Below are 969184 nucleotides of genomic sequence, written 5' to 3'. Positions count from 1 at the left end.
GTGAGTGAAAAAGAGAGAGCGAGAGAGAGAGAGAGAGAGAGAGAGAGAGAGAGAGAGAGAGAGCACAAGTTCCTCACACACACAGAGCTTGTCACTCTCACACACATCTCTCTCTCTCTCTCTCTCTCTCTCTCTCTCTCTCTCTCTCTCTCTCTCTCTCTCTCTCACTCCCAGAAAATCCTTTGAATTTCAGCAAGGATTTGTCGTTGGAGAAGTGATTAAAAAAAACAGACCTGTTAATAACGTTAATAGTTACACTGCATCCTACATTGTAAAAAAAAAAATGTTTTTTACAGTAATGTACCGGCAGCTGTGGTTGCCGAAATAGCACCGTTAAATTATGGTAAAACATTTCCTCCATTTACAGTAATAAATTGTATTGATACTGTTGATTTACAGTTAATACATGTGGTTATTTTAATATTTGTTGTAAAAAAAAATGTTCTTAGATCAAAAAAAAAACATAGTTTTACCTGAAAATTTACATGGAAACAGGCCATTTTTGGCGGCACGGTGGTGCAGTGGTTAGCACTGTCGCCTCACAGCAAGAGGGTTCCAGGTTCGAACCCCGGTCTGGACCCTTCTGTGTGGATTAAAAAAATATTGAAATAGCACATTTTTAAACTGTAAACTCTATGCTTGATTCAGTATTTTACCAGTTTGAACATTTAGAACACATTGTTTTACCAATAAAAATAAACATGTTTCCATGTAAATTTTCAGGTAAAACTGTGTTTTTTTAAATCTAAGAACATTTTTTTTACAATAAAATATTGAAATAACCACATGTATTATCTGTAAAATCAACAGTATCAGTGTGTGTGAGAGAGAGAGAGAGAGAGAGAGAGAGAGAGAGAGAGAGTAGAGAGAGATGTGTGTGTGAGAGTGACAAGCTCTGTGTGTGTGAGCGAGTTGTGGTCTCTCTCTCTCTCTCGCTCTCTCTTTTTCACTCACACTCTCTCTCCCAGGAAAATCCTTTGAATTTCAGAAAGTTTTCTCTCTCTCTTACACACACTCTATGTCTCTCTACCATTCACAGAAACATACTCTCTACCACTCTCTCTCTCTTTCTCTCTCTCCCTACCTCAGTCTCTTTCTATGTCTCTCTACCCTTCTCTTGTCCAACCCACATTCACTGACATCACAGCTTAATGATCCAATCAGAGGCAGGCCATTTTGTCATGTGCTTATTTCAATATTTTCTGTGATCAAATTTTTTTTTACATTTTATAAATGTATTGTTTTACCTGGAAAAAAACCCTGCCCAACAAAACAGCCACAAAAAAATCCACCTTAAAATTTTGAAACACAGAAACTCTTTATTTGATATTTATGAAGTTGTAAACATGAAAATATCAAAGTTGAACATATCACATAATATCTCTGAATGAGGAAAACATGTTCACAAGTTTACATTGAAAGTGTTTCAGTTTTAAAAACCAGTGTACTAAGCTGAACACACTTTTTACTTCTAAACTGTTAAAGTGAATTATCATACAGGGGCTGATTGGCCAGGGCTTTGACAGTGACAAAATGGCCTGTCTCTGATTGGATCATTAAGCTGTGATGTCAGTGAATGTGGGTTTGGACAAGAGAAGGGTAGAGAGGACATAGAAAGAGACTGAGGTAGGGAGAGAGAGAAAGAGAGAGAGAGTGGTAGAGAGTATGTTTCTGTGAATGGTAGAGAGACATAGAGTGTGTGTAAGAGAGAGAGAAAACTTTCTGAAATTCAAAGGATTTTCTGGGAGAGAGAGTGTGAGTGAAAAAGAGAGAGCGAGAGAGAGAGAGAGACCACAACTCGCTCACACACACAGAGCTTGTCACTCTCACACACACATCTCTCTCTACTCTCTCTCTCTCTCTCTCTCTCTCTCTCTCTCTCTCTCTCTCTCACACACTGATACTGTTGATTTTACAGATAATACATGTGGTTATTTCAATATTTTATTGTAAAAAAAATGTTCTTAGATTTAAAAAAACACAGTTTTACCTGAAAATTCACATGGAAACATGTTATTTTTATTGGTAAAACAATGTGTTCTAAATGTTCAAACTGGTAAAATACTGAATCAAGCATAGAGTCTACAGTTTAAAAATGTGCTTATTTCAATATTTTCCTATATTTTTTTACTCCACACAGAAGGGTCCAGACCGGGGTTCGAACCTGGAACCCTCTTGCTGTGAGGCAACAGTGCTAACCACTGCACCACCATGCCGCTGAAAATGGCCTGTTTCCATGTAAATTTTCAGGTAAAACTATATATATATTTTTTGATTTAAGAACATTTTTTTTAACAACAAAATATTGAAATAACCAAAGGTATTAACTGTAAAATCAACAGTATCAATACAATTATTACTATAAATGGAGGAAATGTTTTACCATAATTTAACGGTGCTATTTCGGCAACCACAGCTGCCGGTACATTACTGTAAAAAGTTTTTTTTTTTACAATGTAGGATGCAGTGTAACTATTAACGTTATTAACAGGTCTGTTTTTTTAATCACTTCTCCAACGACAAATCCTTGCTGAAATTCAAAGGATTTTCTGGGAGTGAGAGAGAGAGAGAGAGAGAGAGAGAGAGAGAGAGAGAGAGAGAGAGAGAGAGAGATGTGTGTGTGAGAGTGACAAGCTCTGTGTGTGTGAAGCGAGTTGTGCTCTCTCTCTCTCTCTCGCTCTCTCTTTTTCACTCACACTCTCTCTCCCAGAAAATCCTTTGAATTTCAGAAAGTTTTCTCTCTCTCTTACACACACTCTATGTCTCTCTACCATTCACAGAAACATACTCTCTACCACTCTCTCTCTCTTTCTCTCTCTCCCTACCTCAGTCTCTTTCTATGTCTCTCTACCCTTCTCTTGTCCAACCCACATTCACTGACATCACAGCTTAATGATCCAATCAGAGGCAGGCCATTTTGTCATGTGCTTATTTCAATCTTTTTCGGTGATAAACTTTTTTTTGACATTTATAAATGTATAGTTTTACCTGGAAAAAAACCCCGCCCAACAAAACAGCCACAAAAAAATCCACCTTAAAATTTTGAAACACAGAAACTCTTTATTTGATATTTATGAAGTTGTAAACATGAAAATATCAAAGTTGAACATATCACATAATATCTCTGAATGAGGAAAACATGTTTCACAAGTTTACATTGAAAGTGTTTCAGTTTTAAAACCAGTGTACTAAGCTGAACACACTTTTTACTTCTAAACTGTTAAAGTGAATTATCATACAGGGGCTGATTGGCCAGGGCTTTGACAGTGACGAAATGGCTGTCTCTGATTGGATCATTAAGCTGTGATGTCAGTGAATGTGGGTTGGACAAGAGAAGGGTAGAGAGACATAGAAAGAGACAGAGGTAGGGAGAGAGAGAAGAGAGAGAGAGTGGTAGAGAGTATGTTTCTGTGAATGGTAGAGAGACATAGAGTGTGTGTAAGAGAGAGAGAAAACTTTCTGAAATTCAAAGGATTTTCTGGGAGAGAGAGTGTGTGTGAAAAAGAGAGAGCGAGAGAGAGAGCGAGAGAGACCACAACTCGCTCACACACACAGAGCTTGTCACTCTCACACACATCTCTCATCTCTCTCTCTCTCTCTCTCTCTCTCTCTCTCTCTCTCTTACACACTGATACTGTTGATTTTACAGTTAATACATGTGGTTATTTCAATATTTTATTGTAAAAAAAATGTTCTTAGATTTAAAAAAACACAGTTTTACCTGAAAATTTACATGGAAACATGTTATTTTTATTGGTAAAACAATGTGTTCTAAATGTTCAAACTGGTAAAATACTGAATCAAGCATAGAGTTTACAGTTTAAAAATGTGCTTATTTCAATATTTTTTTAATCCACACAGAAGGGTCCAGACGGGGTTCGAACCTGGACCCCTCTTGCTGTGAGGCAACAGTGCTAACCACTGCACCACCGTGCTGCCAAAATGGCCTGTTTCCATGTAAATTTTCAGGTAAAACTATGTTTTTTTTTTGATCTAAGAACATTTTTTTTTACAACAAAATATTAAAATAACCACATGTATTAACTGTAAAATCAACAGTATCAATACAATTTATTACTGTAAATGGAGGAAATGTTTTACCATAATTTAACGGTGCTATTTCGGCAACCACAGCTGCCGGTACATTACTGTAAAAACATTTTTTTTTACAATGTAGGATGCAGTGTAACTATTAACGTTATTAACAGGTCTGTTTTTTTTAATCACTTCTCCAACGACAAATCCTTGCTGAAATTCAAAGGATTTTCTGGGAGTGAGAGAGAGAGAGAGAGAGAGAGAGAGAGAGAGAGAGAGAGAGAGAGAGAGAGAGAGAGATGTGTGTGAGAGTGACAAGCTCTGTGTGTGTGAGGAACTTGTGCTCTCTCTCTCTCTCTCTCTCTCTCTCTCTCGCTCTCTCTTTTTCACTCACACTCTCTCTCCCAGAAAATCCTTTGAATTTCAGAAAGTTTTCTCTCTCTCTTACACACACTCTATGTCTCTCTACCATTCACAGAAACATACTCTCTACCACTCTCTCTCTCTTTCTCTCTCTCCCTACCTCAGTCTCTTTCTATGTCTCTCTACCCTTCTCTTGTCCAACCCACATTCACTGACATCACAGCTTAATGATCCAATCAGAGGCAGGCCATTTTGTCATGTGCCTTATTTCAATATTTTTCGGTGATAACTTTTTTTTGACATTTTATAAATGTATTGTTTTACCTGGAAAAAAACCCCGCCCAACAAAACAGCCACAAAAAAATCCACCTTAAAATTTTGAAACACAGAAACTCTTTATTTGATATTTATGAAGTTGTAAACATGAAAATATCAAAGTTGAACATATCACATAATATCTCTGAATGAGGAAAACATGTTCACAAGTTTACATTGAAAGTGTTTCAGTTTTAAAACCAGTGTACTAAGCTGAACACACTTTTTACTTCTAAACTGTTAAAGTGAATTATCATACAGGGGTCTGATTGGCCAGGGCTTTGACAGTGACAAAATGGCCTGTCTCTGATTGGATCATTAAGCTGTGATGTCAGTGAATGTGGGTTGGACAAGAGAAGGGTAGAGAGACATAGAAAGAGACTGAGGTAGGGAGAGAGAGAAAGAGAGAGAGAGTGGTAGAGAGTATGTTTCTGTGAATGGTAGAGAGACATAGAGTGTGTGTAAGAGAGAGAGAAAACTTTCTGAAATTCAAAGGATTTTCTGGGAGAGAGAGTGTGAGTGAAAAAGAGAGAGCGAGCGAGAGAGAGAGACCACAACTCGCTCACACACACAGTGCTTGTCACTCTCACACACACATCTCTCTCTACTCTCCTCTCTCTCTCTCTCTCTCTCTCTCTCTCTCTCTCTCACACACACACCACTGATACTGTTGATTTTACAGATAATACATGTGGTTATTTCAATATTTTATTGTAAAAAAAATGTTCTTAGATTTAAAAAAGCACAGTTTTACCTGAAAATTTACATGGAAACATGTTATTTTTATTGGTAAAACAATGTGTTCTAAATGTTCAAACTGGTAAAATACTGAATCAAGCATAGAGTTTACAGTTTAAAAATGTGCTTATTTCAATATTTTTCTGTGATCAAATTTTTTTTGACATTTTATAAATGTATTGTTTTACCTGGAAAAAAACCCCGCCCAACAAAACAGCCACAAAAAAATCCACCTTAAAATTTTGAAACACAGAAACTCTTTATTTGATATTTATGAAGTTGTAAACATGAAAATATCAAAGTTGAACATATCACATAATATCTCTGAATGAGGAAAACATGTTCACAAGTTTACATTGAAAGTGTTTCAGTTTTAAAACCAGTGTACTAAGCTGAACACACTTTTTACTTCTAAACTGTTAAAGTGAATTATCATACAGGGGCTGATTGGCCAGGGCTTTGACAGTGACAAAATGGCCTGTCTCTGATTGGATCATTAAGCTGTGATGTCAGTGAATGTGGGTTGGACAAGAGAAGGGTAGAGAGACATAGAAAGAGACTGAGGTAGGGAGAGAGAGAAAGAGAGAGAGAGTGGTAGAGAGTATGTTTCTGTGAATGGTAGAGAGACATAGAGTGTGTGTAAGAAGAGAGAGAAAACTTTCTGAAATTCAAAGGATTTTCTGGGAGAGAGAGTGTGTGTGAAAAAGAGAGAGCGAGAGAGAGAGAGAGAGAGACCACAACTCGCTCACACACACACAGAGCTTGTCACTCTCACACACACATCTCTCTCTACTCTCTCTCTCTCTCTCTCTCTCTCTCTCTCTCTCTCTCTCTCTCACACACACTGATACTGTTGATTTTACAGATAATACATGTGGTTATTTCAATATTTTATTGTAAAAAAATGTTCTTAGATTTAAAAAAACACAGTTTTACCTGAAAATTCACATGGAAACATGTTATTTTTATTGGTAAAACAATGTGTTCTAAATGTTCAAACTGGTAAAATACTGAATCAAGCATAGAGTTTACAGTTTAAAAATATGCTTATTTCAATATTTTCCTATATTTTTTCACTCCACACAGAAGGGTCCAGACCGGGGTTCGAACCTGGAACCCTCCTGTTGTGAGGCGACAGTGCTAACCACTGCAACCACCATGCCGCCGAAAATAGCCTGTTTCCATGTAAATTTTCAGGTAAAACTATGTTTTTTTTTTGCTCTAAGAACATTTTTTTAACAACAAAATATTGAAATAACCAAAGGTATTAACTGTAAAATCAACAGTATCAATACAATTTATTACTGTAAATGGAGGAAAATGTTTTACCATAATTTAACGGTGCTATTTCGGCAACCACAGCTGCCGGTACATTACTGTAAAAACATTTTTTTTTTTTACAATGTAGGATGCAGTGTAACTATTAACGTTATTAACAGGTCTGTTTTTTTTAATCACTTCTCCAACGACAAATCCTTGCTGAAATTCAAAGGATTTTCTGGGAGTGAGAGAGAGAGAGAGAGAGAGAGAGAGAGAGAGAGAGAGAGAGAGAGAGAGAGATGTGTGTGAGAGTGACAAGCTCTGTGTGTGTGAGCGAGTTGTGGTCTCTCTCTCTCTCTCTCGCTCTCTCTTTTTCACTCACACTCTCTCTCCCAGAAAATCCTTTGAATTTCAGAAAGTTTTCTCTCTCTCTTACACACACTCTATGTCTCTCTACCATTCACAGAAACATACTCTCTACCACTCTCTCTCTCTTTCTCTCTCTCCCTACCTCAGTCTCTTTCTATGTCTCTCTACCCTTCTCTTGTCCAACCCACATTCACTGACATCACAGCTTAATGATCCAATCAGAGGCAGGCCATTTTGTCATGTGCTTATTTCAATCTTTTTCGGTGATAAACTTTTTTTTGACATTTTATAAATGTATTGTTTTACCTGGAAAAAAACCCCGCCCAACAAAACAGCCACAAAAAAAATCCACCTTAAAATTTTGAAACACAGAAACTCTTTATTTGATATTTATGAAGTTGTAAACATGAAAATATCAAAGTTGAACATATCACATAATATCTCTGAATGAGGAAAACATGTTCACAAGTTTACATTGAAAGTGTTTCAGTTTTAAAACCAGTGTACTAAGCTGAACACACTTTTTACTTCTAAACTGTTAAAGTGAATTATCATACAGGGGCTGATTGGCCAGGGCTTTGACAGTGACAAAATTGGCCTGTCTCTGATTGGATCATTAAGCTGTGATGTCAGTGAATGTGGGTTGGACAAGAGAAGGGTAGAGAGACATAGAAAGAGACTGAGGTAGGGAGAGGAGAGAAAGAGAGAGAGAGTGGTAGAGAGTATGTTTCTGTGAATGGTAGAGAGACATAGAGTGGGTGTAAGAGAGAGAGAAAACTTTCTGAAATTCAAAGGATTTTCTGGGAGAGAGAGTGTGAGTGAAAAAGAGAGAGCGAGAGAGAGAGAGAGACCACAACTCGCTCACACACACAGTGCTTGTCACTCTCACACACACATCTCTCTCTACTCTCTCTCTCTCTCTCTCTCTCTCTCTCTCTCTCTCACACACACACACACTGATACTGTTGATTTTACAGATAATACATGTGGTTATTTCAATATTTTATTGTAAAAAAAATGTTCTTAGATTTAAAAAAACACAGTTTTTACCTGAAAATTTAGATGGAAGCATGTTATTTTTATTGGTAAAACAATGTGTTCTAAATGTTCAAACTGGTAAAATACTGAATCAAGCATAGAGTTTACAGTTTAAAAATGTGCTTATTTCAATATTTTTCTGTGATCAAATTTTTTTTTACATTTTATAAATGTATTGTTTTACCTGGAAAAAAACCCTGCCCAACAAAACAGCCACAAAAAAATCCACCTTAAAATTTTGAAACACAGAAACTCTTTATTTGATATTTATGAAGTTGTAAACATGAAAATATCAAGTTGAACATATCACATAATATCTCTGAATGAGGAAAACATGTTCACAAGTTTACATTGAAAGTGTTTCAGTTTTTAAAACCAGTGTACTAAGCTGAACACACTTTTTACTTCTAAACTGTTAAAGTGAATTATCATACAGGGGCTGATTGGCCAGGGCTTTGACAGTGACAAAATGGCCTGTCTCTGATGGATCATTAAGCTGTGATGTCAGTGAATGTGGGTTGGACAAGAGAAGGGTAGAGAGACATAGAAAGAGACTGAGGTAGGGGAGAGAGAGAAAGAGAGAGAGAGTGGTAGAGAGTATGTTTCTGTGAATGGTAGAGAGACATAGAGTGTGTGTAAGAGAGAGAGAAAACTTTCTGAAATTCAAAGGATTTTCTGGGAGAGAGAGTGTGAGTGAAAAAGAGAGAGCGAGAGAGAGAGAGAGACCACAACTCGCTCACACACACAGTGCTTGTCACTCTCACACACACATCTCTCTCTACTCTCTCTCTCTCTCTCTCTCTCTCTCTCTCTCTCTCTCACACACACACACTGATACTGTTGATTTTACAGATAATACATGTGGTTATTTCAATATTTTATTGTAAAAAAAATGTTCTTAGATTTAAAAAAGCACAGTTTTACCTGAAAATTTACATGGAAACATGTTATTTTTATTGGTAAAACAATGTGTTCTAAATGTTCAAACTGGTAAAATACTGAATCAAGCATAGAGTTTACAGTTTAAAAATGTGCTTATTTCAATATTTTTCTGTGATCAAATTTTTTTTGACATTTTATAAATGTATTGTTTTACCTGGAAAAAAAAACCCTGCCCAACAAAACAGCCACAAAAAAATCCACCTTAAAATTTTGAAACACAGAAACTCTTTATTTGATATTTATGAAGTTGTAAACATGAAAATATCAAAGTTGAACATATCACATAATATCTCTGAATGAGGAAAACATGTTCACAAGTTTACATTGAAAGTGTTTCAGTTTTAAAACCAGTGTACTAAGCTGAACACACTTTTTACTTCTAAACTGTTAAAGTGAATTATCATACAGGGGCTGATTGGCCAGGGCTTTGACAGTGACAAAATGGCCTGTCTCTGATTGGATCATTAAGCTGTGATGTCAGTGAATGTGGGTTGGACAAGAGAAGGGTAGAGAGACATAGAAAGAGACTGAGGTAGGGAGAGAGAGAAAGAGAGAGAGAGTGGTAGAGAGTATGTTTCTGTGAATGGTAGAGAGACATAGAGTGTGTGTAAGAGAGAGAGAAAACTTTCTGAAATTCAAAGGATTTTCTGGGAGAGAGAGTGTGAGTGAAAAAGAGAGAGCGAGAGAGAGAGAGAGAGACCACAACTCGCTCACACACACACAGAGCTTGTCACTCTCACACACACATCTCTCTCTACTCTCTCTCTCTCTCTCTCTCTCTCTCTCTCTCTCTCTCTCTCTCTCTCTCTCTCTCACACTGATACTGTTGATTTTACAGATAATACATGTGGTTATTTCAATATTTTATTGTAAAAAAAAATGTTCTTAGATTTAAAAAAACACAGTTTTACCTGAAAATTCACATGGAAACATGTTATTTTTATTGGTAAAACAATGTGTTCTAAATGTTCAAACTGGTAAAATACTGAATCAAGCATAGAGTTTACAGTTTAAAAATGTGCTTATTTCAATATTTTCCTATATTTTTTCACTCCACACAGAAGGGTCCAGACCGGGGTTCGAACCTGGAACCCTCTTGTTGTGAGGCGACAGTGCTAACCACTGCACCACCGTGCCGCCGAAAATAGCCTGTTTCCATGTAAATTTTCAGGTAAAACTATGTTTTTTTTTTGCTCTAAGAACATTTTTTTAACAACAAAATATTGAAATAACCAAAGGTATTAACTGTAAAATCAACAGTATCAATACAATTTATTACTGTAAATGGAGGAAATGTTTTACCATAATTTAACGGTGCTATTTCGGCAACCACAGCTGCCGGTACATTACTGTAAAAACATTTTTTTTTTTACAATGTAGGATGCAGTGTAACTATTAACGTTATTAACAGGTCTGTTTTTTTTAATCACTTCTCCAACGACAAATCCTTGCTGAAATTCAAAGGATTTTCTGGGAGTGAGAGAGAGAGAGAGAGAGAGAGAGAGAGAGAGAGAGAGAGAGATGTGTGTGAGAGTGACAAGCTCTGTGTGTGTGAGCGAGTTGTGGTCTCTCGCTCTCTCTCTCGCTCTCTCTTTTTCACTCACACTCTCTCTCCCAGAAATCCTTTGAATTTCAGAAAGTTTTCTCTCTCTCTTACACACACTCTATGTCTCTCTACCATTCACAGAAACATACTCTCTACCACTCTCTCTCTCTTTCTCTCTCTCCCTACCTCAGTCTCTTTCTATGTCTCTCTACCCTTCTCTTGTCCAACCCACATTCACTGACATCACAGCTTAATGATCCAATCAGAGGCAGGCCATTTTGTCATGTGCTTATTTCAATCTTTTTCGGTGATAAACTTTTTTTTTACATTTTATAAATGTATTGTTTTACCTGGAAAAAAACCCCGCCCAACAAAACAGCCACAAAAAAATCCACCTTAAAATTTTGAAACACAGAAACTCTTTATTTGATATTTATGAAGTTGTAAACATGAAAATATCAAAGTTGAACATATCACATAATATCTCTGAATGAGGGAAAACATGTTCACAAGTTTACATTGAAAGTGTTTCAGTTTTAAAACCAGTGTACTAAGCTGAACACACTTTTTACTTCTAAACTGTTAAAGTGAATTATCATACAGGGGCTGATTGGCCAGGGCTTTGACAGTGACAAAATGGCCTGTCTCTGATTGGATCATTAAGCTGTGATGTCAGTGAATGTGGGTTGGACAAGAGAAGGGTAGAGAGACATAGAAAGAGACTGAGGTAGGGAGAGAGAGAAAGAGAGAGAGAGTGGTAGAGAGTATGTTTCTGTGAATGGTAGAGAGACATAGAGTGTGTGTAAGAGAGAGAGAAAACTTTCTGAAATTCAAAGGATTTTCTGGGAGAGGAGAGTGTGAGTGAAAAAGAGAGAGCGAGAGAGAGAGAGAGACCACAACTCGCTCACACACACAGTTGCTTGTCACTCTCACACACACATCTCTCTCTACTCTCTCTCTCTCTCTCTCTCTCTCTCTCTCTCACACACACACACACACTGATACTGTTGATTTTACAGATAATACATGTGGTTATTTCAATATTTTATTGTAAAAAAAATGTTCTTAGATTTAAAAAAACACAGTTTTACCTGAAAATTAGATGGAAGCATGTTATTTTTATTGGTAAAACAATGTGTTCTAAATGTTCAAACTGGTAAAATACTGAATCAAGCATAGAGTTTACAGTTTAAAAAATGTGCTTATTTCAATATTTTTCTGTGATCAAATTTTTTTTGACATTTTATAAATGTATTGTTTTACCTGGAAAAAAAACCCTGCCCAACAAAACAGCCACAAAAAAATCCACCTTAAAATTTTGAAACACAGAAACTCTTTATTTGATATTTATGAAGTTGTAAACATGAAAATATCAAAGTTGAACATATCACATAATATCTCTGAATGAGGAAAACATGTTCACAAGTTTACATTGAAAGTGTTTCAGTTTTAAAACCAGTGTACTAAGCTGAACACACTTTTTACTTCTAAACTGTTAAAGTGAATTATCATACAGGGGCTGATTGGCCAGGGCTTTGACAGTGACAAAATGGCCTGTCTCTGATTGGATCATTAAGCTGTGATGTCAGTGAATGTGGGTTGGACAAGAGAAGGGTAGAGAGACATAGAAAGAGACTGAGGTAGGGAGAGAGAGAAAGAGAGAGAGAGTGGTAGAGAGTATGTTTCTGTGAATGGTAGAGAGACATAGAGTGTGTGTAAGAGAGAGAGAAAACTTTCTGAAATTCAAAGGATTTTCTGGGAGAGAGAGTGTGAGTGAAAAAGAGAGAGCGAGAGAGAGAGAGAGAGACCACAACTCGCTCACACACACACAGAGCTTGTCACTCTCACACACACATCTCTCTCTACTCTCTCTCTCTCTCTCTCTCTCTCTCTCTCTCTCTCTCTCTCTCTCTCTCTCTCTCTCACACTGATACTGTTGATTTTACAGATAATACATGTGGTTATTTCAATATTTTATTGTAAAAAAAATGTTCTTAGATTTAAAAAAACACAGTTTTACCTGAAAATTCACATGGAAACATGTTATTTTTATTGGTAAAACAATGTGTTCTAAATGTTCAAACTGGTAAAATACTGAATCAAGCATAGAGTTTACAGTTTAAAAATGTGCTTATTTCAATATTTTCCTATATTTTTTCACTCCACACAGAAGGGTCCAGACCGGGGTTCGAACCTGGAACCCTCTTGTTGTGAGGCGACAGTGCTAACCACTGCACCACCGTGCCGCCGAAAATAGCCTGTTTCCATGTAAATTTTCAGGTAAAACTATGTTTTTTTTTTGCTCTAAGAACATTTTTTTAACAACAAAATATTGAAATAACCAAAGGTATTAACTGTAAAATCAACAGTATCAATACAATTTATTACTGTAAATGGAGGAAATGTTTTACCATAATTTAACGGTGCTATTTCGGCAACCACAGCTGCCGGTACATTACTGTAAAAACATTTTTTTTTTTACAATGTAGGATGCAGTGTAACTATTAACGTTATTAACAGGTCTGTTTTTTTTAATCACTTCTCCAACGACAAATCCTTGCTGAAATTCAAAGGATTTTCTGGGAGTGAGAGAGAGAGAGAGAGAGAGAGAGAGAGAGAGAGAGAGAGAGATGTGTGTGAGAGTGACAAGCTCTGTGTGTGTGAGCGAGTTGTGGTCTCTCGCTCTCTCTCTCGCTCTCTCTTTTTCACTCACACTCTCTCTCCCAGAAAATCCTTTGAATTTCAGAAAGTTTTCTCTCTCTCTTACACACACTCTATGTCTCTCTACCATTCACAGAAACATACTCTCTACCACTCTCTCTCTCTTTCTCTCTCTCCCTACCTCAGTCTCTTTCTATGTCTCTCTACCCTTCTCTTGTCCAACCCACATTCACTGACATCACAGCTTAATGATCCAATCAGAGGCAGGCCATTTTGTCATGTGCTTATTTCAATATTTTTCTGTGATCAAATTTTTTTTTACATTTTATAAATGTATTGTTTTACCTGGAAAAAAACCCTACCCAACAAAACAGCCACAAAAAAATCCACCTTAAAATTTTGAAACACAGAAACTCTTTATTTGATATTTATGAAGTTGTAAACATGAAAATATCAAAGTTGAACATATCACATAATATCTCTGAATGAAGAAAACATGTTCACAAGTTTACATTGAAAGTGTTTCAGTTTTAAAACCAGTGTACTAAGCTGAACACACTTTTTACTTCTAAACTGTTAAAGTGAATTATCATACAGGGGCTGATTGGCCAGGGCTTTGACAGTGACAAAATGGCCTGTCTCTGATTGGATCATTAAGCTGTGATGTCAGTGAATGTGGGTTGGACAAGAGAAGGGTAGAGAGACATAGAAAGAGACTGAGGTAGGGAGAGAGAGAAAGAGAGAGAGAGTGGTAGAGAGTATGTTTCTGTGAATGGTAGAGAGACATAGAGTGTGTGTAAGAGAGAGAGAAAACTTTCTGAAATTCAAAGGATTTTCTGGGAGAGAGAGTGTGAGTGAAAAAGAGAGAGCGAGAGAGAGAGAGAGACCACAACTCGCTCACACACACAGAGCTTGTCACTCTCACACACACATCTCTCTCTACTCTCTCTCTCTCTCTCTCTCTCTCTCTCTCTCTCTCTCACACACACACACTGATACTGTTGATTTTACAGATAATACATGTGGTTATTTCAATATTTTATTGTAAAAAAAATGTTCTTAGATTTAAAAAAACACAGTTTTACCTGAAAATTTAGATGGAAGCATGTTATTTTTATTGGTAAAACAATGTGTTCTAAATGTTCAAACTGGTAAAATACTGAATCAAGCATAGAGTTTACAGTTTAAAAATGTGCTTATTTCAATATTTTTCTGTGATCAAATTTTTTTTTACATTTTATAAATGTATTGTTTTACCTGGAAAAAAACCCTGCCCAACAAAACAGCCACAAAAAAATCCACCTTAAAATTTTGAAACACAGAAACTCTTTATTTGATATTTATGAAGTTGTAAACATGAAAATATCAAAGTTGAACATATCACATAATATCTCTGAATGAGGAAAACATGTTCACAAGTTTACATTGAAAGTGTTTCAGTTTTAAAACCAGTGTACTAAGCTGAACACACTTTTTACTTCTAAACTGTTAAAGTGAATTATCATACAGGGGCTGATTGGCCAGGGCTTTGACAGTGACAAAATGGCCTGTCTCTGATTGGATCATTAAGCTGTGATGTCAGTGAATGTGGGTTGGACAAGAGAAGGGTAGAGAGACATAGAAAGAGACTGAGGTAGGGAGAGAGAGAAAGAGAGAGAGAGTGGTAGAGAGTATGTTTCTGTGAATGGTAGAGAGACATAGAGTGTGTGTAAGAGAGAGAGAAAACTTTCTGAAATTCAAAGGATTTTCTGGGAGAGAGAGTGTGAGTGAAAAAGAGAGAGCGAGAGAGAGAGAGAGACCACAACTCGCTCACACACACAGTGCTTGTCACTCTCACACACACATCTCTCTCTACTCTCTCTCTCTCTCTCTCTCTCTCTCTCTCTCTCTCACACACACACACTGATACTGTTGATTTTACAGATAATACATGTGGTTATTTCAATATTTTATTGTAAAAAAAATGTTCTTAGATTTAAAAAAGCACAGTTTTACCTGAAAATTTACATGGAAACATGTTATTTTTATTGGTAAAACAATGTGTTCTAAATGTTCAAACTGGTAAAATACTGAATCAAGCATAGAGTTTACAGTTTAAAAATGTGCTTATTTCAATATTTTTCTGTGATCAAATTTTTTTTGACATTTTATAAATGTATTGTTTTACCTGGAAAAAAACCCTGCCCAACAAAACAGCCACAAAAAAAATCCACCTTAAAATTTTGAAACACAGAAACTCTTTATTTGATATTTATGAAGTTGTAAACATGAAAATATCAAAGTTGAACATATCACATAATATCTCTGAATGAGGAAAACATGTTCACAAGTTTACATTGAAAGTGTTTCAGTTTTAAAACCAGTGTACTAAGCTGAACACACTTTTTACTTCTAAACTGTTAAAGTGAATTATCATACAGGGGCTGATTGGCCAGGGCTTTGACAGTGACAAAATGGCCTGTCTCTGATTGGATCATTAAGCTGTGATGTCAGTGAATGTGGGTTGGACAAGAGAAGGGTAGAGAGACATAGAAAGAGACTGAGGTAGGGAGAGAGAGAAAGAGAGAGAGAGTGGTAGAGAGTATGTTTCTGTGAATGGTAGAGAGACATAGAGTGTGTGTAAGAGAGAGAGAAAACTTTCTGAAATTCAAAGGATTTTCTGGGAGAGAGAGTGTGAGTGAAAAAGAGAGAGCGAGAGAGAGAGAGAGAGACCACAACTCGCTCACACACACACAGAGCTTGTCACTCTCACACACACATCTCTCTCTACTCTCTCTCTCTCTCTCTCTCTCTCTCTCTCTCTCTCTCTCTCTCTCTCTCTCTCTCACACTGATACTGTTGATTTTACAGATAATACATGTGGTTATTTCAATATTTTATTGTAAAAAAAATGTTCTTAGATTTAAAAAAACACAGTTTTACCTGAAAATTCACATGGAAACATGTTATTTTTATTGGTAAAACAATGTGTTCTAAATGTTCAAACTGGTAAAATACTGAATCAAGCATAGAGTTTACAGTTTAAAAATGTGCTTATTTCAATATTTTCCTATATTTTTTCACTCCACACAGAAGGGTCCAGACCGGGGTTCGAACCTGGAACCCTCTTGTTGTGAGGCGACAGTGCTAACCACTGCACCACCGTGCCGCCGAAAATAGCCTGTTTCCATGTAAATTTTCAGGTAAAACTATGTTTTTTTTTTGCTCTAAGAACATTTTTTTAACAACAAAATATTGAAATAACCAAAGGTATTAACTGTAAAATCAACAGTATCAATACAATTTATTACTGTAAATGGAGGAAATGTTTTACCATAATTTAACGGTGCTATTTCGGCAACCACAGCTGCCGGTACATTACTGTAAAAACATTTTTTTTTTTACAATGTAGGATGCAGTGTAACTATTAACGTTATTAACAGGTCTGTTTTTTTTAATCACTTCTCCAACGACAAATCCTTGCTGAAATTCAAAGGATTTTCTGGGAGTGAGAGAGAGAGAGAGAGAGAGAGAGAGAGAGAGAGAGAGAGAGATGTGTGTGAGAGTGACAAGCTCTGTGTGTGTGAGCGAGTTGTGGTCTCTCGCTCTCTCTCTCGCTCTCTCTTTTTCACTCACACTCTCTCTCCCAGAAAATCCTTTGAATTTCAGAAAGTTTTCTCTCTCTCTTACACACACTCTATGTCTCTCTACCATTCACAGAAACATACTCTCTACCACTCTCTCTCTCTTTCTCTCTCTCCCTACCTCAGTCTCTTTCTATGTCTCTCTACCCTTCTCTTGTCCAACCCACATTCACTGACATCACAGCTTAATGATCCAATCAGAGGCAGGCCATTTTGTCATGTGCTTATTTCAATATTTCTCTGTGATCAAATTTTTTTTTACATTTTATAAATGTATTGTTTTACCTGGAAAAAAACCCTACCCAACAAAACAGCCACAAAAAAATCCACCTTAAAATTTTGAAACACAGAAACTCTTTATTTGATATTTATGAAGTTGTAAACATGAAAATATCAAAGTTGAACATATCACATAATATCTCTGAATGAAGAAAACATGTTCACAAGTTTACATTGAAAGTGTTTCAGTTTTAAAACCAGTGTACTAAGCTGAACACACTTTTTACTTCTAAACTGTTAAAGTGAATTATCATACAGGGGCTGATTGGCCAGGGCTTTGACAGTGACAAAATGGCCTGTCTCTGATTGGATCATTAAGCTGTGATGTCAGTGAATGTGGGTTGGACAAGAGAAGGGTAGAGAGACATAGAAAGAGACTGAGGTAGGGAGAGAGAGAAAGAGAGAGAGAGTGGTAGAGAGTATGTTTCTGTGAATGGTAGAGAGACATAGAGTGTGTGTAAGAGAGAGAGAAAACTTTCTGAAATTCAAAGGATTTTCTGGGAGAGAGAGTGTGAGTGAAAAAGAGAGAGCGAGAGAGAGAGAGAGACCACAACTCGCTCACACACACAGTGCTTGTCACTCTCACACACACATCTCTCTCTACTCTCTCTCTCTCTCTCTCTCTCTCTCTCTCTCTCTCTCACACACACACTGATACTGTTGATTTTACAGATAATACATGTGGTTATTTCAATATTTTATTGTAAAAAAAATGTTCTTAGATTTAAAAAAACACAGTTTTACCTGAAAATTTAGATGGAAGCATGTTATTTTTATTGGTAAAACAATGTGTTCTAAATGTTCAAACTGGTAAAATACTGAATCAAGCATAGAGTTTACAGTTTAAAAATGTGCTTATTTCAATATTTTTCTGTGATCAAATTTTTTTTTACATTTTATAAATGTATTGTTTTACCTGGAAAAAAACCCTGCCCAACAAAACAGCCACAAAAAAATCCACCTTAAAATTTTGAAACACAGAAACTCTTTATTTGATATTTATGAAGTTGTAAACATGAAAATATCAAAGTTGAACATATCACATAATATCTCTGAATGAGGAAAACATGTTCACAAGTTTACATTGAAAGTGTTTCAGTTTTAAAACCAGTGTACTAAGCTGAACACACTTTTTACTTCTAAACTGTTAAAGTGAATTATCATACAGGGGCTGATTGGCCAGGGCTTTGACAGTGACAAAATGGCCTGTCTCTGATTGGATCATTAAGCTGTGATGTCAGTGAATGTGGGTTGGACAAGAGAAGGGTAGAGAGACATAGAAAGAGACTGAGGTAGGGAGAGAGAGAAAGAGAGAGAGAGTGGTAGAGAGTATGTTTCTGTGAATGGTAGAGAGACATAGAGTGTGTGTAAGAGAGAGAGAAAACTTTCTGAAATTCAAAGGATTTTCTGGGAGAGAGAGTGTGAGTGAAAAAGAGAGAGCGAGAGAGAGAGAGAGAGAGACCACAACTCGCTCACACACACAGAGCTTGTCACTCTCACACACATCTCTCTCTCTCTCTCTCTCTCTCTCTCTCTCTCTCTCTCTCTCACACTGATACTGTTGATTTTACAGATAATACATGTGGTTATTTCAATATTTTATTGTAAAAAAAATGTTCTTAGATTTAAAAAAACACAGTTTTACCTGAAAATTCACATGGAAACATGTTATTTTTATTGGTAAAACAATGTGTTCTAAATGTTCAAACTGGTAAAATACTGAATCAAGCATAGAGTTTACAGTTTAAAAATGTGCTTATTTCAATATTTTTTCACTCCACACAGAAGGGTCCAGACCGGGGTTCGAACCTAGAACCCTCTTGTTGTGAGGCGACAGTGCTAACCACTGCACCACCGTGCCGCCGAAAATAGCCTGTTTCCATGTAAATTTTCAGGTAAAACTATGTTTTTTTTTTGCTCTAAGAACATTTTTTTAACAACAAAATATTGAAATAACCAAAGGTATTAACTGTAAAATCAACAGTATCAATACAATTTATTACTGTAAATGGAGGAAATGTTTTACCATAATTTAACGGTGCTATTTCGGCAACCACAGCTGCCGGTACATTACTGTAAAAACATTTTTTTTTTTACAATGTAGGATGCAGTGTAACTATTAACGTTATTAACAGGTCTGTTTTTTTAATCACTTCTCCAACGACAAATCCTTGCTGAAATTCAAAGGATTTTCTGGGAGTGAGAGAGAGAGAGAGAGAGAGAGAGAGAGAGAGAGAGAGAGAGAGATGTGTGTGAGAGTGACAAGCTCTGTGTGTGTGAGCGAGTTGTGGTCTCTCTCTCTCTCTCTCTCGCTCTCTCTTTTTCACTCACACTCTCTCTCCCAGAAAATCCTTTGAATTTCAGAAAGTTTTCTCTCTCTCTTACACACACTCTATGTCTCTCTACCATTCACAGAAACATACTCTCTACCACTCTCTCTCTCTTTCTCTCTCTCCCTACCTCAGTCTCTTTCTATGTCTCTCTACCCTTCTCTTGTCCAACCCACATTCACTGACATCACAGCTTAATGATCCAATCAGAGGCAGGCCATTTTGTCATGTGCTTATTTCAATATTTTTCTGTGATCAAATTTTGTTTTACATTTTATAAATGTATTGTTTTACCTGGAAAAAAAAACCCTACCCAACAAAACAGCCACAAAAAAATCCACCTTAAAATTTTGAAACACAGAAACTCTTTATTTGATATTTATGAAGTTGTAAACATGAAAATATCAAAGTTGAACATATCACATAATATCTCTGAATGAGGAAAACATGTTCACAAGTTTACATTGAAAGTGTTTCAGTTTTAAAACCAGTGTACTAAGCTGAACACACTTTTTACTTCTAAACTGTTAAAGTGAATTATCATACAGGGGCTGATTGGCCAGGGCTTTGACAGTGACAAAATGGCCTGTCTCTGATTGGATCATTAAGCTGTGATGTCAGTGAATGTGGGTTGGACAAGAGAAGGGTAGAGAGACATAGAAAGAGACTGAGGTAGGGAGAGAGAGAAAGAGAGAGAGAGTGGTAGAGAGTATGTTTCTGTGAATGGTAGAGAGACATAGAGTGTGTGTAAGAGAGAGAGAAAACTTTCTGAAATTCAAAGGATTTTCTGGGAGAGAGAGTGTGAGTGAAAAAGAGAGAGCGAGAGAGAGAGAGAGACCACAACTCGCTCACACACACACAGAGCTTGTCACTCTCACACACACATCTCTCTCTACTCTCTCTCTCTCTCTCTCTCTCTCTCTCTCTCTCTCTCTCTCACACACACACTGATACTGTTGATTTTACAGATAATACATGTGGTTATTTCAATATTTTATTGTAAAAAAAATGTTCTTAGATTTAAAAAAACACAGTTTTACCTGAAAATTTACATGGAAACATGTTATTTTTATTGGTAAAACAATGTGTTCTAAATGTTCAAACTGGTAAAATACTGAATCAAGCATAGAGTTTACAGTTTAAAAATGTGCTTATTTCAATATTTTCCTATATTTTTTCACTCCACACAGAAGGGTCCAGACCGGGGTTCGAACCTGGAACCCTCTTGTTGTGAGGCGACAGTGCTAACCACTGCACCACCATGCCGCCGAAAATAGCCTGTTTCCATGTAAATTTTCAGGTAAAACTATGTTTTTTTTTTGCTCTAAGAACATTTTTTTAACAACAAAATATTGAAATAACCAAAGGTATTAACTGTAAAATCAACAGTATCAATACAATTTATTACTGTAAATGGAGGAAATGTTTTACCATAATTTAACGGTGCTATTTCGGCAACCACAGCTGCCGGTACATTACTGTAAAAAACATTTTTTTTTTTACAATGTAGGATGCAGTGTAACTATTAACGTTATTAACAGGTCTGTTTTTTTTAATCACTTCTCCAACGACAAATCCTTGCTGAAATTCAAAGGATTTTCTGGGAGTGAGAGAGAGAGAGAGAGAGAGAGAGAGAGAGAGAGAGAGAGAGAGAGAGAGAGAGATGTGTGTGAGAGTGACAAGCTCTGTGTGTGTGAGCGAGTTGTGGTCTCTCGCTCTCTCTCTCGCTCTCTCTTTTTCACTCACACTCTCTCTCCCAGAAAATCCTTTGAATTTCAGAAAGTTTTCTCTCTCTCTTACACACACTCTATGTCTCTCTACCATTCACAGAAACATACTCTCTACCACTCTCTCTCTCTTTCTCTCTCTCCCTACCTCAGTCTCTTTCTATGTCTCTCTACCCTTCTCTTGTCCAACCCACATTCACTGACATCACAGCTTAATGATCCAATCAGAGGCAGGCCATTTTGTCATGTGCTTATTTCAATATTTTTCGGTGATAAACTTTTTTTTGACATTTTATAAATGTATTGTTTTACCTGGAAAAAAACCCCGCCCAACAAAACAGCCACAAAAAAATCCACCTTAAAATTTTGAAACACAGAAACTCTTTATTTGATATTTATGAAGTTGTAAACATGAAAATATCAAAGTTGAACATATCACATAATATCTCTGAATGAGGAAAACATGTTCACAAGTTTACATTGAAAGTGTTTCAGTTTTAAAACCAGTGTACTAAGCTGAACACACTTTTTACTTCTAAACTGTTAAAGTGAATTATCATACAGGGGCTGATTGGCCAGGGCTTTGACAGTGACAAAATGGCCTGTCTCTGATTGGATCATTAAGCTGTGATGTCAGTGAATGTGGGTTGGACAAGAGAAGGGTAGAGAGACATAGAAAGAGACTGAGGTAGGGAGAGAGAGAAAGAGAGAGAGAGTGGTAGAGAGTATGTTTCTGTGAATGGTAGAGAGACATAGAGTGTGTGTAAGAGAGAGAGAAAACTTTCTGAAATTCAAAGGATTTTCTGGGAGAGAGAGTGTGAGTGAAAAAGAGAGAGCGAGCGAGAGAGAGAGACCACAACTCGCTCACACACACAGTGCTTGTCACTCTCACACACACATCTCTCTCTACTCTCTCTCTCTCTCTCTCTCTCTCTCTCTCTCTCTCTCTCTCTCACACACACACTGATACTGTTGATTTTACAGATAATACATGTGGTTATTTCAATATTTTATTGTAAAAAAAATGTTCTTAGATTTAAAAAAGCACAGTTTTACCTGAAAATTTACATGGAAACATGTTATTTTTATTGGTAAAACAATGTGTTCTAAATGTTCAAACTGGTAAAATACTGAATCAAGCATAGAGTTTACAGTTTAAAAATGTGCTTATTTCAATATTTTTCTGTGATCAAATTTTTTTTGACATTTTATAAATGTATTGTTTTACCTGGAAAAAAAACCCTGCCCAACAAAACAGCCACAAAAAAATCCACCTTAAAATTTTGAAACACAGAAACTCTTTATTTGATATTTATGAAGTTGTAAACATGAAAATATCAAAGTTGAACATATCACATAATATCTCTGAATGAGGAAAACATGTTCACAAGTTTACATTGAAAGTGTTTCAGTTTTAAAACCAGTGTACTAAGCTGAACACACTTTTTACTTCTAAACTGTTAAAGTGAATTATCATACAGGGGCTGATTGGCCAGGGCTTTGACAGTGACAAAATGGCCTGTCTCTGATTGGATCATTAAGCTGTGATGTCAGTGAATGTGGGTTGGACAAGAGAAGGGTAGAGAGACATAGAAAGAGACTGAGGTAGGGAGAGAGAGAAAGAGAGAGAGAGTGGTAGAGAGTATGTTTCTGTGAATGGTAGAGAGACATAGAGTGTGTGTAAGAGAGAGAGAAAACTTTCTGAAATTCAAAGGATTTTCTGGGAGAGAGAGTGTGTGTGAAAAAGAGAGAGCGAGAGAGAGAGAGAGAGACCACAACTCGCTCACACACACACAGAGCTTGTCACTCTCACACACACATCTCTCTCTACTCTCTCTCTCTCTCTCTCTCTCTCTCTCTCTCTCTCTCTCTCTCACACACACTGATACTGTTGATTTTACAGATAATACATGTGGTTATTTCAATATTTTATTGTAAAAAAAATGTTCTTAGATTTAAAAAAACACAGTTTTACCTGAAAATTCACATGGAAACATGTTATTTTTATTGGTAAAACAATGTGTTCTAAATGTTCAAACTGGTAAAATACTGAATCAAGCATAGAGTTTACAGTTTAAAAATATGCTTATTTCAATATTTTCCTATATTTTTTCACTCCACACAGAAGGGTCCAGACCGGGGTTCGAACCTGGAACCCTCCTGTTGTGAGGCGACAGTGCTAACCACTGCACCACCATGCCGCCGAAAATAGCCTGTTTCCATGTAAATTTTCAGGTAAAACTATGTTTTTTTTTTGCTCTAAGAACATTTTTTTAACAACAAAATATTGAAATAACCAAAGGTATTAACTGTAAAATCAACAGTATCAATACAATTTATTACTGTAAATGGAGGAAATGTTTTACCATAATTTAACGGTGCTATTTCGGCAACCACAGCTGCCGGTACATTACTGTAAAAACATTTTTTTTTTTACAATGTAGGATGCAGTGTAACTATTAACGTTATTAACAGGTCTGTTTTTTTTAATCACTTCTCCAACGACAAATCCTTGCTGAAATTCAAAGGATTTTCTGGGAGTGAGAGAGAGAGAGAGAGAGAGAGAGAGAGAGAGAGAGAGAGAGAGAGAGAGATGTGTGTGAGAGTGACAAGCTCTGTGTGTGTGAGCGAGTTGTGGTCTCTCTCTCTCTCTCTCGCTCTCTCTTTTTCACTCACACTCTCTCTCCCAGAAAATCCTTTGAATTTCAGAAAGTTTTCTCTCTCTCTTACACACACTCTATGTCTCTCTACCATTCACAGAAACATACTCTCTACCACTCTCTCTCTCTTTCTCTCTCTCCCTACCTCAGTCTCTTTCTATGTCTCTCTACCCTTCTCTTGTCCAACCCACATTCACTGACATCACAGCTTAATGATCCAATCAGAGGCAGGCCATTTTGTCATGTGCTTATTTCAATCTTTTTCGGTGATAAACTTTTTTTTGACATTTTATAAATGTATTGTTTTACCTGGAAAAAAACCCCGCCCAACAAAACAGCCACAAAAAAATCCACCTTAAAATTTTGAAACACAGAAACTCTTTATTTGATATTTATGAAGTTGTAAACATGAAAATATCAAAGTTGAACATATCACATAATATCTCTGAATGAGGAAAACATGTTCACAAGTTTACATTGAAAGTGTTTCAGTTTTAAAACCAGTGTACTAAGCTGAACACACTTTTTACTTCTAAACTGTTAAAGTGAATTATCATACAGGGGCTGATTGGCCAGGGCTTTGACAGTGACAAAATGGCCTGTCTCTGATTGGATCATTAAGCTGTGATGTCAGTGAATGTGGGTTGGACAAGAGAAGGGTAGAGAGACATAGAAAGAGACTGAGGTAGGGAGAGAGAGAAAGAGAGAGAGAGTGGTAGAGAGTATGTTTCTGTGAATGGTAGAGAGACATAGAGTGTGTGTAAGAGAGAGAGAAAACTTTCTGAAATTCAAAGGATTTTCTGGGAGAGAGAGTGTGAGTGAAAAAGAGAGAGCGAGAGAGAGAGAGAGACCACAACTCGCTCACACACACAGTGCTTGTCACTCTCACACACACATCTCTCTCTACTCTCTCTCTCTCTCTCTCTCTCTCTCTCTCTCTCTCACACACACACACTGATACTGTTGATTTTACAGATAATACATGTGGTTATTTCAATATTTTATTGTAAAAAAAATGTTCTTAGATTTAAAAAAGCACAGTTTTACCTGAAAATTTACATGGAAACATGTTATTTTTATTGGTAAAACAATGTGTTCTAAATGTTCAAACTGGTAAAATACTGAATCAAGCATAGAGTTTACAGTTTAAAAATGTGCTTATTTCAATATTTTTCTGTGATCAAATTTTTTTTGACATTTTATAAATGTATTGTTTTACCTGGAAAAAAACCCTGCCCAACAAAACAGCCACAAAAAAATCCACCTTAAAATTTTGAAACACAGAAACTCTTTATTTGATATTTATGAAGTTGTAAACATGAAAATATCAAAGTTGAACATATCACATAATATCTCTGAATGAGGAAAACATGTTCACAAGTTTACATTGAAAGTGTTTCAGTTTTAAAACCAGTGTACTAAGCTGAACACACTTTTTACTTCTAAACTGTTAAAGTGAATTATCATACAGGGGCTGATTGGCCAGGGCTTTGACAGTGACAAAATGGCCTGTCTCTGATTGGATCATTAAGCTGTGATGTCAGTGAATGTGGGTTGGACAAGAGAAGGGTAGAGAGACATAGAAAGAGACTGAGGTAGGGAGAGAGAGAAAGAGAGAGAGAGTGGTAGAGAGTATGTTTCTGTGAATGGTAGAGAGACATAGAGTGTGTGTAAGAGAGAGAGAAAACTTTCTGAAATTCAAAGGATTTTCTGGGAGAGAGAGTGTGAGTGAAAAAGAGAGAGCGAGAGAGAGAGAGAGAGACCACAACTCGCTCACACACACACAGAGCTTGTCACTCTCACACACACATCTCTCTCTACTCTCTCTCTCTCTCTCTCTCTCTCTCTCTCTCTCTCTCTCTCTCTCTCTCTCTCTCTCTCTCACACTGATACTGTTGATTTTACAGATAATACATGTGGTTATTTCAATATTTTATTGTAAAAAAAATGTTCTTAGATTTAAAAAAACACAGTTTTACCTGAAAATTCACTTGGAAACATGTTATTTTTATTGGTAAAACAATGTGTTCTAAATGTTCAAACTGGTAAAATACTGAATCAAGCATAGAGTTTACAGTTTAAAAATGTGCTTATTTCAATATTTTCCTATATTTTTTCACTCCACACAGAAGGGTCCAGACCGGGGTTCGAACCTGGAACCCTCTTGTTGTGAGGCGACAGTGCTAACCACTGCACCACCGTGCCGCCGAAAATAGCCTGTTTCCATGTAAATTTTCAGGTAAAACTATGTTTTTTTTTTGCTCTAAGAACATTTTTTTAACAACAAAATATTGAAATAACCAAAGGTATTAACTGTAAAATCAACAGTATCAATACAATTTATTACTGTAAATGGAGGAAATGTTTTACCATAATTTAACGGTGCTATTTCGGCAACCACAGCTGCCGGTACATTACTGTAAAAACATTTTTTTTTTTACAATGTAGGATGCAGTGTAACTATTAACGTTATTAACAGGTCTGTTTTTTTTTAATCACTTCTCCAACGACAAATCCTTGCTGAAATTCAAAGGATTTTCTGGGAGTGAGAGAGAGAGAGAGAGAGAGAGAGAGAGAGAGAGAGAGAGAGAGATGTGTGTGAGAGTGACAAGCTCTGTGTGTGTGAGCGAGTTGTGGTCTCTCGCTCTCTCTCTCGCTCTCTCTTTTTCACTCACACTCTCTCTCCCAGAAAATCCTTTGAATTTCAGAAAGTTTTCTCTCTCTCTTACACACACTCTATGTCTCTCTACCATTCACAGAAACATACTCTCTACCACTCTCTCTCTCTTTCTCTCTCTCCCTACCTCAGTCTCTTTCTATGTCTCTCTACCCTTCTCTTGTCCAACCCACATTCACTGACATCACAGCTTAATGATCCAATCAGAGGCAGGCCATTTTGTCATGTGCTTATTTCAATATTTTTCTGTGATCAAATTTTTTTTTACATTTTATAAATGTATTGTTTTACCTGGAAAAAAACCCTACCCAACAAAACAGCCACAAAAAAATCCACCTTAAAATTTTGAAACACAGAAACTCTTTATTTGATATTTATGAAGTTGTAAACATGAAAATATCAAAGTTGAACATATCACATAATATCTCTGAATGAAGAAAACATGTTCACAAGTTTACATTGAAAGTGTTTCAGTTTTAAAACCAGTGTACTAAGCTGAACACACTTTTTACTTCTAAACTGTTAAAGTGAATTATCATACAGGGGCTGATTGGCCAGGGCTTTGACAGTGACAAAATGGCCTGTCTCTGATTGGATCATTAAGCTGTGATGTCAGTGAATGTGGGTTGGACAAGAGAAGGGTAGAGAGACATAGAAAGAGACTGAGGTAGGGAGAGAGAGAAAGAGAGAGAGAGTGGTAGAGAGTATGTTTCTGTGAATGGTAGAGAGACATAGAGTGTGTGTAAGAGAGAGAGAAAACTTTCTGAAATTCAAAGGATTTTCTGGGAGAGAGAGTGTGAGTGAAAAAGAGAGAGCGAGAGAGAGAGAGAGACCACAACTCGCTCACACACACAGTGCTTGTCACTCTCACACACACATCTCTCTCTACTCTCTCTCTCTCTCTCTCTCTCTCTCTCTCTCTCTCTCACACACACACTGATACTGTTGATTTTACAGATAATACATGTGGTTATTTCAATATTTTATTGTAAAAAAAATGTTCTTAGATTTAAAAAAACACAGTTTTACCTGAAAATTTAGATGGAAGCATGTTATTTTTATTGGTAAAACAATGTGTTCTAAATGTTCAAACTGGTAAAATACTGAATCAAGCATAGAGTTTACAGTTTAAAAATGTGCTTATTTCAATATTTTTCTGTGATCAAATTTTTTTTTACATTTTATAAATGTATTGTTTTACCTGGAAAAAAACCCTGCCCAACAAAACAGCCACAAAAAAATCCACCTTAAAATTTTGAAACACAGAAACTCTTTATTTGATATTTATGAAGTTGTAAACATGAAAATATCAAAGTTGAACATATCACATAATATCTCTGAATGAGGAAAACATGTTCACAAGTTTACATTGAAAGTGTTTCAGTTTTAAAACCAGTGTACTAAGCTGAACACACTTTTTACTTCTAAACTGTTAAAGTGAATTATCATACAGGGGCTGATTGGCCAGGGCTTTGACAGTGACAAAATGGCCTGTCTCTGATTGGATCATTAAGCTGTGATGTCAGTGAATGTGGGTTGGACAAGAGAAGGGTAGAGAGACATAGAAAGAGACTGAGGTAGGGAGAGAGAGAAAGAGAGAGAGAGTGGTAGAGAGTATGTTTCTGTGAATGGTAGAGAGACATAGAGTGTGTGTAAGAGAGAGAGAAAACTTTCTGAAATTCAAAGGATTTTCTGGGAGAGAGAGTGTGAGTGAAAAAGAGAGAGCGAGAGAGAGAGAGAGAGAGACCACAACTCGCTCACACACACAGAGCTTGTCACTCTCACACACATCTCTCTCTCTCTCTCTCTCTCTCTCTCTCTCTCACACTGATACTGTTGATTTTACAGATAATACATGTGGTTATTTCAATATTTTATTGTAAAAAAAATGTTCTTAGATTTAAAAAAACACAGTTTTACCTGAAAATTCACATGGAAACATGTTATTTTTATTGGTAAAACAATGTGTTCTAAATGTTCAAACTGGTAAAATACTGAATCAAGCATAGAGTTTACAGTTTAAAAATGTGCTTATTTCAATATTTTCCTATATTTTTTCACTCCACACAGAAGGGTCCAGACCGGGGTTCGAACCTGGAACCCTCTTGTTGTGAGGCGACAGTGCTAACCACTGCACCACCGTGCCGCCGAAAATAGCCTGTTTCCATGTAAATTTTCAGGTAAAACTATGTTTTTTTTTTGCTCTAAGAACATTTTTTTAACAACAAAATATTGAAATAACCAAAGGTATTAACTGTAAAATCAACAGTATCAATACAATTTATTACTGTAAATGGAGGAAATGTTTTACCATAATTTAACGGTGCTATTTCGGCAACCACAGCTGCCAGTACATTACTGTAAAAACATTTTTTTTTTTACAATGTAGGATGCAGTGTAACTATTAACGTTATTAACAGGTCTGTTTTTTTTAATCACTTCTCCAACGACAAATCCTTGCTGAAATTCAAAGGATTTTCTGGGAGTGAGAGAGAGAGAGAGAGAGAGAGAGAGAGAGAGAGAGAGAGAGAGATGTGTGTGAGAGTGACAAGCTCTGTGTGTGTGAGCGAGTTGTGGTCTCTCTCTCTCTCTCTCTCGCTCTCTCTTTTTCACTCACACTCTCTCTCCCAGAAAATCCTTTGAATTTCAGAAAGTTTTCTCTCTCTCTTACACACACTCTATGTCTCTCTACCATTCACAGAAACATACTCTCTACCACTCTCTCTCTCTTTCTCTCTCTCCCTACCTCAGTCTCTTTCTATGTCTCTCTACCCTTCTCTTGTCCAACCCACATTCACTGACATCACAGCTTAATGATCCAATCAGAGGCAGGCCATTTTGTCATGTGCTTATTTCAATATTTTTCTGTGATCAAATTTTTTTTGACATTTTATAAATGTATTGTTTTACCTGGAAAAAAACCCTACCCAACAAAACAGCCACAAAAAAATCCACCTTAAAATTTTGAAATACAGAAACTCTTTATTTGATATTTATGAAGTTGTAAACATGAAAATATCAAAGTTGAACATATCACATAATATCTCTGAATGAGGAAAACATGTTCACAAGTTTACATTGAAAGTGTTTCAGTTTTAAAACCAGTGTACTAAGCTGAACACACTTTTTACTTCTAAACTGTTAAAGTGAATTATCATACAGGGGCTGATTGGCCAGGGCTTTGACAGTGACGAAATACTGACAAAATAGTCATACTTTAGCATGACCTCAAAATGTCATAAAAAACGTCATAGTATAGTATGGCATCAAAATCGGCCAAAAACAATGACATATTTTAATATGAAGATGTCGATAAATTCAGTCCATCATCATCATCAGCACCAGTGTCTTAGCTCCGGGGGAGGGGGATTCTTCACATGGGAAGCCGCTAGTAATCAAGATGACATCTGACGGGGATCCGCCTCCTGCCAGAGCCTACACATCAAGAAGTCTGTTTTACTTGTGATCATCAATAAAGTTCTTTGAAACATTCTCATTTGCTGTGTTCCTTGTACATTCTCTTGATTGAATAATAAGAATGAATTGTCATTAAAGAGCTACAGAAGGCATCAAAATTGGGTGAAAAACAACATAGTATAGTAAGGCATCAAAATTGGATGAAAAAAACGTCATAGTATAGTATGGCATCAAAATCGGCCAAAAAAAGTCATACTTTAGTATGACCTGAAAATGTCATAAAAAACGTCATAGTATGGTACGGCATCAAAACCTGGTGAAAAACGACATAGTAAAGTAAGACTTTAAAATGTAATTTAAAAAAGTAAATGTGCTCTCCTTCTCTGCTGTCATTCAGGTATTTCAGAGATGCTACGCTCCACGACCCACCTCAACGCAGGTTGCTGGGTATCTCCAATCAAACCCTCCTCTACGAAGTTTCCCAAGAAGATGTCGATAAATTCAGTCCATCATCATCATCATCACCAGTGTCTTAGCTCCGGGGGAGGGGGGGGTTCTACATCTGGGAAGCCGCTAGTAATCAAGATGACATCCGACGGGGATCTGCCTCCTGCCAGAGCCTACACATCAAGAAGTCTGTTTTACTTGTGATCATCAATAAAGTTCTTTGAAACATTCTCATTTGCTGTGTTCCTTGTGCATTCTCTTGATTGAATAATAAGAATGAATATATAGTATATATATATAACATAGTATAGTAAGGCTTCAAAATAGGCCAAAAACACAATACTTTACTATGACCTCAAAATGTCATAAAAAAACATCATAGTATAGTATGGTATCAAAATCGGCCAAAAAAAAGTCATACTTTAGTATGACCTCAAAATGATATTTGACATTTTTGGCATATTTTGAGGTCATACGAAAGTATGACTTTTTTTGGCCTATTTTGATGCCCCACTATGTCATTTTTGATTACTTGATATGATTGAATTTTGATGACTTACTATAGTATGACTTTTTTTTATGTTTTTCCAATACAGGCTTGTCTAAAGTAGTTTTTAAATATGTCCAATTTCAGAATATATCATGATACAAGCCTGGTGTGGACGGAGGTGAGAGGACATGCAGAATCTCCATGTCTCCTTATGTCTTTGGCACGGTTGATGGACATCTTGAATAAGCGACGTTACGGCTCCATGGCAGCTGGACTGTTGTCATTCCCAGGAACAGGGTAAGTTACCTGCTTTTTTTTATGACTTTTTGACGTGTCAGCTTTGTCCAACCTGGTGAAAGAGACAGAAGAGCGATAAAAAGTTTGTATTAGGGTTTTTAGGTAGTCTGTCAGAATGTGTCCCCCCGACAAAATTGAGTTAACCTGTGAGAGCAGGGAAGTGTTACCCCTATTTAAATATATGTCCTACATGCCAGTGTTACACTAGTGTACGGCGTTTTTGATGCAAATTACAAACCAGAGTACAATAACTACCTTCCCATTGTTTTTAGAGCTCCTCTTCATCTCATGCAGTGTCTTTGCCTCAGGTCTCTCTCTCTTTGGCTGCCGCCCCTTCAGTTTCAAGAGTCTGCTAATTGACCACTTGCTGTCTGAAGGAGGAAAAATACTTAGAAAAATCTGTCCCAGGCAGAAAATGATTGGCAAATGTAGAGCACATGATCCACTCTGCTCTACATGAGCTGAAATTGTCCTCTAATGTCAGTGCTGCCATGGCTGAATAATTTACTTACTGTATTTCTGACAGTGTAAACCTAGTGGTTAATAATACTCTAATCCATGATATTTAAATTTGCCCAATATTTATAGTAAATAAATATTGGACTAATTTGGAAAATTTAGAACCACCATGAATATATTTTGGTTGGTAAAGTAGATCCACTGTGGAGTGATTAAATACAGCAGCTGTGTTGTGATGTAGAATCTTTCAAATTCTATAGATGTAGAAAGTAAATTTTGTCGCAGGAGTCGAGTCAGACTGAAAGACAAGGAGACAATAAAGAGACCATACAGCACAGGGAGTAAGAAGTATATAACCAAGTGTATTCCCTCTGTTAATGTACACATATTTAGAGTCATCTCACTGGAACACTTTACAATAACATTTAGAAAGAACAGGAAGATACTGGGAGGAGTATGCTTGGAATGGAGAGGGGGAGAAACCAGACAAACGTGGCAGGAGAGTAAATCGATGGAGCCTGTCAAATGAAATGGCTGCCATCTTGTCTCCAGCCATACAGACGGAAACAGATACAAATGAAATTTAAAAAAAAAAAAAAAAAAGATGGAGGATGGGTAGAGCCTGCTTTCTCCACAGGGTATGAGGACGTACAATCTGACATGAGGAGATGAACTGTTCTCCCCTGGAAAAGGAGAAAGTGTGGTTTCATTTGCTCAATTACCAAAAGAAAATACATAGAAATTTCAGTTTCCCAGAATCATAGACATTTTTTTTCTCCAAACAGGAATGATAGTAGGGAAAACACATTTGTCTTAGTAATGGGATGAGAGTCAAATATTTAGACATTTCACAAACTTTTTTCAGGATTTTTCTTTTCTTTTCATGGTACAGTTTTCTTTTTTTAATAGTGTTGAGAAAATTGGAATACTAGAGTTCTGTTGTACATCTTCCAGGGAATTGCCGTTCACCTTTTTTATTTGTGTGCTCTTCCCACAAAGTTTGCTTTGCCCATTGGCTGCCATCAGTCCAGTCAGGCTAGAGAGGGGTGAAAGACACAGTCGCTTTTTCAGCTGCAAGGTATCTCTCTCCACAGTGGAACTCCAGCAAGAATGAATTCAGAATTTCCCTAAAATGTCTTGTTTCTTCAGAAAAAAGGATCAAATTAAAAAAAACAAAACAAAAAAAAAAACAAAGTGACTGAGTCTTGCGGCAAGGCATTGCATCAGCCATCCTGTTCGTGGGGGGAGGGGGGTCACGGGGTCAGAGGAGCATGGGTTTAGGCGGTGAAACTGTTCTGACGTCAAAAATCCTAAAGTCCATCTTCGCTGCGCATGATCAGCAAACTCTCGCGTTTTCACTCGCTCACGATTTAGGTCCATAAGTTTCTGCAACGTCTATACATATATTTATAATTATATAGAACAGAGTTCATCTTGTTTGCTGGAGGTTTTTTCTGTTTTTCGCGTGATTAGTAACTGTAAGGACGTGACACAGTTTCTCTGCTGGCCCACTAGGGGGGAGGGGGCGTTTCGGAGCCCCGGAAACACATGACACAGATCTGCTGGAACAAAGGATGACCAAGGGGTTTTGGCCTCGACAAGTTTTTGGCGGCTAAACGTACAAGTTAGCATCCGTTAGGTTGGAGCTGTGGTATCTCACATAGTTGCTACGTTTAACGTTGTTATGATCATCAGTCATCGTCATATTTTTTTTTTGTTTTTTAAACTCCACAGAAAGAAAAACTGTTTTTTTAATCTCTTTTTAGTAAATGAATACTACATGCTTGAAACACGGCAGAGTTTACGTTGCATCGGCTGCTGAGCACCGTAGACAAGGAGAGAAACAGAGTGCACGAGCGAATGAGGAGAAGAAGAGAGCGAGAGAGAGAGAGACCTGACGAGAGGTGAGGGATCGGAGATGTCGAATGCTTACAGAGGTGAGAGAGCTGGATTTGACACAGTGTTTCTGTAAGCTGGCAGTATATTGATTTTGCAGAGGGATGTCAAGTTGCTAATTCAAACCTAGTTGGAAAATAATATGTTGATACTGTCTAAGGTGACGGCTTACACCACAAGATAGCCTCAGAATGAAGCGTATACCCTGACACAAATACTGGTGGTGGTGCTTTCCTACAGTACTCAAGATATTAAATAACCTGTCACATAATAACCATAAATCACTGTTTTATCAGCATTTGGTGCACGGGTGTTGGCACAGTTTGTGTAATCACCTTTCTTTAAATCTACACCGTGGTCAACATTGAGTAAGGTTAAATCAATCAAAGCAATGCTGAGCGGTGTGAACAGAACCACTATGTCACCTTTTTTTTTTTGCTGCATCCCTCTGATTAGACTGGAATTGGTGTCACCTGGCAATACTGAATTTTATAGTGAATCACCCTTGTGCTCACCATTTCCCATATACTGCCGTTCTCCTTACCTCTCTCGCTCTTTCTCTCTCTCTCTCGTCTCTTTCCTTCTCTAAGTACGTCTGCTGTCTGTCTCTGTGTGTCAGGGCGGCGCTCCCTCAGACGTAGTACTCTTTGTCTTTGTTCTTCTTGTTCTTGGTGACTGTCTTGGCAGTGCTGGGCTGCTTCTCCTTCACCAGGGCTCCGTTGCTCTGCGTGGCTGAGTTGCTGATGTAGTTGCGGCTCTGGTCCACCTGGTAGGAGCCCTCGTCGCGGTTGCGGTACTTGTACATGGCGTAGAGCAGGATGAGGATGCAGAGGGCGGCAGCTGCCACGATGCCCACCACCATTCCTGTGGTGCTGCTGGACTGCTGCACCTCCACGGCGCCCGGGAGCCCTCTCTCAGGAGACGTGGGATCTGGAGTGGGAACATGGGGGAAATTTGGGGGGTAGGTTATTCCTGGGACTCTACGGTGGCCCGGGTCTGACGAGGGGTGGGCTGGCGGCAGCAGCACCTGGTCCCGGGTGTTCATTTTCCCAGCGGGGATGTTGTTGTTGTTGCTACTACTGCTGCCGCCAGCGGCTGGCTTGATGCGTGGGCTGAGCTGATCGGGGTTGGCCGTGGGAGTGGAGGAGAGAGGCGGGCGGTGGGAGTTGGGAAAGCGGGAGAAGTGGCGGTCTCGGGGGTTCTGGACACCGCCCTCGACGGCTGGGGGAGGAGGGAGGACAGTCCTGTCGGTGACCAGGGGGGAGTTTTTGTAATAGTCCTCGTCATCAGACTCGGTCATCTCCCCCGAGCCGTACGCCGACACCTCGATGGCCTCCTCGCAGTCCTCCTGGTCCAGGGGGCACGGGGGCCGGCCGTTGGGCAAGGGGAGGGACTCTTTGGTGGTTTCAAGCATGGTGAGGAAAGGGCGGTAGGTGGTGGGGGGCGGGGGGATTACTGGGTAGCGGGTGGCGATGGATGGGGGGTCTAGGGAGTCCACCGTTATTATGGGCAACACTAATTCACCTCCTAGGACAAGAAAGAGACAATGGAAGAAAAGAGTGTCAGAGACCGCCTGAGAGAGAGACCACCTCCAGTCAACAGAAGAAAAAACAGTTCAAATAAATACAGCAACACCAGTATTAGAACAGCACTAAAATTAACATCAGGTTAGTTATATAAGTTTAGTCTGTTCTATTTAAAAAGTTAATATGCTGACTAACTCTGAACTGAAATAAAATACAAGATGTAAGACAATACTCTATCCTGCACCTGCTCCTGACTGCTCTGACCTAACTCCCTATGCTGCACAGGCCTACAAGTTACAGCACTAATACAGGACAAAAGTAAACTACAAATTACACTCAACAGCTTAACATCTATTGTACTACACAGCCTAGCCTTCACTGCTAACTTTCTAGTCTTACCTAATGTTGACTACACTAACGCTCTGCTTCTGCTGTGATTGGTTAAATAAGATAGCAAACCACGAGGTTCAGGTCACTTACATCAACAAATTGGCCGCATGATTTTTGCATGAAAAAAAAATTACAAAAAGAAAGCTGTGTAAGATTGTTCTCGGATAGTGATAAACAACCCCCCCCCCCCCCGCCCTTCTTTACCTCCTCTCCTCTCTGTTTGTTTTACTGGGTAAAAAATAATCATAATGTTAAAAAAAATCTATCAATCAATTTCTTATGAAGAATTGGCTCAGTCACACCCCCCCCCCCCACCCACCCTTGGGCATGGTGGTTTATAATTGGCTTAATCTATTATGCAAACCCTGAGGAGCGGCTGCAGTAAACTGATGGCCCTATATTCTAAACCCAGGTTGTGAGTACACATTACAGTACACTGAGATTATTAAATACTACTGCTCCCTTCTTCCTGTATGAGTCCCTGATGCCCACTTCCCTCCCAAACACTACACATAAACAAACATGGGGCAGCCACGTTGCTCTTAAACAGCCACCAACACAAGTAAACAGTTAAACAATCGTCTTAATGAGCCAGAATTTGTTGTCAAGCCTCAGTTAATCTGTGAAATGAACACCCAAATTAGATAAACATTACTGGGTGTAAAAAAAAAAAAAAAAAAGCTGCATTAATTCAGGAGGAATTCTGCGCCTGGAAGCCCAGCTGGGGTTAGTGGTTAAACATACTGTGGATATGTTAACAGAACATGGCAGAATATCAGTAACAGTCCTGCTAATACACTACAGGTTACTTGATAACATTTTTTTCCTTTCAGCCTGGTTAAAGTGTAAGGGACACAGTCAAGGAAACAATTGAAAAACATTGAAAGGGGGATTAGATTACGGCACATCTTGGGGGAGGAGAAAAAGGGAAGGTAACAGCAAAAACATGACCAAAGAAATGCCAACATCACCAGCATAAAATCATGACTCTGGCTCTTGATAAGGTAAATCAGAGTGACTCAGTGGGAGAGGGGTTGGGTCAGGCAGTTCAGGGATGCTGGGGGAAGTTTAAGTGGAGGACTTGGGACTGTAAGACACCCCCCCCCCCCCCAATGGCCTTTACTCAGCTCAGCAACTCTCTAACCCCACCCCCCCAAAACCTTGTCAGTTAATGCATTGAGTTAACAAAGCCACTGCAACATATCAGCATATTACCACACACTTGACAGAAACAGGCCTTGAAACGAAAGCAAAATGTGAGAGCTGCAAAGGAAAAAAGCTTAGAAGAAGGGCTGAAGAATTACTAACTTCTTATTTCAGTATCAGTGCTGGAAAGGCTAGTTTCCATGGCAATGCTCAAGGTTTTTTTTTCCCTTTTTCTTTTTTCACTCTCCATTATATTTTCTTTCTTTCTGTTCAGTGTTTGAGGGCTGTGTTTCACCTTGAACGCTGAGAGGACAGCAGAGCGTGGTGGCACATTTGAGGAACAAAGAAGAGTCGCACCAAGTAGGATTTTGCAAGTTTAGTGTGTTCAGGGCAAAAAAAAAAAACTTGTGAAATAACTTGTCAAAGTCACAGAAGAAAGAAAGAAAAAAAATTTTTTTTGGGAGGGGGGGGGGGGCTCAGATATACGAAAGTGTGACTGAGGGTGAGATGGTGGCGTTGCTATCTTTACTTTGCCATCTGTCTGCGTGGCAGAGATGCTGCAAGTGCAATTTCAAGCTTTATACCTACTGCTCGGTGTGCAGCCCACCCGTTACTGAGGAGTTACCTCCATTTACCACGTGCCCCACTTAGGCTACATGTGGCTGGCACTGCAAATGGATGGTCTTGTTACGGTAAACACTCCTCGTAATCTTAAAATCTACCTTATATAAACCCAGAACAGCGCTTTAGGATCTACAGGAGGAAAAATACATCGATGTCAATGAAGAATGTCTTTAAAAATAAAGGACTGTTCCGACAAAAATCGCTCCCATCACTCTGCTGTGCTCCTCTGCTCAGTAGAGCCAAAGCCTGAAGGCCTTATGGCATCATCCCATATGACTGGCAGGCAGTGGCTACTAGAAAAATAATGAATCTCAGCCCTCATACACAACGTGAGTCACATCTCAGAACTCTAGGCAGTTATCAAGTCAACCATCTTTTCATTTCCTGTTGTGTGACCCAAGCCTACAGCACCCATAGTTTAAACCAATCAACAACTTCAATTGGCTGTCCCCTTTCCCACGACTGCACCCTCTTCTCTCTGTATGCAGCTCTGATTGTTCAGTCAACACCCAGAAGCAGCAGGCTGCTGACAGGCTGAGAAAGTTGAGTTGAGTTTTTTTTTGGGGGGGGGGGGTTGGGTGTCATAAACAACACATATGTTCACAGATGTGTTCATCTGCTGAAAAGCTGCCAAGAACCACAGACTGATTCGATGGATTTCAAACATGAAGGAGGTCGTCACTGTCAACCCGAGCGAGCGAGCGTGAGACGTTTAGGTATTTTTAACACCTTCGGATTCTATTTGACATCAAAGCTCTCGCTCTGGACTGACTCACCTTGCGATTTGAACCTAAACCAGGCCTGACTGAAACCGGTTCTGATGCAAACTGAGCCGAAAAAGAAATACATACAGCACGATTCCAGCGTGTGGGTGTCCCTTTCTTTAACGTCGTAAAAGTGTCATTTAAGCGTTAAAGCGAGAGAGACTCTGAGATATTGAGCCTGATTGATTGAGTTTGACTCTATTGATTTGAACAGTTGAGGCAGTGGAACCACGTTTGGCCCGCATGATGAAATTTCTTCTTTATCTTTACCCACGCGTCACTCCACGGCGCTGCCAGTATGACTCATCCCCTCTATTTACTCAAAATGAGAACAGGGCAGATGGATACTGATGCATCTATGTCGGTCTCCTGACAAACATTGTTATTCTGCAGATCACGTTGCCTCGCTCACATCCATTTGAAATATTTAGAGCAAAAAGGTTGTTTGGAGTTTGAGCATTCTATAATTCAGCTTTGATTAGGCTGCAGATGGAAAATCCAGCAGCGTGTCCGAGCATAATATATTCTACCTTGCTTGCTTTTAAATCATGCCACAATAGCTACAATTATGACCATATAATCTGTGCAACGGTGGGGAAAAAAAAAAAAAAAGCTGCCTCTTCATACATGCGACTCCATAAACTGCTGCATTTGCTGCCGTCGTTCTTGGGGCAAAGTGATTTATTGTGACACAAAGGGGTGATGCCCTGCTCATATCGTGTCTCACTGAGAGTCACATATTGGCTTACAGTCAAAGTCACCTCCCTCCTGCTCATCAGCTCCTGGATCGACCACACGAAGCTGCCTGGATTTGTTGTTCTGGCCAACGCGCACAGAGAATCTCTACCTGAAATCTGCTACTTCGCCACCTCCATGTTTTGCTTCATTGTCTCTATAGCTTGTTTTTTTTATTTCCCTCCTTTCTACCATAGGCCTTTTCTTTAAGTGTATTTGTTAAATTAACAGGCTTCTGGAAAACACAAGTGGTAGAAAACGGAGTAACTAGGTTACGTGTTCCAGACAAATTGTGAACGAGTGTTTCTCCGCCAGACTCCTGGGAGAAACTACAATATTTGTTTACAGTTTGAAGTGTGAATAGAAAGATCCCCCGCTGAGGAAGCAGTGGCACGACAACAACTCATTCTCCATCCACTGCTTTGGGTTCGCATTAGAGTTTAATCATAATTTCAGTGAGAATTTGGATAGTTTGCTGCAGGAATGATTTTTTTTTTTTTTTTTTGCACCACTGACCATTGTTACGAAATAAAATGTATTTCGAGGCATCGGAATAAAAATTCAGTTTTTCTAGTTTTGTGCACTTAACAGCAGAGTGAGCGCCAGCCTCTGTAGTTACTAATTCCCCTGACTCATCTCTGTGAAAACTATAATCCCTCTCTGTCACCCACACACATACCTCCAATGACAATGTATTTTATATAAACTACTGTAACTGCACCACTGTTCAACAGCGATTATAAATAAATAGCGAGTATATATTGAGTGGTGAAGTGATTAAATGTTGATTAGTTAATTTAAGTTTTTGCTAAATTATGGATTTGGTCATGAATAACAAATTATATGATGTGTATTAGTTTATCATTTATTAAAAGTTAAAAAAAAACATACTATGTTTTATTCCATTTCAGCTGCTTTTTATGTTCTATATTATTCCTTTTAATCCAGTTTTCTGTGTTTTTTAAATTGCCCTGTGTTTCTTTTACCTCTTGTCCTGTCGCCTGTAAAGTATTTTGAATTAATTGGTTCCATATAAATAAATAATGATGAATAAACTAGTCTGGCCTTTAGAGCATATTTCTTTCACAATTTTCACAATTTTTTTTCCTTTAAAGATTTTAAACTATTTTGTTCTCTGCTTTTATTTTTCAGTCCAAATTGGAATCTGTAATGAACATTATCTGTCATGTGAACATTATGCAAATTCAGCCACTCTACTCATTTTTTGTGCAGTGGTGATATCTTGTCTAAACTCCCTAATTATTTCCACAGAAAATGGTCAAATCTGAAAATTGCTTGCAAATTTGATCAGTTGCTGCACTTTGATCACAGCAGAGACAGGGGCACAGGTTGGACGTCCTCTGAAACCTGAAATCTGAATTCATTTTGTAGGAGTGGCATGGTGTAGCTGTTCAGAGATCATCCAGAGGACACAGTTTTGAAGCCTCTGCACAACCAAACATCTAACCTGTGCAACCTGTACAATAAACCCGGGGGCTGTTTACAGGTGGAGGAAGTCTAGCTAATGGAGATCGATAAAGTATCACACTGACAAATAACTGACACCCAAACCCATTGACCAGGCTCTGAGTCACACTGAGCGAGGGGGCTCAGCGCTCTGGGTCATCCCTCATCTTATCACCCAATCTCTTAGTTTCAATCCCTGACCCCTAAAAGAACATTCGCAGGTTGTCTCTATAGTGTCTGATGAATTATTGAGGAGCTCCTCAAAGCTCTGATCTTGTCAGAGTAAAACCGATATAGCTCCTACAACATCCTGGTACTGATAAGCAGCTCGGAGGTATGCGAGAGAGAGAGGGAAAGCGAGGTCGTGCTGAGGTAGAGGAAAGAAAGAAAGTGAAATATGGAGATGAAAAGAAAGAATTAATGAGCTTGTGGTTGGAGAAGGAGACATTTGCATTAAATCTGTAATTGTGTCAGTGTGAATACAGTTAGTGCCTAGAGATGTTCCTTCATGTAAGTGTGTTCATGCAAATGCACAAATACAGATCAGGAACAAATTAAAGGAACACACGGCCATACCACCCTGAGCACGCCCGATCTCGTCTGATCTCGTAAGCTAAGCAGGGTAGGGCCTGGTTAGTACTTGGATGGGAGACCGCCCGGGAATACCAGGTGCTGTAAGCCTTGGACTACTGTAATTCCCTATTATCAGGATGTCCAGTTAACTCTCTAAAAAGCATCCAGCTGATCCAAAATGCTGCAGCGAGAGTACTGACTGGAATTAGCAAGAGAGATCATATTACTCCTGTACTAACTTCTCTTCATTGGCTTCCTGTAAAATCCAGAATTGATTTTAAAATCCTTCTCCTTACATATAAGGCCCTCAATGGCCAGGCTCCTTCATATCTCAAAGAGCTGATAGTACCATATCATCCTAACAGATTGCTTCGTTCCCAGAATGCAGGTTTGCTTATGGTTCCCAAAATCTCTAAAAGTAGAATGGGAGGCCGAGCCTTTAGCTATCAGGCCCCTCTCCTATGGAACCAACTGCCAGTTTGGGTTCGGGAAGCAGACACCCTCTCTAATTTTAAAACGAAGCTTAAAACCTTCTTGTTTGATAAAGCTTATAATTAGTTGTAGTTACAGTCCTAGTTATTTATTAAACTTATAGTTAGTCACAATTATCTCTATAGACACTGTTACAGTTAAGGATATAGCCCTTAGTAGGGCTGGCTCAGGCAACTGAATCTCCTATAGGACCCCTAAAGGTCCACTAGGACCACTGTAACCTCCAAAAGACACCTTCAGCCTCCCTAATGACCACCAGAGCCTCCTAATGGGCCACTAGAAACCTCTTGAAGGACTACTACGATGTCTTAAAGGACCACTACAACCTCTTAACATCCCTGTGCACCTCCTGAAGGACCTATACAAAATCCCCATCGACCACTAAAACACCCCAAACAATCCTGAGAACCTCTTCAAGAACCACTAGACCTTTGTTAAGGTTTCTCCTTTAATTTGTCACCTGTCTGTATCTTTCCAAGTGTGTCTTTCTGCATGTGCATGTTCACTCCGTCGCTACATCCCCACCAAATGTTCCATCTCTGTATCCAGGTCCCCACTTCCTGGGTCTCGTCGCTCGTCTGACAGAGGCTCATCAACAGCGCTGGAGGATCCAAACCAAAGCTTTTAAGTGGGTGATATAATTAAAGCTCCCTAACAAAGTCAAAGTTTAATTAGCCTGGTGGGAAAAGCAGGAATCATTCACACGAATTGCACTCCGCTCACTCTCTCAATTTCGCATCCTCTCCTTGGCTACCTCCTCTTCTCCCTCTCTGTATCTCCGTCTCTCTCTCCTCTCCCTATTTTTCTGTTGAGCGCAAAGGAACGTGACACAAATCTCAATGAGGGTCAGTCCCTCACAAACGCAGTCGTTCCGGCTTTTTCCCCCACTCATCTCTTCCTCTGGTCTTTTTCTCCACTTCCTGTGCTTTGTCTGCTCTGCATCCTCTCGTCAGCTGCCTCAAAATCATCTTTTCACGTCAAGAGTCATCATTTAGCACTCGATGGTCTGGAACCAAATGCAGTTGCTAGAAAACAGGTTGCAAGCCTGGAAATGTATGCTGTAATACTACAGCTGCAGGTAAACACATCCATAAAGCAGATGGGAGCTCCACTGGCTCTATATAAGAAGGTGTTGTATTGATCCCCATGAATTCACAGCAGTCATATCTTGCTCGGCTTAATAGAAAATCCACAACTGTGCTTAACGTTTCTTCCTCTTTCCTGAAGGCACTTCAATAAGCTGTATTCTCACATGTAATTGAAAACACTGAGAATCGGTCCTATCGTACAGCGACTACAGGCCTGTGTTTGCGGGGCAGTGATGGAGAGGGGACATGTTTTGCGGACAATGTTCAGTCTTCTCTCTTCTTGTCCACGGTTTTCGCCCGGGCTTATCCGACCCCGCTGGCTTGCTTCGCTTGGAACTCTTGTGGCATCTGGGAGGTGTGATACGGAGCAGGTGCGTGCGTGCGTGCGAGTGTGTTTGTTGTTTCTCAGGAGAGACGGCTGCAGAGAGAAAACTTTACACCCACAGAGTGAGAGAGACAAGTGTCTTGTCTGGAAAGGTAAGCGTGTCTGCCGCTGTATGTGTGTGTTTGTGTGGGCATGCAAGGGAGAGGGAGAGGGGGAAAGAGAGAGAGTTGCGTTTCCCCATGGGAGATTAAGCCTGGGCATAGCATCCACCGAAAAACTCTCATTTCTCCTTTCGATAAGAAGGGAATTGAGTCTCTATTTCGGGCCCAACCACCTACAGAGACCGCAGGAAAATGCTGCACTCGAGTTTCTCAACACAGGTTCAGATCAGTTTCTCCTCACACACACATACCGACTGCTGTAATCTCCTGCCGTTTACAGTCCAACATATATTCTATTCCAAGCACTAATCCCCATTCCTGAGAAAACTTAAAAAAAAAAAAAAAAAAATTGAGTCTAACAAACAAAGACATCATGGCTTTTGTGACTCAACTGTTGGTTTTTGTTTATCATTGTCTGCTCTAACCTCAGGACACTGCAAGAGGTTTTTTACAGTAGATCCATGCTAAGATTAGAGATAAGATTTTCAGTTTAATTTGTCATTTCTTTCTATTTGATAAAACCCTTTGAACTGAGCCCCTAATAAATATATATATATATTCTCACACTGGCTTTTGTTCTTTCACAGCAGCTGCTACCAAGATCGAGTCTGGGGAGCTTCAGAAGCAAAGAAGAAAAACGGTACTTATATGCAAAACTGATCATAGCAGCTCAAGCATACTTAAGACCAAGGCTAGCTAAGGCTGAGCGTGATTTGATTAAAGACAAAGCGAGATTTAAAAAAAACAAAAAACACATTTTCCAAGTTCTAGTCCTGTTTCCAAGTGTTAATTGTTCAGGTATCTTTTAACACACGCTAAACCTATGGCAAAATACTCATCTGTGATCTGCGATGACTAACTAACCTGTTGCACGTCATACCCCCGTCTCTCTGTTTCACTGTGACTTTAAATAAAAATAAGTTGAGAGATTGAATCGAATAATAAAGTATTTTTAAGGTGCGAGCATATTTTACTGATTGTTTGATTGAGTGCAATCTACATAGCGATCTCTAATCTGCTAAATCAAATGTGCATCTAATAAACTGAATTTTAAATGACTGCTTGTGCCTCAGGTGCTTCGGGATGAGCAGTTTATACGATTTTAATCCCTGGAGGTTAGCGCCGTAACAGCATGGAAACTGACACTGTTTTTAATGATAGGTTTCATCTGGCAATTGTTGTTTTCATCCCCCACACGCCGGAGTTAAATCTGTAAAGCCATTTAACAAGAAAAAACCTCGCCAGACAGGATCTTTCAAGATAAAACATCATTAAATTTGAATCTGCATCTCTCTGTTATGTCTCTTGGATCTTTGGGAGCCCTCACTGTAGCGGCAGCAGTAATTTGAATCACACGGCTTCACTGTATGTGGTTCTTGGCAGTTTTCAACGACGACCAGCTAAATAGAACTGGAAACCACACAGGCAGGGAGTAAAACACGTGGCCTTTAACTTCCACCTCCTGTCACAGTGTCAGAACATTGCTTGACCCGCTGTTCACACTAACAGCGCCTCAGCCACCAGGCCTGCCAGGCCACAGCTGTGTGCTGCGCAGAACAAGCTGCGTTTCCACGTTGAAACTGTCCTGCCTTGTTACAGTCGGGGCAGGAGATTGGTGCAACAGCTGGGTAAATGCCAGATACTACCACTTGGCTGAGCAGCTGATGGACCACAGTGCTGCTGACTGCCTGCTGCTTTGAAGACCAATAAGAAAGGAGGTTGAAGGGTACACATCTGGCCAATCAGAGCTGCAATACAGAGGGCTGTGCAATCACCAAGTGTCACATAAAAGTGGAGTAGGGGACACAGCAATAATCTAGATAAGTCTGTTTTAGTTTCTAGGCTGCACTTTGTTTTTGGATACCAATTACAATGAAAACAAAACTCCCTGAGTTGACTCACCATTTCCAGGCTCACACTCCTCCAAATCTTCGTCATCGCTAGGACACTCAGCTGATGCTACCAAAAGGTCATCCGCGTTCTGGAAGAACAGAGACAGGAAGGGAGAGAGGAGATAGAGTCAGGACAAATTTTATTTGTGTAGAGGATACACAGAACATCCAAGAGGATTAAGAGCCTCTGGCAGCCACAGTGAAGGTCTCTGGCTCCGCTGATGCCCACTTTCACACAAGCTAATGCAACCAGGAGAAGTAAACTTTGGGAAAAAAAAAAAAAAAAACAGCTGCAGGAGAAAAATCTTTCTCTGGTTACCACATGAAGATTTATTGTTGAGCATAGTAGTTTGTTAGTAGTAGCAAATGTGCTGAAAAATATGGAGGTGGGTGTGCTTTATGAGTAGCACCCATGTGTATTTATATAAGCAGAGACGTGAAGCCAAAGTCAAATAAGCTCTTTCTCACCAAACACCACCAATCAAAGAAAAAGCAGTAGGCATACTACAACGAGTGGGCACCAAAGTCAGATACTGAAAGCTCTATTGCACAACTATCGTTTAATTTTTTCGCTGTCATATATATATATATATATATATATATATGTACATTTTGACATTTGAACTGTGCGATAAAGGAGACAGTACACATGATGCAGTGCCTTAGTGCAGGGTTTAAAAGTACAGCAGGTACAGCAGCAGGGGTCTTGGGATGAAAACAGATTAAATCTGACAAGGTGGTTCCAATTTAGTAACCAAGGTTTGTCCTCACTACAGCATGACTCACACAGCTGCATGTCTAGACACCCAAATCTCTCCTCTCCTCCTCCTCCTCTCTCTTCTCAGCCTCTGGTTGTTATTCAAGATGGGGTCATCCGATAGAAAATGGGGGGGCTTTTGTGTGTATAATTGATTCAAGCGCCACACTGCTACGCTGAGCTTTCTCTCTGTTATTAATCCATGGCCTGGGTGTAATCATTTATTAATTACATTGTGCGAGTTTGAGTGTGTGTTCAGATCACCTGGCTCTGTCAAATGGTTCTAATGATCCTGCCTCAGTTCCCCAGCAACATCTCTATCAAACGTGCACTTACATTTCTAGTCCTTCAGCTGCTTCATTTTTCCTAACTTGATATAAAACAGCACATAATGGATCCTTTAAAAGATGCACTTCTTTGAATCGGGCAACCAGGACATCAATAAACGTCCACAGTAGGGTGTGGCTGTTTCATTTTCCTAGAGTTATCAAAGTTGTAATTTAGTGCAACATCTGTGACACACTTGTAAACCGCATTTCACAGCCTCCCCCTCCTCAAACATCCAGAACAGCCCACAACATCAGCGCTGAGTGTAATTTATTGGATGGGAAATTGTCACGAGGTCCACTAATGCAGTGTTTGACCTGGACAGAACTTAAATCAGTCTCCAAGCTGAGTCTACGAGGAGACAACTCTGAAGCATCTTGGCATCCATCCAGACAAATCAGAGAGAGATCTCAAACACCTGGGAGTGCTCTCGACTTAAGGCGGTGGCGGCACCGATGTAGCTTGCGAGCTCTGTTTTATAACACCCTGACACCAAATTTGGGTCACAGCGAGACAAGTGATGACTCCAACGGTTTCATGGAAACCCACAGTTGGAAAGTGAGGGTGAAGGAAAGAAAGAAAAAAAATCAGACCCCCACACTCACATCAAAAGGTAGATCTTTTATTCTAAGCATCAAAGCGCATTATTCCACTATGATCAAAGCTACAGCGTGGCGGGTAGCTCAGAGCTTTTGGAGAAATTGAAATTTGGGTTTCCGCTCGCTTGCTTTCCGCCACCCCGGCCTGTCTCCTGTCTCCGCTGCGTCTTGGCGGGTGCTGGGGATATTCACTAGACCGCCATAGTTCCTGTTAGCTTTGCCCACTGCGGTATTTATAATGCTATTACTATGTTTGCTCTAGCACAAAATTACACCACAGGCTCTATAGGATGGATTATTAACTACCCAAAGGACTGTATGTATGTATATACAGTATGTGTGTGAGAGGGTAAAAGAGAGAGAAATCAGGTGGACAGCAATTCTTCATGCGCCTACGTGACTGTGACTAATATAACTGATGCGGGGTCTGGAGGTTAATTTGAAAAAGTACTTTGCTGCAGATCAGTGATCACCAGTATAAAACCATAATCTATAGTGTTAAGATACTGGTGTGAGCTGTAACTGCAAATGATGATACCTTTCTCTTCAAATACATTTCCTTCAGTTCATCCTATACTGGCTTCAAAATGTCTGTTAATGTCTTACTATTGACATTTTGGCTTCAGCGTATGATATACAACTCAAATTAGTACAAGTGAATTATCCATTTCCTGCCATATGCTGTGTATGTGGAAGGTAAATCAGCACGCACGCTGGATTTATTTCAAGCAACAAAAGACGATCGACTGACTTTCATTGAACATATCGCGAGCCCCCGTAATCAGAACCTGCACAAATCGATGACTAAACAAAAGTATACAGCTTGTGTCTGGGTTATTTAAAGCCACCATGTGTAAGAAAGGGGACATCATCTTTCTGTACAAGAGCCAGACAATTAGTGACGAAAAAAAGGGGGGCATAAAAATGGTAACGAGCATGGGTGAGAACTGACGCATTTCATGAAACAACATGCAAAACATCGACTGCTTCTAGAAACACTGCTGCAGCTTCTATGACAACTGAAAGTGATGCTGACAGGATGGAAACTACAGTCTCTACTGATTGGTTAGTGCATCACAACCACCCCCCCCCCCCCCCGACAAACAGATAATAGAAACTGACTAACATGAACACGATGTCAGACTCAATAGAGTTGTGAAAGTGGGAGGCACCACTGGTATTAGATGTGTTTTTCCCTCTTCAGTGTTCCCATTTTAAACGTTTCTTTAAAGGGCATCCTCAGTTTTGCTCAGCACAGAGCTCACATAAGTTCATTGTTACAGCCACCAGTTTGAATTATTTCAACTTTATTTCAAAGAAATGGACGTTTCAGCCGTCATTTTGGATAAATGCTACAATTTCCATGACACTCTGCTGCCATTACTGCGGAGTCAGGGGCATAAAACGTGGCACCATAGCTGCTGAATTCATCTAAAATTAACCCAGATTCTGAAAATAAACTGATTTCATCTGCAGACTGTAAAACCAGTTTTCTCAGTACTGTAATCTTTAGCTGACACCTGACATTAGCAGTGCAAATAACCGAATTTCAGTCCAAGGATCAGGTTTGCGTGGGATTTTCTACAAATGAAAATATATAATAAATGCCATGAGAATGGGCTGAAAGATACTGTAATCACATTTTGAGCATTTAATCTGTAAGGATGTAACCACTTCTCAAACCTCGGTACATGACTTGCTTTTCTCGTTAGCTCGACTACAATGCGCGCCACTGCTCATGTTAAATACCCAGGTTTCTTTTGTTTATTCCAAACTGCTTTTGCTGCCATAAATATAAAAGCAAACAACACTACTTCCTGTGCACCACAGGCTTTTTTCCCAGGACAGACATACCAGACGCCGAGTGTTTGGAAGAGCAAATATAAAAGGTTTCATACACTGTCTGGTGCCTCTCAGCTGTTCAAAATCAATATTATTCTCAAGCTTTCAGGGGCTTTTTGCTTAATTTTACCAGACTACAACTGTGTCTACTCCAACCATTTCCAAATACCTCTTTTCCCTTTCTTCACTCTTTTATTGTTTCTCTTTCTTGAGGGGGAGCAAACGAGCTTGCCGGGGCCCTCAACGCACCTTTGCAAATGAGAACAAATTCCTAAATAAAAAAAATATTCACTCACACTGGGACCATCTGTATGAACGATCAGGACTGAGTAACCAACTATACGCCTCAACAATGATTTTATATCTTTGCGCGCACGGCAAAATATTGTCTCTTTGCTCATTAAAGTACGTGGATGAGTGACTCATTGGTAATGTCTATTCATTCTCCAGCACATATCCTTAATGCTATTTTGGGCTATTGTGACGATACACTATGTTCAGCCAGGTACATAATAATAATAAAGAAGAAGCTGTTAAAATGTGTTTGTACATTCACTGAAAAATAGATTCTTAGCAATAAAAAGCACTCTAAAGGTGGGACTCTGCTTTTTTATGACCGAACATAAACGTCTGTCAGCAAGTGCAGTACACATTAACGCTTGTAACAACGGAGAGAGGCAGACAGCGCTCAGAGGGCCTCTGATATCCTAAAATGGTTCCAGATAATTTATCAAAACACGGCCGTCTATGGCTGCCAATTTCGCATCACAGACCACTGCTATAAAAGCTCGTTATATGCTGAACACGGAAGAATGTTTCCGCCAAGAAGTCTGGAGGGCAGAGATATGATATTGAACTGAGTGGATGGCTACATGTGACATCTCAGAGTCGGGTTCCATTGATCTCACGTTTAGAGAAAAGACGCAGAAACACTAAACTACACACCGTTCATCTGAATAAGTCTTGCCAACTGGGCACACTCGAGACGCTGCTGTCTGTAAAGGGGGCTTTGACTGACCTTTAAGTCCCAAAATTCTTACTTGCTTGTAATTACATGGCAGCTTCAACCGTGACTGAAAGCAAGTTGCTTGGGTAAACGTTTTTTTTTTTAACACAGCCACCTTCATATCTTTTGTCAGCTGGCATCAGAGTGCTGCTTTGATGAGGCTTTAGAGGCTTTGTTAAGTGACTTTTTGTAAATGGACAAGAGGAAGAAAAAAAAAAACCCCAACAACAACAACAAACGGGAATTGATGCAAAACTAACATTCCAATTTTCTTTGAACGTTCGGGATACAGAGTGGCATGAATTGCTCACTCATGCCATCGACAGCCTCACCTTCGCTTCGCGCTAATTGGCACCGCGGCCGTGTGCTCAAAATGAGACAGACCGGACTATGAAAGGACGGAGTCTGATAAGGTTTGAGACAATGATAAAGGGACAAAGAGTGAGCTGGTCTAAATATATACAGAATCCGCTGATCATGGTTGTCAGGGAGGAGCGTGAGCGGCTTGCTGACTGATCTCAGATAAGCTTCTGTGGACATGAATAGCACTAATGAACACAACGGAATAAGAGAAACACGCTGGTAATTGGCACCTCGCCTTTGTATTTCCTGCAACATCATCAAAGCTTGTTGGACAGTCGAAGTGTAAAGTATGAAATGGACGACTTTTAAAGACGAGAGCTTTCAAATAGTTATAGTACAAAGCAATTACAATAACGCAGAAGTATCTGACACAATATACATCTGGTATAGACGTGGAGGAGAAGCTTGCATCTCTTCCAGTGATGACCCGGATCAGACTCAGACAAAAAATGCTATGCAGCAAAGTCTTTTTGCACAACACGCAGCTTGCAGCTAATGATATTTGGTGTGGACTGGAGCATGTTCCTCCTTGGAACACATGCAGCCTGTTATTAGGTCTTTTTATGAGAGTAGTGGGCCTGGATGACCCACCTCTTTCAATCTTCCAGTATGCGGGCGAGAGTGCTTCCCTACTGTTTGCTAATTGTTGCTTAGCATGACGGCGATGGCTACGCTTGGCATATGTGGATAATCACTGGACCACAAATTACAGCCTCTCACATGCGTGTGAAGGAGAGTCATAAATATATAAGTTTATGGCACCCTAAGTTCTTGCACTGTTGCTACTGCAGCATTTCCTTTTCATTATGTTTCCTCCCCTCTGCCAGCTTTTGTTGATCTGTCTGGATGTACTGTAATTTCGAGCATCCCTTCCACGTTTGGGGGTTTAGTCAGCCATATCTTCTCAATCAAAATCACTGTGTTAATTGGTCTAATAGAAGTAGCCACACAAAGCTGCTCAGTGACTCTCAGTCCACTCAGGCTGAGGGTTGTTTGAACATCTGAATGTGGCTGAGGGGCTAACAAGGGGAGGGTCTCACACAGCACTGTGCTGACTGTTTGTCCTTGCAGCTGACATATGATTTCTTTTGAAATGCACGTCGGCTCATTCAAGGCGGGTCATCTGGTTACTTGGCCATGCTGTTTAATCTTTGAAATATTGTTCTCAGCACTTTGAGATTTTGGAGGAACTTTATACAGCCAATTAAAAGTAACTGGCAATGTTTCATCAGAACCCACTGCATCAAAAATATCTACCCGTCCTAATGACTCAAACTTTAAAAAAATTCTCTAAAATTCTTTTAGCTGCGGTTTGTGCTTTTAGCTTCTCAGTATGAGTCATGCAAACAAGCCTGGATCACAAAGTCGTGACTGCTCACCTGTGTCACACTGTCCCTCATGGTGGGCGAGCGTTGTTTGCGGGTGGTGGTTGTGGCCATGGTGGTGGTTGTCTCCATGATTGTGGTGGACATGTCAGCCAGCGGGGTGGTGGAGGTGGTGTCAGTCGTGAGCACAGAGGGCACGTCACCCACCAGCCGCAGGTTGCCCTGGGTCTGGACGTTGGGGTCGCCCTCGGCCGCCAGTTTGAGCACTTGCAGGCCGTTGTAGTACAGACCTGAGATCTGGCCCTGAAAGTGGCGCCCTGTCTCTCCACCGCCGCCGATTTTGATGAACGCCTGGCTGTTGAAGATGGTCAGCTGGCGACCTGGTATGTGAGAGACAAGAAGAGGAAGGGTGGAGAAATGAAGCAGGGAGAAGAAGTGGAGGGAAGAGACCGAAAAGAGAAACCATGGAAAGAGGGGAGGAAAAAAAGGGAAAAACCAAAGCATATAAATCAGTCATGGTCCCTGGGTGAGCTTGCACATAAAGCAGAAAGTAATACAGAAGAACAGTGTGAAACGGGGGAGATAGAGAAACTGTTTCAATCACATGGGATTTCCTGAGTAACACTTTAGGGAGATTGGACCCTGGCTTGCTGGTGCTGCAGCCATTATGGAGCTGGGCACGTGCCACTTTCCCACAAAGGCAGCCTGAATCTGACAGTCAAATAGATTGCAGGGGCAGTTGCGGCTTGACCCTGAGACTGAAAGTTCACAGCGAAATGCATCTCATTTGCCCCGAGATGGAATGTATTAGAACAATGCCGGGTGTGTGTCATTGACCTCCAATGCACCTGTGCTGCACAATGATAAAGTACCTCTGCCAGAGGAAAAAAATGTCGCCCCGTTTTGCTATCCAGAGGAGGAAAATAAGATCCTCATTGGAAGGAAATGTTTAATTCAGCAGGGGTTGTCCCTCTCTGCGGTCATTACCATTCATCTGGATGGATAGATGGATGAAGGGAGGATAGGGTCGACCATTTAACCAGGGTCCAATACTAATGTGGTACCAGGACTTGTGGTGAAGGGGTGGAGTGGGGGCAGTCTGACAGGTGTAGTTTTTCTCCCTGGATTCTCTTCAGCTGATGTCAGTTGAGGTTTTATTTATACTTTCTTTTTTTTTCTACCCCATATTTGCACTCTGGCTCTCCTCGGGGACATCCCACCATGCCACTTGGACTTATGCACACTTTGACCCCTATTATGAGTCATGTGGATATAAGCGGAAGATGGGGAGAAGAGTAGAGAGGGGTGGGGGTATTATTACTGTTGGACGGATGTGGGTTAAAAACAGACCTGATGAGGTAATTACTTAGAGGAGGGATGGAAGAAGGCAAAGAGCTTTTTTTATGGATTAATCAATCCCTGTACGGAAAGAGGGAGTGTGTTTGTTTGTGAAGGGAATACTACACTAATGTGTGCATTTGAGGGTGAAATATAGACTCTGTAGTGATGGCAGGCTGCAGACCTCTGAAATGAGAGACCAGTCTGGCCTGATGGGAGCATGTGGATGTATGCATTTATTTTTATTACTCCTCACACAGGTATGAGAGACTGCTCGTCAGTGCTTATGTGCGCACATTCACACCTCAAGCTCATATAATTTGCTGAAAGTGAAGTCTGTGTGTGTGTAATTGTGTGTAATGATGACAAATGAATCTTCAGAATGTCGCTGTTGTTTTCTCTGTGGGATTGCAGGCCAGCGAGGACGGTCTTCTCCCTCATCAGCATGGTGGCACTGGGGGACAGGCCCGGGCCCCATTTGTTTCCAATAAAGAGAGCTGAGAGGGTACTTCATCACTGTGATTATGATTTACTTTCAGCCTATATGAGTGCACTCGCTCTGATGCATGTGTAACACCCATAGGGGTGGGTCTATCAGACAAATGTCTATTAATGCACATGTGTGGATGCCACATGTTCAGTATATGTGTATCTCTAAGTTTTCTAGAGGATTGTTGGAGAGATAAATCTATTCCACCGAGACAGGCCATTACACGTGTCATCCCATTATCAGATCATTAGGCCTGTCAGGGGCCCACGAGGGACTGAGCTCCCATCCCCGAACTTTATAATGATGAGACTTAATGTCTGGCATATGCACTGTTGACATAACAGCTGAGTCTCATTCTATTATCTCAACACGAAGTGTGTTTTTTTGTGGGAGTGATACAATAAATAGAAGGAATGGGGAAAAATTGGTCGAGTGGTTGACATCAGTGAGGAGAAAACACAGGAGAATAGCCACACTTGTGTCAAGAGAAACATCAGGATTGAGAACACAGGCAGGATCAGACTCAGAAATGCACAAAAACAATATCATCCCACCTCACACCCCCCCGCCCCCACCCCCTCATCCTGCATCCAGTGTCCTTGACAAGAGGACACATATATATACGCCAACACATCAGTCCAGAGGGTCTCCTGTTTCAAGCAGTCCCAGTTGATTCCCAATGAAAGGGTCACGGAGCGAGGAGAAGTTGAGGACACACATGTTCATGTACTGTATGCTATCAGTCCTCTTGGTTTACCAAGCTGCTCAAGTTCCCCTTCATATGTTCGACCCCCCCCCCCCCCCCCCCTGTGTGTGAGCAGCAACTCCAAGTCAAGTCAGAAGATGAGTGTATTGGTGTCACAGTTACATTCTGAGCCACAGACAGAGTCATGAGTAAGTCCTATTGAGTGGCTTATGATGATAATGAGTGGGGGGGCAGTAATAGCTCTGAAAGTCGCACACATGCATTGGTGTATGTTGACATATTTCTTTACGTGTCCAAGCATGTGTGGGGTCACCTATTTAATTACTACCACAGCCGGTGACAATGTCCGCCTTCACAAAACAGAAGAGTGTCTGAAGACGAGCCTTGAGAGCAGGGCAGCACTGTGATGGCCATTTATGCGCTCCTCCCATCTGAGAACAGGAGAAAGGTGCCCTCCAGACTAGATGAAGGGAAATCAGTGTTTGTTTTTGTAGCTGTCTGGTCAGGATGAGACTCTAACAGGGCCTGATGAAGTTATTGTTTCAGGGTCTGCCAGGTCAAATCAAAAGTGACATGCGGTTTTAGAGCCAATTTTGGCGGCAGGCCTGAGTGGAGTGGGGGTGGAGGGGTGGGGGAAAAAGCCTCTGCATGACAAGCAATCACAGCACTTAATATGACAGAGCTGGATATGGTGCTGCTGCAGAGAAGAGGGTGTGTGTGCGTGTATATAATAACTTATGAAATATGTCAGTGAAATGACCTTTATGTGTGTGATAGCTGGCCTTTTCAAGTAGTGTGTACTTGGCCAGCATTTATTTACATATGCCTTTCTCTTTGTGTGTTTATGTGTGTTTCGACAGCTGTGTGTGTGTGTGTGTGTGTGTGTGCGTAGACAGCCAAGCACACGGGGTTTGCACATTGATGAGGGCCTATTGGACCAATTTGGTGCGATTGGGTGGCTGCTGCCTCACCTCTCTCCCCAGGGCTCTTAAGGTGATAGGCATTTAATGGGCAGAGACTTGTGGAAAGAGGGGGGGAGCAGACAGGGGGAATGAGGGGTTGGGATGGGTCGGGGGGTGGGTGGGTGGCAGGAAGCCAGCCACTCATTGTAACAGACATTCATGGCCATACACAAAGCCTTAATTAACTGCAGTGCAGCAACTGGAATGGTCAGGCTTCTGCAATGAGCTGCTGCAGACACTGAACTGAGAGACTCAAGCCCGATCAATCCTTCTATCTATGTATCCATTCATTTGTCCGTCTGTCTACTTACCTATCAGGGCTGGAGAAGAAAAAGACTAAAACACGATTTAAACCCAGTTTTTAGGTCTTTCTGTATTAGACGGATGAACAGGAATAACAAAAGACCAGTACCAATTGACTTTCATCAGCATGCTAACATGCTGATGTTCAGCAGATATGTTTATTATGTTCACAACACAGTAGGTCTGGGAATTAATAACCTAAAATTACAGTGCTGACCTGATGATGGTGCTAGATGAAAGGGGTGGAGGGGGGGTTAAAGTTCTCACAGTTCATCCTGAGGAAAACACGGATGTCTCTGCAATCCATTTCACCCCATTCATCCATCCTCAGGGAGAAATCTGTGACAGGTTACCGCTTTTTCTTCTTTCACTTCCGTACACCCACCTCCAAACTCTGTCAGTCCCTATTACATTTAAATCCATATAGCATGTTCTCATAAAATCCATAGGGGGATATGAAATACACAAAGAAGCACACAGTGCCCATCAAATTTGTCACAACAGAGCAGAGTAAAAATAGCTCTGGGTGATGAAGGGACAGGGATAGAAACGTGATGGAAACAGAGTGAAGCAACATAAAGAGAGGAGGAGAAGAAGCCTGAGGAGGACCGAGCAGTCAAACATATATTACTTATAGTCCTGTTAATCCAAAGGCTAAGTAGAGATTGGTGAGGATTTTGTGTGTTTTTTTTTTGCATGTTTCAAAGGTTTCCTTGACTAGAAATCATGCTTCAGAGGTGCTGCAGCTTCTTAAATCTCTGCTCCTGTCCTATAGCCTGGAAAAACATAGTATCCTGGTTAGGAGCTGCACGCTCTTTGCTGCTTAAATAGGGCATCTGAAGGCGGGCACAACTATTTTCTAAAGGCATTATCATCCTCAATCACATCCGCCTTTGGTTGGATCACCCGGGGGGCTTAGTGGCTGATAGCCCGGCAGGCATCACAGAGAAGTGAGAGGCGTTCTGACTTCGATCTCCTCGCCGAATCATCGTGGTAATGACCCCTGCACGTCACAGCACCTTGTACAGCTGAGGGGGGGGGGGTGGGGGGGGGCAGTTATTTTTACATTTATAATGCACTGTGGAATTTAATGTGCAGTGCCCCCCTCCATGGCTGGCAGGTAATCAATATAAAAGGAGATGATGACTCCTTTTTTAACCACAGTAAAACAATGAATTTTCAATTAATCATCGCTATTAAACATAATGTAACATGTAATTTTATTTTATTCTTTATTTTTGCAAGTGACCAACAGGCAGCTCCCGAATTATCAATTCAAAACTTGAGAGAGAGACGATAAAGAAAGAAGAGGTTGGACAGGGACTGAGAGAATGGGGACATGAGAGATGACAGGAGTGAGGGAGGATGACAGACGAGGAGGACAGAGAAGGAGCGGGCCTGCATGAGGATAGAATGTCAAAGAGACAGAGCGAGGGCACGGAGGGAGGGACACAGGGAGTGGATGACAGGCTTGATAAGAAGAACAAGAGGAATGACGCAGTTAAAGACAGCGGCTGAGGAAGAGACAGATATACAGTAATACACACGAATCAGACGATAAGAAAGAAGCAGAGGGAAGAGAAGTGAGGTAGCGAGACAAAAAAGTAAAGGACAGCAGAAAGAGGCACAGGAAAGTGCACTGAAGTGCTTCCTATGTAGATCATATCCAACTCCCCGTGGATTGCCTCCAGCTTCCCACCCGCATTTTCAAGTGCAGTCAGCTAATCACATGGTTAACCTTGTGGTAATGACAGGGTGTTATGATAGGTACCTGTATCAGGCTGAGGCCATAGCTTCCCACTATATGTCTCACTGCATCCCTGTTGTTGGACCAGAAAAGATGCTCATATAGAGGAAGTGGGTGTACATTTACACAGGGGTGGAAACATACTGAAATAACACGCTCAGCTAGACGTGCTGTCAAAAACACTGACTTAGTGTAAGGAAAAGTCAAAAGTACAGAATGTAAATTATACTCATTGTGTCACTGGAAAAATGGGGGGTACTTTGTAAGCGATGGTTTTAAAGGAGATGTCTGATAGAGCTAGAAACACCGGGGATCAGATGGACAGGTTGTGCAGTGTAGTAGCCAAATGTGCAGTGATATTCCAAACAGTCCATTGTAAACTGTAGTAAAGACCCACAGAAAGCAATGCAGTTTGCAGAGTTTCCTGGATTTTTTTTTTTTTTTTCCAAGATGCGAGTGAACTTCTTCTCAAAACATTGTGGCTGGGGCACTTTTGCCAATTTGTTCACTCTCAGTGGGTCTTCACCGCATTATGAGATAATTACCTCCAGTTCAGGCATGCTTGCTTACGGTTTTATCTACAAATGAAGTGGTTTAGATATTCTGGCTAGACTTCTGGTTTGTGTATAACCTGTCTGATTATGTGACTGTGTTTCTTAATCCATCAGAGTTCCTAGATCTTACAGATTACTTTGGTGAGTCAAGACTGAAACGATGGCTAAGCCCATTTTTGGTTCTGTCTGGTTTGGCAGAGACAGCTTTTCCTTTTACAAAGTGTTTGAGTCTCTGTAGGCGGCCCTCTTTTCTTTGTCTGCTCAATCATAGTGGCTGTAAGTGCTCATACTAACAACTCTCATTGTATTCTATATGTCGCAGGAAATGTAGACATCACTTCCTGTGTGCCTGGGAATTTTTTTAATGACAGAACCAACCACAGATTTAAAGGCTTTTATCAGTTGGGCACAGGTTGCATCATTCTGGTCTGATGTCAGTTTCAAACAGAGAGCAGGATCCTATTTATATCACTTTTTCAAACAAAAGTAAATTGTCCTTAAAGCTGTTGTAGTTCTACGGGTAAAAGCAAGTTTAAAGTTGCAGCTTTGCATCGAGGCGCCATTCTCCTCGACTTTTTTTTTTTTTTTTTTCTAAACTAAGAGAGAAATGGCTCGTCTCAGATGAGCTGTGGTCGGTAATTACTAGCTGAGCCGAGCCAAGCCGGGGAGTGGGCTGGGCTTTGGCCATGCTCGGCTTGCTAATGCACAGATTGCTCGTCGGAGGCTGTGAAATAATGGTTGTATGTCTGTTACAACCCCCAGAATGTAGGTGGAGAGGAGGGCAGGGGATGGCAGCTTGATACTGTGATCTCCAAAGGCGTAGCCCCTCCCCTGGCTGCGAGCAGCTAACCTGGAGGAGGCGATTGTTGAAGGAAGACAGAGGGAGATTGAAGAGGGGGGGTTGGGGAGGTAAAAGGATGATGTAAGTGTACCCATCCTAGGTGGAGAGGACATGAAAAGGACTGCAGCTGGAGAGAGCAGTATCTTTCTCCCACCACCGTCATCATTACGCCTCTCTCATCCTCCTTCTACTCCTGTTATCACACAGAGAGGAGGGATGCCATATGGTTGCAAGGTGCTTCTATCTGAAATGTTTTCTCTTAGCTGAGTTACAGGGTGGGAGGGATGGCCCAGAATTCACCTCTGTCAATACTCTGCTTTGTGATGTGAACAGAACAGAAAGTTGGACCGTTTGCACATGGAGCATTTCTGGGTTTGTGTTCACAAATCCTTCACTGGCCTCAACAAACAAGAACTCCCCCCATTTCCATTTTCTCCTCTAAAGAAAAAAAAAGAATAAGGAGGGAGAAAGTCAAAGAAGACTAGAGCACAATGGGGGTGGGGTGGAATGCTGACAAAGTCGATTATGAAGTGCTCCTAAGTTATCTCCTCGGCACAAGGCTCTCTTTGGTAATTAAGAGCGTTTTGCTTTTTTTGCTCCTCATAAGTTGGGCTGGTTTGGGTAGAACACTATGAATTAATTGTGTTTGACAATGGAGATGAGGAGCCAAATGCGGCATGAAGTCAGACTGAAAGCTTTGTGAGGCAGCGTGGAGCCCTGAGGTCCTTGAAGGCAGCTGAGGGCGCCGAGATTGTGGCGGTGAATCTGCAGGACTCTGGAGACAGTAGATTGGATTTAATCAGCTGTGGCTCTATCTCTGATCCTTTATCTGTGTGTAGATCTTAAACAAGTGATACTGTCGCGGGAGAGACACAAAGAGAGATAGCATGGTGGTTAGCTGGGGACAATCTTCTCTCTTTTTTATTCACTCCAGCTGTGACTGTGCTGTTTTTAGGCCATTTCATGGTAGGGGACCATGAAATAACAGCAAAGTGTCCCTTCTTTCCAGCGACGGAGCTGCTTTCTCGCAGCCACTTTTCTACTCATGAGCAAGCATGTTAACATTCATACAATTTCCCCCTGCCTCCCTCAAATATGGCCATAATAGCGCAGGGAGATCAAATGAGAAAACAAGATAGTAACTCAGCGGGATACAAAGCTCATCACTGGGGCAGTGAAACACAGGCGGATTTGCTCTCTGCTGACTGCGGCTTGATGTGAGAGAATCTCTGAAATGAAGCTGGGATCATGATGAGCAGATCTGGACCAGTGCCTGGCCTGGAGATGTTGATCTGGGCTCTGGCCCCACACCAAGTGGGAGGACTTGACTGCTTTCGATTAGGGAATGGGGGAGCTTACACCAGACCATTAAACACTGAACATTAAACCTGGTTCTTCGGCTTGCTTTTTAGGCCACAGAGACCTGGTGGCCTAGTATTCCTCCTCTCTCCTCCTCCCTGCACTCATGTAGCTCAACTCTGAGCTTGATCGCCATGCTGCTGGGGAGCTTCAGTCCTCGCCAGAAGACGATGCAAACCGCCGATCCTTCAGGGAGCTTTATTCGCTTCCTTGCTCGTCTGCTAACAGGAACAACTAAGGGAAATTGATTCCTGTTAGTTTTTTGAAATCTTTATTTTCCAGTGGAGCTCCCTGATGAGTGGGAAGCTGCAACACATTATTATCGTTTCTAAAGAAAAAGGCTACACTGATGTAGGCGACTGCTTTTTTTCGGTGAAAACCTGGGATGACACATCCATCACGAGGAGAATGAAAGATGCAAGGAAAAGGGGACGCATCTGAGTAAGTTTTGGCTTCGATAGAGCTGCTGAAAACTTTTGGGACTCCGATTTTTCCCCTCCATTGGGTCCCCGTAATGGCTGCCGTTTTGGATTTAGTCAGCGGGCACAGAGTCGGCCAGAGATGCTCACTCTGATCTGCCTCACACACAGAAGGGGAGGATGGGATAAGGGCTTCAGAATGAGATGCAGTGTGCCACAGCACAGCTCTCCTTTAGGACACTGCTGGCTCCAATGACTGCCATTACATCCTGGTGTGACTAAAATACTCATTTGTGAGAGTGATTGTGAGCGATTAGCGTTCTTATTTTGCTTCTGTCCACACATGAACATAATAGTGCACAAGTCTTGAGTTGAATGGCACTGTTATAGTGCAGACGAGAGCTGAAAGATGTGGAGGTTTTCCGCGTTTGTTAAATTTTGCGGAATTGATGAAACATTAAAAGGACTTAGAGAGGAGACCCACGGGGCTGAGTGTTTTGTGTATCTCTGGTCAAGAGCACTGAAGCACATTAAGACCCTTTGAGGCATTGATGTAATAAAACCACCAAAGATTAGAGACCAAAACCCCATATTGGTAACACAGCCGGGACCATTAGTATGCATCTATTACATGAGGAATGATCCAAGCTGTTTACCAAGCACGACAGTCTGTAACTCTCATTCAAATGTTCACACACCATTCGCCCTGAACAGCAAACATACACAACAATACATTGCAAACATTTTCCATTTCCTGAGTGGTGAAAACAATAAATGTTAAAGGGACCTTTCTTCAGATACAGTTTCTTTAAATGATCCAGAGCAGGTGGGTCATTTTTGAATTTGGAGTTCAGTTATTTGCTGTGTTTTAACCCTCTGAGTTTTGCATTACATGGAAGTGGAAACAAGGGATAGAAAATGCCACTTGGAGTTTGTTTTTTTTTTCTTTTAGTAGTAGTTAGAACTTTGTTAGAATTTTTTTTTTTTAGTTTTTGTCACGAGCGACCGCAGCCTGTTCAAGTTCTTCCAAATACTGACATCCAGGTCCAATTGCATTCAAACGTTAAACACCATTTATAACAAGGTTATAACTGAGGGCTCTCTGAATTTGTCACCAGCAGGGCAAAGCTGGAAGATTCACCAAATCGTTTCAATTTGCCACTAGCGGTGGAAGCCGGGGGGATCCTGAGAGAAGCCCTCAGCAGTTAGTGTGGGTGGAGTTTGATTTGCTGTTAGGTGGTTAGATTCTGCTTAGAAAGTTCTTAGATTTAAGTTCTAGCTGCTTCCTTATCAAAGCAACAAACAGTTTTAACCCTTTGAGCTCGGAAATGTCCGCTAACCCGCCTCATTATCTAGACTAATACGTCCCTTGTGTTTTCCCTGCAATGTTTTTCCAAAACCACTTTGCCTCTTCAGTCCATGACGTGTGTATGACTTTTTTTTTTTTTTTAAAGGAATCCAATCAAATTAACAAATAAGCAACGCTGCACATTCTTCTGAAAATGCGCCCCGATCAAAGACCTCACTTGAGGTGTTACAGAGGTTATTTGTTTATTTCATCCTCGTTCTTTCTCCCAATCCGCTCATCTGAATGATTGGATGCAGACTCATTTCAAACTATAGAAGAAAGAGAATAATACATTCAGTTTCAAGCTCATTCTCTTTAGAGTTTCATAGCACGCACAAATCATTTCATAAGTGCGTAAGTCATTTTTTATTGATCCAGTTTTTCATTCAACTTTCATCTCCCTAGCCTTTTTAATTCTGATTTGTGTCCTAACCACCCTGAGCAGAAGTGTACTCCTCGACTCACCGAAGGAGAGCAGGGAAAGTCAGCTCACAGGAGCTGCAGATGAATGCAAGTATTGTTTTGTTTCTATGAAATAAATATGCAAGTGCTTAATTTCATCTTGTTTGTCTGTCGCATGAATACTTCATTTTCCTCTTGGAGACAATTTTTATCTTCTGAATTCTCTGAATTTGCTCAGTATTTGCTCACAGTACCACTTCCGGGGAGTCCCTAAAGCTAATTGGCTACTGCCTGAAACGCTTAATTCATGAGAATTTCAATACAACTCTTATGCAGATAAAAAAGCTAATGCAAAACTTACTGTAAACTATGAGGGCTTTGGACAAGCCATCCATTTGCATAGATTCTCATCCTTATATTTTTGGTTTTATTCTACTCAGTGGTTCTGTACTGTCTTTACCTTAAACTATCACTCTTCACAATGAGAAATAAGTGTCTGCGATGCTTTTGCTGCAACACAGAAACTATTTTAATATTTAGCACCTTTTAGCTCTCTTTCTGATTGATTTTATTCCTCTCTTTTTTTTTTTTTTAAGAATCAACCACCTTCAGCAGCACAAACACACGGCACATGACAAAGACAAAGGGGTTGGGACATTCGGCACTCAAAGGGTTAAAGAATCATCACTTTGATGGAGCCACATTTGACGTGGCACTCGTTGCGTATGGCGTTGGGCGGAAAATTGCGCCCACATGCTGCAAGGAATGTAGACGGATTACTGAACAAACACTTCAACAGTCCCTTTAACTTTTAGTGACTTTCATGAGGGGATTCTCTTTTTTCTTAAAAATCCAGTAATAAAGTCATGTTTTTTTTTTCTTTTTTGGCCTGTTTGGTTTCATGAATGATTAAATGTAGTCAATACAAGTTCACATTCAGCCAACAAAAGACACAGGAAAGAAGCAAGTCAATAGGCTGTTTACATGTGGTCAGGTTATTAGGGGGTTATGTCGGGTTATTTGGGGGTTAATTCTCTGAAGAGATGCAGCCCCAGTTTAAGGTGCTTTGGATATGGTCCCCTATATGAATGAATGAGGATTCCGATTACAGCACAGTGAACAGCTTCAACTGGCAAACTAGTTTGTAAAATTAAAGAAAGTAACCTGTCTTTAAAACAAAGTATGATTTCCAAGTTGGTTCTCAGAGACCACCTGAGAATTATTTAAATGAATGAGTTATGATGTGTCAGCCAATCATTATTAGGCATGTTAAATCTGCAGTGGATCATAGGGGACCTATAGTTCTCTTAAAGAGCCAAATCACATTCACCCTTGTTGCGTGGCACTGCACCTCCTCCAGAGTGGTGGTTAACGGTAGGTTAGGCGGTTAGATCATTAGTGGAGTTAAAGGGATTTTATTACCTTTGTCGAGTAGCCACTCGTCAACTACCCGACCGAGTCGGTATGGGATTCTTTGTCTAGCAATAGCCAGGCGCTCATTATCAAAGTTCCCTTTAAGAAATTTGGAGAAGACAAATTAAGAGAGGTTACAAAAAAATCTGGAAGTTGAAAGGTTAGAGGTTAGAAGGGCAACATGGCAAAGGTTTAGCAAGTTATGTACTTTAAATCAGCTTTAGTTAGGACAGGAAGAACTTGAGGATGTGTTTTTGGGCTGGTTTGTTTGGTTAGACAAGTTAACAGCATTCTAGTTACCTTGAGTTTAAATGATTTTTAAATGTACTAACAAGTTAAACAGATTTATGAATTATTTAGATATAGTATGATTACATTTGTAAAAGTGCTAACTTGGGATAGGTATCCGCAAAATGAATACACTTTAAAAATACATTAACAGTAATAAAGTAGCTCAGACTGAATCACACACATAACCAGCAATCAATGAACAACAGAATTACTACAGTGTCAGTGAATAAAGCAGAATAAAACACATCAATGTCAGCAGTAAAGCACTGTTATTTCACATGAGCATGAGATAATCACACAGTACTAAAACACATTTCATGGTTGTTTCAAGGAAGACATATTTTAGTTCCCATTGCACACAAAGAGTCGCTGATTAGCAAATCACCACCTCCCAAATGCGACAACAGGATGGCATTCAGCCCGCGGAGCATCACTTCGCTTTGAATCCGACTTTTCTAATTCACCTAAAGGGAGAGGGATTTAGTGAAACTGTCAGCACTCTGTTTTTCAGGGGTTTTTTCTCCTTATGCATTAATTGAGCACTTCTCAGTGGCACTTGGCAATTATCAGCATGTCAAAGAAGTTCCATCGCCGCTGTGCAAACTTATTATCCCTCACTTCACTTCAATCAACCTCTGGGTCATGCTGCGCACATCTCCAACACTGTCAATAGAGACGGAGTTGGAATTAGGGGAGATGAGGGCTGATGGTGGCCAGACTGGGGGTTTGATGAAGTCTAATGTGGTGGCAATGTCAGAGGCTTAATTAGGAGTTATTGTCTACGTCAAACAGCAGTCTTTGTAGATTACAGGCTAAAAATCAGAGAGCTATGCTGGCACAGTGATCCCCCCCAGCCCCCACCCCCAAAAAAATGGGGTCAGGGAATCCCCAGGCGTCCTTGAGGAGGCACAAAGTTCCGGGGGTGTTCCCAGAAAAAGGAGAACATACTATTATCCCCATAATTTACAGAAAATTATATAATATACAACATCAATGAGTGAGAAACTGAATAAAAAAATGTGCTGCTTGCTACATACAAGGCGACACAATTCAACTTTAACGGTGTGTTCACATCAAGTGGCCCACGTCATCATACGCCATCAAGTGTCCTTAATCACCCCCTACTACCCCAGCACCACAGCACTCAGAAAAATCCACCTACTTATGAGTCCAAGTCCCTACTGATTTCTCCTGGCTTGGTTTTAACTGTGAGGCAAAGTACACAACTGTGGTAAAGGAGACGTTTCTATAATGAACCACAGCTGTGATTTCACCCTAAATCACCAGTGAGTGTTATTTTAAAAGTCTCAGTCTGAATTTGAGTCTGTTTTAGTGCTGAAGAGCCAAATACTGCGGAAATTATCTGCAGAGAGAGAGAGAGACAAGTCGGAGACTGAGGGAGGGTTTTAGGTACCAAAGCCTGAACAGCAAACAGGAGAGCTCTGAAGTAAATACTGCAACCTAACTAGTATACTTTGATTTTGCCCCCCTCCCCCTCCCCCGGCCCCCCCACCCCCCACTGCTCTGTGCTGCTGCAGTGATCTAAAATAGACCACCTCTCCTTTCTGCAGTACCTACTTCCACTCCCAAGGGGTCTCTCTACCCACGCCTGCCTGCGCAATAATGGCTCACACAGGCTGAAGAGGTGTGTGTGTGTGTGTGTGCGCGTGCAGACTGTACACGAACATGCACAGCGGTTTGTGCATGGAGGGGAAAAGATGATGAGAACTGAAAGGAGAAAGAAAAGCAGAGAGAAGGAAGACCGCAGGAATGAATGATGAGAAGCACATAGAGAGCGAGCAGGTTGAACATGTACGTGATTCCAATGTAACACGGGACTCAGTGTCGTTCATATGCTGCACCTTGAGCTCTCTGTTCATCTGGGCGAGGACAGACAGGAAATGAAGCAGTTAATTTGTTACTGGATGTTTTGATCTTTGGATAATACATAATTGCCAGCGAGGCCTTTTTATTGCCCGCAATAATGCCTCAATTAGCCCTACAGGGGGTCTGAGAGATCTAAAATGTGATGCCATGATTATTGGTTTTTTATTTTCCTGTAGATTGGTGACTTGAATCGCACATGTCAGAAGCAGATTCACATTTTAATGGTGGCTTACCTGTGATTACAGATATCGTACTTTCCTTAACTGTAATGGCAGCAGACTGTTCTAAATGAAGAGAAAACTGTATTGCAGCTTTTAAATGTGACTAATTACATGCATGTGTTCACATTGCACTTAAGATTAGCCAGGTACTACTCTGCCGTCTGGAAAGGCAGCACAGCAATTACGGTGCAGCACACACACACACATACACACACAAGCCCATTTTAGAGATGGCATGGGAAGTCTACAGCAATCACTGAATTAGAGAAGCAGAGAGAGGGAGCACAAAGAGGAGAGGGAAGGATGGGGAAAAAAAATGAGAGGGGTGTGGTGGCGGGGTTGCTGAGAAAAGGTGATCAAAATAATGACAAAGGGAAAGGAAGACAGTGGGAGGAAGCAGTCCTTGGTGAGATGAATCAATCCTGTGCGTTCTCCTCCTACTGTTGCATCTGTGATCTCGTCCACACATCCTGTCCAAATCTCCTCCCTCTCTTAACTTTTTTTTTTTTTGTCTGTATCACACTGACGCAGCCACTTCACCAGTAAGTTCATCCTGGGAAGGATCCATTTTAGAATCAGAATAATGGCTGATAACAAGTATGAACTGGAGAGAGGTCCTTCTCCCTCTAGTGGCAGCTGTTAAATACTGCAGTCAGGGCACTACTAGTCAAATGGTTTCACCCTCCTTTTCCTCTGTGCCTCCTCTATGGAATCTTTCCTTCCTTTTCTGCACCTGTCGCTCATTCCTTAATCCCTTTTCCTTGTCTTACTCACTTATTCATCCCTTCCCGTCGGCTTCTTTCCCTCTAACCACTCTTCTTCTCTGCTTGTCCTTCCCTTGTTCTCAAACAATCATTCATCCACGCTTCATTCTGTTCTTTTTCTTACCCTTCTGCCCAAGTCCATTTTCCATTACTGCTTCTTTAGCCTTTACTCCTTCCTTCCTCCACCCACCATGTCCTATTTCCCCTCTCGCTTCTTCCACAATTTCCCCTTTTATTTGTCCATTGCCTGCAGTTTCTTCCTTCCTTCTTTTTCCTTTAAACCAAAATTAGTTTCTGTTCTTTATTGACCATTCTTTCTTCCTCCTTCCCTCTTCCCACATTTCTCTCACTTGTTCCCTTAATTCCCTCCTTTTGCTTTGTTTACCATCACTCCATTTTATCCCTCCATCCTTCCTCCTGGGAACAGTGAGTTTAGTGCTAGGAGATTAAATGCAGTACATTGTAACACAGGCACTGCCATTCATTACTTCACACATACACAGTCTTACTAAGTGCTTAGTGGGGAAAGTAATAAATGCTAAGAGCTAAGTGTGCGTTTACAGTATGCAAATGTGTGTATTCTTTCCCTGCTAAACAAGGCTGAGCGACAACATCCTCATCAACAACAACAAATAACTGAGCAATCAATACACAATGGTTTTGCGTCACAACTCAAAACAAAAAGACAAGACGAAAACTGGGGAAGTGATGAAAATCATGGCGTACATAATGTGAGTGTGAGCATCAGTTAAGCAGAAATATATGTGGACATACAGGAAAAAAAAATACTGCCGTGAAGTTGTGTTGGACAGATGTTTGCATCTCCTACACTGCAGTGGCAGAAAATCTAAATTCCTCCGTGTCCTGCTTGTTTGTTTGCATCTGCTTGCGCTCGGATCCTTGGCGAAATAAGTCATTCTGAGTGAACCCCTCTCGCCCCTTCTACCCACCAGCCACCAGCTGAAGCCTGCTCTGCATGAGAATGGGGGGATAGATTAAACAGCTGGGCCCTTCTCTTCTCCTTCACCGCCATTATCACACCCACTCCGCTCCCAAGGCTATTCCCTTTGCTTGATATGAAAGATGGCGAACTAATGCTATCGGACCTGGCGCTCAAGGAAATCTGATATACAAGAGAGAGAAAAATAAACTAGTAAATCAAGTAGTGGCTCTAAGCTGTTGAGGAATATATTTTTTCTGTAACAGCCTACCAAGACTTATGACAACCAGTGGCTACAGTCGGTTTACATGAAGACTAATGTTCCCTTAAAAGGTGCACTCCACCGATTTTACATGTCAAAGTCCATTTATAAATCATGTGGAGAAATCCTCAGGCTGTGGATGTAGTTGTATAATTTCCTCCGTGGCTCTGGAGGAGCTTTGTATGTCATCATGGGTCTGAGACAAAAAAAAAAATCTGAGGCAAAGCCTGCGTTACACAAAAGGGGTCTCTGGAGTTTGAAAGTCATTGGTGCTCACCAGAGGTGCATTTGGTTGCATTATGGGAAATGTGGGATACAGTAATTTTGGAGCTTCTGGACGTCTCAGAATCTTCTGCATCATTCTGGACCTCTTTTTTTCCCAATCAGTCTCTCACAAGTGTGAATGATCTGTGTTAATAATCTATTACAGCTGTGATTCATTTTTCCTATTCCCAAACCATGCTGCATAATTGGTGGACATATGGGGGGGAAATGTGTGTGTATTCTAATTATAGTACAAATAAAGAGCTTATCTTAAATAAGATGTAAGCCAGGGTATGAGCCACAGCCCAGCAGACTGTGTGCATGTAAACATCAGCTGCTGGTCCTCACTTACCAACACTAGTTGCGTATGTTTGCCCAGCCAACAAGCCTGCGGATCTGGACCCCCTGAGGCTCAGACCGTTCCACCCTGAAACACTTTCTCCACATTGGAAGCCAGAACTCTTGTCTTTCCTTCTCTTGCGCCCAGAGTTTGGCGCCTGGAGCATCGGCTGGATTAACAGCCATGCTGGGCCCCATCCAATGTAGGTATCACAGCTGCTGTGCTAGGGGCAGGGCAAGGACATGCTGATTGACTGGCACCTCTGGGAGACACAAAGCGAGGTGGAGGACGGGCGAGAGACCTGTGTGGCGTGCTGGGAGTGTAGAATGTCTGTTTCTCTGTCTGTCTGGGAGAGTTAGACTCTAGTGTGCTGATAATCTAGCATATTAATCACACCCTGTTCTGTCTTGCTCTGTCTCCTTCCATATCAGCTCATATGTGTGACTACATGTGAGTGTGTATGTGGGGACTCTTCAAGGAGCCAACTGTATATCATGTAGCTCTGCAGGCAGCCAGATGCCCTTGTACAGGACACCCACATCGGAAATCCATCCACAAGAATGGAGATTACATTGGAGACGATTGGCCACCGGCCATCCCGCTCTCTCTCTCTCTCTCACAGAAACCTCTCTCTGTCAGGCTAGCCTCATTCTGTTTTTCATTAGGTAACTTTAGATGGATTGCTCTCATATCCACTGGGTGTTTTTGAGAGCAGATGGGGAGAAGAAACCACTGTCCCATGTACTGTAACCCTGTGCTACCAAATGCATCTCTGCAAAAGTCTTTTTTTTTTTTTTGGTCTGTTATAAAATCTCAAAAGTCTTATTTTCTTGGAAGGAAAAAAAAAAGCGATAAAATGTGTGCAGTAAAATAGATCTTTCAACTTGTTTCTGACAGTTTTAATAATTTCCTAGGGTGTCGGTGACAGAATTAAAGAGAATTCTGCACTAAAATCAAGAAAAAATTACACAATTATAAAAAAAAAAAGTCTTGAAAGAAGAAACTTGAAATAATCAATAAGTGACTCAAGACGGGATCAAATTTAAATTATAAGATGGCGGATTTTGCTGCGTTTTTTTTTTTCTCCCCAACTCTTTTAAGCCAAAGATTGCTTCTTTGTGTGAATCGCATAGGAAAAGAAAGCGATTTACCCTACCCACCACACTCCTTTGTTCAGTGTAAATACATCGCCTACTGCTCGTGTCGGCATGCGTTTGAAACAGATGATATCTCACTGTTTTAACTGCTCATCTTTCATCTGTGCAGCAGTTATCAATCCAACAGCTCGGTTTCATTCCTTCCCCTCTCTCTTCTCACTTCGACAGGATCCTCACCACCACAGGATCCTCACCACCTTTCATCTCCGCCACGGTGGATTTGTGCGAGGGTGGCTGTCGGAGTGAGCCAGAGAAAGCCCCCCCCCTCCAACTCATGTGGAAATCAAAGTTGTCACTTCTCTAATTACCCAAAGCAATCTTTTCCCTCTCCTGCTCTGCACTACTTAACAGTGTCTCCTTCTCCTCATCATTACTTTCTTCACTATTTCTGTTCTCTCTCTCTCTCTCCATCATCCCATAGCCACAGGCCAATTATTGGAGATACCTTCCAACTGTGCAAGATCCAATCAGAAGGAGCCGCAGAGCACCAGAGGCCCAATAAGAACCCACAGAATGAGGTGGAGCTGTCACCAGTGACAAGCGACTAAGCTGGCTGACTTCAATTAACTCTTTCAGAATTTTTTTCTGCTCTGCTTCCTGATTCCAGTAAAATAAAAATCCAAACGATGACAAATGTCAGTCATGCATCATATCAGATCAGTGGCCTAAGAGTTCGAGCAGTTAGGGGTGTCACTTTAAAAACTGCTAAAAATTACAAAAAAGTGTAGTGGAGGAAAAATCTCGACATTTCTACCTTAAATGTTGTGGAGCAGAAATTTAAAAAATTGCACATTTAACATTGGACTTAATTACTATACATAAGGAAATGCTCTGAGTTACTTTCCACTGCTGGTATGTGGACTTCTACATGCTGTAATATTAACTCAGTAGATGAGTTGGACTTTGACTATACTGCCTGGTGCTGCTGTAACACAATTACTTTAAGTGCCATTAACGACAAAAAGCACTACAAGCTAACAGATAAACGAGCCTAGCTTAAAGTACACTGAAGTGTTCCTCCCAAACAATATGATAGTAAAGATGGACATGAGGCCACACTGTGCTGTGTGCATCTTCTGCTTGGTGGACCATCAAAGTCACACAGGGCTTCTTTGATACTCCTTGCTTGGAGGCCCGAGCTAGTGAAGTGAAATCTAGTCCACGCTCAGCTTAAGTCCATATGCCTCCAGCCATTTGTCTGACTGTGTTGTCTTGCACAGAGTGCACCCCTCTCCTGTCCTAATCCTGTTGCTCTTCCCTACTTTTAGCATTTTAACTGGCTCAGCTGAGTGCTTTCATATTGTTTTTGCCAAAGGGAAGAGGAAAGCAGATCTTCTGGGCTGCCTCAGCCTCCCCTCCTCACCATTGCCTCTTTATCTTCCTAGCTTATTCACGGTTGGTTTTCTTTCTCTCTGAGTGTGGAGGTCGCAAAGACAAAGATGGATATCTAGAAACGGTGGAGACATAAAGGCAATGATAAAAAGGGGGTAGGAGGAAGGAAAGAGTGCAGCCAAGAGCTTTGTTGACCCCTTTTCTAAGACCATTTATCCGAGGAGTAAGAACATCTTAACAGCTCAGTCGGAAGAGCTGGAGCTGTCCTCGCTGGCACAAAGAATCTCTGTCTTCCTCTGTGAATCCACATCTCTCTACTTCCCTTTTTTCTCTCTCTAATGGTCAGCCTTCACGCTGAATGGATCCTCTAAATGCCTTACAGAATGAAAACAGGGAATGACAATAGCCCTCTCTTTGTCTATCTTTGCTCTTTCTGTTTCCGTCTTTGATTTACGATCTGTATTAAGCGGTGTGTTGCTCTCCTCAAAATGAACATTGTCCTGTCTGAGTGCATTTCAAGTAGCAAGTAATTTGTGTGTTTGTTATGAAATTACTGGATTGTGTGTGTGCTTCCATGTGAGGAGCGTGCACGTGCTGTATCATACTGTACAGGCTATATGTAATCTTCCCTGCTGTGATGCAATCCAATTTGTGAAGCTCTTATTTTTCAGTAACATGCAAAGCCTCATCCATCACAGCAGCGACAGCAGATAGCTTCCAGCATGCATACTGGATCTCGTCTCTCTTTCTCCCATCCAACTCCTCCTTCTCTATCTCTCCCTCTTCTCGTCCTTCTTCTCCTTCACTCTGTTATTTTCAGCAATACATCCCCGGCACTCGCTGTAGAGGACTATTGCTTCTCATCTCCTCGATCTCCCCCTCCGTCAACCCTTCATTCCATGCATTACCCCCTCCTCCCAACCTACACTTCATCTTTCTAATTTTGCTCAACTGCAGCTCTGTCAGAAACTAAAGCAATGTGACAGTTTTATTGTAGAGTTACTGTCTGTAAATACTGGCAAGTGAAAGAGAAATAGTAATGATATGAGGCAGCAAAATATGGTAATCACAGCCAATACGCAGCGATGGTGACAATATAACTACAGCTGTAAATGCAAAATGATTATCTAAAGCTCAGGGGGCACGGCAATGTGGATGTATGTACAGTGCATGCATATACATACAGGCCAATAAAAGTGGGCATGTATGTATATATCAGCACATAAACAGCCAGACAAAATATATAAACATACACACCAAGCCAAAGGCATACACAGCCATATACACACGCTGGAAACCACACACACCTCTCTTCACGACAACAAGATTTTCTCCCTTGAAGCTCTTTCTTTCTCCTACTTGTTTTTTTTTTTTTGAAGCAGCAGCTGCTGGAAGGGCGGTCTGCTCCTTATAAGAGGGGGATTAATATTGTAGAAGGCCCACACTTACTAAATCTGAGCCCCCCCCCCCCCTCCCCGAACAGAGTGTCTGAGCACCATGATCAGTTCGAGAGCTGGAGAAATGAGAGAGGGAACAGTCCATAAAACAATAAAATGGAGGCAAATTTATAAATGACAATCAGGATTTGACTAGTATGGGCTTATTCTGAATATTTGGAATTGATATTGCCGGTGATCGATTGTTGATGGCTATAGAATAACAAAATATCAACCAAGCAATAGTTCATGGACATGCAACGGAAAATCGAAGGTAAAACTAATTTACAACACTGCATGATTAGCACGCAAATTCTGGGAAAATCATAACGGCACTGACTGAATGTTCAGAGTGTCACAAGAAAAATAATCTTGTGAAATTAGCATTTAATGTTACAGATACTTTAATTAAATCGTTAAGTCAAGATTCTGAAAGAAGAAGTGGCACATTCTTCCTTTTACAAATGAACAGTTGAGGTCATTAAACGCATCATCTTTCAATACAGTCTTACTGTGACAGTGGCTAATGTTAGAAAGCTTCAGGTACATTATGCTGTATAACAGACATCACTCAGTTACTCAGTCACTGCCTTTATGAATATTCCTACATGAGCTACTGTTACAGTAGGTGATAGATGTATGTAGCTTGTACTGGACAGTGGTTAATGTGACCATAAATAGCAATTATAAGTTACAGCAGCAAAAAAATCTTAGCCACCATATTGTACTGGTCACCAAGTAATAACAAACCAGAAGCTTTAGAGCTTTCAGTCCTAAGTGTATGCCCCTGACGAGGCCCCTCTGTAATTGCAATATGTTTATTAAAAAATAAAACCAATCGGACATGAATATTTTTCAGTGCAGTGTTGTAAAATTGAAAATAAACCACTGCAGACTAAACAATTAGCCGCATCAAGTATGCAACCTTTGTCACAGCAGATGACCAGTAAATAAAAGGAAGAGGGTGTGAAATGGTACGATTATAGTCCGTATGGCAGCACGGCTAACATCTGCCTGTTTATCTGTGGCCAGGTTGAGGTGCTCAGTGCGACACAGGGATGTTTTTATTGAGCCAGTCTGCCATTTTGGGAATGTGGGAGGAAGGGTGGGCCAATAACTGTTGCTGCAGGACCCACCGGGGACACCTGACATACTGGATTAGCTGGCCGGGCGCTCCTCTGACACTTTTTGTCTGCTCTCTGTCCATCAAATGCATACATGCACACACAGACACACACACACACGCACACACAAAAAAGCAATGCACTATGTCGTGCACAGAGACGGACGTGTGCGCTGTCGCACACAGAATCAGACACAGACCAAAACACCCACAGACACACGTTCCCGGAGGACTACAAACATCACTTTGTGGGACATCAGGAGACGTGTTGCTTTGCCGTTGAATGTGCCTGACCCGTGACGGCCATGTTTGCTGTCAACATCCTGTCTCTCCAAATCATCACCTCGCTATGGCCTTCTGTTTATAAGCCTGCTGCTGGCAAGCCTGAGCCTTAATGGAGGCTTCGCGCAGAAAGCAATTCCAACACATCTGAATCTGACAAATCTTTTGGACTGAGGCCCTAATCATAGAGTGCAGCAATATGTGTGTATGTGTCAGAAAAAGCTACACAAAGATAACCTGCCAAAGACTTTCTTGTGAAAGGTAGCAGATTTGCATTCTCTCTTCTACCTCTACCATCTCTGTCCTTCTCCTCTGGGAATCCATTTTTTTTAGGCCATGGTCTACAAGAGGATAAATCCCACATGTAACTCTGAGAGCACAGAGCAGCAGCAGGGTTCAAAACTGCACTAACATCCCAACAAGACGTCCCGATGTGGGTCGGAACAATCCTTGTTTTGTGAGAAGAACCTGACAAATCTGGCACCTGCACTAACTGAAGAATACGCCTTTGGAAGTGTGACAGCTTGTAATGTTTTATTCTCAATCTTGCTTCATGGATGTTTTAAGATGTTTTCAGTGTTCCACTGGGACAACATGGGAATGATGTTGAATAATATAAGCATCAAGGAAATTAAGTAGGTCTGAATTGTGAGTATGGAGTGTTTTGTCCCGTTTAGAGAATCAGAAGACGTTTAAATGGCCGATCTGGGTTACAGGAACTTGTTTCTACGAGGGAGCTTCCCCGTCTTTCTCCTTTCTCCAAAATATAACGTCACTCTCGTCTCCTCACACACCTCCTGTCTCAGTTAGGAAGTTTCCATCCCCCTCAATCTCTCCCCTACGTATTCCTCCGCCCTTTTGTGCCTGAGTCTCATCCGAGGTTTTTGCTTTCCTAATGTGTAACATTGCTGTTTCCCCAGGACGCCGTCCCACCAGACGATGATGACTGGAACCTTCAAAGCGCGTGCTGGAGCCTTCAAAGCAGGCGCCCCAAAATAGTTTGAGTGTATCTAGCTCACATAAATGAATCAAAGCTATTCTACAAACCAACGAGCGAGGCCCCCCACCACTGCCACCACTCCTCTTTTTCATCCATTTCCTTCCCTTAGCCCCCTATACGCTCCTAAAACTTCAGACGATCTCCAGCCACCCCCCCAGACAGACAAACACAAAACTCATCAAGTAAACTAACAAACAACAACAAAATAACACTCTTCAATTCTTGATCAGCAGAGGAAAAGGAAAGAAATGTTTGATGAAGACAACAACAACATCAGCAGCAAGAAGAGCGGAAGGAAAGAGGAATAAAAAGAATACAATATGGGCTGTGCATTAATGTTTCTTGATGAAACACAACATAGATTCAGATGATGACACTCACTTGCCTGTGTTAACAGGCTGCTCTGATGTTATCTTCTAAGCGCTTAGCTCTATTGTTAGTTGAAGGCTCCTCTTTGGAGCTCGTGCTGTAGCGAAAAGGGCTGCATTTCCATCATAATAACAACTGAAAAGAGTGAACTGTCACAGGGCGCTTCCTCTTCTGGCTGTGATGCATGCCCCTCAGTCTGGCCTCGCTGTGCTGATGGATGAGCGGGAGAATACGCCTCTCTCTATGCCACAACGCCGCCTCAAAATACGGGATCACTGCTGTGACAGAGAATGTCACAGTCCCACTGCTCTATATGTCAACTAGAGTAAATATCATGGCCACATTAGCTACGCTCTCCCTGCTGTTTGAAACAATGACAATACACAGACAGTGCTTTTAGACAATGGAGATGGAACACGCTGACTTTAGCAGGGATGGAGATTTACAGGTCGGACAGCGTCAGTGCAGAGTAAAAACACTGGTGGGCAAAATTGTTTCCAGAAATATGAATGTACCAGAACCTATTTTAGTATTCAGTTTATCAGTTTTCCATGTGATCATTGATACCTAACACAGGCAGGCAGTAGAGGCTGGGTTTAAGCCTGGTGTTTACCGAATGCAAACTCACGATGGGAACACAAAATGTCCTCCTTTGAACAACCATGAACAAACAGGAAACACAATGGAGAGAGAAATTAAGTGAGTGCTTCTGTACAACCAAAAATAACCTCATAATTCGGGCCGAAATAGAATTCCACGATTATGGTGAAACAGCAAGCTGGGGGAATTAGCACACTCCCAGCAGTGACTCATCGGGTGTTTGCCCTCATTTAAAGTCTGTATGTGTGATGATGTTATGTCTGTGTTTACCTTGGAGCCCAGGCATGACTTAGAAACACCTCCACATAGTTTCCTAACGTGTGAGTGTCGTCCCTCTCTATCCTGCCTAAAACCCCCGTGCTTACCACCCGTACCTGACTGGCATATTCACGTTGCACTGGCCTCGATTCAACACTGTGCTTTCACAGCGCCAGGAGCTACAATGGCAGACTAACTGCAAAGAGCTGGATGCTCTTAGATGGGAGATTGCTTGCCTGAGGAAGGCTGTTTGGCTCTTCCTGCCTTTTAGACCAGAACCTGACTTAATCACCTAGAATAATGCGGGCACGCTCTAAATATGAATGTCATGATAAATAAACCAGAGCCCTTACAGAATGTTCTATAAAAAAACCTTTTTATAGGAACATGCGAGGATGAATTAATGAATAATAATATTCTTTTTTTCCCAAAAGCACCTCCATTCTCTCTCCAGTGTGTTACCCAGTACCCTGAGAACGTTCTAATAAAACACTGATAGTTCCCTCCCTCCCTTAGTCCCCCAGATTCGGAGCCCTGTTCCTACCTGAGGGGAAGCGTTCGATGACGGGCTGGTTGTCCACCTGTAGTGTGGCATTGCCACCACTGCGAGTGAATCGCACCACGTGGTATTTGCCGTCGCTCACCATCACCGCGCTCTCCTCGATGGTTATGTCGTCCGTTCCCACGTTGAAGATCACGCCGATCTTTCCCCGTTCCTATAGACACAGGACAAAAAAGGACACCATGAGGAGACTGCAGAAGATTCATGAAGACAGTTTTTACTACTTAATAAAAATACCATGACTCGCAAGTTTTTTGCTTTCTGCCCATCCAATCAAATCACACTGCCTTTCTCTCAATACCTGACAGCTCACTGAATAACATTATATTCATATAACTCATATTTTCCTTGAGTCATCGATAAGATCCTCTCTGCCTGTAGTGTGGTGACGCTGTTAGCATCAGATCTCACACACACACACATCAGCCTGGTAAAGAACAGAGCACTTGTTGAGGACTCAGGCACCTTTAGTATTCATCAACCCGGTGACCCCCTCCCCTCCCTCATCTATTAGTGTTGACAGCCGCCCACTGCTTCGAGTTTATTACAGTCAACCGCCTACTCTACTCTCATCTCCCGCCATCTCTCTGCTCTCCCTCTGTGGTTCCTGTCCTCAGTCCCAGGAAAGGTCAAAGTCATTTACAGAGTTACAGTCTGCCAGAGAGGCACGGAACAAGGGTGAGAGAGAGAGAAACAGACAGAGTACATATACCAGACAGCACCATTACAGACAAATTCTCTGTCTGCCAGTAAATCTTCTGCTGCGGTTTTGTTCTACACAGCTCCGAGACCCTGCTTCAGAAGCTGCCCTGCTGTCCATACTTGCCCATCCAGGGATGCTTCCTGGTTGTCACTGCTCATTTGCAGACAGGGTCCCTTTGACACGCTGCTATCTGCCCCCTACCGCGGCAACAACTTCACTGATTCCACTATCTCATTAGCTATGTGCATTTATTTTGCTTTACCTTCCATATGCCAAGACGTTCAGAGGTGAACGTGTGGCTTTTGCTCGCAGCGGTTCTCCATTATTCATGGCTGATTAAGTATTTAAAACAAAAAAAAAAAAAAGGAAAATAAAAACCTAATGTTAACAGAACTTAAAATAGCAAGTTAATTGAGTAAATAAGTGCAGAGGTTGTACAGTAAGTTAATGAGCGGTATAATCGCAGGCAAATTTATGTACATCCTCACCACTCTTTGGTGCTGCATAAAGTGGGCACAGTGTTTGGCCAAGGCCACAATATGGCCATGCGCTGATGACAGCGGTGATTAGGCTATTAATTGAGCGTGCTCAAATGGCGGTGTAAGAGAAAATGCTACTGGCTGTGATTAATGCTTCAGAGGGATCGACAGAATATAAGACGCAGTTGAGGAGTCAGAATAAACGAGAGGAATCCGTGTGGAAGCGCAACAGGATACAGATAACAGCTGAGAGCCCTCCCCCCTCCCTCCCTCCATCAAAATCAAAACTAAGTTAGTCCAGGATGAGTTTCTCAGAGTGGAGCTTGATGGACTGCTCAGCAGATGATCTCATTCTGTAAAGAGGCTCGGACGTCTCAAATGGCGAAGTGCATCCAGCTTCTCGGGCACTTAATCAATTGATTCATGTTATGGACTGGCCCTCTGCAAGTCTTTCCACCCACTCTTCCCGTGCACGCCGAAATCCAATACTGATTCTGAAGACATGAATATGAATAGGACAGCATATTAGGGTTAGTGTAACTTAAAAATGAATATATAAATAAATGAATAAATAAACTACAGAGCTGGGGGAGGAGGGCGAAATTCGGAGGGGAAAAAAAGCAGAATTTCCCAGATTAAAGTGGTAAATTTAAGACAACACAACTTGAATATTCTCTGAGATTATACATTCCTAAATTTAATTAAAAAGAAAAAAAAAACAACCCCACTCATCACACCACATAAATTGATGTAAATTTCTGACTCTAATTTTCTTGGAAATTCTGATTTTTTTCTCGGAATATTACTCACCTCCCCCAGCTCTATAAATATATTTCTTTCTCTCTACAATGACCCTAATACGCCGTTGTACCCTTGAGATACTACAGCAGGAGAAACAAAATGGAGAGGGTGAGTGAAATGCTTTTGGATTGAGTGGAAATGCCAGGATCATCTCCATTACAGCCCACGCACTAGGAAGCTTAGAAGAATCATAACACCTTTGCCTGGAGAATTAATTCAATTTGCTAGGGCAAAGCAGAATGAATCCATGCTATTATGACTGAAAAGCAGAAGGGCGAGTGAATTTGAGTGATATTTACAGAGAGATTAGCATTTGTGTTCCACAACATTAGGGTTCTTCCTGGTGCTGGGGGAATGTATTGAGCCCATTACGGAGGGAAGCCGGTGGGAACCAGTGCTTTTTTTAAAAATGATTTTAGTGTAGTGGTAATGACATTTTAATGGCCATTTCCCTTAAGCGAACATATCTCTGGAAACAGAAGTTGGAAAAAAAAAAAAAACTCTCTCAATGACTGGGAGCAGTCAGGCCTGCAACACTGAAATGAAGGGACTGGTAGGTAACTGACAATAAGCTCCGGCTGCTCTTTAAACACTACAGCTTCTAAACTACTGCTTAGCAGCCCTTAATCTGCTGCAGCTGTCGGCGAACGTTAGGAGTAAGACCGTTACGTTTGTGCTCTTTTATCCAGAGGTTAGCTCATCTTGCTTTTCTTCCTGTGGGTCAATCAGTGGAGCAGGCAGGGGGTCCACTGTAGACGAGAGAGAGAGAGAGAGAGAGTGCTCTGCTTTGTGATACATTTTCAATTACATCTGATTTCAGACTCAAGTGCCTGAGGAAGGCGGCATCTCTCTGAGTTACTGAGGTTCAATTAAACAATCAGAGATCTTCAGCAGTATGGGGCTGGGGGAAATCCGGATGACTGTAATGACTTCTGATTTTGTTGCACTGATTTTCACCAAGGAAGGTTTTTATCTGAGGAGAAAAGAAAGCTGGTTAAGAAAAAAAAAATCTCTTGAATCTTATTATAATTACTCAACAAAGGAAAGAAAAAGATGTTTTTCACAGAGCAGAAACTGCTGATCAGCTTCTCACACAACAGTAAGTTGACAACAGACTTGAGTTGCCAAAAAAAAATAAATAAAAAAAGTTTGTGTAATCTTCTCATTAGAGGCTCTCCTTCCTTTTTCTCAAAGACAAAGAAAATTTTGGCTTTGGAATTCTGTGCAGCAGCCACAGCCGAGAAAGAGCAGCACTGGAATACGGGGAGCATTTCCATCCGAAATATTTCAACATGACCTTGCAGTGTGCGAGAGTGTGTCGAGGTAAATGCTGCTGGCGAGAGCGGAATGAAAATGAGGAAGCGCCGGAACGAGGCTGCAGTTGGCTTGTGTGTGTATCAGGGTTATCAGGCAGCCTCAGAGAGCTCCTGCTGATCACGCCGAGCTGAAAGGGAAGAGGAAGAGGAGGAGGAGGAGGAGCAAGGGGCAGAGAGAAACACTGTGCGATGAAAGGACAGAGGGAACCTTGATGATCCTCCAGGGCCTCAAGGTTTTGACATCTTCAAAGCACCTTGAAGATGTCAAGATCTTGTTTCCTCTCCGCTGCACACACTGTTAGTCAATTAAGAAGGGGAAAAACAGACAAAGGGGGAATGGGAATGCATTTTTGAAGGATTTGTTTCTCTTTTTCATTCCTTTACAGACAGCTTAATCACGATGCGCCTCTTCTCCAGCACCCCCTACAGCTCCATCTCCACACTCATCTTCCCCTTGATCTATTCGCATTTCCTCAACATCTCGCTGCATTTCCCTCTCAGATCTGATACACGACTTCCAAAGAAGGCAAATCAGACAGCAAAAAAAACAACAGAGAAACAACGGCGACGCGACTGCTGGTCGGACTGGAGGGTGGATTCAGCAAGGCTGCGGCGGTTTGAATCACTCAAGGTGTTTTGCATTTTGCTGTATCATCGTGTTTGAAGAAACGGTGAGGAAACACAGCTGACCGGCTTGGGAATGTGCTGATGCCGATGATTGGTTTGACAGATTTCATATTAATAGTCCCATGGGTGGTGGAAATGCAAACTATTCATCAGCTTCTTCCTCATTTCCCCAATAATGATCTATCACAGCCTGTATCTGCTTGAGCCTAACTTGACATACCAGTGTAAGTATGCGTGCTATGAATCAGCCCGTGGAGCAGCCTGCACGGAGAAATGACTGATAAGGAGATTTTTTAACTGAACACCCAATGAAAAGCAATCCGTTTTTTTCCTCCTTCTCTATGGACACACACACACACACACACACGCACACACAACACTTACATGTGGTTTAAGGCAGCTTAATATTTCATACAGTGTTACCGCTTCAACAATCATTTCAACTTATATAACCCAGCTCTCTGTTCTTATATTAAATTCTATGTACTATTTGCAGTTACAGATTAATACTGGAGACTATCTTCTGCAACTGAGCCTGATATGCCATCATATGGTATCTGTACATCTCCCTTTTGAGGCTAATTTTGGGCTCTGTATGGCTAATCAGCTTGTCAACATGTATGGATAATGCCTGTGAGTGGATATCGACTGTGGCATCTGCTGCGAGGAGAACGGTATAGCGGGGCTAATCTTCCACTCTGAAACTGCAGCGTTATGTAAGAAGAAATAGGCTGTTGCATAACACGCAGACTCCTCGCCGGCTAAATCAGCCGCTGCCCGTTCACCTAACGTCTTCAGAGTGTCTGTGACAGAAAGAGGAAAACACTAAGGGCCAGCAGCCATTTTGGATCAGGAACGCTGTTATCTCGGACTCAGATTTCACATCCTCCCCTTCTCTCATCGCCGTGCACCTCGAATGATCCACACCTCGTAGACGCAGAGATACATGTGTGTCTTTTCAGACTGGGTGGCAGGGGACAAAGAGGAAGGCGGTGACTAAACAGTCACTTTGCAGAGAGGTTACGCTTGGTTTCATTTACCACACCTTCTCTCTGTTTCTGCTCAGCTAACTCATTTGTATGTGTTTGCTGTGATCTCCAGCAGTCACCTTGAGAAAGTTGCGCCCCCCCCCCACCATCTTCTCATCTTAATAGCACTTTATCTCTCCTTTCTTCCCTCCCCCCAGACTCATTCTTTTCTTTGCCTCATTTTGGCGTCAGTGGCCGCAGCTATCCGTTCGTTCCTGCTCTGAAAACGACAAGCAGCAGCTCTGATGGAGAATCAGATCTCATTGAAAAATCAGTGAGTTAGACAGATGTGATGTGGGTGTGTATATACTGTATGTGTGTGAACGTATCCGTCTGAATCTGAATCTCCCAACCGAGCGTGACTCACACTGGGCTTGCTCATTTGTCCCAGAGTACACACACACACACACACTGGCAGCAAGCCAAAATGCTGCAGAGGGAAGCAGCATTTATGCTAAAGAAGGAGAGAGAGAGAAATAAATCAACCAAAACATCATCCTCTATAATCCTGATTATGTTGTCAACTAGCACCAAAACTCTTCATTCACTCCGTGTCAGCCTCCCATCTCAAGCACCAGGAAAACAACACACACACAGTGACTTGATTCCAGCGTGGTGTGCACCACTCCGGCTGCTGATGAATGGTGTCCTTCAGCACAATCACATCACACCTGTAGGTCTGAATCTCACCTGAGCGACCCGCTCTCACTGTGAACACAAACACACGTACTTATATGCAAACATGAGAACGTCCTTGAGCGAGGTTATGCTGAGCCCCGCCACACACCGCGGCCTTGTTTACAAAGCTGCACAGAGCTGCTGGATACACACACACACGCACACACAGGGATTTGTGTATGCGTGATCGTGCGAAGCGTGAAGTGGGGCGTTGCTGCTTTGTATCTGCTGAACCACACTGAGTCTTCCTTTGGTATTTGTGAGTATAAAGCATGTTTTATACTTTATATTGTTGTTGTGGCAGACTTGTAGACAAAAAAAATGAAATAAAATGATGATGATTGCATTGGAATAAACTGATTCCCGTCTGAAATTTGGCTTAAACCTGCAGTGCAGCACACTGTAAACAGAACCGTCACACTGCGAATAAGCGTGAGTGTGTTTACTCAGCAGACACAGAGCGACATTAACATTATTTGGATGTTTCTGGTCATCTCTAAACACCTCCCCATAGAACCCACAACTGAGAAGTTCACTTCTGACGGAAGTGAGACATGAACTTAAAGCATCCATCAAGCGTTGCCTGTCTGCCCTTCACTGCTTTATCACAGGAAAAATGAATAAATCTGAGCGGTGATACTAAGGGAATATGTCACCTTAGTGCTAAAATAGAAACATCATTTACATCTCAGACTCTCTTGCTGCCAAAAGAGGTGTTAAGAAAGATTAAATTTATCAGGATGCACAAGTGAAGCCGGAACATTTCAAAGAGCAAATGTGTTTCATGTCAAAGGCCTCTTCAAGTCGCGAGATGGATGGAGGACGGAGAAGATAAAGTGGAGCAAGGACAAAGTTGGAGGATAAACAAAAGAACACAGGTGCGAGAAATAATGGAGAAGGGCAGGAAGAGGTGGTGATATTAAGATATGACCAAAGAAACCGCAACAAGGAGGTAAACAGAAGAAGTGGTAGGAAAGAGGAAAACGGAAGGTAGAGAGCCACACAATGCTGGAGCTGTGGGGGCGTATTCCTCGAGGCAAAGCCAGAAAAGGATCCCTGCTACTGTGTTGGTAGAAATCGATGTCCATCCGCCCTCTCGTCATCCCTGTACCCAAAGCCCTGGTAGGCCCAGACACTGGCAGATACTAGTCGACTTAATATGGGACAAAGAGGCTTACAAGACCAATAAAGTTTCTCATTCACGTCCTTTTATACTTCTTGTGTTTTTTTTTTTATCCAATTATCCTTTGCCTTTACCAGCTTCATATAATCCTTCATCAGTTCACTAAACACTGAGATACGGCAATAATCCCTGCATCTGCCACCAAAGCTAATTATATTGAATGCTTTTCTCGAGACAAAGAGGAGCAATAACTGATGACTGACACGACATTTTTTTATCAGTGTTAGAAAAGTATTCGACACTCAGGCAAATGATCAGGACTCAGTGTTGCTGAATGCTTTGTTTTCATATATTTCAGTCAGTTTTCTCTGTGCAAGCTTGGTCCCAAAGCCTCTGCTATTTCTCTGGCAATTAAAGTAGTAGATGTTAAAAAGGTGAAACTGAAAAGGCAACTCAGTCATTCCAGCCATCAGGGGTTTTTTTTTCTACCTATTAGAACAATAAGAGCTTCAAAATCAATTTTTGACTTTCTTCAGCAATGGAACGGCTTTTCCCTCTCCTTCAGATGTCCTCCATTATCATTTCTCTCACTTTGGCTTTTACCTTTCCTTTGCTTTTTCTCCTTTCTCTCAATTTTCTAATCTGTCTGCCCTCATCACCCACTCTTTCCCTCCCGAGAGGCTCATTACTGTGTTGACTGGAGTTGCTAACATGGGTTTGGTGGAATCCAATTGATCCACACGCTCTCGTGAGTGATCTGAGAAACAGAGTCTGATGCTCGGGCTGCTCTGCAGCTGATGGAGAAAAGTGCATCAACTCAAAACAAAATAGGTTTGTGGATCGTTCCCTGCCTGGCAGCACAAATCTAGTCAGACTGTGAAATGAGATAGCTGAGTCCTTGCATATTGTGCTTAATCTGTCTTTTGTTTAGTAGCTTTGTGCTATAATAATCCTTTCTGACATTGTATGGGTTAATTGTGTTGCATGGTGTTAACTTTATGTCTTACTTGATGCTGGAACAAAAAAATGAATGCATGAATAACTCAGCATCGCTGTGGGATTTATCCGAATTTAGGCAAGAACCTTGATTAAATAAAAAAAAGTTAATAATTTGGAAATACAGATGAAATGGCTCGGTGATAATGAGCTAGTTACCCATGAAGATGTCCTTAAAATACTGCTTTCTAAATCCATAAATGCTGACTAATGATTTACCTCAAAATAGGCTTAACATTATATTTCAAAACAAAACTGAACAGGATGCATTTGCACAGGTAAATGGAGTAGTGGAAAACCTACCCAAACCCTATTCACACACACTAATTTATAAAAAAACAAACAAACAAACAAAAAGGAGCTCCAAAAGTAATCTGAGACCCGTCGGTCCCAGTCCAGCATCATCAGACCTCATCCAAAATGGGACCGAGCCAGACAGACCAGACAGATAGAGAACACCAGTTAAACCTGCAGCTGGAGAAGAACAGAAATACATGTCCTAAAAATCATCTCTAAAACCTTCAGTGCACCGTCATCTGTAACTGGTCAATAATGTCATGTGACTAATTTATTTCTATTTCCATTGTTTCCTATTACCGCCACACCTCTGTCATCATAACACAAATAGGCCTCAAGAGTTGCACTTAATATCCTCACATTCACCCATACTGCCCATACCCATAAGTTATTATTAGTTACTGGGAAAATCATTATGTTCATAAATGAAGGCATTAAAATGACAGACGTGACTGTGGAACTATGTAAAACCCTGTGAGGGGCGAACACGAGAGAGGAGCCAGTGTAGCTCAGCAAACAGTCTGGAGTTAGTGCGAAAGGACAAGGCAGAGAGAGAGAGAGACAGACAGACAGACAGAGAGAGAGGAGAGGGCGACTCCTCTGCTGTCTCTTTTCATCTACACTTTGCACATACAATTTGTCATGCTTGAGTATACACTGCAAGAAAAAGCCGAAATGGGAGATTACTTATTTTTGTCTCTCTCTTTTTGATGGTTTTACACTTTGACTGTGTGACTTTGTGTGTGGCTATGGGCGAGACATGTGTATTAATGTTTTTGTGTGTGTGTGTGTTCTAAAGCAGCCTGTTCCTCTCTGTTGAGGAGAAGCGAGCCAGGCAGCTGGCCGAAATTGAAGGGAATGACTGTGACCTTCGGACAAAATCAAGAGCAAAGTGTTTTCTGTCTCCATTGTTTTCTACACTCTCTGTCCTCGCAGCCTCATTTTCCCTCTCCTACTTTATCTCCTTCTTTCCTCTGAGCTGCAGAACAACAGAGCTGCGGAGAAAAAAACAAGAGCATGAATCTGTTCTTACTTCTTCCCCTCTCTTTCCTCCTCTGTGTTTCCAAACCTGCTTTGATTGAAAACAGTGATGCTACATATTGTACAGTCTGTGTTTTGGACAGAATTGAGCGGTGTACTCTTCCTTCCTGGCACGGTAACAGAAAAAAAACTCTCTGAGAGTAAGAGCCCTGCTGTGCTTCTATCAAAAGACCTGAAGAAGACATGTACCATGCTGCAAAATGCAGCGAGATGACAAGCTATACATAAGTCATCATTACAAGGCCTATGTCGAATTGTGCTCTAACAGTAAAAATACTGTCTCTTTTGATGTGGACCACACTGTCAGATGATCGCTCAGATTGCCCTCTTTCGAACTCCTACTTTCTCTTACTCTTTTTATTCTTCCATCACTTGGTCTCTGTTCAGTTTCTCTGAGCAGCCCTTTGCTTCTCTCCATCTGTTACCCTGATAACTCTCTGTTTCTCTCCCCTCATTCATCCTCTACCGTCCTCTCTCTCTCTTTCCCCCTGTTCTTTTTTTGCCTTTTAGTCTCTGCGGGCAGGGTGTAAGGTTGAAGCCCAGTAGAGAAGAACGGCTGCCGAGCACACGGGCTAATATTTGCCCTGCGCTAAACTGAGCAAACATGGATAAAGCGGACACAATCTCTTTCTCTGTCCCTGGCTGTCTGCCTTGTTTTCCTTTCATTCCCTTCCTGTGTCTCTGGTGCTGCTGTAGAGCCGACTGCCGGTTAACCAAAGCACACAAGGTACACATGTTGTTTCCAAGCAAATCACTGGGTGTGGGATAAATCTGATACCATAATCCTTTACTGGTGTATGTCTCTCTACATCAGTGTGTACAGCTTATTAGGTACACCTGTTCAATCCTATTCAACCACCCTGCAATAAACCCTACATATGTGAAGCTTATAACGTTTACTTCTTGGTCACAAAAGTTGCGCATTAAAAAAAGAAAACCTCCTTTTATAAAAAAAAGGTTACACACAAATGCCGTCTTAGGATGGAAGAAGCAATGAAATACCATTATACTGTTCATTACTTGAGTCTCATCACTCCCTCTGAAATATATTCACCTAAAGAGGCAGTGATTCACATTTTATTTTACCCAGATGCCAGAAATTTGCCTTTAAGCCTTTAAGCAAATTTAATCAAAGATTTTAATGGAAACAGAACCACTGTGTCACACAGGTGTCACTTCATTTTTGAGGCTGCAGTTGTTGGCATTAGATGCATTATATTAAAAGGTATATCTAATATTCCCTCCATAGCTGGGCAAACCCAGTAACTCATAACAGAGTTCATAACATATTCATGCGATCCAGACCACCTGAGCACCTCTATTAGAGCCAGAACTGATGCCTCGTCGAGTCGTTGGACTCACTTCTGTCGAGTGCTGTTGAAGAGCTTGTTCCGTTCATGGCTGCTAAGTGACAGCACCGGGCCGGATGGAGCACTCCAGAAAACTAATCTGTCCACTTCTACCTGTGTCTGTCTGGTTAAGAAAAGCCTGAATGAGCATTGGCGAGTACCCCTGAGTTTGCGTTATTGACAGGATGAGAAGAACTGGATCAGAATCGACCTAGAACAAATTCTTTGGGAAGTAGTGTATAGTAGTAGTAGAATATGTGTATAGACTTCTATTGTATTGTATTGTATTAGACGTGATACTATATGTGCACTGCGTTTGAAGTAAGAGAAAACATCAAATAACAGTTGAAAAAGTCTGTTTGCTCTGACTTTTCTCACTGAGGTCCAGACATCAAGATTGTCTGGGTATTAGACACGAATAAAATCAAAGACAACAAACCACACGCACTTCACACAAACATCCATTTTCCTCCTACCTTGCAGCAAGCTCTTTAGAAATTTAACAGAAGTGCCAAATGTACACATTTTATGGTGACAGTCACTGTTCAACACTAAGAAATCACCTTCTCACAACCCTAATTAGCTGAATGACTTTTTTTTGGCATGACCAAATACAGATAAACACCTTTAAAACCCAGCATCTGAACCAGGAAATGAAGTAAAGCCTCTTAGTTTCATGTATCTTTAGTTTTTTTGTGCTCTGTGGGATTTACAACAAGTGACAGGCCTTAGGAACAATTAGAATTTCTTCACCTCCATCACACTCACCACAGGCATCAACGATCCCGTTGAGAAGAACAATCTATACAATGCTAATAAAGACTGGTGAATGAAATTATAATTAATGACTACATTACTCAAGATAATCCTCCAACACTGCTGCTCACATCAGTAAAGACATGAAGTTAGAATAAGAACAGCAAATATAAGCAGAAAGAGAAGATAAGTATTTAAAAAAAAAAAAAGACATTAAACTTTTTTAATATTCCTTGCCACATAATGGAAATTCGGATTGCAGTTGGGGATAGAAATAAAACCATGTAACAAACTGAAGTCAGTTATTCAGATTTCTCAAAAGGTTGCTCAAGGCGAAAAGGTAATTTGACAATGACACTAAAGAGATACTGTTTTACTCAACCTTATTTTATACAAACTGAAGAGATGATTATGACAGTAATGACTGCCGTGGATGATTATGACGCTCTTTTAAATTCCAACTCCTCCATCAAAATAAACTGCTTGGTAAAATCTACGGAGGCATATGAAAGATTCTATGAGTAGCAAGAAAATAGTAAGTAATAACAGCTCAAAGTTGCCCTAATGGCACTGACTGTACAACTCAGGCTTTGGTGAGATCCTGATTCTGTAATATTAAAAAAAACACACACACAAGCAAAGTTAACTGAGCATACACAATTATCCATTAACTCTCTATAAAATGTTACAGCTACATTTCACAGATTACTGAAGAAAAAATAACATTAGGGTGCAGACGCAGGTTTGCTGTGCACAGCGCATTGTATATTAACAAGCAGCTAATGATCTCATATAACAGGGTATATACAGCAATCCTTAAGTTAAATTTAATGCCTTTTTTTTTACTACCTTCTGATTTTCTTTTAAAACCATCACGACACTGAGTTGCAAGTGTTAATCAGCGTCCTTATTAACGTTGACACAGATTTTGACATATATAACACTATACACAATAGATTTAGAGACTCACTGATGTTGACTTCATATTGCACACATGTATTTCACTTTGTGAATAAAACTAAAACAAACTACATAAAATGTGCAATGAAGAGTACAGTTCCAGCAGGCATTCACTGCTGACACATTACAAACTGGCATCTGCTAAATGAACTATTGCTGATATCACTTCACAAAGTGGCTTCCACTACATGAACTGGTGGACTGCTATTACTTGATTTTAACACAAACCTGTGCTATAGCCCTAATATGAACTCATGAGCAAAAAAATCTTATGGAAAGTGTCTTAATTGCATGGCCTTTTCTTCAATAGTTGTCTCCATTTTAACCAGTTCCTGTTTTTTTCTCTTTGTATCTCCTTCTGAGTGACCCATCTATGGCCAGAAAATTGTAAGGGAAAGCAGGAGGACCCTGTCTGGCTTGTGAAGTCTTCTCTCCTGGCATGAACATTATGAAAGAGGAAGTGCATGGCTCGCAGAAGTTTTTCCAACTGCCACACAGTAAAGCCTGCCTTCAAAGCACTGGGTGTGAAGTCCACAGCTTCCAACAGTGACAACCTGAGCACCTCCGTAGAGCTCTGCATGCTCTTTCTGGAGAAGATCCACCATCCACCATTACTGTATCATTCAGATAGAGTAAAATAGATCTCAACATTCACAAAGCTTGGCACTTGGGGCTAAGGAGAAGCATTACAGCATACACATTTGATTTCAAGTATTAGCTGGTATTTTAACAATGAAATTATTTTGTGGTGTTTTTTTCCAACAAAAAAACTTGAGCCAAATATTACATGTGTATAATTGTGATAGGTTATTGAACTTAACAAAATACTAAAAACATGTTTTTTTCTTGTACCTTGGAGCTATACCCCACAGGTTAATAAATGCAGGTAGGCCTACAGCTTTCATTCAAGTAACTGCAGGCATTTGGCCAATTTAATCCTTTTGTGTAGCTAACCATAAATTATATAATACATAAAATCTTTGTGAATTAATAACTCTTCAAATGAGTGACCACGGGACGCCGACTAAGTAGGCCTACATAGCAAAAACATGCATATTAATCTACCTTGATGTGATGCAACAAATCATCGGCCCTTCCATGTCCCAAGAACTGAGATCCTATTTATCTGGATAATGTACCCGGTTTTGTCTTTACCACACGTGTGCTCCGCAATTCCTTGGTTGGAGTTCAATGAGCGGTGTTTAACTGCAGTGTTTAAACACCACACAGCCTCCGCGCGCAGTGGTGGCGTGGCGCCCATAGTGACCCGCGGGTCAGACGCAGTTGCTGGAGCCGTAACGTTAGCTTGTAGCGTGGCAGTAGTTTGCGGTAATGGTGGTGGTGGTGCAGCAGCGCAGAAAGTTGAGAGTGGTAGAGTTAACTGCTCTCGCCGACCGCGCATTCCATTTTTATGTTTAGTCCATTGCATATGCGACCGAAGTGCGTTAGCTCCCATTTTTACAAACCAAACAATAAGCCTGCCGGTTATTCCCTACTACAGGCCTGAGCCGGTCCTTAAACGCTGGGTCTTCCACCCAGCTGTCAGAAAACTTGCATTTGTCCATGACGACGACAATGATTGTCTGGACGCTGATGATATACCTAAGCTAGTCAAAAACGTAAGCTAGCCAGTTCACTATCCAGGTGAGCTGAGCGCGCACAGCGTTTGAGATGTCGAACGACCACTGAATATGTCGTCATCATCAGTCGCCATCAATCATGCAAAGTTGAGAGGTAGGACACCTCATAGTCTGAAAAAATAATACCTATTAAAAAAAATAATACCTCTAAATCACATTTAACACTTTTAATGGCCTTAAATTTGGTAATTTTGATTGATCACCGTAATACTTTTTAAAACCCCGCGGACACCCTGTATAAGCTCAGAGCTGAGGAACGCACACTTTAAAAATGAAACAAGTGGCATATTATCATGCAGCAAATTACAACATATAATGAATATTTAAATGTATAAATTACTTTCTTCCAACCTTTAGCCTGTGTCTGTCGATGGGGTGAGTGCTCCAACATTCATACATGATGTGGATGAAAAATTCACAGCGTACTGTTTCCATCACTCTGAGCAGAAGCACATGTATTAATATTGTACCACACATGTCTCTAAACATGTTTCACTTTAATAATTAGTGCATGAATATGGTCTGTTGCGATAAATGCCGAATTGTGAAGGTGGTGATTTCTACAGAGGTAAACATGGAAGAACAGAGCGCTAATGTTGCTTGTTAATGTTGTTTGTGACTGCACTCAAGTATGTAAAAAATTTTTTTTTAAAAAAGCAGCATAATATTTCTTTACAAGTGACAGTTACAAAGTTGAGGCTGTCTCCAACAGTGACAGCTGTGTGCGATTTTTGTTTACAAGGCGGCATCAGAGTGTTCAAAGACCTCGGTTTGAACTCAGTGAAAAGAAAAGAGAAGAAAGGTTTTTCACTCCATCTCTTCCTGAGACTTCCAGCGGGGGGGTGGGGTGGGGGGTGACTGAGAAGACACGAGACATGAAGTGACAACGTGGCGGGGCAAGACTGGACACACACCTACACACAAACACTGACAACCTGCTCACACCTTCCAGCTCATTAACAATTCCTGTATTAGCCACTGCAGTCCAGTAAAAACCTCATATTTCCAACTTAGTTGCTGTTTATGTTTTCACATAAATTACATTTAAGGTTGATGATAAATTGTCAACAAGTACCATGCAAAGACCAACACCAAAAACATGCTGGTGCATGATCTGGGGGACTATTTTCAGCATCATATCCACTGCCATCCTGGCAGCAGGATGGTGAATGTGAACTTCAGTCAAAATAAACTGCAGTGTGTGTATTTATGGTAATGACGGAACATGTCAGCCAGTGCAAAGGTGGCTCACTGATGTGTGGTTAACAGGACAACAACAGAGCTCTATGGCACAGAGGAATAAGATAAACTGTATGAGGCCTTGGATACAAACACGCTACCTGTTAGCAGGACACGTTTTTTTTGACAACTACAATCAGACAGATTAAAGAGCGTCGCTCATTCCACTTATCTGAAAACCGCACCGACTTTCTGAAACTCTTACACCGACTTATTTTGTAAGATATTTCCATCTGAATGAACGCGTGCTCGCACATGTGTGGGTGGTCAGCTTGCCAGGTGCGACCCGGCACCCTCAGCAGGTGATAAACGCCGCTGTCTCGCCAGCTGCAGGTGCTCTCGCTGTGGAACCGCAGCAACCCTGCCGTGCCAGTTCGGAGTGCCGCTGGCGACGGTCGTCACCCGTGATGAATCATGCGCCAAGAAAATGATAGGCCAGTGATATCGAACACTCGCGGCCTGGCTTTCAATTTGCTGTTCCCCTCCTTTTCTTTTTTTATTTCTTTTTCTTTTTTTAGAAAATGTCATTTTTGTCTGGCCACTATACACACACACACACACAAACATACTGTATATCTGGATATAACAGAACTATTCCCAACACACACACTCATACACACTTCAGCTATTCACCTAAATATCATCTGTAGAAGAATGAGTAGTTAAACTAAAAATGGAGAGCAGGCAGAGTAAACATCATTTCTATTGTGTCAAGTAGCAGCAGCCATTTTCCCTATTTGTCAGTCTTTGGCACGAGCACTCTGCAAATGCATGCACTACTGTCCCTCTCTTCTGATTTCTGCAGCTACCATCCTTGTTTTTAGCCCAGCACATTTTCCACAACAAAAGCCACACTTGATCAATAAATATCACTTTTCCATTTTAGCATCGAACCACCTGCACTCTAAATGTCCTCCCACGACATTAACCAGACTCAGTGTCGTAAAATAATAAAAAGAAAACAACTTGTTACAACTGACATCTTGTTGCCCTTCTTTTACACCCCAAAAAAAACACCATTAACAGTTCAAATGTTAAGCGCTGAGAGGCTAACAGTAAGGTGCATTTGTGAGTTCTTCAGAAGATTTTTGTTATAAATGCAGCTGCTCTCTCCTTCCATGACCTGGTGAGCTGTGAACATTTCTTAGCTGTGTTAGCCCAAAACACAGGAAACTCTGCGGACAACTTGTGCAATTTTCTCCACATGAAACACCCCTGCTAGCAAATATCCTGTGTCAACGGGCTGCTTTTTATTGTAGGTCTGTGCACCCTGCTTGTGGCCGGGCTCATGATTTCCGCGCCAGTGGGCAAACCCACCTGCATCAGGTCATTGGGAAGGATGCCAGCATTAACTGTGTGCACATATGCCCATCTGACCTGTGTGAGCATGGAGCGGCGTAGATGAATGGATGAGGGGATTGAGACAAAAGTACAAAGGTCAGAGAGACATCATATCCCTCTGGCCGCTGGTATCTCTGGATCTCTGGTACGCAGGCTTTGCCCTGATGTGCACACAAATAAACACACACATGAACTTGACGATAACTGTACACAAACACATGTGTACGGAGTGAACTGAGAAGTGTCAGGACTTGTTAAAATGAATCAACACGGCGAAGGCACGCACACATATCTACCCCCCTGGACTTTAGGGTGTTTGTGTGTGTGAGTGTGACAAAGACACACACACACACACACACACAGGATTTATGAGGCTGTGTTGTTCGTTATTTACAGGTAGTGCTCTGCTCTATTTACTGTCCATAACTGCGGACTGTTGGCCTTGTTTAGCACTGCTGGGGCAGAACCACTTACTGTACTGTCAGAGCGTGCGTGTCTGTGTGCGTACATGTGTGTGTTGCACCCACTGGCTTTGCAGCTGCAAAACCCGCCTCCCTATAAATCCAAGATGATTTAACGTGAGCCCCTATTTACTCTCACTCCTTGCGTGTGTCGCCTGCTTCAACACACACCTGTGAGGCGTAAAATATAAACGTCATGCCCCTGTGCTGTCTCAAAGGCTGTAGCTGAATGAAAAAAGAAATCACATCATCAAATATCAATCGCAGGGCACCTCAACGGCTTCCACTTCTCTCATTACCGCTCTGAAGAGCATGGGAGCATACGAGAGCCCCCTCGCTTACTCACTCAGACAGTACCCACTCTCGCCCGCTCGCCGCCTTCCCCACCCAAAACACTAACCAGACATCTTATCAGCCAATCAAGCAGACAAACCCTCCTCAGACTACACACCTCATCACTCCCTCCAAATAAACGCCTTCAGCGGCGGCGGAGAGATGATGGATGGAGGCAAAGACGTGGAGGGGAGAGAGAGTGGAAGGCAGGAGGGAGACCACGCGAGAGAGGAAAAGTCCACAAATATCTGTGATTTGAACTCTGAAATGAACATTCACCTCTCACCCTCTTCATGCCCCTGTCTCCTTCCACATTTAATGAAAAGGAAGGACATTTTAAAGTGAAGGAGGTACGGCAGTGTTTCGCCCTTGAACAGATGTACGCTCGCTGAAAGCCAAAAGTTGTAAAGAAAAAAATGTTTTCCTCTAAATCAGGACTACAGTCAAACATTATTTAAATGTTCTCCCCTCTACTGTATATATTTGGGTCATCTGTCAGATTGAAACAATCCCTGTGCCTCCCATGATTCAGTTTGGTATCCTTCCTATACGATGGCCCTGTGCAGGAGACGCTGCGTGAAGTCAAGAGGCAAAGACAAACAGAAAAACCTTTGGCTTGGGGTTATGCTCGCTCTTCTTCACGTCACTGACTGCATTTGGACTGAGATCGTGTAATACATGCGACCACGCATGCGGAAAATTTTTTACAAGAGATTTGTATGGGAGCTCATCTCCATGCAGTCACACACACACAAACACACATATAATGACAGATCATAGCCGAGTGTGTGCTCATCATGTGGGCTGTGAATTCCCACCGCGTGGAAATCCAAACATGCAAACATTACTGCTACGTGTTGTTCTCCAGCTCTGGGCACGGGCATTGTGAATGCTCTCTGCTCACATCCAGGAGTAATTGAATTAGAGAGACACACTATTCTACAATACAACAGCCTACAAATGTTGGATTCAACAAATACAACATCTATGGTGACACCAGAGGCCATGCTTGGGCGTTAATGTGCTGGCCACTGAGTACAGAACAGAATGTGTCCTATAAAGTGGGAGTAGAGAAAAAAAAAAGTATGGAAACACACACAACACACTCTCCTTCAGATGAGATCAATGTCAGTTATAATGGATCGCACCATAATACACTCTGTTGAGCCGACTGAGTCTCTATGACAAGTGACAGGTCTTAAGAAAATGAGTGATAGGTTTTTAAAATGATGCCAAAAGAATAACAGCTACAATATGCATCCCAGAACCATATGTGAGCTGAACTTACTTGGAAGCAACAGAAAGGTGCAGCCTGAGGTAATATTTGATCAAGGAGAATATCAGTCTGCACATGTTTTTTAAGTCAAAAAAGTTGAGATGCAAACTAGATGCTACACTCTAAAAATCCCCTGTTTTATTTACTCATTCTGTGACCACTGGGGTTATAAGCCCAGTTTTGATCTTAATCACAGAGAAACATGCCCTCCCGGACAGCTAGCTATCTACAGTATATGCACGAAAGTGTGTGTGTGTGTGTTTGTTTGTGTGTGTGCTAAAGAGATAAAGACAGGAAAAAAAGTGGGAATAGACTTGAGCCGACAACTCCGCCAGCACGCATCATCGCCTATCTTACACACAGACCTCGCAACACCTCAACCTCCGCTTGAGCCTCGCGCACCTGACACCTTGCCCCTGCTGCACCAGCCAACCCCCGACACACACCACCTGCTGCCTGCTCGCACACACACACACACACACTCTGATGGCTTAAGACAGGAAGACACACACATGCGTACGGGCAGTGTGTTAGTCTTGCTGTACGTGTGAGGACCCTCAAATGACTGCGTTTCAAACCTAAAACCTAAACTTGATCTTCAGAACATGTCATTGGAGAACAAGTCTACTTTGCAGTTTTTTTTCCACTCTTTGTTAAACTAGTGTCAGTGAAACCTGACACTTTCTGCAACTGCTTCACATTAAAAGCCTGGGGTGAAAAGGAGGGATCGAACTACTAGAAGGCTTTTAATGTGAGACAACTGTGCAGGATGTGTTGCATTTCATTAACGCCAGCTTGACAGCAACTGAAGAAAGGGCAAAGCAGAGCCAACAATAGGTAATGAATAAATAAGAGGAGTATTTCTGTTTAAAAAAAAAAAGGAAGTGAGAACATCAGAGTTGCGAGTATGGCATCGGTCTGCTGTTGTTCCGACAGAATTAACGCTTTGGAAAGTTATGTTAACCTGAAATGATCAAGACAACAGGCTGACATATAGAAATTTTGAATAGGGAGCAGAGCAGAAAGCAGAGACATGTTTCTAAAATATGATAAAACACACCTGAGCAGTGAAAATTAGGAATAAAGGTCAGTCTGTAATGCAAGCCCACCTCAAATACAGATTTGCCTGCCTCTGTTACTGAGGTAAATAAACATCTACGGCTTCTTCCACTGTCTTTCTATCCTTGTAAGGAACCAGGGTTTTTTCTTAAAGCACAAGAACACGAACCTACAAACACGCACGCACACACTTGCGCATACTTGCCCCACTTGCAAGTAGCCTACATATTCAGGAGAAGGTGAAGGCTAATGGGAAAGCTTCCGCAAAGAGTGGAACGAGGGTATTTTGAGAGCTGGGGCGATAAACAGAGCCAAAAGCATGGAAAAAGGGAACGGAGAAGGATGCAAAGAGACAAGAAGTCAATGAGTGTAACGTCATGACCGCACTCTGCTCCCTTTCGTGCAGCCGTGGAACAACAAACTTTTCCTCAGCTTGTTAATTGTGGTGGCACTGGCAGACGTGTGTGTCTCTTTCTCATTAATCCATTTCTTAATTACAAAGCAGAAGGAAAATGCAGAATTGTCTCTGCCCGATTTTCTCCTAATGAGCCTTCCTCCCGTCTTCTTTCTCCAGCCTCCCGTCTTCTCGCTTCTCTTTCCCTGTCTGCCTCGGTCTCTGTTCCTCACTGCACCTGTGTCTGTCTCACTACTGTCGTTTCATGCAAGTGCCCAACAAATCCTTGGCAAACTATAGAAACGCTGCAAAACTGCAAAAGCTAATTACAGGCAAAAAATTTTTTAAAGCTGGGTCGATATAAATAATAACTTATTTATTTTTATCTGTTGGAAGCGAGAGCTTGGGTCTTTGCCAATGCTGTATTTTGTCTCAAGATCAAAATGGTCACACGACCGAAACCAGTGTCGAGTGACGGCATGTATGAAATTTCGTTTGCCTGGTTGCACGCCCGAATGTTCATGTGCTAATTATTCAACAAACGCCTTTCTCTTTCTGTCACATCTTAATTATCAAACACCTTTCCATGTCAATTAAATGTGCACTTTTTTCTTTTGTGTTACTGAAGCCATTTATTCAGAGTTTTCTGTTTCTATTCTCCTCATTCATTTTCATAATTGCTAAATGTAAATTTGCATAAATACTACCCAGCTGGTAGTCTCTCTCTCTGCTTCTCTTTGTACTCGTTATTGTTTGCTTCTCTCTTGAACTCCGTCCCCTTCTATTTATCTCTCTCGCAGCCTGTGTCTCGGTCGCTCCCCTTGCTTCTCTTCCTCTCTCTGCACTGCAAACATTAAATAATAACTCATACCTTTGCCTGCTTGGGTGTAAAAATGCCATTCTTGCGCAGCTAACAGCACTTCTTATAGAAGACAATGTATGTTTATCTAGAAATCAAGCGTTTATGTTCAGATTTCTGCTCTGTCAGTGTGTGCCTGTGGCTTCTGTTTGGCTCCAGCGGCCTGAACAGACGTTCTTTTTTGTGATTATGGATTTGTCGTGTCAATGTGCATCGCACAATTCATTTGATCTAATAAACACAGATCTCAATTGATGATGATGTGTGCGTATGAGTGTGTGTATGTCTGCGCATTCCTTGATCACGGAGATAATACATAATGGAGATTGATTACTGCGGCACTGATCAAGGCAGGCTGATCTGATAGGTTAGTGTGTGTCTGTCAGGGCGCAGCTGGAGATGCTTTATTGAGAGTTGTTTACATGTCAGAGGCTCGCGGCTCTCGGCTCAGTGTACATGTTTAATAGTTGGACCGTTCTGCTCTGCTTGGTAAGGCACTGACTTTCAGAAAAGCGGCAGGCAGAGACGAAGATGCAGAGAAAAAAAAAAAAAATCTAAAACACAGATTGCTGCTTCTGCCTTGAATCTGTCTGAATAGGAAATGAAGCGACGCACACAGACAAATAGAACAAAACACACACACACACACACACACATACAAAAGATCATGTGCTCATCATGGCGACAGGAGGAGTAATGACACTTGGGGCCACTACTGGTGAAAGTCAGCACACGCTCATCCACAGTTTTGTGAGGTGATGACAAGCATGAGATAAAAGTCCTATTTCCAGATAACCCAGATGCCTCAGATCTGGCACCATGCTGTAAGTGTCTTGGCAGTGGCTGTGTGTTTGTGTGTGTGTGCGTGTGTGATCACGTTCAGCTTCTTTGTTCGTGTGTCAAGAGATAACGTCAAATACAAAGACAGCACGATATCAGAGGTAAGTGCGTATGTAAATGTATCGGCGTGGTGTTTGTGCCCTTCAATCCGTGTGCCTGTGTACTGTACGTGCTGTGATGTGAGTATATGCCTCTGCGTGTGAGAGTGTGTGTCACATTAAAGGCCTTCTCCCCTTATCTTTCCATGAGGATTAGAGAGCATAAGCTAAGCTTGAGGGCTCTGATTCCCCATATCAAACACTATCGACAATCGCCGGACGCCAGCACAGAGTCTCTATTAAAGACCCTCTCATATCCAACAGACAGCAATCTAGCAAAGGTAATGGGCCATGGACTGCTCACTGATTTGACGCCGCTGAAATGGGATTATTCAGCCCCATTGTGATCCTCAAAGAAAAGGAGGAAATAAACAGACCTCATTTGTAGTTCATGATAATCTGTCATTTTGGTCAGCAATATTTCTCCACAGTGCATTACCGTGAATGCATTTCAGGCATTTTGAGCATGGGTGGCGACAAAGCTGAGCTACCACCCCTGTGTTGGTGTTATACTCTAGCTGAAAGGGATCGACTGATTAATTATTAACGTGCGATCTCAGAAGTGTGCCCCACTGCATCTGTAACCGCTGCCAACAGTGATGTCATGGCGCACTGACACACTCTGGAGTACAAACACTAAACTTCCAGCTGATGTTAAGTTATTCTTTAAATGTTCCGCCTTTTTTTTTTTTTATTATGTTTACGATAACATTTTTATTGCCAACTTCCTCCCCTCTTACGCTGAGATAATCAAACAGGTGGTAAACAGACACCAGCACACATTTGTTCTGCCAACAAGAACAACTGTTACTCACAATCTGTCCGTTGTAAACATTTACTAGATTTTTCAGGCACCTTCTTAGTTCAACTTTGATTCAAATTACAGTAGTTGTGTGTGCATATTTTTCTATGCAACTGCAAAACACATTTCTCCGGAAAAAAAAGTGGTTTAGATTATATAGGACAACTGGAAATTTGTTGCACTTGACTGCATGTGGTCCATAGAGAACGCAGAAATTGTTATCATAGCTGTTTATAATGATGGCCAAAATTACCAAGTAAGATGCAGGTTGTAAGAAAATATCAATTTCCTTTCAGTTAACCACAAATACACATACACTGATAGACCAGAAGGAAGTTGCATGGATGGAAGTTTGTAAGAAATAAGACTCATATTCAGAACATAGCCAATAAAAGCTCACGCCGAAGCTCCTACAATGTCTTCTTAAAATCAATCTGCAGAGGAGTATTCTGTAATGATCTGTCTGCACAGCGCACCAAAGTTAAAAGCAACAGGAGACTATTGAGCTGTTATTCTGTGACAGAGGGAAGCTGGAGGGCTGACACAAGTTGTATTCAGGGGAGGCTGAAGTTGTGATCCCAGCATACCACCTCCTACAGGGGCCAAAATGATATCGACATTACTGCGATTCAGAGGGTTCTTCCTTAACCTAATGTTGCCTTCTGGCCAGACCCAGGGCATTCAGTGCTCAAGGCAGAGGGAGGAGATGGTTCTGATTTGGGTGTAGATAGCCTATTGGTATAGTGCACACCTGCAGCATGACCCTTTTCCTGTGCAGCTGGTGCTTCGTGACACACTAAGCTCAGTAACGCTCTGCATTGAAAGAAAAAAGGTGAGAAGAGAAAAGGAGGAAGAGGAGGATTTGAGGGGGAAAATGCTGGCTTTAAATCCCCTGGGGGTGGAAAGATGTTTTCGTGAAGCCGTCCTGGCCCTAAGAAGAGACTGACAAAATAGATAACTCCACTCTTGTCGATGCCGCCTGTCTGGGACGAGCTCCTGCCTGATGAATATTTTAGTACAGCTGTAAAACGTTGGTTTTCTGCACACTAAACAACTTTTAGACTGTCTTGTTTTAGTCCATTTTGTGTTATTCTTTGTATATGACGAGTAAAACTGTCAGAGCGGATGACATGTTCTGCATCACTGCTTCACTCTTACACTAAGGAGAGACGGTGTGTGGTGGGACTGCATCCTGACATGGACTGATTGAGTTGGACAGAGCAAAAAAACCTGGTTTGTTGGGATAAAAAAAACAACAACAACACAGAAATCTAGTTCCCATATATTATCCAATCATTTCCAGACTCTATACTGCGGCGAGCGAGCACTCTGGAAATGCTTAACTAAAATAACACAAAGGTACAGTGCGTCCTGCCTGCAGATATAAAAGGACACCTTCGATGCCACTCTTCCTGCCGAGATATTTCAGCTCAGGCGGAGTGGCCATTAATGGGGAGCTGAATGTTTTTTTTTCCGTCTGTATTATGATTCTCCCGGGAAGCGCAGGTCCGGTGATAAATGAACAGCCACCTGGGAAATATTGGAGCCGATGGGAGCCATTTTGGCTCCATTATTCTCAATAAAAGGCGGGTCAGTGTGCCGCCCCTCCCCTCTTGGCCCCCCGCCCCTCCCTCCTCCAAGCGTCGTTAAAAAAAGCCTCAGTGAATCAAGCCCGGGAACATCATTAGCTCAGAGATGAAAAAGAGGCTGTAGTGTCCAGAGAGGGATGCAATGATGCTGCCTCTTAGAATGATGCTCATAAAAAATAAAAGACTCTGGATTTGTTTTTGAGTGGGAGCTTTGTGTTTGCATTGTGTGTATGTGTGTGTATGTGCGTGCGTGGTGTATAAACTGATGTGTTTGAGGAGGATTTTGCCAGGAGTTATTAGTTTTTCTTGTTGGTGTTTTGCGTCAACTCCCTCTCCTCAGCTGCATATTGGTGTTGAGTGCAGGTGTGCTCCTACATGACTGTAACAGTACATTCAGTGATGCTTCTCCGTACACACTCAAACACACACACACACACCAGTGTGCCGTGCATCACCATTCAGCCCATGCGTCTCTGTTTACAAGCCTCAACGTTGCTGAGGTTCTCTCCATCGCCTACATGTCAGCAGTGGTGAATTGTTTTTCCTCTGCAGCCCCTCTCGCTCTGCTGTGGCTTGAGATTGGAGTCCTGACCCAACGTCTTGAGGACGGTCTCTATCTCACGCTGGCATCTGACAGCCAATAATGAAAGCATTTGAGGGCTTCATCTGAGACCTCTCTCCCTTCCTGCCTCCTGCCTTTCCCCCTGCCCTCTTTTTTTTTTTTCCCCCTCTTTTCAGTTTCATCTCCGTCCTCGGGCTCTGGCTCACTGTAGCCTGACATCCTGTGTCTGTCCATCAGTCTCCCAGACCCTTAACTGCATCCTTGCCGATGGAATGGTCCATCTTGCTAAAGTGTTGGCTATCAAAGAGCTTGCCGTGTGGTCGACAAGTGATGGAGTGTGCTATCAGTGCCAGAGCATGCTGCACTCTACTCCTGGACACTTTCGCTTTGTGTTGGGGAGCTGTGGCCAACCTCTCCTTCACTTACTGTACTACACGTTCCCTGACAACAAATGTGCATGTACATTGTCACATTTATTAGAGAGGGATTTTGGAAAAGTGCCCTGAAGCACTTAATGTATATAATAAATCATGCTTCAGCGACAGTCCAGTAATGTCTGGCATTACGCATGCACAAGCTTTCAGGATAACAAGACTAGCCACTGCTGGCTGCTGACAAGAATCCTCACAGGGGGGAATATCCCTACAGCACCTGTATTGTACTCGTACTGAAGGAGACAGGCTAGAATTGGCAAAAGACAGATCACCTGGCAAGCTTTATCCCATTCGGACTCAGTTTATACTCTGCACCTGTCTGCACTACAGTGAGACTGCATATTTGTACTGTATCATGGGTCTGCTGCATAAATATAGGCTGCTTGCTCATCCTGGACACCACATTAGGTTTTAAAAAACACAAATGTGTTGTTAAACATGCAATCTTGAATAATTTGGTTCGGTAATTATCACTCAACAAATTAACTCTGTCTGATTTAAAGCATTTAAAGCATTAAGTCGCATTTTTTAAATAACTGCTTTAGGCCATGTGAATTGAGACTTATAAATGGGAAAGAGAGAAAGGTATATATATTAAATATTTATATTAATATTAACTATTCAAACAAACAGACAGCTAAGGTAAAATCAGGATATGCTTTAATAAGAGGCTTAAAAGATGGTAATGACTCAGACAGCCTTATTTCCTCAGGCAGTTCCTTCCAGAGCTGCCCCCCTCAGGTTTAAGCCTGGACTGCTGGAACAGCCAGAAGACCTCTGCCCGAGGATCTCAAGGGTTACGCAGGATTAAAAGATGTAAAATATAACACAGAGCTAGACCAAGAAGAGCCTTGAAGGTGATCAACAAGATCTTAAAAAGCCAGTGTAAAGAGGCTAAAACAGGTGTGATGTGATTGTGCCTCTTAGTTCTGGTTGTGCAGCACTTTATAATCATGCAGAGGAAGCTGAGATCTATGCATACGCATAGCTGAAGCTTCCTTCATTTTGAACTCTCTGGCTCTTACTTCCCTCAAAGATCACTACAGTTTGCTACTGGTACAAATTTGTATGCTCGCCAAAGTTGAACTCGACACGAACGATTTGCAGCAATCTGGCTGAAATAAACTGATTCTGCTGTGAAAAGCAGCTGTTTGAAAGTAAACCAGGCTTTGAAATCTCGGATAAACCCACTGAACACTAACTGCCTAGCAGCAAAAAGCAAACAGACAAAGCTACTGACTATCTCAGATGGTAGACAGAGGCAGTTTTGACACAGCTACAGTATATTGTGAGTTAGCAGCCTCATTTAAAAAAAAAAAGAAAAGAAATCAACTACAGCTTTTAGGGATGATTAAATTAATAATCTTGCCCTACACCACTAACTACTGTACCACTAACAAGAACATTTACAGTAAGTAGTCTAAGATTACATGGCATCATTAGGAGGAGAGTGAGGGTTAGTGAAAGGGGCTTGCCTAAATGTTTTGTGGTTGGGCTCTGGTAATGCAGCCATTTCAAAACACCTCTGTGACAGCTCTAGCCCCGGACATGGTGAGCTCACATGTTTTGCTTATGTAATGAGCCCCCCCCCACCACCACCACCACCACAGCTGAAATGCAATTATCATTTGGCTGACACCAAAATGCATTTTCTCGCCTGTGGCCACTCACGATGCTATTTAGAATTTCTCAACTTTAGGCGGGGGAACAGGGGAAAAAAAAAAAAGCTTTCTCTCTCTCCCGTTGTCCTACTTTTTGGGGGTGAGCCGGAAAGGAATAGGGGGAGAGCTACAAGAGAGAGGAGGAGGAGGGTGAAGAGGAAGAGGAGGGGGAAAGAAAGGTTGGAGGAGGAGGAGGAGGAGGAGAGGAATGATAGAAAAAGAGAAGAGGGGGAAGCGTTTCTGGGAGGATGCGATAATGAGGACAGTTAATTCAGAAACAGGGTGTGAGAGGCAGAGATTAGCCCGCTAGCAGGGCGATGCAGTCCACAGATTTTCTGCTCTGAATGGCTGTCAGTGAGGGCTGAGGGGCTGGGATGGGCCACCGAGCCGAGAGGAGAGGAGTGACAGTTTTAATTAAGGAAGTGTTTGGGTAAATATGCATTTCCAGGTCAACTTATACAGCACGGGAGAGAGATGGAGGGGAGGATGCAGAGAGGAGAGTGAAGAGAGAAGGCTCAGCAAACCATTATGACACAGATTAAATTTTGGTAAAAGACGACAACTTGTCTGTTTCTCCACTCTCATCCTTTTTATACTGATCTATTTTCTCTGCGTGCTTTCATATATCTATATCTATATATCTATATCTATCTATCTATGTGTATATATATATATATATATATATATATATATATATATATATATATATATATATATATATATATATATATACACACATAGATATACAGTATATATATATATATACTGTATATATATATATATATATATATATATATATATATATATATATATATATATATATACAGACATTTTACTAAACCTGTATTCTTCCATCTAAATTGGCAAAATGGTACTCTCTTCTCTTTCTCCTCTTCTACTGTCAAGCATTTCTTTTTTTTTTTCTTTTTCAAGTGATCTGAAAGTCACAAGCCAGCTGTGCCCGCTGTCAAATCTCCTGACATTTTGACAGTCTATATATTTAAGGTGCAGTAGATGTAGGGAAACATGTAGCGCAGTGCTTATTATTTGATTAAAGTGAGTACAAATGCAAATGCACCTTTCCACTCTAAGGCTTTTTTTTTTTCCTTCCACTAAACCTTATGACCTTCGCCGGTGTTGGAGGGCAAACTTCTGCCTCTCATACATTCCTCTACATCCTCCTCTTCATCCCTTTATCTCCGGCTCAATCCCCCTCTGCTCGTCTCTGCTTATTGTCCCGGGCCTGTGCCTAAATGCAGCTCTTTCATCTTTGTTTTTATCTGTCAGATCAGTGAGGCTCTAGTCCCACTCCACACAACTCCTCAAAATATAAAGTTAGAAAGTCTCCCAAATCCGGGCAGATCAATGGATAAGGGTTGGCAGGCCTAGCTAATGGAATGCAGCTCGTGCCCTAGATTAGGATGTTTTCTTTTTCGCTTGGCTGTCCTCAAACCACCATGAAGCCATAAAAAATGTTGGTGGTGGAGTGGGATGGGGGAGGCAGACCGCAGGGCGGTTGATTATTGAGACAGACAGACAGACAAAGTAGTAAGCAGAGAGATGGATTTACAACCTATAAAACACTGTCAAACAGCCAGAGGAATGACAATGGGCTTTTACTGATGCCATATACAATGGCAATAATAAAGATAATTTTCAGAACACAGTTACAAACTCATGTAAATAAATAAACAACTCTAACTCTTGGCACTAAACATGCCATCTCTATGAATGAATCATTCTTTCTGCGGGGGTATCAGTAAACAAATGTCATTCTGTAATGATGCATCACGAAGGGACTTTAATCGTCTTAGTTTCCTAGTTTTGACCATCGTACCTTTAAGCTAACACTTTAGCCAAGTAGTTGAGTTGAGATTGTAGACACATTGCTAAAGCAAAATCCAAACTGAAACCTAAATGTCAAAAAAAAAAAAAAAAAAAAAAAAACTACAAAACTAAGACCAAGCGGGACAGTAAGACACTGGAAGTACAGTGCTGGTCAGCTCCCAGGAATCACAGTGTGTTACTCTATTAATGTAGAGCAGGGCGTTGCTAAAAAGAACAAAGAGCTCGGCTGACTTTTCCTGCATAAAAGACAATGACAAATGAACGTGCAGCCAAACCTACGGAAAAACAGGAAGATAGAAAGTAATAACCTGCAACACGAACGGACAGCGCAACCCACTGGTAACTTTTCTCAGGCCACCAACTGAACAACAAGTCTGAAGCAAGTAGGAAAGAAAGTGAGGATCTTGATGATGTGAGACTCGGTGGCTGAGCTCACCACACAGGAAGAACACGGGGCATAAGAAACTCCAGTGGGATTTTTTTCTGATTTCATTTTCGTTAAATGGGATTAGTGAAGAGAGTATACGGTTGGACGCACTCCGAAAGCCCAGTGGAAGAGGTGGGAAATGCTCATGAAAGATGGATATCTTTCTTTCACTCCATCTCTCTCTCTCACCTTGCCGCTAAGAGCATTTTCAGGCATCGCTCCAACAATGAATGTTCCAACTCCTCTTCTGCAGCGTGGCTCTGAAGTTGCTATTTGCATGTCTTTGTGAGATAGAGGCCTGTCTGTGTTCACAAGAGCTCAGAATACAACAGAGGACTTGTTGCTGGTAAGACAAACTAATACAGCTTCTTTCAGAGAGACACAGAAGCTAAAATCTAACAAAGTGGATTCATTTTGAACATTTTTCTGAAGCAAAGGTCCAAAACTCAAAAATAGTCTTGTACAACTTGAAAGGTTCAAGAGTCATATAAAGACCTTTCTGAGCAAAAACTGAACACTGTCCTCTGAGTGACCCTGACGCTTTGCTGTGTTAATTAAAGCTACATTAAATGCTGGAGGTCAGAAGCACAACAGCATGGACCAATGGCTCAGTGAGCAACACTGATGGGAGAGAAGAGACAGATCCATTGATTCATATACGGTAGTTGAACAGTTATTGGTAGGAAATCCCATTCAACAAAACATATATGGTGTGATATTTCAAAAGTAGCATTTTCATCAGGGGGTCCACTGAGATAGGGGCAGCATATTGTTGAGGTGAATTATTGCCAAAACACCCCACTAAGTCATAGTTAGCAGCGCTATGAAAGAGCTCGAACATTCTTTGGAAGGTGCACTGCATGTGATTTGTCAGAAAAATGGTTTTCAGTCCCACTGACCTGAAATTATAGCACATTGTTGAGAAATTCTAACAATTTCAGCATCTAATATTTCAAAGAGTGTCAAGTGCTTTGTGGTTGGGGTGAAAGGCCTCCCACTCAATTATGTCGACTTCTTGAGGAAAAAAAAAAAAAAGAAGGGAAAAAACTCAACAACCAACAAGGATACCTACCTACCTACAAGGATAAAAAGGGGGACAAACTGGATGCAAAATTGTGCATGAAGCACATTCTCACCAAGGTGCAAAGCCACTTGAGATTTTGATTATCATCCCAATCAAGTAAACTGCTCTTCACAGAAGAGACTCACATTGTCTGACATCAAGTGATGATGGCAAGAGGAGGCAGAGAGAAGCAAAGCAAAAACGAAAATTTGAATTATTAAAGGAAGGTAACAATGAACGGCAACAAAAGACTCCTGGAAAGTAAAGTCGGGAAATTTAAAAGTGAGTGGCAGAGAAATATAATGGAAATTTGGTTAAAAAAAAAATAAAAATTACACCGGGAGGAATGGGGAGTCGGTTCTTAATACAGGCAATCTTGAGTCAGATATTTTGGGTAATATTGTGAAATATATCTTTTATGTTAAAATGCTGCTTTCTCATATAAAGGAGTTTCATTTGTATGGGTTTTATTGAAGAGCTTTACTGTCACATAAAGGTCTAAATGCTGTTTCAAAAGCTTTTCTATCTTGTAAAGAAATACTGTACATTTATAGGCTTTTCAAATTTGCATATATTGAATGTTAGTTGCAAATACTGGCTACTGCATCGGTACGCTTAATGCACACATTTCAGTCTAAATGACCACTTCCAACACAAACCCAGCTCAATCAAAAACAGGATCGTACAGCCTCCACTCTGCAGCCTCCATCAGCTCCACACTGATCTACTGTAGGCTGCAGTACTTCAAATGAAGCTCCGTGCAACAGGTTTTACTCGGGTGTGTGGTGGGTTAAAAGCTGGAGTAATAATCCCCAATATTTTCCTATCAATATCTTGAAATCCCAGTGAGATCGTTTCCAATGCCGTTACAGTGACTGAACTCTGTTGTGAAACTGGCGAACTACAGCTGCCTGTGCCAAGGTGATATGATGTAGCACTCAGCTCATGTCGCTAGAATTAGCCGCCACTGACTGCTGAAAATGAAACCATTACTCACAGCCTATGCGGTGCACATGGAAAAGAGAAATGGTGAGGAAATGAAAAATAGACTGCTCTGAATGTAGCCTAATTTACAAAGTATATCCAACCAAATTAATGCTGTTTGTCTGCTGTTTGATTTAGTTGGCCTTCTTGTTTTTATAGCCTAATATATGTATATTTTGACACTAATGCTGACAGTAGCCTGAATATTTTTCTCCCAATTCCTGTTTATTTTGGTTCTATAATTAGGCTAAGTCCTTGGTTTCTGTTCAGCCATATCCCCATTGAATTTATTTTGGACCATTTGTTACAATTTGCTGTTCAGTACAGATTTGGCTTGGTCGTTCATAATCAGTAATAAGGTTGTTTAAAGCACAGAAGAGAACATTTGTCTATTACAGTTCCAAATAAACTGGCCATAAAAGATAGCTGTGTGTGGTGTGTACCCATTTAAATCTCTAACAAACTTACTTTAAGCTCAGAAATATAAACTGCCTTTCAGTGATTAAAGGAAAATAATAATAATAATTATTATTATTATTGTTAATAATTAGTCATTTAGGAAAAAATACTATCCAGCAATACAGAAATCTCTAACATCTGGAGACCATTTTTATTAGAATAATGGCTATTAATATATTCAAATATTAACAGTGTGATTACCTTACTGATCAGGGAGGTGTGGTGGATATCACTGACTTTAATGGGCTGTGAATACATGTGTTATTCTCTTCATATTCACTTACATAGAAACACTATCCAGGAAACAAATAAATAAATATTTTCTCAACCTCTATACACCGCTATTTTAAAAGAGATTCAAATCAATTGTGTAAACTGGGAACTACAACAACCCTCCACTGCCTTCATCTATCAAAATGATCACCATCTGAACTCAGAACATGTCTGCTGTCCTGTTTGATACGTTCAGAGTAAAACAGGGGGGAGATGAGACTTCCTTCAGTTCTGCCTTCTTTGTTCTTTAGGCAGAGCTTGTGTCAGTGCTGTAAACAACGGGCAGCGCCTCGACACAGCAGAATTGTCAACAGCTTCATTTACATTTAAGGCATCTGGCAAAGATCATACCCTGAGTGACTTCTACTGACTGAGCAGTTTGGAAGAATATTGTAAATTGTACCTGTGAAGGTTGTTTAATCAGACAGACTCTCCAGAGCCATCCACACTGTTCCACTCTGAGTGTCCTGATCTTTGACTGAACCTGCAGCCTTTAAACACAGCAGAGAGTATCCTGGACAAACAGTGCACCTTTAAACACCTTAATTCCTCCTTTGTCAACATGCAACTTTATCAACCTACAACAATGAAATAAGGAGTGTGTCCTCTCTTTCTCTCTACCATTTGGAGGTCATGGGAGCTTTAATTAAACTATTACAAACAACAGATGAGAAAACAAGCCAGCACAGAGACTTATCACCCAAAGATTAAAAAAAAAAACTGCTAAAGAAACACCTGCTAAAGTCTGAAGCCAACCAGACGATGTGGACTCTCCTTAAGAAGATGAAAACTCTGTTTTTAAAGAATCATCTTCTCTCTATGTTGTGCGAGCCGACAGGAACTGACAGACTAAGCTTCAGGCTGTGGTTAGTCAATATCTTGCGAGGCTTTCCTGCTAGTGTTTGCCATAACCATTTCACTTCTCTTAGCTGGCCAGAAATCCAAGTAATATATACCTCCAGATGGGGGGAAAAAATGAAATATTCACTTAGAAGGGCTCGTTCGTTTTCTGAGTGAATCTAAATGGCATTGATATATAGTATGATCATCACCCTTGGGGCGCCATTTACATTTAAGTTCCGAGTTGGAAAGGTTACTGATTTACAACTGAATGGATCGTCATAGTCTCTCCCCCCCTCCCTCCTCCTGACCCACCGTCCTGGATTCATCTTGATCCAAAACTATCAATCAAAGTAATTAAAAAGACATCACTGAAATGTCAATGAGCTGTAATAAAGCTTATTAATGGTGCCCACGTTTTGTGCTGGAGCCATCAAATGATAGAGAGCCAGATGTTTGTTACAACCGGCGTTTAAAAGAACCGTGATCACTAACAGAAAAGGTCCTGGAGGCTTTTCCTTTTTTTTTTTTTTTTTTTTTGTTGCCGTGACTTAAATTGAAGAAAATGATCACGATAAAAAGCATTCGCTCGTGGTGATTGTAATTTCCTGCGTTGAATTATAGGTTTTTAAGAGAAGCAAGGTTGTATTGAGCAGAATGAGAAAGCAAGGTGGGGGTGGGGGTAGCCAGAGGTGGCCTGATGCCAGTGACCCAAATTCAGGGCACCTTTTCTAGGCCTGGTGTGCACCTCGGCACCCCTCTTATCACAGCGTCCTTCAGAGGCATGGTGGGCGTCAGTGATCCGACCAGCAATATCAGTCTGACACATTCAATCTGATACGCAGAGTCATGTCTCCCATAGGAGGGGAGAAAAGGACGGGTGCTTAAAAAGAGGGCAATAAAGCAAAAGAAAAAAGAAAAAAGAAAGGTGAATAGAGAGACAGGGGTTGACGGAAAGAACAGTCAGAGAAAAGATGATAAAGAATAAAGAGCCTGGGGCAGAGTGAGGCGTTATTAAAAAGTCAATCACTCATCAGTCCTCGGTTAAGGACAGAGTGACAAGCACTCAGTTCACTTGACCTGGCTCAGTCATCATTTATACAAATTAAAGTGGTCTGGGGACTGGGTGGGTGTGGCTCCTGATCTAGCAGCTCATACTGGCAGTGCAACACAGAGGGAAATAAATGGCAGTTTGGGAGGGGGGTAAATTGTCACAATCATGCCCCCAGTGCTGCACTTTTATTCACCGGGGTAACAAACTCTTCCCCTCCAGGCGTAGTGTGTACAGCCACGCCGTGTACACAGCTACAAGGTCAACACTGCCAGCAAATCAATGTTTCCTACAAAAAATAGTTTTTTATATGACTAAGTGATCACTACACTTCATCTCCCACACACACCTGCTACACACACACAAACACACCACCAACAAGGTTTTGCAACCCCAATTACTGGACTGGTAAATATAACCATCCTACACCCCGCGATGAAGAGACCAGAGCCAGATGCTTCCATTTTGGCTCAAAGTGAGGGAAGGACAAAAGCATGGCAGACGGCGCCAGGCAGCATGATGAGAAAATAAGAGCCAGGAAGAGTGTGGAGGGAGGGGGGTGCATCATCTGCTCAAACGGCTGAGCAGATGATGCAGCATCAGTGACAGACCACACAATCACTACAAAGGAGTTGACAGATTTAGAGCACAAAGATAAAGGTTGGACAACAGTTTCAATAGCACAGAATAAGACAGGCAACAGAATCTAATATAAGTTGACCAGCTGGGTTAAAAATACATTTACAATAAGAAAAAATGTAATGTCATATTATGCAGAGAGACACTGTTTTGTACAGTAGCAAAGATTTCTACAGTACATTATTTATCAACTCCGACTTCATGTATTGTGTGACCGTACATCTCTTTGTTGTGTGTACGTGCGACCAATGCTGCCGGGATGTGTCATCAGGCCCTTGTGTTGACACTCTTCTGTGCTGTAGTGACAATAGGCTCTTAGGGATGGCGCACACACACACACACACACACACACATATACACAACGCTGTCCCTCTGAGCTATGGATTCTACACAACAGAGATCTGAAAACCAGGACACTAAAGCTGAAAACGCAGTGCCGCCGCAGCGCCACGGCACGCCATATGACTCGTGTCAAGTGCCGCCCTCTAGCCCCACCACACATAAATCAGGAAAACAAAATGCCTCATCCCCTTGTACATGCATGAGAGACAGCGGCAGAGACAGCAAGAGGTGAGGAGCCGCCGACACTCGCTACCGCTGGTGTGGGTGTTGTATGTAGAAAATGATAGGGGTGGCTGTTTTGACGCTTCGCTATTCGGCGGCAGTGTGTTTTGGCCTTAAGAGTTAGAGCTACACAAATCAGTCACAGAGCTAACATTAGTGGTTTGCAGACAAGCTGTCGGCTTTTTGTTTCTGCACATTTGACATGCACGATGTGACGCATGCATCCTGTTCTGCTTGCTAAGTTAAGAAATGAAAAATACCAAACAGAGAAGAGCTGGTAACTGCATATAAAGCCAATCACATATCTGTCTGCATGGAAATCTTCTATCAAGTTGATAGTCTGCCTGTTTGTAAGGTCTGAGAGGCAATCAAACTCCCACTATGGTCTTACTGGTGTCACACACCCACGGAGCCAAACACTACAAACTTTATCTCTTTGGCAAACACTTTGCATTTTATATGAATGAAAGCGAGCAACATAAAAAGCTAAATTATGTCCAATGCTCCACTAGATTGTAAAGCTGCCATTTTCAGAGTGCTGCAGTTCAGAGGGGTATCACTGCATCGTTATACATCAGACTGACAGATGATCGCTCAATCCCGAGAGTGAACGTTTGGGAAACTCAGTGAGATGTCCATAACCAGCATTTCCAGGCAGGCCCGGCAGCAGGATGTGCACTGTAAGTGTTCTTGGAAGCACTAAAGGATTGTCAGTCTCAAACATACTTAAAATCAAGATTCAATTTGCGCACACATCTTCTTTATTCCTTTACATCCTCCCCTGCAACACGTGCAGAGCTGTGCATATAGATGTCAGGCACAAGCAGGAGATAGAGAGGCCTGAACATACATACGAGGGAGAAAAGGCTCGAGGAGCAGCCCTCCCGACAGCTCTTATTAAAGCGTGCGTTCTATCTGAGGTGGCAGCGGTGAAGTCGCAGCCCAGGGCTCATTTATTTAAGAGGGGGAATAATGAATTCTTTGTGGCATCTCATCTTCCCATCACTATTAATCTGCCTTTCTGCAGGTATCTGCACAGCAATCCATACTGCATGGGCCTCTAGACTGGAACCTCACACATTCAGTTGCTTTACCCGTGATGGATTTAAAAACCTCTCACCCTAACGATGCTAATTGTGCATGAGTTTTACCTTCCTCCCCCAAGTCTCCTCAAGCTGTAAAAAAAAAGAAATCACATGCATGTTGTCCATCACACATTGTCTCAGCAGAGCACACAGCTATGGTTATTTCACACAGTATAGCCTTTCATCATTACTCCAATTTTGCTTTTACTTTACTCCCTCTCATTGTTTTTGCAACTGACGTGTGACAATACCTGCAGCCTGCTCTCACGTTAAAACCTTTGGAGAGCCAACATTTCACTTTTACAGCACGCACGACGCACACAAACACACACTCCCTAAACCAATTTGTGCCACAGGCAAGACGAAGAAGTCATTTACCCTCCATTGAAAGTGGCTAAAAAGAAAGGCAGGGATTAACCGCAGACCAATTACAGACTTGGCTAAACCCTGTCTAACTGGAACAAATACATGGAAGGACCCGGGCTTTTTTTCAACATGCATTAAGTTGACCATCTTCAGAAAAAGGTGAATAGAAAATGAATGAGCAGAAAAGCTAGAGAAAAGGTAACTGAGCTGCATGTAAGGAAGGAATGAAGGACAGAGGGAATTCAGTACATTTGGAAGGCAGGGTGGCTCAATAAATATTTCTGACATGTTTTTTTGTTGACAGCTGTTATTTTAAGTCTGACCGGATAAAGAACCTCTTTGAAAACAGCCAATAGGATAATTTCACATTAAATTGTAGTTGTAACATCCCTGCTTGAGCTTACTACACGACAGACTTTGAACAACAACCCATAGATGTTTAAGTCACGCCCCCTTCCCTCCACATGTTGCACCTCGGCTTGTGAAATGAGCAAACACCGACAGCTGGAAAAGAACCGCAGTTTGCAGGTTAGATAGCAAATTAGCTACAGTACAATGAATATTATTCTTCAAACACAGCTGCTTAAAAAAAAGGCTAACTGTTTTACTTTTCCTGTAAGCTACAGTCACAAGTACAACTTTGTTTACACTGTGCCTTTATGCCCCTGGCAGCTCAACTGTCAATCAAACCTGTACACAAACATGAAGGTTTGGAGGCTAAAGGAGCACTTCTGATGTAATGAGCTTTTTTGTTCCACTCAGTAATAAAATAAACATCAATACTTTTTGACAGCTGACTAATTATGATTTCAGTGGACTCAAAATAACAAGCAGTTGCAGGTTTTATAGATTATTCACTGCAGTCAGATATGGGGATGTAGGGCCATCATACTGTAACAGCAGTCGACAAAATAGAGTGAGTGGAATCAGATCGAATGTTTGGATCGCAGAGAAAACCAACATGAGTTCATCCCAATAGGAAAGAGCTAAGACCTCTGAAGTAAGGTGAAACACATGAAGACTGATACAAGAGTGAAAAACAACTGGAGAGAACAAGATAGAAACAGAAGGATCCAGATGTGGAGAGACAGTGTGTCTGTGTGAGCGACTCAGGGCAGATTGTATCTATGGTGACTTTGATATGGAGCGAAAGGTTACATGACACCCTGGCCTCAGCTGACACTAACCCATGCGGAGTGACACTGACAAGGTGAGAAAGGCCGAGGACAATGCCTTGCTGGAGGACACACTGGGTCATGATGCGTTACACACCCGAGCGACATGAAGGTCAACAATAGTCGCTCAGCAGGGGATGCTGATAGCAGCTGTGTGGGGATTTCTGTCTGTCTGAGTACGTCTGTAGCGCGCGCCGTATTCCACCTATCAGAGACTGTCCAAATCAAGCCTGGCTCAAACACAGGTAATGTCCTCGCTTTGACAATCTAGTCACCTCTTATTTAGATGCACGCAGGAAAGAAATAGATAAAATGAGCATCTGTTTTTGGACGGATTGCTTTGAATCACCTACGCGAGGCGGGGCGGCACAAGGCGGCCCAGCTCTCACCGGAGAGAGCACATTCACGAGCTACAGCGTTATCAGATGCTGCCGAACACGGCGGCACTGACATTACACGATTCCCATCAGACTCAAAGTCAACTCTCTTGACATTTCTCTCCCTCTCATTTCGGTTGCAAAATGGCTGCTGTGAACAAATGTCCGAGAGCCCAAGGACAGGGTATATAACTGTACTTCTAGTAATTAAAGGGGGGATCGGCACTGTCGTAACAAACACCTCTTATACCATCAGTAATAGCATCAAAGCAACAGATTAAACGTGCCGTAGGACACTGGGAGGAAGTTTGCAGTTTAATTAAAGCTTGTTTTAACTTTTGTGTTTGATGAGGGAATTGGTGCTTTCTCCCCTTCACTAGCCAGTTGGGAGTGGAGGATGAGCGCTGCATCTCTAAATACAGGAGTGAGAAGACATCGGCATATGCTGTTAATATCCTTGTAGAATAAAAGCAGCTGTAACGAGCATCACGGCTGCATACATTTATTGGTTGAAGTGTATGGGAATGTACCTTGAGGATTCTATAATGAAGTATTTAGATTCTGCAGCTGCTTTTTAGAGAGGTATTCTCTGAGTGCTGGTGATTGTAAAATGGAAAAAGCGGCTGCGTCATTCGATGTGTGCGTATGTGAGTTTGGCTCTCTCGATATTTTTATTTTAACGGTAAACTCATTGCTAATAACATACATATGCTGTATATCTTCTCCAGTCTAAGAGGGGACTGCTGGACCTGAGTACGATACACAGTAGACAAGCTTCACTGCAAAAACCATCTGTCTCACTGTCTGAACCTGCATATGTTTGGTAGAATGCTAAATATGTGCGAGAAGGAGTGAGCTGTCTGTGCGAGGTGCCTGTGACCACACCCTCCGCTCTGCGCCTGTCACGACACGTCGCCCCGTATAACGGGCAGATTAGGGCGACCTTACCTCTCTTTATCTCTCCAGACAGGCATTAGACTTTCTAATATGGCTCCAGAATGAGCAGGGGATCTCATTTTATAAATGTTCTGCTAAATGACCCACCAGCCGCCACGGCTATGGCTCCATCTTTACTATTTCTTTTTCATTTTCATCATTCCAGGGGATAATTAAGAGTCGGGGACTTGTGGTGGTGCTGGGACTGAAGGGGTGGGTGGGGGCCGGGGTGAGCTCCCCTCCTCTCAGCTTCACAAGGAGGCATTTGCTCCCTTAAATGACCATTCAGGCCAAGTTAGCGTTAATCTGTCACCTCTCTCTGTGCTCACATTTGCCAGAGCTATGGGGAGTTAAGGGTAACTTTGTCCCCTCGTTTCTTACGTGTCATTTCATCAAGATGCCGTCTACATCTAATATAATTCTCTCCTTTCAGATTCTGCCTTTCGTGAGATGAGAAATCTGCAGCACCGTGAGCCAGGCATCACACCAAAATAGGGATTTGGTCTCTTATTCAGCAGGTATGAGAATCTACACTCACAACCATCTGTCTCACCCTGCCGAGCACGGCCATAGCGTGATGGCTGTGACCGCGGTTCACACTTGTGCATTTTAGTGTTTGGTTTGCATGTATGCCACTTGTGCAAACCAGAGAAATATTTCTTTCTTGAGCTATCCTGCAGCCAGCTGCATTGAGTAGTAATCTATAGCCACAGGACATTCCTTGCTGTTTTTTTTTTTGAGGTTGTACACTCACTGTGGGAAAGCAAAGCAAAAAATAACCTAACCTTACATGTTACAGAGAGATAGGTGTGGTTTTGTTGTGCTTTGTAGATGACTGGAAACAGGGAAATGGCTGTAAATGATAGTATCAGCATAGAAAAAATGTATTTACCCTTTTTAAAAACAGGTATTAGTTTCCTATCATTTAATCTCAAGTGATTTTTGTAATATTTTAAAGGAGTGCCGTGAGCCTAAGAGGGCAAACAAATTGAATTTAGGGAGCTTCATCCTCCTTTAAGTGATTGTGCACACTGCAGTAATGTAATGCACTGTTATACATTTAACATGATTTTGATCAGGACTTGTCACAGCTTGCCTCAATGAAATTACAGTATGTAAATCTGTTCTAACAGGGACTCGAAGACTGCCATGTTCTTATCGGGTCCGATAATGACTTAAGCGACTGTTTAGCCTTCTGGTCAAGTTGACTTATGGTCTGATTATTCCAGAGTCGCGTGCTGTTAGTTTGCAGTAAATGAAAACCGCTGTTTACCAGAAAAAGCTGTGAATGTTCGCAGAATGTTTTAATCTGCAGATTGCTCTCTACTCACGCTGTGTGCCCATAATATGAGTTGACACCCTCCGTTACTCACTTTACAGCTGAGTATCACCTACTGTCAGAGAAAAGCAGCAGTGTTTCTCTTCTGGCATCAGGCCTTGAGGGAAACAGAAACAGGCCACACTTTTCATTTAACATCAGATTCAGTGGCTAACTTGTAGCACCCCCTTGAAGGCCCCCCACCCCCGTTAGACTGCATGCGTTCCCAATGTTCCAGGACCCTCCAGATTTACACATTAAACACTGGTAATGCTGTACCAGCTGTCTGGCCGACTCTCTCAATCATCAGGCCAGATGTGCAGCTAATTGTCATGGCAAGTGTGGCATCTCTACACCCCGCTGTGACAGCTTCCAGCGTGGAGAGATTTATGAAGCATGTGTCTGAATGCATGTTTGTGTGTGTACGTGATGTTCAGAGTGTGAAAACTTTCCTTCCTGCTTCCCCTCTGAACCTTTCGACCCCTGGGATGCATCTGTCAACAGCGATGTAAGTCTGGTGTCTGGTGAAGTCAGCACTCATGCGTCCTTTCCAATAGGCACGACGGAGGCCTGCTAGTATCGAGCTTATTGGCCTATCATTAAAGCCAGAGAAAGTGCTGCGGGATTCCTCGTATAGAGCTGCAAACCTGGTGGGGGGGCAGCAGTGCTTAGAGGCACCACCCCCGGCCATCTGACCCAGAGAAGACTCACTGTTCTGGGCCTTGTTAAAACAGCAGGTGGGGGCCCTCAGAATAGCTCCTGGGTGTCCTCCTCTTCTCTGTGTAACTGGCATCACAGTCAGTGCTCAGATCATCCTTCCCAGGTGGGTTGCGGTGTGTGTGCGGGTACACGTGTGTGTGTGTGTGTGTGTGAATTAGAGAGAGACAGAGTGTGGATGGCCGGGAAGTGCTTGTTGTTTACGCATCTTATTTTCTCTCTGATGATAATGCATCTGCTGCTTTTGGAAACAGACCACTGTACGCCATTATATCTGCTGATTAGCTAGCCCACTGCTTCTGATCAAGTGGATCCAGAGAAAGGCATTACTGATGCTCAATACATCTGCCTTATGACTGCCAGTGTAAACAGCTCCGGGACGCTGCTGTAAGCGATTGCTGTTAATCCATCAGGGAAATGGTTTCCTTGGCCTCGACTACTGCCTTTTTCTAATTATTGGGACTGCCAGCTTTGATAACTATGCCCTATCTGTCACATATGTATGGATTGCGCCCCGGTTGACTGAGCAAAGATTGCATAGCAAATGTGAAGCGGGTGAGCAGGTGGGGTAAGCAAGACGGGGGGGAAAAAAAAAAAAAAAGCATTCATTCGTCATCACAGATGACTGTGGTCTGCCTCCTCGTCCATTCATCACCCCACAATAGCAGTTATGTGGATCATAGAAATCAAACATGCTTTTTTGAATGCTACATCCTACAAATGCCCTGTACGTGAGTAACGAAACTGAAATCCAGCCTAGTCACCATGGAGGGGGGCTTAAGCTCAGCAGAGTGGCTGGGAGAAGCTAATTTTCATCTGTGTATTAATCAAACAGGCATATGGGTTCAGCTAATTGCTCTGGGAAGACATCCAACTAGCAAGCCTTTTTTTTTTTCTCTCCTCGAGTTGGCCCAGCACTTTGCTCAGGAGATGAACAGCTTGACGACTACTGCCCCAGTCTTAGTTGAGTGGGAAGGATCCATGTGTCCAAAATGCACAGGATAATCGTCAGAGTTGGTGGATTCTTTGTCTTGTAAGTGACTTCATAGGCCACCCTAATGAGCCCGTGCCACCGCAAAGTGTCCTCTTTAACTTCACAGATCTGCTGGAAAATGTCAGAGTCTTCACTGCTGTAGATACATTTGCTAATCTGGTCACGTCCCCAAACACGTAGCCTATGCTGGAATAATGTCAGCACATTTCCCTTTTTTGGACACTTTATAAAAACACTGTTTCCTACCCTCTTTATAGTCAAAGCGGTGAATTCGCCCTGCCTTACTTTCACCATCTCTCCCTCAGCCTTTTGCAACATCAGCTACGGATATAAGGGTACTTATTCAGCATATCATTCTGAAGCCTGGCTCTGTGTTAGTACAAGCACTGACTCAGCAAAGAGGGACTGGAAGAGAAAGACACAGGTATTATAAAAGAATTTGAGAGACTGAGAGTTAGAAAATGAATAAACAAACAAGAATAACCGTAACCCACTAGCCTTAGCTATCCCTTACGTTCGCCAGTTTTAAATGCTGAACAGAAGCTGCAAAAATGCCCGTGTTCGGTGGCTCCTGTTTGCCTGATTAAACATAAGCTCAAGGTTTACTTGCAGGAGATTGCCTTTGCTTTTCTTTGCTTTTATTTCACTAGCAACTTATGATCAAGTTCGTTCCATCGAGCAGAGAAGCTGGCGATTTGTACTCAGGAGTTTCAATATGAATTATAGAAAGAGTGAAGCGTACAAGACAAGACGTGGGTACGAACTACATGTAACTGACTAAAAGCTGTTGCTGATTCTTGCATGTGGTTGTCCCAAACCCAACCGGATGAACCCAGTTCCCTTTGGCGGCAGCCACTGAATGAATGATGAACTTCCTTCTCCTCCTAAATTGTGCAGGAATAATTTGATGGCACCAATCCTTCAATCACTTATTAGAGGTTCCTCCCTTGTGGTTTTGCTTCCCCTAAATATTACGGAGGGAGTATGCGAGGCAGCTCTGCTCAGAGAAAATCAAAGAGCCTGAGAATTGTCTTGATTCTTGACTTCTCAGTCTGACACAGTTGTTTTGTTTTGTTTTGTTTGAGATTTTTTTTTTCTTCACATAAACTTGTCACAAAAGAAATGATCTTCTCCCTCTTCAGGTCTTCATTCTCACAGCTCCTGTGAATGCGAGCTTAAGGAAACAAAAGCCCTTTTTCTGTGTTTTGTTTGCTGGAGCCATTTGCAGTTTCACTGCTTGTGTATTTCCCTCAAACTGACCCCCTCCCAGGAGAAAGAGTGCGACGCGCGACGGCAGCCAAAATTAAAGCGAGTGAGAGCTTTACTATTCCCACCCCTCCTTTTCCATCTCTGATCAAATTCACAGCCAATTCTGACACAAAAGAGACACAAAAGAGGATACAGTCGATGAATATACAGTATGCTGTCTCACAAACTGACAGGAAGACAGACTGCTGTTGAAAAGGGGGAAAAAAGGAGGACTGCGTGAGCGTAGAAAGCATTAAACTGCTGCAAAATTTGAGAGCTTTTATGCTGTCACAATAACTGTGCTGTTTTCATACTGTGATACTTTGAAAAATTAAATGAGAGCATGTACAGTACATGGTTTGGATTGGTTAAAAGCCTAAGAGGAGGGACCTTCACCATTGCGTTAGCAAACGAACCACATTCATCTGTAAATATTTGCAGCTGAACGTGATCTACTCTCTGTACCCTTTGTATCCTCTGTTTTCAGACTGTCTGTCCACACCTGTCTCCAACTCAAACGCTCCTTCAAATCCTACCTAAAATGGTCTTTACAGCAGATTTACCAAAGCAATACAGCAGCGGGAGAAAGCGAATCCTATTTGCACCTTATCGGCCGAGTGATAGCGTATGAAAGATTCAGCAACGAACAGAAATGAACATCCATCGGATGGTCCCTGTGACAGGTTTGCACAAACCTCGGGGGCCCATCATGCATCGGTTATCGCTGGTCTGACAACAGGATTTCATCTCTTGAGGAAAGAGAGAGGAAGACAGGACAGTTGACTTGTCTCGCTGCTCAGTGAGCTAAGACCTCAGTCACCCATATCAGCGGGGATGGATTACTGGTGAAACTACTCCTCGACCCGTAGAGAAGAAGAAATTGAAAAGAGAGAAGAGGGTGATGTGCTAAATGTAAGCGATAAGAGGACGTTTTCATTTTTGCTCTTAAAGCCAAACCCGATTACAGCGACTGTTCTTTTTAGTTTTGGCCATTACTCCGAGAAGCAAAAACAACATCAGAATCACCAAGTTAATCCAAAGACAGACACATCATGAGTAGTCACATGATCAGACCTGCTTTAAACAAACCCACAGGTTAGACAAAAACTAAATGATAAAAATGATTACCAAACTGTCTGTCTGTCCAATGCTGCTTTCATGTCACATGGAACGGCTTGTAGAGATGGGAAAGGTTCCCATGTTTATGACTTACTGTACAAGCTTTCATGTCACCAGCCAATTCAGAACAGCTGTATGACTGCAGAGCTAGTTGGGTAAGGGCTGAATAATACTGTGTACAGAACTGCATCCAGTAAATTTGGGATTAATTACCTTGGATGACTGACTTTGGCTGATGTGCAGCATCCATATTGGTTTGCCTTTTCAGTACTAACAAGCAAATCAGCAAAAGGTCACGTATATCTGAGCTTCAGAAAAAGTTTCTGTGTTTTTTACAACTTGGATGTTGACTTGAATATTATAAATGTCAGAAACAAATTGGCTTCTCTCATATGACATTATACGACGTTATGACCGACATTCTGGGAGTGCTTCCATCAGTTAGATTATTTGGCTAAGCTTCTCTTTTTCTTCTCCGTGCAACAAAAATTAGCCGTCAAGCCAATCGGCCCCCAACACACCCACACAGTGCACTTGTTGTGCACTGACTTTATCAGCGGAGCAACCTCAGTGACCCAGAGGTGCAACCAAGTCTGAACTCAGTAAATGAAGAAGCACCATGTCGCAGTCACTGCCCCGTTCCTGGTCCAGCCGATCGTCTCTTATTCTTACTCGAGGGGATGTTGTGTGGAATTTAACTCACTGCTGGATGAACACAGGCTATGGAATTTATTAATGCCATCAGCTCTTTTACTCCAAAGAAAGGAATTACCGTTTCAAAAAAAAACACGTTCTTCTTATCTTTCCTCTACACAGGTTGTTTTTTAAGAGCTTCACTCGTGGTTCTGACCAATTTTATGCTGACCGCTCCACACATTCATTCTTAATGGCGTTCATTTTCGGAACAACAAAAGCACTGAATAATGAAGTGGTTTCTTCCTTGCTCTGTCAACAGCAGTACGGTCAATGGACTTGCAAAGTTAAGAGTTGCGACTGAGAAAGGATGCATTCATCATTTCTGCCTTGAGTACATCACCGAGGGCTTGGACACATAGATGTGTGCTCTGCATGGATGAGCAGATGTAAACATCTCTTTTCCCTCTCCTGGCTGTCTTTCTCTCTTTGGCTCTGTAACGTTCCCTTTTTTTTTTCTCTTCTCTTTTCCTGTAAGTCAGTTTCTCTGTCCACCTAGCGTTCTCTCCCTCTCTGCTTTGAGTTTCTCCTTTGTGCCTGACTATGTCCAAGGTAGAAACATCCTCCCCCACGGTAGTCAACAAGTACACTGAGATAAGAGCGAGGAAAAAATTCGCTAACAGTGTTTGGGCTTTGAGCTGACCATAATTTTAAGATAGGGGTGGAAAAAAGTTCAAAGCAGATTTTTTTTTGGACTCAATACTGAAAATTCTGACTGTGTTGATTGTTGATTTTCCTCACAGCAACACAGCACTCATAGTGTTTGGGCAATAAGGTATAGATTATTTTTTCCAGGGAAAAGTGGGCCAGAAATGAAGCCGGATGCTTATTTGGTGGTCAATTGAGATATTAAAGGGGGACACGGACTCATGGCGGTTTTACAATCAATAGAAGACATAAGCTTTATTAAAACAGTACAGAAAGTCGATAGACGAACTTTCATGGAAAGGGCAAGCATGAATTATGAATGCGGTGATGAATCAAAGAGGAGAAAAGACATAAGGGTCAGCCAAAGTCCAAAAAGTGTTAGATAAAACGCTAAGAGGTGATACTCAGTCGACAATTAGAGGGAACAGCCGGGAGCCAGGGGAGTGTGTTTGATATGATTGGGAGTTTGCATACAAGCACTGTAGGAAATTGGTGTTTGTTTAAGGATGACATATCCGCTCTGAAATTCATGCATGTGTCAGCATTATGAGTTAATCATGGAAGAGAAAAGTTTTAATGAGACCGTTCAGAATAGCGCAGACACCTGTGCGTTCAAATAGAAAATGAGAGTATTAGTCACAGAGAATCGTTAATAGCGGCGGCGGCGGCAGCAATCGTAGGTGTAGATGAATCAGAATGCAAATGAAAGCATGATTTCTAATGAGTAATGTCGGGTTGTGTTGTTTTGGATGAATTAAGAGTTGTGTTAAATAAGTGGGTTGGCCAGCCTGTGCTGGCCCGGTGCATATCGCAGCGAGCGAGTGGAGGCTTGGATAAAAGTGCATCCAGAGGGAGCTGAGGGCTGTGGGATGTGCAGCGGTGACATTTGGAGAGGAACTCACAGTGGTCCCCTCCTCAGGGCACCTCACTAAAGACAAAGTAGACCAGATAAATGTACGCTTTCCTCTACTTTTTTCTCTTTCCATCTTCTTACATGCTCTTGATTTTCCTTCCACCCTTCCCTCCTCTTTCCTTCACCCTTCACCATTTAACTGAGGGGGACCGGCTATATAAACTGTATACGTTTCAACCTGCTTCATGCAGTGTGAACCCTTGCATGTCAAGCTCATTAAGCTAAATCCTAATCTCCAAATTTAAAACCCACACAACAAATGTGACATGCCGCACATTAAATCTAGCATTTATCATGCTATGCGGTCTCACAATACTCATCTGGCCTAAGCTGATGAACCATTTGTGCATACGCTACAAGTACGCAGAGGCAGACGAGCGGAAGAAATGAGATGGCAGACAATGACAAGAAAGAATAGAAACAGGGTCGTTTTGCCTTCCCGGGTGATTATTAAAGGCAGGACTGAAACCATGCAGACAGGCCTGCTCTCTTGGACCCTAATAGCTTATTGATCCGGAAAGCCCATCCACCACTTTGCTCTCACAGGATACATAGCCAGTGTGAGCTGCAGCTACAGTGACCTACAGGCAGTAAAGACAGTTGAGACCACCTTGTTAACAAAATGATTATGTTTTCTTTTTTTATGGACTATTCAAACTATATTTGCCTGTAAAACTTTAAAACCTGCTTTTATTGACCACAATTTGTTTTAAGTGGAGTCATGACTTACATTTTCATTATGTGTAAATATGAGAAATAATTAAATGGCAGCTACTCAACTATAGGACAAGTGCAAGTGCTCCCGACTACACCTGACTCAAGATCCTCAGTTCCTGTCCACAAGTCAAAATGTCCTTCAGCAAGACACTATACCCCAAATTGCTTTTGATGTATAAGCTGCACTGAACAAAAGCATCTGCCGATTCAGCTCAGTGTAATGCAATACTTCCTTTTTCGTGGACTCACTTAGGCCAAAGTGTAGCAAACCAAACTGATGTCCTTTCAGTTACAGTGCAGCGCAGATCAACTGATCTACATCTAGTCCAGGACGTTAACAACACAATGTAATTTCATTCATCACTTCCTGAGTGCATCTTTCTCAAGAGCAAATCAACACTGCATTACACAGACAGCAGCTGCCCTTTTCTCTCTCTCTCTCTCTATGTTATAGTTTTTAATTACATTGCGCTTCCGACCGCACATCAATCAAAGATGTCAGATCAGGTGCTTTTCATCAGCTGTCCACAGCAAAACAGCTGCCGTGACATGACTGGTAGGGGGGGGGGGCAGAGGTGGAGCAATCCAGAGCAGTGAAGCAGGACTTTCTGACAGCATATAATTCAGTGTAATAAATAAATTACCCCCTGATAGACCATTTACATTTAGATCTGACAAATTAACAAAGCCACACAGTGTAGTCTTCAGTGGTGGCGAGTTACTTCTTGGATTTGCGAAGTGCTTTGAGTCTACAAATCAAGACAAATGAGCAAACAGGTACCAGCAGAGGCACTGGTCATTCAAAGAGTTCTGAGACTGTCGTGCTCTGATTTAGGCGTCTGGAGCAGCAATTAAACTCATGTTGTGTGCTGCCCACTACAAGCATCACCAGTCGAATGAATGGATTTTAGTAATGAACATTTAGTTCCCAAAAAAGTCTCCCAATCCTAGTGAAGCAGGTGGGATTTATAGGAAGGCCTACCTCCTAATTCCCTTGTCCATCCAAAGTTAGCCACCCATGATGAAACCTCTAAGGTAGAATCTGCCCCCTCCCCCACCCCCCAGCTCACGCCCTGCTGCCCCTCCACCCACAGGGACAATTAATTAGTGATGCGAAAGGGAGGGAATAATCAATATGCTGTCAGCGTCCCGACGGCTGAGGAGAGAGACCCCGCCAAACCCACCAGAGCCCGATCTCATTACTGGCGGTGGCCCACGCTCCCCTTTGCGAGGCAGCTGCATTCATCAAAGCAATGCCTCCCTTTCTCCCTCAATTGTTCTCCACGCTTCATCCCTCCGTCCCTCCCTGCATGCTCGGCTTTTTCCCTCCTGACAAGATGAAGGAGTAGGTCGGAGTAGTGACACCCATTTAAGAAAAGAAAGGTGGGGGAGGGCTTGGGAGTTATAAATAAAGAAAATAACAAGATTGGATGTATGGGGAGAATGTGTAGGGCTGCCCTTGTAAATTGTGACTGTGCATGTATTAAAGTGTGTACTAGGGCTAATCATATATGTCCTGTAAGTGAAAGTGAAGGTGTCCTTGCAAATGTGCAAGTGTAAAACTTAAGTGGGAACCTGACAGTGGGTGATTCTGTGTGCTACTGACAGCTAGTTGGGAGTAAAAGTATACTGTGTGTGGCTATATGTGTGTGTGCGTGCATGCATGCACACCCATCCCTCTGTGTGTGTGTGTGTCTGTGTTACCGGGGGCGGGGAGTAGAGGATAAAAGCCTCTGCCTCTCTCTGACAGTTTTATCCGCATCACCATCTGCCTTTATCTGACGCCAGCATCTCTCAGCTCCCCGCTGCACTCTGAAAGCTCTCCATCCACCGTGTTCTCCTCGCCACTCATCTTATCCCAGGCTGCCGTCGCACGTCAGATCACATTTTTCAACCCATAATTAAACAGTTGCTGGCTCAAACCCTTGACAAATAACCTGTGGCTGTCGGAAAATGAAAATGATAAAAGGCGGGGTGGTGGTACACCCCAAAAAAAGTGGAGTGTGTCTCTCAGTAGGGAGCAGCGAGAGGAAAGGAGATCATCGTGAAGCTAATGAAGTCAGATGCTTCACTTCACACTCGACTGTGAGGATGCTGGCCACAAAAAGCCTGTGTGCAGGAACACGAACGCCGGGGTGCGCTGTCTATCTCTATTCCTTTCTCAATCAGCGTTTGTCACATGCTGCAGGGCGAGAAAGAAAATATAGCCGTGTCCCCTTTTGCTACCCACACCCCCGCCGCACTCCACCCCACCCTCGGCTCTCTGCCCCTGCTCAGAGCAGACAGTTGTGGTGAGGGATGGCTCCCTAACGTGTAATCAGAGGCAGCCCTTATTTAATGCTATGAGCCGGGACCGGACAGCCAGTGATGGAGATACTCGGGGAGGCCCGCTGTGCGCTGCGCACCGGCCCATAACTGCAGATGAGACACTTCCCACAGAGCAGTTAGTGCGACAACTTGCCAGCTGTAAATGTAATGACTGTCAAATGTGAGCGCTGCCTTGTGAGAACAGCAATAAATACAAACAGACACCTCTAAAAAATATACTTGAAATAAAAAAAAAGATTGTGCAAGTCCTAGTCTGAGGTGCATCTAAACCACTACAGCTTTATTAAATCATCTGTCTGGCCACTTAGAAAGTTTACGAGCAGCTCATGAAAAGAATGGCTCTGATATTTGCTCCTTTCTTCATTAATGACTCATCTCTCTGTGCATAACAAATAACCCCAATTTGCTGCTCTGTTTTTTTTATTGCTTTGAGTGAAAACTACATAAAAGACTCTGAAGTAAGGAATATTACTTCTGCTTCTGAGTAAAGAACCTTCATGGAAATTTCTATTAATGCCTGACAACTCATAAAGCGGAAGATAGCTGAAGTTTTGTGCGGCCCCTCTAGACAAGCTGTTTACTCAGTATTATAGTCAACAAAACACTTTTAGAAGAAGGATAGAAAATGTGACACAGTCTTCCAAACTTAGTTTTACCTCAGTGCCTTTGTTTACCACGGGGTGGGTGGGTGTGGGGGGCCTGCCTGCAGTGCTGTCACCTGAGCCAGGTAGCAGGGACAGCAGAGCATGAAGCTGGAGAAAGACAAAGCGTTCCAGCCAGGACAAAATGAAAAGCGACACTTTTTTGCATGCCCAGTTTTCAAACTGCCAATGTTTGTGTGCAGGAAAAAAAAAAAACAAAATGGACAAACTCAGACTGAGACTATCAAGTCAGCACAAAAGAAACGAATGTTGTACTTTTGTTTGCGCTGAGATATGACAGCGTGGAAACACACCAGACCCTGCCGTGCAACTCCAGTTTTTTTATTTTTATCACACTTTTAAAGGAGGACTGTGCATCCTAACACTGTCAGCTGAGCTAAATGGTGACCGGACAAGGTTACAGACCAAAAAAAAACAAAACATGGTGGACATTTGTGGCTGCAGTCAACCAGCCACCCATGATCAGCAATTCTAATAACTGCTTTCAGCTTTAATAAACTTTTTTTTTACTAGAAATCATAACCTGTTTCTTTTTATGACTGCCTCCCAAGGTCCTGCAAGGACATCTACCGTTTCCAGCAGCCACAGATGGGAGATTCAGCTATCAGCCCACTTCCATATCTGTCTGTCCCTTTCATTCCCTGAATCTCACACCCCAGGCCCCGATGGTGGAAATGTCATGACGATGGGCAAAAATGATGTCCTGCCATGCGCGTAATTGCCACGAGGGACCAGGGGACATGTTCCCACAATGTGCAAAAGAGGGTAATTTGACAAACCCCCTTGCAAAAAATTGTCCTCCATCAAAACGGGTTCAAGCTCTTACTTTTCTGTGTTTAATTACTACACTCGGTCAGGTGGAGGCAGCATTCATTGTATCAAACAAAGTGGCGTACCACAAAAGAAACAAGAGAAGAAGATACTCCCCACGGGAGTGTGTGTGCACACAGCTTCCGGTAAAAAGCTACAAAATAGGAAAAAGATGCAGACAGGAAGTTGACTGATAAGACGCAGATTTGAAGTGAGCAGTAAGACATTGTATTACTCAAATAACACTCACATAACAATGTTGTTGGCAGCATGTTGTGTGTTGTATTGGGCTCATTATTTCAGAGTTTGTCCAGGGCAAGAAAAAAAAAAAAGTCTGTAGAACTTGGCTATGAGCCAACTTCCATATCACTTGCTGTTGTCCTGAGGTCTCTTTTGGATACTGGATAATCGGTATCATGAGGCTGGTTATCGCCTGTCTCTGTTAACACTAGGGTTTCTAGAGGAGAGCTGTTAACTGCTATGCTACGAGCCACGTAATCAGAACCATGAACAACGTATTCAAGGTCAAACATTTCAGTGAAATAAATCTGTGGCATTTATATTCAACATCAGCAGTGATTAAATGTCAAAATTTGGTATTCACCCGCTGATATATTTCCATTTATTAAGGCAGTGATTTGCATCCATACACAACTGCATTTTCCTCTCACACACACACATACAAAGTCTAAAGTCTCAGTGAGGATTTTGCCCTCGTGTCCTGCCCTCCCAAAGGACCATTTTCACTTCTGTAGAGCTAACATCCTGTGAAAGACAACATGGGGACTGGGGGACATTCTGTCTACTAAATCGAAGAGAAGAGAAATGCTCATTGAAGTAATAAAATTGTGTCTGTTCCTGTTTAATTCATGCGAGTGGTGAAACCATAGGGTATTTTAAGCGTTGTGGAGAATCAAGTTTGTGACTAACAAATCTGTCATATTTTTAAAAGTAAATATCTTTTGTGCGTCCACTACTCACTGATTTGATTTAACAAGGGGAGAATTATTCTTAACCCTGGAAACGCAACATCTTTGCTGAATATCCTAAATACAATCCTGTGGCCTCCTTCAGCTAACGGAACTTGCTCAGGTATCAACATGTGACCTAAACACAGGACCTAAAGACATACTGTGAACACCCAGACCGCAACCAATAAGAGCATCCACTGGTGGATAAGCAGCAACAGTCCACGATGGCTGGACAAACCAGTGTGATATATGACACAAAAACCAGTGGCTACCTTCCATATAAACAGTGGTAAAATCAAACCAGTGCACACACCTAGATGTTACAACATCAGCTACGAGCTACTAACATGTTCATTTGAGCACAGTGAGCAAAAGGTGACTGGACCTACTGAGTATTCCTGAAAATGTTTCACCATTCATCCAAGAGCCTTAATTAGTTCTACTGACTCTTGGGGAGTTGTGTGGTATTTAACTTCTCTGGGTGATTAAATACAGAGGAACTCCCCACCAGTCAGTAGAAGTGATGAAGTCGGCTGGATGAACAGCAAATTTTCTTCAAGATCAGACAGCAAATCCAGCTTTTTTTTTTTTTTTTTAACTTTACTACTGCTTGATATCTCCCCCGACCTGGATGACAGAGAATCTTTATAGACACAGGAGCAACTCTGCACTGCAACAGCAATATGCACAGTCATGTTTGGTCGGCTCAGCGATGATTCATTCCTATGGCATTTTCCAGATAATGAATTTCAAAGCTTTTTCATCTAGAACTCTCAAAATGTCAACTAGAAAGTTTGCAGCACTTTCAGACACACCCACAGTAAATAATTAGGGAAGTGCAAGAAACAAGGTCTTGTGAGGATTTGGTATGTCCTTTTTACAAGCAGCCACAGGAGGCAGATTCAGCTTAAGCACCTTATCCCACAACCTCGACTTTACATCTCCTACCCTGGGGCCTGATGACAGCATGTCAGGAAGATGTAGTGAGTGATGTGTTGCCTTCTGTCAGGTAATGGAAGGGGGGGCATGAAAGAGGTTGGAGGCCTGGTAAGAGAGGAAGGGTATATAAAGAGACGGGTGGTTTGTGAGAGATAAGGAATAATGTTCTATCACATCCTGGTGGCATGTTATTATCAGCAGTGCCCATTTATTTCTAGTTAGACGGAAACTTCCATCAGTGACGTGTCATATCCTGTACCGACAGGAAACAGTAGTGATCTGCCTCTGTGAGCTACTGGCTCCATGACACAGGCCTAGGAAGGACATTAACTTAACAATTAAAGATAATTATTTCCTTCACGAGTCGTGGGCGGATGTCTGCTCCCAAAAAGCAGAGTTTCTGGAAATGAAAACACATTTTCCTGTGCATGTCCACTTTCCATGGAACAGGCTAACCTGGAATGAAAGTGGGGAGTGCTATTTTTGAACCGCGAGCCAAAGCTAACAAATAAGGCCCCAAGAATTGGAGCTCAAGGCCACCATCACTGTTTGAAGGTATAGCTATTTTGTAGTTTGATTGGGTCCGTGAGGGCCCCCATCAGGTGGGAACGATACAGGGCCACAGCTCCTGGGTTCTCAGGTCTAATTTGCCTGTACTTCTCCCCTCAAAGAGAGACGGGCATAATTAACAGGACCCAAACACCCACCACGGGCTGAACAGAGTCATTTAGGAGAGCGACTCAGGAGGAACGGCAGCAAATGAAATGTAATTGCAATGGGAGCAGAGGAGCCGGGCTGGTGTGTCGGAGGCACTGATGTGTGTGTGTGAGAGGGAAAGAAAGAGAGAATGAACGGGCCAGACAAGAGGGAATGAGGGAGTAAATGAAAGACACAGAAGTTAGATAGAGAATATGCACTTGAGAGAAGAGCAAGCAAAAGAATGACTGATGAGGGATTGTGAGCGACGGGTACAGATAAACAGTGAGGAGCTCTACCTTCAGGTTAGTATTAAAAAAAAAAAAAAAAACAATACATCTGTGGTTCACCTAAAACTCCATGTGAAGTTGAATCTAAGTTAAAGGATAAGTTCACTGAAATTACACCAAAAAAAAAAGTCATTATCTTGCCAACCTCTAGTGGCGTCTAGCTGTGCTGATAGTTTTGGTTTCATTTCCCCAGGTTTTGAGATATCTGCCTCTGAGATTTCTCCAAACACCCTAATACAGTGGAGGCAAATGGAATATTGCTGTGGCGCTCACAACATTGAAAATTACTTTTAAAAATCCAACAGTGATGTCTCTCTCTAAAAAAAACAGCACCTTGTTCCACGAGGTATTCCAGAGAACACACGGCCAACAGTTTCAACTGGGACTATTTCTTTTTGGTTTAAAGTAGTTCCAGTGAAAACTGTTCACAGTCAGGTCCGTGGATTGTCTTGAGTAATTAGGACAGTGTTTCTGGAAAGAGCTGTTACTGCTGAATTTTTTTAAATTACCTTTCTCAATGCCAAGAGCACCACAACCAAATTTCACTGACTCCCAGTGTATCTGCAGAAATCTAAAATTATCATTATTCTGTGATATTCTGTTGTTATTTCTATGGCCCCACAGTCATACGTGACTCTCTCCAAACAACCTTTTGAATATTGAAAAGCAACAGAAATATGAAAGTTCATATAAAAGTTGTTACAGTTGAACTCTGCTACATCAGCGCTTCAACCCCTGCATCATTTGATGCGTCCACTGCATTTACAACCGTAATCTCTCATCACTACATTCATTATCATTATTTATTGCTGATGCTAAGAGTATTCAAATTGGCCTTGACCTACTCACCCACACACACACACCTCCCACAACTTTCACCTATCCCTCTCTCTTTCCCATCATCCCTCCCTCTGTCCCTCTCAGTTTACGGACCACTGGATGAGAAGTGACCCGGGGTCAACTATGTTCCTGTCGCTTCCAGGCACGGGCAGCCCAAACAAATTGGGGTCACTGGGATGCTAGAGTGCTGTGATCACACACACACACACACACATACACACACCCACTTGTGCAGATATCTGAGCGTAGGTAAGTGTAGATAAGAGCGACAGTGTCTTATCACTACACAGGAAAACACAGGACATTGTGACATCTATTCCATCAGCTGCTACAGTATAACACTGCAGTGGTGAACCTCACAACTACATACAGTGTTTAGTTGTGCGACTCCGGCAACATGATGAGTGGATCAGAGTCACCAGGTGTGGTCCTGGTTGGTAATTAACAGAAAACCCCCAATTAAAACGAATATGAGCTTTGAATGTAATATTGTGTAGAGGAGGCACAGGGGTCAATGAGACAATTAGAGCCTGTGCAAATGCATTTTTAAATGCCTGCTGTCCCTTAATTGCCATTTAAAGTTATCATTAGAGGTGGTTTTAAATGACCTTTAAGCCTAACATATGAACACAATAAAAGCAGAGATGAGGCTAATAACTGCTTTGACAGGGGAGTAAAAAAAAAAAAAAAAAGAGATGCTGTTGGGCGATTAGTCATTTTCTGGACTCTGCACACTCTGATTCCTCTCAGTGACCCCTGCAAGTACCACAGCACAGCAAGAAAACAAAAAAACAAAACAACAAATCTGCATCCCATTTAAAGACAGTTCCTCAACACTCAAAGCAGCATAAAGTACACCTTAATTTGAATAAACGAGCCAAACTTGAAGACGACCTAAAACTGTAAGTCATTACATATGCAAAATTGGACAGCATTGTCTTCATATCTCTCAGTACTTTCAAATTCAAGTCAGAACTTAAAGGATTATTCCACTTTGATCTTATTTTTGTAGTTATGGCCATTATTCCCATCACATCGTACTTACTAAGTTAATCCCTGAGATTTAGGAAGGCACTGACAGCGCTAAAAAGAAGTTCTGTTTGAATATCTGTGTCAACAAAACTGCACAGTGTCCTCTTGTGTACAGCTTCATGCTTAAAACCCCAGCACCACTTCAGACCTGTGTCTCTGTCCTTTCACTGCACTCAGGCTGCATCAGTGAGCCTCAGTTCCTCTTCTCTTCTCTTCCCTCCCTTTCCTCTTTCCTTCAGCACATATCTTACAATCTCTAGCTCCTGGTAAATTCACAGTGCAGGTTACCCCTCCATCCTTTCCATCCTTGCTCCATTCCCCTCCCCCTCACTCTCCTCTTTTTCATTCACCAGTAACTAGTCTAAATGGCCCCAAGTCCTTTCCCATTCCCGTGGTATCTCTCTACACCCTGAACCTCACTTTCTTTTTTAATGCCTTTTCACTTTCCGTGTCCAGGTACTTCCTAGTCTCCCCCCCCCCCCCCCTTTTTTTTTTCTGGGTTTTCCCATGTGATTCATCTGACTGAATATAGCTTAAAGTACTTTCTCAATCCCCCATCATTTCATCCCCCCTCAATATCCCCACAGTGGTAACTTACTATGTGCAGCTCCAGGTAATCTCCCAGTCCCTTGGCACTCTCTACCCTGACGAGAACGGCCTCCTTCAGCTGCGTGCTGAAGCCCACTGCCAGCCGGTCTGCCCGTGTGCTCGGCCGGTCATTGGGTGGCCAGGTATATGTGATGAGGGCTCCGCCTCGCCCGAAGATGTAAGTTGTCCCAGCTGCAAAACAGAGAGAGAAAGCGGGGTAATCGTTTAGTTACGACACTTTGAAAGCCGGAAAGAAAGGCGTTTGGCGTGTTCTCAAACAAAAATGCATAATGTGCTCAGTCCCACCAGCGACAGGCTGACATTATGTACAGCAAAGTTGAATTTTTTTTTTCTCTTCATGTCTGTCACAACATTTCATATAACTAGTATTTATGTATTCTCTTCTGTCACATATTCTTTTGTTGTCAGAGAAACGGCTGTTTGTGAAAATAATCTGCAGGCTATAATTTAATGTCACATAAAACTTTATTTTTTTAATTAAATGCTATTTAAAGAGCCAACGATGAATATGAATTTGTCCTATAAACATAAAAAATTAGCACACAGACATAAGAGAGAAAAGCCACATATTCATAAAGTCATGCTTAGCATTAGCACTAGTAGTAGCACCAGTGCTGGCCATCACTGTCCTTTGAAATGTTAATCTGCCAAGCCACTGCAGCTTCAGTTGCCCCCAGTTGTCTGCAGTTGCACTGCATTCAAACTAGGGCGAACTGACAAACTTTGTGTTGGCTATGCTGTCAGTATAACCACCACCACTCAACGTCAACAAAAGAAATTCCTCAGATCTTCCTGTCAAAGGAACTTTGCCTCAACAGTATTTTGATTTCCTGCCTAAAAAAAAAAAAAAATCTACCCGACTCGTACACTGAGCGATTTCATGTTTGAACTGTAACAGAGGAGTTGGGACTTGGCTCGGCTCCAATAAGCCCGGTGGTGAATGAGGAATGACGGGCGTTGGCTGTGATTAGCATAGAGGAATGAAACCTCAGTGAACTGCTCTCAACCCTGTGGGCTGCCTGTCTTCCCTGCAATGTAAATACACACACGTTTAAATACAGGCTGCGTGTCTACGTACTAAATCATGTACATGTAATTTTATGAAGCTTGCACACAAATGCACTCGACACATACAAACAGAACAGCAATTCAGACACGCTGTTATGCATGCACACAATCACGCATACACATACTATTATTTCCATATCATATTTGGATTTGACTGATGCGCTTGCTTACTGTGCATCTTCATTTTATACACATCATTTTGTTTTCTGAGTAAATCCAGCTAACCTCAGTTTTGATTGCCGGGCCATCAGTGAACTGGAGCTGTGTTTTTGCTTCTTTGTTTCCAGATGAATGAGATTAATTCAAGCTTTGATTAACTCCACATTTTGGCCTAAGGTCATACGCAGCCCTGGCTGGGTCTGCGAAATGTCAGAGAAATGAAAAAGTAACATTTCATTTTCTCAGATTACCTCTGCAAATGGCCTGCTGAAACCAGCAGTCCGAAATCCAAAGAGTTTCAATTTAATTTGATATAAAACAAAGAATGATTGCAAATCCTCACATCTGATATGTCACCAAATGCAAGTGTTTTCTTTTACAATTAATGAAATAACTGCTCTAATTGCAGTACAAGATTCACATATGCAGCATCACTTTTCATACTGTACCCATGCTAACCTACCAAAGCACATACTCTCACACACACACACACATCCCTGTTTTTACCCAACAACTCTCTCACTAGGTGTCCTCCGATCAGAGAGGATGGAAAGCAGAGGCTGTGATGACTGCAGGGCCAACAGGCCATCAAACAACATCCACCGCAACGGGCCGCACACACTCTTAGTCATACACAGGGAAAAGGCAGGCTGATAAAGAATGGAGACATGTAGTCTTCCTGCGCACGCACACACACACTCACACTCACTCAGCTACCTGACACTTTCATTATCTAACAATCCGCTGGTAGCCATTTGAAATCGGCTGACACACACAACTCTCCTCCCTCTCTTGCTTCCTCTCTCTCTCTCTCTCTCCCTCCCTCTCCCTCTTTCTGGCTCTCACCATCCATCCCTCCCTCCCTCCTCCTCTCCTCCCAGCGGAGCTAAGCCCTCTGCTCAGCTCTTGTTGTTTTCTCGAGGCTGTATTATTTTAGCGCTGACTAATTATCGCAGCATGGCAAGGAGGGCTATAAAGAGGTTGTGTGCTGGAGGAGGGGGGAAAAAAAGAGAGGATGAAGAAAGACAACAGGCTACAGAGGCAGGGAGTAGAGCGGATGGGAGAGTGTGAATTGTGGATGGTGGAGAGAGAGGAAGAAAGTTAGTGCTTTTCTTTTTTCCTAACTGTGTTTATTAACAGTGCAGCACCGGAGCCTCGCAGAAGCGGGGCGAGAGACAGTTGTGGAGGAAGAGGAGAAAAGATTTCTAAAATGGCCGCCTAAAAAGAGGGAGGGGAGCCATGTTGTGATAGATGAGAGTGGAGCCATGTTGGGGGGAAAAAAGAGAGCTGGTGGCTGGTGGTAGTTAAAACTGAGCACACGTTAATGCCTGTGATTACGCTCGTAGAGAAAGAGTTTGAGAGACAAGGAGGAAAAGTTGAGAGAGATGTATTTTAGCTGCCGCACACACAGATGGAACTTAAAGGTGCATTCCACTGATTTTTACATGTCAAAGTCGATTGTCCAGTCAGAGGGATTACTACTCAGCCTGTAACCTGTAAGCCCAGAACACATGTGGGCATTTAACAGGCAAGGACGGTCTAACAGAAGACCCCCCCCCCAATCGAGTTGCACTATGGGAAGCAAAGGATCTGGTGTTTTCTGAGTTTGACCCACACTATTAACTAAAACTCAGAATATCTCTGCGTCTACTTTAAACAATTTGCACATTAGTTTTAAAATGCATTTCTAAAAAGTCCCTCAACATTATAGAAATATATCACTGTCAAAAGTAAGTAAATAAGCAAATAAACAAAGCATGTAACCTGTTTGGTCAAGGTCATTTTCATTCAGACAGCAGTTTACACAAATGATGACACATCACTACTGACTGAAGGCTCTGCTTTGTTGTTTTGTTTAACATCATTTCAGTGCTTAGGCTGTAATGCTATGGATTCCAGCTTTAATTCTAAAAAGCTTAGGCAAAAAGCTAAAGGAGCCAAGAGCCTGTATAATTGTAATGCAGGCTATTATACTATTTGCCTGTATTATTTAAAAAAATATAGCACAGAATAGTAAAGAAAAGAGTAGAGGTTTTAATCTGAGAGACAACATATGAAATTTTGGTGGCAGAAAGTCATCACACATCAACAAACCGATGAAAATGCATTTTTCAGTGAGTTAGATCAGTGATGCTGCCTTTTTATAATCAGATCAGTCACTGTGGGTCTGATATGACATTGGCCCCACAGGTCTTTGCCTGCTTTGATCCAGCTTAAAGTGGCCACTAGCTGCTCTGTGCACTCGTATACATATGTGCATGTGCACTCTTCTCTCCTCTAAATGAGGAGACAAAGGAGGTGCAGAGTCTCTAATGAGTAGGTTGACAGGATGCATCCATGTGTCACTTTTTTCTCCCAGCAAACACCTGCTGCTACGTTTGTGACAAAATCTGTCAAATACTGCAACGCAACACACAGTAACAGGAGACGAGATGGAGCGACAGAGAGAGAGAGAAAAGGTGTTTATAAAGCCCCAGAGGACGAGTCCAGAGGGAATTCTTCCTTTGTGTTTGGTCTTCGAGCAACAATCGATGTTGGTTACCATGACTGTGATTATTCCCCTCACCTGCACTCGACCAAACTGAAACCATCTGTATGGAAGTTCAGGAAACTCCACAGTGATCTTTTTTTTATAATTAGTCAAATATATGTAGTACATCCAGTTATCGCTATGTTTACATGAGTATCTGTTGTGAATGTGTATATGAACAAGGCAGACAGACAAATCTGCATCTGAGTTCTCTCTAACAGCATCTGTTTGTCTTTACTGAAACCTGTGAGTTAAAAGTGAGTCAGTGCTGCCTTAGGAGCTGTTGGCAAACAAAAACCTGGCTGGGTATGGATTCCTCTGACCTTCAGTCCACCGTGGTTTAATCAAGCAATCTGCCTGCCCGCTTTCGCTAGAATAACAATAATGATGGAAATACTCTGTTGTACTCATGTGCCTCACAACCTGACCCCCACCCCACCCGCATCCAAAAAAGAGGCTAAATATTTATTACTTTTGTCCAATTAGCTCTGGGGCCATCGATCCGGCCAATCAATCCTACCTGTGGCGCCAGAGGTGGAGAGAGTGCAAAGAGATGAATCAAAACATTGCGGGACGCCCCTTGATTATTATTTCCATTCGCATGGGCTGGCTGGTAATTTGGTTTGAGGAAGGACGGACCAAAAAAAATAAAAAAAATAATAATAAAAATACCATTTTCCTTTGTCCATGGATCGGTGGAAAAATAATCAGAAAAGCCTCATGAATCAAAGCAGTAATGAAAAAACTATTGATTTAGATTTTCCCCCCTCTTCTTCTCTACATTGTCGCGAGAGAAGAGTGTATTTAGGATCGAGTTTATCATCTTGGATCCGTTCTCTGCGAGGGGGCCATTGATTTGGGATAGTGGATTCTGGGCCACTGCCATGGGGATAAACAGGTCAGAAGAAGCCACAATTTTTCATTAAGGTCTGTGGTCAATATTGCAGTGTCGGACGTCACGGGAGCTGACAGCGTGGAAACTGCGAGACGGGCTGGAGATAAAATGAAAATTCCACAAGAGGAAAAAAAAGAAAGGACCGATGGTGGTGGTGGAGTCAGTTCTTGAGAGGCAATAAGCCTCGAGGCACAGCAGCACTGTACATCCACGTAAATTTATTCACACTTCTTATTTTAAACTCTCAGACAGGCTCTCAAACAATAACTCAATAACGCACAGATGGTTCCTCCAACCTTCATGTATTATTGCATCAGCGCTGACTCTTTGAAGCGGTTAAGGAAAGAGACAGAGCTATTGATTCCTTTTAAACGAGGAGACTGAAACCTTTTTTGCTACTTTTTTTTTTGACACATTATGTTTGAAACATATATTTCTGAGACGCTTACAAAGGGGTGTGAAGACGGGGAGAGAGAGAACAAAAAAAAAGACAGAGAGAGAAAGGGGCTGAGATAAGACATTTGCCAAAAGTTTCCAGACAGCTGTTGATCTTTGAAGTTGCAGAGTTACGTCCACACATCCTGACAAGAACTCGATGATGAGCACACACACTTGCTGACATTTTAGGGTCTTTCCATCTCTTTCCATCTCTCTCTTGTGCCGACACACACACAAACACACTCGGATGCAAGCACTCCCTTTTCGTCATCTAACAACCTCATCAACATCCCCGCCCTTGCTCTGATAGCTTTTTCTCTGTGGAGGTATGTAAGAAAATGTAGAAATGGCATCCCAAAGATTGGCTGCATCTAAAATGGAAACAGCGAGTCATCCTGCTCTGATGTGGTTGGATAATATTCCTCTTCTATCTATGCTTTCGGCAAGATTGCTTTGAAGGATGAGGGAACCTTCCTGTTACATGAGGTGAGACGACACTTGATTACGGCAGTCGCAAAGTTTCCAACACTTTCCAGAGTCCACTCAGGGACAACACATGATATGATGATGATTTATAGAGGATGTTATCATTTTTTAAATAAGCCAAAGAATTCACACAAGCATCTACTGCCTGTAATACAAGTCTGAGGGATAAGACAGTAAAACAGACACATTTAAAAGTTATTTAAAGGAAAAAAAAAGTTTCTGTAAGTGACAACTTACTCTATCCCACCTGACACAACTATAATTGTTCCGATCTGGTTAAATCCTATCCATTTTTTACCTCAAGGAAATTCAAAATCTTTCTGTCTTTTTGACTTAGTTTGATCTTTACAGGCTGATAAGAGCCTCAGCCATAATTGGATCTTGAGAGTTCTGCAGTACTAGCTGGGAGACGGGGACACAGCATCCCAGTAGCCTGAACTATATTGGAAAAGAGTAATTGGACTGACCTTATACTTGGAAAATAATTGGACTGATTAAACATATTTCACATGCTGCATATACCCTTGACTATATCACCAAATCTGGAGGTGAACATGTTCCCTTGAACTACAGTTGTAAAATATGAAGATGGTGGCAGTGACAGTGTCACCAATTAAAATGTCTAAATTTATCTGACAGGTCACAGTGAGTATGCAGGCCGTTTAATCTTCAAAATTTATCAGACTAAAAGGTCACGCAATGTCATTCAGGTCTAGCATTTAAGCAGCTGCAGGTAGCATTTTGTCTTGATGGTTGTTGTCGACAAAGGGCCCTGTGAGAATTAAAAACACGGGCAAAATGATCTTTGCAAGTTTAATGCTAAAGGCTAAGGTAGCCTCAGCACTGTAGCTGCTTTGAAACAGTAATGTTTCTCTTGCACAGTCAACAGCACATGCTTAGAGAGGCTAAGAGGAGAAGTAAATTATAAGCTACTGACAAAATGGAGCTGATTTCTATGACGACCATTTGTTACCTGCTTAAAAGCATTTCTTAAAATCACATTTCATTCTGTCTGGCTTTAAAAATCTAAATATAGGGGCAGATAACTGAAAAGGAATGGTTGCTTTGCTTCGGTGGATTTGATTTACTTAATTTAAAACGTTAAAATAACATAATTAGAAATAAGAATAGAGATAACAGAGATAAAGGGGTATTTTTCTTAAATTGTTGTGTCAGTTGTGAGCTATGTCAACAGCTCACATCTCTATGAATCACCCCTCAAACTGTTCAGAAATCACTTCTGTCAACTTGACACGTCTGATGATTATTTCCCTCTCTAATTCTGCCAGTGGGGACTTGATACACAGCAGAAGCTCTTACAGTTCAGGAGGATTCAAATGCTTCTCTTCTCTTGCTTTCGACACTAGTGATGTGCTTGCAAGGTTTGTTTGAAACATTTCAAAATGCTTGTTATGTCCCTGGAGGGGATGCTACTATCAGGGACTGATTTTTGTAAAAATACCATTCCTCAGCTAGTGCTCAGATGCTACCCTTGTCTTTTTACAAGTATCTTTAAATAAAGGGCTCCAGTGGGAGCAGTAGGAAAGGCGACAGGGGAGGGGGGGTTAGGTAGTATGAGAACATAGAAAGGAGTCATGCATTTATGTTGTTTTACACTCTGATAAGAAGAGAATTGTCTTCAGAAAGGTGGCTAGGCAGGGCAGGACAACTGCCCAGCATATATATCATCTGGAAAGCTTATTGATCAGCCCAAAATACCCTCCTCTGTCTGATAGCCTGCTCAATAGTCTGGTGAGGTTCAGACAGTGATGCCCAACAGAGCTGCTTGGATGGAAAGCAGCCATTTTTATTTTCATCAAAGGAAAATGCACACCCTCGCCCACTGAAGCAAAGGCTTTTGATTTACACATGTTAAGCATTTTCACAGAACTATGCAAGAATGCAAATAGTTTTTGTTAAACTAGAAACCATTTCAGACCAAATGTAGAAACCTCAGGAACTAAATGCCAGGACCAAATTATGCTTAACTATCATTTGTGTTTCCACCACATGTAAACATCTGTGAAGAGGACTAAAAAGCAATCATGTGGTTCGAGAAGTAATTTTTGCTCATGACAAGACAGCAACACATTGTCATCAATGCAAAATAACAGTAATATTGTGTAACTCAGACGGTTGGAATGAAGACGTGCTGAGAGGGAAATTGAAGAAAGTACAGTGAGGATGTGACCAGTGAGTTTGATTCTATCTGATTCAGAACTGCACACAACCATACTGAAACTAATTGTAAATAAAGCTCAGTTTTGGTTTCATCTCTGTTTCTCGCTTGAAATCTGGGACCTACAGCAGTCGGAAAACAGACTTGTTCTTGAGTAACTCGGGAAAAGATTCTTGGCTTCCTGGAAAAGTCAAACAGGGCCATGAGGCTCTAGTCGAGTTTCATCCAAAATCTAAACATAAAGTATTGATTTTGAGACTTTGGGGGGCAGCAATATGCCTCACAGCATCTAGTTTACCAGAAACATACTGCAAGCAGAGAGAAACTCTTCTTTACACCAAACCTTTCACTTAGACGGTAATCCAGGTATACTTGAGGGCCTTTTGCTCATAGGGAGGGGGGGTGTTATTGTAAACAGATTACACACAGAGCTGTCTGTAATAACTGTTTTCTTGAGCAAGCAATTTTTGGATAGCACAGCACATCAGGACACGGTTTAATTTGGTTTGATGTCTTGGAAAGTTTCCTGATGACCATTTATCAGTGTTAATGTCTGTTGTTCACGCATGAATGGAATTTTTTCTCATACTCATACAGCAGGGGGGATCTGACACCTTAATACCCGTTACTCGCAAGCACAAGCCGTATGCTCACACACCCCCACTCAGAAACACATGCATCAACACACAAACACACTGAGAGCGGCAATATCTGCAGCATCTTTTCACATTAAGTCTTCTAATAACATGCCAATCAAACAGCAGCTGCAGACAGAGATGTGTGAATATTTCAGATCGAGACTCTGCCCTGAGACTTTGGTTGTTTAATTATTCATCGTGTTTGGAGGGAATGCATCGCCACACTGACCCCACCCTCAACCCACCACCATCTCCAACAAATGCTAAGTCTGCAAAAATATGGTGAAAGCAGATGAAACAGCGTGTTAGCAAGGCTCTGGCTGGTGTTTATGTTGAAAAATAGCAGCGAACAGAAGGTGGTGTGTTCAAGAGAAAGACAAAAAAAAAAGAAAAGCGGCTACTGCTTGGGGAAAAAGAACAGGAAGCAGAATGGAGAGGTCTGAAGAGACATGCACACTTTGCACAGGGGCACTGTCAAACACTGACATGAGCTGCATGAAGAAATAATAACAGACCTGCTCAGTATTACATCCTTATTTCCCCAACAGAGTCATTAAACTGTGATGTTCTGAAAAGGTCAGGCTGTTTTGTTGCTGCTAGATCTATGGGAATACAGGTGTGTACTTGTGTGTCTGTGTGCACTTCTTGATATTATTTAATAGCCATGGGCGCCATTAGTGTTAACATCATCCTAATTATGCTGGAGTGGCCTTCGCAGTACATAAACAAACACAGGCTGAAGCTGGTGTTAGCCATTCCATCCCTGAAGTGGTGACCTTATGAAACGGTGGCTCAAATTGCAAAGCTGCACAAGCGGAAACGCTTTTTGCATTAAGTGTGCTCACATGCTATTTACTGGACAGAAATGAAATGGATATAACAGAGCTTTTGAACTGATTTCATGTCAAGGAACAAGGAACATAAAATAGAATATTTTTTACCCATCAGATGCCAGTTTATACCAAGAAATGTTATCAGGCTAATGGCTTCATACATTTAACAGTATATACTGTAGATACAGTGGGTCTGAACAAAATTAGGGTCAGCAACTAACAATCATCTTCTTTCGGTCAAATAACTGATGATTTATTTTAGTCTAAAGTGAGAAATGCCCAACACAATTCAACACATCTCAAAGTCAAAACTGACATCTTCAGATTCTATTGGGACTTCTGTTTCGTCCAGCAAACAGTCTAAAACCCAAACACTTGCTTAATGTACAATGACATAAAACAAAGCAGCAAATCCTCACGCTGGATAAGCTGGAATCAGCAAATGTTTGGCATTTTCACTTGAAACATTTCTTAAATGATTCCCGACTACTGGAGTCCACACTAAACCGAACAGTTGATCGTTAGTCTGTCTCCTTTCTGAAACAAAGAAGAAAAAAGAACACAGGACCACTTGATACAACATTGTTAACCACTGTGCAACGCTCAAATAAATCGAAAACTCACCAAAGTACTGTTAAACTACCAGAGCTTCCCCCACTCTGCTCGCGCTGCCAACTGGATAAAATTAGTCTCCAATGACTTCACCTCTCTAGCTCGTTACATGGATGTAATGGCCTCTCAGAAATACCACTTGTCAGAAATAGAGTGAGTGAGCCAGCACCTTTCACAATCAGTTTGTCCAAACCAACATCAACTTCCACTTTAGCAACTTAAAGCCTAACATGAAACAGACCCTTGCAGAACACTTGACCTGAGGTTGGAGCAACATTCTAAATGGTTCTTTAATGAAATGAGCTGAGTGTGCTGTAGGGCTCAGATAACTTGTTATTGTGGTACTGAAGGTGTAGGAGCGAGTGAAAGAACAAGGAACAACGTGTACAGCTAAAGGAGTAATGACCTTCATCTTGGCTGAGGAGAAAAGATGGTTATAATGGATGTTGGTGGAATGATGGATAGATGCCACAGAGTGGTGGGGGGGTGATTGAAGGGAGCAGAAAAAGGCGGAGAGAGAGAGAGAGAGAGAGAGAGAGAGAGAGAGTATTAGACACAAGGGGGATCAATGGGAAGCCTCTTCCTAGGAGCAAGAGAGCAGATCCACTCTGTTTCATTCCCCGGGACTGTATTCCTCAGACTCCAGGGTATCCCACATCAAAGGCGGAGGCGGATGAAATGGGGAGATGAAAGAACGACATAGTGTGTAGTGGATGTGTGAGGTGCATGTATTAAATATTGTGTGCATGTGTGCTGAACATGTTTTGACACGCACGTACGATGAGCTGGCACAGGTCAGTCCACACAGGATTTTGAGATCTTGTGAAGCTCTGACTGTTGTTGACACATGAAAGCTGCTGGGTGTGATGCGAGGTTGCATGACGTGTGTATCCATTTCTGCCCACACAGAAGGTCCATTACCTATTCACTCAGCTATCATGAGCTTGCATCCATAAAGGAGGAGGAGAAAAATGGGACAAATGTAAGACTGGGCCTTTGAAGACTGAAGGTGGTCCAGCTCCCCTCTGATCTCATGAGACTTAAAATCTGCCACACGCTGCTTTAGCGGTTATTGAGCTGAACGGCTAAATGCTAAGAATGGGTGAGACCCAGCAGATACAGCGAAGAGGCGATTTCAAAAAAAAAAAAAAAAAAAAAAAAACTACCCACAAGCCAGGTCTCTGAGGACCCTGGGTAGTCATCTGAAATGTCATTGGTGCCTCTGTTCTGTGATGTCGAGTCAGTGTTGAAGTGCCCGAATAGCGCAGAGACAGGCGATTGTATTCTTTTCGTCTTCCCTCCCTCGTTTCAGCGGGCCCGGGGGACTCCTGGACAGAGGCGACTGTCTGAGTACGCCTGTCACAGAGCTGATATTTCACATGTGGGGAGCTGGCAAGATGGACGAGCGCGGCGAGGAATGGGAGATACTAAATAAATGACTGTCTGTACTTTGCTGAGAGCCCTTCAATGGAAAACAAATCAAGCCAAACCAATAATGTGATGAGACAAAACCCAAATATGGGAGAGAAAGGGGAACAGAAAAGGAGATTTGCTGTGCTGTGTCTGGAACCACAACATTTAGCCTGAGGCGCGTCACTTACCCTTCCCCCTTATCTAACTGCCTGCCTCCCTTTCTCACATTCTCTTTCTCTATCTTTTACCCTCCCTTTGTCCCTCCATCCCCTGTCTTTCTCTGCAGGTTGGCAGTCAAACATAGCAGGCTGTGGCCGTTACATAACAATCCATTTGTTGGCTGGTGCTGAGAGACTGCTTGGCGGCTGATGCGCAAGCAGCAAATAAGGCCCTTAACGGGGGGTGGGGGATAAGAATTCACAGACGCTTGCGCACACAAACAAACAAACAAACAAACACGCAGACTGTAGGAAGATGGAAAACAAACACTGGGGTTACTGGTGGAAGCCTCATGCTCTTCTTCACTGGTGTGTCATTTAAGCTGAGGAACCAGCTGGACTCTCGAGCAATCTGTTGGGTTCAATAATGTTTTGCAGAAGTCACTGATACTTTTCCCAGTGCAGTGCTGTTGTTTGCTTCCTGTTTCCAACCAACAGTCAGTGTCGTTTTTGTTCCTAAGCCAAACCAAATTATAAAGGTGTCAAAGCAGAAAATAGCTTTATGCTTCAAACAGTCATATGTCATGATTTTTGGGAGGCACTGGCAAATGGTCTGGTCATGTTGGATCAGGAAACGCTCATTTTATTCTGGGGGCGGACGTTTAATTTGGAGGACTGGCTGGACAAACTACCCATTTTAATTTTCAGTGGAAATGAAAGGGGACATTGTCTAGATACCACATGAGACACACTGAGCTTACAGAATACTATGACACTATTCACTGTGTTGTGACTTGAGTCAGTTAGTACGAGGACGTTGCCTGTGAGGTGGAACTACACACTGAACACTATATACTGCACACTAATAATGTTTCATTTGTTGATGCCCAGGTGTACCTTTGACAAAAGCTGTCCTCCAATTGTAAAACTTCACAGCTTAAATTTCAGAGGCATAAATAACAGGCTGGCACTGAGTATATAAAAAAAGGAAGGCTTTTTTTATGTATACAGCAGAAGGTGTCAAAAAGTTTTTTAAGTCTTTGCTCGTTACTTTAAGTGTGTTAACCCAAATTTATATGAATTCATCTGCATGTTTCCTTCTCACGGATTTCGTGGACTTTTCCCAACATGCTCAGGGAAGTCTAACCTTCAAATCGCGATGTTCACATGAAATTCTCTCTGCTCGCAGCCCGGAGGGGCACTTGAACCTAAGCTGTGTTGATGAATACAAAGATGCCGCATTTTCATGAGGGGAATGAACGCTGTGGAAAAACACAGGCGAGCGCTTCGCTCCGGGCGATTTCAGAGTCTGGAGAGGATGTTTGGACAATGCGTGGAGGGACTGGTGAGATGGGCTGTGGCTGTTACAAAGCCATTTACAATTCTTAAATGTCATGATGGTGTAATTCTCCAAAGGAGGAAGAATTACTTCAACGCTGAAAAGACCAAACTGTGCCCCTCTGGTGTGAAGACATTTGTTCTCATTGCATGCTCATTCAAGTGCCTTTAAGTACAAAGGACTGCTCACGCTCTCCCTCTGTAAGTGAAATAAGACAGGTTATGGGAATGAATTGGAGCCAAGATGGTTGAAAGAGATGCTTGGAGGCAAATAAAGCACAAATCTTATTTCATCTTGCCTTATTAACAGCGGCGAGCAGATAACAGCGCAGTTGCCCCCAAACACAAACAGAAAAGTGATTTGATGCAACCAGGCAGCCATTCCAGTGTCCGCACACTCCAGTGGCATCTCTGCTACCACAATAACTCCAGTACCCCGAACAACCCAAACTCATTTCCCGAGCTCATACTTAGTGTGTACGCTGTGGCTAATGAGGGAAATTAGACAAATAATGAGTACAGTTCACCCTGGATTTGAGTCAACACATCTCAGACAACAGCCAGTCTGGGGGGGGGGGGGGGGCTCACAATGGCAAGGAAATATATTGTTTCAGCCAGTCCTCGCTGGTAAACAAACAGCAAACATTTTCTCTGTAATTAGCAGAGCTTCCCTGCCAAAGCACGGACAGGAACTGGTGATTACAGTGATCACAGCAATCTTCCAGAGCCTTCAAGACGTATGACATGTAAGCTTTCACAGAATATTTGTTCAGTCATGAAGGGAAGCTTATGTACCCCGCTATCTTTTGAAAAGTGCTCTGTTTTTTTTTTTTTTCCTCTTACTGTCTCCATAAGCCAAGGTGATATAACAAGTTTTGACTGTGTGAGCACAGGTGCAAACTTTAAACGTGACACCCACTTGTCTGGCTAAATGGATGCACAGAGAGTAAATGTAAAAAGAAAGCAAATCTATAGCTTAGCTCTAAATTTGTACCAGATGCTTCCAGGCTCATCAAAACAACCCATCTCTGCACAGTGGAATGACTTTAACAGGGTTTATGACATGTGATGTGAGCTCCAACCTTGCAATAAAGGATGTCTGCTTTTTTTTTTTTTAAAAAAAAGGGATTTGCAGAGACATCACAGCTGAATGCCCCTTTCGGCAAGACCAAAGGACGTGCCAACAACATTCAGAAAAAAAAAGAAGAAGAAAAAAAAAAAAACCTAAGAGGATCATTTTCAAACTGGAGCTGATTTTGTACACAGAAAACTCCTGCAGTACTTCCTCTTCTCTCCTCTCCTTTCCCATTTCCGTTCCCTCCCCATCACTTTCAGTCAGCAGATTAAAAAAGGGTTTCACGGATGTCAAGAAGTATTAGCTTCTTGTACCAGGCTATGAGGCTACAGGGATAGACCTCCTCATCTTGTGCTGTCTCTCTTTCTCTTTCTCCCCCCGCATCACTCCAGAGGCCCCCTAGCTTTCATATCACCAAACTACACAGATGTTCATTTAAACAAGATTTTCTGAGGAAGAGGATAAAATAATGTGCCATGTTCTTAAAATGCCAAACTATGATTCAAAACCACAAAGGCAGCTACACAAGTGAGTCACACTGGGTGCAATGTAGCTGTAGCTGCTTTCATAAAGCTCTGACAATTCATTTACAGTTATCAGAGCTGTTGCAACAAGATGAAAAAGTTGGTGCCAGAACTGCATGTGCCTGCAAAAAATGTGTACTTGGAAACTCTGTAAATTGCTGGCTCCGAATGGTAGAGAGAGGTAATGAACTGACCTCACTCTCAGGAGGTTTCACAGGGACTATTTCTTTGGGAGGAAGTAATTTCTCTGAAAACTATGGAATATCCACAGTAACCGGGACACTGTTTCTGGAGAGACAGTCACTTTAATTCACCAAGTAAACGGGTGAAAGCAGAAACTTGTTGGTTGGTGCTAAATTGTAGTGCTATGGTCAAAATTGCCTAAGCACTCTTAGCAAAATGGTGGGTCCTGGTCTGCAAAGAGCTCTGTGGCGAAAAGTGTGTATCTGTAGCAATTCAACAAGGGATCCCAGTGAGTAACTTAAGCAGTCAACGTCGCTGTCTTTACATAAAATCTCACTGAGTGGAGCTTTTCTGTATCCAGTACAAAAAATTCTGAAAACATACATTACGTGATATTTTTAGTCCAGTTTAGGACCCCGCAGGCGTGAATCACTGCCCAGATGCTGGTGTAAAAGACCACAGAAACAAATGCAGCATATCCTGTATGTACTCCTACATCCCACAATCAGGGTACTGAGCATGGGTAAAGATAAAAAGTGGGTTTTCAGCAGCACAAGCAGAAGGTGTATAAGCTCTGGGTGAAGTCGTCAGTAGAGACAAAACAAGAGACCTCACTCTCTCAGTGGTGTCATTGGTGGAGGTCAGATCCCCCACAGTTGATGCTACCAGCAGGCAAAGGCAGGAGGAGAGAAAGAAAGAGACAGATATGCACACAGAGAGACAGATGGATAAAACAGAGTGAAATGAAGGAGAGATGATGACAAGGGAAAGCAGGGATGAAAGACTGCTAACCTCCACCTTTGCCTGAACCTATTACTTCTATCCCCTGCCCCTCGAATGCTGCTGCGACATTCTCTCTGTTGTCTCTCTCCTCACCTCTCCTCAGTCTCCACCCTCATTATTCTCCCCATCTCTCCGCAGAAGTCGACACAGGCCGCGCGCTGCCAGCAGGTTCGTTCGAGGTATGCGGAGGAGGCCTGGCTGTTTCTAATTAGATAACGTCGGTGAGATTTCAAACATCCACTGAGTCCCTTGCCTTCAGCAACACTAGCGCGAAGTGGTGGACGGGGAGAGGTTACAGTCAGGAGGGGAAGGATGGAGGGATTAGGAGGAAGGTGTGGAAGAGATGAAGCATGAGGTAGAAAGATGCAAGATGGGGGAAGCAGGCCTTTTTTAATCTAAGTCAAGCCAGGTCAAATCCACTTTTCTTTTTTTTTTTTTTTAATTCTGGAAATAGAAAGGATGCGTGTAGCATCTACACGAAAGACTAAAAAACACAAGCTAACACATGGACAACACAAGAATATGACACAGTCCTCGGGCATGTAGTCTAGAGCCAAATGCCTGTCATCTCCAGTGTTCTGACCTGAGGCTGCACACTGGTTCAGAGTGGGTTCACAAGTACACGGGATAACTTGAGGGCAAGACCTAATTGCGCTTGAAAAATTGATCAATAAAATCTTCAAACTAATCCTCCAACAGGCAGACAGTAAAGAGCTGCCATAACCGGGGTGATTTTCTCAGTTCAAATCTGACTGCAGCTCCCTCTCACCAAGGGAATGGGGATGGAAAGAATAAAATGAAGAAGTATCTGAAAATTTGTGTTTTGTTTTTTTGTTAATAAAGTGAAATGTTTGCTCGTGGCGACACTAAAATCCATCTTAACAAGGCAATCTGTTCTGAAATGTAACTTTCCTTAAAACAAGCAGAAAACATCTGCAAAAACACATCAACAAAAACAATTTTGGTTAATTTTCCAGCACAAGTCAATTTCTTGCAAGAGTTCAGAGCTATTGATAAAAGTTAAGTAAATCTGCCTTATTTGACCTGTATTTGCTGAAAATATCTGAAAACTGCATCTCTATCGCTTGACTTTTCAGGAAAAAAAACCAGACTGCATTATGTTTCAGATGTACATAAAGATGTCTCATGTATTTTTAAATCCTGTGGATCAGACAGTTTATAATAAAGTCTAAATTTGTGTGCGCAATATCAGGCTTACAATGTTAAATAAAACAGTGTTTAATTATGATCTGCATGATCATACACGCACTGTGTGAGTGCGTGTGTGATCGAGTGGGATGGCTTTGGTGAATAATATAACTGCTCGCACAAGCAAATAAAAAACAAAGCAGCTCTGCTCCAGAGGGGGAGCAGAGAGAAAGGGTAGACATTAATGAGAGAGATGAGAGGAGCGCTGTAATCAGGGGGCTACAGGGAGCTCGGGCTTGTGTCGCTCTCTGTTTGCTTCCTTTGCCCCTCGGTGACCAATCGCCACACGGCAACAGTAACGCTGCAAACGGCTCGCTCCGCCATCACAGTCATCTCACATCATCTCACACTCATCACACACTGTCTTCCTAACTGAGTGCCTGGCTTTGAAATCCTCCCATAATGTGTGTCCCATCTTCTCTCCAGTCTTTCCCTCGGTTACTGATTCCCCCCCTTTACTTTGTTTTCGTGGAGCTCGTTAGCTGCGGACAACTGCTGTGCAGCCCAGTCAGACTGCGGCTAAACTGGTGTTGTAACTGGCATTCAGATAAGAATGCTCTGTCATCCATCACTGGTCCATCTGGAGCTTTAAGAAGTGACACTCCCCTGGTTATGTTACACATGGCAGGGTGGCTAGACTGCACCCATCTCTTTAACCGTGGCTTACAGGCATTAAACATAGTTAATACTCCAACTTATCCAACTGTTCTTGCACAAAGCAACCACAGGGGGAGCTAGAGATCAGGGCTACTTGATGCTGCTCCATCTTTGAGGCACGGCAGAGGAGGAGCAGATCAAGACTATCCAACGGGCTAAAAACAAACTGGGTTTTAGTCTTATTAGCTGTTATTGCCATGGTTAATAACAACACCCACAATCCCCTAACATGATAAAAATGTTTTGCAAGGCGCAACATCAGCCTATTCGCTATCTTGCCTGCAGCTTCTTGCAATAAATCCTGCTCCTTAATGCAATTTTAGATCCTTACCCTTGACACGTCAGAGAGCTGACATGTCTGAAATATAAACCCGATCTCCGTATTAACACGCTGCACAGGTATACATGCAGAGATGAGAGTGAGCGCACTGAGGAAAGAGGGGCTGCAGCACATGGAAGGAGTGATTTACAGTGGCCCTCAGTTTTGCAGTGACCTACTTTTGATTTGGCAGGGAGGCAGAGAGATCTATAATAAATGCATCACAGCTCACACTCTCATTTCCATGAGGTTTGTTGCAACAGCCAGAAGTCTTTCTGCTGCTGACAAGACTCCTGTCATGTAAGATTCTATAGGAGCTACAGCTCCTGACATGGAAACTAATTCAATTAGAGCGAAACTCAAAATGCGAAATCCTAGAAAACATGTTCTTAAATAAATACATTCTCCTGAGCAGTTGCACTGTCAGTGGCTTTTACAGAGGACCTCTCTAACTGACACTCTATATATAATCTATACTTTAATGCAGTGGTTCCCAACCTCTTCTGTCCTACATAACCCCACAGATCTATCAGATGAGCTCAAGACCCTTCACTGGCACCAAACCAATGCTTTTAAATTCACCTGGATTAAACTGGATATTATTCAACATTGCCCATTACATTAAAATCGAACATTGACACTTTTACCATGAGCCCGGTGCATGAAGCGCTGACATCGAAGTGGAAACGCGAGAAAGAGGAGGGGGCTGGCCTCCGCTTAACAACAAACAGGAAGCAAACCGGCATGTGAATCAGAGTGACACGCACAATGAGATGGTGACAGAGCGAGAGAGCATTAATGACAGAGAGGAAAAATACAAATGTCAAACGGAGTGAGTCAGAAGTTTCAATCTGCAGGCGCGGAGGGTGTATTTATCAATACAGATAACTGTTATGAATGTTATATACGCAAGTATGCAGGCAGGGATAGATGGATAGAAAGAAAGAATTAAAAAAAAATACTCAATTCCCACAATTGATCAGTCTGTCAGTCAGTGCCTCAGTCACTCCCTCTCTCTGCTTCATCCCCCCCCCCCCCCTCTCTCTCTCTCTCTCTCTCTCTCTGTGTGCCCCCTGCCTCTCTAAATCAACCTCACTCTCCGCAGTCGTCCACACTACTAGACTCATCATTAGTGTTACACTAATCAACCACCGCCCATTAAAATCCATTCTCTCCCTGTGCTGGTGACAGGAGAAGGGGGTGTGAGGGGGGGGGGGGGGGGGGGGGGTGATGGAAATTGGCCTTAATAAAAACCATACAGTGGTTGCGGTGTCCACGCTACACCGTCAACAGAGAGGGAGAGCGGAGAAACGGGACGGAGGAGGAACAATGAAAAAGGAACTATCCTACATCAAAGAGAGCCCAAAAAAACCAACACTGACCTTTAGAAAATGGGGACGCTTGTCAGAGAGAAAATGGTGGCTGATGCAACTAAGCCTCTAATCTAGAATAAAGTCTCCGTGTATAAGCTGCCTCCAAAACTTCCAAACCAATTTATGGTGCTCAATTTCTGGGGGACAAAGTGACGCAATGACTAATGTCTGACTAAATATTATTAAGGTCAAAGTAATAAATCACATCGAAGTAATAAATCACTTAATGTAGGTCACTAAACTATCACCTCAGAGGAAACTTTGGTCCTGGAGCCTTATTCTGTGAGACTTCATACTTTCAGTGGCTTCTCTGGTTGGACACAGTAAAAACGACTATGAACAAAGAAACTGTCAAAAGCTTTAGCTCAACAAAACAGAAAAAGTAAAGTTATAATCAGTCTGAACTTGGTTTAAGTCACTAAGGGCTAAATTAAAAGGTTCAGAAGGAAATCAAAAGCCATGATCCTGGAGAATAAAACAACTAAACACTGACATTACTGTCACAGTTTGCACATTAAAGGCACTCTCTAAAGCTTGCATCATCTCATTCTTCTTTAAAGATAAAAAAAAAAAAAAAACAACACAGCCTCCTCCTTCCTCCTCACTCAGTGAAAGAACAGTGCAGTGACAGTGGCAGCCATTTTGTGCCTGTGTTCCCCCCCCGCCCACAAGCCTAAGTGCTGAGAAAATAAGAAGAGAGTTGGGATGGGAGCCAGGACAGTGTTTTGGCAGGAGTAGACATACAGACCAATGCATGACAAATGAGTGTGTCAAGCATACTATTGAGCCCGGGCACAGACCTGCCCGGCTCATCCGTTTGGTGAACACGGCACAAGTCAATTTGACTACAAAGACCCCCTTGCTGCTGCTTCACTCTCCCTCTCTTGTGTCTGGGAGAAGGAGCAGGGAGCTGTCTTGATTTGGCTACAAGGAGGAAAGTGAGGGACTGAGGGGATGAAAGGGACGAGGGGCAATAGGGAAACATGGGAGGAAGGGATGGAACAAGGTGGAACATATTGGCAGAGAAGGAGAGAGATGGGCAGGATGGGGGAATAAACAGAATGTGAATCGGCGAGGGACACACAGAAGACAGAAAGAGAATTAAGGACAACAAAAAAATGGAAAAGACTCAACAGAGCAAATGGCCTAAAAGGGGAAAAAGTCTAAATGCAGCCAGAGTCAGAAGTTTCAATTTGTAAGCTTTATTTGCCACTCTGGGTATTATTATGATTTCATGTTTTAGAAATACTCCTCAACAGGGGCCACAGCTCCATCAGAGCACATACAATATGCATACACAGAGCAGAGCCCTTGTTTTCCCTGCGACAATAAATCATCCCCTCCTGACTGTTTTATGCTCAGCGAAGCACTGGCTTTGACGACATTTCATTTCATGCCAATTGTTGGGCACTTTTTCTCAACCACCACCCACCTACCCACACCCACCCCCCTCCGTCAGCCCCTTCATTCTCTGTTCATTCGACAAAGACAGACTCCTGCATGCGTCTGATTAAAACGCTTGCTCTGACAAGATGCAAGATGTTGGCTGCTATGAGAAGAAATAAATGGAACCAAATGGCTCCCTATATATTTTTTTTAAGTGTGTTTAATTTTTAATTTGGCAAAACATGTTGTGCACACTCGGAGGGGGAGGCACAAAGGCAAAAAAATAAAAATAAAAAATGCTCCTCTGTTCACCTCAGATGTCACAGATGCTGAACGGTGCAGCGAGCTAAAGGCAAACGACATGTTTAGAGTATTGAGCAGCATGAACGAAACACAAGAACATTACTTCAGAAAAAATGGCAGCCTATGTGCACGGAGCAGACGGCTCTCCATTTCAACATCTGTCACTTTGAGCATGGCCTACAAACACTCAACGTCTGACAACACATGCATACACTGAAACATGACAAAACAGGCTCCACGGAAGATGAAAGATAGCAGATTATAGACGTGGTGTAGCTTTCTCTGGTGCTGTTAAATCGCTGCTGCGCCTCACGACTGTCTACTTGCTAAATCAGTTCTTCTAAGTCTCTGTATGTGTGTGTTGTGTTTGTGTATGGGTCTTGCCAGGCTGAATGCAGCTGGATGCAGCATGTTAAGCAGCAGATGTTGATGTTCCTGTGATGGAGAGCTGGTTGTAAATCTCCTCCGCAGACAGCGGACAGACAACAATCCATTAAGTGTAGTGACCGCTGGTTCTGATTGGCTGGTCGACCCGGGTTCAACCAGTCCTCACTCTAACACTCCATTCTGTTTAACGCCTGAGTCGTGGAGATACACTGCACTTGAAGGGTGCTACTGACTTAAGAGCAATCCTCACTGCCGACATATCTGAAGTGTTTCTAGTGAGTATTACACATCCATCCCCAGTCCAATATCAGGGGACAGACAGACTTATATTTTCTACAGATGAAACAATCCACAGAGACTTTAAGAGACACACATGACGCGCATCAATACATGACCATCTCCACACTCCTCATGGAGCCTACTTCAAAACATTTTCTTTTGTCCACTGAATTTCTGATATCAGTTGAGCAGGCAAAGACAGTTTAAGGACAGCGACTGCAGTAACAAAGGTCAGAGTTGCAGTGGAATGAACGGAGGGAGGCTTCATTGGTCTTACACACTGCTGACTTTTCGAGTTTGGTGTGAACTAGGGGTTAGATTAAATTTTAAATGGCATGAGATAACCTGTTTAAAACAGGCTGAACTTGAATAATAAAGTGAACTACATTATTAAAGGCCTAGAACTGCTATACTTTTATACTTTGGAGTACACCGATGGGACAAAAGAAGCAAAAGATCTAATCATTGAATAGGGGACGCATTTAGCGCTGAGAAGCAGCAGTTTAGCATTTTTATTAATCCCTTATTGTGCATGGCGAACTTTTGCACAATTTTAGTGGGTAATTAAGGTAAATCTGTGGAATCTCTAGACGGGGCTCTGGGATTGAGGCTGATAAGATGTTTTATTTGTACTTAAGAATCTATCTTGTGCAGCTTTTGTTGTCTTTTTTTCTCCCTTTTCATACTGTCTATTCAATTATACGTTTCTCTCCCATTGATTTACCCCTTTCTTCAGACTTTACACCTATACAGCCCAATTACCCCTCTGCTATGTCATCTTCCCGATCAGCCCTGTCATCTAATCTCTGCTAATGCAGGTCATTGTCATTGGAGGAGGAGGCTTGACTGTGTCAGACAGCATAACAAAGCACTAATGAGGCGGTGCCAAATTAAATACCTGTAATTGTAATCCCACCAGATGGGAGGCTTAATGTAGCATTGCTCCGAGACACATCAGCCTAGAAAGATTAGTTTGTCGGCATCAGGCAGTGAGTCTGTGTATTGTCACATGCCTGACCAATAGGAGATACAATACAGGAGGAGGAAAGCAGGAAACATGTACTTAAATATAAGGTGATACTAGAAAATAAAATAAAAGGATCATGAAGATTAAATATCCAGACTAGGCAAGAGGTTAGGGAAACACAGAGCCACATTAGCACTGAACCTCTTCACCACCTCGTTTCCTATTAGAGATTAAGAAGAAACTTTTGGTCTGAGAAGTGCCCAATTTATTGATGGCACATTAAAGGATTTTGGGCTAATGAAGTTCTTAAAGAAAGAGTGAAGCATCCAGGGTCGCCCACAGGCGCCGTCATCTGAAACCGTCCTATCTAATTAATCAAAGGTTTCAGGATTGGGACCACCCTTAAGGTAAGTTAATTAAAAACACATTTTTCTGCAGGCTGTATTAAGTCTTCACCTCTGGAAAAAAACAACAAAAAAAAAAAAACTTCTCAACTCGCCTCTGGCCCTTCAGAAGCATAAAGTGAAAAAGCCAACTGCTAATTTAGAGCTATTCAAGGGTAAGCGGATTGCACAGAGTGAGGCTTGAGGCTTAGTGCAGATTGCAGGGCAGTGTGTTTAATGCAAGAGAGATAGCAGGGTCATTTAAAGCACCACTGAAACCAGCAGCTCCACTCCCTGCAGCACCGAATCTCTGTTCACACGTTGTCTCTGCCTCTGCATGATGTTCACTCATCTGCCCTCTGTGACTCCCTCTGTCCCTTGGCTCTTTTCTGCCTTCACTTCACTTCCTTCAGTCACACCTATTCTCTCTCTCTCTCTCTCTCTCTCTCTCTCTCTCTCTCTCTCTCTATATATATATATATATATATATATATATATATATATATATACACACACACACACAGACATATAAATGTGTGTGCATTTTATTTCCTGATTCTGATTCGTATTCAACTGAAATGCAAATGCACAGAAAACAATAGGTCTCCAAGGAGTGAATACATGGCTCGAAAAATTGCTTATCAAATAGATGATGGACTGCTTACTTGTAACTGTTGCTGCTCTATTCTGAATGTTATTTAAAAAGACAGAGCGTCTGAATTCCTCTGACCTTATTACAATCAGACCCAAACAGCCCACACAGGATTCTTTCTCTTTTTTCTTTAAATCAGAAGAACAATGCATGTGGGCTTTCAGAAGTCACAATCTCCAATTAGGGCTGAATCCTTGACTATGGTGAGTTTTATGTTCAAATTTGACATGATATTGTGGAGGTAATTTGCACTGGGACATTTTGAATGATGTTCATTCAAAAAAAGGTTTCTTAGCCAGACTGTGAGAAACTGTGTAGACTGTGTACAGTACAGAAGATGATGAGAGCTACTGTGCCGACAGTGTGCACTGGAAAGCCTCCAAGGACATTTACTCCACGGGGAAACAAGTGATTAAAGATGAGGGCAGAGAATTAGTGACTGTATAGCTGTGTTTATTATATGTTTACTGTATGCATGTACAGTAAGTGCATTTTCTCATAGCTGAACATAGCAGGTATTCTGCCCAAGGTTTCTTTAGACTGTCAGTCCTGCTGACAAATCAAACAGCGGCAGATCACAACAGAGAAGGCTTGGATCTGACTGTCACTGCATTGTCTGTGAAACGTGTGGTCACTCAGAGAGCAGCAGATATGCTGCAAGGAGCACTTGGTTTGTATGACTGACATCTTTAAAGTGACACAGCAAAATTAAGCCACTGACTGTGTCTCTGAGATCAGAACAAGACTAAAGCTCAAACATGCAAAAATTAGCAGGTTTTTAGGCATGTTTGAAGGGCATACCACAGAGGTACCACTCTCACAAAGTGAGACATCAGTCAAATATATCTATTGGATAATGTCATTCAGAATCATAAGTAAATTACTGGCTCTACTTGTTTAACACCATGCCAATAGTAACAGAAACCACCAAAACAGTGCTGTGACGTTTAATTGTACTCAGAAAACCATCAACCACAGAGAGGAAAAACCGTGGAACTGCCCCTATGTTACATTACAAATCCAACTCTATCACCAAACACAGTGCTGGTCCTGGACCGTTCTGCAAAACCCTGCACCCTGATTTAAAACTTTATATTAATCTTTCTACAGTACACACTGTATCCACTAATAGCAACTGTGGAAATAGTTTAAGTTAGATAAAGACTATGATTATGGCACATATGCTATGGTTTAGGTAGGGTTAGGTTGAGCCAACTAAACAACTTGGTTAAGTTGAGGAAAAGACTGTGGTTTCAGCTGGATTGAGATCGGAGCCAAACTGGTCTCTCACATAAAAGTCAGACATCCATCGTCCGCCCTGACCTCCACCCCCTTAAACACACGACTTCCTGCACTGGCACTGACCATAAATCTGGAGGTACAAATCATCCAGAATGAAAATAATTCCTAAGGATACTGGGCTATACACAACACAAGCTGTGATTACAGGTGGTGATCGATGCGTACAAATGTTCTGATAGCATATAACGGTTTTCACTGAGATCTTTCCAAAATGGACGTCTCTGTTGCAGTGAAGATACAGATAAACTGAATTTCTGTTTTAAGTCAGGGCCTGTGGCACTCATTGGGATAAGTGCTGTTTTTCCATCTAAGGGACAACAACAAAAACTTCAACAAGTTGAAGCTGCTGTCAGTGATACATATCTGAAATGTATTTTTTTTTTTTTGGGAATGGTTTGTTTGACCGTGATTCATCCAATTTTACCTCTCACATAACCACGCAGCACTATTCTAAAAGCACGCTGTTGTAACAGCTGGGATTAAACGCTGCAGCCAGTGAAGGCGAGTGGTTTTAAGAGACACAAACAACACAGCACATTTTTCCTCTCTATCCCACAACAATAATGGCTTCTCCCACCCATTCTCCTGCACTGGCAAGACCGTTTGGGCTAAATGTGGATGAGTAATCAAGACTACATGCCTTGATTGCTCTCTCTCAGTTTAGAGACGTGATAGTGCTCTAACAAGGCTCTATTTGTAAGTATTTCTTCTTCAGTTTGAGTATCTCTACTTCTTCTATCTCATTCCTGCTGCCGCTTCTCCCAAATGTCTCCTCCTGCACCTACAGCAATGCACCACCTCTTTTCTTACCGGTCTGCTGGCTTATCAACTCTAACAACCATATATAATGCTTCTGGTTCCATCTAACTTTACCACAGATAAGCTAGGCCGATGCAGTGGATGGTTAGGTTGGTCAGTTTGAAGTTGTCCTTGCTAACGTAGAAAACAAGTTGCTTTAAAACTATGCAGCAGAGAACAGTGGGCCAGGAAGAATTACAGCCTTGCATAGCAACATTTAGTTAGCACAGAAAACAATCATTTCTGACTACGTGATAATTTATACTAAAATCTTACTACAATAATGCAGTGTTATTGCCTCTGATTTCCCTGTGGTATGAAGTACAGTGGCCATGGGCTGAGAGGGCATCCTCAAGAAAGAGAGTAAATGGTTCCAATTACAGAAAGAACTCTGAATGCATGAATTTAAACAGGCTCATCTATTCCAAACACAGCTGTTTGAAAAGATCAAATGAGAAAATTAAATTGGAGCACATGAGCTCCCACTGTAAGGCAAAGCAAACGCCACCTTGCTCTCTTTTCTGGCCTTATGAGGTGTGAGCTGAATGACAGTGCAGGACGTGCCTGCACTGTCATCAGGTAGAGAGAGCTTAAAAAAAAAGAAAGAAAGAAAAGAAAGAGAAAAGATGGTTTGCATTATTATGAAAAGGACAAAAGGAGATGGAGAGGAATAATGAAAAGACAGAAGGGTGGAATAAAGCCAGAAAGACAGATGAGCAATTTGCCTTTGTGCTGGTGAGAAAGAGCAGGGCGGTGGCAGAATGGAAATGGAGGGAAAGAGTGAGGGAGAGAGGGGGGTAGACAAAATGAAGTGACTGAGAAGTGAAGCATCGCGTCTCTGGTGCAGTCTGTTGTGAGCTCTAATGAGCAACCCGATGATTCTTTGCTAAAAACAAAACCAGCACAGAGAGAAAAAGTCTGGTCTGATATCTAACTGGTTTGATATAAATTGCCCCATCAACAGCGCTGAAGTGGTGGCGTGAGCTGCCCTCATTTACACATATACGAGGCAGTCTGCCTCCAAAAACGTGGCAATTGCCCCCTTTTATAATCACAATATGTATTAATACTGCAGTGTCCCCTGACTATTAAAATATGATGCATAGAGGAAAAAGCAGAAAATGAGTCAGTGGTGTAGGGAAGTAAGACGTACTGCTATCCGCTTGTCTATTAAAATTTAATGCAACACCTCAATTCTAAACCACAGAGCAGGCTCTGTGAAAACTTACAGTCAAGGCTTCCCCCCATTTGAGCTGAATATATAATTAAAAGCAAGCAGCAGACTCTGCCTAAATCACTGCCAGACTGACAGCGCCAAGTTTTCCAGAAAACGCTCTAACTATGGGAGAAACCGGCCAGTGAGGACAGTTTTAATTAAGATAATACGTTCGTTTCGATGGATCTATTGTACCCACGCTTTTCCATGCTTCACAGGTGCACAGATACAGTATGTGAACCATTGTCACTCTTATTCAAAAGGGCCAAAATCCCATTAAAAGTCATCAGGCAGCAGAAATGCTTCACTATTGAAGAACTTTTGAAGCTCATTCTGCATCTTTTTTTGTACCTGCTGCCTAAGCTCGGCGCTGCGCACTCTCTGCCTTTTCTAGCAAAGAAAATGAACCAAATAACTCAATTTGACATTTTACTGTGCAAAGTGGGATTCTGTCACTTACCTATTTGGTTGTTTTCAAGGCATCAGTGGGAGCACGAGGAGGGCGTGAGAGAGAGGGAGGGGGGGGGAAAGGGAAGAGAGAAACTGGTTAGTTCAAATGCCCCTCGACAAGACTGTACATTCATCACATACTGATAAATTCATCACTCATTTATCATACTTAGCCACCGCTTCTCTTTAGAGGATGTAATAAATGTCGTCCTTTACACAAAGTCATTCATCCAGGACAAAAGATAAATCCCAGGTACAGATCAAGAGCAACATGACGAATCCAGAGGCAGAGTCAGAGCCTGAAGACATGACGTAAACGGTGCGTGGCAGTAATACCTGCATCCAAAATAAGCAGCAGTATGTTTGCATTTTTAAACTGATCATAACCTCAATCACCTTTTGAAAAAAAAAAAACGAAAAAAGATTCAGGTTGACGTCTGCAACTTGCACACTCTTAATATTGTATCCGGGTCAAATAAAAAGCATCTGGCATGTTTTCTGTGGCAAACATACCAAACAGGCTTTTTTATTCAGTACAGACTATTCATATTTCCAATTTTCAGGGTCTGATGACCTAGTTTGGCAGTGATATATAAGCAGAACACACAGTCCTGCAGTCAGTGTTTCTCCATGAAACATGCAAACAGTGTTTGCTGATGGAAATACACTGCACGGTGATGAGAGGGTCAGAGAGAGACTCAGATTTTTTGTGGAAAGCCACGGTGATAAAAAAATAAATAAATAAAAATAAAATGGGCATGTTAGTTTTTCCTCTCTTGTAAACAAGTGAGGTATGACTCTGTCCCAGTTTCTGTGCAAACACATATAAGATAAAACCAGGAATTCTGAAGTCAAATATTCAAAGTTAACCTTATTTATACTTATAGCAAAGGGAAAAAGAAGTAAAAAAAAAAAAAAACCTTTGAGGGTTGAGAACAATAGCAACCTTTGCTATAAATACTGCCATCTGGAAGTGGAAGAATATGCAAGTGCCTATCGGGCTGCATAACAAAAGGCTAGTCTGCAAGACCGTTGAAAAGCATTTTGATTCTGCTGAAGTCATGTTTTTCCATATCCTCGCTTTTCACTATCTAGGTCAGCCAAGGAAGATACTGGGAGGAAGGCGGGAGGGAAAGAGACAGAAAAGGAAGGCGACTGGTGGTGTGGAGAGTGTGTGTGTGTGCTTGTTGATCGTTTCCCATTTTCTCCCCGATTGGGTGAAACGGTGTGCAGATGGAGCAGGGTATTGGAAAAAAAAAAAAAAAAAGAAAGGGAGAGGCAGTTCTCCAAGTGAAAATTTGGCAGGCGGCGGAGGTTATACTTCATTGTTTATTAGCAGCTATCTTAAAAATTTCCATATCAAACGCAACAAGCAACAACTGCTTTGTTGTGCATTTTGGCCTCCTTTCAAGGTAGCAGGGAGCCTGTGGGGGGGCTCGATGGAAGAGGAGGAGGTGGGTGGCGGTGGTTCGGGGTTGTGTGTATGTGCGTGAGAGGCAGGGGGAAGGGGGAGTGAGTGGTGGGGGAGAGAGGGTGGGCAGGTTGGCCTTGTTGAGAGACGGAGAGGCTGCCAGCTTTCAAACACCTATCTTCTGTCACAGAGGGTGTGTTGGGGGAGTGTTCCATGCACCTCCTTAATTAAAACCACAATCACAAACACACGCACACACACCTGCTTTACTTTCTCCGCCTGCATTAATAGAATCAAGTCTGTGTGCCATCAGATACCTGCTATTTTCTCCTGCTAAATCCAATTTGCTGATATTTCCAGAATGTCTCTCCCTCCCTCCACTTCCTTCTCTCCCTCCTCCCTCTGGTCCATCCTTCTTATCGGATTGCAAACAAACTGTCTGGCTCTGTGCACCTTGATTGGTAACACACTGGCATAAAGACAAGGAAGGTGGGAAAGGGAAAGGGAGGAAGGAAGGAATCAAGGGAGGAAAGGATGGAATATGCATCTGTCAGTATGCAAAGAAAGAGCTGATAAGCTTTAGCTACTACAGTGACATCCTATCAATGTGGACAGAGACAGGGAGGTGAGGTGGTGGCTGTGTCTGCCAGGAAAAAAGTAAGACAGCTGTATACCAAACAATCAAAACAGAAAAACCAATACATATATACGAAAATCCTTCTCCGTATCCCCTGTATTCTTGCATATATAGAGTCTATTACATACCTCTGCACTGCAGCATCCTATCTCTACTTTCTTCCCCCAAACCCCCCCAATCCTCGACGTTAACTTATCATCCAGCAGAGATGATATGACTCCATGCCAGGAGAGGCCTGTGTGTCCCTGCCAGTGCCCACAGGCTTCAAAATCACAGCGAAACACCACCCAAACAAAGTGGCACCAGTGGGGCACGGCCTTCTCCATCTGTGTCATGCCAGGAGGGAACATGAGACCATAAGGGATGCTGGGATTGCTGCAGAGCCCCTACTATTTACTGGCATTTCAGCGAGAACAAGGCGGGACAGGAGGGGCGGTGAGTGCGTGTGTGTGTGTGTGTCCGTAAAACACTGTTAGCATGCAAATCGGGATGTTGTTTAGTGTTCAGACTGAGAAAATGATGCTAAGTGCTGCTCCATGCTGCGTTGGCAACTGATATTTATGAGTGCTGAGTCGTAACATTAAGTATGAGAGAGAGCACGCATTTCACAGGGCTGACGAAGAGGACACTCGCTACCTCAGGATCGCACATATTACGTCCCGCATGCGTGTGATATCTGTTGTTAGCAGAGCAGAATGGTGGATGGTGTTTGTGCCTAGGGCCCAATAAGCTGGATAATGACTGTGCCATGGTCCACCTCTAATACGCTCTGTGTGCTTTTACAAATGTTTTGCCGTTTAAATACATTTTAATGAGTTTAAGCATTAATGCCCCAATCAAATTAGAACACGTAAGGGAACATGAATGGATGTACAGAATCAAAGAGCCACAGACACTGAGCTGCATCCAAAGTCATTTCTAGTCAACAGCCCGAAAGTTTTAACAACCAGCCTGTTGTGATACCACCACATCTTAAATCGACACCATAGTTAAACCCCACATTTAGCAAATGGTCTCCAATGTCTGCACGCTGCACAGCATCAGCACCACATTTTATTTTATCTTGAGGTCACAAGTTCCGCCCCAAGTCACTAGTACCTTGCTAATGACCAGGAAACTGCCCAGCAGCTGTCCGTCGCCCCTTGACATTCACTTCTTACTTCACTATGCAGCTCACATCTGACATTTTGCGTGCCTTTCCGTGAAACACCCCCGTTCTACAGTGCCCATTACCAGGCCCTCCCTCTCCTCTCCATCACTAACCCCCAACCCTCCTAATTTCTACATCTTTATCCTTTCTTGCCAGCCCCTCCTACCCCCGCCCCTCATCCAACGCTTCCACCTTAAATGTCAGGAGAAGCCTTCTGGGGAGCAATGCTGTTTTCATGCCAGAGACTGAATGAATATAAAACCATCACAATACAGCGGGTAAAAGGGTGCACCCTGCTCCCTTGGGGCGTTTAAAATGCAATTAAATTTTGGATATATAATATAAATAAATAAAATAAATAACAAACACAGAGGTAATTCTGTGTCATAGCTAAGCTTTGTTCAGTGATGGTTTTGAGTGGATGAGCCTGAGGTGAGGCTATTTGAACATGCATCAGGGCCTTTGATAAGTGCTAGCTCACTGGAGTATAAAGGACAAGGTGGACAGGAAATGCAAGGAAACCCATCATGGATACTAATTTTTCTCCACTGCAGTGTATGTGTGCGTGTGAGGTCTCGGCCCAGGACTTAACTTTGGCCTCCACCCTACCTCTCTACTCCCTTGTATGTCAGCAAAGATAACATACAAAAGCATTAAAGTAAATGGTAATGCGGCCGGTACCCCCGTAAGAGCTGAAACTAAAATGGCCTCTGTCTGTGCATGTGTGCGCAAAGAGACAAAGTGTGAGAATGTGTGTGTGAGAGGCAGAGGGCTTGTGTGTGCGTGTGTTTTTGTGAGAGGGTAAATTATTTACAGTCTCAAACTCCTGACACCGCCACCACTGTGCTGGGGAGAGCCAGAGCCTCAGGCAAACAGCCCTGCTCTCTTTTCTTCACCATTTCTACCTTTGTTTAATGTCTCCTTCCTTCTATGCAGTGGTTCTCTCACCATTTTCTCACTCAAATGGTGTTTAAAGTATTACAGCAGATAACATAATGCGTACGTTCATGAGCGGCCTTCAACTGCTTCTTGTAAAACTGAGTTCAGAAACCATCATTTTCCAACGCATTCTCTGATGGCCAAGTGCTTTTGGCTGCAAATAATAACAAAATCTATAACCTTTTCAAAAGAGAAGTGGATCAAAAATGAATAACAGCCAATCCAAGCAAACAAATAACAGCAAAAACTAGAAAAGAACCAACGAGTATTACATCAACCATAAATACCACGAGCAAAGGACCATTCTATCTCTTATATCGGCCCTCCCTTCCTCTCTCTCTCTCTCTGACTCAGAGCTGGCACAAGACAGAAACTGAGGAGTGAGAAGAGGGTGGAGCGAGGCTGTGGTACAAAATGAAGAGTGGGGAGGCAAAGAGGCGACCGAGCGAGCCTCCATGTTTCTCTTCCAGGCCTTTGATGTGCTGGGAGACTGGAGAGAGGAGAATAGAGGAGGGGATGGTGCTGTGGGGTAGGTGCGTGTTGAGGAGTTGAGGTGGTTTCATTTCTTGCCAGCGTGGGGTTTCTCTCCCAGCAAATTGGCTGCAGCGATTGAAAGTCAGTGAGGTGAGTGAGAGGAACAGGGAAGCTGAGGTGCCTGTGAGATGGGGCGGGAGATTTCCCAGGACTCTCTTCACTCTTTCTCTCTTCCTTCTTTCAGTTTCTTTCACCCTCCTAAGCTTTTTCTTCCTTCCAAGATATAATACCGCAGCAAAATTATAGCCTCTTCAGTGCAGGATTGAAAATAACAGACTCTTCCCAAAGGACTTTCTCTCCCATATTTAAAACTAAAGAAGAATCAGACAAGGATATGTTGTTGCACTAAAGCTTGCTATCGCCCGTTATGATAGCATCTCAATGACCACAACCGAGGAAGTGAATTCAATCTGTGTTTCCTCCCTTTAGGTTCTAACAATGCAGTGTAAAGGCTTTTAGTTAGAATTCACAAAATGACCAGTGACCCCGACAGCTAACTGGAGCAGTTTTATCTGCTCAAGTAAGTTAGTCTTCACGGGAAACTTTTAGCTCAGTCAGCCAAGACAACACTTTCCTGCAGATCTAATCTTTTCCTCACTGAGCAGGAAAAAGGAAAGAAAAAAAAAGAGAATAGTAAACTTTTAATCTGACTCCTACTTTTACTATGAATCTTCATATCATAGTTGTGACCTTTAATAAAGCTCTTACAATCTTCTGTACATTCTATATTAATTTTAAAATGTCAAATGAAACAAACTTTCAAAAATTTACTTTATAGTTATATTATTATATATATATATATTGCCTTTTGGTTACAAATAGTGATATAAACCCGATTTCTAGCAAGAGTGAGGACATTAAGAAACAGAAGTAAAACCTGTGGCTTTAGTGGTCTGAGAGAAGGCCAATGAAAATATAAACTGTATATTACCACTTCAAGTAATGGCCACAATGATCAAAACGCCCTCTGCAGTGAAGCCAGGGTCAGAAACATGACTCTGTGTTGGTTAATCAGCTAGTGAAGCAGCAGCAGAGGAGCAGCAGTCACAGCAGTGGAGAGAACCCTGGTTTCAGCACCTCGGACAGCTCCCCTGGGCTGCCACAGCTTGTTCACACTCGTTCCGAGCTGAAGAAGCCTTTTGGACGAGAGGCAAAACATCTTCAAGAACCTCAAGCAAGTCTACCCGCCTTAGCACAGCACTTAGAAATACCACGACCTGCATGGCTGTCTTCACAGACATCTTGTTCACACTTGCCAGGTTAAACGCAGGTCTGGACCGGTATTAAAAACACCACATCTCCAAACGTACCTCACGGCGGCCTGGCACGAATAGATCCCTCACATGACCATTATGTGGTGCTATAGTGAGCACAAGGCCCTGGGAAATATGACATGCCTTTTCCATTAGATGAAGTGGTAGGGATGGTATGTCTGAACAACAAAAACTTCAACCCTCTTCAGGGCAAAACAGAGAATGGCTCAGCTTGTTATGCAATGAGCTGAACCTTTGCAAGAAGCGGCTGTTGGAGCACACCAAAACTTTAAAGCTGTGCTGTAAACAATGCTTCACTAAAATACAATACACTGTGCACAAAATAACTTTGTGTGGCCTTGTGTGGTAAAAAGCTAGTGAGGTTGAAGACTATTAGCAATAGTAACAGATTTTTCAGAAGATGAATTGTTGGAATGTGGGACTGCGGCAACATAGCTGAAAAGAAGTCAAACCAAACAAGAAACACACGCAGACAGAGATTAGCCGGGTTGTAAACAAGCCTGAGGTCAGCCAAAATGGTTTTGGGAGAGAAAACTAATTATAACTCAAATATCCATCACAACTTTGACCTTTCATATTTATTGTAGCTGTGAGCGCATGCATTTTTTTCTGTGCAACGAGTAATTATGAACTACATTTCAGGTACACTCACTTTTGGACTCCAGGACTTTTTGGATCTCCAACATCAATAGGTAATGTTAGAGGTTTGTCCCACTCGGCTGCTCGCAACTATGGTTTAAACAGTAAGACATGGATGCCACATTATCTCAAATCCTGGTTAAACTATTGCTAAACTATATCCTTGCTAAACTATTGTAGACTGCCATTTTTTACAACCTCTCTGATCACTCATGTTTTGGACTTCTCTGCCTTATCATATCTAAAAGAACAAACAGCCAAGAAACATCTGCTTTTCTTACAAGAGTAGCTGCAGTATAGAAATGCCAATCAGGGAGAAGAACAGGCAGGGGTGTACGTGTAGAACTTTGCTTTCAAAGCAGCATTTGGGTGAATGACAAAAAGATAATGAGGTAAAGTACACAGTTCAAAGTTACTGCCTGTACATGCTCGAGATACCGGCAGCATGTGTTATGCATTTTAAAAATGATGGGCGCTGCTGTCCTGATGCGCTCTGGTTGGTGCCTATGCTGCATTGTTTTGGCCTCATTTCTCTCCAGACCTCTGTCCATTTTACCACCAGCTGTTTCTTGGTCTATCACATAGCTGATACATGTCTGATTCTCTCCTTCTGCCCATCTGTTGGTAATTCTGCAAGTCTACGTGCCTGCCTTTTGCCAAACTAAACGCATGTATACGGACACACACATGCTCGGTTTTTCATTACATATACCAATGACAGGATATGACAAGCTCTCCCAGCTTTTTAATTTACCGCCGGTGTCCGCCCACCTCCTCAGAGAGCTGGTCTAAAACCTGTCACTGCCAACTGTCGGGGGATGACAAGGTAATTAATACTGTTTCACTACAATGCAGCCAGCTCTTTCAGGAGCCGGACAGACCGGATGCACTGAAAAAAAAACACTGGGAAGTGCATGGAGAGAGGAGAGATTAGGAGACAGGGAAGAGCAGGAAATATCGACAGACGCAGCAAGAAGAGAGAGGACCAAAAATAGTTCTGTAAGGCAGATGGATGCTCCTCTTGACACTAATCGCAGGATGTACAGGATGTAGATTTAAGTGTTTCAACGCAAAAACAAACAAGCACAAATCAGATTCGAATTTCACTTTCCCAAAGCTTTAAGTGGATTACTCTCTGACAGTACTCTGTGATTGAAAAGCTGCCTAAAGATGAGGTGTAGCTGTGGACATTTTATGAAGTCATTAATCAGCAGGGCAAGCACCCTCAGAAATATTTAGTATCTCTAATGCAGACCAAGCCTGCCACTGTGTTTCATCCATCTCTCTTGATAAAGCGTCATCCAGTGATGTATGGGGGGTATATATGCACATTCTGCAGAGTGGAGAGATCAATGGTGCTAAAGGGCTGTCCTCAACCTCTTTGATAGATCGCTGATGTCACTCATAAAGCTAGCTGTCCCAGCTAAAACTAATGCACGGGAAAGGCCGGTGGATTTTGGTGGTCTGAGGCCAAAAACAAGTCGGCTGGAAGGCATAGGAGGCAAATCTGATTCAGTTTAGAACAAAAGATAAAGACTAAACACTGAAAATAGCACAAAGTTGGTCTAAGAGAAACTGAAAGCCGAGATCTGCCAATGTAATAACGCAGTCAATGGTCTGAAAAGCTTTCAGATGATATACCAGCCAGTCTTTTATTTTGTCTTAAAGCCCCATAAGGTGTGTTGGATAGTGTTGAGAAACCTGATACAGGAACATATTATAATAATATTACTGCTTTTCCCAGCAATGAGTAGAGAGATGATTTACTTACTTCCTATAACCCAATGCCATTCCCTGATTTGATTTCCACTGTGTTCTTTCATAACGCCAAATAAGATGAGAAATGGTAGAAACCTCTTTCTCTGGGTGGACCTATTCTGTTTTTTAGTTTATCCACTTAAAAGAGATTAGAGCAATGTTGCACATCAAAGTTATCCCTGGTCTCCCTGGTGATCCACAGGAAAGCAAATCGCACTTTGAGTCATCCAACGTTTTGAAGGGAAGAGAGGCTGTAACTGCCAATTTTGGAAATTTAATGAAAAAAGCAAAATAACTGCATAAGTAACCAATTAGTTAAAGAAATAATGTTTCTTACCACTGATTGTAAGCATTTGCAGAGAAAACAAGGATGGCAGTGTGACAGCAAACTCATAGGAACATAGATGCTTATATACACAGCAACAACTTTCCGCACAGACACGCCGTAAGGGTTGCAAACACACACACACCGCACGCACAATCTCCGTTCCAAATGTCACAACATCATTATCATGCAGTATCGATCCCGGCGAGGGTGATCCATCTGAATTCCAACTAGGATGGATGTGACAGTTCTTTGGCTGCCGCACCGCCGCTGTCTTGGCCGGTCGCAGCAGAAAACACGCCATCGTTAGTCTTCGCACGACCACAAATGGCCACAAGATGCTGGAATCTCCCTCTAAAACATCCACTGATTAGAACCCGAATACCTGGGCTCTCTGTGTCTGTTTGTCATGCTGCACTATTCAGGCGGAAATATGTGCCGCTCCTTCAAGGGATCAACTCGGCTTAAGGGTGTTTCTGATGTTTACAAATCTATATTTATAATCCTGAATGATGCTGCTAAATCCACTGTATGGTGGCAGTTGCACGGTCATACGTTACATAAAAACTGGTTATAACTTCACTCTCTAGCACCCCCACACTACTCTGAGCCGTAACAGCTGGGAGCCCCTCCGGGCATGTGCAACTGGAATAAGGACGGCACAGAGGATAGCACAAAAGGGGAGCTAATCATCCCCAATTACATCTAGCTGCAGCATGGACGAGTGGTAGCCCTGTGTGTGTGTATGGCTTTGGAAACTCAGCTCAAAGGTCAAACGCACACGATGTGTTTGACCAAACACACACATGATGTGTTTGACCTTTGAGTATGGAGTACACAATGCCTGTGATTTCTGGTCATCATGTGTGATCCAAAGCCTATGGAGCTGGAGCTGACAGTTCTATATGCATGAGCTTCCTTTTTCTCGCTTTCTTTTCTTTTTCTCCCTCTGATCTTAATGCAAGTGCAGATAATCAGAAATAATCTTATCTCTTCTCTCAATCACTGTGATCTTGTCTATTCAGTGTCATTAGCTTGCCCAACTCCCCTGTTTCCTTCAATCACTTACACTATTTCAATTTTCCTTTTCCTCTCCCCCCCCTCTCTCTCTCTCCCCTGCTCTGTCTCTGAACAGTGCATTAGCATCACCAATGCCACTCAAGAGTTCAAGTGCTCTCACCGTCTCTCATTCTTTGCCTCTCCCTCTGTCTCTTCTGTCTCCTTCAGTTCTCCACCGCCCTCCCAGTGGCAACCAATCATGGGCCAAATGAGAGGAAACTATTGTAAGGTAATCAAACTCTACAGCGGGTCATGCTATCGACACGCAGCCGCTTTGCAAGCCTCTCTGGCAGTCTTGCTTGCTCATTACTGCTTCCCCAACAGTATTATTATATTACGTGTGTAGACCACATAGAATCACAAACAGTCACCTCACAATGCCAATTTCTATCACTAACACTTTAGCACTAGCAAAGCTGTGAAGGTCAGATGATTTTTTCTTTCCCCTTTTGCAGAGTGGTCAGTGTATACCACATATATACTGCCATCGTGTTAGCTTTATGTTCCCACATGACTGCTTATTTTAATAAACCTTGCCTTTAAAATGAAAAATGAGAAATATTTTCAGCTGCGTGCCAAAGCTAAACTTTTGCGTTGTTGGTGACATATTGTATTTGGGTAGCAATAATAAGCTGCTAATGGAAAATGCTGGTGAGTAATGTCGGGCATATTAAAAATCAAACAACTGCTGCAGTCTGCAGCGAGGCTAACCCCACAATAAAAAAAAGGAAATACGAAGCTGCATCTGCTTTGCATCAAAGGCCGAAGCGAGGAGATTCTCATTACAGCTCCTCTTCCGTTTCATCACTTTCATCCCAAGGCCATCCACCTCCCAAAGACAGATAACAGAGGCACCCCAAATATCTCTTTTAAAGAAACTACTTAAAAATCCACAGTCAAAGGGAGAGAGGGGCTCTGAAGAGTGTGAAGATCCTCTCAAATAATTAAGGAGTGGGGCATGTATTGCAGATAATGAGTTTCTAGCATCACTGGCTACACAGTATTCCCCTGTCTTATCACCTGCTGCTGTCACTCACTAATGAAGTTGCTATTTCCAATTACTGCTCCCTATTAGGAATCATTATTAAGCCTGGGCTTATTGTGGTTGCTTCTGAGGCCAGAGACGGAGTCAAATCACATCCTCACAATAAGAGCACAGTTATCAAAAATATTTTAGAGGCTCCCATTTTTTAAAAAGAATGTGAGCCTGTTGGTCTGGAGCTTTTTATGAGTGTGCTTGGTTGGAGTGGGACGTTTCAGTGTGTATTGTGGCACATTACCCATAGATGCACACATGTTTATACAGTACAGCCAATTATGTAAGCGTATTATTGTGTAAGCATGTTGTACTTTTTAAGTTTGAGTGGTACTATTTACAGCAAGACAGCAAAAGGAAACACTGCATGTTAAACAACTTTCACCCTGGTTAACCTGACTAAGCATAGAAGGCATAATGTGTCAAACTACCTCCTGTGCAGCTACAATAGAGTCTGATAGTAGAACAAGTTATACATGATGTAAAACAGTGACAGTCAACCTCAGGTTTGGGTATCAACACTTTCTCCCTCATCTTATAACAATCAAACAGGAATAAACCTATGATAGTAGAGGCAGAGACAGTAGCTTAGCAGAGCAGAATGCAATGCAGCCACAAGAGGGGTCCAAATCAGAGCCTTTACCCAAAATGCATTTCCCACAGTTCTGTGATATTTATATATGAACACTGGCACATTTAGAACATAGTTTTGACAACTAAACTGACCATCTGAAATCACATTTAAAGAAATAATCTGTGATTTTTCAAATAAAGAGGCTGCCCCTCTACTTTGTTTAGGTCAGTTACTGTTTAATCACCTACCAATTAGAAAGATGCTTTTTTCAGAAGTAAAGAAGTAAAGAATAGGATATCTTCCAGTGGGGAAAATTACACCCTTAAAGCGTGTTAATGTTAATATTGTGATTAGAAGAGGAAAAACTGTATTCACTACTGCTATATTTGAAGATATGACAGATTATTCCTTTTACAAAAAATACAAAAAACTGAAAACAAGCAACTTTCTGACACAAGACCTTCTCTGGTTTTGTTCCAAGACACTTCGCTGAAGTGGTGTTGTCCCTGCAACCACAGTAACTCATACACAAGATGCAGTTACCTGTAGTCCATGACTAAGATACTTGCACTTCCGGTCTATGTTCCCTATTAAATTCCATTATAGTTCACATTACATTTTCTCACCTGATCATCTGTGTCTCCAGAGCATGTCCCTGTCTGGCCACTGCTTTCAGCATAGCTCTCCCTCTTCCTGTCTCTGTGCTGCCTGCATTGTGACCAGACACCATTATTTTACCAGAGGAACAATGACTGACCTCATCATCAGGCTGTTTAGATTGCTATATAGTCGGTACAGTAGTTAGTGGTGGAGTATTCAGAGGTATTAACTTAAATAAAATATCAATATCAAATTTCAATACAACAAGTATTAGCAGCAAAATGTGGCTAAAGTATTAAAGTACTGGTTTGTTCCCTGTGACTGACATGTTGTTATGACATGATCAGATGATTAATACTGAAGCATCAGTGTGTCAGCGGCCTGTTACTGATGTAGCTGCCGGAGGTGGAGTTAGTTTGAATTACTTTATATACAGTTTTATAAACAGTGACACCGGATAAATCTGATTAATGAGAGAGTAAAGGAATATTTTGGTGAGATATTGCCTCATTTACTGAAATGAAACCTTGTGAGCAATTTAAGGGAAAAAATCACTGTGCGGTGGAGGAAATTACAACTCATAATCTGAAAAGTGACCCTGATTACACACTGCTTGTACTGTTCTCCCTCCGTGTGCTATACTTCCGGTATGTTTACGAAGTCAAACAGCCAAGGTGCATGTGTGCTGTGGTGTGTGTAAGTGGGTATTTGTGCCTGAGCATCTCACATGTGTGATCATTACTGTCTGCAATCAGTGGCTGTCTGCTGTGATGCTGCACCTGATCAATCTCAATGTCAGGGACTCTCCCCTCCGCTCTGACACACTGCAGTCCTTACAGCAAGGTGTCACAACACACACATACTCCCAGGTACAGCACATAGGCTAAGAGGACATAACTTCACCTGTTCATGTTTTAGTTTTTCTTAAACAATCACTGACTTCCCTGAAGATGACTAATAAAATTAAACAGCACTGGATCAAATGTGAGAAGTGTGTGTGTGTCTTTGGAGAATGACCTTTGAAAGCAGGTGTCTTACATTCAGCAGCCTAATCGCATAATTAATCTGTGTGTTTTCAACTCATTTGCCTGTGCTTGTGTGTTTATTTTTCCTTAAAATGCTGTTGCCCAGATACCCAGTGAAGCTGTATGACCACCAATTATCAGAGCCAGGAAAGCAATATCATTTGCATTAACAGCAAACATCAGTGAAGTACTGTGTGTGTATGTAATGGCTGATAGCTACTGTAACTGTTTATTTACACTGAGGGCCACATTTGCTTGGTCCTTTTTTTTCAAAGGCATTTTTCAACTAAGGAAATGCATGTAATTTTTCAGTCAGGCACAGAGGAGCACTTTGTGCAATCAGTGCACCTCTCTCCTTAATTTAAAAGCATTTAAGGGAGAATCATGGGAAAAAAAAGTGAAGATAAGCTGAGTATGGTTTACCACGCTTTCTGATGGATTCATGCAATTTACAGGAATCAGAATTGGTGGGAAAATCCCTGTGTCTAAAAAGCAAAGAGTGGGAATGTGCAGGAATGCTGCGGCAGGGAGGAGGTATTTAAATCAACCTGCATCCCACATAAATCTCAGTGACAGCAGAGAAAGGGTGAGAGTACTGCAGAAGTGTGCACAGAGGCTGCAGTGAATTAGTAAAATAAAACAAAGCGTCTGAGAAAGAAAAACAGCACCAATAATAAATCAACATAATTTAACTATTGTATAAGACTAAACAAAGTGCGGACCGACAGTTGTGGCTGTGTGGTCATTAAACTTCAACTGGAGCCTGAAGTTCACTGAGTTGCTAATCCAATATGGTGATAGCATTAAATAGAAGGCAGTCCTTGTTGCTGATAATGTAATTAGCTGCTGCCTTAGTAAGTCAAACCCTAATTACATGCAGACTGAGTACAAACAGGAAGTTTGCTGTTTCAGGAATGTAAATTTGGCCTTAAGTGTTTCTACATTTAGGCTGAAGATTATCGGACTTAAAAAAAAAAAAAAAAAAAAACATTTGGAAGACAGAGATGGAGTGAGAGATGAGGACTGTTCTCCAGTATGTACGTCTCTTTCATTGTCTCCTTTTGTGGCCATTCTTCTATTTCATGTGTCTCTGTTTTTATAGATGTGACCTGGAATAACGCATGACCACACCCGGAAACCAAAAACGGCTGAAAATCGAAAGAGGAATGGAAGACAGGAAGAAAAGAGGGAAGAAAGAAAGGCGAATGTCCTCTGTGAGAGAAGCTCCTTGGGCAATTCAGACTAAATCCTTCTATAGTCACTGCCCAGTGTTTCTCATTTTAATGACATGAATACACACACTCACTGCTATTATTACATTTTATCATGGCAGAGAGAAACACTGACCATGGAGAAGTAGAAAGCAGTGTGGGAGCTGCAAGGTGGTGGGTCAGCACTGTACTCTCAGAGGGTTAAAACTCTCCCTGATATTCATGCCCCTTTGTTTAAAAGACAAAAGGGAGACGGAGTGAGAGACAAGGAGCAAACAAGGCTATGTGACTATAGTGATGCATGAGTGGCTATTTCTGCTTTCAGTGCCTGCACCTCCACTGAAGGACGTGGAGGATATGGAGTGAGCAGAACGCTCCAGGAAACCAAGGAGGGAGGCTGCAGGATGGAGAGTGGGACCGGTAAGCAACCAGACAGTGAGCCATTACAATCATTATCTGTATTAAATTTGTTTATATGGGAATCAAGTAGAATATTAGATTCATTAAAAAGTTTAGGTGGCAGATCAGAAAAGATGTGTATTGTGCTGTTTACACAAACACATTAATATCAAGTAATTTATTCATTCTGTATGGAGTTGTACTTCTATATATAACTGGCCATATCCACAGAGTGCACCTACAATGTTCAAAATCAGTGGATCAATTTAAATTTTGTTTGCTGAATTGGTTGTTTGATAGTTGTCTCACTGAGAAGTCCTATTGTTTTCTGCTACAACAGCAAATTAATCCATGTCTTAAAAATGTTGCTCTCAACAGCTTTCTGCTCACATTATAGCTCCCAAAGGATGAATAAACTGAGAGGAAACACCCGGGAAAAAAAAGGAATAGAAAACACCTCAAACTTGCCTTATCTGTGGTATGTTGGAGAGGAAAGTAGCCCAAAACACAAGGACCTTAATGTTTAGCATTAACTTCTAGGATCAGACAGTCGCAGGGAAGAATATGAGCTATCAGCCGGTGTACCTCTCAAAGTGATGAATTTTTCTTACTCACAATTTCAGGGCTGTCAGTTTGAAAAACCTGCCGTGAAATCTGCCTGAGCCAGTCTTAAGAAACACCAGATCCAAGAATATTTGTTTCCCATGGCAAAAAGACTTTCTCTGCTGCTGAGACAAACTTTGAATGTGTGAAACCCATATGATTTTGTGGACTTTTTGATAGCTTAATGATCTAATCTAAAATATTATATAAAGTACCAGCACCAAATTATCGCCTCGAGGCACCTTCAAGCTAAAACTTCTAAATTATTGGTACTGACTTCCAAAACCCCTACACCCTCTTAAGCAGGGGCTCAAGAAGGCAAGTATGCAGCGTGAGCGTGCATGCAAACAAACAAAACACACACGTCCACAACCACACACTTAATCTGCAACACTCTATCTACTCCAAAGAGAAAACACTTAAACAATAAAATAGTGATTACTCTGAGCTAATTCAATAAGACCCAGCTAATCATTTGTCCCCAATCTATTGCACTACAACGTCTTTGGAAAAAAAAAAAAAAGATGCCTGCGTCAGTGAAAAGGCAGACGATGCCACCAAGGACAACTGCTTTACTAATTTCACAGAGGGACCAGGCCCATCTGCCGTGTAGCTACGCCGCCGACAACAATAGGGTGACCTCGGCCCAATCGCAGAGTGCTCCTGCTCTGTCTCCCCTCCCATTTAACGCACTGACAGACACAGAAGTCTTTGCTCTGGAGAACCACAATGTCCTTGTGAGAAGAGGAGAGATCGTCTTTGGAGAGAAATAACAGAGACAGAAAGACAAGTGTCGACTTTTCATTACCAGACATGTCGCAAATCCCTTCGCATGCAACCTCAAGTTTTATAATGCAATTATAAACTGCAGTTTGAGACATTTGGAGGACACAGGAAACAGCACTCAGCAGTTGTTAAACTAAATGTAACTCTTCATTTGTGACTGTATTCCTGTATCACCTCACTTTCCTCCTCCTCTTTACAGCTCCTTCACCCTTTCCCCTCCTCCATCTCTTCCGTGTTAGGATGTCAATAAAACCTACATGGACGACTGACTTTTCTTCCGCACACGGTATCGTTTACTTCTCCTGCAATCCAATAATTATTTATACCTGTGATGGCATCAGTCAGGGGAAGCTAATAACCTGGTCAATACTGGTGATGAGCGTAACCGACACTGGTCAGCTGTGTTGGCCAGTGAAATAAATGTTAGCCAAGTGCTCCGACTGGTGTCCAGGGAGACACAGCGTAGAAGCGGCATATTGAAGAGTCCACGATCTAAAGCTTTTATGTTCTGTTAAAGTCAAGCAGGCAAAGATCTGTAATCAGGTTAGGAAAGGTTTTCCCTGTATGTATGTTCCTTTGTGAATATTTGCCCTGACTGAGTCAACGGCTGCACTCAGGTTTTACAGGTCTGGATTAGAATACAAAACAAAACATGTCCTCCACAACTTTATAAAGCTGTGGTACAAACACACACACATACACCAATATGAAATGGGCCTGTGGGAAGTAGGGCTGCTAATAAGAAGGCACCTGTGCTTACACTTTTCTTCCTGCTAAATCCTGTGATGAACAAACATGTTGAATCACTTCCCCACTGATTTTTGACCTCTCCCTGCTCATAACACCACTTCCTCTGGCTTTCTTACTCATCTCACCTGGGCTTCCGTTTTCTTTAGAGGATAGATGGTGAGCAGGTGTCAGGAGCTAGATGCTATCTTGGACTCCTTCCCTGGCCGTGTCCTTAATTGCTGCTCAGCTTGAAAGCTACCTGTTCTACGGCTCGACTCGAGTGGCACAAATAACAAATCACTTCACCACCTGAACTTTAACCTCTTGTCTGAGGACACACGTATTGGCAAGACCTGTAACCTTATTCAAAACTCATTATACAACCTCAGCTGTGATATCCCTGTTATTTCTGTTCTATACAGCATAAATAGAACAGAACTAATCTGTATCGTAGATGTATTTTTGATTATCTTAAAAAATCATCTCAACAGATGTATTAATCTAATTTTGGAATAGTAAGACTGATGCAGCTATTAAGCTATATTAAGAATGTGTGGGCATGTTTGTATGTGCTTTAGAGGAGGAAAATCTGAGCACACTACATAGTGGGTGGGTGTAGTCATGCAGCCTGACTCTTTGTGTGTGTGTGTTTGTGTTCTTCCAGCGCCACAGCCTCAGGGAGCCTCACAGTGGTGGAGTCCTGGGGAAAGTGAAAGGCCTGCCTCCTACATTTACAATACAAAGACGTACAGTCTCTTGTGCTTGTTATTCACTTTAATGGTAAATCCAGACATCTCCTTCCCACCACACATCCCTTCACCAGCCCTGCACTTTGACCGTGCTGTCACCTACGCACTGCTGCTTAGAAACACAACTGATGTCTCTATACAAAGACTGATTTGGCTTTAAAGAATATGCAGACATTATAGACAGAGCCTCCCATGATAGCCTTTCCCCACAGAGGTTACGTACAACTTTGCTTTCTTCCCTAATCTCCAGACAATGCTTTATAAAAGCTCCATTTGAAATATGCTTTTCATGTTGTTTATTTTCATCTTTTTTCACCTCCTACATCTCCGTTCACTGATCAGCTATCAGACCTATGTTCCCGCTCTGCCTCTCCTTTGAGCAATCAACCTCATGGCATTGATAACCGCACCTGAAACCCCACCCTGGCACCCCCCATGTGAATTATTTTAAAGCCATTCGATTATGTTACATGTTTGCTAGGTCAGACTAATGAAAGTAACCTAAATCCCCAGTGGAAGTTAAACCAGAATGAACCTGCAGTGGCATGCTCATTTGCTAAGGGCTTTATTTGCCACCTTCTGCTGAAAACCAATGAAGTCCGAGAGTGAAGTAGCTCTGTAGCCAAGGGAAAGAGGGGGCACTTGTGAATAATTCACCAGGCAGCCACAGAGTTGAGTCAGTGGCAGGAGTTGAAGGGAGGACTTTGACCAGAACTCTGTTGCATTTAGTTAAATAATTGATGGCTTCAATCAGCAGCTGACAATGTCCCGGGTCAGGCCTACGCAAAAATGATACGCGGTAAATAAAAGAAGCTGTGACATGAAAGAGAGAGAGGGAGGCAGGAGGAGAGAGAGAGGGGGAGAGAGAGAGAGAGAGAGAGAGAGAGAGAGAGAAATAAAAGGTGAGATGCAGAAGTGGAACATGGGGTCAAGAGGGGAGGACAGTGAGGGAGGTAACTGGACTCTCAACAGCTCAGCTCAACGATGTGCTTTTATATGTCTTCAAACTGCGTGGCTGAGTTCCCACTCTACTTTATGTACACACTCACTCACACACACAGCTGAGAGCTACCACTTACTGAGTGTTTCGCCTCTGGTTTCACAGTTTTCTCCATTTGCAAATCATTTTCCCGTTTTTTTTTAATACTGGGACATTTCCTTGTTTATGGGAGCTATGAAGGTGAAGTATGGCTGAAGGGCAGAGCCCCTCTCTTTCCTCTCTCTTTGGTACCAAATCCAAACCCCTTCAGGTCTAAACTGGTTGTAGCTCATTATTCTCTTAGAGATTCTCTTATGAATACTAGAAGTGTGTGTGTGTGTGTGTTCATTTCCAGTTAATATTAGAGTCAATACTTGTTCTTACCTGAAGCAAAACCACACAAATTCATTCATATATGCTGGTTTTTGTCTGTGAGCAATATCATAAAAGAGCTACACCTGTGAAATAATGTACACGAGATCCTGAGCTGCTGCCGTACTGCCTTAGTGCCTCCTGTTGCGCCAAAGCACCAACTGCATTTGCTATGCATTTCCTTCCTCTTCTTAAATTTCACTGCCTGCCTATTGATTGTTTGGTGCTATTCTCAGCTTCCCCTCAATAACTGTGCTCTGTGATCGCCAGACCTAACTTGACTGGCGTCACCAGTGGGTTAGAGACATGGGAGCTCACAAGCAGAAATGGAATGCAGCAGGGGGACATACAGTATGAGAAGAAGCAGTGCCAGACGACTGTGATCATACAGCTACTCCTGCTAATTTCAGTGAGAGATTTAAGAAAGTGGGGAAGGAGAAAATAAAGCAGGTGCCCAGGACCATCAGCCATCTGGGCTAGTCAGGTGTGTTTAAGAAACTGCCAGGGTTGAATAGTGTTGTCCAGTGCAGTGACAAGAATGGGCTAATCCACATCCACTGAAAGGCATTTACCAGCACTGACTGTTCAATTACACCTGATGAGCTGTGTGCACCTGACTATTAACTATTAAAAACTTAGATACCAATAATACACAAGGACACACGCAGTGTAAAACAGAAAAAACAGCTGACGGAAAAGGTTGGATTCGTGTCTGACCTAGGAATATTCCATCACCCAGCATGTCAGGTGCACTTTAACAGCATGGTGATATAACTGTGCCTTTTTTTTTTAAAAGGTTTTACAGAGCGTCTGAATGCGGACAGAGTGACAGTGCACACAATGGCTTATGTGCCCAATTACCTTCATTGACAGGCAATTTTGCCTGGAGCTGGCAGCTATTAGCAAGCCATCACCTTCTGTTGGCAAGGCCATTTCCAAATAAAGTGTCCCCTCCCCCTCCCAACCGCACACAGATAGAGTAAGCGTAGTGACCTCAGGCTCACTCAATTATGGAATCATAATCCAGGACGGTGGGCAGCCCTGACTAACTCCTAATTGGTGGTCGTTTTATGTATGAGGTTAGCTTTAAGATGAAGCGATGCCGCTGTGGGGAAATCAAGGCCTCTCGTCAGGCCTGTCACTCAAGCAGAATTGCTTAAGACTGAATTAATTTCCATCCTCAAACAGAGTAGGTCATTGCTGTGCATTTCTTCTCTGTGCTTCTACACATCCAACATACTTAGAAGAAATTATATAATAGAAATTATCCCAGAGGTGTTTAATCTTCTCTTGTGTCCAGTTGTAAAATACAGACCCCCCCCTCCAAAAAAACCCCCAAAATACAAACACAAATCATGCCATAACTCACAAAAAGGCAAAACTAGAAAGGGGCACAGCTATCAATATGAGAATCTCAAGAAAACAGATTTTCATAAACAGGTCTGTTGCTATTATGCTCTCCAGCAAAAGCAATATCCTTTACCTCACATCAAGAGATAAACTTTGATCTAGCTGGCAGTCAGTGCTGCAACACAACAGTGAGCTGCCGGTGACATGTTCTCAGTGAGGTCTGATGGATAAAACATATTTGATTGCAGAAAATAGTGTTGAAACACTGCAAGACCTGCATGCCAGCTGTGATAGACACCACAGATTTTGTCTAACATTACAGATTTGCTGACTTGTATGAATGTAATGTCTAGCGATCAGTTTCTAACACAGAAACTTAAATGAACTGTATAAGATCAACTGATGAGTATAAAACTCAGATATTTGCACATTTGTAAGAGAAGTGTTATGTATTTGTATGAGTAGTATTATGTAAATGTACCCACTACAAATATGCACAGCATACGGGAGAAAAATACCTTTTCACTGAGCTACCACACATGCAGCCAACTCCTACATGTCTCTTTTTTATTTTTATAATGCTTGTTAGCTACTGTTGGTGCTGGAGCATTACTGCTTCCTACTGAAATACAGTGGAAGCAGTTTTGTGCTATTTAGAAGATTGGCTTATCTGTGCTTTACTGGCAGGATCTTCCCTGATTCCAACATATCTGTGGATGGAAATCACCTAATTTTACGACTGAGACATGGAGCCAGCATCGTTGGCTTTATTGTGGAACCCAGTTAAATCCAAAGCTATTCTCAACAGATTTTTTTCTGCACTGTATGTTTTACTTGCTTTACAATCATGCATTTATGAAAGTCCTGAAAACAATAACAACTATAATTTGACAACTTACAGTTTACTGTGTCGCACACACTGTCTCACTGTCTGTGATACTGTGTGCACATCAGTTCTCATAATACTGTGCCACAAATCAGAAGAAGAGATAAGAAACACTCCAGATTCTAACAGCCATTTAAATGCAGTTTGAGACAAAATTGTGTGAAACATTAACAGAGTCAAAGACTGACAGACAGTCACATATTTGAGGTTCCAGGTGATTAATGTGAGATGAATTCTTGCCTTGTAGACATGAATCAAGGCTTTCATTCAGTGAGGGAGCGATGGTAGATAAACAGACAGAAAGAGCAGAAACCCCTTTGAAGCCTGGCATTTGCGTGCGAGATTGACAGACTATCAACACTGTAATCCACCGGGGAGTCGCTCTAATACACCTAACCGGCCAACTAATGGAAACCATCCGACGAGCAAACCGGGGCTGATTCCACATATCAACAGAGAGCGGAGGGGTGAACGCCAACAAAATGTCAGCTTCAATCAAACGTGAATGACAGCCTTCGGTCTTTCACTGACAGCGCATTTACAACAGCCCAGCCAGCAGAGCCCAGCTATCTCCATCTGCTCAGCGCTGGCCTGAGAAAAGATGCAACCACTTCCTACAGGTTTTTTTTATCGTGTTTTACTCTTATCCTCCACTTCGCTACAGGGCAACTCCACGGCAGACACTGAACAATCTGTGAAGTGGCACTTGGCAGTCTGTAACCAACTAGCCACTCGACAGTAGCCACTTAAAGCTACGCTACGGCTGAAAACAGCAGTCCTTAAAGGGAGAATCCACTCCAAAACAAAACTACAGTATTTAGATGTTGTAGAGTAAAGGATTTTACAAACAAAATAACATAAAAAAGTACCGTTTTGTAGAGTAATATAAGACTAATTTTGCAGTCAGTGGAAAGAACACTGACTGCAAATTCAGTGGATTCAACTGAATGTGAAAGTGGTGTACCCCACTGTATCTGCAATCAAAAACAAATTACAATTTGGTGTAAAATACTGAAATAATCATGATTGAGGTATAACTACATACATAACTACATTATGTTTAGAATATTTGTTCTTTCCGCAACTTAATGTCCTCCCCACTTGTTCAATCCCCAGTGTCACAGATAAACATGGACTAAATTATTGTGCCATTATTAATTCAAGTGAGGAGACTCTATTAGTCGCATGCAGTGGGGGGAACAGCTTGTTTATCAAACACCATGCTGTGCTTCAATTAGTCTAAATAGTCCAGCCTACCAAGAGATATACACCGCATTAAGCCACAGGGGTGAGTCCTCCCCGTTTTTCTAAATGTGATAGATCTGGCTAAAGCTTAGCATTACAAAGGCCATAAAAGAGTTCATTTTCTTGTGAGTGGGGGAATTAAGCTGAATAATACAGCAGAAAAAGGGAGAGCCGTGCACCTTTCCATCACTGTATCTTTCCACGATCAAATTGAAAAGGAGGAAAAGCAAACTGGGCCGGTGTGAGAGGTAGCACATACCCACCAATCACTTTCCCACACTGCATAACACATACACACAGTTATACAGACATTCTGTACATTTCTTTCCCTGTACTTCTTGCCTTGATTTGTTTTTTTTTACTGTGGGTAATTGCAGGCTGGATCATGAAAACCAGCGGCCAAGAGAAAGGTATGAATGCTTCAGCACTCTGACATTCCCCGGTGAGGTGGACAGGTGATGATGAAGTGCGCCATGTGTCTTAATGCAAATGTCTTTGGCTTCGTCAACGTGCCTTATGGAACACATTACCTTGGCTTAGATGCATAGGCAATGAGGTGTGAGGATGATGTCCCATATACATGTCAAACAGCTGCCAAGTATGGATACAACCGGCCAGGGAAACGCACGCATCACATCCATGTACTGGCAAGATGGGACATGCTGATGAGCCCTTTTAGTCTTTGCACTCGTTAAAGAGCAAAGCCAGTATTTTTGCTCAGAAACCATTTTTCCATCCTGTTTTTACAGTCGTGCACAAAGATACATTTAAATGTTCTGCCAAACATCTTGGGCTCAATTATAATCTGATCACTTTCAAACAGCATTTAATCAACTCTGAAAACTTCTATATTCAGTCATGAAAGTTAGCCATTACTGTGAATGACAGGTCAAAAACACCAGCAGAATACCATTATCAGGCTCTATGCTTTTAGCCTCTGAAAAATCACATTAACATGTATATTTTCAGGAACACGATGAGAGCCAGCACTACTCAGATGGAGGTGCTGATTTCCATCTTTAAATACCTAAAAATATCTTAAGAACAACAGCTCAGAGACAAGATGGCTGATTTGGCCCTCAGAGGTTTATAAAGCTCTGTGGCCAGCAGCGTAGTTAGAAATGATGAGGACTGGAGTACAGCAGGATTGGCAATACCAAATTGGAGAGAACTGAATGAGAGAGAGAGAGAGAGAGAGAGAGAGGAAAAAGCAACTTAAAATGAACACATTACCAGAAGGCCGACTGTCCAGGCACCACTGGGCCTGGCATCAGTCATAACAAATCAGTCTCATCCCTTTCCTGTAGCCTTCTAAAGCCGTGATGCTTCAACAAATCCATGCAGGAGTAAAGTGATGTCCATGTGTAGGAGGTGCAGGTTTGCCACTAGCATATATATGGCATCTTAAATTAAATTAGCTGCTTTGTGTTGCAATAAAGCTGTCAGATGTGTTGGATTTATTACGCTCATGTAATGATACTGCATGCATAAACTTTAAAAGATGTTTTTGTTTTTGTCACTCGGTAGACAGACAGGAAATATGAAAGAATGAGACAGGGGGTGATGTAAAAAATACTCACAGCTGGTTGAAATCAAGGGCATTGTGGGTAAAAGCCCACCGAGCCACCAGGTCAACCCAAAAAACAACAGCTGCCCATGGTTTTCCTTATTATTTGAAGGTCTGCACTTAAGTTTTCACAATAAAAGCATATTTATTCACATCACAAAAATAGAACTGCAGATGTCTGTGTCACGACAGGGACAATAAGACATGAGGCAGAATGAGAGAAATAAGAGCCAGAAGAATAGGGGGGGGGGAGTCAGGTGGAAAGCAACGGCTAACCGCTGGCAGGGGGACCGCGCCAAGCCTTGGCCGGGTACATCAGCACATGGATTTATAGGCTGATTTACCTTGCGAGTCGCTGCTGCATAGGCCATTAAGTTTGGCTCCAGCTCTCGCTCTCTGCATCCACTTTACTCCATCTCCTCCTCGTCACTAAGTGGGCTGTCACTCATCAGACTTTTTCCTTGCATAATGTTGTCTATCCTTTCTCAGTTTCTCTCCCGCCTTTCTTGACCTCACTCTTCATGAAGATGGTCTCAGCCATTTACGTGCTCTACGTATGAGAGACAGTCCTATGTCAAGTCTTTATGTGTTGATACTACTACTTACTACTTACAAATAATAATTGTGGGTCAAGGTCCTCTCAAGTGGACTCCAGGACGCACAAGTGGTAATGAGCAGGCTACCGAGCTCCGTGCTAGAACATAACCTTCCTAGCAAACACATGATGTTCCGGTCACCACCGATCCTCCCGGCACCCCAGCCCTCCCACCCCTGGGTGCCCTTCAGTTCCCCATGGGGACAGTCATTACTGCAACGATGCCTCTCGCCACTTTTTATCGAAATGAAAATGTACGAACCGCTGATTACGGAGGCCGTTGGGAAAATCAATTCTCATTTCGACGGGAAACATTTGTCTTTGCGCTCTGGTGGCCCGCGGAGGTTTGACAGCAAAGTTTAACGTTAAAGGGTAAGTGTGTGAACGAGGGGGAGAGGGGATGGAGAGAGGCAGAGAGACATGAAGCAAAAGATGGGGGATAGTGTGAGAGTGGACAATGTGCTATATGTGGTGTGTTTGTGTTATGGGGGAGGTAAGGAGACGATCGAATGCCCCCCCTTTTATTTATTGATCGTGTGAGGACCACAGAGACCTGAGGACCCTCAGGCAAGGCAGCGGACTGGAGAAAACATTCAGAGGAAGAGTAGCTGTGTGAGTAGGCTATATTAGCAGAGGATTCACAAGGGAAAAAACAACTCTTTCTCAGCTCTCTGACATTTAACGTGACATTACTGCTTTATAGAAAAGCTTTATACCCAGTTAGAGATTATGACCTAGTAAGTAGCAAAAACACTGTCCACCAGCGCGCATCTATATTTTATCACGTTAGTTGATAGCATTCTTGAATTGAAGGCTATTATCTCATCCCTGTTTGCATGTGCTTTATGAATTTCTAATGTTGCCCGTTTAATTGGATAAATTGTTCTATAAGTAGAAGACCTGAGTTTCAGTCAGCAAACCTCCTGGCCTGCAGCTCCAGAGCTGCTTGAAGGATTGCGCAGGTCTTTAAACTCCAAGGGGACGTTTTTGTTCCAAAAGAGTGTAAAAATTTTGAAAAAACAACTCTTGAAAGAAATCTCTCCAACGTGGCCAAGAAATCGTTAAGCATTTTGTGCAAAGTAGAAATTGCCATTTTAAGTGGGACATTATGAATACAAAGAGGTCAATGAGGCGCTTGGTATTTTCACAGGAACACCCACAGAGCAGCACCTGGAGCACCCACAGGAGTGTCTGGCTGTAGATGGGACCGGCATTGGCTCATTGTGACAAGACGGGTAGTAAGAGATGCATTTCTTCTGACAAGAGAAACAGCCGTATTTTATCTTTGGGTCTGAAACCATCAAAACACTGGTGGGAGAGACAGAGAAGAAGAAATAACAAAAGAAAAAGACAAAAAGAAATGACAGCTACATTGGTACCAAACACAGCAAGAGAAATAGTTGGAATTTCTCTGCTTTTGTGTTTCTGGTTCACTTTTTCCTCTCAATTTAACTTCAGGTGGCTCAAGTGCAACAGAAAAATATTCGACAACAGAAATCTGCTGATCCGAGGCGAACCTGAGCTGGCTTCCTCCAGGCAGAAGTCCCGGGTACGCGTTTGAAATAACACCTGGACAAAGACACACACATGCACAAATACACGTACTTGCCAAAAGGCATTTTGTACCAAAAAATATCAAATGAAGGATAAAACCCTGGCACAGGGGAAATATTCTCATTTCCAAATGTTCTGGGCCACTTTTAATGCAAAGCTCAAAAACCAAATCCATTTCACACACACATAACTACATTCTCCATTTTCCTTAGATGCCTTTTATCAAAACACAGAAAACCTCTCCCTGGTTAAACCACCATTATCAAAAAAAAACACCACTGCACGTACTGGTAGGCTGGAAAATGAGGGATAATGCTATCTTACCACCTACAGATCAGAACATCCCAGTTTCCTAAATTAAAAGCAGCTTTAACTTTGAATGATATACAGTGGCCTACATTTACCACTGCAGCTCTCACCTTATCAGACCCCTGTATATATGTATGCGGGTCTTCTTATGTGCAGGGATGAGAATAACAGACACTAAACTGGCTGCATCGGCTTATGTGACGGAGGAGGGCTGAGGAATGGTGGGTTCCAACCTGACTATATCACAAACGAATGAACAGCAATATCACGGGGTATACTCCATTATTATGTATGTTATTAGTCTGCCGTGCATTCTGGCAAATCCAATATTTGAGTAATACAGCCTGGATGTGAGTCTGGCTGCCGCAGCCTCAGAAATGAGCGAGTCGAGTTATTTTTGTGTGCTGCTCTTTGTCACTGTGTCGCACGTAAGGAGGAATACACTGTTTTACATAATGAGCAGCACAAGTGGTACTTACGTTAAATGGGTGTTGAGACAAGAATGCTAATTTTGTCTTTTGATATGTGATGTGTAAAATTATAAATAAGAAAAAAAAAAGTGTGTTGACTATAGTGGCCCCTTGTGTTCCTCAGCTGTTGCCTAAACATTCCTTAACCATCACCAACATGACAGGCTCTGCACAGAAGAGGTGAAAGAGACATGTTAACAGGTGAGAGACTTTACAAGTCCATATTTTAGTTACTAGACTGAGCTAGAAAACCTTTATTTTGTATATGAGGTTTTACCCAGAGCTAACATCAAACTACTCATGTCACAAACAGTGGTGCTAACTTACATGGCAGTGTGTTTGACTGCAGCTTCGTAGCTAAATATGCCAAGAAATCTATGCTGCAAACATTCTGCTTACATGAAAACTTTCACTAGCAATGCAATGTTTTTGTTTTTTTCAGATTAAGGTTGGACATATTTATTTTTAAATTAGCAAGATACTTTGTTTCACATAATCTGGATAAAATAATCTTTATGCATTTGAAAATGGATAAATAAATAGGCCACACATTATAACTAAATATTAAATCCTTAATGCTCCTGACTTGTTCATCGATTTCCATGACAACTGGATGAAAAAAAAAAAGCTGCTGTCATTTACTGCTGTACAGCACTTAGTGACATTGAAAACAGCTCTCTGGCCAATTAACAGTGAATTTCTTCTGGCTTTTGTTGGGCATGGTATGTTTGGGGAGTACTGTGAGGGGGGGGGGGGGGGGGGGGGGGTGGAAAGAGGAGGAAAAAATTGCAAAACCGAGTGAAAAGTAGAAGATGGAGATCTACACATGCTGAGGGATGAGGCAGGGTGTTTCACCGCGCTGTGGACAGGTGCTCAGTCAGTCATGTTTCCAGCAAATTAGGACCTAACCTCTCCCCTGAATGTGTGTGTGTGTGTGTGTGAGAGTGTGTTTGCACACAGTGTGTGTGGGCACCAGCATGTCTTCTCCTGCAGCAAAGATCAGTATTTTGCAATGCAGTGAATGTGCCCTCTCCCTGTGTAACCTGTAAACATGGTGAGTGTTGTGCTGTCTTCACAACACACAAACTGCCAAACCTAACTGTGAATACAGCTAGAACTCCTGTCCTGCATGGTAATAAACAGACACTAATGGTATCTCTCCCTCTCTCACTATATATATATGCAGATACAGATATATACATGCATGTTTATATGTGTAATAATAGCAGTTTACATCATTACACTATAGTAACATGTCATGAAGACAGAGATCCATTTTCTGACTGTCCTCCCAGGTCACACTGCAGACACACAGACACAGAGTAATCAAGTGTAACTGTTGTTAGGATTCTCCTCGGCCCATTGTTAGTTAATTAAGCATAACTGCAATGACTGCTGAATTCCCAAGGCAGCTCACCACAACTCTGCTCTTCCCCAGATCTCAGCTTTATTAAATTTCCAATGATTTTTTTGGACATCAACAGGCCCGAGAATTGGAAAAACACTGCGGCGGACAACCCATGACAGAGTTTGATTAAAATCAAAGATAACATCCCACTCAGTGGCTATTTCATGAGCACAAAGAGTTTCTTTACACTTCACACTGGTGGTGGCGAAAGACATAACCCTTCTACTAACAGAACAACATCTTCCAGACTAGTGGGCATAAACAGGAGTCTGATTCCAATGCATTTTAGTAACAACTGTAAATTGAATCTTCATAAATCTTTTCAGGTCTACACAACAACAGTTAAACTTGCATATTCTTGCACACTATCAACATTTAATGCATCGTACATGGTATGTACTGTAGTTTATGAAGCAGGGATGTTTTTTGAAAAATAATCTTGCATAAAACAGGTAAGCAATATCCACTCATCCCTCCTCAAACTGGCCCCTGGCTGTAATAGGTATGCTTTTATAGAAGAGACACTAATTGGACACATGAAAGGACTCATGGCACACCTGAGCCAACCAATCAGTTTCCATGATAGCACCTGCTGTGGCTGTCTGCAATGGATCTACGCAAAGGTACAGTATGTGTGTGTGTGTGTTGGTACACCAGCCTGTTCAGTATTCTCATTTTTCATTCTCTTGCTTTTTGTTCTGACCTCCATTTTAACCAAGCGCTTAGAGTGGAGTTCAGTGCAACAGTAGAGGAAAAGTGCGTGTGTGTGTGTGTGTGTGTGTGTGTGTGTGTGTGTGTGTGTGTGTTTGTGTGTGTGTGTGTGTGTGTGTGTGTGTGTGTGCGTGCAGGGGAGGGGGTTGTGAAAAGCGGGCAGAGGACAGAGGGTTCATCACCTCTCTTCTTTCCAAAACGCCGAGCAACTTCATCCGGGGTTAATTGAAAAGATGGAGATTGGATGGAGAGCTGTGCGGCTACACAGGGGGGTAAGCTGCAAAATGCTAATGAGCTGTGAAGATATTTATCTATTTATATGTTTGTGTGTTTATTTATTAATCTGTTTGCTCGGTTGTTTGTTTATTTCATTTTGAGGGAATTTAAATTGGGAGCTCACACGGAGATTAGGGCTTCAGTAGGTGTGATTGATAATTTAAATGTGTTTTTCCAAAGACAGTTTTTAAAAGAACTCTTCAGACGGCAATATTTTGGTCATTTCCATACAGAGGGAAAGATGATGACTGCATTACCATAAGCTGCTGTTAAATTATGCCTGGAGAAAAATCTAGTAATGCTACAGTATCTGTGCTTTAAGTTTTTATTAAACTGGAATCTAAATAAATGCAGGGAAAATATAAAACTAAACAAGACAGAAAAAGAAAATAAGCACACAAGGAAACTAATCTACACAGGCCCAGTGAAACTGTGCATGACAGCAACGTCATACAAGCCACATATGAAAGTTCGACCACATTTGAGAAAAACTTTAGTAAAGCATGAAACAACAGAGAGGGGGCATGTGAAGGACACACATACGCCACAATGCACACTGTCTGCAGACCAGCCAACACCTTTCAACACTCACACACTCTCGAAAATCCACTTCATGCTTGTGTAACCATCCAGATTCCCAGCTGGATTCCTGGAGATTTGGCTGCCAAAAGCAGTCAGCACTGGTAACGGCATCTGTGGGGCTACTCCTGTGTCCCATCTACACTAAACCCACCCTGACCTAGTGTGCCAAAGCCGTGTCAAGGATCGGACCATTACTTTTCCTTTCCACCTTCTTTATTCCCAGCCTCAGCAGGTACCTTCTGACACGGCTGAACAGGCAGGCTGCGTAGCCTGAAAACAAGCAGCCATTTGGAAGAGAGAGGAGAGTGCAGATGACACAGAGAGGCAAGAGCAGGGCAGAGTTGGCATCGGTCTCAGCAGATGGATGGATGGGATGTGGAAGAAGAGGTGGGAAAAGGGGCAAACTAAGGGACTGAGTAAATATTCTGACACTGAACAGGTGCAGATGACCACGTGGGTCCACTTTGCCTTCTACTGCAGAATCTTACACCTTTTCTTTGTCCTTTCGTCCGCCCGATTAAATAGGACTCGCAACTGTTCCCCAGTCTTGCTTTAAATTCCTTCTGCTCTACTAAACTTAAAGCGAACAGGTACATACAGTAAAGACGGCAGTAGATGACAGGGAGAAACAGGATTAAAATAAATCAGACTGAGAAAGAGGGAAATCCGCCCGAAAAGGTTTACCAAGAACTGAGTAAAAAAGAAAAACACTACAAAACTACACTGATTTCAGCAACACAAATTCAATTACATCTATTTCAGTTGTTCTGGGGCAGCAGGAGGAATCTCAAAAGGATATACAACACCAGAACTACTGGCACTGATAGACACTACCATGGGTAAATTAGTTTTTTGAGTAATTAGTATGGATGGGACAAAGCGTACAGAACACACACACACACAATGCAGATGGAATTTGATTTTTCGAGAGCCCCTGAAGGTCTGCAATGCAATTTCAAAAATAACATTGGTCATACTACCAAGACAAACATGATGCATGTAAATATATAAAATCTATATTTTTAATATTCTCCAGAGCGATTTAGCGTTCCCTAAATTACACTGCGATTCTGCATATTGACAATTTGAGCATGAAAAAAAAAAAAACATCTATGTGAAACCATGCAAATAAACTGACAATAAAAAGAGAGCACAAAGACAGGAGTGATGGAGCTACCCCACAAAAACAAAGAAGAGTTTCTCAGTGGTGCATTAGATCCTTGTCACAATTAATTTGGATCATGGTTGGAAAGCTTTGCCTCTCTCAGGCCTGAGCCGGCTAGGCAGGAAATCCTGTGCCAGCGGCTGCAACAGCAGGCGTGGGAGGTGCCTGTAGCCAAACCAGGGGCAGCAAGGCAGGGAATGACCCCCGCCCTGCAGCCTGGGTTTGGGTTAATGAGAGACCTGACTACAACCGTCGGAGGGGCGAGAGGTAACAGAGAGAAAATGATAAAGATTGGACAGAAAGCTGCACAGAGGGAAAGAGAAGAGACTGAGGCAAAGCAGCAGAGAAATGGAAAATGTGTGGAAGACAAGATTTCTCATGTTCTCATACGTCTCCTAATTTCCTCCATCCACTGAGTCTCCTCTGAAGACTCTGACAGACAGACTGAGGATGTAAAGAGAAAAGAACAGGACAGGGAGCTGGAGACAATACAACATATGACACCTCCACCTGGTTGTAAATGCTACTGTGTTTGTGTTTGTGTTTCTGTGCAGCCTGCACGTCTCTAACACTCTGTACACACTGTATTTTAAGGCTTCAGCTACTGGTCACTTACACTTAACTTAAATTGTGATTGTGTCTCCAGTTAATTGACTAACTGTGGCAAAGAAATGTCATAAATTCGGAGACTCCAATATTAGGATTAACATTAGATTAGAATCCAAATGACTTGTTTTGTCTGACAAACCTCAGCATAGCAAAACCTCAAACAGCAAAAAAAAAAGCCAATCAATTTTCTGTTGATCAACTAATCAAATAACCTTTCAGTGCTGCTGTATTCACATGAAATAATCACCGTCAGGTGGAAGATACAAATTATAATATAATGTGGGACTGTTAATGTGTTTCTGTATCGTTGCCAGACATCATCACATCAAACTGTCCTGACACAACCCACAAGCAGACGTATATGCAGCTGCTATCATGACCGAACGTGTGCATGTGTTTGTGGCTGATTTTGTATTAATAAGAATCTTCCTCCCTTTGGAATCTCTCTGAAATCTCAACTCCCAAAACACATAACAGATAACAGAACAGAGCAGAGGGAAGAACAGAGACTGGCAGGGCTTTGCTGGAGAGAGAGAACGTCTCCATATTTATTTATATCATCAGCCCCGTGGCCTAAATATTTAGCAAAGAGCCTGCTTCAAAAGAGGACCTCAATAGCGGGGGCCCTACCCAGGGCTATCCACTCACACTATTCTCATTAAAATGAGAATAACCTGCACAAAACCTAGAAAGCGATAGAGGAGAAAAAAAAAAAAGAGACAGAGAACTGTTGGCTCACTTTCACAAAATGGGGATTCTTCCTAAGATTGACAGTCCTATCAATTTGTACTTCCTGTGTGGGCTGTCCCACCTACAGATAAATAAAAAAAAGAAATAGAATAATGAGGCCTCTATGATCTCGGTTTGGTGTGTCGCAGGAGTGTATTGATTATGAATGTGTAAGATCCAGAGGTAAATAAACAGGCGGATGGGAAATGACACCTTGTTTTCCACCCAATCACCATACATCCCTGAAGTATTACACAAGTTAGTGATACTCTTTGCTCTTAAGGGTGTTTTATGCATTGAATTAAAGTGTAAAATCTTCATTCGGATTAAAACCTGCAGACGTTTACTCTCTGACACTTGACCCTCTCTCTTTAATGCTAGAAATCAGGCATTCAAACTCTGTCTACTCCTGCCAGTACAGTTAAAAAATACTAGTACAAAACTATGTTTTAAATGGCAATAAGCAAACAGTTTATACAGAGAAAGTTCCACTCACTAATAATAACTGAAGCTGGTGCCAAAAGAAGAAATTTAGATCTGCTGAGTCCATGCTGTGCTGCCTAATGCAACCTTAGCTTTTTTCCCAATCACTGAATTTAATAACTTTGAGGCCATGCAGCGCTGAGAACTATAAGTGTATTGTGAGTGATATAAACACATAAAAAATAATGTTATATGCAATTCACAGCGTATTCACAGCCTTGTTGAAAAGCTGCATATCACCTGGGGCTGCGGTTTTATTGCACTTTTCTGAGCCATGTGTCTAGAATGCAGGATATGCCAAATATTACTTTGCCATTCTTCCTCCCTTCCTCTTCTCTCCTCGTCCAACTAGATCTTAGCGGTGGCCCCGACTTCCGGCTTTCCTTCCGCAATCACCTTCTCCGCCTCTATCCCTTCTTTCTGGCTGCCTTGTTTTCTTTCCTGGCCCCCTGAACACTCATGCACATACATGTCATCGTCCCCCACACAGCGCCAAATGTTTCAAGCACAAGTTGGAAATTAATGGCCCCTGAGCGATGCAGCAGCCCTGGAAACACCACACGCATGTGTATGTATATACCTTTTAAATAGAGATTAAAGACAAAATAAGACATCCACCATGTAAAACAAAGGTAATATCTACATGTTTCATAAAACACAGAACAACATCCATGGTATAAATACACAGCAGATCTAATTCTTCTTCTTCTTCTCATTTGTATGCTAATTATCCACTTAGGAAGTTGCAGCAAAGTCCAGGCAGGAGTAGCCAGGATGCTAAAAATGGCTCCTTTTGCTGCAGTACCCATGCATACACATGGGATAGATCACCTAAATTGGATATGTCAGAAAACATCTGTGAACATGAGCGAGCATCTTCTGAATGGACGGCTACATATAGCCATCCATTCATGAGGGATCACATGTCACTTCCCCACGCAACAGTGCTGCTTTCACAAAGTCTAGTCAAAGTGAAAGTGGTGCTAAAAACAGAATTCCCAACATGGTGTTAACATATTCCCATGATGACAAGAAGACATGAATGAAACTGTGACAAAGAATTACCAGCTTTGTAAGACAGAAACTAAGTGGATTCTCCCATATAATGTAAAAGCTGCGAATGTCACAGGGTGGCAGTTAGGAAAGGCAGCGAGAATACAGGGGGCTGATGGCTGCTTTAAATCTGAGGAATGATGGAAACAACCAACCTCAGACACCACACTCACCAGTTACAATGACAGCATTCCGTGAGAAGCAAGAGTGGAAATGGTTTGACAATCATGTACGGGTTCAATTTTTTTTTTTTTTTTTTTTTTTTTTTTTTTCAATTTCAATTTTTTTGTGTGAGCTGATTTTTGCACATTGAGACAAAGACGGGGGGGAAAAAACATGCAGAGACTATTCAGTGAATCAGAAAGGCTGGACCAAGTCAATACGAAGCAAAAGTTGGAGATAGACATGATAAAATAAACATTACACTTATGAAATATGCAGGTCTAATGTGAGGTTCCGAGACAGTGTGAAATGCGTTCGTCCAGCCGGGCGGCACGGTGCATTAGGCTAAAGTGCTCCTTTCTTTTGTGAGCTCCACCTCCTTTATCTACGTATTTTAAACACACTAACTCACAGAGTCACACACACACATGCACACATACACCCACGCTCCTCCAGCCCACATTTGATTTTGCCCAACTGTTTCTGAAATTACAATGAGTGATGGCAAAATGGATTCCAATGAAAGGAAAAGTCTTTTCTGAGTGAATCAGTGTCCATAAGAACTATTACTCCTTCCCTGGCTCCTCTGCTTTTCCCAAGAGATTTCTGAATCTATTTAGCCGGACTGAGGCCTCTGTGCTTTCATTTAAACATTATACAGGAGAATATTGCAGCAAAGATGGCTTCCTCTCCATCATCGACTTCTTTCTTTACCCCTCTCTCTTAAATTCCCTCGGCAGTGCTTCTATTTCTCACAAACACTGGGTTCAGTTTCCTTCTTTGTGTTTTGCAACCTTTCCATTTTCCCTTTGTCTCCCTGTCTCTTTCTTCTGCTTCTTACCCATCTCTGTCTTTCACTGAAGCCTAAAAAACAATACACGTAGAGGAATGAGCCAAATAGACAACAAGGATGGTGCTGAAGGATAAACAACAAAACATCTTTCCATCTCACACACACACACACGTATCCCCCCCTTCCCCCCCAACCTGCCCCACCCGTCACCCTCCAAATATGTCTGTGTGTGGCCCAGAGATAGCAGCAACACAAACACAGCGAGCTCTGTTCCAGCTATCCTGAGACCGATAAACTGTCTATTCTTTTCCCCCTAAAGTGATAATTGTTGTTATTAAATCATAAAAAACTGGCACTTTAAGCCACCAGAAGCACTCAGACAAAGATGCACCAATGAACACACCCTGAAACCTGCACATTCCAAAAAAAACAGAAATCATCAGTCAAGTGTCAAGAGAGTGATTGTTGCGTGTTCACCGTCGAGGATGGGGGCTAAAATAAAAACCCCCAGTGGGTCGTGGTCATTATCAGGAGTTAACAGTGTCACAAAAACGCTGGCACAAAAGTGGTGATGAGCTCACTGGGCCTGCTGGAAGAGACATACTGTCCCATCTGGTCTGCCAAATATACCAACGTAATCAGCATCCTCTATATGGCTGCTTGTATAGATAAGAGTGGTTCAGACAAAGTGCAGCATGTGACGACTGCCTTGCAGAAGCTGGCAGGCCTCACACACACGTGCATGTACACACAGACGTTCTTTATCCATTATGAATGAAAAACACTATATTATACTATACTATTGATTATTCTGAGGTGGTTTCCCTGTGAAACCCACATACTTTTGTATATAAAGAGAAACCTAGCTTCTTAGAGACATGCCGCACACCCCCACCTCACACACATCTGACAGGTCTCATGCTGCGAACGTCACCATTGTGTCGAAGGAAGATCCTCTTCCTGGTGCTAAGAGGATTGGCTGGCTAAAGACCAGTGACTTTGAAGGCAGCAGACGCCCTGATGGGGGCTTCAGAAAGAAAGAATGGGCCAAGTCAGTGGAGCCGGGAAGCTGAGAGAGAACCTGAACTGGGTTTAATAATCGTCCTATCGTCTTAAAGGCAGCCATCCAACACAGCAGTGGAGCGTCAGCTGGTTTTGCGTGCTGAGTAAAAACTTTATCTGTAGACGAGGCCTTTGCCTTGATCCATCCACAGCGGAAGGTTATCGCTCTCTTTCTTCAGGCGTGTGCAGAGCTACGGAGTGTTCCCACCGCGTTTTCATCTTTTAAGATTTCAAAATGACTGCAGAGCAGCGTTTCTTTGTATGTTTGATAACAACAGAATAATCAAGGCAAGTGCCTCACCTTTAGGTCTGACTCTGTCTCCTCAGGTTGTATCATTTTCTAGTGAATACCACCATCAGCACAGGGATGAGACTCTGGGCTTAAAGAAAACAGATGATATACATTTCAAGCAGTGTCAAGTTCAATTGGAGAAATGAGGGGAAAGCACTGGAGCTGTGCAGTATCCAGAATTAGAAGAATGAGGTACAGATGTACAGCAGCCTGCTGTCAAGCCCTCCATTAGACAACTATTTGTGCGCTTGTTTGTATACGTTACGTTTGTCTGTTCCCTCGTACACAACATAAGATAACACCTCCTGCAGACAACGCGTCCGTTTCAGGCTGTGCGGGTTCTGCTCTCTCTGTAACATCGAACCGTTATCGATTCTCCCATCAGTGGTCGCCAAGCTCTGCCTCACCCCATGTGTTCCTACAGATGGGTGCTTAGTGCGGCCAAGCATTGCAGGCATAAAAAGAGACAGGTACAGATCCACTCCCACAGGAGAGCTGAACCATCGCTTCACGCTATGCACTGCTGAACTAACATCTTCTTCTGTACACAGTGACTCCGAGCCACGTACATATACACAAGGACATGCACTGTCTTTGAGCGCAATGCATTTCACAATCGGTGACTTGTTATTTTTAGATCATTTTCCTTTCTTCATGAGGTGTTGAATCAGAGTTTGCAGAATTTGATTTTTATTAGTTGGATCATAAAACCTTTATGAATTCCTTTACTTGTGTCTGCGTAGAATGAAGAGTGGTGAAAAACGGTGACATCTGAAAAGAACAGGTAAACACTTCAGCTGAGCTCAGCGATCATGTCGTGTGACACTGTCTCTAGCTGATATCAAGACTCAAGGCAGCACACACGGTTAAAATACTGCCCTGAGAAGAGAGAAGACACAACAAGAATTTGAATGAAACCAATATATTGTGAAGCAGTAAGGAAATATGCGACGTCTATGAATAAACACAGCTGATTTTACTACAACCCTTAGGCCCATTTCTGTCCAAATCTATCCAAGTATGCAAGCCATTCCCACATATCCATATTTATAATTCACCACAGAGAAGATAGAAGAATCCTTGTACTAGCCCAGATGTCTCTCTGCAGAAGAGCATTAGGCATCTAATGTAGCTTTCTGCACCACAGCTCTGTGTTTTCCCCATCTCCCCCATCAACCTTCTTGTTCCATATGGTTATATCCATCAACTACCTAGCCATCGATCAGCCTTGGCGTTACTTTCTTCTCTGTCTGCTTGCTAGGTCGAGCTCATAAAACATCCGAGACATTATTGTGCATTAGACAATAAAGATGTGCTGCAGGGAAAATCCATTAGCTTCTATAGAGAGAGGTGGCATGAATAGAAATGTCTGAGGTCTTGACTGAGATGATCCATCTTGCTCTCTTGGGCCGACGTGCAACAGCTTTTGTGCTTCAGGTGAGTGAACACGTGTTATTACAATGAGAGCCGGATTTCCAAGGGCGGATTTGCATACGAGCGCGTGGAAATAACGTCGTTATACGCCCGGGTTTCATTAAGGTGACATGGGAGGAAGAGGGAAGTCACTGGAAGCAGCTCTTTCTCAGTGAATTTCAACCTCTGAGGCAAGTTCTGTTACACACACACACACACAGACACAGACAGACACACACACTTATGTTTTCTTTTTTCCACTTTGCCAGCAGAGAGCTTCAAGATGTCTAACCCTTCCGATTCACAGCATGACATCTTGACCATTATAGGACAGACTGCGACAGACTCTATTACATCCCTTAAGGGGATGATACCCTTGAATTCGGGTGGCACACCTGACCTTTTGTCTACCTCCAATGTAAGGTCAAAGTTTTCTCTGGACCAACACTGTGGTGCTAAAAAAAAATAATCTAGAATCACCAAAACTAATGACCATATCTCTGTGAGGATATTCATGGAATATAAACCTTTCCTCTAGCTCGACCATCATCATCAGATTACCAGATTCTGGCTGAGCTGTAGACCTTTAGTCTTGTTAAACATTTATTTAAGCAGGGGCCGTCAGCTGAGCGTGCATGCTCTTTTACATCAACACCCTGACATTCATCGAGTTCTACTGGGAGCTGCCCGGAAAGATCAGAGTCTGCTAATGCTGAGCGCTGCACAGACGCACTGCAACAGTTGGTTATGTGCCTCGGCTGCCTCCCTCCCTCCCTCCTGAGAGATAACATTGGTATTCTTCCTCCTCTGTCGCAAACAAGCTTCTCTAACCTCAAGGTTACTGCCTGCGCCTACTCACTTCCACTGTCAACTCTCATTCATCCGGTTGGTTATTTTCTACATACTTCTCTGTCATTGCTACACTAACTTGTGCCAGATTTCCCTGTCTTTGGCTCCTTTCTTCCTCCTCTCTGCCACTGTGTTGCTGCTGGACTATAATCTCAGGCTAATGTATGTTCTTCTGTAACACAGGGGATGGTCTTTAGAGAGGAGGACATTATACACTCATTCATTCCTCTGCTTATGTCTTTTTAATGGAGGGGGATGTATTCTTCTTTCCTGTTCTCCCTCTATCACTGTGTATTCATAAAGCCAACACTGGATTAAGACTTAACATGGAACTCATGAAGTCCCCACTGTTTTAAATTTGCAATGTGTCCATGAACACAGCACAGCAGACCATATATACTGTATATATGAACAGATTTAACATTTAAAATTTAACAATTTTTTTATTTTAAAGGCTACACATAGACCTTCTATTCTTTTATTGAGGTGTACATCTATTCTGACCGAAAAGCAAAACGACTTACGAGGCAGTAACCACAATGTGTTGATTTTATATGATTTAAATATATATCCATACTAATGGAGTCCAAGACCCCAAACAGACCCCACTGTATATATGGTATACATACACATACACACTTTGTGTATGTGTATGTATAAAATACAAATGAACAGTGTGCTTTTGTAGCGTTCATCAAGCAGGTCTTCCAGTTCTCAAGGTGCCTACCAATCACCATGCCGACTTGAAAAGCTCTCCTGCCACGAGACATCACTTCAAAGCAGCTTTCATTTCTCTGATCACAACGTGCCGAGTATACGTTCCCTTTTCATGCTGTGCACCAAACGTTGACCTTTTCGTCCACCGTTCCACCTGACGTTTCCTTTCCCATCACACCCTCATCTGTTTCCCAGTGGCACCTTTCATCAGTCTCAGTGGTCGCTGTGCCTGTCAGCGCAGACCTCCGTCACTCTTCACCAGAGTCAGAGGGAGATCCTGCGAGCTGCCTAGCGAACCCCCCTAACTGGCTGGGTCTGAGACCCTCTGTCTCTCCACAGCTAATATTAGGTCTGCAAATATCCCTCTGTTGGACTGACTGTATGGAAACATTGTTTTGTGTCTGTGTTGCTGCCACAACAGCTCCTGTTGTTGTGCCTTTAAATGCAGGTGCATGAGAGCAGGTGTACACCTGCTGTGTGTGCACTGTTTGCTAACAAGAGCAGACACGGATGCATAATTCTTTTGCTGTGCTATGAATATGTGTGTGTGTGTGTGTATGCGTGTGTGTTTGTACAGTTCATGTACAAACAGTCAGGCCCAGCGACTGTATAATTCAGACTGCAGGATACCCGGGGGTGCAGCCCTCTCTCCTCGCTCGGTTACTCACCAGGAAAAAAGGGAAATACACCTCTGATCCAGCGGCAGCTAGGAAACAAATTGAGCTAAAAGGTCAATCACCCCCTTACCCCCCACCTAACTTTAATTAACAAATCCGTTGAAAATGCCAGGGAACCAGAGGCTATGAAAATATCACACCGTTAAGTTGCTTCTTCCTCGCTCCTCATCCCTAATTGGGTCCCATTTAATAGACCAGTGAATGGATGTTAATCATTAGCTAATACACCCAGGCTTTGTTCCATTGTTGGAGTGGCTCTTATGTCCTACTGCTTTTTATGTGAAGTTCTTGTGGCTGATATCAGCTCTGGTGTGCGTTACACTGATCCTTTCTGTCAGAGCTAAAACCAACTGTCAAGTCCGATCAATTAAATGAGGAAGTGAGGTCAACATGAAAAGGTTTGCGTGTGTGTGCGTGGAGCTCAGATTCCACAGTGACACCCATGCTTGCTAAATAAGCTTTCGGGAAAAAAAAAAAAAAAAAAATCATACACAGTGTGCCTGCCAAAAAAAGGAAATCTCTGAGTTATGGTGAGACACAGCCATTAGTGAGATTGGCAATGCTCTCTCATACTGAAGCTATCCCCTCCAAACCTCCCACATTTTTGTTCGTTCTTCCCTTCATCTATCTAGGCCTCAGTCGACTCGCATCTCAATTAACAGCAGGAGAAACTGAATCATGCTTTTACTTGTTTGGAGTCCCATGACAATGCACCCTAATCAGTCTGGGATGGACTAAAGGGGGTAAGAGGCAGAGGGGGGTAAAAAAAAAAACACAAAAGTGCTGGAATTGCATTAGCTGTAATGAGGGGGACCGGAAGATAAAGACATAGCTTCCTTGTTGCAGCAGCAGACAGAGAGAGAGAGACAGAAAGAGAAAGAATGAAAGGTGGGAGAGTTATAGTAAGAGATGGTGGTAGGAAGGAAACCAGAAAGCTAAAGAAAAATGAGGAGGAAGGAAATGAGGGCGAGGAGGAGAAGGTATAGAGAGAGAGAGAGGGAATCTAAGGATATCAGGGCCATGTGGCATGAAGGAGTGCAGGCCGGATGGCAGAGCAGAGGAATAAAAATGAGGGAGTGGGAGAGGGGAAAGCAGATGTCTGATTCACAGACTCATCCTCCTGCTACAGCACTGAGCAGCACAAAGCCAGAGAGAGAGAAAGAGAAGAAAAAGCCTCAGACAGATGTAAGTATATCAAGGTAAAAGACGAATATGAAGAAATGAAGACAATGGAAAATGCAAAGACCGTGAGCGGAGGTGTGCAGAACACCATGAAAGGATGTGGAGGTACTGTGATTTCTGCAATGACTATGGAAAATATGAGCTGGGAGGTTCCTGTTCCTATAATAGAAATAACAGGAAGCCTTTAAACTCCTGTACACGTGAAGCCAAAGGATGAAAGTCCTGTCTTTGCATGCACAGTAGCTTTTAGCCAGGACAAGCAGGATATGTCTGTTTTAAACAGCTGGTGGATGCCGACGATGCAGTTTCTGAAACAGCAGACAGACTAGGAGATGGTGGAAAATAACCATGGCAACCACACTTCAGCACTCCATAACAGATATAGTTAATTACGCGTTGATACTGGCATCTTCCAAATGATTCTGGTTTGCACGTTACGTTGCTCGTTCAGTGTGAATTTTCAGTTTTACTTCAATGTAAAGTACATTTAAAAAAGTTTTTCTGGACATTATATTCCTATGTCACACAGACTGAACCCTTTCTATACGTGCACAGCAGTACCACAAACCCTCTATGTTTCTTAATCCTGCTTTGAAAGAAAGAAACCTTGGAATAGCTGCAGACAGCATTAGAAAATTCATTTACAAAGACGCTGCATATCCTTTAAATTGGATGAAGTTGTTTTTGGGGGGGGGGGGGGGGGGGGGTCAGCTGTAATAAAGCACAGTAATGCAGCCCAGAAGCTTGTTCGGTGGGTTTTAAACTCGCCATGCATGGGTTCTGGCTCTATTCGGCATGCCTCCACAGTTACTGCCCTGCTCTGCTCCACCGAGGGGACTTCCCCAGGGGAGCCAATTAAGAGTGTCCGCTGTGCCGGTGACAGCTGCTCCAGCCACAGTCCCTGAAAGCCTCCCAGCTCCACATCACTGATGAGGAAATACTGTAGAACTGGCAGGGAATGGAGGAGATGGAACAGAGGGAGTGAGAAGGGGAGGAAGGATCAATGAAGACCAGCAGTCAACCTGAAAGCATCAAGAGACCATGGTACGTTTGAGAGGAATCCCTTATGGGGAGTTTGGGGGGTGGGGGGGTACAGTGGGACTTCAGGTTGTGTACATCCAGTCACACCTGCACGACAGCTGAGCAGGCTGAGTGCCACACAGAGTGTCCCACAAAACTAAACACATCTATCCATCTCGAATCAAACCATGGCACCGAGACAAAGATGGACTTCTCTTCCATTCTAACTGAACCCACAGCCTCTGCACTGTTAAGAGAAAGCTGGACTCATTCATTTGGAAATGCTCTGTTGTGGAGTCTCACAAAAAGGCTGCTTTGATAAAAGATTGTATCGTGTGTGTGAACAACAGCAAATGATTTCAGGCACTGAGATTTAAACAATCAAGATATTTTCAAATGACCTTTTTTCCCCCCCTATTTTTAATACTGAGGAAACAACACAGTTTGATCCTTACATCCTTCATATGCCCTTATCATTCTATTCTGTTACTCATTTTCATATTTCGATGTGTAAAACAAAACAAAACAAAAAAAAAAACAAAAAACTTCTTTGTCATCTTCTTGTCAAAGACGGGGAGAGATCACTGAGGTGAGGAAAGTGAGCGTAAGCAGTATGATGTTTTCAGAACACAACTATGTTACTGAATCAGGGGAAGTTTTTAATTGGGGCCTCTGAGATAACGCTTATGATGCAGATCGCCAGCAGGGGTGGCGGTGGTGCAGTGATTATGCATTCCAAGATGCAGTCTTACGCTCGCATTTACATACAAGTGAATCAAATTTCTGCCCTGTTTTTTTTTTTTTTGAGGTGTTTGCCTGACACAGCCTTGGAGCTCTGTAAAGTGAGATACAGTATCTTGCAATGGATAACACCACTGCTCTTTGTTTCCAAAGAGGAGGTTAAGAAGAAAGCTTTTCTACTTTTTCTTCTGAATTCCCACACGCCTCTCTTTCTTCATTTCTTTCTTCATTGCTTGCTTAATGCAACACAAAGTCTCTGTGGATTTTGTTTGGCTTCTCTAATTGATTGAGAGCTGTGACTTGAGTGGGGGAAAAACTGCATATGTGTTACGCCCCTTTTTCTGGTACATTGTGTTATTTTCTTCAGATAGTGGCTATTTTTCTGGAAAGCTCTGACAGCAGTGTCCAGCCTAGGTGCTGGCTTCAGATTCAGTCCCCGCTGGCAGCCACTTGTGGGTTGGCGGTGGTGTCACGTTACGGGAACAGGCTGCCATGCCAGCACACCTCCGCTAGATATACCACGGGAATATCATCAGCCACTTCCTGACACAGGGCAGTGTCCAAATGTCGGCTCACTACGTTTGCATTTACTTTAAAAGAACCAGTTTTTTGGAAGAAGAAATACAAATTCAATCAAACGTGCAAAAAGAACCCACAATTCTGAATGGACAGGTTCCGCAGTGCACCCTAACAACGTCTTTACTGAATCCCCCCAAGAAATCACTCTGTCTGAGACCGGGATCAATGAATAATCACTCAGCAAACATTTGTCAGTCAAGTATTGACTATGTGTGTGTGTCTGTCTGCTTCAATCAGTGGCAACAGCAAAACAGGCCGACCTGCCCTATTGTATACAAACAAAATTTATATATAGCGTCGTGCAAATGACACAGTGGAGTTTTCTGTAGCTGTTTTCAGTCACGTCATAAAAAAACAAAAAGAACAACCCTGCAAACACTGTGATTCTCTCATACAGTAATCCCTTGTCTTATTGCTTCTTCATTCTGTAAGACGTCCTTGAGTCTTGAGTAAATATGAAGAAAAGATTATCAGTTATCTCTTGCCACACCTGTAACAAGGTATCTGTTCACTCCGGGCGTGTGCACGGCTCAATTCATAATCAAACAGAGACGAGACGCGACGAGTGGAGTGGATGTTCTCCTGCCAGTCAAACCTCAGCTTCAACTGTTTGTTTGGAGTGAAAGTCACCTTTCCAGATGCTTGGATGCCAGCCCTTGCACCCACCCACTCACACACACACTTCCTACATGCACACATGTCCACACATACATGTGCATTATAGATAACGGCACACATACCTCCCACTCTATGCGGTGTGAGGAACCTTCTGTCAGTTTCCACTCATCAAAACTTATTGAGATGACACTTTTGCAGAGCATTTCTGAACGCAAACAATGTAATATGTGTTTAATGACTCTATAATGAGCTTGGCAACAGATTTGATTTCAGAAATTGTACTAACGCGCACACAGACACAGCTGCACACTAACCCACGCACTGCAGCTACTTTCTTCACCTCCAAGTTTCTTCCACAATGCATACATTTTACACTATGCAGTTTTCTGTGAGAAACATATTTACTCTTGCTTTGTGCTGCTTCCCACAGGCGCAGAAAAAAAGCAATAGCTAAAATAACAAACGCCACGTCCCTATGCAGCCAGCTTAAGTTGGCCCCGCTACCCACTGTCCAAAGCCGCAACCTCATGTCACCTCGCCTTTCACTTGCCAGACTTGACAAGCTTCTGGCAGCTTCCCTCTAAAGGGACCTTCTGTCATATCTGACATTTTGCAACCATTAAACACCAGCCATGGCTTGTCACTGGTCTAAAAGCTCGGATGTGTGATTTAGAAGACAAGGGTTCACTCCCACCCCACATAAGCCACAGAAAGCATTTGATTGCTGAGCAGACCGACTGAATGGTGCTGAAGGTAAAGAACAGAAGGTCTGTTGTAAAAAGGGAAAACCGGAGTTGTTATCTGATGGTCAGGTCTGACAGGTAATTACAGAGAGGAAATAATGGTTGAGCTAGTTGGGCAGTTCTTTTTACTTGGTAATTAACCACCGACACAAGTGCTCATGGATGGAAAACAATGGCATCGTTGCCGGGTAATCAAACATACTGACATGTCACCAGCAAACTATTTGGAGAACTGTCATATCCATGCACACGTCCTTTGGTGCCATCTTGACAGATCTGTATACGGCTCCACGGTCACATTTGCTGTCACCGCTTCTTGTTTCAACACAGCAACAGTACAGAAAAGTGTCCAACATGGCAATAGAAACAGAAGCAGTGGGAGGGGAAAAAAAATAGAATCAAGTGTGTGCCTTGGTGATTCATTGGACAAAGCCACATATTAGGTATTCATGATATTGCTGCTGGCTTTTGACCTCAGTCCCATTTCTTATAAAAAAAAAAGAAAAAAGCAGAGTTGCCATAAAAATTTTCCACAGGGATCCCGTTTTCCTACAAAAAGCAAGCCTGAAAATGTTTGTGTGTGAAAATAGCAGTCCCTTCAGGAGGGAGGTCAGCTAGCCAATGAGAGAGGATCATAGGTGACATCCCTGGGGAGGAAGCCCTGGACACTCTGGTCCTCTTCTGAGCCTGTCAACAGTCTGATTAATGCATGTGGCAGATCAGAGAGTAAGAATGTTCAAAGGGATACCAATCCTTTCTTTACTGCCTTCTTGTGTACTGCCTGCCCACATACCAGACATTAATCAAGGAGGAAAAGAATTGTTTTCTCTCCACAGCGTGGCACAAAAAATAAAACTTCATCTGCGTCTGGGGCGAAGGGAGGGGTAATGTTGCGTGACATTCTCTTCATATCGCCGAGCTAGAGGTCACCTCCCGGCACTGAGAGAGGGAGAAAAATAACGCTCTCCATCTCTCACCTGCTCGCCCACTGCGCCTGCATTCATCAATCCTCTCCCACTCTCTCTGCTCCTGTCCTTCCATCTATCTGGCCTCGTGTGACACACACACACACGCAGTGTACATGTAACACATATTACTACCCAGCACAAATTGACTCACATGGCCAGCACTTTGATAATGACATGAACTAACCAACATCACCTTCCACGTGAGCCATAAAGCAGCCTGGACATGCAAACATATCGGGGCTGCGATTTCACTACCCAGCATGCCTCGGTGGTGTTGTAATTGCTCCTGAGCTTTGACACCACTGAACAATTATTATTTTTTTTTTTTTTTTGCAAGTTAAATTTACACCATGTAATTAATTTAATTGGTTGTGGATTAGTGAGACAAGGACTTCATTAAAAAGCTGTGCCATTCTAAATGTAATGAACGCACTCAAAGGGTTAAACGTTTTAACAGAAAATCACTCACACTAAATAGGTTTTACCAAGGTGTTTGTTAGGAGTGAACATGACTAGCAGGTGTTTGTGTGTGTGTGAGTGTGTGCGTGTGTTTGTGTGTGTGTGAGTGTGTGCTGGAGCAACGTTTACATTTGCACAAATGGGATGAGTCATAATAGACTGGCAGGATACAGTACATTTACAGTCTCCCCACAACATAACTTGTGAATCATCTGCATACTTTCAGCTTCTCTGAATCACTGACATCTCGGAGTAAAAATAGTTATGAGATCCCACATCTTCCGTCTGTGTGAAAGGATTCAAGCCCTCTCCAAAAATAATACAGTGGGCTGCTGAGGGGTGGGGAGGAGAAGCCTAACAGCCTTGCAAGAACAGATATTAAATTTTCAGTCAGTGTTAGAAGGAAAACAATAAGTTTTAAATGTTCCTGTTGAAGATAGTACAACAATGCATCCATTATCTACCACTTAAAGGCTTCTACCAGAGACCAACATCAATCTTGTTTATTACTCTTGAATAGCTGTGACCTTTTGATCCCCAAAGTGCGGCTTATGGACAATAGCCTCTACCTGTGAGTGAAATACAATCAATACCTGGAGAGCTTTATGTTTCTCTGCACTGTATGAGAGACCACAGAGCAGGTCCAGAAAGGAATATGGGGGGCTTTGAACGCTGGGAGGAACTGACAAAGCAAGACGGATGACTGACAGGTAGGGAGCACACACTCTCAACAGGGGAAATGATTCAAGTCAAGTGCAGTGCTGGGAACTCCACCTCTGCATAAGCACCAAGCACACAAGATGGCTATATATCACTCAGTCCCCTTACTGCAAACACACACTCCTTATCTGGCCCTCAATAATGGAAAGGAAAGGAAATGGAAATTAAAATACTCCACCGCAGATAGGCATGTAAATCAGGAATAAGAGTAATGCTGCACTGGATAGCAAAGAGGGGAAAAAAGGAGTTGAAAAACAACACTAAATCATTGGCAAACAGATCAAGGCTCCAGTGCAGGAAGTGTTTCAAATGCAGACAGACGCAGACGTGGAGACAAGTGGACGGCGGAAGGTCAAGCGCATTTGACAGCATCTGAGAAATGGTGTCCAGGCAGAGGCCGTTTGTTTGGCAGGATGTAGCCTTAATTAGCTTCATGCCAACCATCTATCTACCTTGAGCCAGATATGTCCGGATACTGTGCGTCTGTGCAAATGTCTGTCCAGGGTAATTCCTCAAATGCCAAATGACTTTTGCAGCTTCCCCAAATGAGTCTTGTTCCGATTTGTTTGTCTTTGACATGATGTCAGGGTGTTTGTTTTGGTAACTACAGAGCAAGCAGGTCTGTAATCTGATCATCACAGGAGACGGCATTACTAAAAATACAACCTAACCAATGCAAGGCCCACTAACAGTACAATAATACATGTCCCTGTAGGATTTAGTTTCATGATGACAGTTAATTGTAATCTAAACCAGTTTGTGGGTAAACTTAGCCTTCTATCCAAGTTGAGAGGGGCAGGACTGCTTGTATACAGGACAGCCATTATCCCGACCGATGAATATGTAGCGAGATAGCTCTGCGCTAGCTGAGCAGAGCTCCAAGTTTTCAGGACACAAGATACAAATGAACACTTTTCAAGGAGCCTAAATTACTTTGGAGAGTCAAATTAAGTGTGAATTCTCAATATTTAGGAGAAGTGTTGGATGCCAGTTTCAATTTATGTGGCTACGGGGCCATTTAGTCCTCCAGCATAAACAAATAAGCAGATGAAATGTAATGTTTCTCCCTGTTAAATCTTCCAGGAAGACATTCTACACTCAGCTGCGCACTTGAAAATGGGAGATTCTGGGGAAAACAATCCATTTTCAAATTCTCTGCCAGACTGAGCCTCTTAGCCCGCCCACGTGCCCTGCCATTGGCGGTCAATAATCTGCCCAATGAGGAAACATTAGCTGGCATGTGGAAGAAGAGAAGGAGGTGGATAGGGTGAAGATTGTAAAGGATGGGCGACTGAGTGATTTGCCTTACATACAGGCCATGAGATAAGCCTCTTGGTTTCCCCCTTGGCAGATAAAGGCCCCCACATTACAGTTATCATTGCACACAGATTATAGACTCCACTCTCTGTAAGTACAGGATGACGCTGGATAGGCGTTCACTGCACAACCACCATTAGGAATGCTCTGCTCTCCACTGCAATCAATCTAGTTTACAGCCACTCCGAGTTATCGCTTTCACTTGACTCTCTCTGAGCAGATATTGACCTACAGTGTTCCTCCATCCCACGAGGGAACCGGCTGCACCTGGTCCACACCCAGTCTGAATGTCAGATCCTGCAATCAGATAACTGCAAATGCACCATAAGCTTACAGCATGAGATCTTCAGTAGTGGTCTGATTATGGAAAGTCAACCCTATGCTGGTACCAAGGCAACACACAAATGGAATAATCTCCAGCTACCTGCCAAACGGCTGAACAGCCGATGCTTCGGTATCATTTAAGGTGTTCCTCTTTAGTAGGAAAAGTAGGGAAAAATGTCAACGCGGATTTCAACTGTGCCATGTGGTGTGACTGGGTTGAAAGGCAGAGGTTTAGGACCCTGTGGCCCAGAACCGTGAAGCTGTGCACGGGTCGGGTTAGCCCCAAATGGGACCGTCACCTGGGTGCACTTCTGAATAACCTATTTCCACAGTGAAATGACTGATGGGCTGGGATAAGATGTTAGAGTAAGAGTGGAGCAGAGTGGAAAGTAGCGGGGGTTTGCCTATCTCTGGTTCTGCTCCAGTAGTGCCTTGGTTCATCTCCCCCCCCCCCCCCCCCCCCCCAAAAGACCCCAGGGACGAGATTTAAGTGTGTCAAGGCTCTGTGTGGAAGAAGATGAGTTGCTGTTGAGGGCTTCAAACACACCGTACCAAGACTCTATCACTCTCTGTAGTTCTCTCACTCTCCAACCTTACTTTGCCTCCCCTGCTGTGCAAGTTCTGCTCCTTTTCCCTACTCTATTAATCTCCACTCTCTCCATCATTCTTCCTCATTTCCATCAGATATCTCATCCTCCCCCTCCCTCTTTCTCCGACTTGGAAGCTGCATGCAGGGATGACTTGTGGTCACATTAGTGGTAGTGGCGGGGATGTGGGGGGGGGGTGATGGTGATGGATGCCACGTCTGTCAGTCATCAGAGCCCTGACACAGATGTGTCAGATGAAGATGCTGAGATCTTTGAAGTTCACTTGCACTCGGCAAAGTTACTTTCTGCCGGTAGAACACGTGTGGGCGTGTGCATGTGTGTGTACATGTGTATTTATGTGATACGGCGTATGCGCAGGCACAGTAGGAGGCTTCTTTTTTTCTCAAGCGCCTTCAGTAAACCTTCATTTTCACATCCTGACATATTATTTCAAACCGTGATATGCTGTTACCGAAGCAATACATCACATCTTGCCTTGTGCACTTGAACTTACATTTCAATACAATGCATCTACAAGGAATAATTAAGCCAAGGAATCAGCTGTCTCCAAGGACTGCAGTAAAAAAAAAAAAAATCATGGGTATAAAACAAGCACAGCCAATATACTGCCCCATCCAATGGGCTGCCTCCTCTGTCAACCAGATGGAATAAACAAAGCTGACAAGGAAACCCCTGTTGACATCCTGCTTGCTGCGAGTGCTCTCAGTCAAAGAAATTGCATTTAAATATTTGAAGGCAATACAACAATGAAAAGGTTTTTTTTTTTTTTTTTTTTTGTAATACAATGAAATGAGGGATGGAGCCAAGCGGTAGACCAGCGGATTTATTTTTAGCAACGCTGCCTCCATAGATAAAGTACTGCAGTGTTCAACGCAAGTGGGGAGAAACAAGGCAAGGAATGTTGTTAATGCATCATTAGTACAATATCAACATTAAATTGAACAGAACAGGTGAAGCCTTTCCTTAGTGATTTACTTAAACACGCATTAACAGTGAAGGAAAATGATTCTGGTGAATGACAGCACTGTGAGGCCACAACACAAACAGAAGGGGTCCGAAATAATCTCGTACAGGTTTACTGCACTGATACTTCAATGTATTTTACACGTATTATAAAGCTGTATATATTTAATGTCTAAATTCCCACAGTTTGAGTAAGCACATTCTCCCTCCCTCTCATGCAAAGAGCACTGACAAAGTCATTCATGTACATTGCCTCAGATTTGCTGCCTGCTATGCCAGAGCAGTGTCTAACAAACAGATCCATACTTGGCTCAGTTTACAAGCTTCATGCCTCTCAGCACCGTCTCTGCTCACAAGAAGTCATGTACCAGCATTTCTGCACAGATTTGTTTAATTTCTACATATATATAAAAAAAATGAAATAAAGGTTTTGGTAAGGTGTTGGGGCCACCATGACAGCCAGAACAGCTTCTACAAGTTTCGGGACTCTCATGGAGGGATGATCACCATCCTCCCAAAAGATATTCCTGCATCTGGTGTTCTGATTTTGGTGGTGGAGAGCACTGTCTAACACATCCAAAACCTTCCATAGGTATTCAGCTGGGTTGAGATCTGCTGACTGTGAAGGCTTCAGCATATGATTCACATCATGCATCATGCATCATAAGTGCAGATCTCACTTTGGTCACTTGCCAGTTGAGCTGTCTTTGTTACTCATGCACCAACGATGAACCGCGTTTCAGATTCTCTTAGATCTTTTCCTCTTGCTTTCTTGATTCAAAATAAACCGAGTCTGCTTTGCATTTTTATACATGCCGCAGAGAGTGATTGGATGTTAATTGCTTAATTGTGCCACGCAGTGCACCTGTGAGGAAGCATCTGCATTTGTTATTTTTTTCTAATTTATTCAGGCTTTTCCTTGAATTTGACACCCATTTGTAATATTTCAGAATATTTTTAACCTGTTAGTTCCTGGACACCTTCATTTGGAAACAAACCATAATCAGAAGCTCCCCGAAAAACTGAGACTGGAGGTGGGGGATGTCAGCTGTGCAGAATCGTATTCAGATAGTTGCAAAGCTGATGAAAGTGTTTTCCTCTGCCTCCTAAAACTCTTTCGGTTGGGTAGAGTAGCAGAGGTGGCGGTTTTTCAAAGCATCAGTCATGCATAATATAAGCCACTTTGTTTATTAATGGCGAGCGCTCCCAAAGGAGACTCGAATCCTTGGCGGGGGCCCCCAAGTCGCACCGCTTTAATATCTGACGGCTAAATAATTAAAGTGGGCTTACATCACGACACCCTCTGAAGATCTGGCCCCCTCGTCTCTGTTGTCTACAAAGCCAAGGCGTTGCCCACGCCGTGATGCACTCCCACTGATGTGCTCGGGGTTGCTTTCATGTGCCATGGCAGGGAAGGTGGGTGGGAAACGGGAGAACATCCCCGTCGCACACTACAGAGGAACCATGTCACCTCCCTGAACTCTGCGACAACTTTTAACAAATTTCCAGACAGTTAAATCTCAAAGGAAGAAACAGTTTATTGTTAAAGCCCATGAGAAACTGCAATTTAACTGCACCTGCTGCTGTCGATGATCTTCCATCTGCTGTGCTATGACTCAGTGTGTGGCAAAGGTGACAACATCAGCTATGGAAAGAGCTAAGACAAATAGATAACTTGCAAATAATAAGAACCTGAATGCCAAATTCATTCATATCTGTTAGTTTGTGACACACTGATTGGTGCGTGCCTTTTCTTGCTTCGCAGGGGGGCATTTATCAAACCTGAGGAGGAAGAGGATCCCCCCGCACCTCGGCCAGGCAGAGCGCTATCTTTCCTCTCCTCGCTCGGTCCTTCATTTTAATAGAAAAACTATGAATGGCTGTGCCGCTCGGAACACGTTCATCTGGTCTCCATGGCTGTGTATGACACCTTATTTTGTGTCGGTGCCTGAACACGCGAGCGGAAGACAGGGCAAATCAATTTCCCTGGCAGGCAGGGAAGATGAGCTTGCTAGCTAGCTGGCTGGATGCAGAAGACTGCAGAGGTGATTGGCGCGCTGATGTCTGTCAAACTATTCTGAGCTTTAGTTTGTCCTGACAACAGTGTTTTCCTGTGCCCAAACTCTCACTAATAGAAGGATGTGGAACTGGAGCAACCCCTAACGAAATGAGAAAGAGGATTCATTTACAGGAAGAGAAAGTAAATGAAAGCATTTCAGATAAAAAGGTGAAAATGATGCATTTGCATAATAAGTTTTCATTAAAAAATACTTTCCAAAATCAAAGAAATTATGAGTAGCTGATTTTCAGACATACAGTAAACCCTTTTTCTCTGATTAACTGAAGAAATATTTCCACCAGAAAGTCTCTGGATATAATTTATTTGCTATACGAATGGAGTGATTACCAACTCTCTATTTAGGTTTTACAAAAAAAAACAAAACAAAAAAAAAACGCTGTCTTGCATGTTTAGTCAAAATCTGACTACGCTCTTGGCACAATCATCATGAACTGGCAGTAACCGTCTTGCCACACATGCTGTAGCATCTGCTTTTACAGCCTCTGAATGATCACCCAACAGTTCCGCCTGTGGGTGCGCTGACTTTACATTTCAGTAACAAACAGGGGCTGCCACTCTGCAGCAGACAGCCTTAACCAAAAACAAGGGGGACGAGAAACCCACTGGGTCCACTTCAGCCCTCTGGCCTTTAGTTGTCACAGGGTTATAGATACTCATGCAGGACATACAGCCACCAAAGAGACACTCACACGCCAGCAAGCACTTCCATATACACCAACTAGGCAGCGTAAAATTTGAGGGCACTGCTGAAGTGCGTTTGTGGTGTCAGACAACGGGAATCTGGCTTCAAACTGCTGCAGAGTGCTGCTTGAAACACCCACTTTCCTGCATTGCACTTAACAAAATGTCAAAAAAATGCACCGGCCAGAAGCCAAGTACCGAGCAAGAGACCAAGAAGTTACTGAAAGAGAAAAAAACCTGTTAAACTAACTCCAGCGCTGGTGGGCTCAACGCTCAAAAATCTTTGAAGTAACTGAAACTTGATGACACACTCGCTCCATTTTTAGTCTTGGCAGCTTTTAGCCTGTGTAGCCTGGCACACTTGGCTTCTATATGTCCCCCCTTTTCACAGTAGACACAAATGCTCAGGTGTTAAAAAAAAAAAAAAAAAAAAAAAATGTGGGGTTGGGAGGGTGGTGGTGTGGGGGCAGGACAGAAAATGTCAAACCAGCAAGCTTATCTTAACTGGCCAGAACACCTGAGGCGTCCTTTCTGTTTCTCATCACTGTGCGCGTGTCCGTGCATGTGGTTGTGCGCCTTGGACTTCGTGTGGAGGGAGAATCATGAATACTAATGGCGTTCTCTGAAAGAGAAGGGTTGTGACTTGACTCTCAAAGGAGAGTGCTCAACAGCTCTCCCCCAACATCCCTCCACATGCAGATGAACACACACACACACATTGCACCTGACCTCCCCCTGCAGCCCAGAGATAAAGTGGTGATTATCAAACATAGCAGCTTGTCATTAGCACAGTAAACAGTGATATAGGCCATTGGTGGAAGAAAAGGACAGGACTTGAGAAGAGAAGGCCACACACTGGGTGGGTTTTCACTAAAGATGCTGCTTGAACCTCTGGACTCAGAGGGCTAGTGGCTCCTTCTTGTCCAGGGTTAGGGCGGATGTATGGGTGTAGGCAGCAGCAGACCTCATCAGCATGCGTGTGCGGTCAAGCCCAGCAAACAACACCACACAGAGGGCTACAAACAGCGACTGTTCTCCCGAAGGAAGTGGACGGCGGGAAGCACAAATCATGGCTCCGAATGAAAAAAGCAAAAAGAAACAGAGGTAAAAACAAACAAAAAAACTTAGAGGACAATAAGGTCTAAAAGATAAATGTGAAATAGACTGAAGGTAAAGTGACTGGGGAGAGAAAATACAGCTAAGAAGACAAAGATTACAATGGAGAGAAAACAGCGGTTCAGAAACAACATGGACACTGGAATTAATCGGTATGGTAATTACACGCTCAAGAGTAAAGGGAGGTCGGAAATATGTGAATACACAATATCTCTCCAGTTACTTCAAGGGCACTGCGTAGTGGGTTGCCATGATTACCAAAGACCGGAGAAACAGGAGGAGTTGGTGCTTCCCCCAGGGCAACCCTGTAATTAACATCAACACACAATACAAGTCAAGTATAGACCCCGTGGCTGCAGGTTATTACACAGTATAATTTACTGTGGACAAACACCTTTGCCATTATTTAAATTAGCTGTAAATGACTGTACATTTACATTCATCACATGAATACATTTCTTTAGAATAGCCTTCCTTTTTTTTCCCTGTTTTCTCTTCTCATGTTCATTTTGTTGGTGTAATTCATATTGTAAATACGGCTAACACAACAAAAATCCACCCTGCTTTGTCTCAGCAAAGCAATATTATTGTCTTTTCTGTTTCCTCGCCGTGCCGTAAACAAAGCCTTGCTGAGGAAACAACAATGGATGTGTTTCCCTTTGATGGTCAGGTTGCAAGTTTCAACAGAATGGGAAAACATTTGTTTGGTGCACAAAAGCTGCTCACACACACAAAAAAACACACACACACAAACCACCACAAGTGCAGATGAAAGAAGGGCCCAGGTGATGTGGGAGCAGCTGTAATTACGGTCTTGTCTGAATCTTAAATCATTTGATGGCTCGAGGTGATCAAGGTCAACCTTCCATTTCCTGCCTTCCTCCCTTCAGGCGCCTGTTTCCACAAACACACCAGAGGTTGAGTGTGTCTTCGGTTTCCTAGGCAACCAATTATGATGGGTTAGGGTTACTAAGACGTGAATGACGCTGATGACTGTTAAAATTGAAATTTGGCTTTCACCCACTGACGGAGACGTTTCAACCTTGGGAATCTTTCTATATTGTTCCCACAAAGTTTGGCACATTAAAAAGCCATATGCATGCACACACCAGACCTTCTCCTGGACCCGCCCCCCCCCCCCCCCCCAAGTAGATATATTCTGTCCACTGCCAAGGACAAAATGAGCTACCCAGCAGTAAAAATCTCTTGGAAGCTCTCCATCTAAAACATCAAAGAGAAGCCTGAATCAAAATTAGCTTTTTAATCCCCTTAGCCCTATGCTGTGGGGTGTTCAGGTATGGATTACCTCGGATGGCAAACATTTCCTTTCTCTGTCTCCAATCCAGAGTCATGAGAAATGTGCATAGCTGTGTGTGCGCGTGTGTGTGTTTGCAAGCACAGATGTGTTGACAGATGAGCAATGAATGAAGCCAGACACACCAACAAAACTGCAGTCATGCCACTGGTGCGAAAGAGTGATGATCACACATATAAACAAGACCTGGGCAAAGCTTATTGGTTTATATTTGGAAGGATGGAGGCTCTTCACACCTCGGGGAAATCTCTTCTCGGTGTGTTCGAGCGTGCACTGCTAATATCTTATGAGGAGCATAAGATCTATTTTAAATGCAACACATCTGTACAGCACAATAAGACAGGATACCATCACACTGTGCATGGATCTAAGCAAGAGGCCAATGTGAGACTAGCTGAGAGGCATATGCCTGTATGTGTGTGTGTGTGTGTTGGGGTGTGTGAAGGGGGGGTCACTTATCGCCAGGCAGACAGCCCAGTGAAATGCCACAGTTCACTGGTCAAGACTCTCCAATTAGCTGTAATCAGAGTAATGTGGGTGAGACTTTGCAGCATCTGAACAGACAGTAATGAACTGCTTTACATGTAGAGAGCTGCAATTGGTCGGACAGACAGAGAGATCCTTCTGAACCCGGGCAGCTCTTCATCTGTCACGGTGGATGATGGCAACAACGGAGATCTTTAATCAGCAGCAAATCTAGGGTCCTGGGGCCGTGGCCCCTTAAATTCTGTCCGAACACTGATATTGGTTGCCGATCGCTTTAAAGATGTGTGCATAAAACAGGCGTTGCATGACAACAACTCATCCGAGATGGTTCCACCTACAAGCTAACCCAGCCCCCGTTGAATTATCACATGTGGCATACATGCTACATGTGCGTATTTTCATTTCAGCCCGTATGAAATACACAAATCGCCTCTCTCTACATGTCTTCAGCGTTGTAAAAGACTGCAATCATTCGATCTGCTGTGCTGCATGTGTGTGTATTCACAGAGCGGGTGTGTGACAGCAAGCGAGTGCAGCATGGCCCTGCAGGAGCTCATCCAGACAGATGTAGCGTAATAATGACACTGTGGGAAGAGAGCAACAGATAAGACTGAGCCTTGAATCTCACAGACCTGATATGCTAAAACCCAGGGGTGGGTTCAGGGCCACAGTGACAGCTTAATGGAGGATAGGTGCCTCCTTTCCTGGCAGACAGGGAGACTTGCTGGGCGTACTGCACACAGACGGGTAGCTTTCAGGGGCTTTTGGAGCTGACGTGAGGTCCTGTCCAAGGTGGTGGTGGTGGTAGTGTGTGTGTGTATGTGTGTGTCCATGGTGGCAAAGGCTCTCTACTACAGTGTTGCCACAATGACACCTAGTTGAGAAACTGTCTACTGAAAAGGCTCTGAAGCAAGTGGGCCCTTATCACTGAGTGGGGTATTAGTGCTGGTAATAAGCTGTGCCACTTAGTTGACAATACATGGAGAGCTGGCATTTCAGACAAGGACTTGATATGCCAGGCTGCAATGGAAGTATTTATGATGGCGACTGAAATTGACTCCCCACACAAGAGCGGCGTTCTAATGTGTGTGTGTGCTGTCTTGCAATGATAATGAAAATGCTGGAAGTGTGCTACTAAAAACAACACAAACCGAATGAGAAACAGCAGTGTTTACTGTGTAGGCGTACATTAGTAACTGCTCCAGCATACTGCCAGGGAGGAAAAAAAAAAAAAAAAAGAAAAAGAGCAGCGCATACAACCAATCAACAACCCAGATAACTTCTCCATCTTGCTTTAGCTTAGCTGCTTTTTCCAATCGACACACGTCAAAACCGCACGGCACGCGAGAACAAACAGAAGGCCAACGGACTTGTGTGTTTCAGGGTGACGTCCCGGCCCCGAGCCCGAGCTCCAGGTTTGCTATGGAAATGTAGGCTTTCCTTTTTCGCAGGGCAAACAGACCATTTCTCTTACAGGCCAATATCATCTGACAGCCATAACTCCAGAGAGAGAGCCAGAGAACATTTTTATGTTAATTATGTCAATTTAAATAGCTTAGCAGCTCGAGATGTGAGAGGTGCAATCCAATTATCCAAGCTAGACGGAAGAGAAGGCAGGAAAATAAAAAATAAAAAAGAATAAGAAGAGGATACTAGTTTGAGCTGCCATTTTAGAAGAGAAAAACTGCCTGTGTGCTGTTACTCCATGTTTCCCTCTGATGAACTTGTGCTTGTGCTTTTAGGAATTTACTTTAAAAAGACAAAATGAAAAGCTGTGCATTGGGGTGGAACGCTGTCAATTTTACATGGGGAAAATAAATGATTCAGGCTCTGTTTCAATTACTGAAAACAGAGCCGGTGACTGCTGTGTGTCAACACTGACCAAGCACAATGAGGCTCAAGCTTCTCTTATGTAGCAACAACAACCCTGATGAGAAGCTAATAAGCTTGATGTGAGCTGTAAAATAAGTGGAGCTTTGTCAGACATAACTTAGAGATCCTCCTGCTTCTCTCACGCCAACAGTACGTGAAACATTTTGGTTTAAACAAATCACATCATGCCGCATCGATAAAAACAATGTTTGTCAGGTGTGTGAAACACAAAAGCTCCATCCCCCTGTGAGGCAGCACAAATATAGCAACACACAGAAACACCACAGTGAAACTGAAAAACAGGACCAATGAGGACCAGACTTTCACCTGCATCCAAACCCAAACTGACAGGCAGCTCAGATCTTAGAGGGGGGAAAAAAATCAATAGAGAAATATTTATCTCTCTCTCTTTTTATGTGTGTTTTATGCAGTGGACCAAGTTCACCAAGTGAGACAGCGTTGGATGGATACCTAACTTCTAATTCCAATTTAAGTTTAGACTTTATCATTTATTACTTTCTCTTCTGTGCTTTAAAATGGACCATGTTTTGGTCTAAAAGATTCTTTTACATGCATTTAACCTGCTTTCATCATCAGCATTTTTATTAATCAAGGCCATTATATATCAATATAAATATCTTTAACTAAGAAAAAAATCAAGAACCTCAGAATTAAAAGACTAATCAACTCAAGGAACTGATGAACCATTAAACCTCCAATGAACACTCTATAAAAAGGTAAGCTCATCAATTTGTCACTTACGAGACACTGAAAACAAGCGACTGTGAGAACTTGCAGGCACATAACTGTGGGATGTGGGATGTGGATAACCATAAATCCAATGCAGTACTGAGCACTGGGGAAGAGGCTGTGTGCTGATAATGTCTACAGAGGCTCACCACAGCCAATCGACCGCAGAGGCTACGTGAGGCTCCTCTGTCCATCTGACACCAGATTGATTGATACAAATTACAGGTATGCTGAGGTGAGAGAGGGGAGAGACGGGGGGAGGAGGTAGGGAGAGAAACAGACCAACAGAGAGAAGCAAGGCTTGTTGTTTAAACACTAAATGGATGCAAATGGGATGACACGAGCATGTTCATGCTGAGAGATCAATAACCGCCATGAACGTCGCCTGTCACAGTAATGTATGTACAGGGTGTACAAGGAAGTTCAGAGAAAAAGGGAGAATAAGAAGTGCAGTGGAAAAAGCTTGGGTTGGGGAACATCAAAGGAATCATCAGTGTGAAACTCTGCCTTGTCCCTGACAGCTTAGGCTAAGAACAGTGCAGCAACTGATGCACCACAAAGCAGTGAGCCAAAGACATATACTGTGGAAAGTAGGACAAAATAAGGAGTGCTCAGGCAATTATCAATGGATTTTCCTGTGCACACAATGTACCGTGACACTCTGCATGTGAGACTTAGCATCTCAACAAACCGGTTCAGGCTATTGTCTTTTAGTGGCTGCCATCATGCATCAACAATTACGCTACGGGTGGTGATTACATGAATTTAAATTGGCCACAGTTCAATACATCAGTAGACCCAAGATGGCTGCTGGGTTTGAAAGGCGAGCGACAGAGCCCAGCTGGCTGGGGATGTGCTGCAAAAAGCCCAGAAGGGAACAGCTTCTGGAAACATCATCTGCCAATTCAGGGACATGAATCAAGACACTGGCCTACGGGGAGCTGAGGCAGTGAGGTCGGTCGCCCGGGCCTGGCTCCTCTCAGTCTTCCCAGAGATGACAGAGATCAATAGATGGATGAACCAATCGGCCGGGCTTATGTACTCAACTTAGAGCTCACTGCCACCATAAATCAACCCCTTGAAGAAAATTAACTCCCATTGACCCCTGAAATCTATGTCATTCCTCTCAATCAAACTTGCACATGTACTCTGGCATGTCGCTCAGCAAAATCGCTGCTCAATGATTGGCTGATCAGCTCCAGAAGCATCTGGGAAAAGCATAACAAAAGCAGATGATCTTACCATGGCCCCCACGCGTAAGAAAGGGCATCCGGTTGATGGCAATGGGCACAGTACCATGCTTGTTGTGGAAGTGGTGGACGTGGTGGGTGGTACTGAGGGAGGAGGAAACTCGGGCGGCCACAGCTGGGCAGGGGAACACCAGCAGTGCCAGAGAGAGCACCAGCCTGAATAGGAAGGCCGGACTGGCCCACACCACGGGTGACGCCGCCGCTGGCCTGGGTACAGGTAGCAACCCTCTGTCCACCTCCACTTCCACCTCCTGCTCCATGGGGGCGGGGCCTGAAAGGAACATAAGGCCCCTCCCCCTCATACGACACAAACAGGAAGTGAACATCTCAAATGAATCCAGGGCCCATGATCCCCTGCTTTCCAGCCCGGGGAGGAAAAAAAAAAGTAAAAGAAAATACGGATAAAAAATAAAAACCAAGAGAGAAAAAAGATCCTTGTTTGAGAATCCCAAGAATGATTGAAAAAAAAAAATCAGCAAAGAAAAACAAAAAACAAAAACAAAATCCTTCCTGAAAAGAAAAACCCCAAAAATCCTCCAACAGTCTAGTGTTGATATCCAAAAGCTTCTGACTGGATCCTTGAGAACTCCCACCCTTCTCCAAAAACAATTAAACCTTTTGTATAAATCTTAACCTCTTTTGTTTGACGTACAACTTCCTTGGCACCCTAAAGCAAATAATCACAGCTTAGCAGCACAGAATTAGCGAACACAAGACTCCATCTTAGCTCCTTGAAAAATATCTTGTGTACAGCTCTTTGAGTTAATTGTTCGACAGGGTTTCCGTCGCCTTGGGGAGATCTTCAGAGGGTTTCTCCACCCATAATCCAAGCCTCCATCGCAAAGAAAAAGACTCCCGCCATCCCTTCAGAGCTTTGTGGAGACAACTTAAATGAGAGCAGCAGGATGGATAAGAGTAAAAACAGAGTGCAAAAGGGAGAGGCGAAGAAAGAAGAGCAGAGACAAGGGTGCTGTGATGAAGGAGCAGCCAAATCCTGTTTCAGGGCTTCGAAACCCTGAAGGAGCTGCGAACCCGTTCGGTCTGCAGCCGAGAGTGGGGAAAACAAGGGATGAATAAATAGAATAACCGGACTGGGAAGAAAGAAAGGATGGTGTGAGGGAGGACAAAATGGTCCGCTATTTCCAAATGCGGCGGTGCTGAATTTCCTCTCCTGTTTTCTGACAAAATAAATCAATATGGGTCATGGAACGCAGAGAAGCATTAAGAAGACACCTTAACAGGATTAAACCACAACCTAAAGCTCTGAACCAGCATCAGAGTGGTTGCTGTCCAGTTCAGCACAACAATCCTCCAATCCTTAGACTTGTAACCAAGCTCCGTCCTAGTTGTGCTTGCTCTTCACCCTCTGAGAAAAGGATTCCGTTTTCTCTGCCCCTTCAGACACTGCTTTCCAGGGTGGGAGGCAGATGAGAAGCAACCGCTGGTCCTCTCGGTGGAGCTCCGACACAGGGTGCTGCTGCTGGCTCGCTGAGAGAGTCTGATGATGCTGCTGCCGCTACTGCCGCTGCTGCCGCTGCTGTGAAATTCATGCTAATTGAATCAGAAGCTGCAGCAACGAGCGCATCCTTCCTGCCCGCACAGTTCTCCCTTCTCCTTTTCCTCCGATCAAGTCAAGCCAACCCCCCCCAACCCCAACGGCACACGCGCACGCCTCCGTACTGGGCAGGGCAAAAAACCAAAAGTCAGGGGGGAGAAACAGAGCCGAAAAGGAAAGGTGGACACACTTAGATCCTTTGAATGCACAGACGGTGACTATAATACATTGGGCAGAGCAGAGACAGAGAGAAGGAGAGAGAGAGAGAGCGTTTGTGTGTCTGGTTGGAGCAGTGAGAGAGAGAGGGAGACAGAAAGAGAAAGAGAGAGAGAGTGAGAGAGTGGGAGGGGAATGAGCGGAGAGAATTGAAGGAGGAGAGCACGCACGCAGAAAAGATGGGAGGCACACATGCATGGCGGGTTTGTTGTTTGCACACACGCTCAGACATGCACGCACACACATCTACACATGGAAAAGCCATGGTTTTTTTAAAAACCAATGTATAGGCTGCCAGCAAGCACATCCTCTGGAGTATATAAGGCAATGACATACTAGTGTGTGTGTGTGTGTGTTCACAAGTGACACTAAATACTGGTGGAACTACAGACGAAATACGCAGATGATGATGAATCCAATAAGATACGCATTTATGGGGGGGTGGGGGGTGTCAGAGAGCACCCAGGACGTCAGCTGAAACATTTACAAACTGAGAAATTGAATAACAGATATTTGCCCTCCAGCATCTGTACAGATACAATTCTAATGTCACTTCCCATCAATTATTTCTCTTATCTCCTCCTTTTGTCTTTTAACCCCTCTGCTCTCGGCACTGACATTGCTTGGACAAGCTTGGACCTCTACTCCTCCTCCTGCCTGTCTTATTTTCTCCTGGGACACCATACAAGTCATTTTCACCTATTCCTGTCAAAAAGAGGGCAACGTACTTAGTGTGGGTATGACAGAAAAAGAAAGACAGACAGGAGTGAGAGAAACAAGGGATGCAAAATAATGAGGAAGAGAAAGGTGCGTGCAAAGACTGGATTTGCAAGAGGAGGGGCAGTATGAATGAGAGAGAGAGAGAGAGAGAGAGAGAGAGAGAGAGAGAGAGAGAGAGAGAGAGAGAGGGATAAAGAAAGAGCTAGAAAGAGAGAAATGGAGGGAGATTGTGTATCAGATAAATCATGGCTGATAGAGATCTCAGCTGGGACAGGACCTCAGTGCTGGAGAGGAGAAGCAAGAAAAATGGCCAAAACAAGGAAAAGCCAGAGCAGGTCTTCTGCACTGATGGAGAGAAAAGAGTCATACACACAGACACACACAGACACACACGCACAAAACCTCTGCCAGGTGGGAACATCTCAGGGGAGACGAGAGATGCTGTGCTTGCTGCTGTTAGGGTGAAGAGGATATGACACCCGGGGTGACCGGGACGTGTCCTGATCTTGCACCAAGACTGAGCTGCTGAACTTAGAGGACGGATTACAGAATCTTTAAAAAAAAAAAAAAAAAAACCCTCACGCCACAATCCATCCAACTGTACTGTGTCCAAATCCAAAAGCTCGTACTCATTCTCTAACTTTCAGTTTCCCTCTTTTACTTTGGGGCACTAACATGGTTAACAAATCCTCCTTTGTAGATGGAGCAGGACAAAGCCCAGATGTCCCTGAAGTACTAAAAGAGTCCTGCAAGCTATATTACCTTAACAGGTATTTCTTTAACGGGTCTGGACTTGTTAATTAAATGAGATGGATTGATGGATGCAGTCCGATACAACACCACAAACAACAAATTACAACCTAAAACAATTCTATGGAGTTTAATCAACACCTCTCTACCAGCTTCTTAACCTCAGCTCGAATCTAACATTACAAACCTCCCACGCTGAACTGAGAGAAGACATCTACTCAAAAGGTATATTACAGTGCTATTGAATTTGACCTTTTCGGCCAGACGAGTTAATGTTTTCTTAAACAAAACCTTCAATGAATGCTGTCTGTCTGAAATGTCTCACATTTATTAAAATAACAGTAATGAGGACAGTGAGTAGGAGTTCATTTCTCTCAGTTAAAACCCTTCGCCCTCCTCAGCAGGTCTAATTGTAACGGTCAACTTAGATATTTTTTCCAGTCTATTCACTTGAACTGAATTATACTATTGGAGGTGTTTCTGCTACACTGTCCATTTGACAAACATATCAAAGCTTTGTAGTATGTATGTGGTTATTTTATGTTCAGACAATATCGAAAAAACATCATCATGGCTTGATTAGGTTGATTGATTGATTGAATTGGGCCGTAAAGTTAGTTAGAATGAAGCCATATTAGCACATTTGACTGCATTTGCCACAACAGAAAACAGTGGCATGAAATGTCCTCTGTTTCATCATGAGACTGTCTCTGACACCGTAGATGTTTCCTTCTGAGGACAGCGTGCGGACTGGGAACTCATTACGATGGAAAACACAGAGGACTGCTAACACCTGCTGCTCCACTCCCCTCCAGCACAGGGAAAACAAAGAATACAGAGCACACAAATACACACAGGTGAACAATCACTACACACACACACACACACACACACACACACACACACACACACACACTTAACTGTCATGTCAGTGCTGCCAGCGAGTGATGCAACACTCACTGTCCCAGAGGCCAGAAGCCTTGCACTTCATATACTAAATATTCCCCCAATGAAACTACAAACTCCAAAATCCCTCAGGGGAAGTGAGGTCATAGATAGAGGAAGTGGGATTAGTTTGCTGATCAAAGCCTCACGTCTAGTGTCTAATCCTGAGGAAACCTTCTTGCCATTATACTCCCAATTAATTAGACCTCAAACACGGCTCGATGTTAAGAAGCAAAGATGACAGAAACACAAAGTGAGAGGGGATTTTTTTTTTTTTTTTTTAAAGAAGCAAATTCTAAAGAGTCAGTGTGGCTATGTGTGCAATGTTTATGTATAGATCTATTTAAAGGGTACAAGCAGCAGTACACATGACACCCAAAGAGGAAGTGGAGGAAAAGCTTGGATTTTTCCGTTGGGTGAGGTCAGGAAACTAGGACAAGCAGAATCTCTTTGCTCACGCAGTGGGGGAAGGCGAAACACAAAAAGCAAGTCATCAATTTTTTAACTGCCGTCTCCTGTTTGTGCTATTCAGTAGCTTTCTGCCGTACTGAGTCCCCCGATGTTAGCCGCTTATGTAAGTGCACTGTTGGGGAAACTTCCTCCAGACTGAGCCCCGATGTTGGCCGCTTATATAAGACAAGAAAAAAAAGCGTTTCGGTGTCAGCACTGCCAATTGTCAGCTGTCATCTAGCAGATAAGCTATTCAAAATTACTGCAAAGCCTCTAGTGGGATGACAAACATGACAGATCGAAATGTATGGCATTCGCAAAACTCAATCTCTGAAAGGATGACTCTCTTCAGAGAGAATTGATCCGACAGCAGAAATCTACAGGTGGAAAGTGTCTGAACTCAAACTGAGACATGCACCATCCAGGAAAAAGGGTAATCTACTTCTGAGAGATGATACCTGACAAAACTGCAAGCTATGCATGGTGTGTTCAAAATAATAAGAAATAAACATCAGATAATTTAATCCCAGATAAACAGAGGGACCTTTTCACGTGACCCCTTAAAGCATTTTCTGATGTGTCGTTTGCTGTCATCAGGATGACTTTTATCTCACATAACATTACAAAAATGATTAATAAGAGCCACTGTTAAGGTGAGGGATAAAGCTCGGGGTTATGGTCATGGTAAAATGAAATGAACGACAACTAAATAAATCAAAGTCAGACACCTGGCGCATCACACTCCACCACAACTTGTCTCTGAGAGATTTTGTGGTCTGATGCTGACACCACTCATTACTTTTGCTTTTCCGAGAGGACCCGACCACAAGAGGCTGCCTGTCTGGAAAATGTAAAAATAGATCTTTTTAAGCATTTGAACAAGAGAAGGCTGTCATCTCTTCTGTCGGCACAGTCGGAAAAATAAGCTCTTCATTTTCCCAATATAACCTATATGTTATGTCATCGTAAGTGAATGCAACGCATGCAGGGAAGTCTGGTCAGTGTACTGACAGTAACAGGGCCTGCAGTCTGATTGTGGCTTGTAATAAGATTCATACTGTTTACTTACTTTAATATGCTGCTCTCAGAAAGGTTTGGTAATTAAAATCAATTGGTTTTCCACTAACCCAGCATCAATTATTCTGTTGGTAATCAGATGCATACATTTACCCAACAATGCCTTCAAAGTAAGCCACAAAGAACCCAACGGTGAAAGAAACGAAAAATATTAAGCCATCTATACAGCTGATGGGTGCATTAGAGTACAGAGTTATGGACAAAGACATCCACTAATAGCATTGTGGCTTCACCAGCTTTGAAAACTGAGAGTATCTAGTTAAATGAATGCAACTCTATGGTGGTTAATGATACCGGAGGTAACGGGAACCGAGAGGGATAATGAAAGAGAGGTTTAACGCGCTGGCTTCAATGCAGAAAAAAAAATGGGGAAAGGTAAGGAGAAGGGTTAGATGAAAAAGAAAGGATCAGGATGAAAGACAGGGAGGGAGGATAAAAAAAAAGCAGGGATAGTATGTTTGGTAATTAGAGGGGACGGATTAAAGGAGAACGTGCGTGTTGTGGGCACCAGCAGCCTCAGCTCGGTGGAGGAGAGGAAAGATAACTAGCTAAAGGGGTGGGGGGGGGGGGGGGTGTCTCCTGTTTCGCTTGGATGGAGGAGCAGGTTGCACACATCTTAATCATGTGAAATGATATATCCTCAAGGGGAGAGAGAGAGACAGTAAGGAGATGAGGGAAAAACTATAAATCACTTATTCCTCTCTCTCCCTCCTTTTTGCTTTCCCCATCACCATAAAAGCCATTTTCACTGAGATTCCATTAACGATCATACGCCGGATGACATTGTCTGCCAATCTTATGTTAGCTCTCCCTGTCCTAGTTAATTGGGTGTTTGGTAATTACAAAGATCTGATATCTATCAGTAGGTTGAGATGTTGAATATTTAAACAGCACAGGTAGAGCTCGCCCCTCAGGGCGCTGCAACAGTGTCTCATCAGCTGAATCAGCTTTTTTTTTTTTTTTTCCCCATCCACAGTCAAAATAATTTACTGTCTTGACAACACAGGAACAGATGAGGCTTAGGTGAACCCGGCGGTAAGGTCACGGCTGACGCTCCAAACAAGCTCCTCTGTCACTTTTTAACTGTGCACAGATCTCTACAGAACCCTGGTGGTGTCACCGGTGCTTTTTTTTTTTTTTTAAACTTTGAGTAGTTTGTCAGTAACTCATGCTCTCACATTATTTAATCTGTGATCACGAATAAAGTTTAATTTGTGCTTTCAAAACAGTGTCAAACCGTAGCAGCAGGAGCTAAAGTCACAGGTTGTTGTTGCTCCGCTCAGTTACAGAGGAGCTCCCAGAGTGCTCTGGTTCTGTAACCGTCATACTGACACTGTTAGGACTAGACTCTGACCCCTGACAGCTGCACATTTGTAGCCTAATGCAGTGTTTAAAGTTATATTATGTTAAAATGTGCCACGAAATCATTGACTCAAAGGTACAAAGAGTAGTTTGTGGGCTCAGGTTATTAATTCAAGTGCAAAATTACTAATCTGTGCCACAAGTGGAAAACAAATTTACCCATGACACCTGCCAAACACTGTGGATTTCTTCTCTATGAAGAAAAATAAGGTTTTATTTTTCTGCCTCAGTGCTGCAGAAATGCAAAATAAGAGCTCTGCTGGTTGGCTGGCAAGCGTTCCCCCATCTCTCTCTCTCTCTCACCTCTACTTATCTTCCCTCCATTGCTTCCTTCCTCCCCCTCCAGCCATCCATCCATCCATCGCTGCAGCCTCGCTGTGTGGTGAGTCAGCTGTCACTGTCTGTCCCTCCAGCTGTGGACCCAGCTGTCTGGGCCAGATGGGCTCATCTCCACCTCATCCTCCCTCAACCATGATGTCTACGAGGGGGCCCCCACCCCCCTCCTAACCTGAAGCCACGGACTACTGGCCCCCGGAGCGTATCACTCTCACTGAGCCAAAACAATATGGAAAAGAGATGTTTCTGGTGCATTCTAACAGACAAATAAGGTGTCGGAGCAACTCACAGTGTGACAAAACTCCAAGAGGCTGTGGATCTTTATTGTTATTAGCACAGGCAGCAAAACAGTCCTTTTTCTTTTTTTTTTCCCAAGTGATTACTTTTTGCCTTGCAACAACTTCAGAAGGTGATTTACAGGTTTACCGGGACCTGAAAACGATTCCTTTCTACGTGCCATTGTGAAGGTAATAATCAGGGTACATGCTCAAAGGTTGGTGGGGAGGGAGAGTGCCTGCTAAAGCTATTCCAAAATAATACTGGCTCACAGTAATCTCCTGCACACAGGGAGAAATTTTGACAAGGATTTAAGGATTTTAAATACAATTTCTATACGCAATGAAAGCCCGACAATAGCGCTGGGGAGAGAGGGGGCCAGAGCATGGTGTAAGAGAGGAAGTTAGGAAGAGGGGAGGGAGCATAAGAAAGAGAATGAAAGAGTCATCATCTTTCTGGGGAGCCAGATTGCGGAGCTCTAGGGTATGAGACGCCCCAGTGTTTAAAATGCCTGCTGAATCACATCTAATTTATCCAAAGCCTACGTGAGGAGGAACAGCAGTTAATGTCAGAGTGTGTCTGTGTGTTTGTGAAAGAGGGAGAGAGACCATCAGGAAGACACAGACAGACAGACAGACGGAGTGCACTGTACAACAGCTTATTTAAGACATAAGCCGTTCTTGATGCTCTGTTGGTGTCTGTGTTCGATAAATGGAAGTGCCTATCGATTTAAACTCCGGTTAGGGAGAGCCGAGGCCTCGCTGTTATCACTGAGATTAACACACAACAACAATGAGAAATCTGCAGGGAACAGATTGAGGAGAGAATTCTCTTGGCCGTATCCTGCACATGAGAGATACATGGCCCGAGCTGCAGCTTCGTCTGCGGCTGGTATCGTCACCACACGGTTTTGCAGTCATTAATGCTAATGTACGAGTTTAACACAGAAAGAGGAAATGCAGGTGTGGGTCGGGTCTGTATTTCCTAAAATATCTGCAGGGGCGCTCATGCATTTCTGCGTGTATTAAACAGCAACCGGGGCAGAAAAGGGTTTTCACACACGGAGATCAGGTTTTCATCGGAGATTTAAGTAAGCATGGCTTTACAATACGTGGAGCTGCTCAGTGAACACGCAAACATAGGAGGGGGTGCACCACGCAGCCCTCGAGCGAACGGCAAAGACGAGTGGTACAATTCTCTAAATACAATATTCAACCCGGAGTTTTGCAGGAGTCTGAAACTAAGCCCTCGACCTGGCCGGAGCTGACAGATACTGACTCAGAACCCGACCTGAAATCTTAATTTCATCTGTTATTGACCACAGCTCAGCAGGCTAATCTAACACATTGGCTGCACCCTGCCTCTCTCTCTGATTTCTTCCTAAAACAGAGAGAGGGGGCACTGTATGTTTGGCACAATCAGACAGAGACAGATATTGGAAATAACCACAACTGAACTCTGGTCAGAAAGCAGCCCTCTTACTGAGTCAGATAATTATTTTTTTATAGATGCTGCAGTGACACGTTGTTAAACTAATATCAAAGCTGAAGCATTTCCAGTCTTTAAAACTCACATTAACCACAGCGGTGGTGTTTCCTGAAGCTGAATCTATCAAGCACCAATAAATCTACTGAGTTTCCCAGATCTGTTATGTGCTATGATAAGTGGCTAATAAGGCTGGCTCACAAGTTCTGAATAAAACTTGTAGCGTAGACCATATAAGCTCTGAGCAGCCAAGATACGAAACAATCAAGCATATCTGGGAGACACAGTTGGGCACTGCTGAAAATATACTGCTGCTCCAATTAAGCATGATTTGAATCTCAGGTCTTAATACATCTTCACTCAGCTGTGATCAGTTATGTCTCTTTTTTTTTTTTTTTAGCCCTAACTAACAGTGACAGTTCACTGTTTGAAATGAAAAGTTTAAATAAAATACCACAGGACTCAGAACGTCAGGGAAGAGACTGTGCATGACGAGCTAAAACCGTAACCGGAAAAAGTAGAGACATTTATTTATCCGAGGGGGCGGGAAGGGGCCACAATAAGCAGAGAGTAAACCTGGAAATAATGTAAGTCACACAGTATTTGTAGATCCCTGTCTGCACAGCTTCTCGGCACTGTCCTTCCACCAGGATGTCCCAATCTCCTCTTGATATTCATACCTGTCGTTTTAATCCTTTCCCCCAACACCAGCTCCCAGCTTAGACTGAAAAAAAAAAAAAAAAGCTAGTCTAGTTTTTATCATTCTTTCCCTCTGGGAGGCAGTTTGGTCATAATCCCCCTTTCTGATGTTTGCTGCTTCTTGTGTCATCTCTTATCTTGGGGAGAAACCCTTGAAATAAACACTTTCCACTCATTTCCCCCTCAGCGGAAAATATTTCCTCCCAGTTCTCTGTATACAGTTTCACTTATCACTGGCAAAGTACAACTTTCCAAAAAACAGAAGCAGAAAATATCCTTTTAGGGTATGTTTGGGGTGAATTTGTGCCTACATTCAGGCAGATCGTGCATGTGTTGCAAGCGTGTGTGTGTGTGTGCACTGTGTTGTGAGTGCAGCAGAAGTGCAGAGCCTCTCTGCTGCAGTATAGCTGACTGGAATCAGGATTTCAGAGTTAATGGACAGGGTGACTGCTGCCTCCTCAATGTGTCAGACTTCGTTACACGCTCTGCACACAGAAGCCACCGCTGCTGCCGCCGCTGCTGCCGCCGCCACCGCCGCCACCGCCGCTGTCCACAACAGGGCGACACAGAAGCTGAATACACGTCAGAAAAGCAAATACACAAATAAAAACTGTTGGGCCTGCTGTGTCTTGTGTACCGACCTTTGACAGCATTGTGTCTGTCGGGTCTATTTGCTTTGTTGTGTGGTTTTGCTCTCAATTAATTCCAGGTTAACGCAACACAATGTTATTTTTTTCTAGTTCTCTGCTTTCCTGACTTTCTCGTCCTACCACTGTTTGCCCCTTGTGAACTCAGAAAGACTGATCAATGATATTGCTTATGTGTATTTCTCTTTGTGCATGTGTGCGTGCTTCGGAATGTGTTTTGAAATGCTGGATGCCTGCTAGTGTTGTTTACTGCACTGTTAGATTTCTTTGTAGTGATTTTTATATCAAAGTCAAAAAGTAATCCATGCTGCCCAGCATGTTAAATCGCTGATGCTTTCTGACAGCAGAGACCTTGAATTCACCCAGCCCCCCCCCCCCACCCCACCACACCTACTATTGTAAGTCATGTGCAGGGAATAAAAAAGGGCAACAAAATCATCATTGATAGATCTACAGTATATGGAAAAACTGGCAACCCTACAGCTTTTCTATATCACAAATCCCTGCAGTTAACAAATCAATCTTCACAGCAGTTGTTCTCCCATAAAGCCAATAAGATGTAAACATAACGACTTGTGGGGTGCCCTCCAGTGGTCGGAGCTGCCTGTGACGTGCTTTTACCAAACATGGACTCCAGCTTTCATGGAATAATGCAGTACCTGAATATACAGGAGGCAAAGAAGATCACACCTCAGGGGGATTTGCCTCCACTGTGTGACAGAGAGGGGAAAAAACAAGAGAAAGATGGACGAGAGGTATAGCCGTGACACGTAAAGACAGACGTCCGGGAAAGCCCTTGACATTTCTGCACCTCATCATCCCATCCTCCCTTGTTCTCTCACTCCTTTGACAGCTGATAGTGCCTCAGCTCAATAGAGGACATTGACCACGAGTGCAGGCCTCCTATCGAGTGGCTACATGAGGGCTCATTAGGGGTGAGGGCTGATGGAGACATCAAGTTCTGGAGCTTATCTGTCGACTTTGCAGCAGCACAAGGTTGAAGGGTTAACGTGTTTGAGGTTATCAGTAGGCAGATGGGGGACGCCTGCTTTGAATATGTGAACGTGACTTTCCATCATGGCATCGACTGCCGCTGCCAATCAGGACGGCAAAAAAAGTGCAGTGTTGCATATTTTAATGGCCAGGTAATGACTGAGTCTTTAATTAGGGAGTCACCAAAACGATCATCAAACAATAACAAAGTAAGCCGATGAGTAAGCACGTTCAAGGGGAATCTTTGAAATGAACGTCTTAAAGTCTTTAGTTAAATTATTTTTCCTTTCCCCACTAATTCTTCTACGCTTCTCCTTCTCTCTCCCTCTTTCTCATCCTCATGCACATTGTGTGCACAAGCGCGGGGGGCCAAGGCACGAGGTGACATCGCCAACATGATAATTAGTCATGAAGCCGTCGTCTTCTTCTCCCGCAGACTTAATGACCTGGAGTCGCTGTATCAGTGCTTATTAAATTAAGTCATTTCAAGCCGCCACGAACAAAGAGAGCAACCGTGTGAAAAACACACAACTGCACACAACTTGGGAAAACACACATACGCACACACACAGTACAGACATACTGCTGCTGTACTGTGGTTTACATGACAAATCTATAATAATTCCCATTGACCATAGACTATCAGTCAACTGTTTACAATGGAAACAGCAGTAAGTGATATTGATGATCTGCTTGGCTTTTCATTAGTCAAGTACTGAGATTTTCACAGCTAAAGAAAAAATAATGGAAAAATAATCAGTGTGGTCTATAGCTAAACTGAAAGGAAACTTATAGCGTATGGGACTCGAGGTACAGCACCAAGGTCACAACAGTGGATGAATGAGAAACATTCACTCTCAAGTGCTCTGTGATTGTAAATAAATGTTTTCACAGGCTGGTAAATGAAAGCCTGCGTGTGTTAGATCCCTCACTGATTCCACCAAAACCCCAAAGGAGAGTGTTTAAATCGTAAATGTAATGTAATGTAAATGGAAACTCTTAATATCTGTTACGCTATTCTCAGACTTTATCACTAAATATAGAGATAAGAGAAAAAAAAAAAGAATAATCCAAGACATAGGAGAAAAGATCTAATCCGAAACTTGTTCTATATGGAAGCACAGACATTTGTGTGAGCGTAACTGATTCTCAGATATAATCATCGCACAGAGGCAAACCCGGAGAGAGCCACGTTCTCAACACAGCCTCCTTCCTGTTCGCTGGGTGCAAACCTCCGGTCCTTCATATCTCTTTACATGCTCTGTGCGTGACGCAGCATTACTTATTCATATGGACACAGGCCAAGTAAACACATCACATGTATGCACTCAATAATTTAGACAGAAAAAGAGGGCTGTGTGAGCACTTTCTAGGTGCAATCCATATTTGAAGATTGGGTTGGGTGAAGACATTCATCTTCGCTCTCAGCTGTCTGATCATTTCAACAGTGATTTCCCCCTGAAACCCACTAAACTGCAGACACCTCTGCATACAGCACACCTGAAAGACCTCTACACCAACTAACCACTACGAGGACAGCAAATAAAATAATAAAGTAATAGACAGAAAAGAATTATTCAAAACAGCTCAAGTAATCAACACATGCAAATGGCAGCTGACATTTCAAACCTATCACCAAGCAGCGCGTTGATTCTGGATTATTCTACAAGCCCCGGGTTACGTTCAGTGTCAGTGCTAAATGTTTAATGCCAACATTTTCACATGATTTATTCTAAAGTAAACATGCATGGCTACTAGCATAATGTAGTTCTGGTGAATGCATACACAGGCGATACTGGTGAATTAGTCAGTATTGCCTTTATATGCATTGTTTTTTCATATCTTCTCTCCATTTTACTTCAGTTTCTCTTTACAATATAAAATATAATCTGCGTCCTGCAGATGAATGATCCCTGAATGGCCTCTGCTTATTTTCACACACTTGGCAGGTATTACTCTCACTTCACTACTGCCATAAAAGTTCATGTATTATTGTCCTGTGTGATAAATATCATGCAAATTCACCGACTCACTAACTTAAATAACATTATTTGCAGCAAATATTGTGGGAAGCAGTGTGTATATAAACATATGTGTTTCTGTGGGATTTTTTTTTTTTTCCTTTCTGTTTGTAGTACTCATGATAGATGAATGACACAGGGGGGGCAGTTCAGCTTTCAGCCCCCCCACTCCCACCATCAGGCTCCATAGCTGGCAGCCACGACACCCTGCTGGGCTTATCAAATGCCAAGATGACATTTAATTAAAGACCCTTACACTCTTTATTCAGCTAGGCCCTGTGTGTCTGGTCTCGCTTATGCACTGCAGGGGTTTACAGGAATCACTCCGAGACAGGGTCTGATAAAGTCATTAGGCGTCCACACTAATAATAGAAAATGGGTAGGGAAGTCCTTTTGTCAGCCAAGAGATAGGAAGCACTGCTAGCATGTAACATGAGAGGATGAATGCTTATGGAAATGAAAAAAGAACATGTAATGGAGGATCGCTAATCTTGGATGATTGGAAACACAGAGGGAACAGTGATACAAAAAAAAAAAAAAAAGAAGCGCACAGGATTAATGGCATAAAAAATGGCCGAGTAGAAATTTAATCAGGAGAGGAAATGGATCCTGGGCTCACTGGGACTGGCTTCTGAGGGAGCTCCAACGATAGGTTACATAAATGAATCCATGAATACGACAGTGACAACCAGAGCGGTGCCACTGCAGTTACTTTCAATGTTTACTCATGCTATTTTTTTTTTTAATCTTGGCTGCTGTAGTCCAAACATGGAGTCTGCTTTTCCAGCCAATGAGGCGTGATTTAATTGCCAGGGAGTGTAAAGACTGGAGCCCACAGGATCAAATCCAGTCACAGCTCACGGTCCTAAAACCTTTCTGCCTCAGGGGACAGGGAAACTTTGCATTTCAAATAACTTTGTTGAAATAACCTACTGAATTTCTATGGGGCAGAGAGCATTAGTACATGCATGGTTACAACAATGTGTCGAAAAAAAAAAAAAAAAACCTCAACACACACACACACTAGCCTGCACTTTTTCTCTGATTCTGGTTCATTCGTTGGCTCTCTCGTCGTTTTATTTTCACTCCCTTGGCCATGATTACAGTGCGTACATTTAAATAATTCAATTTGCAATGCCCAGCTACATAATCATATTCTTCCTCCTCTGCCTTTTCCTCTTTTTCACTGATACTTCAGCTCCTCGGGGGCAAATTTTCTCCTGTCTCTCTCCTTCCGTTATAAAAAAAAAGAAAGAAAGAAAAAAAAGTCTGGTTTGTGAAACTTTGATTCCATGACGATAATCCTCTTGTCTTTCTCCTCACTTATATTAGCTCAATTCAAACTTAATACTAGCTTCTCCTCCCCTAGCTCTTCTGTGAAGGGCTATTAATTACCCCAACCCACTCATCACCATTTGTTGGTTAAGTGGCCATACTTATTTCTAATCAAAGCCACTTTTACACAGTCGTAATAGACCTTTTCTTCCTTGTTTATGCTCTGCTATATGTCAAATTACCACTTGTTCCCAGTGAAAGAAATCCTGCCTAAGATGTGCCACTGCCTTTGTTTCAAGCCTACTTTTACAGTAGATTAAAAAAAAAAGAAAGATTCCAGACATTAACCTGATTTACCAAACATATAGCCGAGGTGGTCAGGGAAGTAGGGTTAATATAATCACACACAGAAATACACATTTGGACACGTAGTACGTCAGCAAACCAGAAAGTACTTTAAAGGCACCGGATGCTGGGCTTGGCACCTTTCCAATTACAGTTCAAATAGGAGCTCAGTGAAGTATTTCCTAGAAGGAAGAGTCAGCAGCTGTCTGCAGATAGGTCTGCTTACCTTTACATTATGCACTCACACACATGCAAAGCAAACCAGTGTTGTTTTTACACGAGCAGCTTCGCTTTAACCTAGCGCAAGGACATCGGATGCTAAGTCACAGTAACAGCAGTGTACTACTTTATTTTTTTAACATTTCTGGAGCTCGTGGTGAGGACATTCAGATTCCCTGCAGCCTAACAGGACAGTCATTCTGAAGAAAATGGAGACCGTAACCTGTCTTGTTTGGCATTCATTTCTCCCTCCAGGATCTGGCCTTTCAGATCACATCACTCTTCAATTACACTGGGTCTCCTTAGATTGTGAATTCAAACGCAGTGACAGGATAAGGAAGGACAGAGAAGTACATGTGAGTAAACAGACAAAGAGAGAGAGAGAGACACAGACAGAAAATATGGCAGTCAGATTGTGAACTGGCACCCTACTATTGTGTTGGCACGGCATCAACAGCCTGATGGCTGTAGCAATAAGTAGCAGGCAGGTGGAGGCCTATCAGTCTTCAATCTCACACACTCAAATTCTTCCTTTCCTTTTTTTCCCCCACCATCTTTTCCTCCCCTCCTCATTTTCTGTCCTTCTCCTACTCCAGCGACCACCCGCTTCTTAGGACATCTTTCTGAGGGCCCGGCCCCCTCCGCAGGGGCCTGCAAAAGCCAGATGGCATTCGCAGTTGTGTCAGTGTCTGTTTGTATGTTAGCGTGTGTTTGCTCCTTCCCAGACAACCAGCCACCGGCCCACCAGAGCTGCAGGGCTTCGGTTGAGCTATTGGCACTGATTAAGACATGTTGGAACGTGCCAGGGATTTCACGCATACGCTCGTCCTCACACACAAACACACGCACGCACAAACTGTTCTCATTACGTCTCGTCCTCTGAAGTTTTGACACTAGCCTGCAGAGATGTTCAACGGCTTCTGGCGAGGGGAGTGTGGGAAAAGGGCAGGTACCAGTCACATGGGGCAATTATCCTTCAGTGCATTAAATGTATATATTACATTCTGTTTGTGTGGAACACTGTGTCTTTCAAAATACAGGATGACACACTGTGGTTCCTTTCCAGTCATACTGTCTGGCCCTGGAGACAAAAGCCTAGGGGAACTTCCTAGAAGGGTAACATGAGGGGAGCTGCCATCCATCTCTTTCTCCCAGCAGCAAAGAGAGTGCAGGGGCAGAGGGGTTGTTTAGTGTCGTTTAGCTGAACGTGTAACTCTACTCCCTGTGACTCATTGATCCTTTATCTGACTAAGGTTTGAGCACGTTAGAATCCGTGGCTCTGAAATATCAGCAGCTGGACTGTGCTGTGTTTTGAGAAATCCACGACGCTGTCCGTGGTGCTGAAGCAGCAGACGGATTTATGATTGCGCCTTTTTCTCCCTGTCCCACCCTGCTACACACTAACTACACACTAACTACATACTATAAATACTCAGTTCTATATTATGCTGTGTCCTATATATTCTATAAAGTAGAATCACCTTCATGGGAAGTCACAAAAGAACAAGAGGATCATGGAGACACTCTCAGTAGCATCTGTGCTGCAAAAGACAACTGTAGTAGGGAAAGAAAGAAAATAACTGGATACAGACTGGTGGTGATCCCACTGCCCCCCCCCCCCCATTCCCGGTTACAAAATCACCTACTGCCTATCAGTGACACAAAACGTTTTTCAGTGGTCATTCTCTCACACGCCCTCAGGTGCCCTTCATGATTGGACTGCTTTCTGATATAATCTGTGATTTTAGAATATAAAACCCTTTCACTTGCTTCATGACTTTCTGGCAGCCCCCGCAGCAAAGAGCAGCCATCGCATTCGCCATTCATTAGGCCCATAAGAGGCCTTATTTTAATTTTGTTTAATATGATTTCAGTATCAGGGGCTATAATCTGTAAATGACTTGAGGCCCAAGCAGGTACCTGTGTTGAATACATGATCAGTGCGAGTGAATAAAATGTCATTTTCCTCCTTTATGGCGGAGCGAGCCTCAGCAAAATCACACAGTGGTACCTTTCTCCTCTCTCCAGAATAGACACCACAGAAAGGACATGAATGAATGCTGAGGTGCACAGTTGTGCAGACAAACACCAAACAGATGCACTCATGTCAACCCTGAATACATGCCTCACAGATAAGAATGTCAGTCTGGAGGTACAACACACATTCATCCCTGTGAAAACCCTTTGCTAACCTTTCACCACCCACTGTTTTGCCTGTGGGATGCATGATGTGTAGAACTGTGGTGGGCTGCTGCACTACACTATCATCATAAAAAAATCGCAACAGATAAAATACCTATCGATGGATTTAACTTTTATCTTTTTGGTCGTTGTGGCCAGATTTAAAGTGCCCTGTTAAAAAAAAAAAAAAAAAAGATTAATGATTATGCCACTTAAGAAATCACACAGTTAATGGCTTAGAAGTTCATTCAGGGTTAAATATCTCACGTGACACCCTACTGTGACGGCTCACCTCAGAGAATCATCACCCTCTGTGACCCTACTACAGCCCCGACGCTGACCAGAGGAACATGGACACTTATCTCTCTCAGACAGACACCCCCCCTGCCCCCCGCCCCCCCAACCCTTGGCATTACACTGGGTCCATGCTGTTTCACTTGCTACCTCTCTTCTTTTGCACCGGCTCTGTGACCATTAGCGCAACTCCCCCATCAGTCTAAAGACAATTCCATTCTCCTGCTCCTTTATTCGAAGGCTGCCACGCGCACTCCATCTTGTTTTACAGGAAATGGGCATCATCATAGTCCGACACAGTTCTGAATTTTCCAGTCCATTTCCTCACCTTGCCGCTCTCATCTCTCTGTGCTTGTGGCCGATGTTCCCTCCACCCTTCATTCTCTGCGTGATACATCACAGCGGGTAATCCACCGTGTGAAGAAGACTCAGAGGTGGGCACACACACTGAAACTTCAGATAGATTTTTCAAAACTATGTGTGGGAGATTAATCTGTAACCACATCCAAATACTTTATTAGGATGTGTGGACTGTATGGAAAATAACATAAGAGAGTAATATGCAAACCCAATCATGTGAATTTACAATATATCCAAATATTGTGATGTATTATTCAACCTAGTAATTAATCATAACGCAAAGAAGGATGAGGTGGTTTCCTCATAACGTGGCTTTTTGCTCCATTTCATAAGCAGTTTCATTTAAAGCGGAGGGTCCTCTTTCTTTCTTTCATTCCCTCCACCAGCATTTTCTCAGTTTCTTTCATTTTTCCCCTTTTTTTTCCCATCAAGCACAGACAGGGCAGCCGCTGTGTCAAACTAATGACAGTCATTTTGGCCCAGCCAGGCCACATTTCAATTAGTAATTGCGGAGTATTTGTCTGTGATATCAATCAGACACTTTCACCGGGGGGGACCCCCGAGCTTTCTCATCATCACATGGTATCAATCAAACTCAGCTTAACAGTGGTCAAACATTAATCAAGGGATCACAGGGATTACTGAGGCACACATGCCTCCACCAAGCCACTTAATGCACAAACATGGTGAACACCCCTCTAGGAGATGGTGACACACTCTGACGTAGGTGAGCACAGTGGACCCACCAAAGTCTTTAGCATTTAGCACAACACAGTCAAGCTGGGGGCTGTCTCCTGTTCGGCCACTGAACCGAATCACAAACACACAAAAAATCCTCACGTGAAAAAAAAAAAATGGGTAGACTGGTGTTTTTACAGTGTAAAACGGAATATATTAACAGGCAGTGATATTTACATGTATTGAAGATTTCTTCTTAAGCCATGTTCCATGCTTTCATGAACACCTACACACACACACACATACGATCCATACGGTAACATAAGTCGACAACTGAGCGAGAAGAGAGAGCTGAAGCTGCTGCTCCTCTTTGTGTCTCCCGCCACCCCCGTCCTCCTCTTCTCCATCTCCTGCACCACTGGCAGAGGAAGACCTTTCCCAGCTCGCTCAAGCAGCCCGGAACGTTACCCTCTGTGTGTGTGTGGGAGAACACCATATCATCGCTCTTATTTATGTTGACTTTATTGCCATAGAAAGTAGTTAAGTATCATTGAAATGAAATGCTGCTATTGGCAGGTTTTCACACACCAAACCCAGCCAAATCGATATGTATGCAGTCGCCTGGATGTGATACAATGAGCGAGGAGGTAGTTAGCGTTGTGGTTGTGTGAAATCAATGCCTCTTTCTCGGTCAATCCGACCTACTTCTATTACCGCCTCTGTTCATGACAGTCATGAGCAGTTTGTGTTTGTGTGTTTGTGTTCATGGTATTCATTCATCCTTTATAAGCATTCCTGTCTGAACACAGCTGTGCATTTGTATGCAAAGTTGTGACTGTGTTGAATGTGTGTTTCTCTAGGCTCGTGTGTGCATCTGCTCTGCATAATGCTGTCAGACAGTTGGGACCCACTGTGGACACACACACACAGTCGTCTCCTGCATTGTTTCCTGGTAAAAGTCAGATAAATGCACCGCGGCACTTCTTCCCATTGTGTTTATCATATAAACACTGGGCTTCCTGATCAATCCGACTGAAATGGAGGTGATTTCTATTGTATTTATTCATGAAATTACTGTCTAGACATCAGACCTGAGGAAGAGGCTACAATGACTGGATGCTAACCTGATCCCAAAAACAAACAAGAACACCGGACCTTTGCAGCATCAAACACCGACAGAACACTGAGTGGCTGGGAAGGTTAGTGAGGTCGCAGGGCATCAGAGGAACCAATAACGAGACGAACGCCAGTAATTCACTTCCTGGTTTTTGACTGAACAAGGCCGTCTGTGTTGACCCCCCTCTAATGGAGAATGGCCCAGACTGTAATTAAGGACACAAATGTCCTTCAGGAAGCTGCTCCTTGAATTCTACCTCACCAGAGAAATTGTTTTAATTTCCTATCAAGCCCGGGTCAGAAGTTATCTAAAGCATAGTGGGAGAATGATTAAACATGGCTAGCAGGAAGTAATCACTTTGTTTTTTCGTTGCCCCCTGTCCACTAGGCCTCTTTATTAGTGTTCACGAGTTGTGGACCTGAGGAGTTTTTGAGGACGCAGGGCTGATTCGCAGTGATAAGCGAGGGAAACGGAGAAGGGAGGGAGACATTTTTCTCTGTCACTTTGCCTTTTGGGCTTCATATTTCACTGCCTCTTGGTGTCCCGGGAACCAAGAACGCCCCTTCACCCACCCATTACACCTTTAATCACTTCTCTCTCCCCCTTTGTCTTCCCCCTCCCCCCACCTTCTAACTTTTTCCTCGCCCCGGCCATCTCCCTTGATGGCGACTGCTTTAAATTCACTCGATCATTATCGCTCTAAATTAGACTGGTGGGTTGAAAAAGCAGCCTGGAGAGTTTTTTTCTTTAAGACGGGCAGCTCTGAGAACAGCGGTGGCCTTAAAATGGGTCTGTTCCCTTGAATTTGGAGCTGAGGGTCATTCTGGGGTGACAGAGGTTGGGGGAGGAGTTGTTATTAACATATGAGGATGAGAACTGCACTTCATCACAAGGCTGGACACACACACACCCTGATTCCTTGCAGGAATCAGAAAGTGTTTGTGAGCTGCTTAAAATGCCATCCATCATTTGACTCCATCAGCACAGTACATCTATTGAACTCCCCCCATGACCTCTGGGAATCAATGGCAGCATTTTTTCCATCTTTTTTTTTTTTCCCCATCACCACTTTCGCAGTTAAAGAAACAGCTCTTCTCTCTCCTTCGGTGCTGATTTTCACATCAGCTTCTTAAGTGAAAGTTCACATTAGATTCAAAGCCACAGAGAGAGAGAGCTCCTCCTTTGCCACAGGTCGCCCTCCCTTCCCTGTTGCCCTCTCCACCTCTGTCAGTCTGGGTCACACTTTGGAAAAGCTTGGTAAAATTGGCTGCGAGTAAAAGGCTGTAGGTGGTAATAACCAGCCACGGCGCTGAGGCACAACATCCCGGCAAATAATAATGGCAGGAGGAGAGTTCAGAGCAGACCTCAACACAGCTGCCCATTTCTCTCAGATCCTTTCTTTCAGGAGCTGATTCACAATAGCACCGGCACACCAGCTACACGCACAGAAACCTGCACATACACACATTTTGTAGAGCCCCCACCAACACACATGTGAGGACAGATGCTTACTGTGCCTTTCTTCTGTCAATTTCTCAGAGGAACTAAAACCTGCAGCAATCATCACTGACCCCTCTGCAATCAAACAGAAGGGGTCCTTTCTAGCCTAGCTCTCTCTTTGAACATCCCACACTACAAAGCCAAGGACTGGTGGACAGAGCGAGGGAGACAGGAGGACAGACAAACAAAGACAGAGAGGGGGACACAGTGGGAGAAAGATCAAAATGGAGTGTGTGAATGAAGGATGCAGAGTCATCCTCTTCCAGGGAGCATACTGTACACAACCTAAGCTTCAAACTCTAACAAACTCTTTTTTAAAAAAAAATCCTTTTCTGTGACTGCAGAGGTCTAAGTCTGCAGAGTGGAGGACTTTAGCTGATGTAAAGTTAAGGCCACTAAAGCATATGTTTAAGTTATGGGAACTATTGTGGCTTTGGCAATATGCTGAAAAAACAAAACAAACACAAACCTCTGAGTCATTCCTAAAGCGTGGACTTCTTAGATATTTAACTAAGACCATCATTTTTCCCAAACGTCGAACACGAGACTTAACTTTAACTTCACTCGCCTAAACCAACCATGACCAAAAAAACATGTTTTAGTTGGTACAAATGGATTTTACAAAAAAAAAAAAAACAGCAGAACCCTAACCCCTGACATCCTGTCTCTCACCTCACACAGTACTATAATACTATACAGTATTTTAGTTTCACAGGAAGTTTAACTCTGAAACCTTAAAATCTTAGCTGAGGCTGCACCAGGAGTCCATCCCGATCACTGCTCATCACTGCTGCTTTTCCTTCAGCTCATTTGATATGAGTGTCAAGAAGGGAGGTGTGATGGAAACAAAGAAAAGTGGACTACGGGGGTGTTTCGATTCAGACATGTACGTGCGCACTAAGCACTAGAGCATCGCTCTCACTCTGTCACCATCAAAACACAACTCTGAAGACTAATAAGTAAAATTTTAAGGATCAGCTGGAGCCGGATGTAAACACAGCGCACTATTAAAAAGCTTCCAACAGAGCGTCTCCTATGGAAGTAAACATAGAAAATCCCTGAACAAAGTCAGACTTTTTGAGAAAAGGAGAAAGATAGAGATGAAGAGGTGTTGAGGTGAGAGAACCAAAGCTATGCTGTGTGAGTGGGAAGGCAGAAGAATGAGGGCAGATGAAGACGTATGAAAAGGAGACTGACTGTCAGGATCCCTCACTTGCATGTCCTTCCTGCCTCCTCCCCTGTGACCAAATGAACAAGTGAGGGAGAGAAGAATGGAGAGGAGGAAGGAAGGAAGAAAGTAAGGAGGATGGATTGAGAGAGAACACGCACGGCCAAGCATGAAATCACACGTGCGCAGCCCTGAGCCGGCCAACATGAGAGATGAACACGAGAGCGGTGCTTGACATCCAACCACGGATCCTAACCATCACCATCACCATCACCGTGACTGCAGAGCGCCAAAGATTATAGAGCAGGCCGAGGTGAGGAGCAAGGCTGCAGCTGAAGTTAGACCGATGCATCATGGGAGTGGTGCCAGGGCCCGTGTCAGGGACGCAGGGGCAATCTGAGCGAACGGGAGGAATCACCAAGACGCGGAGCCCCTGCAGTTGCTCTTGATGGTCAGGCCTGGGGCAGTGTGTATGGATGGGTGAATGAAAAGCACATGGTACAGCACATTAGACAAATAAATAAATATAAGGCTTTGGTTTAGATATAACTGCTGCAGATATAAGTTCACAACTTTTACCTTTTATACTGTACAATTCTTGCAGCACAGGTATGCTCTTTAAATAAAGTTTTGGATTAGTTGCACATTTACACATGTAGCACCTACTGAGCAACGTTATCATTCATTTGGAGCTGTGTTGCACAGGCGCTTATTTAAATTAAATGACCATAGCTGCTGCAGCTTACAGTATATCTTTCTTCACATTGTCTTTTTCCGTGCCGTGTATGTGGGGATATCTGGGGACACCACACATCAAAGTGCTGAATTCTGAAGGAAAATTTCACATCCTATTTTTACGACTGTCATGTTACGGAAAGCGAACGAAAACATTGTGAACGTGGAAACAGCTTCAAGATGCTAAAGAATCCGTCACAAGCCCCCTGACAGGTGACACAGCTGTGCCTCACGTCGTGAGTAATTGACATCCCCTCAAAGATGATGTGATGGAGCAAAGGTGTCATGTATTTGACGAATTCATGTTGCCTTCGTTCCTTCGTCCTCACGTCTCTTCCTACTGCCGTTAAAAGGGAGGAGCCGAGGAGAGAGAGAGAGAGGACAGGAGAAATACACTGTGCTTTCATGTCTGGTTTCACAGCTTCACTTCTCCCTCCGACTGTTTCTCTTTTTGGTCTCCTTCACATCTCTATTTCATCACTGCCAGGCTTTACCTTTCTCAGCCTCTATTACATTTGCTTTCTCTCATTCGGCCTCTATCTCCTTCCTCTTTGTACTATCACTGCTGCCTCCCCTATCTTTTGCTCTCAGCCCGTCTTGACATTTCTTCCAAGCAGAGGTCTGAGGCCAGCTGTTGCTGTCTGATTTGAGCTGTTTCAAGTGTTCTCACAACAACAAGGAGAGATAGTGATGGGCTTGGCAAGGTGTGCGTGTGTGCACTAACAGCTGAGGGATGTGGATCACAGAGAAGAGCGTGAGGAAACATTGGAGGCTGAGAGGAATATATATATATATATCTACAGTAAATAGAAAATTCAGGATTGGACAAATAAGACCAGCCAATTTTGTTTACCTGACAGTGTGCACGTACTGCTTGTCCAAATTAATTTCAAGCAACAGATGTGGTTACTGATGGGCACGACAATGGGCAAGGCAAAAACATTTTCATAAGCTGTAACAAGTGATAACTCTGGAGAGAAAGCAGAACTAGACAATAATGGTGGATGAATTTGCGGTGTTTGGACATTTACAGTGCAAATTTTCAACATCACTTTACAAATGTTCTCAGTGATTAAGTCCTTTAAAAAAAAAATCCATTCAGGTCACTAAAATACACTCTGCCTGAGACAGCCTTAAGAGACTTCTTAAAATATACATTAAAAGAGTTCTCTACGGGCATATATAAATCATGGATGGAGTTTTATGACTCATTTGAAGTTCAAATATTGGTAAGTATATTATCATGCATTAACATTTACACAGTTGTAATTACATACAATATGAATCGCATGTGAACGAATCGCCAGATATTGATACTGAGGGCCTTGATATTGAATATATGAAGTGTATATGATGTAAATAAAGAGCGACATAACAGCAGAACTAGTCCCATTCATTTTCATCTTAACTGACTATGCTAAACTAAACCTAAACACACAAACAAACAGAAAAATAACAACAAAGGCTTCGGCAGCCTAGCCTCTCTGGTCAGTTAAAAGTCAAGTGTAGTGAAACCAAACTCAATCTCAAACTTTCTCAACCAATCAAAACAAAGTTTTGGACCCCAAGCCATTTCACCTTAAACTGATAAGAAGTCCATAAACGATGATTCCCCTGACGCAAACCCATCTGGCAGCAAGATGGATAGGGCGAGCCGTTCCAAAAAGAACTCTAATTTTCTCCTTTAAATCAGTCTGAGTGTGAGAAGGCATTCTTGGCACATCTTTCCTAATTTCTCAACCTTGTCTGCCTACATACCCACCCACTCGCTCACGAGGGTGTAGGTCCCAGCAGTGAAAGGGGTGGGGGGGTGCGTAGCTCAATGCTAACACACTCATTGTTCCTTTTCATTATTCATGGAGGCTAATGGAGGTTTGGATAGCAACCACCGGGAGACATACTCAGGAAGAATGGGGCTGAGAGCAGGACGAGTGTTTTGTCTCACCTCTGTTTTGTCTAGTGCCCTCTCTCTCTTCCTCTCCCTCCCTCCCTCTGCTTTCCCCCTCTCTCAGTCTGTCTGTGTTGCTGACGCAGGGCTTTAACAGGGTTTCAGTGAGTAAGAGCTCTTAGGCTGCGGCGTGAGTAATGGGACAGTGAGAGCGTCTGGAATAAATAAAGGGGGCAACCGGAACAGCCCTTGCCGCCCCACAACACCACCCCACCCCAACCCCGCCTCACCTGCTCCTTTCTCCTCTCATCGCAATTCAAATGCTGCCGGTTGCAAAGGGATCAGACTACTCTTCCTGAATTTCAATAAGAGCTCCTGAAAAATAGATTTTTTTTCAGGGACAATCACCCTCTTTCAAGATCTATCTGCCATTTGCAAAGATTAAAGTTTTTATTTTCTCTTTATAAGTCCCTAGACTCAAACTTGATCTCAGAGGCAGCTCTGTACCCAAGCCACTCTAGGACAAGTGCTGACTGCCTTCTATCCATTCCCTGCATCAGGTAGAAAAAAAAAAAAAAAAAAAAAAATCTGACTAAGCAGATACTTTCTCGGCATGAATTATTCAGCGCCGAGGAGAATGCTCTGATTCACAATCATAATGGGAGGTCCTGAAATGGCGCGCCGTCCCGCACACCCCTCATATATATTTCAAACCTTGGCAGAGCCTCTGTCATGCAAGAAGCAAGAGAGCCTGGTGCTGTGGAGAAAACCTGCAGCAATGGAGAAACGACTGGTTTTGGGTGGAGGAGAAGACGTCTCCCCCCCCGCCCCTTTGGCTGAAAAGTCAAGTCACTGTTGATCTCTGCCACTCAGCATGTTCACCCTGATAAAAGTCAGCGCCAACGCCAACATGCAGCACAAAATGAAAACAATCCCACTTGGAAGAAAGCCGCGTTTTAAAATATAGAAGAGCTCGTTTCTGTTTCAGCTGGTGTAACAGTATTTCCCCCCCAACAGCTCTCATTAGATGAGACATGTCACCACTTCCTGGAATATGGCACATGTGGGCTGAAGAAAAGAAGAAGCAATGGTACTTTTTTTTTTTTTAAATTCTATTAGAGAAGAAAAAGGCAGCGTCTCAGATACTTTTAAAGATGTATCTGTGCGCCATCATTCCCGCTTCCAACTTGCCATTACTATTGACAGAGTGATACATCACATCACAGCGCCTTTAGACACCTCCTTCTCTTTTCCACCCACTCTCCAATACTCTTGTTTTGCAACCCATTAAATTGGCCCTGCTAGTGTTTTTCCCTCTTCCCTTTCATTGTGACCAAAGACAGACTAGTCAGTCAGGGAGCGGCTCAGGCTCTGATGAGGACTATCCAGCTCTGAGAACAAGGTGTTGTCTCTGTCTAACAGGCCTTCCTCCGGTGTAGTGCTGTTTGCTGACTCTACCGGCTTGGATAATTGCTGTCTGGATTCTCCCAATTCAGCAGATTCCTCCGAGTCATAATGAGGAAAAAGTTGTGTGTATGTGCACATGTGAGTCTCTGTGTATAAGTGTGTGTGAGTGTGTGTCATGTGGGGGAAAATAGGCAAAAATAGCTACCCAGCTACTGGCTACACTCTTAATGTTTGCTTCTCATCCGCTGCCCAATACTGAACAAATACTCTGGACATTTCTTTGCCTTGCTATTAAAGTTTTAAGATCTAATCAGACTATTAAACGAAAACTACAGGTAAAGAGCTTCAGTTGAAGGAAGCCATCATGGACAGAAATCCTAGCACTGTAACAAACCAATAACACCACTGGCAGCAGATGTTAGACCTCTAGAGACCACAGTATAAATTAGGTGTAACACTGCGACCTCACCTTGAGCCTGCCCTACTTTGAAATTCTGCTCTCCACCCTGTTCTGTCTCTCCATCTGTACACTCGCTGTCCTCACCGGTCTTCTCATTCCACTGTATCCATTAGTCCAACGCTTTATATGGGCTTAGCTAATAGGGGCCTGATTAATGGTGAGGACTCAGCACAAAGCCATTAGCTTCCTGACTCCCTCAGGAGAGAATTGAGGGATAGATAGAGGTGAGGAAGGGAAAGCGGATAGGCAGTAGGAGGGGACGTTTGGGATGAGGCTGGGATACGCCAGGCGTGAGGCCAAAGACGAAAGAGAGACAGCAGGGCGGAGACATTTACACCGTCTCAGAAAAGTCGCAGTCACCATGGCTGAATCCATCCAGGTATCGAATTATCTCTAACTGGCACAAACTGTAGATGTAGCCTTCTGGCCCCCACTAATTCCCCTGCCAAAGAAGTTCACTTTCAATCCCCTCCACTTTAATATCACGAGATGATTTGGAAAATCTTAAATGGAAGCTCTATTAAAAATTCATGGTACTTAAGATAGTGCTTTCATAGACCAACTCTCAGATGTCACTATCAAATTCGTCAAAATCACTTTTGAAAGACTCAGAGGTAAGCAACAGTTAGAAAACAGCGAATCAGCAACAGTTAGAGAATATATCTGAAATTCTCGTGGATTGACACAGATTCATTCTGATGACTAGCCCCAGGCCTACCAGATGTCTCTCTAGCTTCTGCAGATGCTCTCATCACATCAAGTCATGGCTCTGTTTTCCACATTACTCTTTATATACTTTCTTTTTTTTTTGGGAGGGGGGGGTGGAATCTATCAATTAATAAACACCAAGGAAGGGTTCATCCCTCTAAACCGTGCTCCGCCCAGGGCACACCAAGCTGCACCGCTGTGTTACAAGACCATTCATGGAGCACACACAGGCCATTAAAGTGATTTAACACTATCACAGGGCCGCAAGAGTGTGACTAAAAAAAACATGCAACGAGTACAAAGCGAAGCGCAGGGGGTAGATTGGAATGGAGGAGATATATGGATGAAGGGAGGCAACCAGAGAGATAGGGATTACAAAGACAATTTATCAGATGAGATACAGTGTATTCTATCATATACAGTTCTTTAAACTATGCTTCAAAAATGGTGACATCATTTCCCACCACCCCCATTAATTATTGTTCACTTTGTGCTCTATATAATTACACAAAGTCTGCATCCCTCACATGTAATGATCATGATATCGAAGTGTGGGTAATTGCAGAGAGTTTGCCCATCTAGTCGGGTTTCAAGGTTAGGGCCATGAAAGCATTTTGTTTAAGTGAGATCTGCTTCTTTATGAACTTCTTTTCCTCCTCAGAATTATGAATTATTTATAAATAACATCTTTTTTTTTCCTTTCCTGTCAACAGCACGATCTTCGTGCACCATGTTCCTTTCATTTGTTACATGGGTTCTGATGATTATGAGGCGCTGGCCTGACAAAGAAGACGGAGGGTGAGGAGGAGAGAATCTCTGCTGCTCATCCCATCTCGTCCACAGTAATCACCCCTGGGTGAGAGTGGAGGCTGTGGTGGTGGTGGTGATTGAAGTGTCACTCTCCAATGACAGGAACATTGACTGAGGGGCTGTTACAGTGTAAACTTATATTGCATTACCCATCTCACACATGAATCCACTATTGACCAAAAAAATATGATATGACAAACCCCCCCCCCCCCCCCCACGCTTGGGAGGGGACTGACCAGGATAACTACGCTGTCCTCTATTCCTGGAAGTGAGGGCAGGTTGTTTTTGTATTCAGCTCCTGTCCTGTGTTTGTTTTGTCATAATTCATGCTTTGGAACAGATTATAGTGCACCTGTGAAATCATCATGAAAGCCATGCACCAGAAAGTGAGACAGACAGGAGCATGCAGATGACAGACAGAGGGTATGAGCGAGCCAAGGAGCGGCTGGGAATAGAACGGGATGAATGGGAGAATAAAAAGAATATAAAATGATATATAATGCTGGTTATAACAGCTGGCGTGGCAGGCACTGAACTGTTAACATTTTTATCCCAGGCACAAGCCCACCGGTGCAACGGAATTCACATTTAGAGCCGTCTGCAGGAAGTAGGATGAATGTAAGCCGAGGGCGGGGGACGGACAATCCTTCGATTCATTCTGTTCATTTGCACAACAGATCTCATTTCATATATCTGCAAATCACCAAAGCCAAAAACACAGGGCCAAGTCCATGATGATAAATAAAAAAACCGACTGAATGAGTGGGGATCACCACCACAACACCACATTATGAGTTAACTGTGGTTTACAATGAGTGAAAAATAAATGTATGTACGCCGTGCGATAGAAAACCAGCTCCTGGTTATTTGTTTGGAGAGTTTGTTTGTGATGAAAACTGCAGATACTGCTCCAACAAAATCACAGAAATAAACGGCACTGACCCACAAAAAATGTTTTTCACTGAGATAATTTGCGAGGTGAATAAAAATGTTACCGTCGCTGTGCTATTTTCTCCAACAAAGAGCACAGGCTGAGGCGAGAAAAGAAAAAGAAAATGTCGACTTGGCTTCAAACTATTCTCTCTTTCTCTTTTCATGTCTTCATAAAGACAAAAAGAGCAAGAGGCAACCCTGGCTCCCTAACCCTCAGCACTCTGCTGTCTAATCAGGATTAATTGGCCCACCTTCTGCCTAATAACGCCTGCTGAACTGTGCTTCTAACATTTGTTCGGAGTGACAGCTTCGCTTGTTCCTCTCCCTGACCTTTCCCTGCTTGCAACTTTAGCCTCGGCGTAGGTCCATCTTTCCTTCGCACCGACATTTCTAAAGCTTCATTATCATGTCTGCTCACAACGAGCGCCGAGAAAGAAACCGCAGACGACGAGAGGTCAAATACCAAACTTCACACAGAAGATGAATGTCAGGGCCAGAAGGGTTCTACCTGCGAGCCAACACGTTGCATTGTTCCAGGCTATTGTTCTCTACAGAAGCTCTGAGCCTGCAAATAACACCCCTCTCTGATCATGTCACGATGAACAAAACATAGAAAACATTTAACCAGTAAATAGATAAAGATATGAAATGAGCTGCTGCTGACTAACTAGAGACCATGTATTCATCCTGAATGTATCATTTGCTGAATTTAATATCTGATTATCACTGAGCGTGTCTCCCTCTGCATTACAGTGTCCATCTCTTTCTTCTGCGATGGCACCGTACGTTTATAAGCTCTGCTGTTTCCCAAAGAACAAACACGCATCTGCACAAAGATAATGTTTTTGGTAATTTGGAGCAATCACTTGTGCGAAATGAGTTTCAATAGGCTTTTGATTGCGACATCTATCTCAACAGGTCAGTCATTTGCCTGCTTCAGCAGTGAGCTATGGGGGAGAGAGAGAGAGAGAGAGGGAGAGAGGGAGACTTGTGTTCACATTAAACAGCCTTCCAGTGGATAAGGGAGCGTAATCAATTCTCTGACTAAAACACCTTTTTGGTTACTTCACTGCTGCATCAGCTGAGCGACTTATATTGACAGGGATGAAGAGAGGGTTAGGGTTAACCCTTTCGCTGCGAAAGCGTCAAAGCAGATGTGTCGAGGAAAACTATTCTTACAGTACATTCCGAAATTGAAATGGTCAAAACTTGAAAAGGATAAATAAACAAATGAATAAATAATATAAAAATTAAAAATAAATAAATATCAAAAGTAAATATAAGTCAGTAATTTAGCAGGAACAGTAAGTCATGCAGCTATTGAATATATTATTGTATTCTTGTAGTATTGTGTATTGTCTGTAACAAGAGCGGTGAAAAAAATGAATGGTGTTGCCTTTTCATGTTCTTTTTCTCTGAGTGTCTCTTGGGGAACAAAGTTTCTCAGAGAACAGACAACGAAAATAAATAAATAAGGCAAAGAGAAACTGCATTCAGACAAACGAAAGAAAAATAATTTAAAAAAATAAAATAAAGGCAAGTAGTGAAATTTTAATTTAATAGATGAGTAAACTGGCAAAGTGAAGGATGAGAATACTAAACTGAGAATAAATTAAAAGAATGCGCAGGGAAAAAAAAAACATACTTTAGAGGCTCACATAGGCTTTTACACTCAGTCTCTGCTGTGCTCCTTTTCGTTTCATGTTGTAAAGTGAACAACGCCACGTCGCCTCAAAATGCCGACACTGACCAATTAAGTAATCTGAAAAGCCTCTTTGAAATGCATTAAGTCAATCACCCAGTCTCAGAAGGAGCTTAATTGGCTCTCGTGGTTATCTGTACACAAAGAGCGAGTATGAACTATACACTACAGCGTCCTGTGGATCTGTGTGCAGGCTAGTCTTGTGTGTGCAGCTTCTGATTCCACAGAATCCAGATTACTGTTGCTGTATCTGAGTCTGGCAGAGACTGTGTGTCAGTTTGCCTCTGGGCCTCTATCACAGACCCACTGACTGTTTGTCTACAGCTCTTTGAGGCAGACTGTGTCTATATTGTATATATGTGTGTTTGTGAATGTGTACAAATGCATGCTTGTGTATGTGGTCAAAGCTTAAAGTGTGAGAGATATGCCACCAAGCGGGAGACTGCTTTAAATTGTAAACTTGCCTATCATTCAGGGGCTTTATATGCGTGTGTGGGTGTAGATGTAGGTGTGTGGTTCTGCTGGAGACGACAGCAGCTTTGAGGGAGAGGAGCAGCTAGTGTGGACATCACTGGACTTTATCACTGGATGTGATATTAATATAGCAGTGTTTTAGTAACCTTGTCTTTACCCTCCCTTTATATTAAACTGCAGCTGTCACTTCACTGCAGCAGTGCAATGACTTGAATATCTTTACATTTTGTGCAAGCTGTCGTGCAGCAGAGTTCGTGTGCAAAAGGTGGATCAAACTGCTAAATATAGAAAATATGCTTCAAGTTTCAAGCCATGTAAGTCATATAATTACACAATGTTTTGGGGACCCAACATAATAAGATACAATATTAAGGTGTAACTTCAATTCGTGGCATATTCAGCTCAATATCACAACATCTCTAACCTAAGCAATGACCCTGGTGGATACCGTAAAAATGCACGGTGCAACAATCATGCCATGACAGCCTGCATAATGACAATGATTCCACATAATGGCTTCACAATTATCTCCAAGGGTCACAGATAGCTGAGAAGAGCAAGAACACATTAAAGAGAATCACATTAAAAAAACGGTTGCAGCTTGCAGTTAGCCAGAGGAGAGAGACTAGCTTCAAACAAATTCATTATTTAGTTGAGAATGGCTATAGAGGGGGGGCACAGTAGGGGATAGAAATCATTGGAAAGCAAACACCAGCGCTGGAAGGGTATTAGCAGATAGGCAGAGCAATTAGATGATGCTAAGAATACAGAGTTTACAGCTCGCACCAATACACAGTTGGTGGGTGTTCATTACCGTGTGCGTGTGTTTGCACACTTAAGTTAGGCAAACAAAAACAAAACCGGCTCATACACCACGTCCATGTTTCAGAGACGTACCTTACAGCAGCAAATCACGACCTCTCCTTTCCCAAAGGAACATGGTCGGCGGGAAACCAAAACCACCTGTATCCAGCCTGAAGTCGACACAGTCACAGTGTGTGTCAACTTAGACACAAAGTCCCCTGTCCTGCTGTAAATTATTTCAGCTTCTTTGCGACTGAGGAAAGGGATGGGGGGGAGGTGGGGGCAGATGAGAATCTCGAGGTGACAAAATGTGTTGCAGGATACACAGGAGGCTAAAACGACATGAGAGGAGAATAAGATGAGACAGAGGAAGCTTGTGAGAGAGACGCCTAAAGCCCAAAGAGACGACTCCTCGTTCTGCGTTTTGCTTTAGTTTCATCACTGTAAACTATTGTGCACCAGGTGAAAAGCTGCAGCTTTAAAAGGCTGCAAATGGCATTCAACCAAGGCCTTACTGCTGGCACCGGAGAGTCGGTTGCCTCTTCTGGGTTTATGGCAGAAATTTAAGCTGTTGAGGTGCTGTCACGAAACCAAAAAAAAAAAAGGAGACTCTGCTAGTTTGAGTCCATGGGGAGGTTGAATGTACTGTCGCAATTCCCTTTATCCCTTCACAGGCACATGGAAGTAATTTTACAAGTGTCCCAGTTAACTTTAGACAAGTCTCTCAAGGGGGAAGTCTCAGACAGACAGAGAGGGATTTACGATAGCTCAGCTCTCAATAACCATATTGGAATTTCTCTTCTTATTTCCTATATCCCCAAGTCTTCACTGAGGCCATCAGAGGCTGCAGGGCCAATGGTGGTCAATGAGTACAAGATACGAAATTCACAGCAGCAGTGAGAAGGACTGGTAATAATAATAATAATAATAATAATAATAATAATAATAATAATAATAATAAAGTTAAAGAATGCACATAAAATCATGAATGAGTATTTTTAGCCTGGCTGTAGTCATTACATTCTGGTATTGAAAGATGTACCCAAATCTACATAAATCCTATATTCTATTCATTATCACACATTTCATTGCACCTACATGTAGATATCAGAGATTGCCCAGGTGCATCCCAGCTCACTACAGTAGCCAGACACTTTTCCATAAGCCAGATTTTCTTTTAAGAACAATATCTAGGTATTATATTACTGGGAAGTGGAAAACGGTGTCAGACAGAGACAGAGAGGCCAACTGACCTAATGCATCTACATCACCACATACATAAGTTCTGCCAGTAAGCCAGCTTGAGTTAAAAAAAAAAAAAAAAAGGGTTTGCAGCCCGGGGGCTTAGGGTCCCATTTGTAGAGGCACTGATCTGGGCTTTTAGTCCAGCCAGCTCAGCCTAGATCCAGCCTGAGTGAAAGGGATAATCACGGTGCTTTGGATCTCCAGTACTCCCAGGACCCTTTGCATGATTCACCGTCTGCCCAGGCTAGTCAAACCAATCCCAGGCATGTCGCCGGCCAGAGCCTGCATAATGACAGAAAAAAAAAAATCTTCCAGATGAGTGATGAAGTCATTAAACGAAGCCGTGGGGAAGAAGGAGATTGAGGTGGGCCCCTGTGAACGTAGCGCGGGGGCCGTTGTAATTTGTATACATGCATATCAGTGACAAGGGAACAAGGGTAAGGTTGAAACCCATAAGCCTGTTCGACTGTGACAGGCCACTGAATGCTTAATGGAGTTCCCAGGCAGTGCTTTACTACGGCTACCTGAATGTGCTTTATAGTAAGCAAAATGCAAATATGTGAATAATGTGCTGGAGGGTATGTTTCAGTGTGCAGGACGGAAGCAGCAGTTATGGCCTGAGCTGAGTTTTTCCCCCCTGGTAACACAAAGTAAGACAAAGAGTTTGCCTTTCGCACCATCCTTTATACCCTGACAGGATGAAACACCGCCTCACGGCCGCGAGTGAAACTATCAAAAAGTGACTAAGATTAATCTTCCACAGAATACTGAAATAAGAATATATATATTTTTTGCCATCAGAGGATACAAAAGATGCTTAGGTAGATGTTGGGCAAACTAACTCAGAGGAAAAGGCTGGGAAACGTTGGTGATAATGTAACTATCACTGTCAAACGGATAGGAAAGCAGCACACACACATACACACAGCACCTTCAGTATATAAAACAACGGTAATTACTGACACAGAGGATTTACTGAATGCTCCACCAAAGAGCGTGACTTATGTTCTGTATGCGATTTTACAGGGCTTTTCAAAAGGTAGCTGTCCATTCAGAAACTTGGCTTGCTTGACCGATCCCATTTTGGCAGGCCTGTGATTCTTTCACCACCGAAAATAAACACCCTCAACTCACCGCTGCAGGCGGCATAATCCCGGGGGGGTGGAGAGGAGTGTACCAGAGCAAGTAGGGGAGATAAAAAAAAGCCAAATCAACCATTTCTGTGCTCCAGAACCATCACTTCTTAACCAATGTGACTGTGAAAGAGAAGAATTAAAAACTTTGGGAGTAGAAAGAGGCAAAAAAACTGAACTGTATCATCTCAAAAAACTCAAGATGATACAGTTTAATGTCTGGAAGCTTTGATGCTGTGAATTTGCACTGAAGAACAAAAACTAACAAAACGAATTGACAAAAATGAGAAATTTTGTGGTTCGAGGTTGGTGATGAGCCAATGCACGAAAGTTCTCTCAATCTGGCCAGTGTTAAACTATGTTTCACTTAATCCTTCTGCAGCAGTAACAATGCAAGCCAATACATGGAGAGAGGGCGGCAAAGGTTAACAAAAGCAATATGCCTGCGAGGCAATTCAGCTGGAGAGAGTTTGCAGTCTCCTCCATACCTCTCTCCTCCTTGCTTTTGTTCTTTTTTTTTCTTTGTTTTTTTTTCCATCCAGTGTGTGTGCCACTGGACATTGTAGGTGAAGCCCTGTTCTCGCTCTTATGTGTGTGAGGAAACGTGTGTGCTCGACAGTCACGCCGTCAATGTCACCTCCCCCCTGTGTGTTTATCGACACTTTAGCACAGAATACCTGTCACTTCTGCCTGCCTTCATACCCTTCCCAACTTTACAGGCGTCAACATCTGGGAGGAAAAAGGAAAAAAAAAAAGGCCATTATGGACTGCATCTTCACCTCTGTTTGTGTGTGTCCATGCACAAGAAAAAGGTGGACTTCCTAGCAACTGAGTGACAGGTTGAAATGCACTTGCACTGACCTGCTTTCAGCAGGACATCATCCCACCAGTGCTACAGGGTGATAGTTATGATGGTTGAAAAAAAAAAAAAAGAAAGACTTGGAAAAATTGAAGAAAGCTGTTTCATAAGGAGAAAAGTAAAAAAAGAAAAAAGAGAGAAGGGAGAGCTCAGCTTCGTTCTGTCAGTTCAGAGGTTTTTAGTTTTAAAAATCCCCTCAGACTAACGGATTCCTCCCTCATTACCATAAAAAGGCTGAGGCAGCAAAATATAAACGCGTTGGAATGAGCAGAAAAATATTAACACGCTCAATATCCATTAGTCCAATTAACCCTGGAGAACTGAAAAAGTGCTTATCTTTAAATAAGCTGGAGGAACTCAAGTCACTGTGACAGGCAATTTACTGATCATAATAATGCCAGTGTGAAACACGACACTGTAACTGTAATAGCTCCGTGACGTCTCCGACTGACAACTCTATTTATATCCCAAGCTGAGTTGGGAGGATGACTCTTCTCTGACCAGTGTTGTGTTACCCTGAGAGCATAAAAATGCCAATAAGACGGGTGGAAGCCATTGATCCGTAGGAGAGGAGAGGAAACAAGAGAAAGACACAGAAAGAGAGAGGGAAGGAGAGAGACACAGAGATGGACAGAAATGGTAGACACCGGACAAAAAGCGAGATGGAGATGGGGTGAGTCTAAGGTAGAAATCAGAAACACTCAAACTATTATTCAGAATTCATGTGAATTCTCATGGTTAATGATTAGAACTTGAATTAAGCGTTAATTTGGGCAACGCCCAACCGATTATTTAATCTATACAGTGTCCTTTACAGTTTCACAGAGAATTAAAACAGCACAGCCACAGAAAACCCACTCTGATACACAAAACTACATTTATCTTCATTCTCTCACCATAAAAAATGATCAAAAGCCACAACATGAAAAACCCTGAGTCACTCCAATGACAGCAATCAGCCTTCCACTCCACCCACAGGGCCGTAACGGCGGCTGGTAGTTTTTGTTGTTGTCTCTAGTTGTTGACTTCCTGAAGAGGCCCTACATGGCTGAAGGTAAATGACTCCACACAGCGCTGCTGGACTGAAAGTGTAAACACCCATAAAGAAAACAGCTGTAAAGTGATCAGTCACACTGGTACTGAGGCTGGTTAGAAGAGAACCTACTGGAACCTATTGGTTTCATATTTGAGACAAAAGCCAGGCAGTAATCAAAAATACAAGCACACAAACACACACAGCCACTAAATATGCACAAAATAAACAGAAATAAGCATATATTCTCACACACACATACACACATTCTCTGCTTTTAATTTGCTGGAAACAGTGTTTAACTGTTGGAACGAAGCAGGATGAGCTTTGTGGTGCATTCGCTTGCATACGTTTTTTTTTTCTTTTTTCACAGAGTGACCATCTGTCCTGTTGTGACTCAGCATTTTTGTTGGGCTCTGCGAGCAATCCGACTAAATTTGCAGCGCTGCCTTTCTCCATGTGTGCTTAATATAAATTAACCTCAATGCCCCAAAACTCACTGAGTCACCCTCTAATTAATGTAGGTGAGGTGCCAACTGTGAGTCATATCAAGAGCAAAACTGTCTTTCTTCAGGAGCTGGCAAAAATAAATAAATAAATAAAATAGATTAGAATAAAAAAACAGAAAAGAACAACTATGGACTATCATTAATGTTCACAATTCAAGCGAGAAAGGCGTAAATTAAATTGTCTGGATATAAACTAGAATATGGAAAAGAAATAAATAGTTTACACATTCCTCCCACACACACTCAGACTTTTAACTAAGGTGCACAGCGGTGACTCAGATCGAGTTTGTGTACCACACAATCCTACACAAACCTACCTACTTTCTATTATCTCCTTTGAACAGGGCCTCATGCTTCACGTGTGAAAGTACTTTCACAACTGTGACCAAGCCAAGAAAAACAACACTGTGAATCCCAGTTTGAAAAATGCTGAATTAAAAAAAAAAAAAGATTTCGTAGGATGTGACAATATGTGAGATCATCCAAAGCTGTGACCAAATGACCAAGCGCAAGCACGTTTAGCTCAACAATGCTCCACTGTCGCAGTGTGAAAGCCAGACCCACGCGTGACCAAACACCTGCTGTATGAACGAGGACGGTTAAAAACTTACTGAAGGACAGCAAAGGACTCACTGAGCTGTAAAACCTTACAAGCAGTGCTTACATAAGCTTTATGTTTACATACACAACACCAAGCTTTGTGCTGAACTGAAAGAACCTGTTTAAACCAGGACCACAGTGAACGTACTTATCGTAAGAAGTGGTGCTGCGATGTCTGGATGTTATGAAGCACGATGTTGTGGCATAGTGATAAAAAAAAAGATAAAAAGAAAGAATAAAGTACTTAGTAAAGACTGGAAAGGTTCTTGTTGAGAAAAATTCTACTTGAGCCTTAAAAAAAAAAAAGCCAAGTGGTTTGTAATTTTCACTTCTACATGCACAATCTCACATCTACACAAATACACACGCGTGCACGTACATGACATACCACACAATGCCCTTTATACGCTACCCTGGAACCCCTCAAGGTTTATTTACAGCTCCCAGAAGCACACTAGAGAATAACATTGAATGTTACATTTATCTATCTTGTACTATTTATTTTATAAGTACAAATAAACCTTAAGTGTAAAATGAATCGCACTTCCAGGAGGGCTGCAGCAGACTGATTTGGTAGAGTTATAGACACCGAAGGAAATGTTTTCCTCCTCCAAAGAGAAGAAGCAGTTTCAGACTGTGGCTCTATACAGAACTACCATCACTAGATCAAGATATTCACACAGCAATGCCAAAAGTGTTATTGTGTTACGCATGAAAATGTGTAAAAAAAACCCCCAAAAAACCCCACAAACAACCCCAAAACAAAACATCTCGTGGTGACATTGCAGGGTTTAACTGGCTTCACCTCAACTTCACCAGGTGGCTCCCAGAAGCCTGCTTCTGACTCTCAACCCTCTTCACTGCTCAACTGAGGCTCACAGCCTGCCTTGACCTGGGCCTCCCACTGTCAAATACACATCTGCATGCTGTATCCAGTAAAGCCACTTCTCTTTGTCCATTAATCAGGACTGGTGCTGTTCGGCCTGCTTCCCTTACTGTGTGTACTCGGGTTGGTCTTGGTACTGAACATAGGAGAAATGGCTTGGTGTGAGTGCTGGCTGGACAAAACTGCTTTGTATGGCCTAAACCATTACAGTGGTAGCACCTGACTTCTTGTTTAGTTTGTCTAGGTGGAGGCTTTTTAGCACGATTAGGGGCTTGGGGAGAGAACTGCCTGCTGCTAACATAGCTTCTATTTTGTGGCTGACCAGACCCCTGTTCCCAACCAGTGGACTCACTCAGACGGGCTTGGCGCTGTCCCCAGCTGAAGGTGGCATTCCGGCTTCCTTTCCTGGCTGATGTGAAGACCTCTGCCAGGCGAGCAGCCTCCTCCGCTGTCTTGGGGTCATGTTCTCTGATCTATTTACAGATGGAGCCGAGTGGCCGCCACGGCATCCGACCGAGGCCGACTCCTCACGTATAATAACTACATTATGCAACCAATATTGCCGTTAACCCCTTGAAACTTGTATGTGCGAATGTTATGTGCAAAATATAATAAAATTGCCTTTCGCTGTTACTCCATATTTGTCCACTTATTCACAAACAATATCAAAACCCACCGTGTATAATGACCCGACAGTCAAACGTAACAAAGTCCTTCACCACCACTGCAGCAGGCTCACTGTGCCTCACAGGTACCTCTGACCTGCTGAGGTGGGCTAACCTAAGGAATCCTCTCGACACGGGACCACGGAGTCTCCTGCTTCTGCGGCATGATGTCTTTCTGAAAGCTACAGCAGTTTAGTCAACAGCAGAGACACAAAGACACGTTCACCAGCAGATGTTGTTTTGCTGTGAAAGTTAATTACTGGAATGAAAGCAGTTAATAATTCTACATTTGCTGGGTAAGAGAAGTGCAGTTGGCATGGTTGGTTTTTGCTACAGGGCAACATCTCCATAGATCACGCAAATGATAACGCCGTTTCCTGACATGCGGATGAAGTCAATTTAAGTATTCATATGGGTGAGTGAGCACAAAACACGAAACTACGGCTGCACAGTCTGACAAAAATAGAAAGCAGTTCACGACAGCTCTGTCTCTGTTCAAATCTGTGGCGTCGCGATAAACAAAAGCAGTATAGCTGGCTGCATTGATTAACCTGCGTACACAGCCGAGCCAACCTATTCATGGTACATAGATGGATTAGGCCTTCAGTATGAGATGGAGAGCATCAATACAAAGACATGCTGTCTGGTGTTTGATGCTTTTAAAGCTTACAGCACTGAGTCGGGTACTATACGTCTGCGGCTCAAAGGACATCCAAATGGGTCTGGACTCTAAATGGACATGATGCAGCTATGCTCGTTTTTCAGCCGAGTGCAGGCACACTTCCTTCAGCTGTGCTCAAGTGCTTCCCTGGTGGATTTATTATAATGCACTCCCATTCCGTGTCAACTTTCTGCCATCCTTTTCCTTTTAAATGTCTCCCCTACAATGAGGTATTTACCTGTATCATCCATTTTCCCTTGAGGTAAGATCTTGTGTTTTGATGTTTCTGGTTTGGAGATGTGCTGCAAATGTACTGATGATATTTAAAAAAAAAACATGAATAAACATGAAAAAAAAATCTCTCAGGGAGGAAAAAAAATATATATGTGCCTGGCTGCTATCCATCATGTGATGCAGCAGTATGTCTGGAGAAGGAAAGAGTAGCAAGAGGGCTAACAACATATAGAGGAGCTTCCTCTGCACCTTCCCCTGTCATCATCTTCCTCCTCCTCCTCCTCCTAATGCTGACAAATGAACAGAGTGTGCCAGTAGTGGACTAGAGAGGTGCTGAGACACCAGCTAGTCATCCATCTGCTCTATTCCCTCGGTGCTGCCTTCACCGTGGCAGAGGTCACACACTCGCTGGCTCAACTGTTACTACAAACACACACTTTTTTCCAGCACACATGCTCTCCCCAACCTCTCGCCACCTTCTTCTTGTGTGTGTGTGTGTGTCAGTGCTGTTGATGTTCTGTCATTTTCTCTCAAACAAATCTCCCGCTGCCTTCCTCGCTGAATTATACAACACTGCCACCCGCCCTCCTAACATCCTCTTCCAAAAATCATCTGAACTTTAGTCTTTTTTTTTTTTTTTAAACCAACAAGAGTTTGAAACTGGATTCAGCACCAGGGACAGCTCCTCCCTCAAATACACATCAGCTCCTTTCTTCACTAAAGGAAGGTTCGACGTCACAGCTACGAAGGGAGGGAGCGCACACAGAAACAGGAACACCTTTAATGGGACACCCAAAAAAAAAAAAAAAAAAAGTTCTCTCTGATTTTCCACAGGGTGCCTGCAAAGAGACTGTAAAGTTCACATCACAAGATTTCTAATTAAACCGTGTGTAATGTAACTTGGAGTTCATTGCAAAAGGAAGCTCCTAATGAAGATATTTATAATCGTCTCTTCATTATCTGGCAGTTAGAGGTGGTAGGCTCTGCAGCTCTGTAGAGCAATTAAGACTGAGAAATTCATTTTATTGTTTTCATAATTACAGTTATTCATATATTCGTGGTCATAATTCCTTTAACTGTAAGTGTAATGGACTGTGTTTACAGGAGCATAAAGCAAACTCAGTCTATATCTACATTTTTATATGTTAGATATTAACAGGATTGTTTTGTCTTGATTTTGTGTCCTGAAGTTGACACTGTTACAGGTTTGTGTTGCCTCGGTCGCTTAAAAATCATTTGTATTGCGCTGATGTTTATTAATGCTTTGTTAAAAGGCAGCGTGAATGAATTTCACTTGACATTCATGAGACTTTCACATTCAGTTAAACTTCACTTTGTATGCAGCCTGATACCTCACTGCATATATGCATGTGTTGGAGTAACAGAAAGAAACGGATATGCAGGGATTTTTCGCAGAGTTGTTGCTCTTTGTTTTGGCAACCTATTTTTAATTTTCCCCCTATCACAACAATTTATCTCACACACACATTCTCTCTCTCTCTCACACACACACTTCCTTTCTCACAAACACATACACACACTGATCTCACTGAGCCAGCTGCTCCTGAGTGACAGAATAATCAGTGATTAAACACTTCAGAGATGGCATCCACTGGAGAATAGATCACAAAGCATGCTACACACACAAGGCTGATCAAACCATGAGTTGCAGACTTTGTGTGCGCACGTGAATGTACGCGTACCCCTGTGTGTGTGTGTGTGTTAGTGTCGGCCAATACAAACACCCAAAGCTCTCGCACAAGCAGCGCAAGGGGTTTCTGATTGATTTTCATTCCTTTTGCGTTTCACATCAAAATAAAGTATTTAGGTGATTTTTCTTTTGCCGGAGCAAGTATGCGCCATTAATGGGTGACAACCATGGCAGACACAATCAGTTAGGCCTGGGAACCCCTCTCCGTGAGATGACAAACAACCTTGGCTTTGAGGCCCCCCCAAAAAAACAAACAACTTTAGTTGCGTACTTTGTTTCCTTGGCTTCACCGTGTGTGGTTGGGGGTTTTATTGGTATTCTGTGTGAGACGGGAAAAATCTGGAAAGCACGGATGGCTGGAGAATGCAAAGTAGCTTCCTCTAACGAGAGCTCCGGCAAACTGTTATGTGTCTTTGCCTCTATTTCTGTCTCCCTCTCTCAGCTACTATCACCAACATGCTTGCAGGGGACCTCTTGTTTACTCTCTGACAGGCTAATTGACATGCAATCAGTGGCTTACCTTAGCCTCCAACATGCAAAGTTGAAAAAAAAAAAACAAAACCCATGCGGAAAGCACCACCACCTTCAGGCACCAAAACCTGGTCCCGAGCCATCAGCCTGCATCACATGACATGTTCCTATCAATTAGGGATCTTGTTTTCCATGTCTGAGGGCAAGAGAGGGAATCATATGGGAAGCTCAAAGCACAGAGAGAACATGTTTTGAGTGGAGGGACTCACCGCACGCAAGGTTGTCTCCATCACTAAGGCAGGGACATATTCAGCAGGGATCTTCGCTACCCCTGAGAGCTGTACTTTTTTTTTTTTTTTTTTTTTTACAACTGACAAACAAGTTTTCAGCATCTTGTGGCTGCATGAATCAAAGAAAGCCACACAACACTCTAGGGCTGTGATTATAGGGAGGTACAAAATAACTTCTGGCAAAACAAATACTGGGGATATATCGGTGCCATTTTCAAGAAGCAACCGAGGGAAAAAAATAAAGAAATAAAAAATAAATAAAAATCAGCAGAGACGGTGTTGATTTAAAGTCTGCCTGAATTGATGCACATGAGTCAGACATCACAGACGCACAGTGTCGTCAAACTTCAAAAACCGTGGAACATCAATGGGAAAAAAGGTGCTTGTTTTTCTGAAGCTAGCATATATACGTGTAGCTTCTTGTTGCTAGCCCCAAACTGTTTACCTGATGTTCAGGAGATGCAATTAGAAAGTCTGTCTGTAAAACAAACACCCAGAAGATGAGAAATACAAACACAAGTTCCCAAACACTGTGGCACCCATCCACCTATGCTGCAGGGGTCTTCCCTCCACAAGTCCTCATCATCATCATCAATCATGCAACTCAAAGTTCTCGCTTCCATGACATCTCATGTCATGCAACTTGCAGGTCTACAGCTCTGTGCTGCTGTACTGAAGCAGTGGGACTTGCAAGAAAAAACTTCCACGTCTCAGGTTTTGACCAGGCAAAATCCCTCAACAAAAAATATAAAGACACCAACAGACAGGCCCCGGCACAAAAAACCCACAACCTCAAGACTTGAGTCCTATACCTGGTAACAGAGTAAAAAACATAAACCTCTTTTTCAGTGAAATGTCCAATGCGGGAACATTTTAATGGTCAGAATTCAGAGATCTGAACCATTTGCCACTAGCTAGCAATTTGTCCCGAATAACAGCTATGATGCAAACACAGCCAATTCAAGAGCGGCAATCGACAGCTCAATCAACAGGCTATTATTGTCACGCAGGCCCGGGTCACGGTCTCTGTATTAGTGATGTATGGGAAATGTCACCGGTGAAACCGGGATCGTGTCTACGCTCCTGATAACAGTGATAACAGTGATAACAGCTCCCAGCATTAGATTTCCATCTGCACAAACTTAAGCACTAATCAAACACTGAGCACATGATCACACACACACAGACACAGACACAGACACACACACACTGCCGGCATCTCATTCGTCACCCATCACCACAGTATGTCATGACCGTAAGTGATGGGTGATTAGCATTGCTTCCCCTGTCGGTGTCACTGCCTTACACCCTCCCCTCCAGTCAGCTGTGACTGGAGGGGAGGGTGTTGGGAGAAGCTGGGGTGAGAAAGGTGGTGGGTGTTAGGGTGGAGGTGCGGGGTGGGAGGTGTCTTGTTAGGGGGGGGGTGCAGGAAGGAGCAGGGCCTGACATGTGAAGAGACAGGGATCATTAATATAACTCCTGGAGGCTGTTTACATGTGGAGTGGATGGGCTGCACACGCACACACAGTAAACTCACTCTTCCTCGCCTGTCACCACGCCCTTCAATCAGTTTAGTCCACTTGAAACCCTGTTGACCAATGGGATTGTTATTAAAAAAAAAAGGACAAGATTTGATTCTTGAGGTAGCTCACTAATACTGAATCTGTCTTCACATTCAATCTTTTATAAATAAGCATTGTTGGGAAAAGTCCAGTCAGTTTAATTAAACACCTTTGTCTACCTGTGGTGTTTCAAACAATGACAGAGCACAGGTGCTTCTCTGTCATTTACTTCCTAAGGTATCTCACTTTCTCAATGCTCTCCACTGTCCCACTCTCCTTGTGTGTATTATAACTCTGTTCAAACAAATGGAATGTGAATGTAGGTGCTTTCACTTTGTAAACACTGTCTTATCAGGCCACTCCGCTGAAGCCCGCCTATTGTTTATCTCCTGCGCTGGTAATGGGACAGAGTAATTTCTCATTTGTAACAATGTCAAAAAGCAATTACAAGCCTGTGACTAAAAGCCAGTGAACAATGTCCACCATCAATCACTGGAGAGGAAAAAAAGGCAGAGCGCGCAGAGACATTTCAGCCCGCTTATTTCCCCTGCCTCTTGCTCTGGTGTTTGTGCGCTCACGCTGAACTTGGCCCCCGACTTTATGGCTGCTTGGGTGCCACTGTGAAAGGGCAAAAACCTGTTGCAGATAGCCAGCTAATTATTGGCCTTATTCACTAAGCTTAAAAATGTCAGTATCCAAATGCTGGCCTCCAAACTGTGCGCTTAAACACAGCGTCATACCTGCTTACATCAAGCTTTGTTCATTACGTCCGTGTGTGTGACAGGTGGCAGCGGTTTGTACAGCAGGAACTTAAAAGCTTTAAAGAAGCAGTCACATTTCAAACATTTCTTAGTATGGAGATGGGGAAACACAGAGCTACCGGAGGTGCCGTTTTGCTATCGACTTTTCTTTTACACTCACGCAGTCCAAATGAATCACGTCTTGAGAGAGATCGGAATGTTAAATTAATCTTCATGTCAGGGATTGATTGTTGCCACCTCAGGCAAGTATTGACACCTGCGGAACATGGCAGCTCACATTTACAGTTTGTGTATGGCATTCAGTTCTCAATTACGTACAGCAAACATGCTACACATACACTCTTGGTCCCATATCGCAAAGGTCAGCTTCCACAGGTTGCATCGTGAACATGCAGCACTTTGACTTTGAAGCAGCGTTGACCAAGGGCTATTCTTGATCGATCTACGAGGCACTATACCATGAAGAGAGCACCTGGTGTCTCTCAATCCATCTGCCATGTCTGTCTTTGACATTTTCTCAGCCTACGGCATGTATCGACAGCCTATTTCCTTTTCTTCCCCTCTTTGCTAACCTTCCAACCTCCACCTCCTCTCCTACACACACATACTGTACACCCCTGCAGGCCAGGATCATCACATCAGAGGAGGGCGTCCACAGTTGATCAGTAAACGTGTTTGTGTCCTTCTGTGTGGGTGTGTACTTGTGTTGCCGAGAGGCGACACTCCCATAACGTCCCTTTGGGATTCCAGACAGGTACAGCACATGGCAGGCAATGAGGCTTAGAAGAAAGAGAACAGAGGTGGAATGTGAAAGAGGGAGAGACAGGGAACACAGGACAGGTATAAAATCGTAAAGGGATAAGGGGGTGATCAAAGAGGAGGAGGAGGAGGAGGAGGAGGAGGAGGGGTGGTATGGGATTGACCTTGGGGGGATGCTGCATTAGAGAGAACAGGCCAGGTGTGTGTCCGGCGTCAGCGGCAGAGCTTTATGCCATTAGTGGTGGCCAAAAGGTGACAGCATTGAACACAAGGACAACGAGTGGCCTGCAGGAAGGTCAGGTCCACACACACACACACACACACACTGAGACACACATACTGAGACACACATACTGAGACACACATACTTTCTCTTGCACATGTACGTTTAGCTCCACGGACAGGGCCTCTGGATGCAGTGGTAAGAACCTCTGCCTGCTCTGCACCGTCTGCAGTGATGACTATTTGATGAGATTTGATGCCGGTGTATTGTGAGCTTCATCAGAACTGGCAAGGGCACCCATGCATTTTAATGTCCTGTCTCTTTTCCACTACTTTGCGGTTGTGTCTCTCTCTCATTGCTGACCACCCCCTACCCCCGCCTCCAAGCACCCCGCCCGGCTTAGTTTTTCCATTTCTCTATTGAACAAGCAAAGACAGAAGGATTACGGTGATAAATTTAACAAAGACAAGCTGAAAGACTGCGTCAGAGGACACGGGAGTGACTGAGCGTGCACGTGTGTTTGAGAGAGCGCATGTGCATGTGTGAGACTGTGTGTGTGAGCGTGTTCCTACTCTGGTACATCTAAGTGAGGGTGTGTTTGTTTATGGATGTTCGGGTACGCATCCCTCTGTACATGCTTTTGCCGTCCCTCAGCGTTCAAACACATTTTTTAGCGTATACTCTCCTTTGAAGTCTCTGACGTTGTCACCTGACATTTTCCACGGCGGAGCTACCTGTGGGAGCCCAACGCGGCAAATTTGACCCAATTTAAGCTGCAAAAACAACACACCACTTGTTGTCGTCTTGTTGACTCTGAAGGCAGCGGCTCATCTGACAAAGCACAAGCTAAAAAAAAACTTGCTCGAGCTGAAGCCGATTACATTTAGATGTAAGACAAAGCTCTATCCACAGAACCTCCCTCTGCACAGCGGGTGGAGCAAAGTGGATGGAAATAGATAGATATACTAATACCTCTAGAGTATGTATGCTTGTGTTTGTGTGTTCTCCTATTTTCAAATGTTGTAGCCGGTGCTGACGCTAAACGATAATGTGAATGAATTCTAACTTTATTCATAAAAATACATTCCATACAATACACATATATACATACAATATATATTTTTACTAAACATAAGGAGCGGTTTCTAAGTTGCATCCTGAGATATATTTAATTAGATTCATAAGTTGACTTGTCACCACTGTTTAATGAAACTTGCCTCCACATAAGGTGAGTTTTAAGACACTGAAAGTGTTTTTAGATTGACTCAGTATCTCTCGTTGTAGCAGCTGGACGACGAGAGACGCACAAAACTTCTCTTACTCTCTCAGCATCTCTCTTTATCTCTTTTGTGCTCTGTCCACTTACTTACAATTGCCAGCATGGTAAATCTAAACTCGTGCATGGGTGTTGGTGAACACTCACTTCAAACACACAGAGAGGGGGGCCAGCAGCCAAACAGGAAATCGCTGTCTCTCTTCCCGTTTCTACTTTCACTCTCCCTCCCCGGGGGCGCGCACACACACAGGCTGTTGGTTTCCTCAACAGCCTGTTGTACCAAAAATGGAAGTGTCAGAAAATAAAGGGGGAATGTGCCAACATTTTCCACAGGAAGCAAGATCTACAAATTAAACGCCTCTGTTTGTGTGCATTTCTATTCTATGTGGGGCTCCGTGCCTTTTGTAGAATGAAAATACTAATCACGTTTGCAGGTTGAGTGTAGCATGTTTGCGTGGCGGCGGTATGCCAATATCTGCATTTGCATTTCTGCCTGCTGATGCATGGATATGTGTGTCTTCATGCTCCTGCACGTCTCCATCAAAACGAAACAGATAAAACTGTGTTAAATGAGCAACGGTTTCCATTTGTAGAAGCTCATTATCCCTGCCCCCTGCCCTTGCTATCTCTCTCTCTCTCTCTCTGGCCTGGGGACAGCTGCACTCCCAGGACATTCCTCCACAATCCTATCCCTGGATCTCTGCAATCAATATGCACTGGCTACTTTTTTAATTATGCAATTCATCCTCTCCACATGCTGTCTACATCCCAATTTCCTTCCCTGCACCCTCATCCCTCTCTATTTCTGCAGCCATTCTCTCTTTGTTTCTCCAATTTCTTTCCTTTTAAATAATTATCCCCACAGTGACTGAATGCACAAAAGCGAGCCAGCACACATACAAATACAAACACAAACACACACACACACACACACACACACACACAGACCTCTGCTTCTCCGCCAATGACTAACAGTCTCATTTAGGCCTATTATTAATAATTTACTACCTGTAAATTAGGCCTTGGCATCCTGCTGCCACTGAATTGCATCTCAGGCTGACTGTCATCCACAAGTAAAGCCTCCAAGGAAGTATTATGAGGGTTTAGACACAGCTGTGGAGCATGCTACAAAGGGGGGGGGGGGGGGGCAGATTTTTGGTGTGGGTGGAGTTGCTGGTGTCAGAGGTCAGTGATATTGGTTAAACGTGAAAGGTGAAAAGGTGAACTTCAATGAATAAGATCTGACCTGGGGTCAATCTGGCACATCTTCGTTAGACTATTGCAATTCCCTTTTAAACCTCTGCTCCTTAGAAGACCATTTTTGATTGAGCATTCAGTCTTAGCCAGAATGAGAGTGAAGGGAAGGAAAAAAAAAATTAGATGTCAAGAAGGAAAGCCAATAAGCCATGTTTTTTTAGCAAAGCAAATCAAAGCAGAAAAGAAATCAGCATCTGCTTTTGCTCCCAATCTCAAAACCGTGGAGACGTCGAGTTAAAAGTGAGACTTTCTACACTGGCACTCGGAAAAAGGTGACAATGTGGAATAAGGTTATGACCTCGCACGTAGAAAAAGGGTGCAGACAAAAGTCGAGGCAGTGACAGATCACTGATTTACCAGATACCAGAGACAAAGTAAGTAGAAGTGATAAGAAGATGAGGACAGTGAAGTGGATCTCACCAGAGCGCAGCTAAGGAGTGTGTGTGACTCATTAATGCTGGAGACGACTGCCTCGCTCTCTTCACTCGCCCTGCATACACAGATCAGCGCAACTTCTCTCTCTCTCCCTCCTTCTTTCTTTTTTCTCTCTGTCTTCTTCTTTCTTGTTCTGTTTGAAATTCTCTGTGGCACATACACACACACACCTCAGACACACACCCACACACCCACACACGCACACACACCACAGACACATGCACACACACAGTTACTTTATGCATGAAACTAGGGTAAAGACAGGGTTCAAAGCCTGAGTGATTTCTCAGAGCTGAGCATAGAGACTGCATCTTAAACCCAAATCACCTGCTCTGTTTTCTTATCTTTTCCCACACTGACTTTTAACTTCCCCTCACACTGTCTCTCTCTCTCTCTCTCTCTCTCTCTCTCTCTCTCTCTCTCTCTCATAGGTGTAGGGTTGGTCTGGGAACAAAATTCAGCCCTGGACTTATCTAAAGATGGAAAGAGGGAAGTATGGCAACAACATGGGGGCAAGAGGAAGCAGAGGGTTGATGGAAAGAGGAAATGTAGGAGGAAGGTGTTAAAGGTGGAAATGAGTCACAGAAGAGAATGGAAGGAGGAAGAGAGGCCACAGGAGAGATGGCAAGAAGGAGGGAGAGAGAGTATAAAAACTAAAGAGTAAGGAGTGAGGTTAAAGTAAGGATAAGAGAAGGAAGTATGAAGAAATGGAAGATGGGAAAAGGGAGGGAGGGCAGGATAGAATCAGGGTGACGAAGGTTTCAAAGCTCGATCTGCTTGTTATCTGGTACCACTCTGAACATGGTGGATGTGTGTGTGTGTGTGCTCCGCTGATTCGTGCTCCTCTCTCCTGCTGCACTGCTGCTTCCTTCCTTCCTACCACAGGAAGGAAGGAAATGATCTCTCCCTCCTCCTCCAGTACAGGTCTCTTCTACCTCTTTGCTCACTTTTCCATTTCTCTCCGAGCCACTCTGCGTTCTCTCACTTCCACTCCTGTGATACGCAGGCTTTTATCCTAAACTGCTATTGTTCTTAACATGAAAAAAAAAAAGACGAAAAAAAATGTAGCAAATGACAATAAACTAGTCAACTTGATTATCAAAGTAGGCATGATACCTTCCTGTAATAGCAGCCATATACGCTAAGCTGTCACATTTCATTGCCTCTGAACATCTGATGTGGGGTGAGGGAGATGGCCTCAGAAGTAAAAGCTAGAAGAATGGGAAACAGAGTTTGCAGCAAACCATTTAATGATGGAGACTGTGTGTATGTGGGATGTTCACTTTAAATACATAGAAATCTGATCTGAAACCTTATTTGCATATTTTTAAGAGACACAGCCAGACTGTATCTATTACATAATCTGGATAGTACACTGAGTGATAGGTCACATGAACTTAAAAAATACTAGAACATGAAATAACCCTTTTTTTTTTTTTAAAGCAGCAGCTGTAGTCACCATACACTACTCACTGGCTTGTCTCCATGTGTTCACAGTTGCACTGCTGTGATGAATCACTGCCACATGGGAGGAGGAAGGTAAGAGAGTCAGATGGAGGGAAAAGAGAGGCACAGACAGGAGGGTAACTGAGAATACTGGTTCCAGTGGGGGAACAGGGCAACTCATTCACATACACACAAAGTATTTGCTCGTAAACTGAAGCACACATGACACTAATATAACAAAGGACCCACTTACACACAGCTTCTAAGATAGATCACAGTTCACACCTGGCATCAGCATGTCCCTAATGTGTCTAAAGTGACCACGTGTGATTGGAATTAGCTTCCAGAGGGAAGAGCATGTCTGAGAGTAACTTCAGATCCAAAACTCACCCATGAAAGCTCACACATAGTTAACCAGGCAGCCTTTTAATGAGGTCAGAGACACATTTTAATCAACACTACAGTACATACAATGGGTCTGTAAAGTGTTTGGGGTGGAACCACACGTTTACTAAAAGCTAACCACATGCTTTGGTCAGCCACAACGCACTTAAGCGCTCAGTGTGAACAGTGTCATTAGTGAACACACACACAAGCTTACATCCCCTATAAGGTTGTCATTTAAACAATCACTCCCTGTCTTTCACTGTTTCTCACACACACATAGTGATACAGGTAAGTACCTGAGCTAGGACAAGACCAGCTACGAGTTAAGGTGAGCGAGAGACAGAGAGAACAAGTAAGACAAAGGGAGAGTAATTGATGGGAAGGGGTGAGGTGAAGTATAGCAGCAGTAGGGGGGGTCAGCCTTTTATCTTGAAGCAGAATATCTGAGGAGCGGTGACGGCACTGTGAGCTGAAAACCGCTTCAATATTTTATCACTGCAGCTAGGCCAGGCATCAGAAGGTAGGATTTTTTTTTTCCCCTCCCTTTTTCAGTGCATGACAGCCCCAAATGCCACCAATGATGGGTGTGGGTGGGGTGTGAGATACCGAAACTATACACAGAGTCACAGTTTCCTTCCTCTTTATGTTTAATCTGTTCCTCCTTTACCTTTTGCATCCCTTTCTTTCATCCACCACGCTGCATATTAAAAATTATCTCCCAAAAACACACACAGGCAAAGTTATAAGTCTGTCTTTAGCCTGCGGATCTTGATTCTATGCTAATTCAAATGCAGTCAAACTTGCGAAACACACAGCTAACAAATTTTAAACCCGTCCAGACAATTCCCAATGTGCCGTGACTTCAAAAGGTAGAGAAGAATGGGAGGAGGAGGCATTCCTGCTGTTTTAACTCCTAAAAAGAGCAGATTTCCTGCGTCAGAGTGAAAGACTCCTCTCTCTGCTGTGCACTGCTGCCATGTATTTACACAAAGCTGTGGCGGGGCCCTCAGGGGGGACCTGCAGGCCTGTACTTGTTCCCCTACCTCCCTCATCCCTCCTTTATTTATGTACTATGTTCCAAAATCAGGCCACTGAATCGTTTTGCCGATGTTGGCCTTTAATTAAAATCTCCTATTGGCTCGTTACTTGTGTCCAGCTCTGATATGATGGATGCATCCTTGTTTCATTATGTATTTATTGTGGATTGGATCAGTACAACACTGATTGTTGATTAAAAATCCATAATGTGAAAATCCAATAAATCTTCGGATTCACAGACAAGGCCTACTCACACTTGGCAAATTAAATTCTAATCTCTTTTGCTTGGATACATTTCAGAATTTAGCAAAGACCAGAGCAACATTTTTTTTTACAGTCAAATAAATCTGAAGCAAGCATTAACGTTCTGTTGTCCACTCCACTTAGGTACATTTTGCAATTATTACTGTTGCTTTCATTATTAGAAAGTAGCAGCTGTATTAGTGGTAATTATATTATCATTATAACAGGACTACAAAAGCAGGAGGAGAACTATGGAAAGTGAATCAGTTCAGCGGTTATAATGGATTCCACTGAATCAACATGACATTTCAATCCTGGGGGGGCAGTATGAATCATGAGATAAGACAAACAAACATTTTTTGAATATGTATGAAGCGAGCTAAGCTATCTAATCTCCTGGTATGTATACAGTATGTGCGCCTGGAACTGTGTGTATGTAACTGAAAGGCTTCGGGTTTCGTGCACTATTCATATGAGAGCAAGCTGCAGCTGTATTCAATCTATCTGGACTTAAATGGTTTCATGTGACCCTTTGGCCTTTTCCCCCGCAGCACATTATATCGCTGCTGACGGCGCCTGGCTGTGCAAATCAAGGCTGAGGGGGACTGTGCGCCATTTCCGTGATGGACAAACAAATGCAGAAGACACCCCTCGCCCGCTTTCCTGCTAGCTCCCCACTGGGTGTGATACTGGGTAACCGACTGAAAATTAAACCAAATGAGTCTGATCAGAGCTTTTGCGGTTTTCTGGCTATATGCTCAAGATCTCAAGATCAGAAGAAAATCAGCTGTACGATCAGAGGGAAAACAGGGAGCTGAGACATGTGCAAGACTGAGGAGTGAGAGACAGAGACAGAAAGAGAAAGGTAGAGAAAGAGACTATTGATCAGGCAAAGCTGCGCTGCCTGTCGATACGGGCCTCTCTCCAGGGAGTGGAATGACACAAAATAGGGAGGCAATATTTATTAGGCTGTGTGTACGTGTGTGTGTGGGGGTGGGGAGGGGGAAGGGGTGAGGGTATGGACGTGAGCTTGTGTGCGCATTTGCACACTGGGGAGAGTCGCACTCATGGGCTTTTAGATCGAAACACACTTAATGCCTGTATGCAGACTACTCATGCAAGCTACATCTGAGGCAAGCTGTGAAGATAGGCCAATTCAGGAGTCTGTAAGCCATCTATTGGAAAGCAAAGCTCGCCATAAAACAGAAAATCATTGCGGGAAAGCAGAGGGATATTTCTTATTGAGCAACAGCAGCATTTTATGATTTTCCATAAAGAATACACAGAAAAATAAAACTTTTATGTTTCCCCCCACGCAACTGCAAGTGTTGCTAAGAGCAGGGGGAGGCATGCATCTTAATATACAGTGCATGATCTGCTGATAAACTAAAGAGGCTGAATGTGAGAGGTTAACAAGCAGCAACTTAGAGCCTTAATGTACGGTAATTTACAAGAACATGCACACTACACTGGCTGCACTTGTAACACAGCATTTTGGGAGCAAATACAGCCTCAGAGCGGACGACTCCGGATGTTGTCGCCCCTCTGAAAAAAATAAAAAGGTAGTCAATCACAGGAGGCTCCGTGGTACAGTTCACAAACACATGCTTTAAAGCAGAAATAGTGAAAGCTGGAAAAGAAGGGGTGTTTCATCAACCTAGAAGAGTTTCCCCTAGCCCGGGAAGATAGTCTAATGACATATGAAAAAGCCGTCTGTAATGCCAGAACCTCCGATCATTCATCATTAATAAGAAAATATGAACAACCCCAGGTTTCTTTCCAGCGCTGTAGCCGGGCTGACAGAGAGTCATAGCCCTCTGGAGCCATGTATTCCTCAGTGGTAACGACATTATATTGGAGAAAAAAATTCATCACCTCCTTCCTACAACTGGCACAGATGCATTGTCCAGTACAGAATTGACTGTAACCCCTGATTTATATTTAGACTGTTTCTCTCCTGTAGAGCCCTTTGAGCTAACTTCAATAGTTTCTTCACCTAAACCATCAACCTGTCTTTCAGAATCTGTTTCGATGAGGCTCATTAAGGACACTTTACCTTAGGTCTGACCAGTTTATCTTTATTAACAGGTATGACTGCAGGTATTTAAGGCTCAGGTGAGTCCTGAACCATCCCTTAGTTACGCTGCTATAGGCTGAGGTTTCTGGGGGAACTCCCATGATGCACTGAGCACTTCTTCTGTCTCTGTTTCACCCCATGCATGTACATCACATCCTAATAGCACCTATACCTACACCTATACCTTCGTACACCTACATGTCTGACAGTACCTGAATACAACATATACAGATGTTCATAGTCTCTGTCTCTAGTCTTTCCCTCATGGTGGGAACTGTTGGGGTTCTTTCTATATCACTGTGAGGTCTTGACCTTACTCTGTAAAGTGCCTTGAAATAATGCATGTCATGATTTGGTGCTACATAAATAAAATTGAATTGAATGCAAGATTTATACCAGTGTAAATGAATAAAAAAAAGGGGACATGGTGAAGGGGGAGGAAGATGAAGTAAGAGCTATTGGCAGAGAGTAGTGAGGTGACAATAGGAATTAGGGCAGCTAAATTTAACTGTAGGAACCATGGGTGACGGTTGGTGGTGGTGGTGGTGTGTGGTTCGGGTGAGAAGAGTAGGGGGGTGGAACAGAGCAGAGCAAGCGAGAGAGCGAGGAAAAAAAAAACAATTCAAACTCTTCTCACTCTTCTTTCACAGCATTTCAATGAGGTTTATACAGTCCTCGGGCTAATCCCACAACTGCATGTGATTTTCAATTCATTCCACCCTCCAGGTAGGTGGACAGTTATTGTGTAGCCTGTTCATTCACGGAATAGGAAGGTGAAGGGCAAGCTCGCTCAGTGGGTTTGTAGATCAGAGGAGGCCGTCCTTCTGTTGTGAGTGGACAGGGAGGCTTGTGACAACAGCCATGATGGAAGAGCCACTGATGCTGATAGCTCACTGTAAAAAAACTTGTCCAGCTTCACAACAGACAACAATGTAAAATTATGACACTGCCCAGTTTCCTACTTTATATGTGAGCGAGGTCCCCATCATATATTTGTATCTAAGTATTTTCATAGCATGGTCTCCAACTCCCCTGAATTTTAAAACACTGATTCTGGCTAATGCTGAGTGAAAGGAATGAATTAGGGCAACAAAGCAGCATACACATGAACAAGCACAACACAAATAAATGATTCAACAGCTTTTCAGATGTAAGCACATTTTCCACCAATTGGAGGAGTGGGAGGGGTGGCTCAGGATGGCGGTGGTACGTGTAATGTGTATGTGGTGGGGGTATAGCCTTAATGTTGATACAGCATTTTGTTTCATGGTGTCGTTTTTCTGCTCATTTCCCTCCCACCTCTGCTTTTAAAAGCTCTTACAGCAGGAATGTTTTGTCAGATCTGCCTATGGTCCACTCCAATGCATGCCAGCTGACTAGGCGGCCCAAGCTACTCTATTTACACAGAACAGCCTCACCATGAATAATACAGAAAGTACCAAGCACAGGGATGGAGGCAAGGGAGTGGGGAAGAGGTTCTGGCTTACTTCTAGCCGGTCAGGCAAGACAACACAGCTGGAAAACGTAAGATAGATACATTTGTAGTCAGTGATCTGTCAGACAGAGAGGATGCAGAGCCGGGGATTCAGCTACAAGATGATTTGTGGAGACAGGTCAGATGCTCTGCATCTTCCTCAGCATCCCAAACACGATTAAAATTCTTCTTGATTCTCTGATGAGTGCCGAATAACAAATTTGCGAGAATGCATGTATTACCAATATTCCATTTTCATTTTTACATTTCCAGCTACAGTCAGAACGACTGCATTCAGAGAGAAGTGGGCCGTCATCGCTCGGGGTTATTAATGTGGTTTCTGCTCTGCTCAAGGACACTTGTCTACTTTGTTATGCTCATATGCCTGGCCTCAATCGATCCCTGGCCCTCCTCAAATGCACTGTGGGGTAGACTTATGTCTGTGTGTGAGTGTGTGTGTGTGTGTGTGTGTGTGTGTGTGTGTGTGTGTGTGTGTGTAAAGGCATCACACAGGCGTGGAAAACGTAACAGTGACAAAAACACGAGCAGGATACAGAGCACGAAAAAAGAAAACTAAATTCTAAATGCAAACAAAAATGGAAAGTAGGTGGAATTCCATCTGATATTCTGTAATTAGGCAATTGCTTTTGAATTGTTAATACAGATTATATGAATAAAGCATAAAAAAAATATGAATATTGTGGTTCAGATCACATAAAATGAAAATGATACTCTTATAATTGGGCACAGGTCTAGAATGAGAAGGAAAAAGATTTTTACTGCGTCTCTTATGACAAAAAAGAGGACTGGAAAGAATGACCAAAGTATGGCAGAGTAAGAGGAAAAGGAATGGATTTATCTGTGTTTGATAGGAGCAGCTGTGGGGTGCTGCATGGGTGAATTATTGATCTAGATTTCGTAAGAAAACACCAGATAAAAATCAGATGTTATTAACGGTAGTAACAGCAAAGTCAGAGTCACTGTCTACAAGCAACTGAACTTCAAAAATACAGAGATCAAATTAAATAAAAAGAAAAAAAAACTACACAAACCTTCTCTGGCATCAGATGGTGATAGGAGTTGTTTTAAAAGGAAAAGAGAAGGCTGGGTTGATTATACATTCCAACTGTGAAAGTCAAACTTTCCCCTGACAGCTATGGAAAGGGGAAAGGGCTTTGAAAAGAGTGCCATCACTCTCCCTCTGCCTCCCTATACATCGCCTCATGCTATCTTTCTCTTGGTTGCTCTCATCCGTACTCAGCCCATCCCTGTGTCATCTGTCGGAGTACAGAAATCAAAGACATTGAATTAAAGCCATAGTATTGAGAGGCTCTCGACACATCCCGGTATAGCAACTGCATGAAAAACACACGCACAGGGACGTATGTGCCCACACGTCTTCATTAAGCCAAACACTTTGAATCAAAAGGTCTTAATCAAGAGCAAACAATGGAGCACGTACACTGAAGGTTAGGGTTTATAAAGCAGCTCTATCACAGCAGTAAATAAGACTTTACTCCCTCTGAGGCTAAATATCAATCTGATCTCTCTCTCTGGACACATCTTAATAAAAAGACTATAAAATTCCATGCAGGGCTTTAACAACAGGGGTTTGGGGATAAGCATGAGGGGAAAAAATCTATTAAAATGTCACAGCTTGAATCAGTGAAATGCACCTCAATGTATATTCATTCTTTCGGGAAGGGGAGTGAGGGATATTGTTGATTTATCACCCTCTTCGGCCACCATCATTTATCACTTCACTGGCCACCTGATTCAGGCTCGCTTTAAAATGGCCACTGGGTTTCCGCTTGGGGAATTCCATTACTGGTCTACAGACAGAGGGTAAGATGTGAGGGTAGTTTTAGTGCAGCGGTGTACAAAATATAACAGCCAGTGTTTGGGTGGGAGTCAGTCTGCGCGACACGGATGCTCCTGATTTCACTGAATATAAGCGTGGACACACAACACATGGTCTACTTACTCCCACACCGGCACACTTACACAAGAAAACACAGACATAGGCTGCTGGTTTAGAACACATTATTACCCCTGGAACAAGATAATTACTAAAGCTACATGGAACATGGACCATGTTTCATTAGTGTTCAATTAACAGACATTTGACATGGGGCAGACATTTCATTACAGAGGAAAATTACGAACAATTGGGAATTTTCCTCAGAAAATGTTCAAGACACATTGCATTGTATTATATGTTCCAATTACAATTAGCTCCCATGCTTTTAGGATTCCCTGTGAACTCACATGTAACGGCTTAACTACTGTGGTTCATGCAATGTATTGCTGCTATTCCATTACAGTAACCATCCATGCCACTGAGTTCTTGTTTCTCCTTTTAAAAGAAGTATTGTGGGGGGGGGGGGGTTTATTTCCAGACAGTCTGCAAATAGAGATACTATTGCTCAAGGATGTCGTAAGAGTTTGTGGACGCGCGGCGCCTGATGATTACATCTCTCAGCGAGAGCCTCAATCTGCCAAAACTGATCAGTGCGCTGGTTGTGGAACCGTTTGCCTCCAAAATCCACTAAAAAAGTTTCATTCATTCAGATTTATAATTGGTGATTTCGATTGCTTTATCACCATCATCATGTCTAACAATATGGGGATGGTGTGTATAATGAGGCGTGCAGAAGCAATGCGTCTGTGTAGAACACTGCTGGGTTATCCAGCTGGAAACAGTCTATTCTTTAATCCATATCTCTGATCTAATCTGACTTTTGTTATGGTGCTATGTTTAGCATGTTAGCATGCGTTATCGCTATTGCATTCATTTGGAGATGTAATTACCATAAACCCAAAAGGAAAAAAGAAGAAAAAAAACAGAACAAAAGAAGACATTTGTCAGACTCCACTGTCTGTTTACAGAAGCCATATTTGCCTTATGGTGCAAGGAAAGAAGACGTCACTGTTCTTACAGCAGAATTTACAAATGGGGAAAAGAGTGAAAGGCTAACTCTAATCCTCCCCGAGACATTTAATGACTGTAAGATCAAAATGTAATCTTAGATGTAAGAAACCTCAGAACAAACAATAGGTCCAGTATGAGACTCCTCTACTGAAGTCAAACTTGGACAAAATTTGAGATGTTTCATGAAGAACTAGACGTCTGGCTTGAATAGACTCGACAGATCACATTTAATTTAACATCATAGGACTATTGTTTCAATTTCTCATGCTTTAAGTTCTTAAGCCCTGTTACTAGGAGCAAGGGATTCCCTCAGCCTACAGGGAGCAGCAGAGGAAAAAGAGAGTGACAGGAGTTGTACAGGGAGTAAAGGGCAGGGAGGTGGAGGAGTTGAGGAAAAGGACAGGATGGAGAAGGAAGACAAGGTGAAGAGGAGACTGTCAGCTCAACTTATCGACAGCTGAAGCCCCATAGGGATAAATACAAGCAAGGTGTGTGTCTGTGTGTGCGGGTGTGTGTGTGTGTATGTATGTGTCAGTCCTGATGATCTACTATGTCAACTTGAGTAAAGGTCTCTCTCCATGCCCTAAGGAAACATTGACATTCTCAGCAGTTTCTTGAATGTTTGCAGGCGTGTGTGTGTGTGTGTGTGTGTGTGTGTGTGTGTGTGTGTGTGTGTGTGTGTGTGTGTATGTATGCGTAAGCGTTTGTCCAGAGGAGGGAGGGAGGGAGGGAGAGGGAGAGAGACAGTAAGAGGGAATAATTTGGCTTTCTGACATAGCAGCATTTCCTCCCACCGAAGTACCCACAGTATTATCCAATATTTAATGTATTCTGGGAGTACAGTTATCCCTAAAGCACTGGCTACTATTTCAGGCGGTCAGCACAACCAAAGATAAACTCTGCCTCTGCCTGCGCCGCAGCTGTCACTCACTCTAGCAAAGACGATACATTCTCCTAAAGATGAGCCTGTCCTCCCGTCTCACAAAAATACTGTGGCAACAAAAACAGGGCATGACCTGCACAGTCGTTCCTACTGTACAATACAACACTTAGTGTCACTAGATTTTATAAACTGGTCATTATTCATTCCATATAAAGGATGTTAATGACTGGTTTGGCCTCATATGTTTGCATGGCCCTTGGAGAAACTGTAGATGGGATAAATCTTATGTTCTTAGAAGCGTAGCATAGCAGATGCTGTGTCTGTGGACTAGAGCGTGGAGAATTTGGCATTTTGGTAGAATTAAAGAGAGAGAAAGAGAGAGAGAAAAAAAAATAAGCAGTAAAGCTCTTTTAATAGATTAACATATCCGTCCTAATTGACCATGAGACACAGCAAGTCAGAAAAATGGACGGAAACGGATAAAAAAAAAAAGAGATGGCAGAAAGCCTTTTAGCACCTGCCTGTGACTGCCATGTCATGCTAACACTGAACGCCACCATAGCATTCAAAATGCATCACACACACACGCGCACGTCACCCGCAAAAATACATCTCTCCGAGTCATGTTAATGCCAGTTAGATTGAAGAAGGTGTGTATGGTATTTGGGAGTGTATTTGCACCACTGAATTCAATCACATCCAAAATATTGACACTGTTCAGATGTAGGACGCTGCTATTTACAAAGCGCCAACACAGGAATTGACTAATATGAAATGTGTGAACTGAGTGCCTGGGAGGAATAATTGCTTTTTCCTGTTTTCCATTTTTTTGTTTTGTTTTTAACCTTTTTTTTTTTTTTTGATTCTCTTTCCCAAGTCCACAGACACACATGCAGAAATATCCCTCCCACCTCTCTGGCATGCAGTGATAGGCCTTTGATAATGTTTGCAAGCGGCTAGAGTGGTCTCCAGGTAATTACAAAACCCCATTAATTGTCCTTTAATGCAGATTGTGCTTTAAAAGCTCCTCCTCGATCTTTAATCACAACCAAGCAAGGAGTGCAAAATCTGCACTGGTTCAAAACGCAAAACAACAACTCATCAAGACCAAAAGAATTTTTTTTTTTTTTTTTTTTTTTTTTCCAAAGAAACAGGCAGATGTCTGGCTCACCTACCAAATCTACCAGGCTCACAGACAAATAGACACTCTGGGGAAAAGAGATGAAGAACAGAATGTTCATTGAAACCTAAAGTTAAAGGATGTTAGCTCTGAGCCTTTTAAAAATATGAGTGTTGAATAACTGCACTAAATAATGTAAACGATAGCTATTTCTGCTCCTGTGGGTGAGATGTCCATCTAACTTATATGTTGAGCCAAGCTATGACTTTCACCTACCGCCCTCAGAACCAAAGGCCACAGAACGTGACCATCAACCCTCAACCAATCCCCTTCAAGCTCTTCACATGGTGACTTCTGAAGTCCAGCGGACTAAGCACTGCCCTCTTTAGGGGAAGCCAAAATTGCCTTTGCATGCCCAAACACTATTTCATTCCTCACTCGCGCTCACTTCTTTCCCCTGCTTTCCATCCATCCTTTCATTTCTCTGCTCATGCTTTAACTCACAGTGTCTGCAAATGGGAAGATAGCTGCAACCTCCCCGGTCTCTTTCCATCTCATTTCTACAGCAGCCCACAACTGAGAAGTAGAGAGGGTGCTCGTCTGTGTGTATTTATGGGCGTTAAAAAAAAAAAAAAAAAAGAGCAAGCCAAGTAATTATTCAGGATTCACACTGTGTTTCTGGCCTAATGAGGTGGCGGTTAATTGCTAGGTCTGGACAGCAGCTCTTTGGGGCCGGCTGGCAAACAGTGCGGAGAGACAGAGGAGGTGGGAGGAGTGAATAACAACAATCAACAAAAATGAGAACGGAGAGTTATAGAGAATATGAGCCAAAAAAAAAAAGCTAGTCAGACACCTTCTATGAGTGAGCTTTTATGCGTGACCATGCTTGTCTTTCTCCCGGAGGGCTTCTTGGGTGAAAACAGTTGAGTTCCCTTATTGGATCGGGGGGGTTTGAGGAGAGATTTTCTTTTTTTTTGTTGTTGTTGTTGTTTGCAGGTTTGCAGCTCTGCTTACTCATTCCTCCTGAGTTTGGACTGAGTGATTTCAACTGATGAGAGTCTGAGAGGGCTAAAGCCCCCTCCTTATAGTCTGTCCGGATCCACACTGCGTCAAACACTGAGTCCATGTTGAAACCAGCGTGACCTTCATCACAACAAGCGGCCTGACAATCGATGTTAAACCAAGTGGACCACACAAACAGAGAGGTGGGATTCGTGAGGCTACTTTACTCTCGAGACTTGAGGCCATCTTTGATTTTCATTTCTTAGCTTATTTTTTTTTCTTCTTCTTTTTCTGAATTTCACGTGATGCAAGCAAATGATCACCTATAGAGTCGCTGGAGAGGGCGAGAGCGAATGCATTTCACTGATCAGGGTTCATTAAAGTTTGGTGAGCAGGAATGGCAAGAGGGGCTATGCGTGACCAGTGCCTGCTGAAACACATCAAGCTTATCAAGCATTAACAGTAGGCTAACAACAGCAAGGAGTGCAACACTTAGAGCAAGGAGTGCAACACTTAGTGAGCTGCACTCAGTCCTTGCGAGTTGTTGTCAGTCCGCTCAGTGTTACAGCCTTCACATGGCATTAATCAAGGGCTGAACAGACAAAGAGCTGCAGTAAATATAAAAATAAAATAAAAAAAATAATAATACAGAGGTCTGTCCTATTTTTTTCCTTCCTGAAAATGTACCTTCACAGGAACATAATGGGCCCTCCCGAGGCCACAAGTGTACCTTCTGATCCGACATAAAGCTTCCAGATACAGGTATAAATTAATGTCAATCTGGAACACATTTGTTCTTATTCAGTCCTGAACTAAAGGTACAGTAGCATTTTCAACATGCATGGTGGGAGGCCAGCTGTTACTGATGGTTAGCTGACGCTTTCACTTTCCTGTAAGCTGGTACAAAAGATCTGAAATGGTTTTTTTTCTCAAATTCAAAACCACAACTGGTGGAACTGCTGGTGTGTAACAGTTTAAAAAAAACATTGGCAGGTAAATGCAGTAAGTTATGAAGCAGTCTGAAACTGCACGACACCTACAGTATCATGCGGCACCGCTATAGAGTCCTGCTTCAGCGACAAGCTTTTGTACTGGGAAAAGATCCATGTTGCGTTGCTTTGCTGAGTGTGGGAATGATGGTGGAGAGAGAAAAGACACAAGAGATGAGGGGACTGGCAGAGGAGGTAGATTGAAATCAGCAGTGCTGCAAACACACTGGCACTGTGCGCTCAATTAGTATTCCTGACAGCACTATGTACCGGCAGCTGGATTCATTGTACACATGCACGTTTTGTGCTCTCCCTGCGAAAGCATACACTTAAACAAAGAAGTGCACAGACACGGCCTTCTCCTCCCAGCAGCTCCCTCTCTGGCCTGTTTTCTCGTGGTCTCTCTCTCGCTTCGCGTAAACAGAGAAGGAGAGAGCGAGAGAGAAACAAAGCCCTCGTACCGCACGCACTTACACAGCATCTCTGTCGGAGTTGGTTCCAGATGAATAAGGCAGAATACCAAGTGGCCCACTTATACGCTACGCAGAGACAAATAGACCAGTCAATCACTGCAGGCTGCAGCTGAATAACAAATGCTCGCTGGTGTGTGTGTGTGTGTGTGTTTGTGTGTGTGCTTGCGTGCATGTGAGTAAGAGAGGGTATAAAACATCTTTTTTGTATTTGTTGTTCCACAAATGCATCTGTGTGCATGAACATAGTGCTACAGTATGTGCAACAAGCTCCAGTTCCAATTGAAAGTGATGTGTTTTTTCAGTGCTACAGCAAATACGCCAGATGTTCCTGCTGTTAATGAGAGCAGGAATGAAAAGGTTGTTTTAGGAAACACTGTGCATTCGATTTAAAACAAAGCTGGAGGGTACTTGTGTAAATGTGGCTGCCAAGGTTAAGTCTATAGACTCTTGTTGTGTAGAGAGGAGGAATGCCAAAGACCAACTTCATTTGTATCTGCTCCTTCCTCCAAGCTGTGTCTCACGCATTAGTCTCCCTCCACCTTACGTCTCCAGAGTGCAACGCGGTCGGCCTGTCGGAGCAAACTGACCGACAGAAGGGGTCACTGAAGAGGTGCAAACAATACTATTCAACAAAATGGGCACTTCTCCGCTGGGATTGGATTCTCTGAATGACTTCAGATACACAAACACGCCCAGCCACCACAGTACGGACTGTAGCAGTGCTCACCAGCACCGCTACACATAAAACATGACAAATGTATTAAGCGAGAGCGAGCGGTGCGCGGCTTCTCTTTATCCATGGGTGAAAGGCAACAACGTTAACCCTGGGCTACGGTGATAGCTTCAAATAGAAACTTTCTGACAACCTGACTGCTACGCTTCCTCAGTGGTGTCTTTTCTTATCTGCTGTGTCAGGTGGATGCTCATAAATAAAAATGCCTGTATATAAAGAACATGCAGTCCAGTGGGAGTTGGGGATGGGGGGTGCGGAAGGAGTAAGACAACTGATTTGGGAGTTAGTTTCTTGACCAGGAAATCAAGGTAGGTAAGAAACTACACAGTCTTGCACTACAGGCAGGATTGATACTGATATTTTGAGGCGAATGCTTTTTTTCAGTGTCCACTTTTTTTTCTATATCATTTTCAACTGCAAATTCTAATTAAAAATGCTTTGATATGCCATTTACAAGAAAGAACTAGAGAACGGAGCCATTTGTAACCATCAGCCGACACCCCCAGGGCTACTCTAAAATGAATAAAACGAACAATCCTGCTAAAAAATAAGAAAAGAAAAGAAACAAACATCTGAATTTTTGATGATACAGGCGAGGGAAAGAACATGGAAGCGTGCATTAAATAACTGAAAGAAACCCACATCAGTGCAGCCCTGAGCATGACCTCAGCCTCATCAATGCCATCAACCGCAGCAGATAACCGTAGGATAAACCCATTTTAGTACCACCATCCCATTGTGTCACACTTTATTTTGTCCCCCTGCCATTCCCTCTGGGCACTAAAATGTGTGATTTTCGGAACAGAAACACGCAACAGTAAGTTAATAACATGACACTAAATCTCCATGAATGACTCATCCTCCTATTCAGTTAGGTCAGGAATACAACAGCTTCTAAACATCGGTTCGTTTGTTTTTATTTACAAATATCGAAAATTAAACAGATAAAAACGTGCAGGCTTGAGGAAGTGTTTCTGCAGCTGCGGTCAGGGACTTAACTTCCACCATATCTCAGGTAGCAAACATGACTGGCTGATGTCCAACAGGTGATAAAACAAAAATCCAATAGAAACAAATGACTTCACTTTATCTGGTATGAAACATCAACGCTGCAAAAATGCTGCACAACGGAACCTTTTCTCCGGGTGCGTGATATCTCCTCCATTCAACCGTGAACATGCATTCATAAATAATAACCGTAGCATCGATAGATTTGACAACCTTTCCACCCAGAGTGAAATGACTCTGGGCTTAAACAGAGGAAATTAGACTCTCCTGAACAGTGTTTACCATGTGAAACTTGACTCCTATTGTGTCATTATGGCTGTATGTAGCTGTAGGTGTGTCTGTTTCACATGTTTACAGTGTTCCATCAGACCCCTCTCTATTCTTTGTCTATCAATGGCCACCAAGGCTGGCCGTCCACAAACAGCAGTGTGAGCAATGCTGGGAGAATTATTATGTTAATTTCTTATTCCCCACAGAAAATGAAAAGCAGTGGCAATCGCTCTATGCAAGTTGAACAGCTCTTCCTTGAAGGCAAAATTAAAATAATTTTCACATCTCCTTTGTTCAAATGAAAAGGGAAGTGCATGAATGTGTGTGAGAGGGAGTATAAACAGTACATGTGGGCAACTAGCGTGTGCCTGGCAGGTTACATAAAAGGTGTGTGTGTGTGCGTGCTGTATGTATGCACTACAGTGCTCACAGTGTGGCTGCTGTGTGAGAGATAAAGAGTGTGATCACATGGCAGACTCGTTCTCCATGATTCAGTTTAGTGGCCCTCTTTCTGCCTCTTCTTTTGGTGACACACGTCTATACCCTTTATAAAACTGCAAAGAGATGCAACCCGGCCTCATCCTCATTACGTATGCAAACACAGACGTGTAGGCTAAACGATTTCTGCGGCTACAGATAGAAAACAACACAGAAAACAAAGATGAAACCCCTTCAAAGCGTTCCATCGCAGATATATAGAAGATATATCAACAAGCACATGGCACGAAACAGCAGAAAGCTATTTTACTCTAGAGAACAGGCGTGTAACCCTGTCGATAGAACTGTGAGTGAAGACTGCAAGTCCTCCGTGTCCACTGCAAAAACAAAAATGATGCAAGATCTCCAGACCTGGAGCATCAGTTTCACACGCATATTAAAAATGCTACCTGATGTAATAAGTCCTACCTTGGTTTTCCGAGCAGACTCAAGGAAAATTCCCTGAAGCTTGACAGTTACTGATACATGTTGATTCATTTACAAGGCTCAAGGACAGAAGGCCGCCTGGCGATGGCGAGAAGTAAGGAAACGCAAGGAGAAGAAAGAGAAGAAAGAGAAGACGACGATGAGAATGAGCCAAGAGTTCGCGCGGAGCAGGCTCTCGAGGTCAAGAGGTGAAATGCGTCTTTCGGCATTTCAAGCCGGCGGAAATAAAGCCAGAAGGGAAAGCATGAAGACGCTGTTAGGAAGGAAAAGAACGCTGCAATAGAAACCAGCTCTAGCAATGCATGCACACTGTGAAAGAGGCTGACACGCTGACGTATAACACATTTGGAAAAATACATAATGTATGTACACATTAACTGGACAGTGTTGGTAAATATTTATTTCTCCAGCTGTCTGACAGCTCCTTAGACAAGTCGAATTTGCACCTAAATTGTGACTGGAGGACAAGACTTTGCAGTCTCGTTTTGAAACTGGACACAGTGACGTGTAAAATAAATGTTCGTGTCATCAATAAGTTAGAGGTGCTGGCTGTTCTCTCAGATGCTGTAGATGTGTGATACTGTTGGTGTGGCAGCCCCCCTCACCTGAAAAACACTGCACAATTTGCAAGAGCAGGGAGGAGTGAACTTTAACTAGCAGCCCATGAATCCACGATACTAGTGCTGTTTGTCCAGAGACATCTCTCAAGTCATTGTTGATGCTCTCATATGTCTTTGAGTTTGAAATAATTTAGAACTGACAGATTGATAGTTTAGTTTTACTTAAATGTTTCCCTTTTTTTTTTTTTTTTTGTCTGCAGTGATCAGGCTGCTGGCAAGCTCCTTTCCTCCACTCCACACACACTTGCACAAACCACACACACATCCTCTACGGCTTTCCGCAGAGCGCAACGTTGGTATGCTCCCCGGTGCCACACACTTCTACCTGTCATCTTTGAAACCAGCACGGCAAAACCGCTAACGCTCCCCATAGGCAAAAACCCGCTGCAGGAATCAGCACCCCTCTCCCCGCCTTTCTTCATCATTTGCTCTCCTCTCTCAAGAAGCGAGGGATCTCTCTGCTTATCTCGGCGAGGCTGTCATGCCGACAGAGCAGTTATTATTGCCTTCTCCTTTGCTTGAGTCTTCCAGGAGCCAAAGGAACACCTTGCTAATCAGCCCCTTACTGTCATGCCCAGTCATATTCTCTCTAACATGCCAGCCAACGCATCAACGGCAACAGCATATAACAATCAAAGATAAACTCCATCACAAATGAAACATGGGGTGCTTTAAAAAAAAAAAAAGAGAGCGAAGAGAAGGTGAGGGTGATACAGCTTAACTCAGCGCCCACCACTTAATAAGCAAACAAAGACTTATGCAAACAAGTCTATTAGCCTGTCACCCTGCCTCTGCCCCTGTTTAAATCAAGCCTGTGAGGAGTGCTGAATGCTAATGGTACACATGCTCCATCTTAGCAAGCTGAGCTCTGCTACATCTGCAGTTCTTACTTACACTGCAAAAAAAAAAAAGAAATTTATCTCAAATCTGGTGTCACTTAATCTTCTGATCGATGTGACGTCAGCTTCACCTGTTGCATCTGAACATGAGGCACATCACTTCCACCAGCCCAAAGAATAAACTCATATTGACACAGTGGAAAGGAATGATCATACTCCACCGTCACACTTGTTGTTATAATGTTTTGCAGTATATTTAAGTACGAGCTCCGTGAGAAAGATATTTATTTATGAGGTTATTTCCAATATTCTGTAAACAATACTGTAAAGATTCTTTTAAACGCAGCTAGTTCACACCTAAGCAATATCTATGCAAATATGTACACTGTAGCTTCAACACTCACTAAAAGCATCAGCTACAGTCATTACAATAAATACACAAATACATCCTGTCAACCTCAGAAAGAAGCACTTAAAGAAGCACTTAAAAACAATGAAATGAACAGCACCCTCGCAATAAATCTACCTCCCTCCATATCTTCCTGCTCTCCCTCACTGCCAGCCGCCCAGCGGGTGACCACATGGCAGGGACATGAGATTTGAATCACCGTTTCTCAACACAGCGTGTGTCAGCGATGCCTCGGGAGCCGAGGAGCCAATCTCACGGTGAACTCCGAGGAATTGTGCAATCCGAGGTGTTACTACGAACAACGTGCGAGTAATAGAACATTAGGAGGAGCGGCGAATGCTGAGCGTAGTGCGCTGTGTGATTTTGATATTGAACTTGTTAGCAGTAATATGTTACTAAGTCCCGCAATTAATGGACAAAAGTATCTGGTGTTTATGCAATGATGGAGAAGACCTGTGAGGCTCTAATGTGATGCTGTTAAAGCTGCACAGGGTGAGATATTTCTACACATAAAAATGTAACTGTCTTATCAGCTTCAGTGACAAATGAAGGCTGAGGAAGAGTAGCGCATCCCATTTCCAGTAATTGAGAGAGTGAAGATTCACGCAAATGGTCTCGTAAAGAGCTGTAAATGAGTATTTCACCGGGAGAAAGGTGGAGAAGAACACTAATAGAGTAATGTAATCCTTCAAATGTTTGAGGAATGAACAGTAGGGTCTTGCTGCCACTTTAACAGAATCGCAAAGTGACCTGTGCAGCTTTAACTTTATAACTCTAGTTATAAAGTCTCAGCACCAGTTATCCGCCTACAAATATCTCCGCCTGCACCAGTCACTCCAGCCATACACACTTAGCAGCCATAGCGGTAACGAAAGACTTTTTACTTACGGTCGTTGCAGAAAGAGCCACCATAGGACGTCATGCTGCAGTCGCAGGTGAAGCCCTCCCACTGCTGGAGACACACCCCCTGATGGTAGCAGGACTCCTCCGTACAGGTGGTACTGGGTCCTGAGGGGCATGACCAAAGAAACAGCTCAGAGATGGTGATTCCAAAAAAAAAAAGTTCTTATTTCATTTTAAACATGTAACCCCAATTTAACTATTAAATATTCTATCTACTGTTTTGTAAGCATTGCTTACTAAATGTGAAAAGCATAAAATAAAACATGAACCTCATTTTTCTAATACTTTTCTTAAAAGAGCCAGTGACTGGAACCAAATGCAGAGGCTGCTCATCCACTGACTGCGAGTGATTTAATTAATGTTGCTTAGAAATGTATTCAGATTAAATCTGACATTAATTCAAGGTTGAAACCTGGTGTAATTGGCGGGCTAGGGGCACATTTGCATTGGAAATCGGTGTTGGTGGAGGTAGCTGCAGTTTAGCATCTCTATATTTGTGTGTCTGCATGTGTGTGTGTGTTTTTGGTGGGGGGGGGGGGGGGGGGGGGGGGGTAGCGGTGAGGGTGCTCTCTCCTGTTGTTAACTCCCATGGTCATGGATGGCTGAAGACATTTAAATTGTCAATTAGAGACTCCACCGTTGTAATTTCTCAGTGGAATTCCAGCTCCTTATTCAGATACTGTGACACACCGACTTGAAAACGCATATTTTCTTCACATTAGACATACGATTAACCCAACACACATTGTTACATGAGCTGACATGATATGGAAAATAATCTATGAAGTGTTTGCCTCCGTTGACTCTGTATAATCAGAAGTTAATCCGACTGATGCCAGAGAAAGAAGACTAGATCATCATTAGTTTTAGTTGCAACAAAACCTGATTTCAAATAACTGTTCTCAAGATTAGATGGAAAAAAAGTTGAACGGCAGATCTAAGATTAGGATGCAGATCAAGTCCTAGGCAAGAGAATTCTGGTGGCTGTCATCTTTGTGGTGGTGGTGGGGATTCTCATTAAAATCTCAATTAAACACAAACATTTCCAAAGAACCATGGTTCAGTGCCAGACTAATTTGTTTCTGCATAGATAAACAGACATCTCACGGTGCCATTTACAAATGACCCAATTAAAACAGACCCCTCCCAAAACTAAACTGAAAATAAATAATAAAAAAATAATTATAATAAAATAAAAACGATAATCAATCATTGAGAGTTTTCACTCTGCTTCAGAATGTCCACTTAAACTGAACATCATGTCCCTTCTATCAGCTCGTTGTGTTAGTAGTTCCTAACCACCTTATTGCCCCCTTAATTACTCACTAATAAACAGTTCCCTCAAGGAGCTAATTAAGCACATTGTCATAACGGATAACAAAGTCATGTAATCACTTCCTCTGTCTTTCCTTCAACGACTGATCGACCAATCGTTGCCTCCGTACGGCCGCCCGAGAACCTGCTTTTAGGTGCCTTGAGTTTGTCGGAGCATAAAACTCCATCTGCCGTGTTTGTTTCAAATGCTTCGGAAAAAAAAAAAACAAAAACCTGAACATTACAGGGAGGGAGTGAGCCTAACGTCACTGTAAAAACCCAAAGTGATTACACGTCTCCACTCCCTAGCTGCTGTCACCTGCGTCTATAACAAACAGCTGGCTTACAACTGAAACATCTGCTCACACACCAGCGGAGTAGAGTGGGCCAAAGTGCTCCAATTGAGTTTTTGGTTTAGAACAAAGTAAAATTAAAAGGAAGCAAGCGTTTAACAGTTTTTGTCACTCTGTAAAAGAATCACTAAATTACGTTGAGAATTTATTTTAATTAATCTAGGAATTATAATTAGCTATAATGAGCATTAGGGATGCTATTTATATATATTTTTTAAGTTTACTTGCTCCTCCCCTCTACGAGCTACGGTCTGAGTGCCTTTTCCTCGTCTTGTTCTTTGTTGCTGTGATCTGCTGAGTCAGTGGAAAACTACAGAAACAAGCTCAACGTTCTGGCCTTTCTTTGGCCTTAGGTCCAGAGAGACCGGACCAGCAGCCACCTCTTACCCGCTCTGAATCCCCCAGCACACAAGCTAACAGCGACCTCAGAACCAAGCCCGGTCACAATGCTGGCAGTGACGCATAAGCAGGACAACACTGCATTTTAGAAAAGTCATCCTCATTACTCTTGTACAGAAATTCAGAGACTGGGTCAGGGACTGATTTCGGCATTAGACTTCAGTGGTGTATGGTAAAGAACATTATTCTGAATTTGAATCTAGTAAAATTAGATAACTAGTCATAATTGTGTTTGATATATTCCCATAATATCAACAAGGGAATACATGGATTTGCTACAGCCTCAGGTTTAGCTGGACTATTATTTGTCAAAAAGGTCCGGTCTTCTATAACCGTTCAATTACAACTGCTCAGCTCCCTGGCACATCCAATCATTAACTAATATTAGCATCCATTTCAGGTGCCTGCAGGAGTCAATATGATAGCTTAATGCAGTTTTAAACTGTGTTTGGAGTGAAGTAATTGTGGTGTATAACTGTAGGCAGGTAATAAGGCTGGCTGGCAGAAGTGGTCGCGTTAGGGATTGAGGGAAAGAAAAGAAAAGAAAAAAAACAAAAAACGCTGGATCAGTGCCGCATCGAGTCGGCCAGTGTGACCCTCAGGGAAATCAAGTCTGTGCTCTCCGACGCTCAGTAAGCCATTGAGACGTGGCGGCCGGGGGGGAGGGAGTGTGTGTGGCGGGGGGGATGGAGTGCAGTGTAGGCTGTGTGGAAGGGGAAATGCTATACCCAAAATCCACTGTTACACTCAAGATTAACAACTCACCACAGGAGCCACGCAGCCTGAGACGTCAAGGTGAACCGAACACAGCAGACTTAAAAAATAAATAAATAAATAAAAACACAACAAATGCAAGATTGATGAGGCAAAAGCCAATGAGGGTGGGGTGTCGCTGAGATTAGCCACACTGACAATAACATTAAAGGAGAGCGATTCCTCCCTCATGCAGGTTTTATGGGGCAATAGAGAGGATATACAGAGGACAGGGACTTGGATTGTAAAGACTGCCCCAGTGCTGTGAGAATTTGGGTGTGGTTACTGGCATATATCAGCGAATTACAGCCACAGGAAAATGTACAGAGTCTCTGTGGCGGTGTTTCTTTACCGAAAGCTCTGTGCAGGTGGCAGTCTTGTGTGCAGTCGAGACATAGATGGAAACAGGGTGTTATGGGTGCAGATAAAAACAGGAAAACCTAGATTGGCTATTTAAATCAGAGAACAAAGGTGATGTCCTTTTGTACTGTGCTAATGTTTTTGCTAAAACCACTTGAGAAGAATGTTTGTGCCTTTTTAAGCAATAATTAGCACAGCATATTATCAGTATCTGAAAGACTTAACATCCCAAAAAAAAACTGTTTTTCTCTCCATCTCTAAACGACAGACTGATATTAAATTGTACAAAGACAGAATGCTACCACATTCCTGCCTCGTTTTGCTTATAATTATCTGTCATCTTCTCAAACTGAGCTATCCTTGATGAGAAATCATTGTAAAGTTGGCATTCCCTGTGAAAAATGATTGTCCCTAATAACGAGAACACTAGATTATACAAAGGATTATAACACAAACACTTGAAATCAGTCCTATTTGATTTCCCCAGATGACTCACAGGAGAGCTAGATGTTGATTTATCATTACCTTTGAACATGAGATGAATGCCATTGGTAATTAGGGAAATATAGCTAAAAATGTACCAGGCATTAGTGATGTCCAACTCATAAAAGGGATTAAGCAAAGTATATAAAAAGTTACCTTTGAAATGTTGCATTAGACACAATATTAACTATTACTGTATGTGATGTAGCCCCCGCTTCCCCCCCACTCACCATCGCAGCCTCGTTCCACCTGACCCACCCTGTGGAGGGCATCTGCGATCAGGTCGGGGAGTCTCCCATTCAGATCCACGGAGGCCAGGCAGCCCTGGTACCCATCCCGGGACGCAATCAGCTTGGGCAGATTGCTGTACATGTTCTTTGTCACGCCACCGATGTACAGCTCCCCTGTAAAGCACGCACACAGAAACCACTCATGAGCACTTGAAAGTTTTTTATTTTAACAGTGTAAATCAAAAGGCTGATCAGTCAATAAATTATTAAAAAAATGAGAAGTGTATTTGCAGTGTCATTCAATACAACATTAAGAAGTTTGAAATGGATTTTGGAAACATGGATGCATTTACCTCAAACCCAGGCCTGATTATCAATTCTAAAAGTATTCTAAGAATTGATGGGAACAGTAAGAGGATCTCTGCTGCCTTTAAAAAAAAAAATCAAATTATTTTTTTCTAATTATTTTTATCTAAAGTAGGTTCTGTTTGACCACAACCAAAACACTTCACCTCATTTTGTAAGTACGTTTTCAGTCTTCTGTGACCTCCTATATCCACCCTATAATTACATTTTATTTGTACAGAGTTCTACAAAGTAATTCAAAGCAGAGAGCTAAATTCACTGCTGCTTTTCATGATGTAGTCAACTTGCAGTATTTTACACCTTATTTACCTTTTGTAATTGTTCACCTCTAAATTCGTTTTTGTCTATTCTGATGTTAAATGACTCGATCGCTTCCTTTAATGCACCGCTGAAGCATGATGGCGTGGTAGTGGCATGGAAATCTCAAATTTCAAAACAGGAATCAGCCTGATTGTGGGGAGAAAAGTCACATCATAAATCGCTGCATGCTGTGCAAGATCTGATTCATGTTCTTCATTTACTCTACTCTTTGAACAGTTTGTGGACATAAGGGGACACGTGTGAATCACAGACTGTGCCTATAGAGGCTGGTGTGCTGCTGATCCACTGTGATAATGTGTAAAAGCAGATATGGGTAACAGACAATAAACATTACAAGCACACAGAGAAAGAGAAACTGACATTTTAAAGCCGAGCAGGGTGCATGCTGGGAGCTACGCTCGTGAGAGACGTCCCCTGGCAAAACGCTTGTCATTACAAAGGCTCCAAGAACATGCTTTGACGATTACATGATTCAAAGAAGTAGATTGCAGCTGACATAAATAGATTGTGCAGCGTTAAGTCTGAAGCATTGGAAATGACATTTGATGCTTACAAAGATTTATTCCATGATTCTGTCCATATTCTGTGCTTCGCTCTTCTGAGAGAACAGAATCTACACAACAGCACTTTCTCGTGAAGGAAGCAGACTTTGTGAATCCTCTGTGAGATGATAAAGGCTGAGTTTTGGGATATCTCAGCGCTCAAGTACAATTAAGGTCTCTTTACATTACAACATAAAAGGAAATATCTATCCACTTTTAAGCCCAATTATTTTCTGGCTCTTTCTCCCTTCCTCTTTCAGCCCTCTGTTCCGTGGCGTTGTGCAGAAAATGCCAAGTGAAATTATGAAAAACACAAAGAGGCCTTTGATGTAAGTGCATATGAATAAACACAGTTTGAAATGCTTCAGGCATTTCTCATCATCAAAACTCCTACTTTACACTTTATCTTTAAGCAGGCATAAAATGAATATCCAGCAAAACCTTTCACACAGGGGCAAGATCCAGCCACAAAGATAGACCATCAGAAAACCTCTCTACTCAGAATGTTTTCTTTTTTTTTTTCATCCTCTCACAGCTGAAAACCAGAACTTTCAACTTTAGCACTGAGAAGCAACGAGCCACTAGGTCAATTATATGTGGACTTTGTGTAATGGAATGAGTCAATGATGTTTGCCAACTTCTCTCTGGAATTAATAAGTACTTGACACTTCATATTTCCCAGCCGGAGCTCCCGGGCATTATAATCAATACAATGAATTCATTAGCTGTCCGACTGAGTGATGTCCTGAAAATGCGGGCGTAAGAACCATTTAGCAAATATGAAATTATCGGTAGGGAGTTAATCTCTGAAGAGCAAACAGCGCATTTCCTGCAGACGTCAACAGCACGTTTGAGGTTCCACTGGCTGACTGCATAACCGGACAAGACGAGAGACAAGGAAGGGCTGCGCCAGATGTACTGTACAAATTAGTGATGCAAGTTTTTGTTTTCTTTCAGTGGAGTAAAGACTACAGAAGATGAATAAATATGCAGCACACATACACACACCCACTCAGAGAACTGGGCTCTCATTGTGTGCAGTTTGGAGCTGAATACTTTAATTTGAATTACAGATTTCTTTGGATAAAGTTTTGACTTCCTTGTCCATTTGGGCCATGAACAGTTTGTTCTGCAGCATACATTACAGCCCATCCACCTTATTTTCAAATGCGACATGGCTGCATTGCCAGGGGTGTTTACAGCGAATGTTCCACTTCCTAACATCTAAAAAAAAACCCACTAGCAGATATGTTAGCGTGTGTGAAATTCACAATGTCTCGCCAAAAGCTGATTCAAGTGGGGCTACGTGCATGAATTCATGAAGCTGAGTGACCCAACACAAACCTGTCTTGTATCATTTTCTATTTATACAGTAGAACACTTTCATTTCACATTTAAACGAGTATAAAGCTTTTTTTGGTGCACATTCACTATTTCTAAATTTGTTCTCATTAAAGGTTTAATAAATAACACATAAAAAGATGATAATGTGAAACACAGACTCATCTGACTCACAGCGCTCTGGGTTATCACAATGATCAAGTATGTAGAATAGAATAGAATAGAGTTTTATTTGCCATTTGCACAGATACACTGCAGTACATGTGCATAGGAATTCTTGTGCATCCCTCCCCAGAGTCAAGCTTAAGGTTTAAATAATACAGTAAAATAAGAAATAAAATAAAACAACCAAGAAATAAATAATACAAAAGAGGAGCAAGATAGTGCACTTAGAATACTGGAAGATTCTTAAGAAAATTAAGAATATTAGGTGCCTAATATAGGCACACTGTCACTTCCTGTATGTGATGTTTCACATGGTGATCTTAACAGGCATATTGCACATGGTGATATTGCAATTTTTTAGAATATTTTTGAATTGTTTCACATGGTGAATATAAAGACATATTGCACATAGTAATACCAGATTGTTTTTTGACATGGTTTTTTGCACGTTGTCAGGGTTATGCTATGTAGTAGCTTCTTCCCTCCTTAATGTCCTGTGCCACTGTTCTGACAGTGGCTGGGAAGAAGCTGTTGTGGAGGCGGGCTCTGTGGGCACTGATGCTCACCGGCCTGCGATGCCTCAGGTTGTAGCCTGAGTCCACCCATTGAAACAAAGCACGAGCTGGATGGTGTTTGTCTTTCAAGATGCTCTGTGCTTTGCGTCTGCAGCGCTCGGTGTAGATGGAGTCCATGGTTGGAAGGCTGCATCCAGTGACCCTTTCTGCAGCTTTTATGACTCGTTGAAGCGACTTCCTCTCAGCCAGCGTGGTGTTTTATGCAACTTAGCAAGAGAATAATGTTTTGAGTGTCTATATAAGTGTTTGTTGGCTTTTTATATTGTGTGTAATCAGTGATATGGATATTAAATGTGGCACAAGAAATGTTTTTGCTATTTATATGATCTGATACATGTTTAAGGCTTAAGGTTTCTTTGGGCCGTTCTTGAGTGGGCAGGTTAGAACAATGAGTAACCACTTTACTCCCAGCCAGAAACCGTGTCCTGGTCGGGCTCTGCTGCCCCAGCAGTGATGAATGCGAGTGCAACCCACAAGACGGGACCAATTACAGGCTCCCAGACATCGCCAGAGACCACCACCTCCACATCTCTACGGTTACCATAATGACCTCTCAGGGGCTGATGGGAGGAGTTGGGATGCTATGATACGGGACCCTGGAGAGCCTCTGACAGCACAATCTGGATGAGCACACTGACTTAACATTTACACAGGACAATCAGGGTTTTCAGAGGGCTTTAAAGTGAAATATAGATCTCTGTGATGATGGTTTCATTTGTCTTGCGTTGTGTGAAAACCTCATAGATCCAGGTGTTCAAATATGCCAGAACAATAAAGTTCATTCCCACTAAAACTTTGACGGGTAGAAATTGTGATAGGTACATTATCCTCTGTAAACATATGCAGCTTTGCTGATGTGAAAATTTGATCTGTGAGTCATCAGAGAGATGCGTGGATGACCTTAAGACCTATGACAGCCCTTCACAACTTGCTCTTTGACTTCTAGCAAACAGAAGCACAATGAACTAAAAGCATTAGTCACTTGCTTGATACTGTATATTTACCAACTTATACAGTATCAAGTTACAGTGTCTACATCTGTTGGCCGCTGCTTCCACACAAGAGAAAACCTCACAGCTGCAGTTTCACTGTTTTCATTATCTTTGAGTTATTGGTGAGGGGAATGAATTTCATGGGTGTAAGACCCATGACATGAATCTCAGCATCCACCAAATAGTGTTTAATGTCTGTGGTGGTTCAGCTTGTTTCAGAAAATAATGTTTGGGGTTTTTTTTATTTCCTACTGTGTAAAAGTTCACTTTCTGGACATAAAGTGCTGAAATCCAATAGCAATGTTAAGCTATTCATTTTATTCGGTCAGTACAACTTGTCAGCTCAAGACAAGACCTGTATTTCATCCTTGCCTGTAATTGCCTCCCAAGTGAAGTGATGGGACTGCAGTCTTTGCCCATATCTAGAAATACTGTGATATATATTATTTATATCCCACATTAAGAGAAGTTTGATAATGAGAATAAGCCATGGACGCATAGTTCCCGGTCTCATCTCTAAACAATACTCAGCTCCCTCTTGCCAATTCCCCGGCGAACACAAAGCCGACCATTAACTTTCATTAAATGCTCTATTAAGAACCTCTGCCTCCCTCTCAAGTCCTCAGTCTCTCCTCTTCAGTCGCTTGTGTGGCTTCGCTCTCATGCCGGCTCTAATTGACAAAGATTGAATGATTGCTGATGAGAGACACAAAAAAAAACCATGCAAACACACATATATGCTGTGAGCTGTGCAAATGAATGTCTGTGAGACAGAGGCAGTGTGTGTGTGTGTGTGTGTGTTATAGGCAGGGCTGGGACAATGGCAGCCAGCAGAAAGATGCAGGGAATCTGTGATTGCTAATTACAGGGGCGCACCAATCTGCAAAGGCACCACAACAAGATGTCTGGTGTAAAGAATAAATGTTGGTGCTTCTTGTGTGTTAATTGCTGATGTTAAATTATAAGTTGTATAATTATGTTGTGTCTTGTGTCTCTGACGTGTGTGTATCTGAAAACAATCGGTACAGCAAGAGTTGTTTTCAATTCTGTGAGGAACGACGACTCAAGGCAACTAAAGCTGTAATTATTTGATACTGTAGTGGCGTGTTTTTCACTAACAGGTGCATTCTCCATTTCAGCTCTATTGTAATCACAGGTGCTGTGATGCATTTTCAACATCTTTCTCTCTTTCTCCTTCAGTGATGGTGAATAACTGTCACCAGAGCAACTGGAAACTATGAGTGAAAACGTGACGACGACAGCAACGAGGTACGATCGACCGCGTTTGCACATACAGGACTTTGCCGTCACCACAATCAAGGTTCTTTCATGTCGCAATTTCAGCATCAAGTCATCAATATTCATGTTGAATGTTTAGCCAACCTTTCTCACACAATTACTACCTTAAGCATGAACTAGCCTGCTAATGTTTCATTGTGTTGGTCATGCACTAATTGCTGTTTTTGCACGGCAGTATGTAGTCTGACTACCATTACCTGCCCAAAATGACTCACTGACGACTCAGTGAATAATAACATTTGAGTTCTTACTTGCTATTGATTAGCAATCAGCTCATTCTTGTTTGCTGAGCAGCAAACTACCTAGTCCGTCTAGCCTTAAAGGATTTAATAGCGGAGACGAGATTCCTGCAGCCACCTAATAACTAGTCATAAACAACAAATATGCATTTTTGACAACCACACGCTGAGCATTTACACTTGGATTCACAATTGCTTATCAGCGGATATCATAGCAATGGAAAATAATTTCAGGTTTGCTGGAAGATGTTGGTCATAATTATGTGTATGAACATCTAAAACATAGCTCCCGTCAACAGTTTAACAATTCTTGTCTGATCAATGTCCAAGGTCTTTATCTCATCAGTATTTTCATCTAATGCACAGCAAGATGCTGTATTGGATGTTGTGACTGAATCCCAGTCAACTTTTTGTTTTGTAGTGGTCCATGGCCATAGTGCATCTGGTGACCCAATAATATTTTAATTAACATTAATATCAAAGCAAGAAATCACTGGTGTTTACACACTGTTGTCATCACTGTCATCCATGCTTGTATGTGATGTACTGCAAAGAGTTCATCTACTCATCAAACAAACATTATTATATGAACAGTTCATCTCCATCATCACCATCACGTCTGTGTGCGGTTTATGTAGTTAATAAACCCCTTGACCCCAAACTTTACGGACTAAAGTCTCTTAGCTGCTCTATAATCATCACCTGTTGTATTAAAATTACACAAGCTACAACTAAAACCATAATTTCCCTACAGGGATATATTAGATTTCAATATCTACAGTAGGAAAAAATAAAAAACTGCATAAATTATTTCTAAAACACAAACAGACAACAAACCAAGTGACCGCCACCATGACGTTTCACTGACCCAAACATAATCAGTGAGACCTTGAGAGGGCTCCTAATATGTGCCAGAGCTTGCTGATGGCACTTTCTGAAAGATTGTATAGCGACACAGACAGGCATCATTACACATTTTCATGCTTCCGTTCTCCCTCCATGAAATGTCACTCCGTATTCGGTGTCCTTTCGCTTTGCCCTGGCTGTGCTCTCCCTTTTCTACTGCACTTTTCTCACTTTGCTCAGTCACTATCTTTTACTCTCCATTTTCCCCATATTTGTCTTAATCTCACTGCCCTTTCATTTTCCACCCTCACTCTTTGTGCTCAGAGAGTTCTCACCCTGTCCCCCCCCCCCCCCTCTCTCTCTTTGCCTTACTTGATTCTACCTGAAATGACATCTGGAGCATATGAGCGTAGAGGTCAATTGTTCAGGCTTACTATCTCTCTGTTTCCCTGGTCTACTTTTCATTGCACCTGTTAAACCTGGCAGAAGTGGAATGTGCACAGGCTGCACAGTCGAATTGCTGATGTCTTCAGGTGACACTTTTTGGAGGTGGTCCAAAGAAGCTGAATTTGTGACTGACTGTCGACTCGCAGAATTCCTGTAGAAGATATTACATCTAAATCAGTTTGGTCTCAGTGAAAAGTTTCCAGCTGTGAATAAGAATGTGAACCTGCCCATATCCTGCCCAATGGCTGCTATCAGTGTCCTAGCACTTATTCTATTATTCACCGTCCATAGAACAGCTCAGCAGTTTCGCTCCGAAATCTGTCTCCGCTGTTTAATAGGTGAGGAGACTTACAAATTAAATATCTATAATTCTGTAAAAATAACTTCCATAAAATCTGTTTTAAGGTGGACTTTCCTTTTATTTCTCCTAAAAAATGTCTCTTGAGTTACCATACGTCTTTTCTCAACTGGACCTTCACCTCCATTGTGCCTGCCCCCAATCGTATAATGGGGGAGGACAGGCATTTCTCTTTCAGCCTCTCTTAGTCTTTTCTCAGATGATGGAGAGGGGGATCTGTGCTTGTAGAAAAAAAACAAATGCACCTGTGACAATATCCCATTCATCAGGGGGCATTATTACTAGTCGGGCCCCTGCCAGGGGAGTACAGGCCAGCCAATGAGGCCCCAGGGATTTATGACTGATGTGAAACAAAACCAGTCCCATTCTCTCCTTAAAAAAAAAAAAAAAAAAAAACTGATGCTGGCAATTCAAGTCAGTTTCCAACACGTCTGACTTCAGAATCGTCTTACTTCTCTTTTTCAACCTTTTAGTCACAAACGCATGTTTTGTACATTAACAGAATATTTTGTACTGCCTGTGTGTAATAGCTGAATTCTCCCCGTCTGTTCTCCCACTGGAAAAGAAGCTTTCCACATTTTACCTGGCAGTTATTTAAAACAAGGCATCGTCTCTTGGCCCTTCTGCCTGGAGAGAAGCTATAAATACATCATTATGAAAGCAGACAGGGTGGAGGGTTTAACTCTCATTCTCTCTGTTTTGGCCTTTTGTTTGCATGGAGAAGAATTTCATGAAATCTGTGTGTAAGAGCTGCACATACGAAATGTTCTGCTGCTTTAGGTTAAACTGTTCTTATTATGAGCTGAACAAACTGCCTGCTAACACAACAGCTAGTCACACGTATAATGCTGTAAGTGTTATGCCTTCGCAGTTGCTATATGTATATTTATATATATATATATATATACGTCAACTGGCACAGAAAATTGAACATTCTTTAGTTATCAAATTTGTTAAATATAAGAAACTGATGTAACACTACAATTACAACAAGTAAACATACTAACACTAAATATAAACTCACATTAGTGGTGCAACTAATAGTTGTTTTTGTTGCTGATTAATCTTTTCATCACTTTTTCGATAAGCCAGTTGTTTCACTGAAAGTTTTGGTAGATAACTGATTTACGATATCAATTGAATTTTTATTAAAATAGTTCTTGGTTCATTTTTCTAACAATTGACTTATCATTTCAGCTCTATCTTTCAGCTCTCAAGTTTTTTTGACAAGTTGAGTCTGCATAGACAGCACTGAGCATAAAGTGTACACAAATGCACGTGTGTGCAGACACAAAATACATTCTGAATAAGTGCTGCCTCTATCTCGGCTCCACCTCCGGTGAAGAAGCTGGCTTTTGATGAAAGGGGAGAGAAGAAGCGGAAGAAAAGAGGAGGAGGGGTGGGGAAAATGGCCAAAGATTTGAGTAATGCCATCGTAAATTGTAATGTAATGGTCAGTGGGAGAAAAATGCTAAAACATACCGCTCTATTGCAGCACTCAAGCTACCTAAGCCCATCATTTATTGAGAGAGCACTGACACTGAGCAGAAAAATAGAGGGGGTAGAGAAGGACATGGGAGGGATATGAATAATCTGAAGGTGAGGCTTTTATAGGACTGTGTGAAGGACCTACAGTTACTTCAGAAAGTATTAAGACCCCTTCACTTTTCGCACACTTCATTGTGTTTTGCCATTTTTGCCCATCCATCATCAGTCAATAACCCATAATGAGGGAAAGTGAAAATATGGTTTCAGAAAATTTTGCAAACTTATTAAAAAAAAAAATCAAAAACTCAAATCTCTCATTTACTAAAATATTGAAACTCAAACTCAAAATTGTGGTCAGGTGCATCCTGTTTGCTTTAATTATCCTTGTGTCTAGAATTTGATTGGAGTCCACCTGTGGCAAACTGAATTGATTGGACATAATTTAGAAAGGCCCACACCTGTGTATATGAGGTCCCACAAATTACACAGTGTATGTCAGGCCAAAAAGCAAGCCATGAAGTCAGAGGAACACTCTGTAGACCACCATGATAAAATCAGGGCAAAGGTATCACATTAACATAGCTTCATAAGTCCTCTGTAGAGATGGGACAACCTGCCAGAAGGGCTGGGCTTCTACAGGGCTTCTACAGGGCTTCTCCACCAGCACCCCATCAATCAGGCCTTTATGGCAGATTGGCTAGACAGAAGCCACTTTGAGTAAAAGGCCTGGAGTTTGCCAAACTGCATTTAAAGGACTGTGAGAGCATGAGGAAAACAATTCTCTGGTCCGATGAGACAAAAACCTAACCCGCTGGGCAGAACTTGAAATACTATGTCTGGCGAACACCAGGCACTGCTCATCACCAGGCTAGTATCATCCCCATGGTGAAGCACAGTGGTGACAGCACCACGCTAAGATTTGGGGGGGGGGCACTTCTCAGCAGCTGGAACAGGGTCAGCACTGAGGGAAAGATGAATGCAGCCAAACACAAAGAGATCCTTGAAGAAAACCTGCTCCAGAGTGCACATGACCTGAGACTGGGGGAGACGGTTCACCTTTCAGCACGACAAAGACCTGAAGAAATCAGCCAAGACAACGCTGGAGTGGCTCTAAGCACAAGTCTCTGTCCTTAAGTGACCCAGCCGAAGCCCAGAAATAAAGGGGTCTGAACACTTTCTGAAGCCACTGTATATAGTTGGGGTGATTTATATCTGTGACATGACATTTGATCCTGTCACTTTTACTTACAAGTAACTTTCAGTTGACTACACAACGAGTGAGTATAATTAAAAGGTGGATAAAGACTTAGTGATGTAACATCTGTTTATATGATGATGAAGTAGGTTAAATGATTAGTGGCCTATTTCGGCACTGTGTCTATGATAATAGTGATTCATTGCTGATTGATTAAACAATAGATAAAAATAGGTGTTGTTGATTGAAAACGTTAATAATGAGGAAGATTAAGACAGGTGATTACGGCAACATCACCAAATGTGCTGATTATAATTTAGATTATGACAAATTAACAGAACAGTGTGGATGAACTGAAAGTCTCTCTCAGACTGCCTCCACCCTCCTAAAGCTTCCCATGCAGATGCCATGAAAGAGGCTGAAGAACTGCTTGAGACATTTATCCTATCTGACATGAGGCGCGAATCCAGTTATGCTGCATGTGATTTGTTTAGTTATTATTATGCAAATGGATTCAGGTGCTGCTTTGGCAGATCTTCATTACACTGCCTCCACCCTCTCTGTCATTCACAATCCTACGCCAGGTGCAAACTGAAACAGTGTTACAGAGGAAATTGAATAAAGTACACGTGCTGTAATACATCCTGTAAACAGATACAGACACCAACTGATATTTCTCAGTTTTCCCTTCGCAACCACACCAGGTTTCAACCAAAACCTCACTTCCACACCTGGTTCCCTGCTCACAAGACACTGAGCTGACAAATCTCAGGGGAACACTGGTATCCCACTGTATGAATGCAAAAATAATCCATTGTAACCATTTCTATTATCAGAAAGAGTCTTAAAATCAGTGTGAAACAAATGAAAAAGCCTACGAGTGTATCCCTTTCTTGGCACTACTGATCTGCCAGATTAGTTTCAAGATACTGACACTTGTATCAAGATAAATCTTTGTGCAAGAACAAGAAACCACATTATATCGGCCACATGAGGAATCATTATACTCAGAAAATTAAAGTAGAAAAAAGATGACTTGTTTTTCTTTGTCTGTGTTTATGTACAGAACACGGGGGAAAAAAACCCCACTGCATCTTTGGATTAACTGAAGTCTAGTAAAGCGCAAACAGCTTAGGTGGCTCTGTGAGTGAGAGTCATGGTTGCAGACATCAATGAAGTAAACATGCCCCCGTCATACCTCACTTTCAGCCCTCACATCTTTGTCATAAAGGACTATTCATAAAGCTGTTAAAATGCAGCAGAAGTGAAATTAGCTGTTGAAAATATACGGCAGCTTGTAGGCTGTTTTTGTATCTGAGAGACTTACACCGAAGGTTTTTTTTTTTTTTTTTTTTTTTTTTTACTGAATTCAACACAGGGTTTCATGGAGCCAGCACGAAGTGGCCATTAGGATCAATCTGAGTCAAATCAGATAAGGTTGTTGCAGCACCGCCTCAGATTTTGTTCAAACCTTGTCTATATCATGAATGGGTCCCAAAACCAAAGCCTGTGAGGATATTTCCGTTCCAATCCTATCTTTTTGATATTTTTCAGCCCTTGATATTATTTCATTTTTATTGCCTCCGAAACACCTTATCTTGGAAGCCATGTTTGGTATTACTCCCAGCCTCATCAAACTTTGTAGGGTGGAAGACAAACTTGTTTTCAATATGCCATTAAAAACCATTAAAAGTGTGTACTGCATGCCTATGACGAGAGTCATATTGAGGTTATTATAAACCCATTTTTGCCCCAATATGATACCAATCTTTATCTTTTCTGCAAATACAACTATTTATTACTTTTTTATGAATATTTGAAGTCTGTACCCCCAATGGACAATAAGATATTAAGAATAACACAAGGTGTTGTAGCATACAATGGTATGTGGAATAGTAGGAGCATAAAAATGTACAGGAAATAGCTTGATGCATGGTTATTAAGCGTGCAAAGTCTTTCCATTTTTCCTTCATACAAAAGTAGACATGGGTTTGAGAGATATTTTAGAAAAAAATCCATGTCAGGATTACATTTTCCTCCGTTGCTCCACGATTATTGAACTGTGCTATAGAAATTGTAAGACCTAAAGGATAAACATGTTTTCGGTATGTTCACTGGAGCAGGGGGTATTTGAGATGGGAATTGCCTTTTCAGTAAGGTCCTGAATGTTGCAAATAAGTGAAATATTTTCATAAAACCTCTAATATGAGGAGGAATAAGTGGGATCATAAATGGCCTTCTCAAGCTCCACTGAGAGTATCTAAATGTTTTTCCACATAAAAGGCTGGATGTGTTTACACATGTAATTTCACAGTGTGCATGCCGGATAAGCTAAATATGGAAACTGTTCTGATACGCATGTTGGAACATGTCCACACAGTGACATCATCAGTACGTGCCCTTACATGTCATCAAGAAAACACCGAGCATGTACCCAGCTCAGCCCTGTGGTTCAAGGTATAAGGTTAAATGCAAGTAGTTTCCATCACATGTAATTTCCAGTTCATAATTTTATACAATGCATAATTTTCAATGGGTCTGTAATACCCATAATATTCCTTAATAGGAATTTTGAACCTTTTTTCCCAATATCAATAGCCATGCAGTACAAGCTTTTAATGATTCAGTCATACCGAGAACATGTTTTTCTAAGATTTTTTTTTTCTGCTGCAGCCACTTTCCTGGATTCTGTCTCGTTTGACACAGAACGACACATTAGAGAAGCTGAAGGTTGAAACACCTCCACATGGGCTTCAGCATTCAGCTCGGATAGTCTTTCGCTCGCCATAGACATTTCAGATTGCTTTCCAAGTTGGGTGTCAGCCTATTAAGACCTTGAAGCCTTTTCGAGCTAGCACTGTACGCTCTTCTGAAGATTATGAGGTCAAGAGAATTTCTGAGAAAAGATACTGTATGTAATCAGCTCTGTGCAGAACAGCAGTTGCAGTATTTTGCCTCTAGATTCAAATCATTTTCTGTGCTGTTTCCATGGTGGCTTAAACAGAAATGAATAGCATTTCAATTTTCACTGCTCAACAATGAATTTCTTCAGTACGATCACATCTCTGTCTTGTCGGTCACCTAATAGATTTGCACTGTCCTCTTGTTACTGTTGCCCCAGAGATGCTAATTTTAAAGACTATTCACACTGACACAGTGCTATGGAAGAGGGTGATAATAAGGAGAAAAAGAGAGGAAGAAGAGAAATGTATTCTTCCTACATAAAATGGAGGAGACCCTGGCATTATGGTTATGACATTTAATCTCCACACAATATAATGGAAGGACAGAAAAACCCTCAGGACGTGACAATATATGTACATTGTCAGGGGATGAATAGATTATGCTTTACATTCCAACGTTCACTTTGAATGAGTGGAAATGTTAATGTATTGGTGAGAGTGTACTCAAGAGCGCAGTGTATTGACAATGCTCCTGAGGACTGTTTATGCAAACTAGTGCTGCCCTTAAAATGGTGCCTTCAAGGACGAATGATGGACAGATGAAAGAAGGCCGGGGAAAATATGTATTGGCAAGATCGAATAAAGCTCTTACAGCAGCAGTTTCAGGGGCCTAAGAGGTTAAATTAGAGGTCATGTTCCTTTAATCTGAAAATGTGGGTACAATCATCCTTTTTACCAGTTACACCCAATGTTACTGTGTCCACACTAGTAGCAGGAGAAAAATCATAGCAGTCAAAAATAATCTATACAGCATGTCAGTAAAATTATGATTAAATATAGTATGGAACATCTCTAAAATAAGGCAGAGGAAGTGGAAGCTGCTGATGGACAGCAGCACCGGGGAACCATCAGCCTAACGAAGCCTGACTGGCACATGGAAGTTCTGGATTAGCAGACAGGAAACACCAGAGCAGAAGGACTGTAGCTCAAAAAAAAAAAAAAAATTAGGAAGCCTTAAAGGTGTAGAGAAGGAATCTGTCCAGGGATCCTATAAGAATCTGCGCCTGATGCAACTAAAGAACATAGGGTATCCAATGTGATACCATCAGGGCTGGGCCAGGTTGCTGCCCCAATTAAAAGAGTTCAAGTATTTTGGGATCTTGTTCATTAGTGAGACTAACACGAGCCCTGTGATGACTCACATCGGCAGCTGAGCTGATGTACTGGAAACCGATTTGCTCCTGGTGAAGATCTTGCCAACTTGACTTCCAGTTGATTTACATTTCACCTTCAGTCATGTCAGTAAGCTAAGGAATGATATCGCAGATATAGGTTCCCTAAATGAGTTTCTCTCACAGAGTGCCTACATCTGTCGTACTGTAAAAGGTCAGTGGATGAGTGGATGGATGGATGAATAAATGGCAGAGGAAATAAAGAAATTCTTTTGCCAAATTTTTGAGAACTAATAGTGTGCTTTTGATTTTATGTTTGGCTGATTTGGACACTAGTTTAAAGGTGTGGGTTGTGTGTGGCCACTTCCATATAAATCTGAATTTTAGTGAGATGTCACTAATCGAAACATTACCAACCCAGGCACTGAAATAAAGTATAGGAAAAGTAGAGGTAAAATCACTCAGTGAGTCTGGGTTCTAAATGTATGCATTTCACTCTACTGGGATGCCTTTGACCAAGGCACTTAACCTACAGCTTCTCCACTGAAGTTATTTACTGACTACAGACTCTTGTACTAGGCAGGTCACAGACATGAATGTATGCAAATCATCCTACTTCTACAAAGTTGTTATTGCAAACACTATGTTCCCTCTGAAAATATTTGCATACATGTTCCACTTGGTGCTGTTTCTCTCTCAGAATTCTCTGCTGTATCTATACAACAAGCTGAACTTCGTATTTCAGAGGCATCAAGACAATATAGTACTTTGTTTACCTATTTTATAAATGATAACAATTTAAGTGTCATGAGAACCACCCAAAATATACTAAATGCACCTGCTGCAAAATGCTTAGAATTAGTGTTGTACCTGGTCTGCTATGAGGTATGAAGAGGTTTTGGCATTGTGGCGGGATTAGTGACTAGCTTAGCTTGGTTTGTCAGACACTGATATTAACCAGAAAGCAGAAGAAAGAGAAGCTTTGGGGTGATCAAACGGCTAATCTCAATTTTACCGCTGGCAAGAGCAGAGCTCATTAAAATGTGTGTACCTGTTTGTCTTTCTCTCCTCCTCTCTCTCTCTCCATTGCCAAACCGCTCCTCCACATTGTGTTTCAATTTGTTCTGCTTTTGTTGAAAAATGGAACATATTCAATGTCATCTCTTTACAATTCAACACAAGTATGCCTCATTAGCAAGCATCTTCAAAAGAAAGGGACAGGCACTGTCTGAATATGGTATGCCAAATTATTCCTCTTCCCTGCATCTCCCCAACCTGAAAAACGCTTCATTAGATTTACTCTGTTGTTGTTGTTACTCCTCATTTCCCATCACTGTATTTAATAATGACATTAATATCTTTGACATTGTCATGTTCCTTGCAAAGTAAAGCAGGCGGTTCCCCTAAGGGCAATGGCAATTGTGTTTACTTCCTCTTCCACATGACCAGCAGTGTTTACTTCAACGTCAGCTTTACAAGGGGCAAAAATACACAACGAAAAACAGAGAATTACCACAACACGAGACAGTCGCTTCAACACGCAGCGATTTGTTTTGTTCACTTGACTTACTTTTGGTGATTTATTGCTCGAGTTTGAAGCGTTTGCATGTAACTTCTGAGGTCAGACAAATCACTAATTACCAACATAAATAATTCCTACTAAAATTTAGAAATGACCTCACTGAGATTTAAATTTATAAATGTAGTGCTACTCTATGGTACTGCCGTCAATTAATAAAATATGCTACAGGAAAGAGCAAAGGACATATATTCTCTTTGGCTTTATCCATTGTAACCTTAACTGTCCTTGGTTTAATGTGTAATGAACAGCACTAATGAATTAATGATCAATACATCATTGTTAAATTAATTGTGATACCTGGGCATAATTAGCATAAACAAATGGAGATAATTAGCCTCTGTCCACCCCGAGTGGTATTACTGGTGTGAGTGCTCCCAAAATGAAGACGTATCATATAAACCCTACTGCTTCCTGTCACAAAGAGGATGCTGCTAATTGTTACTGCTATCCTCCCCACAGGAGGCTGCGTGTCTTCTGGGTGATGGTCTTGTTTATTTTTGGTAATTATACTAAAGCCCCCAAATGAACATGGTAATTACTAATGTTAAAATGCTACAGGTGACACTTAGTAAGGATTAAATATTTCACGACTGAAAAAAAAATATATATATACATCAGTATTATAGTATAGTGAAGAGCTAAACCATTTCACACCATGGAAGGATTAAACCAGTGCCCCGTCACGTCCACGTAGAAACAGACAAAGCAGGCGTCACAATACAAAGCCTCAAACAACAGACTCGTTACCACTTCTTCAGATTCCTTCTTCGCTTCTGAATATATTCCGTGATAATTAACAGCATTTTCACTGGAACAAAGTGGCGGCTGGGGAGGGGCGCTGTTAACGGATAACATCTCATACCATATAGAATCCCCCATTAGTTCACAGCTTCACATGTTTTCTCTGATTTCGTCTGTGACAATTTGAATCGGTAAGAAGCTCCGTTCTTACTAGTCTGAGGAAATTTGCTCTGATCGAAGTGAGAACAAATTGACCCGAACAAGCAGTCCTAGTCTGATAATGATGTACTATGCTAGTGAAATGTATATGGCCTGAGAAACACACTCTCTCCCTTCGTTCTCTTTCCAGCATAACACTGAACAAACGACTGAGGTTGGAGTCAGATCTGCTGGACATAATCATACTTTCCATCAAATGACTGAGGACGAATTCCAAGTTCCAAAAATCTGTTTGACACTAAATAGTGATATATTCTGCTTATCATGATTTGTTGTTTTATTCACCTTGAGCTGTATTATTATAGGATTCATCTGTATTATCATGTTTTGCCATCATATTGTAAAGTTTCTCTGGTGCATTTGATAAGGATCCTATTAAACTGTGCTGCTCTGTGGAATCAACTAGGCCATTTCAGGGCAGGAATATGGTAATCATCTGCTATCACTGTGTTCTGCAGGTTGTCAACAGGAATGACAGAGCCGTATTCCCCGTATGGTGTATGTTTTACATGTCTTCTTCTGAGACTAGCATTCACTATACAAAACTGGATCCACTCAATGCTGTCCTCAGGGACTGTGTGTGTTGCTCCCTCGCCATACTTTAGCTGACAAAGAGGGATGCCTTGAAGATTTTTTTTTGCCTGTCCAAAAACAAAGAGAAGGAAGACAGAGAGCACAAAACCCATTTTCCCCATTTTCTCTGGGCAATTACACAGATAAAGCTTGGAGAATTGGGTTTTTTTCTTTGAAATGCAGGCAGAAATGGTGTTAAAACAGAGCAAAGAGATTGTGAGAAATGGGTTTTGTTGCTATTTCTTCTGTGTTTGATTTGCAGAGCTTTGTGTGTCACTGTTAAACAGTTAGAAAAAAACATACGCAGCATTGTGTGTGTGTCTGTGTGTATGCAAAAGTAAGAGGGAAGAAAAAAAATCATGCTTGGTGATTTATATGTGTATGTATTTGTCAAGAGCCTTTCTCCACCTACACACATGTTTAGGTCTGGTGCTTTGCTCTAGTGTTTATGACACTACAGTGTTTGAGCTGTGTATGATATTTTGGCTAGGGGAATTGTCACAGTAGAAGTACAGAGCAAGGTTTGAATGCCCAATTAGATGAGGGAATTGAGAATAGAGACATCTTTCCCCCAGTAAAGTCCTCTGAAGCAAGATTTACAACTATTATTCCTTCCACTAGCACTGAGCTGCCTCAGCCTCCATCCCCTGCAGGCGAGAGTTGCTCAGATAAAGAAAAGGACCCCTGAAAATAAATAAGTTTCAAACGCAGCGGCTCACAGATTAATAACACAGATGGAGGGTTGCTCCCCAGCCATGTATACTGTGTTGATTGGGCACTGAAAAGGCAAAAACGGCTGCCTTCTGTTTCATTTGTGAGACAAATCATTCAATGGGGTGTCTGTAATTTTGAATATGCAAATGGAGCCATTGTCGCCGCATGGCTCTGTGGTGGGCAGCTGAGGGATCTTGCTGGCGCACGCTTGGTTGGTGGTGTTTTATAAGAAGGAGGTACAATTGTCTATTAATCACTCAGGCTGACTGAGGGAATGCTAACACCAGTTGTATTGCTTGGAGAACACTGCTTTTCCCAACAATGAGAATACAGATTATGTTTACATTCTCTACACCATAATGGCAGCGTGCGTGGTCCAACCCCTGCAGGACAGCAGCACGCTTCCTTAAAAACCTCACTGGCTGCCTCTTAACGATCCTCCTGTTTAATCTCGGAGTTGATTGACAGCAGTCTCTTCCACAGCCTGGAAAGAAGCAATCAATCAATCAAAGACAAAAACCCCTTCTAATTACAGACATCAATTACTTCACTTTCCTGGAGGAGATCACCAGACTAGATATGCTGCGAAGAGTGCATGGGTGCACAGGAGACTAGTTTTATCTATCAATCACACACAGTGAATAATGAAAACACATCATGCTGCAGCTTTCTATACTCAAAAACTTTGAAAGCGAGCGTTCATGATATCTAGTAATTACTGATTCCTCCACTGACACAGCACTCTTGTTAAATGAGCACCAAATAAAATGAGACAATGTGACAAATTATCTTCCTGCTCCAAAGCATATGTGACAATAACATAATTGGCCAATGTGCATGACTTTATTTGCGTATCACCGCAGAATTTTGAGCTAATTATATGTCTCACTGCTGAAACTACAGTGGCTTCATTCCCTGCGTCTCCAGCTTACGGAAGCTTGCTCTGTGTTTGGTACTTTTGTCTGTAACCCAGCGTAAGGACACTGTGTGACATTCCTCTACATCCTTCCCTCTTGCGATTATCCTTTCTAATTGAATTGCACCGTGCATGCCCCAAAGGACAACACTGAAAAAAGGGTAAGTCCTTCAATAAATCATGTCTTACCAAAAAAGCTTAGGGCACCTTTTGATCTTTTGACTCCTCACAGCCCTCAGTGGCCCCGAGGGCTCATCCTGACTTCTGATATGTTTTACACAACAACCCCACAGTGCCCTCAAGAGCACTCCAAAGTCTGGGACATGACACAGGCAAAATCAAAGTGAATCATCCTGAGCTAATCTTAATAATAGTACAGACAGGCACTTGAAAGAGTTCAGTATTTGTGATGCTTCCTTGCGTCCTCTGTTGTCCACTGTCAATGTCCTAGTGTCTTTATTCCAAGTGAGAATCTCTCTTTCTTTGACTATCTACCTTTATTTCCATGCTGTCACCCTTTTGCTTCACAGGTAGCCACTCTCAAGCGTTCCAAATAACACATCAGAGAACCTGACTTCTGAGGTCTAAAGCTTACAATTACCTGGGCTTCCAGTCCCCAGTCTACCAGGACCAGAGATATCTATTCACACTGAAGTGCCTTGTAACCATGGCTATTATTTCAAGATGATTCACGAGAGCAAGGTATTTTAAAGTCAAAGAAGTAAAGGTGTCTCCATCAAAGGATAGTCGTCGTATCGTGGGTAAAAGTCAAGTGTACCCAGTGTGACTGTTTTTACCAGTCAGTCAGGCAGCTCGGTGGGAACAAGAGAGAGAAAGCCAAAAAAAAAAAAAGAACAAAGCACAGAAGGATGAAGTGATAAGCTGTTATTGTTTTTGGTATGATTCTTTTTTCACCTTGGTCTGAGATGTTGGATTTAGGTCATGTCGGGATACCGATTGGTAAAGGATATTGCCCTGTTATTGCCCTGTTCCTGTAAAGCCAACATCTGCTGAAAGAGGGGGGGGTCATCATTCAAGGTGAAGAGGATAGGCTAGCACAGATGCTGCCAGGCTTTTGTTAAGTTTTATTTCACCCCCTGTCCACTCTTGTTTGGCAAGCACGCTTACACTTGGCAGCATCATTTAGTTTTTTTTCTGTTTATCCTGGGCCCTTGTTTTTCAGGAACAAAAAGCAGTAAACCAAAGAAAAAAACAAAAGGGAAAAAGAACACCGCATATGTTCAAGCACGCAGATGCAAATTCCTGTAAGCCTTGTTTACCTGGTTTAAACTTCTGTTGTGTACTTACAGCACAGCCAAGGGAATTAAAAAGTTTTGTAATGACGATTGTGCTTTTGTCAACAACAATGAAGGGACAGTCCAATTATGACCCTGGAATAGTTATTTCCTGTCAGCTGTAGTGTCACAATGCTATCACTGAACAGCCTGCTCTTACCTTTGAGGTCCAGGTTTCGGGCTCCATTGGAGTGCTGAGTAACGGTGCGTGAGTCGATCTTGAGCGTATGTACGTTGCTGGCGTCCCGGGAGACCACCACGTTGTGCCACTGGTTGTCATTGAGAGGCTTGTCTGAGTTGCCCTTCATCAGCGACGGCCCGTTGCCAAGATCAAATACGTAGTGGACGTACCTGAGAAGAAAGATATCCGTGTGAGGAGTGTGTGCTTTGTGAGGTCATTACTACAAATTGCAATCCATTAGCTGTTCTCAAAAGAATGAGGATCAAAACCACTGAGTCAAAACTACTGTTCAGCTAAAAGGGGACAATCGTGGTAGTACTGATTTAGCTTCACTTCAGAATGCAAACTGTATTTTCTCTTCATGATGTGTTTTCTTTCTGCGACTCTCAGTGATGACGGGTCACAGTCAACAGCACTCAACCGCCATGATGAAGTGACTGAAGACTCACAGCTCCCCTACTTAGTTTTTAATGTCTCCATCCTCTTCTGTAAGAACATCTCTCTGAGCTAAATAATATTGCCAGTTTATGTAGCTGCACATGAAGCCTGGGATTTACTCACTGGTTTGACATGTAAATATAGAAACCAGCTTTTGTCTACAAGCCCCTGTGTTTGCCCACAGGCAGATGAGGTGGCACAGTTCCCTCCTTCACACAAATATGGCTCTCTTTTGTGTTTTGGGTTAAGGCTATTGTGGCTGTTTCATTCAAGGTATGTGTGTGTTTTTTTTTTTCTACCTCGATTCCAGTTCCTTTATGTAGCCTCTTGTCTTTGTGTGGCAGAGGCAGCTCAGGCTTTTGTGTTGTAACAGTGCTGAATATAGAGCACGAGAGGAAGAGGGATCCACAAGCAAAAGCCTCTTTCTGATACTCTAATTATGAGCAGAATTTAGGGTGATACAATTCAAACCTGTTTGTGCAAGAGTCTTCAAGCTTTTAAAGAAAATTCACCAAATACTTTGCCGGTCAGAGAAATGCATTGAGATTCACGATGATGTATTAACAGTTATCAGATATTTCTTTACTTTCTGTCAGTAACAATGTGTACAGCTGTAGAGCTTAAGATGACTGATCATGATTCTTCACTTAGATAAAGTAAAGTCTTTCATCCAGCCTTAATGGCTTTAATTTCTCCTGTCAGTTAATGGAAATCCTGAAACTCACCCCTTCACCAGTTCCACGACAATAAAGTCGCTCCCATCTCCAGAGTTGAAAAGCATCAGGCCGTCAGGCGTGGTGGTTTTGAACTGAAAGAAGAGGTGCATGGAGGCATAAGCTTGTAGCGTAGCTAACGCCAAGTAGCTGCCTTTCGTTCGAAACGTCACCGGATCGGCGATGATGTGGCGCATGCCAAAGCGGGCGTTCAGCTCGCAGTAGGAGATGTCTCCGTTTTTGCACTGGTCTAGATACGGCAACCCATTGAAGGTCAGGCCCTGGAGATGGCCGATGAAGTTCGAGGGCACCACAGATATGAAGCGGCGCTCGGTCATGATGCCTGTCTCGATGTTGTGGAACTCGAGACGTGTGTGGGCACCAGTCATCTGGCCTGGAATGTTGGAAGATACAGAAAAAACAGCATTATCATTGAAAACAATGGTAATACATTAATTGCAATGCTCTTTATTAGGCAATATAAGGCATCCCAGGAAAACATTAAGTTTATAAAAGTGTGAGAGGATTGTAACCATTCTAATTTGATATACATAAGTTATATAAGTTAAACTTGTATTGATTTATACTTTCCAGAGAAAAAGAATGTCAAAGTAAATTTACTAACAGAAAAGCCAAACTAAAATGCATTTCGAATGTATTTGACTGTAAACTAAAGCTATATTATATTAAATTCCAATTTACTGTGTCTGCTATACTAATTAGCAATAAGCACATATTATATGGTTGTGGCATATCTTTATTATGCCAATGACTGATTTTAGTTGCTTGATAAAACAGTGTGTGTATACAGTATGTGCTTTTACTGCAGAGGCTTACAAAGGTTCAGTCTATTTTTCTAACCTGCTGTGCAGGATATGATACCAGCATAATATTGCAGAAAATCTCTTGTTACTGCTCTACACGCCACAATTTATATAGTGTTTACTGGTTGATGTTGAGTAATGAGCTTGGCAAACTGCGGATTAAAATGCCTTCCCTGCTGATGCCTGGCCAGGACTCCCTGGGCACGTCCTCCTTTTTTCTTCCCCACAAACCAGTTTGTGAACCAGTCAGAACTTCACAGGGTCATTCATTGCTTCTGGCCTCAGCGTGCCCACTCTCTTTCCTTCATCTAGCTTACACCTTTTTCCTCACCTCTTCCCTCATCCTGTGCCCCGCCATCCTTTTCCCTGAGGCCACAATACAGTGAGTGGCCGTGACTCCACCTCGTCTCTTGACCTTTCATCCTTCTCTTGCTATTTTCTTAGTAGTTGGCAAAACCTTTTCCTCTGTGCTTTGTACACAGCTGCTCACTCACAGCTGTTATATATCCTTGAAAAACCTTTCATTTCTCTTTTGTGCTCAGTCTAAATTACACGTAGTTCATCCTTCCTTTTTTATAGTTCTTCCAGATCTTCATATGGAGCTGGAATTGGATTTGGAGCTGCATCTTGCTTTTTCACAGTTCCTGGCTTTTCTTTTTTTTTTTAAAGGATGTGGGTAAAATCGTGACCAAAGTTGGGCATTAAGATTTACTCACTAACGCATAATGGAACAAATTATTTTAATTTCAGCAATATTAATATGACATTTGCTAACACTTTTTAAAAAGCTGTTACCCAGTCTCCCTAAATATCAGTTAAACTATAAATGAACCAACCATATGGCACCTCCACATCTGATTCATTATCATCATAATTAGTCAGCTTCCTCTTTCACGAGTCGCCTTCGTGACAAATGATAATAAAGCCCACTTTTTCGAGGTGGATGTATTTAATGTGGAGATAATACACGTGGATTTGTGAGTTCACCACCATCCTCACAGTCACTGTAGCCACAGTCACTGCTTCTCACCCCAAATGAATCCCTCTGTGTCCCAAACATAACTCACCTTCCACTGTGACATTGTCCACAGACAGCTGCAGGCTCTTGCCTCTTCGCACCACCTTCACCGTGTGCCACTCGTTGTCGTTTAGCTTCTGCCCCGCGAACAGTATCTCGGGTCCTTTGCCTGTGGTGGAGGTGGGGGGGGGGGGGGAATTCAAATCACAAACAGCACAGAGGGGATCGTGTGTGCGCCCACTCACGCACCCACACACACACACACACACACACAGACAGAGTTCACACACGGTAGGTGACAGAGCTAGTGGAGAAAATCTGCATGTTTGCTAAACAAATTCTCACTATGTATTCTCCCACTATACTGGAAATGAAAGGAATCAAATATCCGGCCTGACAGACTGTAAAATCGAATGTCTTCTCGAAAGCTCGCAGCGTTGCAGCAGGATGTCATCAAAGACACTAGGACAAATAAGTTGTAACCAGCTGAGGAAGTAGATTAGAGCGGGCAGCCGACGACGACTGGAGACGCTCTGTTACAAGCATATATGAAGTCGTGTTCTGCTTTCACAGAGCATTTCATGTCTGAGCTCAGCACATAGAGGAACTCTCTCAACACACACTGTATGTGGGGGAGTTGATGGGCGAGGCCAGACGGTTTAACCGCTCATCCCCCAAACCGCTCTCCTCCCTAATTCCCTCTTTCCACTTCTCTACTCCCAATTCCCTTCTCCTCTGCTCGCCTCTCTTGCCGTTGTTTCGCCTCCGCCACTGAAAGGAGACAGTTTGATGCAATAGCATATGGCGTTACAGAAATGCTTATTAGAGCCATATTTACATAAGCGTCTTTTCAAAGTTGGGAACAGGCTATTTATATCCTGCCAATGACAGAGCCTTATTACATCAACATTAAAACAAACTGTCAGCGTGAGGGAGTGACAGCAGGAGAAACAGTGCAGCTTTTGATTAAGACAGTAGTCATTAATACCTCTGTCAATGCACCATGATGAGTTGATTCATGGCTAAAGTCATGCAGCGGCTGTTGCCGGCTAATAACTATGCTGAAGTTTGTTTAAGGATTCAGAACAGACATACACGAGCGGGAAAGCACGAACAACAAAACGGGGAATCATCCCTCACGTGGCTTCAGAAGCTGAAATGAAGGCCTGGCAGTCGTGGGTGTGCACAGAGTCATGAAACCGAGGTGAAGGTGATCATTGAACAGAGAGGAGGAGGAGGATTCTGTAAACAGCAGAATAATGAGGGGAGACTTCCACCTCGTCTGCAGCACGGCACGACTGAAACAGCAGAATGCCGGAGGAGACCAGTCACTTCCATTAAGCCACCTTTTGTACCCTCCGCGCTTTTAGGCAGCGCTGGGGTGCAGCAAGGGCCATTGGGTCATTGTGGCTGGTAAATAAAGAAACCGTGACATCCATGACAAGACGCCGGCTTTCTTACACAATTAGCACTGATGATTTGTTTATTACAGATCTAATGTTAGAAATCTCTCTCCCCTTCCAGGGTCAGTGGTTCTTTTCTGACTGGTTGGCTGGCTGGAGCCTGAGTGTATTATACAAGGTGCTCAAGTACATGATATAGTACAGACAGGTGAAACATGATTGTCTCCTCCCCAGTTGTGTGTGAAATTATTTAGTCTAAAGGAAAGAAAAAGGTCCCATCAATTGATGGCCCCCCGGCAAGAACACACACATGGCCCACTGGAGAATTGTTTTCCCATTTACTCCTGTTACTTTTTTTTTTTTTATTATATTGTTTTTTTTTCATAGGCTTTTTGTCTTCAGCCACATGAAATTGGATAGAGAGAGACTTTGGATCACACCATGTGTGAAGTAAATAAAGGAAAAGGCTGCTATATTGCTGCAATGAGAGCAAGAGTGGATGAGAGTTGCCAGCAAAGAAGTAAACGCTGATACAATGATAGATAGGGAGGATAGAGGGGAAATATGAAAACGGATGAAGATGAAAAAGAAGAGCAAAGAACTAAACACAGAGAAACTAAATGCAACAGCTGATGTAAGATGGTAAAAGTTGCTCTGGCAGGGCTAGCCGAGCAACAAAAAGCTCTGGGTAGAAGTTGGTGAAAGTGCAGCCAGGGACCCATTAGGTTGAAGGGGCAAATCGTGATGCACACTTGAGGAAACACACTGGAAGGGTTGCAATGCAAGGCCACTGTCATACTGTTGTCTCTGAGGTAGTCAAAGGTTATACAATAGCTTGCTGATTCTAAAATTAAAATACTTTAACTTACACAACTTGGTACATTTGTATATTGGCTTAATGCCCAGATCATAAAGCCATCAGTTAGTCAAAAACAGTGACTGCCTCAAAACCACATATTGATGAAGCACCTGGTGTTGGCTCGGTGTGGTATATTGCTGACAGTGAAGTGAAGCCTCACTCGCGGTCCAGGGTTAAATGAGCCGCTAAGCCTTTAACGCAGCCACTAGCAGAGAAAAGTACTCATTGCTAGAAAAACAAAGGGGGACGCGGGGCTCATTAATAAAAGAGCTGGCGATTATTAAAATGCAATTAATTCTCATCCTCGCTTTGTCTTGGAGATCGGCAGGGCAAAGGCCTGCGATCACATAAACAGAAGCTTCCTCTCTCTTCATCTCGGCGTCTCTTTTGTTTCCCCGTCTCCTCTCAGCCTGTCACTTTTCTTTGCACTTTCTAAATACATCCCGTGGGAGATGAAGAGGTGCCAGGGAGATTTCTTAACTAGTGTAAAAATAGCCAGGATTGTGGATTATTTTCATTGACTGTGTCAGCACACCGTAAATGAGAGGTGTGATGTTTGCGGGTTGTTGCATAATTACCAGCAGTCATCCATCACTGGCCGCTGTGTTCTCTCTGTAAACAACCTTGATTAATGCAATCGGATCAATGGAACACAAGCCGTCAGCCAATGGCTGCTGGTTGTTGCCATCAGTCTCTATTCAGGCTGTGTGGCTGCTGCAGCAGCAGCAGCGAGCACTAGAGCACAGTTGTATAATTATCATGTCTAAAGCCCAATCAAAACAACTTGAGAGTGTGAAGCTGATCATCAGTCTGCAGCGGGCAATGATGACAACAATTCTATCGCAACAATCAGGAAATTAAAGACAAATGTTTGTTTACTCTGACTGCGCAGAAGTGGCACAGAGATCCAGATGTCTCTCAGACCACTGATGAAAATGTGTACACACAGAAGTCGGAGATGGTGCTTAAAATAGAAGCATGTGACAAACTGAACAAGTTGCAAAGCACATTGCAATTCTCTTGCTCCTGGTTTGTCACACACACCACAACTTCAAGCCCTAACTAGTGCTAAAAATGCTAAAACAACATTATGAGGCATGTTTCATGTTTGTTTTTTGTTTTTTTGTAACATCCCCATTGTCACTCAGAATCATATCCGACTGATGCTGGCCACACAGCAAACCCAGCAAGCTTTCCTCACATGGCTGTTACGCTAACGAGCGTGCCAAAGTCTGATGCTGGCCAGAGTGCTTGGAGTTGGCCAAAGAGGAACGATCGCTGCTAGCCAAAGCGGTGACTAAAATAACACCGCCACAGCATGATAGGGCCACAGGCAGTCCCTGGCAAGTTCGCTGCTGGTGCAACAGTAGACGACAACAGAACCAGCCATGAGTCATGCAGTCACACATGAGGGGAAGCCACTGAGGCCGGCTGTTTGTCAGGGTCTCTCAAGCATATGTAGCTGTAGAGTGTTGTAAGGGTCAGGGGTAACTGCAGGGTGTGTCAGCAAGTCAAGGGGTCAAAGTTTGCTAGGAGGGATTGAATGTGATGATGTGTCTGAGCTAAGCGGACAGTTCATACCCCCAGCCGGCTCAGTCACACTGGATGCCATGCTGAGCTGGTGAGAAAAACCTCCTTTATGTTAAAATGCAATAGGGATTAGGATTTAAATCAGAGGTAGCAATGCATTTATATGCATTAAGACATCACTGTAATATTGGAATGTCTCCAAACAGCCTTCACAGAACAAAGCACATTCTGCACTGAGAAAATCTTGTATCAGAGTAATGCTGTGTCCTGAATATGCCACTTTGTCTTTTTTCATCTCAACACTGAATCAACTAAACAGGGAAACCTGAGCTACTATGTTAGTCCAGTTCCATAACAGCAGATCCCCATTTACTACAGCATCATATTCTGTTTTACGATGTTTGACAGAACCTGCCATCCTCAAGTATGGGATACAGCAGCGGATGCCAGCTCAAGCTCTGTAATTCAAATTCCCTGGAAGAGAACGTAATTATGAGCAGCTAGCACTCGGGACTTCTGAGGTCAAGAGTTTCCACGGAGCCACACACACTCATGCATCAACACGCGCACATTTGCGAGCACCCATGAGAGAAAAGAAAATATACCAGTGGACTGCAGTCCAATTAAAATGGGCCCAAGAAAGAGCCACACTCCCCAGAGTTTCATTCTCAGCTCAGCAGCCCCACTCTGAGGAAAGAAGGGGGACGCTGATACTGTCCTGAGTGTCGTTAGAAAAAAAAAATAGGGCACGAGAGAATGAGAGACTGAGCAGGGGGGGGGGGAGACAGAAAGAGAAAACAGAAAATGCAGAGAGGAGCGTGGATGCCAGGTGATTTTTCATGCAGAGCAGCAGAGGAGGTTAAAAACACAACCAGAGAGACTACGTGCTACATGCTAGGGGGAATTATAATGCATGGCATCTTTGTGGATTCATATGGAAACATGGGGGAATCACAAAAAAAAAAAAAAAGATGACTCCATAAAATCTGTGCTCAGCGAGAGACACAGATGCTGTAATCAAAGTGGGAATATACGCATGTGTAGTATGAGTGTAGGACTTATTTATGTTCATGATTAGCTTTTCACTACCAGGTGACCTCAGGCAACCCCCTGTTGTGTACCCATCTGTGAAAGCACATTGTGCGGTGAACACACTGCGCTGTTCACGCTCACACAGAGGTAGGCACGCACTGCTGCAGGTGCATACAGCTTTGAATATATGTAAAGAGGATTTACTCTTGGTATCTTTAAAATAAAATTTAAAGTTAAAACATTAACCACTGTTTTGGCTTTTTGGAGCGAGTGTCAGACAAAAAAAAACAAACTGAAATCTGAACATGATTATCCAAAAGAAAAACCAGTGGATGCAAAATGTTTTTGCAGGAACCACTAACCCACTGATCAGTGTTTTTCTTCGCTTCCTTTCAAAGATAGCAATAAATCAATAATTAGATACTTCATCAATATCTCTCAGCAGTGTGTTATTGTCTACATCCAGCTAATTATCCATGATGGATGACATGTAGAGATTTAACAAACAAATACATAGCTGATGTTAAAAGATGGATCTTTATGTAACAGAGAGACTTCAACGGAGCTGAGAGGTGGTAGGCGTTTCTTAGGTGTACTGTAGGTACAGTAGGCTATGAACTGAGACTACATGTCTTTCTTGCTTCCTACATTTGTGGGAGGTCTGCCTTTGTGTGTGTGTGTGTGTGTGTTTGTTGTGTGTGTGTGAGAGAAAGAGAGTGTGAGATCTTGCTCTTCCGTTCAACCTTGCAGAGGAGAGAAGTACATGCTGTGCACAATAGATACATCTCCCACACAAACACGCTGCCCTGCTTTCCTGCCATGCAAACAGACCAGTGCTCCTAATTGGACCATTGGGGGTCTGAGTGTGTGTGTGTGAGTGAGTGTGTGTAGGACAGATAAAGAGAATGAAAGAAAGAGAATTTTGAAAAAGGGGCTGTTAAAATTTTAATTTAGGTCTTAGGTCAGGTAGTATTGGCTGTGGCGAGGGGTTGGGGAAGGGGAGCCTAATGGGAGGGCAGTGTGTGTGCGTGTGTGTATGTGTGTGTGTGTGTGTTACAGAAAGTGTGAGCCAAAAGATAAAGAGAGAGATGCAGCGTCAGCATGGCTGCTTTCCTGGCCAAGAAACTGGCACAGGAACACCACAGGATAGCTTGATGACACGTGTCTGTGTGTGAATGTGTGTGCGTGTGTGTGTGGGCAGGTGATCTTGAGGAGAATATCTGTGTGTGTGTTTGTTATACTTGTACTGTATATCACAATTATCAGGAAAACATATTGAGATCCGGGGCTTATTTTTTGAATTTACATTTTTTTTTATGTCCAGTTGAGTGTGTGAATGTATGCGGCGTGTGAGTGTGTGTTGCAGTTTATGTGCCAAACCCATGCCCCATCTCTCCTCTGCCATCTGCCATCCTGGCACGGCTCCTTAGTGTCGGTAATGAAGAGGAACGCCCCCACCTCCCTCACACACACTTAACACGCTCTTCCTCTCTCGCTCTCGCTCTCTCTCTCTCTGTCGCCTCCTTGTCTGTCTCTCAAACAATCCTTTCCTCCTTCAACGCCGTCTCTTTACCCTCACAGGACTCTGCTGCACTGCGAGCTACTGCCTCCGAACACTCACCTTCTTACGGACGCATAAATTCACAAACAACTAATCGGTCCCAGGTAACCCCGCGTTTCAACCACCCTCCTGAACCGCATCTCCTCCGAATCCGCTTGACTTGCTATCGATTTTTTTTTTTTTAAACAGAGCCTCACAGCATGTTGCCTCTTAAGTTCAAACGGCTGAATGCTCTCCCCCCACCCAAATGAACAAATCCTATAAATACAGCACATCTCATTGCTGCACTGAAATGGACCCCTAAAGTATTCTGCAACACACACTGATTACCTGCCCCAACCCATGATTACACGTTTTCACACATGTGCCCAGCGGTTTACTGTGTTTCACCTTGACTGCAACATTCTCCCTTAACCGAACATTAATCATAACTGCTTTATAAATATTCTTTTAGACTCTTTCTGAAATTACTTTGACTTATTTGCCACTGACCTGAAAACAAAACTCAGTTTCAGAGAGCAATTAATCTATGCTTGATTTCTATTTAAAAAAAACAAAAAACAAACCAACAATAAAAAAAAAAAAAAAAACAAAAAACAACAGTCTTAATGATCCTCAACATGATCTGCAAAATGAATTAACATGATTAAGACTTCCACCAGCCTTCAACTGCAGGTGAACTATTCTGCAGCAAGTAAGTCGGACAGCTTATCCATTTTTCATAAGTGAATTTATTCTCCTAGTCTCTCCTGAAAACAAGCACACCCTCACACTCCATCACACCCTAGTTTATGCTCTGGACTGTTTTGAGGGCACTAGTTCAGGAGATTTTTGGATGCCATGCCTCACCAAACCCCAGGTCCAATGCCCTTTTCCTCATGCTTGCCTCCAATGAGTTCTCTCTTGTGCCAGCTCGGCCTGGAGCAGATGGGTTGGTTCAGCATGGCATCACACCAGCCGACACAGTGGCATGTCAAACAGGCGGTCGCAGGCCTGGGCATGCCAAGCACCGCCATACTGTACAGCCATATGGGAATAATGTGCACTGAGATCACACTGGATAAGCAGACAGAGTGGAATACATGGCCTGATTTGCCCACAAATCAGAATAAATAGATAAAAATGCCAGAGTATATATGTGCAAGACTGCAAGTACACACACACACACGCCAAAGACTATTTACCAGACTGCAGTCAAGGCCTCAAAAGTGCTCAGATGTACACGTGCTAACTCCCCCGCCCACACACACACACAAACGCATGTACGCACAATCCTCTCTACTCAACACACCGTGCACTCACACATTTCCCATCAAACACACTCACAATCACACACAATCCACTCGATCCATCACACACCAATAAAGGACACACGCGCACACACACACAGTCTTATACTACACTCACCAGCCCTGGCACTCGCTCTCATTCACACACTGACACATACACACACAGACACACACGCCCTCCCCTCTGTCCTCTGCAGACGGTGATGATGGCCTGTGTTTGGGAGGTTAATGGCTGTTTGCTCCTCACAACCTTCACACTTGATTACTCCAGTCGACTGGTGTCTGGACGGCGGGGCCACAACTCCGGGACACCGAAGCCCTCCCTGCCACCGCTCTCATATGCTAACCACGTTCATTAGAAATGGTAATGAGAGACTGAGGACGCCGTGTGCAAAACGGTACGTGTCAAACCCCTCATGAAATGCAAACAGGACTTAGAGCTATCTGTCAAAGTGCTCCTGTGTTATTTGTTATATTTCCAAACCAAATCAGAGAAATGGGATTTTTCACTGTATTTAACAAATAAAGACAAAAGCACATTTTGACAGGTGGGGGAGCAGAACATGCCTCCGAAAATACTTAGAAGTATGCAGGTCATATGTTTATTCATTCAGTTTTAAGTAATTCAGTGTGGGCTTTTCACTGCATATGATCATTGTCTGATTTCCACTTGAAAGTGAGGTAACGTTATGCTCCACAGCTCATTTGGAAGGTTGGACAAATCCACAAGGTATAAGTGAGTGACTAGGAAACACTACAGAAATATTCTAAACATCATATTCAAGTGAATTAAAAGTTTAAAAAGTAGTTAAAATGACTGTCACTCAAAATAGGAAATTTTAAACTCAGTGAATATAATGATCTGGAATAATGCTTTTCAGAAAATGTACATTACTTGCTGATAGTGTTTCCCACTGATATAATACTTCCCTCTAACACCCAAACCAAACCAGCAGGCTATAGGGTTTATTTATGATGGGGTAGCCTCTTTAGCTTGTTTCTGTATAAAACCATTGCATCCTGCACAGATAGAGGCAAGATAATGGAAAATCAGCTATTAATGCTGTGGGTTGTTGATGGTGGGTAAGACAACACTTTTCATGCGGCCCCTGCTCTGTACATGTAGTACAATCTGGTGCCTGCTCAATTTACATACAAATATAATAACCTCTAAAAAAAAAAATCATGTTTAGTTATAAACTTTTATGCAGAACCAAATACTGTATCATTTGTTACGAAAATCTGGGCCTGATACTCGTTTGCTTGCTCAACTACATTTTTTTTTTTAATTTATTATAACTGAAGCATGATGGGAACTGAATTTTTACCAATACAAATTATTATTATGTACAGAAGGCCCTGCAGAGGTCACATGACAGGACGTAACTGTCTGGATATTCTGGATACAGTCTGTAGTCGATCTGAACTTATTTGGTTTCTCATGAGTATCTATTATGGGCTGGTTTCCCTTTGATTACAGAACCACATTTCCTTTCAAATCCCTGTGATAGAGGAACTGTGAGCACACCACTGTACATTCTTAATTAATTTATCCATTAATTACAGCCACAGGCAGAGGATTTGAATTAGGTCTTGGTTTAAAATATCTGTAAATTTTATAAAAATATATACAATAGATAATTCATGGTGTGCTCAGACGAACACATATTTCTCATTTAGGGAATCAATACATTTAATAAACCATTTAATTCTGCATTTGTATCTTGTATTAGCTTTGCTTAAGTAAATTTAATGCCTCCTTAAAAAAAAAAAAACTTGGAAAACTTAACAAGTGAAGCATAAAAACACACTGAAAATGATGCAAGTGAACAAAAGAATAAAACAAAGGCAAGTTGCATGTGACAGTTTTCAGTGTATGACGATGTTTTCCCTGGTTTTCAAAAGCTTTCACTGATATTACATTTTTTTTCCCCAATGGAAAAGAAGCCCTAATACGTTTGCTCAACTCAGTGATGACAAAAAAAATTGCTCCCCATAACCCCGAAAAAACCGAGCTGCTTCTTAAATATGTGGCAACAATTGAATTTACAGAGGCAGGACTATGTAAATGATGCCTTATACGGAGACCCAGGGGTGCTATTTCATGATTCATGACCAGTAACTGTGTTAACTGCCTTCATTGACTTTCAGATTCGGAAGTGTCTTGTTTAAAAATGAGCCGAGCGATGGCTTAACTGGAAAGTGTGCTTTGGCTGCGCCACACAGACTGATACTGTATACACTTTACATGTTTGGATGCAGTTTTCATATCCTTGTATTCCTTATTTTTTCCCCCTCACTCACTCTGCAGATAGGATTACAGCATCATTTACCAAATGGTTATTACGTGCACATACAATATGTGGGAATGGAAGTAGAAATGACTTTTCTACTGCTGTGGAACGTGGTTTATGAGAGGGCTGAGGGTTCTTCAGTGGAGGCAAGTGACCCACATGGACTTGTTATTTTTCTGCAAAAGCAAAGGCAGATAGCAGCAATAGTTACATAAGGCTGCAGAAGTTAATGTGGTTTCTATGGCAAGAGACAGGATTTACTCTGCTCTTCAGAGTTATCAGGATAAGACCTCATTTGACGATAATGCTATTTGGCTCCTATCTTAAGATATCATATTTTCTATCTCAAAGGAGTGCAGGCCTATCACTGTAGATCTAATGAAAAGCTGGGTGTCTTTGTGTGTATGTGTGCGTGCGTGTGTGCGTGCATGTGTGTAAGTCTGCCTGCACGTGTGCCTTCTAAATGGCAGCCATCTGCTAACGGCAAAAATTCTGTGATGAAAATGAAAGATAGGAGCAGATAACGCTGATAAAAATGAGAAGAGACATCTACATCAAGACCCTCCCCCATGTATCACTCTTCTCCCTCTTCCCACTCCTCATTTCATTGTTGCTCCTGACTACATTTCCTGTTCTTTCTTTACCCCCAAGCACCATTTTCACTATTCTAACATACATTTCTCCACCTTTAATCTATCAAGTTCTGCCCCCTGTAAAGGAGCACTCTTTGTTCTGCTGTACGTGCTGTACCTCTGAGAAGAGATCTATTTCTTGGAGGGGAGTGGAGGAGTTGTGGGACTGTATTTGTGTGGGTGCATGGGAGGGATTGAGGAGTGGTAAGCGGGGGGTCTGGCAGTCAGTTGAGGACACCGTCGCATGCTGACACAACAGCAAAACAGCCCCCCTGCGGCTACATCCAAAACATCTCTCGCATGGTGCCGCATCGCAAGCAGGGACAAAAAACATGGGAGGTGGCCGAGAGTGTGCACGAGAATGAAATTGCGTGCGGGTGTGCACGGCGATGATGACAAGGAAGGGGTCGATGAAAAAAGAGGAATACGAAGAAGAGAGAAGAGCGGCAAACAGATTATGACCCCCAGCCATGATTATCTATGCCTGCTGCTCTGACCCCCTGTGCCAATTACAGTGATAAGGCAGCCTGTGCCTGTGTATGTGTGTGTGCACACACGAGTGTGTCTACTTTCCTTTCTCTGAAGCAAAATGTGTGCGTGACGCTCGCTCGCACACAGACATTTGTATTCACTGCCTGCTATCAAGGGCCACACACTTTCTCTTTCCCACTGTTCTCGGCCCGGCGAGGGAGGGGTGAGCCGGTGCTTTAGCATCCATGACAAGATAACCGCTGCTGATAGCTTCTAGAATTGCAGATGGCCACCGCAGGAAGACATATTTGAGTTGGGAAGATGTTGAGAGGACAGCAGATTGATTTCGAGAAGCGGGAAATGAATCATACATTTTACCCTTCCTCTCAAGAATTTTAGAGCTCCCTTTGGAGCTTCAAACACAGCCAACACCCTTCTTCCCTTTCGCACTGCCATCTGCACCCTCCCTCCTTGCCTTCCCTTTTCATGCTCACCCTCCATCGCCTGCTTCTTATCAGTTTCCCTCGTCCTCACGTTCCTTTTTTCCCTCTCCTCCTCACATCTCTCGCCCTCGCATTCTAGAAAAGGGTCCCGTGGGGGGATGCTGATTTATGATTTGAACCGCATTTCCCAGCATGCTGTGGCAGGAGAGTATGGTCCCGTGGGATAGCCATCAGTCCTGCAAGGCAGTATGGGTTTCGACAGCTCCAGGCTGCTGCCGGTTCTCTCATTAGAGTCTGTGTAATGAGTCCACATCTAACCTGTCGCCATTGCCAAGTATCGCTGAAAGGAGGCAGACTGATCATGGACTGGGGCTGTGCCACTGAGGCAGCCACATCCCAATTCAGCACAGAGGTCCTGTTCTCTATGCAGACGTTGACATCTGATCAGTTTCGACAACTTTGTTTCGTGTGTTAACAAAATTCTGTGAAAAATAAATACAAAGGGAGACTGCTCTCCATGTGGACGGAGAAAAGCTCATTTCTATTGATGATGGAGTAAAAAGACTTTTTTTTTTTGCTCTTCTCCACTTGAGCACTTAAGCAGAATACAAAACTTGGTAAGTTTCAGTGCATTCGTTTAAACAGCGATTGCACGCTCCCCTGGCGCCTAGACTTTATCGAGCTTTTGGGCTTATATGTTAATTTACTATAACAGAGACAGAGCAAGTTTGTGCTACCTTCTATTAAAGTGCTAATTTCTGGGAAATGCCAGATTGTTGGACTTCTAAGACGACAAAAGTTCAAACAGCTGGTAAAGTTTTCATGAAAAGCTTCAGATCAGTAGCACTAAAACCAAAACCCTCCAAGATCCACAATAAGTTCTTCAATCTCATTTGCCATTTTTTGATTTTGACAAACTAGACTAATGTCTGCAGTCAGATCTTTCCATCATGATTACAGCGCACATTTCAGAGTAATACTAGTTATTATACTAGTTATGTTTGGTTCACAGCGCCCTCACAACCGAACAAAGCAACCAGCAACACAGACAACCTGAATGTACTCAGCTCAGTATACATGAAGATGTCCACTAAACTGAAAGTAAACACAAATCAAAGTGAATTCTTGAAGTGGGTTAGGGTTAGGGTTAGGGTTGATCTGGGTGTGTGTGTAAATCACAGCCTGTTCCTGGTAAAGACTGCCTCAACCACTTGGCTGGCAGAACTGTATGCCTGAGAGGGTTCAATCAGAAACACGCTGCTGAGGTCCCTGAAGGCGCAGAGCAAGACAAGCCTGCCACCCTCCTGTCCGCCGAGCTCCACAAGCTGTTCAGGGGACCAGGAGGGCAGACGAGGTCTTCTTTAACATGATGGCTGCCAGTGCTTGACCAGGTCCCAGAAGAAAAAGACAGAGAATGCATCTTTTTTTTCCTACCCTTTTCCAAGTTCAAACTGACCACAGTACGAGCAGACAGTGGAACAGTGGGGTGGCCAATTCTTATTAGACAAAAAGGGCAGGAAGGCAATCTCCTAACCCGGTTAGGTCTAGTGAGCAAATTGCCTCAGGTGTCTTAAGTTCAACAGAGAGCGGAGGGAGGCTGCAGGGAGAGAGGGAGAAGTAAATAGAAAAAGAAAATCTACAAGGCAAAGTGTCATGCTTGTTAGATCTTTTTCATTCACTCAGTATTACTTATAACCCCCTGCCTCATCCCCTTTACACTCGTTCATCTGTCAGTGGACATCAGTGTCTATCCCCTCTTTACCACCACCACCACCCCTCCCCTTTAACTTCTCTCCTCTTTGGGTCCAACACTTAAGAAAGTGCCAATGACAGCGAGACAGTAACAGAAATTTCTAGGCTGTTGAACACTGAATTGCACCACAGCACTGTTTTAAAAATTGCGAAATAAATGATGTAAGCCTAGGCTTTGTAAGTTCAGTGGTTTTCATACAACCATGGCCCATCACCTTCCCAGCATGTCCTTCAGCTGGAGTATTGCCCTTTCATTTGCGAGAACTTGGCAATAACAGCTCTTTGGCTCATTTGTGCAATTAGGTGCGACGGGGGAATATTCTGGCAGATTGTCTCTCTTCTGAGCTCCTTTGAACAGCGACAAAATCATAAAGGCAATCTGTATCTCTTATATAAAATATATTCAGATGAACACAATAAAGTGCAATTCAATAAACTGCCTGTAAAAATGTTTTGAGGTCTACAAGGAGATGACAGAGTGAAGTTTAACTGTATTTCTCATTTATCGTTCGACAGCTTTCATGTCACACCAGGAAATGCTCAGTCAACACTTGGTTACTAATCTAGACTTAGACTCTTCTTACTTCTTAACCAAGTAATTTACCAATTACATATTCTTGTATTTGTACTTGAACTTGAACCTGAAGCCATTAGCTGTGTTACACTCTGACAGACGCAGGCCTCAGCTGACGGAAATATGCACCATAATATCAACACCACACACAGTGACAGAGCGAGAGGTCACAGTACATCGTAACATAAACGTGTGCATATGCAGTTTATCACCCATGTGTGTGTGTTCCCACATAAACACACTCCTGCACATTCCATTCCAGCTGTAGCTGGGAAAATGTTCTGATTACATATTCCTTTGAAGTTCCTATAGGCTTCAAAGCACTTCTTTATTAGGTCATTTCTGTTTAACATTTTAAGAGGCATTTGGTTCATTTCCATTAAAACATGCAAAGAGCAAAATATGATAAAATGTGTGGAAATTAAATGAAGCTGCATCCATGGAGCAGATATTTATGTGTGTATGTTTTTTTCCCCTGTCTTTTAAAGATGATTTGTGTGTGACAGCACACAACTTCAAGGCCACTACCAGGATGGTTCCATATATCCAATGTGTTTACTCACTGTATATTTTCTCACTGGTGCTTAGCAAATGCAGTGGTATCACACAGCCAACTGTTAATTATATTTAATCTTGTTAACTGCCAGGAAACGTGCAATTAATTGCTGTTGTCCATCGCTGAACAAGATGATTGATTTTAACATAAATCTATTTATATCACATGGCGTACCCGTCTCTGAGGGTGTGCACAGATCCAAGGCATTATGTTAATAACACACTCCTCTTATTGGCTCATTGCATCACATTTGGCCTGGAGTTTTGGAAGATAAAATGAACATTAAATAAAAAGGGCTATCCTCCATTGGAGCATTAAATTGCCTTTAAAAATCAAATCCCAAACCAAGCATCTCCAAAATAAATTTATACAGTCTAACTCTGATATAATGCTTAAACTTCACAAACTGTAGGATGCTCTGCTTGCTGAGGGCAGCTTCTAGTGCCTACTGCAAATCCATCTTTGACATCTATTTGGCTGAGATAGGAGGTGATGACTCATGATTTAAGTGAGTGATTGGAAACTCATTCAAATTCAATATTTGTGATTCACCGAGAAAGTAAGAGAGCCATCTGCTTGGAGACGAGAGAGAGAGAGAGAGCTGGGGCGGCAGATAAGAACCCAATTCAATACAAATTAGACTGAACAAACCGTCCATTCACATTTAAAGTGGCCATGATACCTTCTGCCTCTGAACAGGTGTACTGTATCTGCAGTGGAAATGGTTACAGGGCTACATGAGCACTGCTACATATTTCATGGCTGTGCAAAACACAGGGGGGAGGAGTGTGACATCTGACAACCTGGGTGGAAACAGCTAAGACTGAGGAAGGTGACATTTTCAGTGACAGAGATACGCTGTGTGTGTGTGTGGGTAAAATCTCAGATTCATTTCTCTGCCCACAATATGTGTCAAGTGATGAATGCTTCTGTGAATGCACGTGTGAGTCCATGTGCATCTGTGTTTGTGGGTGTGCACATCACTGTGTCAGCACTGGATGGCAATTTACTAATCTCCTGGCACTATTAGTCATCAGTGTGCTATCCTTATTGGTCTACAGTATTCTTAAATAAAAGTCTAAAAATGTAGACTTATGGTCACTTAGCTGGAAAATTACAGGATGGGGACTGGATCACTGGAAAAATATACTGAGGTATTCAGTTACTACTAAGTGAAAATCAATAGAATTTTGTGCATGCTTCGAAATGGATTGATTTCCCTATCTCGGTTTGCCTCTTGCAATTAATTTGATACCACAAGGTTTAGTTTTTTTACTGACATGAGCAAGGTTAGCTGCACTCGCTATCTCACACCACTGGTCAAAGTTAGTCTTCCAGCATCTAGTGGTCCTCTGGCAGGCAGAGCAGGTTATTATGATTGCTACTTTTATTCTACACTCATTTACTCCAGCCTGGAAATGGTTTATCTTTTTAACAGTGTGTCTTGCTGTGCGTTCACAGATAAGAGTCAATGACATTTGGAATCTCTAACACCCTTAGTATGCGCACAAGTGAGGAGTTTCATCTGAATGCTACCCTCTCCAGTGGCTGAGGATTGCTCTGGGATGTTAATGCTCACCAAAGTTGGTTGGCTTGATTTAAAATTCAGTTTGATTAAAAGAAATTCACATCAATGAATGAATATCAAAACAAATTAGCTGAGCAGTCAGACGAACTGAAAACTGGCCAATCACTACCATTAATGGCAGATTTGGTACATATTATGCTGTATGAAATATTAAGCCTAGTGTGCAATTGGGTTTAAGCCGAGCTACCAAAAAAAGACAAAGTGTAACAAAGGGCTGAAGGCGGTTCTGTTGTCAAATTACTGTTATCACTCACCTCACATTAGCTTTAGGCCCTGTCCTCTTTTTCTGACTCACTCTCACAAAAGATGGATTTTTCAGACTACTCAGGTTATACACTAACACGGAATAAAAGGGAAAAAACTTTTCTAAACATGCACAGATATATCACCGCAGGGTACATCTGGTACATTTCCACTAGAAAGAGCGTGCTTACCTCATGAAGCTCAGAAACCAACAGTAAGATTAAACAAAGTCGAGCCTCCTTTGATGGACCAAACGTCTCAAACCATTTTCAGGGTTTCCCTAAGTTTGCATCACCGTGTTTGATCACAACTGACAGGATACCTCTATCACACAGCTAGGTGGTGAGATGATCCTAATTTAGTAAGTGTTTTCTAGTCTTGGTTAACAAAATATATTTACAGTAATGTGTTACGAAACAAGCATATGACAGCATGCAAGAAGATGTAAATAATAACAGCTGCAAGGTTGTAGGCACTTGCTACTTTCTTGTCTTCTTGGCCTAGTACCATGTTTTCCCTGCACGACTATCTAATAATTTCCTGTGCAGCCCAGGTAACCGTAGGATTTAGATTCATACTGAATGTGCTGGCACCTCACAATTTACATCTAATACCAAGGCCTGTGCCATTTATAGAAACAGGCAGAAAATAAGGGTATGGAGGTCAGTGGGGTGGATAGACATGTAGAGCATCAGACTTTCAAACGAGCGACCACAGTTCCAATCCCATCACAGACTTGCAGTCAATCTTCACCTTTTTATTGACCATGACCACAATCCTTCCCTAACCTTAACCAAACCTTTTGGTTGCCATGTGCAAGACAAACTAAAATAATCTCGCCAGAATCCCATAAACGTGACAGTATTTGATTAGGTTCACACTTAGCAGAATATGGTGATGACACTGTGACTAAGCCTAACAGGTACTTCCAGTCTTCAGTAACATGTTGGCTAGTGGTCAACACCTAGGAGAAGCACTGCTAACAGTGTCTTGCTGCATCTGTTACATTTAGACTGCTGCATTTAGACTGATTCCTGTGCCAAAGATTTCTATATGCTGTACTTCAAAGTTTTGCTTTTAGAGATGCTCACATACTGAACTGCAATCAGTTCACTTTCCTTTCTTCTATATACACACAGGCACTCTGTGTGTCTCAGTCTGCTCTGGAGTGAGTACTTACAGGTGGATAGGCCAAAGGGTATGACATTAGCAGATGGAACACTCGCGCCCCACATGCAGACCATATGTCATGCCAAATCTCATCTCATCGAGCGCTAAGAGAAGGTGTTGTTGGCTCCTGAAAGGCCACCTTCCAAACAGATAGCATCAGCCTGACACCCTGACCTGACTAGAGCTGAGGGCTGCAGCTCTGCTCCATATCATATCTCGTCGCATTAAGGTGGGAGAGCAGGGTCATGATATACCGCAATAAAAACACGAGGCTGAGCCCTCTCTTCCTAAGCCCTGCAAAGCACTCTAAAGCCCAGAAATGAAAAGGTCAAAAGGGTCAGTGGTTGACAAACTATAGGTTTTAGCAGTAATAACTCCATAAACAGAGAAACAGTAAAGGAGAATCAGTACTGTACTCTAATGCTGATTGAGTGGTACACACTCATACAGTGAAACTTGTAACTTCGTACCCTGATTTTCTTACATGAATTCAAGCTTTAGTTACTGTATGGCTCTGGAGAGGGAATCGCCTGGGAGATGTCATGGCATTGAATATATTGTCGTCTGTAGTTCTGCCTGATTCGCTCCCTTTTTTTTCCCTCTCTCCTTTATATACTCCCACGCTCTTATTTTGGAACCTTTTATATGGTGTTGTGTGTGACTGAGTGGCCACGAAGCAGGGCACTGCTGTACAAGGTTGCTCAGTCAACCAAGAAAAATAAAGGTTAAATAAAATATTCCTCACATACCTCCCCCGTGTTTCAACTCTGTGACAGATTATTGCTCAAGCAGCACCGGTGAATAACAACATAAATATTTAAGCACACGGGCTGAATTAAAAAAAATAAGGACTGAAGTGGTCTTTCCATTTTAGTGGCAGTTCTGTGACGAAAGCCTGGCAGCATGGGGAATCTGCAGTAAACTGCAAGACCTAATGAAAAAGCAGCAAAATATTTCTCACGGTGGAACATTCAAATCGTGTCGTGACCTCAGACACAATATAAGATCATTTACAATAATGCAGAATCCAACGCAGGTCTAACAAGACTAACAGAGAAATGGTTTAGAGCCCTGTGGTGGGATAAAAAGGCAAAACAGCTTTAGCCTCCCTACTGCAGACAGATCACACAATTATTCCCTATGCTTGTATGACATCTAGTGGACAACCTGGGGTATGGCCATCCTTTAAGAATTATTTCAATGTGTGTCATGCCAGTGGCTCCACAAATAATAAGTGGTGTAATTTGTCATAGACTGGGGCCACTTCCATGCCTGGCGGGGGCTTTTTAAGTTTTTGGATCACACTCCATAAACTCTGACACACGTGCATTTTAAGAGCACAGACGTGACACACATACGGTAGAGAAACTGAACGGGAACGAGTTGGGTTCACATACAAACACACTACAGAGGCACCTTCCACTGGATTTCTTAACTTTAAGCATCACCACAATAATCACAGTAAGATTACCATCTGGTAAATTCTAACTTCATGCCAAATATAAAACTGATCCTTCTGACTGTAAACTCATGGTAAATATGAATAAATCAAGAAATATTCGGTCATATTCTCTAAACAGACCTTTTTTGATGTTAGAAAGGGAAATGAAAGAGCACTGTTTACTGCTGCCGCCTCAGCTGCTGTTAAAGGTTGATCAGAATCAAGTCCCCACCTCTCTACATCATTGTAAAAATTGAACATACGCACAGGCACACAAGCATCGTGGCAAACATGAGATTTTCTCCATCTCTGTCACTGTGGCTGGCAGCACTTACCTGTGGGCTAGTTGCTCAATTGTCAGTGGCCATGATAGAAATAACAGTTTGCTATCATTCTGTCTGCATGGGGCAGAAAAACATTAGCTTTCTCTGAAAACACGTACACACCAGGTGCTGCCATCTCTCAGTGGATAAGCAATTAGCTTTCTGGGGGCCAAAACTACAGTTTGTCCCACATAGAAAACAAGCGACACCTGTGTGTGCAGCCGAGTGGAGCCGAGACTCAGCGCCACATAATAGAAAATAGGAACATCCAACATGGGGAGTGTCAAGTTGCCCTTTTCTGAATGTGTTTTTGGAGACAGCTGACAGGAAAATGAATAGAATGGGTAATAATCAGGGGAAAGCCAATGAAATCATTTCATAGCTGAGTGTTGCAGGCAAGCGGGGCGGTTTGTGGGATGAAAAATCCTGATAATTATGTCAGTGAAACGTTAATTAAATCTGTGACAGAAAAGGGGAAATTAAAGTGACAGAACTTATGGAAAAAAGAGAAATACAACTTAAATCATTTCTTGTGCAAAGAGATGGGGAGAGACATACAAATGAGGAAGAGTGAAAAATGGCAATGAGAGAAATATGTGCGCAAAGGGAAAAAAAAAACAAAAAAGCAATGCTTATTGAAAGGAAAGAATATATGGAAGAGCAGAGGCGTGGGTAATGAGAGAGGTGTCACACATCATGAGGTTAGGAGAGAGCAGAAAAGGGCCACTGCACAGAATCAAGATGAGATAGACAGAAACATTTTAGTCAGAAAAATGGATAGAACCACTTACTGAGGCTACAGTCTATCCTGATACAATCTGGCGAGAGAGAGAGCGAAATGGTGAGTTCAAATAAAAAGAAAAGGACAAAGAAAGAGACAAAGAAAGAGAAAGAAAGAGGAGAAAGGATAAAGAGAGAGAGAGAAAAAAAGACATTTTACATCCTTCAAGGTACATTCTGCAGACAACCAAGCATTGTTCTGGGGCCACCATCCGGGGACAGGCTCTGAGTCAGGATCACCCTTTTCCTCCATCAGTCCCATCATCTATCCCTCCTTCCACCCCATACCCCCAAAGCACAGCAGAAGGCAAGACTTACACCGTCTTTGATCTTTACAGTGGGACAGCATGATGCAACGTCAACATCACGGCGACACCTCTGCTTTTATCATATTTATGAAAATAAACTACGCAAGTTGGTGAAATACATAATAAAAACTTGATGTGATTTCAGAGACAATATCAAAATGCAAATTGTGTTCTTGGAGTTATAAGGTTCTATCTGACTGGAGTCGAGTTCTGAAATACCGAGCATCAAATATTTAACATACGATGTGGCAAAACCCTCATGCACTTTGCATCTTATTCTTTTTTTGGATTGGGAATAAACACGGTGAAGCCATTTCGTTCACACAGTGTGAAACTTCCCTTTTTTACCTGCTTCTGCTGGGCTGCCACTAAAGCAGATGCAGTGTCTTGCACCTTTAACTTTCGCCCCCTTCTCCTGGCAATTGGAGAAGTGTTTGCCTTCTGCGGCACTCTGAGCATGAGAAACCCGACAGTGTAAATGACAAGAAAGGGTGATCTGCACATCCCAGCCACCTCATGCCTGGTGCACACAAACCACAAGAAATAAGACCCTGCTATGTGCTATTTGCTACAAGTGGTGCTACAAAAATACAGGGCTGGTTAAAAAGCCTTGTCCTTCAACTGGAACAACGGGTCAAAGCAGAGTGTCAGTAAACATCTGCTCTGGTTAAATGTCCTCAAGTAAGGAAACTGAGTCCTAACCTCAATCCCACTACCAAAGATGAAGGTTAATAAACAGAGACTTCCTTTACAGGGATCACTTTAGTATCAAATTGTTATTCCCCACAGAATCACACATCTCAGAATTAATTTATTACTCTTCTGCCCCATCTAGTGGCTGCAAACTGCATGCGCATGTGGCAGTGTGGCTGGGTTGTGGTCTCGAGCTGTCAACCGCTACAGAATAGTGGACACAAACAGCCAGGGACCGGTGTCACTCTGTAGAGATGTGGGGGGAAACACCAGCGTAGTTCCATTAAGATGGCTGTACGGGCCGCATATGTTGGTTGATGATAAGCAGTGATGTTTTCTGTGAATACACAAAACTGGGCTTGGCCCCAGTTTGAAAACCACCGCCCCTCATGATGTGAATTCATCTACTGTTAACCAATAAAAAGAAACTCTGATGGTGTTAAGCCAGAACATACCAGTTGTCATCTGACAGTGTTAGTGTGGCAGACTTAGCTTCAGCTGACACACTGCACACTGAAGAGGTTCTCATCATTTTCTATCACTAATAAATATAATTAGGGCTAAATATGGCCAATTAAAGCCTTTCTTTGTGATTAATTAGCAGGATTTTAATTATCTTAACAAGGCCTCCCAACAAAGCCTTAACAGATATTGAGGATTCCCTGCTGATTGTGGGATGCATTTCACTTTAGCTGTAAATTAATTTCCTTGCTAAAGAACTATGAGCAGAGCTGTGGTGTCTGTCAATAGTGAGAGGTTTTTTTTTTGTTAAATGTAATTTAAGCACAGCTAAAAACAGTGAAATGGAATTTATTATACAGATTCATTTGAGGACTCTACTGTCAGGGATTAGCCGCAAGTGTGTGGCTGGGGGATTGTTAACAGGTCATGCTGTGGCCCTGTGTGGAGCAGGTACAGCTACAGCTGTGAGCCGGTCTCTCTGACTGTTTGATCCGAGGGCCGCAGACATACAGGCCATTGAAGGGATGAAAAGTTCTGAGTCTTCTGAGTCCCTGCCAAGGTGGGGGTGTTGATGAGTGACAGAAAAAGAGACAGAGAGAGAGCGAAAAGGAGATGGAAAGGAGAGAGAGAGAGAAATAGAAAAAGAGGAATGGCCGCCTTCGTTTATCCCACCGCCCGCTTCCTGTCTCTATGGTGGCTTAAACTCCCATATTCCAGGGTGCACCTCTGTCATGCTCCTCCTGGTTCACAGCCAAAAGCCTGTTCCTTCAAAGGATCAGGACAGACTTAAAGTATCCGGAGCTGGAGGGTCATGCCCATCTTCCCCAGAGCGCTAATATTCATTGCAATGAAATTTTAATAAGCCAAAAGGTCTGCATTCATGCAGCCAGTTATTAGAGGTTATGCCTTCGCTCTCTATGAAACCATCCATCTTGCAAACCTTACTCTACAATTTCACTGACCTTCTCTGCACTAAAATTGCCTTTCAGACCTCTTTACATCCACTTCGTCTCTGAACTCCTGTGTAATTACTTATGATGAAGATTCCTATCTTCTCTTAGCAACGCCACTGGGCAGAAGTGGAGCCAACCAGCCCCTCGGCTAACTCCACAGAAAAAGGAATAGAGCAGAACCATGAGGAAGAGCGAGACAGGAGCAAGGCCACCTTGAAGTTTCTAGAGACAGGTTAGTGGGTTAAGGCTCAGAGTCGGGCCAGGAATACTGTCACAGATGGAGCTTTTTTTTTTTATTTTCATTTTTTGCTGTGGGGCTTCACAGGGAACAAAAAGAGGGCAATGAATGAGGAGGGGGCAATAATGGCTGCAGGGTGGCTCCCTTCAGTGACTGAAATGACTGTTCTGGGGATGCCTTTACATTTCACTTAACATTTTTTTTTCGGTCTTATCTTCCTGCAGTAAGCACTTTATCAATTTGTGGAGAAGAAGTTTCGATATTTGTACCTCAGTTTTCTCACATAAATAAGCCTTTGAGTGCTGCTGTCACAGAACTGGTGGGTAATAATGGGTATAAGCTAGCTTGTTAGCTTACTCCCCTGCCAACTGTACCCATTAAATGAAATAAAGTGTACTCTATCATCCAAACTCAATCTGATGTAACTGAGGGACAAATTTAGAAGCTTTTTCCCACCCAGCTAGTTCAGCAGTATACAATGCTAAAAGACAGAGTGAGGATGAGGAGACAGGGGATGATAAGAGAAAAGTTAGCAGAGACGTCTGTGATGAATCACGGTGGCCTACCGAGGTTCACGGTGAGCTTGACCCGGCCTCCGTCCAGCTCCAGTCGCAGGGTGTCCGCTGACTCCTTGGAGGTGGTGGCCATGAGCAGGCCGTACGCCCGCTGGGACATGAAGCGCAGCGCCACGTCCTCGGCCTCCGTGTGCATGGTGACCGGCATGATGATCTTCAGGTACATGCTGCCGTCATAACTTAGCACTGTCGCCTCTGGATGGGGGAGAGGGAGAGGAGAGAAGAGGGACAAAGTGGGTAACTCATGACACAGGAGAGAATGCTTACAGAGGGGGAGAGATGAAATGAAAGTAGACAGCCCAATATCACCCGCCAAGTGAAATTCAGTGTCAAACTAAATGACACTGTAAAAACCACTACACTACAGATCTATTTCAAACCACATTTAGACAACATGGCTTTTCAAATTTGTCTCAAAGCCCCAAAAAGTGTGGCCATAGGCCTTAGACTCATATACATTTTCCTTTCACTGTGTTTTAACCATTTCAAATGTCAACTGAACTAATAAAAAATCCTCTATGTGTGAATGTCATACCTACAACATGATATCAAGGGAACAATCAGTGAGGATGATGATCAAAGCCACGTGTGTCTGAAAAGTGAAAACCTATCATTCTGATCAAAAGATAATATCAATCACTGCTGCACTTCTCAGGCACACAGGAGGGGTTTAAAGGTTGGATGACAGCATGTCGACTGCACCTCCGGGCATTTGTCTCTTTTTGTGTTTTTGTAATTGCACCTCTGCGTTGCGTGCCATGTAATTTTCCTGATAAATATAATTATGTCTTCACTTGTGTCGAGCTAATGTTTTGCAAGTGTGCAGAATACGCTTAGGACTTCTTACATTCCCATTACATTTTCATCAGATGACACATCCACCACCCGAAGCACAAAATGAAAACATTCATTATAAGGAGAAGAAAAGGAAATGTTCATAATAAATCCAAAATCTCACTCCTCAAGCTTAGAAAAATGTGTAGCAGGTTCCTGCATCATCCTTATTCGCACTAGTGGCAGCCGTGGTTATGCTCTTTAGAATCAGCCATGCCATAAACAGACTGCTGTGTAGAGTGACAGTTCTCAGAGGACTGCTCTTATTTTGTAGTGTGGGTCAATGTGTGTCACCATTGGTTAACACATCACTGTCACAGGGCTACTTCACTCAGGTGAAGGCAAAAACATGATGCTAAAAGATGCAGACAAACCCCTGCCTGCTGTGAGAGAGCAAACTGGTAAAAGCAGTAAAATTTAAAAAGCGTGCATCATTTTATCAGTCAATCAAAACAATCCATAGCTCACAAGGAATATTCATTATTACCCTAGCCCCTGCTCAAAATACCATCGATGCTTTTAATTTTATGTGGCTTGGAGGAATCATGTAATATCCTCTGGGTTTTCTTCCTCTAGTCAATATCATTGATTGTCCTTACACACTGTTAATCTATGCACTCAGTCTACTGACACAGAGAAATATGGAGCTGGTTATTAGAAAAGTGCTCTCAGCCACATCCCGCAGTAACACACAACTCCACAAGATGGCAGAGGAGTATCACTGAAACCGGCCCCTGACACATGAGCACCCAAAGACAAAACTGTTAAAATATCACCCTTCAAAATAAAGACATTTCATCCTCTACCGCCACTGTCCTGATTTGAATCCAATCTCTCCTTCTCTCATTACCCTCCATGTCCCTCAAAATCTCATACTGTCATGGCATGTCACCCCCCACAGACGTGCAAAGAAAAAAACCACGGACTGAGGCGTCTGCAGCTGACTGGGATGAAACAGACATACATGGTGCTATTTGACTAGCTCACCTTGCAGCGGCGTGGCGTATGTGCCACCTGGGTTTTGCATGACTGGCACAGATGGCGGCAGTAGGCCTGGCTGCTCTGTCACACTGCTGCCAGCCTCTCCCCAAATCTCGTCCCAGCCGGCGGGCCCTAATGCCACCCAGCCTCGGGTGGCATTTGGTTCACACACACACACACAGCTCCCTGTGGAGCTCTTGCTTCTACTATACAGCAGCTGCTTGGCTGTGCCAAATACAAGGCAGCACATCGTCAATGTGCCGAAATGCTCATTCCACACTTGTTTTCTTGCTCTAGTTTATTGGATAAAGTGTGAGACATTAATGACTTAGCTACTTTTCACTGTTTCATGTTGGGACCATCTGCAATTCCCTCTGCACGCTTAAATACTGTTGTGTATGATGCTTTGATTATGAGAAATGTTTTTAGCTTCACTGAAAGAACGCTTTATGGGACAATCTGTGAGTCTTGTTTGGGGTACAGGCATTTCTGTTCTGAACTGTGTACAACACAACTGTGTATTATTGCAAACAAAGTCTTCAGACATCTCTTCACCATCACCTCCTCACCTATTTCACAGTTGGTTCCCAGGTATCCAGTGCCGGTGCAATCACAAATGTAGCGGTTCCAGCCTTCTTTGCACAGCCCTCCGCTGCCACAGGGAGCGCTGCTGCACCGCTTCTGCAGCTCACGGGTGCAGAAGCTGCTGACACCCAGCGCGCTCTGGATCTCAGCCAGACGGCGGACGTCGCGGCTCTTGCCGTCGATGAAGAGATCGCGGACGCAGCCCACGTAGCCGTAGTTAAGCAGCGCTGTCCACACTTCTGGCGGCAGGATGAGGTCCGACTTGGACTCAGGCAGCCCGCCCAGGTACATATCACTGTCCAGGTCCAGGATTTCACTGCCCTCTGGGGAGCTGAAGGGCATGCTGCGGCTGTTGACTGAAATAGATCCTAAAACACAGAAACACAAACATGATATAGTGGCACTGGATATACTACTAACAATAACAATGTGGCTGACATTGTTTTAATCATGGGAGTGTGGTCCTGGATATACCTACTGTGGTGGGAACAAACATAGAGGTGGTTTTGACAGACTTTTGTCTGTGGACATATTTTGTCACTATGATAGCATTGCAACTGTACGAGGTGGAGTAAAAATAAAGGCAGAGTTCAAAGATGGGTGTGGTCAGTCCACGTTGATGGGGGTCATGGCTGGTGTGATCCCATCACAAAGTGGTCTCTATTATTTAGTGCCTGAAAGTGTGTTTTAATGACTCAAAGAGGCTGTAAATGATAGGTGGGTGAGAGGGTGGGAGGTCAAGTGGATGAGTGAGTGGGGAGGTAAGCAAATGAACGAGTGAGGGGGCAATAAGTGGATAATTTAAGAACATAGAACAGACAGATGAAAGATAGGGAGGAAAGATGACAGTAGAGTGTGTGTGTGTGTGTGTCTGTGTGTGTGTGTGTGTCTAATGTGTCTGTAATAGGCTAAATGGAGGAGAAGGGAAGCAGAATGCAGCAGGGAGTGGGTGAAACAAAAGGCCCCTCTCTCCTTCTGTGATTAACGACTCCGTCTTAATTTTCTATTAAAAGCCAATTACAGCAGGAGCAGCAGTGAGATCACATGCATGCGTGCACACACACACACACTCATTCACACCCTTCCTCATTATAAGATGCCATTAGGGTGAGATATAATGTCCAAGGTGCTTGCACACCTCCAGATCATTCATCAGAAACCACACACTCAAGCATGATGCTCCTGTTGTGCCCACATGCAGGCTGAGGCACTGGAACACAACACGCAGGTATGAAAAATAAACTTACAACAACAAATACCACTAGATGCATCGTCAATAGTATGTGTAACCACCTCTTAGCTTTCATTTTAGCATGCATGGACGAGCATGGAGAGCTGGATGGTTTCAGAATATGTCATGAATGTGATGAATGTGAACAAATAATCATCCAACAACACAAATTACAGATGACTTGTCAGTCTCAACATAACAATAACACAACTTTAAGGCAGCCCTCACCTTTCCTCCCTTCCCTCTGGAAATCCACATGGCACCATTCACCGTCATTGACCTTCTTGTTGCTGGCCTTGAGCTTTGTTTTTCCAGAGCCCATATCGATCAGCAGGTACAAATACCCGTCCAGCAGCTCCATGGCAAAGTAATCAGTCTTCAGCTCCCTACCGGGCTTCTGCTCTTTGGGACTCTGAGGGCGGCCGTGGCTGAACAGCAGGAGGCCGCTGGGCTCCGTAGTGCGGAAGTCAAAGGAGATAGAGCCCGTCTTCTTGGTGTTCCACTTGGGCAGGGAGATGTAGGACTCGGGGGTCTCGAAGGTAACGGGGTCTAAGGCTGCCACGTCCTCGCAGCGGAACACCAGGTCACCGTTCAGGGTGATTTTAGGGTCGCGCTCGATGGCCAGCCGCGAGAGCTCCAGCTTAAAGTCATTGTTCTTGTACACCACCTGGGTGGCAGAGAGGAGAACAAGTGGTTACAAGGTTATCATTCCATACAGAATAGTGTTCGTAACTGGACTGTTGGATTATTTAAAAATAATTTCTATGGCCTAAAAACAAAATACAGCTGCAACAGAGAAGCACATCCCGTCCACAACACTGAGTGCCTGCAGATGCATCCTAATTGCCTAAATGGATTTTAAGTTACCACTGGCTGCAGAGAAATGAATCAAAACATGAATGAAATACATGATCAATCCCCTAACAAGAAATTTAGGTCAGATGAGTGCTCAGTTTACTGATGTTCCATTATTTGGAAAGGAAATCCTTCACACTTTGAAAAATTCAAACACTGAGCAACCACTCGGGGCCACCGAGTTGCCCAGGGCATGCTTTCATTGATTCTACTGATGTCTGTGAGTGTTGGGGTTGTGTGGGTGCACAAAATTCTGAGTGCGTCAGGCTCTGATCAAGGCTGCATAAACTCCCCACTCTTGGTCAAATCCGTGAAGTGTACAAACTATTTGTTGCTGTACAGAAAAAAAAAAACCCCAAACAAACCTGTAGCTCTGAAATGTCAGTATATACAGTATGCACAATAAATGGGGAAAAAAAAAACGTAAGGGCTCCAGGGGATTTCCAGACATGGGGAGACGTGAACGTTGCCTCCAGCCTTAATGCAAATGGCTGCGACAGCCTTTGATGAAATATGGCTCTATTGTTTCAGCTCAAAGTGTGTGTCTATTCCTCACTGTGTGCATTCATAATGGATTAAGTGCTAAAGGCAAAGTAAATTATCCTTGTCTTTCATAGTTTTAGTTTTCCTTTTATTTGTTGAACATGCTGTAGACAGTGTTTTGAGAGGCCGTCCTCAAGGTAATAGTGTGAAGCAGCTGAGGTCTTTGAGTTTGTTTGTGTGTTTTCTCTCCTGATTGTAGCGCTCTTCACGCACTCTCACACACCCACACATACACACTGACAGGTAATGGAGACCAAACAAACAAAAAAAAAAAAAAAAAGGCTTTTCTACATTTCTATCTTTGTTTTCTTCTTGTGTCGCAGGCACAAGGTTAAGGCGATTGTTCTGTTATTGTAAAGCCTCGGGTTTGATCCCAGCAGCAGATGTGTTCTGTTGATCTTCCATTGAGTGAAGGTATAAAGGAGCCACCTGCTCATGTTCTCAGAGCTTAACATATCTACATATCTTAAAAATATCTTCAAACTAACGGCAAACTGTAAAATTATATTACTACGCAACATTTTCAATTCATTTCACATAACCTGTGGTATCTATTCCTCTTGGTAGACTCTGAACAGCGAGATATGAAGCCTATTTGAGATAACAGAGAACATAAGGTTCCCAAATCTTTTTTTGTGAGGGTTCAGTTTTAAACTTAGATACCTGGACCCACCAGTAGAATACTGCTTATTTCCTACACCTAGTAGTCTAGTTTGATTACACCTGCAAACTACAGCTTACCCGAAGTAGAAAGAGAAATACTTAATGATGAATTATTATCTGTGTATTAAGTCACCATTTGCTTTTGTTTGCATTGGCCTGTTTTCATATTTGCACCACTGAAAGGCCCGTCTTGTGCGATGTGATCTAATTTCACCAGACCGCTGCTGTCATCCCTCATTGTCTTTCACAGTATCTCTTTCCAATGCCCTCCAGTCTTACCTATTTTTCACATGTATCCACACTCTCTCCCTCTGTACCTCTGCCTCTCTCTCATCCTCTCTGTCAAACACCACACCTACGCACAAGCACAGAATGAACCACAGGAACACAGATATGCTGGGTTATTCTTAAACTTAAGCCTCCTTCCGTTATCTCCTACATTGGCCACGCTGCCACATGTACTGTACACCTCATAATGTCGTCATTAGCAGAGATTAGTCCTGGTAATTAGCCATGATAACGCTAAAACTGGCAGCTAATAAGGCGTGAGCTCGCCTGGATTAAGGTGTTAGAAAAAAAGAGAGGAGTAGGTGAAAGAGAGAAAAGGCAGGGGGAGGAAAGGAGAAGATTTATTTTTATTTTATTTATTTTCAAGCATTTATTTTTGTTTACCCATGCTGCTCTGCTTCTACACAAAAAAAAATGCAGCTGGGTGTTATGATTCTTCAGAACACCGGGATCATACAGTGTGTGGAGAGAAAAGATGAGGCAGGAAATAAAGCTGGAGATGTGCTGTACCAGATGACTTTGATGTCAGTTAGTATCTGCAGTGTGGCTCCAATGACTGATTTGAATACCAACCAATGTCTAAGCTAGTGCTGGATGGATAAAATGCAGACGCATGATTCACACATCTGTACAATCACACTGACATTGAATATGATTATTTTTATCTGCAGGGCCAATGAGAGGTGCTGCCAACAAGTCCATTGAACACTGGCTTTGTGTCATTATCATCAGGATGATCCCTAAAAATAACGGTTAAGTCAAAATTTTCCACAAGTTTCTATATCAAACCAAGAAATTCTTTTCTTTTTCAATGTGTAGCTGACATCAAGATCTAATGTCTCGGGGATTCTGTGCAATCGAATGTGTCACAGTCAGGATAATGAAGGCAGGCTTGCTGTAATGTCACCTGTGATTGGCTATTGATAGTGTGCAATTTTCAGTGAGGACAGAATTTGTTCAAAAGTTCAAACGGCAGGTAGGACACGGCAAACATGTTTGCTTTTATTGTGACAGCTCGAATCATCTCTGGATCCTTAGCTCTTTCACACCACAGTACCATCCCGGTGTGAAATTTTACAGCTTTGTTTTGGGTTTGATCCAAGCAGCTGTCCTTGTTGCTTTTACTGTAGGTGGCCAAATCCAGCTCATTGTTTCACATGTTCAATTCAGCAAGAGCAAGACATGAAAATGCTACGAAAGCCGGTCACTAGGTGTATGAAAAGCTACCTTTTCACAGTCGCTTAAACCTTCCGGTGTGTCCCAGGCAAAAGAATAACAGGAGGGAGGTGAGGAGAACAAAAGGCAAATAGCAGAACTCAAAAGGAGGTGGGAGAATACAAGGGAGAGGTGTTGAGCAGTAAGGGAGGTAGGAGAAGATGGTGGTGAATGGCAAATGAGAGGGAGACGAGGGTAACAGAGGGACGGAGGGATGTATGGTAGCACTGAAATGTGTGAGGCATGCGAGGCCCACTCTGAAAAGTGTATCAAATAGTCCGTGTCTTTGTAAAGCAAAGGTCCCAGACGATCGACCAGGTTCTGTATAAATGCATGTGCTGACTCAGAATCCAGACCGTATGCCTTTCCTTCATATCTTCAAACCCTTGAGGCTGTCTGACTTTATCCAGACATTCTGTAATATGTCCTCTTCAGTGCTGGGAGGGCAAGTTTCAACAGCTTATCTAACGAGCCAAACTGCCCACTGCTGAGAGGCTTGCAGGCTCTGCCCGCTAATAAATGGACCACTGTCAAAACTTTACAATCTTGTGCAGATTTAATAATGTCTAGCGACGCAGTTTTTGACCCTTCTTTTGATTTGATCATCACTTCTAAATTCACTGGCTTGTGTAGCAGAGCCACAGGGTGTTTTTTTTTTTTTTTTGTGTTGGCTTAACTTTAGTGATCGTTCTAAAACCAAGCTGTGTGGGGGGCCCCCGACATGGACTCTGACTCGTGCTTCCTCGCTGATCTAATGGTACGGCTAACGCGGGGCCAAAGCCTTCCTCAGGGGTGACTCCATTGATTTGTTTTGTCATTGAGAAACTCAGCAAATCCAAAACCCTGCAGGTAAGCAGAATAAAAATAATCTGCTTTTTCTTGATATACTCGGGGTTGGGAGTGTTCGATGAGCCCACATACCACATAGCATAAGCCTGTTTTTTTGCAATAGATTTGTAGACAATCCTCCAATCAATCCTAATTTAACAAATATTTTATATATTTACTGACTTTAAAGACATTCACTGACTGTTTGTGATGTTCTTTCAGCCTAACTACATATTGTATTGATATCTGTTGCCTTGGTGATAAGAAAGCATAACTGAAAAGGGCAGAGGGCAGGCTTTGCAGCAGAAGCCGTCCAACTACAAAGACTCAAATGAATGTTGATTTGTGGTCGGTGGCGAATAAACGGGGGGTGGGAGAGGGGATGACGGGTGACTCCAGAAAATTTTATCGCACAACAAAGGTGGGAGACGAGGAGGAAGCTGCAGACAAAGAGATGGAGCATCAATATGAAGTTGGGAGGGCAGGAAGGGAGAGAGAGTGAAAGAGAGCGAGGGCAGGAGCATTCATCCAGTGCATGGAATCAGTCGAAGAAATCAATTTTTAATTTGGCCGTCAGGATGGCAAAGCTGGCGTACCAACAGCGCTACCATGGACTTAATTACACAAAACTGCCCCCGGGAAAGGGAAGATGAGAGGCAGAGAGAGGTGGAGAGACGTGATGAGAGAGGTGGGAAGAGTGAGGAAGACAAGCAGGAGGGGGGGGGGGTGTGAATTGGGTGATAGCAAGGTCACCGTCTGGGAGAGAGATGGAGAGGTGGAGGTTGCGGTAGAGAGACAGACGGTGACGTGAAGAAGAAGAGAGGAATATGTGCAAACAAGCCTGGGGGAGGGGGGGGGGGGGGGCTGAGGAGCAGAGAGAGACCTGATTTCACACCACACCACCCTGACCGCGAGCCTAGAAAACACGTACACATCACACAGCGTATGATCATAGCATGTGGGTAACTTTGAACACACACGTATGGGCACATGCGCGCACACGCGTACACAGCAAATAAAAAAAAACTTCATAGGGCTTCAGTGCCTCTTTTGGTGCCTTTTTACTCTCCTTCTGCTGTGCTCTTCCTTTGGATTTCTGCTGCCTGGAGGGGACTGGCCAAGCGTATCAAAGGCGTTTGACCACGGTGGCGGCATGAAAGCCTTGCCCCGGACCATAACACCAGTGATAATCCAAGCTGTGCCACTGAACTAGCACAGGATGAAACACACCGCTGTCTAACCCCTCCCACCCACCTCCCCCTCAACCACTCACTTCCCTCTTTGCTTTCAGCTACTACGACTCTACCTGGTGCTCTCGGTTATTCTCATTGCAGGTTTCCTCGGTCCCTTTCTTTTTGCTTACCTCCCTGACTCAGTTCAGCTGATGTACTCATTAGAGCTTGACTGCAGCTAGAAAGTCGAGCCCATAAGACTCACCAGGAAAAACAAGCACTAAGCTCATGCTTCTAGTAAGATAAAACTAACAAACTACAGGATCTGGTATTCAGTCTTCCATGTATTACTTTAAGTAAAAAGAAGTCTGCAAACAGAACAGAATATACATCTTTCTTCCTGTGCTGCTGTTTATCCTCAGGGGGGAAATGCATCATCGGCTCCACTGTAGTGCCCAGAAGACATCTCCAATCATGAGGCCATGATTTTCTCAAAGGCAATGACAAGAGGAATCCAAAAGCTGTATTTAAGCTCCCAGAAGCTACCGATGTAAAAATGGAAGGAGCACCATGACTCCACACAGATATGAAACAGGACCTTCTTCTACTGTACACTGTCTGTTCACCTTGGCTACATGCACCTGGTAGCACTTCTTACTAATCTCATGTTGACCCCATAGTATTGAAATCTTAAAATTCTCAATCGACAATAGGCCCTTTGGAGTTAGGAGAAAGTGCATCATGCTGTCAGAAAACTATTTCTCTTGATTTGAAGAAAAGAAGATGTTACAGTTCTATTCTAGACAACACAAAGTTTTGAGACCTGATTTGCTGCACTGACCCAAAGCATAGCTGCTAAATGAAAAATGAATGCCCATGTCTGATGTTTACAGTGAAACTACTTCCTGGATTTTGCCTGGAACTATTCCCTTCTCTCTCTCTCTCCACCATATCACACCTTTACCTCCAAACTGTCACTTTTTCTCTCACTTCCCTTTTCTTACTTCTGTCCGCACTTTGCAATCCATTCAAATTTGCAGCTGAAATGCTCCATTATTCCCTGAAACATTTTCTCTTTTTAAACATTATACACGCTGAACTTGCACTTTTAATTCAACTTCCACTTCTGGCTGTTTCTCTATGCAGCACCTACTCTCACTTAGCTGCTTATTGGGAGATCACTCAGTCTATCCAGCAGAGTCTTACATGCTCTGCTTCTCCAACCATCTGCTCTGACGTTCCATTTCCAGTTCCTTGCGTCCTCACATTGCTTCTTCGTTTTCACCTCCGTTTGTTGCTGTTGGCACTTGCCATTGTCTGTTATCCTATGTTTCACAGCCCGTCCCACTCCCCTTCCCTGTGCTCGGTCTGTACGTTGTCTGTAAATCCAGTCTCGTCTTGATGAGAGAGAGGATAGTTAAACGCCTTGGGAAGTTTAAGACCCACTAGGGATCTTTCTGATAGCAACCCAAATAATGAAAATGTAATTCTACAGGCATAATTAAGTTAGAGATAGGGCGATTACTGTGCAATCCATTAAAAGTGATGGCAAAAGTAATTACTTATTCAATCAGCGTGGTTTTATGAGGAAATGTGATGGCACCATGTTGCGTCGCCTCTATACAAGTCATTACATTTACAAGGACGTAATACTTTAAGCTGTGATTGGTCCTCCTGACAGCTTGTTAAGACATGAATTAAAGTCCTGCTGAAAATAAAAGTCATCTTTTTTGTCAAAGTTGAAGAAATAAAGTTTTATAAGGCAACTGTCCTCTACACATCCATCCATGACTGATGTGTGGCTGTGTATCTGTGTGTGTGCGTGTGTGTGTATAGTATAAATCTGAACCTGCCTGTGATTTTCTACCATCCCGCTGTGGAGTGTGCAGTGCCTGTGGACGTGTTGGGAGGGAGGAAGCATGGAGGAAATAAACACTTGAAACGGATTCAGGAGACTGTATGTCTGACACCTCCTACTCTCACATATGGGAGTTAAATCTGCACAGACTGAAAATTCTCAAGTGACTCAAAGTCAACACAAATGTGTTTGTGTGAGTATGTGTGATGATGACGCTGTTCCCCAATTTGCAAATTTTTTTTCCCACTGCCATGTTGTTTGGAACAAGCCAATCTTACCCTTTAATTGACAAAAAATAGTAAAAAAAAAAAAAAAAAAAATCAGGATGGTCAGGTCTGAGCTGCTACCAAAGCAAATAACCTACTAGCTGGAGGCAGGGGAATGCAGTACAAAGAGTTGTGTGTTTGATGGGTCACAAACTGCACAATCACACAGATCCACTCACGTCTTTTAGGCAGCCCATGAAGTTGTTGCTGACTGGTGATCCGGGCAGGTCGGCGGTGTTGGGGCTCCCTCCAATGTAGAAGAAGTCATCGGAGCCCAGCATGGTGTAATCTTCCTGGGTGTAACCAGTGGTGGTCAATATACCATCCACTGAGATGGTCACCTGGTACAGGCATGGCCCAAAAGAGACAGATGAAAAAAAAAAAGACGGAGAGAGAAAATAGAGCAGGGACAGAGAGAAAAAGAGAATGACGAGAGAGGAGAGAAATTAGAAGAATGAGGAGGAAAAACAAGGAAGAAAGTGGATTAAACATCGGTGATAGGCGTGGCTGAGCCCTAAATGATATCGCTTGGTTGGTTGCTTTTGGTGCCAGTCAGACTGGGGGCTTTCACTCTAGAGTGCAGTTGCTAAGGTAAAACCAATGGAACAGTGTTGTGCTTGCTGTCTAATCACTGGCAACAGTACAAGGACAATCCTGGATCAGCTGACTAAAGGGAAAAGTACGTTTTAACTGCAGCCAACACTGACTGCACCAAAAGGACAATTTCAATTCAATATAAGTCACAAGCAGCCACTGCTTATTAAACAATGAAAACTATCCAAATCAAACAAACAAAGTGTAACTTACAATCAAGTTTAAAAACCTGATCTTACAGGTAAAACTTTTAAAATAACAAAACATCTGTCTTCCCTGTGACTAGCGTAGCCTTTCTGCAGCATTCCTCTGCTGAACCAGTCCTCATTCAAGGAACTACCAGTAAAAATAACTCTCCTTTCAATATTTAATTGCCTCAAGTCTCGTCTTTTGTGCAAGGTTACATTCTCTGTGCTGCGCGTTTGATCGCTAACAGAGCAGAAAGCGCTGGGTGGAATCAAACACACAGCCGCGAGCCGATGGTATGAGATAGTGTGGATTGAAGCGTAGAGAGAAAGACTTAACATCCGAAAAAAATATTTTTAAAAAACAGATGTACAAACAGTTTTTTTAGGCTCCCCCAGGCTTATCTGTAAGACTGTCATTTTTATTTTTATTGTTATTTATTTATTTATTTATGTGTTGCTCAAATGATATTTTGATGCCTGTAAAATTAAGTCTCAGTTACCTCATATTACTCGAACATGACCTGATCAGAGGGGTTTTGCCCTAAATTACAGCAGCTTGTGTGGAGACTCTGGCACTGAACACTAGACCTTGCGAGGTGGAGCAACTGTTTTAAATGTTAAGGAAAACCTTGAACCTTGTCAGTTGAAAGAATACCTGAATAAAAACGAAACATGGGATAGACTCAGTTGATATTAGAATGCATCTCAAATCATGATAAGGATTTACTCCCGGAGCTATCAGAAATGAAATCTTATCTTTTTACTTTGCTGTTCAAATGCTTGATGAAAACATTAATTAGCATAATTGGACGTATTGGTATCACATTATCTATAAATACCTGCTGTCAGTGCCAAAGCTACCGCTACTGCTGCACACAACATCCCACAAACTAATGCCGTTTGATTGGGAGAGACTTTTGCAGTTAGCGACCAATTTATTGTCTAATTATCCTAAGAGAGCTGGCCTGGGCGGAAGTGAGGCGCTCGTGTCTCTGATTCAACATCTGTTATTCTGCATAAAACGTACACAACATAAATACCGAACTGCCGGGAGCCACAACCATCTGTTTTCCATTACCTTTGCACACTCAAAGGTGACGCTTGCACAACTTTTCTTCTTTTCACCCTAAGCCTAACATGGCAGTACTTATATTTGCATGTTGGATCTAGATGCAACTACTTTAGCAAAGCTATGATAAACATAATTTTACAGTAACAGGCTATGAGTCTATAAGGCACAGTTTCACTTTGCAACAAATTTATTTCAGTCTATACAATATAATCTAAAATCTAGTGCCGGTCCACAAAACATTCAAAAGCAGAAAGCTGAAGAGAAACTTTAGCAACTGCACTCAGCAGATCAGTCGCCCCAGCTGAGTGTTCATCTTCTCTTTTTCTTGACTGTTTTTCTTTTCTTTCTTTCTTTTTTTTTTGCCGTACTTCCCTTTTTAAGAGGGCAACTCATTTTTATGTCTGCTGTTGCGACTCGGTGAGAAAGAGGGATCATATTGGCAAGATGTATCGAGCATGAAGAATCTGCGGTAGGCGACAGTGCTGGTGTGTTGGGCTGTTTGGAAATCTTTGATGGGACTTTCAGCAGGGCCACTTCATTTATCCCACAGTGACAGGAGAGACATTAGAGGCGGCTAAGGAGGAGAAACAGGGGGGGCACAAGTCTCACGACATTAGCCTTTTAAACCAAGTTCCTTGCCAAAGCCATCTACCTTCAGCATGACTCCTCCTTTCAAGGTAATGATATGGATTTGAGATGTCAAAGGGCAGAGATATAACCTGTAAAGCTTGTAAAATTAAAATGCTGACTAAAGGTATGGAGAACACCAACATATTTTATGGCCAAGCTAGGCCCTTTGTATTTGGGAGGGTTGGGGACGGTACATCTTCAAGGCTGGATGTGCTCTATGGGGCCATGAAGGATTAGCATTGGCTAGCTGCCAGACACCTATAAAGTTCCCAACTCAAGAGGGAAAAGCAGAGATTAGCAGTGTATTTGTTCTGTCTTTCTTTCTCATGCTCTCTCCATCATCCCTGATTTCACAACATAAAAGGTTCTTCAAAGCTTTTAATGCAATGCAGCGTATGAAAAAAGGGACCTGGGGCAATCATATACTATTCAGGGATTCACAGTGGATTCACACTGTGATCAGATGTTGGACTTTACTAGCAAAAAAACAAAAAAAAAAAACCCACAGAGACAATATGTCAAAGATCCAAAACAAACATGCATTATTATTATTCCCCGCAAAAAATGAACAAAAGCAAAACAAAGTGTTTCTTCTGAGGTAACCTTGTAATTATTCACAAAAGCTAGTCTTTGCTTCAACCAGACTGCCACCCATCCTATTGACTAACATTACATGCACTTGCATCACTGGCCGTAGGAGGTAAAGGGTGATGATATCACAGGTTGATAGTTGAAATACCCTGTTTCTCTCAGCCTGGAAGTCATATAGCCTGGAGGAAATCTGCATGCATCCCTGTCTGAAAACCTTTGCTGCAAAATGCAGACAGACTGTTCTCTAAATGAATCCCAACAAGGCAAATATCAAGATTATAGCAGAGAGATTTTGGCTGCTTGTACTCCCTGATATTCGTCATTATTATCTTGTAAATGTGGATATTTTACTTTTACTTGTCACCAAGACAAGGAAGGTCATGTGATACTGACCAACACCATAAAGAATAATCTACATATTCTGGATCCACTGGTCCAGTACTCACCCTCCTGGTCCGGACAGGTAAATCTGACTGAAGCAAAGTTACAGAAACCACAAAGTCACTTAAAAATAAAGTTTCCCTTTGATAAAACACGGTAATACTTGCAGAGGTGGACTTCCAGAATTAGCTCCCTCTGTTATTCCTCTATACTTAATGGTGATAATAGCTCACAGGTAAAATTAATGGTTGATGAGCTGTTGGATCTAGGTCACTAAATGAAATCCTGCCAACAAGCGTGTTCCCTTGAGTGTTCGAGTATTCAAAGTAATGAAAGCAACAGAAGCAAAGCAGTGTTAAGTGAGGACATCCAGAACAGCCAGTTAGTGACCATCCAGTGCCTGGATACTGTAGCCTGCATAGTTACTGGATGTCATTCTATTTCTTTTCTTTAAGTGGTGGCATAGTCCATTGTTTATGATATAACAACAGTTGCTAATGAAACCAACCAACACTATGGCCTTATTTTCCTTCCTGAAACGGAGTTATTATCTAAGAGAAATACCTGATACATACAAAAACATAACTGGCTAATTAACACTTTTCAAGCATCCTTCTTATTCTCCTTCTTGTTTTCCTGTGTGAACTTCATTCTGCTGGATACACAGAAATAAAATCACTGAAACTCACAAAATATCCGGTCTAAAAATCTGGCCTTGTTCCTCCTTTCACATGTACCTAAAACAAGCAACTAACCTGCCCACACACAAAAAAAACAGCACTATTTAAATAGGACAACACATGTAATACACAGATCCAACTCCAAAGCCCTCGATGCTTCTGTTGGATCCCTCGATTTTTACCCAGCTGCTCTTCAAATACTTCTTTAGCCCAGTACACACAGAAACCAAACAGACCTGGCTGATCTGTGCTGAACTGTGTGTCCCAGATAACATGGAAAACACAGGCTGGAGCTGTTTACAGCTGAATATACTGTGAAGGGATTGACACAGCTCTGAAGTTCAAATCAGAAGAAGCATTTCATTTTACCCATTCACAGGCTACTGAGCTGGGGGAATGGTTTCCTTTATGTTTTCCACCTTGTATTGTATTCAGTCAATTTTTCGCGTGTGTACTTGTTCCTCATAAACCGCCGACTACCTACAGAATAACAACGCTTTAGTTATGGGTCCTCACATCCGGTGCACGGTGAACCGGAGCTCTTCTCCGAGCGGAGTCCTGTGGCGTGCTCAGCTGAGCGTGTCACCGGCTCATTGACCATATCTGACTCCATGACTGCAGGCTGCTGCCTATTGAGGGCCCCACAACGCAGATCCCCCCTCTCATCAAGTAAACAAGGATCAAGATGACTCCAGCTGTGCAGGGGGATTACACTGACCTCACTTACACTGCAAATAAAATGTCTTATTGAGTGCAATGAAGACAATAACACTATACTTGAAATCACAGGACTAACCCGATCCACGATACACCGCAACTGTGTTTTATTTTTATGTGCTCAAATTGCAGAGCACATGCTTGGAGATGTAACTACATCCCATCTTACACACGTGCACACGGTTCCCAACAAACTGAGGACACACACAGCTCGTCCACCGCCTTTATGCCTGCTACAACTTATGCACTAACGAGGGAGAAACAACCCAAAAAAAGGAAAAGAAATGAGGAGTAAGCAGAAGGCAACATAAGTGAAGCAGCCACAGCTTCTGTAAAGAGGAGCATCTAAATGAACCCAGGTGGAACTGAGGGGCTGAAAGTATCAAAGCGAGTCTGGAAGCTCATGTTAGCCATATGCTCCATATGACGAGGGGGAAAATGAGAAATTTTACATTTGATGGCATTTGAAGCTATATCCTGTCAGGCCTTCAGCACATACGGCAGAAAATAGCTTTGTGTGAGTCACTCACTCTCACCTACACACATCTTCTGTTCAGGAGAACAGATCATATTCTGCCTTCAGCTCCCAAAGGCAGTCGTGATTTTGAGCATCCAATCTTTACTTTGAGTCAGAGTCTGTAGTTTCTTTTGTCAGCAATTTCTGACTTATATGGTGGAGCACAATCTACATGTACAGAGATCTATCAGTATTATAATCCATGCACAAAGGTGGCAGCAAGCTTACCTGGAAAATGTATCACTTACCCTTGTTGGCACTACATCTGATTACTGTCAGAGATCTTTGCAGTGAGAAATGATGTGTTATATTTCGGTTTTAACACATAACATTACACAGGTAGAGGATCACACAAGAAACCCGTCATAATAAACCTGCACACACACACACACACACACACACACACACACACACACACACGCACACTTCCTCCCCATTAGTTCAGGTCCAAGCCAGACCCACAGGAAGGAAGGATGCTCAAGAGAGAAAAGGAAAGAAAGGGTTCTCGTGGACTCCGATAGGTGTCTGGCAGCTTGTCAAGATTTATTAGCCGGGCACAATTAATGTTGAGAGATGGTCCTGTCTTTCAGTAATAAATATGAAATATGTAGTTTCTAGGGTAAAGCATGAACCTCTGAGCTGAGCTACATCCCTAGGTTAGTAAAGACATGAAGGAGGGTTGGGAAGTTTGGGGCAAGTGGCATTTTGGCAACGGTTGTCAAGAGGATGTGGGAGAGAAAGTGGGGAGGGGGAAGTTCTTTAGCTGTGTGCCGAAAAGAGTTAAAAGGGTTGGAGGGTGAACGAAATCGGTTAGTACTTTTGTAAGTAAGGGAAAGTCAGACACAAAAATGGTTGTTAGTACAGTTACAACAAAGGTTTGATTCAAACAGTAGATTAGTAACACTGTTTTAGTAAATTTAGTCAAAGTGATAAGAGTCGGTGAGGATTCTTTAAAAGTCCTCTGCAATTTGATTGCTCAAACCAGATCCAGATTTGGACTGAATGTGTTATTACATGTGACAAGGGTTTGTTTTGGTTAAGAAGAAACAAAATGAATCCATTCAAGCTAACAGGGTGACACACACAAGCCATGCACTTAAATGGAGAGATGACAGGAAGAATGTGTATGGGGTGGGAGGGGTGTGGGGGGGGGTTCCATTAGACACAACACCAACAGACTAACTACTGAACAAAAAAAACAAATAAACCATCTGGCAAGATGCAGTAAAATGGGGAAGAAGTGGGGAAATAGATTTAATTGCAGGGCACAACAACACCAGACAAATGGGGAAAGGAAGAGAAGTTTCAATGTTTTTTTTTGTTGTTTTGTTTTGTTTTAGGAGAAGAATGCAACAGAAAAATCCATCTAGACACGTGTACAACAGACCGACACGCGCTGGGCTAGAGCAGCATTTGCACCCTGTGAGGGTGCTGATGAGAAGACGTTCTAGCCGACAGAGACATGCAAACAGGGTGCAGGGATACAACCACTGGATACTGTCAGTTTGGTGGTGGAAGTGCGGGATGGGACCAATGTCACCAATCACAGATGAGATCAACAGAAATGAGAGGGTTTTTTAAAGAATAGGGAAAATTGAGAGGGGAGAGCAGACATTTCTGTCTCGGTGAATAGAGCAATTACTATCCCAATGGTAGGACATATGGTATCATAACTATCCCTGTCCGCTGCACTATTAGGGACACACACACACACACACACACAAAAAAAAAAAAAATCTGTACTCTCTCATTATGCCTCCGCTAGAATTTCACTGCATTATTTCTGATGTGAGCTCAAAATTACTTTTGTCAAATCTGTGCCAAGACTGAGTGAGTCACTAACAGATACAGCGACTCTCTGCACACTCATAACTGTTTTCTCCAAGTCATGTGTTATGATGGATTGGCCAGATTTTATTCCTTGGGGCATCAATCCTCTATTCACCAAGAGAGTGAAAATCTGTCTCCCTCTTTACTTTTTCCCTTTTTTTTTTTTTTTGGTTTTGGAACGATAAGGTGTGAGGTCATTATTCATTTTAGTAAGTTAATTTTGAAGTTAAAGTTATAGAAGTAAAATAAAACAAAAACAAAATAAAATATAATTAAAGTAAATTAAAAAAAACAACAGGAGGGTGTGGCTAACATGTTTTATGGCCATATTGATTATATTAGGACAATTGATATATGTATGTATATATGTTAGCCATGATATATACATATACATATATACTCAATGCAATCTGTATATTGAAAACAAAAAAAAAACAAAACAAATAAAACATATAAATAAAAATTAAAAAAAATTAAAGAGATACTGGGAAGGGGGTTCAAGTCTCTTCATGCAAAGGGTGAGGCCAGTTAGTGTTAATGAAGGGTCGATCGCACACAGTTCAGATTTTCCCAGGCAGTTTCCTTTATAGTCTGCATCAATGGGCAGAGAGCTTCACTTATTGATTGGAAAGGTCCAGTGAAAGCAAGTAAGTCTGACAACAACTACATGTCAAGGGTGGTCTACCAGGACTATTGCTCACACAAAGATATTTTTTTTTTTTAAATAAGACCCCACTAAGGTGTTAGACAGTAATTTCTTTTTTCTTTTTTCTTTTTTTTTTTTTTTAATGACTGCCGCAGGTTGTTTTGGCAAACTTCCCCCCGCCTGCAGCTTAATAGAGCTGCAGTTGCTGTTTTATTTTCAATAATGAGCTTTAATCAGTGCTCTAGGTTTGATCATTTCTGCACCAGAGTTCAAGGGAACTACTGGCACATTAAAGCACTTTATTAAGAGTGCACATGCGTGTGCAAGGGAAGGAGTGTGTTTAGATGCAGGACTGGGAACAGCTCCATCTTCATCATAAATCAGCCTGAGGCCACTAATGGGATCAAGCCCTCATTTGAGGCCTACTTTACAGTGGGGGCTTTGGCCACTACATCAAGAGTTGTAAATACTCTTCATAAGTCCATAAACCACAGGATGCGAGTATAGATAACAGGTGGCTCCATAAACAGGCTGAACAGGTCCAACTAAAGCAACAGAGCAAGATGGGGGAATAAATGAACATAAAGCTTTTTTTTTTTTTTTTTTTTTTTTTTACTTCCTCTCACTGGAGCTGCCATAGTCAGCTATTTGTCTGCTTGATAAATCTGCTGCGTACGCTCACTTAAAAGGGTTTTTCTAAGAAAATAAATAAGGAGGAAACAGATTTACAAAAAGTAAAGGTAACTCTTAATTCTAAAACTTAATTGAGAAAATATTTTGCATCACGATTCTTTATTTCTTCATACGGATAGTGTTTGAAGTCAAAGGAAAATAACACATAACCAAAATAAAAAGAGAAAATAAACAGCAAAATAAATCAAATCTTAAAATCTAAATTTAGGTAATTCCTGTTTGTTTTTTGGGCAGACCTCTTAGGATGAACACGTCAAATCTTTTCAGGAAGGGGACAACTGGATGGCAATAAAAAGCAATAACATATATATAGAGAGAGGGCTAAAAGAAAAACAGAGAGGTGGAGTTTTTCAGCTACCTTGGAATTGATGGCGGATTGTACTTTCAGTAAAGCAAACAGAATAGAAAGAGGTAACGGAAAACCCAGGGCAAACCAAAGTATAAGACAATTAGAATGATATCTACCATATAATGCAGTTTGTTTACCATAGCGTGTCCAATGCCTGCGTGCTTCAGGAGAAAACAGGGGGAGGAGAAAGAAAAAAAATAATGACAAACCTTAAACTCAAGAAAACACACCTCAACCCCAAGAAAGTGGGAAAGAAAAAAAAAAAGAAAAATCGCCTTTTGCAAAACCAGCTTCTCCTTTTAACAGGCGACTCGATTCTAGCCAAAAATTGAATGTAATAGTAAAATATAGTTTAAAAAGAATATACCTCTCCTATTCTTTATGTAGTAAAACATCCAAATAAAGAAATAAAGAAAGCAATTGTATAACTAGTTTGTTTTAAAGGGTCATCTACAAAATAAAATCATAAAGAACAAAAGGAATAAAAGGATAACAATACATTTGTTAGTATGTAAGTCGCAAGTTAAGTAGAGAAAACAACAGATGGTTCACATTCCGTGAATGACACAGTGTTAGTTGTTGAAATTATAAAAGGTAAGGGAAAAGAAAATTCACCAATGAAAAGAATCAAATTGGAAGAATTCTGAAGCTTGTTGTTAGTAAAAGAGACAAGAGTTAGCAAATCAACTTCCACAGAGGGGACTTGGGTAGTTTTGATGGGGGATGTTTGTTTTGAGCGGGGAAGGGAAATGAGGGAAAAGTACATCAGTATTAGTATTCACTCTGACAGGCTAATCTGGTCAGCGGGGCTCGCTGGCGGTGGGGTCTACTCCAGTTCAACATGGCGTTCTTTATTACTGGGCATGGCCAATCGTGTTTCCGTGACTTAAAAAGGTGCAAAATCCCTAGTAGTCATTAAGGGGCTACTGTGATATATGTGAGAGAAAACCAAACAGAAATTATTGCATTGTGAAAATGAACAGTTGATGATAAAAAAAACTACAGTGCATTTCCAGTGTGATGTGAAATCACCAGGGCTTTTGAGAAAACAGAATTAATTCAGCCTTTTCTTGAGCATGAAGGATAGAGAAGAGCAGAAAGGAGGACAGAGAAATTCAGTTGAGGGTTATTGTATCTGCTGCATCCTGAAAGAGAGAGAAATGTCCATTTAGTCTTTTAAGTCATTTCCACAATAAACAGCATAGAGCCTGTGAAGGGGAAAAACATGTCAAACAGAACATGAAATGGAAATAAACAATGGAAACCATGTCACATGTCTTGCCCTAATGGCCCACTGTGCACAAGCTGGCAAATGGCAGTGAGATGGGTAAAAGATCCATCACCGAGATCTGCGCTGAGCTTTCCCTCTAGACAGAGTGGACATCTAGAGGACATCTTAGATCTTGATCTGAAAGTTGAAAATTGACAGCTGCTGTGGGTGACCACATCTGACAGCTGAATCTACGGGATCTGACTTATTGGAAATGGGACACTTCCAAACTGAAATTCCAATTTAGAAGAGGCACATGCAATGTTGTGCATGTACAGTAAGAGCAGTAGTGTGGGCGTGTGGGTGTGTGTGTTGGGGTGGTGGTGGTGGTGGATGGATAACTATTTGTTCATGCCATCTGTGTGGGAGCTGAGTCTAAGTGCTAACCATAAACAAAGTCCTCCCTGTGGGGCTAACTGGCCGACGTGAAGCTTCGAGCACGCCCACTCTTTGATCCGCAGGTCATGTTACAATGCTGTCACCAGTAACCCACTTTGTCTAATGACTCCTCTTAATCCATTAATTAGGTAAATAAGATTCAGTGGTGGGTGTGAATTTGCATATCCACACCACGCTGTACTCCCATGCCTCTGAGCTCACAAAAACAACAGCTGATGCATCAAAGAGTGGATGTGATGGGAGTCTGACGATGGTTTGTTAACTAAGACAAATGCACCCTTCCAAAGGTGACAGCGACTGTGGGTTTTTCTGGGATACAGCAGGGCAGAGGAGATGAGAGATTATGAAGTGCAACATTTTGAAATCTCTAACTTTTCAGATCCCTCGCAGGCATTTGATGTCTGGATTTTGAATTTATCTCTCTGTCAGTGCTTTGACAGTTCAGCCCTGGGACGGCTGTGAAAAATGTATCCTTCAAAAATTGCTGATGATCTTTGATACGACTCGATAAATTGATGGCACGGAGTGAAACGATGGGGGGGCGGAAAATGAAAGGCAGAGATTACATTTGGATTTCTTCTGTATGCATAGTGTCTGTATAATCTCCTGTGATGAGTAAATATACGTATGAGTGTCTATGAGTGAGCAGTACGTGCGTTTAAGGAGGGCAGGGTTATTTTGATTTTCCTGAGCAGGTCACAGTAAAGAATAAAGTCCACAGCGTCAGGACTTGCTGACTAATGGATGCTGTCTGTCCAGCAGACAGAAGGAAAGGACATGGATTTGTTCTTTGTTACACTGACTTTTGTCTTGCTGATTTGTTAATCATTCCCTTTTACATATAAACCAAGATGAGGTGTTAGACTGTGGGTTCATGATTCCAAGAGTAAGAAGCAGAAAGTGTTCTATGAATAAACTGCCTGAGTCGAAAGAAATGCAGCAAACTGAGCCACTGAAACACACTGATGTGTGGCAGTAGATGTGTAGAAGATTTACAGGAGCAGCTACAATACAAGTCAGACTTTTTGCTGCAGGCCTGAGAACTGTAAGTACCGCTGAACTGGTGCTCCACTGTCAAGATCAATCGTGCAGAAAATTAAACTTTTGTTCTATTTTTGTTATCAAACGGCAGAACGAATGGTGGGGTAACTAGTCGGTTGAAAGGGTTTCTGTCACAATTTCCCAACCCTGCTGTACTCCATGATGTTCGAGAAGGAAGTGTGTGAACGGCACTGATGGAGGATGGATGCAGGAAAAATGCGTGACATCCTTCTACAATAACAAACCATATGAGATGAATCCCTCCTTATCCCTCTCAGAAAGCATCCCCGCAATGCCAAATCGTCTCAGTGAGAGGAGGGGGGGGGGGGGGGGGGGTGTAGTATACAGAAAACACAGTGGGCTGACAACAACTGAGAGAGCACCAGAAGATAAATATGTCAAGGGACTTTGGAGATAAACATCTCTTGTACATGAGAAGAGGGACAGGAAAGGAATGCATGATTATCACAAAGAGACCAGCTCACCCTTTTCTGTACAGCTAATTTTACTGTCTTACAGTAAATTTCCTCTTTCACACCATACTTTGCCTCAAACCAAACACGCCTGGAGCCCCCTGCTGTGACAGCCCATCACCCTCTCTGTAATTGACCCATGTGGGAAAACGAAGGCTGTGAATGCCGATGTTTGCTGATGGAGGATAAAGCTCCTAGTCATGTAAACAACCACAGGCCCCAGACAAACAACTTTGTGTTGCATCTGTCCCACGGGGCCCCCTGGGCTAAGAAATCTTCATATATGAAATACTGGGGGATGACGTAGGAAAAGTGGGGGAAGTGAGCCAATGCTAGTGCTGTCTCTCTCTTTGGTTCTGTGAACGGTGGAATTATTCGTGCGCCTCTGTCAGCACGTGCAGGAGCCATACAGCATGCCAGCCAAGTTTTGGCTAAAGATGTGAAATGATGTTTTTGTTGAGCTGCTGATCTTTTACACACTCGTCACGGTGGACGTTACTGAATTGCGGCCACCAGCGAATAAGCTGAATAAATATTTAATGACAAAGCTGTGAAAATGATCAATGGATAGCGCAGCAGAGCCAAGATTCTCAGTCCAGATAGATTTATCATTGTAACTGAGAAAGTTCTAAGACCGATGGCCGCTATACTATAAATTTCCAACTTGGACCTTGAGTAAAAAGTGATAAAAGTGATATTGTGGACTACTACAACAGGGTGGGAGGACAATTGACACATGAAAATTCAGCATGTGTTGTAGATATGAAAGTACAAGCTCTATCCATACTACATACATCTATGTGCCTGGCTGGGTATTTATGCGTGTCTGGTGTATCAAACTGTCCTCAGCTACACAGACACTCTGTGGGTGACCCTGTCAGACAGAGTGGAGCTGGGCTTCAATTCAAAATAGCTCTTTCAGGTACATTTGGTTCCGCGTTCATTCCAATCATCCGGCATTCACTCTAGTCCGCCTCTCTCTAAGTCTGGCTCCAAGTAATGGAAACTGGCAGACAGGCTTCAGGTGCAAATATAAATGTCACTGCAATTACAGCGGAGAGGAGTCTGCAAACAAACAGTGTGCGAGGGTGTGTGCTTCTGTATAGGTATGTGTGCAGGAAAACTGCAGCAGAACATATTGTGTATTCCAATGCAGACAGTCATAATTCTTTTTTTTTTCCTCTCCTGCCTCCTATCACCCTCATCTCTATTTTCCCATCTGTGACTGACTGAATCTCTCTTTGAACAGTAGCCTGTCTTTCTCTTTGGATTTCATCTTGTGGCCATGTTCAATGTCAAACAACACTGCAACTGCAGAGACTATAAAACATGACAGTAAAGATTCATGGTAAAGTAACTAAATCATTTCAATACTGATCAGCTTTTACAATGTGCCTTTTATACTTGGGTTGATTTCATTGTACCTTTGTTGTGCGAAGTAAACAATGTGACATTGTGTTGTACTGTTTTGTGGATGCTCTCGTCTCCATGTTGAGTTTTGCGTCGTGCACTTAGCCTGACTTAGTGCAATGGCTGCATGTCTATTGAACTGGTATCTGCTCTTCTTAAAGGTGAAATACACTAAAGTTTTTCTACAGACAGATGGTTCATCTAACTAGAGAAGGCACAGTAATTTGGGAATTAAAAAAAAAGATTAACTGTACAGTTACCTTTTATTTCTGTCTTAACTCTGATAAATCTGCAAGCACAAAGCTAAAGCAGATGAACATGAATATGCATGTTTCATAGAAAGTATCTCTAGCTGCTCTTAATTGTTTACATTTTGCATGTACTTGTGAAAGTGCTTGATGAGGGGAAAAAAACGCTACAGGTAGGCTAAAGAGTACAAAATAACAAAGTATTAAGCTCCAGACACTGAAAGTTTGTTTTCTTACTTTTGACTGTGGGTAAATAAGGACAGAAAAAACAAGTCCCTGGAATCCAGCTAAATTGGAGAAAATAAATGACAATAAAAGACCCCAGCAGTAAAGGTGTGAGAGAGTGCTGTTGTGTTATTTTCCCTCAGAATTTAAGTGTGAAGGGGAGTCATTTTTGTGTTGCCAATTTGCACAAATGTTGCATTACACATGTTGAAATCCTTTGTATCTGTTGTAACAAAGACACTAGCTTCTCCACCGACAACAGTATCACAGACTGTGATTTACCTTCACTCTCTGCCAGTCTGGATGAGTTCTCCGGTGTTGTCAAGAGTCAGGAAATTATCAGAAGTCACTCAACTGAGGCAAGGGCACAGAAGGAAAATTGAGGGACAGCACTTTCCCAATTTTGGATGCAGGCAGCAGCTAAGGATGCCCGGGATCGACTTCGACTTTGGCGATTTTTTTTTACAACAGACTTTCGCACGGATTCAAAATGTCATAAAAATGTTCACTGCTAGTCTTTCTTTTACAAGGCTGCCTCCCCTTATTCTCTTCTTGAGTCGCTCGCCCTGCTGACTTGTCCTGTGCTCACCTATAATCTCTTTCTCAAACTCTTACCTGTTTCTGTCTCCTTAGTTTTTTTAATACCTATTCCCACCTGTTTGAATGTGCTAATGGTGCAGAGATTTGTTATCTGATTACAGGTCTGCGACACAGTGGGATGAATAAACATGAAAGTGCCGGAGCAAGTAGTGGCAAATGAGGCTGATGAGTGAGTGTGGGAATGTGGGTAGATATGCTAATGCAGTGGAAATGCGATGCAAATGAGCTTTTTTCCCCTCAAATGCACAGAAACCTCTTGATGTTGGTATCAAACAGCCGGGACGGTGTTTTAGCAAGAGGTGTTTGTAGTCTGGGCGATGTACAGGCAGAAGCTGTGCTTGAGGTACTGACCTCTGATCAGCATGGGGAAAGAAGCACAGGGGATATAAGTAAATTAAAAAAAAAGAAAAAAGAAAAAAGAAAAACCCTAAATGCACATCTACATGATGACTGCGCCTCTCAGCGCGGCTGGAGCACATTAGGAATACTTAAAATGTCATTGCCAGTAAACTGAGAAAGGATTACAGGGGTGTTAGCATGTCATTATGTACATCAAACAAATCCACTACTCCTGCCTGCCTTGAATAGCAATTCCTATCGTCACCATAAAAGTGCACTGCTTTATGTGTTGGCAAAGCTGAGCGCTCCAAATGGCATTTTCAATTTGGCCACAAGAGGTTCAATCTGTCATTATGCTAAACGCATTATGCCGAGCTTATTGAAATGCCAACACGTGAATGGTTGAAGATAATCAACAAATTCACTGAGTGACCAGTCACACGTTAAGTTAATTTACTTCTTTTGGTCAGTTTAACCTAATTACTCCTCCTCTGATCATATTTTTCAGCATTAGGGCTTCTAATGTCCCTGTATATTCACATGACCTGTCCGACATTCTTTTATCAATAGTATCATAGTGTTTAAACCAAGGATTCAGTTGTACGCAAAGGGTTAACACAACTACAGGAGTACTGCAGCCAGGGACGATTCACTACCCAGCAGCATAGCAGACACAGTTGCTAAGTGACAAATTGCTAGCAAGAATGGACAAGAGAGACAGGGTGAAAATGAGAAAGAAAGGGAGGGGACAATGAGCTGGAGAGGAATTGATTGGCTCTCTCTTAGGAGTTCTGGCTGCCTCGTGGAGGAAGGATGAGTGAGAGGGGAGGGAGTGGAGGGAAGGACTGATGGGGGAGGAGGAGGGGAGTAATTGCAGCTGAGGGGAGTATCCAGGATTCTAGTATTGATCTACTTATGGGGGGAGGTGGTTGATGTTCTCATTCTGTCGTCTCATATGAAACATGCCCTGCCAGTTAAAAGATGACTCCTAAATATGGTGATGTCTTAGTAACAGGGATTGCAACATATGAGAGACTGAATGATGAATGAAGGGTATAAAACGCTACAGTACATTCAGAATGTTCTTCTTTTCTAAAGGAATAATGCTTTTAGAAGATCACAACTCTGACTTGTTGACTTGTTCTATTTCTCTACATAAAAACATACAGTAGTTGAGTGAAACAGCATAGACAGTCTTATGTGTTGGATGTGAATACACACAATGAGCTACGATGTATGGAGGCTGGGAAAACTTTAGAATTTGACGTGGTACGTTTGTGTGTATCAGCTGAATAACTATGTTTGCCTTATTGCTTTTTATCTAACGTTGTCTTGCTGCTTGTAAAGTGTGTGTGAGGTTGTGCCTGAGCCTCCACAGTCATAAACAGCTGCGTGCCTGCAGATTCACAGTGGCCCAAACTTTGAACATAACTTTTTTCCCTTTGCACAGCAGTGGTCTGCTTTTTTTAGTGGTGTACCTATTTCCTCTTTGTATAGTAGCCATAATTCTGTTGTGACTCATGCTAACTGTGTTCTTTGTTTTGGTTTAATCAAAGGAAGTAAAGCACTGCTGTTGTTACCAGGTAGGTAAAGAACAGCACTTCCTGTGTAGCAGGGGACTGCAGAACAGCAAATACACAGGTCTTCTTAGAGACTGAATCTCCTGTGTGTTACATCAATCTGGGCTGGAGCAAAAACAAACTTTTATATATGCATTTCCCTGTAGATTGTTAGGCTGTGTTGTAAGTAAATAAAAGAAATCCTCTTTCTCAAAACTGCAATACATCAGTGGATTCTGATATGGTTCATGGTCACTGCCTGTGTGTAACAGATTATAATTCTCTACGTGACCTTTGGTGAACCTGATACCGATGCAGATCAAAGCTCGTCTGCTCCGGCTAAAGTCTGGGCCAGCAGTTGAACCTCAGGGCTGTGTATTCAGTGCTGAAAGAACATGAAAAAATCTGTTTGATCCATTCATTAATCCCATAGCTGCATCCGAGGTCCAATTATATGGAAAAGAGATGTGGAAGGGTGGGTGGACTTAAAGAAAATCAAGGCAGACAGAAAGAGAGAGAGCCAGGACCAATGATACTGTAGGTGAGAGAGTGAAAGGGAGGAAAGGGTGACGGTGAAAAGGAAAATTGGGATAGTACCAAAAAAAAAAGTGAGATATTGAGTTCAAAGGTCTCTCTCTCTCTAGACGCTGGCTAAGCTACTGGCCCAGTTCCGTGACACAGTGGACGTTGAATCTTTTGGTTGTAAAGTCACATAGGGGAATTCAAAGAAAACTTGCCTCTGTTCTTATTTTTTTTATAGAGAACAAACTCTTGTCTCTGTCCCAGTGTCCCCCCCCCCACACCCCCGCAAAAGCTCCCACTGCTCAGATACTCCTCTAGTCTCAGACGGCAGCCCTACACTTCATTTCCCACTCTCTGTTGTGCACACGATCACTCTTCCACTCTCTCTGCTTATCGTGAAACAACAAAAATACAGACATACAAGCACGCACTTCCTTTCCCCTGCCAGTGCGTGTCTCGTGTTTCCTCTGACTACCTTCAGCGTGCTGCGGGACCCAAGTGTGTGTCGAGCCCAACAGACAGACTGTTCTGATGTGAGGACGTCCTGATTGTTCCAGTGATCATCAACATGGAAAGTTACACTTCGGAGAATACATCAGTACATAGATTACTGTATTTCTGTATCCCTATCTTTGCATCCGACCTATTTCCAGGCACTGCACTGCTATAAGCTTAACAAACCATGGAATGGATTTACACTAATGATGCTTAAGTGATAATATTATAGATGCTGGTGAAATAAAAAAATCAGTATGAGTTAAAATTCTATGGTCACCTACAGAGCAGAGTAAAACATTACACTGCAGGCACAGCAGATTATTCTTACACAAACATTTCATCACATAATGCAGTAAACATGGCCAGACACTACTTTACTACTGTTCCTCTCTAAACAAAAATGGCTGCTTACCATTTTTGTATCGAGCTACACCAACAAAATATAAACCAATTCAAACTAAAACAAAACAGTCATGTTATTTAGTGCCTTCACATCAGTGTCTAATCACGGTTTAGTTGTGTTTTCGACACCTGGCAGTTGCTCTGTGGGGCCTTTATGCTGCTCTTTTTGCTGCTTAAACTTTTAATGCTGTGGAAATACCGAGTACGTGACAGAAGAGAAAGCTGATAAAATAAATCTGCTGACTGCTGTCAGGTCTTTAATTCAATCCTCCCCGTCTCACGGCTGGCAGCGGTATCAGAACCTGTGTGCAAATCTAATGTTTAAAGGCAATACACTCACACCTAAACATTCATCAGGAGTCCCACTGAACATCAGCCTCTACCTGATCTGCACTCGCTCTGCTGCTACTGTGCAACACACACAAACTGATTGATTGACTATGAGTTACTGTGATGACAGTAATGGGTATGAACACAATAACGCAGGCGCCAGTGGTTTTAGTTTCTGTCCAGGGTATTTTCAATTGAGTTGTGGCTGATTTTTCCAGCTGTCAATGTTAAAAGTCATCCTTGCAAGGAATACAGTCTGTGTAGACAAGGACTCTGCGATAATCAGAGTGGGAAAGTTCAAGTTCAAAAAGCATACAGCTACGTTTGCTGACTAGAGTGTCCTTGCACACTTCAAATCTGACCTATTTTGTGATGTGTTTAGGGCAGTGTATCAGATATATCTGTCATTTCCCAAGATACTTTAACATGAAGGCCTCCATCTTTGTCTTTGCCCTTCTTCCTGCAGTGTGTGTTTAGATCGTGCGTGTAACCGTGGAGGAGAGGAAAGGCAAGGAAGGTCACTGGTGCTGAAGTCTAGAACATGTCCACGATGGTAGATCAACATGTCAGGTAGAGCTGAGAGAGGGAGGAGGTGAGGGAGGGACGCCTTGCAAAGTGCGCAGTGGATGGGGGGGACAGCACGGGTCGGGACGTATGTGTGTGTATCGTGGGGAGACGCCTGCACTGATGAGAGGTCATGGAAGGTGTCCTTGCCTTTATATCAGCTGTGCACGACAGGGATTAGCCAAATTCAAACATATGCCACTTTCCAGATACACACTTGCAGTACTGCCTGATGCCACCAAGGGGAGCTCTGAACCTGTAACCATTTGTTCGGCATACAGCATGCCCATCTCTCTCCCCACCCCTCCCCTTTCTCTCCTCTCTCTTGGCGGAGAGTCCCTATCACCTCACCTAATTCTGTCTGCTTCATTTTATCCTGCACAAAGCTGACAAATTCATAGGTTTTGTGGAGAAAGACGGTGAATATACACATACAGAGGGAGAGGGAGTCAGAGAGAGAGAGAGAGAGAGAGAGAGAGAGAGAGAGAGAGAGAGAGAGAGAGAGAGAGAGAGAGAGAGAGGTTTGTGAGAGCTCACAGGCTTTACTTATTTTGGGAGCTTACTGATGCAGTGGTAGATATGCATGACAAGAGCCATGCATGCATTAGAAGAGCCACTAAAAACAACAGACAGAGAGTAGATGAGACTTTGGAGACAAATGCTGCTGTATGATAACCTCAGCTGGAATTCAATGCCTGGCTCGTAGACGGCAGGCTATTTTTAATGCAAGATATCATGTTTGCTGCAATGGGAAGAGCAGTGTAAAACAATGATTGTGTGTTTGTGTGGAGGCTCTGTTTACATTTTCACTTGTATTTAAAGATTAGATGATGTAATTAACATTATCTATAGCATCTAAACCATCCCAAACGTGGAGAGGAAGGACAAGACGTGCATGCTAATGGACGACCGACAGCACTATATGCATGGCCACATGCTGATGAGTATTTAGACAAAAAATAAATAAATACACTACAGGTGTACAGGTAGCTATGTGAATGTATCAGGAAACTAACTGCATACAGAGCAGCAAGCAAATCACAACATAATCCGGACTAACACCCGTACAATAACAACACTACAGTCTCTGCTAAACTTGTAGAGTACAATAAAATGCACTGTTTAGCAGTTTAACTGTGCTGGAAGTGTTAATTCCACTCTGGCTATTTTTGGAAGCTGTAGTTTGTAATGTCTTTATACTGGAAAGTATGACTTTAAGGTCTTAACGTTATTTATCCACCCTCTATAATCTCTCAGCAAATAATAGGTTTGCATAACATGCCGATCTCAGGGATATGTATGATTCATAAAATAATAATATTGTTCTTCAGTTTAAATGCATGTGCGTTCTATGAGACCTCAAAGCATACAAGTGCTCATTGATCAGCTGGGTATCAGTCCGGGAGTAAACACGGGGTCAGAGGTGATCAATGCCATCGATACCTCGCTCCTTGTGTCTCTCAGTGGGGACGGTCACAGTGTAAATCTAGAGAGCTCTTTAACACTTGCGCTTCCTGTTAGGTCAATTAGAATAATCTGCTGGGGATTCAAGCTGCTACGCGAGTTAATGGAGATCGCCTGGACAGCGTGATGTGGGTGGTTAGTTCTAGGTCAGGGCGTGGACTGAGTGGAGGCATTTGATATCTGCATGAAGTTCATTCAGCAGTTTTAGAGATCAAGCTGTTTTTTTTTGTTTTTGCAGAGTAATTTACAGGGTGGAAAGTCTTTACTAATATAATTCATTTAATTCTTTACTGGATCGTTTTTTTTCCTAAAACAAATGTAAAGCAGCGATGCTTATTTATTTCCCAAAGAATAAACAGAGGTAACCTTAACACTACCAGACTGGATTACTTAACTTCTCCCCACTTGTTTTTAAATATCAACACTCATTATACTCAGTACTTAAAAATGACATATTATTTGTGTTCAAAACCATATCTAATAATGTGAATAGGTCCTTGACTAAAACTGAGAATTATGTTTGATTTTCCCAACACAATCTTTGCAGTTACAGTGCATTTTATTGTACCAGGCAGATGGGCACATAGATGGATAGACAGACAGTGAGAGAGACAGAAAGACAGACAGGCAGATAATAATACTGTCTCGGTTTCGCATGTGCATGTGCTTGTGTTACTCATTTGCCTAATGGTCATTATGGTGCAGTTGGTGGTAGGTGAGTCGGCTCACGCTGTAAATCTTTAAAATCGTGTTGGCTTCCCAAACTCATTAAGCTAGTCTCACTCTGCTGATCACACACAGTTCTACAGCATAACATATTTGACCCCGACTGTGTGTGTGTGTGTCTCTGAGATGGTGCATCTGAAGTTTGTGTGCGTCTGTGAGTCTGTGATCATTTGCCCTTATCCTAAGGCAAGCACAGCATATGCTAATAAAACATCAGTTCCACAAATCTTGGACTATTTCCATGTCTAAGTTACCACTTTGAAATATATAATAATATTATTGCAATATGACAGAAATTGCAGAGTCTGGTTGGCATGGAAATTTCCCCCTGTAATTTAACAGCACTTAGTCCACATTAAGAATCACTTTGCTCTCAGGTTCTCCTTTTTTTGGTGTGCGGAGGAATTTCTCTGGCGTCTGAAAGTACAGGAGTTTGATACAATTGGCTATTTTTCTTTATTCAAACTTTCAGGGCACGCACAAAGAAGCTGATATACCATCTTTGCCTTAATGCATTCACATCAGGCTTCTTTTTTTGCATTTGAGGCTGTTTACAATGCCCATTATTAGGTCTGACAAGACATTCATTCCAATTCCAATTACACAAAAAAAAAAAAAAAAAAAAAAAACGTGAAGAAGTAAGCACGGCAAGTGTAAGTGAAATTGATTGTACCTCAGTGCTGGTATCTGCAACTGCCAATTGATGACCTGGTGCACCTAGAGGGTGCACTGTATGTGCATGTACTTAGTGCTTCGCTGTGCATGTGTATAGGCGGAGCAAGCTGACACACAGCAATTCAAATGCACACACACACACACACACAGACGTCCAGGTTGCAGGTCCTCTTTTGTTTTCCATTAGCTACGATTAAAGATTTGTAAAGATGTGTTGGGTAATTTGTTCAGAAAGGGTTTAAGTGCACTGTCACCTTTGATAAATTAGGGTGCATTCTATTTGTGTAGCCAAGTACATTATGTGCATACATACTGAGCAGACCACTTTCCTCACTTGTTCATTAATAACAGCACAAAACAGTGTCCTCGGCCAGACCTACATATGCATAGTAGCCATTAATTTCATTATAATGTTTGCTAAGTAAAATCTAACTATAACAGGGATTATACTGTCATTATCACCCTTTTTCCTTAGAATGACTAGTGAATATGAAGGTGAGATGGATCTTTGGTTGTTTTAGAAATAAAGATGAAGCTAGAAAGATAGAAAGAAAGAAAGAAAAAAACAACATCAGTCTTCTGTCCAACTCCAACCTGGAAAAAAAGAAACTGCTGAAGAAGCTGGGCAGTGAGCAACAAGAGAGGAGAGAAGGAAGGTTAGACTAACGCTCCATGTGCAGAGAGAAAAGACAAAAAGATGGAGAGTTAAATAAAGCAGCAGAGGTAGAGTTGGGCAGCAACCAGAGGCACGCGGTGGCCCTGCATTACGCGGGCAGTTGCTTACCTGGCGCAGGTTGCGGGTGACGCGCACGTCATGCCAGGCGTTGTCGTTGAACTTGCCGTTGACGGGCTCCACCAGGGCCTCGAAGGCCCCCGAGCCCAGGTTGATGACCAGCCAAACCGCGCCGCTTTTCAAGGAAAGGTTTACGTAGTCAGCTGACTTCCCGGTGTGCAGCATGAGGCCGTTGCGTTGCAGCGTGCGGAAAGACAGCGTGATCTCGTCGGTGCTGCTCTGGATGGGCGTCAGCGACAGGTCGTAGCAGAAGAACTCGTTGCCCTTGAAGGTGGCCACTGACTCTTCCTTTCCTGGAGAAGAAAGAAGGGAGAAAGGAAAGCTTAGTTATAAAAAATACAACACATATAGAACAATGCATCACAGCAAAGCAAACAGCTGGATCAAATTTAGAAAGGAAAGAGAAAATAACAGGACAAGACAAAGTGGATTAAAGGAGCAACCCCCCCCCCCCCCAAAAAAAAAAAAAAAAAAAATGCAAAGAGGTAGAAAAAGGTGTTGACAATGTTGCTGATGCCTCTCAGTCTGTCTGCAGCCAACCTCCACTGCAGTGAGCTTTGTTCACACACTACCAGTCCAAACAGCCAGTTTGTACAATGGACACTTGTCAAACAGCAGCCTAACAGCAGCAGGGGAGGACACAGTGTGCATCTGTCAGGAACTGAACACACACCTGCTGCTGTCACAACAGAAAGTGCTGCTGCAAGAACATTCACAGCAGTGACACCTCAATCAAAGTGTGGACACTGAAGCCAGAGAGAAACTATTTGTATTCATCTAATTCTCCATACTATTTTCTATCATTATCATTATATACAGCACTTTATTATTACTCGCTCTGTTGCTTATATTTTTATTCTTTGGAACATCACACTGCTTTTGCCACAGTGATGACTTCATTTCCCTGCAGGATCGATAGAGTTTCATCTTAACTTAGGCATCATGACAATAAGAAGGATGATCCCCAGATTGAATATTACAAACCCTATGATATTATATGTGTTATGAATCAGCTGCTTCTTGGGGCAACATAAACTGACCTTAGGCAGAAGCACAGACGCAACACCACCGACAGCAATAAGATCTCTCAGCTCTCGAATAACTCTTCTCCGCTCTGCGGTGATACAAATCAACTGGTTCCCCGACATGAACTGCGATCTGAAGTGACACTCCACTTCCTGTGTTCGTTTGCCCCCCCTCACGCCCACCACCACCTCTGCTTTCCCCGAGGGAGGTCAGATTGAAGAATCAGCCTCAGGTAATGAGGTTTAGGGCTGCAACACGAGGAAGAAGGGGCACACTCAAACCCACCAAGAGGCCCCTGTATGGGTGGATCATCAAATCTAGTTTATCCTGAAGTTCCATTACAGCAAAAATCACTCCAAGACCTCGGTGCATTTCCCTGGGGAGAGAGAGGGTGAGGCTGGCTGGGGTTGGGGGGGGGGGCTCTGGCAGACAGATTGAAAGCCAAATCTCATGAGCGAGCGAGTTTGCTACAGGAGCAATCTCAGGTGAGAGCAGAAGAGTGATGATGGATAATAGTGCGTCCATTTGATAGCTGTGCACTTTGGACTGAGATATGACCGTGGACAGACAAGACCTGTGGTAGCCTTCATAGGTTGATTACACTGTTTCATTAATACCAAGTTTAGGAGTAACTGTTGCATGGATGTTATACTGTAAAGAAAAGGAGGCTTTAGTGAGCAGCAGAAAAAGTGCTGTGTTAAGTGATATACTAACTGCTATACTTCAGGAACATTAAAGGGGATGATAGAGCTCACTTTGAGACAAACACAGCAACATAATATGGGTGCATGCACTCACATAAAAGAAAACATTTTATGTGCGGGGGAAAAAAAAAAAAAAAAAACGAGGAAGTGAGGGACGAATGGCATCCAGACAGAGACAGCTACTTAAAAGAGCATTTTGGCTGAAATCGAAATTTAGAGCAATCTCAACTGAAGTGTAAATTGTCATCGAAAAAAAAAAGGCATCAAAGGGAAGAGAAAGAGATGGAGGGGAAAAATGACACGGAAGGAAAAAAAAAAAAAAGCAAATCCCCCAAGAGCAGCCTTCTGGCGGTGCCTGCCTTGCTGATGTTGGAAGAATAAAAGCGTAGCAAATGGACCACAGCAACCATTTTCAATTATGTATTAAGTTGGACCCCCTCCCAAAGTATGGGCTGCTAACGGTAAGCAACAAACAGCTTGTGATTGCTTCCATGAGCTCAGCGAGATTGAGCCGAATGCAACGGAGAGACACGAGCTGCAAACAAAAAACTTTCTTTTGTTTATGTCTGTTTAATGAACAGAAGGCTGAGAGGAGGAGATAAAGCTGGGGAGGATCAGGGAGTGAAAGGAGAGGACGGGGACTGACTGTTGCACCAGTCAGCCTGGTCACAGTGCCAATAATGTCCCCCCTGATAAATTATTTGAAAATGAATACCATCATAGGATTTTTATTTTTACTTTAAAGGCAGGAAGAGGTAGGAAAAATCCATGTTATCCATGTTATCCAAAAACGTACAATGGTTCATCTGATACTCTGAGCTAGGTACAATAATTTCCTATATCTCCTGTATGCTCTGGGAAGCCGGAGATCCTCCTCCAGTCTGCAGAGGACTGGAAAAGCCCTCCTCCCAGTTTCTCAGATGAGAGAGGAAGATCACTTCAGCCTCGACTTTCAAGACCTAAAAACTGATATAAAAACTGACTCTCTTCTTTCCATCTCTGAGACCACTTCAGCTCCTGTGAATATGTGCTTGTCGCTATACATCTGTTTCTCTTTTTACATCTACTGTACATCTCTATCTCATCCTCTCACTCCCATGGCACCACTCTTGTGATTTCGTGCACACCCAGACACACTTGAAGTGTACGCTTTTCCCTCAGATCAAATCTCTTTCCATAAAGCCCAAGACGCTGTAGCCAGAGGTAAGACAAGACACACAAGAACGCAGCCGACTAAAGTGCTGTCAAGGTCTCAATTAACCTCGCAGAAGGCCCTGACTACATTAGAGAAATGACTCATTTGAAATTTAGCCACCCATAATAGCGTCTTTATTATTAATTAAATGTTGAGTTCCTCTGGTGTTTGATTTCACTGCGTGGAGTGAACAGACATTTAGCACTGGGTATTTTTAGGGGTCAAGAATGATACTCCCCGCATCGAGGCAGAGCAATATAAGCAACAATTGCCTCATGAATAAGCACAAGTAATGAGGAAAGCCAGTGTTTATCGTCTGCCCACGTGTCTCCACCGGCTTCAGCGGCCTTTCGTAGTGCTCACACTCTGCTGCTTCAGAGTTCAGAGGCTTCGAAAAGATAATGATACAAATACAAATGACTAACAGGTGAAGGCAGACAGAACCATTCTGAATGATTTTGCTGATAAAAATCATATTGTTGGAGTTTTTGGTGGCTGGGATAGATGAGGGTTTACGCACCCACACGGTGCCACTGTAAGCAAAGCTCTTTCTGAAATATCTGAACATAAACCCCAAACTTCTGCCAGCTCTTTAAACGCTACTCCTCTCGCCGACATCTGGCTCAAAGAAAAAAAAAAAAAAAAAATAACATCTCAACCCAGGAATCAGTACAATATTGCACTACTTTATTTTTCAAGCCCTCCTGATCTAACATAGTTTAGACCATATCCCAACTTCGTCTTTTGCCCCTTAGCGTTTGTAGTCTACACAAAAAGAATTCAATAACCTCAACCTCCACTTTAACCTGTGTCACAGTCATGCCAGCAGCAATTGCTAAGCACTTTGCAGCAGCTGTGGCATCAAGCAGCCTCCTCTCAGAGACCCCTGGCCTTCACTGTTCTTGAGGGGGCGCCTCGCTTCTGTGAGCTACATGGTGAGAGAGTGAGGGGGAGGACGGACGGATGGAGGAAGAGGATGAATTCCAGCCTGAGTGGAATCAATGCCATTGACTTGGACCAACGCACACACTGCAACCCACTGACACACACGGCGCCCATACAGTCCTGGCACCATTTCGGGTATAGCTTCACTTGAGAAACACAAGCAAGTATTAGCATAAGGATGTGTAAACAAGTAGGCAATCTAGCTTCTCTGCAACAGCAACGAAATGTGATATATGAACGTTTATAACAAGTTTCCATCCACTCTGGAAAAAACCTAGCATCATAAATGGTGATAAAATATCATGAGAAGGTGAATAAAATCTGTGTTTCTCGATGCTTCCCTCAAAGTGCCATTTCAGGCTAGTCTTTGGTGGATATTACAGTAATGAAAGCGCAGTGCAGCATGTGTTATTAAATTGGATTCAGCTCAGACTGAGAGAAAGAGAGAGAGAGAGAGAGAGAGAGAGAGAGAGAGAGAGAGAGAGAGAGAGAGAGAGAGAACAGGTTTAATAAGATGAGCTGCATGAATTGCTCCATCCAAACTTGTGTGGTGCATTAGTCAACGCATAATGAACCTTAACATACTGCTTTTTGGCCGATTGGATTACATATTGGGAGTAATTAGGTAGTTTTATGCGAATAAGAGAAGAGAGAATGGAATAAGACAAGTGTATGTATGTGTGTATGTGCGTGTGAAAACATCCCAAATCTAGATGACCACATGCTGGCAAATCCACTCGTCACATCACATTACCTCACTGTTCTTACACACAGACACACACACACACGTTCACATGTGCATATGCAGTCACCCTCTATTAGCTCCCGACGAGTGCCATCCACCCCGCTGAGAGAGTATCCCACAGCTTTGGAGAAACGATTCAACAGCGAGATGAGAGAGCAGTGGGAAATGTAAGGGGCATATGAAAGCTTTGATGCTGCTTCATGAATCAAACAGGCCTGCTGGGTCCACAGACAGAGGCTAGTGTCCTGAGCTAGCTCCAAGGCACAGGAAACGGTCTGTGAACTGCTGTGAACATTTGTTTGCTTATTAAACGTTTGGCCGGAGTTAAAGAACTAACACACATAGAAACAGACACATGATAAGGCAAGACAGGATAAGGCAATGCAGATTTTTAAAAGCTGTAGAGTCAGAGGGTGGGGGAGTGGGGTGGGGAGGGGGTATGTGACAAACTGCTGAGGTGGGATGATTGATGGATTGCTCAGATCTTTGTGGCCCCTCCCTGCTTTATGTTTCGCTCCTCATGGATTTTACCTTCTTTGCCTCCCTCCCACATAAATCTGAGCTGTCAGCTGTCCTTAACACAAACATATGTGCTATTCTAAACCCGGGCGAAAGCCAATGAATTACCGGACCCTCTAAAAAGGCCGGACTCTCAAAACCTGCTGTTTACTGGCGCTTTGCAGTGCATCATGGGACTGTGGCAGGGTCATCCCAAAAATAGCAACATACTTCACTGTCACCGGAAGGAAATGCAAGCTTGATTACTGCTGCAAAAAAACCTCAGTCCACAGATCCTGCAGTTAGACTCACAGCTCTGATCCTCTTTTAAAGTTTACTTTATGATAAACTTTGTTTAAATACATATATGCATTGTTTATATCATTCAAACTGCACTGGGTTTGAATTGATCTTGATATTGATCCCTGATTTAGCTGTTTTACACCCAACAGCACTTGGTCTCCAGATCAACTTAGACTCGCCTCTGACTTTTTGTTCTGAGCTGAGCCTCTTGTGCATTTCTTAGCGGGCACTCTGACAGAAAGCTGTACCGTGTTATTAAAAATACAAGCATTTACACTGGTGTTCAAGTGCTGCTGCAGGCACAGGTGAGGAGATGAAATGTGATTTAAGAAGTCTGCTAATACAGTTAAACATTTCAAGGCTTGTCAAACGACACTGTAGCGGTTTATAGCGAAATATTATGAGACCAGATAATGCATACACACATACCTGCTGTAACTGAGATCAGAATGTAAAGCTGTGAACAGTGCATGATTTTCATGAAATAATGCATCACATCATTAGGTATCATTAGGTATGTAGTGACCACAGAAATGATGTGTTTTAATGTATAATCTGTACATCAATTCACTGTTACAGGCGACTCTTACGCCTGTTTTTAGCCCACGTGCAGCCCTGACCTGGCCTGTGACACTATCTGCTTAGCTCTATTGGTAATTCGTGGATACGTTAATGGATCTCTGACTCCAGTCTCTTGTGGAGCCATTGACACCAGGTTGAAATAGAGGAACATTGTTCCCATTGCCAATCCTCTTCACTCTCCTTTCTCTGCACAGCTGGTGATTACTGTATGTATCGATCCATGGGCCGATTGCAATCCTGTAATGAAGGAGCTATAATTTGCTGTCTGCTCCAGCTCATTTGCTGGAGGCCAAAGTTCTTTGTTCCGCTGACCATCTCACCACCACCGCCACCTTAAAAGGTGCTTGTTGAGCCATAGTAAATGTGCTACCACACCATTCACAGTCTGAGGGATGTTGGAGAGAAAAAAAAAAAAAAGCAGGAGCGTCAGTATGGATTGAGCTGTCTGCACTGAGGTAATGTATGAGAACCACAGTCACTCAGGTTGTCTTTCTTTTTTTTTTTTTTTTTTTTTTTTTGAGCTTTACAAATACAAAATATTCACAGCCAGGGTTTTGAGTGATGGAGCCTCATATTTCCTAGAAATGATACAGATATTATTTGTTGCCTGTGACGATGGAAATGTAGCGTGGTGGTAACTCCTCTAGAAAAGTTATTAAGAATATATCCAAAATATCCAAATGAAGCTCGAGATCAGCTGAAGTCAAACTGAAACAAATGACATCTAAAAAAAAAGTTTGATGTTTTGCTTCAAACACGCTTATTGACTCAGTCACTTTCACATTGTTCTGCAGAATTTACCACAAAGTGCATGTATCTGACTCTAATCACTAAACTGACTTACGAAAGTGAAATTCATGCCCACAAGGTGTCCACAGACTTTATTCCTACCTGTGACTAAGTTCGCTAAGTGCACCGGCAGAGGACATGCGTTTTAAGAGCCCTCGGCATAAAGGCACTTGATTAGATTCTTTTTGCTCCTCCGCTTTTAAATGTAGCTGCAGGTCACATTTTAAGAGTGCACGGTTCCTTTTTAATTTAATCCCTTTTGCCATTGCTTTGATTGACAGTATTTGAAGGTCGCTGCAGGAGTGTGCAGGTGGCAAAGAAAAAAAAAAAAAAGTAAATCTTTCCGTAGAGCTAGTAAGAAAACAAACCGGCATGATTTGCATACTAAATCGGCTCTTCACTGATAGACTGCTACTGTAAATTGGGTCACGTAACCCCGGGCATGACACTGAAAACAAGGTGCGTCTCCAGTTGGGCTGTGTCAGCACTGTGTGGTGATTTGGTTTGACCTTTTCGATTCCCTCACTCACTGTCATCTCCATGAGTTTATATCCAGCATTTTCACGAGACAGTTTTACCTGCCCTCTGTTTCTCACACTCATGTTCTCGAGGATAATTTGAGGTAGTAAAGTATAAGACTTAATGGGGATAAAGTATTTGCCTTTAATTGTCTGTTGCCTTGGAAACAATCCATTTTGTAACCGCAATATCAGACACCATGGCAGCAGCCTCGTGACTCCACTCCACCTCTTCTCGCTCTCTGATTTGCACTTTTTCCTCTTCTTCTTCATCCTTGTTCGTGTTTTTTTTTTTCCTCTCTGTCATTTCTTTTCTCTCCCACTGTGGGTGTCTTGGCAGATGACTATTATCACAGTGGAGGGCTGTTCAGTCTCCGGGCTCAACCGGGACACAAAGAAAATGTCAAGTAAACTGACACTAACGATAGGCTCGTGCGCTCCTGAATGGCAGGCTCCTTAGCCAACGGGGAGCTGACTGCAAGACAGGAGAAGTACATAATAAGCCCTATTAACTTGAGCCAGAACATGCCCTTGACTTGAGCAATGTAAGCCCGCCCCCCCACCTCTTGTCAAGTTGCACTTACCCACACATCTTGTACATTATATCACATTAGTGCCATTGTTAATAAAATCAGACATATTTCCAAGACACCTTTCTCTTCAATGCCTGGATGAAGATGAGTGCAAACTGACTTTAACACAGTTAATCTCCCTTTTTAACTGCAAGTAGCCATGTTTTTTTGGGGTTTTTTTTTTAGGTCGAGGTCACCATTTACCACAGGATCAATGCTATAAAAAACGAAAGAGGTTTCTTTCCTAAATAACTTAGCTGTACGCTTCCTGAATCTGGCCTCTCTCTGCTGCAACGATCAGGCTTATGTCCATATATTTTTACCTCAACAACATGAAAGAAGCCATGTGAAATAGAGACGTATGGATTTTTTTTTTCCCCCCACTGGCTCCAGTGAGCATTGGTTATTCTTGGCTCATTAACTCTATATTGAACTGTGCTGAAAATATCTCACAGAAGACACAAACCAATTTGCATATTTGCACAAAGACGCTTTTGAAAATACATCAATCACAACAGCTTAGGGTCTGCAACTATATCAAATAAGTTCTTCCTGAAAAAAGATTACCGTTGTATTAACATGTGAACTGGCAGCCTAAAGAGAGACATACGTTAAATTTAATGAAATGCACGCTCTCGCACAAAATGCAAAACAATGTGGTATTATTTTTGCAAGGGTGCCTGATGTTGTTTTATGTGGGTTCGTTTAATTGTATGAGAATCCTTGGCAAAGCGCCCGAAGAATTATCCACTGTAAACTGCTTTACTTAATATATTAATGTCGCTGCTGGCAGTACAATGGATCAGTGTAGCGGTTTAGTTGCTTTACATTAAAAGCAACCTGTGCTGTAGCACTGAGTTGGCCTTTACATTATGTCAATGCTGTGAGGTTGATCCCAGGCCGGTGAAAAGAAGAGGCCGACAGCACCAGGTGTCAGGGAGGTAACACATGGCTGCAGCCCTAAAATCATTAGTCTTAACGGGAACAGTAATAGGGACTATGGCAAACTGGGTTAAAACTGAAGTAACGCAATTTCAAATCATGACGAGGCTGCAAAGGGTAAGATTGGCTGTTCAGGGGGAGACCAAAAAAAAAAAAAAAAAGCACACTCACACACACAAAAAGAAACAACAACCTTAGTTTAAATGTCAGTGCTGGGAGAGGCAATACGTAATCCAGCATGTTGAACCACTAATAAAGCATTCAGTCAGCTGAGGAAGAGTTTTAATGAGCGAAACTCGTTGCTGAAGGCGTTTGACCTCTTGAACCTGGTATTGAAAAACTGTGTAACTGCCCACAACGGAGCCGCAAAACAAGCAGACAAGCACGGACTTTGGTATGAGGCAAGGAAAAATGGGGGGGGGGGGGGGGGGGGGGCGGCGGTTTCTGGCGTTGTGTATCTGACAACTTTTAAACTATTTAACAAATAAGGGTGACATGTCAAAACTGCACTGTAACAAATACCTGGGGCATCTGGCAAGGCTTTGCAGCAGACTTTTTTTTTTTCAACAACTTTGTACCCCCTTGTCACAGTAGTGGAATCCTAATGAAGCCCATAACTAAACAACTAAGTGCCTGTGAACAGACAAGCCAAACTTGTGGAAGAGCCATTTTTTTCCTAATCTTTCATTCCTAACCAATAATTCCTCTGGCATTTGAAGGTGAATGTAAAACTGGACAACATACAGGACGCAAGAGCTTAAATGGGATTCAATCCGCTGATATATTGGAAACCCTTTAGCTAAATGCTAACCTTTCCCTCTGGAGGCTTGTCAATGATGGATGTAGCGACATGAATCAGCCCATATGGCATGGAGTGAGATAGAGGCATTGAGCTGTGGAGATAACTGCTCCCCAATATTAGATTATAGAAGGGTAGATAGCATTTTTCACTTCTGTCTGGTCAAAACAAGAGTTAAGAGAAGATTAAGAGAAAAAAATAAGTTCTGTGTAAAGACTGACATTTCCTCCAAGGTCAAATTCTTGCTAATGGTTTAAAAAAAAAAAAAAAAAGATCGATAAATACCAAAGGCTTCTTCTTTTACAACAAAGCCAACAATTTCAATAACAGCTACTTGGAGGGAGGCATTTAGTGTAACTGACTTAGACAACTGTGTCTATACCAATGTCACAGCCAACTCCAGTATGAAAGTGCAAATACTTGCAGAAAGGTGTTCTGTTTTTTACCATTTTAGTACAGACTCACAACTATACAGGCTGCTTTAAAAAACTTTGCTCACACACAGAAATTGCTTCTCAGCTTTATAGCTGTAAGCACACATTTGTGTGTTTTATTTCATAGGCGTGCAGGTCATAATACAACACCCTGCGTCTTTGAAAGCAAATACAACAGCTTGCCGCTTAATTTTGGGTGGGAGGAAAGGGGAAATACAATATGTAGTAGTAATTAGTCAAAAGTGAATGAACTTGCTCTATGGTTTTTTAATGTTTTTTTCTGTTTATCCAAGAGCCCTCATCAGTTCAAGGAAAGGAGAGCATTGAGACTGATAAATAAGTGGAGTCAAGCCTCTGTTCAGGGACGGCTGTTGTCAGAGGTAGAGTGGAGCGATGAGACCACGCTCAAAAGGGTTGGAGGGTTGAGAGGAGACTGTTGGACAAAAAAAAAAAAAAAAATTCTGAAGAACAAAACCTTGCTTTTGACACAGCTCCAAACCAAAAACCCCACTCCAAAAATAATGACGCTCATTACTGGAAATTTCTTTAACAAAATGCTGCTGCAGCACACTGACTGCTCTCACTGCACACTTCCACAAATCCAGGTTTAACATGGATAAAACATTAAACTTTAAAAGTGAAAATAACAAGAAATTAGCCTACTTGGTAAAGCTGACAGTTTACAATGCATCGATTACTGAGAGGCAGAATGCTCATCTGTTCCACTGCTGCTGGTTCTGAATTATTGAGTTTGAGTGTGTGTGTAGTGGGAAAACCTGTGCAGCAGTTTTATCTCTTTGCTTCCACTGACCCTCACGGGGAGTTCTTCCTTAAAAATGCATGGTGCATAAACCGGTACCTTACAGAGCCACAGTATTATGACAGTGAAGTTAGCATGTTGACAGCTGCTGTAACATCAGATGAGTCTGACTTGCACAGGTCGTTGCACTCACCCTCAAGATGTCGAGTGAAAAAGGATGCCACTCTGAGAGGGGCCCCTCAGTTATGGCCCTACTGCAGACTACTGTCTGTATGCGGAGATTCTAACTCTTTGAGCTCAGTCTGCAGGAGCATCCAAATAAACACAAGCAAACACAGGCACACAAAAACAAGCACATTCTCACATGAAGTCATTTCTTCACTTGTCAATTTACCACACAACAATACTGCAAACCTCATTCGGCCTGTATGACATGAACAGGTCTAAAAACGTTTATTTAACTTGTAGCTGGAGCATACCATTATTATACTGTGTGTGTGTGTGTACAGGTGAAATCTGTAGGTCGAGTATACACACAATACTATAAAATCATCTGTCAGCAGGTTAATGGATTCAAATGGATTATTTAACCAGATGTCATGTTTTCATTTGTACTAATGCTAAGATTTAATATTTCACACTCATGTTTCCTCAATGATATATAGGCTGGGTGCAAGCACGCACACACACACATACACACACACACATACAAATACACACAGACCCATATACTTGCATCAGAGCTCACACACACATTAACATACACAACATGCACAGCTCTTCTTAATCAACAAATGAGTTGTGTTGTTAGTTGACGCTACAGTGGCTATTGACAGTGAACTAGCAGTACGGGTGATGGGCTGTTTGTCTAATAACCAAGGCTGCATTTCAATTTCACAACTCACTGAACAGCCTGCTTAGCCACACAAGACTGATATGACACCAGGCTTAGCAAGAGGCTGTGTTTGTGTGCAGCTGTGCTGCTGCTGAGGATGATAATGGCAAAGAGTCGCACATTAGCCTCATGGTTTACAATGATGACTTCAGCTGTTTGAGCCAACCTTGAAACAGGTTGAACGCAGCGAGACTTCTGTTGAGATGAACGCACACACTCACACAGAAATAAGCCAAAAAAACATCGAGTCCCCTGCTCGGTCCCACGAGGGCCCCATTATACTACTGGAGCTTGAAAGTGACTTTCCCTTTATACTCCTCCCTTTAGGCCTAGCCTGTGTGATACATGCAGACAGCACTCTGTGTCTGGTCTAATTAAAGACTTTAATTCACTGGCTCCCTCTGCCCCTGCCTCTCCATCTCTTCCCGTTTGTCTTCTGTGTCTCAGTGAGTTTGTTTTCCAGTCTCACAGAGAGTATATTTTCACAGTCTTAGTGGCCTTCAACACTTGCCTTTCTTGCTTCTCACTGAAAAACACGACTGTGAGCAAATACTGCAGATGTGGCGTCGCTGGGAATTTCAGCTCAGGAACAGAAAAAAAAAAAAGGCTGAACCCACAATGCGAGCAAATATCCATCAGGTGTTTGCGTAGCATGCAACGTTCACACAGCGCTGTTCTCCCCGGAAATATCTGGCTCAGTTCTTCCATGTCTGCAGTAGCTGTGGAGGATTTTGCCTGGGGAGGGCCAGCACCATCTCTATCGCTCACTATAAATCTGTAACACCTCAGGCACTTTCTCCTCACGTAGCAGCATCAGGATGTTTGTCTGATGTCCATCTATCCTATCTGTCCACTGATACATTTTTAATGGTCGTTCATGATCATCACAGCCAGTGAAAAGATCACACCCAGCTGCATTCATTATTACTATTACTATTACTATTATTATTATTATTATTATTATTATTATTATTATTATTATTATCCTACTGGGAACAGTCCTGAGTATTATACAAACACCTGGTTAGAAGCAGGACAGCTGATCTACATTTACAGGACACATGTAAGTCTTTCTGTGCGCAGTGCTTACATATGAACAACAGTGGTACTTTCCATGTCTCAGCACCCTCTTTCTCTGCATCACTGCAGCCCCCTCTCTCCGCCTCCCTCGCTCCCTCCCTCCCTCTCTTCTCCCCAGTGGTCATCATTTGCCTTGGATTTAAGGACACACACATCCTCTGAAGGCAGTAAGTTAATTAGACATCGGGCCCTATCGGTCCCACTCATTCCCTGTCTCTCCCTGACTATCTGAAGGCTTAGAAGAGTATTGCTGCTTCAATGAAACCACACACGCGCACGAACGCACATATATACACATACACACAGAGGCACTTCTTCTGTGCAGTAGTGTTGGCAGACATTGAGAGAGTGTACGTGGGTGTTTAATTGTGTGTATGTGCTGCAGTGTGTACGTGTATCCAAAGGCCTGTAGGTACTTAGAGAGATTGTTGAGTTGTTTTTTTTTTTTTTTGTTTTGTTTTTCTGAGCACACAATTCTCAAACAGAAGACTCGTTCTCTCCCAAGTTCGCTTTGCGTTGACAACGACGCCGCACATCCTGCCTTCTCCCTTAATATGATGGCTGCCTCATAACAACCTTGTCAAATGTAGGAGACGTGACTCCACTGTGACTCCTGTGTCAGTGTCACAACTCTTTACGCTGTAGACATCTGAAGTGTTCCCTCGAGGCTCAGCTAGCTAACCTTGAATGAAGAACTAAAAAGATAAGGTTCGTTTGACGCTGCGGGGCCTATTGTGACAACTCCAGCCATTGTTTACAGTGAGGACAAAGTGACAGTCTATGGCTCCGCAATATGTGAAAGTTCATGTGGTATTTACGGTTGAAAGACAGAAGAGAGTTCACAGCACAGCGTGTTCTTAAGTCAAGTTAGAAGAGAAGGGTTGTTTGCCCCATTACCAACGTGTAAAAGTGGATTTACTGGCTTTTTTTTTGGCCACAGATAAAACAGGTATTATTCTCTGCAACAACTCAGAAAGGGAAAAAAAAAAAAGGTACATGCAGCCAAGCCAAGGCTGGAAGCAACAAATTATAATTATCTTGTTACTGTAATTAAGTAGGTTTTCTACAGCTTTATTTCATTTATTTATTTATTTATTTTATTTTAGAAGCTTGCAATTACATTTTGCTATTATATTGTGGTGTTATACTTGGCTAAAATTTAAATTACATGTGTTTTACACTTGGTCCTAATTTACCAATTTAGTGAGGAAAATAAAGTGAGGAAAAATCAGTGGATAGCAGTTGTTCACTGATGCTCGGCTCATTTAGAGCTCAGGAAATACAGAGCGTTCAGGTGAGTGGTTAAATTAAGAACACTGCCACTATCACACTACGACGCTTGTTGAAGCCGTAATTACGCACTTTGTTTTGTCCAATTTTCCTTAATTGCAGGAACCGTTCCCAAATCTGTCAGCTTCGTCTTGCTCATTACATGAGAACGATCGCATGTACAGACATTATGTTTAAAGTCATCTGAATTTCCCACGTGGAAAGGGAAGTAACAGTATTTCTACCTTTGTTGTATTTCTTGTATTCACTGTAATTTGCTTAGAACATGCAACATGTTGCCATGTTTGGTTTATATTGCAACTTCAGTTTGCAGCCCTCGACCAAAAAGCATGACGTTTGACCTTTTTCTGTTTCTGTTATTATTTTGTTTAGATCCACATCAGCTGTCACTGTTGCAACAGATGCTCTTCTTAGCAGCTATGCGCGCAATGTGTTGGCCTGAGCGACATGAAGAAAATCTGGTTTCGCTAGAGAAACAAAAAAACAGCTGAATTTAGTGCAACTTTCAGATCATCATCACAAAAATACAACTCAACAGCCCTGGAAAAGCCAACAAGTGTTAACGCACCCTGACAACAAAGAGCTGGCAGTGATTCTTAGAGGCCTCCTACTCAGAGCAACAAGCATCTGCTGCTGCACAGTATGCTAACATGCTACTCTTTTCACTATTCAAGGGGGGATTTCTACTGAGCTTAGTTTCCTGTTCTTGGTGGGAGGAGGGGGTAGGAAGGAAAAGAAAGGGCACGCTAGGATCGGAGCATGTCAGTCTTTGATGTATTCACATCGCTGCTAATGTCAAGGCTTGAAAACCTTTTTCTTGAGTAAAGTAAAAAAAAAAAAGAAAAAAGAAAAAAAACCAACATGATAGTAAGACTGTGCTTTGCCAAATGGGAGTAGAGATAGGTAGTTGAATATTAAAATGCACACACTGATTATGCCTGTTAGTTTTTGTGGAGAAGCATAAAGACAGCTCTTAGTAGAAGTAGAGAGACGTGATGTCTCTCTATCCACTTTTGAAGGTATTCAAAAGTGTTGTGCATCAGCCTGATGTGGTTTTTCTGGAGCACCGCCAAGGCCCCGATTCTGTCTGACAGGCACATACAGTACGTGGGGGGTCAGGGGCCACACTTGTGTAAAAGGCAAAGTGGCCCCTTGAATCCACTCAATTTCTCAGACAAAGAGTGGTGGATTACACTCTCTATAACTCTTTTCTTAGCTGTAATAGGTTCTGTACTTTGGTGCTGCCTTAGAAGGAAGGCACAAAACAAATTTGGGGGAAAGAGAGTACGGAGAAGAGAGCTCAGATAGCCTATTTGAGAGTCTGCTGTTCTGTTTCTTTTTTCTTTTCTTTTTTTTTTTCTTGGTCTCTCTCCAAACCCTGATGCTAGCTGTTCTGGATAGGGCAATAAAAGCCCTTTCTGGTTGATGAGCTGCCTGTCTCCTCATTATTTAACCACATCTGAGTAAAATGCATCGTGGGAAGAGGACACGGAGAAGCAGTAAACAGATTTACACTTATTTGCAGCTGGGGCTGCAGAAAATGTGACACATGCATGGATGGATGGATGGATGGATGGATGGTAAAGTGCTGGATCAACAATCACACATACATACCAGTCATGGAGTCTGATCCAAACAAAATAGAGAAACAAGGAGGAAAGAGAAGAGGCAATGTCATGATGTCAGGTACTCCCCAGAAGGAGGGAGGAGTGAAAGAGCCTGACAGGAGAGGAGGGAAATGTTAACAGAAAAAAGGGAGAGGTTTTTTTTTCCTTTTGAAATGAAAGCTGGAGTTCATATGGGAGTTGAGATGAGATACAGAGAAAGAGAGAGAGAGGTACATGCGTAAGTGAGAAGGATGATAACCTTCCATCTCTCTTCCCTCCACTCCCATCCAAAGTTCCCCCCTACAACCAAACTCTGAGCATCAATATTAGAGAAGAGACATTTCCATCACTGTTTTCTCCCCCCACCCCCTCACCTCACCTCCTATATCTCCCGTCATTCATATTTCATTAATATTTTAGTGCTGAGAATCCCTATCTGGCTGCCTCTCCTCCTCCTCCTCCTCCTCCTCCCTCCTCTCTGTCTCTTCTCCGTCTTGCTTGCTCACACAGCACAAAATGATCCAAAGGAGCTCTGACACCAATAATTAAAGAGTTATTGAAATTAGCATTGACTGGCCATCTTGTTGCTGCCGAGTGCCAGCAAAGATTCTCTGCTTTGATCGCCTAAGCTTTCTCTACATTCTATTAAACTCCGCGATTGACTCAGTCACACAGATAAACACACACACACACACACACTCACCAAGCCTCTGCAGAGCTAACACTGTACACCAGCACACACTCCAAAATATAAAATCACGCTGCCTGGAAAATTAAAAATGGTGAGCCTTTGCAACTGAAGATTAAAAGAAGTGAATATTATTTGCAATTTTCACACGATATGCTGCTAAGTTTCAATAACATTTTATTTATTTATTTATTTTATTACAGTTGTCACATGAACAGACGTCCACGTGAATCCTGCGTAGACACAAATACTGGTGCGGCTTTTTGCATCTCCAGCATTTTGATGTTGATAAGACAGCTTGTTCTATAGGAATGATGCGCAGGAGTGTAAATGCTGATACAATATGCAGTAACCCGTCAAAAGGAGGAAGCATCATGTCCTGTGGCATGACATCGCCCACTCCCCACCCCTGCACCCACCCCCTCTCTCACTCTATCCCTCTCTGGCACGTCAAATCTCCCTCCATTCGCTCTCCAACGGCAGCATCCCTCCATCCTTCCCTCCTCCTCCTCCCTCTCTCTCTCCATATTCACAGGGATTGATGTGTCTGATTTTGTGTCCCATTCTCTACAGTGAGCCGTCATCCCCTTCCTCTGCCCGGCACACAAGATTGCCTCTGTGTTTTGAATCTCTACAAGCTGGTTCCCTTTGCATCCCTGCAACCTCTCCTCTGCAGCCCTCACTTCCTCCCTCCCATCTTTTCTCCCCGCTGTCAAAGCCCATTCTCTCCCTCCTTCACCAGCTGCGTGGAGCAGAGGCCCGCTGTGCCAAGTGCCATTTGATTAGCCTCTTTCTGGCAGCCACAGTAATTGCACGGACATTTCTCTCCCCCCCTCCATCCATTTCTCTCTTTTGCTCTTTATCAACTATGCCGGGGAAGCATCATCATCATCATCATCATCAAAATCATCATCCTTCTTACAATATGTCTCTTTCCGCATTCTCTCCATCATCTCTTCCCCTCTCTTGCTGGATTTGCCTCGCATTTCTCCCTCGACACTTTCTCTCTTCCCCTTCTCTACGCCAGAAAAACACACATAAATCCTTCCATCTCTGTGGACATCTTGTATTTATTTTCCTCTGTGTACCTCCCCTCCCTTCCGCTCCCCATTTATTTGCTGCCTCTTTCTTTTTACATTACCATACCATTCGATGAACATCCTGTCCACAGTCTTGCATCTTCTCATCAGTCGAGCTTAAAAGCTCTGGTGCCATACGTTCCCCACATATGAGGCAGAAAACGAAGTCAGCGGCTGATCACATTTAGTCCTGCGTATGCCGCCAAATGAGCTGTGACATAGGGAAATTTCAAAGGAAATCAGGTGAACGGGGGAGAGACAGAGTCGAGGATGAAAGTGGAGTGGATAGAGAAACGGAGGATGAGAAGGAAGGAGGGGACAGTCAATGATCGGGGAGGTGTGCAAACAGTCAGATGTTCTCAGGTACGCACACTTCCCCCCCGCCATGTTTCTCGTGAAAGCTGTACAGTGTTGGCGTCTTATGTTTCTCTGAGGCCTCTGACACAGTTAACTCTGGCACACATATTCCCTCAACAAACAAGCCAACTCTACTAGTGCGCACACACACACACAAACAAGGACAGGTAGGAGTATCCCAACATAGTGATCATCATCAATCAGTTGTGAGGGATACTGCTCTAATAATAGATTCTCATATCTGGAATCAGGTTGTAAACAGCTGAACTGTTGACTGTGTTTCCATATATGTTTTGTCCTGCAGTGGTTTGAGCTTTCAGTCAGCATTCAAGACACTGCAACAGCTGAAGTTAGGAGTGAGTGGTACTCAGCTGTCTTTGAATTGAAATTTCATGCGAGAGAAGAGAGGAAGATTCAAGAACCACTTCAACCACCAGGTGAAGAAAGGTGTGTGTGTGTGTATGGTGGGGTGAGACGGTAATTTGGCCCCTTACGGTGAAAGGGAGTTCCCTTCCTTTAAAGTGTCGACACACATAAAACCCCTGCGACATTGAAAATGTCTTTTCCAGACGGAACCAAACTCTACCAGCGATGATTTGTTCCCTCAGTCCCTACACTAAAACCTTTATACTGTATATTCCAGATATTGGCAGATGTCTGATTTATTCTCTGTCTTCCTTTTAACAACACACACGCGTACATGCGCATGTCAATCATAACTGCCCGACTAACATCTGACACTCAGTGGTTTTGACATGGCTGACTGGGAGGGCAGCTTTGAGAACAAGAGATGACTGTGGGAGGCATTGTGAGTAAGCACTCCCTGTGTTAGTCATCACTCTCTTACTTTTTGCACACTCTATTCCTTACACACACACACACACACACAAACACACACAACACACACACACACACACACACACACACACACACACACACACACACACACACACACACACACACACACACACACACACACACACACACACACACACGTGCACAAACCCAATGTCACCTCTGCCCCGGAGGTTCAGAATTGTACTCTGGACACACTGATAAGCAAAAACTTTGATTAACCTCACTCCTTTGAAGATGGATGGAAGCCTTCGCTTTATAAGCATGAGTAGAAAAACTGAATACAACTTGCATGTAATTGATTTAAATAAACATACACATATCTATATATATCAGTTATGAAGGGAGGTATTCACCTAATCAGTCACAGCTTCCTGATATGTCAGCCATGAAATGTGCCGATGTTTCTGAGAGGCACCTCTTTTCTCTCTATTATGGGGATTTGTGGCCACATACAGTAAAATCAGATACATGCAGTGATCCGCTCAGACACGCCAGCTGCATTTCTGCCACTACGTCAGTATGATGTGGTTTACAGACAGCCGAGTGGTAAAAGTGTCTGAATAAATATTGCTGAAAAATGAAAAATCTGTAAAAGCTGCCGCTGGAACACGGTTATTCAGAGAGCGTGGAGAGTTTCTCTGGCGAGGTCTGAGGGGATGACTGTTGGAAATAAAACGCACAACGGTGAGGTCAGTAGGTGCTGCAGCGGTACGCAGAGTTACACAAGTTTGAAATGAATTCTGTTAACAACAATCATTTGATACTTTGACCCTCTTTGGGAATTTCACATAGACACAAACTGAGACAGGCTCTGTCTCTGCGGACAGGTTCTTGCTCATGGACAATTCAGTGGGGTGGATGAGAATTAGCATTGTGTTTTTTGATTAGCATTCAATATTCAATCAGTGACTCAAAGACACATCTACAAGTAAATGAGCTTTTACCGTGAATGGCTCTTTGGTTGTCTAGTTGTGAAAATTTAAAATCTGTGCGCTGTAATCAATGTGACTCCAAATGCAGTGAGATGCTCCAGATAATGACTGCAACACTAAAGTACAAATAAAACCCCTGACTTTACCCCAAATATCCCAAAAAAAGCACAAACACAGAACAAAAAGCTGCTAATTGAAAGAACGGTAGTAAATGTAATTAGCCAGCTCTTGACTGTTTGCCCTGTGGTGGTTTAGACTCTGCCAAATCACCAGCACACCAACCTACCGATGAGCTGACCAAGTGAGTGGCTGGCAGAGGGGGGGGGCACCACTGCCTGGCATATTCTCGGATCCACCCTGGCATGACCGTGTTTCTGCCAACCATCAGAGACAAATGCTTTCAGATACCCAACACAAACCGCCACCTGCCATCAGCCCCATTATCCTGTGTGCAGGCCTCCCTCTGCACCGCCAGCCAGATGCTAAACAAAGACCGTGATACTACCGCAGCAGCTACACAATTCATTTGTGCACTGTTGGCTAATTATGTCGACATATGCAAAAACCCTTTCATAGCTGAAGGGTGGTATCTAACGCAGTGTTATTCAAAATTTGATTTGAGATTCAGGGGCTTTCCCGAGCCTAGCATCTCTCAAGGTGGGATATGTTCTTAGTTAAAACCCATCACATCAGTGATTCCAGTTGTACAGAGTCAGAACTGGGCATGTTGGTCAGTGCAGAAATCACTAATGGTGACCTGAAGCTGAAAGGGAGAAAATAAATAATTTCACTCCCTGGTTGCGTGCTTACATAAGGCTTAGCCTTCGGCTGTGGGAAAACACCAAGTTATGGAGCTGGTAGCCATTTAAAAAAGGATACCCCATCCATTTTTCAGAGCCGGGAAGGCCTCTGCTTTTTTTGTGTGTGTGAGTGTGTGTTCACCAACGACAACCAAAATAGAAATCAATGTGTCTGGGGCAGAGTTGGAGCCCGATGCATTAATGTGGGATCGATAGCTAATGTCACAGTCATTTTTCCTCATCCACCAAGAAATAGAAGCCAAGAATAAGGTGAGACCTGGTCTGCACCACAGGGGAGTGACCGAGGGTCAGCGGACTGAATGAGAAAGGAGACTGCAGAGGGCATGCTGGGATTCCTCGCAGATGTTTTAGAAAAAAAAAAAAAAAAAAAAAGGCAGGAAAAAATGTGACATTTTATGATTCGAGTGAAGATCACATCCCCAGCTTACTCTGAAACTCTTTAGTTAATGTGCATTGATGCAATCAAACTGAATCAATAACAGCTTGGAGCTAAAAATTGAAATTATGAATAAAAAATAAATTAATTAAAAACAAACCCCATCAGAAAACAGTAAAGCAGCTGCCATGTAGTCACCCCGTTTTATACCAGTCCAACTATGAGACCTCTTTGAGGTCCAAGCTGTTAAAAGACTTGAATAAAATTCTGTCACAACAACAAAAAAAGGTCTGCTGAAGATCACATAAACACATCAAACGGACAGTGAGGTCTTGATGTGCAGCCGTAATGTGTCTGAGGGGATCATAAAGAGAATAAACTAAATCTTCAACACAAATAAGTTGGCAAAACGTACGAAACAGGACACCACGGGCAGCATAAATGCACGCACAGGCACACATTCCCAATCCCTCCGAGCCACTACAATCAGAGTTGAGGCCTCCCCATAAAACCAACTCTGTAATAATCCTCTGGTCCTTAAATATTTATGGGCCAGCGCCTACAATCCTCCACCTCTCCTTTATTATTTGTCAGCAGAAATGATTTAGCCTCTGGAAGTCTACTACATAGATACATGTATTCAGAAAATGACAGGGGCACGCTCATCGCTGGTTATTGTGCTCTCTATACAGCTACCACCGGTCTAAATAGGGTAAACAAAAATCTTCAGAGCTCTTAGAATTGTAAGTAAACCGGTGTTTGGTGGCAGACACACACAGGCAGCTCTCCACTGTGATTGCTAGGGAGAGAAAACTTCTACTTTTGGATGGGATTTGCTCCTGAGCTTTGAATGCAGGCAAGCTATTAAGCCGGTGTGCACTGCAAAGCTGGTGTCAACTATTGCCTCATGACAAAAAAGCCCAGTCTGGAAGTCTAAAGCAGTTCAAAGGGCTTTTGAGGCGTGCTTTTATTCGAACCCCCTTTTTTTTTTTTTGGTTGACAACAAACAAATGCCCTCCGTGCCAAAGTTAGCGTGGAACATTACCCGAGATGTTTCACTGCAAAAAGAAAAATAAGCTTTGTTTTGACTCCAGTTTTCTTTTCTGCTCATGTTCCTTATCACTTGAGTGTCTGTGTTACTGATAACCCTGTAGGGATAACATATACCTAAGGTAAATAACGACAACAACAAAAGATTACGGAGACAGCTCCCAAACATGGCACCATAATGTAAAGAAGTGTGTCTACATGTGCGTCCAAGTCTACAGATATGCAGTGTGTGTGTTATTTGGCAAGGCGTGAGCATGCGCACAAAAAAAATGTGTCTTTTGAAGTGGCCCACAGATTAAATTACTTTGGGCATGGACGGCAGGGAGGGGGAAATTGAGAAAATGATTAAAAAATAAATGGAAAAATGATTTCCCATTCTGGGCCCTGTCACAATGGAGGGAGAAGGCAATGGGGCGACTGCATGCTTATTTGTCTGGTTGGGGCCAAAGCATGCCTGTTGTAGCTGCTCATTATAAGACATTACCAATTTATCCTCCTCTATCTCTCCCGACCACTGCTGACCAGGGACTCCTGGGCCAGATTACCTAAATGAAATAATCCTAATCTCTATTCGCAGTTAATTATGTCCACAGGAAAACAATCCCAGCTAGACCAGCGCCCCTTTTCAGCACGCTGAATTGGTTCTCATGTGATATACAGCAAGTGACCTTGAAGCTCTCAGGCTCCATGCTGTTCTAAGCAGGAGGGAGAGTGGGTGTTTGGCAGGTTGTTTTCAGGTATAACATTTCTCAGGTAAACTGAAAACACAACTGAAACACCAAAAAAACAACTCCTCCACTCTCACAGAGACTTGAATATGTCTCTGTGAGACACTAAAGTTGCCTCACTTTGAGTCTAAAACATGAACATGTGAAACTTTCATTAGCTTCAAATCTATATCATTAACCCTGAATCAGATAGCCGGTATCAGCTCGGAGATCAGTCACACACAGAATACCTCCACTGCCCTCTCCTTGCACGGGGCCATACACTCATCGCCTCAGCCTCCGTATCTCCATCCCTCGTTTATTCTAATCTGTATCAGGGCCTTGGAAGTGTTGTGGGGTGGGGGCTGGTGGTGGACTGGATTGAATGGCTTGGTTGCTATCCATTAGGTCTAAGTCGCCTATAAATTGTCACATCCACACTTCACCAATCGCCACATAATTACATTTCAAAGACATGCCGTGCGCTGACCTCAGAGAGGAGCTCGCTGTCGTAAATAACAGGGGACCGTAAATCTCCATGTTCTGTTCTATGAGAGCTTCCTGACGTCCCGTGTGCACATACACGCACCCGTATAAACACAGGTTCACATCCAGGGTTCTCTATTGTGCTTGTACCTATGTAATCACATGACCTCATGTTTTCACATACCTGTGTACATGTGAGAACATAAACTCACACTTCTTTACATCAGTGCATGGTACATGAGTATGATGCACTGGTTTGATGAGATTTGCCTTTAGATATAAATCAGTAACAGATATGATTTTACTCATCACTGGTGAATGGAGAGACTTGCAATTACTCATCAATAAATCATCAATCACACAGCCTTATCACTTCATCACGAGTTTCAATGGGAAATAGAGGGAAATTCTAAAAGAAAAGACCAGGCAGAGCAGCTGATGCATTTTGTTCCTGCAAAACTGACCAAGTGATACAGTTTTCAAAGAAGGCTTCACTGGTACACTTCCCTCCACACCCAGCAGCCAGCAGCTGGGTGTGGAGGCTCAGACAGAGCAAGGGCACCCGCTGCAGAAGGAAGCATTGTTTATGTCCTGGTGCTCCCGTCCCTCCCTCCACCCTATCTGTTTGCCATCCATCAGTACTTGACAACCTTGACAGGTTAGAGAGAGATAGCACCTCAATACCACTGGGATAGGATGGGCAAGATACAAGCACAGACCTGGTGTGTATTTGTGTGTTTGAGTGCGTGTGTGCGTGCAAGGGAAAGGAAGGGTCATGCCTTGCCACTTACCACTTCACATCCTCATCGCACACTTACGATATGTTGACAGACCAAGAGAGAGACAAGAGAAAAAGGGCAAAACAGGCCAAAGAGCACTCAGGGAATATGTGTGTGTGTGTGTGTGTGTGTGTGTACTTCATTGTTGTGTTCAGCCACTAAATGTGAAACCCTTTTTTCCACAGACACACATAAACAAACCAAAATAATATCTGACAAACATGGTGCTGTGGTGGTGAGTCAAAATGCGACATGGGAATCAGCACACAACAAAAGACAAAAAAGGAGTTTTCCTCAGATAAGAGAAAAGAAGTCAAGACACATTTTTCCTGTTTTCTGTGGTTTTGCAAACCCACAGAACCACAGCGTGTCCTCATGGGATTGCAAAGATGGATTTGACTTGACTGTTCCCTGCAGCAGGACTGTAAATTATAGTAATTAGGGTTAGATCCATGTTAAGGACACACATGGGTAATCAGGAGCAAATGTATTAAGAGCAGAGTCACAAGAGCTGCAGTAAAAAATTACCTTCCACAAGCACGTTGTGACAAAAATGTTAACTGTGTGGTGTCGTAATAAAAATATACATTTAGTAGCTTTAACTTGAAATGTAGAAAACAGTCATGACATCCTTTCACTGGGTTTTAATGACATGAGATGACTGTGACACATGCGCCATAATATCTAAAAATGATTCCTCTTTGATTTCTAATAATTTATTTGACAATAAAGAAGAAGCGCACACGTGTTTTACAAGTCCAGCTTGGTGTAGCAATTAAGCACAGAAAGTCCAAACATGTAGAAAGAGGATAAAACAGATGTGAAATCTCTGCTGAAGAGTGCAAGGAAAATCCTGAGTGATCCCAGGGGAGGTTTTAGAGAGGATGACCCTCTGAGAAGAATTTCAAAGCATAGTCAGGTACGAGGAAAGCCACACACACACACACAAACACACACAAGCGCACATCATCGATGCTGCACACACTCAAGAAGAGACGTGGCAGAGCCATATGGACTAAATGGATTTAGCAACAGTGGATTGTGCTGGCATGCTGGGCAGGTGAGTACACACTCTGAACTGAGCAGATGCTTCGCTGAAGGGGGGCAGGGGTGTGTGTGTGTGTGAGTGTGTGAGTGTGTGTGTGTTGGGTGAAGGAACATGCAATGTGCATGTTTGTTGGGAGGTTATGAACAACACACCTTCAACTGTCCATGCCAACTTGTTAAAGTGTGTTTGTGCACACTCGCACCCTTTTGTGCAAGCGTTCACACTGGTTTATCTCACTGTATGAAACAAGCAATCTAAAATACCTCACCGGGTAAACATCAAGAAACACAAAACGCACACACACACACACTCCTGCACCCTTGAGATGCAGTTGTCGAACCCATCACCTTAATAAACATATATGCACCCAAACTTTGCAAGATCTTCCGACAGGGCATCCGGAAAGCCACGCAATCACAGCTAATAAAAGAGGCTAATGAACTCCTCTCATTATGTAGATGCTAATCATGTAACACAATCTTGTAATTTGACACACTTGATTTATGGAGGAGGACACCCCCACCCCTCCCTCCCTCCCTCCCCAGCACCGCGATCATCACTATCCACCCTCAATCCGCCACCCTCCGCAAACTTTTACCAATAACAGTCTTAGCATATCACAGTGTGAAGTGTGTAGAGCTGCAACATGCATAATGAGGTGATTAGGCGACTTATCACACACTGAGATGATGCAAGAGAGAGAGAGAGGGAGAGAGAGAGAGAGAGAGAGAGAGAGAGAGAGAGAGAGAGAGAGAGAGAGAGAGAGAGAGAGAGAGAGAGAAGAGAGAGAGAGAGAGAGAGAGAGAGACTTTGGCCCCACACATTTGGAAAGATGATTTTGAGAAATTAAACGAGCACATTTTCACCTAACCATCTCAATCGTGAACAGAAACATCTTCAAGAAAAAATTACAATCCTTGAATCAACAATCAAAAATAATCAGAACCCCCATGATCACCTAATTACAATGAAAGCATCAGGAACCCTAAAAAAGAACTAAAAGTCAGGTCCACATTGCTTTGCATCAGGACAGAGACGCTGAAACACAGAAGCCCCTGAGATGAGACGGGCTCTGCTTCAGTCATTCAGTCTTGTTGTTTGCCTGAGATCTGGAGCCGAGGGCTCATTTCCCCAGTACATAAGAGAGGAGATAAATTAGACCCTAACATCTACCGAGGCATCGGTCTGAGCTGTTATCTGGGGATAACAGGCTTTTTTTTGTTGCAGGATTATCAAAGCCCTGTGTTGGTCTTCCTTATGGAACACAAGGCCCTGAACAAAGGCCAAATTGGCTGTTAACAAATCACTGCACTACTGACCATGTTTACACTCCGCACACTCTAATTAATCATCGCATACACCAAAACACAAGGGGAACTGTTTTGCATGTTTTATTGATTTTAAAAAAGAGGGATTAGATTATAAATTCCTCCACATCAGTGCAGGGGGTAAACTTTATAATATAATTAATTCAACGTATGAACTTATGGATGGGGAGTGAAATATGGCAACAAAACTCTTGACCTCATCAGTCAAAGGAGAACAGGAGCAACAGTTTATCTCCGATTCTGTTCCATATCTACATCTACACAACCCCTGGAAGTTAAACTCCTACTAACCAACAGAGGAAAGAGTCTGTGGTCACTGAGGTAGAGACAGAGATTTGTCTTAAAATGTGAAGAATATAATAACATCAGAGTGGAATACTTCAAGAAATGTGATTTGTTAATCTCAAACTTCACAGAGTCACATGCAGCACACTCAGCTGCACAATATGTGACTGCAGGTCACAAACAAAATTAAAATACCATCACTGAATGACAAATAGCCTGTGTTCTAAATATACATATAGAACACACAATCTATATTTTTATTTTATTTTACTTAATGTTTTTTTTTTTCTCACCACATTATTGAGTTATATTATCCTTGAAGCTTTGGTAACGTTGTTCCCTTCATATTCATACCGATAAAGCAAACCTGAACTGAACTGAATAAAGAGAGAGATCACAGTAGGAGCTGTCATTGCGCAGGCGAGGGATGACAATGTCAAGGTGACCGACAGATGATGTGTGTGTATATTGTATACTAGGTACGCGGGTATAGTCACACACACCTCGTCCCATCCACACGATAGAAGCGCAGCATCCGCAGATAAAAAGTACTATGATAAAGAGAAAAGATGAAAAAGTTATGCCTTCTGTCTGATGTGTAAAGTGCTATTTGAACTAATTAAAAAATAATTAGAAAGATATTTCATTGACTTCACTTAGTAATTAATGTACAAACAAGAGATACAAGACCTGTGCTGATGCACGTCAGTCACCCGATCGTATCTGCGATAGTGATTATGACAGTGACACTGATTGATTTCTTTTCAAGAGATAAAATGTGAGTTTGTTGTTGCTTTCTAAAAATGGATACTATATCCATGTGTTCCTGTGGCTTTGTTTTAAAAACCATTTTCTTTTCATGACCTTGACCATCTCGGGGACATTAAGGCCTGGGCTCCAGCGTCATGTTTTGACAGCATAAAACAGATATGAGAATAGCACATAATGGTGCTCAGTGGGTAATGGAGGAATGCATTTCAGCCCTTTGGTAACAATTGCTATTTTGTGACAAAAACTGCATTCAGCTATTGTATTCAATCCAACCTCATAATCTGCTATTACAGGATCAAATCCAATTTTCATGTCAACAGAGGCGGCATTATCCCACACCTTTCAACAAACTGTCACAATAGACTAGACACACAGACACCATGTTCCCCCCCCCCTAGATTAAATGATTAAAGCCCAACTGAGCCCGATGTCTCGTCTTCAAATTGCTCGTTTTCTTTGGCCAACATTTCAAAACTCTATAATGAAGATATTCCATTTGTTATCATACAAGACCAGGAAAATCAGCGAATCCTCACAATGATAGAAAGACAACGAGACAGGTGAAACCCTGAAGACGGACTGACAAGGGAGGGAGGGAAAAAAAAAAGGTGGAACAATTCAAAGCGCCTCGCTCCAAGTCAAAGGCAGAGGGCTGAAACTGTGTTTGTTTCAACGCACAAAGCCATTCTGTGTGTGTTAATGAGGATGTGAATAGGATTGTCATGGAGTCAATATCAAGTACACCCTTTTATCTGCAGTGTGGTGGAAATCTGTGTCATTGCTGCCACTGTGTTAAGATGTTATATCCTTATTAGAGGAGCACTGAGCACACACAGGGTATAGATTTAATAATGCCTTCATTAAAGTGCTTTTGTGCTCTCTGTCTTTGATGAAACATCACCGTACATCACGTTAGATCAACATTGTAAAATGAAATATAGACAGTAGGTTTTTTAAATCACTGATAGCAATCTCTGCTGCTGCTACAGTGAAGATGAATTCTCTTGTAATCTGTTAATTAAATGTAAATAAGCACAATGTAAATATGTAGAATACTTGTGAATAGGACATGACGAGATAATTATACTGAAATTGTTTGGAGGGTTACGTTTTCATGAAAACTCACTTTCAAAATTCACTCAGTTGAACAAAACTCAGTAAAAAGCCTGTGACATTGCAGAACTATGAGATGTTCTATTATATTCTAGTCTTAAAGTTTACAAGTCTTTGTATCATGGCCTTACAAAGTTACTTTTTAGTAATTAGAAGGCAAAATATTCAATTAGCCACAGCCTGCAGCCTCTGACACGCTGTATTATATTGTTTATCTGTGTGTATGAAGACCATCTATTTATATCCTACAGTGTATACTGTTTTGTGCCTTGAAAGCAAAGATATGGATTATAAATAATCAGGCTGGCATAATCAAAAAAGACAGAGAAGAGCAGTAACACAGAATAAGGAGATTAAATGACGGTATTTATCATTAACTTTATACAGCAAGTGAAGTCAATCTGGTTCCTTTAAACAAATATGAAGCACGCCTTTCAAACTCGAGTTGTGTAAATAACAGCACCAAAAGCCTAAAAATTGTGTTTAGAATCTGTGTTGATAGAGTCAGTATATAAACGTTCCCTGCTTAAATCCAAGCATTAGATAAAAATGGGCAGGGTGGTCTGCTGCTCCTATAAAGCTAAAGAGCAGTTTCATGTGATATAATGCCAGAGAGTTAACATGTACATGAGATGTATGACATATTCTACAGTGCAGTACATTGTAGAATATGGCATACAATATGTAGTCCAGTAAAGCTCAAGAAGTGAATCAGGGGATTAATACTGCCCACATTAAAATTGCTAATATATTTTAGTAGTGGAAAATGTTCTTTATCAAAAAGAACAGGGTTGTGTGGCTATTGCATTATGGAATAGGCTAAATGTACAGGAACATAGGCTAAACTGTAAAACAAATGCTGTGTGTGTGAAGTTTGAATTTTAATATTTGAGTCAAAAGAAAAGCAAGTTCTAGAAGTTCTTGTTAAAAAAAAAAGAAAACACTGTACTATAATGCCAAATATATTCAGAAGTCATCTGTCAAATTCTCTACAAAGCTGCAAACACTGCTGTGTGTCAGTCATGGATTTAACAGGTTTTCAGTGTACAGCACACTGGCACCTGCAAAGAGGCAGGCTTGGCGGCGAGCCCGACAAACAGCAAATCTCTGGAGTGATGATGCCAGGCAGTGGCATGGACACCCCATCACCATGGAGACAGGGTCCTGACTGGGAGGCAGGTGATATGACAGCCATGGGACAAATGCATAGTGGAGAAAGAGAGAAAAATATAAAAGAGGAGAGAGAGACACCTGGAAAGAGACTGTAGGAGATCAGAGCTAAAGACTGAACTGAGTAAAGATATGGAAGAAAGACTTGGCCTTAGTTTGCTTCTATATACATATTTCTTTTTTGCCCTGTGTGTTATTGTATTATGGAGAACATGTGTAGTCACAGACTCTGCAGAGAACAGGAAGCAGCTGCTGGATGCTCCCAAACCTCCCAAACCAAACAGCAACATGCTAACCACAAACCTGAGGTTTCACTACGGATGTGATTTAATCATGAATGACAGCCTCTCCCCTACCACGCCTACCGGTAATTACTCCTAATGGTACAGTGTGCCACAAAATTAGCAGTTGGTGCCAATGATGTACAAAAATAGGTCTCTTGGGGTTGCTGCTGCACACCAGTTTGGTGTACAAGTCCACTTTCTGCACCATGACAGTAACAAATCAAAATCTTAAAATAAATCTTACAGAAGTATAAAAATATATGCTTGTAGTTTAATTTGTTGACTGCACTGTTCAAATTTGCTGCACAATCCACTGCATGTTGTCTTAAATCATCAGCTCTGACTATTTAAATGTTTCTTTCTTGCATCTGAAGAGACAACAGCTTCAATTAACATTTCACCTCATTTAGAATTTTTTTTTTTTTTCATTTTACAGCAAGTATAATTTTGGCTAAGAATTTAATTAAAACATTAATAACATCCTCAGTGTGAATTTTGCCCTCCTTAATCTGCCACTGCGGCACAAACCAGCTCCTCGTGACTTGATTTCTAAAATGACAACCACTAAAAATACATTGACTTCCATTTTCATCACAACCAAGACAAATGAATGCACAACATTTGGCACATACAGCTTCTCGACAATTAAGCGGGATTTTGAAGCAACATTTAAAATGGAGCTCACAGACAGGCTCTGTGAAAATGCTGTCTGTTACCTGTGTCTCTTCAGAAATCTCTGGATTGACAAATGAGGGGAAAAAAGGAAGTCTTTCATAAAAGCAGATATCAACTCCTGACTCTTGAATGTACCAGTCCATGAAATATAATGGTGACTGTAAGGTCAACTTATAAAAAGCTACATCAATTCTAAGGTCAACTTATAAAGAGCTGGGCCATTTCTATTCATGTTTTTATGCACCAGCATTAAAACATGTCAGTGTAGCAGCCAAATCATGAACATCAAGACTATAACTACTTTTTTTTAGTTGTTGGGGTTGTAGTGGTATTTGTCATTGTGTTGCTGGTATTGCAAAATGGTTGCTCAGTAGCAATGCCTGTGCAACCTGCCAGTGTGCTGTACAAGAATTTTATGTAAAATATTCCAAAATATAAACCTGATCATTGTTTGACCTGTTTTGATGAAAATAAATATGGCATGAAACTGCATTCCAGTAATCCCTAAATTAAACATATGGAAAAAAGGATTCACAGACATTAAAGGAGATGTGTTTTATACAGTGCACATATACTTTTTATAACACACTCATGGTGTGCCAAGTGCCAGCTGTGCAGCGGAGAACTATTCCCCAGAGCAGGATGCTGTGCAAATGAAGGTCAGCAACACTGTAAAACAAACCCCAAAACAACAACAAAACTGAGAACCGCCGATGAGGTTTTCATCGCTCCCGGACCGTAAAAATAGAGCAGGCACCATGGAATGCTGGTGGACTGACATTTAGACACGGAGGAAAAATATTAATCTACACAGAAAAATGCTGAGACCTGGAGAAAACAGGAAATCCAGGATGACTAGTTTAAAGTGGGAGAATATTACATGGACTTTGTTTCTCCACTTTTTTATTTTTATTTTTTTTGAGCAAAGAACTTTAATGCAAACCAATCTGTCACAGACTAAACAACAAAACACAGCCAACCCACAAACAGGCAAGCAGGAAAAAAAGATGTAGCAAACACACCAGAGCTTAGTGTTGCAGGTTTCTGTATTAAGTTCTAAGTGAGAAACATCCCTGTCACATTCACTTTAATATTCCCCACAAAATGAAGTATTGATTTTTCATCATCGTCATCACGAACACCACCCTAACCACACTGTAGATGATTTTAATCAATTATGCATACACTATTCAAACACGATCTGCACATTTCTAATTGCCTCCCCACTGATCTCCATGGCAACAAAGGCTCCAAGCACCACAACTGAGTTTCCTCCCCATTCCTCGGTACAATCAGTCTTTTTTTTCCCCTCCCTCCCCTCGCTTTAATTTCCCTCATTAACTTGAAATCAGATATTGAAAAAAAAAAAAAAAGAAAGTAATACCCTCATCCATTTTTAATAATGCTTAACTAAGGGTGTCATTTCTCCGTCTACCCACCAAACTCTCTTCTTCTTCCTCCTCCTCCTCCTCCGCTACACAAAGTCTGAACTTGTAAAGTCTGTCAACAGCACTTAGGGTTTGGATTTCAGTGGGGGGGGGGGGGGGGGAAGATGGAAAAAAAAAGTTTGGAAATGTAGTTATACAAATATTTCTCTGGGGAGTTACAACTTTTCTTGAGAGAGGAGAAATTACCCAACTTTAAACATACTTTGGTGTGAGTCTCTGTGGAAGGAGAATACTATGCAACAAGTGATTTAAAAAGGGCGCCCAAAGTTTCTCTTTATTCATTTATTTTCAAGGGGAATTTTCCTTCGAGGCCTCCACCTGTTTTAAGACACGCATGCACGTTACTCTGTATTTATACTGAAAGCCAAATTTCCACAATTCCCAATTTGTAAATCGGAAAAGAAAAGAACAGAACAGAAGCCCGCATAAATCAATCCCATTTTAGCTCAATCAAAACCACAGCATTCATGAATTTCTAGGCCTGCAACTGTTTACATTTATGACCATAACACTTCAGAGAGTTAGTCCCATTTGCAGACATCCCTTATCCTGTAAATGTTCCATTATCTCACCCCTCTTCTTGTCTCACCCCGCAGGACAGTGGTCTCAGACTTCTGGACCCCACTACACAGGAGCAACCAGCAACCAATAGTGTAACTAATGCAATCTACAACCTCACTGCTATATGTCACTAAATTCCACACACTGGTCCTTCAGCTGGTCAAGGAGACAGTTCAGACACAGACAGAGCCAAAGTTAGAAAGTCCAAACGAGTCTACCACTCTTACACCCAGGTATCAACGAGCAGCACTGACAAAACCAGTGGTCTGGACAGACCTCAGGCATGTTTACCTGGTGAAATGTACAATATTCTCTCTGACTAATGGGGCCTGACAATTTTGTATTTGCATTTTTAGACCTGACATCCCCCTAACCAGGTTTCATTCCTTGTGTGTGAGCATCTCACTGTTTTAATTGCACTGATCCATGTTTACTGCGTGTGACTCTCTCCGGTTTTGTGGCTGTGTGCACAATTACCTTTGTTAAAGAAAAATGCATAATCAAACCCCAACATGAAAATGAGGTAGAGCAGGGAGTCTGAATTGGTTCAGTGGGCACTGTTTGGGATTTTATAATGACACTCTAATGAGAATGCAGGTATAACAAAGGAGTGTGAGGCGAACAATGGAAGTAGAAGCTTGTACTGAGTCTGGGCCTGCATGTTCTTGCATTTGTACAGTGTGATTTTTTTTTTTTTTTCCCCCACCCCTGCTTCTATGTTCTTGAACTCACATTGACATTTCCACACCCTTCCCCCATCAATCCAACCAGCTACACTCCTACATCATGAAGGCATCTAAGCAGTACATGGCCGCTAACAAGCTCTCCCTTCGGCTCTGAGTGTTGATTAGGCCAGGTAGTCAATAAAAACCACAGCCGGGGCCCTGGCGTGCCACACACACTCAGGTGTCTTTTATCAGCCTCTCCCCAGCCTTCAGGTTTGCCAGCAGTCAATAGCTGGAAGAGACTAATCCATAACTGCAGCAGCGGCGGGGTGTCTGACGTGAGCCCACATGATTAAGAGTGAACAGTCGAGCGGCGTTAGCACCAACATCTGCCGAGCCGGGAGCGACACTCGCGTCCCTATATCGTAAACAGGCCGACCATAGGGAAACAGATGAATGGGCTTCAGCTTGCACGCGCGCGCACACACACACAAAAGTGTGAAATGCACATTTTCACATAAGACACACACATGCGGCTCATTTGACACACAGCTGGGCGACTGTCAGGGCTGTGCAGATAAATGCTTGCCCTGCAGTACGTGGAAAACATAGGTGTTTCCTCCGAGGACGGGAAACTCTCACTGAAACAGAAAATGCAGACATGTGCGCACCCAGATAGGAAAACACGCTCCAGTGTGTGTGCACAGTAATTAACACACACAGGGAGTGTGAAGGTTTGCCAGCATATGCCCTCAAATCACCTCTTCCACAGACAGTGTTCTCTCACAAACACACCCATTCGCAAATAAGTACACAAACACAAATAACACAAATAACCTCCGTTTCACTTGTCCTCGTTACCGTATCAACACAGTCACACCAGCATTTGCAACAGTGAGAATTATGGAGCAAAATTAGTTCATTTCAGCAATTGTTGCACTTAGTGGATGAGCTGTTGAACATTTCTAAACTGTCACGCTGACCTTTGAAGGAACAGAGAAGGTCACGATGCAGCTATCATGTGCTGTATAAAGAGAGAATTGCCCTTTAAAGAAAGTTTTGCCTCTGCCTTTCCCTTTTTTTCCTTTTTGTAATTTATTTTCTATATAGTTGATGCTCAATAAAAACATATATAACAACAAAAAAAAAAAAAAAAAAAAAAACTAACACAAAATACTTTGATTGATGAAGATGTTGATGAAGAGCAACACATTCCTGCACCTTAAAAATGGCACAGTGGGACATCTCTCCTCACCTCAGGGTGTAATAGAGTTTTCTGGTGATGCACAGTAGCCCCTGGCTGTGATCACTGTGCCCTTTGTGAGTGTGAGCCCCAGCATGTGGCCAGTGTGTGTTTCTATGTCCGGGCAATTGTGTAAAGCACTGCCGTCTGCCTGCGTGATGGATGCCCCTCTTTGTAGCACAGGTTAGAAGGCAACCTTGATGGGATAGGCCAACTGTTCATCACTCCCTGGCCTCTACCTCTCTCCCGCCTCTCCTTCGATGCTCCCCTCCGCACCTCCATTCATCCTCCCTTTCCCATTCCAGCCCGTTCCATGACGAATGGCCTACACAAGAAATGCGCTCTCCGATATCTAGCCATTTTTCCTCCGCCACAAGCTTTTCTTCACCCTTTCATCTGATTGCTTCTTTTTCTTTCTCTACCTCTTTTTTTTTGCCATCCTCAGCCATCCATCTCTCACGGAAGGCCGGTGGTTAATGAATCTCCGATGTTTTTCATTTAGTTTCAATCTATACGCTGACAAGTTAGACCCATCTTTGCTGAACTAAGCCAAATACTTACCTTTGTTCAGTTAAGCCAAAGGTAGTTTAAAGAACCACTCTCTCTGATCCGTTTTATTGAACTTTTAACGATTATTTACTGTCACTTCTAAACCTAAAACTGTTTTACTGCTTGTTTTTATAGTTAGGAAGATTTATTTTATTCATCAGGGGCAGACAATACTGATCCCTGATGATGGGAGGGAAACTTTGACAAGAATTTATCTGTACAGAGCCTCAATATCCTGAGTACGTCTTGATTATCTAAGCACACTTCCTCTCTGATGTGTCGGTCGAACAGCATTAATCTGTGTTTACCCGGAGCTGCCAGAGAACATACCCTGGGATTTATGCACATGCACTCTCGCTTCCTCACTTTGGTGTAACTGCTCCTTCCGCTGCTACTCATCCACTTATCTAACCAGTGAGATGTTAAGTGAAATGCATTAGGGTTCAGCATCACACCTAGCCATTACCACTGGAGCTCGTTGCAGATTCACTTTTCACTCAGGCGACGAGCAGGGGAGGCAAAGAGGGAAAAAAAAAAAAAAATCTTCAGCATCCAAATTACCATCCGCTGAAGCCAAAGAAAACATCTTCTGGGATGGAGACAGGGCCGTCAGCAGGCTCGTTAATGGGGGCGACTTGATAAACGGAGTAATTCATCATCAATTTCCTTGGCAAGGCGCTGCGGAGACAAATTCTCCGCTCTTCTGGCATGGGGAGGGGGCTGCCCTGTCCTTGATGATTAATTTGAATAAACACAGCAACATCAACATTAATGCTGATTGCTGATTAAGTTCAGATCCATTATATCCCCCCCAACTGAGATGCCCCCCTCTCGCACCTTAATTTTTTCCTTTATCTATTTCTCTCCATCACCTAGTCATTATCCCTCTGTCTCATTTTCTTTACCCACGTCTTAAATCTCTGTGCAACCGTTCCAAGGGGATTGTCATGAGTGTTTGTTAGCATCAGGTGCTAAAAGGTCTTGTAGTTAGCATTAGACTGAGCCAAGATAATAAGCAGTGCGTATTCGGCTCACTGATAATGCCTCATCCAGTAGCTAGCAGCATGCCTGATTATATATTCTAGGAGCCCTGAAGTCCTAATACACTGGTTGGCACACTGCTTTGTTTATTCTCTGCCAAATAGCTGAAATGGAGAGAAAACAAGTCAGGCGAGGTTAAGACGAGAAGCTAACAATATATGTTAAATCTTGATATGACTAAAAAGCCACATAGTGCTGCCCTGGATTAGTGCTCGTCTAGTGGACGCCGAATCCTATTTGTGACAACAAAGCAGGCCCTATAAGGAATTATGCTACACGGATAAGGCCTACTTACACGCATCCCAAAGGGCCAACACAAAGCACATCCACCACTGTAGGCACAGAAGACTGCCTTCATTTGAAGGAAAAATCCGCTCTCATGCTCGTTTTTTTTTTTGTTCTGTCCAAAACCCAGATTAGAGTTATTGAATGCGTTGCCCTGAAGCTATTAAAAACAAAGACATATGCCATTAACACCAATGTCACCTCTCCCCATGAGAAGCCTTGAGGAAGGTTGGTAAACCAGGTTGAGTAATACCAGCAGTCACGCAGTAAAAGCCAACTGGGTTGAAAATGTCCACACTGAGAATATTGCCTTTTACAACGAAAGCCAGTGTATTGACAAAGAGACAAATCAAAGAAGTAAAGTGCAGAGCAAATGGCCAGCAGACCCCACACACCTGCAGACACTCACATAAAAAGCTGCCACTGTTGATGTGACAGAGGAAACAAATTAAGTTGGCTTCATTCACTTTTATTGAAAGGGCTTATTTGCCAGCAAGTACACAAAAACCAACCTCTATTTAAAAGCCATAATTACAGAATTAAAGACTGTTGTTAATCAGCTGTCAACTGAACCATTAATAATAAAATCTTCAGAAGATACGTATTACGGCTGATCCCAGCGTCTCTTTGGTGCTTTACTTCTATCACTTGATCACAGTTCTATACAGTAAATCATCCCTCCTTTCTTTATATTTTCTCATATATCATCTTCTCCATCACTCTGCCTTCCCCAGCCAAGATATTTCATGAGGCATTAAGAGTTCATCCTTCAGAACAACTACAGGCCCGTTAACAGTGAGGCGAGTGTGAGGGGCTATTTAAATCAACCAAGATATGCCGTCGGAGTCCCCTGTTTATCACGCTGTCATGTGGTAGCTAGTGCTGATCACTAGGACCAAAACATGATCTCTTCCCGACACTAAAGCCTCAACGGGTTCTTAATCTCCTGGGTTAGCCCACCCCCGTGACAGCCGGAGTGTTTCTGCGCATACAAATTGCTGCTCCGCTCCACTCTCATCCCGTCAGGTAGATAAGTGGCTCTGGCTTCTGCTGCAGACAGACAACTTTTATTGGGGTTTCGAGGCGAAGACAAGTGGCTCTGGGGCCACACACAGGTCACGGCAATTTGGATTGTCACCTATAGAGAGCCTCTTACCGCATATACAGGAGGGTATATATTGTATATATGCACAACCTTGCACACACATACACACACTGTCATCGTCAGCACTCACGCGCACACAGCTGCACACACAAAACACGCAAATTCCACATGATTTTCTAAGTGCCTGGGAGGCGAGCGCTCTGAACCAGGCAGAGATGCCCCGAGAAGCTTAATTCCAGTGTTGCCATGACGATGGTAGAGTCAAGAAGTGCCCTCAGCCCTAATGAGCTGCATGGGTTGACATGGAGGGCAACGAGGAGGTTTGCAAAAATAGGAACTGCATACATATGAACTTAAAAACACTAATGAACACATGAGCGCATACAGGAAGCAGAAGCTTCCTGCTTTGGCTTGTCTGGAAGCAACAGACATAATTCAGTTTACAACCTCATTTTAATAAAACACACGCACTATATAAAGACACTTTTTACACCAAACCACCGACTGCGTTTATTCTGGAAATACAGTAATTTGCATTCTGATGCATGTAATTCATCACACGCTCAATCATGCACGCACACATACATAAACTGCACCCTTGAAAACGGTAAATTAAACTACAGTAGTAGCTTCAGGCTTTGGCCTTTATTAGGCAGAATGGATGTAATGTGATTACAGACCAGTATTTGACAGTGCCTCAGACTGAATGCTGCATGTGGTCCAAGACCAGGTCCTGCAGAGTCAGACCACCTGTGATACGCAGCGTTTCAGCTCTACAAAGACTAATGATCTCTGCTGACGAAACGTTATTTCCTTATGCACAGTTGGCTAACAAAAGTCCGCGAGGATCCCAACTTCAGAGACTCCACCGGTGTGTTTTAAAAAGGAATAAGGTGAGGGTAGAGCTGGGATTTTAAGGAAACACAGCGCATCAGCATTTTCTCCTTAATTTACTCAGTTGACGCTACTTGTTTTCTTTCATTCCAACAATGTTGGCGGTTTGCCGTAGAAATCCCCAAGCAATTAAACTGGCCTTGACAGAGGCTCCTTTCGATTTTCCAATCAAGGCACTGGAGAAACACCAGATTTCCAGTAGTCACATACCAACACTGCACAGGATCAGGAGCTGACCAGTCTCCACTAATAATGGCTGGTATGTAAAGCAGTGCACAACAGAATAAATGAGATTGCAGGATCAGGGAGCCTTGGCGAGAGAGAGAGAGACTGAGACCCAGAGAGCCTGTGTGCATCAGGTACTGAGCTGTAACAGCTGACTGACTTTGCGTGGACACTCATAAAGCACATCATGAAGAGCTCCCCTACAGGCACCCATCAGCAGAAACATCATTCAAAACCTGGAAAACTTTTGACAGATGCAGCTTCAGATTCAAATCTGGATGCAGGTCTGCTTTTCATTAACACGTCAGCAAATACACAGAATGCAAGCTTTTTCCTCACAGACACATTTCCCTGTATACCTTTACATTACTTGCTTTCTATGTCATAAGGAGTTCAGGTTAACAGATGGTGAACACAACCACCCCGCTGCTGGTATTTGCTACATACTAGTGGAAGTAGAGACTGTGGGTTAAGGCTTTTTTTTTATTAATTTATAAATATTAATTTGTTATTTCTTTTTACTGGATTACAAACCTCCAGCACAAGACATTCACTGCTGAAGAGGCAAAAAATTTCCCTTGAGTTAATAATCATTTTCCCTTTTTTTCTACTTGTTCACACAGTGACTAATAAAACGTTGGAATGAAGCTCTTCGTACAGGCTTCTCATACTCATATGGAAAACATCAGTGAACCCTCAGCTTGAGAATAGCAAATATATAATGTTTTATTCTCTATGACAACATAAAAAAAAAAGATTTCCCACCAGCAGTGAGTGAATCATAAATGACTGTCGGTTTTATCGGTTTGCGTAACTCTACAGCACGGCCACTGATCTCCTTCTCTTCCTGTTCAGGAAGGAAATAATAGAAGCAATGGGGCAAAAGTTTATGAATACAAATACATCATCAGTGCAATCAGCAGAGTTATCCCTGAGAGCTGTCCAAAACACTAATGCTAAATTTAGCCATGGAGAACACCCTAATCAAATCACAGAGTAATACAGACTCCAAACCTACTGTCTCCCTCTCCGTCTTCTCATGAGGTCCGTCAGGCTGGATGAGTGGACGAGCGTGGCCTCAGGCAATATGAAAATCTTAAGATGTAGGGAATCTTCAGCCCTGCGTTCTCACTGTTCCTATCAAAATCCAATTCCCGAGTCCATGTTGTATGCCAAAGTTATATTTCTGTATCCATTATCAAAGTAATGTAGACCCCACCATGCAGATACACAGTGACAGCCATGGTGAAGTCCTCTATATGTCCCGCATTAGCACGGCAGCAGGCGATTTTTATTCTGTGTCACACACTACAGGCAGCCTTATAATGGCCTTTCATTGTACTTGTAAAGAGAGAGAAATCTAAAATTTCAAAAAGTGTGTCTGCTCCAGGCTGGATTACGATGACTGCATTTGTACACATCTTTTTTTTACGTGCATTTCTCCAGACAACTTCACTTGGCAGATCATTCATATACAGTAGATATACATATTCAGAGCTTTTGAAATTTACTGGGGCTGGGACCCAAAGAAGCTTCAGCGACTTACAGCGACTCTGGGTTTAATTAGATTAGACATCTAAGCTCAAAGGTATAAAAATATGCAGTAAACATACAATAAATATTATATTCATGAAGTCAGTGTTGTAACCCTGGTTATTTCAGATACAGAGAGGACCGATGACAATCTGAGCTTTCATAAAAGCAATGTCAGAAGTGATATGTTGCTGTATCTGTAGCCCTGCAGCAGCACTTTTGTTTCTAGCATGTGTTGTTAATTGAATCAGATAGTGAGTGTGCTCTCCTGCCCACCTCCAGCCCTTCGCTGCTCTCCTACCCTCCTCTTCAACCCTGCCAGGAGAAGAAAGCTGCTTCACCCTCCTGCCATCCTCTCCTCCTCCTCCAACGCAATCCTGCCACCTTTCTCTACCTATCCACTTCTCTCTCTCTCTCTATCCATCTGTCCGCCCACACAAGCTTCCTACCTGCAATTTTATCATTCACTTAACCCCAACCATAATACATGTTTCATACTGTCATCTCGCTTGATGAATTCCTGATGTGTGTAGGCTGGGTTTTCTGCTTTTCTATCAAATATTTGCATATTTGTAGCAAATACAAATGCTTTTTCTGGGGAGCATCCATTCTGTTGTGATTGAATGGCAGCACAACAGCACACAAGGTGCACATTTACCAACAGTGATTACTGTTTAAACAAAGCACTTGAAGGAGACACCGTCCTGCTACTCTGGTTTTAGCAGTATAACTATGAATATAAGAGGGCTGATTCCTATGAACATCTGAGGTGAAGATGCATGAAGTCATGGTACGTTAGAGTGTTCTAGATAAAGGAAACAAACATTTATTTTTATTAAACAAAAACAGCAGTGCTGCACGCTTGCCTCGGTCACGTCTCTGGCTGTGAATACAGACACGTCGACCTTAACCCTGACTGGCAACAAACAAAATGCTAAATTAATTAAGTTCAAAAGAAGACTTCATATTAACTGAAAGTCATTTCTGGCAGGTTGCTGCTCAGCAGGAAGTTGCATGGACCCAGTGAAATGAAGACTCCGCATTGCTGGTCTGTTCCATGTCTGAGCTGTAATAATAACAGCAAACTTGCTGTGAATATTCATCCTCAGCGTCTGTGCCAAGCTACCTGTTTGCCCGTCGACTGGCACGGCAGCTGAACAGATCCATCAGATGCATCTGTCTTGCGGTGCCTCTGTGTGTTTTGATGTCGGTGAAGCTTGGAGGGAAGCCTCATTAGTCTAGAAACTTCAACACGTGCAGGCTCGCGAGCATGCATGAGCGCACCGACGCCCCCGCAAACACGTTGTGTCTCCAGCTCAGACTCTGATTGCATTTCGTCCAATCTGACTGAATGACTGTGTTTGCACCATGAGAACACAGATATTAGCAAACACATATATTAGCTCATTAGGGCTGAGATCAACTGGGTAGGGCCAGCAGAGAAAAAGCATGCTGTGTGGAAAAATGCTAGATGAATCAATGAGAACACTGAAAAGAATCTCTGGTATGAAGTTTAACCACAGAGTCGAACTGATCAGAAGCGGCTGTAAAAAGGAAAAGCTGAATGGGGACTGACACGGAGCCAAAGGGGGCAGCTGTTAGGTGTGAGGCAGGGCAGCGTCCCTGACGGTACGCCATTTGTGAGTCTGTGTATTCATACAGACCCATTCTCGTCAAGACAAAGAGGGCCAACAGTCATCTATCACTCTGTCGAGCCGAGCGTGTGTCAAGTGTTCGGGTCACGCCACCTGCTGCAAGTGGAGGCAGCGCAGAGCGGCGAGGGCGGCGGCCAGATACCGAGCTCTCGGACCTGGCTGTGTTTCATCTGTCGGCTTCCTCTAACCCACAGCTCACTGACGTTTCAGACCCTCTGTCCTTCACTCTGACCTCAGCTTCCACTCCTCCCACAGAGCAAGGACGGGACACTGGGACACTGCTCCAATCCAACACCACTTTTCTTGATATTGCTTGAAGTTAGTTTGATAGTTTAATTTCTTAAAAAGTCACAAAGGTAGTTTTTTTCTGACTGACAGTGCAAACACTGTGGATAATACACAGGATCTGCAGGGAGTAAATATGGTTGTTTCCAAGCTTTACTGTTACTTCAGAAAACACAAACTCTGATTTGTGCGTCGTCTTAAATCAAAAGCCGCACTTGCTTCCCAAACCATCTTGTGATCAATCAACAAGTTACGTAGGCCTGTTATTAGCCACCAGGAACTGAAACGACATGCATACAAAGAAAGGCAAACAGAGAGGGAAAGAGCTTGTGCGCTTGGTATTTTGAGGCTCTGTCTGGATCAGAAATTAAAGGTTTGACAAAGGAATGCACTGAAAAGAAAAAGGAGCGTGGAGAGAGTCTGAGAGAATGAAAATGTAAACAGCCACCCACCCACGGACAAACACGACCAACTCCAATCTGGAGTGGTTTGTGAGGAGGATGTTGACGTCGTCCCCTGCCATCTCCATCACAAGAACACAAAGTCAGAAAAGTCTGCTCTGGCAGCAATCACGGGCTGAGTAGCTCAAATCACAGCGCTATTGTTTGTCCGAAACCACAATCAGTGCTGTATTGTCAGAAGCACTGTTGTACAAAGAACCTGTGGCTCCCTAACACAATTAAAAGTCTTTGCACAGTGAGCTACAAGCGTTTGTAACACCGCACCAAACACACAGGAGCTTTTTCTGTGGACAACAATAGCAGAATTCATCTGAGGTGGCCTTGATGTGAACAGCTCAAAGGGAATGGACTCTGTGTACGGTAAACACTCACAGAACACCAGAAAACACTCTACGTGTTTGGGAGTCTTTCTGTAAGACAAAGCTGCAGAAAGAATGATGCACTTCTTTAAATCTGAAGTACTTTGATAACGTCTTTACAGCTTACCTAAAGGTAACTGTCTGCTGATTAATAGTAGCTGAGGTGTCATATGAAGTAATGCAACTTCAGCCTCGTTCCATCATCTCTGTGTTTTAGTGCTTGATATGGGTCCAACAGATGTGTGCTTGTGCATGTTTCCACACATCTAAGTAAATGTGCAAAACATAAAATGCTCCTGCAGCTGACTTTGAAACCAATACAGGACACCAAAAAAAAGAAGAAAAAAAAAACACACACCCCAAATGTTGCATGTTCTGACCCAAGAGAACCTCCAGCTAAAAGACACAGCCTGCTGAGAAACAGCAATGAGATCACCACCTCTGAGGCAAGAGCAAATAGACAAAAAAACCCTGCATCAAAAACTATGGCACTCTCTGAACATTGCAGCAGTGTTGTTGAGGAAAACAACAGGAAAATACAAAACTGCAGCCTGTAAAATGAATTCTTTGAATCTTCTCTTTGGTTGTCTCCCTTAGCTTTGTCAAGTTTCCTTGTGTAACAGTGTGAGATATTTGTATTTTACGCTTTGATGTTGCTGTCAAAGTGTTGTTAATAAATAAAGACAAAAGCAAAAGTGGCACTGTGTAGGATTTTCTCTGAGAATGAGTGAGATTAAGACCAGCAGCACATTGTTCAGCCCCATTCTGCTCATTATTTCCCTTCTTTGCCGCTTTTGATGCCCAATGTTCGTTTTTTAAATCCCTCATGTATTTGCATTTTCTTTCATCTTGTATGTCAATGCATCCATAATGCCACTGTGAATTTTTGATGGGGAAACCCCTCCCATTCCCTGCATCTTTAATATACTGTATACTCTGTTCATATTTGTCAAGAGTAAAGAGGAATTCAGAAAAGGATTTCATGTTAATAAAAGTGTCCCTGCCATCAGCTGGGAGGCCGACATGTTGTTGTTGTTCCCAATCAGAGAAGGGGGCTTCAGATTCAGCCTCTCCCCAGCCAGGCTGATTACAACCTGTTTAGAACGGTGATTGCACAGAAAAGAGGGAATGTCACGATGCAAAGCAGAGACAAACAAAGAGGAGGACGAGTGTGGAGTCAAAACACCGTGTGATTTTTTGAGCATCACAAAAAAATAGACATTAATTTACCAAACATCTACCTGAGACGTGCTGTTTTCTAAGAAGTGTGAATAAAAAAAATAGGGAAAAAAAAGAAATTAAAGAAACTGGACACTTAGAGAGAACTTACCACCTTCAAGGATGCTACCGTGTTGCTGGTGCCAGTGCTGGACTCACAAATGAATCCATTAAATAGCCAACTGAATCGATCCTATAGCTGTAACACCGCCTATAATGTGGCATCAAGTGCCATCAGTTTTTAGTTTGATATGCATACATATGATCTGGATTTAGTTGCCACTACAGAAAGTGCTGCAGTATGGCTCTCTGCATCAAACAGAGCAGTAACCACTTACTAGAGACATGGACTGATTCATCTTAAACCAGTTAATCCAGGAAAAGAATCACTTAATCTTCCTCCTAAGATGCCAACTTTCTGCCAGATTATGATTATTTCAATTTTATTTTTAACTCTATTAAGAGCAGTAAGAAGATATGAGAAGATATGAAGACTGACAGGCTACCTTAAAATTTTACTCATCAAGGTTCACTAGTAATGTAGAAGTACACAAGTGGCACTAAGTGCTTTGCATGAACAGCATTTTGATTGTGGTTTGTTACCGTACAGGTTTTGCCAGTGCGAATGAAACAGACCTATAACTAAATTGTGTGACAATTACAGACGTATGAAAAGCAGGAATGCTACCCACTCTACAGGAGCATGTCGGCCCGGTGAATAATGAAACTGCTGCTGTCACTATGGGGAGCAGCTCACTGTCACATACAGCTCAATGCAGCCTGATTAGCTTCAGTGGTGATGCTACCTGACACTAATGGCATCTACTGTGCCTCAACAATTTGCTAGAAAAACAAACAAGAGTACTGTACACAACTTTAATCGCGGCGCTATGCAGAACGTCGGACCTGCTCCCTGCAATATTGGAACAAAAAGCCTGATATTTCAGTTATTGTCTTCTTCGTTTTGACAACAGGCTCTTATCTCACCGTATTCACATAAATTCTGCTCCAGGCAGTGTTGCAAACGATTTTCCAAGGAAAGTAGCTGCTGCCACCTCCAAAAGCCCTTAGAATTTCTTACATGACGTCATCTGCTGAGCAGCATTACAGCTTATTTATATATAATTTACATATGACGAAGCCTGATAATCCCATGTGCGTAGCACAGAACTGGGACATGTTCCTCTGTATTATGTACAGTATTTACACTCTGCTGTCACTGCTGACTGCTGTATATGACCGCATTAGTTTTAGATAGGTGTTCCCACTTTCTTTGCTGCAATATCGTATGCACCAGCTACTCCACTAAATAAGTTTTATCACGTTACCAACCAATTTGACTCGTCAGGCAAATGTCACAGTCGAAAAATCCACGTTATTCTCTGCATCTTTAACTTAAAACCACTCAGTGAAGATTTATTGTACATTTCCCTCTACATCCACTGTGCATCAGTAAACTGAAATTCATGCAAATTGTACAGAAAGTGTAGACACTGAATTGCCTTCTAGACATCTGGAGTAACAGATCCCAGATATGTGTTGCACTGATATTCACTGTGTATTCTCAAAGACTGAAAAACAGGCAATATAGGTGCAAATGTGACTCTCTCTACACGATCCACAAAGCTGAAACCCCCTTTATATACACACACTAACAACACTCACGATCGCACCACACAGGCCCCACAGTCATACGCTGATGAAGATGCTGTGTGAGTCATATGGAAGGTCGTCCACTCTTAGGCCCATTAAACCATGTTACACAGTAAGGACTGTCACAGAGGGCCCCTGTGAATCAGAGCAGTCCTTGGTTACACCCTCAGGCATTTATCAAAGGTTCCTCATGGATGGCACAGTGTCCTTGGAAGAGAATTCATTCGAAAGGGCACGACGCACAGGAGCGGTCAGCTGAAACTATCCCCACTAACTGCGCACTTTACTAAAATAAGCAAACTGAAAATACATCACAAGAATAAGAGGAGACACTGCAGACACTTTTTAGTGAAAAAACAACAAAAATAGCAAAAAAAAAAATTTACCAATGCACAATAACAATCCTAGAAGAGCAGTTTTTTAAAATAGGCAACAATATGTTACAAAATCCACCACATTTAAAAAAAAAAATCGGATCCCAGTTTACCCAAATTCATTGCAGGGGGCAAAACAGGAGTAAGGAATCACTCAAAAACATCAAACTGACAAGAAGGCTGTCAGGGTCCATACACTGTTTGACTGGTTTTCTTGTTTGCTGTGATAAAACAGCAGAGACATTTGTAGATATTAAACTTTGGAGCATTGTCACTTAAGTCAGATTTTGGCATTTATATTGTGTGTCATATTTTGTCCAACAGCTGGCAGCCACACAAACCTGAATGCTTATCAAAAACTTGACTGAGAACCTGGCGTCCCCGCAAATCAGCTTTACAACACAATCAAATCAAACAAGTGGGCTGCTGGGAATGGACACAAGATTTTTTTTCTTCCGTTTTTTTCTTTTTTTCTTTTTTTTTTTTTTTATTACTGGCAGTTCTAACCGAGAGGGGACACAAACACCTGTCAGCGTTCTACATGACATCCCAGCCTGTTTTGAATTCCAGTCAAAGCAGTGATGGGGCCAGAGCAAAATGGAGCTATATCGCTGTCAGAGGCTGTCAACGCTTTAATAACTGAGAGCTTCTCTGCTGTTCTCACACGCTGAGAGGAATGCAGATATTTCCTTGGTCTGCTTCTTTTTGTTTTCGTCCCCTGTCTGCTTTTCTTCCTCTTGTCCCTCCTTCCTCCAGTGCCACCATCAACACACCTCCATCATCCTTTCTTTTTCAGCCCTTCCCATCTTAGAGCCCTTTGAGATCAATCAAATAAATGTTGCTGAAATATGGAGTCAGCCATATTTTTATTTTTTTGGCTGTGTCTGTCTTTCTTATTGCCATCTCTTGACTTCTGTCTCAGCTTCCTCCAAACTCCCCCCTTCCATCACTACCCACTTACTCTTTTCTCCCTTTTCCTTCATGCCCCTCCCTTTCTTTTCCCGGCTCTCTCTCTCTCTCTCCTGCCCATCTCCCCTTCTCCTGATCTGTAAGGCTCCTCATGTCTCTTAAGTCGCCCTAATCTTACAACATCAGCTCTGTAATGCGTCTCATTATGAGTGGTGGGCATGGCAATCAGAGTTATAAACCTGTGCTCTCCTCCAGCCCTCGCCTCCCTTAAATCCACTTTAATTCAAGCTCCTGAGTGCTGCTGGGAGGTGGGATGGAGGGGGGGGGGGGGGTTGTTATATGTATTCAAGGCCAAGATTCTGGCATCGTCCAACCCACACACACACACTCACAGGCTTTCAGCTACACACAAACACACACCACCCGCTCTGACTCCTCACACACCCAGACGCTGATAAAGATAAAGATGCCGTTGGAGCAGTTCCTTGAAAATGCAGATTACGTCTTATGAGTACATCTGCATCCTTCACACCTCAAATAAGGTGACTTCCTATCTCTCGTGCTGTGAAAGACAGACTGCATATAGGATTTACACATGCGGAGAAGAAAAGCTCACAGCCAGTGACAATGTCTTAAGCTGTCCCTGGTGTTCTGCAGGCTGTTAACCACAAGCACATTTTACTTTAATTATCATGTCCTGTGTTTTTTAGCATCCACAGCCCTCCATATGGCTCAGCTTTATATAGCTTTCTGTATATATGTATGTAGAGTGTGTGCGTGTGTTTCACCGTTTTCCTCTCCAGGAGCTAGTGCTAATTAGAAGACACAGGAAAGGAGGAAATGGCATTAAGTAAGAAATAACAGGATAACGATAGAGGGAGGAGAAAATGTGTGAGTGCTTTTGTGCATGGTGGATTTAGTGCTGTACAAGCGTGTGTTTGTGCGTCTGCTTGTGAGATGGGCAACGCTGTCACTGTATTAGACACAAAGTTTTACTCAGTGTTTCTGTTTCACCCTCTGTCATTTAGAAAATACAATCTTCCTGTTTGAGCGTGATCAAATTGCTGGTAAATCACTGCGAATGTACCAAAGTGTGGGGAAAAATCACAGCGCAGATTGCGAGGGTGCTAACTCAAACTCCAGATTTCAGGTGTGACTTTGCTATGGTGCTTGATAAAACAGCAAATCCTTCCCCTGAATCAATGTTTATGAAATACAGTTAAGCCACGCTTGGTGGCAAAGATTGGATATTGAATATTCTCCTCACCGTCCTAAAGTCCACACTGCAGAGTGGAAGGTTACTCACACATTGAGGTGAGATAAAAAAAAAATGCATAAGGAAAAAAAAATTCTGTATGAAAAAGACTGATTTTGAAAAAAAATGAATTTTGTTTTTTTTGAAAGTTTGGCCCACTTCATCTGCAGTGACACAACAGCCTTGAAAAGTGGAAAAAATGGAGGAGAAGTGTTGCATAACTGTCTCGTCTACATTAATTACCTCTCAGGCAGCAGAATGTAAGCTTTACTCTTAAATGAGAGGCAGTGGAAGACAGAGGTGGTGAAAGGCTGCTCCAGGAAAAAAAAAACTCTCTTAAACAACTGTCTGTTGCTGAGGTTTCATATGCTTCAGCATCAAGTAGTTTTTCTGTATATCGTCCATCACTTTAATTTGTAGGAGTGAATAGGAAATGACTGAAGGAAAGGGAGGGCTTCTTAAATATAAAGATAGTAACACAAAAGAGCAGAAAGCTAACAAAACACTGGTGAATTCAAATGTAGACAAAATACAGTTGCTTGTTCTTTCATTTGCATTTTTTTCTAAGACTGTTTAATGAGTTGGTCTAAAAAAGACCAGGATCTCTACAGCTGAACACGCATGCTGTGCAAATCTGCCCCAAGGAATATTGTATTTTAAATTCAAAGGCATACATGCACACACACACAGACACACACAGAGGTCAGAGGAGGAAGAAGAGAGGAGGAACAGACGACACTCAGGTGAATGACGATGACTGTTTCTGTCACGTACATATTTTTAGCATAGTGAGCAAATATTCTGTGGAAACTAGGAGCTGTCGTGCTGTTGTAGTACATGTGTATACATCTGTGTGAATGTGTGCGTGGGCATCATGTAGGCACTGGCAGGATGACGCACTTTTATGATGTCATCTGTCCTCTGGAACAGATTGGATTTAATTGGTCGGTCGTTTCACAGCCGCATGCCTTCTTTTAACAAGCACATCTATCAATCGCACACACAGACACACACACACACACGCAGAGGTTCTAGTAAAAACTCAATCATCTCAGCTGCAGAGTGGAATATACTTCCCCTCACACTACACTCAATAAGTACACAAAATTTTGTGTGAGTGATTCATATCAAACTGTACGAGGACTCTTAGATTGTGCACACACACACGTATACTGACATAAATTACATAGTCGCTCCCTCTCTCCATAAACACACACTCTTGCAGCTATTGGCCCTCTTGTTCTCACAATGTTCGCCGGAGCCCTTACACCATGAATCCTATTGAGACTGTGCGGCGATATATCAACCTTAGCCTCATAGCCTGGCTGTGTCCTACCCCAGTGTTCTCCTAGTTTGCAGGCCTTAGTAGCACTGATAATACTCCAGGTCTACCAGACCCCATTTATCACCTGCAGGTAGCAGCTCGCTGGACACTCTACTCCACCGCAACACCACAGGGTGGTGGAGGAGGAGGAGCTGAAGGAGCTTGTGATGCACTGATATCAGTTATTTCCCTTAATTGCTCAATTTAGCCATGAGGTAATGAGAACACTGACAACAAAGAGATGGAGATCAGTACTAATTGTTCACACTGCCTAACCTCCAGTTAAACCTTAACCAGCATGTTATTACTTTATAAACTGGCAAAACAAGACATATATAATAAGAGGGGTAACATTTACATTTACTAGAGACAAATGTTTGTAGTCTTGTGTTTTGCAGCAAAAGAACAATTTTGCAAGACCTAATACAAGGTAAACCAAACAAGTACACAATTTACTTGAAACATGCATGTTGCATCACCCACCCATCTTTGCCTATATAAAGGGAACCAGATTAGTCCAGGCTTCCCCTTCTCTCAAACAAGTTCACTTAGAAGTGATCATTCTTTTGCTAGCTCAGTTCATTACATGCAGGAACCTGGTTTCTTCATCATCATGTAAAAAAAGAAACCTAAAAATAAAATCAAGAGAACTAAAACTGACATTATGACAAATATGTCTGTAAGTTAATTTCCTGAGCAGAGCAGATAACACGTTCAAAGATTCAGACTCGAGCAAACAAAAGGAAAGATGTGACTGACTATAAGCAAACACGAGTTATACAATAATAAGGGTTAATGGAGTCAGTGTCAACACTAACTCCGAGCCTCAAAATATTTTTTTTTCTGGTGAGCAGATTTCTTATGTGCATGTAAATGTACTCTGTGTTTGCTGAAGCAGTAACATGCACATATACCGGACATGCAGAGATATATAAAGAGGAGAAGGGCTGTGATAAAATCCTGTGTCAGGCACTGACATCCACTCGCTGGTCCACCATAAAACAGCAAAGCAGCGATGCAGCAGCCTCAGCCACACTCGCAACTAGGCTCCCGGCCCTTGTGCAGGGCGCTGTGGAGTTCTTTTCTGCTGGTTTATGAGATGGGACATAAACCTGGCTGCTGAGGTGGTGGGATACAGACTTTTTAAAAATCCACTGTGTCTTGTCATTTGAGGTAATAGAGATGGGCTGTGCAGTTCTTAAAAAGTGCAGAAAGCTTCAAGCAAAAGCACAAAGTGCAACTTCAACAACTGCTTAACAACAGAGAGGACACAAATATGAAGCATGTATGGAGATCAGATCCTAACCACAGACAAACATATAAGCTCCTGAACATTTACATCAAGTGCATCCACTGTTATTGCCACTTAGTGTTTCCAACAAACTGGGCTAAAAATCAGAAGTGAAACTTTTGTATTTACAGAAGTACTTTACAAACCCTCAACCACTAATATAATGGCTGCTTAAAAAAAAACCCAGCATGACCAGAACGTTCCTACACCTGCACACCTTGCATTTCAGGTGACTGTGAATGCGCAAACATACAAATTCACTAGTGTTCAAACATACACACAGGAAAGCTGCATCCATTTATCTCACTTATGGAAGCCGTGATTTGATGAACAATGAATTTCACGTCCATGTTTGTCCTAAATGAAAGGACTCTGAACAGTGGAGACGGCAGCCATCCCAAAAGACTGAAAAACCTGCTTGTGTTGCATGGCACATCATGTACAGGTTCTTCTGCACAAATTAAACTAACAATGTGAAACATGAGTAACAGTTTCTCTATAACAACCTGAAATGAGATCATTTAGACTTTAACCAGGCACAAAAACATTTCCTTTGTGTGTGTGTGTGTGTGTGTGTGTGTGCGTGTTTGCATAGTGGTGGTGATGCTGGTGGTAGGGGGCATCCATAGTTTAGAAGCAGGTGTGCATGTGCTATGGTTTAGCTCAGTGCTCACTGTATGTGTCCTGCAGTGTGTGTGTGTGTGTGTGTGTGTGTTGGGTCATATCCAGACAGGTTGATTCATGGCCCTCATCCCTCCTACTGGGGTCCCTATTGATCAGGCCGACTGTGGCCTGCTGCTGACTGCGGCCTGGGAACCACAGAGCAGTTATCGCTAACAGATACACAGCGGCTACGGCATGCTGGGATCTGCGGGCCCTGGGGCCTCATGTGAGGGGAGGGGTGAGAATGGGGTGTTTTTATTTCTGCCTTTAAACGCAGCTGGAAATTACACAACAAACTTGATATTATGCGATGATTACCGTACAAGTGAGATCACATGGGATCAGATGTCAGGAGTGACACCAGGAAATGAGGGTTGCTACAAAATAAAACACTTACACTGGAAAACTAAATACAAAGCAATAAAACACTAAAACTTATCACAAATGAAATGATAAAAATTTTACTTATGCCCACTACAGTGTGTAGATGAGGTTGAAGATGAGGAAATGAGGTTTGCTGACATCAATCAGACCAAGGTTTCACTTATTTGACAATGCTACACCTGGGGCAATTCATCTTTCTCTGTGCTAATCTAACAGTTTTAATTCTTCTCCCAGCGGGGCAAGTTCTGTGTTTTTGTCTACAATGTAGTCTTTCTACCTGTCTGTCACTTTTTTTTTCCCCCTTAGGTGACAGAAATTATCTTTTCATTTCTGCCTGTGCAGTAGAAACGCACCGAATCCGATTTTTCACATTAGCGCAGGTCAGATCAGATCTCTGCTGTGGTTATATATAATTTAACAGCAGCCTTAGAGCTCAGGTTACGCAAGACAGAGAAACAGGAAGAAGTGTGTTCGCGGTGCTGCTAAATGTGCCGGGAGCTCAGTGTCTGTCATGGTGAGGTATGAACCATCTGCATCGCTGCGCTATTCTTTAAGTTTACACAAACAAACAAACACTCACCCACACACACTCAGAGAGAGAGAGAGAGAGACTACTGACACTAGAATCAGAGTACAGAGTCGAGTATGTATACTTGCTATATATATATATATATATATATATATATATATATATATATATATATATATATATATATATCACAGATTGCTGCTTAAATCACTTAAGCCTGGTTATTCCACCTTCACACTGATGATAATTTGCTTCAGCCTTGTTTGGTATCATGCCTGGGGTCAGATGTATCCCACACATAAAAATGTGTATACACAGTGCACACTTCAGACCACGTGGACACAAAGTTTTCTAGAGAGAAATATATAAAATGGAAGATGCAATCTAATATATAGCATTTAACTTGGTATGTATGATGTTTTGCAGTTTATACTACAAAGTTTACACTTTAATATGCAAAACCAAAGGTGCATTTGTACCTGTGTACATAATGGCTAATAAACTATTTAAATACTGAACATCATACATATTTAGAAAGCCAAACCATGTGTACGGACAGTTTATTAAGCCTGACACAATGCATGCTTCTCTGGATGGAGACTCCACAGCTGATGGCCAAATTAGAAACAAATTAGAAAAGAAATATTGTGAGAAATATTTCAAAGCCAGTTGAGGGGCTTTAAAAGGCTTTGGTGCTGAAGCATGAAGATAAACCTCTTAGGATTCCAAAGTTGCCAGTAGTTTTTCTGTCTGTAGATTTATGTTATGAAAATTGAAAAAAAAAAAAAATCTCAATCTTCATCACTAATCAATTTTGAACAGTACAACAGTTTTTGCTTCTTGTATTAAGGGAGGTTTTGTAAACATTTTTCCAGTCTGGAAGGTTTAATTAATATTTACAATCATGTTTTGGTTGAACTGTAGCTTCTTACTGGGATATGTTCATGGCCTACAGTTACAGTTACTTGGTACCTACACTGATACTGCCACATGTTCGGTAAAACGCCTGACCATACTTCCACAAAGTCAGCGTGGCTTTTCATCAAAATCACCAACACTTGAGTCACAATATTATCACAAGACTCAATTAAACCATATTTAAATGTGGCTAAACAACAAACAGGGTAATCTTCCTCTCTCTCAGACACACTTAACTCTACACAATGCTGCTGTGTAGAGTTCAGAGGTGTGTGCACACAGTCAATTACAGTCTGCAGGAGTGGACGGTTTGCTGCTCACTCTGTCTGTCATGGCCTCCTCAGACCAACCGTTGCACTGTCACGGCCCCTGAGGCAACACGGACAAATACTGATCTATATGTGCGATGTGTGTGAGAGACAGAGAGAGAGAACCACACCATGTCACAGTTAGAGCGAGAACATATATGCCACCAAGGCCTCCGTGCAAAAACCATCAAAGAACTCACAGCACTGCCACCAACAGACCAAATTTCACCAACAGGAAATCAACATCGTGGACACTGGCTGAAAATACAGTGTCTTGTAATGAAACATATGCAAATCTGTCCTCCTGTGGTGATGCTGCTTATCTCCTGCTTGCAGTGCTCACTCACAGCATCATATGCATCAAATAAGGAATGCAATCAAGTTAAGGAACGACTGTAGTTAGTTAAAGTCAGTAAAAGTGCATGGATGTGTATGTGTGTGATGGCATGTGATAATGTATGCGACCGGCCCTGGGCAGTGCCCAGCACCAGCTGTTGGTAATAAGCTGTGGCTCTTAATGAACACTCCCTCTAAGCTGTGGAGCTACAGGGCACCGAGGCCCATCTACAGCAGTGGCTTGACCCTATACTTTGCTAACACCCCTGCTGCTCCCATATTAGAGCCACATTACTCTGCCACCCCCCCCTTTTTTTTCCCCCTCCTCACATGCTAGCTCTTTCTCTTCCCCCCTCATGGAGCCCAATGAACCAAATAGATCTGCAATGAGCCTGCCGAGCATTGTAATGAAGTCTTGCCCTGGGCTCGAGAAAAACGCCAAAGGACACTGTCTGACTCAGTGGTAAGGAGGAAACATGAATGGAGATGGAAAGTTTTTTTTTGTGCTGATTAAAACAGGGATTACTTGAAAAACTGGGGCACACTGCACGCACACAGAAAACCTAACGCTTACTTGAGTCTCAGTCTTTGGATACTGTTTTATTTTTTATTTCTCCTCCTCTGTCTTTGTATTCACAACCCTAAACTGCCCCTCACTTCCTCAGGGGATGCAGGTTTTCCTCACAGGTGCACAGAGTGTCACACCCTACTGCACGTTAAAGGATCTCCAGACTCGCTGGGAAACATCACCTCTGTCTTGACATCTTTACTTCCCCAAAGACTGGATTACTTTTATCATTCTGAAGCTAGTGACAAATTCTTTCAAGAGCTATGAAACAAATTCAGGCTAATTAGCAGATACTTTGACAGGAAGTAAGTCGCCTCCGTGCTGTGATGTCTGAACAAGATGGAAAGATTAAGTCACGTTTTTTTTGAGTGAAAGAAATCAAATCTGAGAGTTGGTGGTCGACGCAACTTCTTTTTGATTTGAGGATTAGAGCTACGGACTGTTCATCGCTGTCTTAACAATTACTCTGAGGCTAATGGAAGCGGACGCCGTTAATCTTCACATGCTGGCACCAATGTAGATCTAGAGGTGCTCTGCATCTCGCATTCCTAGTGTGTATTCTGGCACTGCTCAGCCGAATACACTAAGCTCAACGATCGCACACTATCAGCACACCATCATTTATAACAATCCCGCACGATTTCTCAGCAGTCGAGATATTACAGTTTAATTTATTCGTTGGAGACTAGACAAGGATGAAATATAACGGCAGCAGGTTTGAGTGATTGCCATGTCAGGGATTTCAGTCTGCAAAAAAAAAAAGGGCAGGATGTATATAGAGCAGAGTCACTGTCAGCAACATAAACATTTTACAAGTCAGGATTTATTGTCATTAGTGTTAATGATGTCATTTCTAAGCCACACCACAGTCACGCTGTGTACACAGTCAGACATTTATGGTTTCATGTACTGACAGAAAGGGTCAAACATGCAATTCTTTTTCCATCTAGTTTTAGCATCTGTCCTGACTCCTGAGTGACGACGACCTCTCATCCAAACCATCTCGAGCCAAACAAACGTTTACAATAACAACAAAGCCTGCATCTATCAGGAAACCTTATCCACGGGCTGCACAGTAACAACAGAAACATACAAAATAAAATCTTAAAGGAGGGAGATGGATCAAAAAAATAATAATAATAACATGCTTGTCAAAAGCAGCCTGTCAGGATACTCGTGGGTGGGGAAGAAGCAAGACAAGATGTCCACTGACAATTGTAAAGAAAACATATACTACAAGAGGAACATTCTGATAAGGGGGAGAGACATTTTACCATCTGTTGTACATGTAATCCAAATAAATCAGATCAGGATCTGGTCCAAATGTGAGATGCATATCAATGCAAGAGGAAAGCGAGCGTGTTTAAACTGAGTAATCGGCACACAGAGTGTGTTATTAATCTGAATCACAACACTTCCCCACGTCTGTCCATCATTTTCCAACCTATAAATCGATATATCCATGGATCCCTTCACGTCTGCTGTTTAAGCCACTGCTGTGTTAAGACACAGTGAAGCATAAAATGGCATAAATGGTGCCTCCAATGCAGCAAATGAGTGGCCATTTAATTGTAGTGAGTTAAACTGGTTCCCTGTGGTAAGGGATGAGAGTCAGACGCCTTGAGTAGTAATTATCTCAGGTAGCTATCTCATTACCACCCTCCTCTAGTATGTAAATGTGGCCACAGGCTCGGGTGTTATATTGCGGATTGGCCATTCTGTCGTGCTCTTCTGAGGCAGGGTTATTTATCACCAGGCAGGGAAAATAACTTAAGTACTGGTTGCATTTCCAGGGATTATATAGTGTTTTTTTTTATTGTCTTTGTGTCCACGTTTGTGGCTGATGAATAAGACTTGTTCAGCTAAGTAGCCAGGTTGCTGCTATCAAACAGAACATTGCCTCAGTGCGCGGCATTTTAATGATCAAGGTGATGAAAGGAATTCATAAATTAGGAAAGTTACGAACCGTTTCAGTGTTTGCAGTGGGGCTGTTCCTTCATGTCTGTATTAGCTCAGAATAAAGCAACTTACATAATGAGTTTCCCAACAGTGAATAAATACATAATTTTAGACTTTAGGAGTTGTATAAGAAAAAAAAAAAAAAAATTACGACTGAATTGAAATAAGAGCTCCAGGCGCTGACACATTTTGAGGGGGTTTGTCTGACTGCTGAACATTGCAGACACAGAGAGTGGAAGAAAACAATATGTTCTACTAAGTGTCACCCTCCACCCTACACAGAGCCTGAATCCCTCATTTTCCCTCATCCAAACTGTAGATGTGTGGTTCACTGAGCATCCTTGGTACCATGTGTGGCGAGCAGGCCAATCCCATTGCAGCATCAGCTTGAAGAGGCTTCTGCTGGCTCTGACTAGCCTGAGGTTGGCATTCAAGGGAAGGACAGAGTGGGGAAAAAAAGGGAAACAGAGATGCTAATCATCTGAGCTGAGGAGTACAAGGCTTGAGAGAGACAGAGACGGCCGCGGAAAGATGTCTCTGCCAATGCCATTTTTTTTTTTTTTTGGACTCAGAATGAAATTCAGCAATAGGATAAGGATCTCTGCTTGTAGTCCGCCTGTCTTCCTCTACATCTAAGGCACAGCAATTACCTCTGCCGCTACCTGCCTCATAAGCCTGGCAGTGAAAAGAAAAACTTGACTATCTAGAAAAACAGTTATGTTAACTTCCAGCAGTGATGTATTTTGTAAAACCGATTGTCAAACTCTTTGACTGGTGCAGAGCTGGATGTGACATTCATTCCCAGGTGGATTTATTCAACAACGCCTCTGGGGAAAGATTCGAGTATATGCACCGCTCCAGAAAAAGAAAAAAAAATTGGAGAGTATATCACACAGCTGATCCCAAGAAACGTATGAGACGGATGAGCATCTCATCACTGCATTATGTTTACAGCAGTAAAACCGACTGGACGATGATGCTGCAATCACAGGCTGTTACTGACTGTCCTACTGCAACGTATGGTATGACTATGGTAAACTTAGATTACAGAAACAAAACTATGTTATCCACACAGGTTCTTAGGAAGAACATGAATGAACTTGGGATTGCAGTGCAAACAAAAAAATATATTAGTATACATTAGTATACATTATACACACACACACACACACATATATGAAGAATAAATATATAAAGTATCAGAAACTGTATGATGACTAGATTCCCTGTGGCGTGACCTCAATGGTCTGCAAAATAAAAACACACGTGCCAGAGCCATGATGAATTTGCAGACTGACACAGAAACAGCTTGTATCTCCAAAGCAAAACTGAATTATCTCCCTCTTCTTTGCCTGGTGGTCTTAATGAAGATGAAACTCAATTTGCACTGGCCTCCCAGATCCAATTTTAATTAGTTTTCTTAGTCCTTCCCCTTCCTCTGGATCTTGATTTGTGCAGGGTAGTAAGGAACGGGTGTGGTATTTGAGTATTTGTCCCCACTCTCCACTGCACCCCGGGGGTGAACATGTCCCTAACCAAACCTCCAGCCCACCCGGTGTCCAAGCTGCTGCCAACAGACAAAATGCCACATTAGTATTCAGGCGACATCAGATCTCCAGGCCAAACACTCACTGGACAAAGCTTGACAAGCACACACTCACACACACACACACACACACAAGCGAAAGAAAAACACAATTTACGTATAAGGATCAGGAGACATGCTTGAATTTTCACAGCACAGAACTCGCAGGGGAAAATCTACACCATGGGATTTTTTTTTATCTTGACTGTGTGAGAACAACCGCATGTTTTTCTCATTACATGGCACACATTCTGCTGTGCTGTAGATTACTGCTGCACGTTCATAATGCATAGTGGGTACTGCAGCGAGACAAAGCTAATTATTAGGAGGCGAGCGATAACACTGACACATCACTAAAGCAGGAGTTGGAGCTGCTGCAAAGTGCTGCGAGCTGGAGTTTTAAACTCTACCCATCTCATTTTCTTACTGTTGGTGCGAGGTGTTGATACATCCCATTAGTCTGTCCATCTCTCTGCTCTCGTTCCCCTATCCCAATCCTATCCCTCGCTCGCATCTTCCGCCTCCACTAATTCCAAATGATATGCTGATAGAAAGCTAGCATAGCGTGACGTGTCAGCATATTTACAGATAAAGCCTCGGTCCGCGTTTTAATAAATGCCTTAATGGTCCAGAGCACTTTAGGAATAGCACACAACAACATGGAGGATGAAATAGAATTTGCCCATATCTTCTGCATTTCCCTCTCATAAGTTCTATGAATGGGAAAGTCATTTAGAAATTTAGTGCAATGTGGGAGAACCAGGGAAAAGAAAGTGAGCCTTTAATAGCAGTGAGGATATGCCCTGTACATCTGAATTGCAACCACAAGTCCCATTCAGAAATGGGAAGCACTCAACCACAGCCACACCAATTGAAAGTCTGATAGATGTAGCATTAACATCCACTTCGTTCAGATGAACAAGTAGTGGGTGAAAGTATGAAGAGCATGTGCGCAGCACCACGAATCTTATACTTTCACTGAAATCCATACCTCCAAGTCTGAGTCACCGCATCTGAGCCCCCGACATGAGTCACTTTCACAAACTTCATCAACTTGAAAATGACAGAGGAATAACTCATTGAATCCTGGATCCCGATAAGGCGCGCAGTGCAGCATAACAACTTAGCGCAGTACAATGTCATTCAAACAGAGCTGTCCCTGTGCTCTCAAGCTGGGTAGTCATTCACAGAAACCTTTAAAATCTGCATTTACATCAGAGCAATGCAGTTTAAGGGAACTGCAAAGTAGGAGCTAAGAGTTTTGTCTTCTCACAGTTAACAAAAGGAAAACCCTTCTTCAAAACAGAGTATAAACAAATGAAATTTAGTACAGCAGGTATTATCAAATATCCGCAATGCATAAAGAATGAAAAAGAACGAGGGAGAAGGCAAAAATAGAGAAATAATGAGTTCAGAAGTGATTTCTATTCAACAGTTTTTCAAAGGAAAGTTTCATTGATCATTTAGCACACCAGCTGTTAGTTAAAATATATAATTGGTGTTATCTGTTTGTTTGTGTACATGTACACATTCACACATACCTAACTGCACTGCATGATAAAGATGGGATGGAAATCAGTCAGTCACTATGGTAACAGGGTGAGAGAACGTGCAAAGGTGGCAGAAAGTGTAGAACGAGGTCGACTTACCAGATTGAGATGAGTCACCTGTAAGAGAGAGACAGAAAAAAAAGTTGGATCAGTTCAAGGAGCAAAGCAAGATGTCGCCTGAGTACACCTGCTCAACAAAAGACAGTCACGACAAAATGAGCTATAATAGCAGGGTGAGAAAATGAAAAGTCAGACTGAAATTAGCATTAAATGTCTACACAGTGCTCTTCCACACATTAGCCTGAGCTAACACTGAGCTGCTAATTGAGATGGTGGAGGCAAACAACCCACCGGGGATGTTCAGAAGGCAGCGTTCCTATTTCCTACATAAAACAAGTCTGAAAGGTCAAAAGAGGACTTCTCAGGCAACAGCTTACTTCCTGACATTCACATACCGCTTCTCTGTGCTCTGCAAATAGGTCCTCCCAGGATTCAAACTCATTAAAAAAGACTGTATTGTGGGGTTCTTTACAAACTACTTTCCCCAAATGCATTTACCAAGTATTGTGACTTGTTTTTTTTTTTTTAAACAAAAGCAACCTAGCCAAGAGGAATAATAATAGTAATAGTAAAATAAATCAAGGTAAGGAAAACCAATTATAAAAACTATTCAACAATTCAGTAGCATAAATATGTACATAATAACTTCTATTAAACACGAGTTACTATTTTATAGAAGTTGTGCACAATAACTATTAAATAGTTATTGAATGCAACATGACAGAGTAGGGCTGCTTCTTGTTACTTCCTGAAAGAATGACATGGCACATCAACCAAGCATGTCGACTTAACAAAAGCAACCAAGCCAAGAGGAATAATAATAGTTTAAAAAAAAAATAGAGTAAGGAAAACCAATTATAAAAACTCAGAATTCAACAATTCAGCAGCATAAATATGTAAACAGCAACTTCTATGAAATAGTTATTTGGTGCAACATGACAGAGTAGGGCTGCATTCTGCTTCATGTCGCCTCCTGAAATAATGACGTGGCACATCACCCTGCGATGCTTCAGGTACACTTTACACCACACACAGTTACTGTCAGAGACACAAATAGAGTGACAGATATAAGAGGAGGGAAGATAGGAGGGGGGTGGGAGGGGTGTTATAAAAGAAATTTAAAGGAACAGCCAACACGTCACGCAGCAGCTTCATAAATGGGGGTCACAGCCCGGCTCAAAGGCCTTCTGGGTTCCTTCCAATGTTCAATGGATGATTCAATAACTAAATAAATAAATAAATACATGTTTTAACAAACATGCATAACTTTCATTTGAAATATTGATCCATGCTGTCGGGTCAAACTCCTAATTAAAGATTGGAGCTGCTACATCGGCTGGCAGGTGTTAAGTATTAAAGCAAGTACACTGCAAGTGTTAAGATCAATTCAGGGTTGGAGGGCACATCCAATTAACTTGTGAGGAGGAAAAACTTTTTTTTTCTTCTTTAGAGAAGTTGAGCTGAACACACAGTACAATTTCTGCAACTGCTGCAAATTTCTGAGATGCCAGACCAGTCGTATTGGCTCTACATGCCTTCTTGTTAGTCACCTGTTGCACAATTTTCCAGAATGTGTGAAAAAAAAAAATGCAGCATTACTGTTTTAGTGCTTCTGGTGGCTGAAGATAACAGATGGGCCAAGGAAAAACAAACTGAACTGACAAGAGATACAACACTATTATATTATAATATATTAACACTAGTATATTATATACATCATAAATCAGGCCATATGCAATGCACTCTGGAAAATTCACAAGATATTTTTAAACTGCATAGGAGAAAAATGGTGAGAGTAACCATGGGCTATGGTTAGAGTTCCCTCATATTACTGCCAGCCATGAACAAAGTGGCCCAGGACAGGCTGTCATCCATACTGGCGAGACGGTTAACGCTCCATGTCCAAGGTGAAAACAGGCCTCTTCAGTCCCAACACATGGAGCTGAGCAGGAATCCCAGCCAGAGCAGATGGAGCATGGGGCACTTTGTCTTGCAGTGCCGGCCTTGGTCTTGATCTACAGTCCAGGCACAAGAGCCGAGACGTGGCTTAAATGTCCACGGTGGTGGATGAAGGCAATAGCAGAAAAGGTGCCAGAGGAATGAACACAATCAATAAGCTTCAGTCTCCCAGGCCTTTTTGGTTAATATCCTGGATTTTGACAAGAATATCTCCAACTCCCGAATGATATCAGCAGCCATGCTTGCTCTGATATCGACAAACATGCTCTAACACATGGGGATAGGCACTGATGGGGACAACTAGGAAGTGAGTGTGTGTGTGTGTTTGTATGTGGGTGTGTGTGTGTAAGACACGGAGGCAAAGATAGAGGAACGAAACATGTGAAGAGATAGTTGGTCAAACCTTAAGTCATCTATCATGCCTTTCCACACCTCTCAGGCCACAGCGAGCACACCAGAAGAGAAATAAAGATGTATACAGGGCAGCATATGTGCTCCTATGTAATATCATGTCATGGCAGCTGTGTACAAATATAAAGTTATGGCAGCCACGCCATCTTTAAAGTGTGGGACACAGAGCTGGAGGGGGGGGGGGGCGACCATGTTTTATTGATGATATATCGTCCTGGAGAGCTGATAGGACCCAGGGGCAGAGCTATAAAGTCTCTAGTGATCCCTGTAGTATAGTAAATAACCCCAGCTGGATGCCAGCAACAGTTTGGTGCTCAGTATTTCATGAGGAAAACATATTGAGGCTGAGCCTGGTGAGCTGCAGTGACAGTGCTGTCGACTTCTGAAACTGTAAGCCCAGCCACATTTCCACACGCGCTCTCTAAAGTGCATGATACCCCTCATTACACCAAACAACGCGTGTAACTTTTCGTGGCCACGGTGCCATCGGCGGGAAAGCAAGCTGGAAGATGACCCCTGAACCCCACCGCCACTGCCGCCCTTTTTCTTTTCGAGCAACTCGGTCTCGCAGCAGAGAAGCAGTGACCCCTGTCTGCTGTCGATTTACTTTCCATCTCTTACCACACTCCCCACACCTCTCTCTGCAGCGCTCAGCTGTCAACCCCTCTAAATGTGGAGAAAGAGAGAGGATTGCAGAGAGAGCATCACACACATGAATGAGTGAAATGCACGGCACCGACAGACACACTCGAAGGTAAGGAACAATAAAAGGACGTCTAAAGAGCAAACACATTTCACCTTACCAGACAAAGAAGTGTATGCACATATTGGTGTTATTTATTTGCTTAAAAATGCTATTTATTTATAGAAACTAATACTGAAACAGCTCATGCTGTTATGTAGCTTACCTAGTTACCACAGCAGACAATTTGCCATCACATAGCAAAGGAAAAGCATACTGAAAACATTAAAAATGGCTGCATTCCATTTAGGTGAGCTTGTTCCAGGCTCCTGGTACTGTACATTATAAAACGGTCAGTAAAATTTCTCTCACCTGTGCTTTTCCTGCTGTGACAACTGAAAATGTGTGCCGTGAAAGAAGGGGCCCTGACACCAGTGCAGGTAAACTGAGTCCAACCATCAGTCACTGCATTAGCTGCACCTCTGTTTGACAAGTCAAAGGCCTACTGATAACAAGCACGTTAGGTTCACTGATGAAGATACAGATTCACATCAGGACAACAGGAGTCCTACTGGCGGTACAGCTGCTTTTGTTATTAAAAATGAGATGATGAAAGGGAAAATAAAAACTAAATAACTTTAAAAAAGTGTACCTTTCTGAGTATAAACCAAACTTCTAACTTCATGAATGAATAACAACCCATTGCCATTTCTATGTCACTCTCCTTTTTGCTTTACAACCAACATCATAACTGTCTATGCTGCTTTCAGAGCTACCTCTGAAACACACACCACAGTTAAAGACAGAGGCAGTGGATGTGAGGCGTCACATCAAGAACAACACATTAGGAGTCAATGAATCTCGTCAAAAACTCTTACTCGGCATGACACTTACTTGAACTGTTTCACTGTTATTATTTCATCTCATCTCCCAGTTGCTGTCTATTAACAAACAACATCTAAAGCTGCTCCTGGTGAGGTCTCCAGCAATGTGACTACAACTATAAAAGTTTGACAATAATGTGTCAGTAGTATCTACACAGAGAAAACAATGTCATGCTTCTACAAAAGGTCTTACCCCTGCAGTGGGCAAAGTATGGAAATAGGAGAGATGATTGTGCATTTAGAGAATCCCCAAGAGACGGTGGTGGGAAAAAAAAATCTATACACATACTCTCACACAGAGGTGACAACCCCACTGCTGGAATGACTTTGTGCTCATTTTCCACAACAGAAAGCAAACAAGGGGAGAACTGCTGGCATTCTGCTATCATCAAGATCTTATTACTTTTGGATTTCACCTAATAAATGCTAAACGGATAGAAAGAGTAGGCTGTTCACACCACTGTGTTCTGGAGGAACAGAACACTGAACTGAAATCCCATGTTAGAGGTTCACCACAGACGGTGAAGACCTGTGCAAAGTTTATAATATTTACGTGGCAATTCTGCATGAAATGTTGGAAACACTCCTTTCAGATTCTGCTCTGCTCTGGATTTAGACCTTGTGACGGGGGGAAAACATTTAAGTAGCAAAAAGAATCTCTCTGTATTTTTAGCTTGAATAACAACATATTTATCTCAATTTTTTTTTAATACAAAGTGGGCTAAAAGCCACATGTGAAATTTAACAGACTGTGATCAAAATAAAATGCAAAACAGAGTTGACTTCCTCATTTGAAAACATATAGCCACATGAGAAATTATACAAATTAAATAGCATTAAATGAGAATTAGCCTGTTCACTGTTTGCCACAGGCTGAGAATTTAAGTGTTGTGTTAGGTGGCGCCACGTGTGACTGATGTGCATGCAGAGACTCATGCAGTTTAGAAAAAGAAAATGTAACCCAGGTTATTTTCTGTAGCTACAATCAATATATCCTCTAAATGCTTCACATCAGTAGACATTAGCACAATGAGGCCTTTACTCTCTACTCAGTTACTGCAGCGCACACAGCTCAGACAGGTGTGTGGACAAAATTTAGTCTGAAAAGAGTAAAATTAAGGCATTTCTAATGGAAGCTTTACCCAAGCTGAAGCCGAATTATTGTATCTAGGTCTTAATCTGCCTGGGCAGAGTTTATGCATGGGAAACACAGCTCTGAGAGTGCTCCGTCAGCTGTTTTCAACAACAATAACACACTGATTAAAACAGAGTTCAATTATCTTCGGCAGCGTGGATCAGAACTGTGTCTACCTCCATGTTGCAGGAGAACCTGTGAGCGAGTGGAGCTGGTTCACACCCAGACGCACCAGGAAGGTGGGGGCGGCTTTACAGAAGACACGGGTCATGTAACACAACATCAACCTAAGTCAACACACCGCCCAGCCCTACACTGAGGTTCACTGAACTCACTGTCATGTTCATGAAACCGGTTTGAGACAACTCTAGCTTTGTGACATGGAGCATTATCCTGCCGGAAGTAGCCATTAGAAGATGGTAAACTGTGGCCATGAAGGGATGAACTGCAACAATATTCAGATAGAGTGTGTCAAGAAAACACCCCCCACCCCATCACACCACCACCACCACCGCCACAAAAATCCTGGACCGTTTCAAGCTATTAAGAACAGATTCTGAGCCTACCATGCACGTGCCTCAGCAGAAATCCAGATTCTTCAGACCAGGCTACATTGTTTTCTTCACCTGTGTCCACCGCAGCCTCAGGTCTCTGTTCGTGGCTGACAGGACTGGAACCTGATGTGGTCTTCTGCTGTTATAGTCCATCTGCCTCAAGGCTGAACATGTTGTTCATTCCAAGATGCTTTTCTTCTCACCACAGTTGTAAAGTTATCTGAGTTAGCGTAGCCTTTCTGTCAGTTCCAACCAGTCTGCTCATTCTCCTCTGACCTCTCTCATCAGCAAGGTGTTTCTGTCCACAGAGCTGCTGTTCACTGGATGTTTTTTTTTTTTTTTTTTTGCCACCATTTTGAACAAACTCCAGAGACTGTGTGAAAATCCCAGGAGAGCTGCAGCTTCAGAAATACTCCAACCAGCCTGTCTGGCACTGACAGACAATCGTTCCACAGTCAAAGTCACTGAGATTATATTTTTTTTTTCCCCACTCTGATGTAAATATTAACTGAAGCTCCTGATATTAAGGCTGAAGTCAGGGACACAGTGAAAGGACCCAAATGCAGACTCACGTGGAGGCAAGCCGGTTGAGTGAAGCAACTTTCCAGAAGTAAAAGCAGTCTTAAAGTCTGACGGGTGGACAAGATGGTAGGCAGGAGTTCAGGTAACAGGGAAGTAAACACGGGAAGCAGGTAAACCGGAAACTCCAAGGCAGAGAAACAAGAACAGCACAGCTAGGTAATCCAACAGGAAACAAAAACAGTGTACTAGTACGCAGGCAGGGGAGATAACGAGGGCAGACGGGAACAGGTGTGTGGGTAGCTGAGGCAGGCCTCTTGATTAGGATGGAGGCACAGGTGTGCAGGTGGGTGTGGAGAGTCAGGTGAATGATGCAGGAGAGAAAGTGCCTGGAAACCAGGAAGAGAAGGGTGCTGCTACATGATTGGCTAATTTGATAACTACATTGAAAGAAGCCCAGCATAGAGCTGCTGTGTACTGTTCCACCAGTGAAGGAGATATTGATGTTCTAATTAACTCCATTAGCCAAAAAAAAAAAAAAAAAAAAAAAAAAAAATGACAAGGTTTCAAACAGAATTTCTAACAGCAGCCTATAATAGTAGTTCTGCAGCGATTACATGCCCTTCAATCAATATCAATATCCCTGATGTCTCATTGTGGCAAGTTGGGAAGAACAGGAAGATAATGGCCTTTGGAGTGTATTATTCATGTGTTCTGTCTTTGCCCGGGTCGCGTTAACAGCATGACAGCCAATTTGTGCGAGTGTCCAATGATTTAAATACAACACATTCAAATTAGATTACATTATTCAATATGAAACCAAAGTGCAGAGGTGATTAGCTATTCTCTGCATTTTCCACTATGGCTTCGCTGTCTGCTGTCAGATACCTGGCTGAACTATATGATGTCCGCAGCAGGTACAAGATAAAGCATCATACACAGATCACTAATAAGCAACAGACACTTTGGCTTTTACAAAGTTTGACATGAGGTAAAAGTCCTAAGAACATCGTGTGCCTAAACTACAGCTTTTGAAGAGTTTTTAACTGGTAACAGCACACAGAGATCAGTGAGTGACATTCAGTGCATCTGTTCAGTTTTCCCTGAAGATGTCACTGACAAGTACTCATCCTCTGCCTGGACTTTAAATAACATTCTCCGCTTAAGCCTCGCTTTCCAAATTCAGTGTGCTTACGTGTGAAAGTGAAAGCAAATGGGTGCGAGTTAAAGATGGCAAAAATATTTATTTATTTCTGTGTTTGGAGGCAAACAGCTGAAATACTGCTTAAAGTGTTCAACATTTTTATTCATTTGCATCACACTGACTGCTGAGAGGTGCGACAGGTGTCAAACACGAACATGAGTTTAAAGCCTTTCCGTGTGGGAACGCACATGACACGTGATTCTCAAAGGTAAAAATTCAGTTCTTCAGTCACTTTAATGAAGCTCTTCTGCGGTGTTATACTTTATAGGTACCAACTGGTGTGTGGTAAAATGTTGGAATGAAGCGAGGGAATGATTTAAAACGCCTGCCCCGAACAAGCAAAAAGATAAATGAAGATAAATTCCTAAACGTTATTTCAAATTCTGCCTCTTTATCTCTGCTTTGCGGTTTCTCTTCAACAGTCTCTCACCACTGCTTTTACCAATCCTCTCTCCTTTCATCAAGTTATTTTTCAAGAGATAAACGTGTGTGCAGCAAGCTCTGCACTCTACACTTCTCTGACAGAACAGCACAACACTTGTTTTTTTTTTTTTTTGAGAATAAAAGCCAAGAAAGGTAAAGGTAAGGCAAAACCATAGAGGTGTAATTACTGTAAAATGATTTATGTCCTTTATGTGAGGGTCATCTCAGGGAAAGGTTGCTTTCTCTGAAAAAAACAACAAAAATCATTAGCAAGCAACTCAAATTCATCCCATGGAGGGTCAGTGTTTTTAAAGGCTAGGTCAGTAGGTAAGAATTCAACACCTTTTGATTGCTTTTGTAATAAATTGGAATTCAAAATATTAAAAAAAAAACATCCTGACAAATTGAATGATGCCGAAATTACAATAATGACAACAATAATAATCCTGAAAAGACTGTTGAATCAGTGAAAACCACAGTACCTGAAAGGACCATTTTAGCTTCACCACTCCACTGCAACCCTTCAAAAAAAAAAAAACTGTAGATTGAAAGGAGTGAAGGTATAAAGCGAGCCCCGAGGCCATGTGTGCACTATAATATCTTACCTGAGAGGTGGGCTATTGTTCTTCAAAGCGAAAAAGAAGGAACACTGACACCCTGGAAGCAAAACCAGTTAACTTCTGCCACGTGAGGCAACACCAGCTCTCTCACTTTCGTGGCTTCACACTTCCTCTGGACATCAAGTCAGTTCCTGGCTCAAGAACCACAACCAAGATCACCTGAGATTGCTCAGGTGCAACCTCAAGCCCTGGGTTTGATTACAGAGCAAATCATTACGATGACAGAACTGCTCCACCAGCCAATCCCCAAGGCAGTTATGAATTTGGGTCCACTGTCCCTTCATGTAGAGTAAATGTGGAACATCCCACATTAAAATTTCCCAGAATGCAACCTGAGTGAGAGACTGAAGTAGAAAGTGATTCATGAACACACTTATTTAGAGCTTGGGAAACATTGTGGTTTGGGTTCAAAGTACTACTTCATTAAAGTAAGGGGTGTTTTGTTGTCATGGTTACAATAAAAACCCCCATTGTCAAGGCTAAAGAATAAATATGGTGGTTGCTTAAGAGAAGCCGACACTGACTGATGGTTTGAACAGGAAACCAGCAGCGGCCTCCCTCTTCAGACTGGAGTGTGCCAATAAGAGTCAAGATAAGAGCAAACAAGTGTGTGAGAGATGAACAAACGAGAAGCGGGATTCAAGAGGCAGCAGCGTACGTCTGATGGATGACTTGCTACTGTCCGCCTATTAACATGATCTGTGCTTGTACTGTATATCGACTGGCTGTTCCTAAAGCAAAGCTTGTCAGAGTCCGACCCCGCTACTCTGGCCCTGCTTTTCTAATTGTGAGCAGCATGCAGCTTGTTAGAGCCTCACCATGTTACCAGCAGCAGTGTAGCAACAGGATTACTGAATGCCAGATTCATGTTTCTTTTATATGACAATTAAAAGGAGTTTTAAAATACTTTTAAGCTTTTGGTCATATTCCAGGGTGATCACTGGAATCCCAAGGGTTAAATATGTGCCTAAGTAAGGTAGGAAAATATGTGGGCGAGACAGACTTTAAATCACCCCAGCTTTGCTGAGGACATGAGAGAGCCATTGTGAAAAGCGGAATTTTGGAAATACTCTGTAGTCTTTTATGTAAGCTGTCTGTGTTCAAGCCTTAATGATACGGTAAATAGCTCCTGTTAAATATATGCAGTAGTGCTGCATATTTGAATTCTTGTTAGTTGGCAGAACATTTATCTCTAAAATTAAATATTTAGGTAGCATTAAATCATTTGATTGCCCTTTAGCTGAGGGGACTTTGCTTTAAAGATGTGGGTGTATGTGTTTATCCACGTTTGTTTTTGATGCATGGAAAATATCATGACCAGTAATCCCAACTCAAAAGAGCTTTTCTGTTAGGTAGCACAGATTTAGAGACTGGCAGTAAACAGTGACTGCAAAGTTAACAAGCAGACCCCACAACTCAAAGGAATGGTGAACTGCAGGATGCTATGGAATTAAACTATGTTTTGTTTTCAGCTGATACTGGCTATGTGCTATCTTAACCAGACAATCTTAATTGTCTTATTAAGATAGCTAGTTTAGGTAGCTTTTATCTCCACATTTTACTTCTCTTCATTTAATCACAAATTCTAAATGTTTTTTTTTTAAGTTTATGTCTAGACATTGAAAAAAAATAATCTACCAATGTAAATGATTTATCTAACCATAATAACTCATGTTCATTTATTTATTTTTCATCCTGATACACTCACAGCAGGCAGGAGACAGCTCTGTTGCCAGGTAACAGTGACATAGTCGAGCAATTGGGATGGTTTGACAGATAGAGTGGTTTTCTGAGGGATCCAAAGGACCAGTGGTTTATCTGAAAACCTTTGGATCCCAGCAGGTGAGTCGCTCTCCCAGGAGAAAATAAGACTGACAGTAGCTGCATTATGTAATCATGGTCTGATTTCAGCCCACTGTGGGACTAAAAGTGAAACTGAGTTATGGCCAAAAACATGTTTTGCGAGGCCACAGTGACCTTGAACTTTGACCTCAAAATTCTCATCAGATTCCCTCAACGTGTTCCTGAGATATCGCGTTCACGAGAATGGGGCAGACGGACTGACAACCCGAAAACATAATGCTTTCCGCCACGGCTGTTGCCGGCACGGAGGCATGAAAAGGATAGGATTAATAAGAATTCAGTAAGGGGAAATAGCTTTTACCCAAATTCCCTGTAGTTCCTGTAGAGAACTGAGTGTTTCATCGAATCACAGTGCATTTGCACATGTCCTCTGTAATCCAGTGTGCTGTCAGAAACGTGTGCTACACTGTTAGAGTGCAGTTATTTCAGCTGGCACACCACACATCACACATTTCCTGTGCATTGCAGTGACCTTGAGGGTGCTTGCCTTGCCTTTGATATGACACGGTGCCTCTTAGTTGTTGGGTAATGCTTGAAGCCAGTGTTTGACCAATGCTTCACACACACACACACACACACACACACAAACACACACTCACTGATCCCCTTCTACTCGTGCATCTGCACACCTCTTTCCTAGACCCCAGTCCTTGCTCTAATCCTCTGGACTGGATGCTGAGGCTGCAGCCTGGTAATTCACCAAATCCCCTTCTGCTGCCCTCAGTCCATACCTCTCCTCTGATGTCAAGTACTCCTTGAGAGTACACATGCTAACCCACACATGCTTACATGCAAACATATACATCCACATAAAAACACGGCCATAACAAATTAAGGCTACATGTCTATAAACTAAAACCTTGGCCAAATGCTACAATATTCAGATTTTATTTCCTCAGCTTTCACTGTGAACACTAGTTTTTTTTGGCTTGGAGTAAAAGACTGTCTTCTTTTTCAGGGTTTTCAGCTGATGAAGTGTCAGCGTTTACAGCCTGCATGGCTTAGGTCTGCTTTCCGGCTCTTTTTCTGTAATGAGCTCCTCTTTATGTCTCCATTCTCCAAACTGTCACTGAAAAAAACATCCACATTTGATCGCTGATTTCATTAGATGCTTTGTTTTTTTTTTTCTCCTCTTGCAAAACACCAAAGTACTCCCTGATTTGCCATTAGAGAGCCCCCACAAGAACAATGTGTAATTTCAGCCTGCCAGTGAAACTGTGTGAGTGCGTCAGTCAAGAGCAAAATGTGGACGCTAAATACGAGCTTTGACTCGAGATGTTTTTCCTTCTTAGAAAATGGAGATTGCATACAAAGATAAAGGATAAAAAAGGCACACAAAGAGAAAGATTTTATGATTCACATCATCCACATATTCGTATTAAAGGGATGATATGTAAATATATTAGTTTAAAACATTCAAAAATATAAAGAAATAACAGTTTGGGCATTATGTCAAAGAATTGTGTCACATTTCCTAACACAACTTTGAACCTCAAGAGGTGATAGTGAGTCACTCTAGTGCTCAGTCTGTCTGTAGGCTATAAACCTGTGCTGCAGTCGTCCTCTCTCAGAGACATTCCTCAGAGACAGCCTACCAAAGCTGCATAATAACCTGCATGGAAAACATTATTCCCCAATCCATGCAGGTTTGGGCAACATGTCAACAGGTGCACTAAGCTGAGTTTAGACTTCTTCAAGCTAACACCAGCTCAACCGATGCAGCAGCCCACCAGGATTTGTCCTGGTTTGCCCAATTGGCAGTCTGGCTATGGGGAAGGGGAGGAGGGACCAAAGAGGGTTTTTCATCGTTTTTTATCATAGTGCTGGTAATCTACTGCCCCCTTATTTATTTGTATGAGTACGAATTCAACAGTTAGCCAGTTCTCAGTCTTATCTTGCAAGATATAGTTTCTATCCAGAAATATATCTCCATTATGATATAAAAAAAAAAAAGAAAAAATAGCACTGAGTAGCGTGAGTATAGGGGATATTTGTGGTGTGCAAGCAAAACAATTGTAAGCAGATATAATTACTCTATAATTACTGAAAGCAAAGCTCACTGCACATGATGCAGAGTACACATCAGGCATTACTGTCAAACACTTTTAGAGCCTATCCCTGTTCATTGTGTTGGCATCATATTACATACTTTAAGATAATTGAAATGCCTCGACAGTTTGTGAATGCTGCCTTTTCATTCTGTTAGACGGTTATTATCTGTATGATAAACAGATTTAATCAGTCGCTCAGCTGGATATGGCCCTCAGTCTTGCTGCTCATTTGAAACTGGTGTAGAAAGGCACCTGATTGGGGCAATGAAAGCCATAAGTAATTCTTAATGATGCCTGCCAGAGATTTCTTGAATCGTCCTGCCAATTGCACAAAGGCCATAAATGGAGAAACTGTGAGTGAACTTGAAAGTCAGGATCAGGTGAAAGCCAAAAAAAAAAAAAAAGAGATAAAGGAGAAGAGGAAATATTTTAAAAGGGAACATAAAAGATTTGCTTCAGTGTGACTTGTCTAAGCATGAGGGTAAAATAAGGACATTCTGAAGGCTCTCCTGGGTCCAACAAAGCAGAGACATTTCAGTATGCTTTGCTGCTTTGTGAGGGGTTAAGAAGGGTACTTTGTAAATGCTGGAGTGGCCCCACCATCAAGGCCTCCTCTCTGCTCCTTTATGATTAGTGTGCTTGTTCTGTTAGATGTGATTGGACTAATGCTGTAATGCTCCACCCGAGTTAATGGTCTGTGGTTACTGTTGCCAAGCCCTGCTGCTTGATTAAATTATTCACTTAATATTAGTATTAGTTGATTAATCTACCAATTAATTGGCTGGGTCAAAGCGATTGTAACTGAGACTTTGTTTAACAGCTGACTTACAAATGGTATCACTGTTATTTGATGCTCACTCACTGAGGACTTGGTGTTGTACTCTGAAGAGGCTTCCAGAAGTTGCCATACGAAGTCTGAACTTAATGTTACTACATCGATCTTTTGCATATCAAACACTCACTCATCTAGAGTTGCTTTTTCACCAAGGACAATGCATGTGTCCAGTGACAGGTTTTCACAGCGGCAACGTTAAAATGTTAAAACACTGCAAACTGGATGGACACGTATCAAACAGCTCTTTCAGCATCTGCTACCCAATCTGCTTCCCCATGCATGCGCAATTATCCACTTCCCTTTCTAACACATATATTTCGCGGCTAATTACAATACTTCTGCTTGTTTATCTCAGTGTGTTGTAACCACACATCATAGATGTCTCTTGCTAACATTGTTGTCGGTGTCAGTGCCAGCATAAGCTGTTTGGACGGCGTGGGTCAACTGGCACACATTGTAAAAGACCATGTTTTAAAACACAAAGTCTGGCCCCCGCCACCATGAGTCTCAGAACACGCCCGCTGGAGTTCAGAACTGAATTTCAGGCATCTTGAGGTTCACTAATCGTTGTCAGCCAAGTTTGAATGCCACTGCTCTCACTTGGCCAGACATAAGTGGTGAATGCTTCACAGTTCATGTAAAGTGCTCTAGGAGTGCTTGGTCGCACCCTTAATCTTTAACTGCTTCAATGGAGGCACTGAGTTTCTCCCAAAAGACAAGTGTTACAACATGAATGTAAAGCAGAGAGAGAAGCGTAGTAAACAGGAAAAGTTAGAGTATTTTTTATATTTTTTGTGGTGATATATATTTTTTAATATATTCTTTAAATTTCATAGTGACAGTAAACATTCATTCACAAAGAGTTAGTGTTAGAGTTGTCATCATCAGTGTTTAGGATGTTTTAACCACCTTTGGGTTTCTGCACAACATTTCAAATTGCAATGAAATTCATATCTATCAAGAAGGCAGGTTTAAAGCTTAAATGAAGAGACCCTAATAATCACCCTCACTGCTTAATCAGTTAAATATTATTTAATTAGTGTAAAAGTGTAAAATGAGGGCCTTTATTTTAAAGTTCACTTGTCCTGTCAGACTAATTTTTATGTTTTCTTGCAATGCACACACTGTCATTGACAGTGTAACACTTCAGATGATATTTTCTGCTTTAATCTACAAATATGTATAAGATCCAAACGCGCCTTTGTTTGTTTTTTCACAACTGGGAGCCCCATGAGATGCACTTGAACATTTAAAGGAATTAAACAATTACCAAACCCTTTTAAAGTGCAGGAAAGCAGGAGATGAAAAGAAGACTGACAGGTCTATAGAAAAAGCTCATGTTATAAAAGCCTGATGAGAAGTTGGGATGGGGGGGGGGGGGGGGCAGAATAATTAATAAGTGGATGCGGGGCAGGAATTATGGGATAAGTGGAGTAGAGAAGGCATCGACCCAAATCTCCTTAACTTGCACACAGTACAACAAAGCAAACCTCTCATCACTGTAGTAACTGTTCTTTATAAGCGAATGGGTCTAAATCCGTTCACCCACTGTATGGCTGTGTCAGTTACAGAGTTCAAATGAATGCGGAGTGTTAACCAGTGTGTGATCCCCTCAGTGCTGCACTGGAGTACTGTTCAAGCTGCTCTGCTGCACAGCCGATCTCTCCGTTTGAAGAACGTTATGTAACAGGTGCTTGGCGCTTTCCTAATTAACTTGTGTGTACAGATAAAGTTTCTGAGAACAGCACATCAAGTAGCTTCCAGCACCTTTTTCTTTTCTTTTCCATAATGTCGTTTTAAGTATTTTATATTGATTGTTAGCACTTGTGTGTGCCTAATAGTAAAACTATGATTTATAAGCGAGGACAGTAAGTTATTATACATTTCTTAGATCATTTTGATGCTACACTCTCAGGAACAGCGTTTACATCCTCCCTTACACCGCCTTCAAAAATCACAATAACCCAGTTTTGTGAAAGATTTATAAATTAGTGTTGACGTCCTGTTATTTGCTTGACAGAAATCTACGCTGGGATTCCTTCCCTGTGAACATAGTCAAGCAACAACCCCCCCCCCCACCCCATTCACCATCAAAACAGTGTAAGAAAATGATTCATTATAAGGAGCAGAGTAGGAGTTGGGGAAGGAATGAGTTTCCATTTACAGTATAATGTTACAACAGGGAAAGAATAAAAGTCACATCAGGAATTTTAGATTGTAAATTGTTTTTCTCTGTTTCTTTCTGCGAAGAATAAAACAGGTTCCTAATGAATGCTCTATAGCTTTGTACTGTTTTCCATCACATTCAGACCGTTTCTTTCCATTTACTTTCCTGTGACCTCGGAATCAAGCTGAACTCAAATCATCACTTCATTTATAATATATCATAAATATATTATACATATTGGCCTGAAATTGATGCCCCCAGCAGCATAAAATTTTGGGGCTACGCAAAGGAACTGCCCACCCCACATCAAGACTTTAATTAAATTCATAATTTACACTTTCTCCATTGAAGCTTGGAATTAATCATTTCTAACTGTGCATGTCCATAATTATTTATGTGATATACCAGTATGAATATTGATCAGGCGATGCGGAATCAAACTGGATAGCTGAGCAGACAGGCAGACAAAAATACAGATGGATGCAGTCAGATAGAGAGATAAAGAAGAATCTAAGAGATAATGATTGATGCACAGATACACAGAGTTTGAATGAGCTCTGCTTGAACACTGTTTTACTCTGAATTTCCTCAGGAGGGCATTGTTGTAAAAAGCTATACCCTCACACACAGGCACTTGGAGAGTGGTGCAGGTGAAACAAGCACAGCTACCTGAGGAGGCAGGCCTGTTGCATGAGCTGCCAACGAAAGTTGCTGTGTTTGTGTTTTCCTCTTCTAAATTCTTTCAAATGTTATTTTAAAAGAACAAATTTAGTGTAACATAAGAAACATTAAAGTGCACATCAGTTTTGACCACGCTGTCAGACACACGAGTAAGACCTCAGAGCTCACAGCCTCTTCTAATGCCTGCTGTAATTCTTAAGTGGTTCCTTTTTTCTTTTTTTTTTTCTCCTTTTTTTCATTAAAAGCAAATGCACTTGATAAATCATGGGAATGAAAAATGCTTGCAAACTTGCTTTGGGAATTGGGAATGCAAATCATGCTCACAGAGAAATAACTATAATATCTTATTCATGAGTGTGATTGTGGTGCCTACAGCCTTGTGAAAACATTTGAGCGAGCCTATAACTTACACTGCACCTCTTTTGTTCTCAATCGACATAAAAGCACTCAGTCGACATGAAGGCCTTCTCCTCTGCCTAATAGCTTCATTTGATGTCGTGTTTCTTTTTTTTTCCTACCCCCTTCTCATCCAAGGTTTCTATCCCCAGTCCCACTACCCCCCCCCTCTCTCTCTCATCATCATGTCTCTGTCCCCCTGGTGCTTGCTGAGAAAATTAGCCCTTGTTTTGATTTGGTCCTGTAATTTGATATTTCTTGTGTGATCTCAGCTAAGAAGGCGTCCGTCAGGGGTAGCCCTGCGTCTCTGCTGACATTTGGAGCAGCAGTCATTAGTTATGCACTTGATCTGAGCCGCCAACACAAATGCCCCCACCACCCCCCTTACCCCCCCCACCCCCTACCCTGACTACCTGCTCGGCAGATTGCAGTTTCAAACAAGGGGCTCTAATGTTATTCCGCTTGCCTCATTGGCTCCGCTTGTCTGCTCCGGCGAGCACGAAACCACCCACTGCCCTGCGAATTCTCAAAATTAGCAAGGGACAGAATTGAGGCGGAGTATTTTGCCCAGTGTAAAATGTTTAATTCAGAGAGGCTGTGACAACCTTTCACCAGCTTTCCTTTTCATTTGCAAGAAGAAAATGAGTATGTATTCTCTTAGGGAAATATGCCGGGATGAACGGTAGACAATAAAAGATTTTTCATTCAAGAACACAATATAACAGGTGAGAGGATGTCATTTAAGTCTGGACTTAGCAATTGTACCTGTGACAAAAAGTGATGTAAGGTACGGTTGTTTTAAAACCAGCTAATGAATTCTTAACACTTCTTTTTAAACCTGTAACTTTGGTAAGGGACTTCGGTGTCTGGCTTATTCGACAGTTCACCTTGATGCGGAGAGCACAGAGCAAATACACTGAAGCACTGACTTCTTATCTTAACCAGGGGGGAATTATTTTGGTTCACCAAGCCTCTGTAATATGTTGGAACCTTTCACTACACAAATCATCTGCCCAATTAAGCCCATTTGGAGATAAGATAGGTAGCTTTGATCAGTGCCACGAAAGGAGTCATTCAGAGGACAAGGTTATTGTGAGTCACTTCTCAAATGTTTGGAGTGGAATTAAAAACCGTGCAGTCTCACTTCTACTGACACTGAGCTGTGCCACCCTGTTCTGAGGATTCAGTTTTGGGCTCCAGGCTGCATTTGCATAATAAGATCTTCTTCATATCTTCATTTAAAAACTCCAGTGTCTCCCAATATTACTTTTTTTTTTTTCAGATTTAAAGGCTATTAAATCGTTTTTAAATAAAAAATTTCTCTAAAGAGTCATGGTTATCATTGCATGTTTTAGTTACTTATGAGTAATTGAAACAAGCCTTATAATTAGGGTTTATATGATCAGTTTAAAGTTTTTTTGTCTTCCTTTGATGCTCATTTATCAGAAAACACCAGAAAACCTTTCAACAAATATTTGTTGTTTTTATTTATTTCTTAGTTGAGTCATTGTTTTAATCAGTCTGTCAATTAATACAATTAACTGCTTTCTACTCAGTTTAAGTGATTATCTTTAAATGTAATTAACACAAAAGAATTTTAATGTCAGACTAATTCTGTCGACAGTGCTGTTGGCAAACAGCAGCGCAGTTCACAGCCTCAGGTCAATTATGGACGTTCATTAGCCATTAAGCCTTCGTCCACTGCCCTGTAACTCATGAAGATGAATCTTCCCAGCTTTCGTATATTTAATTATTAAAAATGACAGGAGGTGGGGGATTACAGGAGGTGAGAGGCAGGCAAGGTTTTCAAGACTGTGACTATCTAAGTAATTAGTCCTATGACTGAAACACTCTAAGGGGAAGGACAGAGAGCAGTCACAGTACGGTACATGATAGGTCAGGTGGGGCTTCATCACCCAGCTGAATGTCCTGTAATCTCACCTAATGTAGATGTGTGCTCTTTTATCTTTTGTCAGTATGTGTCATTACAGCGACTTTGATGGTACGTCTGGAGCAACATCTGACCGCATTGTTATAAAGGAATGTGTGACCATTAGAGCTGCACTTGTCAGCTGTGAGACCTGACTATGAAACTGCACACGGAGCAGCCTGCTGAGGAGAGGCAGGAAAAATATCTAACACATTGGTAAGTACTGTTTGTCTAGCTGCAGCACTAAAAAATACAACTTATATTCTGCTTTTAAATTATGATAAAGTTTTTAAACCAATATCCTTGCTTAACACTAAATTGTATGTAGTCGCATGAGCGTAACAAGATGTTTCTCTAAGTATCTAAGATAGGCCTCCTACATGGTGACCACGGACACTGCCACTGCACCTTCAACACTTCAAAGCAGTGATATCATTAGCAGGTTGAACAAGAATAGCACTATGATCACTAATGCTGTGGTTCAATCAAAAAGGTCAAGCCATGTTCGAGGCGCCCTCAGAGGCAGATGTAATAGTCACGGCCTTCTTTCTGCACGACTGCTCGATGGAGCAAGTTCAGGCAAACAGGGGCATGTCAACAGTGTCCTAATGAGTAGGAATGAGACGGATTCTCTAATGCAGTGATTCAGCCTGTTAAAGATGTGTGCGTTTTATAAACCAAAGCCGAGGCTTCGATGTTTTAGCGATCTAAACTTGCATTTAAACTTTGGGCGGTAGCTGTTTGTTTGGCTCTGATGAATATATTGATTTTGGTTGTGAAGATACTATGACTGCTGTTATGCTGCCATCAGGCCAACCTACCAAATTCCAACTTTATATATTTCTTACCTCACAGGAAAAGCACAGTCAGCTTGTTCTACACATTTGTTTTTTATCTTATGTTGCTAGTTAGTTTGAATAGTTGTTTTTACTGCTATATACAGTAAATGTCCCATACTAGCATGTAAGATTGTGCACATATTCCTCAACTGTATACAGCTTATTCTATGGTTGCAGGAAGGAGTTAAAGTCCATGATGGCCACGTGGTAGATCTAACTGGACCAGAGACATCAGCTGTGGTTTACAAAGGCAGATTTTTTTTTTTGGTAAATACAGCATAACCATAAATCTGAACACACAAAGGACTGAAAAAAAAAAAAAAGCCAAGCCTTTTTCTCCCAAGACAACTTGAAGGAGACGTTTCTGGCCGCCGGTTTGACTCAGCTGCCCTCGCCTCTGTTCTCTACTGTTTTAAATCCCTGCATATCTTAATAATGTTCTCTCTCCCTTCCAAATCCGCTTATTCAATTATGGCAGCCTCTAATACATGTGTCAACATGTTTCATTAGTCCGTCCTCCTCTCCCACCAAAGAGATTAGCTCTCCCTTCTTTCTTTTTTATTTACTAAATGCAGAAATATCATTTTCTCCAGGACAGAGGGAGAGAAACTGTGAGAGAGTGATTATTTTTGTTCATTACATTTCATTCTAGTCGGCCAGCCAGAGCGCCTCTTTTTTTTTTTTTTTTTTTTTTCCTGAAAAGACTATTAAATATGCGGCCTAAAATTTACTTATTCAGCTTTCAATTTTGCTGCAGTCTACATTTAAATGCTTAGAGAACATTACAGGGAGTGTGGTACTAGAGCGTGGTTTTAACTCTTGGCTCTCTAAACTCGACGCCTTTTATCACTGAGCGAGTATTCATGAGCTTTATGTAGGCGAACAATGCTAAGACTGTAGAAATAAGATACGAAGCAAGACGACCTCATCTCAATAAGTGTGTGTGAGTATATGTGTGTCATAGAAAGGGGGTGATTAATTCTATGAGTGTGCGATCCCTTTGATGTTCCTTGTGGTAATTGTTGGGAGTTCCTGGTCCCTCAAGGGTTTCACAGCAGCTTCTGAGCACCAGTCTAAAGGCCGTGTGTAGGCAGGGGCTGGATTACATGTTACACTACATACGTGCTCTGCAGATTTTTTCCCCGTGACACTACAACTGTGGAGAGACGGAGCAGTGGAAAGGAAGGGCTCACTGGTCATTATCATTCAACTCCTGTTACACTCATCTCCTGATGGGCCTCATCTCTCCACTGCCCCTCCTTCCCCATCCCCTTCTCCATTCCCACATATCCCTGTCTTCATCAGTTTCCCCTCACCGCCTGATTTTGTGTCTCTGGAGAGCGGACGAGAACAGAGGAACGGAGGCAGACAGATAGAGGGAAAAGCAAGAGATGACAAGAATAAGATGATAACAGAAATGGACAGAGGGATGGAGGCAGGAAAAGAAAAGGAAGAGAGAGGAGTATATTTCTCTCACATCTGAAGGCCTCTGTAATCACTCGCCCCTTTGGCTACGCTCATATTAGCAGAACGCCTTTGGTCAGATGATACCCAGTGAAAATATCTCACAGTCTATATGCTGCTCATGCTATTTTCCTTCCTCATCCCTCTTTCATCGAGCTCTCTCATCCCTCACTTCCTCTTCTGGTCTGCACTGCTCTCTCCTTTTTCTCTTCGCAGAGACTCTTACTCTCATCTTTAAATATTTTCTCCCATGGGTGCCATTGCTCCATATTTTCTTTTACAACTCATCCGAATAGCTTGACTCTCACTTCCCACTTCCATACCCCCCCCCCCCCCCCCCCCATCCATCTCCTAATCTATCTTAATGTGCTCCTCTATCCCTCCTCCCCCATTATATCCCCCCTCCTTCTCCCTCTCTTTCTTGCCCCTGGTGACCTTAATTACAACATGTAAAAACCTGACCTGGATCCAATTTCCAGCCTCTGACCACACTGCCCCAAGATTAATGCCCCATAGGCCAAATTCAATTAAGTTCCCTTCTAAATAAGGACTACAAATGTATAAAAAGGGTGAGATTGAACAATAGGGTCACACCACTGAATCTTGGAAAATAAGAAACAAAACACTGGGGGTAAAGGTTCACACAATTAAAGAAAAACAGAGAGTGTGTTAGGTATATATGACCGATAACTGAATTCTACTTCACTGGGCCGAATCCAACGTTACGCTCAAGATGTTAATGGCCTCTATCTGTCAATGAGTCAATAATTATTGACATATTTGGTTTCCCTGGTAACTCTGTGACTAAATCACTGCCTGAAAATATCCACTCTTATCAAACATTCATGGGATTTCAAATTTTTTTGTGTGATTTATAATAAAATTTGGGAAATATTAGTATTCATTGGAGCAGCACTTTGAGTACCTCACCCCAGTAAAGCTCCATCCAATATCTACTCATCTTTAAAGCAGTCAGAGCAGCAGATAAGTCTCAGTTAGGTTTGTATTATAATATGGGGCTAATCTAACCATTAAATGATCTAAAATCACAACACACACATTGCACAAGTCTTTCAACTGTTTTTTTTTTCTGTTTTGCGAGCAAATAATTTACAGGAACTCTCTCTAGTTTAAATATTTGATACAGTAGACTGATCCTAACTGCAGCTCACTTATAAACATTACCCCTGCTGTCCAGCAGCTCTGATACTCAGGTGCACAGCTGAAAGATTTATCCACAGACAGTATTTAATTTTCAGGGATTTAATGGGAAATAATGCCTTCCTCTTCCTTGGATTTACTCCTGACTCCCGGGTCAGTGAACACAAAGAAGCGGGCAAGAGTCCAGGCTCAGGCAGAAATACTCCACAGTGCTTTATATCGCACCCATGGGTTTCAGCAGAGTTGCTATTACTTTGCCTATTTCCAGTACAGTCCAGTAAATAATTTTTTTTTGTATACTTATACTTATATTACTAAGCTCATATTTTTTGCTTCTAATTCCAAAACTGAAAAAGATCAAAATTCTTAGAAACTGATCCATAAAATACATCATGCCACTAAAGTAACATATATTATACATATATAATTTAATTTTCCCAGTGTTAAGTCCTTGCCATGCAAGCTCTGAATACAGCCTTCATATGTAACAGATATAAGTCTAATAAATGTTCCCATTATTCCACTGTATTTACATTTCGTGTACAATAATTTCAACTGCATGACTCACAGGACTCACACAGTTTGGGGCTGCTTCAGTTATGTTTGTTTGCCCTTTCAATAACATTTTAAACCTCGGCTTTGAGTTCAGATTAGACTCATCCAGACCCAAAATAGAAGCTCTGCGTCAGTCTCTTCATCCTCTTGGGCTACATCAAGTTGAGTTTCATTTTTATTTTGATGTATTTTTTATTTTTTCTTACATCAGATCACATGAACTATTGTGCTGTGGCAACAAGTGGCCTACATTAGCCCCTCCCGGCCCTCGGAAACAATTTGCGTGGCATTTAGAAGCTTGTCAGGTTGTATTTGGTTGTGCATACTCAGAGACCAAAACGAACATGAATTAAGTGATGACAAAACGAGCATCAGAAAACGCACTTGCTGAGGAGAAAGCATGGAATTCTGATGTTACTGTTAACTGTAAAAGATTTTACTGTAAAAGATATTACTGTTTACATTTGGTTCTATTACTGTGAAAATATGTTAAGGTAAGATGTTAAAATACTACAACTACAGCAAAACCTTATGTGCACTAGTAGAAAAATAAAAATAAAATGTTTGGATGTCCTGAATTTTCACACAGATCTGGTCAGATCAAGTCCGTCTTTATGTTTGTTTTCTGGGGCCTAATACAAAATCTACATCTTCACAGAACTTTTGAATCTCAGTAAGAAAGAACTGTGTCTTAGAACCAAAGCTTAATAGAGATCCACAGGCAGTGCTCAAATACACCATCAGTTCTTCTACTAGAAGGATATGACACACTTTTTGTCATGCCGTGCTCCGCCATACGGCGACGATCTGTGTTTTCATTACAGATTCACAGGAGGGGATTCCAGAGCCAACCCACAGTGTTTACGTCCTGCTTGTGAATACCGCCTTCAGACAGACATGTCGAAGTTAAGGTGGACTGGCTGGGAAGACTGACAAAGGACAGACAATAGAGATGGTGACATTTAAGTGACTATATTTAACTTTCAGGCATTTTCTTCAGCCTCTCTGATCCTCTTCGTTTTGTACTGCTTTGTGGACCTGTAATGAAGTCCATTTCTCTACTGTGATAACAATGAAAACTAACAATGCCAACATCATGACTTTGCATTTCCTCTGAGCTGCTTCTGCTGTGTTTGCATTAGCAATTTGTGTTTAGGCCCAAACTGAAAGTCGGAAAGGGAACCCCTATAGTAGGGGGAGTTTGAGGTGTGTGTGTGCGTGTGAACAGCAGTGTGTGACCACTGCCTGGTAAAGTGGGAGTTTGCTGTCTGTATGATGTGTCCTGTCACTTTCTCTAAGTGAGGCTGCCAATAACGAGGCGTGACTAGCCTGGGAAACACAATGCAGGCCTCCGATCAATCTCGGCGAGGGGGGACAGAGGGACTGGGACTGTCGCGCACCTCGCTCTCTGTCATTTGCTTCACCCGGGGGGACCCACTGAAGGTCACGCAGGGTAGCCTCAGTCCAGCCCTGTCAATCAGCATTAGCCTCATGACTGTGATTACGACATTAACGGGGATTAACTCACACGTACACGTCAACCTCAGCTATGAATTCTGATATTTCGGATATCATTTGACTTACACTGTTCATCAGACGGCAGTTTGTGACTTTTCCTCACTATCATGAGCTAACTTTTGCACAAACATCTTCGTAAGGCTTCAAGTCTAACAAACACCTACTGTACAAGTTATGAATCCAAACCAGGTCATTCTCTTTCTACCTCTTCAGCATCTTGTGTCTATCTTTTTCTCTTAGTCATATAACTTTGGTGTGGAGTGAAAGAAATAAAGTGAAACTCAGATGGTAACAGTGCGGCATCACTGATATGCTGTAGCCACCGTGGCCCCACAGTAACAGATCGACTTATCCCTGGCTTTTCTCTACACGGCTGTGGGGACTGTGTGAAGCAGATTCAGGCTGCTGTAGAGCTCCATCCATTTTAAGACTGCTGCTGTGTCAGGAGAAATTCTTGTCTGTGTGAGGACTTCTGTCATCCTGGGCTAATGTCTCTGCAGTAGCTTCGCAGACTTCAACCCAGACAGCCCACCATGCTCAGGCTGCTGAACAGGGGGGGGGGGGGGGGGGGGGGGGGCGCGTCGCTGCAAAATCCTAAATGATCATCCCTTAGCATGTACAATGATAAAATCATGTGAATGAATTCTGTAGCACCTTAAAGCTTGTTTGAGATCGACGATCGAAGTGATATTTAATTTTGTCATCTACTTTTAATTTGGTCTCTGCTTTACCAAACTCTTAATTCAAGCTTTATTCATCTTTATTCTGGGGTTAATGTTGGAAACTGATGCTTTAAAAAGTTTAAACGATAAATACAAGATTTTTAAGACTGATGGGTTAGTATGAAAATTTTCTGAAATATACATTTGCTACTGGTGATGCTGTCAAGTTTAGTGATCCTGCCGTTGCGTTAACAAAAACAGCTCCCTTTCACTGTCATGGATTTGTTAATTGCTCCCTTTGGCTGAAGAGCTACGTGACATTTTTAATGACGGCGGTGCGGAGCTGAAATGCATAAATTCCAGAAAAGTTGCTGAGACATGTCAGCGTTTGGCAAAACTCACACTGGTTTTCCAGCATAATATAAGAAAGTAAAGCTGTATTGTTCGTGTAAAGTTATAATGTACTAATAAAAACAGCAGGCAGGGGCTGTTTTATTCACATTCAGTCCCTGTTTACGTAGTTTTGAGTGAGTAACGTTGAAAAAGGAGGATTAAGCTTAAATCTATGTTTAATTTCTGCGAGATGAGTGTGACTGAATTATCACTAATTATCACTTTAAATCAAATCATGCTGCAGCACAGCCTGAGCTGATAGCTGTCGGGGCAGAATTGCACCCTGTTGCTGCCCATTCAAAATTACAGAAAAATCAATGTTCCCTGGCAGGAGACGCCGCGGTAACCACTCGGCTGTCTGAAAGAACTTTAATGACGTGACAGGAGAAGTTCTCACCTCCTCAGATAACTAACAGGGCACCACAGAGGTGTCCCTAAACGAGACATTTTGACTGTGGAGCAAAGTGGCGCTGATAAAGAGCACGAGAGTTTTCATTTTTCCTGTCATCATCCTTATCTGAATCTCAGGGGAAATAACTGTTGTTCTACTCAGCTTGTACTTAGTTTGGCGAAGGCGTTATTTTAGAACCAAATGTTCCTAATGATCCTTCATTTCTCTTGTTGTTCCTTCTGCCATAAAGCAATAAAAGTAAGAATGTATCACATATTGTGGTAAAAAAAAAAAAAATAGAGTCTTTTAATACTGTTTTCAACTCCAAGAACATTAAGTATATTTTGTTGCCTTAAGGTTCTGGGGTTTTGTCGGTAGACTTTTTTTCTAATATCACTGCAACAATTAATTTATTGTTGCCTGCATGCCTACTCTCTGGCCCATTTTGTTAGAAGTTTTATTATTGTACCAACTATGGTCTTTTGCATTTATGCCATTATCCCCATTGCTCTGTATTTATTTTTGTTTGTTTGTTCTGAAAACAGGTATCTCTGTTTTATCTCTCCCAACATGCCAAGCCATAACCAATTTAATGAGCTATTTCACCGTGTGTGTGTGTGTGCGTGCGTGTGTTTGTATCTCCATGTGCTGTATTTTCCATTCTTGTGTGTAGATTCCTCGTACGTGTGCAGATGCATATCTCTGTTTCAGCTTAATGGAGAAAACAGAGTTTCCATGGCTCAAATGAGGTCTGGAGAGAATTTAATTCTAGCCGAATTAAAAAGGGCACAGGGCAATAGGCTGTTATAAATTGCAAGAACATGTGTCGATGGATTTCCGAGAAGATAATTTAAAGCCACGTATATATGTGAAAACAGGAATAAGACTCTGCAATTTAACTGCTGCTTTTAAGGCGAGAGCATCTCAGACGTGTGTTGTCTAAGAAAAAGATTTGGACGTGCACAACTACAGCCTCTGTTTCAAACTCATACGTAAAACACAGGCTCCTCAGGGTCAGTGTCAGTAGAAAGAACTTCCTGATAAGTTTTAAAATTCTAAATATTTATTACTATTTAATAATTTAATGTACAAATACGAAGCCAAAATAACCTATTCTAATCAGTTAAGTTCTTAGATATCTCCTCCATCTTAGACGAGATGGAGTAGAACAAGAATGATTTATAATTAGATTCAAATATGGGTCTGCCATATCAATAAAAGGATACATAAATGTCACATTAAAAGCACGTGTATGCAGAATGAAGCCAGATACAGCAGCACATGGACTCCATAAACTGCCCTCTGAGAGCTCAGGCCGCGATGGTAATCTTGACCTGGACCTAGTCTATTACATTCGAGGTTAGATACAGATCAGGCTGGATATTCCCTTCATTTTCCCTCCAGTATCTCCAAGGAGATCTACATTAAACCTGCCAAGAGACAATCTCCCAGAGCCCGGTTAATTTGATTCCCAGTATGCATCCTGCTGGCCTCTCTAAAAGAGGAGGTGGTGGCGGCGGCAGCGGCAGGGGACTTCATTCACATGGAAACCAAATGGTCCGTGGGCCAAAGCATCTGCAATTCCAAAACCAAGGGGCTGGAAATGTTGCCAATTTAGAGCCGTTAACTTGCACATTTATTTTTCTATTATTGGAAAAGGCAGTTTTATTTATTTAAGGGGGCCTTAATTAGTTTGTTAAAGCTGTTTAGACTGATACGTGAACACCTTGGAAACCACTGGGCCAAGGAAATAGGTTACATCTACATTTACATACAGCAGAGTATAAAATGGACAGTTGATATTAACGAATTGAGTTTTATGAGACTGTTACTGTTTACTGTTAATGATAAATTATAATTAAGTTGTGCACAGTGACCAAAGTAATATTACATATATCCACAGCTTTAGTCAGTATGCCTGCAGGGGTGGAGGGGCACCATCAAAATATTACCTATTACATAGAACAATAATCTTATTATTGGCTTGCTTCTACATGAAGGTCAACGCAATTAGGAAGATATTAAACTATTTAACATTTAAACATTTTCCATTCAAACTTGAATTTGCCGTTTTTTTTATCATGTATTACTGATGCTCAGGGCTGAAAGCTTGGCTGTGCAGAGGTAAGAGTCTATGCTGTACACCCTTTGTCTCATCAGGTCTCAATTAAGTCAGTGATAAATATTTCATAGTTAATGCTGTTCAAATCTCACATTTAGTTTGTAGCCAGAGGGTTTGGACATTACTCACCACTCGAGATTAGTCTGTATGTATTTTTAGTTTAAAAAGGAGCCGAATGTGAGCAGAAAGGGGTTTTTCTGGCTGACTTCGAAGTCCATGTCTTTAAATTTATTTAAATAAAATAAATATTTATTTAATAAATAAATATATCATATATTTAAAATATGTGTGCACAGTCTTAGTGGGACTGTCCTGCCTAGTCTTGACCGTACTGTACATGGTCATATCACTGTTGTACCCATAGCAGAAAAGGATTCCCAACACTATGATGTGATAACAATTACATTCATGTTTTTTGGAATAATATTAATATTTATATATTTAAGGATACTGTTCCTGAAAAGTTGATCCATATCATTTAGTCAGTTTCAGTAGCACACTGACTTCAGGATAGCCTTTTTGCTATCAAAGTTTAGCTCGGATAGTTTATATCTATGCTGCTGATGCCCTTAAAGAACTTCTTAACAGTCTAAAATCTAAACTCATCTCATCTCTAAAACCATCTCATTTCAGCCATCTTTTTAAGACCTATGAACCAAATCCAACAAAATAACTTTCCCCCCCAGTACTTTATTTGAAGATTAAGATTTTAGTGTGTGTTGTAAAGCTCAGTGGTAGAGAGAGCAGAGGGTAATGGCTGCAAATGCTCCCTAGCAGTTATCAGTTATAGTTGTAATTTAGGTGAGTATAGGTGTAAACATTTACACAGATCCGAAAATGAGTCCCATTTCAGTTACTTAATGAGAATTATTGTTTTGAGAGTTTATGTTCATCAAAGCTCTTCTTCAGTGATATTCACTACACAGTCACTGTGCCAAATGTAACGTAAAGTTAAATGTAATCTCTCGCTTTGGGAGCGTGCAGTCCGGTGTGTGTGGTTGGTAGCTGTTTTACAGGCAGGCAGATAGAGATCAGCAGTGACTGAAGCCTGGGGTTTGTCCTTCCTGCTGCTGTGAAGGACAGCCTTGGGTTTGAGAGGAGACTGACATTGATTTTCTTGGCCTGGTTATGTGATGGCTGAGGCACCTGCCTCTGATCGTTAACACTGACCAAAACCTCTCCTTATTTATTTATTTATTTATTTATTTATTTTTTGGGTTGTTGTTAAAAATCCTGACATGCACAGATACATACATGTGCACACACACGGAAAGGTGATGCTTGGAGAGCTGAGAGGTGCCTAAATCCTCCGGTGAAAATCATCTAATTCGCTAACATGTCACACATCCTCCCCCTTACCAAATAGGTTTATTGATTTTTCTCTTTCGAGATGGTTTTTGGCCCGTCCATTGGGGAACAAACACTGTATTAATTCTGGCTACAGGCTGATCAATATAAATGGCTGGCTAGGCATTGTTTGATGAAACAAGCATAATCAGCTACTTTACTTTGAACTCTTGATAATATAGTATCCATCCCCCAGGTTATTTACCTTGTGTTTCTTTTTTTTTATATAGCTCTTATTGAACATGCACGGCTTAGCCCTGATGAGGGAAAAACATAAAGTACAAAAAGAGAGTGGGGGACATTAAAACAGTTCAGGTGTGTGAGTGATAGATGCTATTTATTTAACTTTAACTTTTTTTGCTAGCTTTATCTTCCACAATCACAAATGAAATTTTCTGTTTCAGCCACCTCTCAGGTTTAGATCTTTCTGCTTGTGAGGGCTGAGGTGAGAGGAAATGCACAGCTACGTGCTCAACACGGTGGATGAGAGACTGAACGTCTGATGTTGAGATCAGGGCATGTCTCAGGGGAGATGGGTGGAGATGGATACATGTCAGACTTCCCGTTCTTTTTGGTGCGTTCTGTTATCTTGATGTGTGCTCTTCTCGCTACAATCGTGGGGCTGGAGTAAACAGTTCGGGATGGACTACAGACGGGGATCAGAGTTAAATGGCAGTAGGTTGTGGGAGATGTTAGAGAGAGGCAGAGTAGAGGCTGCATAGAGATGAAGGGATTAGGGTTATGATTCATCTGCTGGCGGCAGTGAATGTCTGTTGGGGATAGAGAAATATATTCTGCCTTTGTGTTGAGCCGCATAGGAGCAATGAACTGGTAAACATCTTGCTCTGGATAGTTAAAAAGTGGGTGCTGTGCAACTGAGGGGAACCATTTTACACAAGTTTTCTCCTGGAATGAGCTCAGGAGTAAAGCTGGGGTTTAAACTACACATGACTGCATTTGCATTTTACTGTGACTGTGTATTAAAAATAATAAATTCAGTAAATTAAGCTAATCTTACTGCACTACTTGATCTGACCATTATCCTACTGATGAACAGATTCACTTTTTTGGTCTATAAAACAAGAAGAAGACAACAATGATAAACGCCATCACAATTTGTCAGAGCCCATGCTGAGATCTTTACACTTCTTGTGCCTGACACCTGACGAAAAGCCGCACAAAGAGCATCTCTGCTAATTTCAGACCAATCCAGCTGTGATTTTACCGACCAGTGCCCATGTTGTTTAAATAGCAAAGGCACTTGCACCCGTCTGAGCACTTAAAATGCCATGTGGCTATCTTGAAGCAGTGGAAAGCGATTGCATGACTGACCAACAAAAACCTTGTCTGAAGTCAATAGCTCAGTATTTCACTGTTATTTTAAGGCCACATTATCAATACAGGAACTTGCACCTACACAGGCAGGTGCACAAAGCACAGGGACACACAGCAACGCAAAAACATGTAAAAGACTCTCACTACCTGGCAAATCTGGCATTATAAAAACAATAAAACACACCTTTGATTAATAATAAGACTAAGTAGAACCTTTCTAAACCATGGACCTGGCACTGCAACTTTTTCTTTCACTGTTAAATTAACAAAAGTGGATTTGGACAGACCCTAAATGCACCTACTATATGTCCTTCAGACCATGTGCTTAGATTGTTAAAACAGAGCTTCGTATGTTATTATGAGTCTTGGTTAATCTTAAAAATCAAGACAGGTTCACTCTCTGAATTTGCCAGTGAAACCTGAGCTTTTCCTTCAATTATTCAGTATCTTTAGAACTTAAGAGTAATTAGTGAAGCAGAGTGAAGGGTTGAATCAAAGGAAAGGGTTCATTACTCAAGCCTGTGAATCACGGACTAAGCTGATAGAGGAGAGGAAGCTCTCTCCACACCAGTAAAGGTCAGAACATTGACTGGCTACTGCACTCGTTCACTTCCTTTCTCTCGTGTGAACTTTGCTTTAACACTTTTTTTTTTTTCTTTTTCTACAGACAGTCTTCACTGAGAGGCCAGAGGCAGAGAAAGGTCAGAGAATGAGGAGAACATAACTGTGAGGGATAGAAAATAGTCAGACCGGAGCTTGGTGTGTAGTTTAAAATGCATCCTGGCTGCAAAAGTACACACAAAAAAAACATCAAGTACCTGAAGCTCATGATTTAAACACCTTTGGAAAATATGTGGAACGGACAAAAGGTCAGAGGTCAGAAAGGAGTGAGGACATTAAACAGCTGTGGTGTAATGTGTGTGTGTGTGTGTGTGTGTTGTACATGTATACAAAATAGCATCAAAAACAACATCCAGTGTTCATAGCAACATCAAAACAATTGCAGACACATTTTCTCATAAGAAGGAAGTCTAACACACATCATTGAAGAACTGTAGGCCTTTAAAAATAAACAGTCTGAATGCCAAACAATGGGAATGTCAGCAGAGTGGTGATGAGAAACTCTGCACATTCGACAACACTTTCACCTTGAAGTGTTAGTGAATGGAAATCTGGACACATTTTGTTTTTGTAATTTGACCAGCAAACACATTTCCAATAGAATCAGCAGGTTTTTTTTTCATTTCTTTCTTTCTTTTTTTTTTTTTTTTTGTTTAAACCCAAGCAGAAGGGATAGCAGAAAAGTGTTACCTTCAGCCCCGGGGTCAGGTCGTCGGGGTCAAAGGTGGTCAGAGGTGAAGGTCCAGGACGTGAGCCATAGGACAGGACAAAGGGTGGGACACACATTGGTGGAGGTCACAGAAAAGCACAGAGACATGGCAGCAGGGGGAGGGAGGAGGAGCAGGAGGTACAACCAAATAAATGAATGGATGTGGAAGGAGAGGAAGAAGGGGGCAGCAACAGGGGAGGATGTTGCAAAGGGGTTGAAAAGGCAAGGGAGAGTTGAGGAAGAAATGGAGGGATATGGCACCGAGAGGGGGTGGGGAGGGGTAAAAAGCAGAGGAGGAAACTGTGAGGAAAAGCGGCAGTTTCGAGGGGCCGGGGGCGAAGAGGCTGAGTAAATTCCTCTCAAAAAAAAAAAAAAAAAAACAGAACCAAAATAAAAAAGGAATGAACCCATACCTTGGTCGTTTAACGTCAGGTGCGCCAGACCTTGAGAGGGAAAAAACAGAAAAAAAGAACAGAAAGAGGAAGAAAAGAAGGTCATAAAAGGCACGGGAAGAAAAAAAGCATTGTCACAACGTTGGACTGCAGTTTGTGACAGACATCCTGGGGCAGACTTGGATGTCAGAGTTCAAATCAAAGGTAAAAAAAACGAGAGAGAGAGAGAGAGAGAGAGAGAGAGAAAGAGAGAGAGAGAGAGATAGAGAGAGAGAGAGCGAGTAGTAACAGAAAACAAGCAAACACTTCTTGAGTGAGGTGTGGGGGGTTTAGAAAAAAAAGCATTTTCATTTGGCGCAACCCCCGAAGGCTATTGCTCTCACAAATGCTTTTTTTTCCTCTGAAGTACTTATGGAACACACAGAGAACTGTTTGGCAGAAAAGGCTTGAACTGGATTCCTCGTCTCCTACTGTACTCAAATCAGAAAAAAGAAAAGCATCTCAACTCCACGAGGTCTCACACAGAGAGAGGGGTAAGAGATAAACTGGGAAAACGCCACAGGATAAAACGTTTTGTGTTGTCTGTAAAAACCCAAAGCCAAAGATTATCCCAACACAGATGTGAGTGTAACAGCATCACAACAGCCACCTAAAATAGTTATTTAGCTTGCTGTAGGCTATTGTGCACACATCTAGCCAGATCAATAGATTTAGAAGAAAGATGTCCACAGTGAGCTACTGCTATTGTTAGTGAACAATGTTAGTTAAGAAACACGGAGTAACCCCTGAATCAGACCACAGTGCCGAGCAAACCGTTTCACATACTGCGACAATCCGTACATGCAAAATAAAAATAAAAACTTCACAGTACAATGGAGGTAGCTCCAAACACATCATCGGAATCTCATCCCATCATCCCTCTGGTTTCTGGTTCAACAGCAGCTGCACTAGCAAGGTAAACTAAACCGGAGTAAAGAGTCACAGTGAGCTTTTGCTGCGTGATTGTGTGTTAACATGCACTCTCCAGTTTGGACTGCGAGGATGTGTGTCTCGTGGAGAGAAATCATCAAAGCAAACCTTAAAACACAGAAACAGAGCTGAAAGAAGAAAAATGAAACATGGTCTTCACAAGAGCCTAAAGCATTTGGTTGATCCCCTAATAAACCAGCAAATTGGATTTAACCCCCGGCAGCACACAATATCAACAACATTATGCCTGTTGCACTGTAAGTCCCCAAAAGGTCAAATCCTTTCAAGTCAACCTGTTTTTCCCTGATCAATACCATTTCAAACATAACACTGTTGGCAGTACCAGCAAACCGCTCAATCTAAATAACCCTTCAGCATCAAGGAAGGGCAGCGCAGCAGTGTTTTCTTTTACTTCTGCCTGTGTCCAATATAAAGAAACATCAAGCTATTTTCTAACTAAAAGACTCTGCAGCTATTAAACATGGGAAAGAGTTGGACACAATACCCGTCTGCAGACACTGTAACCTGTTTTCTGTGGCTGACAGGGAGCAAATCAACAGGTCTGTTAGTACAGAAAATATGCAGCACACTAGAAATGGTAATCATTCAGACACAGAGCCGTGACGACTTGTCCTCTTGAATCAAGGATGTGCTAAAATAACAAGAGACAGCCTTTAAAGCAACACTTATTGACAACAAATATTCAGCCTTCATGCACAGAAAATGTGCTGGGGTTTGTCTGTGTGAGGCCTGTGCATGGACATTTAGAGTACGGACCAGCTAACTGAGGTGCTTATTGTTAATGTTAAGTAAACATGCATTGTCTGTTTTTCTTTCTTTCTCGCAGACAAAGAAGAAAAAGATAATGTCTAATGTCTCAGAAAACTGACTCTCAACCGGGAAGGCTAGCTGTTCGTCTGCAGCGTGAATACACAAAGCACATTCATAGCACCACCAGCAGGCAGGTAAATCAGAATGCAAACAGTACAAAAGCTCAAATGACTCTTGACTACAAGCTGTTCCTATTGTCCTCTTCCTTAATAACATCTGTGATTCAGGGGCAGAGGAAATGTACAGGCAGAGTGTTTTATTTATCTGGCTGCAGTCCGTTTCCTGCCGGCCCTTTGCAGGGAGTCCAATCATTCCCACTCTGCCTCCCTCTGTTTTTGTTCCCTTGCTCATAATCCATTAAGGAGATAAGGCGAAGGCTCCTGCAATGAAACAGAACGGTGTTGTCGCTGCATACCAAATCATTCAAATACCACCCCCAACCCGGCCTCATCCAGCTCAGGCAGGCAAAAGACAGTGGCGCAATTTTATGGCAGAGGAAGACAAGAAAAAGGTGAAGGAGACGAGGTAAGAAAAGCACAGAGGAGAGGAGAGAGAAGGCAGAGCAATGCAGCGAGTTGTCAAATGGCATCTTCACAGCCAGTGTTAACCAGAGATTCACAGACAGGTGCGCAGCCCGGTGGCAAAGTAAAAGCCAAAAATCAATCAAAAAGAGAAATTCATTCCAAAGTGCTGTATCACAGGGTGAAGCAGGGAATTAGAAAGTTGTGATTTCATCTGCGCAAGATGCCAAACTTTTCTTTTCACACAACATCACTCCCAGAACAGCCACACACACACACACACACACACACACACACACACACACACACACACACACAGCCAGTCACATGCATTATGTTGTGTTGGCAGAAGCATAGGATGCCAGACTCCTAACATGCCAGGACCTGATCAGGATGTGACAGCTTTCACTAGCAAGTGGTTTGAGGATGAAAAAGGCAGCATGACTGGAAATGAAAACGACTGATTACTGATTAGGAAGACAGCCGACTACAGCCGACATAAGGAAAAGATACATCTCTCTTAACTACCACTGCATCAATATCGGAGCGCAAATCAAATTACCGCAGCAGCTCACATACTGGGAACGTGATGAAAACCGAGACCAAGCTATGAGTCTGTCCATCTCCTTGACATCTGAGCATTTGATTACGTCCTTAATTCTGCGGTGAGTACAGATGGGAGTGCCTAACGGAACCCGGTGCCGATTGGAGAGCAGCTCCGATTGGCTGGTTATGATTGAGTGACAGATGGAGCGGGGTCATAATTCTGTCGTTAGGAGGAGACACGCTTACGTCTTATCTGGTCTCGCTCCTGTTCCCTCTGTTTTCCACCACCTTTCCTTTCTCTCTGCCTCCACATCCAGCCCCTCCATCAGCCAGCTGCAGCTGCCTCCTGCTCTCTTCTTCTTCTTCTTCATCTGCCGCTCTTCTTTCAGGTCTGATGAACACCAGCCACTATTGTTTCCCGAACGACAGATTTCATTCGAATGACTGCGGGTGCCTCAAACACCAGTGTCCTGCCACGTACTGAATGACAGAGGCAAAGCCAGCTGGTCTCACCTCAACTAAAAGAGAAGTGAAGATTAATTACAAGGTCGGGCATTTGTTTGTGTTTGGACTAGATGAGCAGATTGGATCATTCTTGGACCCTTGCTGTGACATCCTATTAAGACACATAGATCATGTTAAGACTTGGGCTTATGGATAAAGATCGATTTGAAACTGTTCAAGTCTCGTAAGCAGCGTTCAACAGGTATAGTATGTTCTTGAATGACCTTGTAAGAAATGAATCTGTCAATGTTCCTCAAACATTCACAGATTATGATGAGCCCCATCATCCTACACACACACACACACACACACACACACACACAAACACAAACAGATGCGCTGGGTCTCAGGGCAGCAGCAACAACACACAACTGGAGGGGACAGAGAAAAATGGGAGTCATCATCATTATCCCTTTCCACCCCTTCTGCGCTTCCTTTCCTCTCACTTCCTCTATCCCTCGTTCATCAGATGGACACATAGACTAAGTCAGAGGGAGGAATGCGGTTGCTTCTCAAGCCCCCCCCCCGTGGTGCTGGGATGGCATGTTAAATAGCATCATCCTCCAAGGACACTCACCAGCATATGGCCCGCCGCTCTTTTACGTGCCTCCGGAAGGCGCACGCCATACTGACACAAAAGCCTCTTCTTTACTCGCTCTGGTTCCAAACTGGTTGTCGCACAACATATTTTTTAAGGCCACTGCCTTTGATGACTTTAGCGGGAGCAAGCATTACCAAAAAGCAAGAACTATCAAAGTGTATAAAAGTCATGAAGTATAAAATAAGAACAATAAATGGTTTTATGTGCAGCTTATTGCTTGATGCACCCTTGGCATGACATATAAAAACGGCACAATATCCAAAACGTTTGACACGTCCACAAATCACTGGCTTTTACTAGGCCTGGGCACAGATAAAGTTTCACAGCGTAATCATCACCGTACGTCTCCCTTGCCAAAAAGTGCAGGCACGGCCCTCGAGGGCTCAGAAACAAACCGGGGCAATTTGTAAAAACATCTGCTTAAAAGATGTTGGAAAACGGTTCTGATTGAATGTGAATAATATTCATCTCAGTGGGCTGATCTATAATGCATAGTGTCTTTGCACAGTTTAAGTAATATAGAAACTGTGGCAAGTTTAAAAGAGTTTTAATAATTCAGTGTGGATATCTATTCTATGAGAGAGAGAGGAAGAAAGGCGGTGGGAGGTGGAGGGGGTGGAGGGGGGCTAAGACGACCTCTACGGTCTTGCACAGAGCTACAGATTGATGTCAAAGGTTTCCATGTGTTTCAGTGTTTTACATTATTAACATGGAGCTCGCCCCCTTTCAAAAGGAAGAAACATGTGAAGTTCTATATTTTAACATCATGTGAAAATATGACCTAATCCACAACGGCTTCCAGACAGCGTTGGCTGCAGCTGAATGGGATTTCAATAAGGGTCATGCTAATATGTTGTCATGCTGTATTTCTAGAGACTACTCCCCTAGTCTGTTTTCTTAGACACAACATTTAGTAGCCAGCTGACTTTTTTTGTACACTTGTGAAAAAGCAAATAGTTGTGTAGTTAACTGTCAGTGCTGGTCCATCATTAAAAATAACCACATGTAGTCAAAGTGACAAATGTGCATTTGAGATGATGTGAATTCAAACTACCCTCAGCTGATTTTTCTACAAAAAGGATGAAACTATCATTAGTTACCAGACACATCCAAAACCTACAGGGTGTGAGAGTCGCTGAGGAATAACAACTACAGCAGCAGGAACCACACAGTTCCCTCTCTACGGATTTATAATGCAACACAACAGCAGACCGTCTACCTTCAGTGTTAGGCACCACAGCCTTACGGTTACTTTGCAACACAAATCTGATTGTTTCTCAGTTACCACACACGTGAAAAGCGCAACGCTTGAATGTAAAGCAAAGGCACAGCTGCGTTTTAGCAACAATGAAGAGCAAGAAACACTGCACTGAACACCCAATAGGCTTCCTCTATTGTTACTGACTATTACTGATATTTATATATATTGGTCCTGCTTCTCTCTGTGTGCTAATAATAATGAAGACCAATCCAAGCTTAAAAGTCACAATACACAGACTTTATGCTAATGTGTAGAAGTGTATGATGTCATTTTACCTTTGGTGATTACTGGATCACTTGTAAACATGTACAGTTAATATTTACATATGAAATGAAATGAAAATTAAGGAGTTCATCCTCTGAATACACCAAAAAAAATCTAAATACAGTCCATGTTGGGTTCTGGCAGAATGCCCTAGATTCTCAAGGTATCTGAATAAAAAATGTACTCGTTTTCACAGCAATTCAGAATCTGTGTGTGTGCATGTGTGTCTATATGTGTGTGTGTGTGTGTGTGTGTGTGTGTGTGTAAGTGAGTGTGCACGCATGCATTTGATTTCCTTGGAAATACCACAGGGAACTGTTGACCCCAGGCGAGGCACTTAAGCTGAGCGAGTGAAGCATTAAATCTTTATGGTCACTTTCCACTTTACACAGCAGCAACAGTCATCATCTGTCAGGAGCGATACACTAAGTTATTTGGAAGCCTGTCAGATGACGTGATTTTTTTTATTTTTTTGATCCAAAGTTACAATTAGACATTGCCACACAACTGTAATTAAGATCACACGTGCCAACGTTTGCAAACAGACTATATTCAAAGCAGTGCTGCCATGACAGATAATAATCCAACACATTCTTGTCTGTCTTGGTCTTGGCTCCATCTTCGGTGCCACTGCTGTGGTGTTTTAGAATTAATGCAAGCGCAGCCCTAACATAATGCAAAATTAAAGCTATGAACATGAATATTTCACACTTCAACTTTTGTCATTGCAGCGTGTTTTTTACTCAGTGGAGTATTACCCATATTGCAAACACTTTATGTGTTATTTATTGGCTTAATAACCATCCATTCTGTGTTTGGGGAGATCATAGTTAAGTCTTACAAAGGAAAATATCTCACATGGAGATATTATGCTTCCCCGCAACTCATAATTAACTGCCTAACGCTGAGTGAATCACTTTGACTCGCACATTTTGTTCATGAAAAACACATTTAATATGTCATGGGATATGTCTGGAAAAATAAATCAGAGCGTCTCGGAGATTGGTGAGGGGTAGAGATCTGAACATTTGCTGTTCCATCTTAATTAAACAGTTCATAAATAAATAGGACCTCCATATGTCGAGCCGGAGAACTTGGACTAATTTAATGTCTTAGCCACTGAAGCTAACACACAGAGGGGATGTTGATGATTTCTTCACTTGTGCTAATTTACACAAGACAGACTAAAGATGCTCAGAGGAGCTGAAGTGTTTTACTAACTCTTAAATAAAACCCCACTGTATTCACTTCAAAAGAGGGGCTCCACCAACACTGACAGTATAATGTGTAATATATCAAACATAGCGTCCTCATGTCCGGGTGTGTCTCTTCCCAGATTAAACTGCTATCATCTTCTGTCTGTCCTTCCATTGTTTGGATTTTTTCCAGTCACCAAATGTTTTGAGTTTCTGGCCTGGAAGAGCCATGCTGGGTTCATCTTACAAAAACCAATAAATTCTATGTCTGACCTCTATTTTTCTTTCATTTATAAGGTCAAAACTAATCATTAGTCCCCACCGAGAGCTGCTGTCCTCTCCTAGAGTATCCATCTGTCCTTCCTCTGCTCTTCCTAATCTTCAACTGCCAGTGCCACAGATGCATCCTACAACCATTCCCCGGTCCATCCGCCCTCTTTCCAAAGCCAATTTCATGGAATGAATGCCTCTGATTGCCACTTCTGGACTCTACTCATTAGGAAAGCTGAAAGTGGGGAGTGGGCAACAAAATGCATGCTGTCTTTTACAGTTTCTTTTTTTTTTTCTTTCCTGGGATGTTGGAAGCTGTAATTGCCACATCAGATGTGATGGAGAGACCGGCAGCTGATGAGAGGAAGGAAGCCAGTCTTCAAGTGGATGATTAGCACATGCAACCATACCTTTCTTACGTATAAAGTTATCAAAGCACCGCTACCCACCAGACTCACATGACCTATACAACCCAAAGCTACAAGCACTGTTTCAAATCCTCAACTCCTTCTGTTCTCTTGCAATCTTTCCATTCTGATCGTGTCCTTTATTACTAGGTTTCACATCTCAGTTAATTTAAAAGCACTCAGAGATATTCAGAATGAAAAGAGATGAATAATTTCCAGTTATTAGCGACATGCCTCAACTATTGATATCTACAAAAAAGGAAGATCACTGTAAAATCAAAGAAGCAGCAAAAGAAATTAGAATTCTTCACTAGTGAGAACAGTTTTCAGCCTCAAAGTACATTAAATGACTTGTACAGGCAGATATCATTGTCACCTCCATTGCAGAATTAAAGCCATGTCAGTGAGATGAAGTAAAAACAACAGCAAAACCTCCTGGTCCTCTGAGCCATGGAAGCTCAAGTCAGCGGCAATGTAATCTACAGAGACATTAGTGCAAAATAGCACCTTGCCTTGAGCGTTTGTTGATGTTTAATGTTTCATTTTGACAATTTTCTCCCTTCAGCCGGCGTTTAGGAGCTCACATCCTTTTCCTCTCCACTAACAGCACGGCAGTGAACTGTAGTTTCCCGCTCGGAATTAAAAAAAAAAAAAAAAAAAGAAAAAGAAAACCATAATGACTTTTCCTGGAAATGTGGCTCCCTGTGAGGTTTTGAGAGGGTGACTTCCTGTCTTGTGTCAGGGGGTGGGTCTCAGCAGGTAACTGCAACAACATCCCGTAATGGAAAATTAATGTCTTCCAACTGAGATGACGCACTAACTTCATTTAGCTCATTGGGTCGGGTAAACACCATTAGACCATGGAATCTGCAGAGCTCCTGGAAGTTCAGTCATTTGAGAGAGTTGGGTAATTATGGCTAAATTAATGGAAATTGTGTAACAAATGTATTCATAATTCATGTGTCTATTTTCCGAGGCTGGAATCCTCTTTGTGGGGAACAATAAGCAGCTTGATTTAACTGAGATTGGAAATTCCCAACTGGTGTATCCTCCCTACTCACAACAGCATAATGGTGTGTTCCTTCGCTGCACAGTGGTGCAAGAATAAAACAATTCTGGAGAAGTTGCTTAAACAGACTCTTCAGCAAGATGCAAAAATGAATGCTAAATAGTTTAGTCAGTCTTTATCTCTCGATTGTCCTCAAAGCAAGATAATACTTCTGACAATCGAGTTAACTGACCAATTAAACCAAACCAGCTATTGATAATGTCATGATACTGAGGACTAACAAACATTCTTAGGATGAACTTTCACTGGGAACAATTTTCTACGTAAGTATGAACATATGTATGTTCGGTACATGGGAAATGTCAAATGTCAAAAAGAAAATGTCAGACAAATGTGGAAAGAGGTGAGCTGTAATCTTAACATGAAAAGCAAAGGGAAAGCGATGTATCGGCTGTTAGCAGTGAGTAATGCCATTAAACGTTCAAAGCTCAGGCCTAAATTAAGGAAACAACAAATCTCAAGTTGTTGTTTTTTTTGTTTTTGTTTTTTTTTTTCCTTCCCGGAGACACAACAGTATCTCGTTTAGTTTCAGCCGCTGAGCAAAAAGCCCTGATGCTTGCTTTCATCTCGCCAAACTCTAATTAGGCAAACTGAACAAACACCAGCGAGAGAGAAGTCCTCTGCATATTCAAACAAAAGGGCTCCTGAGTTCGAGCGAGCAGAAGGAGCTAAAGAGAGGGAGAAAAGCGAAGAGAGAGAGGGCTGATCACAAGAAAATTAAACGGCACTGAACCTTGTAAACAAATATTTCAACAATGTTAAACACAATGTAGGAGACGTCTGGTGCCGCTGTGCTGTGAAATAGCCCAGCTCTGTTTGGAAAGGGGCTTCACGTATGATAGGCGCTGAGAAAAACCTCAAGTAAAGAAACAAAAAGGAAACAGAAAACATTGTTTGCGCGTGTCCGTGTGTATTTATGAAGGGCTATCAATCAATAAAAATTTGGTATTTCATCGGGTTTAAATCCAAAAGGTTACGCATAAACGAAACCAGTAAAGATTAAGCTTATTTCTCCTCATCATTCTACCTGCCTGCCGATGCCTAAAGCCTGCCGTTGCCTTCATTAATAACATTTCTTACATTTTTTTCTTTCTTGTCTTTCCGTGGTGCGTTTCCACCTTGAAGTGTCAGCTGTATTTTTCTGAAATATACGAGCTACTGTAGCCCTCCCAAGAACACTGAGGTGAAAGAGAAAAGATTGACGAAAATCCATTTCTTTCCCTTCAACATCACAGACTTTTTCCCTCCCAAGTTTCATTTCTCCTGAAAGTCCCTATTCACTTTTTAGGCCTTCTGTGGGCAAATGCATGAGATCCTGCAGCCCGACCCTTGTTGGCATGGCAACTGGCTCCACTATCTTTCCTACCATGACAACGGCCATACTGGTGTATTCACATTCTGCTTCACATTCCTCTGCTCTCTCTCTCTCTCTGTCTTTCTTCCTCTTTCATTCTCATCTATTGATAATGTCTTCTCTGTGCTCTCTCTTTTCTTTCACCCCATTCTTTACCATCATCTCCTCCTCTTTTGTCCCCCTCCTTTTTTTTTATTTGGCCTCAACACTGTGGAACTCACTTCTCCCCATCCAGAGTGTCTTTCTCTGCAAGTAATTAAGCTTCCTATTGTGTGTTTTATTACATTATCCACCCAAATACATAATGCTCAACTCTGAAAAGTCAAGGGGGATTTGCATTTGAAAAAGGTTATAAAGAAGAATAAGAGAATTCAGTAATTATATTGAGGGTGCATTTGAATCAGTAATGATATTCACAAAAGTATTGTCTCCCGGTTCATTGCCCACTGAGGTAAACTCAGCAGGGATTGCAGGTACAGGGCAATGGAATAAACCTAACCCGTTCATAAATCTTCCCTCTGCAGTGAAATTGCCTGCTCGGGGTAAATCCTTTTTTTATATAGTCAGGAATCCTGTATCCCATTAAGTTCACTGTTTAACTGTAAGCACTTGCCAGCATCCGTAATGACACTGATGAAGTGCAGATGAGTGGAATGAACACAGACCTGCTATTAATTAGCATTTTATTACATTACTACCCTCTAAAACAGGCGATCTGAAATAACATTTGTACAAAACCAAACCCAAGGGAATCAACAGTATATTTAGAGAGTATGTTATATGAATAGTGGAGTGTCAAATATAGTAAAACACAAATGCAGAAACACATTAATCATATCCATTTCTCTGGCACCTGGCTATCTAGAGTAACAAGGGAAACAGATTGGAGCAGCCTGTTACCCCGAGGAGTTCTCTGGAGACCAACACAAGCCTCAGGTGCAAGGGGGTCCATGTTATCTCACAGCCACACCTGATGTGTGTATGCATGTGCGCAGATGAACTTTCACCAACGCCCTTGGGGACTTTAATACTGTACACAGAGTAAATAGTGTCGTGGCTGCTGCTGCCGCCAAAAACCGTCACCACCGCTGTCGTTTTGGCTAGCACTCATACAGTGTAGGATTGCTTAATCAGATAGGGCTGTTATGCTAGGCTCCACTGATCCCATCTGTCACGACTTCATCCTCGGATCCACCGTGCTGTTTTCGAGCCCCACGACAGCTCTTTAAGAAAACCACTCAATCTGTTCTCTTGGCTAATTTTGCATCCTTTGCACTTTTTTTTCTCAGAAATAAAAAGCAGAAAACGGAAGTGTAGAGCTGCAGGTCGCTTGACACGAAGCAGAATTTTCACTCGGGATGGGGAGGTGGGCAACCTGACCTCCCCAATCTGTGATCCTGCCAGCCTCCGCCCTCCACCCACTACCTCCACCTCCACTGAGGGATCTGGCGGTAGATCAGAGGGGCTTGGTGCTGCCTGAGTCACCAGCTATTTGGCACTCAACGCCTTCATCCCCTCCGTGGCAGCCGTTCCTAGCAGTGTGTCTGCGGCTGAATACCAGTCGCCGCTGGATTAGCTCTTCCCCGAGGGAGGACAGAGGAAACTGGATTAGTGGCTCAAAACGCACATGAGAGACAAACCCCTAAATATGGCTCCTTTGTCCCTTACTGTGTGTAGTGGCAGGGGGTCATTACTTGGTCACCAGTTTACAAGTTGAAGAGGGCAGATAAAACACTTACACAGGAAGCTGCTTCCAATGGATTTTTCCATCGCACGTGTTAGGCCTGTATTGCATATTAGCCTGGCTTAAGAACATAATGTCCAACCATCTTCTATAAATGAAAGTCCCGTTTGCTACCCTCTTGTTGTTACTTATTTTTCTCTATTTTGGACATCCGGTGTCTGTTGGGTCTTCCCTGGGTGAATATATTCTCTGTCAGGGGAATGATTCAGTTTTGTTTGTAGTTTATTTAGACTGAACAATTAACAGTTAGCTAGCACAAGCTGGGAGAGTCTCTGTGACTCAAACACAAAAGAGTGGCATTCAGCAGATGGAAACGAAGGCGGAGACGCCACAGCACCAGCTCCACTCTTTGATATAAAACGTACAGTCTCTGAGCAGTGCAGTGTAAAAACACCAAAGCCGTGACTGGTTAGCACCAAAGATATCGTGAAAATCAGAAAAAAAAAAACAAGCTTCCTGAGGATTATTGCTCTAATCCATGATACTCTATGAATGCTAATGTACCAGCTCAAGGCACAAAGAACTCCAATCCCCTGTGGCCCTCCACTGCTCTCCTTTAACTTATTAGAACTTCTTATTATGTGACACTATAAAAAGATTGATTCTGGTGATCCACAAGAGTGATAACAGGATGTGTTAAGTAGTCGGGACTTGTACACTGCTGTGTCAGGACTAGCTAAAGACCACTGTCTAGTATCTGACATCAGGTCACCAGGGATCAGGCTGACATGACTCGTCTGGATCATCTTGTCTCTCAATAGCCTAGAACATACTCACTGACGTGGACAGTATACACACGGAAATTAACTGAGATGGTTGCTCTCTCTCCCTCTCTCTCTCTCTCACTCACTCAGGCTATCTACTGTCAGGTTCAACAAACAGACCACAAGGTCACTGAACTGCTAAATCCAATTATATGCAATTATCCAGTGTGCCTTATACTAAAGAAAAGAGTTTTATCTGACCGGGGTGGAGGGGAAAATTGAAAAAGGAAGCAGTTTTCTCAATAGGATACACTCCTCTGGACATGAATTCCTCTCTGGTGAGGCTCTTTAGGAAGACCTGCGTGTGGCATGAGTGTGTGGCAAGAAGTCCAGTTGCCTTCAATCAACCCAGAAGGAAACTTTGGTTTGAATATTTCACCAGTACGAATTTTGAAAGGCTGTAACACTGCTTCACGTCTAATCTGCAATATCACAACAGCACTTTAGAATCTGAGGTCCGAACAAAATGACCCACAACTTTTCCTGTGATAGCCAACACACCGATCCACTCAACTCAGCAACAAAAACATACGGCAAGCATGTTGTGTCAAGCCAAACCATCAGAAACTCCTCACAAGACGTGTCACTGTGCAGTTGTGAACACGGACAGCAAACATTCAGACAGCCTCGGGAAAAAGACACCTTGATTTTTCCTGCTGTGCTGTACGAATACAGTTTGCCAAAATACGCAGTGTATTCAACATCAAAGTGTTTACCGACCAATGGCCTGGCCGCTTCGTGCCTCAGTAAATGTCTTATTTACAGGTTGTCATAAAGGGCGTGAAAAATACAATATAAGGACTAATGTATCGGATTTAATTCAAAGAATAAATTGGATGCACACTATTAATTTTGAACAACACTAAAAAGGAGGCAGTCTCTTAGAAATAGCCCATATTACAGTGATTCAGATTAATCAATTTCCATATAAGCTCCTGTAATTAAAACTAATTGCTCGGCTAAAGAAGGCACCTGAAACTGGGATAAAGATTGATACCAGCTGTAGTGGAATGGATCTGCCTTGGAAAAAGAGTCAGGCAGCAAAATCAATAACTGTTTCTGAGTATTTCATCAGTGTCAGTAACAAAAGCATATAATTAGAGCTGCCTCAGAAATACCAAAATCAATCAAGAGGTGTTTTTCCCCCCTGTTTTGAGGCTTATCACTGACAATTCAACCCTTTTCTGTGTGCTGTCTTTAGTTAACAAGGTGGTTGCGCTGCCTGGTCTGCATCCAAATTCCCCCCAGACACCGTCTCCATGTAAAGATTCTGGTTTGTTTGCATTCACCGCCCATATCGCCTCCGTTCTCCTTACCCTTTCTGCACCTTAAGTATCTCTCAGCTCCTTTGCATTTACTGAAAGCGGGGGAGCTCGGGGAGCCGGTGGAAGAGTGATCAGTGTCATCTCCACTTCATTTCCATGATCAACGTGTGCCTCTCGGGGCTCCAACCAACAGATCTGGGTACTCTGCGCTTCTGAACAGGCGCCATCTGCCGCTGCCATCCCCGAGGCAGGGCGGCAAGCTGGGGCTGGGGCTCTACGCTGGTGCAGCAGAATATGAGTGTATATGTGTCTGAGAGTATCACCCTGAGTTACTGGGTAAGGTTAAACATACTAATGAGCATCTGTGGCTTACGGGGGAGCACTCTTGTTGAAATGCTCTGTTTTCACACAGTATTTGAGTGGTGCAGCACAACAGGTGTGTGTGTGTGTGTGTGTGTGTGTGTGTTTGTGTGTGTGTGTGTGTGTGTGTTTGTGTGTGTCTGTTAGCTCAGAATTTCCACCAGCATGTGACGCCTGACCCAAATTTACCCAAACTTACTTTAACGAGGGCTCTGGAGGCCCAGATAGCTGTAGGAATACATGTCGAAGGATGACACTTCCGTTTTTGAGAACTTAAACATGACGTTTTTTTAAGCAAAGGCTCATTAACGCCCAAATTTCTCCAAAGTGGTGACTGATTTGTTTGCACATCGTTTATGCAAGCAACACAAACATGTTTGTTGCAAGTTACAAGCAAATAAATTGTGATAACTTGAGAAATAATGAGGCACAGATTACTGTTTTGCTGCACAAACGTGCACGGGTGCTGACATAATAAAGCTATGCTTCAAATTTTAGTATTAAACGTTTCAAAAATGGTTTGGAGCACAGTAGTTTTATTTTGTGTCAACAAACGGACTGAAATTGTTTTATACACCTCACAGAGGTGCAACGTTTCCGCGGGGTCCAGTAGTATTCCCTGCACTTGTCAGTAATTCGGACACACTGTGCGTGCAGGCGTGTATTTGCTTGTGGGCGTGTGGAAGGGTCCACTTCACGTCATACAAGCCCCAGTTATCTGCGCTCAGAGTAGAAAGCTCACGTTGCAGAGGCTATGTTTGAATATTAATGGACCCCATGAAATTTCAGCAGCGGCGATGTATGCAAGGGAAACACTGAGCCCATCAGCGTGCTCATATTCAAACTGCTTTAAGAGTCGGTTTAACACGAGACTCATATTAGAAACAAGTGTCTTGATTCTTAAAGGACTCAGAGCCTGAAGGAGGAACTAACAGACAAACAGGGCCCATAGTGGTGATGCAGTGACAGTGTTTCCACCAAGTGATGGAATTCAACACATGCATGTGTGTGTTAAAGGTATATTCACACACTGGGGGAATAAGAAATTCCGCTCTTTGTTCTTAACCAGTGCCAAGTGTCCTCGTCACATTACGGGTTAACAGTGAAACTACACGTTTCAATGTAACTTCTTTGTAAATTCGTCTCTCAGTAGTTGCAATCAGCGGAAAAGTTACATGCAACTCCATTTTAACAGCAAATCAAAATGTCAATGCCACATTATGTCACTTTCACTTGGTTACTAGTCGACAGTGTCAGCTGACAGCATAACTGCTGACAACAATGGAGAGCAAAAAGCTGGCATAAATATCCTCAAGGTATGAGGCAGCGCGTGCCTATATACATATTACACAAATTACAAAAACATTTGTAGAATGATACAAGGGCTTCCTTTGGATTTTGGTCTCTCTGTCCTTTTTTTTAAGCATGGACAATGTGCGTGTGTGTGGGCGTGTGTGTGTGTGTGTGCGCATGTGTGCAGCCTCCTCTCCTTATCTCCTTCTGCCAGGCCACTCTGCCGATATACACTCCAAAGAGCCCCTAGTTGTCATTCATGGCGTCACACAGCCCCGAAAAATGTCACCATAAGGGGAAGGGGAGAGACAAAGAGAGAGAAATGCACACAGAGAGAGTGGCGAGTGGTGTGGGTTTGAAGCCCAACAAACCACCCGATACCTCGGTGGGGTTCCGTTATCTCCTCTGTTATACCTCGTCCTTCCTGCGGCACCACCCGCACACACACACATATACACAGAGCTTTAGGGCCAATCTGGTGTATGCCACAGCACCTAGAACACTTAAAAGGCTGTTTAAATGCAGTGTTGTGACAGGGAAGTCTGAGAAGATGTTCAGCGTAGGGCTTACTGCTGAAAATAGGTAGCCTGGTAACAGGAAGTTTCTCAGGCTGTAATTATGTAAATGAAAAGTGGGAAAACAGGATGAAAAGTGTGCACAGACTTTTCTAACGTACCTGAAAAATGCCCAAATTGCCTAAAATGATGGAAAGAAGGTCAGAGAATATTTTATAATAATGAAGTTCTGAGTGCAGACAGAGCGGTAATGGTTTAAATATTGTATGGTCAATTCATATGAAACATTAAAACATTCACTGTAAATCATGCAAAAAAAAAAAACAAAATAGAAAAAGAAAATGCTAAAATACAAATTTTACTGAGACACAGAAAATGTAAATAGGGAAATATAAATAGCTCTTAGTTGTGAACAGCTGCAAAAGTGTTTTTCACAGAGGGAAGACAACTTCCAAAATGCAGAATGCTGCTCTTGCCTAGGTGCTGCTTTTTGGTGCGTGACTGACATTTCATTACTCAGCTTGTTAGAGTTAAGAAAACTGAGACTCTCCAGATTCCAGATCTTTTTTGTAGCACTGAAAAATTAGCTAAACAATTAGGGGAGAAAGCCTGCTCATTTGGCTGCATTCTTCACAATAAAAATCCCAAGGAACTTGCTCCAAGTGAGAATGATGTTTATATGCAACATGGATTTCAGCCAGAGCTCAATACAAAGAGAGTTAGCCCAGGACATGGTCGCTCCATTGTTTGCATTTTGTCAAACTCAGGTGAGTCTTTCCAAATGAATTGTGAGTTGGCAGCTCTGTATTTGTTACCTGCACCTATTTTGCACACCTGTTGTGGCTTTGGGGAGACAGGTGAAATACATACACGGTCATGGTGGTCACATTAGTCCACAGTTTGTTTATGTTATGTAAAGACCATGTTGCCATAAACCTCACAGTGTGAGGTGGTGAAGCTGGGATGGCGAAGTCTCACACGGTGCTGAAACTAGCTAATGAGCAGGTCCAGAGAAAGTGACGAGTGGTGTGGGTGTCTGCGAAGTTAAACACAGTGAATGTACAGTACACACTGGTAAAGAGACTGCAAATCGTCCCCATGGTGATGCTTATTTACAGTAATTATATGATGATGAAATGCTATATGGGAGACACAACCACACTTAGCTGGGCATCACGTTCAGGCTGAGAGCCCTCTCAGATTTAAATTGGAAATCTAATCTGGTGCATGCATGTGATCAGGGTGGAGAAGCCTCCATCCAAGTCCCTATCTTTCTCTCTCTTTATCTTTCTCTCTATGCGACACACACACAGACACACACACACACACACACACACGGAGCAGAGCACACCATACTGTTATTTACCACCGATACTTATCTACCAGTTTCTAGCCAAATGGCATTTGTGCGATTACCATCTTGTGGCAGCTGACAGCTCACGAGGTGACAACACATGGTGACGAGTGGACGGCATCATAAATAATGACTGCCATCCATTCCAACTGTCAGGACGAGCAGCGTCTCATAACGGGCCGAGAAGGCAAGGAAAACACAAACATATGCTCGCACACGGAGACAGTGATTTATAACCCTTTTACCTTCAGCATGCAGGTGCATGAGCAAAGACCAACACACACACACGCATACACACACACACTTACATAGTGCATGCACACACAAATAATACCCAAACACAGAAAAACTTTCAGACACCCCACGAAAGAAAAAAAAGAAATGCCTTAAGGGGACACTGCAGCGCTTTTTAACTGACGCATCTTCTTTGTCACATCAGCTGACTGTGTGATTCTTTTCATTCCAAAAAGAATGTGGCCTGTGTTTAGTATTTTTGGTTATGAAGGGTTCAGTAAGAAATAAAAACAGGGACAAACACTTCTGAGGAGAACACTGCTGTCCAGCTGCAGCTTCACAAAAACTCTTTTCAGCTCGGCTGATTCTCCATATATATGAATATCCATTTTATCAAAAGAGCCCAGTACAATAAGTAGTGTATTTGCTTTTGGGGGAAGCACTGAAAAGACGGGCTGAATAGCCTGAAATATCCATCAGTTGTGAATCTATATTTTGAACACATTTCGTTGCTCTTATCGTGCCCTCTTGAAACCCCCCCCGGTCTTCCTTCTGCTGCTGGAATAGATTAAAACATTCCATGTTTGTCACTGATTTGACTTGACGGACAGTTCCATTACAATCTCTCCCAGTCTCTGGTATTCGCTTAAGTGTGTGTGTGTGTGTGTGGCTAACCTACCATCTGTTCACACAACCAGTCGCTAACAAGGAGTCGTACCAATGATGCACAATATTCACACAGGTAAGACAGTTTTGCTGCGGCAGATCTCTGTAAAATGTTTTTCTGTTCCATCCTCTCTGGATGATGAAGCGCATCACGGCAGATAACACCGAGTGGTGGTGATGATGGTTATCTTGTAATTTCACTGTGGCGTAATTTTAAAGCAACAACACACTTGAGCTGATCGTCCTTATCTCGACTTGATTTAAACACAGACCTGCATGTGAGCATGTAAGTGCAATGACGCTAGCAAATGCATGAGCTCACACACAAGCACGCACTCACAGGGTACAGTAGAGCAGCATCTCCATTCTGTTTTTCCACTGGGTGCTACGGCTCAGAGAGTGAGCTCACACACTGCAGCGGCTTTCATGCTTTCAATTCTAAAATTCTGCTCATTTCCACAACTGTTTTGACGTTGATCTGTCCTGAGATAGATTCAGTGTAACAGAAGTGCCCATGACATCAAGCGCATCAAGCAGCATGGCTTCGTTTTTTTTTGTTTTATTATGTAGCACAAACTGCATACCTGCGATCCAGCTTTTTGCTCTTCACATCGATTCTCAAACATCCCCGTAGCTGATACATGGGGGTGAGACAGTGGTGAGACACTTTTGGCTGCTGAGAGAACGTAGCATAGTTTTCCCTAATGATGGCTCCTCTCAAGCAGCTACACGCTGTCAGGGCAGGCCTGCAGTCGACAGGGAGGCGATAAGATAGGAAACTGTTTATACAGCAAAGGCAGAATAAATCCCACGGTAAGGACCTCACGGTGGCCTATTGTGTCTGACGGCCAAGTTGGACTGATCTCTATCAAGGTGTGGGGGATGTTATTACCCTGCTTTGGGTAGCAGCTAACCCTGAAACCAAATACCACCTCTCCCTTTAAGGCGCATCCTTACGCTCTGTCTCTGTGGCCTGCATAGCGAGCAGTTAAAGAGTCCTCATCTGTGTCTCCGTGGCAGAAACCCCTTGAGTGTTCCGTCTGCCTTGTTCTATTCTTTCTCTCGGCACTGTTAAGATTTTCCAGCAGATAATCAAAGAAAATCGGGTTAAATGTCAAGGCTGCAGTGTGTGGGTACATCCAGGAAAATGTCTGGCCTCATTGTATACGCTGTGTGATTAATGGAAATGAAAAAATGTAGATGTATTCACTCTGGAAAGCTGTTGAATAACCATACGAATATGGATGAGTTTCTGCGTTTGCATAGCAATCAAAAAGATACGGCGCTGCATGTGTCGGTTTTGAAAACAGGAGTCAATCAGAAGTGCTGCCGACACCGTGGGCGTCTTACTCTTTCAGACTTGGAAACATTAGAGGAAGCCACTTCGACAATAAACGCTTTAAAGACACAATAGAGAATACATGAATTCATTTGCTAAGGAGGTGATTTCTGTATTCAAAGAATAAGTGTGGGCTGATTGCAGCCACACAAAGAATAATCACATCTTTTAAATCCAGTTAAATGTATGGGCTCTCACTAGACTTCATTCCTTATAATTTGGTTCTGATCTATAGGGTGGTGCACATATGATTGACTTTGGACACACTCCATCGGCCTAAGAGGGGTGAACATATATGAGGTAAGGTAAGGTAACGCAGGGTAATAATTGCTTTAATCAGGACACCCCATCAGCAACGACTGAAGTGGGTTTGATTTGAAAAGCACTGGCTGATTGGGCACTCATGGTGTGTGAGATTTGCTGTGCTCTTTGTGTTAGTGTCCATTAGCTATTGATTGGCCAGTGTGAGAAGAGAAAATAGAGAGACACTTGGAATAAATGCTGTAATAGTCCTTAAGTACCTATTTCTTGGAAAGGTTTGTTTCAAAGGTAATATATGAAATGTCACTTAATCACACATTCACATTCATACAGTCATAAAGGTTTTTTTTGTTTGTTTGTTTGTTTTTAACTGCAAACAAAGGCAGGGACCTGGCTGTACATGGCTAAGTTAATAAACACATTTTTGGAGGACGTCAAAGCAAATGTTATCATTTGTTTACTGTGTGTATTGTGCGCATTTGCGTCTTTTCTCAGGTAACGTACTACATCTGCGCTAAACGTTATCCGTATGTGATGCCTGGTGTAAGTGGTTTGCTTTGGGCATCATGATGGGTCTGCTCTGTGGAAATCGAGTTATTACAGTTTGCACAAAACGGTTGTTTTAAGTTAAAATGTTACGTTAATGATAGCTGCCTATATGAGCCACCTTGAGTTACGTCAGTTGCTTAAGCTGAATAGCTATGGTCTGTGTGGACCCGCCGCAGTTTACAGGACTGTAGTGACTCAGGATGGTTAGCCGACTCAAGAGAGATCGCATCTATGAGCAGGACAGTCCCACGCTGATCTGAGCTCGATTTGTGTTTGTTGAGGAGATATTATCTGTGGCTAAAAGTTGTGAAGTCTACTTTATTCAGCCTGTCCCTGTCGGGGAGCGAGCGCCAGCTAACAGCTGTCTGCAGATATCAGGCTGATGTCTTGTCAACACAAACTGTGCAGATGAATTAGTGAGCAGACAGTTTCCTGCTCAAAGTGATCATTAAAGTGAATGTCTGTGCTTAGTTGAAGCATCTGCTCCTGACAGTCCATGTGTAATTGTATGGGATAGCGTTATCTTTATAAAACATGGCTAATGATGACACCTTTGTACAGTGACTTCAGAAAGTTTTTTTTCTTTTTACATATCTTATTATGCTGTAGATGTAATTTTAATGGATAAAATTGCCATTTTTGCCACAGTGACAAAGAAAAAACATGTTTTTTTAGAATTTCTTTCCAATTTATTAAAAATCAAAACCTGAAATCTCTCATTTAGAATCCAGAGTATCCAGACTTTAATCCAGGATAAGCACTTTACGCGACACTGGTATTAATCTGTCTTACTGAATCAAGAATCGACTCGCAATGAATGGATTCAGAATTTTGTAAATCTAAATCAAATCAGGAGATCAGTGCAGATATCCAGGCCCATTCACAGAGACGTCTCTAGCTAGATGTTTAATGAAGAATGCAGATTTCTTGGCCATGTACACAGGCAGACATGTTTCCAGTTGGCTGTTTGTATATTTGCATGTGCACGACAAAGACTTCACATGGGGAAAATAGCAATAGAGCAGGGGGGCGAAAGGAGAGATCATTACATGTAATGATGCGCCCTTGTATTTCACATTCCACAGACAGTCTGACTCAAACTGAAACAACACCAAGAAGCCTCTGGATGTCTAAATAAGTTGGTTTCTATTGCTGAACATTTGAGATGTTGTTAAATTCAGACACTTTTGTGCTGTGAGGAAAAGTTGTGCTTGGCTCTAAAATAAGGTCAAGGTAAGAGACATGAATACTAACCTGCTGCAGAAACCTGGTCACTTAAGTGCATGTAAACTTATCTTCCCTGTGTCAGACTTGACATGTGTCCTCAACAAAGTTGTCTGAGAGTTATGGCAGTCACCAGTTCAATGCAACTGAAGACACAAAGCCAGAACATTTTAAAATGCCTCTTAATGGCCTGTAATAGCTTCTGAGTTTGGACTTGCTATTACACCACACACTCCTCTACAGCTGGGGAAATCTTGAGAAACCACTTATTCCTCTGGAGCAAATCAAAGTTCACAGCAATGCACGGAGACAATGAAACAACAGAACAGTCAAAGTGAGCTGCTGTCAAACCGAGGAACAAGGGACAAAAGATAAAAGCATGTTTAAATAAGGATCTTGCTAAGTCATTTATAATAATTGTCTGCATCTCTGCTTTGCCTTCCATGAGATAAAGGGAAACCGAGCAAAAGGAAAACTTCAAGCTGGCCAGCATCACCCTTGAATAAAGCCAAGCTAATTTGGGAACTAAAACCCCTGGATGCTTCATTTTCTGATGACTCACATCCGAACCCAATTTCCTGGATATTTGATGAGCAGAACAGCTGCACCAAATACCTTCCAGATAAAAGTCAGGCAAGTAAATTGACATTTATTTTCAAGCCAGGGCCGTGCTTCCATGATTTAGTGCAAAAATACAAGGAACAAAAAAATGCCTTGGGGCCAGAGAAATGCAATATATTGAAAATTAAGTAGAGTGCAACTGAATGCTGCAAGTTACAGTAATCAATAAAGATGCCATTTAAAGCTTGGTTTGGGTTTTGTGGAGCCTTGTAAATCTTGCATTTGGACTCAGCACATTTTAGAATATTAGGGTCAGACTATGACATAGTAAGAAATCTAACACAAACAATAACAAATCTCCAAGAGATGAATTCTTGAAAATACTGCCATTAGTATCACAGTTCCACCACATTTGCAGAGCATTTTACTGCTTTATATTTTATTATTATCATTTATATATTATCCTCCACCATATCTCAAGAGAACTGTTTCTATATGACCAGTATTTATTGGACTGATTTGCAACATAAATTTTGATGCCTCATTTCAGTTCCACTTAAATGCCTGAGCTGTCAACGCAAATCTTTGCCCTCTGGTGCAATGAAACAGATATTAGATCTTATCATTAGCAAGTAGCTACCTTAAACACAAACGCCTAAAGCTAAAATGGTCTAAGGTGTGACTGTTTTTCACCAGGATGCTCAAGAAAGGCTTAAAAACAACTGTGTGGGGGGGTATGTCAAATTTAATGGAGCATCTGGCAACAATACACTTGAAAGCAGAGGGATGCACAGCGTTCGACTGCTTGCGTGACCACATGCCGAGCACACCAGGCAGGCAGTGTGGGCGTCCCTGGCCCCAGGGATGGGGAACTGATTTTAGATCCCAACCCCGGCAACATAAAGGCCAGATGATGACGACAGCAGCCTTTCCTCAAGTTGGTTTGTAATCTAACACTGATTGTAAATATTCCATGTTGAAACAAATGTTCAAATGATTTGTAAAATATTTAACATCATTTATATTTATAGTTTTTGGTTCTCCAGCTACAACAGCAACCCCATTCACCCTGGAAAAGAAGGCTAATTTGACAAAAGAGAAGGTGGAGAAATAACATCGCCCAACGAGTCCAGACAGAGATTGAGATCTACAGAGGTGGGCCTTCAATCCCACCAGGACAAGGCCCTGTAGCCTGGTGCTTGGACGGGAGTGGGACGGCCTCCACATATTGTCACTGTATATGTCAACCAGTTCATTTCTTATATAGTGAGCTTGGGGCCACTCAGTCAGGAGTGTGATGAAAAAATAGGACAAAGGGAGGGGGGTGAGAGACTGAAAGAGAGACAGGGAGAGAGAGAGTGTGTGTGAGTGTGTGTGGGAAGAGAGAGAGTTCGAGCGGGGTGTATTCGGTGTGTATGTGGATGTGAAATCTGGGACAAAGACAGAGAGGAAAAGAAGAAAACATAGAAACCCAGAATTCATGGATCAATGTACTCAAGTCTTGACTTGATATGAAACCACTGAACTGTGCTGCTCCATGCATGGATCTCCCTAAACAATGTCCTTGATGGCAGAAGTATAAGTAGCTACTCCTTGGCATGAATATGCTATAGGTAACACTCCAGCCTACACACACACACACACATACACATACATACACACACACTCACACACACAGTGTTCCACGATGAAGAGAGACATTTATGGTTTTTACAGCATCCACTATTTGCACAGGGGTAAAGAAGTGTTGTGAAATATTTATTAGGTGTCTGATGTCATTTCGTTTAGAGAAAAGGGGGAAGGTAGAGATGCAGGAGGACAGAGGCAATAGTGCAGGGAGAGATGGGGAAAAAAAAAACCTGAACATGTAGAAAGGAAGTGGAATATGTCGATGTGTAGTTTTGAGTGATGCCTCTTTTTATTAAAAACACCAATGGGGTTTCCACGCACAGTTGTGGATGAATAAGCAGGGAAGCCGAGTTCCTTGTACTCTACCGTCTCCCTCTTCAACCTCAAACGCCTCTCATCTTCTTACGGCTTCCCCCCCTCTCTGTCTCTCTTCCGACATCAACCTCCTCCACCGCTTGCTGCACTCGGGGTTGGGGCTGCCTGGTTGGCGAGGTAAACACCTGCTTGAATGTAAATGATGCACCTCAGATGACAATCCTGCTGCAGGGCATCTATCAGCTACTTCTGCAAGTGGCTGTCTACATCAGCCGGGAGGAGCCATACGTCTTTATTTAAACCATAACCGAAAACAGTTTCTGATTGGCTTACAGCTGTGTCCATACACTCCTATAGGGGGGAAACCACAAAGTTCCAGCCAACACATTAATGACTGCCATGCCCAAGTTTCAAGTTTCATAATTTCAAGTGTCAGAAAGCTAGGATAAGCTTCAGTAGTTCTATACAGCCTGAAAACAACACTATAATGGATTATAATGGGGGTCATTAGGACATGTAGGTGTGTCTGTGTGTGTGTAAGGAAAAGCCAGAGAGATAGAGAGCTGCCATGAAAGGTTGTGTAGAGATTGCAGTGTGAGGTAGGAGGTGCAGGGCAAACTGCAAGCAACAGATTACTCCCTGAAGTGTGTTCCTTCCTGTCTTTGAACTGGGGGAAAAAACAAAAAAACAAAAACAAAACTGCTTTAAATGCTGTAAGCAAAGAACATGCCGCTGCAAGCACCTAGACTCTATAATGGCTTTGTTGTATGCGGCTGCATCCCTGTGTGTGGTTAAGCAAAGCACATACAAGGATGTGTTGAATTACACACATTTGCATGCTTGCGTGTTTACTTTGCCAGGACAGCGTACGAGAGGATTCACACCAGAATAAAAATAACACAGGCAGAAATAAACCAAGGCTAAGCACTGTCTACCAGAAAGCCTCTCAAAGAAAAAAAAAAATTTCCATAATGATTCCACCTCCTTCCTATACACACACACACACACACACATACACACACACACACACACCTGGCTGCTTCATAATTCAAAAGAGGGACTTTTTTTTTGGAGAGTTTGGCAGCTCAGGTCATTTAAAAGCAGCTGCAAATTTAATGGGGCAGCAGAGAGCTCTCTGAATGTCTCAAAGGCAGAACATAGTGTGAAACAGCTCCAATACAAGAACAAATCTACTCACTGACAGAGACAGAGAGGCTAATGACCCTATCGGCTCTGGCCCCGACGTAGTTTATGCATTTTGCCAACAGCAGTTGTAACGCGTCCCTTTAAAACGTGTCCCCGGGACCCCGTGAATGACTGCTCTGAAATTTCTGCTTGTTATTTATCTCATCATTTCACCCACAACAGCCGACGATGAGAGGAGCGCGAAGGGAGCGTGAACAAGGTGCTTCACTCACAAGCAGAAATTTTCAAAGGCCCAAAGCTGCACAACAACTGCTGTGATGCTCAGCCGAAAATCGCTCATCGATATGTTGTGGTTTCTTTAGAGCGTCTCTGATGCAGAACTGAGCTGCTTATTACATTTCACAACATTGAGTTATTTTCCAAATGAGAAGAGTTGAGTCATATCTATTAGACTTGCTTTATGAGCAGGTAAACACTGCACCTGTTACTGTGGAGATTCAGCACCTTAGATGTGCTAATCTGTGCCACCTAGGGAAAGCGGACTTGATAGGAGTTTAGCAGCTGTGGATATAAAGTGTACAGTTCACAATGGAGAACACTAATGGCTACTAATAACGCAGTGTTATTACAGGGTGAAGTCTGAAAAAAAAAAAAAAAAAAAACATAAGGGCAGAGAGGACAGCCCTGCTGGGGCCCCCCAAATGGGGACAATAATTAAGCAGAGAAATAGCAATAACAAGACATACTATTCTGGGCCTCCTCTGTCTCCCATGAAATTGTTGTGGCAGTAAATAGCAGGTAAATTGGTCTCTTCGGGGTCTTTGGGATTGCTTAGTCGTCTAATGGCTAGTGTGGACGTCTGCTACATTCTGAGTGTACACTGGTGTAAAAATCCCAATTCATTTCTGCTCATGTTGAAGCTAGCCGTCACATTTTCTTACTCTGTTAGGGGTGAACAGTTGCCTCCTAGACTTAAACATAGCAAACATGACTATCATATAAAAAAAATTAAGAGAAAAACTAAAGAAACGTTAAGAGGAGCATGACCACTGAAATAGTGTCAGTGCAGTCCTTTCATTTCTCATCACAGAGATCACCTGGTGTCGGCTGAAATGGAGGGACAGCAGCGTGCAGCGGTAACAAAATGGCACACCACCTTTAAGTGGAGTACAAAGAGTCCTTCCTGTTCCTTTTAAAACTAAGATCGATGCTACAGGGAACAAGGATCAATATGAATTTAGTGAAATAATAGCTGAATGGTCCTGGGAAACCAAGACTTGTAGTCACTACTTCCAGGCTAATTAATTGGAGCAACAGCTCCCGGCATCGTAGACCTGCGATGCCGGTCTCTGCATGGCTAAAATCTCAACCAAGCAGCTGGGAAAGAAAAAAAAAAAAAAAAAAAGTTCACAAACAGGACAGCAAACATTTTAAAATCTCTACCTGTCGCTTTGTTGTTGTCGTGGTTTTTTTTTTTTACCCTTTTGATTTTCTTTCCTTCCTGCTGGAGCAAGACAGATTTCACAAGGCATAAAAAATAAAAAGTGCTCTTACTTTTATCTATGCTGCTCAACAGAGAGTAGCAAATCTGTGTAAATGGCTGTAAACGTCAAAAGGGCGACCATGTTTCAGATGGGCTATATTTACCACAATTGACTTTTTTCTTTTTCTGTAACTCTGCATTTCAGCAATTTCATGTTCGCTTTGGGAAATCAATGTACATATATACTCAACAGTGATTTGACTCTCTACATAATCTCTCTCTAAAGGATAAAGATAAAGCCAATTATAAGTGAGCCTCTAAAACCACTTTGATTTTAATCTCCCCTGTGAGTGTAAACATGGTGCTAAAAGCATGTTTCAAGAACAGGGACTTGAAGAAAAGGTGTGCTAGATCAGCTCACACCAAGGCTGTCCAGCTGCAATCAAAGCCCTAGAATTCCCGACTTCAAATATCGTTCCCTTTCCCCTGAGCTAGTATACAGAAGGTTTGAAGCACTTGGGATTTTTATCAGAAAACAAATTCGTTGTTCGCTGACACACAGGAGCATAAAGAAGCATGACAAGGCTTTCTTGTTTGCTTCTGAACCTCAGTCTGTGGTTTTGTGTTTCTGCCAAGTGAAAGAGATGTTGATGCCAAAGAAATATTTTCCAGGACTTGGTTTCAAGGGGTTAGTGTAGGAAGCACATTTCTAACCAACCACGACTCCGAACACTGAAAAGGATGGAAAAAAAAAAAAAAAAAATCTCAATTGCGATCATTCATTTTATCCACCTGTCCGGCTGCTGGAAATGAAAACAGGTTGGCGAGATGAGGGCCCGAAGGGGCGAGAGGCCCTGAGTGGGCATGTGTCTGCCTGTCATACGCTGGTTGGACCTGCATCAGTCAGTGCTGTCAGTGCCTGCTAAACAGTGGCAGGCAATGACAGAAGTATGAGAGAATAAGAGTAAAAGAAGAATGCTAAACTGTGTGGTTGGGGTGTGGTACTGTCAAAAAAAAAAAAAAAACAGTATGAAATATGTGCAGGTCTTTAAAATACTTTTCATTCTTGAGGTGACTCCTCCTTTTTGAAGCTTTGCATTGTTAGTAAGGTTTTAGCAAACTGCTGGGACAAAGCACTGACTGGGCAATGCTTCCTTTTTGGGGTTACATTGTCACAACAATGGATCATTTCTGGTCGAGGATGTCAACGGGAGAAACTAACAGAGATAAATGAACTGGGACAATTTGAACCTGGCTTGAATTTCACCTGTTGTGATGATTAAAATGATCCCACAGGTCAACAACAAGACTGACTGAACTCAGTCTAAATAATAAACTCAAACTACATGATTGCTATCCTTTAACGATCACCGCAGAGACTCCACATCATACTCAAACTCAGAACTTTCTGTTGTTGCTTTACAAAAGCCTCATACATCCTATCCTGCTGTACTGTTCTCACTGCTTCATTACCAACAAGCAACAAAAACAAGCCAACCAGCATCACACACACTGCCTCCAAAGTCATCTGCCTCCCTACGCCTCATCATGTCTCTCAGACATGAACGACAGAGCCATCACACACTTAGCGCTCATAATAGCAAATGACACCGATCACCCACTCAATCCACACTTCAGTTTACTGCCATCTGGTCGGAAACACAGGACTTTAAAGTGGAGAAGAGTCGGTTTAGGAGGAGTTTTGTACAGTCTGCCATTGCAGTCCTGAACAAACTACGCTGTTGACACACGCCGTTGACACACGCCGTTGACACAGATCTGAATATATTTATGTGTGAGTGGATACATGTACGTGTGAGCTGGGATAGAGGCCAGGGCATAACTGTATCTATTCCATGTCTGTATTCTTTTCTGTTCGGTACATGTTCCAACTGTGGTCACCTCATTGTAGTTTGTGGTGGTGAGGGTGGGCTAAATCACGAAAAAAAATATAAGCAGCACCACAAACTGAATAATCCTCCAAAAGGATCATACAGCGCAACCAACACCTCTCAAAACTACTTTCAACAAAAACTGAACATTGTTATTTTCATGAAGGCAGGGTTTATTGCAGGACTGTTATATTAGACTGTGGTTTTAGCTAGCTGTACCTAAAAAACTGGAAACTGAGTGTATGTTACAGTGTCAATGTGACCCTGTCCTGAAATACTATTTCTAATAATCTGTCTCGATTTCTATATGCTAATCTTTACGTGCCATTTGTAATAGGCAGGAGTGATTCCTATGCCCTTAACGTAACTGCCTGCGCTGCTGACCTCATTTCTGGATCCACATTCTCTTTAATATGCTGCTGCCCTGCAGAAATGGAGTCTAGCTCATAAAAATCGAAGGTTTACGGGGTGACTCTGAAAGTGCGCATAACACAGCTCAATGCAGCCATGACGTGCCCCTCTGCTGAGCGTACGTGTGAGCAGAGCACGTAATAAACGCTTAATCAGTTATTATGCCATGTCGTTAGCGCGGTAAAATAACAGCATTGCCAGGCTCTTCGTTGATAAGTTTATTCTGGTCCCATTGTCCTGGAGATGGCAAAGTTGTATTTTTTTTCTGTGATGGGGGCTGATAACAGTTGAGAGGTTAGGATGAAGCCTGAACGAGCCAAATAATAAAAACGACAGGGAATCTGTCATGCTATTACCTAATCAGAGTTCTCTTTATCATAGAAAGAAAAAAAAAATCAACCTTTTTTTTCCGTGCTTGCACAAACACAGCCATTATCTTGGTAAACAATTATTCACAGTGTGTGTAAATGTTGATTACAGCTTCCCCCCGTTGTGTGTAATTGGAGGGAGACATTCACTCATCAAATATGGATGGAATGGATGTTGATGCTTTCCATCATGGCACTTAATCATGGCCTTCAGCAAACAGTAAAGGGCAGACGGGATGTGATATGGCAACTGTAAGTGCTTACTAGGCAGGTAAACACTGGCTGGTTTGTCCGCTCCGTGTGTGAAGACGACTGTGTCCAAGCTGGATTTGGACACTCTTTAAACAGTAAGGTATGGTTAATGACAAACTTAGGTGTGTGTGAAGACATTCTTTGTACATCAGAACATGTTAAATGTAGATATAACCTTAGACAATGATATGAAGGGGGGAAATATATATGTATATATGTATACTCTGGTCTTTACATGCATAATGCTGTTACAGACTGTCATTGTGGTTACAAAAAAAAAAATGCTGACCTCAGATAACAGTTGTGTGTACATTTGTCCACATGCACAGCTGTCACTCTGTGTACACAGTGCTGGGCACAATGACACTCACATGCCTTGCAATCTCCTTACTGAGCAATATGTTTATCACCCTGCCATAGATTTCCTCTCAAGCTGAATGATGAGCGGGAGCCGGTTGCAAACAGGCACACGCCCAATTACTGCACAAGTTTAGCATGCAAGACTCATCAACCCACAGAGCACAGACAAACACAGACCACAGACAGGGCAGGGAAAAAAAAAAGAAAAGAAAAAACCCTGTATCACCAGAGCGACTAACCTCTTGATCCGCACTTGATCTTTGCTTGTCTTCAAAAGGCAGGCTCAGTGTCAGGCTAAGGTCAAAAAGTAAAGGCAAGTAAAGGCCTGTAGGGAGAGGGGATGAGGTTTAGCCCTGAACTACAGGATAAGATCAAGTTCAGGTGGAGGACAAATTGGCAAACTGAAGAGAATACAGGAAACGAGAGGTATTTTTGCTCTCGGATTAATCTGATGGGTCAGATCTGAGTGGCTAGCTAGGGTAACATATCTCGTCTGCTGCCACATGACTATCCTCCAGCCTACTATCAAGGCATATCATAATAAAAATGTGCATCCTTATAAAATAAAACCCATAGTATGAGACTGTACAAATCAAGTTTTGCTCTTGATCGATGTTTTTGGAAAAGCACAGCAGTAACATACACAAAAAGCAGTCTCCAGTAGCTAATTACAATGCAGGAATAACTAATGCTTGCTGAATGCAGTGGTGTTTATTTTAAAAAGCCATTACGTAAGGTAATGAATATGCGTAGACTCTGGGGGCCAGAGGCTCAGCGAGCTTAGTGTTTACTCTGTTTTAAAAGGGTGCTGCTTGCATTCAGGCTCATTATAAGCTGTTCAGTATTCAGGGTAAAAGTGGGTGATGGTAAGGATCAAACCAAGGATTTGTGATGTATAGACTGAATCAGGGCAGTGATTCACCAAGGATGCACGGCAGACGGCTGTAAAGAATTTTTCAAATTCGCTTCTGACTGAAAAGACTGACCTACACTTTACCTGGGAGGGAAAGCACTCAGCAGGAGTGGACCACATGGCTGGTCTTTTGTACTGCATTTGATAAGGAAGGCCAGTCTTCTGAGTGGGCATATGCAAGTGTGTGAATGGCTTGTGTTTGCCTCTTTGTGCTGAACTTTGTGAATCTGCGTGAATATCATGGTTCAAAATACTTAGCGCCATGTCTGCCTCCTTTATTCTGCAATCAGATGTCTAAGACAGTAACAGAGACAAAACACGTCTGCCTTTGTGTGCTGGAGGTGGTGGCAGGGGGACTAATGCTACAGCAGCAGAAAGGGCAGGCACCCTGTGAAAAGGTGAAAACAGGACGGTGCATGGGACTGGAGCTGGGGCTTAGTATGGCTGCCACGTCCACCACTCTGACAACTAATTTGCCCTAACATTTCAGCAAAAAGGTCAGACAACCCTCTGCCCAAGTTTATGAATAGTGTATAGGGGCTGTGGCTGACAGAGAGGAGAAACAGCGAACAAGGCAGGTAGAAGGTCTCTTCATTGACTTAGCTTAGAGAGAGGGTGAGGGGGGGAGTGGGGGGGTGGATGGAGGCTGCTCTTGTCAGCGTCCAGATGGGAGATGCTCTGTATCCTCTAAATCAGGAGTGGAGCTCTGACCTTATCTTATTCAACTGGGCCACTCGCTTAAGGCGCTGAATCGTTCGGCTTGCACTCTCTAGCGCCTGCAGATTTCACAACAGGACCTTTGACAGTGGTAAAGAATTAAACATTAAAACACACACACACACACACAAAAGAATTGCTCAATTGTAATAAATTCTCCCTGCATGCAGAAGCAATACCCTTAGGCGGTTCATGGTTCTGCCTTTGGTCTTCCAGGATGTAAATAAATACACTTTTACACGCTGCTCTATTTTCATATCAGAAGGAAGCTGAGGCCATAGTACATTCAGAAACTTCCTTCCACTTGAAGCTGGGGCTCTGACAGTGAAGGAAGTGCACTTCCAATTGAAGAGGCGGAGGCTGGACTCAACTGAACAGCCAGCAGTACTATCCACCTACACTGGTCCTCAGAGCCAGAGATACGGACAGGATGTGCACACATGAAGAAAAAAAAAAAAAAAAAGAGGTGTGAGATTATCCAACACAGACACAAAGTGGGGGAGCTATGATAAATTAAGGCCTGGAATGTTTAACAAAATGTTTAGTATCATAGTGCGCAACATAATTCCTTTGAGAAGAAGCATACGCTCACATTTAAGGCACAGCACAGGCTGCACATTAAGCTAAAAGATTAATGCTGCTAGTTTGTCGTCCCACATGTTAGCCTCCCACTGTCTGCTGGGCCACTCAAAGGGATCACATGGCTCCAAAGTTACTCTTCCTTAGCAGCCATTCAAACCACGGTCCACATGAAAACACCCAATTCCCAGAATGCTTTCTGTCCAGATGGGCCGAGCCAGCGACACTTGTTCAATTAAAGGCATCAGGGGAGACCTAACCACTTTATTATCTGCAAGCTGGCCCCACATTGATCAGCCTGTCTGGTACCACTCACAGAGTGGATGACAGCTTAATCTGGGCCCCTGCACATGCACAAACACTGTCTTTCACTCTTATACGCACACACACACACACACACTCACTGACATCTGCACACACACATTCATATACTCTATCTATTAGGGGGTGATGTGGATATACTCGGGATGCTGCACAGGTGTAAGCATGTTTATTTGTCTGTCTCGTGTCAGCGAAATAAAGAAGGAAGAGGTTCTGGGGGATTGGATCGGTTTCACTCGTTGCAAACTGTCAAGCCATGAAAACAAACGGTTGCCTTTCTTTCAGTTTCCTGGTGAAACCTGCAGAAATAAAATTGCTGGGATAGATTTAAAGGCCCAATATGGACTACAAGCTTAGTGACCACCTGTGGCACCAGAATTGGAGCACCCCTTGCTTTCTACATGTCCATTTTGCAGGACTGATGACTCAAACAACCTGTTGATACAAAGAGTCATGGTCTGAATTTCAAATAGAAATGGTACAAAGAACATTGCAAACAGTGTTTTTGAATAAATACTTGATAATCTAAGGGCATTTTCTGTATGTTAGGTTGACCTAGTAGTTGGCGAGACTGTCCACCAAACTGAGGCTTGTGTCAGATCCATGTCTTAGATTCAAAGCTAAAAAGCTCTGGGGGTCCTACTATATGTGAGAAACATGAAGTGAAGACTACAATGGTTTATGTATGAAATTCAAAGCTGCACCAAGGTTAATGCAGTGACAGTAGTGCTGTCCCCTCAGACCTTCACACCCCAAACACAAACACACACATACACACACAGGGCTGAAAACCCACATGGTGCATTATCACACTTTGCGGATGGCCCTGGCTTAGTTGACAAAATGAAACCCTTGCCTAGCTGAACAGTCATTAACAGTGAATCCTAGTGAAGTATCTAGGCCATGTCTCCTCCTACTGAAACGGCCTGCTGGTTTGATGCCTCGGCTCTTGAGATTCCCCCTAACCCCTTCCTCTACCTCGCTCTATCCCTTGTCTCGTCTTCCATCCATATCTCTTCATTTCTTCCTCTTTGCACTTCTCTTGTTGACTGTTTGTCCCTCATCTCTCTCTAACCCCCCCCATCTGTTTTCCACTGCATTTCTACCTCTCACCCTCCAAATGATCCCATGCTGAGAATTCAAGTAGGCCAGACTTAGGCCTGGCCTACTTGATTTAATGCCACAGCGCTGAGTGTGTGTGGCATTAAAGCTCGTCCTCTCTGGCCCCCAGAGAATCAGAGAGGCGACAGATAAATAAATAACAGCTGTAGGGAGAAGAGGCTTTGTGGCAGCTGTTGAACAAATTTATGGTGTTTCTGATAACAACTCATCATAGCGGTTAGGCCACACTGACAGTGGAGAGAGAAAAAAAAATAAAAATAAAAATAAATAAGAAATCAGAGGAGCCCAGTCTGCAGGGATGTCTCTCTGATTTTTCTCAGCGACGTCTGTTTTGTTTATCATAAACTTGTCTGTAACCGCACACAGGAGGCCTCTGAAAGCAGCATTCTACATAAGAACCGTGAGTTGAGCTATCTGACAAATAAAGAAATGCACTGTAAAGTTTGCTTCAGCGTTCACTTTGTAATTTTGTCGTATTGGGTTTGAATCAAAGATGGACCAGCTTTTCAGAGGTAATCATGAGCTGCTTCGAGCAGCAGGAATTGCCAATAATGACTGACACCAAAAAATACCAGAACGCTTGCCTCTGTGGGCACTGCAGTATAAAAGCAATAAACAAACTTCAAACTGGAATGTAATTAAATGTCTTTGTTTTGTCAAGATGGTGGCCATTTCCCTTCATTTCACATCAACTAATAAAACCTGATTTTATACCAGACAAGGCAAGAAAGCATCAGTGTTCTCAGCTATGGGCTGTATAAGTCCCATAATGACCTCCTCATTCTGTAAATAGTGGCCTTCAGACAGGTGTATATAGCCTGATTAGAAAATAGATTCAATAAAATATTTTGTCCACAGCGTTTATTCAATCATTTTAATTCATGGCATTTATAATAAGAAAACTTTCTCCATATCCAAATGGTCATAGTTCAAACTGATGTTAGTGATGATGAGTTGGAGAGATGGAGTAGCTTTTGAACACTCAAAGGTCTGAGAAGTCACATCTGAATCTGAGGTCATGGATGGGACGAGCTTTAAAAGGCCTGATCTGAACTCAGCAAAGTCTGGCTAAACCTGTGACTTGTGCAGATCTGAGCTTGGAGCCGTAGCGGAAAGTTAGATTAATTGCTGGCTTGAATCTAAAAAGACTAAATCCTGAGCTTATGTCAAATTGTCAACAAAAACTCATTATCAACATACAAGTGATGATGTGGAGGAGGGTTTTTTTTCCAGTCTATCTCTAAGGAACACACATATACTTTGATATTAGAGACAGAATTAATGAGGCAAACATACCGTACATCTGGATTCTCAACTCAAACATTGTGGCAGGTTGCGCCTAAAGATATTTTGGGGATTTAGGAGATGTGAGAGCTTTCACAACGTTTGTAACTTTTATACAGTTTAAATTCTTTTATTCTTCTTGTCAGTCAAATGCTTTTAGACCCTGCATAACCATTATCAACAAAAGCTAACAAATCTTTATGTAGGTGGTCTGCATGGATGCCAAGTTTAGAACTGACAGGTGATATTTGTTCTTTTAAAGGATTACACAGACTTTTTTTTTTTTTTGAGCATTAACTTATACCTGAAAAAAAAAAACATCAGTGTTGAAATTAGAAATTCATTTTTTAGCTACTGTAATTCCTCAAAGAGTGACCAGGGCATCTATTTACTGCAACCGCAGAAGGTATAAGTGTAAGTATAATTGCTCATAATTAAGGAAGGAAACCTCGTTCTGAGGAAAACTAGCTCTGTGATTACAATGTGTCCATCAGCGAGAGTTAAACTGGTATCAGTGATCACTGATATCAGGCTTTGAAGAGTAAGTGCCAGGCTGATCTTGTGTGTATGTTAAATGCTGTGATGTTTTATTCATCTCCTGCTCTCATCCACACAGAGGTCAAAGGTCAGGATCTGCTACAGTGCTGCACTCCATCAGCTGGCAGGGATTTAGTGTCTTGCTAAAGGACGTTTCAACAGCGTGCCTGGAGTGTTTGCTTATAAAAGGCTTGAACCTGGGTTAAAGGCATTGTTTGACTGCCTTCACATCACTGCACAATTTTCTAGACCAGCACTAAACACCGTGCATTACAGTAGAAATGTTTTAGTTCGCTCACATTCCACTGAGATAGCAGTTAATTGCTTTAAAAACATCCATCAAAACTCAGTAATCACAGTGACGGATGCCACGTACCTTCCCTTCCATTAATGGCGGAAACACACACAAAGTGATCGGTGTTTAAGGTTTAAGGTCAAATCCCATCACATTCATCTTTAAAGGTAACTAAAGTTAACTAGAAAAGCAAAAGGCGGTGAGATGGTAATTGCGAAAGACAAAAAGAAAACAAAGGGATAAAAGATGGGAGAAACAAAAAGAGGGATGAAGTCAGAGAAAAATACATTCTCCAATCTACCCCACTTGAATCCAAAACGAATATCATTTTACATTCAAGCGGAGGGAGGGAGGTCCTCTGTGGCAAAACAAGCTCACTCAAGTGTTACTATTTTCCCATTATGAAACTGAGGGAGGGATGAAGAGAGAATAGCTCTATTCCCCATTTCCCTTCTTTTATTGGTCACTCTCATTCATCTCACCGGGCTATTGATCTCAGTTTTACCAGACCATTTCTCTCTGCACTGCCTCCCTGCCACCAGCAGCCCTTCATACATAATTGTAGGCCTGCTAAATGAATGCCGGACAATAAATAAAGGCCAGGCCACGAACAAGACGGATGAAACAAATGCTCACCTGGTGAATGCATCAGAGAGAAGATCCTGTCTGAGGCGTGGTATTACACATACACACACACACCAGCATGTATGTGTCACACAGATGTGCACAAAGAACTGCAAAGTCTGTCTTGAGAGGAGCACATTTATACACCCCCCCACCCCAAAAAAAAACATGCACACGTCTACGAGAGAGAAAAATGCGGCAGTAACCACTTGCCTCAACCTTTCTGGCTTAGCAGCCGGATGGAAGTGAGAGTGAGTGTGAGTGCTTTTATTTTCTTAGCGCTGGCTGTCAGCTCGGGGACGGGCAGGAGATGGACTTTTCGCCGGGCTCTGCCCAAATGCAATCTCTCACAGTGTCACCTGGCCAGCATGGACTCTTAGCTTTTGCAGTCAGTGGCATTTCATGGCATAATTGAATTCAGAAAAGGCTGCAGGTACACAACAGGAGTGTTCTAACACTGGAAATAATGGCAAGTTTGGAGGAGAAAGGAAAGAAAAATATGGAGCGGTGACTCTTGACTTGAGCAATACACAAATCTGGTTATGAAAGTGATAGTGGGTGTCAGGTGGAAAATAGGAATGTGTCAGCTTCTACATATATCTCATGCATGCCTGTCTACGCATACACACACAACCACAGAGCTGTGTGCTTTGGGATACCTCTCCATACCTATATATGACTAATTAAACCTCTGCTGGCATGAGCCTCGGCTTTTGCTGTATTGTGATGTTCCTCTTTGAATGTGTGAAATTAGATAGCTGTGTTTGGAAAGGATTAGTTCTCAGGACAATGTATAAGGCCAAGAGTTAAAAGAGCTCTGCCATCGACTGACTGCACCGGCATCATCCTCACTGGCTGCAAATGAAAAGAGCAAAGAATATTTCCAAATGGCCCCCGAGTTGACACAACCACAGAAAAAGACGTTTGCTATTTTGTCAATATTTTACTTGAAGTTATCTAAATTTGTACTTCACCGGCAGGTCTCTGTAACAGCACATCCTGCAGAAAATTAATAACACTGGGGATTTAAAGGGGACAGAAATTACTGAGGTGCTCAGGCAATAATTACATTACCCACCTTAACCTGTTAATCTAATCTGTGCCCAGTAGGGCTTAAGCTGCACACTGACACCACTGAGGCGTAGATCTGGAAGGTTAATCACCTGCTCTGTAAATGAGTTACTATGATCTCTTATGATAGAGTCAAACATGAGGAGCCTCCAAAAGAACAAGGTCAAACCTTTATTAAAGACTCACAACGGACACTAACACTGCTGTCTTGAGGTGTTGCCTTTGAACGTGTTCCAGTATGTGGGTAATCCTCTTACATTTTATAGCTTTAAAAACAAGTTCTAATATAAATGTCACCATATTAACTACACAATGTGGACATCAAATAAATCTGGGTCCACCGCATTCTATTCTATATACGCTCACTGAGCACTTTAATAGGAACGCCACGCTAATACTGAGCAGTTCCTCCCTTTGCTCTCAAAGCAGCCTCAGTTCTTCGTGTCACTGATTCCACAAAATGCTGGAAACCTTCCTCTGAGAGTCTGCTCCATGTTGACATGATTGCGTCACATTACAACTCACAATTCAAGCTGCCAGTCTCCTGTTCTGCCACATCCCAAAGGTGTTCTGCTGGATTCAGATCTGTTGACTGAAGAGGCCGCTGAGGTTCACTGAGCTCACTGTCATGTTCATGAAACCGGTTTGAGACGACTTTAGCTTTGTGACATGGAGCATTATCCTGCTGGAAGTAGCCATTAGAAGATGGTAAACTGTGGTCACAGACAGGTAAATGTGGTCTGCAACAATGTTCAAATAGACCGTGGCATTCAGACCATGACTGATTGGTATTAAGGGCCTAAAAAGAGCCAAAAAACATTACACCACCACCACAGCATGGACTGCTGACACATGACACTCAGAAATTAACATTAACTGAGGCTCCTCACCTGTATCTGCATGATTTTATAGATTGTGCTGCTGCCGCATGATTGGCTGATTGGATAATTGCATGACTAGGCAGGTGTACGGTTCCTAACAAAGTGCTTTCTGAGTGTAGTGTGTCTACTCTATACAGACTTCAATAACCCAGTAAAGCTGCATTTCACAGCTTCCTATAAAAGCATCCCGCCAGTAAGCCTCTTAGCTACAACGTATATATTTATCTTGCAGAAGAGGGAAGAAGGTGAACGAGACAATGAAGAGAGGAAAGGAAAAAAGTGAGAGAATTGGTAGAAGGAAAGGAGAGGAGAGGTGTTAGGTGTATGGACAGGTAGGCAAGAAAACAAAACAGGAGATTGATGAGAGAGGGATAAAACTAAAGATGGGTGTAGGGATAAGGGAAGAGAAAGAGAAAAAAAAAGTCACTGATAGATGCAGATGGATCAAAAAGAGAGGAGGATTACTAACACTGTATCCCTGACCGGGCATAAATTAGTTGGTGTAGACAACCAAACGAGAGACAAGGCAATATAAACTCCAAATACCCCATAACCCCAAGGTCCACTGGGAAATGCTTAAAAGACTTTACGTCTTTTTTTTTTCTTTTCTATTTCAAAGGAAACAAAGGCACAAAGGTGCACAACAAATTTTCATTTTAGTACACAGGAGAAAGAAGTACTTTGAAGAAAGCATCGAAATCCCTCCCAAAGCTCATTCCGGTATGTCACTGTAATACAGCAGAGGGGCTGCAAGTTACGACTTCTGTGTGGTAGGTAGAAGGAAAACAGTCGACTAAAGGGGGCTGATTTCAAAAAGGCTATGGAGAATGGTCTGTTCAAAGTGTGTAAAGGTTGCTGCAACATGCAAAGTAATCTAAGCTGGGAAACGATTTGACAAAGGTCTAAATATGGAAAAGCATCATCACTACACAGTCTATCAAATATATACTGTATGTATAGAAATATAGAGGCTTCGCCAGGGAATATGTAGCCATTTAAAAGTTTTACAGAGTTGTACCACACTGCAAATGAAAAAGCAAAGAAAGAAACATCTCAAGCGGAGCAGCACAATCTGGCACACGCAATGCTCTTATTCACACATACACATACAAACACACAAACCCTACACAACACCAGAGCTCCGGGCCACGCATTGTCCAATCCATTTCTCTCTCCATCATAGCAAACAATATTGCCTAAGGCCACGCATGTTGACACTGAAGCATCTGGAGTTGCTCACAAGTGGACGCCCACTCTATCCCCTTAGACTTAGTTATCACAAAGCAGAAAAATAGAAAGAGGAAAAAAAAGAAAAAGAGCCTGAGCTGTGTGGGGTGAAATTAACGTCTTGTGAGAACAGGCATGGCTGGACTTTGGCTCCTCCAGGACCTGAGGATGCTTAATCTCACTGCAACATCTGGCAGAGGCTGGGAAGGCAGAGGAAACATCAAGGCATCCTACTGTCCAAAGGCTCTTGAGCAATTTCAGAGCTGAAGAAAGAAGTCATTCAGCTCTCTCTTCCACCCTTCCCATCCTTGGTCATGTTTCCTTTCCACTGAGGCTACTGTGAGTATGTGCATGTGGGTGTGTTTATTTGTTTGCAGCCTATTCTTTTCAAGTGCTTGTGAGTAAAAAGCTAACCAGCAACGATTGCGTCATTTGAAGCTTTATTGATCAGAAAGAACGGACAAATCGTGCTGTTATGCTATGCCGCTGTATAAATAAATACCTTTTCAATCTCAGTTTGCTATTGCACTGCACTGTCTTTTGGCAAGATCAAAACAATTTTCATCACCCAGGTGGTCAGCCATTTAGCCAATGGTATTCAAAATAACAACAGCAGTTGGAATTAGAATAAGGATCATGTACAAGCACCATTTGTTCTAGAAACAAACTAAATCTAGGTTAATACCACAGTGACATCAGCACATTTAGTATTTGCTTTACACTCTCTGTTTCCCCCTTCTGTTGCCTTGACGCTCATTCATTTAGAAAACATTCAAGTTTTTTTTTGGTCTATGATTTTGTTTTATTTCTCCTGAGCAAATAAGAACAAAATCCATAATCTGGTTTGGATGATCCAGAGTAATCTCCTCTAACTACAGGCCCCACTCAAATCTCTAATCCTGTATCTTCAGTCAACATCAAGCTCCATTTTTTACACTGGAGAAAAGAATAAAAAAAAAAATGTTATTGCCCTCCCCCGAGGGTGAGATTAAGTTGAAGGTCTGCGGAGCTCAGAGAGAAAAGATCATTAGCCTTGATCAGATTGATTAAGATCAGCGTGGGCAGCTCGGAACATCCCTCACCCAAACAAAGCACCGGGTCACTAAATCTATCAGCCGGTCTCAGAGGCCAGCCACACTGACCAGGGTTAGATTTCATCTGTTACTGTCCGACTGTCTATGTTTTTTTTTTTTTTCTCTCAACCACGTCCATGGTCATGGTCTGTCAGACCATCAGTTGAAGGAAAATCAAAGATGGCCATCCTTCAGCATCTCAGTGAGCTGTATATATATTTTACTGCCTCAACAATCTATTATTTCTTGAACAGAATCAGCTGACCAGACACATGACTACATCCAAAATTCACTGTTTCACATCTGCAAAGTCACACAGATTCAAAACAAAGACATTATCTGTACCACTCTGGTCTGTCTTTGCCAACCACTCCCAACACACCAACACAATCCAGTTCAGCAACATTTCTTTATATTAGCTTCTACAGGAACACCACTGCACCAGACAATGAGGTAAACCTGTGCTTACATAATAAAACTATACATCACACATGCAGTCCTCCAGGGAGAGGACATGCTTGGCTTTCAGCACGCAGATGGTAGCGCTCCGTTAGCTCGCCAGGAAAAAAAAAAAAAAAAAACAGGTCAGTGTCGCAAGCAGATCATCAATCGAGGCCCTACAGCGTAAGAGCGAGGGCCACCGGCCACCTTTCCAGGGGCACCGGCCTCCCCTGGGGTTTTGCAACGTCTCTCCGTATCATCAATCTCAAGCAACCTTTGAACACATGGTCAGAGACACTAATTAGACCAAATATGGTCACAGGGAAACCCTAAAAATAGAGGAGAAAGGAGTGCAGTAGCACTCTGAGGGTTTGGTATCAGAGACAATGAGGCATTAAATAAATCTATTGAGCTGTCTTGTTGATACACAACACACCGGGAACTGGGAAACACAACTCCTTGTTTTTAATTAAATTACACGACCTCGGAGAGTGCAAATTAATTGAGGTGTTAGCATTTACATTTTAGGACTTTTCAGTTTTAGTTTTAGTTTTTTAGCGTCTCCACTTAACAGTATCCTCATCCTGGACTGTGTTTTTGAGTCCAAATAAACCACAAACCTTTTAAAAAATTCTTTATAAACAAAAACCCAAGGGAGCTTTCAGAGTAGAGTTATGATGCTGCTGGAGAAAACACCTCGACCTCTGCACAAGGAGAGGTGTTCCCCCCTCAAATTGCTGGGAGCACACATAATTAATAGGAAGCGTAACCTACAACACCTGCCCTTGCCCAGTGCAAAGATATACCTGCAGAACATTCTTCAAATGAGCAAGAAAACTGCAGGTGCTGAGCTAAAAGGCTCAAGTGACATTGCCTTGGCATATGCAAACACAAGCAGGCCGCAATATTTGACACTACTAAGTCCTGTAACTCTGAAGTGTACATCTAGTTTTACTTCTGCAGTGTGGTGAAAGTTCAGGAGCTACCCTCAGGAGTTACCTACCCTTCCTTGAGTTGGTCACAGAATAAAATCCTCCCTCTTCATCACCTTCCTCTGCTCCTCTCCACCTCCTGTTCTCTCTCATGCACAAAAATTCACCCCACATCAGTCTAGAGGGTCTACTCTGTCAGGCAGTGGTGCTAGGACTTGTTGGATTGCCACCATTTATTGCTGTTCCCAGCCTTCCACATGACATTTTCCCATCAAGGGCTCCAGTGGTACTGACATGGGACATGGCTGCAAGGGCGCGCGCACACACACACACACACACACACACGCACCTCTAGTCATTACTAGAGGCTTGCATTTCTCATGTAGGAACGAACTGAGAAAATGTCAACTTCAAACTGTCTACAAGTGCACACATCATACACGTCAACCACACACCAGAATTCCAATAGCGTTCACTGGGTTAGTTGATAACAGTGAAATGATACTATGACATGTGCCTCTATATTTCCAGTACGCCACAAGATTAAAAGCTCACACTCAGTATAAAGACTGAGAGACAACTGCAGCATTAAAGTTTTCAGCTTTAAAAGAAAACCTGGAGGAAGAGGGTGTTTGTTGTAGTGATTTCCCCTGTTGGTTCGGGCCGCGTGATAGGTAATCCATCACCGCATACTCAGCGAAGGAGGAAATGCAACTCCAAAAAACATGCAAACGCACGCACACACCCAGACACCAGTTCGCCACTCAGCGCAGAGATTCGAAAAAAGCCTGTTTCTGTCAGTCTGAGTGTCTGATTTGACTGACAAACGGACTCAGTCAACCAGAGGGTGAACCTCCTCCTGATCGGTGCTGAGTGGAGACAGACAACCGCCTGCAGACAGACAAGCTAAGGCTGATCTATCCATAAAGTCTGCTACATACAGCACTGGGTTAGTGCCTGGCCCAAGGGCTAATGAGGCCCCTCCGGGGCCCCGACTTGCAGCCTTAGTTCACCGTTGTTGGAGATAGGACAGGGAGGAAAGCAGCAAGACAGCATCTCAAAATCATCATGTCATATCTCATTAACTTTAACAAAACCTCGTTAACTCGTGCACTGGCTCAAGATTGCCAGGCGATTTTGACATTTTTCCATTTCTTAAGTGCTTGAGTGAATTATACCACAATATGCTTATATATATCTGTAGAGATAAACCACAGTCAAAAACAAAATAAAATTAAAAAAGACAAGATAAAATAAACGAGAGATAAAAACAGGGATGATTTGGGTTGTGCATCCATTGCTTTTGTCTTATTCAGGAACTGTAATTTAGGCCCCCTGGAAGTCACTTATAAACCGCAGTCCAAACTGACAATGCCCCTCCCAGGAGGGAGGGCAAAGAGCATTAACAAGCAGCCAGCATCAGCATCCATGACAGCATTAAGGGAAGCCATCAGAGGGCCTGAGAAGTAAAACATCCGTCTTACCTTCAACAGCATACTCTTCAGCTTCAGGAGGGGGGGGGGTCCGAGGGGAATGCATGGAAAAAAGACAGAGAGAGGAGACTCATTAGATGTTACTTTTTCTTCAAATAAATGTCTTCCTATTTTTTCTTCAAACAAAACCTTTACAAGATAAAATCTAAATAAAGACTTGAGATCTTGGAGACTTGACTGCAAAACTAAATTAAGTCTGCTCCCCTGAATCTGTAATCTGATGTCTTTTATCTATCTGACTTTCTAAAAATCCTGTAAATGGTCCAATAATTCCACAGACACACACATTCCTTTCTTAAAGCAATGTCCAATGAGGGTGTAGAGGACCAGCATCAGCCAGCATTCTGTAAACCACACTATCCCCCATAGGGAGCGGGAGGCTTCAGTCAAAGAGGGTCCCCGACGGAGAGACAGCGACTCTCACACACTTCTCTCTGGCTAATGATACGTTGAGGGCGAGTCAAAGGGATCAGGCTCCAGCAGGACACTTTTATTTCTTGCTACCATACAGCAGCAGAGACCAATCTGTAATGCTAGAAGATAAAAACCCGCAGCCGCCTGCCCCCCTCTAGAAAACCTCATGTTGGAAGATGAGGCACTACCCAAGAATGTAAAACAGCCTCTAGCGTGGCATGGCATCCCTGTGGAGAGGTTGGCATTTTGATCTGCTGTTGTAGCTGCTGGGCCTGGGTCTTCGTGGGACGCTGCTGTATTAAGCTGTAGCATGGTCAATAATATTCTAATGTGACTCTACACTGCACTGGCTTGCACTTGTGTTTGTCTGGCACAGCTGCAGTAGGAGCATACAGTATCCTCACAGGCAATTTGTGCCCCAGCAGCACACGATCTATGAGAGGTCAAGCAAAGTGAGGAATACGCTACACTTTGCAATCGGAAAGGGCAAATCTATTTTTTATATACGGTCCATATAACTCCCATATGTTGGGAAGCCTACGCAGTTACAGCTGCTTTTAGCATTAAGTTTTGATGATAACAGCAGCCATTTAAAAGTCTGAAACAAGAAGCAAGTAAACCAGATATCCCAGAGCATCCCAGCACAGTTCCTGAAAAGGGATTCTCTTCCTCTTGAATTCACCCCTACGTGAGTCAAATCTTAGGTCTGCTTATAAATTCTGTAGTATTATCGACCTCTATGAAAGCATGTTCAAAGGCTCTTGAGCTTAGGCTCGTATTACAGGTACCTGCAACCACAGGGGTTGATAAAATAAGACTCCAGATTCATTTTGCTCCTCTGCGCCCCTCAACATGGAGCGAGGAAGCCATGCAGCAGCAACCCTCCAGAAAATCTACAAAAGACACGAGTCCTCCGGTTAAAGGACGTTCACACTGTGCATCCCTGCTGCCTGAACTGACCTGATCTGAGTTCAGCGAGTCAAAGCGAGCAACTGTCATTTACCATAAAACCGTCAACATAAAAAGATAAAAATTAAACCCCTCTGTAAGCGTAGAGAGTTTGGGGTGCATTTAGAGAGCACTAAGGATACCAGCACGCTGACTGAAAGCCCTTCATGAGCGACGTTAGCTCGCCAGGAAAAAAAGAGCATTTGCCAAGCTTAGACATGGGGACAGTGTTTCTCTGATGTGGAGTAGAGGGTTGTTTATATAATCACTGGCCATGACTCTGCCTTTCCTCTCGACTCATCTCTGATCATAGTCCATCATCCTTTCTTTCATTGTCCTCCTTTATATCTTCCTCTCTCTCGCTCTCTCTCTCTCTCTCTCCAAAGCTGAAGCAAAGGATGTTTGATGTACAGTAGAGGGTTGTTTATATCATCACCGGCCATGACTCTGCCTTTCCACCCTCTACTCATCTCCCCACAAAGTCCCTAATCCTCTCTTCCTTTGTGCTCCCTCCGTCCCTCTGTCAAAACTCAGCTTCATAAAGTCTATCTTTCAGTGAAATAGAGGGAAGCTTCTGTTCGGACAGGAAGAAATAGGAGTTAAAAACATGTTTTGAAAAATTCCCAACACTAACATATATCTCTTGGACAGCCTGGATGCTGGTTTACTTGAGTTCAATTCATGAGGAATAGCATCCTCCTACATATCTATAGTTTTTCAATGAATCACGTTCAAGCTCTAAAACGTTTTCATGTGCATTTTTTGTCACATTTCCCATAATGCACCTAGAAAGATATTGCTTATCTCTTGAGAACATTAAGAATCATGCTGCAAGAGGTGAAGAAATTATGAGCAGAGTTAATTGTTAAATCCGAATCATTCTGAGGTCGACTCTTACTTGACAAATTCCTTTTGAGCACGCATTCTTTCTCACTGGGAACAGTTGTGAAATCTAGCCTTGAGAAAGAAATGTGCTTTCAGTCAGACTGTTAGTGGGATATACCCCACACTTCTCAGCTGGTCCCTTTCATCCCATCAATGGTTTTCAGCAGTCTTTACCACCCATTATCTTTATCCCAGAGCTGTTTTTCATTAGGGTGTATTCCACATCGCCTCAGGCTTTGAGCTCCGCAAGGATCCCAGTCTTTTCAGTCTACTTTATGATTCATATGGGAATGTGGAGAACGTTTGTCAAGAGGAAATTGCTCAAAAGCTTTTCTATGTATATGTGATGCCCCATGCAAAAATGGGGTCCCTTGCTAAGGCTTAGAATTTTTTTTCTGGGATGAAAAGAGGAGTACACATTCTTTATTCTCACCTTTTCCACCCAATCCCAGACTAAAGGAAATCTAAAAAGCTGAAATGTAGGCATAAACTTGTGTCAAACTGACAGCCGGTCAAATGTGACATTTCCTTCTTATATCTCTAAATTAGTGTGCAATACCTCCAGAAAAACAAACGCATGGAAGAGAGTCTGAACTAATCAAAAATATAGTCACAGAGTATAAAAGAGAGAAGAAATCAGATGTGGGCTGCAATGAAAAATAAAAAGAAAAGAAAGCAAATAAATACCAAAGTAAAATTCAGACAGAAGCAGTGAAGAAGCTGGATTCCTTCACCAATGAATCCCTGGGGCTTTGGAGGCAAATGAGAGACTTTTCAGACCTAATCCTCACCAAGCTAACTAAAGGATTTACCAAGGGGAGAAAAGCAAGCCTGCATTGAAAAGCAATCTCCTCTCTATCACTATCTTCCCCCATTTCTTTACACATGAAGGAAGAAACTCAATTAACTGTTGGTTGGATACAAAAAGAGCATGAATGGGCATAAAGTAATGCTGCAAGGTACAACACTAGCTGCGAATATGCATAACAGAGTGAACTTAATTGTAAATATATCAGTATTACTGCAAAAACAGAACACTTTAAGTATGTTAACCCTGTGAGCCCGTACGTATCATATATGATACCCACATTTCTGGGACTCATTGCATCACCATCAAGCATAAACTTTGCATTTAACCCTTTTAGATGAACTCTTATGCTCGTATACTGACTCCTGGTAGACACTCCTCACTTTTCTAAATGTTTTGACATGTGTGATACAAACAAAAAATATATTTAGAATTTTTTTTTTTTAATTTTTTTTTTTTACATTTTGTCAAAGGGACAAATAAAGAGTTCATATTTGAAAAATTAGAATTTTCTGACCATTCTTTCATAGTTCAGGTCTCACAGGGTTAAATGCCAGATATACTTTGTGAGATATGGTTGCACAAAGAACTGCACAAGGGTGACCACTGACTTCTTCTCAAAGTCATTCTGTCAGTAAATATTCAGTCGGCCTCTGAAATCAGCATCCTGAGAAAAACAATCTACTGTGATTGTTGACTTTTTTTTTTTTAAATAATCATCTGCAATTTTCAGAATAATCTTCTCATTATAGATAAAGGGCTGACGCACAGCAGCAGGTCATCACAGAGGGAGTTCAAGCTGATCATCAGAGGCAGAAAGAAAAGGGGACTGGATATCTATCTCAGATTGACACGCAGCCGGAGGAGCATGCTTCAACACGGCTTTACAAAACCATGAATTACACAGTAGGTTTATCTGTCCATTTTCTGTACTTTTTAATAACAGTTATTAAGAAGTTAGTCCTTGTTATTTACTCTACATAGATGTCGCAGCAAGAGGGGGAGAGTGGCATCCTGTTGTCAAAAGGACAGAAGAAGAACAACAGTACCTTGCAGTCTAATGCAATCCAGTGCAACAGCTGTGCAATGAAATTTATGAAGCGTATAATATCGAAAGAGGTTGAACTCCGTATGTGATATAATGTGTTTTAAGATTTAAGATATTTAAAGATGAACTGTAAATAGTATAAGATTAATTATACTGTTGAAAGTGTGTTTTGACCGTAGAGGGGCTGTACTTCTACTGTAAATACCAAAAACTTCTCATTTATTGTGTTCACTGCAGTGGAAATGTTAGACTTTGTATCACACTTATTAGTAACTTGCATGAAATCAGCTAAATCCCTCTAATACACTGACATTTTCGTTAATCATGTGATGAAATCAGTGAAATATTCTTGGTATAGCCAGGTGACTCATTGTCTGACTGTCCCTGTTTCATTCAAATGAGTGGAAATGAAACTGTGGGTACAGTTATGAAAGTATTTTTGTTTCACAGTATAAAAGATGGTGACTTTTGAAGGCTGTATCAAGTGTACTGCTTCCCATATGTATGAATTAAACAAGACTTGAACTTGATATCTGGATTGAGGCTTTCATTCAAGTGTATACATCTGTAAATGTTCTGTCCATAAAGCGATTCAGCTGGCTAGTGTTTCTGTTTTCCAGCTGCAGTGAAACCCATCCTGGGTTTTGTAGCTCAAATGTGACATAAAGCAAGTAAGTCACCAGAGTGGAGAGCGGCACACAGTACAACGTTTTCTCCGGATCCTCACAGGTTAGCACATTACCCAAACAATACCAGACTGGAGTAACAGTGGGCTGTTTCTGCTTTTTGGGCAACAACTACTGCAAACAGAGAGGCCTCACAGAGCTGTGAACAATATCAGTCCTCAGGCTTCTACCTTGAACTGAGTTCTACATAATAAACCACAGTGCAGCCACGGAAAGTGACACTTAATGTGAAATGTCTGTGTCTTGCTTTGGAGTCAGCCTTTTATTCTGAACTTCAAATGCAAACCATTATTTTACATGGTCCCTGTCTTGTGAGTCACTCTAGTCGCACTGGAAAGACTCTGAAAGTCTATTATTTTGGCCGGCACAGTGTCACTCAGGGAACTGAGATTTCAAAAGGCAAGAGGGAAGAGAGGAAAAAAAAAAAAAAGCCCTTTCCATCCAAGGCTATTTGACATGACTTCAGAAAGGCACAGAGGAAAAGAAATGACAACATTAGTGAAAACCGGAGACAGAGTAAGCAGTGAGAAGACAGGCAAATGGATAGAAACGTGCGTGCACACACACTCCCTCTACACGCCTTTTCCTCCCTCTTTACATTCTAATCAGAGGCAAGCTTTGTCCTGAACTCTCCCACATTGTCAGAAACTTTCTCTGTGAGTGACAAGTTAATCCGCAAGACATGGCCTTTGCAGATTTCACACCAAATCTCGACAGCAAAACACAAAACTTCCGCCCGACAAATGTGCAAATGTAGTAGAGGCTTTCTAATCCTGATAAATAAAAAAATAAACAAATTGACTGATTTATCTGGCAACAACACAGCATATACAGTATTCTCCGTTTAATACAGGATGTCAGGAAGGGAAAGAGAGAACTAGGTTCAAATGGAAGGGATTAGAGAGATGCAATACTAAACAAATGCACAGGGTTTTTCCTCTCTGAACAGTAAAAGCTGCTTTCCATCTCAGGTACGCTTAAACCGTCCTGTACTGAGGTGATACTGCGTACCACACCTGTTTCAAACATAAGAACATTAATAATTATAAACAAATGCAATTATCACATCCTAAAGGCTGATATTTTTCACTTTATCAGGATTCTGAGAAATATTATTTCTTTTTAATCCCTGCTTTGCCACTTTAACACTTCCTAATTGGAAAGTTTATGCTCACAGTTAAAAATATTAGGCGTGTGTTTTGTCACACGTGAAAATTTGAGAGTATTTTTTTTTTTTTTTTTTAGCAGACGTTGCAGTTCATCTTGACGTTGAGGGAACCCGGGGCAGCTCTGCCAAGGAGCTAATGTTTTTAGTCCAACTCATTTGTTAGTTTGATAATAGCAGGATATCTCAAAAACCCTGTTGATAGATTTTCTATTAAAGTCGGTGGAAAGGTAAGCCATGAGTACAAGGAACAAGCGATTAGTTTTTGGTGCAGATCAAGGATTTTGTGAAGGATTTGACAGCGTGACGGGGCATTTAAAAACATTTTCACCCCATTCTCATGAACTTCTGAGCCGGTGACTGTCGCCGTGCAGATCTGGATCTGGAATTCAGATCTAACATTTACAGTAGAATCGTTATATATGTTATTATGCACTCTGGGTGCCTTCTACAAAAGTTTCTTCTAGAAACAATCGTACACATCTGTTGTACATCCCCAGCAGCATCCAGGGCACTAGTGTAGCCTCACACAGTGCTGACTCATAAAGCTAAAGCAGGTTTCAGAGGGAGGTCAGGGAAAGGTAATAACTTTACAAATGAATGGGGCTGCACCTCTTCTGCCAATGTCATCACAGCTCTGAGAGTTAGAGGATGGAGTAACGACAATGGTTGACTTTTATCAGGACAAGGTTCAACAAGGACAAGGACAGAAATAAACATGAAGGAGATAAAGACAAAGAAACTACAAGATAAAATGTGGAATAAAGGTGGAGATAAAACACTCCTTCCTTTGCAGCGTGCTGCAAAATTATCATCTTTATTTAAAACTGAGTCATATTTAATGTGTGGCTCATAAATTCAATGCAAAGCTTTAAAATAAAACAATTTTACCATAGGCTGTGAGCAGACAGCTTTAGAGGATCATGAGCTGTGCTGAACAGCGTAGCAGATTATTTTAGTCCTTTGTTTTTAAAAGAAAACAGCAGTGATGCGTTTCAGCAGGGGAGAGCAAAACAGAACTGATCCCAAACAGTTCAAATGAGATGGAGGCTAATTAGGCAAGAGACGATCGCTTGTCTACGACTGGGGAGCGCAAGAGGCACGAGGAGGCAAAGAGGCAGCAAAGGAAAAACTATTTGTTGATGCTCAGATGAGATATGGGTGTGGAGGGGTGGGGGACTTCTCAAAAACAGGAGACTATACAACCCAACTCTGCTCTGTGAAGAGCTGCAATAAAAAAAAAAAAAAAAGCTTCTGTGAGGTCAAACCCAGCTTGAATTTTTGTTCCACTTACCAAAGGTAACCTGCATAACAGACATGGATGTTACAATAAAGTTTGTAAGGCGACTCGATTTCAATAGATCTTTTCCATTCCACTTCCTCCTGTGGGTGTCAGGTGATTGACAGGAAGAGTCTAACATAATACAGCACCGACATGCAAACACTCAGCTGAGTGAAATATTTCCCAAAAACTTCAATTTTGACTAAATCAAACGAAGGATTCAGATTTGCAGTGATGGATCGTCTGACTATCTGTCTGTTTTCAAGCCTGTGGAACTTGTGTTTCACTACACTATACAAGGATGGATGGCAGCAAATGGCTTCTCATGAAGGGAGGAAAATGAGCCCTGATATCTCCAGATATATGGAGCTCTGCTAACTGAGTGCAGACGGAAAGAAGAAGCAAGCAAAACGCTGACAAAAACTCAAGTGATTCTGCCTGAGGTATTGCATCGCACCTATGTGGCACACACACACACACATAGACCTAAAAACACTAAGAAAAACACTGCTAAAAAGTTAACACTGTAAAATATTAATATCTAAAATTGGAAAAAAAAATAGCAGGTACGCAATTCACAGATTCCCTTGTGTGTGTGTGTGTGTGTGTGTGTGTGTGTGTGTGTGTGTGGTGTGTGAGAAGCTAACGAATGAGTGTATCTTTCACCAGTCGAGCGTTGGGCCTGGCTTGGCTGCCTTCCTGTCCATTAGGGCCCCCCAGCCTAGCGGACTTAATGACATTTGATTTTCAACTCTGCTCATTTTTCACTACATTTAACCTTGATTTTAAACTCCATTGAGGGTTGTATTAATATCATTCACGTGTCACCGCAATTAAATTCTGAAGTAATGACTGATGCTCAGTTAACTAACACAGATTCATTTAAGAGCGGTGGAGAATTCCAGATTCGCCGCGGCAGAGGAGTGAAGTGCGTTCCTTACAGAGACTGATGGCTGACTAAATTAAAGTACTGGACAAAAAGGAAAATACCATTATATATTATGACTTCACTTTGTGATAAAAATGTTTTAGTGTACAAAACCTGCCTTGTTTACTTCTATACTTCGACATCAGTCTTCCACATAAGACTGCTTCTACATTACCTACATTTCCCAGAATGCTTTCTGACATCCCCTGACAACAATGCTGCAGGCTGTATGCGCAGGTAGAAACAACAAGCAACAGCTGAGCATATTAAGTTTCATCCAGTGGAGAAAAAGTGAACACTGCACCGCAACGTCCAAACAAAACAAGTCTTGTGGTATGCCCAGCATTCTGGTCTATTAAGGTTGCTGTCAGTGGGGTATTTCTGCCTCTTCTACAGTACAGTGAGTTTCTCCCTGTATGACACTGATGTAAAACGGCAGTTTTACTAAGCTCCAGCAAGCCCTTGCTCTCTGATTATAACAGGCTGAAACCAAGACCTGACGTTCATAGGTGGTGTTTCATATAGTTGAAGAGCACCCTCGCTGTGTAGCTGTGCTGCCAGGATCTTAATGTGGCAGTCTGTCTGTGGGAATGAGACAAACACATGACCAAACAGCAGATATGTGTGCATTATAAGGGCCATTTTAGTTTGGATTCGCTAGTTAATCCAAAAACTTTTCAGGTTTTCGGATGTTCCAAAAATTATACTCTTAAACTAAATTAAAGATGACATTTATTCTCCCAGAATAGCGACTATGTGCGCTCCATCTAGACGAATCTGACTTTTTTATGAAAATTTTAAATGAGTTCTTGTGCTCTAACTAATCCCTGTTCAAGGTGACCTAAAAGAGATTTGCTTCCATTGCTCACAAAATCTCCGGCTATGATCATGAACTCATCAAACGACATGAAGAGATCATGTTTTTTTTTTTGTTCCCCACAAGCAAATCCTCTGTCAGATTTCTTCTTCCAATGAATAAAACAAAGTTTAGATGATTACGCAAATATACAAACATACAAGGTTACATTCAGATTACTGCAGTAATTTTGGGGGGGGGGGGGTAAAATCAGTATTTAATCTAACACAGCATGTTATACTCTTCACTCTTTGTGAGCGTTGTTCATGTTTTACAGCCTGAACCAATAGCCTACATCCACTCATCATAAACAAACAGGGCACATCCAGGTCATGGGTATTCAAGAGGAGCTGAACAGATGACTTGGTTGAAACTAAACAACCCGCTGAAGAAACACATGACTCTGAACAACAGGGCCGACTCCTCAGGTCGAGACTCAGCTGTTCACCTGCACCTGAAAAATAAGGGGCATAGCAATGAAGGAGTGAAGGAGGCGATCTGCATGAAAGTAGAGAAACCATCCCTCAGCAAAGGAGGAGGTCTGCGACACCACTTACTCCCCACCTACAATGCCGTCCTTTCATCCCTTCCCAGGAGATCTAACAGCTATTCTTACCCATCTTTATGTGACTCCAATGACTCGAACGTCTTTCATCACAACAGCCAGGAGCACTAACGAACCAATGGCCTTGATAACGACCTGGGACTCTGCACCAGTCAGTCAGAGCTGAAGAAGCTTCTTGGATGAGAGGTGAAACGTCAAATATCTACAATCTAAGTCCAGTTGCCCCCAGTTCAACTCTTCCTGGCTAAAAAGAGAAGGCCTGAGTCCACAGGTATCAATCAAAATAAACCTTATGAACTACTCTTACCGGTTTCATGGCACACTATTTGTGGTAACAAATTAAATCGTGAGCCTTCAAGCAACTGAAGTGTGTTTCAGTCAAACAGAGGCCATTTGCTCTTACGGAGAGCAACAACAGGCCTGTAATAAAGCCAGCGTTTAAAAGATTGACTGCAAAAAAATGGTGTGAAAGGAGAAACCATGAAAGGGCAATGACATCACTGGCTGTTCAAGACAGCCTGCCAGCATAATCTCTGAAGTCGCTGCCTATTTGAAGACACTTTCTGAGCCATCGGCGGTGATTAGATATCTACTGGAAGTGCGGCTGCCACACTTTGGAGCTTTTACTTTTTTAACTTTCATTCATGATCTCAGACTCTATGACTGGCGTGAAGAAAAAGTCAAATGACTCTCATTTGACGTCAAAGCCCCTGCAGTGACATTTCCCCCCTCTGGGCTCAGCATCTCAGCTCTCTCCCGCCCTCTGGCAAAGACACGCCGCAAAGCCGTTCCTGTGTGTGTAGCTCTAAAGACAGAACGTAGCACTAATGGTGCCGGGGTTCGCGATTTGGTTCCCACCGGGGTTCCCGGCGCTAAAAATACGCACACTTATGATGCTGTGGGGTGATTTGGATCACAGGGTTCACCAAGATGACACATATAGTTAGGTTCAATCGGCAGCGGTAGATCCACCTCATTGATGTCACGAACTGTTAGCTGGCAGCCACTCAGCTCCCAGCCTCCTGAACCCAACAACTGTGAGCAAAGACACATCAACACACATTAAGTGACATGTTTGCTGCTCCATTTCTCTACCAGACCCCTGACTGAGTGGGCTGGTGCCTCTTGCTGCTCCCATCATGTGCTCTATTGTAATCTGATGATATGTTCCTATCGTGTTTAATTCAGCTGCGTAGATGTTTTTTTTTATTAAAGTCCCAACAAATCATTTGTGGCATCTTGCAAAAAAGTTTCATGAGTCACTGAACAAGGCAAAAAGAAATATTTCATTACTCTGACATTCTACATTAAACCCTGTGTTAAAACAAAGTTATATGAAACAGGTATGTGCAATAATATATATATATTTTTTTTTTAATTCTGCAGGAAGGTCAGGGAAGGAATGGGAGGAGGTGGTCTGACAGTTCGTCGATGATAGCAGCACATTAGTATCGACACCAAGAACTCACCGGGGAGAGCAAATCTTATCTTTGCAAAGCTAGGAAGACAGGGGAGATGGGAGGAAGGGGGAGATAATGGGAAAAGAGAGGAGTGGGGAGGGAGTACAGAGAGAAGGGGTTTGGGGGGGGGGGGGGCAGCGAGGGAGATATGAGACGTAGGAAGTCTTGGCAGAGGGCTTATCTCTTATGTGAAATAAGACGCAGGATGAGACTGAAGACTGTTGTTTAAGGGTAGGGCACTGAACAGAAAACTATACAGTTTGATGAAAGAAACAAGTCAAGCAGTAAAAACTTTGAAACTCTTATTAAAAAAAAAAAAAAAAGGCTGAAGTGTCTGGTGCAGTGTAACTAACTTTCATTTAGTTGTTTGATGGTATAACCGGTCGTGTGTGTAATTGGCCCAATGTAGATAACAAACCGACAACAACTGGCTTCTTGTCCAGACCATTCCAGTACAGCTACAATGGAGTTTCACCGCTCTGCAAGGAGTTGTTGACTGGTAACCCATGTGAATTAAACCACTGGTGTTAGACCCACTGCTTCTTATCATTTATCTCCCTGCACCCACCCGTGGCCTTCAGCCGTGCATTTGTTTTGAACAGAGACAGTAAGAGACATAGTGATGTGTCGGAATAACTAGTTCATCATCATCTTACCAGGAGCGTCAGACAAAACTTTTCAAATGTAACAACAAAACTTCTATAATAAACGTTAGAATCATCGATGTGGACGAGAATTTTACAGAATCGATCCCAAAATATTACATGGCCATGATATGATACAACTGAAAGCCAGCAAAAGTAAAGACTGAATCATTTTCCAGCTGTAGATGTCAGACATCCTTCCTGGGAAGGAATTTGACTCAAAACTCACTTTAATAATTCAGGGATGACTCCACAGGAAAGATAATGTGTTCTACTCTCAGCATGTGTTGTATGAATCACTGGTAGGTATAAAAGCACTAAAAAGCTTGGACCAGGTTCAACTCCTGTTTGACTGTAGAGAATAAAGACGTATTTGTCCTTTCTGCTTTGATACCTCAGACCTCTTATGTAACATGTCTTGGTGCTTTCAGTGCCACCTGCAGATATAAACACCTACACCTCGCCAAAAGCTTTCAGATTGTGGAATCGCTGATCGCTGTAGCCTGCTGATGAATCGAGAAAACTTTTTTTTTAACATTACAGGAACCAATATGTTGTTTGAATGGAGGAAGTAGCACTCGAAGTAGCTCTTAAGAGAAGTGCAGCTTTGCGTTTTAAAATCTGTATCAGCTGTCTGAGCAGTTTTGGGGGGAAATAAATAAATAAATAAATAAAGGCATGGGATAAGATGATAGAGTTTGAATATCAGTCTCAGCGGAGGACATGTTAGAATTTGTCTGGAAGACTGCCAGAGACAATCTAAAGGAAAAAAAAAACATGCACAAAAAAAAGTGACAAACCAGCCTGGAAGACCAACAGCATCCAAGATTGAAGGGGGATGAGCAAAGCAAAACAAACAAGCTGAGAGCAAAAGAAGGGAGGGACAATAAAAAGGAGGAACAGTGGTGGTGGTGGTGGTGGTGGTGGGGGTGACAAATCTCTTAATCTCTCCCTCGCTCTGTTTGTTTTGTGCTGGTTTTGGCCTCAAGTCGCCCCTCGATCCCCTCGTAAATTGCCTGTGTCGATCCAGCCTTACAAGCTTCCACACACTCCCCGAGTCCCTGTTAAAATGGTCACGCCAATAAAAGCCCATTCACTTGTAATGAATTGAGAGAGAAGCTAAAGACTAAAGGGGCTGATTTAGTGACAATTGTTGATGATCCTCGATTGAGTTAGGATTGAGCTAGCCAGCCTCTCCAGTCCTCCTACATGGCTGGTATTGTTGGGGATTTCTGAAAGAAAAAAAGAAGGCTGCCAATTCCCATTCTTTCTCATCCATCTATGAAATAGACTTCTCAACAATGTGCAGCATCGAGGGAAACACCTCGCTCTGGAGACACTGTAACTAAATCTGTGAGCGTACGGCACGCTCACAGCAGTGCATTGTGATGAGCTGGATTCTGCCACCTGACTCCAGACGCAAAACAAAGCCTATACAGACATAACAAAACAGGAAGGAAATGGGTGATCAGAGCTTGTCATCCCATGCCAACTGTCCTCGCCTTTCCAATAACTGCAGGTGGAGTCACTCTAAATCTCCTAGTACCAGAGATGGAGGGGGGAAAAGAAAAAAAAAATCTCCATGGTAGGGTAATGGCAGTCAAATCCTGCAGGGTGGCATTGTGAGTGAACTGCTGATGCTGTAAATCTCCAGGTAAGCTGTTGTACCGCTCACATCCCCGCTCTTCATTCTCACCCATTCTCATGCTTGCAAAATTATTAGCATCGAGCACGGGACTCGTGCAAAAACACTATGAAACCCATCCCCCCCGACTCCCCCATCCCCGCATCTCCCCACAGAGCCGATTACAGCTGTGAGGTCAAGAGAAGCTAATGTGACTTTGTCTGGAACTGCCCGGCGTGGCCCCGAGGTGCTGAGCAGCACGCCCTCTGGATTACATGGACGAAGGGATTCTAAAATAGAAAAAGTACACAGTGCAAGAATTAAATACAAAGTAAGCAGAAGGGGGAAATATATTTTTCTTTGTTTGCGAGAGCTAAAGAAAGAGCGAACCATTACAAACAAAGGTGAGCTGGAATTTTTGTTTTATTTCTTGCCTTCTGTATCAACAGAGGAGTATTGATTTGCTTCTCCACAGCTTTGAAAGATGAGGTGTTATGTGCACAACAATGAGGTATAAAGAACGCCTATCATTTTCCTGTGCTTTGGGAGAATATTCTGTCCTCTACAACAGCAAAAAAAACAAACAAAGAAAGAAAAAAATAAATAAATACTAACCAGTAGTTTAATATCTAATAAATGTTTTTTACTTAAGGCCTCCAGTATGCCCGACCGTCGGCTGAAAGCTCTTGATGCAACGTAAAGAGCAGAGTGGAAAGTAAGTTGTAATTCTGCTGGGGTAAAAACAATTATAAGTTCTATTTTATAAAATTACTACTGGGATAACTTGATATTTCTTTTTCTCGGCAACACACCAACTCGCTCAATTCACTCCCAGCATGCAGCCATCCATTCATCCATCAAACGCTTCTCTTGCTATTCTTACCTAGCAGGTTTATGGTTTATTATCGCCTCACAGCACAGCAGCAAGTAGGCTTTCTGAAGGCTACATCAAGTCGCATGTACAAAGACATAAGTATAAGGTAGAGATGAAGTTTCATTGTTTTCCTGAAAAGTTCTCTTACTGCTTTTGAAAAAAACAAAAAAAAACAAACAAGCAGCAGAAAAGCAAAATGTGTGCATGATAAAAACCCACTTGTACATTAATGAGTTAGTAATACATTCATGGTTTTTGCATTACCACAACAACATATGGGTCCTTGCAGGACACAGTTTACTACTAATGAAATAATGAACATATACTGTCAGAGCCAGTCTCTCTGTGGTTGTCAAGGCACCCCTCTCTGTCAAATTGAAGGCTATTTAATTACTGAAAAGGTCAAAGGAATTTACATAATGGACAAGTACAAAACACACCATGGTCCCTTCATGTTACACTTAAAGCACAGTTGAGGCCATTATAAAATGGACAAAACCCACCTTCCAGCCACAGACAAAAAAAAAATGCACTGCAAGTCCAGTGTCTGTTCCTTCACCTCCAAAGAAAGAGAAGTGAAAGATGTTGGCACAAATGTGAAAATGGAACGCTGAGCTTTCATTCACCATCATTTTTAAGACGCTGTGTCTTTGTCAGTTATAGACACAAAAAAATCTTAAACGTGTAAACGTGTAGAGAGAGAGGAAAAAGTACCAGCTCACTGTCTCTGAACCTGTCCAACTAAAGGGAAAAAATAAAAAATAAGACATGCCATTGTCAAAGTGATTTCCTCACAGTTTCCGACACCTAGTCAACTGTCGTGAAAGGTGCCAGTGTGCGTCTAACTCACTGCTGTGCCAAAAAATGCGGCTGTCATTCTGAAAATATGCATTCAGAAAGTAAACAATGCAGGTAATAGGTGAAGTTTTTGGAAAACAGTTGGTAGCCTGGGGCACCCCACCACCTGCCTTCCTTCAAGGTGTATGACAGCAAATCAATACTCTCTCTGGGTGTGTGTGTGAGTGGGTGTGTGTGTGTGTGCGTGCGTACAGGACATGTGGCTATGTGAGTTGTGCTGACCTACATTTTCTTCCATAAAATGTGTCTCAATACTAGGATAACTTAAACATGGTTATATTTTATAACAGCTTTCCAATTACTAATTTTTTTTGTTACATTCATTTGTGTACAGCTGGAGCAGTAGCTCCACAGTGCACATAAATAAAGTATTGGATTTGCAGTAGGAATAAATGGCATAAATGTTGTGTAGCTGATCCTTCTACTTCTCTTGAAACAATCATTGCTGTTTGTAAGCTTCAATTCCAACATGTTACTACGCAGCTGACCTTTGCAGTACAGGATGTACCTGAATGGATCCACGAGACAGAGCCACTCGAGCTCTCGGCTCAGATGAGTGGGATGATGTCACGATGATGACATTCCCATTGACAGCCAGTCAAGGTTGTGTATTTTGCGGAGACGCACAACGTTCAGCCTTCAAAATGATTCAGGTCAAATGAACATTTCTGAATACATGAGCGGAGAGCAAAAAATGAAAAGCAGCTTGTAAGGTTCCTGTCTGCAGGATTCCAATCCTGGTGGTGGACCAGAACATCAAAGCCTGTTCATGAAATACTTCATAGAATGATGGAGAGGATAATCTTTTTCTCTGTACCCGCTAGTCTGCAGGACATTATCAGTCCCAAATTTTTTTCCTATCCGCATTACAGCTTATGAATGTACATTTGTCAGATCTTTTTAAAAAAATTGATCATTCAACTGTTCAACTTTAATCATTTGTGTAATATAGGCATTTAAACTGTATGGAGCACGATGTAACTGATTTCAACATTTGGATTCCAACTGCTTTAGCAAACCCTTGGAACTTGTTCGTCTTGATGTGTTTTGCAAAAGAACAACGGATCCTGAGTCAGCCCTCAGCTTCTTTAGACAACATGCACTGGATTTGAGAATTGAATGTTGTGGCATTACCTTACAGCACATATAGCTCTCTGAAAAGGTCAGCGCGAAAGGGTTTATGTGAGTTCAGACTCAGAATCAGAGGCTCGTTGAGAGAGTGGAAAGGCAGAGAAGAAGAGCGAGGGCATCGGCTTTGACCTAGACAGGGAATAAACAAACAAGCAGGCTGCCAGGCTATCAGAACACACAGTGAGCAAACAGGGAGGCTGATATATCTGCCTCATATCTGTGGAACCGAGCCACATATCAAGCAGGTTATAAAGGTGAGGCGGCGGAACAACACATGCGTGGTGTCGATGCGACTTTCGAGCAGGTCCCTGCGATCTTATCCGAATAATAACCTTTTTTTCACTCTCTAACTCATCAACATTTTTTTTCAGATTTGATGAACATGACGAACAAGTACCACTGTTTTCACATCTCAGCATCACTGGCCCAACCGACCGACTTGCCCCTCTGAAGGTCGAAGACAGATATGAGACAAATGAGGTGATTAAACCGACTGAGCATTGATTGCTGTTGTACAGAGAGCTTCACTCACTGACCTCTTACAAACGCACCATCAGGTATCATTCATCATTGATGGCTTCTCTTGGTAATGACAGCAGTGAAACCTGCGCTTGGCCGCCGTCAATAATATATGGGAGCAGAGCGCTGGTGTCCAATCATGTCCACCACAAAGTCTGATCACGTGGTGCTGGGAGTGAGGCTTCTCCTGCTCCACCGCACTGCAGCAAGCACATTTCACTAATTAGTTCCTTCTTCTCAGGTTGAAATCGTGCTAATTACTGAAATCAGTTCATGTTGTGTTTTGGCTGCGGTGGAAACCTTCCTTCTCTTGGCCTTCAGTAGCATGACACATCCAGGCAGGGGGAAAATGGCAGAACAGGATCTGCTCTGCATTTCATGAGCCAGGGATGAATGTAGCCACCCTCTCTATTAAACCTGCTAATAAATGACAAATCTGAGCTTCCGATTGCTTTTTTTTTTTTATTGAACAATGTGCGGAGAAAGCCGATTCGATAACTTGCCATTTGTCGAACATATATTGTTCTACTTCTTCACCGGCACAAAATGATGGGGCCAATAAATAAAGGTCGGAGCAGCAATAAAAACAGCTCTCTGTTACTGTATCCCCCTGTCACACACACATACCCATGCACATGAGAAAACCCTGCGTGCTCAGACGTTCAGTGAACACAAAGATAACACATATGTGAATCAGTGCATACAGACTAACCCCCTCAAACTATAACCACATGGAGCAAAACACACCTGGGATCTACCTCAATCTCCTTGAAAGGTCACCTGCCAGTAATGTGCAGTTAAGCCTCAGACATGCGTGAGCTCTGCGTTATTATTTTTTGGTTCCACTCCACCACTGTTTATTGTAATTTTATTAGCTCAATCTCTGTTATTCTAATTACACAGACATCTTTTGCAGCAAATAAAAGTTAATGAGCTTTTATGAAAATGGCTTGACGTGACCTTTTTATTTATTCATTTATATCCCCCCCCCCCCTCCCGACTCCACCTCCTCCTGTCCCTGTCAAATTGCACTGTGGAAGGTCCCCAATATCATGGGATTGGATGGACACACCCCTCCTGAATACACACAAAAGCATACACTGCCAAACACACTCTTTCCAATCAACATCAATGACTCCCCCCACCCCACCCCCTCCCTGTTTTCCATAGATCATTTAGCCTTGTCATAAATCTGCAAAATGCCCTTTTCAAGCTGCTCATAAACACCCTCATAGATCTCCAAAAATGCCACCACACTCTGAGGCAAGAGCTGTTGATGGTGGTGAACCCACAGCGGTGCGACTCCCTGCAGTCAGTAAGTGATGAATGTCAGAATGGATGTGTACGTCAGGGCCAGTGGATGCTGGGTTGCAGGGCCCTCTTCACACCTGGCATTAACGTGCGTCTCGGGTGATCCGATCACAAGTGGACAGATCTAAGCACAGGTGTGAAAGCACCCAAGAGGCATCGAGGACGCACTGAGATCTGATCACACAGACCACATCTGGAGGTGGTCTGGGCTGAATATAGCCACATTGTTTTAGCTAGCTAAAATTACTGACTACTGATCTACATCCTTTAAAAAAGCATGGGATGTCACTGTCTTTGCTCCCAGGACTTCTTCCTGCTGCCTTGTCCCTAAAGTCTTTAGTGTGTGTAATGGGTGTTTAAGTGTGCTGCTCCCTCTGCCTGGAATCAGTTGCTAAATTAGCTGAATCTCAGAGAGCTGGTCTCACTGGATGCGTTTAAAGGGATCTTAAATGACCCGGAGGCAGGCACATCTGGCTGTAGACGTTTTGCTTGATTCATATTGCCCCCGTCTGATCCCTGATGTTGATGACTTGAGACAAATATGTGATGAAGATTTTTTTTTTTCATTATTTTACATTTCTGCAATGTATTCTTTACTTTTGTTGTAAATATTGTTTATAGTGGAAACCCTGCTGCCTGTCCTGACCAGGATGCTCTTATAAAAGATATTTTAAATCTCAATAAAGGTGAAATAAAACAAAATACAAAATAAAATGAGTATATTAGATGGTGAACTGAGAGACTTCATTCAAGAAAAAGAGGGGGAATTTTGCAAAAACCCTCACTATCAAATTCTCTCTCTATTCCTCTCTCTGAATTAGTCATACACTGAATTATTGCTATCACAATCATTATGTGGCCTAGTGGATGGCCCTGAGGTTTATTAGCCTGCTCTTTACCAGCAAGAGCACCATTATCTTATTGCCTTTAATGTCAGAAAAATAAGGGGGCAGGGTGGGCGATGGCTGCTGCTGCTGCTGCTTTGGGCCACTGCGTTCGGCTCTCAGAGAGCTGGAAATCCAATATTGCGGGGAAGATAGATGTTGAGGAGAAAAGATAGATCTTAACTCGAAAGCTATTACAAAGTCTATTGTTTTTCAATGCTGATGTAAATTACCTCAAGCAGCTTCCAGCGCCATTTTGCATTCCATAATTCATGTTTGTTGCAAAGGGAATCAAGTAATAACAACTTTATGTGTACAGCACTTCTCTAAAACAACATTTACACTTTCATAATCAAGACAAACTACAGACACATAAACATACATAACCAGGCCTGTAAAAATCTGTGATATAGTCATAAAGGTGAAAGAGGTTTGAGTAGAGAATTACGGGAGTGGCAACAACATTGTTTTTCGTACTGCTTTGTGCTTTGGATAAACATGATGGAATTGTCTGCGGCCTTTGTTTTAGTTGGGAGCACATGAAACTATAGCAGGATATGAGAACCAGTCTGGACTGTGGTTTGCCCTCGCTCCAATTTGATTTGCTTGGCCTTCCAGGGATAAGTAACTAAAAGCTATCACATGTCGTTTTGTACCCATCAGCCCTTGCATTTTAGCATCCTTGTACTTGGTTCAGAATACATTCTCACTCTTAATGAACCACATGACTTCTTCTCCTCTAAAAAGGCCCCGGTTTAGCACTTTGAGTCATCTAAGATGTTATTTGGTGCCACCTGTGTTGGAATGCATCAGAAGCTACCGCGTGGCATTGTTGTGACCTGCCCCAGTGAACCCCGCTAATGGAATAAATGCCCCAGAGTTCAAACAAATTCCACTGAAAATGCTCGGTGTGAACACAGCCTGAGACGGGGTTTACACGGCGATTCACATCCACGACCGAGGAAACCGAAGACACAGAAAGTTCACAGAGGCAGACGGCACAAACTTCGAATCACTGCTTTCTCTGTTAAGGTCAACCACTGCCGCATACACCGGAAAATCATCAGAAAACATAGCAAACAATCATGACTGCAAAAGCACTATTTTGTGAAAATCCCTCGTAACACTAAGGTAACACCTGTGGCTGCACAGTACACAAAGTTTACCTGAGTTTCCACTGCCCACTGCCTCCATATTCTCCCAAGGGCGCTCTCTCTCTGCTAGAGACAGCAGCTTTGTTAAAAAGTTCAGCAAAAGAAATGTGATTTCTATATGGAGTACATTGTGTTTGCCAGATTCAGACAGTGAGGGAAACAAACTTCAGCCACAACCTAGCAGAAATGGCTGAATGTGTTTGAAGGAATGAGTTTTGGCCTGTGGCTGTACTGTACCCAAAAGGGGGACTTCCAGCTCTTGCTTGGGATTCGGGACATCCATTTCAGCCTGAAATTTATGCATTATTGTCCCTACCCAGGCCCTGACCTCATCTCCAGCCCCTCAATGTCCCCCCGTTGGATTAAAACATTCATCATTTCCTTATGTGAATGCGACAACGGGCACATAGGCTCCTCTCCATCCCTCAACGAGACAGCAGTCATTGAATCACAGGGAGGCGATGCAGAGAGGAGAGGAGGTGGGGTGGAAAGTGCACCAAGCCATTGTTTCAGTCTTGTTCACCAGAGTGGAAGTGAAATGGGCTGTGGGCGTTATGTAAAGGGACAGTGTGCAGATTTGTACGTGAGCGAGGGTTTCAGTGAGTCACCAAACAGGAAGGCACCATGGGATGCGCAGCAGGAAGAGGCACTGCTGGAATACACAGAGAACGAGGAAGTGTAAAGCGGGGGGGGGGGGGGGGGGGGGTATCCTGATATCCTTTCGACAAAACACAGCCGCAAAATATTTCACCATCAGCGAAATGCAGCAAGCCAGCTTCAGTGTAATTACAGAAGTACAGATTAACACAGACGCTGAATAATTACACACGTTTACCGTAACGCCGCAGGCCATGATGTCTATCCAACATTAAAATGATTAATGGACATTTTTATTCGCATATCAACCACATATGTCGGGACACTGTCACATTTTCAGTACAGACTTTCTGAGAATGTGGTCAGTGTGTGTGTGTGCATGTTAAAATCTTATTTTTTACATTTTCCTCAACATGTTTTAACGTAAAAACTTTTTTTTGTTAGAATCACTTTAACATAAATATTCAATGGACTGTTTACTAACTTTACCTGATGATGAATCTCCAAGTCCAAAAACTAATGAAGACTAATGAGGACAGCTGCTTGGTGGGATCATACTCCGATCATACCGCGCAGCTGCCCGCCTGCCTGTCCATTGATCTGTCTCTGTCTGCTAGAGAAAATGGACTTCTCTGCTGTGGAGAAGTGCCTCTGATGTGACAGCTTGAACCCAAGGCAGGCCTTACAGGATACCTAGCGCTGGCACTCATGCTCTGCCCCCCCCCCCCCCCCCCCCCCCCCCCTCAACCCCCCACCACCCCAAACTCTCTAAGATGAGAGTGCTGAGTAGCTCTGCGAGCTACTGATGTGTCACAGACAAATCACTGCAGTTAAAGTTGACTGGACTCGAGGCTCGCTGCCAAAAACCTAAGAACAAAAGAAAGGCTTCGCAGGAGACAGAAGGGAGTCGACTGGTCTCCTTTAATCGCCTCCTCCTCCTCCTCGTAGCCACTTTCACACTCCAAAAAGCTTGATCACTCATGTATGCAGGTCAGACAGAGTCAAGCGTATAATACATGTTTCAGCAACTAAGGCCCTCCAGCACGGGTGTTAGACTATACTGCTTTTACCAGCTGGTAAGCGTTTTTGATTTTCTCACTTATGCTGTCCTTCTTCATCTGTCTGCTGCCGGTGTTTGATGTAATTAGAGTGTGAGACGGCTACACAACTCAAACTTTTGGACCATTATGAGTTTATGATTGCCTCTGGCAGTGGCACCTGTCTATTTAAGATGCAGGAGAAACAGCAGCTGGACACTGTGCACTGGCTGTAGTCGGGGGCGACAGGTGAAAGCATGAGAACAACGTCACCTACCAGCAGCACTGTGGACGGCTACAGGGACACAGTGATCACATAATAATAAACAGCAGTCCAATTTCTGTTCTCACAGTAATTAATTGCACAATAATTATTTAAACATGCAACAGCAGGACAGACTGTAATTTTTATACCCTTGTCCAAAACACACTCTCCATTGTTCTTCATTATAGAAAGATAAAAACGTGTCAATGCACACACAAAAGCTAAATGGTGATTAATTCCATGTTGCTTTTGTTGTAGTTGACACATAACAATCGATTTAGTACTGCTAGCTAACTGTTCAGTTATCGGTTCCCATAGTGGAAAAGAGCTGTAATTGCCAGCCATTAAGCACCAACCGAGACCAAACATAAAACACACAATGGTCACACAAATGTCAAACTGTTGTTTGTTGCTTATTATGTGTATGGTTTATTGATCTTTTTCTTTTTTTTCTTGTTTGTGCCTTCATGTTAGCGAATACCTGCACCAGATACACAAAGTCACACGGATGCAACTGTACCAGATTTTGTCCAGCGCAGGGGGAGCAACAGTGTGCGGTCAGCATTACCTGCAGCATTTCACGCCAGGCCACTCTAAGCAGCGGAGGAGTCCAGACTGTGTTATTTCCACCTCAGTGGTATTCTACCTGCTCACTGGTCTGCTCCCGTCCCTGCTGCCCGCCACCTGTGCGGAGCGACAACACACTCGCACACGCACAGGCCTGCACACACATCAGCGGAAAAAACCAGGCCATATCACAGTAGTTACCTGGCTGAAGACAGACGGAGTAAACAGATCCATCTCTAGCTCATCAGCTCGTGCAGAATCTGTGTCCGGCAGGTTTGTGCGTCGCTCCCCCGGCGAGCGCGTTTGTGTGTGAATACACCATAAGAATAAATGTGTCACACTGGTAAAAATCCAGCACAGTCATAGCTCAGCATTAACACCCCAGTGGGAGAGGATAAAAGGATAATACCAGGTTGATCATTCATTACCAGCTATGTGGGTGTGACTATTCAGTCTCGTCGTCATGGAAGTATCATGGGAATATATTTATTTTTGGTCCAGATCTTGCCTGTTCTCTTCAAGATTGCTCTCAAGGGCCAAAACAGTCTCTTTGTCATTAGCAGCACAAACAAAACATGGAATTAATTCTTACCCACATGTGCCCTTAGTTTCCAAAATTACCCCGGAAGCCATTTTCAGATACTTGCATCATGGTTTAGTTTTCGAAAAAGATGCAGATGGTGGTTGTCTAGGCTTGTTGTATATATAAGCCAAGATCAACACTGGTAAAAAAAAAATTGGGCTGAATAGAAATAGATGGATGGGGTGTGGAGCTCCAGTGGGAGGAAAACTGCAGGTGCAGTCTGCAGACGCAGTTCTGTCTGAGTCACTATGATCTCCGTGCTCTCACCTCCTCCAGCAGCAATGAAACGTCAAAGAAAAGAGCAGGAGATCCTTGGTCGTTCAGAGCCACAGTGAATGGCTGAGGTGATATAAACGTTGTAAGTATTACATGGATTACAGTATCAACTTCAATCAATCCTTCCCACTACATATTTGACTGAAGCTTTGCGTCATGATGCAGGATCATGTAGCTAAAAGTCCACCAGGGAGGATAATCCACTCTCTTGTCTGTGCGAGCTGGCATCCCTCCACCATTCTGCGTTCGAAGGGAAATAAAGAGGGTCAGATTTATTGGTATTCAATCACACACTAAAGCAACGGTCGTTCCCGGTGATTGCTTTCAGGTAAAGTGACTGTCAAGACTTCTGCCTATAGAAGCTCCAAGAGCAGGGAAAATGAAATCACACTAAAGCCAGCACTGCCTTTTCATCACAATAAAAAGAAAAAAAAAAAAGGGGGGGGGGCCGGTATTATCCTCTCGCAAGGAAAAAAGGGAGAGGTGAACTGTCGGCGCGTAATAGACCTGATGTGGTAAAGTGTTGAAAAGGTCAGTGCATCTTCTAGCGTTAAACCAGGGAGAACAGCTCCAGTGACAATAGAGTAATAGCATTTTTAAGCTTGATCAGACATGTGAACAGCAGAACAATTCTCTTTGGGATTGTGGTTTCTTTTATCCCGTCTCTCTTTACTCTCTCTTGCTCTTGTTCTTGCCTCCATATTCATGAGCTGAGTCTTTAACGATGCAGTTTAATTTTTTTTTTTTTTTTAACAACATTTCACAATGTACAATGGCACTGGTGACTTTGTATGACTTTGCTGCGATGGTGGACCTTCAGTAAACTAAGGCTAAACAACAAGCATTAGGGGAAGGCAGTATGTTTATTGTAACTCTGAGCTGTGAAAGATGATTCAGAAACGCGTGGCTTAGTGGAATACAGAGACAACAGCTGGCAGAGAAAATGAGACTAGAAGCTGTCCTCATTGTATAAACTTGGCATGAACTCCTGGCATAACAAGATTAACCCTATTTTCACAGGAACTATGTTTCTGCATTTAGGCTACAGTGAAATTGTGTAATTCCTGACATCCAGGATGACCTCCGATCTGGTTCTACTCGTAAGTTTATGTTATTCCTTGGCAATGAGCCTACATGGTGGAGAGTGGAGAAGGATGAAGGGTGACCATTATCACCAGCACGCACTGCCACTGGCATTCTGCCATTACTATATGTCCTTTTCAGGCTCCAATAGTCAAAAAGCCCTTTAATGAGAAGACTGTGAGTCAATATTTACCTTCCCTGCTAGGCTTGTGAGCAGTGACGCCAGAGGATGTGTGTCAATGTGTTTGTGTGTTTATGGAAATGTGTGATTAAGTCCTGTTGCTGAGAAGGATGGCTGTAAATAAATAAATGCGGTGCTATGTTGTGATGACTGCTCCAAAAAGCATGCAAAGATTGAATAATTACAATAATCATTCCAGAATGTGAAAATATACTCTGTTTTCTTGCATCGCATTATCGTATTATCATATTGACGCTGATGAAACTGAAAGCTGTCATTGAGGTTGATGTGTGTGTGGTGCAACATTAGCTGTGTCAGCGTGGGAACTAGGTGTACAGGGGAGAAAAAGGTGAAACATCTTCACACACACTGAGAGACAATCCTATTATAGGTTTCTTTGTTGTTCCTTTTTCTTTGGGGGGGGGGGGGAGTATTTCCATACCATCTGTCAACCTGCCTGTGAGACACAGAAGCCATGCTGAAAGTCTCACAACTGAGACAAACTGAGAGCCACACTCTCCCCACATGCATCCCCTGACTGCAGTTCTATGCATTCCCGCAGACACTCAATCTACAGGCTGGCATCACTATGTGCCGCCCCCTAAGCACTCACAGTGTGTCCCTCAAGCTGTTCCCTTTTCCCTGACAAATATCACCCTGGGCAATCCATTAGAAACATAAGCCCATTCTTAAGGCGTTGGATGATTTCGTCCCTACTTCTGCCATGTTGTTATGTCACGCAGGGTTGTTCTGTCCACCAATTAGCCTAAGTACTCTTTTAACATCTTTGTGCTCTCTGCTCCATCTGAACCTCTCCTCTGTGTCTCATTCTCTGCTGTATGATTGATGAGCTTCCACCTTTGGCAAAACTCTTGCGTTGCTGGCACCGTTTGCTTATCTCAACCTTTCAGCTCGAACAAGTCTGGCCATCTTATTTGTGACCTTTATCTGTCACTGCCCTGTTTTTTGTTTTTTTTGTTTTTTTGTACAACACGTCTCTACTCGGGTAGAGAAATTAGGCTGATTCACCAGGTCACGGCCCTGCACAAAGAACATGCCAAGTTTAATCGCAGCTTACTCAGTGAGAACAGGAAGAGAATCATGTTGCAGTTTCCCCCCAGATCTCTCGCTTTCTTCCCCATGCTCTCACAGAACTGGTCAGACTGCGTCAGATTACCACCGATCTTCGATAAAGAGTCATTTCATTAAAAAAACGTTTGAGTCAAATTGGAAGTACTGTAAAAATTAAATAAATAAGGCAGAAGTTTTATCCTTGATGTTGTCAAGTCTCACTTAGCTGCTAGGCGGGACAGCTCTGATGAGCCACAAGCACAAACAGCTTGCAACTTGAGTGACGGCATTACAGCAGCAGGCACATCAGCAATCAGACCTCATTTCCTAGTAATTTGGTGTCGCAAGCGCTGTATTAACTCCATAGGTGGTCCCGTCTGTCTGGAAGGCTAAATAAATAAATAAATAAATAAATGTCATAGAACCACCTCGGTTCACAGGAGATCTATAAAGTAAAACTGAACGCAGCCCTGTTTGTGCAGAAATCAGCGGTGATGGCAGCTTAGCTCCTTTAGGTAGTCTCCAAAGGCCTATTTGAGTCCCACACGTCGTGATCACGGCCTCGCCTTCACATGCTGAGTGCAGAGCAGGGTATTTTGCACCCGTATAGACAGAGGCTCAAGTCATATGCTCAGCCAGGGCTACGGGGCACGGCAGGAGGTGTCAGAACCTTCTCTACTCCACTTATCAATATTGTCACATTACAGTAGCAGGGGTCTCTGGCTGGTGAAGGGAGGGGGATTACAGTCCTCTTTTGAAGCTCAGCTGGCAGGTGTTTGATTGAAGTGGAATCCCGAGAAGGGGAAAAGGGGCCGAGGAATGCTGAAGGTTTTCCAACAGTCTGTGTTGACAGCAGCGTGCACCGAGCCTCGCTGCGATCCAAACTCTCTTCCGCGCTTTCACATGTTTTTCTCCCTGCTGTTCCATTCCCCCCCAACCTTTCTTCTCTGCCTCCCTGTGTGTCTTGTTTCTGACTCAATGCACAAACAAGCAGTCCACGAAAGGGCCACGGGGGGTGGTCACCTGATGCATGGATCTCTTATCAGTCACAATCCAGTCAGTCATCATTTTCACCAGTAGCCTGGGGTTACAGAGCTAAACTGGTTGACTGAGATTAACAGTATGCAGCTACTGAGGGGGCAATCGGGTGAGATGGGGTGTTCAGGGATGGACCTCCTTGCTGAGTTTCTTTCTACATCCTTGCACATGAAGGTGCAGTAAAAAAAAAAGCTTAGATTTGATTCCTTGAGGTTTAGAGTGCAGAGGCCCTGACAAAAACACATATTCACATATGAACATATGTCAATGCAAATGTAATGTACAGGCTGGCTTGCTGTCTTATGAAACATAACATCTAGGGACCTGTCTTGCAAACTTATTAGGTCATTTGCTTTCACCGGTGACCCCCGAAAACTATTGACACAAGAATGGTTACTGTCCAGCCCAGTGGGAAAATGCAGCTGCTGTAGCTGCTAAGATACAGACTGTAAGCAAACATAACACTACAGTGTAGACAGGAGAAGCATCAGGCACTAATAATCAAACAATAAAAGAAATAAACTATAAATATTTTATGTAAGTGTATGAATGCATGTGTTTTATTAAGTATCGTAATACTCTCGCTTACAACATCCCCTGTAAAACGCTATGGGATGGAAATGGGGCCGCTAACATTTGCGTTCTTCTTTCATGATTACAAAACGCTCTAATAAAAAGTGTGAGTAATACTTTACATTATCAGAGTGAAACATAACGATACATCTGACTAAGGCTAGAAAAGAACACCGGAGGTAACAGTGCAGAGCTTTTATGTTCAATCATGCAGAAAAGATATTTCTTACAAAGTTGTATTTTCATGCACATCCCTTGCAAACAGAAACAGTATCCCTGTGTCCCTTATTGTTGTATACACTATGTAATATTGTGACTTTGGATTCCCATACCTTATTCAGTCCACTAATGAATAGAGGTGTAACATGATCTACTAATTACAACTAACCCTAAAGGACTCCTTTATTATATATTTCTTCTTTATCAGTAAAACTATTTTACAAATTAGAAGTGGACATTAAGCAAAATTGATTTAACTTTTCCATTCTTTCTACCTGTAGAGGAAACACTGGGGAAAAAAAGCCTGGGTATAATCTAAAGTCCAAAAAATGACTTTAATAAAGTGCAAAGTTGCAGGTGCCTCAGTCAGCTGACAAACGGCAGGATGAAGGAGCAGATACTGAAACGGAACACGTCTGACTGACTGCGGCTGATAATACTCCCTTCTCTGGTGACTGCATCTTCTGGGGAGCTGCCTGTCTGTTAATTAACAGCGTACACAAGTAGTACACACACAAATACACACACACATAAACAAAGAAAAGAAAACAAAGCCTAATTGCATAAAGCTATGCAGCGGATATTCAAAAATCTATGTATATATTTAAAGCCATTGACGCGCCATCATTAGGACACTGACGCTGCTTGGTCAGCTGTCTGATGTACTCCAGCCATGTGTTGTAATGCATGTATTGCAACGAGATCCACATCGCTTTTCTTATATATTATTTACACAAATCCTGTACTGTCACATACAAGTGTGCAGACTATCAATAACTCTCATCTGTAGATGTTGTGTGTCATGTTTGAACTACATGGTGATGCTGCAGTGGCAAACGGTCAGCAGAACCCCAACACATTAAGCACTTACTGGGGGAACTTCACACACAGACTGCTTTTTTTTTTTGGTTTGTTTGTTTGTTTTGGGCCAACTGTTCCTCCTACAGCTCAGCGATAGCAGGGGATGGATGGCAAGTGACGTGTGACGGGGATGTGTGAGCCAGACCTCTCGCTCACTTTTCCACCGCTAGAGTGACAGCAGGGGTAGAGAGCTAGCTTTAATTGCATGTGACGGCTGATCACGCTGGCAGGGACCTTCAAGCCCGTAAAGACTCACCTGAGAAAAGGGTGAAGGTGGTGGGCTGGAAAAATCAGATTGGCACCCTCCCTGGAAGCCCTTCGCTTGATTGCACCTATCCCACCTACATCCTACACTGCAGCCCCCGCTGCATCATACAAGTCAAAACAAACATGTTTTCAGTGCGCTTAACACTCACCGAGTCCTTTGAGTCCTCACACTCTAATCCATTAATGCTTGCTTTCTGCATCTACAAGGAGAGGCAATCTGCATGAAAGTATTCATACAGTTCAAAAAAGGGGAGGAATTGGGGGATTAGGGACTTAAGGAAGCCTCTCAGCTGGAGCAGCTGTTCCTGGATTTTTTAGTTTTTGTTTGTTTTATTTTTTTTTTTCAATTGCAATGAACACCAGGTTATGTAACAGGCTGGATTAGAATTGGTTGTTTGGAGTATACATTAATACATGGCCACTCTTTTCAAAACCGTTAAAGCAAGACATAAGGAGACAGCATAATAAGAGAGAATGAGATGCATATGTGTACTCTGATCAAAGTGTGAGGAATTGAGGAATATTGGGCATCTATGATTAAATGGTGGATTTTTGTTTCGCTGTCTGTTCCAGAACACTGGGAATCTATCAACAGGAGAACGGATGCCAAGGAGCATGTGTCCTTTGAACCTGGGATTGTTCAGCCAGCAAAAAAAACCCCATGACTACACAGCTGAGAGAAGGAAAAAAGAAAAGAAAAGAATGAGAGATCAGTTAGAGGAGAAGGAGACGAGGAACAGACAGTTATTAAATACATAACTAACAAAGGCTGACAAAGAGGAAAAGTAGGAGGGTTACTGAGGAGGAGGGGTTTCCCTGTATTTTCATATTCACTGGCTGAATTTGTCCTTCGACTAGAATTTGGTTCAGTCCTTTAATCATGGGATTGGATTAACTCTACTAAAGTGTCATTTAGCAAGGAAATGAATCTGTACCACTCTAAAGGTGCCAAAGCAAGGAGTTTAATACTGTTATTGTACAAGCAAAAAAGCCTTAAAACTCTCAGTACTGTCGTTGAGTAGGGTTTCTTAGAGAAATTGCTCTCCTGATTACTTTTAAAAGGGCGCCCTTTAGCTTTCATTCTTATTTGTGGTTTACAATATTAATATTATTTTAGAGTTTTTAATTCTGTGTATATATAGAAACATGCAATTTATTTCCTAAGTACTGGATGTTTTTCAGTAATTTCCACTATTTGAGCAATTGCCTTTTTTTTGTTAGTTTTCTCATTCTTTATTTATTATTACTCTTATGTACATTTTCTGATTGGTATCTTAGCCTTATTTATTCTCATTTATTTACCATGGACTCACTAACTCTCTTTGGATAAGTACTCTATAATTAAGTCTGTTATTACTTTTATTACTGCTGTGACTTGAGGGGAAAAATTGTACCACTGAAACTTCACTACACTTTAGTAAATTATTTCCGTAGTCTTCCCATCTGTGCCCGAAGGGCACAAACCAACACAAAGTGAAATTGAGGGAATTGCTTATTGGGTAACGAGAGGAAAGGAGGGAAAAAGAGCCCTGTAATGATAGAAAGATAACGACAGCCACTTTACAAACACCAAGTCCCAACAGCACACAGCAGCAAAAATGCAACGCAGCAGCTTTGATTAACTCCAACAAAGTCTCAGCAATCAGATCCAATGGAGACTTGAAGCGGAGGGGTCTTCATTAGACTTTATCAGTGCAGTTGGTTGGTGAAGGCAAAAAGACATGGCTTGGATTCTGTCAGCTGTGTTGCAGATAAGGTTATCTATGGAACTTCTTCTGGTGGCCTTAAAGGCTGCAGCCCCCTCATTAGCACTATACTTATTTATGTATACAGGACAAGTTAATTGGGAGTTCAATTATCAGGCAGTGAGCCCCCTCCCCTCCCCAAACACACACTCAGCACCAACTCCCTCCGCCTCTTCCCTCTGCGGTTGCCAGTGGGGAGCGCAATTATCACCGTGATGTATGAGTCTCCTTGGCGTCCTCTGCTCTTTGCCCCCAGTCCCGTTCCGTCACCACCCCACCCCAACTATTACCACTAAAATTCAATGTCCCGCCTCACTCAACTCACATTTACTCATTTAAAATACTATGTATAGCATACCCTTACATCCATAACATTCAGCATCATTTACATCATTCCTATATTCTGCATGTTGTGCTATCAGGTCAAATTTGATGGAAAATCTGATGGAATGATTTCTTGCCCCAAAGGAAATATGATATTACAACTGAAAGACTAAGAAGAGCTTTTCTTTCAGTACAAATACGGCTAAAACTTTCAGGATTTCAAACCGTGGCAGAGGATGGAATGAGTGAAAAGCTGATAAGAAAATAATCACTATGTTCCATAAAGGTGAGAGAACGTTTGACTGATTTCTAACAGGAAGTAAGAAAATTATCTAAAAAATAAAAACTATACCACTGTGAAGTAGAGACTAGGTACTGTGCCAGTGATAGTTTCCATGGAGTCAGTGACATTATACCATGTTCATGGCTAAAAAGTATTCACAGTTTAAAATGGCTGAATGACGCCCGTTAGAAACATATACCTATTTCTAATCACAGCTCCCTGTTTCACTGTGAAATGTAATTACGTACAATAAACCTCTGAACTGTTCATATGATTTTCCTCATATCAATATACAAAATGTTCATAGGCAATAAAAGGAAAAGTTATTTTCAACATTGTGTTTGCGTTCACCTTTCTCTCTGAATGTATAAAAACAATGTTAAAGTGTTCATTTTTAAGTGCTAAAAATGATGTGGAACCACAGCATATTAAACACAAAGTTCATGGGTGTTGTGGTGTTAAGAGCGGTGCTGAGCCGTCTTCGTTCATGAATTACAACAGCTGATAAACCCAGATTACTTTGGCCTGTTGGGGAAAATAGCATCTGTTCATGGCAGACCGTGTTAAAACATCTCCACAGGCTATAAAAAGGACAGTGTGTGTTTGAAGTTGACGCCTAGACTCCCTGAACACAGCTCTGCCTCTCTCTCTCTCTCTCTCTCTCTCTCTCTCTCTCTCTCTCTCTCTCTCTCTCTCTCTCTCTCTCACTCATTCACTCTGCAGCTAGAGGCCTGCCTGAGGTCATGGCTTCTTGCTTTAAGGGGGAGGGAGAAGGTCTGCCTTCCTGACATGCGGGGCCCAGGCCAGTTAACTGCAGGGCTCCTCGGGGGACTCCGATTTTCAGCATATATTCCAACATATATAATAAAAAGTGATGATGAAAGTAAATTAGAGAGTAGTGAGCAGTAATGAGCTAAGCAGCTGTTTTTGAACATTTCTCTATATGGCACTGCCAAGTGGAAAAGAGCTGCTGCAGCAACCTTTTTTCCTCATAAATGGTGATATAGTGTTTATTTCACTGCCAGAGAACAGGCAGCGAATGTGGCCAGATAACATCCAGATTTCTGTGACACTGCCAGATACTATTTCCTATCACAAGCTAAAGACGAGAAGTAAATTGTATGTTATATAACCGATTAGTTCAGCGAAGATTATTTTTCAAATGTGAAACATAGCTGACTGCTGATCATCTCCCATAACTGTAATCAACGTCACGTTACCATGAATATACATTTTCACACCTAAATCTATATTATTGTATATAATTATTCAATTAAGACAACAAACTTCCCAAATGTACAGTGAAATTATAATAATTGCTGATACACACTCAATGCATTCAAAAAAAAGCACACCTGTTCATCAGATGCACCTGACACAGATGAGTAAAAACACATCTGAAACCATCCCAGCGTCGACTTGCCTTTACACTTTAATGACAAAATAAGATTTGAACTAAATAAACATCACTTTGGAAATTACCAGCATCTGAGCTTAAAAAAAAATCAATAAGAAGTAATTAAATTCAATCAAATTGATGGTGCATTAAATTCAGTATGTGCTTATTTTAGATTTCATTTGATTCTGAAGTCCAGCCTTTGCGCATTTACTATCTTTAACAGCTTGAGTTTGTCAAGTCGCCTGAACGGGAGATAAAATTAAAATAAAAACAAAAACAACATGACGACAATAGCTTTCCTGTCAGGTGCAAATCCAGCCTCAACGGCCACCTGAAAGACTGTTCAGTTTGTTGAATAAATGAATGTATTAATATCTCAGCAGCCATTTCCACAAATTCATTTAACCTCTAATTACCCTGACTGGAGAGCTCATAGCGGCCTTGCCCTGCACTGCCGTTTGGGGGTCAACAGAGAATAAAGCCAGGGTCGGCATCAATTATAAAAACAATGGCCCACAGAGGCACACAGCGGCTTTAATTACAAGCCCTACCAGTAAAAGGCTTGCTCATAACTACTTCAAAATGCAAGCTAATGGGAACAGAATCTATGATCATAGCCGGGAAGATACACCTACACACATACATTAAGCACATAAAGGTTCCATGTAGTCTGTATTCTTGCTTCTCAATGTAATATTTGTGAGTTAAAATGTCTGTGGTGTCAGAGGTCAGTTTAAAAAAATCATGAGTCTGTGAGACGCTCAGCTTCAACCTCTCGTCCTGTCTCAACAACCTCCCACTTCACCTGAACAATATTCACCTTACCTGGCAAAACTGTTGAAATCCTTCAGCGTCAGACATGGATGAAGGCTGCTAACAGCCGAGAGAGGTCAGTGGTATTCAGATGAACGCAACAGGAGGTACAGAGACTACAAAGAGAACAGAGGGATAAAAAAAACTGTGCTTGAAAGAGACGAGATTTAAGGCACAGCTGCCTTAAATTACAAAACCTCGGCTGGATGGCTGTCACTTTTTATTTGTTCAAATGTGGAAACGGATCAGGAGCCAATCAGGAAACTAAGGTAATAATGTTACGTTGTTTGCTACGAAAATGGAGGATGAGTAACAAGTACAGGTAAGGCTGCACAAAGTAACTACCTTATACTACAACGACAACAGATCCACGGACTCGCCTGCTAGCTTGCCACCGGAAGCACCACGGACGAAGAAGAACGGAGCAACATCAAGTGCACAACCTCGTCTGACCGCCTGCTATTTGGCTCACTCAGCTTCAGCAGGCTCCTTGCCGGAAGCTCGCAAAAATGCCAACACCGATAAGATAGCAAGATTCATATGCAAGGATATGCGGGCAGGACGAATTGCGTGTCATTTCAAATTCGTTCAAACCTGATTTCTGGAAAAAGTGACAGCCCTGCTCAGCTGTCATATTCAATTGTCAGATTTTACCGATTCCACTTTGGGCTGACATTCATCATTACAAAGGATTTCAAAAGTCTGGAAGACAAAATTTTGGGAGTAAATTAGACCTGTGGCTAATAGCTCCTACTTCAATCATTTCTCCAAACTGCATTATGGGCTATCACAGCACGGATGTTCAGTGTGCATCTTTGCAGAAGATTTATGTAACACAATGTGGCAAAGGTCACATGGTTACAGCTCGCCTCTTTTCCTTGTCGTCTCTGCTTCAGACAGACTTGAAAGCAGCTTCTTTGTGTCAAACTCCATTCTCTCCTGGTATGCTCTAATGTGTACATCAAAGCCTGCCACTTCCAAAGCCTTGTATGCATGAGCATACATCAGCCATCAGTAAAGAGGATGGTAGAGAAAACCAACAGTTTCTCTCCTCCACTCTCTCACAGCTGTTAACAATGTTAGTATTGTTCTCAGTATATGCTATATCATATATATATATATATATATATATATATATATTAGTCCAGTTGTTTTCATTTAAAAAACTCCTATTGTTGTACAGCATAGCCACCATCAACCATCCATCCCTGAGACATAATGGAACTGTTTGTTTACTCTAGTGTTTTAACAGAACTGATCAATGCACAATGGTTTATAATGTGTTTTTGCTTTTAATGTTGGGTTTTAATGTTGAGAGATGACTTCAGTGTCTAAATGCCACTGAGCAGCTTTTTAACAGTAACAAGAATAACATGTTTAATAGTTGGGATCACATTTGATCTGCCATTTGCCAATCAGAGTGAATTTAATACCAGCTGACTGGTGAGACATTACACTGGTTTAGTAAGGTCAAATATTTGTGTTATAGGTATTAAAATGATGCTGAATATCCTAACAAAATGTTGAGCATTAATCCAGAAACATATCTAAACAACTCCATCAAAACGTCACAGCAGTATCAAACTATATTTACATTATTATTTATTAACATTCAGCCTCTTCTCTCTCTTAAAGCCCCTTCTTTGGCTTTCTCTGTAAACAGGTACCTTTCACTTGCCCAGCAATTTTGTACAATTATCTAGTGTCTATGAAACACATCTGCTTTATTTATTTTATTTTATTTTATTTTATTTTATTTTATTTAGTTTTGTTTTTCAGTAATAGGCCATTAGCTATTGTTTTGGTGATTCACATCCCAGTGCTGCCTCTCACCCACATGCACCCCACATGTGAAAAGGCTGTTTTGGCATCTTTTGACATAAACAGGCTGGTAATGAGCTGCAGCTCTGCGTGGCAGCCACGCTGGATGCATGTTTACGTTTGAGCTGATCAATGTCAAGCAAATATTGCAACAAAATATCAATTTACTGCTATCACATCCCTAAATTCAACAGAAATGGTAATAACTGCTACATCCTGAAACATCTCTCCTTCAAAATCTAGCCATGAAGTTTTTCTTTAACCAGGTTTAAACTTCAGCTTTACTCATAAACAGAGAATTGTGTTGCTCGTAGCATTTAAAAAAGCACGCATGAGCAGAAAGCTACTCTGAATGATCCACAGAGCTCAATTTGAACAGTTTTTACAGGAACTAGTTTTTACTACAGGAATGAAACCTGCGTACATCTCTCTGTGTGGATTATCCAGACTAATAGGAACAATGTTTCTGGAAGAACAGACCGGTGCTGAAATTTCCAAATGTAATTCTTTCAGTTCTGTAAGGACCTCAAATGAAGTTCCATTTGGGCAATAAGAATAAAATCCTCTATCAAGGTTTATGTCATTTTGGCTCTCAATCTCAGCACAAAGCTTTGTAAAGTACATTTCCTGGGAAAAAAAAAAAATCAAATGGCAGCCTGTTCATGGGGAAAGTAACCAGACAGAAATGTCTGTTTTTTTGTCCACTCCACTGAACTGAATACCACATAAATCAACAATATTTCATTAAATGGATACAAAAATCTAACTAAAATCCATTATTGCCCACAATGGCCTACTTCAGCCAGAAATACTATAAATGCTTTCATATCACCCGCCTCCCCCCCTGCCTCCACTGTATTGAGGGAGGAAGCATAAATCTGATGGACCTCACAACATGAGTATGTTAAACCAGAACTATCTGCATAGGTAGATACCACAAGCAGGAAGTGGGAAAGGGTGAACATACACATTAATGTTAGTCTCTCCCTCTTGAATGTGTTTTTTTTCCACTGCAAAATGACTATCACAACTGTATAGCTGTGAAACTAATGTAAAGAACTGTTGCTGAGATCTTTGAACTACCTATTTTGTGTTGTTTGCAGTGTTAGCGTTTCAAGAATCCAGGCTCTCTACAGTGTATACATCTCTGTGAAGAAAAGCATCAGCTAAACGCCTAAATGATCAAGTAGCACATCATGAATCATCTTGAACTAGACGCATGAATATATTGCGAGTGCCACATCTCATCATTAAAAATGTTCCCTTGAAATGATGAGTTCTTCCCCTCTGAAGTGAGCAGGCAGCAGCCCTTTAAAAACAAGCTTTCCTTTGACACCGGCCCTTCACCACGGAGCTAACACAGCGAGACGTGGATTTGTTGGTACAGACATCTAAAGTGTCTTAAAAAACCAACTGAAAGTAAGGGAGAGAGAGAGAGACCTTTACATTCCCACCCACGTGTTAGATAAAAGGAATAAATACACCGCTGCACTGGCAGTCAGCCATAATGACCCAATTTACGGTCCTCAAACCAAAGAACATCTCTGAAAATAAATTAACACTGAGCAAATGAATATCTTCATGCTGTCTTTCTTGTTCTCGCTCTCCTCTCCATTTCTCACTGCTGATCAGCCGGTGCTCACTCTCTCGATTCCCCCTCGTTCTGCTTCTCTCCTCCTTACCTCCATCTCCATCCTCTCCCTCTATCTTACTGTCTCTCTCCATTTCAAAAGGACAAATGTTTCCTGCAGTCACTGTAGCACTGCATTGGTATTCTGCTCTCAATTTAGCCAAGAGCCAGGCAGCAGTATCTGCTTCCAGCAACCACACAGCAATCTGACACAGAGCACAGAGAGTGAGGGTGGTGAGGGGGGCCTGAAGAACTAAAGGAACTGTGAAATATGAGCGAGAGACAGGGAGAAAGGAGGAGACAGACAGACCTATATTGCTGTCCAGCAGTGACATCATTTGCTGTGCAGTGGGGTCTCTGAGCAGCAAGAACTCATCCGCAAGAAATGAGGGATTGTGCTTTTGTTTGGCTTCCTCAGAGAAACAATACAGTTTCTGGAGCTAGACTGTTAAAGACTGTTCTAGACTACATCAAAACAACTTAAAGGCTTTGATCTAAATCATGGCTGCATGCTGATTTTATTCTTATTACTTCAGATCTATCAAAAGCAATTCACCAACAAAAAATCTGAACAAAATATTTTGTTTGTGTCTTTTTTTTTTGGGTGCTGTCAGAGCTTATCTGCGAGTGCCACAAAATGCAAACCTTCAAACAATTGGCACATAACTGTGGCAAAGTAGTTATCTACCTTTTGAAGATTTCAGTAATTACAAGTCATTTCATCACACAGAACAAGGCAGGAGCCACTGAGTCCAGTAATTATTGTTATTATGGAGGTTGTGGTGTTACATTAGTAGGACATATAACAGAAAAAGATGCTCCTAATGATCAAGACAGAGCATGCAATTTCTGATGGCTGCATGGGGAATGAGAGAATTCACAAGCAAAGGTGTGGAGATGCAGACAGGATGAAAGAAAGAGAGGAGGGAGATAAGAGCAGGAGGAGGAGAGGCGGGAGTACGAAGTGCTGACAGCGGGTAAAGGTGAAAAAGAGATAAGTGGAGTAAGGGAGTGAACTCAGGAGAGACACAGAGGGGGAGGGAGGTGAAGAGAGATGGAAAGCCCAGATAGCCTTGAGAAGGGAAGGTAGGAGGCGGGTAAAGGAAATGCTGCGGGACGAAGAGAAACAGAGAAATGGATGAACGGGAAAGAGAGGGAAAAACCATAGATATGGAAATGGGATGTGTCAGTGAAGGAGGGAGCCAGAGGTTTAAAACAGAACAGAGTTTGACATGAGCTGACAGCGCAAGGAGCACAACCCAAGAGCAAATGAAGGCAAGTGCAGGGTGTACGCCAGAGACAATAGGCTTGGAAGGAAAGAGAGAAGACAGGGAGAAAGAAAGAGAAGACAGAGAGAACAGAAGGAAAGAAAGCCCATCAAAAAGCAGACCTACAATGTGTGATTTTGCATTTGAAATACTCAGTTTAGATATTCAGCACCTTTGATGTTAAGTATTGTTTTCAAAGAAATCCCAGTCACATTCAAAGTAGCACCTGTGCCATGTCTGAAACTCTGGTATGAGTCACATAATCCTAAGAAAGTGTTTTTTTTTTTCCCTTCAACTACTCAATCTTTCAAGCAAAGAAACTACTTAAAAAGCAATTTTGACAATAGAAGACTGAAACAGCAAAATGTCTGCCTCGGGTAGCTTTTTCAGAGAGCAACACACCGTCCTTCCTCTAAGCCCTCACTGGGCCTACACCTCAGCTGTTAAGCCCTGCTGCAACACTAACATCCTACTGCCCCACGCCAAAGAAATGAGTCACGCATGATCTCAGCAAGAGACTTAGAAAGGTCAAGGAAAGACTATTTTCGTATAATTTATACACATCAGAACTGTGCAAGTCATGTTACTATGCAGAGCCACTCAGGACACTGACCCCTCAGGCATCTGAGCTGCTACAAAGACACCAAAAAAAGCCTCAAAGGTAAGAGTCAAATCTCCAACATCTCATCACATAACAGAGATTTTGAGTAACCAGGCAAACAGAGGATATTTTTACCTACAACAGATGTTAGATTTATCATGCTGTGAGGGAAAATATCTTGATAACCACTAGTACAATATGATGGTTCCTTACCTTCCTTGCAGTACTTCCCCTTGAAGCGGGTGTGGGTGCAGTCACAGTGAACTTCTCCATACTGAATAGAGCAAAACCCTCCATTGAAGCACGGGTTCTGTTTGGTGCAGAGGTTCTCCAGGTTGTTCTGAATGCCCTGGCTATTTAACAAAGTTGGAGGCATCTCCCCGACCTTGAGGTTAGAGATCAGGCCCTGGAAGGGCGGCTCGTACTTCACTGTACTGGATGTCAGCGCAGAGAGGCGCACATCGGGTGGGATCCCACCCACAAACAGGTCGCTGACCACTGCCATCTCCTTCCTCTTGGACTTGACCTCAGCCACTTTGGTCTCTCCGTCCACCATCAGGAGGGTCTCGCGAAAGTTGCGGGTGAGCAAGACCATGTGCCAGCGGTCGTCGTTCACCCGTGTCTCCATGTGCAAAGTGGCCGGCTCAGCACAGTGGATGGCGAAGCGCAGCTGGAGGCGCCCACTGGCAATCAGCAGCTCCAAGAAGTCACAGTTGCCTCCATCATCCAGGTAGAGTACCAAGGCTTTGCTAATGTTGGTCTTGAGACTGAAGCTTAGCTCGCCCACTGATCCAGCTTCCCAGCGCCCATAGCGTGCCCACTGGCCGGGCGCCCCACCAAATTCCAGCATTTTCACTGTACTGAGCAGGCTGAAGAGGGCCAGAGGCCACAAGGGCCAACACAGGAATCTTAACCCCCTTGTCATGCTCAAAGTTCCCAAGTTTCCCCTTCTCTACTTTATGCCTTATAGGTTTAATGAGCCACAGACGTAAGGCCTAGCTTCACTGTAGCTAACAGATTTCCAGTGTAAACAACAATTATTATACAACAGTGAGCAACTGGGATATAAAGCTCGCTGGGAAAAGTAATCCTCACAGGGGCCCTCCAATAATTTTCCTGACGAATCAGCACTTATTTCCCCCTCTCTCTGATGCTCTAATTCTTGTCCTTATCCTGACTCTCTCCTTCGTCTCTCCATCGGTTGGTGCCTCTGGGACTCGGAGGAAAGGAATGAGGAATAGCGGGAGAGTAAAAGAGGGGGGGAATATGATAATTTCAAAACAGCCGTTTCTTCAAAAGCCTCTTGGTCTATCCTGGACCGAAAATAGAATCTTTGTCTCTAGAATCCAGATCTCAGTGCAATTTCCAGGAAATGTGAGCCGCTGCCAAAAGCTCGGGGGAAGAGTTATCCGATTGTGATCTTTCTTTAAGGGGAGGGCAAGCAGAAGAAAATGAGCAAAAGGGAGGGAGCTGTGGATCAGACTGGTATTAGAGCTCGCTGGTGTCCGACAGAGCATATGATGTGTTCATGATTTCAGAGTAAACCCATTCTCCTCCTGAATCTTATAGACCACAAAGCTCTACGCAGGTATGGGTCCCATCATTATGTCCGCAGGTGGGGATCTGGAAGAAACACACACACAAAAAAAACACAACTGTAAATTACATGCAAACATGTCGCAGTGCATTTCACTCAAACTATACAAAACCGAGACCGTCCATATAAAACAGTTAATCAGCACTTATTGTGGTGAAAGCCTCGGAAGGTTTTTTTTACATGGTATATCTTTCATCTGCTTTGCCTGCAGTTTGCTTTCGCCTGCAGTTTTAGACACCATGCACTATATATAAAAATCTCTGCGCTCTTTTCAGTTGAAAGCTGACATTTCCAAAAAAAAAAAAAAAAAAAGTTTGTCTAGAGCTGAGCAATAAATAAGCTTTTTGAGTTTTGCATGGTTCCATACTTCCCAGAGGGGCCTGAGCAATATGAATGTCTTATTTCATCTGCTCGCTCTCTGTCATGTCAGTGGATATGTCAAGCAATGTACTGAACCTAAACATAATGGTCTCATATGCAGTGAGGAGAGCTGTCACACATGTGCACTTTTTGGCCAATCAGCAACAGAATATATTTGATAAATCACATTCTTCCACTGTACTGCACTCACACACACACACACATATGCACACGATGGACATGCATATCCAAACACACACATCATTAAATCAAATGCGATTCAGAGTGGAGTGCTGCAGAGTCAATAGCTATCCGAATAGCTGGTCTTGACCCTGGGGCTCGACCTAATCCCTAGGCATTATTTCTTGAGTGAGATTTAATTTCCATCACAGTCTACAATTAAAGCCAGGCTCACCCCTGCTCATGCTGCCTCGTGCTACTCTGGTCGGCTTCAAAGTGACAACGGCGATGACACTAACATACATGCAGGGGCGGGGAGGGAGGGGCGGGAGAAATAGAGACAGAGAGGGAGGGAGAATAAAAGGCTGCATAATCATGATCTCTGAGGGGCGAGGCTTAATGTCGATGGAGAGAGATGAGGGAGGACAGAGGGGACAGACAGAGCTGTGAGGAACAGGAGGGAGGAAAACATTTATGACTGGGGCTATTTTTTTTTTTTTTTTTACTGAGTGATGTCCACATTGGCAAACAAGAGGAAGTAATACTGTCTTCAGATGAAACTCGTGAGGTTGTATTTTCAGCATGGGAAGCACAGTGCACGTCACTGTCACGTCAACGGGCACTGCCACAAGATTCGGCATGTGTCACGACTCTTGAACCAGACAAACATGAACTTAGATTAATGTGACAATGTAACAAAAGGCCATTTTTTTTAGTCTTAGCAGTGACAGTGGGTTGGTTTGGATGAGAGGCTATCAGCACTCTGGTGGTGTGAAGGTATTATTAATTATCATTTCAGCAGGAGATGCTGTACTCTGCTGTCAGTGTTGAGCGTGTGGCTTCCTGATTTACAGTTTCTGACTGCAAAAGGATGGAGGGGTGGAGCCCTGCGTGTGACGATCCATGATTCCCACTCTTCACTCAAAACACACAAAATCACATCCAATCACACAAGACTTACTGTGTGTCACACTGTTGTTAAATGTGAGACACTGTCAAACAAACATGTCCTAAAATGCGGCAAGCACAACCTACCACTGGGAGTGAAAAACACCAGGCTGGATTATTTTGGTGTCTCAATCTGCATGTGCTAGCATATTCACACATCTGTATGCTACTGTAAATTAACTGGTGTGATTCAGAGGGTGCACTAGCGGCAGCTGTGAGAAGAAGCATAGGTTTTGTTCAGAGACAACAAGCTTGCTCATATACACGTTTAGATAAGCACATTTACATAGGTAGGAATAAAATGTACACCTAATTATACTGAACCGCCACCCCCTAAACTAAACACACACAAACATAGCACGCACAGATCATGACAGATCTTGTTTTAATTGCTAGTATGAACATCAACAAAAACATGATAAAGCCCCTGAACACTCTGGGACCGAAGGAATTGCATTTTGTGAACCATTTGAGAGCTTACGCTTGTTTAATCAACCGTTCTTTTAACCACATCTGTGTCCCTTATGGTTAAATAGATTTGGAATATTCCCTGGCCAGATTGAATATTCATTGAGTTATTTCTGTCTGGTTGGGGACTCTCTGCTGCTACAGAGAGAAGAAGTGTTTCCTGGTCTCTTCACAGCACTGTGTTTATCAAGGTTTACTATGTTGAGTTTCAAAGCATCTTCCATGCATTGTGTTGCTAGTTATTGGGGGGTGTTGGCGGGCTTGGCTGATGGTACTATTAAATCCCAAGGACACTGAGGAAACATAACAAGCCTCAAGAGATAACTAGAGCTTGGAGGGTTGTGTTGTGTTGTGTGTTTAAGTGTGCGCGGTTGTGATTGATTCCAGTTGCGTGTGCAGCTGTCAGCATTCAGCAAAGCTACTGTCCTTGTGTGACAGCACAGTGTTCATCTGTGTCTCCTCAGTGTGAGTTTGTGTGTGTCTATATTTATGCCTGTATTCCGGATTATGATTTTTTTTTGTCATAGTTGTAGTCTACAATCTCTCCTCCACAACATTTGGCGTCAGCATTGTTTTACAAATGACTTGTACGATCCAGCTTCGGTCCAGTTTCAATCCAAAAATAACATGTTTTCACCCCCCACCCCCCCCCACCCCACCCCAAACTGTTAGCGTGACATCCATCTGCCTCAATTCCTTCCTGAAGAAAAAAGACAGCTCTCTTGCTCACAGTGCTTGGCTAAGTTGCAGCAGAGCAAGGAAACCAGACTGAAGGAGCAATCTGTACCCAGTCTCATACACCCTGACCCGACTTCTTATCCGAGCGAAGCTCTGCACCCCTCAGGATAGCTGCCTGGTCATGTGAGCCACCACCGACCCATTTCCTCTCACATCATCCCAGGAGGGGTGTTGGCGCGATCTCGACAGAAATTCTGCTCCAACTCTTAAAGAGTATTTGGCTACATCGACGTAGTGGAAACTGTCCCATTTATTATTTTTATTCATCCACTTGTGACAAAGATCGGATTGTTTCGATTTTGTATTTCCGATTCTGAATTTGTATTAAAGTCTGTGGCATAAAATTGGCTGTACTTATTTACCCGAATGCACCAACTGGCAGTACTTGTGCCATAATGTTAAATAATACATTTGAGTTTGTTCTGTGCTTTTTGTTGTTGTTGTTGTGTGCACACATTTGTGTTAAGCTTTGGCATAAATGTGTGTGTTTTGGTGTTTAATCCATCTCTTGCAGAGCTCCGCCTTTGCCCCATGTCTTCAGATTCCCCACCGACCAGACTACACCTGTTGTGTGAAGCTGTGCCAGGCTTTGATCTCCCTTCTTCCGCAAACACACAGCTCACAGACAATCAGGTGAAGTCTGGTTTGAATACTTCACTGCCCACCAGTGCTACACAGAGTTCACTGCTGTGCCTTCTCAATTCTCTCCCTCCAAGGGGCGACACGTATTTAGAATTGTAAATATGACACTGAAACAGTTTTCAAGTGCAATAAAAGCGGCTGAAGCGTATGAAATATTTATACAGTACAATAATCTAGACAAAGGATAATAGAGGTGTAGCTCACACAAATATTTACACATGCAAATAGTTTTCCTATGCACAAATACACCTATGCATATGTATGATAATCAGTTTCCACATGCAAACAAGCAGACAGACAGACACACACACACACACACACCATATCCTTGTCAGGCAGGAGCCATTAATCCTGGCCTGTGAGAAGCTCAGCAGTGTACCATCCGTCAGCATGAGGCTGCTGCTGCCGCTGCTGTGCTCTAATTAACCAGAGAGGCATGCTGAGCCACTTTTAATATTCCTGGTCAAGATGGAGAACAAGGATTTCAAGAAAAAAAAGAAGAAGAAGAATAAGAGTAAGTGGTGGGAAAAGGAGGAACAAAGAGAAACATGGGAAGAAAAGGCTGGTACCAGGACATTTCAATCAAGGATCAAGACGGTCGGACAGAGAGAGGAGTGGAAGGTTTGGGAGTCAAGACATTTCCAAGGAAGCTGTAAATAAAACCTTTGTGTTTTTGAATGATAATTCTTTGCAAAACCTAGGAGCAAGCAACCCTCAATAATGACATCAATAATTATCAAAGATGTTTAGTAATTTTTATACATTTTAAATGAAATGTTCAGACCAATCACTGTCAGGTAATTTGATATTATTATTATTAAATGTTACAGATAACATATTCTATGAATCGAGATTCTTATTTACTGTTACTGTTACCATACTACCATGTTGACGTGATGTCAGATTTACAGGCTGAGAAACTGTGTGTGGTTTTCATTCTTGAGGGCTGTTGTAGTGCATCTTCCCTACTTAAAAGTAAAAACATCTTCGTGTCTGACATAACTGGAATGCAGCTCCGGGATGAAGAGACAGGCTTATGACTCAGGGATTGAGGGAGCAAAATTTACAAAGACTCAATAATGTAAAAAAAGAACAAAACTGCATTTCAAAGAAGAAATGAAGGAGACACAGCACCTTAAAGCTGGGTGGAAAAAAAAAAAGATGCACTAATCAGTGTCTTGGAAGCTGAGCCCCATGACACAGCCCTCCAGTCATATGGACCACGTGAGCCAACGCAGAGGTGAGCGGGCCTTTATTGTACATCAGCCTGCTGCCTTTGATCAGCCTCGTCAGCTGTAAGCCGTTAGTGACTAGCTCTGGCTGTTAGTGCTAACTGCACTTAGCCCTGATGAGGAGATGCTAATGAAACAGATCAAGGGATTTAGCCTTGCTGTTAGCTCTGTAACAGCCAGATTAATAATGACTTTAGGACTCCTTGTTGCTCCCTTTGCCGTGACACATTGACAGGGTGAATCATGGGGAGTAAATGAATTTTCTCTGCAAGCTGAAATGCTGCAAGGGTGCATACAGGGTGACTTGAGAAACAGCACAAAAAGCATGTAGTGAAAGATAACCGCACTTCACCACATAGTGCATATTCTGTGGCTCACTTTAGACCAGTGGTCACCAAGATCCTTTTGTATTTTTATTTCACATTTCTCCTTTATCAATCAATCAATAACCTCCTTTATCAATCATCAATCTCTGGCGAGTCAGAGTTCATTTGTAGACACAAGACACAGTAGACTTGTGTGTGTGGATGGCAGCTCTGACAGACACAGAAATGACGGGAATGGACACGTGAAGGCACACAGAGACACATGTGCTGCATCACGTAGGGCACTGACAGCAGAGGCCAGAAGAAACAGGCCCCTCAGTGTTAGCAAATCACTCACAAAGACGTTATTACGTCCCTGATCGAGCCAACAAAATGGCCGACAGACAGGGTGCAGCGGGGAGAGAGACGGAGAATGAGGGACGTAAGTGAAGAAAAAAAAAAACAGAAAGATGACATCATTGACACTTAGCCTTGCTATGCCATGCTACTCGAGACACAATCACAGTGACATGTAGCAACACATGCGCTCACACACACATCACCCTACACATAACTCCACCATTAGATCTGCATGCCATCAGCTAGCCTCATCCTACTGCAGTGTAATGTACCAATGATGTTGGGAAACAGTGGGAAAGAAAGACTGACAGAGAGTTTTTGCACACATACTGTAACATTAGCGTACGACTGCCTGCTCATCCAAGCTTTAAATACCTCTTTCACTTGTCCTTCCATCCTCCTTTTTCCTCCCTGTTTGACACTAACCTCCTCATAATGCCTCTCATTTCCCATCACACCCCTCCCTCCTCACACTCCCTCTCTCTTTAACTCCCTCTCTCAGTTTATCCAGCCATCCATCACCATCCCACTTTGGCTCCACCTACTTCCAACCTTTCAGAAGCTTAAGAGCTCGCAGACTACAGGTGTGTCCAGCACTAAAAGTCTAATTCTAAATGAATGTAAACGACTGTAGTGCACGCTAAAGCAGAATGAACTGGCAGTTTGTTAGCACCCCAGGTTAATTCCCAGATGCATGTCAGAAGTGTGCCATTAGAGAGTAGCAAGTCAAAATGGCTGCATTTTTAATACCTGGAGGGGTAAATTATTGCGTCTGTCTGTTTGTGTATGGTACATATGCATATACTTCAGCACCAATCAGTGCCAATGGTGATGAAAGCATTAGCACAATCAAAAGCAGCTCCGGGCATCTACAGTTTGTTTGCAGTATGCAAGTTAAGATATCTGTCGGTGCTGTTTTCTGCTCTAAGGCGAGTGTTATGCTGTCTGTATCCGGAGGTACGCAAAGGTCCAAGTAAATTTCATCATCAGAGGGTGTACACGCAGCTCTCTGCGTAGTATAATAAGAACAACTACTCGTCCATGGTGTCCACAGCTGTCCACAGCTGTCCGGGTGTGTAAGATGCTGAACTCCTACCTGTTCAACTGTTAGAAGTTGCTTTGCATGCGTGAAATGTTAAATGTTTGCTGGGGGGCGTGTGGGAATGTGGGTGATTAAGTTTGTGCGTTTGAATGTGTGTATGCCCAGCAGCATGCGTGTGGCTGTCTTGGTGCCTGGAGATGTTTTGGTAGGAAGCACAAGGCTCACTGGCCAGGCCTCAAGACTCTCCCGTTCCAATTAACCAGCCCAGAAGCCTGCAGCTCTGCTGGCCTTATCTGGGAGAAAAAAAAAAGAGAGAGAGAGAAAGAGACAGGCAGAGAGAGGGGAAGAGGAAGTGATAGAGTGAGACAGGATGAGGGAAAGACAGAGAGGGTTGGGAGGCAATAGAAGAAAGAAAGTAAGGTTTGAGAGAGCATGAGGAGAGAGAATAAAGGGGGAACTCGCTCCAGTCATCGTGCCAGGCAGATGCCTGCTTGCTCACTAACTCCTACGCATTCAGACAAACGTATACGTACACACTGGTTCTTTCACTCTTTCCATCTCCCTTTCCTTCATCGTCTCCCCATCAGACGATGGAGAATGATCTTGGTAAGGAACAGAAAAAAAAACTGTGTGGTGAGCATGGAACTGATAAGGTGGAGCTGACAAAGGTATTGTGTCTATTTATGGCAGAAAACATTACACTGTCAATATGGACATCAGGCCTTTTCTATAGCCATTGTCAACTAGAGGGTGGACAAAGGACACTCATTTAGCAGCAGTCACTTGTCACTCACAATGAACAAAAGAGACAACTTTGTGAAATGGCAAAACTCAGTTAAACCGAGGGTGAATTTTATGGGAAAGAGTGAGAATTGATTTATAAAAGACAAAGGCAGCTGATCTTAACATTTGTTCACTTCTGTTTCGATTAATTATTCAGGATGATCTAAAAAAAACAAGATAACATTTGTTGATAAGCCAGCGGAGTAACAAAGGCACATGAATACAGTTAACTGTGTCCCTTTTATGTTCACAAAATTTGGGGATATAAGCACCAATTATCAACTTCAATGCCTGTGCAAACATGAGACTAAAACTGTTTGTATTCCAAAGGCAACCATTATGCTACAGCTTGAAGTTGCCTCTAGAAAACTGCACCAACAAAAAGAGGGGCCATTAGCAGCTGTATATGGTCCCATCTCTCCTGCATGTAAATTGGGGCGATGGCAGGTGCAATTAGAGGCCATTTCTGGTACCTGAGTGGCCAATGAGAAGCATTTCCTCAGCAGTCACAAGCAGCCCATAAAAGGAGGGGAGGGGGGGGCAAGCACCTTGAAGGAACACAGGCATTGCTATTATTTTTTTATAAGCCCATCAGCAATTAGAATGGAATTTGGTGAGGAGATTGAGTACACCTGGGTAAATTTAATCATGGTTCAAATCATAGTTTTAACGCCTGGACACACACACACATACACACAGACATCTTAGGGCTGTGCATGCAGCTACACAAATCTTTTGTGGTTTATTGTGTAACTTCACACAAGTTGCTCCTTGTTCATAATCTGTAAAACTTTGGTATAGAAGCCACCACTTTGTCAAATAACATTCTCCTTAAGCCCTGAGCAACTGCTGGATTTATGATTATAATACTGAATTTCATCTATTATGTGCATTACAGTGCTTTGCAAGGTGATGTGTGTGTGTGTGTGTCTGTGCGCCTGGGTGTGTGTGAGGCTAGGGAGGAGGGAGGGTGGATCGCTTCTCCACCGTGAATGAATTATGGAAGAATCAGGCAGGAAAAATAAGAGGGACAGCTGATAGAAAGAAAAGGAAGTGAGATAGAGGAGGAGAGGGAGGGACACTGAGGCACACGTAGCAATTCAGAGCGAATTGGCTGTGGTAAATGACAGTCGATTACCATCTTAAATATACTGTCAAAAAGCAATTTGCCTCGCTCATGCCACAGGCCTGATATTTGCACCTTATTAGGGACGCTGCCCCATATTTTAAGAAGCCAACCTCCCAGCCTCCCTAAGCATCCATTTACCCATAAGCCACCTGTGCACTTGTCTAACAAAGGACTTTTTTTTTTTTTGAATGAAAGGGGAGATAGAGGGCTGAAAGCTGGGAAAGGCAAGTAATGTAACCACAATTAAAACATTGAAATTAAATAGTTCTTAGGATCATTTTTGACACTAATCACTATAATGGAAGTTTAGCTTGAAAGAATATGAAATTCCCTTTCACACAGGGAATGCTGATACATTTCTACTCAGCACTGTTAGAATACTAAAATGTTTAATTCAGGCAAGGAGGTGTCAAGGAGGGAATAATGAAGTTGGAAATTTTAATCAATTTTGTTGGTTAAGATTCTATCAGCTGTCTGCAGCTATCATAAAAACACCATTAGCGACAAATCTTATTTGAAGGAAACCTGCGATTATTACCCGTCTCTTTAATGTTTATTGGCTTTTAGACTTCATAGCTCGTAAACTCAGTGGGTGGAAGACACATAAACTCTAAAAAATCTGAGAGGGTATCACCGCAACAGCAGATTTGTAAATGGAGTTGACATTTCAATATCCCAGCTAAAGCTGATGGAGGGTCGTGTTGTTACAGAAACTTCAGAGGAATCAAAAGAAACACAAGCACACTGGAGACCTGGGGACCGACAGAAGCAATAAACCGAGGTCTGGATATTCCACTCAACGTTCCAGCTTAGCGATTTCCATTGACATTAGGGCGCCAATATGATTACTGAGAGCCGGGGCCCACTGATATCTGCAGCAGGTGAGCAATGTGTTTAATTTCACAGACCTTGTAGACTTGCTGAGCTCATTATTGGCCTCTCAATTCACTCAGTGCACTTCCTATGGTGGCATATTGATCTGGGCAATATGGCTGAAAGCAGTGTCTTACAAAAGACCTCTCACCCAGCTCCTCTCGCATGTAGTCCTTCGGTATCAAGTCCGTCTCTCTCTCTCTCTCTCTCTCTCTCTCTCTCTCTCTCCTCTTCTGAGGAAGAAAGAAGGAAGTAACTAAGAATAACTGATGAAAAATGGAACTGACGCTGCTCTGAAAACATTGATTCAGGTCTCCTTTAGTTCAGCTCTAAATCTCAGGGAGCGGGAACATGCACACGCATGCGGTGCCGCTTTGTGACTCAGAACAAAAAAGTGGCAAGAATTTGGTTTGAAAAAATATGAGGTGACACAGCTTTATATGTGCACACACACTTATAGACACACACACACACACACTTATAGGGAGCTGTGAAAAAGGGGGACAGAATATGCACGTATTTGCAATCCTCTGGGCAGAAGTAGGTTAGGCAGAAGAGAGAGGAGACACAGGCTGGATTGGGGGGTTGGGGGGGGGCGGCAGTTGAGAATAAAGGATCAGATTATGTAAGCACTGCTAATGTTCACACTCTCTCTCTCTGTGGAAAAAAAAAAAGCCCAGAAAATACAGGAGGAATTTTTTGAGCATCCAACCTGAACTTGCAAGACAAACTGCATCCTCCTCCCAACAGCCTCAGTGGGGATATTACAGACAGGATAAATTACGACCCCTGGAATAAAATAATATTACACCGGCTGCCTCTGAGGCCAAATGAAACCACTCAGTGCCTCAGTATTTACTACCAAAACCAAGTGGAAAACCTTAAAGACAGTGGCTCAGCTGATCAATACAGAATGCACTGACTATGACCTTGTAAAATTCGTCCCTATAGGAGAAAGGATGTTGTCTCAGGTGTGTTTGTTTCAGTAACGTAAGATGCTGATGATCAGGTTATCTTGAAGTCAATATACCCAACTGTTGGTCTGGTATCATCACAATAAAGGCTGGAGTTTGTTGGTGGTGGTGGTGATGGACAGTCGTGAATGCTGTGTGCGTTTTATATTGACTATAGCTTTTCCTCCGTGCGCTCTCAATGCCTAATCCTCGTCCATAAACACATCGACGACTCAGTGATGCAGATAGGAACCTTTAACCTCAGAGGCCATGCAGCACACACCCACACAAACACACACTTTTTTTCCCTATGTAACATAGACGAAATTAAGATAATGCCTCTGAGTTAACAGCTTGCAAAAAAAAGGTCTTGTGCAGATTAACTTCGATTTACTCTTTATTATACTCTTTACCCTTTATTATTATTAATAAAGACTGGGATTATCTAAAAAAAAAAAACAACTAAAATGTAATAGAGACTCAGTGCAACTCCATTTGTAATCGTTTTTAAGTTTAAGTATCAAGTTTCAATGGCTGTTTGAGGGTTAAGACTTGCTTTTAGGGTTCAGGATAGAATCAGGTTTAGGTTAGGGTAAGGGACTAGGGAGTGCATTGTGTCAATGACGGGTCCCCATGAATAGAGTAAAACAAGGGTGTCTGTGTGTGTGTGTGCATGTGTGTGTTTTTGCATGAGTGCAGCTATGAGATAAGATGAAACTTTTATGATTCCCATGGGAAATAGGGTCACTGTAACTGAAAATGTATTAATAAATACTGCACAGAAAAATGGAACATAAATAATGATGCAGGAAATCACATATGCAACCAACAATTTCATCCGACAAATTGTGCGTGCATGTTTGCCTAGATAAATGGGTAACAAATAAAAAAAAGTGCAATAGGAAGCATATGAGCTTTGGATGAATCTCTGCCCTTCAGCAAGGTTTACAAACTGCACTGCTTTCATTAGAACATAACCAGGCTACAATAAAGGAAGCCAGTGAAACAAAGTTCCAACTTAAAAGGATCACACAAATAAAAGCTTATAAATCTTTATATGCACATTTGCAGCAATTCTCACAGATCTATTATTACAAACTGCAAAAACAACTTCCTCTCAGTGATGTATTCACACCACAGAGCCACCTGTGAAAGCTAAAGCCAGACACCGGTGGGGTAATCACCTCTGCCATATGGCTGAGTGCGCTACAGCCAGCACACACTGTGCCCATCCACCAGCGCTAAACTAGCTATAATGCAGCAGTAATGAAATATTCCATGATGATGTTGTACACTCTCAGGACGTAAACGGCAGCCCGGCTCTCCTACAGAGAGAGTACAGTGGCAGTACTGTGAGCATAAAATGAGCTGGGAAACAGTAGTTTAACCAGGGTCCGTGTGGCTGTTATTCCAGGTGCAGGTGGATTCAGAGAGAGATAATTTGTCAAGGCAAAATCAGGTGAACTGTAATTAAAATGTTTTTTTTCAAAAACATACAAAATGTTTTTCTTTTTTATAAAAAAAAAACAAAAACCTCTTGACCATCCCCGTTTTAACTTCTGATTCTCACCCTCTTTTTAGGGCCTTTAAGCTCCAGTACTGCGTGTGCCTACTTCTGTAGCCTGACTATTGTTGTTCTAGGTTATTTTTCTGCTAAGTCAAACAGTGAATCAAAATGTCATGTTTGCATTTTTCTTCTATAATCCTTATACAAAGTGTCACTGTCAAAGAGAGTTTAGGGAGGTATTTGGTGGATACGTGACATGTTGGCCCCAGAGGCGATGCCAATGGATTTTTGTCAAGTTGCTGTATGTCAGGAAAAAAAAAAAGGATTAAAAAAATAAACTGAAAATTGGTCTGCAGTGGCTACAGTTCTCAGCCTGTGGCCCATGTGAAGGGTCTGCATGACAAGTGACATGTAATTTGGTTTTGACATATACGATTAATCAGCAACCTGAGTTCTAGGCGGTTCTCAGTGCACCTTCTGCTGCAGCACAGAGCCCTTTGTCTACTCTACTCCCTCTTTGAATATGAAAGAATTCCACCATATATCATTCATCACACTCCACCTGCTATTTCATGTATTTCTTTTTTCCACGTCCTTAAGTAAACCCCCGCCCCCTGTATTCTGTCATGTTCCTGTCAGCCCTCCTACCGTGTTTACCTTCTTAAGCGCCCGCTAACCACAGCTAAGACCCAACAACAATAGCGGAAGAAAGCCGAGGAGCCAACTGGGGCATCGGTGAACGGAAACAAGCTCTCCCTTTCATCCTCGACCATTACCAGGAGAGCAGAGTAGGAAATATGGAAGAGGAGGGGGAGAGAAAGGTGGGAGATGAAGAGGAAGCAAGTGAGAATAAAGCGCTTGGTAATAGGCTGAGCAAGGCTAAGGGACACAAGGCGGGCCCCCTGCTACACAGGCAGGATTTGGTGAGCCCAGATCTGTGATGGCTTTCCAAACAGCAGGGAGGCCATTTGTAAAGAACGAGGCGATGTCAGGAAGACTGGAAACGGGGAGTCGCACACTGACAACAGCAACAACAGCAACAATAACCCAACTTGAAGGATAAGCACTGATGACAGTTTAGGGAAGAAAAGAGAGAGAAGTTCTCTGGAGAGGGTACAAGTACAAGTGTTTGGGGAGCTATGGGTGCCAGAATAGAGCATTAGTGCAAACTGGGCCATGGACATGGCAAGAAGGATTGTCTATTGGACGAAAATGGGAATGTGTATGTCTGACCAAGTGTTTATCTCCAAGCATTCATTCTACACAAAGTGGGATGCTGTTACTGTATATGTGTGTTTGCGTGTAGCATATTATGCAACCAGGTGCAGGGACTTGGAGGTGCGCCTGGAAGCGTTTTCATGCGTTCAAACAACATGCCCGCGTATTGAGGCGCACAATGTGAAGCATTGTGGCGAGGAACACCGGAGATAATAGAGAAAGCCCGAGCTGTGTTGGGAGCAGGAAGGTAAGAGGAACCGAGCGGGGAGAGAGCATCCAATTCAATTTCGAAACGGCGCCGGCTCAGAGTACAAACACAAAGGCTTCATTACAGGCAGATCCCTGTTGAAGGCTGAGGCTAATTCACCGTCTTCAAGCGAAGAGGGAAGGCGGGGGCGGGGACGGAGGGAGAGACAAGGAGATGGGTGAGGAAAAGAGGTGAGGTGACATCAGGAGGAGAAAACGGGGGAGAATCAAGGAAAGACCCAGTAGCAGTTAGTCTGCTCTGAGGGAGAGAGAGAGAGTTCGATACCAGCGGCTCCACTAAGAGCATACTAATGCCCTCTTAGAATGGAGCACAGGGCAAGAGAGTAATGACTTCCATTATGGCGTCCACACACCTGTGAGAACCATGTAAATACACTGGAAATAAACATGGCACAAACAGAGGTGTGTTATTGCATTCATAAATCTGGCTACACATTAAGTGACCAACATTATAAATAAATGATCGGCTGCCTAGTGGATGGGCGGGGCTAAAAATAGGCCTGTCTGCTGATAAATACAGAATGAGATTGTGAGATACGGCCTCCACATCTCCTGCCAGCGTAAAAGCGTCTTCTCGTGTAAACACGGCATGTTTTGTGTCTGCTCTGTAATAAATTACATCATGTGTTCATATATCACAGCATTCCCTGTGTAAAAATCCAGTCGTGAATTATACTGCATTGTACTGAGTGGTGTTTCTGTTATTTAGTCCCTTATTGATATAAATAGGATGCACAAAATATTAGAAACACTTCTCAGTCTCTGTAAAACAAAAACTGAACATTGCAAACTTGAATATTTGAGGGTAAAATTTATTCTATGGTTGCATTAGTTTAGGATCTGTATACCTAATAAACTTTATATAAATCCCTAATAAATAAATAAGCAACTTAAGATCACTATAGAAGATGCTTTTAGTATCTGTCAGAGATACTAAATGTCCACCGAGTGTCTTACTGATGAATCAACTCACCCAAGAAACTGCAGTCAGCTGGAAACCAAAGGACTTTGGTAATACTGCTATTAGTTTCATGAATCAACATTTACCTGCACATGACAAAATGTTTGTCTGTGTCCGTGTGGGAGCAAACAGGAGCATCATCCTTTTGCTAGTGGCTGAAGGTCAGTGGATACAGAACCTTCCTCCACCCCAGCCCCCACACACACTCCCCGACACAAGCTGTGAAGCCCTGAAGCACAACTACACTGCAGAGGTGTCTGTCGTTGACACACATGTACATACACACACACATACGGCAGGGCACAAGTACCAGGGGCAGACAGGACACTGAGGTTTTGTTGTCCCAGGTGAAATGCCTCTCCGCTGGGTGTGAATCAAGCTGTGGCTGGGGGACAGAATGCCAAGGGAGACAGAGAAACAAAGAGTGAGAGAGAGAGAGAGAAAGAGAGGGAGGGATGGAGAACAGTGTCAGAGCAGATTAAAGATGCATGGCTTTGCTCTAGCTGGCGTAACAATGAGTGTCCTCATTCGTTGCCTGTCACCTCTGGGAACTCATGGGACAGAGCGGAGGAGGAGGAGGAGAGGAGTGAAGCCAAAAAGAGGGGATGTACCAGCAGTAGGGAGTAATAAAGAAGAGGAGAGGAGAGGTAGAGGAGAATCACAGGCAAACTGTGAGTCACGGTTGGACGTGAAAAGGGTTGGGAGGGATTAACATGAAACTCTGAAGGGGGCATCAAAGTTCATCTCGGCTGGATGACGGTTGAGAAACACTGACCTCTATAGTTCACCTGATCACACACACACACATTTCATTTGAGAATAGCAGCATCCAGAGTGTGTTCAAGTCTGGCAATCCGCCAGCGCTCTCAATTATGAGCTATATGAAGTATGGTGGAGCGTATGGCCGGAACTAAAATGGATCGGTGCAGAGCCAAGCCATCAGGACATGACGCTCAGGCCATGAAAAGCATCATTAAGGAACATGGGCTTTGCAAATCACCACTTGCACTCTGACAATGACTTGGCTAAACATTTTGCGCTGAGGGAGACTATGATTAGCACGGCAGCAGAGCAAATGCCGACTTCTGCAATAGCTCGTGTGGTGTCAGCACTATCAGTGCGTTACAGAGAAAACCGGTGCTGAGAGGAGAAAGGGGTAACAGGTGACCACAGACCGTCTGGAAGCCTCTCCTCGCCGACCTTGACACAGAGGAGGATGTCAGCTGTGACGCGATGAAGAAGCAGAGGAAAAATAAAAGGAAGGAGGGGAGGGCAGAAGGGAAGGATAGACGCCTGATGAGTTACACATGAGTAAATCCAAACAGCTTTTTAATTGTGTGTGGAGGAGAGCTGAGGCCACAGCTGTAAATAACCTGTGTACTGCTGAAACACTCACCAGAGAAAGGTGAGCACATGACGTGGGTATGGCTGTGTCAGTGTGCATGTGCTCGGGGGAGTTTGAGTGACCTGGTAATGTTGTGAGGTGATAATGATGGGACTCAAGGCACACACTGGGCTTCTACATGCACACACAAACACACACACACACAAACACAAACCCCCCTTCGACTCTTTTGTGTCACCCACCCACCCATGAGTTCTGCTGACAATGTGACATCAGTCGACAGCTCCAGCAACTCAGGAGACTAAGTCACACCACCCCTGAACTAACTGATCCATTTGTTCATCAGTTTAAGATGAACTGAATCCCCAAGTCCAATTTCAGGCTTCTCTATTTCACAACAAAGTTAATATTTAAAGAGCATTTAAAATCATTATCAATAAATTACCAATGCTTCATGAAATAATAACAGCTCAGCCAGTAAAATCTTTTTGAAGATACAACCATTAATAGTGCATAAGGCTTTCTGTTTTATAGCACTTTAGGGAGTTTTTAGGAAAAAAGGGAAATGACAGATGCATGATACATAGCTGTCTATGAAACGGTTTCCACTCTTAACTGTTTAAACCGGCAAAAACATGTTTTGATAAGTCATTCCACACCAACTCACCTACAGCCTCCCACTTCATGTCATGGATTACAAAAAAAAATACTGTAAAAACTCAAGCTCAAAATTTAAATTCATAGGACCTTGTAAAAACCTATAGCTCTGTAATCATTTTTAGCTATGAATTTTCTGAAGTTTGACTGTCGGAGCTCATGTGATGAATTAGCTTAGAATAATGGATGTGTATTCTGAGCCACACCGATCATAGTATTCAACTGATAATATTATAAATTATTATATTATGTGTTACACTGATCAGACTACTTTTTTTAGCAAAAGGATGAATCTTTAATTTTCCAAAAAAGTCATATCTGTACTAACCCACTTTTTAAGATATTTTGACTGCATATTTTCCCAAGAAGGATTATTTCATGTTATTATTTTCTTCACCTGGTAGGTGTTTTCAGGTACATTTATAGAGTCTTTTACATTTAGAAAACCCTGAAAGTGTTTTGTTAGTCCAGTTTAGCATGAAGGTTTTCGAAGGCTTGTGTGATTTGTTTTGCTGCTACGGAAGAAATAAATTCATGACAACTGAAAATGAGGTTATAGCGTCTCCCAATGTCTTTTTTTTTACTGCAGAAACAAACCAAGGAGAAAATCAAACAGCCAAGAATTACAGCTGTCACAGATGATGAGCTCAAAAAGACAGAAATGCAAACTGTCAGAGAAAATGATTCTGACTTCTTCCAAGAGCCTGACAGAAGAGAGTCTGAGTATGTGACTGATAGACAAGATACATGAAACCATATTTCACGTTTCACTTATACAAGAGAAAATGCTCCTTCTCCTTGGATTAATTAACTGGTTTCTCAGAAAAAAACTTTCCCAACGGCATGAAAGTGTTTCCTGTCCTCAGAAAGTCTTTTGCCTAGAAACAGATTCGGGAGAGGGGAGGGACATCTTATAATCACAGGTGTCCTATATTTTGTACCTAGTTACATATTTATATGAATTTGATTTCAAGTGTTTTAAATAATCCAGTTTTAAACATTATTGTATTTATTAAAAAAGGGTAAACCCTACGCATAAGAGTCCAGCAAGCATAACAACAGCTGGGATTAGCAGATACTCTTTGACTGAGGTCTGGTGGGTCTTAACTTATTAGACGGAGCTAAAGAAGCTTCACTGAGAGCAGGGCAGATTGTGTTGGGAGCAAGAAAGCTCTCAAATCCTACATTACGCATCATATTCCTCTGGGATTTAATAAATTAAGTGATAGAGGCAGATAGAGAGGGGGAAGTGGGAATTGTGTATCTGTATGTATGTGTGTAGTCAGAATATTAATAGTCTATTGTGTATCCAGTGTGGATTAAGCTTGGTAGATCTTTATAACCACAAGGAAAAAAAAGACAAGGTCAGGAGTGTTGGAAATTGCAACACATTACACACGGTGTTACACAACACACACACTGTGGTTTGGTGAGCTGAGCAAAAAAAAAAATCCATTAGCACTCAGAAAGGCAATAAGGAAGTATTCAGACCCCTTCGCTTTTCTACATTATGTTATGTTCCTTATTCTAAACTTATTTAAATCTGTTTTTTCCCCTCATCACTCTACACTCAGTATTCCATAATGGGGAAAGAAGGAAGAAAAAATTAATTTAAACGATTTTCAGTATGAGGCTGCAAGATAACAAAGTGTATAAAAAGTGAAGGGGTCTGAATTCACTGTCTCCATTTTGTAAGTGATATTTTCAAAGCTGTCTCCAGACTGCAAGTTAAAGTGCTGTGTGAAAGTCGGCATTTTAATCTAACACTGCACAAACAAACACACTGCAGACTTTATTATGAGATGAGGTAGTAATAGTACTACGAGTCTAGTACTATTTATGAAATAAAAATGTAAATAAAATCCTAATATTTTGTCTGAATAGCCCTTAGATGTGTAGGCAACAGCTACTGCCCACATGTCTAAAGCAGCAGCACATTGTCATTCACATATTCATCCGTTGGAAATTTCCTGTCACTTTCATCCTGCCAGTCAAACAGTGGCACATCAGAGAAATCTGTGGCCAATATGTGAGCGAGGGAAGCCGTGAAAATGGGAATCTCACCGGTTCCACTGCCTCTAATGAGCCGAGGTGTCTTGCATAGCCAATCAAGCCTGTCTCCAGTAATGGGGTCCAATGACACCTGTAGGACACTGAGGCATTACAATGAGCCAGTGGCGGTTAAGCTAAAAGGAGTGGACAGCCAGCTCGACACGGATCAATGTCTGTTCTTTTTGCTGGAAAAGGACAAATGTCATGGTCAAACAGGAGCTGGAAATGAAGACCCACATGCAGCTTTGCTTCGTATTTCATTTGGTAACAGACTGGAGTTACTCAGAAGTCTTCTGTGGACAAAAATGATCTTACTGAGGGACAAAGTTTAATCTACAGTTAGTTTCGTTTTTTTCACGCGTATAGAATTCATATATTAGTTTGGATAGACTGGATCTGTTCATGATAACAGCAAGGGTGCAAGGTTTCTCACCTCTTCTATTTTACCGGAGGGCTTTGTTCCAAAATTACGCTGAAATAAAAAAATATATATACACAAATAAATACACAAATAAATATAAAAGAAAAATGGTGCCTCTGTGGCTCTACCAGACGAGGTCTAACTCAACAAATGAGATGTTTTCTGCCTCCAGGGGGACTCCTTCGAGACTCTGTGCATAACTAACTCTACTATCTCCCACTGGGTGGAAGCTGTTATTCAAAGGGCTTAGAAGCACCCTAAAGGAATACATTTTAATCACATGTGGCCCTGTTGGGAATCAAACCTTTAATGCAGTTAACATGGCCCATTGAACCCAATGAGCCATAGGACCACACACATAGAGCACAGCCTTTGAAAAGACATAGTATCTGGGGGTTTTATTTCCAAACAACAAACCAGTATTTATATAGAAGGTCAAACTTGTTGGCTGCTACTCTTGTTTGTCTACTATTTTCTATCTAGCTTTGTTGAAAGATAACCCTAACTGTATGTGAGAATAGCCCCAAGCATGTGTTTTCTGCAGCTCAGAGATATTATTTGACTCTGTTGTGGGCTATTGGAAGGAAATAGTTCACTTTGGAATTAGTCCGTACAAACACAGAGTTTCCACCAATGAAATTACAGATTTAGGAGAGTGATGCCCTGAATCTGGGATGACCCAAAGCCTTACTGGGAAATACAGCCAAATGCTGCGGGGGAAGACCTGAGGTATTCTGAGCCAATGCAGCTCCCTCCTCTCTACTGTGTAGTAAAGGCTGCTTATGAAGGCTATGCCGATTTAGGTGAGGTGAGGAAGAGGTCTGCCTTCCAGAAGTTTACGTGTGTACTCCCTCCTACTCAAACTCTTCTTTTTTTTTTCATTCTTCTTCTATTCTGGCTCACAAAATGACTCCTCGCTCCCTGTGTGAATGTATAGCGGGTCGTCAACACTGAGCTCTGACAGAGAGTTCTTAACCTTGGAGAGAAAAAGAAAGCGCAGAGACTGACAAAGAAATTGCACACTAAGAAGTGCACCCAAAAAGCAACTTTTAAAACCTACATGCATTGGCACTGGCTTGCTAATATCACTTCCTAATATTCTATGCTTTGTAATGTTGAGTCATTATCCACAGCAATGATATAATCTGGAGAGAAATAATCTTTGGCATATTATAAAATTATCAGCATGCAATCTCAGTTCCATTATTTCTTAAAAATGTCATTAAAACTATTTACAGAAAGCAGTAGTTTTCTATATATGAGCTCATACACTGTGCATGTAATATCAATTCTGTAGATGGATTTGAGGGGGGACAAGACAAAACATGGCCCTGGTATGGCCTCATTAAAGTATGGAGATTCTCAGTGTGGTAACAGGTTTAAAAGAAGAGGAAGGTGGTGATTATTCTATTGACTATTCTATTGACACAATGTAATTAGCAGTTCCTCAGGATATATAGGGTAAGGACACAACAAAACTGAGGACATCCCTGTGCAACATTCCTAAAATATTAAATGTTTCAAAACGGTGTCATCTTACAATTACTGTATTATATTTAAGTGGCAGTGTAGGGTATTTTATCTTATGGATGATTAAATTCGAACAGGTTAGATAGACTACACTGAAAAAATGGGCCCCAAAGTACAAACTCAATGCAACAAGAGTTGGTACACTTGTGAAGACCACACCTTTCTCAGCTTTGGCCTGAACTGTGTCTAATGCAACATGGCTCCACATGGCGAGGGACTACCTACACACAATTTGCTATTTAAGAAACCTTGCATTGAAAAACACATGGCTACGTGCTTCTGATTTGGCGCAAGGATTATCTGTGGAAATTGGTGTTTCAGTGACTGATCAGACAGTGCAAAGGACACTGCATGAAGGCGACCTCTGTGGGCGGCATAAAAGAAGAAAGAAGAAAATCATTACTCGGGAAATGGCACAAAACTGCAAGACTGAAATTTGCCAAAGAACATGAAGAGAAGCCAGATGAATTTTGGCCTCACATTCTCTGGTTAGATGAACCCAAAATAAATTTGTTTGGATCAGATGGAGTCCACCGTGTTTGGTGTGAACCTGGCCAAGGCTACCACAGTTACTGCATAGTCCTGAATGTGAAACATGGAGTTGGGAGTGTGTTGATATCAGGCTGCATGGCACTATGAATGCAAGTTTGTATATCCAAACACTGAATGTAAAGATGACTTGGCAGTAAAGAAATTTTCCACCATGAAAATGATCCCAGACACACAGAAAATGTCAACATATCATCAGAAACTAAACATGACATTTATCACTTGAATTTCAGTATGTTCTTACTGTGGCATGCTTAATGCCTACTGACCACACTGTACACTAAGGCACAGACAATGTGAAGTGAGAGTAAGTCTATCCTTAGAAGAGGAAGACGTAGAGGCCAGGCAAGGAGGTGAGGGAGCGAAGGAGAATAAAAATGGAGGCATACAGCCTGGAGCATCAAAAGGAGCAAAGGCGGGAAAAGGAGATGTGGATGATTAACGATACCAGCTCCAACTGGAGGAAAAAATACGGCTGCTGTCCGGTTCGCACTGCCGAGGAGACCCGGAGGCAGAGATATACACTGCTGATGTTGACCCCGGGGGTCAGAACTGACAGCGAAGCAACAGTCCTTAGGGCCGCCCCCCCCCTTATTCTGCCGTCATCACTATCGTCTCCTCTCAGTGTGTGCAGAGTAACTCACAGCAGATGACCTTTCAAGAATAGCAGTCAGTCTCACCTAACTACCCTACATCTGTCTTTGATAGATCTGTGCAAATCAGCGTTCATTAAAAAAAAAAAAAAAAAAAAAAAAAAACAGTATCACCAGTATTCCTTTGAAATGGGATTATCAAAGATGATATGAGGCTAGACATCACATTTCAACATAATTGCCATTTGACTTCTTAGTCTTAGCATGTTTGGTTAGAAGCGCTGATAATAAATCATTAGTGAAGGAGGGAAACACGATTTCATGGAATCTGTAGCTTCCTCAGGAACGGGGGTGAGGGAGTTGCTCAATCGATTGATCACTGCCTTTGAAGCTGATGGACCCGATTAATTATTAAACAGGATCTTTTAACGAGGTAAAGTGCCTTGACTGGAGGCCACAGAGCTAGGCCATAAAGCTATGTATAGCCTGTCTGCCTCGAAGAATAATGCATACTAAAATTAACAATATGTATTTTTGAGTGCACGGAGCAGAGCCTCTGGACATCAGGGTCAGTGCTTGTATCTGCAATGTTTCATCTTGACCTCTAAGTGTGTCAGTTATACAGCAGAGACATTAGCCAAGGGCAATGCTGGTCTTAAATATACTGTATTGACAGCATGTGTGTGTCTGTGTCCGTTGCCACTCAGAATGAACGAATGTGTTCACCTGTGTAAGATCCGAAGAGGAGAAAGGGCAGAGCGACACAAAGACTCTACAACCTTTGTCTCGTATATGAGATTGTTTTGTAAGGAGGGGCGAGGGGGGGGGGGGGTGATAATCAGGGAGTGAATAAGTGCAGGATTAATCCCACAGCGTGCCGTCAATAACAGTTGGCATGTCTGTGTGTGTCCCTTGCTTCACCAAACTGGATTATGCACACACGCACTCTGACGTATAACAGCAGCACAATATTCAATAACTCTTTTCTCTTTCCTACTGTGGACTTCTCTCACTCCGCTGCTCTCCCTTTCTTCGGAAATCTCTCAGTGCCTCATCTTTATTCCATTTTCTGGTCATATCGAAGACGCATGGATGGAGGCCATTCCAGAAAATGGACACCACACAAAGCAAAGGGAGCAGAAGTGAAGAAGCAATGTAATTGCCCGACAACAAAAGAGGGTTGTGTGTTGGCTTTAATGGCGCGGGGGATTCTAAGGAACATAATTAAGGCATTTTCACCTCGTTTTCAGCACTTAATTGCGACAGACTGGAACAATACCTGACTGCACAAAAGATTTGTGGAGGCGGCTGTAGTTTTCTCTTACCACTGGGTATAGCAGACATCTGGGTTGTGGTTTAATTAAAAACAAGTGTTATTGTTGGTGGTTTTTTTTGTTGTTTTTTTTACGCCATAACCCAATTACAAATATACATGTTACACCTATTCCTTCGACCTCAGGTGTTGCTGCAAGTGGCTATCAAACACTTTGAAATAAAGGGCAGTTAAAAAGCTATCTCTAATTAATTAAGGAGAAAAAAACTGATTCAGTCCTCTGTTTACTCTCTTCTACACATTACAGACACCTTAAGCAATGATACCTTTAGAAGCTGAGCACAAAGGATCCTCTGTCAAATACTCAGCGCTATGAAATGTTAGTCCCCATCAACACTCCACACAGCCCAGCATGGCTTCCTCTGCCAATCTGGTGTGCAAGGTCCAAACAGAGATAAGTTTTTTTTTTTAGATACTGATCTGAAGTTTCCATTCCTTCCCTTGTCCATCCAGAGGTCACCTTTACCTGAAAATACAACCAAAACCAAACACCCACAGACACACACACACACACACACACACACACACACACACACACACACACACACACACACACACACCTATTTGCTCAGACCTCACAGTCATCTTTAAATCTCAGTTTAACCCCTTGATCAGTCCTCGAGCTTCCAGTGCCCCTTCTGAGGAGCTAATCAATAAGACAATGCTAATACTAACACTAGAGGATTTGTTGTACGCCGAATCCTGATCTGCTAAATCCACCTCAATCACAATAAGGCAAAGGCACAGTACGTAGAGGCTGTCAGGGGACATACAAGCAAGGGCAGAGGTGCCTTCTGTCACAAGCACTGGTTGTATTTTCCAGCTGTTTCTCAATCTCCCAGAATGCAATTTCTCGCCACGTGAGTCTGCAGTACAAAAGGAGAAATAAACAGGGTATGGCAGATATTAGATATTGCTTCTTCCATCACTAACAAATCAGCGTCTTCTGGAGTATGCTAAACAGTACGACTTTGAAAGCAGCAGGACACAGGCTGCTACCAGCATGTGGCGTGCAGACTGTCCACCCTCGGAAACTCTGAGCTGCGACTGTGGAGGAACACCGACCTTGACAAGGTTCACATACACAACAGAAGAGCTCGCTTCACCGATGTCAGTTTTCCATTGAACACAACAGAGCTGCTCTTCATTCATTCTCAAGCATCAGAATCAATTGGGGAGATGCAGCACAGAGATTTAAGAGAGCAACTTTGAGTTGATTAATTTATGAGTCCACAGCAATTAATCACCCACAATTTGGTAATTGTTGCTGAATTGCTAAGCAAAAATAGCAAACAGCTGCTGTTTCAAGCACCTCATATGTGGGGACTTCCCATTTTTTTATGTTTTCATTTGGCTCTGTGAAAACTGAGAGGCATTTTAAAAACATTATTCTGACATTTCACAGATAAAACAATTAATCTAAAATACTCCAGATAATCAATAATGCAAATAATCATTACCTGCAGTTGTATTTGCAGCAATAATCTGAATGATTCGTGTCTGACACCGGTCGCAGACCACGTCACAAGACACGAGACCACGCAGCGAGCACTGAAGGTCAATGCGGTCAGAGCGGAAATCGTCAAGCTCATACTTCCAACCTCATTTACTTCCCTCTCATCCCACACTTTACCAAACACGCTGCCTCCACAACAGTGAGTTGAGTTAATTGAACAGGGGACAGCGAGCAGGTTGAAAGAAAAGATTAGATATAATGAGAGAAGAGCCTGTCTGCACAATTACAGCTTTAATTAAAGCCAGGGAGGACGCCAGAGGCAGCAAGGCTGCTGGCCAATAAATGTAAAGGTTATCTTGCTGGTGGACAAACATGAGGAAAAAAATAATCACTGCTTTGGACAAAAGTGACTAGCATATGGCTGGTCTGGACAGTATGTGTGTGTTTACATGACCTAGCTTCATATTAAAAAACGCCTCAGTTATGCAGCTGCTGATGTTAAGATGGTGATAAGTTGTTGTGGGTGTTGGGACTTGAATGGGTACCCTTTCCAAATACCCAATACCCCAAACTTTCTCCCTTCACGGAGCCTTGGCTGAACTCTGAGGTAAAACCAATACATCAAAGGCCGCCTCAACATTGTAGACTGTTAACTCACTTCACATGTTTTCCTTAAGATACTGACCTTGGGCACCAAAGTAAACCTACTATCAGGCTTTTGCTGATACACGCTGCATTAAATGTAAACATTTACAGGGTCACGATACTAAGACTGAGATAACAGAATGAAGTGTAACAAATCCAGATGTTAAATTTGATATTGTTTGTTGTTTTAATGTACTCCCCAGCAGCAACTAACTATATAACAACCAATCTAATATATTTGTGAAGCTCATAATATTCAGTGCCAAAGGTGCCGATTTAAATCTACTGTCATTACTGAGTTCAACAAAACACCACCACTAACAGCAGCCTCTGAAATTGATTTGAATCAAAACCTCTCAAACCCAGTGATAAGTGGCACAAAGGTAGGATTTAATGTAGGGCACAATGACAGGTCCAGGGATTGACTGTGCTGTGGGTTTATGTAAAAAGCTAGTGGGCTGCTTCAACTATAGTGGGAGGCAGAAGGCTCAAGCCACCGCTTGAAACTGAACCGAGCAAGATGTGGACCAAATACATGGATCTAGGCATGGTCCAGATAACTGAACGGCAACCTGTTAATTCATGTTCTGTCCTCTGATCAGAAGATGAGATACTTCAGTCCTACATGACACAATACTGACATCATGGAGGAAATCAACAACATCACTTTAACATCTCTCTCTCTGTCACTCCACCAAAACCAGTTCTCCTCTTTTTCCAAACATCAGATGTGATAGTTGCAGGAACACGACTGAAAAGATGGACTCAAATTATCATTTGAGTCCATCTTTTGTCAGATGGCTCCTGAAAAGGGCAATTTTCTAGGTTTGTTTTCGTTTTCACATTTACTTTGCTTCTCAACCTAGCCACCATTACTGGAGTCCAAAATGTAACTGCACAACATTAATGAACACAACATCCTGTGCAGACAGCTGGACATACAGAGAGAAAGTTGTATTTAAGTATTTAACAGCCAAGTACTAATGGCAGAACCGACTATGCGGGAGCTTATCATTATTTCCATTCTGTCCAACCGGGAACTGCAACCTATTTAAGACTCAGTCTCACTACCCACTGTTAAACCCACAGATTTAGATTTAGCTGTAAAAAAAAAGGGTAAACATCTGAACGCACCACACAGCAACTTCTCCTGACCTTTTGTCATCTCGACACAGGTTCCCAAATGAATTCCCATTTGTTTATTTGGCTATGTTTGCTGTCAATGCCCATGCATATTCATCTAGGTACAGGTGGTGAGCCACAGGCCAATCAAATGTCAAATCCCTTGTGAGTGTTCTCCCATGGTGTCGGCCATTTCATGCTCAAGTGTGGTAAACCATTTCACACATAATCACACATGAGGGTGGGAGGGGATTGATGTGTGTTTGTGGGCACAGGTGTTCATGTGTGGAAAAGCAAATGTAGCAGGCCAACCACAGCACTATCTAGTCCCTCACAAGCTGCACAACTATCATGTTTATGATGGCAATGATGAGTGAATGAAAAAAAAAAAGGAGATTATGTATGTGACATGGTTGACAAGATGAGGGAAAGAAAAAGGGAAAGACAGAGACGTCTTGTGCAATCCATATTGACACAGCACTCAATAATCCCCCCCATCCAGCTCAATACATGTGCTTATGTTGCAAACAGCCTTAAAAAGCTCCGTCTTAAATCTTTATGACCAGTGCCCTCATAAACTTCACCACAAATACATTCCTCTGGGGGGAGGCTTGCTAACAGCTCGGACACAGCCTTTGTTAAGAGGCATCCACAGACATGAAGTTGAAAGAAGAAGGAGGTGAGAAAGAAAAGCACTTGAACTTCAATTTTCGCTAAATGAGTTTTCCAATAGCTTTTGCAGGAGGCCATTATTTCATGACAATGAAGAAACCCTTTTAAAAGGTAGGACTCAGATCATTCCTGTCCAGAAATACTTCTCAAATATGTGCAGTAATAGTTATAATTATACAGCTAAATACAGCACTGGTTGTCTAAGGTAAGCCCCTACCTAACCCAAACGAATCCTGATCTAACATTTCAAAATAGATCCAACTCACATGTTATTGTTGTCCTGGTTGTCACTAAACAATGCTGAGAGTTATTACATGCTTGCTCAAGAACCCGTCAAGCCTAGTATGAGCCAAGTATCAGCGCCTCAAGTCCCTAGAAATGTTTGTATCAGTTTCACCAACACACATCGGTCGAACTTTAATGAACCCATACAAATCTATATGATTGGGTGCATTGAGGGGACATTATGTAAATAAGTCGATCATTACACGGTTGGTCTCCACAGCTTGTAGTACACTGGGTAGATGCGACCCTGAGTCACCTTTGTTTGCCCCCTGCCAGCAATTTGCAAGTATGAGGGAGAGTCCGGCCAAGCGTGTCGCAGAGTCAGGGCGAATGCCATCCACCCACACATAAATAAATTCATTAATAAAGTGGCTTCCACGCTGTCTCACATTCCATCAAAATGCAAAGTGCTGATTCGGACGTACCCTCGAGGGCGTGCTCCATATTCCACTTAATTATTGCCTCGGAATTTAGTGCCCTCTCTCGCTTTCCGCCCGCTCTTTCCCCCCCCTTTGCTCTGTCTTCCCTTCCTCCATTCTCTACACTGCGTATTCACCCTGACCCACTTTCTCAGTTTCCCCATGCCCTCTCATTTACTGCTTAAAACAACAGCAGAGAGATATTCTAATGGGCTGACATGGGACTTTTTCCTGTCAAGACATAGATGAAAGTACATAGAGAAAGGTGGCAGGTGTCCCTGCACTGCGATACAAATCGGTGCATAATCCTGTAAGCCCTCACTAAAAGCTGACAAGGTTGGGCAACGGGGAGACCTTACAAGGTCACCAGGTCGTTATCATTTTCTCTCTATACCAAAGAAAACCAGGGCGCAATTAGGTGACAGACGTCCGTGGCCTATAATAACGTTGCCTCATCGTCATTATGAATACTTGTATTTCTCTCATCCTCATCACTCTGCCCACCCTGTTTAACATCACAGTCGCTGATTTAGTTTTCGGTGTAAGATCAAGTCCCAGTGCACTTCATTTGAAAAATGCAATAAAAAGCAGGTAAGGATGAATAACAAAGCAGACAAAGACTTTGCCGCTGAGGTGTTGAATCTTTCATAATAGCCCTCACAGAAATTACACTGAATATTTTAATTGCACCTAAAAACCAATACTGTAACCAGAATCACTTTTGACCAGACTGAAAACAGACAAAATTGGAGTCAGCATGGTGCAAGTAATGTGTTTTATAACTTAAATAAAAAGGAGTATTCGGAGTGTCATGAATTTTGGATAATGTTCATATTCACTAAATCAAAAACTAAATACAGAAATACAGACAGATTTTTCACAATCTGTCAAAGATGTACAAGCAGCAAGAGAAATAAAGAAAATACTCGTACACTCTCACATTCTCTAAGCACAAGTAAGAAAAGAAACATTGTGGTTCTACACATTCACTATTAACCGTTCAGGGCAAGGAGGGAGGCAGAGGCAGCGATGAACAGGGAGTGAGACATGGTTTAAAGAGATGTCTGGTTCTGGTGAAACATGTGCTTTATTATTGAGAGGAAGAGGAGCAGAAAGAGAAGTGGGGGCAAAGGTGGAAAGGGTTGACTACCTCTGCTTCACCGCTATTCTCACTTCACCCAAAACACTGTCCCCACCCCTGTCATTCTCCTCGCTTTGTCTGCTGGTAGTAAGACAAAGTACAGGCTACACACAAAGAAAACAACCTTCTTTCTTGTAGGTCTTGTCATTCCAACAAAGTGATGCCTTCCAAAGCGATTTGGCAAAGATGAGGAGGTGGGAGGTGGGGGGGGGGGGGAAGGGTCACTTGGATTTGGATGTGAGGCATCTTAATGCAACGCTGCTTCACAAAAACAAGCAAAACAAGAATGTTGTCACCTAAGTGTTGGCACGAGTGGGTGCACACACAAAGTGCTACAAGCTGCTCATCCTTCTCAAGCTCAATGCCAGCACAAAGACAATGCAGAGATAGGAGGAGAAGCGAGCTGCTTTTAAGAATGAAACATTCCTCTGATGTGTTAACACTGCTACCTAGCAAGCGCTAAGGAGACGATATCAATCAAATATAATATGAAAACAATTACTTTTGCATCATCCCAAGCAATGGATTTAACAGACTTCCAGGCACTGCCTTTAAGTAGGTTGTTATATGGTGTATTTCAGATAAATCTGCTGGAAAGCTTTTATGTAATCAACTGAACAACCATTCTGCATGCGCCTTGTCAAACAGTATTTTTTATGATGAATGAAAAAATGGCAGAGGTGTGGAGATGCAACATGGCAGGTGTTGCAGATCTACACTGTGATAAAACATTGTTGTCACAGGTCTTATCAAACTGTTAAAAATATGTGAAGACCTGTGCCGAGGTTAACGCCGTACTTTTCACACTACTGCAGCTACTCACTGCTGAACTACCTGTGTGTGTGTGTCTGCTCGACCAGAGAAATTCATGCTGATCACCTGTGCCACAGGCAGGTAAAACTGGCCACGCCCTGGTTATTGTCCAGTAGAAACAAATTTAAATAATGGAGGCTGTTAAGGATTGTAAACAGCCTTGGAGAAACTTAAAGCAAGAAAGTTCCTTGTGTTCCCAGCTGTTGAATGCTGGGATATGTACTATGTGCCTGTGTGATTGCCCCCTGGCTCTGCCATGGTCTGTAGAACTTGCCTTTCACTGATGTTGTGCTTGTGTGCTTTCCCTTGTCCTGGTGGGAGGAGATCGTAATGTGTAACTGAGAGCAGCAGGCCTGTCTACACAGAGCACATCAACTCTCTCACTTATTTCTTGGCTGTCCCCCATGCAACATATTTATTTACCACATACTCATACGTCCATTCACTAACACCACCGATCTGCTGACCATTACACACATTTTGTTAGTATATGTGATCTCCCAGTACAACTGAGTACATTTGCCTTGTATTTTGACGAACACTAAGTTAAGGACAATGAAGAAGAAAGAAGAAAAGAAATCAAAGTTTCCTTTGAATGGAGACTCAAACATTTAAACCACTTGTGTTTCACCACAATACTGAAAATTAAATAAATTCAGATTCCACTAAATGTATTTCAGTTCACGTAAATCCTGGCTGATTGCCTCAGTGTTTCTAATCAGCCTTGTGTAACAGAACTGCCAGAAGATGACTTAATAGTATTCATATAGGCTTCCAGCAAGCTAAAACCATATGTTGGTTGAAACTTGGATCTGTGAGTAGAATGCGATTTAACTGTTTGGTTTACTAAAGCATTAGTTCAGCCATGGGCACAAAAGCTAAAAATATACGCACACATGCAAGGAAAAACAACACATCTCATGCCAAGCATCCACCCACCTGCCCACCCGTATACATGCAAAACATGCCATTTATGCCACACACAATCACTACACAGCATGCCTGTGTTTGTGCCAAACACACTACTGTGCAGTATGTGTGTTAAAACTGATAATACAGGAGAGGAACAGAAGCCAAACCCAGCAGCTGTTCTCGACTCCATGCCCGGAGGCTGATAAGGTGAGGCACTGAGACCTGTGACCCCAGATGCGCTGTCTCGTTCCGGGCAGAGAGAGCATCACAGGGTTATCCTCCCTGGTCATGAATTATTCCACGTCCATGCCTCCCTGACTACCTGTAGTCGGCTCTGTGGAGACAGAGTCAAAGGGCTTTGACTGACAAAGCCTTTGATCCCACAACAGCCACGCACTCTATGATCAGCGTCTCTCCGAAGGAGGGGAGACCAGAGCTCTCTTGACACTTTCTCCCAATGAGCTCTCCCTCTTTTGCTCCTTCCATCTGTATCTCTCTATCCATCTCTCACTCTTTGTCTGAACTCTAAACTTAAGCCATCTGTGTGTCTCCCACCCACGAACATCAGCTTTGTCTTTGACTATTACTTTAAATGAGACCTTTGAAATTAGAGCTCAGATGTACCAAACTACCTAACTGTTGTCTAAATACAGTAAGTTACCTTTATTGGCTTTGATTGACAGTGCTACTGTGCTACACACAGGGGGTCAGAACTGACTACACAGTGCTCACATCGTTTTCCTTGGACACCATGCTCAGGTTTGCCCGTCTTTTCAGACAAGAGTGGCATGAATTCCAGATGCTGGAAACATCCCTTTGACATTCTGGTCCATGTTGATATGATGGCATCACATAATTTCTGCAGATTTGTTGGTTACGAAAGCAGCTATATGTTAGCTTGGACTGCCAGTATAATATATGATATTGTATAATACACCAAATGTAGGGTACACTTACACCAAAGTTTGCCAACAACAAAATTAACCATCAAATATGTCTGGAACCAGTACAGACAAATACAGCCTGCACTGTAGGTTTCCTTAGTGTCCCAGCCAGTGTAGATCTGTTGTGACAGGAATATTTGGACAGGCTCTGGACAGCCTCTCTCCATCAAAAGCATAAATACACTGCATAACAAACATCAAACACAGCTAAGAGCAGCATTTTAGAGGTGCAGTACATGTGCAAAATGCAGCTGAAATACAGGCAATGCAGCTGTTTTTTAACCCCAAGTGGCCCTGTTCAATTTATTCACCGTCAGTGTGGCTATCATTAGCTGAAACTACTGGTTGCTATTTATTTGTTTGTGTTGCTGCACTCTTACTCACTGTGTGTTCGAAAAAGGTATGAGGGTTTTGTTGTTGTTTTTTTTTAACAAAGCACAATATGTTACAGTAAACAAAGTATCTGAAATAGATTAGAGTTTACTAAATATAGCTAGTAAATCCCTAGTGACAAGCGCATGTCTTCTGTATGGATGCAAGTAAGTATACAGTATGTTCCTGAAAATACACTATGCATTCCCACATCAGTACATACAAAGATACAGTGCTTGGCCAACATGCAGTAAGTGTGTGGAGAAAACAGTATAAAGGTAACTCCATAGGGAGGAAGAGTGGAAACGCTGCACTTGGCTGAAAATGGGGTGTGGGTGTAGTCGGCCAAGCGTCAGCATTTCTCCCTTATACTATGATACTAATACACAGACACTATCAGCTCACAGCCTTTGGTTTCGTTTGCTCTTCACTTGCATGTTAGCCCTTATAGCTGAGGGGGCTCTGTCACAACCCCAGCCCCAGCTGCATAGAAGGCAACAGGACAGGGCTGGAGGGGGTCCCGCTCGAGCTGCTGAAATGAAAAGCCAAACACAAAGACAAAAAGGCACTGGGTGAGTGTGCGGGCATATGGTGCCGTTTTTCTGGTGCAAACAAACTCAAACTATACACCATCTTCCTCCTGCTCCGCCCTCTAACCCCTCTGCTCTGCTCTATTCAACTTCACATATGCACGGCACGCTCTGTCACGCTCTTCATGAGCAACACAATCCTTGGATAAGCTTATCTGTGAATCAATGTGATTCTCTCATTGCAACCACAAAAGTCTGTGGCACGCCAGTGATTACACAAGCCAACGGCATCTCAAAGCATCATCCGTCCCACCAGGGAGGACATAAGGACTGCTTCCAACACAACTTAAGAAAGTCAGCTAATTTATTTGGACCTGGAGGAACTCCCATGCATGAAGAACAAATGGTACTAAGGAGTTATTTAGTCATTGGACTGATGTGGTTTAAAAATACTGTGTGCTGAGAACTGTGTGTAAACAGTTCAGGCTCTAAAAGTAAAGAGAGGAGACTTTTAAAGAAGAGAAGTTTTTATGTGTTAATTTTATACAAAGTACAATAAATAGGACAAACCTAAAATATATCATTTATGTTAGTTTCATGTATTAGTTTTAGGGAGGTTGCAGTCTTCTCATTGCTCCATACAGATATTTTCATCTGCAACTATTTTTAGTCTCTTCGGTGGAGCCTAACTCTGAGTGACATCGAAGTCACGTGCTTCATGTGTGTCTTGATTTGTTAGCTACGTCTGTTTCCATTGCACTTCCCCTGCATTGCATTGTGCTTTTATCCACTTCAACCTTGAGTAAAAACTTTTTTTTGGCGATATTTCGAGTTTTGAATTTGGCACGTGTTTCAATGTGCAAATTGAAAATGCGCATAAAAACAGGTGGGTGGAAACACATTTACATTCATGTCTGTCTACCGTCTGCTGTATGTGGATTTGAAATGAGTTTGTTTAAGCATGTTTTCCAGCCATGTATTTGTTCTCTCCCTCTGCAGGAATTTTTAATGCGCAAAGCTTTTTATAGTTATCTCTCGTGTATGTGCTAGAAAACAGGGTTTTTTTAGTACAAGATTTGAACAGCGTCTCTGCTGTAACGTTCAGAGGCAACTTTCAACATGTCCAGTGGAAAACCAGACTTTTAAATCTGGAATTGTTTTGTTTGGACAAACAAAAGCGACCTTGCTAATATATGAAACAGATGGGATGATGGCTGTCAGGGACAGGGTTATGTTACATTTATAATGAAAGGGTAAACTAATGGGTTCACTGCTTATAAAATTTCCAGCAACATGCTTTGGAAACTAGTTAAATTACTGTGAAGACAATGCTTAACTTCGCACAACCGTCTGCTACATGTGCTGCAGACAGTGATGAGAGCACTGTAAACAATTGAGTCAGAGCTTGGTCAGCTAGGCAAACTATGTGATGACACCATTTCTAAATTACGCCAAACATCTTTTATTGGTGAAATAAATATTGGTGTATGTCGGACAACACGTACGCCAATACCAACGTCCTGTATCTGATTAGCCAATATCATCTGATAAAGTCAGTTGATAAAGTGGGTCAAACAATAAATAGGTCGGGTTCTACATAGAAACATGATGGAGTTCCGACCAGCGAGTCTTCAAGATGTTCAAATCACTGGCAGCGATGTAAACAAGCCAAATGAGAAGCAATAAGTGTCATCACACTTTCCACTGTGGGTGAAGTGATTATTTAAGTATGACCTTTCCCTAATCTTAAACAGAGATTATACTTGTCTAAATTTAACTGCAAGATAACCTTTAGAGATGTCAGGAACACAAATAAAAAAAGAAACAGGTTTGTCAGCTTGTGTTAGCGTTTGTGGTGGAGGAGTAACAACCTTTCACAACATGTAAATCTGTGTTTCTTCACAGGCTGTCTTGTCTTTTTAAACTTTCATGCTGGTCTGCCACCATCAGTGTTTTTATTATCACTAAACCACCAACAGACCATTTCTCCGTGCCAAAGACCACCACCAGAAATCATGATGTTCCATCTCAGACTGTTTTGATTGGCCTGGAGAGACTTCTTCCAATAGATAGCCCAAGGCTTTATGAGTCTTTTCCTTCTTTGTTAAACAAAGAGTGTTTCTGTGCACTTTCTGCTTCAAGTGCACCAACAGTCTTAAAAATCAGACAATGAAATCAGACAAATTGGTTTGCATATCTGATGATCTGTAGCAAGTTTTCATTTGCAGTACGTTCCAGTCACCGGTTTCGCGGAAAGATTTTCAAATTTATGCATTTCAATTCAAAAATATGTTTTAAGGTTTAGTGAGTAGACCAAGAGGTTTGCATGCTTTTTTTTTTTACTACCAAACACATCATACTAACAGTACATTTAATTCTATAAATCCATTCTCTGCTTGATAATAAAGAAGCCTTAAAACGACGTCAGATGATGAAAAAAATGCACAATTTAATAATAAAAATGTAGGGAATAATAATACCCTTCATATCCTCATATTTTACCCCTTTTTAAAGTTACAATTAACTTCAAGGTGGGTGCAGTTTGTTAGCATCAAGATCGTCCTCATATTAATTTCATTCGTCATCCAGACTAAAGACTTGCCACACATGAGCTGGAAATGATGGGCTCAATTTTGCAGATGAGGAAGGGTCAATTACAGTGTAATGCAGCATCCCAGTGGAGTTATTATGTTTATATTGCCAGTGATAAGTCAGGGATGATGCTGTCTGTTTTTATGACTCCACACCCAGCGTCAGCAAAGCAGTAGTAAAACTTGCCCTTCCTTCTGAGCGTGTGCACGCGTGTGTTTGTGTTTCAGCCCCCAGGGAAAACAGACAAATACAGACGAGGATGAGTCCTTAAATGCGGAGAAGAAACAACATGAATAATACATTCACTTTAAGTTGAGTGAATATATTGTGCATGTGTGTGCACGCATAAGTGTGTTCATAGATAATACAAACCAGAGCATCTAAAGATTTTTTTTTTTTTTTTTTTGTGTTCCTTCATGCATCTCTGCTGTCTGCAGGTAGTGAAGCATCTACGTCAGAGAAAGAGAAACAAGTGAGATCTTGTATGAGACAGTTAATAAGGCCGAGGAAGAGAGGGAGAAGAGGGTGGGGGTAGAAAATGAGGCAGCGATAGACGGAGCACAGGTTGGTGCTGATCCGATGTGCCTGTGTCCCCCTGAGAGGGCTAAGCCTATTAGCTAATAAAGAGGAAGTGGATGAAAACAAGGCAGAGGTGGCCTAATCAGGTTGGCCTGAGGTGTAAAGCCTTAAGTAGCAGTGGCTGGAGACAACGTGGCAACGTGTAAGACAAGGACCTTGCTCACAGTCGGTCACCCTCAACACTTCTTTCTTGAATCGGACACCCATGTGGCGTAACAAAGTTTCCGCTCTGTGAAACCCAAAGGAGCTTCTGTTTTAATTATGGTCTAATGGTCATTTCCCATGTTTCCATTTTCTTGTTTCACCAGCAGAACAGATAGGGTAATAGCAATGAGGCCACAGCGATGGGAACGGAAACTAGTCGCAAAAAACCAGTTCTGAGACGAAGATGAAAAAAGGGATCACACAAAGCGGTTCTTTACACTTCACTGGCTCTGCATACACACGCGAGCACACATGAATTTCGGACATATCTATATGCCATTATCTGACATCAAATATGGTGGGATCTAGTACAGATGACAGTATAGATTTCTAGTGTGATCATAAAGCACACAAGATGTATGTGGCATTAAAATGCACTTCTGTTGCAGTAAATCGTGTTGAGAGATGCACTTGATAAGTCCGCCTCGCTGGGCAAACAGACCGCTATCATGAACCAATTATACATAAACAGAGATGTCAGCCGATAAGGAAGAGGCCAATACGACTCAGCGTAATTGATTTTACCATTAAGTCTTTTTCCTCACGTCATTCTGAGTCCGAAAAAATAAATAACTGCTTAACACGTCATATTGAATCTATGACAGCACCTTGGCTCTGGCGGTGAAAGCATACTGCACCAGTAATCAACACAAATCTGCCTTCATTGTGACAGTTGTGCACAGGCAGTACGTGTGATCCCTGTGTGCTTATGTGTGCTTTGTGTAGCAGTCTAGAGAGAAAGGTGAGGTGACACAGACAACACCTGTCAGGGCTGGTGTGAGCCGCTGACTGACAGGCCCACAGCCTGAAAAATATGCAAGTTATAGAAACTGCAGGGCAAAGCACCAGCAGGGACACACACTATGGCAATTATATTCATCCAGGCCACAGACAAAGATATATACAAACATGGTTATGTATACATTTGTAATACACATATAAATAACTCTACAGCATGTGTACTGGCAGAACGCACAGACATTCAGGAGTGAATCCCACCTACTTAAAAGACGTGGGTCTGCACCAACATTGTGTGGACAGTCAAGTATCACTAATTCTGTCGTGCTTGCATTACTACACAACTGGACAGGAACGAGAATTAGATCTGGCACACAACAAAAAGAGAAGTGCAATGGACTTTCAACTCCCAGACAGGAGAAGGCACTCAGGGATCTCTGGCAACACCATGCATATTTCAATAGGAGTAAAAAGAGAGAAAAACTAAAAAAGAAAAATGTCATCGTCTTCACTAGGACTTCCATGCCACCGTGAAGAATTTGTCCCTGCACGCCCCTTCAAAGCAGACCTTGAAAACCACTCAAGACCAAACCTCCATGCTTGGAATCAGTGAATAATTTCGATTGGATGAAATAAGGAAAAGCTAAAATAAAAACTAAAATAAAAGAAGAACTTTCCAACTTTTGACTTTGGGACAGTGATTGATTTGGCATAGTCGCTGGAAAAGAGGCGACCATTAAAAATTGACACGGGTGTGTCTGTGGCAGACGTTTCATGTATTATTTCAAGTGGAATGAAGAACTTTTATATTAGCAGATGGAAATGAATTATTGAGGAGCCTTAACCATCTCCTTTCTCCGCCATCTTCTCCCTCCCATCTCTTCATCTGTCCCACTCCTTTTCACAAGAGGCAGTGGGGTCTACTGAGGACCTGTGAGTGCACTCTGGTAAGGCCACTCGGTTTCCTTTTGACTTCAGTTAGGTGTAAAATCAGATTTTCATGAATATTACACAAATTTCACACCTCACATGCTTATAAGATACAGTGGGGTCCGAAAGTCTGAGACCACTTTCCCAGTCAAGTGGTATATATGCACCATTTGTGCCAAGTACTTCACAAAAGACTTTACATTTAAAAATCACAGGCTATTGGTAAAATGATATCCTGCATCTCAACACTTTAAAAGCTAGCTTTGAGAGAGCCAAGTTGGATTCCCACCAAGGTCTTTAACAGGCAGCTTCGGGCTATCGATTTATGCTACAATGGTGCTTAGAGCGAGAACAGATGAAGAGCATTTTGGGTTATATATGTGTGTGTTCGTTTCTGGAGAGAGGCAGTGCTCTATTATTTATCGTCTGCATTTCAAAGCATAATGCCACTGACATCACAGTTCCATGTTTTAAGACCCACAGTGGACCAAGTGTCTGATGGTGGCTGGCTGGAGCCATCCAGGCCATAAACAACGTTGGGCAAGACCCAATCTGTTGCTAATGGCTGAAGGGGAAAGGTTAGCTTGAAACCCATTTCTATGACTTCCGATTTCCGAAATTAGTCCGCACCTATCGGACCTTTCCTTGTCTACTTCATAGTTTTTATAGTGTGTGTCCTTCTCATGCACTTTGTGGCCACTTAATTAGGTACATGTGTAAAATCTGATACAGATCGAATACAGTCCAATAGAACAGCCTGTCTTGACATCTATCTTTACCACACAATGATCGCAATTTTGACTAATGTACTGTCAGTACATCACCATCTAAATTTGACTGTACAGGTGTACCAAATAAAAGTGGCCACTGAGTCTATGTACACTCACGTACTCTACGTTTTGTTTTTTTTCCTGTGTACCACTGTCGCTTTTTCCTTCACCTCAGCATGCGAACAACAAACAGGAACTAACAAAACAGTCCGGTGTGTTGCCAGGAAAGAGCGCTGATGTATTCAGAGACATTATTCCCCGTTTTCAAATATATTTGTCTGTTTTTTATTATAATTTTGTCTGCCCAGGCCTCACACCATGTGTCTCAGGCAAGTGGAAACAAATGCGAGGTGTGAAGTCAGAGTCTGTCTTTTCAAGTCCGGTATTCACATCAAACTGTCCACATGGTGTTACTATGGAGACAGAGTCTGAAAGGGACCTTCCTAGACTTATATACCATACACACCCCTGATTCTCATGTTGAGCTTTCACACAGAAGCATTTCTACCATCTTCCTTTTGTCACAGTTCTACTCTTCTCTTCAACAAAAGAGAAAGGACTCAGTAAGTGTTTATGACCTTCTGTAGACAGAGCTCTCTTTTATGATAATTATATTTTAAAGTGCGTATTTTGTTTCCACGGCAACCAAAAGCCAAAAGCACTCCTGACCCTGTCATTGTCAAAGCCGGCTGCACTTTCAAAATACCTTTTTGCCATTAAAGGAGAGAACGTAAAGCAAATATATTCCTGAAATCTATCTTCCTTCCTGTGAAAAGGACCTGAGCTATAGTATATATACAAAAACAAAGACAATGAGACCAGAAACAACTGTTCAGAGAAGTAGAGCTGTTACAGTCAGTCTGCTGGAGGAAAAAGAAGGGATCAAGTTGCTTTGCTTCTCTCCTGGGACTTCCACTGCTCTTGGTTTTGGGTTCTTTTTATTTTCCTTTTTTTTTTTTTTTTTGGTCATCATCTTTCCTCTTATAGTATGTATTGTGGGCCTAAATCATTTGTCACACTTCACTTGTGATGTGATAGTGGAAAGGTAAAGCTTGATGAAACATGCCCACGAAGAACCATGAATAATTCAGGAGGGTTTTTTTTTCCCACAAAGCATTTGTTTTTTGTGATCTGTGTGTATTCTAGGAGATCTCTGAGCTGTATTTAGCTCCCGTTCTGTTCTCGCCCTGCTGGGGATGAACACAAAATTATAATAAAGTCGTTGGCCATGACTCATAGACTCATCTCATAACTGATAAATCACACACCTGGCTCATGTCAGAGATGCCATTTTAAGAACTCTCCTCGAGATAAACAGTCTTACACAAGCATCACGTCGGCTAAATTCAACAGTAACGTCTGAACATACAAAAGGTGCAAAAGCAAAAGTTATTCAGGTCTAATTAATGCATGCTGAAAACCTGCAGGTCCATTTCTTGCTGTATTCTTCCTTTGTGGTGGACTGTACATGTTTATTAGTCACTAATCTAGTCTGATTTTGATTGATTTTGCTTGCAGTGTGTGGCAAGCCTTTAAATGTACAAGAGCTATAAACCTCCTGAGGCCAGTATGCGAATTCAGTGTTTCTCATTAATCGCATATTTCTCCCAAAACAGTTTCATAATTAACCAAAAATGTTTTTACACATTTTGTCTTTAATGTGTAAATACAACATGCTAACACTGAAGTGTTAACTAAGCACAACTTTTTCTTGGCGTCAGCCTTGATACAGTCATGCAATGCAATCATGTGCGAAACATGGCAATGTCTTCTCTATAAATGAAGTGTGAGATTTTCAAAGTATCACTCTGCTGCTGCTTGATGAGCAAAATAACACTTAGAAACAGATTGCATGACTATTAGATCAAAGCTGTCTAATATCTATAAGGGATGCAGGTTTCTAATTCAGAGTATATAATGTATTTAGCCTTCAATGCATTCTGTTTCCCAAAATTATTATCTCAGTTGCTCTCTTAGTGTTATTGTAATTTAATTTTGTAGAAGCCTCTAAAAAATAATGTCCTGTCTCCTTTTCATATTTAATCACTAATGGTGACTCACTTAATGATTCTCTGACCTCCTATCTGAACTCCTCCTCCCACCTTTGAGTCACAAATTCATCTCATCATCTCCACAAACAAAGGGAGAGACAGAAGGAGCAGAAAAATCAGCTTTCCCTATAGCCATGTTATCATAGAGTCAAACCTACACTCTGAAGCTCGGTTGTGTAAATTACAGAGAGATAAGGCAAACACAAAGCAAAATAGGTGTGTTTGTCAACCAAATTTGGCTGAATGTTTGCAACACGGTGCAAGTGTATGCAGCCACTGAGAGCTAACTTCCAACACTCTGCACTCCAAAATCTCCTCATTTAAAATTATACACATACAGCAGTTTGTGATACAGCAAAGTTCCCTTCAACACAGTGTTCACATCTATTCTCATCCAGACTTACTGAGCATCTCTAAAGGTGAAAAATGTTTTTTGCTGCTGCTTGTTTTGCTATGCAGAAACAAAGGTGTCCTGGACATCAGCAAATAACTATAAGGATTTTCAAAACACTGTTGTGTCAGTAAGTGATGCTCAAACGTTACACTGCCCTTATGATCTGACTCCAGTCTGATTGATTAACATTTACTATCCTTGTCGAGATTCACTCTACATCCACCATTATCCAAACTGTTAACAGCTTTAACATGAGCAGGCTAGCTAAACGGATAAAACAAGACATTGCACAATCTGCAGCTGAATTCTTGTTGAATGCCACAAACTAACTTTTTATTATATCTGTGACATCCACCTTCAAACAAATCCACATTAGTTATGTGGCCTACAAAGCTGCTCATTCATTCATGCAAATCTGCTCTCACTGGAGGTGGAGGAGGATTATGGGGGCAGATGAAGTCTGGCTGTGGGATGTGGGGGTACTAAAGATGATGTCAGCTTTGTAACCTGAGCCTCTGGCCAAAGATCCCCTTGTGGAGGAAAGCAGGGATCAATCCAGGGGTTCTATTACCCTGCCTGCATGGGTAATGTCATAAGATGATCCCTACTAGCAGTCTCTGCATGAAAGGCAAGGCCTACAGAGGATCAGAGTGAGAGGAGAGAAAAAAATATAAAGGAGACGAGAAAACTACAGAAAAGGACAGCAAGCAAAGCACTCCGTTTTTTGCTATCAGTTTACTTTTGATGTGTACTGTTGTGTCAGTGGGAGGAAGGAAAAATTAAGCCATTTCGATGCTGATTACTGAAACTTCCCTCCTAAAATAAACATCCAGACGCAGCAATCAAAGTTAATACTACCTCTTTTGCCTCAGAGGAAATACAATGCTATTTTCATCACCTGCCTGCTGTGGGCACAATGTCACCGACATGATACCCTGAAAACGCCTCGGGCCTTGCCAAATAATCATGCACACTTAAATCTCAACACACACACACATATACTGACACACACCGCAGGGCGAAACATAACACTGTCTTGCCCCAATAGAGCAAGTGCAAAAGTGATAACAATGGCTGCCTTAGCTGGATAATAGAAAGAGGAGTACTCACAAGTTCTTATCTCTCTCTCCGTCTGCAGCTTTCACTCTCCCTTTCTGTCTGATACCCCTCCTCTCCTCAGCCCTGTCGCTGCTCATGTAGATGTGTGCACTGGGGGAAACCTGAGGAGGATCCATTACGCTCTCAGTCATTGATGCTGCCTTTTGTGTGTGCAGGCTAAAGCTCATGTGAGTGTGTGGATGTGCACGCTTAGAGATAAAATAATGCATCATTTGGCTATACCGACCCATAAAATCCTCCATACCAGTCAAACCACTGTCGAGGGACATCCACGTCCAAGTGAAAACTAGGGAAAGAGAGTTCACACTTCTGTCCGCATGCGTGGAGTGTTGGTTAGTGGAGAGAGAGAGCAGGGCTCATAAAAACAAAGCCCCTCTCTAACTAGGTTAAAGGATTTTTCTCTTTGTCCATTAGCCTGGTAATGAACCACTGGCCTTTTATGACTTCCCACAGAGGTACATGCTTCCCTATCAGTATCTCTCACAGAGTGTTCCTTCTATCAAGCAGAGGAGGAAATGTTGGAAAGCTTCATCTTTACAACAAACCAAACAGAAAGGATCATGCATATTTTCAGACTGTGACAGTGGACTCTTTAAAGCATAATACATACAGGTACTGCAGTTTGTACAACATCACAACGAAACATGTTCTCTCACTAATCTCTCTTTTGTTGGGCTTGATTTTGGGGATCTGACCCTTTAAGCTGATGACTACGTCCGCATCAATATACAGAAATAAAAAAAGGAATTAGAGTCAGTCATCAAGACGGATGAGGACATGCAGGTGTCAATGTGGCAAATACTGACTATACTAAGTGTATTACCTACAAGTTATGTTACACTTTCTTAACCCAGGTGTGGCCAGTCTGATCGAATGTACCCTGTGTAGCTGAGCAGCGTTCCACAGCCCCTTTTGACATGAGTGCACTACGTCGGAGTCAGCAATAAGGTGATCGAATCAATAGCAGGCCTGCAGATCGCTTGCGAGCGTGTGTATGTGCACATGTCTTCTCCCCCCCATCAATCCACAGCTGGATAGCTGCTTATTCTGCCCTGAGGCTACATCAACTTCAGATGCTCACCGTGGGAGAGGGGCTCCAAACCAACATCGATACACAGCATGCTGAGACACAAGGAGAATGACTGATTGAATGAAACCTTAGAGTGGTATTTGAGAGCAAAGCCTCTGACAACAACAGCTCAGGCTGTCAGCCTTCCAAACAGACACAAAGCCCCAACACAAAGCTGCAAGGTTAAAAAGGAAGAGGAAAAAAGAAGATGATTTTGTTGGAATAAATGTTATTACTATTAGCTGGGAGGTGAAAGAAGCAGACAGCTCATATATCAAATACACTGCTGTGTTCTGAGGGTTTAACATTGTCAGCGCCAATGTTTGCTCTTTAAAGGACTAATCTGCGCTTGCTATATGTTGCTGACAGCAGAAACACTGTAAATCCACTGGTGGCACTAAGTGTTTCTCTTGACTGAGGATATGTATTTCATTATTTACTGATACACTGATACAAAACAAAATGAATATTCTTTGCGGTTTCATAAATTCTGAGACTGTGGAGGGTTAGGGTTTCTAACATCTACAAAGGCTGGAGTTGAGTAACAGTATGATGGGATGAAGCACTAAAGAGCTTTTCTGGAACCTACACATGACTATTCCCAAACTCTGCGAGGTTAAATTGACAGGCTATCTACTCAAAGATTTATTTAGGCGTATGGAATATGGCTATCACGCATAAGTGCAGCAATTTGGGATGCATGCATAAATACTGAAACCTGATTAATGCACAAATTGCAGAATGCAGAGTCTGGCTGCCGTTTTGGCTGCTGTACAATAATAATGTGCGAGTTAGATAACACTCGTGCCTTTTTCTCGCTCTCCCACTTCCATCATTCTCCAGTCTGCTGCACTGTAAAAGTTGTGACTGAATTGCCAGACTGCATCTGAATCTGGAAAAGGAACATATGCGCACGCAGCACCCACATTAAACACTATCACAGGCCTGTGCCTTAATGTAAACACACCCCAAAAGATGGGTTAATAGAAAGCTTGTTAGCATTGTTGTTGTTGCTGTGTTAAACTTAGAACAAACTCACAGCTATGTACAAAACAGTCTGCACAAATCTTCACACTTTCTGTACAGAAACGGAGGCGATGAGGGCGGTTCAGTCTGGACTCAGACCAAAACAGGAAGGAGAAGACATTTTTCTTTAAGGGCTGGTCAGGAATCACAATTCTTTTCATCAGCATTCAAGCAGGCCCTCCTGCCACACATTAATAAATGAGTAAAATTGATTCAACATTTTGTTTCCATCCATCCCTTTTGTTGTTATCAAGTGTCCAGCTAGGCCCGGATCGAGCAAACTCAGAAGGCCATCATCATTCTGCAGATCATAAGCATTAAACAGAAGGATTATGAATGAGATCCGACTCGGTCTGGTTTCCATCCTTTTTCTTTAAAGCAACTAACTGAACCGTTTCCAATGTGGCTGGGACGATTTCATCCACAAGAGACTAACTTGTACAATAAATATGGGACTTACTGCACAGTACTACAGCACAGTACCATTTAATTTTGAGTTCAGCGTTGGATTTTGCTATTCCGTCGGTTTTTCCCAGGGCAGATTGTTCTCTTGTACTAGTCTATTCAGGGGCAGCCCATGAAGCCCATGATAATTTCACTCCCATTTAGTGTGCAAATTTCTCGTGGCTCAACAATGAATTTCCAGTACCTGTGCCAAAAATTAAGAATTAGAGGAATCAGACATTTCAGAGAATGCATCACTAATCCTACCGCTGCTCTATGATTACATCCTACAGGAAATAATCCCATTCTTCAGTGAGTTATCTAAGGTAAGGGTACAGTACAATAAATGAAGGACAGTATGGGCTGGGAATTGGACCTTTAATGGGAAAAATTTGTGAATCGTGCACTGACTGCAAGTGCACTGCAAATCTTCCAGAGACTGATAGTTTGAGAGGTGCTAATGTTTGGGAAGGGAAAATAAGCACATATTTCAGAGACTCTAAACTTTCTTGGTTTCATAATATGCCCGAATGACAGCGATTATAAAACAGCACACACTGTATCCTCGTAAATCAATCCAGTAATTAATCATCAGTTGCATTCTGAATGGTAAATTAATTCTCCCCCATCTATACCTGTAAAGCTGCCGCTCAGGTAGCATGAAAAGCTCTTGAATGTAACAGCAGAGCTGAGCCTGGATATTATCCAGTCTTTTTGAAGAGGTTTTGGCTGTAGATCCAAACTACACTTTCATAATCCAATACTTATCTAATTAAAGACAAATATAGCTTTCAATCCAAGTCTACCAGCTTCATTATGCTGTACTTAGCAATTACATCTTCACATTTAACACATTTAAGGCTTTTATTTGTCTGCAGCATTGTCAGAATTAAATTTCCAGGAAATCAGAGGATCAGACTGTACCTCAGTGGTTGTTTAAGTATCTGCTCCTGATATAATGGACCAAAGACTGCAAAGTTAGTACTGTGAAGTCCTTTTAGGCCTTTTAGTGTCCTGGTCCCAAAGCAGGACGTGACAGGATCAAATTTCCTTTTTATGATTATTGTAGCCTAAAAGATCATTGTAAACTGTATTATCACAATAATCATCAAACTGCACTGAAATACTGATATTAAAGCTAAAATACTGTGGTATCAGTATACTACTTCACAGCATGATCACAGTGGATTAAACCAAACCTAATAAACTGAGCAGTACAAACAGAAATTGCTACCATCAGAATGTTTCACCATAATAAATCATAAAAACTCTTCTCTACTCACAGATTTGATTTTAAAAACTAATCTCTCATGCAGCTTCACTTTGCATTACAGTCTGCAACATTACATTTGTCCTCCCAAATGTTTTTCTCAAGCCCTGAGAGCCCAGGAACAAAAATCGGCTACATGCACCTCCTGACCAAGACAAGGTGCTATGACATGTTGAATATGTGAAAATATGATGACAAGCACAATGAAATGCTCTACTCTTTGAATTCAACAATTGAATCCAGCAATTAATTAGTGAAGGCCCCTTTTGAAAGGGGGCTGGCAGGACTGTTGCTACCACATTCCCTCTCCTGTACAGTATTTCAATGGAAAAGTCAAAAGAACGCTTAGAGAACAATACTGTAGAATATCAGAGGCTGGCGCATTACAACTGAGGAGCATTGCACATTAGCAATGGAAAAATATGGATATGATGATCCTATCATCCTCTGAGAAAGGAATGCTCCCCTCCATGTCTGGCACGCTGCTAACTAACTGCCAGAATCACCTGAGGACTCCCATAGGAAGATCAGACATGAAGCGGGAGGCCATGTGAGGTAACTGAGCTGGTATAGGCCTTGTCGTCATCCTTTGTTGTTGTGCTGCCAGCTAACTGCTAGCCAGCATCACAGGGGACTGGCACTGAGAACAGACAGTGGGAGAGCAGTGATGCCCAAGTTCACGCAGAGTGACAGCTAATGCCGTTTGAAAAAGTGGCCACGACGCCACCAAAGGGAACTAGGGGATAGGCAGTGAAAAGTTCAGCCGTCTCATCTTGGCTTACCATCGCTCCCCCTGCACTAATCTGACAGCTGCTGTAAGTCAGCCTGCCTGCGAAGCCTATTTCTTTCCATGCTCTCTCTTCCTCTTTATTTTTTACATTCAGATTTACTTTCTCACTTTCTTTCCTGCATTCACGTCTCCCCGCGTTTGCTGCCTCCTTCCCTTACTCGCCTGACACAGGATCAATACTATTTCTTCCTCCTTCTGCAAATGAATTCAAGAATAATGTCAACTGACTAGGGGGCAAAATACAAGAAAAAAAAATCCCACTGCTCATTTCTTTTCATCAATAAGCTATGACGCGCTGGATGAGGTTTTAGACCGCGTTTCTTCTAAGAAACAACTCTTCAGGGGAGAACAAGCCTGAAAGCTCATCGACTTTACACGATGGGTCCGACTGCCTCTGTGAGTAAGAGTCTGTGGCCTGCGCCAGTCATACGGAAGCAGGATGATTAAAGATCAGATTAGACAGAGTGGTTGGAGTATGCCAAATCATTTTCTGGTAAATCACATGATGTCACCATGCATTCTGACTAACTTTGCATTACCTCAGTCACCGCAGTGACACACACACACACACACACACACACATATACAGCTCATTAAACTGATTGAAAGGTTACCTAAGCTAAATGGCTTGAGTATAGCACCACTGATTGATCAATTCATTGACTGATTGATTTTAGGGAGTGGTGCCACTGTTTCCAGTCTGAAAATGCTGATGCGGTGCAGTTACTTGCTCAACTAGTCAGAACGTATTGATTAATTCTTTTTTGCCTCTGATGGAAAAGCAACTTAAGTGCATACCCACACACTGTATGTACAAGGAGCCCAGTCATGTGTGCAGAGAAAAACAAATATCAATTAATGGGATAAAAATATTCAATCTATCCTGCTCCCTCTTCTTCCCTTCCTCTTCTCTTTGCTTGCATTTCAGCTTTGAGCCTATCTAGACTATCCACTGAGGGACTGCTAACAAGATGTTGCCTATTAGATCCTGGGATGGTGGAAGTCCTTAACTATGATGTGTCATCAACATGCCGCCTTTATAGCAGCTGAGTACTTGGAATATTCCCTTCCGCTTCTCCAATAGTTTGCTAATTGAGGACGAGGGACTGATGATTAATTATCCTGTCCCCGTGCACTGTTTACCTAGATGATCGCTGCTGATGAGGGGTGATTAAAATTGAACTGCCACTCATATTCAGGCTCGGTGTCAAGCATTGTGCAGATGTGTTGATATCAGCTCTTTCGTAACTCCTTCTTCCATGGTCGCAAAAAAAAAAAAAAAAACACACAGCTGTAATTCTATCCTGCCAGTAATATCACAAGGAATGAACAGACAGCTGCCAAGAAACTGAGCTGACAGATGATATTGACATGTTTCACTCAGAAGGACATGTTGAATCCCTTCTACACAAATGTTGGCATCTGCCTTGCAGCCATATTCAAGAATAACACAGCTGTATGCCTAGTGTACAGATTAATTAAATTCATCCTTTCTGGCACATCACACCAAGCACAGGCATTTTCATATGGAATTCTCAAATAAAAGATATCACAATTCTTATAAATATATCTATTTCAATTTCTTTTTACATTGCACTCATTACAAACAAGACTACAACTTTGGATTTCCAAAACTTCTCTGCAACAACAAAGGTAGATTTGATCATCATGCATTTTTGAATTATCCTTCTAATGAAGTCGAAACATAAAATGAATTCCAAGACTGTGGAAGGTTTCCTCATCTCAACAGTGACATGCAAATCAGTTGGTGTAAGGTGCGCGCCAAGGACACAAATAGGGACTTATTGGATTCTAATTGGCCTTCCATCTTCTTTCCATCTGCAGAAGGAAACACGTTGGCCAAAACCACAAGTCTCAAGGAGAATGTGGCCTGGCCCTCGTTTTTGGCCATTAGGCATGTGATGAATTTCCCCAGGAACGCCACACAGGAAGGGACATGTCGCCCAAGCGGCAGGCGGCCATAATGACTCGTTGCATATCATATAAACAGATCAGTCATTTGCCAAACCAAACAGTGCCAAACTGTGGGTGACACAACCCAGAGAGGGGAAAAACAGCCTGTGCTTGTTGGGTGTTTGGTTTACTTGGACCCATTATTTGAACATTAACACGATGCATTTCATTTTTCATTAAAAAAAAAAAAATTAAAAATACCCTCATCACATTCACAATATACTGAGTCACTGTAGAATGACTACACAGCCCAGCCCAGCCCTTTTATTAACACCCCCACACACATTCACACGCACTGATACAATTGGAACACATATACGGTTATTTTTCATTTTCTGCAGTTGTATTTAGGTGCTCTGGTAAAAAAAAAAAAAAAAAACTTGAGTGGAAACAATGGAAATTTGAAAATTTCAGAAATATATTTTTCAGAGGTAGAGATGCTGCTGCACTGACAAAAGCTTCTGCTGCACTGAAGAAACTGAAAATAACAGCAGATGAAAGTATCAGACCTGTAATTGGAGACTGCTGCTTAAAATTAACACATGCAACAGACATAGCTGCCATATTTCCATCAAGTTTTCTACATTGTACTTCATCATTTGAGGTCTGACTGCCGCTCTTTGAATTGCGTCATCTTCTTGCGTTCTCTTATTCGCCAGTGGTTTTAATGGCACTGAACTGGAGCATTAGCACCACCAGCTGTTGCCACCAGCAACCCGTACTATTCACATAACAGCTGTGGATGGAAACGTGCATTGATGCACATTTTCTTTCTGGCGGATTTCTCAAAATTCAGATAAAAATTTGTGCTACATTTGGATGGAAACCCAACTATCCACAGGGGGACAAAGAGAGAGACAGACAGAGTGAACAGCCTCTTGTCCCAACTGCTGGATGCAGAACAATTAAAAACAAGCGCTGCCCATGAGAGTCGAAATGCCCCTTAAACTGCATTTGCCTTGAAATCAGACAGTGCTAAAACACGCTCGGTGGGAGAAGAGACACACAACAGACAGTCAGAGAAGCCATAGGAAGAAGAAGAAGAGAGGGAAGGATGGAGAGGCCGGTTGTTCAGAGAAAGCCAGAGGGACTGTAAAGCACAAGCTTTTTATTTGAATATCTGAATATCATTTGAATATCAAATGATAGCAATTTTCTCCGCCTGTCTCTCCTGCAGGACTCGCTGGCACAGAGTGCTTTTGTGGAAGTCACAGTTACCGCAGTGAATTTAAGCTCCACTTTACATGGCCCCTCTGACAACCGGCTCCAACCTCCTGTCTTGCCAGTTTTTTCCTCCCTTCCTTTCCACTTCCTTTTCCCTTTTGCCTTCCTACTCTTCCTCCTTCTCTCCTCTCCAGCTAAGCATCATAATTCCTTGTTTGTTAACACAGCTAAATGAATTTGTTGTCATTAAAATGGTACTAGAGGGCTCAGAGCCGATGAAGTATAACAGCTTCACACAACAACCAAGATGTGGTGGGACGGGAGTGTGTTACTGGATGTATCTGGCAAAGTAAGTGATGATACGTGATGCTGAAGAAAAATAATCTGTAATTCCCATAATTCCCTTGTGACTCAACTTTCTCTGTTATCTAAACTTCCCTGTAAAAAGCACAAGATTTCAATTTAGGCCTCTGTACTTATTAGAAATCAAGCAAGAAGTGCATTAATTCACAAAAAGCAGTTAACACTCGTCACGCTTACACTTTCCATGGGGTCTGTGTGGTTTGTAATGGGCTCGGCTGTTATATCTATCACACATTACACTTCCATTTGCAATCCACAGGTTAGATTAGCCCGCTCATGCAGATCCATTCCATATGAGTGAACTCTCACTTGATAACAATCGCAGACATCCAATTCACACAGCTAAGTGCACGGCCAACAAGGCGGCCTGTTCGTGCTAAATTATGCACAATGACATCTTACACATGCATTTGTCTGCTATGCCGTGGGGCCTTAAATGCTTGGCCTCCTCAGTGTGAGCGTGTGCGCGCTAAAATCCAAACCGCAGCGGTGTCTCGACACTGTTCTCGGAAATGCTCCCGACCCATCTATGATTTAATCCTCATTATACACGCCGACATCCTCCACAGCACCGCCGATTCAAACCACAGTCTACCAAACCGATTGTAGGCCATTACAAGTGAACGTATTACTGCGGCCGCATTGTGTGAGGCAAAAATGTGTCTTAAGCGTATTTTGTGTGATCCGCCGCTAGGTTGGAATGCAAAAAAGACAGCCGGTGAAAGCAGCCAATAAGTGAATGCAAAAGTAGGGACATGCAAATGCTGATTCCCCGACACATTCAGCGGCACACAGGAGATGCCCACAAGAAGAGAAAATGCAGCTGAAAGGAAACTGTAAGGGAATTAGATGGGTGGGCTGCAGCATATTATCACAGAGTGATGTAATACAGCACACACACACACACACACACAATTGATCAAGGGAGGCAAAGTGCTGTTTAGCTGATATCTCTCAGTAATGACAAATTTGCATATATTTTTCCTTCAGTCCTCAGGTGGCTATGCTAAACTATGCTAAACTGACAGAAGGCCGATTGAAATAAATGATAGTGCCCCAGCATTTTCAGCTGTAGCCAGCATCTGTGGGCAACCACTGTGTGCAAGCATGCATTTGTATGAATGTGAAAGAGGGAGGGACAGAGTAGATGTATTTGGTGCACACTGATCTGTGCCTACATACCAGCGTGAATTGTTGCTAACTGCAAAAAAAACAAAAAAAAAACTGACTGAGAATTTATCCTTAACACACGCATGGTACTTTCAACACAATATCTTTACTTGTTAATACACACAGCTCCTCTTTGATGGATACACCACACCAGTTTTCAGGGCTCCTGAAGTGCCCCAAGAGCTCTGATTGATGGATGTGTCTGACAGCTGCTGAACATTCCCAGAATTACACAGGGCTTGATGATGAAGCACTCATCACCACATCGAGAGCTCTGATGTAAATCTAGCAGCCAGCCTCACTCGTCACGTACACACACACACACACTCCACATATGGTACAGGGGCAGGGTGAGGTAACCTGGTGGGAGAACACAAAAGTGGGTGAATTTTGATCTTAAAAACATAAACTTCTGCATTTTTTTTCCCCTCAAAAATACACCTCACCCTACATCTACCCCCTCTTTAACAACTACACACACTTCCACATGCAGTTCTTCCTGACCTCCTTTCACAAATAATGAGCAAGCAGTGTTGCGTTGGAACTCAGTGTGCCTCCAACATTAGGCCATAAGGCCTAGGCTAATTCAATTATAAAGCCTTCACATACCAATGGGCAGCAGCTCTGCGAAAGGCACCCTACACTCTGAGACATCCTTTCCCCCGTAAACAAGAAAAGATGATGCTTCCATCACAGGCCCAGAGGCTAGGATCCATGAATACTCCCCTTACATATGCTCATATACGCACACACACCTTTAGTCACACACACAGACAAAAATATGAACACATCTACTACTGGACACAGTGACACACAGAAACCCTGAGGATAATTATGATGGTGCAAACTAAGTCACAGGCTCACAGCAGCACAAACACACACCTGAGTAAGATGACCCCTAGTTCAGAGGGGAGAGCAGTGAAGCATACATCCAGAGATGATGATGGCCTTATAATTCGGCACCGCTGGGCATGTTTTATGTTCAAGATGTTCAACATGTCCAGTCGGGACATCACTGATGAGCCACCACGGCTGAGCTATGGAAAATGTTCTCAAAACCCTGCTGTGTCTCTCGCTCCAAATGAACTCTAACCCTTGGATCTTAAACCATAATTTACTTTTTAAGCGGCATGCTCCTGGTCATTTAGTTTGTCTGTCATTCCATTTTTTGATTATTTATCTATCCCAATGAAACTCAATAAAGGTTTTAGATCAAAATCATAAGACCAAGACTTTGTAGTGAGGAAATTTCAGGTACTTATTTCATTCCAGTACCAACACTAGAATTCTGATCCTGCTGAGATTTATTTTCGTCAGCTGATCAAAGCTTACTTATGATTTTACTCTAAACTGTTAGCACAATCGTTATCTCCAAAATGTGTCATATGAATCTTAAAACAATGCATGAACCGTCGCTGCCTGATTCAAACCAAACCACAGACTTGTTAGGCTTGCTGCACACAATTCAAACCCGATTTTCAAAATGTGACACAATTTCACAGTAGCGATTCCAGGGACTTGGGACCTCACAGAAGCTTGTGTGATCAAACATGACTACAGAGAACTTGTGTGTGCTATGTTTTGAACCGAAAAACAAAATATGAAAAAAAAAAGAAACTGTGGATGAAGTCATGCCTGAGAAGCTGGAATCAGCATGGCTCATAATATACATTTTGCAGTGAGAGCTGCAGATGCTTCCCGATTAGATAACTCTAATTCGCTATTACAGGTTTCTGCTCAATATTCCATCACAGTTCCGTTCACACCATAGGATTTCCAGTCAATTCGAAATCAGGTAGACTCTGATCCTGTCTGTAACACTAAGCTTGTGTCAGTAAACCCCTCACACTACAGGATGCTTTGGGCAGATAAATAGTTTGGCCCAGTCTCAAATCAGAAACACCGCCATGACTGTGGGGAGGCGCGAAAGATGCCACCACAAGCATCACACCCAGCATTTAAGTCACAAAGCCACACTGACCCTGCTCAGGCACTCTAATGCAGTCAAAGTATCATATAACACAAAGGCTTTGAAAAGCCAGTCAGAAAAACAAACACCTACTCTTACAAAAAATATATATATAATAATAATACTGCTGGCATGAAAGTGAAGCCCAGTGCGGGTAATGGTTGATGTCATGACACAGAATAAGGCTACCACTTACTGAGGGGCTTGTTCAGTTGAAACATACTATAAACTAGTAAACAAACAACTAAGACCTGACACAGCTTCAAACAAACAAAATCCAAAACATGCTACATCCACACATACTTTTACTTATTTCAGCTGGTTAGACCTTTTCTCAGGACTGTAATTCCTTATACAGGACTGAACTGTCTTTATTTCACTGCAACTCTACAAACCATGATGTAATGCGTTACACACAAAGGTCTGTTGATAATTCTACTGAATAAAAGCAATGACAACTTCATAAAAGACACACTGTCCAGGTTTACGTGCTGGACTTTCATTTCCTCCCCTGTTCACGCTCCACATTCAAGACAATTAAGAGAGTAATACGGGCTCTTAACACCGAACATCCTTTATTTTGAAAACTCTTCACTGCATCCTCCTCCATCATTTATCTTCTTTTGAATTTGTTTGTATTTGTCTGTATCCTCTCTGGATTGTTACAGTATTGACAGTAGTCATCCGTGTTCTGTTGTTTTTAGGGACCAGCTGATGTTTCATGTAGCATTAGTAATTTCAGGTCAAATTATCACCTTCTATATAAAGATTGCTGGCTTTAAATGAAGTTTGCGGTTGTAAATTTCATTACACAGATTGAGCCAATGCATGTTTTAAGTGCTCCATTGTGCTAAAAAGAAAAATGTGGAAGGGAAAAAATGAAATCAGAAAATGGTTACATGCCCTTTTTTTTTTTTTTTTTTTTTTTTACTGAACTGAACTATGCTAACCAGGGAAAGACAGCGAGGAAGACAGATCTCTTAGCAACTTCCGACAGGCAAGCAGCCTAAAGCTAGTTCTGACATACCCAGTCCTCTGCCTCCCCAACCCCCAGCCCCCACCCCCACCCCCACTCTCAGGAGTCAGAGGCAAGGAAAAGGCCTGAAGGGTTGAGAAAACCGTGCTCTGCAGTAAGCAGCAACATGTTTAGCATTTAACACTGCACAGGAGGCAAAGGTCTCTCTCTTGAGACTTAGTCCCTCCTTTTCTCTCTTCCGGCGTCTGTGCTCGCCTCCTCTGCCTCTCATCCTTGGCATGAACACGACTATGAGTGATACGTTCCTGCTCACGTTGCATCTAGAGGAATATTCCGTGCCGTCTTGGCACCTCGTGACTTATTGTCTCTCTCTCGTCTATCCCTACTGGCCCTCCTCCCTTCCTCCTCTCCTCTTAATGGGAATGGATGATAGCTACATTCTCCTCACTCCTCCACATCACTTCCCACAGTGGAGCGACTGCCCCCGCACCCTGCAGCTCACCATCCCATCTCTCTCTGGATACCTTCCCCTGAGTTTGCAGGCAGCCTATTCGATGCAGCACAGTCAGTGGAGCACATGAATGAAGGATGGGATGGTTTGCTAGTGATAGGCCAATGGAGGAGGCAGGCAGACAGAGCGGAAAGGAAAGCCTCAACCCACTTGTGGGATTCATCTGGGTATTAGTATTACCACAGGGCCTTTATCTTCACTAACCTGTGATTTAAGGCTGGAATTTGTTACAGAAATAATAAAAACTTTCCTAAAGCACTGTATAAGACAATTTGAAGAGATATATAAGAGCTCAGCCAAGGCATATCAAAGGTCATGATTTGGATTCAGACCTACGAAATGGTGACCAAATTGCACGAGCCCCCGCCTGCAGATCTATTTTGTTGCCCCCCCAGGAAATAACTGTTAAAGGTGAATTTTGCTGCCACCTGTTTTCCTGCCTCCATAAACAAGTGCATTAGCCATTCCCAAGGCCTCAGTAAATTCATTAAAACAGCAGGGAGTGGACCAGGGGGAGACAGATAACCCCTCCTTCCAATTCACTGACAGCCAAGGTGAACCAATGTCAAACCACAGGTTGCTCTCTGCGCTCTCACCAAACCTCATTTCCTCTCTGTCTCTGTCTGTCTCTTTTTCCCGTAGACTCTTACTGTGTTAAGTGGAGAGAAGAACATTTTTCTCTCTCTCTCTTCCTCCCCTTCCATTTTTTCCTCCTTCCTACCAAATCATCTCTCCTCCTCCTCCTCCTCCAAAAATCACTTCCCTGCCTCCTTCTTTCTTCATTTCTTTTTATTGTCATCGCTCTTCTTTCACCTTTACCTAATTCCTCCACTTTCTTTCTCCACTCATCCTAGTCGTCTCAATAGACTACCCTAACATGAAATTGATTGGAACATTGATTAGAAGCTGTCTATGCTCCTGACAGACTGCACTTTGTCCTTTGTAGCCGCACATTGGTGGCATAACTAACTACTGCTCCACAGTAAACACATGCACAAACACACACACACAAGATCACTGCAAAAGACTATAAGAGATGGTGAACTAATATATTCTCCTTCATGAGAGCACACTTATTCCCTTAAGAATCAATATGCAACTTTAAAATTTTCCATGTAGTATGATACTGCTGCATGAAAACATAACATCTGCAGGTCATTTCATTCCTTTATGCATTGAGATTGAGAAAATTCTCCAACCACTTAAGCTCAAACAACCCTTTTAAAACAAATTGGAAATGTCAAATATGGATTGCAATGAAGCTCAGCGCCACAGCATTTTAAACAGTCCTTGAGAGGTTGACATTTCACAGCTGCAAGGTTACATCTGTAGGCTAGTGCCGCACAAAATGTGAGCGTAATAGTAGAGTTAGTTTCGTTTCCTTCTCGAGTGTAGCAATGGTCAGTTTAATTGGTCTCACTTCCCTTCAGGATGTTAATGTTTAATGATCACTGATGTGTACAAAGTGCTAAGATAAAGAGAAGAAGACGTGAGGAGACAGACTGCACCTTTAGCACACACAACACAAACATAAATACCACCTTAAATGCTCCGTTGCCTTTGCTTTCTTTGCACCCTCTCACCTCCCTCCCTCTCTCCCCCTCCCCACTCTCTCTCTCTGTTGCTGTGACACCCAGCAGCTGTCCCTGTGCCGTGCCGTGGCCTATCACGACCATCTGCAGGGGTGGGAAAGGCATCAGCTGCCACATCAGCACACTTGACTTTACCCTTTCTTAGGTCACAGGTGGTGCCCGGGGACATCGACGGGGCGCACACATGCACAAAATGCATACACATTTACTGGCATGCATATGTAAAACGTATGCATATAAAACTTTCTCTAAAAGGACTTGTAGGCACTTTGAAGGATGTGATCATTATTGCTGAAACAGCATCTTGGAGATATGTTATGCAAGTGTGCGAAATGTATGTAGTCCTGCATGATGAATACGTACGGCAGCGTTTTCTAGTTTGATGCAATCTAATCTACTCAGATGCATTCTTGCACACTTGCAAACACAGACACATACTATAGTGCTGTACTGTTATTGCACACTGAGCACAACTGCTATGCTATGCTACTCCATAAATCACCACAGTATTTCCCTCACTGAAAAAACTTCTGAAGTTGCACATGCCATCAGACAAAATTTATGCACTTCAAAAGAGCTTACAAAGATATTTTGCAGCTACCTTAAGTGCACTAAGAGGCTCCGGCTTAACATTCCATGACCTCATCACTACATTTACACCATGACCTGTTGCAAAACCAGGAGCCCAAACATCAAAGGGCTCCAGTCAGCAGTTCTCCCCCCTAAGCCTCGATTATGCTGGTCTCAAGTCTGGCTTCAGTTAAAAAAAAAAAAAAAAAAAAAAGAGAGAAGAGAGAAGAAAAAGAAAAAAAGGCAAGGGTACATTCAATGCAAAAGTGGGGTAAGGAAGAAAAGAGAAGGAAGAGGTGGGGGGAGAGGACAGTAGAGAGTCCTGCACAGTCATCACTAGGAGGGCTGAGGGCTGTAAATCAGACATAATCATAGTAACCCTGTCCCACAAGGACTGCAAGTCTGTCCCACTGGCTTCACACAAGTCAATAATTAATAAAAACAGCAGCTTTAACCTCCATCAGCACAACATACACACACACACAGGAAAACCTTTGTATTGTAACATAGAAATGGGCCTGACTGGGTCATTGCATGGTTGTTTACTTCCTCAGACCTGCCATTAATTTCTGCAACAGTATAAACAGTGTCAGAAAGGTAAACAACAACAGGGCAAGCCCAGCCTCAGAATTACAGGGAGAGAAAGATAGAGGGGCAGTGGCAGAGAGGGAGAAAGAGACTGGGACATAGTTCAAATGTGTGCAGTTCAAGTCCACACACACACACACACACATACTGGGACACACACATATGCACCTCTAATCCATCACAAAAAGCCAGAGCAGCAGTCCTTCTGCAGTAAGCTGTCCAGGGAGCTCTACCAACAACAAACTCTCAGAGTACACACCATGTCTGTTACATACACTCGCGCAGACACACACAAAGAAAGTGAGAACTCTGCTGAAAAGTGTGTGGAAGTAGGTGCTGAAAGAACAGCTCCTCTGTGACACTAGTAAAAAAAAAAAAAAAAAAAGAAGAAGAGAAATGGCAGCGAGCAGCAGTCCAGGGTCTGGAGTTATCCGAGGTGCTGAAACCCTCTCACTCCCTCAGAGACAGTTGGCTGGTTTGGAGGAGAGTTGGGGGGGGGGGGGGGGGGGGGGGGAGAGGGATGAGGAGGGGAACTGTCCAAGGTAATGAATCAACAGCATGGCTCTCCTTTCAGCACTGGCAACACCGATAAGCCACAACATTAAAACCTGTAACTGGTTCTAATGTTGTGGCTGAACGGTGTATGTTTGCATGCATGGAGTGAGCCACTGTCAGACATTTTACTTATATTTTGATACTATGCAACTGAGTTTCCCTACTGCTATGAATAAGAGTGAATAAAAAAAGTTGCTCACCTGTTTGTTCATGTACAAATCATTCATATACATTTAGAAGTCCAGACATAAAACTCTGCATAAAATGTGTTAGGGCGTGCTTAGAGCAGCATTTTTAAAGTAAACACACTAGACTACAAACACACATATATGGCAAAGCAGCAACAACAATGCGTTGATATTTCACAAATAAGAGAAGTCATGTTAATTCAGTCTGAGCAACACTGAACGCTGTAACAGTGAAACAAAAACACTGCTTCTACTGCCAAGGCTAAAGAGGGCTACAGAAAATGAAGTACAGGTAGTGTAAATGCATAAACAAAAAGGCTTTTGCAGCACAGCTTTATTAGAACATACTGGACATACTTTACTTTCCACTAACACAGCATGGTGTATTGACTCTGTTGAAAAATTTCTATTTAAAAAGTTGGTTTCATGTTCTCCAGAGCTGCAGTGATGAAATACGAGTGCAACGGTTTACACAGGACCAATCGATGTTAGGAGTTTTGTAGCACAATTAATGGTCTAAATGTAATTCATTATAGGTATCTACGCTCAACTAACGTCTGTGCAAAAAGGAAAGTCAGTGTTAGCTGACGTTAGCTGACTAAGCCAGTAGTCTGGCTTTGTGAAACGGGCGGACCAGCGTGGGAGACATGAAACAACTCATGTGTGTAGAGAGCTGTCCGTGGTGCTGAACTGACAGCCGCTCTCAGAGCAGCACAGCTACTGGGAGCTGTCTGTGAAGTATGCGGTGCTGAAGTGTGCCAATGGGCCGTGTGCACAAAGCATGTCCTTCCTTGATGGTCATGGAGTACTCGCGGCCTATCCCACAGTGCATCTTGCACCCATTGTTTCTGGTTCAGCTGCACTGCTCTGAACCGGAGAGGCTTGAGGTGGCAATGCACTGTAGAATGTGCCATAAGCACTTAATGACATCAAGGAAGGTCACGGAAATTCTCAGAGTCAACATTTCACTGTAGGTAGTGGATAAAGATCTGAATAAAATCACAAAATAACAAATAAAATGATATTAAGAGAAGTGTTAAACGTATTCTAAATATATTCATTGTTTGGCTAAGAGTTGGGCTTGTCTTTATGGATGCACCAAATAGACAAATGAGGCTTCGTTGAGAATCTTCTTTTTTTTGTTTGTTTCCACTTCACCCATCATGGCCTTGCAAGGTCTGAGCCTTGAGCTAGGCATTTTATTTTCAAGCAGGCTGATTTTTAGTTCTCTCTTTCACTCAAATATAAATGCAAATTCTTTCTGAAACTGACTGCTTGAATACACCACTTACTGGACTCCAACTGGTCTTAACTTCAAAATTTCAAACTGTAAAAAACATGGCAGTTGTTATAAAGTGTTTCTTTCTTATTGTCAACTATTCAGAATCTGTTTAAGGACAGTTCTATGGTATTTATATATGAAAACAGGCACATTTAGAACATATCTGAATTCACATTTGAAGGAATAATCTGTGATTTCTTCTTGACAGTGGCTGCCCCTCCACTTTGTTGTGTTGTACTGTTTACTCACCTACCAATTTGAATTGTGCTTTTTTTCCCGGTAGTAGAGAACAGGATAGCTGCCAATGCAAAAGAAATACACACATATAGCATGTTTATGTGAATATTGTGATTAGGAGAACAACCAGTGCTGTAGCTGAACAAACGACAGATTATCCCTTTTACTTTTGTTTCAGTGTTAAAGTCTTACACACACACACACACACAACACCCATTTTCATTAAACAACTGAAAACAAGCTAAAACAAGCAACTTTCTGACACAAGACATTTTCTTCTTAACCTGGTTTTGTATCAACAAGACACTTTGCTCATTTTGGCTCAGCTGCTAGTGGTGTTGTCCCTGTAACCACAGTAACTCATACACAAGATGCAGTTACCTGTAGTCCATGACTAAGACACTTGCACTTCCTGTCTATGTGCCCTACTAAGTTCCATTATAGTTCACATTACACTTTCTCACCTGGTCATCTGTGTCTCCAGAGCATGTCCCTGTCTGGCCACTGCTTTCAGCAAAGCTCTCCCTCTTCCTGTCTCTGTGCTGCCTGCATTGTGACCAGACACCATTATTTTACCAGAGGAACAATGACTGACCTTGATGGTTATTTTAATTTGATAGACTGGATATTCTGCTTCTATTATAAGTTTTACTTACTTTACCGTCTTCATGCTGTTTAGATAGTAAGAGTACAATGTACAGTAGTCAGTGGTTGAAGAAGTATTCAACGCTGGAAACCACTGGTTTCGTTTTTAACAACGTGTTGTACTTGAAAAGCTTGTAAAGCTCATATTATCCAATGTGTTAAATCTTAATTTTAAAAGCATAATATTCCCCTCTGAAATGCGGTGGAGTAGAAATATAACGTAGCATAAATGCTCAACTAACGTAAAGCACCTCAATATTGTACTTAAATACTTTAGCAAATGTACTTAGTTACTTTCCACCACTAACAGTTAGCTGAAACGCTAGCGACTGACTTACATACTAAGCTAAATGTTACCTATTCAGGTGTCTTGTTACGTACTGCCTGTCGGGTTTAAGCCGTTATTGTCTCCATTTGTTCACCTGCGCTGACTGAATTTATAAATTCTAATCATCGTCGCAAGACAAAGGCGCGCGCTTAAGTTGACTCAGGTGTGCGCTCGCACCATGCTAACCAATCGCGTCGCTAGCTAACCCACGGGCGAAACCAAGTGGCAATGGGGGGAGTCACGCACTTCTGTTTTCCCTTACGAAATGGAAATTAATTTAAAATAAGCAGGAAATGTCGAGAAACACACCGTTGACTGTGTTCATCAACTGGGGACATACTTAGCATATTTTGTACTATAAACTGGTAATTACATAACAGACTGGTATCTCACTATGAGAATGCGTGGTTAAGCTCCAGACCTGAAAGGTAAAAATAAAGAAACGGCGTGTTTTGCAAAAATTAGTAAATGTTAGTCAATATGAATGCAGCCAAAACACCAAGAGAAAAAAAACATGCCATGCCGACAGGAATCTCCAGTCTCACATTCTTATTCAGTGTATTCAGACATGATCAACAAGAGAACAATGGTGTCTTCTTCCATTAATAATGGATGACTTTCAAAGTGCTGATGTGATCATTTTGCAAATCTATGAAAGCCCTTGGAAGCTGTGAAAAGACAGCACTGTACTGTACTGTGAGAGCACTGGGATCCCTATCCTGTCTCCTTCCTCCATGAGAACACAGAAAGAATAAACTATGCAGGAAGAAGATGGAGATGTTAATGTTAGTGGAGAAAACAACACATTCACTCCCTCTCCCCGCTGACTTGCTCCGGGCCACACAGGTGTGACTAAGTCTTATAGATTCATGGCTGATGGCAGAGCAGGGTTAGCGAGTGAATAGTGGGTAACTGGAGCAAAGTGCCCGCCTTGCAGATAGTGGCATCCTTGGAGAAAATGGTTTGGCAAGAGAGAAAGCTTTCAATCGATACTGCTCTGAAGAAGTTTGATAGGGCTTTGGTGGGGCTGACTTTTCAACACAGCATCTGTTTTTTTAGAAGACCTAAGAGGTCTGTTGGGTTCCTATGATCCGCCTGTGTTTGTCTTTTTTCTTCTCTTCCTCTCTCCTCGCATTTTTTTCTTGTGTTCTCTGTTAGTATCTTCCTCTGATTCTCTGTCAGCCTGGAAGCTATTCACTGAGATGATATTGATCTTTCTTCTTACTGTATGGCGGACATTATTACTCAGCTGTGTAACATTTGGTGTAACATTTGTTCTCTGAAAGTAATATTTAATACATGTGCGCTTCTTGATCTACATTAACCTTCTTGTTTGTCTTTCATTTTATAGTCATTTGTCTTCTTGCACTTCAGCTGCAGAAGAGGAAAAGTTCATACCTTTAAATTGAAATATCTGTGGTAAGAACTGGCTCTGAATGTTTTGTGGATCCTATTCTGGAAAACACTCTCAGCAATTAAACATAAGGTAACGCAGAAAAGAACAGAAAAGCCACCTTGTGGTTAATAATTCAAGCAACCAAAGTAGCAAGAAACCAAATAAAGAAAAAAAATGCATTGCCCGCTAATGATGGAAGTGATATCTCAGTCCAATATAAGTTAAGAAGGGTCCCAGAATTTATGATGAATATAATTTTTTGAATGTACTAGTATTTCAGATGATCAAGGGACATATGCTCAAATATGGCTCTGCAAGATTTTACCAAGAAAATATGATACTTCATCCCAGATTTTCTGAGTTTTGTGACAAGAGCACAAACAGTGAGCGAAGCCACCAGTCTCTGCTTTACATTTAGGACATGATGTGGAGGAGTCAGCTTTGAACTTACTGACTGCACTGACTTGGGGATATATGTGCACTGTGGAGTGTCTTCAGCTATAAGGCCCTGGCTCTGTTGCAGACACTCATAGAAGTTGAATTCATCCAGGCATCCTCCCGCATCTCTTTTGATGCCTGTGCATTGAATTCTCTTTCCCAAATCTTTCTCAAGTGGTCGATGTTGGCACATAGACCATCCCTAAGGTGATTACAAAAGGAACTAACAGACAAACTCACCTTTAAACAAGAAAACTCAATTTTCTATCAGTGACAAACTTAAAACCAACAGGCAATGTTGTATCTTTAATCACTGACTCAGAGGTATCTTGAAAAGGCCTGTTTAGTGATACTGTGTCTCTCAGATATTTGATTCAAGGACATGAGAATAGGTTCTTCAAACAGGTCACGTAGACAGTCCAATCCACAGTCCATTTGAGGTCCATAAACAAAACTGTGGATCTATGATTCCTGGTCAAAGTCATGATTGGCATATATTGGACTAAGAACTGAGGTCAGTTTGGATGTGCCTTGCAGATATCTATCTCTTCTCCATGATTTCACAGTGCTGATCACAATGGAATTGTCACAGGCACTTCAAACACGAATTTTAAAAGGTATTTTGATTCTAGCACGTCAGTGTCAGACCATATAGAATTCAAATCCACATGAATCCAGTAGCTATGAAAGCCAGGTGAGCACTCCCTTGGTATTATCTGACACAGGCAGGTCTAGACCACCCTCCTTGACCTGAAGATGAGGTGTAGAAATTTTAATACATGCTTTTTTCTTGACCCATATGAAAGAACTAAACCATGCTCTTCTATGGTTCAAAGAGGATTTGAACCATCTAGATAGGGTAGAACGGTCCTGGGACAAAATCCATTTTTAATAGTCCAATGTGACCTAACCAAGAAACAGTAAGGGTGTTCCCTTTATCTCCAACTTTATGCTAACTTAACTTAAGAAAATGTCAAGAAATCTTGTAATGTGCCCTCCATTTCAGAAAACCAAAAAAGGGTGACAGAGCGACAGGCCACAGCCGTGGTGAAAATCCCTGATACATTCCCTGGGATTCACTCCGTCAAAACAGGCACAAGCATCTCTGCTGCTAATACGAGTCTCTCTCTCTCTCTCTCTCTCTCTCTCTCACACACACACACACACACACACACACTTCCTGTCGCCCACACGCCACAGCTTGCTGTACACCAGGGGCCATGTCAAATCGCAGAGTTATTCCAGGGACTCGCTGGGGGAGTGGGAGGCACAAGTCACCATACATGCCAGTCCCCAAACACTCAGGCCAAATGGTGTGTCACACCAGCTTGGAAGAGAGGGAAAACACTGATGAATCCTGGACTGCTCCATTTAGAAATGGGAAAGAGACAGAGAAGGAGGGGGAGAGAGAGAGAGACTTGGAAACCTGGTAAGTGCTAAACCCCCACAATTAGCACCATTGATGAGAAGAGTGGCTCTGATCCCAAAACAATCAGATCTGGGCTTATTTAATTTCTGGGCCATGTTTGAGAGTCTGCAGCTTTGGACATTTCCAGAATGTTGAAATCAAACTAGGATGGTTCTAAAACACTGATTAATTGAAATAGTACTGAGTATAATAATACTGGAGGTTGTTTAACAACATGACAGTCTACAGCTTAGCATCTGTGAAGTCAGAGCTGTGGTGTCTGAACTACACTTGACAGTAATTCACCTGTCAATCACCAAATCTGTCCAGTAATGTGGACTCGTGTGTTTTCTGCTGATGAGGTTTCAGCTTTTGAAGGTACTGTTATTTATTTATTTATTTATTTTTAAATTTCCTTTAGGCAAATGAGCTAATATAGCTATCACTGCTCATCCTAACTCAAGAGTTTCTCTAACTAAATCAAGATCATGAGTGGTGAAGCTATAAATGTGCAGTAATCCCTGTTTTTTTCTGTCTGGCAAAGAATTTTTCTTGGGAAACAGTGAGAATATCGAAATCCTACTGCATCACTGGGCAGTAACATTATGTTAAAATAGGAACAGAAGTCTTGCACAAAGTTGTGAATTAGTCGCATACATTTTGAATGGCTGCCTGATTCATAATCGAAAAGGAGTGTAGGAGAGAAACTTATGCAACACCAGTGCACTGCACAGCTAAAAATGTTCCAGTATGGAGAGGAACGAGGTCCAAAAGACTAAAGAAAAGCCTGCACTGCATCAGAGCAGTTAGTCAGCAAGTCCTGCTAAAGCTATCTGAATGAATGGTTGGATTGAAACAGCTGAACTGAGATGGAGGGAGGGACGGATGGTCTGTGACTCTGCAATCCCTCGCTCTCCTTCTTCCTCTTCCTCCCCCACTTTTCCTCTAACCATCATTCTGACACATTCAGCCTTCACGTCTCTGCTTTCCCCCTTCAAACTGGGAATGCAGCAGCCGGAGTGGCACAAATGTGACACAGGCCTCATTTGGCCCTGACAAACGGGAAAATGGCAAACAAAAAGAAAGAAGAAAGAAAGAAAGCAGTGACAGAAGCTATTAAAACTAACATTTGGAGCAGGGAAGATGGTGAAAATAAAAATCAACACCTTAGCTGTCAGACATACAATTAAAAAAATTGTGTTTGAAATACAGTTAGTGTTTGAAAGCCAGATACATACCAACTATAAAAACACAGCAAAGCTGCATGTGATTGAATTTGAGTGCCCATTTTATTCCTGTGTTTCTTCTTTGAATCACAAAATGGTGTCAGCAGTCATTGCTCAATTGAGCTTCTCTATTCCTGGCTCATTACAAATGAGAGAATAGTGCTAGGTAATTGTTTGACCCTGTCTGCTCAACCTACGTCCTTGGCTGCTGAGAGCGCTCGACGTGAAGAGTTCTATGGGATAAATGGTGGCCATTTCCACACTCTGCCCTGTGGCCGTCTGCAAACAGAGCACCATCGTATCGGTGACAAGAGAAGCCTGATGAAGGTATGCTGGCTGCACAAACCCAATGGAAGACCAGGCAACAGCAGCACCACCTCTCTAAAAGGACCCATTGTGCCCTGCCAAAGCCTTTCCCTCTCGGCACTGAAGTGGCCATTGTGGGCCACAGAATAGCCATCCCTCTCCATCGCCTGGAAAGGAAAGGGCTGTTGTGCCGGGGCTGAGTGTGGCCACTGTCGCAGCAGTAGACAGTATCTAAATATCATGAACCCCATCAACCCCCGAGTGCCCCCTGTTGCTCGGCCCATTCTTCCCACAGGTGGCGACAATCCAGACCTAATTTCAGCCAGTGAATAGAGTGTAAGAAACAGGTGCATTCTGGTGTTGGAAACAGCTACAATTCAGAATTGAGTTAGAGGTAGATTTGTAAGCTTGAGAGTTTTTAGCATGTGTAGCTCGAGCTTGGACATCCCGCATTGATTTAGCTGCAGGGGTGGTTCTCTGAAAATATATTCATCCATGACGGGACGGACGAAAGCCTTATGGATTTCTGGGAGAGGGGAATAAACTGTTGTGGAGCACAACAATTCTCTTTTACTGAGAGCAACGCTTACAGTTTTTCAAGCTGAGAGTCAGCTGAGGAGTCGGGAGGAGTTCAAAAGAAAAAAAAAAGAGACACTACAATTATTAAAGTGCGTTTGAGGAAACTTGTCTGGGTGTCCATAGCTGTAGCTACAGCAAATCAGTGTAGGGGAATACAAGCATGTGTTTATTTGAAGTGATGATTCTGAACTTTCTTTGGACTGACTATATTTCCTGCATCTTTGAAAACTGCTGTAAATTGTCCCAGTGGAAAAACAATCTCATAATATGCTTTGTTGACCATAGGATAAATTAATTAAACATTCCCTAAGAGAAAGAAAATGTGGCTTATCATGGATTAGCATACATTTTATTACATAAGGCTCTGCCCAAAAACCAAGTAAGTGACTGATGGTTATGTCCAGCACTTGTCTTTGGAAGTAAATACTATTGTGTAGTTAGATATGCAAGTGTTATGCAAACAAATTGCATGATTATGCAAAACTAGAAATAGTGTGGATGAGTGATATCCCACAGCATAAGGATTAGTTACTAACACCCACTCTTCAATTATGAGCATAAAACTCTTATGTGGGGTTTTTTGTGTCCCATATCCCTGTTATGCAACCTGCTCCACTTTGAAATAGGATCCTTTCACTGCTAACCACATGTTAGCACACCCTGGAATGGATGGGTACAGTTCATAGAGACAGTCATGCTGTTTATGGCTCAGAACAGTTTGGTGTAACAGGCTGTGCTGTCCAAAAAAAGCCACCAGCATTTACTGCTGACTCCGAGAGGAAGGACCGTCCTCGTGTTACAGGTGAACACGCTACATCATCATCAACGGTGAAGTTACATCGCTTCGTTTTGTCCGGAACACGCCCTTCCAAATGGGGAGTTGGGGGAGTCTGGGGTGATATTTTTAAACCTGAGAAACAGCAGCTGCCTTTGCGCTGGAGTAATTTAGGTTAAACAGCTCACTGGCGGGTGCTAAAGAGACACGTCCAACACCTGAAACACAAGCCAGTCCTGAAAAATCCTCCAGCCAAGAGTTCTTCCAGGCTGGGTGACACCTGAGGGGGGGACAAACATTTGAGGTGAGGCCAAAAGGCGATGAGGTGCAGACATGACAAAGTAGCTTGACATGTCTGATTTATTTCTCTATTATTCATACTCCTCCTATTCTCTTAAAGAAATTCCAGCTCAACTGCAGCAGCAAGGATCTCGCTTGAGCCTCTTAAAAGGCGAGCAATATGGTAATGCAAATATTTCAAATCAGGCTCTCACTTGAGGCTACAAAGAACATCTTCATTAATTCATTGGCAGTGGCTGCTTTTGGGGGGGGGGGGTTATACAGATATGAAAAAAGGGGGCTGGGATTACATTACTTTCAACTATTTGAGAGAAGAAAAAAACCCCTCATCCAAGATTCAGATGTACTTGCGAGCTCTGCTGAATGAATTCATGCCCCAGTCTTTGTGGAATACAGTCGAGTATGTGGCATAGATCCAGGATTTTCAACACCCAAGTCTCTCAACTCTTTCTCAATTAGAGAGACCAAAGGCAAGTTGTTAAAAAGCCGCACAGAGCTTTGAACTCAACTGGTGCCATCACACGACAATTTTGTGCTTTTTCCTCTGCAGCCGACAGCATGACAAGAGACATACTAACTTTGACATCCTCAATAATAAATTTCCTGCCAGACTGACTAATATTAGTCCCAATCTAGACACGGATATCCTACCGCCATGGCCACACAGGAGGGAAGGTCGTAACTTGATCGGATCGATAGGCCATACTGTAGCCTCTCCTCCCTCCTGTTTTTCTCTCTCTACCGCCCCTTCTCTTTCTCTCACAAATCCCTCCATGTAATCACTCAGAGACAATGAGAGGTCCTTCAGTCCATCTCTCCATCATAGGCCCCTCCACCACTTCTCTGGCTGCTTAACCAAAAGAGAAAAGTGATTGAAGGGTAGGAGAAAGAGCAGGCCCAGTATGTCTTCCCTCGTCATGGCCCCGATGGCTAAAATTGAGGGCGTGAGGAGGAAATCTTTCATTTTCTGATTGTGTAAACTCCTCTTTTTTATGCAAGTGAAAGTGTCTACATAGCCCCCTAAGCTCCTTTAACCTCTCCTCTCTCCCGCTCTGTGGGCGGATGGTGGACGAATGGACGGGAAGATGGATGAGGGCCAGGCAGTGAGCGGCAGAAGAGCGAGTTAATGAGGCAGATTGCTCCCTTTGCCGTCGTGCAAGGGATTACAGGAAGATTACCCATTCTGATTCTCTTCTCTTCCAATTTCGCTCTCTCAGTCTCTGTGGTGGTAAACTGGAGGGGGCGCGGCAGGGCGGGGAGGGGCGTGGAGAGGATGTGAGTGCCCACGTTTTGATAGAGATGAGATAGAAGACAGTGCCTCGGCTCTCTGTCAGGGGAAAATGACAGCTGCTCAAAACACTGGCCTGCAAACGGATAGAGCTTCTGACTGACTCCTCCTATCTGACAGCTGCTTTGAGGGCTCCACTTGGCCTGAATATACCCATCATGAGACTGAATATCTTATTACTCACATGAGATCTAGCTCCTTCATCAAGTTTATTCTCCGAGATCAACTTTAATAAACTAGGTCTACAGGTTCCACCCACAGAAACGCACATGGTGGACACCTGCAATAAGTCACAATATGCATTTGAAAAGGTGCTGTTTTTGTGCACCGTTCAAATGGCATGCTGATTGTGTGTTGACCCAGAATGATGGCATTTGAGTTGAAAAAGCTGGGGATTTGTATTCAGGAAAGTTGTTGGAAGCCTCATGTCAGAGGGATGAGTGAAAACAAAGAGAAGCACAGGACCTCAAATCCACTTTTTGCACTCACCGAATAACAAACACTGAAAAGGTCTGGAGACATTATTCAAATTGCAGGGGAATTTGCAATTATTATAAGTCATCTCAACCCACAAAGGCAATGTTAAGCACCCTTCATGGAGTACACTGAAAGCTCTGAGAAAAAAAGTGGAATCATGTATGAGCCCATTTTCTGCCAGAGGTGTCTGCTCAGTGTGTATTGTTATAAAGGAGAGAAGCTATTAAGGTATTTCCAAAGCCATTGTGAAAACTAGAGTAGTTAGGTTGAGTTGATGGTGGAATCATTTTTGTGAGGATTTCTTTTTTTCTCAATTGGAAATTAACAGCTGGATGCAAAATTGTGCTTGGGATAAAGCAGCACTGATGCTGCGATTCTTTGGCTGAATGATAATGAAGCTGCCTATACCAAAAAAAGACTGAAGAATAGATTTTTTTTTTTGACCCCGTGGTCCTTCAACAAGGCTTTTCATCCTGGGGTGTCCACACATGTCTGGCTCAAGAAGAAAATAACTGGTGGAAATGAATCACCTCAATTTGCTTGATTTCTAGCACACGGCTTCATTTCCATTAAGAAGACAGTTGGCTCAATAAGCACGACTACTTCCTGTGTGCAGGTTCAGCCTGTCATCCTTATATATTGTATTTTCAAGCAATGAATCAGGTCAATCAATCAGAACTGGGACACTTCATCACAGTGAGCTGTGTGAAAATCTCCTTTGTCACTGTTACTGAGCAAATCCATTCAAATTAAATACTAATTGTAGTAAACAGTACTAATTGTACTAACTCATGCCATTTTCCTCCAACAGGAGAGATGGAGAGCTGATTTCAGACAAGAGATCACCATGCAAACGATAAGAAAACAAATCACTGGTGTCATATTCAATGTGTAAACGGTAGAAGTTCACACAGGTTTAGTATTAAAAGACAGAATAGGTCACATCTCCCGCTGGCGTTTACAGGGACCCTCCTTATGTGGTGTCTGCTTTCATCCTCTCTGTGGTCGCGTCCTTCCCATCCGTCTCTGCCTCTGTGCGGCTGAGCCAGACAGCATGTGCTCGGTTTAATTAGGCTACTGGAAGCGCGGAGTATAAACCCACAACACCGACTTGTATCTCATAATCACTGATTTGTACTACTACTGTGATTTGTACTACTGGGTCGGGGATTTTGTGTAGAGACACCGTTACGCACCCCAGTGGGCGTTTGGCGACACGGTGGCGCAGGAGTCACCTACAGTCGCAGTGTAGTGTCGGCTCAGTATAGAGCCCCAAATATCCATGTACTGCATGCGTGTGCATTTCTAACACGTCGTGGTGATCACGTTTACTTGGGGGAAAAAAAACACTTCGGAGATAGAATCAACACCACAGAGGGTCAGACCACAGACAGTCTACCCTTCAGCAGCCAATTATAACGCAGCTGTTCAGTAAAGAAAGTATACCCTCCGGTGGCCTAATTTCCCTGTAAAGATTTCCCCATAAAGATTTTATTTTGGCATTTTAAAGACAAATTCGTGGTAAATAATAATATAAAAATAACAAGAAACCCACTCTATTATGCTCAGACTGTAAATCGACCCTCTAGTGGGTGAAATTACAGAAAATTTTCATTTCAGGGACTTGGAGAGAAGGAGAAGTATGTGCTCAAGTAAGCAGGCTGTGTGTGTGGAAATCAGGCTGCATGTATTATCAATAGATTACACAGCGTGTCTCACTCACTATAGTTCAGGCTCATATTTTAGTAAACCGGAGCTGTTAAAACGAAACGATACCTCGGGTCTAATGAGCGTCGGGATAATCCCTCACAAGTCGTCTGGACATTGCGTAAAAACATCCACAGCTTAAAGAAGCGGAAAAACTGACTTTCTCTTTCACCGAGCACAGTCAGATTTCTTTTCTTTTTCTTACTGAATTCCCACACTGTCACTGCTGTCACGCGTGGCTTCAAAACATACATGTCCATCATCACCCCCCCCACCACCACCCCCCACCCAACACGGATTCAACGTGTCTGCTCCCAGAGCCGCAGAAAACAAACAGCAGACCTCAAATCCACTCGCCTCCCAAATCTCCTCCAAATATTGACCCATTACGCATCGTTTGCTGCTGACTCCCTCTCAACAGAACAAAGCCAGCAATTGCTCATTATTGGACAATGTTAATGAATCTTTTTTTTTTCTCCCTGCATCACCTGTCAAACGATGATTGTCAAATGATGACAGGTGATGTGAGCCTTTGCAGAAAGGGACAAATCCTCACAGCGAGAGAAAAATAAACACACAGACGCATATTGTCACCACAGCAAAGAAGAGAAAAGTCCTTACTTGTGTTTTGCGGCAATCCCTCCGATATTATTCTCCAGACTTGAGGATGTTTGTAAAAAAAAAATCCTTGGATATAGCCTGGATGCAGTTTGCTCTTCTGTTTCTTTTTTCTTTTTTTTTTATCCAGAGCGTTGAGCAGACCAGAAAGCAGGTTTTTTTGCCCCCCCCCCTCTCTCCTTTAAGACAGATGTGAACGGTCCTGGCCGAGTCGCTGGAAAAGGAGGCACAGCAGCAGAGGCAGAGGCACCGCACTGAGGAGGCCGCTTATAGAGATACGCCCCGCTCCGGCTGAAGAGGGCTACTTCACCCTGGAAGAGGGAAACGGGAGGGCGGTGCTGGTTGCAAGCAAAATAAGAATAGATTTCAGAAATGTATAGAAAGAGTGGTCAAGGGAGATGAAAGTATGTAATTATTAAATATAACCCAGAGAACTTAAGATGAACCAGAGGAAAGCGTCATCTTGATGAGTTAAAATAAAAGAATGAAATGAATTCAAAGGGAAAATCTAAATTATAGTCCTAATAATAAAAACAACAACAAAAGATACCCAGATAACAACATACAGACTACATATCCTAATGGCTGTGAAGGATGGTCACAGCTACCTCTAATAATGATATCAAAGATGACAGCCTGGCCAATTATGTGCTAGTTTGTGGACCTAATTATATGAACTACAATGTCAAAATGGAGCAATTACTAATGAGTCGCAGACTTATTTCTCGAAGATATAACCATCAAGTGCACTACTGCTATTATTAGCTAATGACTGCACATATCCTCAAACATTTCAACAGGCAATTATGTAAACAAAACAGTGGGTCCATGAGCTCCATTTGATCATCATCATTAAGGAAAAAAAAAACAAAAAAAACAAACAAAAAAGATTTTCTTGGGTAGACAACATAATCCTCACCAATTTATTTACACGGATGCTCATACATGTCTCTCATGAAGATTCATGATAGCTTAAGCTTAAAAAGTGTGTAAATAATATTATATAGAAGGCAGAGTTTATAATGAACATATATCATATTCTGTAATATTTTAAATGAACATGATTTCTAAGTGTTTAGTTTCCAAATTCTTAGCAAACCTCAGCCAGTCAAATATTGCATGCAAGCAAAGGTATGGTATAGTTGAGAGGCAGAGCTGTTTGTTAGAGTGGAACTGGAATAATTTGCTGAAATAATCTGAATATCCACAGCTTTACAGCTTCTTCTTCCTCTGCCAGCTGGATTCACCTCTGTATTTTTAAAGAGCGCTGCCAGTTTTATTCTTCCAGTTAGTTAAATGCATTAAGTTAGCATCCTGAGACTAAAAGAGCCTCCAATCAATAGCTTAAATGGAAACCAGGAGGACCCTGAATCATGCTGGACACAATAACCACTATTGCAGCATATGATTTGACAACAAGTGGGATCAGCTTTGACCAGCCAAGCCATTCCCTTTCTGCTGCACCATCACCTGTTACCCTAAAGACTGGCCCATTGCTATCGCTCCTGGCAAAAACAACAAAACAAGGTGTCACCTGCACAAGTGGGAGCATTTGATCTGGGCAGAGAAGGGGGGTCATTTGAGTCAGGGATGCCGTTTGAAGCTGAAACTGCATTTCTCTCTTGCTCTCACTTTCTCTTCATTTCCTCTTCTCACCGTGTCAGACACCAGGCTGACATAGTTCCTCATTAGTAGCCCTCAGTGGCCTCACTGTGGACTGTTGCTCTGTCTTGCCTCAGTGAAAGAGCAAGTGAGTCTGCTCGCCATGTCCCGCATCATGTCAACAAATCGCCACAGTAAACGTCTTCATCTCAGCCTGTTCCCTTCATTTACAGGACACAGGAGCACACGCATGGCCCTGTGAATTCAACAAGTTCACCACTTATCATATTTTCATAGAAATATACATGTTAACCATTAAAAATCAACTTTATAAAAGGCTAGTTTACACCTTGGTGGGTAATCAATCAGAAACCATTGGGAACCATTGAACACACATACGCAATTGACACAAAAGTCAATAATGTGTCTTTGGAGAACTTTTACAGTGTATCCCATCCATCTAGCCATCAGTGTGTTCTGCCTTAAAGGTCTGTCCACGTCAGAGGCGAGCTGTGTGCCAACGGAGAAATCGCAGGCCCAGTCAATGAACCTGGAGGGGGTGCATCAATCACTGGCTTATTGAGCAGCCTGGTGCGAGAGAAGCCTGTCAAAAGAATATTGGCATCTCTCAGACTTCATTTCTCGGGCTAAAATATCAGATTAAAAACAGTATCAGTGAAGGGTAGGTGGCCCGTTGTCACTGCATAAAGTTGTGTCACTATAGTTTGAAGTTTTAAAGTTAAAGATTAAAGAATGGATCAGTACAAATATAAAGTAAGTGCTGTCAAACATTTTTGTGTTTCACAAGACAATTAATGGGGAAGGCCAAATACTTGATAGTTTTACCATTGTAGAAATCTTCACAATTAGTGAAATGGAACCATCTGACACTGGGGGGTCACATCAATCTTTTGGCAAAACAAATCACAAACAAATAGGCCTGTGCAACTTGGGACAAGAAGACAAAAGCTCATTTTGTGCAAGTGCAGTGTCCAGCCAAACAGGATGCTCTAATACTTTGTTTGAGGTCAGTACACAAAGTTGAAGGTTTTGTTTACAAAGATACCCTTCTCACAAATCCACAATGTCTCCTGATACGTAGAAATCCTAGTTTTCACCTGAGGGGGCTCTTATGTGTAGGACATCAGTCAGAGTCTGGCTTGCACAGAACTGCAGGTCTCTGCAGTCACTGTTAGACACACGCTTCAATCAAATGTGAGCTCCTGCCGTTTGGTGGAACAAGATTTTCCATTCAAAGGTAACACCTAAAAATTAATAAAAATATCTCGCAGCAGACAGATGTCCACTGAATGTATAACACACCAAATATCATCAAATAACCGCCAGCCTGTTATCATGATCTGATTTGTATCCAATAGAGATTTCATGGCTTTTAAATATCAGTATAACTCATTCCAGTCATATGTCTTCCAGCGCCTTGATTTAATATTCTCTACATATAAAGCTGGCTGATATGATAAGCTTTCACTCATGAGTAATTCATTTCATTGTTGGAGGACCCTGTGAGGTTGGTGTTTTTTTTCCCTCTTTCTCTCCATTGCGCTAATTAAAACTAATTGAATTTTATTGATGGTACCGAGCCCCCGAATCACAGTGCTACCATCTCAGTCCTGCTCATCCCTGAAATTAGACAAATCAAGTGTGCCGTGTAATCAGACATGAAAAAAAAAAAGTCAACACACCAAAGAAGCCATCTCCCTTGTTTGTTGTTATTGTCACAAGCGCATTATCACATTTCCATCAAATTCACAAATAATAACATAGCATGAAGGAGCAGAGGGAGAGTTGTTTGAACACAAGTAAATTTGCTTGCCTTTGACAACAATGGTTACTGTACCCATAAAAGGTCTCCTGGCTTTCAATCAATACTTTTCAATAGATTTTTCTTTTTTTGATACGTTTCAACATCACTTTATGAGCATCTCCACTTATCATGTTGGATTAACTCGTATCTCTGGTGCCAGCGAAGATGTACGTTAAAAATATGATGTCATCGCTGTCCATGTGTGAAAAGAGGCTGGGCACGGCCACAAGCAACGCGTACGTTATGTTGTCAATAAAAGTCAAACAGATAGAATGAAGCCCTTACCCAGTCAAGAAGCTGACAGGGTCACCTCAAGCTTGTTGAAGCTGAGTCTTAAGGACAATCTACAACACAACACTTTAACTGGATATGCTCATAAGGCTACAGGGCACAGTGATGCTCAACAGGACAGGATTCAGGGAAGAAGCGCTCACAGATCAATGTGTACTTACTGTAAAGTGAAAGCGTTGCTGTTATGGCAACCTAAAAGCCTCCATTCACATCATTAACTAGCAAGGCAAGGCATGTAGGCCACGACTGAGACGCAGCACTTGCCATGGAAATTGATCCATTTCCATTACGTGTGGGAAGCATGTTGATTAATGGTCAAGAAGCGACAAGAGAAAGGGCAGAGGTCAGGTTTGCACCATGACACCATGAAAAGAAATGGGAGTTGAATATTTCAGTTACGAGTGTGTGTTGTTGCCATCTGAGGCAAATTTGGAGACTGTCCTTCTTAGAGAAATGACAGCAGCATTCATTTTGGCAAATACCCATAAACCATTAGCAACATATGTTTACGTTCAAGCCCTCTAGCAACCGTAGGACTCTTCCTCATTCAGAGTGAAGGAGAAAGTAATGCAGCATTGTTATAGAGCCACAAAGTTTGCGGGGGGGGGGGCGTCTTGCTGTATCCTTCCAGATCTTTGCTTTCAATTGACATAATTGGACAGAACTGGATCCTGTGCATCACTGTGCTTTAGGTCTGTGACATGTCAGTGAAGGAGAAAACTGAATTCACATCTATTATGCATTCAGCAAGATGGGGAAAAGGAATGCAATCAGTTCTCATGCAGCAGTAAGTGAAAATAAGTGAAAGCAAGAGAGAGAGAGAGAGAAAGAGAGCAGAAATCACTGTGCAGTAGCTTAAAAGACATGAAGGTGGCCTTGACGTTGATGAAGCAAACTTATAACTAGATAAAGTCTCTAAGCTGGGTACATTACAAATATGTTCACCCAAGTTTCATAAGTGTTTGCAAAGTTACACGGCATTCTTTTCACTCATTTGATGACCAGTAATGAGAAAATATTTCATACAGTGAGTACATTGGGTCCAAAGAAAGAAGAGGAAGGCTGTAGATTACTGTCAAGGAAGAAGACATTAAAAAAACCCCCAAAACAAACCAAAACAAACAGCACAAAAAGCACATGGTTTTCACAAACTTATTAATTGCCTCTTAAACACAAATTGTGTTACATAAAAGTTTACAGCCATTAACAGTCTCCTTTTCCTGGAACTTTCTGCCTCTTCATCACATTTACGACTCTGATGGATGAAAAAAAAAAAAAAACGTTGTTATACATACACTGTAACAACAACACTGCTGATGGGGCACGGGTAGACGATGTTTATAAATCAGCATGCATTTCTGTCAGCAGGCAGGACATTTAATGAAGTTTTGATGGTATTTCAGATGGTGTGAGAAAAGCAGCAAGTAATGGGGATTAGACATACGACCACAAGCAAATTGCATGTGCTGAACAAACACCTGGATTTGTCTGAAGTAGCAGAAGAGATAATAGCAGTGATGGAAAAACTCAAAACACATCAATTATCTCTGTCAAAAAAAAAAGAAAAAAGAAAAGAAAATTGGCAAAGCAGCACTTTGTTCAGTCATTCTTTGGAGCCATCTGAGCCGCCTTTGAGATATGAATCTGTAGTGATGAAGGGCATTGTGGGAGAATTGTGTGAACAGCATGTATAGCGAGGGAAAAAACGCAGACGTGCTCTTTTCCCTAAAGGCCTAGTCATGATTAGATGATCAGGCATGATGGCTCCAAACATATTTACACCATGGAGCCCATGGACATGGTGTGTGTGTGTGTGTGCGTGTGCAATGCAACAGTGACAACATCAGCATATTTGCAGATAGCTTCTACACAAGAGGGGGAGAAGAACAAAGATAGACAGCAGGGAGACACCACTGGAGATGTGTATCTGTTCGTATGAATTGTGTGTCTGCATGTGAATTGCATGTCAGTGCTTTTACATTTACTCACAGTAGAGACAGAATGAAACACGGCATGGACTGCAGCAAAGATCACACTGATTGAATCCTGCATGCATAAATCTGTGTGTGTGTGTGGTGCGTTAATGAGTGTGTCTCCAGTCCCTGAGTGCTCTTCTTTCCACAGCATGTGCGCAGATCTGCATCAGGGGGTGCTATTTTCCAGGGGGCCCCTCCAGTGATCGCTGTCGTAGCGGTAAACATGCACGGAGGTGCGTTGTGTTTGTGTTTCAGGAGGTTGTTGGAGGTGGGGATGTGTGTGTGCGTGTGTGGGGGGGGGGGGGGGGGGGGGGGGGGGGGGCAGAGTCTCGTGCAAGAGGCGCCGCTATCGCCCTCATCATGCCTGGCTGCTGATAGGGGACACATTCTACACAAGGTGTGAGGGTAAGCAATTATTCCTCTTCTATCCCCCTGAGATGGAGGGCGACTGCCGATGGTGAACAATGCTGCTTTTGTGCTGCGCTATCAAGGCTGAGAAAATCAGCACAGAGCTGCCACTGCCCCATCTGTAAGAAAGCATGTGCACAGGAACTAGTGCGTATATGTGCGTGTACACTACCTCATGAAATACCTCACGCAGCCACTTCTGTATTGAACGCACATGTGAAATTGGTATTGATCTTCTCATCTACCTTTCAGTTAGACAGCAAATAAGCAAATTTCCTAAACTGTCTGAGTATTCCTATAAGAGCTTGGACTGGAGTTTAGAATCAAAATATATCTTTGGGTTCAGATTCTTGATTGAAATGATTTTTAACCAGCATGTCTGTGTTTTTCTTTTCATCTTTCATTATTTGGGCAATCATTCCCATCAGTTACTGTGCATAATACGGTTTAATTTGTCAGCTTTATTGCTGCAGTTTGGGGATGCCCAGCTTCACCTTGTTTTTGTTGGCTCAGTTTAGAAATGTAAACAGGTTTAGATCAGTGTCAGGGCTAACTATGCATCCACTGAGGCTTCTGCTCAGGAGATAAATGAAAACTAGGCCTTACAAGTGAGACAAACCTGTATGTGTGCGTGTGTGGTTTCAAAGCCAAACTGTGATGGCCTCCTTTACTCTTCATTGCACGTCACTCCTGCAGTCTCTCGCTTAATCTTCCTCTCCCTCTCTTTCCTTCTTTCCCTCTCCAGGCCATCTCTCACTTAATCTCCCATTCTTTCTCTCCACCTTCAATTCAGTTTAATTTGCTCGGCTGGCATGGGAAGTATGCATTTATGTCAGCCAGGCATCCGCAGGGGTAACTGATGGCGCAATAACCATTGGGAAACAATGCTCTCAAACGGGAGGGAGTAGGTATCGCTATTGAACCATTAAATACTAAGGGAACGCTCAATGCTCCGTGTGACTTTCTAGGAGGGAAATGACTGTCTTCTTCCCCCAAATGACTCCACTATCTGCAGCAGGACTGGCCTGGATCAGAGTGTAGAATGATGAAGTAACCTCTAATTTGTGAGGTTTTGCCATCGTACCCTACGAAACCCATTTACGACGGAGGATGAGTTTGGTAGTGTGTGGATGTGCAGCGTGCATGACTGCAGCTGATGTATTGAGGGTGACTCCATTTTGACTCAGCAAAGGGATGCATGGGTGCACATCTTATGTTTTCACTGTAAGTGCCGGTCAAGGAAAAAAGAACAAGAAGGGGGAGAAGAGTTGATGCGATGAACACCTGCACTGACACACCAAAGAGAAAGGAGAAAGTCAGGTTAGGTCAAAGTGCTGTCCTCAGTTTTAAACTGAATTAAACCACCTGTGTGCAGACAGGTCACATTCACATTCGTTTAACTCTTTCTATGATTTTGAAGAATTATAAATGTATATGATTTGTTCTGAATTCAATGAGAGAATTCAGAAGAGTACCACTCTGCAGCACTGTCGTGTACCATTCCAGTATTCTCCTTCTCAGAATATCATCTGCAAGATTTCACGCTTATTTCAACCAACCTGAGAAAGTGATATGTTTACAGCTATACACTATAATATAATGATTAACTACGATGAAAGTGCTGGTTTTACCACATGCATGCATCTGAAAAACTGTATGATCCGATTATATTTTTTGATCTAACCTGTTAGTGTTTATGAACACCGACCTCTGCTGGGATCCTTCTGCCAAACTTGACACTGGGCGGGAAATTCACATTGAGCCCATCTGTAAAATGACAGTTATAACAACGTGTTAGGACAAGTTGTCTGTTTCACATATGTATAAGGCATACATGCATTTACTCACAATATTATTTACTTTCAGCTTGATTCACTGTGGGTAAAGGTATGTTTGAGAAAAATGCCAAATGAATTGAAGCAGGTACAACAAATCATGGTCTTTGATTGACAAGGTTTTGTCATTTCTAGGAACCAGGATTTGTCTTGGGAAAAAAAAATTACACACCTGCAACATCTGACCTTTAATACTAGACTATAAAATATTTTCATCACAGTCATGAGAAAATAATTTCATTATGTCTCTGTTATATAAATATTTACTGTCATGAAAATGATTACACATATTTCTTCTCAAACTAATATAAAAAGTAATTATGGTTTAATTACAGGTAGTCCAATCACCAAAGGAAAAACCACCCTGTAATACTATAAAAGAACTATTTGTAATGTATATTTCTGGGCATTTTTAGCTCAGGGAAATGTTTTCCTTATTCCCTTCGATAACTGGAAAAATGCAGATGGTGTGAACGTCAGCCAAGAGATTTCCTCTCCAGATATGACACAGTCTGATAGCAGCTTTTGTAATCATAAAAACATCAAGTAACAAACATCAGTACAAAGAGCGAGAGTGTCTCTGTAAAGCTATCATTTCACACTGACATTTAACAATGATATGGAGGGCAGCTACCATAGATTCCCCCTATAGCAAGAGCCTGAAAAGATGGGAATGCATTGCAGTTCCAGACAGTATCATTTTCAGTAAGTCAGAAAGACATGTATACACAAATGTGATGCTCCTACTATCAAACCTCAAAAAAAGATAGCAACTGCAAATTTGATCAAATCAGGAGCTGAATTTCTTTTTTTTTTTTTTCTGGTAGCCTAATGATATTACTCATTAACTGTCATGATACATTGGAAACCTCCTTCACATGTATTTTAATCTTCACCATAACTAAAAGAAATTTAACATAAGAGGCAGCGGATTTCACACAAGTGCTTATTCATGTTACTAATCAAGTTCCTCTACAAGTATCTTTGCTATAAAAAGTCAAAATGTGCTCTTGTTTAATTGCCGCGATTCAAGTATTTAAAGGAGCAAAATCCTTTTCAGTTCATAATAAAGGTGCCGTAGCCACTAATTTGTGAAGTGCGTTGGATTGGTTCACACTTTGTCAAGTTTTCTGGTTAACCACACAAAAGATAATTTTAGCTCTCCCTTTTTGCTCACTTTACCTTTCATCTGGGTTATATCATATTGGGACTGCATTTGTACAATTTTCGGAAGAATAGGCGGTGTGCAAGCCTCGTACAGCCTCGAGTGTGTCTTTATCTGCTGTGTAAAGCATATCTGGATGTTAGCAGTAATCTACTGTGCATGTCCATAAAATAAATATTATATCTATTGTCTATGAACTGTCTGTAATTTTACTCCATTAGTTTAAGTAGATTTATTTTTTTTTCCCATTATCAGTTACTGCCAATCATTGGGTACATATTTTATACCTCTGCACCCATACTCAGTACAATCATGTAGTTCTATTACATACCACTCACAACAATGATATTGTGTATGTGTAGTCTCAGACAGTATCCTTGTTGTGCCGATATGTTATTTTTATGTTCATGAAACTGGCGTGCTTGCACTGTCCTTCACAGTTTAACCTTGAAAAAACATGTACATGCCATCCAATCAAACTACCTCCATGAAATATTTTTATGTTCATGCACGTTTGTGTAACTGTTCTGTTTTGCGGCGCAGACGGTCACATCACATCAGCCCACAGACTCTCAGTTCTCTCATTTCCTCTGTTCTCTTTTACAGGAAACCATAAACCGCATGACTCCCCGTATGCACAAGTAATCAATTATACGGTAATATTAAACCGGCTGGTGAATGTATTACTGCATGCAATTCATGTATGATACCTTGGTAATGCTCCTCTGTTTCCCAATATCACTTCATTTGTCCATTTTAATTGAAATGACATTTCTCATGCATTCACTGACTGTAAGAATGGTGTTAATGAGAATATGTTTATGTATGACTCGCATGTCAAATCACTTGGGAGGCCTATTAACAGATCCAGCACGGTTTTCACATACACTGAGTTGGTGCACTCCTTACAACCACATGACAGTCGCTGATCAACAGGGATTTGACCTTTGACCCTGTGATGTAATTTACACATACAAATGACGACTCAGAGAGTTTCTGTATTTGATTAAAGTAAATATGATTTTGAATTTGGTGCCAGATGCATTTGTTTGGGGGAAACTGAGCCAAATGGGTTTTTGAGTTTATTTGCAGCTGGTTTGAGAAATGGGAGAGACAGAGGAGAAAGATACAGGGAGGCGATGCTGTTCGGTTTTTATCTGTCACTGTGTGTAATGTGCTTCCAGGTATGGTAGGTCTGACACTCACATACTCGCACAGAGTCAGAAAATGCTCACACAAAATCCTGAACTTACTCCCAAAGTTACTGCTGGTCTCTTGCTAAAATGATGTTTAATTCAGTTTCATGTCTTGTTCTCCAGCGCACTTTTGATGTAGAGAAAATAAATAATACGGCATGCACAGCAGCGGTGCTAGTGCCGTTTGTGTGTCTGTGTGTGTGTGTGTGAGTGTTTTTAAGGAAGCTTCTGTACACGTCTCCATACTTTAAAGATATTTCTTGGACAGGCCTGAGAAGCCTAAACAACAAGGTTCCCACTGAAAACATTTATTTACTTTTGGAATTACAGTATGCCATTTCATTTTGCACGAGGCGGGGAAAAGCGGATGCTCAGAAACAACCCTTGGTTATTTTCCTGCCTGCAACATTTTTTTTTTCCTGCCAACTCCCTTAGAAAAGAAAATGGCTGTGGGTAACAGTAGGGGGTAATAAAATCCCTATTGAGTGTAATGGGCCTCTCCTTTCAACCAGAGCAGTTATAAAAATATATGTAGAGCATGTGTACAAATGTCTACATAGGAGAATAGTCAGAGATGCTCCCTGTTTTTGAAGTTGACTTGGATTTGCTCCACCAGTGGGAGACAAGGTCAGTGTCTGAACCCCAGAGCATTCTGTTTCTGGAAGCGAGACACCTTCACACCCCTGGCCTAGTTGTGTGTGTCAGAGTGTGTTTGAGAGCACTTTCTATCTCTCCCTCTCCTCTCCTCTGTCAGTCGCAAGAATATCGGACTCAGGTTCGCCCCAAGTAGAACAACTGAGGCTTAGGACTCATGTCTCAAGCAAAACGTCTGCATCCTCACCAGCTTTTAATCCATGTTGAAGACATGGAAATAAAGGAGCAGCATTGTTCTTGTCTTTACTAGAGCTAGTAAGCCCGTGCATTATAGTACTGCACCGTACATAGTGATGCATTTGAAATAATTGTCTTTTTATGCTCACTGCAGTAAAGCATAGTAGCGAATAATAGATACTTGCTTTAGTGTTTATATTTTCAAACAGTACGTTTCACTTTTATAAAGGAAAAGCATCTGAGAATGACTTTAGGTAGTGACTCACACCCCCACAAGGCACAGGGAGAAATGCAAAGCTTGACAGTCCTGCTGTGCCGACTTACGGTTACCAAGCTTTGTTCGGGGGGGTGGGGTTTAGTCAATTCCCAGTCTACATCCATAATGCAGATGTATTGATAGGGTGATTGAGAATAGCAAATACTCTTCTTGAAAATTTACTCTTCAGAATAAAATTTTTTTTTTTTGCTTCTTTAAAGCACAAGGAATTTTCTGTTGATGACGACATCTCATACGACACAACACAGTCTAAGAATAATAACGCAGTGGTGAAGCTTTTATTAACTGCCTTTCATGGCTGAGTATTAGATGATGCCGGACATTAAAGGACAAGGACAAAGAAACAGAAAAACAAAGAAACCTGCTTAACCCTGAGCGGTTTGCGTAATGTGGCCTTCATTTCTACAAAGCTGACTGATAAACGGCTGGCTTCCTTTTCTAGAAGCAAAGATCAAAAGTATGTTCTTGACACTCAGGTGGCAACGTCTGAGTGACACTCAGAGAGCAACATTGCATTTCCCTCTGCTCCTTCCTTCTTTCTTTTTGTTTTTATCTCCCTCCTGCCTTCAGACAGAGTTTGGAGGCTTGCTAATAAGATCCATAAAGACTGTGGTTTTGCTCACGTGGCATCATGAGGGAGCGGGGTGTATTTCATGCTCCGTGGCTTTAACAGGAATAAACAGCTTAGTGCAGTGCATGTTTGCATTGTTTCTTCCCAGTCTGGCTGTAACTTTGACCCCATTATTCCACAATAAGGGAGACAAAACCACAGTAAGCCGGGAGGTATGAGAAGTCTGTTTTTAGGTCTGAAGAAAAAAATAGATTCAAATGCTATACTTGTGAGGATTATTTTAAATTCTGGACATGTTTCCAAGCAGTTTTGGTCAGGATTATTTTAGAATATAATTTGTAAGTTTAGACATTTAGAGTCAAGGAACAGACATTACACTAATGTGACAACAAGAATTCTGAGTAAGTTTGTTGCAACTTATCAAGTCAAAAAAAAGTAGTTTTACTTCGACAGAATTTATGGCTTCCACAAAGCAGGAAAATACTAATTGTCTACTATTGTCTACTTCTACATCTGTTGAGTCAAAGTCAAACCCAAGCAAACGCCTGTTGAGCCTAAAGCTGAATTAGTGAAGAACCAGTAACATTGAAAGTGAGTTTGTTGACTGAGGGAAACACAACATTTGAGGCAAGGTCCACTAAATACAGTGTGTCTATGCACATGTGTGTGTGTGTGTGTGTGTGAGAGTGTCCACAGCTGATCTTTGACTCCTCCTCAGTACTTAAAAAGCTAACCTTTCTTCGACGGGCTCCCCATAACAGGTTTGCATAACTACTTATTATGCTAATTAGAAGTGATAATGAATGCAGTTAAGTGCTAACACTTTCCTCCCTCATGTTGAGCTGTATGTGTTATCTAAAACCGCCCCCATGTTCCACTTGTTTGTCACTTTTATAGAAAATGCCACTCTTTGCATCTGTGTCCAAAGAAGAGAGGAGCTCGCGTTTCTGGAACATTTACTATCTTACTATATGGTGAATAAAGGAATGCTCTACGGTCAGCCTCCTTTGATGAATGCATTTATTTTAACTTGGTACCGAGGAATAGCCTCCAACTCTGCATGCTGTGCAGGACTGTGTTTAAACAGTCAACAAGTCACAAGCCCTGTAGGAAAATGATAATAATATGGTCCTAGCTGGCCCTTTTTTTCTTTTGTCTTGTTCTTCAAACAATAAAACAGTTTTGCACAACTAGATTTTGAAACATCTGAATATCTTAGTAGCTTCTAATCTTCATGGCTGGATGTTTTTACACTGTCAGGTGTCTGCCACAATGCACACCAGCCGCTTCTCTTCATCTAAAAGTGAGGACCTTAACCAAGAGGCCATAGCACAGACAGAAGTCCATTTAATTCCCACAAAATTCTACCCCCTTCCTCAAAGCACTAAGAGCTGTATATGCTAGTAGGATGCCCATGTACCTCCTGTTCAATTAAACTGACAGTAGTTTTAAAATAATCAATTGAAAAACGCATGAACATTCACATTCACATTCAAAGCAAATGCTCATATTCATGTGAGGATTTTCTTTTTTCTTTCTCTGTTTTATATATGTTCATGCAGACTGAATGCCACTTTTCCCTCAAGTCACTCTCTCTCTTTGAATCACTCCCACCCACCCTCACTGTTCTGCTCCTACAAATAAAGAAGTATGGTTATACCTCTTGCTCCGTCATCACATTAGAAAGAACAATCACCCTAAGAGTGATGGGGCTTTCAAGACAGTCACTGTAAGAGGAAGAGAGGAGTCTGGAGAGTGGGTGGCTGCTGGATGGTGGTGGGGGCTCCAAGATTGCTAGCAGAGGCGAGATGAAAGGGATCCACACACACACACTTCACTCTATGAGAAACATCACTTGCAGGAAACCACAGTATCCCCATGCCAAATGTTAGCCTTAAGTAAGTGAAAGTTTGTGCACTGGAAGGGAGATGGTTGTGTTTGTGTGTCTCTGTATTATGTGTGTCCATTTTATTTTGGCCAGTGGTGTTAGTTCACTATCATACCTCCTCCCACTCTCTGCTCTGTCTTTGAGAAACTGCTGATGCTCAGTGAGCAGCCTGCATGACTGGTTGCCACTGGCTCTCCTGGGCTGAAGATCTCTTTGGTGAAGCGTTTTCCTGGCTCATCCAGAGGATCACTGAGGATTGGAGGCTGTGTCTCTGAGGCCAGTAAAGACGCTCGGGGCACCTGTTCAAAGCTCCAGAGACATGGACCGCTCTTGGGGCTGCTGTCCCCAGGGCCAGGCACCTTTCCAGAGGATTAGAAAGAGGAGAGTCAGTGTGGGCGATTGAGTCTATGGGATTCGCTGTGGGTCCAGTGGTAACCATAAGCCAAAGGCGCTGAGCCAAGGTTTAAGTACAGGCAGTGATAGTAACATCAAGCATGGAAATAGGACAGAAAGAAAAAGCATATACATACCCAATGCTAACACACACACACACACACACACACACACACACACACACACACAGCAGACTTCAGGCTCACACACAGGCAGACTAATAATAGTAATCATACTCTTTTCTCATTATATCCCCTGGGTAAGAGAATAAGGCATCAAGGGTGAACTGGGAGCACTACAATAGATCTACATCTCTCCTCCTCTCTCCTCTCCTCTCTCCTCCTCTCTTCTCCTCTCTCCTCTCACCTCTCCTTTACTCTCCTCTCCTCCCACCTCTCCCCTCTCCTCTCTCCTCCTCTCTCCCTCTCATCTCTCCTCTCCTCTCCTCTCGTCTCTCCTCCTCTCTTCTCCTCTCTCCCTCTCACCTCTCCTTTACTCTCCTCTCCTCCCTCCTTTCCCCTCTCCTCCTTTCTGCTCTCCTCTCTTCCTCTCTCCTCTCCTCTACTCTCCTCTCCTCTCTCCTCTCCTCTGTGCAACACAAACAGCCACATTATTGAAAACAACAAATATTTTTGGCAAAACAATTCCCTCCGCAGGCAGTGAGCCTTATTACCTTGGACTGTCTCTCTCGGTGGTGCGGCAGGGTTGGAGAGAAAAAAACTGATGTGAGATCCGGAGCAGAGCCTCGTTCTTCTTTGTTTCTTTAATTTCCTTCCTCAGAGCTCCTGTGCTGAAACAGAGCCAGAGAGTGTTATTGGTATGATTATTCTGTTGCACTATGTAGCAGAGAGCGGCAGCAAAATGAGCTCACAGTTGCGACTATCTCTGGCCTAACTGAGTACCAGCCACCCCTACAGACCAACTGATAGCGGCTGCTGTATATGAGATTCACTCTGGCCTCTGGCAACTGGCCTCATAACTGGACGGGCTGGGAGGGACACAAAGTCCAAACCGGAGTTGAAAAGCTGCTTATCATGCAGTTTGGTCCCCAGCCTTGGGGTGGTGGTGGTGGGGGAGGCTGGGTCAGGGTCAATGTTTCCATGGTGATTGGATATAGGTTATTTGTTTGGAGGCAGCGTCTGTCCCCATTGTGTCACACCTCTGAGGGATAGACAGCAGCCACAGAGCTTCATGGACTTGATGAATACCACAGAGGATTCAGTTACACACAGTATCCAATCATGGATAATTTGATACACACAACGTAATTCTATTGTTATGTTTTGATTAGATAAAAAGCAGTTATGCCGAACAGCACTTTTTAGTCTTCGGCTGGGAGTGGAGGTTGATGTGACTTACTACCACTCGAGTTGATGTTGGCAAGCAACCACACTGCTTAGAGCCCCTGTGTGTGGTATTTCTGACTTTAGGGACTCCTAGTGGTGGTATCACGACAAACAACAACAACAACACAGACTGCATCAGTTTTCACCAGAATTTCTCTACAAACAAAACCCTCGACCTTTAGAATACTCTCAAAAATGGCATAATTACATGAAAAGTGAACCAATGCCCCTGAAGTTTTTTTTTGCATAAATTACAAACTTCTAGCTCTTAGGCTGCTGCTCAAAGTCTGAACTTGACCTCATTTCCATGTGGAGAGGGGAAGAGAAAACACAACACATAAAAATCAACTGAAGTACTGAATGTTTGATGTTCCTCCACTGCAATGCACTCAGGGTATTTGGTCGTCTTGGCGGTGCTCATCTAGGACCATCTCACTATGTGTCACAGTCTCGGCCCGGCCATCCTCTGGAACTGCTCATGAAACTTGCTGCAGGAAAACTGTTGAGAATACAAACTCACTGGATGCTTGGTAATAATCTTAGTGACTTATAGTGTGGGGGGGGAAAAAGGTCAGACTCTAACAAATTACTCCAACAGTGAAATGTCTCCTACATTAAAGTCAATAGAAACCATAAAAAAAAAATCAAAGGTTGGTGCAGGATTTCTCCCTTATTCAATGATTGTACTGCTATTTAGCAGCACTCCAGGCAATGCTATCACTAGTGGCTGGAAGCATCACAGCAGTACTACTGAATACCATGATGGTCTCCCTTAGTCAATATCAATTAATGAACACAGCAACGTCTTCACACTCGTACCTTCCACACAGTAAATGATTTAATCATATTGGAGCATCAACAAGAAAACGAATGTCAGTTTCTTACAACTGCTATCACCTCTTAATGCTTTTACACCAGGGGGATTCTTTAATACTCCTACCGAAGATGTTGTGAAGACAAGTACATTAAAATATGCTAAATAATTCATTAATTATCTTAATTATGAGCTCATTAGTATAACGTCTGTTACCTAGGATTAAACACAACAGGTTACATACCAGTGTGTTTTTCAGAATGGGCAAAACCACATCCAATCTCTGGCTCATGAGCAGAACCTACGTGGTGAAAATATCCTATTGAGAGGAAACACAGGTTCAGGAGGAGACGACTACATGCATGAGTAGATGGTGGAAGCCTTTCAGTGTGTCTGAGCTCTCACGGTCCCCCACCAGCCTGGTTATAGATCTCACCAAGGCAGTGGCTTGTGGCAGCTAGAGTTTAGCCTCAGCGCTAATAGCGCGGTGTACTGAGCCTTGGGAAATTAGCTGTGCACTGAAGCATGCTTCAAGAAGCTTGGTGAACCTCAGTCAGAGGAAGAGCAGTCACACATAGGTCAGAGGAATCAATGTCCTTTAGGGACCCAGGGGCCAAGCTTGAGAGCCCTGAACTCTCTCTAACCTCGGCCAGTGGCTGCGGTGTAATTGCACTGGTGCGGTGACAGAGATAGGGTGAGAACTGGCAGGGGGTGAAGCTAAAGAAATGAGCGTAGGGAGGTATGCTTGGCTGCACGACACCATGGCTGAGATTCTGAAAAGACATTAAAAAGGAAGCTTCTACTCGTTTTGAAAACAGCATATGCAAACAGGCACTTCACTTTTTTTTAAAGAGCAAGCTTGAGCCCTTATTAATATTATGTGTATTTGATATTAATCTGAATACAGGTCAGTGGTCGCAGTAGGAAATCAAACATCACATTTTAACTTCTTCTTGAAATAGATAAAAAAGTAGATATTAAATTCGAAAATAAATTTTCTAAGTACTTCATTTCAGTGACAGCAGTGACAGAAGAGAAAACAAAAGAGACAGTTTTAGGTATGATTTTCTAAACTAATCTCATTTCTCCCTTGGGATGTGCTTGTGAACAACAAAAATCAGTCTCATTTCTCTGATCATGAGATGATTTAATTCTCCCCCCAGTAACATAAACTATGAGGAAATGAGTTACTGCTAAAGGGAACTGTTGCTACTACACATTGCATAATAACAATGATGGACATTTCCAAGCTGCTTGCCTAACATGCTGGTATTCACAGTGAACATCAAGTCCTCTTTTCAGGCTATGGACATTAAACATAGCAACATCTAAAGTGACCAAGGAGAACGTATTATAGGCCAAGAAACTGTCCTCCAACTCTCTGATCAGCTCCAGGCTGCTGGCCCCTGGCAAGCTCAATGCAACAAGTGGCTAAGATACAAAGTCTCAGATTGATGAAGAAATGTTCTTTGCAATTGATGTATTCAAACCAAAAGAGTCTGGCCTCCTTAGTTTTGACCTCAGACGTGACCTTGTCGGCCTACGCTTAATATAAGGAGTGTTTACCTCCTTGACAATACCATTTTGTCTTTGCACTGCATTGTAGCTGACATGCTGTCTATAGTAAACAGCTGACAAATGTGCTGAATAAATGGCCAGCAGTCAGCTGAGTTTTCGCAGTAGAGTGTTGGTGAGCGAGCTGTCCCCAGGCAAGTGACCTGGGTCTGGTCGGGCTCTGTCACCCAAGGAAACCCTCCAAGACTGCCTCCACTCAGCCGTGAAGCACCACGGAGGTGACCGGGGCACGGACACATCAGTAGGACTGCAGCTCCCATAGGCTACTGGGGTTAGAGATCATAGTCGCAGACAGGATGTGAGGGAGTGTTTACAGTTTTGGGAAGGAGCCGATGGAAATGAAGAATGATGGCGGCAGAGGGGGGAAGGATGCTCTTGTCTTGCTGATGCAGAGAGACACTGTACTAGAGAGGGTTGGACTGCTCCCAAGGAATTAAAAAAAACATTCAGTGGCTTCACACAGTCGTCTACTTGTGGCATGTAGTGGAAAAGCCCCTGGCGCAGCATTCAGCACTGACAGTCTCCTTTTTAATTCCTTTATAAAAATAATTCAGTCAGGGGAGACACAACAAAGTACTCAATGCAGATGTTATTTTAATTATCTAAAAATTCCTTAGCAATGCTCCCATCAATTAAATTTATAGTTATGTATATACTGTAAACTGGCAGTAAATAGAATTCAGCTTGATCACTGGTTAACAGAAGAGTCTGTGAATGCATCAGATACCAAAGAAGAAGTGGAGACCCAATTAGATGACTTCCTGCTATGAGGTAATAGATGCATCATTTATCATAATAATGAACACTGGCGCATGCTCTCATTACAATCAGCCAAATCACCGCTCAATAATGCAAACAATATGCAACCTTTAGTCAATCATAGAGGTGCAGGTGGGACCTCTAATACAGCATTTTCAATAAAGGGATAGTATTGATTTATTGGGATATCCATTTTCCAACAACCCCTCGCATTCTTACACACATTCAAACCACTCCAGTGTTTATGTGTTTGGGCATGTCGGCCTTCCTGTGTGCACACTTGCCATGTGCACATGCATGTTGCAGTAAGTAGCACATCTTAATTAGCTGTACTGAGAGCAGACCGAGGCACTCTTCTGCTTACAGTAAATGTGCTAATTGTGTGAGGGTGGCTGGGTTGTCTCAATAGCCTTCATACTGTATATTTCAAACATGACCGCTGGGGGTTTCTCGTTTGAGAAGGACATTGTGCGAAAGGTCAGTACTGCCTGAAGAAAGTGGAGCATGCTCAGTGCTATACATATCCTCGCTGGAAAAAAATGTCTCAGCTCTAGACTGGCTCTGTACTTAGGAAGCTGCTTTCGCTCTTGCGAGGACACTACCCGTTTACCTGTTGTTGTTCTGACTTCTCTTCAGGTTTAACAAAGTTTCTGAAGAACATGAAAGCCCTCAGGAGAACGTCTGATTCTTTTTCCCGGCAATCAGCTTCAGTGATTGAATTAACTTTACAGCACTTGGCACAGCAGAATGAATGAGTTTCCCCTCATAGTCTTAGCAATCAATTACATCTTTTACTATCACTTCTCATGAAACAAGCACCACATATGTTTCAAATCTCAGTGGGAGCTATTTACCAGAGATACAAAACTAGACAGGCTCATTTGCTATGTGCATTGTTTTTGGCAGTGTGATTAATAAGCCGGAGTTATCGAGCTGGCGTTGCTAACAAGAAGAAAGCAGGAAAAAAAATAAGCAACGAGCAGATATAATAACCTCATGGCGAAGATTGCTTCCCAGAACTTTGACAGACACAGAAATACTTTTATTTTCTAACACAAAATTTGCACATTTTGAGGTTTGTGTATTTAAAATCTCTCCAACTTCCTGCAAGAATTACTTTTCACTCTCTAAGTTAAAAAAAAAAAAAAAAGAAGTGCAGGAACAGCACAAGCACAAGTCACACAGACCAATCCTCGCTCTGTCTCTCTCTCTCTCTCTCTACATTTTCTCTCTCTTACTCAACTGAGAATTTGCATCAAAAAGTTCAAATGTCCAACATGAAGAAACTTGAAGCGACAGCCGAGCCAAATGTCAAGAAAACAGGTCAGAAAGTTGTTAGTCAGATATTTGGGCAGATTGTAAAAATCTGGGCAGGGAACAGGGATGACAAATGCTTCACTCATCCAAAAACAGCAACCTTTCAGATGCCCCTGAGAAAGAAACATTTAACCTGCATTGTTCCAGTGCACAGCCCCTGTGATAGACTGGTGACCTGTCCACGGTCTACTCCAGCCCCCCCCCCGACCTGCAGCCTTAAAAAGGATAAGCAGTATCCAGCTGCACTGCACTGGTGGCTCAAGTTTAAGACATCTCTATGAGAGGAGACTGAAGCAGTAATAAAAATAGAAATTCCGACAATGAATCCACTGCGTCTCGGGCAATTTTGTGACACGGAATATGTGAATTTTAAGAAGCGGTTCACCCAGAATCATGTCAAAACATATTTTCTCAATTTCCTCTAGTGGTAAGTGGTAACTGACCCTTAAACATCATGCTCTGAGGAAAGATTTCGACGTGACTCAATCCCTGTGTTCATTCCGCTGACATTGTCTGCCACTGGCCTCACTGTATTCATCGAAAATACTTAGCCCGCGACGGGAAATCAAACTTCTCCGCTCAGCCAAGCGCATTATGTGGCTGCGTTTGCCTGTAGAGGAGAGAAAAGCAGCCCTCCCGTTGGGATGACAGGGGTGACATTGCTCTAAAGCTGCCATTTCTGATGGCGAATCCCCCCCCCCCCTTCGTCTGAAAGCTGCCTTTGATTGACTGATATAAATGTGACTTCTTTTTCATTTTTTTGTATGTGTGTGTGTGAGAAAGCACAGGATTACCTGACTCTTTCCATGCATTCATTTGCACAAACTGTGTATTGAGACAAACACAGCCAGCTTAGTGCGGGTGTTTGTCTTTGTGGACTTTTTCTCTCCCATCTGGCCTTTGGATGATGAAACTGCTGCTCCTGCGCTCTGACACGACCTGTCCCTTCACATCAGGCCTCTGTGATGGAGACTGTCAGCGTGGCGCGCTCGCATTTGTCCCTGACTCATACATCTCCCTTACACACATGTGCACTTGCTCGCTCACGCACACATATGCGCACACACAAACCACCTCTGGCTCACCAGCAACCTCTTGTCTCTTTTTCTTTTACACACACAGACACACACATGTTGCCCCACCCGCCTGTCAGTCACAGTTCCTGGGAAAAAAAAAAAACAAAAAAAAACGAGACAACTAAATCTGCCAACTCCACAGAGAGACAGCAGGTACTTGACACCTTGGACAGAGATAAAAATGGACACACACAAGCACGCACGCACACACACACACACATACTGTACAAGCAGAGAGTCAAGGTCAGGTATGGTCACCTCTGATGTTTCTGCTTTTTTTATCCAAAGATTAGATCAGGGTTCAGAGTGTCGAATGGCACATTCGCACACAAGCCTCACAGATACTCCTGCAAACACATTTAATCACACATGTATGGACACTTTTCTTCTTTTGATATGATACATGGCTCAGTTGTGAGTACTGCTTGATTGAAGCTGTGCCTGCTCTTCAGCTAATGGCCGATAAAAGCACCTTTTATCTCCTGGCTGCTTGCTGCTTAGAGTTTTTACCCTCTTTCTCAGTAGCACTGTCTAAAAGGAGGAGCAGTGATGGCATGGAGGAGGAGGAGGAGGAGGAGGAGGGTGGGGAGAAGATGTGGTGTCAAAGCAGAGGGAGCTCTAATACAATACTGGAGGTGAGTTACAGTAACACAGGTTTGATCCAAAGGGGATGAGACAGAGTTTCATTGTTTTCTGCAAATGGAGGATCAGAAAGCTCCGTACGTTCCGTGGAAGAATTTGGCTTTGGCTGAAATGTTTTGCTTTTCAAAAACACTTTAGATGACTAATGTTTTACTTGCTTGAGTCTACAGCTGAGGAAATCATGCTGCAGAAGCTTTGTGCCTCATGTTATTTACCATACTCGGCTCCGTTAGGGATGATGGGTTTATTTTCCCATGTTGTGACAACACATGACTAAGAAGAACGATTCGGGCCCTGCACATTTTTCTTATTCAAGCCTCGGTGGCTCGTTAAAGTTACGTTGCAGAAGCCGGGTGCTGGTTGTCACTCACGTGTGTCAGAAGATGCAGCAGATCATACTTGGGCAGATTTTGAGACTACTTTTATTCAGTGAACCAGGATGAAGAGCCAAAGCTGCTGGAAGGCATCAGTGGCTGAACATGCAGAGTCTCTGCTCCATTCTCCCTTTGTTTGTGGTCAGTTATGTAATAATATGTCATTTGCTGTGGCTTTGGTTGGGACAGAGCTGACTGTTTAATACTTCCATTTGAGGTTGTCTGAAGGTTCACTGTGTGATATGTGTAGACACAAAGGCTCAGGCTCTCTGAGGGGGCCACGGTGATTTCTCTCCCAGTGAATAGAACCAAAGTGGTTTATGGGACAGTTCATCCAAATCACTGCAAATACTGTATCCAGCCGTGCCAGTAGTTTGGGTTTTATGCTGCCTGCTGAGGTTTGGAGATATCTGCCACTGAGGCCACAAAAGGAAACTGGAGGTGAATGGAATTTCATCTGTGGTGCAAACAACATTTAAATATGCAATTTGAAAAAAAAAAAAATCAACTCAATTTAAACTCTAATTAAAAAAAAAAAATTAAACTGATACGTTTTTCTTCAACTGCAACAGCTTGAAATCAGACAGATCCTTCATGGATACGGTTTTAATTTGCACAGCAGCAGTGAAGGTTAAGAGTTTTAAAATGCCGTATGAACTCTAACCCAGCAACAACAAGAGAATAAATAGATCGAGGGTTGATGTCATGTGAAAGAGACAGAGAGGAAGAGGTAGAGGTGAGATCTCTGCCTATTGTAAATATCATCACCTCTTGTGTCCCGGCTCACTTCAGATGTCTCTTCCTCCTCTGATCATATTTCCTCATTAAACACCCTCCTAGGGCTCAGAAGGAAGAGACACTATGTTCAGGGTTCAGGATCTAAATTGCGGCAGGTTCCTCCTGTCCCTAATATCTTCACCCCTCCCTTCCGCTGACAGCTATGAATAAAATATTCCCTTTTTACGCAGGTTTTTGTCAGCCGTTTGATGTGCCGCCTTGCTTCTCATTGGAAGACAAAGCAGTGAGCAAGCGCAGCCTTTGAGGTTTTTGATAGTTCGTGTACAACCCTGATGGATCGCTCCTCGTGGTGGCAAAAGCTTTAATCAGTGCTCCTCCGATATGTTGGAAAGGGGCGGATTTGAAAAGGAGGGAGAGACAAGAGCCTGAAATAGTTATCAAACAAACAAACAAGCATGCTTGTTTATGCTCTCAGTGCAGGCTTGCCTCAGATTCCCAGGGCTGCAGTGCACGGAAGTCAACAAGATGGCTGCCATTTGAAGTGTGGGAAAAAGTGATGGGCGGATTGTCTCACAGGAGCACGCATGCACACAGTACACTTCTCTCGCTGACAGTTTGAGAGGTGTCATGGAATCGAGGACGCAGAGAGAGGGCAGGAGAAGGCAGGTTGCCGTCCAATCCTATTCGTCTCTGTATGTGACTGACACAGCATTTAAGGAGAGACGTACATTTGGCCACTTCTTCCGTCAGTCCGTCCTCTTTCGCGGAGGCTCAAATGTCGCCAAGGTGCTACCTGTCTGGTTTGTTAGAAATCACCAAGGTGACTGATGTCAGAGCTTTAAAAAGATGCCTCAAAGCAAGCGGCAGGAGGCGTATTTGTCTGTTTCTCCATCAACAGTAGAGTTGAGAGTCGAGTCTACAATTTACTCCATCGTGGAGGGTGGTGAAACCCAGGCTCTGTGATCTGATACCTCCCCATGAGTCAGACCCTCAGAGACCCGGCGAAGGCTGTGATCATCCTGGATCCTGCAGACTCTGCTTCACAGCTCTGATCTCGCACACTCTTCTTTTTTTTTTTTTTTCTTCTGTAATTGCCACAAGTCTTCTGTAGTGAGCTGATGTGTTTGTACCTCTGATTTTCAAAGATACCGTGTTATTGATAAAGCTCCATTTGAGAAGAGAGCACCTTCAGAAGCTGATCTTAAGCGTATGAATTCTTCTAAACACGCCCGTTTGCTGCATGCTGTTAGCGTGATCACGGCGCCGTCGCTCACTGTTTATTTTACTGATTGACAGTAACCGACAAAAACCTTGTCACTTGACACTTAATTTCCAGGTTGGAAGGGCAAATGCTTCCTTATACTGAGGCAAACCAAAGGCCCAGACAGCCTCTTTGAAAAAAAAAGGAAGGAGCGTTTTCCTCTTGCTCTTTGAAGAGATGACCTTTTAGAGAAACAATGATTTTGTTGGACGGAAAATGAAACGCAATATTGATTAAGAGTGAAACTGGGAGATGATAGAGACGCTGACAGAGACAGACTTGATGAGCTGCACGACTGAACATCATTCAAAACCCACTTTTTGTCTAACAAGACATACTGTAGCAATTTAACCAGGGGACTGACACTAATCATGACTAAGCTATTGTGTGGTATGAAGCAGTGATGCTGGACTTTGAGGATTTAAAATACAGGTATTTCACATTTTGACAGATAAATGAGATTATTCTATAGTCTGGGCCATTCTTCTGCTGTAAAACAGAAAATGCTTATTATTACAGCGACCACACCACACTTATCCCTCTTCTTTAAGCAATAAAATGGCTGAAGAAAAAAAAAGAAAGAAAAAAAAGAGCATCTATCTAATTTCGCATAAGCACATATCAGCCCTCCAGGCAGATCAATTTTCTGCCCGACCTCATCAGGTTTAAAGAGGTGAGACTCTGCTCTCAGTCCATTAAGCTCATTAGGAAATGAGTGAGAAATGCTATGTGAGAAGGGAGTAATCTGAGAGGGGATACGGTGTGATATCTCTGCTTCAAAACCTCACTCCCCTCTCTCTCTCTCTCTCTCTCTCTTCCTTGATCCTGTCTTCCATGCGCACTCTCATGACATGTAAATCCGTTAAGTTACTGCACACAAATATTCTTTTCATCTGCCATGATGGAGGTTTCTGCCTGACCACAGCCCCTCAACATCTCAAAATTCATCTAGTAGCTGTGCACTTGTCATTCATTATAAATTCAGGCCTGTTACATTCAGACTTTCCCAAGCCGTTGCTTTAAAAAACAGCGTGTTAGCAATTTATCATAAAAACCTGACAAAAAGGATGGAAATTGTACTTAATTAGAGGTCCTCTGTTAGGGTGCTCTCATCTGAAAAAAAAAAACACAGGCACAAAGGTTCCAAAGCTTTGACATGACCTCTCTGATCCCAGACCGGGTTTACAACCTCACGAATAACTTTCAAATCTGGGCCTATGTTATTATTATTATTTGTTGTATTTTATTGGAATGTCATTCTAACCTGTTGTTTCCAAAAATCTATGTAAATTCCTATTATTGTGTCACAGTTTAATCTTGGTTCAGTGCTCTCTGTCTCTTTTGGCTTGGAAAGAGCAGTACAAATACTGCACAGTAAGTCGGGGGACTGATGAACACTGCTAACTGGCACGCAGACTAGTACTGTATTATTCCTCTGTAGCACTGTTTACACTGTTTTTTTTTGTTCCTTTATATAATTTTTAAAATAAAATTATGACATTATTTAGTCAACCCCCTGTAGCTGCAGGGACTGCAACATCCCCTCTTTATTACATGGATGCTGAAATGATAATAAGATGAAAAAAAAACAACTAAACAATTGCAGTCTGCATGGAAATGAGAAATATTAAGATATAGGACATCAGGCAAAAATATGGAACTGTGTCAGTAATATTATAACAGTATCAGTAATTTCACTCTAGAAAGATCAGCTTTCATAAACCCATTCCTGTCGTGATAGGCATTTCTTTTTTTCTTTCCACAGCAGGCAATGAACAAGATGAAACAACACCCTGGCCTTCGTTTCACCCTCCCTACACGTAAGGAACAGACACTGTTTTCTAATAACGTGAATTTGTTTAAATGCCATCAACCATTTAAAAGAGAGAAAGGCAGGGGGGGGAGGAGAGGGGAGAGAGAAGCAGATAATGTGGAAGAGAGAAGACAAATAGAAAGCTGTGGTGAAACAAACACATAGCAATTACATTTGCTTTCAGCAAACATCCCTGTGAGTTTTCTAATTACGATTCAAGGTCATATACATTACAATGTATAAACAAAAGTCGTATTTACCAACTTTGAACTCATGTTGCAGTCACAGCCATAATTGAATATAATGCATTTCTCAGTGTATTTCATTACGAGAGCCACACTCTTTCATCCATACACGTGCAAGCATAATAAGTGAACTACACAGAGACACTCTGGGTCCAATTCATATGCTAAATAGGGAAATTACGGTAAAGAAAAGGTAATTAGGGAAGGAATGGAGGAAGGAACAGGGGAGAGGTAGTGAAAATTAGAAAAGTGGAAACACTGAAGCAGAGAGATTGAGGCATTTTATAAAGACCCAATTGCAGATACACACACACCACACACACACACAACCCAGATGCAGAACAATAGCATCTCCGGGGTTGAGTCCAAGACAGATGTTCTTCAGCAAAGCAAATGCCAGCACGTTCTGTAAAATTATTAATGAGGAGTCAACTGGTATTTCAGAAATAACACCCCAGACTGCCACCTTCACATTCACCTGGATTGCCATAAAGCAAACGTTCACAGAAAACACACACACACACACACGCACACGCTCACACTACCAGGTACATGCGTGTTTGCATACAAGCAGTAACACCCGATGGAAATGCCAGTCTTGATCTGGCAATCTGGTGAAAATAAATTAAGAAAAACATCAGTCATCTGCTGAAGGTCTGATAAAGCTGCCGTCCCTCTACAGACAGGCCTGTTGCCTGTTGGCTGCACTGAAGCATCAACACAGATAACGATATCCTCGCATGTCGCCTGACACATCAGGTGCGCCTGTCTCTCTGTCAGGTGATCATTGTGTCTTGCTGGTTAAAAGTTTTTTTTTCTGCTTTCTTTTGCAGATTAATTGAACACTCTGTGCCTGGTCTGGTATTACACCAAAAAACAACTTAATTTTCTGGAGAAACAAAGTGCAATAAAAATGACATTTTAGTTGTTGCTGTTGTTTTTGTTTTGTTTTTTTTTTTCACACATCCACAGATGTCTAACAGATGTCTGAAGAAACATCTGAACAACAACAAAGTCACTTGCTCTGCTTAAATGAGGAAGAACTTTCTAACAGAAATAAAGTCCTCCTTCATCCAGCCAAAAATGCTTTGGTGAACATTAAGTGAAGTATTTTGTGTCTCTGGTAGCAGCAGCTGTTCCTTTGACACAAATACAAGAACTTGCGTAGTTAGCATGAAGAGCAGCAGCCTCTGTGGATTAACAGACAAAGACAATTTTACTTCACAGTTACAAGAACGAAATCGACTCAGATTCTGCCTCCCTACTGGGTCTTTTGACACTATTAGTGTCAACTGTGATTTTACTTAAATGTGTATAATCTCTTTAAGACTATATACGCTACATAACCCAGTGTCCCCATTCTTATACCAGCCCCAGTATTAGAGGAATTACAGCCATATTGGCTGATTCTATGCCTCAGGATTTATGTCCAAAGCCAATGTTCAGTACAATTGTAGGATGTAGTGTGGCCTTTATGTAACTGTGCAGAAAGTAAGGCTGGCGGATAGATGGGGTAGTGTTTCTGACTTTCAGACCTTCAGTTAGAGTTTACCCTTTCATTAACCTTAACCACACTGTATCCATAAACCAGTGTTCTAGTAGCCTAACACTACTCAGACCTTAACCAGTTTATTTGAAGACTGAATAACAAGAAAACGTGATCATTATTATTTCAGCGAGTAGACAATAACAGAAACAAAAGCCTCTTATTTTGAACCCAAAGTCAAGTTATTTCCTCTCTCTATCAGATTCTCACAAATTCAATTCTAACTTTCAAATGTATATGACACATTTATTGATCTTAACCCCTCTGATGCCCATATCCGGGGCGTTCCCTGAGGATCACCACTATCCAAAGCTGCAGATATGATCTTCTCTACACCGCTTCCTCGATGATGGATTCTCCTTAAACGGAAAAAGACAGCAACACCCTCTCATGAAAACTGGCTGAGACTGTAATTGCACACCTTAAACTCTAAGCTGAGTCTAATACTAATCTTGGTTCAACAAAAAGGTTTTATGAGATCTCGCAACCTTTTCTGCTCAATTTGAAAAATCTGACATTAATGAGCGTGATTGTCGAATCATGTCTGGTGAAAGGGTTGTCTGTACAGCACTACTTCTTTGTGTCTCTTCCATCTAAGCTCCTTCCAGACTTCTGACCTGTTACACAAATATTAGGTTTTTTTTTTTTCAGCAGTCCAGATCTGGTTCAGGTCTGGTGTTATGCTCAGTGACAGATGTTTCCCCTGTTGCAAAAACAACCAGGACAGTAGGTGGGATTATAAAATGCCAGAGTCGGAAAGACTGTGACAGAATCAACACGAAGAAAATCAGTGTTGGTATCTACCGACCCTCCCAACACAAAAAAGCCATAAACAGGAAGCCTGTGTCAGACTAAATGTTGAATATCAGTTTAGTGTAATTATCAGACTAAGCTCCGTCTTCCCCAGCTCATAATTGGCCTCTCCTGTTTGTTGGAAAGTGTCGTTTTTGCTGCCTCTTCCCACCATCAAGCCACTTTGATGGCCTAATGATTACCTCGATTGTCATTGTGAATGCTACAGGGAAAATTGTGCACCTTGCCATGACACCAATTTTCAGGCGCTGTCATGCTTTGGGAAGTATCAATCCAGTGTTGTGAAGCATATTAAGTTTTGCACATTCTGTCTTAAAAAATGGGCTTTAATATGATTTTTGGTGGCATTTGGTAGACAGAGGAAATGAAAATCTCCCCCACAGAGGGCTGTATGGTGCTGTGCCAAATGCACGTTCCAGGTCTATCGCACAGCGTGGTGTTTTTTTTTTTTTTTTTCTGGCTGGATAATCCAAACACCCTGTGAAAGCCAGGTAGATGTGTCAACAATTCAGTTCATAATTAGTTTTTTTGCAGTTATAAATAATTTATTTGCCAATGTGCTGCCACTTCATGAGCACTTACAGGAAGCAAACTGATAAAAATTGACAACTAAAAAAAAAAAAAACACCTTATATTACAGTTGCTCCTGGTCTCAGTAATTACCAGATATTTTCCTTTTTTCTTGTACACCTCATATAAAACCACCTGGAGCACTTCTGCTAACCTTCTAGCAGACAATACTGTATCCAGGAGACGGCAAACTCTTTAATATTTTACTGGATTTTGCATCTTTTTTTTTCACACTGGTGGGCGAAATTCTCCCGAGTGAGGAGTGAGACTGGACCAGTTTAAAGGGATCCTTGCAGAGCTCTGTCTCAGCTGATACCTTCTTTTTCATTTCTTTCTAAGATTCTCGCCCTCTTCAAAGCTGTGAAATGGCTCATGCTGCCTTGAAGCTCACTTATACCTTTATACTCATCTTCTGCTGCTTTCTTCATTACTGTTTGAGTTTCATTCTCTAGCGCGTTAAGGCTCTCTATTACGGTTATGACTTAAACTTCCTTTGTTGTGAGATTGCGATTCTGTTTCAAAGCTGCACTGTAGATAGAATGATGCATTTTATCTTGTTTACTCTCAACTCTTTCTTAAAGCCTGACGTGTTCTATTTTCAGTATTAGATGGGATGGCTATTACACAGGTGGACTTCCTGTATATGTACTTCATTCGAGCTGCCTCGAAACAGAATTGCATGGTGGTTAAAATATGCAGCACATTCTAGGAAACAAGATTATGAGTCTGCAACCAACGGCTCTGTGAGGCTATAATAAAGCACAGTGGTGAGTTAATGCATGAGCTAAACACTAATATGAGCTAAGTATGCAGGAAAGATCCCAATGACAATGCAAACATAAAGGAAAAATGTTTACCATGTTCATCACCATCATCTTTAGAGAATTCTAAAAACAAATCAACTTCAGCCACATTTTCATATTACGACCAAGATTCATCAGACATGTCTGATGCGCGTCCGTCACCGTTTACAGTACTAATGCTGGGATAATAATGGTGTTATACACATTTCCTTGACATTGTCCACTGCCAGCATTCAGTACCAATACATATTTATGAAGCATGGCCAAAGGTAAGAGAGCAATAACTCCTCTTCAGCTCGTCTTCTACACAGGATGAATACTATAACAGAGCTCCATATCCTTGTACATCCATAGTGCTAAGCAGAAGGTGGACCACATATAACCGATGCTCTACATACAAATCTTTCACAGCCCCTCAGCACTGTAAGATCCTCTTATAGTAAGCCTCTCACACACAGGTTTCTTCTAAGTGATAATAGTCCAAAATGTTCCCTCTTCTGTCAGTGGGTCTGCCCGTCAAATAGTCTGTATTAGCTGTCGACAGAATCTGGAGCAGTGACGCAGTGCAGGGTGGTCACGACCAGCTTGGTGGCTTTGTCCATCTCTGTCCTGTGATGTGGAACATAAGATGTTGCTCCTCCTCAGCTAATACTGGTACCAGCCACCACCAACCCTCTCAAACTGCAAATACACTGCATAATTGTTCAACAGCAATTGCATAAGTAGTTGAACAATACAAGTGTAATTTGTATGGTGGTAATAATTATGGATGGGACTTGCAAACGACCACGTGGTTTTAATAACAAAGCTGGTCGATTAGCATTTGCATTAAAACTCATTCTTAAATGTACCATGGTGTGTCCTTCAGACATCAAGCATGTTACTGTGCTCTGAGCAGCAGACTAAGCTTACGCAGTTTACCTTCATCTTCATGGACAAGGGTAAGATAAGGGCAGAAATATTAAAGCAAAGCTGTCCATCTGTCGTAGAGTTTTATTTTATTGTTTTGCTGATCTTTGCTTTACACAAACTCTCTCTCTCTCTCTTTCCGTGCCCCTTTCTATCTGTCTGTCTCTCTATCTTTCTGTCCTGTCTGCGTGGTGAGAACCGCAGTTAGTGGATCGCTGTGAAATGCCAGCTGTCGGAGTGACAGACGCAGTGTCACCTCTGTGCAGCCACGTCACTGAGGCAACAAGCCGTCGACATGTGCATGGGTGTCGGCCTGAAACAGAGACAGACAGAGAGAGAGTGTGGGTATTTGTTTGTGTTCCTATACTTGGGAGGACGAGTTAGTGTTTGTGGTGTCAGTTTTTATTTAAGAGGATACAGGTCAGGATGAAATTAAAGCTGGATATTAAACGTGTGTCGTCTGAAGGGCAGAAATGAAAAAGTGCGTAGCATTGTAATATGGATGTACAGTATGTATTCATATAGCTGAGGGTCAAGGGGAGAGCAGCAGCCTGAAGTGAAGGGAGGAAAGTTCATGACAGAAGTGGAGAGAGAGGGAGGTGGTGGATAAAGGGAGGAGAAATGCCTGGTTGTAATAATACTATTAAAATAAAAAGAAAAAAGAGTGATAAAGAGAGGGAGGAGTGAGATGTATGCATATTGTGAGGACGCACAGTTTGAATGACAGAGAGCAAGAGTGGGAGAGCGAAAAAAAAGAAGGAGAGGAGAGGAGAAATGCAGAACAGAAGGTCAAAAGATCAGACTAAAAGAACAAGAGCTGAATAAAAAGAGAGAAATGGAATGTACTCTTGAAAAGCTAAAAGAGAGGGCAGCGTGAAGGGATTAGAGTGACTAAGTGAGAACAGGAGATAGGGACAGCGGTGAAGTAGATGGATTAAAAACTGTAGGACAAAGGGAGGATAGATGGTGGGATTTGTTATGGTTGAAGGAGGAAGATGAGCCACAGACCAACAGCAGAATTTGAAGGGGCTTCCTCAGCCAGCCTGAGAGTAACTTCACAACAATATCATAACGCAATGAAAAGTAACTAAGTACAATTACTCAACTACTGCAGTTAAGAACAATTATGAAGTGCCTGATCTTTGACTGAGTATTTCTATTTACTTCTTCCACTCCATTTCATTCCATTTCAGAGGGAAACGTACTTTCTACCCCATTACACTTCTCTGACAGCTTCAGTTACTGGTTACCTTAAAGGTGAACATTTTACACAATGGATAATCTAACAAGCTTTTAAAACACACTGTTTAAAAATCAAACCATGGTTTCCAAGCTTTTTAGTTTACAAAGAGTCATCCAGGTCACATCTCAGATGTCTGCGTTTGCTAACAGCTCCACCAAATGCAGATTTTTCCCTCTAAACTTCTCACATGATCCAAAAATCAAAGATCAGAGAAAAATCCAAAACCTGGAAAAACAGAACATTCATTTTTCTCATTTACTCTCTCACTAATCAGATTTATCTGGTGCCCCTGTTTATAAAACTGTATATAAAGTAGTTCAAACTAGCTCCACCTCCATCAGCTACAACAGTAACATGCTGATGACACACTGATGCTTCAGTATTAATCATCTAATCATCTCATATATAATAATATATCAGTCAGAGGGACCAAACCAGTACTTTAATATGTTAACTCAATTTGGCTCCTAATATTTATGCATGTTTATATAAACGCTGCCAGTCACGTGGCCGCAGTGCAATGCATAAAGTCATGCAGATACAGGTGAGTCTCTAGAGTTTACTCGAATGGTGAGAAAAACAAAACCATCCAGTGAAGCAGCAGCAGCCCTGCAGACATAAAACACCCTGTTGATGAGAGAGGTCAGGGGGAGAATGGCCAGACTGGTTGGAGCTGACAGAAAGGCTATGGGAACTCTGATAACCACTCTTTATGATTGTGGTGAAAGGAAAAGTATCTCTGAATGCACAACGCATTGAACTTTAAGGTGGATGGACTACAACAGCAGAAGACCACATCAGGTTTCACTGTCAGCCAAGAATAGAAATCGGAGGCTGCAGTGGACACGGGCTCACCAAAACTGGACAGACAGATGAAGACAGGAAAAAGTAGCCTGGTCTGAAGAATCTGGATTTTTACTAAGGCTGCAGATGGCAGGCTCAGAATTTGTTTTCATCTGCATGAATCTATGGACCCAACCTCCAGCTCCATGTCACAAAGCTAAAGTCGTCTCAAACCGGTTTCATGAACATGACAGTGAGTTCAGTGAACCTCAGTGGCCTCTTCAGTCTCCAGAACTGAATCCAGGAGATTGGCAGCTGATAAATCTGCAGATATGATGTGATGCAACACAGCATCCTGTGGGATTCACGCCACCAACAACTGAGGCAGGTTGAAGAGCAAAGGAAGAAACTAGCCAGAGAAAAATACCTACATTTGTAGGTCTCCAGATGTAAGTAATGGCCATCTGCATGAACTTGTTTTAATATTACCTTGTTTATAGAATAGATGAAGGAGAGTTCATGAAGACTGATTTTGTCCTTTTACACAGCAATCATTTAGCCCAACAATATCTAATTTATTCTGGAAAAGGGAGCCAATTTATCGAGCTGCTATTTCAAAATAAAGATTCCTCCAGAGTCTGTGTTAAGTGTTAACCTAATATTTTTGTATGACTTTATGCCCCATCTGGGAAATCATTTCTGGGGGCAACATGATGAGTCAAATCAATTTTGTTCAGGAGGAAATAGAGGTGCATAAATAATGACAGGGCTCAGGTAGGAGCGGAGGATCCCACAGTGAAAATCTGGCAGTGATTTCAATAATGATAAAGAATAAATAAATAACCAGCATAACCTTTTTGAATAACTTCTGAGTATTACAAGCTATACACTGTGGTGATTGTCCACTTGAGATTGAAATCTGGAACAAAACTGGAGCAACATTTTTTTTGCAAAATTCTCTAGTGGCATTTGGCTTATTCATGAACGCCAATCACTCCTGGGGTACCTGACCCGGCCCTTCATGAATACTAATGACCATAAAATGATAGGGCTGCAATTCACTTCCTTAGCAACCAAACAGAAGGCTAGAGTAGATATGAAAATAAGGCAACTGGCAAGTCAACAGAATGCCCTGACACCTCTCTGTGGTGTCAGACGACAACATTTCCCCCTCTCTGGGGGTTCAGGGAGAAAACTGAATAGCTTTTATTTACCTGGGAAACGCCGAGGTGCAGATATGTGCAAAATGAGGAGGAGGGGTGGGAGGGAGGGGCGAGGTGAGGAGAAAGAAAGAGAGTTACACAAAATGAGAGATACTGATGATGAAAAGGTTTTTTTAGCCCCCAAGAAGGCAATGAGTCATCCAATTGTGCGTCCTGACTCACTGTGGCTTGGATACATCCACAGCCTCGGGACGTCTTTGGTCACCGTGGTTACCGGACACTTAGGTTACAACATACCGAAGCGAGGAAGTAGGGTGGAAACTCATATGTCTATATTTACATGTATTTTACAATACATATCTCCACAACAGTAAGACGCTAAGTCACGCGGAGGAGTGTGTGGGCTGCCTAAAAGCAGTAGGCAGCGTTTATAATTGCTCCGCAGTCAGCTGTTATTTCAGTCTCCAGCCAGCGGGGAGATGCGCTGTCAGTATTGACAGACAGACCCTGAATGACAGCTCCGCCTTCCTCTCTCCCTGTCTTTCTTTTCTCTTTCCCTCTCTCTCTCTCTCTCTTCTGCCATCGGCCAGCATCTCTATCTCTCTCTGTGTGTTCCAGGGCCTTATAATGAAATTCATTACTGTTACAGATAGGAGAGTAACACCCGTTTAGAGATCTGTGTAGAAAATCAATCACAGGCTGGTTCAGTGTGGGGAAAGTTCACTGAGGTTTGTGCCTGTGTAGTTGTGCTTGGTGTCTGCAGCCTCTCCAGCTTTGGTATTTGCTCTTATCAGAAGCGGGATTTCTTGCATTGGCAAGATGATACTTTCTTTGACCTTGGGCGCCTCTGCTATGTGTGTCTGCACAAATAAATATAGAGAGTGTTAGGGGAACTATTTGATTTAAGAGAATGAAGCATGGTATTCAGGTTGAGTGCCGCCACCTACATTGATTTCTGGTGTAGAAAAGAAGGGAAAACTGCGGCAAGGTCACGGTCTGGCTCCTTGAAATAAACTAGAGATAGAGAATGAGATTAAAAGTCAAAGGTTTACTCATTGAATGTGTTTTCTTTATTGAGCCAAAGAGAACTGAGAATGAAAGATTCACTGCTGTGTGTGACGAGTGATTCAGTCCCTCTTTAAATGTTATGTAAACTGCAATATACCTTTGTGTTTTACCATGTATATTTTCTTCCTGACAATTCTAAGCTTATGATTCATCTTGCTGCTGGTTGGTTCATTTCAAGGCTGAAATGGAGAAAATGATTATGTACTTTTGGGGCCTCTGAGACAGGAGCCACATTATTATATTAGCCACTGCATTATGACCACAGGACCTTGTTTAACTGGGCTCAATTTGTTTTTGCTATTATATCTTGGCTTGGACTAACAGCACTCAACACAAGTGATGCCTCTAGGAACCGTAAGAATATTATAAACATTTAGATGAACTAGAATCTGTCAGATCCACTGTTTGTTTCTACCTTAAAGATTAAAGCTGCATGTCTGTCATAGAGCTTGAGGACAATGTTAACTTGGCGGTTTAGTAAGTTTAGAGTTCTGCTGTCAGTCTATATCTACCATTCAGTAATACTCTGAGTATATTCTAAATAGGCCAGATCCAATGAGTTACACGGCTCTTGTTAAACACGTGCAGTCCAAGTCTTTGAGGGATTATGAAGAAAGTTTCAAGTCAGTAGCTTTTGTGGTTTTTCTGTTTCCAGTTATTGGAAACTGCACAGCCAGCACAGTCTGAGAAAACGGACATCGGCCTCTGTGCGGTCATCTGCTACCTCGGTCCTCAGACCTTGACCTGATTTGGCCCCCCCTCAGAGAACTATCAATCCCCCCTCGTATACTCCACAATGGATAGAGACATAGATAACAAACTTGCATGTGGTTCTCAAATTATACTTTCTGCATTCAGGTGTCTGTGTGATGTAAATTTGATTTAGCCAAGCCAATGGGGAGCCCTCTGTGGGGGGGGGGTCAATATTTATAACTACACAACATATGCTGACACCCAGCATCTATGTATGAGCCTGCTGCCTTTCCGAGAATATCAGCCCCTTTGCATAAGTCTGGTAAGACTGGTCCAGAATAAAAGGACAGCAATCAAACCAGTTTTATTTTCCCCACAGTTTTTTTTTACTCTGCTGTTTGATTGACTGCAGTTCTGTACTTCTACAGGCTTCCTATCCTTTGGGATGCTGCATTGAAAACCTTTCCTTTATAGTAACTATATTTTGCAGAGGAGAAAGAGAAGAAGCTATGGTAAGCAATAACAAAAGAATGTAATTGCCACAGTAAATCAAGACTTTCTGCCTCTTTAGAATGTTAAACACTTACGACACAAGCATGTAAGTTCATAACAGTGCGACGGTGTGACAGATTTTATTAAGAGTCTGTTTCTTGAATAAGATCAGGAGGGAAAAGTCCTTGAAATTCAAGTCTGGCAGAGACAAAGACGGGCCATTCTTATTACATTTCTTGTCTTCAAGCTGCCCACATCGCCATCTGAAGAGCTCGTCTGAGTGAAGTGACCCTGCTTTTCAATAACCGTGACTGTAAATGTGTGATTCAGAATCCTGCCCTTATCAGCTCCCTAGGACTAAAATAGGGTCCATCACTCTGCCTGCTTAATGCTCACCCCAGCACCTTCCGGGTCAGTCCTGGAAGCTTGTCACCACTTGTCAGCTCTTCCATCAATTCCCCAGAGGGCTCAGCACTCACAAGCTAAAACTATATTTCTCTTCCTTTTTAAACCCTATTGTAAGTTTGTGATGATAAGACAGCGTGACAGGTCAGGGCGCTATTTTTTTCTTTCTTTCTTTCCTTTTTTTTATTTGCCGTACTTTCTTGTTGAAGAGGAAAGGATAAAGACTCACTTTATGAACGACACTCCAACAACCCTGTGTGTTTGATTGGCTGAATCACTGCAAACATTCTTTCAGAACAACGCCAAAAAAGAAACAGCAGAAATAAATAGCAGAAGTAGATACAGAAAATAGAAATAGCAATTGTTTGTAACAAGTGCTGATAGTAAGGATGACTCCGACATGGAGTGAGCTATTCTGACGCCTCATTCGGACCTTTATAATATGTTCTCCTTGCCATTCCCTTTGAAAGTTTGTAATGAGGCCAGATGATGGGGAAAGGCCAAAAACCAGAAAGTACATACAAAGTCACAGTGGTCTTCTCATCTGCTTTGCATTTTATCCATGATTGCAGACATAAAAAAATAAAAAGAACAAAAAAAAAAAACCTCTCAGCCTTCAGTTGAGTGGTTTGTTTATGTGCTGCCGCAGAAAGCGGCTGCGTTTACTAATCTCACTGATGTTGCCACCTCTTTACTATTCCTCCAGTATTTTTCTGACTCAAGCCTCCGCAGGTGGTAGTTAGCTGGTGTAAATAAATGACAAATATTCCTTTGGCAAATGTGTCAAGACAAATTGCCGAATGTGGCAAAATTCAGCAGACAAGGGAAGTTTTTTTTAAACGTTTCCTGCTGCAGAAAATACATTCCAAAAACATCAAGGTGTAAAAAAAAAAAAAAAAAAAAAAAAAAACACAACCCCTCTCCAAACACAACTGCCAGTTCATCTCTGCATTCGAGAAAAACAGAGAGGAGGAGGAGGAGGAGAGTTGGAGCAAATATTTTAATGAACTAACATATCAGAGCAGTACATGCAATTAAAAAAGATTTGCAGAAATTCTTAAACTTTTAAAGGCTCTGAAACTCATTCTGTATCTACAGGACTTCAGACTAAACACAACCCTCTCAGGATTGCCTCACTGGTTCAGTTTTACATCCCCTGAGAGCCCACACTGCTGACAGTAAATGACAGTTAAAGAAACTCAGGACCTCTCTGGGGGGGTCTGGTCGACCCTCTACTCTGGTGTTCCTAACAGAGGGTCATCACCAGGTGGTGAACTGAAGTCTGGGAACTGCTCTGATCAGGACCGCAGAGCCTCACAGGGAGTGGTAGAGGCCTAACATCCAATCTCCACTCACTATTAAGGTGCAGAACAGGTTTAGCACAGAGAGGCTCAGGAAGAGCTTTTTTCTTCAGGCCATCAGAAGGGTGAACTTTGACCTCTAAACTTCCAGCCTCTAACGATTGTCTGTGAATCCTCCACACTGCACCACAGTGTATTTTTTAACTGCTTCAGCACCGATTTGTGTCATTTGTGAACTGATCTGCCTCCAAGTGTCCAACTGTAGGAGCTAACTTGACCACTTCATCATGTTTCATGCATGCATGCTCTGGCTGTAACCTTAGAGACAGATTTAGTGGCTGCGAAAATTAAATAATCTGATCGGTATCGAACCATGTAGCTGAACATGTAATGCATGCATCTAAGATGCTTTCCGTCAGCGGCTACAACAACTGCCCTTTGAAACTCAGTCTCAGTCGCTGCTCACATTTGCATTCGCACACTAAGGTCATCTCAGATTTGTTAGGAAAGGTCATTCAGATTGACATCCTTTCCCATAATCACACGTGTCGCCCTGCAATTCTCTGATGAGAAAAGCGCGGAACAAACCGAGGTGTCCGCGCTGAATATGCATGAATATCACACGCCGCGGTTCCGGACGCATAGGTGTCGATGATTTCCTCCTGAGTCATTATCATAAACTGTGATTTATTGCAATAGTGGCACGGCTGCAGCGCTACATGATTACCCAAAGCAGTGGCACATAATATTCTAACCTGCATAATCAGAATCCCCCTCAAGAAGCAATATTACTTGCGATGTTCTGACGCTTGGTGTTGTTTCAATTCCGCGCTCCACCTGAAGTCTGGAGGGGGAGAAACGTCTGTCAATTTTCATATCGCCTCTTGATTTATTTTGAGCAGTTATTAAAGTTCACCTCCCTCTGAGAATTTCCATAATGATCTCTCTTACAGTGGTATATATGAGGCGCATAGAGTGCCAGGGCCTACCAGCACATCTCTTATTAAATCTGTTGAGCTGTGAATTTACTCAAAGGCATGTATGATTAATGAAGGTAAGGATCCAATACAATATCTGTGCCTGTGTCACAACTTCATAACCCACAGCTTTGCTCTGATGAGGGAGAAAGCATGGCTTTCTCTCATCTTATCAAGAGTATTTCATGGTGCGGTAGCTGCTTTCCGTCAACATGCTGAGGTGTTACTGGATCATTCAATAACCAGAGTGCGATTACTGTGCTGATAATTGTGCTTCTTGTTTGGAGGTGCTAAGTGCGACGACCCCTGACACGCCACCATCTGGCTCTGTGGCTGCCATCGAGGAGGAAGCACTGCGCATTTAGCCACGACAGTGACTGTCTTTTTCAAGTGTGCATCCAGTGCTGACACTTGGGAGGCGATGACAAACAACTACAGCGTTCAGACAGCATACAGAAGGCCACACACAGTGAATGATTTCCTTGTGTGTTTCTGAGGCAGGATTGTGTCTGTGGTGGCAGGGGGATTGCCGCTGCACACACGCCGCTGTAAAATGCTGAAAACTGACTTTTTCCTCCTCCTTCTCGTATGCCAGTCATCTCTTAGCAAGAGTTCAATCCCATGTGGAGGAGAGAAACAAATTAAGCAATACATAAACGCTCAGAAATACATATCTGCTACGGTGGGCCCCGGCTTCAAATCCGTCAGCGCAGCCCCGGGAGGCTGGCGGAGCTCTTGCTGGGACATAAACAGATGAAAACGTCCTGACATCCCAACACGCTCGCCTCAAGATCCCTGAAACCCACCGCCAGCCCCTCGATGCATGCAGCAAGTCGTGGAGACTGATACTTTGTCACTCCTCGGTCAATAAAGCCAGAGCCCCCGGTGGCATCCCACTCTGTCACCTTTTAATTACAAACCTTTAATATTTAAACAGAATTGAAGGAAAAAGTTCAAGTCCTGGCAGAAAGAAACAGGAACTTTATAATGTACTCTCTTTATCTGTCTGACTTCCTCTGGCCTGGTCACGCAACTCCATCTCCTCTTCTTTCACCGCTTCCCTGAAGGACTTTTTTTTTCTTCTTCTTTTTCTTCTCACAATCTCTGCTACTTTACCCGCCACTCCGCTCTCACCTTTATTCTTATCTTTGTCACCCTCATCTATCCTGCTGGCCCAATTTCTCATCTTTGGCTGTCTCCGGCTTTCAGCTATGGGTTCATAAAGGAGCGACAAACAGACAGATCCTCACAGATGAGTGTATGGGGAGAAAGTCGGGGCGCTCACCTGCATCAATCAACGTGACTGTGCACAGTTGGCGAGCCCCCACCAGCATCCTGACATCACAGCAGGAGTTACAAATGGATGTAACACTCTTGTTCCTTTTCTCACAGCCTTCTCTCTATGCTTGCGTGCCACCCCTGGCTGCGACATTCCCTGAAATACAGTGGGTGTCTCTCACAGCTCCTGTTGTGAAGATCTATTTTCAGTCTTTAACCCACAGCATTTTAGAGATTGTGAGCTTTTTGCCTCTGTCTCGGATATCTGCGCCTAGTTTGTGGCATTCGGGTTTTGTCAGCGGCGAAGGTGGCATCGGTATCACAGATCTCTCTCTCTTTCTTGCTTCCGCAGTCTGAAGACGTTACAGTGTGTGAATATTTGGATTCTGGCTGTGTGGGATAATAGGGTGACCTTCAGGTATAATAACGCTTGATTCTCATAAGAGCAAATTAATGTGCAGACAAGAGGCTTGAGAGCACTGTGTGGGAAGAGGTAGAGCTGTAGGATCCACAAAAGGTCATGATTACAGTCATTAAGGAAACATACCAGACAGAGGAAATGGACTAAATCACCGGCTTTGTGTTGTGAAACATATTTCTGAGAGGAAATGAACAGGTCAGACTGTTGTTGTTGGTGCTGTGGTTAAACTGTATTATTTACGTATTCTTATGTAAAATATTTTATGTTGTGCATTTGTTGGGATAGAAACAACAATGATTACGGTGTTCACAAAAAAAAAAAATGCAAAAGTTATGCAGTTTTCTCTCGCAGATTTAAAGGGAAATGTGGTCGTATCCAAACGGATGCTGTGACTGTGACAGCGCTTTCATTAAAAAGGTGCCGCTCATCAGCGCAGTGTCAACTCTCAGAGGTTCCTGCAGCTCTTGAATGCACCACGGGAGGACAACAAGTGTCAGCAAGGCATACAGAGTAGCCATACGTTCTTTTTTCTTTTCTTTTTTTATTGCTGTGTCCCATTTCTTCGATTCATCCTAACCCTTCTGCTGAGTGTGCATTCACCTGAAATGCATTCACCTTACAAATCTTGAAAATGGTGGAAGAGCAAGGTTAAGCCTGTGATCTGCTGTGATCCAAACAAAAAATGTACATTTTTACTATTGTAAAACCGCCTTAAGCTTTTAGATTTTTGACTTTCATTTTTTAAAACACTGTCCATATACTGCTTGAAAGGTAGCAATTACTGGCACAGAGTTCAGAATATTGTTACTGTGAATGGCAGCTACTAATTTAATATTTCCCACCGTCAGACGTTTTGCCACAAAACTGCAACAAGCAGGCGCTTCTCATCTTCATGTCTATAGGGCAACAAAAGCCAAAACAACCACTGTACACATTTACTAAATAAAAATAATAACATCAATAATAATAATAATGTTAATCCCTTTTCTACAGGGTTTTGTTGAAAGTAATCCTTCAGTAACTCAATATCACAGCGAGGAATCTAAAATTCGATTTTCTCATCATCACACCGTCACCGCTGCATTGCCTTTACAAGTTCACCACAACCTTATACAACCCAGGCTCCTTAACAGTTCTCATCACACCTCAGCCTCTCTCTCATAACAGTGAAACAGTGATAATATCAACTGTATTACTCCCATAATGTCAAAATCTTGAGTGCTGCCACATGAAGCCAGATGTTTTTTCTAGTTTGGCACTTGTAAGCATCAAGTTAAAAAGCTTGTCATGACTGCTTGTTTAATGTTAAGCTAGCTGATATACAAACACCCTATAGTCACAGATGTTGCCTGATGTCTCCCCCCAGTATTAAAAGTAACACCGAACCAGTGCGAGAACCTTTTTAGATCGTGTGCCACATCCTAATTTGCGCGTCTACTTTCCCCTGGAGTTCTGTTGTTCAAGATGAATGCCATAGGAGGGAACCTGGATCCCCAATGGCGCCAGATGGTTGCCAGTTTCCTGGTTGCTGACTAGTCAGCTGTTCAGAGAGCAGCCGATTGCACATGTGGGGAGAACAGGATAACACCCAAAGCCCTTCAAATACTGACAGAAGCAGTGGAGCATGAGCCGCACAGTTTGCATCCAACGTCATGTCCTGCTGTACTTGTGAGGATCTTAAAAGACTGTATTCCTATAATCAACCCACTTCCTCAACATAATTTGAGGTGAAAGGGTTTTTTCTCTGCCATCTGATGATGAATGAACTGCAGCCACATCCATGTATTCGTACTGATTTAAGACTTACAGACTACATTTAGAAGCAATACTCACAAACAGAGGCGTACAAGCTGTTTTGGACACTGTTATTGAAAGCTAATAGATGCTTTCCAGAGTCAGAGAACGCCATGTTGATCTTGTGCTTTTGTAAGTGCTTCCAACAGCAACTGTTTGAACATCAGGCCGAGGAATCTTCAAACGAGGCGTCTGATAACGTTCAACACATCAACCAAAGGAGAAAGATCTGAAATTGAGAGTTTTTACAGTACGTCTCTGAAGCAGGGCACTCACAGCTGTTTATGCTCACTTGGCTGATTAATTTATGAATATCTAAATATAAAGTGTGTAATGTTACCGTTAACCTTATCTGACTGTCTGGCTTTAAATGTTTGAGCTCGCAGGGAAACCGAAGAGTGACAACAATAAACCTCCACCTGCCTCAGGGCGAATCAGTGTTTCAGTTACATGAAACGGGATAAATTCTATGGTCTGGTCTTCTCCATTTCGATTTATTATTCACTCTAATTTGACAGATCAAAATTCTGCATGCAGTAGCAACAAACACAACAAAGAAAACAAACACAAGTTTAACACTTCCAGAAAGACGCCCGTCCTCCAGTTCACAGTGTTATCGGAGCAGAAAATGTGGGGAGCGTGGAGAGCCCCGTGGAAGCAAGCCTTCTCAAGCCAATTTATGATTTTTTTAAAAAAAAAAGTTTTATCCAGAAGCCTTTCAACTGCTGGCTGAGCTCAGTTAATTGTGTGGGCTGTCACCACAGAAGATAGCACCAGGGTAACTCTCTAATTCTACAATCTCTGGCCGGTTATTCAGTCGCTGTGATGTTATATGTACGCAAAATTACACTCATGTATATGCACATACTTGCAAACTTACAGGCATATACAGGAGAAGACTCACAATCTAAAACCTTCCAGATTTGGGGCTCCTCTCAGGAGAGACAAACCAATTAAAAACGACAGCGGAGTCTTATCCGGGCTCCGTCTTTGTGTTGCTCAAAAATCTCCCTTCCTCATTTCCTTCTCCTCACCCCTCTCTCCTTGCCGTCATTTGTGGGAGCTGGTCTAGCTTTAAGGCCAGGGTACAGCGGGGCGGGGGTGGGAGGGGGGTAGGTAGGGGGCCATCTTTTGTGTCTTTGTTGCTCAGGATATTTGAGTGTAATTGCTACACTTGGTGCTAATTAACGGTCTAACGGAGATAAGCTGGCAAGAGACTGGGAGCAGTATCTGTGCGGATTCACTGATAAAGGGACACTTTCAAGAGGAAGCAGAAACCCACATGACAACCTATCAGAAGCGGACTAACTGAGAAGGAACACTCCTTTCATTATAATTAGGTGGGATACACAGGTTTTAAGAGAGCAACCACAAAAAAAGTTTTTGTTTACGCTCTATTTCTCTTTGGAAAGACTTTAAAAGAACATGAGCTGCTGCTGGACTGCAACTTCTACTTAGTTTTGTCTGTCAGAGCACATGAAGGAGAACATGTGATGTCTTCCTTAACGTGACTCATTGGGCCTTGGGTTGAAAAGGTCGAAGAAGTCAACAAGAAGCTATGCGACTTCGCAGAAAGACAGCTGTTGGAACTGGTAAATGTGTTTTTAAAATCCTTATCAAAGCTTCTCCTGCATCGTCTAAGAGGCCTTCTGAAGTTGAATTCCTTTGAGGGCATGAAAGAAATACACATAGAGACATACAGAAACACACAAACACACACTCTCCAAAGAGACACTGTGGTGGGTATGACAGCCAGCCATAGTTCAGTAGTATGTTTTAGCTCTGTATCATCCCCAAGAAGTTCAGAGGAGTTAATCCGTCAATGACGACAGAGCCTTAATATAGAGGCCAAGGAGGAGAGGGAATGTGTGCTGAGGGATTATGGGTAAGCAGATGAGCAAACATTAAACATTATAACAGTAAACACTGACGGATTGGGTCTTGCTAGCAAAAAAAAAAAAAAAAAAAAAAAAAGAAAAAAGAAATGGACAGGAAAAAAAAGCACAGGGATCAGAAGAAGAGCTACAGCTGAATTTGGAAGTGGGGGGTGGGAGTGGTTTGATGAAGTGGTTCCCCCTGCTGTTTGCAAATGCAAAAACCTTGTTTTTCACGAACACAATTTTTGATAACACAGCAATCTGGGAGGACTCATCCGCAGCTATTTTCAGTCATTACAAAGCAAATTATAGCCGAATGTCAAGGCAATTTCCACATAATCACTGGTGCTGTGGAGATAGACATTGGTCCCTACTCCTGTCCTGTTTTTTTTTTTTTCTGCTGATGGCAGTATATTTCACTCTGCAGTTGAAGCCTAAAGTATAGCTCCATTCTCTCAGCCGGGGCCTATTATTCCTTGCCTCGGCCCTGTAGAGATTCAATTCCGCAATCAGTCTGTTGAACTTGGCATCAACAAAGAGTGGCCCATTCCCAGTGGACTGCTGCTTTCTGCTTCCTATCTTCTGTCTTTCGCTCACACGTCTTCCTCTCAACGGCGCCTCTTTCCCTCTCCCCACGATCGGAAATGATAATGGAAACGAGCCGCGGCACAAAGATTATTTTTGTCACATTTTATCTCCATGGGGGCTTCATTTTAGTGGCTGCGATCATTATCTAGGAATGGAGGGTCCCATGTGCGACGTGACACAACAACCGCTGCCTAATTTGGTACTAGCTTACCACACATCAGATAAATCTCCAGGTTCTTGCGTTTGCGCTGATGAGGAAGATACAAATTAAAAATTTTACACTACTCTCTGTTCATGATGTATTTACCTTCAAATATGGCACAGGTGAGGGGCCATGGATACCTGAATTTTAGTGAGTTGCCCCCAAAAAAGGAAGAGAACCAATTATGGGGTAGATCAACAATGATGCTGTGACAGGAAAGAGAGGCAGGCGGGGGAGCGCCAATGACAGACAGGTGAATTGCCCCTGAGGCAGGGGAGATAGTGCTTGTCCCTATAGCTCACTGACAGGGTTAGGAAACAAATGTCATCGACACAGCACAGAGGAGAGCAGTCAGGCAGCTGCAGGACTCTGGCAGACAGACAGCAGAAGAGGGGAGTGTCTGTCCTGGTAATGCTGCATGAAGAAAAAAAAAAAAAAATCAGGGGCCCGCAAAGCGATTGTACACCTGTTAGCAGGTATGTTAGCATGTGTGATCACTGTTTTGGTACACAGGCATTCGTATTGTATCACACTTAGAATTGAAACACTGTGGGGGAAAAAAAAAAAAAAAGAGCTGATCTTACCATCTGTCTCTCCTCTACCTGCAACGCCCCCTCCTTCCCCTCCACCCTCACCACTCATTTCACGTCTGCTTTCCCTGCAGCGTTTGTGTTTACTCGTTCTGCGGCAACAGTTTCCCTTTCCTTCCTCTCTCCTCTTTCCACTTCCATTCTTTCCAAGCCACTGGCTGGGGCCTTTAATCGTCAGTGGCACCTGTCCCCAAGAGCCGTAATGTCCCCCATCCATCAGTGGGGGATGACGGGCCGTATGTCTCCCCCACCGACCCCCGCCCCCCCACCCCCGACTGACCGAGGCAGGTGGGGAGGGTTCACACTCCACCAGACCAGAGCAGTTGGAAGGCATGTGTGCTGTGGAGGCTGACGCTCATGGTCACTGCATGTGGACTCTTAATCATCGAGGCCTGATGTGTGCGCCTCACCCCTCCCGCCTCAACCCCTACAGCTCTTCCTACACATCCCCAGGGGGGATGAGGAGGCCGGTTGAGGGGGGTGGAGAAGGAGGGAGGGTAGAGGACAACCAGGACTGTCCCTCTCAAGGATGATTCATCTCCAAGCTCTGTGGTGTCTACTAATGCGGTGATTGATGCTGGCCGTCAACAGGAAGTCATTCAGGTTTCTGTTAGAGGATTGGTGAGCATTGCTTGTTAAGTCAAATCAATATATTGGAAATTAATTAACCAATAATCTGATTTAGGCAGCCATCTACAACATTAAAAGTATTATTTACTACATGTGGGTCATTTTCTTTTTTTCCATCATCAATTAATCATTAATGCAATAGTTTGCACTGCTCACTTAATAAACACCTAATGGTGATGGAGTCCAGACAGAGTGCAGAGGAACACTATATGACAGCAAGCAGCAGGTGAACCACACCTCTATAGAGCTGCTGCTGGCTGAAAACTTCAGTATATTGTCAGTGCTGAAGATAATGAGTTCCTGTCTAAAACCTGCCTGGACGTTCCTGCAACAGATCCACACCCACATCCTCTCTGGATGGAGAGAAATACTTTAGGACAAAACAGGAATAGGAAACATGTATTTTCCCAATGAGGAGCTTTTCATCTGTAAATTGTTTCACTAATTTTAACGCATGCTTAAAGTTTTATGATGAGGGGAAACAACAGTCAAAAGCATGGTAAGTAAAGAGGTGACAGAAGCCGTTTGGGATGTAGAGGCATCAGAGAGGCTCACAAACATCCCTTTAAATGTACTATTTCAAATGTGACTTAAACCAGGACATAACAGGGACTCACAGGACTGTGCAGGTACAGGCGCTAACTGACAGGTGCTAAGCTCAGTTGCATCAAGTTAAATTTAAAATAATAAAACACAAAACTCACTATAAGATCAATCCTTAGGGGCATCAGTGGATGTCTGGCCCTGATGTCTCGTAAGTCCAATAAGAAACAGACAATCAGACAGGTTGTAAACAAGCCAACAGCTTAGGCAGATTATATATGTGCTTTATTTGGAGGTAAAACCAGTTTTTATGTTAGGTAGTTTGGCTAAACTTAACGTCTGACTTTTCATGTTTCTTGCCCTCTCGGATTTAGCTGTTGCTGTGGTGATTTACAGAAAGGACTAAACAAGAAATAAACTAATTCACAGTAATTCTTTTTTACCAGTGTCAAATACATAGTGATAGTGTCTTGTAGTCACATAAATTCAGTGTTTCAGGAGTAATGAGGCCCATATGCAGGTACCATGGAGATGGTGAGTGTATCAGTGTATACAATTATGTCACAAAGGAGATTATAAAGTGACCATACGCATTCAGTGTTTCTAAAAATGACGGAGGAAGTAAGAAGACAAAATGATCAAAGCTGATCAGGTGTTCAAAAAAACGACTTCATTTCATCACAGTGAGAGGTGTCTGGGAAGCATTTTTCAGAGGTATCTTCACTTTCATCTGCTCTCTCAGAGAAATCACATAAATAGATGATATAAAGCTCATTAACTGCTATCTGCGGCGAAATGAGCACCGACACCCTCGCCATTTGCTACACTACATGTCACTCAGCCATAACCAGAAAATACAACACACACACACACACAAAAAGGAGATGATCTGACAACATGCCAGCATGAGATATTTCTCTTTCTCACTCTTGCCTTCTTCTCTACCTCTATATTTAGACCCCGGAGATGAACAGGAAAGCGTTTGCTAGAGACATACTTGAAAAAACATGGAAGTCTAAGCTTGGTTGGACGTCCTCAGCCGGAGAAGCATTTTTATGTCCTTTTTTTTCCCTCCCCCTTTCTTGTTACCACAGAGGCCCCTTACCATTAAAGATCTTTGTCTGCAAACCATGTGCATGTACTGTACCTGGGGTAATAATCCAAGCCACTGGCTGATCCAACAGAGATTGTGTGATGAAAAATATATAGCATGAATATATGAACATGAGAACTAGAGACCTGTGGGATTTTTCAGGGACATGCTCTAGCCCATAGTGAGTCTTGTCAAAGTGAAGTCAGCCCAGAAGATTTTAGTTATACAACATATGGAAATACTGTACATACTATAAAAACGCTGAATTTGCGATTGACTGCACTTTTATCGTGCGAAAAACTCAAGTTTCCCGAGGTGACACAAACGCCTGCGAGGAGACACTAAAGGCCCTGTGTGCTTATACAGTTACAGCAGGTGAAGCTATACTGACAGTTTGTTGGGATCATCAAACTCAAAATGCTTAAAGAACCATAAAAGTGTAAGCCGTGCCACTATAACAAATACGACAGCAATATCACTATGTAAATACAAATTAAAAGTCATTTCAATGTCTTTAACTTCACTTAAAGTAGGTTATAGAAGTATCCCCTCTCTCCCATAGTGTTTAAATAAATACTGCGTAGAATTTCAGTGCTGTAGCTGCTCTAGGTAGGACTAGCTTTAATTACTCTACAGAGCCGGCCAGTTTATTCTACAACAGTGCATCATAATTTATGAGCTCAGGTTATATTTTGCTTGTGGAGTATTAATCTAACCAGCAACTACACAGCTGGTACATAAACGTATCCAGGAGTGAAAAGAGTAATATTTCTCCCTGAAATGCAGCAAACTGCAGAGAAAAGAACTAATTTTCTACAGTCAATTCAATGTTTGTCAGTTTTCACCTTTGGTGTCCAGTTGTTTGTTCCCTTCAGGTCATGCCAGAAATAAATCTTTTAAAAACATATATTTTTTTTCTTTAAAAGGGGTTTAAAAGAAATTCATTTTTCAACAACCACTTTGGACCCTGTGAAAAAGCAGAGCACTGTCTGAGGAACCTGTCCTATTTTCCAGCTGTATACGCGACCTTAGATGAATGCCAGTTGACCCAATTGATCAAGTTATCCAGTCAAATCATGCACCATTATTATTTTATTTATCTTTTTTTTTTAAAGCTAAAAATCCTGGCTCTCACAGTCTCCTGTTATCCTTGAATGCAGGCACCGATTCCTTCTCGAAAATTGCTCAGCACTTATCTCAAAGTGTAGGCTTTAAAAAAAAAAAAACAAGCAGCAGTTTTTAACAACAAAAGCAGTCATCAGGCAGACCGGCTTTCACAAAGCTGAATAAGAAAATGCATCAGGAAGGCTGTGTGCGCTCCGACACAGCAACATGTATTTGAATAATGCACTTATACAATCAATCAAGACCACATTGTGGTGGTGGTTTTCTAAAGAAACACTGGATGGGTAAAAGAAGCTCAGAGAAGTAGAATAAGATTATTGATTGGTATGTACACAGAAAGTATTTGTCAACAGTAGGGGTGTCTATAAATACCAAAACAGCTTCAACCAACCACGTCGATACATGCTGTCCTCAAAAAGTCTCCAAAAATACCAAGTCCTAGTCCTCTCTGCCATCAGGTCATTTTCTAGCTGTAAGGTAGCCATGCTTTAACTGCTGCAGGTGCTGATGCTAATATATATATATATATATTGCCCAAAGGCGGGAACATGGATCATGTGCGCAATTTGAGAGGATTTCTCACAAATCACGTTTAATGGTGGAAAAGGATCCCTTGAATGGGTGTGTGTATGTGTATGTGTGTGTGTGTGTGTGTCGTGACTGCTGCTCCCTGGGCTCCAGCTAATGTGTTGTCAGTGGGGTTTTTAAAGGCAGGATCACTTTCCCGTGCCCTTCAGGAACCACTCAGATGTCTGACCTTCACCACCACAGGTGCCTCAGGTCCCCGACTATCCTTTCGCTTTCATTCACCCCTAGATAGCATGACACACATATCTGTTTGCTGCTGCATTATTATCACAGCAACTTGTCCTCAAAAGGATAACGCAAGGAGGAAAATCCTCAAAGACTGTTTGTTATCCTCATAACATCTAAAAGCATAAATTAAGGTTAATGCTCAGCTTTAAATTTAGATTAGATTTATTATCATTGCACAGAGTACACGCACTGAGACAACAAACTTAGATTAGCATCTAACTAAAAAGCAATAACATACTGAGTAATATACATATGTATAGATAAATATTGTATATGTAAATAATAGTGAGGGGTATGCATGAATATGCTGAGACATATACACTGCTGAATAGTATTAAATGCTATATGCATGGGAAAGAGCTGTTCCTCAGCCTGCTGGTCCTGGAACAGGGAGCCTTGTAGCACCTCCTCTGGCAATGTTGAATGCCCTCTGCAGGTCCTGCTTGTATTGAGGCGTCTCATTGGTGGGGGACGCAGAACCCATGATGCATTGGGGCAGTTTTCACCCCCTTTTGCTGTGCTTTTTGGTCCGAGACAGTTGCCATACCACTCTGAGATGCAGTTGGTAAGAAAGTTTTCGATGCTGCAGAAGTTCACCACATGGGTCTTCTGGAGTCTCTTCAAGAAGAGGAGACGCTGATGAACCTTTGTTATAAGGGCTGAAATGTTGAGTCTGAAGTCCACAGTGACCTCTTTGGTCTTCTTGGTGTTATTATAAGCGCACCACGTCGGCAGGTGCTGCACTTCCTCCCTGTACGGCGACATATTGTTGTTCCCGATGAGGCGGGGGCCTCAGCACACAGTCCTGTGGAACACCAGTGTCCAGGAGGCGTGGCTGTCTAATAGACAAAGGTCTTTTGGTTACAAAGTCCAATATCCAGTGGCTCTGAGGGCTCGTGCAGGGATACCATCAGGGCCATTAGCCTTGTGTGCATTAGTGGAGGAGAGTGTGAGGGGCTCGTGGTCTGCAGGGAGCACAGCACAGCAGATCTTTCTGTTCATCCACGGCTTCTGACTTGGGAATATTATAATCCGCTGGAGGGTTGCGACACTGTTGATGTAGGTGTTAATATAGTCCAGAACAGAGGAGGTAATGAAACTTAAAATTAGATCTAGTATAAATGTAGGGTAATGCATGTTAATAAGGGTCAAGACCAGAATTTCTGATCCCTGTTCTGAATTGTCAGGTCACTGAACTCTTAAAGATTAAATCATCATTACATGGGCGCTGCTACTGTGACGTTGTTTGCAGCTGTATTAATATTTTCTAATTGTTTCAGGTCCCCTAACACCACTACTGATACTGCTACATTTACTTTTTTTTTTTTCTTTTTTTTACTCTTGGGTAACATTTTAATGAATGAATGAACTTGCCCACAAATGGAGTGTAACACAATATCCTTATGCAGCAATTTGGGGATGTCAGTTATGCTAATAATCAAATTACCATAAGAATATGAAAATATAGTGAGTTAGACTCACTGTTTTGGGAAAGACAGTTTTTCTGCAGCACCTGTTTATCTACTTTGGTTGTGACGCAGCAGAAATGTCAGATCCCTAAAAACTTAGGCAAATGAATCCTGGAGAAAATGTCTTTTTGTAATTTGTCTGAAATGACCTTTTAATAAGTCTTGATGCCTGGAGTAGTGCCAGCTACTTAGGTGCATATATGCATGTTAGTGTGTGTTAGTATGTGAAGCGCACTTCTGTACACTCTCATGCATTTGTGGCTGCCTCCCGCTGACTCTTGCCTCGGGGACAGAGAGTGGGAACGTGTCCGCCTGGCGTTCGCCGCTCAGTCAGAGTCAGTTAAAAGCGGTGAGCGCTCAAGGTCAACCTCCATCAAAGACTGAAGCCAATCAGGCCTGACACGACCCTGCCACAGCCACATGTCCGGGCACCGGTACCACGGCCAAATCCTCCTCTGCTTCCTCCTCCTCCTCTCTGACTCCCTCGTACTGTTCTCCTCCCTTCCACACAGGAAAGCGCTGCTTTTGCCAAAAACCTGCTGCCCTCAGCACCGGTGGAGGCATGTCTCTCAGTCTGTCTCTCACACTAACATTACACACTTGCTTACTCACTGATTTGCTCATGCGCACACACACACGCACAGTCCCACATATTTCTCTGCTCTTAGGTTATCCCCTGCATCCTCTGTCTTATTTTCCTTCCCTCATCTGTTCTCTCAGTCTCTCTCTCTGTGACCTCTACGCCGCCCACACCCTCACTGTTGCCACACTGAACTGCCCACCACGTTGTCCATGAGCTTATTGTTTTTGACAGCTGAGTATAAACACAGAGCCTTTGCTTAAGTTAATCAGGCTGCGCACTGTGTGAGCTCCAGACGGCATTTGAGAGTCTTTATTCTTAAACAGAGTGCTCTGAATCCTAACCACCCCAGAACCAATCAGGAGAAATTTCACTTCTTATTTGGTGTTAGGAGCATGTGCACCAGCTCAGTAGGTGTTCTTTCACATTAGCCGCTTCTCTTTGGCAGTATTTCTTTTAGGGAATCAGAATTATAGATGGCAGAAAATTGGTGCCATTTGGCTTTTGGAGACATTTTCTTCCCTGGCTTTCTGTTGAAGCTTAAAAGGAGTGATTGTTAAAAGTTTAAAAGTTACTCGAGCCACACATAGAGGAAAGGCTCCAGTATACTCAGTTTGGATACTGCGATCAGAGCTTCTGTCTGCTCCAGTGGGTGGAGATGATGCAGTAAATAATACCCAAAGGTGAAATCCAAAACAAAGACAACGTGCTCTCTGGCTGTGCTAAAAGTTACAGCTCCAGTAACAACAGACCCAACTGAAAATGATTTTAAACTGGTGCTCTGACAATTCCAGCTTCTCTCTCTCTCTCGAGATGAGCTACCAGTGAAATAAAAGCGCTCTAAAGTGAGGTAGCTCATTTTTGTCAGGTGGGAAAAATCTATTGTCAGTACGTCGGCACTGTTACAGCTTTTCACGGTACAATAAAAAAAAAAAGAAGAAGAAAAAACAAGAGAAAAGTAGTTGGTATATTTGTTCCCTGAACCAAACAAGGAGGCTGACTGGAGGAATTACTCTTTTCTAGCACTAAATAAAAAGGATGGATGAGGAGGTCAATATGTGCAGCTGTTTTAATGTTCTCCCAAACTGACTGACCCCTTTCATTAAAAATGTTTCTCATCTATCCATCATACTTCAAAGCAATCCGCCTCTTCGAAAAAGAGCAATAAACACTCACAAAATAATTAAGCGACTGTAATTAATTTAAATACCAGAGGGATGGATTTCAAATGCTACAAAATGTGTATTTTATTTATGGGCCATGATTCAGGCCCAAGCCGAGGAATAAGAGCGGGTTTGAGAGTTGATCTGAAAGCTACAGCGGTGGAATCAGAGCAGAAATGTCCTTGCATCATAAATGAAATGGCAGTAGCCATATGTATTTTTATAAAGCTCTTGAATATTCACGGATAATGAAATGGAATTGGTACCAATACAGATGAAAACAGTCTTACAGAGTTATAATAACAAGAGAACTTACTTTTATTTAATTTACTTTTCCAGTATTTACCACAAATACTAGACCACAATCGAAACCAAGTACTGTGATCTGATCATGCTTTAGTGGATCCTGTACTGCAAGCATGGAAAAAAATGTTGGCAGTGAAGATTTCACTGACATGTTTAGTATAAACATTTTGCCATTTGCCAGATTAGTTTAATTAACAAACTTCTTTGGAAGAGATAAACAGTCTGTTTAACATCCATCCCAGTTTTAAAGACCCACTTCGTGGTTCAACTTTGACCTCAGTGTGCACACAAGCTTTCCCGGTGAAATGAGCTTTATATAATCTGGCTGACTGACTGAACATTAGCAGTTCTTGCCCTGACAGACTTTGTATGTTGCTGTATTATCAGATCTCAGGAATTACATACAAATACATACATACGAATACAAGACCACGATTTATCAATTAATAATCTGGCAAAACTGTTTACAACAAGATCATGTGACTGCCTGTGTTTCTGGCCTTCTTAGGTTTTTTTGTGGCAACATCACCATATTACCAGATTTCAAAAACTTCTGAGTACACTGTTTCTGTATCACACCTGACACAAAAGAAGGCCAAAGCTACAGAAACGAAACCCAAACTGCAGTAAATCCGAATCTTCCTTAAAACAGAAATGAATCATCTTGGTCTCTCTCAGCAGGTGCATATAGGTGAACTGGAAACATGCACCTGCAGCTCACCGTGCAACTAATGACATCATATTACAGTAACCGACTCCAGGCAATGGTGCAACCGAGGGGCGATGAATTAGACTGTGCACAAATTTCAACAAGTACTAACTAGAGGTCTCCATACAGTGCAGCCTTCAAAGGCTAATTTGCAAATTCTTTTTTTTTTTTTTTTGAGTCGCACACCCTCCCTATAGCTTATGAAAACACATTGATTTTGATTTCATTTGGACTATACTGCCGGCTTAACAGTACTTATGACTTTAAAACCAATTTCTGGGCGGACTATTACTGAGAGAATTCCCCCGTCTCTTAGAAAAGCAGACTTATCTAAGTGTTCAGTGTTAGATTCATGTGTTAAATCTTCGCCTTGATGTGGTTAGACAAGAACAGCTGCTATGAGCTCCCTAATGAATTGAATACTGGCTTGTGATTTAGGAGATTCACTTAACCATGCTGCGCGTGTGTACGTGGGTGTGAACGTGTGTCTTGCGCATTTCCTTATTTCTATGTGCGTCTGTCTGCCTGCACGCATGTAGTGTGTGTGTGTGTGTGTGTCAATCAGTGGCCCCTGCGAGTGTGCATTTAATGCTGTGGTCCTCCTGTGTCTGTGTGCTCGCCAATGATAACCGATACACAAAGTGGGAGAATAATAACCCTCCCTCTCTCCCTCTCTCTCTCCCACCCTCCCACTTTGTTTCTCCCTCTGTGATGACAGCGCTGTCTGCTGGAGTATGCTGCTTCTTGTCTCTCGGCACATTGTGTACCCATTAACAAGGCCCTGTGTGCAACCCAGCCCCCCCCCCCCCACCCCCACCCCCACAATCCTCGTCTTCCTCGCCTCTCAGTCGTCACATCCACTGACACATCCCGGGTAAAGCTAAGTGCTCTGCTGCAGCCTGCTTGCATGAGGGAGCAACGGGCCCGGCCCGGATAAGAAACGGGCAAGGGAGTAGGACAACGGAGGCGGTGGCACTCTTTTTAAGTATTAAACCTTATTAAAAGATTAAATTTGACAGAGTTTGGGCTTGTTCCCTCCTAGGCCAGACAGCAAGACCATTAGCATAGGGAAACAGTGCACGGTGTGCTACTTAGTCTCTATTAATAAGCAGAGCTAGAAGAGAGGGTGGTTATAGTTTGGCAGTGGGTGGGGTCCTGATGGATAGTAATGTCCTTGGCTTTGTGATGTGTGGCTTCAAGGGATTTAATTCAGTTGCCGGTGTGGCACAGTGCGGTGCCACACCATTCTTGAACTGAGACACCCATGGATTTCTCCCATTTTAAAATGCCTTTATAAAGGTGCAACAGTCACAGTTATTATGCAAAGAGAGCAGCGAGTGCACATTTCTTCCAAATAAAGTTGAATTCACCGATGGTTGAACCTGCTGCAGGGTGCTTGCATTTTTCACCATCTCTAAAACCTAACTCTCCAGGACGGAGACACCGTTTAGGAACACAGAATTAAGTCATATTGCATTATCTCTGGGAAATGTGGTGCTCCAAAACTCTGAAAAATTCAAACCGTTGCAGAAGGTACGGGAAAGTGAGAGGAACAGGATTTACATACGCAAATTACAGCTGTAGCTGAGAAATAAATTGGACCATTACTGCCTGTGTCAATGAAAGCACAGGTAAAGCTATGACAGGCATAAACATTGTAATGGAAAACTATGAGTTTTCATTATTACAACTAATTCGGCCATTAGCTGTCAGTTTACACCTGCTCATAGATTCCAATTTTTTACTTTTGCCTCTTGACGTTTTCATCCCCACTGCCACCATTTTTTTTTTTTTTTTTTTGGTGAACTCTGTATAATTAAACATTGAAAGTTTGTTGTTTTGCACAGCAGCTACACAGGGAGCACGAAGCACACTCAGCTACAGATCAAGGACTACGCTGCTGATGAAGTCTCACTGTCTTGCACAAAGACACTTTAACAGGGTGGATGTTTGCTATTATGATCTGCCTGTCTCATGAGCATTCAGCTGAAGGACAGTTTCTCAACTAAGAATACCACTATCTGTCCCTTCTACGTTCAAACATGCTCAGGGACTTAGAAGCAACATTTCTTGGTCTAATTCTTAGCCACAACAATGGTCAGATATATTAACAGTTTACTGTCATGCACAAAAACCTGCTAATAAAGTTAAAAGTGCTACAACCTACCAAATACTGTACCTGCTGGGACAAGAGACATGAAACTCTAACTTATTAGGAAAAAAACTAGTTAATACGAGGAAAATTTCAATTATGATTTCACCCTTGTGTCCCGCTTGTGTCAATATGACCTCACAAAAAAAAAAACAGGAAAAATTGCAAAAATAATTTTTCAGTGCTTTTACACTTTGCTTCTCGCCTGCGTACTTGGGGTCAATATGACCTGAATATGAATTTAAAAAAAGCCGGACCAGTGTGATCGCATTTATACACAAACACTACAGTCTCTCTCTCTCTCTCTCTCACTCTCTCTCTCTCTCTCTCTCTCTCTCTCTCTCTCTCATACACCCACCCGGACACAAACCGAAGAGCACAAACTCAAGCACAGATTCACACATACTCATGCATCTCATAAGAGGATCTTGTAAATAAAAGGCTCGTCACTCCAATTTCCCTCACTGAACGGATGTGGCTGCTTGGGAAAATTGCAGGGAAATTAGTGCACACAAGGTTTTTGGATCACAATATTCTCTCTAATTTCCAGGATTCTTGTTAAGTACATAGGCGAACTTGTGTTAAGATTAGTATGAACATTTTCCATTAATGAAGCCCTAAATCAATGTTACAAAAGTATGCTGTGTCTAAAGAGACAATGGCTTCCCCATGCATGCTGTGACACGCATGTTGCACATGGCACACAAAATCTCCTTCCGCTCGTTCACCAGCAGAAACAACAAAGTCAGATGGGAGCCGGGATAGTGCCGCTGTCGCTGCAGATGTGTACACAGTCAGATTGAGAGATTTGCGATTTTGGAGTACAGTCAGCTTGAAAGTGACTCAGGAGGGGCATAAAATCTGCAGTGTTATCTGTGACAGGATTCAAAGGCAGCAACGAGAGGGGACCCCGGGACATTATGGGGACTAAGTAGCTCTATCTGGCCTATGATGGATCAACACATGGTGGGGTAGAGACGCTTTGATCATGCAGTACACACACGCGCGTAAACTGTGGAAAGAAAGGTGATGATTGCTGCCTCAGTCCTCTTGTGCAGTTCATTCCAGGTCTTGAATAACTTGTTAAAGAAACATATACACACAGGCAGCTGTGGCGTACGTCTTATTTTGAAACAACTGGCGTGAGCACAATAGCACATTATCTGTGTTCACGGAAAAAATGAAGAAAAGTGGTGCTTAAAATAAAACAAGAGGCTTGAGTGTGTTGTTTAGATTCTTGCTTTCTATTCTCTGAACATTCTCATCTTACCAAAACAAAAAAAGACTTGTTTGTGCCTTTGATCCACTGTTTTGTGCACACCGAGAGGCACTTTGGTGCCAGCTTCTCCCTCAGTGGGGGGAAACTCGATTCCTGTCACATGCAAGGAAAAAAAAAAGTCCCGATGTTGAGTTCATACGGCACACAGCCAATCAGCAGAGCACTCTTTTACGATAGTTTTATGCCATTTCTGGGGCTTTTCGAGTCATGTTGTGCAGAGTGAACAGGAGGAGGAGAAGTGAGAAAGAAATCAGGGATGGCATTAGACAGGGGTCTGGAGCTGGACCCAGACTCATAATGACACGAGGACATGGTATGTGCCTTAGCCTGAAGCCCCACAAAGGGACCGCTGTGTTGGGTATTTTAAAAATGTATCACAAAATGACACAACTGGGGCCTCATTCATTCTGCATGAGCCACACACTGGGGGAGGGATTTTATAGTTTACATGAAAAATAGAGTGAGTTGCTCCGGAATGAAAGAGGAGGAAACCACCTCTGAAGGCACCGCAAGTGGAGTTCGATGTCCGAGCAGGAGCCTTTGCTCTGGTCCTGCGATACTGAACCATCGCTGTATTACACTCTTGCTTCTCAGGTTTTTGGATTTGTTTACTTGCCTGTACTCTGTTAAAGCACACGAATGCCCTGCCCATGGGATTACGATGATACTCCTTGAACAAGGAGGGGAAAAACACAAATCAGACACAAAGAAAATGAGCAAACCTTCAAGACCCTCAGGCAAATTTGCACCAGGATTCTGAGAGCAAGCAAACACTGATTAAAGGTTGATAACAAAAAGAAACATTAACAAAATACACACAATGAACTCAGCAGGAACAACTAGGTGAACATCCAGATCTGAACATCCGGACTGTCAACATTAGAGCAGCGTCTCCAGCCACATTAGCAGAACATGTTTCCCATGTTCAGGGTTTCACAATCATGAAAAACTGAGAATGGAACACAAGAAAGGAGTCACATCAGCAGGGGCCAGGCCCCACAGCACTGTTAGCGTCACTATGCGGATTGTGATTTACATTATTGTACCTCAGCATAAGTGAGAAAAGGGTTGACACAGGTGATTTTAATTAATCACTGATTTAATGCACCACTCAACAAGCACACTAAGTGCCCCAAATCGAACACACCCACAGGTTCACGCTGGGGGTAGCTAACACACACACAGTGGAGGAACTGTTTACTGACAGGCCGCTAACTTCAGTGAGGCGTGCACAACCTTTCTGCTGTTTCTGACTATCTCAGTCGTGAGCACTCTTTCACCCTCTAAGTGTTTGAGGAGCGAAGCAGGACAGGAGCCGAGTGGACCTGTTGGATTTTGCATTGAGACTGAATAAGCAAAGAATAAACCCAGAGCAGACTGTGCAGGACACGCAAGGCTCGGAACAACAACAAACTCACTAAATTTAACAAAGTAATACAAAATCTTGAATTTATTTTTATGGGAAGATATGTAAAACAACTTAGCATGAAACCAAATTGCGTAAAAAAAAGTTTTCAATTGCAGTTAAAAACCAAAATCTAATTTCTCTGTGCTGTTGTGTGTGAAATCACACCTGGACCGAGGAAACCGAATTTCTCTGAGGTCTCATGTGATCATGATTAAAACATTGATTACATACATAATATACTACGTTGCAATGCAAAGATATATGCCATGAGCACAGACTATAATTCAAAACAACTATGTATCTGTTGCTCAGAGTTCAGAGGTGCTAGGAAAAAGACAAAAGAAGCTTTTGACTCCACGCTTGCTGCTCCTCAGACCCCCTCGGCAAAAGCCTGATATTACAAGACTCTGTGGACTTCAGTGATTGAAACTCATCTGTTCTCATCTTCTGTTCTTTGACAGATACCAGAAAGCTTTGGTGTGTTATTTTGACAGCTAGATCAAAGAATTTTCAACAGCCCTCACACACAACCCAGTTCCTACAAAATGCAAAACAATACAGAGTCAAGTCAATTGAGTGCAATACAAAAAGTCTCCATCTGGAATAACGTGGCTTCAACATCAATAAAAGAGAAATCTGCTTGCATTTACTCCACTATAGTTTTTCATTCCAGGAACTTTCTACTACTTTGCTCCACATTGGGCTGCCTTTAGTAAAACTGACTATGCCTTCACTCACATTAAAACAGTATTTCTGTGCACCACACACATCATCAGCCACAAAAGCAGTATTACTCTGACATACAGTGAAAGAGACTCTGCATGATCCACTGCTGTGCCGTGATGAGTGCTCCAGCTCTGCTCCTCTTCAGGCCTCTTGGAGGTGAAAGATGGTGGGTGTCTCATAGAGAGCCATCTGTTATGATTATGGAGACCCTGAAGGGGTGAGTGGTGACTAAAGTGGGCTTCTAATTGAATTGGGTGTAGAGGTAATCTTGTCAGAGTGCCGGGGTGGCTGGCACCACTGCCAACTACTCCTCCACAGGCTTCTCTTTACCCCCATACTGAAATAATTCATAACAGTACAGTTATGGTAGATATATATGTATGCATAGACACACTGTATGGTATGTGTATGAGTGGCTGTGGGGGAGAAATGTGTGTGTGGTACAGCATGAAAATAACAAAAAGGGCTTTACAGGCAACATATGCCATGCTCTCCTCTTGTTCTATCAGATCAGATTTTTGACTCAACTACCTGCCTGTAATAAATGAGGATCAGGGTGAAGCATCAGCTCACAGCATACGTGTGTGGAGGCTACATGAACGGGCTCCTCTGAGGTCTGAGAGCAGAACTTAGCATCGAAAGTTTTTTCCCCCCAACAACATTCCGCAACATTTCCAATGAAGCACCGTCAAAGCCAGATGGAGCTGTGGCTGTTAAACGCCTGAATGTTTGCTAAAATGTTAAGGTGCTAAAATGTTTTACTAGCCAAGACAGTAATCAGCATATGATCAATTAATGAAGTCAATTACCGTCTCAATAAAAGCCTGACATACGGTTCTTTTACTCACTGTGAAGCACTGTGTATCTGAAAAGGTGCTGTTTAATATTTACTTATTAAAATACCATCCTAGTCCACACACACACACACACCTTCACACCGTGGGGCCGTGTACTTCAGGTAAGAGACATGGAGAAATTTGAATACCGTGTTTAATATTATTCACTGGCCGTTCGGAGAAGTTTCTTTTGATTAATGTGTACAGCTCTCCTGCACCACTGTCCATGCTGGACCTTAATGTCAGCTCATTACCTGCTTAATTGAAAGCAGAAAGTCAGACTTCTCCCATGTCTGCGCACAACTTTTATGATACGTGAACCAGGTTCTCTGTCATGCACGAAAACACACACACACGCACTCATTCACACAATTATTACTCCATACTCTCCATCCCACAGCTGGAGGTTTGAAGAAGCTTCCTCATTAATGTCCCACAAGTGTGTGTGTGTGATGCTGGTGCTGCAAATTGCTGACAATGGTCATAAACCAAAAACATTGTTACTACAGCTGTGCATAGTTTCTTCAGATATGGGAAAAAAAAAGGACATTATTATGATTTAGTACAACAAAACAATCAAAATACAAACACAGTCTCAACCACACTTGAATCTGACCTTCACTCAACTTGCTGGAACTTTTTTTTTTTTTCCCCTCAACAAAGTACCATTGGCCTGACTCCAGGTCGCCTCATTCATGTAGCCTGAGTGAAGGCTGCAGAGGCCACTCTGCATTGTACTGAGTGAATAGTGTAAGTTATCCACAGGAGCATAATGCAGCAGTAGCTGAATGAGGCGGAGGTCCTCACCCTGAACTTTCTGCAATGAAACCCTTTTCATTTCTTTTCCGTAAAGTGACCTTCATGACAATGGCTTCTGTGGGGGATGTCAAGCTGGGTGTGGAGAACAATAGCCAGTGGGCTGGCCAGATAAATGCCTTATTGATAAACCCTTCAGGTCTGACTCATGCCTGGTTTTGCCCTATTCATTTTATTCATCATTTTATAATATTTTCCTCAAGGTCACACCCCTTGAATGTCATTTTTGCTGCCAGTCTGTACTGTTGTGTTGTGATCTCAACTTTTGTCCCCATGTCTTTTTTTTTTAAATTTAAAACTATTTTGTGCACAATTGTTCTTAAACTACTTTTTTTCTCATTTGGAAAATTAATAAAAACTATGGGCACAATTTGAATGCACTTTGAATGGTAATTTTTTTTTTCTTCTTGATACTCCCACCTGTAATTAGCGAGCAGAGACATAAAATCCATCGTCAACAGAAAGCTGCTAAGGGCTGAGTTAATTTGGAATGTTTTAATAACATGGTTATAGTGAAAAACTCAGGTTTTAATAGCGCCGAGTCTCATTAAATGCTGAGCCGGTTTGTTTTCAGGTCTGGTTAAAAAGGAATTAGCATTAGTTTGTGTAATTGGTCCTGATAAAAACTCTCTGCTGTGAGCTCTGAGAAGCACACTTCTCTACCAAGATCTCTCAGTCCCATCAGCTATATAAACGAAGCGCGTGCAATAATACCGACCTTGTTATTCAGCCAAGCCTCACGTTTTCACGCTCCATTGCTCATTATTCCCCTGCTTTATTGGACCACTTCTACGAAATGGATTCCACGGCTGACCACTTGGCACGCTGGTCCCGCTGAGGGCAGATGCGCCTTAGACTCACGGACATCTATAAAAGATGACAGGTTGAATCAGTGAGGTGTGGTTCTGCTGCCCTAAGCAATCCTCAGACCACTGCTAATTGATAGGAGCATTTAAAGCTGAGAATAATACCTGAGTCTGAAAGAGGGGCGGCACCTGCAGGGGTCCATGCCACTTATAAATGAATGCATGCTACAGTGGAATATTCTGATTGGGAGTTTTGAAGCCCCCAAGGACCTTAGCAGTGTCTTTTCTTTTCTTTTTTTTCGTTATTTGACGAGAAAGGCTGAGGTTATTTCACAGTGAAGGGCACCTATTTTCCTCACATGGGTAGTTTGACATGGACAAATAGGAAGAGATGCGAGGAACGAGAGCGAGAGAGGCAAGTTAAAAGCAGGGGAGAAAAGGCACTGGGAAGGGATTATGGTGATTTAAAACCCCTCCTAGCTCCACATCTCCTCCCTGTAGTTTTCAGAACGTAATGAAGACAGTCCATCAGTCCATCCAGCTCTTTATTTGAGCTTTCCATTTTACACAGTAGCTGCGATTAGGCCGGCGTGTGTGATCATGTGGGAGAATGAAAGGAATCAATTTCTTTGTGTCTCTGTGAGTGTGTAGCCGTGTGTGTGTGTGTGTGTCTACAACCTATTGTATGTTTTCTCTCTACGTATGCATGTGTGTCTACATAAATCTGTGCTTCATCTTCTTGTCTCCTCACCGTTTTTTTTTCTCCTCCCTCCATCCCGCCTCTTGTCTTAATGGCCATGGGCAATCGACTGAAACTTCAGCTTCAGGCTACAGCAGGAGCAGAGAGAGAGAGAGAGAGAGAGAGAGAGAGAGAGAGAGAGAGAGAGAGAGAGAGAGAGAGAGAGAGAGAGAGAGAGAGAGAGAGAGAGAGAAGAAGCAGGCAAATTAATGACCCCACATCACCGCTCAGATAAGAACTGAGACATATTCCCTCCCAAAAACCTAAACAAAAGACAAAAAAAAGAAACCTGTGTCAGTTTATCTCCAAACTCTTTCACTCAATCTCTCTCTTTCCTTTGTTCTTGATGCATTGCTGCCCCTCAACTCGAAAGTGGACGTTTATTTTAGTTGGTAGGAAAAAGAAAAAGGGTGAAAAATTCACAGGGAACTGTCCACTCCACTGGTGCTGAAACTCAGGAATTACTGTGGTGCTGCAGGGCGACACAGTGCTTACAGGGAACACAAACATCACACTGCACTGATCATCATTACATCTTCAATGGCACATTTTTTTTTTTTTTACCTTGAAAACAAAGCACTTAGGGAAGACGCCAGAGGCAGATGGCCCTTATTGATGTTCACCTTCACATTCTCTCATATCAAAAAAAAAAAAAAAAAAAAAAAAAATCAACTCTTGCTCTTACCTACCTGCTCTGCGCTAGCGATTACAATTTCCACGTTACCACAGTCATAAATGAAAGGCAGTACATCAAACACAAACGTCTGCTTCAGTAACTCTCCTGACAAGAGCTGAAGCTGCTTATTGTCATTTGTCAATATGCTCATAAATAAAGCACAAGGTCGCTCAGTGTAATGAAAATAGTTATTTTTAGAGTAATTCTGCCTGTAAACATGACGAGAACAGAGTCAAACCAGTCTGCATGCAGCCCTCTGTGGTAGTGTGTTAAGCAGAGGGAGCCAAGAGAGAGCCCTGTGGCATAAATTGATTGCTCGAGACATATGTTGGCAACGCTGTATTTCACTCTGTGTGAAATCTCCCCTGTGGGGCAGACGGGGTAAAACAGGGAGGGTGCGGGAGGAAGGAAGGGTGCAGTGGTTTTGGATGGAGCTAGAAATGAGGATGAGGAATGAGCTTCAGAGTAGGCAGGTGTGTGTGTCTGCCTATGTGCAGGAGAAGCATACATCCAGGGCCAGGCAGCATGTATGTGTGTATGGTGGTATGCAAATGCACAGCCTTGCACAAATCCTCAGCTGTGTGTTGGTGGTTTTTGTGCGCGAGTGTGGAGTCTACACACAGAGCAGACCTTGATGATAAGCGAGTCATCTTACCATGCTGAGTGGGCCATTTAAAAGGCAGCCATTTTTCTGGCAGCTCCGTGGAGGGAAGTATGATGGAAGGGGAAGGATGGACAGGGAGGATGCAGGGAAGTGTGTGTGTTTGTGTGTGGTTGTGTGTACAAGAAAGAACACAAACAGCCGGTGGGGGACAAAGCAACAAGGAACAGAATCCTTCACGGTTTTTTATGTACCTCACACAGGCGCATGCATTTATACCACACACATATTCATACATGAACGAACATAACATGCAAATTACATATCAACATACAGTCCCACCCACACACACACACATCACGCACATAAAGACAAGCACAGAGGCAAATGACATATCCCTTTCACTGCACTGCACCTACACATACCCCCACAGACCACATGCCTCCATTAGCTGCACCTCCATGCAAACATCCTTCATCATCCACATCTTCAAGAATTGCTGCGACGACACAGTAACACTAACACAATTCACCATGCCGATGTTTCCTTTGCTAATATACTGGGATTATTAGACGTGTCTCTAGACACCCTGAAATATCCAATATGCGGTGACACCTGGGTATGTCAGTAAGTCATGCGACTCTGAGGATCAACTGCCCAAACTTGTTTATGCATTTACACAGCGGGTATAAACACATGCCTCAGAGCATGACTGCAGCTTTCGCAGGCAGCAGGTTGGACGGAGGTCCTGTCATTTGTAAGCACACTGCAGAGGTCATTACATGGGCTAATCACCCGTGTTCATCATGCGAGCCACTTAGAAACCGTGAGGGTCCGTGGAGCGATCTAAGAGTTGCGGGAGATAAATGCTACATTCAGGTCGCATGGAGTTTCCCCTAAATATGAGCTGTCACCGGGCAATGAGAGCACTCAGGTGTCAGCCTCCTGGTGGCAATCTCCAGGAGGACACATGAGGATGTTCTGGGTCACAGGTGTGATGGCTTAGGTCACAATGACTTTCATAAATCCAACTACTTTAAATTTTAGTGAGCAAAAAACCCTCCTATACACACACACGATCAACTGTACTTATTACTCTACAAAATACACACACACGCAACTATTTTGCATAAGCAGAAATATGTCTGAAGCTCAGCTGGAAATATTCATGGTGAAGGTGGAAATATTCACTGCGGTATCTGCACATGGCAACTAAAACATGTTTAAGTACAATTTTCACTGCAGTGGGCCAAGTTCACAGCAGACATTTTGACCTGTAATAGTGAGAAGTCATATGAGAAGCACAGGTGTTACAAATAACATTCACAAAGGCTCTGCTCTATTCAAGTAAGCCGTGATAGTGTGACAGGGAGCCAGCATTCACAGTACAATGACCGTGATACTAAAGCAGCTAAACTGAATTCAGCCATTTTTTACCACTCTGCTTCCTTTTTTTAAAATGTATTTATTTATTTTTTAACTCTGACATGTCAAGTTGTCCTCTGTGAGAAAGCCCGACTACATTTATATGCCCAAGATGTTCATCGTGGAAAATATGTGTAATTATTCAGTCTCAGTCTCTCATTTTCCAATATTTTATTCCTTCTGTACTGGCTGAGTAAAACAAGGTCTGGACCCAAAAACCACGACTCACTGACAGGGCACATGGAGTAAAGGCAAAGTTTACTTGTTTCATGGGTCAGGCAAGAGGTCAGCAGTCAAAACAGGAAACCAAGCCCAGAGGAGAATAAGCTAGAACAGGACAGGAGCCATGGAATATGCCAAGAATAATAGATACTGTGAGCTCTGTTCGAGGGGGGGGGGGGGGGGGGGTTCTAACAACACCCATGGAGATAGGTACAGTTCAAGAATCAGAATTATTATTTCTGTAGAAAGCAAAAAATATAGGTTCAAACAGATGTGAGCAGTAAGTGTGGCGAGGTAAAAATCCCCCAAAACAACAGATGCTGGGTTTGCTGCAAGAGAGATGATCCAATTACAAAAAAAAAAAAAAGTTGTGGCACAGTGAAGCGCAAAGACAACATATGGAACGGTGAGTTGTCTTCTTTGTTGGACAAAATACATCCTCTGGAGTATGAATCAGCTGATGGTGTGAGTGTGTGTGTGAAGGCAGAGATGAAGTGACTGGTATAAAGATGTGGGAGAGAGAGAGAGAGAGAGAGAGAGAAAGAGGGGGGAAAGGTAGTGTCAGGACATGGGTGGGTGTAAGTGGTGAGGAAGGAGGGAGTGAGTGTTTGAGAAGAAAGGCAGGAGTAGGTGAAAGAGACGGAGTACAGGTAAAAAGAGTGACAGGTGGAAACAAAGAGATGTTGGCAAAGGCACCAAAGCACTCAGAGGAGAGAAAAATGTTCACACCTCTGCTCTTGCTTTCTCTTTTTCATTTTTAAAACTCCCTCTCTATCAGCTATTGCTATCGTGAATCCTCACGCAGGGGAGCAATATCTAGGGCAGGACCACACAGGCAATATTTTGACTGGTGCTCTCAGCAACGCATCAGTCTTTAACGTGGCTGCCAAAGCTTTTTGGAAACAGTTTACAGGTGACTAAGCTCAGATCAGCGGCTGACCACGAATGCGGATGTCTCTTCCAGCCTACAGTGTGGCGTGCCAGTGGATGTATCCCAGTCGATTGAGTTGGACTGGCTCTGACAACGAAAGGGTGGAAGGCTTTTCTCCCACGGTTATAATTTCCATTTCATAAAAGAACGCAGGCGATAAAGAGCGCTTTGTGAAATACCCCCCAATGCCTGCACCAGCATAATGAAAAGCAGAAATCAATGGGAAAGGACTTACTCTGTTCATTTCTCATTGGCTGTGTGAGTGCATGTGTCCTGTCTGTGTGTGTGCATCTCAAAGCATACATCTGAGTGTGCAGAAAACCAAATTAAAAGCAGAATCAAAAGTGGAAATCCATAAATGAATGCAATTTCAGTCATCCTGCCTTTGTGCTTCTGAAGGCAGCAGCATGTGTTGTGAGTCACTAAAACGAGTTGTGTTAGTAGTCAATCTGTGCGCTCACAGCTGCCAGACGCCCAGGTTAATTTTGATCCTTCCTCACTGCATTCCTCTAGCTCGAGGGAAAAGAAAAGCAGTGACAACAACATTTTTTTTTTTAAGAAAAGGGAACACAAGAAACAGCATCTCTGCTGTTCCATGACAGGAAAATGTTCCCATTGTTTCCCATCATGCTCATCGCTTCTAATTGCTTCTTGTCATTTCCTTTATGACAGTGCTACTTAATGTGCACGCTCGCTTGCTTCACAAAGTGGAGCTTCAAACACTCCAAGAGCATTTTTCTTTTTCCATGTTGCTCTTTTTGATATCAATTAAGATGCTTTATTCTATGGTTGCGTGTAAAGCTGGTTTTTGGCGTTATTCACTTGTTAGGACAGTATTTGAAAGCTGCAACACATATGGAGGTTTGTAGTGAAGTAACTGAGGAAACTTTAGGCTTAGATTTTGCTGCTGAATTGGAAAATGACAGATGAATTACATTAAGGCCATGATTACTCCTAACAACGCACAAAATATTTGCCTTATCTACGTTTTCAGAAAGGTCAATAATCACTTTATGTTCTTAGACTCAATAAACATATATTTAACTTACACAGTGGAAGTGTACCTTTAGGGAAGGCTTCCTGTTTTTCCTCTGAACTGTATAACCTCGCTAATCTTTTCACCTCGTACCATCATAAGGTCAAATTCAAAAATTTAAACTAAAACATGCACAATATCAGAGATCTTTACTCTTCATGAAGGACATGATTCAGGTGAATCTATCTCAGTATCCCTCAGTAATTTCTCATTAAACCAGTCACAGAGGAGGAGATGCAGGCAAACAGCAGCACATAAATGAAAGACGGATTTCTTTTTTTAAGATTTACAGCTGAGATGTAGATTGTGCATACATGTATACATGCTGGTGTGTATGAGACAATGGGCTTCAGTACACAGAGGGGACGATACACTCCATATTTCCATAGATACTCGTGTTATTGTTTAACAAGAAAACAGCTGAAATATACTGTAATATTTTGCACATGTAGTGCATGTAGTGCACACACATATATAAAAAACATACAGTCCTCTTCCCTATTTCCAACAACAGCAAACCTATACATATGCTCAACACCATACATAAATCAATTTAATGTAACTTCATGTATGAGTGGCCACATGCCACCAAAGCACAGCCGGCGATCAGGCACGTGACAACCAAGCACGTCACCATAGACATCACATGCATTTCATGAGCTCAGTCTCTTTACATTTGTCTTTTTGACGACACACGTGCACACACACACACAGACACACACAGACACACACGCTCGACAGCCATCTGAGGAGCCATCAAAATGCCCGAGCGTAGATGTACTCTTACCTCACCTGCGTCACACATGAGTTGCTTGGAGGCCATTTGTCACTGATGAACCCCTCAGGCACGGCGCACACCAAGGAGAGATTCATTTGATGTACGTCTAATGTGGTTTTTCCATTGGTTGAAGGCTGTGACTGCTTCGACGGCATGGCTGCAGCTTCTGTAGCAGAGATAGAAGAGACAGCCATGTCTGTTCCATTTTTACTCGCGTTCTGCTCATTCACCTCAACCTAATACAGTGTAAAAGGCTCCGAGCTGTATTATTCAGCCCAGGGTTAACATTTTCAGTGGAATCCAACAGAAGATGAAAATGAATTACTGTCATTGCTGTTGGAAGACTGTAATATCTAGTATATCTGCTTCATGCTTTGCAATGATGACACAAAGGAGTAATCACAATGTATAACATTGTGTGCATTATGATGATGTTATACATGGTGTTACTGAATTGTTGACCGACGCTCTGCTGTTTTTAACTGCACTACTTTGTTATACCACCCTACACATGTGCAACAGCCCCTGTCCTCTACTTTGAAACACTGAGCAAGCTCATTTAAGCAGCTGGTGTTGAAATGCTTTGCTCAGCGGAGCAGCGGCTTCTTCAGACATGAATGAATCAGGGAAAAACTTCAATTCACACACTGAATTCTTTCTTATTATAACTAAGTTAACAGGCAGCTTGAAGCCTGTTTCTTTGCTCTATAACTAATGCAACAGATATAACAGAAGCAAGAGTTTGAGAAGATGCTCATCACCAACTCTGACCCTGAGGAGAAAGAAGCACTAAAACCAGAAACTTCATCAGATGAAAATCTGAATAAAGAAAACACTGAATGGATGATGGATACGTAGATGGATGGATGGATATGTTGTCAATCACCCCTTAAGCTGAGCACACTGAACTCTGATGCAACCAAAAGGCCCTTAAGGCTGAGGAGCAGAAAAGGCTCATCTAACCATTGGTTAGCTTCGGGCCATGGCTAGCTTTGTTTCGTATCGTCCATGCACCGAGGGCTGCGTTTGAAGGTAGCCCGGTCCCTCCATGTGCCACTGTGTCACACTGTATTTCAATCTATTACAAATGGAGCCGTTTGAGAGTCTCTGACAGTAAATACTGTGCACGGTGAAAGCATAATTGCCAAAGCGCCCGAGATGCAATGTTGTGACAACATCAGCGCTGATAGGGGATGAGAGGAATCACTTGTGTGTTAAAATTGCCATTCAAACTTGGTCAATCAATCGTGGCAGCCATTTAAATGTTAATGGTTAAAAATGAACCGCTGCATTGTTGGTGGACAAGCGGCGCGCCGCAGCCAATGCAGTGTTTATTCGCGAGCTGTTTAATTGCTGACAAGGGCGTGTACCTTCCAGCAAAGTGACTACAGAACAAGAGACATTGACAGCTATTTTTTCAGCTGAGAAATCACTGAATAAAAAAAAAATCAATCTGACTAACAGAGGTCCTGCATTTATCATTATATGACAGAGATATATGTTACTCATGGGAACGGTGCACATGAAACTCATTATCATATGTCACGTCAGGCATGGAGCGCGAGCGAGCGAGAGTTTCGATCTGGGGAAAAATATCACGGCGTGATTTCTGGTACGCGGTGCTTAAAATGTCAAAGAATGCCGTCCCCCTCCTTGTGACGCCCAAGCAGTGTGTCAGAGCCAATTGAAATCACACAGAAAGAGGAAATCCCACCAACAAGAGCACCTCGTATTAATGGTCATATCGTATTAGAAGTAAATTACCATTACTTTCGGGCAGCGAGTCGTGACGAGTGTCCGGAGCTTTCAATATAAGCCGCGGTGGACGGGGATGTGTTTCAGGAAGGATGAGGGCTGAACAAGAGAAATCCATTAGCCTCACCCACTGAGAAGGACTGTCATATTTATCTTTTCTAAACTAACCCTGCATTCCCTCTGTCTTCTTTCACTCAGCATCTTATTCCTTCCAACTCACCGCTTTTACTTTTATACCACCTCTTTCAACTAAATGCCTTACACCTCCCCACCTTTTCTCACTTTTCTCTCTAATCTCATCACTTTCTTCTTCAACCCCCGCCGAAGAAATCAGCTCTGTTCCCGCCCAGGTTGCACCTTCACTTGCAGTGTCTTCCATTTTTGCCATTCTTATCTATGATGCGAGTTGACAGAATAATATTGACTCCTTGCAAAAAAGTCAATGTTAAGGACAACCTGCAGAGCTGGGTCAAGCTCTGAATTAGACAGTTAATTAACCCAGTTGTATGGCTGTGTTTGCTGGTGTTAGTTATGTACAATTTAACCATTAAGAGTCCATCTTTTCGTGAGTAATGAGATGTCACAAAATGTCATTCACCTGGGCTTCTTCACAAGTGAAGAATTAAGCTAGAAGTAAAATTTTGCTTAAATGTCAGAACTTTACCGGAGAAATATCTCTTAGTTCCCTGCAGCTGATCCTCCCTGGCCTCCTCTCTCTCCTCCTCAGTGCCCCCGGCTCTTTGACAGGCCCCGTCTGCTCTGCGTGTCGTCCTCAGCTCCATGGACACCGTGGGAGAGAGAGCTAAGCTGAGACAGGCAGAGAGAGAACCGAGTCCAAAATTAGTGAGGGTTGGCGGGATCAGACGAGTGAATCATGAATCCAAATTGATAGGTTACTTAATTGATAGTCTAAAAGCAACAGGTACATCATTAAGCTCAGTTCAAAATCACTGGATTTTGCTCTTGACTGCTGCAGCTCATCTGACCAGTGAACATATGAGGGAGAAAAACTTTCTTTGAAACTTTTAGCTGCAGACGTACCACACACAGATGAGAATTAGATGTCAAGAGCAATGCACTCTACACTGCTGCCAGGCTTTTGGTTTTGGTTTCCCATGTACTGTATGTAGAACGATTGATTCTCAATGCTGCATTCAGTTTCAGTGTTGTAAGCCACTTTAGATTGAGGTAAGGATTGTTTGGAATGGGGATTACTTGTGTTTGTTCCCCTTTGTTGATGGCGCTGACAATAACACAACTTGCCATGTTTCTTGTGGGATGGTAGAAAATAGATATTGCGATGCTTTCTCCAGGACATGATTACAACAGTCAGCCAATGCAATAGGATGCAACACGAACACAAAGAAAAGCCTGCGCTTGCGTCAGGGACAAAAAGGGTTAACTCCACAGTAAACAAGCTGTAATGAAAGAGGTGGCTTGCCAAGGCACAGAGAAGAGGTGCAGAAAAAAAAGAGTGAGAGAGAGAGAAAAGGAAGACGGGACAGGAAGGATGTTCAAAGGGTTTGTTCTAGCATTTGAAAGTGGAATTTACAACAGGCACGCAAGCAGCACACAACAGCAGGGCTTTGAAGTGCCTGGCTATGTGTGGAGATGCTGGTGCTTATGTGCCTTGATTAGCTGGAGAGAGTTTCACACCCCCTGCTGCACATGTTGTTGCTGTGATACTCTCACCGAGCAGGGGATGTGGTGATAGTCAGGGGCGCAGCTGGAGCTGTCTTCATATGAGTGTGTGTCTGGGTGTAGGCATAGAGTGTGTAGATGTACCTATAAATGTCTGCAACATTCGAGGGTGCACACATGAGTCTATGTGTGCCTGAGCAACTCGTGTGGGTGGAGTGCAGCCATGGAGTGTAATGGTGGAGAGTGCGCGTGCGCTCGTGGGGCCAGACTGTCGGCGTAATTGGATTGACAGCTCCCACTGTGAAGGGTGCAGCAGAGTCAACTGGTGTGTGTGCTTAGAGAGCTCCCCTGATGCCCTCTCCTCCTTCCTCCACCTCCTCCCGTTCTCCTCTTCCCTCCTACCTCCTTCTGCTGTGATCCAAATCAGGAGAGAAAGGCCGGCGAAGGAGCTTCAGCTCGTGGTCACTGGCCATCTTCCTCCTGCAGAAATAAAAAGGAGGAGGCAGATGAGAGACTTTCAGCATGTATACAAATATCTTTAAAACCGAATGTTTTATTTCAGATGCCATTTTAATGGAAAACGCCTGCAACAGAGACAGCTCACTGTTACAGACACTTATAGAGTGACACTCAGTTGTAAGGAAAAAGTGACAGAAATAATTCTGGAAAGAACAAAAAACAAAAAAAAACAGAGCTTTAGGGGAGAAGTTCAAAGCCTGCCGACTTTCTCACCTCGGCACAGCTGGCCAATCGCAACGAATGATCATTTGAAACTTCAGATTGCCAACTGAAACTTCTAATAATGCACAGATGATCGAGCCCACACACCTCTGTGGGCTGTTGCTGCTAAGTTACATAAATGAAAGAGAAGAGAGAACTAAATCATCACATCTATATATATATGCGTACATTCTGATCATATCTGAGTATATTCTGTGTTATAGAGTGTGTGTAGATGCATGTGCATGTCTTCGGTGTGTGTTTTTATACATGGCCGGGTTTGTGTGCCGCTGTGTGGACATGCATGTGTTTTTAGATGTGCTGAGGTCACCACCAGGCAAACAGCTGCATATTATTCCAGGTGGATCTCCCGGGAGCAGGGTCAGCGCGCTGTGTGGCGGCAGCTGAGGAGGGGACATGGGAGGAACCGTGGAGGTTTTTACAGTAATGGACTACGCGATGTATGTGGACCATATGTTGGAGAGTGTTTTGTGAGATGAAGACATGTATATGGGTGGCTGTGGTTGAAAGGGAAAGGACTGAAGTGTGTTTTAAGTGCAAAATATTGAGCAAAGCGTTGCATATTTTTGTGGGTGTACTGTACATGCACAGATATAGATCTGTGTTTACATACTGCATATGTACATTTAACCATACTTTTATTTTGATATGAATGGCCGTATATGTGTGTATCTCCCTCTCTCAACAGAAATGAATATGCATGTGACCCTGGTTACTTTCTGTCCCACCACGCTGACACTGTTAAGGACACTGAAATACTGCAAATGGAGCTGTGGGATGCTAGTTAGCCGCTCTACATGCGGCTCATGGCTGGGGCCTAACAAGAGCCATGGGTGATCGAGACCGATGGAGAGGGAGGATGGAGCTTCAAATCCTTTTTACTGTTGCGGTTCATTCCTAGTCATCAGGGTCTGCTAGTTCCCGCTTAACTGATTTCTCTCTGCACTTGTTTGCTTGTGAGGATCTTTGTTTGTCGCTTGTTCACTGCTTCTTTTACATTTCCTCCTCCTGGGTAAAGCTGCCAGCCTTTCCCCATTTAGCTTCGCTGACTCATTCATTCGTGCAGTTTCTGCCAAACGTTACCAAACATCCAAACCCTGCAAAAGGCTGTCTGCCTAGACCTTTTCCCGGCATGGCTATTAACTGGAGGAAGCTGCACTGTGGTCTGCCTGACCATCAAGGTAACACCAACAGTTCTGACTGAATTTACACCACTGTCACAGAACAGTGTAAAGTCAATGAGGTCTTTGCATTCTTGCATCTTCCACAGTGTGGTATCCACCATTTGATTCATATAATACATGCAGGGTTATTTCCAAACGGAGGATATATGAGTCTGTTAGAAATCAGCACTGCTAACAGCGGCTCCATATTTGGATCTAAATGACCTGTCAGAGATGTGTATGTTCTCCAATTAACAGATTAAAAAAGTTAAGTCAATATATAATCAATATGTCTTTGGCAGGGAGCAGTAGCAGCATATACAGCACACAGTTGTCAGTGCACCAGCTTACTCATAATGGCTCTTCTGTCCCCCAGCTGTCCCTTCCACACAGACTGTGTGTGTGTGTGTGTGTATGTATGTGTGTAAGTGCGTGTGGTGCTTATTATGTTTCTCTGGCATCGTTTCTCCCTGAAAACCTAATTACTACTTTCAGCCATACACTGACATACAGATCGAAAACTGCGATCAGGAATGCAGCTCATTTTTGACAGGGTGGTGGTTTATGAGATGTTTGTGTGGGATTTTTTTTTTCTGTTTTTGTTTTTCCATTCTCAGTACTATGGGTAATTATTTACATTGCTAGTGTCACTGAGAAGAATGGTGGGTGGGGGTGGGGGGCGGGAGGGAACGAAGCGAGATTTGTGGGAAACAAGACGACTTTTTCTTTCTGACTGCGACTGAGGAACTTGAAGCATTTGTACTGCAGGCAAATTGGTTGATGGAATGATCTGGTTTCAGCAGTGGTGGCAGGTGTAAAAAACATTACGTCATTTTGATGATAGCAGGGGAATGATTAGGTGGCATATACTAAAAATAAGCGGTAAAAAAGAACAATGACTCTGCAACAAGTGTGACTATATATATTGAGATTATTTGTTGTAGATTTAGACCTGGCAAAATTGTGTTGACTTATTTAAGAAACCACTGGACCACTGATTTTGAGTTTGACTGAGTTTGTGGTGCCAAGACTGTGAACCACTTAATATGAAATAAATCAAAATTCATTAAATCAAAAACTCTTAATTTTTCTTGGTAAATTACATTAGTTCCCTGGCTCCTTTTTCATAGGTGTGCAAACCTGTCATATTGCCAAAAAATGTGACAGGCAGGAAAACAGTAAAGTCAGGTTTTTGGTTTTCAGTTTTACTAAAGCAAAGCACCAAAATATTAAATTATTAAATTCACTACAAAAGTTGTAAACGGAAAGTTGCTGCAGCAAAGGGCTTCTGGGTCACAAACTCAAGGCAATACACCTTGGCACAGCTGCTTTAATCAGAAACTCTCACAGCAGCAGCTTGGACTTTGGTGACTCTGAGTCTCTCTTTATTACCGGTTGCAAACGATGATGCCCATCCACACTGCTGTAAAATATATATATATATATATATATATATATATATATATGTGTGTGTGTGTGTGTGTGTGTGTAGGACAACCAATAGTGGGAAGGGGGAAAAGAAAAAGAAAATCAATGAGCGGATGGGTTGAATTTCTCTTTCTGGTTAAAGGTGTTTCAGTGATATCAGGATGAGTTTTTGCGTGTCTGACAATACCGGACTCAGTGCAGGGGGAAAAAAAAAAAGTGAGTGTGACCGGCCAAACATTCAATGAATGGGCTTGTAGCTATCAGCTCAATACATAGAACAAAAAGAATGAGTTACTGTGAGCCAGGGCGACAGGAATATACAAACAATATAGTGGAGGGAAAAGATAAGACAGTCGTTAAATTTAAGCCTTCCAATCCCAGCTTCTGAATAGCCTGGCTTTAAACCGAATGACTCAGAGCAGAACATTTAAAACCTTTAAAGAGAAATACAAGTGTTGTTAGGAAAGCTCATCTTTCTGGCACAGTGGACAAAGGCCCTGTATTCAAATTTGCTCTCCCTCTACTTGTTTCTAAGGCAGCGCTGCAGAAACAGCTATTTAAAAGTTTAAAACAGGCAGTGGTTTGTGGACAGCTGTTGCAATGATGAGCCTGTTTTTAAATTCATTACAAAAATCCAAGCGAATGTTACACGAGAAGGAGAACGTTTCACAGTCCTTCTTAAAAGATCTGCATGGACTGGCAACGTATTATTAACTTTTCATTGAATCTACTACCATAATTAGTTGGGACAGGGACAACATCACACAAGGATATATTTAACAGGACAATTGTTACAGTTCTCGACTTCCAAATGTTGAGTTGAAGACCAGTTCTTAGCATCTCAGCCAACAGGACCGACTCCTTCGCTCCTAAAGATGAGCCGACAGAATGAACAGGTCGAGTTTAGTTCAGTTTCTGTCACAGAACTGACTTTTTGGGGAAATGATCATAATCTGTTTGATGTGCGTGTACGCTAGTATACTCGCATAACACGATCCACACGCCAGTGCTGAACACCGCAGTTAATCTGTTTGCTCTCTAGCCGAATCACTTTGACCTGTATTTAACATGGAGCTCAGTCCCAGCACACACATGCAGCATTAATCCAAATGAACCTGGGTAACTACTCCAACAACAGTCCATCGTGTCTGAATTAAAACACTGCACGCTTAAAAGCATATTTCACCTATTTGCATTAATTCACAGTGGAGACATTACAGGAATGTGGTTTGCTGTGCGCCACTCTTGGGGGTTTGACTGAGCATCTAAATAAATAACTGATCCACGGGTATGTGCCTACCACAGGAAATAAAAGCATTAGGCTTCCGTCACTATATGGAGATCATTAAACTTTCAGTACTTGCGGGTGGATCAATCTCATTCTGTAAGGTGAAGTTGATGGATGTGAACGATCTGTAATGGTGCTTCAAAGACAGATTTTGAACAATGCAAAATGGCTTATATCAATTTTAAACAACTTGGTGATATTTTTCTGCTTTGCCTGCTTTTTATTTTTGTACTGTCAGAGGAAAACTTTCCTGCGCATGTTCAAGATGCTGCAGTGAGCTGTTTTCCAAAGCAGATACACGGACCTCTTCACAAGTTTCAAAGGTTATTTTGACATAAAAGGGTATAAAGTCCAAATTAAAAGATTCGACACGGTACAGTTATTTAATTCTTCTGACCCGCAAAGTCACTGCTAATGGAAACATAGTTTAAACCGACAAAGAATCTGTCGAGCACCATCCTTTCCTTGATGAGGATGATGGCACAGTGATTCAGGGTTATTTCTACAGTCTATGCTGTACTTTATATAGGCTGACTGAATGTCCTTGTAGTTATAAACCACTGTATATAAAGAAAATATCATGAAGTGATAATCTTTGCATGCTTGACTGTTCATGTATGTGCGTTTTATGTTACATATGGTTTACCACACGGATACACTGCCAAACAGGATGTCGATTGCTTTCCCCTCAGTCACTGTTCAGATGGGAAAACATCTCCTTGTCTGTGAGTCATCAGTATGAATAATGACACCTTGGGCTGAATGTTTGTGCACAGTTCCCCAAAAGAACGCCAATTTAAAGGAGGCAAAGTGAAGGACGGCCTGCTTCTCGCCTCGAGTGTTTGAAGGGTGGCAGGCGCCGACAATACACACATGCTGAGAGTGGAGGACTGATCAGGAAAGTAATATGTGCTGTGGGTGGAAAATATACTTGCAGGGTGCCTGTGTGCTCAACTGGATTAGAAAGTTAAGGGAGAGAAAACACAAGCAAACAGGAATATATATCAGTCTAACGCTGTGAACTGGAGTGCACGAGGCTGCTCCCTGCAGAGACTTACTATTTTAACCAGGAAAGCAGATTTACACATTTATCTCACTATTTTTAACTGTCTGTTTGTACTGTATGTGTCTGTGAGGCTGTGCACTGATTCAAACATGTCTTAGTGTGTGTGTGTGTGTGTGCTTGTGTGTCTGTTTGTGTTCATTTCAGTACCACCTGCATCCCAGTCACCTCTCTGTGGCAGATTTTCCACTTAACATGATAGAAATGCCTTTGGCCATGAATAACACATTTACTCTCTACTGTACCTCAGGCGAAGTATTACATGATCCGTTTCCTCTGCTAGAATACGTTAAAAATGGAAAAAAAAAAACTTCACTAGTCCTTCAGAAAGCAGAAGCTAGGGAAGCAGCATTACTTTAAGGATTGAGGGGAAAAAATTCTGGGAGAGACACAAAAACAAAAAGAAGATCAACAAAAAAAGAAAAAAAAAAAAAAAAAGGAAAAAGCATCAGCACCAGTCAGTAATGATTTGCATCCCCTTCAGAATCGCAGTTGCTGGGAAGGGAGAGACGGGAGTGTGTATTTGTGCGTACGCGAGTCTGCCTGCCTGTGTGTGTGTGTGTGTGTGTGTGTGTCTGTGGGTGTCTCGGCGCATATGTGTGTGTCTGAAGGCTGAGTGTGGAGGGGCTAATGGAGTGTTGATTGCCTGGCAGTAAGCAGGCATCAGTGGGTAATTGCAGCTCTACGGTGTAAAAGCTCTAAAATGAAGACACATTTCACATTAGATCAGTGAGCCTCCAGTACGGATCCACGTGCATGTGGTGGTGGGGGATGGAGGGGTAGAGTGCGAATGCAGCCCTACATCTAGCCTATAGAGCCAGATTTAACAATTGGCAGAGTGATGCTGAGCAGCAGGCCTCAAACAAAGCGGCACTGACACCTTACCTGCCTGGCTTGGAGTTCACATGTGTTTCAGAGTATAATTGCAAGCAGTTTTCAGTGTACTGCCAAACTACAGGTTTCGGATGGAGTTGCTAGATTTTAAGAAAGTGAAAGTAACGCCTTAAGGAGGGGGGCCTCGGACAAATTTAAGGACCTGTTACTGACACAAAACTATTTCCAGATCAGCTGTCCCTGCTCCTGCCTGGCACAAGGCCCAACACATGCAGCCTCAGACTCTGCAGGCCCATCTCCCCAATCCCCATACCCCCCATTCAATGCACCAGCCCTACTATATTCAAGTCTTACTTACTCTAAGTTATTCATTAATGATAAGAGAATTTTCCATTCAAGAATTTCACCATTAAAATTACAGTGATACTGTCAAAGATGTCCTGTAGCACATTTCTCATAGACGGTATCAGTCATGCATCTAATAGTGAATTCCACTGTATGCAGAATGCTGCATGCACATCTGCACAGTGTTATATTTTCAGGGTTGGCACGGTCTGTGGTTACTGGGTGGGGGTGGAGCCCCAGTGCAATATCATTTCACAGGACCCAAAGTCCCTGGTGGCTCCCCTGGTGAAGGCAGGAATTGTGTAACGCTGCAGAAGAGCCATGCAGATGAAAACCAAAAGGTAGAAAGCTAGAGCTGGAGCTAGTGCGTCCTGCCCTTTCTTTTTCCTTATGCTTTTGCTCCCTTTGCGCCTGGTTGAAGTCTCCCCTTGGTGAACCTCACTCGTGTTGCCAGGCGACAAGGTTGCCTGGGAGCAGGGGCTTTGACAGTCACAGTGGATTGGAGGTAGCCCTGCCAGTACACCGAACACAGGGACGGACAGGCAGACAAACACATGCATGTGTACAAACACATGCCGGAGCGTGGCATGTGTGCAGCCAGAGAGCAGACAGGACACAAATGCACCCAGCGGAGCCACGTCTGGGATTCTGCTCTGACTGCAGCTCGGGCTCAATCTAATGCTCAGATATATGTGAATAGAAGGCTGTGTATTTTTCACAGTCGAAGCTACAGCTCATCTTCTGCCTGTGTTTCCAAAAATCTATGAAAACATTCCACAGAAACATTCATGTTTCCTGCACCAAATGCAACTGAACCTCATGTAAAATTGACAGACAACAGATACAATATCACTGCACACAATCAAAGAAAGGTGGATAGAGGACAACACGAGCACAGTGGTCAACACCATCAAAGCTCAGCATCACAATCTGCTGTAAACACAAAAAGTCCTGGCTGAAGGTCCCCAGCATTCGCATGGATGTGGTAACGATGTTTGACCGTTCACAGTTATGAAGTGTCTAACCCACACACTCCACTGAAGCTCGGCTGCTAACATGTGGTTTCCATATCTTTGCATTCTTAAAATACTCGCCTTATCTACAACTTTTTTTTTTTTTCCAAATAATTGGCCATTTTCTTGCTCTTACTCTCTCTGCGTTGAACATGATAGTGATTCAAACTCTGACTCTGGTTCATAAAAGCTTTTATGGTTGCTCTAGGAAAAGTTCCTCTGGCACACACGAGAGATGTGTTTTACATTTCCAATGACTCCAACAGCATTTCAATTATAGCTGCCGGCTCACAGCCGCAACTCTCTCAGCCTTTCCAGCTGGCTGCATACACAGATGCACACACCGCTGACTGTTATGTTTGGGGTTATGATAAGAGGCTGTGAGGGTGCTGCCTGCAAACATGCAGCTGGTGGTAGAAAAAGTACAAAAGTTGACTGGTAAAAATATTATGGAAAATACAGGAGACATAAAACTGTGACATATTTATGTTTTCTATAAATGTAAGGAAGATGCGTTGTTAACTTGTGTATTTAGCAAGTCTCAAATACGTTGATTCAGATACAATCTGTTTATTAACATTTAACAAAAACCCTGATCTTTCCCAAACCTTTACACAAAGGGTGACGTACGCCCACCATCCATGGTGGGCGCTAGTCATTCAATCAAAAAATAAAAAAAATGTTGTCCCTGAATCAGCCAGTGATCAGGTTTCCTGTTGCAGTTTAGTTGCAGAGGAACGTAATTTCTCAGAGGCAGGGTTGTGGAATAATACTCCCTACATGAACAAAAACTATGAGGAAACTCCTCCCCTACATCACCATACATTTCCATAAAAACTACCACAGCTCACGACACCAAATACATTTGCATAACAACTACAAGCATGACACAGAGGCCTGAATGGAACCAACAAACTGGAAACTGCAAAACAAAACAAACAAAAAAAAACCCCACAAATATCACTTATCACACATTAATGATAGTTTAACACCACAGACTGAGACAAAGTGACTATAAAACAAAAAAAATTGACAATAATTTCACCAAAGCTGCTAAATCAGATCGCCCAGTCAGGCTGCACAAATATTTTTAATACCTGTACTACTGAATAAATTGTCAATCTGTTGCACGCAGATGGATGGGGTGAAGTGGTGTGTGTATGTCGAGTAGTTAGGTAGTGTGCCTGCGCACAGATGTGCACAGGAGTGTGTGGGAATATCTAAATCCGTCAGTATAATTGTGATTATGGCATTTAATTAAGCCAGATGATTTCCACTTCTGTGGTAATCATTAGGTGTGTGTGTGTGCATCTGTGTGTGTGTGTGTGTATGTGTGTTAGAAGTTTGGACTGTGCCATTCCTCTAAGGCCGGGGATAAAACTCTCTCACTGTCTATCTGTCTCTCTGCAGGATTAGCCCCGTGTCATGTTTCCTACAAAAGAAAAGCTCCGCTGACACTGAAATCCTCATCAAATCATCAAATGTCCTCTTGCTAAAAATAGTCACCTCATGTCAAGTCACGGAAAACATTCCCATCTTCTCCAGCAGCTGCAGCTCAAACAGGAGACAGCGCCTTAAAATGTCACTGTCATCACTCAGAGCGGCTGCAACACCCACCTTTATAACGGCACAACCTCTGTCACAGGAGTTTCAACAATAATACAATAGAGTTGTCTGTGGGATTTGTGAATGCTTGACTCTCTGCTGGCAAACTAAATGACCTGTGAAAGCTGGTATGAGAAACACAAAGCTGTGATATATAAACAGATGGAACTTTTTACAGCCATACACTGCTAACTAGCCAAGTGTGAATACAGCTAATTGGAATAACGGCGATGTAAATGTCCCCGCCGCATATGTGTGGGTGGGGCTGTGCGTTTGTAGGTTTGACATGCATGAGCGGAGAATTTAATGGGGGATTTCTTGTTTTTGTCTGTCTGCAAATGTGTAGGGCTATTTTAGGCAGACCTTGGGCATGGCTCTAATTTTCTGACAGCATCACGTCGACAAACGTCATTTACTACACACATTATACAACAAAGTGTTGTTTAAAGTCCTTCAGTGAAATGTAAATATGATTTATGATGTATGATATTTCTATTGCACGGTACCAATACTTCAGTTTTAAACATATCTCTACAAAAACATACAAACAAACCAAACTAAGCTCATGTGCCTCATACATAAAGCAGCAATGCACCATGTACAAAATGCTCCTCAGTAATATTTTCCTTCATTTGCTCAATTAACCAGTGACCTTAGCGTGGTTGACGCCTGCACGTGATGAACTCTGAATAACTGGTGTAAAATTGTAATGACTCATTTCTATGAACTAATTAATACAACCCATTAAGTGCTTCCTCCAATTCTAAATCCACTAGACTTTTTTTTTCCTCCGGAGCTGGCTGAGTGCAAACGGACTGTGGATGTAAATCTGGCGAAGCAAGACAAATAATTCTCTTTCTTCAGACAAGGTGCACATTTTTAGTGCAAGGTTTTCAAAACTATTTTTTATGCACCACACATGTATTATTCTCTTGAGAACATTTTTTTTAGATGAGGAAATTTTCAGCCTAACTGCCTCTTCATCCATCTTCACTTTAGCTACAACTTTGTAGTCCTGAAATTAAAAATCTAAGGTGAATAATACTAGATTTAAAGGTGAGCAGAGAGGGTGTGCGTCTCCCAGGCTTTTGAGGGTACGCTACGCCTGAAACCATTTTGTCAGGAAGCTGCAAACAAAGAAGAAACATATGAAATAAACCAGAGCCAGTGGAAGAAGACTGAAACTGACATTTGGCTTCCTTGGCTAGAGGCAGTATAGCAGAGAGAGTCCAGCTTGAGAATTAGAGAGTGGAGCAGTGAGGGGTGAGGGAGCAAACCCAGTGCCTCTCACTCAGCAGTTAGCCCAACACTACAGTACAGTACACTCCAAACTAAATCCAATTTGGCATTTTCACAAAGGCTGTGGGAATGGCTGTGGAATATGGCACTTGAGCTCATGGCAGAATAGTCGTAGGCCCAGAAATTAAACGGCCATATTTAGAGGAAAAATGCAAATACTTTGGAGCCAACTTATAGATTTTGATCAAGTCAACTCAGTGGGTAAAGAAAATAATTTCATGTAGTCAGCTGTAGATGTATACAGTGCACACACAAAGTGAATAATATGCTACTCAAACGCAAATACTAGTTCATGATATTAAAAGTATCAAATGGGGAAAAAGGGATATGTTGTCAACATAAACGGACGTTTATTAGACATGACATACTGCAGTCAGCCAGCCTTCATCACACATTCATCTTTGTTCAACTTTGAAATTTCAGCACAGAGTCAAGAGAACATTTTGGGAGAGGTGCTACAGCAAAGTCAAGGAGCACATCCTTAAGCCCCCCCCCCCTTAGTAATTTCACTTCCAGTTCAGAAAAACTTGAGTAAGGTGACAACATTCCCACTTGAGTAAGATATTTTGGTAGTCTTTCCAATCAGTAGCACTGTCCTCCTTAAACCAGCCCTCCCTTGTTTTTGTTCTGTTTTTTTTTTTTGGTTTGTTTTTTTTCCCCCCCATCCTGTCGTCATCTGACAGCAACAACAACAGAAGCGGAGGTGGTGGCAGTGGTGACAGCACCAGAGGCCATGCTGCTCTGCTGCGCAGTGATCTGGCAGTCTGTTGCCTCTTCCTGCACACCCCCCCGCCCCTCCACCCCCAAACCACCTCTTCCCCTTCACACACGCACCTCCTCCCCAAGCTCCCTCTCTGTCTCAGCTGATAGACACCTGAGCAAGACAAGGGGTCAACCCGTCTACTGTGCACGTTGGCCCACCTCCACCATTTGATGGAGCTTGTGTAACTGTCGTGTGTGTGTGTGTTGCAATCGATGGGTGTTTATATTTGGCAGCCCTTTTGTCTTTCTGTCCTCTTTTTATCTTGTGGTTTTGGCTCTTTCTCAAGCTCCTGTCCCATTCATCTATATCAGGTCTGTTTTGTTCGACCTAAAAACGAGAAAAAAAAAAAACGAGGAAAAGGTAGCATATCAAAAAGACAAGATGTGATAAAAGCTGATGGAAACGCATTTTTCTGCAACCACTACAGGCATGGATGTATACAACCGCAATAAAGTCCAGACTGGGGCCCTTGTTGTAGAAAACTCTCTCTCTCTTTCTCTCTCTCTCTCTCCCTCTCAATCAACGCAAAACACCAACATGGACCAGAAGAGACAAACTCATTCATTATAATTCTCAATCTACATCCGTGTAGGTCTGTCAGGGTGCACACACATCTGGCACATCTGGCTAGCCACACTGCTAGCATGCCTAAATATGGCAGCTGATGTAATTTGATTTAAACCTTTAATGGAAACATGAATATAAAATGTGTTCATTTTTATTCAGGAACTTGTTAAAAGTTTACATTTTTTTAGTTTGTATTTAGCAGCCCTATCACACTACACAGTCACATGTGGGACCTGCAGAGAACAACTACAGTCATCTAGTATTTGGCGCCAGCAGCTCGACTGAAGCAGTCTGTGGGATGGAGTGCTTTGCTCATGGGCACACTGATGATAGCTGATGGTGCAGAGAGGGTTTTATGTACTCAGTACCAAATTTCCCCAGCTTGGCTTGGGATTCAAACCAGGTTGCCTTTTAGTCACAAGTCTACATTTCTAATCTGCTGCAGGCACTGCTGGTTTATCACCCTCCCTCTCCCTCTTCCACTCCACCACTATTTATTTTCCCTCCCTGGGCCAGACAGATGGGAGTGCTCAGGAATAAAAGCGTCAGTATTTACCATATTATTTACTAGCAACAGCGCAAGACCCCTTTGGCCATGCTCGCCTAAGAAAAAACACCTCCTTTTCCTCCTCCTCCTGCTCCTCCTCCTCGGCTTTCCTGGACCATTTAGGATTTATGTGGGACAACTATCCTGTTGGAGCCATTTAGTAGCTTGATCAAAGATGTGTCAGGGCTGGGATTCACTGCACTGACCCACAGGTTAAGAGTGTGTTTTGTACACTGTGTAGCATATACAGTACATCACACTGTGACAGACTAATGGCTTTGTATCGCCGCGGACAACCTGAAACCAAATACGGACTATAATGGATTTCTCTCTGCAATCTGAGTGTGACAAAGTCATAACAAGTGAGTGACTGGAATGATATTATAAAGAATGGCTGGAGATATTAATCTGGAGGTTTTATTGTATGTACTGCAAACACGGGTAGACAGATGGCAGACTATGTGTCACCAACAAGATAAGTAACGTCATACACACACACACATACACACACACAGGGTTACTTACACCGGAGATAATCTGATTAGATGTTTGAGTGTCTTGATGCAGACATTTGCATATTAATGAGGACAAATATCTTTTCTCTGATCTACTGTAACTTCCTAAAGATATAAAATCCAGAGGTCATGGCTATAACACAAAAGTTGTGACATGACAGCACACATGTTCACATAAAGACAAATGCTAATTAGTGTGTTTATCAGCATCACGACTGAGCTAAAGTGTGTGTTTAACAGCCTATACTGAATTTATTAAAGTGGTTACAGTAGGACACTGTTGTTCCACAAAAACTCATATGATTTCAATTACCGTGGGGACTAAACATCATCAATAACCTTAAGATGAACTATTTTTAAGGCTGAACAAGGCGGTATGTGTGTGTATTTCAGTACATGTGTACAAGCACAACTGTGTGTGTGTGTGTCAGATCCTGGGAGTGTGTAATTATGGGCAGATTATGGGAGAAGCGGACGGCATGAAGCAGTCTTTGATGGGATTAAGCACTCAATTACCCAGTTAAATCTGCCCCCCACCCCCACCCCCCACCACCACCACCACCAACACAACCCCCCACCCCCCTCCAACTTTCAGGTTCAAACATTTCACACACACACAAGCATACACAAGTTTGAACAAACACCTTTTGTGAGAACACAAATGCACACAAACAGAAGGCTTTCCTTTTTTTCCCCCCATCACTAAATACACGAGCCATGCACAACTTATGCAACATTTCTTTACTTCCTTTTTATCCAAACCATCAGTCCATCTGCTACTCAGTCCATTTGTCCCATTTCAAGTATATAAAATATACCCTATATATCTGGCTCTGTAGCTGCTAAAGGCACCACTGCACTCACCAGCTCCTCTCTGAGCGACGCTTTTCACCTGCAGGTAGTCATGTAATCCACCGTTAATATTAAAACACTGATTACAGGCACACACACACAAAAAAAAAATCACAAAGTATCACTTTACCTGAAAATTACAGTGTGTAGAGGAGCGAATGTCAAGTCACTGAAGTCAGCGAGGAAACAAACAGCTGCTGTAAGAAATAAAAGCTTCTCTATGGTATTGCCACTGTGCCAGAGGTGTAGTAAAGCTACCAGAGTCACAACAGGTGCACACGAGGAGGAAAAAAAAAAAACATAGAAAACTTCCTCACATGAACTGCAGCTTGCAGAAAGATATCTATACAATATTTGAAGTAATATTTCTCAAATTACACAGGAGTGAAATTATGTTATTCTTCATTTCATGTGGGATCTCTAGGATTCTCCAGATCCCAGTGACACATGAAGCCTTCCTTATTCCTTCAAACCCCTATTGTCTCTTCACCACTGAACTTCCATTCCTCTGTCCACTGCATCTTTACTTTTTTTATAGCTGTTCTTCCACAACCAGGCAGATACTCTGTGCCCTTTTACCAACAAATATGCCTGACATTTGAATGCACAAGTACAGTACTCCAAGTGTGTCCATGCCTGACTACATAGACACATAGACGTAATAGTGACTCCTGGGGATGCCTATTATCTGCCTGTATGGGCCTGTGGGTTGGCAAATTGAGGGGCAGCTACTGCGGAAAGGTCAGGTCCCTCGTCAGGAAGGAGCGCTGGTTTCTGTTTATAACACTCCTTCGAGTTGCTCGAGTACAGTAGTAAGTCTGCAAGTTATTACTGTCTTTCATACAGTCATACATATCACCCTCTGATGGTTGTAAGAGGATCAGTGAGGGTGATTTTAAAGCAGCAACCCTAATGTGCTAATGTGGGCTGACATAACTCACCTGCCTGTGGAGCCACAGCCTATCAACCATTTGAAAAAGTTAGATGCATTAGAGCTTCATTACCAATCTGCTAATAGGGCAAAAAGGGCAGTTTGACACAAACCCCCAGTGAGTTAGCCACGTTTAGATGCTAAAACCAACTAGAATACGTCGCTGTGATACAGGCAGTTTGTCCAGAGAGAGCCATTCTAAAATTAATTGCTAAAAAAAATGAAAATATGTGAGTTTTGGTCACAATTTAGATTTAAGAAAAACTTTTTTTTAATCAATTCATTTGTTTTATACGTCCCCAAGGTGTCATTTTCCTCAACTAATGGATTTTTAATGATTAGACTTTTTCCATTTATTCCAGGACCAGACAGCTCTGCTCTCTGCATATTTAAGTTCACTGGGAAATGGCCCACTCAGGCTCTATTCTCAACTTTGTCCAGTGAGCACAGTAATTTGTTCTGCCAGAAGGAAACTACTCTGGTAAAAGATTATAAATAAAATCACTGCAGTAGTTGATGAACAATGCTTACCTCTCAGATGTTATGGCTTAAGAAGAATGAACTTCTGGGACATAACGAGCTGCCTGGACGTTACTGTCAGTGGTGGGAAGTAACTAAGCACATTTACTCATGTCCTGCAATGTGCTTTCTTTAAACGTCTATTCCTCTGTGTTTCAGGGGGAAATATTGAACTGTCTGCTCTACTACATCTATTTGACAGCTTTCAGATTGAGATCTTTGCAAAAAACATGATAAGCTCATTAAATACAAAACATTGTCAAAGATTAAACTAGTGATTTCCAGCCTTTGTTGCTTGTGACTTCTTTCCAAAAAAAAAAAAAAAAAAAAAAAAAAAAGCATCTACCTTTTGGACAACTATGAGTTTGTTAAGCGTTTCCCTCTATATACTTTCCATTCAAGGCCTAAAGATGTAAAATTACACAACACAGCACAAAAAAGAACAAGATAGAAAAGTCCACATCAGACATATCATACATGTGTCAGAGAACGGTTTTCCCTCTTACCTAACACATCGACCATCTCCAACCCCTCACATTTACCTTGTGACACATTTGACCCCTAAATTGGGAACCACAGGATTAAAATACCTTACTGTATATACAATAGAGTAGGGAGCTCACTCCCTACAATGATACACCGATCACATCTCCTTCTGTCTTAGAGAGATACTTTCCCAGGAAGTTGGAACTGGCTTCAGTTGTACCTATTTTCTGGGCATCAGTTCTCTTTGTCTGCTGTATGTAAGACAGCTGTGTGAAATGATGAAACTATCAAGTTCATCATAGTCTGAGGTGTTCAATAGTGCACTGTGAAATGGATATAATCATGTGAATTGTCTCAGCAGGGAGTCCAGTGTCTGCTCTGCAGCAAATGGATTCATAATGACACAGAAAACTGTAAGGTTATTGTTAAAGCCATCAGGGAGCTCTGACGTTTCAAAATGTGGTCTAATTGTGACCAAGTAGAGCACAGTGTCATTATAAAATGAGGCAGGTTAGGTACAACAGCATATACTCTGACACACAAGAACCATAGCAACCAAATACCATATGTGAAGCAGTCAGAGAGTCTCCTTTTTTTTTTTTTTGGTATTCTTATTGGAATGGATTTTTGTTTGATTATGCAAAAAGAAATAATCCAGCTTCTCCTGCCGAGCTGTTTACATGGTGCTGGACAGGTTTACAGTAGCAGGCAAGACTAATTTCTGCACATAAAAGCAGGACGGTTTGTCTGCTGTCTGCCTTAAGTTTTTTTGTCATCATCTGTTGAGTCCTTTCAATAACAGTATGCTTTCTACATGCATCGGTTGTGGTTATTCTCGGTGTGCATATTTGACAAAGAAAGAAAGAAAAGAAGAAAAAGAAAGAAAGAAAAGAAAAAGATTGCTTGCTAAGCAGGGGTTGTTTAAGGGTGGCCAATCATCCAATTATCTGGATAAAACAGGTGGCACCTCATTGGGAAAGCTCATTAAAATGGCGTTCAATCTTGGCTCTTGGCTGCCTCTGGAAATGAAAGCACATTTCCTGTTTGGCCTGTTCAAATTTTTCAAATAAAGTCAGGCTGGGAAGAGGAGAGGCTTTCCCTGATGCTGAATAATTGGATGTTTGGATCTCAGCCAGTCAAGATTTACTTGCCATTTCTCTTGTGGAATCTACGGTGGACTGGTCATCATGATGGAGTCTGGTCTTAGGCCTTGGGCTTTGTCAATAGAGCAAAGCATCCCATCTGTTCTGGGGTCGTCTTTTTAATGCCAGAGCTGTCTTTTCCTCAATCTCACGAGTTTACAATGTCCGCTTGATGGCTATTTATGGTGCGTGAAAGTTCAAATTGAACTTGTGGACAAAGGTATCCCATAGCAAATACACACACAAACACACAAAGGCCTTTTCTAGCCAGTGCTTTTGAGGACTGTTGGGTTTTTCTTCTATACCCGGTAACTAGAGGAATCACACAATGACATTTTTTCCATATTGAAAATGGTCCATAAAACAAAAGGTCAGGCATTTTTTTTTCATAGCCATTGCTCACCAATGTGGAAAAGAGAGGTCGATTGGGGGAAGAGTGGGAATTGGTTTGCAAGAGCCTGCTTTACAGTAACCATGTCAGGGACAATAAGTCTTAATGGCTGTAAGAGGCACACAGGAGAGGAAAACCACACCGCTTCTTTCCACAAAGCAGCTGTCCAATTTTTTGGTAGATTAAAATTAATTTTGAAATACTCCATAAAATGTGTTCATAATTATACACATTGCTTATTTGCTTATACAGTGAAGATGAATTGGCAAGTTAACAGACTAACACTCCGCTCATTTGCTCCGGCATTCTGCTACGACGGTGCTTTGTTTGTGCCTTCATCACATGCAGCTCTGAGCCACACCTGAGCTGGATGGTGTTACGAACATCAACAACATCACTTTGGCGTGCTCACTCACTTCATTACCATCGCAGCAAACAGCACTCTGTAACCTTCACAGGTGTTGACTTGAACCAGTGGCACCTCTAATGTGCCATTGATGATTAAGTGTCATTCAAGTTCACTCAAAAGTGTCTAAAAGAAAAAACCAAGGAAAAGACATCATGCACTGAAAATAAATATCTAGAAATTCAGGATGGATCTCAAAGAAAGCAAGAATAATAATAATAAACTACTAATTAAAACTCTATTGAAAACTACATAGAACTCAATTCACATTCAAGCCACTGTATCCTCTACAGAAAGCTTAATAAACGCTGGGGAAGGACCAGAGGGCGACGTAAACAGATAGTAATATTGGTGTTATGGCAGCATTACTCTAACATACATTCATTACAACAACCTGCACCATCACTGGTGTCTAAACCACAGTATGCAAACTGTACCATGACCACAAGCTGCCTCTGACCAAAAGAAGCCAAAACCAAGATTAAACCTGACAGGTCATTTTACTGCAAATGGTTCTGCTTCTGCAGCACAGAGATGAAATCTGGGTAGTTACCCAACATATCAAACTTGGAAAACAAAGTGTGTTATCTGCTGTGTAAACAAAGCTTTAAAACGGTTTTAAATATTTTCCCTGAATGAGCTCCTTGAGCTTTGCTAAGCATACTCCATTTAATATTTATGTACACACACACACACACAGTCATTAGCCATTAGCCTGTTTGGGAACAAAAAGAACTTGAAGTAAAATGTAATTAATTTAATCCTTTTCTCTGTCTGGTGTTGTTTGTTGTGCGAGTACATAGCCCAGTGTAATCACATAATGACTTGAAAGTTGGGGACTCGATTCATATAACAGGGGGACTCATAAAAACAAAATACATTTCTTCTGTATTTAAAATAAGAGGTATTAAAATATGAAAGCCAACATTAGGAACATTTACCTTGTAGTAAAGTTGATCCAGCCGCTGTGGCGTTCATGTCCTTTGCTGCTCTCCTCACTGCATGTCATCTGGTTTGGGTGAAGAAGTCATCTCACGCACATATTGTCAAAAAAAAAACCAAACAAACACCATGTTACCATAGCATAGCATGTCCAAAATGGGATCAGCAAATGAGCAAAATTGTTTCATCTCAAATACTGTGTTGTTTTGAGTAAATAAAATAAGCCTCTTATAGCAAAAATGGGGGCTGAATGTGAGACACTCACTGGGTTCCTGTCAGAAAAAAAACAACAATCTATTCAGCTTAGAGGTATTAGCAGTGAAAACACAAGCAGACAAAAGTGAGATCGCTCATCATGATGTCTGTACTTACTGTTTGCTGTTTTGTGCCATTAAACAGACTACAATGTACAGCACAACGCAGTGTGGAGAGTGCTGGAGGCTGCTAGTCTTTACTGCTAGTTATTTATGTACAGTAATTACACTAATGTGTCACATTATTGTGGTAGTTTATTACAGTTACAACAAGCATATGAAGTTCATCCAGGTACACTTAGCACTGGCACTGTATTGGTACCACTCTCCCTGGCCTGGCAAAGTAAAATAAAAGCAGGCTTTTAATTTTGATTAATCACATGTTATTAAAATAAGCAAACTTTAAACTATTTGTCATCATCAGTGCACAATTTCCTTTGCTCACTGTATTGTACAAAGCCCATACTGGCCCAGTTTGCCCTGATATGCGGAAAAGACCCTATAGAAGCCAGGTAAGGGGGCCAGGAGGCATCCCCAGTCATCCTGAAGAAGGAGAGCTAATCCTCCCAGACAGCGGGGAACGGCTGCTATCCCGGCCTGTCACAACCACTCTGGGCCCTCACAGCTGAGGCCGTCACACTGAAAGCCAGTGCTCCGCAGAAAAGAACAGGACACGTGGAGAGGAGGAGGGACAAGGGGTATAAAGGAGAGGATTTACATGCGCGGCTGTTCATTTTATGCCACCCAGAGGACTTAGGTGGAGTAAGGGGGGATTTATGATACCACCTGAGAGGGTCTGAGGCTGCAACGGGCGTGAAGGATATTAATAGTTTTATTATTTTGTCTTTTATACTGTACACGATGCACCTTCTGCTATGGTCTTCTTATGTCCCTCTCTGTTGCAATTACACTGTAAACTGGTACATGTTAAAAAAATATATACATCTATGAATTTACAACACATAACCTCTGTCACTGCGGTGTCCTGAATGCCCCCTTTCTATCAGACATACAGAGGAAATGTGGTCGCACTCTTGCAAGCAGGTGCAGCAGCTTTCACTGCCCTGAACAGAGTGCCGTAAAAAGCACAAACCATTGCATGAGTGGACTTCAGGGGACTGGAGATTATTTTATTTTATATATATATTTTTTTTTTGTCATATGTGAACACCCAGCTTTCCCCTGACCAGTCCCATTTGAAATTCCATCAGTAGTAGTCTTTTCTATATATAAAAAGGGGTTTAAAAAAAAAAAAAAAAGGAGGATGGGGGTTAGAACGAAGGGAGAAAAATAGATCAATATTTAATTTTCTCCCCAGGAGATATGTTCAGGCACTAATCAGCAGCGACTGGAAAAGATGACACCTGGAATAGCAAGCAGCAGAGCTGAGCTGTCCTCTCCTCTCCTTCCACCACATCTTTTGCCTCCCAGGGCAGTCTCCCACTTTAGCACTGCTGTCTCTGTCAGCCCCACATTTCTCATTTATTCAGTCAAATCCACCTCTCCATCTCTCTCTGTGCTTCCTATTAGCTCCACAGCTTCTTTCTCTCCCTCGTCTCCCTTCTCTGTCATCCCCTCATTCACCCACTGCCCTCACCATCTCACTTCCTCCTTCTGCCGTGCCTCTCTTTTCACCGGCTTCTTCACCCATTCCCTTCTTCCTCACTTTCAATCTTTTGCTCAATAACTACTTGTCCAGCAAGACAGACCAGTAAAGATTGGTCTTGCTGAAGAAAGCAGAGATTCACTTAACAAAATCACTGTATGTGCAGCAGGTATCATTCACAATGGGTATTCCAGCTGTGCATGGAATTGCTAATCCCACGTTGTGTGTTCTTTCTCTGTTACAAAGCTCCCCAACTGAGCACTCCGCACATGAATCTTGCCTCGTGCACATACAGTACCCTTGTTGGAGATATATGGCGCTTTAGGATAAAATAAACCGTCACACTCGGGCAGTATTTCCTGGAGAGAAGAATTATAACACAGCACTGAAGTGATTTCGCCGGACTGGTTGTGATTTGATTTGCAAGGCTTTCACATTTCCATTTAGCAAAATGGAGCAACCCATCTGTATTTCCAAAGCATTTCAAATTCATGTTCCTTCTCTCACTCTGGGTTTAACAAGACCTCAAGCGTAATGAGCTTCATTTCCAACTTGAACAAATTCATACAAATTGGGTCTTATCGCTTCAAATTGCTGCTCTGATGTCTGTGCCAGAGATGCCTGCCTGATAGCAACAGTAGCATTGTCTTTAACATCCCAGGCCAGTGCTGATGAGAGTACTCAGATCTTTTTACTTACTAAAGTAATGCTATGATGTAAAAACACTTTACACATTACAAGCAAAAGTCTCTGCATTGGTTATATATACACAGTAGTATATGTATCAAATAAAAAAGTACTTGTGGCAGAAACACTAAATAAAATGTTTTTGAGCTGTCAACACATTTAAAGGCATTGTGTGTGAAAACTATCAACAGCATGACAGTATTATAGTACCCTCAGTTTTCAGCAATTGAGATAAACTGCTTTAGAAATGTAAAAGCTGCTGCAAAGCCGAGTCCACAGCGTTGGGTGACGTCCTAGGGGACGTCTTGAGGATTTTGAGGTGGTCTGACCTTAGAGTAGATGCAGCAAGTCTGTCAGAAACCACCTACAGTCAGCCACCTGGAGCAGATCAACCATGCTGTCCATTTAAATGCAGTTTCCTGCTTGTTTCCGCTGTTGTTGGTATGTACACCCCTGGTAATGACACAGATTTGTCCAGGAGTTGAATGAATGTTGAGTGTTATTTCAGGGATAAAAGGTCGCCATTTTCTGCGCCGCAGTACTCTACAGGCTCCAGGTCACAGTTCATTTATTTCAACGCTCTCCTCCACACCTGCCTGTCTGCCACCAGCGCTTATCCCAGTGTGGCCCTTGTGAGGGACTCTTCATATGGAAGATGAATGGGAGCTGGCGGCTCCACCGAGCATCAAATTTCAGCCGTTCTCAGCTAAGGCGTAGCCGAGCTGCACCACAACCCTTAACACAGAACTAAAAATCCAGCTGTGGTGACCAATTAATGTTTCAACTCCAAACTAATGGAAGGCAGGTTCTGCTACCTGGAGCTAATATCAGCTGCTTCATACTAATACCTGCTCCAATCTATAATACTACAGCATTATAATTTAATCACCAAATCAGCTAATCATCTGTATGTAACATCAAAATATAAGAAGTAAACTTGTAAACTATATCTGTGAATTTTCCCTCCATCCCTCTGCAGAAAGCAGCATAAAACAAAAATGGCCAAGCAAATTACAAGCACCTTGGACTGCGCTTAGGTCTAAATTATTACTAGAATAAATGTTCTAAGTTCTTTCCACCACTGTAATATACTGTTTTTAATATATCCAATTTTCATTCTGCAATATCTCTCTGCTCACTTTCTTCACCGCAGTGAATGAGTGAATGAGATAAGAGCCTTTGGAGGTAAGTGGACCTTATCAAGTGGATGGAAAGGTTGTTCAAGGTTGATGCGTTGTGGGCAAGTCTGACATCGGACAGCTAGCTAATCAAGCTGTCCTGCAGTTACCCAGAAGGCACGCGCAACCACACAAATACATAACCAGAGCAAAACAGAAACTCAAGAGACAGAATTACCATACTAGACTTCCCTTTCAATATTTCACTTTACAGTGTATTTCTTCTGACACTCAGACAACCATCTGTGGCCTGTTGGTGGGCGTAGTACTGGTCTGTGATGAAGGAAGAGTATCTGTGTGAGTGTGTGGACGGAGGTCTCTTCTGTCTACACAAAGCCTCTGGGGAGGGGGGGCGGGGGGAAGAAAGAGAGGAAGAGAGACAGAGAGAGGCAGGAAACCTTTGGCCCCAATGGGAAGTCCCAATACAGCTGCTCCCTGCCTGCCTGGCTGTTTCTCTCTGACTCTCTGCATGCACTGTCAACCTGTCTGCCCACACACATATACACACACACACACACACAATTACAATGAAGACAGACTACCACCTTTACAAGGTAGAGTGTGTGTGTTCGCAGGAAGTGAAGTTACATCTCAGAAATAGTCAATTTCATATTTAAACACTCTGCTCAGCCCATGACACAGAAGGTGACTGATCACACACACACACACGCGAGTGCATGACCGACCACACACACACACACACACACACAGCTTCTCCCCCAGTGGGAGACAACGTGTTTAATTAATACTGACACCATTCTCATAGCAGGAAACTGTGCATGAGTTGGTGTGTGTGATGCTGTATGTGTGTGTGTTAGTATGAGCCCAGAAGTCACTACAGCTACATTGAGCGGAGCATGAGTGGCCATTAAATATTATGCAAAGCTCATTCCCACACACAGTGAAGCCAATCTCCCTCTCAATGTCACCTACAAAGTCTTAAGAAGCCCTCAATTAACTTATTAGCAATTCTGCAGAGCTTAACATGGCCGCTAATGAAGGAAGTATGGAAAGGAAATGAACTTAATGGTAGGAAATAGGAATCTGGGGCAGTGTATTTTGCACTCCCTCATTTCTGATGGGGTCAAAAGTAATAAGCTGCTGATATCATTTGAAATGTTTGCTGGCATATTTCAGGCTAAAGCAATAAAACCTGTGCTGTACTGGGCATCAGTGTGGGTGAATTCACCGCCGTGCCATCTCAGCACGTTGTGAAAAGTGGAAAGTCAGCCATGACTTTCTTTTTTATATATTTGTCTTGTCTACCACCTGTGGTTCCCTGATACTCTCCTCTCTCGCATACTCTTTCCCCTATTCATTTGCTCCGCTCACAAGATAGTTCAGGTTTATTTACAGCTTGACTCTTTAGCCATCATCTCTACAAGTTATGATAAAATTGTAATAATGCCAAAAACAAAGGCTGTGAGTGTCATGGCGGTAACCATAAGTCTGATAAAAGATAAAAACACCATAAACTCATTAGTGATTCACTGAAGCAGAACATGTATTAATACACCACAAATAAAACATATAAAAATCACAGTATAAATCACAAACTGATAACAGAGAAATATCACAGGAACATTCTAAAACATTGTAAAGACAAATATTTCATACAAGTGTCAAAGTATGTGAAGCTCACTGCTGGCTACGAATCCCTAGCTACTGAGCCCTGTTAACTATAACCCCTGAGACTTTTAGGGATATCATAGAAACACAGTGCCTGGAATGATAAACTAATATTCTGTCTAAACTGCTGTTTTATCTACAACCTTTATGACCCCCCCAGGCTTTGCTCTAGTAATGTCACCATGTGAGTACATCACCGCAGTATTATAAAAAAAATATTTTTTAAATTTTTTAAAAATGATTGTGGACATAATTTTGTCTTTTAGTCCAGATTTTTCTCACCCAGCACCTGCAAAGATTTTATGGATGTATGTGTTTTTCCTGATGAAAATTATCATAACTAATTGAATCGATTGCTAAAACTATAACAATGAGCTCCTAACTGAATCGTCCTTCACATAATCTCACTATTTCATTTCTCTCTCTCCCTCATTCCTGCCCTCTCTGCCTGCTCTGTCATTTCCTCCTGCACTTCCTTGTCTCTAAACTCTTTGTCATCTCCTTTCTGCCTCTTCACTCTCTCTATCCATTCTTCCATTCCTTGCTGCCCCTCTCTCCTTCCTCCTCCCTCATTTCCTCCCTCTCTCCCCCTGCAGGCAGTAACCGCCTTGCACAAAGTGACGCGATGGTTGTAATTGGCTGCCCTCTGCCACAAATCAGATCACAGCTGGAGCTGGGAGTGCTTTGGCGATTACCCATAACCCCCCACCCCTCAGAACAGGAGCTAACTCCAGAGGGAGAGGAAGACAGGCAAGAGGGAAAGAGAAAAGAAAGAGAAAGGAAAGAGACTAATTTTGTGCGTCTGCTGCGGTTTTTCCTCTCGTCGCCCCCCAACCACCACCTCCACCATTTCACCACAGTGATAGTGGTCATCCATTGATTGAAGGCATTACAAACAGCAGCTCATTCTTAAGTGGCTCCTTTTCAGGTTAGCACCGAGCTGATGGGACAAAGCAGTGAAAGGGGGAACCATGATAAAGACCTACACTGTTTTCAGAACATCAGCTGTCAATTACCTTTCTCCTCCCTCGTCCATCCGTCTCTCTCTTCTTCCTCATTCCCCCTCGCCCATCGCATTCTTTCTGAAAGAGAAAAGAAGCTGATGAGATCTTTGGGCCTGTGAGCAATTGACTTGAGATTGCATGGGCTTTTCAGACACTCCATCGACCCCCCGTTCACAGCGAGGGGCCACGCTTGATGTGGTCCTTTATTAGCTCAAATTAGGCCGCTGTGTCTCCAAGAAGGGAACATCCATCTCCTTATTCATTTGTTCTTCTTGTCCCATTTATTTACTTAGTTGGCTAGGCAATGGGCTGTTTGGACAGAGAGCATTGGTGGCCCCAGGCAGGGACACAAATAACATCTTATGCACATTAGTTAGAAATCACCAATGTGGGGTGAAGGTCAGCAAATGGGAAATAGGTGAGGCTAAAAGAAGAATGGAAGAATGGGAAGTACAGTCAAAGGGGCACTGTGTGATCTTACAGGAGAGAGTGTATTACTGCACACAATACAATTAGATTTTTTTTTTTTAGTAAGCACTTTTAATGGTCTTGAGTCTCTGTATTCACCTCTGATGAAAGGTAACTGCACTAGTGTTAGGTTAGGTTTACCTAACCCTTCTACCACATCTATACACTATAATCAACAGCTGAGCAATCAGCATACAGCAGTGAAATAAAGGCAGCACATGTATCTCCTCTGACCAAATAATTAACCATGTAATTAACACCACAGTGGAATCACGTTTAGAAATAATAACCTTCTAAACTTTTCTACTTTTCTATCTTTTAAAAAAATGGAATACAACTTAGTCCTGGGGCTCACACTTACCAAGCACACACACACTCACACGAAAGCCGGCACATATTAAAAGTAAAATAAAAAATAAAACGTCCCTGTTGCAGGCCTGATGCGAGGCCATTTGGCTGTTTCACTTAAAAGAACAATAAAATACAAGTGTGGTACTTTACCTTAGAGTTCAGTTCAGTACCAGTCTCCCAGCCTCGTGTGAAGAGCACACAGGTGTCCGCAGTGTTCTCCGCAGGTGTTTCCGATCACTCAGCTCCAGCACGCAGGTGTCCAGAGGCGTGGTCTTGATTTCTCGTAGCACTATTTGATAAACCTTCAAGGTTTCTAAGAAACGATACACTAAAGCCTCCAGCAGAATCTGAGTTTACTACAAACAATTGTTTGTACAAACTTCCCAAAAACACTTTTACTCGCGACTTCATCCGTCAAAGCACCAAACTTAACACCGTTTCCACTTCCTCCTCTCTCTCGCTCTCATCTCGCACACCTGTGCAATCCCGTCCACCTTAACCGGTGACTAACCAGCAGTGCTTTTATTCTGAAAAAAACACTTCCTCTTAGGACCATGAGACCTTCACAATAATACACAGGTTTTACAAACATACATTGTGTTTTTGAAAAAAAATTGTCACCCTGTACCTTTTACATCTTTTGACCTTATTGTTTATAATAGGCTACCTTTATCTCAACATCATTTCATTGCAATGATTTTTTTTAACCTGGTTACAATCTCAATCTACAGAGTAGGAAGTAACAACTAGATGTAGCTGTTGCATAATTGTAGTGGAGTAAATGCAGTATTTCTCTTACACCTTTGTGTTAAAAATGGCTATGTTTTTTTAATTAAGGGGCTTAAACACGCAAAAAACCCTGGTACAGCTTTAAAATGCTTCTCTAAAAGTGATGTAACTAATAGTCCTTGGCTATCACATCTCAAATTTGACTGAATTCACATCCTAAAGAAATAAATCACATCCTGGAGTACGGTGTTTATTGTTTCCACTGCTTTTAGCTGAAGGGTGCGAAGCACAGATACTTCATCAATGACTTGCCATTACCCATTTCCACAGCTGATTCACGACTCAATTATTGGCTCATTAACACACCATATCAATTTATAGATTGATGGCCATGAAAAGCAGTGGAGCCAGAGGTGCTGAGGGATCAGGCTAAAGAAACACTGTTAAACACGAGTAATTCCTTAGATACTGGAGCATTTCTTGGGATGTTTCTACCACAAAGATGAATGTTTTCTATGTGGTTTGTGTGTGGAAAAGTCACTCAAGATGCAAAATGTCACCTGGCTGACTTTTCTCTGGCCTCATGTCTTTTCCAACACAGCAGGAGGGACTGGGCTGAGCGATGAAAGGTGAAGAAGAAGTGAACAAGTGCTCTTGGTGATTTCACTTGTGGTCAGAGCGCGGTCATCTCGAGAGGCCGGTTCTGCGTTCTCTCCCTCAGCTTTGGTTCTTTTAACAGTCTCCGTCTGAATTTAGAAGGAGTGAAAGAGAGGAGGAGGGAGCGCCTGCTAAGGGCTGATGGGAGCAGACAGGGAGTACAGGGGTTACTGTCACACACAGAGCCTCTCTCCTCTGCTTATCTCAGATTCTCTCTCTGTCTGATCACGAATCATAGCCCTGACTCAACTCGAGCAAAGAAGAGAAAAGCTGAACCCCCTCAGCCATCTTCATAGCTCATTCCCCCTCTTCCTTCCTGCTCTCCTCTCTCTCTCTCTCTCTCTCTCTCTCTCTCTCTCTCTCTCTCTCTCTCTCTCTCCCCTTCTCTCTCCAGCCATCCGACTCGGGGCGGCGCGCTGGCCTTTAAAAAAGCAAACTTGTAATCTGATAATTAACAATCTGCTAAATTTCTCAAAAGGAAAACAGTCATGAGAAATGTCTGCCTCATGCCTGTGAGTAGGATGACCTTTTGCTGAGGCTGGAATGGCAGGCGAGGCGAGGCGACTCACTTAGAAGCATTTAATTAGCTCTGCTCACGGCTGTGTGCGCTGCCAATGGACAGAGGAGGGAGGACGAGATGGAGGAGAGGAGGAGGAGAGAGATAGGGAGGGAGGGATGGAGGCATGAGGAAGGAAAAGCATTCTTATTCCATATGTCTCTTATTTAATACTAGTTCTCCATATTTATACAGCAGTGTGTGAGTTTGCGTGGAGTGAAGGTGGAAGAGGAGAGGATGGGAGTCAGATGGAAAAAGAAAGCAGGAATGACTAGCCTGGCTGGGTTCTGCGATATTTTCTGTTTTTCCCTCTTGTTGTTATTGTTGACTCCACGGGGAGTTGTCTGTCGAAGCCTGGAGGTGAGCCTCCGAGGTCACGAAGTGCACCTTTAAAGTGTGACTCAAAAAAAAAAAAAAAATCAGGACTCTCACCACCAAACACGTTCTTTCTGTCTTCTTCTGTGTTTGTTCTTGCTCTTTGTCTTTCAACACACTAACCTCAGCTGCAATACAGCAACATATCAAATTCAGTGTTTGGTATATTTAGCATGTCCCTATTCATCTAATACAACAAAGTGTTGCTTCTCATACACTCTGTTCATTTTATGGAAGCTCTTTTGCTTGTTTTTATTCTCCATATAACGTGACTCTTGGAGTCTGAATTGATGAACCCCATGTCTCTAGTCTGTTCTTCATATATACTTTACATCCTGTATCCTATCGCTATTTGCACTGACACAACCCCCCCCCCAACTGGGATCATTTAACTTTTTTTTGCTTCACTGCCTTATTGCTTTATGGGACACAACACTGAAATGTATTTCTTAAATCAAACAGAGCACACTGTCATAATGATGTCAAAAGCAAAATGAAAATCCACTGTGATTTATTGAAATAGAAAAGAAAATAATGTATCTCCGAAATCCATAAACAAAACAGCTAGCGGAAGCCGATGGAAGTCAGTTCAACAAAGTCAATAAAGCATCATTATTCCACCTCATTTCAAGCGCGCGTAGACAAACTGTGAGTGAGATATTAGCACTGAAGCTGGGAGAAGCAGCCAGAGCTAATGCACTTAGAGGGTTAATCACTGCATTTGTATGCAAATATGTATTTAAGTGTGTCTGCCCTTATGGGAGGGTTTAATGAAGGAATTGGGCACAGGCAGTAGGTGACATTCAGCACCTGTCTAACCTCAGCGGATAGCTTCCCTGACGCTATTTGTGAATGTTAATTGCTTTTCAGCTGCCGCCGCCTCCCCGGCCTCCGCCTGTCCCTCAGTCCCGAGCAACATGGGACTCTTCCTGTCCTTTAAGCCGAAGCCGTTGTTTAAAAGAGAGAAAAATCCTCCTGAGAGTGACGATTGTTGTGTTGGAGCATCACGCCAAAACTGACGCCTGTATGATAAAAGTGAAGAAAAAAAAGAGATAAAGCAGAAACTTCAATTATCAGAGGCCTGACCTCTTTGCTGTTTGGCTGTGTACCTGTTGGAAAAGATGGTGTGAAATCCTCCTTTGCTGCCTGCTCTTTTGTCCACCAGTGTGTAGGAAGAAAATGCAGTGTGTAAGATTTACATATCCAGTTGAACTGAAAGCTAATCCATCCAAATATGGCTTTTTTTCTTGCAAGGACATTGCATAAAAAACAAAAGAAACCAGCTTCTATATATTAATTTTCCTAATTCTCCTCGTCTGTGAGCACACACGACAAAAAGAGAGAGGAGAGGAGGTGAGATGAGGAGAGAGGGGAGAAGGGGAGTGAAGATAGAGATCTTTCCATTTCTGACAGGGAGCTTTGAATTGAGGTAATCCACAGAACTGTGAAAATTAAAACCTCATCTGTTAAAAAAAAAAGCAAATAGACCTTTTGATTCAGCCGCAGAAGGAAATTTGCCCATATCAAAAGATTAGCACCAATAGTTATGGATTATGTTTCACTTTTATGCTCAGTCTCCTTGCTCCCCCTCTCGTCTATACTGTTTCTCCCTCCCTCTCTCTCTCACTTCATCCAGATTTCAGTCAGGATATTAAAATCTTACTGTTTCATAGAGAGGTGGAGAAGAAAGAGAAATGGATACAGACACAGAGAGAATGAGAATTTGATACAGACTCTGAAAGGAACCTGTGATCTAAATTTGGCCTGTAACACTGACATCATGTACAATCCATGAGTACTTTCCTCTGCCTGTTAGCAGGATTCACATGGCAAATGAAATATTTAATGTGGTAAATCAGGATTCAACATCTTGTCTCATTCCTGTGGAGTGAGGCTCAATCAGCATCTATTTGCCACAGTCGGTATTTGCTCATAAATAAATAATGCATAAATCCTGAAATTAGCCTGGCTTGCAATTGGTTAAAGGTGACACTAAACGTTTATGAATGCCATGAATCTGTGTTAAAAAGCTACCATTTAGTTTGGAGTGGTGTTTAATGGGCTTCGTTAAGTGGTCAACATTGTCCGTTTCATGGCTGTCACCTGCTCCGGCTAACAACCTCTGTTTTTTTTATTCCATTTTGGTTCTGTTGCTTGCAGGCTCCCTTTTAGCTAGCGACGCTCAAGCAAAAGCTGTATAAAAAGCTATAAAAGTGCATTGATTTTCCCGTGTGTCTGTGTGTGTGTGTGTGTGTGTGGGTGGTCGTATCTGATACATCAATCTCATTATACGGGAAGCTTAGGGTGGAGGCCTCTGCTCGAAACAATGAAAGACGTAAATTCAAAAGGTCTCTTGCACAAAATAATGCAGCGTGGTGAACAACGGTGTCGGCAATCTGCAATTATGTGACCCATTAAAGCAGTAAACCTAAATAGTAGCAAACAGAGGAGAGTGGGGGCAGGAAGATGAGAGTTAGTTTATCTCTACAAATCAAGCTTAACTACGGGAAGAGCTGAGAAGTGTGTTAAAAAAAAAAAAGCAAGTTGTCACCATGGCACAGTGACATTAGAAAGAAAGGGCAAAGGGATCACAGAGATCAGTGTGTGTGTGTGTGTGTGTGTGTATTCATTTGTGTGTGAGCGTAGATGTGAATGTGAAAACACTGTCCTGACAGCAACCCTTTCACACATTATTGAGCCCAGAGAAGTACGTAGCTCCAGTGGGTTGTCAGGCAAGATACAGCTCACAACAAAGGGAGGTTAGATAAGGGGCTGAGAGCTTGTAGTTTGTGGGAAAACAGTCACAATAATATTTGTAAATGATGTAGCACAAAGCCACGCAGCAGTTGTGAAATCTTAAAAGCAGGGTTGCTACCAAACTGGGCTGGACAAGACTTTAACAGCAGTTAGTGGACAGTTTTCAGGAATGAAAAAATATGATTTCAAACTCACCTTAATGTCAGGAGCTTCTAAAACAGCCTCAGGACCCAGTCACATCAGTGACACTGCAAAATTCATTCTCGTGTCCCAGTGAAATAGGTGGGAGAGGCTTGGTGATGTGATGACTACTTCCAAGGGCATGGATACCATTGGCTGGGGTGAGTTTGGTTCACAGAAAAATGGATCCAAAAAGCCACCCTTGACATTGCTTCTGATTCACCAGAGCAGGGTTATATAAAAGTGGATTATGCAAACATGGCTAATATGGCTTCCCCCATTTTGGGCACTGTGGTTCTCTGCTTCCTCTAAAATTTCTGCACTGTCAAGACTCTGTGCAGCTGGTGAATGACATGAATTCACATGCAAAGATTCATCAGAGTTTAAGCCTTGTGAGCAAACACACTGATTGCAGCAAAATCTGTCTCAATTAAAAGCATTAAAATAAATGAAAAAGGTCTAATAATAAATTAATTGCATTGCACAGCAAGTGGGGATCCAAATAAGTTATATTTTGCAACCTAACAACTAGACAATCTAATATCAAAAATCAACAAGATATGCAAAGTAACTGTGCAAGATTGTGCAAAGTCTTGGTCGCAATCTGGGTCAGACTGTTGAAAATTCAGTTTTGAGGCATGTCAGAAGGTGCGATGAATGCCAGATGCATTGTGGTACTGCAATGCAAAGAAAAAAGATTTAAGCAGAGACATGTCATCAGCTTGCATCATCTGTCTGTGTTGCTCTGATGGTTTGAAAAAGTAGAACAACGATAAACAAGCTTGGGCAGTAGAGCTCGAGATTCTGTGCACCCGAAAAAAAAACCTCAAAAGAAGAGAAGAAGAGTGTGAAGTCAGCTGCAGCCTGGGAAAAGAAAGCAACTTGAGATGCAGATTTTGGAAAGCGTGTTGTGAGGTAAACATACTTTTAGCCGCAGCATTACACGAGTTCACCAGTGTATTTTGCATCACTTCATATTGTTGGTGGTAGGTTTGATTGGCCACAGATTTCACTATGTTTCTCTCAGGAATGTCGCACAATGTAAAGGAGCCTTGTGTCTTGTGTATCTTACCAACACAGTTATACTCAAAGTCAGAGAAGCAATAAGTGGAATATATAAAAGTGACCAACCCCAAATGCATAAGACTTCCTTGTGCAAAAGAGAAACCATAATATACACTTTGAGCTTTGCTAGTCCATATGCATATTCTAAAGCAGAGGAGACAGCTGCAGAGGTTCTGTCTTGTTCACTCTTCCCAGAAGTCCTTACTCACATCCATTACAAGCAAACCAGGCATCTATAGTGTCAAATCAAGGAGCTAATATGTTACTTTTCTCACTATGTACTTTCAAAAATCCCACAGGTTGGGTTGTAAAATCTGAATCTGCAGCTGACTACTGGCTTCATCGCTGTCCTCCCTATCTCTCTCCCTCCTCCCATGTTCCCGCTGATTGCGGAGGACAAACGCGTCACGGCGCTCATAAGCCTTTTTAATCAGCGTGAGAGATTGCCCACATATCTGTTAACTCTGTCACTAATGGCTATTCTTCCTCATTAGGGAATGCTATCGCTCCTCTCCCTCCACCACGTGCAGGCGTGATCAATTCCTCTATCATTTAGGACCAGATCAATCTCACAGTCCCGCTTCCTTTTTAAACTTCAATATCTCCCCCTTCCATCATGATGCATTACAGCATCTAATTAGTCACATAACCTGGGGAGTGGAACTGGAGCAGGGGAGCAGGTCTGTACATTCAAGGTGGGCTCCCGTGGTGCAGATACATCTTCATTAAAGAAAAAAAAATCCCATATACCCACACAAAGTCTAAAGGACAGATAGTTAGGGAAAGTCTCCTGCTAGAAAGTCTTTGGACATTTGCAGTTTGTGAGACTGGGTGTATTACAGCAGTTATGTGGTTGTGTTGTAGTTTCATTCCTTTTGTGCCCTTACTCTCCCTCAACATGCATCACATTAGTGCTTCAGGTGGTTATTTCTTATACTCTATGCCAGAATGTATTTGTCAAACAAGCCCAGAAAAAAAACCCATACATTTCGTGCTTGCTATAACATGTTGGATGCATTTGATGGGATATTTGCCACACATTGTTGCTGTATTGCATTTAATTGCATTTCAGCTGCTTCTGCTTTGTCACTAACTCTGTAACTGTCGTTATTAAGCTCTTAGTATGAACTATTTTGAACTCTGCAAATATGATCAAATTACTTCACCTTTCCAATACAAATGAACCTACATCTGAATTCCAATGAGATTTTCTGTCGCAGATGTTTGTTTTAACATATTAATTTCCACTGGAAACAGCTGGAATCATCTTATCCCACTAGCTTGTAGCAAATAAACCCCCAAACAACAAAATAGGTCAAGATATGCAGGGTTGACATTGTTACAGTTTTAAGGTGGATATTTCCTTTAAGAGACAGATAAAGTCTTGTCCTTCAGGTACAAGTAAATAAAAGTGCTGTATGGATGGGCAGATTTTCAGTGAGGGCATTCGGGAACCATTGTTTCCTCAGTGTTTAGCTCTGTTATAAGGTCAATACAGCTATGAAAGCTTTAGAGATGCATAACACTCAAAAACCTGAGTGTAAAGTTTTGCCTCGCAGCACAACAACAAAGCAAAAACTCAAAGCTCTGTATGGTAAGAAAGCCACAGTAAGTAAGAACAAAGAGAGCAAAGAATGAAAAGATGTACTGGAAGGGTTTTTTTTTTTTTCTGGAGGTGATGCCAATTTCATTTGGAATGATAATTACACACTGTTTTGATGATGATTTAATCAAACTGATGTGATTATAACTTTCCCTCTTGCAGCTCAGAATCTATTAACTGGCAGCACAAGGTTAAAAAAACAATACTCGACTTTATGATATGCAATACGCTCGGCACAGTTCTTTGAAATATTACACCTGATAAGGGTGGATGACTATGAAGGTGGCAGCTGGTACCACATGAAGAGCAAGCAATTTATTTTTTAATGTTTTGGTAGTGATAATGCTTGGTTTAACCCTTCTTGCTCTGCCCCCTTCAGCAGCAAAGAATTGTAGGTTACCAAAAGCTGTTGTTGCCTCTCTGCCACGCTCCTCTCCATCCTATTGCGGTGTTGAGAGGGACGTGAAGAAAGAGGACAGGGGAGGTATTATTTATTAATAGTCAGTCTCCCCAAAGCTCTGTAAAACATCCTGTTGAGCTCCCTGAGGTGAGCACACGGCTTCAAAGCAATTAAAACTGAGGCTATGAATGGGTAGGGAGCAAACGAAAAATGGATAGAGAAGAAGAAAGAGAGAGAGAGAGAGAGAAAGAGAGAGAGAGAGAGAGAGAGAGAGAGAGAGAGAGAGAGAGAGAGAGAGAGAGAGAGAGGCCTGACCAGCCACAAGGCCACTGGGTTTGGCCAGCTATCCTGTCACATACTGTATATGTTTCATGCCTGGGAGGACAGGCCCCCTGAGTGGAATCACCACCCCAGGTAAGGGATCCTTTGTCTGGGTTTAAAGCCTGGGGGACAGGCTAAAACCTCTCTGGAGGATGATATAACTATAATAAGTGAATGTAGAGATCCCTCTGAGTCATGTTAAGAAGTTGCAGAGGAAGGGGGCCTATGAAAGAAAGGTGAGGTCTGCTTTAATATCTGGTCCAATTCTCTGTGACGGTAACTTTCTGTCAGAAAGCCTTCACACTCTGGAGAGATGTTTACATCAGGTGGTGTGGAGATACTAAACTGCCCTCAGGTGTGAATGTGAGGTTAAAGGATTATCTACCGTGTGTTTGCCCTGTGATAGACTGCTCTGCAGGGTGTTTACCTGCCCACTGCTGCATTCTGGGGTACGCTCAAGCCCCCAGCAGACTCCAAAATAGGAATGACTGTAACAAAAACAGATGAGTATCTAACAACATGTTGACCTAATTAGCCCAAAGGAAGCTAACAGCTCCAGCTTCTCACACTGTATCCGAAACTTTTCTACTCACAAACCTCATAAACCACCATGAACAAAGGTCGCACCAATATCCATCAGCACTGTAAAATAAACACACACGTACGAGTAATGACAGACGATGTTCATATTGAATTTCTGGGTGTGATATTAGACCAAAAAAAAAAAAAAATCTGCTGGAAACCTCATATAATACATGTGCAAGCAAAGTTGGCAAGAAGCGGTGCAGTCCTGGGGGGAAAAAAAGACATATTCTGGCTAATAAAGCACTGTATACTCTGTATTGTTCACTCATATTACTGCACCTGAATTGAATGTGACATTCCAAGATAATGATGTTGTTCCATCATAAAGTATAAAGGGGTTTGTATAAAGGGGATAAACACAGAGGTAATTATTTGAGTTGTGCATGAGAGACACTGGTGTGGACAGATGAAACATTCATGGTAAACAGTAAGTCCACTGATTAAAGAAAAGGGGAAGGGCCACATATGTATTTTACTTATTACGACTCTTTTTTGGACATGTAATTGTTTATGTTGTTTGTTGAGATTATGTTGTGTACATCTGTTGTTAATTTTTTTGTTTTTCTACTTGTTCAAAATAAATCTATTCTATTCTGAGTGCTGTCAGGCATCATAAAAAAAGCTTAAGTGGTCTTTAATAAATGTGGGCTTTACATGCCTCTCAGGCATTTCCTCATAAAAACCTGAAAGGTTTTGGCGAGTCATTCTCTCTTATGGGCTTGTAAAAACCTTAGCATCCTCCTCTAACCACAATGATAATATGACAGCAGAGGTTTCTTGTGCCTCCAAGAGCCTCATAACCCTCACCATAATTGCCCTCAGATGATGCTCCTTCCCAGTATCCTGAGTCGCCCCTGCATTTTCTTCTTATTTCTCTTTCCATTCTTCTCTTGTCATTCCACATCTATGATTCTATTTGTCGTGAGCTTGATTTGATCAGAGAGGGGAAACAGGAGGAAAGAGAGGATCTGTGAATAACTTATGAGTGCTCCCTCCTCGAAATTGAGGCATTATGATCCGTATATTAGTTCCACTGCTTTGCCATTCTGTGCCCATCGTCAAGGTGGGTTACGCAACTGAACAGGCTGAGACAAAGAAACTATTTTGGGCAAAGAGGCTGTGTTTTCCTCGGAGGCATGAAAGAGGAGGTGCCTTGCCTCCAGGACAAAAGCAAAATAAAAAAACCAAAAAGAAAAATAGAAAAAAAACCTGAAGCAGCAGAGGAATTGGCAACCACAGCTGCACAGGAGGAATTAAAGAAAACAATTATTTACAAGTACAAACAGTAACTGGAGGAGGGAGTACATCTATTTTCTGTTCACTCTGGTCAAGGCCTCAGTGGCAGAGAGCTAAGTAATGTAGCCCAAAAATCCTTCTCCACATCCTCCAGCTGTTCTTGGGGGATCCCAAGGGGGGTTTCCAAGCAAGAAAGGATATGTAATCCTTCCAGTGTGCTCTGAGTCTGCTCCAGGTCTCCTCCCAAATGCCTGACCATATTCCCACAGGACAGCATTCAGGATAAAGCCAATCATTTTCCTGAACCACCTCAATTGGCAGCAGTCTTTTACCGAGTGCTTTCCAGATATCTATGTAGCAGATATATGTAGCAGAGACTGCCCTCAGTGTTTTTTTTTTTTTTTTCTGTCATTCATGACCAAAGCAATGTCCCAGACCACAACTTTGGACAGGCTTTTAAACCAAGACAGTATATGACAGTCAGCAGTTCTCACCCCCTGCTTAGACCAGCTTCTGCCTCCACATCTTGATTCGTCTGACAGTTTGCCAAAAAAGATTGTCTCCATGGCGCCCATCAAACTTTATCTACACCAAAGTTTTTGCTTCCAAGACCACAGAGGAACCTGGGGACCTCCCTGGGCAATCCAAGCCCTAAAGGGCCAGCTTTCTCAGCTTGAAGGCTTCTTCCACCAGCAGATTTTTGGGATTTTGCTCTAAGTAGCTCTGGCCTGAAGGCTGAGGGTATCATAATACTGAAAAATGTGGTTAAAAATATTTATGCATTTTTATGCTGTTTACTTGAAAAGCAGAATGTGGCAGGATGTTAACATAGTATGATTTCACACCATGTTTGGTGTCCGTTGGACAATATACACAATGCATAACTTAGAAACCAAGACATGCGTCTAAGAATACAGGATTAAATTTAATTTCTGCTGGAAACTGACCACGATAGTAGGCAGGGCAGTAGCAGCTGATCGAAGATATTTACATCTGGATTTCACATAAGGCCACTTGACCAGTAAATGCCCATCATGAATCATTTAGGTTTGGAATTGAATAATCTGCAGCACATCTTTTCCAAATGAGTACCAGAGGGATGGTCAAGGGATGGTCAGAACTGCCCTAGAATTATGTGTCATTCATATTTTATTCTATTTAGCTGTTTATGTATATAGCCAGTCTGTGGATCCCTGCATTAATTGAAATAATAACTGTCCTCCCACATCTTCATGCTACAGTTCTTGGTGTTTCATGTATATTATATTCACTCAAAAGATACCAAAGATGAAACATACTAAAACTAATTCATGTCCTTCAGTCATAAATCAACTTCAGCCTCCACTACACTCATAAGCAAATGAATAAATGAATGAATGAATGACATAAAAGCTACAAAAGGCTTGAAATCCAGGGATTATTGAGATGCTCAGGCCTGAAAGCTATTTGATGCACTCAGTGATGAACTATAACTCACCTTTCAGAGAAGTGATTTCGAGAAAGCTCTGTCTTGCAGTCATTTATGCATGCACACTTTTATAGCCTATCATATCTGTGCTTTCATGAATACCTCAAAGCTGGAATGTTACGTGCACCAAAGTGCAGGTTTTAATCTTTAAAAAAAAATAACCAGGGGAATGAAAGGCACAGGGAGGAGCCTGTTGTTGTCCTGTATTTTAGGGAACTCTCGACAACAGAGGCCACGCAGGTTGTACATAGATAAGTTTGAGATGCATTGCTATCGCTGATGCCCGGGTCACAAGATACAATCTATAAGGCCATCAGTCAAAACACACTTGGCCTGCTGCTGAGGTTTGCTTCCCTCCCTCCTCGCCTCTGCCCAGATTCCTCCCCCTCTTATCCTGCAGCTTCAAGAATATTAAATATACGAGTCGTCCCCGCTGCAGATACAGTGCCATTGATTTTGTGTCAATCCTAAGGCCGCGGTAACTTGATTTGGTATCAGTGATGGCTAAATGAGGCTTCTCAAAGCAGGAGAGGAGAAAATGGAAAGAAGAGGGGAAGCGTTGGCAGGTTTCCCGTTCTGATTATTTTCATTTTTGAAAGCAGGGGAATATTTATCAATGACACTGTGGCTGAAGATCCCAGCAGTGCCTTTACTTGTATAGTTGCCTTTCTCTTAAGACATCAGAGACTGGTTTTACAAGGCCTTTGAAAAAAAGTATAACACATAACCTTGCTTATTGTCTCTTGTTCACTTTAATTCAGAAAGTCATTTAAAAGCCTCAGAGTATTGAAACTGCAGCATTCAACCTGACGATAGACGTGCTCCTTTCATTTTTCAGTGTTGCACAGTCAAGCTAACAGGTCTGGGCTACATCCCACTGGGTTTCTTTGGCATAAGTTAAATTTTCTTAAAGCAATATTCATCATAACTGATTCTGCTCTAATGAGGATTCCAACCCCCTACAGTGCTGAGTGCTTCACCAGAGTCAGCAATGAGCTTAATGCAATTAAGGCTGCAGCCGTCTCATAGAGCTCCTTCAACTCTGTGATAGACTGTTTGCCCAGCTGCTTCTTAAATGTGGACAAAGCCAGATAAGCAGGGCTCGAGTGCTGGGGGCACTTTCACTGGAGCCTGTTTGACTTATTTTACTTGCCATCAACTTTGTATATCCAGCTGAATTTAAAGATTACTTTAAATCAGAGATGTGGATGTAAATTTAATACTATTATCACTGTTTTTAAGAAGGACAATGTATTTTTTTTTCCTCCACAAAGTCATGACAAAAACGGATGAAACAATCTTAACACAGCTGAGAAACTGCAGGCAGAGTGTTGTAGCTGTAGTCTTCCTCAGTTTGTGTGTGTGTGTGTGTGAGTGTGTGGGCGAAATAGACTGTAAGAGAACTGTCAGCTTATGAAAAACAAGCATGTCGCAACACTTCATCTGATTTACAACCTGTATCTGCTTGTGCATATGCATAGGTTTGATTTTATGGGAAGTAACATACAAACGACAGAGAACTGTAGAGCTGTTATCTGCATTGTGATGCTGCATTGTGATTCACCATAAACCCTGACAGCGGCTCTGTTTTTTGCTTTTTGCCACATCACTGGCAGTGCTCCCACCTTCCTCACAGGAGTCCTTCCTCGTCACACACCCTCCATTTCAACAGCTCAACATTGCCACCAAGTGGCGAAGAACGACCACAACCCTAGTTTAGACTAGAGGTTAACAGCTCCAGATGCTCGCAGTCAGTGCACCACAAGGGGATGGCACTGCAGCTGCAGGTGTCATGGCGGGTTCAAAAAGATGAGCAGATGTCAAAACATTGCAGAGCTTGGCCACGGTCCCAGTTTTTGATGAGCAGACATGAAATCAATAATCTGTTTATTAGTCTTACAAGAGGAAATCTAAGAGTGATCTGCTGCAGAAACAAACCTACACTGCATGTTGATACTCATTGTGCCAAACCCATTGCTCCAGCTATGATATCCTTTTATGTGCATCTATAGCTGCTAAAACGCCTACCTGACAATATGTCTGGCAGAAATAGCTTTCCTTACAGCCTCTCAGGGTGCCATGCATTGCCATCTCTTTCTAATTGCACACACACTATAGACCTTTACCATCTGTTGAAGAGGCAAATGACATCTTAGCCCGGATGCATTTCAGCTAATCAGGCCTCAAATCTTTTCTTTCCTCGCAATCAAGGTCGCAGTGTGAGAGTGCGAACAATGCGTGAGGTTATTTTCCCCCCCTGCCTTCATTACTATGTAATTAGCTGCGGTGCTATTCAATTTCCCTCATTTCAGACTTTTCAGATCAATATCACTCAGGCTGCTGGGCTAAATGGTTGTGCTGCTAGGAGGGCTTTTCTATAGACGAATGGGAGGTATCAATCACAGGGCTAAAAGAGACATTCAGTGCTGTAGTAGACAATGACCACACACACACAGACACACACACTTTAAGGCACAATTGCACAGGCTCTGGAGGAACAGTGATGGTGGAGAGATGAGAGGAGTCTGTGATATTTCAAAGAGGATATTACATCAGAGTGTCAGGTTTACGACATGGCTCCCCCTTCTTTTTGTTTTCTGCCCTGCATCGACCAGCGTCAAGGTAAAGACACAAATCTAGACATTTCAGAATTGACTTCATTGTTTGCGGGGACATTGCCTTGCATGTCACCTCGCAACAATAAGGTTCTTTGTTTGATATTGAGCCCTGGTCCATCCTGTGTGGGGTCTGCTCCTTTCCATCTCCTTCCTTTCATGGATTTTTCTTGGTGCTTCATGAATATCAGATCAGTTGGGGTTGGGGGGGAGGGGAGGTAAATATGATTTTCTTTGTCTCTTTATCTATCATGGACTTAGCGTACCCTTCCTGGTAGAATAGGCAGCCAACAGGAAATGAATGAATCACAGTTGCATAATCACCCAGTTAACACTGACAGCATCTATGTGCACGATCAAGGTCGATAGGCCAAGTTATGAACACATCACCTCTGCAGTTCCTCAGCTCACTGTTAGCTGACACAGTCCCACACGAGAGCATTTAGCAGTATCATCGCAGCGAATGAGATATGAGCCAACTCAAAGGCTGGATAAATCCAGATCAATGTCCTCCCATTGAACAGAGAGTACAGAGTGGGAGTCGGGCAATCAGAGACCCAGACCGGCTTCATCTCTGGGAGTAATTAGATGTGGCATCGACTCCAAGGCTCATTCGGGGCTGGTTATTAATGTCTACAATAGAATGCCAGAGGACACCGGATCGTGGTCACATGAGGGACGGCAGGAGTGTGTGGTGGCAGTTGTAGAATCGATTTCAAAATCTGAATGAGTCTGTTTTGGGACTGGATGTGGGTGGAGATTTTTGTTTTCAATGTCGTGTTGTAAAATCGAAACGGTGAAGCTCGGAAATTATGAAAAAGCAGTTGCATCAATAAGTTGCAGTTTTTTTTAGTATGGAAATGTTTATGAGTGTCAACAAGAGTGTGAACCAAATCACCTCACACCTCCCACAGTGCTGGCATTCTTTATGTTATATTCAACTAAATATATTGACTTTTTGCTTTCAATGCAGGGACAGATGAGGCTGTACAACAATTACATTATCACTGTGGGTAAGTGAGCCTTATCTCCAAAATGTCACCCCTCCAGGAAATGAGAGAAACAGCTTTGAGTCTGACAGCTGTAACATGCACATTTTTCCACAGAGAGAGTAATTCTTTCATGTTAATTCTTCAAGTTAAAGCAGGTAAAGTATTTTTAGATCAAAGCAGCTGGAAAAAAAAAGAGGAAGAGGAAGAGCATACACCTTTGAAAACATGGCCAATCCTCATTTCACAAAGACAAGACAAAGCCACGTTGTTGTTTTTTTGTCCAGTAACATTCTTATTAGTCACAGAAATTCATAACCAGAACACATATTAGAAAGATGCCTGCATTTAATACTGAGGAATCATCTGGGAACCACAAGGAGTAGCATGACATCAGTCTGAAAGATCTGTTCACAGAATAATAGCAAACATCCTTCATCAGGCAAGGCAGTGACACAGAAGGAAGGACCGGCAGCTATTTAGCTATTTCTACAGAAAAATAAATACCAGCAATGCAATGAGTCTCAATCAGTGACAAACCAGCAGTTAACAATATGGCACTCCAAGTCTGAATTAATCTCCACACAGGCACAAAGCAAGAGAAACATTGAGAAACATTTCCTCCGTCTGGAATTTCAAGACTTATTGTTTCCTAAATAAATGATAAGTTGGCATGCTACATTAAAAAAATAAGAAGTCCTCAGCAAGAGAGAAGTCTGGCCGGAGAATAGAGCCATGAAGGGAGAAGCATGCAGGATAAAAACAGCAAAATACAACTTGCATCGGAACAGATTCTCAGGGAAATGTTTTTTTCATAAGCTGCTGTCAAATGAAAAGCCTCATTACTCCAGTTTTGGTATTACTCTTTTGATTACTGACAGTCTAAGAACTTCAGAGCACATTCAAAACCCAGTGGAAGAATCAGTGGGACGTTAGCCAGCTTCCCGCTCTCGGCTGTCAATGCATTTATTGGAAAAAGATGGGTTCTTCATCCGACAGCAGCGTTTAGCGGTTTCTGCTACATTCACAGTACTGCAAGAGGATAGATCATCTATCAGTGCACTGGTACAAGACAGTACTGTATACTGAAAACACCACAACAAGCCATAACTATAGGACAGTTACTGATATTCAGGAAAACATGACAAAAATATAACATCAAAGTCCATCCTAATTATAACTGTCCACACAGTCATTTCAGCTCTTTCTTTTTTCTTTTTTGTTTTGTTTCCAAAATGGCTGCTTTTGTCATCACGCTTCAGACGGGCACCACAAATCAACAATATTTTATCTGACATCGAAATTGGTCCACTGAAATGCATTTCAAAACAAAGATGGTAAACAATAAGAAGCAGAGATTCTCAGATAAAGAAGACAGTAGCTTAGTTTGGGTGGCAGGTTTACATTCTTGGCAATAACAGCACCTCTATTTATGTTTTGAAAGAAAAAGTAGACAGCCATTCCAACCTGCAGCGAACTCCACTGACTTTAACACTCGGCCAAGAAAATACAATTTTGTGGATTTTTTTTTTTTAGAAGATATAGTAAGTTTTTTTTTACAGTAACACTTGGCCAACATAGAATCAGAATGTATAGATTTGACATAGAAATCATACAAAGACATTCCATTCATATTGGTCATCACATTCATGTGAGTTAGCTGGAGTGGAGCTGCTGTTGCAGTGTGTGTCCACCGTGTGGCAGCATGTAGGTGTCCTGGCTTGTGTTCAGTGCAATGTCTCCTCAGTGCAGAGAGCTGTATAACTGACATACTGTAGCACATTCTGTGTCTGGCTCCCCGCAGTCGCTGATTTGGCTTCTGGCACACCAACCGTAGAAGGGATTTTAAAATAGAGAGCTGGAGACTGTCACTGGCCTGTGCATCAAAACCACACTTCACTTCAAGGCTCCTGCAAGGATTGTAATACAATGACTGATCCCATCTAGTGAAACAGGTTCAAATGCTCAAGGAACATATCTACACGAAAAGCACATCAGCACTGTGATAACTGTGTATAATAGCAGTGTCTTTTGCACAGCCGAATGTTCAACTGGGGAAAGTAGGGGACAGCCATGGGACTCCAAATCTCCAGGGGGCCTCAACTGCACTGGCCTCAGTAATAAAGACTATTAAGGGCAATGTATCATTTGCAAAATGGTCCCAGTGTGGAGGTCAGGACCCCCCAAGGGCTCATAAGATATATCTCAGGAAGTGCAAGATGACAGGAAAAACATTTCTCCAATACAGATTGATTTTTTTTTCTGTTATCGCCGACCACTGTTATTTTTTTTCTTTCTTTCTTCTTTTGTAAGACACTGATTATTTTTATCTCTGCAAGCCTGTAAAAATATTTAAAACAGTTCAAATAATCTGTTCTTTGACTGAACTGCTCACATGCTTACACTTACGTACTTAGATACAACCTGCGGCAAGCAAGTGATCATCGTTCTCACCTGGTTATAGGTGGACATCAAACACTCCTTCCTCCACCGACTCTATATCCTCTTCAGCAATGACTGATGGAGATGGAGAGAAAGAGAGGGTAAAGAAATGTGGAACAGATTTATCAAACAAATTGAAATGCAAAACACGAACTAAAGCTAATGAAATGTGTGGCATCTGTCTGTTTACCAATTCATTTACCCTCCACTATTGTCCAGTCCACTGATCGAGCAGGTTCACGCTGCTATAAAACAGAACCAGGCAGGGCACCACTTTTGCTAATATCTGATGAAAATGCTGCATCTGTGAGTCACTGGCCTCGCTGTGGTAGCCCAATCACATTTCCATTGCAAATCATACTCTGTTGTTTGAGAATATCTTCCAAATGTCAGAGCACCATATGTTTGGAGGAAGACAAAAGCCCTCTTCAAAAAATGGAAGCGTTGCAGTGCTGACAAGAAGTGCCGAAAACATGAAAATGAAAAATGACTCTAAGCTGTGTTTTAGAAAAGAAATTTGTATTTCCCTGCTGCATTTAAGGATTGTGAGGGTGTTTCTTGTGAGCATTTTGGTGTACTATATTGTGCCTTTCCTAAAATCAAGAGTATAAAGGTATCAGACGGAAGACACAGAAGCTTCACAGCTGAAAATACCATTCATCAGGATGAAAAAGCACCTCTCACCTGTGTTCTGCAGGCTGGGCGGGGTGTTGGCAGGTGGAGGGAAGCTATAGGATCTGGCCTGGAGAGCTGGTGGCGTCTCGTGGCTGATGCTCTTTGTCCTCTTCCGGCATTCGACAGCCAGGCGGCTCCGGCAGGCCTTGTGGCAGTTCACCCCGCAGGCTGCACCCAGAGCATCCATGTGGAGGGAGAAGGAAGGCGGCAGGGAGAGGTTCCGGGACAGGAGAGGACGGGGATGTCGGGGGAGAGGGAGGGAGCGTTGGCGAGAGAGGAGGCGAGAAGGGAAGAAGGGAGGGGAGTGAGGGGAGGACAGAGGGTGGTGTGGAGAGAGAGGGAGAGGGTCAGACAGAGGGATGGGTGCCAACAGAAACATGGAGGCGAACGGGAGAGCTAGTGGCGACAAGATAGCGTTTCTACACGCCATGCAGACACACGAACACTGGCATACACACACAGTGAGGTCGACTGCGCCCGACAACAACTCTCTCAACCAGGGGGAGTCTAAGAGGAGAGGAGCAATGGGTCACCCAGCAACACAGCAAGAAAACATGTGAGGGTCTTAGAGCCTGAATACACACACACAAGTTGGAGGTAGATTCATATTTAACTCTCATATCTAAGTCTACATACCTGAAGTCTACTGCTCCAAAACACACATGGAACTACACACACACACAGACACACACACACACACACATTCAGAGTTCTCAACATGGGTGATTCATTTCAATTATGTCCCTGCCGCTCTCTCTACCTCCCTGAGTACAGGCTAACAATGGTAATGGGGATGAATGGCTGTGGGGCTCTTTCATTGACTTCCTCTGGACTCATTAATGGCACTGGAACAAGCCAGAACACTCACAGGCTCCCAGTCAGACGCTCCGTCAGAGGGGAGGAAACGCAGGAGAGTGTAGGGTTTGGGGGCAAGCGTGGGTTCAGTGCAAAGTACGTGCACAGATCTGTTTGTGTGTGTCTGATTGTGTTTGCTGTCTCCACCTCCCTGACAGCAATCATGTGGTCCTGTTTGTCTTTTACACACCGACTCACCTTTCAAGCTTTGTGTATAAAAGATAAAATTAAAGGCTTTTTATCAACGTCACGCAAAAGTGTTAGAGTTGCTTAGAATAGAATGTGTCTTGCTAATTAAGAAATTAGGCAGCGATCAGAGAGGCGATGCATGATGCTGTGAACGTTGCTAGTACCAGACCGCAGGACCTCAAAGGCCCCCAAGGCGCATTAATTACTCTAGTTGCTATGCAACACCAGTGTTTGATAATAACTTGCAAGCTATTTAATAAGCGTTAGTTAGCAAACCTGAGATGAAGCTAAATGTACGAGGAAGCAGTTAATATTGAGAATGAGAATGGCCAAGAGAACGTAAACACATTACATCCTCTGACACACAAAGACTGCATGCATGCATTTAAGTCCTATTTCTCAATAATTTCATTATTAAAATTCAAATCATACATAAAAAAAAAAAAAAACTGAACAGGAGGTTGAGGAGCAGTCACTGACAGTCTTGTGCTGTAAACTGCAATGTGAAAGTAATTTGTTGAACAATTGACAAAGCCATGAAATGCTGTCTGGAAAATTTGCACCCTCTCTAACTTCTCCCATTCATAAAGCCGAGGCTGTAATCAATCACTTCTTGAAAGACTCACGGCAGATGGAAACTTGCATGATTTGCATTTTAGATTTGGCATCATTTTTAAAGTAGTTGCTTGACATCTGGAAGGAAACATATGCAGCGTGAGTCAGTCAGAGTGCTTGAATGTCTGCAGATTATCACTACTTAATTTCTAGCATCGGCACAGCATCGCCTGCAGGAGAAGGAGGAGGGGGCTGAATGTGTGTTTTTGAAGCCAACGACCGTGAGGATGAGAGCACGGGAGGTGTTGGAGGTTGCGCTCCTGTGTGTATGTACATTTGTGAAATGAACCAGCTTCCTCAAACACTGGTCTACCGGGATCCCTGAAAGGGCAAATAATTGTGTACTGTGGTCTCGGCTGATGGAGCTTACCCAGCTGTTAGGGAACAGAGCTTTGTGTGTGTGGATATACAGTAGAAGAGTATGATATATCTGACATGGTTTCTGTGCTGATGACATTTACTCAGCACTTCAACTCTGTGGATCTTTATCTACAGAGGGGATGTGTGGGTCTGTGTGTGTGGGAATCGATGGCGTCAAAAAGAATCACTAATTCTTTGAAGGCTGTACCCATCTGGGTGGAACACACACATCTGTGCAGCAGACGCACAACTAAAAGTACTGCTCTCTTACCTTTACACTTGTAGCCTTGCTTGTAGAAGCCCCATATCTGCAAAAAGAGTGAGGGAAAGAAAAGGGCAGTGGGGTTGGGTGTTAATTTTGTTTCCTTCTAGGCAGGAGGGGTGTTGTAATAATCAAGGTGATGCAATTACTACGGCACTGTCATTTGAAAGAATCAGGAAATGTAGGCTGAATAACAGGTCAACAAATGCTCCTCTACACTTGATTTTTTAGCTCTTGCACTTGAGGCATGGATATTAGGAACAAGGCCTGTCTGCTCAGTCTCTGAGCCGTGCTGACACGTAGGACATTCATCCAAAAACTTGTGCTTTGGGAAACGGTTAGCAGTAAAGAGAAAGTACACGCAATTGGCAGTTAATGGGCTAAAACACTTTAAAACACCCATATAGTTCACATCTGGATATACCCCACTGATGCCAAGGAAGGATAGGGGGAAAAGGCAAATGAAGAAAGGAGCACAATGGAACAGAGAGAGATGCAGGGTGAAAGAGAGAGAGGGGGAAAGAAAGGGGGAGAAAGAGAGAGGGAGAAGGTTGGCGGGACAGAGGGGGTGGAGGGGGACAGAGATCAAGCGGGACGCGGGGAGCGCACAGACAGTGGGGGAACAATGACATGAAAGAGCCGAGCTGGAGATCACACACTGTACTGGCACATCTGAGGAGGCACAAAATATCCTGACCTCTTCACACACACGCCACAGATGCACACACAAACCCACATGCGTGCATGCATGCATGCAAACACATACACCCACAGAGGCACAAATACACTAAACAAAGACACACACACACACACGCAGTGGGAAACCGTCAGCACAGTCAGAGGCTCTACAACAAAGAGAAGTTGGTTACGAGCAGAACATCTAAACACAACTATCATCACAGCTCTGCCTACACCGACTGACCTTTACTGCCTCTGTGGACTGTAAAACACAATGCACTACAAACAAGAATCGAGAACACACTGACTCGTTACTTGCCTTTGACAGTTTACTGTGAGCTTTCTGAGCGCGGCTATTTTTACAACCAGCAGTTACACATTTAACAGAGATGCACTCTGTGAGATACGCTTTGATTTTTGAAATGCCTGAGTAACATCTCCTCATGTGACTGAGCATGGCACGTTAGCTGTCAGTGCGTTTAAAATGAAACTTGACAGGCAGCATGTATGTAATTACTGTTTAATTACTGTACGTACAGTCACAGAATACTGGATGTTTCCTTACTCTAACAGGGGGAGAACTTGTGTGTTGCTCTAACAGCTACAAAGACTTAAATTAAACATAATAACAGTCAACCTGTCATTCTCTTCCCCTATTAAGCTGCAGTATTATTGTGTATTTTGTTTGTGACTATTTCTTGAATGGAGCAGTGACTTCCTGAAGTCTTTTGGTTGCCATGGGGTTGCCAGCAAACCAGTGGGGACAAGCCATCGTCTCCTGGGATCAAATTCCCTCCTCTGCTGCAAGCATGACGCAAACAAGACCGAACAGATCCAGTGTGGAAACTATGAGTTGTGCATGTTGCTGACACGATGCTGACTTGAAGAAGAGACAGTGCCGTCATCTATAGCAACCTGATGAGCTGTGTAAGTTCAACATGTGATGTTCAACATGTGTGTAAAGGGAACGGACAAATCCATCCTGTTCACCTTTAGTTACAGCGACTGGAAACAGATTTGTTTGGGCACACCCCTCTCCACCGCCAAAATCTGCAAGCCGGCAGGATAAACATGTCCGTGTCAGGTTTGTTTACAAGTGCTAGTCTGCAACCTAAACGCACCAAATACATAAAAGGAAGCTTGGAGCTAGGAAATCAATCGGTAGGTGTGATCACCAGAAAGAATAATAAATCCACTGAATTTTGTGGCTTTATTACGCAGCAGAGTGCCAAGACAAACGACCTGGATTGAATTTGTGACTGTAATAAGACATTTTTCCTAGTAAGAAATAGTTTAAATGCTCTAATTGACTGTTTTTCAGTCGAGTTGAGCCTTTGTCACAGTGTGCGAACACTCCAGAAGTAAAAGAAGAAACAAGAAATTCATGTTGACTCATTCCTGCATTTCTTATTCTGCTTCCATTCAAGCTAAACTGTCAGAAAAAAAAAAAAAAAACCAAAGGGGCTGTATCCTCTTGAGATGCAAGAACTCACACTTGGTTTTGTGTCTACTCATTTAGTGAACCTCATCTGCGTGCCATTAATTAGGATGTAAGGCCAAAGGTGGCTGCAGGCGAAACAGCACGAGATTATGAAGATCGGTGTGAGACACTGGAGGTGCGTGAACTCTGCAGTGTTTACAGAAGGCCCGGGCTTGGCTTGTACAGCGTGTTTGAGGCAAGTGCTGAAAAATGGGCTGCGGGAAAATATTGTTTTTGCACAGGAGCCAAGAGGAAAGCACAAAGCGAGGCAAATGAGGAAGTGGCTGGTATATCTACCTCTGCCACACACTCACACAGACGTATTCAAAGGAAGAAGCACGCTGTCAGAGTCCTTATCTTTCCCTGCTCTCTATTCTGAGCTTCCCCCTCGTGATGGTTTGAGCTTCCCCTGGAGAATGGATGTTTGTGTACAGGAGAGTGTGCGTCCTTTGAGTGTTAATGAAAGTCTATACATATAATCTATGACATCTCTTTGGAGCATTTCAATCTCGCTCTAGCTTATGTGAAGTGCAGAGAAATGAATGGGACGTCACCTCAGCGTCTCCAGCTTAATAAGAGGGCCCTATTCCTGCTCTCATTAAAGCTGAGTGCTGACTCACTGTCTGTGTCTAAATAACACAGAGCTCCTTGGGGGACTTTGGGGAATGTTAAGGGCCAGAGGACACACACACACACACACACACACAGATGTAACACTACAACAGAGGAGGGTTATCATCTCGCCCAATTACCTCCCTCCCATATTTCCCAGAATGCAGTTTCAGCAGTGTGTGGCTGTAGCTCAAAGTAATTGGCAGTGCCCCGACCTGACAGGAGAAACCTCTGAGAAATGGGGCTATCATGCGCTGCCAGTGACTACGGAGACAAATAATGAAGTGCAGATAGCCTGCAGAGCCGCAGAACGGCGGCGTGAGCACGGCTGACCCTTGACCTTTCTAAACAAACCATGGCACGTGCTATGGATTGGGTTAGTGAAGAAATCAATGCATTTGAAAACACAAAAGAAAACAAAACAAAGATCAATATTTGTTTCAGGCCTTCACAGGAGCCTGAAGCGTTCATGAATCATACAGCTGACTCAGTATTTAAATTTATCTATAACGTATTGATTTTGTGTGATTTTACTATCAACTGTGGTTATGAGTGAGAAAAAAAAAAAAAAAACACAAGCTCAAAATAGGATTAGTGTACACATGTGGGTATTAGGTGTTTACTCACAAAGCCGGCGCAGTGTTCACAGAATGTTGGCTTGACGTAGGTGGTCTCAGTGAAAGTGTGAATAAAACCCATCTTGCAGTTAAGCAGAGAGCTGGCTTTCATGAAGTAGTCGATCATCTCGTCTCTGCTGATCTTTCCATCTCTGTGAGAGGAAGCAGCAGACACGGGAAAGGTGAGAGTTTGCTGCAGATTTGGTCAGTCTGCACTGCTGGCTCAACAACAGTGACAACAGATCTGAGGAACGCTCACTGGTTCTTGTCCAGTTCTCCAAACTTGCTGAGGTAAGGGAAGTTGTTCCTGATTGCTTCAAATTCATCCCTGGAGATGTGGCCGTCACCGTCTGTGTCAAAGTTCTTGAAGACGGACTGTAAGCGAGAGGGTTTCTGAGGGTTAGTTTCAACCTGAATTCAAGTATAAAGAACTGATCGCTGACTATTTCACGCCATTTTGGCTTCACCCTCTGAAAGAATGAAGCTCAGAAGACAATTTTCTTACTCAAGTTACCTTATATACAAAATTTACATTTTAATTTTTAAAGCAAGACTTCATAACATTTGCTGAACAGCAGCCACTGTAGATGGTACAATGACCCTTATGCAAGAACCTTTGGTGCAAGAAGATTAGTTCTTAAGTGGCACATAAAAGCGATTTGAGTCCTCCTCTCTCCACAGGGGTGGTTACTAGAATAAAATACAATAAAATAAAAATAAAAATAAAAATAACACCGCCCGTTTGTTATATGTTTGTCTGCTGATTTCTGCTGAATTTCCCTTTTAAAATTCTCTACAGTCACATACTTTTCTGTTTACTACTACTTTACTGACCTGACAGAAATTGAAACGTGACCACACACAGGAGACTACAAACATGTCCCTTGGCGAGGTATGTAAGTGATGTATTTAATGCTCCTGCTGTCAAACGCAGCAAAAAATACACCTCTTAAAGCACAAGAAAATAGCCTTATTTCAAAATCAACAGCTATGATTTATTGAAATATTCTCATGGGTTTTTGAAAGGATTTCAACAGCCCAGGCTGATAAATCTTTTTAAACCACAGGGAACCATGTAATTCTCCAATTCCAGGAAAAAAAAGAAGAAGAAGAAAAACACACATGAAATATCACCAGAATGGTGTTGCATGGTTTCCAAATGACCGACCCCACATTGGTAATTATGGTGAAAGATTACTAGCAATTTGGCCAGAGAGTAAGAGCACTTGATGTCAAAATGGCGGTGGAGAGCATAACAACAGATAATTCATGCTTAGCTTTCCTGTGCCATCAACTTGGACCCCACAGGTTACAATTAGCCCTGAGAGAGGGGAATGTGAAGTGGCTGAGAATCTCACCTCCACCATCTTCTCTATGTGTTTCTTAATGATCGTCGGGTCGGCGTTGGGCTTCACCGACACGGCCCACTCATCGATCATGTTGGGCTTGGGGTCGGGCGCAGGGGCGGGGCTGGAGTTCTGCTGCGAGCCGATGCGAAACCAAAGACCATGAGATCAATATCAACACAGGGAAGAAGAAGCTGTCAACTCACAAACAAAAGAAGGAAAGGATAGCTGCTGTACAGAGCAGCAGTCAAGGGTTACTGCAGTGGATCAAAATGTCATGAGAGAATGAAAATAAAGATTTCCAATATGCCTGCACGGCGCTTTTCTTTATGCCACTCAATATACATTTGTAAGAGCATCTACACCATTATAGGGTAAATTAGATATAGGTTCTGGAAGGCAATTGGGACATTTACCATCAAAGGTTATATTTAAATACTTCGAACGATCCCACTGTACTCAGTACTTTAAGGATGAAACAGTGTCTAAAACATTCACACCACCATAAGACTCTAAACCTCCACACTTGTTTAGGGCTAGCAGCTTCATAACGCAGGTGACACCTCTCCAAAGGCACACTGAAAATCAGGACCATCCATCATGTCAAGACAGATGTAGAGTGGGATACATCACTGCCATGAGATTTAAAAAAAACAAAAAACAAAAACAAAAGCATGGGACCAATATTCTCACCACTGGCTTCCGTGGTTCTCTCTGTAGAGACATCTGGTAGATCTCCTCCTCTGTGTGATACTGGTCCAGAGAAACCTGCACAGAACAGGTCACAGGGCTGTGTAAACCACCAGTCTCAAGGACACTTCAAATCAGATGTTCACAACTGAGATCCTTGGATTTAATGTACAAAGTTCAAGAATTAACATGCATGCTCAAATACTAAAATACTGTATCTTATATTGTATGCATGTAGAGAAGAGTCTGGAAGTGTTTTGGGAAGTTTAAACAGGATTTAGACAGCCTCTCTTAATCCTCAGCATTCATCTCCACCACAAAATAAACACATTCCTGGACAGATTTCAGGCAAAAACAACCGTACAGTAGAGAGAGAAAATAGGTTTTTATATTTTGGGTGAACCGACCCTTTAGAGGTCTAAAACTGATGCTGCAGTGAAATGAAAAATATCACAACCACAAAAACCATTGTGCATTCCTGATATTTAACCCTGCCTCCACATCTGTTTTCTGAATGCAGTGCAGACTCAAGGTATTTAACGAAGAGGGCTGCTCACACACAGACCTGCTCATTACAAGAGCTGTTAAGTGGAGACGTCTTTTACATTTACACAGCCGCTATGGCAACAGGTGAGAGAGCAGCATCTATTTTTTGCTCCAGTTAACACATCGCAGCCAACTGCCACATGTAATCATCCACTGCATCCACTGTTGGCCTCCAATGATTTACCTCTGAGCTATTTTCTTATTCTAATTGTGTTTCCTGGGTTTCATGCAGTTGACGATGTAAGTGCAGAAGGAAAAAAGGATTTTTTTTTCCCCTTGTTTGGCCTTCGGATTTATTTCAGGGCAAAGGTTAAGGTAAACCGTCCTCCACATTCAGGATGACATAATACAATCTCCTTCATTTGAAAGGCTGGTGAATACAGCTAAAAGAAGAGCAAAGTTGTATTTTAAACCCATGTGGTCTGCTTATTTTAGCTCTCTCCACAGGTATGCCTTCACTTTTTCATTATTTCTGAAGGATTTATCGACTTCCTTTCCTTCTCCTCGCTGTGAGCCAAGCAGGGCTCAAGCTAGATAAACTCCAATAAGCACTGGCATAAGATAATTGGGTATTGACTCTGTCCAGCAAACTTCCCTGGAGCCCCTCAGCTGCAAAACCTGTCAACTTGTTTTCTTTCATTTTTAGAGGAAGAAAAAAGGAAAAAAGGGAGAAGCAAGCTGCAATCTCATACCAACACCTGCAGCCACATTGAGTAATTGATCTCTTGGGATTGTTTAAACTCAGAAAGCTCCCTGTCTCAAATTCAGGAAACTCTTATCTGCATCTGCCAAAAAGTACTGATGCATACACACACACACACACACACAGGAGTTCAGTGTGAAGCGCTGAAACACCACCTGAGCTTTCATGCTGAAGTGAAGGCAGCAAAAAAGCCGGGAAGAGTCTCACTCAGTGTTTCCACTTTGAGAGCTCCTACTAAATATAAGATTAAGAATCCTCCCGTTATTCTGCCACTGAATATCCTGATTTATTTGAGCTGTAGCTAAATTCTTTGCTCAGGCATGGGTAACTCTCACCACCACAAGTCATTCATTTTGAGTTTAAGAATATTGTTTCCTGCGTAAATTTCATCATTTCACATTTCAAGCTAAACGTATATTATTAGGCAACAGCGTGTTATATTGTGTATTGTGTTTATATCCCGGTGGAAGCTTCATTTTCTTCCTGTTGGTGTTTGGTGATCGACAGGAGTGCAATATGAGGAATGAATGAGCAGTGTTTTGTCAGCTAAGACAGACAAAGAGCCTGTAAAAGAAGCTGCAAAATCACTGTTCTGAAGAAACACTGTTACAGTTTAATGGTAATGATATTATATTCTTACTACTGTTCATTTCAATAGCTCTTTTCACAAAGACCTTCAGCGAACAGAGAACACAGAGGAAATCAGTAAAACCAAACTATCACAGTGTAGTAATGTGATCTCTTAAGTAAAAAGGCTTTACTGCAGAAGTGTTGAGGTTTAAAAGGCAGTACTGATTCTACTGGGATCCTCTTTCAGGTTATTTCAAAGCCAAAAATCCCCCTCGTCTTTAATCAGGATACAGGAACCAGATTCAGTGCAGGCTCACGGTTTAAAGTTCGGTCAAGTTCAATGAAGAGATGCTGAAACAGGGGCCGTGACTCTTTGTCCTGGATAAAAAGCACATTTCCAAACAATAGAATTTGGCTCCTAGATATCAAGGAGTTAACACAGGTGAGATTTTGTCGACTCATCACATGCCAATGTAACTTTAACCAGTGTTTTTTTGTTAAAACGGGCTGAAATAAGACTAAATTATATAACAGCTGTTCTGACCACTCTGGACCATATCTATTAAGGACACTGGATTGCTTTGAGTTTGAATGCTCGTGCTTTGAATGCCTTGGCTACATATAATCTCTGGCCTTGGCCTGTCCGTACACACACTTTTGTCTGAGCTGGCTACAGTACAGACTGTCCGACTCTGAGCCAATCAAATCACAGCCAAACAAAGAGAGCGTAACAGGCTTCCTCTTCCACAAAGTGTTCGCCCCCCCTCAAAGTTCCTCCTCCTACTTCACTGCTGTCCCAGCACCTGATTCAGGACCTGATTTTTCCCTGGTACATGCTCTTCTTTCTTGGGTACATGTTTAATTCAAGCTGAATTCAAATATTCAGCTTGGACTCTGCACGTACACATGCAGTCCAGTTCTTTTCACCCACCGTAAGCAGGTTGAGCAGGTCTGTGTTGGCATCTGTGTTAGGCGGTGTGGTTTGGATGAGCGCCAGTTCTTGAAGGATGGCGTACAGCTGCTGGGTCTTCGCCAGGTTGACCCGTGTCTTCTCTTTGTCTGCCCAGTCTGGCAGCGCCACGTGCACGGCTATCAGGTCTTTCAGGTGCACGCCGAGGATGGGGAAACGGAAGCCAGAGCACTCCGAGAAGCGCTTGCGGTACTGGCTGTAGTTCCCACATGATGTCACCAGTTCAATGAGGTTGTTAAAAACCTGTAATTGAGTGAAAGCAGGGGGGATGAAATTCATCTAAGAGGAAAGGCTGGACACAACAGAGCGGGATGAGAGGAGAGTTGGCAAGAAAACAGAGAGCCTGTCTCAAGAGAGATTTGTTTCGAAGAATCAAAAACTTTGCTCCAGATGGACTTACATAACTGTCAAGACACTGCGGCTCTCCCAACTGTTGCATTTAACTTTCCAGTCATGTGGCTCATGTTCAGAGTTTTAAAAAAGCCACTGTGTGGGAGTAATGGGCACAGAAAAGGAGCTTGGAAGCTCACACAGCAGAGACGTGGATTACTGAATCAAGATTCAACATCACTTCTTAGCTAAACGCGCCGACATGCAGTGAACACTGAATTTGTCTGGCTGTGGAGGCCAGAAATAGATCAGAGATGGTTTAGAGGACTGTAGCAAACCACCGCACCTTGTTGGTCTCTGCGCTGATGTGGGCCTGCGTGTCTTTGAGGCGAGAGATGGAGCTGTTGCTGAGGCCGCCCACCACCGCCATCAGTGTGTTGAAGTTCTGCAACTGCAGCAGTTTCTGTCAGAGGAGAAGGAGGAAATGTTAGGGGTGGGGGGGGGTGGAGACAGTGAATGGAAGCCGGTGCCGAATAGGATTTTAGGCAGAGCGAAAAAGAGAAGGTGGTGTAGGTTGAAAAATATTTATAATGAGTCAGAAAGATAAAAGATTTGGCAGGTAAAGCCAGAGACTTTTGGAGGAGACAGGGAAAGTCTACAAAGTGTTTTCAGCAGCCCACATGCACATCCATCCACACACGAGCCTAATCTGAGTATACCGAGGTATTACTGAATGTTCTGACCTGTCTGAGTTAGGAGAGCGCTTTGTGAATGGCACTCTGCAGGGCGCCACGCTTGCCCTTCAGCCTGCTTGGCATCTCAGTGAAAAATCAATGGGGTCGCAGCTGTGTGGGAGGGCTGCCAGAGGGGATCATCTGATTTAGCTCAAACACCCTTTGGAATCAATTGGCAAAGCAGAGTGGAAGGCAGCCCAGGATTTCTAGAGCGGGCTTCGGCTACGCTGCACGTGCATGAAGCCTGGGAAAAGTTTAACCGTCAACTGGGTGTGTAGTGAATGTGTGTATGATAGGGCAGTTCGACAGAAAGCCAGAAAGCACAGAGAACACACTGTGAAATGAAAGGGAACAGGGCTTTTCAGTGTGTAAGAAAGGGCCAATTTTGCATTTTAAATTTTTAGGACAAGTCCTTGCAGTCAAAAAAAAAAAAAAATACTAATGAACACAAGTCATTCATTTGTGATGGGCTTCCAATAGGAAGCTGAAATAGGCCACAACCAGCCGACCCTGAGGGAAGCTTTGGGAAATGTCAAGTATGTCGAGGCTACCTTCTGTGCTGCCTCTGAATACATTTGAAATCAGCATGAACATGATTTTTGTCCCTGCGTGTGCTCGCACTGGGATTGATTTCTGAATACCAAACTCTGAGGCATTTCAAATTGGCAAAGAATTAACGAGGGCATTTCCAGCCTGGGTGATGTATCTGCCTGGGCGGTCACCCATTCCACGGGAATGACACAGTCCAAAACGACTTCGAGACACTTCTAGACGCTCAGCGTTCAGTACCAAGGAGTGTGAAACACTTAGGAGAGCTCTGCCGGGCTCTCCTGACAAGAGCCCTGCTGAGGCGGTGAAGCACTGGTGTATGCTGACAGAAGGAGGTGAAGAAACCTGCTGAGACTCTGCTAAATAAATTATGAGCGACTGAAGTTTGTTCTGCTGATGATAAATAGGATAAATAAATGGAAAATGGGAGCAGGCCGACATCTCGTAATGATGAAAACAATCCCCAAGCAGACTCGCAATTAGTAATGAGGATGCATTCGCAGAGCACTGCAGGCTGTTAGGATGAAAATTCTTCATCTGCACTTTCTATGGTCGACTGAAGCTCCCACACAGAGCGGAGAGGAGTGAATTGTCGCATAGAGGGAAAACCCAGCCCATCTGGCGGACCAAAGCAAATGATAACATCAAGCTGAAACGATATCAATTACAGCGGAGCCCAGGACACCATTTAAAGGAGTGTTTTTTTCAGAGTGAAAGCATGACAGTCTCCAGACATATGGTCAGAGAACCATATAAGGCAGTGCACTGGCAGCTTTGTTTGTGAATTGGCAGGGAGAGACCAGATTAAGTTAAGATTAGGATTAGAGCCGTCTTGGCCTCTCGGTGCCCGTAGATGACTTTGCTCAATAAGTCTAGAAATGAAGGGATAAATGGATAAAGGACAGTTTTTTTTCTTGGCTTCCCTAGAATTTACAGATTAAACGGAACATCACAGTACCCAGATGTTATTCCTCTCTGCATCAGAGATTTCATGTGCAGCTGTGGCTCATGCCACCTGCAGAAGCTCACTCGTGATTCCTCTATTGTACCTATTGCAGCAGTGAATTCTTTACAACCAACAGGAAGTGGACATACTGTTTAATGAATTCATGATAAATTATATCTTACTTTTCTATTCTAATCTCTGCAGCAAAGATTGTAAAGTCTTTTCTGCAAATTGTTATATTTTGCTGTTTAACTGTGAAAGCCTTGCATATCAAATTCAGGTGATTTTCATTCTTTCCAACAAATTGGAAGTTTTACACACTCCTTCATTGTTTGAGACACTTTTAAACCCCCCTTAGGCCCATTAAAGCCTTTGGAAAATGCCAAAAACACATCAGCAGCCAGCAGAAGCAGGACTGCTTTTCTTGATTGGAGCTGTGAGCTGACAGCAGCATCATCTTAAGGAACTCTCAGTAGTCATCTTAACATGTTAATACCTCCAAAGCCTTTTTAAATTAAATTCACTTTTTCTCACAATATGTGCCACCTAATTGGAAATGATGGGGTGTGTGTGTGTGTGTGTGAAAGTCATCAAAGCCACTGTGACTTTTCCTCTTCACATCTCTTGGTTTAATCTTTAAATTCACCTTCAAACATTTTTCTCTCCTCTTTCTCTTTCTGTCTGGGCATTCATCTCCTATCAGTCTCAGTTCGTCATGCCCCCTGAACCCCACAACCACCACCCTAACACCGCTCCGTCTCAAAACAGTTCACAGTAAACAGACGTAATGGGCGCAGCAAACAGACCTGTGCCACTCTGATGAAGTGGGAGATGACGGCGGCTCTCTGCGGGGCGGTGGGCTTGCTGAGCACCATAAGCTGAATCCACTGGGAGACGCTGTTGAAGAGCGTGATGAAGCGCTCCAGGATGGGGTTATCCACAGTGCAGCCATGCATCACAAAGCTGTGGTAGTCCTGAAACTAAAAGGAGAAGTGAAACGTTCACAACTTTTATGTCATTTATTTGAAATAAAAGCACAGGTTTGTTTTCTCTTCGTCTAAATGCAGAAATCTGTCACTACAACACATTTGGACCAGCAGGCCTTCCTTTTTATTTCCATTTATTGTAGCCTCTTCTGTTTTATAATGAGTCAGATTTTCTTTTAGAAAAGAAACAAGGACAAGTCCAAAACAAATCACTACCACTGCCCCCGCCTTGCCACCAACACCATCACAGTGGAATAAATTATCTAAAAAAAAAACAAAAAAACTAAGTCTACCATTTAATTCAGCTCTAACCCAGTCATTGCCTTTGCTTCCCAAAATAACACTCAAAGAGCAAAATGTTTCAAGACAACAAATATAATTACTGCCAGTAAATTTTCGATTTCAACCTCTATTGCTTAGCAACTACAATGTGCTCGCAGCACGTAAACACTGACTTAATGGAGAATTCAAAGAATTCAAGAGATGTAAACATCACACTAGATACACAGTTTTATCTAGCTTCACTGAGGGCTGCGGTCAAACCGACCAGGATCTTGCAGAAGGATTTGTACTCCAGGTAGGTCAGGTGTTCTGCCAGTTCACAGGAGTCGAGGTGGTCGAACAGGAGGGACATCTTCCTCTTTTTGGACACAGATGGGACACGCTGAGTCACCTGACGCTTCCATTTATATGATGGCCTGACAGGGACGATAAAGCACATAAGAAATACAGTATATTTTATGAAAAGTTATCTCTTTTAAGGTGTTTTGGAACAATACCATTGCAGAGTATGAGGATAATATTTCCAGGTACTGCTCAAGTTAAAGCTGCACTTAGAGTGGTGTTGGATATCAAAGCAAAACTATGAGAAAACATACCACCACATATAGGTTGCACAATAAGAAAATACCAGAGGCCCTGTAAACTAAAGTAGCAACTAAAACTATGCAACTCTTTCTGTAGATTTAATTTCCTCATGGAGCACTAAAGGGAAGTCCCACAGAAATGACTTTTATGGGAAAAGGCGAAGTCACTGACCCTGCATAGCACAGCTAAGCAATGTCTGAGAACAGGCAATGAAAGGGCACAGTGACATAAGCACCCACAGACAGAAACATTCATTCACACTGTCAACGGCACACACGGCTCTCAGCAGCCGATTCACTCACACACTATCGAGGTCAATGAGCTGACTCTGGCTTTCATTGCCCTCGGTGGTCAAGAGGTCTTTATAGTCTTTGATCTGGTCCGCCAGCTCCGGGTTCAGATTGAACTCTGCTGGAAACTCAGAGATCCAGTACCTGGAAGGCAGAACAAAGGGTTTCAGACAGCGAGAGAGAGAGAGAGAGAGAGAGAGAGAGAGAGAGAGAGAGAGAGAGAGAGAGATGATGCTGCCAACATTAAGTTTTCTAGCTATAACATGGTGCTATAGAAAGACTTTTCTCCAAAAATCCAGTTTCTGTAGAACACATTACTGTCAGTATTCAACTGGAAACACTAAAATCCATAAGTTAGGTACATTAGGAAGACAAAGATAGAGGAAAAACAAGGAGGGGTTGAAAGAGAATAAGAGATACGAGTTCAGAAAGGAGAAGCACCAGAAGGAGTAGAAGTCAGACAGACAAGAGAGTTTATTACTTGACAAGGTGGCAGATTCTTGTTCGGAGCTCAGCAGTGCAGCTCTCCTCCTGAGATCTGATCCACAAGTTAAGGTGCAACCAAATCTGTAACTGCTTCCTCCTCATTTCAGACGACAACAATTGTATTCAATTTCATTAAAATGAAGAACAGAAAAGATAGAGAACATAGTCTCAGTCCTTTCAAAACCTGAAAAGTAACCTGGCTTCGATTCAAAACAAAACTGAAGGATACTTCACTTTTGTTTTGAAAAAAAAAAGTGAAGGATACTTCAGCACCAGCTTCTTAGCCATGTCCGTTGAAGGGATGTACCAAGGATGCATCATGAGGAACATACGGACCAAGGAAGTATCCTTCAAAGTTCCCTTCTCATCTGAAACATAAAAACATAATATTCATATAAATTAAAAATGAACAATGGAATAAAACTAATTAATTATATCAAAGAGACGCTGTTCAAATCGCCGACCGAAGGCTTGGATGCACGCTTCCACCAGCTCGTCCACTGTGGCCGACTGCTCGGATAATATGGACTCCATCGCTCCTTTCCTCTCTTTCCCCTCGTTTTCCTCCGTGTGCTTTCACTCTCGCGTCTCTCACTGAACACAAAAGAGGATGAAAAGAACGGATCAAAGGCGAGCAAAAGAGAGTAATTATGAAGCAAGGAGACAGAAAATGAAATGCATAGTGTCCACTGCTGCATGTTCGGAATAGTTGTGCGGTCAGTTATTTTGCACACAGAGCTATTATTTGAAATGATTAGATACTATATCCTGTATAGTGACTGCAAAAACAAGCAGCTTTACAAAATAAAACCGGCAAGACGTGCTGCCCCGACGCAAATTTAGCATACAAATAAGGTCATACCGGTGATGGAAGTATTTGACAGCCTGACAGTTCAAACAAACACTTTTGACAATATGGTTTGTCAGAAAAACTGATAGAAAGCCACAAGCAGATATCAGGAAACCACAATTTATTATCTATTCTTCACATGGCCCAGTGCAGCCAGTGGTATGTAACACAAAGCAATGATATTAAGCCACATTATGCAAATCTACAGACAGACAGGACATGATGATATTTTTGGACTTTTGGAGTACTTTCTGCAGCAGTTTAAGAAAACAAGTGTATGCTGGTCTTCTTCTTGATGATTGAGTAAGGGAGCAGGGAACCATAGCAACCACAGCTTTCGCAACATATACACACACCTCTACACACAACGCATGTGCACCACAAAATACATGTGTTTACCTAGAGAAGTGTGGTTTAAGGGTAAGAGCTGCCTGAGGGAAACGATTTTTTTTGCTCTAATCCTAAATGTGTTTGTTGTGTGTGAAGAGGTAAAATGTTCTAATCCTATCTTCTACATGGGTTACAGCTCGATCTGGTGGATAAAAGCAGAAAGAGGATATTTTGGTTCATTGTTGATGAGCGTGAAGGTAACGCTGAGGTTCTGCTCGAGTGGGGCCGCAAAATCCACAACAACACACCCTGCTGCTGCATCTTATAATGGCTCTTCAGTGTTGTGTTGAGTGTTAGAAGGGTGTGATGAGTGTGTGTATGTATGTATTGTGCCTGACACAATGAAGCCTTCCACTGCCCTGTCTCTGCTGCAACGCAGTGGGTGGACACACTCAATTACAGGCTTCACAAGCAGTCTCAGTCACACACGCGCACATTTCTACACACTTCTGAAGAGATGGAGGGAAAAGAAAAGAGGGAGAGAGGGAAGTACAACCCTAAAGCGTCAACCATCACACATCACAATCAGTAAAGTTAGAGTGAGTGAAAGCTAATATAATGATGCCGGGTAAAGTGTGAAACAGTACACTCTTAATCTGTGTCTTCATAATCAGATCAGTGAGCAATAGAAAGTAAAGAAATGACAGACTGCCACCACCAAACATGATGTTCGATTTCTATAGATAGACATGAAAGTTCCTGTGAGGGACGCCAAAGTCACCACAGGAAGTAAACGAGCTATAAAGCAGGGCTGTGAGTATGACACCTAAAATAAAAAAAAGATAGACACTAAAGCCTGCGAAACGCAGCTCAGCAATATTTCAAATGCAGCATCAGCATATATTCAGCATAGAACAGATACCACTGCTCACATCTTATGAATATGACAGGAAGGAAAGCAGCCGTGGAGCCTATTATCACCAAACTCATTATTATTGATAAGAGTCATCTCGATCTAAGCTGAATGGATTTCACTGCAAGACAAAATCAGCGTCTGTTTCAGCTCGTCTTTTATTTTTATTTTGTTTTCTCTTCACTGGTCAGGTCGGAACAGTCACTCCTCCAGAGTCAAATGAGGATATAAAACCAACTTTCTTTGTAGGTGCAACGACCTACTGCATCCTCAGAGGCCACTGCACTGAACAAAACAAAAATGAAATGCAGGGGTGTTTTTTCTTTTTTTTTTTTTCTGCACCACCTGAGCAAAGGCTGAGCCTGTTTTTAACTGAGTCTAGTCTGGCACTGCAGCACGATGATACCATCTTGCCATCCAGCCGAATGCACCATTCATCATCCCGCTGACAGGAGCTCTTTGTCGCGACCCAGACAACAATTCCATCCGTGCTTTCAGGAGAATTCAGAGACGGATTTAGCCTTAATAAGTCATTGCCCCCCCATCACCCTCTTCTGTCTTTCTTGCCATTCTTTAAGTATTTTACCCCGCAGTTTGATTTCAGATACTGTTTCTATAGCTGTGAAGCGGTAGATTGATTGTTAGGTAGCACACCCCCTGAGAGCTTTGGTGTCATCCTTGGTTGCCTGGTGACGACGATCCAGGGCCATCGATCAGGCAGATTAGGGGGTGGGATGGGGCACAGCGGGGATAAAGGGAAGTTGACGGGTGCCTGGTCAATCCTGGCCATGCAGAATCTGCAGTATGCTGCTGCTGGTTTAGTGGGCAATGAAAATGTCACATCCTCTTACAAAGACGGACGCCTTCTCACTGCTCAGCCCCCCCCCCCTTTTTTTTTTTTTTGGGAACTATAAATGCCAGAAAACGACATAAAAAATGTTCACAGCTCTGTAAACACTGCACACTTTTAAGATGTTACTAGCAAAACAAGGTGAAAACCACTGAATCACCACATGTTCCTTCTATGTATAGATTCAAGGAAGTGTGTTATGTTGATCACAGGTTGTGGCATAGGACAGTTGCACACAGGGCTGCAACTAACACTTCCTTACACTATCTATTAAAAGAGCACTCCAGTGACTTTGAAAGTTACATTCAGTTTGCTTGCCATGAGAAACAGTGCTTTCCTGTATAATATTACCTGTGGCTCTGGAAGGAACTGTCCTCTTCTTTTACTTGCTAAACGAACTATCTAAAGTAATTAAATAAATATTAGCCAATGAAGTAAACCATTTTGTGGATACATGCCCCTGTTTCCCTGTTTAAATGGCATCAGGTCATGCTAAACATGCCTTCTGACAAAGCCCACACATTAAAAGCAAACTGTCTAACATAAATTACATGGCTTATATACATTTTCATCACCTTTTCACGTCTTAAAATCGACACTCGCACCGATTGATGATAAGACACTGACAAACACTCACATAATGATATCCATCCTCTTATTGATATTCCCATAATGGGCTCATTTCCATGCCAGTAAATACCCCAAGCTAATGCACAGCCATTGATTTAGTTTTATACTCTCCCTGCTGGCATTTGGGTAAAACAAGTTTGATTGATGTTTTCATAGATAATGGCCACGAGCCAAAGGATGTGGATGCATTTATCCGCTGTGATTAGCTGTTAGGCAGGCAGTGAAAAACGCACACGTAGTCTGCTCATTCCCTAACACTGACTTGTTAAAAGGTTCTATCGTCGCCATTGTGGCAGTGTTTTAGCGACGACAGAGTGGGTTGGGTGGTCAGTCCATCAGTTTGGTCTAGACTGGCTGAAGTGAGAGACTGACTTTGGTCATTAGGATGCATCTAATGACATAAACAAACAAAACATCAGGGGATCACTGCAGTTTAGAGTGAAATTAGATGGACAGCAACGAAACCTGCTCCAGATATTCATCTTCCCCTCAGGATACACTATACTAACATTTGTGATTCACTCACTTTTCATCTAGAGACAAAACAGCTTGTCCAATACTTCAGTGTGTGACCAAAACCTCAGGAATACCTTGTGTTAAGCACTAATTAACAAATCTTAATCAATACATTCACCATGTGATGTCATGTTAATCTAAAAAGCCTTTATACTTCCAACAACAAATCCAACCTGGCTGTACACAGTGTAGAATATAGTTTAAATCAGACAAATATTTATGATTATTTCTAAAAGCTGCCTAAAGTGATAATCAGAATAAAGGTAACCCCAGGTTCTGAAGTGAGGGACATACTAATTCTGACTTTAGAGCTCAGCTTTGTCACATCTTTCTGTGCTTGTGAGGCCATGTGGCAAGAATTACAAGACTGCTAAAACACATACAAACACTTCTTCACATTATACACACACCGCCTTATCTCTCACCCAACACCCCCCCTAGTTTGTTTCAAGAAGTTGTAGCAAGGGTGCTGCATGATGGGACAGATATAGTTCACCAGAGGGGCCTATAGAGCGGTTGGTGGCAGGCTCTATTTACAGACTGCTGGGTACTGAGAGCAGGAAGGGAAACATTTCCTTTTCCCTGGACACGCAGAATGCCACATCGGTGGGGGGGCACCGGCTGCAAACTGAGATTAGCAGCTACAGTTGCTCCTTAGGGAGGGAGGGGGGAAGGTGGAGGGAAGAGAGGAGGAATGGGAGAAGGGGAGATAAGCCACGAGAGGCTGGGAGGCAGAAAGGGAGTGTACTCTACCTCACTTCAGCTCGGTCAAATATGGAAAGAGTTTGTTGGCTGAAGAGGGGGGAGATCAAATAGGGAGGCTTGGTAATGATGGAAAACACAATATGAACAAAAATACAACCAGGATCTGTCTCAAAACAAATGGAAGCAGTCCTACTAATACTGTGTATGCAAAGGAGGCGAGCAGCACTTTCTCATAATCTTGAAATAACAGAAGGAAGCCAGGGAGAAAAATATGTAGATTTCACAATGTCTTGCTGGGACGCAGCAGCTGCCAGAGTGTAATGTTTTATTATGTTCTCCAAAACGAAAAAAGTCACGCATCCTGTTCCACATCTGGCACACTCTCATATCTCACATCTCAACTTTCTGACTTCAAATGAGAAGTGTGATGTGTGAAACAGAGAAAGGGGCACTGCTGCATAGTCCATGTGAAGTTAAGTCTGCCTCCTGCCCCCCCAAAAACTCATTGTTTTTACTGCTTTGTTTTGAGGCTTCCTGCTCAAACTTCTGTCCTTTTACCAGATGTGAAAGTTTGCTTCATAACAAATACCGGAAGGGTGTGTTGGTATGCGTGTGTGAAATGTGGCAAGTGTACTCTAGTTACATGTAGTCTCCGGGTATATTTTTTAAGTGTAATAAAAATTCAGTAGTTTTTAAGTAGAGTTTTGTCACACATTTTTTTCTTCTCCACATAAGAGTATTTCCTCACGCTGTCGGTTATTTTCTTGACACACACACACACACACAACTCGCTGTGTGATGAGTGAAAGATGAGACCACATGCCGTATTGTGTAACAGAGCAAATGCGATACATCATCTTTTGCAATCACACATTATGGGTTTGCCTCTCGCAGTGAACACCCAAGCGATTTCTGCCAACCGTCTATTCATTTCTGAACATGTGTTGGTCAGAGTTCATTTTTTGCTGTTCTGTAATGCTGAAGTCAGGAATCTCACTTCCTGTTGTTACAGTGTTTCACCTCTGGTGGACACATGCCCTGTAAAGACAGAGTAGTAATCTACTAGCCTTTGCCAGAGGAATGCATCACAGGACAGCAGATTTCTGGAAAAATTGATAAGCTGTGGGAATAATTTTGAAAAACAAAAGGCTAGTTGTATCCCACTGTTTCTAGGTTTTTCATATTTACCACACATACATGAGAGTGATATCCATCCTCTCATCTAACTCTCCACAAGAAAGCAAATAACTGTATTTCCCAAAATGTAAATTTTTTTTTTAAGTCGAGCAATTCAAATTTTGGTTTGTGAAAGAAAAACATGAAAGTCAGCAAAAGGAAATATAATATACACTGAAGAAATGATTATGTTTTGTGTTCAGTGCTAATCGGGAGTTTCAGCTAAGTGCTAAAATGAATCATTTCAAATGCCCGGAGGCAGCAGAGGACCACCCTCTCTGCAGAAACATGGACTGCGTAGCCTCTGGTTAGGCTGTGATGTGCTGTGATGCTCAATCCTTTTATTTTCACAAAATCAAGTTTTCTAAGAACATGTTTGTGGCTTGCAGAACAAGGCACACAAACAGTACATCTGGTGACGAATTCGCTCTCTGCACAGAGTTTATCTGCTTCATTTCTTCCTGTCTGTCAGAGTTATGCTCACTGAGCTATGGGGTGGTTTTATACATCAGTCATTCTGAACTGTCATGTGTGTGTGTGTGAATGCTGGGAGTTTCACATTCACCCAGCCAGCCTCCTCATTACCCCCGCAGCTTTTTTTTTTTTTTTTTTTTTTTACCAGCGTTAGCTCTGGCTAGTTCCTGTTTATGTTGAATTTCCTCCCTAAAAACGCTTGCATCCCTGAGAAGACCACAAACCCCACAATTTCCTGTTGTCATAATTCACCATTCATCATGCAAATTCAGATAAAGAGTGTGGGAGATTACAGGTTGCAAACAGATTGAATATGAAAACAAAGGCAGAGATATGAATGCACTTTTTTTTGATTGCAGGTGCAGGATACCACAGGCATTATGCTCAGAAGTTTTTCGATTCCCTTTCTGAAAGTATGGCACGCCTAACACCTGTTGCACAGAGTGATCGGCCAACTGAAACCTTAATCACGATCGTGCAATCACATTCACTGCTAATTCATTGCCTTTAGTAATCACTAGCTGTGATGCAACGCCAGAGCGTTTCGATCTGCCCTCCCACCAGGCTCGCCCACTACTGTGTTTCGCCCTGACTGATTTAATTCCAGCCGCAGCTTGATATATAGCTGTTTAGGTCCAACACTATCCCTCCCCCGGCTACTGTGCCCTCCTATGGCCCCCTCTCTGCTCCCGCATCTCCCTTCTGCATTCCAGCTATGGCTTTAAAGTTGAGGACAGCAGAGTGCACTGACAGCCTGATATTTCACATGGTCTGCGCCCTTTCATGGGAGTTCACGAGAAGTGACGAGGGAGAGAGAAAGAGTAATTTCTGGTTTTCTGGGCTAAACCACTGGGGGAAGTTCACTTTTTGCAATTTTTGAAATAGTTTTTAGGGGCTTTTCATGACCCAGTTCACGTACAGAGATGTCACATCCGCTCACAGTTAGATTGTGAGGTTAACAATCACTGTCACTCAGCTCTGCTTGTGTTGTGTGTCTTCAAATTCTCTTTCATGGTGTTTAAATCAGTTAAAAACACACTCCTAAAAATAGTTCAGAAAAAGAAACTTTTTTTTTTGCACATTCAGGTGCTGCAGTTATTTGAGTTCCATTCTTCTCACCTGCCCATGAACCAAAGGAGTGAGCACCCCAACAGTTTAAATGAATGACTCTGAACATGCTCGGTGGGAATGTGACCTGGCAGGTAAAGTGTGAACGGATGATACAGCTAATTTGGAGTGTAGTGCAGCGACTCCGGAGGAATAGATGGGATTAGCTAATGAAAAATGAGATAGGGAGGGCAGACAGAGGCAGAAAGTGCATTGGACCGTTCACCCCAATGATGGCAAACATCCAGCACACGTGTCTGAGCTGCTGCTGTTGTCTGCTCTCTGTAATTATTTTCTTCTTTGCTTGATTTTCCTCTTGTGTAGATCGATTTTTGTGTCCCTCCTCCTCACTCTGTCCTTCTGTTCGGCTTGATAGTTTTTTTCCTTCCTTTCCTCCTCCTCATCCTCCTCTCCTCAGATTTGTTGCTGTTGGTTCTTTGGCATAAAGCAGCAGCCCTTCACAATGGATCCAATTATGGCTGGCTTTCCTGATAAGTGCAACACTGCTGCAGGTTGAGGTGGAGGAGGCGGCTGGAAGTGATGCTAAATATCAAGGGTGGCCACTCCAGAGGCCTGAAGTAATTGCACTGCGGCAGCAGAGGAGAGAAGGGAGGAATAGAGATGCAGAGGCTTTTTTTGAATCTCTTCTGCTTAATTTTACCACTGTTCTGTTGCTGCTTTGAATCCCTGAAATCCTTTCTTTTTTAAAGCGCTATATCTTTCAAGTCAAGTACCACTTCACTTGTTGGCTACGTGAGATCACAGAGGCCATGGGTTACTTTGAGGTGCCTGATGATCAAATAAGCCAGAATCCTATTAAATGGACTTCAGACTAATTGTTTTATTGATTTGTCCTTTGGTGACAGATTAGTTTGAGAGGGCACTGCACATATGATGGCTGATGTTGATTGCTGCCTCATTTGCATTCCCTGAATCAGATGCTGCTCTGGATGAACAAGTGCACACAAAGCAAGCTTGTCCAAAATTCAAAATAGGACCAGTTAATCAGCAACATCCAGCTCCGGGCCAAGTCAGCTGCACTGAAAACACTGCGCTGACTTTTCAGCTTCCTGCTCAACCACAGCTGCTCAGACTTTCAAACAGTCCAGACCAGGTAGTCAGTCACAGCTTACAAGTCAAATCCCACTGCTCTGACACCAAAACGTGGCTGTAATCAGCAGCCCCGATATTCAAAGATGCCTCCTAATCCACGCCATTCTGAAGGAGGTGGGAGAAAATCACCCTGAACCATGTTGGTAAGATATATGCAGCCTGTGTAAGAGAGCAGGTAAGGTTGGGTGGGTGGGGGGGGATTCACATCAAGACACAGGTGTTCATAGGTCATTAGCTGAGCTGCCATGGGTCCTTAAAGTCAGTGTGAATGGAATCTGATGGACACCTCAGCACCTCTGAGCCGCATCAGGGCTGAAGCTACAGCCTCTGCCTCTTCCCTCCACCCTGATGGGTGAAAGCCATAACTTCGCATGTCCACAGACTTTTGTTTAGCGTCATTTTCACAATGCTCAAAGCAGGATAAAGACCCTGCCACTCCCTCTAATCGTCTAATTTTAGAACCAGGCGTTCCTCCATCCTCCTCGACTCTGTTCCATGATGCTCCTCCTTCCTGAAAACGACTGTTAATTCCATTTGTGATGGATCCAGATCACCACAAGGCTGCTTTATACAGCATGTGTCATCAGTCTGCTGCGGCTCTAAGCACCTGAGGATCATGTTATGGAAATTAAGAATACATAGCTATTAATAAAGCTAATGTATTCTTGCATCCACTCCTCTACACAGCCACCAAGTCATTTGAGTTGTTTATGAACTGACAGAGAGCCTTCCTGGTGTCCATCAGTAACACTGTTCAACTATATATCTGACAGCTGAAGGATGCAACCCATGTCTTCTTCAAATCTTTGCACAACAGCTATGAGTAGTTCTTCCAACACAAAGTACAAAGCACATCTAATGTCCTGCATCCCTCATGAGCCAACATGAGATCACCAGGCTGCTGTGGTGCAAGCAGGCAAGTCCATGCGTGATCTTATCTACTGTTGCAACACAACAGCAGGTTGTGGTGCACTGATGTAGGCTACATCAATTGATCAACTGCTGGAATTTTTACACAAAACATAGAACAGGCAAGAAACGCTTCGCTCTGGCACACTTTTTCCAAAAATATAAGCATTATATCTCAGACGCGTCATGCGTAAAAATGTCCAACTGAGCTCAAGCTGCATCGGTTCTGTTCCACCACGCGAGTTATGACATTTCTTACCTTTAGAGTTTGAAGGGCCCCATGCTCTGAGAGGAGAGGCTTCAGTGATAACAGTTGTGGAGTGAGCGCTGAGATGAAAAGCCTTACATCACCAGCACCACCGAACTCTTAACGTCTGTTTGCTTTACCAAGTGGGAACACCAAGTCCTGCGGCGAGACGCGGCAAAGATCGAAACCCGCAAGAACTCATCAGAAGAGGTACACTCGGATCAGTTCGTTTGAGTTAATGCTGGCGCTCCCCTGAATTTGCTATGCGGGTATTTTCCGGCACATTAACCCTGCAAGGCGTTCGAGTCCTCCCCTGGCGCACTCGAAGCCAAGTCATGAATGTGGCGTGTGCTGGAAAAGCAGATGCAGCTGAGCTCAGTCATCTGGTCGCTGTTGGACCGCGTGCCAGCCTTCTGCTCGTGTTCCAGCTGTGCAGCTCTCAATCACACTGCAGAGCCACAGTCCCGCCTATTGGTAGTATCACAGCAACACCACAGTCTGTCCACATGCTGGCTGTGTACGAGCAGCTACGCATCATTAGACACCATAACAGTCTATCGGTTCGCGGGCTGCTGTGCTGCATCAGTGCGCTTTGTCAGTCAAAAATCATGCCCTGATAGACTCAGACACGTCCATTCCTCCTAAACTTCATGAACTTCAAAAGGGACATTTTTGTCCAGTGTTCACGGACTTTTGACGGAAGAAGATTTGTGCTTTTTATTTAATTATACTATCTACTACTATTATACTATCTTACATAACAGAGAAATTGCTTATGTCTACTTATATACTGCATGCCATCATAAGTCAACATATGTCAAGGGCTCCAACATAAAGGCAGGTGGGGAAGTAAATCCATCAGTCAAAACTGAAATCAAGACAAATAAATAAGAGCGTTGTGTCTGTTTGTGTCTAAACATGTGGACCAAAGTTTAACTTCATAACTTCACTGTCACAACAGAAACTCCTGCAAAAGTGAACTGAAAGTTGCAGTTCACTTTGTTTTTTATGTTATTTCCTATTTATGGAAAATTCCATCACCGCTGAGTCAGATCTTCAGCGTTTAGTCGCACTATAAGTTCGCACAAATCGTAATCGAGATATTTTCGACGGTGCCTGAAGGCAGCATTGTGCAGTCCTGCCCTACCAGGAAGACGAAGAGGACCTGGAGACTCGGTAGGTGGTGTTTATGCAGTTACTGTAACCTGTATGAAAATTACGTTTCATGTATCAAACATTATAACAAAAGCTATTACCTCGTAAGGTTTTTATTTTAACTTTTAACTTAAACGAGCAGAAATCTTAAATGTGTCGGCATATATACATCTAACTTCTACTATTGTTGAGTTATCTGGGTTTGGTTTTCCATTGTCAAGTGACAGCACACTCAGTGTTTTCACTCAGATGGCACAACATTTGTCAATCTATAATGTAATAGCAGCTTCCTATATCACATCACCATACCACGCAATACACACAAAACACATACTGAGTTTTCTCTTGGTCACTTCAGGTACAAGTTGTCCTCAAGCTGAGAGTAAATTCACAGACCTAAAATAACTTGTGTAAACATTTTGTCCGTTTAATATAAGTCTGAAAATCTAAAGCAGAACATCAAAAAAAAAGAATTAACTGAAAGTGGAGGTTACAATAAATTTATTGTACCTCTCTGAAAGGACAATAAGCTGATCTTCTTTACCTGACATTGGTTTTTCAGGATATAGGCATATTAACAAAGGTATGTTGTCCATATAGTTGTAAGAAGCCATATATATATATATATATATATATATATATATATATATATATATATATATATATATATATATATATATATATAGAGAGAGAGAGAGAGAGAGAGAGAGAGAGAGAGAGAGAGAGATTTCAGCTGGGAAAACATCAAGATTGTAGTTTGAGTTTATCATGTTATATGTTCATTTATACTAGTTGATTTGAGATCGAGTTGATTCACTGGTAAGTTGCCTTTTCATGTTTTGAAACTTCCAAACACACTTAATGGTGCAATCATTTCTCAACAGCAGTCTGGGCATTCCATGGGATTTCCCTTCTCACTCTAATACAGGAACAGAGGCGAAGAGGCCAAGAAAGGAGGATATCCTTTCATCACAGGCAACAACTACAACATCTGTTAGCCAGAATGGACAGTCAGGAGGTGGGGGATTTACTTGAGGAGTGCCTCCGAGCAGCAGCTCAGCAGTCCATCCAGCCCACTGAGGCAGAAAGGCTGAACAACTGCAGCTGCAAAGGTTAGACACAAGGTGGTGCTGTTTAGTCAATTTTCATTTGGGCAAGGGAGAGTCAGATTGGGACTTAGTTGAGGATCAGAGATTTGGTGGTGGAATTATGCTCACATAAGCTCCACATATATAGTTTGTGTTGAGAATTAGGGACAAAGTCGTTCTTTACAAAGGGTCAGCAAATCCAGCATGGAGTTGGCATGCATTTGAGGGGATTTTCTTTTGGTTAGCTTTTCAGTAGCACAAGCTGGAAGTGTTTATTGTAAACCTCCTTCTGAATTCAGTATAGCACAGTCCCCGCTGCCTTCCCAGTGCTCATATATAACATGTCTCTAGCCAAGGGACTACAGAAAAGCTGCACACCAAATAATATGTTCAGTTTTGTTTTGTTTTCGACAACGATTATGTCCTGCTACTAATCCTAAAATAACACTGGAGCAATTCTACAACGCAAAACAGAAAAAAAAATCCCAAAATGAATTTCTGCATTTGCATGTTAGAAATCAGCTCTCCACTATTAGAAGCTCTGTTCTCAGTATTTTGCAAATTATGTTGTCAAGTAAAGCGACTTCACCACCCACTGGAAACAGCATGCAGCAAGATGCAGTACAAGTAAAAACAAAATTTCCTCAACAGCAATCTGTCCAGCTTTTTCTACATGAACCTGCTAGTGTAGCTTTAAGTAAAACTATTCCTTCCTGTAAATAAACTTAAAGTATATTCCCATGTTGTTCTGGCTTATGACTTCAAGGTATTTTATGTCCATTAATCTCTGCACTGCCACACAGTTTTGTTGGACAATCCATATTCTTTATCTTATTGTCCTGTAGACTCACTGTGTGCAGAACTGGCTTCACTCCTGCAGGAGGCCATGGAGATGAAGTGGCCCTTCGTGCCAGAGAAGTGGCAGTACAAGCTGGCAGTCTGTGCCGATGACAAAACCAACCTCAGTGACCTCATCAGCAAGCATCTACCTCAGCTACTGGTAATAATGAGTTTTATCTCCTTGTTGTTTTACTGACAACAAAGTACACATGTTTACCAGATGTGTTTATGTTCTTACCAGGCTGTTCTAAAGGCTTCCATCATAGCTCAGGAAGCATGCACAGCACTGGCAGTGATCTTCTTAGTGGACCGTTTTCTCTATTGGACCGATGAGTCCAGCCGGCTCTTAAAGATCACTAAGCTGCTCCACAGGTCCCACCCTGACACCGCTGTGGCCCCCCAGCTTGTCATACGACAGGCCAGGGTCTACCTCAACTCTGGTAGAGTATGGTGGAGGGGCGGGGTTATAAGCATATAATGGAATATCATTACAAGTTCTAGTTTTGTGCTGAACCTTTTGTACTGAATAAATGTGAACAGATGAGTAACAAGTTACACAGCAGCCTAATCACTGTTTTGGGAAATCACAGTGATTGTTGCAAACTCATTACATGGAGAACACATGAAAAGGCTTTTGTTTTTCATTATTACACATTTTCACGACCGAGGCGTATGGTGTATGGTTTGGTTATGCAGAGCTGGATAAATGTATCATCTTCCCTACAGGCAAACTGCAGAAGGCAGAATATATCCTGAGCAGTCTGATTAACAATAGTGGGGCAACAGGTAAAGTCCTAGTTATGTTAATTTAATTGTCTTTAATGACAGATTATATTGTACACTACAAGCTAAATAAATAGTAAATATTTATTTCTATTATGCAGGTCGCTGGGTGTACCACTCTGAAAGTGACAGGGCTCTTGTGCAGGCCGTTAGTGTTCAAGTGCGTGGAATGATTTTGCAAAAGCTGGGTAAGATAATTTCTACTAAAAGAAAGAATACTGACACTGATGGCTATTGTGGCACTTTACTATACATGTACTCTCTCTTCAGGACTGTGGCTAGAGGCTGCAGAGTTAATCTGGGCTTCTCTGGTCGGCTACTACTCACTTCCTCAACCTGACAAAAAGGTAGCTTAGACACAGCCACGATGTTGTTGTTTCAGCTGCCACTTTATGAGGTTGTTGTAAACATGCATGACCCGGTTTACACCCGGTGATAAACCTTTGCTCTGCTTGTCTGTTTGTTTTATAGGGCATTGGAACTTCTCTCGGCATACTAGCCAACATTTTAGTGTCTATGAATGGTGAGGACTTCCACGCTTTTAGGACTAGTCCAGATATTGAACTGGTAAGTCTAACTGGCATAATGTTGCTTCATAAATTATTGGCTTTGTGTCATTTCTCTGTCTGTCTGTTTTGCAGCAGTCCTTACTTGGGGAGGGGAGTCATCGTCTTCTTTCGGCAGCCCAGGCGGCAAAGATGGCAGTGGTGTACAGCCAGTACACTTCACTGTATGTGTTGACCAATGCGGTAAGTCGTTCAGTTGACTGGTCTCTGCCACGACGCATGGTTGCCTGCAATTGACAGAAATAAATGTTTCACAACAGAGGTAGTTAATCATAGAACAAATCCAACAGAATTTTCCCCTGACACACACATTTTTTTTCTTTAGGCAACTCAAGGAACCTGCTTGTTATCCTACAGTTTTTCAGTGGAGTGCCCTGACACTCAAAGACAGTCTTTCCTCCTGCAAGCTAGAGAGGCATTTGAAATCAGCTTGCTCACCAAAGCAGAGGAAGAGCAGGTCACCAGTAAGCAGGAGCTTCACACCTTCCTCAAGGCTGCCTATTCCCTAACTGTCGCTCACAAATGGCTTGGTACTCCTCTGGAGGTTGTGGTGCAGGCGACACAAGCTTGTCAGAAAGCTTTAGCCAGTTTCTATGATTACTGCCATGCAGATAATCATGACAAAGACAGCCTCTGTGCAGAGATCATGCATCTGGTCACCCAAGTCAAGCTTCTGTTGAGAGTGGAGCCTTTCCCTAATTCAGACAAGGGGTCTTTTATTCCTGACAGCTACAGAAACATCAAAGACACATCAGTACATTTTACTCTGGAAGGTTTCTCTAAGGTGATGCAGAGATTCCAGAAGTTTCATGCATCATTGTGCGAGACCACCAACGCAAACTGCAAGCAGACAAAAGACAAGATCGACGGGGCAAGGCTGTGTATAACTGCACTGGGGACAACCATTGGTACGCTCAACACAGAATGTAGCACTGAGGCATGCAAAGTATCAAAAGGTGCACCCAAAGGAGGGGAGCAGCATCAAAGAGGTTCAGATTCAACCGCTGTGCATCCACCTCAAAAGCCAGACCTGTGTACCACTCTAGGAAGCACAGATAACCTTGGCTCATCATGGCAGAAATTCTCCTTGAGTAGTTCAGGAATTTCTTGGCCCAGCAGCAGTGACTACACAGGAAGTAGTGCCACTGAAGGTGGAGCAAATGCCAGGAATCAGAACTGTCTGAGCACTGAGGCTGATGATGAAAACTCAGACAGCATGCTTCAGTTCACTGATAAAAACAAAAAGCAAGACTTGCATGGTCCTAACTCTGCTCTCAGGTCCCATACAGTCCCAAGATCCGCAATACCTGCCACTTCCTCCTCCAGTCAGAATGATGATTTAGAAAAGTTTGAGGTGATGCAAGCTGGAATAGAGACACTGGGCACAGAGGAGGATTGGATCACTGATGCCGCAGGTGTGGCACAGGAACCGTCAGTAGCTGAAGGAGGACCACAGTCCTTATCCCAGCTAACTTTCAGAACATCCTCCAGCTCCCTCAGTGACAGTTTCAGTTCCCATTCATCGTGGGAGAAAATCTCAGCTGACCTGAACTCCTCCGCAAACAGAAAACCATCAAAAGCAGGAACTGGGCAAAACAGCAAGTCACCAGAGCCCGATGGGAGCTTCTTCCTCATGGAAACGCTTGATTCTGAAACCAGTGATTTAGCTCCTGATCCCACGTACAAAAACCACACATCTGGTTTGGAATTAACAGCCTTGTCCAATCCACAACCTCAGGGGAACTTTAATGTTGACCCAAAAGCAGACACTGAGATTGACTCTGTGTCTTTAAAACCTGCTGCCAAGAGCTCTTTAGCAGCCCCACACCCAAACCTTTCCCAGTGTGCCTCCACTGAAACTTCCATAGAGAGTTCATTTGAGATGCTGGAGGAAAGAGAAAGTGAACACCAATGCAATGAAGGCTCTTCTACAGAAAATGTCCCTCAGAGGCAAAACCCCTTGTGCTACAGCTGTGTGAAACACAGTACTGTAGGTAATGCTGTCCCTAAGAGACAGTATTTGTTGTCACAGAAAGATTACCAAGCATTACTGGCTGGAGTTTGCCATGAATGCCTGATGAAGAGACTGCACAGTGAAGAAACACAGTTCAAACTCAAGGAACACAGAACTGTCTACAGTAAGTATGAAGCCCCACTCTTACTGTTATTTATCTTCATCATATGTCCTTTTAGGCACGTTAAATGCATGGCTCAAGGGCTGGCAATATTGGAGGAAGCTGAAATATGTCAACTATTGTGCTAGGAGTGCTTTTGTATGTAAAAACCCAGCTTCTATCATCAGGAGTTGTTAATGTCTGCTAATCTCTGAATGCCATATCCATCAGGTGCTCTTCATTTAAAGTTTTCCAAAGCAAACGGACTGTGGACAGCAAGGGAGACCTGTGTTTACATCGGAGAGCCAATGGGGATGCAGGGCAAGCAGAGAACTGCAATATGGGTACAGTTTTTACACCAGGAGGAAAGGTTAAGCAGGTACGCAGCTACACATTCCAGGCACAATCTGAATATGATGACTTTAGGTCTCATTCTGTCTGTTAATTAATGCCCTTAGTTATGTGGGGAAGGATTACCTGAAGCCAAAGCAGATCCAGTTTCACCTGAAAGACGTGGAGAGGCAGATGACAGCCCAGTACTACGTGACTGAATTCAATAAGAGCCTCTACGACAGAGACGTCATGGCTCAGATCTTCTTCATTCCCTCAGAGGCACTGCTGGTGAGGCCAAATAATAAGGATGAAATGTACGAGAAGCACAAGCCAAACATAAAACAGATGCAGAAAATCTTACTTCATTTACAACGAGCAGAAATAGCAGGTGTTGTGTTAAATTTACATTTAAATTGCCTCATTCCCAAATACTAATTTAATAGGACCCTCTACACATATACATAACGTTAGAGATAGCAGAGTGCAGGATTGCCTGCAGCTGCCTTGAAGCAGTTTTGGTTGAAATACCCCAGTTCACCCTCCAGTTGTCAGTTTACAGCTAGAAATACCCTCTCGTGACAGGAGCAGAGCCAATATTTTATTGGTTATTAATCTAGAAAGTACAGTCAACTGTTAGTGTACAAATAATAGCTCAGTGGTGAGTATTTCCTGAACCGTCTGCTCTCCTCCAAATGAATCAGACCAAATAAGACTGAATGCAATATATTTCACTCATTTTTTTCTAACATAGCATTTAATCACTTATAGAGACTAAATAAACACTCATTTGAACGCTGCAGTAACACAAATACACAACTGTCATTATGTTGCAATATTAATGAACTGCTGACAAGTAAAGATGGACTTTAACCTTATCTTAATTTCCTCTTCTGATTAGATTTTGAATGGAAATGAGATCGTGGGCTGTGTATCGGTGGAGCCCTACATGCTCGGAGATTTTGTCAAACTGACCAACAACACAGGAAAGAAGGACAAGAGTTTCCATGCTACAGAATACGGCCTTGCCTTTGGACACTTCACCTATCTGTTCTCTGACCACCAGGAAGTTGTTGTAGACCTGCAAGGTGTGTGTCACTGGTCACTTAAACCACCAATGTGTGTGATGATTTTCTACAGCTTCTGTATTCTTGTCAGATGGAAAAGATAATACTATCATCCCACTTCCTGTTTCTTCTCTTTTTCCCCCCACAGGATGGGTTACAGCCAATGGCAAAGGACTGACCTACCTCACTGACCCCCAGATCCACTCCACCAAGACCCCTAGAGGCCCCTCTAACTTTGCTGCCAGAGGCCTCAGGTACTTCCTGGAAGAGCAACATGGACCAGAGTGCAATGGCATCTGCCAGCTGCTCAAACTACCTCCACTGCTCAGACAGCCACATGTTCTTCCTCAGGAACTTTGAGAAAATGTAGATATTGATTGTTTGTGTATCAGTGTTTGTTTTCCCAATTAAGTGAAAAATAAATGTGTTTATCTTATAAAACATGAGAAACATGCCTTTGATGCAAGTTTCTGCAACATAATGTAGTCTAGATGACCCCAGTTACAAACAATGTTTAGTATTTTCCATTGTGTTTTTAATCTACAACTGATATAAATAACACACACCACCAGAAACTGGACTAAACTGGTTCAATAAAGAAGCACAGGCCACACAGTCAACACCAGTGGCACTGGAGGGCAATAACCTTACGTCAGTGACCTCGTCCATAAAAATATGACAGAGACATTTCACAGTCATCATTTGAGAAGACCGGAACAGGGTGAGGGGCAGGGTTCAGCAGTCTGTCAGCTAAACAAAGCTCCAGGATTTGTCATGTTCTGTCTTTCTCTTTCTGATTATAAGATGACAGTAGCTCCTTTATGTGAGTAAAATGAATCTCCAGCTTTGACTTTTTGACAAGCAGAGGTTGTAAAAGAAGCAGAGACTGGTGTGGACAGGGGAAGCCTTACTAAGGTCTTGTTAGTTTGAAAAATAATTTACTCTCAGTGAGACACAAATAAGTCTTAAATACAAAGAGCTTTAAGGTTCAGACCCAAAGTAAAAACCACATCAAGAGTATGACCGTGACTGTGTTGGTCCTGATACATGTTGCAATAAATTCAAAGACTGAGTTATACTTTAAAACTCAGCAGCAAACTTACCTGATGCACCTTCAACATGAATACTGAAATCACTAACTATCATAACTTTATCAAATTTAAAAACCACAGAAGATATAAACTCATTAAATGCAATTAGAAAGCCGTAATTTGGGCCAGGTGCGCGGTAAATCAGCCCAGTTCAGGATTAGACAATGCAGTCCCGAGTATGGACGCCTCAAAGGTATTCAACTCACCTATGCTCGAATGAAGCTGGACTGTTTTTTAAGTTGAACCAGATCAATCGTTTGGTTAAAAAAAAGAAGAGTAAAACAGCAGCTTGGCCTCCCCCTCCTCCTTCTGCTCCTCCTCCTCGACCGGACACCCTGGGCGCACCAACAAAGTCACAATCAGTCCAATCAAAGCCGTGTTGTCTCCACATTTCAGCCAGGTATCAGTTATAAACAAACAGTAAAGATCGTGACACACTAAGAAATAAAGGAATAAATAAACACAGTTCTCACAAACCGACCTCCCGCTGATTAAAGCCATCTTGACCATAAGCTTCGACCCCGAGCCACGGGCCGCAGGTGCGTGATGAGGGTAAGGATAACAGGTGTTGGAAGGCAGTAAAGACAGGTGAGGCCGCTGGGAGGGGGGGCAACAGGGAGAGCGGTACTCTGAGAGCCACTACGATTCCAAAATAAAATTCCAAGTTAAAAACGACAATAAAACCTATAGCCTTCTGTAGGCATCACCTGACACTGTGACAAATAAGGTAATGAGTGTGAAGCTGTTCACTACATAAATCCATTCACTGCCCTGTTAACACTCTTGTGTTATTTATTCAGCTATGTTTCAAAATGTTTATTTATATTTAATGATTATTCAGACATAATGGGGTTATGATTTGGAGAAAATTTGGTGAATTCTATGAATCACATGACTTTGACATTTACTTTAAGCTGCTGTAGCGCAGCAGGTCATGTGACCGGTGTAGACTTTAAGGTCAGATAACCTTGTTATTATTAAGGTGTCTTTGTCACTGACAAACATTGTGCCCACATTAATGTAACCAGTGTTTTACTTTCTGATCACAATGATAATATTATCTCCTTGTTATACATACAGTATATACACTATGAACACAACTTTTGCTGTGCAAGTCAGACACATTGTTGGAAACTAAAAGGTGCAACACTCAGTTTTGCAAAGTGTTGAAATGTAAAAATCCCAGGAATGAAGAACCATGTTAATGTGCATGTACAGAATGCAAGAAGATTTCCTGACATCCAGGTACTCCAGACTGCAGTCCCACACCTCCACATCATATGACAGTGATGTCAGCCATGGGGCCATTAGCACATGACTCCTCTCCATTCAAACAAAATCCAGTTCCTGATTTATGGCCTCCTACTTTTGTGAACACAAACAGCATTCTTTACCCCTGACCCACTGAGCACAAGCCTCACAGACACAGACAAGCACTTTATGAAAAGTGAGCTAAACGTGCGTATTTGTGAAATGTACTGATGTGTATTTTATGTGAATATATTTTAAGTTTGGTTGTGTAGGCATACTGTTCTACAATAATTATACACACAATCTGCTACTCGTCTCCTTCATGAAAAACATTAACCAGAGTATAGTGAACATAAAGTGGAGCAGGTGTCATTTGAAAAAGATAAAAAGGCTCTTATGGCTTTTGTGGGTGACGTGAGCCTGATATCAGAAGCTTTTCACTCAGATGTATGAGGACATGACTTTCATGAGGCTCACATAAATAAAACCCGGAAGCTGGACTTTCACCTGAGCATCAGTGTATATAAGGAAGTCGCTCCTCTCCCAAGCACCAGAGCTTTTGTTGCTGCTTGTGAACAGGAGCGTGGAGACCTAAAATATGAAACTCTTAGCTGTATTAGCGTGCTTACTGGCAGGCTGCCTGGCCCAGAAGCCTCACCCATGCTGTAAGTAAAACACTAGATACAAATACATGTGTGAAATGTGTACTTCTGTGAAATAATGCAGTGTTATATTTTAACACAGCGAGTCCTCCTCTTCTGAGCGGAGCCCTCACTGTGGTGAGTGTTTGTTTTAAAGTGTTTTGTGAGCACAACAAAGGAGCACTAAGCACCATTACGCTCATTTAGAATCACTCTCCAGTCCACACAGAATGAAAAGCTGTGGACCTATACCCAATACCTGTACGATGCAATGGAACAACGGATACGCCTAAAGGAGCTGGGCACTTATGAGAACACGAGCTTCACCTATGATGTTCTCCTGCTCTTCAAAGAGGTGAATAAAACAATGACATGATCATCACTAATATTTATCTCAGAGAGCAAAGTCAAAGCACAGAGCTCGCCATCAGAGGATTATTCCATCAGGAACATAGCCATAGTTTAAACATTTAAATTTACAGGCTAAATAAGTATTTGATCCAGCACTCTTTGTGACTGATTATATTTAAGTGTAAAATTAAAAAAAACAGCAAAATGCATCAGAATCAGCTTCATTCATCCTCATTCCACGACGTTCATCCCTCAGGCTGCTATGTATGAGATTGTTGACTCCAGCCATACATGCAAGAAAAGCCCTCTGAAGATAGACTTCCAGCCTATGGGAATCCCAAAAACCGCTTCCCTGCTGGGCCAGGCTGTTCTTGGCAGCTCGTCTGGACCTGGAGAAGGACTCCTGGTCAACACCTGGACGGGAGATCTGCCTGACAAAACAGGTGAGAGAGCATTTCACGGCCGGAGCCGTCCATTCACTCACTCTACTTTACAACACAATCATCTCTGTTCCTCCAGGAAAGTTCATGAGCACAGTGACTGAATTCGGATGCATTCCTGTCAGCACTGCTTACCAGACTGACCAGTATGGATGGGTGTTGACGAGGTGAGATTCAGATCAACACTGTAAAAAATCTGAAATATTTCTATTGAGCCAAGGGATCACCATGTCACTGTCTTTCTGTTCTCCAGCTTCTTCAACAACGTTATTGGGCTCTCAGACCCCAGTCAGCTCAACCCTCCGGACTTCTGCCCCGATGCAGAGACTATGGACAGTACAGAGGAGCCGCTGGACTTCCTCAGCTTGTTCCTTAAAAAGGTTTAAGAGTCTCCTGTGACTGATGTATCGAAGCTAATTGGAGATTTTAAACAGAAATAAAATTTTGCAGAATTTTACACGTTTGCAATTTTTTTAAATCACAGATTTATGGGTTAAACTCTGAATGCTTTCATTATACCTATGGATGTAGTTCCGTTAATATTTCTGACTGTCTGCTGGAAATCTGCTAACACTGTCACCAAAAGGCTGGTAGATGGTGTGAATATGTCAGTGTTGTTTATTTCACTTCCCTCATGTGGTTAGAAAAAAATGTTAGTGCAGTTTCGCCTTCCTCCAGCTTTACACAATAAAAGTTGGCGAAAGGTATAATAAGGTAAGATAAGATAAGAGAATCCTTTATTAGTCCCTCAGTGGGGAAATTGCATAATACTCAAATGCAAAATAAACAATAAACAAATCTCCAGTGAGTGTTACCTTTAGCAACATGGTCCACATTATTATGACTGTACCCACATTACTGTTAAATAAACAGCCTAGTGTCTCGTAGTTTCTGACTTGCATTGTCCCATTTTCTAACAGCGTACTGTGTGATCACATGCAATTTTTATCAATAAAAATATAAGAATACAAAATAAATGTGTTCATTTCACCATGCCGCTGTGTGCAATGACGACATACAATACACATCTACATGTACAATCATAATATCAATTTTCAAGAGTCCAGAGACTCTAGAGAAATGAAATGACATGATGTTATCACTCAACATATCAACGCCTCTGAAGTTTAAGAAAAATGTGTTACAACTGGTTTCTAATCATGAAAATTCAAGTTTGAAAATGAACTTTTTGAGTCATTTACAGCTGTGAAAACATGAGTCATATTTCACATATGATACTGATGGAGAAAGATAAACACACAGACAGACTCTCACCCACAATCAAAAACCTGTGATATTTATATTCAGCTCTTCCTTGTCCTTAATGTTTGACAACAACATTGAATAAAATAAAAGCCATTTGGTGCTGACACCTTGATGTTATTCACCCCCTCTACCAGTTCATGTGTACTGTATGAAACAATGGTAGCACAACAAATGTTTTCCCAAGGCAATCATGCAACTTTTTATCAGCAAAGTCGTCTGAATCTTAACCAGGGGAGATAAAAGGTTAAAGATCTGTGCTGAGATTAAGATTTCTGCCCTTTTTTGTGCCACTGCTACCAAGGTATGCTATTATTAATGGTGTTTACCTTTATTTTGACAGGTCAGGCGTGTCAGCTGAGAAAACCCGGCAGTGGATGTGGGCTGGGAGCCTCACCAGCTTGTTTATAAGTGAAAGCAGTGAAGCAGCAGCATATTTGCGTTCAGTCGACAGACGAGCATATCTATCATCAGACGGCATGAGAGTCCTCGCCCTGTTTGTGTGCCTGTCAGTGGGCTGCCTCGCTCTGAGACCAAGACCATGCAGTAAGTACACTTCCAGGGAGAATTGTTCAGAGGGATGCCTCCAATCTCAGCGTTTCACATTGCAGCTCTCTTTCTGTTTCAGCATTTATGAGGTCTATCTAATGATGTGATGTAAATGTATTTTGATCAAAACCACTGCTTTGATTTTTGTCAGGATCCCCACCACTGCTGACTGGAAAACTTTCTATTGTAAGTCTCAAACAAGTCTCTAATGAATACATTGGAAAGGTCAACTGTAGGAATATTTTTAAAGAGTGATTTTCAGTCACAAAAATTTCTTCATTTCAAAGTCCACCCAGAGTGAGAAGCTGACGGCCTTCGCCAGGTACAGCTATGACGCACTGGGAAAGCGCATCCGCCTCCGAGAGTTTGGATCTTATAACAATAAGACCTTCCACCTTGATGTGCTCCTACTCTACAGAGAGGTGATGATAACAGCAGCAGTGATTTCTACATTAGGAACTATCATGTACAACACAAATTACTGCATGAATGCTGTCCTGTCCTCCAGGGTGTTGTGTACAAGATTAACTACAGGAACCACACATGCTGCAAGAAGCCACTGAACGTGGACTTCCACCCGTTGGCGATCCCACGCAATGCTTCCCTGCTGGGACAGGTTGTGTTGGGCAGCTCCTCTGGCCCAGGACAGGGAGTCCTGGTCAACACCTGGGTGGGAGAGCTGCAGATGAAGAAGGGGAAAGGTACAGAAAGAGGAAACTACATAAAAGGAAATTAAACAGAAAAGTTACAGTGTCATGTGGTGTAGTGTAGCGCATGACTTCCTGTGATTCTTTCCTTGTACATTATGATCATGAACCTGTTTGTCTAGTTGTGCTGCTTCAGCTGCCTCGTGATCCACTTCTGTTTCTGCAGCAAAGTACATGAACACTGTCACCGAGTTTGGCTGTATCCCTGTCAGCAGTCTGTTTCACTGCAACAAAAGTGGATGGGTGGTGACCAGGTCAGTGCATTCACTCCACTACTTATGAACTGAAGTTTTAAAATATCTGCTGTGAGATAATTATTAATTAAGATTATTATTCATTTTTTCCTTTAATATTTAGTCATTTCCTTTTCTTTCTGTGTGGCTTCATCACTTGATGCTCCTCTTTTTCACTTTCAGCTTTTTTGACAACGTCATCGGACTCGCTGACCCTCAGCAGCTCATCCCTCCATCTTTCTGCAAGGACGCAGAGCTGGAGCTAACGGATGGAGAGGATCCAGTGACTTTCTTTAGCTTGTTTTAAAACACAAGGCTAATTTCCGAATACGTGTGCACTTTGATGACGGCTGTTGTACTTGACTGTTTGCACAGCGTTATTACTTTTTTTTTTTTTGTGCCAGTCTTTGGTGCAGTAGCATTTGTGAGTAAGCTGTCTGTGAGTTAAATTCATGCCATTCTTTAATCAACTTGGTGCAGGTTTAATTTGCTCTTACTTGTGTATGAACAGCAGATTGAATGTCCTTGCACCAGATGTAATTTCTTACAAATACCAAATGTATCAAATTTCTCAGTTTTTCTCAGTTTATCTTTGCCAGATATTAAAATCTGTTTAATGAGATTTTATTTTCTTTCATTTCAGTGTAACAGTACCATAAATAAGTCACGGTAAAGATAAAAGAATACTTCAATCAATCAACCAACCAACCAAGCACCAGCACAAACTGTGCTCTTGATTGGTTGGAACAAAAACCTGCAGCCACACGGCCCTTTGTGGAACAGTTTGGACACCTCTGCATTATAACACGCTGGGTGAGACAGTGTTCTGGCCACTAGATGGCGTTGGATAACAAATAATAAGAGGGACTGAGAGGAAAAACACTTGCAACTCTAAAAAAATCATTACATTACAGTTAATCGGTGTAGATGCAGAATTCAGAAAACACTAGTATCATAACTGAACTGTGAATGTCTCAACCTATTCTAAATATGTATTTGGCTCAAATTTACAATATATTAAATACATAACTTGTCTTGGAGTTGGAGTTTAAATAAAAAATATATCAACAATGCAGTATAAGCCAGTTGAGAAAAACACATCCATCTTTTTCTATTTTTACAATCATTTTCAATAATTTATTCATGTGACATAAAGAAAGTTACTGCTGTATAATAAAGCGAGGAGTTACTTGGTAGCAGTAGTACCACACTCCCCTTAATTCCCCAACCTCCTGCACCCCAACGTCTGCTGCCATCACCCCCGGCTCCTGCGCTTCAGTCTCCAGCCACAGCAGCCTGGCATCAGGGTCCTCATCAGAGAACTGGAGCAGAGATCCCGAGCTCCGCAACACCTTCAAACACTGCTTCAGCACCTGGCCGGCCTTTCCTTTCCCTTCCTTGGACCTCAACAAGGCGTCCGTGGTGCCCTTGTCAACTATCAGGTCCACACTGCTGGAACCATAATGCTTGTGAAGATGTGTGCAGTCCAACTCTACAAACTCAAGCTGAGAGGAAGCATTGTGAGGTTGAATAGGTTTAGCTTGAACGTGTTCCTGCATTAGTCGCACAGCTATGGGGGAAATGTCAGCACAAGTGACCCGGACCGGGAGAGGAGAGTGTCTGTAAATACCGGGCCCCAGTGCTGAGGTGCCACAGCCCATGTCTAGAACTCGGAGCAGAGCATCTGGATCAGACTTAGCCTGCAAAAAGGGCATAATGAAGTCCTGTACAGAATCAAAACCAAAGAACCACTCGAAGTTTTTGAAGGTGGCTGTCCTGCTGCTGTTCTCCGTGTAGAAACGGTCCCAGGTTGCTTTCTTATCCATGTTTTCCATCAGTTCAGCTGAGGAGGAACACAGACAGACAGGATTATCGAATTAGACTCAGTGAACATTAGAAGTAAAACACAGATACAACCAACTTTGGTGCCTGCATGGTTCTGTCTTACTGAGGGACTTCATGTCAACATCTGGCTGTTGAACATGTCCTTATTTCATTTCTCAAATTTGAGACATTTTCTATGTTTCTGAGAGACACTGCATTTGGCATTAAGATCTTTAATGTGACTTTTCTGTGATTTTAAATTTGCCTAATGTTTCACAATGCTCGTGGGAACAAACAAAACCAACATATTTTTAAACTTTACTGAAGAATAAGTATTGTTTGATGGTAAGTATCCAAATAAAGCTTTTACACAGAGCTGCAGATCACATCAAGTTCAATGTGCACACACAATGTTACAGCTAAGCTGCTGTAGCTGCTAGCTAGCTTAGGTAGCTGCGGTTGAAACAGCGTTTAATAAACAGTTCAGTCAGTGCAGCTAGCTTAAAGAAAACAGTGACTCTAAACTTAAACGTACTTGTAAGAGAAGAGTGATGCCGTACACACGCTGCAACCATTCCTCTGCTTAACAATGCCAAAGGTTTTGAGAGCGGATGCATTTTCACTCAAGGACTTCGCTTGTCTTTAGTTTTGAACAACGAGAGAGGTCTCACTCTGCTCGTATTTCCTTGTACCACGAGCAGCGACTATTCGCGTCCCCTAAAATGTGAAGGAGATGTGAACGTGCGCTGTCTTAGGCGACGATCTTCGAATAGGTTACGCACCAGTGATGCTACTGCGCACGCGCGGGTGCAGGTGTAAACAAATAAGATAATATATACAATAAATAGTGTTTTTTGAACGATTATTTGTTCCCTTTTGCAGTTGAAAGCTGCAAAATGCTGGTTTCAGCTTCTCAGATGTGACAAATTTTCTGCTTTTTCCCATTTCTGTGAATTATTTGAAGATTAGTTAATCAAAACAAGAATTCCACTAACAGATAATGTAAATAATCATTTGTTGCAACCCAAAATTCAACAACTTAAAAAAAAAACAAAAAAAACATGACACAAGAAATAAGATGTAAATCCCTTTAATAAAACTCAATGAAACGCAGTGTAACAAAGGAAAAGAATCCAACATAAAGCAAGTAGATAACATTTACAACCACAAAAGAAAAAAAAAACCTGTACAACTCTAAATGCCTGGAGTCACTTCTATTTTTCCAAAGATTTTTTTTTAATTAACCATTTTGTGATGACTGAGGGAAAAACCTGGAACTTTGAAAGGGGTAAAAGGGGGGGGGGGGGCATGTAATGTGATTTAAATTTTATTTTTTTAAATACATGAGTGTAATCTCATACACAGATGTATGCTTCATCAACGTGGCTGCTTAAGTTATTTTTATTAACCAACTGCTGTGCCATACAGCAGGAGGAGGATGAGGTGGGCTGTGGCCAGGAGTGTTATTTGTACAAGATGTCATAATGGCCAGGTCTGTAGAGGAGGAAGATGCGGGGGTCGCCGCCTTCAGGGAAGACGTGGTGATTGACTGTTCCTCCCTCTCCTCTATCCATGTACTCCACCAGGATGGATACGTTCAGGGCCTGGGCTAAGGCGATGATGTGAATGTGGTCACTTTCTTTAGACATTGGCTCTACCTCCTTGGAAGAGGAAAAAAAAAAACACAAGCATGTGATTTGTTTTCATTAAGACACAAACATTGAACAATGCAATCATATATTTCTCCATCCAAAGAATTGTGGACTGCATACTCAAATACACACTAACACACCAACCCCTCTCTTGTTCAGTGACACTTTCCAAGGTGGGGGGGGGGTCTTTTTTATTCAAAAAGGTGAATTCCAAAACCCACCTGCTGACAGAACTCCTTGACTGAGCGTCCTCCCTCTATGAAATGCTGGAAGAAGCCATGCTCTCGCTGCAGGTAGCCTGAGGTGAGCAGCCGCAGGTACACGACCACATAGTCTGACACGTTCTGATCATTGAAGGAGCTCAGCAGCTCCTGCAGGCTCGGCTGTTTCTCACACAGTTCGATCAGGTCCATGAACTTGGCGGGAAGACATTATTTACATCATTAGACGGATATGTACGAAGTGTCCAGCTTGCCAACCTACTATCCAACTGGCCAAAGCCAGTGAGTCTGTCTGCTCAAGCTGACTTGGCAGATGACCATTAAGAGGTGGCAGAGAAATGCTTAAACTACAATAAACTTAGATAGAGTTAGAGAATTTTACAACCAGAATAAACCATCAGTGAAAGCATTTTGCAAAAAGCCCCATCATACTTACTGTTCACTGTGATATACAAATGAATAGCCTACTACTTCAGAAGCTAAATCAGAATAATACATTTAGGTTAACAATATACAATACATGTATTATTTTTCTTGTGCAGGAAACTCACAGTGTTGTGAAAGTCTTCAATGGTAAACTCAGTGAAGCCTTCATTAACCAGGTCCAGTTTACTTTTAGCTGCAACTGCTTTGAACCTCAAGAGACAAAGAGAACATGTATTCATTAACCCCCTGAATATTAGAGCCTCTGTGGTGCTTGTTAGATTTTAAATATTTCAAAAAGGAGTGCAGGGCAAACTCACAGACGCATAATGCCCACATTTTTTCTTACCATAACAAACACAACAGCAGTACACCTAAAAGTTAACCTAAGGAATATATAAGGTACTTTTCATGCATGTGTCAGATTTGTGTAAAACTTCGTGTAAAAAAAATTAAACATATATCCAATCAGCGCTCAGCACAGAGAACACAAAACTGTATAAAAACAGACTAAATTCCAGTTTAGAGACCATTAGCTCCTACAGCCCAAACAGTAACCACTGTGACACCCACTTCTGAAGTTCTTTGCTGTCATCTAGCAGGGACTCGAGATGTGCGAAACCAAAGGCTCTGTAGAAACAGTTCCCATCTGGTCGCGTCTTACGAATGTACGAGTATTTTTTGTATAGGTCCTGCAACAAAACAAAAAAGATTTATAGTGTTTGTTAAATAAATAAATAAATCACATGCAAAGATTTTATCTGAGCATGCAAGCAACAGACAGTTTTGCTTTGTGGCTTGTGGAAAAAAAAAATGAAGCCCTGGACTGTGCAGGAAATGCACCATGGTGTGGTGGCAGTAACCCGGGAGCAGGTGGTGTGGTTTGACTGACCTTGATCTTGAGCTGATAAACTGTGTCATCTTCAGCATACTCCCTCTGCAGCACCGACAGGTCCTGTCTGTCTGACACTAAAGGGTTACTGTTGGCTATCTAGACACACACGCAGAAAATTAAAATGAAAACATGCACTGTAAAAGACTTAACTCATGAGTGATTTGGTCCTGACCTGTTAGACAAGGGTTCAATTCTGACCAACAAAAAACTAAAGCTCTGTATTTATACACATTATTAAACATAACTTCAAATAATATTTTATTTGTTTATATTGTTTGTTTTATCACAGACATAATTTTATTATAAGGTTAAAGCTGTGCAGACAACTTTCACATTTATCTTAACAGGTCAAGGTCAAGGTTAATTACTGGGATGTGTTAAAAGGCTTCAGTAGGTCAGGTAAAAAAAACAACTGTTAACTGAATACAGTTAAATCATTAACAAAAAATGCATCTTATTTGATATTGACAGCTGCATATGAAGGTTTCAGTTGTGTACAAAGTTTTATGGATGGTTGACTGTTTTAAAAAATGAGTGGAATCTGGAAGCTTGTTAATCCTGTTGCTCTGAGGAAGAATAATGATGAGTCACCTTTGTTTTTGTTATGTTGGAAAAGGAAAGCTGCCCTTTCAATTAAAATGAGTTTCTCACCTCCTGCTGAATTCTGTCCTGTTGAGCAATTATGGCCTCGTCATACGCGAGGCAGTTCACTCCTGTAAGAGAAGAGGTGACAAATTAATTAGGCTTCAGGAGCAGATGCTCAAAAGTTTATGAGGCAAATCAAAATGAAAACAGGTCAGGTCAAAACTTCCATCTTTAAGTAGAACATCACACAGTGGATGAGCAGAGACACTGCTATGGTGTCGCAGACTTAAAATGTAGGAGGGTCAGTGCTGCAGGTTTACAATAAATCAAATGTGGCAGCAAACAGCATAAAAGGACATTAAATCATATTAAATCATAATATCATGGTTAATAAAGAATTTCAGCTGAATAAAATTAAGAGTGTAAGTGCACACAAAAACTAACATGCTTTGCAATCAAAGAACAATTGTTTGTTGCATGTATACACAACATTATATATGTTGTGTATACATGCATTTCAATTTCTATACAATGTGTGTTTGCAAGTGTTACATGGACCTCTGCTGCCTAAACAATACAAGTCGATTGTCTTGTAATACTATCCGAGCACAGTGCACCTGCAATGCGTTTCTGACCATGTCCAAGAAACACAAGCAACAATTTTAACACGGACTGTAAATCATTTTAGTTCATCTTTACTGTTACGGTTAGCTACACAAACCAGGTGGAGAAACAACCTGCACAGAAATGATGCAGCTCCCTGAGGGACTGGTTCCCCGTTAGTTAGCAAGTTCGTTCTCTCAGAAACACTTTATTAAAGTATTTTGCATATCTATGGGTTTTTTTTTATTATTATTATTTATTTATTTATGTACCTTACAAAAAACAGCGATAGGCAGAGTTTTTTTTTTTTCTGGCTAGTAAAACCACTGCACCATCGCAAGCAGAGGCACGCTGTGCTTTTAAATTTTAATAAAACAACAAAGCATTCACGAAAGCAGCTGCCCTTTTCTCTTCCCGTTTTCAACATGTGCAGTCACCACAAGCAACCGCAGACGCATTCCCATGCCCACTGTCAGCAGCTGATATGAAAAAAAAGATAATCCACAACACCGGCTAACGTCCCTCGGCTAAACTTGGCTAGCTCGTCCTGTCCGAAAACAAAACAAATTCTTGTCACGACGAATAACGTCGTTTTAACATCCAAAAATGAGGTATCCCATCTTCAACATTAAGCCTACACTTCCAATATTTCCTTAGGTCAAAAAATCTGGGACTGTCATTAACTGCTGCGGCGTCAATAACTAAACAAGCGTTTTTTTTCTTTGTGTAGCAATGGTAGCTAGCTAACGTTAGCCAACAAGCTCTGGCCTCTGTCTCCCCATCATCGCTGCATGTCAGTGCCCCTTCATCACGGACAGGGCAACGGCTCGAACACCGGGCACACACTCGCATGGACATGAGCTGCGCTAGCATGAGATATGGCCGCGCAGTTTGAGGGATATTCCGTGTCGTAACGCTTTCTCTCACCCTCCATCTCTCCCTGTGATGATTCCTGCTGCTCCTCCGCCATCTTAGCTGTCGAGATCTGTTTCCTCCTTCTGCATGACCTCATTCATTACACACTTCCGGGCGGTAGCACACTTAGAGTAAAGTTTATTCATTCATTTATTTATTTATGTTTGTTTTATGTTTTGTTTGTTTGTTTGTTTGAATATTTGTTTAGGTATGGTTTGTTTGGTAAAACGTAAGTACTTTAAACACAATATAAACAAAAATGTATACAGGCCATGAGGTGTGTTTTGCATTAATACCCATGATATCTTGATGAGTTTTGAGGAATTTTGAGGCCCCTAATCAAAATCTAGCTTTACCCCTTATTTTGTAACTGATGCTTACATAGTGCTGATTGTTGAGCATATTTGTGTTTAATAAAAACACCACAAACTAACAAACACACTGCACACTAGGGGGAGGTAGATTACCAGCTAAGACAACAGGCTACATACACCAAGAGTGGGAGGAATAGGTGTTCAACCATCCCTGTTGGGTTTGATAGGGCCAAAAATGAGTGATGTGATCTTTTAAAATAATCCCTAAATTCCCCACTGTCTCAATAGAGAAATCCTTAACAAACCAGAGGAGGTTTCAGTGTAAATAACCATATATAGATGATCAAGAAACTAGGATTTATCCAAAAGTCAACTATAGTACCCCTAACCTACAGGTTTTAGTGTACTTTTAGAAAAACCATGCACATTTATTGTAATCCATCAAAGAATCCAAGCTCACACCCATACACAAAGCAAAGGAAAATCCAAGCACATGGCCGGGAAGATAATTTTACAAAATAACAGTTGAATTCAGACTCTTGCATAGTTCAGTAGTTTTGCAGTTTGTAGGCTGATTCAAGTCCTTGCACTTTCCAGCAGTACATGTCAGGCGGAACTTTCGGCAGCAAATACAGCCTGCATTGAACATAATACTATTCACCTGCTGCTCTGACCTGCTGGGCGTTAGTGGATAACATGGTACATTTCTTTTGCGACAAACTGTCCAAGCATACATTTAACGCAACATTGACATTTGTCTTGGAGAAAGTAACACAATATATCAAAATAATACTTCATATTTGCCAAAAAAGCAAAAGTGATTTTTTTTTTCACTTTGGCACACTGATTCCCATATCAGTGCTGTAACAGAACCCAACAATATTCATACACATATATGTATATATAACACATATCATCGAAAAAAAAAAAAGATAAACAAGACATTTTGTCACAGTACTAAAAAATCTGTGACAGTTCACAAATTCCTGTTGGAGAGGCATCGTCCTCTCTTGGAGTCTGCTCAGATAAAAAAGATCTTGTCCCAGAAATGGATACCATACTATATAATATTTACATTGGCAATGGTTTGGAAACCCTTAGGGAGGTGGGGTCCTTGCTCCATCAGGAGGTACAGAAAACATGTCTTCTTCTTTTTTTGGCCCTCCCACTTCAGTACCCTTGTTTTGTAACCACAAGGCCCAATGTTGTGCAAAGCGCATGAGATCTCATATGGTTACATCATATTGTGTGACAGGTGTCACTCTGTGACACACACAATAATTATTCATTTGAGCAAAAAAATTCAATTCTATTTAAAAATAGCTAAGTTTAATGTATGTTTTGTCCTTTTTAACACTTTATTAGAAATAGGATTCTCCACCAGACCTGGATCTGATAGCAAAGTGTTATATAAGGTTTAAAGACTCAATGTACCACACTTTATAACTCATGTTCTTGCTTTGTTCTTGCATTAACAAATTGTGGTGTGGTGTGGTTCAACCTATGGTGTCCTATCCTATGAATCTCAATATTGAAATCATATCAGCAAGAGTCACAAGCACTTGTTAAGAAAAGTAAACCCCATTTATATACAATAACAGTAACTTTCACATCACACCATATGACAATTTCAGGCACTGATACAACAATTTGGTATGTAAATTCCTCTTTAAATTCCTCTGGATTGGATCTCAAACTTTGACGTGTGAAGGAATGTAACACAAGCACAGGTGCTGAACACCTCTGAAGCAAAAACCCACCCTCAGTGCAGAGGTGTTGCAATCTACCTCTCTGATGCACCAACTTTCCCACGGCCTTCTCCTGCATTTCCTGATTTCCTACTGTACATGTCCTTGAGTGTTTTTGACATTCCACACAGAGGGTATGTCAGTTGCATTCACTGTCAGTTACAGCTGCTTAGACCAACACATACGATATATTACAAAAGATCTGCAATGAACATTGTGTGCGATCAAAGTTGAAGAAGCTGCACTGGAAATATTTTGACCTTGTCTTTGTTTGTTGCCAGTATTCTGGGGGAATACAAAGCCCACTGCTGATCGACAAACATCACACAGATACCACAAATCCAGAAGATGCAGCAGTGTTGTGAAGGTGAAGATTTTCCATAACCATAGACTGGTTTTCTGGGTTATGACTAACTTTCATTGGCAGTTCTGTAGTTTCACATGTCATTTTCCAGCAGCCTGCTAAACTATCTGAGCCCTGTGGATCATGGAGGCATGGGGACTGACCATATTGGGGCTTAGTCGGGCTTTGGATCTTAATGTGCCATTAGTCTTCTGATAGCGTGCACTGTGTGCCTCGGACACTTGGGAGCTGCTGGTCTCGCTGTCTTGGTCATCAGGATGCTCCTGGCTGGCAGGACCCCCCAAACCTTCGTCCACTTCATCCTCATCATCTGTTACTGGTGGGTAGTTGCAGCTCAGAGGAGGGTGTTGGTGATTTTTAGTGACACTTCCTGGTCGTGAACCCCCGTCTGTCGGGATAAGGGCGCTGCCGTTTAGCCGTCTCGGGATCTCCGTGGACTCTACCATAGGAAAGGTTGATGGTGTGAGAGGAGGGTGGAAACGAGTTTCCTGCTGCATAGACACAGAGCAGACACATTAAGTAATCATTTCATCGGCAGCTAAGTATAATAAAGTATAATAAACTAGGTGAGATGCATCACACAATTTGGTCACACTTACCAAAGACATAGAGCTGTTTCTGACATATGACTCCACTCTCAGTTGGTTCTCCTCCGCTCTATCCAGAGGCCTGTCTCTCCCCCTCCGTGAGCTGTTGTGCAGAACTGGTCTTCCCAGGAAGTCATATGCTCCCCCTCCTCCTCCTCCTCTTCCTCCCCGCCCACCTGAGATAGTAGATTGGCTGTCATGGCAGTGAGTCTGCTCCTGTCAGTGCAGAAAAAAAGGACACTGATCAGCACTCACAGATAAACTAAAGGTGTGGTCTGATTGGAACGTGTCCTTCTCCTGCACCCTTAATTTAAACTTCAGAGGCTTTAGTGACAGAGCCACACACGAATCACACTGAGATCACTTAATTTGCTACAGATACGTAGACTGACCCCGAAGGAAGTCAAGCTGGTCCTCAGGGTTCCCTCTACCCCCAGAGGGATGTATTCCTCTGCCTGCAAGTAAAGACACAGAGGGCAGGATTAGCTGTGGGACTCAAGATAAGGATCAACTCAAACGTTGCCAAAATCCTAAACCCTAAAAAAAAAAAAAAAAAAAACTCTGTGCATAAAACATCATGCCCTTTCAGAACTTTCACACCCTCTCACTCATTTCCTCAGAAAGCCACAGCTAGCTGACTCCCAGGGTTATAGAGCACAGTGTTAAGTATTCATCACAGTAAAACTGATGGTGTGAAACATTCTACTGATTTTGAACAGCGTCTCACAGCCTGACTCAGGCCGTGCAAAAATAGGACAAAACACAAGATGATGCTGCAGCACAACAGTAGGTTCAGAGTGAAAAGGATAATTTAGTGGTAGTACCGCTCCTCTGGTGTCTGTGCTGGCAGAGTTCACCCTCCTGAAAGAAGCTTGCCTGGAGAGGGTGTTTATTTCCTTCCTGTGAGCATGAAGAGATGGAGAGAAAGAAAGGAGAGAGGAATTTAAATTATTAAAAAATCTGACAGAGTTTCACTGTGAATTGTGTGTTTTTTATCACTTTAAGTTTTGCTGATTATTCTAATTTCATTTTTGTGCATATTTATTCATTTATTTTCTCAGTCTCTGATATTATTTTGTGCTCCTCGCACACATGCACACATTCATCAACTGAATTTGACACTTTCCGCTCCTCTAATTCTGCTTAACACACCACTGTCGTAGCTGTCAGTTGTAATATGCTTAATAGCCCTGATTTGCTCTATTCTTTCTCGGCCCAGTCTGCCCCACAGAGATTATTAAAGTGTCATCTTATCTCATCTTAATGAAACATCATGTCATGTCCACATACGTCTTCTCAGTCAACTCCATCTCCAGTTTCGTGCTCTTGTGTTTGTGGTGGCATATGACTACGATGACAATGATGAGCATCAGGATCAGCAGCCCGCCCGCTACACCCCCCACGATGAGCAGCAGCATGTTTTCAGGCATTTCCTGTGCTATGGGAGACTCTGCAGAGAGTGAGAAGGGAAGTAGGCAGCATCAGATGGATGTATACCTCTGTTCTCAGTTCACAGTATATTATACTTATATACTTATTATGACAAGTCTCAATCTGTCATGTTGATCGTGCTCTCATCTACCTGTCACAACAATCTCCACCTCTGCCTTCGCTTCTCCCACTTCGTTCTTCGCCACACACTGGTAGGTGCCTTTGTCTGACAAATCGAGGGGTCGCCCAAAAACTAGCGTTCCATTCAGGTGGGAGATCACGCCTTCCGGCAACTGACTACCGATTCTGCAGACACAACAAAATACAAGACGATGTTACATTGCAGTGCATTTAGATCAACACACAGAGCTTTCACTTTATAATTTGAGGTAAGCGCTAATCTGAAAATTCCTCATAACTGAAAACTTTGTAACTAGGGTGAGGGCCTGAATGTTATTTTTTAGTATTTAAAGAAAAAAGAAGCATTGCATTTCAATGCAGTGCCTTTAGCTGTTAACTAAGTGCCTTTAGCACACTGAAAGGAATAGAGGATAGTGTACTACAATTTAAACCATAACATGTTCACACGCAAAAAAAGTTCCCACATTTCTTCACACCCAATCCCACAGAAGAGATAGAGTCAGCTATTGAGAAAATTTAAAAAAGGTTTAAAGTAGTTCTGCTTTTAGTTAAGATGGCAGAACTACATTACCACCCCCCCGCCCAAGTTAATAATACCCTCCCTTCATCGAAATGAAATACTACTACTTCTAAATTTTGTGTAGGCGGTGCACTCTTCTCTTGTTTTTTTGTTCAGCCATGTTGCCTATGACTGAATGCTAACCACCTATTTCTGCTTTTCATTTCAACCTAACTAAACATATCTCCCATTAACACGTGTGTGAGAGAGAGAAGAAAAATCAACATATCAGAATCAGAATCAGTTTTATTGGCCAAGTTTGTGCATACAAACGAATTTGTTTTTCTTTGTACAGCTCAGTACAGTTATTTCCATTAAAATGTCTCTTTTTATTTTGAATTTTTCCATTCTGTGTTCCAGTAACATTTCAGTAAGTGGTTGGAACCATCACATATTTCCTGGCAGTGTGACTCAACACTGTCCAGGGAGTTGCCTCATCGGTTGTGGTTTTGATTTATTAGCTTGAACAAACTTGAACTTACTGTTTGTGTTTTGCTGTGAGCATGTTCAGCCCACACTGCCCCCAGAAACACCTGTTGTGTTTCCACCATGATGGAAACACGCTCTGAAACAAACCTGAGTTCCTACTCTCCCAGAGTTTACAGTAACATCCATTTAGCACTCAGTGAGCCCCTATGACTGGCACGAAAGAGGAACTGTGTTTTTACATATGCACCAGACACACAGTCACGATAAAATCTCACGCACAAATCCACACATTCTGCTTCCTCTTCCTCCTCACGCCGCCCCTTACCACCCCCCCCCCCCCCCCCCCCCCCGCCCCCCCTCAACCAGTTCACTCTTTCTCTCTTTATTTCAGGCTGCTCATCCCTTTCCCTTTTTCTTGTCACCCCCCTCTTCCTCCCTCCTTCGTGTGAAACCGTCTAATCTGTCTACTATTGGCACAAGCCGCAACACGACACTGTGACACCAGCTATTACTTCACCTAACGCCCTTCCTTGCCAAATCCAACAGGTTTGCCCACTGAAGCCGTATTTATGTGCGTGTGTTCATGTATAATGCATGCCTGAGCAAGGAGAGGTTGACTGTAACTAGAGATTTTGGGTAAATGAGAATGTGTGTATACACATTCATTTACAAGAGTGTACCCATGGCATGTGTCTGGTGAGCCTTACTCAAAAAAAACAACCTTTCCCAAGCTTTGTTCCCATGACCAACGACACGTAATATGTACAACTGACATGAGAGGAAACCTCACAGAACATTTCACTTATTTTTCTTTACATTTTTAATTACTTGCACGCCATCTGTGCGTCAAGTATTTTTCCCTTGGGGCTTAACTGTCACTCCCCATATCTCAATGAGAGCCATTCCTCTTTCATTCACTCTTTGTCTCACACATTTCACTGGCCAAACTCTGCACCACACCCTGAGAATCTACTGATGCACCACAGGAATTGGCTTAAAGATGACACCAGGTGACTCAAACAGGCATCCGAGTGAAACCCTCGTCGCGGTTTAACACCGGGCAGCAATTTGCCACCTCTTAAATGACACACGCAACATCTGAACCTGTCAGTTTGAGTGCAGCAGAATTGGGAGGTGCCAGTGCCAGGACTTGTTTGGTTGAGTCAAGTGGAAAGGGAGATCCTCCCAGACTGCACTGGAAAAGGCTATTTCAGTCAAGAGCATAAGTGACCAAGCTAAGCTAAGAGGAAACTAAAACTGAATAACTAGCTCAAAGAATCTATTACCTGTGATAAGGTAGCACTCACTGACTTAACGGAACTTGAGAACTTGAGATAAATTGGATACACAAAAGAGATTAAAGGTGTACTGTGGGTTTCTTTTCAACAAACCACTTATGTTTCTCACTGAGACGTGAGAGTGGAATAATGTTAAGCAATTACCCTAAAGCATTACCTAAAGCATTGCCCTAAAGTGAACCAACAAACAACTGATTACAGCTAAAATGGCTAAATACAAGTAGATATAATTTGTTACTTTGGTCCCTGAGGGTTGGCCTGAGTGCAACTCTCCTGAACATCCCATTCAAACTCTTCACTGGTGAAATCATAGCAAAAATAATTGGCTCTGGAACTTACGAGAAAAATAACCAGTCACCAGACACATCAGACAGTTAGTCACACGAGCACCAGACACCCAGGGAGGGAGGCGGGTCCTACTGTACCTGGTCCAGGTGAAACTCTGTGGTTTGGGGTTTCCTTCACTCACACACCTCAGGGCAGCATTCTCAAGACCCAACGACCAGTCTCCTTTGTAGCCAGACACCTGTGCATGTGGAGGGACTGAGAGGAAGAACAAAAAATGTACCAGTTAAACATTAAAAACATTAAAAAAAAATACCAGGGACAAATGTAGCTAAGGCTGAATATCCAGGATTTTAGCTATGAATACTCACAGTGCACTATTAAGCTGTTAGGGATCCTGTAGGGTTTTGGTAAAGACGGGTGCCACACTAAACAGTCCAGCTTCTTGCCATTCATGCTCCTCAGGGGGTGCAGGGAGTAACGCGAGGTGACCGCCCCGTTGTCGAAGGAGCGGTTGGTGGACTGGCCGTTCAGGTCAGTGTCCCAGGAGATGCGGGGAGGTGGGTGGGCTACGGAGCGACAGGAAGCAGCCTGTCTATAGGACTGTCCCTCCACCAGAGTCACAGGTTCCAGAGAGGAGATAGGATGGCCTGGAGGGAGGATTGTTGCAGTGTTCGATCAGAGTGAACTCAATCAACTCTCAGTCAATTTCTTACTATGAGCTATGGGTCCAAAATATATTTTTTTTGAAAAAAACTGTTGTGGTTATTTTACATTTGTATTTTGTAATCTAAATAAAATATTGTCAGGAAGTATTGCCCTGAATTCCTTGATAACATTAAACCACATTGTTTCCTGTGCAGGACTTCATGGCCTTATAAGGTCCTAGTGAACTTAATGTGTGACTAACTACTGACAAATAAGTTGATGAGTGAGTCGTGAGCAATTAAGTTGTGCAACTGTGACAAACTAACAAACAGCCCACTGAAAGTCATTTCAGTTCCTTGTGCGACTGGAATGACTTTTGTTATTGCCATCCGAGTTCATCCCTGTGCCACATATTTTCACTTGTGATGCTGCAATAACAAACTTGACTGAGCTTTTTCTGCTGTGCGGCAGAGCCATTAGGGAGGGACTCACTCCATACGACGAGTGACATCTCGCTCTCAAAGTTGCCAAAGGGGAAGGTGGTGATGTGGCATATATACGTCCCCTCGTCGGAGACTTCTGTGCTTATGATAACCAGAGACGAGTCCTGTGTGGGTTCACTGCTTTGAAAGCGCACGCGCTGAGACCACGTCCCAAATGCTGCAGACAGACAAAGGCAGAAAAACGGGCAGAGAGACAGAGAGAATAAGAGTGGACAGGGTTAAGGGAGCGTGTGAGGAAGGATGTGACACAAAAAATTAAGTCCACCAACTTGAAAACAGACCTCGGGGTTCCTTGTGTCATTTTCAGTTCCATATACACGCCTGCACTCATGCCTGAAATTACATTTACATTCTGGGCATTTAGCTCACGGTCTTGTCCAACATGTCTCGCACTCACAATGGGAGTAAGCTCCAATAACTAAATCACCACAAATGACAAGAAACCAGAAAAGCTCAGAGACGCCCAGTGTCTCAGTCCTTTTAGATGGCAGTGAGCTTTAGTCTTAAAGTGCACAGCACTATAAGAGTGAGAGCTGTGAAAGAAGTCATTTCTCACTGTGGGAAAAGGGGAAGTTATTCAGTTACTTCAAAACCTCTTTCAGCTGGTGGATGAGGATGTAAAGTGACCACGACTTGACAAATGATGCCACTCGAGCCACAGACCCAACTGACCCGTCTGTCCGTTAACATTGTGCGCGGTGCTGATCTGGTCTTTGGTTCCATCCGTTTTCTTCTTATACCACGTGACCTGCACCACCACCACACCGCTCTCGCTTGGCTGGTAGACACAGGGCAGGACAGTCTCCCCTTCTGCAAAGGAGAGGATGGAATCGTCTGGAGGGCGATTCACAAACTCTCCCTGTATCACTGTAACAGAAAGAAGTGCACGAAGGTAAAACGCAGGAATCAAGAAATAATAAACAACAATAAGGAATAGGTTTCAATCTGCAGTACAGTAACACTGAGCTTGACAGTGACCTTTGACCTATCTGTAGTTACTTCCTACTGCAATAGCTCTAAGAGAAAAAGCAGCTCAGGAAATCATCTTATTTGCTACATGATATGAAAATGTGAAGCCGTGCACGAAAACACAACATCAACATGGACTTCTGCGATTGAAACTGAAGGCAGAGAGGAGCACAAACGGGGTTTAGAGAGTTCACACAGCGCAGACAGGAACGAGGGAGGTGAAAGAAAACAGGCTGTCTATTAGAAGAGCTGAGTACAAGTGAAGATATGTCGCTTAACTAGTCGCTCGAGATAAGCTTAAAAGCAAACTCACAGGAGGGTTACCTCACTGTCTGGAGACAGCGAGACATTCAGCAAAGCCCCAGGAAATATACACTACATGACATACTATACTATAAAGTCTATACACACTATGTATTATGTGTCTGACACTGTAAAACACAAACACCCAACGCTTCCATGAGTCTCTCCTGTCTTTCTGCTTTTCTCTCCGTCTGCTAACAGATCATATTTGCTGATCTGTCTGATGTAGACGACGTATAATGTGACACCTTTTCTTCTCCTGTCCTCCAGCAGTCCTCTCATAAAGCACACATACATACACACACACACACACACACACGGTCACCAGTGTGACCCTCATGACATATGGATCCCTGCAGCCTGTATGTAATGGTAGAGTTAAAAGTTTGTTTGCATCTTTCTGAAGGATCTAGTTGCTGGTGACTGATTACTTTCAGAAAATCCTGACGGTGACAACCCTGCTGACAGCGAAAGAGAACAGCTCGCATGGACAATGAATTTCAGTATTACTAATGATAGGCCAATATCAATTCACAGCATGACAGACCATGTGGGTCTACGGTGCAGGACAAGCAGGGTGGCCTTTTCATCAGCTGCACCTCTTCTGTCAAAATTTTCCTTGAAGTCTTTATCTCTGATCACATCTCTGCCGTTTGCTACAGTGTTACAATCCAGTCACTGTTCTGCAATGATAGCTAACTTGTTTTTACAGGTCACTCACAGTATCTGTTTACACATTATGACATTTTCAGTTTCACTCCTGTATGATCAACATCTGGATTTTTCTTTTGACAGAATTGTTCCAAAAGAAACTTGAAGCTAAACTTTTCAAACATGACATGGAAATCCATCAAAAAGTTGCGGAGAAACTTCAGTGTTGGCAAGCAGACTAGCTCTGCTGCTAGTGTGGCTATAATAAAAACCTAGAAAGTCAAGTTTCAAGGCTGGAATAATGACTAAAACTCAAAAATCTTTAGTACTTTCCTATGGCACCACTGATATGATAACTGTCATGTAAGGTCACAGTGTCAGGTGTGAGCCAGACGCAAAACAGTGGGCATTACACCGTCTGTCTCACCAGTTCCTCCTTATCCACACTGATTTCCCTGGAAACGTTCAAAATCTTCTTATGATGCTGATTTAAAACCTGATGTGGGAGAATCTGTTCCGATACGTCACAGGTTAGGATGTGATTTATGCATTTACCGTCAGACCTGATGACTGTGCTCTGTAAAGAGGTGTGTGTGTGTGTTTTTCTTCCCACAAACGTGTGTGTGTGTGTGTGTGTGTTCATCACCATGAAGTTTAAGCCTACTGTGGAATCTGCCTGTGCTGCATTACTGGAATAACCCCAGCCTCTGCTGTTCCTTTATAGAACTGAACTGTTTTTTTTTTTTGGTGCCACACTTTTCTCTATCACTGCCTGATGGTGTGAGAGACGTTGTACTTTGGCAAATATATTTATAACTTAATCAAATTATTAAGTAACATCCTGGCACTTTGCTGAACACATTATAATAGAGCACATTGTGTTATACCCTTTTAGAAGTACAGTGGAAAGACTTTCTAACGGTGAGAGACACCTACAGCATTTATCACATGTACACATATATTTAGGCTTTACACTCACTCACATACACACACACTAGGAGGGTCCACACACTCCTTGTGAACCAGCAACCTGTTTTTCCTGAAATACCAGACAGCAGTGTTTTCTTTAACAGCACTGCTCCAGCGAAGTTCTCCATTTCTTGAGAAAAACTCCTACAGAACTTGTGAATATGCAGGAGGTCCTACAGTGCTGTTACTGATCCGCTTTCATCAACAAGAAAACCAAAGGTCACTTCTACATAAGCATTTTCTTTTAATAGAACATTTTCATTACTCATTTTTGCTTAGTTTCCAATGCAACACTTCCTTCCAAAGCTCACACACATCTATAGTGGTGGCATTATGAGTAGGCCTACTAGAGAGTGTGGAAATATCATAGGAGATACACATGAGAGAGACTAACACAAGGCCACTACTAATCGTTGAGTAGTGCGGGCACACCGCAGCCCATAAGGAACATTACCTCTGACAGCAAACAACATAAAGACACAAACAAAGCACTGACATGCTGTGAAGTCTTTAAAGAAAACCATAGGTTTTTACAGGATAAGACTTTGGACAGACTCCATGTGAAAGGTCTCTTACCAAAGATCCGGAGGACAAAGAGACACAGGGAGAGTCTGTTCAGCAGAGGTGTCATTCTCCTCGGCAGGTGCTGTTAACTGAGCACGAGTTGGGATAAGTTCAGCGGTGGGATAAAGCTCATCAGTCCAGGTAACAGTATCCTAAATGACAGACATGCATGAAGCACCGAGGCGGATTCATGCCTCGTGCTGCCGGATCATCCTTTGTGATGTTTTTTTTTTTTTAGGACCAGATCCTCTCCAAAGTCCAAGGTATGGATCTTGTAGCTATATAAAGTAAGTCCTTGTGTAAAATATAAATAAAAAAGTCAAATCTTTTCAGGCTCAGGTCAAGTGTTGGGTTGTCACGCATACGCCATAATGACTGTCCTGTAGAAAAAACAAAGGCGCAGCTTTTTACCTGTTTGGATAGACCTGTTTGCGCGCGCCACCCATGATCCACCCCAAACTCTCTCTCTCTCTGTCTTTTTTTTTTTTACCTACACACCTGCCCGCAAACACTCTCGCGCGTGCACACACACACACAAACACGCTGACGCGCGCACATGTGCAACCAAAGTCACCTTTCCGGTTTTGGTTAAGGCACACTGACAGTTATTTTCTCGTCTTTACTTGCTCTGCTCAGAGGAGAGGCAGGTGAAAAGCAGGCAGGCGCGGAGAGGCCGTTTAAAGCGCGTCCAAGTTAGACAGAGTGGATATCAGAGCAGAAAGAGCGATGCCACAACTGAAGGTGACCCCTTCCATCAGGAGAAAAACAAAACAAAACAAATTAATCCTTTCATTTTAATGGGATGATCACAAACAGCAACCCAGCCGAGCTCCACAGAGGCACTTATAAACATGAGGAGTAAGGAATAAACCAGTCTGCTCACTTATGGTACTAATATTTAATCAAGTTTATTCCAAATGAAATGTCATCGTTACACCCACCTCATAAATCTGCTGTACATTATACTAAATGTTTTTTTTTTTGGCTTCATTGTTTTTCCTCACAGGATCACACAGTTGCAGTCTTTTTCAGATTTATTAGTTGCATGTAAAAGACTCATATAAAATCTTTTCAGCCTGACATGATGGAAATCTTTATGAGCTTCATAATAGTCAAATCACTGTCAGAAAACTGTGACTTTTAATTATTTGTGTGATTGTTGATGGCTGGAGTTTTACCACTCCTCATGTAAACATAATCACAGAGAGACAGGGTTGTTTTGATTTACCACTGCAACTCGAAGAGAGCCAAAGTAATTTAACAAAGTACATGAAAAATGATATCGATTTTATAGACTATGTAGAAGTATAAGAGCTTTAAGCTATGTACACGCAACAATTCACATACAAAACAACTTTTACAGAAGTGTGTGTGATTTCTTTCATTTTATTTAGGGCAGAGGAGTCCAAACTGTTCCACAAAGAGCTGTGTGGCTGCAGGTTTTTGTTCCAACCAAGCAGCAGCACACCTGACTTCACTCATTTAATCAACTGTCTTCAGACAGTTGATTGGTCAAACTGTGTGCTCTTGATTGGTTGGAACAAAAACCTTCAGCCACACCGCCCTTTGTGGAACAGTTTGGACACCTCTGATTGAGGGTAAGGACCACGCCACTGACACCATCACTGCCATCCTGTGGTGTACAGGGAATACAGCTCAGCACCTCCAAGGTACTGTACTGTAGAGGACGCCCCCCCAGCAGCCTTTAACTGCGTCCACAATCAGCCATCTTTCCTAAAATCTATGATACTTTTAGAGCGTTTTTCTGCAGGAAGAAACAACATCTTCTTCCTGTTTTGTGCTGTTAAGCAATCAAAATGATTTCAAGAAATGAAACTTAGAGAATAAAGAACTAATATAAAGGCAGAGTGGACTGACATCTTTCTTATTCACACACATTCACCCATACAAAAATTAAATATAACAGAGCGCAGAGAATATCTTATACAAGCAACTTTGAGAATGTTGATCTTGAGTTCTACTTCCCTGTTTGTATCTTTCTTAACTTTAACTCTACATTAGCAAAAGGGAAATGAGCACAACTACAATCTCACATTCTCTCAGTCTATGCAGAGTATAATATGCAATATTAAATACAATTTTTAAAAAAGGAATTTCATAGAAAATGTCTGTCTTGGACTTTAAGTCATCACATCACTTCTTCATGCCGATGGTTTCGTACGTATCCTGGGCATGAGGGGTCAAACCCTGACAGGAGGACAGAGAGAGAGAAAATTAGAAATTCAGTGTCTATTATTATTCATATTTAACATTTCAACAATCAACTGACTTTCTCCTCATCATTCATGATATAGAAACTCACCGTGTAGATGCCCTCTTCAACATTCTGCAGGAGGCAGGAAAGAACAACATTAGATACAACTGCAAGCAAATGTCACACAAAACTGAACCAGAGACTTTCTGCCTTTCTTGGCTGTAACAGGATGCATATGTGAATATATGTATGAAGACTGTGCTAAGAGGAAGACTAAAAACAAGCCATATGAGAAGTGATGTAAGGATGTGTGCCACACCAGATCTGTACACACTAAGTATGTGTTTGTGTGTGTCTCGCTGTGGGTTGGACTGTGCACAGTTTGTGGCTGGTAATAGGAAACAATAGATTAAAACCTGCGAAGCAGTAAAACTGCGTGTTGTGTGTTTGAGCTCCTGTAACTCTATATGAATAATCTCTGTGTCATTAAGTTAGATTTAAACCCAGGAACATGTCTAAATTGATCTAAATTACAAAATTAATTCATTCATTCAAATGACATCAGAACACATTTTGACACATGAACATGTTCATTGGTCTGTGATGGGTCTCACTGCTGCTCAGCGTTCTCAGGAAATCAAAACTTTTTCAGAGCAGAGTCTATTGTGCCACAAAAAGCTGCCGGTGCGGGGCTGGTGGTTAAAACACTATATGCATGTGGACAGGGAGTTTGGCATGTGCCAAATTTATTCATCGTGTTTCCTGTCACTGACTGCCCACTGAGGTCTGAGCAAACTGGTGACATTATGTTTGCCTGCAGAGGAGCACGGTCTCTGGTTTGTTCACTGACACTTTCGTTTGCGCTGCGTTGACTTGTACTCATGTATTGCATTTGTTCTAACACCTCCAAATGCATATCAGACTACATGAGACACTGTTGTGTCTATTTTGTTTATGTATATGTGTGTGTTTGCATTCTTCCTTGCCTGAGCTGGTTTTCTTTTCCCAGCTTCAGCCTCCCTGGCATTGTAGATCTGTAAAAGATTATTTTAAATTAGGGACAACTGAAAAACAAACACATCAGGCGTACTATGGTTTTACCACCAAGTTGTGGTTATATTTATATTATTTTCTTTTTATATCAGTATGTTTTTTTTTTTTTTTTTTTGCAATGGCAAATAGGGTAACATGCTAACCTTGATCCGGCAGTAGAGAGCTGTCAGGATGATGCCGTACAAAAACAGGATACCATCCAGCACGTAACAGATCTGAGGTTCTGAAAGAGCAGCTGAGGAAACACAGGAGGACAATTTATTAGGAGCAAAAACATAAAAACAAGCAGCTTCTGCATATGTTGTTATAGATGATTGTTTTTTATATTGCTGGTCATCCTGCTGATCAGCGCCGTATACACAACCCCGTAAGCTCAGCCGGGCTAAAGGTTCAACTCTGCACTCATGTTAAATGGATATTAAATAAACTTCAAATATGGACGTTGTCTTCACTGTCCATGTTGAGACATATGTGGACATCACACCAGATCATTTTTAAAAATAAAGTTACAGGTTAGATAACACATGGGTGCAATCACCAAATAGAAAGAACTACTTTAAGAAGCCATTAGACAAATTCACACTGGAGCAGTTAAAATGGACAAGAACGATTTTTAAATATATTTTATGACCAACAAAAGGGTAATGCTATCTTTCCCTGTGAGTCCCCTATGGATGTGATGTTTGAGCCGTTCTATCATTTGATGAACTACTCAAAGAAATGTCAAATGACCTACACATAAAAGCCACAAGCTTTTTTTTTTTTTTTACATCTTGGCCTGCCTCATGCGCACTTTAAAAGACCCACACTGCAGAGGGGTTTTATGTGTATTGAACCTTTTGTGCGAAGAAGAATAGCATTGCAGAAATTACAAGCGAACTCTCTACGAAAACACAACGGCACAGCATCATGCCATATTTTTATTCATCAGTCTGACACTGATTTTTGCATGTGAGGGATTTCTGAGCCTAGATGTGTGGAACACATCAGCCCTCATACATGCAACATTTGCTGCAGTGTTGCATGATGCATGAGGTTGTCTCACTTTGGGCTCTGTGCTGTTTTGCACAGGTAAAGTCTTAAGGACGCTGTGGGTTTGTAGAGGAGTATGTCTTCACTGTCCTTCTCTTTTAATTGGTCAATTAGAATTTCATTGATGTTTCACAACTCAGTTTCTTCTGCTTTATGTCTCCACAACATGATCACCTAACTCTCTTTGATTTAAAAATACAGTCAGCGTGCCATGTGATATAAATGAAAGGCCGTCCACAGAAAGCACGGAGGCGTATGGAGCTCTGACTGGCCTCATGAAGAGAGAAGCATTATCTCACAACACTAAAAACAACACAGCAGCAACAAAACAGGTTAGTCAAAGCTCTTTTTGCTGTTAACAGGACTTCCTCCTTGTTTAATTTAAAGCGATGTCTGTAATGAAAAAAAACTGTGAGATGGAATCTGATAGGAAGGCAAATGAGTGAATTTAATGAGTAAAAGAAGTGCTCTACAAAGCTGTTTGTAAATTACTGGCACATTTAATAATTAATTCATTGCACTCATGCACTTCTGAATGCATGTTGCGCATACATCAGCTTTTATATCTGATTAATTTCACATTTATTTTCCAAAGACAGCTGTAATATTAACCTTCAACATGATGCAGTTAGACCATATGAACACAACACTCATTATTTCAAGTTGATTGAGTTTTTGACCAAATAGAGTAAGAACCACATAAGAACCACGACAGCTTTTCTATGATGAAATCCCCAAGCAAGCGTCATGTTGTGTCATGCCCCTTCCTTCCCATTTTCCTTCTTCTCCGTCACAACTTCGAGGAAATTAATCACTTTATTGTTTCTCCTTTGCGGAGCGACAGTAAAATGAAAATCCTGACACTGCTGGACTCTGGCTGCACGTTACCCTTGCCTGTGAGCCTCGGAGACGTGGTGTGATATCTGCATCAACATCTCCTCTGGTTTCCGCAGAGCTCGCACATCGCTGATTAAAAGGAAGCAGCAAACATTGTGTAATCCACCAAAAATTACTAGCAGTCTTATCATTTTATGTGATTAATACAGACGGGTAGCAAATTCAGGGAGTAACAGGATGGCAGTGTCCCCCATCCATAGCGAATGAGAGGTCACTGAATGGTTTGATGAGTGTGAACACGACGTGTATCGTATTCTGTGGCCTTCGCAGTCGCCACATCTCAACCCAAGTGAAGACCTCCCCTCTCCACCAGCATCGTTAAACACACCAAATAAGGGACTTGCCACTGGATCTTTTGAAAGAATGGTGTTGCATCGGCTCAGCAGAGTCCAGAACCCAACACACGCACGCTGCATGTCAGACTCATAACTAACAATTAGATTTTTTTTTTTTTTTTTGTGAACAGGTGCATTTGTTTCTCGTGACCCCAGAAGCACACACCACTTGTACTGTCACCTTGTCTTGTGCTGTGAGACCACAGATGCTAGATTTAGACCATGGCCAGCTGTGGTTTGAAATGAGAACTGAAGAATCTTTTATAGACTAACAAAGCTGTTTGATTTGAAGGTCTCCAAGAAGTATTTTCAGTACCAATTAATCTGATCCTTTTTTTCTTGATTGTTTAATTATATTGTCACTAAAATGCCATAGAATAGTGAAAATGTCCTTTTTGTGTCCAGCCAACAGTCCACAATCTAAAAATATTTATATACTATATTGACTACAGTGTAATTAAATGTTTAAAGTGTTGAGTGAACTGATGAATAGTTTCACTTTAATAAGTGTACTCCCCATACTTAATATTTTCTTGGCCTATTAGACCCCCCCCTCAAATGATTTCATCTTTTTACTTATTTTTCTTAACATTTTATGCTGTTGTGCTTTAGGCTAAGATGCATATTACAAACATATCACAGACATTTTTAACTGTAGAATGAAACTACCCGTACATGCAGTGTAAACTAACTTTACAGACAGCTGAAAGGATTTTGAAACTGACATTGGTTTAATAAACTGTTCAAAATGTCAGGGTGCGACTGACAAGTGGTCGCGCACACCAGCATGAGTGGCCGCTGTCACAAAAAAAAAAAAAAGAAAGAAAAAAAAACAAGAACCAGCAGGGTCAGCTTCTCTTTAAACAGGAACTGTAATGCGGTGACTACATTTCTGTTGCCTGCACTGACAGAAATAAGGCCAAATGTCAGTAAACCTCACTGATCTAAATAAGTATGTACCCATCTGCCAACATCTGGTTGCAGTTTTAGAAAAATGATTTTGGTTGGCTATGTTTTTAACAACTCATGGTTTAGATTAAACACTTTAATCTAGACCATCATATCAAACACCCCCACCCCTGCCATAAGACTGAAAAGCACAGCTTCCGTTCAATCATAACTGAAGTTGTGCTATCAAGTTATTCCACCACTGTGAGGTCTTTACATATTAAAGCAGAGCAGTATAAAAACAGTAAGCGACAGTAAAATACACTTTATAACAACTCACCAGCTTTTCCGAAACACATCCACAGAGGAATTGCCACGAGTAATGTGCTTCTGCCCCACCCAGCCATGGTAACACAAGCTCAACACAAACAACTGGGCTCCTTCAGCGAACAGCAAAACAGAACTAGCTGAAAGTGTTTTTTTTTTTTTCCTATGCGTTCTGGTGAAGACTAGAGTATCGCATACCTCACAGCCAAGAGGGGAAGTTGTGGTCTGAGCTGTAAGTCCATTTGTCTCAGATCTCATCAGACCACTCCCCCTTTAACACCAAACCGGGGGAAGGACATACTGTCGAGGCTTTGGTGTCATCTTTTTACTTGATTTTCGCTCATGTTTTCAGACAACTCAAGGAAATAGAGCATTTGAAAAAGAGTAGTGTTAAAAATGGCTTAAATCTGGCAGCGAAAAAACTCAACTTATTATTTTACTGTTTGAACTTAAAATATTTATTAGGGTTTGTTTTTTTGGGGGGGTGGGGGGCATTGTACATCAGCAATCATAAGTAGAGTCATCTGTCAAAAGCCTCATCATTACAGCAAATAGTGAACAGGAAGAGAACCTGACTAACAGATGAGTGAAGAAGAGAAAGAAGTCTCCTCAGGGGGAACCAACACTTTAGCAGCATCAGGTTAACGGTCAACTTCGCCAAACACTATGTCTTGTGTACCTGAAAGAAGAAGAGCAGACTCATTATTAAACAGCCTCGTACACACTGATGATGAAGTTTAGGTGGCCCTTCTGAAATGTGATCCTTGTACTTTTAAATGGCAGTTTTAAAAATTTAGGAGTCACTTTCTTACCAATAATGGCCACCACATCAGCTAGCATGTGTCCTTTGGCCATTCTATCCAGACCAGCCTGGGGAGAAGAAAACATGGATTAACATTCAGAGAAACTGAAGACCAGCTACCACTGTTCGGGGCAGATGAGCTCATATTAAAGTGAATATTCATAATTCATGAGAGTATAGCCTGAAGTTAATGCAGTAACTGCTCTAATAGTTTGTTTATGCAAGTTTAAAGACATTTTTAGCCTCGAAGACCCACATTCAATGACAACATTAGCAGTTCATGTACCCATGAGCTAAGAGATGGGCAGGAAGGAGGGGAGAGGGGAGGTTCTGTGTGCTTTTCGAAATGGTTCTATAGCACTTTATAAAATGTACTTAATGAACTAAAAGTAGCCTTAAGGACAAACTTGTTAAACTTGTTGAATAATTGATACCCGGTGTGTTTAATATTTCACTGTGTCTTGTGAAGTTTTTAAGTGCGCACCAAGTGAGCGAATCCGGGAGCTTTGATCTTGCAGCGATAGGGTCTGCTGGAGCCATCTGATACCAAGTAAACACCAAACTCTCCCTGCAAGCAACACACACACACACACACAGACACACACACACAAATACACTCGAGTAAGCATATTACATCACAAAAAAAAATCCCTAGAGGCCCACAAAGGCTTCCCAATTAATTATGACTCAAAAAAGCTCAGTCTACTAAAGATCTACAGAGTCAAACACAATATTGTGCACATTATGAGCAGTCTCACCTTTGGTGCCTCCACAGCTGTGTATGTGGCTCCTGGGGGCACCTGGTAGCCCTCTGTGTACAGTTTAAAGTGGTGGATCAGAGACTCCATGGACATCTAGGACGAGGAGCACACGAAACACGTTACGTCTCTGCAGTCGTTTTAAGGAAGCGGACTCTGCATGCTGACACAAACATAAAACTGTAACACCGAGGTTATCTAGAGGTGAACTCCTGCCTTGCGGGCAGCCAAATTAAAGTGGATTTTACAGCAGTACTGGCCTAATTCAGTAAAGAGGGTAGTGTGAAGACAAATTAGCGACACCGCTGAAATTTAATTAACACGGAGAAGTGCTAAAGCGCAGGGGGAAAACCCAGAAAGGAAAAAGGTGCAACACATTTGAGATTAAGCAGCCTGCATCTCACAGTGTGAAGAGAAGCTCACCTTCATCTCAGATCTCTTGGGTGGGGCCACCTTGGCGTCATCCACTTTTATCTCTCCTTCTGGCATCTTGTTGAGCGCCTGGTGCATGATCCTAAGGGACTGCCTCATCTCCTCCACTCTGCACAGATACCTGCAGCACACACACACAAACACAGATGTCGATAACATTGTCCATCAGTACGTAAGGGATCGCCGGTGAGGAAGTAGGATCCTTCAAACAGACTGGGTCTGCAGCCATTTGCAGATCTTCATACCTGTCGTAGCAGTCTCCATTGCTTCCAATTGGGACGTCGAACTCCACCTCGTCATACTTGTCGTACGGCTGAGACTTCCTCAGGTCCCACTTGATGCCCGACCCTCGCAGCATTACTCCACTGGCAGAGAGACAATGAGGGAGGTGATAAATATCAGGGTTTATACACTTTTTTTCTGCTGATCCAAACTAATTTTACTCACATTGTTATGGAGCTTAATTTTTAACATTTCAATTCCTTTATGACCCTCAGTGGCCCAAAAATATTTGTGAATTTCATAGAAGTCAACTGAAGGAAAATAAAACAAAAGTATTTTCACATTCATTAGCGTTTTTACCTGAAGCCATAGTTGAGGGCCTCCTCAGCAGAAATCACCCCGATGTCCACAGTGCGGTTCTTCCAGATACGATTGTTAGTCAACATCTGCACAGGAAAGGAAAACCACCAGATTTATCGCTTTAATCTTCACCAGATCTTCATCACGCTTTATGGCGTTCTGAGTTTGTGGAGAGATGAAGAAAATGATAGAAAGTACAGTCACTCACCTCTTCCACTTCATCGATTCTGATGGAGAAATTCTTGCACCACTCGTAGATGTCGTCCATCAGGCCCAGAGGCAAATCCTGGAACAAATTTAAAACCATTAGCACTTTATGAATGATGTAAAAATACAGAAATCAAATGAGACGTAAGCAGAGAACTGCTGGGTGAAGTTTCCTACCTGATGAACACCACCAGGTCTGATGTACGCAGCGTGCATTCTGGCTCCGGACACACGCTCGTAAAACTCAAACATCTAAGACAAAGTAAGAGTCAGACAGAAGATTTCAGACAGTAAACAGTTAAAATGATTTACTCAGTTGGTCTACGTTTAGATCTTTTATTTAAGGGTTATCGAAATCCACAAGTTGTTCCAGTCTAGACTAGATATGAAACTACCTGTGACGCTCGGTGCAGAACATGCTCAGAGGCAGACACCCGCTGAGAGGGCCACTTGCCCTTCCACAGAATATCTGACTGCAGGCTGTTGTGTCAGGCTTTACTGGAATCAATCCAACATAATGTGCTTGCATTCTAATTATGTGCTGAAAAGCATTTCAGCGACTGATATAATAACATGATAAGGAGTATGATAAGAATTTGCTAAAACACGAGCAAACCCCGCCTCTTAACAACCTACGCTGGTATGAGGGTTAACTGCTGACGCCCTCACAGGTGTGTGTGTGTCAGGAAGTGTGGTATGGAATAATCAAAGTTAATTGATCATGGCTGATTATCCCTTCTTTGTAGGAACTTTAAGGTCATGTTTGACTCACATCCTGTTTGATGTCATGGGGACGCCGTTGTGCTGTACAGCTCTGGAGCCATAGAGCCGTTAGCTCACAGCAATAGTATTTAACAGCAGTCAGAACATATCAGACATAACAGACTGGACACAGCATTTTTTTTTTTGCGTGATGAAGGGTTGAGCAGAGGTGCTCCTGACCTTCTCTCTCTCCTCGAACATCCAGAAGAAGGGGGTCATGGCGCCGATGTCGAGGGCGTGTGTGGTTATGGCCATGATGTGGTTCAGGATGCGAGTCATCTCTCCGTACAGCACTACAAACACGACACGGAGCACATCCAGCCATTTCGAGATTGTAAGAGATTGTTAAACAACAAAAAGAACATAAATATATCAGCTTGCATCAGGGGAATCTTTTGCTACTTCTTGACATTTTATAGACCAAAAAAAATTAATCAAGCAAATATCTGGCAAATTTTTTTTTCTTTAAAATAGAACGAAGCTCAGAGCATTTCTAGTGTGTACCTCTGATCCACTGCGCACGGGGTGGAGCTTGGATGTTGAGCAGCTTCTCCACGGCCAGAGAGTAGGCCTCCTCATTACACATCATGGAAACATAGTCCAGACGGTCAAAGTAGGGCAGAGCCTGTGCCAGACAGAGAAGGGGAACTGAAGCGTACAGGAGAAGGGACTTCCAAGAATTAAGTAACGCATGACACATGTTAACGGTATTTTTAGATTATACTCAATCATCATCTGAGGGGTTGAGGTGTTCTCCCTCGCTCTTGCGCCATCTAGTTTTTACACAGGTCAGTAATAATCATGTTGTATTTATTTTCCCCAGTACGCTGTTGCGTTACAAACAACATAAGAAGGCATTATACAGAAAGCTGACTTGCAATTTACTGTTGTGCTTTTTTGCATACACAACCACTGCTCTGCTGCTTAATGGTTAAAACCAAGAACAACGCTACAGTTTCTCTAGTTCCCTGTTGCACAAGCTTCTTTGCATGCATACAAATCAGCTAATTTACCTGTGATCAAACAGATATGAGTGGGAGAGCACCATGAAAATATTATTTATAAATACTGTAAGCGGGTCAGTACCTGCAGGTAGGTCTTGTACTCGATGAGCTTCTCTGTGCCGCGGTGAAGGAGGCCAATGTGCGGGTCACACTTCTTGACAGACTCTCCACTGAGCTCCATCACAAGACGCAGCACACCATGAGCTGCAGGATGCTGGGGCCCAAAGTTGATGGTCAGGTTGGACACATCCTTCTCTGCAGGAGGATCCTTATCTGAAAGAATAAAACAATAGAGGGGAAGATAAGGAAAATGAAATCAGATCAGAAACTGTGTGTATTGCTTCAGGAGAAGTACATTTTTACAACCGTGATGCTTTCATAAACAGTGTGAATAAATGTTTAGAGCTGATTTAGGTCCAACTGTAGCACCACAAAGCCAGATCCCCACAAACTGCTCTGGTTTGCAACAATATGCAGGTTTAATGGATTTCTTATCATCAAACCTGTAACTGCAAATTCAGTCCTCAGAGGAAATATAAACAGTTCTGTCACATTTTAAGTCAGACATTGAATGTCTATCGCCACTTTAATAAAGGATGGGTGACAGACAACACCAGGGACTGAAACTAGAAGTGAGTCAAAGAATCATCCCTGATATTTTGTATTTAATAAATATGTCAGAATGCTGTTAGCTTACACATACTATTGGCAATACAACGGTTTGCATTTCCCTTTTGCATAAATAAATAAACAAATAAACAATGCAGAACAAGAATCCTGTCACTAATGGTGGTACCATTCCATGGTGGCGGGCTCCATTTTTCATTGATGGCAGTGGGGTACATCACTGCCCCAGCAAACTGCTCTGTCCACTCCACATCTGGCTGCCATTGTTTCTTCCTGTAGAAAAAAAAAAAGAATATATTTAATGTGAAGCGAGGTTGTGCTGGGGGACCGTCAGTTTAGAGATTATTACAGAGATGCAAAAACACACTGATAATCACACTTCCTGCGTGTTGGATCTTAAAGAGGCTTTAATCTCATTTTCCTGAGACTGTCAGTTGAAACCGGTGATAATCAGGGCTGCACTGCGCCTGCCAACCTGGCAACTGACTTTCTGATCAGCCAGATCTGGCTGTTGACGGAAAACCACAGAGAAGATGTAAAGGTCATGCTGGTATAACAGTAACATTTAATTAATGCTAACTGTTGCAACAATGCGATACATGGCTATACATAGAAGGATTAATAAGTAGGTGTAGACCTACTGTGTCAGAATACGTTGATAAACGCCTTTATGTTCAAGCCTCCTTGTTGTGGTATTGCACAGAAAGAAGAAAAAACCATTCCAGAGACCTTCAGGCTGATTTTAATGACTGGTGGTTAAAGATGGTGGCAGGCAGACACTGTTTACTCTTCTACACTATTCCGCTAACCTGTGATTTAACTTACAGCCTCTTTACCATAAAGTAGTCAGTTTTGTTTATCAGACAGAAGATGCATCGAGTCTGTGTGGTAAACAGTGACACACGTTGGCTAATGAGAGAGCTAGCAGTTACAGCTTAGGTAACGACAAGACGGGAGAAAACTAACATGTACTTTGATCTGCACACGCTGTTATGGGTGCCAAGCTAATTAGAATTAGATGTTTGCTGTTCAGAAACAAAATACAAACAGCAGCAGACAACGCGTGTTATTGTGAAAAGACAAAGTCGGCTTATTTAGCAATGTGCTAGCATTAGCCTTTAGGTCTGCATATTCTCGTTGGAGCTCCAGCTAAGACGGCTGGCAACAGAAGGGTAACACGAAGCGTCACATTTTGTCTTTTTGTCGCCTTACCTGTTCTGCAGGACAGTGCAGCCAGGAATCAGCAAATTATTATTTAAAATTAATTTTGTTGAAGGACGTCCTAGTTTGGTAAGCGACCTCAACATTGTCGCCGCCATCTTGGCTGTCAGACAACCTCCGGCCAATGACGTAGAAGAGTTTCTTCATTTGTTGTTTCAGAGGCGCATTGGGTGTGTAAGGTGTGTGTCTGCCACCTATCGGCGGGATGTATCCCAAATTAGAAAGTACGATTCAAAGCCATTATCAGGCCTAAATGTAACTTCTAGAGGTTAATTACTTAACAAACAATTGCCACGATAACTTATATATAATACTTAAGGTATTATTACTATTGTTGTTGTTTGTATGTGTCCCTGTACTGATACAACCTGGCATAATTCTTAGTGCTAGGTATATTTAAAATTATTCCTTCAGTCAATATTGCTGTGTGAGAATAGTACACAGGTTTAAAACTGAACTTGTATTGTATGTGTATGTTTAAATACCCATCTGCTCAAAGAGGACAAACTCTTCAGTTTATAAAAAACAGTGCTTTTATTTATGTAATACTGTGGAAAAATAATTACATACCATTTTTAAAAAATATTGAAGATAATGAAATTAAAAAATGAGAGTTTAACGTTCGTTGTACATCTTTTGAACAGTTTTCTCTGCTACGAAGAACAGTACAATAAGATAAACATTGGATTTTTCTAAATTCAAAGACACAATAATACAGGATACAGTCCTACCAGAGGTATAAAAGTACTGTAACAGGATTGTGAGAGAAATGATATGGACATATACTGAAACACACACACACCCGCACGCTTGGACACAGACATGCACACACACACACATACTGTATACACACTGACATGCATACAATAGTCGCGCGCACACTCGAGTCGGGCACTGCGTGTTTACAGTATCCTTCTCATACACACGCAGTCATTCACACATCTATACAAACACACTGTACAAATCGATGTGCGCGCCAACGCCCACACACTCCCTCTTGATCTGTCCCTCTCACACTCGTACGCACACGCTCAGTCATACACTAATACATGTCAATATTGTGGACAAGCCTTCACTGAACCTCTCCATACACATTCTCCTCTGGCCGTTTTTTTGGCAGACAGACGATGAGGAATGATTCAAAATGGAAATGTATGACATGTTCCCCTATAAGGCCACTCAGTTCGAAACCCAACATCTGTGTTTTTCTCTCTGTCTGCACCAGGCTTTGAGTTAAGGGCTCAGAGAAAAAGGCTCCAGCCTACGAAAATGTCTGGGAATGACTCAAGGCCCCCGAGCCTGGTTTGTAAAGCAACAATCGCCGATAGAAGGAGCTTCTACTGCATATACATGGTCTAAGGTGAATAACAACACGAACACTTGGCACTAGGTTTCGTTCATACACTGGTTTACCCTTCTGATGTGAAATACGTCCTGATCTCAGGCTCTGTTGTTGGCACAACTCTTCACTCCCGTGTCAGTGGATTTCACTCAGGAAAACGCCCGAGTTATGTGCGCTCACGTTCAAACTTTTGGTCCATACATACACATTACATGTTTTACATTGACAAAAATAATTCTGTAATGTTAAAAAATAGAATACAAAGCTCTAGTCTGGTGTGCAAATAAAAAGAAGACATTACACAGATATTGATAAGGGACGTCCAAGCACGAATACTGTAGATGCAGTGCAAAATGATGACAACCCTCCCAACCCCACCCCACCCCAGCCCCCTACACGCTCCCCCACGCTGCCTAAGAGGCATGATGGCATGTACCACTGTACAGAAGGGCATTCTGGGATACTATATATATATGTGCTCTATGATCATTGAATAAGACAACCAGCAAAAAAAAAAAAAAATGGCGGCCAGAGATGACTTCCACTGGTTGAGGTTTTTTTTTTTTTGATCAGCGTGTACCATATTTGACAGTCAGTCAATTTGCCTTAAGACGTTTCTCTCTCATCATTTACAAAGTCAATTCATAGCAAAGGCTATGGGCTCCAAAGATCTGTGATCTCTCCTCTTCTCTCTGTTTTTTTTTTGCTCTCTTTCCCAGTCTTGATTGTGACTTGCGCCATCCGCTCTTTGAGAGCTCAGATATACAAACACATCGGGAGTGAGGGAATTCAAAATTGTGTGGAATTTCCCCTCCCTGTCTCACTAAAATTCCTTCTTCTCCACTCTTTTCCTCTCTCTGTTTCGCATACCCTCCCTGTCTCATGGGCATGGTCTTCTGACTCTGCATGGGTGTGTATGTGTGTGATGTTTTTTTTGTCTTCCGCAGTTTGTGTACAGTAGGGTGTGTTGGTGTGTGAAAATGTGTGCGTGTAAATCTGTGATTGTGTGTGTTTATAGGTGTGACGCTATTTATAAGATGCTTCCTCATGCTCAGCTAAGACTGTGAGGTGGTTACGCGTCTCTGTCTCACACGTGAGTCTGCATCCTCTGTGTGTGTCGGCTGTGGGAGTAGTCAGAGTGTTGCGAGGTGTAGGAGAAGCGAGTGGAGCTGCCGTACTTCCCTAGTCCAGTCTCTGATCCCGAGGGAGCTGGGCCCCCAGGACCAACCCCGACTCCAGGGCCCCCCACCCCAGATCCCACCCCGTACATCTCATAGGATGGGCCAGCCTCCAGCGGGGCCAAGCTGGATGGGGCGAATCCCATGCGGTAGGTCTGGTAATGCGAGGGGTATCCGTAGTTGTCGTAGGCCAGCTGAGAAGTGGAGTCCAGGAGGCTGCATTCCCCTGGGAAGTCGCTGGCTGGGGGGGCGGGGTTGGCAGGGGGCTGCTGGCTCTGGCCCCCACGGGTGAAGGTGTTGAACTGGGCATAGCTGATGTGGGACAGTCTGGATGGGGGTCGGGGGTCATAGCAGGCCTGGGGGCGGCCAGGGGAGGTAAGGGGTCCGGGGGGACCGGGGGCTCCTCCGCTGGCCGTGGCTCCTGAGCCGCCGGCGCTGCTGCTGATTGATGCAGCTCCCCCCGGTGTTCCCGCAGGGGAGCGGTAGTCAGAGTAGTGCATGGTGGAGCGGGATGCAGGGCGGCCTTCATCGTGGGTGGAGGCTCGAACATTGTAGTAGCCATTGGTGGGGTCCTGAAGAGAGAGTCAGAGAAAGACAGCATGAAACACAAGAGGGTTATGGTCAAAATAATTTCTGAAATGCCAGAGTACGGATCCTTCAGGTCAAGATAAAAATGTAATTTTCTGTATTTTGACATCAAGGAGCTGTCTCACCAACATCTACATCTGTTTCAGTTTTTGTTTTGGCTGTGCCTCCATTTCCTTTGGAAAGAGGATCCAACACCAGCACACTCAGAAGTGATGTCTTGGTATGTATACAGACTTTTTAATATAACTTCTGCCACGTTTCCAATGTGAGCAAACCACACACTCAAAACCTGCTTTGAAACATTACATTATGTAGAATGGAATTGGATCCCAGCTGAAATTTAAATATCAGTGTTTTATCCCAGGCTTCTTCGGCAGATCCCTCCCTGTCAACGTGCAGGGTCAGCCCCAGGTTGTCTGGGTGAAGGAAAGATGCTCTCTCTGCTCACTGCACCCCCCCATCCTGCTGAAGGCTCTAATGTTGATGTTTCTGACACGACTCTACCATCTCATTGCCTCTCACGTACCCAGACTTCTCCCCCCAACCCAACTTTGTTTCGCTGCTTTGGTGCTTCAGGCAGCGGGGGGGGGGGGGGGGGGGGGGGGGGGGGGGGGCAGACTGTTTTTCTAAATAAATAGAAAAACAGTCTGGCTGAGGCTGTTGTCGGGGTGATCTAACCACCTCCTGGGGTGGATTCATGTCTGCATGTCTTCAAAGTGATCCAAGGCAGCACACCAGCTAGAGGGGCGGCGTGTTTGCCCTCACAAAATATTCATGGGGGGGAGTTTCAGCAGAACATTTTGGCAGCTTCACGCGTGAAAATACATTCATCACCTTAGCCCAACCCCATGGTGTCAAAATGTATAAATGATTCATGTCAGCTGAATGGGCAGAATAAGCCTCAACTTCCTTTGTTCTTTTTCAATTTTCTTTTCAATTTGGTTTTTTGTCCCCCTCTGTGCTGTCTTTAAATATCTTCAAGACGAGTGAGCCAAGTTTCTAAGTAATCAGAGAAGGTGGTTGCCTCACAGTTGGACTGAGAGTGAAGGGCAGAGAGGACCAAAAGAGAAAGAAAAAAAAAAAGAAAGGCTGACTGAACTACAAAATGTTTGTCTTAAATATCCTCCTCTATTGTTCTCACAGATATTGAGTAACGCAGAGTTTAAAAATCTTCTACAGACATACCACCAACACATGAAACAGAACAACCAGCAACATGTTGCCCAGAGAAAACAACAAAAAAAACCACATCAACACAAACCTAACACACTGTAAACTGAAGAGGGTTGTCTGAGACAGCTGTACAGAGAGGGAATTTTGTATTGTAAGTCATTCATTGTTGGCTCACTGTACAAAACTGTACAGTACAATAGCTGCAGCTGTCTACTCAAATCCTTCTCCTTTATCTATGTCAGGCTCTTCTGTAGGCACATGTGCACCCTCTAGAGTCTAGAGGGTTTATATAAATGGAATTTTTGATTTTCAAATTCATGCTTCAACTTTCAGAAAACATCAGGTTTAAGCATTAAACCTTTTAGAGAATAGTCGTGAAATTACAACGAGCTTTCGCTTATCATGGAAACACTTGTTTTCCAAAAAGGGAAAATCCATATTTCTTAATACCACCACTGGGGAGGTGATTGATCATCCTCACGATGGGCGTGATAATACGAGATCATTCAGTGGACTCATTTGGGGATTTTGGGGATTTTGGGATCATATTTTTTTATGAATGAGGGTTTGTTTCAGATTTAAAAATCTTTGTGTGCAGTTCCTCTGAGTCTGTTTTACTCTCAGTGTCGTCCTAGGTGACAACAACCCTGATGAAAGTCATCACCATGTCACTAATGATTAGGATATTTGCAGCCCTTTGAGATATAATTAGAATGAAACCTTGCTCCAAAATGAACTCACACACAAGACCTCACTCTGACTTCAGCATAATTTCATGTCAATTGTTTATTCTGACTCTGTATCATTTGTGTTTTTCTACCTATGAGCGTCACTGTGATCGTAACCCTTCGGTACATCATGAGTGTTTCTGGCATCTGTGTGTTCTCACCTTTAGGTCGTACTCCTGGCGGGTGTCCAGGGTGTCGCTGCGGAGGTCAGACTTGAGCTCTATGTCATCTTTAAAGGGCTGATTAGAAGGAGAGAAGGACACAGAGGGGAGAAACTAAACCGTCAAACAACAAAAGAAAAACGAAAACAAAAAGGAGGAGAGAAGGTGGCACAAGGAAACAGAAAAGGGAAGGAGGCAACAGAGTGTGACAGGAAAAGAGAAAATGGAATTCAAAGTGTTAAAAAAGGAGCGATTACAAGGGAAAGCATTGAGTTTGTTTTTAGACAAAAGGTGTAGCCCAGGGAGAGGTTACTGAGTTAATATGAGGTTTTTTGTACAACTACAGGCTGTGTAAACAGTGTCCAGCACACAAGCACGCGTATCCCGCTGCTGCTCACCGAGTACATGGCCTTGACCATGCGCGAAGCCGTGGACACACTGCCGGAGTCCTCCTCTAAGCTGTGGGTCTCCTTGTTTATCGTCTCCACCTTGATGTCGGGCTTACCCAGCGTGACCCCACGCCGACCTGGAAGCAAAACACGGCACAGGTTGAATACAGCTGGACGCACGCGTCTGGGCCAGAGTGTTTTCATGAACTGAAGGGAGCGAGTTCAGAGGGGACCTATATCCATACGGTGGAGAGGGAAGTTGTAGGTGTTTGATTTTCTTTGCTGCGAGATCTAGAGACGAGGATTTAAACCACAATCCTTTAACCAAAACACAAAAACTCATTCAGTATTTGCAGATTGCTGATCGTCTTTATATTGTATGTGTAAAGCACATGGAGAGTATGACTCACTGCCTTTGCGCTGCCGGTAGAAGATAAGAACGAGGACCAGCAGAAAGATGAACAAGAGGATGGTAGAGCCGACCGTCCCACCAGCGATTATTCCCACTGGGACCTCCTCTGAAATGAGGGTGAGAAAGAGAGAGACAGAGATAGTGAGAGAAATTGTGAGTTGGGGATTGTAATGTCTCTTATTAGCAACACAAGAAAGATTTTAATGTGAGAAATACCTCTATGTAATGAACCTGGACCTGAAGGAGTCCCTCATCCCCAGTTACTGAGACAATACTTTGTTTTATTTGTCCAAATCAAATTCTGGTGTTGGGTACATCCTGATGAAACCACTGCAAGCTTTCTTATCCCAAAGGTATTGTTTTTAATAATTCATAACACACCAGTCTCCTCCAGGGTGATGATCATGGTGCCGGGGCCGAACGAGTTCCAGGCCGTGCAGTTGTAGGTGGACAGGAAGTCAGACTCCATCACGTTGTTGATGGTGAGGGTAGAGAGGACGCCGCCGCCCTCGGCGGACGATTTGCTCTGCTCCACCGTGTACCTCTCCAGGAGCGTCCCCTTCTCCTTCTCCCACACGTTCTCCTTCCACGCCCACACCTGCAGCACACACACAGGAGGTCATGTTAGATTGTATCGCAAATAGTTACGACCGATTTGTTATGAAGTTATTTATCAAACTCAAGGAGGATGTGTGATGAGATTCTAGAAACAGAGGGACACACCTGGCCTGGCTCTGTCAAAACTCTCCTACTAGCACCTCTACAGGTGTTGGACGGAGCCAGACTGCTGGCAGGAGAACCATATTTACCACACAGAAATGAGAGTGGTATCAATCTCCTTATCTTACTCAAAGAATACAAGAAAGTGAATATGTTCATGACCCAGAATTCCCACTGTTCCTTTAAGGACATGCATAATGCCAATAAACCTCACTCTTATTGAAAAATATTAATCTCATTCTGTATTATTGTGGTTTAATCTTGTCTCCCACATGGAAAAAAACAACTGAACATTTAAATCAATAAATGATTTAACTTAAACACATCCTATAAAAGTGTACGTCAGAATAAAAGACCGCATAAATTTACGTCGAACACACACTCATATGTAAACACACACGCACACACCGCATGACTTCCTCGGACCAGAAACCATTTGTATGTTTCTGCAGACAGAAGTGGAGGTGGGTGGGGATGACTGAGCTGGCGAGAATCTTGCACATTCTCCAACTTTAAAGCCACTAAAAGCAGCTCTATTATTCAGCATTGAGGTACCGTACTAAGGCAAGTTAATTATGTATAAGCCCACATGTTCCCATAATCTGCCCACTTATTCCAGAGAAGGAGAATCTCCTGGCTGAGGCGTTTACTGGGACAACTGTTCCTCTCCAGTCCTTTATATTTTATAAATCTTTTTCTGTCCCAACCTCTGCCACTTGCATTAGGAGCGCGCACTGCGAGTCAGGATGGATCAGTCACAGAAGCCGGGGAGCCAAAGAACTACTACTACTGCGTCTCTGTGATAGAGCCGAAGAAAGAAATCATCCGAGCTGATTTCTGACGCAGGAGCTAAAAGAGGAGCGGCTTAGTGTTAGTGTTGGTTTGTTTATGTGATGGGATGGAGGAACATTCTGGGAGAGTTTAAGGGTGAGTCACCACTCAAAAAGAAAAGGGGACAGTGGCTAAAAGCATTTACTGTGCAGGAGTGGAGCCATTTAGGAACAGGAAGGTACAGTAGTACTAAAATACAAATCACTGTAAGACTAAAGCAGGTACAACTTTATGCTCTTTGTGACCAAAGAATTTCCTTTTTTGGTCTTTTGTTGTCTGAATAATTGACACTGGGCTAAAATTTAGACATTTTCAGTGTTGGTTTGGTGCCAGAAATGTTTCATGGCACTATTATTTTTTCACTTTTTCTTATCTCTCCACTTACAATCTTATCTGGAGGAGGCGTACTGGCTATGTAGCACTTCACCTCTCCTCTCTCCCCTCTTACTGCATACTGGACTGGATCACTGGAGATGATGGGAGGACCTGCATTGGTCAAAATAACAGGACGTGTCAGTGTGTGTCACAGAAGGAAATTACACTTAAAATACAACAAACTGCAAAAAAACATATTCAAGCCAGCTGATTTCTCTCTCTCTTTTTTTAAACACTTTGACTTTACCAGGCCTGTTCAAGTGGAAACTGTATGATTTTAAAAATGTGAACTTTCTTTTTTCAATTACTGACAAACTGACCTTTTTGAAAGCACAAGATTTTCACCTACAAGCCTTGATATATTAAAATTCTGTGGATGTTTTCTGACCGTTGACTGTGAGCGTGACCTCAGTCTCTCCTACTCCAATCCGTGGGACGATGGCCTTACATACATACTGGCCGGCATCCGACTGGCTCACCGACTTCAGATACAGCTGGTTGCTGTTACTCAGAACCTGTGGGGGAGTGGAAAAAAAAAAGACACAAATATAAACAAGGCAAATCTGCTACACAGCAGGAGGGGATAAACAAAATAAAAGCCCACATGTACATAAGTAGAAGAGAGGCTGATGCACTTTGTACCTCCGCCTGTGTACCTTGTTATTTCATGTTGCATATTTGGATGTCTGGCCTTATTTCAGTATGTGTGTTCTACTACTCTGACCCCACCTGGCTAACAATGCCAACTTGTACTTCTGCTTTTAACCCATCACAAAGGTTTCGTAGTTGCCTAGCAACCACATCCATCAGGAAATTAGCTGTGTGAAAATTATGGCTAAATATGTAACCACCTGAACAAGAGCGAGAAATACCTGAACTAGACTTATTATAGAGATGCAGGTGAGGGCCAAGTTAGTGTCTGTAGTTAGTGACAAGGCAGATTTAATTTACTTTGCTGCAACTGCATTGTTTTTTTTTGGTTCTGGTATCTTCTCTCTCTTCTCAGAGAAAACTCTCTGAACTTAATTTAAGTCAACCCACTTCACCTGAACTGACCATTTATTAGCCAACCAGCCAGTGAGTCATTAGCAACCAGTGCTAATGTTTACATACACCTACTTGCCATGTCATCAGCTTCTGGATGGTGTAACACAGTAGATGTTAAAAACAGAACCGTGATGGTTAACTCTTGGCTAAAAATCAAATTAAACCAATGTTTGCTTTTGTAAACACAGGAGAAGAAATACTGTGAATGCAAGAACAAAGGAGACGTGTGCAAAGCATGAGCTCTTAGCTTCTTACCATGTTTGAACCCTTTTTGAACCAAGTGAGCGTGAGCGGAGGGTTTCCAGCCCATTTGCAGTTGAGGGTGACATCAGAGTCGACATCGACTGTTTTTGGCTGCGGCTCCACCAACAGGATTGGACCGACTGGAGACAGAAAGAGAGAGAAGGTTGTTCTTTGTTGTGTTTGAGTAATAATGCAGTAGGACTAAAAGGGAGATGCGGCTCTGAGGAGAGAGAAACACAACAATGGTGTGTTTTATCCCTCTGACTCCAGACTGCAGTGAGTGAAGTGGGCCACAAGTGATTGAACAAGGTGAGATGAGTATTGTGTGACTCACAGTGAACGTCCACCAGGATGCTGACGTTGGTCTTTCCCACAGCGTTGAAAACCAGACAGGAGACGGGCTCGGTGAAGAAAGAGTGGTCTGCCTTGGTGGTGAACACACTCTCCCTGGCACCCTGCAGCACCACGCCACCTTTAGCCCACCTAGGATTTAAGTACACAACACTGAATGCATCAAAAAACACACATTTAAACATTACATTTGCACTGGAACAGCGAATGTGACACAAATGAAAACCACAAAAATTAAAATGTCTTACATTTCTTTTTAAATGTCCAATTAAAAAGGGGTGAAACCACCAACGTTTTAAAGAAAAATCTTAGAAAACCAAACAGCAGCACTACATTTGTGTCATACAGTTTGGCCAGGTAACTGTTACTTTAAGAGGCCTAGTGAAAATGAGAATGTGTATGTGGAAGCAGACCTGTAGCCCATAATAGGAGGGTTGGCGTGAGCCTGGCAGGTGAAGGTGACTCTCTCCCCCTCCAGGACAGAGCGAGGCTCAATGGACAAGGTCACTGTCGGTGGATCTGGAAAGGAAGAGAGAGAGAGAGAGAGAGAGAGAGAGAGAGAGAGAGAGAGAGAGAGAGAGAGAGAGAGAGACTCATAAAACAAGTCTTACTACATCTAATGTATGCTGCAATCTGGAGGACAGTCTGATGCAAAATGGCTGCCATGAATTACTTAGTGATAGCCATAAAAACATTTAGCCTTTAAATTAGTGAGATATGTGATAATAACAATTTATGTAGTCGTAGGAGGGGTAATTTAATTGTATATTGGTTGTGTAATTCATCTTTCCTTTTGCCATATACCTATATTTCACCGAGTACCTGCATAGAATAGTTTAATACATCAAAAAGAAACAGTATTATTTCTTAGGTTAAAGCGTCTTTCCTCGATTTCTTGGCTATATATCCCAGAGCAGCATTGCTTACGGTGAACGTTGAGGGTGACGGTTGTGCTTTTGCCCGTGGGAATAGCCAGGTTGGTGGCCACACAGCTGTAGTTCCTCCCCGTGTCCGTATCAACGGGCTGGATTGGCAGGTAGCTACGTGTGGTCACTCTCTTCCTGTCTGGAAGCACCTCCTGATAATGGATAGAGGACAGAGGAAGATTGACGAAAGACTAAAAACACAGATGAAGTTTTGTAACTGTAAATACAGTTCACACGAGTGTGTGCGTTTAGTGTGTCTGGCTGCATGTGTGGCTTTCTTTTTTTTTTTTTAGACTTACAGTGGTGCTGGCGGCCCCCTCCACAGGCAGACCATCTTTAAGCCACTCGATCATAGAAGGCGGCTTAGCCCCTCGAGACACACAGCTCAGATTGTAGGACTCCCCCGCATTCAGCAACACCTCCGGACCCCCATCAATAAATGGGTCATCTGGGGGGACTGGAGCAGGAAAGAGGGCAGGGTTAGAAACCCAGACACTGTCTGACATACTTTATTTAAACATGTGCTGAGGACGTACTGAGGACGGTGAGTTTGGCCCTCCTGGACCTCAGCGCAGCATCAGGGGCCTGACACTCATACAGGGAGTCATCGGACAGATCAGCTGACAGGATCTCCAGGTTGTACTGCCCCAACTCCTGCACACGCAGCACACGGTACCTGGGCCAGGCTGGGACACACAGACAGGCATAAATGATCATGATACCTTTTCAGGAAACACAAACACAAGCCAGGTTTCCACCTCAGGCCTGCATGATGAGTTTTAGATCTCAGTTGAGAGGCTTTTTTATAGCAGTTTTCTTAGATGCTAATGAAGATATTTTACTTTTTCCAACTCCTAGGCTTCTGGGCTGCAGCTGGTTGAAGGTTAATTTATGTCACTATATCTTTAATATTCAAAATGTCGAGTACAAAGTGCTGATTCATGACATGTCTCAGGATCCTCACATACCCATGTAGTCTCTATGAGAATTTGAAAAAAACGCAACACCATGCAGCTTGTTGCAGTTCAGGCTGATAAGAAAACATCACATCTGTGTCACACACGAAGCAAAAAATCCGACTTTTTCTTCGCCGGGGGTTTATGACACCAGAGAGAGCTGAGGCCACATGATGCGACAGATAAGCACAAACGCAAACACATGACCAAACATACACATTCACACAGCAAAATGCACACACACACACACACAAAACCCAGCCTCTCCAATCCTCCTTTTTCCCTTCCCCCATCCGCCACACTGCCCAGCTGTGTCACTGCTGTACATTCTCACCATTAGGTGGCATCCACGCTCTCTTTCACCAGCGGGGGGAAAAGATGAATGCATTATGACAACAACGTTTTAGAGGACTCAAATCGACTCCAGTCCATGGTGCAGAATTCATGTTTGCTGCCCAGACGTACATCGCATGTGAAATTCTCTGCTGCCGCTTCCATGTGCAGCCTCCGAACTGAGCTCTGTTGCTTGCCTAACCTTGTGTGTCCTTGTTTCTGCATGCATGTGTGCATGTGTGTGTGTATGCCCTGTATATACGTGCATTTGCATGTGAAATGTCGAGAGCGAGAAAGCGTATGAAAAGCCCAGAGACAGAGGGGGTGGGGGAGCAGAGGGGACAGAGCCTCATACACAAACATACACACGCACCCACTGAGTGTATGTGTGCATGAAGCGGCCAGTGTTCATTCACATGTTTTTATTTAAAAGCTTTGGCTTGAAGCACTGGACCATTACAGTAACAATATGATTAAAAGGAGGGAGGGAGAGACAGACAGAATGGAGAGGGGACAGACGAGGACAGAGAGACAGAGAGGGAGAGTGGAGAGAGGGGTTGAGAGAAAGAGGAGAGCCTGAACGGAGAGCGTGTCAAGCAAGATGAAGGTAACGGGAGAGAGAGACAAGGCAGAGAAGTTAAATGAGGAAAAGTAGAGAGGCCTCAGTACAACAGAGGCACAAGAAAGAAAAAGAACAAGAGGGAGAGAGGGGAACAAGGGATCTTAGATGAGGAGGTCACAGAGGAATAACATGACAGACAGTGGAGGAGAGGAGAAGAGAGGAGAGGAGAGGAGAGGAGAGGAGAGGAGAGGAGAGAGACCAGAGAACTAAAACGCAAATCCAGAATCATACCGTTCAGCAGATGACAGTGAAGAATGGAAGAAAACTGAAGAGAAGGGAAAAGGAAACGGTGGAAAGACCGTAACAGAAAGCAGAGGAATGGGAAGAGAAATTAAACAAACAGAGGGGAAAGAAAAAATGGTCTGAGGAAAACAATGACAACAAACACAAGGCAACAGCATGTCACCAATGATGCATTCCCTCTCTGGACCAATCAGCTAAAAATATGCCCACTCGTTTTGACTGGTAATCGCACAGGCCCCTTTGGGCTCATCAGTGCAATTCTGAAAATGCTTCCACACAGCGATGAGATGCATCGTTCCCCCAAGTTTTGTCAAAGTCAGAGACGCTGTGTCTTAAATTGCCGTTGTTGACAGAAGGAAAAGCGGGAGACTTAATAAATCAAACGCAAACATTTCATCACTTGGGACAAAAAAAAAAAAGGCTAAGAGAAAAAAACAGAGCGGCACAGAAGTATGAGGGCGATATATTAGCTGATGAATCTGCTTTTCAATAAAAATCAGATATTAGCCGGTCGGTATCACCCACTGCTTTTATGACAAAGGTGTTGATGTGATGCTCCTCAACCAAGTTGAAGGATGTCAGTCTGCAAAATGTGCCAGAGGGACCCTGAATTTCCCGTCAAACATTTGACGCTGTGTGCAGAAGGTAGCCAAATGTAACATCAACCTAAACAAGTGTTTCACAGTGTTTCACATTCTGATGTGATGGGATAGCTGCTGCAGTAGCTAAGCTGTCTTTCAGTAGCATGACAGTCACTAAAATGTCTTGGGGGGAAAAAAATGCTCTGTTGGCTCAATTTAGCTGCAACTAAAACAATCAGCAGCAAAAAATATTTTGTCAGCATACATTAGCCAACACAGTTAGAAACACGCAATGTCATACAAACACTGGGTGAGTGTGTATTGTTCAAGGTGCTGTGAAAGAGTTGTGCTTTGCTAACGTTTGGGAGAACCAAATAGCACACTGGTTACACCGTTAGCATTAGCCAACGGAAACGCAAAGACAGTAAGTCTATAATGCTGGAGCAAAAAAAAAAAGGGAAAAGTAACTTAACACCTAACATAGTTTAGTCTGACAATTTCACCTCCCTGTCCTCCACAGCCCAGCTAGACGAGCTCACGTACCTTGATTTTAAACCGGGTTTTATTCATTTAACGCTTTTTTTTTTTTTAAAGTTTTATTTAGCTCATCTTGTCCACTTTCTTCTAACTAGTCTTCACATACTCTCAATCACAGCATGTGGTGTTGGGGTGTTACAACTGACAGGGGGTGGAGGGGAAAAGCGTGTCCTCTTCGGTGAGCTTGTCCTAGCTGGTAATTTTGCTGTGCTGAGGTTAGCGTTTAGCTAACCGCTGTACCAATCATTAATCATTCATTTTAAGTTATGTTATGATCCGTTCACAACATTGGCAAAGTGTTTCGTACACGGAAATCAGCTGCTCCATTCCGGAGCTATCAGAATCAGCTTTGAAAAAAGAAATCTTAGTCATATGCTCGACACAGCGAAGGAAGCCAGAGGAGGCGTCATGGCGTCTCACCCTGCAGATCTTCTCCGATGCCCAGAGCCAGGCCATCTTTGGTCCACTGAACAATGCCCGAGTAGTTGAAGACAACACAGGACAGGATCACCCTCTGGCCCCGCACCACCGACTGGTCTGCTGGCTCCTGAGAGAACCTCGCTGTCCACACTGGAGGTTGAGAGAAAGAGAGAGAGAAGAAGGGATCGGGAAAGAAAGAGAGGGATAAGTTAGGGACTTTCTCGTTTTCACAGTGTACACACTGCAGGCAGGCTACTGTAAAATCACCCCAACCACAATTATAGCATGTTATTGAATCTGTGGTTTTATGGTTAATTGATTAGAAACTGCGATCCCCCAGCAGCAATGGAATACCACGATTATTGCCATCTTTGATCACACTATGGCTTGCGGCCATTAACTGAGCGCCGAGGAGTAAAGGACGGCTTGGAAAGACGGAGGTGTCAAAGAAAAGGAAATCAGAACAGAGTTAAAGAAGAAGAAGAAAGTGAAAGAATGAAGAGGAAGAGGCGGTAAATGCTGACTCAGGAGGGAAGAGCTGGGAGATCAAACGCGCAACTTCAGCCATAGGGTCTCTCACACCCCTTTTCTTCTCGCTCCTGACTTTTATTTCTTCAAAACTCTCTGGCCCTCCCTCTCGTCTCCCTCTGTTTCTCCCTTCTTCATTCCTCCCTATGAGTCATCTCCCAGGCTTCCACTCCCCAACAAAAAAAAAAAAAACTACAGTGGCTGTCATTGTCTACTAGACTCTCTCCTTCCAGTGTGTAGTCCACCGCCACAGCAGACAGACCAGCGCCGTGCTGGCCCACCGACCAACTCTCTAATATGAGGAAAAAACAAGACAAAAAAAAAAAAAGCCCTCTGCTATTGTTCCACACTGTATGATGACAAGTTGTAATTAGCTGTCCCTTGAAGACATGACACCCGTATAATAGAGGAGAGGCAATCACTGTGGAGGATTTGCATCTCGCTTTAAATTTTCATTCTTTCCATTCTGCCTCACGCTTTCATTTTTCTCCCCTCTCCCACTTGTTATTTCGAAGAATATCGTACAGTAGATCATTAACCCAGTGCTGCATTGTACACCCCCCTGCCCACCCTCCACCCTCCTCTGCCATTACCTCTCTCCTTCTGTTCTCTCTCTATAAGGTTGTATGTCCTTTACCCAAATTGCTTTCCTTCACTCTCTGCTTTTCCCCCCATATGTATGCATCCCCACTCGCCTCTTTCACTTTGTACATCTATAATGCTGTCTATGAATGTCCTTTTGCCTGCACTGATTTTCCCTCTACCTCTCCCTCTCTACAGTATGTACGCACCTCCTTCTTTCTATATACATATATAATGCTGTATATGTCCTTTTACCCATAATGCTTTCTATTTCTGTGTTCCTCCTCCTCACTGGTTGGAAGGGGGTTAGAGGCGGACTGTCACAACTCATTTATCACATTAAATATCAGCCCTCCAGCACTTTCTCTCTCCCTCTCTTTTTCATTCCCCTGTTCACCCGTCTCTCTCTTCTCTCACTTTTTCCCGCACTCCCTTTTCTTCACCTCCTACCATTTACATGTCTCCTTCTCACTTGTCCTCTCCACTTTTTTTATCACTTGTTTTCCCCTTCTCTTTTCCCTTACACTCCCTCTCTCATTCCCCCCCCCCCCCCCCCCCCCCCCCCACCTTCCCATCTCTCTCACTTTTTTTAACAACTGCCATATGCCTCCGCACCCCACCTCCCGCCTCCCCATCATGACCCTCCGTCCCTATCTCTCACATTTTCCTTCCCTTTCACACACGCAGACATGCACTCTCCCCGTATCATGTCCGATTTGGTGTGATTTGCAGAGGTACAATGTGCCTGATAATGCAAAAGAAGCCAGTCATGCAAAAAGATTTCCATACCAATCACACCAATGGCTTCTGACATTAATATTCCAAAGATAAAGGAGATGTGCAAGGATACACGGTGAAAAGGGAATCAGATGCAGATGGAGCTTTGCAGCATGCATACCTAGAATAATTCAGCAATGAACCAAAAAAACAAAAGCAGCCCTTAATTTGCTCCCTGAAGAACGTCCAAATTAACAGGAGTAATGTATTAAGATAAAGCAAAGCAAAACACAGCACAGCAGCAACTATTGGACAGGAAAAGTTCAGAGGTAGAATCATGTCAAATAAGTCACAAAGCCTTTAACTGTGAACACTGTAAGAAGGAACCACACGTGTGCACGTTCTCACCAGCCACCAACCACATTAGCTCAAAGTTATATGATTCTTCTAATGGCTCCAAGAAGCCGAGCTGACTGAGTGTACGAAACTACCAACTTCTTTAAAGACACATGATGTCAATGTATTGCTTACACTAGAATTTAGGATCTGTTTAGTGTGACTTCTTTTAATGTGCTCATCCTGCTCAGCAGGATCCAAACCTGCATTTTCTGGCTTCAGGCAAAGTCAACACTCAGCGCCCTGAGACAGACTTCTTCAAATTTATTCTTTTTGTTCAACCAATAATCCAAAACTCAAAGATATTTCATTTACACTGATCTGCTTCGATTTGTTTTAAATGATTGTTTTATGCACTATTTTTGCAAAATGTAATGCATGCTGCAATAACTGATTTTTAGGCCACTTGTAGGCAGAGGAGACAAGATGTAAACACATTACCGGCAAACTTGCTAGCAAGCAGTTGCTTATTTAGACTTTTAGCAAATCCAGAGGGACTCCAGAGTCGGGCAGTAAATTCTCTGTGGGTTTGTGAGCGACCTCTTTCACTTAAATGTAATCATGCGATCCACTGTAAATACAGAAATATTGATCATAGCTGCTTTAAGAGCTGAGTGATGCTCCACGACAAATCAAAAGGGGATGCAGGAATCGATGATTGTACATGTTTATTTTGTCAAGATTTGTTGAGAATTCTGGGCTGAAGGAGGAGTTTAAATGCACCATGTGTGTGTGTTTTGAGCTGTTTGCAGCAGTCACATAGGATAAATGTGATGGGGTAATGGGTTTGGAAAATGCATAAAAAGAAAGATATTTTGGAAAAACTGCGATTATAGACAAAGAGTAATTCTAGACAGAGCACAGATTTTGTCCTTAATTTCCTGTATACACCCTCATTTCTTAAAACTTGCCTTTGTCTAATGCTAATTAGCGGAAAGTACAGTGTGGACTTACACCATCTTAAAAAAGCATGAAAAGCCTTTTCTCAGATATACATGGGTGTAAAGAGAGTTTAGCGAGGTTTAAACTACCCCGCAACCTCGACAGTAGCCTGAGGGCAAGCAAATCCTTTCCTCCACCACCTCAGATTTGCTCGCTGGAGGTATTCCCTCAACTGCCTCTGTAAACCACGAACATAATCCAAACCGAATACTCCTGAGTGGAGGCTACACAATCTGCGGAGAAAAACACCCATGCAAAGGCTGAGGACTGAAAACACTGACTCATTTAAACATGTGCTCCTCGCCTTCTGATTTCCATATTACCCAGTTAACACTTGTCAACATGAGTGTATGCGCTTGTGTCCGTGTGTGTCTGTCTTTAAACACGTAAATCTACACCCAGAGAGCAGTCAGAGCTAAGGCAAGACAGAAGAGCGTATGCAAGGGAGCTTGTATTCTTTCATTATGTGGGTTATGCTGCAGTGACAAATTTAGAGTGTGTCCTGATTTCCTTGAGTCACTGATCCCCAAGATACCAACGGGAGACTCCAAGCACCCTGTCCACACAAAGACCACGGTCACAAAGAGCTGTGACCATGACCACGTGCACATTTAGACACACACACACACATGAAACCAGGCAGCACAGATGACCTAACCCTCACCACATGGGCTAACCATTTCCTGTCAACACACACACAAACATAACCAGGCTAAACCCCAAACATATAATCGACACGTAGAGGCGGTTTCCTGAACATAGATTACGCCACGACGCGGACTAAACCGTCAAGCCAGCAGAGCATCTCCATCTCCATTGGGAACGGGTCTCAGTTTAGTCTAGGATTAAATACAGCCCTAGTCAAAGTTTGGAAAGGGATTAGGATTAATCTGGGGCCGAGGACAACAGCCCATGCAGCCACTGTGACACCAACCTCGGCTTGTCAAAGCAGACACAAAGCCGAAGGCAAGCACGCACTGCCTTGCCGGGTGACTCACCAAAAGCATGGCCACACGCCGCCATAGTGTGAACCACCACAGCAATTTAGCCCGAGAGCACCCCTCGCACCATGCGGTGGTGTTTTAATAGCCAAGGTAATGAACCGTCAATTTGTTGCTGAAAATTACTGAAAGGATATACGCATGCAAAGATGTTTGGGCTATTTTTAGTAAGTGTGCTGCTCATATGCCCTGCATTCTTTAATTTGCCGCACACCCCGCTGTTCGGTGGTGAATGTCAAAGCTTGCTTTTCAGCGTCTCTCTGAATGGGACAGCAGACATGGTTGGAAGTGATGCCATGCAACAGAGGACTTCTGGGAAAGGTTCACTGGTGGCATTCAGCCTCATTGAATCAGATGCTATTAAATAAAATGCCATTTGTATGGATTGTTATGCATCGATCTAATTATCTTTGTGTCTGGCCCCCCCTCACCGAACCCCCTCTGTACCCCTCCAACAAAGTCCCCCTGCCTTCCTCTCTCTCGCTCCTCTCCAGCCAATCCCGCGCTTCGGCTGGATCACAGACTTGCGTCACCATAGCAACAGCTGACGTGTAAAGTAACTGCCCAAAAAAAGTTTTCTGTACGAGCGTGTCCGATGAGCGCACACGTGTATGTGCATCTGTGTGTCTGATGAAACCCTCCCTTGTGCTTGGTACACCCATTTTTCTGAAAAAAACATTTTTCAATGACCTCATCCTCCCTCCACCTAACCAATTAATAGTCAGGCGGCCGCACTGGTCTCTCATTATTTCTCTCTTTCACCCTCCCTCCCCACTCTCTTCACTGTTAGTCAATCCGCTCCAAATTGATTTTGTTATCTGTCTAATTCCATATCGCCGCTGCGTGTGGCCGATGTGTTGGTGCTACGGAGGGGCTGCCTGAAAATGAGATGCAGGAACGGGAGAACAAAGAGACGGCGAGGTCCACAGACACAGAACCGTGAAGTGTGATGGAGGAGGATGACATCATTGTTCCAGGACAAAGTCGCAGCCATAGGATTCATGCGGCACTGACTCACTCTGACTCTCCCTGTTTGCTGTATATGACTGTACATACATCCAGCTGTCAGTTAGTCCGTGCACTGACAGATCTGTCCGCGCGTCTTGTCAGTGTTTGCATGAGACTGGTTGGACTTCACTGCTGCAGCGCCTTCTTTTAAAAGTTCCCTTTTAATTCAGTAAATGTATTGAAAACACAGATGAAGCAGTTTTTTTAGTTCCTAAAAAGCTGACTTGGAGATATGTGGGTTTAGTGCAGAACAGAACTCTGCATTCTAAGTGTATACATGCACCATATATGCATGCGTGGTGTGTACTATATGATGTATGTCATGTATGTGCAGCTTCACTATTTTCATCGAATGTTCTGTCACCCGACTAATCAATAAATCAACCAATCACTTCAGCTCTAAACTGTACCCATGAACCACACAAGCATATGCAGTCCCTCCATCTATTTGTCTGGCCGTGGGAACTCTACCACCTGTGCCTGTCTTCTCTCAACAACATGGCCGCCTGGCAGGATGGCCATAATAACTCGTCACCATGGTGACGGCGCTATAGAAACAAGCGGGAGACATAGATGGAGAGGAGCAGGGAGTGAAAGGAGGCGACCCACTGAGTCTGCTGACACCGTGTCAGTCAAACACAAAGGTGACTCCTGGAGGTGGGGACGGAGCAGAGGGAAGATTAGGGCAGAGGGGAGAAAGAGCCAGAGAGAGAAAGACTCTGAGACTCCTTCCTTTGTTTGCCGCATTGTCTGCCTGCTCGCTCCCTTCCTCTGTCGTCTTACCTTGCCGTCCTCCCCCTTACTAGCAGTCAGCGACCTCTCTCTTTCTTCCTCTCTTTTGTGGCCTTGCCCCCTTCTCATTCGCCATTCACCTCCTTTTGTCTGGCAGGCATCTACTTAGAAATTATCACTCCTCCTCCTTCCATCCTCCTAGCGCCTTATTGCCTTCTACCTTTCCACCTTCAAGCATATCTGCTTCTCTTTCCCTCCATCGGTCCTTCCTCTCATTCCTTCTCTCCATTACTATCAAAATGGTTGCTGTGGAAACAGGTTTATTTGGAAATGGCAGGAGGAAAATTAGTGCTGCGCTCTGTCTGCCCATTTTGATACTACTATGTGCATGAGTGTACATATGTTCCCGTGAAGGTGTGCACACTCATTTTGTGTGTTTGTGCAGGCAGAGCGTGAGTGCCTGCGCCACCCTTCCATTCTCCGGGGTTCCTCTCATACACCCATTTCACATCTGAAGAGCTTTATTTGTACCAAACCTCTGTTACAGACATTGTTACCATGGCTACAGCCAGTGAGGACCACTGACACAATGATAGACACAGTGGCCATGGCAACCCCAGGATCAGTGGTGGGTAATATGATAATTCATGGATGAGGTATGTGACACATTACGGGCACATGAATATGCTCAAGCGCTGGAAAGCCGGGCCGGCCGCTGGTAATCCACGAGCCTTTGTGCAGCCAACATGCCGAGCGGCTGACAAAGAACGCTCCGCTGTAACCAAGGGTGACCAGAACTAACAATAGCTGTCCTCTGGATAGGCTTGAACAAGGGGTTACATACATTTCAAGCTGCTACTCCACAGTAGTGCGCTGTGTAGCTTGTAACGCAGGGGTCGCTGCTGAATTCAACTGGCACAATCAATATCATGATGAATCGATAATTCACAGCAGTGGTTCCCCATTGATTTTGGGCAGCGACCCGTTCCTTAAGCCACTCCGCCTCCAAAAAGCCACGTGATCTAGCAAGTACACATCCGGCCCATCAGCTGTGACAGCTTTCAGATGGTCCGCCCATTCACCTCACGTTACAGTACGGCGCAGTGATGGAATCCAGCAGGACTATTTTACAAGCGGTGTCCCGTTGATAAATCACCTCCTCCAAGGTCTGCTTTAATTCAATCCAGTGCAATCTAATTTTATTGGTATGTACTGTAGCTTCTTGCAATGTCATCTGTCACAAGCCATCCAATAAAAGCCCGGGGCCTTGACCCCCTAAAGTTAAGTAATATTCATACAGAGCCCCTCGCTAATATTACCTCAAGTGCATACTGTCACTTTGAAGAGGAGGCTTCTTTGTTGACAGCAAAAACACACTAAAAGACTAGAAAGCAAAGTGAGTGGGGTGCTAATAAAGCTGGAATGCTGATAGCTGGTAGCATTAGAAAATACAGTTTGTTTAATAAATGGATAGATATATGGAAGCTAAATAGAGACCAAATCTTAAAATCACCTAAAATGTCTGGGAGAAGCCTCTTAGTTCCAATAAGGTGAAATCTTAATGCCACACCATAGAATGATATTTTAACCGAGAGTGTGCTTCCAGGTTTATGGCAACAGGTTGGGGAACGCTGCTCTTTCCCGTTTCATCATGTCAATGCCCTGGTGCACAAAGCTGGGTTTATCAAAAACTGGCTTTCCACAGAGTTCTGACCTCAACCCCAATCCAACTCCTTTGGGATGAACTGGAATAGCCAGACCCCATCACCCAACATGAACGGGAGCAAATCCCTGCAGCCAGCTTCCAAAGTCTTGAGGAAAACCTTCCCCTGAAGAAAGGAGGCTGTTACATCAGCAGACCAATGCCCATTGTCCACAAACCTTTGGCCATGTAGTGTCTCTTCCATCAAATCGAGATGATTTTCTAAAATGGAAATTAAATAAAGTCTAATCTGGATCTAAGAACATGGGTAAACTGGGTTAAGGTAAGCTTAGCCTTGAGGGTACAGCATTAAGCTGACAGTGGTAGCCTTCGACAAAATAATGCATCTGCACAACATTGTTTTAATGACTGGATTCAAAGCCATTGATGATTATTACTATCAAGAGATTGCTCACTCATTATTTGTAGTCCGCAACAATTTAGCCTGCAGGCTGTTGTGTTACATGACGAGGAGACGGCGAGCGCTGCGGTGCTGTGGTAAACGATTTAGTGAGACGGCTGACCCTAATGTTGTTATTGTAAAAGGAAGATGGATGGAGAAAGTCAAATCTCTCTCTTTCTCTCTATCCCTCTCCTTCTCTCTCTCTCTATCTCTCTCTCTCTTTGCCCTGTCCCTTGTTGAGGAGCAGAAACTGGGAGAGCGGAGAAATGAAGTGACATCATCAGCGTCAGCCACATTCCTGCGGAGGGAGGGGGTGAGGAGGAGGGGGAACAAGGGGGGGAGGAGGAGGAGGAGGAGGAGAATGTCCCAAAACTTTTGAGGTTACAGGACCGACATCCCCCCCTCCCCCTAAACACACACACACACGCACACACACACATCCATTCTTCCTCCCTCAGCTTGTGTGTGTGTGTGTGTGTTCCAGTGCATGAGCTCCTCTTCCTCATCATGTGCTCCCTGTTTTAATTCATGTGCTTCTCCTCCTGTCCCCTCCCCCACCGCCTCCCCCCGACTCATACCACCCCCCCGCCTCCCCCTCCTCGCCTCTCTTTCTCTCTCCACCGACCAGAGGAATGCAAGAACCACATCTGGAACTTATTAGAGAGCAAGAGAAGTAGAGAGAGAGAGAAAGGGGTAGATGGAAAGAGAAGGAGAAGTAATGGAGGGGGGGGGGGAGAAGGAGGAGGAGGAGGAGGGGGAAAAAAAAGAAGTCCAGGAGGGGACAGAAGGAAGAGAAAGAATGAAGTTTGCTAAGCAGAAAAAGCCTCATGTTGTGAGACAAAGGCAAAGAAACAAAAAAGAAAGTTAACAGCAACGCCGATTAATGCCAATTAACCTCAGCGGGGACGGGGGGCAGGGGAAGAGCTCGGCTGGCACCTCAGATGTGGGTTCAATCACTGCCGATTCCAGCGCAAATGTAGCCTTTGAACCAGCCCCGACCATATTCTGTCTGAATGAGCAGCTTCACTGTCCCCACTGAGGGAGCAGTCAAGCCTGAGTAATAGTCCCTTTCTCTCTGCCACTGGCCTCCCAACCACTCCTCCTCCTCCTCCTCCGTCCTCGTCCCTCGCTCCTCTCTCCCGGCTTGCTTTTCTTTTCATCCAGCACGCCCTCCTCCCACACTACAATACTTATCCCCCCCACCCCTCAAAACCCCACCTCACCACTTCTAAAACAAACACAAAAAAAAAGTCTAATCACTCTTGATCAAGCTTTACCCACCTGCCCACAAGACTACCCCTCTTTGTCCACCCCGTCCTTCTCTTCCACCTCTACCATAAACAACTTTTTTGTGTAACCTGCCCCCCCCCCCCCCCCTCCATCACCCCAAATTGGTCCTCGCTGCAGAATGTGGCCGCACAGTTTGGAAAAACAAGGCCAATAGATTCAGTCAGATGTGATAAAGTGTTCCTCTCTTGCTCTGGGGACTCTGCATAAAGAAACATTTTTAAGGGGATGTTTTTTTTTTTTCATTTTTCTTTTTATAACTTGGATGCCCCCGGCCTGTCAAACACAATCAGATTATGGGGCCTTTAAAATCCTGGGGCTTCACTCGAGAAACATTCACGTAGCTGCTGAGGATGCTCAAAGGAAGCGTGTATACTTCGGATTTAATTTATCTCTGACCACAAGTTTGATAACGAATTGTCCAACTAAATACTTCTGCACCCTATCAGGTTTTTACTGGATCATCTGAAAGCGTGTATGCAAGCCTCTTTGTTCTCCCAAGCCCCACTTCAAAAATCATTATAGGACACTCGTGTCCAGAGGAATGCCCTTAAACAAACATATCAACTGAGAGAAGCAATCAACATGTCACACATTGACAAACACCCGCCGGGACAGAAATGCCAAGAATTTGTTGATTGAATGGAGCCCAATGGGGAACAACAGGCGTGGATGTACATTATAACATTACGGGCTCCATTCCCAGATTGAGCTTTACAACTGGTTCAGTGGTTGCTTTCAGTGGCTGATGTCAATTAGAGATGCTTTTCGGTAAATAGGCTTCATTCAGATCCCGTAAAAAAAAAACACCATGACCCGAATTCACATATTAACGGTAGGATGCTCCACAGTCACATCTCGCTCGCTGGGATCAGAATTAAAAACAGACTTCTGCCTCGCTACATATGTCACTCCGGATCTCCACTCTCAGCCGGCGAGGGTTCAGTATAGCACCGCAAAAATGGTTCGTTAGCCTTGAAACCATGGCAGAGCGCTTTCAAAAAGCATCGCGTCGCTATAAATAGTCCTATAAGTGATAATCCACAAGATTCTCATTGGAGCATCCTCACAAGTTTTTGGCACTTTTTTCTTTATCAGCTACTTGTGCTCATATATGATCTCTACTCGCTGTAATCACAAACAAGTTCTTCTCACGCAGGTTTAGTGGTTATTTTTGCCGACCGTGTCCTCGTCCCTCGTCTAACAAACTTTAGAGGGTACATTTCTCCACATCTGCGTGAGCATAATGAGACAGGGGACTGGCTATGTGAGATTAGCTTGGGCTAACTACTCACTTCTTATTTTATTTATTGTGAGAACATAAAACAAATCAACCCCCCCCCCCCCCCCCCCACCAGCAAATGGAAAAGATTTCATGTGCTCGCAGTATCTCGAGTCAGTGTGTGTGACTCCAGAATAGAGAGTGGAAAAATTGGAATTTATTTAGATGAAAATGTCACAGATTATTACTGGCAAGTATGCATGAAATGCTGTAAATCAGCAGTTTTAACAGAGTGTTTTAGTACCGCGCTGGATTCTTTATGAGGCTTTTCTAACTTCGTTTTTTTATTTGAACTATTACAGCCCACTTTGAGTCATTAACATTACACATACAGTAGTAGAACCACTACTTCCCTGATCAAACAACCCTTGAGGAACCCTTCTTTCTCTGGGTGTAAAAGCCCCCCGATTGTGTCTGACTCTTCCAACATCTGAATTTTTTCTTTGCTGAGCACAACACAGGAATCCGTCTGAGGTCTATGATTCACAGCTCGGCCGCGTGATTCAGAGCGTACAGTAAGGGCAGGAGCAGCAGCAGCAGCAGCAGCAGCAGCGGCGGCGGCGGTGGTAGCAGCAGCAGCAGCTCGTGGCCTCGGTCCACACAAAAGGACAAAGGCTGACAAATGGTACACCTGCACTGGAGCCTTTGTCCGAGTCAGCATTTCAGACCAGTCTGGGCTGTAGGTGCAGTGCTGCAAGTCCAGCCTCAAGGCTCTCCTACTCATTAAGAAGTTAAAGGAGTGTGTTTGCAATGATTGATTATGCAGTAACACTTAACAGCTGTGTTAATGGTGGCTCTTGCTTGGGACTTATTACCAGGTTGGTATGTAGATACAAGGCCAGGATACTAAATCAATCACTCCAGTGGTGTTGCCACTAAAGACTTTACTACAGTTAGTCCTGGTTGCAGCTGTATCATTGAATCTAAATAACTTAAAAAACATTCTGATTCACCACAGCTTTAATTAGCTGCTCGACTAATAACCATGCACTCATTAGCACTAGTAGGCAATTACATGTGTGCAAATTGCAGGCCATGAAATACTGTTTTACTAGTCTAATAAAGAGATAAGAGTCTGGGTGCTCTTAAGAATGATGTTCCCGAATCTACAGTAAGTGTTATCTCTTTTGATGTGATGTTCACTTCAGCTCTCTCTGGATTATGCCTACCCCTCTTGTGTTTTCATAGCCAGACGCAAAAGCCACAGAGCAACATTCGAGACCTTACATCTACTACAGCATTTTAAATCTTTAAGTCATTTAAAATCAGCCCCATCTACAGCCTGCTAATCCTGTCTTCAGGAAAGCCTTCGAAAGCAAATATATTTGTGTCTGAGAGGCCAGCATGTAGTAATACTGGATTATACAGTTGCAACAGTGCAACAGACAATAGGACACATGGTTTCACACATGTAAAGGGCTGTGTGTGTGTGTGTGTATGTGCTATGTACATCTGTAGATGAATGTGTCATGAACACAGGGCAACAGCATGTGACAGAAACAAGGAGTCTCAATGGAGGGAGAGCAGGGGCTGTGTGCTTGCATGTTGCCACGCTTGCCAGATTGTGTCATATGTGGATTCACAGAGTGCCAGATATGTCGATGAAAAGGAATCTGCTCCTGACTACATGTAGGTTGTCGTGTGCTTGTGTGAAACCCCGGCAACACACCATGGGTGGATGCTGAGCATGGCGAGCCAGGCTGAGCGATACAAAGCCTGGCAGACACGGTGACATCATCCCTTTCTATACCTTCCCTTCCCCAAACACGCCCCCTACCTATGATGGAGTGGTCGACTGGTCGGCCAGCAGCCATCCGTGCACGCTCCCGGTCAGCCAAGGTAGACAATGGGTAAAAAATAAAAATAAAAAAGGGAGGTTTGCCCTGGCTGCGCAGCCACAATGACACAGATATGCCTCGATCAAACAGGTAGCTTAGAGAAATTACAACCATCCTCTCCTCCTCCTTCAACCTCCTGTCTCCTAGCAACTCGACTACAGCTGTGATTATCATAAGCCAACAGTCTACCTGGCACCCCACAGGTATGGAGGAGGAACAGATAGATGGGTGCTGCTGCTGCACACGCCTCATTGTGCTGCTGAAATGCACAGTGGAAGGCAACAGGGAGGGTTAAAATGGGCTTTCTGTCAGGCACTCAGGTAGGACACCAGGACAGGAGCAGAAATGGGTGGTGTGTGTGTGTGAAGGGGTGAGACAAGGGGGGGAGAAGGCTATATAAGATGCCTTTCACTACAGGATCACTACAGGGGCTTGGTAGCAGTGGTCTCGCGGACTGACAAGCCATTCAGATGCGATAGCAGTGTGGAAGTGCTGCTGGCATGTAGAGCAGCGCTGGTCAATCACTGTCATTCCCGTCACGTCCTCAGCGCCTCACCACGGTCCCGTCTGAATAACGGCACCGGGGGTCCGTCATAATATGCAAAAGGTCATTTAGGCCGGTGGGCGCGCATGCAGCAGTCATGTTCAAGTTGGACGCACGCACGTGCGCCATCGACCGCCCGCATCCGCACGCGTTCGGACGCACGCGACAAGGATAGATAAATTAATAAATAAAAAATAAAAGTGTGGTGATCCATTGCTGCGGTGAGGACACGCAGTCACACGCGCACGCACTCTCTCACGCTGCTGCACGTGCACTCACACGCGCACACACACGCCTAAGGTGATCCATTGCTGCGGTTCATAAGGGAAAGCTATGAAATCGTGGTATGTCTTTCTCTTTTTTGTCTCCCACATGCACATACACACACTTCTAAATGATCATCGACGGAGGGCTGTGTTTGCTTAAAAAGCCTCTGTAGCTTCACACAGTTTTAAATTTAAGATTTACTCAGCGTTAATTGTGCGCTTAAAAAAAGAGAGAAATTCAGTCTTACCAGTTTGAAAACTCAACACCAAACTCAGGAGCAGCAGCCTCTGCATGGTTCAGCCGACCAATAAGTCCGTTATGGGCTCAAACCTCCGTGAGGACAGCATCAAAAAGCGGGAGTTTACTGACTTTAACAATAATTACGCAAAGCACAATAATCCTCCTGCGTCGGTCCTCCTCGGTGGTCCCCTGACTCGGGTTGGACTGGCTCAGCTTTTACACCATTTCACTGCTTTTTTTTTCGCCACCTCTCTCCTCTGCTTTGCTCTCCAGCGACAGTGCGTTTTCTACTCTACACTGTGGAGGTGAGCGAGCAGCGAGGACACATTAAACGTCCGGTCGTGATCTTCAAAATAAAATCCTGAACAAAGAAGACAGTCATACTAGGACGGAGATATTCTGCATTTGTGGAAATAAAATCAATAATTTGTAATAATATACCATTAATACATGTAGTATTTATTTGACAGATACATCGTACGTTTGTTCTTACATTCACAGTGCGTAAATTTAATCTGCCTGAGTGCATAGTTTACAGCCTTCCAAAACTTTTGAGACTTAAGCTATCTTGCAAAACACTTTGTAATCAGCAAAACAATGTTTATAATTTGATAAATAAATTGAAAAAATAGTATATATAGTATATAATAAACATGTACTTTAAAATAACGCGGCTTTTAAAATGTTTGTATTTCCTGTTAGGGAACGCAAACAAACAAAGCACTGCCATCTCCTTTCCAAACAATAAGAAAGTTTTCAAAACAAATGAGATATGCTCTTTTTCACAACTTCCCCCTGACAAAATAAAATAAAACTAAAATTTCATACAGTGTGATCACGCTCTACTTCCGGTCCGTGCTGTAATCTCTCTGGCTTGACGTCATATTCTCATTAGCGGCGCATTCCTCTCTCTCTCTCTCCTCTCTCTCTCTCTCTCTCTCTCTCTCTCTCTCTCTCTCTCTCTCTCTCTCTCTCTCTCTCTCTCACGTCAGCAGCACCACAGCACTGCCCCCTTTTTTCTCTCCCTCTGGATCGAGCTCAGTCCACCACCGGCAAAAAAAAAAGAAAATACATTATGAAAAATAAATAAATAAATGAAGCAGCTTAGAGAGGCCTAATGATTTTTGACACATTCGCTGTAGTGGAGACCGCCCGGTTTCTCCTCTTCACAGTGTGCCATTAGGTGATGCAAATAATTGCAGGAGGGTTCAGCTCATAGGAAGTGTATCAGAGGACGCAGAACGTGCGTGAGTTTGAACAGACTCGCCTGATGTGAGTACTACAGATAGCACACTTGCAGAGATAGGAGATTGACAGTACACACGATGTCATGGTAATTTCAAGTCACACTGAGCTGTGAGATCAAATAAGAGCGCTATGTTAAAATATTAAAGGAGATTGTGTGTGCTGTAAGTGAGGAGTTATGGAGCTGGGCCTTTGGGAGAAATGAATACTGCAGGAATATCCGCATCAGTCCCGAAAATAATACTGACTATTTAGTGAGATAATAGTCAGGGTGATGAAATAGCCCGAACAGCTGATAAATAAACAAAGCGCGTCCTCATTCCTGTCACACAATGTAGGGCTACAGATTTTTGGGGATGGTTCCCCGTGATACTGTAGCTGTCTCCGCTCAGCAGGTCTCCACAGTGAGCCGGTTCCTCCCGTCTCAGACCGGAGGAGAAGTGACTAACGCCGGTGCTGGAGCGCCCCCTTGTGCCGTCGACCCGGACCGACCCTGCACGTTGCTCCGAGCACAAGTGGAGCAAGGATCCCAAAAATATCTGCGCACGCACGCACGCACACGCGCGCACACATTTCACCGGCACCTTTACTGGCGGGATTGAGGTGTAATCCTGATGAGAGATGTTAACCGTTTCAGTCTGAGATACTCACCTTTTTTTATTTATAAAATATAGAGTCTGTGCCCACTTTCAATAATACAAGTAATAATTCAAATGTAGAATGAATAATCGGTTCATTATACTCAATAGGCTGAGTATTTTGAGTGACAAATTAATTATATATTTTCAGTAATTTATCATTAGTTATTTTCTTAGCTGAGGTGCAAACAAAGGAATATAAATTATGCTCACAAAGAAAAAATAGGCCTACATCTACTACACTGTCAAGTGTAAGGTTTTTGTACAAGATATCGTGAGCGAAATTGTCCGAGCTGCTCTTTATGTTAAGAGAAATCAGTCTGAAAAAGCAGAATTAAGTTTTCAAAAATTTAATGCTGGAGATACGGGGACTATAAAGTAAAACTACAAGGCGAAATAAACGTGTGAAATATGTTAAATGATAATAAACGGAAAGAAAGGTACATTTTATTTGTGCACCATCAATAAGACAGCAGTATCACTACAGAACAGGCATACTGCCATGAGTAAACCTATTGCAATCTGAACCGACCTTTTAACCGAATCTGTACTCAAGATGTTTTTTTTTTACTGTTTAAATTTAGCAGAAAATAGCAAGTTATCCACAGCCTGCACAGAGGAACGGTGATGAGCGTGTGTTTGATCTTATTCACATCTCTGCCACATTATCGACTATTAGAACATGATAACCTGCAACCAAAACATCATCATGGTGTCCGGCTAATAAAAAAAAGAAAAAAAAAATGACCGCAGGTCTGCCGTGTGGCTCACAGAGTGACTCATCTCTGCCGGGACTCGAACCCGGAGCCTCTGGATTAGAAGTCCAGCGCGCTATTCCATTGCGCCACAGAGACTGCGCCAGCATATCTCGGGCCTGGCACGGTTTACATACTTCACATCCTCTCATATCGCTGCTCTCTGCATCCCCGCAGCATCAGGACCAGTCTGAGCCGACATGTTGGCTCTGCTTGAGTTGACCACCAGAGGGCGCTGTTGCTACAGGCGGCGGCGGAAGATGCGTCAGGTTAGCGGGCGTACAACCGGAAGTTTGTATTCGATTGTTACAAGTATAAAAGTCTCAGTGACTACGCATAGTGTCGCAACGTGTGTTCTTAACTGAGGCTTTAATTTTGAAAATGCATCACCAGGAGGTATATTTTAATCAAACTAACTTAACCGTCGTCGCTAAAATAGCTCAACAAAGCCAAATTGTGTCTGTCGGATCCGTTTATTCCCCGTTTTCACTGTGAAATATTGCTATATGGCTAAATATGGCTATATGTATCAGGCTATGTGCGGGTGAGTTGACAAATTTAAGAAAAAAAGGAAATTATAGCCTATATGATGACATTTTGAACCAGTTCACAGAAAATAAAAACGTGTTAATAGACAGGAATAACAGCGGACGGTGCAGGACATGCCCATTAGAAATAGCAGAGTGAAAACATGTTAGGTGTAATGTACTGTATGTTGTTATTTATTTATTTTTTTTACTCTTCATAGTCATGGACTCATCGTTACAGTTCTTTCACATGTAGGTCAGCGGATGTCCTTTATGGAAATGTTGCAGAGCTCTCACTGTATGGAGTAACGCAAGTGGGGTTACACCAAGATTGCATCAGATAACCACTGACACCCGCCCCCCCCACTCCTCCTCCACCACCACCACCTGCCCTCCACCACAATGTACAGCTTCATTAACGTTATACCATCCACACTGTCTTTCTGCTTTTCATGTCAAGGTCACCAGCAAGGATTTGGTTTTCTCCCATTTCAGAGAAAGATGACAGTACGGCCACAAAGCAGAACAAAGCCTGGTGAGAAAAAGTGGCATTTCAGCCATTTTCTGAAATGCAGCTGGTGAACTGTTCCTGAAAAAGACCAGTCAGACCAGCAGAATTTAGAAACTGTAAACCAGTTTCAAAACTTGTGTTTCTGTTACGAAATGAAGACTTGTTTCGCTCTGTCTTCAAAACCGAGAAGTGAAACTTCTCTGTTTAGACAAGTAAGGAAAAGGACAAAAATTATTTAATAATAAAAACAGAGAAGCCTTTGACACTGAAACAGTAAATTCTGGAAAAATTATTTTACTGAATAAAGTATTTGTTTGGTGTTTTTTTTTTTTTACAATGGAATGACCACATTGTTGAGGGAAACTATGTGATTTATTTGCTCATTAAACTGTATGGTACATTCACAAAACTTCATTGTCTGTTAAGAGTCAAAATCCTCCAGGACATTAACATGAACCTCAGCATTAACTGATATCAACTGACCAACTAAACACAATTTTGTACAAATAAAAAATACATAATTGCAGATTTCACAGACACGGACACATCACTTAAAACCATGTTAAAGGAACAGCTCAACATGATGGGAAATGTAATGACTCTTTCTTCAAATCTTAATCCACTGTTGCTTTTTATTTCATAGCCTTAAGTAAGTCCTTAGCAAGCTCAAATGACCTGCTGCTGGCTCTGCATACATATTAATCACAGAGACGTTAGCTTGGCTTCAGTCTTATCACCTAATTCTTGGCAAGAAAGTTAACAAGCACATTTCCCAACATGCCCAGCTGTTCTTTCAGTCAGAATGCCCGATATGTTTAAAAGCAGATATGTTTTTCTTGGAATGTGATCTTAAAAAGTTAAACATATATTTCTTTTTCTGCATTCATTTAAAAGCTATGAAGGAAGCCTAGACATGGCCTCAAAACAAAAAACATTCACACAGGAAAACTATTTCAAAACTGTAAAGCACCGACATTGATATTTCAGTATTTTTGCATGAGTGTTTACTTCATTTCACATTCAGGGAGGTAATAGCTACAGTAGATGGAAACTTCAGTCTACTGTCCAATCTCAGCGAAGAAGCCTGCACTTCTTCAAACACCGTATATTCATTTTAACCTTACTTCAGTGTCTTCTGCTCAGAGCAAATGAAATTGTAACTTCACGGTGCTCCCCCACATTTCATTCTATTTATTTGATCATTTTGTACTTTCTCATAGATTGGAAAACAGAAATGTGCCAGGATAAATGTGAAATGTTAATACTATCTGGCCAGGTCAAATAATAAAAAAAGCAGCCTAATAATCAAATCAAACAAAAATATCCTATATATTTAAAAACAAACAAAAACATTTCAGCAGTGATAGTGACATCATTGGGACCATGGATGGCAGATGCTGACAAAGACAGCAAATAGTTGTTTTTTCTTTTTTTTTTTATATATGTAAAAGATGATGTTTCCAAATTGCTTGCTTTGTCTGACCAATAGTCCAAACATATTTCATTTACAATTAAATAAAACAAAGAAAAGCAGGAAATCCTCACACTCCTGCACAAGCTAGGACCTGAAAAGGCTTAGCAGTCATGTATTTAATGCTTGGTAGATGCTAAAACAATGAACTGATAAAAAAAAAAGAAAAAATATGTATTTGTCTGAAAATGTATTGCTGCAGAACTTCTCAGGAGGCATGGGTGTATAGATCACCACTTGCTTGATTCAATATGACTGAAATACTGAAGCAAAGTAGAGCAATAATTACATTCAGTTAAGGAGAGAAAACATGGTAATGGCAGAATCACTGTGCAAAAATATACTGGAACTAAATGATTACTTTTCCAAAAGGAGCTGCTGGTGTGTGTGTGTGTGCACATAACATGGTAATGATAAAATGTTTCTAGAGCACTGAACATTACTGCGAATTGAACTTAATGCAGAGGCATATTTGTTGTGTTCTGATATGGACCTTCAGTTCCATGTCATTTAGTGCAACTTACTTTTGCATTGCCTTTCTAAATAACAGAGAGTTCACCTTGTGAAGTTGGATTTCAGCTTCATCAGTTTGTGAACAGGGAAAGAAGTAGCTGCCACTGTTTAGCCGCCATCAGTTAAACAGCAAAAGTCTCCTTTTTTAAAAAAAATTTATTTGGGAGACTTTCATCTGCTCCAGATACGAGTTGTTACCACTGCAGCGGTGTGTCAGCAGTCTAGTCTGTTGATTTCATCACCAGGGTGATTTTACAGTTCTCTTCTTCCTTTCTGGGGACGTACAGATTGCAAACAGTGCTCTAAGAAGAAAGAAGAAATAATGACAATGTGTGAGAGGAAGTCCAACTCAGCGTGGCATTTTAAAAACAACATCATTTTTAGAAATTAAATTGTTGTGATTACTGGTACATTTGGTGAAGATGACTTAGTTGAATTTTAGGGTGTTTTATTGGCCAGGCTACAGGCCAGTCGTTTTTTTTTTATGTACAATTCTGAACTTACAGTCGAGGACAAGAGAGTGGTATCAACCTCCTCAAATGTCTCATACTACTCCTTTAGTAATTTTAGGAGACAGGACAATCAGGGAGTAAGCCCATACAAACAGTCACCTTGTTATTGTTGTCACAAATATCGCTGAGGAAGTCCCGAGGTTGTGGTACTTTGGGGAAGATTTGCTCCTTATTCCTGTAGAGTGAGAATTAAATATCAGACGCAAACAATAAAAAAAAACAACCTACAATCAGCAGAGGAAAGGATGTAGATTAACATACTTCCTGTAACACAGAAAAATCAGGGCTGCCAGGCCAGCAAACATCAATGGGATGACAACGGCAGCATATACCAAAGCATTAGGATCTTTATCTGCATCTGCAAGCAAAAACATCAGCAACGTTACGATCAGCTGAGAGTGACTCATACAGCTACAGTGCTTCATGTTTCAAGTAAGAATTTGAACTTAGAATTTAAGACCCCGATCTCAGCCTCAGGTGTGCAGAATGCATTTCTCTCTGCCATGGTCTCATTCCTATAACTACCTCTAGATGGCATCAACATTTTCAAATCCTGCACACAGTGGCTTCAAACTGCTGGACAGTTCAATTTGCAGTGAAATTCTTCAGGAAAATTAGAAAATATCAAATACCAAAGTGTTTCTCGTCACTCCATGGGGTACTGATGTGTAGACGTGAATTTTCAGCTTTAATAGCCATGCGGTACGGACACTCAGGGAGCACATCCAGCTCAGTTGATGTGCGTCCTAGTATTTCTTGAGTCTGTGAGAAAATGAAGGCACACGAGTAATAGCAATTTTACAATTAGTTGTCTACTTGAGTCTAATTTCAGCACTGTAATGGATATGACAATATGACTGAATTCCATGCAGGCAAACTATAGCCATAATAATATGAATCTTAGAAACTTTATTGCTAATATAACCACTACTGTTTCTATACTGTTGAAACTGAAAGTCCACCGATAGTGAAGGCAGAAGTGAAGGATGATACATGTATCAAAAACACTGGCTTATGCCTTCATGAGGAAGGAAATGCATTCAACAAGTCAAGTTTGTTAGACATGAGAGATATGCGGAAATGAAAACCCTGTAAATTCATCCAGATGGTTTTCAAAGTAAAATGTTAAAACTTAAATGGTGCTTTAATTTCAATATTAAGTATTCAGTAGTGAGTGAATTTTACAATTAGGTATTCAGTTCCTTCTAAGATTCAAATTATCGCAGCTATTATTTGTGTCCATTGTATTCTTACATAAAATGAATGGACTAATCAAGATATAGCAGTAATTTAAAGCCATTACTGTTGTGTCTCTTACCTTTACTGTGGTACACTCGGTGTAATTAATTATGTACTTCACATCATCCACGCCAATGTCAAGAGGAGTCCAGCTGATTTCGAATTTATTCCCATTCTTTTTGACTGTCCACTTAAGGGGAGGTGGTCTCACTGTGCAGAGAGAGACATTACAGAGAGACATTACAGAGTAGCCATAATCCAGTCACACCCATGCCTCATCAGCACTGTAAAGCAACTGAGTGTTCTCTTAGAAATCCCCCTCACAGACATCAGTATATATTTTTTTTTTCTCTCTGGCTGAATTGTGTTTTGTCCAAAGTCAAAGTACACACACACACACACACACTCTCACAGCACAGTAAAACATGTTCATGAAAAGGACAGAGAGCAACTTCTCTTTTATCTGTGAGACTGAACGGGGAAGCACAGTGTGTTTCTACAGAACCTTCCCTCCATAGAACTCTTGATACCAAATTAGCATTGGTCAGTGAACTTGTTGCTTACCATCGTTAAAAAGATATTTCTTGAAGGTGTTCCTGAAAAATGTGTTGTTCACTGTTCCATTGAACAAGATGTCAATGCTGTGTTGGATGCTCGCCTGCAGATGACAACCGGTCCTCACGCCATCAGTGTAATTGTATGATGAGCACTCTTGCAGTCGGGGCAGGGGGGATTTGTCGTTATCAGATTTGCTAAAATTCTCTTCTAGTAATCTTGGAAGGAGAGAGAGAAAGGTGATTAACTTTCATGTTGCACACTGTTCCTGAGATCCTTAATAAAACAATGAATTAATACACTGAAAATACTTTTAAACAAGGCCAGTTTTGCAAAGCGCTATTCAATAAAGTTAAAGAAGTAGTTCAGCAGTTTGGGAAATGTGCTTATTCATTTTCTCCCCGAGAGTCTGCTGACAGCATTGATACCACTCTTGTGTTTCTGTCTTAACGATGAAGCAATAGGTTGCAGCTGGTTAGTTTACCTTAGCATAAAGACTGGAGACAAAGGGAAACAGCTACCCTGGCTCTGAATCAAACCTCTAAGATTACTAATTAACATGTCATATCTTACGGTTTAATCCAATCATTAAACAAACCACCTAATCTTTAGGTGGTGTAACTGTGTTTTGGAAGTGTAGTAACTTCCTAGAGTCACTTCTGGTTGCCTGGCAACCAAATGATAACAAGATTCCAGGAAGTCGCTGCTGCCAGCCAAGAAACAGGTTGAACTACAGCTTCTCCAGAGATTTTAACACTTAAAAGCAGCTATAACCAATGTTTTCCACTAACAATGCGTCAAATGACAATGTTAAAACAAAGTGAAAGTGAAAGTGATCTCTTGTAGTAATCCATAAAGAATTATCCCCTGAATCTGCTGCTCCTGTGTCGACTTACATTCCTCAAGTGGACAAAAACACAGTGCCAAATGAATGTGAATGTAGCTCCTTAACTAATGGAAGTTTAAATAAACAACTGTTTGTAAACAAGTTCACCATATCGACCTAAAAGGTGATGATATGTCAATTCACAACTTGTTTCTGCCGCCCATAAGTGACCAATCAGTAACAGGTGCATGTTTAAAGAAGCAGGGAGCTATGCTTCTTATTGAGTTAGGCAATAGCAACATTAACTTTCAAAAAAAACTTTTCATATTGTCTGTAAATCTCATACACAGATCAGCTGTTTATTTCATTTCTCTGTGTCTCCATGCCTTCCAGCTTTCCCACCCTGTCTGTGGCTCTCAGCCAAAGGCCTGGCCTTTCCTTCTGCAGATGAGTCAGTTAAATCATGTCACCAGTACATGGTTTCACTTTTAAAGAAAGTGCTCAGTAATTTCCTAAAACACTCTTTTTACCTTAGCTTAGAACCTCCGCTCCTCTGATAAGCGCATTGAAGCGTCCTTGGGCAAGATACTGAACCCCTAATTGCCCTGGATGTGCCCATCTGTGTGTGAATGTGTGTGCACAACGAGCATGTCAAAGTGGTAGCTTTGGGCAATAAGATATATCAGGCTTTGGATTCTTTCCACAGGATTTGTTGACTTTAGGAAAACGACTTGCAAGATTTATTCTTTAATTAAGATGATATGTATTAGTTTAAACGTATACAGAAATATATCGCTGATGATAATGTCGGAGCTACATTTTTAAAAACAAAAATAAAGCGATAACTTTCAGCACTCGATGATAAACTTCAAATATGCTTTTTCTGCTTTCGATTTCTTGTTATGCAAATGGTTCTTTGGTTATGACTGGCTTGAGATAACAGTCCACCCTATTTATTTAACACTAGATTACCAAATATGGCTTTGGCCTCACCAAATAAAAGCCCCACATGACGAACAAACAATGCCTAAGCTCAACTGACATCTGCCTGAGGCCTGGGCTGATAAAAAGCTGAGCCATTAAATGTAAGGAATTTGTCCTTGATTGATCCCTTGCTCATTACTTACACTTGGGTTCACTCTGGCTCTTATGTGAGGAAACAAAAGTTAACGGAAACCAGAACTGACCACAATGTACCAGGAAATACTGAAATACATATTGCACAAATGTACTGTGTAATAGTGAGTTTTTGTTTATCAATTGCTCAGAGACAACTTTGGATCTACAGTACTTTTTTGCAGAAGTAAGACATAAGAAAATAAAACACATACCGATAAAAAAAACCGAAAACTGAAGGATTATTGGCCGGTTCCCAGAAGCAGTATGCGTCTTTAGAGGAGTGGATGTAGCACTGCAAATTCTTCACCATCACTGGGAGGAGTAAAGATTCATACACACATATCTCAATGAACAAACAAATACACAAACATTAATCCAGTCCATATATGGTCCAAACATTTTAGCCCACATCTCTCTTTATTCAATCAAAAAGCGTTAAAGCTTTATTAGCAATAACGGTGAGCAAAATGAGATACCTGGGTAAGAGACGTTGAGGGTCACTGGGTCACTTTTCTTGTCATTACAGACAGTTTCAACAGACAAATTCAGAGATCCTCCCTCCATCACAATGTACTTTGTCCAGGAATGTGAGGGATGAAACTGAATCCACCAGAAAGAGACAAAAGACACTGAGACAACCTAGTACAGTTGCAGTCAAAAATGTAGATGAAAAAAATTGGGCCAGTATTTATTGTAATGTAGGAGCGTAATGTAGCATGAGCAAGCAAGCATTATTAGACATGCAATTCATGTAGGACAGGGGTGTCCAAACTGTCCCACAAAGAGCCGTGTAGCTGCAGGTTTTTGTTCCAACCAAGCAGCAGCACACCAGACTTGACTCATTTAATCAACTGATCTCAGTCTTCAGACAGTTGACTGGTCAAACTGTGTGCTCTTCATTGGTTGGAACAAAAACCTGCAGCCACACCGGCCCTTTGTGGAACAGTTTGGACACCCCCTGATGTAGGAGGTCTATGCCAAAATCTAGAATTTCAATATAGTCAGTAGTGGAAAGTAACTATGCACATGGACAAAAGACCTATACTTTGGTGCAACGCTTAAGTACGAGGCACTGTTACAGGTACTTTGTAGAATAAGAGTTTACATATCAAACAAATGATAAGCTTCTAAATTAGCATGTATTCTTCTTACAGACTGAACTACCCAGCAGTATATCAAGTAGTTCCTTTTTGCTCCATCCTGACCAGCTGCAACACTTAAATCCGGCTTACTCATTAAGATATTAATAATGATGAAACTTATGTATGGACAGTACTTCCTTTGTTAAACTAAATTTTTAATTTAGTCGTCTGTGCAGATAATGAAGATTGAAAGGACTTGCGTTCACAAAACTTTTCATGAACAACATGCTTAGCTTTTAGACAGGATAAAAGTTTACTTAATAGAGAAATATATGCATACTTACAATATCAAGTAGCTCGTCTTGCGCGCTGTATTTTGATCTCACTTCATATGTGCAATTTGTCAGATCTGAATGCTGTGGTGGTACCCAGGTCAACTCTGGATAAAAATCATTACCCCACTGTAGGGACAAATTTCGTGGTGGTAAGATTTGACCTTAGGTAAAGAAAGAGAGGAGACAGAGTTCTTTACAGTAATACTAATATACCCATCACATGAAACTAAACACCTCTGTGCATATGAGCGTAGTAGGATTTTCTGGATGTGATTTTAGGTGCGTCACAGTCGCGGCTTTTCATATAATAAGGTCAGTCAGACTACACCAAAGTACATGTCTACCCTCTGTCCTGAGTCTGGATTATTTCTCTGTCTCAACAGTTATGAGTCCCAGGATTTGCGTCACTACTGGGAAACACCGTTAGGTAGAACAGGCTAAAAAACAAAACTGGAAATTTTCTTCCAGGACGCAGTTAACGACGACAACAACAACAACAACAACAGAACACAACAACAACAACAAGGCAGGTGAGTGTCACGCAGCTGATATACTTACCTGCGTGGGATTCAACCATAAGAAAGAGGCAACCTAAAGCGAACAAGTCACAACTTCGAAACATCCTTTCTGAGCCTTACTCCCTGCGTTTCTTTCGCCACGGCCGTTTTGTTTTAGTTTGTTTGTGTTTGTTTGTTTGTGTGAGGACAAAACGTTTCCTTCCGGTCCCTTTCGCTTCCTAAAGCCGCGGTGCGGTGCCCAGGTCTGCGACCAGTGTTTTGTTAAAAAAGAAGACGGTGAGTGTCCGTGTTTCACAGCGACTTTCGCTTCCAGCTTCTTCTTCTAAAAAAAAAAAAAAAAAAAAAAAAGGCTGGAAATGGGCGGAGAGCTTCCTTTTTCTCAGAGAGACACGCGGACATTTACAGTAAGTGAGTTTTTTAAAAGGAGGTTATTTAAAAGGAGTATTGTTATTATTAATAATAATATTTTATAACACTGATACTCTTTCACTCTTTTAAGTCTGTAGAATAAAATCACGCTACAAAGCTTCATATTAAAGTTGGCCTATAAACGCGTCACAGGAACAATGTCCACAATCCATTATCCAACAATATAACACTTTGGTACCACCCCGTAATAAGGCCTTTTGCATTCCTTTATGAGTTATAACAACTGGTTGTATTAACAGAGTAATAAACCAAGTCTGTCACTAATATAGAGCCATTTATTTGTTTTCAAGTGATCATCTGCATTATAACTGTTTATGAGTCACTGTCTTTTTTCCTATAATCTTTGTTTTATTAGGCTGTGAACTTTCCACTGAATATAAAATGCTTGAACAACACCTACAAGCTGAGCCAGGTCCATTATGAAACTATGACCTTCAGGAGGGCGGACACTGGAATGAAGCACTGTGTACTAACTGGTGAAACACAATCACAACACAACACAAATGTTCTCTTTCTTTATTCTACATTAAAGCAGCAAAAGTTGCAGTCACTCAACAATAGTCCTAGTGTCTTAGTACTAGTAAATCCAACAAAGCAAATAAAAAAATAAGAATAAAAAAAAACAACCCGCCCCGGTTCAAGGAAGTAAGTGTGTATTACTAATGGTGATGATGCATTTTGGATTTGGGTGTGTGGTGAATAAGAAAGCGGATAAAGGATTACACCAAGTCAGCAGCTGAATGTATGTCACTGTTATTCTGTCCAGAAAAAAAGGGTGTTAACCCCACAGGTCATATATTTATATTTTTTACAAGGTATCACACTGACTCTTGAAAGAAAATTATTAGAATTCCACTGAAGCCAAAACTCTTCATTAAATTTCAAAGAGACGAGTCTTTTGGTTTGTTTTTTTTTGTTTTTTTTGTTTGTTTTTTAGGATATGATGACTCCCAGCAGTAAGTCAAGGGCACTGGCCTCTGTGTTATATGCCATGTACTCACACCCTCATGTCCTTATAAGGTCCTTTTAAAACAGTGTTTGTATCCATGCTAAGACAAAACAAACTTCTTTCCCCATTTGGAAGCTGATACATTACAGTACAGTCTTGAGATCACTCTCAAAGGAAAGAAGTAAGTTCTTTCCCACCACTTCGGTTATTGCTTCCTGCCTATTGTCTAGCAGCCATGATGGCAGTCATACTGCCATTTGCCTGTCATTCCCTTGTGATCTCTCAGATTTTGTGCAGAGGACCTCCAGGGATACACAGGCTCCTTGCACTGGTAGGACAGCGCACAGTAAATGCAGGCACACTCGCAGTCCGCCACTCTATCCAACCAAACACGCAGGCCGACCCCATCCTTATCTTCCTCCTCGGTGCTCAGCAGGAGGATGTCAGCAGAATGCAGGCGTGACACACTCTGTCATCCTGTTTGCAGTTCCAGGTCCATGGCTGCACAAGCATTTTTTTTTAAATAGCTCCAAGGATTCAGTGCGTTTGTGTATCCTGCCGATGACGTCGCTCCAGTAGCACACATCCGCACTATCCATAACAGAGTAACTTAATAGCAGTTGAAAATCTTATATTTGCTGCCCTCTAGTAGTTGTAGTTCTCATCTGGCAGCAGTGATACAGGACTGTACTCACAGGTCAGTGGAGTAGAGATACAACCGAGAGCACTTCTTACCCAACGTGTCAGACGTGCAACAGACATGAAGCTTTCAACCAGAAGAGGTCAGCGAAACAGAGCTTTTCATCCTGGTGTCAAGTTACTCTCAAAATGTTGCTGATGAATTCACCCAGAGTGGAAGTCCAGCTGTACTGCCGGCTGTGCACACGTCCCTGTCAAGATTTCTGCAGGAGAATATTGCAGGTTTCAAAGGATTCTTCCGCCGGTGTGTACAGATTTCCTGGCATGCACTGAAAAACAAAACAGTGTAATGAGTGTTTTGTGGAGATGGAGAGAGCAGGTGAACAAAGCAATACACATTTGTGTTTTTTCCTATAACGTACCCTAGGGTCTCTGTTTCCGTTTATCATTTCCTTGAATATTGTTGAAGGGTCAGGTATGATGGGGCAAATTATGTCACTGTGCCTACAAACACACAACAACAAGCATATCAGTGACGGAAAGCAACACCCAACACAAAATTTTCTCCCCACCACAATATAATTTGCTAAACAAAATGTCAACAGTCAGTTGCTTTCTTCCTCAGAAAACGTGCCCATGTCGGATTACGGTAATATATTCTGTCAAACTTTTCCAGAATATTTCACTGGCAGCTGGCAGTTCATGTTCTGACAGGGAGGTGGATATCTAGCAATGAATTCCAGGGAACTGTGCCCCCGCCACTTGAAAATATCTTTAACAGGACCCACATTGTGCAGAATGACGTATATGCAGAATTTGACAGAAGGAAACTGTTTTTCCCGTTCATCTCCTGATGGGAGGAAACGTTTGTTATGATCAGCAGGTACCAACATGATTTTGTGACATCACAACCAGTTTGGAGGCCAAGTGCTGTGCAACGTGAAACTTACATTACCGAGTGTGGTATGAAAACTCGACATTACCGAGAAGACACTTTTCAGTGACGTAGGAGACGTCTTGCGTCAAACATATGCTTTTAACCAGTTATTGGACTTAAAATTTTATGGGAAAACCATCACACACAAGTTAATTATGTATTTTCATGTCTTACAAAGAAACTCTTTAGGTAAAAAAACAAACAAAAAAGCCCTAAATGACTATGTGCTCAATGCACATTCCTTTTCCATGACTCTTTTATTATTTATTTTTACTGTAGCTCCACCTGAAACGTCTAGCTTCCCGTACCTGTGGGTGCGGCAGACACAGTGATCACTGATTAAACACTACAAAGCGCTCCAGTGTAGAGCCAATAATATTCTGAGGTAGCTCTTACTTTCATATAAAAGTTAAGGAAAGTCAGGTGCAGTTCAAAGTAACAACAACGTCCTATGACTGACGTTTTAGTGGCAGGCTAAAGAATGATTAGGTTTCTTCCTGTTAAAGGGCATCACATACATAATCTCTGCTTCTCGTCTGGGACCCAGTAAACTTTAATCTCAGTGAACAGTTTCTGTTCTCACAAATCTCAAATACTGTTTCATAAAACTATGAATCACAACATCTGCTCTCGACAGATTGCAAAATTTTGAATAAAGCAGTCTAGACGCTGAGCTGTACTATGTACCATCTACAAACACTTTGTGGCAGATAAGTGAAATTCTTTGACTTTCCCAAACATACTTCCTGAAGCAGTAGCAGGACAGGACGACGCAGACACACAGAATGATGGGGATGACAATGGCAACCACGGTCCAGGAGGACACCTTATTAGTACCTGTGAAAAACAACAGACAAGTGTTTGTCAGCTTTTCAGGATAATTTCAAGCTTTTGCCTCAAGTCAGAAATGTAAAAACCCAAACTCAGACCCCCACAGAAACACCCACTCATTCACTGACCATCCTGTAGATTCATTCTGCTTGTAAACAGTGTAAGAAGTGTAGAGACTTTGAACTCCCACAGAAATCACTGCAATCTAAGTCAGCAGGTAATTTCTTTCTCATTTCAGTTCATCATGATCACATGGCTGCCATGTGGCACGCAGTGCAGTGACACATTTTCTGCTTTACATCTGGTGTCTGCTAAAATGTCCTCTTATCCACGACAGATGTTTGAACTCTACATTGATTCATCAGCAGAAATGAGCAGTTACAGTCTTTTTTTTTCGTGTATTCTCACTGAACACACCCGTTAAACATTCACAGTTCTGGTGGAAAAGTAAGTGAACCCTTGTATGTAAGGACATGTGACAACTTGAATTCGATAACCGGTTGAACCTCCTCTGGCAGAAAAAAAAAAACCTACAAACAAGCTCTTCCAGTGACTGCGGATCACACACGAACAACATTCAGGAGGAGGTTTGGACCATTCTTTGGCTCTGACTGGGTCACATTTTCTTTGTCTGAAGTCAGGACTCTGTCGTATATTTAGTTTGATGTTTATAGTCACCTTCCTGTTGAATCACCCAACTTCTGCTGAGGTCCAGCTGGTGGACAACCACCCTGACATTACCCTGTAAGACACCGTGACAAACTTGGAAATTCATGTTCTCAAACATGCTCCATGATTTAGGTGTGGTGGACTCATGAACAGAGATGTTAACCAGCGATCCAGTGATTCCTTTAGGTCTTTAGTTGTTACTCTTGGCTGCTTTTTTTTTACCTCACTGAACTGCCTTTGGAGTCATCTTAGCCGCGCTCCCACTTTTAGGGAGAGTAGCCCCAGCACTAAATCCTCTCCATTTATAGACTGTCTGACTGTGGACTGATGAATATCTCAAGTAACTCTTTCCAGCTCTGTACAAGTCAAGTCTTCTGAGATCTCCTTTTGGGAGGGAGGGCTCACGGCAGCATACACTTGTCGTGAACAGTAAACTCATAACGTTTGAGTGTTTTCTATAAACCAAAGTATCATCATCTCATTGCTTGGACTCCAGGTCTTCTAACCCCTGACTCCAGTTAGCCGCTGTTCATGTCAATAGCTGAGGGGTTCACATATTTTTTCCAACTTACAATGTGAAGTTTTGACTGATGTATTCAGTATGAACACGAGCAATACGATGACAGCGCAATGATTTGTGCTTTAGTAGTTAAAATAGATTGTGACCGTTCATAATTAGGTGTGTGTGTGTGTGTGTGTGTGTGTGTGTGTGTGTGTGTGTGTGTGTGTGTGTGTGTGTATATATATATATATATGCACCTTTAGAGTAAGTAAATTAGAGTAAGTAAAACTGGTTGGACGGTTACCATATGTCTGAACGTCACTCCACTCGCTGGCTACTTCTATGCAATTAGATCCACCCACAACTCTGTATTTGAACTCGTAACGGCAGTTTTCGTTGTAGACAATGGGATAAGGCGGCACATTCTCCATATTATCCGTCTTTTCCCAAGAGTAGTTCTGGCACTTCTAAAAAAAAAAAAAAGTAAAAATAATAAGAAAACATAACATGCACTTTGCCAGGTACAGAGAAACTATGCACCCTTAATGAAAGATGCCGTTGTCTGAATTTAAAAGTTTGGATAAGAACACAGACGTGTTAAACAGAAAACAGGGAGAATTTTTACAATTTAAGGTAAACAGCTAATTTTGACAACTTACTTTGGACTGATCGCACTGTGTATAGCACAACTCGTATATCCATTTACAACCTGTTCCAACCTCTGGAGCTGCCCAGTTCAGGATGAGGTGATCTTTGTCTTCCCTGATGTTCAGCTTTGGTGTAGGTATTTCTGAGGAGATTGTAAGAGCACAAAAAAAATCCAATATTTTACCTGAATCAGCAAAAGGCTAAAACAAGATTCAATCACTGGTAATCAAAGTATTCTAACAGCAGATGTTTTATATTTATTTTCACAGTATGTAATGACTGATCAGCCATGAGTTGTTAGAGATAGCACCAACCAAATGATGATAGTTTAAAGGTGCTCTGTCCGATGCTGGTGTTCGCAAGAAAGCAGATGTCATCTGTTGTGTTCAGGTGACACCCATTCCTTTTTCCAGCGCTGTAATACTTGTCACACTCTTTCAACCCTGCTTTAATGAGCTCTGCAGTAGATCCATAATCCCTGAAATGACAAAATGGGGAGGTGATAAGAGAAGTGGGGAACAGCGAAGGCTCTGGCAGTGTTCTTTAAGTGACTGTGGTTGCCGCAATTCCTTCAGTTGCCCCTAGATTTTGTTTGTCACAGGTTCATTTCCATGTGGACTGATAAATGCTATTAAATGAATGCAACTTACAACACCACCAGCCCTGAGTGAAGCATGAAAATCCCACCCACACGCAGTTTTTTTTCACGCTGCACTGCTGATGGCCAGATGTGCTCTTTGATGCAGATATGGCACCGCTCTAGTGGCCATTGCATGGCTGAAAGGAGGTGCTTGTTGCATTCTCCGTGCTGGGTAGACGAGCCGACAGAAGCAGGGGTATTGTTTACTTTCGCGACTGGCAGATGGGGTTCTCCGAACCCGACATTGACCGCACGCAGAGCGGTAAGAGGAGGGGAGACTACAGCGCTTGAGAGCAACGGATGTTGTAATGCTGGATGTTATTGAGAAAGAGTGTCTCTGTAGCCCAGACACTGTGTTCGTTGTGAGTCTGCAAACCTATTATCACATCTGCCAATATAGTTGCTGTTTACATCCCACTGTTGTTGCTGTTGAGAGGTGACAAGCTCAACACCCAAACACTTCTGTAATCATTTCAGAAGACTTTAATCACATTTCTCTTTCTGTCCATAAACTGCAGCTGCAGGTCCTGATGGTATGAGCCTGTGTGTGGGACTCTACAGCACCTCTGTCTCAGCCTGAGTCAAGGTTCTGGTGCTGTGGAAGACATCCTGCCTTGTTCTGATGCCAAAGAACTCATCCCTTATCTGCACTCAAAAACTAGAGGCCTCACATCCCAATTAATCAAAGTCCTGGAGAGACTGGTGTTGACACATCTCAGGCCTCAGGTGAGGACCTCTCCAGACCCTCGCCCTCAGGCTGGAGTTGGCAACGGCATCATCTACCAGCTTCAGCGAGCCCTTTCTCAGCCAGACAAAGCAGGCAGCACTGTGACAACCATGTCCTCTGACTTCTCTATTGCCTTTAATACAACCCAACCCATCCTGCTGAGGGAGAAGCTAATATTGAAGTAGACGCTAGACCTGAATGATTTTGTGTGAACAGGTGGTCAGCAGCACAGGAGCACCACAGGGGACTGTGGTCACTCTCTGACCTTCAGTACAACTCTGACTCTTGTGATCTGCAGAAGTTTTCAAATGACTCTGCAGTTGTGAGGTATGTCAGCAGGGGGCAGAAAACAGTGACCTGGTGGACTGCTTTCTGGCATAGTGTGGGGGGACAACCACCTGATCTTTAATGTGGCCTAGACCAAGGAGACGGTTGTGGACCAGAACTATGTTAAACACCATTTACATCCTCGGAGAGGAGGTGGAGGTATGCAGCCCATTACAGCACAAGTTAAATGCTGATAAGCTCTGGATGATAACATCCCAGCACACACACTATGATATATAATCTGTAGGACACAATTTCAACAACATAATTAAATGTTTACTAAACAAATTTAGAGACATAGGGTCTCTTCCTTATTTTGGCTTTGACTGTAATCCTCACCTGAAGGAGAGCATCAGAGCAAGAGACGGGTCTACTGGGATCCAGGAACAGTCCATTGATTTGGGGTGAATGATACACTTGAAGTCGTTCACAACTACGGCTGTATAGGACAAAAACAAAGGTTTACACATATATAGCAAGATTCCAGTCTGATACTAAAGCATCATGATGATGGAGAAAATAAGAGGACGATCTAAATACGAAACCTCAGTCAGTTACAGTATGCTTGTCATTTAATCTTTCTGGTTTTTACCTCGTGGCTTTGGGCTGTCAATGGTTATGTACACAGGTTTGCTGCTATTCCAACCTTTACAGGTGTCCTCAACATAGGTTTGAATGCTGTACGTCCATTGATCAGTGTCCATTTCTTCCGTGAGACAATTCTCTGTGAAATTCCTCCAAATTGTGCGCTTTAAATTGTGCTTCAAAAAAAAAAACAAAACAAAAAAACAACAACATGAGCTTTAATGATGTTTATGCTGACACATGCTCAAACATGTTCTCTCCCTGCAAGCACCAAGTCAGGCATAATCAACATATAAATCAAATAGCAGAGACTTCAGATTGGCTTGAAATGAGTAATCTATTACATTTCAACAGTGTGGTCACACACATTCCAGCAGGGACTATATTCAGATCTTTAAAGATTTGAGAGATTGAGATTTTTTGCATATATTTTTTTGTCCTCTGGGCTACATATCCAAACAACATGAATCACTATAGTAAAGTGAGGATGATTTCACCTTTCATTTGAAACTTCCCTGTCTGAAAAACTTCACACAGACTTAGCGTGAAACATTTGTAGTCTCTAAGCCCAAGCCAAGAAAAAACACATGGCTCTGATGGCATCAGTGTGATATAATCAGCCATTGTTGCAGGCTTATGAGTGCTTCCTCCAAAGCCTTACATTACACAACTGTTTTCACCAGCTGAACAGTAATGAGCTAATTAAACTTGATGTGTAAAATCAGTGGAGTGTGCCTTTAAGTGAAACCATGGGTTGCCTGGAATCAATCTAAAAAAAACTGTGTTTACTGGTTGGCAGTAATGTCATTTAGTACACTACATGTGTTCCATAGCTAATTGCCTGCATCAATCTAACAGTGATGTGGAAATAACTCTTCACTCATATTGCTGTGTGTTGACTGCTGGACCTCCTTCCCAGACCCAAGAGATTCAGTTTTGCCCTGCTTACTTCTTTGTGTGATCCGTTCTTCACCAGAAAATGTTTATATTTGATTTCACAGTTCTGTGGCAGATTGCTGGGCTTCCACCAGGACACGTTAACAGTAAACGGGTCGAGCCACTCATATGACAAATTTGTGGGCTGAGGAAGGCGCGCTGTAGGACAAGAATTAAAAAAAAAAAAGAGAGAGAAATTAACCTCACCTTTTCAGAGCTAAAGATGCTGTTCAGAGAGAATCACAGTGGGCTTTCATTAGTTCCAGGAGTCACTGATTTCAAACTTTAATCACACATTGCACACAGCTGCTTTTCTAAAGGTCAAAATAAAACATGCAAGTATTTTGACAACACAATGATGGGGGCCCAAATACTCACTTTCTACCGTGGGGCCCATTACGGGCCATTAGGCTTAATGCAAATGACTATTAATAGCTGAAAATAGAAAGAATAAAGAGAAATAGAAAGAATAAAAAGATTTCCTTATGGTGCACTGCACAAGACGATTCTCCCGACTCCATCTGAACAAATCCGCAACACCTCAGTGAGGCCAACGTGTCCGTCGCTGAATATAGTTCTCGTGCGCGTCTATTCTAGAATCACGGTAGTTGATTAGTAACCACAAAAAAGGAACTAGAGAGGAGCTCAGAGAGCGGAGACCTCTGCCGAGCCCAGTGCCAACCAACATACACCAGAACACACGGATAAAAACTAGAATACATAGTAACACATAATAACACGGATCTGCCTCCAAATTTTAAAGGCTTCTTCCACCAAATTAGGTGAAAATGTGGTTTTTGCCCATTATCTCATAAACAACTTTCCTTAACAAGTTTCAATAGATTCCTATTATATCTATATAAGAATGTCATTTTCTGAGATTTAGAGAAAAGTTCAGAGAAAATCACCTGTAAAGTCAATGAGCTTTGAACAAGGAGTCAAACATCACTTAAGGCTTTCCTGGTCTGTGATTTTTTTGGCACTGCAGGTCAACGTCTGTTAATATAGTGTGATGAAGTGAATCCAGTGTATGTGGCAGTGTATGGTCTACGGTGACATGGTTTTTATTGTTTGGACAGGGATCCGAGAAACTAATGGGAGTTTCATTTCATCTTTTCACGCACACGTGTCTTTCGGGGGGGCCGTGCGTAAGTAGCCTTCTGTCCAGACTTTGGCTTGAGCTCAGCGCCTGCAGCCGTGATTTCAAAATAAAGGTGGCACACCGAGGAATAACCGACCGCTGCTTGTAAAACAAGGCAGAAAATATCATCACCGAGCCACAAAATACACGTTTTCAACTTGAGCATAAAATCTCTCCCCTTGACTCTTAAATATTTATCAGTCAAAAACCTCACATATACAAACAGGACCGGCACGAACCGGGGCTGAATACCGAGAGAACAAACGCTCAGCAGTCATGGTTTAAGTAACTCAGAAAATCGTACACAAAAAAGGAAAGAAAAATAAAGAAAAGAAGAAGAAATCAACTCATCATTTTTAAAAGCTGCCAGCTGAACTTTGCTATGATAAACTAACCTTGTTATCTCTTTATTAAGCTCGTAAAAGGTAGGGTAGCGGTTAATTGTTAAAGGTATTGTAACAGGAATGATGAAGGGGTCTTTACCTGCATTACAATGCAAAACCATTATCACGGTGGTGCTTGTTAAGAATGTAAAAAATTCCCGAGTGAAAGTCATGATGTCCTCAAGCGTCTGAGCGATTATTCCACAGGGGACCGGCTCAAATGCGTCGAGTCCCTTGATTTCTTAATTAAAAACACGTGTAACACTTAATGTTATTGTACGGAGCAAAGAAATACAGGCGACACAGTGTCCAGCATCAAAAGAGAAAGGGAAAAAAAAACATGCTGGACAGACATGAACGCGATCCAAACACACCTTCAGAATGGGATCGGTTACGCTGCGCCCTCTGATTCTACCGGGAACCGAGGGGCGGAGATGCCGTTTGAGAGGGTGGGAAGTTGCGCTGACGATGTGCGTGTGATCATAAGAGCGGTATCACAGACCACAAGTATCTATCCCTCCAGGAAGTCGTCAGCATCTAAATGAGTCCTGTGAATCATTAAGCTGATTATCTGTGAGGGTAATGGCTTTATGCAGCAACAAACAACACAGAGTGGACAAACTGATGGTGCACGGCCTGTAACTGTGTCTGCGGCACAGCTGCATTGTTCTGTAAAACCCCGTCAAGCTTTGACACAGCACTGCTCTTACAGGAAGTACACTACATAGACCTACGAGTACGGGGACGCAAAGGTTTAATGTTCACAAGTTTCATATAACTGACATTTCAGACGAAAACAGCGAGTTTGGATGTAGTTAGCCCTAAAGTTGAGGAAAACAAAACCTAAACTAAAGCAGTCAAAGTGTCTTATCTCCATAGTATGAGTCAAGCTGCCATTAGACCATACCTGCTGCTTAATGCAGGAATGCATGGCAGGTTTTTTTTCCAGATGTTGGAGAGCTCTTCCATTGCCAAAGAAATAATTGTACAAAATTACACTTTTTTAAATAGGTTGAGAATGACTTATCATGACAAGTGAACTGAACCCCATGCGTAAGATCAGTGGAATGTCCCTTTAATGCTACTGAGTACTGTATTGCTTTAGTTTACAACTGTTTGTTTTAGGCCCCTTTTCCTGTTTTGACATGACAGTGCCTCAAGCACAAAGCCAGGCCCATTAATTAATTAAATAAATAAATAAATAAATGAAAAATGAAAACGTTTTCCCAGTTCGGTGTGGAAAAGCTCCACAGGCCCAAAGGCACTGACCTCAACCCCGTCCCACAACCCACAATCAGTCTAATTTCACAAATGTGCCTGTGGCTGAATGGGAGTAAATTCCTGCTGCCAAACTCCGTAACATTGTGGATAAAACAGCGGATTAGCACCTATGTTTTGGAATGCACAGGTGAGGTGTGTGTGTGTGTTTGTACGACAGGATTTAGGGGGATTATTTAAACCAGTTTTTCCTGTTGACAAAGTAATTTAACCACCAAGGGCCATTTGAGTAGCAGTTGACGGGCTCTCAATTGTATCGCACCATCTTCCTCTGCAGGTGGAGTTGCCAAGATGTCACAGAGACGTAGATTTCTTCAGAGCATTTTAAGGACACCTCGATCGTGTTGGCTCAAAAGTTTAGTTTGAAGTCCATGACAACTTGGCAGTGCCCTGCAGGGGAAGATCTTCTGTACGCTCCAGCTATTGTTTTGTCAGTTACTGTCCTTGGGCTCAAAAGCTTTTCCAGGTTTTATTGGAAAAAAAAAGGCTTTACAAAGTAAGTTTGACAAGCAGCAGCACTTCAGTATATAATGCAGTAAAAATGGAAAAAAAAAAAATCTCTCTGCTAGGACAGACTTTGGACTGAACAAGAGTCCGACATGTTACAAATATACATACATACAGTACGTACAAACATACATGGATACAGAATTCAATTTACAGCATGAGAACAAATTATGTACATCTGCTTAAATATTATTCATCTATCTGCTCGTTTCAGTGTAGCACTTGTGAAATACTGTGAATAACCAGCATGTGATGGTTCATAGAAATCGTGATAAATGAGTCTCTTCAGAAGGCAGAGCACAAAGGCACTGGATCTAAAACCCAGATGAGAGGAATTCACCACTTAGTCACTGAAGTAAATGTTAATCACACTGCTGCGAGACATGTGTCCTGTCCTCACAGCCCGTCTCTGAGGACAGGCCATGAAATGAGCATATTGTAAACACTGTTTCAGTGATTGTTACAAAGCTCGGATACAATTTGTAATCATAATCTTTTCTGGTTTGCCATTATTCATTGCATCTACAAATCTAGAACAGATTGTGACAACCAATAGATTTTTTTCCCCATATATACCATGTAATTGAGCTACTTTTATACCACAACACAGCTTTATTAGAACCCTGAGGTCTGTCTTTTCTTTTCTTTAACTTTGGAACTGATTGAGGAGGTGTTTTCCTTTGCTATTAAACAAACAGGGTGGCGACTTTGGCCCAACGCTCACTTTAAGCTGCTGCTCTAAATACGTGACTTATCTGTTTGTCACAATCTGCCAACCTGGCTGGAATGCGCTGCTAGACTATAAACATCAACCCTTGGCTATCTCAACGCTTTTGCTTTGGGTGTCTGTTACAACCGAAAAGGTTAAGTTGGGATCATCGTGCTGGAAACACAGAAAACACTGTTGGACGCCAAGTAGTAAAAATTCATTCTGGAGAGAGAGAGAGAGAGAGAGAGAGAGAGAGAGAGAGAGAGAGAGAGAGAGAAAGAGAGAGCGCTATCTCCTGCATAGATCTGAAGGAATGTGGAAAGAGGACAGGAAAAAAAAAGCTTTAGAGCAGTATCTCTCTCTCCCTCTAAAGAAACTACAGTCAATCCTGCAGTTTGTCACCAAGGCGGATTAAAAAGTGCAATGCAACCTAGCATGACTCAGCACAACACCTAATCCTGGCATGCTGATATTGAGTTGGTGTTGCTTTAATACATTCTCAGAAACGCTGCCGCCGTGGTTTGAATATTATATCCAGCTGCTGTCCTGCGATCTTTCACCTCCATCATCCACTGCACATCCAGCTCAGATGCTGCAGACAGCTAAGCGGCATCTTCACCGGGGGGGTGGGGGGGGGTTGGAGGGTGGTGGTGGTCGGGGGGTGGGAGGGTGTTTAGGCAAGCATAGCTGGGCAGGCCTGAAACTGAGAGCTGCCCTGTTATCATCCTGTCCAGGTCCTTAGGGGAGAAGTGAGAGGATATACACGAGGGTGGGTAGCGGCGGGTGGGGGAAGACGGACGCCGGTGGGACAGGGGTCAGCCGAGGTCGGCGGACGTCCCGCTGATGGCACGAAACACGTGAAGTGAGTTTTGTAACAGGGAGCGCATCATGTCCTCCTGGTAGATCTGGGGTCAAAGCAAAACACAGAAAGTTTGAGTGGCAGCTCTCACATCAAGATGTAGGCCAGACACACACACACACACACTGAACTCAAATCAGCTATATAGTTGTTCACACACATTGAATGGATGGGCTGATGGGATGTGACGCACAGTGAGTCAACACATAAATACTGAAAAAAAATGTGTGATTGCATCACTCAACTTTGTTTCTTTAACTGTCTTGTATTAAACTCTTATCTTTTCTTTCTCTGACCTCTGATTATTGTTTGTTTGCACAAACTTTCCTCGCACACTGGAGAAACGTGGCAGCCTGATGATCAGATTAAACTCTTCTTTCATTTCACTTTAATCTTTTGATGTTCACTCGCTCCAAATTGTGAACAAATCTGAGCTGTGGGTGGTGAGTCAGAGTTCTGCGTCCAGGCTTCCACTGCGGCCACTTGTGTTTATACCAGCAGTCACTTAAAATTTGTTTTTATTCCAGTCAAACAGCTGTTGCTGCTGCAGAGACTTACAACCAATACTATCTATGCAGCTGAGTAGACACAGGTTTACAGGCTGATACAGGAGGAATGATGTCTGCATCTATTATTTTTACTTAATTTAATGTTTTCGTTGCACTTGTGCAAAGAAATGAACACAAGCACTTTTGTTTATTTGGGGCAGCACACGAAATGAAACTATTTACTTTCAGGACACACGAGCACTGCCTGTGTTGCATGTGCGTAGCAGCAACCTCGCTGAGCTGCTGCGGCTCACACGTGTATGTGCGTCCACACCGCCAGCGCGGCTGGTAGCCACCACGCAACGCGAGCAGTAGATTACAGTAAAGAAAAGGGAATAATCTGATCTCATGCCAACGCTTGTAGGTAGAATTTCAGACAAATATGTTGCGACACAACATACCACACAATGACTAGGATGATCTAGTGACATTATGGTTGTTATTGTTATTCGGCTGAAGAACTGATCTGGCTGTCATTCAGGTGACGTTGGCATAATCACCAAAATGTTTGCTCATTTGTTCAGACTGACGCAGGTGCTGCAGAGGTTTTGACCTCTTCAGACTCCTTCCCTTTCCTGTGCACCTTGGAAGTAGATGAAATTTTGCCAGAAATTCGTACTCTGCTGCTTACAAGTTCTTAAGATGAACACTGAAGTGGATTCACCGTGTGCACTTTTCTGAGAATATATGATTCAAGCCTAGCTTCCTTTCTGCAATTTCAACATTGAAGTTGTCATCTCTGTAACTCTCAGTCAGATGATGATGACCCCACTTCAGTTGGTGGCTGACTTGTGGTGGGACTGTAGCATCACATGCATACATTCTCCATCCGATCTGCACAAAACATTTAATTCTTTCATTTCCAGAGGACAAAATAAGATTCCATCTTTCCTCCAGAGGAGACAGGTTTTACTACTACAACCACAGGTGAATTATTGCACACAAAGGGGTGATGGCAGAAACTTGGATAGACATGTTTATTTGCCTGGTTTGTTTTGGAATGAATACCTCAGGTAGCAGCAGACCTACTACCAGGATGTAGTTTTTACATGTGTGCACATGCAAATGTTCCATCTCTCGCCAGGACACCAGTGTGCATGTCAACAGAATTTGGTTAGTGGTATCTCTCATTTGCATTGTTTTCCACACCAGCTGTAGTGCCAGTGTTAGTTATTATCTAAAGTGTGAAAACCTTTTCATGTCTCACGCTGATCCGACATGTTTGTCAGAGGGGAGGAACTCAAAGGCTGCCAAAACCATGTTCGACCTCTGAAAGCCTTTTATTTGACATCTGATTGCTGCATTTGTCTAATCCACTCTCTTTACTGTGGCTTGTTTATAATTAAGGTCAGAGTAATTAACAACACACTTTAAAAATACCTCCATTCTGATTGCTGTTTTATTTTTTTGTATCCAGATGAATAGATTTAAAAGACCTTTGCATTTAACATGTCTGGAAAAAATTAACTAAGACGGCGCTGATTTAGAATTAATGTGTATTTAAAAAGGAAAAAAAACACACTTCAATACACTTGATAATCACATTACCTGTTTTTCCTTAAAGCTAAAGGCCAGCACATTGGAGAGAAAAAGGCAGACCAGTTAGTTTGGTAAGATCAGAGCAGGTAAAATAAAACCCAGTGTTAGCAGGCAAAGGCATACATGGAAAACCAACCTGACACCATCACCAGATTCTGATAAAGCTGTGAGGCAATACAGCCATGACACACTGTGCTGATGGGAAGAGAACAAAAAGCAACTACACATTCTTGTTGAGCAATTGTGAAGTTGCGTGCCCTCGACTAAGTACAAAATGCCTGCAACATGATATCAGGGTTAAAGCTTACAGGTTCTTCCGGTCCTGAGCTGGCAGCTAACTGGTCTTCACTCAGTACCACAGAGGAGCATCTAGTCTGTACACCACTGTTTTTTTTTTTAAAAAGCTGACCCATTTTTCCCCAACTCTCCTTTGCTAGAACCAGCTTAATTCTGCTGACAGGGCTTTTAAGAAAACGGGCAGATGAGTGTGTGAGCCATCTATTCCAACAACGGGAATCATTTCTCCAGGAAATGTTCGAGAGGAAATTCAGTTTCAGCAATGATCCTAATTTAAAGTAGCTTTCCGTTGCAGCTCATTATGACTCAGTCTAAAGTCTGATCATGACCAATGTTAAAACACTAAAAATCAAGAAGTATTCTATTTCTGATGAGCACAGCTTTGCAGTTACGGCTACTGAGTGTCAAGAGTGTCGAGAGTAAATGTGAAACACTCTTGTTTAGCACTTTTTTTTTAAAATATTGTTCTACCAGCTCATTCTGATCATGTAAGTATGTGTAGTTCAGATCAGTTTGCATTGTACATTACTGATTCCACACATGGCTCACAGTGGATTATAATCAAATTAACATGCCTTTTATATGGAGCATGGCTCACTATAATGCAACAGTAATGGAACTCTGTATCTAAGTGAGAAAATATATGTGTATGTGACTTGGGTGAACTGTGGCAACATCACTGTGCCACAAGCTGTTCGTGGTGTTGTGTTAATCTCTACTTAACTTTATGAACATGAGCTATAACGTCTTGATTCTTTTTATAAGACTATTAAAGAAATTATGGATTAACTGAATGGAATATGATTTCAAGAGATTTATAGACAAAATACTAAGAAGAGTGTTAGTCCATAACCACAATATAAAGCTATGAGAAATCATTCTCCTGCCCCTGTCAACACACCCAGCATGTTCACATGAATAGTACACACTGTTTTAATATTTATCCCAGCAACATTTGCCCATGGTTTCAGAGAGAGGGTTTACTGTCATGGGCGGTGAAATGACTTTGCAATTAGACACACAGCCCAGTGTTTGATTTCCAGGCCGTTGCACTAATCTGTCTGATCAACAAGCACATCGAAGCAGCACAAAACACGTCTGTGTAAAAAGGCATCGGCCTGGGTGTGACGAAAAAGGAATGTGGTACGAACCAAGACAAAAATTTTACCAGAATATTTTGTTGTCACCTTGGGCTGGGCCCGTTAAAATAAGTTACCTGTTCGTGGATGATTTCTGAGAGCTCCTTCACCATTTCTTTGAAGTTGGCCTTCAGGCCCTCGTGGTACTCAAACTGGTCCTCTTTGATCAGGCGCTCGTTGATATCCAGAGCCATGCTGCAAGCCTCCACAAAACGCCTGCATTTATTAAAAAATTAATTAATTAAAAGACACAAACAAAATTACAAACTTAAACGACTAATTCTCATCTTATACAAATACAAAGGGATAATTTTAAATTATTATATTTTAATTTAGGCACCAAGAAAAAAAAAAAAAAAAAAGAGTACCTGAAAATGTCCTTAAGTTCTTTTACTTTCTTGTTACCAGACTGGTTCAGTTTACTGTCATCTAGGAATGCTCTGGCATAGGCCATGGGACCTGCGTTCACCTGCAGCAAAACATGTCTGAAAATGTTAAGCATTCTTACACTCGCATCAGTGCACAAACAGATAACGATCAGCGTGCACTGTTCCACAGACCCCAGCCCAGTTTTGCGCAATAAGAGATCTAATTTAACCGTGCAATGTAATGAGTGATTTGGTATGCACCAGGGGCAAGGAGGTTTTTTTTGTTTGTTTGTTTTCTTTTTTCCCCCCCAGACAGTTGTCTCAGCTCAAACTTTTACCTGCACAGAGACGCAGCCCTGCAGTTTGAGCTGCAGCTGGATCATGTCCACTTCCTGGCTGGAGCAGAGCTTGGTCAGCTCGGCCGTTCGCGCCTTCATCTCATCTATGGCCACATCCACCGGCTTGAGCTCCACTTGCTTCTCCCCCACCACCTCCACGCGTTTCTTCACGTACGGGAAGGCGTTGGCAGCTGGAGGTGAGAGGGCAGGCGAAACTGGTTGGGTCATGCATGTGAGTAACACAAACCATGAGGAAAAGAAAAGAAGAGTGATGTGTTCGTCTTTGTTTTTAACCTTTTTGACTGTGGTGTGAAACCAAATGTGATGATAGTAAAACACTGCATAGTAGTTTTATCAGCCTATGTTTGTTTTGATGCCATGGTAAACAAGCAGCAAAAGCATCTGTTGTTTTTTTTTCCCCGCTTTTCAGCGCAAACAATAAGGCTTAGTAATAACTACATGAACACAATGAGTGCTACATGTATTAGGTTAGCTAGAAACAATAACACGGTTTGATGCTGCTTAGCAATAGTATGAGATAAGGCAGAGATACTTGAATAGGGCGTAGCTGGAGGGATCCTAATATCCAGCTGCCATTCAACTACTACTGTGAACAGCTGTTTGAGTGTTGACTCCCATTTCAGAGGTCAGAGCCCTGCACACACGAACAGTCCAATGGGAGCGAAGCCAAAAAGTTAGTAAAAACAACAAAGCACATCTGCTCTAAAAAGATACGATTCAACTTCCTGCACAAAACCATAACTATGACCTTCAACCAAACAAGATAATGAACATTTGTCACTGTCATCCTGGTGTCTCTATGCTGATGTGTCGCCATGATAACAAAGATGACTGCATTATTAATGTAGTGTATTTGTCTTGTCACATGAAACCTAGGGGTTGTATCAAGTTTATCTGACAGGTTTTGATGAAACTGTTTGAAAACTAAGATTTGCTTTGACTCTAAATGTCAAAATCTACAGTGAAGTAGTGTTTTGTGTATCTGTGTGTGTGTGTGTGTCTCATGTACTTGTGAGCACAATCCTCCTCTTGCACTGCTCTTCCACCCCGCCGTGTTTTTTCCCCGACAACGTGTACGGGGTCTCAAACACAAAGCGGTTGATGTTGTGGCACTTCTCAAAGTCTGTCTTCTTCTCTGGCGCCTCCTTCTCCTCAAAGTATGGCTTGACAAACGTCACCTGGATGTAGGCGAACTTGTGGTCCAGGTCTTTAGGGTTTACCTGTGGGCAACAGAACGCCGATTTGTCCAGTTGTTACTGAAATTTCAGCAGGTCAAGCCCAGTGTATAACATTCCAAACTATAACCATAACTTTCCAAACTAGGTTTGATTTCCACTGTGGAAAGAACGTCACAACTGTGACGCGTCTGACTGTCTGGCTGCTGGATGAGTCAAACTTTTAGGTTAAATTTAGATTTAAAAAAATATATATAATAAACTTTAAACTTTATCATTTACTTGTTATATGCTTTAATTCCATGCCTTAATATGCTAAGGCATTACACTGCAAATTTCAGTCATTCAGACTTGTTGAAAGTGAGCTGCAGTGGAATAATAAAGATGTCGTCCAAAAGAAACTCAAACGTTCTTAATGTCTCCATGGAGACTTCTACAACTTCAAACACTCGGCTGCTAAAACCCATGCTGCCTCTTCAGCCTCCACTGACCTCAGCAGACATAAGGTTATGTTTCAAAGGCAACACAATAAAAATTTAGTCAAAGAAATCTCTTTTCAGCAGGACACTTGAGTCTTTACAAGAGCTCCATGGAAAAGAAACAGAGACTTTTTCATATTAAATTGGACAAATTATATTTTCTAAATAAACACAAGAGTGGGGCTGCAATGCCAAATAACTTATTTTCATTCCTGACTGTATTTCAACTACTACACAAACCTGCCAGTCAAAGTCAGAAAACCACACATTAAAGCTATTTATTCTAAATGTCTCCCACCCTTTCCTTCCTCCATTTATCTACTGCACCTTGTTTGAATCCTGAATTATCTTGACGTTTTCCGGCCCAAACTTTTCCCCATAGAGTGTCAGCAGCCGCTGAGAGATTTCAGACAGGCCAGTGAGTTTGGGCTCTTTGTAAATGTATTCCTTCCCGTCCTCTTCCTCAAAGAGGCCCTGTGAAAAAAAAAAAAAGACACGCAACCCGCATTTAGTCACAGATATGACGAGAGACAGTGTAGCTGAAGCGTGCTGCAAGAAAAGTGCCTTTAAACAACCTGTTTGGTTCAGTAATAAGTCTTAAAATATTACTCTTTCTTCTGTGTTTAAAACAAATCAACTTTACGTGCCAGTACCATAAAAATGAAGTGATATGACTTATTCTGCCAACTAAAGACACTACAAACACAAAGAAGACATGCCTCTGTTGTTTTTGCCCTCAGGAATATCTCTCCTTTTCACAAGTAATATGCAAAACATCAATCAAACACACACACGGTGAATGGCACAGCATTTCCTTAAAGTGTCTGCTTGCTTGTATTGTCGCTGCAAACACTTTCATTTATCACTTTCCAAATCTTGTTGCAGTGCTACCATGAAATTGGAGATTTAATCTCTGCATGGTGATAACAGTCGTTTCTGCCGTTTTCAATCTTTAATTGACAAACTATCATTTATCCAACAATGGAAAGAACCTTTTTTCCACTGTCTTCATAAACGTGGCTGTGCAATCACAACAGATGGACTGAGACGTGTTAGGACAGCCATTCTTTACACTACAGGATGGCTGGCTGCCTCACACCACATGATGAGGAGCTTAACGAGGGATGAGGAACGCCAGGGAGGTTTATGCTACCTGCCCCACCCCCCCTCTACCCACCCCAGCTCCACGTGCACAGGCACACCACTACCTTATACATGTTGATTCACGGTGGTAACTTTGAATCAGAATATGCAAATTCACCAAACATACTTGTGCACACATCGAATTAAAATTCAGTGTTCTGCCACTTAAAGTGCCACTTCCTCTGGATGAGCTGGAAAATCCTCAATAAAGTTCACGCCATTCTCTTCACTACGATTTTGTTTTTTCTTCAACTTCTCTTAAAGCTTTCTGACAAAGTTGGGAATTTGTTTTTAGTTCCTGAAATGCTTCATCAGCCGTGATATATTATGTGATAGAGTAGAATTATGATTCATATTTTTAATGCACTGAAACAAACTACTGTCTGAGAGCGGAATGATACATCACAATCTGATGTACACTGCAGTTTACCGAACCCTTTCACATCCAGCACAGGTGTGCGTCATTTAGGAAAATTAATTTGCTGTTTGTGCACACCACACCTGTGCTGTGAGCTGGTCGTTGCATTTGCACTTTGAAAACACCACATGAAGCTGCTTCTAGGCCTTACCTGTCCATAAAAAGCCACTCTGAAGTATGTCCCAAGCAGCCTGCGTCCTGATTGTATCACCTCCATTATTTTATTGTAGGCTCTGTGCAGAGTGTCGTACAGTCGACTTAGTTTCTGGAAAAAAAAAACAAAACAGAACAGGACAAATGGGATCAGGCTTGGCTCATTTTGTGATTGTTTACTGGAACAACTGGGCAGTGCGTGCAGAGACAAGCACAAGCATTTCAGTTATCTACTCTGCCAACAAACTCACAAGAATTAAAGTCAGTGTTTCCTGGGTTCGGATTCACAGGGGTTTCCTCCCACATGCCAAAGAGATTAAGAATAGGCAATTTAAACTGCATGTAGATATAAATGTGAACATGTTCATCTGTCTACAAGCCCTGTGACAAACTACCAGCTTCTTATCCTAAACAGGATAAGAAGCTATAAATGAATAATCAGACAGATGGAATGATGCTACCGATTCTCCAACCCTGATGCTGTTCTCAAGAGCATGAACGAAGAGCTGTAAATGCTGCAACTATTAATAACTGAGCTGCATTCCTAAAAGGTGAGAAGGTCAAACAGGAAATATGATTTGAAAGATCAAAGAGGAATCACGCTGTGCAAGTAAAAGCTGGCTGCTCTTCTGTGTTGTCAAGCAAGCTAGTAGCCTGACCTGCGTGCAAACAGTACAAAATGAGATTAAGAGAGTCAACAAGTCTAAGGAAGCAAGGAGTTTAATGGCGTCTAAATGCTACGCTAAGGCAACTGGACTTGCTGGAGGTTCCTGTAGATGTTGCACCTGTCATCCGAAAGGCGAGATCTCTCCTCAGGCAGCTAACAGCCATTCACACCATGAGCCAGGTGAAGCTAATGACTCACATGATGGCCAGGTGGGTCAATGAGTCACATGACCTCAACAACTCAAGTTCAAGACCCAACAAGAACCTGGAATCCCCACTAATCAGTTAGAACTGAGTCCAGCTGCCTTAGTATAACACTTACCTTACCAGACTTTTTTTTCCATTTTAAGAACATGTTTATACAAACAAGCCCAAACAGAGATATGATTGCTTGACCTTGCACGCAAAGACGTCGCTGAATGACTTTGCAAGGAAAGACTGGCTGCACGTTTATGTGTGAGTGACACCTGCGTGGATGTAGGGAAGTTGCTAAGATACCTCATACTCGTGCCGCTTCTCATAAATGGGGATAATGAGTTTTGCAATGTGGGTGATGAGCTCATAGCGTTCGGCTTTCCACAGCGCCTCCACACAGACCTCAAGGTGTTCCACCAAGACTTCCTAAAACAGGCAAGAAAATATATTTGAATGAATTATTAACTGATTAAAGATTAAATAAACACGATAACGAATCTGACCAGACAACACCAGCCCTCGTGAAGATGTGAAGGTGTAATTTAATGACAATATGCATGTAAGATCTGTGGCTTGCCTGACCCTTGCATAATTTATTGACGTCAAATCAAACTATGTTTTGCAAGAAAACAGATTACGTGCAGACTGTCACACCTCTGTGTAATAGACATCTTGCATTCCCATGTCTTCCTTCATGGCGGCTTCCTCTTCAATGTTCACGGTGATCTTCTTAAAAGCGGCGAGGCCACTGGGGAACAACTCTGGTGAACCAAAGAGAAGTTTAAAAACGGCTTCGCACAGATGCACAGAAGGAAGTTTTCGACCAAATACTGTATTTCATTATGTAAATTTTGAGTTTGCAACAGGTGCAGTGTGTCGGCGAATGGCAATAACAACAATAAAAATACATCATGAAGCTCGAAATGAAAATCGGTGGCAGTCTTGGCAAAAAAACAGAGCTGCAAAAGCACGTATTACAGGGGAATGCCAAAAGTTTGATGCCATGCTTGGCAGTTTGTGGTGTCTCATAACAAATTACATAACGAAAGCAGAGTCACTGTCTACACGCTCCTGTCTCTGGTCTAGACGCCAAAGTAAATTTTTGAGACACGAGTGTTAGCTGTCACTAACTGATGGGCCTCATACATTATCATTGTCCGTTGAAATTCCTCAAAGATAAACCTGCTCACATTTGTTTAGAGGATCATTTGGCAGCAGGTTTTGCATTAGATAAATGAGTGTGAAAAAAAAAAAGAAGAAAAAAACCGAACAGGAGTATGTGGCTTTGTTTTTGCTAGATGTCAGTGTGTTGGTCTAATAGTAATAGTCCGCGGAGTGTTTGCATGCTGTATCTAACAACAGCCAGTGAACAAACTGGCATGTCTTCCATCACCGGTGCAGGCAAATCTTCATGGAGGACAACAACACCGCTCTATGAAGAGCGTGGACGTGTCCTGGTCAAGGTTAGGTGCACTGTGTGGCTGCGTACTCTCTGTGGTCACATCCTTATCGAGTCAGTTAAGTATGTAATTTAACTCCTTGAGCAAATATATATATATTTTTTATATCTCTCCTCAGCTCACTTTTTATTTTACTACTTTACTTATTTTACAACCAAAGGGGCCTTTTATTATTACTGCACACAATGCGTAGTGTGCAATTACACTATATGCGTAAGCTACTAATGGACGTAGATCATTGTGTATGTTTGTGTTTGTGTGTGCGTGTGTGTGTGTATAGATGGCTGCAGGGCCTTACTTTTCCTGTGCAGGTACTCTGCAACCAGCGCAGCCACATGAACGTAACACATGGCCGCCTGTGGAGAAAACAACAAACATGTCAAACATGGCAAATACAGTGAACATATTTATGCCAACTGATGCAAAACCAGTCAGCCAAAGATGAAGCCGCAGTCAGAAACTCCAGTGGTGATATATGGTGATGTATGCAGTGCCATCGAAATGCATTACAGCGACGGATCCGTTGTAATGAATGATTTATTGTGTTTGTCTGCTCAACTGTAAATTTACCTCATTGTGACTCAGACCTACCAGCCGCGCCTTCCAATAAACTGGCAGCTTATCACCTGTGAAGCAACAACATGCACTAAGGCCTGAAAGCTGCTACGCAAAATGTTCTCATCTGCTTTTACTGTTTTATGATACTTTTTTTTTTTTTTTAATAATTAGAGAGAGTGAGATAATTCTTTTTATGTATTTGGTGAATTTAGGTGAGTCCCTTTCAGTTTACCGGGAGGAAGTTCATTTCTCAGTTTCCAGTTTTGTATCTGCAGAAATAAATAAATAAAACCAAACAAAAGCAAAATATAATAGCTGATTAAAAATTAAAACACAAAATAAATTAAAATGGACTTAAAAAAAAAGTTTTAGGCTAGATTAGCTGGGTTTGCTGCTCTGTCAACTTGTCTCTCCTGTTTGTGAAAAGCGCTCTTTGCCTTGCTTGTATGGAAAAAAACAAAGCAAAAACAAAACTCGAATTCAATAAATAAATAAATGCACTTGAACTCCAAGGACAAACTATCAACTGGACCACCCAAGTTCCAGATCTGCCTTGAACTTGACCTCTGACCTTCCTGTGGAGACGAACAAAAGTATCTCCCTTCACTGACAAGTGAAAAATCACATTATAATAACAACCCAGGTAAAGTCAAACAGTAGCAGAGCATTGTGTTACCCAACATTTCTTTTTGACCAAGCGCTGTGACTGAACTCAAGATTCAGAATATAATTATATAAACTTAAATCAGGGACTGCCTTTCTTGTTTACCCTGGAACAGGATGAAACAGCCCATGTTTATTTCCTAGTAACCAAAAATAAACTTCTGTTGCAGCATCACTGACATAAATGAAAACCTTGAGCGGACTTTTTTTTTTTTTTTTGTTTTTTTTTTTTGTTTCATGATTTATAAAATAAAAACCATGTAGATGCAACAGAAACACAAAGTACTCATACTTGTTTTTACTCTGTATTGTGGTTATGCCGATAACACGTGTTTTGCTCATCCAAGTTCCCAGGAGTGAAACCCAGGTGAGTCACGCTCCTTTGAAACCTTGTGGATTTCTTGTTAATTCCAGTCCTGAAAACGTGGGATTCATGAACTAACTGCTTCAGGTCAGATGTGTTGCAAGGTGTTTATACTGAGCATGTCATTTGAGACAAAAAAAAAAACAAAAAAATGAGAGAACGTTATATGCAAGATGCCTAAAAGTGATATATATAAAAAAGTAAATAGAAAGTCTATTCATACCTCAGAAAGATCTCCATTCTTGAGGTGTGCTCGGGCCATGCTGTCCAGCCAGGTCCGTCTCAGCTCGGGGGTGCTGGCGTAGGACCGGGCCAGACTGTACTGGAGGTCAAGCAGCATCTCTGGGTCTTTCTCATGCTCTTTCATCTGGGCCGTGGCCATCAGCACCGTACGGATCCGCTTGGTGAGACCCTTCACTTCGGAGGGGAACACCGAGGACTGCATCAATGCAGAGACAAAAGCAGTATTGTGAAAACATGATCAGATCTATTAGGAAAATACACACAGGGCCCTGTTCTTCAAACGTGGCTTCATCAATCCAACACATTGTTATTAGGCTAAAATTATTCTGTTTATTCTCATCCAGTGGATTTTTGGTCTTTAGGAGTAAAGTTGATTTTTCTTTTCAACTCTTAGTAGGAGTAGGAGTAGGAGTGTCCTCATACTTTGAAAAATCTTTAATTTTTCGCAAAGTGAGTTTTAATCAGTTTTAGTGTTCAAATGATGACTTCACATCATTATGCCTCATTAAATCCCATGTGTTCTGGCTCCACTGGTCCTGCAAGAGTCAAAAACTGAAACGTCTTGCTAAATTTCGACTGTTTTTTTTTTTTTTTTACCAAACATTTGACTTTGTTGTATATTTTAGAATATTTGAATATTTGCCAGTTAGCCAGAATACTTAATGCATTTCATACATTAAACCTTTTGATGGGAGGTGTAATATATGATGTAGTTAAACTGCTAAAACTCTAAACGGCTTCTTATTGTGGATTCAGAGCTGTCACTGTAAGACCTCCTGGTTTCCCTTCACCAGTCTGTTGACGTGTACCGTACCTTCATTGCCTTGTCACTATTTGCAAAGTTGTTGATGATGGAGAGAGACTCCTGGAAGCGTGAACTCCCAGTCAGCGCCACGTCAGAAATCAGCTGGCTTACTGCAATGATTATCTGAAAAGAAAAAAATATAATAATAATAATAGCAAAGGGATAATAAGGTGCAGCGGTGTGAAACAAGAAAAAAGGAGAAGCAGATTGGAAGGACAGGAAAATGAGAAGAGGAAAAACAAACCAAACAGCACATGTGTTAGCAGAGCCCAGTGAGAGTTAATGGAAACCTGGACAGCTTCCTGCTACTGTGTTAGCGGAGAAGCCGGAAACTGAGATCTCAGCAGGCCCTGCTGTGTTTAAAGCCCTCTTCACATTCTTCACTTGTGTTATGAAAGGAGCTGAAGTGCTCGGAAGACTGTGTGTATACAGCAGGTCAAAGGTCAAAGGTGAACATCAGGCTGAATAAGTACGGAGATCGTGAAAGGCCTGGCTGCAGACAATCGAGTGTGTTGAATGTTGACAGCGTGGCTAATATTCACTGAGCAGAGGCCAGAGCTTTAGAGGGATGTGGCGTTCCACTCGCTCCGGTTTACCTGCAGGTGCGTGCGTAGGAAGGTCTTTTTCTTGGTGTACTCGTAGTTGTTTCTCATCAGCAGGTAGAGCAGGGCAGACGCCTCGGCCCTCAGGGAGCCCAGCTTGGACACGCAGCACTTGAGCACCTCGCAGCACAGAGCCTCGCACAGCGTCACACGGCCCTTAAACAGCACCGACGGGAACTGACAGGGGACAATGTGAGGGTGTGTTAAAGGCAGATTGTCATGCAGTATATGCCTTTTTTGTGTGTGTTTGAAATGATTAGGTTTGTCACCAAGCAGAGTCAGTATGTGTATCCACTCCACAAATGATCTTTTACAGGGAGTCCTTGACTGTCTGTGACCCTGACAGCAGCCTATTCCTCATGCTTTTTACAGTAACTCTGATTCATTGTGCAAGCAGTGATGCCTCTGATGCTATCTGAGGATTCCTCCAGGAAGTGGGTGGTCTTGTTCCCTGGGAAGTACATGTTCCCTCGCTGGTCTGAGATCAGGTCTTGTTGGAACGTGCTCTTGCATGTGTAACTGAATGTATGACTAAGAAATCTAAAAATACAGAAATAAGGCAACATGCGAACATGGAAACCAGGCAGCTTTGACGCCAACAGACACAGGAAATATTTATACTACGCATCTTCTGTTTTTCTCTTCACTGCTACAGGGCAGTGAGCCATTGCAAGTGTTTTGCTTTCTGTCAGTGGAAAATATTGCAGGCAGTGTCCAAACAAAGAGCGCATATCAGCGTTCATCATCAGAAACACAGCAGCTTATCTCCAGCCTCAGCCACTGTCTTAGTCATGTCGATTTCACTATTGCAGAAGAACTCACTCTGCCGTGGGCGTGTGTTTGAGCGTGCTGACGTACCTTGTTAATGAAAGCCCTGATAGCGGCGAACACATGCCTGAGCGCAGCTTCTGATTGGCCAACTTTGAGGAAGGTGAGGTAAACGTCAAACACCTTCTTCATCAGGGGGTTGTGACCTTCGTTGTCCAGCAGCTGGGTCTGACACACACACGCGCGTACACACACGTCAACTTTAACCAAACCCATCTTCCTCAATGTTAAATACGTGTCAGTGCAAATTCAAATACTTCACTTGTTTGAAGATTTAGTCATATTTGAGTCAATATCAGTGTTTTTTTCCATGCGTCACTGTGTGGTTTGTCTGTGTGTGTGTGTGCACGTGTGTGCTGACCTTGAAGCACTGAATGAAAAGAGACAGGACATCTAGGACGCTCAGACAGACTTCGGTGGAGATGTTGCCCTCCAGCAGAGCCTGATGGTGGATTTCTGCCTCTGATGGACCCGTCCCTAGAACATGAACACACACATGAGGACAAAAGAACATGAGGACGCAGTGTAGGGTAGTGGTTGACATTGCACTGAAGAACGTAATCATTACTAAAGTCTGTGTAGAAAAAGCAGATGATTACCATATTGTGTTAAGTACCAGCACTGTTCTCGCAGACGCCTGCACTGCTTTAATTTGTTCATTTTAATAAAGTTCACAAGGCAAATTATTCATTGTTTACTTAATTTGATTGCACATGAATAACATTTGAGTTTAATATACTCTTAAGGGGGACAACATGCAACTCAGGAACATTTTGCACCATTCAACTCTTTTCAAGTTTGCCCCATCATGAGCATGTCGTTTGTCGGGGACGTCAACAACTTCCTGTTTCTCATTAAAATAGCGAAATCGAGGCCAATGAGGATTTAAAAGAAAAAAAAAAAAAAGGAACACTGTAATCTATAGTGGACATAAAAAAGACTGGTTTTGACATTGGAAAGTTGAGCAACAGGCAGAATTCCCAAAACCGGAAACTATTTTTAAGTAAACAGCAAAACACTAATTTAAATATACAGAGATGAAGATGTCATTCAAGCTTTACAGTGACTTTAATCCTGTTTACATACAAAGACCAACAGCCTGGGCCTGTCACAGCCTTGCATGCATACCCAGGGGACACGGTTCTGCTGCAAAGTGAATCCTCTTCCAAACAGCTTGAAGTGTGAATGCACTGCACACCTGTGTACCATTGGTCAATACTGTACGCTGCGTGCATCAGGTTTCAGTGTGGGTTTTAGGCACTGTTGCATTAATCGCGGGCAGCTATTCATGACGTCAAGCTCACAGACACCTTTGTTTTCCGCAGATCTCGGTAAAGCAGTTGGTCTCGCAGCATGAGATTAACTTTGCATCAGTGACGCGTGTGGCCATCTCCTCAGCTAAGCTCTCCAAATCCAGCTGTCAACTTCAAAACCTCATTGCATGTTTAAATAAGTCTGTCCCCTGGGTTTCAAGACTGACACTTTGTTTGGTCCTGGCTAAAGTATCAGTCTTGTTATGTGGAAAAATGTGGTTTGGAAACTGTTACTCTGCCACAAAGCTGACATTATGTAATAATGTTTTGACTGTACATTAAGTAAGCATTCTTTTTATGATTACTGTACTTTATGTTTGGTTGTTATGGACAGAACTGCTGCGTGTTAGTTACCTATGTTGAGAGTGAGGGAGGCTTCCATGGTGCTGAACTGGTGTATCTTAGTCTGCATCAGACTGGCTCGGTTGCAGCGCATGGCCGGCATCGTCTGAGACTTCCTGTCTGAGGAGAACAGCTTCGACACACAAACCTCCTGACTCCTATGTGAATAATACACCCACAGAAAAAAAAAGAGAGAGAGAGAGAGAGAGAGAGAGAGAGAGAGAGAGAGAGAGAATTTGTTTGAAAGATGAGTGAATGATACAGAAATGAAATGAGACCCTGTAAGTATCTAACCCAGTGGTGTCCACACTGTTCCACAAAGGGAAGAGTGTGGAACAGTTTGGACACCTTTGATCTAACCTATAATATTAACAATTAACACAGAATAAACTCTCCTCATTCACAAAACATAAAGCGACAAGATCAACAACATATTTTTCCTTCACAAACAATGGGGGAATTAATGATTGACCAAAAAAATGCCAGAAACTCAGAATCATGCTTCCTCTGTGCTCAACTAAATTTAGCTGGGTTTCAAATTTCAGATGAGACAGGTAGGGTAGGTAGGTAAGACAGCCTTACCGGCTGATGCTCCTCTTTCCGATGTAACGAAACTGAACCAGACATGTCCTGCAGGAAGAATTGAAACAATAGAAAATATAAGCTGGGGCAGGGAAAAAAGTGTGCATACATGTCCTAATCACTTTTTGTTTTTCAACCCAACACACACACTCATATTTATTATATGTAATAAATATCACCTTTTTACATTCAGTGTAATGTCAGTTACATAAACCAACATTTGACAAACAGCAGCTTGTGGACGACTGCTCTGAGTGAAAGGGGGGAACATGACTGCAACGTAATTTCGCTGACTTTAGCAACATTAAACGTGACAAAAAAAAAAAAGACACACTATGAAGTAGTGTATTTACAGTGTGTCATTTTCACTGCCTTACAGGAGGCCATTATGTGGTGAAGAATAGTGTCTTTCATACACTACTCACTCCAGCAAACTGAGGAAGTTCATGATGTCTTGAGGGTTGACTTTATTCCAGTAGGTTGTGAGAGTGTCTGTGGACAAAAAAGAAAGACAAGGTCCTTGATACATGTTGTTGTTAGTCACTCACCAAGGTGTGGTTGGCTTTGAATAAATAGTTCCTGTTGATTTTAGAGAAGTCATGTAGCTAAATCAACCACACATCCTCCATGGGAGAAGTCTGGCTGACAATCAGTCACTCTTTAAGCTCATTGTTCGTGTAGCAGACAAGACAAGCCAAGTTTCTGTGTGGACTCTATCCCAAAATAGCAGAAGGGGTTGTTATGTCACATCCTGTGTGATGGTAAACGAAGGCCTGATTGCACAGCGTGGGTATAGCTCACTGACCCTCTGACAAGGTCTTGACGATGTGTAGGAAAGAGAGGAGGAGGCCTTTGATCTCGTACGGTCCCAGTCTGCCGGCGGGAGGCATGCGACTGCTGCTCATGGTGGAGCCGCGTCTCTGCAGCTGCGGCGAAGACACAGAAGCGGTGAGATATTAAAATTTGTGGTGAGGAAAAAACTGACAGCAAAAGAAAAAGAGTCTTTTTGCATTTCTGAAACAGACAGAGGCTTCATCGGACGATGAAGATACAGAGCAGACATTTATCTAAACAAGGCCTCAGTCTGAGGATGAGTTGTACCACATGACTGTCTGGATTTGTTCTATATTTTTAGCTTCATGGATACTATGCTTGATATCTCTATGGAGTCTTATAATTAGACAATAAGCTATTTTGCTTATTTAGAACAAACATACACATATATAATAAAAGCATAATTTTCTCTCCCCCCCCCCCCCCCCCCCCCATTGTTAATAAAGAAGGTCCGCGTTTCTAAATTTTCTCACTACTACTCATTTCTGGTGAAATCTATGAAGAAGTTGTTAAATTGTTTACATTGTGCTATCTGGAGTTTGCAAGCAAACAAGTGAGGACATCTGCATATTAGTTTATATAAAGGCTGAGGTTGAGGAAACCCAGTGTGACCAAAGCAAGTTTTATTAGGACGCTGGAACTGAAATAACCAGCTGCCATAAACCAAAGAAGATGCACTGGAAAGTGCTACGAGTATGTATTTACACAGATAATGAATAATCTGCTCCGGTCTGTCTATATTTAAACACCTGGGTGTGTGAACCCTAACCCAGAATCGGTCCAGGAAACACGAACAAGGCTGTGTTCATAAGAGGCTCGTGTGTTCGCCATCAAAAACAGATTAACACGTCTCCCTCAGTAAATAACACGTGGTGTCACTCAGAGCAGGGGGGCCTGGATCAAAAGCACTGCAACATTAAATAATAGTAGAGTCTGGCGTGTGTTAAATGAAGATTAATGCGACGCGACTGCAATGTCAGTTCCATCTCATGTAATGAGCCACAGTTGCACAGCAGGAAGCAGTGAAGGGTTTGCTGTGTTGGCCCTCTGTTCAGAGACGGCGGGCCCTTCATACTGAGGGGACGCTATAACGTTGTTCAAAAGCAACATGGAGACTTTGGGGTTTTTTTTTTTGTTTTTTTTTTTTTTTAAACATTACTTTTATGTGGGTTTTCTATGTGAGAAAATATACAGTGGAGACTTCAGATTTGGATCCAAAACAGGGTGTGTGTGTATGTGATGTGCTTTAGAGCCACTTATTAAAAGATTTGTCCAGATCTCACACAGCGATTCATGGAACAAGTCAAATCGAAGTTTTTAAACTGCAGCAAAGCGAGTGTGTGTTGGCCTGTGCTTGGGGGGCTGGGGGGTACATCAATGAAGTGCTTAACAGTGGGTCAGCTGGCATGAAATGCTCTCACCTCCATGCTGTCTGGTGTTCCCGGGTCCATAAACAGAGAACCTCTGGAGTCCTCTCTCCTCACAACGTGGCCATTCTGAGCTGGCAGGCCTGGAGGTGACACAGTGCCGTGCTGTTAATGTCGACTGAAAGCAGCACAGTGAAGTGTACACACTGACTCCGCTCTCAGAAGCTCACTGGCAGTAACATTTGCAAATTTACTACTTAAGTAGCGTATATCTGGTTGTTAAGTCCTATTGCTAACATGATATCTGGCAGATAAACTGATTTTACACAAAAATATCAGCTTGGGCCTGTGAAACTGGTTTTTATAAAACCTTCTGTTGCTCTGAAAAAACATTCTGAAGCCTGAGAACATAACCCCAGTTGTGCCACCAGGGAAAAGAAGCTACTGAATTGCATAATGCAGGGTGTGTGCGGGGTCAGAATATCATAGCTTTTGCAGCTTTGATTTTCACTATTGTTTATTTCAAGTCTGCCCCTCGTGAGCCCAAACTTCACAGAAACACAAGACTAAATAAACTGTGGGGAAAATTTGAAATTAAATTTAATACAGAACATTTGAGTATAACTGGAAGATCTTTGCCTCAAAGGATTCACTTGTTCTTAGTCTCACGATCTTCTACTTCAGTTCAGCAACAGTTTAACCAGCATCTAACCTACTGACAAACTCATCTAAAATTTTAAACATTAAAAATTACAGTACCCATGTTCACTGTGTTTAGAACAAGTGTTTGTTTCACTGAAAGCTATTTCTCTTTTTTAAACTTCCTTTGGCCAGTGTTATCACCGCACTATCCTTGTCCTGCCAGCCTCAGGTCAGGTCTGTAATGTATATGGTGCAGAGATTTGCTCAAGAAGAAATAAGCAATGTACAAACGGTATACTCTCAGCACATGTCTGCCACATATAGCTGCTGCTTTCAGCCCGAGTGCTGCTAATGGATCAAGTTGTGTGTTACATAAAAACTGCCGTGTAGCTGATGAGCTGAGGGCCTCTGCGGTGATGATAATGGATGATGTATAAACAGGAAGAGGCTGGATGCCATATGTATCGCGCAGCATCTGCAGCTCTGTACAAACCATGGTCTTTCTCAATTGCAGTGCTGATTCTCCTGCTGTCTGTGGAACCGGTTGATATCAAGTCATCTCTGGAGCCCTGGACAACCACAAGATGGAAGAAGTGAAAACTTAAGTGTTGCTGTTACAGTCTGAACACACAATACAGACTTTATCATAAACAACACAGCATGAAGACCCCATTAGTTTAGCTTGGATCTTTATATTTTTCTTAAATGTAATAAGCAAAATATTTTAAATGGCAGACACAATTTAACCCACTGCGGTGGTGCAGGGTTGCACAGGGACTCACATTGAAGCCAAGACTGGGGCTGGAGGTGTGTGGCTGGGCAGACAGTTGCTTCAAGTTCTGGTAGAGCAGCTCAAACAGTGGCAGGTAGAGCAAACAGATCCTGGCCTGCTGGTTCTGAAACATTCAGATCAGATGAGCTTTTTAATAATTAAGGCACAGATGAAAAACTGTGAAACCTATGAATGAAATCTGATGAGTGACATGACATGAAGTTATAGAGGCAGAGAAAAGAACTACACATGTAACGAGTCAAGACTATTGTTGGTTCAAACACACAGTTGCCGTCTGACATAAACAATGTGCTCAAAAGCACATCTGCCCTCAGCTGCTCTCAATGGTGCCTGCGCTCTAAACACTAGCTTGTTTGCATAACAGACACTGGTATCTTGTTGGTGGGGGGTGAAAACACCGTTGAAGTACTGTTTAGCATATGTACAGAGCATGACCTGTGTCAAACCCGAGTGTCACATCAAACATTAACTTTTTGTGTGCAAACAGCGAGATTCTGATTCGGATAGAGTGCACGGGGACGTGCACCAAAGTGAGGTTACGGCAAAAGAAATGCACATATTGGACAGATAACTGTGACATGATGTGGAAGAAGAAGCTTTGTTCTTTGAACTGTGCAGTTTAACAGGTTTTGAACTCGCTGCATGTGTTAAGGGAACCGCATGGAATTTGAATTTGGCCAGTGTTGTTACTAAGCCCTTGTTCTTTCCCACACAACCTTTTTGTTAATCTGGTCAAAGCCTGACCCAGTTTTGTGGTGAATTACGCCTTGTATTTGTATTTTACATTGGTATATAAAAGAACCAAAAAACTCTGAAGACCAGCTGAAGACATGTTGAGTCCAGTGCTTTGAAAACCCAAGTTTTGACTCATTTGCTAGCGTTAATGTGAATCATTCTTCAGACTGACTGTGAATCACTGTTCCATCCCCCTCTCTTGTTCAAAATTCCTGTGATTTCTTCCGTCGTCTCTGCCTGTCTCTGCTTGTCTCCTCTTCTTCGCATCGTCACGTTTCACCATCGCGCCCACTCAGCCTCACCTTGAAAGCCGTGTAGCGGTCATCCATGGCGTGCTTAATGAGAAGATTCTTGAGGATGCTCACGGCCAGCTGTCTGACCTCGGGCCCTTGCTGCAAGGCCTCGGCCACTTCTCTCAGCAGCAGACCCACCAGGAAGTGGTTGCGGCAGTACTCCTCCGTCAGGCTGAACTCCAGACTCTGCTCTGTGGTCGTGCCAGACAGAAAGTACATTAGTAAGGGCTAAACACATGCAGATACCAGTAGGCCTCATTGGGACAGTGTGACAGATTGTGGGGGGGGGGGAGTTCCTCATACTTATAACTGATCAGTATTGTGAAATGAGGTTCTTGTTGTACATGCAGTTAGCAATCTAACTGTGTCTACTTCTTACACAGAAGATCTCTGAAAAATTCCCAATCAGAGTGAAAAGATGAAAGAGGCTAACCCAGAGATAAATTAGGTTTTTGATGTCAACAGTGACAAACTGATTCATTCAAGTTGAACATTGCAAAACGATGTGCAACAGAACGTCACCAAAACCACATTACATATTCATTCAGACAACACCATTTCCCCACCACACACACAAAAAGAGTTCAGATAATTCATTACACATAGCATGTGTCAGGAAATGTGTAACGCAGTGGTTCTCAAACTTTTTTTTTCCTGGAATGCCCCCCCCCCCTTCTACAGCTGACAACCCCCAACAATTTTTATCATTTATATAATGTTAACAACGACAGGGGAAGCAACTAATAAAAAAGGATCCAAGTGGAACTTTAGTGAAATAAAGGTCAGCACAATAACAAACCGTTTATGTTCCCCAAATGAACCATATTCATTCAACCTAGTTTCACTCCATGTTTTTCCCCTGGTCATCCACGCCCGTGCCCCCGCCAATGAAGTGGCTCTCTGCCCTCCCAGGGGGGCCCGTGCCCCAGTTTGAGAACCACCGGTGTAATGTAATGTGAAAGTTTTCAATTTGTATGTTCAGAAAGGAGCGCTAAATCAAGAGCAATCAGAGAGAGAGAGAGAGAGAGAGAGAGAGAGAGAGAGAGAGAGAGAGAGAGAGAGAGAGAGACGTGCCGCTGGAAATGAGAAGTTGTCTGTTTCGATAGAAACAATAACAGTTTCACAATAATGCTGTGTCAATTTTAAAACAAGGCAATGCAGCCTGGGAACTGAGTAACTGTCTGCAATTATCTTCGCTAATGACACAGACAGACAGGCAGATTGAGAGAGAGGCAGAGAGAAAACAGACACGGCTATGAGAGATGTTCCTGTCTAGTGTTTACAAATGTTAAGTCAATTAAGCATTAAGGGAAAAAATAAAAGGGTCAGTTGATTCCCACAACAGCCAAGCTCCACTTTTCCACAACACACAGGCTCAGGCCTTGGCAAGGCACATGAAGGCATTAGTCTAGAATTAGTGCTGGTGCTGAGCGAGTGGAAGTGAATGGGTGCCTTATGAGAGAAGGGTGCTGACAGGATGGTGAGGTAGTGCAGGTCAGAACAAGGAGCGATCGTGTGCAAGGTGTTTGCATACGGCAGCAGACGCGGTGGCGATGGTATGGTGCGGTGAGCATCACCTACCTAGAGGGCCAAAAAGCTCCGTCGCATACGTAATAAAATCTGACCACAAGCAAAACACACACAAAAAGGAAAAAAAAAAGAAAAAGAGAGGGGAGGGGATGTGAAAATAAACACACTGAGGGTAAAACTGTAAACAATACATGCAGCATATCCGCAGCACACAGGTGTTTGTTTTTCACTTGTTGGTGTGTGGTGTTAACAAACGGATGGATAAACTTGTTAAGCAGGTATGGATCAGAGTAATGTCAGGCAGGTGTGAACTGCCGCCTGCTTAATAACAGACCTGTGTACGTGGGTAGAACAATGGGGCAGAGTAACAGACGGGATCAGTGTTGGTGGGTGCAGGTCAGATCGAGGTCAGTGAGGGGTTGGGAGTTTCGTGAGAGCGAGCTAGTCAGTGGGTACGTGTGTGGCAGGAAGCGTAATGCAATCAGTGGTCGCCAGAACGTGGCGCCCGACCCTCACCTTGTACCCTCTGCAGCTTGGTGCGCCCAAAAGCCATGGGCAAGTTAAGAGGGATGAAGTGCTCGTGGTTACACACCGTCATCAGGAAGTCAAACTTCATTTCAGTCAGCACCTGTGGCACATACGCATATATTAGTGTAATGGGAAAATTCTTGTCGTTCAAGATAATCTTAAGCATATCGTACTATGTACTGGGGAGAAGGGCATCTCATGATGTAACTGCCTCGTGTCAGAAATATGTCATCTTGACTATCATGTCAGCATGGACAGGCAGGCTCATTCTGCCAGTGCTTCATTTGTAAGATTACAAAAGCCTCCTATTGTCCAAGACAGGACCAGATAATAGGCTCTTAATCATCCTGTAAAGGTGACCCACTAAAAACTGTATATGCTCTTTGCTCATTTGTGTATCTCCTGTGTGAAAGCGCTGTGAGTCAGTTTGTTGATTGGTTTTTTTTTTTAAACAAACTTGCAGCACATGACCATGTGACCTGAATGCACACAAACAGCCGCAGTGCAAAAATACAGCTCTTGTTGCTGTTGTAATATAATCCTCAACGCTGCAGACAGTGCCCGCCGGGTGTTTGTGTAGGTTACATTTGTTAGTCAAATGTTCTGCTGATACAGACACAGATAGGGCAGGAACAGGAACAGTAGCTTGTTTTTTCTGTTGCATCTAAATTAAACACACAACTTTGCTTTTCAGGTAACGTGACAGGTCACGTAACTGTTTCTCAAAGCGCAACTCCAGCATAACTTGCTGCATCAATCAGCTGAAAATGTGTTGCTTTAAGTTTATTATTGTCCTCTTTTCAGTGGCATTGCATCTTCACATATTCCAGCAGCTTCCTTCCACAGAACAGTACATTTTTACTGAGTGTGCTGTCTTCTGCATGTAGGGTCACGTACCTTGGGATCCTTGAGACTGAAATGACACATGTAGTGATTGACCAGGCCAAAGGCAAAGCCCCTGTTCATAACAGTCAGGCATCTCTGAGGAGAGAGGAAGCTTGTTTACCACACATGCTGCTCAGGTATCTGAAGTAGGTGTGATCTCAGACAAGACAAAACATTTTTCTCGCGATTGAGATAAACATTTAAAAGCAGAGTCTCACCATTACCGATTAGAGATTATTTTTTCTTTTTTTAATTTTTTTTTATGTCAGTTATTCTTTAGTAACACATTTTTTTTTTTTTTTTTGCATGTGAGGCTCAGACCTTGATGAAGCCGGCCAGGCTCAGGTTGACGCAGCGAGCTTCCTCTGGGATTTCCATGTGGCGGATGGTGATATGCGGCATGACTGACAACACCAGTGACTGGAGCGCCTGGTGGAAGCTATCCGGGAAGCGCTGCGCCCGCGGCATCTGTGAGAGATGGACAGGATGAATACATAACAATCGATGGATTAAACTGAAGGGATTAAAAAGTTCAAATGTCAAACATCACAAATCCAGATTACTGATATATAGATTAACTTTAAAATATACATTTTCTCTGAGCAGCTCATAGTTGAGCTTATTTCTAACAGCAGCACACAGTCGTCACCGTGCTCACTGCTGAATGTCTGGCATGGTTGGCTGACACCCAGATGAAATGCAGGCCCATGGCATAAGAATGTGAAGCATACACATGGCTTGACGATTCACAATCAATCTCCTGCTCTTTCTTTTGAGTGTGTGTGAGGTTTGTTTAAATGTGTTGTGACATCTTTTACAACATCGCATGTGGCTTAAATTTGCTGGTGAGATCCAGGCCAGATCTAGACATGTGACCTTTGGGTAGTGCCAGATTTGCCACAAGCTGCTAAGCACACAGATGTGGGGGGGGAAACATGTAATGACAAAACTGCTCAGTCCTAATTGTGTGACAAAAGAAGAAACCACTTAGCGCCGACCTTCATGCGGTTGCCCTCTTGCAGGTACTGGGCCATTGATTTCGCCATGGTTTCAAAAAAGAACCAGGAGTACTACAGAGGGAGATAAAGAGAACTGGCGTTAGACCAATATGCAGGCTTCCTAGGAAAGAACAAAATAAAATGACTGTACAGCAAACAGCCAAGTAATGACTGGGAAAACATGTCTCTAAACGTCACAGAGATAACACCTGAAAAGATGACAAACACAGTACAAGCAGCTACACGATTAAGGGAGTCCTCTGTGGATGTGGTTTCTGTTTTGACGGCACGAGGACACATTTTACAGACAAGTATTCTATCTGCTGTCCAACGCTGGTACTACAACTAACTGGGTGATGGAAACCGATGCGGATGAGCACCTTGAGAAGTTTATTGCTGGTGTTGAAATCAGCGGTTTGCTTCAGGATGGCCGTGACGCCGGTGGCCAGCACCTCGTGAGTGGTCGCAGAGTTTGCTGACGCAGGGTTGTTGGTCACAAACACGTACTGGGGACAGAAAAAATATATATATATGCAAATCCATACACGTAAGATGCTCTTTAAACTGAAACTGATTTTTGTTTTTGTTGGGAAGTTACCCTGACAAAAGAGCGCAGGTAGTGTTCCAGTCCTTCCTCGTGACATCTAGAGACGATATGTATGATCACGCTGAAAGTAGAGAGCGGGAAAATGATTTACTGTGAGCATTTCCAATAATTAGGAAATATATACTTAAGGTGAAGGCACACATCTTACACACAAGACCAACTGACCGCAGAGAGTTGACAGCAACCTCATGGGCTTCTTTGTTGGCTGCTGTGAGGACCTCAAAGAGCTGCATCAACACTGTTGGTAGGAAGTTGATGATGACATGAGTCTCCATGGCATGCAGGCACTGTGGGAATGAGGAAGAAGCAAGAGGAAGGCAAGAAAAGAGGAAGACATGGATGAGGGAGTAAAAAATAAATAAAATTAAAAAAGAAAAATACCATGCTGAAAACACAGCTTAATGAACAACAACGTCAAAACATTTACAGATGACACTAATGCTGTTAGTTTGGGCACAACTTATGATTTTATCTACATGTATCAGATTTTTATTTTTATTTAGTTGGGAAAACTGTAGTGAGATCAAGATGCATCTCAAAGGAAAACAGCCCAAGAGTTAAAGCTGAGTGCTGGGGGACACCACACGTGACCGGCGTGTAAGGGACTAAACGGTTGAGACTTTCCTGAAGTGGTGAAGATTGTTGCTTATGTGAGATAGTGCAGGAGGTGAGCTGAGAGGTCTATTAACGCCACGTAAAAACAATGAGATACAGTTAGAAACCGTCAGCTCAACCACTACATGATCCGGAGCTGCTGCCAGGGAGCTGATCAGTATCTGTAAGCTGATCCCTGCCCCGCAGCATCTCACCTTCAGGTATTTGATAAGTTCTGCTGGGTTTCCCTCTGATGTCGTCCTCATCAGCTGGCAGTGCTGGAAGAACTTGTGTAGATGCAGGTCCTGTGGATGAAACGCTGCACTGATCGGTATCATCCACACATACTACATCTATACCAGCTGCCCTCATGCATGCTTTACCATGTATGTGCGTGTGTAAAGAACGAAAGGAAGATTAAAGCTGTACCTGAGCATATATTGTTGATGCTACATGGGTCCTCACTTTGAACAGTGTCTTGGAATTTTCCACCCACTTGATATCTGGTTGGGACTGTTCAAAGGAGACACAATACACAAACCATTTGTTTTAGGAAATGATCAGGAACACTGTTATTGTGCAGAGCTGATTCTATCCTGTATGTGCACATTTTAACATAGCTAACAAAATACAGCATCTGATTTTTTTTCCTGTGAGGAATTCATTAGCTTTCAAATGTGAAATGTTTAAATAAGTGCCTGAGTGTTGGTGTTACAGGATATGGTTCTACCTTCCTGGTGTCCTGACACAGGTATCCAGCCGGCAGGGTGGCTGCTACAGGTAGCTGAAGTTCTAACGATTGCATCCTCCCATCTTTTAGCAAAGGCATCCAGGAGTAACCCACTGGGAAAGATGAAAACAGGGGGGCTTTTAGCAAACTGACTTTAGATCAACAAAATTCAGACATACTTTAAACTAACAAACCCATTAAAGTAGCATACCCACAATACTACAACTCTTTGTCATATAACATAAAAATTGCAGCCAGCATTGTGTTTTCTTTGTTCTTTTTTAAATGATGCTGCATTCAAGGAGTAAGGAACATTTTTCCAAACAGACTTACCCAGTGACTCCACTCCTTCCTTCTTCTTGCTACTGGCCTTGCTGCTGGACTCGCAGCTGATGTGGTAAAAGGTGAAGAGGATGTGGTGTTTCTCATGCACATGGACTGGCAGCTCGATCTTTATCTGTACACAGACAAAAAGGTCACTGTTTTACACTTAATGTATCATTTGATTTCCTGAATAGGAACACACAGATACCTATAATGGACTGAACATACTGTAGTTATGCTACAATTCTACTAAGCGAACAATTGATCATGCTGAGAAGAAAAGTGGATTGAGTTTTAAACATGTAGCTTCATCTTTCACACTTTCAGAAATAGTGGTTCTTTCTTCTATAAATTCAAATGATTCCAATCAGCGCAGTTAATTTTAATCAGCCCCATCACTCCTCTCTTTTGACCTTAAAATGAATAAAGGCAAAACCAACTAAAACATTCATTTGCACAGAGAAATGTGGCTGTATCGTTCAGTGAAACATCTTATCCACAAGGGGGCAGCAGTGGCAAGGAAATGTATTTTCCCTGTGTCTTGGCACATGCTGATTTTCTCACAGGAAATGACACATACTGTGCTGAGCAGCTAAACTGATTCTCCACAAATCCTAGTTCACAACAAACTGCTTAAGAATCTCAGGAGTGAATATGACAAAATGTGCGTCACACAGTTGGTGTGTTAAAATTTAGGGTAGGTCAGATAAATCTTAGGAAGTCATCCATAAGACTGTCCTGATTTTCTGATGTCAGAATCCTTGGTACATTAATACTAAAAAATAAATATTTTGCAGCACATTTCAGTGTACTCAAAGACACTTTACAAGAAAAAAAGATTTTGAAAAACCAAGATATGATCATTGTTATCCTGTTTAAGCAGATATTCTCTGATGTGACTGGATGTGGAGTTAAATCCCAGTGATCTTCCCACTGCGTGAGCTGGCCTGCATGTATGTGGGGACTCTTTAAGATCCTAATCCGTTTGACATCAGGGCCATATGGACCCCCTCTGCCTGACTTCTGTAACAGTGTCCTGAACATACTTTTGTTGAGCTCCTGGCTTCATGCGAGTGCATTCGGGGTCAGTGACTGTCAGACTGGTCTTGTGTGAGATCACAGCTCTACCCTGAGGGAGATTTATGGGATTATCTCAGCGCTGGCTGAGGAATTTGAACACAGGACTCACACGGTACAAGAATATAAGGTTCCAGGTGGTTTTGAAAGAAAAAGAGTAATCAGAGTTTTTTTCCCATTGTCGCTCCAAACGCAGGAGCGGGTTTAATCAAAAGACGGAATAACGCCTGTAAAACTGCAGACAAACTGACACATTTGCACCGGTGCATTTAAATGTAAATGAAGTCCTCTCACCTCATCATAGAACTCTGGGCTCTGATTGTGGTGCAGGACGGCCGCATAGGTGCTGCTGGTGAAGAGTGAGTCTCCCGACTTGCCGTAGATGCACTGAAAGGAGAAAGCAAGCACATCAGTCATCAGACACTGGCACTTTGATGTCGGGCCACAGCAGTGAGTAACTGCTCAGCAATCTGTGGCCATCACACGCATCTTTGAGCAACCAACAGTTTAAACAAAGAACTGAGAAACTGAAATTATCAGCAGCATGGGATCTGACGAGACGAGAGGGGCCTCTTCATGAAAAATGTTAGTTTATGTTAACTAAAACAGCCGTGCCATCCGTCCTCTGCTGGATGTTGATGACAAACCCCAACAAACACTGAACAATTACAGCAATTTGACTCTACGCTCGGTAACATTTTTTTTTTTTTTTCCCCCCACATGGCAACCAGAGCCATTAGCAGTTGTAAATGTGGAATCTTTTACAATTGCCCCCTCAAGCATTTGGGGAAAAACACAGCATAGCCAATATGTTCTGTAGCAGAGCAGCAGCCACTGCAAGAAGTAGTTCTGTGGGGAAAGATATCAAAGCCAAAGCTTGGCCAGGTCAGGATATTTCTAATCAGGCACAACAAAAGAGGGAGAAGAAAATTCAGACCTGTACTGAAGGCTGGTTTGATACTGTAATTAGGATGCTAACAATTGTAGTCATCTGTAATGAGCAATAATGAGCAGCGCTGGCCAGAGGAAGGACAGAGTTCTGGAGCCAAGTGATTGAAATTGAGACTGATAGGAGCCAGGATCAGAAAAACAGCTGGAGCCTCTGCAGGAGGACTTGGACAAGCCCAGAGGATGGGAGAGGCTCTGAGATCTCAGACTGGGGAGAAGCTGGAAGTGAGGGGGGTGGGTTGGGTATTACACAGATTTCAGCAAAGATCTTTTGCTGCAGATCACAAGGTAGAGCAGGACCGCAGGCAGTGCATGGTGGTGCACAGTTTGCCTGCCACAATGGGGAAAACCTACACATTCAGGGGCCCTCACTGCAGCTGCAAGTGGAGGGCTGATGGGAGTCTTGATTACCTGAGTCAGGATGAGGGTGGAGGCGCAGCTGGGGGATATGCCTGGAATCTAATCTGTAAAAGCTGCCCTGTTCATGCATGCACTGTGCCCGCACGTGACTGAAACATTTGCTACTGGTAGCACTGGAAGAGCTGGTGATCGCTTCAGTACAATTTCAGGTGAGCTCATGAATAAATCGAACCTGAGCTTGTGAATGTAGGTTTGAGATAATTTAATGACAAAGAATACAGTTTGGAGACGGAACAAACCTTTGTATTTGTAATTCTCAGCCTCTGGAAAATCCCATGTTCGTCAGCTTTCACATCCCTGTTCCCTAAAGCTTCAGAAGAATTTCCTCTCAGTCAAACCCAGAACCTCCCCCAGCTTCCACCTCCCTGAGCTTCCGCTGATTAAATCTCATCAGAGGTGTGCTGCTGGCTCTTGCTCACTGTTTGTAAACAACTTTGGACCTCACTGTACTTCAGGAATTGTTCAAGATCATCCTCCGTGTGTGTATGTGTTTGTGTGTATAAATATATACACACACACATACACACTTGTACAGCTATACACTGCGAGGTAGCAGTTTGAGTTATATACCTTATGCGGTAAGGACATCTTGGCTGGTCCTCACACCTTTAAAGGGACATTTGAGGGTTAAGACCTGGTTTTAGGGTTCAGGTTAGAATCAGGTTTAGGATGAAGTTGTCCACAATGAATTAAATTCCTAACAAGGGCGGCTGCACTATCTGAGATATGATACGCATGACTGCATGCTGATCTGTCTGGACCGTCTTAATCAAGAGCATCAAGTGTAAATATTTTGGCGGCTGAGGTCAAAGAATTGCTGTTTTCCCTCTCTCCCTCTGGAAAAGTGAAAAGAAAAACAATCCACGGTGTTTTGATGACTGTTTCCACCCACAAATATTTGAAACGCGTGGCCAGAGAGAAAGAGAGGAAGAGGAGAGAGAGAGGAAAAAAGAGTGACCATTCATTATCTTCTTTTTGCCAGCTATAATAACCAGCTTCTGTAAGCTTTTCCTCTCTCCTTTCCTGGCCCCTCAGCTGCACTCTGACTTCCACTTTGTGAAAAGCAGTAAAAAGGAAAGTGCATCATGTCTGAGGCTTCTGCTTTCGATCAATTCTCACTTAGGAAATTCCACAGGTTTTCACAACAGTATAATCGTTTTCTGACACATTGGCACCAGGTTCCCGTTAATCTGCTGAGAATAAAGTGTGATTGTTTCATCATTCTGACCATCTGACCTCTTCTGCCCTCCATATTGTGTTTTAGTTCCTCTGATCAGTATGAACTGTATCTAGTCTATATTATCTGACCCTTTTCTCTTTTGTCTGTATGTTTTGCATCCTGTTAGATGCTTTTTGACACAAATGTCATACACTCATCTCTCTGGATGATGTTATTCCAAGCAGTCTATAACCTCCTTGTTCAAGATTTGCATCTTTTCATTATAAAAACTTTTCTCATATTTAAATTCTCATAATTTTGAGACAAAGAAAAAATATTTCAAGAAAATACTTGTAATAATGATTTATTTTATTATAATTTATTCTCCAAATTTCACATTAGCTCCGATGGCTGATCGGCACCAATTCAGAAATGAGATAAACCTTCAAGCGAGTGACCTGTGAACACAAAGAGCTGGTACAACTCACCTTTAAAGGCACAGTGCCTTCTTCATCTGAATCTCTGAACTGGATGCAGACTGCAATGTTTCTCGCCTGGTGTGGAGGACACATTGCATCAGTCAATCAATGCACAAAGCAGAGCAGCAATCAGTGAGAGTGACCCACTCAGCCCAATCAGTGGTTTGTTCATTCATTCCCATCACCACCACTCATCTTCTATCCAGCTTCATTCTGACTCACACACCTTGGTGAAGGTCTTCTGGTTGTCGTATTTGAGCTGCAGGGGGTAGACGTAGAGTTGGTTCTTGTAGGTGGTGAAGGGGTAGTTGTACTTGGCCTCCTCGGGGAGGAACTCTTCGATCTCCACGGACACCCGCTCGCAGCCGTCCTCGAAGGGTTTGACGGGAACGTAAGAGGAAGTCACCGTATCTGGGGGACAGAGCGCACGAGTTAGGGAACCAAACCTCCTCTGCAGAGTCCCTGTGTCTTGTTCTATCCTAAAGAACCAACTCAGGGTCTTTCCTTCTGAGCTAAGTGCAAACAAGCATCCACACTGCTTGTCAGTTAGAGCTCACATATTGATATTGATTACAGAAACAGCCGAGGCCCTTGCAAATGAAGTGTACAAGGCTTTGGGATTAATTTAAAGCTACGGTTACATTTTATTTGCAATTATCTTAACTGCTTCCCTGCAAGGAATCCAAGTACTTTCCTCAGCTGCTGCCATTGATTCCTCCATTTGGATACTCTCCAATCAAAATACTTCCACCTTTCTTTCCCCTTCATCCTCCTCTTTGTTGCAAACCCCAAAAGTCTCAGTTAATATCTCTTTAATTAACTCATCTCCTCAAAATGATTTAAAGTGGTTTAGCTACTATCAGCTTGCAGTCACATTCGATGTACCTCTGTGCTGTATTGTTTGCATTCCAGGAACATAAAATACTTTATTCGTTTCACTTTGTTTGATCATGAGCCAGATGATCAGGAAATTCAAGCTTGTTTGCTTGTTCTCCTGTTGGTGTTGACATATCACACTCCAGATAAGATCAGCTGCAGCTAAACATGAAAAAGGTGAAAGCTGCACACGTGCAAGAGATCACAGGAGGGCAGGTGTGTTATTTCCTAAATAACAGCAGGTGTGTATCAAACTATTTACTGCAAGTTTTAATCATTTTTTAATCTGATTATTGTATTTTTTTCTGAATTAAATGTAAGGATATGAGACGGCTCTTTCATATCTGTACTGTGCAGTGATTAGTGTGTGTTAAAGGCATGCACTTGACTTCAAAGTGTGACTGCTGTTACACACAGAGAGACAAACGCGTAAAGAAATGACAACATACTTGAGAAATCAGGTGGGACACACTCAATGGTGACATTCAGCTGTCCAGGGATTGTCTGAAGTTTGCTCTTCTCAGGTCTGACAAGGAAAGAGATTTAAAATAAGAGGAAGCTGCAATCAAGTGTGAATAGGGGACATGTCTAAATCAACAAAGTGCTGTTTATTAATGGGGCGACTTTCATAACTTAAATCCAGAGATGGCACCAAAGATGTGCAGAAATGTACAGAACTGTCTCCTCAGTAACCCCATTTGAAATATAGACTTAGAAAGGCATAAAAATGCAAGCGTATGCATGTTTTCAGTGACTACACGCTGACTAAAATAGCAAAAGCGTGGTGATGACTCACTTCCTGATGTCGGTCAGCAGCTTGATGATGTCATCAGTGGAGATTTTGCTGCTGTCCTGGCGGTAGAGAGGAGAAAACTTCCCATCCATGTCCAGGCTCCCCTGAGCGTCTTTGAACACCTGCCTAGAGACACAAACATGGCCTGTTGTTTTTTTTTTTTTTTTTTTTTTTTTTAAATCAAAGGCTAATTTATTGCAGTCACAGAAAAAATGAAGTGAAACGATGTCATTTCAGTGTGATGAAAATGCTACTGAACTGACTCTCACATGACCTTTCAAGGTTCATGTTTGCTTTCTGTTCCTAAATGCAATGTATGATTTTTTTTTTTTTTTTTCATGCTGATGTCTTTTAATGCAGTCATGTCAAGCCGAAAAGACGAGTCCAAGCAGATTTATTACTGGGTAATATTTATTTCTGTCTTACTTGGCAGCCCAGGCAAATGGCATCCTGTACTGGCCCAGGCGTTGGCATGTCTGCTTGGCAGCTTTGAGCACCTTCTGAGCAGTCTGCGGGGACACGGAGGAAAACAAACAGACAACACAAAATCAATACGGAAGAACGGAGGAGAAAATTAAGGAAGAAAAGCTCACTATCTATTTCAATGAGGCGAAAAGCAATACAGTTGCAGACCTTGTTGATGTCTGACGCCTTGATGTATGGCTCGGCACAATGGGTGATGCCGTTCTGTAACACCTTCTCCACACGAGCCACCAGGAAAATATCAGCATGAGGGTTGGTTACTGAAAAGATACCCTGGGAGGCAGAGGGAAAGATGGAGTGAGGAGGGTAATCAGAGTAGGAGCGCGACTGTAGAGATTTCAATAAGTTCTATGGTTGTAAGAATAAGTGTCTTTCCCTATAACCCTCCTTCTAGGATTTTGCACAGACTCTGAAAAGAAACCACTTCATCAAAACTGTTAGGAACTCAAATAATATAGTTAAATTTAAACTTAAAATATCTTTTCACTCTTAAAGTCATCAACCTCTTCAGGACAAGTGCAGAGGAAGTGGCTGCTGTTCACTGAAGTTAGACAGGAAAACCACATGGGGCTCACATCTATTTCTGGTCTGGTGAGACGGGGCTGTCTTTAAGCTTGTAGTGTCAGTTCACACAAACAATCTCAAAGGGGACAGATATTACATTCGGACAGGGTCATGCTGCTCATATTAACAAGCACACATTAAAAAAAAAAAAAAAAAAAAGGTTTTAGGGAGCAGAAATAAAAAAATATACACAGAAGCAGCAGGAAGTCCTTTTGGAAATCATAAAAAGTTTTAGCATAAGTAGTGAAACTGAGTGGAAGTACCAAGGGAGCAGTTTCACCATCTTGGCAGCGAGTAGAGCTTTAAATTAAAATATGTAGACATCACAAACTGCTCATTAATAATACACACATCTAAGAAGAGACGAGCACGGTGCCAGGCAGACACACACCCTGGTCACACTCCAAGCCATAACCCCGTCCATCCTTCTCCCATCGGCCCCTCATCCACTGATCCTCACATGTTTTACACAACCACACACAGCTGCTTCTGGTTTCACTCTTTGACAATATGATTTGTTGCCTACTACTCATCACCATATATTTTGCACACTGTGGGAAAGAAAAGCTCCTAAATTCAACATTTTACTTCCCAGAATAGCTAGAAAACAGTGTCACAGCTCCTCTTTGCAAACGAGCATGTTTGTAGGTGGGAGGAAACTGCTGAAACTCCTCAATACTCGCACTCAGACCGACAGACAGACATTAGATTTGTGAATTGTGTAATGAAGTGATAGTGGTGCAGAGGCTGTGGCCTCCAGACAGCTGCTGAGAGATATAACAAGTGGAGGCCCGTCCTTGGACCACACCCAGTGCACCTAAATTAAACTGTGGTCAGCCAAGCTATAATAGCACACTAATCACAGAGGTAGAGCCCGCTATGTTTGTATGCATGTGTTTGTATGTGTGTGCATGTGTGCGTGTATAACATGAATCTTCTGCTGGTGTAGAACTTTCACAGATGTCGGCCGGCAGAACGTAACATTAAGAACATAAATGAGACATATGGAAGCTGATGGAGGGTTTTTTTTTTTTTTTTAATTTTATATCTGAAGCTTTCAAACCCTGTAAAACAGACCGAGCTGCTACTGGTTGGTGTATTCTCTATTAGAAATACTGCTCCTGCTCTGAGCACTTGTTAGTCAGACTCTACACTATTCACCTTCTCACCATTGAGCTGTTCCTGTCTTCAATCTGTTGTCCTGTGTCTGGTCAAAGAAACAGAATGTGAGTATCTGACTATGCTTTGTAACCTAACTGCTGCTACTTCACAGCTGCCACCACTCTCGCTGAGTGCATCACACTAACGAGCACAAGTAGACACAGGTGAGGAAGACCAAGTGTATGTGTGTGTGTGTGTGCTAAATTCACAGCACCTGCAGGGGTTTACACAAGGCCTGAGCCAAGAGCGGCACTCACACAGGGGCATTACTCCTTACTTCCTAAATAAACTCAACACTTAATGCACAACAAAGAGAGGTGATAAGGTTTACATCACCAAGCCCTGAGCGCACATCAGAAAACTGGCAAACCATAGAGGTCTGAAACGACTTGCAAATGCAAGCTGCAAGAGCTAAACCGAGGTCTCATGTAGACCCTCTCTGAGTTTTTGAAGCCTGGACGTGGACCAGCATTGTCTGGAGACACGCTCGCCATCTGGAAACACTACAGTGACATGAAAATGGAAAGCGCAGCACTTTAAAGAGAGAAATCAATATGAAGAAGACGGCTGTGATGTATTAGGGTAACGAGCTCCATCAACTCAGTCATCACAGTGTCACTGCAGTTTTCTGCTCTAAGAGGAGAGCAGGGAATCCATCAAGTGGGTCACTGATCCTTTGTCCCCACCCAGGCCAGCTGCAGCCAGAGAGGGAGCGCTGAGCAGTGTTACAGAAATAAAACACAGTTCAGCAGTCTGCCACCTCCCAGGACAGCTCACAAGCACAACCTGATGAGGCTTGGAAAAAGAAGGGTGTGAACAATTTTTTCCACCGAGGACGCTGATGTGTGTTTCTTGTAAAGTGTGGTTATTAATAAGCTCCATTTTCTTGTATTTTATTTACTTTACTGTAAATGTAACCTTTTGAACTACGCAAAGACATTTCCTGTGTTTCAGGTTGTCATTTCGGTGTCACTGCATGCTGTTTACACTGTCTGCTTCAGGTTTAACTGTTTGTCTTTTTTTGTATGTCTTCACCTGTAACTGTTGGTTGTTTACTGAGGCAAGTGTTTTTTCAGAAGTAGGAACACACTCCACAACATCATCACCAATATCTGGCTCTCAACAATTCCTAATGTTACAAAAGCAGATCCTAAACAAAACAAAGAAAGAACAAGCCACAGACTGAACTAATGCTCATTTTTATGTTTTTTCTTCATGTGGTCTAATTGCAAAGAGCTGCTTTAACAAAAAAAAATTAAAAATCAGCAAAACCCACGTCAGCAAAACCTCTAACCCAACAGGATGACACAGCTGCCAAGTCTCTGTCTAATAAGCCAGCTACAGCATCAGTCTATGAGACGTTTGTTTGTCACTGGACATTGTACAACTCAAGAAACCAAACCCAGAAATACAACAAAGCAAGCCTGTGTGTTATCATTATTAAATTGTGAAAACGTATTATTGGTGTGATCAAGCATTATATCTAAAGACTTTTAAATAATTTAAAATAATTTAAAATAATTAAATAATGTCATTGCTAAACTACTCAGTCTAGTGCTAAACTTTTTTTTTTCAGAAGACACTGATTTCAAAATATTTTTGGCAAAACAGATGGAACATTGTGTTTTTTTACACCTTGAGCAATATGAATAACACTACAGTGATTCAGGTTTCACACCCAGTCCTGATTGGCAGCTGTACAGTACATCTGTGATTCAGAGAAAGTCATTTCCTCAGATAGATGTCTAAATACAATCAAGTCTCTACCTGTGTAGGGAAGCGCAGCAGAGCCTCTGACACCCTCTGCAGAACAGGCAGGCCGTTCCCTTTCCCTGAGTCTCCGTTCACCATTACTCCTCCTTCCCTGACTCCTCCTCCTCCTCCGTCTGAGTCCGACGAGGGAGAGAGCTGGCCCGAGGCGTCGGTCAGCATCTCCCTGACGCAGGGCGGGTTGAGGTCAACGTGGAAGTCGGCCGAGATCTTACAGCTCTTGGAGACGTCAAAGAGAGCGAGGCTGATAAAGAATGGTTCCACCTGGGGTTCAGCAGACAGACGGTTAAAGGCTTCTCACACTTCAGTACATCTGCCAGGGTTTAATTACTATATATATCACATTTCATGCCAGCTTTACTTAATCCCTCCATCAAGAATTCACTCCAGTTATTCAGAAATTTTAGGGCATTTTTTTTACATTGGAAGTATGCTCAGTGTATATTTGCTGGAGTACTGCGAATGATGATATTAACACTATTTGACACTTGTTCTTGTTCTATTGTGCTTTCAAGGTTAGAACAACAAAGGCAGTTTTAACTCTCATTAACTAATATTCCTGTGACATTTTGCAAGTTACATGATCGGCTGAGCCTGGAGTTAGACGGAGTGCAAAAATAATCTAGAAAAATACATAATGTTTATATGCATTAGCTTATTTTACACAAACACAAACAAGTGTGTGTGTAATATGGGACAGAAAACCAAAATAACCAGCACAGAGATACATAAAAACTCACTGGCGCCCACCTGCAATATGATGCCTCAAAGAGTTTTAATCTGTCACACAACAACTACAAATTGTAGATTTGTGCATTTTGTTTTACAGTAAATTTAGCTCAAATATACAAGAATAATTATTATCATAAAATACTGGCTTTGACTACGTAAACGTCAAAACATATTAGTTCATCTCTAGATTGAGAGTAAGTGTTGGCTCCTCAGCACCACAGCCCACACATCCTTGAATGATGTGCACTTATGCCAGGTGGATGGTTCCTGTAATGACGGACAAGCCTCCCTTCATCCAATAAACATTGAACCTATCTGAGACTATGGAAGGAAAGGAGGGAAGGAAGAAGGGGAGGGAAAAAGAGAGAGCGCATGTGCTGCTTCCAAACCACAAATATGAGTCAGTTCAGTCCTACAAACCCCTCTAATGCACCAGCAAACAGGAGGAGGAGGAGGCCTAACTCAATGTTTTATGACTACAGAGATCCACCCTGACAAAGACGGAGCTCACACATGCTCCGATCTGCTGCCTCGTGCTTCCAGGAGCCCTTCATTTATTACACATTAGGCATTTCCACATTCATCAGAGAGCATCGTTGCACAATTTTAAGTTCAAAGTGATATAATCATAAACAAATATGAGAGGATATTACAGCTATACAGAGTTTATGTTATTCTTTTTTGGTCTGGTTACATAAATTGCTTTCAGGCAGGCCCAACATGAATTATGAAGGTGCATTATGTGAGACAGCACAGCACAGGATGAGGGTAGGGGAAGATTTGTGGTGTGAAAAGGAAAGTTGTGTGCTGTGGTTAGGTGCAAAAGCGCATGCAAAACAACACGGTAAAAACAAAAGATAAAACGGATCTTTGTTGTGGAGGTCAGGTGATGACATACGTTGGTGAGGACGCCGTCGCCCTTCTCGCTAACGCAGCCCTGGAGGCTGAAGGTCAGGTCGTGGCAGCTGACCACGATACGACGGCCGAAACGCTCTTCGAACGGCTTCACGTCTGGCTCGATGCCTGAGAAGTCCAGCCTCTGGATATCAGACAGGAGGGAGGAGGAGAGGAAAGAAGGGAGCGTGAAGCACGGAGGAAGGAGATAAAACAGCAGAGAAGAAAAAGATTGATCCAGTGGAGAGGAGAGAGGACAAGGAAGAGGATAAGGGAGAAGGAAACAGCGTAAATGGAGGGAAGGAGAGGGAGAGATCAAATAGTCTGAATCAATACTCAAATAAATAAATCATAGAACAACCAAGCGTTCAAAGAGGCATCTTCTATACCTGTGTCTCAGGGTCCAGAGAGAAAAGCTTTTGTCTGCCTTCATTCCTGTTGAGTTTATTGAGCTGGTCCGTCTCCCTGGCGTACTACAGACACACAGAGAGTGGAGGATGTTATTTAGTCGCCTTCACGGATTTAAAAACACCTTTCAGTTTTAAATGATGCTTCTTTATATGCCACATTTTGTTGTTCTCGGTCAGACGATTAAAACATATGTATCTGCATCAGTTTTAGAGAAAATGGAGCAGTGGTTTCAAAATAAAAGTGGTCGCTCGCAGTATAATAGGATAATAAATTCTCTGGTCTGCTTGTATTTTCTCTGCAAGTAAACCAACACAAACAGAGAGGAGCAGAGAAAAGAGAGACAAGCAGCCTAACAGACCCAGACAGAAGGAGAGAGAAGTGCCTCTAATGGAGACGATCAAATCAGACCCTCGGGTCACTCTAAGAGTCCTAATCCGTCTCCTTGCCCACTTCTCCTCCCCTTGTTTCTGCTTTCACTGTATCCACCCTGCAGACAAAAACTCAAGTGATGTTTTTGCGTGGAGAGGGAAGAGCTGCGCTGGAGTAGCCCAGAGCAAACCGAGTGAAACAGCAGCGCAGAGCACAGAGGGCTTTGTTGTCTGTGTGTAGCTCTGGGTTTGCAGACATGCTAAAGCAGCACGGCCTCTGTGGATTAAATACGGCTGTTCTCAACTGACTCAAACACAGTGAGTCCAGCAAAAGAGCTTCTCTGCTATCATCTAGATAATTCTGAACAAAATAATATTATTTATGAACAAACACATTTTTTGAGACGAGCTATGTGTTCTCCTTTTATGAGGACACAGCTTTTTTATTTAATTTTTCAAATTATTACTATCATTTGCAAGGACTGTGCAGTAATGGGAAAAACAAACACCAATAAGTCCCACAAATAAATAATTATTACATTAATAATTTTGTCCACCATGACTGCAGACAGCTAAAATGTCAATTCCCCAAAAATATATACACTTGAAATGTGGAATGTGAAATATTAAAATGTTAATGCGACCAATTCACCGCTCATCCGTCCTTCATACCTTCATAAGTTCAGGGTGTAAGCTCCTCCCCAGACTCTCCAGCAGGCCCTCACCTTTACCTTGGCTGGTGGTGTCGTCATCTGATCGGACAGGACAGCGATCACACACATGATGAAAGGTAATTTGAATGCACGGAGTCCCCACAGTCCGACAACAAAACAAATAACGCAAATGTGAATCCGGCCCCAATAAAGCTCGGCTCAACCAGTGCTTCCCTAATGGCTCCCTTTGTGTCTGTCTGCAAGTTTTTCTTCCCAAACTAATATCTTTCAGTCTAGTGGTCAAATTAAAAAGAGGCCATTCACTGTTCTGCTGATTCCCAGGTGACACATAATGGACTGAGTGAACTCCAGCTGCCCCCTCCATCTTTCTGGACGGCATCCCAGTGTCTCCTCAGCATCTTTGGGATCTGTGACCAAGCTAGGCCTATAGGGTTGCACTTTGACTGCTTCTACAGACAGTATGTTATTACATAAGGGCCTATAGATTCTGGCAAGAAATAGGCAAACCAATCAGACTGATATAACAGTCTTCAGATTCCTGAGCTTGTATAAGAATTTACAGCCGATGTGCAAGCATATCTCTTTTGCAACTGTAGGTGTAGTGTTAAGCCTTTTTATTGCCTCTGTATCATTGTAATATGGAAGCAATTAAAACGTCATAACACAGGACCCAGACTCTTCAGGGGAGTTTTGGACTCCCTCCACTGACACAGAGGGGGGTGGAGGTTATGCTCAGACATGCTATTATTATTATCACGGCTAACTGTAGAAGCTTTTCAATAAGACTGTAAATAGTGGGTTGACTGAAAGAGGATCTGGGCATGTGTATTTCCTGAGTGTGTTAGTTTTCAGACGTAGGTTGAGTATAACTCACCCAGGGCACAGTCCAGCGACTCTGCTCCGTTCCTCCTGTCCTGGCCGGCCTCGGTGCTGCTCTGCAGAGCCTGTTTCAGCGTGGCCACCCACTCCTCCATCTCTGCTTCGCTGTCCGCAGCTAGGAAGTGGCTGTAGCGGTCCTGCATCTTCAGTTCGAAGCCATTACGGCGCATCTTAGGACTCTGACGAAGGAATCATCATTTTATTTGAGACTGTTTTCATTTTTCCTTTACCTCAAACAAAATTCCAACAATAGGTAAAAGACAATCCTTTGTTTCTGGGAGTAAGCAGGGTGCTGCAGGACATTTACCACAGAGTTTGGGGCAACACAACATAATTTCCCCTTGATTTAGCCAATGTATGTAGGGCATCTGATAAAACAGACCTCAGTAAAGATTGTTGTTTGGCCTCATATAGGATATTTTGTCAATGAAAGTAAAGTAAAAGCTGCTGTCTTTTAAAATGTGTCTCTTTCTCAGCTAATCTGATGCTGAGGGTGAGTTTATTAAAAGCCTCAGTACCAGTATAATTCAGACAGAACTGGACAGGTGCAAAACCTGGTTTGCATGTCAAACACAAGCGTTCACACTAAACCTACTAATGAGTGAGAGAATGAGTCCGCCCTCACTCTGCTCATTCATCTCCTGAGTGCGCTCATCAAACTGAAAGCTTCCTGGCAGCCGCGTCAGTCACTGCAGACCTGAATGAGGTACCAGCCTGTGCCATGAGCCAGCAGCAGCAGCAGCCCCTCGTAATCTGCTAGAGCCGGACTTTTCCGCCCAAGTCAATGGAATGCACTAATTCTCTTCAATCAAAGCAGCTCAAAGCCCCTGGAGCGTGGCGAGACTAGGAAACACGCTGACTTTCACGAGGGTGGGAGTTCATGCCAAGAAGTGAAAGCTCACAGAGGGAATTATACTGAAAAGAGTTAAATGAGCCAAACAGCATGGTGTATTGAAAGCTTAAGAGTTGGTAAAACTTACAAAAATGCTGCTGCTTGAAATGGATTGAAATATTCTCAAATGTCCATTTGATATTTGTTTGATTCCTTTCACCCCTGCGTACCTGAACGACATCTATGCAGGAGTCCAGGTAGATGGAGCCTTTGGTGTCCTTGCAGTTCTTCTCATCCTTGTAGGAGTTGAGGATGTAGGAGCCGTCGGGCAGCTGAGATAAGTAGAAGTACCTCCTTTTGAACACCTGCAATTCGCAGCAATGGAGAGCAAGTCAGGGAGATTCATCACAGCTTGTAACAACTCATTGCGGAGAAACAGAGAGCGAAATGTGGCCTCTGAACACATCTGCTAGTGCCTAAATTTATGCCGCGCTGCTCATGTGATTTACACTCCTGACACATGCTGCAGATGCTGAACTGTTAAACGTATTTTTTTCACAGTAAACATTATTTTATCTCGTGACCTTTCACCAGGTCTTTTATCATTTATGTCTCTTTCCTTGTTTCATATTTACAACACTACTTGTTGTGCATTCACTGTTTTGTTCTACTACTAAAGCCCATTCAAACAAGCCACTTACAAGTGCTTGTGTAGCAGAAGTCAGTTATTAGTCTTCACAGACGTAAACGCTGATTTTGGTGCAGCTGCCGACACTAAAGTAAACACCCTTGATTGTAATATACAGTATTATGGGACAGAATAACACATGGTGCATCAGCCATGAAGGAGGACAGGAGTTGCCATGTTGACCTCGTACACTTTGTTGCTGTTGTTGTTTCATTCGTTGCTGCTATGCTGTATGAAAAACAGGCAGGAGGTCTGGTGGTGACTCACCCTCATGGAGACAGACAGACTGCTGTTGATGTTGGCTTTCTGTAGCCAGCCCTGCTTCATGATGCCTCCCCTCTGGGAGCACAGCGATGATGAGTCCTGATAGGCACAAAACATAAATACTGGAAATTAATCAAGGTAGATTTAATTGAGCAAGTTAATTCAGGTTAATGCTTTTCACATAATAATCACAATCCTCGCCGTACTCGTAGACAGTATACAGTCTACAGGAGCTTAATGTTTTTGGGATTGTTTATTCATTTTCAGAAAAGCAGCTGGTTTTTGAGGCATATTCACTGATCATAGCTCAGTCAGTGAAACATGCTGCTAATTCTAATCACACAGTGTCCAGCCAAATCAATTTATCACGAGAATTTCTTTGGTTTCCCATAAAGGAGTCGCCATAATTCAGCCTCAGTCCAGCCAGCGCAGCCTCTCCATCTCATAACTATCATGGGACTGTTCATCAGCACCACAGAAAGCATAAACATTCATCACAAGGGATTGGTCTCTTAGTGAGCACTCTCATACGCACGCACACACACACACACGCACTCAAACACACACACACACACACATCCTCGGGTGTAATACATCCAGCCACTTGGAGGAATTCACGGCACAAGAAGGCCTAATTGAATTAATGTAAGCCTGGAACATGACACACACATCATGACACTGAGTGAAAAGGGTTGAGGTGTGCTGTGGCGTGTGTGTGCATGTGTGTGTGCACGGTCGAGATGAGCGTAATCACATTGAAGTGGCATTTTGTCCTCTGTGTGTGTCATGCCTCCCTCCCTCCCTCCCTCCCTCCCTCTCTTTCCAGCTTCATTCTGCAATCTAATTGGCTGTCTGTTCTCCTCCTGCAGCTTGCTCAAATCTGTCCTTCCCTCACACACAAAGCAACTGACAGTGGGCGACCACCATGCATACACACCTCACCAAACCCTATCTCATATGTATTTAGTATTGTCACCTAATGCCCAATGTCCCTGACTGAGCTATTATTGATTTATTGCTATGCTATGTTACGCAAACACTTTTACTGGCAGATACTTGTGTATGTGCTATTAGACCAGCCATCTCAGACACAAACGATCATGCAGAGGTAATGTAACAGCAGCCTGGGCCGCTTCGAGGAGTAATAGAGCCATCTCCCTGCCCTCCCCATCCTGGCAGCATTTATTTTCCTTCAATTAAACCCCTTCTCTGTCTAAGTTTATCCGCATCCGGCCCGAAGGTAGGGGGGAGGAGGAGGAGGAGGAGGATCGATGAGAGCTATTTATAGGACGTATAAGGCTTCTGGTTTCAGTGCCCCACACTCTGCTGGGTGGATGCAAGGACCAACAGACCACAAGTCACTGGGACTCTTCCCAGTACAATTACCACTCCAGTTCACGCCACCGTGAAGAGAGCGTGGCTGCTCTCTTCGCTTATATCTCCGTGATCTGAAACAATTAAAGGGATCACAGTAATTTCCTAGCAGGGTTTATGGCACATCTCTAAAAGCTGTGCATATACGCACGGTGCAGCCGACCTCTCGTCCTCGCTGCACGGATCAATGTCTGTGATCTAACGCCGCTCGGGCCGCTCTACTCACCTCGTCTTTGGCGTCTTCATCGATTTCAAACACGTGAGCGGGCAGCTTGTCTGTCTTCAGCCCTTTGCTTTGAAGAGACAGTAAAAGAGGGTCAGTAATCAATAAATCAGCCCCTTGCCAACTATACTTTCCCTGCGATGAGGTCAGCTCTCTCTCTTTAATATCTGGGTCCTTTAAGTCCTTACTTCTGAACAAATTGCTGCTTGATGTGTTGCTCAATAAATCTTGTGCCGCCATATCTGTTATGGCAGCAGTTTTTTTTTTCTCTATGGAATTTCTTCACATATGTCTCTTTCACTCTAATTTATGCTTTGAAATAATAATCACAAAATAAATAATTTTGTTAGGAAGCTTTATCAACTCTGAAATATGAATTCAGAACATCTGGGCTGCACCTGTTGTGCTGGAGAGCCAAATCTGGCTGAACTCTGTGCAGTTACTTCAATTTGCATGCAATATTTTCCCTGTATTCTGCTGAAGCATCAGAGCTGCATTGATATACAAGAACAGTGATTTGTTGCATGTCGACATCAAGCAGACCCATGTGAGCAGAGTAAATCCGTTGTACATGTAACGTATTTGGCAGCGAAGCCCTAACAGCTGAATTTTCCACATATCCAAACTGAATTTCAAATTTATTTGCATCAGGTTTTTTTTTTTTTTTTTAATATTCCTTACCTTGGCAACATGCGGAAATCTCCAGAGTAAGCCTCATATTTGTAGTTGATTACATGCCAGTCGGTGTTGTACGTCTTGATGCACTGCCAAACAGGTCAACACAGAGAGCTGGATTAGGAGCAGCAGATGCACTCAGATATATCAAACATGCCACGCCAGAAAGTGACCTAACCAAGCACACACTATGACTCATGGAGGAGCACAGCGTGCTTGGTTCCCTATTTCGGAGGAACTCAAAAAAGTCTGCAAAGAAGCAGAAGAAATCCTTACTCCTGCCGTGACTCCTCTTTATTACCACTCAAGATGGTTTTCATTGTACATTTTACTTTATTCAGTGTGAAACTGCAAGCAGAAATTCTCAGTTAAGTCAAATGAATGGATCTTTGTTCAATCGCCGGTGAGCAAGCCAAGGTCTGGTTTAACAATTCCTGTGACAGTTGTTTCCATGCTATATCACGGTCATGAGCGTTGGCTGATGAACACAGAATTTAGAGCCTGGCAGAGCAGCAGTGTATCCACAACAGGCCAGAAGAGCCTGCTCCTCAGTGTTAATAAAATATATCATCAGTTTAAAATGTGTTTACTACTCATCTGTGTATTCTGTGTTTCTTTATGAGCTTCGAGTGACCATTTTCAGCTGAATGTCATAAAGGCTGTTGCAAAGTCATGAAGAAATCATCCATTCTGTTTGTTAAGAGTCGAATCCTGAGCTTTACTTACTGGAAGTTTAAGTCGTATTACTGAGAAGATTTAATGTCAGCTTTGAATACCTTAGCTTCAGTTCTTTCACCCCAAAACCTCCTTTTTTTTACTTTTTAGAAAGGACTGCACGTCATTGCTTACAAGTGCGCTGTTTGACATAAAGTGGGGACAAGGCGTTCACGTGGGACTGCTGTGTGAGAGTACCTCTTTGGCAAACAGACTCCGGGCCTCCCGCTCAGCATTCTGGGGCACCGAGGGAACAACGGTCCTCCTCTGCCGCGAGATCTGGGACTCCTGCGTGCACACAGAAACACACGCGGTGAGACACACATGTTGTAATGACAGTTCTTTATCTTCTCATCAAATGGTAGCAAGGGTAGGAAACCAAAAACAACAGGCGAAGGTTCAGAGAGAGAGAGAGAGAGCCTGGGAGAAAACAGAAGGCAGAGATACAAAGAAACAGATGAGTGTCAACAGATTCTCTCAGGACGGGGGAAAAAAAACTAGACACAAACTAGACACTGTCTCTAAACAAAACCACATGTGTCTGAAGCAGCACCAATAAATACAGAACAGACGTACCTGGCTGGATTATATTTGACTGGTTAGGCCCCTCGGACTGACCCGTAAATAAGCACAGCGCGTCGGGGACGGTTAGTGATTAATGATGGGAAACCTTTCTTTAGAAAGTGATATTTCACAGCTCTTTACAAGAAAAAAGCCATTGATTTGGCTGTTTACTGTGATGATCTCAGCACAGGTGTCTCGAGTATAAGATTTGTATTGGCATTGCAAATTACAGGCTGAGGAGTGAAATCCAGCGGAGGAGGAGATACATGCACAAAAGTGTGGATTCAGCACTGATTCATAGTCTGTTTTATGTACAGCCTGTTGATCGTTAGGTGAATAATTTAAAGTATATACTCAGTTAATTATAACCTGGGTCTTATTTTTATTCATTTCCATCTGTTATGATGATATTGCTCTAACCACAGTAATTACTGATCTGGGACAGTGAAAGAAAAGAAGATCAAGCAGGTTGTAAACAAGATAATAGTTTAGTAAGAAGAAACCACTTTATCTGGGGGTAAAAGGAAGGCACCTGCAATATCTGCATCACTGCAGATATCACTCAGAGTCTCAGAGGGCACAGCGGCGAAGGATGAGGGGACTCACCGAGACATCGTCGACAGGGCAGAGCAGCAGGTCTCTGTGGGGGTCACTGTGGATCTGGGCCTTTCTCTGAAACACCACAGCCTCGTAGTCCAGTGGCTCGATAATCTTTGGCTGCTCCTGAGAGGGGAAGATCGGCAGAATACAAATACTTGTAGTTTCAAATAAACAGACTAGTTGTTTTTGATCTCATGTCTTGATAATATTGCCTTTACTGTGGCTCTGGCCAGCTCCATATGCCCCTGCTATTTGAAAGCAGTTAACAAGGGCTCACCCCAAGAAGAGCCACAAGAGATCAGAGACAACCACAGAGTTCAGAGGACTGTCACGGTGCGGGGAAACAGATTCTCAGAGAATTGTGGGTGGAGGAAGAAAAGGCAGAAGATGACGAAAGGGAGGAAACTGAGAACAAATACGTAGGCAAAGACAGAAAGGGCAAAGAAGGTCACGCAAAACACAAGACAAACTGGTATAGCTGACTTGATGGATATGTGCAGTGAAATGGCGATCATCTTCTTTACAGAGTTATGAAATAATGAAACAACAAATACAGCACATACCTCATGGAAGTTACGTCACAACTTCCTGTTCTGAGTTTCATAGAGAAGTGCATGATATGAAATCAGCCCCCTCCCTTGTTATGTCTGAAAAAGGCCTACAGGCTAACACCAAGCCTTCCACAACTGGGTCAAGATGTGATCACAAGTATAAACCTAAACCACTTGGAAAGATTCAGAATTAATTCCAAGAAAGTGCCACTTTAAGCTCAAGCTAAGCAGAGAAGATGGTGATGAATAAGCTTAGCCAATAAGCTTTGGCCCGAGCGACACCAAACCGTTCGGAGGAAATCAGCCTGTATGGATCTGATCAGCTTCTGTGCCACATCACTGTGAGTCGCTGCCACTGAGTCTGTAGGCAGGAACACATGGGGGGAGAAAAAACCCTGACTGTGCTACAGCTGGGAAAATATGAGTGAGAGAGTCTCTGCCGTTTACTCCGTCATATTTCCATTCAAGTGTCGAGCAGCTGAGATGCAAGGCTGTGTTTTCCTACTGTTTGAGTGGGCTGAGTGATACAGTAATTTGGCTGCTTTCTTTTTTTTTCCCTTGCTGCTTGCTGGTGTCCCCTCCCTTCTACTGCCTTCACTCGAAAACTATCACTGGGTATGTTTACACGTGCAGTTGTCTAAATCGAGGTCTTATCCAGGTCAACAGCTTGAGGTCAGCTGACCCCTTAAAACATATTGTTTCCCCCTTTTACTGATTGAAAATTTATTTTCTCAAATGCATTCTTACTAAGAGTGAACAGTTAGGGTTATTTCACATCAAATAATATTATTTTCTTTTTAATCCAAGCTTTTCTTTCTTGTTGAGACAAGAATATTAATGTTATAGAGACATACAATAGATTCAGGGGCTGTAAGTAGCTTTAAAGTTGGAAAAATCATTTTGTTCCACACTGTATCACATTTATAATATATTGTGAATCAGCTCCACATTAACGCTGTATAATGTTTGTACTGGGTGAAACATTCTAATTCAAGCTTTTATGGCTGCTTAAGTGCAAGTTATTAATCACATTTTATACACATTTCCTCAGAATTCAGTCTGGCCTGTTTGGTGTCTTTTAAAAACTCTGAGATCTGGTTTGGAACTTCAAAATGAAAACTCTGTGGGTTTGAACAATATTTGGCTGCACAGGATGAGCTCAGGGATGGCTGAAGGGTTAAAATCTCCTTCTTGAATTTCTTGGTGTTTGTGCACAAGCCAGTAAAGGAAAGAAAGTTCTCCCTTCCCATGTTCTCTAACCAGCAATTTGGCCCGTGAAATAAGCTGGTTACACGTGCATGTTCTCTGCAAATCTTTCCACCAGACCCTGACCTTCTTGGTTGTGCACATAAAACCAGCATCTCACAATTTTTGTCGAGCCCCTATTCTAAATAAAAACTACCTAACCATGGCAATGACAAACTCCCACAACTCAATGGACAGCCAGCAGCCTGAGCAGCAGCAGCAGCAAAACACAACACCTACAAGTCTGCTGAAAACATTACATACATATGGCTGTGCCGCGCCTGCACCCAAAGCAGCAGCTCTGCTTCCTGTCATGTGCAACAAGCTGAACCGCAACGCTACAAGTCAGAGGCAGCCGCTCGGCAGCACAGCGTCTCGACTGCAACACTGATCGTATTACAGAGAGCGAGAGAGAATGAGAGAGAGAGAGAGAGAGAGAGAAGGGGAGGGAGGGGAAGCAAGTTAAGAGGGAAGGAAATACAGATGAGAAAAAAAAGTTCTGCTTTCATAGAAGAAGAAAGAAGCTGAAGAATCACAAACAGGCAGCTGTGAAACCACAGTTGTGTTGATTGAGAAAGACAGAGACAGAGACAGGCAGAGAGATGCTAAAACTCCACAGGACATGGCCTAACACTTGGGTGTAACTGTGCGACGAATGCAGTAAAGACACTTTTCCATCTTATTTATGTCACAATCTCCCATTACGTCTCACACTCTCTATTCTCAACCACCAACCTAGCTGGAGAACACTCAACCACCAATCACTGAGTACAAAGCACAACTCCCAGTCTGCCTGCAGGGGACCATGCTGATGAGGATGATGATGATGATGATGATGTTAGCGAGGGTGCATTTCCAGATGTCTGTGTCCCATTACGGCTCAGCAGATGTAAAGCACTCATGGCTCCAACACGACCAGGTGGATTTTATCACATTGGCTGGAGAAGCTTCCACTTATACACAATGTATGAGTGCACACACACACACAAACACACACACTGACATGCGAGTCACATACAGTATCAAGCAGCTCAACTGTCCCACAGCTGACCTCAGTAAGTGCTCCAATCTGTGTGTATATGAGCAGCACAGACACACAGCAGCTCATTCAAGGGGAGAAAATGAGCCTTGCTAGCTTCTTTGGTCCTTGTATAACTCTCTGTCTATTCCAAAGCAAATGTATTAATATATAAACAGAGTTTCTTGCCGCATTAACATCATTTGACATTAGGGATGTACAGATAGGTACAGGATTTAAACACCACATTTAAAGCAAATCATTTGGAATTTAAGTTTAATCCAACACATCTGCACTGATATAGCCACAGTATACAGAGATCTTTTTTCCTATTAATTTTTACAGTCAACTCGTTTAAAATAATTCCTATTATAATATTACTTTTTAAAATTATATATATATATATATATATATATATATATATATATATATATATATATATATATTTTTTTTTTTTTTTTTTTTTTTTTTTTTTTTCTACCAAAACAGTAAGAGACTTTTCTCAATCTCCTGACCCTGATATCAAAAGTGAAGTGGCAGTGAGGCTTGCACGGCAGAGTGAAATGTAAACCAGACTCAGTGTAACATTTGGACATTTTCCATGCACAGAGGGTGCTAAGTGCAGACTGACATGCTTAGTGGGGCGCAGCATCACATGGAGGCTGACGTTTGTGGGTCTTCTAGAAGTCAACAGATCATATTTTTATTTGCAGAGCGGTGGTTTACAAACCTTCTCTGTCCCGTTTAGAAGCTAAAAACATTTCACACACACACACTCCAAACCTCTTAAATAAACTGCACGTTTATAACTGGTAACAAAACAACACAGAGGAAGGATGCAGCTTAAACACACAAAAGACACAAGGCTCCTAAGTCACACTTCAAGAGCAACACAGACTGCTTCATATTAGCTAGACCTGCTTTTCTCTTCTGTCAAGACTCTGTTCAGTTTGTGCTTTCCAGCTTTCTGAATACATGTCGCGAACCTGAAGATTGACAGTATGACTGGCATCAGAGGCTTTTTTCACAGCAGATATTTGAACTTTTCATAGGAAACCAGTTTGGCTTATTTTGGTTTCATTCATTTTCTGCCAATCTGCAATGAATCGTTGCAGCTCTACAACAACTACTCTATGCAGGTCAAATGATCTACTCCTCATTAGCTTAGATTTTTTGTTAATCAAACATTTGTGAAACACTGACACAAGTCAATAACACATATTCCTTAGCTACTTTAACACCAGAGAGACACTAGGAAGTAGTAACCCACATGACAGTCATCGTCCACACGTCGGGGGTTTCACAGAATCTTTTTAGAGTCATGTACCTCATGAGGCGAGGACAATATGGTCTCTGATATTGATCTGGCTGACAATTACTGTCCACAAAAATGTGTATGTATAAACAGACCTCTAATAACAGACACAGAGGGGGACTGACACGTCAGCTGATGGAAATTCCCAAGAAGTATCTTTATATTAATCAGCCCACGGTTGGTCTATAGCATTTAGAAAAAAATGTCTTTGTTATTAAGCTTCATATGACTTGTGAGCTTGGAAAAATGTTAAATCTGTTTGTTCACGGAGAAATCCCAAAACAGGCATGGAAGGGAAGATTTCGAAAGAGGACAGACTTGACTTGACGGAGATGAACAAGTCAAGAATGAACACACAAAATGCACAGAGGAAGCATGGTCACAGCATGCCTGAGGGAATCCCCATGTGAGAGCAATGCGGGCCGTGAACATTCCACAAAACAGCGTTTGTTCTCAGTCACCACGCCAGCCATTAACTCTATGAAATAAGCTGCCAAAATGTGCTACTCTGAAACTGAAAACAAAAAAATCCCCCACACACACACACACATATAACACTCATGGCTACAAAGGCAAAATAAACACACACACACTCCCACCTCTGTTGCGGAAATCAGAGCCTTATCACAAGATTATTATGCTGGGAAACTCTTTGCGTCACTCTCCTCAAGATGATCATCATAAGACTACAGAGTAATCCCAAGGGAACTAGAGTTTATCTTTCATGAACTCATCCAGCTCCACTCTCTAAACAGTCAAAGATGGATGACTGCTGAGCTGAAGCTGCAGTTTGTCACTGTCACATACTGAGAAAGTGTTGGAATTATCAGATGGTTTTAGTTAAACCATAAAGAAAACAAGACATCAGCAGGCAAGCGTCAAACTGCACTGGAAGTTTCAAGACAAATGTCATGCCTTTGATTTACTGACATGAAAATGATTTCACACACATGCACACACACACAGGCACATAAATGCTGTATCAGCAGGATCCTAAACGCTATTCATCTCAAGCCACTGCGCCTAATCCCATCTCATTATTGCAGTCTATCCCGAGCCACTATCAGCCACCAGCGCTGCTATTCATTCACAAGGAGGGAAAATAATAAATCCATTAAAGAAGCTTTTGCCTCTCACACCCGTCATTATCAGCGCACATCAATAACCAAGACGTGCATCAACTGCCTTCTTTTGCACAATGTGGCCATTTCCTGCAGAAATAAAGAGGCTCAGACACAGCTCCAAGGCAAGGACAGGGAAGCCATGCTGCAGCTGTCCAACTGGCACTGCTCCTCATCCGCCAGCACACAAAAGGAGCCGCACAAAGCTGGAAAACCATGTGTTCCCGAGGACAATGTCATACTATTTTCTAATGCTGGCAATTTAGAAAACCAAGCCAACATGTGGTAAATTGGATTCACGGCATGTAATCGCCTATTTTTAAATGACACAGTGCGCAGTGCTGTGAAATTGTTTCAGTGAATTCAGAGACATAGAGGAGCTTCACACTGGCTCTAAGGTTGTTGGGACAAACGCAGTAAATAAAAGAAAAAAAACCCCAAAGAGTCTGAAGAATGTGCGGATGAACCAAAACGTTGCTATTTAGAAAACAGGAGTGGAAATGCTTATCCTCCCCAAGGAGGACAGAGAGGAGGAGGAGGCGGTGGTGGTGGTGGGGGTGCTGAAGGGTAGCCAGTTAGTTACAGGATCCCAGTCGGTTAAAATGACCGCCGCCGGTCCACAGACAGCATTGAAAGCTCGGCTCACCACAAGGTCCACGGTGCTCCTCACTGCCTCAGACACGCTCTGCCTGACTTCCGCGGCGGTCCCGGGTTTGCTGAGCCTCTTTGTGAATTTTCGCACCTCAGACATGGTGCCCCTCCGGTTAAAGTCCACTCCGTGTGTCCCGGTGTGAATATTAGCATGCCGCGGCACCGGACGCAGCGGAGGCAGCGTTGTGTGACAGCCAGATGTGGGTTGCGTTGGAGTTGAACCAGCCAGCGGTTCGTTCGCGTCGCGAGCGAGGCGGGGCCGATGCTGCTGATGAGAGGAGCTGGGTTAACGCCGCGAGATGCTTCACTCTTCCCTGCTTCCGCTTCCTCTTCAGTGGAGCGCGGTGATCAAAGATCGTTTATGCGGTGAAGACAACGCCTGACACTTTCACCCACTGTCTTTACCAATGTCCAAACATTTATTTAACTCAAGTTCATTTTGATTGGCTGCATTTGTTTTATGCAAATGGACAAACTGTGATGAATGAACGGACTTGTTTGATGCTTTGCTGCGATATTTTCAAAATAAAATGTGGTAAAGACTAAAACACACAACAATAACAACAACAAAACAATTCTAACGTGCTTTAGAATAGTTTTACAGTGATTTGAATGAAAGCAAACGCCCCCCTTTTGTTGGTGTCAGTGAATTATAGCCTTATTTTTGTGTAACATTGCTTAAATGGCACAATTTCATCAATCTGAAGCCAAAACGCTGTAAGAACTTCAGACTATAATTCTCATGAGCTGTGATAAAGATTAATATGTCAGTGACAAAACTCGCATGTGAAGTGTTGGTGAAAAGGAAATCCACTCATTTTAGATCTGGATTTATACCTTGTTCTTAAACTAATCAAGCATCACAACCTAGAAATTTAAGAGGGATGAAATAAATTTAAATCTAACTGAAAAAAGCTCTATGTTTGATTAATTATTAAATATCATTCCTATAGTAAAAGAATAGGAAAGGTTATGTCCAGTAAAAGTGGGATAACAGCTGAGTAAAAGACAGGACTGTGACACGGATGAATGCAGGTGTCGGTCAAAATGTAAAGCATACTGCCCTCTTGTGGCAGATGTCGTAAATTGCAGCTAAATGGCAGTAAATTCATTGTTTCCTGAGCCGTCGCCAAAAATATAGTGAAGTGGTGGGTTTAATGTGAGGACTGTACCAGAAAATCACTATATTTCATTATATTACAGGCCTATATATGCAGCATATAAACCAAATGTATAGAATACATGGGATTAGGATAATTTTCTGGGTTTGATCTGAAGTCTGTGAATCCTTCGCACTGAACAGATGCTTCACTGCTGCTTCTGCTAAATAGGAAACTAATTTTAGGTTAGAGGTGTTTTGCAGTATAAATATAGTGATTCTCAACATAAGCTGATACAGAAAACAAAAGCAACCATGTAACCACATGCAAGAAGAGTTCAGTGTAAAATTCTATCTCATTAAAACTGAATTACCATGGTGACACACAGAGGGTTGGATGTTTTTAGGAAAACTTTATTGATGTGGATTAAACAACTGTTTTAAGTTAATGGTTAATGGAAGCATTCAGTTAGTACACTCATTGCTGTACATGCTACATAGTTACTGGAGGTCCAAGAGTCCACACAGTTTCCGTATGAAGCTTCCAAAAGACAGCATGTCTTTGTAAGAAATGAGTCCCTGTGAAAAGGGAATGGCTGGCTGATGTCCCAGCATCAGATATGATCTTCACTTGTCTTTGTACTGGGTGAACTCCTTCAGAGCCCAGTTTTTCATTTCTATCTCCTGCCGTAATCTGCAGTACTCCTCAGCCAGGGTCTCAAACTCTTTTCCCAAGATCTCAAAGGAGGCCAGCTTTAAATCCACAGACTGCTTCTCCACCTGACAGGCCTTCAGCTCAGACTCCAACTTTTCTCTGAAATGGAGAGGCAACAGAAAGAGAAAGTTTGATTTTTAGAAAAAACTTTGGCCATATGGTAGCTATCGTAACTTTCTCTAAAGGCTTGATAAAGCTTAAATTCAAAGAACACGACAAATACTAATGAGAAACAGTATGAATTTCTTCAAACCCCTATTAGTTGCCTTTCAGAAAATAGCTAAGGCAGAAGTGCTCTGGTGACAAAACTCAGAAATAAATCAGACAGACAAAAGACACAAAAAGCCTCTTGCCTTATCTTTCTATGAGCAGATATTGAGTCGGGTGTGTACGTGTCCAGCTGGATTTCAACCATCTCAGCCCTTTAAAAGAAGAGCAAAACAAACATGAGGAAGAGAAATGCATGTATGGTTTATATATCTTCTTCTTTCATCTTTTATTGTGAGGTGATGACGGTGGTTGATGTTCAGTATAGCATTTTTTCTGGTTTTACACATCACATCACTTAACTCGACTAATACAAAATAAAAATAAAAATATCATGGGTTTAAAATGCCAGCATGTGCAACTAAGTATTACCAATTTACAGGGATACTCTTTTGTGCCTACCAGCAACAACATATCACTTTACAGATGTCTGTTCTTCACAATGAACAATATAATATTGGTAGTCTAAAATAAGACTAAATTTCCAAGCATCAAATGTTAACAAGTCTTTTTTGACAATTATATGTGTCAAATGTATATCTGTAAGTGAAGCACTGAAATCTTCTTACTTTATCTTCTGTAAGACTAATTCACATTTGCCTTCAAAGTAGTCCAACTTCTTCCTGTCCAGATCTGTCTGGATCTTCAGCCTGTGGTCCAAGATGAGAGACTGGAGAAGCTGAATGCACTTAGTTAGCTCCTGGTTAGGGAAAGAAAAGCAAAATATTGTTGTAGCAAACTAAACAGAACGTGCCTCATACACACAAATTTTAGTCTGGAAACAATTCCCAGTGAGTGTTTTTCTTCAAATGATGCTAATTCCACAGAATGCCCATCATTATATAAATTATATGTGGCAACCTGCAAAAAAATAGAGAAATTTAGGCTAAGCTGGGTCCTTTTGCTTTACTGAATACCTTCATAGGAGTACTTACAGACAAGTAGAGTTGAGTCTGTCTCTGCAGGAGAACTGCATTTTCCCTGCAGGTCTCCTTCAGACTCTCTGCTCTTTTCTTCTCTTTGTCCAACTGGACTGACAGATGAGACAACTTGCTGTTCTTCAGACCCTCACTTTCATTCTCTAGAAGAGATTACAAAAGCAACATCCTGTGTGTGATTTCCATGCAGAACAAGGCTCTGAAAGTGAATGAGAAGTTAACTTTTACTGGTAACCACAGATTAATCAGCATCAGGCTACTGTACCCCATTCAGGCTGATAGTAAGAGAGGAGGTTCAGACACTTTTTCTTGAGATGTTTCTCCAGCTCTCTGGGTAGACTCTGTTTCATTCTTTGTACATTCTGGTGAAGATAAATATAGTATAAGCATACACACATGACCTGTATTGATAATTAATATAAATTAATATGAATGTGGTTTTATTTGAAATTTGTTTCCCTGAACAATATATCTACTGTACATCTTTTTCTGAGAAATCACAACAGGGCTGAACATAATTTTTTATTAAAGCTGCACAAATTCAGAAACAACACAAAGCACAATTTTTAACTATGCAGGGGAACGTACTGTATTTTCATGACTCACCTTCTCTGATGGCATGAGCTCCATCACCTGTTGGGCGTTCAGGCCCAGAACAGAGGGCTGGTCCTGGTTGGTAGTGCTACTGGGATCCAGTCGTCTGACACACTGAGCCACCAGCAGACACTTCTCCATTGTCTCAAAGAACTACATGCACAACCAAAGCAAGTGCTATATCACAGCTGTAATTTCATTATCAGATACGTGTCATCCTACTCAAGAAAACGTTGCTGGTGTCTGTCTGCTCTTGTTACTTTGGTAAACATGAACATACAATGCGCAGTTTACCAATATCATAATATATAGTAAATTCCTTGGTACTGAAGTAAAAACAGTTACAGGTCATGCACAGACCTTCTGTTTGTGCATGTGTAGAGCGCCCAGGTAAATATAAGAAAAGTACCATGGTCTGGTCAGGGGGTACGGTGGTATGGTGCTTCCTGACACAGTGGTCCTGGATCATCTCCTGCAGCCCTCTGTGGAGGCTCTCAGAGCGCAGCCAGTGACGCCTCTGGCTCTGCAGCTTCTGTTCCGCCTGGAATAAAAACATCTGCAAGTTCTCACAGATACGTAACATCTAACAAACTCAGACCTCTGTGGGAACAGAAAGATTCCGTCGATGTGTCTGCAGTTCTTGCTGGTTACCAGTAGAGGTCGATAAGTCATAAACTTCTTAATGTGTTATTATGCATGAATAACTTCACCTCATAAAGTGGCCCATCCAGAAAAGCTGTTGGGTCCAACTTCAGTTTAAACTGAATTTGCATCATATAATACTGCACTTTGCAAAGCAAGGCGCGTGTAAGTTAGCAAACGTGAAAGGAAACATAGAAGGTTTTGTCCCAGTGTGAGATCAGTGCTGCTGATACCTTGTCCAGCTCTGTTTTCAGGGATACAGTGAGTCCAGTTTGGTCCACATGCTGAGCCAGGGTGACCAGGAGTTTACAGAACTGAGGGTTCTGGGTCAGATCCTCCTCAGTCATGTCACACAGAGGGAACGAGGCGAGAACTGGGTGGGAGGATAGTAAATATTACAGACTTATTATCAGTGGCCAAAATAAATCACCTTCAGGGGATTCACTTTAACTAAATGCTATAGCTTCTTCAGCCTACGCAGCCTACTTTACAGTATAAGAATATGTTACTTATTTTTGGTTATAAGTTGTGAATAATCTATATTAATAATTAATTGATTAATTCTTTATTTATTTAATTAAGTAATTTCTCTCTAATTATAACATAAATTAGCTTTCAAGCATCATACATGTATTTTACTGGAGTCACAGTCTTAGCAGCAGTTAACGCAATAAACTTGTTTTCCTACCCTGCTGATGCAAACTGTCATCCATCCCAAGCGACGACACATGTGTAGACTCAGGACCAGCGGACATTTTCGGCTGAATTGTGTTCCTTTTTAACCAAGCCACCTATCTATTTGTGAATTTTTGACAGCTATCTCCGCTAGCACGAACACAACATGAAAACGAACTGAGTACTTCCTGAGTCAAGTTGCGCGCTGTCTGCAAGGAGCGCCCCTATTGGCTAATCGACACCATGTGACCAATACAATCAGCGAGTCATACGCCGACTTCTGCCTACTTGCGAGAAGTGCATGGCACTCGCGAGAGTGCGCACTGTAAAAAGAAAAATCTTTCCCAAGGAAAGCTCTTACTTCAGAGGAAGTAAGAGCAGTAAGTAAGTAAGTTTCATGGTTGATTGAATAAAGGAGAATCACAGGAATATTGTTTGTAACACTACGCACATTAACTACAGAAATAAAGTGTACATGACATGAATGAGTGTTGGGCTTAATTTAGAACTGACGCAGCTACAGACATTCTATCTTCACACACAGATCAAGTGTCTCATGTTTTTTATCAAAGTTGCGTGTGTGCCTATAAATGCTCTACTACTTACAATCAAGCACTTGAGAGTAGGTAAGGCATGCACTACCGTTACACCAGCCATTCCACAAACATATTCTCCAAAGTATGAAGGGGAAGTTCAGGAACATCACTAACATGGGGTGGACTTTGTGAATAAGGGGTCCTGCAGCCAAAGAAACATGCTCCCTGAATCTAACTCTTCAGTGTTTTGTGTCCATGTTTTCTTTGTCCATTAGGCTTTAAGGTGCACACCAGGCCCAGGGTTTCATTGCAAGGGTTTTTGATTGCATATGGACAGTGTCTCTCATCATGTTTTAATGTTGCTTATCGCTCTCTTAATTGAGCAGACCCTGTCTGTCACATGACCTGGTGTCTATGAATGTGGGGTTCCACGGCTGTGAGTATTCCTGTACTTTGTGCCTCTCCACCATGACCTCTGACCTCTCATGTGGACAGCTGTTTCCTTGCAACAGTCCTTGCCCATATCTGGTCTTCATGAGGCTGCACTCCCTGTGTTTTGTAACCATACCATTATCTTACTTTGCCCACACAGTGTTATACTTATTTACTTAATTATTCAATCTGTAATAAGGTAGTTTTGTGGATATAGACTAGATGTGTCAATTAGCAATGAAGAAATCCCTAATTCAATGTGTATTTTACCCTTTTGCAGTGTGAATATCAGTGTTTCTTGCATGATATAACTTGTGCTCAGTAAAAAAATATGTATAGTAACTTAACTGTAGTGCTGTTTACACAATGGCTGGTGGTCTTCATTCATCAATGAGTGGGCAAAATTAGATATGAGCCAGTCAATTTGAGTAACATTTTAATTGACATGGAATAAAACCAATGGATTGGGATAGGATGCGACTGTCTGCATTTTATTGGTCATGTTCATGGACCAACCCTCATTTGCTAAACCAATTACTGAAAGTTGCACTTGATTGCCGAGGTCTTTGGCCTATCATAAGCCAAGTTTTCCTAGTGGGTGGGTCTTTGTCATTGAGGGGTGGGGTGTTCGAGGTCATTCAGTCCCTCTCTGATTCACTCTATCGGCGTGTGTTGAGGGGACGGGTAGTTGGAGTAAGGAGTCGCCGGGCGGTAGTGCATCTCAAACGCTTTTTGGGAAAGAAACGCCGCTGAAAATTGCACCACAGACTGAAGAAACGACCCCCGGTGACGACTTCTGTGAAATTATTCAACGCAACGACTGCGCCACACGCACAAACATCAAACGCAGCCAGGCTATCAAATGCTAGCCAGCTAGCATCCCAGAAAACTGAGGGGATCAAGGTGTTGATAGCTAGCCTCCCAGCTAATTATCCATTAGCTAGCATCCTCCTGCCGTAGCATCATTAGCTCGCTTTTCCTCGTCGCGCACGTCGAGACCTCATCAGTGCTCGTGGTGGTGCCTTTCACTTGGCGAGCACCAGATCTCACATTCAGACAAAAACAGACAACGGAGCTTCCTAACTGGCTGCTGCTGGAGAGAAGAGCGTCTGCGTTGCATTAGTTGACACCATCACACCCATCTCCCCAACCCCTTCACCTCTGCCCCTCTCCCTCCACCCGAAACACTGGAAATCCACAAGCGGCCGGATAGCGGCGACGGGCCGGCGAAGCTGGGGGTGGTAACGTTACCGGACTCGCAGGGAGTCATAACGGCTACAGACAAGCACAGCCGTGGGGATCTAACGACAAGTATGGACGGACTGGCCGTGGAAGTTCGCGGCTCAAATGGGGCCTTCTACAAGGTAACCTGGTTACAGTCGCAGTTTTTAGTAGTCGCAGTTAAAAGTTTTGTTTCAAGAAAAACTGTTAGGTTTCGCTCTTCTGAGCCCAGCCCTCGCTTATCATTACTAGGCTAGTGTTAGCTTAGGTCCAGTCCAGACAAACAGGGATGGTTTTGCGTTGGCCATTGTGGGGTGGGTAGCTAGCTCCAGCTAGCAGTTAAGCTAAGTACACTTGTCATCACCTAGTATGGCCTATATTTGGTCATTTTTAGTTAATGTCAATATGATTGCAGGCTATACCATTGGAAACAGATTCCCATAATTTTGAAATGGCATGCAATGTTACTAATAACACTGATTTGTCTTGAAATGTGGGGATGAAAGCATTTAAAACAGAAGCGAGCAGCTAATCAGACAGCTGTTGTGCAGTTTCTACGCACAAGTATGATGTGATGCTACATCTAAACTCACATACATCATATTTGTTTTGTAGCCCAACCCACGTCCTAGCTACACTGAACATGTTTCTTGCTCTAACAAGGAAGGACTGGGGTGCCAGTTTCTGTTTCAATTCTGTCTTATTTTCAAAGGAAAGTACACTTTCATATCTAGGCACATGACTGGAAGTCATTGTTGTTGCTGTGTCACAGCCTGTTTGCTGTTTTCAAACATCACATTAAGATGGCAGCATGGTGACTTCAACTTGTATTCTCGTTCATTCATATACACATTCATCTTGTTAAAAGAGCTTAAATAAAAGTGATTTCATTCAGTCAGACATACATATTTGGGTCTTGGTGGAGATTGTAGGTTATGACATAATTTTGGATTTCAGGGGATTTTAACAAGAACACTGATGGAGATACCCCCAACTCGAGGCGAAACCATGATGGTTGGGGATAGGCAAATTATTTTGTTCATCCTCTCCCCGATTTCTAGTCTTAAGTCTTTGTGATATCTCAGATTTTAATTTCTCTTAGTTTAACTACATTGTTTTCTCCATGTGCTCCTCTTCTCTGTCCTGTATTTGAGTGTTCAGCTGGTCAGCCGACCACATGGTGGTTTAGGGATGAGCCTATATTTACTCTCCTCATGCTGCTTCACCTGTCGTTCTGTTTTACAGGGTGACAGTTCAGCTCTGGCATGAATGAACACTTTCCACCCATCTCTATTACGGCCATTATCTCACAGCTCTCATTTTGTGGATGAAATGGACACTTAACTGTGTTAGTGACATTTTAAATGTCATATTCCAGTAGATATGTTGTCCTTGGTGGGACAAAGTGGGGCAAAAGCTTTACTGTCTTCTTTTTTACTGTTGTGATTGACACACAAGGTAAAAGGATTTTGCTTTTTAAATGCATCTCATTCATCTTGGTGTCACATTGAGTCTGTTAGTTTTTTCTTTTTAATTATGAATCAGGATCATATTTATGAACCTGTCAAGGCAATACGGTACCTGTCAGGAAAGTGGCACTTTTTCCTGTTTAAGGTCTGCCCTTTTTGTAGCAGCAAGCACATAGCAGGCAAGCTGATAGTAGACTAAATGAGGATATCAGAGGACATCTTATATTCACGAACTCTTTCTTTTTTATATTTTTATTTATATTTTGTTGAAAGTAGGCCATTGAGATGGCACCAAATCACACTGGCTACTTCGGTGGAAAAGATGCACAAAATATCCATTTTCACAAGAGAGGAAGCTTGCAAACCTGGCTCCTCTGGTCCAAAAGGTTTTGGTCACCACGTGGACCTGCATGTGGCTTCTGGCCTGAGGATGAAGCGACATCATTGTAAAGGTGCCTGTGGCCCCTCTCTTCCCCCCTCCTCTTTACTAGTTATGTCATGCTAGAAAGAGGGCTTGCCTGCCCTTTGACCTCGTGCTACTTGGTGGAAGCAGTGCTTAGCCCAACGTAACATGCACATGCAGCTGTCTCCTAACGTGACCTCTGGAAATTGGAAGATGAGCACTTTTTTTCAGTCAGACCTGTTGTCAGTTCTTTTCCAGAAGTTTGCCAGCTCTGGTGTCACCGGGACAATGGCAAAGTGAGCAGCAGACAGAAACCATGTGTGTAGGTACCATTAACAAGGACCTTGTCAGAAAAGCAGGCAGCCGTGATTGGTAATCAGAGCTGTAGTGAGAATGGACTGCTTAAAGGGTGTAAAAATCTGTGTGTCTACACACACATGGCCCCTGATCCAGGCTGAAACCCTAGCCAACTCTTCCAGTGCCAAGACAGCACCTTCGCAGCAGGTGAATCGCCACCCCCACTCCTGACCCCCAAGCATGTTTGCAATTGAAGCTACTGCCCGACCTCTCTGTTCCATACATGGTAGTGTCACACAGAGAGTCACGCCACACCCACCACTTTCCTTCCGTCTTGTCATTTCTGAGCGCTGGGGGTGTTGGTCCAAGTTTATGGCACGCTGTGACAGATTTGTGGATGGTAATGATGGACAAGTAGCACACTTAAGTGATCTGGGCTGTCACATAATCTGTCCATATAAGCAAGGCTGAGTTTGAGTGCCCGCCTTCCCCACACATGTGCCCTCAAGAACATGCCTTGTTTAATATTATTGTCTTCCAATTCACACACAAAGAGAAAGCTCATGCATTTTCATTCTGTTTGTGTATGAGTGAGTGGAAGTGTGTGTGTGTGAGAGAGATTTCCAGGCTGTCTGTGCTGTCAGGAGGAGTCAGTGTTCCTCGTCACTTTATCCAGCACAGAATTCACAGCCAGAGAATTGTGTCAGCGATGTAATGTCTTGGCTTCCAAAAAGCTCTAGATGCTCTTTTTCAGCAACAGTCGCAGTATTGGTCTAGCATGGCTTACAAGCCAGCTGTCTGTGTTGTTGACATGCAAAATCAAATGCTCACAGCTCCACCCCTCGTCACTGTCTCTCTGTCTTGTTCGTTCATGGAAATAAAATCCTTTCTCTTTCTCTGCTTTTCTTTTAGGGTTACATCAAAGATGTCCATGAAGACTCACTCACAATTGTATTTGAAAATAAGTAAGTCTGCTCTCTCCGTTAGCATTGTCTGTATGTCTGCTTGATGATAAATATTCCTCACATAGGGAACTGAGGCTTGAAGTGTTGTAATTGAGAGTTGCGATGACTGTTCCAGGCTGGTGCTTTAACCAGGCATTCAAAATTGTCCTCTTCAGCACCTGTGCCTGGCACGCAGCTGTCCATACACGTCTCTAACAGTTTTTTTACCTCCTGCTCTGACCCCTCCTGCCCCTGCCATCCTGATAGCATGCTTTGCTATACTCCTAGCCCCACCACCCGTTCCTCTGGTCCCTCTCTATCTACTTGGCTCAGAGCGTAGATTAGGGTGCTCCTAAAAATAGTGACCCAAGGTATGCAGGGTGGGAGGAGTGGCAGTATGGTGGCCTGTGTCGTTTTGGGGATGGTTTCTTCCCTGTCCTTCTCCATTTACTTTCTCTGAGCACATGGAGGTGTTGGAGTAGCTGGTTCTATAACATAGTGAATGAATGGAACACCTTTTTTGGTCTATAATGAGGAAGTTTTTGAATCTAAGATCCAAGTTTGAACGGCTTTATTAGCTTTCAGTACTGAATGAACAAAGGAATTAGCCAGTTTTCACTCTGTGATGTGTCCAGAGTAATAATCCTCCAGACACATCACAAAGGTTAAATTACTTTCACCTTTGAAAGTCATTTATCCTGAACTTTATTGTGCTCTGTTGACCTATTTTCAAGTTTTTCTGTAATGTAAAAGGACATCATACAATGAACATAGTCACTCACTGTTCAGACACAGTTCCTTGAACTTCCTCATTAAACTTAATGAGCCATTTTTATTATCATTATGTCTGTTAATGTGCTGTACAGCTGTAAGTGGGTGATACACCCATACCATTGCTTACCTAATATGACACGAGAGACAAAGAGCTTGAATCCAGACTGCTTGAACTGTTACTGAATGCAGTTTTTATACCTGTGACTGTCGATAAGCTAACAAATGTTTGTGTCTCGCCATAGCTGGCAGCCAGAGAGACAGTTGCCCTTCAGTGACGTACGGTTGCCTCCTCCAGCCGACTACCACAAGGAAATTGGTGAAGGAGAGGAGGTGGAGGTGAGGCGTGCTGCTTTGTGTCTCTCAGTCCCAGCCCATACACCTGAGTTTTCACTAACTCATATCTCAAGGCCTTTATCAGACAGATCATTATTGGCTGGTACTGACTTTTAACTCGTTTCCTGGACATCCATGAGGCCTCTAAATTATCAAAAAATCTAAAATTAAACTATCTGTATTTATGTCTTTTTAAAGTATTTCTTGTGGCACATGATGGTTTAAAAGTTGTTTTAAATCTTTATTTGATTATGTGCTTTTGGGCATCTTGTTTGCATTCTGTACAGTCAGTCTACACCGGCTGTGCACTCTAGTTTTTGATTTGCAACATCTCATATTGTCATGTTCAACAAGTTTACCTCACATATTACACATTGTCTCCATATCACGTAGCACAAGACAGTTGCACACTATGTATCCTGTCTGCTTTACTAATTACTAGACAGCGAATTCATAGGATTCCATTCATGTCACAGCAGAGGGCTGCCATTTGTTTGCTGAATATGCAGCCAAGGCCATGTTCACTGTCGCTGCATCGTGCTTTCCACTACAAACTGATCGAAGCACCATTAACGAGTGTAATAGCTGTCGCTTTTCGTCTCTGACTGCCATTCACTGCGTGTCTCTTTACAGGTTTACTCCAGGGCCAACGAACAGGAGCCATGTGGCTGGTGGCTGGCACGAGTCAGAATGATGAAGGGAGAGGTAAGTGGTTGCAAGGACCCAAGGAACATTATCTTTAAAAAAGTAGTTAAAGAATGAGTGAAAGATCGAAAAAAGAAACTCAGAAGCTTTATTCACAGATTATTTCTTCATTGATATGTACTAAAGCAGAACTCTCTCTTCTGTGGAGATGTGTTTTGCCTTTATGGTGATTTCAAATCCTCTTTCCATCTCTGCATGTCTCCATTACTTCAAGCACCACAGTCACACAACAGAACGACACAATGCTGTTTTGTTGTCTTATCATGCTTGAAAATACATTTTAAACCACTCAGTGTTAATTTTTTTTTTAATCCTGTCTTCACAATGCCTTTGGATGCTGTGGTGCTCTGAGAGAATTGTTAGTTCCTGAGTTTTAGTGCACAGAGCGAATTCATTGAAGCATTGAAAAGGATTCATATTATTGTGTATTATTATTATTATTATTATTGGAAATTATTAAGCTGATACCTTGTGTCAGTGATGAAACCCAGCGTGGCTAGCTTCCTCTGTGTCTCAGTATTTAATAATCAGCAATAGAGGCTAAGCAATTATCTGTCACTTTGCCCCAGCGTTCTGTTGTATTGCCAGTAACTGTTTATTGAGCTCTGAGTACTGCAGTATGCTGTGTGTGTAGAGTGAATACAGGCCTGTAGTAAGATAAGTACTGCTGGGTAATGATCTCAAAGAGTCGGTATGTCCTGATGTAGTCTGACATTGTACCTTTAAATTACATTTCCTATACACCCTGTTCTTCTTTGTCACACTGACTTGTGTCAAAATGGATTTGCACCACACTCCGTGTAACAGCCACATCTGGCTGTTTTTTTTTTTTTTGGAGGTGTTTTTCAGATTTTCTGATAATCTGAAGCGGTAGTCACCAGCACGAGCTGCAGGTTGAATAGTGGGTCAGTGGGATATGGAAAGGACAGCTTTGCGCTGCTACTGTGCCAAGGGAGTTGCTGCTGGTGTAGTGCTGTTATTTGGAGCAGTCTGATAAGAGCCTGCAGGAATGTCGAGCTTTGACTGATGGCTTTAATACTGTCCTCAGAGCATGGAGTGTGCAGTGTTCATCTCACTGCCTTTTCGTGGTTCCACTTATTCTTTGTCGACATTTTTCCATCTTTCTCTGTATCTCACTCTGGTACGCCCTCTTTGTTTCACCCTACATTTGCTCTGAAACAGAAAAAAACTGGAGTGTTTGTAGCTTTTTTAGGTAAATGAATAAAGCTAATGATTAAATGCATTTTTGCTGTAAATTCTTTCTTTCAACAGTGAAAAATAACATCAATTAGCAGTTCTGCTCTGTGTATGTCTTGGCATGATGGTGTTTTTATTCCATTCACATTGGTTATCTGAGCTGTCAGGCTGCCTCGTGTCTGGTATTTCTGCCTATATTATTAAAAATTGGTATCTCTTGTATTGTTTTCAGTTCTACGTGATTGAATACGCAGCATGCGACGCCACATACAATGAGATTGTCACATCAGAGCGCATCAGGCCCCTCAACCCCAACAGTCCTTCCTCTCGGAACTCCTTCCACAAAGTCCCCATCCCTGTCCCAGAAGACCTGAGGGACATGTGAGTGTCTTTGCATTGTCGGGTCACGTACTGTACATACTTCTAATTGGCACAGAAAATTTGAATTGTGGTTCTTGGGTATGTGAATGGATGATTTTTTAACATGTCTAGACACATTTCTTTGAATGTTAAGTTCTCTCAGTGAGCAGCGATGTTATAATGGCCCACTGCTGCCAGATGAATAACGAGGCTGACTCTCCTGTGGATTGTTTTCTTATCGACAGCTGTGCAAATGACAACATTCACAAAGACTTCAGGAAAGCTATCGGAGCCAACTGCATCTTCTACAGTGCCCAAACACACGAACTCATTGTGCTGGTTAGTATTTTGAATACACACTTGAGCTGGATCTCACTTCACGATTAGATTTACGGCCTTATTAGATAGCCAGAGATGAGGAAACAAAACAAACTAGCTGTAGTAACTCATAAAAATCTGAAAGCTTAAAATGAACTGCATGTCAGGGACTCTCTGGGTAATATCACTGGGTCTGGAGATTTCAATCTGGAGATTTCAATCTAGATCATGCTACATACATTAACTCACATTTAGTAGGGCCTCCCTTTGCTCTCAAACCAGCCTCAGTTCTTCATGGCACTGATTCCACAAAATGAATCTGCTCCACACAGACATGATTATATCATATCTGCCGATTTGTCAGCTGCACATTGATGCAGCCCATCTCCTGGATTCAGATCTGTTGACTGAAGAGGCCACTGAAGTTCACTGAAGCCATTGTCATGTCCATGAAGCCAGTTTGAGACGACTTTTGCTTTGAGATATGGAGCATTATCATATTGGAAGTAGCCGTTAGAAGGTGGTAAACTGTGGCCGTGAAGAAATGAGTCTGGTGAGCAGCAGTAGTCAGACTGTGGCATTCAGACCATGATTGAGTGGTGGAGGCACCTTGTTGATGAGAGGTCTGAAGAGAAGGGCTGTCTCACAGGATATTACTTTTGTTTCGCACCATCCTGACTAAACTCTAGAGACTGTGTGTGAAAATCTCAGGAAATTGTGTTTAGAAATAATTTTTAAGTTGAAACTTAACCCACCCCCTTTTTTTTGTAATCTTCACAGTCTACAAATGAAACCACAGTAAAGCGTGCAACTCTTCTGAGTGACATGCATTTTCGCAGCATCCGTACCAAGCTTATGCTAATGTCCCGCAACGAAGAAGCCACCAAACATTTGGAGGTAAACAGACTCTCTTGATACATGTGCACACATACCCTGTCAAATACAATTAATTTAAACCCTCATTAATATTTGTAAGTGTTAGTTTGGCTTTCTTAACACAGTTGCACTCACTCCAAGTTTGCATTTCCCCTCCCAGACAAGTAAGCAGTTAGCGTCAGCCTACCAGGAGGAGGTGAGGGTCAGGGAGGACCTGATGGGCCTTGCCATCGGCTCCCACGGTGCCAATATCCAGCAGGCAAGGAAGGTGCCTGGTGTCACAGCTATTGAGCTGGAGGAGGAAAGCTGCACATTCAGGATCTACGGAGAGGTACAGTGCTTAAGGAGCTTATGTCCTTTTGTATGTCCTGGGCATGGCTGTGCAATATGCTTGAATGTTTGTGTTGTTGTTTTACAGACCCCAGAGGCAGTGAAGCAGGCTAGAGAGTATCTTGAGTTCAAAGAAGACTACTTTCAGGTACCCAGGAACCTTGTAGGTGAGTGAGCAGCATAACATTCCTGAGGGAGCTCGTTTTTTTTTTTGGTGACATCAGGCTTCATCACCAAAACATATTCCTTATCACCACACATTTACACTTTTCTCATTAAGACGTTCTTTAACCATTTTTTTCTCCTTTCTTCCACAGGAAAAGTCATCGGCAAGAACGGCAAAGTCATCCAGGAGATTGTGGACAAGTCGGGCGTGGTCCGTGTCAGGATCGAGGGGGACAACGACAAAAAGCTTCCCCGGGAGGAGGTAGGCAGGCAGGGGGCTGGCAGGGACGACACTGCCAGCAGCAAAGAGGTGAATGGACCGTTCGGCTGGCCTACCAGTCCCCTACAGTTTCTCTAACCACCCCCCTCCCTTCCCCACTTCCTCCACTCTCCACAAAGCAAAGCAGGGTGTAGACGTCCCATGTGCTGTCTGCTTTGACACTGTTCCATTCTGCTGCTTTGTCTCTCTTGTTTTGTCACTAGCACTTATGTTTTCATTGCTTTCAATACTCACAGCCCACTGCACAGCATATGTCAGTTATGTTGGGCATGTGTGGGCACCTAGCTGTGCGCTGTCTCTGATGGGTTGATGCAGTATGTTTCTGTTGAGTGTGCTTCATGTGATTTATTTATTTTTTCTTTTTTACTCATACTAATATTTCCAGCAGTGGTCTGTAATTCACCACTGAAAATGTTCTCCTTGAATAAGCTCTGAACTGACCAGTGATATCTCTCAGACAATGAGGTACAGAACTTAAAGTGATGATCAGTTTCCTTAAAAATAAACCCAGCACTTAACTCTGTATCCCCATCTTTGTGTTTTACCAGGGCATGGTTCCCTTCGTGTTTGTGGGAACCAAAGAGAACATCAGCAACGCTCAGGCTCTGCTGGAATACCATGTGTCCTATCTCCAGGTGAGTGGAGTCTCCACATTCGCCAGTAGATGGCAGCACTTGCCTCTTCTCTGTTGCTGTCACTCAGAAAACTTCAGATTAAATAAAGCTGCGTGTTTACAGCATTTCTGTCATACATATATATGTATATATATATATATATATATATACACACTCTGCTCAGAATGTTCTGGACATTCGTTGGAGGAAATGTCTTTCTTAGAAGCACAGTTCCTTTATGTGACATTTGGGGTCGGCACAGGGTTGGGGGGGTATGGGCGTAAGTGCAGGGTTATTTCACATTGGTCACCTGTCTCCCTCCTGTCCCGCACCACATGAGGAAAGCTGCTGAGAGCGCCTCATTTTGCCCTTACCTCATGTGCTTTTATAAATAGCCCCCCTTCTCTCTGGGATGGGGTGAAGGGTAGGCTGGAGTTTAGATTACCAGCTATCTGGACCCTGAGCTTCCAGAAATAAACGTCAGACTCCCCCCCACCATCCCCACCCCCACCTCTGCCTCACTTCCCTCACACCTCCCCTGAGGTTCAGCTGTCAGTGGTGCAGGCAGCTGTCACTTTGTGAAGTGAGACCCCCTCCTCCAAATCACCCACCACTGAAACACCATAAAAACTGCTGTCAGTGCAAAGCTGCCATTAGAAGCAAGTGCCCACCCCCCTCATCTATAAAGATGGCTCAGCTAAAACATGAGGAACCGTGGCACTCCCCAAAAATAATACTAGCTCTTCAAAAAAGACGTCTTCTAAGTTTTATCAAACAAGATAAACTGGCAGCTTTGACTTGTGAGTGTTGTGGGTGAAGACATTGGTTGTCAGCATGGATGGTGTGGTGGTTCAGGGGATCTCCAGCAAAATGATACTGGTTGGAGAATTAACAGAAATCTAACCTGTTTGAAGCTTAATGGAGGTTTGAAGCTTAGTGGTCTCTCATCATTCTTACTTTCCCTTTAACTTGAGACTAATCTGTCTGATCCATTTTCGGCACCTGTGAATCAAAGGGCCTGAGAATATTTGCACCACTGAACAGACTCTTATCTTAAACCACGCAGTGTGGCCGTCACTTTGGCTCTCTGTCCAAAAAGATGACAAAGTGAGGGGAACGTTTCCATCTTCACAGTGATGATTTCACTTCTACTTTGTCATCTAGAAATTGCAAAACAACTCTGTTTATTCCTCATTTTAAATTTCACAGTGGTTTAGAAGATATGGGAATCTGAAAGATAGTAGTGCACTGACACATGTAGCTGCTTATCCTAACCTTGACTTTTCAGGGTTTTTCAAGTTAGAAGACTGAACTTTACTCACTACTGCCACTTAGTGGTAGTGTCGTCCCCACACATCTTGTTTAAATAGTAACATGCATGCTTTGTATGTAGTTAAACCTGATAATGGCTCTTGGTCAGATGATCTGTATACCACGGCCCAGGTCAATCTGTCATGCTAGATGCTCGGGGATCTTCTGTTTCAGCTAAAATCTGGAGAAGATAGTAATCTGCACTACTATTTCCCAACCATATGTGTTTGACAACAGGTGCACAACAAGGTGTAGGGCAGGGTGCAGAGAGGGTGGGGGATCTTGTTGAAACGTTGAAGTTCTTACTGTCTATACTGTTTCCCTGTCCCTCCCTTGTAGGAAGTGGAGCAGCTGCGCCTAGAGCGTCTCCAGATTGACGAGCAGCTCCGTCAGATCGGAGTTGGCTACCGTGCACCCCCCAGTCGAACTGGGGGCCCAGGTGTCGACCGGGAGAAAGGCTACTTGACAGATGAGAGCAGCAACTCGCTCCACACCTCTCGCACCTATGGAGGCCGTGGCAGAGGACGCAGGGCCTCCAACAGCCAGTACTCTGGATATGGTGAGAATGAAGGAGCTGAGACATTACTTTGTTTGTGTGCTTTAAAATAAATATACGATTCTGTCCTTTAAAAAGTCATATGTAATCTACAATTGCTTTTTACATGAATTGTCTCTGCTTGATGCAGGCACAAACTCTGAACTGTCCAATGCTTCTGAGTCGGAGGACGTTATTGAGCGAGACCAGCGGCCCCGTGGTATAGGCGGAGAGGAGAGAGGCTCCCGACGGGGCGGCAGGGGCCGAGGCTCCAACTCAGGACGAGGCCGTGGAGGAGCAGGGTCCAAGCCTTCCAACTCAATCAGCTCAGGTAGTTAACTTCAAGTTACAAAAAGGCACTTGTCATAATATTCAGAGTATACTGTAGAACTGTGTACAGTATGGAGGCCTCGGGATAGTGACAGTATGTGTTTTTAATAAGTATGTATATGTGTTAATTGTAATATAATATTTAAATAAAACTGAGAGAAGCTTAGTTAAGTATACTTGAAATACTAATTTTTTGTGATATCCCCAGTGCTGAGGGACCCAGACAGTAACCCATACTCCCTGCTGGAGGGTGAAGGAGAGCTAGCTGACACAGACATCAGTGAAGGCATGGGAGGCGACCGCCGCAGACGCTCCCGCCGCCGCCGCAATGACCAGGAACCCAGCGTAATGGACGCTGCTGCAGAGTCGGACAGCCAGGCCGGCCCCAGTGAGAATGGACTGGGTGAGAACTTCAGTGCAGTGATGTACACTGTGCAGCTCTGAAATTAAAACCAAATGCCTGTGGGTGGAAGTAGAAATTCTGACCTGTGACATTATCAGAGAAAGTAACCCAAGTTTTCTCATTTGGCTTTTAAGATGAAGAGGCCCGACCTCAGCGCCGCAACCGAAGCCGCCGCCGCCGTAACCGTGGCAACCGCCCAGAGGGAGGTTCAGCCAGCCGTGACAGACAGCCAGGTGAAAGTGGTGAGTCACTGGGTTTTACATATTCACATTTTCCCCTCCAGAATGAACAATATATTCTGTATCAATATAAACTTTTGTGCAATAAACCCCCCCCAGCTAACAGATTTTTATATTTCCAGTGACTGTTGCTGACTACATATCCCGGGCTGACTCCCAGAGCAGACAGAACCTGCCCCAGAAGGAAAACCACGCTGTCCCTGAGCCCAAGGTACAGACAGAAACACACACTTTGGCCTCAGCCACAGATTTATTGACATAAATCAGATTCCTGGCCCATTCTCACCTTCTCCTACCTTTTGTACCCACAGGAGAACGGGACCAGCGCCAAGAAGGATGAGCGAACACCCTCCAATCGGTCCCCCAGCAAAGGTGTGACCTCGGCCAGCGAGACCCTGACCTTGGTCAACGGGGTCTCGTAAAGAGATGGCCCTGCGCCTGGTGAACCCAAGTCTAGAGCAAGACTCCATGGCAAACTCTGTCCCTGCTTGCATTAACTTAAACCTTAAACAGATGAGTGAAAAGTACCTGACAAAACCTGAATTCATACTATGAGAGTGAAAAAGTACAAAAAAACGACAAACGCATCTACTTAAAAACACACGTTAACGGTGTATGCTATCCTATCTATCAGTACGTAGTGCTTATTTAAAAAAAAAAACAACTAGCTTGCCAAAAAAGAGCTGGTGGATATGACTTGATTTTTAAAAATACTGAAACACGAGAAACAGGACGAGACTTTTTGTTGTTTTGTTTTGTTTTTGAAACGGTTGTCTTTATTTGTGTCCTTTTTTTTGTTCTGTTTTTGTTCTGTTCATTTTGTTCATTGTTTATCACTGGTTTGGACTTGGCGGTCGCTCTCTCAACCAAAACAGACGCGTCTCTTAACAGTGTTAAAGTACAGACAAGAGAGATATAAGCTGTAGGGAGTGGCGGGCGAGCAGACAGTCCAATAGCTTATGTGACGCGACGTTCGCACACTGAACCTGAGAGTGGAGACAGACAGATTGGAATATTGATAGACATTGTGCCTTGAATTTGAAAAAAAAAAAAAAAAATTAAAAAAAAAACTTGAGTTTTTCCATTAAGTTTGTTTTTGTTTTCCGAGAGGAAGAAAAGAGGGAGAGAGTGGTGTTCTTCCAGGTTTTTTTTTGTTTTGTTTTGTTGTTTTTTTTTTTTTTTCTTTTTGGTTCCAAGGAGAGAACAAACCTGTGAGGGAGTGATGAGTAAAACAAGGGAAAACGATGGAGAGGGAGTGGCTGGCCAATGTGAGGAAAAAGAAGTCTGGTGCCAAACACGAAATTCAAGGCGCTTGTCCTCATTCCGAGTAGAATGGACAGCGTTGGGGTCAGTGCGTGCGTGTATGTGCGTGCGCGCGTATGTGTGTGTTTGTGTGTGTGTGAAGAGTTGAGATTTGGCAACCACAAAACTAAACTGGGGAGGGGTGGGGGTGAGGTAACAAACTGAAACGTAGCCCTGGACGGGTCGGATAGTGAGGCATCTCTGTTTGTCAGCGGGCCTGAGGGGAGGGTGGGTGCCAGGTGACGCGTCACTTCCTCCTCTCACCTGTTTTAGGTCTTTCGAGGGTCCAGGGTTGCACCCGCATAGCCTAGCAAACAGGACAGGCTGAGACCAGACAGACAGGCAGACTTAGATTTAGACTTAAGGAGAACTATACCGTGCCTCTTTCTCTGTGTCGGAGGGGCAGCGGTGCTAGCTTCCAGCCACACTAGTGTCTTGATAAACCACTGCAGCGCACAGCTCCGGATGCACACGAGGGCGACCACCTTTCTGGGACGGGTGCTGCTAGTGGGGGCGGGGAGGGGCCTGGAGACTGCGGACCGTGGGATTGGGACAGCTTCAAATGACATGAGAGCCACACATGACACACAGGCCCACACTTACAGGTACACACACGAGGCATACACACCCAGGTGCGTGCAAGCTGAAGTGGTCGCCCGCGTGGCACAAAGTAGTGGACTGAAAAGGAAAACCTTAAGCAAGCAAGGTGTCTGTCTTGTACCTGCCAGTTTGGGTTGGCAAATGGAGTAAGAGAGGGACTTGAAAACCTCAGTGGCTCTCTGCTCATGTTGTTACTGTTGTCTTGGTTACCGCTCTCAAGTTTTTTTTGTTGCTATTTCCACATCTTAGAAAATATGAAATAAAAAATTGAAGTGAAATCAACTTCTTCTCTGGAGACGAACTTTGATTTCTCTGTCTTGTGAGTTTGCAGTCTATTTTTCTAACTTGCATGGCATTTAGTTAACGAGTAGTAGGTGGTGCCTGTCCTGTGCATGAGGAAAGGGTGTTATTAATCTGACTTACAAAGCCATTGTTTCATTCACTAGAATTGCTGCTAATGTACACATTGAATGTCCAACTAACGTAGAAACTCTACCTTGAAGAGAGAGAAACTTTAAAAAAAAAAAAAAATCAACAACAAAAAAACATTTCTCCTACCCCCCTACGCTCATCTGCCCAGAAAGTTTCTGTCGCTGGATATGAGTCAGGAAGGGACCCATTCCTTTGCTCACAAGTTTCTGAGTCTCATAAAGTATTAAATTACAAGGGCAACATTGTGCATGACAAGCAAGCGTCCACATGACCAAAGGTTTTGAGAGACAGATGAATGGGAGTGTGGCTGAATCGAGATGACCCAGATGCTGCTGTTATACATTTCTGCTCACCTGTATGTTGTGTTTTTAGAGAATGAAGGAGCACTTGAGTATTTGTACCTTGGTTCAGTTGCATGTGTGTGAGTGGAGGACGAAGCCCTACTGGTATGTTTGTGTTTACCTTTATACCTCATTGTGTGAGTACTGTACTCCCTTATGTATCTGTACCCCTCACGTCCTGTTGAAAGACTGCTGACTGCTGTGTGTGTGTGTATGCGAGTGTGTGTGTGCGCGGGTGTCTGTGAGCGTCTGTGGATGCTGGTTGTACAGTCGACTCCTCACTCTGTCAGATTTTGTCTCTGGTTTTCTCACTCATGTTCTGATGGCAATAAAGGACTTTTCATTGTTTGGTATACATTTTTTCAAAAATAATTTCTTCTTTTTTAATATTTACGCCCAATCTCTTGACACAACAACCAGAAAACTATTAAAAAATAAATGAAAAAGTGAAACCTTTGTAGTAATTTAAGTTATTAGAAAATGACTTTTTGCAATTTAACAAGAACAAATGGATGAAAACAGTCACGACAGAAATGTGCCTCAAGCTATTTCAAGCAATCCTAATTTTGTATAAAAGCACCAGTGAAATGTAGCTATTATTGTCATTTTTCGTATTTAGTAGAGATGCACTTTCCTTGTGCACCAACAGTCTCGCAACGTCTGCTGCAGAACTGCTCCAATGGACCCATTAAACGCTCCTGTTTAACCAGGGGACACTACACCTTGTTATTCTCATCTCAGGCACTTTACACAGTAGAGTGACTCAGCAGGGTTGTTTACAGGATCATGGTTGCTGTGTGAGCGTTTGTGGGGGCCCCTGGAGACGGTGCATCTTTTTCCTCTTTAGTGAAGGCGTCGTCCTCCTGTAAGGGGTGGATGGCGCTCAGCATTGGACTTGATGTTGTATTTATTTTTGAATTGTGTTTTTAACACTGACCAACAGAAAAAAAAAAAACAAATTTACTAACAGCTCCAGATCAATCACAGATAGAAAAACAACATCAAGAAGGATACTAAAAGGGTGGTCACTCTGCAGCACGCCCTGAAGGCCTGTGAAGGTAGAGGGCACAGTATGTGAATGCAGCCAAAATACAAGGGAATCTCTGAGGGAAACCTGATGCAGTTCATGGGAAACCTGACACTTGGAGAGTTCAAAATTGTATTTTCAAAATAGTGAGTTGATTCTTGAATTATTTATGAGGATGCTGCAGTAAAAACAGTCCCATCATTCCTATAGTTATCTCTGACTTAATTTCTGTTGGCCTGTGTCTCCCTCTGCTGGAGATTTACTGTCACAGCCACATCCACTAGACTCTGGTTAGCTACTGAAAAACAGTAAATATCCTCAGGCATATTTTTACATTTTAATTTGGGGATTAATCAGAGAAGCCTCAGCAGGAGGGGTCTGGTTCCTCTCAGTGTCCAGCCATCCAAGGAAATTGCATTTAGTTATACACTGCAACCTCTGAAAATTAGATTTATACAATCCCCTCGACTTGAATTAAATCAACATTTTTATGAAGAAATACGACCCAATTTGGAGTTTTTTGATCTAATAACATTTGCATTTGAATGCACAATAATTTCCTCACAAATCATCAAACAAATTCACAACACTTAAAAAATGAAACACACATTTGTCACTAGCTTTTTACACTTATTTCTCTCCAGACGAGCCAGTGGTGCAGCACAGCCTGACAGAAGTCACCCACAGTGAACACTGAGGCTAGAAAACACAGTCTGGCTCACAAGGGAAATACATAATAGATAAGGACACTTCAAGAGGTTTTCCAAAGCTTTTCACTGCTGCTGTTTGCCTTCATGTCCTCACTGCTGATGTAAATTAGTCATGAGAGGTGGAAAAACATGACCGGGGACTATGGAAATAACTAATTTGTTTATGTATCACATTCATGTCCTTACACCATGAACTTTTTATTTATAAGACACTGGGAATGTATGTTGTCATTGATTTTCCACAGCCTTTTTCCCTACATGATGGTTCAGTCTTCTCAAATCCTGGATACAGTAATTAGATATAAATATGTTAACAAGTAAATAAAGATAGACATATGTGAGAAATATATATTTAATCAAGTAAAAATCAACAAGTGATGTGAGCAGAATTTAAAGTATATTTAAAAGTATATTTGTTTTAATTTCAATTTATGAATGTAGCGTTTAAACAATACAATTAAACTTTGTAGAGTGAATTACTTTCAGAATACAGTCTAAAAGCCAGTGTTTTCATAAATTTACGTAAACCTACGTACGTGCAGAGGGTGGGTCCAATTCCCATTTTCATTTTCATAATATGCAATAAACACACTTAATTTCTGTTTTCTAAAACTTAGAACTTAAAACATAAAACTTTCGACAAAACAACACCAATACACACCACCATTCACCCACGATATTAAATAAAAATGTTTTTCAAAGGAAAAAAAAAATGTCTTCAAACTTCACCAATCACGGCCCGTACGTTTTGAGGGACACGTCCATCCACCAATCCGATTCCTCACTTTTCTCACGTCGTCAGCTGCTGCCAATTGTCATTTTAGAGTTTCGACTTCGTAGTGGCGCTGTCCACAGAGCGGTGAGTGCTGTTGTTTTCATGGTTTTATCTACTCGTTCCGGTTAGTTCTTACAATCACCGTAGTTGTATATGCTTTCAAATGTATCTCAATAGAGTCTTAGGAGCTTAAATTAATTTTATTTTGTCCTGTCACTCGCGACAAAAATGGCTAACGCCTTAATAGCTAACCTTACCTGACTCATAGGCACCATTCAAATGAGCCAGCAGTTCACTGATCAGGAAGTACAAACACGGAAACTTCTTCTGCTCCAACCTTGTTATTGCCAGCTGTATTTTGAAATCACCCAGTTTTTAGACTAAGAACAACATTCAAACGCCGGTAACAAGGAAGATATGCTTGCCACTTGGTGACAGGTGTGAAAAACGTTTGGCTCTGCTGGCCCTTCAGCTTACAGTCTCCTCGATTACAAGCTTTCTATTTTCTGATAGTGACGTTATCTGTTCACCATTTGCTCTCACTGGTTATTACTTTCTGTTCCTCCGTGATAGCCTGTGTGCTAACTCATCCTGTCCTGCCTCCTTTTCAGAGCAGTACAGTGGAGCAGCTATGGTGAAGATTTTCATCGGGAACCTTTCTCAGCATGCTGGGAAGGATGAAGTAGAGGCTCTCTTCACTCAGTATGGCACGGTTACAGAATGTGCCAAATACAAAAACTATGCTTTTGTCCATATGGAGGACCGTAAGTCTGCCACCAAAGCCATCCGCGAGCTCCACCTGTACAAGCTGAACGGTAGGCCCATCAATGTGGAGCTCAGCAGAGGGAGGAACCAGGGCCCTGTGAAGATCCACATTGCCAATGTAGAAAAGGGAGCTGATGACGAGCTCCGTGCTCTCTTTGAGGAGTATGGCACAGTCACAGAGTGTTCCATTGTCAAGGACTTTGCCTTCGTGCACATGGCCAATTCTGACGAGGCCATGGATGCCATAAAAGGCCTGGATAACACAGAGTTCCAGGGTAAGCAAATCGCAAATGTTCTGCTCTTACAAATGACAGGATTGGAAGTTTTTGGGGTTTCCTTGCTTTTAGCATTTAGCCTTTTAGATTTGAGGGACAATGTTTTTCTCTCTCTCAGGAAAGCGCATACATGTTCAGATATCAAAAAGCAGACCCAGAGGTGCACCCGAGGAGGAGGCCTATCCACCTCCCCCAGGTAGAGGAGGCTATTACCCTCCCCGCTACCCAGGGGAGAGGCCCGAGCCTCCCTACAGAGGCCGCATGACTGCTTACCCTCCGCTTCCGCCGCCCCCTCCCCTGAGGCGAGCAGCTTATCCCGACCGTGGCTATGGCGAGCGGGACGGCTATGGGGTGGTCGATTACTATGAGAAATACAGAGCCCGTCCTTACAGCACGGCAGGCTACGATGACAGGCGTGCCATCCCCCCTCCTCCGCCTCCTCCCTCGGCACTGGTTAAAGAGCATCTCGGAATGGGGTCCCTTGACCCATATGAGCGGCGCCCGCTCCCCCATGCTCCTCCGACCTACATGGCCAGGGACCGAAGCCCCATCAGGCGAGCACCCCTACCGCCTGCTCCGTCGGCTGGTAACGGGTACTCCTACGAGCGATCCCGACTCTCTCCAATGTATGCAGCTCCCCGGCCCAGGGACTCCTTTTCAGAGAGAGTGCCGCCACCGCCACCACCACCTCGCTATGCAGGCTATTAGGCCCCTGAGTGTGTAATACAAGGTGAGAACAGAGAGAGGATGCTTCATGACATCATATATTACATTGAGACATGATTGGGGGGGAGAAAAAAAAAAATCAAAAGAATGTGTACCACAATAAATGAGAGCTGAATCCGTACGCTGAGTTAGAAACACGCTTTAAATCATCACCAAGAGTCAGAGCTCTTAATTCCTGCAGCTCAAGCTCTGCCACTAAATCAGTATGCATCCATTAAACATTTGCTGGTAGGATCCTAAAATATTGCTGCTTTATCATAAAAAATTTTTAAAAAGTCAGTCTTGCGCGACTCCTGAGTAAAACACGCTCCTTGACATGTGTGGTGTGCTCTCTTTTCAGGTTTAGAATATCACAAGATCGTCGTTGTCTGCTGACGCACGTGGCGCTATGCATCCCCCTCGTCTATGGCGGATTGCGTTGCGTTCGCCTGAGACTTACTGGAAGATACTCTATTGCGGACGGCCCCGTACTTAAAAACATACGATTCCATGTCTGCAGTTCACGTACTTTTCTGAGCTGTTTATGCTTTTTCTGTTCCTCTGCTTGTTTTACTGTTCAAATCCTCAAGTGTTTTTTCAGAACAGGATGGTGGCTTAGGTACTTAGTCTACTTCGGTGTGATGCAGTACTGCAGAAACTGCACGCTCTGTTTTATAATCTTTCTAAATGAATAAGACCTCTGGGAAACTGTGACATAATTTCTTAACAAGGGAAGATTATTGTGTGCAGACTAAGGTGGGTGGTTGATCACAAAATGCTCATCAAAATCAGTAAAAAAAAAAAAAAAAAAAAAAACTGAGTGTAGAAGTGCTTTAATATAATACTTGGTGTGCCAGGTTGTACAACAATCTCTAAGGTTTGCGGCATGTCAGCATGACAAATCAAAAGTTTCAGTGTGGTTTTGTTCTTTTTACCCTTTGTGTTATCTTTTCTTGCGAAAATAGAATCTATAGCACCGTTATGTATGATTTTATTTACTTTACAAGTTGCTTTTCATTTGAAGGCTTTTTAATAAACACCTGAAACCAAAAACGACACTTTAGCTGTCAAATTATTCCAGGCTGGGTAGGCCTTTTAGTTTAATGGCTCTAGTGACTAGACCACATGCATCAAGTCATACCTAGGCGTTGGAACTCAGAACACGCTTTCAGTTTCATTCTCCCCACCCTTGAGTAATCAGCTTGACACATGGTAGGTGATGTTATCTGTCCCGAAAGCGTGTGACTTTTAAGTTCTCTGTTTGCAAAGCAATGCATCTGCAGTCCACTGAATCTTGATGTGTTAATGCGTGAAGTGAGGAAAAAAAAAGTCTAGTTTTTGAGCAACTATTCTGATATTGACGACATGACCGAGGTTAAACTGATTACTGTTTAAGTCATGTCCAGTGTACGGTGTATATATGCAAACTTAAACAGAAAGTAGACTTTGATTCTGACTTCCCCTCAAAGTTAACTCAGATGAAATCAAGGCTGTCCACAAACCCAGGAATCACTGTTAAAAAACAATTTTCCTATAACTTCCGTTTCCTGTTGCTACACAGAAGTTTTTAAGCTGCGTCCATCAGCTGTTACGTGTTGTCCCATGCGTCCACCATTGCCTACCTTGTGTCGAGCCAGTTGGAGTAGTTTCCTAGAACAATATTCAACCGAGCTTTGCGGCTGGCGCATGTTTATCGTCTTGCGACAGGTGTTCTGAAGTCTTGATTTGAATTCTCAGTTTTGCTTTCACTGAGTTCACACTACATGTGAGCCACACTTTCCATTACCTTCAACATTTATAACATGTATGTTCCACAAATTGCATGCAGGCTGGTGTTCTTAGTGTTTTTGCTCTTTGTAGGTTGATAAACTCTATGCAGGAGATGCCAGCTCATGGTAAGTCCTCCTTGGAAGACGTCCAGCGTCCCCTCAGAAACGAGGTAGATATTGTTTGAGCAGTACTGCTTAACACTTATTACTAACACAATAAATTGTTTCCTGTCTCCCCCTTGTGTTCTTAGATTCATACTACAGGTTTCCACACTTTTAATAAAGTCTAAATTTTAAAGTTGTAATTTTTTTTTTTTTTTAGGAAAAGCAAATACTGGAGTTTGTACTTCATCTTTAAATCAGGCTCATAGAATTTGGTCGTAAAAAATTGCAAAGGTGCAGTAAATTTTAAGTAAATCATTTTAAAGTTGTGTAGTTGGTGCTTATGTTTAATTATGTATTATTAAAATTTGGCATTGCAGCCTAGGTAGGCAGTAATGGAAGAATGTTTTTGACTTCATCAGTGTTGAGTGGAATCGCTGACCCTGTGTCTTTGTTCACAGGGCTGCCTCTGCTCCGGCGACTGTAATGGGTCTTGAATTCACAGGATTTGCTGGTTTCTGAACATTACAGGATCAGACGGCGCTGTGGTTACAGGTAAGGCAGCACAAGTTCACTATCAAGTCCAGAAGAGAAGCATCTATTTTTCTAACCTTGACTGAAGCATCTTTTGTGTTTTTTTACAGGAAGTGGGTTTGGGGTGAATCTTCCAGTTCAGTCCTCAGAAAACCTGCTTGGTTACATGCAGCTGGTGGCACCAAAACAGTGAGGTTGGACTCAGTCGTACGGGTTACATTTTGGGTTGATTCTTACTGTCTCAAGACTTCTTAAACTTGAAAGAGAAACTTAAAAAAAAAACAAAAAAAAAAACGAGGGTCCTCTAACCTTTCACCTTGCTACCTAATTGTAACTCAGTTTTGGTACAGTCCATAAAGCCTGGGATGTTCACTCAAAACCTATGAGTGCATCACTTGTTTTGTTAAAAAATCATATTTTATAACATGGGCCCTTTCATTATGATTTTTTAAAATGGTAAACCTTAGTAAATAAACACATTTTTGACACCAGGGGTTTCTGAATGCTGTTCTTCAGTCGCTGGAGTCTTTGCTGTTAATCCCAGGTGGTTTATTGTGATTGTGGAAAGATACACAGATGTTGATTTGATCCATCCAGCAGCTCTGAGCATGCTTTGGACTGGGCTGTCTAAGATGTAAAAGTTGAGTCTGATTGATTGATATATGTGGACATCAAAAGATTCCCTTCAAATGTACAGATGTGGGACATAAAGACAGACGAATGGAGGCATTACGAAGTGCAGAGTTTTTACTCTAGTGACTCATTTATCATAACACTAACTATGCCCTTTTTCCTGATTAAAATTTGCAGAATGTGCTTCAGTTCAGCAGTGACTAATGTTGACTGCTCTGTCTCTTGATTAATGAGAAAAGCGGTACATCACTGTAGGGCAAAAAAAAAAAAAGGTTATTTATCTTCGATCTCATCCTGGACAGATACCATAGTTACAATAATGCAAAGCAATCTGGATTACTGAAAGTAAAAGTTAAAGTGCCACATCTGCCCCCCCTCAAAAAAAAACACTTTTCTCACTAAAGTACTTTCAGTTTTAATAAGGTTCCCTTGAAGCACACGCCCTTCCTGATGGGAATGGAGTTTCAAAAAATCACAGCTGCTGGTTAGAGTCTCAATACTGTATTTGACCAAGGTTGTTTTATAGTCTTTGCTGGACTGGTCCTACTGCCACCTGCGTGACAGTGATCACACTCCAAACTTTGATGGCACGCAAACACTGTGACCACTCTTCTGCTAACATCAGTAGATAAAGATCTCATATTGTATTTCCTGCTCGTAAAATCAGTTAAATTAGATCGGGATTGTCTGGCCAGACTGGACTTTGTTCTAAGACTATCAGAAAATAGTCCCCAGTTTCTGGACCTGACTCAGACAGAATACCAAATCAGTGTGTCTCTACCATTGACTTGCCAGAGGATGAGCTAAATTTAAAACTCTGTTATTGCACAAACCTAGTTTCAATGTGATGCAGTGTCTCACCTGCATCAACATGTCTGCGCTTCAAAGAGATGAAGTCAATCTAGTGACTCTATTTTCTCAAGTACTTCAGTAGGTCAGTTCGTCAGTTTGTGGTACATGGTATGTGGTTTGTGAGTATTTCTGTCTTATGCTACTTGATAAAAAACATCGACATTTTAGAGGATAATATATATTTCATTACTACATTATTTTGACTGTTGTAGTTACTAGTTTAGATAAAAACATCCACCCAGAGGTTATTTTCAGCTTACTTTAATTCTTCTTCCACCACTGAGTGAAACTAATCAAAAAGTGCACTAGTTTCTCAAGAATTTGATGCCAAAAAGAGCAGTGTACTTTTTTTTCTTATTGTTAGTCCACTCCAGCCTATCACTGTAACCTGAGCTCACAAAATAGAGCTTCTTATCTCAAGGAAATCTGGAAAAACCAGTTTCTTAAAGGCAAAATTGCCTGTTCTGTTTGGGGAATGTGCTCTATGAATAATTGAATGAATGATTTAGTAACAGCACTCAAAGAGGTGGGTTACCAAAAATAGTTTAATAGGCTCGAGTTGAAAATGTAGAAACAAACCGTTTGAAGACTTTACAGCATTTACACTTTAAAAAAGTAGAGGTTATTAATATCACAGCTTTTTAATACACAGACATGCAGTAATAGATATAGAGTGAAAATAATATTGATTCACATTATAAACGGAGATCCAAGCCTGTGTGGACTCTAATGTAACAACTACACAGTAATTTGTATTGCCTTCAACTGGAAGTCAATAAGAAAGTAAAAACAAGTCAATGCATCTCACTTCATGGTGATGGCTCCTCATGAGTTATACATGAGAGTCTCATCAGTCTCCAGAGGGACGCGTGTTCTGAGCTCAGCTGGGAAACCATTCATCACACATGAGCCTGTGTCCATGACCGGTGTCATACTAGGCACACACATGCATGTCTCCCTGGATGGAGGCCCCACAAGCACCTCAAACGCCACCTCAAAGCTCGCCTTGGCCTCGCCGGACTCACGGATGATAAGAATTTCATACTCTCCGAACCGGATCAGGGCCTTGTCTGGGAGATCCATCCTCTCCAGGTAGTTCAGAGCTGAGCTGTTCACTGACAGTCGGCCCCTCTGGCTCAGGTTCTGGATGGTAAACAGCATGTCTGGGCTGCGGGGTGTGCGGTAGGCGTGGAGGGCCAGCTGCTTACGGGACACCCGAGGGTCAACCAGGGTGTAGGTGCAGGACTGGGAGTCGCGGCCCAGCCTGAGGGTGTCATCCGCTGAGTGTCTGCTCCTCTTCCCCAGAGGAAGCACCCCGTAAAGGCCCCTGCAACTCTGCTGAGGGTGGTAAAACTTGATGTGGAGACAAGTCAGGATATCCTCCTCTGTCTCTATTGTCTGGGACACATCCATCATGAAAAAGACTCCTGATGAGATCAGTTACAGGTTGATCATCTGTGATGAAAGGCTCTTGGGACAAAAGGCAAAAAAACAAACAAAGCAAAGGAATACAATGAATGGGGTGGTTTACAAGTCAAACAAAAGTAAAGTAATTCAACAAATATCTGAATTCCTGCTGTCAGATGTTTGTGCCTTACCTGTATGTTGATATTTACAATCTGAAGAAAAAGAAAGTTGTTTTCACCACAGGATCTAAGCTCTCAGAGGTGTCTCACTAACGGTGTTGCTGCTGAGAATGAAAACAGGAAGACTGATGCAAGCTGATGCCTTCTCCTCCCTAAGGTTTCGTCATTCTCACAAGACCCAGTGCTAACAGTGCTGCTTTCAAGTGCCAAGTCTAACTGTTGTAAATTTTGGTAGACAGAAAGTAGGGGTGAAAAGAAAGGGAAAGTGGCGGGGTTCATTTGCAGTTTTCGCTTTTATTTCTTTGTGAACATAATATATTTGTGTTCCGGACTCAATCAAGAGATTATTCAATGATAAAATAATAATAACTTTTGCAGGACTACTCCAAATGATTGTGTTACATGTAACACCAGCCTTATTATTAAAAAGAAAACTCAACTCAGGGCTGCCACTGTCACAATGTTTATTTTCTGATGAAATGTTTCATGAATTCTCTGACGTGTAATTTTAAGATGGGCACCTGAACGCAGCACCGAAGCCCCGAAAATTCCCCGATGATGAAACTTGCAAAAGAAAAGGAAAGAAAAACCACCGCGAGGTTTCACGTCTATCACTAACCCTGAAGTATTTACAGCCATAGCGGGAACCCGAGCACTAAAACGGAACTGTTACACATTAACACAAGACTTGCATTCTTTTAGTTCCCTGCCCTTTTCGGACACACTATAAATCAAGGAGAAAAAAGTGACGCTGTTGGTTAAATTAGACTTAATACCAAACTTGGACACGGATGAACTGCAAAGGCATAGTGGACAAATCAGGATTAAACATAATAGTGAAATATCCCCTTACTATGTGCAGTATAATCGCATATACTGAAAGTGACTGTGTGCCTATATTAGGCACTTAAGCTTATACTATATATCTATATGCTATATATACATTTCTTCATGCCTATATTTTAGTACACCCTTAAACTTCTCATTATTTAAGTGTATTATCTTGCTTTTCTTTTGTATTATTTATTCTATTTTTTTATTTTTTCATTTATTTTTTATTCTTATTTTATCCTTTAAACTTTTAGAAAGTATGCAGTGTATCTGTGCAAATGGCAAAATAAACTTTATTCTTATTCTTCTTTTTATCTACTACCCTACGCTGATCACTGCGCCCTCCTGGACAGCAGGTGGCGGTGTGGCTGTGAGCAGGCGCAGGCGCAGGCGCAGAAGAAGGCACACAGGCAAGGCTCGGAGGCAGCGGAAGCACCAAACGGAAACTGGCTAGAGGAAATCTTTCGAAAGGACGCTGAATTCTTTGCCTAAGGTAACCTAAAAAAATACTCTTCAGCGTCTTGATATAAATATCGAGACGCAATTCAGTGCATTTTAAATGAATGTAATATCTCTTAACCTTTGAGTGTTCGCCAGCTCGCTTGTTTTGGGCAAAGACCGCGGTGCTTTGTGTAATAGCGTGGCTTGACTAGCGAGCTAACTGTAGCTAACGGCTCCAAAAACCGTAGCTAGCAGGTACAAAAAAATGAGTAAAAACCAAGTTTAGACCGGACTGATTATCCACACTGTGTCGTAGACAGGATAGAAGTGTTACAATGTTAAATAAGTTTGATCATATATGTAAAAGTTAGTTTATTTGATGCGTTAGTTTAACTGTGGTCAGCCATTTTGCTGTGAACGGGCCTATTAACTGCAGTTGTGACTGTAGTGTTGGAGCAGAGGATTTAGGCTTGAATATACTGTAAAACGTTATATGGTAATATGGTAAAAAAACAAAACAAAACAGGAATTGTGATTAAGCTTTGTTTTCTTTCTCCACTCCCACATGTCCTCTTTTCTCCCAATTGCCTTGGAACAGGTCTTTCACAATGGTGAAAATCTTTGTGGGGAATCTGCCCCGAGAGGCAGACCAGGATGAAATCAAGGCGCTCTTCACTCAGTATGGCACAGTCACAGAATGCGCCATCATCAAGAACTACGCCTTCGTCCACATGGATGACCGCAAGGCCGCCACCAAAGCCATCAAAAATCTGCACCTCTACAAGCTTCACGGCACACCCATCAACGTGGAGGCAAGCCACGGGAAGAACCAGGGCTCAGTCAAACTGCATGTAGCCAACGTAGAGAAGGGATCTGATGAAGAGCTCCGTGCTCTCTTCGAAGAGTACGGGACAGTCACAGAGTGTGCTGTTGTTAAGAATTTTGCTTTTGTACATATGTCCAACTCTGATGAGGCCATGGATGCCATCAAGGGACTGGACAACACTGAATTTCAAGGTAAGAACATGAAACGAGTTAAAGAAGTTGTTGTATTTGCTTGTTTTATATCTCATTATGTAAATGTATCCTCTAATTGTATTTTTTTTTGTATTTAGACAAACGCATCCATGTCCAGATTTCCAAGAGCCGGCCCAGACATGATGAACGAGATGAGTACCCCCCTCCTCCCCCAGACAGAGGCGGCTACTGGCCCCCACGCTATCCAGGAGAGAGGCACGAGCCTCCCCCTCCTAGCTACCTGCGAGGCCGCCTCAGCCATATACCCCCGGGTTACCCAGCCCCCCCTCTGCCGCCCCCTCCCCCTAGGCGAGCTGTTTATCCTGACCGTCCCTATGAGGGTGAGAGGGACAGGTATGGCGTGGTAGATTACTATGAGAAGTACAGAGCCCGTCCGTATGGCATGGCCTCCTACGAGGATCAGCGTGCTGGCGCCCCTCCTCCTCCCCCTCCCCCGTCAGCCGTCGTCCGAGACCGTCTTATGACCTCGTCGCTTGACCCGTATGAGCGTCGGCCCCTCCCACCTCCTCCGTCCTCATACTACGCCCGAGATCGCAGCCCCCTCAGAAGAGCGCCTAGCATGCCAATGCCCCCCGCCAGTAATGGCTACTCCTACGAGCGCTCCCGCCTCTCCCCGGTTTCCCGGGTCCCGGCGTACGGAGTTCCACGTGCCAGGGACCCCTACGCAGACCGGCTGCCCCCGCCACCGCCTGCACGCTACGCTTATTAAGCAAGGCCTCGGCATGTGAAGGTGAGAATAGGTCTGAGGTAGATTGGTGTTCATATCCTTTCTGAAATTGCCCTTCGTCCCTATAAAGGCAGAGGCAGCTTGTGACCTGTCCCGCACGCTTTAGATCTTGTGGGGCAGTTTTGAAAACGCATGCGTACGTTGTTCAACAAGCTGTAAAGTCGTTGGTTCAGGGCACGCCTGTGCACTATCTTGGCTTTCAGGTAATACTAGTTTTAAATGTGTGGCATAGTCCGACAAAGGCAGACTGTCCAGTCTGGCATGTGTGTGACTGCAGAACGGGTCTCGAGATACAGAACACGAAACAAAGTGCGATGGAACAACGTGCTTTGCATCAAACAGTTGCAGACAGTTCATTTGTGCCATTTGCTCTTTTTCCAGGATTGTCGTCCGACTGCGTCGCCGCTCGCCGCCTCCTGATGCACGTGACACTATCCACTTCCTGTCTACGGCTGAGCGCGTTACGTTCCCCTGAGATGCTCACAGGAGGAACCGAATTACCGACGTCCTCGTCTGTTTTTGTTTTTATTATTTTGGGACAGTTTTTACTCTCGTATTTTTTTTCCCCCCCTGGCTGTTTTATTTTGTCATTGTGCTGTAGTATTTTTAATACTTGACATCTGAGTTAGGCGTGTTTTTTTTTTTTTTTAATTGTACTTTACGTTTGAGTAATACGTGTTCTGATGTGGTGTGTAACCTTAGGAAGCTGAATGATTTCAGCAGCAGTTTTTAGGCGATACTTGTGACTGTAGATTTAACTGAACTGAATCATGTTTGGTATTAAATCTAGTCTGCACGTTGGTTCCATTATGTTAAAACTTTTCCATCGAAAACTAAACCTCCATGTGGCGTTACTGTGAACATTTAAACTGCTAAGCCGTAGGAGTCTGACACATGTAGTAACAGCGCAGTTACCAAAAAGCGTTCACATGTATCCCATTGTCGATCTTTTTAGTAATGAAACGGATTTGTGCAGTAATGTTGTGCTCAGAACCATGCCCTGCGCTGAAACACCCCATCTCTGTAGCAGCTTGACTTGATTCGAATACTCTTAGCTTTCGAAAATACAGATTTAATAATTATCCGTTCATTTATGATGAAATCCACGTATAACAAACTTGTTAAAATCGTCACACTGATTAAAGAAATGTCTCTTCTCTGAAGTACCACAGCTTTTATCTTTCATCAGCGTACCCTTTACCCAACTCCCCCTCAGTGCCAAAACTTGTTCACACTGTAGTTTAAGTGAATAAGGGCGAAACACACTCCAACAAGCAGGTGAGACTTCATAGATGAGACTAGTTTACCTTGAGTCTGGGGGCAGATGACATCAGAGGCTTCTGGAGACCTTCAGAGTCAACAGGTAAGTCCAGGGCTTTAAGGACTACTGGGACTGTTTGGCAGAGAGCACATGCTCACATTTAACTGTTTATAGTGTCTAGACAGGATTGTGATTGGAGTTAGAGAAGCATGTAGGATAGCTAGCTTTGGGTAAACCAGTAAAGAGGTAAGACTTTGGACTTGCATCAGATTAGAAATTCTACATTTTGTTTTAACAGACATGATGAGTTTGATTAAAATCTTGTAAAAGTGCAAGAAAATCTACAGTGGATCTGTTAAGTAATTTTACACAAAAGCTTTTGATGGAGGTGAGAAGTTTACAGTATATTCTGCTTTGTGTTGCCATTTTGGATTCTGACCTGCATGAAATAAAATATTTAAAACAATAACACGGGCTTCCTGTTAACTAGCATCCTGCCATTAAACCTGTAGATGTAGTTGTTCTAACGAACTGTATTATCTAAGGTTTCTTAACTGCACAGTTACAGCTTCAAACTGCTCAGAGTCAGCATGATGGTATGTTCACTATTTTAAAAACGAACAGTTCTTACTAGTGATAATTAGGAATTTTTGTTAGAATTATTTCAGTCAGATATTACTGACACTTTCAATTTGTATATTTTTATTATTCTACTGTTTATTGATTAAATAGCAGCTTTTGCTACTCGAACAGTTTCCTTATGATATTGCTGTACAGAGAAGTCTAAGTTACCAAATGACACAGTTCAGGGTTTAGCTTTGTCATCATTATGCAAGACGGGTTTCCACAACAAAGGAACACATTTTGGTTGGCGGTATAAAAAGACTGAGGTTTCACACCCAGCTGTGGTTTATCATGACACCTGACACTTTTTTTTTTTTTAAAGGTGAGCATTTTGAAAATATTTAAATTCTCCTAATTTATTCACTTCATGTTAGATTTGAAGGTAGAATGTATTGTTTTTTTTAAAATAATACATTTTAGAATAATTAATTGTAATATATTAATATTTTATACTGATTCTTTGATTCTGTCATTGTGTATTGATGCTGCATCAGTGGGTGTAGTTGTGTCTCCTCCCTTTTAGAAGGTTTCATTTTCATGTTCTTTTTTTCTTCTTAACATACAGATACCACTGAAGGCCAGCAGAGGGAGCATGCTCACTATAAAAAAAACCCTTCTGCTGGCTTCACGCGGTCATGTGAACACATGAAATTATCCAGCACCCTGCCAGCAGCCGTTTGGTCAAAATGTTTTGTGGGCCAGTAAAATGTATTTGTTTATTGAGCAGTTAAGGTGTTTGCACTTATATCCTTAGTTTATCGCTAAGACTGAAAGGTGATCACAGTTGCTTCAAATCAAATACTGATCATCACCGTCATCGTGTTTCAAAACTATAAGCATCAAAATGTCAGTGAAGATGTTTCCCCCATTATGTCAAAACCACTAAACCCTGGAACCTTAAGTTTAAACTATACATGAAGGAACAAAAGCAAATGTCACTTGTATTTGTGTTGTATTCTGTTTCAGCAGGTTTGCGTAGTTACGTAGGCAATTTTTCCACGATTATGTTCAGTTGTGTGACACCACAGTGAAACCTCTTGAACGCCTGGTTTCGTTTTGCAAATGCAAGGTCATGGTAAACGCAAGTAGACAAGCTTGTGTCAAGCTAGACATTTTTGATGAACACAATTCTTTAATGAAAAAGAAAAAAAGAAGAGGCCTTTGTTGTGTGTGGCTATGATGCAAAAACCTGAAAGCCCGTCTTCATGTGGTTGAAACTTGTAGCTGTTAGTGAAAGTACTGAAAATAACAAGCGGGGTATCGGTGCTTATTCGTGCCCGCTATTGTATGCAAGCTCAGAATAGCTGTGCTCTCTTCCTGTCAAACCCTCACTCAGTCCTCTGCTGCTGCAGATGTCCATCACACTCTCACTGTAAGAGAGTCTGGACAGTCATCAGCCAGTCCTTACTGGCTGATATCACAGCCAGTTATTTTTCTGAGTCTGTCAGACAGAAGAAAATAACAAAACATGAGTATTCAAACTCTAAACGCCAAATTATTGAAGTTTGGTAATCCACAGGTTTCAAAGACAAAGCATCAGCTCCACTCTGAGCTGCAGTTCCAGTGGCTTCCTGAGTCTGTCTGGTGGCAGCGCACTCAACATTTGGCTCCAGCTCTCTCTCTGATGCAGGCCTTTGGTTTCTTTTTACTTTTGGAGGGAAACTCAGGGCAGCACAGTTCAGATCTGAATTCTGCTTTTGCGGATTATGAGCTACACAATACCCATGGAGTCAGCAGCATTGACCTTTAACCTTAATGTTGATTGCATTTTGGCACAAAGGAAGTTTGGGATTCATCATGACACAAATGTAAATGAGCCAAGCCACAGATTCAGTAGCTCTCAAAAATATTTGGCTGAAGTTTCCTGTTTTTAAGAGCCAGACCTGTGATGACCATTACATTTATGCATTTTGACTTTTCCTGTTTTAACTCCACAGAATGAAGCAAGGTCTACAGAACTGTAGACTGAGGAAGTGTCTTCAATTAATACCACAGCTGTCTTTCATTTTCTAATCAGGGCTCACTGTGCTGTTTGGTATCACTGTGTGCACCACACTGAACATGGACAAGAGAAAGGAGAGCAGAGAGCTTTCTGAGGAGATAAGGAAGAAAATGATCACCAAGCATGGTCAAAGTAAAGGCTACGAGATTATCTCCAAGCAGCTTAATGTCCGTGTGACCACAGCTGCTGATATTATTAAGAAGTTTATTGTGTCATAGGATTGTGTCCAAACTCCCTGGATGTGACCGCAAGAGGAAAATCGACCCCTGATTGAAAAGAAAGTTCAATCGGTGGAGAAAGTCATGGAACACTTCAAAACATATGTCGCTTTGTGAATTAAAGTGGGCTCCATGGAAGAAGATCCAGGAAGTCCCTGCTTTGGAATGAGAAAAAAGCCAGAGTGGAGTTTGCTAAAATGCATGTTGGCAAGAAATAGAGATACAGGTCCTGCACAAGGAATCAAAGCTGGTTTGTTTGTCTCTTATTTGCCTAGTATTTTTATTTGTTTAGTAAGGAAAGGTAACCCTCACCCTGGGATCAACCAAGTAGCTGCACTGAGAAGAAGTGAGAGTAAATCTCACAGAGGAAATAGATGGGAGCTGCACCTGCTGTAGTTTTGCTCTGATGTGTCAGGTGTTAAACTTGTACAGCCTGGAGCAGAGTGAATGGTTTCATGTGAGGCTGCACCTCCTCACACCTTTTAGAGGTTAAGAGCTCTCTCACGATACTGATAGTGATGGGTGTTAAAAAAGCTTATATAACACATGTAGAGGCTGGTTCTGGTTTACTTTTCTCATTGCACTCACAAAGAGCTGTGAGTTAGTGTGCCTCGGCTGTGCTCAGACCACACTGTGCTGTCTCTCCCTGCCAAAGCAGCAATGTGTTGCTTATATTTAGTCAGTCATTAGACCCAGAAATGGTATTTTATTCAGCTCTATTCATTATGTTCTCTGAGGAGCCGTGTAACTCATCAATCGCCCCTCGTATGACACACAGAAAGAAACTAAGACACAGACAAGGAACACAAATCAGCATAAATAAGAATATGGCAGATTTTGCATCAATCTCTCACAAAGTAAGACTTTCTGACGACATGAAAGTCATTTCGATGTTATGATGAGTTTGAAGTGAGGGGACCATGACCATGGATTAAAAATAAAGCATCAGTTCCGCTCTGAGCTCCAGTCCCAGGTGTTTCCTTGGTTTATCTGGTGGCAGAATAAATAGCCTTTAGCTCCTCTTCTCTCTCTGATGCAGGTCTGAGGCTTCTTTTTCTTCTTGGACGGAAACTCACTGCTGCATAGTTCAGGTCATCTGAGCCTTGGCCCTGTGAGTACAAGTATTTCCAGTCACTCATCTCAAACAAGTGACTTGTGATGATTGAAGCTGAGAGATACAAAAAAAAAAAACCTTAATAAACATCACCTCTGTCTGTTGTGGATTCTTTTCTTCAGTTTGAGCTACATGACAGAAATAATATATCTGGTTAGTTGAACTACAGTGTTTGGAAATATTGCTGGAATTTGCGGATTTGTCTGTCAAACAGGTGCTAAAGTAGTTAGTAGAAGTACCTGTCTGAAGATGTCTGATTTTGACAACCAGACCAATGATGACCATTACGAGGAAAACAGTCAGACCACCCAGGATCCCGCTCATCACCTTTGCAAATCCAGGAAACAATTCTACAAAAAAGATAAAAATAAGACTTTGCACGCCTTACATCTTCTGTTGCTTGTGAGGCAGGAAGAATTTAAAATTTAGATTATCTGAAGAGTCTCATATCTAAAATTGCGGTCCACACCTTGAGGTGCACTGGAATTAAAGGCTTTGTTGATAGTATTCCATCAAAATCATTAACAACAATCTTACCTTGAACCTCTAAATACGTTGCACCGACCATAACCGGGTTTTTGTTTATGTGATATCCACAGAAATACAGTCCCGAGTCAGATAAATCCACTTGGTTGATTTTGAGAAAGATAGTGGAGATGTTGGATGTTACTTCAAATTTGCCGTTTTGGAATCCATCACAGAACGACGCAGCCTCAGACGCCTTGAACATAGAAAAGATACAGCGGGGCTCCAGCCGCTGCAACACTCGGAACCAGATTATCAGAGTAGGAGAGCTGGTATAATTGGTGCACAGCAGAGTGACTTCTTTGCCAGGTTGAACCTCCACAATGTAAAACTCTGAAACTGAATCGGAGATCCAGCCTGAAAGAAACACACATACTGATAAAGTTGCAGGAGTCCATCGTTTGCATTCAGTTCTAATTGCAGTCAGTGTCTTTTTTTTTTAAATACCTGTACTTACTGAGATTGCAGAGAAGTAAAACTGTTACCACAGCGAAGTTCCTCATTGTCCGTATAATCGTGTCACTGTAATGGCTCTATATAACATCAAGCTCAACCCCCAACAACCCCACCCTCTTTTAGCAGAGATGGGTAGGTGATGAAGTATTAGTTCTCTTTTGCTTAGAACATGAAGGCCCTTTGTTGTGTGTGGTTGCGATGCAGAGAGCTGACGGCCGAGCTTTATCTGGTTGAGACTGTAGTCACGATACAGATGCCTCAGTGATACAGACAGTACGGTTTGTCAGCGGGGGGAAAAGTACATTGAGTGGGCAGCTGGTGGGGAAAGTCAGTACTGTGTAGTATTTGCACAGTATTACACTGGAGCATGGCTTCCTATATATCTTTCTATATATCTAATGTTCCACTCAGATTCTCTGAAACAACAGGAAGATCAATACATAAAACATATCTAAGACAGGGAAAATGATGTACCACGCGTGCTTGGAATATACATCCTGTGTATTCACAATGCTAATTTACATTTACCTGCTTAAAAGAACATTTCATTTGATTTTTTCCAATACAGGAATCAGGGAACATGAGACAGGGCTCTGGCCTGTTTCACATTACTGACACTGAGCTGGCAGGATTGACAGATTCTAAGGTTTGGAACTGAATAAACAGCTTTATATCTCACAGTGCAACCGTCACACTGCTTGAGATACTTCCTTACAAGTCTGAGGCATTCTGACGCAGGGGTGTGAGTTTGAAGTGCGATCTTCCCATCTAAAACATCATTATCATTGTACTTTGGAAACACAAAGGCCTTTGTTTTAAGTGGTTATCACATACTTCATTTATAACTGTACTGATACAGGCCTCGTGTTTTTCACCTCAGCTGTGCTCAGACCACACTGTGCTGTCTCTTCCTGTCAAACAACTGATGTGTATCTCACTCACTCCCTCCTCCACTGCTGCAGATCAACATCTAACTCAGTGGACTCTTAATGTTCTCACTGGCTCCTCCTCCATCAAACACCGACCGCATTCGTAAGACAAACAAGACAGACTGTGGCAGAGGGAGAAAATTTAATGTGCTTATCTTAAAAAATACACACGTACATATTTATTACATTATTACCATTTCACAATTCCTCTTGCACGTTACTAATACACAAAAATCACAACAGGTAGATTAATAGGATAAAGCATTTCTAACCCTGACCCTAACCCTGAACTGCAGTTGCAGTTTCTTCCGCAGTCTATCTGCTGGCAGTGGAAATAACACAGGTTTCTTTGTCGCTCCCTGTTGCAGGCCTCCTGCTTCTTCTTGTTGGACACAAACTCAGAGCTGTGTGTTTGAGGTCGTCAGGGTCCAGAGTCTGTAAAGCAGATTCAGAGAAATCCCACATACTGTTTGTAATGATTTTGTCGGAAGCAATCAAATAGTTATTCAGATTTTACTTTTAGGAAATTACATCCAAAACAAAAACAATAAAATCTGATAAATCTTTATTTATTGCAAAATGACGTGATCATTATCATGTTCATCTTCATCATTTTGGCGAACATGAATTTAAGAGTCAACCAAATTCAATTTAACCACACAACTTTAAAAAAAAAAAAAAAAAGCAAATACAATTAAGCAAATACCTGTCCCAGATTTTCTGATTTTGACAACCAGACCAATGATGACCATGCACAGGAAAACACACAGTCCACCCAGGATCACACTCATCAGGCTCGATGTTTTACCAGGCTTTTCTGCAAGAAAGATTTGAAAAGAATTTTAACTGAAGACTCTCTGTACAGTACGTTACCAAATCTGCTCAAGCTACCTAACACCACAGACAAGACTCAACAACGGTCTTACCTTGAACCTCTAAATATGTTGCACTGACAATTACTGGGTGTCTGTTTATGTAATATCCACAGAAATAGAGTCCAGAGTCAGACAGGTCCACTTGGTTGATTTTGAGAAAGATAGTGGAGATATTGGATGTCGCAGCAAATTTGCTGTTTTGAAATCCATCACAGAACGACGCAGGCTCAGACGGCTGGAACACAGAATTAATACAGCTGGGCTTGGCTCTGTTGGCGAATCTGAACCAGATTATCTGAGTAGGAGAACTGGAATAGTTGGAGCACAGCAACGTAACTTGTTCACCCTGCTGTAACTCCACAGTCTGAAACTCGGAGCCTGAAATGGAGAGCCAGCCTGAAACAGAAGGCAGATGTTAACCCTCTGGCTGAAAAAGAAACAGGAAATGAATTCCCATTTTTCTATAAATGTATTAATTAAAGGTTTGTACTTACTGAGGCTACAGAGAAGTAAAGCTGTTACCGAGGTAAGGATCATCTCTGTGCATATGATCGCAAAAATGAAATGGCTCTTTGTGAAACTGAGCCTCTGTGGGTGGGTTTTTAAGAAGCCAGTGGTTTCTTTATTTTCATCTTTACCTTGTGTTCACTGTGACAGCATAAATGGCCTCTGAAAACCAAGTGTCAGAGCAAATTCAGCATTAGTGCAGGTGATATATGAAGTTTGCAGCATTCCGTGTTGTCATCCTTTTCCATAAATCTGCAAAGAATAAATGAAAGAGTGCCGCTTGCAAATACGGAGCTCAGCACTACACAGTGATGACCAACCAAACAATCAGCTGGCAAGATATCAGACTTGACTCAGTTTCACATCTGGCTTTTAAACCAAAACCAAAACTATTTTTACGTCTCATTTCCAAAGGTTTAAGCCGTCCACACAAGATATTACTGAAAAGTCTCTTTACGTCAGAGTATGTACATTTGAGGACTCCAGGTTTCACAGCTACACTCTTTACAGACGCTCTCTGATAACATTCAACACTAAATACGTTCCCACACAGAGAACAAAAAGAATGTCTTGGTATATTTTTTGGAAATAACGACACGACTGTTGTTTGTGGTTATGAGGCATAGAGATGAAGGCCAGTCTTCCTGTGGTTGAGACGTTACTTTAGTGTTCAACTTTGTTACCACAGTGGAAAGTGTGAGCATGGGTTTACACTGGCGCTTGACATGTAAATATAGACACACGTGATTAAATGAACAGTGACTTTTATACATCGTTGTGTTTTGCAGAAACTGTGCATGTAGAGGTTGATTGTTTTCTCGGTTTGTTTATCTGTGGTCAGCCCATTTCTCAATTTTAGTTAGAGAAACGTTTGATCTAACAGAGCTGATGATTTTCACCTCAGGTGTTCTCAGACCACACTGTGCTGTCTCTTCCTGTCAAACAACTCATCTGCATCTCACTTAACACTTTGACTGCTGCAGACCAAGTCTCACTGTGAGAGAATCTGAACAGATCAGTGTCTTTTCTGGCTCCTCCTCCATCAAACAGCAGCCATATTCTTTTCCTCTCAGACACAGATGTATAATGAGATGATAAAGACTTTGGCTCAAGAGTGAGAATGAAAGAAAGTGTAGCAGAGACGGCAAAGTTTGCATGAACATAGAGACTTTATTCCAAAATGTTTGACAGTGATGGTCACTCATCCCATCCCCCAACTACACAAAACCCAAAATAACATATTGAGGTGACAAAGCATCAGCTCCACTCTGAGCTGCTGTTCCAGTGGTTTCCTGAGTCTATCTGGTGGCAGCGTACACGACATTTGGCTCCATCTTTCTCTCTGACACAGGTCTTTGGTTTCTTTTTGCTTTTGGAGGGAAATTCAGCGCAGCATAGTTCAGGTCATTAGAGCCTGGATTCTGTTAATGAAAATATGAAGTCATTCATCTCATGCAGCTGAGCATGTGAGGAAACAGGAAACCATTACTTGGAAAGTGAATTGAATGAGACAACATAAAAACAGACAGTGATCAATGTTAATCTAAGGTTACGTGTCCATTACCTCACTGTGTTGTGGATTCTGTCCCTCTTTATGAGCTAAATGACAGAGACAGTTCATCTGATCAGTTCATTGTTTCAACATATTGCTGTTTGCACCATTTGATAAACAGGAAGTGTTGCATTTGTGAAGCTGTGTACTTAAAACATAAAAGTACCTGTATGAAGTTTCCTGATTATGAAAACCAGAACAATGATGATTAGAATGAGGACAATAATCAGACCAGCCAGGATCAAACTCGTCAGATCTGTTTGTTCTTCAGACTCTTCAACAAGAAAGATGATTGAAGGTGAAGTTTTCTATCATATTCTGTCTCTTGTGTGTTGAGATCAGTTATTATTTTGACAGAGACTAAAAAAAACACATATCTATTTCTTTCTAATTGAAATACAGAAACAATTTCACATTGATCTTACCTTGAACTTTTAAATATGTTGCAGTGAAAATAACTGGCTTTCCCTTAAAGTAGAATCCACAGAAATAGAGTCCAGAGTCAGATAAATCCACTGGTTTGATCTTGAGAAAGAGGGTAGTGGTGTTGGAGCTCATACTGAATTTTCCATTTTGAAATCCATCATAGTACAAAGTATTGCTTTCAGAGCTGTACATGGAGGAGATGTAGCTGGCGTTGGGTTTATTACCCAGTATGAACCAGCATGTGTGAGTGACAATATCGGTGAAGTTGGTGCACATCAGTGTGACTTCTTCTCCAGACTGGACCTCCACAGTGTGAAACTGAGAAACTGAGACAGAGATCCAGCCTGAAACAAGAAAATCATTTATTCATAAACTTGTAGTTCAAACGGAACCAAACAATTCATGTAAACTGTAAATGATGTTATTAATGAACAGAGTGTAAGTTTGTGTTGGAGCAGATTTTTGTACTGAAGAAAGGTTAGCAGTTGTTGTATTGATACAAAATAAGTAGGTGTACTTACTGAAGGCGCAGAGTAAAGCTGTTACCGAGGTAAGGTTCATCGCTGTGCGTACAGTAGGACTGCACCACTGTAATGTTAGAAACTGAACTGTGCTCCAGTCACAGTGGTCTCAGTTTAAAGAGGCGGGGTGTTCTTCTGTTGATCTGGTTTCATCGAATGAGAAAAGAAATTCTCTCATAAAACTGATGCAAAATAAGAGCTGAAAGAAGAACAGGACAAATGTCTTATCTTGTGTGATAAAGCAGAAGTACGGGTAGAATTGGTAGCATGACACAGACTTTTGCGTGGAAGAAATGAGAGCTTAGGGTTAAAGTTAAGAAAATTTTGTATCTTACAAAGAAAATGTTCACTGGTACAGTCTTTGCTTGATTATAATGTGCACTCAGTAGAAATTGATGAAATGATTATATCAGTGATAGAGTTTGAAATCTTACCTGGACAGTGATAAAGATTTGATTCATGTTTGCAGAGCTTAGTAGGTTCAAATACAAATGAGGCAGTGGAGATGGATGGGACCTTCACCTGCTGTGGGTTTGACCTGATCTGTAGTGTGATTAAAATGTGCAGCCTTTAGTAGTAGTGTCAGAGCTTTGATATGAGGCTGTGTCACCTTGCTACAGACATCTTTTCACACAAACGTAGTGATGTGAGTTTGAGTGAGTATAGAATCTGTAAAGTGTGACTTTTGAGGAGGGATCAGTGAAACAGTTTGAGATTCAGCACTAACAGGATGCTCACAGATCAAGAGGTGTTCAGTATATTTATTAAAGAAAGAAGAAAGAAAAAAACATAGGAATAGATACCAGACGATTTATAATAATGTTATCTTCAACATTTAAATGGAGCACACTGTAAATTGTATGTCTGCCATTCCAGAGTCAGATATTTCCACTCACAGATCACACAGTTCTCAACAAGCATCAGCTGATACCCAGTTAGAGATCCACCACAGTATTAAAGATTGCTCTGAGAGCTGAGACACAGCTGGCCTTTGTTCTGGTGACCAGTAAGAACCAGGACGTCTAAGATTCCTCTTCGGAGATGTTGGAGATCAGCACTGTGGCTTCTTGACCACACTGAACCTCCACAGTCTGACACTACAAAACTGAGACAGAGATCCAGCCTGAAACAAACAGCAAAGACAACAAGAGATTTAGCTGTTATGGGAAGGTAAAGGACACCTCTCAAGAATTTGAAAAAAATAAGTAAATATGTTTTAGTGAAGTTGAGAAATGTGGCGGTACTTACTAGAGCTGCAGTTAACTGAAGCTGTAATCAAGGTGACGTTCTCCATAGTGCGTATGATTGTAGCTTCACAATGTCTAAACTTAAACTGCGCTCCAGTCAGTCTTTTTTTTTTCTTGCTCGCACGACATGACAAGAGACAAAAGACAGACTTATTGAGGATAATGTTCAAACCAAAATGAAAAAGAGAATGTACATAAGATACATAAAGGCCTTTATGTGAGATGGTCACACTGCAAAGATTCACATAACTTTGGTTATGATCATAAAAATGACCGTATCAGACACAACTTTGTTGTCTGTGTTTTTGTTGTTGTTAGTTGTAGTGAGAAGGAAACTTCATGTTTTCTGGACTGGATTCTGAAAACAGCACACAGGCCACAAATGTTTACCAAAGAAAAAAAGTCTTGTGTTCTGCTTCATGTACTGTTTAGGTGAGTTTGTGCCACTCACTGTCCCATTCACTGATTGGTCCCTATGACTGAGTGATGTCACAAAGCACTGAGATCACAGGACATTCCGGAACTCACCCAGGTCTTTAAATTCCACACTCTTTACCTCGTCAGTTCACTTTCGTTCTTGCTTGCAGAACCAAAGACCCATCAGTTTGGCATTAGTTGTGAGAATTTCCAACAGTCTTAACTGAGAGATTTTGAAAAACCACCTGTGAACAAAGCAACTTTCCCAGAACAGTGGAAGAGTAGAAGAAGACCAAGAGCTTTCTAACATTGTAAGTACACTACTTTTTGCACATTTTCTTGTACTTGAATTGCATGCACACTTCTTGTTTTTCTGCACTTTATTCTTTTTTCCTGTTTTGCTTGTGAGCTGCCTAACAAGTAAATTTCTTATCTTATCTTATCCCACTGTCAGAGAGCCTGGCATCACACCAGCTCTTCGAAAGAAGGCGAAAAGAAGACGTGAAGTCTGAGAAGAAGAACTTCAGGCTCACATCAAGTCTCTACAGACGAGAAACCCAAGAAGGCCCAGGAAGAAGCTCCCCAAAAACCAAGAGGATGAAGAGCTACGAAGAAAGATCTCTCCTGAAGAGGCCGTACAGTGAGGTTTCGAAGTGCAGCCGAAAAAGATGTGAGTTCCCCTCCCCAGAGAGAAAGAGGAGGAAGATCTGCATCCAAACATCTGTCCTGAAGAGGCTGCCCAGTGATGAAAGATCTGTCCTGATGAGGCCGCTACGTGATGAAAGATCTGACCTGAAGAGGCCGCACAGTGACGTTATAAAGTGCAGCAGAAAAAGATGTGAGTTCCCCTCCCCAGACAGAAAGAGGAGGAAGATCTACATCGAAAGATCTGTCCTGAAGAGGCTCAACAGGGAAGAGGAGAAACCAAGCACCTCCAAACAACATCCTTCTCCTGTGAAACAAGCCCAGTCACAGACACGGACAGAGAACGGCACAAGGAAGGAGGACAGTAAAGACACAAAACAAGAAATCAAGATATGGATGATCGGGTCCAGTTATATTGAGCATGGAGAAAAAGCAGCGCTGAAGATGTTTGGGGAGAACTTTGGACTTAACGCCAGAGTGGAATGGTTTGGAAAAGGAGGCCTTCGCTGGTGTAAAGCCCTTCCCACTTTTTACGCTGCCTTGTCCACACACAAGAATCCCCCTGACATTGTGGTTTTCCACGCCGGTGGAAACGATCTGGGACTGATTCCTGCCAGGGAACTCGCCTTTAACATGAAGAGGAATTTGACACACCTTCATGGCGAGTTCCCCTCAATGCTCATTTTGTTTTCCTCCATCAATGAGCGGCAAGTGTGGAGGTATGGACGGCCATGCAAAATTAACAGCGAGAGAAAGACCGTCAACTCTCTGGTCAAGCAGATTGTCGGCGACATCGGCGGTGAAGTCATTGAACACCCACTCCTGAAGTTCAACAACAAAAGACTATTTCTGCCAGATGGAGTGCACTTCACCAACAAAGGAAATAAGATCTTTCTGTCAAGGATCCGTGCCGCCCTGCAGAAGACCCCTCAGCTGGCCCAAAGTGGAAACTGACTCCTTCCTGTGTCTGTTTTTGTTTTGATTTTTGTATATATGTGTAAATCTTTGAATCTATGTGTAAATTTCTTTGTACATATCTTTGTAAATATGTTTGCAAATATCTTTGTACATATCTTTGTAAATATGTTTGCAAATATCTTTGTACATATCTTTGTAAATATGTTTGCAAATATCTTTGTACATGTCTTTGTAAATATGTTTGCAAATATCTTTGTACATGTCTTTGTAAATATATGTAAATATATTTTTATATATGTGTAAAAATAAATGTTCAAAAAATGAAAAGTGACTGTGTAGAGTGGTGCAGTGTCTGTAGGGACAAAACAGTGTTCAAATGTATAATTATTAGTACAGTAAATGGATGTGTCACATACTAACAGACAAAACAGTTCACTGTGAACTTTACTGCCCTGCAAAGGCAGAGGGACAGTAACTACAGAAGCAGTACAGCTGAGAAAAAAAGGCTTTAAAGATTTCAAACTCACCTGCAAACTGTGGAACAGACAGAAAGGTTGTAATTTAACATTTAATATACTTTAAAGCCACAGAATACTTCAAAATGTAGATGCTGCTCTCTGCTTTAGATCATCTTTAGGGAGTGAAAACAGTAAATATAATCACAAGTGGTTTACCACAGCTGGTGTCATCATGGTGGTCCACTGGAGAATTCACTTTCTACAAATCACTTCTGAATATAAAACTACAAGGCCTGAAGACACAAAGAAGTTATTAGAAGCCTGCTGCTGGAGGTGGGATTGTACTTTCTACCCTAAGAGTATGTTGTGTGTCTGCCAGTCAGGTAACACTTCCCACTCACTACCTGACTCGCTACACACACACACACACACACACAGAAGATGTCACTGAAAAGTCTCTTTACGTCAGAGTATGTGCATTTGAGGTTTTACAGCTACACTCTGCAGACGCTCTCTGATAACATTTAACACTAAATATGTTGCCACACAGAACAAAAAGAATGTCTTAGTGACATTTTTGGAAATAACGACACCTTGTTGTTTGTGGTTATGAGGCGTAGAGATGAAGGCCAGTCTTCCTGTGTTTGAGACGTTGCTTTAGTGTTCAACTTTGTTACCACAGTGGAAACTGTCAGCGTGGGTTTGCACTGGTGCACTAATAACTGTTACCAACACTTCTTTGTATTTTTCATGCAGATATTTGTCATGTAAATATAGACACACGTGATTCAATGAAGAGTTACTTTACTTTTATACATCGTTGTGTTTTACAGAAACTGTGCATGTAGAGGCTGATTGTTTTCTCTGTTTATCTGTGGTCAGCCCATTTCTCAATTTTAGTTAGAGAAACGTTTGATCTAACAGAGCTGATGATTTTCACCTCAGGTGTTCTCAGACCACACTGTGCTGTCTCTTCCTGTCAAACAACTCATCTGCATCTCACTTAACACTTTGACTGCTGCAGACCAAGTCTCACTGTGAGAGAATCTGAACAGATCAGTGTCTTTTCTGGCTCCTCCTCCATCAACCAGCAGCCATATTCTTTTCCTCTCAGACACAGATGTATAATGAGATGATAAAGACTTTGGCTCAAGAGTGAGAATGAAAGAAAGTGTAGCAGAGACGGCAAAGTTTGCATGAACATAGAGACTTTATTCCAAAATGTTTTGACAGTGATGGTCACTCATCCCATCCCCCAACTACACAAAACCCAAAATAACATAATGAGGTGATAAAGCATCAGCTCCACTCTGAGCTGCTGTTCCAGTGGTTTCCTGAGTCTATCTGGTGGCAGCGTACACGACATTTGTCTCCAGCTCTCTCTCTGACACAGGTCTTTGGTTTCTTTTTGCTTTTGGAGGGAAATTCAGCGCAGCATAGTTCAGGTCATTAGAGCCTGGATTCTGTTAATGAAAATATGAAGTCATTCATCTCATGCAGCTGAGCATGTGAGAGAACAGGAAACCATCACTTGGAAAGTGAATTGAATGAGACAACATAAAAACAGACAGTGATCAATGTTAATCTAAGGTTACGTGTCCATTACCTCACTGTGTTGTGGATTCTGTCCCTCTTTATGAGCTAAATGACAGAGACAGTTCATCTGATCAGTTCATTGTTTCAACATATTGCTTTTCGCACCATTTGATAAACAGGAAGTGTTGCATTTGTGAAGCTGTGTACTTAAAACATAAAAGTACCTGTATGAAGTTTCCTGATTATGAAAACCAGAACAATGATGATTAGAATGAGGACAATAATCAGACCAGCCAGGATCAAACTCGTCAGATCTGTTTGTTCTTCAGACTCTTCAACAAGAAAGATGATTGAAGGTGAAGTTTTCTATCATATTCTGTCTCTTGTGTGTTGAGATTAGTTATTATTTTGACAAAGACTAAAAACAACACATATCTATTTCTTTCTAATCAAAATACAGAAACAATTTCACATTGATCTTACCTTGAACTTTTAAATATGTTGCAGTGAAAATAACTGGCTTTCCCTTAAAGTTGAACCCACAGAAATAGAGTCCAGAGTCAGATAAATCCACTGGTTTGATCTTGAGAAAGAGGGTAGTGGTGTTGGAGCTCATACTGAATTTTCCATTTTGAAATCCATCACAGTACGAAGCATTGCTATTAGAGCTGATCATGGAGGAGATGCAGCTGGCGTTGGGTTCGTTGCCCAGTATCAACCAGATGATGTGAGAAACACCATCGGTAAAGTTGGTGCACATCAGTGTGACTTCTTCTCCAGACTGGACCTCCACAGTGTGAAACTGAGAAACTGAGACAGAGATCCAGCCTGAAACAAGAAAATCATTTATTCATAAACTTGTAGTTCAAACGGAACCAAACAATTCATGTAAACTGTAAATGATGTTATTAATGAACAGAGTGTAAGTTTGTGTTGGAGCAGATTATTGTACTAAAGAAAGGTTAGCAGTTGTTGTATTGGTAGAAAATAAGTAGGTGTACTTACTGAAGGCGCAGAGTAAAGCTGTTACCGAGGTAAGGTTCATCGCTGTGTGTACAGTAGGACTGCACCACTGTAATGTTAGGAACTGAACTGTGCTCCAGTGACAGTGGTCTCAGTTTAAAGAGGCGGGGTGTTCTTCTGTTGATCTGGTTTCATCGAATGAGCAAAGAAATTCTCTCATAAAACTGATGCAAAATAAGAGCTGAAAGAAGAACAGGACAAATGTCTTATCTTGTGTGATAAAACTCTGAATAATGTAGGTGATGTTTCAGAAAAAGTGATTTAGGAATCAGTTTGTGTCTTTGCATATCCAGCAGATGTTTTAACTGAACATTTTTGTATAGGTTGGAGTAGTTGCTGAAACATCACTGCATAGAGGTTTAACCCTACTTTGTGCGTTATGTTGAGGAGAATCAGGACAAGTCAGAGGGTCTCATCAGGCTTCCATATAACATTTTCACTTACCACAGGAAAAATGCCATCCATTTAAGCCACAGTTAGCCAAGTTTAATCTCCATAATTGGCAATGAAGTATGACACAGACTTTTGCAACCCACAGTTTTATCAAGATCTGTGACTAAACCAGAAGAAATGAGTCCTTAGGGTTAAGGTTAAGAAAACCTTCATTGTATTTTGTATCTTATAAACCACTTCAGATGATCTAAATAATGATTAACAATATCATGTGTTGCACTGATGCTAATGTTGATGATAAATGTTAGAAAAACCTGCTACAGGAGCACAGAAAGTGTACACTGGTACAGTGTACACTTTCTTTGCTTGATTATAATGTGCACTCAGTAGAAGTTGATGAAATGATTACATCAGTGATAGAGTTTGAAATCTTACCTGGACATTGATAAAGATTTGATGTTTGCAGAGCTTAGTAGGTTCAAATACAAATGTGACAGTGGAGATGGATGAGACCTTCACCTGCTGTGGGTTTGACCTGATCTGTAGTGTGATTAAAATGTGCAGCCTTTAGTAGTAGTGTCAGAGCTTTGATATGAGGCTGTGTCACCTTGCTACAGACATCTTTTCACACAAACGTAGTGATGTGAGTTTGCGTGAGTATAGAATCTGTAAAGTGTGACTTTTGAGGAGGGATCAGTGAAACAGTTTGAGATTCAGCACGAACAGGATGCTCACAGATCAAGAGGTGCTCAGTACAGCTGAGCACCTGAGCTGTGATTCATAGCATATTACTTTCTCATTATCAGCTTATGTAGTGACAGTGAAACCACAATCTCATTCCTAATACGATCATTAATTCCTTACTGAAGGTAGAGAACTGAGGAAGGTCTGAATCAATGCTGAGCTTCAGGCTGAATGAACGGTGATGTGTTCACTTACTGACTCATGTACACCAGTACATTTGAAATGAACACTTCAAAAGATTCACACTTACTAAGGTGCATACTGGCTCCTTTTCCATTAGTCATAAACGTTTACTTTTGGATTGAAATAAAAAAAAAAAAAAGAAGACAAAATAAGTAATCCGTGTTCTGTGGATTTTTGGAGCCATAATGATTCTGTGGGAGCATGTTCTCATGTAATGGTTTCTGTTCTGCTTTTATCTCATGCTCTACATGTTCACAAAGATGTGTGATTTGTACATGTAAGTGCGTATTTCATGCAAGTTATACGGGTACCTTAAAGGAAAGGTTAATATTAAGTTATTCTTAAAAAATACCAGCATTCCTGCAGAGTTTTTATTTTCCCCAGCTGTAATAATTCCTCCACTTGTTTTTGTGTTCACTCCTGTCCGGTAAAGTGCCTGAAAACACTTAATGTTAAGCCCATTTCACAGATGTTTACAGTGCTAAAGTCATGACAAGTGAATTTTAAACAAGTAAAGTTTATCAGGAAAACTATCTCACCACAAGATCCATTTAGCAGCATCATATGACATGATCTTCATCAGCAGATGGAGTGTATCCAGTGGTCATGAAACTGTAGAGGTTCAAATCTCCATTTATTTTTGGTTAAATGTGAAGCCCTGTGTGTGGGTTGAGGCCTGACTGGTTTAGGTTTGTCGCTCCACCCACTAATGGGCAGGAACAGATTTGCCCGCCTTTAAAAGGCCAGGTGAATGGGTGGCATTTCCTCTTTGTCTGAGGCCTCCTGCGAGCAGTGCTTTGGTATGTGTGGGTTAGGGAGAATTTGGTAAGGAAAGAAAGATGAAAGGAAAGTTTAATATTATGCATTTTCTGATCTCTGTGGTCCTTGTGAGCCTGTAGGTTGTTACTATCATGCTTAAGTGGTAGGCCATAGTTCTTTCCTTGTGTTTTGTAGTAATGTGTGTTTCCTGATTTCCCAATCACTTCCGGTGGGCACCAGGTGAGCATGTGCTGTGATTACAAGCAGGTTGCCATAGAATCTCCCCACAGCTTTGTTTTTAATATTTATTTTCACATTCAGTCCTGATTATCTAGTTTATTTTAATATGTTGTAGAATAAAGGTTGTCCACTGGATGCCTTCCGGGTGCATTTGCGTGTCCGTTTGGTAAGTCACTGTTATCTGCCTGCCCTTTGTGTGTCTGTGGCTTGGCTTCAGACTGTTTAGTAATGTATATTTTGTGCTGCAGTGTGGTCGAGCCGCGGCCTTCGAGGCTCACACCCTCTGAACCTCTGAGTAGCTGCGCCTTATGGCATGGCGAGAGTGGTACGTACGGGTTTCAGTTATTATTTAAAGATATAATTCAATTATTATTAAATCTGTTTGTGCCCCTTTTTTAAATTTTTTTTGTAGAGTCCCGGCTATTGCTTGGCCTGCCACCAGCTACCACTCCCTGGATGCTCTGCTGCTCTGTGTAAACTGCTGTTCTTTGGCACACTACAGTTCATTGTAGTGTGCTGTTCTTTTGTATGGTTCTGTGATGTGCCGGTTTGGGTACATGCTGCTCTGACTGTGGAAGAGTCCTGAGCTTTTTTAATCTGCAGAGACCTGCACCCTATTTTAAATTATTTCTTTTTCTTAACATCATTTTCATTGTTATTTAGGTTGCAGTTATTTGTTTTGTGTTCATTAACATTAACTGTTAGTATCAGTTGTTGTATTTTGTCTTTTGTTATTTGGATTTATTTTGAATTGGTTTCTTTGGATTATTTCATCAGCACTAAGGATGTGTAGCACTTGGCCTGTTTTCAATTTTCTCTTTCTCAAACAGGTGCTGAGGGCCTGAGGCAGCAGGTGATCCCTGGAGGTGGTGTTTCTTTGCCTTCCCTCCTTGTAGAGCCTGAAGCGGAGTGAATGGCTTCATATGAGGTTGTGGAAGTATCACACTGCTGCAGGCGATAAAGATTCAGATACAGATATCTGACTAATGCTTGCAGTGCAGCTTGTAACCACAGTGCAGAGTGGAGCACTGGTCATGTGGGGTCATAAATATTCAAATATTCTTCTTAAGACAAACCGTGTCTTCAGTTCAGACATGTAACACATTGAAGTCACAGGTAGAATATCCATTTTCTACACTGATGTTTTGTACCAGTGTTTATACAAATGTGGACCTTGATCACTGTGTGACAGATGAAAGTCAGCCAGTATTCACTGCTTCACTTCCCCCTTTATTCTTACAAAGCTTTGACTTCACAGGCCTCATGGTTTTCACTTCAGCTGTGATCAGACCACACTGTGCTGCCTGTTCCTGTCACACAACTGATGTGGTCCTCACTCCGTCTGGACAGTTATCAAAGTCAGATACAAGAGAGAGAGACACGAGAAGAAAAGCATGTGGAAAACGACTTCCCCTCTGAGTCTATCTGCTGGCAGTATAAATAACATGAGTCTCCACTTGTCTCTCTGATGCAGGCCTCCTGCTTCTCATCACTGCTGAATCCAAACCCAGTGCAGAGTCCAGATCCTGAAAAGAAGAGAACACACAGTTGCACATGTCAGATAGCTGCGTTTGTGCGGAAATCCTGATCCTGATTTGTCATGATGCTACCAATTTGAACTGGCACAACTTGTTTTACCTTCTGCTGTTGTGGATTGGTGTCCTCACTACAAGCTGAATGAAAGGGACAATGTGTCTAATCGGTCATTTGACAGTATTTTTCCTTAATTTGTAATGATGTTACATTGAGGCTGAAAGTTTTTGTTAAGTACCTGTTGGATGTTTCATGACTAACACCAAGACAAATGATTGCAAAAACAGCCAGACCACCCATGATCACAGTCATCAGCTTCTTTATTCTGTCAGTCTCTGGAAAAAGAGAATTGTACTTTTAGTCTTTGTGTCAGTGTTTTAATGAGATTCATCTTTTTAACAAAATAAAGACAAACGTTACTTTAGGACACTTAAAAACTGATCTGACTCCTCTTCTACAAGAAAGATCGTTTGTCTTGACTAAACAGTAAAGGGAATAAAACTGAATGGAGTTGAAATCTTCAGGAGAGTCTTACCTTTAGAGTTCATGTCTTTATTGGTTTCATTATCTTTCAATGAGAAGAACATAAAATTAGTCTTGATTTAGTTTTGACTGTTTTGCCTCATATTGACATATTTCTAGTGTCTTAAGAACTATTTTGTCACTTGGGTTTATAGAAGAGAGCTCTCTCTGAGAGTTTTATAGTAAAATAAAATCACAAACATAAATGACTGAATAAAGTCAAGACGTTGCAGTAATCTCACCTTTAACTTTTAAATAAATCACACCGATAATTGGACGTCCACTTGTGTAAAAAACACAGAAATACTGTCCAGAGTCAGATAAATCCACTTCTTTGATTTTGAGAAAGACATTAGAGGCGTTGGATCTCATTTCAAATTTTCCGTTGTCGTATCCATCACAGAATTCAGCTTTGCTGTTAGACTTGTACATAACAGAGATGCAGCTGACGTTGGTTCTGTTGATCACTCTGAACCAGAATGTCACAGATTCATATTTGGAAATGTTGGAGATCAGCAGTGTTGCTTCTTGACCAGACTGGACCTCCACAGTCTGAGTCTCAGACACTGAGACACAGATCCAGTCTGAAACAAACAGCAGAGACAACAAGAGATTTAGTTGTTTCAAAGCAACATGAAGGGAAACAATAGCTCTTAATAAATAAGTTTGATTGACAGCAGGTTAAACACACAATAATAAAATGAATAATGAGCTTGAGAGTAAATGAGTTCCAGTTCTTACTGAGGCTGCAGAGAATGAAAGCTGTTATCAAGGTAAAGTTGATCATCGTGTGCACGACTGAAGCTCTGCAATGTCCGTAACTGAAGTGAGTCCAGGAAGGGTACGTCTTCAACATAAAGAGGAGGTGCGCTCTTCTTTTCGCTTCCTTCTGTGGTTCTCTCTTCCCTTACCCCACCTCTTTACGTTGTGAGCAGCGTAACTGGAGCGCAGTTCAGTTATGTTGCAGTGCTGCAGTTATACACACCATGAAGACCTTTTACCTGACAACAGCTTTACTTCTGTGTAGCTTTAGAAGGTACTGGCACTGAATCACTCTCAACTCCATTTAGAACTATGGTAACTCTAAGACACCAGGGTTGAACCTGTTCATTTATTTAAAAGGTTATTTAAAGAGTTTGTTCATGTTTATTATTATTATTATTATTATTATTATTTGCACTGAAATTGAAATGAGGTTGCCCCCCCACAAAGGAACAGGGGGAGCAAGAAGATGTAAATACACAGAGTTAATGGGCAACAGGTGAATCCGGTCAGGGCGAGGCAGGCAATCACAATGAAGGAAACAAGACAGAATG

At 42.4% G+C, this 969184-nt stretch overlaps 20 protein-coding genes, 2 non-coding genes and 1 pseudogene across 49 annotated transcripts; 6 read left to right on the top strand and 17 right to left on the bottom strand.

The window, feature by feature from the left end:
* Positions 1-34200: 34200 nt before the first annotated feature.
* On the bottom strand, positions 34201-546029 carry nrxn2b (neurexin 2b). Its single transcript, XM_041030969.1, has 21 exons — positions 545600-546029; positions 472594-472611; positions 463568-463603; positions 446637-446642; positions 372037-372338; positions 358645-358668; positions 349799-349960; positions 342160-342598; positions 340685-341068; positions 338292-338495; positions 335083-335109; positions 315180-315299; positions 313301-313682; positions 312117-312307; positions 291668-291841; positions 287761-287880; positions 132304-132485; positions 75924-76095; positions 51026-51351; positions 44763-44841; positions 34201-35096 (listed from the first exon to the last, which is right to left on the bottom strand). The coding sequence occupies exons 1-21, from the start codon at positions 546012-546014 to the stop codon at positions 34201-34203; spliced, it is 4659 nt and encodes a 1552-aa protein (XP_040886903.1). The 5' UTR covers positions 546015-546029.
* Positions 40784-40902, top strand: LOC121177558. Its single transcript, XR_005893276.1, has one exon. It is a non-coding gene; the product is annotated as a 5S ribosomal RNA (ribosomal RNA).
* A 186335-nt stretch (positions 546030-732364) lies between the features above and the next one.
* Positions 732365-759969, bottom strand: LOC121176915 (RAS guanyl-releasing protein 2-like). Of its 2 annotated transcripts, none has more exons than XM_041031051.1 (17): positions 759525-759969; positions 750157-750286; positions 749958-750060; positions 749688-749744; positions 749219-749350; positions 748597-748747; positions 747870-748043; positions 745181-745297; positions 744466-744747; positions 741719-741793; positions 741038-741157; positions 739939-740054; positions 739690-739831; positions 736302-736338; positions 734021-734179; positions 733349-733411; positions 732365-732804 (listed from the first exon to the last, which is right to left on the bottom strand). In XM_041031051.1, exons 2-16 carry the CDS (start codon positions 750224-750226, stop codon positions 733353-733355), a joined length of 1794 nt encoding a protein of 597 aa, XP_040886985.1. In that variant the 5' UTR covers positions 750227-750286; positions 759525-759969; the 3' UTR covers positions 732365-732804; positions 733349-733352. The 2 variants fall into 2 exon arrangements, with proteins under 2 accessions (XP_040886985.1, XP_040886984.1); XM_041031050.1 differs by having other exon boundaries at positions 741038-741160; positions 759525-759967.
* A 684-nt stretch (positions 759970-760653) lies between these two features.
* On the top strand, positions 760654-768178 carry alpk1 (alpha-kinase 1). 3 transcript variants are annotated; one of them, XM_041031534.1, is made up of 14 exons: positions 760654-760688; positions 761552-761779; positions 762601-762755; positions 762837-763035; positions 763322-763381; positions 763480-763566; positions 763649-763725; positions 763850-763945; positions 764020-764127; positions 764270-766082; positions 766290-766437; positions 766517-766679; positions 767290-767476; positions 767604-768178. In XM_041031534.1, the coding sequence occupies exons 2-14, from the start codon at positions 761671-761673 to the stop codon at positions 767813-767815; spliced, it is 3414 nt and encodes a 1137-aa protein (XP_040887468.1). In that variant the 5' UTR covers positions 760654-760688; positions 761552-761670; the 3' UTR covers positions 767816-768178. The 3 variants fall into 3 exon arrangements, with proteins under 3 accessions (XP_040887468.1, XP_040887469.1, XP_040887470.1); XM_041031535.1 differs by lacking the exon at positions 760654-760688 and having other exon boundaries at positions 761423-761779; positions 764023-764127; XM_041031536.1 differs by lacking the exon at positions 760654-760688 and having other exon boundaries at positions 761424-761779; positions 762636-762755; positions 767604-768177.
* Positions 768179-770380: 2202 nt separating this feature from the next.
* LOC121177506 lies at positions 770381-774603 on the top strand (annotated as a pseudogene).
* A 90-nt stretch (positions 774604-774693) lies between these two features.
* Positions 774694-776456, bottom strand: cskmt (citrate synthase lysine methyltransferase). Its single transcript, XM_041031286.1, has 2 exons — positions 776341-776456; positions 774694-775824 (listed from the first exon to the last, which is right to left on the bottom strand). The coding sequence occupies exons 1-2, from the start codon at positions 776420-776422 to the stop codon at positions 775142-775144; spliced, it is 765 nt and encodes a 254-aa protein (XP_040887220.1). The 5' UTR covers positions 776423-776456; the 3' UTR covers positions 774694-775141.
* A 423-nt stretch (positions 776457-776879) lies between these two features.
* Positions 776880-781190, bottom strand: LOC121177538 (ubiquitin thioesterase OTUB1-like). Its single transcript, XM_041031868.1, has 7 exons — positions 781112-781190; positions 779648-779709; positions 778994-779092; positions 778675-778793; positions 778230-778314; positions 777679-777873; positions 776880-777466 (listed from the first exon to the last, which is right to left on the bottom strand). The coding sequence occupies exons 1-7, from the start codon at positions 781152-781154 to the stop codon at positions 777269-777271; spliced, it is 801 nt and encodes a 266-aa protein (XP_040887802.1). The 5' UTR covers positions 781155-781190; the 3' UTR covers positions 776880-777268.
* Positions 781191-781805: 615 nt separating this feature from the next.
* On the bottom strand, positions 781806-793237 carry nectin4a (nectin cell adhesion molecule 4a). Its single transcript, XM_041030784.1, has 11 exons — positions 792875-793237; positions 790079-790273; positions 789396-789563; positions 788627-788905; positions 788396-788513; positions 785695-785849; positions 785403-785562; positions 784937-785012; positions 784505-784567; positions 784125-784328; positions 781806-784016 (listed from the first exon to the last, which is right to left on the bottom strand). The coding sequence occupies exons 1-11, from the start codon at positions 792927-792929 to the stop codon at positions 783624-783626; spliced, it is 1866 nt and encodes a 621-aa protein (XP_040886718.1). The 5' UTR covers positions 792930-793237; the 3' UTR covers positions 781806-783623.
* Positions 793238-793754: 517 nt separating this feature from the next.
* Positions 793755-799838, bottom strand: fcer1g (Fc fragment of IgE, high affinity I, receptor for; gamma polypeptide). The gene is made up of 5 exons (XM_041030786.1): positions 799623-799838; positions 796274-796365; positions 796064-796111; positions 795186-795209; positions 793755-795070 (listed from the first exon to the last, which is right to left on the bottom strand). The coding sequence occupies exons 1-5, from the start codon at positions 799687-799689 to the stop codon at positions 795017-795019; spliced, it is 285 nt and encodes a 94-aa protein (XP_040886720.1). The 5' UTR covers positions 799690-799838; the 3' UTR covers positions 793755-795016.
* Positions 799839-800049: 211 nt separating this feature from the next.
* Positions 800050-806120, bottom strand: ndufs2 (NADH:ubiquinone oxidoreductase core subunit S2). Its single transcript, XM_041030785.1, has 14 exons — positions 805996-806120; positions 804953-805056; positions 804239-804429; positions 803657-803777; positions 803333-803445; positions 802568-802642; positions 802392-802469; positions 802184-802269; positions 801847-801966; positions 801593-801722; positions 801170-801265; positions 800896-800979; positions 800422-800479; positions 800050-800288 (listed from the first exon to the last, which is right to left on the bottom strand). Exons 1-14 carry the CDS (start codon positions 806100-806102, stop codon positions 800251-800253), a joined length of 1401 nt encoding a protein of 466 aa, XP_040886719.1. The 5' UTR covers positions 806103-806120; the 3' UTR covers positions 800050-800250.
* Positions 806121-808251: 2131 nt separating this feature from the next.
* kirrel1a (kirre like nephrin family adhesion molecule 1a) lies at positions 808252-833896 on the bottom strand. Of its 2 annotated transcripts, none has more exons than XM_041031529.1 (15): positions 833637-833896; positions 820161-820310; positions 817005-817154; positions 816768-816925; positions 816470-816620; positions 815956-816061; positions 815526-815674; positions 815204-815331; positions 814290-814416; positions 813912-814012; positions 812357-812573; positions 811974-812081; positions 811573-811700; positions 811175-811288; positions 808252-809096 (listed from the first exon to the last, which is right to left on the bottom strand). In XM_041031529.1, exons 1-15 carry the CDS (start codon positions 833680-833682, stop codon positions 808434-808436), a joined length of 2496 nt encoding a protein of 831 aa, XP_040887463.1. In that variant the 5' UTR covers positions 833683-833896; the 3' UTR covers positions 808252-808433. The 2 variants fall into 2 exon arrangements, with proteins under 2 accessions (XP_040887463.1, XP_040887464.1); XM_041031530.1 differs by having other exon boundaries at positions 811175-811252.
* A 2396-nt stretch (positions 833897-836292) lies between these two features.
* Positions 836293-836366, bottom strand: trnar-ucu. The gene has a single exon. It is a non-coding gene; the product is annotated as a tRNA-Arg (tRNA).
* Positions 836367-838668: 2302 nt separating this feature from the next.
* On the bottom strand, positions 838669-845752 carry LOC121176758. Its single transcript, XM_041030817.1, has 10 exons — positions 845516-845752; positions 844967-845118; positions 844017-844140; positions 843753-843852; positions 841605-841813; positions 841120-841250; positions 840434-840563; positions 840063-840159; positions 839901-839976; positions 838669-839591 (listed from the first exon to the last, which is right to left on the bottom strand). Exons 1-10 carry the CDS (start codon positions 845577-845579, stop codon positions 839511-839513), a joined length of 1164 nt encoding a protein of 387 aa, XP_040886751.1. The 5' UTR covers positions 845580-845752; the 3' UTR covers positions 838669-839510.
* Positions 845753-846406: 654 nt separating this feature from the next.
* On the bottom strand, positions 846407-856215 carry LOC121176757 (interleukin-13 receptor subunit alpha-1-like). Of its 2 annotated transcripts, none has more exons than XM_041030816.1 (10): positions 855919-856215; positions 854307-854453; positions 853366-853530; positions 853113-853212; positions 851394-851557; positions 851091-851221; positions 850736-850898; positions 849173-849266; positions 847915-847996; positions 846407-847821 (listed from the first exon to the last, which is right to left on the bottom strand). In XM_041030816.1, the coding sequence occupies exons 1-10, from the start codon at positions 855989-855991 to the stop codon at positions 847747-847749; spliced, it is 1194 nt and encodes a 397-aa protein (XP_040886750.1). In that variant the 5' UTR covers positions 855992-856215; the 3' UTR covers positions 846407-847746. The 2 variants fall into 2 exon arrangements, with proteins under 2 accessions (XP_040886750.1, XP_040886749.1); XM_041030815.1 differs by having other exon boundaries at positions 853366-853534; positions 854308-854453; positions 855919-856214.
* A 1331-nt stretch (positions 856216-857546) lies between these two features.
* Positions 857547-912064, bottom strand: dock11 (dedicator of cytokinesis 11). Of its 3 annotated transcripts, XM_041031531.1 has the most exons (54): positions 911789-912064; positions 905899-906015; positions 904927-905016; positions 904021-904103; positions 903343-903409; positions 901746-901841; positions 901021-901155; positions 899954-900137; positions 899078-899157; positions 898016-898099; positions 897631-897771; positions 895998-896264; positions 892656-892778; positions 892449-892531; positions 892026-892148; positions 891679-891755; positions 890580-890764; positions 890363-890428; positions 887642-887734; positions 886280-886403; positions 885947-886059; positions 885646-885729; positions 885432-885521; positions 884788-884909; positions 884614-884683; positions 884396-884521; positions 884016-884087; positions 883339-883485; positions 883030-883113; positions 882121-882232; positions 881656-881694; positions 880084-880265; positions 879036-879149; positions 878747-878822; positions 877666-877754; positions 876216-876336; positions 875836-875902; positions 875411-875458; positions 874841-874986; positions 873535-873650; positions 873204-873341; positions 872340-872522; positions 871753-871866; positions 870919-871134; positions 869409-869466; positions 868305-868411; positions 867954-868076; positions 866788-866901; positions 865403-865549; positions 864431-864641; positions 863401-863591; positions 863063-863163; positions 862772-862910; positions 857547-859217 (listed from the first exon to the last, which is right to left on the bottom strand). In XM_041031531.1, the coding sequence occupies exons 1-54, from the start codon at positions 911891-911893 to the stop codon at positions 859128-859130; spliced, it is 6273 nt and encodes a 2090-aa protein (XP_040887465.1). In that variant the 5' UTR covers positions 911894-912064; the 3' UTR covers positions 857547-859127. The 3 variants fall into 3 exon arrangements, with proteins under 3 accessions (XP_040887465.1, XP_040887466.1, XP_040887467.1); XM_041031532.1 differs by lacking the exon at positions 881656-881694; XM_041031533.1 differs by lacking the exons at positions 857547-859217; positions 862772-862910; positions 863063-863163; ... (5 more) ...; positions 868305-868411; positions 869409-869466 and adding an exon at positions 869475-869736.
* Positions 912065-913297: 1233 nt separating this feature from the next.
* haus4 (HAUS augmin-like complex, subunit 4) lies at positions 913298-916905 on the bottom strand. 2 transcript variants are annotated; one of them, XM_041031290.1, is made up of 9 exons: positions 916737-916905; positions 916282-916421; positions 915816-915962; positions 915419-915559; positions 915078-915174; positions 914810-914955; positions 914444-914574; positions 913961-914029; positions 913298-913706 (listed from the first exon to the last, which is right to left on the bottom strand). In XM_041031290.1, the coding sequence occupies exons 1-9, from the start codon at positions 916801-916803 to the stop codon at positions 913520-913522; spliced, it is 1125 nt and encodes a 374-aa protein (XP_040887224.1). In that variant the 5' UTR covers positions 916804-916905; the 3' UTR covers positions 913298-913519. The 2 variants fall into 2 exon arrangements, with proteins under 2 accessions (XP_040887224.1, XP_040887225.1); XM_041031291.1 differs by having other exon boundaries at positions 915816-915947.
* A 1444-nt stretch (positions 916906-918349) lies between these two features.
* On the top strand, positions 918350-931506 carry fxr2 (fragile X mental retardation, autosomal homolog 2). Of its 2 annotated transcripts, none has more exons than XM_041031129.1 (17): positions 918350-919055; positions 921994-922046; positions 923042-923135; positions 923766-923837; positions 925267-925415; positions 925640-925733; positions 926493-926609; positions 926749-926919; positions 927007-927085; positions 927236-927345; positions 927912-927998; positions 929628-929847; positions 929975-930154; positions 930362-930556; positions 930691-930798; positions 930918-931006; positions 931107-931506. In XM_041031129.1, exons 1-17 carry the CDS (start codon positions 919005-919007, stop codon positions 931215-931217), a joined length of 1980 nt encoding a protein of 659 aa, XP_040887063.1. In that variant the 5' UTR covers positions 918350-919004; the 3' UTR covers positions 931218-931506. The 2 variants fall into 2 exon arrangements, with proteins under 2 accessions (XP_040887063.1, XP_040887062.1); XM_041031128.1 differs by having other exon boundaries at positions 927236-927393.
* A 4513-nt stretch (positions 931507-936019) lies between these two features.
* LOC121176937 (RNA-binding protein 4.1-like) lies at positions 936020-941142 on the top strand. 14 transcript variants are annotated; one of them, XR_005893120.1, is made up of 7 exons: positions 936099-936420; positions 936594-937022; positions 937141-937752; positions 939588-939622; positions 939819-939892; positions 940060-940153; positions 940243-941142. XR_005893120.1 is itself a non-coding variant. In XM_041031081.1 (4 exons), exons 2-3 carry the CDS (start codon positions 936614-936616, stop codon positions 937728-937730), a joined length of 999 nt encoding a protein of 332 aa, XP_040887015.1. In that variant the 5' UTR covers positions 936102-936420; positions 936594-936613; the 3' UTR covers positions 937731-937752; positions 938089-938543. The 14 variants fall into 14 exon arrangements, 1 of the variants encoding a protein (XP_040887015.1); XR_005893119.1 differs by having other exon boundaries at positions 939588-939666; XR_005893125.1 differs by lacking the exon at positions 937141-937752 and having other exon boundaries at positions 936092-936420.
* Positions 941143-942144: 1002 nt separating this feature from the next.
* Positions 942145-943349, bottom strand: tifa (TRAF interacting protein with forkhead associated domain). The gene is made up of 2 exons (XM_041031082.1): positions 943216-943349; positions 942145-943087 (listed from the first exon to the last, which is right to left on the bottom strand). The coding sequence occupies exon 2, from the start codon at positions 943031-943033 to the stop codon at positions 942443-942445; it is 591 nt and encodes a 196-aa protein (XP_040887016.1). The 5' UTR covers positions 943034-943087; positions 943216-943349; the 3' UTR covers positions 942145-942442.
* A 1093-nt stretch (positions 943350-944442) lies between these two features.
* On the top strand, positions 944443-947970 carry rbm4.3 (RNA binding motif protein 4.3). Its single transcript, XM_041031464.1, has 4 exons — positions 944443-944527; positions 945074-945492; positions 945591-946243; positions 946622-947970. The coding sequence occupies exons 2-3, from the start codon at positions 945084-945086 to the stop codon at positions 946220-946222; spliced, it is 1041 nt and encodes a 346-aa protein (XP_040887398.1). The 5' UTR covers positions 944443-944527; positions 945074-945083; the 3' UTR covers positions 946223-946243; positions 946622-947970.
* Positions 947971-950358: 2388 nt separating this feature from the next.
* On the bottom strand, positions 950359-952487 carry LOC121177009. 3 transcript variants are annotated; one of them, XM_041031195.1, is made up of 5 exons: positions 952442-952487; positions 951997-952341; positions 951699-951809; positions 951553-951587; positions 950359-951454 (listed from the first exon to the last, which is right to left on the bottom strand). In XM_041031195.1, exons 1-5 carry the CDS (start codon positions 952485-952487, stop codon positions 951332-951334), a joined length of 660 nt encoding a protein of 219 aa, XP_040887129.1. In that variant the 3' UTR covers positions 950359-951331. The 3 variants fall into 3 exon arrangements, with proteins under 3 accessions (XP_040887129.1, XP_040887130.1, XP_040887128.1); XM_041031196.1 differs by having other exon boundaries at positions 951553-951589; positions 951705-951809; XM_041031194.1 differs by lacking the exon at positions 951553-951587 and having other exon boundaries at positions 950359-951513.
* A 3420-nt stretch (positions 952488-955907) lies between these two features.
* On the bottom strand, positions 955908-960328 carry LOC121177033. 4 transcript variants are annotated; one of them, XM_041031223.1, is made up of 7 exons: positions 958499-960328; positions 957685-958373; positions 957251-957449; positions 956729-957073; positions 956470-956577; positions 956316-956350; positions 955908-956172 (listed from the first exon to the last, which is right to left on the bottom strand). In XM_041031223.1, exons 3-7 carry the CDS (start codon positions 957288-957290, stop codon positions 956050-956052), a joined length of 651 nt encoding a protein of 216 aa, XP_040887157.1. In that variant the 5' UTR covers positions 957291-957449; positions 957685-958373; positions 958499-960328; the 3' UTR covers positions 955908-956049. The 4 variants fall into 4 exon arrangements, with proteins under 4 accessions (XP_040887157.1, XP_040887159.1, XP_040887156.1 ...); XM_041031225.1 differs by having other exon boundaries at positions 957251-957393; XM_041031222.1 differs by having other exon boundaries at positions 957251-958373.
* Positions 960329-962134: 1806 nt separating this feature from the next.
* Positions 962135-964403, bottom strand: LOC121177102. Its single transcript, XM_041031309.1, has 6 exons — positions 964323-964403; positions 963477-963675; positions 962955-963299; positions 962696-962803; positions 962542-962576; positions 962135-962398 (listed from the first exon to the last, which is right to left on the bottom strand). Exons 2-6 carry the CDS (start codon positions 963514-963516, stop codon positions 962276-962278), a joined length of 651 nt encoding a protein of 216 aa, XP_040887243.1. The 5' UTR covers positions 963517-963675; positions 964323-964403; the 3' UTR covers positions 962135-962275.
* Positions 964404-969184: the final 4781 nt, after the last annotated feature.

The sequence above is a fragment of the Toxotes jaculatrix genome, chromosome 23 (genome assembly GCF_017976425.1).
Source record: "Toxotes jaculatrix isolate fToxJac2 chromosome 23, fToxJac2.pri, whole genome shotgun sequence".
Taxonomy (NCBI): Eukaryota; Metazoa; Chordata; class Actinopteri; family Toxotidae; genus Toxotes; species Toxotes jaculatrix.
The sequence above is the reverse complement of the archived record's forward strand: the minus strand, read 5'-3'. Positions and strand labels throughout refer to the sequence as shown.

Excerpts from the sequence above, each read along its gene's own strand:
- nrxn2b (XM_041030969.1), bottom strand. The coding sequence starts at position 546,014 with ATGGAGACACGGGTGAACGACGACCGCTGGCACATGGTCTTGCTCACC. Across the intron at positions 349,961-358,644 it reads CAGGCATTGGACACGCTATG|GTGACCATCTCAGTGGATGG; the intron begins GTAAACAAACTG and ends TGCCTGTACCAG. Across the intron at positions 315,300-335,082 it reads CAGGATAGACTGTAGCCTCA|GCAAAGGACCCGAGATACTG; the intron begins GTAAGTGGTTCT and ends CCTCCACCACAG.
- tifa (XM_041031082.1), bottom strand. The coding sequence starts at position 943,033 with ATGATGGATGTGTCCCAGACAATAGAGACAGAGGAGGATATCCTGACT.
- ndufs2 (XM_041030785.1), bottom strand. The coding sequence starts at position 806,102 with ATGGCGGCGACAATGTTGAGGTCGCTTACCAAACTAGGACGTCCTTCA. Across the intron at positions 805,057-805,995 it reads TGCACTGTCCTGCAGAACAG|GAAGAAACAATGGCAGCCAG; the intron begins GTAAGGCGACAA and ends TTTTTTCTACAG. Across the intron at positions 801,967-802,183 it reads GCCCTCAACTATGGCTTCAG|TGGAGTAATGCTGCGAGGGT; the intron begins GTAAAAACGCTA and ends TCTCTCTGCCAG.
- LOC121176758 (XM_041030817.1), bottom strand. The coding sequence starts at position 845,579 with ATGTTTCGAAGTTGTGACTTGTTCGCTTTAGGTTGCCTCTTTCTTATG. Across the intron at positions 845,119-845,515 it reads TATGGTTGAATCCCACGCAG|GTCAAATCTTACCACCACGA; the intron begins GTAAGTATATCA and ends TCTTTACCTAAG. Across the intron at positions 844,141-844,966 it reads AAGACGAGCTACTTGATATT|TTTCATCCCTCACATTCCTG; the intron begins GTAAGTATGCAT and ends TGGTGGATTCAG.
- nectin4a (XM_041030784.1), bottom strand. The coding sequence starts at position 792,929 with ATGACACCTCTGCTGAACAGACTCTCCCTGTGTCTCTTTGTCCTCCGG. Across the intron at positions 785,850-788,395 it reads CAGAGTTTCACCTGGACCAG|AATCGGTAGTCAGTTGCCGG; the intron begins GTACAGTAGGAC and ends TTGTGTCTGCAG. Across the intron at positions 784,017-784,124 it reads GAAACAGCTCTATGTCTTTG|CAGGAAACTCGTTTCCACCC; the intron begins GTAAGTGTGACC and ends GTGTCTATGCAG.
- fcer1g (XM_041030786.1), bottom strand. The coding sequence starts at position 799,689 with ATGGCTGGGTGGGGCAGAAGCACATTACTCGTGGCAATTCCTCTGTGG. Across the intron at positions 796,366-799,622 it reads GATGTGTTTCGGAAAAGCTG|CTGCTCTTTCAGAACCTCAG; the intron begins GTGAGTTGTTAT and ends GTGTTTCCTCAG. Across the intron at positions 795,210-796,063 it reads GGAAAAGAAAACCAGCTCAG|AATGTTGAAGAGGGCATCTA; the intron begins GCAAGGAAGAAT and ends TGCCTCCTGCAG.
- cskmt (XM_041031286.1), bottom strand. The coding sequence starts at position 776,422 with ATGCATCCGCTCTCAAAACCTTTGGCATTGTTAAGCAGAGGAATGGTT. Across the intron at positions 775,825-776,340 it reads GCATCACTCTTCTCTTACAA|CTGAACTGATGGAAAACATG; the intron begins GTACGTTTAAGT and ends GTTCCTCCTCAG.
- rbm4.3 (XM_041031464.1), top strand. The coding sequence starts at position 945,084 with ATGGTGAAAATCTTTGTGGGGAATCTGCCCCGAGAGGCAGACCAGGAT. Across the intron at positions 945,493-945,590 it reads GGACAACACTGAATTTCAAG|ACAAACGCATCCATGTCCAG; the intron begins GTAAGAACATGA and ends TTTTGTATTTAG.
- dock11 (XM_041031531.1), bottom strand. The coding sequence starts at position 911,893 with ATGTCTGAGGTGCGAAAATTCACAAAGAGGCTCAGCAAACCCGGGACC. Across the intron at positions 906,016-911,788 it reads GGAGCACCGTGGACCTTGTG|GAGCAGCCAAAGATTATCGA; the intron begins GTGAGCCGAGCT and ends TTCCCCTCTCAG. Across the intron at positions 883,114-883,338 it reads GCCTGGCCGGCTTCATCAAG|AGATGCCTGACTGTTATGAA; the intron begins GTCTGAGCCTCA and ends CTCTCTCCTCAG.
- LOC121176915 (XM_041031050.1), bottom strand. The coding sequence starts at position 750,226 with ATGGAGTCCATATTATCCGAGCAGTCGGCCACAGTGGACGAGCTGGTG. Across the intron at positions 741,161-741,718 it reads GAGAACCACGGAAGCCAGTG|CAGAACTCCAGCCCCGCCCC; the intron begins GTGAGAATATTG and ends ATCGGCTCGCAG. Across the intron at positions 736,339-739,689 it reads GTGAACACTGCGCCGGCTTT|ATATGGGGCTTCTACAAGCA; the intron begins GTGAGTAAACAC and ends CTCTTTTTGCAG.
- alpk1 (XM_041031534.1), top strand. The coding sequence starts at position 761,671 with ATGGACAGTCAGGAGGTGGGGGATTTACTTGAGGAGTGCCTCCGAGCA. Across the intron at positions 766,083-766,289 it reads GGAACACAGAACTGTCTACA|GTGCTCTTCATTTAAAGTTT; the intron begins GTAAGTATGAAG and ends CATATCCATCAG. Across the intron at positions 766,680-767,289 it reads TTCCCTCAGAGGCACTGCTG|ATTTTGAATGGAAATGAGAT; the intron begins GTGAGGCCAAAT and ends TCTTCTGATTAG.
- LOC121177033 (XM_041031222.1), bottom strand. The coding sequence starts at position 957,290 with ATGAACCTTACCTCGGTAACAGCTTTACTCTGCGCCTTCA. Across the intron at positions 957,074-957,250 it reads AGCTTTACTCTGCGCCTTCA|GCTGGATCTCTGTCTCAGTT; the intron begins GTAAGTACACCT and ends TTCTTGTTTCAG. Across the intron at positions 956,173-956,315 it reads AGAATCCACAACACAGTGAG|AATCCAGGCTCTAATGACCT; the intron begins GTAATGGACACG and ends TTTCATTAACAG.
- LOC121177102 (XM_041031309.1), bottom strand. The coding sequence starts at position 963,516 with ATGAACCTTACCTCGGTAACAGCTTTACTCTGCGCCTTCA. Across the intron at positions 963,300-963,476 it reads AGCTTTACTCTGCGCCTTCA|GCTGGATCTCTGTCTCAGTT; the intron begins GTAAGTACACCT and ends TTCTTGTTTCAG. Across the intron at positions 962,804-962,954 it reads AACATATTTAAAAGTTCAAG|AGTCTGAAGAACAAACAGAT; the intron begins GTAAGATCAATG and ends TTCTTGTTGAAG.
- LOC121176757 (XM_041030815.1), bottom strand. The coding sequence starts at position 855,991 with ATGACTTTCACTCGGGAATTTTTTACATTCTTAACAAGCACCACCGTG. Across the intron at positions 854,454-855,918 it reads GGTTTTGCATTGTAATGCAG|CGCGCCTTCCTCAGCCCACA; the intron begins GTAAAGACCCCT and ends CTTGTCCTACAG. Across the intron at positions 847,822-847,914 it reads ACGGAAACAGAGACCCTAGG|TGCATGCCAGGAAATCTGTA; the intron begins GTACGTTATAGG and ends TTTGTTTTTCAG.
- LOC121177538 (XM_041031868.1), bottom strand. The coding sequence starts at position 781,154 with ATGGCGGAGGAGCAGCAGGAATCATCACAGGGAGAGATGGAGG. Across the intron at positions 778,794-778,993 it reads TTTATCAGCTCAAGATCAAG|GACCTATACAAAAAATACTC; the intron begins GTCAGTCAAACC and ends GTTTTGTTGCAG. Across the intron at positions 778,315-778,674 it reads GACAGCAAAGAACTTCAGAA|GTTCAAAGCAGTTGCAGCTA; the intron begins GTGGGTGTCACA and ends TTGTCTCTTGAG.
- LOC121176937 (XM_041031081.1), top strand. The coding sequence starts at position 936,614 with ATGGTGAAGATTTTCATCGGGAACCTTTCTCAGCATGCTGGGAAGGAT. Across the intron at positions 937,023-937,140 it reads GGATAACACAGAGTTCCAGG|GAAAGCGCATACATGTTCAG; the intron begins GTAAGCAAATCG and ends TCTCTCTCTCAG.
- fxr2 (XM_041031128.1), top strand. The coding sequence starts at position 919,005 with ATGGACGGACTGGCCGTGGAAGTTCGCGGCTCAAATGGGGCCTTCTAC. Across the intron at positions 923,838-925,266 it reads TCAGAATGATGAAGGGAGAG|TTCTACGTGATTGAATACGC; the intron begins GTAAGTGGTTGC and ends TATTGTTTTCAG. Across the intron at positions 927,394-927,911 it reads ACACTGCCAGCAGCAAAGAG|GGCATGGTTCCCTTCGTGTT; the intron begins GTGAATGGACCG and ends GTGTTTTACCAG.
- LOC121177009 (XM_041031194.1), bottom strand. The coding sequence starts at position 952,487 with ATGAGGAACTTCGCTGTGGTAACAGTTTTACTTCTCTGCAATCTCA. Across the intron at positions 952,342-952,441 it reads TTTACTTCTCTGCAATCTCA|GCTGGATCTCCGATTCAGTT; the intron begins GTAAGTACAGGT and ends TGTTTCTTTCAG. Across the intron at positions 951,514-951,698 it reads AATCAGACATCTTCAGACAG|CTTCAATCATCACAAGTCAC; the intron begins GTACTTCTACTA and ends TGTATCTCTCAG.
- haus4 (XM_041031290.1), bottom strand. The coding sequence starts at position 916,803 with ATGTCCGCTGGTCCTGAGTCTACACATGTGTCGTCGCTTGGGATGGAT. Across the intron at positions 916,422-916,736 it reads TGACAGTTTGCATCAGCAGG|TTCTCGCCTCGTTCCCTCTG; the intron begins GTAGGAAAACAA and ends CCTCCCACCCAG. Across the intron at positions 915,560-915,815 it reads TACCCCCTGACCAGACCATG|TTCTTTGAGACAATGGAGAA; the intron begins GTACTTTTCTTA and ends TTGTGCATGTAG.
- kirrel1a (XM_041031529.1), bottom strand. The coding sequence starts at position 833,682 with ATGCAGAGGCTGCTGCTCCTGAGTTTGGTGTTGAGTTTTCAAACTG. Across the intron at positions 815,332-815,525 it reads CATCCTGGTGGACGTTCACT|TCGGTCCAATCCTGTTGGTG; the intron begins GTGAGTCACACA and ends TTCTGTCTCCAG. Across the intron at positions 814,013-814,289 it reads GGTCACGCTCACAGTCAACG|GTCCTCCCATCATCTCCAGT; the intron begins GTCAGAAAACAT and ends TGACCAATGCAG.